Source organism: Camelus bactrianus, chromosome 4, assembly GCF_048773025.1.
Source record: "Camelus bactrianus isolate YW-2024 breed Bactrian camel chromosome 4, ASM4877302v1, whole genome shotgun sequence".
Classification (NCBI taxonomy): Eukaryota; Metazoa; Chordata; class Mammalia; order Artiodactyla; family Camelidae; genus Camelus; species Camelus bactrianus.
The window spans coordinates 34300879-35454311 of NC_133542.1; the positions used below are offsets into that span (position 1 = coordinate 34300879).

At 40.6% G+C, this 1153433-nt stretch overlaps 8 protein-coding genes, 2 long non-coding RNA genes and 2 other non-coding genes across 44 annotated transcripts in view; 7 read left to right on the forward strand and 5 right to left on the reverse strand.

Annotated features, from left to right (window-relative positions):
- The first annotated feature begins 23299 nt into the window (after positions 1-23299).
- PIP5K1B (phosphatidylinositol-4-phosphate 5-kinase type 1 beta) lies at positions 23300-387277 on the forward strand. Of its 5 annotated transcripts, XM_045504993.2 has the most exons (16): positions 103401-103933; positions 108679-108868; positions 213514-213598; positions 216796-216864; positions 258420-258550; positions 272482-272599; positions 280609-280761; positions 283992-284291; positions 304395-304606; positions 306432-306515; positions 306634-306682; positions 309491-309575; positions 318786-318941; positions 323530-323674; positions 367748-367865; positions 386535-387277. In XM_045504993.2, the coding sequence occupies exons 4-16, from the start codon at positions 216796-216798 to the stop codon at positions 386535-386537; spliced, it is 1623 nt and encodes a 540-aa protein (XP_045360949.1). In that variant the 5' UTR covers positions 103401-103933; positions 108679-108868; positions 213514-213598; the 3' UTR covers positions 386538-387277. The 5 variants fall into 5 exon arrangements, with proteins under 5 accessions (XP_074217771.1, XP_045360949.1, XP_010966211.1 ...); XM_074361670.1 differs by lacking the exons at positions 103401-103933; positions 108679-108868 and adding an exon at positions 23300-23318; XM_010967909.3 differs by lacking the exon at positions 108679-108868.
- On the reverse strand, positions 59991-105586 carry LOC123612122 (uncharacterized). 3 transcript variants are annotated; one of them, XR_012506372.1, is made up of 5 exons: positions 104649-105586; positions 104229-104393; positions 65554-68388; positions 64370-64516; positions 59991-62559 (listed from the first exon to the last, which is right to left on the reverse strand). It is a non-coding gene; the product is annotated as an uncharacterized LOC123612122 (long non-coding RNA). The 3 variants fall into 3 exon arrangements; XR_012506371.1 differs by having other exon boundaries at positions 104229-105586; XR_012506373.1 differs by having other exon boundaries at positions 64370-64526; positions 104229-105586.
- Positions 176446-179137, forward strand: PABIR1 (PP2A Aalpha (PPP2R1A) and B55A (PPP2R2A) interacting phosphatase regulator 1). The gene has a single exon (XM_010967908.3). The coding sequence runs from the start codon at positions 176469-176471 to the stop codon at positions 177456-177458; it is 990 nt and encodes a 329-aa protein (XP_010966210.2). The 5' UTR covers positions 176446-176468; the 3' UTR covers positions 177459-179137.
- On the reverse strand, positions 368487-501599 carry LOC123612121 (uncharacterized). 4 transcript variants are annotated; one of them, XR_012506370.1, is made up of 4 exons: positions 501082-501599; positions 482459-482643; positions 377335-377389; positions 368487-370559 (listed from the first exon to the last, which is right to left on the reverse strand). It is a non-coding gene; the product is annotated as an uncharacterized LOC123612121 (long non-coding RNA). The 4 variants fall into 4 exon arrangements; XR_012506369.1 differs by lacking the exon at positions 501082-501599 and adding an exon at positions 482744-485732; XR_006719291.2 differs by lacking the exon at positions 482459-482643 and having other exon boundaries at positions 368487-370528; positions 501082-501594.
- FXN (frataxin) lies at positions 427817-472408 on the forward strand. Of its 3 annotated transcripts, XM_074361672.1 has the most exons (8): positions 427817-428003; positions 438051-438193; positions 454481-454754; positions 460741-460838; positions 462987-463107; positions 467551-467648; positions 468785-468986; positions 470528-472408. In XM_074361672.1, the coding sequence occupies exons 3-8, from the start codon at positions 454587-454589 to the stop codon at positions 470807-470809; spliced, it is 969 nt and encodes a 322-aa protein (XP_074217773.1). In that variant the 5' UTR covers positions 427817-428003; positions 438051-438193; positions 454481-454586; the 3' UTR covers positions 470810-472408. The 3 variants fall into 3 exon arrangements, with proteins under 3 accessions (XP_074217773.1, XP_074217772.1, XP_074217774.1); XM_074361671.1 differs by lacking the exon at positions 427817-428003 and having other exon boundaries at positions 438044-438193; positions 454485-454754; XM_074361673.1 differs by lacking the exons at positions 427817-428003; positions 438051-438193; positions 468785-468986 and having other exon boundaries at positions 454517-454754.
- Positions 499579-611324, forward strand: TJP2 (tight junction protein 2). Of its 5 annotated transcripts, XM_074361662.1 has the most exons (27): positions 499579-499763; positions 500387-500623; positions 502146-502274; positions 502555-502651; positions 524115-524235; positions 573921-573974; positions 576631-576755; positions 577913-578015; positions 579423-580005; positions 584793-584896; positions 585514-585667; positions 587170-587278; positions 587384-587517; positions 588655-588721; positions 589552-589702; positions 593284-593392; positions 594617-594827; positions 596242-596429; positions 596898-596993; positions 597721-597800; positions 598209-598419; positions 603828-603928; positions 605136-605348; positions 606509-606619; positions 607796-608125; positions 609285-609370; positions 610349-611324. In XM_074361662.1, the coding sequence occupies exons 6-27, from the start codon at positions 573930-573932 to the stop codon at positions 610512-610514; spliced, it is 3477 nt and encodes a 1158-aa protein (XP_074217763.1). In that variant the 5' UTR covers positions 499579-499763; positions 500387-500623; positions 502146-502274; positions 502555-502651; positions 524115-524235; positions 573921-573929; the 3' UTR covers positions 610515-611324. The 5 variants fall into 5 exon arrangements, with proteins under 5 accessions (XP_074217763.1, XP_074217762.1, XP_074217764.1 ...); XM_074361661.1 differs by lacking the exon at positions 502555-502651; XM_074361658.1 differs by lacking the exons at positions 499579-499763; positions 500387-500623; positions 502146-502274; positions 502555-502651; positions 524115-524235 and adding an exon at positions 539877-540084.
- Positions 611325-612730: 1406 nt separating this feature from the next.
- On the forward strand, positions 612731-698123 carry ENTREP1 (endosomal transmembrane epsin interactor 1). Of its 7 annotated transcripts, none has more exons than XM_010952749.3 (14): positions 612731-613019; positions 618507-619343; positions 622771-622923; positions 623858-623996; positions 652324-652380; positions 673484-673594; positions 681972-682100; positions 683607-683714; positions 683850-683983; positions 690279-690408; positions 690570-690648; positions 691902-692054; positions 694292-694584; positions 697262-698123. In XM_010952749.3, the coding sequence occupies exons 3-14, from the start codon at positions 622847-622849 to the stop codon at positions 697463-697465; spliced, it is 1614 nt and encodes a 537-aa protein (XP_010951051.1). In that variant the 5' UTR covers positions 612731-613019; positions 618507-619343; positions 622771-622846; the 3' UTR covers positions 697466-698123. The 7 variants fall into 7 exon arrangements, 6 of the variants coding, with proteins under 6 accessions (XP_010951051.1, XP_045371050.1, XP_010951052.1 ...); XM_045515094.2 differs by lacking the exons at positions 612731-613019; positions 618507-619343 and adding exons at positions 620161-620272; positions 620380-620573; XM_010952750.3 differs by lacking the exons at positions 612731-613019; positions 618507-619343; positions 622771-622923 and adding an exon at positions 638129-638351 and having other exon boundaries at positions 623870-623996.
- A 31551-nt stretch (positions 698124-729674) lies between these two features.
- On the reverse strand, positions 729675-939866 carry APBA1 (amyloid beta precursor protein binding family A member 1). Of its 3 annotated transcripts, none has more exons than XM_074361664.1 (13): positions 939732-939866; positions 808014-809276; positions 766101-766196; positions 761563-761602; positions 758172-758317; positions 751578-751610; positions 750477-750563; positions 749691-749876; positions 745654-745833; positions 743262-743474; positions 736071-736190; positions 734111-734251; positions 729675-733343 (listed from the first exon to the last, which is right to left on the reverse strand). In XM_074361664.1, exons 2-13 carry the CDS (start codon positions 809205-809207, stop codon positions 733272-733274), a joined length of 2508 nt encoding a protein of 835 aa, XP_074217765.1. In that variant the 5' UTR covers positions 809208-809276; positions 939732-939866; the 3' UTR covers positions 729675-733271. The 3 variants fall into 3 exon arrangements, with proteins under 3 accessions (XP_074217765.1, XP_010951053.1, XP_074217766.1); XM_010952751.3 differs by having other exon boundaries at positions 939631-939854; XM_074361665.1 differs by lacking the exon at positions 751578-751610 and having other exon boundaries at positions 939631-939854.
- On the forward strand, positions 934333-934408 carry TRNAG-ACC (transfer RNA glycine (anticodon ACC)). Its single transcript has one exon. It is a non-coding gene; the product is annotated as a tRNA-Gly (tRNA).
- A 4031-nt stretch (positions 939867-943897) lies between the features above and the next one.
- PTAR1 (protein prenyltransferase alpha subunit repeat containing 1) lies at positions 943898-1002392 on the reverse strand. Of its 4 annotated transcripts, XM_074361681.1 has the most exons (8): positions 1002260-1002392; positions 994054-994223; positions 985285-985351; positions 976717-976821; positions 974649-974862; positions 966153-966457; positions 964172-964206; positions 943898-964087 (listed from the first exon to the last, which is right to left on the reverse strand). In XM_074361681.1, exons 1-8 carry the CDS (start codon positions 1002343-1002345, stop codon positions 963864-963866), a joined length of 1206 nt encoding a protein of 401 aa, XP_074217782.1. In that variant the 5' UTR covers positions 1002346-1002392; the 3' UTR covers positions 943898-963863. The 4 variants fall into 4 exon arrangements, with proteins under 4 accessions (XP_074217782.1, XP_074217781.1, XP_074217784.1 ...); XM_074361680.1 differs by having other exon boundaries at positions 943898-964206; XM_074361683.1 differs by lacking the exons at positions 943898-964087; positions 964172-964206; positions 966153-966457 and adding an exon at positions 966476-967300.
- An 89-nt stretch (positions 1002393-1002481) lies between these two features.
- CFAP95 (cilia and flagella associated protein 95) overlaps positions 1002482-1153433 on the forward strand; it is a 222589-nt gene continuing 71637 nt past the window's right edge. Inside the window, exons 1-7 of one of the 7 annotated variants that reach the window (XM_045515100.2) lie at positions 1002482-1002613; positions 1007024-1007129; positions 1058490-1058598; positions 1078913-1079031; positions 1079918-1079986; positions 1097755-1097812; positions 1112865-1114133. In XM_045515100.2, the coding sequence (XP_045371056.1) occupies positions 1078940-1079031; positions 1079918-1079986; positions 1097755-1097812; positions 1112865-1113053 (408 nt within the window). In that variant the 5' untranslated portion in view covers positions 1002482-1002613; positions 1007024-1007129; positions 1058490-1058598; positions 1078913-1078939 and the 3' untranslated portion in view covers positions 1113054-1114133. Of the gene's footprint in view, positions 1002614-1002642; positions 1003170-1003245; positions 1003513-1007023; positions 1007130-1038619; positions 1038965-1058489; positions 1058599-1078912; positions 1079032-1079917; positions 1079987-1097754; positions 1097813-1105624; positions 1105740-1112864; positions 1114134-1131559; positions 1131715-1153433 lie in introns of those variants that run through there. The other 6 variants (XM_074361685.1, XM_045515101.2, XM_045515097.2 and 3 more) reach the window with 6 other exon arrangements.
- Positions 1026609-1026682, reverse strand: TRNAS-AGA (transfer RNA serine (anticodon AGA)). The gene has a single exon. It is a non-coding gene; the product is annotated as a tRNA-Ser (tRNA).

Here is a 1153433-nt window from a genome sequence, read left to right on the forward strand (position 1 = left end):
TTCTCTTTTCTTCCATTCAACCCCTTTGTTTTTAACCACATCCTCTGGAGTCATAAAGGGACTGGATTCATGCCTTGCTGGAGGTCAAGGTCTAATTCTCAGCATTTGGGTTTGGTGGTGGATACAACTGTTGGGGGGTGGGTAGTTAGAGGGAAAAGTTATAGGGAAAGATATTTAGGTCAAGTTGTCAAGGCTGAGTCTAAATCTGGCACAGGCCAGGTGTAAGCCAGGTCGGTGGGAGTCTGAAGGAACTGCAGGGCCCACCAGCAACATCCTGAAAGTGTCTCTTGCAAATTAGGCCTCACCCAAAGGGTATTAAGGGCACTTCCTGTTGGCTTCTCAGTGCTGCCTTTACACCTGTGGGTTTGGGAGCGCAGCGGCAAGGCAGCCTGAAGATGGTGGTCCTCGACTCCAGCTGCACAACAGACTCCTTAAGGAAGCTTTTGAAAACTATTGATGCCCAGTTCCTACCCCCAGAGATCCTGAATGAATTGCTCCAGGGTAGAATCAAGAACTCATTTATAAGTATATTTTTAAAGCTCCAGAAGACCATGAGCTTGCCTCTCCTCATGACTACAACGAAACCACAACTGAATGCTAAACAACCATCGAAAAAAAGACTGGAACCTAGCAAAAAAGATCTGGAACTGGAAACATAAAGAGGGAACCACAGCAGGATGGTAGGAGGGGTGTGTTTGCAATATAATTTGACCCTATACTCCCTGGGTGGGCAACCTACAGCTGAAGATTTGTTAAGTCATAGAGGCCGTCCCACAGGAGTGAGAGCTCTAAGCCCCACGTCAGGCTCCCCAGCTCGGGTCCCAGCATTGGGAAGAAAAGGAGACCCCAGGACATCTGGTTTTGAAGGCCGGGGGCCTTGGCTCTGGGAGCCTCATGGGACTGGGGGAAACGGAGGCTCCATTCACTTGAGAAGTGTACATGGAAACTCATGTGCACCAGGTCCAAGGACAGAGGCAATGATTTCATAGGAACCTGGGCCAGGCTGGCCTGCTGGATTTGGAGGGTCTCCTGGGGACGTGGGGGATGGATGCGGCTCACTCAGGGGACAGAAAAGCTGGTGGCAGACATTCCGGGAGTGTTAATCTACATGAGCTTTCCTGGAGGCTGACATCTTGATTGGATCAATAGCACCAAGACCTAGTACCACCCAACAGCCTGTAGGGAAGCCTCAGGCCAAACGACATACAGGGTGGGTACACGGCCCCACCTGTCAGCAGACTTCCTAATAAGCCACAAAGGCCTCTAGACACAGCCCCACCCACCAGAGGTCCAGGACCAAGCTTCACCCAGCAGTGGGCAGGCACTGGCTCCTCCCGCCAGGAAACCTGCATAAGCCTCTAGTCCAGCCTCATCCACCAGGGGCAGATACTAGAAATAAGAAAACAACAATCCCAAAGCCTGTGGAAGGATTCCACAAACACATAGAAAGATAGACAATAGGAGGCGGCAAAGGAGTATCTCCCAGGCCGAGGCACAAGATAAAATCCCAGAAGAAGAAATAAGTGATGAGGAGATAGGCAATTTATCTGAGAAAGAGTTTAAAGTAATGATGGCCAAGATGTTCAGAGAACTCAAAAGGAGTATAGATGTGCAGAGTGAAGTTTTTAGCAAAGAGTTGGAAAACATAAAGAATACTCAGAGTTGAACAAAATCACTGAAATGAACAATACACTAGAAGGAACCAAGAATAGACTAAATGAGGCAGAAGAACAGATCAGTGAGCCAGAAGACAGATTAGTGGAAATCACTACTTCAGAACAGAACAAAGAAAAAAGAAAGAAAGGGAATGAGGATAGTTTAAGTGAACTCTGGGACAACATGAAGTGCTCTAATATTTGCATCATAGGGGTCCCAGAAAGAGAAAAGAGAGAGAGAAAGGAACTGAGAAAAATTTTGGAGAGATAATAACCAAAAACTTTCCCAACTTGGGAAAGGAAACAGTCACCCAAGGCCTGGAAGCACAGAGAGTACCACACAGGATCAACCCAAAGAGGAACACACCAAGGCACATAGTCATCAAATTGACAACAGTTAAGGATAAGGAGAAAATATTAAAATTAGCAAGAGAAAAGCAACAAATAACATGCAAGGGAACTCCCATAAGGTTATCAGCTGATTTTTCAGCAGTAACTCTACAGGCCAGAAGGGAGGGGCATGATATATTTAAAGTGATGCAAGGGGGAAGCTTAAACCAAGAATACTCTATCCAGCAAGGCTCTCATTCAGACTTGATGGAGAAATCAAAAGCTTCACAGATAAATAAAAGCTAAAAGATTTCAGCACCACCAAGCCAGCTTTACAACAAATGTTAAAGGACCCTCTCTAGTCATCTAACCATAAGAAAAGAGAACAAAAAGAAGAAAGAGAAAAAAAAAAAGACCTACAAAAGATTGCTTTGGCTATTCGGGGTCTTTTGTGGTTCCTTATAAATTTTGGAATAGTTCTAGTTCTGTGAGGAACGTCATGAGTATTTTGATGGGGATCGCTCTGGATGTGTGGATTGCTTTGGGAAGTGTGGCCATTTTGATAGTGTTGATTCTTCCAATCCAAGAGCACAAGAAATCTTTCCATTTCTTTGTGTCATTTCGGTTTTCAGAGTATAGGTAACCTCCTTGGTTAAGTTTATTTCTAAGTATTTTGTTGTTTTTGATGTAATGGAAATAACTGCCAGTTATAAAATTCTGGTTTTTGAAGCGGAAAAAAAAGTGAATGAAGGGCTGCAAATGGCAAAATATCCTTTTTAATGGGTGAGTTGTATTCCATTACATATATACGTACGTACGTGTGTGTGTGTGTGTGTGTGTGTGTGTGTGTGTGTGTATACTGCATCTCCCTTATCTATTCAACTATTGATGTGCATTTAGAATGCTTCCAAATCTTGGCAATTATAAATAATGTTGCTGTTAATAGCAGGGTCTGTGTATCTTTTTGAGTTAATTCTTATTTTGTGGTTGGCTTTATTCCTTTGATAACTATATAAGTTTAAAAAGCTAAAGCTCTAAATGTTCTTAGAATCAATGAACAGTACATATGTGTAAACTTAAAAATATATGTGCAGTAAAAAAAAGATCTATCAAGCCATGAAAGACATAGAAGAAACTTAAAAGACATTATTACTAAATGAAAGAAGCCAGTCTGAAAAGGCTACAAACCGTAAGATTCCAACTAAATGACATTATGGTAAAGGCACAGCTACAGAAACAATAAAAAGATCATGGTTTCCAGGGATTTGGGGAGAGGGAGGGAGGGAGGGAGGAATGAATAGATGGAGCACAAGGGATTTTTAAGGCAATGAAATTATTCTGTATGATACTACAGTGGTGGCTACATGTCATCATGCATTTCTCAAAGCCCACAGAATGTACAACATCAAAAGTGAACCCTAATGTAAACTGGACTTTGGTTGATAATAATGTCCCCGTGTTGGTTCATCGATTGTACCAAATATGCCACACTGATGAGGGATGTTGAGGGTAGGGGAGTATATGTGGGTGGGGAGGGCTATGTGCAAACTCTGTATTTCCTGTTCAGTTCTATTATGAACCTGAAACTGCTCTAAAAGAATAAAGCCTATTTAAAAAGAGATAGCCAGCTAAGTAAGTAAGTAAGTAAATAAAACTCTCCCGGTGACCTATGTGCACAACTGGAGTTGAGAATCACTCTTCTAGGCCACCAACACTACAAATGTACCTTAAAAGCTGTCCATGAGAGGACTTGGAGGGTATTATGCTTAGTAAAATAAAGCAGACAGAGAAAGACAAATACTGTACGATGTGACTTCTATGTGGAATCTAAAAAATAAAACAAATTAGTGAATATTACAAAAATGAAACAACAGACTCACAGATAGAACAAACTAGTGGTTACCAGCGGGGAAAGGGCAAGATAGGGGTAGGGGATTAAGAGATACAAACTACTATGTATAAAATAAATAAGCTACAATGATATATTGTACAAGACAGGGAATACAGCCAATATTTTATAATAACTACCAATGGAGTATAACCTTTACAAATTGTGAATCACAACATTGTACACCAGAAACCTACGTAATAAATCAAGTATGCCTCAATAAAATAAATAGACAAATAACATTTTAAAAGCTGTCCATAAAAGAAAGAGTGGTTTATATCAGAAGTTACACGCTGGCGGCCTGTGTAGTTAGAATTTGGGCAGATATGTTTTGTTTGGCCAGCACAATGTTAAAACAAAAATAAGCAAGCAAAACTCCCTGAATCTGAATGCCTTTTCAGGAGGCCTGACACTCAGCAGGCTTTTGTAATTTCTGTTACTTGCTTGGCATTTAGTTATGCAGCTCCTGGTCTGCTGAGACCAGTGTCCAGAAAGCCAGCTGTTTCCCTCTCCTAGAGAAGAAGGGCGGTGGCGGTGGCGGCGGTGGAGGAGGTGGAGCGTAGGAAGGGGGTCATCAGAAACCTACAGATAACCGAGCTGAAGCTATTACTCCTCCCTCACCTGAGTTCCTACCCACTGGCCACATTATTTTTGTGGCCAGAGTTGGGCTCCAGCCCCAGTGACATGACGGCTACTTCCAAAGAGGAGGAGTTCTTGTAGGATGGGTCAATTTTAGGGACACGAATTGGACCACGGTGCCAGGGGATCACGGAGGGAAGAGCTTGGAGCCCACTCCAAGGGAGTCTCTTTTCAGGACCTTTGTTCCGTACAGTGAGTTGAGTCTGGCCGGGCCTCCAAAAAGATGGTTGCTGCAGGTTTCCCCAGGCAGCACTTACTGGCAGAGGGAACTGTTCCCCCAGGGTCAGGCACAGGGACTTTGCCTACATGCAGATCATCAGAAAGCACAGGGTGGACTCAAACATTGGTGGCTTTCCTACCTCTTCAGTATTTCTCAAAATGTAGAAAATCTCTTTCTAGAAAACTACTAGCACATGTAGCCTCAAACTGTCAACACACAGAGTGGTACTAATTCATTCCTAAGCCATCTTTTCTACCACAGGTGTTGACTCATTTTCTCGGGACCAGAGATTCCATCACACATTTTTTTAGTTTGCAGCCCCCTCTCCCACACCACTCTTCCCACATGCAGAGCAAGCAATCCCGTAGGTGTCCATGATGGTTCATGGGTTGAATTCATTTTCAGTTCCATTTTTTTATACTTAAGGTTGGGCTATAAAAAATATCTCACAATTCCCTTTGTGATCGCACGTTACTACTATAGTTAAAGCTCAAAAGTAACCATGACTACTCGGCCATAAAAAAAGATGAAATAAGGCCATTTGCAGTAACATGGATGGACCTAGAGATTATCATACTGAGTGAAGTAAGTCAGACAGAGAAAGACAAATATTATGTATCACTCATACGTGGAGTCTAAAAAATAACACAAGTGAATCTATATACAAAACAGAAACTATGGTAACCAAAGAGGAGGGGGAGGGGTGATTAATTAGGAGTATGTAATTAACAGATACAAACTACCACACATAAAATAGGTAAGCAATAAGGATCTACTGTTCAGCACAGGGAACTGTATTCAATATCTTGTAATAACCTATAATGGAAAAGAATTTGAAAAATATATATAACTGAATCACTTGGCTGTACACTTGAGACTAATACCATATTGTAAATAACTATACTTCAATTTGTTTAAAAAGTCATAGTAGTGTGGATTAGCTGTACATTTTTAAACTGCAAAAGCCAGCCCAAGTTTGTGGTCAGGGCTTCTATTTCTGCTTCCTTGAGAGGGCGTTACAAGGGTCAGATCAGTTCTTGTCTTAATCCTTTAATCCATGTGCACCTGTCCCCGCTGAGAAGGGCACATGGAGCAGACGGACCTTCCGGATCCAAACACGGTGGAGAGGAAGTGGTCTGGGTTCCCTTCTGTGGCGTCAGACACCGTAGCCCCCTCACCCTTCCACTCTCACCACCCTGTACCCTCAACTGCTGGGAACGAAGCTGAGAATCAGAATGTACTTTTGTTTGTTTTCTTGTTTGTTTCTATGACTCTAAAACACACAATGCTTATGTAGCAAAGTCTGTCTACTGGGATCTTATTTTGGGGGATGGTTTCTATAGCAATTTCTGCTCGGTCTTCTAGCCTGGACTGCACACGTGTGACGTGCACTGACCCTCAGATGCACTGCGCGTTTCTACCTCATTACTACCCAGGCTGGGGGTCTTTTAATGGGGACATAAGAAAGTATCTTTATGTGAACATAACCACATCACTACAGACAAACAAAAAATTTCTACTGAATAACTTTACACATTTCAGCTAAAATAAACATCACGAATGGAAGTCATTCTGGTTTTAATCTTTGCTGCCTGCCCTGGGGTAGCGGGTCATGATGTAGTTCTCTGTCCATGAGCAGCAAGGACAAAGCCACCATCTTATTTTTAATTGGGGGGTTTTCCCATGTCCACATATTCTCCTAATCTCCACGCAAGAGATTTATGGCCACAAAAAATTATCTCAGGGACTGTTTATTGCAGTTGCTGACAGGGATGTTTACGTTGATCTGTCCTTTCTCTGTCCTCACGTTGTACTCACCATGCCTGGGGACAGACTCCCAGGGTCTCGTTTGCTCTTTGGTCATCCACTCAGTGACAGGCCCGGGGTCCCATCAGCCTCCATCCTGTCCATTTTGATGTGGCTCCATGACCTCACCGGTTACATCTTGTCACTGGTCACACATGTCACATACTGGTGACTCTAGTTCTTTAGAAGGTCTGACTCTGAATCGACTCAGTCCTGCTGCCTCTGTCATGGGAGGGTCTGTTGCCCTGACCCCAGTGTCCTGGATAAGAAGAAATGAGCTCTCTGCCTGAGCAATGTTTCTTGACCAAAATCTAATCCATAGAACCCTAGGTAATGGGGATGTAAATGCATGTGATATAAAGCAAAAAGATGGTACCCTGTGTGTCTATGTAGAGGGACTCAAGGGAGCCTTTACTCACTCCTTGATTCATTCATTTAAGGTGTCTAGTGGACACCTTCCCAGACCCCCAGCTTTTGTGTGCTTCACTGCCAGCTGCTCACAGTTTCTCCCTTCTTCAAAGCTTTGACCGTGACTACTGAAGTCACTTGTCCATTTAGAGAGTCAAAGTGCCTGGGAGTTTACGACCCACCGTCTGCTCACTGGCCTCTGCTGCTCAGGGGCTGACCTCACTGTGGGAGGGAACATCTGACTCCCAAAGAGACCAGCTCTGAGGTGCAGCTGATGCCCCAGTGCTCCCCTGGGCTCCGGAGACCAGGGCTTTCTCCTGACGTTGCATCATCACTTGCCTTCCTCCTCTTCTCTCGCCCGCCTCCCTGCTCCCTCAGCAGTTTCTCCCAGGAACACATCCTTAATAAATCACGTGCTCTCAAATTTTTGGTTCAGGGACTGCTTCTAAGGAAATACCATCTAAGATAAGCACCTTCTATATTGCCCGACTATGTGATTATGTTCTAGTGGAAGAGACCACAATGGAGAAATTTAAAAATAAAATAAATGGGTTTTAAAACATCATTAGGCATCATGGATCTCTGATGGAATACATGGTGTGCCAGTCAGGGTTGTGAAAGGAAAGAGATGGCGTACCCGGTTTGGGTAATTTAAGGACAGTTTATAGAAGGGTTGTTTGTAAAGTTGCAGGCAGGATGTGGGGGTATCAACATGCACGATATCCCAGAGCTAGTAACAGGGGGCTACCATCATTCCTCCAGAGAGAGGTCTGCCTCAGCTGAGGCTGTGGCCTTTTATCAAGGGACACAGCCAGTCCAAGGGGACTACGCCGAGAGTCCAGGGAGAAGGGTGGAGTGTGGGTCTAGAGGGGCAAACAAGCTCTTCAGTACTTTTGGTATGTAATTGTCAGCAATTTCTTAAACACTGGAAGCCATTTTTATGGACCGCTGATGACAACTCATGGGGCACCAGTGTTTTGGAGGATGCAATTTGGGAAATACTACAGAGCACTGTTGAAGATAATCCCCTAGGAACACAGCACCTCTTTACCTGTGGAGTTTCCCTGTTTCAGATATTCCCCCCTCCACTGTCTCTATCCAAATTGTTGAAGTCATGAAGTCTGTTCTTATGCAGTAGAACCAGCATCACATCAAATACGATCTTTACGTCGAGCTAGTACTCACCATCCTCATCCTGAATCCCTTGCCGTGATCCTCTCCGTGTACCACACCCCCCCTTCTCACCTTGTGATTTGTACTCAGGCATAGACCCACCTTGCCTCTCCCTTCTGTGTTCTTTGCTCCCACCTTGACTCTGGTTCTGATTCCCCAGTTACCCTCCCCTGGGTAACACCTGCTTGCCCTTTGCAGGAGGCCTTGGGCGGCACTCTGCCCTTCCCACCACTACAGGGCAGTGCTTCCAGCCCAGGGAGGAGAAACCAGGCACCCAGCCCCACCCGCCCTCTCCCCAGGAAGCAAAAATCAAAATAGGGCTGCCTCCAAAACTCCCAGCTCACCTGATCAGCTACACATCCTAAGGAAAGTCCTTTAACACTTGCATGCTTTTAGCGGCTTCCTACCCACTGGCTATGGATCATGCAGGCACGAAAAGACATACGTGTATTCTGATAGATTACGTGTTTTACCAAGAGGGGAAGAGTCCCCACTGGATTCTGTTCAACCTATTGCATAAGGCAGAGTTCTGTGAGCTCTGTCGCCTTATTTCTGATTTCACAGTAGATTAGAAAGAGGGGTGGAGTCAGCAGCAGCGGTGTTAGGGAGGAAGATAGGAAACAGGTGAAAATAAATAAGTCAGAACACGTTAGAGGCGGTTCACATGCCCACCACGAGCTCTGTCGTAGAAAAAGGAGAACGTACTCAGATCTCAGCCACTCCTTAGCACTTTATTGCTCTTATTTATGGTCACAGAGTCTTTTTTTTTTTAACCAGAAAAAATCTGGGCCTCCTGGAAAATGGTTAATGTTGATCATTGTACTCTGTTAAAGAAGGCAATGAAGAATGCACCTTTTAAAAATGTTCATCTTCTGGTTAAATAGTAAAATAGTAATAGTTAACATTTTCTAAGTACAGTGGGCTAGGCACTGTGCTAATGTATTTATTATATTCTTTAATTGTCACAATACCTCTGCAAGGTAGGAACTATGATCACCCTCATCCTGTGGGAAAGGAAAGTGAGGATTTGGAAAGTTAAGTCAGGTGCCTATCTGCCACCCAGATAGCAGAACCAGCACGGGAACTAGGTCTCAGAGCCCGCACCTTTAATCACTGTCTTCTGTCTGCAAAACCTGACAAAGCTTATAGCGGTCCGAGGGCTACATCGTCAGCTCTCTGGAGCATTCCCTTTGTTCACAGACCATGTCTGATAAATGGGGCAATATTGCAATACTTAAACTGGCTAATTCCAAGAGGGTGTTCAAAGGAACAGGATAAATAGAACAATAACAAAAGGTATTTAACTTAAAAAAAAAAAAAGACATACAATTCAGTCATCCCAAAGGAATGAAAATCGATTTGATTCTACTTTGAAGAAATCTCTGAGGGGGAAAACACCCACAAGCTCTGGCGGAGATGACTCAGTGTTTACCAGTCCCTCAGGTCAAGTTGGTATTTGCCAGACTACAGGCTTCTCTGCAGCCTTGGAATCTGCCGTCTCAAAAATGTGGAGGCCTTCTCCTGCCTTCCACAAGAGGGCGCTGGGTTTCCCGGGACAGGACCCATCTAGTGCCGAGAGGCCGGCTGAAACAGGACGTAACCACGAGAGGGCAGCAGTGAGTCCTTATGCGTCTTTCTTCCCCGAGATTCAAATTTGTCATCATTTTAAAGATGCTTTCATCTAAGAGCATACTTTATCGTGCGTGGATGGTGTCAGAGAAAACTGGGCTCTGCAAACCACGGGGGCACAGTTCAGCTCAGCACTTCCATCCCATCAGGCGAACTTTGCAGGAGGCCCCAGGTACAGCTTACCTAGTAGAAAAGGCATTTTCTTCTGCTCAGTCTACTAGCAACATTTTCAGGATATGTTAAATACGTTAACATTTTCGCTGTTTCAAGAATGCATGTCGATCACAAACAACTGCAAAATATCTGATTCTCGTCATTCCTTTTTTGAGGAAGTTGGAGTAAATGCAGAAAGACAGAGACAACAGGCGGGGTTAAGTCAAGACCAAGGTAGCCCACACACTCCCCAAATGAGTAATCTGTGTTCTGAAGGAACTGTGCCACCTAACAGTACCACCTGAAGACTCTTCTGGGAGACTGCAGAGTACTCCATCAGGTGTGTACTGAAAAGAGCTCTGAAGTCGTGAACATAATGACAGTGATTACTCTGGGTTTGATTTTTCAAGTGCCGTTTTTTGCACAGGTGGCTGAGAACACATCGCTTGAATGGATACAGTTAAGGTTTTAACATAAATAGTGAGAGATCGGAGACAGTTCAAGATGTTCTTCAACATGGAGAAATAAATGGCCATTTAAAATATGCTGAGGAGTATATTTATTGAGATGGAAAGATAGTCACAAGATAAGTTTTCAAAAGTAGGTTCTAGAACAGTATGAGCCCATTTATGTAATATAGATTTATAGCCCTGCCTTAAAAAAAGTCTGAAAGATATACTGATGATCTCTGGATAGAACTGTAGATTATCTCTGGATAGTAGAATTGTGATAGTTCTTTTTTCCCCTCTCTTTTGCTTATTTGTGCTTTTATGTATTATACGCATGATTTTTTTTTTAAAGTTTATATCGTTTGCTTTACAAGGGTTTGTTTAGGTAGAGCCTTCTGATCTTTTTACACAGGATGTGCTCAGAATCACACAATTTCCATCCATCTGTGCTTACCCTAGAGCCACAGGGTTGAATTAAGAACAAGCCAGGACGAATTGCTGCTTTCACGTGATGTTGTGTTTGCTCCCTTGCTTTCAGAATGCAACGCCATGTCTCCCAGCTGTCCATGCTTGAGGCTCTGGCTCCCCAGTGCCGCCCCTGCCACCTTACCTGTCCGGTCTTAGTCAGCTTCCCAGGCTCTGTTCTTACACTAGAACTTTTCCTTCTCCTGATCACCCCCTGCACATGCAGGGCCCCAGGACTTGCTCATTTTACCCATCACCTGGTTAAAACATTTCTTCTGGCCTCACCTGTCAAAATCTTCTCTATCCTTCGTGCCTCTTCACTCGGAGCCCTTCCTGAATCCCCCCGCCAGGCCGTGAGCGATCCTGTGTTGCAGGAAGGGAGTGATGAAGCCAGATGGTGCTCCCACCATCCTGGGCTTTTCAGGAGTCTGTCTCACAAGCAGTAACCACATCTGTGAACAACCAGCAGCCCCTGCCCCTACCCCACTGGTACCATGGGCGTTTATAAGGTGAAGTGACATATTTTAACCCAAAATGCATGCAACAAACAAGAATTGGACTCATACTACAATGTTCCGTTGTAACTCAGATTGTTAAGGAGAATTTCAAAAGCCTATATGAGTACACCTTCCCCTCTAGAGTCACAGAAAAGGTTTTCTGGGAGAGGATTTTGGCAGCTGCTGCTAGGATAAGACAGCAGGAAACACGATCTGGGTACCATTGTTGCTGAAGAAGAGGTTCTGTTCTCGTGCAGGAAAGAATTCAAGAATGAGGCATAGTAAAGGGACAGTAAGTTTATTCAGGGAGATGCACGCTCCGTAGACAGAGTGCGGGTTGTCTCAGAAGGCTAGAGAGCCAGCGACCAGGAGGTGCAGAGTTGTTAGTTTTTATGGGCCTGTCATTTCATATGGCAGTGAATAGGGGGAGTATTCCAACTGTTTTGGGGAAGGGGTGGGGAATTCCAGGAATTGGGCCCCGCCCACATTTGACCTTTTAAGGTCAGTCCGAGGAACTGTCATGGCGCCCGTGGGTGCGCCGCGAGGCTCAAGGTCTACTGGAAGTTGAATCTCCTGCCATCTTGGTTCTGACCAGTTTGTCCTGTCCTCAGTGCTGTGTCATTCCTCCAGTGGCTGTGCCCTGCGCCCTTCCCTCCTGTCTCGCCGTCACACACGGGGCCCTGAGGAGCAACTGCACCCTACAGGCCCCGGGGCGATGGCGCCGGCCGCCGCCGGCACACCCGTCGTGCGCGGGCCTCTGTGCCGTCCCGGCCCACGGACCTGGGGCTCCGCGGGCAGTTGGAAGACAGCTCCTGCTTTGTCACTCAGAAAGTGTGGTGAGTAGTGCAGACACCACCCCAGTAACAGCACCTGGCTTAAAGACGAAAATGTGGGCAGTGCGTCTGAAGCTCCCTGAGCACGAGTTCCCAGTCACACACCCTCCCCTTCCACACACCCCCTCGCTCTGTGGTAGCCACCGTCTCCAATTTGCCGTTTATCATTTCCATGCGTGGTTTTTACATTTTATAAAGATGTTTTTATTAATAAATAATATGTGCCATCTTTCATTATTTCTAAGGCACACATCTCTTTTCACGTTTTAGTATCTCTGAAATCTTACAATTTTTATTGAAGTTTAATTGATTTACAATGTTGTGTTAGTTTCTGGTATACAGCATAGTGATTCAGTTATACATGTATATATTCTTTTTCATTATAGGTTATTACAAGATATTGAATGTAGTTCCCTGTGCTATACAGTAGGTCCTAGTTGTTTATCTGTTTTATATAGTTGTTTGTATCTGTTAATAACAAACTCCTAATTTATCACTCCCCTCCCTTTTCCACTTTGGTGACCATAGTTTGTTCTCTATGTCTGTGAGTCTGTTCTATTTTGTAAATAAGTTCATGTGTATCATTTTTAAGATTCCACATAAGTGATACCATATGATATTTGTCTTTCTCTGTCTGACTTCACTTAGTACGATAATCTCTAGGTCCATTCATGTTGCTGCAAATGGCATTATTTTATTCTTTTTTATGGTATTCCTGTGTGTGTGTGTGTGTGTGTGTGTGTGTGTGTGTATCACATCTTCTTTATCCAGTCCTCTGTTGATGGACATTCACGTTGCTTCCATGTCTTGGCTGTTATAAATAATAGGATGTTCTTATAATTGATGACATGTTACAGTAGCTTTCAGGCCGGTGGCAATTGTGCCAGACCTATCCTGCCTGCACATCCTCCAATATAAAAAGTAGCAGGGCCAAACTTGGAGAAAACTGTGGAGGCAATAGCAGGGCACTCTTTTTCCCTTCAGGAACCGAGTAGTTGTGAGGAGAGAGTACGGGAGGTGATAAATCAGAAATGTTTAACTTTGTTCCAGGAGGAGGGGTCTAAGGAAGGTTAGCTATATCTAATTGCAAAAATAGCTTAAGAGCCCAGTGCCAATGACTGTTCCTGTACGGATTACTTTCAGGAATGCTCTGCCATCAATCCTCTAGTTGATGGAGGATTTATTATGTGGGAAACACAGACATTAGTGACTTAGAGTCAAGAGAATTTAGAAAAGTCAGGCTTTAAATGTGAAAAAGTTTGGGGAACCCCTTAACTGATTTATTCCCCTTCTGTTTTCCTTTTTTATGCGTGTACAACTATGGTGTTTGGTTTAAAAAACTGTCTAATCAGGTAGAAATTATCAAATAATTGACAAGAAAGCCTTTTGTCAGAGTTTAATTCTCAGGCATGTTTTCTATCTTAATGGTGCATGAAATAATGATACATCTTATAAATTTTAAGTACAGGGTGTCAAGTTGTACCTATTTTTCTGCAGACCCTGATTGTTTACCCAACATTATGCTTTTGAGATTTTTCCATTTAGTAAATTCAGCCCCAGTTCATTCATCTTAACTACTGCATAAAATTCCATTGTATAAATGTAGCATGTTTCATGTATCCCATCTTATCCATTCTCCTATTGATGGGCATTTAAATTCCTTCTAATTTTTTTTTATTTCAAAGAATACAGTTTATGAGCATCTTGCTCATGAATTCTTGTGAACAGAGTTCCTGGATCACAGGGCACCCAGATCTTCGAGTTGACTAGACATTCCCGAACTGCTCTCCCAAGTTCTGGTCTAATTTATCCTCCACTAGCCACGGTGTGAGAGGCCCCAGTGCAAGAGCCCCTTGACTGGATGCCCAATCTCCTTTTTAATTCCCTCCAACTCATTCCCCTTCCGTAGTCCAAGTGAGCACAGGAACACACAGCATGTCAAATCACAACTCAGCTTGAAACCCTTCAGTGGATTTCCACTGAGCCTCCTGCCAAGGCGACGTGGCTTACCTGGCCCCGACTTAGCTCTGCAGCCTCCTTTCTTGCTGACTGTATGTCATAGCAGCCCTGCGCCCACCATTACAACCACCAACTCTACATTCCTTTTAGTTCCTAGCATGACACCTGCCCTGTCTCTCCCCCCAACCTCTATATATGCCATTTCCTCTCTCTGGAATGCTCTTCCCAACTAGGCCACCCCCACCCCACCTGACACCCAGCTTTGCTGACTCATCCTCCATGTCTAAACTTACCCCTCTCTTTCTCCTCAGAGCTTCCTTTGCCTCCCTACACACAGACACACACATACACCCACCCACCCCACCTCTCTATGTCCTCCCTAGCACATCTCACAGACACTCCCCATTAGCGCCTCCTCACACAGTGCGGAAATGGTCTCTTTGCTTGTTTGGATCTCCCACTAGACTTTAAGCTCCCCAAAATGGGAGTTGGGGGGGGCAGTGTCAGTCTTGTTCACTGCTGTCTTCTCACCCAGTAGACAGTCTGCGTGGTATTCAGTGGATTCCATATTTGTTGAGTGAACAAGAGCATGAATCGAGTCAGCACTGGAACCCAGTCATTTGGGTCCTAGCATTTCCTGCTACAGTTTCCCACACCATCCATGACAACTCTTCTTCCTACATCTGCAAATTACCAGCAGAGGGCCAGGAAGGCTACACAAGGCACCATGAGGGGAAAATACCAGAGAAATTTGGAATTTGGGTGTCAAACAATAGAAATTCTTTGTAGATTCATTGCAGCTGAAAGCCTTTTAGTGGGCTCTTGGGTATAGACGTGGTTTGTTTATAGGATAAATCTGTCCTGCGTAAGGAGGGAGCGAAGAAGGGAATTCATTGGGACGGTCCTGTTGGCAGCACCTGCAGTGTACAGCTTGGGTAACGGAAGGCACATCTGGAGGTGCTCCAGAAGAAGCTAGGCCTTCTATAAATAGGATGGAAACGAAATGGAAGAGGTTGAAATTAACATTAAGAGATTAAAGATAGTCTGGAACTATTTTGACAGAATGTGCTCTAGATTTTTTATTTTGTTTTTTAAGACAAGAAATGAATCTGGCAGATCCTGACAGCCCCTCTTGTACAACTTAACAAAAAGGCAAAAACATTTTGTTTTTGAAACATCTATCCCAACTCGGGGTTTTTGCAGAATAACGAAATCCTGAAGTTAGGAACTGAACAACTTCCTTCTGAATTAAAGAGCATATGCTGACATCTCCTAAATCTGTTGTTCTTAAACTTTAGTAGGCATTCAAGTCATCAGAAGGGCTTGTGAAGCAAACAAAGTTGCTGGACCCCACCCTCAGAATTTCTGATACACTAGGTCAGGGTGAGGCAGGAAATTTGCATTTCTAAAAAAAGTTCCTAGACCTACAGAAAGGATTGAGGTGCTAACACATGCTACAACCTGAATGAGCCTCAAAAACATCCTGCTAAGTGAAAGAAGCCAGTCATGAAACGTCATGTATTTTGTGATTCCATTTATTTGCAATGTGCAGAATAGGCAGATCCATAGAGCGAGCAAGCAGATTAGTGGTTGTCAGGGGCTGGGAGAGGGGAAGTAAGGAGTGACGGCTTTAATGGGTGCAGGCTTTCCTTTTGGAATGATGAGAATGTTTTGGAACTAGATGAAGGGGATAGTTGCCCGACATGGAGAACGTACTACATGAGAATGAATGGTACACTTTTTTTTTCTTTTTATTTTTTTAAACATTTTTTATTGAGTTATAGTCATTTTACAATGTTGTGTCAAATTCCAGTGTAGAGCACAATTTTTCAGTTATACATGAACATGCATGTATTCATTGTCACATTTTTTTTTTGCTGTGAGCTACCACAAGATCTTGTATATATTTCCCTGTGCTATACAATATAATCTTGTTTATCTATTCTGCATATGCCTGTCAGTATCTACAAATTTTGAACTCCCAGTCTGTCCCTTCCCACCCCCAGCCCCCTTGGCAACCACAAGTTTGCATTCTATGCCTATGAGTCTGTTTCTGTTTTGTATTTATGTTCTTTTTTTTTTTTTTTTAGATTAAGAAATACAAACGATCAATAAGCACATGAAAAAATGCTCAGTATCACTAATTATCAGAGAATGGTACACTTTAAAATGGTTAGTTTGCTGTTATGTAAATTTTACCTCATTGAAGAGAAGATTCCTAGGTGGTGCTGATGCTGCTGGCCCAGGGTCCACTCTCTGAGAGCCACTGACCTGAGCTGCAGCACAGAGAGGGGAAGAGACTGAAGGAAGGTTGACTTCCAGAGTGAATGGGAGCTTCTCTGTAATCCACCAAGCAGGTTTATGGCTGAGGATTCTGAAAGTCTGGAACAAGTTGTTATACTGAAATCTTCGTTCTCAGTTTGAGCTGAGACCCAACAGCTGGCAGCTACTTCCACGTTTCAAATCTAAACTCCAGGACCACCTAAGGAAGGGAGGTGGCTGAGAAGCAGTTTTGCCCTTCTCAGCTGATCGCTCACCCCTAACAGCTTATTCTTTATGAGCTTTATAGGTTTTACAGGGTGAGGGGAAATTGCAAACTGGAGGGAGAATTTCTTTGGGTTGTAGTAGTCATTGGAGTTCTGTGAGTTTGACCATGTGCATTGGGGAAAGGATGAGCATTCTTTCACCCCATCAACGGTGTCTCCAGATGCTATTTGCTATCCTAGGACCATTTATCTTTTTAAAGGACTTGAGAAGGTGGAGATGATTTAATCCCCACTGTAGTATGTAAAGAGAGGGCTGATACTACCCAAAGCAATCTGCAGATTTAATGTGATCCCTATCAAATCACCTAGGACATTTTTCACAGAAATAGAACAAATAATTCTAAAACTTATATGGAATCACAGAAGACCCAGAATTGCCAAAGCAATACTGAAGGAAAAGAACAAAGCTGGAGGAATAACCCTCCCAGACTTCAGACAATACAGCAGAGCTACAGTAATCAAAACAGTGTGGTATTGGCACAGAAACAGACATATGAATCAATGGAACAGAATAGAGAGCCCAGAAATCAACCCACAGACTTACAGTCAATTAATCTTCAATAAAGGAGGTAAGAATATACAATGGAGAAAAGACAGTCTCTTCAGCAAGTGGCGTTGATCTTTTTTTTCTGTGGCTACATGTGACAGGTGGCGTTTACATGTGCCACAAGGTAATGTGTATTTGTGTATTATTTAAGAAAATTCAGTGCTGCTTTCAAGGACAAGAAAAACAAATGGGAAGTGTGGATACATAGGTGGGTGATCCAGGGGACGTGATAGGGCAGACAGAGCATGTAAATGCTGAACAGCGAGAAGAAAGAATGGAAGGACCAAGAGGCACCTGATACTCATGATATAGTCAGTGTTCATAAGGCCTTAAATTGCCCCCCAGTGGTGATGGCCTTTCTGGTCCCATAAGCTCACTGACCAGGAAACATCACTGAAGACCATAGCTGCTCATCAGGCTAAGGGGTAAACTAGATCTTTGGCCAGGTGTGCCTGCTCCTGAGTTTTTTTACAGGAGCAGATGTGTGTTGTTGACTCTAGACCTTTCATCTGTCAAGACTGCCCTAACATCTACTCTGGTCCATGTATGCATGCTGCGGTGAGGGGTAGGATCAGTGGTTGCTGGGAGATAGTGGTTTGGGGAGAATTTGGAAGAGGGGGCAGAACTGTTCTATATCGTGATTGTGGTGATAACTTTATGAGTGTATACATTGGCCAAAATTCACAAAGCTGTACTCCAAAAAGGATGCATTTTATTGCATGTAAATTATACCTTAAAATAAATATGATTTATTTTATCCCCCAAATATTATAATTTGTTTGTTCTGGAGTAGAACCTAGAGATTGTTTTACAAAAGCTCCCCAGGTGGGGAATATCTATTTCTGTCCAAGACAGAGTAACAGGGAGTGGGTTTTCCCTCCTACCTGAGACAACTTAAAAAACAAACAAAACGAATAAAACCGTCATTTCCAACTCAGTGACCATTGGGCCACAACAAAGCCTTGAAGTTTGTGGGTGATAAGTATGTTTATTATATTGGTTTTGGTGATGGTTTTATGGATGTATACATATATTTTTAAAGCTTATCAAATTGCTCACCCTATGTGTAGTTTCTTGCATGTCAGTTACACCTCTGTGATTTCACTGACAGGTCCCCAGGTGATTCCCAGTGTACAGCCAGAGCTGAGAGCCATCAGCCCAAACTTACAACCTTCCTTGGCCCTAAGATCTAACACCTTATGATTTAAATCATTTGAGTTTAGTGTAATGTGATTGAAGAACATAAAGTATTGGTGTTTTTTAGGAGACATACTTTGCATATATTTTGGAAAATAAGTTTACACTTGCAGGAATAATATTTTTTGATAATGATTCTTTTGATAGCTCACTGTAAAGAAAAGACACTAGACCTTCCACGAAGAATTTTTAAGCATCAGTTCAAAACATGTCAATAATGACCCATAGGCAATTTTGAAATATGTATTAAAAGTCTAAAAGCTGTGAATAGCATTCACTGCAGAAATGCTGGGTTTTTTTTTAAAAGAGCAACGAAACTTTTCCCAGAAGCTCCCCACAGACTTGCCTCATGCCTCTTTGGTCAAAATAATGCCACATGTTTATTCCCAATCACTGAATTATCCAAAATGGCCTGGACCAATTACATTTTATTCCTTCAGGCTAGAAGAGATCCCAGCCTTCCCTCAGGCACATGGCTGTCCTATATTTGAACAAAATCAGGGTTGACTGGCAAAGGAGAAAGATGAATGGCTGTTAGCCAGGCCACCGTCACAGTGAATGTGATATAATTCCATTTTTAGAAATAAAAGTGAAAATAGAGAGGCCCAGAAAAAAAGAATGGCATGCTACACAATCTTAAACGTTATCTCTAGTCGATGGAATTATAGTGAATGTTCGTTTTTCTTATTTCTACTTTACCTTTTTCCCCTAAATTTTCTGTAATGCATATGTAATATCTGAGCAAGAAACAAAACAAAACCCAAGAAATGTTATTTTAAAATAAAACATGTTTAGTCCTCACCTTGGCAATTTGGAAAGGAAATAATATGAGTAACTATGTAAAATCCAAGCCAGGGCCTTCAGCTGAATCTGTCTGATGCAGCCTCCAAGGTATGGGCCCTCTGCACCTACAGGAATCACTAGGACCCAGAGGCCCCACAGAGACTCCAGCAGCTCTGCCTGAGGGGCCACCCCTGCTGCCTGGAAGACTATGCCCAGTTGGTTCTGTTCCCAAAGCGGAAGGCTGAGCAGCAGATTCTAAGCCAGTCCTCAGAACATGGGGGCCAAGAAGGCTCTGTAGACCAGATTAGCAAACAGGGTTTCACAGAGACCCTTGCCTCTCCCCACCCTCCACAAGCAGGAGGACAAGGATGGAGGCCAAGTCGGACTGCAGTTCTATCCCGCTATATCCTAAGTGTCACCGACGGCCACTTCTCTGTCCATACCTGGGATTTAAAGGTATTAAGGAGACCAAGAACGACCAAAGTCAACCAAAACTGAGAGAAGACATTCAACAGCCAACATATCTCATGGCAACATACATGGAGTCACCAAATATCTGAGCTTCTCTCAAACCCAGCCAAACCTGGCCTCTGCGTCCAGTCTGATCTCCACCTCCAGCCTGGTCTTGGGAGCACAAGGCAGGCAGTGCCCTCGGGGAGACAGAGAAGCAGCCCAAGGGGAAAAGACACCAGCTTTGATGTAACACAGACCTAAGCACATCTCTGATTCTGCTGACTTCTACTCGTGCAAATTTGGGTGAGCTCCTTCATCTCCCTGTGCCTCAGTTTCTCCATCTGTAAAATGGGGATAAAGATGTTTAGGGCATTCAATGTACTGGCATATGCAAAGTGGGACGAATCCTCTGGGAGGAGCTGTGACATTGACTGACCCTTCCTTTGGAAAGGCTGAGCTCTTTTCCCCTCCTTGTTTGGGGGGGTTTAGCGCAGAGAGGGAACCAGCCGAGGGGAGCTTGAGGGGAGCTGGAGAAGAAACTCTCTCCAGTGAAAATCTCAGAACCATCTGTTTCATTAGTTTCACTCAAGACATTTTATACCTGCAAGAAGCACACAGGGATCTCTCCAGGGTAAAGATTATTCCTGGTGGTTTACCTGGACATGAAATTCTGGTCCAATAACTATTGAAACTGTCCTGAGGGGGGCGGAAGTGGGGTATGTGAAAATGAGAACGCTCAAGGCCGTATTTATTTAACCACATTTCATAGACTGAAAATGGCTCTCTTACGAAGCTTGCCAGGCTCTTGAAAGTGCTCCGTGACAAGCCAGCATGTCAGAGCTCTTGTACTCCTTTTTTTTTTAAACCTAAAGTGTTTTGGTGTGTTTTAGTGCTTTATCTATGAAAAAAGAACTGCATTTGTGAAAATAAGTTGCGATGTTTTACAAGTTGGCATTTTCACAATAGTGCATTAGAGATTTCCGAGATCATATAGATGATAAATTCAAAGCAGCCACCCACAGATGGGGAAACAGACTCAGGGCGGTAAAAAGACTTACCTAGTGTTACAGAACTTGCTAGTGGTTGACCCAGCACTAGAACCCAGAGCTAATATTTATTAGTTTTTAAATAGTAACTCATCTTTATTTCAGAGCAATATGTGTTCATATTTTAAAGAGTCAAACAGCACTACCCAATTTGTAACTGGAAGCATAAACCATAGGTTCAACAGAGAGATGTTACTGGTTCAGAGGACTCTCATGTGAAGTTGAAAGCAAGACCAAGAAACCCTGATGCATAGAATCCAAGGTGAAGGTTGACATTTCCAGGAACTGGAGCAGGAGCACCCCAGAAGCCAAAACCATCTAATCAGGCAGCCTTGCTAGCTGCTGCCATGTTATAAGTGCATGTTCATGGCCCTGTCTGTTGGGTGAGCCATTCTTTCAAATAAATATCAGTAAGTTTGTGTGCTTAGTGTAATTCATACAAATCCTTTGATGTTATAAGAAATAAGTTTTGGAAACATTCAGCACATGCTGTTAACTTTGCTAGGAGATCTCAATGCTATTTTATTTGAATGCAACCCAATAACGTTCAGTGGTGTTTTCCAGTGTTTGAATATTCCCTTTAGGCTACAATTCTTTGTAAATACTTTAGCTAAAAGAAATGCAAAGAGCATACGATGTGACTGTTGTTGTGGAACACTCTGACAGGAAATCAGAAACTGAGCAAAAATCTGAATTAACAAAAGCAATATCAATTTCAACAGCAAACTCAAAACCAGAGCAAGCAGAAAAGAAAAATACTCAATTTTCATCATTATAAAAGGAAACAAGCATATAGGAAGCAGTATGTAATCTTAACTATTGACTTGAAGATACTTCTGGATGCAGTGCCAACAACTGAGCAGATGTCAAGGCCAAAAAGGAGCCTGGTTAGGCAATTAATGTTTTGTGTGTTATAAATTTTCATTTTAATAACAATATCTTGCAGAAATAATTGTTGTATTATATTCCATTTTTATAATAATTTTCTTTGGTGTTTATCTAGTGTTATTCTCCCCTTCTTTTAATATTTTTAGTATCAAATGTCTATATAAGAAAGATTATCTTTACATGTTATTGAAATAGATAATCTTATCACAAGAAATTGATTCATAACAATAATAAACCATGAATTTATTATTATATAATTTTTTACAGAAAACCACTGACAGTATAACCCTATCACAGAGAAATGATTCAATGTTCATTATTATGGTTACTCATTATGATTTCAATACCTGTAAATAAAATGTCATGAAAAATACAGAGTAATTTATGATTCTAAAATTCCTGAGAATTCCTGGGAATTCTGATTTCTTGTTCCCAAATCCCAAAGACTGATGCCTTTTGGGAATTTGGAAACACTGAGCAGTGCAAGGTAGAACTACCAAGTACCTGAAATGACCATAGCCAGAGATACCTGGTAAACACATGGTACTAAAGACCACTCACATGATAGCACTAGAACCCAAATCTTTCTTATTCCAGAACTCATGTTCTGTCCTCTACTAGAAACTTCCTCTGTTGTCACTAACTATGTGTTAGTAGTCATTCATTCATCTGTCCACCCATCAATCCATTCATCCATCCAACTAGCGTGTGTAGGAATCACATTAGTCTAGCACAGAGATGTTCAGTAAGTATTTGTTGACTGCCTGACTGCTAGGCACTAAAAGGTACTAGTCCTGAATGACTAATGGTCCTGAAGGAATGAGACACAGGATGGTCCACTTTTGATTGGGAGTAGAAGGTACAGTCTAGGGAACAGTGGGGCAGTTTGGATCTAGGGTATGGTGGATGTCTGCTGGAGTCACAGCTAGCATTGTAAGTGTACTCATGGGAGGAAGAGAGGAGAGAGGGAAGGTCCTGAAATGGAGACAGTGGGCTTCGAAGAGAAAGATGACAGGACACCAAGACACAAGCACTTTGAGTAGGAACACGGACTTTGACATCTGATAGCCTTCCATTCAAATCCTAATTTTGTGATCTTCATCAAGTTACTGAGGTGCTCTGGGCCTCAGTTTTCTCACTTGCAAAATGGGAACAATAGTACTTACCTTTAAAGCTTACTATGTGAGTTGCATATATTTATATTTGCTTATAATACATATCAAACTCTTGGCATAGTATCTGGAACATAGTAAATGCTCAATAAGAGGTAGATATTTATCATATTTTATTATCATTTTACCTGATCCTCAATATTCTTGAGAATTGTCCAGTATTTATAAGTAACGGAACATACAGAGTTTTAGAAGTTTCTTCAATGAATCAAGAATTCTTGACTAAGGAGAGAGTATTTAAAATGTTGTCTGACTTTTTGAAGGAAGAAAATAGCCCAAGATTTCATATTTCCTTTTCTATTCAGTGATGGGAAAGGTTTTTCTGAGCATGTTTGTCCTGAAACCATGGATACAGCACAAAAATAAAAGAACATGTCTGCCCTGGGATTTGGAATACATGTGGTAGTCAGAAAGCGTAAATAAATATATCTGATATGCTTCCAATATCTTTTCTTTCAAGATAAATGTGGAACCCATCTCTCCTCAAGCCCGTTGTGGGGTCATGGTGCGCCCTCTGGTGGCCTATGTTTTTCAATGGCTGTGCCTGCCCTGATGAGCAAACTTTGAAGGAACTGTCTCTGGGTGAGTACTTCTCTTTTCAACTAAGAAGAAGAATCCACATTTGGGGTTAGCTTTGTAAAGTCAGAGTCCTGAAAGTGGCCAGGTCAAAGCTGCTTCCATGATTTCCTGTGGGAAGATAACTTTGTCTGTACACATTGAGTTGCATATGTTTTTTCAAGAACACATTTCATATAAAGTATGTAATCTTGTGCTGGCCTTGGTCAGTCTGGCCAGAAGTGAGGCCAGGAGGTAAGTCAGAGGTGGTTCCATGAAGAAAAATGTCACTGGTGAAGTGGGTCAACTCTAGGCTGTGGGCCTTGTATACCATGTTAGAGAGTGGAGACTTACCATTTTAACCAAGTGATTACAGAAAAAGGGAGCTACCAAAGGGTTTATTGGTGGGGGGAGGGAGGGAGGGATGGGGACACGATCAGATTTATACTGCAGAGAGATCACTCTGAATGAAGTGGGAAAAATGGAGTGTGGTGCACAAAGTCTTGGCAGCAGGGGACAGTCAGGAGGTGGTTGCAGAAGAGCTGGTGAGAGATGATGGTAGCCTGGACCAGGTGGTGCAGTAGGGCTGGAGAGAAGAGGATGAATTCTTAGAGATGTTTGGAAGGTATCATCACACAGGGCTTGATTGTTCATTAGATGTGGAGAGTAAGGAAGAGTCAGGAAGAGAGTATGTGCCCAGATTTGTGTCTTGGGCAATTGGGTGGATAATAGGGATGTTCATTGAAATAGGAACTCTGAGGGAGGCACAGGTTTGAGGGAGTGATCTTTTCAAAGGTGTTCACTTTCGGATGTGTTCACTTAGAGGATCCTGTGGAATCTCCAAGGGGAGATGCCAGGTCGTCTGCTCATCTGACTCTCAATCTCAGGCTCTGGCTGCTGCACCATGGCTGTCTCATCCTCCAGGCAGAGCTCAAACTTTGGGATGGTGGGGAGAAGGTGCTGTCAGGGACCTTTAGTCATATTGGCCCAAATGGTTTGCCTCAGGAATTCCTTTTGGTGTTAGAGGAATAATGAAGAAAGGGTGTAGGGAAGAAACCTCTATATTACAATGTTCCCTTTTCCAAAAGCATCTACCCACCATAGTAACTGATTCAGACAAGGGTCATCCATGGATGCTAAAACCAGTCTGTTTGTAAATAAGCTATCTACGCAGCCTAAAAATATCTCTCCATAGATTATTTATTACAACAAAGGGGGGAAGTTATCTTTAGAGTGAAGAAATCTGGTTAACACAACCAATGTCTACTCACTGATTATTTGATTATAAAAGGGGAAAGAGTCCCCTAAAGTGGAGAAATCACCTGGGTACCACTTTAACCATATGATCAAAGTCAGCATCACCAATAATGGGACAAAATGACAGCAGGTGCCTCCTGATGTGATGTACTGAGGAGGACACAGCAGGTGCATAATTTGAATCTTGTCCAAAGGAAACACCAAACAAACCCAGATCAAAAGATATGCTGGAAAACCACTGGCCTGTATCTTCAAGGATACCAGTGTCATAAAAGACAAAGGCTGGCAAAGTATTCTGAAATAAAAGAGACTAAGGAAACATGACAACTAAGTGTAAATATACATCCTAGACTGGGAAAACATATTATAAAGGACAAATTGGAAATACTGGCAAACTTTGAATATGACTTGGTTCAGTAATGACATTATTGTTAAGTGTCCTAAATATGATCATTGCACTGTGCCCTTGTTCTTGGGAGGCACTGCCCATATATTTAGGTGGGAAGGATCACAGCGTCTGAAACTCACCTGAGATACTTCCTGTCTCAGTCCATACCAGCTGCTATAACAAAATACCACAGACTAGGTGACTGGCAAGCAACAAAAATGTATTTCTTACAGTTCTAGAGACTGTAAGTCCAAGGTCATTGTGCCAGCATGTTTAAGGAAGGGCCTTCTTCTAGGTTGTCAGCTTCTCCTTGTATCCTCAAGTGGGGGAAAGGCCAAGGGAGCTCTGTGGGGTCTCTTTTATAAGGGTGCTCCTCCTGATCACCAGACCTCTGCCTTCACACCCTAACCACCTCCCAAAGGTCCCACCTCCTAACACCATCACATTGGGGGTTAGAGTTTCAACATATGAACTTGGAGGAGGGGGCAGGGTACAAACATTCAGCCTATAGCAGTTCCTGACAATAATATTAATATTATTTATACAGAGGTAAAGCAAATGTGATAAAATGTTAATCACTGGTGAATATAGGTAAGAGTGTATAGATGTTCAACGTACTCTTTGCAATGTTTCTGAGGAGGTATTTTTTTAAGATAAAAAGAAAAGAAATACATCTGTCCAACTCATGTACAAGTAGAGGGGATTCTGAACACTGAAAAATCTAACCAGTGTCTTTTTTTTTTAAGGTCAAATACAATAATATTATCTTTCATCGCCACTAAATTCCATCTTGATGAAACATCAAAATAGGAAACAGGTGAAGGAGTAATTTCCTGTCCTGCCAGGCTCTTAAGAATGTACAGTATTTGCTGTCAGTTTTCAATCTGCAGTATTTAGAGAGGGATTTGTTTTCTTTTAAATCAAGCTACCTAAGTTGAAAGCTCCCAAGGCCCAAAGAGCAGCTGGAACAGGCATTGCTTCCTGCAGGCAGTCCTGTCCACCAGCCACGTGTCAGTGGGCAGCCGCCGGAGCCAGCCAGGCTGTGTGCTCACCGGCTGTTCCTGCTGGGGCTGAAGCTGGGGGCCATTTGGATGCTCCTGTTTGTGGAGCTCCTCCTGGGTCTCTCTCACTGCCCAGGTGAGCATGCGCAGGAAATCAGGGCCTCAGAGTGCTGAAACAGATCTTGGAAGGCATTCTGTCCAACTTCCTCACCTTCCCGTCTGTGGCTTTAATCTCCTCTACAACGTCCCAAACAAGTGGTCATCCACCCTCTTCTTCAGCGTAGTCAGTGGTCAGAACACCTAGACAGCCCTTGCATTTTCAAATGGCTTCAATCTTTTGAACATTTTCCCTCTTATAAACAAGTATCAGAGCAAAATACTGACTTCCATTTTTCAAAACACCCAGTAAAAAACTTTTAATGAAAAAAAAAAAGTCAAATCAGGTTAACTGAATTGTGGAACACTTCAGATACTTACAGTCAACAATTAAGTCGTATTTGACCGTTTCCCATCCATTAGCAAGGTGTCTCTGTGTCACATCATTCAGAATTCATGGAATTCACATTTACATTAGAGGACCCTTCTTTATCACTTCCTGAGATATGCCCATCTTATGGCTGTATTTTTAAGAATAAAATAAAAGTAGAGCAAAATTATATGTAAGCCTATAGCATGCATGTGCATGTGCACAGATAGTGTGTTTGCATGTGTGTAGGTAGGGCAGTGGGACGATAAATACCTAGGGTATTCCAGGGGAGTGGAATCAGGTAGGGGAAGTAGTAATGGGAGAAAAGAGGAAGACTTTTACTATTTACCTTGTATCTTTTGTTATTGTTTGAATGTTTTTTTACAAGGAGAACATGCTATTTTTATCATTAGAACATCTCTCTCAAAATTAAAAAAAAAAGCCACAGAAAGAAGAGAAATCACTTAAATTGAACCCAAACCTGATTACCTGAAGTTTGCGTTTTGTACCACACTCTGGGCAACTCAGAATAAGGCTATTCCTTCTTGCACATGGCGGTGAGTCAGCTGTCTGATGCCACCCCCAGGGGTCCTCATGTTTTCCTTCTCCAAGGTATATGTTCCCATTTTCTTCAGCTGTCATTTCGTTGACAGGGCTTCAAGTCTCCTTGACATCCTGTCACCCTCCACTCAACTAGAGCATATCAAATGGGCTCAGAAAAATCCATTTGGATGTTCAGGTGGCAGTTGGTCATCTGTTGAAAATAGTGAGTCCACGTGTTCGGTTGCTAACCTGGCCTAACTTTGTGGAGTCTCAGGTGCTGTTAAGCAGCTGCATCAGTGGCGGACAAAGCAAATCTGCAGAGCCCTCCTGCAGGTCTCATCAGAATACCACCACGAGCTCTCACAGCATTTATAAAACCTAGTTGACTTTTCAGTGCCAACCCAGGGCAAGAACAGCAAGGGTGTCGTGTGATTTCCTAGCTGGGCTTATCCAGAATAAGACCCATGTCAGAGCTTGAAGATGCTGGTTCTAATGTCATTCACCATGAGAGTGACCATACCTTCTGTTTGCCAAGGAGAGTCTTGGTTTAATGCCAGTTTGTCCTTGCATAATTATTAGCAGTGTCCCTTTACTCTCAAAAGTGTTGCAGTTTGTAGGGGGAGGGTATGGCTCAGTGGTAGAGTGCATGCTTAGCATGAACAAAATCCTGGGTTCAATCCCCTGTGCCTCCATCAAAATAAATAAATAAACCTAACTACCAATCCCCAAAACAAAAGCAAAATAAAAGTGCTACAATTTGGATGATGAGCTATATGATTGATACCTCCTTCACACGGAGAAATTTTCTTAACTTTAGGAAAAAAACATATCCTTGGCTTCAGCTAAATCGAAAGCATTTCTGAACATTTCAGATCCATAGATGCTGAATTTCAGGGGATGAGACAGCTGCTAACCTGGTTTTTCTTCTCTGACGATACATAACCGTTTTTTAAATGCTCCCCCCAAACTTAATACTGGCAAGCCAAGAACTAGATTCCTTGAGACAACTTCTTTCAACTGTGTCCCAAGGTTAACCGTGGTACATTTGATCTTTCCCTTCCCACTTCACAGTATGCATTCTGTTGAAACGCCATCCCCACCTCTCCTACTCAGGAACATTTATTCCCCCAGGAATCAGGCTGTAACAGTGGTACAGCCAAGAGGTGCAGGTTACATCAGCACTTCTCAAAGATGAGAGCATATAGCAAAGTGGTCCAGAGTATTGAGTCTGCCACTTACATGGCCAGGTTTCTTCACCCCTCTGTGCCTCAGTTTCCCCATCTGTAAAATGAGGATGATAGTGGGCCCTACTTCATACAGCTAACAGGAAGCTTAAATGAGTTACTACTTTAAAACAATGCCCGGCACGTAACATGTGCTACATAGGCATTTGGCAAACAAAAAATAAATGAGCTTGACCTTGATTCCATGGTTTCGGGCCTTGAACGGTCAGAGGAAAGAATATAAACAAGAGGTGTATGAGAGGAGCTGCTTGGCAAACGAGAATTGAACGAGGCTCTGTTTAGGAAACATCACCAAAGAATAAGAGTTCTCTGAGCTGCCGCATCCCACCTGCTGCAAACATAGAGGAAGTTGTCCTTTCATAGATTAGTGCTCTGGACACCTGCCTGCCTGCCGTTTCCTCCTTGTCTACTGTTACCCACCTCATTAGTGCCAGGAGGAGGACGTGAACAAAGTAACTGGTGGCTACACTGAATCCTGGTCAAAAGTACAGTGACTGAGGGGGAGACAACCACCATTGCTCCATTTACATGAAGCCCCAGTGCGTTCTGCGGGGTGGGGAGGAGGGCACACAACTGATGTATGATTCCCTATCATTTTCTCCTGTTACGTACCATCATTGTTTGTGCGCAGGGCAGGTAGGATGTTTCAATGAGCCAGAGTTCTCACTATGCTGATCATATCAACAACATACAAATTACCCTTGAACCAGGTCTTTCCTGTTTCTGAGTTCTTCCTCTGTTCCCTTTAGCTTTCCCTCACTTCAGCTGGCATCCCCGGACTCAGGCATTGCCAGAGCCTTCCTCTTTAAATCTGCCTTTCCCCTGCTCAGTGGTTAATTACCCTCTTCCTTATCATACCTACCTTTCATGTATTTGCTAATGTTGCAGATTTTCCTGCAGTCACACGGCTATTCCGGGAAGTTTTGAAGCAATCATGAATCAATTGCATTAATTCAACTCTCAGAGTTGAAATGCCAGTCTTGTTTCCCCTTTTTTAGGTCCTGAGAAGTCTCACTTGGCCTCCCGTGTTGATTGATCCCTGCCTTTGGTTAATCATAGATTTTGCTTGTTTTTTTTTTTTAAGTGTGTGTGTATACTGTGTATATAAAATGTTTGTGAAAGAAAAAAAAAAAGAAAAGAATTATTTTTCCTTGACTTTAGAACCAGACTCTGATTCCTCTTCCAGACTGTCATGACCACAGGAAATGAGGAGAATCCTCCCATAAAATGTTTTCCCTCATGATTTCTTTCAGATGCTTCAAAACAGAAGGTTTAAGTCTTTAGCCAAAGTCTGGTTCAGGTTGCACATTTTCTCTGTGCCTGGGGGTGGCATGGTTCAGAAGGAACAAATAACATTGGGGAAATCTGTTCTAACTAGGGTTGCCCGAGATAGCAAATGATAATTGAATTATGCATAAAAATGAACATATATTTAATATAAATCTGTCCCATCCAAATTGGCAGTATCTGCAATATATGGGACAGACATACTAACAAGTTATTTCCTGTTAGTGTATCTGAAACTCACATTTAACTGAATGTCCTGGGGTTTTTGTTTGTTTGTTGTTTTGTTTTGCTTTTTGGCTACCCTAATTCCAGCTCACAAGGTCAGAGCCATTTGTCAGTGGCCCTCTAAGCATATAGTAAGAGAGAATTCTTCCTCTCTCCCTCCCTGTTTCTCACTAGTATCTGGGTACTGTAGAGGGTGAGGAGGGATATTTTCTGCAGGGATGACTTCTGATGTGTAAAGCCTGAGTCTGGAGCCCTCCTCACGGATGCAGAAGCACCTGTTGATATGAAAGTCCAGCTGACTGTCATATCAACACTGGTGATAGGGACCACAGAGAGGGATGCTGAAGAAAACCTTTTCTCCCATGTGCTTTTAAGCAGGTTTGAAGTTTTAGAGCTAAAATATAATATGTTGGGACCAGAGAAATTGTCAAATAGCATGTAAAATAATTTAACTGGTAAATTAAAATTAGGTATGTATCCATTATTCTTAAGTGGGAGTGACTTTGGAGAGAATCTCTCCTTCTATCATTTTACAAATGGGAAGAGAGAGATTCAAAGCAAGTTCTTTTTGGAATGAGATGGAAGGGGTGTGTGTCTGTGTGTACACATTTGTGTAGGAGGAGGAGGAAAGAGAAGAGGGGGAGGGGAGGAGGGGGAAGAGAAAAGCTGAGACAAGAATACCTGAAGTCTAAGTACTTCCCTACTATACCTGTCCTGCCACAAGTTTGTGTTTCTATAACTCTTTTTAAAAATTGAAGTATTGTCAATTTACAGTGTTGTGTCAATTTCTGGTGTAAACCACAGTGTTTCAGTCATACATACACATGCATATATTCTTTTTCATTATAAGTTACTACAAGATACTGAATATAGTTCCCTGTGCTATATAGTATAAACTTGTTGTTTATCTATTTATCCTACATATAGTTGTTAGTATCTGCAAGTCCCAAACTCCCAATTTATCCCTTCCCACCTTCTTCTCCCCTTAAGTATAAGTTTTCTATGTCTGTGAGTCTGTTTCTGTTTTGTAAATAGATACATTTGTATCTTTTTTTAATATTCCACATATAAGTGATATCATATGGTATTTTTCTTTCTCTTTTTGTCTTACTTTACTTAGAATGATGATCTCCCTGTTCCATCCATGTTGCTGCAAGTGGCATTATTTTATTCTTTTTTATGGCTGAGTAGTATTCCATTGTATAAATATACAACAGCTTCTTTATCCAGTCATCTGAAGATGGACATTTAGGTTGTTTCTATGTCTTGGCTATTGTAAATAGAGCTGCTATGAACACTGGGGTGCATATATATTTTCTAATTAGAGTTCCCTCTGGATATATGCCCAGGAGTGGGATTGCTAGATCATATGGGAAGTCTGTTTTTAGTTTTTTGAGGTGTTTCCATAATGTTTTCCATAATGGTTGTACCAAATTACATCCCCACCAGCAGTGTAGAAGGGTTCCCTTTTCTCCATAGCCTCTCCAGCATTTATTGTTTGTGGACTTCTGAATGATGGCCATTCTGACTGGTGTGAGGTGATACCTCATTGCAGTTTTGATTTGCATTTCTCTGATAATTAGCCATATTGAGCATTTTTTCATGTGCCTATTGGCCATTTGTATGGCTTCATTGGGGAATTGCTTGTTTAGGACTGCCAATTTTTGGATTGAGGTTGTTTTTTTTTTTAATTATTAAGTTGTATGAGCTGTTTATATATTCTGGAAATGCTCTTGTTAGTCACATCATTTGCAAATATTTTCTCCCATTCTGTAGGTTGTCATTTTGTTTTGCTTATGGTTCCTTTGCTGTGGAAAAGCTTGTAAGTTTAATTAGGTCCCATTTGTTTATTTTGGCTTTTATTTCTATTGCCTGGGTGGACTGCCCTAGGAGAACATTGCTAAGATTTCTGTCAGAAAATATTTTGACTATGTTTTTTGCTGGAGGATGAGAAATGATCTGGAGGATAGCCCACAGGCCCCAGCCACCTCACAGAAGTAGAACCACCTAATGGACACACATCTGCCTTCAGAGAGATGGGAGAAAACAGCCTACATTCCTGAGCTAAATACACTGATTTTTTTTTTAAGCCACTACGTTTACGGTGGTTTGTTATGCAGCAATAGCTAACTGATGTGCCTGTGAGCTTTGACATCCTTCCAATAAATTCCTGTTCTTGCGAGCTAGAGTGAATTTCTGAGGCTGTAAACAAAGAACTCTAATTAATACTTTCCAGTCTTTTACCAGAATCTGATCATACCACACATCCTCTTTTGTAATACACATTATTTCACTTAGCAATGGATTTTGAGCATCTTTCCCTAACAATAGTTTGAACATAGTAAAGAAGAAAACTCTACCCAAAGCCTTTTAGGAGCCTCTGCCCAAATCAGTTTCCATCATAACATCATGGCCATTGGCTAAAATGCCACTCTTCCAAAGGCCTAGCGTGATCCATTCTGTTCAGCAGGAAGTGACTTTAACCTGTTTCTCAGTGAGATTATTGAACAGCACAATGATTTTTCACAACTTAATGACCATGAGAAGGCCAGAGCTATGCCTCAGAGGTGCTTGAGGATATTAACATTTCCAGCCATTGTTTACCTCTTTGGAAAAGGAAAGCATTCAAAATGTTCTATTCTTTTCAAATGTATAAGACATTTGATGGAGAAAACAGAAAAAAGATAAATATTCTCTATAATGATTTTGTTTTCTGACCTAAAGCTGAGTGATTGAAGTTCTGCAGTCCTTTTCTTCCCAGTCAGCCCATTTCCATCATCCTTTATCCCTCACTGAATGGTAGCTTTAATTTGAGATTTTGTTTATTTGGCAGAGTAGGATAAGGGGGAGGTGCAATGCTTGCCTAAGAATCTAGTCTTTATGCTAATGGAAATGCATCATATTTTTCAAGAAAAATGAGTGTTTGTCAAAATGGATCCCCTGCAACTCCGCAAATTTTTCTATCAGAGGGAATCTTCTGGATGTATTATCTACATGGGTCCTTTCCAACCAGGTGCACCCCTGGAAGTCTATTGCTTTCCATTTGAATTTGATTTTTTGCTAATAATAACAATAGCTAGCATTTATAACACTTCCTATGGCATTGATCTCGCTTAATCCTCACAAAATCTCCAGGAGGTAGGTATTATTATTACTCCCCTTTGAATAAATTGAGGCTCAGGGGAGGCAAGTAAATGGTGCGAGGGCCCACAGGTAAAAAGGATCAGAGCTGGAATGTCAACCCAGTTTGTCAGACTTCCAAGTCAGAAGGCTTTACGGTACCTTGATGTTATATTGCCTCAATCACTATGGAATTTTGAGTAAAGACATTAAATATATATTTTTCCCCACTAAAGTATGGGTTAAATACCTCCAATGCCTTTTTTTTTTTTTTAAGTGGGAAACAGTAAGTAGTCTTTATGAGTTACCTTTCAGTCCTAAGAAGGTATGATGTTGAAATCATACCTGACCTCTGTCTCTTTCCACCCTGAGCAACTTCCTCAGTCTTCCACACAAGCCTGAAGGGGCCAGGAGAACACACAGTGTCTCCCTGAATGAGACCACAGGGGACTCGGGTACAGAACATCATTCAAGACCTTGGGAAACACTCTCACTTTTACTGCAGGCAGTTATTTAGGTACTGGATGACGAGCAAGAATACATGGTGCGTAGATCAAGCTCTCTTATTTCTGAAGTGGGTTTCACCTCAAAGAGTAAATACTCATGGAAAACACACAAACACCTACAAGAAAAACCAGAACTAAGAATTACAGTACATTCTAGATCTGTGCCGTCCAACAGAACTTTCTAAAATATTGGAAATGTATTACATCCGTTCCATCCAGGATTATAGCTTCTGACCTCCTGTGGCTGTTGAACCCTTGAAATATGGCTAATGTGATGAAAGTACTGCATTTAAGTTTTAATTAATCTTAATCAGTTAATTTTAATGAACTGAAATTTAAATTCAAATAGCCACATGTGGCCACATCTGGCTACCATATTGAGGAGTACAGCTCCACATGTCCGTGGAAGTGTAGCAAATGAAGTAGGTGAGGGTGCACAAGGAAAGTCTCACCAGGAAGTATCTTGAGCAGTTTTTGAAGTGGGGCAGTGAGGAAAGAAAATGTAATTGGATTGAAAAAAGAAAGGAGGAAAGGGGGAAGACAAAAGCTTTGTCTTAGGAGAACATGAAGGTTACAGATTTGAGTGCCTACTGCAAAAACCATGAAAGTACTATAAGCAAGGGAAACAGGCTGGGGGTAAGTGACAATAGGGTATGGTGGGGACTGTGGAGAACTGGGGACCCTACCCCTCTAACACATCAATCACTAGTCACCTCCAGCCAGTTAGTGTCATAAGGAAAGGCAGACCCAGTGGTAACTACCTTATTTTTTTAAGAGAAGTCAGAAATTCAGATTTTTATGTTAAATCATCTAATTTTAAATATTGGCACCCAGACCAGTCAGTGTAGGCTAAATGTTTTCAGCAGACATTGTTGGTGCCCCACTCATGTCCTCTCAGCAGTCACCTCTGCCGGGCTCCCCCCAGTGAACTCCTTTAATTCTCTGCCTCAGGATGTCATGCACACACTTGGCCTTCATGCAGGGCAGTCTGAGAATCCTGAAGAGTCAGAGCTCTTAGAAGCCTCTCCTCACCAATGACAGACATGGAGGAAGCGCATAAACACCCCAGTGTCCCCACCTCTCCCAGAGCTCACCTGTGAGATGAGCTCCAGCTGCCCACAGCAGAGGATGTACCACTCATTGGTTTCCATGCCTTCCCCATCTCACCCCCTCCCTCGCCTCCTGATGTTTTCTGGGATCACCTTCAGATAAACTACTTACACACCAACCTGTATCTCAGAACCTGATTCTGGAGGGACCTGAACAAAGACACAGTTGTAACAAAGAATCTCAAAATCTCAGTGGTGAACTCAACAGAGTTTTAATTTTCACTCCCATCACAACCAGTGTGAGTCATGGCAGAGATCCTGTCTGATCATTCAGGGATCCAGATTCCCTTCATCATGTGCCTCTGCATCCTTTGTGGTATCTTTCTTCTCCACATCCAGCTGCAGATGGAGAGAGAACCTGCAGTGCTGAGAGAGGGATTTTTATTGGCAAGGCCTAGAAGCTGTGAGGAGTCCTTTTGCCCAGATTCCATTGGCAGAACGCAGTCACATGGTCTCTCTTACATGCTGGGGAAACAGGAAATGGGGCGTAGCTGTGATCTGTTAACAAAAGGAAATTGTCGTTTCTCCACTGCAACTTATATAGATCTCATAAGACACTGTCCAGGCCAAAGAAGCCATGTCTGTGGACCAGACTCAGCTTGTCAGCCACCACTTTGGAATTTCTCCCTTCATGTTATTCCCTAAAATTGAGGAAAATTGGCTAGCAAGTCAATCAGTGAGTTCCTAACTTATGCAGAAACAAGTGTGACGCACTTTATCCAATCATATAATAAACAAATCACGATTTTCACGTGTATGAAAATCGAGTCAGTTCTTCATTGGCTATATTTTATAATTTCAGAGAGGAAATTATGATTTCAACCCTGATAGTTCTTACATGAACAGTGGCTCCCAACAGGATAGGTTTCTTTACTTCCTGCATTCTCTGTGAAGTGATTATCTATCCGTGAATAAAAGATTTAAAGGCAGCCCTACTCCCACCTCATCTTCAACCATTCTCCCCTCTTGCTCTCTAAACTCCAACCGTGCTGTTTGTTTCCTGAAGTTGCCACCTCAGGGTCTTTGCAAATGCTGTTCCCTCTTCTAGGAAGGGTGCCTCCTCTTCCTCACTCTTTACCCGGCTGCCCCTATAAATCCTCCAGCCTCAATATTAATGATCTTTCCTTGGAGAAGCTTTCCCTGCCCACCCCAAATCAAGTCACTTTCCTCTGCCCACTGTTACTCTTTCATTCTATCCATCACAATTCAGGACCACATCTATTTTATACATATCTCCACAATGACTGGTGCTCCAAATAGATTTGTCGAATAAATAAATGAATACCAAGAAAAACCCACTGCTTTAAAGAATTTTGTGGGGATACATTTTATAATTAAAAGAACATGGCCCAATCTGTTTTGGACATTTAGTTAAACTTTGTTGGGATTTAAGAAAGAGGAGTCTTTGTGCCTTGAATGCTACCTGAAGCAATGAAATAAACATTCTTTCTTAATCCGAGAAATCCTTGAACTTAGTCTCTTCTAAAACTAGCCTGAATAAAACTCAATCAGTTGTGGGGTAGAAACATGAAAGCTCTTTGAAAAAGTGAAAGAAGCATTACAGTGTAAAGGATGATTTCTTAAGAGCATAATTGGGCTAAGTAATCTACCAGGTTGCCTAAGAAGGAAAAAAGTAGGAGTTTTAACTTCCCCTGTTTTCCCCCTCGTTTCACCCTGCGCATTCCAATCCATCTGCCGTCATTCTGAGTTGAACTCCCAGGTGGAGCCCCCTCCCCTCAGTCCCTTTGCCACCAGCAGTCAGAGTGGTCTTTCCTGTTTGTAACTTAACCTTATAGGAATTGCTCTTGGTCTTAGAATGAAATCCAAATTCCTACAAGGCTCTGTGTGACTTGCTTTCTGGCTACCTCTCCATTTCATCTGGTGTTCCTCTCCCCCTCCCTCAATCTACTTTAGGACCATCAGTCTTCAAGCTCTTTCCCCCTTACAGCTTTGGTGCCCTCTGCTTAGGATGTCATTCCCCAGCTCTTTGCCTTAGCTGACTGGTTCTCGGCTGTCTGAAACATCATCTCTGCAAAGAGGCCCTTCCTGACCACCTCTCTAAAGTGGACCCCCTCCTTCAGCACCAGGTGTTATCACATTACTTTTCATTTTCCCCATAGAATCTATTCCTGTGTGTGAGCGTCTGCTTTGTTATTGTTTGTCTCTCCCCATAAGAAAATGAGGACAGGGATCATGTCTGTTTCTACTTGCTACAGTAGTCTCAACACACGGACAATGCCTAGCAAATAGAAGATGTTAAGTGTTTGTTGAATGAATGGATGTCTAAATGTTTTGTTATGTATGATAAGGTTTCTATCAACAGATGTTACATGTCAATATTATTAGTTACTGTGTCACAATTACTATTAGTAAATCTGACATACATAATACCTTTATACATGTTGATTCTTTGTGAATGTTCATCCCAATCAGAGGTCACTTAAACATTCCAGTATTTTAACACACATTTCCCGATTATCCACCAGATGCCAGGTTCTGGGTTATTCTAAGTACTTGCTCTCATTCCTAGCTGCACAGTAGAATCCTACTGACGTTAAGTCGTTTCACAATGTATCAAAGCATCACATTGTACATCTTAAGTATATAAAATTTTATTTGTCAAAAATTAGTTTAAAAAAAATTTTAAAGAGTAACCGCGGATACAGTCAGGGAAAATAACTCCTGCCAAAGGTGATATTTTGTATAGAAAAAACAAACAAAAGAATCAAACTGATGTATTCTGGCCCCACCCGAGACTAGGTAAACGTCATTTTCTACGGGAAGAGCTGGGGCATCTGAGCATTTGATGAGCTTTGCAGGATGCACAGTGGGAGCCGAGACTCCCTTGCTCTGCATCTGTGCTGCCCAACACAGTGGCCATGACGTGCATGTGACTATTTAAATTTAAACTCATTAAAATTTAAAGTTTCAGTTCCTTAGTCACATTTGAAGCACTCATTAACCACATGTGGCAAGTGGCCACAGGATCAGTGCAAATATAAGGCACTTCCATCACCAGGAAGTTCTGTTACACTGTGCTGCTTGAGGTGTTCAGAGAAGAGTAAGACACAGTTTCTGTCCTCGAAAAGCTGGAGAAATTCTTCCTGAAACCTCATTGTTTAGGAAATTTGAACCTGTATTCTTGCTATTAGATAATTTATACACCAATGAAATGTACACACCAAGGAAAGATACAAAACCAACCCAAGGTTTAAGAGGTAAACAGTGTCCTCATAGCTAATGATGTCAGAGCAGCTGGCCTGTGACGTGCGCAGTGTCTGGAACAGAGAGGGGCTCACTAAACATCTCATGAGGATGAATGAATGAGCAAATGTAGAGCTGTGAATGTGTATGGGCCAAAATGTGGTGTGCTTGATCGCCTTTCCTGCCTTCAGAGTCAAAACTAGAGAGACAGGGTGGCCTGTATGGAAATAAGGTCCAGGAGTGTTACACGAAAGGGTGTGGAGTTTCTTAACAAGGCTGTTTTCTTCATGCCTGTGCTCCGTTTTGTCTTCAGTTGTTCTCAGAGGGCCCTGGGGTCTAACACAGAGACTAGGAGTGAGCTAGTCAGACCATGTGATTCCAGGGCCAGCACTTGTCCGCTGTGATGCTGGGCAAGTCACTGAGTCAGTTGGTCTGAGGCCTGATTCCTCATGTGTGACAGAGGAATACTGGTACCTCCTCCTAAGATGGTGATGGCCGTGGATGAGTATTGCAACATGAGGACACTTTAAAAAAGAAAGGAAAAGGAAACTTTACCTTGAATCCACTATGAATTAGTTATATGACGTAGGTACCTTAAACTCTCTGGGATGCCCCTATTTTTTTCTAAAAAATCCAGTGAAGGGGTGGTGGATTACAGGACTTCTATTGTGCTTTAACTCTGACATCCCACAGTTCATGGTAAATGATATGAGATCTGAAGGTTCTGCTTCTGCCCAAGATCATGTCCCTCCAAGCTGCCAAATGCATAACAAAGCTGTCTGTCTAAGAAGCACAGTTAAACTTTAGTTAGAAACATGATTTGGGGACTTTGGTTTTTGTTTTGGAGGGACTCGTTGCCAACTGGTGGGATTGGAAAGTGTTTTCCCTGTAGGAGGCAGATGCGGAAGTCTGGCCTGCTAAGACTCTTTTGGAAGCTGAAACTAATTAAAATGTTTATTTTAGCCCCTGTAGCTAAGACACGGCGGGGAAGAAAGTCCAACATTCATTTTGATGAAGGTGTAATTAGACCTACTAACCTCTGTGTGCCCCGTTCAGCATGTGCCCCAGAGCTACCCCACCTGCTCAAACACCTGCCCAGTGTGTGAGTATTTGGTGTGACAGTACTTAATGCCGAAGCTAAGGCACCCGGGGTTCCCCACTCTCACCCAAGGACAGCAGAGCCTCGTTCCCTTTCTGTTGCCTACAGACTCACCTCTGAGGGAAGTGCAGTTGGGCCTCCCATTGGCGGATGTAGGATGTGGAACCCGGGGGAATGGAGGGCCCACTGTGCTGTGTCATTTTGCGTAAGGGACTTAAGCATCCTGGATTTTGATGTCTGGGAGGGGACGAGGGTGGTTTGGAACCAATCCCCTGCAGATACAGAGGGACAGCTGTACTCTCTCAGTTTCACCCTCAGTGAGATCTGTAAAGACATGCAAAAGAGAAAGAGAAAAAGAGAAAGGGAAAAAGAAGAACTAAAAATAAAGTAGCTGAGTGTGTGGTATCACAGAGGCTGATAAAGATGCAAGAATAAGTAAGAGTCCTCTGTGCTTGCGGGAGACACTGTGGCGGAGGGGTTAGCAACGTGGGCTCCAGAGTTACTTCATTTCCTCTGCTGTTCCTAATGGTGAAATGGAAGTAATAATAGTGCCTACTTCATGGGGTCTTCCTTAGGTGCTTTCGGGTTCTTTTGTTTTGGTTTTTTTTGTTTTCATATTCCTTTTCTCCATAAGTTACTACAAGATACTGAATATAGTTCCCTGTGCTGTACAGTATAAACTTGTTTATCTATTCTATATATAATAATTAGTATCTGCAAATCTCGAACTCCCAATTTAGTCCTTCCCACCCCTTCCCCCCCAGTAACCAAAAGTTTGTTCTCTATGTCCGTGAGTCTGTTTCTGTTTTGTAAATAAATTCGTTTGTCTTTTTTTTTTTTTAGATTCCACATATAAGTGATACCATATGGTATTTTTCTTGCTCTTTCTGTCTTACTTCACTTACAGTGATGATCTCCAGTTCCATCCATGTCACTGCAAATGGCATTATTTTATGGCTGAGTAGTATTCCACTGTATAAATATACACAGCTTCTTTATCCAGTCATCTGTCGATGAACATTTAGGTTGTTTCTGTGTCTTGACTATTGTAAATAGTGCTGCTGTAAACATTGAGGTACATGTATCTTTTTGAATTAAGGTTCCCTCTGGATATATACCCAGGAGTGGGATTGCTGGATCATATGGGAAGTCTATTCTTAGTCTTTTAAGGAATCTCCATACTGTTTTCCATAATGACTGCACCAAACTAATCCCCACCAGCAGTGTAGGAGGGTTCCCTTTTCTCCACAGCCTCTCCAGCATTTATCATTTGTGGACTTTTGAATGATGACCATTCTGGCTGGTGTGAGGTGATACCTCATTGTAATTTTGATTTGCATTTTTCTGATAATTGGTGATACTGAGTATTCTTTCATGTGCCTATTGGCCATTTGTATGTCTTCGTTGGAGAATTGCTTGTTTAGATCTTCTGCCCATTTTTGGATTGGGTTTTTTTTTTATTATTATTAAGTTGTATGAGCTGTTTATATATTCTGGAAATTAAGCCCTTGTCTGTCACATCTTTTGCAAATATTTTCTCCCATTCCGTAGGTTGTCGTTTTGTTTTGCTTATGGTTTCCTTTGCTGTGCAAAAGCTTGTAAGTTTAATTAAGTCCTATTTGTTTACTTTGCTTTTATTTCTATTGCCTGGGTAGACTGCCCTAGGAGAACATTGCTGATATTTCTGTCTGATAATGTTTTGCGTAAGTTTTCTTCTAGGAAGTTTATAGTGTCTTGTCTTATGTTTAAGTCTTTAAGCCATTTTGAGTCTATTTTTGTGTATGATGTGAGGGGGTATTCTAACTTCATTGAGTTACATGCAGCTGTCCAGTTTTACAAACACGATTTGCTGAAGAGCCTGTCTTTACTCCATTGTATGGTCTTGCCTCCTTTGTCAAAGATTACTTATTCCTTAGGTTTAAACAAGATGATGCAAGTCAAACTCAGTGCAGAGCCCGGCATCTACTAAGAGCTCAAAGTTAGCTATAGGTAGGTTCAGAAATTGGAAAAGCAATTGTTCAAATGCCAAGGTTGAACAATAAACATCTTATACTCCAGAGGCTCTCCTGGACATGTTCCAGATTCAGCACAAGCTGCTGTCAAATTAGTTTTAAGACATTTTATGCTAAATACATAGCTCACAGTGGGGACAGACTCTTGTGCCCATGCCACTTTCTATGCAGTGGGGCAGGGGAGAGGGGAAAAGAGCTGAAGAATCAGGGGAGCTTGCTTATGGGCTTGGGAAGACCCAGGTGGAGGTCAAGGCCGTTGTCTTCTCTGACCTGAATCACAGGGACGAGTAAACTGGAGACACATAGAGTGAAAGTTCCAGGTAGTGAACCTGGAGTTTTGTTGCTGTGTATTCTGTTATGAGGAGAGCTGAGGGCTGAGTACACAGAGCTGCAGTGGAACTGTGGGTTTGGTTTTGTTTTTTCAACAGAGGCCCCATTTCAACACAGGCAACATTTCCTTCTTCTGAGACTGCTTTGAGGAAAACAAGCGGGCAGATTTGATATCACTGAGCTGGAATCATCCAGCCTCAGAGATATCTTGTGGAACATCAGTCTGGTCCTGGGAGCAGTTGTGTCCAACGCTGGCACAGAGGAGGGGGGAAGTCAGCTGTGTGGGAAGTGAATTTGGTCCAGATTCATGTGCTCTCCTAAGGGGGATCTGGGAGTTCTTTGGATAGGTAGTGACTTGATTTCCAGTGGCTGCTGGTCCTGCTGGAAGCACCTACAACACTAAAGTGAAGCTCCGCCAGCCACTGCACTTAGCATAAGGGGGCCACAAAGAGCTGAGAAAGGGGGTTCCGGTTCAGAGGCTCCTGTTCCAAATTTAACTGTGTTTTTGGTGAACTGGGTGGGGGGTGGGGTGGACACCTGCCAAGAGGGTCTCGGGATGATCCTATTAATATGCATCCCTGCAGCTGGGGAAGTCACAGTGCTCAGATGCACTTGGTTGAGCTCTGGTTTTCACTGTGATCGTCCTCCTCGCCTGAATGAAGATCAAAGAGAATGGCTGGCGATGATGGATTCAACAGAAGCACATGCTGAAATACACAGAGGAAACGTTGCAGGCTCAGCAATGAGGAGCCGAAACTCTTTCAGGAAGGCGATAAGGCAGACGTCCTAATAACATCAACTACAGAGACGGCGTTTCCTGCTGCTTCCTCTGTGCTCTGTGCTCAAGACCATACCTGCATTATCTCAGATTCCTCACAGGCATCGCTCTGTGGTCTTCCTTTCCGGGTGAGGTACCCGAGGCACTGAGAGGTCAGGCACCTGCCGAGAGTCACACAGCCAGAAGGGGCAGAGGCAGCACTTGCGTGCAGATTGGCCTGATTCCAAGGTCTCTGTTCTTTCCACCCAGCTGCCGCTGTTAGTCACTGATACAGGTGTCACTGACAAGGACACATATTGAGCACCTGCTGGGTATAACGGGAGGCAGAAAGAAGTATAAAACCAACTGTGCCTACAAAATCGCTCTGAAGAAAACAGTGAGCCACTTGTGTGTTACTAATTGGATGGTAAGAGCCATCTCCCAAAGAAAATAGCAACCCTGCCCCAAGTGAAGACAAAGCTGCTTCCTAGGCACTGGGCTAACATCTGCTGATGCTGAAAGGAGGGCAGGGTGTGCTAGGACAAATCAGGTGTCTGGGCTGAAGGTCCTGAGTTATGGTCCCAGCTCAGCGCCCTGGGCAAGTTACCGCACCTCTTTGGGACTCAATTTCCTAGTTTTCAGAATAGGAATAATACAGTGAAAATTTACTGTATGCCAGGCCTCCTTCATAAGTTTCAGCAAAAGCAAACAAAGTAATTACATAAACATGCTGGAAAACACTAAGGAATTTCTGTGTTGGGCATTATTTCTTGGAGTATTAGGGAGCAGATGTCACTGAGGCCTGAGTGCTTGGCATGATGTCACAGATGAAGGGGACGGAGGGAGCTAGTCTTCTGGATTCTAGAATCCTTAAAGTTGTCAGTTCTCTTAAGATGGATCATAATCATGTTTGAAAGCCAAGGGGTAGAGGATGGGAACCAAAATTGTGTCCAGCTTTGGGATCAAGGGTCACCTTGTTCAGTAAAAGCAGTTTTGCCGTTTTTCCTCCCTGCAAGCTTTGCTGACTTCCTTCTCCTCCAATTGGCTCTCCACACCTAAGGAGTGACAGTTCCTGGGGGCTAACGGTCAAGACCCAGGGTCTGGATTGGAGTTCTTATCATGGCAGATTTCTTCACCACTCTAAATTGTTTTCTCAGCAGGAAAGAAGAAAAAAACAATAAAGAAAGAAAGATGATAATAGAACCAACCTTACAAAGTTATTGTGAATATTTAAATGAGGTCATCCCTGTAAGATGCCGAGCCCAGTATCTGGGAAATAAATGTAAGCTATTATTAATATTACTATGGTATTTATCATTAATAAGTACTCTGTGGTTCTGGTATTCTACCAGCCTCAACCCCCGATGCACTTGTTTTCAGTTTAAGTTCAATGTCCTGGAAAGGGATTTTAAGGCCTTGGGAAAGTTTAGTGAAATTAGTGAACCAAAAGTCGCTAAAAAATTGTAAGGCAAGAAGCCAGAAGCAGCACCTTCCCAGGATCTAGGTTTTTCCCCAGTAATCCAAATTGAAAAACATAAATTAGGGCAGAGATAATCTGCCTCACAAAATGATAAATGATATCAAAAGAATCTTATATCTCATAGCCCCTCAGTTGAGAGTATTGGAGAGAGCAAATTTCTGTGAGTTGTCATCACTATCATTTGCTGTTAGTTCCCTTAAGTTTCCAGGTTTGCCATAAGCCCAAAGTCAGCTCCCTGGATTCCCCCCAACAAAAGAACCCTCGGTAAATTACAAGTCTTCTAAAGCTTCCTGATTCAACCTCCAAAGGCCAGGAATTCCAACAAAGAAGGTGCAAGGGAAAAAGGAACTTCAACCAAAAGGTGTATTTGTGTTATCTCATTAAATATCTTCAAGGTTTATAGGTTTGGGGAAAGCTTTTCTTTTAGGGTGGAGTGGAAGGAGGAAAGAAAGATGCTAAAAAGCATTTCTTGGATTTCCAGAGGCAGTAGTGGAAAATCCCCACCCTGGAGGGTCCCTTTCTCTGTAGAACAGTAATGCTCCCAGGAGAGCTAAGGGTCTTGTCCCAAGCAGACAGATGTGAATTATTGATCCTCTGCTTTGCTGGCGGAGTTGCTGGAGCTTAAAGAAGAGGAAGTAAATTCATGAGCACATCCTGGTACCTTGCAGCCACAGGTCAACTATCACTTAGTTAGATTAAAAATGGCCGAAGACCTTGCCCCTTGGAAAAGATTCTGGGCAGCCATGTTGTCTCACGGAAGCTGCTGAGGTCCCATGTAAAGTAGTTCCGGATACATCTTGCTTGTGTAAGGCATTGCCTTGAAATAAGCAAACCGCTCAGGAAAAGGTCATAAGACAGAAGAACATGAAGTGCTCTGTGGTGAAGTAGAAACAGAAGTTGCCTTTCAGTCTGGGCAAATATTTGCCCTCGGGCTGCTCACTAAAAGCTTGGAAATCCCAGAGCAGCAACTTGAAAGTTCCACCTGCTACATATTTGGCTGAGCATTTTTCTGGTCATATTGACATTTGTCCTTCTGTTTGTGTAGCCTAACCTTAAATAAACTCGTTCCCTTTTTAGGTGTCATTTTTGGGGGTTTCATTTCTCTTGATTTTTCTCTCCTTTCTATTTTGTAATCTTTTCCATTCCCCCGTGACACTTGAAGAGAAAACCTTTAACTGAGGGATGATTCTGTGATCGCCTTCAAACCAAACACAGGTGTTAATCTTAAATGGAAAGATGCCTGCCTCCCTGCTCAGACTGGTTATGTCTGAATTGATTTGTCAGTCAGCATCTTTTTTGGTGAGGCACGTAGCCCAGCATGGCAGTAAGAACCCTGCAGCAGGCAGATAACACTTTGAAGCCTGTAGTTACCCCTAAGGAGTGCATGGTCTCCGTCTGTTACTTAACCCCTCTGCCCTCAGTTTCCTGATCTCTTAGATTGAGACTTCAGTAGCATCCACCTCACAGGGATGTTATGAGGATTGCCTGACGTGAGGAAGGTTCGGTAAACCCTAATTCCAACTATGATATTGTATGGAGGTCTCATTGAACTAGGGGAAGAAGATAAAATAGAGATGGTTAACATTTTACGACAACTTTAACGTGAAATGCATTTTCCTTGAAGATTATAATGCTTGTGTGACTTCAGTTTTCTCAAGATGATCTATCTTGAGAAGATAAGGACAAGGTATTGTTCACCCTGAACTGCAGTTTCCTACTTTCTGGTCCCAAATCTGTATCTATCCTCCAATTGTAACTCTACCTTCTCTTCAGCCTCATTAGCGTCACTGCTAATTGGCTGCTATACTGTCCTGCCTTCCCGGAAACCTTAGATGTGTCCATTAACCCTTCATGCCTCTCAGCTAGGTCCTTCCCATCAGTATTTAAGCCTGTAAGTATTAGAAAATAATGGGGCCATATCCCCACTCTTGTTACTACTCCTTTTCTCTCTTTTCCTTTAGAGCCAGGCTTTTAACAAATTGTGTACTCGCTGCTGCCATCTTTTCATACCTGATTCACTCCTTAGCCCATTATAGTCTGGTTTCAAGCCCAAACATTCCTCCAAGAGTGTCATCTAATATCCCTACTGCTCTCCATATTGTTAAATCCAAAAGATTTTCTCAGTCTTCATCTCTTTGACCCTTCATCGGCATTGGACATGGTTACTCATGCTTGGCCTTCCTTGGCTCTGGAACATTATGTCCATTATGTCTTGGTTTTCCTGCCATCTCCCTGGCTAGTCTTTTTTTTGTCTCCATTTCTGGCTCATTCCTCCTCCTCCTTTTATTAAATGCTACATTTCCTCAAGTCTCAGTCCTAAACGTCTACCTCTCCTCACTTTATGCATTATCTCCAGGAATTAACTATCAATTATGTTTTCAGTTATCATCTACATGTCAGTGGAAACCAACTTACATCTCCAGCACTGACTGCTTCTCTGTGTTCCAGACCCAGATGTCCAACTAGTATTAAATCTCCATTTGAAACACATTCCTTTTCGACATGCCTGAGACCAAGTTCATGATCTTTCCCAGCAAATCTGCTCTTCTTCCCTGTTCCCTATCCCAATGAATGGTGCTATTATCCAGTCAGTGTGTATTATTCTTGCTGCCTCCCTTTCCCTCATCACCAGACCTCATTTACCCCTAAGGCCTGCCTCTGTCACCTACAAAACGTCTTTCAGAACAATCCCTATTCCATTTCCATAGCCATCACCCTGATCCGTGCTGCCATCATGTTCTCTTTGTTTTATGGGACTTCTTACTTCTTCACTCTGATTTCCCAGCCCCATTCCTTTCATACACTACAGCCAATCAGTCATGTGATGGCTTTCCATAAAACTTGCCAGTGACTTCCTATTGATCACAGGAAAATGCCTAAAATCCTTAATGTGATGTGGCAAAGACTGCCTTTCCACAATCTCCACAATCTCCCTTCTTCCTTACAAAAATATTATTAGGATGACAATGTGTCTCTCACACACACAAAAGACATTTCCTAGCCCCCTTTACAGAGAGGGATAATCTATAAGAGAGGGAGGTAAAAGTGGCTATGGAAGTCCATTTAACCTTTTAGTTCTTCATGCCTGGGATAAGGATGCAATGACTGGACCTCCAGGAGCCATCTTTAGATCTTGAAGATGAGAAATTAGAACTAGAGATGATAAAGAGAAAGATGAAAGAAGACTGGGCCCTGATGACTTTGTGAAACCACCATACAAGACTTGACTGTACTTCTGGGCTGCTTCCATATGAAGGAACAAAATCCTGATTTGTTTAAACTCATCATCAGTGAGTTTCTGGCTTTCAGAATTGAACTCAATTTCTGATTGATATATACAGGATTTATAAGGCCCTATGTGGTCTGATGTCTCTGTACCTCACCAGCTTCTTTTGGCCCCACCTCTCACCCTTAAATTCTTCAGTTCCTACTGGCCTGAATTCAGCTGTTCAAATACACCATGTGGGCCTTCCCTCACAGGGCCTTCGTACGCTCTCCTCTCTGTCTGTGGGACTTTCCTTCATGACCCTAATGTTCCTCTACTCATCCTTCGGATCTCAGCACAGCTTTCTTAGGGAAGCCCTTCCTGAGCCCTTTCTCTTCTCACCCCCTCCCTCCACCAGTCTAGACTAAGTTCCTTTCCCGTGTGCTGTCATGGGACTATATTCTTTTGCTTCAGATACTTTTCTTCAGTTCAGTAATTAGACATATCTATCTCCCTTATTAGATTGAAACTTTATGAAAACAAGGACCATGTCTATTTTTGTTCAAAATTTAATTCCCAGCACCTGAACTAGTCCTTGGGGGTTTGTGTATAAATATATATATATTTACTGGGGACAATATGTGCATGTATATAGAACAATATGTGCATGTATATGTAATAATGTGTGCATGTGTATAGAACAATATGTGTATGTATATGTAACAATATGTGTATGTATATATAATATATGCATGCATATGTAACAATATGTGCATGTATATGTAATAATGTGTGCATGTGTATGTAGCGATATGTGTATGTATGTATAACAATATGTGTATGTATATATAACAATATATGCAGACACAGACATACCTTGTTTTATTGTGCTTTGCTTTTGCACGTGGCAGATACTGCATTTTTTAACAAATTGAAGGTTTATGGGAACCCTGCATCAAGCAAGTCTGTTGGGGTCATTTTTCCAACAGCATTTGCTCAATTCATGTGTCTGTGTTGCACTTTGGCAATCCTAGTAATATTTCAAAATTTTCATTCCTTTATTTGTTATGGTGACCTGTGATCAGTGACCCTTGGTGTTACTACCACGACTCGCTGAAGGCTCAGATGATGGTTAGCATTTTTTAGCAATAAGGAGTTTTTTAATTAAGATATGTACATTGCTTTTTTAAACATAATGCTATTGCACACTTAATAGACTACAGTATAGTGTACACATAACTTTTATTTTAAAAAATTTATTTATTATTTTGAGGGGGAGAGGAAATTAGGTTTTTAGTAACTAATTAATTTTTTAATAGAGGTACTGGGGATTGAACCCAGGACCTGTGCTTTCTAGGCATGTACTCTACCGCTGAGCTATACCCTCCCCGCTACACATAACTTTTATATGCACAGGGAAACAAAGACATTTGTGTGACTTGCTTTATTGCAATATTCACTTTATTGTAGTGGTCTGAAACTAAACACAGTCTCTTCAATTTATGCCTGTATTTCATGCCTGATAACTAACAGTCAAGTGAATGAATGAATGAAGACCCCCAGTCTTTTTTTCGTAATATATATCAGTTCTCTCATTCTCTTCTGCCTCAGTCACTCTTTTGCCAAACTCTCAACTACCTCACACTTACATTTTTGTAGAACGGGTATCCTCTACTTTTCAAAAGTTTGCTTTGCACCACTTTGCTTTCACAAAAGACTTATGTTAGTACCTGTTCTCACAAACTAGAAGAAATCTAAGAAAGTTTTTGCTTTGACAAAAAAAGGCAAAAAGCAAAAATATCATTCAGTATTTGTTATGCACTCCCTGGGCAGCAAGAGTGGCACCACCAAGCTCCCTCCCCAGGAACTACACTGCACTCAGCATCTTAGCATCAAGTCTCTTTGAACTGTGTGTGCGAGCATCTGTGCCTTATCTTGGTTTATTTTGTGCATCTGTTAGCAAGGTGTGTCCTAGGGTAATTGTTTCTTTGCTTTACACCATGTTGGCTCACCAAAGGCTTCATGAAGATGCTCTGTTTTCAGACAGCAGGGGAAACCTCTATTTTATGGTTTCAGAACACCTTCATACAAATTATCTCATCTTCAATAACTCCAACAACTCTATAAGACACTTAAAGAGTGGCAAATCCTTTTTCAAACAAGACTTTCAACATAAAATCAATTCTTTCTAATCCATTTAAATGGTCACCTAAGTTTGTGATCTCATTTCCTCTCATTTAAAACTTGAGCCTTGGTAGTAAATTGACATTTTGAGAATCTTTCAACAAGTCTGTGGCCATCCAAAATATATATTCAAACTAAAAAAGGGAAAGGAAGAAGAACTTAACATCACACACTGCCCCCCCGCCACCCCCAGACACACACAATCCAAATAATGCTTTCTGTATGTAATTTGAGTCCCTTGACCATCAGGTCCCAGGTGATGCTGATGCTGCTTGTTCAGGCAAGCTTTGAGAATCCCTGTTTTAGTGGTTCCTCAAGAAAAGAGGATATGTTTCTTAAAGGAACCCAACAGTGCATAAATTTGCTACTCTGCAGAACATGTCAACTTGGGTATAATTTCTAGCTCGCCCAGGACAAAGCAGTAGAGTTGTGACGATCCTGAAACCCACTGAGCCATCATGTGTCACCCTGTGGGTGATGAGGAAGAGAAGCCATCTAACCACAGTGGGGAAGCCCTGGGTTGGTGGGTGGCTAGCCCAGACTCCTGAAACTACCCTCCTCCTATGGCTGTGGGTCTCAGGAGACCACAGCAGCTGGTGTGCTGACAGGTAGCCTGCATTTTGGTCTCCATTTCAGCAATCCCACTAGCCCAGGCCGGTGAGTACTGGTCTTCAAAATACAAATAGCTTGAAGAAAGCAGATGGCATCTCTGACCACACTTTAACTCTACTGATGGCTTATAAAGTGGACTTTTTTGCTCTGTGAACCTAGCCCTCCACCCTAGTTCAATAACCTTGGAAATCTTAATAGCTGAGCATTTTGCAGTTGTCTCCCCACTGAGATACACATGTTGTTTCTCATTTTCATCCTAAAATGATCTGGGGAAATCGGTTCTTTCCTAAAGTATGGCTGTGTCTGCTTTCATGATTTTGAAAACCTGTTTTGGGTGTAAGGCCGAGAAACAAAATAAAGACTAGTAAGATTTAACTCTTCTCTTCATCATTCAACAAATCTGTATGCAGTTCCAGGCTATGGGGTGGGGGTGGGGCAGGATAGACATAGACACACAGAGAAAGATACGTGTCTTCATTGCTCTTAAGGACCCTCTCTGAGGCCTCAGTTTCCTCACCTGAAACATGAAGATAACAATAATAACCGCTATCTTACACAGCTGTTATAGGTGTTATATGAGATAATACATATTAAATTTTTAGTGGCATGCCCAGTGCATCCTAAACACTCAGTACAAGCTGGTTGTTATTAAATTAGGTACAAAGATAACAACACCAATGTTTCAACTGACAGGCAAAAAGTATATTATGACTTTATGGTTTGAATAAACAAGTACTCAAAGAGAAAAAAATGTCAACTTTTACTACATCTCCCATCATCAACACTCCCATCCTAATATTAACTTATTACCCAAGGCCTTTGCTTAAGGTGACCTGCATAATGCCTGTAAACCAGTGTAAGTTGTGTTTTTACAGCATTTCTCTGCCACATGCATGATGATGACTACTGCCGAGTAACAATAACCACTAACACTTTTTGACCACTTATCATGGGCCATACACTGTTGCTAAATGCTTTGCAAGTATGATCTCATTTAACCCTCAAAACCACACTAGAAAGCAGACACTGTTTTTATTTTACTGTTGAGGAAACTGATACCCAGAGAGTTTAAGTAACAGAAAACTTCACATGGCTCTTGCTATAAACGTGTATAATACTTTTCAAATGTGCACATGTGTGTGTATCAAGAGGAAAATTATCAAGCCTGGAAGTGTTCAGCTTTTACAGTAGAGAAGATTCTGGTTCTGTCTGCTCCATTGCTTCTCCCCTAATGCCTGAGGAAGGTCCCAGCTTGCCAGAGGGCCGTCGTGTTGGACCTTTGTGCTGCAGGATGGGTAAAACAGATGGCGGAGCAAAGGATAAGAGGGACCCGAGTTAGGGTTGTTGGGTAGGTTTGAGGAGTGTAGAGAAAAAAAGTGTGGAGTTGCTGCAGTGTATGTCAGATGTGGATGAGGAGAAGAGGAAGCTTGAGAGAGATTCACTCTCATGTGTTCTCAAAAGACAAGTAAATCTCTTGAGTCATTTTTGACTGATATTTTTGGATGCCAGACTGGGTTTCTTTGAGAGGCTTTGAAACTGGACAGTGTGAATGAACAACTTTTAAACAGTATGGGTGTATATTTAAAACATTATCAACTTATCAAAACTCTCCAGATTTAGTGTATTGGTTTGCAAACTGGAAACGACAAATTTTGAAAAACTGTATTCTGGGATAGTGTTTTCTTGCATTTCTTGTGGGTCAGAACACCTAGAAATTACGGTGCCCTATGCAGAATGCCATGAAATATTGATTTGTCTAATTCCTTCATAGAATAACTTTAAGAAATGATCAATTGGGCTAAAAATAGATTAATGGAATTTGAGCGCTGGCAAAGTATCTTAAAGAAATGTAAGCACTCAGAATTGTAGGAGAGTTTACTTCCAGAAATGAAGACTTTGTTATGTAAACTCTGTGCAGGTCTCTGCATCTTCACAGATTAAGAGTATATATGATATCCTAATAAATCAAGTTTATGAGGTTTTCTGTTATTATAACTTTCCTACCAATTCATCCGTTTTAGAGTAGTAGCCAACGAGTAATTCTGGGTACACAAACATTAGAAAAACACTCTGGGGAAATTTTTTAAATTGAGAAAATTGATATTCATCTGTTAAGAGTTTTCTGCAAGTTGAAGATCCAGTGTTTTTTATTGATGGTAGAACATTTTGGTTCAGATCACTAAAAACTAGCGTTCTGTGAGAACAAAGTATGAGAACCACTGTACTGGAAACAAAGGTAGTTACAAAGAGGTCAGTTGAGGAGCCGTGCCTGTTGAAGTGGGGTCCTGATTTACACTTAGCCATATAAATGTTTTGAGAGTCGACATCTGATTGTGAAATGTATTTAAGAACCAACACTTTCTCTTTCAAGAGTCCCTTTAATTATTTTCCCCAGAGATATCATGATGTCTAATGATGCTGTCAATCATCATTCAGAATATCTGATCCACATGATACACCAATATTTTTCTAGTCAAAAGCTTGATGTTTTGACTAGCTTGTAGATTTAGATATTTAGACTAATATAGAGTTAAATGAGGTTCTTGCAAAAAGTAGAGTTAGACAGTGGGTCCCCATATCTGGCATTGTGTCCAACTACATAGCCAGAAAACTCTCTTAACATGGAACAGAAATTTCAGATAAACTGCAAAAGCTTTTTCTTAAATGGATAGTGCTTGCAAAAAGTAAGTAAATAGAAATAAAGAAGGAAATGATCAGTGACCAAAAATGAAGAGGAAGTTGACAACTACAGTGATAAGCAAATAGATTGGCACTATGGAAGCCTAAGGGAGGAAGGGTGTCAGTTACTTAGGGTCTTGTGTTTTTGTAGCTTTGGACCCCTGCAAAGTGGGGAGTTGAAAATGAAATTCCTGCATGAAGCCAAGACCCCTGAAGGGCTATAACTTTGCCGACTGGCACAAGACAACAATGAGGAAACTTCCAGGTTGCAATCTAGGTATTGGTGGGGGAACGATATCTTCCTTAAGAATCTGTAATCACATGAATGTCCTCACATGGATTAGGATTTCAAATTTACATGACTTACATGACTCAGGAAGCCTTAAGCTAAGAAGCGAAAATCAGAAGTGGTTTTTGGTGCGTCATACCCTGTAGTGACTGGAAGATGCATACGCAGTCTCTCCAGAGGGACACACAGCTACATGAGACTCCCAGAGTTTCAGACAATGGAATTATCTGCTAAAGATTATAAAATGAGTTTTTAAAACAATTAAGACTTAAAGGAAAGAATTTAAAATACATGGAAACAACTATGATAAATGAAAAAACTGAATGGAAAACTGACAAAGAATTTCTGTAAGTGTAAGTGTAGTCAGTGAAGTTAGAAACTCACAGGAGCAATAATATAAGTAAAATGCAGCTGGGAAGAACATGAAGGCAAAGAGCCATCTTGAGGTTAAAACTGTTTTAGTGCTGAGTCCACCAAGGGTTGGAATAGGAATTGTCTTATACAAACATTTCCAGACAATTTGGACTACGCAAATATTTCTCAAGAGTGGCTTAAATTTCCTCTCTAAACAGGAACAATTCTGTTTTCCTTCAATTCTTTTACTTTCTTTTCATAAAATAGTCAAAGGGAGGAGAACAGGCTGTAAAAATATTGTTCTTTCATTTAATGGGAGAATGGCCATTGTGAAATGGGAGATTTTATATTTATACATATAATATATGTATGTATTATTATATATATTAATTTTTGAAAGGTTGTAGAGGGGCCCACTACACATCTATTAGAATGGCCAAAAATCAGAAGAATGAACATACCAAATTCTGAGAAGTATGTGGAGCAACAGAAATTCTCACTCATTGCTGGTGGGAATGTAAAATGGTACAGCCACTTTGGAGGACAGCTTAGCAGTTTCCTACAAGAGTAAATGTACTCTTTAAAAATTTTTTTTAATTTAAAAAATTTTGTATATATATGTATTTTATAAATTAATCCTTTTCTTTTTTCTTTTTTAATTTTATTAACATTTTAAAATTTTTTTAACATTTTAAAAAATTTTTTGATTTATAATCATTTTACAATGTTGTGTCAAATTCCAGTGTAGAGCACAATTTTTCAGTTATACATGAACATATGTATATATTCATTGTCACATTTTTTTCTCCGTGGGCTACCATAAGATCTTGTGTATATTTCCCTATGCTATACAGTATAATCTAGTTTATCTGTTCTACAATTTTGAAATCCCGTCTATCCCTTCCCACCCTCTGCCCCCTTGGCAACCACAAGTTTGTATTCTATGTCTATGAGTCTATTTCTGTTTTGTATTTATGCTTTGTTGGCTTTGTTTTTTAGATTCCACATATGAGCGATCTCATATGGTATTTTTCTTTCTCTTTCTGGCTTACTTCACTTAGAATGACATTCTCCAGTTCCATCCATGTTGCTGCAAATGGAGTTATGTTGTTGGTTTTTATGGCTGAGTAGCAGTCCGTTGTATAAATACACAACTTATTCTTTATCCAGTCATCCACTGATGGACATTTTGGCTGTCTCCATGTCTTGGCTATTGTAAATAGTGCTGCTATGAACATTGGGGTGCAGGTGTCATCCTGAAGTAGGGTTCCTTCTGGATATATGCCCAGGAGCGGGATTCCTGGATCATACGGTAAGTCTATTCCTAGTCTTTTGAGGAATCTCCATACTGTTTTCCACAGTGGCTGCACCAAACTGCATTCCCACCAGCAGTGTAGGAGGGTTCCCCTTTCTCCACAGCCTCTCCAGCATTTGTCATTTGTGGATTTTTGAATGATGGCCATTCTGACTGGTGTGAGGTAATACCTCACTGTAGTTTTGATTTGCATTTCTCTGATAATTAGTGATATTGAGCATTTTTTCATGTGCCTATTATCATTTGTATGTCTTCCTTGGAGAATTGCTGAATTTTTCGATCGGCTCTAGTAGTTTTTGTGTGGACCTTTTAGGGTTTTCTATATATAGTAACATGTCATTGGCATATAGTGACACTTTTATCTCTTCTTTTCCAATTGGATCCCTTTTATTTCTCTCTCTTGCCTGATTGCTATGGCTAGGACTTCCAAGACTATGTTGAATAGGAGTGGCGATAGTGGGCATCCTTGTCTTGTCCCAGATTTTAGTGGGAAGCTTCTGAGTTTTTCACCATTGAGTACTATGCTGGCTGTAGGTTTGTCATATATAGCTTTTATTATGTTGAGATATGTTCCCTCTATACCCACTTTGGTGAGAGTTTTTATCATAAATGGGTGTTGAATTTTATCAAATGCTTTTTCTGCATCTATTGAGATGATCATGTGGTTTTTGTCCTTTCTCTTGTTGATGTGATATATTGCATTGATTGATTTGCATATGTTGAACCATCCTTGTGTCATACACATAATCATTTTTATGTGTTGTTGGATTCTATTTGCTAATATTTTGGTGAGGATTTTGGCATCTGTATTCATCAGTGATATTGGCCTATAATTCTCTTTTTTGGTAGTGTCTTTGCCTGGTTTTGGTATCAGGGTGATGGTGGCTTCATAGAATGAGTTTGGGAGTATTCCCTCCTTTTCAGTCTTCTGGAAGAGTTTGAGAAGGACTGGTATGAGTTCTTTGTATGTTTGGTAGAATTCCCCAGTGTAGCCATCTGGTCCTGGACTTTTATTTGTAGGGAGGTTTTTTATTGCTATTTGATTTCATTTCTAGTGATCGGTTTGTTCAAGTGGTCAGTTTCTTCTTGATTCAGTCTTGGTGGACTGTATGTTTACAGAAACTTGTCCATCTCCTGTAGGTTATCCAGTTTTGTTCCATATAGTTTTTCATAATATTCTCATATGATATTCTGTATTTCTATTTTATTTGTTTTAATTTCTCCATTTTCCTTTCTTATTTTGCTAATTTGTGCTCTCTCTTTTTTCTTCTTTGTGAGTTTGGCCAGAGGTTTGTCAACTTTATTTACTTTTTTAAAAAACCAGCTTTTGGTTTGATTGATTTTTTTCTATGTTTTTTTTAATCTCTATTTTATTTATTTCCTCCCTGATCTTTATAATTTCCTTCCTTCTGCTGCCTTTTGGGTTTTTTTGTTCTTCTTTTTCTAGTTCTTTTAGTTGGTGGATTAAATTGTTTATTTGAGATTGTTCTTCTTTTTTGAGGAAGGCCTGTATTGCTATAAACTTCCTTCTTAGGACTGCCTTTGCTGTGTCCCATAAATTTTGTGTGGTTGTGCTTTCATTTTCATTTGTTTCAAGGTATTTTTTAATTTCAGCTTTGATTTCCTCATTGACCCATTGGTTTTTTAATAGCATATTGTCTAGTCTCCATGCCTTCCTTTTTTTCTCCTTTGTTTCTCTGTTGTTGATTTCTAGTTTCATGGCATTGTGGTCAGTAAAGCTGCTTGAGATAATTTCTATCGTCTCAAAATTGTTGAGGTTTCTTTTGTGCCCAAGTACATGATCAATCCTAGAAAATGTTCCATATGCACTTGAAAAGAATGTATATCCTATTTTTGGGGGGGTGTAATGCTCTGAAAATATCCACCAAATCTAATTTAAAAATTTTCGTATATATTTTTATTGAAGTATAGTCAGTTTACAATGTTGTGTCAATTTCTGGTGTACAGCACAATGCTTCAGTCATGCGTGTATTTGTTTTCATATTCTTTTCCACCAAAAGTTACTACAAGATATAGAATGTAGTTCCCTGTGCTATACAGCATGAACTTGTTGTTTATCTGTTCTATATATATCACTTAGTATCTGCAAATCTCAAACTCCCAATTTATCCCCTCCTCTCTGTTAACCATGAGTTTGTTCTCTGTGTCTGAGAGTCTGTTTTTGTTTTGCAAATAAGTTCATTTGTCTTTTTTTTTTTAGATTCCACATGTAAGTGATATCATATGGTATTTTTCTTTCTCTCTCTGGCTTATTTCACTTAGAATGACAATCTCCAGGTCCATCCATGTTGCTGCAAATGGCATTATTTTTTTATGCTGAGTAGTATTTCATTGTAAAAATATACCACAGCTTCTTTATCCAGTCATCTGTCGATGGACATTTAGGTGTTTCCATGTCTTGGCTATTGTATATAGTGCTGCTATGAAAAATCCTAAAATGTATATGAAATCATAAAAGTAAACATACTCTTACCATACAGTCTAGCAATTGCATTCCCTGCTATTTACCCAAAGAAGCTGAAAAATTACTTCCACACAAAAACCTCCATACAGATGTCTATATCAGCTTTATTCATAATTGCCAAACTTGGATGCAACCAAGATGTCCTTCAGTAGGTGAACGGATAAAGTATGCTACATCCAGACACTGAAATTTAGTCAGCACTAAAAAGAAATAAGCTATCAAACCGTGAAATGACTTTGAAGGAAACTTAAATGCAGATTATTAAGTGAAAAAGACAATCTGAAAAGGCTGCATACTGTATGATCCCAACTATATGACGTTCTGAAAAAGGTAAAACTATAAAGACAGTGAAAAGATTAGTGGTTGCTAAAGGCTAGTGGGGAAAGACGAATAGGTGGAGAACAGAGGATTTTTCAGGGCAGTAAATTTTTGAGGGCAGTGAAAATACTCTGTTTGATACCATAATGATGGATATATGTCATTATATATTCATCCAAACCCAGTGTACAACAGCAAGAGTGAACAGTAGTGCAAACTGTGGACTTCGGGTTATTACAACAGTCAGTGTAAGTTCATCAATTATAACAAAAGTATCACACTGTGGGGGATGTTGACAATGGAGGAGGCTGTACATGTGTGAGGGATATATTGGAAGTCTTTGTACCTTTTGCTCAATTTTGCTGAAACCTGAAAGTATCCTAAAAAAAAAAGACTCCTACATTTTTTAAAAAGAGGAGACAATGCACTCATAATTAAGGTCAATTCATTTGAGAACCTGTTCATGGGAGAAAAGGGAAGAAAATTTTATGTTACTCTTCAACCAGGAAAAGCCAAGGAGTCCCATTCTAAGTTAACTGCCGTAAGTGATCACTTTTTTATTTAAAGGAGAAGATGATCCTTTACAGATATTAATTCTGAATTGCCAGCCTGCCTCCAGATTTCTTTTCCAGCTCCTTCTGTTTTCTAGAACTTTGCTGTTTGGGGAGCCCTAAAGATTTCTAAAACACTGTCCATGGGCAGCCCTACCCAGATTCATTGGCAAGGGATGGGGAGTGGGTGCTGAATCTTATCTTGGACCAGTCACCCCCTCCTTCCCCACAGGGTCCTCAAAGGAGATAAATACAAATAGCAGACAGAGCAAGAAAAAGTGATGCTTTAAAAAAAATTTATTGAAGTATAGTCAGTTTACAATGCTGTGTCAGTTTCTGGTGTACAGCACAATGCTTCAGTCATACATAAGTATACATATATTTGTTTTCATATTCTTTTTCACCATAAGCTACTACAATATATTGAGTGTAGTTCTCTGTGCTATACAATATAAGAAAAGTGATGCTTTTGATTTCCTCAGTGAGGAAGTGCCAGTCTGGACCTCAGGGAAGTCTTCATCTGATACCCACCCAACATATCTAGCAGTGAACCTCAGAATCTGTCATTCCAATGAAAAGCCACACACCTCCAGTGCCAAAGGAAAGGGAACTTAGGAATGCTTAGAGCTGGCTCCCTACTCCCCACTCCATCCTTCCCCAAACCCTCCCAGGTCTGCCTGCTGCAGAGGAAGAGAGGACATCTAAAGAGATAAAAAGAAGAGGCTGATGCTACCCAAGCAGTTCCATGTGATTTCACCATTCCCACTGGAAGGAAATCAGTAAAGAGAGACACACACCATTCCATGCACTGTCCTAGAAGCCATCCAGGGGCCCCTAGAATTTCACCCAGTCATTAGTGGGGGTGCTGATCAAAGCAGATTAGCACATCCTCAACTTGAAGTAGACTAAAAGAGGGGAGTGAAGAAAGAAATGAAGACGACTTTCTTTTTCTAAAGGTCAGAATTTACCTCCTCTGTCATTTACACATTAATATGAATTAATTAATCATAGAAAGCTGAAAATAAACATACACTCGGAAAGGCTGAGAGGAAGGACTCTGTCCAGGGAGAGATGGGGAAAGTGTAGAGATTCTGCTGTGCTAAGAAGTACAAAGCCCCAAAGCTGGTTGGTGTCAGGGGGAGGATTTCTATCAAGTCCCTTTAGATTTCAAAGATCACGCTCTTCCTACCACCTTGTGTAGCAAAAAAAAAAAAAAAAAAAAAGAAGTGTTTAAGGAAGGCTTGAATGCATCTCGACTACCTAAGCTCTTATCACACTAAGAACTTCTTGAATATAAATCCCTGTGTCTGAGTCCAACTTAATTCTTTTATGGTATCCCTTCTTAAGAACCACCAGAAGAGAATGAATTCATCACTTTATTTGATTAAGGTAAATTTGTTGAAATCAACATATTAGAGAAATTCTTGAAAGAGCTGTTTTCTAATCCTTCATGCATATTTTCTCTCAAAACACAGGATTAAGAGATGGAATGCATCATTATACATTAGAACTCAGCACGGCATATTCCAGGTGCCTGTTAACAATACAAGTTGTTCTGTGATGCCAGCTGACACCTCAAAGAGATCTCAAGTGGCTACACTGAGTTCTCAAGATGCTGCCTGTCCTAGATTTTTTGAGCCTCTAAACAAAGCAAACCATCCACACTATTAAAAAAAAAAAGGGTTCAAGACCTAGTATGTCATGTGATGCCTGCAGTGTGTACAGGATACAATAAAATGGGACCCCATGTCACTTATTTTCAAGAGAAGGAAGGACTAACATGGATGGTTATTGTGGGAAGGAGCCAATGTGCTGCCCTATTGTCAACTGGGGGATGTTTCCCAGAGTCCCCTCCCCTGCGGTGGTTCTGAATTGGCCACAAGTAACATCGTCCAAGATCTGGGGGGTGAAAGTAAAGCAGCTGCCATTACTCTCTGAAGGTGGTTGTTGGTTGGAGCTGATGAGAAGACAGTTTGAAAAGGTCACTGGTAGAGGTCTAATCCCCTTTTGAGACAAGTTAGTACCATCCTCTTCTAAAAAGTACTCAGGTTTCAAAATGCCATTTCAAAGGTGGCATAGACTGTTAAAAATTACACTGGCATAAGAGTCAGAAGCTTGTCCTAAGACAACTAATAATAATAATAAGCAGACATTTATTGTTTGCTATCTGCCATCCTGCTCTGTGCTTCACATTAAGTATCTCATTGGGTCTTCACAGTGATCCTGTGAGGTAGGTACTGTAATTATCTTCATTTTACAGACGGGGAAACTGAGGCACTGAGAAGTTAAGTAACTTGCCCATGGTTGTGTATAGCTTACAAGGGGAAGGACCAGGAGATTAAGCTTCAGTGAACCCCTAAATTTCTTGTTGTGTGATCGTGGTCTAGTCACTTCAACACAGTGAGTCTCATTTTTCTCATCTGTCAAGTGAGAGAATTGTACAGCCTGGCCTCTGAGGTCCCTTCCAGGCTAGCTGCTCTATTAGTCTCCTTCCCTCATATTAGAGAGTGATATTCACCCCAGCAAGATTTTAATGCCACTCATTTAAAATCCCTTCATCAAAAATCACCTTTTAGCTACCATCCCAGGAAACTCATTCCAAGTGATTTAATCTTGCCTTCATCTTTGTGTCTTTCCATAGAGTACCAAAATGCAGTGGAAGTCAATGAGAAAGTGTGATTCTATATACAAGGTTTTATTTGTTTGTTTTTCAGAAAATCACCCAAAGTAAATGTCTAAATTTTCTTATAAACTTGGCATGCCTTTGCTCTTCCACATTCTGGTACATAATGAAATCCATAGAGTAACACCATTTTCCGTCACTAGGTACCTGTTGCCTAACTTGTTTTTGGAAGCCAAAAGACTAAAATATTCCTGATTTTCATCTTAATGCAAAGAAGGAATTGTGAAGCTGTGCTGAGAACAAGGAGTGAAAGGTCAGCTGACATTCCACGTTGCCCTTGGAAATACTGACAAGGCACACAACTTGAAAAATATTTGGAGTCTTTCAAGTTCAGCAGGTTTGACAACACATCCCTTCATTGGGCTCAAGGATAACAACTCTAGTGAATTCTTTTCCACACACGTTAGTAAAGACCATCAGAAGCTGTTTGCTTTCAGCTGGCAGGCTCGGCAGTGCACTTCCATCGTCCCACCCCAGGGCTCTATCAGCTTTCCAGTCCTCCTTCCAACTCTGTTGATGGCCTCTGTATTCCACAGGGAAGGACACTGGTCCACTGCATTGATGATACCATGCTGTTTAGACCCGGGGAGTAGGAAGTAGCAGTTACCCCCAGACAGTGTGGTATGACATATTTGTGCCACAGAGTGGGAAATAAATCTGACAGAAATTCAGGTGTCTGCCACCCAGGTGTAATTCCCAGGGATTCAGTCATCTGAGTGTCAAGATACTCTTTCCAAGGTGAAGGGCAAGTTGCTACATATGGGCCCTCCTACCACTGAGAAATAGGCGTAAATAGGCCAGTGGGTCTCTTTAAATTCTGTAGGATACATATGCCTTATATGGAAGTGCTACTCTAACCTCCATTCCAGATAACCGAAGGGCTGTCAGTTTTTCTGGATGTCCAGGCCACCATATAACCTACTCTGCCATTTGGACCATATGGTCCAGCAAACTCATTGGTGCCTGAAGTTTGTGGCAGATAAAGATGCTTTGGAACTGCCTCGGTATGTGAATTACAGCATCTTTTTAGGACTTGGGAGTAAATCTGCACCATCCTCTGCAGTAACTATTCTCCTTTTGAGATATAGATTTGAACCTGCAAACTGAGCTCTAGACTTGACCGTGGCAACTCGTGCCAAAGAACAAACTGACCCTTCCAACAAATTCTCAGTCCTTACTGGCTGGAGTGGTTGATCCTGACCATCAGGGAGAAATGGGGGCAGGGAAGAGTATGTCTGGAACACTAGAGACCCTCTTAGGCTGCCTCTTAGCCGTCTTGTGTTTAATAACATATAATGGCAAACTACAACATCCAATACAAACAGGATTAGTAATGGCTCAGACCCTTCTGGAATGAAGGTTTGGTTTACCCCATCATGCAAGATTCTGATCAGCTGCACTGCTTGCTGAGGGTAAAGAAAATATGAAATATAGCAGTCAAAGGGAGAAGTAATAAACACCAGCTGTGACCCCATGACCAACTGTAGAAATGAGGGCTGTAGTATTTAGGACTGTTTCCCCCTTGCTTTGATATGGACATACTTGTAATATATATTAACCAATACATCTTTATTTTTCTTTTCCCAGTTTACCTACCATCTAACATGGAACATATTAATAGCAGTTAGCTTTATATTTCAGTGTTTAAGTGAAAGGCTATCACAGTATAACTCAGCTAGAAGCGAATGAACATCATTCAATAAGGGACAAAGTTTACATACGATCTTCTGAGTAGCCTTTTTTGGGAAAAGGGTTTGCATTTTTCTGCTATATGAGGAATACCTACATTACGTTAATTGGACACATGATTTCACTATTATCTTTCTTTGAAAATTCAATGTAGATTAAAAAAAAAACCTGTATATGCATGCCGGGGTGACAAAGGGTGGATTTTGGTGGTTTGTGCTGTGTCATCTTGGTTAAACTTGGAGCTCTGTTTCTCAGAATTACATTTCGTGTATGGTTCCAAGGTATAGTTGGCTAAAAGAGGAACTCATGAAATTTAAGAGGCAGAAGTGAGTCAACGGCCATTATTCACTAATGGTCACTTTGTTGTTCAGTATGGTGACAGATGGATACAGAGGTGTCCAATAGTTTCCAGCTGGAACTTACTCTCTTCTGTTACATGTCCACCTCTTCTTCCCAACTCTGGGCCCTGCTGACCCACCCCAGATGTTTGGCTGAGGACCCCCAACGTGGTAGCAGCTTCCCATAGATCTCATCATGAGTTCCCCCTTCCCAGCCCCTTCAGCAGCTCAATGTGCTTGGCTTCTCAAAATGACCAGTTGGTGATGCCTCCTCTGACCCTCCAACTTTCTGCATCTTCTCCCAAACTGTAGAGTCTATTTTTCCATAATAAATTCTTTTTCCCATAACACTTAGAATCACTTGAACTCTGATAGATACAGATGAAATTAGAAACATCATGTGCAACTTCTATAAAGTATCCATAAAAGGAAGAGACTTTCATTTTTTTATCCATTCCTTCTTCCTGCTGCTTGGAATGCAAAGGTGATGGCTGGGGCTCTAGTAGTAGCTCTTGGACCATGATGGAGTAGTCATGTTCTATGGATGGAAGAATATAATAGCAGGCAAAGAAGCCTAAGTTAATGATTGTTGACCCACAACTTTTGGCTTTTGTTTACATGAAAAAAAAATACATTTCTGTTTGGGCATCTCTAATGTCAGGAGTTTTTTCCCAAATTCCTAATTTATCCCCCCCCACCCCCTTTCCCCTGTGGTAACCATGTTTGTTTTCTATTTCTGAGTCTGTTTCTGTTTTGTAATAAGTTCATTTGTATCTTTTTTTAAGATTCTACGTATAAGTGATATCATATGATATTTCTCTTTCTCTGTCCGACTTTACTTGCATGATAATCTCTAAGTCCATCCATGTTGCTGCAAATGGCATTATTTCATCCCTTTTTATGGCTGAGTAGTATTCCATTGTGTGTGTGTGTGTGTGTGTGTGTATACACATATATATATGCATACATATTTTCTTTATCCATTCATCTGTTGATGGACACTTAAGTTGCTTATCCAGTCATCTACTGATGGACATTTAGGTTGTTTCCATGTGTTGGCTATTGTAAATAGTGCTGTTATGAACATTGGGGTGCATGTATCTTTTTGAATTAATTTTCATTTTCTTCTTGCCCCAAGATGCAAGCTAAGTTTTGTCTTAATATTAAGACCATTCCTTTTATGTCTTCATGCATCCATCCACCCATTAATCCACCCATCCATCTATTCATTTCCTCCACAAACATTTATTGAGCCTCCCTTTAATGTCCCAGGTGTTAGTATCTGATGCTAGGGATGCAATAATGGAAACGAATTTTTTTAAAAATGGGAAAGTCCTTGGACTCAGAGAGGTCTCAGCCTAGTAGGGAGGCCATCAGGGTGACAATTACAATGCAAAAGGGGTAAGGTCCATGTGTTGTGAGTAGAGAGGAGGCCTTTCAACACAGTTGGAGCAAGGAGGAGAGAGAACATAGACTTCTTCAAGGGCAGCTCCTCCAAGTGGTGGAGGAAAGTAGAGGGTATTCCCAGGAAAAGAGAACAAGGCCCATTGGGGTAGTATATCCTCAATTGCCTTTACCTGAGCTTAACTTTCTTGGATCTTGTCCTTAATCCCTGGAGACTCAGAGACACACTGTGTGATGGTTTAGATTACAACACCACTTCCTTCTCTGTTCTTTAATTGTATTACATTCTCTGTCTTCTTCATCCCTCCTCACTGCCCCATCTGTCTCCCCAAGCTTGGACTTCAGTTTTCCTTGCTTAGAGCGTGTGTTAGTTTGCTAGGGCTGCCGTAACAAAGTACCACAGACCAGGTGGCTTAAACCACAGATGTGTGTTGTCTTGGTTCTGGAGTCTAGAAACCCGAGATCAAGGTGTCCACAGGGTTGGTTCCTTCTGAGGGCTGTGAGGGAGAATCTATTCTCAGACATTCTTTGGCTTGTGGGTGGCATTCTCCCTGTGCCTTCACCTTGTCCTTCTTCTGTGAGTGCCTGTCTCTGTGTCTACATTTCCCCTCTTTATGAGGACACTGGCCACATTGGATAAGGGCCACCCTAATGACCTCACCTTAACTTGACCATCTGCAAGGACTCCATTACCCTGAAACTGTGTTTGCCTCTTGGTGAGTGTTGAGCCAAAAGACACAAGCAAGCCAAAGATCGGGAGAGGGAAGGACGTGTTACCTGCAGCAAGTAAGGAGAGCACTGGGGATCCTTCCCAAAGCAGTGTCTCCTCGAACAGCAAAATTGGGGAAGTTTTAAACTAAGGGAACAAACATATTCATAAAGGGTTTGGGGTGGGGTATACATATTCATGAAGGGGCTTGAGCAGAGGAGAATTCAAAATAGACCTGGGGCAGAGGTTACCAGAGTCCAAGCTTTAGTTGATTGAAGTCGTGAGGGTCAGAAAAGGTCAACGTCATCATTCCTTAGGTTCTGACCAGTCTGGGGTCTTAGCCTGTAGTTTCCATGCTCCACCTGGTTGGGGACCTTAGTTCCTGTAGAAAACTCAAAGATACACATCAGAGTGTTATGTACATCCCTTGAGAAAAAGCTAGGACCCTGTTTTATTGCTGAACTATTGTTCCTTAACTGCTTTTCCTCTGTTCTTCCATTCCTTTGTTCCCTTAAGATCATTAATTACTGAGACCTGCTCAAGGGCAAGTATTATGGCAGGCTTAGATCACAGCATGGCTTAGGCCCAAAATGGCTTCTCTTATGTCAAGAAAGCCGTGCCTGGTTTTCTTTCTCCAGGGACGCCTGACCCTATCTGCTTACAACTCTACTTCCAAATAAGGTCACATTCAGAGTTACTGGAGGTTAGGACTTCAACATCTTTTGGGGGTCAAAGGTCAACCCTAAATAGAACCCAAGATCTAGCTCCCCTCTAATTGTTTCTGCTCTGTTCTCACCTCCTCCAACATGACAATCAGGAAATCCACCACCAAAAAGTCCTGATGCTTGTGCTTGGGAGTTTTAAAAAATTGCATTTCATCATTAAGGTCCATATGTGTTGCTGGTTTGTTGCTTTATAAAATTGACCCCCTCCACTGTGGGCTTTAATTATAAGGCAGAGGGAATCAATAACAGAATCCAATCTGAGGGGGCCGTAAGGCAATTTAACAGTTGCAGACCCCAACTGCGTGCATCATTCTCATAAACCATGGAATTAAACACATGGACCCGCTGAGTCAGGCTTTGCAGCTCAGAATGAACGTCTGGTGTAAATAATGACAGCTGGGTCACATGCATGGATGGGGCTGTGCTAATCTGTAATAGACAAGCCATCTATGACAGGCTGCTTGGGAAAGGGCTCACTTGAATATCTGCCCCAAAAATTATACCTGAGAGGACAAGCAAGATGTCCATTGCTTAACAGAACAATAGGCTATTGCATTGGAAGAGATGTTAGTTAACCTCTTCCAGACTCTTAACCCACGAGCATAGATGAGCTTCCCAGGGTCCAAAGCAGTGTTAATCCCCCACCCACATCCCCTTGGCCCACCCGGAATTTAACCTTCAACTTCCCACTCACCTGGAAGCCTTCTCAAACACCTGTTCCTTGTACCTGCGGGCTTTCTTGGCTACAGGAACAAACTTGCCCCGAGGTATAGCAGGCTGGAATAGCTGGAGAGTTAGTGCCACAGTTCTAAGGTATGTTCTGCACATTGTCTCAGAAGACCTCCAGCAAAACAGAGCTCTGTTATTCACAGTGGTACCCACTAGTTAACACATTCTTTGTTGGGTTTCTTCCCTTCTCTGTTTTATTTCCTTATCATACTTCTTGGAATTGCCTCCCAAATAAACTACTTACACCCAAGTCCTTATCTCAGGGTCTATTTCTGAGGGAACACAAATTAAATCAGGGTTTATAAACCCCTGAAACTATGTGCAAAAGTCTGCGTACCTGTACATTTTCCTGGGAAAGGGTACAGAGCTTTCATCAGATCCTCAAAGGTTTTTAACCAAAACCCCCCAAAAGGGTGAGAACCACTGCTCATCATTTCATGGATGAGAACAGTTATTTCTTTCACGTCTAATCTAATCGCTTTCAGCCTGGGAAACCAAAAGGAATGGAGTCAGCATTTCAACCTGTTGACAGGTGAGCGTGAATGGAACCAGGATGGCAAAGTCAGTAGCACCCAAGTATAGTTCACAACAGGAAAGACCTTGACATGCAGCCTTCAAGTGCTGTTTCCAAGGCTGGTGGTTGTTTAAGGTTGATCTGGTGTGTGTGTGTGTGTGTGTTATTTTATGTTCAAAGCAGAAGGGCCAGACACAAAAAGACAAAAACTGTATTATTCCATTTGTATGAAGTCCATAGACTAGTCATATTCATGGAGACAGAAAGTAGAAGGGTGGCTCCCAGTGGCTGAGGGGAGGGAAAGTGGGGAGTTATCATTTAGTGGATATAGCCTCGGTTTTACGAGAGGAAAAGAATTCTAGAAATTGGTTGCACAACACAGTGAATGTACTTAACACTATTGAACTATACACTTAAAAATGGTTACAGTGGTAAATTTTATGTTAAGTGTATTTCACAATTGTAAAAAAAAAAAAAATGCGTAAAAGCCACTGACCTCAATAAACAACAACAAAAAAGTAGAAAGAACCGTGACTCCCATATTGGCACTCTCTCTTTTTGGCAACAGGTGCTCAGAGTGTACAGTAATGAGTTCAAGGGCAGATAGATTCTTGGACCCTCCATGCTCAATAAGAATATTTTAATGTAATTTTTCTCCATCATGATAATCAAAAAAGGATTTAAGTATATTACTCCACATGGTATGATATTTGACTATGTGGAATCACTAAACAGTCCCCTCACAGTAGTGCATTTGACTTCTACTGACTTTTTTACTGCGTGGTCACGATTAGATGAGTATGTCCTAATCTTACACTGTCAGTAATAGTGCTGTGTCTGCCACTGTCCTCATGTCAAAGTCCTGCAGAGTGGTAATTTTTTAATGGAAACCCTTTTTTTTCCCCCTAGAGTCAGATTTTAGTCTGTTATTTAATAAACTGAGACAAATTTGCCATCATGACAATAACAGGGATTTGCAGTAACATACCACTGTGATTGCTGCAGGGCATGTAAAATGTGAGTGAGGTGCTGGAGCCAAGTAACCACCAAAAACATGACTCCTCGGTGTGAGCAAAGGCTTCACAGGAGTTTGAACATCCCAGGTTGAGTCAAAGAGACTGTGATGTAAAGAAAACTTGACTTAAGATCAAGTTGTAGTTAAAATATTCTATTTCTGATATTTATAGGATTCTGCCAACATTCTGATGGTTAACTCTAATAAAATCAGACATTTGTTTTTGACATCTGCTAGGAAAAAAACTTCAGATATTATTTTATTATACTAATGTCACCAATAATTAGAATAAAGAAACACATTTGATCTAGATTTTGGTAATTCAGTAGAACTAACAAATTTTAAATGAATATGGTAATTTTTCAGAGTTTATAATGCAGTGCAACGTTAAAATTGCCTTTTAATTTCAGTTAAATATAAGATATGATTACACTGTATTAGCAAATCAAACCTTATTGTTATGAATGTGATTTTGTGCAAAATGCTTTATAAATGGACGTTATTCACATTGATATTTATAGAAATCAAAAAACCAGAGCAGGGTAAATGTAGATCTTGTTTTTTGGTCTTCTTTTTTTTTAATCTTAACACTTACAAGTCTATTACAAAGGATACAGAGGAACAGCCAGATAAAGAGGTGAAGGTGACACAGAGTGAGGTCCACAGGATCTGGAGCACAAAAGTTTATGTCCCTGGGGATGTGAGGTGCACCCACCCTCCCATTCACCAACCTGGAAGCTCTCCGAACCTCATCCTTTTGTGTTTTTAGAGAGCCCTGATTACATAAGCATGATTGATTAAATCATTGGCCAGTGCCAGCTGAATCCCATTGGCCAGGGCCAGTTGTGGCATTCCAGCTGGGTGAACGTCACAAGATTTGTGATGGGATTTGGCTGTGGTCTTTGGTGGGGTGGTGAGTAGGTTAGCCTGATGAGAATAGAGGGTCAGGGCTAAGAAGTACCAAAAAGTAGACTAGTAATTTAATCTGGGGCTATATTTTTGTGTGTTTAAATGTTAGGTTAAAACAAATCCTATATTTAATAGAAAAGCTTTTGAAGGTTTCTAGTGTCTTCCTTTCAAGTCATTGATTTATCTGTTTATTTACTCAAGTTTCTAAGTAGCGAGATAACGTATTGAATGTGAAAGTGCAGTATCATAAAAGAGTAAGGTATGGTGTAATAAAAGATCACCAGGTTTCTTATCCTGACTCTGCCATTTACCAGCTGCATGACCTTGAGCTTGTTACTTCTCTCTGAGTCCAGTGTTTCCATCTGTGAAAGAAGGGATAAAAGTCACCTTAGCTTAGGGAGTTGTTGCAAAGGTTATAGAGGATGTCTCTAATGCTTAATGTAGTGCCCAATACATAGGAAGGTCAACAAATGGGGAAGATTTCTGACCAGCTAAGTACAAAATGTAGAAGTGAGGGCGCTGGTGTCCTTTGTTTGAAAGCTATTATAGTTACATAAGGATAAGGTCACTAGGACCTGGGCTGAGATAGTGGTGGTAGTAACAGAAAAGACCCTAAATGAACAAAAAAAAACTACATTGATCTCCAACGAACTTGGGGATTGATTGGACATAATGGGAGCTAACATTCACTGAGCACCTAGTATGCACCAAGTGCTATTCTAGGTACTCCAATATAGTAAAAATTCTCCTAAAAATGGCAACTGTTATTGTTATCATATCACAGTTGAGAAAGCTAAAGTTCACGGAGATGAAACAACTTGCCTGAAATCAAAGAACTAAGAAAAAGCCAACAGGGACTCAAACCCCTGCAGCACAGTACCGAGCCCGTGTGCCACAATGCCGTACTGTACTGTCCTTGATTGTCGGGAGAAGCAAGGGAACAGTTGGTGAGGACTCGCTGGTTTGGTCATCCCAACATCCCTGCCGTGTCTGGTTCTGATTCTTGCCCTGTCTCTTCAGATTGTATGTGTTTGTCTTTTTGGTATGACTTGTAATTTTTTTTTTTTTTTTTTTGATAGTGGGCCATAATGTACCAGGTAAAAGGAACTGTTGTAAATAGGTTTTCAGTAACAAGGTGTCGGGGGTCGGGGAGGGGAACATGCTGAGTCCCATGATTAGGTCTGTCTTTAGCCTACGGCCCTGGGCTGTGAGCATCACAAGTGTTTCTCAGTTTTTTCTCCCCCCTTAGATGGGACAGGATGGCGAAAGTGGGATGGGGCTGGGCATTTCCCTTCTCCCGGGTTAGTTAGGCTCTGATAAGACCCCAGCAGGTTAGGTTCCAGTTAACTAGTTTCTACCGAGGGCAGGTCTTGTGAGGAAGAACGGGTACTCTGGGCTATTTCAAAATGGTTCCTTTTCTCCTCATGTTGGTGGAAGCCTGAGAGGAACCTTTTTCGATATTTACTACGGGGACTTGGTGGAGCTCCTAGAAGTAGATTTCCAATACTGTGAAAGCCCTAGCTGGGTCCCTCTGGAGTTTTTAATGCTCAGAGTTGTCCCTACTGAGTCCCCAACAATTTGCCAATTACAATTCGGGTCTTCCCCGCCCGCAGTGAGGTGGTTTCTGTGGCAGTTTCTGTTCTGTGAGTCCTGGCTCCCTCTATTCGCCTATCTCTCCAAGCTTGGAGGCAGCGGTCTGCCCTGTGTCCTTCCTCTGTTATGGTTCCAAGAAGAGTTGTTGTTGGTTTTTCAGTCTGTTCAGCTTTTTACTTGTTGTTGGATGGAGCGGTGACCTCTGAGCGCCTTACCTGCAGGGTCAGGAACTAGAGGTGTTCCTCACTGGCCTGAGGACTGAGGAGGGCGAGAGGAGCAGAAACTTGTGCTGAGAGAATGATGCTGTGTGTCCTGACATGTTCAGTCTGTGGCAGGGGAACATCAGAGAGGAGGTGACCTGTAGGTGCCTGTGTGAGAGGCTGAGTCTGATGGCAGAGGCATGAGAGTCACAGGAAATGGTTGAGCTGTTTTACCAATGTCACCCTCTTTGACTGTCAAAGGTGTGTGATCTCGGGTAGAGGCTGCCCAGCATAGCTGACCAGGAATTAGAGAAGAGATAGGGCATATGGCACCTCTCCAACTAGGTGGTGTTACACCAGGGCATTCTGTCTTCTCAGAAGGATGCCCGTGCCCCTCCTGCCAAGACTAAGAAGGTAAGACCATGGTCTTTCTGCTTGAATCCCTTAGCCCCCCATCAGCTCACTGTCCGCCATGGTTGACTCTTCTTCACTTCTCTAGGACAGACATCATGGTATAATGGGAAAAGCTCCAGAGTTGAAATTAGATGGGTCTGGGTTGAAGTCACAACTCTCTTACTCACTAGCTCAGTCACTTTGTGTAAGTTAATTATAAGTCACTTAACTGTGAATGTGTGATTTTTTTTAAAGCTGTAAAGTGGAAATAATAATACCTTTCTCACAAGGTTATGGTGAAATAACCATGAAAAGCCTTCAGGAAAAGTTGGTTCCCTGCCCCCAACTGTTCCCGCCCCTTCTGCCCCAGCTGACTGTAAACCATGACCACAAGTTCTCTGACACTCTTCCCAATGAAAGATGGGGTCTATGCCCCTTCTCCTTTAATCTAGGCAGGCTCATGCCTACTTCAGCTAATGGAAGGGTGGAGTGTCATTATACGACTTCTGTGGCTAGGTCAAAAAAGACGCTGCAGCTCTTGCCTTACTCACTGGAACACTTGCTGTTGGAGCCCCGAGCTTCCATGTGAGAAGCCCGCCAGGATGGAAAGGCCATGTGTAGACGTGGTGGACAACCACAGTGGAGCCCAGCCTATAACTGCTCCCACCAAGGCACCAGACTGGTAGTAAAGCTGACTTGGACCTTTCAAAGTAGCCCAGCTGCCCGCTGAATCCCACCCAGGCATCTCTGCTGATGCGTCATGGAACAGAAGGATCAGCCACCGAAGCCCTGAGCACAAAATTGTAAGATAACAATAAGAGTTGTTTTAAGCCATTACATTTGGCTTAGTTTGTAACCTGGCAATAGTTAACCAGAACAGCCCCTTTAATCCCATTCTCTCCAACCTCCCAGCCTCCTTACCTGAAATTGCCAGTCCTGAGTACATTCTGATTTTAATCTCGTTTTTCCTCATATCTAATTATGTGAAATGTGATTTGAGATCACTTCATTCTATTTTCCTGTGCCTCCTTCCATCCTTCCTTCAATAAGAGTTTCCTGGGTGTTTCCCTTGTGTCAGATGCTAGATTAGGCACGGTCGCTTTCCTCTAGGTCAGGAATCAGTGAACTTGGTGAAACTACCAGGGAGTGCATAATGTAAGCTTTGCAGCTCTGCCGCTGAATCACAGAAGCAGCCAGAGGTGTAAGCGTACAGCTGTATCCCAGTGAAACTTGACTTACAAAAATAGATGGCAGGTTAGATTTGCTCCACAAGGCCATGGTTTGCTGGCCCCTGCTCGAGATGCTTCTCACCAGGCGGGGAACATGCTGTCTGTGCAGAAGTCCTTCTGGGCAATGTGTGGTGCACGCCAGCACATTCACCCACCACCCCAACTCAGATGGACCTGGGATGTAAGCTGAGTCTTGGGCAACAGAAGAATGGATGTTCAGATGCAGAGATCATGGCACAAAAGCATGTAGCCTCGCATACAAACAAGGATGTCAAAGAGGCAAATGGAGCTGGAGATGAGAATAGGCTTAGAAGAAAAGGGAGAGATAAGGCAGAATGCTAGAGAATTTCATTCTCTAAAATTGAGAGACTGCCTCCTCAGCTCTCTCATTTTTCTCTCGGAGGAGTTGTGAGGACAAACCAGTTAAGGTGAAATAGCTGTGAGCTCCGCAGGTGCCTGCCAGATGTGACTGCACCTACCATCTTTCCTCTTCAGAAAAATAGCTCCTAAAAGGAGATGTCTTCAGAACATGGTGTAAACCATCTCCCTCCCGGCAACAGAGCTGGCATTCCTGGGAGGGAACCAGGATAGCGTGTCATGTTCTAACAGCTTTTCCAGCAGTGAGACTAAATACACATAAACTATTCCAAATGTGTATCTGCTGCGAACATGAACAATGACACCCTGTCATTCTGCTGTGAGGCTCGTCTGGACAAGTTATGTGCACACTCTCACCTTCCTGACTCTTCCATCTTCAACATCATACCTTCATGACCCCCCCAAAATAACTCCAGCTTTGCTCTTATTCTCCTTTATTTGATAGCTTCAACATGAAGATACTGAATCCAGATTGAGATAGAAACACAAAATTTAGAGGAGAGACAAGGCAGGTTTTTCTGGCTATCTCAGCTCTGTCTCTTTAAATCAGCTCAGTTTATCTCAGTTACAGGGGTTTACTGGAGGGTTAAATGGGGAAGTAAATTGGGGGAAATACCTTTTCAGAGCTGCAAAGCAAGGGAATCGCATGGGGAGCTGACAGTGTGGGGTACAGCACTGGCTCCAAGCCTCCACACAAAGGTCTGGGAACCTAAAAGCAAGTGAGCCTTGCTCCTGATGCGGCTCCTCCGTCCACCTGCTGCTTATCTCAGGACTCTTCTCTCTACGTTTTTTGCCTGGTGGCTTTGTCTTGTCTTTTTCTTACTGTCTTCTTTCTCAGTGTCTCTTGGCTTATACCTCCGTTGCCAACTACTGACTCTCTCTAGGTCTCTCATTAAAACTCGATATGAGAAAGAGCGTGAGTAGGGCAGTCAGTCTCATTAAGAAGAGAAAGTACCAGTGGGAAGAACAATGCAGGACCACCGGACAGCCTGTGACAGCTTGGTGGCAGTTACTCATCCTGGGTTCCATCAACTGGGGCTGGGGCTGGGGGTCAGGTGGTACAAAGCCTGAGAACTTGACTTTCCTGAGAGACTCCTCTCCTGACCCAATTCAACACACGTCAGCCTCACTGTCAAGTCGTGGGCACCAAGAGGTGACACTCCACACCTGCCTGTCATGCTCCCACTCTCATCCTGTGTCCACCAGTTTCCTAACTCTGAATTCTCTCTTCAGTGATTCCGTACCTGGCCACTCATGTTTATATCTGTCTTTCTGGCTTTTGACTCTTCAGTACCCTTCCAGGGCTTTGGCTCAGCCTTCTTTGGCCAACTCTCTCTGTTTCATGTTGCCTCTGAAATAAATCCTGACCCAGTGGGCCCACTGACAGTGAAGGGGATGGGCTAAGCTGCTGTAACAAAAGACCTCAAAAGTATAGAGGCTTCCGTAAATATTAACTTATAGCTCTCAAGTAGCTGTGCAGAACTCTTTGGTCTACCATGACCTGCCATCATCAACACTTAGTTTTTCTCTCTGGATCCAAGGTGGCTGCTCCCATTAATGTCTTTTTCCAACCAGCAGGAAAGGGGGAAAGGGAAATGGAGGAGTGCACATCCTTGAAATTGCTCGTATTAGTTTTGTTCATGCCCCACTGACAAAATCCTAGTCACATGGCCCCACTTGGCTTCTAACGAGACTGGGAAATATTGTCTTAGAGGAAAAGTCATACCTGGCTAGAACTAGGAGTAGGAGCAGGTGGTTGGATCATGGAAAGGAAAGGGGGAGAGTGAGTCCTGTAGAACAGTGAGTGGGCTCACCTACAGGGAACAACTTCTGGCCTAAGTCCAGGGTCAGATACAGATTTTATGGGCCTGAAGCTTATGTAACTCTTGGGCCTCTCTTTGAGATAAAGAATGAAAACTGATAACCACAAAATAAAGAATTCATAAATTTGGAAGTGGCCCAAGCTAGTGAGGGGCTGGAAAGCTTAAGTTTCATTAGCATCATGGTAAATCTGTCTGCTCAGGTCCATTAATCAATGTCCCCAGTCAATTCTCTCCCTGCAAAGGGTAGTTTAGGCCATTTATATAGGATGGGTTTTATAGACTCAAGGCCAGGGCCAATGGTGGTAGCAGCATTTTGCTAAATGATAAGAAAACAAAACAAAACATGTCTTAAATTTCCTCTTCCTAAAGCTTTCCCTGTAGCCCCTGACTATGCGATGTAGTTTGCTGGTGGGCCATCCCCCGCAAGGGTTGAAAAATGTTCTGCCACTAATGTTGTAACTGGGTTTTAGTTATAAAACTTGCTGCTGTGATTTCTCCTTGGGTACAGTCTACTTCCCAGCCCCTGATTGGTGGAGAGACTTCCTGATTTATGGGCAGTTATTATGTGCGGACAGGATACCATAAGAAGCCTGTTTGGCAGCTGCTCATGGAAACTCTTACTGTGTCTTCATTTTCATATCAGTAAGCATGCTGTAGGGGATGAAGAACAGACTAGGACGACAGCATTATCCTGCATGCAGTCAATCAAGACCTGGCTAATTAGATTTTCCAGGTGCTTGGATACTATGGGACTGCATATTACATAAATACATAGATAAGCATTCCCAGCCAGAAGGACCAAAGAATTACTGTAGAAGGCTGCAAAATAAGTCTTTAGAAAATGCTTCAATTCTCTGGCTTGCATGCTCTCTCTCTCTTTTAGAAAACATAATGAAACTTCAATACAATTGAAATGCTTGGATTTGTGTACTATTAATGAGTTTCACAGGGTACAGCAGTGTTCCTCAAAAACTGAAAATCTGAAAATAACCTATAATGAAAAAGAAGATGAAAATGAATATATGCAAGTATATGTATGACTGAAACATTATGCTATACACCAGAAATTGACACAACATTATAAACTGACTATACTTCAATTAAAAGAAAAAAGAAATAATAAATGCTGGAGAGGGTGTAGAGAAAAAGGAACCCTCCTACACTGTTGGTGGGAATGTAATTTGGTGCAGCCATTATGGAAAACAGTATGGAGATTCCTTAAAAAACTAAAAATAGACTTACCATATGATCCAGCAATCCCACTCCTGGGCATATATCTGGAGAAAATTCTAATTCAAAAAATACATGAACCCCAGTGTTCGTAGCAGCACTATTTACAATAGTCAAGACATGGAAGCAATGTAAAAAAAAAAAAAAGAAAATCTGAAAATATACATGCTGGAGGTTAGATGCAATCAAAGATATAATTACTAGCAAGTTAGGGAAAATATCCCAGATCAATTTGCTGTGAGGGATAATGATTGCTTCCCTATCTGTGTTCATACCATCCCTCGATTACATTCAGTCTCTCTGACTTTATAGTGGAGATTTTTTTAAAAATCACATTCTTCATTCATTAAAGCTATAGCCTTAATTAAAGCTTGCATCTGGCTACTAAGAAGCCATGAGTTTAGTGGTGGGCAGACTGCTCGGGTACAGCAATCCCACTCTTCAGTAGCGTCAGCATACCCCACCCCTCCAAACACCAGCACTGTGACTCCATGGCTTCTCTGAATACAGGTATCTGGGTATTTGTCTGCTCGCTTCATCAGCATTTCCTCTCCCACCTTGCATGGATTTTCCTCAGGGGTTCATCCTTAGTCTTTCCCCCTCTTCTTTATGTATGTACGTATGTATAGTTGATTTATAATATTGGTTTCAGGTGTGCAACACAGAGATTCAATAGTTTCATAGATTACACTTCATTTAAAGTTATTAAAAAATGGCAGCTATATTTCCCTGTTGCTGTACAGTGTATCCTTGTTACTTACTTATTTTATGCCTAGTGGTTTGTATCCCTAAATCTCCTGTCCCTAACTTGCCCCTCCTTCCTTCCCTCTCTGCACTGGTAACCACTAGTTTGTTCTCTAGTTCCCCCTCTTCCTTTAATTTAACATTCACATACTGATGGTTTTTCATACTTTATCTCCAACTCAAAACTCTTCGTCCTCCCTGAATATGGTTAGAGTCTGGGGGATATCTCCACTTGGATGTAACACTAGCGCAGCAATCTCAAACATTCCCAAGTGTGAACTTGCTTTCCTGCCAACCTGTCTGGCCCTCATCTCACACTCAGTACCACCATGAATGGCTCCGTCCCCCACCAGTCAGGGAGCCATCCTTGACTCCTCCCTCCCATTTATCTCACTTTCCATGTTTAGCTACCAGCTTTTGTGGATTCTGTGTCAATAACTGATTTCACATCTGCCTACTGCTCATTCTCCACTGCAGAGACGTCCAGCCAGAATCTCATTCTCTCTTACCTAGACTACTGAACAACTTTTGTTCCCTTGCTTGCTACTCCCAGGTGATTTTTCTAAACACACATATCAGTTATGTTCCTGCATGGCCTAAAACCCTTCACAACACCCCACAACTTTTAGGATAAAGTCAAAGGTCCTTAGCATGACATCTAAAGCCTCTCTTCTTCTGTCTCTTGCTTACCTATTTGGCAAAATCAGAGAAGTCAGTGCTTTCTTTGTTCTCTAGAATTTTAGTGCCCTGCCCATCTTCACTTGAAGATCTTACCACCGTTCAAGAAGCTCCCCCTACCTCACTGGGTTTGGTGCCTGTTCTCTGTGTCTCCCTGTCCGTGGTTCCTGCCACACAGCATGGGCACTGCCTGTTCTTTGTTGAGTCCACCACACTTAGACTAAGCCCCTGAAAGGACTTGTTCTTATCAGAAATAGATACCACGCCTTGTTCGTCTTTGTGTCCCCTGTATCTTATCATAGTACTGACCCATAATAGACACTCACGAAGTGTCTGTTGAATAAGTGAATTTGGTAGAAGAGAACTGATTATTAGAGGGGTAACTGGAAATTTCTAGGAATTATGCACATAAAATTCCTATGACAGATTCTACTCTACGGTAAGCTATCACTTTCCATACTCTCAGGTCCAAGTTTCTTATCCCTTAAAGCATAACTAAGTATTTGATGAACATCTCCTATGTGTCAGGAGCTTACAGTGCATCAAGGATGCTCACATGTAAACTGCTCTGTAACATTGTCCCTGCCTCAGGAATCTCACAGTCCAGGTTAGAGACATGGCTAATAACAAAGAATGATATTGCAATGAGACAATTGCTATTAATAGAATATAGGTGATATGGGAAGTCAAATGACTGAACACTTTGTTTTTCAGAAAAGGAAATAAGGAAGGGGTGATATCTGAATCTTGAAGATTGGATTGGTGTTTACCAGGATGAGAAGGGGTTGGGCATGGGCCTGGGGAGGACATTACAGAGGGGAAGACCAGCCCCTAGATTATCTGTACAACTGCACTCCACGGATGGGGCAGTGACCAGAGATCAGCTGGACAAAATTGTGAAGGGCAATGCAGGTCATGCCAAGAAGTTTGGACTTTGCCTTACAGCAGCTGAGGAGCCACTGAATGACTTAAGCAAGTTTAATGCAGTTTGCATCACTGAGGGGTCCTTCGGGTGGCTCTGTGAAGGGTTTTAGAAGGAGAACAGCTAGAAGATAACTGCAGGATGCCGGGCTGGCATACGGAGGCAGCACATCCTGGTGGTTACTCGTGTAGATTCCTGCGTTCACATCCCTGCTCTGTTGATTAGTAGCTTGCACACATTACTCAACTTCTCTGTGCCTCATTAACCTCATCTGAAAATGGAGTTATAACAATAACAACAGATGAGATAGCTGTGCAGAATGAAATGGAAATTGATACAAATGTATAGAACAGTGCTCATCTAAAAGTAAAAATGTATTTACTCTTTTTATTCTCTGAGAGTCCAAACTAAAGAAGAGAATGTAGAAGAGAGGAGTTAAGTCCAAGAAATCTCTGGCAAGTAAAATTGCAAGTCCTTGGAGTAAGATAAGACATAGGGGTGAAGAAGATGGGTAAGTGGCGGGTGATCCCCAGGTTTCTGACTTGAGCAACTGGTGAGTGATGGTATCTTTCATAGGAGGAGGAGCAGGAATTTCTTTGAAGGTCACGGGTTGTTAGTGAGTTTGATTTTTGTACATGTCAAGTCTAAGTTGCTTGTGGCACTTTCAGGGGAATGTGTTCAGTAGGCTGATGGGAATATAGATATGGGGCTTAAGGAGAGATTCTCAGACTGAAAATGGAGATTTGGGTCCTGTTAGCATCCAGGTGGGATCGAAGCCATGAAATTGTGTGACCAGATGGCTTACGGAGACAGTACAGGTGGAGAAGGGGGTCGAGGGCAGAGCTCTAGAAGACATTGACACCAAAGCAGCAGTGAGAGAAAAAAGTCCCAGAGAAAGAGGCTAAGAAAGACAAAATAGAGGCATTTGAAGAGAATCACAGCAGAGTAAACTGCAGAAGGGATAAGGTCACCTGTTGCTTAGCAATAGCTTAGAACAGCAAGGGCATGAAAATACACTGTACCAGAGCAGCGGCTCTAAATTCCAAATTTTATGAAAATTTTTAGGAAATTCTGTTTCGTTGAGTCCAGCCTCATATGTTTGAAGCTGCAGATTTGTACTACTTTGCATGGATAGTTTGTATCCTAGAATCAAAGCAAAACTATGATAATGTAGTGGAAGTATTTTAATTTTCCATTTCAGGAAGCAGGCTGTGGGTAATTCAGTTTTCTAGCAAACACTCGTTGTTAAATCAAGAGCTAAAATACCTACAAGGATTAAATCTTTAACAAGTGATGAGGAAGGGGCCATGTGATATTTTGGTTCATCTTTTTGGCAGTTCAGGAATTCAGAACAAATTCCCCAGTGTGATTCATTTGAACCAACACCTAGTCTGTCATACATGAAAAAATATATACATCTGTAGGTGACACTTGCTCACGAGGAAATCATTATCCCACTGAATTCTTACAATTAGAAATTGTCCTACTGAGGGTCCACTAGAAGTCAGAATCAAAATTTCTCTACATAGAAAGGCATTTACCTAAAAGTTTAAGACTTCAAGAAATTCCAATTCAATGTGAGAACATGCAGTGTGATCCTGTGTGTGTCATTTTGACTTTAGTTTGCTCGTCACACAGGCATTGAACTTCTACTTTTGCCAGGAACCACACCATGCAGAGGGCAGGGCGCACACTGGCAGCCAAGGCAGATACCCCCGTGCCTTCACAGAGCTCACACTAACGCAAGGACGGCAACTCAGAAAGTAAACAGAAAAATAAACAAAGGTTGTTTTAATTTGTAGTAATGCTGTGATGGAAAGAAGAGGCTGTGCAGAAGGATTACAGAAAGAACCTACTTTAGTTAGGATGGTTGAACTAGAGCTTTGCTTAGGAGGTGACGATCAAACTGAGCTTAGAGCAAGAAGGAGCAACCCCAGGGAGAAAATATTTGCAAACAATGCAACCGACAAGGGCTTAATTTACAAACAACTCACAAAGCTCAATATCAAAAAAACCCCAAATAACTCAATCAAAAAATAGGCAGAAGACCTAAGTAGATGTTTCTCCAAAGAAGACATACAGACGGCCAACAAGCACATGAAAAGATGTTCAGCATCACTAATTATCAGAGAAATGCAAATCAAAACTATAATGAGGTATCACCTTAACACCAGTCAGCATGTCCATCATCAAAAAATTTACAAATAATAAATGCTGGAGAGAGTATGGAGAAAAGAACCCTCCTACACTGTTGGTGGGAAAGTAAACTGGTGCAGCCACTATGGAAAACATTATGGAATTTCCTTAAAAAACTAAAAATAGAGTTGCCATATGATCCAGCAATCCCACTTCTGAGCATATAGCCAGAAAAGACAAAAACTCTCATTCAAAAAGATACATACATCCCAATGTTCATGGCAACACTATTTACAATAGCCAAGACATGGAAGCAATCTAAAGCAACCTAAGTGTCCATCAACAGAAGAATAGTTAAAAAAGATGTGTGTATGTATATATATATATAGATATATCTATCTATCTATCTATCTATATATATGAATAATATTCAGCCATAAAAAATGAATTATGCCATTTGCAGCAACATGAATGGGTCTAGAGATTATCATACTAAATAGAGTAAGTCAGACAGAGAAAGACAAATATTATATAGTATCATTTATATGTAGAATCTAAAAATAATACCAATGAACTTATTTACAAAACAGAAACAGACTCACAGACATAGAAGACAAACTTATGGTTACCAAAAGGGAAGAGGGGAAGGATAAATTAGGAATTTTGGATTAACAGATACATACTACCATATTTAAAATAGATAAACAACAAGGGTTTACTGTATAGCACAGGGAACTATATTCAGTATCTTGTAATAACCTATAACGGAAAAGAATTAAAATACACACACACACACACACACACACACATAACTGAATCATTCAGCTGTATACCTGAAACTAACACAATATTGTAAATCAACTACACCTCAATTAAAAAAAAAGATACTGATGGCAGTCATTAAAAACAAAAAAATGGAGCAACCCTGGAAAGAGTGAGGGAAAGCATTGCAGGAAGTAGTAACAGTACATGCAAATCCTGCTTGGGGATTCGAGGAAGAGACCAGTGTAGCTGGAACTTAGCAAACAGGATTGGTAGGTGAGAGCTCCAAGAAGCATCGTGGTAGAGATCTAAATGGTTCCTTAAATGCATTGGAAAGAGTTTACACCAGAAGGGATGTGGCTAAGAAGTTAAAATATTAATGTTCAAGAAGTTTCACCCAGGACCTGGCTGAAATGTTACCCCTATCCATTTCTCAGAATGCATCATAGGCTGTAATAGCATGGCTGCCATTATAAGGGGCAAGAGTCTTTTTCAGCATTTCCCCATTGGCAGCAATTGGTTATAAATCTAAACAGAAGCTAAGGGCACTAAGCACTCCTTTGGAGCCCTGGAACACTGGGGAGATGTTTACTCCTGCTCTTGACAGATGTTGGAGGCAGATTCCATCAGTCTGAAGGAGAGCTTCCTTGACCTCATTTGTGAACTGATGTTTACGTCAAGAAGGCTGGGCCTCTATCGACCTGCAAAGGGAAGGTTCACATTCAGAAGTAGCACTGAAGAACTGGGGTGATGCTAGCAGTCCTATAAACAAGGTTTTGAGAAAGTAAATGAATTTTTAAAAAATGTAGGGATCTCTGCCACTTAGTGACAAATATTTTTTGCTGTTTCCAGCATACGGCTTAGCAGTTTGTAGGTAGTGGCTGGCTGGCTGGCTGAATGAGTAACTTGGCACGAATTGGGAGGCAGCCTGGTGTAACAGAAGGCAGCTGGTCTAGAGCAGCCAGACCTGGCCATGCTGGGTTTCTGGGACCCTCTGCTTTTGCTATTGCGGGAATGATGATGCCTCGCTGCATGAAGATTGGACATAGTGTACTGAAGCTCCTGGCTTACTAACTGCCATTGAGAACATGGTTGCTGTTTCTATTACCATCATGTCAGGCTCCTCACTTGGTGCCTTTGACTCTCACCCATCTCCTAAGTCACCCAACCGGGGTTTCGTCCCGTCCCCACTTGTTGCCTCTGGTCATCTGCAGGGCAGCCTTGTCTCCCTTATCTCTTGCCAACCCGTGCTCACTCTCCACCCCAGATCACAAACCCATCTCATTCTTTAGACCGTCCAACTTTTCCACCATTCCTCCAAATAAGCCCATTTACTTGACAATTCCTTCTGGCCTGGAACTCTCTCCTTCTTTCTCCACCTTCTCATCTTTCATGACTGGGGGGCATTTGTGAGGCAATAAGCTGAGGCCCAACATTTGAGTCTTGCATGAAAACAAGGAAGCAAACCCCCTGCAGCCCCATTCCTCATCCTATTTGCCAAAGGTGTTACCAGAGGCCTCTGATTACCTAAGATATTTTCGTGGTTAGTGACTCTCTGCATAGAGTCACCTTAGGTTTGGTTGTTTTTCAGATTCTTCCTCGTATAGCCATGTTTCAAACCCCAGAATTAGAGGGGGGGATATATTGCTTCTGAGAAATCGGAGGGATCCCTGGTTCATGCTGGGGAAATATGATTCTGTGAGTCACATCCTTTGTTAATCTGAGACACGTCAATAGTAAATAGATTTGGTAGACCTCACCTGCTCACAGTAAACAAGTGGGCATGAAGCTTTAAGAGCATAAGACATGCATGCAGTTGTAGTTTCTAAGTGGAATTATACAATGTTTCCATTAAAAGGCTGGCTTATTTCACTTAGCATAATGTCCTTGGGGTTCATTCATGATGTACCATGTATTAGAATGTCCTTCCTTTTAAGGGCTGAATAATATTCCACTATGTGTACATACCACATTTTCTCATTCATTCATTGATTGATGGACATTTAGGTGGCTTCCACCTTTTCCCTATTGTGAATAATGCTGCTGTGAACATGAGTGTATAAATATCTCTCTGAGACCCTGCTTTCAATTTTTTGGAGCATATGCCCAGAAGTGAAATTGCTAGATGATATGGTAACTATTTTTTCAGCTTTATTGAAATATGATTGACATATGGCATTGTGTAAGTTTAAAGTGTACATGTGTTGATTTGATACATTTATATATTGGATGATTACCAAAATGATTACCACCATGGCCTTAGCTAAGACCACTATCACATCACTTAATTACCATTTCTTTTTGTGATAAGAACATGTAAGAATATCTACTCTCAGCAGCTTTTACGTATGAAATAGGATATTAGGAGCTATAATCATGCTGTACATTAGATCTCCAGAACTTACTTCTCTTCAAACTGGAAGTTTGTACCCTTTGACCAACATCTCTCATTTTCCCCCCACCCTCCAGCCCCTGGTAACCACCATTCTAGTTTCTATTTCTATGAGTTCAGCTTTTTTAAATTCCACATGTAAGTGATATTATATGCTATTTGTCTTTCTCTGTCTGACTTATCTCATGTAGCATTATGCTCAATGTCCATCTATGTTGTCGCAAAAGGCAGAGTGTCCTTCTTTCTCATGGCTGAATAATATTCCATTGCATATATGTACCACATCTTCTTTATCCATTCATCCACTGATGGCCACTTAGATTCTTTCCATACCTTGGCTGTTGTGAATAATAGTGCAGTGAACATGGGAGCGCAGATAGCTCATCAACATTGTGATTTCCTATCCTTTGGCTCTATACTGAGAAATGGGGTTGCTGGATCAAATAGTAGTTCTAATTTTAATTTTTTGAGAAGCCTCTGTACTGTTTTCTTTAGTGGCTGCAACAGTTTACATGCCTACCAATAGTGTACAAGGGTTCCAGCTTCTCCATATCCTTATCAACACTTGCTGTTTTCTAGTTTTGTTTTTGTTTTGTTTATGTGTTTTGTTTTATAGTAGCCATCCTAATAGGTGTGAAGTGGTATCTCATCATAGTTTACCCTGTTCAGGGTAGGTCACACCTATTAGGATGGCTGAGGGAATCCATGGCGAGGGAATCCTCAGAAGACACAGATGAAAGAACGAACTCCCTTGACCACATTTCTGGTGTTTGGGTGATTCCATAATATTGCCAAATGCCTACACTATGGCAATCTGTACTGAGTTCACACAAAATGTAAACTTGTCAAATGGCACCATGAGAATCCTAGCTCTTACTCAGCACCAAACTTTACTAATGATTAAGAGGATACAGGCAGTCTTGGGAGTTCGAGATTTGCAGATACTAATTACTACATATAAAATAGATAAACAACAAGTTTATACTGTATAGCACAGGGAACTATATTCTTGTCTTATATATATCTATAATTATATATAATGTCTTGTAGTAACCTATAATGAAAAAGAATATGAGAATGAATATATGTATGTTCATGTATGACTGAAATACTATGCTGGACACCAGAAATTGACACAACATTGTAAACTGACTATACTTCAATTTAAAAAAAAAAAAAAAGGAAAGGAGAATAAAGGATACGAGAAAGCAACAGGCACAAAGCAGAACATTCTTTTCCTGGAGGATCCTAAAACTACCAGCTCCCAAAGAGTCCTTTTCACCTACATTAGGACACATTTTGGTGTCAGATGAACAAATGAGTTTTGAACCGTGTATGCAATTGCTCTCATAGGAAGCTGTGTCTGTTTGGGGGCCCCCTCACTTTTATACTTTATTAATTATGCAGGTAGGAAATAATTATACAGTTAGGAAATGCCCTGCCCCTCCCATTTTCCAGCCAGCCATACTCCTTAATCCATAATCCATAAATTCCACATTTATTTATAGCGATTAGTTTAAACAGAGCAGGTAAGTCCTGTTGAGAGCATTTTATAAGAAGACCCTCCGCAAATCTTTCTCCTCCTGAATACCATTGCCAGTTACTACAGCAGTGGTCTGGCTGAGGCATCCCCTAGTAGGGAGGGGGCATTAACCTGTGTTAACCCCTTTTCTCCCACTTCATTCCCTGAGACTCAGTGGTGCTCTTGCCCACTGACTTCCCTAGAAAAGGCTCCCATATGCTCCCAGGGGACCTGAAGGCCAACTCTGGCTCTGGGAACCTTCAGTTTGTCTTTTCCTGGGAGTCTTTGTCTAATAAAGGTAAGATCAACCTGTCCTTACACAGCTAGCTTTGTGCTTGCTACTCAGTGTTTTAAAACTGAGAATCAAGTCTTGCCCCTTAATCATGGCCTCTTCCTTCCTCCAGCCTCTCTCTGCCTCTATAGTCTCTTTTGTATCACCGGCCCTTGCTTAATAAAACTCCAGACCCCTTCCTGTTCCTCAGTCTTGCTCAGCTCATTCTCACCCCGGGGCCTTTGCACTTGCTCTTGCCACTTCCTGGAGGGCCCTTGCCCTCTTCTCACTCAGGTCTTGGCTTAAATGATGCCTCCTAGGAGAAGTCTTCCACAACAACTGTATCTAATGCCACCTTTTTCTCTGTCTTCCCACTTGTCCCCTCGATCCTGTTATCCTGATTTATTTTCTCCAGAGCGTTTTCTCTACCTGAAATTAGCTTACTTATTTACTTGTTAATTTGTTGTTGCTCTCCTCCATTAGAGCAGGGCTCTTTATTTTTTGTTTTTGTTTGTTTTTCTGCCATATCCCCCAGTAGTTAAACTATTGCCTGGTCTTCAGTAGGTACTCAACAAAATTTTTAAGTAAGTGAATTAATGGATGAGCACTCTGTAAGTATTTCCATAATTAAGTTGAATAGCTGCTTCCTGAAGAATTTTACAATGAACAAAGTTGACTCAGGATTAGTGTGCTAATGTAGTACCTGACACATAGCAGGCACGCAATAAATATTTGTCCAGTGAATAAATATACAGAATATATGAAGAACTCCTGCAAATCAATTTTAAAAACTCACAAACCAATAAATAGGCAAAGGAAAACTTCTAGAACTAATGGGTTTAATAAAGTTGCAAGATTCAAAGTCAACATAGAAAAATCAACTGTATTTTTTGTACTAGCAATGAACAATTGGAAAGCAATCTTTTTAAAATTACCACTTACGAACTACACCCCCAAAAAGAATACCTTTTTGATTTGAACAAAATATGTGCAGGTTCCATATGATGAAAACTGGAAAATAATGATAAAAGAAACAATGAACTAAATATATCAAAAGACATACCTTGTTCATTGTTAAAATGTCAGTTCTCCTCAAATTAGTCTACAGATTCAACACAGTCCTACTCAAAATCTCAGCAGGATTTTTTCGTAGATATCGACAGGCTGATTCTAAAACTGATATGGGAAGACAAAGGAATTAGAATAGTCAATACAGCTTTGAAAAAGAGGAACCAATTTGAAGAGTCATGCCATTGGATTTCAAGAATTACTATAAATCTCCAGTAATCAAGACAGTACAGTGTTGGCAAAAGGATAGACATACAGATCAATGAAACAGAACAGAGAGCCCAGAAACTGACTCACACATACATGGTCAATTGGTTTTTCATAAAGATGCAAAATAATCTTTTCAACAAATAGTGCTAGAACAACTGAACATCCATATGCATAAAAAAAGACCTTTGACCCATATCTTCTATTATATAAAAAATTAACTAAAAATGCATCATAGATATAACTGTAAAACCTAAAAGTATAAAACTTCTAGAAGATAAGAGGGGGTAAGAATCCTTGTGAAATCTTAAGCAAAGATTTCTTAGATATGTCACCAGAAACACGATCTATAAAAGAACAAACTGATGAATTTGGCTTCACCAAAATGAAAACTTGTGCTCTGCAAAAGATACTTCAGAGAATGAGAAGACCAGGTACAGACTGAGAGAAAATATTTGCAAATCAGATATCCAACAAATGACTTGTACCTATGGTAAGTAAAGAGTTTATAAAACTGAATAATAAGAGAACAAAACCCAATTTTTTTAACGGCCAAAAGATTTGAACAAGCACTTTACCAAAGAGGATATATGGATGAAAAATAATCATATGAAAAGACACTTCACTATTATTCATTAGAGAAATGTAAATTAAAACTATGATGAAGGGGGGAGGGTACAGCTCAAGTGGTAGAGCACATACTTAGCATGCATGAGGTCCTGAGTTCAATCCCCAGTACTTCCATCAAAAAAAAAAACAAAAAACACACACACACACACACAAAATGAATAATAAATAAATAAATAGACCTAATGACCTCCCTCTCAAAAAAAAATTAAAAAAAAATTTTTTTAACTATGGTAAAATACAATTTTATATCCGCCAGATTGTAAATAAAAGTTTTACAAACCCAAATGGCATGGAAGATCTTGAAAAACTGGAACACTAATGGCCTATTGATCAGAGTATAAATCAGATTGGTTTCTTTAGCAGGCAATTTGGCACTATCTAGCTAGGCTGAAAACTCTCATACCCCGTGACCCAGCAATTCCACTCCTAGACAGAGTGAGAAAAACTCTTGAACATGTGCACAAAGAAGGAAATGTGTACAAGAATGTTAGGTACAGCATTGCATAGTTAACAGCAGAAAGTGTGGGAGAATGTCTATCAATAAGAGAATAGATAAACTGTGGTTTATTCACACAATGGCATACAATATAGTAGGGGTTAGCAAACTGTAGCCCACAGGTCAAATCCTGCCTGATGCCTATTTCTTGAAACCCAGGCACTCTCGTTCCTTGATGCATTGTCTGTGGCTGCTTCCATGCCACAGTGGCATTGTTGAGTAGTGGCAAGAGAGACTCTATGGCCCACAGAGCCTAAAATATTGACTGTCTGGGTTTCACAAGACAGCAATACAAAGCAACACAAACAAATGAATCAGAGGTGCACATACTGCATACTGTGAGGGTTCAACCAAAGAAACAAACCAGTGGGAGATATACAGTAGGAGATTTATCACAAGTAATTGGCTTACGCAATTGTGCACCAAGCTAGGCAAGTCCAAAATCCATAGGGCAGGCCGTTAGGAAGGGCAGCCTGGAACTGTCAAACGTGAGGTGAAGCTGCTGTCCACAGCAGAATTTTTTCTTCTTCAGAGAAGCCTTAGCTCTGCTCTTAATGCCTTTCAACTGATTGAATCTGGTCCATCCAAATTACCTAGGACAATTTCTTTTACTTAAAGTCAGCTGATTATGGAGTTTAATCACATCTACAAACTAGATTAGTGTTTCACTGAATGACTGGGCACTGTACTCTAGTCAAGTTGACACAAAAAAAATTGACCATCACATGTATCAACAAAGCCAAATCTTGTAACTATAATACTGAACAAGAACAACAGCAACAAGTTGCAAAATGATATGTGAGGTATGGTAACCTTTATATAAAAGCTTATAACATTCATAGCAATTTAGCTAAATTGATGGATAAATAAAACCATGTGGAGAAATGATTAACAGCTATAGTCTGACACTGGGGAGGAAGGAAAGGAATGGAATTGAGGTTGGGTATACTGTATCTGTATTTTTTTTTTTAAGGCAAGAAACTCCAAAGCAAGGGAGGCATGTAAGAATCTTATGAATCTTGACCTTGGTATAGCATTGTTTTTACTGTATTATTGTTAACACTTATACATGTGTTTTCAAATCTTTCACAATCATTATTTTTAAAACACGATAATGATTGCCTTCCCTCGGACAAGCCTAAAAAAGCATGTTCGCCCTAGGCAGTCAACTTTGCATCAGAACCACACTGGATAGGACCAGAAAGTAGAAGCTTCTTTTTTTTCCTAAATGCCAAACATCCCTTTGGGGGCTGCTTCAGATTTTTTTCATGGATCAGTGTTTCAGGGACTGAGCCTCACATCTTGGGAGCTGAGCATGGAAAATCACAGTGTTCATCGTGCTCCAGCCTGTGCCCAGTGGAGAGTATGGAGCAGGGTGTGAGTCATTCCTACTGGAGTCCTGACCTTGGCTGACCTCCCCAGTGTCAAGCTCTGTAGCCAAATGGAACTCCTGACTTAAGGAGCTAGAGATAAAGAGGCAGGTGGCCAGTCACATGGCACGTGGCCGCAGTTGGAATGAGACTTTTCAGACCTCTCGGGGCCCTACCAGGGCCTGCGTGTGTATTCACACACTAAAGGACACAGCACTGAGTTTTCTTCCTAAAGAATGTCAGATGACTTTGAATTTAAGAGGGGGTGAAGCATAGACCCAGAGATTGCAACCTGCAGGGTGCCTGCAGAAATCCATCAATTAACATTTCATACAGCAATTCAACATAACTCCTTTTGGAATAATTAACTCTTTTTTATTATGATTCAGAAGAGCACATGATCTTTGTAAAAATTTGGAATATCTGAAAAGCTAAAGAGGAGAAAACAAGTTGGCCGAGGACCCCCCTACACAGAGTTACTGGCGGTTATCTTCTAGTCTTTTTTTCTTTGTCGTACATATTTTTCTAAAGTAAATTCATCTTTTCAGCAATGGTTATTGAGTACCTACTATGTGCCAGGCTTTATTCTAGGGACTAGAGATACATAAATAAATGAAACAGTCTAAGTTCCTACCCTTATGGAGCTAACAGTGAGGAAGGTAAAACAACCAGGGGAAAGTAAATACACAAATATGCAAGAGAAATTTAGATACTATGTGGTATAATGGAAAAAACGATATCTAACAATATTGAAGACTTGTGTTGTTCTAAGCCCTCCATTGCATATGTGTTAACAGATCGAGTCAGCCTGGTGTATGCATGTGTGTGTGTGTGTGTGTGTGTGTTTTAGATGGAAGACAGTTACTATAAATCTTTCAGTACAATGGTCAGGAAAGTCCTCTTGCAGGAAACAACACAGGAGTCATGGTTTACATGAAGGGAAGAAGACAACCAGAGAAGATCCAAGTTAAAGGCTTTCCTGGCAGAAGGAACAGCAAGCTTCAATTCCCTGAGTACAAAATAGTTTCATGTTCATGAAACAGAAAAAAAAAAAAAAAAAAACGTGGCTAGAACTTTGGAGACCAAGGGGTAGAGTGGTCTGCAATGACACCCAAGATGTATATTTTATAATCAGACCATGTAGGTCCTTGAAGGCCACGGTAAAGAGTTTAACTTTTATCCTAAGACATTAAAAAGCCTTTAGAAGATTTTAAGCAGCCGAGTTGCAAGACCTGATTTCCACTGGTTTAAAGACCACACAGCACAATGTTTGGCAAATGAATTTTAAGGGGGTGAAAGTGGAAGCAAGAAGACTAGTTCAAAGTTTCCTGAGGTCATCCAAGCAAATGGCCCACTGGGCCAGAGTAATGGCAGAATAGATGAACAGAAGTGGAGAGAGTTAGGATTTTGTTGAAGCGAAATACTACCCTTTTAATAGATGTATGTATGTCCTATTCATTTTGCTTCACTTTATAAAATAAAAAGGATTTAGAAAATTCTTCTAAAACAGAACATGAAAACATATCAGCCATGCTTAAGAATACCCAAATTGGAGAGCAAGCAGGGAAACATAAGAATGATATATCCTGAGAAGATAGGAGGGTGACCCCAGGATGGTCAACCTGGAAGCTCCAAGGAATTCTTAAGAACAGTAGAAACAGGCCGTTTTTCCCCAGCTGTTTCATTCTCTCCCCATCCCAACCCCTATTTTCACACTCTCATTTCAGCCTGTGTAAAGTTCTGAACTTTTGTTACAGCTGCCACTCATGGAAAAATTGAGACCACTAACTGACACATCTCCTGTGCTTGACTTGCCAACACCCAACAGAATTTGAAGCTCAGGGGCCCTTTTTGCAAAAACTCTGACCACCCTTAAGTCCATGCAAGGTTGAGGGCAGCTGCAATAGAGGTTTTACCAAAAACCATAAAGCCCACATTATTGGTTGCTACACAGAAGCCACTCTCCAATACTTCTTCCCCCACTGAGAGCCTGCCCTTTACTGTAAAGAGTGACAATGCCAGATGTTTCTCCTAGCCTCCCTTGCAGCCAGATCACCAATCTCAGAGTATTGTCTGGGTACTTAGACTTACTCCCTAGTGACCACAGTCTGGCCACCTCTGCTTCCTGCCTAGAGTTTCCTACAGTCTGGATTTTGCTGATTGAATCCTTATGATGCCATTTACCATGGTCCTCTGTTCTCTGTATTATTTCCTGTAAAACGATAGTTGTGAACCTCAACACATAGAAGCCTCGCAACAACTCAGTGAGGCAGAGCTATCAATGTCCCCACTTTATGGAGGAATAGTAAACCAAAGCACAGAAAGGTTCCATACAAGAGGTCGTGAAGCCAGGGTTCTGACCTTCCTGCTGCACATAGAGAAATATATCAGAAAGAGATTTATACAGCTCCCTTTGCTTGAACATTCTCTCGGAGCAGATGATTCGTTAGCTTGTAAGCCTAGAAATCAATTAAGTCAATTAGCAGCAGTTAGTGAGCATCTACAGCGTGTGCTGGGCTAAGCTGTGGGATACAAAGAGTGACAAATGATGTAAAAGATGAAGACAGCCATCCTACCGAGAGCTCACTGTGTACCAGACCTGTGCTTGGTGCTATGCATACAGCAGTGATCATCACAGTTGGCATGAGTCTTACTGTGTACTCAGTCTTGTGAGAGATGAACCACAGTGTACTAAGTGCTCTAATGGGATCTTCGAGAGCCGTGTGGTCCAATCCAGTGGTCACTAGCCACGTGGGGCTATTTCAATTTAAATTAATTACAGTTAAATAAAATTTAAACTTCAGTCTGTCAGTCTCTCCAGGCACTTTTTAAATGCTCAATAACCACATGTGGCTAGCCACTACCTACTGGAAAGAACAGAGTATAGAACAGAATCATTGCACGAAGTTCTATGGGGTTTAGAGAGTTGGGAAAGCACAGAGAGGAGACACTGCCCCATCGAGACTTGAAGGTGAGGAGAGGCGTCAAGAAAGGGATCATGAACAAAATAATATTTAAGGTGAGACTTGAAGAATGATTAGTTTTAATCCTTACTATACTCCTGTAAGAGGTCTTATATCTCTATTGAATGAGTGAGGAAAGGGACTCAGAAAATTTAAGAAATGGTAAAGTGTCAAAACAAATGTGAGCGGGAACATTTGATCCCAGACCCATCTGTCTGTTCAAAACACTCATGTTTGAAATGCTAATACTGTAACTAAAGGAATCATGGGCAAAAGAACCCTCTTTTAGAAGAAATCAGTGACAGCTCTACAAATATTGATTGAACACTTTGTGCTATATTTCAAAGCCCTCGGTTAAGCACTGGTGTAGTTTGGGCAGTTTTCAAAAACTAGGGCTTCTCACCACACGGAGTTTGCCATCTCGCTGTGAAATGGGTGCAGAACAAGTGAGTTTACTCTGAGTGCTCTGGAAATCCCAAGGGGTGTAATGGCTTCCTGTGAAGGCTCCTTGGAAAGAAGGAGGAGTTAAAAGGATCTTGAAAGACACGTGGAATGTGAATAGCAGGAGCATTCAGGATGGAGGAAAGGCTTGTGGGAAGGCTTAGGATGGGGGTTTACAAGGTTAATGCCAAGACCACAGGTAATACCTCCACCAGGCTGGGAATTTATTAACAGGAGATGACTCAGTCCTTTCTGCAGGCATGGAATTTCGATGCCAGTTCTTCTCGAACAACATTTATGCGTATGTCTATAAAGAGATCGATTCAGGGGCAGGTCAAAGACATGGGAGATTTTCCCCTGATGTCAAAGAGCATGACTGATAAAACAGCAGAGTTTGTCTCTTTCCAACAGGAAAGTCTTCAGGAACAAGCAAGAGAGGTTTTTAGGTAATGCTTCTCTGTTTTCAGAAGCATCATGGTGCTTCCCCTGTCTCACACCTCTCTGAAAGCCCTCAAATGGACCGTAGCTCCAGAGAAGGAAGGACTTAATCATAGAATGCAAAGTTGGTTTGGGGAACTTTAAATCAATATATTATTATGGTCTTTATGGGAATAATAATCCAATTTAAAAAGTCTGAATTGGCTTGTGAACAGTGCAGATATGACACATCAAGTCTATAAAAACATTTTATATAGTTGTGTTCACTGTTTACGTACTGTCTATTATGTTCCTTTTTTATCTTAAATTATCTCACATATATTTTTTTTGCACATCAATGGAATCCAAATAAGATTTCCTGTTAGTGATAGTCTATAACAGAATCAGTCTTCAGTTGCTGGCTGTTGAATGTATTTCCTGTCACTATTAATAATGTCAGTGCAATGAGTAATTTTGTACAATCATGATTCTTTAAGTTATGTAATTTCTTTAGAATATATTCCCAAAGTACTATGTCTGAGACGTAGGCATTAGTAATTGTATGTTTCTTGCTAGTTGCCGTCTAGAAAGACTCTGCCAGTATTCATTTGGTGTATCTGTTCCCCCAAAGGCCCATCAGCATTGGGTTTTGAATAATTCCTTTGCTTTCAGTAATTTAAGGTATTTGGGGCCATGGAGAATCTCAGCCCTGTTATCTTAGGGAATTAGCCTTTCTGCCTCAACTGCTTCATTTGGGAATGTAATAAGACTACTTTTCTGGGCTGGGGATTGAAAGAGGGAGTTCAGGCAAAGCAGCTGGCACAAGGCATGATACATTGTACATAGGCGGCCACTGTCTCCTCCACATCCCTTAACTGGGATGCAGAGATACCTTAGAGCTTTCGCTTTGTGTTTTCCTTTTATTGCTGCTGAGGTTAAGCATTTGTTTCAGGTATTACTTATCACTGGAATACCTGGAGAATATTTAAAAGTCCCTTCCCTCTCTTCTCTATCTCCTCTGTCCCACAAGTTGCCCCAACCTTGAACTGGACTCTGTAATCCTCTCTTTGCCACCTGTCATCACCACGGCATCCAGACGTGAGGTGTAGTGCCAACAGGATACAGCACAGCATCCTCCTTACAAACCCAGAGTTCCAGACTCTCAGACTCTCCAAGTTAAAAGGAAGCTGCAGCGGTCATCTGCCCAACTTTCCTCTGGGTGCTCAACAGTTTCCCATTAGCAGGAGTGGTCTCTTAAAATTTATTAAATAATGCCTATTGGGTAAATACTATGATGAATTTAGGGTGAGGCTAGAATTTGGTCTCTTGATTCTTAGCCCCAGGCAACACGTACTCTGATTATCCACTATGGCCAATTCTCAAATAACCGTATTAACACTTTGCCAAACTTTGAAACATCTTTGAGAAATATTTTAAGTCCTTAATGTCATAATTAAATAGGTTAGGCATCAGTCTTCTGTCAATAGGATTCAGTATTTTACCTAATTGAACTTTTCCCATGTAGTTTACGTAGTTATGAAACATCTAAGGTCTACCTGCTTCTAGTGTCTAAAATTGGTGTCTAAAATTGGTAAGTCAAGAAATAGAGACTTGAGTATATTATTTAAAGTTATAACAGTGGAAACAATACAAAAATAAGAAACACAAAAATTGGGAGGCAGAAAGGAGAGAATGTGGGAGTTGGTAAAACTGTGTTTTCTTCTCTTTCGGAGTAGAATGTCAGAGACTTAAAAATGATAGCTCAATTAAGAAAAGCAAAACTATATTATTTAATGTTAAAATAAGAGCCATAGGAAGAACAAAACCCAGAAACTTTAAAAAGTGGTCTTCTCTAGAACTAGAGGTTGGATGGTGAGTGGGAAGGAAAATCTTAATTTTAATTTTAGACTCTTATATAGTTTAAAGTTTTTTTCACACATGCAAGTTATTTTCTTTCCTTTTTAAAAAATTGCCTTATTGAGATTAATTTATATACCATTCCACTCACTCACCTAAAGTGTACAATTCAGTGGTTTTTAGTATATGCAGAAAGTTGTACATCCGTCATTGCCCTCAGCTGTAGGACATGTTCATCATTCCCCACCAAATTCAGTGCCCACCCCCTTTCCCCAGGAAGTCCCCCTCTCATAGCTTTCGGGACCCACTGATCTATTTCCTGTCTCTATAGATTTGCCAGTTTTGAACATTTCATATCAATGGAATCAAACAACGGGTAAACTTTTGTATCTGGCTTTTTTCAATTAGCATAATGTTTTCAAAGTTCATCCATGTGGTAGCAGTATCAGTACTTCATTCTTAGTGCTGAATAAACTTCCATTACGTAGGTATACCACATTTTGTTCATCTATTCATCAGTTAATGGAGAGTTGGATGGTTTTCATGTTTTTGGCTATCATAAATAACGCTGCTATGAACATCTACATACACGTTTTCTGTGGATGCATGTTTTCATTTCTCCTGGGCATATACCTAGTAGAGAAATTGCTGAGTCATATTGTAACTCTCTGTTTAACCTTTTAAGGAACTGTCAGACTATTTTCCAAAGTAATTGCACCTTTTCACATTCCCACCAGCAACATATGAGGGTTCATTTCTCCACATCTTCACCAACACTTGATATGATGTCTTTCTGATTCTAGCCTTCCTGGTGGGTGTGAAGTGGCATTTCATTGTGGTTTTGACTTACATTTTCCTAACAGCTAATAGTGGTGAGTATCTTTTCATGTGCTTATTGGCAGTTTATATATCTTCTTTGGGGAAATGTCTATTCATATCCTTTGCCCTAGGCACATGTTATTTTCACCTTTAAAAAGTAGTATAATATATTTTAAAGCATAGTAAGCAAATACCAAATATTAGAGATGATAGTCTCTCTCTGAAGAAAATCGAGTTATTTCTTTTTTGTTTTTCTAATTTTTTCTAAAATTTTAAAACATCTGTAACTTTTTGTCATCATCAGATATGACTATTTCCCTCAATTCTTTATCTTTTTCTGATTTGAAAAAGTAGCCTAAGAAATTTTTGAAATGGAGACACAATATTAGCCTAAAGACAATGTTAGCTAACATTTTAGCAGATTTCCCTCCAAGATATTTTACTAGACTTTCTGTACATTTTTGAGGTTGTAGTATATGTACATGTTCAAATTACGCCTTTTATTCTTATCATGATACAGTAAATAAACCCCTGTGTATTAAACAAAGCTCTTTAACCAGTTCTTCTGAAAGTCTCTAGAGGAAATGCTGCTCTTTTTGTGTGCACAATGGTCATGAGAGAGGGCTTCTTTCTTACCCTTGTTACTTTAAAATGAAGGAAAAAATTAAGCCACATATATACACACACTGTCCCCAACTCGTGGAAAACACAAACCAAGTAGAACTTGGAGAGGACATAGCCTGGTCCTTTGCTGCAGCCTGACGCTCTCTCCCCATTGCACAAGGGAAAGACAGAGGGGAGTCTTATGCAGTAGGAAGGAGTTTGGCAACACTCCAGCCTTTTTTAACTTGTATCTTCGTGATGTGGCTTTGCCTTTTGGTTTGAAATATTTGTAAATCCCGACTCTCATATTTTTCCTTACAGAGTATTTGTGCTAGGAAAAAAATACACTTCTTTTTCTTGCTCCATCCTCTTTCTTTCTCCCTCATAACTCTTTCTCCTGAAAGCATTCACGCCATCAGGACAAGCTAGCTGACGATAGAACTATGACTTATGCTTTTTTTCATCTTTTTCTTTTCCTCCCAAAGCCTCCAGAATTTCCAGTTACAGCAACTTCACAAGCTGATTGCAGATTCCCTTTTCCCCCATCATGGTGGAATCAATAGCACTCTCCTCATGGCAAGAGCTCCAGGAGACACTTCTCTACGCTTGCTTCAAGTGTTCAATTTTCTGTAACACTATAGGCTGCTGACTCTTCCTGCTCCCATGTGTAGCCACACTTCCCAGACAGCAACACCATTCCAAACTACACATATACAACAGGCTGCTTCCAATCTGAAAATCCAAGGAAAACACCAGGATACAAGCATAGGAGAATAAATCTGACTACCAAAGACTCCCTCCTAGGCCTCCAGTCATAATCCTAGCTATGCAAGAATAAACTTAGGATGAATGATTCATCTTTAATTCAACACACTGGAAAGGAAATACAGTGCTCAGTACCATCCATGCTATCCTCTTCTTCCTGAGCACAGCACTTAGATCTATTTTTCCCAGCCTCCTGCTGGTAGCTGGGGCCATGGTCCAAGTTCTGCCCAGTGAAATGTGAGTGGATGTGATATTCTCCACCTCTATCCTGGCATCTTAAATCCTTTGCTCTCTCTCCCATTTCAGCAGAGGGTTTGGAATCCACTTGCTGAAGATAATGGTGCCACAAGATGGAAGGACCCAGGGTCCCTGAATGATGGCAGGAAGCCAAGCCCACATCACCAAACCATGTTGAACAGAGTCACAAACAAGAAATGAACCTTTATGGTATTGATCCACATTCATTGAGGATTGGGAGTGGTATCTTACCTAGTTTGCATACCTTAATTAACACCCTCCTTTTTCTACCTCCCACCCCTGCAAAATATTTTATGTTGTGACAGCTTGTAAAAGGGGTCCAAATCAGGACTCCATTTTGCTAGCAAAGCATTCAAATTCAAATATCACCAAGAGGAGAAGCTTACTAGTAAGGTTCTGCCTAAATGGTCCCACGTCCAGAAAAGTCCCTAAATTTTTTGAGAAACAAAAGGAAAAATCAACACCGTCTTCCTGGTGCATTCACATAGTGAGGTGTCACAGAGGACTTGAGAAATCTTAATGGGGGCTTCACTGGCTGACTGAAGTTAACATTCACTTCTCTTCACCATGTATCTATTGTGCCACTAGTGTCAGTCACACCATCTCCCTTCGGAAAGCAAGGCTGAGAAACTCCAAGTCTCAGCCTGGAAGCTGCCCCTTCCTACAGGGTGGGAGCTAATCTTGCTCACTGTAAGCACCTGAGCCCTTCCGTAAATGGCTACAGGAGGGCATCAGCTACACGGAGGACATCTTGGGCAGATAGTTACTGCTTCTATTTTGGAAGCTGAAGTGTCTTAGTAGAATTCATTACCTTTCCTTCTTTATCAGCCTCCCTTGTAGATTCCATTATTTCCTGGTGTTGTTTCTAGACCTGTCACTCTTTCATTGTGACCCATTTAAATGTCAAATGTGCTCACTATTGATGAGAAACTGTTTTAATGTTTCAAGGAGGTAGAACCCAAACTGAGTATTTCTCATTTTAGAACAAGGAAGCTTCTGGCATGAAACACTTATGCTTAAGTTGTGAAGAGTCCAGGGCACATTCTGCTGACCACCTCCTAATCTAGGGATAGGATGGCAGCCCTGGGTTTTATTCCTGGTTCTACATCTGGATTTTGTGACTTTAGATCGATGATTTCAATGCACTCTTCCTCAGGGTATAATAATTGCAATGGATTTTGTGGAATTTTGAGGAACACTGCTGATTCATTTCTGTCTCCTTCCTGTACTTCAAGCTTTTAAACCAGCCTCTCCAACCAAAAGAGGGTTTCTTTCCCTCTTATGAAGACCTGACTTTCCAGGTATTCAGAACTCAAGTTCAGACTTGATATACAAAATGTGTGTATAAATCTTCCATGCCTCTAGGATGCTTTCTGAAATGCAGCATGGATCTCTGTGCTGTCCTACCAATTCTCTTTTTCCTTCTTTCTCCCCTCCATTCTGATATTCTTTTTTTATTTTAATTCAAGCCATGCTTTAAATTTTTTTATTTTTAATTTTTTAAATTGAAATATAGTTGGTTTACAATGTTGTACTAATTTCTAATGCACAGCATAGTGAATCAGTTATACATATACATACATATACTCCTTTTCATACGTTTTCATTATAGGCTATTATGAGGTGTTGAATATAGTTAGTTCCCTGTGCTATACAGTGGGACCTTGCTGTTTGTCTGTTTTATATATAGTAGTTAGTGTCTGCAAATCCTGAACTCCCAATGTATCATTATGATACTCTCTTGCTTCTTGTTCACTCTTCAAATCGAACACTATTAAGTTTATGTTGTTTTTGTAACTTCTGGGCAAAGGGGAAATTCACTTAGAAAAGGTACACATGTGAGTTTGTAAAAACAAGAAACTATTAAGGAGAAAAAGAGTGACTGAACTCAACAGAAAACAGACTGTATAGGCTGGAGGAAATTAGACTAGAATTTGTAGTGGCATATGCATTTTTTAAATGTAAAAAACATATAACATTGAAAGTTTTTAAAATCTAAGAATTACCCTATCCTAGCATAAGAACTTTAATTTTTAATTGTTTTCTTTCAGGAGTTGTTCATGTGCGTATTTCTTCACCTAATTATAATCTCAATGCATATAATTTTGTATTTTGGTATGAATTTGTTGCTTGCTTTCTTAGCTCATATTTCCTGATGTCAACATCAGCTAGTCTTGAGGAGAACTAAGACGATACCAACCTCAGGGCAAAAAAATAATGTTTACAGGACTTTTAGCTGGCAGAGTTGCATGTTTTCTAGTTAAAATTTTCATAAAACCTTAGGAAAAAGTACTGAGGTGTTGGGAATTGCTTGAGAAGGGCTGAGACACGTATCACCTCTTCTAAAGGGTTCTGAGCCCTTGATCTTCAGCCCTCTCCAAGCCTTGTCATTCTACGTCTTGCAGAAGGCATCTAAGGATCATAGACCATCAGGCTTGTACGTGACCTTTCAAAGCACCTCATGATACACCTTTATGATACAGACATGAATCTGAATACAAAGAATCTGAGGCCAAGAGAGAATGCAGACTTCACTGCTGCAGAGACAGTGGTGGGATGAGAAAGCAGTCCTCAGACTCCTAGTTCAGTGCGCTCTCCAAACCTGAGAGGAAGACAGACAAGTGATGGATGGGATTAAAGAAGAAAAGATGCAGCAAGAAAAGAGAGCAAAGCTAGATAAAAGAAAGATGGTACAGGGAGAAAGAAGAGACCGAAGGTAATTGAGGGTGAGGTTTCAAGCCTTTGTTAATTTTAAGAGCAAACCTGAAATTAGAGAGTATGGGTTCCCTGGATAAACGGGTCCTCAGAAATGAGCATCTCAAGTTATGTAGGGGAGTCTGCTAAGCATTTAGCTTTTCTTAGCGGCTTAAAAATGAAGTTTCTAGAAAGAGAAGGCAATGTGATGAGAGATGATCCTTTAGGAGTCATGAGGGATGCAGCCTCGACTTTACTGTTTGATGTCCATGGAGGCAATGCATGCTTTTCATTTGGCTTCTTGAGAGTTCCTTCTTGAAAAATAATTAACTAATGGGCTGCTAGAAGAACTCACGGTTGACCAGTGTGCCCCACATCCCTCTGGCAACTCCTTTCCAGATATTTATTGGACTTCAGTTTTCCCCTGAGACATCACCAAAGAAACAGCTAAATATGCCCTAGCAATCTAGAGAAACTCGACCTCCTTTCATAGAAAGGTCCAGAAAGGATATGTACCTAGCCTGAAGTTCCATAGCTTAGAAGAACAACCCCCCAAAACTTAGCAGGTGATATAGTCTCCCCAAGATGGCTGTGATAAGGCCCTTGTATTCTTGTATGTCCATACTGCCCTCAAATCAAACATGAGTGTCTATTTCCTCTCCTCTTGAACTCGGTTGGTCTTGTGACTGCTTTAACCAATAGAATGAAGTGGAAGTAATCTTCTAGAAACTTCAAGCTCAGTTCTTAAGAGGACTGGCAGTTTCTAGTTCTTCCCTCTTAGAAGCTGGCTGCCCTGTGAGAAGTCTGACAATTCTGCTGAAAGGACAGCTTGCTGTGAGGAAGTCCAAGCTAGCCATGTAAAAAGAGAGAGGTTGGGGGAGGCAGATGGAGGTGACTGATGTGCGAGTGAATCCTTCTCCGACCTTCCAGTTCAGCCTAGCTGCCAGCGGCCACCTAAATGCAGCCAAGTGAGTGACCCAAGCCAATGCCCAGCTGAGCCCAGTTGACTCACAGACTCCAGAAGTAGTAAATTTTGGTTGTTATTGGCTACTAGTTTTGGGGTGGTTTGTTATGCAGCAATAGAGAATTAATTGAAGCAGTGACTTAAAAGAGCAACCATGTATTATTTCTCATGAATCTGTGAGTTGGGTGGGTGGTTCTGCTGATCTGGACCAAGCTTGGTAGATCTCATTTGGACTCATTTGTACCTCTGCAGTCAACTGAAGTCTGGCTGGTCAAGGATGACCTCAGCTGCGATGACTCAGCTCTGCTCTCCAGGGTCTTTCATCCTCCAGTGGTCTTGTTCTCCTGGTGATGTCAGAATTCCAAAAACAGAAGTGGAAATGCCCAAAATTTTTTGGAAAATACTTTTTTTTTTTGGAGCAGTTTTTGGTTCACAGTAAAATTGAGGGTAAGAAACAGAGACTTCCCATTACCTTCTGCCCCCACACATGCATAGCCTCCTCCGTTATCAACACACACCCCCCCTAGAGTGGCACATTTGCTACAACTGAAGAACCTACACTGACACCATCATTATCACCCGAAGACCATGGTTTACATTAGGGTTCACTCTTGGTGTTGTTATAGTTTTAGACAAATGTATAATGACATGTCTTCATCATTATAGTATCATACAGAGTAGTTTTGCTGCCCTAAAATCCTGTGTTCTGCATATTCCCCCTCCCTCCCCACAATTCCTGGCAGCCACTGATTTTTTTACTGCCTCCACAGTTTTGCCTTTTCCAGAATGTTACATAGTTGGAATCATACAGTATGTAGCCTTCTTTCACTTAGTAATATGCATTTGTTTTCTCCATACTTTTTTTTAGCACTGAGTAGTATTCCACTGTATCGCAGTTTGTTCATTTGTTTACCTACTGAAGGACACCTTGATTGCTTCCAAGTTTTGGCAATTATGAACAAAGCTGCTATAAACCTCCACATGCAGGTTTTTGTATCAACATACGTTTTCAACTCCTTAGGGCATTTATCAAGAAGCCAATTGCTGAATCATAAAGTAAGAGTATGTTTAGTTTTATAAGAAACTCAAAAACTGCTGTTCAAGCTGGCCATTCCATTTTGCGTTCCCACCAGCAATGAATAAGAGTTCCTGTTGCTCCACATCCTTGTCAGCATTTGGTGTTGTCAGTGTTCTTGATTTTGGAAATTTTAATAGATGTGTAGTGGTATTTCTTTGTTATACAAACATGTTTTTCAAAACTTCTCTTACCTCAAGTCTGCTATTGTTCCACGGACCAAAGTAACTCATATGGGGGAAGCACAAAGTGGGAGGGGACTACAAAGTCAGAAACAAAGGACCTGAATAAAGGGAAGTATTAATTGGGGTCATTAATGCTATCAAATCTTCTATAAGAAATCTATGCCTGTTTCTCATAGGGGAGTATTAAATAGCATTATTAAGATTTTGGACTAAGGTCTGAAATCAATTGGATAAATTATACTTGAAACCAAGTAAAACGATTAGATAAGCATTATCTGAGTTTTAAATATTTCCAGATTTTATGGCCAAGTCATGATTGCTAATGACAGTAATGTTGTTTTATTTCTAATAGTGGGTGACTTTCCCAAATTCCTGTTAATAGATTTCAAAATAGAATCAAGAAGAAATATCAGGTCTTACAGTATGTGGTCCCAAGTTCCATTAATTAATTTACGGTAATGATGATCTTAAGGCTCTTGGTGGAGTTCCTTAGGATCCTGTTTAATAGACAGCTCTCTAAATAGCCAGTGAGCAGTCTGCTTTGTGACTTCTCTCTGGAAACCAAAGGCTGTTGGCATCTGTGCTTTACAGAAAGGAATCAAACAGTCTCTTAATGGAAAAGGAGGGCTGTGTGTACGTGTACGTGTCCATTTGTACATAGTGTGTGTGACCACCTCTGATCCACTGTTTTAAGTTTGGTTTTACCTCTTTTCACCTCCTCTGCATTCCCAGGAAATGCTGAGAACTGACTTTGCATTTTCACTTACTGCCACCTCTCTGAGAAGCAATTTGTTTTCCACTCCTTGGATTTCAGAGTAGATGTCTGAGGAGCAGAGGAGAGACTGGGATTACCATCCCCAGTTCCCAGCCAGCCTGCTACTTACAGTGGTGTGCTGCTGCCCTCTACACAATGATTCATGCCAGGCAGATGAAGCATTCTTTGATCTGTTTCTTCCCTCTACCTCGCCCTCTTTAGACCCCAAATTGAACTTTGTTAATCTAGTGTTTCCATGAGTCAAAGAACCTGTGTTCTGGCCCTTGCGTCACTTAATGTCTTTGGGTCTCAGTTTTTACTTCTGTAAAGTGAGCATGCTGGACTAGATGTCAGTTCCTGCCCTGAGCTTGGAAGAGTCTAGGATACGCCGATAAAACCAGACACAAGTCACAGGGTCCTAAAAAAAAAAAAGTGATGCTCTAAAACTCCTAGTAATGGTTGGGCACATCTGAAAGAGGTAGGCTGGAAAAACTGTCTAACAGATACATGTTACCAAGGAGTTACTGCACTCCATTCTGAGCTGATATGGTGGGGGTAGCGGGGTGGGAGGTACAAAAAAGATTTCAAAATGGAAGAAGAGTTTCATTTGCTGAGAACTAAAAGAGTATCTCATCAAACTGTTGGTATCTAAGGATAAGGACCATGAAGTGTTGTTCTTCCTCGTACAGAATGTATCCCACGTTTCCCATCAGTGCGTTTTTCGTTTGTTCTTTAAATAAGGGTAAGGTGGAAGGCACTGGTGAGGGTAAGAAATATCACCGGCTTTGATTCACCTGGGAGAGATCTGCTACCTTTTATGTTCCTATTAAGTACATTTAGCTATAACTTCCATGATAGCACCCCCCCCCCCCGCCCCCCGAGAGAGTCCTTTAGACCTGGTCCCTTTCCTCTCCGCAGCTAGACTGAGGTCAGGTGAGATTACGCCCACTCAGCGCTAAGAGTAAGATTTAGCCCGACCCCCCCCCCCCATCACCGCCCCTTGACGTCCCTCCAGCCTCCTCTCTCCTAGGACCTCCAAGCCTACCTACTTCTACCTGTTGGGTAGATCTTACTTCCTGGGAACACTTGCTGTCCTCAGACAAGCCTGTCCCTTCCTGGTGAAGGGGGCACCTGTGCTTAAGTGAGGGCTTCGGCGCAAGTGGAGTCTAGCGGGCAGGTGACCAGGCGTTGCAGAGTTCGGCGGCCTGAGGAGGCGGGGAGCCCTAACCCAAACACAACCCTATTTAGAGCGGTTGCAAGACTTTGAGCACCGCCGTGAAGCCCTTGGCCAGCCCTGGAGCCTTGAAGGACCGGCCAGATCTAGGGGCCCGCCCCAGCCCCGCTCTCCATCTTAGGCACAAGGCGGCGGGACACAGCGCAGTGTCCCCAAGCATCGACTCGGGGGCCCAGTCCAACTGCGGCAGAGGCTCCCGCCGCCGCTACTGCAAACCCGTGTAGCTTCCCTGCAGGGCGTGCGGAGATGGAGCGAGGGGGTGGAGAGAAAAGGGGAAGAGCCTGGGCGGCCGGCGGGCGGGGCCTGCAGCCTCCCCGAGCCGCGGCCGCCGCCGCGCAGCCCGCTCTCTCCCTCCACGTCTCGCTCCGACTACCCGCGCGCTGTGCGCCGGGACCCGTGCTCGAGCCCAGAGGCGCCCTGCTCTTCGGCCCCCCTCCCCGAACACGCCGCGACCAGGCCGCGCCCGGCGGTCGAGCCGCTCCGAGCGGCGGGAGCTTTGGCGGCCGCTCGCGGCTCAGTCTGGCCGGAGGACCGGCGGGGAAGGAAGGGGAAAGCGGGTACACACACACCGGCCGCGGCGCGCGCGCACTGCACACTCGCAGCCGCGCGCCCCCGCAGAGGCGCGTCCGGGGCGAGTTTGGCCCCGCGGCTCGGGCCCGGCACCTGCCCGCTCCCCGCGCTGCGCCCCGGCCCGGGCCCCGCCCCGCGGACCCTCCCGCCCCTCGCCTGCGCAGCTCTCCCTGCGCCCGAGGGAAGCGACTACGTCCCGGTAACTTGCAGAGTGTGGCGCAACTGGTCTCGACACCGGAGGCGCCCTAAGGCTGTCGGGGTGAGGTAAGTTTCCTGCGCGTCCCCGGCCCCTCCTCCCTCGACCCTCCTTCTGGGCTCGGGCTTGAGGGCTCTGGGTCTCTGGTGAATCCTGGAGGTCCCGCGACGCTCCCACTTTGTTCGCCTTATGCTAGAGATAGGGTGGAGGGGGGCGCGTGGCCACCAAAGCCGGACCTTAATTCTGAGGGGGCCACGGCTGCGCGCTTCCCGTGGGCATCCACTCGCTCACCACCTGGATCCCCGGGGCCGCAGTGACACTTGGGGTTCACTCCGGGTTCACTTAATCAGGGGAGTTAGGTACCTGAGTTTGGCTGCAGAAAGAGAGGTCTCCCATCACCGTCCCCCGGTATTAAACAGCGGCGAACTTGTTAGGCGCCCCTGGGATCTCACAGAGGGTCTTGCGAGTCGGTGTTCTGGTCATTTCTGGCTCGGGAGCCGGATTGAACAGGTGCGGTATGGTTCCAGCCTAAATGCAGTAACAGACTTGTGCGTTCCCCCGGCTTCTCTCCCCCAGCCCCGACAACATGACGGTTCAGCAACTGGGGCGGGGGGTGGGAGTGTGGGGACACCAGAGAGGGAGAATGCAGGGGTTAGATTTGCCAGACCGGTGCCAAAAGTGCCAAGAGTCGCCAAAACAGAAGACAACAAATGTCTGCATATCGTTCATCTATGCAGATAAGCCTGTTGTCAGTTCTTACCAACCCCCCCACCCCCAGCTCACTTGTCTCTGGTGCCCGGCGGCGTGGTTGGATAGAAGGCTGTTCCAGAGAAGTTGTTTGGATAGGCTGATGAATTCTTTCTTCTGATCTGGGTTCTCAGCAAGGAAATGCTAGTTACTCTGATGCTTTTTAAAGGGAGCGTGTTGCAGACCAACCCCCCCCCCCCCTTACTATTTTTCTGTGACATTCTCAGCCTGCCAGAGGCCCTAGCTCTAACGTGAATGGCCCTTGAGCGGTATGTTGGGGCCAAGAATGTGTTAGTTCCCTGCAAAGAAGCAGCAGTCTCCCCATCAGTACTACTGTCCGTAGGTTTGGGGAACCCTTGTTGCCCCTCCTGTGAAGAGCATCCACCCAGACTTCTGTCTAGTTCCATGTAAATGCTGAAGTGTACTGCAGTTGTTAGAGTGGAGAAAAGCCAGCGGGTTGGTTTCCTTACCACTCTAACGTGATAAGTAAAATAGTGTTCATGGAGGCTTTTGTCAGAGCATATCCAACTGAAAGAAGGCCCTAGAAATAAACCTTTCTCAGCCAAATCCATACCACTGAGAAGTTGAATAAGCATCATGCATGATCTCTGAGCTGAGGGAAATGGTGTGTTCTTTGGAGACTTACGAAGACCAGTGAGAAAGCTGGTAAATCTGAGACTGATATGATATCTTAGTTGAGAAGGAAAACTGTTAAATGAATAATAGAGCCATGTTGTATTTTGGTCCAAATTAAGAAGACTTAGAGGGATTTGATAATAATACTTAGGTTTGCATCAATGCCTTGCAATTTGTAAATGCTTTGCAGTGTTTTCTGAGAAACATTTAATTCTGACCACTTCCGTGGCAGGCAGGGCAAAGATTATTAACCACATATTCACAGGAGGAATGTGAAGCTCACAGGTTCATTGATTTATCAAGGTAATAAGTGGCTGGAATTAGAGTCGAAGCCATTTTCTCTGAAATCACCACGAACACTTCATCCTCCAGTGCCATTTCTGTACCTGTATAACATTTTTACAATGGTCAGACTTCATTTATTGTGGTCTACACTGTCTCACTGTGAATTACTGTTCATATGTCAACAGATGAGGAAACTGAGGTTTAGACAAGTGGTGAGAGTTTTCCATGGTATCGTGTCTAATCTAGTGGCATTTACGAGACTAGAACTCAGAGCTCCTGATGTCCAGCTCTTCTCTTTGTGGATTGTGCCATTGTATCCACTTCTGATAGCAATGAGGACATGTCGTGGATGCTCCAGTACCCAGTCGTGTTGAGCATGCCTGCTGGTGACCTGGGTTCTAGTTCTGGCACTGACATTGGCTATGTAACCTGGACCAAAACATACCACCTTCTGAGCCTCAAGTCTCCCACATATTAAACACATATTAAATGCTAGTTTTAGCATTCTGTAATGCTTATCAATACATTTGTAATCTAAAGTTACCATTTTCTCTAGGTGAAGAAAAACTTTTCATCCTGTGTTAACTAAAGGGTTTAGCTAATTACCTATTCCACTTCTAATTTACTCCCCCTTCACCACACACTACTTAATGAAGGGAAGGAAAATTCCAAGGGCACTTTAGCTTAGCATCTATATTGTTTAGTATTGATGTTTGAATTGGAAACATTCTGAGGGGCTGAACTACTCTAAAATAAATGTCAAGATTCACCTGAATATTCCAGACCATCAACTCAGACCTTTATTTACTTGAGCTTTGGGGTTTGCATGTAGTAAGTACTCAATAAGAGTTGTTGAATAAAGGAGGTGAATAAAATCACTCATAAGGAAAACACAAGCTGTAAAAAATAGAAAGCATCTCATCAAGTAAATTCCCAGCATCTGCTGACCCGTAAGACAATTTACCTACATGAGGTTTGCCTCCTGAGCAGGCAGGTGTAGGCACCCATGGTGGCTCTCATTCCTGAGTACATCATATCAAAAAGTTGTTCTTTCTCTGTGTAGGCAATGGACTTGCATCATCTATGTCATGCTCTTTTGTTTGCCTCCACCTCTCCTTCCCCTTTAGTTGTTAGTAATGTGTAACTGGCTGAAAGATACATTCCTAGAAAATTGACTTGTGCCATTTTATGAAAGAGTATGTCTTGAAATGAAGAAAAAAACCACTCTTACATTTGGGTAAATTTCAGCAGCTGCTGATACTGGCCCGTGGTTTCAGAGGGGAACCTAATTAACAAAACCCACCTGGTTTCTGTTCCCTTTAAGAATCCTCTTCTCTTTCCACCACTTTTTCATGTATGCACAGAACTAGTATTTTTATGTTTGAAAGAATGATGACAAAGAATTAGAATGGATATTAAATATCATTTACAGATTCAGCCATTGGGGATTGAGGTAGATTTCTTTCTGATAAATAATTCAAATATTAACTAGTTCAGAGACTTGCAGCTTTTATGGATAAGACAACTAAGGCTTGGAGATATGAACTGACTTAGGGTCACAGATGTTTAGCTGGAGGACAAGGGCTAATGTGAAATTCTTAAGACAGTTCTTGAAGTTGTGCCAGGGGTTCTATGGTGAAAGTGCACTTTTGACTTTTAGAAATCATACAGGTTAACAGAAAATTTCTGTTTACTAGTAATTATTAATGAGGCATCATATTTTAAAATGGTTTAGTTATTGGTGTTTTAAAATTGTCTTGTCCAAGCAGATAATTAAGGAGACAATGTCCATTTTCATCCATTCACGTTAATTCTCCTGGCTTATATGTGTATCATTGGACTCAGAATCAATACTTTGCTCCAGCCAGTGCTTGGAGGGAGGAAACTATTTGAATAGAAATACAGATGTATGGTGGTTTTCCATGCTTCTCTTCCTGGTTAATAACGCCAGAAGCCAAAGGTGGCTTTGTCATACACTGGTAAAGTTATAAATATTTATACATTTAATTTGCATTTTCATTTTTCTTGTACTTCTGTTAAATGGTGAATCAGAACATTTACTATCCTGGAAAAATAATTTTTTCCTGTGGCTAGGGCCTTCTTTAGTTACTCTGTAAAACATCAAGCCCTAAATGTATTTGTTACAGAAACATGTTCTCTTTGTATCAAGAACACTGACTGGAGTTGGAAGGAGTCCTTCTATTTTTTTAGAAGCTGCCCAATTAGGACTGTACATTATGTCGCTCAGCTGTTCATTTGTAGACTTATCTATGGCAATTCTCCTAAATGCCAGGGAAACCAGGGAGTGGGGGAAACCTAGCCTTTTGTTCTATTACTTTTCTTTTTTAAAATAAATGTTAAACTTTATTGATGATATTTTTGAAGTATTATAACGTCAAAATTGGCTGCCATTGATGAAACGTTTTATTCATTCAGGTTCCTTTCAGTATAAAAGGTGAGACTAGGGAAAACAGGTCTGATTTTGTGTATTCCATTTATAACTGTATCTACTTCTATTTCATCAGAGGTGTGGAGGCGATGACATAAGGAAACATGTTAATCGTAGCCAAATTAGGATACTCTTGGGAAGATTTGAAACATAATTACTGGGATGTGGTTACAGATCTAGTCAACCAACAGTGCCTTGATATTATTGTTTTAATTTAAAACAAACTGATATTTGAGAGGACAACTCCCTGAAGTGTGTATTCTTCTTGTAGAAAGTCTTCTGCATTGTTTGAGGGGTGAATTAACAATAGATGTGCAGTGTGTTTTGAGGAGTTGATATAATGGGTGAGCAAGTTCTTGAGACTTGTCTTCTGTAAGAGTTTTAGAAAGGCCATTATAAAGTTGTAATGAACTACATGGCGTCAAGGATGCAGTATTGCTCCCACTACAAACGGGCATGTGAGTGTCTTTCAGTAGAGGTCCTTCAGACCAGGATTGGACTTGTAAGCACTGGAGGCCTACAACGTATAATTACCTTGAATTAGAAATAAAATTCTAAAGACACAGGACTGTAGAAAATTCACCCATTTTGTAAGATAAAGGTGATATTTAAGACTTTGCCATTCAGTATTGCTGAGGAAGGGGTTTGGGAGGAAGTTATAATTAGCCATAAAAATATGTTTTTTTTGCTTCATAGACCGGCACAAGAAATGCAGGAGATTCAACTTGTAGCGTAATGGATTTTCAACATTTAAAGCATTTTTTTTTTAAACTATGCCCACCATCATAATCTCTCGATTGCTTGGTCATATCATTTGTTGATAAAGTAAGGAAACGAAACAGCAACAATAAAAAGAAGCAAAAACTGTGACCAGCATGAAGAAATGGTGAGTGCATCATAGGTGTTTAGCTAATATTTGTCAGTGGGAAAGGATGGGCGTCATGTTTTATTTGTCTTTGTATTCTTGGAACTCAGCACTCTGACCGGGAGATAGGGTTTAATAAATACTGAACAATTCATGCATTTACATGAATATCACTCTTCAAAAGCTTGGGATGTTTCATAATTACTCTGATTTTGCTAATTTACAGACCATTTTAGAAATGTCAGGCAGACTGATAAACATTAGTCTTAACAGTTTATAGTGGTCCTTCATTTTACATTGTAAATATATTTATTCACCAGACCGCCAACTTTTTTTATATGCCTAGAAATGATTTTTTTCTCTTCCCTAATAGAAATAATAATGTGTACTGTGTTATTCTTTTTACTCAAAGCTTCTCTAAGTTAATCAGTTTAAATGTTACCTCCTCCAGGGGCTTTCTCTGATCGTCTAACTTAAAGGGAACCTTCTTCATATATTTTCTTCTTCCATCACAGTGGATACTGATACATTTATGTATTTCACTTGATTATTTTTTATCACCTCTGCTCAAATACACATTCAGCCTAAGATTATAAACACCTTGAGAACAGAGATCATGGTTCTTTAACACTGTTTTTTAGGATAGTGCTTGGCATATGTTAGATGCCTAGTAAACATGTAAAGGAATGAATGAATAGGTCCCATCCATTCTGTGAAGATGAACTGGGCTGCCGTTGAGGTCACTCAAGCCAAACAGTTTCAGTTGTGAAGATGAGTTTTTTTAGGGAGGAAGGTAATTAGGTTTGTTTGTTTGTTTGTTTGTTTGTTTGTTTTAATGGAGGTGCTTGGGATTGAACCTAGGACCTTGTACGTGCCAAGCATGCACTCTACCACTGAGTTATATCCTCCCCTCCGAGATGGTTCCTGAAGGCTGGCTATGGCAGCTTCATGAGAATGACAACCTCCAGGAGAAGGAAACAGTGCTTCTTTAGGTGAATAGGTTCTGGCATGAGTATAAAGCAGTATCTCTGTTTAAAGAGTTCTTTCTTTTTGATAAACAACAGATTTCTTCTGTATAGCATAGGGAACTATATACAATATCTTGTAGTAACCAGAATGGAAAAGAATGTGAAAACAAATATATGTATGTACATTATGTTGTACACCAGAAATTGACACTCTGTAAACTGACTATACTTTAATTTCTTTAAAAAGTTAAAAAAAAAAAAGTTATTCCTTTTCATTTACTCAGAAATGAATAGATCAGAGAAGTAGAAATTGTGATGCATCAAACATTCCAAAACTGTTAAAATGGGTTCTAAAAGTACCTAAATCGTAAACATATGTAGTTGTTAATTAAGAAATCTTTGTGATAATATATAGGGCAAACCCTATGACACGGCAGGTGAAAGCTCCACAGCCTCAGCTGGTTTTTCTTTCAGTACTAGATACATCAGTAGCCAGTATCAGGGAAGAAGCCAGTGTGGTGGTTCTCAGGTGTTGCCCCTGGACCAGCAGCGTCAGCATCACTGAAAACTTGTTAGAAATACATATTCTCGTGCTGCATCCCAGGCCAGCTGAATCAGGGACTCTGGGGATGGGACTCAGCAATCTGAATGTCAGCAGGCCTCCAGGTGATTCTGGTGCACACTTACAGTTGGCAGGAAATGTTAAATCCATTGTTCAAAGTCTAAGCCTCCTGAACTGCTTGGCATTCCCAAGTGAATTTCAGGGTGTGTGGAGAGGGTGCCATCTGCCTGCTCCACCAGAAATACCAGGGGAGAAATCAAATCAGTCTTGGCTTTTCTCAGATCATTGTGGATCTCTAGAGAACAGATTCATATGACTGGATTGGGTATCTAGGACTTTCGATAGTTACAGAAATGCTCTGGGTAGTCACTGGCCCTACCGAGTGTTGGGTTCTCCCAGAGCTAGGGGAAAGACCAAGGAAGAGGGCTAAGACATGCTCCGTGTGTAGCTTATGACTGGGTGTTGCTTCAATAGGATGCCAGGTGGAGGAATGATTTTGAGAGCTAGTGGTTGTCTGGGAAGAGGAAACAATGATTTACTGACAGTTCTGAGTATTTCGAGTCAGTTCAACATACTAGATATTGACGGCCCCTCGGCCAGGACTGTACCAGGTGCTGTGGGGTATATAAAAAGGACAAGCCTGGTTCTGGTTCCCCTGTGCTGAGGACTTTCTCTCTTCCAGGCACTTCCCATGTGCTGTGTCTTTTCATCTTCACCGTGCTCCTCGCAGTGGGCTACAGCATCCTTGCTGATAGAGGAGAGCATGGAAACCCGATCAGGCTAGGTACATGCTCAGGGGCACAGAACCAGTAAGGCGTGGTTCCAACCCTGGCTTTCCTGACTTTAAAGCCCACGTTCTTTTCTCTTCTTCGTGCAACTGTGCCTCGAAATGTAGTTTTGGGACAAGAGTTCACGAAAGGAAGACATAAGTGAATCTAAAACTTGTATCTCTAACCTAGTCTTCTCTGTGAGCTCTGGACTACATAATTGACATTGCATGTGGATGCCCAAAGGCACCTCAAATTTTGTGTGTCCAAGACCAGACCCTGAACTTTTTCCATGCCTTGTCCTCTTGCAAGGTTGCCTAGCTCTGTGAAGGGCATCACCAGCTACTACCTCACATGAGGCAGAAACTTGAGAGCCATCCTTGACCCCGTCTTTTTCATCCACCACATCTAACCCGTCACCCATTTGTATGAATTTTACTTGCTGAATATCTCCCTCCACTGTCTGCTCCTCATTGTTTCTCCTGATCTGTCCTAGTCCAAGTTCTCATCTCTCTGCTGGATTCTAGTCACCCCCTCCCTGAATTCCTGAGTCCACTCTGTCCCTCCTCTAGTCCATCATCCATACTCCGGCCACAGCGATTGAAATGGCTGGAGAGGATCCTAGACTCGGCTGGCTGGATCCTTACCTTGTCACACCTAGCCAAGCTCTCCAGGAAGCAAACACATTCTGGTCCCTGGGGCTCTCCGAGTCAGTGGTCTTTTGAACTTTTGCACAAATCTGAGGACTTGCTCTTCCAAAGAGCAGCCTACTCCAATGCTTTTGCTCTCCTGGAATGTGTTTAGGCCACAGTCATAGCTACAGTTGACTGCTCTTTCAGGTGCAAGTGAAGACTCAAAGGTGATACTAGAGACCTGCCCAACCGACACCAAATGCCAGGTTTTCAGAGTGCTCTAGAATCCCCGAGGTGCACCCCCTCATCCTAACAAAGACTGCTATTTAGATAAGGGAAAAGCAGTTGTTGAGTAAGGAGTTAGTTGGAGGCTAAAAGCATCATCTTTTTTTTCTAAACACTTTTTATTGATTTATAATCATTTTACAATGTTGTATCAAATTCCAGTGTAGAGCACAATTTTTCAGTTATACATGAACATATATATATTTATTGTCACATATTTTTCTCCGTGAGCTACCATAAGATCTTGTATATATTTCCCTGTACTATACAGTATAATCTTGTTTATGTATTCTGCAATTTTGAAATCCCAGTCTATCCCTTCCCACCCTCCGCCCCTTGGCAACCACAAGTTTGTATTCTATGTCTATGAGTCTATTTCTGTTTTGTATTTATGCTTTGTTGGCTTTGTTTTTTAGATTCCACATATGAGCGATCTCATATGGTATTTTTCTTTCTCTTTCTAGCTTACTTCACTTAGAATGACATTCTCCAGGAGCATCCATGTTGCTGCAAATGGCGTTATGTTGTTGGTTTTTATGGCTGAGTAGTATTCCATTGTATAAATACACCACATCTTCTTTATCCAGTCACCTGTTGATGGACATTTAGGCTGTTTCCATGTTTTGGCTATTGTAAATAGTGCTGCTATGAACATTGGGGTGCAGGTGTCATTTTGAAGTAGGGTTCCTTCTGGATATATGCCCAGGAGTGGGATTCCTGGGTCATGGTAAGTCTATTCCTAGTCTTTTGAGGAAACTCCATACTGTTTTCCACAGTGGCTGCACCAAACTGCATTCCCACCAGCAGTGTAGGAGGGTTCCCCTTTCTCCACAGCCTCTCCAGCATTTGTCATTTGTGGATTTTTGAATGACGGCCATTCTGACTGGTGTGAGGTGATACCTCATTGTAGTTTTGATTTGCATTTCTCTGGTAATTAGTGATATTGAGCATTTTTTTCATGTGCCTATTGATCATTTTTATGTCTTCCTTGCAGAATTGCTTGTTTAGGTCTTTTGCCCATTTTTGGATTGGGTTGTTTGGTTGTTATTAAGTCGTATGAGCTGCTTATATATTCTGGAGATCAAGCCTTTGTAGGTTTCATTTGCAAAAACTTTCTCCCATTCCGTAGGTTGTCTTCTTGTTTTACTTCTGGTTTCCTTTGCTGTGCAGAAGCTTGTTAGTTTCATTAGGTCCCATTTGTTTATTCTTGCTTTTATTTCTATTGCTTGAGTAGACTGTTCTAGGAGAACATTTTTGAGCTGTATGTCAGATAACGTTTTGCCTATATTTTCTTCTAGGAGGTTTATTGTATCTTGTCTTATGTTTAAGTCTTTGATCCATTTTGAGTTTATTTTTGCGTATGGTGTAAGGGAGTGTTCTAGCTTCATTGCTTTACATGCTGCTGTCCAGTTTTCCCAACACCGTTTGCTGAAGAGACTGTCTTTATTCCATTGTATATTCTTGCTTCCTTTGTCGAAGATGAGTTGACCAAAAGTTTGTGGGTTCATTTCTGGGCTCTCTATTCTGTTCCATTGGTCTATATGTCTGTTTTTGTACCAATGCCATGCTGTCTTGATGACTGTGGCTCTATAGTATTATCTGAAGTCTGGGAGGTTATTCCTCCAGCCTCTTTCTTTCTCTTCAGTGATGCTTTGGCAATTCTAGGTCTTTGATGGTTCCATATAAATTTTATTATGATTTGTTCTAGTTCTGTGAAATATGTCCTGGGTAATTTGATAGGAATTGCATTGAATCTGTAGATTGCCTTGGGCAGTGTGACCATTTTAACAATATTGATTCTTCCAATCCAAGAGCATGGGGTATCTTTCCATTTTTTAAAGTCTTCTTTAATTTCCTTCATCAATCGTTTATAGTTTTCTGTGTATCATTCTTTCACCTCCTTGGTTAGATTTATTCCCAGATATTTTATTACTTTGGGTGCTATTTTAAAGGGGATTGTTTCCTTACTTTCTTTTTCTGTTGATTCATCATTAGTGTAAAGAAATGCAACTGATTTTTGAACGTTAATCTTGTAACCTGCTACCTTGCTGAATTCTTCAATCAGCTCTAGTAGTTTTTGTGTGGACCTTTTAGGGTTTTCTATATATAGTAACATGTCTTTGGCATATAGTGACACTTTTACCTCTCCTTTTCCAATTTGGATCCCTTTTATTTCTCTGTCTTGCCTGATTGCTGTGGCTAGGACTTCCAAGACTATGTTGGATAGGAGTGGCGATAGTGGGCATCCTTGTCTTGCCCCAGATTTTAGTGGGAAGCTTTTGAGTTTTTCACCATTGAATACTATGCTGGCTGTAGGTTTGTCATATATAGTAAAAGCATCATCTTTGATGTCCTAAGTATCTTTAGTGAATAAGAGACAGAATTGTAGGATTCTATAGAAACTAGTTAATAGAAATTAGCCTAAGCTAAGTGTATGTTTAATCTTTGCACTTAGATTTCAGTTACTCACTGTCATTTGAACTGGAAATAATAGAGAAGTACCAAACTGTCTTAGTTAGCTTGGGCTGCTAAAACAGAGTAACACAGACTGGGTGACTTGCAAACAACAGAAATTTATTTCTCACAGTTCTGGTGGCTGGAAGTCTGAGAGCAGGGTGCCAGCATGTTCAGGTTCTGCTGAGAACCCTCTTCCAGGTTGTAGACTGCTGACTTCTCATTGTGTCCTCATATGGTGGAAAGAGGGCAAGAGAGCTCTCTCTGGTCCCTTTTAGAAGGGCACTAATTCCTTTTATAAGGACCCCACCTTCATAGCCCAGTTACCTCCCAAAGGCCCCACCTTCTAATACCATCACCCTGGGGGTTAGAATTTCAACATATGGTTTGAGATGGGGTGGGGGGATGTGCATTCAGTCCATTGCACAATCCTGTATGGTCAACTCTGTCTTTTAAGAAGCACAGTCTGTGTTGAAACCTAGTACAGACATAGACATATAAGTAATAAATACTTCCAAAAAATAAAGGTTTCATAGAACAATACTTAGCTATACATCTAGTATTTTCTGATATGTTGCATCCTGCTTCCAGCCTCCACCAAACACCAATCATAATCCACCAGATTGATTTTACTCCCCATTGATGGGCTAAGACCTGTGATTTGGAAAACATGAACCTGTTCCGTCGTCCCTTCCAGTGTAGACCGGAGGTGTGCGTTTACTGAGGAGCTGACCGTGACGGGACTCCTCATTCAGTGCTTGTTACTTCCCTTTGGGTTCATGGAGTGTTGTGAGTTAACAACTCCATTAGGCGCTCCCTGCAAAGTTTTCATTTCTGTCAAAAAATCACTGTGAGATTTGGAGAGTAGACATCTGATAGAACTTGGTGTTTGTTAGGGGAAAGTGACTCATAAAGCTGCCTTGTCTGTTACGCAGGGTACATAAGCTACAGTGATGAAACACGACCTTTAAACTGGGCATGGCTACATCTTATAATGCTCACCCTAAAGTTCATACTAATTTATTTTAGCAAGAACATAAATAGTACTGTAAGGGGCGGGGGGGGGAATGCCGTCACTTTAAAAATATGTCAAGAACAGTTTGACAGCATTTTTTTTCTGCCTGAAATTCATTGAGACATCAAGCCCACCAGTTTTAATTGGCCATTCAAGCGCAAAATGGAACTCTTGGCTACTCAGAACTTTAGGGCAAGCTGTTTTACTTCTAGAATAAATTTCCCTATTGCTAAGATTTTGCTTGTTTAAGAATCAAAATTTACTGTAGCCAATTTTTATGTAGAAAAATTCCCCAAAGTTGCCACAACCTTCCTGATTCTTTAAAAGATTAAGCAGCACAGAGGGTGTCTCTTATGCTATAATAACATGGTAGCTTTCAGATTCACTCAGGGATACAAGGCTCTTTGCCCCTGTACCAAATGGCCCCACTTTGCTATTTTTGAAAATCTTACCTGCCTTTTCTGGATTTTTTTTTTTTTTTTTTTTTTTTTTTTGCCCACTTTCATCAGTGTTAACCCTTCACTGATTGTTTGCTGCTGAGAATCTGCTGTTATCTTGGAGGCTTGGTAACACCCAGTTATTTGAATTATGTTTCCCAAATAGATTTATCTTATGCATTGACTTGAAAATTTTTTTAAGAAGGAAAAAAAGTGGTTTTTGAGGGAGGGCCTCAAGCAAGAAGGCTTCCATTTTTTCTCATCGACTTAGTTCATTGGCCAATGAAGAGCATGTTTTTCATATGTCTTGTTTTTGGGCTGGTGAGATAAATAAAGTGCTGCCTTTTTAGGCTGAAATGTTCATGAGTACATTTTTATTTTTATAAAATATTTGCTTTTACTACATTATGGTCTAAGGCACACTTTCTTAGATTTTTTTCATTTAATTGAAACAGAAGTAGTTTGTGAGTGTTCTGGTGAGAGTTTCATTTTTAATATTTTATACCTTTAGAGGTTAAAGATTACCAAAGGCATTTCACATTGCATTTCTCCGTTTTCCGATGTCCATTTTCCATCGGAAAACTAAAATTAATACCTGCAATAAGACAAGTAAGGTGAAGGTAAGAAATTTAACTTACTTTTACAAAGTGATGTGAACCAGACTGTTCTTAGGCTTATGACTTCATGACTTGGAAACAAGCAGCAGTGTCATTTCTCTGGCAAGCTCTATTTAAATGATGCCCTTTTATTATTTACCCAAGACATGTGGTTTAGACAGGGTGGTGAAGATTTATGGAAAATGGGAAATCGGTCTCTCATGCTAAGGGTTAAGAGAGAAATATGACTTTTGTTTATGTTTGTTTATAGAAAATAGGAGAGAAATGCAGCTTTTAAGATTTTTATGGCATTGGGTGTCACTATTTAGTTTTGCCATTTCTCAGAAACTCACCTCTCTTACGTGACAATTTATAACGTGAACTTGATGCATCATCTCGTTTTGTGCAGACTATGTCTAAGGACCTGTCACTTCCCACATGTGCCAGAAGACTTTGCGCAGCATTTTAGAACCGAGTGTTAATTATCCAACACGTGTGCCTGGCAGCTTGAGATGGTCACCAGCACTCCTGGACGTTCCAGTTTTCTTTTCTTCATTGTCTGCCTCCTTCACTGAAAGTGAACTTGCACAAGGGGAGGGACTGTGTTCTGTTCTCTCCTGTATTCCCAGCACCTAGAAAAGTGTCCAATACAGATGACTCTCCATGTTTGTTGAATGAATGAATAAGTGATTTTCTTAAGCCACAACTGTCTTTTCTTCAACCTCCCAACTCCCCCTTCCTTTTCGAAAATGTTAACAGTCCAGCTTCTAGCCTTCCCACTGCTTCAGGTTACTTCCCCAGTGAGCAGTCTTGTTCATGGCCAAATTGTAGTCTTTTATCTCTCCCTGGCTTTTTGCCCTGTAACATTTAGAACAATTTAGTAATTCGTGCCTTTCCCTCTCTTAGCCATTTATCTGCTCTTGTGAGCCCAACTCTGACCTTTATGAAAAGAACCTATATTATGAAATCTATACTTGTGACCTGTCACCTTTTAAAACTTGGAATCCATCTCTCTTCCCAAATTCTAGATTTTCATCAAAGATACATTTTTTAACCTACTTTTGGAATTTTAGCAGACTTTTTATTTTGCTCATCTTTGTTTCTGTGCAGCTACCAAATCCTGAGGAATTTTTTAAAAATTCTCTTCCATTTTCACTTGTGTTTCCTGTATTAAATGCCTCTTACCTGAACTATTGGAGCAGCTTCCCAAACGGCTCCTATACCTCCCTTTCTCTCCCCCTTTAGTCAGTATAATACGTGCTACCAGAGGTTATAATTTCACCACTACCATGCCCACAACCCGTAGATGCTTTGCTCTGCCTGAAATCTAAATGCCTTGGTTTGGTCCGTCGACCATTCACAGTTTGGCCATAGTTGACTTTTCATCATCATCATTGTTGTTGTCACTGTTATGCTTGTAGGAGTGACAATAGCTACATTTCTTAAACTCTTACTCTGTACCAGGCACAGCACGTAAAAAGTCATGAAGTCATAAAGGTTCTGAGTGTGTTTTGGAGCTGTATTATCTGATAATGGGTTGGGTGGGTGTGGGTGGAAGGAAATCGGGCTGGAGGGGTGTGTTGGGGCCAGACCACGGACGTCTTGTCAGACGTGCTAAGGAGTTTCAACTTTTCTTCTATAGGCAGTGAGGCAACAACTGGAAGATTTTCATGGACCAGTGATGAACTCATGCTTTATGTTAGACCAGCAGCATGGGCTACAGTTCGGGAGATGAGTGAGATGGGAAAGGGACTGGAAACAGGGAGATGAGTTACGGGAGAAGATGTTACAAGAGAGATGATGGGGGCCTGAATTAAGGTAGTGAGGGTGGGGATGGGTGAGCAGATTTCAGGTTTAGGAGGGAGAACTGATAGGACTTGGTGACCACTTGCATGTGGATTTTGAGGGAATGGGAGAGGTAGATGATGATGACGGTTCTCTGGCTTTGGCTTGAGTAGCTGGAGAGATTAGAGAATGATGATCAACTGAGAGTACGGAGAAGAGGCAGCATATGTGTGGTGGCAGAGGCAGGAGGGCAGTGATGATGGGTCCAACTTTGAATGTGCACTTGAGATACCTGTGGGATATCTGGGTGGAGTGTGGCTATAAGGAGAGAGGTCTGTGATGGAGATGCTGGCTGTGTTATGGTCATGGATCTCTGGGTAGTGATTAAGCCATGGGAGTGGATGAGATTGGGATACCTGCAGGACATCCATATGGGAGATCTAGAAGGAAGCTGCATGAGTGTGGGGGTCAGGAGAGAGCTCATGATGGAGACAGTATTATGATCTCTCGCTAATGATTAAAGCCACTGAGACTTCCCTGGGAGGGTTTATAGATGAAGAAGAGAAAATGTGTGAGAACCAACATCATTTCCTGATCTTCATTTGTAGTTTCATTTCTTTATACCTTGGCTCATTCTATTTTTTTTTCTTACTGAATCTTTTCTTCTCTGTTTAAGGAAATGGTATCAGATTTTCATGACACCACATGTGTCCCCATGTTCTGGAAGGCTTCTCTGATCCCCACCCATGCCCAAGAGTGATTTGTCAGGCACACACTCACTTTGGCACTCTTGCTCTTACCACTGTCTTGGAACTTTCCCTCAAGGCTGACTTTTCATTTGTTCTCAGTTTATCTCTCCAAGCAGGCTCGCATCCTGATGACAGGGACCATGTCTTCTCCCACTTCATGTTTCCCACCCAGCCTAGCAGCTCCAGTGTCTTCTACACACAAGCTACTTCTGCTATTCTTTGATTATTTCTATCCTCCTTTCAAGGAATAAGGTGAACACCTCAAAGTTCTATAAGAATTTATAGCAGTTGAGGTACTTTGCACTAAATTGAAAGTACCCGCTTACAATATGTTTGCAAGAATGTTCTATTTCTCATTAAACAAACAAAAAACTTAATTAGCAAAAAAGAGCCACAAAACCAGTGCAGAATTCTTGTCATTGATCATTCTCACTATTTGAAACTTTCAGAGAAAGAGAATCTATCTTTTGGCAGCCCCCCTGCACCTACCATTGATTATCGCAAACAGAGTTTATCTCCAGGTTTCATTGGGTTGAACGTCCTGTGTTTGTAAGTAACATTTCATATGCATTCACACAGACTGAATCTGGGTGCAGTGAGAGATCTGGCCCTAGAAGCAGGGATTCTGGCTCATCTTGCCCCTCTTCTGACACTTTGATGACCTCTGGTCAAGTGGCTTGACCTCTTTTGTACCTTTTTGTTCTCACCCGTGGAATAAAAATCTGTGCACTGGCTCCTGGTTTAGTTCAAAGGCATGTTGTAAGGCTAAATGGAACGAAGGCCTTTGATGTCCTTGGAGCCAAAGCATCATTTGCATTAGAGGATTTATTTCGTAAGAATTAGAGAAGGAGTTCAGACTCCAGACTGCCACCCGTATAGCCCATGGGTAAGCAGATCTGAAGCAAAGGGTGTAGCGTCTCCTGTGATGAGAGTCCCATAAAAGGAGTCTCCTCCTCCATCCCCAAAGGCCAAGTGTGCAAAGTGGGACTCTTTAAAGTCTGTCTGATCAGTCCAGAATTTAAACACAGCCTCACCACAGATAAGGAGAGCAAGATACTTTTATCTTTCAAAAGAGATGGATCTTGGATGGGAAGATTTGTTGAAGAAAGCAAAACTCATGTTTCCTTGTTAAAAGGAATGATGGTCAATTAATCTGTAACAAAGGAGGTAAGAATACACAATGGAGAAAAGACAGTCTCTTCAATAAGTAGCTGGGAAAGCAGCTACGTGTGAAAGAATGAGATTAGAACATTTCCTCACACTGTATACAAAAATAAATTCAAAATGGATTCCCTAAATATAAGACCTGACACCATAAAACTCCTAGAAGAGAAAGTAGGCAGAACACTCTTTTGATGTAAATCGTAGCAATATTTTCTTGTATCTGTCTCCTAAGGTTAAAAAAAAAAGGCATTAGAAAACAAATGGGACCTAAGTAAACTTAAAAGCGTTTGCACAGCAGAAGAAATCATTGACAAAAGAAAAAGACAACCTACTGAATGGGAGAAAATATGTGCAGATGGTATGTCTGATAAGGGGTTAATATTCAAAATATATTAAGAAAAACAAACAATTTGATTTAAAAAATGGGCCTAAGACCTGAATAGACATTTTTCCAAAGAAGACATACAGATGACCAACAGGGACATAAAAAGATGCTCAAGATCACTAATCATCAACAAAATGCAAATCAAAACTGAGTGAGCTATCACTTCACACCTGTCAGAATGGTTATCATCAAAAAGTCTACAAACTGCAAAGGTTGATGAGCATGTGCAGAAAAGGGAACCCTCTTACACTGTTAGTGGAAATGTAACATGGTACAGCCACTATGGAAAACAGTATGAAGTTTCCTCAAAAATCTAAAAATATGACTACCATAGGATCCAGCAATTCTACACCTGGGTATAAATAGCCAGACAAAAATGGAAACACTGATTTGAAAAGATAGATGCACCTCAGTGTTCATAGCAGCATTATTTACAATAGTCAAGGTATGGAACACCCAAATGTCCATCAACAGATAAATAGCTATAGAAGATGTAATATATATATGGTTGAATACTACTTAACCATAAAAAGGAATGAAATTCTGCCATTTGCAACAAAGTGGGTGCACCTAAGAGTACTATGCTTAATGAAGTAAGTTGGACAGAGAAAGAGAAATGCTATATGTTATCACTTATATGTGGAATCTAAAAAATAAAATTGTATATAACAAAACAGAAACAGACTCTTATAGAACAAACTAGTGGTTACCAGTGGGGAGAGGGAAAGAGAAAGGGGTATGGGATTAAGAGACACAAGCTACTCTCTGTGAAATAGATAAGCAACAAGGATATATTGTACAGCATAGGGAAACATAGCCATTCTTTTGTAATAACTTTAAATGGAATATAATCTATAAAAATATTGAATCATTATGCTGCACACCTGAAACCAATATAATATTGTGAATCAACCATATTTCAATAAAAAAAGAAATGCTGGTAGGTAACAAATAATTCATGTGATAGAGTCCAAACTAGAACATGATGCTTAATGTATTAAACAAGTTCATTACTTTTTCAGTTTAGATTGACTGGTATGTGGTGGCCATTATTACATTCAGTGCTGTGCCTCACATACAAAGATGATCAGTGTTTCAATTAATGCCTATTTAGATGGAATAACAGAACTTAGAAGTAATCCAGGAAGCATTTTTAACCCCTGTGGAATTTTTAAGGATGATTGAGCTTAGTTAGACATTCCTCAAATGCTAATAGAAACTTCAGTTAATAATAGAAATATTTATAGTCCAATGACATGTATCAAATGGGAAAGTACTTTGACTGGAGTTACTGACATAAATACCTGATCAAAAATGAGGGGAACTCACAGAATTTAACGTCATTGACATAGGGATCACAACATTGGATCCGTAGTAAGAGACTGAAATCTTAATTCCTTTCTTAGCTTGACTGTAAGCATAGTGGAATAATTATAATCATATGTGTGCTTTTCTCAGTTTTCTGCTCTTAGAGTCAGACTGTGGACTAAGTATAGTGGACTTGTTTATGGTTGTAGGCTAGATTGCATATGGTAGCAACCTCACACAAAGTAACAGTGTAGCTGACAGAAGGTGGAATGTGGAAGCAGAGAGGAAAGGGTTAAATGTTCGAATATTTTCACCTCTGAAGATGGGGATTAAGATATAGTTGTTAAAAGTTGGTAGAATTCTGGAGTTGTGTCATCATGCATTCCCGTTGGTGGCATATGAGAGTTCCAGTTGCTCCACATCTTCATCAACACTTGATATGGTTAGTCTTTTTCATTTTAGATATTCTAATAGGTGTATAGTGGTAGCTCATTGTGGTTTTAAATTATGCTTCCCTCATGGTTAATGGTGTTGAGCATCTTCTCATATGTTTATTTGTCATCCTTATCTGTTCTTTGGCGAGGTATTAAACTCATGTATTCATCCTAGTAACTTTTTGTAACATGCATAAAAGTTTTTACATAGGCAGTCATGTTGTCTGTGAATAAAGACAGTTTAAAAAAAGTTGATAGAAACGAAGACGAGTACATAAAATTGCAAAGGTAAAAAAATAAAATAAAATAAAATAGCAATGGTAATGAACAGAGGAATTAAAACAATGATGTATTATTAAACTTTGGTTGGAAACTAGGGCAGTATGAGGAAAGTATCTGGTATGAATCAAGAACAAGAGATTTGAGCATTGTATCAAGAGTTGTAGAGATAACCACCAAGAGACCAAAACAGAAAATTTTAAGAATGGTTGCCTTGGGGGAATTGAACTAATAACAGGAATAGGAAAATCAAGAAATGGTTACCCTTGTGAGGTTCTCTATATCATTTGATATATTACCTTATACACGTATTTCCTTGGTAAAATAAAATCGTTGGTGTATTGGTCATTAGAACAAAGATAAAAAGCAACATGAAGTAACTAAAATAGGTTAGAGGAAAAGAGCTGAATATTATAAAATGAGAAATACTGGGGAAATAGTCTCTGTTTAGAAGCCGTGTAAGGGAAAGAGGGGCCCTAAAATGACAGTCATTGCTGATAAGTACTTAGCACTTATTGGACACCTGCTACATTCCAGGTACTTCTAAACAATAAACAGGCATTAACTTATTTAATATTCATAGAAATCTGAGAAATTGGTACTGTTGTCATCGTTTGGTACGTGAAGAAACTGTAGAGCAGAGATATACGTGTGTTATACAAGGCCACTCAGCCAGGTTTCAAAGCCAGGCGGTCCAGAGACAGAGCCATCTCTCATAGCGATGATACTCTGTGATGTCTCGTGGAAGGAAGAGGGGTATCATGCCCCAAAGTGCATACAGTGCGTGCTCCTTAATCCTAAGATGACTTGTTCTCTGAGGCTGTCTTTTAAAGAAATACTTACCTTTAGTTCACTCATAATTCAACAGCCATTTAAGTATCTATTAACATGGTTCTAGGTACTAGGATTATTCCATTTGAGTGAGGGAGGCCAGTAATGAAGACAAATACATGTATAATTTAAGATTCACAGAGAACAAATAAAGCAGATAAGGAGCAGAGTGATGGTACTGCTGGTGGAAGACCATTATTTTAGAGAGCGAGGTCAGGGAGGTCCTGTCTGAGGGGACCACACGTGAACATTATCTTAGCTTAAGCTGCTGTAACAGATACGCCACAGGCTGGGTGGCGTAAACAGCGAACGTTTATGAAAGTCCCAGCTGATGTGGTATCTGGTGAGGGCCTGCTTCCTGGTTTGCAAATGGCCTTCTCATTTGAAGGGAAGCGGAGAGAGAGAGGAAGCAAGCTCTCTCATGTCTCTCCTGATAAGGGCACTAATCCCATTCACCAGGATTCCACCCTCATAACTCAGTTACCTCACAAAGGCCCTGCCGCCTAATATCATCATATTGGGGGTTAGAATTTCAACACAGGAGTGGGGGGAGGGGAACACAAACATTTAGTCCATAACAAACATAGATCTAAATGAAGTAGAGAAGTGAACTATTTAGTATCTGTTGAGTTACACTGATGGGACAAGCATTCCAGGCAGAAGGAATAGTAAGTGCAGAGCTCTGATCCAGAGCTCCTTTGGCCTGTTCGAGGAACCGTACAAATGGCCAGAGCTGAGGGAGTGGAGGGGAATATTTGGAGCCAAGGCAAGTAGAGCGTCATAAACCTGATGGTGACTTTAATTTTCAGTGTGATGAGAAGCCAGTAGAGGGTTGAGACGGGGGAAGGGATAGGACATTAATGAGAACTTCCTGCACTGGCTCTCGTGAAGAGCTAGTCTCTCAAGAAGAGTTTTGAAGCTGAGAGCATCTTGTTGACCCGTGAAGGTTTGAAGGAATGAATTGCTAGGAGAGTCAAGTCCTCTGTGAACAAGGAAAGGTGTCTGTGTTCACCATACTTCATGGTAATTTGTTGGCTAGGATACGAGTTAAATTGTGGCTCCTCGGAGATGCTAATTCATGGCAGTGTTACTGTTTGCTTCCCATGTTCAATGAAGCTCATATGTTTAACCACCATTAAAAAAAATCATCTTTCTTAGCTATAAGTAATTGCAAGGATACATTCGAGAACTAGTGTGGAGGTGGTACATAAGGAGAGAGAAGGAATTTCGAAGGAAAATTTTAACTTGATTTTAAAATATTTGAATAAATGGAGATACTAAATATCTAAATATATTAATCTTTATAATATTTATGTTAAAAAACTTTTTTATTTGCTTACTCAAGTTATACATATTTTAAAATAAGTGTTCATTAAAGAATAAGTGTAACTTCCTAATTTCTGTTATGTATAGCAAGGTATATCTTGATTTATTTCTGGGAGATACTAAAAATCTCTAGTCTAATTGACTTATCCAAAATGTAAAAAGAAGATAATTTCTTAATATGTTTAATCATTTTAAGAAATTATAACATGAATATGTTTTAAAATGAAATGGGGAAAATATATGCACCCACACACATATATATAAAGGTTAGTGAGCAGAATATATAAGCCATATATATAGTTATGTTACAGCTAGTCTTTATTTGGATAAATGGCCAAAGGTTAAGTATTATCATTTTTACAACACAAGAAAAACCAGTGTGTGCAAAAGTGCATAGTAATGATGAAAGAAATACAACCGGAGGTAAACTGAGATTTAAAAAATTAATTAAAATAAGTTACAGGGTTGGTATGGCTGTGTAGAATTGGAAATATTTGCACATGATTGGTAGCATTGGAATTGGTACATGCTCCCTGAAAGGTATCAGCAACATTTAACAAAAGCCATAATAGTGAACATATCCTTTGATTCAGTAATTTTTCTTTCCAGAGGAGAAAAAAATCAAAGGAGAGAAAAAAATCTTTTTAGAACAATGTTAATTTTAATAATGAAAGACTAAAAATAACTTCATTATCTAAAATTTTGGGAAACGGTTAAATGAACCATAATAGCTCATAACAGATAAAATACTATGAAAAAGCCTATGTAAAATAATGAAAAAATACAATATTAGGAAAGACGGTTTATAAATCAGGTACGCTGATGAGGATGAGAAGGCATGGAGTACTTTGTACAATGTGCTTTGATTTTGTTCACCTTTTTCGTGGGTGTTTGGTTGGCTGTTTATGATATGAAGAATTTAAGAGAATATAGTTCACATAAGAAAGGGTATCATAAGATGTAGAAAATAATATTCAGGGTCAGCAAGATTCCGAGCCTCTGATACCAGATTCAGGAACTGGGACACCAGTGACAGTCCACTCTGTGCTTCCAGTAAAGGTGAGGATGACGCAGTTGAAGGAATACCCAAGACTATTTGGAACGAACATGGATTCCCAAAAAGTGAGCCATATCAGCAGATGAAATTTATTTTGGGGTTAAAATTTTACTTCAGAAGGTTTTAGATCTATTATCATAACTCATATCCAATTACATTTTTAAAAAAACATTTTTATTGAAGTGTGGTTGATTTACAGTGTTAATTTCAGGTGTACAGCAAAGTGATTCAGTTATACCTATACATACATGTGTATACTTTCTTTTCAGACTATTTTCCATTGTATATTATTACAAGAAATTGAATATAGTTCCCTGTGCTATACGGTAGGTCCTTGTTGTTTATCTATTTTATATATAGTAATGTAGGTCTGTTAATCCCTAACCCCTAATTTTATCTCTCTCCACCCTTTCCCCTTTAGTAACCATAGTTTATTTTCTATGTCTGTGAGTCTGTTTTTGGTATGCAAATAGAATTTATATCATTTTTTCAAAGATTCCACATATAAGTGATATCATATGATATTTGTCTTTCTCTGTCTCACTTACTTCACTCAATATGATAATCTCTAAGTCCATCCGTGCTACTCCAATTAAATTTTTAATTCCATAAATAAAAACAAATTTCCCTATTGTTAACCCACATCACACTTTATCATATACAACTAAGTTCCAGAAAAGCGGAGAATTTCAGTAAGCCCACAGGAGTCATCGTAATGGAATTTGACCTTGACTATGTTGGAAAATAAACTCCTGAGCTTGTCACATCAGATTATACTGGAACAGGGCAATGAATTCCAAGGATTTCATTGGGTCCCTGAAATGGGTCTCACCCACTTTATGTATACATTAGCTATGAATACAAAGCAACTAGAATAAAAACAGAAAAAGGAATAATGGATTTCCTGATTGTTTTGAATTCAGGATGTTACTCCAATGTATCTCCTCTTTTCATGAGGAGGGATTATCCCTGAGGTGGGCCCAGACTAGGGCACTTCCCTTGCAGTCTTAGTTGAAAGCTACTTCTCCTCACCCTTCAATCATTAACAAGGAAACAGATAGGACCTCCATTGTCATCACTGCTAAGGAAAGTTACCTTTAGCACAAGCCTATGGGTCCTTTTTAATATGTGTGATAGTTTAGTTTCAAGGGTCATGGGTCACGTTTTAAGTGCTGCTTTAGAATCTCAGAGGCTGTTCTAGAACTCTTTTTTTTTTTTAATTGAAGTAGTCAGTTTACAATGTTGTGTCAGTTTCTGGTGTACAGCGTATTTCAGTCATACATGAGCATATGTGTATTCGTTTTCATATTCTTTTTCATTATAGGTTACAATAATATATAGAACTCTTGGTGACTAAAAGTTGTAGTATTTCAGTGTAACATCAGTGTAGGAATATCTGTTCCACCAAAATGCTACTCCTGGTGTCCGGATAGGATGTGCACGTTTTGTATGGGGAGAGGTGAACCTGACGCTGCGTTGTGTACAGTGGACAGGGTCTGAGATCATCCAACATCCTTGTCTGCTAACAAAGAACTGGCTCTAAGATGGGCCTGATGGTGTCCACTTCAATGGATTCTTGAAAGCATTAACTAATATAAAGGAGTGCTAGTAACAGGAACTAAGTAAATGTGACTTCCTTTCACTTTTTTATCTGCAAAGCGTTTTGTAAGGTGCTGAGGACAAAAGGGTAACAGAGCGAGGGGGTGGGATGGGGAGGCAGTAGTAAAACCAGATGAGCGGTCCTTGCCCTCAAGGAATTTATAATAGGGGAGCCAGGCAGACATGCTTAATTAGGGGAAAGATGATGCAGTTAAAAGAAGGGTGGCAAAGTGCTGAATGTGGTTTGAGTTAAAGCCTGCCTCAGGGTTCCAGATTAAACCTCTGAGGTTGTAGTGTGTGATGGTGGTTCTCTCCAGATTTTAAGATGGGCTGGTGCATGGGGCTGCCACAGCTATGAAATTATTCTGAGAGTCACGCTTTAAAGAAGAGGTAGTGCTGGAATTATGCTCTTTGCTTTTAAATATTGCCTGCTTTTCACTGTATTTCAGGAAGTAGTTCAGAATCAGCAAATTGCAATCCTTTTGATTAGAGGCGTGAAAGGCTGGGAAGCGAGGGACATGACTTGCGGCTCCTTCTGCCCATCTTCATCTTCCAGGGGCTCCTGCTTTTCTACCCGAGTGCCCTTAGTGGGGTTCCTGTGACTAGTCCCAAGGTAGAAGCTCTTGAAGCCTTTGTGACAATGGAGCAAATAGTGAGGTAGAGGAGATAAGCATTTTATTTATACTTCTCTGATGGGACTGGTGTGTATTTTCAGTTATTTGCAGGCCTGTCTTGTCTTTCCTGCTGCACTGAAAGTTCCTTGAGGGCAGAAGGGTCTCTTGTTTATTTTTCAATAAATGAAACTTGTCCAAAGCAGTTCCCTTTATCCCCAAGTCTTACTGACTGAATTACATGGATCACTGTTACTTTATAGTGCTGTTCAAGATGTATCTGGAGCTCTGTATTCATCTGGTGTTTGGCTTACCTGGGATTCAAGGAAATTCATTCCCTCACCGTTTCTAAGTTACACCCTGCTAGCATCTTCCCTTCTGTCTACATGAGGATCAGCCACAATATGTTTTAGTCTTCATTCATATTTTTGGGGGGAAATTCAGAACTATGGCTACATACTGTTTGTGAAAAGGACATCACAAGAGGAGGCACTGGTCCCAAATCTGATAGCTAAACCAGACGTGTGGGTCTGGTAACAGAAGCTAGTGGGGCCCAAAAGAGAAGTAATTAACACATATAACAGATGGAGGAAGGGCAGTGTTTTCCCTAGGCAAGGCTTTCTGGGAGCGCCCAGAGCTAGGTAGCAGCTGGCATGAGGGCGATGGCAAGAACCAGGCAGAGTAGAGAGGTCCGTCTGTCCCTTAGGCAAAGCCTGGTCATCCTTTGTTGGGTGGAGTGGGCTTTATCTTTGATTGCTGGCACAGTGTACCGGCATCTTTTAAAAAGCTCATCATCTGGTGGTGCTGCTGGTGATGATGATGAAAAATTTGGAGCCTTACACCAATTCTGATGCTTCGCACCTTCTGAGGAGTTCAGCACCATCTTCCTCCAGTAGAAAGGACAGTGGTTTAATTTAGCTGTGGGCCACAGGGTGACTGTGAATACTCATATACTTGTGTAATTGAATTGGTGATAACTTACTTTTAGAACTCTCCTAAGAAGCTGATCATCCAACCACAAAATTGCCAGTGGGAAATGAGAAGCAGATGGCGAAAGAGGACCTTGCTGTGTGTCCTCGTGCTCACGCGGCTTGGCGCTGGGCACTGGTTACTTACCTAGCACGGTGCCCTGTCTCTTCCTGGTTTCCTCAAAGCATATGAGCCAGCCTGGCATTGCAGTGGGAGCTGGAGCAGGCTTGCATGTTTTGTTTTCCTCTGTTCATTCCATGTCTGTCAGTCCTCCTGACAGGTTCGTGTGTGAAGAAGGATGGCTAACCAGAGTGTTGCCCAAAGAATTTTGTTCTGGTGCTGTCTCCATTGAGTGCTTTTGCCTGCGTTGTATACAAACTCTACATGACTTTTACATTTTGGTGATGGGGTTGGCGGGGGCGCGGGGACAGTTGAATAAAAATGTTCTCGGCCAACATGGGGCCCACAGACCAAGCATTTTTAATCTGCCTTCTGATATCACTACGTATTGAAATACCTAGACTCCATAAAAGATCACTTAACTAGGCAGTATTTATTAGGAGGCAGTGAATTGCACCATGATGGTTAAGAGCTTGAATTTGAGTTCAAATTCTGTCCCTGCAACTTTCATGTGACCCTAGAAGTCACTCCTTTATTCCTCAGTGTTCTCAGCTATAAAATGGGGGTAATTATGTGCCTACTGCATTGTTGGCAGATTAAGCACTTAGTGGCAAGCACTCAAATATTTGCTGATGTTTACTGGACAGTTTGGTCAGTGCACAGAGTGTATATGAAAAGTAGGTGAAGGTCTCTCAGGTGAGGAGCTTGCAGTGTAGTTGAGGAGATAACACTCAGAAGACAACCAATGGGATTAAGAATGCAAAGTGAGTAAGATGGGGTTTAGGAGAGTTCAGAGAAGGGGAAGATCACTCCTGTGTGGGAGGCACACAGGGTTAATGAAGCTGGAAGAAACAAGAGAATAGGGAAATGGCCTGGATGGGAGGGAAGGACAGCAAGAACAAAGACTCAAAGCTTCCCCCATTGCATCTCCACCACTTGGTTAGGAGCTTAGCCAGTGAGGACTGGTGGTACCAGGCAGGTGAGTCCAGAATGTGCCTGAAGGACCAGATGGAGAAGGTCCGGCTCCCTTCCCCCATGCTTCTTTTCTTTAATGTAGAGATTGATACTTGCTCCCATGGCTACCTGCCCAAATGGTCCTGAGACTCCCAGGGATGGAACTTTCTCTCCCATCCGTGGAAGAGAAGAGGAGAAACATAATTGATAAAGAGGGAGGAACACGCTTACCTATAAATCTACAATCTGATGGAGGAACCATTCTGCAGAGCATTTGGTGAAGTTAAAAGGGAAAAAAACAAAACATCAGTTTGATTGTCATGGGGACATTCTGCTAACCAGACAGATGGAGGCCAAGGCTGATGATACCTTGTCGACACAAACTGCAAAACTGGAGGATGCAGTAGGAGATGGCTTCTGCTGGCTGGGTAATTGGGCTAAAAAAAAAAAAAAATCTAATTCCTTTTGACCTTTTTTGGATCACGTCTCAGAATAAAACAAAGGAAGTTGTTATATTGGACTTAACCTCTAAAGAAGAATTACTTCATGAGGTAGAAGATGGAGGAGCCTTTGAAGACAGTGGTCATGATCTCCTGGACTTATTTTTAATGCATTTTTAATTTTAGAACATTCTTAGATTTAGAGAACTCTCAAGAATATAGTTCAGAGGATTCTCATGTACTTCACACCCAGTTTTCCCTGTGACTCTCTCACACTAGTATGGTATATTTGTCCCAATTCATGAACCAATATTGATACATTATAATTAACTAAAGTCCACACTTTATTCACACTTACTGTTCTTCCCTACTATTTTTTTGGTCATCTCATCTGGGCTGCTACATTACGTCTTGTCATGTCTCCCTAGGCTCCTACTGGTTGTTTCTCAGATTTTCCTTGTTTTTGATGACCTTGACCATTTTGAGAATTACTGTCAGGTGGTTTATAGAATATCCCTAGGTTGACGTTTGTCTAATGTTTTTCTCATGATGAGAGTGGGGTGATGGGTCTTGGGGAGATAAAGTGCCTTTCTCCTCATATCTAGGGGACATCCTAGTCAAACGATATCACTGTTGCTGTTGGTCTTAATTACCTGGCTGAAGTGGTGCTTGCCTGGCTTCCCCACAGTGACGTCACTCTTTTCCTTCCCCTCCATTTCCATACTGGACTCTTTGGAAGGAGGTCACTATGTGCAGCTCACACTTAAAGAGTAGAGAGTTGTGTTCCTCTTCTTTTAAGGAGGAGTCTCTAGAAAACCATGTGGAAATTTTCCACATGGGAGATTTGTCTCTTCTCCATTTGTTTATTTCTTCAACCGTCTATTTATATGGACTCATATTTGTTGTACTTTGGGTTACAGTCCCATACTACTTTATTTTCTGACTCAGATGGTTCCAGCTTTGACTCCTTTTCTGTTTCGTCTTGCAGTCAGCCCCCGTGTCCCTTGATGCACCACCATACTCTCTGAACATTACAAGATGCTCCTGACTCATCTGACGTATTTCCTATCTTAGATCTCTGGGAATTTGTAAGCATGGAGAAAAAACTTGTCATAAGACATGTTGCCAGGGCTTTAGAAAAGCAAATTTTAAAACATTCAGTGGAAATACATTGGATCCCATGGCTTTGAGGGATATGTGACTCAGAGGAGATGAGAGTTTCTGAAAAATGAAATTCTGTTCACACAGTGATGAAACTTCATGAGAGATGGGAGACAGCATCTAAAGGCACTAATGTGGCTTCAGAGGACACTTTAGGATTAGTTCGGATTTTTAAAAGGCATGCACAGAAGATGTGCGATTGAACTCAGAGTTTCTAAAAATAGGATCATCAAAAGTGACTTAGCTAGTTTGTTAAACCAATGTGACGACTGCACTAAATGAAGTTATTAGTGTGGGTTCACCTTTCAACCAGCTCTATTAAAGTGGGAGCTCTTTTCATTTCTCTGAAGTTATCTCTAATCTTAATTCATTCACTCAACAAATATGTATTGACCATCTACCACATGAGCTTATCTAGGTCTGGGGACGTATCAGTGACTGAAGCTGGCAAAGTCTGTGCCCTCGTGGAGTTTACACTCCAGGGCAGAGAGATGGGTAACAAGTAGGGGTTTTTTAGTATGACATGGTAATAGATGCTGTAGAGAAAAGTAAAGCAGGAATAGGGGACTGAGGAGTTGTGGGGCAGGGCGATGGGACTGTCATTTAATATAAGGTAGCCAAGGAAAGCCTCTTCATAAGGCAGTGACATTTAAGTAGAAAGTGGAGAGAAGCAAGGCAATGAATCATCAAAATTCAAATGGCGTACTATAGACACTACACACTTAGACATGCACACATTGAAAAGGTTCAACCTAGCCAATGAAGAAATTAACAAACACAAAACGTAATTTTATAACAAACCAAGGACACACATCTTTTAAGAGCTAAAAGGCAATGCTCCTGAGGTTGTAGGGAAACAGACACACTCAGATATTTACCAATGATGTAACTATGTGTTTGGAGAGCAAATATATAAGATTTTCTTGCCCTTTGTTCCAGGAAACCTATACCTGGATGTTTAGTACTTGGGGCAGCAGGAACAGTGAGTGCAAAAAGTACAAAGGAGTGTGCTTCGTATGTTCCAGGAATAGCAAGGTGGCGGGTAAGGCTGGAGTGGCGTCAGCAAGACTGAAAGTAGTAAACGCGAAGGCCAGAGAGATGGGGTGAGTGTGGGCAGACCGTGCCTGGCCGGGGAAGGGGGGGGTGTCTTGCACATTTTCAGGGATGCCAGTCACGTAAAGTGTGTGTGAGTGGCTCTCCCCAGAGCTCTGCACTGCTGAGGACCTGGGCTCTGTAGAGCTTTCTTGGGACTTGGGCTTTTCCTCTGAGGAGAAAGGAACTATTGGAGGGTTTTGAGAAGAGGAATGAGGGAATCTGGTTTCATATTTATAAAGGACCACTCTGACTGCTCAGGGTGCTAGGGGCTCAAGGGCAGAAGCGGGGACACCAGTTAAAAGGTCTCTTCATCTGTTAGCAGATTTTCCTCCTAATCTAGGAATCTTGATCTGTTTTTCTGTATATTTTACATAGTAGTAATTGTGTACAGGTTTTACATCTACATATGTTACTTTCTCTCTTATTGCTATGCAGTCCTCAGATTTCTCCTGCTGCTGTAAAATATTACCTCAGATTTAGTGACCAGAAAAGAAGCACATTTATTATCTTATCATTCTGGAGGTCAGAATTCCTAAAATTAAGGTGTTGGAAGGGTGGTGTTCCTTCTGGAAGCTCTAGGGGAGGCTCTGTTGCGTTGCCTTTTCCAGCTTCTGGAGGTACCCGTACCCTTTGATTCATGGCCCCTTCCTGTATCTTCAAAGCCAGTAGCGTAGCATCCGCACATCTCTCTTCCCCCGCTCTGCCCCTCTTCAGTCTCTGTCTCTCACCTCTGCTTCTGTCCTCACGTCTCCTTCTCTGACTCTGACCCTTGAGATTACATTAAGCCCACCTGGATAATTGAGGATAACCTCCCATCTCAAAATCCTTAATTTAATCACATCTGGAACTTTCCTTTTACCATGTAAAGTAGCATATTCACAAGTTCTGGGAGCAGGACGCTCATGTCTTTGTTCTGGGTCAAGGGGGGTGGGGGGTAGCAGGAAGGCATTATGCCGCCAACTACAGTTGGTATTTTGTGGTTCACTTAACCATTGCCATTGTTGGATTCTTAGACTATATCCAGTTTGGGCTATTATGAGATTCCTAAAGAGGTATTCGGATACTTGGACCTTCTTTCCTTTTGTAATGTGTCCCTTAAGATAAACGTGCAGGTGTAGGGTTTCTGGAGCAAAGGACGTGAACATCTCATGATACATTTGCTTTCTAAATACATAGTTGCATTATTGGTAAATATATGAGTATGTCCATTTCCCTACAACCTCATCAGCATTGCTTTTATCACTTAAAAGGTACATTTTATTGGTTTACTGTAAAATAGCATTTTGTTGTTGTGTTCATTTCATTCCTTTACTGGCTCGGTTGAACATTTTTGGTGTGTGTGTGTGTGTGTGTGTGTCTCAGTGTGTAGTATGTGTGGTATGTCATTTGTACTTTGAGAATAGTGTTTTAGTTTGTTTTGCTTTTTAGTTGTGTATGGAGCTAGAAGAATAGAGACAGAGATGGACTTTAGTGAATAAGGCTGGTGTCAATATATGAAGTATACAGAACTATTTTGTTTTCACTTACCCATTAAAGAGAATGGTCTTCAAAATGAAAAAGAATTAAAAGGAATTTAGAAGACAGTGAAAGATCATCTGGGTAATTTGAATGAGTTCACATCTCTAGGGCATGCTAGATTATATCTCAGAGTGTTGAAAGACTTAGTAGATACCATCTCTCAAGTCCCTGCCAGTGATTGTTGAGTAAATCTTGGAGAGTGGGAGAAGTTCCGGAAGCCCCGAGACATGCAGATGTTCTGTAGAGCTTTTGAAAAAGTTGAATTCCTAAAACTATCAAGGTAGAAATGCTCCTTTGAAAAAATTCTGAATTGTCATTGTATAAATGATTTATGAGCCTGTAGAAGGCATTGCATTGACCCCTAGGAACCAGCATAATTTTACTAACATGGAGTGACTTTTTTTTTTTTAGATAAAGGTTTTAGATGAATAGAGGAAGAGAATGACATAGACATTGTGAAGCACTTGACAAAAATCTCTCACAGTTCTCCTTAGGCGCATGATAGGGGGAAGTTGGAGGATGATGGAATAATTAAATTCACAGCGGACTCTTTTCATATGCCATAGCATAATTAACGGCTGAATGTCAGCCTGGAAAGAAGTTTCTACTGTCAGAACTATTTTTTCTTTGATCCCCAAAGTAAAAAAGATCCTTAAAACTTGGATAGAAATCTGTTAAAAGTCATATGTTTTATGGGATTGATGATGCAAAGTTCAGTGGGTTAGCTAAACCCAGAGAATAAGGCGTCACACTATGAAATCAGTATCCACCAACTATGAAGATGGGCCAAGCCCAACTAGATAGATTTATTAGAAATGATGAGAATTTTTTAAAAACTGAGGTTTTTAGAACTGAAACTGCAGTTCACTTTCTTCTTTGTTTGGCTTTCCTGAATATCCCCCCAATTTAAGATGAAAGCAGTAGTACTTGTATGGTGAAAATGATTATTTCATGTTTAGTTCATGTTTGGTGGGAGAATGGTGGGTCCACCTATACATGGTTGATATAAGAACAAAGTATAATATAAAAATTGCTGGAATGAGAGGAAAGGACCTGGGTGCTAACCCTGGCCCTGCCATCAACTTGTCGTCAGCTTGGGCAAGCAGTTGGCATCGCCTTTCTGGGTCCTAGTTTTCTTATCTGAAGGTTGGGGATGGCAAAGGGTGGGGGAAGCTAATCATTTTGCCCCATTCCCGCCCTCATGTTGTATCAGAATGTTACGAGTTCATCCTCAGGTTCCTTGGTAAATTTGGCCAAATTTCTAGACTAAATGGCACCTACCAGATTTTTCTGGATTAAACAGATCTTATCAGACCCTCTCTGAAATGGGCTCCATTTTCTTTTAATCTGCAAGTTCCTTCAGGTCTCCCTCCTTCAGGACTCTGTTAGCCCATCCTTATTTTCAACCCTTCTTTCCAAGGGTAATGAAGCGCTGTCCTTAGGAGACCTACGTCTTTTTTTGTTTAGGCTGCAGGCCCACCCCTTGGGATTTCTGGATGAGACTGGAGCCTCTTCACCAGCCCAAAAAGTTCCCCATGGCTTTACCCAGGCGACCCTTGCCTTCAGCATCTTCATCCTCCATCAGCTTACCCTGGACCATCCTGGCGGCCATTAACCCCTGATCCTTGCCTCTTCTGCTAGGTTTCTCCCCAGCACCACTATTTTGACTTAGTTGTAACCATAATGAATGTTTAATTTTGAATTTTTAAACTTTATGTTTTTCCTAATGTATATCTTCCATGTTACAATTTCTAAAGGGGTTGAAAATATTTCATGTGATTTAATTGACTCTTGTCTAGTCTAATTTCCCCCTCTGGTTAGTCATCAGTGTGATCTAGTGTTTTTATTTTTGCTCTTCTAGGACACATTGTGTCATGCATCTTCATACAATCTAGCCTTTTGCTTCTTTTGCCTTATCTACGTGGATTAAATTCTTAAGAGTTGAGACTCTGAGAGATACCTTGGTATGGTCCTTGTTCCATTCTAGATGTTTTTATTTTGACTGACAAAATAAAGCAGAGAGATCTTTGGCACATTACCTTCTTTCCTTAAACCTTTAAAATATTTAAGGCTTCAGCATTTATAGTTAAACATACAAATTTCAGTTTCCTTTGAGGGCTTCCCTCAATATCGAAATAATTTTTGTGGGAGGAATATTTTGCCTCAGGTTGCAGGATTTTTCAGCCTGCTCTTAACAAAATTCTCCTTAGACTTCTTCTACCATAAATTCTTCCAGAGTCAGCATTTTTGTAGCCTACATTCGATACTTCCTGCTTTGCTGTTCCTCTGCGTGGTCTAAGCTTTACGTTATTTTGAGTGACATGCACAGCTAATAACTTCATGTTCTAAGTCTAAGTTAATTACTGCTTAACCCAGGCAACTGATGTATTGTCCAGACTCCTGCGTGCTCTCTGCCCACCGTAAGTCTATCTTGGGGTCACATACTATGTTTCTGGTTAGCACAGTGGGTAGGAAACCTACCTGTTGTGCCTTTGACCAGGGTTAAATTCTCTTTGCCTATCTGAAAATCGGTTCTTTGACTTGCCACCTGTGGCCAGTCCTCTGCTACTGTCCTTGGAAGCCACCTTCCCACCCCTTGCCTAAAAAGCTTTCCCAGCCCAACCAGCTCAAGATAAGCAGAGCAAAATGGGAGGCCACTTCCCTGTGGCCCAGGGCTGCTCTATACCCTGTGTTTACCCAAATGTCTGAATTTCCTCGGTTAGGAAATGAAAGATCCTGGAACCGTGATCTTTTTGTCAGATTTAGATGGTGCTCTGTTCCTAATAAGGCTTCATGTTTATAAATAGGGAGTACTTAAAACCTTTAGGATAAGAGTGCTTCTAAAGAAGGTTTTCAGTCTGTCTGCTTTCTCCGTGTGTTTTGGGGCTGCATAAATGTTAAGTAGTTCTAATACAGCATGAGAGGATGGAATGGAAGTTAAGTGACTGTTACATGTGTCGTTAGCAACAGTCGGAGACAGAAAATAAGCCATTTCTCTTCCCTCGTCACAAGAGATGTCTAGGCTAAGGACAGAGGTGCCTTCTGATACACTTCTGTCTTGAAGGTCTCGAAGGTGGGCTTCTCCGCAATGCAGGAGTAAAGACGTTGAAACCAGGACTCTGGGTCGGTAGATGGCTCTGATGAAGTCAGCGGAGCTCCTTTAGCAACCGAGTTGTTTGCATGTCATAAAACTATGACATGACTCTCAGCAAATATTTATTTAGTGAGAAGTGTAGGTGTGCACAGTTAGACTTGCTCCTTCCTCATGGAGTATTTCCTTCTGAAGTTCATTACTCCCTGACTGTAGGGCACTGTGATATCATGGGAGTGGTGCAGACCATAAATGTCACAAGATCTGAGTTCAAGCCACAGTTTGGCTAGTTCTCCACTAGTTATAAAACATTAGGCTCATAAGACACCTGAGGGGCTAGAGGTGTTTTCCCTATAAAATTAAGAGGGGTTGGAGGCAGTGTTGGATTAGGTCATTTCTAAGGATCCTTTTAGCTTTAACATCTCTAATTAGTGCTTCTAAATGCCATTTTACCCCTTTAAATATAATTGCTCATTTAACCAAACTTGGGAAGCACCAAAAATTATAAATAAATATACACACACAGACATACATACATAAACACACCCTGTATTTCCATAACACAGACAAAATCATGTTTTGGAGTCTTTCCATCCCATCTTTTTTCTAAAAAGTTATGTAAGAATGTGGGAAACATGGTGTGTACATGTATTCAAAGTTGAATTCATACTGTATATATCGTTTCATAAAATGACTTGTTTCATTTAACATTATGTCTTGAGTGTTGTCCCACATCATCTGAGTAGTGCTTAGAACGTTTATGGAAAACCAGATTCCCTTGGTCATTTCTGCAGTTTCTTCTGAATTTTCCATCTTGGAGACAACATTATAGGCACTTGCCAAGCTAAATACATTTACCTGGTGAACATCCTGTAAGTACAAACATCCAGCTTCTGCCATTTCAAAGACAAGCAGGACAGAATACCACTCTGTGGCTTTTGGCTGCCCACTGCATGGGGTCAGCATGGGTCAAGCCAGGGGTCAGACTGAGGTTGACAGATTAATCCTTAAAAAATGGCATCTGCATATGATCCATCGGAGTCTCAAATGACCACTGCCAATAGTCTGGATTTGGGCACAACCAGCTTTTGCTGAGCAAAGTGACGAAGGAGGGGAACTTGTTAACCAAGGCCTTCCTCCTTGTGCCCTGCTCCACAAGCATATCTTGAACACCCTTCCCCCCTCCCTCCCCCCAGTTATCTCTCTCTCCTTCCGGGGCCTGCTGCATTTTGTTCATGCTGCAGATAAAGTTCCCATCACATATTAACAGGGAGTTTTTTTGTGGCAGGTGTTGGGTATGAGGAGGGGCGGGATAGATAAGAAATAAGAAACTGTCTCCCCATTTTCTACATCAAGGATTTCTGAGTGGGAAGATAATCTTAACTAAGGTTAGAAGAACATGTGAAGATGAACTATGGCTCAACATTTCAGAATAATTTTCTACTATTTTCTATTGCTTGCGTTCCTGTCTTGCGTGTAGTGTTTTAACTCCATTATAAGATCATACTGGTTATGATGGGCTTACCTGAAACTTAAACACCAGGGAGCCTATATTAGGAAATATTCCGTTAAGTGGGAAGTTGTACTGCATCTCTGGATGAGCTTTGAGGCCCCTTCTAATTCTAAAATTCTGTGATCGATAGCATTGTTCCTACGGGAAAATGCATTCCGAGTTCCAAACAGCAGAATCTTGGATCTCGACTCCTTTAAGAGTTGTGGGCCACCCATATATAAAATCATCTTTAAATATGCAGGTAGGTGTCTGTGATTCTCTTTATGTGTAGATAATGGTAACAAAACTACTGCTTGAGCCCACATTATGTGTCAGGTACTGTAACGAGAGCCCCCATACATTCCCACCTTCTCCCCACAGCGGCTCTTCGAGATAGGCATGATGGTCTCCATTTCACAGATGAGGAAGCTGAGGCCCAGCAGAGCCAAGACATGACTGGCTGCAGACCTAACTCCAGATCTTGTGACCTTTCTTCTTTGGTGTCTGACGCCTCCCAACCATATGCTAGCGAACCTGTCCTCTTTCTGCTTCGCCCCCAAAGATCCTTCCGTAAAGAGGTGAAAGTCGATTCTTTTCAACGTATCTGTTTTAAAGCAGTGTTATTCCCTCTGAGAGACCTGAAATTTGGATCCCTTAGATGGAGTCACATACCACGATGCATTTTGACTGTTTCTCTGTTGGGGTGAATGGGCAGTCGACCTGGTCTCAGGGGCCTAGAGAAAGAGTAGCCTTAGAAAAATCTTGTATACAAAATAACATGAAAGTATCCAGTTAGAAGATTCACATGCGCATAGTAAAAATTGTCAGTGGGGAATAGAATGGAATAGTCAACAATGGTGGATAGCAGGTCGTCTCCCTTTTTAAAAACATTCCTTTGCAGTATCTACATAAATCTAGTTTACAATGTAAGCCAGGATATTCATTTGTTTGTTCATTCCCTTATCAGCCCACAGGACTTTATTGAACCTTCTTATGTCCCAATTTCCATGCTAGACCCCGAGGGACACAAAAGCAGATGAGACACAGTCTCTGCCTTTACAGAGCTCAAAACTTAGTAGACGGCAGGCTCAGAAACATCTTTTAAAATTGTCTTGATTTTAAACAAATGCTCTTCAAGGTAGGACATATATATCATGTATAGCATGTATTCAGTAGAAATGTTTCTAGTAACATAAAGACTCGGCCAGTGTGTGTCGATTTGCTAAAACCTACTCAATATATGATGCTGAAACTGTTGACTTTGCACATTTGCTGGACCAAAGTGCTGGTTTATTGAAGATGAGGTCTGTTTCATATTTTACTGCTCTGCGTTCTAAGATAAGCTTCTCATGGACCCGTAAGACAAAGGGAGAATGAATGGAAGCAGTTAGAGAGGCCACCATCTTGGGACTGATATCCTTGGGTTTACTGTTAGATCTGGGCTTCTCAGCTGGATCTCAGTGGAAGGAATCCTATAAGGGTGACATCTAAGGAGAACACTTGTGAGGCTCAAAGTTGGGAACTCAGAGCCTATTTCATGTGGATCAGAGGTGAGCATGGTGGTGGCTCCTGGTGGCAGGGATCCCCTCCTGAACCGTGTGTGTTTCTGGAAGAGGAGGAGACAGTATGGGGCGAGACCTCTGCTGTGGGCAGCAGGTCAGTAGCATCAGTTGCTACAGCTGCTGAAGACTCTGCATGGTCCTGCCAAGGTTGGAGGGTGTTACCGGGGGAACTCAGAAAGGGCGGGGATCTTCGTGCTCAAGCTGGGGCACAGCAGAACTCCTTTCTGGAAAGTACATTTTCCATGAGATGTGCTGCCATGAAGCAGTTTCATGTGTAATGTGCCGCCAACAAGTAGATTTCATGAGAGACCGTCAAAAAACAAGTTTATCTAGTCTCCCACTCTCCCATTAAAATTTATTCAGTGGAAAGCATTTCCCCTGTTTCTGGATGAAAACATACCCCATGACTATTCTGATTCCTCTTACATAATAAAAAGTCCCAGTTTAATGTGCCAAATACTGAAAATGCCTAGTATCAGGCAATACTCAAAGCTTCCAACTTCCAACTTCGTTCCTACTTAAAACTGCTCCCCTTCCTCCAGTGGGGGCCTGTTGCTGGGAGAAGGGGCTGTGGTGGGACCCTTTTCCTCTTGCTTACTCAGTAGCTATCACTTCCAGCTTGGGGAGAGGTGGGGAGGACAGGAAGGGGAGCTAGAAAATTTTGATTGGCAGGCAGTGTCGCAGGAGAGCTGTCTTTGTGTTGTGTTTAGAATCGATTTCTTCCCTCTGGTGGGACCCTTTTGTGGCTTCTACCTTGTTTCTGGGGACCTCTTACCTTCAGTTTCCTTGGTGTGACTGTTTCACAGTCTCTAGAAAGCCCCCTGGTTCGTGTGGACTCCCGTCTGCTGGTTCCATTGCTGTGTAAGATGTGGCTCTTGTTGGGCGGAGCCTGATGTAGCCCCTCATGTGTGCTCATGGCACGGGCCATGTCTGGTCCTTGGGCAAGACTCACACATCTTTCCCCACAAACTTGGGGATTGCAGGCTGATCCCAGTGCACCTGCTACTTCCTTTGGCTTGTCCATCAGTATCTGGCCGGCCTACTTCTAGTCCTTTACGTTTCTTAGGCAGAAGTCACCAATGAGGTCACCGTGTCTTCATGTTGCAGGAGTCTGTTGCTCTCTGGCTTGTCCTGTTGAGGTCCCTCACTAGGCTAGTAGGGGGAGGGCCGCTAATCCCATCTCTTCCAAAACCCTTGACACTACAACCGGAACTGCACCCTGCTTACTTTTGTATCCTGTCCTTCTAGCCACCAGTTTAGCCACATTTTAGCCACCAGCCTGACCAGTTTGCACCTTCACTGTGGGCGAGGAGCTCAAGATCAGTGAACAGGGTTTGGGGTTATTGTCCCCTGAAGAACTGCATCTCGGCCTGGCACTTCACTTTGGAATCTGAGATCTTGTGTGTCATAATGATTGACTGGTCCATTTTGACATCCTCTAATACTCTTTCAGGAGGCAGTGCTTCCCATACCCACCCCTTTGCCCTAATCTCTTCCTTTCCTGACCTTCCTCCTCCAGGGCCTGGGCTCATGCTATATCTCTGACCCCACCGTGAGATGTCCCCTCCCTGTTCCCCGTCCCTTCTTTGCATTGCTGGCTCCTTCTGAGCCTTCAGGATTCTTAAATGTTGCTGCCCAAGAATAGGTTTCCTCCCACGCCTCCGACCCAAGTAGCTCTTCCCTCCCCCTAATTTACTACCCCTGCATTCTCCTTATTTCTTTCACAACACACATTTATAGTCTCTGTCTCATCCATCAGATTGTAAACCCCATGAAGGAAAAGTCAGTTTTTTTCAGTAATACATGCCTAATTGATCCTTATAAAATATTTGTTGAATAAACGAATGAAGGCAAGAATAAAAGTCAACTTTAAGCTATCATTTCCCAAATGTATCTCTTCTTTCATGTTAATGCTTAAAATCTGGGGTCTTGGTTGCACGTAGGTACAGGTGGAGTTTAGGAAGTGCTGACAGAAGGCTGAACTTTGTGTACTTTTCTACCCACTATTGTCCCCCTTTCCCCTCACTCCCACTTTCATGCTCACACTCTCTCTTTTTTAACTCAATGTATAATAGCTTTTTTTAAATAGTCAGTTTACAATGTTGTCAGTTTCTGGTGTAAAGCATAATGTTTCAGTCATACATATACTTACATACGTTCTTTTTCATATTCTTTTTCATTATAGGTTACTACAAGATATTGAATATAGTTGCCTGTGCTGTACAGCATAAACTTGTTGTTTATCTATTTTATGTACAGTAGTTAGTATCTGGAAATCCCAAACTCCCAATTTATCCCTTCCCACCCCCATTCCCCCCTGGTAACCATAAGTTTATTTTCTATGTCTGTCAGTCTGTTCTGTTTTGTAAATAAGTTCATTTGTGTCTCTTTTTTTTTTTTAAGATTCCACATATAAGTGATAGCATATGGTATTTTTCTTTCTCTTTCTGACTTAGTTCATTTAGAATGACGATCTCCAGGTCCATCCATGTTGCTGCAAATGGCATTATTTTATTCTTTGTTTATGGCTGAATACTATTGCATTGTATAAATATACCACAGCTTCTTCATCCAGTCATCTGTCAGTGGACATTTAGGTTGTTTCCATGTCTTGGCTATTGTCAATAGTGCTGCTATGAACATTGGGGTGCATGTATCTTTCTGAATTAAAGTTCCCTCCAGATGTATGTCCAGGAGTAGGATTGCTAGATCACGTGGTAAGTCTGTTTTTAATTTTTTAAGGAAACTCCATACTGTTTTCCATAATGGCTGTACCAGCTACATTCCCACCAGCAGTGTGGGATGATTCCCTTTTCTCCACAGCCTCTCCAACATTTATCGTTTGTGGACTTTTGAATGATGACCATTCTGACTGGTGTGAGGTGATACCTCGTTGTAGTTTTGATTTACATTTCTCTGATAATTAATGATATTGGACATTTTTTCATGTGCCTATTGGCTATTTGTATGTATCCACTGGCGAATTACTTGTTGGGGTCTTCTGTCCATTTTGGGATTGGGTTGTTTATTTTCTTACTATTAAGTTATATGAGCTGTTTATATATTCTGGAAATTAAGCCCTTGTCAGTCACATCATTTGCAAATATTTTCTCCCATTCCAGAAGTTGTTTTGTTTTGTTTATGGTCGCCTTTGCTGTGCAAAAGAATATAAGTTTAATTAGGTCCCATTTGTTTGTTTTTGCTTTTATTTCTATTGCCTGGATGGACTGCCCTAGGAGAATATTGCTAAGATTTATGTCAGAGAAAGTTTGCCTGTGTTTCCTTCTAAGGGGTTTATAGTGTCTTGTCTTACGCATGCTCAGTCTCTCCTAACAAGAACTTTGTTTGAGGCAGGCAGGGCCAGGCAGGGCTACTGCCCCATTTCACAGATAACCACATCAAGGAAGAGAAGCTAGGTGTGAGGTCATGAAATGGGTTGGTGGCCAGCATGGTCCAGAGATCAGCACTCTCAGCTCTTTCCTGGGCTTGTCCCTGTCATCACAGCTGTCCTCTGGCCTCACAGCAAGGCTGTGGCCTGGCTCACCACTTCCAAATTGCTCAAAAGCAACAGGACCCCAGACCGATTTGGAATGGAAAGACTAGTTCCCAGCCCAGAAAGAGAATCCCTCTCTAAGAGTCAGCCCTGTGAATGTGGTGCGTTTATAGGTGGCCAGTCCCCTCCCTGCCCTCAGCCCACATCTGGGGGCTCCTGGGTCGTGGGATCTGCCTCCTGGGGGAGCAGTAGCTGCTAGATTCTAATGAAGGAAGATGCTGGGCTTGAACTAGGCTTGGGGATTGCCTTTACTTTCATTCTTTCCCCGGCTGATCAACAACCCTCCCACCACCTCCAACCGGCCTCAGTCAGAGAACTTTACATTCTTTCTTTGACAAGTTTTACTGGTGGAGGGCCCCTGGGGCAGTCCAGACTCCCTGAGGCCACAACCCTGAGGTACTCACTTCAGAAAGAGGGACTCTTATCTCAGGCGTGCACATTCTTCTGGTCTGTTCTGTCTGGTTATTATCAAATCGAAACTGTAGCTGTTGACGTTTGTTGCTTAATTACTGTCTGTTGATTGTACAGTAATTGACCACCCATATCTGTGGTGAGTTATTACTGCTGTGTCGTTTTAAAGTGTGAACTGCCACATGGCAGTATTTTACCTTCTGCTGTCCTTTTGATGATTATCATTATTTACACTAATAATAATCCCTTACATTTGCAAGGTGCTTCAGGGTTGGCAGAGCACTTTCATTTTATTATCTCATCAGGTTTTTTTTTAATAGGAAAAGCCAAATAGGCAACTTATTTTAGGAGAGTGGGAGGTAAAGTTTTTATCCTTGGTGTTACTTGATTATAAATGTTGGCCAAATGTAACTCTTTTTTACACCAAGTATTTCTTATATTATTAGTAAATATTAAAAAGTGAATTTAAAATCTTTATGATTTCCTGTTCTTTAAGACTTCTTATGAAAGTCCAAAAAGTAGTGTAGTAGATGACAGATGCTGTCCAAGGTCATGGAAAATGGATCATGATTTCTTGGCTAGGTGCCACCATTCTAGGAATTGAACCAGAATATGATTTAACACTATATTCTAAAGAAATGGGCTGTCTACCCTAGGGTTTGGGCCTCTGTATGTGGCATAAAATTAACCATATTAAAGTGAAAAACAGAGGCAACCACCACCTCCATCTAAGTCTAAAACATGTTCATCACTTTAAAATAAAACCTCATACCGCTAAGCAGTCACTCCTCATTCTCCACTCACTGTAGCCCTAGGCAACCAGTAATCTCCTCTCTGTTTCTATGGACTTAACTCTTCTGGATATCTTGTATAAATGGAATCATACAATGTGTGTCCCATTGTATTTGGCTTCTTTCTCGTAACATGTTTTTAAGGTTCATCCATGTTGTAGCATGAATACATACTTCACTCCTTTTTATGGCTGCATACCAAATATTTTTAATATCAAAAAAATTTCTGGGGTTATGAAAACTCCAGCATCTACGCACAACATAGACCCACCATATCCTTCCTTCCATTGGCAGTCACTTTGTCTTACGATAAGCTTGGGGTTTTAGTCCATAATCAAGTACAAATTTTGAAGGAGCATGTGCAGTTAAAGCTGTAATTTGTTGCATATTACTTAAGACGCGGGAAGAAAGCTGTAGGCTGTTCTATGCAAGGATTATAGGTCATTCTTTATATGCGATACCTCCCAAGGGGCAAGAAATGATCACTAAATTATGTAAAAAAATAATGAAGTAGCACAAATATTCTTGAGACCCTCACACCATGGAAGTTTGTGCTTTCATAATTTTGATTGGCGATGCTTGGAACACTTTTGGATTTTTAGTCTCTTGCATTAGTCCCCACTCAGAGGTTGGAGCCTGCTAGTTTAAGATCTTTTCTTCAGCCTTCATCAGTGTTGTGGTAGAGAGAAAAGACAATGAGCCTCAGAGCTGGTCAGAGTTGGGTTCAAATCCCACCTCCACTGCTTGTTAGCCACGTGTCCTTGGGCACATGCCTTAAAATTCCTTCAGGGGTAACATGGGTGTGTAATACCTCCTTGTGGTAGCTGGAAAGTGGCCCTTCAAAGGCATCTGTGCCTTAATCCCTGTAACCTATAGCTGTTACTTTATTTGGAAAAAGGAATCTTTGCATATGTGATTAAATCAAGAATTTAGAGATGAGGAAATTATCCTGGATTAGCTAAATGGGCCTGAATCTCATCACAGTAGCCTGATAAGCGAGAGGCTGGGGGTTACACATAGAGACACAGAGAGAAGAAGGTGATGTGAGGATGGGGGCAGGGACTGAAATGATGTGGCCACCAGCCAAGGAGTGCTGGCAGCAACCGGGAGCTGAGAGAGGCAAGGGCCAGACTCTCCCCTAGAGCCTCCAGAGGGAATACAGCCCTGCCAGCACCTTGACTTCAACCCAGTAATACTGATTTTGGACTTCTGGGTTCCAGAACTGTGAAGGAAGACATTTCTGTAGTTTGAAGCCATTAAGTTTGTTGTCATTTGTTACAACATTCTCAGAAAACAAATACACTTTTTTTTAATATACTGACTGCCTATTACTGGCATGTTATTTAGTTTTCTGTCTTGAGTCCTTGTATCCGTGGTGGTGTTTCCCAGACTTTGAGATCAGTGATTAAGAGTTTCTAAGCTCTAAATAGATAAACAACAAGGACCTATTGTATAGCACAGGGAACTATATTCAGTTTCTTATACTAACATATAATGGAAAAGAATCTGAAAAAATATATATATATATGTTTGTATATGAATAACTGAATTACTTTGTTGTACACCTGAAACTAACATTGTAAATCAACTACGCTTCAGCAAAAAACAAGATTTGAAAAAGACAGTTTCAGCTCTAGAGCAAGATTTCTCACCCTTGGCCTGTTGATGTTTTGGGCCAGGTAATTCTTGGTTGTGGGACTGTCCGCTGCATTGCAGGAGGCTTTGCAGCGTTCCTGCCCGCTACAAGCCAGTAGCCCCTTCCCTCCAGTTGTGAAAACAAAAAACATCTCCAGACATTGCCAGATAGCACCTGGGGAACCAAATCACTCCCTGTTTAGAACCACTCACCTGGACTGTCACTCCTGGGTTTGAACCCAGCTCCATCACTAAGTAGCTGTGTGGTCCCAGGCAGGTTAGGCAACCCCTCTGAGCCTCGTTTCAGTATCTATACAATAGTAATAGTATCTACATCACAGGGTGGTTGTGAGGATATTCAAATGATGTAATATATGTGAAGGCCTCAAAACAGGGCCTGGTACCTAGAAAAATGTTTAATAAGTGAAAACAATTATTAACCTGTGCTCTGCCACACTAGGTTATCACACTGTCTTCTGTGGTTTCCTTTACAGAAATAATGGGCATTTGGAAACATTTCCAAATATGTAGTAACTTCTGTTTTAAAGAGCAGTGTTTGAAATTAAACATCCTTCTTTTATTGTCCTGGCCCCTCCCCCTACTGCTCCCCAGTCCCGAGCCTAACAGTTGAGGAATCGCGGCTCATTTGCATCCTCTGATCACCTGTCAGCCATGCAGACTTACTGAACTTGCCGTGTAATCCCCTGGATAAGCCGTAACAATGAGAAAACCCCCTTCCGTCTGTCAGTGGTATTTCTTTTATTCCATAATTACAGCTTTCTCCTCAGTGATGTAGCTGTGACATCCGCTTGTGGATGTGTCAGTGTCTCCATTCAAATGTGCGAAACATTTAGCAGCGTTTAGGAGTTTTGGGTGAAATGTTAGAAAGTGTTTTGAATAGATACCATCGTCTACTTTTGTAAGGAAGATGAATGCGCCTAGGCCATTGTGTCCCAGCACTGGGGACACAGCAGAGAATAAAACGAAGATCGCCCCATTCTCAGTGAGCTTGCATTCTAGCACAGAAGAGAAAGAATACACCCACTGAGTAAGTAAATGATGTCGTGGGTGACGTGGTGATGAGAACTAGGGGAAGACAAATAGTCTAGGGTGAGGAGGATTAGGAGTGCTGGAGATGGCACTGGGGGCAAGGTGCCGTCTTGAGTCGGAACATTTTTGAGTACTTTCATAGGGATAAATGAAAATGTCTTTGACGTGGATTGAAACCAATGTTTGCTAATGCTTTTCTGATGATGATGAACAGTTGGCATATCTGAGTCTCTCAAAGGTGCAAAACCTCTGCTCCTTCTCCGTGGTACTGCCTGGGAGCATCTTTCCAAGTTAAGCCATGTGGCTTTGCTTTATCCCAGCTACCGTGGGAATTCTTCATAGAAATGGTTCAGGGATAGTTATTGGCAATGCAGTCTCAGGAAAGAAGTATGCCTAGCAGATCAGAGCACTTTTTTTCCTCTCTTACGTCAAATAGATCATCTTTTTAATTCTGACTGTCTGCATATAAAGTCGATGCTTTGGGGCACTTAACCTGTCCTTATAACCTCTGTAAGACAGACTAAATGAAATAATGTATTGAAAGCACTTAGACCTGTGTTAGGAGCATGACAAACCCTCAGAAAATGCTGGGACAGGCATACCTCATTTCACATTGCATCTCACTTTATTGTGCTTCAAAGCTACTGTATTTTTTTATGAATTGAGGGTTTGTGGCAATCCTGCATTAAGCAAGTCTGTCAGTCATTTTTCCAATGGCATTTTCTCATTTTTGTGTCTCTGTGTCACATTTTGGTAATTCTTGCAGTATTTCAAACCTCCAGCAGAAAAGTTATGACTCACTGAGGGCTTAGATCATGGTTAGCATTTTTTAGCAATAGCAGTATTTTTACTTAAGGTATGTACATTGTTCTTTTAGATATAATGCTATTGTACATTTAATAAACTACAATATAGTGTAAATATAACTCTTACATGCACTGGGAACCCAGAAAATTCATGTGGCTTGCATCATTGCAATATTCACTTTATTGTGGTGTTCTGGGACCAAACCCTCACATCTCTGTGGTTGATTTTATGATTAGCACAATAAATATTTGTAAGGTAGCAGGTAAATATTCATGGTAATTGTAAAGCATACCCGTAATTGTCAGTTTCAAGTAAATGCAGAAGTTTCTGTAATAAACCCTGCCTGCAAAAGGGGGTCCTACGTAGAGAGCCTGTGAATTGGTCTCTTGTAGGCTGGGGCCCCAGCACACCATGAGGGCTCTGTGCAGACTCACTACGAGATGGAAAGGAGACCATAGACGCAGTGAATAATTCAGGTAATAAACATCTGGCTGCTGAAGGCGTGATTAGTTGGCTCTCATGGATGTTTCTATTGACTGGCTTTTCTGAGTAATTGTATGGCTCTTCCCTTTGCTGACAGACACTTAGATGGATAGTTGTTAAATGGTTCTGGAGTAGAAAGAGTTGCCCAGTTACGCTGAATGACTTCAAAAGTTCCTCAGGGAATCAAAGGCTTCATAGAGAAACAGTTAGTATGAGGAGTGGGGCTCATCTGGAAGATATTGCTGCGCTGCAGTAGTTTTGAAACTAGTGGAGGTGGTGGCTGCCCAACATTGTGAATGTACTAAGTGCCACTGAATTGTTCACTTGAAAATGGTTACTTTTATGTTATGTGAATATCACCTCAATACGTTTCAAAAAAAATTAATTTCTGACAGTACCAGATTCCCCAACTCCTGGTCTAGTCTGCAAAAGAGTTATTAAAGAATATGACCGTCTGACATATTAAATGTGTATATATGTATGTATGGAATAACTTTGTAAAACTTTACAGATGTATTAAAAGTTTAATATTTCAGTATATGTCAACACTTTGTGCCTGTTTGCTTGTTTATAAAATTCAGTCCTTCTCAGAGCTAAAATTTTATGGTGCTATATTGGTTACACAGATAGAGGCCAAAGCTATACCGCGACCGCGATGGTGTCTATCATGGTATCTTGCCTATAGTAGGGGCCCAATAACTGATCACTGAATTTAATGTTTGTTGTTTTCTATGCTGCTCATGATTTCATAACGTAACACGTTCATGGACATGCGGTTAAACTGTACAGTGTTAGGGACCCTCAAGTTCAACTTACTCTAGGATGAGTAACCTGGGCCTGGAGAGGTTAAGTCACTCATAGAGCTGGGGGCAAGACCAGGAAATTGTGGTTCCCCGCCCTCCCCAGTTTTATCGAGAGGTCATTGACATACAGCAGTGTATAAGTTGAGGGTGTATACATAATGATTTGACTTAACACATACTGTGAAATGGTTACCACAATAAGTTGTTAACATCCATTATCTCATACAGATACCAAAAAAAAAAAAAAAAAAGAAAAAGAAAGCAAAAGGAAAAAATGTCTCATACAGATACCAAAAAAAAGAAAAAAAAGTTTTTTCCTTGTGATAAAATCTCTTAAGGTCTACTGTCTTAAGTGTTTTCCAGTATAAAACACAGCAGAGTTAACTATAATAATCATGTTATACACGACATATCCAGGAGTTACTTGTAAGTGGAAGTGTGTACCTTTTCACACCTTTACACAATTACTCCTTCCTCTGCCTCCTACCTCTGGTAAGCATAAGTCTGATCTCTTTTTCTTTGAGTTTGATTTTTTTCTTTTTCTTTCAGATTCCACACATACGTTAAGATCTGTAGTACTTGTCTTGTCTGTCTGACTTATTTTACTTGGCATAATGCCTTCAAGTTCCATTCATGTTGTCACAAATGGCATGATTGCCTCCATTTTTATGGAGGAATAATATTCTATTGTGTATGTATATGTGTGTATACATAGATACATATATTTATATACCACAACTTCTTTATCCATTCATCTGTCAGTGGGCACTTAGATTGTTCCATGTTTTGGCTATTGTGAATAATGCTGCTGTGAACACGGGAGTCCAGATACCTCATCAACATAGTGTTTTCATTTCCTTGAGATGTATTCCCAGGAGTGGAATTGCTGGATCATATGGTAGTTCTATTTTTAATTCCTTGAGGAACCTCCATACTGTTTTCTAAGGTGGCTGTAACAATTTACAATCCCACCAACAGTGCAGGAGGGTTCTCTTTTCTCCCAGAATGTTGTTTCTTAACATTTGTTAAAACGTGTAGGTAATTCATTCGGCCATAGCCATTGGAATATGACTTGGTTTCTTTTTTCCTTTTTTTCCCCCTTTCTCTCTCTCTCTCTCTGCCCCCCTGCCCCCACTCCACCTTTTTAAAGGATTCATGTGACCTGATACTGTAGAAAAATTATGTTTCCAGGAACATAAGACCCAGATTTCATTTCTCCTTTTGCCACTAGTTACCAGTGTGTGTTTCAGCCATTTCTTCTCTGGCTTTCTCTTACCTCACCTACCAAATGGGGAGAGTAGTCTCCTAAGGGCTAGGGACAGAGGAGGTATGCTTTTGACACTTCTTTTGATTTTACGTCCCAATTCAGTGATTTGTTGGTGGGTTTGCTTTGAGCTGACCTAAAGATGAGAGGCTATTGCAGGTTCTGCTTACAACAATCCTTCATACTCTTCTTAACTACTTTTCATACTGTTTTCATGATAGTGCTTGAGAAGGGATATAGGAGGAAAGGATATTGCCGTGGAAGAGGTGGAAAAGGGTCATATCTGGAGTGCAGAGCGGACAAGGATTCTATTGTATCTTAAGTTCAATGTAGTAAAGCGTGATTGGTTGAGATAAGAAACTTTGAAGGGGTTTTGTAAGAAGCAGGATCATTAATCTCAGGGCTTAAAAATGAGGCTGGCAAACTGTGTCCAAAGTAAACAAGATAGTTTTATTTTGTTTTGTTTTTTAGTGAAAATAAAGGAAGAAACAGACATATTTTAAAAAGGGAGATAACCCAGGGAGAGCAGGCAGGAGGAAAAAATGTGGAAAAGGAAATGTAAAAATAAAGTAAAAAAAAAGAATTAAAAAAAAACTTTTTTCAGTAAAAATAAAGTCCAGTACCTGAGCTTACTAACTCACGTAAGGCCATGTGAATCTTGACATCTGCTAGTTCTCTTTGTAAATCCTCCTCCAGGAAATTTCTGCTGCTGTACTTCTACTTTGCCTAAGAGTTAGGTATTTATTACTATAAAAGGAATACATCGCTCATGTAGAAAATTTAGAAAATACAAGTATAAAAGATAGAACCTCTTACAACCTCACTAACCAATTTTAATAGTTTTAGTGTGTATCCTTCAGTCTTTTCTGTTTCCATACATTGCAGATCTTCTTAAAAACAGAATCATAGAGGATAATACTGCTCTAAACTCTGCTTTTTAAAAACTTATGATGGTTTGGATATATTTCCTGTCTCTAAGTAGTCTTCAATAGTATTTTTAATCATTGCATTTTTAATGGGCATGCTTAATATATACAAATTACCAGTGTCGGAAATATATTTTAGTCACTAAATATTATAAATATGCTTTAAATATCCATAGTCACTTCCAGGGGATGGGTTCCTGGAAATGCAATTACTGGATCAGTGAAGTTGTAAAATGTTAGGTTTTTTAAATGTGCATTGCCAGATCACTCTTTGAAAATGGTTTCTATATAGATTCAGACCAACAGTGGGAGTAGCCAATTCCCTGTTTGCTTCAAAGCATTGAATGTGATCACTTTTTTAAAGTCTTTGACAAGATTATACTGTACAGCACAGGGAAATATATACAAGATTTTGTGGTAGCTCACAGCGAAAAAGAATGTGACAGTGAATAGGTGTATTATGTTCATGTATAACTGAAAAATTGTGCTCTACACTGGAATTTGACACAACATTGTAAAATGACTATAACTCAATAAAAAATGTTAAAAAAAAAAGTCTTTGACGTGTTAATGTTGAAAACACTGTATCATGTTTTAATTTGCACATACTTGATTTTAGGTGTGTTTGATTTTTTTTGTATAATTTCTTTTGTAAATTGTCTTATGTCACTTGCCTATTTTTAAAAGCAAAATTCTTTTTCTTTCTCTCATTCCTTTTTTTTTTTTTTTTTTTTTTGATAATTGCCACTCTGAACAGTGTGAGGCAATACCTCATTGTAGTTTTTTGGGTTTTTTTTTTTTTAATTAAAATTTAGTTGATTTACAATATTGTGTTAGTTTCTGGTGTACAACATAGTGACTCATATATATGTATATAATATATATATATATGTTCTTTTTCATCTTTTTCACTATAGGTTACTACAAGATATTGAGTATAGTTCTCTGTGCTATACAGTAGGACCTTGTTGTTTACCTATTTTACATATAGTAGTTAGTATCTAGAAATCCCAGACTCCTAATTTACCCCTCCCCACCCACCCCTTTCCGCTTTGGTAACTATAAATTTGTTTTCTAGGTCAGTGAGTCTGTTTATGTTTTGTAAATAAGTTCATTTATGTAATTTTGTTAGATTCCACATACAAGTGATACATGATATTCATCTTTCTCTGTCAGACTTATTTCACTTACTATGATAATCTCTAGGTCCATGCATGTTGCTGTGAATGGCATTATTTCATTCTTTTTATGACTGATTGTATTGTATTTATATATACTATAACTTCTTTATCCAGTCATCTGTCAATGAACATGTTGCTTCCATGTCTTGGCTATTGTAAATAGTGCTAAAAGCAAAATTCTATCAATTCACAAGAATTCTTTCATGGTTAAGGTTCTTAACTCCTTTTCTACCATATGTTGCAAGTATTTTGTTCAATTTGCCTGCCTTTCAGTATTGTGTTAGGTGGTTTTATTTTTCTCAGAGATTAACATTTTATGTGATCAAACCTAATCTTTTTCTCTGTGATTTTGGCCTGTATTAGGTTTAGACAGGTCTTTCCCACCTTATTATTATATAAATATTGCCTTAATGTTCTTCTAGTACTTTTGTGGTTTCATTTTTAATTTTATTGCATCCAAAATTTATTTTTTATGTAAGATGAGAGATGGGGCTCCAACTTTATCTTTTCCAAAATGAGTAACCAGTTGACGAACCTGATTTAATAATCCATCCTTTTTGCATTAATTTGAAATGTAATTGAATTGTAGACTGTACTTGGATATTCTTTTCTGTTAAGAACAAAATCAGTTTCAATTCCTACAGCTGATAATACGTTTTGATAATATATTTTGATATCTGATAGTGCTCTATCTAGTTACTCATCTCTTCCTGCCAAATTTTTATAAGTATTCTTGACTCTATTCTTCTAAAGGAACCTTGGAGTAATTTGTCATATTCTAAAGACAACTTGTACTGAAGTATTAATTGTAACTGCATTATATTTCTAAGTTTATTTGAAGGGAAATTCTAATCTTTACAATTAAGCTTTAACATGCAGCAGGACAGTGCCTCATTTCATTAATTCAGATCTTCTTTCATGCCCCACAATAAAGTTAAATGGTTTTCTTTATGTTGGCTCTATATACCTCTCTTTAAATGTATTCCTATTTGTTTACTGTCTTTTTCTTCCTTTATGAATGAAACTTTTACCCCATTGTATTTTCCAGCTGGTTATTTCTGGAAATTAGGGAGGCTGTGGATTTTGTATATTGACTCTGAATTTTTTTTCAAGTATTTATATGGGGTTTATCAGTGATTTATCATGTCACTTCCAAATAATGCTAATTATATTTTCCAGTTTCCATTATTTGTAATTTTTTACTGCTTTGGCTAACACTTGTAAAAAAAAAAAAAATTAAAATAACAAAGGTGATAGGAAGCATCCTTATCTGGTTGCTGACTTTAAAGGGAGTGTCACTAGTCTTTCACCATACACATGGTATGAGTCTGTTCCAGCAGTACTTTGGCAATACCAGTCTCTTTCCTCTCCAAATAGGAAATTTTTGATAATATGTTATTTCTGTATGGCCTTCTTGATGTAGAGTAGTTAAACTCTGTGTGAATGGTAGCTACATTTGCCTGGAGCTCTGTGACTGAAAGGTGACATATCAATCTAATAAATAAGTACCTTTTATATTAGATTCTGAGTGATTTGTACCTGTCTGCCCTGCTAACTTTTAAAAATCTACAAGAAATAATTTGAAATATACTCGTTAGAAAAGGGAATCAAAAATTCATGTAATACAAAGTCTTAATTTTTCATGTGGTATTATTGAGACCTTAGATGTACAGTGTAATTGGTTGAAATTTACACTCATACTTCAGAAGAGAAATGTTTTAGGTGTATTGTATCTTACTTTGGAGACTACTTTCCTGAAGGGTCCACTTTTATTTTTAGTTCTGATCCTGTGTTTTGGATTAGCAGGGTAGCACTTTGAAACTACACTTATCTGTATACCTCTGCTTAATGACATTACTAGCAGTTTATAAAATGTATTCAGTGCTAATGTCGAAGGTGCATGCTCATTCAAAATGTATTCAAGTACCTTAATAATATGGACCCTTTTTGTTAACACTCTTCTTGTACCAAAAAAAAGGGGGAAATTGGCCTGTATGAATGATACAGGTTCCCTCTCCACAATGTGGAAAATACTGAAAAGTATAAGGAATATAGTCTTTCTAGTAGAGATAACCACAGTTGGCACTTGCAGTTGTTTTCCTGTGTTTGTGTGATTGCTGTCCCACTGTATATATGGATTTATATGCTGTACTGCCCTTTTATCTAAACATTATAATCACGTGTGTTTTTCTTAGAGGTGGGGCATTTAAATAGGAAAGCTGGACTGTTGGGCTGTGGGAATTGAGAATGAGGTGATCTGTGCAGCCTTACGGATGCCCGAGTCCTGTGGAGAAATCCCAGGATGGCCTCGCGAGGTCCGCCACGGTCCTCCAACAATCACTGACCCGGGTGTCCTCAGAGAGCCTGGAAAACAAAGCTGAGATTGCCTTGCATGCCTTCTGGGAGGCTTAGGGTCACCTGGACAAAACACTCCTTTTCTGGCCTCTGGAAGCTGGCGGTCTCTGAGCTGCAGTGTAGACTGCCGTGACTTCTTTGATCTGTCGTCTGGCCCACGGGGATGTTGCCGATGTGGACTCCGTCCTGTCGTGCATAAAGAATGGCATGAAGGAGGAAGCTGGATGAGTTGTTTTACTCTTAAGGCCAAATTCCCGGGATTTTTTTCCTTCTTTAGGGCCTTTGGCCTTGTGATATTTTACATAAACACCCTTTAAGACCCCTGTCTAACAGATCAGCATGGTGTAATATTAGTCCTAAAAACTTATAGCTGATCCATTGCCAAGGCCGAAAAAAGGGAGAGCTTGGATTAGAAATTTAATGTCAGGAATTTGTCAATTGATTGTATTTTTATTTTGTCAGCTTGACACATTTGTGGAAAAAAAATAGATTTCTAAAACTGTACAGTGGCTGCTCTGCAGTCTGTGGACTCATTCTTAGTTTACAGTTTATTTTACAAGGTCATCTGTCAATTAAGAGCCAACCAACCAACAAGGGACGTTTTAAGAATGATTTTTTAACGTCTTTTTGGTCTGCTCATCCTTGTATTCTGATTGATTAAAAATAAACAAAATTAGACAAGATTTTCACTCATCTGTGACCTTGTTACAAAGTTTGAAGATTCTGATTGTGTGTACGTATATTCTTCGGTCACATGTTTCCTCTAATTTCTTCTTTGCATCAAACAATTATCTGGTATTTTTGCTGTTTCCAGTTTCTACAATATCAGATTAAAATACATGTGTACCTCAATCTATTCCTTTAGAACAGCACTGTCTGATAGAAATATAACGGGAGCCACATGTGTAATTTAAAATTTTTATAGTAGCCAATTTAACCTACTATGTCAAAACTATCATTTCAACATTTAATCCTGTGAAAAATTAAGGCTACATTTTGTATTTTTTCTTCCGACTCAATCTCCTAAGTCTGGAGTGTGTTTTATACTTACAACATATCCAGACACTGGATGTTCATCAGAAATATTTGATCCCTATTTAGGTTTCATAAGCTTTACAGTTGAAAAAGTAGACCATTCCCAGGTTGCAAACATACCTAAACATTTCCCATTAGCAAAAACATCCAAGTTTTTAAAGTGTTTTTAATTACTACTAAATAAAGTTAAAAATTTCCCCCCTCAGTGACATACATCTCAAGTGAGGTTTTAGTTGTATGCACAGCATTTAATCTTAGTTACTAGTAGCATAGGGCAGTGGAAGCAAACTGGAGAGAGGGAGCAAGAACTAGAGGGGATGAATGTTGCTTTGTGATTAGCTTTGTAGCCTGGAGCATAGTACTACCCGAGGCCTTCTGGCCTGGATGTCTTCATTTATACGATAATTATAAGGAATGACCAGATGTTCTTCCCTGAGGTCCCTTTGATGCTGACAAAATGTTATGAATCTTGTATGCACAAAAAACCTCAAAATGCCCCAACTTGAATGTATTTCAGGCCATTTCTGTAGAATGGACAAGTGTGAAATGTTCTGTTTCATGATAATGCTTAGGTGAGGGCAGAGAAGGAAATGGTCACATCAGACACTGTAGTGTACAGGAGCTCTTGGCTCTTCTGTCAGGGAATAAATGTCCCCATGCAATAGAAATTATAGAAATCATGTCTCTCTCCTCTCCAGTGATACTGTATTTCTTTCCTATTGCCACTATAACAAATTCCCACAGATTTAGTGGCTGAAAACAACACAGATTTATTATCTGACAGTTCTGGAGGTCAGAAGCCCAAAAGTGGTCTCACTGGGCTAAAGTTAAAGTGTCAGCAGGGCTGCCTTCTTCCTGGAGGCTCTGGGGGAGAATCTGTCATCTTGCATCTTTCAGATATTAGAGGCCAGCAGCATTTCTTGACTCATGACCTCCATCCACCATCAAAGGCAGCAGTAGCCATTCAGTCTCTCACATTGCATCACTCAGACAACAACTTTTCTGCCTCCCTCTTCTCTTTCAAGACCCCTTATTTTAAGATTGGCTGATTAGCAACCTCAATTCCACCGGTAACCTTAACGCCCCATGCCACAATCACAGCATAGTCACAGGTTTGGAGGACTGGGACTTGGGCATCTTTGGGGGACCATTTTTCTACCTACCACATTGCCATGTCACTGAGGCTTCATAGTTTTTATGAGTAATTTCAGAACAAGTCACTTTTGTTTCTCTTCCCTCTTCCCACTCTGAGTTAGGCACAGTCAGCCAACCGAAGGCAGCAGTCAACTGCAGGAATTAGGGCTAAGTAGTGACCTTGATGACTAAGGAATTTTTCTTCAATGAAACCTGCCTCAATCTCTACTTGTTTCTTGAAGCTAGGTGTGTGTAGAAGGTTCTTTGACCAAGGACCTTGTTCCCAGTCATGGAAAGATAGAAACTGTATCCTTATAATGAAAATAAGAATGCACTGCCTAAGTTCTGTTTGTTTGTTTGTTTACCTCTGATCAAAGATATTGTTAAATGTTTTCTTCTCTCTGCTGTGCAGGTGGTTGAAAGTTGTGGAATGTTGCTTTTCTGAATATAGAATCATAATGTCCTTATGAACATGTTCATTAACATGTAGAAATTGGAATGTATTAATTTGCATTTCAGTCTACTCTTTTGGATAAATTTTTATACCTAGCTTTCACTATAATTATTTGCATCTCTGGTGAAAATGCCACATTTGCAGATTACTTATTCCATTTTCAAAGGCTTAGAGGGAAATCTTCTAAATTTGCCATTAGCATTTAGAGGAAATGTACAAGATGCTGATGTAGAAAAGATAAGGCGAGGGGTTTTGAGTGTGCTGAGTGGCAAACTAGCACTTTTCTCTGGGTTGACAGTGTTATTTAGACTTTACCTTATGAAGTGTTGGTTTGGAAGGGTAATAAACTGGTTGGGAGACTTCAATGGTTAAGCACCGTTTCACATTTATTGTGAGCTCTGTCTCGGCTATTCAGTCACTTAGAAATATTTATGACTGTATACCCCATGCCACAGTCTTTGGAAGGCAATAGGAATATTGTCCTTAGAGCTGCCATACTGTATCACTCCAGGAGTCACCATTTATATCACTCTGTAGTCTCTGAATGGCGCCCCCTGGAGTTGAGCAGTGGAAGGCTATGAGGCCTTATGAAGTGACCCTGGCACTGCCCGTGAGAGAGCCTGCAACCCAGTGGGAGACAGATTTACATACAGACTCTTACAAGCGCCATGCCATGCATGAGGGAGTACATATTGGTGATAGGAACACAGAAGAGGGAGCATCTAACTTTTCTTAGGAAAGTCAGGGTATCTGGGAAGGTTTCTGGGAGGAGGCCCTGCCTAAACTGAGTCTTGAAGAAGCGATAGGAAATGGTCAGATAAGGAAAAGTCGAATGGTTTTCAGGGCAAAAGGCCAATCATGTACAAAAGCATATGGCATTTGCAAGACTTGCAAATATTTCAGTACGACTGAAGTGTCAGATTCATGTGGGAATGTGATGAGGCAAAGCATTTAACCATTCTGTGCCTTGGTTCCTCATTTGGTAAAACAAAGGAAACAACACAAGTTACCTCTCTGGGTTTTGTGAGTGGGCTCTCATAAGGAAAATGCTTAGGACAGGGCCGTCCATATAAAAAGCTCTTAAACGTCAGCTGTTCATGATGGTGACATCACAGGCATATTACATAAGGTTGAAAAAGTAGGCAAGGTTTGCAGCACTCGTGCTGAGAGTTTTGACATCCTGCTATTGGTCTGAGGAAATTGTTGAAGGATTTTTTTTTTTAAATATGATTTGAGTTTTGTGGATTTATAAACTCTGTCATTATTTTACAAGGCTGATTAGACTTTGGTGTTTTGATTCAGAGAGACTGATGAAGAAAAATGCCACTTTTACTGATTTATACTCAAGGTGGAAGACTTTGGCTTGCTTTGACAATTGTGGCAATGTGGTGGTGTGTTAACTTCCTGTGAACTGGTAAACTTTCTTGAGCTCCTGTGTTGACATCAAATGGTCTTGTAAGTGAGGAGGAGGAGTCGGAGCAAATGCAGATGAAGGCTTTGAAGGGCTGGTTTCAACAGATGATGCCAATCCAGTGGATCAGCCTTACTCATTACATGTATGGTTCAGGGCACCATCTTCTCCAGAAATGCCAGAGACACTGATTTTCTCCCCTACTGCTTTGACAGATATCCCTTTTTTGACCTACTCCTTCCCCGATTGTTTTTTTAAATCATTACTACTATTTCAGCATGCTTTCGGGAGGTGTCACGATTTTCCAGTTTGTCTTGACTCTCTTTCAAGTTGGTTGCTCTTTGATGGTTGGTTGCTCAGTCTCCATAGTGGTCGTTTTTTCATTGCATTTAGGAGCTAAATGGTAAGTTATTTCTGAGAATATTTAGTAGGTTAAGTCCATTCATTATGGGTGAATTCACAGTACGGTTAGTTACATAGAATGGCCTTTCTGTTTCTTAGTGGCATCTTATTTTCCTAACCTGTTGCTTTAATCATCTCTTATACTAGATTCAGAATCCATTATATTCGAGGGCCTCAATAAATGAGTTGAGAGGACAAGATTTTTAAGTTGCTACATTTTTATAGTAATTCTTTGATCAAAGTACTATTGAAGGTCGTTAGAATTTTAGTGTCTTTCTACTGAATGCTTTAGGGATATAAACATTCATTTTACTGGATTTTCATTAAATGCTATAGTGTTACTTTATACATTTTATCAAGCATTACAAGATGATACAGATTATGCAGTACTTTATCCAAACAAAAAATAATAATGCCACAAAGGCAGAGGATTTATTCTAGTTATACTTGATAAAGTGAACCTTTTCTTGCCTTCACCTTTATTATGTGATCTCTTATGCTCTCTTGATCAAAAACATCAGTGTAGCCCCCAAAATTGATTTTATATTTCAAATTATGATTACCTTGATTTCTTTAATGATAGTTATTAAAAACACTAAAGCATTCCACACATGTTTGATGTGTGCATTTTAAAATAAAGCTAGAGTTTTTTAAAAAAGTGGGGAGGCCCATGGAAACTTGCTGCCTTTTGGAATATGTATTCTGAATCTTGTTTTTAAACATTTAAACAAAAATACTTTGATGGAATGCTACAATCACTGCTCGTTATCTTGAATTCACTTGCAGGTCATTTGTTCTTAACTGTTAAAAAAAAAAGTGAATGTTCACCATGTTTTTGCTGCAAAGGAAATCAGTCACAATTGTTCATAGTGGGTGCTTATTTAAAAATGAAAGCCCTGAAAAAAATGAAAGCTCTGAGAAAGATTGCATTCCTTATTTTTAATGCTTCAAACGCTACAGATGTTGACATTGTGAAGAAACAGGGCCTGCCTCTAGTGTTATTTTAGCAGTCTGTTCTATGGAGCGGTCAGAGATGAGGCTGTATTGTAATGAAATAGCTGCTAAAATGCTTATCCTATACTGGAAATTTGGGCGTGTACCTGTGCTACACCGAGTTCTGTGTTCCAACAAGACCATTTTATAATGTTCTGGTACATATTTATGTTAAGGCGTATGGAGAAAATGATTGCTCTCCCTTACTTGGAATAAACTTAAAGCAAAATTCCAGCAAGAGCAGCAGAGCTATTTCTAAAAGTGTGAGGCATTTTTTTCTTTTCTTTCTTTTTTTTTTAATTTTCCAAAATAGGATTGAAGATTTTAAGAAATAAATATAATTTATTCTGGCTATTTTGTTTATAGATAGGTAATAGATCATATAAAGTGCTTTAGTAACATTTTGAAGGGCCAAAAAGTACGTAAAGATGTCCAATTTATTAATAATTTTTAAAATGGAAAAAAAAAACCCCAAGTGCTACTTTTTGTTATCTGAGTCTAAGTTTAAGAGGAAGGTTGAGGGGAATGTGAGAACAAGCTCTCAGACTATTTGGAATGCCGATGGATGCAAACTTTCTCCAGGGTTATGTGTTCATCAGAAGCCCTGAAGTACATATCCTCTGACCTAGCAGTTCCACTGGGAATCTAGCCTAAGGAAATAATTGAACAATGGGGCAAAAAAGTGAAGACAGTGATACTCCTTGTAGCATTGTTCACAGAAGCAAAAGTCGGAAACATCTCAAATTTCCACCAGTAACTGATGGAATTATGGTTATTTTATCCATTGAATACCTTATTATTGTATAGAATGATGCTGTGCAGGAAAAGATGGCATAATGTGGTAAGTAAGTTACAAACTAGCTGGTATAACATGGTCTCATTTATGGTTAAAAATATGTGCACCGAGATCTGCTGGATATCTATCTAACAAAATGTTAACAAGTATCACTGGAAAATGGATTGTGGGAAATCTTCACTTTTGTCTTTCGCTGATTTTTTTCTGTAAGAAATGTAGACTTTTTTACAAGCAAAAACTATTTTTAAATGTACCTGTCGTCGACTAGCACTCCTGCTTTTAATAATCTGCCCTACAGGTAGAACTGGATGAGAATGCAGAGATGTTAGATAACGTTCCATGCAGCATTGCTCAAAGTAGCTTTAAAAAAATAACCATCTACCTATCCCCTACTGTCAGGAATTTAAATAGGAAAGTCATGATATATCATGCTCCACAGCCATTGAAATTGCAGATGCAAATAGATATTTATTGATATGGAAAAGCTGTTTATATCATATAACATGGAAGAGGCAGGTAAATAAACATTGTAGGTAGGAAGGTGGGTTTGTAGACAGATAAAAGTCTGAAATGTTTCACATGACCTTGTCGATAGTAATTATTTGAGTGAGATTATGGGTAATTTTCAGTTTTTCCTTTGTGTTTTAATTTTTTAATTTTGTACAGTGAACAATATTTCTTTTATTACTGGAGAAAGTAAAAGCCAACAAAATCAGAGACCAAAAAGAAGGAATAACCAAAAAAGATTGTGAGGTACTCTGTGAAATTCCATGGAGATAGATGAAGTAGGTGGTATTTCTAGGAAAATTTGCTGTATCAGAGTGGCTTCTAGGAGAGAGAACTTAAGTCAGTAACCATAGAAGAAATAAAAAAGTTATCAAAAGGTGCTTTCTAAATTCAAAGTGCCAGCCCCAGATAGCCTCAGTAGATCCTTCCAACATTCAAAGATATTGATATTATTAAGTAAGGTGACCATATAATTCATTAAAAGGGGCTTTACTTGGGAAAATTGGTGTAAACTGGAACTGCCCCATGTAAACCTGGACGAATATTCACATTACTGTTACAACTTTTAAGCAAAGAGCAGAAGCCAAACTTCTAGGTTTTTTTAATTTCAAAATGATCTTCATACCAGAACTTCACAGAGATAGTATGTGTGAACATGTACATGTGTACACACACACACACTGAAGATCAATCTGGCTTATGAATATTGATGCAAAACCTTTCAATAAAATACCATCAGATAGAATTTAGCAGTACATCAAATAAATACCATGTTTAAGTGGGGTACATCACAGGAGTGTGAGCTTGGTTCAGTATTGGAGAAGCTAGTCTCCATATTAGATCAAAAAAGAAAAATCTATATGGTCATCTTAACAGGTGCCCAAAATGCTTTGCTAAATAAAATTCATCCAGTGACATATTGATTGTGGCAGTAGTTACATGACTGTATGTTTGTCAGAACTCATTGAACTGTATTCTTAAAAGGGTGAATTCTACTGCATGTAAATTATGTCAATAGACTTAACTTTTAGAAGAATAAATAAGATCAGTCCATAGTGACAGAAAAAAAACCTGACACACATTATGGATTATAAAGAAAAAATTAAAAACTTAGTAAAATTAGAATAAGGATTTGTTACTTTTGTTGTTTTATTTTAAGCACCATATAGTCTCATGCCAAACCAGTATCATATTTTGTGAAACATGAGAAGAATCCCCATTTAAGTCAAATGCATGATGAGAATACTCACTTTTATTGAAATTATAAACCTGACTCAAAGTACCAGCAAGGAGATAAGAGAAAGAAATGATCTAAAAATTGGAGTGGAAGTTGCAAACATAGCCATTATCTGTGGATATTTGAAGTGCATACCTAGAAAGTAGAGAATCAACTGGAAAATCATTAGAAACAACGAGAGAAGTCAGTAAGACATGTAGCTAGTTATAACTGGTGCTGGTGGGAAGAAAGGTAAAAACTGGATGCATTCATCATCTGCTAGGAGAGATTTCAAAGACATCACCCACCATCACTTACTTACACACACACAGCGTGCACCAGGCCCCCTGCCAAGCACTGCAGGGCATCCTTTTACCTATAAGACATGACTGCTGCTCTCTCTTAGAGAGCCTGTGGCCAGAGACTAGGTTGAGTATAAAGAAAAATGACAAAGTACATTACGGAAAGAGGGATCATCCACCAGAAGGACAGGAGAGACAGTCCTGGGGAAAGAGGGCTGAGACTACAATAAGGAGAAAAAAGAATGGGCTTTCAGAGGTCATGAGCTGGTGCTTCAGAGCCTAAGCCAGCCTTTATCCCCATTTGCTTAGGCAGTCAGTGTGTTAGCTTTTTAATTTATTCTTTTAAATGTGTCGTCTGCAATTGGGGAGAATCCACGTTCTTAAATACCTGAATGTTCAACCTCTCTTGAGAAGTTAGAAGTTTCAGCAATCAGTGAATGACACCCTTTTCTGCAAAGGGCAGCAGTTGGCTGAAATTGTGTAGAGGCCATCTGGATGCCCCAGGGTTCTATTCTCCAGCCTGCTGAATGCAGATGCTCTTTCTCTTAGTGTGTTTCTCTTATCACTCCTTCTATCTGTCTTGGAAGCATTTCAAATGTTGATAATAAACCGAAGAAAGATACTGGGCACACTCACTAGGCTCTTAGTTGTAAAGCAGTGTCTAGCAGTTGACTAGTCAGGCTGATGGAAAGAGTGACGGCAGCACGAATTAAGAAACATTTGCTTCATTAAATGCACAACTTCTTCATACCCACTAATACATCCCTATTTCCCTCATCTGATTTTTAAAATTAAAAAATTGTTATTTTTCAAATGAAAATAAAAGTTGGAGGACACATCTTTTTGGGGAACTGGCCCTCATCTGTATCTTCCTTGATGCATTCTTCCTTCTGAATTCTGCAATCCGTGTAGAATTCTTTTTAGCCCGGGGAATGTTTCTGTTCTTTGACACATCATTAAGATTAATTGTGCCTTCAGATTTTACCCATTCCGAAAGCAAATTGAGTAAGAAAAATGGGGAAGGCTTTCCCTGTCACTTATGCTATAGGTTTTTTATAGCCTGTATTCTCTCTCCAGCTGCCAGATCTGCTCGGTATAAGAGAAGTAATAGCATTAATTGCATTTTCCTTCCTTTCAGCTGAGGAAAGATGGAAGTTTTTATGTTGTCAGTGATGGAGTAGATGAAATGTAAGCAGCCCTCTGAAACTGTAACTAGCTATTATTTATGAAGAAAGAACAATGTATTTCCCCCAGATTTGACTGACCTAAAGCTAAGGGTTATTTTATAGACTTTAAATAAATATTTGTAATCTGTTGCTTGTGCCCTCAATTCCATTTCCTCCATCCACTCCAGGACTTTCTGTCACAATTATCTTTCCTTCTGTATCATTAGTATTTCTCTTACCGCTAGTCACTTCTCAGGAAAGAAAAAATGCTTAAGAAAATCCTGTCCTTAAGAACCCTTCCATGACCAGTCATGGTGATAACTTTATTGCTTGCTTTCCTCTGTGTTTATGTGGAAGCACCTGGCACTCGGTCAGAACTTGAAAAATACTTTCTCAGTTTGAATCGGCCACATTTTTCAAAGCAAAGTCTATCTGGCTGCCTCCAGTTTCTTACCATCCACTTAAGGTGTAGCTCCTCCCAATCTGAAAGCTTTCTGCACCCTCCCTCCCTCTTGTCTCTACCAGTGTCCTCTCTCAAAAATCCCCAGGTATCCCCCACAAACAAAACCAAACCCACAGTTGTTATATTCTTCAGCATTTCTGCCATATTTGACAAGTGTCAAATGTCCTTCTGTGTATAAGAGGCAGCACTCATGGGATGTAATTAGACCTCTATTTTTGCCTATGTAAATTTATTCAATGGGGAAAGGTCTCCTTTGGCTTCTGAAGGAAAACTCAAGAAGCTTTCTGTTCATCTTAGCAATAAAATGTCCTAGTGTCACTTTAAATCACTGTTTGCAGCTGGTGTCTCCAGTGTACTTGGCATAGCCTCCAACTTCATTTCAGCTTCTCCCTTCCCTTGGTAAGGCCTGGGACAGGCAACAAGTCTCAGAGCCTCCTCCTCTTTCCCTGCCTTTAGCTATCTTGCTGAGGTCCTGTCCTTTCCAGGTCAAAAGAGCGATGGGAAGGAGTCGAGATAACAGAAAATCAAGTATTCTTACTCGATGGTCTTACTCAACTAGTGTTATTGTAAAATGGCTTCTCATGCTCCAATATAGGCAGAGTAGGACAGACTCCCTTAGGGTCCCTTTTTCAAGGATTCTTCATAGACCTTCTGGTCGTCTCCTCACTCAGCTGAAAGCAATCTCCTCATCTTCTAAAATGTTGGCACTTTAATAAGTGCTCATGAGCAGTAGAGATACTTTCTAGTCTAGTACTTTCACCTTTGGAGCACATCAGATTCAATTGGAGAATTTTTTTTTTTTAATAAAAATGCCAATACCATGTCCCAGGCCTGTTGAGTGAGAATCTCTGTATTGGGGTTCTGTTGTGTTTGTTTTAAAAGTTCCACAGATGATTCTGATGCTCCCTTAAGGCTGAGGACATGAGATCTAGCCTATATCCTCGTTAATAACATGCTGCTTACCTCCTTCCTGAACTCTCCGCTTCCCTGGGATCTCTTTCATCTTTGTGATACCTTCTACAGAGCCTTAATTGTAACAGATTTTGAGGAAGTGTTTTGTGGTTCGAAGGAGTTTGAAATCTCAGGGTTCTCCCAGAGGAGCTTTGTCACCCGTATTTGCTCAGTCTTCAACCTGAACTGCAGAGCAGTCGGCACTCAGTAAACACTGAATGACAAGCTGGCTAGGTGGTTGGTGCCTAGGAAAGAGAAGTGAGACTACAGTCTAATTAAATAAGATGTACTGGTTATGGTTCCAGGATCTGTTTTGAGAATCTTATGTCTGACTGTGTTCTGAGAGCTGCTTGCATGTTACCTCAACTAATGTTCCCAACAGTCATTTGTTAGAGGGACGACAAGCCTCATTTTTTAGATGAGAAAACTGAGTCTCAAGGAGGGTAGGTAGCTTGACCCCCCAGGTCATACATGTGTACGCTACTTGGTAAAGATTTAAACCCAGGTTCTCTGGTTTCAGGGTGTGAGTTCTTAAACACTACTTTGCTGAACTTTCAATTCAAATGTAGGAGAGCTTTCAGCAATTAGGGCAGATACTAGGCTTACCACTTCCTCCCTCCCTCCCACCCACCTTCCTTCTTTTCAGTCTGTCTTCCTCTCTCTAGCCTGTCTGCAGGCTCTCCTGCCCTACAGGGCACATTAATGCAAGAATTTTAGCAAAATGAAGGGGATGTACCCTGATGAGGTTATTTCAGGAAACTCCCTCTAGCAGCGTTTATGCCAATTTGGGTAGGACTGGAGCCATCCTAACACAAGTGAGACTCGACTGAGGCTGTTGCAGTAGTTGAGGGCAGACAGAATCCTTTAGTAATAGAGGCAGAAAGAAAGAGGAAGCTATCAAATGTTAAGCAAGTAAAATTGAAGAGATTTAGTGATGGATGAGATGGGAGACATGAAGGAGTGGAGAGATCTGGAATCCCTTGAGTTTTGATGTCGTTGTCTGGAGAGATTGTCATGTAATTCATCCTCAAGTAGTAGATTTGGGGTAGGGAGAGGTGAATTTGCTCATAGATGAGTTTGAAGCACCTGCAGAACATATTGTGGGGTTGTCTAGTAGCTAGTTGTGTATTACAGTCTAGAGATAGGTCAGCCCTGTTTAGGGATATGAATCTGAGACATTGGTCATAGTTGAAACCATGGAAGTGGATGCTATTCTTTAGAGAAAGAGTTGACAGTGAAAGGGGAACCCAGGGAGCAAACATGAGGAAAGAATTCCTATGACCTTAGTGAAGCATCCTTACTCTATCCTGGATGCCTTCTTGACCCTGAAGAAATCACTGATCTGATTTCTTCAAACAGGCTCTCTCTGAACCTATTTCCTTGTAGGTTAGTGTAAGTGATTTCTAAAGCCCTTTTCAGAGCTGACATTCTGTGGTTCTAATCCTTTGCATTAGTTTTCATGACTGCTTTGGGACAAATAGGGCATTTACTAATTGCTTAATTTTGTAACCTCACTAGTATCTGTTAGCCCATGCAATTACATGGGTCCCTTATCTGTGTTTCTGCTAAGCAGAATGATTGTCCTGTACACATCAAGTCCACCATCATTCTTTGAAAATAGCCTGGAGTACCATGAACATGGCATTTGAGGAATCCACCTGTATTTCATGAGCTCAGCCTCTGAAGCCAGACTCCTGGGCTCAGTTCCTCTCTCCCTGAACTTATGTCATCTCATGCAATTTGAGTAACTTCTCTGTTCCTCCTTTCCTTCATCTATAAAATGAGGATAATAATCCTAGAAACGGTATAGGGAATAAATGAGTCCAATACACACAGTACTTAGAGGGGTACCTGGTACATGCCCTTAGTAAATGTACGCTGCTATCGGATGATGATGAGACTCTTGACAACATTGTCTAAGTGAAAAGTGTCTTAACTGTAAGGGTGGAAGAAGTCTCCTATCTTAGACTTTCAGTTTTCAGATGGAGAGTGAAGAAGGAAAATCTGTACCACTTCCTAAGAAGTGGGACTTTCAGATGACTGTGCGCCAGAGATGGTCAAAATTCATTTCCTACATACAGACTGAGCTGCAGGTAAAAAGTTATACAAGAGACTGAATTACGCTTGCATTCAGTTTATAAACTAGCCAGTGTGAGATAGGAGGAACTGGAGTGCCCCTCCCCCTTAATACCCTGGTTTTGTTGCATTTACTAGTCATACTCGTTTAAAACAAAGCTGGGTGAATGGAAAAGAATACATTAGGAACTGCCCTCTTTCTCAGTAATAAATTTCACTGTCTTAAAGTGTCTTAGCGGTTAGACACTCTTGGCTATGCAGTTGTCATCCTCTAAAGCCAAAAAAAATTTCCCTAAAGCATATAGTTTATGAATCTTTAGGTTTGGGGCCACAGCTTCAAATTCTTGGGGTCATTTGACCTGCTCCTCACAACATACCTCCAAGGTATCATCAGCTCCCTGGAGGAAAAGACGTATCTTGAGGAATGGTAACTGCTGAAGCTTCTTGAATCTTTTTCTGGTCTCTTTCTCTTTCCTCGTGCCAGTTTTGTCTGAAAGGGGCTGGGTTCATCTTGTTTATCAGGCTCAGCCGAATGTGTGTCTGTGCAGTTTATTATATGCCAGGAAGGACAGTAGCATGACAGCAGGAATTCAAAACCGGGTTTAAAATGAATAAAGGAGAATAAGCCTCTGGGATTAGTCCCAATTGAAAAGTTCAGCGCGATCAGGGAGGGTAGCTCCTGCTGTTGGGGACGGACAAATGGCTCGCTTGCTGCAGGGAATAGGATTCACTGATCCAGCCACATTTTTCGTACTTAATGGCCTCTCTACCCCGTGGGCCTCATCTCTTGTCAGACAGACTCAGGGAGTGAAATTCTTGGAAATGTGTTTTTCTGACTTGGCCTTCGCAGAAACTCTCCACCTGATTGCAGACGAACCTTTCAGTTCATACTTTTTAGGCCACAGAAAATGCGTGTCTCTAAAAATTACTAAGGTCTTAGGGAAGAAGACAGAGAGCGAATTTTCTTCCTCAGAATCAAACTAAAAGCAAGAAAACAAAGGAAGCCTTTTGATGAGAATAGTGGGAAAGTAGGCATAATAGTTCTGCAACCATTGCACTGAGGATCTTCATGGAGAGAAGCCTGTTTGTACAGGGCCTGTGCTGTCCGCAAGGCCTATCATGGACGTCATATCACTTGATCTTTACAACAAAGAGGTTGTGTCCCTACTTTATAAATGAGAAAAGCAAGCCCAGAGAAGTTGATAGACTTATTCAAGGTCACAGTGCTAGAAGTATGATTATATGACTCTAAATTTATATTATTTTTTTACTTTTATTTTTTGCTATAGTCCTACTGGCATTAATACATTGAGCCCTTAGAGAAGTTGCCCAAACACCCAACTGGAAGGCCCAAGTATATAAATCCAACTAGATCTGCAGCTTCTGCATGTTTTAAAGTTAACTTTATACATTGTCCGTAAAGCCATCAGTTCTTTTTTCCTTCTTGCCCTGTGGATTAATCTTTTAAGGGAAAGGTGGCAGACAGGCAGAGAGAAACATAGAGCCACAGCAAAGGACACCAGTCATAACCCTGGTTTATGGCCTAGAAGAAGTTTGATGCCAAAGAGAAGGCACCAAAAAATGGATGCTGCCCAAGACGTATAAAATTGGTGAGGAATAAAAAGTGATACCAACTCATTGTTCTGTTCTATTCAAAAGATTGAAAATAGAGAGTTGGGGGCTTGATGGCTATTTTTAATATCTTTCCCAATCTTCCCTCTTGAAAAAAACTGAACAGAGTAACTACAATTCACATTTATTTGTTTGCTTAAACTTTGCTGAGGGCCTAGGCTGTAAACTTCTTCCATCAGGCCTTTGAGGCTCCTTTCCGACCATTTTACTTTGTCCATATAAAGATTGTTACTCCATACAAGTGGCCTGATGGCTTTTAGCTGTTACCAAAAACGAAAGGTGATGGGGTCAAACTTAGTAAACTTGTCCTTCGGTTTTCTCTTGCTTGAAAGTTTTAAGGATTAGATTAAGCAACCTCCAGGGTAGATGCTACGAGGAGTAGCTGTACTTACTGGGCTCTCCGTAATGTGACAGTTGATGGTTGGTAACAATTTCTCAGATCATCTGTTTTTCTTTCATTATAATAACAAAGTAAGTTCCCTGCAGCCAAAACCATGTCCTCAAACACAGTTCTTATTCCTTCCATATGTAATAACAGCCCCTGCTGAGTTCCTTTGATGTGACTTTCACTCTGTCTCATTTCATGAACTATGCTTAGGAGGATATTGCAGAACCGACTTTAAAAAGAATACACAAAGATTGCAGTTGAGAAAGTCAAAGGCTATAAAGTGGGCTTCATTTCCTCCTTCATGCCTTCTTAGAATTAACTAGCTTGGAGGGCTTTTAGGGAACAGGGCCAATGAGAAGTGATGGTTCTGTTGGTGATCTATGGCCTCAGACAAGTGTGCAGTGTTTGTGGAAGGCTGCTGGAGTCTGTTGGTGTTCAGGCCCCAGTGAAATGTACCTTGAGGGGTGTGTGTGTGTTTTTGTGTCCTTTCTCAAGTCAAGGCCAGCTAGCTATTCTTCCATTGATAATGTTGTGTGTCAGAGATTTGGAAGCTTAGCATTCCAGTTTAGAGTTAAACTCACGGTTAGCACTTCTTTTAATAAATTTTTATGTGTACAGCTGTGTAAACAGCCCCAAGAACATGCTATGGAACATTTCCTTGTGCCCTCACCAGTCAGTAGCCCCAAGGGTAACCCTTATTTTGAGTTCTACATCCATAGATTGGTTTTGCTTGTTCTTGAACTTCACAAAAATGGAGTCATGGAGTATGTACTCTTTTGGGTTTGATTTCTTTGATTCAGCATTATACTGTAACTCATCCATGTTGTTGAGTAAAGAATTCCATCGTGTAATGTCACCCATGTGACTATTCTGTTCACAGACATTTAGGTTGTTTCCAGTTTGGAGCTGTTACCAATAATAATGCAAGGAACATTCTGGAACATGTCTTTCAGCAGATATAAGCACTCATTTCTCTCGGATATCTATCCCAAAGTGGAATTTCTTAATCACAGAACATGCACATATATTTTCTTTTAGTAGGTGGTATGAGATACTGCCAAACATTTTTCCTAAGTTGTTGTACCAGTTAACACTCCTGAGTTCCTATTCTTTGAAACTATGCTTTTCCTCTGCAGTGTTTTTTTTTTCTAGATTGGTGGTATTAGTTAATGTGGGATGTGGAGATATTTTCCAGCTCATCTCATATTATACCTGTATGTACATTTTTGTATTTCACATTCATTCTGTATGGATTCAGAATTGGATATTTGCCTTGTCATATGCTTGGGGGTTTAATAGTAAAAAATTATCCCTCAGAATTAAAGGGAAACTACCTGTTAGTTTGAAAAAATAAAATATTAATCACAATAAAGTTTACTGAGTAGATGTTTGATTTTATGACTTACTCCTAAGTGTGGTATTTAATTCATACCTAGAGTGAAACCAGAAGGGTGACTTGACTTGGGGAAGATCTAGATCCTGCATCTGGTGTTATTTTTGCAACAGACTGAATTGCATTTTATGGCTGCTATTTTCTCTCATTTATCCTTTATTCCTTTGAGAGGAAGCAGTAGCCCAATATATTAAACATAGTTTAGAATCTTCCGCAATCAGCATTTTAATTCTGTCAAGTGTGTATCAGCATATGGTTAAAAAAGAATGGAAACTTAGGGCTTAAACTTCTTAGTTCACATAATGGTTCATTCAAGTCACCTACCTTCCTGGGCTGGGGGGCACTGTAACTAGTAATGATATTCTCGATATGAGAAGAATTGTCAAAGTAAGGCGCACTTAGAGGCAGTCTAGAGAAGCCTGAGGCTCCATTTCAAATCCTAGAGTTCTCTTCCCTTTTGGATAGTTACATGAGTCCATTCATTCATTCCTCACTCCCTTGCACAATGATTCAACAACTGTGTATTGAGGCTTTGTGCCAGGCCCTGTTCTAGATACTAGGTGCAGGGAAGAAAGCAAAGGCCTTGCTCTCATGGAGCTCACCTTCTTGAGGATGAGAGTCAGGCAAACAATATATACATATTGACATGTGGTGCTCTGGAGGAAAGTGAAAACGGAGTAAGGGACGTGGGAGTGTGGCCTTGGGAACTGCTGTTGCTTTTCATAAGCCTTTTAGTGACGTTGGTGCCGAGAGCTGAAGGGATGGAGCAGTACAGATGTCCACTGGGAGAAGAGTAAGCAAAGTGGAGGGGGAGCCTGCCTGGGGCCCAGGGACAGTAAGGAGGCCTCTGTAGTTGGAGGGGAAGCAGTGAGGGGGAGAGCAGTTGGAGGCGGTGTTAAAGGGACGGCAGGGACCCAGATTAGATAGGGCTCTGTAGGTCATGGTAATGACCTTGGCTGTTTCTCTAAGAGGGAATCCACCAAAGAGTTTTGAACAGGAAAGAAACTATTCAAGTCTTATTTTAAGGTTGACCTTGAACATTGGGTGGAGAACTGACTGTAGAGACAAGGGTAGAAAACTAGAAACGAGTGAGATCTCTAATAGGTGTGTTCAGGTAAGAGCAAGGTAGCCTGGATGGTTGATTTTGTGGTTGTCACCATCTCTGTGCTTTATTAGTAAAGGCAATTATTGTGTTTATCCAGACATGGCTGAACAATGTTGGTACATTTGAGTCACATTAGAAATAATTTCATAATATGCAAATTAGCAATATGCTATGGATACTATAAAATAAGCTCTATAGTTATTGCTTTTTTCTCCTCACCTAACATTGATTTTCTTCTAGAAGCTCTTCCTCTCTCTCCTCCTGCCTTTATTTAATGTTGTTTTACCATTCTTCCAGCTGCTGATGCTTGCACTTCAGTCATTTGTGAACCCTCTCTCTTTATCCTCTGTACATCCAGGTAGCCAGGGTCTGGGTTGTTACCTTCCTGTCTCCACATTCATCTCCTTTTTCTGCCATTCCCAACTTCAGACCTTCCTTTCATCTCAGAGTTAGCCATCAAATTCTCTGTCTCTAATTCATGGAGAAATCAGCAAAAAGAATATGGGTTTTGAAGTGAAGTCTTGATTCGGATTGGTTCAGATCTTAGTTCTTCCATGTAGCCATAGGGCATTTTGCAATTTTGGAACCTCAGGTGTCCCTTTATAAGATGAGCATAACAATATATGTTTTTATTTATGCTTTATAGGATTATAATGGGAATTAAGTAGGACTGGCAGGTGTTAGGCCCTTAGAAAATGTTTGTTCTCTCCACCTTCTGTTCTTCCACTTTACTCTGTCCGTGATCCACCTGGCAGGGCCCCAGGCATAGCTCTCATTTGTCGTTCCTCTTGTTAAAAACCTCCCTATTGCTCCCCCGCCAATGTTAAAATTCAGGCACTATTGCCTGGCATTCGGAGCTCTAGTTCTCTGACTCCAACTTGAATTTGCAACTTTCTCCCCTTATCTATTCTTCTTCATATACTCCACTTATTAGCCGAATTCACTGTTTTATAATCATGCTGCCAATTCCATATAAAATATCATCTCTATTAAAAAATCCTATCTGTCCTTCAAATTCTGTCTTAAATACCATTGCACTCAACAAAGCTACGGACAATCTGGAAGTGGTTTCTACCAGTCTGCAATGTCATAGCACATGGAGGAAACAACATTGTGCCAATGCTCTGGAGCCAGAAGGCCCAGGTCCCGCTACTTCCTGTCATCCTGGGAACATTACTTAATTCCTGCATCTCAACTCCCCCTGCAAAATGGAACAATAATACTGACTTTGTAGGGTTATTTTGAGCACTAAATGAGGTGCACCATGTGCTGTACGTTGAATAGTGTCTGGCACGTGGAAAGCTTAAGTCAGTTTCCATAATTACAGGTATGAATAATATTCATTAGCAGGATCTGTATTTTACAGGGACTTCAAATTAAAAGCTGTCTGGAATACAGTGGAAAGGGCATGGACTAGGATACTGGAATTCATGCTGGATTCTAATACTGGTTCCCACCACTAAACAAGCTGTGATGCTGACTGTGCCAGCCTCTCTGGCTCTTACTTTCTTCAGCTGCAAAAGACAGGGATGAACAAAAATCATTACGTTCTCTTTCAGTTGAAATGTCCATATGAATATCTAATAGACACCACCAAATCAAATCTACCACAACAGAACTCTTAATTTCTACTTCTCTAAGTGCATTTTCCCTGTCTCAGTAAATGATACTGCCATCTACCCAGTTTAACTAAAATGCCTATAATTGCCTTTGAATTATCCATTTCTTTCACTATCTAAATCTAATCCACCTGCATAGCCTATTGGTTCTCCTCCCAAAACATATCCTGAATCTGTTTACTTCTCCCCATCGCCCCTGGATACAACCCTAGTCCAATAATCTCATCTGTACTGTTGCTATAGGTTCCTAATCCATCTTTCTGCTTCCACTCTTGCCCTCTTTTGGCCTGTTTTCCACAGAGCCAAAGTGATATTTAAAATGTAAACCAGAAAATATCACTCTCCTGCTTAGAACTCCCCAGTGGCTTTTCATCATACTTAGAATATGATCCAAATTCCGGTACCCCCTCATACTACTCTCCCCCTCATGCTTCAGCTGCACTCCTCTTTTTTCTTTTCTTGCCAGCTCAGCATGCTCATGTTTGCCTTGGGTCTTTGCATCTGCTATTCTCTATGGTTCGAATATTCATCCCCCAAATGTTAACATGACTTGCTTCTTGTCATTTCTACCTCAGCTCTTATCGCATTGTCCATCCCTTCTACCAGTAGTGCTCTATCACGTTGCCCTGTTATTTTACCACTTAAGACAGGCTTACCACTATCTGAAAATAGCCTCGGTATTTATCTCTTCTGACCCTCCCCCAGAGCAGAAATTAAATGTCCTCACCTTAGGGCCTAATTCTTACCAGCTACCTGGCACACCGTTGGAACACAGAAAAAAATCTGACAGAATACATGAAATAATAAATTTAAACTGATTTTTAATGAGATTGCAAAGTTTAGATTAATTACATGAGCCATGCGGTGTGTTTTAAGTTCTAGGGCCTATTGGTTTTCCCTTCATTTAATCCCTCATACTGAATGAACATGATTGATCACATATGCTTGTGCTGGAAATATGACTGTAAATAAAACAACAGTAATACCATTACAGGGTGGTTTATTTCCCCGTTTAACCTAAATGGTTCTCAGAGTTACTATTCTCTCCAACTCCTCTCCCACAGTACCACCTTAGTGCAAATAACCATTCTCTGTGGCCTAGAGTATAGCCTCTTCTCTGCTCTTTTTTCTGTAGGGCCTAATCTCTCAATAACAGTATTCTGCAGCCAGCAGCCGTATCAGTCGCCGTTATGTCCATGTTTGAAAACCTTCCGAGATTTCATTGTTCTCAGGATAAAGACCATACCCTACCCTGGTCTACCACCTCACGTTCTGCCAGCTCACTCTCCACTCCAGGCCACACTCCCTCCCTCCCCTCCTGGTTCCCGCCAGCCACCCAGCTGGTAGCCCTCGCTTCCCGCTTCCCAGGCAGCAGCCTCGTCCCTTCCCTAGGGAAGCCCTCTCTAGTTAGGCCAAACCCCACTTCTCATCACACAGCCTCACATCACCAAGGGCCTCTCATTTCAGAGCTCTTAATATATACTCCTGAATATGGTAGGCTTATTAACATGCGTTAATGCAAGCTTGCGCTCAGTAACTATTTGCGGAAGGAACGTACTCCTAGCGGCCCAACCACTCCTCGCCCCTCCCCCTAGGGCTGCAGCGCGGTTATTACGTATTAAGCTGGCGCCTCGATGAGCGGTATCGCAAGGCGCTTGCGCGAAGGGGCACGCATGCGCGGAGGGACGAGCCCGCTGACAGATTCTCCGTGGAGGTGGCGGCAGCGGCGGCCTTGGACTGCGGGGAATGGCAATCCTAGGTCTCTGACTGAGCACCGCCCCCGCCTCCCTGCCCCCGACATGGCTCAGGAGAAGATGGAGCTAGACCTGGAGCTGCCTCCGGGTACCGGCGGGAGCCCGGGGGATGGCGGCGGCAGTGGCGGCGGCGGGGGCCTCAGGAGGTCTAACAGCGCCCCCCTGATCCACGGCCTCAGTGACACTTCGCCGGTGTTCCAGGCCGAGGCGCCGAGCGCCAGGCGGAACAGCACGACGTTCCCGAACCGCCACGGCCTGCTGCTACCGGCCTCTCCCGTCCGCATGCACAGCAGCCGCTTGCACCAGATCAAACAAGAGGAGGGCATGGACTTGATCAACCGAGAGACGGTCCACGAGCGCGAGGTGCAGAACGCAATGCAGATAAGCCACTCCTGGGAGGAAAGTTTCAGCCTGAGTGACAACGACGTGGAGAAATCTGCCTCCCCGAAACGCATCGATTTCATTCCGGTGTCACCAGCACCGTCACCCACCCGGGGAATTGGGAAGCAGTGTTTTTCACCATCCTTGCAAAGTTTTGTGAGTAGCAATGGATTGCCTCCAAGTCCTATTCCTAGTCCAACGACCCGATTTACTACTCGGAGAAGCCAGAGTCCCATTAATTGCATTAGACCAAGTGTTCTTGGACCTTTGAAAAGAAAATGTGAAATGGAAACTGAGTATCAGCCAAAGAGATTTTTCCAGGGCATCACCAACATGCTTTCTTCTGACGTTGCACAGCTGTCAGATCCTGGTGTGTGTGTATCTTCCGATACCCTCGATGGAAACAGCAGCAGTGCCGGATCTTCTTGTAACTCACCAGCGAAAGTCAGCACTACCACCGACTCTCCTGTGTCGCCGGCCCAAGCGGCCTCTCCATTTATTCCAGTAGATGAACTTTCATCCAAGTGATTCACTCACCCATCCTGAGACTCGGTTTTGTTTTTGTTTTTGTTTTTGTTTTTGCAATGGAGGGAAAAATCAAGTTGGAGGAAGCACTGAACTTTGTCGATTAATTTGAGGCTATTTCCTATTTGACCCTTTTCCTTCTTTGGAATTTCCTGAAATGTTGTTATTCTAGAGAACTTTTATGTCAGGTTCCTGCGGATGCCCTTGAATTCAGTGTAGTAATACTTTCAGACGTTTTCCCAATAAGTGTGTTGAAGCATACATCTTTACGCTGCTAATATGTCTAAATACATATGTTATCCCTTGATTTTTTAAAATAACTGAGAGCTCTATTTATTTATGGGATTATTAAGTTCTGATGCAAATATAAATGTTGAATTAATCAGCATAGTAAACTGATGTTTTAAAATTCCATACTTCATGCCCACACTAATTTTTAATGTTATTTTCAGTGATTGCTTATTTCCATTTGATGAAGAACAATAACTTACCTATGTACAGCTATTTTTAAAATGTTAGTTTTATCCATCCAGTGGTTGTCTATTTTGCCCAGGAATCCTTGAGTATTTAATTTTCTGGGTACCGAAGTGGTTGGGGGTGGTGGTGATAAAAGAACAAAAATATAAAAGTTTGCAACAAATCTTTTAAAATTAAATATATAAAAGTGAATATATTTAAAAAACATTTTCTAATGAAATTTTAATAATAATTCTAGTAAGTCGTACAAATATAACTACAGAATTTTTTTTTTTTTTTAACCAGAAAGTGCATTCTTTTGGGTATACTCCTAAAGTGAAATGGGACAGTGCCTTGCAGTCTTAGCCCACGGTACATAGGCTGAGGCCAGGTTCTTTGTATCACTGCTAACTTAAAAGTTTTTCAAATGTTAAAAAAATGTAGGGGAAGCCCTGCTGAACTTCACCAGAGCACCCAGGTGGATAAAACTCTCAATCATTGAGAGTTTAAATGATTTAAAATATCCAGTCGTGCCTCACTGAAAATCCTTGTCAGCAAGGAGCCAGAGCAACTTTTGGCTGCTTTTCTGTTCTGCCCATCTGTCACCTTCTTGGTTTTCCCTGGCTCTGGAAGAAGCAGCTGTTTCCTTGCCAACAGGTCCTTCCTCTTCACCTCCCAAGAAACTAGGGCATCATTGGTTAGACAGAGGTACAGTGTGACTCGAATTTCTGACAGTAAGCAACAACAGGACTGGGTTTGTTTCAGGAACCTCTGTGGTTAAAGCTACAGCTGGAATTGACTGCCTGGGGAATGTCAGTTAATTAAGGGTCAGTGACTCACTAGAGAAAATCAGAGGAGAGTCACCTAGATAAATCGTTACTTAACTTAGGTCTTGTTAAAGGTAGAATTGTGAAATGTTCTTTTCTTTGCCTTTTACAATTAATACAAAATATGGAAATATTTAATAACAGTTTTTTTATATTATACTTTCTTATTATATTTCCTGTATCTTTCTTAACTAGACAGGTAGGTAGATAGAAAGAAAGAATGGTAAACAAAAAGGGAAGAGAAAAAAAAAAAAAAGACTAAGAGAGAGACCAAGAAACAAGACAAAAAGTTCCGGCCCACTTTCAGTTATTGCCTACAGAGACTTTAACAATTATGTGGAATTTTTACAACTATGAGAATAAATGGAACTGGTCAACTTTTGACAGTTGCCTCAAGAATTCAGTGAATTACATTGAGGGTAAGATGGTGTCCACAGGCTTAAAATTCTCTGTTCTGGGTAATAATAGTGTTCATGTGCTCCAGTCCGGACCTTGTTCCTCAAATTCAAACGTACATACCCAACTTCCTGTTGGGCACTGTCCTGCTTCCAGAGGTACTGTAACCTCAGCATCTCCCAAACAAAATTTACTATCTTTTCATTTAACTTGTTCTTCAGTTACGTAAATGGATAGCATCCTATCTAATTTCCTAAACTCAAAACCATGGGAAGTATCTTTGACTTTCTCTTTCCCCTATCTGTCACATCCAGCTCGGTCACCAAGTCCTGTCTACTTTTGAAGTGAATCTCAGATCTCTTCTTCTATCTCTTTTGGCCCTGATTTAGCTTAAGTTCCTGCCTAAGTGATCTGCCAGCCTATTTTCTTACCTCCCTTTTGGCCCAGTCTTCACACTGCCTCTAAAGTGATCTATGTAAATTATAAACTTGATTTTGTTACCCTCCTGCTTAAAAACTTTATATGCTTTCTCACTTTCTACAGTTTAGGGAATGCTTTCTTTAGCCTGACATGTAATAAGGGCCTTCATAAACCGGCCATACTCTAACACAGCTCTTACCCCCCTGCTCATCCTGTCCCAGTTACGCAGTCTTCCTTCTTACTCGGTAAACACTAGCCCACTTGATCCTCTTTAAATATGCCATGTACTTTCACGTGTTTGTGCCTTTGATTGAATTGTTCCTTCTCCCTAAAATGCTATTCCTATCCTTTTCAGCCAGGAAAATGCTTTGTTTCTTTTTATCACATATGAATTTCACTATGGAATAATGTATACCTTCTGATTATAAAAATATTTAAACAATTGCAGATATCTAGATAGTAAAAACATGAAAGTCTGCCTTTTACTATGTAAAATTCATTTCCCTTCCCAGTGGTAACTTCTGTTAATAATTCAATATATATTGTACAAGATGTTACTCCACATTCCATGTATATATGTATATAAATTCAGGAAACCAATATCTCCTTGACATCTCTCTCTTTTATTTCCCCCATATCTAATCATTCACCAAATCTTATGGATTTCATCTTCCAGAATCTGTCTTCTTATTTTCATCTCTACTGCCATCCTGATCCAGCCTACCATCATTCCCCTCTTAGGCTTCCTACTTCCCATTGGTCCCTTCACACTCACTCTGGTTGGCTGCCCGTACATTCTCCATACAGCAACTAAAGTAATCCTTTTAAAATTACAGATCTGATCCTTCCATCTCCCAGCTTAAAGCTTTTCCTTTGCTCCCCGTTGTTCTTATGGTATGTCCAAATGTATTAATTCTGGTGTAGGAGGCGCTGTGCAATCTGCCCCTTGACTCTCCCTCCCCTTGTTTTCTGTACTCCACCCTCACTGGCTTGCTTTCTTCTTGTGAAGTACATCTTCTCGTCTCCTATTTTAGGTCTTTTTGCCAGACCCTTTTCCCTGAACGTATAGAGAAATTTTCTGTAAGTTTATTTTTCTATAAAGGCGATAAGTTTTAAATCAGATAAGGCTCTAAGAGGTTACATAGACAACTTACATTATTATATTATTGTTCATAACTTCAGTCATTCTGTAGAATGTCAGGGCTTAGCTCATGTAAGAATTATCCTTCCAAAAACATTTTTTTAAAGTTTTAAACTTTGTGCTAGAAGTCCCAAAGCACAAGTCAACATTTAGTTGAAGTACAGTTTGTCACATATGACAAACCTCTGTTGTTTATTTTCCTTTATTGTGTTAAAAACACAGCATAAATGGAAAAATTAATTAATGATCGCATTTGTTACTAAAGGCAGCTACATACCCACAGCAAGAGACCACTCTGAGATACTTGGCGGTATAATGGGGAGAGGGTCAAGGCTTATGAGGGAAACAGTACTGAGAATTGTTTTCTTACAGGCATGTGTTTAGATAAGTAGAAAAAGTCTGAAGATCCAGGAGAGAGGTGGGAGACTGGGGGGAATTGTTGCCAAAACAGCAAACCGAAGATGATGTAACTGACATTTCCTGAGTAGCATCAGAGAACAGAAGAAAGAGTTGGTCTTGGAAAGGAGATCTGGAAGTTTTTTTTTTTTTCCTTTTGAAACAGGAAGGAGAGTGAAAAGGCTAGGCAAAGTTAGCAGTAAATATTGAATTGATTTGTGTAGGATTTTAGGGGTGTAGAGGAGGGTATAAGAAAAGTGAAAAGAATTTGTATCTGCTTGTTTTCCAATTATTGAGGAGATTAGGATACTTGCAGGTGGGGCAGGAATAGATTTGGAAGCTTGAGTGAAAGAAAGGCTTAATACTGCCTCTATGAGAATCTGTAAAGGAGTGACATGGGTGATGGGAGGTTTATTAGGCCACACTGGATGCCAAGTTGCAGTTGGCTGGCAGCTATAAAAGAAGTAGATTGGTTTGACCTAGGTTAGGGAATTGGTTAAGCAGGTACTAAAGTCCAGTGTGTGAAGCAGTTAAGGATTCTGCTGAAAGTGGAGCTGAGTGATTGGCAAAGACCTTGGAGGTGGTAAGAGAAGTCAGCAGTGGGTCATGGACTAGGCTGTATTTTCAAGGTCTTACTTTATTATCAATCATGACAAACTATACAGAGAATCTGATCTCACTTTAGCAGTTTTGTCCATGTTTTTCATGTCTAATTTTGTTCAGAGAATCAGTCCTAAATCAGCAAGCCTTGAGTTCTACTTACTTGATTTAAAAAAATTGTTTCTGAGTCAGATTGCTCACTATAGCCAAGATGATTCTTGATTCCTTCCCTAACTTGCCATCCAAGTAAAAAAGTTTCCTTAAAATTGGTATGACCTTTATATAAAAAAAAAATTATACATTAAGTACCTGCTCTGTGTCAGGCACTGTTCTAACTGCTAAACAAATGTATTCTTTCATTTAAACATCATTACTCTTCTCTGAGATCAGTGCTATTTTTATCTTCATTTTATAAATGAGGAAATGGAGACACAGAGAGATGAGGTAACTTGCTCAGGATTCTGAACTGGGAGGAAGGTAATTCAGTGGGTAAAAACACTGACTGTAGAGCCAGGTGGCTGAGCTAAGGACTAAATGGGTCACTGTATGTAAAGTCCTGACAGCAATGCTAGGCAATTTCTGTAGCAGTATCAGCTCTCATTACTATCCTTGTGGTGCTGGTGGTGTTTGTCATTATTGTTGTAATTTAGTGTGGATTTGCTAAGGAATCTTTTCTTTATCATCTTTGACTGCTCAAACTCCTACTCTCACACTCAGTAACAGTATACTCTGTACCCTTCTAGGCAGCCTAGCCCTTTATAAATGTTTTCAATGCTGGAGAGTCTTTCTTACACCGAGCAGACATTTCCCTCTCTAACTTCCACCATTTAAATCAAGTCCAACTCTGGAAAATGCAGAACAAGCCTTATGTGTTTTTTGGATGATAGCTTTCGCTTCACAAATCAGAAACACCGATCCCCCAGTAATGACCTCTTCTTGCTTCTGGATGTAGGAAATCCTGAGTAGTTTTTTCCGTATGCTTCCTCTGTGAAATAGGGCTATCATTGCTTGGCAGCCAAGATTTTCACAAGATTGTGGTCTCTTTAAGACTGTTTGCTTTCCCTAGTGGAAAAGCAAGAGATAGTCTAATAACATGAGCCATTGCCAATAATTAAAATAATTAGCACTAATATTTACTGAGTATTCAGTATGGGCCTAAACACTATTTGTAGTGCTTTGCATGTATGAGTTTATTTAATCCTCATGACCACCCTGTGAGGTCAGTGCTAAGGTTATTCCCATTTAACAGATGAGAAAAACAAATATACTTTCTCAAATCTCTATTACTTTCTATTTCTTTTTCCTTTTGAATTTAGGTCCTTTTCATGTTTTCCTTGTGAACAGACATTCTGTTTTTGAGATTAAGCCTGTTTTCTAGCTTACTAGTGTTGCCACTTCAATTTTATATCAAATGATATGTTTACTTAAAATTGATGACTTCAGACATTATTATCATATTAGAGGAAGCTATCGAGAGTATTGTTTTCTTTAATAATAGGTAAAAAAGAATTTTAAGTGGCATAGAAGGAAATTATGGTTTATATATTTTAAACCTGTTTTACTACTTGAAATAAGACATCCCAAAACTACAAACAAATTTTAGTTTATTGCTTAAAAATGTATGTATATACATTACATATGCTTTGTTATAGTTGCGTTACACGGTTTCCTTGGTTGCTCTTAGATCATCATTCCAAGGGAAACAAAAGCAAGAACTATTTGGCCCTCCCGCCCCCAAAAATAAACTATAAGTTAAAAAAGTATAATTTTTAGAGAAGTAACAGCAGGATTTACAGAATGATCCAAAATCTTTTACTACCTAAATAACAAACTTGGTTTCTTTCTCTATAGGAAGCTCTTCCCAGACGTTAGAAATTTAAATTCAGAACAATTGAGCAATCCCTAAGAAACTTTTCTTTTTTTAACTTTACTTCATAGAAAATCACTTCACTGTTAAGCAAGAGGACTCAAACAGGAAAACTTCCCTTTGAATGCGTTTTAGAATTGGTGCTTAGACTTCAAGTTTCACAATGTCACATCCCTTCATTAGATATTTTGAAACAAACCATTGAAAGCCACAATTTGTTCCAAAAGGTTAGTATCGGTTTTAGAAGTTCAATAAATACTTAAAAATCACCTCAAAAGTGACTTTTGTTTCTATATATAGCTTACTTGTGAGAATAATTTTATAACACAGACGTTATGTGGATAACATCAAATACGCCAGTCTCGTGCATGTACAACCAAATGCACACGCACATTCGCACATACAGACACCTGACCTATTTTATGAGCCTTGCTTTGTGTGCTTGGAGCCATATTTAGCTTTCCTGCCATTTTAGATTTCCTCTCATTTTCCCCTCCTGGGTCTTCATAGATAGGTAGGTTGGACTTTGTAAATTACACACACAGGTATACACGTGTAGGTACTGTTGGCGAGAGTGTTTTGTACTTTCATTTTGCATCAGCTTTCTGAATTCTAAGTGCTACCCTAAAAGAGAAATAAGTATTTGGTTCTCGTACCTGGCATCTCTTTGTGTCTGATTTCTGTTTCTCCTTTTTGAACTTCTGGAATAAATATTTGGGGAGATGTGAAAATCACGCATTAATAAATTCTAAGATAGTATGACTGAAACTAGAGAACAGAGAATGTATTGCTTTTATTTACCTGTGAAATTTCGGTTCTGTATCAATGCCAGGGGTAGTTCTGGTTCTTTTCCAATTGCCTACAACAATCTTCCAAAACAAACTGACATCTGAGGCTTGGCTAGCAAGGTGTGTTGTGAAAGAAGACAATTGAAAAAGATCTTTTGTGCCCTCGCAAAGTAAAATGATTGATTGAGGTAACCATTCCTGTGATTCAGACAATCCCTCCACCTTACTTTAAGGACAAAGAATGATTTTACTGTTGCAATGCCAGGAGGGTTACTGGAACTCCGAAGTGACAGGCAGCTATTGAGTGTTGGTGTCTTCTGGAAAAGAAAATGCAAGATGTTCAGGAGGGGATGGGAGTGAGGAAATGACGAATGGATTGGGTATTCCTTTTGGCACAAGAGCCCCTGGACTGTCATTATACGCTCCCTGTGGAGTAGAGAGTGACACTAATAGTGGTTTTCTTCATGAATGTTGGTTTGCTCTTTGTTCCACCTCATTTGGGATTTGTGGTTGAATCAGGATGTGTTGAAGAATTTCTTCAAGCATCTTTCCCTTAATGGTCTCTTCTTTTAAGTTTTCTTTTTTTAAAGTGGTAAATAATAGTAACACTGATAATTATCTTTTATTGTTATCAAACATTGCTTTGAGTCAAGAATTAAAGTTCTTGGAGCTCTTTACCTCACCAATTTATACTGGATTTCAAACTCAAAGTTCTATGCCTATCTATATAGTCCTTCTCAGGGCCCCATTTTACCACACTACTTGCTACCAGATATTTCTAAAATGCAAATCTGAAATTCAACTTTTAATGGTTACCCCTTAACTTCAGGATTAAATCAAATTAAGCAGTTTGGTAATTTGCGTACCTCCACATACCCCTCCAAATTCCAGGGCTCTGAGCCGCTCAGCTTCATGCTCCCATATGCTGGCTGTGCTTTAACCAGCTGTGTCCTCTGCTTAGAACAGCACTTCCTCCTCCTTCTGCAGTCCCTACTAACCTTCTTCCCTTACTAACTCCTTGAAAACTTAGGCCAAGGTGGGGACAGCTTCTGGAAAGCCTTTTCTGATGGCCTCTGCCTCTCCAGCCCTGGTCAGTTAGGTTGCTTTCTTCTATGATCTTGTTATACCCAGGGCTACCTTCTGTGAAGACAGTTAACAGGCTGATGCATGTTTGTATGGTTTCTTATCTCTTTAACCTGTGTAAAAAAAAAGCCTCTGTCTTTTATTTCTGTCCATGATGCCAGTGCATAGAGCATTAGAGTTACTCACACTTTATAACTGAGTGGATGATTAATGGATGGATTAAGTGGGAGAATAAATGGCACTGACTGTTTTTAAAAGAAAGGAATGTAGTAAGATTCTTAGTGGAACAAGTGTAGTCACATGGCTGGGCTCTTTATAGTTTGCTAGGAGACTAGAAATTTATTCACGAAGCAGTTTTGATTTGAGCACCTTCCTCACACTGGCTAGTCTCTTAGGATAGAAACATCAGTGGACAAAACAAAGACTCCTGTCCTTGGAGAGCATATATGCTGCTTACATCCTAACAGGGTGGAGGGAGGGGTGGCAATAAACATAATAAATAAGCAAATTGCGTAATATATACATTGAGGAACAGGAAGGAAGTTAGAGTGGCTGGAGCAGAGATATTAAAGGGAAAGATAGTTGGAAGGGACTTAGAGTGGTGGGTGGGGGTGGGGATTATTGCAGATACAGTTGGCACAGGGTCTTGTGTGCCAGTAAAGGACGTTGTCTCTGAGAGATGGAGAGCCATTGAAGGGGTTTGAGCATAGAAGTGGCCTATCTTAGGTTTTAAAAGAAACACTCTTCCTTGTCTTGACAATAGACTATGAGGGGCAGGGGTGGAAGCAGGGTGACCCATTAGGAGGCTTTCCAACAATCCAGGTGAGAGATAGTGGTAGCTTGAATGAGGGTGGTAACAGTGGAGGCAGGGAGGAGTGGTTAAATTCTAGATATATTTTGAAGGTAGAGCCAATAGATTTTGCTGACAGATTTAAGGTGGGCACGAGAGAAGGGTGAGAGAGAGAAAAAAGAAACTGGAAGGATGGAGTTGCCATCAACTGAGATGTGGAAGTCTGTCAGTGAGGAAGGATTTTTTGGTTTGAGGGGGTTTTTTTGTTTTTTGTTTGTTTGTTTGTTTTTTTCTTTGCTGCTGTTGTTGTTTGGCGGGGTTAGGGGTGGGCATGAGGAGTTCATGTTAAGTAAATGATCCTCATTAGACATTCAAGAAGAGATGTCAAGTAAGCAGTTAGATATCTAAATCTAGGGTTCAGGAAAAAGGGCTGGGCTGGGCTGGAGATACACAATTGGGTGCCATCTGCCTGTGATGATATTTAAAGTCAAGAGAATACATGAGATCACTAAGGGTCACATGAATGTGTGCAAAGACTAGAAGAATAAAAACTGAACCTTGGGGCACACTATGATAGACATTAAGAGGCCAGGAAAAGGACACCGAGAAGGAACGACCAGGGAGGTAAAAGTCAATAGCATAATGTCCTAGAAATGATGTGAAGAAAATGTGTGAAAGAGGATGAGTGATCAAATGTTATCAGTTGCAGCTGATCTGACAAGTAAGGTGAGGACTAGTCATTGAGCCCTGCCTGGATTTCATACCATGTAAGTTACAGGTCACCTTGGTGAGAGTTGTTTCATTGGAGTGGTGGGGTGGGAGCCTGATTAGAGTAGGTTTAAGAGAATAGGATGAGCAGAATTGGAGACAGCCAGATGGCTGAAAAAAGAGATTTAGTGCTTCTAGGTCTTTGAGGATAAAGAACTAATAAAAGGTCACCTGCCTCCCCTTCTTATTGGTAAAATGTTATTAAGCATTTCACAAGAAATATCCCTTTACATATGTGTGATAATTGGGGGGGGGAACCAAGGTAAAATGTAACTTTTTTCTCCCCCACCCTTTTTAGGTATTATCATGAGGAGAAAAATCTATAAGTAAATGCTTTTATGCTAAACACGCGTAGACTGTTCAAGCAAAAGGCTTACTGATTCACTCCCTTCATGAATTCATCTGGTTCACTTTATTCCCTTGTCATCTATTTCTTTTAATGGCTTTTTTCCACTTATAAATTGAAATTTAGTTCCACACCCATGACACAATTATTTCTGCAAGTTTGGCCCAGTTTCTTAACCCAGAGACATTTTCCTCTTCAGTGAGTGCTGTGAATTTTTTTTAAGTAGTTCATTGTCCTCTTAGGTTTTATTTAGGGACTGTTGTTTTTTTTTCCCCCCATATTCCTTTTCAAAATTTTTATTGAACAGTGGGCGAGAAGAGCACCAGTAATGATAAGAAAGAAAGAATGCTTTCCTCACGTGGAATTGCTACGATTTCATTCTAATCGTAAAATATTGTCAGGTTCATTCTTGTGGGTTGCACAGTCTGTCCCAATCCTTTATACAGGAGGACTCAGGGACAGGACTCCAAGCCGTATTTGTGCTCAGGAAGGAAGAATGCTTTCTCCTGGAATTACTTCTCTCTCCTGATACTTCATTTCTGCCTTTCAAGAGTCTAACCAAGTCCTGCTCACTCCATGGAGCCTTCCCTGCTTATCCTGACTCTAGGTATTGGTTTCCTCTGAATCGCTGTACCTACTGCCTCTAGCCCCTACTTTGTTGTTTTGTGTGTGTGGTGAAGGGGCAGGAGGTGGGGGAGGATGCTGGCTGAGTGGGTGGGGAGTGGAGGGGGTGTAATGTCCTATAGTGGCTAAGAGCCCTACACCTGCAGGCTAGTAGAACCGCATTCTAGACCTCACCCTCCCACTTCCCTGCTTTGTGTTTCAGACAAATTACTTAATCTTTGTATGCCTCAGTCTTCACCTGTTCAGTGGGAGTAGTTCCGACTTCAAAAGTAGTAAGAATTAGAGAAGGCATGTAAAATTATTCAGCAGAAAACTGATCATTTGAATAAATGGAAACCTGAAAAGTATATGTGTATATATGTGTGTGTGTATATACATGAAATAATCCCCTATCTTTATGACAGATTTCCTAAAAGAAAGGGACAATGGCCTATATATCTTTCCTAATACCAGTTCTTCTCTATGGAAAGAAATCAGCATTTATCAATGAAGACAGTGCTTGGAGAATCATAGTGTTTGCTCACGGAAACCTGTGATATGCGTATCATAATGTATTTCATTGTTGCACGTTAGTGTTTCAGGCTTTAGGAACTCTTCCAGACTAAAACCCTTACAGTCCACAGGCTAGGGAACTCATGTTCCAATTTTGATGGTATATGTAATCAATAAGCTTCCCTTTTAGTTTTTTCTGGCACTGGAGAAAATTGCTGGGTTTTTTTTTTTTTTTCCTCTTTCATTCACATTTTCACAGCCCAGAATTCAGAAATCTGCTTTAATTTTAGCACAGTCTTTCAAATTCTATATAATTAGGAGAGGCGCTTAGATGACATTTACTTTTAAGCAACCTTTTATAAGCCATGTATTTTAACAATGTGGAATAAGATTAGAAGGAAAGAGCCAAATAGGCTACAACAAATTACACTTTCTAATGATAAAAGCAATACAGATTCATTTTAGAAACTAGAAAATTTCAGTAAGCAAAATGAAGTACACTTCACCGAGACACCACTATTTACCTTCCCATGTATATTGTTCCAGGGTTTTTCTACAATTAAATATGCACATGTTAGTTTTACACAGAAGTGGCATCTACTGTGTAATCAGCTCCACAAACTGCTTTTTTCAGTATAAGGGACAATGTTTTAAATATACTTTTGTATCATCTCTAGAATGCTTCCAGTTTTTTCTCAATTACAAACAATGTTCTGATGGACATCTGAAGAACTTTCAAAATTTAAAGACCACAGAGTTTTCCTGGACTTGCCAGTATGAAATAATTGGCATGTTCATTTCAATTCAGCTTTGTCCATTTCTAAAACATTCTTTTCCAAGTCAATTGTGAGTGATTTACTTGATGGTCATGTTTGGAGTTCCTGTGTGTGACTGAAAAAAAAAAGTACAGTTATCTGAAAATAATCTGTATTTCAAAAATTTTCCATGAATCTAAGACAGTCTTTTCCTCATTTAATCCAAACTAGAGAGTTTTGATAATGTCATCAGGAGAATGTTACTCTGAGGTCTTGATCTCCTAAACTAGACCTATCTGTAATTCAGGGTTAGTGAAGTCTCCAGGAGGTCAGTTATTACTGTTCTGTCATTTCGAGGGAAGAAAGGCTGGAGCATGTGTGGGGTAGGGGTGGATTGCATGGGTGGGTGGTGATGGGGAAGGAGGCCAGAGTTAGAGAGATATCTGCCCCACAGACTTAAGGTCCCCACCATTTCTATCTTTCATAGCTATGGCAATTTGAGATCTCACATTTTCTCGGTCAAGATATCTATCAAATATTGCCTCTTGCTGCCCATTGAAACGTCTCAAATATCTTGACATTAAAACGGGCATATCTCTGTTTCATGTATCTAGAAATGATGTAAACATCCTTTATGATATCATGTTTTTCAATACTGGGGTTAAAAAATATGGTCACCAAATTTGTAGGTCTTAGGAAAAGGAATGATAGAGATGACCTACTCATTTTTGCAATAAATGTTTAGTGAATACCTACTGTGCAACAAGCACTGTGTTCGGGGCTGGGGTTACAAAGAGGGGTGGGGAAGTCTTTAAGTTGCTCTTGGTGAAGTACACACACAAAAATTTAAAACATACAGTGCTTTGTAGTACTTTGCTGCAATATATAACAGACATATTTCCAAGATGCTACAGGAATCCAGAGAGGAAACAAAGATGTTCACAAAGGAAGCAACTCTTTAGCAAGTTAGTAAATGAATAGGTGTCCTCCTGGGAGACAAGGGGAAAATGAAGAGGGTATTGTAACATGTACAAAGAACAGAGTATATTCTAGCAATTTATACCCAGTAAGAATTGCACTGTTCATTTAAAACAAATAATTCCTAATTTAAAAAAATTTTTTTTTTTACTAATTTAATGTTTTCTTATTTCTCTATATTTCTGAGTTTTTAGAAAAACTTGTTTGTTTATTCCTTTTTAGGAAGTTATGAAATTATCTGATCCTAAATAAGTAAATGAAATTCACTTGGCTTAATAAGGTATTCTTATAACTGATTCCATCTCAGTGACATTTTTTTTTCCTGCCTTGGACTTAATAGCTTAGACATAATGACTGTAGATTCATAAGGAGATTGAAAGATAGAATAGACAAAGAATATGTAGTTCAAATTATCTGCAAATTTTTTCATGCTGTTAGTAATACTCCAAAATATGATCAAGATTACTGTGCACATCTGTTGGTCTTAACATTGGAAAAGCCTTGGGCTATACCTTCTGAGATTTCAAACAAAGTAGATTTATAATGGAAAGGAACCAGAGGTTTAGACTAAATAGATATGTTGTAAGAGAGCTATAATGATCTTATTTAAATATTTTCCACATTAAATAAGGCATGTTACTGCCATGATTTTTTTTAAAATAAATGAATTTGCACCCATGATAGTTTTTCATTTAATTCTCCATGGAGTTCCACAAAATAGCTTATGTGAATACCTGAATAAAATAATCCGTGGAGCCCAGATTTGAATTAAACTTCCTCAAAGTATAATGATTCCTTCCTAAATTTTAATCTTGTTTTATAAGCAAGAATTTTTTTTCTAAGTTTAAGAAGCCTAATTAACAAAAGTCTGGAGAGTGATAATTGGGGCAAATTTCTAATGTGGTGTAACATTGTTCACTTGGTAAAGATTTCTTGAGCACCTACTATGGGCCAGACACTGAGCTTTCATGAACACTTTTACTTCTAGTTTCTAAAAGACACATTAATTCCCTTGCTGCATGGAGTTTATATTATAATGAGGGGAAACAGACCGAAAAAAAAAAAAAAAGGAGAGAAAGAGGGAGGGAGGGGAAGACAAATAATGGAATCATTGACAATTACAGTAAAAATTAGGGAGGAAGTAAACAAGGGACTGAGAACTTGAATGGTAGAGAAGCACCTGCTTTGGACAGGGTGGTCAAGGAGACATGGAGTAGCATGTACAGAGCCCCTGCGCAAGAACGAGCTTGGTGTGTTTGAGGAATTGCAATAAAGCTAGAGGCGCAGAAGTCTAGTGAGTAAGGGGAAGAACAGCATGAGATGAGGTTGAAGAACAAGGTAAGCAGCATATCCTACAGGGTCTTACAGGCCAAAGTCAGGAGTTGGGATATTACTCTAAATGCAATGGGGAAGCATTAAAGGGTATTACACAAGGAACTAACCTGAACAGATCTCCTTTTTATGATCCTTCTTGTCTTGTGGAGAATGGAAGCAGGGAAACAATTGGGAAGCTGTTGTATTCATCTAGGCAAGAGATGCTGGTAACGGGGCTGGAGGGGAGCAGCATGATGGAGAGGAGACAGTGGTTGTGAGACATCAGCAGAACTGGAAGAGTGCGTGTGTTCAAGGTAGGGAGGGAGACAGCAAGGAGGACTCCTAGTTTACTGACTGAAGTAAAAAGGGGGATGGAGTGACATTGAATGAGATAGGGAGATTGGAAGGGGTAGGAGTAGAGGTCTCTGAGTTCTGTTTAGGATGTACTGTGTCTAAAATACTCGTGAGAAACCCAAAGGGAGATGTCACCTAGACATGTAAGCCCAAAGCTAAGGAAAGGTCTGTGATCTAGCTAAAATTATATTTGAGATGACCACATTTCCCATTAGTATGTTAGCTTTAATAGATTTTTTAAAAAGCATTTGGGGTGTAATTGATAATACTGAAACTCTCTCTATAACTGTAGTGCATATCCTTTGTTCCTTAATGACTCGATTTAGGGCACATGCCAATTGTGAAATGAATGAAGTCCTCCTTGGTGACTTCTCTTGTTCCAAATGCCTTAGCATGGCACACAAGACCTTCCCTGTAGAACCTTCCAGATTCATGTCATGCCCCTCCCCAACATGTACCTTTTAATTTCCACCATGACAAATAACTGGTAATTTCCAGAAGGCACCACGTTGTCCCACCTGCATGCCTTTGCAAATGCTGCTCCTGTGCCCTGGAAATACCATTCCAGCTTTTTCTACCTTGCCTTCTGCTAGTCATTTAAGATACAACTCAGGGTAGGGAAGGTGTAGCTCGGTAGAGTGCCTGCTTGGCATGTACGAGATACTGAGTTCAGTTCCCAGTACCTCCATTAAATAAATAAACCTAATTACCTGCCCCCCCCCAAGAGAATATTAAAAAAAAAAAAAAAGATACAACTCTGATAGGTATCACTGCCTCAGAGGAGCCTTTCCAGAGCCCAGGCTTCCTTGTGCTCTTCTGAGCAACCTGTATCCGCCCGGTCTTAGCACTGATCACACTGTCCAGCTGGAGCCCATTTGCTCCTTTGTATGCCACACCCCCCAACCCCAGAATTCCCTGCCCAAGTGGCCCTCAGCCTGCTTCAAGGGCTTGGGACCTCTTTCCCAAGGCCAGCCTCCGGAGGGGGAGCTGACGGCCGGAAGGAGGGTGAGCGAAGCCTGCCGGGATGTCCGCACATGCGCGCTTGAGGCCCTATAAGATGGCGGCTAGGCCTGCAGCGGGAGCCGAGGCGCAGCGCGGGGGTCAGGGCGCAGCGCGGGGGTCAGGGCGCAGCGCGGGGGTCAGGGCCTAGCCGGTTCTAGCGCAGAACGCTGAGGAGTCTGGGCTATTCCGAAGCCAAAGCCCAGCCTTTTCACATCAGGTTGCTTGGAGGAACTGAAAAGGGTGATGCTAACGTGGCTGGAGGTACGCGAGGAGAGACTTCACAGCGTCCGGTATGTGTGGCCCTGCTGGTTCTCTTGACCAGACCTGCACAGTTGTGGGTGGGCCTCTCCTTAGCCGGCCAGCACTCTAGGTGGGGGCCAGGCCTTCCCCCAGCACTCAGCCCAGGGCCTGAGCAGGCACAAATGTTTTTTAAGTGAGGGAAACATTCATTCCTCCATGCATTCTCTGGCTTCGGGATGAGTCGGAGAGAGGGGCTGGGACTTGAACCTCCATCACCGCTTTTTACTGATAGGGTGCTGGCCTTGAAAACCATCCCCACTCTGCCGGGTCAAGGTTCATGCCTTGAGGGTGCAGGTCTGCCCTGTGTGGTTCTACAAAGGTGCCCCACCGAGAGCAAGCCAAGCCTGCTTTCCAGCCCACACTCAGCTGCCAAACCCTGAGCCTGCTGACGGAAAAGGGCTTTTTTTTCTTTGGAAGGTTGAATCTGCCCAGAGGAGATCTCTTTTTTCTCATTTTCTGCAGGGAAGTAGGCTTTTGCTTAGTCAGAAGGGGTGCTTCTTTGGTTTTTCAAACAAAGCTTCCCAAGGTCTTGGGACGGTAGGAAATGCGGGTACTCTGGCTCCAAAATTCTACATTCCTATTGAGTTCTTGAGGTGTTGAAGCTGTAAGCGTTTCAAGCGTCAGAATATTCTGAGCTAGCGTCTCCATGCCTGTATTTCCTTCTTGGACCTCTCCCAAAATCCCAGACAGGAAACTTGACCTAAGTTACTGGCATCCGTGCCCATTCTCAGTGCTCCCAGGCCTCTCTCAGTTAGTACCTGCTGCTGCCACATGGGTAGATGGTCCACAGATAGTTTAAGCCCTCACCGTTACAGGCTCCTGCCTGCCTCCCTGATAAGGTAAATGGAAGTTGCATGCATGGGGGAGGGGCGCTGGCTGCTTTCCTTGAGCCAGGACACAGGTGTCCTGAGTACTCTGATGGAAACTCCCCAGGTGGGGCTATTCAAGGGGGAAGGACAAGCCTGGGCAGCAGAGAACCTGGAATTCAGGGAGACTGAGCCATATTAACACTAGGGAAAGGGCGCATGTTTTTCCCGTAGATTGCCAATAATCAACAAAAATGCTTGATCCTTCCTAGACTGCATTCAGTTGTGCTGAATTTAAGCATCATAGATTTTTCCTTTTCCTTGATGTTAAGAAGGTATGGTTAGTATGGTGATACAGCACAGTGGTGAGCTTTGAGGCAGCCTGCCAGGTGTGTGGGATTTGAAATAAATCCTGAAGCTGGGATTCCCCCCGACCCCCCGCTCTGCTTTCAAAGCCATAGGAATTCAAATAGTTTAATAAGATTAAAAGTTATTCCTGTGAACTTAATACACCACTTGACAACAGGTCTTTGCCAGAGTGGACTGAGTCTCAGCCAACAGATAAGTGAAAATTCAGAATGTTTGCACATAAAGGTAAGGTTCCTTTGCAGTGTAGATAGACCCAAGTAGGGTTTGAAGATGAGGACAGCTTGCTCCAAAAGAAGCCCAATCTCGGGTTGAAGTTCACTCCTTAGAGAGGCTGCTACACAGGTTCTTCTTACTTTGTTCTGGGACTAGTGCTCTGTTGAATTCTGATGGGATGAATGCCATAGGCTTGCCCCAGGGTATCACAGCCCAGCCCAGCCCCTGTGCCATCCTAGAAACAGTGAGGGTATGGAGAGCAAAGCAGCACGTGAGCTTCACAGAAAGCAGATTAGGAGAAGAGACTCTGAAGAAACGAGCAGGGGCGTCTCTGGACGGTGAGATTGCTGGCCTTTTATTTTCTTTGTGATTTTCTGTGTTTGTCCAATATTTCCATAATAGATATGACCTGCATTTGTAACTATATTTTAAAAATATTCAAAAAGAGATCCATTCGAAGAAAATGAGATCAAGGGAGGAATAAATTAAGAGTTTGAGAGTAATAGATTACCGCTACTACATATAAAATAAACAATGAGGCCCTACTGTATAGCACAGGAAACTGTATTCAATATCTTATAATAACCTATAATGGAAAAGAATCTGAAAAAGTATAGATATATATGTATAATTGAATCACTTTGCCGCACACCTGAAACTAACACAACATTGTAAATCAACTTCAATTAAAAAGAAAATGAGGTAAACTTGTGTAAAATGAACCTAAAACAAGGGAAGGAGGGAGGGAGAAAGAAAAAGAACTCTTGTAGAAGTATTTGGGATGCTAAATCACTGTCCTGGTTTTTCATCTTGTTTTCTCACTCTGAAAACCAAACATTTATTTATTATCCAATGCTAAAAAGAAGGGAGAAGAAGACATTGATGAGGCATTAACTTAAGATAAGTAAAGACTGAAAGTAAGACCTCCTTTCTGCACTCAATATAGCTTATCTAAGAAGTGTGGCAGACATACTCAAGTGTATGGTCATTAAACTTTCTTTCAACTTTTTTTTTTAACATTTTTTACTGATTTATAATCATTTTACAATGTTGTGTCAAATTCCAGTGTTCACAATTTTTCAGTCATTCATGGACATATACACACTCATTGTCACATTTTTTTCTCTGTGAGTTATCATAACATTTTGTGTCTATTTCCCTGTGCTATACAGTGTAATCTTGTTTATCTATTCTGCAATTTTGAAATCCCAGTCTATCCCTTCCCACCCTCCTCCCCCCTGGTAACCACAAGTCTGTATTCTCTGTGAGTCTATTTCTGTCCTGTATTTACGCTTTGTTTTTGTTTGTTTGTTTGTTTTTGTTTTTGTTTTTTAGATTCCACATATGAGTGATCTCATATGGTATTTTTCTTTCTCTTTCTGGCTTACTTCACTTAGAATGACATTCTCCAGGAGCATCCATGTTGCTGCAAATGGCATTATGTTGTCGGTTTTTATGGCTGAGTAGTATTCCATTGTATAAATATACCACTTCTTCTTTATCCAGTCACCTGTTGATGGACATTTAGGCTGTTTCCATGTTTTGGCTATTGTAAATAGTGCTGCTATGAACATTGGGGTGCAGGTGTCATCCTGAAGTAGATTTCCTTCTGGATACAAGCCCAGGAGTGGGAAGTGGTAAGTCTATTGGGTCATATGGTAAGTCTATTCCTAGTCTTTTGAGGAATCTCCACACTGTTTTCCATAGTGGCTGCACCAAACTGATTCCCACCAGCAGTGTAGGAGGGTTCCCCTTTCTCCACAGCCTCTCCAGCATTTGTCATTTGTGGATTTTTGAATGACGGCCATTCTGACTGGTGTGAGGTGATACCTCATTGTAGTTTTGATTTGCATTTCTCTGGTAATTAGTGATATTGAGCATTTTTTCATGTGCCTTTTGATCATTTGTATGTCTTCCTTGGAGAATTGCTTGTTTAGGTCTTCTGCCCATTTTTGGATTGGGTTGTTTATTTTTTTCTTATTAAGTCGTATGAGCTGCTTATATATTCTGGAGATCAAGTCTTTGTCGGTTTCATTTGCAAAAATTTTCTCCCATTCCGTAGGTTGTCTTCTTGTTTTACTTCTGGTTTCCTTTGCTGTGCAGAAGCTTGTAAGTTTCATTAGGTCCCATTTGTTTATTCTTGCTTTTATTTCTTCTAGGAGAAAATTTTTGAAATGTATGTCAGATAATGTTTTGCCTATGTTTTCCTCTAGGAGGTTTATTGTATCTTGTCTTATGTTTAAGTCTTTAATCCATTTTGAGTTGATTTTTGTATATGGTGTAAGGGAGTGTTCTAGCTTCATTGTTTTACATGCTGCTGTCCAGTTTTCCCAACACCATTTGCTGAAGAGACTGTCTTTATTCCATTGTATATTCTTGCTTCCTTTGTCGAAGATGAGTTGACCAAAAGTTTGTGGGTTCATTTCTGGGCTCTCTATTCTGTTCCATTGGTCTATATGTCTGTTTTGGTACCAATACCATGCTGTCTTGATGACTGTAGCTCTATAGTATTGTCTGAAGTCTGGGAGAGTTATTCCTCCAGCCTCTTTCTTTCTCTTCAGTAATGCTTTGGCAATTCTAGGTCTTTGATGGTTCCATATAAATTTTATTATGATTTGTTCTAGTCTTTCAACTTTTATGTTTGTTCATGTGCCAGGCACTGTGCTCGGTTCTGTGATTTACAGAGAAATACATAGAGGTTATTGCCCTGAAAGGACAGACAGTGTAGTAGATAGAAAAGAAAGTTAAACTGATGATTACAGTATAGTCAGTAAGTGTTACAATAAGGGCAGGACCAGGGTATCCTGGCAGCACAGAGAGGCACTGAGCCCTGACCTGGTAGGAGTAGGGGTGGATTCATAGGAAGAAGTGATGCCCGAGCTGCATCGTGAAGGATAAGGAACATCTAGCCCGGGGCTGGGGGATGGTGGGGAGCAGTAGCATGTCAGGCACCGAGGGTATACAAAGGAAGGAGGCGGGAGAGTGCTATGGCTTCTGGGAACTGCAAGTAACCCTGTATGGCTGCAACTGTATCTGGGATGGGCAGCCCAGAATTAAAGAGGCCAGGTCATGAGGGGTCATGTGCTGTGCTAAAGACTTTGAGTTCCACTCCAAGCAGTGGGAGGCCACTCCAGGACTTTAAAGAAGGTGAGTGGCATAGACATATTGGCATTATAGAAAGGTTCTTTTAGAAATACTGTGTCCCGGTGAGGCAGACTAATTAGGAGACTAAGGCAGTAATCTGTGTAAGAAATGATGAAGTCTCAATTAATATAGTAACAGGGAAAATGTCAAGAATCAAAGAATATTAAGGAGATTGAGTCAACAGACTTTGATTGATGGGATGTGGGATGGGGGTTGAGGAGTCGGGATGGCCCCTTTTTCTGGCTTGGACAACTAGATGGATGATGGTAGCATTCTCTGAGCAGGGAGGAATGTGAAAAGCTACAGTTGGGGCATGTAGAATTTATCATGCCCATTGGACACTGTGTAGAAAACCTGAAAGCAAAATCTAGACCTGGAGCTCAAGAAAGAAATGTAGGCTCAAGAGTTACTGGGGGCTCATCACAAGCAGGTTGCAGTTGAACTTTTTGGATTATGCAGAGGGTGTGAGAAGGAAAGAATACAGAAGACCATGAGGAACATGAATTTTAAGAGGCAGCCAAAGTAGAGGGAGCCTGCCAAAGAGAGTGAGATGGGTTTGGAGAGTTGGGGGAAAGCCACTTATATGTGGAATCCCGGATCAGGCTCACTCTCCAGTCAGCCATCCATGGAAGAAAGGGCAAAGAGCAAATGACAAGTGGCAGAAATGCCCACACCAACTGAGTTTGCCTCTAACTAAAGTCTCCCTGGACATATGTCTGCCAACATTTCATTTCCAGAACGTCTGGGAATACAAGTTTCTTTTTGTTTAACTGGGCATAATGCCTCCTCAAAACAAAACAAAAGGGTTCTGTTAGTAAAGACCACAAGGAAAAGGATTTGGGGTAGGCAGAGGACAGTGTTGGCTCTGCGGGGTAGCCAAGGGAAGAAGGACTCCCAGTGAAGGATTGGTCGTTCACCAGTTCAACAAAGATTTCAGAGCCCACTGTGTGCAGGCTACTCTCAGGCTGATGCTTCAAAGAAGTCCAGAAAGGCAATGAATGAAACTGTGTAGGTAAAGCAACCAGGGGTCCACTTGTGAACTTGGGGTGCTTGTGGGAGAGGCTGATTGCTGTGTGTCCAGAATGAAGGGGAGAGGAGGACATGAAGGCAGGGAGTGCACACTAGTCTTTAGAGGATTTGAATTTGAATGTAAAGGGAGTGAGAGAAGGTTGCAGCCAGAGGAGAGCAGCCAGGGTGACGAAGAGGTGTCAGGAGGAAGGGTGTCGGGAAAGAAATTAACGTGCTCATATTCCCAAGGTGAAGAGTGAGATGAGAGGAAGGGTTTGACGATCCAGGTCAAATGATAACTGATGGAGAGAGGACTCCAGACAGGTGTGTATTGGAGAAACATAGAGCATACCTTAGCTGTGCATTAGAGAGGAGGAGAGGGGCCCAGACCAGAGAGAAGGGTGGGAATCGGTACTCAGAGTTCACAGGTGGGAAAGGCAGCTAGTGAAGGGACTATTCATCTCTCCAGGAAGCAGGAGGCAAGATGCAGAGATTGTCAGGTAGGAGACCTGAGGAAATAAGTGAAATCTTAAAATAGGCATTATTCAGAGAGTAGTCAGGAGCCCTTCTTTGGAACTGGACAGCCTGTATGCTCACATCCTGGTTCTGCCACTTAATTATCCGTCTGAACTTGGACAAGTTATTTAACCTCTCTGTGCCTTGGTTTTCTCATCTGTGAAATGAGGGTAGTAACAGAAGCCTATTACTTGGAGCTGTTGGGAAAATTAAATGAGTTGATTAATGTAGTACTTATTACTGTGCCTGGCACAAGAAAGTGCTCCATATATATTAAGTATAATAATTTTATCGGCAGGACTGAGAGCAAATGCAATCTGGGGTCACATAAACTCCAAGACGTAAGTGGTTGATGGAGAGTCTGAGAGCTCGGCCAAGGAAGCACTGTGTTCTCTAGGACAGAAGGAATCAAGGAATTCCTCGGAGATGAGAGGCACTTGATTGATACACGGGGTCATGGAGAGCCCATCTCAAGTAGAACAAACCCTAGGCAGAGGCAAGTGGCTGTGGAAGAGCGCGCGCTCTCAGACCTGAGAGGGAGCCGGTGAGGCTCTGGGAGCGGTGTGTATGTGGGAAGGCTCCTCCCGCCTCCAGTGAGGGAGGAATGAGCAGGTGGTGCAGAGTGGTGAGCCCTAGACTTTGCAGGGCCTTGAGTGCTGAGAGTCTATGCTGTGGCCACAAGAAGTTTGGAAGCAGAGCCGTGACAGGGTCTGCTTTGCCTTCTGTGCTCCTGCTGGTGAGAGTAGCTGATGAGGAGGATAATGATATTAATAAGAATAATAGTAATGATGCTGCATTTATGGAGTGTGTGCTATGTGCCCAGCACCCTGCAAGGGCGCTACGTTTTGGTCACTGCTCACAACTGCCCTATGAGAGAGGTACTGTCACTCTACCCATTTCTCAGATGAGGAGGCTGAGGCACATAGATCGAGTCACTGGAGGAGGACACATAGCTGGTGAAGCTGGGCAGTCTGACTCCATCCGCTGCTCCTGTGACCACCACGTTGTCACCACCTCTCCCATGAGGGCGTGGCTCAGAGGAGAGGATGACAGGTGGAGGATGGGGTGATGACCTCAGCTAAGATAAACCCCTGGCAGCTTTTCTTAGTTAAGGAGATTTTGGCCATAAGGATTAGAACCCCCTGCAAGGAGCTCAAGGGAGTGGGGGATGTGTTATGTAGATACCAGGCTCTCCCAGAACCCAGCTGCTAGCCAAGGACTATGGCTAGATTCACAGGGCTGGGTGCTGCCAGGCAGTTGCGCTATTTCTGTCTGGAAACACAGGGCTTTGTATGCCATTCCACAGTCTGATTAAATTGCCAGGGTCTCAGTTTCACTCTCCTTTGACTTTGGCTGGCCCTGGCTCTACCTGACTGAGAAGCCTAAGACCTACCCCACTTGACCGTTCAGTCCCTGTGTTGTAGGAAAGTTCTCAATATGGATAAACCAAGTGGGCCCCCTCGGTTCATTCCGAGGCTGGGATGGAGGTGGGGAGGGGTACCACAGTCAGGGAGACAGCTGCTCTTAGAGCTCCTGTGATATTCAGTTAGTGAAGCTGGGAAACCCAGTCACCCTGACTGACCCCACCCTCCTGCAGGCCCTGCCAGCACCCGGGTTCTGACTGTGTTTTCATTGTCAGCACCGCACAGGCTCCGTCCTCTCAGTCTCCAGCTTGACCCTTGCCTTCGAGGTTCCCATCACCATGACCATTGCAGCAGCTGCTGCATTCCCTCTCTGTATCTGATCTTCCCTTCCCATTTCATCTTGTCTCCTCTTAAGCAATACTATTTTTTTAAAAAAACTTGCTGGCTTCCTACTCACAAGCCTTCAACAGGTGTTCTCTAATTCGTCATATCTGCAGTCGGCTCGCAAGGCCATCCAGCCCGGGAATGATCACTGTCTCCATCTTGGTGCCCCACCATCAGGTCAGGATAACCCTCCTCTGTTACCACCTTCCAAGATGCATACACTGCAGGCACTTCCATTTATGCTCCCACTCCTTCCCCCACACCCGACAGCTCACCCAGCCCTGAGGACTGCTGACTCCAGACTCTGTCACCCCCTCTCCTCCAAACAACTCCATTAGTCTTGGTTCTCCAGTTAAATTGTTGGATTGTTGGAAGCACCCCTCTGTCAGGATGTCTCCAACTTGTACACAACCAAGCACATACCCAAACTTGGGAAATTTAATATTCAGTGATTAATAGCTGATTTATGATCCCTTGGCTTTGGATTTTTTTTTTTTCTTTTTAACTTTTAATTGCATTTTTTAAAGAACATTCCATAGAAGCCCTCTGACTGTGATCCTTGAATACTTGTTAGAGGCAAAGCCAAGTGAAAGGTTTTAGCTCCTAATCCTGTTAAAGACTTGCCCATTCTTTCTGTGCTTTTGTTTTGGCGTCTTTTTTAAGCGCCTCAGCAACAGGGACCATCTTACTTATTGTTGTTTCCCCTCAGAGTACCTTCCATGGAGAAGTGCTGGAGTCAGTGTTTGGGTAAATGTTTGGGTAAGTCACCCTTCTGGGTGAGGAGTGTGTCATAAGTGGTCATCTCACCACTGCTTTCCCTCTAGCTAGACTTTTATATTGGTGCCTAGTTTGAAACGGCTTTTATTACTTGCTGACAATTAAGGTTATTAGCCTAGAACTCTAGAAAATCTTTGGTTGGACAAAATTTTTCACCTACTTAGTTTCTTTCTACTCTTCGAAGTGTTTGCCACCCCCTCCAGCAGTGTGTTTCTTTTCGGGTGCTACCTACCCACCTCTCTCTGTTCTTTCAGACTTCCCTGCAGATACAGCGCCCCCAAACACTGGCGAAGAAGTGCCTTGGGGTAAACTACCAGCTGTCCTTTGGGGGCATATAGGAGATCTGTGTTGCTTTGGCTTTCTTGAAAGAAGTTGAAATAGATCCAGAAAAGCTTTGCCCACTGCTGTAGGCGCAAAACCAAATCACCTTTGGTTCTTTCCTTCTCTGTACGAATATTTTTCTGCCGGTCGTAACTGGGTTTTATTCTCATATGGTTTACACAATTATTATTGTAATAATTGAATAATTCCTTAGATATGTACTCTTGGGGGAAAAGGAGGAAAATAGCTTAGAAATGAAATGTGGACAGAAGACATAATCTAGTACATAAAAAATGAGAAATTTTACCATGTAGTAAGAATATGATGTTGTGAAGTCTACCCAGTATCAAATGTTGAGTGAAAACTAGTAAAGAAAAAGATGTAAGCATTATGTAGAGGACAAAAGTCCAAGTAAGTGAGATTCTTAGTGATTATCCCAGATGCCACTGGGAAGAGGCAAACAAGTAACAGTGTTTGTTAAGTCTTTGTGGAGGCTCTTCCCACTCGCCACATGGAAGCCCAGGGGTCATGACCATTTATGAATCTACTCTCCTGACTCTCAGCTTTTCCCCCCACCCTCCCTCCCAAACACATACAAACACGTAGGAGGTCTTTGTGTATTTAAAATGAAAATCAAGGGAGGAGCAGATTGTGCACTAATGGTATTTTCCTGAAAGGCTGTGTGTTACCCTGGTCTGAAAACAACACATCCCTCAGAGTAGTTTCCGTGGGCTGCTTTCTTCTGTCTGATGTTTGCAGTGAAGGCTTGGTTTGAAAAGATGTATGAATTCTTTCAGGACAACCTTTGTTGGGAAAATGAATTACGAGTGGTTCGTTTTATGCTGAGCCTTTTGTCAGCGCCATTTATAGCTATTCTGTTTATTCACTTTGTGAGAGCCATTCTCAGAGTTGATGAATGTGTTTTATGAGAGGATATAAGAGCCCCGCAATTTGTTTTGATTGGTCTCCATTTGGTTCATAGCGAGCAGGTGCCATGGTTTGGAATTGGTTTTGGCAGCAGCTTGGTTGTATAAATATTAGATACATAAGACGAAACCTCATTTAAATTATTTTCATCAGTAGAAATAGGGGAGCCTTAAGACTATAAGAGCACCATGGTTCTGTTTTTCAGCTTTAAGCCTGCAAATGTGTAACATACCATATGTCTGAACATATGTGTGTATAGGTGGCCTCCATTGTGCAGATACTTAACATGCAGATATTCTGCATTTCTTTGAGAGTTTATGTAAATATTCTGAAGAAATAAACATGTGAAATAAAAAAGAAATAAACATGAGCCTTTGATTTCTTAACAGAATTTTTTTTCCAGGCTGAAAAATACAGGTGTTTTTATTTTGGAAAATACATCAAGGGATGTTTTCAATTTGGTGTATTTTTGTTGCCTATATTTAAGCCTTGGAAAATAACCTATTGCATTTTTAAACCTTTGATTTTTTTTCCCCTTGTTTTGTTATTGTTGTTTATTGCCAAAACCGCATTAAAAGTGTTTCAACCCTCTTGTTCAGTGCAGGGAAGGAGGACTGCAGTACTTCTCACCTCCCCAGCAAAACTATTTACAAGGCTGAGGTTGTCCTAAGAATGACTTTCTAGGTTTTCATGAATACATATACATTTTTCCACATGTATTTTTATTCAGGCAAAGGGCTGAACAGGGACTTCTGGTCACAGGTAGAATGAGCAATCTGGGTATCTGTTCGTAGCTAACCCTTCAAGTAACATCCTAATAAGGCTTGGGCTGCTTCTGGGTAAATTCTTCTTCTTTTTTTTTTTTTTTTTTTAGGAGCTAGAATTCTGGAGGAAATATGTGAATAGGCTCTGCTAGCTGTACCACTCTGTATTTCCAATTTGAATTTTTAAATTTCTATGCTGACCTTTAATTTTTGTGTCTAATTTTTCTTTTCTCCAGTAACCTTTGGGGTTTAAAAAAAAGTTTTTTTTATTGAAGTACAGTCAGTTACTATGTGTCAGTTTCTGGTGTACAGCACAATGTCCCAGCCATGCATATACATACATAAATTCCTTTTCATATTCTTTTTCATTAAAGGTTATTACAAGATATAGAATATAGTTCCCTGTGCTATACAGAAGAAACTTGGTTTTTTAAAAAAATCTATTTATATATATAGTGGCTAGCATTCACAAATCTCAAACTCCCAAATTTATCCCTTCCCACCCCTTTTCCCCTGGTAACCATAAGATCATTTATTATGTCTGCAAGTCTGTTTCTGTTTTGTAGATGAGTTCATGAGTGGCCTTGCTTTTTCTTTTTTTTAAATTGCACATATGAGTGATACCATATGATATTTTTCTTTCTCTTTCTGGCTTACTTCACTTAGAATGACGATCTCTAGGTCCATCCATGCTGCTGCACATGGCATTATTTGTTTGTGTCTGAGTAGTAGTCTACTATATAAATATACCACAACTTCTTTATCCAGTAGTCTGTAGATGGACATTTAGGTTGTTTCCACATCTGGGCTATTGTATATAGTGCTGCTGTGAACGTTGGGGTACATGTATCTTTTTGAATTAGAGTTCCCTCTAGATACATACCCAGGAGTGGGGATTGCTGGATCATATGGTAAGTCTGTTTTTAGTTTTGTGAGGAATCTCCATATTGTTTTCCATAATGACTGCACCAAACTACATTCCCACCAGCGGTGTAGGAGGGTTTCCTTTTCTCCACACCCTCTCCAGCATTTATCATTTGTGGAGTTTTTAACAGAGGCCATTCTGACTGGTGTGAAGTGATACCTCATTGTAGTTTTGATTTGCATTTGTCAGATAATTAGTGATACTGAACATTTTTTCATGTGCTTATTGGTCGTTTGTATGTTTTCATTGGAGAATTGTTTGTTTAGCTCCTCTGCCCATTTTTGGATTCTGTTGTTTGTTTTTTTATTATTAAATTGTACGAGCTATTTATATATTCTGGAAATTAAACCTTTGTTGGTCGCATCATTTGCAAATATTTTTTCCCATTCCATAGGTTATCATTTTGTTTTGCTTATGGTTTCCTTTGCTGTGCAAAAGCTTCTAAGTTTAATTAGGTCCCATTTGTTTATTTTTAGTTTTCTTTTTATTGCCTGGGTAGATTGCCCTAGGAGAACATTGCTGAGTTTTATGTCAGAGAATGTTTTGTCTGTGATTTCTTCTAAGAGGTTTATAGTGTCTTGTCTTATGTTTAAATCTTTAAGGCATTTTGAGTTTATTTTTGTGTATGGTGTGAGGGAGTGTTTTCATTGATTTATATGCTGCTATCCAGTTTCTTTTTTTTTAATTGACATATGGTCAATTTACAGCAAGATTCAAGATCTCACAGTACACCCATAATAATATATTAATATGCTCCTTTATGCTGCTGGGTCTTTCTTTAAGCTGGCATGAACCCTGGCGTCTTCCTCACCTTCTACCTCTCAACCTTGTGTCCCTGAAAAACTGCTCTCAGTCCAATTCCAGTGTTCCTCATAAATGAAGGTTTCCATGGTTCCTATAGGCTGACTTGGGCAGTTCCTCTTCTAAGAATGCTAGTAAAGCACATGTCACATTGTATTGTACCTGTCCCCATGTCTGTCTCTCCTGTTGATGTGACTTCTTTGAGGGCTAGGATCTGTCTTTGTCTTTATGGCTCTAGGGCCAACTCCCAGCCTGGCTTGTATGGCTCAATCAGTTTGTTGAATGAATGAAAGAGTGAATTAGTTTGCTGGCAGAAAAAAATAAAGTTAGAAGAGGATAATTTAAACAAATATGATTAACATTACCATGCAGGCATGACCAGGGCCAAATCATGTTTTAATTGCTTTCTCTACTGGGACGTGATCTATGAAATGTTACTACAGGGAGCCCGAACAGCATGAAAACTTTACAGTGTGGCTTTCTTGTGGAGGATCCATTCCCACAGGGCAAGTTGCACTCATGATGATCAAGCAATTACTGAGTCTCCTCCTTATGCCAAGGAGGATCTGAGGCGAGGCTCTACCCAAGAAACTTGGCTAGTGGCACCAAACCAGAAGCACCATTTGATGGAGTCAACAGGATTCATGGTAGAAAAGAAGTGGATGGGAGCCCCAGGTCATAGAGAATTAGTAGCCGAGATGGACGTAAAACCCAAACCTTCGAAGGCCTGTTCCACTACTCTTCCCGTTAGTCCTTGTTGCTTTGCTTCATCTGTGTTGAATGAAATGGTGGTTTTTATGGGAAAATTAATTAGAACTGGTGACTAGTGCCCCTCACCTCTTGCATCTACAGGTTGGCCTACTTACTTGGGTAAGTAGGTAATTAGTCAGTCCACATTTTCTTTGGGAATCATGTTTCTTGTGCTTATCATTAGCTCATATCTGCTTTCCCACTTTCATACTTTTATATTTCATTCTATGGCCCATCATTGGCCTGCTTGTCCTCAGAATCCCTCACTCTTCTCCTGTTCTGTATCACAGGGCAGGCATTCATATAGGATGCATTTCTTAGGCTCCCCATGTCACATGGTTTTCAGTAGGCTGGCCCCTGGGAGTCATAGACAGGGATTGGTGGGTTGAGGGGGTAAGGGAGAATCTAGCATATTTTCCCCCCCTCTCTCTTTCTTGGGCAGTGTCCCCAACAGTGACTGTCTTCTCCATGCCTCCAGATATCCTCCCTCTGTCAGTAATTCCTGCCTCTTCCAGTTAACCTTCGCCAGGATGTTCTGGCCCCAGTGGATACCTCCAGCTTTTGAGGCCCCTTCCTCTTGGTGTACCTCTAGCCCTTGGTGTGCTGATGTTAATCTCTGCTTTTCATCACCATCTCTTGCTTAGCTTTTCATCTCACCCATCACTTTTATAACTAATTCCAACGTCTTAAATTCCCTATTTTTAACACCTAGAATGTGTTCTGGGTTCCCTCCTGGCCCCTGACAACCCTCTTGAAGTGATAAAACATTTCAGCTGCCTTTACTGCTCAAAGTAACTTAGATCCTGACAAGCCCTTGAAGCATGCTGAAAATACTGAATCCCTAAACCTACCATGCAGAAGCAGTGATTTAGTTGCTTTGGTGCATGGCCCGAAAACCTGAATTTTCAAAAAACTTGCTGCTGCTTCTGATGCTCAGCACTGGAATAGAGACCAGCAGAGCCAGGCTGAGGTGGAGGGGCTGGGGGTCACTGTATTTGTTCACTCACTAAGGGCTTCACTTATACAAACCAGCCTCACAGCAAAAACCTCAGCAAAATTAAAAATGACTGCACCCCATGGACGTTATAGGACACTCAATTACAAGTGTCAGAACAGCACAAGCTAAACTAGAGAATGCCAAGAGATTTATTGCAGGATTAAATGAAATCATGTATGTGACAGCATCTCACACAGAGTTGTTGCTCTATAAATGATAATGTCTTTCCTCCTCTCAAATTGAATGAAAGCATACACATGTAGAAGGCTATGAAATAGTGTAAATTATTTATTTTTTAAATTAACAGAATCCAGATACCAAATACCAGAAAGGACAGATAAGCAATCAAATAGCCAAAAAAAAAATATTCATTGCTTGATGTGTATTATTGTTAATGGAGCTGGTGTCTCAACAGTCTAATCATATGACACCAAAAATTGGCTCTGTTTAATGTCAGAAATAATTTAAGAAAATAAGTTCCAACTGGGAGTCTCGTGTCAGGTTACATATTAACACATTTCCTAAGGAGACTTGAGTCTTATCATGCCCTTACTTGGCCTTTAGAAATTTTGCATTCCAGGCTCTTGCCAGAAACTATAACTTTGAGTGCTCCCTTGTCCAATTCTTATCAAAAGTTTGATTATGAGAAATAATACTCATAGAGCACCGCCTGAAGGATATGCAGTTTGTTCATTCCTCAGCTCAATAGCCTAAATATTATTCATGGTTTAACTCATCACCTCTCTGTGTAATAGCTTCTTGTCAGTTTCCCTTTACTGGGAAGGATGGATAAAAAAGGACATATCTATCCTCATGGACTTTTTGAACTATGTGTTAACAGAGAAGACTCTCATAGGTTTCAAGAAAGAGAAAACCACTAAGTTACCAAGACAGGAGAGTCCGACTAGCGTGAAACTACTCATCTGTAAGCCAGGAAGCAAGGAGACAGCAATAGCACATCAACAGAGATGAAAGAGAAGGACTGGGAACCAAGAATCCAAAAAAGCTAGTTATATATGAGGACAAAAGAGAGACATTTCTGGACATGGAATGACACAGAATGGACCATCCATGCCACTCCTGAGAAAACTATTTGAGAAGTGCTCCAGCCAAATGAAAATTGAATCAAAACAAAAGTGTTTGGGTAGCAGGAGATGAAGAACCAAAGAAACGATGAGCAACGAACCTTGTAAAACTTAGGGTTATGTTGAAATAAATGATGATAATGTAACCATAAACTATAAATTGTTCATTAAGAAGAGCTGTGAGAGTAAAAATATTCCATATGCCTTCTCTTGGGGATGAGGAAGAGAAGAGATGTCATGGGTTGGGCTCTCTGGAAGCAGGCACTGGGCCAGAGTTTTGGGTGCAAGATGTTTTTAGCAGTCAGTACCTATGGCATGAGTTGAATTGAGTCCCGCAAAATGTGAAGTCCTAACCCCCAGTACCCATTAACGTGACTTGTTTGGAAACTGCGTCTTTGCAGATGTAATCAAGTTAAAAGGAGGTCATTGGGGTAGGCACTGATCCAACATGACTGGTGTCCATATAAGAAGAAAATGCCACGTGAGGACAGAGAGACACAGGGAGATGACAGAAGCAGAAGTTGGACTGATGCAGCTGCATGCAGAGGAGCACTGAGGATCCACGGCCACCCCCAGAAGCTGGAAAGGGAAAGGAAGGATTCTGTCCAGAGCCTCAGGGGGAGAAGGGCCCTACTGACACCTTGATTTTGGGCTTTTAGCTTCCACAACTGTGAGAGGAAAAATTTCTGTCATTTAAAGTCACGCAGACTTGGAGACTAATACAACCTGTGAAGGGAGGAGGCACGCTGGGCAAGCAGAGGAAAGACGTCAAGGCTTTGATGGAGGACCCACAGAGCCAGGGCCAACACAGGATGGGGGTGCTCCCTTGTCATTCAAATCGCGGGCTGTGTACAGCCCCAGGGAGGCCATGGCTTGGGGAGCAGTGGCTCTCTGCAGCGGCAGACCCTGAGAGAGCTGACAGCCGGATGTGTCTGCAGACCATGCTCATAAATGACCAGCATCCTTCCCTCCTGGGTGGCACAGCTCTGTGCCCCCAACAGTAGAGCAAAGGAAAATGGCTGGCTGGTGGGATGGCATCATTTTATTTTTTTAATAGAAATATATGGACTCTTAATGTTTTAGAAATGGAAAGATAATTATCAGCAAAATATATGTGGAATAAAAACTTGCTAGGAAAAAATAGAGTTTTAAACTTTATCAATCCAGCAAAGAAGAAATGAATAAAAATAAATGCAATAACAATAAATGTAATTAAGAGAAAACAAATATAATGGAAGTATACCAAACATAGTCTTATCACAATAGAAGTGAATTTACTGAGGTCCCTTTTCAAATGACAGTCTTAGATTGGTTAAAAAACCAAAAATCCAATTTTAAGCTATTTATCAGGAACACAGCTAAAACCAAATGAAAACAACTAAAAACGTTGAAGGTAAAGAAATGGACTAGGAGATGCCAAGTGTGAACAAATGAAAGCAGAAGTGGGGATATTAACATCAGCTAAGATAGAACCCAAGACCAAAATTATTAAATAAGAAAAAAAGATACTTTTATAGATAAAGAGTACAATTCACAAGGACATTGTTACACACATATCCTTTGTACACTAGCCACCATAGCTATGGAAATTTTAAGGCAAAAAATGAAAAGTAGAACTACAGGAGAATATGATTAATCTATAACCATATTAGGGGATTTTAATATTTTTTCATAATTTGACAAAGTAAGCAATGATATAAGGTGGTAATAATATAGTGCTTTTCTACTCTGTAAAAAGAAAATGCACATTTTTCTCTTGTGTCTACAGAACATTTATAAAAAAAACTATTTCTATAGCCATAGGAAAAAACTTGATAAATTTGGGATTGGAGGAAAGATACTTTACTCATCCCGTAATTTGATCCTAGTGTGATAAGGTAAGAATGTGGCAATGAATAAAACATTAATAATTAAAATATAAGTACTTAAAATTAAGAAACCCTCTTTTAGATGATTCCTGGGTTAAATTGAAAATCAAATCCAAAATGACAAATTATTTGGAAATTAAACAGAATACTTCACATCTAAATTTATGGGGAAATAATATATTCAGAAATACTTTATAGCCTGTTAACTTCAATACTATTTTTTAAAATACTGAAAATAAACTAAGTATTGCATCTAAGAAATTTTTCAAAAGAAAAAGAAAATATTAATAGTAAAAGCTAAAATTAATGGAAATGGCTACAAAAACAAATAGAAAGAGGAAGTCTGACTAATAAAAATACCTATTCAGAATATATATGCAATATGTATAATACACACATATATAATATATATGCATACTCACACACCATCAGGAATAAGGAAAAAGACGTTACTTGGATCCCAAAAGAATTAGAAGAATTCAGTAACAGACTATTATGTGCTACCTTGTGACAAAAATTTAAAAATCTAAAGGAAATTGATGGTTTTCTAACAAAATATAAATTACTAAAATTTAATTCAGAGTGAGATTATAAATTCCAAGAAATGAATAATCAAAAAATTGAGTACATATAAAAAGAAACCCTTCCAATTTTATGAAAAGTATCCTTTTTTTTTTTAATATCAAAATGTGTTTCAGATGGGAGAACAGTCATTTAATTTCAATTATGAAAATACTAAAAAATGGTAGCAGTTCAAATCCAAGTTAGGGTTTTTCTAGAAATACATAATTTTGCATTTTGAAATTTCTCAGTGTTATATTTGACACAGCAGAATAAAGGAGAATAATTGTATGATTATGTCAACTGATGCTGAAAATGTATTTGATATAATTCAGTAGACTTTCCTAATTAAATTAAATTAGGAGAAAGCAGAAAGAAGCTACTATGCTGCCAAACAAGCTCATAATGGAGGATGGTGACTTCTGTAGGATTATGGTATAAATGTCAAAAACTACTATTACTCAACTGCTATTATTCAGCTTTTTTTTTAGAAGTTTGATGGCAAATGTAGTAAGAGAAGAAATAGAAATAAGCTGTATAAATATTGCAGGTAATATGATTAAGACTCTGCCTAAAATCTTTTAAAATTCTGTAAGAGGATTTGATAAAATGACTGGGTGAAAGATAATAGATGAAACCCAGTCATTTTTCTTTCTCTGAATTAATAACCAGTTAGAAATGCAAGTAGAAAAATCCTTATTTAAAAGAGTGACAAACTAAAATATCTGGGAATGAATTTAGTAAGATATAAGACAAATACGAAAAATATGGTTGTAGTAAATGATATAAAATAACATTTGAAGAAATAGGGAACTGTACCCTCTTTTGAATAAGAAAATTTCAAATTCCAAAAATATTCATGCTTCCCAAATTAGTATATAAATTTAACATAATTCCAGTCAAAATTCCAATTTGGCTGGGGTTGAGGGGAGCTGGACATGTTTTCAGATCAAGCAAAGTGATTTTAAAGTCCCTATAAAAATATAAATGTGAGAGTATTAATAAACTTGGAAGAAAAATAGTATGGGGAACTTGTAACCACAGATATCAGAGCATATTGTCATGTTACTGCATTTAAGATAACCGTATTAGCTCAGAAATCAGCAAGTAAGTCTTTGGAACAGAGAGTCCAGAATTAGGTTGAGGTATATAGGGAAACTTAATACATGCCAAAGGAGACATGCTTATCCACTAAGGAGAAGATAGAGTATAAAGTAAATGATGTTGAGGCAGTTAGCTGTCCATCTGGGAGATGAGGTTAGATTCCATTTGAAGTAAAGATCTAATGTTAAAAATGAAACTATAAAGGTATTTGAAGAAAATATAGGAGAATACATATAGAATAATGTCAGGCTTGGGAGAACTCACCCAAATAGGACAGTAAATCCATAGTCCATATAGGAAAAATTAGTAGATTTGACTGTGCCAATATTTAAAATGTCCACCTGACAAGACACCATAAACAGAGCCAAAAGAACAACAACAGTTTGCAGCTCATATGACAGAGTTAATGTTTAATACACCAGGAGTACTTACAGATTAATTATAAAGGAAAAAAGATAAATAAACAGCACAGTATAAAAATAAGCAAAGGACATGAACTGGAAATTAAATCACCAGTAAACCTGTGAAGAGGATAAGCCTCATTAGTGGTAAGAGAATGTAAATTAAAATGACCGAGATGTCGTTCTCTGCCCATCAGATTGACAAACGTTTTCAAGATGGCGAACACCCACTGCTGATTAGTGTGTCAATAAGGGTACTCGTTACGCACCGTGGGATTGATATCTCCAACCTTTTTACAGAAAGAAATGTAACAAAGTTAATACACTTACCAAGTTTGGTTCAGCTTCCAGGATTCTTTCCCACAGAAATAGAAGTACTAGAACTTTAAAGATATTTGAGTAAGGCTGTTTAGTCCTCTGGTTATGGTAGCCAAGCCTGGAAACAGTCTGCATGTTCATCCACAGGGGACTGGTTGCTTAAATGATGGTATATCCATTTTGTGGGATATGATACAGTTATTTTAAAATGAAATAGATATACAATATATACTTGAAAAAATATCTAAAATATGCTGATAATAGTAAGTGGCAGAAATAAGTGTGTGTGTGTGTGTGTGTGTGTGTGTGTGTGTAAGCAAGTATAAGGAAGGTTTTGGAAGGATATACAACAAACTGACCATTGGTTATCTCAGGGGGGAGATACTGGTGGGACCTTACTAATTTTTATTTTAAACTCTGTATTTTTAAAATTGGTTACAGTACCTCTTTTGTATGAAAACATAAAGTATAGCAAAAAGGGTTTGTTGAACTGTTCGTTGAAGTTTTGTCATCTAAACAACATGAAAATCACAGTTAATTTATGACAGGGATAATATAGAAAACTTGTTCACACGTCACGTCTAGTGTCTTTTATGAAGACCCACAGGATAGTTTGTTTGAGCACCTGACTTGCTTTCATCCTGTGAACATTGGGCATTTAGATTACTGGTTGTTTCTTCCTCTGCTGTGGCCACTAGGAATCTCAGAGTCACCTTGGAGACTGTCCAGGGTACTGAGTGACTGTACAGGTGCCCATGGCTCACATTCTGTGCGCAGCCCACACTGCTGTCACTGTCTTGGTTCTCACCTTTATTTTCCCTTCATATACCTTCCTTCATTTTATTATTTTAGTTTTGACTGATTGCATTATGTGTATCCCTAGAGCCACCCCTGACCCATTGTGGGAGATGAAGTAGAGATATGAATAAGTAATGACCAGTGATTTGTATTTTGACAGGAACCTGGGAAGGAGCACAGTCTCGGCAATGAGTAGGCCACTCATCACGACCAACTACAGATGACTTGCCGCTTCATTTACAAAGGTAAGGAGGAGCAGGCTCTATTTTTAATTAACTCCAGCTGGCTCATTATAAGCTCTTACCTCTTTTATATTTATTTACAGATATTCTAAATCATATCTAGTTCATGGCCTTTAACTTTGACATTATCAAATTGAAAACAAATGAGAAGGAAATAGAAAAACAGGAAATTTTGTGAATGTTGGCATGCCTAAAGTTGGAGAACCTGGGAGATGTCTACTGTGTGTGGCTAAATTTTTGACTAGCATTAGTGTTTTCCTGATGTTGAAGTAGGACAATCCTCACAACAGAATACTTGGAGAATATAGCAAAGTATACACCTGAAAACCCAAAGCATTCACAGTCCCATCATCTGTAGATAATAACCAGTACTTCTGTGAATTTCTTTCCTCCTTCCTTTTATGCGTAAATAGAAACATATATGATCATAATGTTTTTAAAAACTGTTTTTAGTCCATACTTACCTTGGCTTCCATAGCTATAAATGATGGACCTTAACTAGTGCAGAACATAGCAAGTAATTATCACTATGACCATTTTAATAGCTATTTGCAGTTTACCAGGGCATGCACAACATCTCATTTGCCTCTCCTACATGGATGTCCTGGTGAGTAGGTGAATTGATCTGTGTGACCTTTGTTAAACATCATCCTACAGAAAAAAATCTTTCAATTTTTTGGTCTAGGTGACATCTCATGGTTTCCCTTTAATATTATTGTCTGTTTTGTGCTGCTTAAAGGGAATTGGTTTTGTTTTTGTTTTTTTTAATATATAAGTTTACCTACTTCTCTCTTCCTCTTTCCCACTGCCCAGTCAGGAATTATTTACAAAGCAATAAAAAAAGGCCATCTCATCATGTCCTTCATTCACACCAGTTTGTCCACCCCTCATTAAGGTTGTATTTTCAGGCATCTTCAGAGGTTAAAAATACAACCTCTTGGAAGCTTTTTGGTTTTAAAAAACTGCAGAGGCTTAGAAGTGAAATTACTTAAGTGGCATTCTTTAGGTAGATCTTCATTCTGTTGGCTCTATTAGACAGTGGAAGTTTGAATAAAATCCTACTCTTATTATTATTAGCACATACTAAATTTGAGTCACAAACATACACTAATGTAGAAATAGGGATAAATATCAAGTAAATCACTATATATTCTTAAGGTGATTATGTAATTTGAGCTTTGGGGGTGGGGGAGTGGGTGGTGGGTGTGATACAGGGTTTGGTTTGTTTTTTTCCCTGAGCCTGATATTATAAAACCTTTCAGATATTCTAATTGGACTAATGTATTATTCAAAACTCACCAAAATATTATGAAGAGACTGGAAAAATAAATTCTTTAAATAAATTAAACAGATACTGTGTGGGAAGCAGTAGTGTATAAAACATCTGTCCTTGAAAACTCCATGTTCTAATGTGGACAGATTGAATGGAGACAAACGAAATTGAAAGCCTAAGAGAATGCTTGATTTGGTGGGCAGTAATAGATCTGGTAAGGTTGACTTGCCATGGTCCATGCTTTCATTTTCTTGGATGGTTTTTGGTCACAGCAAGCTCATGGCAGTCATTTAGTTCTAGTGCAGAGAAATGGCTGGCAAAATCTTAGGCTTAGCACACACTATGTTTATTAAAAGCCCAAGATTTAAAATGTGCTTCAAAGGCTTATGAGAAAGTCAGAAGTTTTCCCCTCTATGGTGTATAGAATGCTCTTTGCAATTTAAGATAAGACCCTTAAATATCATGACTCCCTGATTATGTAGTTATCCTCATTTACCACATAAGTATTTGGCTTTAAAAAATTAGATGAATTAGAAGTAAAACGCAAAAATCCTATTATTAAAAGATGAGAGGAACACATGTTTAAACATCTCATGTCTCCCAATGAAAAGAAATATTTTATCTAAAAGCACTGGAAGAAGTCACAAAGATGGTCAGTAGTTTAAAGTATGGAAAATGTAAAACTTCTGTGTCATAATTAAAAAACAAATTAAATTCAGCAGCGTGGAAAATATTAATGTGCTTGTAAATAGACTAATACATAAAAGTCAATAAGGAAACAACTAATATTAATAACAATAATACGTGAAAATCAGTACCTAATACATTAAGACCCCACAAGATAAATGAACACAATAATAGAAAAGTCGAAAGAAGAAATACAAAGAGGTAAAACAGATACACAATGTTAACCTATGCTAATAATTTTCAAAGATGCAAATTAAAATCAAGAGGTGCTTTCTTTCATCTGCCAAATTAGCAAAGATAGTTAAAATGATAATAGTTATTGCTAAGCATGTAATGGAACCAGCTCTCACTGCTGATAGCATGAATGAGTGTAGTCTCCTTAGAAAGAAATTTAGCAATTTCTTTAGAAATTGAGGAAGTTCAGTATGTGGTAAGACCGTTCAATTTTTTAGTGACCTAGTAGTTCTAGGAAACTAGCCCAAGAAAACATTGAAGTTGGACAAAGATAGCACAAAATCATTACTGTTGCATTATTTCTAGAAGCAAACCCCCTGAACCACCTCAACTAGCCTTCAATATTAACATTGTTAACTAAAGTATTAACATACAATAGTGTTCACACCGTGGTGTCTCTCGCAACTAGAAAAAATCACTCTTACAATGAGATTTTTATAATCAAATGGGAAAATGCTTATTACATAAATTTTCAGTGCAAAATGCTACATTAAGATGGTATCATAATATTTTTAGTATGAGAGTTCATGGAACAAAAGGTGGAAACAAATACACCAAAATGTGAATAGTGAAGTTGCCCAAGGGCAATAGAATTGAGTAATTTTTCTGTTCTGGTTAATGTTTTTTTTTTTTTTGGTACTTTCCAGATATTTTTCCAGGAAGCACCTATAACCAGAAGAAAAGGGTTTTTTATTTTGTTTTTTTAAGGCTTTGTAGAAAGAAACTTAGACACATTATATGGGCTTGGGCTTCCATAGCATCTTCTTAGAGCATACGGAGTGAAGTATGCTACCAAAATGATTTATAAATAAAGCCTTTTTTTTTTTGAAAGATTGGGGGGACACAATTTTTTTTAGTGTATGAGAATTCTCTTCCCTTCTTGCAGACAACAGCAATAACAACAAAAATGTAATTAACCAAAACAGATTCTCTAGTTAATATTATTAGCATGTTGTATTTCAGAGTAGAATTTCTAGATTCAAATAGGTCCCTTTTTCTCTTATAGATGTCGTCTGCTGCTGAAAATGGAGATACAGCACCTGGAAAACCAAATGAGGAAAAAACCTATAAAAAGGTGAGTGAGTATGTTATTTTCTTTCTTCAGCTCAGAAAGAGGAACACTTACTACTTAGAATGTTAATACCACCATAAACCTTTTCTTCCTCCAAAGCATGTGTATGTAAGTTCCTGCCTGAGTTTCCTATTTCTGTAACAAATTACTGCAAAGTTAGTGGCTTAACACAAATGAATTGTCTTACAGTCCTATCGATCACAAGTCTGACATAGTGATCTCTCTGGGTCAAGATCCAGGTGTCTACAGGGCTGCATTCCTTTCTGGAGGCTCTAGGGAAGAGTCCATTTTCTTGTCTTTTCCAGTCTCTTGAGGGTGCCTGCATTCTCTGTAGCATGATTTCCTTACAGCTTCAAAGCCAGCGAAGGCCAGTAGGGTCTTTATCAGGCTGTATCACTCTGACACTTTAAAGGATGCTTGTGATTACATTGAGCCCTTCTGGATAATCCCAAATAGTCCCTTTATTTTAAAGTCATATGATTAACAACCTTAATTACCCTTACTCCTCATTGTCAAATAACAGCACATTCATGGATCCCAAGGATTAGGACGTGGACATCTTTGGGGGCCATTTTTCTGCCTACCACAGTTACCATGATTTAGAACACTGACAGAAGGTAGTTATTTGAAAACCCTTTTTATGCCTAAGAAGAAGGCCCCTATGTGTATACAGTGTTCTGTGTCCACGGTGTGAATCTTTTTTTGTTGTTGTTGTGAACCTTTTAATTGACTTGCTACTTGCCATCAAAATGTTGAACATTTTCTACCTTTAAAAAGATTTTTAACGTGAAATTTCCCCTCAGCCCTTTCTAAGCCTCTTAGATTCCATGTCTTCAGCCCATTTCACAAAAATCTCTTTCTAGACTTCCCAGGGTATCTTGCCTGACCACTCTGACTTCAGTAAGTTCTTGGCTCCTAGCAACCAAGCTAATGTTCAGAAGCATTAGTAGGTAATATATGTTCCCAAGCACCACTACTGATTTTAAATTGACTGTACATTTTAGCTTTTAAATTACCTCGCCCTCCTTCTCTCTTGAGAGTAGGAGGTTTGTGTACTAAAGGTTTTTTATACCTTAACATTTCCTTTTGCCTTTTACTCTTTAAAGTACATGAGTCATGTGATCTGCCCACAGATTCAGGTCATGGAACTAACGTGATATAGTTCCTGGTCCATTTTCATGTGGGATAATATCCCCTTTTCCCTGGGGTATCTTTTCTTCTGCCTTTCTACTCAGCCAAACTTAGAAGTGTACACAGGGAGGTTGACATCCAAAGTGGTGATGTGGTTAGGGAAAAGTAGGGGGAAGATCAAGAGCTCACCAGTGTCATGTTATAGTTTATCAAATTTGTGAATCTTGACACAGACAACAATACATTGTTATTTACTTTTCGGGACAGGTGGAAAACCAAATCTTGTCTCATTTACCAAGTCTCTTTCTAAATTCAGTCAGACATGAGACCAACACAGAGAGGATCCAACTGCCTGCCTGTCATGACTTTAGATCGGTTTCAGGCAGTTTCTCAGTAAGCATCAAGAAGCACCGCAGTTCTTGACTGAGTTCTGATTCACAGGAGCTCTTTAGTGACACAAAAGTAATAGAAAGAATGTGGCAGTGAGATCTTAGAGTTTGCTAAGTGTGTCTTGCCTAAAAATCAGTACAGTAGATTTTCAGTAATATTTTGGGTGTAATTCTATGATGAACGTCTCTAGCAGGAAATTTGACTCAGCAATGTTGGGAAGATTATAAAACTAAAAATCACATTCTAAGATGTAAGTAATTATTAAATAAAAAGAAAATGCAGAGACCTTAAAAGAACAAAAAAAATAATTTTTAAAAATGTATGATGGCAAAGGGACCTTTTTGATGACCTCTGATTATAAAAGGGAAGTTAGCAATGGAGGAGGAGGTATGTAGTCTCTGTAAGATGAGCACCAAAAACAGGGCCCAGTGCCTAGAGCTTTAGCTCTCAGGTAATACGATGTTGCTATGCAAAGCAAGAAGGGATCACTTAGAGTGTTGCTTTGCTAACAGTTTAACTGCTCAGCTGAACCATTTAAGTTAATTCTTCTCCATTAAGGAAAAGGTCTTTAAACTGGAGGTGTTAATGGTGGAGTTAGGTGATAATAAGAGTTACATTAGCTACTGCAAATGTGTTTGTCTCTAGGCGCAGATGAAATGTTTCACAGGTGAAAGAACTTGAGGCTAGACTAGAGAAGCCACTGAGGATGAGCTCTGAAAAATGGGCAAAATGGAAGAGGCCTCAAAGGCAGGAGATAAGCAAATATCACCCCTATTTTCAAAAAGGAGGAAGAGGTACATTTTGGAAGCCAGATGTAAGTGAGACTATTCCTCAGCATAATTTGAGCATGGATTAGCAAACATACGGCTTATGTACGGTTAGAAAAGAAATGTGTGTCTATTACAAACCTGCAGAGGTGCATAAAGATATAGTTTGACAAATTAACTACATTTCCTATTATGAAAGAATCTTTACATTAGTTGCAAATAAGGAGAATTTTTAAGTGTAATGAATCTTGATTTAAAGGTAACTAGAACATTCTTGTGGTGTCCTTTCAGATAAGGTGACGTGTGGATTAAAAAAATTTTTTTAATTGAAGTATAGTCAGTTACAATGTGTCAGTCTCTGGTGTATAGAATAATATCCCAGTCGTATATATACATACATATATTCTTTTTCATTAAAGATTATTACAAGATATTGAATATAGTTCCCTGTGCTATACAGAAGAAATTTGGTAATTGTATCTATTTTTATATATAGCAGTTAATATTTGCAGATCTCAAACTCCCAAATTTATCCCTTCCCACCCACTTCCCCCCAGTAACCATAAGATTGTTTACTATATCTGCAAATCTGTTTCTGTTTTGTAGATGAGTTCATTAGTGTCTTTTTTCCTTTTTAGAGTCCACATATGAGTGATATCATACGGTATTTTTCTTTCTCTTTCTGGCTTACTTCACTTAGAATGATGATCTCTAGGTCCATCCGTGTTGCTGCACGTGGCATTATTTTATTCTTTTTTATGGCTGAGTAATATTCCATTGTATAAATATACCTTAACTTCTTTAACCAGTCCTCTGTCAATGGACATTTAGGTTTTTTCCATGTCTTGGCTATTGTATATAGTGCTGCTATGAACACTGTGGTGTGGATTAAGTATTATGATTAGTGGAGGGCAGAAATAAATTAAGAGTTTGGGACTAGCAGATATGAACTACTATATACAAAATAGATAAACAATAAAGTCCTGCTATATAGCACAGGGAACTAGATTCAATAGCTCTTAATAACCTATAATGAAAAAGAACATGAAAAAGAATATATATATATATATATATCTGAATTACTGTTCTGTACACGAGAAACTAACACAACATTGTAAATCAACTATACTTCAATAAAAAATAATAAAACAAACAAGTAAATATTATGATTAGTGGATTTGTACCTGGTTAGACTAATGTTCCCAAAGAAGAGAAATTGTGCTCCTTATTCGCTTAGTCTCTACCAACCCGGTGCATGAGTTGACCCTGTGTGGCTTTAGTATTTTTTACCCATGATTTTAATGAAGACGTAAAATACTTTGCAAGTGGGGGAGCAACAGAAAACTGGGAATAACAGACTAGCTGGGTGTCATCAAGACTACCGTGCATTTCATTAACTCATGTCCTTTTTACAAATATCTTAAAATTAAATTTCTTTCCTGGTCCTGAAGCCCTGACCTTGGGGTATGCTTCTTTTTAATAAGGAGTTAGATCACCCACTGGATTTTGCCTGTTTCTGTGACGGAAGCCATTTCAGGTTAAGAATCCCCGATCTAGGATGCTAGGCGTGAGAAGGATATCAGAGTTCATAAGGAACTTAAACGGTTGAGTAGGAGAGCCAAGACATGAAAACAATTTTAGTACATAGTGGTCTATAATAAAGGGTTCAAAAGAAGAGGGATCAGTATGGGTTAGAGTTAATGAGCGGGTTTAGGCTTTCCGTATCAAGATTCATCGGGCAGCTGCCAGCAACACTCAGCATCATGAGCTCTGTGATGTCCACGTGTTTTTAGGGAACACTCAGAGTTCATGGGACTATGTTATGCTCTCTGAGTCTCATTTATTTGCATGTGATTATTTAAGCTGGCTGCTTTTTGTTCCTCCAGTTGACCATTTCCCTAATCCATTGTCAGTTGCTTGACAAGCCCAGGAAGGATAGCAAAAATCAGTTGGTGAGGTTAATGTCTTCAGCTAATGGCTGAAATAAGAATTTTGATTTTAGCTGCTTAACACAAAGATACTGCCCATGGAGACAAGCAAGGGCTGCCTGGCTTTGTTTACAGAGAGCAGTATTGCCATTCTCATTTCCTTTATTAGGTGTCTTCTGAGAGAGTTGTAAGTGCAGAAGCCTCCAGGGGCCAGGCAGGTAACGAGGGAGTGAAAGAACCAGGGGGAAGGCAGTAAGCAGTAAAATACATTCCTTCTTTAGAACGGGCAGGTGGCCCTCAGTGCCGCTAATAGAGCTATGCATGTACCTAGGTTTGCCAGGCAACTGATTCTCCAAGAAACCAAAAATGTGGATTCTGATGTGAAATCTCCCAATTGTTAAAGATTGGAAACTGATTCAAAATTTTTAAAAACCACATTCTGGAAAAAGCAACACACTGATTCATATCTGGCCCTCCCATGGTGGCCAGTTTGCAACCTCTGCACTGTTTGGGTAGAGAAGTGAGTTAAGAGAGGAAGATGCAAAAGACATGTGTGTCAGGCCTGGTCCCTGCTTCCTAAATCCATGCAGTTTATTTCAGAGAAAAAATATACAGGAGGTCCATATGAAAAAAATTAAAAAACAACTCAAATCGGTCTTAAGTGCTGAGACAAGTAACATTTCAATTTCACTTAATCCTCTAGCAAGTTTTGACAAGCCCAAAGCTCATTACAGTCTTCTGGGGGAAAGTCCTTTTCTTGGATAAAAGTTTCCTAGTCATCTCATTGCTTTTTGTCATGGCAGAAAATCTCACTCATTAGGCAACTGTGCATTCATTGACTTACCTACTCATTGGCCTTAATGATGGGAACCCAGTGAGCTCAGGCACAGAGTCAGGGATGAACATGTGTTGTTGGAGGGACGGGAGAGTCTGGCCTAGACAAAGCTAAGTGTCCGTGTTTGGGGAAAGCAGAGGCAATTGTGGAACTGTAGGCTGACTCGAAGTGACAGCTACCTTTGGGTGCTGATTTGAGGAGTTTGGATTTCAATTTCCAGGCCAGCACTGTCCATTAGAACTTCTGGCGATGATGGAAATGTTTTATAATCTGTACTTACACAGGAGCTACAAGCTGGGTGTGACTGTTGAGCATTTGAAATGTGGCCCATGTGTCTGAGCAATGAATTTTATATTTTAATTTTCATTAAATGTAAACAAGCACATGTGGCTAAGGGCTGCCACGTTGGACAACGCAGTTGTAGGCAGTGAGGTACCATGATACTGGTCCAGAGATTAGTGACATGAGATGACAGTACAAAGCACAGTGGAAACCTGAAAGTTTTAAATTCTTTTTCATTAAAGGTTATTACAAGATATTGAATATAGTTCCCTGTGCTAGACAAAGAAACTTGGGTTTTTTAAATCTATTTTTATATATAGTGGCTAGCATTTGCAAATCTTAAACTCCCAAATCTATCCCTTCCCACCCACTTTCCCCTAGTAACCGTAAGATTGCTTACTACGTCTGGGAGTCTGTTTCTGTATTGTGGATGAGTTCATTAGTATCCTCTTTTTCTTTTTCTTTTTTTTTTAGATTCCATGTATGAGTGATATATAGTATTTTTCTTTCTTTCTGGCTTACTTCGCTTAGAATGGTGATTTCTAGTTCCATCCATGTTGCTGCACATGGTGTTATTCTATTCTTTTTTATAACTGAGTAGTATTTCATTGTATAAATACACCACAACTTCTTTATCCAGTCATCTGTTGATGGACAGTTATACTGCTTCCATAGCTTGGCTGTTGTATATAGTGCTGCTGTGAACACTGGGCTGCATGTATCTTTTTGAATTAAGAGTTCCCTCTGGATGTATGCCCAGGAGTGGGATTGCTGGGTCACATAGTAAGTCTATTTTTAGTTTTTTGAGGAATCTCCATACTGTTTTCCATAGTGGCTGCACTAAACTATATTCCCTCCAGCAGGGTAGGAGAGCTCCCTTTTCTCCACACCCGCTCCTGCTTTTATCATTTGTGGACTTTTTAATGATGGCCATTCTGACTGATGTGAGGTGATACAAGAAGAGGTTTTTTTTTTAACAAGGCAGTAACCTAGAAGGAAGCAGAAAGCAGGACAGCATTTCACTGTATGAATGGTTTAAAATTGGGTAAAATACTGGTGCCAGAGGTCTGAGTTTTCTCTCTTTTGTATATGAAAACATGGCCCACCCCCTCTTCCCCCACACTTCTAGAACAGACATGTCAGCATGGTTCAATAGCTTGTCCCAGGTCACCCAGCAGTTCTTTGTCAGGAAGATGATTAAAAGCTCGAGCCATATGACATCCTAATTTTGTGACTTGTCCATCAGAATTGATTGGTGTTTCCCAGCCAGCTGGCCATAGACTGGTGTGGGAAATTTTTAATGCCACTATTTTCTTTTCTTCCTCTCTCACCTCTCCTTCCAAAAGTTGTCATTTCAGGACTGTCGCCCCTCCCTCCTCTACTTCTCCTTCCATCCTGGGCCTGCCCACCACAGGCCCCGACTAGGAGATTCTGGTTATGATGACTACCACGGGCTGCTGTAGTGCTGGAGGGCCCACCTTTGGCACCAACACCCCAACTTCAGGTGTGCCCTGAATCTCATTAACTGGTTTCTACCATGGCAGCCACACTTGATGACAGCACTCAGAATGAACTAGTAGGAAACTGACCAGCCTAGGACACAGTCAGGGTACTCACTCAAGTTCCCTAGTTTATATTGGTTTTTTTTTTTTTTTTCATTTTGTTTTTGTTTTTAAGACCTTGGTTGCCATGTAAATCCATTGTCTCAGCCAGTGTCCCTATCAGCAGAGGCAGGCGATGATGAGTTGGGAGGAACAATGCTTGACTCTTACCACATTGATAGGAAAGATGTCCTTTATGACTTTTTAAACATGAGTAAAGTAATGGCTTGGTGATACTTTGATCTAAGAGGAAGTATTTCTTTAAATACAAGGTCATTTATAAAACATTTCTGGGAAGACACACAGGCAACTGTCAACATTGGCTGCCTCTGGGGAGAACTGGGTGGTGGGAATCTTGAGTTGAGGGAAGCTTTTCTGTATATACATTTTATGCATATTTAATTTTGAACCATATGAATGTTTTGCCTATTCAAAAATTGAATAAATAACATTTTAAGATAGGAGGAAGTAGGGGAGGAGGTTGGCATGTGTCCCAAGCTTTGACCACTCTTCCTTTCCTTCAGTCTTCTAGAAAGCCACCACTTTCAGAAATAAGACCCTTGCTTTCCGCCTTGGTGGAACAACACTCTGTAGCTTAACAGAGACATCTTAGTCTTTGTATTGAGCAGCTATTGTCATCAGTAGCAACTACGTTGGTCTGTAGGAAGAGTGATCCTTTGGCATTCCTAATTCACCTTAATCCAAAACACCCTAACCTAGTGGTTCTCAACCAGTGCTCAGGGAACATTTGGCAACATCTGGGTACATTTTGGTTGTCACGACTTGAGGGTTGGTGCTGTTGGCATCTACGAGGTACAGGGCAGCAGTGCTGTGTCCTACAGTGCCCAGGGCAGAGCCCACAACAAAGAATTATCAAAATGTTAGCAGTAACAAGGTTTTTCAGCCAAACCTAAGTACCCTGTTGAGTGGAGGGTAGATGGTGAGTCCAGTTCTTTCAGATACTAGTTGTGCAATCTTAGGCATTTTCCCTAATTGATCTGAATCTTTATTTTTCTCATTGACAAAATGTAGTTAATACCTACCTTGACCAGCTCACAGCGCTGTGAGTATCAAATGACTTAACGACTTGATGACTTAATCAAATGATATAAACACATCCTGGAAAACTAGAATACCAATTGAGTAAGTCACTGTAGTAGTAGCAAAACTAAGATCCCTCAGCCTCTGATTTCCAGTTAGATTAGTTCTGTTAGAACTGAGCACGGTAGCCAGGGTAATTGCTTCCCCCAGTGCTGGGATCATGAAGGGACCCGTCACTTAGCATCCTGGAGCAGGCTCTGGTCTGGCCTGGGCATTGGACAGTAGATGGTGAGGGCTGGAACAAGACATTCTTCCCTTTCCAACAGCAGTAGCTTTGAAAGTAAGAGAGAAAGATATGCTTCTACTGATGGGCCGCCTTTATGCTTTTAAAATTCAGCAGCAAAGAGATGAGGTGCATTGTTGAGAGAAGGGGAGTTTTTCAATAATCTCATTTGATTTAGAGGTACATATCATCATATACCATTGCCACCCACCCCTTTGGACAGATCTTCCCTCCAAATTCCTAAGATTCTGTAGAGGACTACCTGTGCATCTGTCTTCTTCCTTGAAAAGTCCTAAAGCAAGTGATTTCAAATTTGCCTTTATGACTTACAAGCAAGAAGTGGCAGGTAATTAACCACAGACAATCAGCAGCTTCTGAATAAGAGAAGCCAACCCTCTCCCCTCCACCCCCGAGTGTTTCCCTGAACTGCTCATTTCTAAGTGGCCTCTTTAAGCATTCACTTCGGAGGGAGCATCTGTATGTTAAGTCACCCAGGTTTACTACACTTCTGCATTCTGGTTAACCCATGGAAACCCCTCAAAACAAACACTGACTCTAGGGAATAAAATTCTACACCTCGAACTTGCTGCATAGCTTCCTTCGGGGCAGCAGCAACCACTGTATCGTTGCATTTGGTATTCCCAGTGGGCTGGGAGGCTGGGGTTCCCAGCCTTTGCAGCCAGTGGAGCTGTAGCTCCTGCTCTCAGGACACAATGGGGCTTTTATTTTCAAGTTAAAAGAGTTAATATCTGCAGGCGATCTGCACACATCCCTGCACAGCTTGGCCAGCAGGGTTCTGATCTGGTCAGCGGGCTCTTGTCCCAGTGCTTAGGGCTTGACCATTTTTCTCACTAGCCACCCAAGTTCCCTTGCCTGGATACTTAACAAGGATTTTTAAAGATGGCTCTAGAAATTTTAAATTCTGGAATTCTTCATTCTGCATTCTCAAAAAGAAGACAGGCAATGTATGTTACGTTCTAGGCTTATATCTACTTCACAGACACTAATAGGTTATGTGCCATGTGCTCATTCAGAATTTTGGATGTTTTATGAAGTTGAAATCATTGGTTGCTGGAAGAGTTTTACTTACAAATTTCATTGGGTTTATTCTAGCCAGAGACCTATTAATTCAGCGAATTAAAGTATAATTATTACTAATTAGAAGCATTTTAAAAGCTATGCTAGTATTAAGAGCTAACATTTACTAAGTGCTTAGCATGTGCCCACCACCATTCTAAGCACTTTAGAGTTATTAGTTCATTTACTCTTATAACAACCCTATGAGATAGATAATACTCTTATTCCCATTTTAAAGATGGGAAAACTGAGGCACAGAGAGATTGAGTAACCTGCTCCAGAGCACACAACAAGTAAGTGGCAGAGTAAGGCTGGGATTTTAACCCCAAGTGTCTCTCACTAAGGTTTGTTGGACACTAACCAGTACTCTCTCTTCTGAACACTGTGGTGCCTATGACATTAAAATGGAAAATTCTCAATTGTCTGGTAGAATATTAGAGGGTAGCAGCGCAGATAAACCTAGCCATCTTTGAAACTGGAGATATGAACAGAACTCAACAATTTTAAAGCATGATTTCCCTAATTCAGTGGTTCAAAAGCCGGCTTTCCTCTTCCAAAGTGTCTCATTGAGTATAGAATCTGAACTGTAACCTCAAGAATACTTTTTTCTAGCAAGTGCATAGTGATTCTGAAATGAAAAACAAATCGATCCTTTAGGGGCACAGTGCAGAACACTGGAAATAAAATGACAAAGTCATCATTTCAAGAATCATTCTTGACCACAGAACCTAGGTTGGCAGTGAAGGATGAGATCTGCTTGGAGAGGGTGACATATTTTGAGCTGTCACATTAGGAGAATATATTTTAAAAGCTAACGGTTTGGTAGACTGTCACAGGAGGAGTAATATAACTCACTAATAATCTGCTTAATAGCTAAAAAGATCTGATAAAGGAAGCATTGGGTCAAAGGGTGACTACTTGGGGAGTTAGTTGCCCCTTTTGGAATCAAGTCCCCCTACCCTGGGTGGCACACCTGTCTTTTCTGGCGAGTTCAGTTCTGAGACTTTTGTTCTCCTATGAAAGGAAGATGAGGCGGCTCACCCTGTGCACAGAAGCCATCGCCCTGAGGCACAGCCCATCCCTAAGGAGAGAAGAAAAAGAGGGTGGTCGTGGTCTCTGGGGACTGTAATACCGAGATTCTCTGTCCTCCTGAATCTGTTTTGCTCAATTCCTGATACATAAATACACGTAGACACCCAGGTATAAAAGTTGGGTCCACTTATAAGGAATATAAAGAATTGGGTTCAATCATAGGGTCTAACTGTGCTTATTTCCTAGTGGAGACAAGATGAACTGCTCTTACGTTTTGGCTTGTGCTTTCTCCTCATCAAAGATGTACTGCCATCGACTTTGCATTATGAATCGGGGCATTTGGTTTTCGAGTACAGAGCTGAAATACAGGCTGTCTAGGTGACATTCTCATTCTCCTGACCTAATTTTTCGTACTGTAGCTTTGTCGTTTTTTAAGAGTGTAGTCAGTGCCTGGGCTATCAGACGTACACTTGGTTGCATGTCCATGTGTTCACTCATTTATTCAGTTGACAGCTATTTATTTAGCTTGGCACTGAGCTAGGCCTTGGAGGTAGGACAGAGGCCAAGACAGACGTAATCTCTGCCCTAATCGTGCTTTCATTGTTGTGGGAAAAACAGACCAGAAAAAGTCAACATGATAAAATTATTACTACCTTTAAAAGTATTCTGAAGAAAATAAACAGGCTTGGGTGCTGACTTTTAGACAAGGTATTCAGGGGAGCCTAAGGAGGTGACACAGAGTTGAGGTCACAAGCTTGAGAAGGAGCCAGCTAACAGAAGAGTGGAAGTGAGAACATCCTTGATAGAACAGCATCTGCTGAGCCCTGGAGGCAGGAAGGAGTGAGGTGACACCTTGAAGGAACTGAAGGGGAGTCCAGTGTGATGGAGGGTACCGAGCATGGAAGAGAGATGCAGAGTGAATTGAGAGCAGTGGCTTTTGTCCTCCAGGGTCATTAGATGATGCTGTCACAACAGGGGGGAGGAGGCACTTCTGGCATCTGGCAGCTAGAGCCCAGGGATGCTGCTACACATCCTACAATGTACAGGATAGTCCCCAAAACAAAGAATTGTCTGGCCCCAAATGGCAATAATGCTAACTTGAGAAACCTTGGGTGTAAATAGGTGGTGGCCCAAGCTAAGGTGGTAGATGAGAAAGAGGAAGAAGGAAGGGAAACAAGTTCAAGGTAGACTTCAGGGTTAATATGGACTGGACATGGGTGCATGAGGGGGTGAGGGCGTGACAGGAATGACAGGTGAGCCCAGGATCTAACTTGAACACCTGGGTGGATGTGGTGGCCATTTATAGAGATGGAAAGGAACAATGCGGGAACGTATTTTTAAGGGAAAATCATGTCCTCCAATTTGGATGTGCTAGTTTGAGGGTGTCCGTGAGCCATTGAAGGAGAGAATCAAGTAGGTAGTTGGAAGTGTGGAATTGGACTGCAGGGGAAGGGTCCAGGTTCAGCTTCAGTTAGTCCAGGTGTAGATCCACAGAAATTGGTGAGCTAGACAGAGAAGAGGGGCCCCAGGACTGAAGAAAACAATGTGTTGGTATTACCTCCTAAGAACCTCCGCTGGAGAGTTAGATTCCTAAGATAAACAAAGCTGGCCAAGTCATTCCCTCCTACTCTTCATTGGCCTTCTGTTACCTGCAGGAAGCCCACACCCCAGGGCACAGCACATGAATCCTTTGTAGTCCATCCCCCACTGGGCAGGTCTTACTCCATCTCCTGCTAACATCTTCAACACACACCTGACTTCAGCCCCACTGAATGTGTCCATCCCTGGTCCTCTCTGCCCATGCTGTTCATATGGCATGCTGAACGTCTTCATTCCAGAAACAACTCTATCACAGCCCTTCCCCAGGCTCCCACACGGTGACTGGTAGTCACTGCTTCCCAGGCCTCCCTCAGTGCCCTGCACTTGCCTCTATTATATCATGGATGACTTTGTTTTGTAATAATTGTTTGCAGTTATGTCCTGCCGGCTGCACTGAGAGCTGGAGAGCCTGGGCCTTGCCCAATTATCTTGACATCCATAGGGCCCCACACCGTGCCTGACTCATAGCGTTCAAGAGATGTATCGCTTTTTTCTTCTGAATTCTAAGATTGTTACAGACTTTCCAGAGAGATATGTTCTTGAGCCTACGGCTCCAGGTCTGCAATTAGAGGTGAGGTATGTGGAGGGGGAGGGAGGTGACAAAGAAGGGGATGGAATTTGGGGTTTGAATGTTCAAATTGTACAAAGCCCACTTTGAAAGAGTTCCACTCGGCTCTGTTCAGTTCCTTTGGCTTTTTCTGTTCAGAGATGATAGTGGTCACCTGTGTTGTGGGTCACTGTATGGGTGTCTGAAAGTTGGCTGTTAATGACATGGCATCCTCATGTCCCTTGTCTACACTCTACAGATCGTTTATGAGCAGCCACTTATGGAAGAGCTTCAGCAATGATTTTTTTTTATTGAAATATAGTTAGTTGATTTACAATGTTGTGTTACTTTCTGATGTACAGAATGGTGATTCAGTTACACATACATATATATATTCTTTTCCATATTCTTTTTCATTATAGATTATTACAACCTACTGAGTATAGTTCCCTGTGCTATATAGTATGACCTTGTTGTTTATCTGTTTTATGTATAGTAGTATATATCAGCTGATCCAAAACTCTGAATTTATCCCTCCCCACCTCTTTCCCCTTTGGTAACGATAAGTTTGTTTTCTATGTCTGTGAGTCTCTTCCTGTTTTGTAAGTTCATTGTGTCATTCTTTTAGATTCTGCATGTAAGTGGTGTATGATACTTGTTTTTGTCTGACTTACTTAGGATGATAATCTCTAGGTCCATCCAGGTTGCTGCAAATGGCATTATTTTATTCTTTTTATGGCTGAGTAGTATTCCTTTGTAGCAATACACCACAGCTTCTTTGTCTACTCATCTGTCGATGGACATTTAGGTTGCTTCCATGTCTTAGCTATTGTAAATAGTGCTGCTGTGAACATTGGGGTACATGTATCTTTTTGAACTGGAATTTTCTCCGGCTACATGCCCAGGAGTGGGATTTCTGGATCATGCAGTAACTATTTTAAAAGGTGTTCTTTTCCCCACTCTGTCACATAAGGTTCTATTCTTTGTAACTGTTGGTCCAGTAAAAGATTGCCCCTGGAGAGCTGCCTGTAATGTTCAGGGGAGATCAGGATTCGGGGTTGGTTGGCAGCCCATTTCTCTAGCACAGCAGCATAGTAAACACCCTTTTTTTTTTTTTTGGTGACATAAAAGAAACAGGATTGATGATTTTTCAGGTTTGTTCTTTCAAAAAGAGTGAGAGGAAATAATAACTTTGCAATTTTAAAAGCAGCTACATCCCTCACAAAATCATGGAGAGGTGCAGACTTTAACGCTGCCCTCAGGATCCAAAGACAGGTGGCAATGAGAGCGCTTCTCCTCCTGCCTTCCCCACCAGCAGTGGGTGTGAAGAGAGTGTGGCCAGGGCAGTCAGGCTGCTCTGCTCTTTATGAAGTCGGCCTCATGCCAGACAGTTAATGTCTGAACATAGCAGTACCATAGTATGGTTTGAGTGTTAGATCTGAGGATGTATGAGAAGGCACTTGGAAGATGGTAGTTGGCTGTACAGGTATCAGATCTCTACTGTTGTTGCCGGATCCCCACTCACCCACAATGGAACTTAAGCCCCATGAGGACGAGGACTTGGCAGACTGGGTAAAACTCAGTACTTAGTGAAGGAACGGATATTACTCCCACCTTCTCCATACTGGGACACTGCTCAGATTTGGAATCCCACGTAGCTTGAGACTCTTTCCTCTCCTGGTGGCAGTTCCTACTATTGACAGATTGTTTTCAAAAGCAGTGGGATTCTGGGCAAAAGGAAATCTAACTTTTGTTCACTAAAGAAACCTTTAGAAAAACAAAACAAAACAAAGCAAAACAAAGCAAAAAAAACCTGTGTCCAGAAGAGGAAAATGTTTTCTTTGCTTTCCAACATATTAAATAAAAATTTGAAGTTTTCTGTTGTAGCTTTACCATCTCCCAGTGTCTGAAATAGTTTGAGAAAACTATTTTGGGTTTCAAGAATCCTCTCCCCTGATCTCTCTCTGCCTTTACATCTCTAGCGGCTCATCCTGGGCCAGTGGAATTCTCCTGGGGAAATGAAATATCGTTTTCTCCAAGGACACAGTGCAGTAGAATGTTGTGAAGGTGTGTCATTGAAGCCAGCAGGAGGGAGGAAGTGGGGGTTGACGGGAAATGTCCGGCTTTGTATGACATGCATTTTTAAGAAAATCATGGAAAAAACTAAGCAGCACAGTCAGCACACCCTCCCCTAAGATTATTTCCTTATTTTTAACTTAATTATTTTAAACTTGAAGACACATCCGTTCCAGCATTCCCTTTCCTTCTGTGTTCCATGGAACATTTAATTTGGATTTAACTGTAATGTTATAAATTAGGAGAGTCTTAAAGTTGTAAATACAGAAGACATTCTGAAGCAGTGAAGTTGCATTTGTGAACAAAATCAAAGGATGGAAGCTGAGATTTTGCTTGGTAAGATGAAATCCTGTTTTTCAAGAAATATTACATATAAAAATGTCCCAAATTTCCATTTCCTTTTGGAATTTGGGATATGCCACTTAAGCTGCCATGATGTTTATCTCCACACTCTTTATTCATTCATTTATTTAATTTCAAACAAGTTTCTTAAAGCCTATTGGATACTTCCAGTGACATATATATTGCTAATTTTTTAATGTATATTTTTTGAATTATGGAGGTCTTGAATCGTTTCAGTTGAGTTTACAGATGGGTGGGAAGAAACTAAACAGTGTGATAAAACTCCTGATGGCTCTAACCAAGGAAAAGCTACCTTGCCAGAAGCCAGGTGACTGCACAGAGCAGAACCAGATACAGCACATAGCAATGGGGCATCCCCTGGCCCCCAGAATCCTTTCAGGGACATACAGTGGCTGGTGCTCAAGGCAGAGCCTGGCCAAATGTGGGTACCAGGCCATGTAGCCTTTTACCCTCAGGCTTCCAGCCCCCTGAAGGAGAAACTTAAACTAATAATCTACTCTGGAATAGCAAACATTACAACCATCTGTACCCTTTCTATTTATTGATCCAAACTTATCCTTAGCAGTCACCTGGACCAGACAGCATTTGGCAGCAAATGGCCCAGGCAGGGTAGAATCTTTGTTCTCAGCTTTCTAAGGCATTAGAATGCCTATTTCCTTATGTGCTGTCATTCAGTAGATAAATCTGGGCACCTGCTTGTGTTTGGCAGCAGGAACACAGCAGTGAATATAAGGGACTTGGCCCCTGATCTCATGGAACCAAGGTAAAGGGTCTGGATATCTTAGCGCTATTACTGAATCACCTTTCGAACAGTTATCTCATTATTACCCTCTGGCTATTCAGGGAAGTGCCTGTTTTCTCAGGTCTTCACCAACACTAAGTACTATTCTTTTTAAAAATCTTTGCCAATAAGATAGGTAAAAATGCCTTAATTTTCATTTTAATTTGAGTTCATTTTTTTTTCAGATGATTTTTATTCTCCTGTATGTCGTCTTTTGAGGAATATCTATTTTAAGAGCTATTTATACATTAAAGGGCTTGCATTTTTGTTACAAAGGTTTTTCTGGTTTTAAATGCATCTTTTAATTGTACTTAGTTTTTTTTTTACCCAAGGTTTTATAAAGTCAGATTTCCTGTTTTCCTTAAAGCTTTTGTCTTTGCTTTCATTTCCTAGTTTTGTACTAGTAATAACTTATTTTAATGGTAGCATTCATAATGCAAGACTTCCCATAGTACTTTTAATTTTCAGAAATTTCTTGGTGATGCTTTTATATTTATCCCTTTAATTGAACTTTTGAATGATAAGGTCATTTTTTCTGAAAGGTTTTCTATTGTGATTTTTTTGAAATTATATCAAATTTATTCATGAATTTGGGGAGAAGTAGCAACTTTGACTCTTAAGTCTTCCCTGCTAAGAATAAAATGTCTGTATATCTATTATCTTTTACACTCCTCAGTAAATTTTTTAAAATGAAGTACAATCAATTACAACGTGTCTGTCTCTATGTACAGCTTTTTGTACCTATTTCTGGTTAAATATACTCCTGAGTAACTTCTGTGGGATTTTTTTGTTACTATTTTGGGATTTTTTTTTTTTTTCCTGTTGTGATAGGACTCTTCCCCCCCCTCCCCATTGCATTTTCCAGCTGGAAATGTGTAAGGTCTTGATTTCTGTGAGTTTATTTTATACACTGCCAACTTGATCTTTTAAAACTATTCCACTAGGTCAGTGATAGATTCTTGGGTATTGCAGTTAGCAATCATATCATCTGTAAATTATAATTTTTCTCCTTCTAACCAAAATTTTGTATTTGGTTTTCTTGTCTTGTAAAGCCTGATCTTCCAAGGTAACATCAAAGAATCTTTGTGATAAAAGGACAGCCTTGTCTTGTTCATGATTTTAAAGGACAAATGGCTCTTGGACTGTTTCAGAGTACTCTCTTTGGCCCACACATGCTCTTAGTGGATGCGTCCCTTGGTTAAATATATTTGGAAGGTGTTACTCCAGTGCTTCCAATAGTATAATGTTGTTACTTAGCTCAAGAATTGGTTTTTATACTGAGAAAGTTTTTTCCTGACTCTAATTTTACTAAAATTTTTTTTAAAACCTTAATTGGATATTGCCTTTTTTATAAAATTGATTTAAACAGACCAAGGAAAGTCAGTTATTTGAAAAATAGTTTTATTTTTGAGATACTCTAAGTACTAGAAAACTATAAAACCATGTTTTCCATAAAACATTATTTAATTTAGATTTGGTATCAGTCCAGATGGACAGTGTAATTGTATTATTTCTGTATAGTTGGGACAATTTTTAGAATTTCTTCTTACAGGCCTGCCGATCTTTCCCCCATACTGGAGTAATCTGTGTGGAAGTCATCCTACGATTTAATGCTTTTTGCAAGCTCTTCCGGGTTAGGCAAGTTGTTGAAATCATTCTTCCTCAGAAATTGTGTTTTGGGAAAGGAAAGGGGGGACTTTTTTTTCATCTTTTTTAATTCATCGTTACTCATCTCTGTTTTACTTTTGAATGTAATTTCATATTATATTTGGGCTTCTGCTTCTTCATTGGTAAAATTGGGGATGTGGATGACAACTAAATGCTCTTTAAGTTGCTTGGGTTTTTTTTTTTTTAATGTTTTTTTGTTTTTGTTTTTGATCTGTGATCATCCCTTGCAGAAATTGCTTTATTAAGGGCATGCCAGATGCTGTGGAAAAGTGAAAGAGAAGGTGGTGAAAGGTGGAGAAAGTGTTCCATTTAATTTTTCATCTATTTCAAGAGAGTCTCTCCTGGTTTTCCTTTGGTGCAAAGGCAGTTGATATCCTGCATATTTTCCCACCCTTTCTAAAATACCCTGTGGATTAGAACCTCAAATGACTCTATGGGTTTAAAAAAGATTAGTCCTCTATGGGAAAAAGTGGAGATCCCCCCCCCCCTTTTCTATGGTCCAGGGAGAGTGAATACACCAGAAAATTATCAAAAAATCTTTTGTGAGACTTACCGGACAATCTTGTAAGAAAATAAACTTAAAGTAAACCTAAGTGTGGATAAAGCATGGCACTGTGTCTTGAACCCACTTGCTCTTCAAGTCTGGGGGAATCCTGACATAACCAGCATCTAAGATGTAGAGTGGTGGTATGGAAAGAAAAGGAGAAAGACCAGAGTTCTGTGTTCCTGTTGGGTCCAACCAGTCATCTATAGTACAAAGAGGTCTTGTAGAGACTGTCTCCCCATCCAGAAGGCCAGATGTACTCTTCCATGTCAAACCCATCACCCATGTGTTCATTCATTCATTCAACAAGTGGTCATTTAGGGCCTGTTTTGTGCCATACACTGCTATCACAGAGATACAAACCAATCTCCTAATTTTAACCTAGTGCAAATTAGCTGTGAAGAGTGCCTTGGAAATAATTTTTTGTAAGTATTGAGTTTAAAAAAGGAGATACTCAATCAAAAGTGAATCCCCTTGGTCTGACTTCAGTATGTTTCAGTTTACTGTGAGCTGAGGCAACTGTGACATTGGCCTTAAAAAGGAAGAGTAACAAACCACTCCAGAGAGGTCCAAGTAAATCATTCTGTTTGTAAATAGTTTCATCCTTTGGGGGCTGGTGGGACAAAGAGTGAAAAGGTTGGGCTGCCCCAGGTAGACAGGACCTGAAAGTATTGAGAGTGAATGTTTTAAAACTGATATATGCATTAGTTTCCCTGCTGAAATAAATTACCACAATCTTAGCAGTTTAAAACAATACCAGTTTAGTACCTTACGGTTCTGTATGAGAGACATCTAGTACACACCTCACTGAGCTAAGATCAAGGTGTCCCAAAGGGCTACATTCCTTTCTGACAGTTCTAGAGGAGAATCCATGTCCTTAGCTTTTCCAGTTGCTAGAGGCCACTGATATTTTTTGATCTGTGGCCCCTTTCTCTGTCTTCAAAGCCAGCCATGGAGTTGAGTCCTTTTCACATCTCCCTCACCCTCTCTTTATGTCTCTTCTTTTTTTCACTTTTAAGGACCCATGTTATGACATTGAGCCATCTGGATAATTCAGGACAATCTCCTCAAGTCCAACTGTTTTAGCATCCTTAATTGCCCCTGTAACCTTGTAGGATAACATTTTGCCTTCTAAGGTAACATAGTCTTAGGTTTCATAGGTCCTAGGGATTAGGACATGGACACATTTAGGGGTCTACCTTAACATAATTTAACAGCATCCTCCTCTGTGCAGCTAGAGCACTTTGTCAGCCCTTTATCATGTACTGTCAGTTTGTCTGGGACTCTCAGTAGACCTTGGTGAAATCCTGAGATGTGGAGACTATCTCCTGTCTGTATTTCTTCCCTCTTTCCCCTCTTCCTTCTGTTTAACTCCTTCCCTCAAATCAAAAAGCATAATAAACACATCTCCAGGACCCAACTCTTTCTATAATAAATTTACATAGATAAGAGATCATTTTACAAGGGGTGAGAAACTGGGCTTCTGACGTTCTTCCATGTGATTGAAAAGCAAATATGGCTCCTGTTACTACTGTAACATGAGACAGTCAGTCTTTGACCACAAATTTGAAAATCAAATGTTGAGCTCACTGCTGGAGATAGTATAGATGGTGTCCTTCATTTCCGGTATCATTATGCATCTCCCACAGTACCATTTGTCATGTGATTTATTTGGTGTTTACAGGAGCAGGTCATGTTTATGAAGCATGTCTGGAAGAAGGAAATGATACATGGAAAATCTCTACATGGGATATAGAGTCAAATGATCCCTAGGTTGGATTCAAGAGCTATAAATACTCTGATGACTTCATATGTACCATGGGACTGGTATTTTCCATCTTTCAACACATAGTTTGGATAATTTGAATGGATCTTTTTAATAGTCCTTTGAAAATGGAACATTATCTCTGCAGAGATTTAATCGTGGGCCAAAAATAGAAACAGGTCATCATCTCTGATGATAGGATTAGTCCTTTTTCTTGAAAGTCATTGGGTATCTTGTGCATTTTTGCAGTTGCTGTAGAGTTGAGAATAGTCATCAACACTTGAGGTGGAACTAGCAGCAGTGATTAATTTAGAAAGAAGGATTGTGGGGTGGGTGGAAGTGACATTTGTCTGCATTATATTCTTAGGAACTGAAACTGTTAGAGTTGGAAATGCCTCTGATAAAACTGTTCATTAACATGTGAGGAGATAGAAGCCCAAATACTCAAGTCTCTGGCCAAGAGTGTGCTGAGTACAGGAAGCAGAGTGGAGCTTAGGTTGGAAGTTTCTGGACCCTCAGCCTTTCTCAGTGCACTGCACTCATCACCAGCACCTTTGACGGCTGCCCTGGGGTGATCAGACCAAGCTGTCTGCCCCAGAGATGCCCTTCCTGTCCATTTCTCCATGGACCTCTCTCATGAGCAGATGGCCAGAATACCTCCTGTGTGGTTTACCCTTGAGAACTAGAGAGCCATCTGCTGGAGGACACAGTAGCCTCTGTGTTTGTGTGTACATGTGCAGGTAGGCAGAGAGGGCAGGCAGGCTTGCCAACTGCATTTTTAAGGGCCAGCCATCAGAACAAATGTGAACACAGTGCACTTTCGCATCCTGCTTCTCCCTCACTGGCTTTTTGTTTTTAAATCACTGCAGTACTTAGGTTTTGTGCTTGGCTTGATGCAACAACACGTAAATTAAAACCAGCGTGAAACTTTAAAACATTGTTCTTGGTAAACCCAATGTACAAGGCATTCTGTTGACATGGATGCCATAGGTGCGGACAACAAAATAAGCATCAGTGTGATACATTCACCTCTAGGGTGGTAGGCGGGTGGTTTATTTTGGTGTATATTATGAGAGTTTTGCACTTAGATGAAGTTGTGGTTTTCAGCCAGGGTTAGGTTTGTCCCCCTCCCCTCAGGGAGCATTTGGCAATATATGGATGCATTTTGGGTTATCACACTTAGGAAAAATGGTGCTACTGGCATCTAGTGGGTAGGGGCCGGGGATGCTGCTGAACGTTGTACAATGCACAGGACAGTCCCCACATACACAGCAAAGAAATACCCAGTCTAACATGTCAGAGACTGGTGCCAACGTTGAGAAACCCTGGCCTATGGAAATCTGTGACCTGATACCTGGTTTTAGAAGGCCGTGTAGAGTTGGTTAACTTAGAAACAGCGTAGCTTGTGGAATAAATATACCAGTATAGTATATGGCTCGGGGAAATTTCTCTAGTCCATGTGGGTAAGGGAATAAGTTCCCAGAACTTCCCCTGTGCATTCTCTTTCAGACCTCTGTTCTCAGTGACTAGCATCAAAAGTCAGCTTCCCTCTGCTCTTTGTATCTGTAAATGTTGAGAATTTAGATGTATTGTTGTTTGGGGGTCATGATATAATTTGGAAAACCATACATGGTATTAAAGAATATTATTAAGAATATGAAGACTAAGGAATGCCTTACCTTATCCATTCTTTACAAAAACAGCCCAATCAAGGAACCCTATGGCAGGTGAGGAATCAGGACTCAGCCTGGTCAAGTCTTGGTAAAGTCTACTGTGGCAGGAGTCGTTGAAACGGGGAAGGGTCTGCAGAGGCAAGAAGTGGTGAAGAGGTACCCAGAGCCCTGCCTGTACACTGTGCTCTACCTGGGCACTGAGTGTAAGAAAAATGACTTGTATTTCCTTGTTCCCTTTTGACTCTTTGAAAGAAAATTTCCATTTTGTTTGGGGTTTTCCTCCATTACCAGGTGAATAAATTCCAAACAAATTAAATCATGAGACAGAAAGATAGATATTTCCAAACGTGCTCATTTTGTAGGTCTGGTGGCAGGTGGTTTCCCTCTCCTGAAAACAACACTCCTTGACCACGCAGACCCGTCAGTATGCGTGGCTGTGGTGCTTGGCATCAGGACCACCTGCGTTTTTGTCTGGCAGCCCTGATTGGTGGTGGTTGCTTTCATTCACTTCAGTTCACAGTGAGACACTGCTCCTCTTAGGAAAAGCTACTCTCTTACCCAGCCGGACTGTTGAAATTACCCCCAAGCCACATACTCCACCAGGTATGTCTATTTCACAAGCCAGGCTGCTCCTAAGCAACCCTCCACATAGCTACCTAAAGCCAAGTGTTGGATACTGGTGCTGGAAGAAGGGGGAAAGAATTGTACACAGGAACAGGCCATATGAAAGTAGACCTGAAAGCGCAGAAGTTAGAGCTGTGGGTCAGCAGACAGGTAGAGGCTATTGGAGGTCAAGACAAGGTCAGGAATCAGCCAGGCCTTTTCCACAGCAGATTCAAGGAACACGTAAGAAAACATAACACAGAAATTTCTATACTGAAAACTGCTTGCTTATACACATCCTGAGAGTTAGGCACTGCAGACCCTAAAGGAGGAGAACCCCCACGTTAGGCCTGATGTCTCCATGGCATCGTAGAATCTTAGTGTTGGGATAGTCTTTATCCATCCGATGACATCGGCTCTGTCATTCAGCCAGCACCGAGCAGGACACTGTGATTAGATGGCAGACGGGTTAGCATAGTTGGAGAGTGTGGGGTCAGAGGTCTGGGGTACAGAAACCCACCAGTTTCCTCTGATACCAACGAGAGGGAAAGGAAGCAGTCCTCTATTGAGCAATGGACTGTGGGTCAGACACTTTCACTGTAGTAGCAGGTCATCTGTCAGCTAGGGCTGTGTCTGTGGTCCATTTTGAGCTTGGCCACTGAAAGGCTGGTGTTTGGGGATCAAGTTCAGGATGTTCTGAGGGACCTCCTGAGAACAGCCACATCACCTGACAGTCCAGAAAGGTATCTGAGTCTGGTGGCAAGCTCCTGTGGGAAGAATCCTGAACTGGGTAGTTAGCTGTTGCTAACTGATACCAACTTTTATGACCTTAGACAACATCAGAATCAATTCAGTTATGCTCTGAGTTCAAGAGGAAAGGACGAAACAGAAATAAGCAGCACCCTCAGCTGTGACCCAGCTGGCACTTTTGGAAATAACATATGGGTGAAGCCAAGTTGTTTCTTCCTGCTTCTCTTGTGAGAAATGACTACCTTGTTCTCATTTCTCAGTGTTAGTCTTACTTACTTTAAGAGTTGTAATCTAAAGTAGGCAAAATGCAGTTACTTCAAGTTGTATGTTTTTCCCCCCCTTAATAGAGGTGCTGGGAGTTGAACCCAGGACCTCGTGCATGCCAAGCACGCACTCTGCCACTGAGCTATACCCCCTTATGTCATACGTTTTAATGAGTGACTCTGATTGGGTCAAAAAGCAGATGGAAAATGTTGGAATGTGATATGTTAAACCTTGGAAAACAAGTGACTTCTGGTTGATGACAGCATAGACTGAAAAATAAATGAAATTAGTAGACTTACAGAATTTTAGATGGGGAAGAAATTTCAGCAATCATCTAGTCAAAGGCTTTCACTTTATAGAGGAGGAAACTGAGGCCCAGTGGTATCATTAACTGTCTCAGTCTCACAGCCCCCCCCCCCCCCGGTAGCAGAAGGGGCCCCATACTCAGATTTTTCTGCCTGTTGCCATCCCCAAGTGTCTGTTCATGTTTACTCATGAGTGTGGTGGGCCTTATGAAATGAGGGCAGTGGTCATTGTCTATAAATGCTTTTTCTTCCCTTTTTCTACTTTTGGCTGAAAAGCTGGTTGGTGGCAGAGATAAGAGGCTCCAATCAAGTGTCTTTTCATTTGTGTCTGGGCCTTGTCCTGCACCCCCAGCATCCAGCTCTAGGTAAGGGCAGGGAGAGAGCCAGGAACAGCAAGATAGTGGCATGGTGCTGTGAAAAGGATCTGGGAGAAGCTTATCCAGCAACCCAGAGCTGTGGTGAAAGCAGAATCATCTTAGGCAGCCAGGGCCCCACAGTAGGGCTTCTCTGGGATGCAGCGGGAGGTACTGGCCCCTGTTAGTCCATCACATTCACCTCCATGACTGGCAGCTCCTGGCCAGGGACTGTTCCCTTCCATCCCTGTTGCAGCCCGTGTGTCCAGCTGGGCTTTGATGCTGCTTCTGTTCCAGAGACCTAAGGAGCTTTTCTGACAGAAGGAACTGATCTTAGCCTCTGGGACCAGGAAAACCACAGTGATTCAAGAGAGCAGTGATGGGAAGTATCCAGAGGCAAAGAAGGAAAAGCCATTAGACAGGAATCGAGAGAGTTGCAAGCAGATGGGAAAGTCCTGCACTCCGAAAAAGGCTGGGGTTTTTGTTGTCGTCGTTCAGATGCATGGGGTTCTTAGACAAGAGGATTTTGGAAATGGTGTGTAGGGAGAAAATCACATCTTGAGTGCAATATAATCCTGGATCTTGAGACATAAAGATCACATGGGCAGGGAATGCTTAATCCATACTTGAAAGTGTGCATAATGTTTTAAATCACCCCTGACTTCAATACTTTAATCTTATTATAGAGATTCTTGAAAGATATGTCAGTATCCTTTGGTATTTCAGTCTGTGCATTTTAAGTGTATAGTCTTTTGTGAAAAATGACCTAGGATTTATCTTTCAGGTGTGCAGTTTTTTCTGAACTTCAGTTTGTTCATCTATAAAATGAACGTAATAGGGTTATGGTGAGAAATCAATAATGCAAATAACTTGACCTGGAACATAATGAGCACTTAAAACAATTAAGCAGAATCTCAGGCAGTATTATGGAAATACGTGTGCACATTTATCTCATCAAAGAAATTATTATATTAAGGCCTTTAAATACTTAAAACCCATCTTTTTGTATTGAGGAAACACTTAAATTCCAAAATTTTAAAGCCCCTTCAGATAAATACTAGCATGAGTATTTCAGATCTTTTTGTTTAAAACTCTCTTAGCATTGTTTTTCTGTGGTTTACCAGAAATATGGGCAGAATTACCAAGTGTGTAGTAAGAATACTGTTAACAATTACCATTACAATCATTTAGAATAACTTAATTGTGAAAGGAGTGATAGCTTCACTTCCCATTCTCTCAGAAAAGATAGCATGATCATAGGAATTTAAAGAGAAGCCATTTTATTTTCATTCTTTATCAGCAGCCATCATTCCTTAGTCCCAACATCTGCTGGTTCTGTTTGAGATGGAGTGTTTGTGGTCTACCTATCAAAAGGGGGTCCAAGATCAGCAAACAGCACATCTCTAGCAAATGAGGCTTTTTGTTGTCAATCTATAGAAGTCAGTATTTTCAGTTTGTAAAATTATTTTTGTTTTATGTATGATTCCGTCTCATTTAACAATTATAAGCCTTCCTCTTTCTTCTAAACCTTGGATCCTTGAGCTTTGCCTTTCTGGTCCATAATACTATTTATTCCTATAAAATATATATATACATCTGTGTATATATTTTTCCATAAATATTAGTTATTCCTATAACACATGTAGAGATATATTATATATATATATATATTATGATATCCTATGTCATATGCTGTATATATTCATATAGTCCTTTCTGGCCCACTTAAAGAGTTTATTATGATAATTCAACTAAGAAGGAGAAAGAAATTAAACTGGGAGAAATTTGAAAGAAGCAGCAAAGCTAGTTTTAGTTCTTCTAGGCCTGCTTCTATACCATTTATTATTTTGCTCATTTCATCTGTTTTCACAGATCCAGAAACTTAGTTATTAAAAACATTAAATGGCTAATACAAATTGAGGCATAAATGGAAAAAAAAATCCAGTGATCCCTGCCTCAGGAAGAAGTTTTATTTATGTTTTTGTTCTCTTTATTTGAGTAAATGAATAGTTATTAAGCCCTCCTGTTTTATGAAGTCAGAGAAATTACCTCCTGAATTAATTAACTGCAGGCTAGTGTTAAATTTCCCTGCATCTCTTAGCTTTCCTTAAGGGGTTGTAATCATCTCTTCTCATTCCCTAAAACAGCAAGAACAGCAGTGCGTCTGCATGTGTGTGCGCATGTCTGTCTTCATGTGCAGCAAGAGCCCAGGGAGAGCAGGAAGTGTAGGCAGGGCTAGGGGTCAGTATCCTCTCCAAGTAGGCGGGGCTAATACGAAAGGCTGGGAGAGACGGATGAGAGTGGGGGTTCCTGAAGGTTTTCTTCTAGAGGAGAAGGGTTGGTTGTGCTACACCTGTCCTGTGGAAATCTGGTAGACAAGCCTAGATTCTAATTCCTTATCTAAAGATTCCAAAATGCCACAATCACAGTGAAACTTTTCTGCTTTGGCCCCATCTAAAGAGCCTTTCAATCTAGTGCCCACATCTCTGTGTACCTGAACTGGCAGAGTTCTGTGAAAAGGTCTCCTGGAAACTTGAGAGGAGGGAGGCTTGGCTTTGGCCCCGACCACCTCCATACCTCTGGGCAAAGAGGGTTAACCATGAACTTGCTGGTCAGTGGAGAACAGAAAGAATAGAAGCTGGCTTGCTATTGCTTGGCAATAGACCCACACAGCCAAGAAACAGGTAGACTAGCCATAGAATTTCGCTGGGCCTGTGCTGAATTGAAGGGCACAGTTGGCAAAGCTGGTATCTCTGTATTTCCGTGTCCAGTTATGATGTCAGATGTGATGATTGTGAGCATGGGCTCGGGGTTAACAGATCTGGGTTGAAGGGGCTGCTTTGTCACTTCCTCTCTGTGTGAATGAGCTCATTTGTCTTCCTGAACCAGTTTCATCTTAAGTAAATAAGGAGCAAGAATTTTACCTTCCTTGTAGAGTTGTTATGAGCATAAATGCACATAAGGGAGAAAATGCCTCTAACACCCTTAGTACAATGCCTCGATGACAGTAAACCCTCAGAAAATGCCAGCTAGAACTGTGGTCTCAGTGTGCTCCATTCATTCCCCCTAAAAAAGAGTGAAACAGAGGTATGGTGAGGATGCCTCCGTAATATGAAGCAGTTTCGGCTAGAGAGACTGGATTGCTTCTCATTACAGGGAAGCTAATCCTGCAGGTTCTCTCTAGCCCTACGGTGTAAGACTCTAAAGTGGCAGGTAAACACGCACTTCTGCAGTTACTGTGTATTTCTCTCTGCCCAGGTGTGTCTCTCAGCTCCCCAAATGCTGCCAGGCTGTTGTTACATACTCTTCTACTAGAATCCACTGTCTCAATGAGCCGATTATGGAATACATCTCTTGTTGTTGCAAAAAAAAAAATTGTGAATATGGCTACAAATTCTTCTGAAGTTCTATTTCATATTTCAAAAGCTATCTAGAGAAGTGCAAAATTTTATTATAGTAAAAAGGATTGAAGAAGAACTATTTGTTAGGTGATCAAAAGATAGCTGCAGTTTCTGCCCTGTGAGAGCTTACAAGTTCAATAACAAAAATTCCTAAGAGCAGGCATGGAATCTTACTCATTTTAGAGTTTCCAGGGCGATTCTTTTGTAAATGCAGTTTAGCGTTAATTGGTATAAAATAATTGAGCATCGTTATTAGTATGTAACTTAAAAAAAAGAAGATTATGAAATTAAAGGCAAATAGCACAATGAACACGCAAAGAGGGTCTGTTTCACACAAAGAGGGTCCTGTTTCTGATCAGGAAAATGGAAGCTAAAACAGCAAGAGTAGCAGAAATTAACAATATTAATGATTCCACTGTTGGTGAAGGTTTGATATTTTCTGTTCAGTTGTCGAGTATACAAATTGGTGAAATCTCTTTTGGAGGCATTTTGGCAGTACCTACAAAAGTAGAAATACGCATATCCTTTAACTCAGCAGTTCTTTTTCTAGGAATCTGCTGCAGAAATACTCAGGAAAGAAGTGTGCAAAGTTATATGAGCAAAGACATTCATGATAGCGTTTTTTGCTATTAAGAAGAGAGAATAAGAACCCCAAGGTCTATCATTAGGAGACTAGTTGAAACAGTTGTGTTTATATGCAAACTATGAAAATCTGTATATCCATCAAAAATGATGAGAATCTGTATATATAGGCACAGAAGACGTGTGGAAAAAACCAAACTGCAATAAAGTATGCACAGCAGGATCCCATTTTTATATTTTTTAGTGTTTACACAGGTGCATATATTTTCGTTGTGTAGGGAAGGAAGTCTAGAAAGATACACGCCAAAGAAGTGACAGTAGTTAACCCTGAAGAGCAAGATAGAGGTGGGCACATTCGTGTTTTCTAGAGTTAAAAGAGTTGTCTGACTTTTTGTCAATGAGTATGGGCTACCATTTAAATTTTTTAAATTGAGCAATGCTACAGAATTTCTGTGTAGACATTTCTCTTTCAGTGTGAGATATTTTGGAGTCTGCATCACTTTTCAGATAAAGAGCATTTGGCCATGCGTTTATAGGGTACAATCACTCGGAGATAAGGTTCAGTTACATGTAAAAGCAAGAACCTGAATAACTGTAGCTGAAGCAAAGTTGAAGTTTCTCTCTCGTGTGACAACACAGAGATAATGTACTTCCTCTGCAGAGTTGTCAGGCGCCCAGGTTCTATCTTGTTTTTCTGTGGTCCTCATTGTATGACTTCCAAGTAAGATCAAGGACGTGGGGAGGATGTAGATCAGGCAGTAGAGCACATGCTTAGCATGTATAAGGTCCTGGGTTCAATCCCCAGCACCTCCGTTAAAGAACAGCTGCTCCCCTTCCTGTTAACAGTGTGACCTGGGAGTGGGACACATCATTTTCTCTCCCAACTCAGTGGTCAGAAATTAAACACATGAATGCACCTGGCTGCACAAGAACTAAGCAAACTACCCAGTTCAACTTTCTATTACTGGTTAACAGGGGTTTTCAACATTGGCACTATTGACGTTTGGAGCTGGATAGCTCTTGGTTGTGGGGGACAGTCTTGTGCATCATATGAGCAGCATCCTGGCCTCTATCCGATAGATGTCAGTAGCCCTTCCCAGTTGCGACAACCAAACGCTGCTCCAGACGCTGCTGCCTGTCTCCTTGTGGACAAAATCAACCCTCATTGAGAACAACTATTAAACAAGAAGGGTGAATAGATACTGGGAACAACTAGCAACATCTGCTGTAGGCATCGTGGTGTTCTCCCCAAAACAGTGCTTGGCACCAGTGTGATAGTTTACCTTTAAAACTGACACCCTTTGAGCGGGGGTGTATAGCTCCATGGGAGAGCGTGCGTGCTTAGTATGCAAGAGGTCCTGGTTTCAATCTCCAGTACTTCCGCTGAACATAAATACAAAACAGAAACAGGCTCATAGACATAGAATACAAACTTGTGGTTGCCAAGGGGGAAGGGGGTGGGAAGGGACAGACTGGGATTTCAAAATTTGTAGATACTGACAGGCATATGCAGAATAGATAAACAAGATTATACTGTATAGCACAGGGAAATACATACAAGATCTTGTGGTAGCTCACAGCGAAAAAAAATGTGGCAATGAATATATGTATGTTCATGTATAACTGAAAAATTGTGCCCTACACTGGAATTTAACATAACATTGTAAAATGACTATAACTCAATAAAAAAGTTAATAAATAAACAAACTTAATTACTCCCTCTACAAAATTGACACCTCTTTACCAGGAAATACAATACTCTGAGACAATGTGAAGTCAGGTTTTTATTGATTCTAGAAGGATGAAAAATCAATCCTTCTACTTTTATTTATTGACTCCAAATTTGTATTTGTATCAAATAAAAACTATTGTTATTTGAATAGACAAACAGATGAAACTTGCTTCCCTAGTGTGTAGGGTAACATTAAGGGTATTAGGCTGCGCCACGTTTGTGCTGAATGTCTCAGTCTGCACTGTAGTACTTCTAAAAGCCTAGTATAGCAGTATTCATAATGCTGCTCTATCCTAAATCAAAAATTTCATCTGCATTTGATGGCATATCTCTCTTTTAAGGGCATTTAAGTGTGCATGATTTACCACTGCCAAATATCTTAAGAGTATATAGTATTTTTCTGTTATTAGAAGTGTTTCCTTAATATGCTTCGCCATTTCAATGAGAGTATGTGCTTCACTGCCAATCATATAAATAAGGTGAGGATAATTTAAAAGAAAGGATAAAACACCTTTTCTCTGTTCTGCCTTTTCTATCACACTGGGAGAATCAGATCTTTGTTCAAGCAAGTAGATATGCTGGGATCTTTTTGAAAAGGCTGGTTAGTAATAAGGGAAAATTAAATAGAAAGTAACTCAGTCTTGGGCTTCTTCCAGGTTTGTTTAGTGCCTGGTAGATCAGAATGACCTTGTTATGAGGCAGTTTCACCCCATAGAAGGTTTATGCGGGTACAGAGGAGGACATCATTATGTCTAATATTGGTCATAATGGTACTCCAGTATTCTTACTTTTGAAAGATGTCAATGGCTGCAGAAAATGTGTCAGAAAAGTAGTCGCCAGCCCTAAAAATAACAGAATATCCCAAAAGTATGAAACCACTCGTCCTGGGAGAAGGGAGTAATCGTGTCTAGCTGCTATGTGAGCAAAAGGCTGTGCGAAGAGACTGGTGGTAACACTGAGCCTGGAAGAATAGGTGGAAAGGCAGAGGGGCAGGGAGACAACATTGAGGGTGTGAAGAGCTTCATGTGCAGAGACCAGGAATCACATGGCCAGTCTCAGTGGGATAATTTGGCCGAGGCTGTGGGTTTGGGTAAACGCAATAGGATCTGTGGTGTGGCCAAGACAGCAAACTGCCCGCCCAGAATTTGGTCCCTCTCCCATAGCAAAACTGGAAGTGGAAAGCAGCCCACCCTCCAAGCAAAGCCTGCTCTCCTTGCGTCTTGATGAGGCCATGTGATTTGTCCTAGCTAATGGACTATGAGTGGGTCTTTATCTAGAGGATCTGATCTGGACAGTAGATGGATGTCACACTCGAATTAGGTAGTCTGAAGAGAGTTTAAGAAAGGCATTGTTTGCAAAGATGCAGGAGTGCTCTAAGGAAACTACAAGGGGTAGTATAGTGTTACGAGGCCAAACCCTACCCTGTTCTCTCTCTTAGGCCTGAGAGATAAGGGAATGGTACAGTTTCTAGGACCCCAAATAGGAGTTATCCAGAGAGGCGCACAAGAAAGCAAAGGAGCTGTAACCTTCTGAGGGACACGTCGGTCTGGATCAAACCCACAGTCAGGGAAGGAGGGGAGCGGACAACCTAATCCCTCTCTACCCTCTCGTACAGTCTTCTGTGGAGGCGTTCCATTGGCCAGATCCAGCTGGAAGCCAGAAGGTTGGAAGTGCTTTGATGTAGTTGTTCAGGGAATGTCCCGTGATGCGGAGTAGGTGAAGGGCTGAGTAGAGACCTGGGGTAAATAAATACTTGGCTTTGTGACTTCTGGCAAAGGTGGTAAGAAGTGGGAAGTAGGTGTTCTTTCATCATTCCTGCTCCTCCTGTCAGCCAGCTGGATTTGGAGGCCTTTGAGACCCTGGGGGATGTCAGAGCCACAAGTATACAGGATTCCACCTAACAGGAAAGCAGAACGCCAGGCGGGAATGCCCACAGACTGTTCCTGATTAAGAGATGGACTTGTGTTGAATTAAGACATCAGATTTCAGGGTTGTGTTTTTCACGGAAGTTAGCATTTGATTTTATTTATTATTGCAATTAGCATTAGCAGGAATTTGATTGTAGAGAACCTTGATGGCCAAGCAAGGAATTGAGATTCTCTTCTACAGAAGGTGAAAAACCAGTGAAAGTTTTTATGCTGGGAGATGGTATTTAAAAAAAAAAAAAAAAAAGCTTGAGAATGAGGACTGTGACAGTCACGTGACAGGTGGAAGGGACCACAGTGAGCAAGCAGTTGATGCTGCTGCTAAACCCCACGCGACCAGCAGAACCTGTGAATTGGTCAAGGACAGTGCAAGCTGGAAGGGGACAGACATTTTAATCACATTCCAAGGTCGGGTACCAGTCCACCGTGTAGATGATGGGGAAAGAGGTGGTCTAAGACCAGTTCTGTGATCACCCTGGTCTATGAAAGAGCTTGGCTGGCCCGTGTGAAGTGTGGAGACTAGAAAAGGCATTTTGGAAAGAGTTGTTGATATGTCATGGGTTCCCCCACAAGGGGGAGAGATTAGGAGAGGGTTTGCCCATCACGCTAAGCCTAAGGAAGGGGGCTTCAGTGAGACCACTGTGAGTGTGAGATAATCCTTGCAGCCTGGGGGATGCAAGGGATTACCATATTTTCTGGGAAATTGAAAGAACAAGAGAATTGTTGGTCAGCTGCTCTGATGGTGGCAAAGCAAAGAGTTCTTCAGGAGCATAGGGAGATAGTTTGTTGACTCCCAGAGTTTTGGGATAAATGATATGGGACCAGTTGAGGGCACTGAGCTAGAGATAAAGCTGATGTTTGGCCATCAGGGAGCCTGTCCAAGTAAGGACTTAGAGGAACAATGTGGAACTACCAGTCAGAGGAGATGTATTCTTCCCTTAAAGGTGAGAATACCAATTGGAGGGGTGACTCCCGATCCTGTGAAAGTAGCCCACCGCAGAAAGAAATGCACACAGACAGCCAGCAAGCTTTTTGAGTGCCTGGGGCATTTTACCACGGTAACCCTCTCCTCAAGTAAGACTTTTCTTGCCCTCTCCAGTCAGAAAAGAGAAAGAAGCCCCCCAACCCTTCCCACTGCTGGTGGCCAGCTTGTGCCAAGGCAGAAGGGGGAAGGAGACACGGTTATTGACAATATAGTTAAGGTTTTTATTATTAAATGGACTAGAAATACCAAGTACATGAGATCATTTTTACTGATCTCTGACCAGATAGAAGCAGAGGACTTTAGTCTCGAAGTCACCAGAAGAGTCATAGACCTGCCCTAAATTTCATCCTAGGGCAGCAGAAGATCTAGCCTCAGAATAAGTTTAGAGGGACAGTGGGTGATGAAAATGAAGTTGACTGTGATTACACTTTATAAGAGTATAACGGTCACATGGGTTACTGTCATGGAGGCCTTGACCTAAAAGAAAATGAGATTTAAAAAAAAAGCAAATCCTAAACATGCCTTTGTCATCCTTCAAAATGTATTTATAAACATAGCAAAAGTACTTTCGTAGAAGGACATTTTCATTCCTGCATGTCACATAAAATTTAGAAAATCTGAGAAATACAAGGCTTGAAGGTAAAGATCACCCAGTATTCCCACAACCCAGAGACAATCATACAGTTTGATGTATTTCCTTCCTGTCTTGTTTTCCCCTGTGGATGTGTATAAAACATTGGTGAGTTTTTCTTTTTCAAATTTCACTCTATTATGTGTATTTTGTAGCCTGTTTTTTTAACATAATATATTTTAAGTTATAAAACATTTTAAAAATAATGTTTAAGTGAAGGCATAAGTTGACTAATCAAATAATTTTGTCAAATATTCTAGATCGAGACTTGGACTGTGAATCAATGATAGTAATGAGAAAAGAACAGAGAATTTAACACATGGCTTTAGATATTCTATCAAGTTGTGACATTCATATTATCAAATGAAAGAGCCACTTTTTGAGACTGTTGTCATTTATACGCTGAAAAACTCAAACTCAGTTTTTTAGCCCAAACCTCTGTAACCTCTGTTCTGAGCTCCAGATTTGGATCTTGACATCTCTGTTTGGATGTCTCATTGGCATCTCAAGTGAAACTCTTATTCTTCTCCCCAAAATTTGTTCTTCTTTCAGTCTCCCCAACTCAGTGAAGCAACCTCATTCCTCTCAATTGCTCAATTAAAAAACCAGGAGGCATTTCAGTACTTTTCTCTCCCTCGTTTCTAGCTCATAGCAAGTTCTGTTTATCTCCCTTCAAAATGTATCTCAGGTTCAACTCTCTTGTCCATCTTGTTCATCACCCTGCTCTCAGCCACCCACGTCTCAATATGAATCATGACAACTGCTTTCTAATCACTTTTCCTCATGAATTCTCTCCAGTCTGTTCTCCACACAGCAGCCAGAGTAAACTTTCTCAAACTAGAATGTCCCTTAGTGAAACATATCAAAGCCTTAGCATGACCTGTGAGACCCAGACCTAGATTCATCCCGTCTTTGCAGCCTCCAGTTCCAATGCCCTTCCTGATGCCCACCACAATTCACCCACAGTGGTTTGCTTTCAGGTCCCTGAACTGCTGCTTCTCTATACCTGGAAATTGATTCCCCTGACCTTGTAATGTGACTCAATTCCTTGAGAGCAAGGACTCTGGCCAGGTCACATCTGTATCCCCAGTTTGTAGAAGAGTGAGTGGCAGGTGGTGGGCACACAACCAGCCTCCATGATATGACCTGCCAACTGGTCCATGCTCACCTTCCAAGTTTCAGCCCGCCTGTCATTCCCAGGTAGACCCCTCCTGACTCCACCTTTCTCAAGTGGAGCTCGACCCTTTTGACCTCAGTCATGTCAGCCTGTTGTTGATACCACTGACTACAGTTGTCAGTGTTTAATTGTATCTTTGTTTAATCTCTTTCACCCACTAGGCTAGAAACTCCCATGAGAACAAGAACCATTTTCATTCTTTCCCCAACATCTAGCATGTTGCCTAGCTCACAGAAAATCCTCAGGTCTTTGTTAAATGAACAGCATGTGACTGAGTGGAGTTCTGAGGGGGGCTCTTCTCTTTGCCTGGGCAAGGCTGTGAAAAATGCTGGAGTCAATCCTGAAGTAGAGTGTGGTGTGCAGAGTCATGGGGCCACCAAAGATGTCCATGTCCTAATTCCTGGAACCTGTGAATATATTATTATATATAGCAAAAGGGGCTTTGTGGGAAAAGGGGGGGGGGGCTTTGTGAGTGTGATTAAATTAAAGATCTTGAGATGGGAAGAGGATCTTGGATTATCCAAGTGGTCCCAGTGTAATCACAAAGGTCCCTATAAGAGGGAGGCTGGAGAGTCAGAGTCAGAGAAAGGAGATGTGATGACAAAAGCAGAAATGAGAGACAGAGGGAGGGATTGAGATTAAGAGAAACTTGAAGATGCTTCTGGCTTTGAAGATAGAGAAGGGGGGCACATGTCAAGGAATGTGGTTGACCGCTAGAAGCTTTGAAAAGGCAAAGAAATGGATTCTCCCCTAGAGCCTCCAGAAAAAAACACAGCCCTGCCAACACCTTGATTTTAGGATTTCTGACCTCCAGAACTGTAAGATGATAATGTTTGTTTTGTTTGAAGATGCAGAGTTTGTGGTCATTTGTTACAGCAGCAATAGAAAACTAATACAAGGAGGGACTGGAGAAATGGTTTGCAGAACCTGCAGGTGAAAGGTGTTCTCACCTCCTTTCAGAAGGCATTAGGCTTGCTTACCCACGAACTCTCCCATGTCCGTAGTCCTACAGCCAGTTCCATGCAATCTAGCCCTTTATTTTTCCTTAATTCTCTCATTGGGACAAATAAGAAATCTATGCTTTCTTTCTTGAGTACAGATTCAGAGGCAGGAAGGAGAACCTGGAACTGGACTTGAGCTGCAGAAATAAGGGAGAGGGGTGGGAACTCCCTGACTGGACAAGGATTGTCTCCTCTTGGTCTTAAGAGGTGGTACTGAACCATTTTTTTAAATGGTCTAGTTTAAGGTGGTCGTCAATGAACATCTCTGAAATAGAATTAGACTTTCTACATTTGTGGTTTTGGAAAAGTGGATCTTCTGAGCAAAAGAGAAAAGATGGGACCCCTTCCTTGGGAAAAATGAACACAGCAGAAAATTCACATGTAGTTGTTAGGGGTTCATGGACCTGTAAGGTCACCTTGCTCAAAGGACAGTGTGTGTGTGTTTAGAATCTTTTTTAATGTTGATATGCAGGAGTTAGTGGGAGCTAGGAAGGGGCTAATATAGGAGGGCTTCCATGTCAAGCTAAGGTATTTGGGCTTAATCCTGCAGTGAATGTGGTACAGACCCATTAAGCAAGGTGGTAACCCAATTAGATCTGTACTTAAAAAAAAATCACTCTGGCAACATATATCTTGGCTATAATCCTATCATTTAGGTCATCAGATCACCTTAGGGGGGAAAATGTTATTGACTTCAAATGTTTTAATACTGCATTTTAAAGCCAGTGATATCAGATTATATATTAAGCGATTTAATTTCATAGACAATGTGCTGTAGAAAGCAGTTTCCTGTAACCAATGTAAGATCATTAAAATCTTGCTGTTGTCAGGGTCATTGCTCCCATAATAGTGGATTTATGTAGACACTGAATCTTATTGATAGTATCCTCATTATTATCTCATGGTTCCAGTACTTCTTGGCTTCTATCAGATCCATCTCCAGCAGAGAAAATTCAGGCAGGTTTAACAGTGGGCCCTGGTAGAGTGCTGAACTGGCGCCTTCTGGACCAGAGCATCACTCCTGGCTCTACCGCACACTAGCTAAGGGATTTAGATCAAGTTAGTCTCCCAGAGCCACAGTTTCTTTATAAAATGGGCATTAAAAGCCCTGCCTACCTACAGAGCAGTTGTGATGATCCAACGCAGTCATTAAAAGGTAGTATTTTACTACTCAGCCTTAAAAAAGAATGAAATAATGCCATTTGCAGCAACATGGATAGACCTGGAAATCATCATATTAAGTGAAGTAAGAAAGAGAAAGGAAAAATAACACATGATATCACTTATGTGTGGAATCTTAAAAAAAAAAAAAAAAAAGGACACAGATGAACTTATTTACAAAATAGAGATAGATGACAGACTTACAGACATAGAAAACAAACTTACGGTTACCAGGAGGGAGAGGTGGGTAGTGGAGGGATTACTGGGAGTTCAGGATTTGCAGATAGTAACTACTATATATAAAGTAAATAAACAAGGTCCTACTGTAGAGCACAGGGAACTATATTCAATACTTTGTAATGGCCTATAATGAAAAAGAATATGAAAAAGAATATATATGTATAAATAAGTACGATGCTGTCCACCAGAAACTAACACATTTTAAATTGACTACACTTCAATTAAAAAGGTAGTATTTTGAAAAACCATAACATATTATACAAATGTAAACTGACAGTTTTCCTCTTAGTATTACCGTCACCCCTGAACAAATTTAAGTTAGTAAAGAGGAGCTATGAAAGTAAATGTTGTGGTTTGCTTTTGTGATGTTGTACAGTTCCTTCTCCAAGTATCAAATGCTTTAGAGGTTTTCCTAGCATCCAGACAATATACTGCCTCCACTTAGCCCTTGAAAAGTCCTGAATTAAAAATAGACTCTGGCTGTATTCTGAAACCTAAACCTATATGTTTTAAAGCAAAGGTCCCCCTTGGAGTTCAGAGGGGAAATGATTGCATCTCAGCACATTTAGAGAATATGCAAAGCCATGCCAAGAAAATCAGAGGAACCGAGGGTGTGTCTGCAAAGCTGCCAGTTCGTTACAGACTCACTGGTCTGTTGGTAAGCATCCCCAAGGAAGAAGGAGAGGGCCGGTGGCTCAGAGTTTGCAGGGAAAGAACTGCTGGTTCTAGAAGAACAGACATGAGCACTACACACAGCAGGTTCTTTGTCATCATGATTTACTGGTCTGCTAATCAGACTCTCCAGGTGGCATTTCAAAGTGTTTTCGCAATTTTAAAGCATGTCGTGTTCGAGAGTGACAGTGTCAGAAAATACTAGTTTCTCCCATCTTGGCCACCGTGCCTAATGTCCAATGGGAAAAAGTCAAGTGATGGGGACTTCACTGCTAGTGACTTGAGAAACCACGTGCCACAGTGAATACCATCAGATATTTCCATGAAGCAGACAAGATGCTTTTTAATTATACCCAAATGCATCAGTGCTAAAGCATTTAGCTTTACAGAGATGGGGAGGAGGAAACCTTGAGGTGACAGCCCTCCCGTAGCAGCAGAATATCTCCTTTTGTTGATTTCTCCCCATGTTATTAGTAGTGACATTAACAATAGTGTTCATACTGGTTTACCAACTGGTTTACAAGTTTTTCTTAGGCTTACCCATGGTTGGGTATGATCAGAAGCAAATAAAATATTTTATCCCTATCTCATCAAAAGGGCTAACTCCCTCAGAGCTGCTTCCTTTGCTGAGGTCAAACAGCCAGGCTTAAAAGAGTGTTTCCGACTCTGATTCTTTGAAAAAAAAAAAAAAGAGAGAGAGAGAGAGAGAGAGACCAGGAAGCAGCATGGGCTTTGCAGCCAGCCTCTACCACACGCTAACAATGTGCGTGGGCCAAGTCACTTAACCTTGCTTAGCCTCAAATCCCCACCTGTAAAATGGGTGTGACTATCGCTACTTTTGTAGTGTGCTTAAAAGAGCTTAATGAGGTCAAAGACTCTGACATTAGAGGCAGCTCTGTGCTTGTTCATAACTTGGACTCTGGAGTCAGACTCCCCAGCTGTGAGCCCCAGTTCCACCTCTTCACTAGCTGTGTGACCTAGTGTAAGCTATTAAACCTTCCTGAGTCAGTAAAGTGGGGATGATAATAGTATCTACCTCATAGGGTCGTTGCAAGGATAAAAGAGTTAATATAACCAAATGCACTTAGAATAGTGCTTGCCTTTTAGTAAACACTCTGAGTATGTGCTATGATTATGATAGATGTGATTGTAAGTATTGTTATCCATATATCAAGTACCTGGCATGAATAGTTGATTAAAAAAATTAACTTTTATTATGAGTTCTATTATTTTTCTCTTTGGAGCACTTGAATATTAAGGAGCCTAAAAAGAAAATAATAGTATTATACATCTGTTTTTTTGGTTTAACTAAACAGATGTCAGTAGAGTGCTTTCCAAAGTCTTATTGCTTCAGGAGCTCAAAATTGAATCTTATACAATAGGAGAAAGATTTCTTTTCAGTGCTCCTTAGAGCAAGAGCAGTTTCTTGAGCCTCAATGCATACTTTCTGAATCAGAAATTCTGGAGATGCAACCCCTAAGTCGCTTTTGTTTTTGTTTTTCCATACCCATTGACTTTTTTTAAGGCCTGGTTTTTAGAGTAGTTGTAGGTTAACAGAAGAGTTGAGAGGAAGGTACAGAGAGTTCCCATACACCCTCTGTGCCCACATATGCACTGCCTCCCCCATTATCAGCATCTTCCACCAGAATGGTTCATTTGTTACAGCTGATTAAACCTATGTGCACACATCACTATAACCCGAATTCCATAGTTTGCATTCCAGTTCACACTTGGTGTTGTACATTCTGTGGGTTTAGACAAATGCATATTTATGTGTATCCATCATAATAGTATCATACAGCGTATTTACCCTGCCCTGAAAATCCTCTGTGCACCACCTCCCTTCCCTCTGCCCGTGGCAACCACTGATCTTACTGTCTCTGAAGTTTTGCTTTCAGTCTGTTTTAGCAAGTGTCCTAGTGATTTTTATACTTTCTAAAGTTTGAAAACATCAGATATAGACTCCTGCAACTTTGACCACCTTCTATTGCTGGGGTGAGGGGAGGGAGGGGTCAACAAAGAATTGGGTACTCTGTCTGTCTGACAGGTATTCCAGCAGATGACTAAATTAAGCAGACATACAGGTAGTTCTGGAAAGCAGAGTCAAGGGTGGGGTGCGAGGGATAAAAAGCACTTTGAGAGCATGTGAGTCTGTTGATAGGTCTGGAACAGAACGTTTCAGGGTGTTGGGTTCTCTGGAAAGTACTGATATCACATCTTGTCCTGTACTGCTCAGAGTGATGGATAGAAGAAGAGAAACCTTTTGAATTTTTATGTGAGGTTAAAATGAGAAAAATTCATTTCAGCCTTCTGAAGTCAAAGCTATTGGTACAAAAGGTCGCTGGTGCCAGTGAGTGGCATTGCAGAGCTCAGAGCTGGAGTATTAAAATAGCAACATTTTGTTTCTTAAATACAAGTTGCGCTGTATGGGCTTGACTCTCGGCCCTTTGCCATCTTGCTGCTCTGGGATCATAAGTAAAAAGGCATGTGAAAAAAAGAAAAACATCCAGACATATCTCTACCTCTGTAGGACTAAGGTAGATACTTGTCCTCGCACTGAGGGTAATCTAATAGTCTCAGTGAGGTAAGCAAAACGACTAAGTGATGACCCCATGGGAAAGTGATTGTTCCTGGTTGTATAGTGGAGATGACTGAGCAGTACTGAGTGATCGTGGCCATTTCAAGTGGAGTCAGCCCTGTACAAGATGTGGTTTGTTTGGGGTTCAGCCGTGGATTGACAGGATTACGGAGACTTAGGAGAGGAAACCAGTCTCAGGGGTGGGGTGGTTTGGTTGAAAGATATTAGTTTGATGCTGTATGTACTATGTTTGTGATGATAAAACAGCATCCAAATAAATTTAAAAGGTCTGAGAGTCATATGGAGAGAGCCAGTACTGGAAGCCGTTAAGAATGGATTGAGGGGGAGGGCATAGCTCAGTGGTAGAGTGTGTGCTTAGCATGCACAAGGTCCTGGGTTCAATCCCCAGGACTTCCAATGAAAAATAAATAAACCCAATTACCTCCTCCCCCCAGAAAAAGAATGGATTGATTATCTGCATAATTAAGGAAATCTGAGGCTCCAGGATGAAACTTTTAGGGACATTGCAATAAAAGCAAATAAAGTATGAGAAGTTAGTGAAGAAATGAAAGGAGAGAGACCATCAGAAACTCTACAAGTGGTCCCAGGACCATGTTCTCGCCTAAAAATCAAGAGGATACATTTTTTTCAAAGAGAAATGTTTTTTGATGTTAAAAACTTGAAGAAATTAAAAAAGAATAAAACATGGGAAGGTGGAGATGGGTCTTGGATTTGCTAAGTGAAAATGTTGACTCAAAAAGAAAATATTTTTCCTATAAAACAGATGATATTACATTCATTTAAGCCATGGTTTCTCAGCCTCAGCACTGTTGATATTTTGGGCTCGATAATTCTTCGTTATGAGAAGCTGTCTTGTGCACTGTAGAATGCTGAGCAGTATCCCTAGCGTTAACGCACTAGATGCCAGTAGTAACACCACCACCACCACTTACGATAGTCAAAAAAATGTCTTCAGACAGTGTCAAATGTCCCTGGTTGAGAACCACTGATTTAAGTATTTATTTAGCTCTCACAATGCACATCGTACTTCATTAGATCCTGCAAGGAGTCAAAATATACCACATTTTTCACCATTAAGGAGAATGCATTCTAATTGTCCTAAACTGAGTTATTCTGCTGTTTCTCCTATTACTTTGGTTTAAATTATATATATACACGTATACACACATGTATGTACATGCACACACATGCATGTTATTTCCCCAAGTTAACATTATGTTAATTATGGAATAATGTTAGAAAAGCAGTATATTGGAAATATTGGTGTTCCAGTGCTGCGTGTTTTATTACAGTGTAGGAAAACTTGATTATGGCTCTATGACAAGACTGGTCAGCAATTTTCAAATTAAATGTTGTATATTCTAGAGCTCAAATTATGTTTTTCTCTCTCATTTCTTATAAAGACAAAAATACTCTTCTGGATCCATAGGTGTGTTCTGATTTTTCAAAGTACCAATTATCTCTTGGTAGAAAGTATAATGCTCTGTGTTAAAAGTGTTCTACTGAGTTCCTAAGTTCTTAATAGGAATTTAGGATTTGGGACTGTAATTTGACTTTAGAAACATTTCTAGGAAAGATTACCATCAAAATGATTTCATGGCAAGAAGGATCTTTAGTGTTTGAAATGGGCTCTCCATCAAAAGAAGCAACTACTCATCTTTCCAAAGCTGGCTTCCTTGTTGCTTAGGAACAAGAAAGGAAATCTGACCTCACTCTTTTGTTTCTGCTGCTTGTGACATTGAACAAGGCCCCAGACTATTGAGGCTAACACTGAAATCCTTCTTTTCCCCACAGACTGCGTCATCTGCCATCAAAGGTGCTATTCAGCTGGGAATAGGATACACAGTGGGTAATCTCACTTCCAAGCCGGATCGAGATGTTCTCATGCAAGACTTTTATGTGGTGGAAAGTGTGTTCCTACCCAGGTAAGAACACCGTGATTTGTGATGATTTCCATGCTGAGGAACCTTCCTCTTCATGGCATCCCCGCATTGAAGGCTTCTCTACTGATACAAGACTTTTCCACCCACGTATGTGTGCGTCATGTACTGATGTCCATGTTGGACCTCTGGCAGACCCAAAAACAATCCACATGACTCTTACTTTCTGTTGCATCAGGTGGCTTGCATTTTTTATATAGAGATGGTAAATAGGGTTCATCCTGTGGGCCAGTTGTAATTAATTTTGATAATGCCTGGAAAACCCTCTGGAGATTCAGTGGGAAGGAGTACAGACGTGGCGGAGTAATGACTGCATAGCTTTAGACAAAGAGAGCACCCAGGAAGCAGTGGCAGGTGCCAAGTTTTGCTAGCCCTGATTTACAAGATGGGCGGGGTGGACTCACATTTGGGCCTTGTATCTGAGTACACTCATGCATCTCCTTTTTTAACTTTCCTCCAGAGAACTTATAAGAATCTCTCTATCTTGACACCATATTTGCAAAAACACCCAAGTTACCCATATGTGTCACCCCTGACTTTGTCATATTTGGGGGAAAAAAAATCAATTCAACAAATAAATCTGAGATGGATAGTGGTGATGGTTGCACAACAACGTGAGGATATGTAATGCCACAGAAGTGTACACTTAAAAATGGTTAAGGTGGTACAGGAATCACACCATAATAAAGGTGTTAAAATTTTTTTAATTAAAATATATATATAAAAGTGGTTAAGGTGATAAGCTTTTTATTGTGTATATAATTTACCAAAATAAATAATAAAAAATTTAAAACTCTAATACTAGCTTAGTATAGGAAGAGGAATACTCGTTACTAAATTGGAAATGTCACTACTACTGATAGGATTTTTCAAAGAAACATAAAAATAAAGATTTGGAGGCTTGAGGGTAATTGTCTTTGGGGCTATGAGGATTGACTTAGACATATTTATATTTTAAAATAAATGTTTCCAAAATAAGCCAATTTTATCATCAGTTATTACTAGGCTTGAGTGAGAATGGCTGGGCCAACAGTTTTCTTCTCAGTGTTCTCATAGCCTTTTTTTTTTAAACTTTTTTTATGGAGTTATAGTCATTTTACAATGTCGTGTCAAATTCCAGTGTAGGGCACAATTTTTCAGTTATACATGAACATACATATATTCACGGTCACATTTTGTTTTTGCTGTGAGCTACCACAAGATCTTACATATATTTCCCTGTGCTATGCAGTATAATTTTGTTTATCTGTTCTGCACATGCCTGTCAGTATCTACAAATTTTGAAATCCCAGTCTGTCCCTTCCCACCCCCTGCCCCCTTGGCAACCACAAGTTTGTATTCTATGTCTGTGAGTCTGTTTCTGTTTTGTATTTATGGTTTTGTTTTGTTTTTTTTTTTTTTTTTAGATTCCACATATGAGCTATCTCATATGGTATTTTTCTGGCTTCACTTAGAAGTACATTCCCCAGGGACATCCATGTTGCTGCAAATGGCATTATGTTGTTTTTTATGGCTGAATAGTATTCCATTGTATAAATAAACCACATCTTTATCCAGTCATCTGTTGATGGACATTTAAGCTGTTTCCATGTCTTGGCTATTGTAAATAGTGCTGCTATGAACATTGGGGTGCAGGTGTCTTTTTGAAATAGTTGTTCCTTCTGGATATATGCCCAGGAGCGGGATTACTGGGTCATATGGTAAGTCTATTCCTAGTCTTTTGAGGAATCTCCAAATGATCAATAGGCACATGAAAAATGCTCAGTATCACTAATTATCAGAGAAATCAAATCAAAACTACGATGAGGTGTCACCTCACACCAGTCAGAATGGCCATCATTCAAAAGTCCACAAATGACAAATGCTGGAGAGGCTGTGGAGAAAGGGGAACCCTCCTACACTGCTGGTGGGAATGCAGTTTGGTGCAGCCACTGTGGAAAACAGTATGGAGATTCCTCATTGCCTAATTTTTTTTTTAAATCTTCAGGAAAATGGTACTTAAACATTTATTTCTATGCCCAGGTGTCAAAACTGCCTAGAAATAAAACCTTTATGTAGTCACAGGAAAGCCTATAAATAAAAGAAAGTCAGCTATGAACCTGGACAGCCTCATTTTGCTTTAAACGCTCTTGAATGAAGAACAGAGTTGGTCTGTGGAAGTTTTGAAGTTTGCTTCTCAAGGTTTCCCTAGCAGCCACGAGAACTAATTTCCATGCAGAAAATGGACAGCCCCAAGGCCTAAGATATAATTCTGTTTGCTCATGTTACTGCTCTTCTTTCTATAGCCGGAAATTGTCTGTTGCATTTGTTTTTAACAGTTTATCATTCAAAAAAAGTATGTATTACCATTTTTTTCTCTTTAAAGTCAGGAGGTCATGAGTTAAATCTTCTGGTCTGTTCTGTTTGGTTCAAATTCCTGTAAATGTGTTTCCAGATAATTCTCATCCTCGTGGTATTTTAGGGCCTCTACCCAAACACTTCATCCTTATGTTTTCCTTCAACTACAAAGAGCAGGAGGAGTGGAGGCCTTTTGTGGAAGGGCGGCTGGCAGTGAGTTCAGGGGCTGGAGCAGTTACAGCTAAAGATGGATGTGCAGAGACAGGCAGGGTGCTCCATCCTTGCTGATCTCTTCTACTTGCAGTGTCCAGTCAACAGAGCCAACCATTGAAGGGCACTGGGGGAAAGCGTGGCCGGAGCATCTGGTCCCCAGACATGCAGCATCAGCATCATCTGGAACCTGCTGGAAATGCAGATTCTTGGGCTCCACCCCAGATCAACAAAGTCAGAAACTCTGGGGCTGAGACTCAGGAATCTGTTTAAACAATTCCTCCAGGTGATTCTAAGCACATAAGAGTTTGAGACACACTGATCTAGCATATTGCTTCCCTTTTTAGAATGATAATTGTTCTAGTAGATACCAGATTTGGTTCTTGGAGTTGCTTCATGAGCCTTGGAGCTAATAAAACCCCAAGCAATTTTTAATTAATATCCTATATATCAAAATTACATCTGTTTAGCAGCTGTATTATACATGACACTGTATGAGATACTTTATAAGAAGGAGCACATAAATAAGGTCTTCATAGGCACAGGTAGGCACTTTTTTGACTGTCTTGATTCCTTTTGTTCATGAATGATTTATTATAAGCGTACTGCATCTTTATGATTAAGGCCAAATAAGATATTTTTTCACTTTTTTCTTCAGGAGTAGAAGACCAAAGTTGTACCTGGATTTTGTATCTTTAACCTTAACTCTGTGTTCCAAGATAGCAGCAACAGGAGCTGAATGGCACACATGTCACTGGGGAGAGTGGTACCTAGGTAGAGGAGGCAACTGTCACATTTAAAATACATCATTTTAAAGTGTGTGTAGCTTTTAAATGTCAGTATGACATTAAACATTTGATTCAGACAAGATTTTCTTTCAGCAAATACTTTATTGTTTGTTTAAGAACATATGTGCTCTGGGTGCATTTTCATGAAAACAGAAGAAACTTATATGAGTCTTGCCTCAGTTTCCTCACGTGGGCTCAGTTTCTTCATTGGTTTAGCAAAGGGATTAGGCCCAGTGTGTCTCACTGGAGGTGCTACTGGCTTTTTTTTGGATGAGATAATTCTCTGTGCAAGACTGCACACTCATCATTCCCAGCCTGTGCCATGCCAGTAATATCTCCTTGTTACTAGCAATCAAAATACCCCTACCAAGTGATAGATAAATTCAGTATCTTGATTATGGTGGTGGTTTCAGGGATATATCCATATATGAAGATTAACAAATTGTACACTTTACTGTATGTCAGTTATAACTCAGTAATGCAGCCAAATAATACCCCCTAACTACTCCCCCAAATTTCTCCACCTGCCTGAGGGTGAGGGGGTGAGGAAGGTGGGCAGGACTGGCCCTTGTTGCAAGCAGTTGAAACGTTCTCAAGTCTGGTGGCTCTAAAATTCAATGCGTTTATCTGGTCATAATTGCTTAGGGTGCCTTGAGATGTTTTAATTCAGTATTGCTGTGAACCTCCAGAATCTGTTCCCTTAGCAACAAAGCACATTGTGTTCTTTCTTTCTTTATTTTAAAGGGGCTCAAAGTTATTTTTAGATAATTGTGTTTGCACTATAGATTATTTCATTTTGTAGATGGAGAAAGCTCTGGACCTGTTTCAGATTTGAAGGATGAGATACAGTCCCTTTCAACTATCTGGTTCCATGATCTTCCAAAATCACAAAGTACATGAGTAAGAGAACCATGACCATATCTTAATTTTTTGACCCCAAATTCTGTGCTGCATTAACAAACTCAAGGTTGTAGAAAACTCTTAATGTGTAAATGGGATTAGGAAGAAAGAGGATGTTTTATGATATATCTGCCATGTAAACACGAACCTGAGGTGGCAACAGAAGGTGGAGTTTGTAATACTAACTATAAGCCAAGCATAATTTTATTAATATAATATTTATATGATATACAGTATTAAATTATTATTATTACCTTTCATCTTCACCAAAGTCCTCAGAAAGCAAGTGGCTTAACCCAAAGTGATACAGCCAATAACAGTAAAGCCAGGATGTGAACTCCGGGATGGCCGGCTCCAAAGTTTTGTTTTTCTCTATACTATGAGGTTAAAGCATAGGAAGTGTTTTTTTGGTTCTGCTTTTTTGAGTCAAAAAGCATCTAGCTTTTACCTTAGAATTATGAAATTAAATATGCCTGGCTGGCCCTTTGACAGCCAGCTTGAATCCATCCCTCTGCTCCTCTCTAGAAAATACCATCACTGCCTTCTCTGGGGTGGGAAATATGATTTGAAAGCTGGCAATAAACGTTTATATGTCTTTTCCATATTCAAGAATAATAATCTAACCTAAAAATTTATAAAAGTCTCCTGTATTTTCATCTCCTCATTTTTGAAATGGAGTTTAGCTTGATGTGAGGATCAGAACGCAGGCTGCCCTTAGGTTTGATGGATGTGCTCTTTGGGGTTTATCTGAATCGCCAGGAGTACCCTTAATGAGAGGAGAGAATTCCACAGAGCTTCTGTAAGGGTAAAACGTTGCTCTAAATGACAAGTAAACGTATATGTAAAAGGTTCATATTAAGTGTTGCCAGATATCAGTGCCAGATGTTATGATTTTGACAGACTAGCCAACCACCTGCATTTCATGTAACGGTGACATAAACTCATCCAAGAAGCTGTCTGTGCCAAGAGTCAAAACTCTCCGGCTCATGGGGAAAATCTGGCTCCCTGCCTCCTTTTGTAAATAAAGTTTAATTACAACACAGCCACATCCATTCACTTACATGTTATCTGTGGCTCTGTTTCCACTACAACAGCAGAACTGAGTAGTTGCAACAATGAAGACTCTAAAAAAGATTGCCAACCCCTTATCTACACAGACATCCTACACCAGGATTTGTAGAGATGTGGATAGAACACGAAACTGCCAGAATATCCTTCACAGGATTAAATGAAAGGTGTGACTATCACTGGATAAGCCAATAACACAATGTCCCTTCAGGTCAAAACTCTTTAAATATTTGTTCAACATTTATGTAGTAGAGATGGGAAAAATGATTTCCTATCAATGAAAATTTGATACTGCTTTAGTTCAAAAATAAAAGATTTATTGCATGCACTGACTATTATATAACATTTTAACATATTTGAAGTTGCCTTGAAAACATACTTTCCTAGTGTGGTAATAACTACTTGAGAAGTGTAACATTTCGATGATGAACAATGGTATCACATGTCCCCACTAAATGCCACTCCAGAATGCATTCTTTGGTTTTAGAATTTTTTTTAGTGGTTATCATTTGTAAATCTCAAACTCCCAAATTTATCCCTCCCCACCCCCTTTCCCCCAGTAACCATAAGATTATTTACTATGTCTGCGAGTCTGTTTTGTAGATGAGTTCATAGTGTCCTCTTTTTAAAGTTTTTTTTTAAGATTCCACATATGAGTAATATCATCCTATGATATTTTTCTTTCTCTTTCTGGCTTACTTTACTTAGAATGACGATCTCTAGTTCCATCCATGTTGCTGTACATGTTATTATTTTATTCTTTTTTATGGCTGAGTAGTATTTCATTGTATAAATACACAACTTCTTTGTCCAGTCCTCTGTTGATGGACATTTAGGTTGCTTACATGTCTTGACTATTGTACATAGTGCTACTATGAACATTGGGGTACATGTATCTTTTTGAATTAGAGTTCCCTCCAGATATATGCCCAGAAGTGGAACTGCTGGATCATATGTGAAATCTATTTTTAGTTTTTTGAAGACTCTCCATACTGTTTTCCATAATGGCTGCACCAAACTACATTCCCACCCGGAGTGTAAGGAGGGTTCCGTTTTTTCCACAGCCTCTCCAGCATTTATCGTTTGTGGACTTTTGAATGATGGCCATACTGACTGGTGTGAGGTGATACCTCCTTATAGTTATGATTTGAATTTCTCTGATAATTAGTGGTATTGAGCATTTTTTCATGTGCCTATTGGCCATTTGTATGTCTTCATTGGAGAATTGCTTGTTTAGGTCTTCTGCGCACTTTTGGATTGGGTTGTTTGTTTTTTGTTATTAAGTTCTGTGAACTGTTTATATATTCTGGAAATTAAACCTTTGTCAGTCGCATCATTTGCAAATATTTTCTCCCATTCTGTAGGTTGTTGTTTTGTTGCTTATGGCTTCTTTTGCTGTGCAAAAGCTTGTAAGTTTAAGTCCCATGTGTTTATTTTTGCTTTTATTTCTATTGCCTGGGTAGACTGCCCTAGGAGAACATTGCTAAGATTTATGTCAGAGAATGTTTTGCCTATGTTTTCTTCTAGGAGGTTTTTTTGTGTCTTGTCTTACGTTTGAGTCTTTAAGCCATTTTGAGTTTATTTTTGTGTGTGGTGTGAAGGGAGTGTTCTAACTTCACTGAATTACATGCAGCTGTCCAGTTTTCCCAACACCGTTTGTTGAAGAGACTGTCTTTTCTCCATTGTATATTCTTGCCTCCTTTGCCTAAGATTAATTAAATGTAGGTCTGTGGATTTATTTCTGGGCTCTCTGTTCTGTTCCTTTGATCCATGTGTCTATTTTTGTGCCCTGCTGTTTTGATTACTGTAGCTCTGTAGTATTGTCTGGATTCTGAGAGGGTTATTCCTCCAGCTTTGTTCTTTTTCTTCAGTATTGCTTTGGCTGTTCTGGGTTTTTTCTGATTCCATATAAATTTTAGGATTATTTGTTCTAATTCTGGGAAAAATGTCTTAGGTAATTTGTTAGGGATTGCATTAAATCTGTAGATTGCCTTGAGCAGTATGGCCATTTTAACAATATTGATTCTTCCAATCCAAGAGCATGGGATATCTTTCCATTTCTTTAAGTCATCTTTAATTTCCTTAATCAATGTTTTGTAGTTCTCCATGTATAAGTCTTTCATCTCCTTGGTCAAATTTATTGGTAAGTATTTTATTGTTTTGGATGTGATTTTTATTTATTGAAGGTACAATCATTACAATGTGTCAGTGTCTGGTGTACAGCACAATGTCCCAGTCATGCATATATGTACATATACTTGTTTTCATATTTTTTCCATTAAAAGTTATTACAAGATATTGAACATAGTTTCCTGTGCTATACAAAAGAAACTTTTTTAAAAATCTACTTTTATATATAGTGGCTAACGTTTACAAATCTCAAACTCCCAAATTTATCCCCTCCCACCCTTTTCCTCCGTAACCATAAGATTGTTTACTAAGTCTGCGAGTCTGTTTCTGTTTTGTGGATGAGTTCATAGTGCCCTTTTTTTTTTTTTATTCCACATATTAGCGATATATGGTATTTTTCTTTCTCTTTCTGGCGTATTTCACTGAGAATGACGATCTCTAGGTCCATCTATGGATGTGATTTTTAAAAGGGATTGTTTCTTTACTTCCTTTTTCTGATATTTCATTGTTAGTGTAAAGAAATGCAACTGATTTCTGTATGTTAATCTTATATCCTTCTGCCTTGCCAAATTCTTTTATCAGCTCTAGTAGTTTTTGTGTGGAGCTTTTAGGGTTTTCTATGTATAGTATGTCTTCTGTGGTTTTAGAATTTAAGTTGTCTTTAGCTACTGACTTTTGAAGGCTGTCAGGTGGTTGACCTCAGAAGATGGTACATCCTCCTGTTGCACAAGGTAGCTCAGGTGTACCCATCACAGACATGCTCAGCAGAGGGAGACTGGCACCAGCAAGGAGTGGGTCTTTTATTTTATTATTTGTTTTTCGATTCAAGAGCACTGTCTAATTTGGCAGGAGAAAGGACCAATTTGTATTTCATGGGTTAAAGAGTCACTTGTGAAAACTGGGCAATCTCCACCCTGCCCGAATTGGCAGAGGCAATTAATAACGTGTAAAGCTGCTTTTACTCTCCCTGACTTACAGAGCTCCACTTTGAAGACCGAGTGCCACCACTAGTTTGTTACTGGACTATAGCGTCACTTGTTCAACTGTACTGCATTTAAGTTTTCTTTGTCTTAGTATTACCATCTGTGCATTAAGACAAAGCACCCTTCACTTATCCTGCCTCATGGGCGGTGTGATCATGTTTGTCGTGATGGTTAATTTTATGTGTCAATTGTGTCAATCCCTTGACTGGCTAAGGGATGCGCAGGTAACTGGTAAGACATTATTTCTGGGTGTATCTGTGAGGGTGTTTCTAGAGGAAATTAGCATTTGAATAGAGACTGAGTGAAGAACATCACCTCACCAGTGTGGGTGGACATCATCCAATCCTTTGAGGGACTAAATAGAACAGAAAGGTGGCAGAATGTAGCATTCACTCTCTGTGTGAGCTGGGACATCCACCTACCCCTGCCCTCAGACAACAGCATTCCTGGTTCTTGGACCTTCAGAATTAGACCATTTAATACCATTGACTCCCCTGGTGCTTTGGGTTTGGACTGGAATTACACCACAAGCTTTACTCAGCCTCTCAGTCTTGATGATTGCATGAGCCGGCTCCTTGTAATAAATCTGTCACCTAGGAGTTGCTGTCCCACTCGTTTTGCCAAGAAGCCCCAAACCCACTAACTGTTGGTTATAGTTTGAAATCAAGGAAGCTCACTGTATTTCGGATGCTGCCTTTAAAACATAAGACCTTTGAGTCAGGTCTGAAACTGTACCGCTTAAGTGTCCTGGAGATGCTAAATCAGTTTCACCCTATTGCTTAGCACCAGATCCACTCAGTGCCACCAAAAATAGCACTCGGTTTGTAGGCTCTAAAACCACATACACAAAGCTGAGTGTTCACAGTACACACAGGTGAGAATCAGTAGGTGGCTGACCAAATTCAGCCTGCCTGACCTTGTAGCATGAGGACCTCAGGGGACATAATTGGGGTATTTGGGCAGATTGTACCCTGAAGTCGTAGCTGGAGCCTGAAAAGGAAGACTAACTGAGGAACGTAAGGTTGAAGTTAAGGCAAACCTGACTGCTTGTGACTTTTCCACTACTCTGGTATGGATCTAATCCCCTCTTGTTTGTTCGTGATCAGCTTAGGTCATTAGTTTCCCTCCCTGGACTTTGATTTCCTTATCTGCTAAGTGGGAAATTCCAGATGGTGGCTAATGCTTCCTCAAACTTCAACATTGTATAGTCTTAAACATTTCTTGCCAGTAAGGAATAATGTACTTTTGTACTTAAGCACAAGTTTTGGCTTTCAAAATTTGAACCCTCCTCAGAAGAGTGAATACCAGAATGCCAGAGCTGAACCCTTATCAGATTTTAACTGCTTGTTGGTGAAATAAGGGAGAAAAGGACAAGAGAAAAGACTGTTTCTGGTTTGAAGTTTCTTCCCTCTTTTGTGGAGGTAACGAACCTTGTTCTTATAACTTGATAGATAGTCCTGTGTGTTTGCTTACTTGTTGAGGTTCTTACTCGGCAAAATACAGTTGGAAATCCCATGTTGGCCTCCAGATTTTTATTGTTGAAACAGTAACAGCTCATGGGATCCAAATATCTTGTGCCACTGCTCACTGTCCACCTCACAGTTGACATTTCTAAAGCTTCAATTTTATGCCAACATGGAAAAGTGGGGTTCCTCCCCCAAACATTACATAAATGCATTGAAGAAACATAATATAAATCTTCAATTGTGACAAGTCTGCTCTTCAGCAGACTGCATGTTTGCTGAGTAAGTCTAGGTGCTGGGCAGCCTCCTGATGGCCACCTCCAGGCTCAGACAAGGAAAGCTCGCTGGTGTCTTAGATGGAACTCTTGTACTGGCCAGCAGACGAATGCTGATTGCAGTTGTGTTTACTGCCTTGGCTAAGCATTTCATGCATGTGCAGGGGAGCCTCTGTGCTGGACGGCTGTGGGCCAGCACTCATACCCACACTCAGTGGGTCTGCCAGTATGCAACCTCAGAAAACGCAGCTTGGTGTCTTCTGGCTGATACTCGCTGCACCTGCCGTTTGGTGCTGCTCTTGTGCCTTGTTACTCCTGACAAACTCCAGCCGGGGCCAGCAGTCCCATTCATCTGCATTCCCTGCAGTAGAGTACCATTCAGGTCAAGTTGGTATTTGTTATTCACTGGAGCAGCTTAATAATCAGAAGCCAACCCTTCTGCTGGGGTTTTGAGCATGCAGAGCTTTGTTTTGGGGTTATGACTTTTACCCCTAACTTAAAAAAAATTTTAATGCTCTGAATGGTAATACACATAAGGGTTAATCCTCATGATACTGTTAAAAGAAATACTGTGAAAAGTGTCCCTTTCATTCCCGTGCCTTTTTTACCCAGCGTCCAACTCCAGTGATCACTGTTACTAGGGACCTGTCTATCCTTCAAGGATTTTTTTTATGCATATACATGCCCAAAATATATTTTTTGCTTTTGTATGTAAGTGGTGGCATGCTATACTTAGTATTCTGCATCAAGCTTCTTTCACTTATAATTTGTCTCAGAGATCTCACCACATCAGTACATAAGCCTCCTACTTTTTAAATTGCTGCATAGTATTCCATTGTGTGGCTGAACCATAATTTGACCAGTTCCCTTCTGAGAGATGTCTGGGTTGCTTCCAATCCTTCATCCTTACAAATAGTACTGTGATGAGTAACTAGGCACACACATGCAATTTTGTACAAACACTACTTTGTATGTAGCATAAATTATAGTCACGTATTTGCTGAATCAAGAGTTATGTACATTTGTTATTTTGACAGAAGTTGTGAAAATGTCTGCCTAAGGAAAAGTATCAGTTTACTTTCCCACTAATGATGTTTCAGGGTGCCAGTCTCCCTTGAGCTATATCAGTTTTCCATTTTTACCCATCTGATAGATAAAATGATCTCTCAGTGACAGTTAATTTGCATTTATTCTATTATGAATGAGATTGAACATCTTTTCATATTTTTAAGTCATTTATGCTTCCATTTCTGTGAAGAGCCTGATCGTAACCTGAGCTTTTTTTTTAACATATAATTTTTTGATCTTCGGGGAATTTGTCCTTTGTGATACGAGTTGTATATATTTTCCCATTTTGTCACTTTCTTTTTCCTTTTTTTTCTTTTTTTTTCATTTTTAGTGACTTGATGGCTTTTTACACTGGCTGTCAGAGTGAATACCTAAAGAAATAAATCTTCCCTTTCTTTAACTAGTAATGTTCTGTGTGTGCTCATGTGTGTGCGTTTGTCTGCCTGTCTCATCTCCGCCTAACTGTATCCTTCTTGTACCATTACTGAATGAACCACAGTAGTGATCAAGGAGATGTGAATCTAAGGAAAAATATTGTAATTAATGGTGGCTTCAGGGACAGGTAAACAACCCCAAAAGCTCAGAGAAACCAAAAATGAGAAGAATAATAATAAATATTATATCCTCTCTGATGAAAACTTGAGCCCCTACTGCATAAAAGTAAGTCAGTTAAAGAAAAATTCCACATAAGTGGAACATGAGTGTTTTCGTGTCACTCTTGAATGTCAAAGGTAATCTGCTCTAATGAAATGAGTTACTTTGATTACATGAGATAGGAAGGAGAAAAGCAAGTGGAAGGAATTTAAAAATTGGCAACACCCGAAGTCCACTGAAAATAGCCTGCTTCAGAACCCAAGGCACTGTGATTATTTTTATTTGTAACAGTGAGGAAGGATGTCAGAGGTCACTTAGAGCCTCTGTGCTTTTTTACCCCTTGTTTCTACATAACCCATGTTTTTAAGCTATAGTCATAGAAGTTCCAAAATCATTCCTTTCAGCATTCTCATAGGACCTGTAACTGAGTACATGTCTCCTCAGAAATCCCAAGTTATGGAACGAGGAAATGTTTGAATACAGTGCATGGGCATCATAGATGTGTTATGAATAGTCAAATGTCTTTGCTTAGGGCAACAATAACCATTGAAGTGAGTGGGTGACTTGAGGGGTATTCCACGCAAGGAGATGGAGATGACTACCCTCCTCCCAGTCAGCTTAGTTCTTGTGTCACCTTCGTATGTCACCGTCCTGTGTGTGCCTTCTTGCTGCCTGAGTGCAGACCCCGCCTTTCCAGATACCATTTTTTATAAGATCGTGGCCCCTAACAACTCAAGCCAGCTGCCTCTTCTGGAACTCACCAAAAGAAACATTCCTCTATAACTATGTGGGAGAAAAACTGACTGCACTGAATATATTGAATAGAGAATTTCCTAAATAATTTTCAAGCCTGATTTTTGACTACGGTGGGTTTTTTTCCTTTATATGTTAACTTTTGAACCTAAGCTTTTTGAACTCTGAGAATCAGCTTTACTGTGTTAGTATGAAAACTCATTCTTTCACTCAAAAAGTACTTATTGTCTACTGTGTGTCAGGTACTGATACAAAGATCTGACTGAGCTCTGTGAACTTATTGTAGCAGATTCCAAGTGCTTGTTGTAGTCCGGAAGCCTTTTTATTTGCACAGTTTATTTGTATAGTACCCGTGAAAGTCACCAAAATAAACTTGCATAGAGCTTCAGTGTCCCTCCCACCTAGAATATGATAAAAAGAAATCCTCAACCTCTACATAAAAGTGTATTTATTCGACTATATTTTTCTTTTTCTTTTTTTTTTTTTTTACAGTGAAAGATTAGATGCTTGTCTGATGTCATGTGAAATGTATTATTTACATGTAGTCAAAGAATAAAGTGAATGGGTAACATTAAACATCAAAATTCAGGGTAGTGGGTACCTCTAAGGGGAAGGAAGGGTATGTGATCAGTAAACAGTACTGAAGGTGATTCAACTATATGAATAATATTTTCTCTCTTAAGCAGCATTTTAGATTCGTGAGTATTCACTGATTTCTTTATACCTTTTATATAGCATAGATTTTGCACAAAAATTTTCAAACATGAACCCAAAAGAGGGGAAATAAAGATAATGATATATATGGGAATGGAAATTGGGTTTTAAAACCCCTAAAATATTTAAGGTCATTTTCCTGTAATTATGGATGTAAGGAAGAATTCAGATTCAAGACCATGCATTTTTCCAGTATGATGGTTCTCTCTGTTGGTGAAATATTTTCTAAATTATTTCACTTATTCCTGAAGTGTTTATCCAGTATTCAAAACTCATGGCCAGAAACATGTGTTTTTGAAACTGCTCCACGCACTAAGCCTTGAATCTTATACCTAAAGCATTGCAACAATGGTTTCATTAAGGAAAATGGAAGAGTTTTCCCAGGAAGGAGGCACAGGGGGATGATGACAGATTTTCAGGCTGAAGACACACTGTGGTTGGTGGGGATGCCTGCTTGGAGTGGCCCTCGCTGCATTAGCATCTGTTTTTACTTAATGGCCATTGACCTTTATCAAGGGATGTTTTACTAGAGTGGAACCTGGCACAGGACTAGCAGAGCTAGAATTTGAAGTCAGAATTGTCTCTGCTAACATTTCCTCTCTCTCTCTTTTTCTTTTAATATTTTAACTGCAGTGAAGGGAGCAATCTGACCCCAGCACATCACTACCCTGACTTCAGATTTAAGACATATGCTCCATTAGCATTCCGGTATTTCAGAGAACTTTTTGGTATCAAGCCTGATGATTACTTGGTAAGAACCTATAATTTTCCTTCCTTCTCCAGAAATGTGTGACGTCAACATTTGTCTCATAGCAACGGCGACAAGTGGCTTCTGTCTCTGATTTTCTAAAGCTCCAGAGCATAGTGAAATTTTCAAGTTTTGTAACAATTATTAACTTAGCTTTGGGAACTGAGGTTTGACTCTGCAACTTCTATCTGATAGCTACAAAATCTGCTGTGGTGATTGATATTTAAATAAGTGTGGTACTTGGTTGCTACTTGAGATAATTATTCTAACAGCTATATTATAATTAGTTATAAATACTCCTGTGAGTTTTGCTGATTGGATTCTGTTTGAAAGCCTTCCGATTTTAATTGCCTTATTTATACCATTCATCTGCAACCTGCTTTGGCCCACAGCCAGTTTCACCTTGACCTACAATTTAAATGCAGTTTTAAAGAAGCTGGATAGCAGGCTCTTTCTAAAGGTATTTTTATTTGGTACCAGAGGGTGTATTATCCTTAGCCCTGTCTTTTCTCCCTGTCTGCCGTCTGGCATGCAGCAGGTACAAGACTTTCTCCCTTTCTCTGAGAAAGTCTGATGTGACCTCAGGACCTCAGAGTTTTACCTTATTCCTGTTCAGGAAGCTAGGAACTTCCTTTCTGTTTCAAGAGGAAACTGGTTTATCTCATAATTTGATCACTGTTAACACCCTGGGGCTCTTCAGAATTGGTTTCCTGGACGCTCTAGGAGGGGTACCATCATATATTTGTTGTTCACCCCATTCTGAATGATCTTGATAAGACTTGAGCCAGATCCTGGAATAATACTTTGCAGAGGAAGTACGGCAATATTTGCTGCTTGTTAACAGAGAGCATTTAAACTGAATCTTATAATTTGGGTAAGATGTAAATGATTAAATTCAAAGCTGATTCTGTTCTGGGCTGGCGAAAACCCACAAATGAGTTTCTTCTTGAGCTGGGCCCAAAGGAAATGATGTGAATTCTGCCTAGTGAATGAGACTGGTTCCTCAAGTCACATTAATAAGTCTTCATAGAGTGTAAGAATGGAGTAGAATATCCCTGGGCATCCTGCTGGCTTAAATGTGCACAGCCATGTACTCTGCCTCACCACACCTCTTTGTTGGAGATGTTAGATGCCTGTATCCACCATTACCAACCCTGCCCTCCCAGTCACTCAAGTACACATACATACATATTTGCAGGATTGGATTGGGGGTTAATATATTAGGGAAGATTCTATAGTTTCGTCATTCTCTAATTACTGAGGGTCACTATCACTCAGGAAACATGTCTGGAGAACCCAGTGGGGTCTTGATAATGTGTTACTAAAAATAAGATTGGTATCTCATCTTCTGCCATACATTACTAATTAACGAATTCTCCTTCTGACATACCTTGAAATTCTGCCAGCCAAGGAGATGCCACAGACTTGGATTTCGTAACACAGACTCAGTTAGTATGGTGAGATGGCTGTCTTTCTACCCTGAGTAGGTCTCTCCTCTGCCCATTGACCTGTAGGCTGGGAAGCCCATTCTTTTACCTATTCTAGCTCACAAAATGGCTTCCCTTGTGGAAGGCCATTTTCTGAGCAACAACTCACGCAGTTTATAGAGTTTCCTAATGAGACTTTAAGCTGGAAAAGTTACCTTCATAATGAGGTTAGAATATTTGCAAAGGAGCACAGGAGACTACACTGATGGCTACTCAGAGCAAAATTCCTCCTTCATGTACCTGGCAAAAGGTACATTGATCATTAGGTACTTCAAACACCTACTGTAACTAAAATACTTGGCTAATATTAAGAGGAACCTCAAAAAAAATTGTAAGTCATGGCACTCAGAGAACTTAGAATCCAGTTGGAATGATCATTTGTTTTTGTAGGAAAACAACCAGTTCTACTAGGCAGTAAATAAAAGGACTAAAGTAAAACTAGTAAATGCTCCAGGATTTCAAAGGAGGGAAGGGTCTCTGTTGGATTGATGATTAGGAGGGCTTCTTATGGGCATGGCATGGTTTAACTGTGACTTAAAAATGACAAGGGATTTGAGTAAATGGGAAAAAAGGGAAAGATTCTAGGGTGGCATGTAAGGGCAGGGAGCAGTGTTCGGACTGAGAGGCCAGAGTTACAAGTGCATTGTGTTTAGGACTTTGAATGATCCAGTATAACAGGAGAGGAAGGTTTTAATCAGGAATATTAGACAGATAGGGCCAGACAATTCAAATACCACTTGTGTGTGTGTGTTTTTTTAATTATAGGAAATTAGTGAAATGTATAGACTGACTAGATATTAGATTATGTTGAAGATTCTTTTTGGGCAGGGGTGGGATATTGGTATTGCAGTTCTGTTTTAAAAGAGGGATCCTTGTCTTTTAGAGACATACTGAAATATCTATGGAAGAAATGATTTGATGTCTACAATTGCTTCAAAAAGTCTTAGGGAAGCAGGCAGGGGAGTGGTTGAGGATATAAAGGAAACTGTGTTGGCCCTGAGTTGATAGTTGTTGAAGCCGAAAGACAGACATATGAATGTTAATTACACAGTTCTCTTTACTTTTATGTTTGTTTGAAATTTTCCATAATAGAAAGTTGGGGGGTGTGGAGATAGGATCAGGCAGGTAAGTGTACTTTTATTTGATTGCATTTTCCACCTCCCTTATTAATTGTACCCACAGTTCAATAACTGGACCCATCTCTGGGACCTGCAAGAAACAGAACGAGGGTAGTGGACCTCTAGTTACACACGGGTACCCGGTCCCCAGAGGCTGGGGCTACCCATAGCCCAGGACTGAGGCAGCTCCCTTTACTGATCTTGGAGCTTCTGGAAGTACACCTCCAAACCGCTATATCTGAGGACCCCACCCAGTGGTCTGGAGTGTGGTAGATGAGGATGGGGTCTTCTGCCTGATGCAGCATGCTTCAGAGGGTCAAGTAGACCCCTCAGAGATTTTCAGCCCAAATCTTCATTGTATGAGGAATCTGAAGCTGGTGAAAAGAGGTACCCAAGGTTACCCACCTTGGGAGGCGGAAGTGGAGCCCAGGCCAAAACAGTACCTCACATCCTTCCACAGTTCTCTTTCCTTCCACCGGCTGGCCTCATGCTTCCCAACCCGCTAAGTCTCAGACCTCTCATTAGATGTGGTCTCAAGGTAGCCATCCCTTGGCCCATCGAACTGTGATTATCCATTCTAAAGAGTACAGCCAGGGAGGTCAAAGATCCTTAACAAAGCACATTTTGGAGGAGTTAAGCCCAAAAAACACAGAAAACTGAAGTAAGTTTTTCCCCTGAAAAAGTACATGAAGGGAAAAAAAAAGAAAAAGATACGGTGCAGATCACAAATGCATCCTGGCATTTGTCAAACTGCGGCTATCTAAACCCAAATTTGTGAAGTTGTACTGATCTACATGGGAGGGGAAAAGAGGGGGTAACTTTATGTAGTGATTGGTGTAGCTCCATAGACAGATTTTACATTGGATCCCTGTGACGTGTGTATTGCTACTTAGTTTTGTGCTGTCGCATCTGGGTTTCAGCCTGAATAATTCTGATTACATTCTCAGTACCATTAAAATTCGCTATGTGCATGCTGATTACAAGTTCATGTTGCAACAGGCATAACTTTGGATGTGAGACAGTGTGGTGAAGGCGCGTCTGTGTGCACCACACAGCAGTGCAAACGCTGCTTATTTTTTTCCTAAATAAACACCTCCCAGGGGAAGACCGAGGCCCCCAGAGCATTTGTTCCCCTTTCTGCTTGGGCAACAGGCCTTTGGTTCATTTCCTTCTTTACCAGGTGCCTGGGTATTCCCAAATCCGGGGTGATTTATATGATGTTTCTCAGGCTCACCTGAAAGAATATGGTGAATATGTAGCACTGTCGAGGGAAAGAAATGGCAAGGAAAAATGGCCTCTACCACGCTGTGCACATTTACAACGTTAATTTGCCTTGGCAGGGCCCATCTGGGTTGTAGTTTGCATTCTTTCCGGTGGGTAGGGTAGAGAGGCCTTCAGGAAATAGGAGGCAAAGAATGAACACATTGGAGCAGCTCAGGCAGATGAGAGTACCGGGAAGGTGCACAAAGCCAGGCGTGCACACAGGGGCTCGATGCTCATGGCTAATTAAAATGTTTCCCTAGCTCCTCTTTATTTGCTCTTAAAAGGCAATGTTGTGGAGAAGATTGCTTAGAGGAGAACATGGTAACCAGGTTGCAGGGTGAGCAGCCATAGAATTACAGGTGATAGTGGCAGTGGTCCAGGAAGTTCAGCATCATAATGGCAGTTTATTGCAGACTGATACTGTGCTAGGAGTGACCCCAAAATGGTTATTAAGATAGGTCAAAACAACTGATTTTTCCATTCATATTAATTACATAATAAAGGAGTATTTGGTAATTAAGTAACCAATGAAATAGTCTCCAGATGATACCACTGCTTATAGAAGAATTTGAGACTTTCATTGGAAGCAGATGTTCAGGTCTGAATCCAATTTTCTCTCGACAGCTCTTTGTGAGTCACCCCCTGATTTCTGTTTGCAGCCCCTGATTTCAGCATTCTTTGTTGTTTTGGGGCTTTCACAACATTTCCTCCTATCCAAAAGAAGGTTCTGGGCCAGAGGTTCAAGCCCCATGGAAGAAAGAACCAGAATCCTCAAGAGAGTCTGGGGTCTCTCTTCACTTTTTATGAGAACTTGGGGTCCACACCTTTATTTTCCAGGGTTTTGAGTTCATGATTATCCAAAAGACCCACCTTGTTTCTTGCTTCACCAAGAGCATCTTAGTGTGCCTTTGGGTAGCCCCCTTGTCGTGGGAGGTAGGCTGAAACTCTCGGGACATGCTCGGGCACTGCCGGCTCTCCTTCAGCTGTCTACGGGAAGTACGCGTGATCGTATAATGGCAAATGGCAACAGCGATGACTGAGTCGTCACTCTGCCAGGGGTTTCAAAAGCAGCCATTTTTAAAACTTTGAGCTACTTTCAGGTAGATATTACCATCTTTATTTAAGAGTTGAGGTTCCTAAGACTCCAAGATGCTAAGTTAGGTACTCAGAGTCACATAACTAGCCACTGGCAGAGCCACGATTTTACAAACATCAGTTGATTCCAAGTTCCGTGCCTGTCCTTCCCACGTGGACTCTGCACACACAGCAAGGAGGGTGCCCTCTGCTTCCTCTTGGCTGTGGCATCCTGTGTGCAGTCTAATGACTGGTTTTGTTTTCCTCCCTTATCCTCAACTCCCTCATAAGGGCTTAGGCTGTAATGCTCCCTAGCAAGAGAGCTTTAGGGGGCAAGGCTAGAGGAAAAAGGAGGAGGTAGAAGATGAAAACTGCCCATGACTTTTAGGAAGGCAGCAGACCCTTGCTTCTTTTCTTGATGAATTTTGTTTCCCTTACCCACAGTTCTGCCAAAGCAAGGTAATTGAAAATGTGACATCTAGAAACTGCCTTTTGATTGTTTTTCTCCCAGTTTCTCTCTCTCCTCTTCCCTCCTCCTGTCCCTCGTCCTCTTCCTTGCCTCCTCTCAGATTTTTCTGTGATAGGGACTTAAATATTCACAAGCCCAGATAAAACATTTTGGAGGATGTTCAGCCCTGGTGTTTTCAGATGCCTCTATCCTCAAATACAGTTCTTTAAATCCCTGCTTCTGCCCTTCACCAGGGCTGTCTTATCTCACACATCAATCAGCCCCCTTACCTTTTTCTCTGCCCCCATTGTTTCTCTGGTCAATAATGGGGATTGTTGGTTAGTGAACACTGAGCTCCATAACCAAAATTGACCATTCTACTGGTTTTTGGCACTTTGTGGTGAGACTTCCAGCCTTCAGTTGTTAGTAAAATTCAGTCACTTATTTGACAAAATGTATTGAGTGAGTGCCTTTTGTGTACAAGGCACATGTCCTAAACTGTATCTGAGTATAAGATATTAGTTTCTGTCCTCAGAGACTTTATAGTCTAATGGGAACTTGGAATAAATAAAAAGGCAGTTGAGGTATTTTGTGGTAACTTCCAGGATGAGCAGGTCCAGTGCCAGGAAGCAGTTGATCTGTACTCAGAGAATCAGGGATAATTTTCCAGATCACGTGCTATTCAGCAGACACTGAAGGCTGAAGTCACTGTCACAGCCTCCTAACTGTGTCTTCCTTTTGTCCACCTGCCACTCTCAACATGGCAGATAGAGAGGTCCTCTGCTCCAGACCCTCTAATGGCCTTTGGCTCCCCTAGAGAAAAGGCCAACCTCCTTACTGTGGCCTGTGTTTCTCTCCGTGGACAGGCCCACCCGACCCTTCTGACATCTTCCCTTTCAGCTCGCCTTCCTGCTCCCTCTGCTTTAGCCATGGCCTCCTTGCTATGCCTTGAACTCTCCAGGTCTCAGGACCTTTGCATCTGCCCTTGCCTCTGCCTAGAATGCCCTTTCCCCAGATAGCACCCAGCCTTTACTCAAATGCCACCTTTCCAGCGTGGCTTTCCATGACCACCCCATCCTCACTCATTGCTGGTACTCCCTCCCCACTTTCCATGCTTCATTTTTCTTGATAGCACTTGGCACATTCTGATATATAATTTATTTACTTGTTGACTGTTTCCTCCTACTAGGCTATTAGCTTCCTGAGTGCCTGAGACAGTGACCAATGCTCAGTAGATACTCTATAAATGTTGAATGAAAACATGAATGAGCAGTAGTCAACAGGTGAAGGTAACATGGGGGTTGTTTCTGATAGAAGAAAATACAGAAGTCAAGAGTGTGTAGCACACTTGAGAAAATAAGTAGTTCTCAGTGGCTAGAGATGGAGTTCTTTTTTTAGGAAGAAAGTGATGAGAGAGATGGCTGGAAAGCAAGACTGTGTCATTCATGGCCTTGAATGCTCAGTTAAGAAACTTGAGTATAATGTTCCATGTAGACAGTGGAACCCATTGAAAGGTGTGAAGGCTTAGAAGGCTATGCAATTTAGAAAGATCTCTGGTTTCCTGGTGGAGAATGCACAGGTGGGCTCAAGAGTGAATAGTTGAGAACAGGAGGAGCTTACCGTAGTAATCAAGGCATGATATGACGAAACCATTGAACTTAAGGTATTTGGACAAAGAGATCCCATAAAGGGAACAGAGAGAATCAATAGTCTGGATATGGAAGAAATGTGAGGCATCAAGGATGGTACTCAAGGATGGTGTTCTTGGTTTGGGGAACAAAGTGATGCTTCCATTCTCTAAGATAAAGGGAAAGAGGAGACGATAGAGGATGGGGGAGAGGCAGATGATCTAGAGTCCATGTGTAGTTGTGCAGGGTGTGCACTGCCCAAGAATACCTGGCTAAGGTGAATGAGTAAAGCCTGGATCCATCCCTTCATCTGTTTATCAACCTGTATCTGGCCCATAGCTACATCTGCCAGGAGAAAGAGGTCCCTCTTTCTAATTACTACAAAAGCATCATGTGGGCTAAACACAGCCTTGAGATGAACTTGGTTTTGAACTTTTTACATGCAAAGTGCTTGTGGTATAACCAAGTAGAAAAATCTCTTAAAACGTTAGGCATACATGTCTGGATCCCTCAAGAGAGATGTGGGCTGGAGATTCAGATGTTAGAGTCATCTTCTTGTTGAAAGCACAAGTGGATGAGCTCCCTTGGGAGAATAAATAGTGAGATGAGAATGGGTGTTGGAGTTCAGCTGACAGATACACAGTGTGGCTCACACTTCTGTTATTTTTTTAGGGGCACTTGCTGGAAACAAAGCACCTTTGTCAACATCACTAAGTTATCTCATTGCACAAATATGGTGATTTGAGATTTTATCATAGTGGGGGTGGAGGAGAGCATATTGTTTCTCATAATCGTCTTATGGAGATAAATGGATCAATTAAATTTTTAGAAATCTCGTAAGAGCCTTCTTTGCATAGCTGGAGTCTCCTTTTAAAGCTCTTGGAGACAGCTTCCTGTTTTAAAACAGCCAAGATACATAGTGCTGTGATTTTCTTCCTTGGATGCATCATACACATTAAATATATTTTCACTATTTATTTATTTTCTCTTGTAGTATTCCATATGCAGTGAACCTCTAATAGAGCTGTCTAACCCAGGAGCCAGTGGGTCCTTGTTCTTTGTGACCAGTGATGATGAATTTATCATCAAAACAGTTCAACATAAAGAAGCGGAGTTCCTTCAGAAGCTACTGCCAGGCTATTACATGGTAAGTAACTGCACATAATTAAATCTTCTACTTAAGGTTTAATTACTTTCCTCAACAGTTTTTTAATGTTTTTTTCCAGTGACTCTTTGGCATGTTTCCTTCTCTTTGGTGAGCTTTATTGTGCATTTAGAGTATACTATGACATTGGTTACACAGATTTTAAGAAGTAAGTGAACTGAGTAGTAGAGCATAGCTGTTGACTGACTCAGTCCTGGGTTCAAATCCCACTCGGCCAGCAACTAACTGTGACCGTGAGTAAATAAGATAACTTCTGAGCCTTGGACTCTTCCATCTTTAATGGCTGGGAAATACCTGTCTACCCTGGTTGTTGCAATAAAGAAAGGATATAGGATGTAGGATAAAGGTAGCGATGCATCGCAAAGCTCTTCGCCCCAGAACATAGTAGTCATGTGACTGGATACCATTCATTGAGTGCTAAGCTATGTGTTAAACACGGCTATCAGTGCTCTTTGCATGCAGTAACTCACCTTGGATACTTCAGTCATTGCCATTTAATAGATGAGGTAATTCAGACAAAGATAAATGGGGTAACTTGTCCAGGGCTGTTTAGCAATTGGGCTGTTGGCCCAGGGCTTGAACACAGCGGTAGGGTTCCAGAGGCTGCATCCTTAACCCCTGCACCATATACTGGCACACATTCCATGTTAGCTATTCTTGGCCACTATACTTCAGAATTTAGGATTTCACAGGTTACATATAATGTGAAAATCACCTCCTATGTAATATTTTAGGGACAAAGAAACAATAATCTAACCCAAGTGGACTTACTAGACATTTAGACCAAACTTTAAAAAATAAAATAAACACTCTTCCTCAGTAGTCTTGTAATTTTCATACTTCTGGTTTCTTTATACTTTCATAGCAGTTATTAATATTCTGTGATTGGAATGGCTGCAGGAAGAAGTTTGGATTTCAAAAGACCCAGTCCTGCCATCATTTGCTATGAGAGGTGATCTCTGTCATCTTTGTTTCAAAACAAAATTGATGAGATGCCACACAGCTCATTTCTATGTAAAACATCATTCAGTTCCAAAATCTGCTAGAAATAACATTAAATGCTGTAAAGTAGTCCTACGTATAAATATAGGAATCAAAAATCTAAATAAAAATCTTAGTGGACCACATGTACAGATGTTAAAAAGGTTTTGGTCCCGAACAAAACTGGGAAATTTTTTTAGCGCAAATTGTCTGCTTTATATTAGAGAAAATAGAAAATAAAGAAAAGAAAAAAATATGCAACCATCTCTAATTATTTCCCCAGGGATACATATACTAATATTTGGTATATATCGTTTCAAATGTATTCTAGTCATGTGCACATTTTTAAATAATTTAAATTTGAGATCAAACTGACATAGTACTCTTTGTTAATTTGCTAAGTGAGTAAATCTTAAACTTCTATAATTCTAAGCTTAGACTAATCTCTTCTTCTAGAACTGCATTTGTCCAATGTGATAGCCATTAGGCATATGCGGCTATTACATTTAAATTAATTGAAATTAAATAAAAATTTTAAATTTAGCTGAATAAGTAATTTTATCTCAATTGTGTAAGCTAATATAACAAATAATATAGTTTACCCCATTAACAAGAAAAACTATGAACATTATGTGGTTATCCATATAGATGCTGAGGAGGGAAATAAAGTACTCAAAGTGCAATATCTTCCCTTAACTAGAATTCTTAAAATTGGCACGGAAGTTTTTAACATAATAAGTAAATAACAACATACACATATTACATACATTTATCAGTCCCCAAGAGTTCACAAATGTCTCATGGAGAAGAACAAGAGTTCTTTTACTGGAAGTAATGGGGAAAAACAAATCCTCTCTGTCAAAAGTCCTTTCTGACGTATTTGCTAGAATTTCTAGCAATAACTTTTTAAGTGCCAAAAAATAAAGTATAAACATTGTTCTCTGCAAATGATGCAATTGAAAATTTCTTTAATTTTGTTTCTGTATGAAATGATGGATGTTCACTAAACTTATGCTACTCATCTCATGATGTACATAAGTGAAAGCATTAATGCTGCACACCTTGTATGGTGCTGTATGTCAATTACATCTCAATAAAACTGGAAAAAAAATTGATTCCATATGGAGTAAAAACTAAGTGTAATTACCAAAACTATTAAAAGTTAGTAAGAAAATAGAAGAAATTTGTAACTTTGGGGTGTAAAAAGCTTCACTGAATAAGAAGCAGAAAAGGCACAGGAAACAAGTACATAAATGTGACCACATGAAAAGGCAAAAACATCTGTGTAACAAAAATATCCATATATAAAATTAATATAAGCACCTAGAATATTTCTAAAATGATACAAAGAAAGTGGGAACAGTAGTTTCCACAAAAGTTGGGAATTAAGGGAAGGATCAGGGATAATAGATTTTTCATTATATAAATGCACTTTTGTAAACCAATTTTTTATTTCTCACCTATTTTTAAAGTGGAGCAAAAATAGGCCTGTATTCCTTATTTTTATAACAAAAAAGACAACATACTGGAAGAAAATATTCACCCCCTGTAGAATAGGAAAATGATAAGTAACCAGAATATATCAAAAACTTTCATAATGACGAAAACCTAAAGAAAAATGAGCAAAGGATAGTAACACAAAACTATCTTTGAGTAGCTAAAAATACATTAAAATGTTAAATTTCTTTAGTAATCAGTGGTATCCATCTTTAAATTAAATTAAAAGCAAATTTTCATTTCTCACCAACCATGCTAACAAAAATGGTAAAGTTGGATAGTATTCAGCAGTGATAAGAGTGGTGGAAAACGTAATCTTACAAAGTGTGCTTGTAAATTGGTCTGGACATTTGGAAGACAGTTTCTCAGGAGCTATTAAAATTTTATATGTTCATCCCTTATACCCCACAATTAATTTTCTGTTGAGCTACCTTAGAAAATAATCACACAGGGCACTCATCACGTCTTTGTGCGTCTCAGATTAGGTGGAGCTAATTTGGGACATTCTGTCCATTTTCAGTTCAGTCAGTTTTAATGCCCTGAGTTCTGAATGATCAAGTTGCTGTTCCAGTAAGCTGACTTAAGAACTAGATTAGGAACAACAACAATTTTAACAATGGCCATTCTCAAAGATAATCACATTCCATTTTTAATTATACTAAATGAAAACACATTTAGTGGAGCATTATTTTGTAAAAGTAGATTTTAAACATTTTTTTCCTTTTTCTTTTTAGAATTTAAACCAGAATCCAAGGACTCTTTTGCCAAAATTTTATGGACTGTATTGCATGCAGTCGGGGGGCATTAACATCAGGATTGTGGTGATGAACAACGTCTTACCACGCGCCATGCGAATGCACTTTACATATGACTTGAAAGGCTCGACCTATAAGCGAAGAGCATCCCGAAAAGAGAGAGAGAAATCCAACCCCACATTTAAGGACTTAGATTTCCTGCAAGACATGCATGAAGGGTTGTATTTTGATACAGAAACATACAATGCACTCATGAAAACGCTTCAGAGAGACTGCCGGGTAAGGAAATGTCATTGCTCTGATTTCCTTTGAAAAGTCATCTGTGCTGATATACCTTTATAGGTAGGGAATGTCCAAAAGCCAACACATGGAATCCCATCATTCCCAATCCTGGTGCTGGTCCATAGTTCCCTGTTGTTGAAAGAACTGGGAGATGATAAGGGAATTGTCTGGAGTCTGTTGATTTTACTAATAAGCTCAGTCAGCTTTCTTTGGTCAATTGAAACAAAAAAATTTTTTTTTCTTTTCATCCTCCCCTGTGGGAAAGGTAGTTAAACTTGGAGGGGAAAGAAGTTTAGGTTTAACACAGTAGTAAGTAAGAGAAGCTTAGAGAAAATGCATTGGTGGGATTGATAAGTGGATCCCTGGAAATCCAGTGTGGATGCGGAACCACGGGGCAGACCCATTTGCTGAAATTGTTTTATGCAATCTGAATAAGATCGGGAATGAGGCTTGACAGTATAAGCAAAGACTGTTCCATGCAAACGTAGCCAGAGCAAATGTCAAAAGGAGGAGGGATTCACAATTCAAAGGTCCCCCAGCCTGCAGTCCTGAAGGAAAAAAAAAACAAAGTCGAGGATAGATTTTTCTGACATGGTAAGTTTACAGAAAGTAGGTAAAAGTCCTTTTGGAGAAAATGATGAAAATGCAGTCTGGATTCTGAAGGATGATAATCATTTGATTAACAAATTCTCAGCAGTGCTATTTCCTGACACAGACGAACTTAGGAGAACCATCCAGTTCTCAGCTGAGTCGGGCATACTGGAGATGGGCAGAAGGCGTGCTAGTGCAGGGTTGGGTCCAGGCCTGACCAGGGCTTTCTGGAGGAGAGGGTAGGAGCCGCAGGATGTACCTTCCAGGCTGTGGCTTCCTGGGCTTCTGTGGACCTGGACAGGTAACCAGGGGAGGGAGAGCCCCTTCTCAGCCAGACTCGAGCTCTCACCTGAAGATGAAGAAGGCAGTCTGACTGCACCGTGTAGTATGTAAACTGGGGAATCCTCACTGAGAAACACAGCCCTGCTGTTTCTGGGTATTTTCTTTCTACATGTTAGGACACGTGTGATAACACACAACGGTGGGTCCCTGGAACTGTTGGTCTCTTCGGTACAGGATTTACTGCCCAGTTCCTATTCTTGAGCTTTTATTGAATGCTTCGAGTGTGCCAAGCTAGCCTAAATGTTTTAATGCGTTATTTTACTTAATTATCTTAGCAACCATTTGAAGTCAGTACCATTCATACTTCCATTTTAATTGGTAAATAATTCAGTTCTTAAAAAGGTTGAGAAACCTACCCAGCTTTACCTAGCAAGTCAGCGGCAGAGCCCACACGTTTTTGCGTACAAAGCATGTGCTCTTAACAGTTGAAATTTAAACATTCACTGTAAGGATTTTTTTTTTTAAACTATCTTTTCAGAAGTCATGGGAAGACCAGTGGGAACAAAACAAACAGAAAAATGTCCAGCTGAGCTGTTCGGATTATCTGGGTGCATATGAGTGATTCATGTTTTTCTTTTTAAAAAAGGGGAAAACAAAACACACACACACACACACACACACACACACACACACACATCTTAGTAGAAACCTTTTCCTGTACTTCTCTAGCCCTGCAGGATGTGGGTGAAAAGTGACTCTCAATTCCCCAGAGTTTAGTACGGTTTTAGATTTGCTTTCTCTTCCTGTGCGTGTGCACTTTTCTTTCCTCTTTAATACGGAAAGCCTCTTTTCAGCTGTCTTCTAAAACCACAGGCTTCTCTCCCAGAAAAAAAGGAAAAGTCAAATGTAAAAAGCCATTTTACAGGATTTGTCTGTTTATTAGTTTTCTGAGCCCACTACTGATAGAACGAGTTCAAACATGATTCTTCATCAAGCATCAGACCCTGGAGACTTGCCTTTTTATTTTTTATTTTTTGGTGATTTGTTATTCTAAGGAGCATAAAGATCAGTGTAAACACATCCTAAGGCTAACTCCCTCTCTTTCATTGCATTTGAACTTGTGCAAGACAGAGATCATGAAGCTTCCTTAAATTGCACGCATTTGTCTTCAAAAAAGTTTTTTTTGGAGTGGTAGTGGAGCGTGTACGTGCCAAGCTGTGGGGGAACCTGGGTCCCTTCTGTGATTTGCTTTGACCCTGACCAAGGTCTCTGTGATCTGGAGTCAGCAGCTGATTCTCAGAGCAGAGCTGCCTCGAGGAAAGTACATTTCTAGGATGGGAGATTTTAAGATTTAGTAGTCATGGACCTCTTTGCAAAACTGATGAAAGCTGAGAACTGTCTCCCCCAAAAAATGCCTGTCCACATGCCAGTTCATGAATCCCTTAGGGCCCATCATCCCCCCACTGACCCTACCCCAGGCTGAGGACCCCCCATCCTAGAATTAGGCAAACTCATCTCTCTCTCTCTCTTCAGGTCATCCTCTGAAGGGCCCACGCTCTGGATGGCTGGAATAGAATGTATAGTTGGCACTGCTGACAGTATCTCTTGCCCTGACATCTCCCTCACTTTGCAGCACTGAGCTTTAGCGCCGGATGAGGCGCTGTGGCGATCCGGGGAGGATGTGAGGTCACCCTTGTGCTGGTACCAGCACTGAACAAATGGGAATCTCTGCTGTTAACATTCCTCTAAGTGAGGCAGTACTGCTAAGGCTCTAGAAACAAATCAGGCAGGAGACCGCATTACTGTGTCAGCAGCCCAGCCAGAGAAAGGTGAACTAGACCCATATCAGGATACATCCTCTCTCTCATTTATCAGATATGTATTGCAGGCCTGCAGTGTATCAGCAAAAATCAAATGGAGGTGAATGGCCTCCATTTTTAATCAGTCACCATTCAGCATATTAAGTGCCATGGTAATATTCTAAGGCATCATGGAGAGTGGGATAGGTAACAGCATAGCTTGATTTTAAGGAAGGAGAAGAGTTCTCCAGGTGGGCAAAGAAGTAGAGCATACTTCAGGGAAGAGAGAATAACATAAGCTAAGCATGAAATGGCATGTCGTGTTCCGAGAACTAGAGTTGTTTGGTGTTGTGATAGTTAATAGTTACGGGGCATGTGAGATGAGGTAGGAGAAAAACTCAGTCAGGCACCAAAAAATGTCAAAGACCCTTTCTTGTGATACCAGGTCCTCTTAAGGGCTTAAAAGTGGCAAATCCAAGAATCCCAACCTTTGGACCCCAGCTTCTCTTGTTCCCAGATACAGACGATAAGCCTCCTAGCCTCTTGCTGACTTCCTCCTGCTTCCTGCCCCCACCACTTTCACATTTTGGCTTGAGATCTCAGACCAGAGGGCTCTATTTCCCTTGTATGACCGCTGGCCAGAAGACATCTGCATGACTCACTGACCTAGCTTGACCTGTGTACATCTTACCCTGCTCCCCACAGACTACTTCCCTCCTCTCCAGGTGCTCAGCCACTGCCTTTATTGAGACCCTGAAGCTTCATCACCTGGAGTTTTGCAGTAGCCTCTTTACTGGTTTTCACCATCATTGCCTTCCAGCATATTCCCCATGCTGCTGCCATAGTGATCCTCAGATCAGAAGACCACCAGCTCCTTAAGATCCTCTAGCTGAGGTCCCCACTGCCTTTGGGGCAAAGCCCATGCATACTTCCTAGCTTGGAGCATTGAGATCCTTCCTGATCTGGTCCCTGATGTTCCTTTAGCATTTTTTTTTTTCAGCCTTCTCTCTCCCTTCTCCCCAGAGCATCCCCACCCCAGTCATTCTGATTTCCTGGACACATTCTCTAAAGGTTTTAGTCTTTTTGTGCATCTCTCACTTAGCTGGACCATTCTTCCCCTGTCTCCTTCACCTGGCCCGTACCTACTCATCTTAGGACTATGTAGGCATCACTGCCCACAAGACCACCATGCTGTGGTTCCCCAAGCCTCCAGGGTTAACCTCTTTTGTGAGATTGAGCACACTATTTTATTTATTCACATGTAGATCCTGAGCCTGAGAATCAAACCTTAATCTGTCTTTATCTTCAGTGCCTGGTGCTTAGTTTGAACTTAGTAACTGTTCATTGAAATACGTATTTAAACAAAGGAATAAACTGTCTGATGGTAGAGGCAGACAGGTTTGGGTATACTTCCAAAAAAATCTAATCTCTGGTGACTTTTGGGTATCTAATTGTTTTTTAAGTTCTGCCTATTTTGGAAGAAGTATCCAGTTTCACTGCAACGCCTGCCAGAGATGGCACTGAGAATTTAATAAAGCAGATGATCTCCGTTTTGAATCACTTGGGAGTTTTTTAAAAACTGCACTGATTGTCCCTGTGATAAAAATCATTTGTGTAACAGAAGTATTTTTATCTTTTAATTATTTTCCCATAGAAACAATACTGTAAATAGTCATTAGACTTTATTTTATTCAGTGCTGAACCCTGTCTGCTTTAGGTGGGTGTACTGTCTCCCTAGCTAGACTGTAAATATCTCAAAGGCCAAAGCTCATTCCTTATACTTCTCTGCAGCTGCGTACCTGGCTTACTGTGTGCACTCAATGCATAGTACAAGATTATGAAATTAAAATTGAATTGAAATATATGAATTTCAATTAATTTTGGAAGGATAATTAGGGACTATTTTGTATTCATTTTTAATTTGCTATAACTATTTCTTCTCTGACAAGTTATTCATGAAAAATCTGAAAATTAGTCTCATATCATTTAATTAATTTGATCAATTATTATATCCTCTATTTATTGATAACTCTGGGGAAATGACACAGATACAAAGTATATTAGTGAGAACTTGTGTGTGCAATTCAAACAGTTACTCCTTCAAGTGGGAGTCAGATCAGTCTTGATAATTAATGACACAAATGACTTATTTTACATTTATTATTGTTTTTTGTAGAACAGCAAAGTTACTAATTTTTATGTAGAGTGGAACCAAGTTTCTTTTTTCACACAAACATCTGTCACCATAAGTATTAATATTAATGAAATATTAATGAAACGAGTCTTAAGAATACTGAGACTTTTTGATGTACAAACTGGGATTTCTCTCTTACAGTGTATGACAGGCTCTAAACTTGAGCAGATTCTTCTTTAGCTGTGGGTGTGTTTGTATGGGTTACAATGTGGATTATTTTCTATAATAATTTAGCATTATGGCTAGTGCTTACCCCACAGCTGTCATTTTGTTTAGCATTAATTTTTTTGGCATTTAGTTTAGACACAATCTTTTCTTTTTTATACATACTGATTGTCTTCCATCATCTTTAAGGGAGGAAAAAATGCTATAGACCTAATAGAAAAAAGATGTACAGTACTTGTATTTAAGCTGTTTCCTTTCTCAGTAAGGAATTGGATTTTGTTTTTAGACTTTGGCTAACACGTGAGATAGGGACGGAGATACCATTGACTCCACATGTCTTTTCCAGACCTTGGAAGATTACTTACCAAAAAAAGATAAACATAAATGCACTGTTTTTAAAATTATGTTTTACAGTCTAATCCCATAATATATTTTATTTACTCCATTGTTTTTGAATTACCTTATGAGTTTTGCTCTCTCTTAATAGTTATTTTGATAACATTTTAATATCAGCATAAAGCAAAGTTAAAGTTGGTGAACAAATAAATAAGATCAACTTACGGAGTTAGATTGTTTGAGCTGAAAAGAATCATAAAGCTCCTGAGAAACAGTGCTCTGGTCTGAGAGACATAGATGTCAATGCCTAGCCACGGCAGGTTTCCTTGTGAGAATAGAAATAAAGGCGTTGTCATGTATGCGAGGAATTTTTAAAAGTTTCCTACCTGTGAATCTTTAATACAAAATTTATTTTAAAATAATTGTAGGTTTACATGCTTGTCGTTGGAAGGAAAAATACAGAGAGATCTCACATATTCTTCACCTAGTTTTCCCAGTGATAGCATCAGACATAACCCTGGTACAATATTGCAACTAGGAAATTGACATTGGTACAGTCCCGTGATACTTTTCAGATTTCATCAGTTTTACATGCACTCATTTGTGTGTGTGCGTGGGTATGTATGTATATAGTTGTATGCAATTTAATGCATATGTAGGTTTATGTAACCACCACAGTCAAGTATAAAATAGGGCCTTCACAAAGGTCCCTCCCGCTCCCCTTCCGTATGTGGACACAGCCACCTCCCTGCCTTCCCACCCCTCCCCAGTCCCCTGCAGCCACCAGTCTGTTTTCCATCTCTGTACTTTTGCTATTTCAAGAACACATGGAATCACATGGTGTGTAACCTCGGAGGTTGGCTTTTTTTTCACTCAGCGTTGTACCCTCATGATCCATCCAAGTTATTCTCTGTGTCAGTAGTTTGCCCCTTCTTACTGCTGAGTTCTGTTTCCAGGTCTGGATGTACCGCAGTGCTGTCATTCACCCGCTGAACAACATGTGGGTTTTCTCTAGTGTTGGGCTGTGACAAATAAAGCTGCTGTGAATACTGCACACAGGGTTTTGCATAACCATGTTTTCACTTCTCTGGTATGAACACTCCAGTGCAGCCTCTGTGTTGTGTGCTAAGCACATGTGTAGCTTAGGAAGAAACCGCTGTACTCTTTTCCAGAGTGGCTGTACTGTTTCACATCCCCACCAGCAGTGTGTGAGTGATCTCGTTTCTTTTCATCCTCACCAGCATTTGCTGTTGTCACTACATTTACTTTTAGCCATTCTGATAGGTGTGTGTTTAAGTCTCTTGTTAAAAAATTATTTGAGTATATACTCGGGCAAAGCAAAAGATAAATCCAATAAAGAACTAGTTTGGGCGTATAGGAAAGTGTGTATAGAAAATGAAACAGAAGAACTTACAGGTAAGTCTAATGGCTGATCCTGCATCTGTGGGACTTCATGCAGTTGCCAAAGATTCCTAAGACCTGAGTACAGGACTTCAGCACTCATAGTAAGCATTTCTGTGAGACTTTAAGTGCTCGTAGCACTGCATCTAACTCTGTTCTTTAGACACTGGTATCTCTACACTGTATTGTTAATTATGTGGGTAACCATTTTATGTTTACCTACTAAAATCTGCTCTCTAGGAGAACGGAAACTGTAAGATTTCATTTTCCTTCCCTTGCAGTCACTTAACAGACTAGCAGTTGTCTCAGTGTTAATCTTTTGATGAAGCCTAAGAGATAACAACAGCATTTTTGAAGTGATAAATCTTACCTAATCAATAAACATAATAAGAACAAGCTTTGATAATAGTCTGCCCATGAAATAGAGCCAGAGTAAGTCATCATATCAACGTTGTTAATTGGTGGATAATTGTTAGAAGTACATTTGTATTGCTTATTTGGCCACCGTCTGTAATGACCAGTAAATTAGTCAATTGCAACTGTGTTGACCTCTCAGTCTACTCAGGTATTTATTTAGGTGGTGACCAGTGTCCCCATTTAAGACTCCGTGTACAACACAGCTTTCACCAGCTCTGGAAAGGGGCTGACGTTTGTCCAGCTTTGGCAGTTGGTGCTGTTCAGCTCCAAGGCATGTGGGTGATGCCAGCAGTAACTAAAGAGACAAGATGATCCACACAAGAGGGTTTTAGGGCAGCTGTAAAAATCAAACTATTCTTGCTGTGTTGTTCATGCCTGACTTTCTACCCAGTAAGGGATACCTCAGTTTGAGCCAGACAGGTAATTCTCAGTATTTCGAAACATAGCTATTCCTGTTTGGGGTGAACGGAGGATTCTATCTTAGATACAACAGATAGATACCAAAGTCGCTTAACATTTAAAACACATTCTACATGAAAAGCATACACACAATGTAGTACTTAGTACGTGATTTTGTGGGCAGTAAGGACACCATTTGCGAGGTTCATTTCTTCCATAGGTTGGTTCCATTAACATTTATTGTGGACTTGCTCTGAGCCAGGCAGTGCTGGACATTGCACATAGATTGTCTCATTAATCCTCACAGCAGCCCTGTGGAGTGAGTGCTGTGATTCCATTTTGACAGATGAGGTGGAGACTCAGCAGAGGTTAAGCTTCCTTTGGTCCACAGAGCTGACAGTACTAGACCCAGGATTACACCCAGGTCTCTCTGACTCCAAAACCCAGGTTCTCTCATCTACACGCTCTCCTTAAGGGGCTTGTAAGTGTTATGGAAGAAAGTCTGCGGAAACAAAAAGTGTTAAGTTATAACATAGATGGATGCTTCAGGATGGGCTGAAGTGCCTGCTGGCCAGGTTTTCGAGCTCTGACACAGAGCTGGTGGAAAAGATGCTGTAGGGGTTAGGAAAGGGCTCCATCAAAGCCAAGAACTTGGTTTGGAGAAGGCATTGAGTAAATGAAATCTCACAACCTACTTCAGGGAACGAGGAAGAGAGGAAAATAGTGCCAAGTGACTGAGGAACACAAAGTAAAATTAGTAATTCAGACATTTAATTTTGAAAGTTTAATGAAAAGCATAATCAAGCCTGTTGACATTTGCCAACTGTTACCAACATGTGTGCGCATGAAATCCTATTAACTTAAAGCAAAACTTCTTTCTGCGAAATGCTCTGGTGACAGTGGAGTTGATTGTTTTTCAGATTTTGGGGAGAGGGGGATCAGGGACTGGATGTGTACCGTTGAGTCCTGTGTGAGCAGCTCTTGAGAATTCTCATTGACTACAGAAATTGAAGGATTATCAAGCCTTCAAAAACTGACAAGTTGTGTTTTTTTAACCCTCACTTCAAACCAAATGGATTTTATGAATATTATAAAAATTTCTACAGGAAAGAATGGAAATGAGAACCTGAAAATATCTTCCTTGACCCTAAAAAGTAAACTCCTTTTTCTTTTTCTTCCTAAAATAAAGATTACCTAAAGATTAGAGAACTCACGTATTTCCTGAGGTTGTGGTTACATGTCTAGCTAGCTTTAATTTGAAGTAACTTGTCACATATAAATATATAATAACCTCACTGAATAGAAGCTACGGCTTTGGCCTTATGAAATAGAAATAGTATGTGAGGGTTTTCTGCTTTTGTGTGAAAAGAACCTACCTGTCTTTGACATTGTGGCTGACCCGAGGTCTAGAGGTGAGGTCAGTGTGGTTCCCAAATGGAAGGACTGACGGTAGCTGAGGGGAGGGAGCAAAGGGAAGGAAGTGTCCCCACGGCCAGATCGTCCTCCCCAGGGGAAGTCCTGGGAAAGCAGAGCAGAGCGGAGAGCTCCAGCAGGAAAGGGAAGTAGCCGCAGGGAGACATGACAGCGGACCCCTGGCTTTGAAGACGTATCTGGAAGGCTCTGAGTTTGGCCAGGGTGCATCGGTTATGGATGGCAGTGTCTGTCACACAGATGACCATGTGAAGTAGAGCAGGGTTGTAAATGCCCAGGCCGAGGGAGACAGGAATCGCGGACCCTGGCAACTTACAAAATGGAGTTGAGACTCCATAGCTTAGGAGAAAATTCTGAAATCAGGTGAGAGACTAAGCCATAGAGACTTAAGAAGCATGTGAGAGTTCCCAGGGTCTGGAAAAATGTTACACAGTTTAGAAAATGGTTCAGAAATACGCCTTGTGGAAACACTTTTAAAGGGGGAAATCAGTTTGATTTTTGTAGGGCTTTATTTTAGTCATTCAGCACTCAGTGCGTGTTTACTAAGTACCAGGTTCTGTAGAAACAGGGCCGCATGACTGCCTGGTGAAAGGCAACGTACTTTTTGGGCCACACTCTGGTTCTAGTTCTTTCCAAAAAGATCAGCACATACTGGCTTCTGAGAGGCTTTGGCTGACATCCATGGCTCCTCATCAGCCAGACTTTTTGTTTGCCTCCCCTCTCCTGCAAGTCAGTGTCCCTTTGATGTCACCAGTGTTCTTCCTTCAAAGAATTTTTATTTTTACTTTTTTTTTTTTAATGGTGGTACTGGGTATTGAACCCAGGACCTCATGCATGCTAAGCATATGCTCTACCACTGAACTATCCCTTCCCCCCTCAAAGACATTTTTAAATTTAGTATTTTGATCCAACAAGTATAACTTTCTCTCCTCACTTTTGTTCTTCAAAATTCTGCACTTCTATATGATGAGGTAGAAAATTTGCATGGAAGAACTTCTGCCACCCCCCATGAGAGTGAAATGGCCAAGGACAAACTGTTATTAATGAATTTATGTATTAAACTTCAACTTTTTATTTTTAAAAAAGGGATGTATCTGTGCACTTCTCCACATGTATACTTGGAAAAAGTATTTTAAAAAGGATACATAGACCACTAGATATGTCAGCTGTCCACAGCTATTGGGATGCCAGGAAATTAAAACCTAATGTTTATTTAAAATATCCTCATCCAGCCTGAAAGTGAGCCTGGCTGAGTCCCCATCTCCTTGACTTCCTCTCTTCACATCGCCACACAAAGACCTCGTTTGTAAACTTTGCCCGTATTTGGCCAACTCCAGCTGTTCCAAAGGCCAGCCATTCTAGATGCCAGTTCAGTGTCTGCTGTGCTTTCACAAACACGTGGTAATCTGGCTTCAGATGGTGATGGGCGTTCTCTGAAAGTGGAGATTCGTCATCCTCTGATATTCTCTTTATGAAAGAGCTGTACCACTTTTTTCTAGATTATTAGCAATTTCAGAAACTACATCTGAAACCTGATGCTCCGGGAGCAGAGAGAACTGTCACTCCGAGCTGCAAATTTATTTTCTCTACCCTGAGATATATAGGGAAAACAGAGTCTCTTAATTCCCCATGACTACTCTTGCTCAGTAATCCACATCCCCAGGCTTGAACTTATCAATTAATAATATTTCAGTCTCTTCGGGTATAAGCATTCACCTCTCAATTTAAATATTCCTCTTATTCAAAGTTGAACTTTCTCTCAGGACTGGTGTAAATTGACCCTCTTTTCCACTCCTATACTTTAATTTTGACCATGTAGGTACATATGTAATTGTTTCTTAAATAAATTAAAATACCTTTAAGTCCCCAAAGAATTCATTTCTAGTGATACCTCCCACAACTTGGGTTTTCTGTCACTTATTAAAAACATACTCCACGGGTAGGTACTTAACTGTTCTTCGTAAATTGTTTCAGTACAAATGGTGACCTTCCCAGACCTAAGATTCTTCCTGCCCTGTGGAACCTTTTATGATCTCAGAACATGGTTTGGCTTGATTTCTCTGGCTTCAGAGCACCACAGGAATCTCATTTGACAAATTCTACCTTACCTTCCTACCCAATTAGTTACATGGTATTCAGCAAATAGTTTTGAATTCTTACTTTGCAAAAGGTTCTGTGCTAAGTCTGTGGGAGGTATAAGAAGGAGGAGGATATGGCCCTTGCCTCAAAGAAGCCTAGAGTTTAAACCTTAAGGCCAAAATTTTGAGGTCTTATTTATTGTGAACAGATTCTCTGATTCTTCTTCCCTCTCTTTGTTCGTTAAAGTGAAGAGGGGAGGGCAAGTGAAGGGGGAGGGAGGAGGAATTCCTGGGTAAAGACCCAGCGAGGGAGTTCACCATGAGGGTTGGACTGTAGTAGACAGTGATGAGGATTCAGGAATTTCACCTCATACACTGAAGTGGATGTGGAAACATGGCCTCTGAGTCTCACTGTACAGCTCGTTAGCCCCCAGGCTTTCAGCTGTCCAACCAGTTAAGCCACAGTGAGGCAAATCACTTGTGGGCTGCCCACTAGAAGATATATGGGGTGTACTTGACAATTTTAATACATTACTTTTGAGTGTTTTTACAAAATAATTTATTAAGACATTAATGTGTACAAACAGTGTCTATAAAGAAAAAGATCCAAAGCTCATCTAACATAGAAGCTGATAAATATATACTATTCACTTATATGTATATTTATATATCCATAGATGGATAGATAGAGCTTTTAAAATACTAGATGACTGTCTGTACTGTCTGTCAGGTATACTTCTGTTACTTTTAAACTTTTTAAGTGAGCAAAAAAAAAGCCTTGGTACAGGTTAATCAAGCACAGCCTGGAATTCTAAATCACTGCTTTAGACACGGGGGGAAGGACATCATTGCCATGACTAGGCTAAGGGTTGAGTATTTATCTCAGTCTTCTTTACAAGCCAAGATTGTATGGCTTGTCACAGCCTGTTTTTTCTCTTTATTATATTAGCAAAGAACACTCTGAGCCTTGTTGAGGAAATTAAATTGAATTTAAAAGGCAGCATTCAGCTTTAACTGGACTTGCACATGCAGGTAATTCTGGAGCTGTTCTCCAGGGAGCCGACTTTGGGAGGAATGGCAGACCCTTGGATTCATTTCATCCTAAGCCAATGGGTTCAGAAATGTCTGTTTGCCTCAAATCTTCAGGATGCTGTTTTGAATTGTCTTGTGTCATTGAATTAACACAAATATTTTTGCCCATCATTTACTCTTTATTCAGTGACTAGACTAGACTAGTTGGAAGAATTACTCAAGGCCCTTAATACGCCTTCCTATCAGCTCTACATTTTATTAATGTGGTTATTAGATCTGCCAACAAAGAATGATCAGGTGAGATGAGTATAGAGCATAGCAGCTTTCCTGCTTTAACCGTTTTAGTTTAATTTTTATTTGTATCTGTGCCATTTCTAGCCTGTCATCAGTGGAGATAGTCCTAAGTTAACTCTAAACAGGTGTATAAATGCTTTTTCATCTAAGCATTTCAAAGCAATATATCAAACTTTATTTTCTGAAAAATTCAAACATATACAGAAGTGGACAGAATATTATAATGAACCCCCACATACTCTGCACTCAGCTTCAGCAGTTTTCAGCTCGTTGCCAGTAGTGTTTCACCCCACTGCCCGCCTCTTCATAGAATTTGAAGCACATCCTAAGATCACGTCATTTTGCTCAAACGTGTTAGAATCCCTAAAACTGAAGGACTCCTTTTTTAAAAAAATAACTAGAATCTCTTAATCATATTTTTACAGAATTCGTAATTCTTACTAGTCAGTGTTCAGATTTCTAGTTGTTTCAGAAAAAAAAGAACCTTTTTTATAATTTGGATAAGAATTTAAATAAGGTCTCTTTGTTAACTGAGCCCCCTCCCCTTGGTCATTTATTTTTTCATTGTGGATATTTGTTGATGGAATTGATTTGTTTGTTCCATTGTCCAGATTTGGCTGATTACATCCCCATAATATCCTTTAATATGAGCCTCTCTCCCCTATTTTTCCTGTAGATTGATTGTTGGATCTAGAGGTTTGGTCAAATTTAGCTTTGATTTTATTTTTGGTTTTCTCTCCTCCCATCCTCAGGCACACAGTGTCAGAATGCCTTTCTTTCTGTGATATTAGCAGTGTCAAGGACCACTGACTAGATCCGTTAATTCATTACAGGTTGTAAAATGGTGATGTTCTTGGTTTATCACACATTAACTAGAATGCTCAAAGGATTTCCAAACAAGAAGGTGCCTAGCACATAATAGTTGCTCAATAAAATAATGAATAGAGTAATTTCCGTAAGAACCCCTGTGACATGGGAAATTATTAGAAACCTTGCTTGCTTAAGATCTGATCAAAGAGCATCTCTTTCCTCCTAGAATCACCATTTGTCTCCATTTTGCATAAGATATCAACAGATTACTTGAATTGCCGCTCTTAATATCCTCTAATACTGGGTGCCAGTTTTTAAGTGAGGCTGTTTTCAACAGTTGTTTGGACCCATCTGATGATTATTCTCTCTCAGTCTTACGCCAGCTTAACTTTGCATTCCTTACAGATTTGAAAAGCAGAAAAACGGAGGGTAGGAAAGCTAAGGAAGCCCCGAGGTGTGTTTCATAACAAAGCCTCCATCTTAAACTCAGCACCAGGCACTCTTGGATGGTTAAAGGGTCTTTGAAGTTGACCCAGCCTGTAACATGCTCTTTTCATAAAGACCTCCTAAAAAGAAATGTGATCTTCTTACCAGATTCCACGCTCAGCCTAGTTTATAGCGAACAAGCTTGTCTTTCATCTGCCATTTAGTTGTGTGCCCGAAAGAGTCTCTAAGTAACAGCTTGATTTTTGTCCTAGACACATGCATATAAATACCTCTCGTGTGGGAAGGCTTGAAAATACCGTAGACTATTATCTTTATTTTTTCTGACAACCTAGAGCTTATAAGCACAATAAATGCTTTTAGTGCTAAACATTTTTCACAAGCATTATAATCATGAAGCACAATATCTAAATTCTTATATTTGAGATACAGGACGTCATGCTATACATTCTTTGCTGCTGAATGTTTTGGTTTTCACTTGCTTATCCGTATGGAAAGCAGTATAACAAATGCATGTTTCTGCTGTGGTTAGAGTGCGCAGCAGAGAGCGCTAGGTAAAACAAGCCTTTGGTGAGCAGAGTTGTCTTCTGTACAATAGGAAAAACAGAGATCAACCTAGGGTCAAATTTTATTCCATAGAAGGGCACTGATCATGTGCTCGGGTTTTCAGAGGGGAGATCGGTTCTTAATATTTGTGGGTATCATGAGTATAGTCTTCTTGGAGGGGAGAGTTGAGCTAGGCCTTGAAAAGCCAGTAGGATTTGAAGTAAGGACCTTCCATGAAACAGCGTGAGTTGTTTGTCTTGTGTCTTCAGGGTACATTTAGGGGTAGATAAGGGATTTCAGTTTGACTAGCTTAAGAGGTGTCTCTAGACTATTAAATAACAGAGAGTTGTTGGCTGGGGCCATAGTCACAATGACCTGCAGAGTCACCTGAGCAGTGATGAGAGACTGCAGCCTTTGAGGAGGAGTATGATGTGACCTGGTCAAGCGAGGGTGTCGGAAATGGATCAGAAAGGGAAAAAAAAAGTGTAGTTGAACTCAAAGCATTGGCAAGGAGGATCTTTTTGATTATAGAAGCCACAGGATTGGGCACTTAATGAAGAGAAAAGGAGTCATGGAGTCCGAAATCCACATTAGAATGATTTCAGATAAAAGAGAAAAGTGAGAAAGAACTGCTTTGGGAGAGATAAGAGTCTGGGGTTGCAGCAAGACAGTGCGCAGTAATTTAAATGTCTAGACAAGCATGGGAAACACAGGGCTGGTGCTTAGGAGTGAATTCTGACTAAAGGAAACATTTTCAGAATGGTCTATAGAGAGATGATAGCTGGAATCTACCCTAAAAGTTATCTATTGGCATCTCCCTGGAGCTCCACCTCATTCAGGTACCCTTATATCTCACCTGCACTATTGATACCCACTCCCCAGTCAAAAGTAGCTCCCCCTTGTGTGGGGTATGTCCACAGCATCCTGATTTTTCTTTCCAGACCTTATTCCAATCTGTGGTGCTTGTGTAATTTTGAGAATGGTATAATTGTCTGTTTTTCTGACCCCTGACAATCTGGCAACTTCCATGGTGCCTAGCACAGACTAGACTTTCAACTTTTTTCCCCTCAAACAAAAAGAGTAAATGAATCACTACCAAAAAGTCAAGAAATAGAAGAGTTGAAGAGAAAACTCTGGTGAATATCTTTAGGGCGTAGAAGACAAGGCCGGGAAAAACAAATAGGAAGGCAAAGAACCAAGAGAAGGTGAGGGGAGAGGATGGATGGAGATTCCAGTGGGGGTGGTCAGCGGTGGTGGATTCCACAGGTGGAGGAGAACAGGGACAAGAAGAACTAGCATTTATTGGGTGCCTTCTGTATGCCAGTGACTGTCCTAAGACTTGACAGGGATTACCTGAGTCTTCACACATACTCTGTGAGGTAGGTGTCCCTATTATTTCTGTTTTACAGATGAGAATGCCAGGCCCAGAAAGATTACATACATATTCTGCTCCAGTTCAAACCAGTGCGGGAGCGACGAGTCAAACCAGGTCACCTGGCCCCAGAGCATGGAGTCTTCACCACCAAGCAGCCACTTGGACTCCTTTTAGCAGAGGGACAGGGTGCAGTGGCTAAGGACTATGGTACAGAGGATGGAAAAGGAAGAGGACCAGCCACTCTATGTCCTTTGGCTGTGAAAAGAGGATATAGCAATGCCTGTCATTCTAAGGGCATCTCCCACCTAAGGGGCCAAATCTACAGAAATCACGTGTGAATGAGAGCATCCCTGATGAGTTGCCAGCCATGACAGCCTAGAGAATATGCTTTATTTCAGGAACAGGTAGTTTTGATCACGTCTACAGGATATTGTACCAGCTGCTTTGACGTTGACTTTTTTTTTTTAACCACATTATTACTGACTTAAAATAGTCCTTGAGAAAGAAGAGAAAAAATAATCTGGCTCTGACAGTAAAAAGCCTTGTGATATTTCAGCTTTCTTTCAGTTTTACATACATCTGTGAATCCTTCCTGCTTTGGCTTTTTCACAGGTGAGGGAGTCAAGTCTTGGCCCCGCTGGGTGGAAATGCACCTGTGTTTGTGTGGCAGCTGTGTTTTGCATAGCAAATGCACAGGTACAGAATCCACCAGCAGCAGTGAGGTCAGGCAGACATACCGGGAAAAAATGTGCGCCTGAGTGACTAGACTGGCGTCTGTCATATTGCAGGATGGTGCACCCTCTCAGTGCTCACAATGAAGATTTTGGCAGACTCATCGATTCCTTTAATTAAGGAGCTGAGAGATATGAATACAAAACTGTTTTGTTCCTAATGGATGCAGATCTGCAAAGCACATGACTAAAATCTGTTCCCCAAACTTGCCATTGCACAAATTTGGGAAATTGATTTAACGTATATACCTATATATTTGTCTTTTTCTTCCGTAACATTTTTTTATGGATGGTGACTTTCCCTAACCCCAAATCCAATGGTCATGCTCAGCTTTCTACACAGTAAGAGTAGAATTTATCTTTTTTTTTTTTTAAAGGCTTTCACTTGCTGTCTGTCCACTCACTAGAATCCTGTCCTCCTGAGGACAGTCCAGCCCCCTTCAGGTATGCTGATGATCCCAGGAAAAGGACAGAGAAAAATAAACTGTTTAAACTGTATTTGTAGTTCTTTCTTAGTTGATTCTCAGAGTTTTGGTTTGTATATTTTTCAGGTAAACCCAGACTAATATTTGTCCACTGAAAACATAGAGATCATTTCTTACTTTGTCCAGTAGTTAAAATTGGACCACAGCCTGACTTCATATCACTCATAAAATGCACATGTTCTCTTTGGACTGTCCTTGGGCAAGAAAGGAGACTGCAAGTGCAAACAAAGCTGTTCAGGTTAAATAATGCATTAAAAATTTTATAAGAAATTTTTTTTTAAAAATTATTGTCTAAAGCTTATTCACAAGCAGTATTGATGTGTGGATGCTTTGCAGAGAAAAATAAAACAAATATGATGGTGTCCAGGAGGGCCTTTCAGTCTTCACCACTCTGGATGCATGTTAGGAACATTTGCAACATGGTCTCAGGGACTGATTAGAAATTGCTTTTGAAGCCAGGTCACTGCTTTGGAGGGAACATTTTCCCGTGGACATTTTGGGCTGTGCGGGGCACAAGGCTGTGATCTGTATCCTTTGAACACAGGACTGTTCCCTCAGGCAGATTGCAAGGCTGTTACTTTATAGCCCATTGACCGGAATTTGCTGTGTCAGCCAACCTTTTCCTGTCCAAACTGCGCTACTGGGTACCAGCAACCCAGAACTTTTAAGGTAATTGGGATGCACCAAAAGGGCACTGGTAGGCAGGCTAGAAGTGCAGTCATATTTCTGTTGGCTTTTTATGAATTTTTGTTTTGAGAAGTGTAACCCCAGGGGTGTTGACTTCAGGCTGACACCTTGAATGTAAGCAGTGAGTCGCCATGAGTCATCATCACTGTGATGGTAGCTAGCAATTAATTGAGCACTTTCTTTGTAGCAGGATTTTTTCTAAATACTTCATCTGCATTACCATATTTGATTTTCATAAGCACCCTACACAATAGCTAATGTTACTGTCACCATTTTAGTGAGGAGGAATCTGAGGCTCAGGGAGGTGACGTAACTTGCCTAGGGGCAGTGTTTGCTCCGTATCCTGCATATCCTTCTCCAGCAGTCTCTCTAAGCAGGGACACGCCAGCACTGACAAATGAGGATAGGAAAGCTGGCTTCTGCAGATGGTGGTCATTGTGCAGTGCTGGTGAAGCTCTCGGTGCGGGGGTGCGCTGTTCCCAAGCCATGCTGTCAGGGTGGTGGAGAATTAGGAAGGCTAAGAACCTTCTACACGTGTTTCTGTCTGAAGAAAGCATCCAATATCTGTGAGTGTTTTCTTTTAAGAGGCTGGGTCCTTGACAACCCTGACACAAACCTACCTTATTGTCTTCCTGGCTCCGTGCTGCTTTCTGAAGTACCGGGTAGGGCACTAATGTGCCTCCACGGAGAACCGGCCGGTGGGTCTGATGCCACAAGACTGGAGGAGGAAGGAAAGATGATAGGAAAGGCTCACCACTGACCCATCCTGGCGTCACTCCTCCCCAGATTGGGGAACTGGTTCCCCATTGCTGTCAGGCTACTCTCTGATCTCTTAGAAACTTCCATGGCCTAAACTGCTTAAATAATAAGATTCACTCCCCGCTCTTGCTTGTGTCCTTTCCAAAAGTACTCAACTTAGTATTCTGAAAGGTGAAGGGGGAGCACTCTGCAATAATTGATACCCACTTCCAAGCCACTTAAAGTTTCCTCATTGCTGGAAGGGATGCATAAGACCCAGGGATAACCATATTTTTCAAAGACCTTGTATGCTGTAGTTCACTAGGCCTGCTGCTAAGAGGCATCCAGGACGTGGCAGCCGCAGGTATTTGAATCCTCCGGCCCCACCCCTCTCAGTATGTCATAAACATCTGATCAAAAGCAGTTGGTGCAGATGCTGACTGCTATATATGAAGAGTCCTACTCTGTGGCATGGGGAGCTATAGTCAGTACTTGTAATGGCTTGTAGTGGGGAGGACTGTGAAGAGGAAGATGTATATGTGTGTATGGCTGAGTCGCTGTGCTGTGCCTCAGAAACTGGCTCAGCATTGTGGACCAACTATGCTTCAGTTAAATGAATGAAAGAGTGAGTGAGTGAAAAAAAGGCACTTGAGCTGAGGGAGAATAAGAAGCATAAGAAATTCTGGGTACATAGTCAACCCTGGTGAAACAATTACCTATAGACTCTGATCATCAAAGCCATCTCCAAACTAGGGCACAGCGACAGATTATCATGTCAGTTCAGAGACAGCTATTCTGCCACACAGGCTTGTCTTACTTTCTGGGCTATTTAGATTTCCTGAGCAGCTTCGTGTGAGAAATGCCAGGCATTAAAAAAAATCTGTTGTGGAGGAGAATCATAGACAAACTATTAGGAGAAGGACTTTATCATAGAGGAAAATACCGCATTTTCAGTTTCTCCTCCTGAATACCCTTCTTCTGTTGAAGAAGGGTCCTGAGCATCAAAGACCCACCCATGCTCTGAAGCTGTGTTGACTGCCTGCCTTGTATCTCATTGTTATGTCAGAACATTGCTGTCTTCTTTGTCTGGCTGCAACCAGCTACTTTTAATTCCTTCTCTTCCCCACTGTTTGCTGAGTGGATAGTTAAGCATTAAGTCCTATTCTTTGTCGAGACCATACATTTTAAAAAGATTTGCTACAGGGAACCAAATGTTAACTTTAAAAAATAAGCTTTGAAGAGGAGACCACTGAACTCTAGCAAGATGAAAATTTTGAGAAAAGAATCCAAACAAAAGGCCATTCCAGCTGGGTCTCCATGCTGAGGAGGGTACAAGCTTGTAGAGACCATTGATTGTTGGTTTCTCTCTTCTAGTGCTTAAGACTGTGGATGCTGGAGTTGCCTACTTGGGTTTGAATCCCAGCAATGCTACTTATGAGTTTTGTGATATTGAGCAAGTTACTTTATCTCTCTGTGTCTCAATGTTTTCATCTGTAAAATGGAGACAGTAGTAGTACCTAGCTCAAGAGCCGTGACGATTGAATCCAAGTGAACCACTTAGTACCTGGCACATGGAAACTATTCAATAAATGCTATTAGGGAAACATTCATGGAATATTAAGGAAAGATGTTCTTACTCTAGATTTGCATAAAAATATCATCTTGGAGCCATGAGGATAATCCTTACTGCACATGACCTAATAATAACCTCAAATGTTTTTATTTTGATTTTTTTCCTCTATCAGCCACCACCTGGGAGAGAAGCTGGAGCTGCATATCTGCATATCTAGAGCTCTCTGGTTCTGTGCAGATGAGACTTATGAGCCATTTGAGTGACTGGCCTCCTGGTTCTTTTTCTTCCTCAGGTGCTGGAAAGCTTCAAGATCATGGACTATAGTCTTTTGCTGGGAATCCACATCTTGGACCATTCCCTCAAAGAGAAAGAAGAGGAAACTTCACAAAATGTGCCTGATGCTAAACGTCCTGGGATGCAGAAGGTCCTCTACTCAACAGCGATGGAATCCATCCAGGGTCCAGGGAAATCTGGAGATGGGATCATCACAGAGAACCCGGACACGTAAGTGCAGCCATCCGCCCACACACTCTCTTGATCACGGTGGCCCACGTCATTGGGTAACTAAATGCAATCACGCTTCCTTTGTGGTGGCTCTTTAGTGATAGATTCCTACCTGGCGCTCAGATGGATTAACCCAGCCTTCATTTCCATTCATCCACAGATGACTAGATGAGTGGCTGTTTTTCAAATTATTATCATTCTTTCACCCATATGGTTTCTCTTTTCAAATGGCTCTACTTTTTAACAATAGCTAAAAATGTTTTTACCCCTATTTACGGCATATTCAAAACATCCACCACAGAAGAGGGAATATACTTTGAATAAACATGTATCTAAGCAAATGCATGATAGGAATTATGTCCACAATTTAGAGCTTTTTATCTGCAGAGGAGGATTCTGTTGTCCTAGTCCTACACCCTGGCAGATGTGGTCTCTTTCTTCCACCAAATGTAATAGTAGCTATAGGCTTAGTTTGCATGTATAAAGTGCAAATTGACTAACAATTACAACCAAGGAAAATTATTGAAATGGTTGACTGTGTCCCATGTATGGATTAGCTGAGCAAGGAGACTGAAAGAAGTCATTTTCCTTGACTGTAAGTGCCTGCTTTGTAAGAGTCTCCGACAATGACTAAATCACAGGTATATTTCTCTTTATAATGGATATTCATCCATATTAAAGATTTTTTTATTCTTGCTATAAATCCATCTAAATGTCCATTAATTGATTTAACAAATTTTCCTATATCAGTATAGTGAAATACTACACAGTCATTAAAAACACATTAGCATTGAATATGAGAAAATGTTCTCATTTAGCAATCTGAAAAAATCAGATTATAAAACATGATAAATAATGGCTTTTGCGGATTAATAAATACACACACACAGGAAAACTATACCCAATGTTAATAGTGGTTATCTTTGCATCCTAGGAATGGATTCTTTATATATTTTTTCTTTATGCTGTTCTACATTTTATTTTAAAATCTTTTTTTTAAGATTCCACATATAAGTGATATCATATGGTATTTTTCTTTCTCTTTCTGGCTTACTTCACCTAAAAATGAACTTATTTACAAAACAGAAACAGCTCACAGACAGAAAACAACCTCATGGTTACCAGAGATCAAAGCGGGTGGGAAGGGGTAAATTGGGAGTTTGAGATTTACAGATACTACCTACTATATATAAAATAGATAAACAACAAGTTTATGCTGTATAGCACAGAGAACTCTATTCAGTATCTTGTAGTAACCTATAATGAAAAAGAATATATGTATGTATGTGTATGACTGAAACATTATGCTATACATCAGAAATTGACACAACATTGTAAACTGACTATACTTCAATTTAAAAAATGCAAATACAAAAAAAAAATTTTTTTAAAGATTGAATGGAAATTGGGATCTGATATCAGTGCAGTAAAAATATGATCTCCTCTAGGAAGGAAAATTAAAGTAGCAGCTTTCACTTAAAAAAAAAACCTCACAGTGAATATATAGAAGTGTTTCATTTTTAATGAGCAATATTTTAAAATACTTTAAAACTTCTTGCTCGTGGTCTTTAAATAGGAATACTTTTTAACTGGATTCTTCCCATCCAGCTCTTCAGAATTGACGGCTATGGTATTATTCTTCTTTGTGGGAAGGACATCATTTTGAATTCCCAGGAAGGCTTTAGCTGAAGCCCAAAAAAATGGTGAAGGGAGAGATAGTTCAAAATTCTTAAAGATAGCCCATTTTCATTTACAATCTGTTTATTAAAAATGATTTTTAATTTCCTCTTCATATAAAATGCTTCCTCTCTTGCTCTATCCACAGAATGGGAGGCATTCCAGCAAAAAGCCATAGGGGAGAGAAACTACTTTTATTTATGGGCATTATTGACATCCTGCAATCATATAGGTAAGAAATTTGAGAAATTAGTCTTTTATTATTTCAAAATTAGTCAATGAAAGTGTCTGAAAATTCACCACATGGGAGTGACTTTACACTTTTTCTTTTTCTGTTCATTTATGTTTAGGTTAGTGAAAAAGTTAGAACATTCCTGGAAAGCTCTTGTTTACGACGGGGTAAGTGATTATTATGCTCATTGTTAAACTGGATATTTTTCTTGATTTCTCAAGACTTCAAAGTGTGTCTAGGAAGCCATGTCACTTGAAGAGGAGAGGAAGCAAGATCTTTATAAACTCAGAATCTTAGGCTAGCAGATTGGTTCTTATCTCACGACAACAGAAATGTGACTAGCCCTTCAAATAGAAGCCATCCAGCTGAGTGACTAGGTAGAGACCAGGAAGACAAAATGATGTCTTGTTTTTATGTGCAGTCTGAGGGGCCCAATTATGAGTTGGTGAGAACAAAGAGGAGACTTTCCATAGGCACTGGGAAGACCAGTAGTACAGGTTAACTGAAGTTTTCCCAGGACCAAGCTTCACAGAGGTTTGAACGTGACTTTGATGGTAGACAGCCCTAGGCTTTGAACCCTGCGTTCACCACTTTACTAGCCACGTGACCCAGACACATGGCTTGTTTGACATCTCTTAGCCTGGTTTCCTGTAGCCGGGGCATACTAACAGTACCTAGTACCCATCTCATAGGCTGATGTGAAGGTTAAATTAAAGCATGCACTTTAATGTTCCTAAACACAAATGGGTGCCTGATACATAATGAGGACATAGCAAGGGAAAACTTTTCAGTTGTTTTGGATTTATATGTAACAAAGGCTGACTGATATGAGGATGTCTTTTGGACCCAGAATTGGCATGACTGAAGAAAACAGTTATCAAAAAGCAGCCTCTCTTTCTGTTTGTCTGTCTGTCTCTCTGTCCACATACACATACACACACACACACACACGCACGCACGCACACATGCACGCAACTTCCTATCTGGATGTCAGATTTGAACTTCCTGCTGCTGACAGAACATTTATGGCCTCAGCCTCCCTCCCTTAATAACCTGAAGTGACACTTCCAAAGAATATATTGGTCACAGATTTGCTCACACATATTTTTAAGATGTTAGCAGACATGTTCCTTTGAAAAAAGATAAATTATAGTTGCTATTCTTCTTTCTCAGAAAAGAACACTCGCTTCCTCTGTTCTGTGAAAGACTGGTAATAACCTTTCAGTGTGAAAAATCTGCATTTTGTCCACAGGCGAAGGAGTGACCTTCGTCAGAATGTACTTTTAAACAACGGGTTAACAAGGTTGTTTCTCAGAATTAAACTTAGACTGATTTTTCAAATCAAAGATTCTTTTTATAAAGAGACCAAGATAGTAGGTTAATTTTTTCCCTTCTAGCTAAGAAAAGTAGCAACTGCCTAGTGCCTTGAACATGGAGGGGAAAGAGAGCAAACAGCCCCTGTTTCATTCTCTTCGGTTTTCTGAGACAGCTTCAGTTCCCTGAGATTTCTCATCTGAATGGCGTAGTCTGCAGTTGGTCAGATGGTCAGATGCTTCTAAGGAGCTCCTACCTTTTTCTAATTAAGACGTATCTTCTGTTTTTGGTGTTTTTTTTTTTTTTAAGAAAATCTCTGAGCTGATTATGTATTTGTGTGATTGTAAGCAATAATTAAGACATTTGTGTCTGTCTACAAATGTGCCTCTGATTTAAACAGTGCTGCTTCTTGGCAAAGAGAGCCACAGTCTGACTTCTCTTGGAAGTCAGGGGTTGAATCTTAATCATCTTGCATCCTACATATTTCTAAATGACAATACTTGTTGGGAATTTTTCTCCACTTACAACAGGAGCAGGCAGACACACTGGGGAGAGTGCGTGTCAAACCAGCGGGAGATTTTCCACCACATCTGCAGCATCACTGATAGTCTAGAGGACCACTGTCACTTGGCCAAAGAGGGTTCCTTCATAACACGCTGATTGCAGAATTACTTTATGCCTCGTGCAACACCCAATTTCACAGATGAAAAAACTGAGGCCCTGAGATACTGTCTTTACCCAAGATCACACAGCTTTTTAGAATTAGAGCCAACACCAGAACCAGGTCTCCAGATTCTGGTCCCATGTGTGTTTTTTCTTCTGAACCTACTGCAGACACTTTATAGTTTCAAAATGTAAATTTTTAGACGCTTCCCTGTTGGAATCCATAAACCTGGATTCAAAATGGATCACTTAAATAAGCAACTTACTATTTCCAGGAATGCGTATCTTGGGTAGTAAATAAATGACTACAGAATAAACATGGAATTATCCCCTTCATCCATTTCCTTTCCTGGATTTGTAATAAAATGCCCCTTCAGTCCTAAAGACTCCTACCAAGCATGAGAGAATTGAGTTAACAATTTAATTCAATTCAACTCTATCTAACTAGTAGATAATTCAACGTTAACAGGGGTCATCAGTCAGCCTTGTCTCCTAGGAATCTTCGTGTCTACATACCTTACTTTTGGAAAGTGAAACCAGCACACTTTTTTTCCCCTTCAATCCCGCTCTTACATTATAGCTGTTCTGCTTGTTATGTCCCCAGTTTTTGTCTTGCCTGAAAGTGATATGTCTTTGTTCCAGATGACAGTTGAGACACTAGTTGCATGTATTTTTAAAAAGGAATTTCAAAGCCCCTTATGGGACAAATGGAACAAGGATCAGCTATTTGGGTTTATAAAGCAGAGTATTTTGCTGTCTCTCCCCTGCCCCTCTTAATGCTCTGTTTCACCATGAATGTATGTACTCAAGATTAAGTCTTGATCCTCCTCCCCCAGCCTAACTCCTAGGCACACAGCACATGGGGCATTGCTCTTTTCTGGCTCCAGACACCCGTGCCTCTGGTTAAGGGCATTGGCTAACAGAGAACCAATTGCCTAGAGCTTTCTTCTAGCTTGAAACTGAGCAGTAAACCTGTGATACTGGATTTGTCTTTTCAGGACACTGTTTCGGTTCATAGACCAAGCTTTTATGCAGACAGATTTCTAAAGTTTATGAATTCCAGAGTTTTCAAGAAAATTCAAGGTAAGATTTTTATTTTTTTTTACTTTTAGCAATTGCTGGTTGATTTCACTGTGTGTATCTTTGCAAGATTTTTATTGGAAGAGTTTGGGCCATTTATCTCCCAAAAGCAGTAATCACTCAGTAATTATGGTTAAATATCCCAGTCAGGTAATTATTGATGCCATAATCATTAGAGTCCTATTTTGTGCTAGAAAAAAGTATAAACTGCCTGAATGTCCAACTCTACAATATATTGGTTAAATTATTATAATGCAATCAAATAACAGAATAATATGCAACAAATAAAAATGATGATATATACATGACTGGGATATTGTGCTGTACACCAGAGATTGACACATTGTAACTGACTGTACTTCAATTAAAAATTTTTTAAATGATGCATTAAAGGTACACTTAGTTCTTATACATTTATTCACATATATAGTTATTGGTCTGCATACCAAAGGCATAAGAAAGTTATAATGGGCTATATAAAAATGTTAACGGTAGTTATTCTCATGGAATATTCTTCAGGATAGACCATATATTAGTCCTCAAAACCCATTTTAGTAAACTTTAAAAGATTGAAATCATACGAAGTATTGTTTCTAATCATGATGGAATGAATCACTAAAGAGTGAAAACTTAAAAATTCACAAATATGTGAAAATTTAACAACACTCTCAAACTACCAGTGGATCAAAGAAGAAAGTACAGAGAAATCAGAAAAAACTTGAGATGAATGGAAATGAAAATACATGTTCGAAAAACATAAGATGCTACAAAGTCAGTGCTCAGAGGGAAATTTATTGTTTATTTTTCAAGTGTTAATAGACCTTAAACAAATGCTGTGACAGTTCCTGTTATGCAACATAGTGATTCAATATTTCCATACATTTCAAATGGATCACCACCATAAGGCTAGTTACGATATGTCACCATACAAATATAATACCTAGTTTTTGACTGGATTCCTCAAACTGTGTATTTTATACCCATGACTCATTTATTTTGTAGCTAGAAGTTTGTACCTCTTAATCTCCCTCACCTATTTCTTTCCTCTCCCTGTCCCTTCCCCTCTGGCAACCATTTGTTTGTTCTCTGTGTCTACAACTCTGTTACTGTTTTGTTATGTTTGATCATTTACTTTGTTTTTCAGATTTCACTTGTAAGTGGAATCATACAGTATTTGTCTTTGTCTGATTTATCTCACCATGATATTCTCTAGGTCTATCCATGTTGTCACAAATGGCAAGATTTCGTTCTTTTTTATGGCTAAGTAATATTCCATTGTGTATATATGTATATATCACATCTTCTTTATCCATTCATCTATTGATGGACACTTATGTTGCTTCCATATCTTGGCTGTTGTAAATAATGCTGTGTTGAACAGAGGGGTGCAAATATCTTTTCAAATTAGTGATTTTGGTTTTTTTAGATAAATACCCAGCAGTAGAATTGCTGGGTCATGTGGTAGTTTTGTTTTTAATTTTTTTAAGAATCTCCATACTATTTTCCACAATGGCTGCACCAATTTACATTCCTACAAACAGTGCATGGGTGTTCACTTTTCTTCACACCCTTGCCAACACATTATTTGTTGTCTTTTTGATACTAGCCATTCCTATTGGCCATCTGTATGTCTTCTTTGGAAAAATTGTTAAGATCCTCCACTACTAATATTCTGATAAACTTCCTATCTATATTTCTGTGTGTTGTGTATTTTTATAAAAACAGAAGCATAATGATGTACAAATTTATATATGTCCTCTATTTTTCACATAACTTGAATAGTTTCCCATATCATTATATAGTGTACAAAAACACTACTTAAAATTGCAATACAACATTAAAATTATATAAATATGCCATAATCTATTTAACCATCTTTCATTATTGGGCACTTACATGGTTTCTCCTTTTTCTATTTCTAATGAAATAGTATTTTTATGAACATCATTTCAGATAGATTTTTCCAAGCTTATGATTATTTATTTAGGATAGATTCCAAGAAGTAGTAGGGGGTTAAAAGGCACGTAACTACACAGAAAGATTATGCCACTCTAGACTTCAACAAGAGTCTGTATTGTTTTAGCTCTTAGCCAGAATTACTCTTTTTAAATTATGCTACTCTGATAAGTAAAAAATGTTATCTGGTTGTTTTATTTTGCATTTCTTAAGTACTGGTGAAGTTCACCTATCATTCATGTTTATTAGTCATTTGTAATTCCTTTGAGAATTGAGCTTTGCAGTGTTCGCTCATTTGTATTAGGTGTTTATTATTTTTCCAAATGACTTATATTAACTCTACATATTAAAGATACCAGTTCCTATTTAATCTTACTTTATTCTAAGAAAAGCTTCTGTTTCACATTTGACTATCTCAGTGGTATCTTAAAATTGGTCTCAAAGTGAGATGACTATAAATTAAGTTCTCTGATTAAGGCCTTTTTTTGCCTAAGATGGCCCATGAGATAGTATTTGTTGAGCTTGCAATCCTGTGTGAATACCAGCTTGTAGTTCAAATTTTCAAGGAAGATTTTTCCACCTCCCTTCACCCTTTGACATGGGTGGAAAACATGAGTTTCCTTGTGGTCCCTGGTGGGTTTATGGAGGATGTAGCCTTTGGGATCTCAGCTTTAGTAAGGCTTCTCCATGAGCTTCCCCATCTTGGCAGCTTTTGTTTTCTTAGTGGTGTATATAAATTAATGGTGCAGTCACTGGCATTCTCAATTCCATGAAATGGTGTGTGTTGTAAATCTTTCCAGTTTGTAGTTTATCATGTTTTTTAATATAACAAGTCTCTTACTTCTCAAGTAGTCAAATCTATTGACTTTTTTACACTTTGATTTTTTAGTTTGCTCTTTAGAACATCTTTATTTAGATATAATTCATATACCATGAAATTTACCCTTTTAAGATGTACAATTCTGTGATTCTTAGTATATTCACAAAGTTGTACTACCATCACTACTATCTAATTTTAGAACATTTTCATTACCCTGAAAAGAAACCTCATTCCACTTTAGGAGTCACTCTCCATTCCTCCTCTTTCCAGCCCCTGGCAACTACTCATTCATTTTCTGTCTCCATGGATTTGTCTGTTCTGGATATTTCACACAAACAGAAGCATACAGTATGTGGTCTTTTGTGTTTGACTTTTTTCACTTGACGTTTTCAAGGTTGAGCCATCTTGTAGTACTATATTCTTTTTATTGCTGAATAATATTCCATTGTCTGGATATAACACATCTTTTTTATCCATTCACTAATTGATGGATATTTGGGTGGTTTACATTTTTTAGCTATTGTTAATGATGTTGCTGTGAACATTGATGCACAAGGTTTGTGTGCATATATCTTCATTTCTCTTGGGTATATACCAGGGAATGGAATTACTAGGTCAGATGGTAACTCTGTTTAACATTTTGAGTAAATGCCAGGCTCTTTTCCAAAGCAGCTACACAGTTTTGCAATCCCACCAGGAATGTATGAGGAATCCAGATCTTCACCAGATATGTTACTGTCTGTTTTTTATTTTAGACATTCTAGTGAGTATAAAGTGGTCATCTCAAAGTGGTTTTGATTTGTATTTATCTAAGGACTGATGATATTGAACATCTTGTTAAGTGCTTATTGACCATTTATATTTTCCTTGGAGAAACGTCTATTTAAATCCTTTGCCCATTTTTAGTTGGGTTATTTGTACTGTTGAATTATAAGAGTTCTTTATATATTTTTGACACAAGTTTGTTATTAGATATAGTATTTACAAATATTGATTTAATTTCTAATCTTTGGTGTGAAGTAGGGTCCAGCTTCATTCTTTTGCATGTGGATATCCAGTTGTCCCAGCACCATCTGTTAAATGGCCTATTCTTTCCCCTATTGAATTATCTTGGTTCCCTTGTTGAAAAATCAGTTGTCCACAAATGTTGGACTAATTTCTGGATTGCCCCCAAGTTGCTCAGGAGCCTGCCTTTTACCTCCAGTCATATCCCCATCCCATCCAGTCTCTCCCCACTGCAGACAGACATATCAGTTTAAAATATAAATCTCCTCTTGCTAATTTCCTATTAAAACACTTCCACACTTAAAAAAAATGTTTTTAATAAAAAGTTCAATAGATTCCCTAGTCCACAAAATCCTTAACTTTGCTTCTGAGCCCCTTTCTGATGTGGCCTCTCTTTCCCTCTCCTGTGATTCCTCTCACAGCCCGTTCCGTGCTATACCCCACCCCCTTGGCTCCTGTAGCTCTGAACTCCCTACAGGTACCCCTGACATTCCAGGCTGCCTCCATGTCTCTACGTGTTCTTGTCCCCTTGCCTGTAACAATCTCCATCCTTCCTCTGGTGTTCCTTCACGTCTCAGCTCAGATGATATTTCCTTCATAGCACTGACCATACCCTACCATAGTGATCTGTTGTTCTGTTCCCCTCATTTGACTTTGAGTTCCTGAAAAGTAGGGACTATATTTCATCCTCATATATATTCCGAGAATCTAGCACATTTCCTTCGCACATCCTAAGCACTCAATCATTATTTGATAAATAGCTGAATGAATGAATGGACTTTTCATCTACTACCAACATTTCAAAGGGTAGCAATTTAATTAGTAAAGTTGACACTTTAAAATACAACTCCAAAATGCTTTATCAACTATGCTTAAGTTAAAGCCCTTAATTCCTACAGGTATTCTTTCTTTGTAGGTGAAAGTTTCTCCTCCCCACCCCGACTTCCACCCTCAAGAAAACAGTACCCGGTCTTCAAGTTTTGGTTTTTTAACCATCTTAAATCCATTTATCCCACATCAGAATTAAGTCATGCTGTCAATGTAATACTGTTTGCAAAACTCTATAATTCTTTCTGGAAATATTAGTCATGGTAATGTTGAAGCCTCACTGAAATTCTCTACCCAGATAATGTGTCTAAAGTACTAAACATTAGTTTCCTGAAGGGAATAGAATAGTACATTAATTAGTTAAAAATGAACTGTCCTAAAATTTCAGAACAATAGTTCATTATTCAACCAACATTTGAACACCTATTATGTATGTAACACTATGCTAAGCATTAATAATGTAGAAAGCCTTTTTGAAGCAAATTAATTAGTTCCTCCCTTGGTAATTTTATAGTCTGTTTTGGGTCAGGGATTAGAACATGTAACAGATGTATAATGTAATAAAGCAACTGTTAATAGAGTTTTTGCATATGCTTCTCTTGGTATGCAGAGAGAAAAAAGACCAGTCTTCACAAAGAGAGCTTCGCAGAGAAAACAATATTTAAACTAAGTCCTAAAAATGTAAGCCAGTATTTATTAGGAAGAGAAGCCAGAGGGCATCTCAAGTAGGAGGAACAGCATGTGTAAAGGCCCAGGGGTAGGAATGAACATGGTAGGTTCAGGGAATGGCAAATGGGTAAGCTGAAAAGCATTAAGAAAGGTGTAGAGGCAATTGAATAGCAGGACGTAGGGCTGGAAATGGATACAAGATACGTATCGCCAGACATCGTTTAGCCAAGGACAAATCCAGGAGTTTCTGTGACACAAAAGAAAGTAACCAGCAACCCAAACCATCCTTTGAGATTATCTAGTCAAAAGAAGACACTGAGGCATTCAATTTCTGCAACATTCAAGTCCTTATCCACTGAGTGAGGCTCAGACAGTTCCTTTAAGAAAGAGTCACCATTTAAGACAACAGTATGCTTTCTTTGGGTGCTGTGTGGTCCTGGCAGGGGTTTGTTTTGGGGTCTTCTCAGCTCCTTATTGTATGTGATGCTGATTATGAACAAAGAGCTATTTCTCTGGGGGACTCTTGGCCTTCAGTCCATTATAAGCCACAAGTACAGACAGTTCTCTGAGCGTCTTCCCCTCATTCATGTTTCCATGATGCTGCTAATATTCTTTTCATCCTAGCTGTTTCTCAATTTAGAGAATTAGCATTGATTCAAGAGCTAAGAGATTCTCAAACCTTTTGATCCAGGGCTGCTTTACATTCTTAAAAATGATTGAGGACCCCAAAGAGCTTTTATTTATGTAGATTATATCCATCTATATTTAACCTATTAGGATTTAAAATTGAGGAAACTTTTAAATATTCATTAATTCTTACAAGGTTACAGTAAAAAAATAATTGCATATTAACATAAGTCAGTATTAACAAAGAAGTTTAAAATTTTTAACATAAAAAGTGATTATTAAAAATAATTATATTTTGTGTAAGCACATTTGACTGTCCTTTATGGTTGGATTACTGCATTCTACTGACTCTTATTTTGTAGTTGGCTTTATTCCTTTGATAACTACGTAAGTTTAAAAAGCTAAAGATCTAATCTGTTCTTAGAAACAATAATTAGTACATATATGAAAACTAAAAAATGTGCAGTATACTGTATACATATTTACATGCAATATAATGTGTATGTGCAGTTGAACTGTAGTAATTTTACATAATAAAACTGGGAACAAATTTTTAATAAAATTTAAAAATTAAGATAAAAAAACCTGAATAATTAGGTAACCCAAAAAAATTATATTTTCCATAAAAATAATTGAGTGAGAATAAGTGGCATTATTTTATATTTTTTCAACTCTTTAATTCTGGCTTAACAGAAGACATCCAGATTCTCACATCTGCTTCTGAATTCAGCCTGTGGTGATACCATAGGTCATGTAGCGTCTAGAATACTCGGGAGAGAATGGGAGTGAGAAAGATAAATAGCTTCTTAATATTATTATGGAAATAGTTTTAACATCACAGACCTTCTGAGAGGATCTCGGGGATTTCTAGCATTCTCTGAGCCACTTTTGAGATTCCCCTGGCTTAGAAATTTTAAAATATAGTTGACCGTTGAACATCATGGGGGGTTAGGGGAGCTGACCCCACACACAGTCAAAAATCCACATGTAACTTGGAGCCAGCCCCCTACATCTGTGGTTTCTCGGCATCTAGGGATTCAGTCAACCCTGGATCATGTAGTACTATATATAGTATTTACTACTGAAAAAATTCTGTATGTAAGCAGACCCTCACAGTTCGACTTGTGTTGTTCAAGGGTCAGCTGGACCACATTGAAAGATGAGAGTTGAGGGTTTATAGAAGTTAGCAAACAGAATGTTAAAGCAAAAGCCAATGTGTGGATAATTACTTCACGCCTGTAAAAGCAAGTGTGACCACTGTTTTGATAGGATGAGGAGTTAAGGGAAATGTGACTTATCTGGTCCACTTATTTACCATTAAAATCCATTTTGATCAATTTTTAAACTTTCAAAATCTCCTCCCGTCAAAGAAAAATAAACTCTAGTTTTATCTTTTCCCCCTCACTTTAACCAGAAAATAGAATGCCAAAGAGCTAGGAAAGGAACCACCAATTGGACAACTTTAAAGAAAGACACCTGGTCTTGTGCTTTGTACCTTTGTGACCTTGAGTGGGTTACAGCTTTTCTACTGTCAGTTTCTGGACCTCTAAAAGGCCCTATAGATAGAGCCTACCTCCCTCGATGACTGGATATGAATGCTGGCTTCTAAACTCTAAAGCCCTTTACAAATGTTATTGATTATGATAATTATGTTATTGTGATTTTAAGACTGCTCATGGGACACATAAGCCTTCCCTCCTCTTTAAGTGGAGATACTGCCCTCTATTCTTTCCTCATTTGTGTGTCCCAAAGTCCTTCTCCAATTAAGTTCTTGCAAGCTGCTGATGGCAAGTGGCCCTCATAAGCGGTGGAGTCTAAGCTCTGAGATTCCCAAAGCCAAACATAATCACACTAATGCATCTGCTGTCAGGTTATCCCTGTCTGCAGACCCCCCACAGAAGGAGAGACACTGCCAAAACCAAGTCCAGGGGAAAGCATACACAAGTTTTAACTTCCCTCTCCCCCTACCCTCCAAGGAAATTCTCTAACAGTGTTAAGCCAAGAAAAGTTACTGCAGCAAAGAGTGAATGTAAATCAGGATGGTCTGGCTGCACCTGAAGTAGGTCCTACTGACATATCAAAGGTAAAGTCACAGCCTTCAGTGAGTGTGATTGATGGTGAAGCACTCTCGCCTTGGTTCAGGTTTCCAACACACTTCAAAAGTTGTAGAATGCTGTTTGGACAAAGATCGGGAGTAAATTTTACATCTGACCTAACTATGACCTAGAAGAGACCCAAAGGGCAGGAAATTTCAGTGGAAAGTCACTGAAAGAAAAAAGCAACCAGAGGTAACGTGGCTAAATTGGGCAACATGAGTATAAGATTAAACATTGGCATGTTAAGAAATTCCCAGTCCCAAGTTAATAAAACTGGGGTCATGAGAATTCTCCTTACTTTACCATCTGTGTTTATCAACCCACTCAGCCTCCTCCCAACACTAGAAAAACATTGCTCAGGGGAGGAAAAATAATTCTTTAGCAGCAAACATTTGCGTTTCACCTCAAATAAGATGATATTTCAAAATCTGTAGAGATACCTCAACTTGAATTTATTCTAAGATACTCTGATTTAAGTCAAGTCACCTTATTTTTTTAACTGAAATATAGTTGATTTACAATATTGTGTTAGTTTCAAGCATACAGCAGTGATTCAGTTATACATATATATGTATAAATCTATATTTTTTTATTTTGCATTATTGAGTTTTACAAGATACTGAATATAGTTCCCTGTTCCTTACAGCAAATCCTTGTTTATCTATTTTATATACAGTAGTGTGCATCTGTTAATTCCATAGTCCCAATTTATCCCCACTCCTCCCTTTCCCCTTTGGTATCCATAAGTTTTTTCAATGTCTGTGAGTCTGATTCTGTTTTGTAAATAAGTTCATTTGTACTATTTTTATATCACATATAAGTGATATTAGTATAATATTTCTTTCTCTGTCTGACTTACTTAGTATGATAATCTCTGAATCCTCCATGTTGCTGCAAATGGCATTATGCCTTTTTTATGTAATATTCCATTGTATATATGTACACCATATCTTCCATATCCAATCATTTGCTGATGGACACTTAATTTGCTTCCATACCAGGCTGTTGCAAATAGCGCTGAGTCAAATCACTTCAGACAAAAAAAATTACCAAAACACAATTTCATCTCCCTTTCCTCATGTATATAAAACAGAGCTTCTTGCATCCTACTCAAATAATGACTAAAATGTTAATAAATCATAAGTAAAAATTTAATAAAATATTAATTTGGTTTTACAATAACTGTAGTTGTCTCCTTTTCTTCCTGTCTAGCTTTGAAGGCCTCACCTTCTAAGAAACGTTGCAATTCCATCGCTGCCCTGAAGGCAACGTCCCAGGAGATTGTGTCCTCTATTAGCCAGGAATGGAAGGATGAGAAGCATGATTTGCTGACCGAAGGGCAAAGTTTTAGCAGCCTTGATGAAGAAGGTAAAGACATGGATTTAAAAAAAAAAGAAAGGAAGGAAGAAAAAGTGCTTGTGATGTTATTTATACAAGTAATATAAATTCACAGTAGAAAAATTAGAAAATATTTGCACTAAGAAAGGCTATTATATTAAAATGAATACATGTATATATATATGAGAGTGAAACATGCTGTATGTTGGAAACTGACATGTTGTAACTGAGTGTACCTCAATTTAAAAAGAAAAGAAAAGCAGTCTATTTACTAATTTTTAAAAGGATATTTACAGTATGACACAGTTTGTGTGCAATTTTTAAAACACAAACAATACTACACATAGTTTACAGAAAAAAATAGAACATACTAAAATATTCAGAAACAGAGGTCTATAATCTCACTACCTGAAGGTAACAAATCTAAAGGGTTTGGTGTTGTCACTGGTAGATCTTGTTCTGTTTGCATATACTTTTTTCAAACACACACATACGTTAATATGTATATATATACATAACTATACATACACAGTGTGACAGTGAATTAATTTTTTTATGTTCCTCTTTAATGAGTTTAATACCAGTTTTATAATTTTCTCCTTGCATGTCTTATATTCCTACTTTTTGTTAGATTTATTCCTCAGGTAGTTATAAAGACATAAATATATATTTTCTGTCTTTTCAAATAGTGTATTTTTAAGATTTGGTCTTTCTGGCTGTTAGTTACTACTGCATAGACCTCGCATCTTTTTTTCTTTCTTCCTTGCTGACTAGGACTTCTGGTACAATGATGAATAGAAGTAGTGATTGTGGACAGCCTTGTCTTGTCCTGATTTTAAAAGGAACGCTTCTAGTGTTTCACAGTTGAGAAAGAAATTTGCTGTATTTGATACCCATAGTCAAGGAAGTTCCTTTTTATTCCCAGTTTGCTCAAGTTTTTATCAAGAATGAATGTTGCATTTTTATCAAATGTTTTTCGCTATCTATTGAGTCAATCATTTGGATTTTATCTTCTAATCCTATAAGAAGAAGTGACATTTTAGATTTTATTTTCAGTATATTCTTTTAAGAATCCCAAAATTTCCTGAAAATTGCTTTTACTTCCTTAAGATTAGATCTCTTCTTGGGGTTTTCTTTTCCTCAGAGTCTTTAGAATAGTTTGTTCATCCCTTTTCCCCTCTGCAGCACTTATCCACGTGTGCCTTGTTGGGTTTCTTTCTTTCTCATCTATAAATCAACCTTTACCCAGATTTAGTGATTTCAGTAAGAGTTACTGAATTGCCTTGCTCCTCTCTCGGAGTTGATGGCAGTTTCTGGCAGGCATCCACCCTTCTCCCCTAAGCTTCCCTACATTGGCATCTTCTGCCACACTGCCTGGTTTTCTAGGATAAACCTATGTTTTAACTGTGTTAGTTTAACTTTTTAATAGTATGCTCAGTATGACTTCTATCAGCTATACCTCAATATATATATATGTTGTGGGTATGTATACATATATATAGTGTGTATATATGTGTGTGTGTATATATATATGTATATATGTATCTTCTAAAATTTAAGTTGTGAGTCCAGCTGTTAATCTGGGGGGGGGGGAAGTATGATAAATATACTCCGTAGCATCTGGAAAGTCTGGAAACATGGGAAGTAGTGCACAAAGTGAGCTTTTTTCCATATGAACTATTCTCTTGGACCCATAGCTTCAATTCTAAAGGTACTTCACCAGAAAAGTTCTCTGAAGGTTGAAGAAAAACCTACTGAGCATATTCGTTGAAAACTGTCAACATACTGTTTTTAAATGAGTCGATCTTGACAATTCTCTGCATCTAAAAGTTTGCTATAAAGGTCAGCCTTTTTACAATGCTCTGTACTTGGGGACTTCCCCTTTCGTAGTGCACCAAGTCATCACCAAATTTCCCTCTAGTTTTTAAGCATTTGTTTTCTGTCATTCTTAGTATGTCTGGGTCATACTCATTTTCTGTTGCCATGTGACAAATTACCAGAAAGCTAGCCGTTTAATGTAACTTCCTTTTATTAGCTCACAGTTCTGTAAGTCAGAAGACTGGCAAGGCTTTCCTGGGTTCTCTGGACACAGCTCATTGAGGTCTCAGAAACTGGGATCAAGGTGTCAGCTGAGCTGAGTTCTCATCTGGAGGTGCTGGAAAAGAATCCTTTTCCAAGTTAATCCTGTCATTGGCAGAATTCACTTCCTTGCTGCTGTAGGGCTGAAGTCACTCAGTCTTTGCTGTCTGACATCTGGGAGCCAGGTTCAGCCCATGAAGACCATCCTCATTCCTTGCCATGCAGCCCCTTCCATCTTCAAATGGAGAATTTCTTGCAAGTCAGTCCCCATCACACTTGGAATCTCTGTCATCACCATCTCTGACCTCTAGACACAGATTTAAGGGGCTCCTGTGATTAGGCCAGGCCCACCTGGATGGCTTGACTAACTCACAGTCAACTGATTAGTAGCCTTAATTATATCTGCAGAATTCCTTTGGCCGCGTTAGATAAAATGATCACGGGGTAATGTCTCATACTCACAACTTCCACCCACGTGCAAAGGGAGATTATACTAGAGTACAGGTCATTGGGGATCATCCTAGAATTCTGCTTACCACACTGGTTTTAAAAAAAAAAACAAACTAAAGAATATGGGAGCATAACGAAACAGTTCTCTGCTTCAAAGAACTGCTCCCAAGGGGTGGAGGGGTCAGCTCCCCATTGTCTGGGTGCTGTGTGACCTGGACCTGAGTCCCTGGACAGATGGCATTTTTCTCTATCCCATCACTCAGGAAGCTTCTGGTTTATAAAGTCAAGCTGAGTATGTCCAAGACCTGAGACTGTATTAGTTGCTCTCAGTCCAGCGCCATCTGCATAACATTTAGTGGCGATTCCTTGGAATCTGATGTAAGGTTATTTTTCAGATCCAGTTTTCTCTGTTATTGAGAGTTCTCATATTTTTCTCTGTATTGAATGAGAAGGTGGTGGGATCAAGTATTCTGAAGATTGCCAGCCAACTCCTATTAAATTGAAGCCTTTCTGATTTTTGCACGTTGAGCACTTCATTACTTACATTTTTGCATGATTATCATCCGTTATTCATCATGGCAGTTCTTTATTTTGACCTGAATCAGAGGCAGAGCTGCACCATCTCATACGTTTTAATGTGTGCCTGGTCTCTTAGTCCAGAGTCCAGCCCTTCTGTGCTCACCCTCACCTCTCCGTCTACCCCTCTCCAAACCAAAATCCAAAACATCATACTCATGTGATAGTGCCTGTTAGGAGCATTTTCCATGCATACACTTCCTGACAAGACATAATTTTGAGCCCATTGTGCCTATAAAGGAATACCAGAAACACCTTATGGTTTTATTGTATTTATTGTCATCCGTTTTAGTTTAGTCTGTGGAAATGATTAAAAAGAATCCACAGTACAGCATGGTGACTCGAGTTAATAATACTATATTGCATATTTGAAAGTTGCTAAGAGAGGAGATCTTAAAAATGCTCATCACAAGAAAACAATGCTGTAACTATGTGTGGTGATGGGATGTAAACTCAACTTATTGTGATGAACATTTCACAGTATGTACATATATCAAATCACTGTGTTGTATACCTAAGACTAATACAATGTTATATGCCAGTTATAGTTCCATAAAATTAAAAAAAAATCTCCAGAGATGAAAAAAATCAGCTTGAGTCCAACTATAGAACTTTAAAGACAAGCTTCGTACACAGTGTTCTGTCTCTAGGAACTTGTATGTCTCTTTCAAAGAATTTTTGTTCTGTATGGCTGGACCTGTAATCAAAACACTGTCTCTGACAGGCTGGCTAAGACTGGATGTAAATTTGTCCATGGTTTAGGATAGGGTCATTAAAAATGATTCTGTTTCAACAGTCAAAAAACCACACAGACTCAGAGAGAGTGGGCGTGGGTCATTGCTCAGCCGTGACTATTCCATTTTCCCGACGAGGGAGGCCTCTTGCCTGAGTATTCCCATAGGCACTTACGTTTCAAAGAAAAAAAAGGTCTTCTCATTTTTAAATAGGCAGCCTTGCTGTTAAAATACAGTGTCAAGCAGAGCTGTGGATAACATTCAGAGAGATATGTGTGGTCTCACACAGGGTGAAGGTCTAGCTGGCTGTTAGTCTGTGAAGCATTTGCTTCCTGGCTTTTAGAATGTCTGAGTTCTGAGATCTACTGAGAATCACAGACGTGTGCATATCCTCGAGAGGCGAAAGCAGGTTCACTGTGTGTTTATACATTTGCCAATCATCCTTTTAATCTCTGTCAAATTATCTCCTTAAGCTCCTAGGATCTCTTTATGTCATCTTTTGAAACCGTCAATCGCTTTATTAGGTTTTTAAAAGAACATTCATAATGTCATTTCCATAAGCCATTTTGTAAATTAATGCAATTTCCTTCCTGTTTAACCTGTTAGCAAGAAGCTCTTTTACATTTCTGCTGCAGTTTAGAAGAGCGCCGTTAATTCAGAATTTAATTTGCAGCCTGATATGTAAAATGAATGCTTTTGAGTCATTTAAATTATTAGAGACACTAAAACAGCATTTATTCCTGTGATTCATGAGTGTGTGTTTTGCTTTTTGTCACCAGCGCTGGGATCCCGACACAGGCCAGACCTGGTGCCTAGCACTCCATCGCTGTTTGAGGCTGCTTCCTTGGCAACCACAATTTCATCTTCTTCCTTATACGTCAATGAACATTATCCACACGACAGGACTGCGATTTATTCAAACAGGTAATACTTAGTGCGATCAAATTACCAATCTGCCTGTTACCACGTCTACATCATAGCTAGACCCGTATCTCCGAATGAGAACACATCATCCTTAACAACCAGGATGTGACCGTCACCTGCCCTGTAAGTAAGAGAAAGAAAGAACATGCTTCATTTTTACTGTGCCAGGAAGTACACCTGAGGGAAAACCCTCCTGATTTTTCTTTACAATTAATCATTATGTGCTGTAGAAACTACATACTTGGTTCTCTGGCAGAAGACAGATCTTTCATCATTTTTATTTTAATAATTTTTTATGAGTGGAGTTTTTAAGCAAGCATTCTTGGTTAATAGTTACACAAATAGCTACAAAGATGTTGGAATATTCTCTTTTCGTATGAGTGACCTTAAGAACTATGCTAGTGTTGACTGAAAAAAACAGAATGTCCAGCCTAAAATTTGAGAGTTACGTTTTATTCACTGGACATTTGTGAGGACTTAAGCATGGGGTGCTGCCTCTGTTTGCTCTAAGAGACTGTTTGGAAGAGGCAGGGGAGGAACCGGGATATGTAGGAGTTTTGCAACAAAGACCGGGTAGTTGGAACATCAAAAATTTACTGTTAATTAAAGAAAATCAGATACCTCAAGTTAAGGATTTAGTGCTTTTCTATGTGTGGGAAGATGCAATAGTCTGGACTTACTGAAATCATTCCTTTAATAATGCACCTAGCTATTTAGGGCCAGTATCTTGTTCTTTTCCCATCCTGAGTTCCCTCAGGGTGCACTGTTGCGGGTGGTGGAGAGGCCAGGCTGCCTGCTTGTCTCCATCCTGAGTTCTCTGCGGCTCATCTTCAGGGGTGGCGGTAGTGGCTCATGACTTGCTGGCCGCAGCATCCTTTGTTTACTGATACGGCAGGTAATATTTTTCATCCACAGTAGACAGAATAATGGCCCCCAAGTTGTCCACGTCCTAATCCCTGGCACCTGTGACTATGTTACCTTATAAAAAGGGGGCTTTGCCAATATGACTGAGTTAAAGACCTGGAGATGGGAAGCATATCCTGAATGATCCACATAGGCTCAATGTAGTCACAGGGTCCTTATAAGAGGAAGACAGGAAGATTAGATTCAGAGAAGGAGAGGTGATAGCAGAAGCAGAGGTCAGAGCGAGAAGAAGATTTGAAGATGTTCACTATTGGCTTTGAAGGTGGAGGAAGGGGCACGAGCCAAGGAATGCAGGCAGAGTTTAGAAGCCAAAACAGACAAGGAAACAGATTCCCCGTTAGCGCATCCACAGAGGATACAGTTCTTCCAACACCTTGAATTTTAGGACTTCTGAGTGCCAGAGCTGTAAAATAATAAATTTGTGTTGTTTTAAGCTGTTAAGTTGATGACAGTTTATCACAGCCACAACTGGAAACTAGTACATTGACTCTTGAACATTTAATGTGAATTTGAATATTGGGGTGGGGTACTGCAATGCCTTAGATAGAAACTTAATTTGTTATTAGATACTTTACTTTTTTAAGCAAAATATTCTCAAACATTTGTTCTGGTAATAGACAATACCTTTACAAAAAGAGATCACAACATTGTGGGATTAGCTGTTTTTTCTATTTTTATGTATGCAATTTTTTAACTAGCTTCAATTGTAGGACAGAGACTACTGTGTATACATTCTCAGTAATTATCTGTTAAATGTTGAACTGGTTCTTGTGGAGATCCAGCTCTCAAGAATCAAGGTCAATTTGTGCAGGTAGAGTGCTTCTTACACTGTATGTCATTTTCCACCTCCAGGCTAGCAACTTGACTCACTTCCAGAAAGAGGACTCGCTATCGTAGAATTATTTTTAATATATGCGTACTTATAAATTCTAGCATGGTCTTTTGGCAAGTTAAAGTTTGGAAACTGGAGCTCCTGTGGAAATTCTTTTTTTGTGGCTATTCTCTTCTGTCTCTGCTAGATACAAGTTAGGTGGTTGCAGGTGAGACAGCCCACCTAGGGCAAAGGAAAAGGAATAGATGTCAAAGTGAGTCACAAATCTTGGCTGGGCTTCCATTTGGAGAGCTCTACTGTAGGACCAACAAACAAGGCCCCACAATAAATTATTTAACTCACCTGAACTGTAAAAGTAATTTGGTAGCTTCCTAGAAAAATTTAAAGTGACTTATACCTAACATTAACGTGTACCTTGAATGTTCAAATTAATTATGTAAATCAGTCCAGCAACAGTTTTTCCTGTCTACACAGTACAGCTGAATGAACACTGTTCTTTTGCTCTCAAATATAAATAGCAGCTCCAAAGATGTCTGGAAAGTCACAGGAAATTCTTTGCAAGGTCAAAAACAATTCTTACGTGAAGCTGTGGTGGTTTCTTACATTTGCTACTGTTCTCATTATCAGAGGCAGATAGTTGGATATGCTATTAAATTATTTACTGGAATTTGCAGCACAAAATTAAAAGGGTTTTTTTGGTTTTGGGGGCAGTGGTTGTGGTTAAGTATTCAATCTATTAGCCAGAGGTATTCAACTCTTGGCTATTTGTTTAGATTTCCCCAGGGTCTGGCACTGCCTCATTCTGACACAGAATCCTTCCTGGCCAGCTTGGGAGCTACCTCTGCATGCTCTCCAGCTACATGTGCCAAGGCTATGGTATAATTCTTGGTACTTTTATTTATACTGATACTGGTTATCATGTATATTTAGATGGGAAAGACACCAGTGTTATCTATGATATTTTTCCCTCTCTTCTTTTTGTTGAAAGTGAATTGTTGAAATAAATCTTCTTTGGCATTGTATATCCAGGTTGCAATTTGATATCTCATATTTAGTTACCCATCCGGGTTCAGTTGCAAGAACAAGGAAGCACTCTATCTTAAGCAGAAAAGGATTTGATACAGAGAATTCACAGTCTGTAAAGGGCTTGGGGAGTGGGCTCTGGGCTGAATGTCAGGAAATCACCCTGGGTACACACCACTGAACTGGCCCACCAGCAGCCTTGCAGCCTTCGTCACAATCAAGTGAGTGTCCTGCCAAAGGAGTACAAGCCAGTGGAAAGCATGTGTGAACCCAGGATGTTTTTAAAAGAAACTAACATTTTAAAATCATATCGTTTCACTAAAATACTCAGATTCTTTTGAAAAATCACTGGCTTTGTTACTACTTGACTCCATTGCTTCTTGGCATTTATCAGCTGCAGGGGAGAAGCATGGACCCTCCAGGTCAGCACCCTCTGCTTAGCTCACCTCTGCTGTTGCCTGTCTTCTCCTGTGGGCATTTCTGCTTTTAGCCTGGATGTGTAAGAGAAGCCGAAGGCATGCCTCGAATCTTAACAACTGCCTTAGGGAAATCATAGGGAGAAGGTGCAGAAAAGGCACAGAGGTGCTAAAGAACCCCGAAAAGAAATAATGGCATGCGAACCCCTCCAGGAATCACTATCTGTTTCCCCACCCATCATGCCCACCCCTAATTATTCAACAGGGAAACCGTACCCGCAAACTGCAAAGAAGTTGTCACATTTTGTGCCTATCATTTTTCCCTTTAGAGCCCTCCTAGTCCTGTGTGGTGTCTCTTGAAGCAACACACAGACAATATTCTAAGTCTCATCTGGCACACTAAAGTTTAAAGCCTAATCCAGATAGCCTGGGAAGAAAATCGCTACCATAATTCACAAGTTATTTTTTTCTCTTTCTCTGTGAATCATTTTTTTGTTAAGGCGGAGTGGTCTGTTTTCCCATTTCTACATTATACTCTATATATCTGCACTTAAATAAGCTGTGAATACTTCAACTAGTGGCTGTCATTCTGTCAATCTGTTCAGAATCCTTAAGTTGTAAAAGTGTCAATTAGTACCTGGATGTCTCCACACCTAAATTATATACTGCAATGGGAAGCTGCTGTCTCTTAGAGTTATTTTTTAAAGGATTATTCTTTGTAATTTCAAAAACTCCAATAGCAGTTTATTTTTTTTTTTTAAGTATACTCCCAAAAACTGACTAGGAAGCAAAGAAAAAATAGCATCACTTTTTTAAAGTATATATTTAACCTGATTACTAGAAGTATGTATTTTCAAGTTCTGCTCTACAGTCCTATGTTAGAGGGTATAATTCATAGGAATAAAGAAAAACTGCTGAAGGTTCATACTTCCCAAATAGTGGGATTTAGATTCTGAGTTTTTGATTCTTGAATTTTTCTGTCTTAATAAGAATTCTGTTCTTTGAAAGGAGGTATAAATTGAGCGCTAAGATGTGCAGAGGCAGATGTGTTTTGTCTCAAAGTTAAGAACAATTTAGTTTAATGTTGTGGAAATTGGTTACACATAAGAATGTTAATTCTTTTTCTGACTTCCTGCACAGTTGGTAGCAAAGCTGAAGCTCTGATTATGCATAAGGATGGAAAGCCCTACTGCATTCCAATATATTTATCCTTTCCCCATCAAAGATGCCTTTACCACCATCACTGCTCTGTCTAGTCTAGTGTTTTACTAGTGGCTATTTCTAATAGTTGGCTCATCGTGAAGACATTTGAAGTATTGTGAGAAGGACACATAGGTCAGAGGAAAACCACTGGTCCCTTGTACATGGAGGGACAGCTGGCAAAGGCTCCCTAAATGATGAGTTCGGCATTCTAGATCTCAGAGGCTGACTCAGTGCTTCCAACCATGGTTCTGTGCCCCTTCCTTCCTACCAGTAGCATATGGTAAACCTCGGAGAGGGTGGAACAGTTGTCTCTAGCCATGAGTTTTCCTCCACAAATTGCTTACCACTCAAATTTAAAGACATACGAGTAGAGTCATCCCAAAGAATGTTAGAGACCCATTATCTTAAAGATGTGTCTACAAGGTAAGGAAAGAGAGAAGCAGAGACATAGCAAGAGGTGGCATGTCCAAGGTCACATAACCTGCTAGTAGACTTTAAACTGGAACACAGGTCTGCGAGGTCCTAGCCTCATGTTCTTCCCCTGCTACCACCCTCGCATCATGGGCTCCAAGGACTTCTGGTCTTATCCTTGATGTGTGTACTATGCACAGAAGGTCAGTTGGTTGATTTTTCCCTAGCATGAGTTCTGGCCCTGTGTTTGAGCCATTTGCTGCTGCTTAATAACTAAAGTATTTCCAGTAGGCAAAGCGGTGGGCTTATGTTAATGTCTACCTGTGATGTTTATTCTAGAAGCCATTCGGCTAAGTTTGCTTATTAAAAACATGATAGCTATGGGAACTTCTCTATCATAGCTATAGACATATTCAAACCACCAGTAATAATCCAATAATAATAATAACTGTACTAATAGCGAATTATATGACCTTATTAAGGGTCTGTGTTAAGTTCTTAACATGGATCAAGTCACTTAATCCTCACAGCAATCCTATAACGTCATTGAAAGTTTACAGATGAGGGATGCTTAGCAACATTAGCCAACTGTCCTGAGGTGACATGGCTAAAAAGTAAAGCCATGATTTCCACCCACAGCACTGATAGAAAATGCAAGGCATGAGCCTCAGCTGTTCCACAGCTGCCCCGTCCTTATTGTCATGTCTCAGACAAGATGACTTTTAGATGATGCTTTTAATGAAAATTCAGTAACATCCGCACAAGTTCTCTTCTTCATCCGTTTTGCCTTTTCTTTTTCCATGTGACTTTGAGTAAGGATTTTCACTTTCAAAGATGTTAGTCTTAGTGTTCAAACACTAAAAATATGACATATTAATTTGAATTCATAAGAAACCTAAAATAGCTTTTTCCTTATGTTTTTATTTCCAGCTCTCCAGGTTGACTCCAAATTCTTACATGATCACTAAGAGACTTTTTTTAATTAAAGATAGTATTACAATATTATATGAGTTTCAGGTGTGTGATATAGTGGTTCACTATTTTTATAGATTATACTCCATTTAAAGTTATTATAAAATATTTTCTAGATTCCCTGTGCTGTAGAGTATATCCTTGTTGCTTATGTATTCTGTGTATCATAGTTTGTGTCCCTTAATCCCATATCCCAGTCTTGCCCCACACCCCTTTTCCTTCCCCACTGGTAACCACTAGTTTTTCGTCTGTAAACTGTGAATGTTTCTGTTTTTGTTACATTCATTTGTTTGTTTTATTTTTTAGATTTCACGTAGAAGTGATACCATAAAGTATTTGTCTTTCTCTGTCTGACTTAAGTCACTGAGCATAGTAGCCTACATTGTTTGTAAATGGCAGGATTTCATTGGGAAGAGACTTTTTGTTCGGTATGTTTCTGCTTGAGTTAGAAAATCCCATATCATCTGTTGGCGTAGTAAGGTTAGAAGGAACCTTTATGACTTACAAAAATGAAGGGAGAAGAAAGTTGGGTGCAAGAGTTTCCCAGTAATCCAGCTCTCTAGCTGTGACCTCCAGGGAGGGACAGTGCATGGCTGTAGTATCTGCTGTGGACATGGCCACTACCCGCTGTACCTTGATGCCAGTCTAGGGCCCCACCAGCCCCTCGGAAGGTCTCTGCAGCCCTCCTGTTGATGATGAACTTTGAATCTGACCTCACCAGACTCTGTGCTTTTATGCTTCTTCATATGACTATTCCTACTTTGCAGACAAACCTTCTTGCCACCACCACTGCCAGCAACCCTGACCAGGTTTTTCTCTTTCTCTTTCTTTCACTTTCATCATTATAAATCATCAGTTGAGGCATTCGTCCTCAAGCTGCCACTTCTAGCTACCGAACAGTGGGCAAGTCACCTTACCTTTGTGTGCCTCCGTTCCTCATTTGTAAAACGTGGATTATTATACTACTGCCCCAGAGCATTGTTAGAAAGAATAAAAGAAATCATAATTGGAAGCACTGATAATGCTCCTTGGCACATAGTAAGTAGCCTCAAAATATTTGTTAAAATAACCAAGTGATTCCTGACCCTAACACCTTGCAGCTTCCCCGTAAATTCCACTGTAAAGGGCAAGATAAAGTTGTTTTTGGCAAAAAGCCCTCATAGAGTATTTTAATAGTTAAGGAAACAGAAAATACACTCGGAATTTCAAACAGAATTTAGCAAAGGGAATTGGTTACAGAGCATGGGAGGCTGGAAGAGTGAGGGTTGTTGCAGAAGCCCAGGTTTAATAACTACAGGAAGCAGCTTCTAGCGTAAGCCCTGCCATGTTACCAGGACCTAGACTCATAAAGGAGGGCCCCACGGGGGCCGGATGTCCCCCTTAAGAGCAGGCACAATGGAAGGGGACAGCACATAAAAAGCTGGGATAGTGGCAGGGACATTTTCCCAGGTACTGTGCTAGAGTAGATGCTGGGTATAAATACCATAGAAATGCCTTAGCTAATTCCAGGCACATGGGATAGATAAAAAGTTTCTTCAGCTCAAGAATTCCACGAAGACGTTTGCAAGCCTGGGGAATTCAGGTAACTAGAGCAGCCAAGATAGTCTGGAGGCAAGCTAGCCATCACCCATGCCCTGGCAAAACACTTTACTCTATTGCCCAGACCCCAGCCCATCTCATCAACTGAATATAACTCAGTTTAGAGCAAACTCACATGTGGGGGTGTCACTTCCATTCTCCTTATAGCAAAGAGGAGGATTTAGTCAACTTTTCTCAGAAAACTAGCTCACCAAGCAAATGATGATACCTGTTTGGGGGAGAATAACACTGCTCAGATTCCAGAAGCAGAAGCCTGCTTTGTTCCCCAGCCTCCCAAGAGAAGAATATGTCATTTTGGAAATTAGGAGTGTTTTCGGCATGCTGGGATGACAGGTGGACCTCAGAGCTGCGTCATATCTTTTCCCAGTTGTGACTGGGGCACCTGCAGAGAAGATTGGAGCCTGATAGCTGCTTCATAATATGCCTGTTTAGCTTCCTCTCCCCAAACCCAGCCCCCACATAGTCTGCACCTGGATTTTACTAGATAACTCTCTTTTTTTTTTTTGACAAATTCTAGAATGAATTCTGAAGTGATTAGCTTTTCAAATGATCCCTCGTGTTTCAGCCTGGGCAGGAAATTGAAGTGAATTTTTTAGATATCTGACATATATGAAGAATACTTTAGGATTCAACATTCATTCAAAGCATGCTCACTTGTTTTTTTGATGAATTGGTGCGTGGTAATCTTTCTAGGTGCTTTTCATGCATTACTAAGATATTTTTAATAGATCCAATTAATGGGTAAGGCATATTGAGGGAAAAAAGGTGAAAAAATGTTGGCCAGCCTTTAGCTACCCTAACTGATGAAAAATAACCTCTTTTATTCATTTCCTGTCTCACAGTTCTGGAACCAAAAAACCATATCTCAGTTTCCCTTGACTTCGGCCACTAGTACATTATCTCTGGGAGAATAGTTTGCTGGTGGTGGATGTACCCCCAAAGGCCCTCCCAAGTCCTCTGCCCTCCTGCATTGAACCTTTAGAGAAATGCTTCTCGGAGTATGATTGATTCTTATATCTGGGCTTTGGCACACTCCTCGAGGAATTCTTATGCATGCTAGACTGTAAGAAAAAAGTTCTCTGGAGATACTCCTCACCTTCTCTATCCTTTCTGAGGAGTAAAACAATTTCTTTGTCTTGAGGTTCAGCTGAAACACAGATGGGCCCGTTCAAGAAATTAAGAGGACATAAGATGTAAGGCCCAAAACAAAACCATAGCAAAGTGGGTGAGTTTTCAAATGATGATGAGGAGACAGGACCTCGGTGCCTTTCTTGTACTTCAGACCTACCTGGACATACCCTAAACAAAGGTTCCCTTGCCTTAAAGGAATTTTAGGTTAGCAACACCTCTGGGAAGACTCTGCCCCAAACCTGCTTCCTAGCTCAGCCCCTGTGACCTTAGGCCAAACCACATTTTCACTCAGCTGTTACTCTTGACTTCTCTGAGTCTACAGAGATCCTTTACTAAGTGGCTAAGCAAAGTCATCTCATTAAGCTCCTGTGGGCTTTATGACTGTCTTGCTCTGCTTAGAGGTCATTTTGTTGGAGCATATCCTTCAATATCTTCCTAAGGATTCATGGGAGGCAAAATATTCAAGGCCTTGCATGTCTAAGCAAGTCTTTATTCTCACCCTAACACTTGATTGATAGGTTAACTGGTGTAGAACTCTGTAGTATAAATCTTTTTTGTTGTTTTAATTGTGAAGGCTTTGCTCTGTTATCATCTAGTTTCCAGTTACCACTGAGAAATGCAGTGCTGTTTTGATTCCTGATCTTCTCTGTATGGCCTCTGGTTTTTCCCAGAGCTCATAATCCCTCCAGTTTCCCCCTAAGTGTCTCAGTAGTTCATGATGATATACTTTGGTGCAGTTCTGTTTTCAGTCTGCAAACTCATGCTTTTGAGTTTGAGCAAATTTTCTTAACTATTTTTTTATTTCCTCCCTCTAATTTCTTTTTTGTGTCTGCAACTCCTTTAATGCATATAGTGTCTCCTGGACTTGTCCTCCAGCTCACTTTTCTCTCTTCATTTCCATCTATTTGTCTTTCTGTTTTACTTTCTGAGTTGCTCTACTTTATCTCCTAATCCTTCCACTGAGTTTTTCACTTCTGTTGCCGTGTTTTGTAAGAATTCTTTTTTGTTCATTGAGGCCTCCTTTTTTAGCAATCTTTTCTTGTTTCACAGTTGAAATTTCTTCTCTTTTCTCTCTGAAGATACCAGGATTCTGGTTTTTGTTTTGCTCTGATTTTTGTCTCTTCTCAGCTTTTGGTCTCAATTTTCATTTGGGTTGCCTTTTTCTCTTTGTTTTGGTCTGCATCTTTCATATTGAAAGTTTTCCTCAGATTTCTGGGAATCTTTGCTTGGTCCTCAACCAACTGTTTGAATGGGAGACTAAAAATCTTTCTGGAGGCTTAGGCATGTAAGTTGACCAAGCTTCATTGAAGGTTATCTGCCTGGATTCTTTGATGGTGGAACCGTTGTTGGTGTCTACCAGTCTTTGCTGTTGACCTGATCAGATTCGCTATAGAGGATGCTTCCAGTTTCTTGCTCAGAGCGGGCAGGCCTAGCTGTCAGCCTTCTGGGACCTGTGGCTAGGAAGAGTCTCAGAATCTAATATGCACATGTTCACCTCATCACTCTCTTTTCTCTCAACTACCTCTGGTATCCCAAATGTCCTCTGTCCTATATTCTCATTAAAGGGGGAAAAAAGCCCTTCCAGTCTTCTGTTGAAATGGGCTAGAGTATTTGCCTGGCTGTGTGTCTCTCTGTTTTCACCAATAGCAGCTTAGAATTCAGCTCTCTTGGGTTTGCCATCAGTTACTACCTGTCTATGCGCCTCCCAGGCTCCAAAATGTGTCTGTTAGCCTCTCCCCATCTTCTGCCCTTTTCAAAAGTTTGTCTTTTTTAACCCTTTATTGTCATTTTAGAGAGATTCAGGGTGACAGTACAACTAGATGTTGTACTGCCTCTTCTTCTTTGTCTATGAATTAAGAGAGGCCCAGGGAGTTGCTGAGTGGAGATTCTGAGGTTGCAACATGACTTAACAGCAGAACTAGTACCAGGACCTAAGCTTTCTACTCCTTGTTTAGGGCAGCCTCTTTCAAAATAGACAAAATCATCAGTAATGGATTCATCCATAATGAATATGTGTCTGGTTTGGTGTGAATGAGTTTAAAAGTAAGAGTCCTTTGTATTTTTGCTTTGATTGGTAGCTCATCATGAGACTAAATCAGAAAGCATCTCCTACTCTGTGAGTTTCTCTGTGTCTCTCACCTTAGAAAATGTGAGCCTTTGGGGTTAACCTACCACTGAACTAGACATACTCTCTACTTTCTGAAAACTAAGGCATGATTCAATTTATCACTTTTAGCTCTTCCTCAACCCTCAGCACATAGACTCGCACTGGGCCTGCCCCACCAGCCCACCAGACAGATCTTCATCCTACAAATGGACATTGCCTCATCTCAGTGTTTCAGCCTGAGATCCTTACCACATCTATTTGTGTGTGTGTGTGTGTGTGTGTGTGTGTGTGTAATTGTTTAGGTGGCTGGTTTTTTGTTGCTGCTGTTGTTTTTATTGAAGTGTAGTCTATTTACAGTGTTATGTTAGTTTCTGGTGTATAGCATAGTGATTCAGTTATGTATGTACTATATATTCCTTTTTATATTCTTTTTCATTATAGGCTATTACAAGGTATTAAATATAGTTCCCTGTGCTAGACAGTAGGACCTTGGCTGTTTATTTTATATATAGTAGTTAGTATCTGCAAATCCTGAACTTCCAATTTATCCCTCCACCCCCCCAATAATCCCCCCTGGTAACCACAAGTTTGTTTTCTATGTCTGTGTGTCTGTTTCTGTTTGGTAAATAAGTTCATTTGTCTGTTTTTTTTCTTTTAGATTCCATTATTCAGAGGAAATTCTAAAAACTGCATCTATTAGTATAGATAATACACATTCCCACATACTTTAATTCAATATCCCTAGGCATCTGGGGAGGGAGGACCTTCTAGTCACAGGACAATACATAAGATGCTAGAAAGGATTTTTTAAAAGTGGAAAATCTTAAACTGTAATATTTGTATAAATAGATATAATAGAAGGCGAACAGTATTTAATTCAATGGAAGGTCTATGCATAGTGAGTTAGAAGAGTTAGGAAACGTGACTTGCCCAGAGCTGTCTGCGATTCCCACAGCAGAGGAAGAGTGCTAAAGAGCAACAACTACATGTCCCTAATGGTATTGTCCATTTCTCTGGAATAGTAAGTGCTCAGAAAGTGTTTTGTTGTTACCCAGTGCAACATTTGAGGTGCTTATTCTTGGTTGAACTAAAAAGGGATCCTCAAAAGGGAAATACTACTTTATTAAAAAGCTGAATCCCAGGAAGATGCGTGCTGATCACTTGCTGCTAACTGTATTGGTAACAATAATTAATACATTGAACTTCTCAAGCTCAGACAGAGGCAGGGAGCTCATCACCCCAGGCACTGAGAGAATTTGCTCTTGATTGTCATTCAGTCCCACATGTTATTCTGTGACTGAGACAGATTTAAAATTCATTTCCTTGCCTTCATGACATAAAAATAGTTCTTAATCAACAGGGGGCTCCCACATAAAGCCCTCTCAGTATGTTGTCTGGAGAACTAGGGAACTGGGTATTTTTGTTGAAGAGCATGCTGCTGTCAGACATAACCGGAGCACAGCACCTCTTTGCCAAGACAGGAAGGCAGGTCACCTGGGAGCTGGCCTCAGATTGAAATAATTACATGAATTCTGGGGGATGGCAAGAGCTTCATATTTTTAGAGCATTTACCTAGTAATATTGATAAAGTCTTTTACTAAATGTGGAAGATACTTTTTTTAAATGGATGAGTTTTATGGCTACCATTAACTAATGCATAATTTTTACATTTCTCATTTATGATAATAATCTTAAGAACATGTATTGGATGCCTACTCTGTACCATGTATTCTGCCAAACCCTCTACAGATATTACTTTATTTAATGTACCTGTCAGCCCTCTAAAGGTAAGCACTTGGTAGAGTTGGTAAAAGGGACTTACTTAGAAACATACATGACAGGAACATAAAAAAAACCCAATTATTATCAAGGCCACTGTGTATCCAAACCTAAGACTGTATAGAAAACATAGTAACTTGACCCATAAAATGAACTTCTAGATACTAATGGATTTTTTTCCTCTAAAATCTGTAATTCTTCAATCATAATGAATGTATCCTCAGTTGCATCATTTGAAAGTATTCCTATTTTGGGATCTCATGAAATGTGACCTTAGTCAATTAGGAAGTGGTCCCATAACTAACAAAAAAGAACACAAGTTAAATAACAAATGGTCCAATGAGTGGAATCATACAATGTGATTAGGCTTAGATCAGTGTTTCTTACGTATATATGTTTTGCTAGAGAATGTCTAAGATATCTTACGAAATCTTGTCACTTTGGATTAAGAAGTAAAAGCGAACCCAGTATTAGTTAGAAATGCTTTTAGCCAAGTGACAGAATACCCGTTGGTAAGCACGGCTTAAACTAGAATTTTCCAACCTGTATGGTGAGGCCCACCGGTGAGCTACAAAAAGATAAGCAGAGATATTTATCCCCTCAGTCTTCAGGGTGGTGAAGGGGACCTAGGGCAGCCAGAGCCCCCAGGGTTATTCACCTCAGGTGTCAGCAGTCTCCTCCATGTTCCACATAGGGCAGTACAAATATTATCATGTCCTGTGAATGTCATGGCACTAAAAAAGGTTGGACAGCATGGGTTTAAAATACAGTAAAGAATATTTGTCATTTACTTGACATAAAGTCTGGAAGTATTCAGTCCAGAGTGGGTGCAGCTGCCTAGTAACATTCTCATGGATCCAGGCTCTTTCCATACTCTTACCCCATGGCCACAAAGTGGCTGCCACAGCCTCAGATATCATGTCCTCACTCCAGGAAATTCGTACAGGAAGGAAACAGAAAGAGCAAAGAAATAAAAGAGGGTATTTCTTTGCATGGTATGTTCTTTTATCCAGTGGATGAGAGAGCTGGGAGAAGCTTTCCCAGCTGTGCCCCCAGCAGCGTCCTCTTAGTAGCTCATGGCCACGAGTAGATCACATGACCACCTCTTGTTGCAAAGGAGTCTGGGAAGAGGCTGCTGAGGTTCTATTTAGTGAAGACAAGGAGCTATGGCAGTTGTGTAGGCATCAATGGTAGTGCCGAACAGCCTGTAAGGAAAAAGCCATGATTTATTTTTAATAAGACAGATTTTCTGCTTCTTAAGTAATTGTTTAGACTATTTCAGCTAAAATACCACCCACAGGATCATTTACCACTGAAACTAAAAGCCTTCTCTGTGGAAGTAGTTTTCAAATAAAGCATCCTACAGGTAAGAGAAAGGTTTGTGCAAATACTAGTTAAAGAAATTTAAGTTTTCTCAGCATTCATTTTCATTCAGAGATACCCAAGCAGTATTTATGATTTTGTAGCTTTGAGTTACAGAACTAAGGATGATATTGTACCTTTTTTCTCCTATTTGATAGTTTACTAATTTTTTCACCATGTATTTTCACATCTACAATGAAAAGACATTAATATTTTTAATTATTTTTTAAACCTGATGAGATCTTTGGAATGTTGTGTGATATATCTCAAGAGTTTGACCACAGAGCTGTTTTCATTTTGTTTCTCAAACATTAAAATAAAAAAATTCATTGTAATGCAAATGTGTCTCACACCACAAATTTTTAAAAATTAATGTTTTCTTTGTTTAAACAGTATTAACTTTGGATACTTGGAAATATTTTTTTCTCATTTCCTCAGAACTGACAGAGCAATTATCTTTATTGCATTGCAGAGACTATATATCTGAGAGTCATGGCACTGAGTGGAGAAACTAAACGTAATCATTACCTTTAATTAATTGATAATTTTTAGAAGGTTGGTTCGTAATATTCTCAACACTGACTGGGAAGAAAAAAAATGAGAGAGAAAACACCAGTACCCAGGATCTTTCCTTGATAACTTGAAATCTTGGATTTGGAAACTAGAACTAATTCTGAACCAGGTTTTTGGTTCATGATAAAGGATATACTTTTTCAGCTTTGTGAATTCATTTTCTGATTGTGAAAGTTATATAAGAGCTTTATAGTGTAGGGAATTTGAAAAAGAAAGCAGTTATTCTTAATCCTACCACATTAATACAGTTGTTAATGCCTTTGTAGACCCCAGTCGAGCTCTTTTCAGATACATAGGATTCGTTACATGATTGTAATCATAGCATAAATGCCAATATCTTGTGTATTTCTATGACACTGTTCCTTCATACTTTTTTTTCATGTTTTTCTAGATTTTGTTTTTATCCAAGATATACTTTTAGAGTCAAATAGTTCTTCAAGTATTGTTAATGAAAACCACCAACCCACCTACTCCCCACCCCCATTTCCTCCTCCTCAAAGGAGATTGCTTTCACCATTTTTATCTGATTTTTTGACTGTTTCTCTCTAAACAGAATACTTATGTTGCTGCTTCATGTTCTCATTTTGCAAGAGGATAATCTAGCTCCCCTTTCTGATTGGTTCGGATGCATCAGACATTGTGTCACTGTCATCACTGAGGTCTCTCCCCGGAGCCTTCTGACCTGACTCAGTCTGCTCGCTATGCCTGGTGCACAGCGGTCACCCTGGGAACTTCCTTCACCTTTGTCTCTGACGTTGGCTCCTCTGCTTCACAGTCCTCAAAGCTTCCTCTTTTGGGATTGTTCTCTTGTTTTTGTGGAGCATATCCTCCAGTATCTTTTTGAGAAAAGGACTCATGGGAAGCAAATTTTTTGAGATCTTAACATGTCTGAAAATATCTTTATGCTAAGCTCTCACTCATAAGTAATAGTTTGGCAGGGTATAGGATTTTGTTTTGGAAAGAGTTATTTAGGTTTTTAAAGGCATTGTTCCATTGTCTTCACACTCCCCAGATTTTTGTCAAGAAGTTCAGAGTCATTCTGCTTCCTGATCCTTTACATGTGACCTATTTGTCTTCCCTCTATGAAGATTTAAAGATCTTCACTTTTCCCTGATAAAGTGCATTGGATTGGGTCTTGTTTTTTATCCATCATAAAGTATACTCAATGGGCCATGTTCTTTGGGTCTAGGAAATTCTTTTTTTCTTTTGTTTTTCCTTTTTTGTTTTGTTTTGTTTTTAAACCTAGGACGTTTTTGTTGACATATAGTTGATTTATAATATTGTGTTAGTTTCAGGTGTACAGCAAAGTGATTCAGCTGTACATATATGTAGATATATATAGATTGCTAGATAACAGATTTTTAAATTCTTTTTCGTTATAGTTTATTACAAAATGTTGAGTATAGTTCCCTATGCTATACAGTAAATCCTTGTTGTTTATTGTATATATAGTAGTGTGTATCTGTTAAGCTCTTAATTCATCCCTCCCCCACCCTGTCCCCTTTGGTAACCATAAATTTGTTTTCTATGTCTGTGTGTCTGTTTCTGTTTTTCAAATAAGTTTATTTGCTTTATTTTTTTTAGATTACACATATAAGTGATGTCATATAATATTTGTCTTTCTCTGTCTGGCTTACTTCACTTAATATGATCATCTCTAGGTCTCTCCATATTGCTGCAGATGGTAATATTTTATTCTTCTTATGGCTGAGTAATATTCCATTACACACACACACACACACACACACAAACACACACACTCACACTCTCACACTCTACATCTTTATCCATTCATCTGTTGATGGACACTTAGATTGCTTCCATATTGTGGCTGTTGTAAATAGTCCTGCTATGAACATGCATGTTTTCTTTCAAATTAGAGTTTTTGTCTTTTCCAATTACACACCCAGGAGTGGAATTGCTGGATCATATGAAAAGTCTATTTGTAGTTTTTTAAGGAACCTCCGTACTCTTTTCTGTCATGGCTGCACCAATTTATATTTCTGCCAACAGTGTAGGAGAGCTCCCTTTCCTAGGACATTTTCCTGATGATTTCCTTGCCTCTATTTTTCTCTCTTCTCTCTGTATTTCCTCGTTTGAAAATCAGAACTGCTGGACTGGATTTCTGTGTTTCTGTTGTTTTTTCTCTGTCTCCCATTTCTGTTCTTTTGCTCTATTTTTTTGTGTGTGAGAGTTCCTGTAATTTTTATCCAACCCTGTTATTGAGTCATCTCTACTGTTATGTTTGTACTTTCCAACCTTCTTTCTTGTCTTTATTATTTTTTAAGTATCATGTTCTTTTACTTTATAGTTACAGTAGCTTAGCCGAGGATATAAAAGATGATTGGGATGTGGATATTTTGGCATTTTCTCCTCCCTGCATAATCTCAGTTTCCCTCCAGTTAGCTCCTTTCTGCATTCTCCATCTCTTTTAAAATTGTGACTTTCCTCCAATTTCTGGTAATCTTTGGTTGTCTGTACTTAAAAGGGTACCACTACAAATCTATAGGAACAGAAGGTGGATTAGTCGACCCCTACTGCTGAGGGAGTTGAGGGAAATGGAGTCTGCTCATAAGTATGATTTTCTTTTTAGGGTGATGAAAATGTTCTAAAATTGGTTGTGGTGATAGCAGCAAAACTCTGAATATCCTAAAAACATTGGATTATACACTTTAAATGGGTCAGTTGGACGGTGTATAACATCTCCATAAAACCATTTCAAACAAAAACTGGGACACTAACAAGATAGTGAAAAGTTCCAAGTGTGTGTCTGGGGCTTGTCATCTGTGGGTTTCAGTGTCCAGTGATCTGGATGAGCTGTTTAATTGGGGGAACCTCTGATAATCAGTATCTTTGTCTTTCTTCTTGGGTTGATTAGATTCCCAGGGAAGACTCTACCAGTTTCTCCAGCCTGGAAGATAAAGGCTGGCTGCCAGCATTCTGGCTGCTGAGTGAGGGAAGGAGGCTGACCAAATCCAGCAAGCTAACACCCACCTAATCTCGTTTTCATGCCTCTTAGCCCTCCACAGTGCCCGGTGGTCCCTAGTCCAGAGACCCTTATTCTATGAATATAGAGAATAAATCTCCATCTGTGTGTGTGCGCATGTGCACGTGTGCCAGGGGTAAGAAAGGTCAGTTGCCCCAAGGTAGGGAGTAGGAGGGATGATCAGCCTGCTTCTTAATCAGACTTGCAACCAAGTATACTTATCTTAGCTGCCCACACACACACACACACACATACACATATATACACACTTTCAGAGACCCTTGGTACCTCTAATTCCTGAGATTTTTCAGAGTTCTGTGAATCAGATTGGTTCGAGGCTTTTTTCCCCCCAATTTTATGAATTCATGGGTAGGAAGCAAAGGTGGAAACGTGTTTACACCGTTTTTATCTGAACACAAATACGCGTTTTGCCTTCTCCAATTATTCAGGAATGTAACAACATATATTGTTGAGATTACTTTTTTAATTTAAAATTCTTGTGTGGAAAAAAAAATAAAACATGGAATAAACATTGGCTTCTGGACAAGATACTCCTGTTTTCTGCAGAAGCTAAAGATTTGAGGATATTTCCCTGCTACCAAAGAAGGATATGTTATTTTTCATATGCAAATAGAAAAATCTATCCTCTCTGAATTTGGATAACCAGTTGAGTGAATTCAAAATCATAAGGCTTATATTGAACTGATTTGGATCAATAGATGAAGTAAGCTTCTGCTCGTCATGAAGCATTTCTTTGCCTAGCAAGTGAGTAAGGTTCTCAAATTCTGACAGCCTCATAAAGATTAGATAGATCTTGTTATAAATTTTCCATAGATAAAATTAGATGTTTAATACTTACCTTAAATACTTGCATGTGGTTCTTTGATTTGAAGGTAGTCACTCAGCCCATCTAGACTGAATCTGGAGCTCAGGGTATTAAAATGATGGGAAGGACACTGGCCAAGTTTACCATCTTCTGTGATACTTGACCTTGAGGCCAGGGGCTGACTTAATTCCTCTTTGCATTTCTGGTGCCTGGAAATGCACCTGGTATCTAGTTAACAATTCTTAAAGCTTATCAAGTAGGTAAGTAAGAAAGTGATCCGTTCATAGTCAAAAGCACAACTGTGACATATATATTGACACCTTCAAGACAATTCTAAATTGTACCTCCAACTAAACATTTCGGGATAATATAACCTTGGGCCAAGTTCTCCTTGATAATAACTGTGATCTTGGATGTTACCACAGTCTCTAAACCTTATGATTCTGTTTCTCAACCTAAAATGCCACCCATTTTTAACATTTAAAAAGAAAGTTTATCTTACTGTATTGATGTAAGAAACTTATGTTTGATTTAGATTATTGTGCATAACCAGTTGCCCTTTCCAAGGCATCACAGCCATTCCAGACTGACTACGTAATTTGTGCGATCTCATGCAAATTTAAAAGGTAGGGCCCCTTGTTCAAAAATTATTAACAGTTTCAAGATAGCAACTGCAGAGCATCAGCCAAGCAAGGGGCCTCTCTAAGGATGACATGCCAACGATTTCTGGTGAGAAGATACTTTTGATGTTTCTTTCAATAATAGTTTACTTTGGTTCAGCTGTTAAAGGGCTGACACTCACCTGCTCAGAGACCTTAACTACAAGAGCAGTTGCAACGTTCCTTATACAGTCTTTGCCTAAAACTCTGCATTTCAGCAGCACACTGGAGTTCAACCACACAGCTACTCCACTTCACACATCAGTTCCTTAGACTGCGTGCTTCCCTCCATGGGCGTTCAATCATTGGCGGTTGTAATACCTGACAGTACCTTTCAGTGGGTCAAATTCTTCAAGCCAAATTAAATTAAAACTCGAGATCTGATCCCCAAGGGAAAAAGAACTTGAATAAAAATACATCTTCTGTTTCTCAGCTCCTGGCAGTTGGTAGAGCTACTCCCCCCTGCCCCATCTCACTTGTTTTTCAGCTCAGTGTGTCTGAGCACCTGCTATTCATATCAGAAGGAAATGAAATCAATTGCATTTTTCTTTCGCAGTGGCAGTCTTTCAGCTTCCTTCTCTTTTGCCAGTAAGTCCTTGTTCTTCTTTGAGACTGCTTTTACGTTCAGGCATGGCCAAGATTTCCTTGACTTATTTGTTTTGAACTTTGAATCTGATAGACAGTTAGAAATGTATGTGGTTCCGCCCGCACCCATAGAGGCACTTTACATGAACACAGTGGACTAAATGTCTCTTAAGGGTTTACGAAAGGGTGGTTGTGATGCCATCAAGAGAAGTAGTGGTTCTAAGGGAAGTGAAGAGCTAATATTAATTCATCACGAGTCAACGTCCCATCTTTGCTATCTCAGAAAAGGGGCATGTATTAATACACTGACTTTGAATAAATTGGCATCTCAGTTCTGTGTTGCCTTGCTGTGAAGCATGCTGTCTTGAATCTGCCACAGAATAAGCAGTACCTGACCCAGGTACTGGCTCCCCATGCAGGCCAGGATGCTGATGGGGCTGGCATGTTGAAGCAGGCTGAGAGCTCTTTTTCCCAAGGGAGAGAGTCAAAACCCATGCCTAGAAGGTACAAAGAGAGGCTTGTTCCGTAGGAGGAAGAGTTGAATAGTGTGGTTAAAGAAGAAATAGGCTACCTCTGAAAATTGGAGCTGAATGCTCATTGGAGCTGAACGACCATCTGGGAGAAGGAGAGGGGAGAGAAACATCACATGGCTTTCACAGCTAGAATGCCTTTAAGTATAACTGCAATTCTAGGTTTCTCTTAAGGTCACTCCCAAGACAAGAGTGCTTGATTACACAAAGAGCCTTATGGGAAGAAAGTATAACCCTTCTTTACCCTTTCTTATGACCAGAGTAAAACCAAACCTGCAAGCATGTGGCCTTAAATAGATCTGAGGCTTACCCTGCCCACACTTGGCACTGTGTGCATCCTTTGAGGAAACTGTAAGATTATATAGCCATAATTTCCAGTTTGGATGGGTAAGCTAGCACAGAGGCTTTTGAATTTGAATGCCACTCTGCCATTCACCGGCTACATGGCTTAGCCTCCCAGGCCTCAATCTCCTCACCTGTAACAACAGCGTAATGATACCCACCTACAAGATTAATGTGAGGATAAGATGAAAATAATGTATATGACTATCCAGTGCCTAGAATGTAACATAGACTCAAATATTCATTATTTTTAGTAAGGTAGCCCTTCAGCCATTTTTGTGAACATACTGCATGCTGGGTAATGTGCCCAAACCAGTGGGATCAGAGGACACCGAAAAGTCTCCTGGGTCCCCAAGGATAAGCAGTTCTGTGTTCTGTCTGTATTACCCCTGGACCTCCAACCTGGAAGCTGGTTCCCACTAGTGATAACCAGTGGACTGGTTGTAACCAATGGCTGTGAAGCTGTGGTTTAATTTGAAAGTTCAAGGTGAAGTACAAGGGGGCAGAGGGTATCCCTGGAAAGGCTGTCATTGTAGCAGAGTCTGCCATTGCTGCCTCTGATGGACAGCCTTGTTCTGAAAGACCTATGCTTTCAGCCTGAATTAATACCAATCATGGACTAGGAATGGCTTAAGGAAAGGTACCCAGTTCTGAATCTGTGTACAAAGTTTGTCCAGTAAATGAATGATGAAGTAAATGAGGTCAGTCTTAGACCTTTGAGTTAACTGTAAAATGATAGCAGAGCCCAGTATTTACTAAGGATTAGAAGGTTCAGCCTAGTCCCTCAGTGGTTCCACATGTAAGCCATCCAGAAATACAGATGTCTGTCGTTCTCTATTCAAAAAGAAAAAGTAAGTGGTATTCAAACCACACAACAACAGAGATGTGCCAGAGGGCGTGGAAGCCAACCGAAAGAACTCTCAATGGATAAAACTGGAACAGTTTGAGCAATAAAATAACATAATATTGAATTAGAAACAAAGAAAAAATAAATATACAAGTCCATACTGACATTACTATATGATTAAATAAATAAACCAGGGAGAAGAAACATACCTCCCATACAAAGAATTTCAAATAATTTATGTAGCTACTCTGCCCTCAAAGAGGTGAAGTATAGCTCTCCATCCCTTGAGTATGAGCTTCACTTAGTGGCTTGCTTCCAAAGAATACAGTACGGGAAGGGAAGTTGGGCACCTTTGTAGTGGAGCAACCTGGTAAACACCACCTGGCCAGGTACTCAAGGTTAACATCGTCAGCGATAAGTCACGTTAATGATGTATTCCCTTGATGTGATACGATTAGACTGGCACTTTGCCTCTGGGATCTTCCTCCCCCAAATCTATAAATCTTGTCTAACCATGAGGAAAACATCAGCCAAACCAAAATTGTGGGACATTCTACAAAGTACGTGGTACAGAAATACAGGTATCTGTCTTTCTCTATTCAAAAAGAAAAAGCAATTGGTATTCAAACTGGAATACAGAGTACTCCTCAAAACCGTCAAAGCCTTCAAAAACAAAACTGAAGAAACCATTGCAGTCTACAGGAGCCACAGGAGCTACAATGACTGAAGGTAACGTGTGTCCCGACGGCGCCCTGGGGCAGAAGACGGACTTTAGGGAAGACTTACAGAATCCAAATAGCTTAGGCTTGTTTTTTTTAAGTGGTTGGCATTTCTTCCTTCAAAGTGACATCACTGAAACCTACACAACAATCATGCGTTTTAGTAGCATTTCTCGTAATGTGAGTGTTGAGGATCATGTTTTAAAACTACCGCTTGAGGCTTTACTTGGAATGAGGTGTACTCCTTGTGCATGTTGTACACACCAGGTCACAAGTAATCTGTTGAATATTACAGGTCTTTTTGCATCCAGGCTTAACGGTGATTAATGTATTATGCAGATTATATTTTAAGCTGCCGTGGAACCTCAATACATATAAGGCTAGATATGACTAACTGTCTCTTATAGCTCAAACTCCCCTGTTTCCAGAATTTGGGGTTGGATCAAAGAAGTGTTTCATGCATGTATGTCCAGAGTAAGTTAGAGAACGTTCTTGCTTATATTTAGCTGTCCATATTGCACATGCAGACAGCTGCAATTTCTTCATGTCCCAAATACAGAAAATCAGGCTGTGTATCTCCTGAGGAAAAGGTGCATGTTGTCAGACCACGTCCCAGATGCTACCGGGTTAGGAAACTTTACTCATAGGTTGTTGACTTGGCAGCACTGGTCATCATCATTACTCTAATGTACTCTTTTTACATCAACTCCAACCTTTCCAGCTGTCAAGGAAAGTAAAAACAAAGCAAAAAGGCTATAATTTCTCTGAAATTGGTTCTGTGCATACTCTTGGTTTTTATGTCTTAATACCTTTCCTCAGAAACAGTCAGCCCATCTCTTCCTGAGAAAATGTTAACTGTCCCTGGGAACTCATAGGCTGTTTGCATTGCTTTCGTTGTCATGACTGTCTCTGGATAGATGTTGTGAAACTTGGTTCAAGGTTGGGATGAATCAAGTTCAGTGTAGAAATAAACTACTTTCTGACATATTGTAGGCAGTCTTTTTCATGGGGACCTGCAAGCCACTTAATAAATTACCTTTCCTATGAGATTATATAGGTCCTTGCTGCTCTAGTTGAGGAATTTTCCATCAGCATCCTTATTTGGGGTGACAATAGTAGGTAAAAATCCATTGCTCTAGGAGAACAGAACTCCATAGGGCTGTGTTCTCAAATATTATGGCGCATGTAACAATTCTGTGGAAATAATAGATATCAGATAGGGTTCTCTGCTTGCAAGCAAGAGACGCTGGCATTGCAAAGGAAATAAAAGCTGGCATTGCCCTGGGGAAAAAGCAGTTAGTTCATGTAACCGAAAGAAAAGGCTAAACTGTCAAGCCAAGAATAGGAAATGCAACAGGTCAGAGGATTTATTCATTCATTGAGCCTCGACCATGTCCCAGGCATTGTGTTCAGAGTAAGGATCTAGCCACGTGGGATCTGTCTTGCTCTTGCTTCCAGACGATGTCTAGCTCGTGGACAGCTTTACATTTGGCTGCTGCTGCTTTTATTACCAGTCTCCTATACTTTCCATCCATCATTCGTCACACTACCCAAGCTTCAGCTCCCTTAGAGTGTCCAGTGAGCATGGATCAGTCACGGGCTGGCCTCCTGGGGTGATGCGCTGTGATGTGCACTTCCCATGGGAAATGAGGGGAAGCTAGTTCTCCAGAGGCTGAGTGGGCTGCTCTACCAACATGGGAAAGGAGTGCTGGGAGGGCAAAAAGAGAAGTCCACTGTATTTAATATCGATGTTGTAAAAAAGGAATGAGAAGACTCAGATCTGGCTTAAAATTCTGGCTAAAGCCACTTTATAAATAAATAAGTGTAACCTTGGATGTGTTTTCATAACCTCTAAAGGTTTTTTTTTCATCTGTATAAAGTGGGAATAATAGTCCCTCCCTCATAGAATTGTGTCTGTCATAGTTGTTTTCCTCAGAAGCCCTCTCAGGGCCCTTTGCAATCACTACCCCCTTTCTTCTTCCCTGATGTCACCACTTGGAACAAACTTCTAATACTCTACACTAGTTTTGCCTGATTTTAAACATTATATAACCAGAATCGTGCTGTATACTCTTTTGTGTCTAGCTGCTTTGCTCCCTTTTGTGTCTGTGGCTTTCACCCATGTTGTTTGGTGTGGCTGTATTTATTAATTCTCATTGCTGAATGGCACCCCTTGTATGAGTATTCCAGTGTGTGCTCTCCATTCTATTGGTAACGGACAGCTGGGTTGATTCCAGTTTACAGCTACTCTATGAAGCTCCTGAGGACAATCTCACATGCGACTTTTGTATCACACGAATGCACTTCTATGGAGGGTGTACCTAGGATTGGAATTGCTGGGTCAAAAGTATGCATGGGTTCATGTAGCTTTCAGCACACATTGCCCTGAGCAATGTACGGCAGGTCTAGTTACATCACAGCCTTGCCAGTGCTTGGCAGTATCATAGAATTGTCTTAGTGTTTAAATCTGGATCCCACTTAATAGCTAGTTGGGAGCTTGTTGTGACAGCTGCATAATAACGTTAGTTGTATTTTCACGCAGGTGTGAAATACACAGAGCGTCCTTAGGTATTTTCCACACTTTTCTAACAAATGATATTATGCTGGAATGGTGTTTGTCTTACCCTGGAATTCCTTACTGGGTTGGACAGTGTGCTGGACAGTCCTTACCAGGTTGCATCCTTTTTTTGGGTGTGTTGATGATAAAGCTTTGCTCAGTAAAGCGTCACATTGGCCACTTCAAAATGGGCATTCTATGCCAGCTCCCAGCTGTGTCTCATGAAAGGTGTTAATAGTAAAATTGCCAAGCCCTGAATCTCTCCAAGCTGGTCCACTACTCTCTTCCCTGCTTAAAACTAAGACCGGCATCCGTGTCACCTGGGTCATGCTGGGGTGTTAACTGAGTGGCAGGTAGGGCGAGAGAGCTCTTGCACTCACTGGCCTGCTGAGCCTGGGTCTCCGGGCCTAGTGCTTAGCCTTTCAGGGCCTCGTTTGCTTCACATATGAAACTGTTGATAATACCCACCTCGATGGGCTGGTGAGATTGTAAAGGAGACAATATGTGTAAAGCGCCAGGTTCAGTGCTGCAATAGGGGGCCACTGTTACTGTTATTCAGGGTGGTGATTATTGTTGTTGTTGAATCTCAGACACAACATACTTAAAAGTGTCGAGTTTTCAATTGAACAGTGTTGAAAAAAAGACCACAGACTCAGAATTTTAAAGCGAGGCTTAGCTGTTTATAAAAACTGCATTTCCGGAAGGTAGGAGAACACTCCTCTTCCAGGGGGGTGGACCACCACACCCTGTCTTCCTAACACATCAACGTTATAAGGTATCTTTTGTACCTGAGCACATCCTACACCTCCCACCCCAGCCCCTTCTGGGAATTACTTCATGATCTGCCAGAAAAGAGAGCCTTGTTCTCACAAATAAACGAACTTTAACAGAGAAAACTGAGAATACACATTGGAAAGGTCAGATGTACATTTTGGAAATGAGAGGGATCACAGAGTTTGTTGACAAGAACAAAGAGGAGTGTGACATTGAAAATCTATGAGAGGGTCTTAACGGTGGTTCAGAGGAGTCACATGGAGGGTGTATTTGCTGCATTTTTCATTCATTATGGGACATGAAGTGCTTTCAATTGTGCAGGTTGATTTCCTTATTTAAAAAAAAAACTGGCCATTACATTATGCTAAGTCAAATAAGTCAGAGAAAGACAAACACTTACATGTAAACCTCCCCCCCCTAAAAAAACCAAACTCAAAGAAACAGAGGTTGATAATTACCACTTAATGGGAAGTGGGGGAAATAGGTGAAGATAGCCAAAAGGTGCAAACTTCCAGTTACAAGTTGCGAGGGTGTAATATATAGTAATGTGCTTCATGACTGTAATTAACTATATGTATTATATATTTGGAAGCTGCTAAGAGAGTAGATCTTCAACATTCTTATCACAAGATAAAAAGGTAACTGTGAGGTAATGGATGTTAACTAAAGTTATTATGGTAATCATTTTACAGTATATACATATATAATATCATTATGTTGTATACCTTAAACTTACACAATGTCATGTCAGTTATATCTCAGTGAACTGGAAAACACTGATTATCAAAAAAAAAAAAAAAAAAACCTGGCCATGATTTAGCCCAACACCTTTACTTTGAAAATTAGGAAACTAAGGTGCATAGAGGTGACATTACTTACTCAACATCACTCAGGATAAGCAGTAGAAGAATCAAAACCAGAATCTCGGTCCTTGCACTCTGGACCCAGTGACTTTTCCATTGATCTTTGCCTAAGTATTATAAGGGATGATGCTGACTTTCTAAAATCATTGACTGATGAAGTCTAAATTTGTTTAAAGGAGCATTTGTTTTCTCTGAAATTGTTTTTCACTGAAACTCAGTACCATCTAGAATTATAGCTGGGGTTAATTATAGGTTGTCAAGACCAAGCAGTATGCCAGGTCTTTCAGATGCTTGTTCATTATGTACTTGTAACAGAACTGGCCTGAGCTTTGACGATTACCACTGGTGTTTGGCTGTTCCTGGTAATTAGTAGGAAATTGTCCTACCCAAGCAATATCGCATCAAGTGGATCATCTGAGATCATCTTTCCCTGGAATGTGAGGGCAAGTGTTGGTGAAACAAAGTGGGTCATTGATACCAAGATGGATGAACTTTGTTCATCCAAATGTTGGGACTTACTCCCTTAATACGTATTATCTTCCAGAGAAGAAGATATACACTGTTTTTTAGTTTTCAGTTTTTAGGACTGAAAGAAGTGGGGTCTAACTCTTCGAAGTCAAAATGTTCCTGTAATTGTGTTTTTAACAGCTGTTGATTAAGGAATTATATATGGATGTGTGGATTTGCGTGCCCCTCTGGAATCCCACCAGGCGCTGTAGTTCACTGACTGGTAACACTTTGCCAGCAGCCATAGTGATTCCAGTGGAAGCAGCAGCTCCAGTAGATTGTATCAGAAACATCTCCTCAGGTTTTCCTTTTGCCTTTGTCCAGAGGTGTGCTTGAGCCTGCCCCTTCTGGCTTTTGAGAGTCAACTGTCAAATGTTAGAAGCCAGTTGTTAAGCCCAGCCATTAGTAGAAATTAAATTACATAAACTTACAACTAAATGAGTTATATTTTTTATAAGGTAATACCCAGAAGTCATCCCTTCCTAGTTACTTGACTACATATCTACTATTATTTGCTCTAGAGGTTCTTTATATATAGTGGATCTGTGTCTCAGGAATGCTATATAATGGTGTGCGGTGGTGCACCTCGTTCCAGCTCCTCATTCAGTGACATTACTTTTGTAAATCAAAGTAGAACTATTTATTCCACAGCAGTTGTCAAGCACTGTTAAGTCAGGCCTAGACATTTTTTTGTTGTTGCTCATCTGGTTCTAAAATTTAAAAGTGTGTTGTATCTATAGCCATTACATTGTCAGTAGCATAAAAAATTGAGGAAGCATTCTTCCATCATTTGAAAACTTTTTCCATTCATCAGAGAAGTATCTCATGTCATTGACAAACCGAGTGAAGTGCTGACAGATGTCCTTGTTTCATGTTTGTCTTGTTAATGTAAAGGAAATATCAACCAACATCATGTTAAAATTACACATTCATTAATTGCAGTCACAGGTTGTCTGTGGATGCAAAAGTTCTATAAAAATCAACAAAAGCATTCTATGATAAAGACTTGTTACATGAAAGTTAAAGACTATTGCATATTTTATTATTTGTAAATGGTGTGCTACATGTTTTTTGTCAGTAAGATTCATAGTAAACATAAATGCACACACATTTTTCCCAAAATTCTAGTTATTAAACATTTACCAGTACACCACTCCTCATGTGCCACTGAAGTCCATAAAATGTCTATTACAATCTTCAGTGATACTATTAATAATAGCTAAAATGTGTTCAACACAAGTGACAGACTTTTTAAGGGTCACTTCACTGAATCCTCACAAATGCTGTTATATTGTTAAAGACAAGCGGACAGTGAGGAAGGTAAATTAGGGCACCTCCCACATTAGTGGAGAAGAGGACATTTAATAGGTACCCTTCAAGGGCAAGGAGCATGGTAGACATGTGCATATAAATTATTCACGACAACCTTGTGATAAATAAGGAAAGTGATTTTATCAGTATTATGTGAATAAAGAACAAGGTCAGAGAGATGGAGTAACTGCCCAGGTCACAGCTAAGTAACACTGGTTAGAAGGGGAACCCACGAGGGGAGAACCAAAGTTTTCAGGTGCCTCTTCCTAAATCAACTCAGATGTCATATAACAACATCACCCAAGGAAGTGCCGTGGGGGACTCTAAATGGTAAGTACTTTGAGCGCGTTCTTATTAATAGTCATTGAGAAATTTCACATTAATAGGATGTAGACATGCACGTGAAAGGTATTACCCAAAATAACTAGAGCTTAAATCAAACCCTAAAAATGGATAATTTAGACTTCTCAGGAGTAAGTAGAATAAATGGGAAAGGCTATCATCTTCATGACAGCTCTTAAACATTAATATTTATATTTACAAATTGCAAAGCACATTTACATATAACAAAAGGTCAGGTATGTGAACAGTGTAACATAATGGGGAACGTGTTTTACAAAGTGCCTAATCATTTATTAGTTGACTTACGTGTGCTTTCTGGAAGGTAGAACTTTTGAGTGTGGCATGTGGTAAATGGCTACATATCTGACCCCAGGAAAGTCAGCGGTATTCAGAGCTGCTGAACACCAGCCAGGTCCAGCCTGCAGAGCCAGACACCAACCCTTCCAGCCACTCTCAAGACCAGCTGCAGGGCAGAGCCAGCACTGACCCTTGAAGGCACAGGCAAAGCCCATCAGCAGTGACCAGCATCTCCTGTGCTTTGCCAGACTCCACAAGATGGACCATTTTGGTCTTCATTCATTTATAGACACCTCCCACACCATTTCTGCACTGCATATCCCACTGTCTTACTGGTCTGCTAAGCCAGTATTTCTTTTTTCTTTTTCTTTGGTTTTGTTTGTGGTTTGTTTGTTTGTTTGTTTTAGATTTTAGTATTTCTTTATGACAACCTGATACATTAATTTGTTAACTGTAAAGAAACAATGAAATGAGACATAAGCTGTATGAGTATGTGTACATACATACACATATAATTTTATATTATGCTATTTTAATTTGGTTTTATTTTTATATAATAGAAACAAGTGAGTTTGCTGAAATAACTAATCTATTTTAAAGAGAAATAGGGGAATAACTACATGAGTGAAAGGTTTGAGATGGGTTCAGGAGGTGGAATTTAGGTATTAAGTAGGGGAATCTATTAAGTAGTCTTTGGGGATATGGGGCACTTACTGCCTAGTGTCAGAAGGGAAGAAGGAGATGGATTCATGGATTGTTACGATACATTAATTTTGAATGCCTATGGCAAGTTCTCTAACATACTAGTTTCAAAAAAATTACTTAGGAAATACTACATATGCAATTCACCAAAGTTTTATCATGCTAAATATATTTGGAACTTACTGTACTTTCTGTTCTTATTTTGCATGGATGTCTACAAACTATTCTCCCCAGAACTTTTTTTTTTGCAATCTATTCTAATGAAAATTGTGTATATTTAAGGTGTACCACGTGATGATTTGATATACACATACATAGTGAAATGATTACTATAATCAAACTAAGTAATATATCCAGCTCTTCACATGTTACCTTCTTTTTTTTTTTTTTAAGACTAAGTTTGGTTTTATTTATTTGAAATTAGCTTGTTTCTTTCCTTCACTCGATTATGACTTGAAGACAGGGACTATGTTTCATGGCTCTTTGTTTTGGTTGGTTGGTTGGGTTTGATTTTTTTTGTTGGCTTGTTTTTAAGATCTACTCTCTTTGCAGCTCTCAGACATACAGTACAGTGTTGTTAACTATAGTTACCGTTCTGTACATTACATCTGCATGATTTATTATCTTGCAACTGGAAGTTTGTACCACGATGTTGTGTAGATGTGTGGTGAGAGCACCTGAAATCTATTCTAAGCACATGTCTACTGTACAATACAGTAGTGTTAGCTCTACTCAACACGCTGCACATCAGATCTCTAGATCTGTTCATCTCACATAACTGCAGCTTTCTGCCTTTGACCAGCATTTCCCATTAACCCCACCTCCCCGCTTCGGTAACCACCATTCTACTCTCTGCTTCTTTGTATTTGACTTTTTTAGATTCTTCATCTAAGTGAGATCATGCGGTATTTTTCTTTCTATGTCTGTAAGCTAGTGTTTCTTAAAGTACAGGTTTACCACCTGCTTCAGAAATAGCAAGTTGGTAAAAATGCACCTTCCTGGGCCTGTTGGCCATTCTAGTGCACAATCAAGTTTGAGAACCACACTTAAGGCAAATGGGGTGTCTGTCCTGACCTTTGATTCTAAAGCACCTAGTTTTGTTTCTTAACTTACAGGAAGGGTTTTGGTGTATAAAAAGACCACTGCCAGAGAGAATTAAAGCTGAGCCATGATTTGGAAACCAGGATGAGTCCCAGTTCTGAGATGCCAGTACTATATACCTCCTCAGTCTTCTCAGCCAGCCACCTGCCGTCCTTTGCAAACTGGGGCTTTATTCGATTTCTCTCTTCCTAAACTGCTTATGTTCCTAATGACTTAGGACAGGGTGTTGACCTGTGCAGCAGACACCAGTAGTTTCTGTGACATTTTCCAATTATCCAAGTCAGAACTTCTAATTAGTTTGGCGTTGGCCCAGCCATGTGTGAGAAGCCTTCCTGTCATTCTGCACCTCTTTGAAGCCAGCAGGCGCACTGCAGATCAATTCTGCTTGTGGCTTTCCGATAGCCCTGAACAAGGATAATTACGGTGTACATCTGTGATAGCAAAGCTGCCTCGTAATCTGTTCTCCTGTTTTTTCCAGCAGCTTCTGCAGACTTGATAGTAATTTGGATTTTGACTAAATGATGCCACTTCGATGCTGAGGGTGTCATTTTATCCCTGGGCCTGTTTAGCACACTGACAGGAGGAGGACCTGAGTGGAGTCCAAATGCTAGTACACAAACACTATCTAGAGACTTCTGGTAGATAATAAAGGTTCAATAAACGTTTGGTGGGTTTTACTGAAGGGCCTCACTTTTTAAAGTCAGGAAATGTAGTGTTTAGCAAAGAATAAGAATGATACCTTTTTTTCAGGTACCCAAATTATAAATTCCCTGAAGATTAAGGTTACTGGTGTTAAGGGCTAAGGAAAGGAAGGGAATGTTAGTGAGCCAGCCTATAGGCCAAGACACAGTTTTCCTTTTCTCTTATTTTTATTTATTTTATTCGTTTTTTAAAATTTTGTTCGGGGGAAGTAATTAGGTTTTGGGTTTGTTTTTTTTTTTTAATGGAGGTACTGGGGATAGAACCCAGGACCTCATGCATGCTAAGGCAAGCACTCTATCACTGAGCTCTACCCTCCTCCAAGACAGTTTTCCTTTAAGCGTTTATACTGCCTGTATGAGTTTGCTAGAGCAGCCATAACAAAATGCCACACACCGGGGGGCTTAAACAACAAGAATGCACTGTCTCACCCTTTTGGAGGCCAGAAGTCCAAGACGTTGGCAGTGCTGCTTCCTTCTGAGGACTGTGAGGATAAATCTATTTCATGCTTATCACCTGGCTTCTGGTGATTTTTTGGCAGTCTTTGAAATTCCTTGACCTACAGAGCCATCACCTGACCCCTGCCTTCACCTTTACGTGGCCTTCTCCCCGGGTGCACGTCTGTGTTCACCTTTCCCCAGTCATACTGGAATGGGCCCACCCTACACCGGCATGCCCTCATCTTAACTGATCACACCCGCAGTGACCCTAGTCCCAAATAAGGTCACATTCTAAGGTACTGGAGGCCAGGTGTCCACATAGGATTTCAGGGAGACACGGTTTGACCTATAGCACTCTCTCTCTCAAGAAAGGTTTCTTTTTCTGGATTTTTTCCCAATCCTGCCAGGAAGTGAGTGTATAGGGATTGCAGCGTATCTGACTCCAAACCACTGCCCGTGGGAGTTATGTGACTGAGGGGCAGTGTAGGGGATAATGGTGCTACGGTTGGCACTTATTTGTTCACTTTATCTTAAACCCTTACCGGGTCCATTAGCCGGCCCAGCCAGAGCATTTCAGCCTGCTCTATTCCTGATGCGCTGCTCTGATCTCAAACTCGGTTTTCTGGGGAAGTTGAAGGAGTGCCAGCTAGGCTAAGGATCGAAGCGTTTGGGACCTGGAAGGACCTCACCAAACTAAAAGCCCTGATTCTTACAGAGGAGGAAACTGAGGCTCAGGGTGGTTAAATGGCTTATCCAAATACAGCACACACCGCTCCTCAGTGCCAAGTTAGTGCCAGAACTCGGCCCCCTGCCTGTTGTTCGAGCTCCTTCCACATACCATGCTGCTCCTCCCAGTCATGGAGGCCCGGGTCCCCTGTGATGTAAAAGAGCCCCAGTTCCTGTTGCCTTTGTGGTGCTTTTCCCTTTGCTTTGAGTGCCTGCCTCTTCTCTGGGGATGTCTGTGGACTGCTCATAGGATAGTTTTTTAATCCCCCTAAGTCTTACCACTGGGACCTGCTTAACTGTATTATCTCTCAACTCCATAAGCAAGAGCTATGGGAAGAGAACTAATTCTGGTGTTAGACTCTGCCAAATATGAACAAGAAAACACGTTTTCCAAAAGAGCAGAAACAGTTCAGTATTGTGAAATCCACTAAAAATTGCTTTGGTTGTCAAGGTTTTTAATCTTTTGTTGTTTTGAATGGGGTGTGGTTTTTTTTTTTTTGCATTTTTATATTTTATAATAATATGTATAGTCATTTTCTTCTTTTGAACATTTATCATCTCCCCAACTTTTTTGAAAGCTCCCTAAGTCAGGGAGCCAGCCCTTTCTGAACTGTTTACCAACCTATTTTTTCACTTTTAGCATGGTGCCCGGATGAAGTAGGCATTTGAATGGATGATTTAATAATTTTGTGAGTGGAAAAGCAGATACTGTTTTTGATGCTGACAGTTCATTGTTGGAATATAATTTCAACAAATCTGAAGTGTATAGTTCCATGAATTTTGACCAATGTGTACCGTCGAGTAACCATCACTCAGATCAAGATAAGGAACATTCCCATCACACCAGAAAGTTCCCGTCCGCCCCTTCTTAGTCATGACCGACAAGGTCATGGAGACATTCCCCTTTGCTTTCTTCTGGATTCTTAATAATTGTTGCTTTCATACTCGGTCTATGATCCATCTCAAACTAACTTTTATGTATGGGGGCATCAGAGTTCCTCTTGCTGTTCTTTCACATCTATTCTTGCCTCTCTTGATTAAGTCAGGTACTCAAGACCTGTTTTATTTATAATAAGAGATTTGTCTTTCAGAAACAGATTTATGTATCTCCTTTTTTTTTTATAATTGAACTAGTGTGGCTGGTGGTATCTTAGAAACACAGCAAAGGGCTAATTCTCTGCAGTGGTTGGACAGCTTGAGCAGTATGTACAGGACCTGGCACTGCCCCAGAGTCAGGCCTGGGTTCAAATCCAGGGCCACGATTTATTAACTGTGGTTAGACAAGTTCGCCTTAAAACTCACATGCACAAAATACAGACCCGACCTAGGAGGGTTATCTTTGATGATTAAATGAAATAATGTCGTAATAGTCATCACAGTATAAACATCACCATCAGTGATGACTGCCAGCTTTAAATGTGTGTGGGAGGGTGTCAAAAAGAAAAATAAACCTCCTAGAGACATATGGTGAAAAAGTTCCCTGAACTTGGATGGGGGTCCCTTTTTGAAAGCTTTCTCCCTCCAGCCACCACCCACACATGTACACATACTTTCCTCAAAGGGAGGGCCCTTGCCTCCTTCCTCTGCTTAGTTCTGAGGCTGCTGGAGGCAGTTCAGCTGCTGCCAGCTCTCCCAGCAGCTGCGGCTTCCTATCCCCAGAACTAATCAACCTGGCCGCACACTGTTTGCTTCTGTCTTTGCCTGCAGGTTCAAAGTGCAGCTCTTTGTGCTGTGTCTGCAGTAGACTTCACACCTGGGCATCACTTACGGGGTGGGGGTTGGGGTTTAAAACCCAAGCACTAGATCTACAAGGTAGCCATCCTTCGATTCCAAAGAGAGAGCCTGCTGCTCTGCTTGCCTGTTAGAAACAGGCATCCTCCTTATCTAAAAATAGCAAAAGTGGGAGAGCAAGGAAGAGCCGTAGCCATGCTTACGGCTGAAATGGAGAAAAGATGGAAAGAAAGCAGCACATCCCTTTGAAAGCCTCCTGTCTGGCAGGGTAGGTTAGGAAGGTAGGTGGTAAAGCAGTCTGGAGGCTGTGACCACGGTTAAGGGCTTCCCACGTCCCTGGGCCCACACTGGGAGTTCTCGCACACATGTGTATATGCTCAGCCAAGGAGCTCGGTGTGAAGAAGATGTTCATCCTGGCAAGTGCAGGAGACTTGCTACACGCCGACACTATCCCGGTTGCAAATAGGAACCCCAGTGCCAGGGGTTCAGAACTCTGCACTCCAGAGGGGCCGTCACCCTGCAAGCCACTCCGGCCCAAGGTGACCTTTTCCGTGCAGGGCATGTGGTGTCGGCCTGACCGTCACAGCAGAAGTGCTTGAGTCCTGCTGGAATTGGCCTGCCCATATGCAGAGTGGGTCTCTAGGACTGAACAACTATTTGCAGCCTTTAAGTGAGACTAGGCTGTACTTGTGAGTTTTCTCTGCAAATAGAGCTTTCCTGTCCACATTTGTTATCAGCTAATGTTCCAGTAGCTAAACTTAGACTAGCAGAAAGAGAATTCTTTCCAAAGTGTTAGGATAAATCTGTCTATGCAAGCAGACCTCCTCAAACACCCCCTTCCTGCACCCCCAGGAAATAGGCAGGCTCAGAGGTGGAAGTCACAGTGATACTCCAGAGCGTTTATACAGAAGAGCATTACCCTCCGTCGACCTTTCTTTTACTTGCATGGTCCGACTTGGTCTTCCTGATGGCCCTGGGAGCTGGGCTGGACTGAGTCAGCCATTCTCACTTACAGAGGAGGGACCAGGAGCTTGGTGCCATGACTTGCGCAGTGCTGTAACAATCGGAGAAGCGAGGCTTATATCCAGGCCTCCATCCTTAGTCTGGTTGCTTGCCAAGCCTTTCCCCCATGGCAGTCAGCCCATTTCTAAAAAGGAAAAAACCTCCTAACATGAAGCAACCTAAAACATGGTATGAATTTAAACAAAAGTTTAAAAAAAACCAAAAAACCAGAGTGACTCCATTTAATCTTAATGTTGGGAACATTTGCCTTTGCATGGCCCAGCAATCATGATTTCGAATCCAGAGTGGGAAATGTAACCCTTGTACATTTGTTGTAGTGTAACAGGGTTACATTTCATTGTTGGCCAGGCATTAACAATATTTACATAGTCATTATAATATAAACTCTGTGTTGATTTTCTAATAATTTTAAGTGTATCCAGTACAAAATGAGAGGAAAACAGGGACAAAGATTAAATAATATAGGAAATTAAAGATACATGGTGTGTGGTTGATGAAACTGTTTAAAGGTTATTAAGTGTATGATTTACAGTTACAAAATAAAATAAAAATAGAAAATGTTGGGAGGAAGTGCAGAGTAAGGAAAGGTAAATGTCTTTTATATTGAATCAATAGATGCTGCCTTAGGTCAAGAACATCTTTTATTCCCTGATTCATCAAAAGATATGAAGGGAACCACCAGAAAAGCTAAAAAGAGAAATGCTAAAAGGAGCTGCCCTTGGGAAGATGATTGGAGTGCGAATGGGAGCAGGAGGTTGTTTATTTCATCTTAAGTCATCTGTATCGTGTGACATATTACTTTGACCAAAACAAAAAAAGAATTAAGGCAGTGAGAGGATGACTTTTAAAAGACAAAACTGTATATTGTACCAAATGTTCTCTAAGCAAATGCACCCGTGAGAATTAGCTGTAAAACCCTCATTAGGTCTGCAAACAGAAATCAGAGTGTTCCAGGCTATAAAATTTATCGATGACTGTTTTCAGCAATACAGCCAGGTTAATGCTGTCCAATGAAGCCAAACTAATGTTGCTGGTAACCAAAAGGAGCGTTTTTGTAAGTGACAGAGAGGCCTGCATAGCATCAGAGAACCGTTAACATCGGAACCCAGAGGGAGGTAGGAGGACATGAAATTTCCCTCCTTGTACTCCTCTTACCTGTGACAAGTTTGTGACGTGTGCAGAGACCAGAGCACAGAGCAGCTGCCGAATATTGGCAGCTCCTGTGCTTTTACAAGAGAAGAACAGAACTGGATAGATTAGCAGTTTCCTGAGTGCCTTGTTGCAAATTAGGCACAGTTAGCCCTCAGACAGTCTGAACTGAGGAAATTGTGGCAAAACTTGATGGTGCAGAACCCAGGCAGCCAGCCAGATTCTTTAAACCCATGCACGTAAAACTGCTTCTAGAAATGGATCTTCCCAAGCTGCGGGGCTGAGAAATGGCTGAGTTTTGAAGGCATTCCTCCCAAGAGAGATGCTCTCACTTACAAGTGACCCCTAAAACTGAATCTGGAAAACTCTCAGGCAGAGAAATTAGAAATTGATTCCAAATAAGCTTGTGCCCAGTTAGAATCAAGAGTGCAGTTAGAAAACAGGGCAATAGCGAGAATATTCCCCAATGTTAGAACTGGAAATGAACATGAAATTGATCAGTGACATAAGCATTTAAGTGAAAATCTTTTTTAGAACATATCTTACCTTTACTACTTGGGGCAAGTTCAAGAAAGGTAGAATTTGCTGTAGGCTATGGATGCATTTACTTAGGTTGGATGGTTTATTCTTTCATTATCTCTCTACTCTTTTAATAATTACACTTCATTAATTTTTTTAAAGTAGCAATGGACATACACCTTTAAGTATGTAGTATAAAGGTTCTTAAAGCCCAGACAATACTTTATGTCCTTATGTGAAGCATTTTCGGATATAACCTCTTTGCTAAAAATAACATAAGAGAATGTTAAAATGAAATATTTTTACTGTCATTTTCAGCAGAGACCCAAAACAAAAGCAAGGTATGAGACTTCAGGACTCACAACCATTAGCTGACCACTCACTTTCAGTTTTTAAAAGAGGTTAGAGAAGCCAAAAGGAATTGGAAGTTCCAGTGTGATCTTTAGACAGAGCTGTCAGGGAGCACGGGTGCCTGTCCCAACCCAGGGAAGGGGCTTCGCTGGGATGCTTCAGAGAGCTTGATAGTGCCCCATGGAGTGTAGGGGACATATATGTGTCCCCTAGTGTCTGACTCATACCCCAGACTCCAAAAACTCCAATGGCAGAGCAAGAAGAGTTTGCTGCTTGGAAATGATCTACACCACTGACTCACTTCTCTCTCTCTCCTGTGCTTTATTTTTCTCCTTAGCACTTTTGACCAACATAATATATATTTTAAATGTTCTCATGGTCTGTCTTCCTCAGTGCTCTGTTAAGTTCCATGAGGCAAAGATTTTTGCTTATTTTAGTCTCTGCTACATCCTTGCACCTGGAATGCAATGTGTAAAATGAGTGTGTTGTGCATGTGTTAACACTAACCACTCCAACAACCCTGCATGTTCCGTATTATTCTCGATTCACATCTTGGGAAACTGGACTTCAGAGGGGTTAAGAAACTCATCCCGCATCACACACAGCTAAGAGGAAGAGCCAGAATTCAGGGCCAAATCATGATTCCAAAGTTCATGCTCTGCCTTAATGCTTTATCAGCTCAGGTATCTGTTTCCCTAAAATGTATTCTCATCTTTTCTTGGGCAGTAGATAGTAGCTAATCCAAGATTTTTAGGGACGTAAAATGCCAGTTCTGTACCCTGACCTCACTCAGGACATACTGAATAATGATAACAAATATGAAAAAAGATGAACTGGTTATATAGCTTTTGCTCAGTGCCAAGATGTATTAAATGTCAGATTATTCTGAGTGCACTAAATGGGACTTTACTATGTAAATACCTGATTATTTTATATAGGGCTATATATTTAGATGTCACTTTAAGCATTAAAACATTAGAAGTGTAGGGAGGGAGGATGTAGATCAAGTGGTAGAGTGCATGTCTAGAATGCACAAGGTCCTAGGTTCAATCCCCAGTATCTCCTCTAAAAATAAATAAATGAACCTAATTAATCCCCCCACCCCCCCAAAAAAAACATTGGAAGTTTAAATAGCTTTATTGTTCTTGACAAATACTAGATACTATTTCTACTATGTTGCTTTTTCAATTGTGATAAAATACACATAATATAAAATTTACCATCTTAACCATTTTTAGTACAGTTCAATAGTGCCAGGTACATTCACATTGTCATGCAGCCAATCTCCAGAACCTTTTCACCTTGCAAAACTGAAACTTTGTCCATTTAATTCCCCATTCCCCCTCCCCTCAGCCCCTGGCAACCAGCCTTCTACTTTCTTATCCCTATGAATTTGACTACTTACATGAGGGAGTGGAATTACACAGTATTTGTCTTTTTATGACTGGCTTATTTCACTTACCACAATGTCCTCCAGGTTCATCCATGTGGTAGCATGTGTCCGAACTTGCTTCCTTTTTAAAGCTGAATAATATTGCATTGTGTGTATATATCACATTCTGTTTATCCGTTCTTCCATCGATGGACGTGTTGGTTGCTTCCACCTATTGGCTACTGTGAATAATGCTGCTATGACCATGTATATTCATTTTAAGCCTGCCACAGCGAAGTACCACAGATTAAGTGTCTTAAACAACAGAAATTTATTTTCTCACAGTTCTGGAGGCTAGAAGTCTGAGATCATGGGGTCACCAGGGTTGATTTTCTCAGAGGCCTCCCTCCCTGGCTTGTAGATAGCAGTCTTCTCCCTCTGTCTTCACAGGGTCTTCTCTCTGTGCATGTCTGGGTCCTAATCTCCTCCTCTTCTAATAAGGACATCTGTCATATTGGATTAGAGCCACCCCCGTGATCTCACTTAACCTTAATTACCTCTTTAGAGACCCTATCTCCAAATATAGACACATTCTAAAGCAGTGGGGATTAGAAACTTCAAGATACTAATGGCAGGTTGGGGGAGGTACACAGTTCAGCCCATAACATTGAGTGAACAAAGTATCTGAAACTCTTTTTGCTGTTCTTTGGGTTATACACCCAGAAATGATACTGCTGGTTCCTATGGTAATTCTATTTTAACTTTTTGAGAAAGCAAAGTATGTTACTTTGTAAAGCATATTTTGCCTACTTACTTTTCCTCAAACCTTCCTGGCCATCATTACTCTTTTCAAATGAAAGATCTCCAGAGCTCACATCAAGCACCAAATGCTACAATTTGTTTTTGCTGGTTTATATGATTTTTCAAGCTCTAGGCACCTTGGCCTCAGCTCCCTCAATTTCTGCAGTAGCAAATGTCTAAAATTTCAGCAGAGATGACCATAGAGAAGGTGTTTAATTGGAAAACGAAGTTCAGATCCTAACTCTATTCAACCGCAGTGTGACCTTAGGCAAGTTACTGTGCCTCCCTGGACCTCATCAGTGTTTCCTCATCAGCAAAGGAGAGATGCTGGGCTGACAAGGACACAGAGGGGCCAGGCAGAGGTGATGCACGTGGATAGAACAGGCCAGGTGTGACACAGAAGAGAGTGGTGCGGACCCTGGGGAACCGGAGAGGACAGGCCGCAAACTCATCTCTACTTGGACGTGTGGGCTCAGAGTTGCTAGCTCTTCTCATTTCTCTTAAGAAGCAGTGGGAAAACTGGGGTTTTGTGGGAATTTCCTCTTTCTTAATTTAGCAATCATTCAAACAAACAGTCTCCTTGGGCCCAAAACACACTTCTCCCAGCCAGGCTGGGTCTGTGGGCCAGCAGTTTGCATTTTCTAGGCCAGACATCCTCCGGGATGAAGGTCCCCTTACCTGTGTGCTATGCTGCACCAGCGCTGGCCCTGTGACACTGCAGATGGTCCCCAGGCTTCCCCGGGCCTGCACTCATAGTCTCTGCAGTTCAGGCCTTGAAATCACAGAGTCCAACCTTCCCATGTCAGGTCAACTAGAATTTTTTTCTCTATTAGGAAAAAGAACTTTTTTTTGAAAGACTGGCAAATCAATCAGGGGTGTATTCAGGACAGGTCATTCTAAAGTTTATGTGACCTAAAATATCTATTCCATCAAATTTCTGATATTTCTTATACTATATACTGAAAGATCATGTTTGGAATCATGACCTTTACATGCTTCATGAAACTTTTTTTTAACTTTATTAAGATGAAGATACATTTCACATACTATAAAATCCACCCATTTAAAGTATACAGTTTTGTAGGTTTAATATATTCACACGGCTGTGTAACTATTACCAGAATCTAAATTTAGAATATTTTTCAGTACCTTAAAAGGAAACCCCACACTCAGTAGTAGTCACTCCCGATTGCTGCCTGACCCCCGCCCTTGACAGCCACTAACCTGCTTTCTGTCTCCTAGATTTGCCCATTCTGTACCTTTCATGTAAATGAAACCATACAGTATGTGGTCCTTTATGACTTCTTTCACATGTTTTCAAGGTTCACTCATGTTTTTGCATATGTCAGTACTTTATTATTTTTTATTGATAGATAATATTCCATTGTATGAGTTATTTATCCATTCACCAGTTAGTGGGCTTTTGCGTTATTTCCACTTGTTGGCTATTATGAATAATGCTACTGTGAACATTCATGTTGGTTATATGTGGGGATATGTTTTCATTTTCCTTGAATATATGCCAGGGAGTGGAATTGCTGGGTCATATAGTTTTGAAGATCCACCAAACTCTTTTCCAAGGTAGCTGCACCATTCTACATGCTCTTCAACAATGTAGGAGGGCTCCACTTTCTCCACATCCTCCCCATCATTTGTTTTCCTCTTTTTTATTATAGCCATCCTACTGGGTGGGAAGTGGTATGTCATGGTGGTTTTGATTTGCATAACTAATGATGTTGAGCATCTTTTCATGTGCTTATTGGTCATTTATATTTCTTCTTTGGAGAATGACTATTCATATCCTTTGCCCATTTTTAATTGTGTTATTTATCGTTGTACCATAAAGAGTTCTTAATATAATCTGGATACAGGTTGCTATGAGCTTCATTTTTGGCCCCCAAATTTAAGGATGCTCAGAATATTCTGCTTACTAAGATAGGAAATTATTCTAATACATGTGAGAAATAGTGTAAGTAACAAAAGGGTTTTTTTAACTGATTTTATCAAATTTGACCATATGGTACTGAGGAAATCCAGTATTTCCTTTTTCATGTAATCATATTGTATTTTAGCTAAAAGAATTGATAAGTGTACTTGTTAAAACCCTAAATAATACTCTAATTTTTTTTCTATTTTAATTTGGTCTTAAGCATGCCAGTGGCTTAATCATAGTTTCTAAAAATAAAATATAAATATTAGACTGCAAGATACTTGCAAAATGGATTACTCCTAGGGAGGTGAACTTTGGCTTACAAAAGGACAGAAGAAAGAGGATTACTTTTTGCTGTATTTTATAACTACATGTGGTACCTTTAAAAAAGAAAAAGCACTTCTAGAATATGCTTGGTTATACTCATAATTTAGGGTGGAAATAACTTAAAATTATAACAGAAAACTCACACAAGAAGAGGAAAACTTAGATTTGAACCTCATCAAATAAATTATACATTTACAAAATAACCCAGAAGCCATTAGAGATTTTTTAATGATATAAAATGTGAACCAAAAAAAAAAAAAAAAGGAATAAAAGACAAAAATCATGACACATGTACATATTTTCTGACCACATTGTTTCTTGCTTTGATGTTTAAGTAGATAAAGAATTCCTCTTTCTCATAAGGCTTAACCAGGTAGGACTCTTCTCTACCCACAGTAGTGAGTGACATCTTAGCAGTTAAAAGGCAAAAGCCAGTTAAAGCCCATCACTGCATCCTTGCTCTTGATCCAGAAAATAAGCTGAGCAGTGTTCACTACCACACAGTGCCTCTCTGAACAGCATCCCTTGAAGCCTGTTGGTTTATTTAATCCAAGAGATCTGTGAAGGTTTCAGTATAAAGTCGACAGCTCGATGGAAAGAGGCCACTCACCCTGCTCTTTAAAATCAGTCAGAATAGACTCTGTTTCCCATACTGTATATAACCCATCTTGGGTTTTTGAAAAGCAAGAGGATTTTTTTTCCTATGTCCAGAATTTAAGAGAAAATACACAAGCCAAAGTGAAGTGCTTTAATTCCTGAATTTGCATTCTCAAATGTTACCAAATGGAAGACCTATGGGAGTTCCCTGCCTTGCCTTTCCTCTCTTACTACCAGTCTGTATTCTTACCATTTCTTCATTATATGTGTGAATGAAAAATATTGCCAGCCATGTCAGTAAGCAAAGGATGCTGTGGCCATCAAGTCATCAGCCACTACCACCACTCTCAACAGTGAGCAAAGGGATGCAGACAAGCAGGTGGCTGGGCCTCTGCTGCCACCTCCAGGGGTGCACCCTGAGGGAACTCGGGATATAAAAGAACAGGATACTGGCCCCAGACAGCTAGATACATATCAAAGGAAGGCTTTCAGTGAGCCCAGACCTTTACACCTTCCAGTACACAGAAAAGCACTAAATTCCTTAACTTGAGATATCTGGTTTTCTTTAACAGTAACCTTTTGATGTTCTGACTACCTGCTCTTTGTTGCAAAACTCATATATCCTGGCTTCTCCCTCGCCTGGGAGGAACAGTCTTTTAGAGCAATCTGAGAGGCTGCCTTCTGGGTTCGAGTCCTTAGGAAGTCACCGATAAAACACAACTCTCAACTTTTAGGTTGTGCATTTTATTTCAGTCAACAAATGTTATATAAATGAACCTCATTTATTAAGATCCACACAGTTCTTTTGACAAATTTTTTAATATTGAAAAGCTCAGGATTTCTAACTATTTCATATATCTTCAATTAATAGGTAAATATTACAGAAATAGAACTATGTGTAGCTCCCAGACTAGCGGAGGACAGAGGAGTATAATGTCATCAGTAGTCACCTGTCCAGCTGGAAAGCTCAGACAAGAAGCTCAGAGGATGGCTTTAGACGGGGAGTTTTCAGTGGGCTGAGCTCAGCCCCAAGCGTTATCGGGCCCTATAACAGGGAGGTGAGCAAGGAGGCCAGGCTTCTGGACCCCCGCTCTCAGACCTACTGCCGAGGGAAGGCCACAGCCTACTGCCAGGTTTGTCCCACGTGGCTGACAGCCAGCCCCATAGCCCACCTCCTTAGCATCACACTTTACTGCAGAACCATCACCCAGAAAATGTCCACAGGTTAAAAACGTAACTAACTTTTATTTCAGTGGGGAAGATTGTACATTCCTGAGCCCCTAAATGAATCCCCAATTTAAATATCAAAATGGATCAATTGCTTCAAAGTTAACCCTGGTTATCATATCATGACAAAACAAGGTGGTTTCCCTTCCCAGCGGACTCTCCAGTACCACTGTCTACCTGCATCCCTTTAGCTTTTGTTGCTGTCCTCACAAAGCACATAATACAGTGCTCTGTATTTATGTAAATCATTGTTACTCCCAGTGTCGGCCTTGGACCAGGAGCAAGAGCATCACCTGGGAGCTTGTTAGGAGTGCAGATTGATGGGCTCCATGTCAGACCCACTGAATCAAACTCTGGGGGTGGGGCCCAGGAAACTGGGCTTTTACCAGTCCCCCAGGGAACGCTGATGTACATTTAAGTTTGAGAATCATGATGTAATTGAACCTTCCATGCCAAAAAGAAAAAAATAATAAGAGAAAGAAATTTATCAATGCTAATGATTTCTGTAAACTAGCAAATCATGTATACTATGAGAGAAGGACTTAAGCAGCAAAAACCAACTATTCAGAGTCAAAAATGACCAGAGAGAGGGTTTCTGGATTCAGAGCAATCCACTCACAAGGCGTGGGACCCCGCCTCCACCCCAGATCACCTCTCAGAAATGCAAAGAAGTGTCTCCTGCACTGAAGTAGACAGAGAAAAAGGCACTACCAGTAAAGCCAAATTCATTAAACTCAAGTGAGCATATCTCTAGGGGTGACCATATTTCCTTCAAATGCCCCAAATTTGTTTTCTTCCCCTAAAAGCTTTCCCACCTCAGCCTCCTTCGCCACAAGTTTGGAAGTGTCCTTGGGCTTTGTTCTGAAGGCCCCACGCTCATCATTCTTCTTTATCTTTCCAGTAAAGGGTTACCTTCCAGTTCAACCTTTACCTTGGAAGAGGGGACCATCTACCTGACTTCTGAACCAAACGCTCTGGAAATTGAGGAGGATAACGCCTCCGTGCTTGATGTCTACTTAGTAAGTAACTTCTGGTTTCTTCCCCTTCCCCTCCTGGTTCACAAATGGACCCCAGCCATGGCTCATAGAAGAACAAGTTCTGTAAGATCAGGCATGCTTGGGTTTTCAAAGAAACAACGGCACTGTGTCACTTGTACAAATGATGTGTCTTTTCACAAGCCATGCTGTCCCTCAGTTCCTGTAGAACAGCACACAGAAGAACATCTAAGGTAAGATCCTAAATCGCTGTGTGTAATGAGAACAAGTGTCCTCTGGTCAAAGCCAAATGGGGTGTCTTGGTGTCATTCTCCACAAGGTAATGTCTTCTTTGTTCATCTGCATCCACGTGTGTGGGCGTCATCTCTGCTCTGGGCTTACTCCCTTAATAAATTGGTCGCCTAAGAGGCACAGAACAGGGTTATAGGAAAAACCTGAATTCAGTGCCAGGTAATCTTGGCTCACTCCCTCCCTCCCTCAGTTGTCACCAACCAGCAGTGTGATCTGGGCAGAAACTTCTCGTTACCGAATTAAGTCGTAAGGACGCTGCTCGGGTCCTGGCCTGGCCGAGGCTCTCTGCCTTAGTGGGGAAAGATTCTTTTTCCGTTCGGGTTCGAGTAGCAAATAACGGAACTGAAGCTGAGATTGATGCAGTGCGAGCTTTATTTACTGGCCACAGATGGCTCAGCTGAACTAAGTTCACAGATCAACTTCTCACCCACGTGGGGAGAGGGATTTGACTCTAAAGAGTGAAGACAAGGCAGGGAGGAGGGAGGCTGATGATGGGACGCATGTGCGTTTGCCTGCCGTGTGGGAGGGGGCAGGGCTCTTCGCCGTAGGAATGTCATTTAGGTCACTCGTAGTCGTAAAATTTCCAGTCGTCAGTCATTGGTATCACTTAATTTGCTCATGTAGTACAGTGTGTGATGAGGCTCAGGGGCTGTTGGAGGGCAGATTTGTCACCATTTTGGTCCTAGCTGGTCCCATCTGGTTTTTTGTTTTCGTTTGTCTCTGTAACTTGCTTTCTTATCTCTGGACCCTGTGACTTAAAGATTTATGTTAAAGGCTGCTAAAGATGGGGGTTGGCACAGCTCTGGCAACACTGAGTATGTGTCCTTACTGCCAAAGGAGGTGTTGGAAAAACACCTGCCCTTGCGCCCTCACAAGGCTGCTTGGAGGATCATGAGTGGTCACAAGGAGGAACACCCTTTAGTGCCGGTCAAGTTGTCTATAGAGGCTTAACTAGATTGTTGGATGAGGCCTAGAAAGATACCCTGATGGTCTAGATTGCAAAAGGAGACTGAGTATTTTCCCTGTGAAGTACATCTCACACTCATTCTCCACACCTTTGTACATCTGCACAAAGTCTCGTGAAACAAGGCAAGTGTTGATCCAGAATTTTTTACTCTCCATCACTCTCGGTGTGCAAGCTCAACTTGGGGCATCAACACCACTTGCTGTGTGTCTACAGCAGCACATCTCCATGTCCCTACTTTATGCTTCCCCCTACTCCCCAGCATCGCACTATATTTCCTCAAGTGTACTCTGCAGTACTTCAGTCACCCATAATGTTACTCCTCAACCCAAAGCCTTCCCATGTCTTCCCACCTCTCCCAGAACAAAGTCCAAACTCCTTAAGGCCCTATGCCTCTCTGACCTCCTCCCTTACTGTTTCCTCCTTGCACATGGTATTCCAGCCACACTGGCCTCTTTGGCATTCCTCCTCCAAACCAAGCACATTTCTCCCCCAGGACCTTTGCATTTATTGTTTCCATCTGGACACACTTTCTCAGCTGTCCCATGCATGCTTCTTCACTTCCTTCAGGTCTCAGCCCAAACACCTTCTCAGATAAGCTTCCTTTGATTCCCTATATAAAATAGCAGCTTCCTCCCCACCAACCATTGTGAAAGGTTGGTTTTGTTTTGTTTTACAACCTGAATATCCTGGTTGTAACACATTTCCCCCCCCCCCCCCACTGTCTTCACTTAAAAAAAAAAAAAGTAAGTTACAGTATATTGCAAAATCCTTGAAGAGTTTTTGCTCCTCTCTACAACCAAGACAATAGAGAATTATATAGGAAAAAACGTACAGTATTAGTCCCATTGTCAGCTTGGTTTCATCCAGAAGTAGAAATCAGGAAAGCTGAAATAAAAGACCAGTGACCAAGTGAAATCTCATCTTCATAAGCTGAGGGTTCATGCTGCTTGTGTGTATCTTTACAACAAGCAGATGTGCACCGGCTGGGGGCCTGTGATACTCCTGAGTGGAATGTAAAATCACAAGGTAGTTACAATGACATTGCTGGCCCCGGTTCCTTACCTTGTTATCCCTTATTCCTTTGGCAGAAGTTATCTTATTAGTCATTTTGATCCTCCTTGGCTCTCAGTTTTCTCTCTAAGAATATTGCTATTTATTTGGTTTTATTACTGTATAACTTCGGGTTTTTTGTGTCTTAATATTAAACATTAAAAAGCATAGCTTTTCAGAAAAGGATAGTGCTTGCCTCAGAAGCCATAGGGAAAAGCCACAGTACTCACTGTTGGTTGTACTGAGAACACTTGAGGATCGGTTCCAAATAAAGGAATCACGGGAGTTTGGCACTGACAGAGCAGTGGTAGTTAGTTGGCCGGTGTGGTCAGCTTGACACCAGTCTTCCTAGCACAGCATTTGTTGTGATTCAGATACACTGGAGAACAGGAAAGGAGAGGGAGGGCAGGCTGTGGAGGGGTAACAAGACAGTAGAAGTTTTTCTCACCAAGCTTAGAGAAAAACCAATCTTAGCCTCATCTTTATAGTTGATAATATTAAGCTGTGAAACATTTTGGAGCATTTTTTATATGCCTGGCACTGTCCTAAATACTTTATGTATATACATTTTTAATTCTTATTTTGTATTGAAATGTGGTCAATTTACAGTGTTAGTTTCAAGTGTACAGCAGATCGATTCAGTTATACACATTCATATCTTTGTATGTATTAATTTCATCTTTACAACAACCCTATGAGGCAGATGTGGTTATTAGCTCCATTTTACAGATAAGGAAGTCAAGGCACACGGAGATTATGCTATTTGCTCCAAATTTTGCAGCCAGTAATCAATAAGAGCTGGGATTCAAACCAGTGGAGACTAGCTCAGAGCCACTCTAAAATGCTGAGCTATGCTGCCTGGACTAAGAATACTGCTTACTTTACATATGCAGACTAGACCCAGAGAAGATAAACAGCCTGCCCAAGATCAGACAACAAGGTAATGTGGCAAGAAAAATGTAAAAAAGGACCCAGAGGCAAATGTGGGTTAATAAACATTGATTCTTTTTAAATTTCAATTCAGAATGTGAAAGCTCAAGAAGAATGGCATCAGGGAAAGAGTTGGGTAGTGTTGGAAGAGCACAGGACTTGGCGGTTTTTTACTGAAGTGTAGTTGACATACAGTATTATATTAGTTTCAGGTGATTCAATAGTTTTATAGATTGTACTTCATACAACGTTATAAATATTGACTATATTCCCTGTGCTGTACATTACATCCTTGTAAGTTGTTTATTTAATACCTAGTAATTTGTACATCTAAGTAATCCCTTTCACCTGTCTTGCATCTCCCCTCTGGAACCACTAGTGTGTTCTGTGAGTCTTTCTGTTTTGTTATATTCATTTGTTTTAGATTCCACATACAAGTGAAACATAAAGTATTTGTCTTTCTTAGTCTGTTTCATTTCACTAAGCAGAATACCCTCTGGATCAACCCAGTTGTTGTAAATGGCAAACTTTTCTATGGCTGAGTAATATTCCATTATGTATATGTGCATCACATCATCTTTATCCATTCATCTATTTATGGGAATTTAAATTGCTTCCATATCTTGACTATTGAAAATAATGCTGCAGTGACAATAAGATATATACACCCTTTTTTCAAATTAGTGTTTTCTTTTTTTTTTTTCTTCTGGATATATACCTGAGAGTGGAATTGCTGGATCATACGGTAATTCTATTTTTAATTTTTTGAGAGACTTTACTGTTTCCATAGTGGAAATATAAATTGGTGCAGCCACTAACAGTGTACTAGTGTTCCCTTTTCTCCACATCCTCGCCAACATCTGTTGTTTGTTGTGGTTTTGATAGTAGCCATTCTGACAGCTGTGACATGATATCTCGTTGTGGTTTTGATTTGCACTTTCCTGATAATTAGTGATATTGAGCATTTTTTCATGTGCCCAGTGGCCATCTATGTTTCTTCTTTGGAAAAATGCCTATTCAGGTCCTCTGCCCATTTTTCAATCAGGTTTTTTTTTTTAACATACAGACAGTTGTATGCATTCGTTATATATTCTGGATATTAACCCACTATCAGACATATTGTTTGCAAAATATCTTCTCCCATTCAGTAGGTTGCCTTTTCACTGAGTTATTGTCAGTTTACAATGTTGTGTCAGCATAGCATAGGATGTGGGACAATCATTAGAATGGCCAAACTGAGCCTGTACCATATGCAGGCACTATATTATCTCAGTGCTTTCCTTACACTAGCTCTTTCATGAAGGGAGGTATCATATTTGCCTCCATTCATGCAGGTAAGGAACCTGAGGCTTGATTGATCAGTTCTCAGAGGTAGTAAATGGCAGAGCCAAAATTCAAACCCAGCTCCTACTCTGAGCACCCTAGGACTGTAATTGTTACTGAGCGATACTTCCATCTCATTGGAATCATGCTCCTAATAAAGGTCAGAGATGGATCCAAAAAGGAAGGAGTGGGGGATTTTATGTTAAGAATAGTTTTCATAAAATTCCCCTTTCATCATTGTTTCCTTTCTGACTACTTTTTGAAATCCAGTACAGCAGTTCTTAAATCTTTGGGTCTCTAGATCCAGTTACATTCTAAAAACTGAAAATCCCAAAGAGTTTTTATGTCTATGGGTTATATCTCAAAATTTCGTATTTTAGAAAACAGAGGCAAAACATTATCTCACATACATCTCAGCAATGTTCTCCTAGAGCAGTCTACCCAAGCAATAGAAATAAAAGCAAAAATAAACAAATGGGACCTACTTAAACTTACAAGCTTTGCACAGTAAAGGAAACCATAAGCAAAACAAAAAGACAACCTACAGAATGGGAGAAAATATTTGCAATAGATGAGACTGACAAGAGCTTGATTTCCAGAATATATAAACAGCTCATACGACGTAATAAGAAAAAAACAACCCAATCCAAAAATGGGCAGAAGACCTAAACAAGCAATTCTCCAATGAAGAAATATGAATGATCAGTAGGCACATGAAAAAATGCTCAATATCACTAATTATCAGAAATGCAAATCAAAACTACAGTGAGGTATCACCTCACACCAGTCAGAATAGCCATCATTCAAAAGTCCACAAACAATAAATGCTGGAGAGGCTGTGGAGAAAAGGGAACCCTCTTATGCTGTTGGTGGGAATGCAGTTTGGTGCAGCTGTTGTGGAAAACAGTATGGAGATTCCTCAAAAACTAAAAATAGACTTACCATATGATCCAGCAGTCCCACTCCTGGGCATATATCAAGAGGGGTCTTTAATTCAAAAAGATACCTGCACCCCAGTGTTCGCAGCAGCACTATATATGCTGTTTACACAGTGTCGCAATAGCCAAGACATGGAAACAACCTAAATGTCCATCGACAGGTGACTGGATAAAGAAGCTGTGGTGTATTTATACAATGGAATACTTACTCAGCCATAAAAAAAGAATAAAATGATGCCATTTGCAGCAACATGGATGGACCTGGAGAATGTCGTTTTAAGTGAAGTAAGCCAGAAAGAGAAAGAAAAATACCATATGAGATTGCGCCTTTGTGGAATCTAAAGACAAATGAACTTATATATAAAACAAAAACAGACTCACAGACATAGAAAACAAACTTATGGTTACCAGAGGGGGAAGAGGGTGAGAAGGGATAAATTGGGAATTCAAGATTTGTAGATACTGACTGGTATATATAAAATAGATAAACAAGTTTATACTATACAGCACAGGGAACTATATCTGATATCTTGTAGTAGCTTACAGTAAAAAAGAATATGAAAATGAATATATGTATATTCATGTATGACTGAAGCACTGTGCTGTACACTAGAAAGTGACACATTGTAAACTGACTATATTTCAATAAAAAAATTTCAATATTCATTCAAAATAACTATTAAATGTTAAATACGTTTTTATGAAAACAACTATTTCCCAGAACCAAAATAAATTTAGTGAGAAGAGTGGCATTACTTTACATTCTTGCAGTTCACATTGTCTGACATAATAGAATAAGGCAGATCCTTCCATCTGCTGCTCCATCGGTCTGGGGTGCTCTGGCCCACCCACTGTGCACCCACGAGACAGAATGGGAATGAAAAGGCAAATAACACCAAGTGTTAAATAGGAAAATTGTTGGACCTCGTAGATCCACAGAAGTGATCCCCCACACCATTGTTCTATTACTTTAACTTAGTGCCTTCAACTCTTGCAGAACCAAACGGGACATGAATTAATTAGAAATAGGCACCAAGATTCTGTGCTGATCTCCACCTCTCAGTACTCACTGACCTTGAGTTAAATCACCCTTTTAGCCCTCAGTTTTCTCATTTATGAAATGGATCATTAAATCACTTCTTAAGGCCCCTTCCAGCTCTGACTGGCCACGACTTATTCTGAATTACAAGGAGTTACAGAAATAACGTTTTTCTGCAGAATAGCTAGCTACAGCTGTTACTCCAAATGTCACTCTCTCATCACATATTCTACCATCAACCTTCACAGTATTTAAACTTAATTTTTGTGGCAATACATCTAGAAAGTTTTGCACCATTAACTTATAATTCCAGGGTGTGTTTTCATGCTGGAGAGTTTTATTTTGCATGTCCTTCCAATCTGAAAGGAAACAGCTCATTGCCTTCCCTTCAGTATTTTCATTTGCCTCCACATTGTGAAAGAGTGGACAGCAAAGAAGTGTCAGAAGAGAAACCAGCCTTGCCTACAACCTCTGTCTCTCCTTTCTCTTGACCTGATGAGAATCTTCATCATGCCATCCTTATGAAAGGGCAGTTGAAGGTTTCTGCAGTGACACTGTGTTGGGTGGTGTAACCAAACAGAGTCAGATTTCTCTTGTAATGTTTTGTCTCCTTTGAGAATTGGTAGTTGTAATTAATTCCTTAGTGCTATTATTTGTATACTAATGGACGATACTATTTAAATCATATACTTTAAAGGGATATAAACTCAAAATGATGTATGCACACCAGATAACATGAAATTCCCTTTTTAAAGATCTACCCACATTATGTGCATGTAAATTAGACCAGCCATCCTGCTTCTTCCAGTGATTTGACATAAAATTAAAAGGATAGGTTACCTTGAAAAGCTGCTAATTGTTTCATCATCCTCATTCAAGCATTTGGTTCAGGTTGTATGTTCCTAGTTATTGCTTAGAAAAGGCCATTCACCTTCATGCTGTGGTTGCAGGCTATCTGATTCATTTTCAAATATTCACATCAAGGGAAGTGCTTTTGAAGATGATTTTATCCAATGACCAAAGATGTGTTTTCCATTGAATTTAGAGTTGATGACACAGATTGGGGTATTTAAAAGAATACAACAGAAATGAGCAGGCACTGCTGACTTTAAATGGGCAATCATGCAGTCTTCACAAGAGAGCCAGATTCCACTTTTTGAATAGTCCCCGATAGTCTAAGGCACTCATCACGGTAGCTGTTACGTCAGTTCCTCAGGTGGCTTCTTTGCCTGATGTAGAACTCAATTTGGTGTTAATGGAAAGAGGCACCACCAACAAAGGCTTGAAGCTGAAAAATGTCATGGGTGAGAGTGTCCTTTTTTATAACTAGCTGGGGATGGATGGGTACGTGGGAGATAATGGGACTGCTTTTTTAAATAACAGAAGTTTGAAAGATGGCTGCCACAAAACAATGATTTTCTATTATGATTTAGTCCCGAGGTTATGTCCTTTTTACACTTTCCGTTTTAACAGTTTCTCAGTAATATGTCCAGCTATGTGTTTCTGTAAGATGGCTGTTGGAAGAGCAAAAATAGCTGTGGGCAAAGGGGAAGAAACAGTTAAGCCTTTTTCTTTTTTTTTCTTTTTTCCAGCCATGCCAGTATTGGAGATTAGTTCTCTGATGTGCAGCTGTTGGACAGCTTGGTTATTTAATGTGTCTTTAGGGTGGTTAATAATACTCTTTGATCATGGGAAGAAGGGTGGCAGAGAAGTGAAATGATTGAATTAAAAGCTTATCATACTATTATGCATGAGAAAAGCCTGAGAAAAAGAAGAAAAACACTTCAAATTAGGTCACGGGGGTCCTACAAAATTCACTGGGACTTTTTGGCAAGAAAAGGTGCCTTTCTGGACCTGACTCCGCTGGCACTGAAGTTAATGACTTGGATGTGAAGTATCGGGTCTCTAATCACGCTCTGCGTGAGCCAGCACTGGCTGCTGCAAAAGATGTTTACTTGGAACAGTGGCAATTCTGTTGCTTCTCAGCAGAGAGCTAGAGTCCCCACCCACCAAAGATGCTGCTCGAGTTTTGGGGAGACTTTATTGAGAGCAAAATAGGAAGAGAAGCAGCAAAGACGGCCTTTGGCTTGTAAGGCCTTGCACCAGAATGCCATTTCCTTCCTCCATGTGAACGTGTCGTTGAGAAAGGAAGAGTTCAGAAAGGGCAAAATATGGCCTTCCTTTTTTTTTAATCTTCAGGAATGTTTGACCTTCTTAAGTCTTTGACCAAGTAATATTTCTAAGACATGTGGAAGAGCTGGAAAAAATGGGCCCACCTGCCTGAGCCCTGTGGCACCTAGAAGCAATCCCTGTACTGAAACAAATGATGCAAGCTTCCAATTAACAAGGGAGCCCCGTCGATCTGGATTAGGAGGTCACCATAGGAATTTTCTTTTTTAACAAACAGTATTAAGCTACAGTTTAAGGATTAGCTTCACTAACTGGAGTTATAAAGGCTTACTGGCTTTTCAGTTCAATTAGGCCCAGAGTTAACAATTGAATGACAGCAGGCAGGACTACAGTAGATGTTTTTGTGTGTTGACCTAGCGTTACACCCAGTCGTGCCTCACAGGCCAGCTTGATCTCCGCCTTCCTCAAGGCCAGTTCGGCTCTCCAACTTACACAAGTCTGTTATCCATCCAGGCCCTCCTTGGGTAGTCCCATTATTTTTTATTCTTTACCTCCTAACAACAGCTTCTCTCCCCTTCCCTACTCTCTCCAGGCGCCCCCTGTTGCTTCTGATTTTAATTTCATCTCCCTATCACAGGAACCAGTGTTCACTAGCCTCCTGAGCCTTCCCAACTCTTGGGAAATGAGTGTTTGAGGAAGAACAATCTCTAATGGGATGAACTTAGGGTCCACCAGGCCCTGAGCCTTCAGGAAACAAACAGCAAATTCACAAGGAACTAGATTAGGAACAAATGAGAATTTTAGGGAAAGCAGTTTAGTTCATACCTGTGGATATGGTGAGCAGGGCTGTTCTCATTCATCCCGTTGGCTCTCCTGGGATCTGAGGAGGAATGGGGGAATCAGGGAGAAGGCATAAGTCCTGACCACTTAATAAAAAAAAAAAAAAAATAGGACTTCCCCAGGCGTGGTGGACGGCATGGGGGTGCCAGGGCCTGGCTTCCCTTTGGTTTGTCCCCACCTGTGTTGTTTTCCAAGGGCTCCCACAGCAAAGTACCACAGACTAGGAGGCTTAAACAACTAACAGTCTCCCAGTCTGAAAGTCTGACATCTGTGGTCAAGGTGTTAGCAGGGCTCTGCTCTCTCCGAAGGCTCTAGAAAAGGATTCTTCCTTGCTTCTTCCAGCTTCTGTGGGTCCACGTGGTCCTTGGCGTGGTTTGACTTGCAACACTCCAACCTCTGCCCCAGTCTTCACATGGCCTTCCCCGTTGCTCTCTTTGCATCCTCTCTCCTTCTGGTGAGGACACCAGTTATTGAATTTAGGGCACATCCTAATCCAGTACCACCTCATCCTAACTAATTACATCTGCAGGGACCGTATTCTTGAATAAGGTCACACTCCAAGGTTCCAGGTGAATGTGGATTTTCAGGGGACACTTCAACTACACTGCCTTCCTGAGGACATGGAAAAGGGCACGCTCTTTGCCATGCTCAGCCCCATTTTCCTGTTCACTTCCCATCTCCCTGGCTAAGGTGCTGTGAGGTTAGGTAGAAGTTTCCAAATTATTGTGGCTTTCTCACAAAAGGAATCAGGTAAATGAATGTATTAACAGATACAGTCACCTGTTGGGGGCCTGCTGTATATAAGAAATAAAATCCCTGGGGGTGGACCAGGGCGTTGGTATTTTTAAAAGCTCCCCACGCATCCAGGGCTGAGATCCAGTCAGCTTGTTGACAGGGTCCTTCAGCTCTGAGCATCCTGTGATTCTTCTACACTGGATATAAGGGAAAGCTGTATTACTCCCCTAAAATCCCCTCCTAAGATGTTGGCCAGTTTGCTTTGCTTTACATCAGAGGAAAAATGAACTTGAGTCTAATGGGAACCCTACGACATTCAAGTTTATGAATTGGGCTTGAGATTGTGTTCCCGCAGCAGGCCCTACTGCCCCCTACTGGTAGGAAGGTGCCTCTGACCAACCGGGATAAGACATGATTGAGGTCCTTGAGGTGAAAGCTAATTAAGAGCAAGCGTGAGGTTCAGTGGACTGTCCACTCCGTGTACGTTATGGTAGCCTCTCGGTGCTGTGTGCGCACGTTCGGCAGGGGCACATCCTTCAAACAGCAAAGGCAGCTCCCTCTGACAGGCCCAGCATCCACCACCTTTCAGGTTGGACTGGAGGCTGCAATTACAGTCAGCCACAAAAATGAAGGTGCTAATCTTCCCTAGGATCCCAGCGTGCCCTTCCCATCCATCAAGGCCGGTCTTCACTTGAGCGTCTTCGAAAGGGCCCTATGGCAGTTTGGGGGGCGCACGTAGAAAATGCTGCTTTCAACTGCTGAGGCAGCAACTTTAATGAAGCGTCAACAAATGTGGGGTGGAAAAAGTCTTTTCTTCACTTTCTATGATGCTCCACCCCCAAGTGACAGTAGCTTTTGTAGTAACCCCGAAGAGAGGATAGGAGAAAGTATACTAAAATATAGAGCCTCATTTAAAAAAAAATTCTAAATCCCAGTAATGGTTACTGTATCAGTTTGCTAGGGCAGCCATAACAAAATACCACCAGTGGGGTGATGTGAACAACAGAAATGTACTGGCCCACAGTTCTGGAAGCTAAAAGTCCAAGATCCAGGTGTTGTCAGGGTTGACTTCTTCTGGGGGCTGTGAGAGAAGACCTGTTCCAGGCCTCCCTCCGTGGCTTGTAGATGGCCATCCTCTCCCTGCGTCTCCCCTCTGTGTCTGTTTCCCCTAATGACCTTATTTTAACTTACCTCTGTAAAGACTGTCTCTCCAAATAAGGTCACATTCTCAAGTACTGGGGGTTAGGGCTTCAACAGATGAACATGGGGTGGGCATATTTCAGTCTGCGCTGGCTGCTGTGTGTTTTTGTGAAGAAAAATGATACCCAACAAAGCACTGAGAGGGGAACGCCTGGACGGGGTGCAGCGTCTAGTCCCTACGCTCTAGACTGTGGCTGGGGGGCCTCTGGTGTCTCACTCTCTCCTTCTCTATAGGGAGCGAGGAGCCAGTGGCCTCGTCCCATGGCGGTGCTTGTTTTCGAATGAAACCAGTACCTTATTCCTCTCCCTACATTTTCCAGAGTGAGTTCGGTTGTGGCCCCAGGGCTACGTGATTATAGTAGATAATCAGGTAACCATTTGGATTTACCATTAGCCAAAGTTACCCTTGTGCTGGGAAGTCCGCTATAGAATTGTCAGCCCATATAAATCATTGATGCCCTCAGGCTCCCCTTAGGTCTTTGTGGAAAACAACTTAATCAGGCAAGGAACTGTGCTAAGATATTGGTGCTGCACTAACAGTTTTTAAGTGAGAGCCCATAATCCTAAATCCATCCCATGAGACTTCCAAGATCAGTGCCAGCATTTTGCTTGGGTCTGTTTTCCTCTTATCAGTAGTCTATGTGCTGGTTGGCGTGGAACGCTTTGCTAGGGCATTTCAAGGTCAGCAGGAAGCCTGGCACTCCATGTGCTGCCAACACCTCAGAATTCAACAAAACTCTCCCAGGTTGGGCACAACATGGGAGTTTTCATCCAAATTGTACATACCCTTCAAAAGACTTCTCAGTTAAGGCCCTGCAATCCCTGGTTCTTGGGAAAGAATAATTTCACCACTGATTCTGAGTCTAAAACTTTTAAGCGCGAAGGTAAGGAATTCTTCCTTCCTGCTATAAAACCCCACAGAGCTGTGATTTGACTCCATACATACACTGTGTCCTGATTTCTGTAGCACTAGCGTATTTATTTTTCACCTCCTAAAAAAATGATGAACTTTTGGACTGTTGTACAAAGAGGAACCCCCTACTCCAGTCTATCCCCAAGTGGTTGTACCTTGTAAAGTACCCCAATACATGGGAGATAGGAATATATAATAAAATGTAAGCATTGAGCCTTATGTTTAAAAAAAAAAAAGATTTCCAGAGCCTATGGTGTCTGCTTGGTGTTTGAAGCTCAGGGATCACTGAGAAAGCGATCTTATGGAACCCAGAGAAGGAGGGGACTGCAGACTCTGGGGGATGATGAGGGTGGGGCAGTATGAAGCCTTTGTGTGTGCTGGTGGGGATGCTGTGGGTTTAGACTAAGATGCAGGAAGTGAGGAAGGATGAGTTTATGTGCTCTTGTGGCAGCAGACAGAATGTTGGCCAAAAGAATAAGAACAATAGAGAACAGAAAGGAAATTGTGTGAGGCTGGGGAAAACAGGGGCTTGGTGTAGGAAAAGGAAAGAAGGGACTTGCCACCTACAATAGCCTGGAGAGACATCACTGTTTTCTCTCAGAGGTATTTTAGCAAAGAATTTCAACTTGAAATCAAAGTGAGCTGTCCCTGGCCACCAGACAGGGAAAGGCCCTGGGGCTGCCCTCTGAGGCAGTTAGCATTAAAAAGAACATCGCCCCCCCCCCCCCCCACGGTCCGGAGCTCCCGGATTGTGTAGACCCCGGGACTATTGAATGTTGTCATCTTGGCCACTCTGGCCATGAAGTTCTGCTTCTGTTTCAGCTCTGTCTTAAAATCCCCTCACAACACATTGCAGATCTCATTAAATTCTGTTGGCTAAATATTTCTTTTAAACAGTAGGTAGAAGGTGTGTGTGAATGTGTGTTTCAGGGAGAAGACTGAAAAAAATGAGAGGGATGGAAATGACCCTCAGAAAAGAAACTCCTCTCTTTTGATGCTCTCTGCGTGTGGCTCTAAGAAGTGAACTCAGTTAGACCCTCCAACTTAGCCTACCTACTGGGGAGTGCTTTACTTTTGGGGTCTCCCTGGGGCTATCTGGCTTCCCCATAGAGCAGTCTACCCTCAGAAAGGGTTTTTTGGTTAGGAAACAGACTGCTTTTGATTTGCAATGTTCCTTTATTTCTGTGTTTGAGTTTTAAATAATTTTATTATTGAAAAGGCTTTGCACAACCAGTACCACGGAAATACAAAAAAAAAAAACCAAACCCATAAACGAATACTGTGAACAACTATATGGAAACAAATTGGACAACCTTGAAAAAATGGACAAGTTTCTGGAAACATACAGTCCCACCAAGACTGAATCAAAAAGAAATAGACCACTTGAACAGACCAATCACTAGAAATGAAATAGAATCAGCAATAAAAAACCTCCCCACAAACCAGTCCAGGACCAGATGACGTCACTGGGAAATTCTACCAAACATACAAAGAACTCATACCAATCCTTCTCAAACTCTTCCAAAAGATTGGAAAGGAGGAATACTCCCAAACTCTTTCTATGAGGCCACCATGACCCTAATACCAAAGTCAGACAAAGACACTACCATAAAAAAAAAAAAAAAAAATGGCTTAAAGATTTAAATACAAGACAAGACACTATAAACCCCCTAGAAAAAAAACATAGGAAAAACATTCTCTGACATAAATCTTAGCAATGTTCTCCTAGGGCAGTCTACCCAGGCAATAGAAATAAATGCAAAAATAAACAAATGGGACTTGATTAAACTTACAAGCTTTTGCACAGCAAAGGAAACCATAAGAAAAACAAAACAACCTATGGAATGGGAGAAAATACTTTCAAAACATGAGAATGACAGAGCTTTAATTTCCAGAATATATAAACAGCTTCTACAGCTTAATAACAAAAAAAAAAAAAAAACAAAGAGCCGAATCCAAAAGTGGATAGAAGACCTAAACAGTTCTCCTAAAAGAAAAGACCTAAGCAGTTATCCAGTGAATACATACAAACGACCAATAGGCACATGAAAAAATCCTTAATATCACTAATTACTGGAGAAATGCATGTCAAAACTATAATGAGGTATCACCTCACACCAGTCAGAATGGCCATCATTCAAAAATCCACAAACGATAAATGCTGGAGAGAGTGTGGAGAAAAGGGAACCCTCCTACACTCCTGGTGGGAATGTCGTTTGGTGCCACTGTTTTGGAAAACAGTATGGAGATTCCTCAGAAAATCTAAAAATAGACTTACCATTTGATCCAGCAATCCCACTCCTGGGCATATATCCAGAGGGAACTCTAATTTGAAAAGATTCATGTACCCCAATGTTCATAGCAGCACTATATACAGTAGCTAAGACATGGAAGCAACCTAAATGTCCATTGACAGATGACTGAATAAAGAAGTTGTGGTATATTTATACAATGGAATACTACTCGGCCATTAAAAAAATTGAATAATGCCATTTGCAGCAACATGGATGTACCTAGAGATCATCATTCTAAGTAAACTAAGCCAGAAAGAGAAAGAAAGACACCATATGATACCACTCATATGTGGAATCTTAAAAAAAGAGGACACTAATGAACTCATCTACAAAACAGAAACAGATTTGCAGACATAATCAACAATCTTATGGTTACTAGGGGAAAGGGAGTGGGAAGGGATAAATTTGAGAGTTTGAGATTTGCATATGTTAGCCACTATATAAAAATAGATTTAAAAAAAATTTCTTCTGTATAGCACAGGGATCTATATTCAATATCTTATAATAACCTTTAATGAATATGAAAACAAATGTACGTATATATATATTATGCAAGACTGGGCATCGTGCTGTAGAGCAGAAATTGACACATTGTAACAGACTATTTCAATTAAAAATAAATTTAAAAAGGCTTTGCAATCTTTGACCACATGTGTGCATTATTGCATAGTTTCAATCATAGAATTAAGCCCTTGATTTTAAGTGGAAGTAAAAATATAGACTATACACACATATGTGGGATAAACAATGCTGGGAATTAAAGCCACAGAACTACCTAATTACTCTACTCTTTTCCTGCCAACTCTTACCACACCTTTACCTTCAGGTCTCAGAATTTAAAATACATTGTGGATTAGATACACAACAAGTTTCTTCTGTGTAGCACAGGGAACTATATTCAGTATCTTGTAATAACCTTTAATGAAAAAGAATATGAAAAGGAATATATATATGTGTATGTATGACTGAAACATGTTGTACACCAGAAATTGACACACTGTAAACTATACTTCAATAAAATATATGTATATATCCTGGACTCAGAGCCTCACATGCATAGGAGGAAACCTCAGCATCTGTAGACGAATGACTGTGTGCACGTGCATACTCACACAGTTCACTTGGTGACAGAGGTGAAATGTCATTCTGTCACCCCATCCCTGAGATCTGGCTGGCTTCTCTTGCCAAAGCACCAGTTCCCAATTCTGTATCTAAAGCCATCAGCTCAGGAGAGGGTTGAATCTCAGAGCACCTCCAGAGAAGTTGAGTCCAGGATATATACATATATTTTATGGAAGTATAGTTACTAGTGTTTTGGGCAGTAACACCTGAAGGAGCCCATCTTCATGCTGGGGAGTTCGAGGGACTTACATGTGTACATTTTGAAGAATAAACTCAAGCTATGAGTTTCTTCATAGGGCAGGCAGATAGCTGATGTTCTGTCTCTTCATTAATGGCTCATATAGATTTGTGGATTATAATTGAAAGAAAGGAAAATTATTGCACATTTTGAACTAAATAAGGGATAATGAAATTGCCTTCTGCAGCCGCCACACTGTGGCCAATTTACAAGAGATACATTGTGCTTTCAGATCCCACAAAAGACTTAATGGCCTGCCAGGCCACCTCATTCTGTTAGGGTTATAAATCAGCACAAAAATGGACACTTGCAGATAACCAACTGTGCCATCCCAGGATTACATTACAACATGAATACAGAAGTGGCAGTTCCCACCCAACTTTGACATTCTTGTTACCCTGGGGGTGAGAGTGGGTGTTAAACAAAGTTTATAGAAACTTCTACAACATCCTCAGTTTAAAAAAAGAAAAATACTTAGTGACTATAAAGGATTTTTTATGACCAGAGCTGGAAATGACTCATTTTTTTTAATACTAAGGAGATTATAATACCTAGTTTGATTTTTTACTGACTTATAAATTTAACCAGTTTTATGAGAAATGCCACTATTACATTTCTTTTGAGATAGTGGTTTATGTGACAGGAACTATTTTCAATATTCTGAGTTATTTGGTGGTATAAATTTACCAATAGTATTTAATAGGATCTTGTAACAGAGTGTGGTGATCATGTGACATGGCCCTCACACAACTAGCTGCCACGCATCCAAGGCCCCTGCCTCACCTCCACTCCTCAGTGACAGCAACTGCCTCTCCTTCCGTGACCACTCATTTCTCTACTCTGGTTAGAAAAAATTTCCACATCGAACCAAAACTGGCTTCTACACATTTGTCCCAAGTCTGGTCTTGGAGCCATGGAGTCTCACCCCTTGGGTCTCAGCAAGATGGCTGGCTGGGCTCCTGTGCTGCGGGAGAGGAGGGCAGGAGGCTCAGGATGCCTGATGGGGGAGGCAGAGAGGGTGAAGCCTTTACCCCTCTGCTCACTCACCTCACAGGTTCCGATATTCCAATCCCCAGCCTGAGGGTCTTGGCCAGCCTCGCAGCTACTGTTGAGGTGTCCTGGGGCTCGACTAACCTAGTCCCTAACCCTTTCTTCCCCAGGGCGAGCCTGCAGCTATTCAAAGACAACCATTACGCCCTGTCTCTACATCTCCTGTTTTCTAGACCCAAGCCCAGGTCTTTAGCCAAGTTCATGGGTCTTGGGTTTGGTGCCCTTCACTGAGGGATCTTTCCAGGCAGGGCTCAGATTAGTCAATGTCCCTTTCAGAGTCTGGTGCTAGAAACCAGACACAGAGCTTCAGCTGCGATCTACTGGACAAGAAGAGCAGAACCGTCATCTCCTTTTGGAGTTTTTAAGAAAGCAGGGTTCAGATTGCATTAAGAAGGACCTTATAGTTTTATGTGGGATTTTTATGTGACGAGTTGACATGTGCCACACAGAGTTATCAAAATGAGCCTATTACAGACACCTACCCTGAGAACAGGGGCAGCTTCCTCTTTGCCCACTGCTGCCGCTCCCACCACCCATCGTCACCCTATTTCTGAAAGATCATTTGAGGAACAATGTGAGCATGTTGTACATTTAAGCAGGCAGACCTTTCCAATTTAGATTAATAAGAAGGAGCAACTCGGAAACAAAACAGTACATTAATTAAAATTACAACTCACAAGAGGCTCAGATTACATGATGAAAATACTCGCTTTTCAACAGAATCCTCTTTGACATAGTTTTTTTTTTCCCGTAATTTTCAGTTATTTCCAACTTTTGACTCAAGTTTTTCAGCCACCAAATGAATGTGTGAGGCCACAGAATTTTGTGCTCCCACCTGCAACCTTCTTAAAAACTATTTTGGAGGCACTGACATATACCAGGCACTACATGATATGTATATAATTTGTGTATATTGTGTATGTGTGTCTACGTACACACATACACAGACACTATTTCCCCACAGAAAAGTTTATGCCTTATAAAGTAGGATTACTCCCACTTTACAGATAAATAAGATGCAAAGATGGTTAAGTAACTTGCATAATGTCCTGTAGCTGTAATAATTAGAGCATCAATAGATTCAAGTTACTGTGTCTGTCTGAACATGGTAGCACTTCCCTGTGTATATCTTGGTACCTCTGTCAGAGGTTGAATTAACTGCCGCTGAACTTAAATGGCTCCCATTTTAGGTTAAATATTTGCTGGACCTAATTTTTACTCCCCAGCCACAGGGATAGTGTTTGAAAATGAACACAGCATTCACAAGTTCCAGACCGTGCTCAGGTTGCTCTGATTGGCTTCAGGCCTGGAATACCACAGCACACCCCCAAAGCCCTATACACTTGGAGGGCAGGAGTGTGTCTTAGCCAGCACTGTTTCCTAGCACGTGCTGTGATGTGGTAGGAACTACAGTTACTTTGGTGTAACTTACATGTTGCAGGTCCACCAGAGAAGCATATGCTCATCACTGCAGCAGAATCGATCCCAAGCCTAATGCACTCCCACTTCTGCATGCACGTTTCCCAGCCACGAGTCACTGGGAGAAGTAATGAACTTGTGCTCCCACTCATGAGGCGCCATTATAAATTGTTGCCAAAAACTTAATCTTACATTTGCTTTCTTTTTCACCCAGTAAGTGAAAATGATGACCACCTAAGCAGATGGATGAGACATGAACAGTTGTGGAAGAGAAGTTTATCCACTCCAGAATTACCCAAAAGAACCTGACTGAGCCCCACTACACACAGTCATTATCAGCTGGACTTGGGAGTTTGCAAGATGTCAGGGGACGCTTGGTCAAGAGGCGGATCAGCAGATGTGATGTGAAAAATACCAACTCTTCTATCATTTGCTGTTGCTTGCCGAACTGTGAAGAACTGCATGAACTCTATTTAAGCTGCTTTCTACACCATTGCCAATCACCTTTTTGGACTTGGAAGTGCTATTTTCCTATTGACACTTACATTGTTTCATTTTGCATGCATCCAGTGATTATATATAAACAACATATGTAATCTGCTTATATATTTTTTAAAAATCCACTCATGCAAAATGGCAAATAAATTCTGTTCTTTTTTGCAAAGTTATAATCATAGCCCATGTCATTAAGTTTAAATTGGTTTCATATAAAGATCAGTGTAACAGACCTGTATACACTTTATAGAATACTAGCTTCTATAAAGATTTTTTCACTGTTTACTAGTGAAATAAGAAAAGCAAAGCTATTTATAAAAGGCCTTATGTCGTGTACATACATTGTCTTTGAAATATTTGTGATTTAGTTTATTGCTTGTAAAAGAGAAATTATATAATTTATTTAGTAAATACTATTGTAAACTAGTTTTATTGAGAGAAATAAAATATTTTGTTCTCAGGTGTGGTAGTACATTAATTCTAATGGTTTATGGTCTTTATATTCCTTTCATTTATAAATAAAAAAGAAGTAACTTCCCCCCACCAAAAATTTTTTTAATTGAAAAAAATAAGTAACTTAGATACTCCTCATTTTTACATATTCTGGAAACCTAAATAAACTGACTCTCATGATAGATAAAAACTGAGAGAAAATTCTCCAGGCCCTGAGGAAAGACTCAATGGCAGATTCTGCTCAACTTGTTCAAGAGACTTTCCCAGATGTCTTGGTGTGTTACCAGCTTTCACCGTGTTATGTTGTGGTAACAAACAATCCCCCATCTCTGGATAGGGGATCCAGAGCAACCCTTTTCTAGGACATGCCAGTCTTACGGCAGAAAGAAAAAAGTGATAGTGGAACCATGGGAGCTCATAAAGCTTCTGCTGAAATACAGTTTCCAGAACGTCTGCTCACATTTCACTGGCCAAACCAAATGCCACTGAAAAGTCTGACGTCAAAGGGCTGAGAAGTACACTTCACATAGGCATAGACTCAGCAGAGAGGGGCAATGGATATATTAAGCAGTTAATTCACCTCTACCATCTCATTAGTGTCTCAAGCAGCTGCACAATCATATACTGCAGAAAAAAATCATTAGAAAGCAAAAATATGTTCCCGATGAGTAAGGTGCTCAGTGTAAACTACTTCAAGTTAAAGCAAGCTGACTCCTGTACACAACATGGTATTAACTTTTGTAAATGTAGCCTAGAGCCATGGTTACTCAGTCTAAGTAGTAATTTTACCTGCAGAGTTGGTGCTGGGACTCTATCCTGGGATGGGCTGACAATGGGGAATTTTACTGACGTGGACTGTGGGGGATTCTCTGCCTCTCTCTAGTACCCATGTGCTAGTAGATGCTCTTCTTACCACAGGGGTTTATGTAGCTGGAATCCCACTCTTCCCCTCCCATTAGTGAATCCACCCATTTATCTATGCAAGGGTCCTTAAGCCCAGGACCCACTGATTCCTTAAGAGGGTCCTAGATGAATGGATATTAATAGGGCCATGAAATAATACACACAAGTTGGGTATGCCTTTGTGTATATGGAGGCACTTTTTTTATGAAAAGACAGGCTATAATTTCCATCAACTTCACAGGGACTTTGACCCAAAAACTGTTAAGAACCACTATTTTAAGGCTTAACTCAAATGCTGTTTCAATGCTATGAAGCTGTCTATGATCCCCACCCTCTACTTCTACCACCATCACCCTTGGCCAGCCTATAATCATCACACCTGTCGTGTAATACCCTAACCTTTGTACCTTTTTTTAATAATTGAAGTATAACTTACATAGAATAGAGTACACAACTATTAATTGTACACTTCAGTGAATTTTTACATATATATACACCCTTGTTACCATCACCTAAAACAAGAGATAGACTATTTCCAGCTAACCTACAAGGCTCTTTCATGCCCCATCCCCATCAATGCCATTGGTGGGATTGATGCCTCCCTATCAATGCCTCAAAGATAACCATTGTTACTACTTCTGTCATCATGGATTTTTTTTGTTTTACAAATTCTCAAACTTCATATAAATGGAATCATAGAGTATGTACTCTTTGCTTTTGGTGGTGGTATTCAACACTATATGAGATCCATTCATTTCATTGTGTACAGTGAAAGCTCATTCTTTTTCAGTGCTGAGTGGTATTCCATTGTATGATTATTCCACAATTTTCTACTCTGTTGCTGATTGACATTTGGGTAGCTTCCAACGTGGGGCACTTTGATACATGAATGATGAGATCCCCAGACTTCTTCCTCCACTCCTCTCCTAAATGCAGACAACTTGACTTCTAGTACCCATACTGCGTGTGGAAGAATTTTCTCTCAAAAAATACCACTACTGGGAAATTAATGACCATCCTCTAATTTGCCTAGGATTGTTTGAGTTTATGCCTGACACTCAGGTTTAATAACAGTACATACTTTCACTCTCAAAAATGTTCCACTTTTTACCACAAATTATAAAGTTACATTACCAAGGGGGAAGTTTAAAGATAATAACATTGAAGATTCCCCCAATGACTGACAGCCAGGGAACCCTAGAGTGAAACTTAGCTATACCCTGCCCCCCATCAAGTGCTCACAGTGTTTAGTCCCCATTCAATGAACAGCCAACCAAGGATCACAAGACATCTAAGGAAATGCTCTAAAATGAGACAAGTATCCCAACAGAAGATTGCCGCTGGGGTAAAAAGGGACTAAAAGAAGTAAACTTCAAAACAAAAATTACCATACATCTTCAAAGATAATAAATTACATGGTATCCATGAAATATGGTCAGTATGCCATTACAAAAATGAACATTCTAAAAACCTTAAAGAGCTCTTGGAAATTAAAAGCATGATGGTGGAAACTCAGAACTAAGAGTGATTAGGAGATAAGGCTGAGGAGATATCCCAAAGAGATTAAAAGTAGGAGAAAAAGAATAAGCAAACTTGAAGACCATTCCACTAGATCCAAAATCCAAATAATAGGACTTCCAGAAAGAGAAAATAGAGACAATGGATGTAAGGAAACCCTCAAACAAAAAAGTCAAGAAAATTTCCCAGAACTTAAAGACATGAGTTTCCAGATTGAAAGGGACTCTGAGTACCCAGCAAAATGGATGAAAATGAACCTGACCAGGCAATTTCAGACCACCAGGAATGATGACAAGATTCTACAAGCTTTCAGAGAACTAATTTTATATAAAGGCTCAAGGCTCAGAATTGAATCAAATCTCTCAACAGCACACTGGAAGCTAGAACTCTAGAACTCTGCCTTCAAAATTCTAGAGAAATTGATTTCTAATCTATAATTCTATACCCTGTGTATTAGTCAAGGTTCTCTAGAGAAATAGGAGAGACATAGGCATAGATGACAGATTTATTTTAAGAAACTGGCTCACAACTGTGGGGAAAGGCAATTCTAAAACTCATAGGGCAGACTGGAAACTCAGACATGGATTGATAGTGCAATCCTGAGGCAGAATTTCTTCTTTTCCAGGAAACTTCAGTTTTTGCTATAAGGCCTTTATTTGATTGGATGAAGTCCACCCATATTATCAAGTGTATATATCCTTTACTTAAAGTCAACTGATTAAAGATCTTAACTACATCTACAAAATATTTTCACAGCAATACCTACATTAATGTTTGATCAATGCTCTACCTAGCCAAGTTGATACATAAAATCATCACACCCTGGGAAACTATAAAAGAGAGGGTAGAATAAAATTATCTGTGCAAAAATCATTTTACATCTTCCCTTTATCTAGAAATTCCAAAAAGATGTTTTACCAAAATGAGATAGTAAACCAAGAAAAATAAAGCCATGAAAGAGAAAGCCATAGGATCCAGAAAACAAGAGATCCAACCCAAGAGGGAGATGAAAGGAATCCCCACAATGAAAGTAAAGGGAAATCCCAGCATGGCACTGGAAGAGATCTAGAAGTCAATCACTCCAGATTAGAGTAGGTCAGATGGCTCTAGACACAACTTCCTCAAGAGGTGAAGATACCCAAAAGATTTATAAAAGGAGGACAGAAAATTAACTCAAGGTATCCTGGATTTGATCCTGGAGCAAGAGTAAAAGGGATAGGAGTGGGGAAGTACATTAACAGAAAAAAAAAAAAAAATTCATGAAGTCTGAATGAAGTCTGGAATTTAGTTAATAGTGTTATATAAAGGTTAGTCTCTTGGTTTGGACAAAGTAGCCATATTTACTTAAGATTTTAACTTTAAGATAAGCTGAGTAAATAGTATACAAAAACTGTTCTATCTTTGCCAATTTACTGTAAGTTTAATATTCTTAAAAATGTTTTTAAACTGAAAAGGGAAATGGGCAAAAGATTTAAACAGACACTTCAAAGAAAATATATGGCTAGCAAATAAGAACAAGAAAAATGTTCAACATCATTAGTCATTAAGGAAATGCAAATCAAAAGTGTAATGACATACTGCACTACAGATATTAAAATGGCTAAATTTTTATAACTGACAATACCAAGTGCTAGTAAGAATGCAAAGCAATTCTAACTCTCATACTTTGCTATTGGGAATGCAAAATGGTACAGCCTCAATGAAAAAATTTGTCAATTTCTTAAAAGTTAAAAATACCCTTATCATATGACCCAGAAATTCAACTGCTGGTATTTACCTTAGAAAATTGAAAACTTACATTTGCATAAACACTTGTACATAGATGTTTATAACAGCTTTATTAACAATCACCCAAAATTGAAAACAACCCAAATGTCCCACAGTGAGTGACTAGATAAACCAATTGTGGCTCATTTATACCTTGAAATGATACACAGCAATAGAAGGAACTACTGACACACTCAAAAATATGGCTGAATCTAAAAGGCATTATACTGAGGGAAAGAAGTTAGATTCTAAAGGTCACTTACTGTATGAATCCATTTATATGACATTCTGGAAAAGGCAAAATGACAGGTCAGTGATTGCCAACTAAAAAGTGGGCAGCATGAGGAAATTTGTGGGGAGGGAATAGAACTGTTCCCATCTTGATTGTGGTGGTGGTTACACTAAACTACACACATGTTAAAATTCATAAAATTGTTCACCAAAAGAAAAAAATTCAATTTTACTGTGTGTGATCTTTTTTAATTTAGCTAGTTAATTTAAAAATATACAGCTTAAAATAGACTATTAAAACTCTAAGATGTTCTACATAAGCCTCATGGTAACCACAAAGCAAAAACCTACAGTAGATACACAAACGATAAAGAAAAAGGAATCTAAGCATACCACTACAGAAAATCATTAAATCACAAAGGACGAGAGCAGAAGAAAGAAACAAAGGAAATACAAAATAGCCAGAAAACAATTTCTTCAATAGCAGTAAGTCCATATCTATCAATAATTACTTTAAGTGTAAATGGCCATATTTCTCAAACAAAAGAGAAAGAATGGCTGAATGGATTTAAAAAAAAAAAAAAACAACCAACTCTACACTGCCTGTAAGAGACTCACTTCAGCTCTAAGGACACACAGACTGAAAGTGAAAGGATCAAAAAATATATTCCATACAAATGGAAATGGAAAGAAACTTGGGGTAGTTATACTTATATCAGGAAAACCACGGACTTCAAGATAAAGATTGTAATAGAGACAAGGTCATCATGTGATGATAAAGGGGTCAATCCAACAAGAGAATATAACACTTGTAACTATTTATGCACCCAAAATAGGACCACCTAAATATATAAAGAAAATATCATTAGACCTAAAGGGGGAAATAGCCAGCAATACAATAATAGTAGAGGAATTCAACACCTCACTTTCATCGATGGATAGAGCATTCAGACAGAAGATCAGTAAGGAAACATGGGACTAAAACTACACATAAGACCAGATGGACTTGATATTTTCAGATCATTCTATGCAAAAGCAGCAAAATATACATTTTCCTCAAATGTGCATGGAATATTCTCCAGGACAGATCGTATGTTACATCATAGAACAAGTCAATAATTTTAAGAAGAATGAAGAAATGTCATGCATTTTTTCTGACCATAAAGGTATGAAAGTAGAAGTCCATTACAAGAAGAAAACTGGAAAAATTCTCAAATACATGGAGACTGAACAACATGCTCCTAAACAACCAATGAGTCAAAGAAGAATTAATAAGAAATCAAATCTTGAGGCAAATGAAAATACAACATACCAAATCTTAAGGCCTGCAGCAAAAGCAGTTCTAAGAAAGAAACTCTTAGTGATAAATGCCTACATTAAGAAATAAATTAGGAGTTTGAGATTAGCAGATACAAACTACTATATATAAAATAAACAATAAGGTCCTACTGTATAACACAGGGAACTATATTCAATAACTTATAATAACTTATAATGGAAAAGAATATGAAAAAGTATATACATACATATATATTTAACTGAATCACTTTGCTGTACACCAGAAACTAACACAACTTGTAAACCAACTATACTTCAATGAAAAAAAAGAAACAAGAAAGATCAAGCAACCTAACTTTACACCTTAAAGAACTAGAAAATTGAAAACTAAGGCCAAAGTTAGTAGTAGGAAGGCAATAATAAAGATCAGAACAAAAATGAATGAAATAGAGACCAGAAAGGCAACAGAAAAGATCAATGAAACCAACAGCTGGTTCTTTGAAAATACAAATAAAAAAGGCTTTAGCTCAGCTTTCCAAGAGAAAGTCAAAAATAAAATAAAATTAGAAATTAAAGAGATGTTACAACTGATACCACAGAAATGTGAAGGATCATAAGAGACTAGTATGACAACTGTATGCCAACAAATTAGACAACCTAGAAGAAATTAATAAATTCCTAGAAACCTATAACCTACCAAGACTGAATCTTGAAGAAACAGAAATTCGCAATAGACCAATTACTAGAAGGAGATTCAATCACTATCCAAAAACCACCCAAAATCTAGGACCAGGTGGTTTCACTGGTGAATCTGACCAAACACTTAAAGAAGAATTGATATGAATCCTTCTGAAATGCTACCAAATATATAAAAGAGGAGGCAACACTTTCAAATTTATTTGATGATGCCAGCTTTACCCTGATACCAAAACCAGACAAGAACTCTACAAGAATATTACAGGCCAATATCCCTGATGAACATAGAGCAAAAAATGTCAACAAAATATTAGCAAACCTAATTCAATAATATATTAAAAGGATCATACACCATGATCAGGTGGGATTTATCCCCATGATACAAGAATGGTTCAATATCCACAAATCAGTGTCATACACATTAACAAACTAAAGGATAAAAACCATATGATCATCTCAACAGATGCAGAAAAAGGATTTGAAAAAATTCACCATCCATTTATGATAAGAGCTCTCAACAAAGTGAATAAAGAGGGAAGTTACTGTTGGTTTGTAACCTCAGGAGTTCCCCAGGTAAAATTCAAAACTGGCCCCCATACACAAAGGTTAAGGAGAAACCAAAGAGTCCAACCACTCCAGATTGGTAGGTGGCAGTTTTAATAAGCAAGGGAACTTACATACTAGGCTTGTCTTGGGCATCCACAAGATGAGTAGATCTCTGTACCTGCATGCCAGAATCTTAAAAATTTATATACAAGATTTAAAGAGGTTCAGTCTTGTATACAATCCAGATGATCTCAACAACCCATTACTCTCTTAAGGCTACATCCTTGAAATGGCTCCTAGAGCAGAAACAATGGGAAGAATGTACATTCCAAGAATGGGGGAGGAGATAAGGAGCCTCCAACTGCCCAGGTCCAGCTCACAGGTCAACCAGTAGTCATGTCTTCATGACAGCCTCCTCCAACAGGTTATCTCAACACAATAAAGATCACATATGACAAGCCCAAAGTTGACATATTCAATAGTAAAAAGCTGAAAGCTTTTTCTCTAAGATGAGGAACAAGAAGGCCCATTCTCACTTCTTTTATTCAACATAGTATTATGAGTCCTAGCCAGAGCAATTAGGCAAGAAAAAGAAATAAAAGGCATCTAAACTGGAAATGAAGAAGTAAAACTGTCACTGTTAGCAGATGATATAATATCATATGTAGAAAACCCTAACAACTCCAACAACAACAAAACAATGTTATGAATGCAGGAAGGTAGCAAGGTACAAAAACGATATATTAATATCAGTTGCATTTCTACACACTAACAAGGAACTATAAGAAAAACAAATAAAGCAATGCCATCTACAATTGCATCAAAAAGAATTAAATACCTAGGAATAAATTTAGCAAAGAAGATTAAAGATTTGTACACTGAAAACTATAAGACATTGATTTTAAAAACTGAAGAATATACAAATGGAAAGATATACTCACGTATTCAAAGAATATTGTTAAAAATGTCCATACTATCCAGTGCAATCTACAGAGACAATGCAATCCCTATCAAAATTTGAATGGCATTTTTTTATAGAAATAAAATAAACAATCCTAAAATTTGTATGGAACCACAAAGGACCCCAAATAGCCAAAGCAACCTTGAGAAAGAAGAACAAAGCTGGAGTCATCACACTTCCTGATTTCAAACTTTATTACAAAGCTATGGTAATCAAAACAGTATATTTCCAGTCAAGATGGTGGAGTAGGAGGACCATGAGCTCACCTTTCCTCATGACTACAACAGAACCACAACTCACTGCTAAACAACCATCAGGAAAAAAAGACTGGAACCTAGCAAAAAAGATCTTCTCCAACTGGAAACATAAAGAGGGGACCACAGCAGGACGGTAGGAGGGGTGTGCTCAGAATATGATCAGACTCCATACCCTCAAGTGGGCAACCCACAAGCAGAAGAATAATTAAGTCATATAGAAGAAACTTAGAAGACGTATTACTAAATGAAAGAAGCCAGTCTGAAAAGGCTACAAACTGTACAATTCCAACCAAATGACATTCTAGAAAAGTCAAAGCTACAGAAACAATAAAAAGATCATGTTTCCAGGGGTTTGAGGAGAGAGAGGGAAGGAGCAATGAATAGATGGAGCACAAGGGACTTTTAAAGCAATGAAATTATTCTGTATGATACTATAGTGGTGGCTACATGTCATTATGCATTTGTCAAAACCCATAGAATGTACAACATCAAGAGTGAACCCTAATGTAAACTATGGACTTTGGTTGATAACAATGTGCCCATGTTGGTTCATCGATTGTACCAAACATGCCACACTGATGAGGGATGTTGAGGGTAGGGGAATATATATGTGTGGGTGGGGAGGGCTATGTGCAAACTCTGTATTTTCTGCTCAATTTGGTTGTGAACCTGAAACTTCTCTAAAAGAATGAAGTCTATTAAAAATTAATTAATTAATTTTAAAAAATTAAGTTGCAGAGGTCCTCCCACAGGAGTGAGAGTTCTAAGCCCCAAGTCAGGCTCCCCAGCCCAGGGTTCCAGCATTGGGAGGAGGATACCCCAGAAAACATCTGGTTTTAAAGGCCAGCGGGGCTTAACTCCTGGAGCCCCTTGGGTCTTGGAGAAACAGAGACCTCACTCTCTTGGCAGGTGTACACAGAATCTCACATGTGCTGGGTCCAAGGGCAGAGGCAGTGATTTCATAGGAACGTGGGCCAGATCTGCCTGCTGGTTTTTGAAGGTCTCCTGGGAGGCAGGGGATGGCTGTGGCTCACCCTGGGGACATAAAAGCTGGTGGTGGACATTTGGGGAATGTTCATCTACATGAGCTTTCCGGGAGGCTGCCGTCTTGCTTGGGTCATTAGCTCCAAGACCTGACCCAATAGCCTGCAGGTTTAAGTGCTGGGAAGCCTCAGGCCAAATAACATACTGTGTGGGAACACAGCCCCACCCATCAGCAGACTTCCTGAGCCCACAGCTACCTCTAGACACATCCCTAGATACAGCTCTACCCACCAAAGGGCCAGGACTAAGCTCCATTCAGCAGTGGTCAGACACCAACTCCTCCTGCTAGAAAACCTGCACAAGCCACTCTTCCAGCCTCACCCACCAGGGGGCAGACACCAGAATTAAGAAAAGCTTGAGTAAAGAATCCCAAAGCTTGTGTAAGGAGTCCACAAATGCAATCCAGATTCTACCCTGGGACCAGGTGGACCCTGGCCTTTGGGTGACAAGAGAGAAGTGCACTACTGGGACATATACAACATCTCCTACAGAGGGCCACTTCTCCAAGGCTGAGAAACATAATTAACCTACCTAAAAATACAAACAGAAATATAGACAATATGAGGTAGCAGAGGAATATGTTCCAGCCAAAGACACAAAATAGAATCCAGAGGAAGAAATAAGTGATGAGAAGATAGCCAATCTATGCAAGAAAGAGTTTAAAGTAATGATTATGAAGATGTTCAGAGAACTTGGGAGGACAATATATGCACAGAGTGAAGTTTTTAGCAAAGAGTTAGAAAATATAAAGAATACTCAAACATAGTTGAGGAATACAATTAATGAAATGAATAATGCACTAGAAGAAGCCAAGAATAGACTAAATGAAGCAGAAGAATGGTCAGATCAGTGGAAATCACTACCACAGAACAGAAAAATGAGAAAAGAATGAAAAGAAATGAGGATAGTTTAAGAGACCTCTAGGACAACATGAAGCACACTAATATTTGCATCATAAGGGTCCCAGAAAAAGAAGAGAAAGATAAAAGACTTGAGAAACTATTTAAAGAGATAATAGCTAAAAACTTCCCTAACTTGGGAAAAGAAATAGTCACCCAAGTCCAGGAAGCAGAGTTCCACACAGGACTAACCCAAAGAGGAACACACAGAGGCACACAGTCATCAAATTGACAAAAATTAAAGATAAGGAGACAATATTAAAATCAGCAGGAGAAAAGCAACAAATAACATACAAGGGAACTCCCATAAGGTTATAAGCTGATTTTTCAGCAGAAACTCTACAGGACAGAAGGGAATCATACAATATATTTAAAGTGATGAAAGGGAAAAACTTACGACCAAGAATACTCTATTCAGGAAGGCTCTTGTTCACATTTGATGGAGAAATCAAAAGCTTCACAGATATACAAAAGCCAAAGAATTTAGCACCACCAAACCAGCTTTACGATAAATGGAACTTCTCTACATGAAAAGAAAAGGCCACAACTAGTAACAGGAAAAGTAATCATGAATGGAGGAGGGTACAAATGCAAGTTATCTAAAATGCATTTAAAATTAACAGATCAGCAACTTAAAACAATCATGTGTGTGTGTGTGTGTGTATGTGTGTGTGTATAGACGTCTATACCAAAACCTTACAGTAACCACAAAGCAAAGTAACTTTATCATCATCAAACCACAAGAGAACTACAACAACAAAAAGTCCTATTAAAAAAAACCAAAACAATTAACAAAATGACAATAAGAACATATGTATCTATAATTACATTAAATGTAAATGGATTAAACACTCCAACCAAAATATACAGACTGGCTAAATGGATACAAAAATAAGACCCATATATATGCCGTCTATAAGAGACCCACTTCAGAGCTAGAGACAAATACAGGCTAAAAGTGAGAGGATAGAAAAAGATATTCCATGCAAACAAAAAACAAAAGAAGGCTGGAGTAGCTATACTTAGATTAGATACATTTTAAAATAAAGACGTTTACAAGAGACAAAGGACACTACACAATACTCAAGGGTTCAATCCAAGAAGATAAAACAGTTGTAAATATATATGCACCCAATATAGGAGCACCTCAATATATAAGGCAACTGTTAACAGACATAAAAGAAGAAATCGACAATAACACAATAATAGTGGGGGAACTTAACACCCCACTTACATCAATAGATAGATCATCCAGACAGAAAATCAATAAGGAAATACAGGCCCTAAATGACACATTAGACGAGAAGGACTTAATTGATATTTATAGAGCATTCCATCCAAAAGCAGCAGAATACACAATCTTCTCAAGTGCACATGGAACATTCTCCAGAATTGATCACATGCTGACCCACAAAGCAAGCCTTGGTAGATTTAAGAAAGTTGAAATCATACCAAGCATCTTTTCTGACCACAACATTATGAGGTTAGAAATCAACTACAAGAAAAAACTGCAAACATGTGGATGGTAAACAATATGCCACTAAACAACCAATGGATCACAGAAGAAATAAAAGAGGAAATCAAAAAATACTTCAAGGCTAATGAAAACAAAAACACAATGATCCAAACCTCTCAGACACAGCAAACCAGTTCTAAGAGGTAAGTTTATAGTGATACAAGCTTACCTCAGGAAACAAGGAAAAGCTCAAATAAACAAACCAACCTTACACCTAAAGAAAAAACAAAACCCGAAGTTAGTAAAAGGAAAGAAATAACTAAGATTAGGTTAAAAATAAATGAAATAGAGATTTAAAAAACAACAGAAAAGATCAATGAAACTAAAAGCTAGTTCTTTGAAAAGATAAACAAAATTGATAAACCTGTAGTCAGACTCATTAAGCAAAAAGAGGGCCCAAATTAATACAATCAGAAATGAAAAAGGAGAAATTGCAACCATCACAGAAATACAAGAAATCATAAGAAGCTACTAAAAGCAACCATACACCAACAAAAAGGACAATGTAGAAGAAATGGACAATTTCATAGAAAGGTACAATTTGCCACAATCAATCAGGAAGAAATAGAAAATATGAATAGACCAATTACCAGTACTCAAATTGAATCAGTAATTAAAAAAAAAAAAAAATCCACAACCAGATGGCTTCACAGGAAAATTCTACCACTTAGAGAAAAGTTAACACCTATCCTCCTGAAACTATTCCAAAAAGTTGCAGAGGAAAGAACACTTCCAAACTCATTCTATGAGGCCACCATCACCCTGATACCAAAACCAGACAAAGGTATCACAAAAAAAGAAAATTACAGGCCAATATCACTTATGAATATAGATGCAAAAATCCTCAGCAAAATACTAGCAAATTGACTCCAACAATGCATTAAAAGAATCAATACCATGATCAAGTGGGATTTATCCCAAGAATGCAAGGATTTTTCAATATCCACAGATCAATAAATATGATACACCACATTAACAAATTGAAGAATAAAAAAACATATGATCATCTCAATAGCTGCAGAAAAAGCTTTTGATAAAATTCAACATCCATTTATGATAAAAACTCTCCAGAAAGTGGGCATAGATGGAACATACCTCAACATAATAAAGGCCATATATGACAAAAACCACAGCTAACATCATACTCAATAGTGAAAAGCTGAAAGCATTTCCTCTAAGATCAGGAACCAGACAAGGATGCCCACTCTCACCACTTTTATTCAACATAGTTTTGAAAGTCATACCCACAGCAGTAGAAAGGGAATCCACACTGGAAAAAAGGAAGTAAAACTGTCACTGTGGATGACATGATACTATACATAGAAAACCCTAAAGAAGCTACCAGAAAACTACTAGAGCTCACCAATGAATTTGGTAAAGTTGCAGGACACAAAATTTATATACAGAAATCAGTTACATTTCTATACACTAACAACAAAATAGCAGAAAAAGAAATTAAGGGAACAATCCCATTTACCTTAGCAACAAAAGAATAAAATACCTAGGAATAAACCTACGCAAGGAGGCAAAGCACCTGTACTCCCAAGACTATAAGACACTGATGAAAGAAACTGAAGACGTAAACAGATGGAAAGATATATACCATGTTCTTGGGTTGGAAGAATCAATAATGTTAAAATGGCCAAACTACCGAAGGCAATATATAGATTCAATGCAATCCCTATCACATTACCAATGACATTTTTCACAGAGCTGGAATGAAAAATATTTAAACTTGTATGGAAATAGAAAAGACCCTGAATAGCCAAAACAAAACAATCTTAAAGGAGAATGGAGCTGGGGGAATCATGCTCCCTGACTTCAGACTAGACTGCAAAGCTACAGTAATGAAAACAGAATGGTACTGGCACTAAACAGACATAAAGATCAGTGGAACGAGATATGAAGTTCAGAAATAAACCCACGCACTTAGGGAAAATTAATCTGTGACAAAGGAGGCAAGAATATACAACGGAGAAAAGACAGTCTATTCTTGCAATAAGTGGTGCTGGGAAAACTGGACAGTTACCTGTACAAGAATGAGATTAGAACATTCTCTAACACCATATACAAAAATAAACTCAAAATGGATTAAAGACCTAAATGTAAGATGAGATACTATAAAACTCCTAGAGGAAAACATAGGCAGAACACTGACATAAATCACAACACTATTTTTTTTTAACAAGCTCATAAAGTAATAGAAATAAAAGCAAAAATAAATGGGACCTAATTAAACTTAAAAGCTTTTACACAGCTAAGGATATCACCAATAAAACGAAAAGACAACCTATGAAATTGGAGAATAGTTGCAAATGATGTGGCCAACAAAGGACTAATGTCTAAAATATACAAACAGCTCATACAATTTAATATTTGAAAAAAAAAAAGCAACCCAAACAAAAAATAGGCAGAAGACCTAAATAAACATCTCTCCAAAGAAGACATCCAGATGGCCAACAAGCACATGAAAAGATGCTCAACATTGCTAATTGTTAGAGAAATGCAAATCAAAACTACAATAAGATATCACCTCCGACCAGTCAGAATGGCCATCATTCAAAGGTCCACAAACAATAAATGCTGGAGACGGTGTGGAGAAAGATGAACCCTCCTATACTGTTGATGGGAATGTAAATTGGTGCAGCTACTATGGAGGACAGCATGGAGGTTCTTCAAAAAACTAAAAATAGATCCAGCAATCCCACTCCTGGACATATATCGAGAGAAAAATATAATTTGAAGTGACATATGCACTTCAATGTTCACAGCAGTGCTATTTACAATAGCCAAGACATGGAAACAACCTAAGCATCCATTGACAGATGATTGGATAAAGAAGTTGTGATACAGATAGAGATACACACACACATATACATATATATACACATACATACATACACACACATACACACACAATGGAATACTACACAGCCATAAAAATGAATAAAATAATGCCATTTAACAGCAACGTGGATGGACCTGGAGATCGTCATTCTAAGTAAAGCCAGAAAGAGAAAGAAAAATATCGTATCACTTATACGTGAAATCTGAAAAAGACACAAATGAAATTATTTACAAAACAGAAACAGACTCACATTGAGAGCAAACTTAATTTTACCAGGGGGTAAAGGGATTGGAAAGGGATAAATCGGGGGTTCAAAATTTGCGCCTCTTGGGGAGTGATGTAAATGTTGGTATCTTGATTATGTTGGTGGTTTCACAGGTGTATAAAGCTATCAAAATTCATCAAATTGTACATCTGAAATACATATAGTTTATGGTACAGAAATTATACCACAATAAAGCTGTTTTTTGTTTGTTTTTTTTTTAAAAAGAGAGAGGTAGACAGGGAATGGATTACCAAAGGGTTCATAAGTCCTCTGAAACAAAAGCAGTTCTTAACCTTGCTTTGCCATGGCATGCGCTGGCAGTCTGGAAGTCTTTCTCAAAATAATGTATAGATGTATAAAATATAACATATAGGATTACAAAGAAAACCAATGATACTGACATTCAGTTATCATTCATCATAAAAACCCAAATATGGGATATTAATATATGTGCTTCATCATCCATGTATTAAGTAAGATCTACTGATGGGTCAAAAAATTACTGTAATTTTAAAGCAAGGATGAGTGTAAATGAATTTTTTCAAACATTTTATTGTGAAGTAAAATATTTTTTAATATATCTGCAAGTCTATAACAAGATATGAAAATCTGTGATGTTTGTTAAAGTAACAGGTATTACCAACATTACTGTGGCATGATGCTCACATGCATAATAGAAAGAGATGCTAAATTTCAAATACAGATTAATAAGAATAAAGATACAGTATTTTTCCCATTTAAAAAAAAGTACAGTATTTGCATAGACACATAGATCAATGGAACAAAATAGAGAGCCCAGGCATAAATCTACATATATATGATGAATTAACATATGACAAAGGAACTAAGAATATATACAATGGGGAAAAGATAGTCTCTTCAATAAATGGTTTTGGGAAAACTGTACATCCATATGCAAAAGAATGAAACTGGACCACTCTCTTACACCATACACAAACATCAACTCAAAATGAATTAAAGATTTAAACATAAGACCTAAAACCCCTAGAAGAAAACATAGGTGGTAAGCTTCTTGACATCAATCTTGGCAAAGATTTTTTTTGGATTGCACATCAAAAGCAAAGTCAATAAAAACAAATGGGACTACATCAAATTTAAAAGTTTCTGGGGGTAACATCACCATCATGGCAGCATAAGATATTCCTCCGTTCTTAAGTAACTAATTAGTTATCCATCCTTGAACAAACGTGTCTCAGTGGCAGGTGTGGGAAACAGTACCTACCATATGTCAAGGACCTAGGAGGACTCTCACCCACTGGTGCGTCCAAAAATAGGCAGAATGATCTCAATAAAGGCTGTGGCATCAGCGAACCTGCCCCATCCTCTCTCACTGTGGTGGGGGGAAAATACCCATAGTACACCGACCTGGGATTCCCACAGGCAAAAGAATTTGTAGAAATCCAGCCTGCCCAACGAGAGAGTCCAGCACACTGTTGGAGTGGGAAGGCTATAAATTTGGACACAGTAGAGAGGGGGACCTCTGTCAGATTCCTCTCTGCAAGGGCAACATTATACAAGGATAACTGGCAGTAGTAGTGACCTCTCCCATGAAGGAGGTGGAAACTGCTCAGTGAATGCCCAGCTACCCCAGTTGTGTGGGTCATGGGTGGGGAAACCCATTTCTCTCTAGTAGTACCCAGATTACTGAGGCGGGACCTCAACGACCAAAGTGAGCGAGCACAAAGAGTAAGAAACAGAAGAACGTCAAGGAGACACAGTTCCTGCTGCTGCTTCAGAACTCAGCATGAAGTCCACCTATAAACTCTGGGAACATCCCATCCTGAAGATATCTCCACTTGGTCCATGAGCCCCCACAAAACTCTAAGTGCTAAACCTATACCTTCACCCACTCTGTGGTCAGATCCTTAGGCATGTTCCTGAGTGTGGCAGTGAGAGCACTCCAATAATCTGAGTGCTCTCAGAAAAATGGATCAGGGTCTGTGCGCTAGGGAGAAAACACAAGCTGGAGCTATAGTGCCACCTCCTGGAAAACTAAATAGAGGTTTCCAGCAGCCAGCCTGATGAATTCTAACAAGGAAAGACGTAAAAGCTTAAGAATTCTGCTACATGAGTGAGCAAGAAGAGTAGCTCATTCAAAAGCTGAGGAAACCCCAGGTATAGCAAAACCAATGAACAGCACCCCATCTGAAAGAAATCAATAAAAACTTAGGGAGGTGACTGTTACTACGAATATGAAAATAGCAATGTAAAACTACAAGTAACATAAAATATCAAGGAAATGTTTCATCCTCAAAGATATCAATAATTCTCCAACAACCAAGTTCAAAGGTGCAAAATATCATCTAGCTGTTAAGGAATTCCAAATAGCTGTTTTAAGAAACGCAGTGAGTTACAAGAAACCTCAGGACAACAACTCAATGAAATCCCCCTCCCCTACCCAAAAAAGATCAAAGTGAATTCTTCACCAAGGAGATAAGAAATCTAAAAAGAACAAAACACAAATCCTGGAGTTGAAGAATTCAATAAATGAGATACAAGTGCAAATAGAGAGCATCTGTAGTAGAGTAGAGCAGATGGAAAACAGAGTAAGTGACTTAGAGGATAAGAATGTTGAAATAGTAGAACAAACAAGGAAAAAAGAATATAAAACACTGAAAAAAGCTTACATAATCTATGGGAATCCATCACAGAAAAAAAAAAATCAGAATAACTGGGGTTCCAGAAGAAGAAAAGAGCAAGAAGGGTATAAAAGCTTATGTAAAGAAGTAATAGCTGAGAACTTCGCAAACCTGAGGGAAGATGTGGACACACAAGTTCAGGCAGCTAACAGACCACCCAGTAATTCCAATGCCAAAGACCTTCTCCAAGACACATTTTAATGAAACTGTCAAAAATCAAAGATAAAGAAAGAATCCTAACGGCAGCCAGGGAAAAAAAACAGCAAAACCCACAAAGAAACTCCATTAGGCTATCAATGAATTTCTCAGCAGAAATCTTACAGCAGAAGTCTCCTGAGAGAATAAAATAACATATACAAAGAATATTGAAAGAAAAAATTGCCAACCAAGAATATTCTATTTGGCAAAGTTACCCCTCAGATATGAAGGAGAAATAGACTCCCACTCAAACAAAAGCTGAGGGAGTTCACCACTAGAACTGCCTTGCAAGAAATGCTGAGGGAGTTCTTGAGGCTGAAATGAAAAGACAGCAATCACTGAAATTAAAAAAGGAAAGTATACAACACATTGACAAAGGTGAAAACATATAATCAGATTTAGAAAACTCTTAATTTTATAATAGGATTGTTAACCATTTAATTGAAAATGTTAACCTCTTAGAAAAGAGTATTAAAAATAAATATACCTATCATAACTGGTTAATGAACACACATAAAAAGAGGTAACCATGACATCAAAAATATAAAAGGGGAAGTCAAAGATAAACTGCTATCAACAGAAAATGAACTGTTTTATCTATGAAATGTTTTATATAAGCCTCATAATAACCACAAAAGCAAAAATCTAGAGTAGATTCACAAAAGGAAAAGGAGGTTGCAGGGCAGGGGGAAGGTGCATACCATCATGGAAAGTCACCAATTTACAAAGGTAGGCAGAAACAGAGGGGAAAAAAAAACAGAAATACAAAACAATCAGAATGCAATCAATAAGATAGCATTAGTAAATCCTTACATCTCAGTAATTACTCTAAATGTAAATGGAGTTGAATTCACCAATCAAAAGGCACAGATAGCTAAATGGACTTAGAAGAAAACAAGACCCAACTATATACTGCCTACAAGAGACTCACTTCAGCTTTTAAGACAACACTCAGGCTCAAAGTGAAGGGATGAACAAAGATATTCCATACAAGTGGAAACCAAAAGAAAGTGGAGACACTATACTTATATCAGACAAAATAGACTTTTATCCAAAAATAAAGAGACCATGAAGGTCACTGTATAATGATAAAGGGGTCAATTCATCAAGATAATACAACAATGATAAATATATACACAACCAAAATGGGAGCACATAAATATATTAAGTAAATGCTAACAGACCTGAAGAAAGAAATAGATAACAATACAGTACTAGTAGGGGAATTCAATACCCCACTTTCAGCAATGGATAGATCATCCTGACAAAAAATCAACATAGAAACAATGGATTTAAGCCATGTATTACACCAAATAAACCTAACAGACCTGTACAGAACATCCCATCCAACAGCAGCAAAATACACATTCTTCTCAAGTGCACATTGAATATTCACCAGAATAGATCACATGAAAGGACATAAAACAAGTTTCAGTAAGTTTAAGAACACTGAAATTATACTAAGTACTTTCTCTGAACACAATACTATGAAATTAGAAATCAACAAGAGGACAGGTAGAAAATCTAGTCCTGAACAACAAATGGGTCAAAGAAGAAATCAAAAGGGAAATCAAAAAAATACCTCAAAATGAATGAAAATGGAGATGCAACATTTCAAATCTATGGAATGTTTCAAAAACAGTTCTAAGGGGAAAGTTTACAGCAATAAAGGCATGTACTAATAAATAAGATAGATCTTGGAGAGTGACATCACCAAGACAGTGACATATGTTGTTCCTGACTCCACTCACCCTTGAAGAAGAACACCTAACAACTATTCATGGACCAAACACTACTAAGAGAATTCAACAATACAGAAGTGAGGCTGAAACAACCCCTACACCACAGAGACCAAAACGAACTACATTAGAGGGAAGAAGAGCAGCCCCTTCCCCAGGCCAATGCACACCATACCAAGAGATCTCCCCCCAAGCCACTGTGAAAAGAAAGCTCAGGATGGACATCTGGTTTCCCCAGTGTTGTGGGTCATTTCTTGGAAGCCCTCACTATGGTCTCACTCCACAGGTATTATAGGGAAATCTTAGGGGCCTGACCACTGGGAATCTCATTATGATGGAGAAGGAGGCAGAGCTTGCAACAACCAGCACTCAGATCTTGGCAAACTCAGTTCCCACCTGCAATGCTCAAGTCCTAGTCCCAGCCAGCTGCTGTGCTCAACTGGAGAACTAAGATGGTAGTCAGTCTGACAAGGGAATTCAGTGGGAAACAGGCCTGGCTGATTCAGGTCCTCAAACAAAGAGGCTTTGATTCAGGCTTTGCCAACCCTGGAGCCTAGTCTGCCCCTACTCATGCAGAGCAGCTGAGTCAAAGCCCTGCCTATTGCTGCACGTAGCTCCTAGTCCCATCTGACCAAAAAGGTTGGCAAGAACACCCAGAGGCTGCGTTGCCCAGTAATGCCTGAGAAAAGAGTATGGCAGGCAGAGCTGATGTTCTTCTTCAAGGGAGAATCGAGTCTTCAGAGCACAGCAAGAGGCCCTATTCAGGCAGGAAACTTGGGGCACAGATCCTCTTGAGTCAAAACTACAAAGAGCCTTGCTGCCTTGAAGCTGTTAGCCCCACCTTGTGGAGGCATGGAAACTAATCCATAGGCCTGCCCATTGCTGAACACAGCCTTCTCAGCTCACTGGATCAGGTAACCTAATCACAGCACATGAGAAGCTGCATGGCCCATCCCACAGCCCAGCTTACAGTGGCACGTGAACAGAAAGCACAGCCCATGGCACTCCTTGTCTGCAGAACAAAACCTCATCTGGCCAGGGGTTTCAACGCACAGTCTTCCCTAATTTGGTCCCCAGTGAGCTGTACATGCCCTGGGCCCTGTCCTGCTGCCCAACCAGGACAGGGCAGCTAATTCATAGCCCCGTCTACTGCTGAGTATAGTACCCAGTGCCAGTCATCTAGTAATACAACCAGAGAATCCAAGCAACTTCAGAGCCCATCCTACACCCTTGCTCGGGGAGGGAACTAACCCAGTGGTCCTATCCAACTGGTCTCAGTCAGGGACACCCCCTCCCACTTCAGAGTTTAGGCAGGGGCCTCACACAAAAACAGTCCCAGAGAGTAAGCCCCACCTGCCCAAGGATGTCACCAGCTGACGTGTCCAGAAACTGAAACTAGGCTGACTTGTGGACCAAAGTGAACCTGTAAGGTCTGGAAGAGGAGACCACTTACTCAAATGCACATAAGGAATCAAGGGCCATGCAAAATCAAGTAAAATCACGACACCATCAAAGGAAGCTAATAAAGCTCCAATAGAAATGGAGATCTACGAACTGTCAGACATAGAACAGACTAGGACTCTTAAGGAAGTTTAGTGAACTGCAACAACACACTAACGACTAAACACAATCAGAAAAGCAATGCATGAACAAAACAAGTTCAACAAAGAAACAGAAACCATTAAAAAAAAAAAAAAAGAAATCCTAGAGCTGAAAAATAGCTTCAAAAGCAGATTCAACTATGCAGAGGAAAGAAATAGTGACCTGGAAGAAAGGGCATTTGAAATTATCCAGTCAGAACGGCAAAAAGAAAGAAGAATAAAGAAGGAAGAAAGCCTGTGGGATTTATGAGAAACAATTAAAAAAAACAGTATTCACAGTATGAGAATCTCACAAGAAGAGAAAGAAAATGAGACAGAAGGTATATTTTAAAAAAAGAAAAAAAAAGTGTATTTAAAGCAATAACAGCTGAAAACTTCCTAAATCTGGAGAAAAAAACGGACATTCAAATCTATGAGGTCCAAAGGATTCCAAATAGGCTGAACCTGAACAGAGCTGTAGCAAGACACATTATAATTAAATTGTCAAAAGTCAAAGATGAAGAAATTCTCACTCAGGAGGATCAAGATGGCAACTAAGAGGATACAGAGCTCACCTTCCCCCAGAAACATATCAAAAATACATCTACATGTGGAACAATTCTCATGGAAAACTAACTGGAAACTGGCAAAAGAACTCCTGTGAGAAACCAAGTCGGCAAGAAAGATTCCCACGTAACTAGGTAGGATGGGAAAAAGCATCAGGTCAGGACCTGTACCCTTGGGAGGGATCTAAGAGGAAAAGAGAGATGAGATAAACTCTTGCCCTGGGGACTGAGCCACAGACAGGCTGTCCCAGTCCTGGAGTCCTATGTGGAGGAGACAAGCCCCCTCGGCTTTTGGGAGAACCTCTGGGACAGACAGGAAAGCTGGAGAAACTGAGACTCCACTTGTGAGACATGCACAGCTGCTGGCTTGTTAAAAGTCATGGCTGAGAGTGTTCTGCACAAGTGGCTGCCACCTCCCTGGGCTCCCCAGTCCAAGCTGGGCAAACACCCTGGCCCCTCTCATGCCACACCATGGCTCCTCATGGGATCTAGGGCAGGTAGGTCCTGGGAAAGACTTGATTCAGAGACAGAGATGGCCAAGGGGCCTGGGAGGGGTGTGCTCAGGGAAAGACTGCGACAGCTATTGTTGAAATTTACTCAAACAGTGCCACAGAGGCATCGCAGACCTCAGGCAGCAATGGAGACCAAGACTCTGTGACCAGCACATGGCAATCCCCACTCTCAGACAAGGGAGCACTCTGACCCCACCCACTCCATGCCACAGCTTGGCATTGGATCCAGAGCACCAGGTCCTGGAGAAGTCAATCTAGGGACACAGGAGAAGCCAGGGGCCTGAGGTGTGGTCCAGGTGTAACAGTGGCCAGTGATGGCGCTTGCTCAAACAGGACCTCAGAAGCAGCTCAGAACTCTGATGGCAGTGCAATCACTTCAATTTCTGTAACCACAAACTCTGATCCCCAGTCCCAGCCAAACAAATGTTCTGGCTCCACGCACCCCACACCACAACCTTGCACTCGATCTGGAATGACCACAACAGGGGAAAAGATAAGACCTTGGGCTGCATCTGAGTGGAGCCCACAGACACCTACACAGGCAGCACATCACCCCTGTGAACACATGAGCCCCACTTACTGCAGCACTCCCCTCCTTTGAGCTAAAGCCCCCAGCACGGGGAGAAGGAATAACACACTTAAAGAGAACAGAGCCTGCTCAAGCCCAATCCTCAGAGCTTCCGCTCCAGCAGCTGGGGAGCAGACCTCACCAATGACAGGGCAGTGACAGCCACAGAGCAGAGAGGAAGTCCTGCCTGACATCCTGCATGGGCTTTGGCTCTTCTAACACCAACCACATCCCCTATCAAGGTGATGGTGGAAAGCACAGCCTGAGGAAAGATGTGGCTGGTGTCTACATCAAATCCAGCCCTCACACCAAAGATACTGGACATGCAGTCTACACAGCAGCACTGCCACATTCAAGACCACAATAGGTAACTTTCTCTGTTTCTATGAATTTAGATGAAACAGTTAAGTAAAATGAAAAGACAGAGGAACTACTCCCAATTGAAAGGGCAAGAGAACCCCCCCAAAAAATAAATAACAGATAGTCTATCAGACACTGAGTTCAAAAACTTGGTAATACAAATGCTAACTGAATTAAGAAAGAGTATCAATATAAATGCAGATCATTTTAACACGGAACTAGAAACTATAAACCAATCAAAATAGATAATTCAATACCTGAGACAAAAAACATCTAGAAGCAATAGCCAACTAAATGACACAAAACAATGCAGCAATGACCTGGTAATCACAAACCAAAAATCTACAATTGATACACAAAAACCAGAAAGAAAGGAACTTAAGCATAAAACTACAAAAAAAAAAAATCATCAAACCACAATGAAGAAAAAAAAATTTAAAAAGAACTACAAAAACATCTGGAAAATATGCATTAAAATGGCTATAAGTATATACCTATCAATCATTAACTTAAGTGTCAGTGGATTAAATGCTCCAATCAAAAGACACAGGGTGGCTGACTTCATTAAAAAAAAACAAGACCCACACTCGGAGAAGATGGCGGAGTAGAAGGGCGCTCGCAGCTCACCCTCTTCCACAAATGCACCAAGACCCACATCCACAGACCCACTAAGCCAACCAGAGCACCTGCGGAACTCCAACAGAACATCGCCCTCTTCAAAAGATAAAGACGCCAAAAATCTGGTAGGAGAAAAGGAAAAAAGAAAGAACAAAAGGCAAAGCAGAGCGGGACGGGTCCCGCGGGGAGGGAGCGGCAAAGGAGGACTGGCGCTCCCTCGCTGGGTCTCCCCTCTCCAACTGAGAGGCCAGCGGGACGGAGCGGGAGCCTCCAAGGCTCGGATCTATACGGAGCAGCCCTTGACTGACAGAACTAAGTTAAACGGGCACAGAGGGTCCCCCCCGACACCCAGCCTGAGACGCGGGCCGGCAGCAGCGGGCAGGGCCAGGCTGCCCAAGCTGGGCAGAGGTCGGGGGCGGCTGCACTGAGGCAGCCCCGGGGGACTACAAGGGGCTGCGCGCCGTGGCTGTGGGTGTACAGGGCAGAACAATCTGGGCCCCCCATAAAACAGCAAGGTTGATGTTCTCTGGGGGGAATGGTGCATACCCCCATCTCTGAAAACCCGCGGAAAGTTTTCGGTGGAAGAGAGGCGGGGCTCAGGAACAGCCACCATATCCACCGGAGCTTAGCATCCAGGGGCGAAACCTGCATCCGCACCTAAGGGCTTAGCAGCCTCAAAGGCCAGACTGAGACTGGCCTGCAGCCCGGGGCAGATAGGATCCTTCCATCCTGGTCCCTCAGAGAACTTACTCCACAAAGACAACCAAGAAGCTGAGCTTTGGCCCGGAGCAGGGACAAGGCTATCCCTCGGTCTTCCCCGAGCCCACCTGCGGAGCACCAACCAGGGAGGAGCGCGAAGCCACGTAGAGCAGCGGCGCTACAGGCGCCAGGAGACGGAGGGCGGCCCCCTGCCTTTCGGGCAGGAACACAGCCCCTGACTGAGGTGCTGGGAGGGGGCACGACCCGCCCTCCTACCTGGCCAGTCTGCAATATCTGACTGCGGCATCAGGAGGGGCAGTGACCTGCCCGCCCACAGCAGAGGAGAGCTGCACCCAACCCAGTGTTAGGAGGAGGCGCGATCTGCTTGCCGACAGGTACTGGGAGCAGCACAGAAGAGGGCGCCAACGGAGGGCCTCTGAAAACAGCAAGCTGAGCTTCCAAAACAGGACGAAGACAGAAAGACTTCACATTAAAAGCACACAGACTCCAGGAGAACACAGACAAACCCCCCCCCCCTTTTTTTTTAAATCTGTTTTTACCTGTTCTATTTTCTATTACCCTCTTAATTTTTACTTCTTAATTCATTTCTATTTCTCTTGGGTTTTGATGTCCTGTTATTGATTAGACACAGGTTTCAAATACATCTATTCATCTCCCCCCCCCCTTTTTTTTAAAGGTTTTAAAAGGATGTCTCAACCCGATTAATACTCTGCTTCAACTCGCTCTTCTATTATTCATTATACACTGTTTTCAAACCTTCTTTCTCCCTTCTTTTAAAATTCCTTCTCTCTCTCTTATTTTTTTCTTTTTTTCCTAAGTTCTATTTCTAAATAGGTATTAGATAGATAAACTCCTTAAGGACCAAAATAGACAACTGATACTCCATAAACCACAGTGCCAGAGAGGTATGAGCAAGATGAAGAAGCAGAGAAACCTTTCCCAATTAAAAGAACAAGAGAAATCCCCTGAAAGATCAATGAAATAGATATCGATAGCCTACTAGATCAAGATTTCAAAAAAGGAGTGATCAAATTGCTGAAGGAATTAAAAGAGATCATGTTTAGAGATATAAAATATGTCAAAAATGAAATTGAAGCTATAAAGAAGAGCCAAGTAGAATGGGTAAACTCATTGACAGAGATGAGGAATGATCTAATAGCTGTGCAAAGCCGACTAGATAATGCAGAGGAACGAATTAGTGATCTAGAAGACAGGACAATAGAAAGCACCCATTCAGAAGAACTACAAGATAAACAAATAAAAAATAATGAAAATAGCATAAGGGACCTATGGGATAAAATAAAGCGTCCCAATCTTCGCATAATAGGGGTCCCAGAAGGGGAAGAAAGATCAAAGGGGATTGAAAAGGTTTTTGAAGAAATCATAACTGAAAACTTCCCAAACTTAAAGAAGGAATCAGATATCCAAGTGCAGGAAGCTCAGAGGGTCCCAAACAGTAAGAACCCAAATAGACGCACAACAAGACATATCATAATCAAGATGGCCAGAGTCAAGGATAAAGAAATGATTCTAAAGGCAGCAAGAGAAAAGCAAAGAGTAAGTTACAAGGGAACCCCCATAAGGCTCTCAGCTGATTTCTCTACACAAACACTACAGGCCAGAAGGGAGTGGCAAGATATATTCAAAGCCCTGAATGAAAAAAAGATGCAGCCTAGGATCCTTTATCCAGCAAGGCTATCCTTTAGGATAGAAGGAGAAATAAAGAGTTTCACAGACAAAAAAAAAAGCTGCAGGAGTTTAGCAACACTAAACCCATGCTAAAAGAAATATTGAAAGGTCTATTCTAAATAGAAAAGCAGCAGGATGCTACAGAAATGAGAATCTCACAACTGGAAAGGTGATAACTCATGAATTACAAATAAAGTAAACAAGAAATTATAAAAGAAGACATACAAATTACTGAGAGTGGGAGAGGGAGGCAGGGAAATATAGAATATATTTTTTTCTTTCTTTTTTAAATTTTTTTAACAGTAGGATGGGTTTGAGATCATGTTACTATCAGTTTAATAAAAACAGTTACAGTAATGGGCTAATAGATTTACAAAAAAGGGTAACCACAAGCCAAAAACTTACAAGGGAGTCACAAACATTAAATAAAATCCATGATAATACAAAGGAAAATTACCAAACCACAAAAGGAAGAAGAAAGGAACAAAGAGGATATACCAATTCAACTGCAAAGATAAGTTCAAAATGGCAATAAACACACATCTATCATTAATTACTGTAAATGTTAATGGACTAAGTGCTCCAGTCAAAAGACACAGAGTGGCAGACTGGATAATAAAGCAAGAACCTTCAATATGCTGCATACAAGAGACCCACTTTAGGGAGAAGGACACATATAGATTGAAAGTGAAAGGATGGAAAAGGATATTCCATGCAAATGGAAAAGCCAAAAAAGCAGGCATTGCAGTACTGATTTCAGACAAAATAGACTTTAAAACAAAGCCCATAAAGAAAGATAAAGAAGGACACTTTATAATGATTAAAGGAGTGATACAAGATGAGGATATTACACTCATTAATATATATTCACCCAATATAGGAGCACCTAAGTACATACAAGAATTACTAACAGAGATAAAGGGGGATATTGATGGGAATACAGTCACAGTTGGAGATTTTAACACTGCATTAACATGACTAGACAGATCTTCCAGACAGAAAATAAACAAGGCAACAGAGAAATTAAATAATACAATAGAAAAACTAGATTTGGTGGATATTTTCAGAGCATTACACCCCCAAAAAATAGGATATACATTCTTTTCAAGTGCACATGGAACATTTTCCAGGATCGATCATGTACTTGGGCACAAAAGAAACCTCAACAATTTTAAGAAGATAGAAATTATCTCAAGCATCTTTACTGACCACAATGCCATGAAATTGGAAATCAACAACAGAGAAACAAAGGAGAAAAAAAGGAAAGCATGGAGATTAAACAATATGTTATCGAAAAAACAATGGATCAATGAGGAAATCAAAGCTGAAATTAAAAAATACCTTGAGACAAATGATAATGAAAGCACAACCACTCAAAACCTATGGGACACAGCAAAGGCAGTGCTAAGACGGAAGTTTATAGCGATATAGGCCTTCCTCAAAAAAGAACAATCTCAAATAAACAATTTAACCCACCACCTGAATGAATTAGAAAAAGAAGAACAAAAAGCCCCAAAAAGCAGCAGAAGGAAAGAAATAATAAAGATCAGAGAGGACTTAAATACAATAGAGATTAACAAGACCATAGAAAAAATCAACCAAACCAAAAGCTGGTTTTTTGAAAAAGTAAATAAAATCGACAAACCTCTGGCCAAACTCACAAAGAAGAAAAAAGAGAGCACAAATTAGCAAAATAAGAAAGGAAAATGGAGAAATTACAACAAACAAAATAGAAATACAGAATATCATACGAGAATATTATGAAAAACTATATGGAACCAAACTGGATAACCTAGAGGAGATGGACAAGTTTCTGGAAACATACTGTCCACCAAGACTGAATCAAGAAGAATCCGAACACTTGAACAATCCGATCACTAGAAAGGAAATAGAAATAGCAATTAAAGACCTCCCTACAAATAAAAGTCCAGGACCGGACGGCTTCACCGGGGAATTCTACCAAACATACAAAAAAGAACTCATACCAGTCCTTCTCAAACTCTTCCAGAAGACTGAAAAGGAGGGAATACTCCCAAACTCATTCGATGAAGCCACTATCACCCTGATACCAAAACCAGGCAAAGACACTACAAAAAAAGAGAATGATAGGCCAGTATCACTGATGAACATAGACGCCAAAATCCTCACCAAAATTTTAGCAAATAGAATCCAACAACACATAAAAAAGATTATACATCATGACCAAGTGGGGTTCATCCCAGGGACACAAGGCTGGTTCAACATATGCAAATCAATCAATATAATACATCACATCAACAAGAGAAAGGACAAAAACCACATGATCATCTCAATCGATGCAGAAAAAGCTTTTGATAAAATTCAACACCCATTTATGATAAAAAACTCTCACCAAAGTGGGTATAGAGGGAACATATCTCAACATAATAAAAGCTATATATGACAAACCTACAGCCAGCATAGTATTCAATGGTGAAAAACTCAAAAGCTTCCCACTAAAATCTGGGACAAGACAAGGATGCGCACTATCACCACTCCTATTCAACATATTCCTGGAAGTCCTAGCCACAGCAATCAGGCAAGAGAAAGAAATAAAAGGGATCCAAATTGGAAAAGAAGAGGTAAAAGTGTCACTATATGCTGACGACATGTTACTATATATAGAAAACCCTAAAAGGTCCACACAAAAGCTACTAGAGCTGATTGAAGAATTCAGCAAGGTAGCAGGTTACAAAATTAACGTTCAAAAATCAGTTGCATTTCTTTACACTAACAATGAATCAACAGAAAAAGAAAGTAAAGAAATAATCCCCTTTAAAATAGCATCCAAAGTAATAAAATATCTGGGAATAAATCTAACCAAGGAGGTGAAAGAATTGTACACAGAAAACTATAAACCATTGATGAAGGAAATTAAAGAAGACTTTAAAAAATGGAAAGATATTCCATGCTCTTGGATTGGAAGAATCAATATTGTTAAAATGGCCACACTGCCCAAGGCAATCTACAGATTTAATGCAATCCCTATCAAATTACCCAGGACATATTTCACAGAACTAGAACAAATCATAATAAAATTTATATGGAACCATCAAAGACCTAGAATTGCCAAAGCACTACTGAAGAGAAAGAAAGAGGCTGGAGGAATAACTCTCCCAGACTTCAGACAATACTATAGAGCTACAGTCATCAAGACAGCATGGTATTGGTACAAAAACAGACATATAGACCAATGGAACAAAATAGAGATCCCAGAAATGAACCCACAAACTTTTGGTCAACTAATCTTCGACAAAGGAGGCAAGAACATACAATGGAATAAAGACAGTCTCTTCAGCAAATGGTGTTGGGAAAACTGGACAGCAGCATGTAAAACAATGAAGCTAGAACACTCCCTTACACCATATACAAAAATCAACTCAAAATGGATCAAAGACTTAAACATAAGACAAGATACAATAAACCTCCTAGAGGAAAACATAGGCAAAACATTATCTGACATACATTTCAAAAATTTTCTCCTAGAAGAAATAAAAGCAAGAATTAACAAATGGGACCTAATGAAACTTACAAGCTTCTGCACAGCAAAGGAAACCAGAAATAAAACAAGAAGACAACCTACGGAATGGGAGAAAATTTTTGCAAGTGAAACCGACAAAGGCTTGATCTCCAGAATATATAAGCAGCTCATATAACTCAATAAGAAAAAAATAAACAACCCAATCCAAAAATGGGCAGAAGACCTAAACAAGCAATTCTCCAAGGAAGACATACAAATGATCAAAAGGCACATGAAAAAATGCTCAATATCACTAATTACCAGAGAAATGCAAATCAAAACTACAATGAGGTATCACCTCACACCAGTCAGAATGGCCGTCATTCAAAAATCCACAAATGACAAATGCTGGAGAGGCTGTGGAGAAAGGGGAACCCTCCTACACTGCTGGTGGGAATGCAGTTTGGTGCAGCCACTGTGGAAAACAGTATGGAGATTCCTCAAAAGACTAGGAATAGACTTACCATGACCCAGGAATCCCACTCCTGGGCATATATCCAGAAGGAACCCTACTTCAGGATGACACCTGCACCCCAATGTTCATAGCAGCACTATTTACAATAGCCAAAACATGGAAACAGCCTAAATGTCCATCAACAGGTGACTGGATAAAGAAGAAGTGGTATATTTATACAATGGAATACTACTCAGCCATAAAAACCGACAACATAATGCCATTTGCAGCAACATGGATACTCCTGGAGAATGTCATTCTAAGTGAAGTAAGCCAGAAAGAGAAAGAAAAATACCATATGAGATCGCTCATATGTGGAATCTAAAAAAGAAAGACAAAGACAAACAAACAAAAACAAAGCATAAATACAGGACAGAAATAGACTCATAGACAGAGAATACAGACTTGTGGTTGCCAGGGGGGTAGAGGGTGGGAAGAGAAAGACTGGGATTTCAAAATTGTAGAATAGATAAACAAGATTACACTGTATAGCACAGGGAAATAGACACAAAATGTTATGATAACTCACAGAGAAAAAAATGTGACAATGAGTGTGCATATGTCCACAAATGACCGAAAAATTGTGCTGAACACTGGAATTTGACACAACATTGTAAAATGATTATAAATCAATAAAAAATGTTAAAAAAAAAAAAAAAACAAGACCCTTCAAAATGCTGCCTATAAGAGACTCACTTCAGGGTAAAAGACAGAGACTGAAGGGGGGGGTAAAAAAAGATATTTCATTCAAATGGAAATGACAAGAAAGCAAGGGCAGCCAAACTCATATCAAAGTAGACTTTAAAAATGAAGGCTGTAAATAAAGACAAAGAAGGACATTATATAATGATAAAAGGATCCATAAAACAAGAGGGTATTACATTCATTAACATATATGCACCCAATAAAGGAGTACTTAAATATATAAAGAAGCTATTTGCTTTATATATAAATATATATAAATAACAGTATTATGATAATACTATTATTAATAAATAATATTTATTAAATAAATATAAATACTAGCAGGAGACATTGACAATAATACAATAACATTAGGAGATTTTAACACCCCACTGACATCAATGGACAGGTCATCCAGACAGAAAAAATCATTAAGGCAACAGAGGTTATAAATAACACAATAGACCAGCATGACTTAATTGCTATCTACAAGACATTACATCAAAAAAAATTAGAATACACATGCACATGGAACATTCTCTAGAATGGACCGCATACTAGGTCACAAAACAAGCCCCAACAAATTTCAGAGAGTAGAAATTATATCAAGTATCTTTTCCAATCACAACAACATGAAACCAGAAATGAATTAGAGAAAAATGAGAAAAGCACAAGCACGTGGAGACTGAACAACATGCTACTGAAAAACCAATGTGTTGATGATTAAATCAAAGAGGGGCTCAGAAAATACCTTGAGACAAATGAAAATGAAAACACAACTTTCCATAATCTGTGGGATGTCACAAAAGCAGTTCTAAGAGGCAAGGTCACAGCGATACAGGCCTTCTTCAAGAAACAAGAAAAATTTCAAACAACGTAAAAGAATCAGACAAGGAAGAACAAAGACCAAACATAGCAAAAGGAAAGAAAGGTCAGAGAGGAATTAAGTAGAGATTTTAAAAATAGGAAAGATCACTAAAACCAAGAGCTAGTTTTTTGAAAAGATAAACAAAATCAACAAACCTCAAGCCAGGTTCATCAGGAAAAAAAGAGAGAGGACCCAAGCAAACAAAGTAAGAAATAAAAAAGGAGAAATAACAACTGATACCACAGAGATACAAAGTAATTATAAGAGAATGCTATGCAGATGTATATTCCAACAAACTAGACAACCTAATGGAAAGACACATTTCTAGAAACATACAGCCTGCCTAGACTGACTCAAGGAGAAGGAGAAGATTTGAAGAGACCAACCACTAAAAGCAAAATAGAATCTATAATTTTTTTTAAAAATTCTCTACAAACAAAAGCCCAGGTCCAGATGGCTTCACTGGTGTATTTTTCCAGTATTTAAAGAATTAATGCCAATACTTCTCAAACTCTCCCCAAAAAATCAGAGAGAAAGGAACAATCCTAAACTCATTTTATAAGATTAGCAACACCCTAATATCAAAGCCAGGAAAGGACACTATCAGAAAAGAAAACTACAAGCCAATATCCCTGATGAATATAGTTGCAAATAATTTCAATCAAGTATCAGCAAACTAAATTCAGAAGCATATTAAAAGGGTTATACACCATGATCTAGATGGATTTATCCCTGGGATGAAAAGATGGTTCAACACACACAAAATCAATGTGATACATCACAATAATAGAATGCCAGACAAAATTGTGTGATCATTTCAACAGACACAAAAATTGCATTTGACAAAATTTTAAACCCTTTCACAATAAAAATTCTTGACAAATTAGATACAGAAGGAATGGACCTCAACATAATAAAGGCAGTATATGACAAGCCCACAGCTCACATCATACTTGATAGTGAAAGGTTAAAATATTTTCCTCTAAGTCAGGAATAGGACAGGGGTGTCCACTCTCACCACTCCTATTCGACATAGTGCTTCAAGTCTTTGCCAGAGCAATCAGGCAAAAAGGAGAAATAAAAAGGCACCAGAATTGGAACGGAAAAAGTAAAATTGTCTCTATTTGCAAATTACATGATTTTATTTATAGAAAATCCTAACTATTCCACCAAAAATCTGTTAGAGCTAACCAACAAATTCAGTAAAGTACAGGATACCAAATTAACATACAAAAATTAGTAGCATTTTTATACACTAATTACAAATTATCTGAAAAAGAAATTTTAAAATAATCCTATTTACAATAGCATCAAAAAGAGTACAATACCTAGGAATAAATATAATCAAGAAAGTAAAAAAATCTCTAGTTTGAATACTACAAGACACTGAGGAAATAAAGAAAAGATGATGCAAATAAATGGAAAGATACCTTGTGTTTATGGATGGGAAGAATTAATACTGTTTAATCCAAATGCAATCTCTATCAAGATTCCAATGGTACTTTTTAGAAGTAGAAAACACAATCCTAAAATGCATATGGAACCATAAAATCCCTGAATAGCCAAAGCAATTCTGAGAAAGAAGAATGAAGCTGAAGGCTTCACATTTCCTGATTTCAAGCTATATTATAAAGCTATAGACATATGGACCAGTGGAACAGAATCAAAAGCCTAGTGAGGGGAGGGTATAGCTCAGTGATAGAGTTCATGCTTAGTATGTACAAGGTCCTGGGTTCAATCCCCAGGTCCTCTGTAAATAAACAAACAAGCAAACAAACAAACCTAATTACCCCCCCACACACACACACACAAATAAAACAACAAAAACAGAATCAAGAGCCCAGAAATCAATCCATGGATATACAGTCAACTTTGACAAGGGAGACAATAATCCTCATTGGAGAAAGACAGTCTCTTCAATAAATGGTCCTGAGAAAATTGGATATTCACATGTAAAAGAATAAAACTGGATCTGTCTTACATCACTCAAGAAAAGTAACTTAAAATGGATTAAAGACTTAAGCATTAGACACAATACCTAAAACTCAAAGGGAAAAAAAAAAAAAAAAACAGGGAAGAAGCTCTTTGACATTGGTCTTGGCAATCATTTCCTGGGTATGACTCCAAAAGCACAAATAATAAAAGCAAAAATCAACAAATTTCTTCACAGCAAAAGAAATAATAGACAAAATGAAAAGACAACCTACAGAAAGGGAGGAAACATTTGCAAACCATGTATCAAATAAGGAGCTATTATCTAGAATATATAAACAATTCATACAACTCAATAACAAAAATAAAGTCTAGTTTAAAAATAGGCAGAAGAATTAAAAGGAAATTCTTCCAAAGAATACATCCAAACACCCAACACATATATAAAAAGATGCTTAATATCACTAATTTTCAGGGAGATACAAATCCAAACCACAATGAGATATCAACCTCAACTGTTAGAACAACTATCAACAAGAGACAAGAGATAAGGAGTGTTGGTGAGATTTCTTGGAAATGAGGTCTCATTGTACATTAAGGGCATTCAAAATACAAGTACTGACTAAAAATACCTAAGAGACTCCCTATACTTGTATAAACTGGATTTAAGACTAGGAAAACCTAGTGGAGAAAAGGAAGCTCTTGTACACTGTTGGTAGAAATGTAAATTGGTTCAGCCACTATGGGAAAACAGAATGGAGGTTCCTCAAAAAAATTTTTAAAGACTACCATATGATCCAGAGATCCCACTTCTGGGTATAAATCCAAAGGAAATGAATATAGGATATGAAAGAGATATATGCACTCGCACGTTTACTGTACCGTTATTCACAATAGCCAAGGTAAGGCAACAATCTAAGAGTCCATCAATGAAGGAATGGATTAAGAAGATGTAGTAGATATGGACAATGGAATATTGTTCAGCCATAAGAAAAGGAAATCCTGCTATTTGTGACAACATGGATTTGCCTTGAGGACATTAAGCTAAGTGAGGTAAGCCAGAGAAAGACAAATACCATATGATATCACTTGTATGTGGAATCTAAAAAACCCAAACTTATAGAAACAACATACAAGGGTGGTTACCAGGAGCTGGGTGGGGCCAGGAAATAGGAAAGACATTGTTTAACTGTACACGTTTGCAACGAGTAGATAAATAAATCCAGGAGATCTAATATACAATATACTGATTATAGATGATACTTTATTATAGACAAACTCACTAAGGCTAGATCTTAATTATACCCACCACAGAAAAAGAAATGACATGATAGAGGTGTTATCTAATGTTACAATGTCAGTCATACTGCAATACATGTTTATCAACTCAACATGCTGCACACCTTAAATTTACAAAATGTCAATTATATCTCAATTAAAACAATGAAAATTAAAACTTTATGTACAGCAAAGAAAACCACTGATAAAAGGCAATCTACAGAATGGGAGAAAATATTTACAAATCATATCTATTAGGGGATTAATATCCAAAATATACAAAGAACTCATACAACTGAATAACAAAAAAAAAATCTGATTTTAATATTGGGCAGAGGAACTGAATAGACATTTTCCCAAAGATATACAAATGGCCAACAGATACATGAAAAGGTGCTCGACATCATTACTCATCAGGGAAATGCAAATTAAAACCACAATGAGATGTCACCTCACAGCTGTTAGAAAGGCTATTCTCAACAAGAGGTAACAAATGCTGGCGAGTCTGTATAGATAAGGGAACCCTGTTCATGGATCAGAAGAATTAATATTGTTAAAACAGTCACATTACCCAAAGCCATCTGCAAACTCAACACAATCCCAAGCAAAATACCAAAGGCATTCTTCACATACATAGAAGAAACAATCCTAAGAATTATGTGGAACCACAAAAGACCTAAGATAGCCAAAGCAATGCTGAGAAAAAAGAACAAAACCAGCAATATCACACTTTCTTATTTCAAATACACTGCAAGGCCATAGTAATAAAACAATATAATATGTACTGGCACAAAAATAGACACATACACCTACAGAATAGAGAGCCCAGAATTAAATCCTGACATATACAGTCAACCAATATTCAACAAGGAAGCCAAGAACACCCAATGGGGAAAGGACAGTCTCTTCAACAAATGGTGCTAGAAAACCTGGAGAAACACATGCAGAACAGTGTAGTTGAATGCCTATCTCACATCACTCACAAAAATTAACTCAAAATGGATTAAAGACTTAAACTTAAGGCCAGAGACCATAAAACCCCTAGGAGAAAACATAGGGAAGAAGTGCACTGATGTTGGCCTTGCAGAGATTTTTTTGGACATGATACCAAAGGGACAAACATCCTAACCAAAAATTAACAAATGGAACTATATCAAACTCAAAAGCTTCTGCCCAGCAAAGACACAATTAACAAAATTAAAAGGCAGCCTACAGAATGAGAGAAAAATTTTGCAAGCCATATATTAAGTAGGCTTTAATATCCAAAATATGTAAAGAACACAGTTTAAAATTTTTTCTGAGTGATCCAGGTGCCCCCTCCAAAAAAAATCAAACCAAGACAAAAAAATATGCAGAAGAAATGACTATAACTCAATTAAAAAAAAAAGTTTAAAAATTTAAAAAAATAAAAAAATATGCAGAAGAACTAGTCATTTTTCCAAAGAGGACATCAGAATGGCTAACAGGCACAGAAGGTGCTCAACTTCACTAATCATCAAAAAATGCACCCAAAACAACTACAAGATATCACCTTATACATGTTAGAATGACTATCATGAAGACAAGAGACAGCTAGTGCTGGAGAAGATGTAGTGAAAAGAAACCCTTATACACTGTTGATGGGAATGTAAATTGCTCCAACCACTGTGGAAAACAACATGGAGGTTCCTCAAAACATTAAAAATAGACCTACCACACAATCCAGCAATTCCACTTCTGGGAATATACTCGAAGGAAATGAAAACCCAAAGGAATTTGAAGAGATGTGTCCACCCCCATGTTTACTGCAGTGTTATTCACAATAGCTCATTGTGAAAGATATGGAAACAACCCAGATGCCCACCAACAGACGAATGGATAAAAAAGATGTGGTATATACACAACGGCGTATTATTCAGCCACAAGAAAGGATATCCTTCTTTTTTGTGACAACATGGATGGACCATGAGCACATTTTGGTAATGAGATAAACCAGATCACTTATATATGGAATCTAAAAAATATATATATATATATATATATATATTATATATATATATATATATATATTATATATATATATATACACACACACACACACACATACACACAATGTCAAACACGTTAAAAAAAAAAAAAAAAGAGTAAAATAGTGGTTACCAGGGGATTGGGGTAGGAGGATAAGACTGAGGGTGTTTAAGGGTACCAACTTGTAACAAGTACTAAAATAATCATAGAGATTTAATGCACAATAGGCACAGACAGTAATATTGTACTAAGTATGTAATGTATTAAGTATTGTTCTAACAGCAACCATATTACAATATATAAAGGTACCAAAGTAACATGATGTACATCCTACATTTACACAATTATCCAACAACAACAACAAAAAGAAAAATGATACAATGATCTAGTAAAGACTCAGGATATTTCATAACACTCTTTTGATCAGTAATCATTATTTTGCACATTAACAAAATGCACTTCTATATAATTAGAAAAAAGTATTTGAAATTCATGAATTTTAAATAAAAATGTGATAGGAATAAGATAATGTTATTCTGATCATTTCTGAAGATGGAAAAAAAAAAGCAAGCAAAGGAAACCCTTGTGCATTGGTGGTATAAATATAAACTGGTGCAGCTACTAGGGAAAACAGAATGATGATTCTTCAAAACTAAAAATAAAACTACTGTATGATCAAAAAATTTCACTTCTGGGTATTTATCCAAAGGAAATGAAAATCACTATTTCAGAAAGATACATAAACTCTCATGTTCACTGCAGCATTATTGACATAGACAAGACATGGAAACAACCTAAGTGTCCACTGAATGTATACTGTGTATATAACTATACACACACACACACACACACACACACACACACACACACACACACACACACACACACAGGAACATTACTCAGCCATAAAAAAGAAGGAAACCCTGTTATTTGCAACAACATGGGTGAAACTTGAAAGCATTATGCTAATTGAAATGTCAGATAGAGAAAGATAAATAGCTGTATAATCTCACCTATTGTGAAGGAAAAGCTGGGCTGGTCTAACAAGATAACTCACAGGTCTAGGAATGTGAAGGAGAGGCTGGGCTGGGCTAACAAGATAACTCACAAGTCTAAGTATTGGAATACTGATCTGAGTTCTGCTGGACTAACTTGTAAATCTAAGTTTATCAGTGTTGGTTTGCTGTTTATGTTTTTTTGCTAGCCAGCTGGATTTTCAAAGATACATATCTGGCTTTGGAATGTTTGTTTGCTGCCTCCCTGCCTCCACTTTTGTGATGATAATGCTGCTAAAGCTGTTCCATGCCTATTGGCCAAATACCCCAAACTTGTACTTTACCCTATAAAACCTCATGCGCACGTCTTGGAGGTGCTCAGAGCTTTGGAGCAGAAGCCCCTCTGAGACCCCCGGCGTACTACATCTGAGTACTCCAACCCTCCGAGTGGTGCTTGTTTCTTGACTGGCCTGTCGTTTCCGTAACACTGTATGTGCCAAATGAAAAAAATCATAGATAAGGAAAATAGATCGATGGTTGCCAGAGGCCAGCAGGGGACAGGGGGGTATTGTTAGTGAAATTGGTGGAGGTGGGTCAAAAGGTATAAAGTTCCATTTATAAGACAAACGCTATATGGGGGTGTAATGTACAGTATGGTGACTACAGTTTACAATACTACATTGCATATTTGAAAGTTACTAGGAAAGATTTAAAAATTTCTATCAAAAGGGAAAAAAGGTAACTCTGTGAGGTGATGAATGTTAACTTATAGTGGTCATCATTTTACAATATATATCAAACTGTTGTATACCTAAAACTAGTATGTTATATGTCAATTATGTTTCAAAAAATAAAAATAAAAATACATGTTATTTCCTTTCTTCTGCCTACTTTGGATTTAACGTGCTCCTCCTTTGGTTTCTTAAGGTAGACACTGTCGACTGAAATAAATGCGCAGCCTAAAAGGTAAGAATTATGAAAGAATGCTGAAACCAAGTCATCAGGGGCTGCCACCACTCCCCAATGGGGACGGGCCTGCAGCCCAGCCTCTGCAGCCACTCACAATGGTGCAGTCTGAGCAGACTCAGAATAAGAAAGGACAGGATACTGGCCCTAGATAGCTAGGTGCTTGTCAAAGGAATGAATTCTGTGAGCCCAAATGTTTGCTTCCTCCCATACATAGAAAAGCACTGAATTCATTAACTTGAGATGCCTGGCTTTCTTTAGATAACAAGCAATCTTTTATTGTTCCAACTACCTGATCTTTGTTGTAAAGCTCCTATATATCCTAGCTCCTCCCCTACCTCTTTGGAGCAGTCCCTAGAGCGATCTGAGAGGCTGTCATCCCGGATGGAGTCCTCCCGCCAAATAAAACAACTCTTAACTTTTAGGCTGCACATTTATTTCAGTTGACAACACTAAGGTCACTGAAATGAAATCTTCTCTAATACAGACTTTTAGTGCTATAAATTTTTTCTTGATATTGTTTTAGCAGCATCCCACAAATTTTGATTGGTTGTGTTTTCACTTTAATTCAGGTAGAAATATTTCCTTTTCCCTTTTGATTTCTTCTTTGATCCATGGGCTGTTTACAAATGTATTATTCGGTTTGCACACATTTAGGGGACTCTTCAAGAATTTTCCTGTTGAATTCTAATTCAACTCCATTGTGATCAGAGAACATACTTCACATGACAAATTCTTTTAAATCTACTGGGACTTGTTTCATGGCCCAGAATATGATCCATCTTGATAGATGTTCCATGTGCACCTAAGAATGTTTATTCTGCTATTGTCAGGTAGAATGTTCTATAAATGTCAATTAGGTCTGATTGGTTGATAGTACTGTTCAGGTCTTCTATATTTCTTACGGTTTTCTGTCTATTCTATTATTAAAAAACATACCATAGGAATTTATGAGAAGTCAGAGTATGTGATGGGCCCCTCATCACTCCCTCAGGCCACCATGTCAGAAAACTCACCAGAGGGGAGCCAGCACGACTCAGGGCTCACGGTGAGAGTCCTGACTGCCCTCCCCTGTCCACTATACAGTAGATTGTATCCCACATCACAGACACCTAGCTACAGACATTTATCCTCCCATTTTCTCTTCATCCTGACCTTAAAGTTTGACAGTTGGTTCTGCACACCTATAGTTCTGATGACTTACCCTGGCTACATCACTTTTAGCTACTGAGAGTAAACAAAACACCCTTTCACCCAGCCCTGCAGACTGCATCCAAACAAGATAAAGAGGAATTCCTGACTGATTGACTCCAAATAGAAGGTTTCCACTGTAACTCTGAATTTTTACATTTAATTCAACAAATGTTGGTTAAGTAAGTGCCTACTGCCTGCAAGTGTTAGAGCAGGCAGATAGCTAGATATGAGCAGAGAAAGGGGGACACAGACCAAATGGCAGGAATTGGGCAGAAAGGAGGAGCACAGGCCAAATGCAGGAAACCACACATCATGTGAGCAGCAGGGATCCTTGGGCAGAGAAAGAAAAGCTGGAATCTTTGGGCTGATAAGGGACCACACCTTTTGGCTTGGAGACCAACAAAGAAAGGTCAGAAAAGGCAGGAATTTCCAGTGTCCGAATGTAACCTTTTACTCATTATGCCCTCATTTCAATAAAATTAGCCTTGCAGATCAGAAGTACCCATCACGCACTGACGCCATGACACTTCCGATCCAGACTAAATAAGGACAAAAATCCCTCCTCCCTTTGGGAAGGTGGAGTTGGGATGATAATCAGGGAATATGACCCCAAACCCTTCCCTCCCCAATGAATATTCCGCCCATTCATTTTTACACCCTATGTAACTAACTTGCCAAAGAAACTCAGGGCAGCTGTTCACCTTAGCCTGCCTGCTCTCCCCTGAGAGTGTATTATCCATCCTTGAATAAATCCTCACTTTACCTTTTTAACCTCTAAGTCTTGTCTCTGAATTCTTTCTGGGACGGGACAAGAACCTGGAACACCGGTTGCATCTATCGGCGACATCTTTGGCGAGCCAGCCAGGAGATTGCCGATCTGGTAAGCCAAGGCCTCTCGCCTCCCTTGTGCTTGAGAGGCACTAACTCTTTCTCTCTCTATTACTCTCTTACCATCTGTCACTTCTAGGGTGCTCGCCACTAAAACCAGTCTCTCTGGTGAGGGGATCATGGACTAAAGAGACGATAGTTCTGTTCTGATAGTTCTGTTCTTCGTCTACCCAAAACAATTTTCTATGCTGCATTCTATAGGCACACAGTTAAGAGCTTAATACTACCCCCCTCCCCGAGGCTATCCTTGTCTCCTCTCCCTGCCTCCACCTCACTACACTTTCCAGTCTTTCTCTACAAAAGGGAGGGGGAAGGAGGAATTTACTGAGCACTTCCCAAACCTTGCTGCCAGGTTTGTTTTCTGTTTCTCATTGTTACATATGCACAGGGCTTGTTAGGGAAAGTTCCTAACAACTTTCACAGGCAGCTAAGGACCCAAACAACCTATAGGATATTTGCCCTCTGGGTTTCAAAAATAAATACAGCTTTATATAAACTACAAGAGAGCACAGACAGCGGCTGAGGCTGCAGTCCCTATGGGAGCTCCCTCCAGCCACAGATGCTCACTGGGGGACCATGTCCCTGATATTGGTGGGGGGACAATCCCTCACCACGCGATAGGGTTCAGGCTATCATTTGCTTCCTACCACGGCACAAAGTCCTGGCGTCTAACAGACGCCCCCATGGTACACTATGTGTATGGGGTCTACGCCCACTCCAACCCCGCCTCTCTTAAGGTGGGACAGGATTGTGGCAACAGGGCCATGCTCTTGGCTGCGCCCCGCTGACACTGCACTTGGAATTTGCCACCCAGGCCCTCCGTTCCCCCTCAGTACAGTCATGATGCTTCCACCTCGCATCACCATACCCCTTCCCCTGTGCGCAGCCCCGCGCCCGCTGGACGGAGTGCATGTGGGAGGGAGAAGGGGGATGGAACACTGAGATCTGGGGCATCACCCACAAAAGAAAGAGGTTATCCCACTGGGCCTTCAGGAAGGTCACCATCTCGGGTTCTGCAGACCCAGGATGGGACACGGTGAGCTCCCAGGACACTGGGACCATCAGGGCAGGTTGCCATGTGGGGGGTCGCTACCCCCACACCGGCCAGGGTCAAGTTGCCACGTGGGGGATCGCTACCCCTACATCGGCCAGGGTCGGCAGGACTAGGTGGACAGGGACGCCTGGAACCAGTCCTGTCTTACGGAGTCCCCAGGGGACCTCCTAACGTTAATGCTCCTTCTCTGTTACAGGAGCATTCTCTCCCTGAAGGACCCATGGGAAACACCTCCTCCATCCCCAAGGACTTACCTCTTGGGTACATTCTGAGTCACTGGAACCAATTTTCTCTAGATTCTTTGAAACGGAAAAAGCTCATTTTCTTTTGTAACACAGTCTGGCCCCAATATAAACTCGGGGACAATGAGGCCTGGCTAGAAAATGGAAGCCTCAACTATAATACTATCCTACAGTTAGACATTTTTTGCAAAAGACAGGGAAAATGGACAGAAGTTCCTTACATTCAGGCCTTTATGGCCTTAAGAGAAAACCCAGAGCTTTGCAAGTCCTACGTAAGGGAACCTTGTTGGCTGGGACCCATTCAGGCTACACAGAAGCCCCCTACCCCTACGATAGCAACTCTGGAGGAACACAAGCCCCAGACAGAAGACCCAAGCCCAGATGCTCTTTCACCGTCTTCAGCCCCTCCCCCACCCCATAAGCCTCTTTACCCTTCTGTACCGAACGGGCAGCCAGACTTCTTTGCCCCCTCCAGGAAGTAGCAGGTGGGCCTCAGGGAATTACCAGAGTCCACACACCATTTTCTTTGTCTGACCTCAACCAGTGTCGCACTCGCTTGGGCCGATTCTCAGAAGACCCCAGTCGGTTCACCGAAGAATTCCAGGCCCTGACTCTCTCCTTTGATCTTACATGGAAGGACCTAAATATTGTCCTTTCCCACTGCTGAACCACTGAGGAAAAGACCCGTATCTGGGCACAGGCTCAAACATATGCTGATGGATTACACATCAGTCAGCCTCAGCAATACCCTGTGGGCTTGACAGCAGTGCCTCTAATTGATCCCAATTGGGATTATCAGCCAGGCCAGCCCGGCATCACTAGAAGGGACCATATGGTCCTTTGCCTTATTGAGGGAATGAAATGGTGCCTAGTTAAACCTGTTAACTATGATAAGGTTAAAGAGATCATCCAGGGCCAAGATGAAAATCCAGCCCTATTTCAGGCTCGGTTGGTAGATGCCCTCAAAAAGTATACTAATGTAGACCCAAACACTTTCGAGGGACATATTGTATTTGCAACCCACTTTATTAGCCAATCAGCCCCTGATATCCGTAGAAAGCTTCAAAAGCTTGCCATGGGGCCCCAAACCCCTCTTAACCATCTTATTGACACGGCCTTCAGTGTCTTTAATAATAGAGACCTGGCTGAGGAGGAAAGAAAGGACCAGCGTGACTTAAGACGGGAGCGACGGCAAGCCAAGCTTCTGGCAGCTGTCATGACAAAACCTAACCCACCTTCTGGCCACCCCAAAAGTACTCCCAGAAGACCCCCACCAGAAAGGGGAGTCTGTTTTGGCTGTGGGAGCCCTGAACACTGGAGCAAGGAATGCCCAGGAAGGCAGTCTCAGCCTCCACCCAAGACGCCATGCCCACTCTGTAAAAACATGGGCCACTGGAAGAGGGAATGCCCTCAGCTCCGAAGGGAGCAGGGAAACTCCCCCATACCAGTCATGGCAGTGGTTGACTGACGGGACCCGGCACCTCCCAAGGTCCCTGAGAAGACAGTCATCATCACACGGGAGGAACCATGGGTGACCATTGACGTGGCAGGTAAGCTTGTCCAATTTCTAGTGGACACAGGAGCCACTTACTCTGTCCTGACTTCTCACGCTGGGCCGCTTTCCCCTGAAACCTGCTCTATTGTTGGGGTGGAAGGAAGGCCAAAGCTAAAACATTTCACCACCCCTCTAACTTGCGCCTGGGGAAATACCCTTATAACTCATAAGTTTCTTGTCATGCCTGAATGCCCCAGCCCATTATTGGGAAGAGATTTTCTCTCGGCCTTGGGAGCAACTCTTATTCTCCCTGAAAACCAAAAACAGGGCTTATTTTTGGCTGGAATATATATTACACAAGATACAAACTGTCCAGCCAAAAATATTCCCCCAGAAATTAAAAAACTTGTAGATCCACAGGTCTGGGATCAGGGAATCCCAGAAAAGGCAGTTTGTCACTCCTGTAAAAATAACTTTAAAGGAAACTAATCACTTCCCTTCTAGGCGCCAGTATCACATAAAACCAGAGGCTCGACGAGGCCTCTAACCCTTAATCTCAAAATTCATTAAATATGGGCTTTTGGTGCCATGCCAATCTCCCTGTAATACTCCAATCCTACCTGTCCTCAAACCAAATGGGGAATACAGAATGGTCCAAGATCTTCGAATCATAAATGAAGCTGTAATTCCTCTCCATCCTATTGTTCCCAACCCATACACATTCCTCACTCAGATCCCTGAGGACACAGCCTGGTTTACAGTCCTAGATCTTAAAGATGCCTTCTTTTGCATACCCATTCACCCTGATTCCCAATACCTTTTTGCTTTTGAGTGGACTGATCCAAACACTAATGAAACCCAACAATATACCTGGACTGTCCTTCCTCAGGGATTCTGGGATAGCCCACACCTGTTTGGCAATGCCTTAGCAAAGGAACTAAGGGAACTCAAATTGGAGACGAGGGCATTATTACAATATGTAGATGACCTCCTTATCTGCAGCCCCTCAAAGGAAGCTTCAGACCAAAACACTATACAGGTCCTCAACTTCCTAGGCTACAGGGGATATAAAGTATCCCCACGAAAAGCCCAAATTTCCTCCCAGAAGGTTACCTACCTGGGACATGTTTTAAGCCCAGGAAGGCATGCCCTTACAACCCAGCGCAAAGAGGCAATCCTCCACTTACAGCCACTACACACAAAAAAACAGCTTAGAACCTTCTTAGGAATGGCTGGGTTTTGTAGAATCTGGATCCCAGGGATTGGTCTCATGGCAAAACCATTATATGAAGCCTTAAAGGGACCAGACATAGAGCCTCTAGAGTGAACTGGAAATTTACAAAGAGCATTTGATCAGATTAAGACTGCCCTGACTAGCGCCCCAGCCATGGGGATTCCAGATCTAAACAAGCCCTTTACTCTGTTTACCTCAGAAAGACAGGAAATAGCCCTGGGAGTTCTCACCCAAAAAGTAGGGCCAATTCCTAGGCCAGTGGCATATCTCTCCAAGCAATTGGACCCGGTGGCCTCAGGAAGGCCAGGCTGTCTGAGAGCTGTAGTGGCCACAGCCCTGCTAGTTGAAGAGGCCACAAAGCTCACCATGGGCCAGCCTCTGGAAGTACTAACCCCACATCAGGTACAGGGAGTATTAGAAATTAAAGGGCATCAATGGCTGACTGGGGGACACCTCACAAAATATCAGGCCCTCCTTCTTGACTCTCCTGAAATAACTCTTAAAGTATGTCAGACCTTAAATCCAGCCACCTTTATGCCAACAGAAAGCTCAGAGGAACCAGCTCATTCTTGTAATGAGACCATCGAGCAGGTATATTCTAGCAGACCAGACCTTAGGGACCAGCCCCTCGAGGACCCCGATGCTGTCTGGTTTACTGATGGAAGTAGCTACATACATGATGGCGTCTGAAAAGCAGGGTATGCCGTAGTGGACTTACATAAAATCACAGAGGCAGATGCCCTGCCACCTCAGACCTTAGCACAAAAAGCTGAACTTATAGCCCTAGCTCGAGCTCTAAGACTAGGAAAAGACAAGAGGATCAATATCTATACAGATTCTAAATATGCAGTTTTGGTGTTACATGCTCACGCTGCCATTTGGAAACATAGGGGACTCCTGACCGCACGGGGCTCCCCAATCCAGCACTGCCAGGAGATCTTAGAGCTCCTAGATGCAATACAAGACCCCAAGGAGGTAACAGTGATCCACAGCAAGGGACATCAAAAGGCAAACTCAGATATAGCAAGAGGAAATAACCTGGCAGACAGAACAGCAAGAAAGGCAGCTCTTAAAGCCCCTTCAACCCAAGCTGCCTTGCTCCCTGTATACCAACCCCCAGCCCACCTTCTCCACCTCGGTGTACGGACAAAGAAATAGAATGGGCTAAAACTAGCGGATACCAAAAGGGCCCTGGTGGTTGGTGGATTAAGGAACAGACAACAATGCTGCCCAGAGCATTACAGTGGAAAATGTTAGTCACTCCATGACTCCTCTCATCTGGGGAAGGATGCTTTGACTAGCTTGGTAGAAAAAGTTTTCTCAGGCATGGGCCTTCCTCAGACTACCTCAGAAATCACGAAGGCCTGCAATATATGTTACTATAACAACCCAGGGGGAAAACTTCAGCCCCTCCCCTTCTCCAGCCTATCCAAAGGAGAGAAACTTATTTAGGAGAGGACTGGCAAACAGAATTTACCCAGATGCCATCCTCCCAGGGATATAAATACCTTCCGGTTTTTACTGACACTTTCACTGGATGGGTGGAAGCCTTTCCAACGAGGACTGAAAAAGCTCAAGAAGTCATAAAAACATTATTAAAAGAAATAATTCCTCGGTTTGGACTTCCATGGTCCTTGCAAAGTGACAATGGCCCTTCTTTTGTGGCTAAAATTACGCAACAAATTTCTACGCCCTAGGCATTTGCTATCATCTCCATGCTGCCTGGAGGCCTCAATCATCAGGAAAAGCAGAAAGGGCAAATCAAACCTTAAAAAGAATCCTGGCTAAGCTTTGTCAAGAAACATCAGAACCATGGACAAAGCTCTTACCCATAGCCCTCCTGAGAATCAGGGTGGCACCTAAAGCGGGGCTAAGGCTCAGCCCCTTTGAAATGACCTACGGTAGACCCTTTTTATCCTCTGATATATTGGTAGACTCTGAAACTGCTGAGCTTGTTAAATACTTAATTAATCTGGGACAAGTTCAAAAGGCGATTACAGAATATGGAAATCAGATTTTACCAAGCCCCAGCCAGGAAACAGCTTCCATTCAGGTTCAACCGGGAGACTCTGTCCTAAAAACATGGACCAACTATTGCCCAAGTGGAAGGGGCCTTACCAGGTCCTTCTCAGCACTGCCACTGCAGTAAAGTTACAGGGGATCGCTAACTGGGTACATCTTTCTAGAATTAAACCTACCCCTCCCCCTGAGTCTTCGCAGGACACAGAGGACCTTGGACAGCCAGAGGAGCCCAGGTGGACGAGTGAGCCTCTTCAAGACCTAAGACTCTTGTTCAAGAAGGACAGAGGCACTTCACAGACCCCAGGCTGAGTAACATTATTTCCCCTTGTGCCTGCTGTTACCCTCGTCCACCCACGCTGACTAATATGCTCTGGTGGATTTGCATACTTATTGTCCTCCTCGTTCTCCTGCTCACTCTCACAATCTTATGAGTGCTGCTTTAACACCACACCCACACCTGAAAAAAAAAAAACTGCTCTGTCAGTACTGGGTTTAGTAAAACCCACTCCAAATCTAAAAGACACCCCACAGTTTCTTTTTTTTCTCTTCCTTTTTTTTTCTTTTTCTCTTTTCCTCTCTCTCTCACCCCCGTCCCCCAAACGCTAGGTGCCCTAACCCCACCCACCCTTACTTGTTCTTGTCTCATTTATCCAATCTCTTTGGTCTCAAGAGTTAACATGGAAAGATAACATAATAGTCAATAACTCTCGGATTATTGCTAAGGGAGAAGATCTCTCTCTCTGCTGGATTTGCCATCCACAACCCAGCACCCCAGGAGACATAAGCACTACTCTCAAGGCCCACCCCTAAATATCTTTAAGCCTATAAACTGGAGTGCTATAGTGGGCCAGCCTCTTTACACATCGCCCTGCACTCCTAACCACATACATGTAAGCAATGACAATTCACAAACTAAAGCCAACAAAACTTCTTGCGCTAGTTATTATATCAGATATCCCCTTACTATGACCCTCCCTGACTATGGACCCCCTCCTGGATACTCCAAACCAACAACAAAATTCAAAATACAGATGGTACCCCTCCGTAACTGTCTCCCACCTCCCAAAACTTTTCTCCAGCTGTATAACCAAACCAATCACACAGTTTTACCAGCACCACCTGGATTATTATGGCTATGTGGAACCTCAGATAACTACCTCACAATGAGCAAAGCCATTGCTCTCTCACACCTAGACACTTCACTATGGGGACTGCACCTTGGGAACCGTGGCTCCAGACCAAATAACTGTCCTCAATGTGACTCATGTGAGACAAAAAAGAGCCTTTGGTCTGGTACTAGCAGGAATTATAGGGACGGTAGCTGCAGCTGCCCCTTGGGGAGGATTTGCCTACCATGAGACAACCTTGAGGGACCTAACCTCCTCCCTGGATAATGCACTAAAGAAAACCCGGAGACACTCTAACACTCTTACAAAAGTCCCTTGATTCTCTGTCAGGGGTAGGTAGTCTTTGACAATCACCGAGCCCTAGACTATCTATTAGCAAGCGAAGGAGGGGTTTGTATAGTCATAAACAAAACATGCTGCACATACATTAATGTCTCAGGAGAAGTAGAAGTAAATGTTAAAGAAATTTATGAACAGGCTTCCTGGCTCCACAGGTACAACCAAGGAAAACAGGAATGGACTGAGACACTTAAGGGATGGTTTCCAGGATATACCTGGCTTCTTCCACTTCTAGGCCCCATAGCCACCATATTTCTCATCTTTCTCTTTGGTCCTTGTATTTTTAACCACCTAGTAAAATTTCTATCCTCTAGAATACAACAACTTCATCTTCAAATGATGATGACACAAGGATTCCAACCCATCCCACCTGAAGATAAAGACCATCAACATCCACTGGACAAGGCCTCTGCCTCCTTCTACTCCCCACTCTCCATCCCTGCCACTACTAACAATCCCGAAACCCCGATCTCTGACAGATAGCAAGGAGATCTGGGCCCAAAGGTAGGGACTACGTCCATGTTCAGCTTGAAGCAGTTACAGAAGACTGACCATCGTCCCTTTTCCCCTTAAAAGATTTTAAGGGTCCAGACTCCTTAAGGGGAAAATGTTAGAGCAGGCAGATAGCTAGATATGAGCAGAGAAAGGGGGAACACAGACCAAATGGCAGGAATTGGGCAGAAAGGAGGAGCACAGGCCAAATGCAGGAAACCACACATCATGTGAGCAGCAGGGATCCTTGGGCAGAGAAAGAAAAGCTGGAATCTTTGGGCTGATAAGGGACCACACCTTTTGGCTTGGAGACCAACAAAGAAAGGTCAGAAAAGGCAGGAATTTCCAGTGTCCGAATGTAACCTTTTACTCATTATGCCCTCATTTCAATAAAATTAGCCTTGCAGATCAGAAGTACCCATCACGCACTGACGCCATGACACTTCCGATCCAGACTAAATAAGGACAAAAATCCCTCCTCCCTTTGGGAAGGTGGAGTTGGGATGATAATCAGGGAATATGACCCCAAACCCTTCCCTCCCCAATGAATATTCCGCCCATTTTTACACCCTATATAACTAACTTGCCAAAGAAACTCAGGGCAGCTGCTCACCTGAGCCTGCCTGCTCTCCCCTGAGAGTATTATCCATCCTTGAATAAATCCTCACTTTACCTTTTTAACCTCTAAGTCTTGTCTCTGAATTCTTTCTGGGACGGGACAAGAACCTGCAACACCTGTTGCATCTATGGGCGACACAAGGACTGGTTCTGAGCCTGTTTTAATCTTGGGCCAACAAGTGAGGACTGACTACATACTCAGAGAGGGTCCAGTGGGAGGGGAGGTGGAGGACAAAGACCTAGTGTTGACAGCAAGAAGAGCCCAACTTGCCCCGAAGGGAAACCCATATTCTCCCAAGAAGAGCAGAACAGTGGAGGGGTGACTGCCCCTCTGCATCTTGGGTCAAGGCAGTTTCCTGGCAGGTGGGAATCCTAAGTCTTCCCCATAATATAATCTTAGACGTCCCCTCTTTGCTTTCCTCACGGTAAACCAGCTAAAACTCTGCCCATTTCTGACTTACCTCCAGATTAGTCAGCAGAATTACTACACAGAGAGCAATTACTGCTAAGTAAATTTTAGCAGTAGTCCCATGCCTTGGAGGTGGTGAGACAGGATGGAAGTGGGCAGGGCACAGCCATTCAAGGAATGCTACAGCAATTAACATCAAAATGGTGAAAGATTCAACCCCCAGTAGGCCTTGAGGCTCAGGATGAGGAGAGATTTAACTTCTAGTAGATCTTGAGCTTCATTATATGTCCATTGTAATATATTGACATGGTGAATAACACGCCCACAGGCACCATGGCAGTCTCAAGGCTAGCCACAGAAGGTCAAAGAGAGGGAAATGGCCAATTTTTTGGGAATCCCAGCCCCTTCCCCAGGCTACTTAGACTGGTCCTTCAACTTATTAGCATATGAAGCCACCAATCCCATAAAAACTAGCAATACAGTGCCTCGCAGCCGCCCCTCTCTCTCCCTCTTCGGAGCCAGCCCACATTCTGTCTATGGAGTATGTACCTATTTTTAATCTGAGCACCCAATCCCCACACCTCGTGGCCTTTCCCTTGCCTTTCAATATATCTCTCTGAATAAATCTACCTTCACTCAACTGTGGCTCGCTCTTGAATTCTTTCCTGCACGAAGCCAAGGGCCCACATTTGGAGGGGCACGTCCCAGGGGCTCAACCGAGACCTGGGACACAGCCTTCCTCCGGCCCCACATCTGCTTTCCTGCATCAGTGGGACAGTTTGTTGAGAAGCAGCCACGTGCCATTGTATGACAAATTAATATGGCATTAGTCCCTGAAATTCAATTTAAAAAATGAACGAGGTTCTAGAGTGAGCTTAGGCTGCATATTAGAAAAAGCTCCATACCTTGTTTACAGGTCAGAACATCAAGTATTTAGTGGTCCCAGAGCCAGCACAGAATAATTACACTCTGCTTCCCTCCACTTTCTGCTCTGCTTTTCTTCATAGTTTCGGGGAGAAGAGAGTCCATAGTGCACTCAAGGGAATGGGGATTCCTCTGCATTCATATAAATCCTCTCATTTGATTGGAAAAGATCAGAGAAGCAGACTGCAGTGTGTCCAGAATGTCCTGCCTGGAGCCAAGTGAAGAGGTGAGAGCTGGCCCAGCTTTGTGTGTCCATGTGAAGGCAATTAAGATAATCTTTCGCCCTCAAAATTGCTTACTGGCAATTACACCAGCTGACTCCTCTTTACTGCTTGTGATGCTGTTTCCAAATGGCTAATAGTATAAGAAAGCTTGTATTAGTCAATCTAACTTCTTCTCTATCTCTAAAATACTTTCTGAGAACAAGGAAAAGAACTCCCCCAGAATTCAAACAAGAAAAAAACTGTAAAAGCCTATTTCCCCAGGAACTGTGTATATAATGCTGCATATTCTGGTCCAGAGAGAGATACTTATAACTGGATTTTGATAAAAGCTAGCTCCTAGTGTATTTACTTCCTATTAGCGGTACAATGTAGAAGATATTTGAATACCAGGTTTCCATATCAGATATATAAGCAGCAAGGATATCTATAAAATGTTGATTTTATAATTGGCATGGCCCTGTTATATGAAAAAAATTTATTGGGGGAGTCGGAAATTAGGAGCAAGTTTACCGGCAGTAACTTAACAAGTACTACATTTCTTAACAAAAATCTTGGCAATCATCCATCGATCGATATTGCTATGTTTATAGAAATGGGCTGATAAACATGATAATCAGCATTGTAATGTTGGGATACAGAAAGGAAGCAGCACTAGAAATAGGCCCTACTTGTTTACCTAAACATATTTATTCTGATGCAAAAGAAACTGTTAACAGTGGTTACCTCTGGGGAACAGCACTAGGAGTTTAGGGAAATGCAGATTAGGAGGGAAACTTTTACTTTTCATTTTATAAACTTCTGAACCACTTAAATTAATGTTGACCATAAGTTACTTTACTTGTTAAAACAGAAATGAGGTAGAGCTGTAAGTTTTGAAATGGTAAAAGATCTGTAAATTAAGTGAGGGCAGAAAATCACATTCATTTGAAAATAAGGAGCTACATAACTGTGTATATGCATATATGTTTACATATATATCTATATGCACCCAAAAAAGACCTGTGAAGAGACACGATGACTCAGTCACACTTACCTCTGGGGATGAAAGATGAGAGGTAAGGTATTCTACATGCTTCATTACTTGGTTTTCCACAAACGCATTTACTTATGTGCTACTTGTATAATGCTTAAATAAGTAACATGAGGACACTTTATAAAACCCTTTTTCTCCTACTTGAAAGTTCTCCCCCTTCTCCTGGTTACTCTGGAGGACTGCACCAATCCCATTCTATCTGATTCTGGTGGGTTTCTAACCATAGGCCCCACCCACTTGAGTTAAAGTCATGGGTGGGCACGTGACCCAAGATAGGCCAATCAGTTCCTCTCACTCAGGCATTTGAATCTTGAGGAGAAACACATGGGGACCAAAGGCATTTGTAAATGAGTCAGCATCTTACAAGGCTGGCCATGTGTAGCTAAGGCTGTGAAATCAACAAGTTTCCCGGGCTCCTGGCCTTCTCCCGATTTTTCAATTCTTCCTTTGTCTATCTTTATTTCTTTAAATAAAAAAAAAAAAAAAGAAAATGGAGGGAGAGAGAGTAGTAAGAGTAATAAATTTATTGAAAAGGATAATAAATTCAGTATCGATCACTTTGTGTCCATGGTTCTTATAAGACGTTCAGATGGAAATGCCTAAAAGACTGTTGGAAAAATGGGTTTGGAACTCAGCAGAGAATAAGAATGGGTGGCACAGATTTAAGAGGTATGAGAGTGTTGCCAAAGTACATGATCCAAGAGAGACAAGACCACAGTCAAGAATGGGACAGTGGGAAACACCTGAGGGTGGGGAACGAGTATCAGGACACTGCCATTTGTCCACCATGGTTAATACCCCAAAATACCACTACGGTATCTGGGGAGGCCTGCCGTCTTCAGTCCTGAGAAGATGATTTCTTGTGCATACACACCCACTGGGCATTGTCACACGGCTGCAATGTGACAGCACATGTATGATGCCTAGTCATCACATAACATACAGACAGTGTAGCCAGGTGACTGAATAAGAAATTGTACCCAGGACAAGATGTTAAATCAGATAGCATGGACCATGCAGAGAGTTTCTGCAACCATTTAGGGTAAAACAGCATATGAGTTTCTCAGGGACCTCTTCTGCAATCCCCATAAAAACCCACATTTCATGAAAAAGAGTTAAGGTTCTCAAGAGAAACAGGAAAGCCCTGGATATTTTTTTCCTTGGAGGTCCCACGTGACATCTGGTGATCTAGCACGCCTGCCAATTAACACTAGAAAAGGCCCTAGGTGGAACCCTCCTACTCTGTTGGCAAGAATGTAATTTGATGCAGCCACTGTGGAGAACAGTATGGAGGTTCCTTAAAAAACTAAAAATAGAGCTACCATATGATCCAGCAATCCCACTCCTGGGCATATATCTGGAGAAAACTCTCATTCAAGAAGATATGTGCACCCCAGTGTTCGTAACAGCACTATTTACAATAGTCAAGACATGGAAGCAACCTAAATGTCCATCGACAGATGACTGGATAAAGAAGTTATGAGAAATATATACATATATATATGTATATATATATAAAATAGAATACCACTCAGCCATAAAAAAATGAAATAATGCCATTTGCAGCAACATGAGTGGACCTAGAGATTATACTAAGTGAAGTAAGTCAGACAGAGAAAGACAAACATCATATGATATCACTTATATGTGGAATCTTTAAAAAAAGGACACAAATAAACTTATTTACAAAAGAGAAACAGACTCACAGACATAGAACACAAACTTATGGTTACCAAAGGGGAGAGTGGGAGGAGGGATAAATGAGGAGTTTGGGATTAGCAAATACTAACTACTATATATAAAATAGATAAACAGCAAGGTCCTGCTGTATAGCACAGGGAACTATATTCAATAGCTTATAATAAGCTATAATGAAAAAGAATATGAAAAATAATACATATATATGTATAACTGAATCACTATGCTGTACATCAGAAATTATTGACACAACATTGTAAACTGACCATACTTCAATTGAAAAAAAAAAAAAAAAAAAAAGGCCCCGGTGGAGCAAAGCACTCACAGAATCCTCCTACCAAAACAAGCCCCAGAAATCACAGGTCACAAAGTGATGTCCCTCAAGTTCTCAACCTAAACTGTACTTTGAATCATCTGGGATATTTTTTTTAAAAATACTAATGACTCATCCTGCCTCCCAAGATTCTGACTTAATTGGCCAGAGGTGTGATTTGGCATCAGAACTTTTAAAAGCTCCTCAGATGGCTGTAATGTGCAGCCAAGGTTTAGAACCATAACAAGCCCATGTATCTTTTGTTTGACTTGCATTATACCGGCCTGCACAGTATTTTTTAATTTGTTAATTACTTTCAATCATTTAAATCGGTCAATTTCATATACCCCTCAATCACCCAGATTTCAGTCTTCTGTTGGGATAGCTGTCCACAGTAGGCCTGCATTCCTAAGGACACTATTCAGTGATGCTGGGGTGCAGCCACACCTTACATGAGCATTTTCTCTGCATTCCCCAGCCCTCCCCACTATCACCACAGCACAAAGCCGATGACAGTTGCTGCTTATCATCCAGCTTGCGCTGTGGGTTTTCTTACATCAGTGTTAAGGGGGGTGAAGTAGTGCTTATCCCTGTGTCTCCAGCAGAAGCAGGATAGAGAAAGACAGTCTAGGAGGGCCATGTGTTCCACAGGGCTGGCCACTCATTTCCAGCAACTCCCTGGCACCTGCAATATTTGGGTGTGTGCTCTTGATTAAAATCTATCTGTTTTCCCAGAAGGTACGTCAACATGCCTCATAGCCTATGGAACAAAAGCTGAGAAGTGTGAGATCTCAACTCTCATTATCTTAATAATTAGGTAGCGCTCCAATACAAAAGAAAGCTACACAGGGTGGGGCAGTGGGTGTCAGACAGGCTCAAGGATGTATTGTACAACATGGGGAATAAAGCCAATAATTTTGTAATCCCTGTAAATGGAAAGTAATTTTTTAATTTGCATAAAAATTAAAAAAAAAAAAGAAAGCTACATAAAAACAATAAGAAAGGAAGGGCACACAGTGGCACCAGAGAGCTAAGGAAATGCAGGAAGCTTGTGTCCATTATAAGGGACAAAGGGGGCTGGAGCCAATCCTGACTATGAGATATAAAAATGCCTAATCAAGAATGAAAAAAAGGAAAAAGGAAGAGTGCAACTGTAGAGGTGGATTGCCTTGTTCCCCAGGGAGTTGGAGCCCAAGTGTGATTCTGAGATTCCCCCTTTGTAAGCCTGCCCAGCACTGTGACTTGGCCCACCGGGCCTCTGAGTCTGTGCATACTGTCACTGATGTTCTCTCCTTCCTGCCCTCCTGTGTCCAGCTGACTCCTCACGTCTCAGGTCTGAAGGTCACATGCCCTCCCCACCCCCCCCCAGGGAGAAATGGCCTCCTCTCCGGGCTTCTACAGCACCTTATAATTTATTCCATCACAGCACTTGCGTGGCCTTTGTAAATGCTTTTAAAGTATTTCTCTCCTCACAAAAATCAACTCAAAGTAAAGACTTTAATGTCAACAAATTTCTTCTCTATATTCAATATGCTGTAGTAACCTATAACAAAAAAGAATATGAAAACGAATATATGTATGTATATGTATGACTGAAAATTATGTTGTATACCAGAAATTGACAAAACACTGTAAACTGACTATAGGTATACTTCAATAAAAAAATAAAATAAAATCACAATAAAAAAAAAAGACTTAAATGTAAGACCTAAAACTACAACTCTTGGAAGAAAACATTTCCTCTTAGAGGAAATCCTCATGACATCGGTCTTGGCAATGATTTCTTGAAAATGACACCAAAAAGCCCAAGCAGCAAAAGCAAAAATAGACAACATAGGATGACATCACATTAAAAGCTTCTGTGCAGCAAAGAAAATAACCAACAGCATGAAAAGGCAACCTATGAAATGGGAGAAAATACTTACAAACCTTACGTCTGCAAAGGGGTTAATATGCAAAGTGTGTAAGAAACTCCTACAACTCAACAGCAAAAAATAAATAACCCAACTTAAAAATACGGAAAGGATTTGAATAAATGTCTTCTCCTAAGAAGACATACAAAATAGCCAGTAATATATGCATACCTCTGAGCTAGTGTGAGTTCAGTTCCAGAAGGCAAAGATCACAATAAAACAAGTCATGCAAATGTTTTGGTTCTCCATCCAGCTCATATAAAAGTTATCTTTACACTGTAGTGTATTAAGTGTACAATAGCATTATGTCTAAAAAAATATATACATACTTTAATTTAAATATACTTTATTGCTTAAAAAAATGCTAACCATCATCTGACAATGCATGTCTGCCACAAAATTTCAATTTGTAAAAAATGCAATATCTGCAAAGCACAATAAAGTGAAGTGCAATAAAATGAGGTTTGCCTGTATTTGAAAATCAATGCATTAATCAATGAGATGCTCAACGACAATGAGGTATCATCTCACTTCTGTTAGGATGGACATTATCAAAACGTCAAAAGATAGCAAGTGTTGGTGGGGATGTGAAGAAAAGGAAACCCTCATACACTGTTGGTGGGAATGTAAATTGGTGCAGCCTCTGTGCAAAACAATATGGAGGTTCCTCAAAAAATTAAAAATAGAACTGTCGTGGGGGGAGGGCATAGATCAGTGGTAGAGTGTGTGCTTAGCATGCACAAGGTCCTGGGTTCAATCCCCAGTGCTGCCATTAAATAAATAAATAAACCAAATTACTACCCCTCACCGAAAAAAACTATTATTTTATCCAGCAATCTCACTCTGGATATATAACCAAAAAAAAAAAAATTGAAATTAGAATTTGGAAGACATATCTGGACCCCATGTTCATTACAGCATTATTCAAAATAACCAAGATATGGAAACAGCCCAAGTGTCTATTAGCGAATGAATGAAAAAAGGAAATGTGATACAGACATATAACAGAATACTGTTCAGCCTTAACAAAGAAGGATATCCTGCCATATGTGACAACATGGATGGACCTAGAGGACATTTTGCTAAGTGCAATAAACCAGTCACATAAGGACACATACTACATGATTCCATTTATATGTCGTATCTAAAATAGTCAAACACGTAGAAATGGAGAGCAGAATGGTGGTTGCCAGGAGCTGGGGGGAGGGCGAAATGGGGAGTTGCTATACAAAGGTATATGGTGTCAGCTGTGCAAGATAAATCAGTTCTAGACACCTGCTGTGTAACATTGTGCCTATAGTTAACAATACTGTATTGTGCACTTAAACTTTGGCAAGAGGGTAGATCTCACGTCAAATGTTCTTACAATCCAAGATTCCAGGAACTCTGAAACTGGAGTGGGATAGATCCCTGTGAATATTTGAGCCATCATCTGACACTCCAAAGGTGAGACAGGAGAACTGTGGCCTGAGGGCCAGTCAGCTCAATAAATGTCAATATTTAGGAACGACTTGGAGGACAAGAAATCAAACAAGAAAGGGGGAAAGCATTAGTGCTATATTGCAAGCCAGCTGGAAACAGCAAAAGAGAGAGAGGTAAGACAGCATGACAGCTTAAAGACCGAAGTCCCAGCTCAGACACTTACTAGCTGGAGAATTCGGGCATGTGAATTAGCCTCTGAGCCTCGCTGTAAAATGGGGATAATAATAATGCCCTCAGTGTGGCTGTTAGGAGAATTAGATGAGAGCGTATACGTTAGGCACTTGCCCAGTGCCTAGTGATGGTAGCGATGGCAGAAAGCTCTACACTTTCAACTCTAGAGCGCTGAGGAAAAGGCTTCCTACACCTCCACTCCACCCCCTCTGCTGAGCTCTGGTTCACGGTCTCTGGTGAGGGTGCTGTCTGTGGGCAAGCCTCATTTCCTCGCTGGCTTTTGGCTGGATACCTCAGCTCTTCAACACGTAGGCCTCTTTGTAGGCTGCCTGAGTGTCCTCACAGTATGGCAACTAGCTTCCCCTAGAGTGAGTGATCGGAGAGAGCCCCAGAAGAAGGCCAGTCTTCTAAAACCTAATCCCGGACATGTCATTCCATCACTTGGGCCATATTCAACGGGTCACACAGACCAACCCTGGGACAACGTGCTACAATGTGGGAGGGACTACACAAGATTGTGCATGATGGGGGGATCCCTAGGGGACCATTTGGGGCTGGCCACTACACTTCCTCTCCCTCTTGCTTTCTTTTTCTCCATACCACCTCTCACCAACCAACATATTATTTAACATATTTTGTTTACAGTCAGTCTCCCTACAATCGAATATAAGAGGAAGGGAATTTTGCCTGTTTTGTTCACTGTTGTATCATCAGCCCCTAAAACAGTGGCAGGAGCACAGCGGGGATTCATTAAACACGTGTTAAATGGTGAGTCATGAGCCACCCAACTGCACCATTTCTACAAGAAATGAGTCTGAGTTCCCAACCACAATATCGTAGCTCACAGGTCCCATTCCCACTCCTTAAAAAAATTCTAGGACGAGATTCTCGCAATCTATGAGGAAAAACAGGACAGCGTCTTTATCCCCTATTTTACTCATGAGGCAGCTGAAATCCAGGCTGATGCAGGGTCTTCTGGCCCGGGGTCAGCAAATGGTGTGGCGGGTGTAGGACCAGTTGCCCTGCCTTTGGCCGGTGCATCTAGGGGAAGTCCTGACAGCCCTCTGCAGCACGTAGCCTTCCTGACAAGTCACAGTCCTCACAGACTGGTTCACTAATAATTTCCTGTGCTTCATATAATTAACAGTGTCTATTAGTACTATGGCTTCCACTCAGGCACTGCAGGAATGAAAGGCAGAGCTCAGGAGCCGGGAGGGAAGGCATCGTGCAAACGCCCTCACTCTTTACTCTCCCCCTTCCCTAGAGGCACTTCCATTTCACCCCAGAGAGCACCTTGGGCCCAGGCTGCCTGCACTGGTGTTCTAGAAGTGGCAATGGGGAGCAGTTGTCCCCACAAACGGGAGAAGGCTCTACCACTTCAGGATGCACCAGTTCTGAACTGCGTCCCTCCCTTCCCCCCCAAAAAAAATTACCACAAATTTAGCAACTAAGAAAAAAAGAAGGAAAGAAAGAAGGAAGGAGGGAAGGAAAGAGAGAAAGCGAGAAAGAAACTGGAGCAGGGCAGTGAGGGTGGTATAACTCAGTCACTCAGTCATAGGGTTTATGCTTAGCGTGCATGAGGTCCTAGGTTCAATCCCCAGTACCTCCATTAAAATAAATAAATAGATAGATTTAAAACCTAATTACCCTCCAAAAATAGAAACCCCAATGTAACCCCTTCCCCATTCTGGGGTTACACACGCACACGCCCGCTGCTGGACAATGCAGTCCCATGGCATCCCATGGAGGGATCCCCACTGGCTTAGAGTGGTTTCCTAGGTAATCCCTTGTCTCCGCCTTCAGGGACGGGGCCTGGGACCACAAAAGCCCCTTTCCCCTCAACTGCTATCAAGGCATAAAAGGTTTTTAACAATATGGACATAAATTCAATCCAGCTGATGAACAAGTTCACCTCTGAAAACCAGAAGTAGAAGGACAGCAACAAAGATGCCAGTTCCGCTCCCATATGGCATTCCCGCCCCCATCCTCTGGGACCCTTGATTGCCCAAGGCAGAAGAGAGGGGGAACAGGACAGGGCCTGCGTCCTGGCAGAAAGCAGTGGAGGGGTTGGTAACGTCACCCTAGAGGGAGAGGCGAGAGCAGGCACCACGGTGACGGTGCCGGCCACGGGTAAAGAAGGGGAGCCGTTCTCCTCTCCTCACCCGACGCTTGTCAAGACCACCCGCTCCTCTGTGCTGCCTGCAGCGGGGCGGGGAGACACCCAGATCAGCTGCTGGGGCCTGGCTTCTCGGGGATGGCACCAGCCTGCATCCCTTAGGGCGGGGACTGGAAGTCGGTGCCCCACCAAAGTGGTCCCAGGGGAGCTTTCTGCCCTCTGGGGCCACAGGTGTGTGAACACGGCCAACCATGGGCCGAGTGCGTGACTAGGGTTTGAGGATGTCTTTGTTTTGCACGTATAGTTTCACTTAATCCTCACACAAATCTTTGAGGTAAAGGTGTGTTTGCTCCATTTCACAGGTAAACTGAAACTCAGGTTAAAAAATAGACCGAAGTCATCTAGATAGGGAGGGACAGAGAAGATTTGAACACTGTAAACGATGTTTATCTAAAACTCAGAAGTAAGGCAGAAAGATGGCTTTGTGTCTTCAACTCAAAGTTATACGAGAATAGTGGTTCTTGCCCGGGGACAGTGAGCCATGTCTGGAAGCATTCTGGATTGTCACAAGTGGACAGGGGAGCAGATACTACCACCATCTGGTGCGTGGAAGTCAGGGATGCCAATAAACATCTTATAATGCACAGGACAGTCCCCACAACAAAGAACCATCCAGTGCAAATGTCCATAGTGCCACGGTTGACAAGCTCTGCTCTAGGACAATGTGATTAACTTTGACTTACTACTTGCCATTAATTAGGTCTCAGGAATGTCAACTTCTAGAAAACTGGTAAGATGCAAATGAATCTTATCTAGGAAGGTACCCTGAAGGTTAGTTTTGCAGACCTGAAGGACACTCACCAGTCAGGGATCTAACTTAGCAATCTCACTCCCACACTCTTATTATCACTGTCCGTAGGGCTCAATCTCCTCCAACCTCTTTGAAACCAGCTTTGCCTTCCTGCTGGTTCCCTCCTGCATCTCCCTAGGACTGCCACAACAGAAGACCACACACGAGTGGCTTACATGACAGGAACGTATTTCCTCATGGGTCTGGAGGCTACAAGTCCAAGACCAAGGTGCCAGCAGGGTGGTCTCCTCTGAGGCCTCTCTCCTTGGCTCGTAGACGGCTGCCCTCTGGCTGCCTCTTCACGTGGTCTTCCCTCTGTCTGCTCCCCAATGTTCCTTCCTCTTCTTATAGACTCCAGGTACACTGGGTAAGGGCCCCACCTTTGTGACCTCATTTACCCTTAAGTGCCTCTTTAAAAGTTTTGTCTCTAAATACAGTCACACTCTGAGGTGCTGGAGGTTAGGACTGCACCATATGAACTTCAGGGAGTGCAATTTAGTCCATCATACCGCTCTCATTAATTAATTTTTGACATGTGGTCAGTATACATTTGTATGGGAATTAGTTGTTTTTTTTTTAATTATGCTTTGCAATACACCTAAGTCCCCAAATTCTACATGTTCTTACTATACAGGCAGTAGCCCTTGAGGGCTATTGTGGCACTAAAACAAATTCAACAAGAATGACTCTCTAAAGTGATATTTCAGATACATCATTTGCTTCTCTCCTCTTGTCCTGTTAACCAGACTCCATGAAGAGTATTCTGGTACCGGGAGAGTCCTCTGCCCGAAACTTTGTTAATCTGTCACATCAAGGATCAAACACTATCACATGGGGACCTCAGCAAATAAATCCAAACATCCTTTTTCTTCTGCCCACTGAAAATTTCAAGATTTAGCATATTATTTAAATAATTCACCTGTTTCATGTTTATTGTCAAAAACATTTTGAAATTATTGATCGATTAATTTTCTGACTATCTTAGGAGCTCAATCTATATTAAAATTCAAGGTCATGTATCAAATTGCACTCCAGAGCTGCGATTCAGATTCTGGCCCCATAAGCAGTCTCCTGGGACCGACTGCTATTTCTCATCCCTCATTATAGAAAAATTTGCCCCTGGCAAGTGTCAGAGAAGAAGATCCTCGGTAATTTCTCATATCATTCAATCCAAGCAAACACAATGGGCCTGCTTTTCCCGAGCTGAAGTCACCTCTCAGTAGGAAGTTAAATGTTATGCTCTGAGTCAGAGCATGGAGCTGAACACAAGGCCAAGCAAGAACAAGTGAGAATTTGGAGACTTAAGTTTTTATCATCTGTGGTGGGCTTGGGTAACACTCATTTTCTCACACTGATGAGCTTTCCCATCCTTTCATCTGGCAAGATGCCCCGGACCTGACCAATCATGTCACCTCATCCCCTTGGCAACAGTGACTGCTCCAAGTGGCAGGCACGTGACCCCAGCAGAACCAGTCAGCACCCTTCATGCCCCATGCTGCAGGAATACCTTGGAGATACTGCGAGTTCAGTTCCAGACCACCTCATTAAAGTGAATACCACAATAAAGCCAGGTCACAGCATTGTTCATCCGTTCATTCATTTGACAAATAGTGACTGAGCACTTGCTGTTTACCTGGCACCACGTCTAGCGTGGGGGATACCACAGTGAACAGGACAGACATGGAGTGGATGTTGTAGGGTAGGAGACACCCAGTGAGCAAGCAAGACACAAACAACAGACTTGCAGTTAGGATCCATGCTACAGAGGAGATCAATGGAGAGAAGTGACGGAGGGAGACAGGAGTAGAGGGAGAGGTCACTGTCAGGTATAGGGGTCCAAGAAGGGCTCTTTAAGGAGGGAACATGCAATCATAGGCCTGAAAGGTGAGAAGGGGCCCCTAGTGATGAGCTGGAGATAGAGTGCTCAAGAAGCACAGCAAGTGCAAAGGCCCAGGGGCAGAAGGCCATGGCAAGTGGAAGGGCCAGGAAGTGGGGCAAGAGTGGAGGAGGAGAAGTGCAAGGTGAGTTCCGAGGGGTAAGCAGAGGTCAGCTCTCTTTCCCCAGGAAAATACAGGTATGCTTTCCTTGTCCTTAGGATGTTCTTAGGACATTCCTTGAGCTTGTTCTCCATCCAAACAAGGGAGTAACCCCAGAAAAAGGAAGGCACAGAATTCAGATGGGGAGTTCCAGGACAGGACTGTGCCTTGAGCCTAAAGAGAACTGTTCCAGGTTGGAGCAAGAGGGAGCCATCCAGGAGAGGGGAGAGTCCCTATGGGAAAGGACATTCCAGGGATTGCATACAATCCTGGAGAAGCCAGAGAATACAAGGATACAATTAAGGCAGACAACACAAGTAGGGGGAAGGCAATTTAAAATTCCATGAAAAACACTTAACTCTCCATGAAAGGAAATGTATCAAATACAAAAACTGGTTATGCCATGGATAATATCTGTATAGTAATGATTTATTTATTCAACAAATATTTATTGAGAACTTTCTATATGCCAGACCCTTGTCTAGCTCTGGGGACATATCAGGGAACAGACAAAAGCAAGCTGCTTCCTCTCATGTAAATTGTATGCTAGTTGGGTAGAGTTATGCATTTAAAAAAGAATAAAAAAGAATAAGATTGGTTTTGCCCTGCATCCTCTTCCACAGACCAAATAAGCACACCTACTGTGTTGTCTGGAAGAATATTCACTACACGTTCACTGTGGTTATTCTGAGGGGTGCTTTCTTGTGCTCTTTTGAGTACATTTTAAAATTTTTTTTAACTTTTTACACAACAAAGATCATCTGTGCAAAACAATAAATCATTGCTCTGGAAAAAGAAATTACACTGCCTTCTGTGTAAAGAAAGGATTGGCTGGGGTGGGAGGTGGCGGTGATCAGAAAGACCCAGTACGAGGTGACTGCAGTCATCAAATAAGAGAATGGTTTTAACCTGCCCCCTCCCCCCAAAAAAAATGGATGGACCTGGTATATGTTTTAGAGACAGAACTGACAGAACTCATTAGTGGGTTGGGTGTGGGAAGTGAGGGAAAGCAGGGTGGGAACCCAGGTTGGCAAGAACCATTTGGTATCTGAAGATAATATTTATTGAGATGGTGTAGACTGGAGAAATTTCAGATTCAGGGTTAAGATTTTAAAAATCCATACTTTGGGTCTTGCAAGTTTTGAGACTCCAAGTAAAATACATACATCTCGAGGATAACGTTAACTCTGTAAACCTCTATTGGCCAGTATAGGTTAATTCCACTCTTCCTTGGCAGTGAGACACAAGACAAGAAAGGCACTATTGGAGGAAATAAGAGACCAACAAAGAAGAACATCATTCATTTTTTCTTTCATTCATTCGCTCCAACAGTGTCTATTATGTGTCAGAGATACTAGCTAAATAAGGAAAGTCACGATTCCACTGCAGGGTGTGGAAGCACAAAGGAGGTGCCTGAGACACACTTGTGGGGACAGAGAGCTGGGCTTCAGAAAGGACTCTGGAAAAGGTCACATCTGGCATCTAATTGAATCCTAGAGGAAGAGGAAGAGCTAGCTACCTGTTCTAGTTATCACAACTGTGTTAACAAATTACCCCAAAACAGGCTGGCTTAAATCCACGTCCACATCTTTGATGCTCACAGATTCTGGGTCCGGAACTCAGACAAAGCACAACCGGGACATCCTGGACTTGTCCCACGGTATCTCGGGCCTCAGCTGGAAGACTCTAAGGCTGGGGCTGGAACTATCTGAAGACGGGTTCACTTATATTTGCCTAGTGGGTGATGCTGGCTGTTGACTGGGGGCCTCAGTTCCTCTCTGCATGGTCTCTGCTTAGGCTAGTTTGGATTTCCTCAAAATATGATGGCTGGCCCCCAGAGCAAGAATCAAAAAAAAAAAAAAAAAGTAAGGAGAAAGCTGTATCCTTTTTATGACCCAGACTTGGAAGTCGCACAGCATCACTTCTGAGAAGTGTCCAAGACTTCGGAGTCCAAGTGAGATGGGATGAATACTGGTGTGGCCCTCTTTGGAAAGGACAATCTTCCACACCAGGCAAAGAGATGGAAAACTCACGAACAACACGAGGAATGACTCAGAAGGGAAAGAAAGTATTGCTGGTTCTGGGAACTGTGAGTAGTTTGCAAAGGCAAACATAGACACAGATGCCTCTTAATACCAATTCTCCCCCACTTTTTTTTTAAATAGCAGGACTTCCAAATTTTAGTTGGACATATTGGCTGCTCAGCTAAATGACTAGACTTCCTGGCCTCTCTTGCAACTACGTAAGCTCACATGATTAATTTCTAGCCTATGAGATGCAAGTGAAACTATTCGGTGGAAATTCCAGAATGTGTCTCTTAAAGGGAGAGGATGCCTTTCCCTCCACACTGCTGCCTAGAACACACATGTGATGGCTGACATACTAGCAACTATTTTGAACCACGAGGACCAGGGCCACACCCAGATAGCAGAACAGAAAGCTGAAGGAGCCTGGATCCCTGATAACTTTGTCAAACTGCTCAGGAAGCCTGGATACCAATTTCTCCACATCTTGGGATGTGAACGAGGCAGAAACTTCTCAAGTGTTTAAAACATTATTATCTTGTTCTCTGTTACACTCAGCAAAACCTAATCCTAACTGGTACACTGAGATTGCCTGGTCAGCAGGGCACAGAGAAGGGAGTGGAGAGAGCGCATGTCTTGATGGCGGTGAAAGAGAACTAACGGGACTACTGTGGTTAGATCCACATTTCAGATTTGGGAAGATCATCTCGTAACGCTGGCTTAATTCACAATTTTGCCTGAGATGCACCCTACTGCAGTGATTCTCAAACTTCAGTCTTCCCTGGAGGGCTTGCCAAAACACAGATTGCTGGGCCCTACTCCTAGAGTTTCTGATCAGCAGGAGAATTTGCTTTTCTAACAAGTTCTCAGGTGCTGCTGAAGCTGCCGGTACACACATTTTGAAAATCACTGTCCTAGAGTAAGTCCTATCAAAGCACCCTAAGAGCAGAGAATGTGAGTTCTGGGGAAATTCTCCCACATCCCCAACCAGACATACACTGGGGTTGCCACACAGTACTTCCTAGCACCTGCCCTTGTGGAGAAGCAACCTAGAGGTGAGGGAAAGGCATTGAGTCCTACAGGGGTCCCTCCACATCTTTGCAAAGCCATGGGGTCCCCTGCCTCTTGCCGGGTATGCCTGCTTCTCTCTGACCACCTCCCAGGATCGGGAGGACAGATTCTTGGGAGGCCATAATATTCTCTGTTCTGTTACCCTGAGCCTATTTCCTTGGCTGAAAAGATAGGGCAGTGATATCAACTTTGCAAGGAGTTGGAACAGGTGCCAGGGCCCTTTCAATGCCAGAAGGTAACCTGGTGGCTAATAACAGTGCAGCTCTCCAAGCGTATAATGCAGTTGTGAGTGTGTGAGGAAGCGCCTCAGTGTTAGTGCAAGGAGGTCTGAGGTCAAGGTCAACAACCAATATGCTTCCCTTTGTGTTCATCACATTCTTCCGGTCTGGCTTCAGTTTGTGCTTCTCAGACTTGGCACCACTGACTGGATAATTCTGTGTTGTGGGTGATCCTCCTGTGTAGAGCAGGATGTCTAGCAGCATCCCTGGGGTCTACCCACTAGATGCCAGTAGCATACACACACCCTACCCTTGCCTCGTTGTGACAATGAAAAGTATCTCCAGACACTTTGGGGGGGAGCAGGGGGTTCTCCGTGCCTGGCTTATACAAACAGGTGCTTGATAAATGGCTGTTTATAACTGAGTGCAGGAGAATATCTCTCATCCAAAAGAATGCCCTGTCAGGTTGCCAATCAGATCCCACTTCCTCTTCCCTATTTTTCAAAGCCCTGTGCAAATGCCACTTCCTCCAGGAAGACTTCCTTGATTGCCCCATGCCAGTTGTATATACTCTCCCATGCAACAGACACCCATTAGTTCATGTTTCTCTTTAACATCTGTCATTGTCCTAAGTATTTATACATGTGTCTTATCTCCTCTATTCACAAAGTACTGAAGTGACTTAGAACTTTAACACTTACTATTTCCTCTGCCCACTGTCTTACCAATAAAGATGATGTTCTCTAGTAGGCACATTGGACAACTTCTAAAGCATATACAAAATATGAAAGAACCTCCACAATTTGTATTCCTTCGCAACACACAACCTAAATAAAACTTTCTTTTAAAATGTATTAACAACTTGATATTTATTGTGGACTTAACAGGAATCAGGGCCTGTGCAAGAAACCTTTATACAGATTAACTCACTTTATTCTTAGAACAACCCTATGAAGCAGAACTTTTATACCCCATTTTACAGATGAGGCACAGAAAGTTTAACTTGCCCACTGGTCATACAGGTAAGAAGTGGGAAGAATTTGGATTTAAACCAGGCAGTCCGTCTCCTGTCTGCACTCTCCTGATATAACATATACTGGCGACCAAGCAGCTTCAAGACCTACACCCCAACCAATTCACTGCAAAACTGCAGCACCCCCCCCCAAGCTTTTCTGTATAAAATTCTGCAGCAGCAGGTCACTAAGCTGAAGTCTCCGGGGTCAGGGACCTTGGTCATCCATTCACTATGTTGCCCACAGGGTAAGTCCTGTGCTTTGCATGAAGTAAGTTATTTTTGTTAAATACATTGATAGAGCACCATAGGGAAGTTCTTCCTAAAGTCTAACCTCTGGCCATTTCCTAAGCCAGCAGAAAAGGAGAGTTCGCGCCTACGCCTACGACCCGTGACCACCAGGTGGCGCCTGACGGCCCCCGAGCAGGAAGGCGGAGCTGCAGCAGAGCGGGAGGATCATGTGGACGTTTGGGCGCCGCGCGGCTGCGGGCCTCCTGCCCCGCTCGGCGCCCCCGGGCTCTGCCCAGGCCCGCGCCGGGGCCCCGTGGCCGACGAAAGATCCCCCGCCTTACGGCGGCCGGGGCCTGCGCACCGGGACCGCCGCAGCCAGAGCACGCAACAACTCGGTGAGTATCCGCGCGGGCAGACGCCGGGGCCGCACGCTGAAGGACAGAGGCCGTGCACTCGGGGGACGCGCCAGGCATGCGCGCCCGCTCCGGCTCCCGCGGGGCCGCGCTCGGGCGGGGGCGAGCGGCAGCGGCGGCGGCGCGCGCGGCCGTGCAGTTCCCCAGGCTCCGTTTCTCCTAGTTACATTTGCACCGCTTCCGCTTTCTGGTAAAAGGAGAGGGTACCCTGCACTGCAACTGCCGGAACCGCGTGGACAAAGGCAAAGGAGGTGGACGGAGATCGGCTCTAGGGACCAGTGGTGGCTCTAAGCTTGTCACTTCTCTTTGCGAGAAATTCAGTAATAATATGCTAGGTACTATAATTTACATACATGTATATTATCTGTAATATTAATATGCTCTAAATATAGAATGATTTCAGTAAAAATACGTATCACTAAAATAGTGTATTATATAAATATGTATACTATCAGAGTGATGTTTTCGAGCATGGCCTTTTTTAAACGAAATGCTTTCATCCAGCGACTTGAAGATGCCAAGGCTGCTAGCACAGTAGCTAGAGCAGCAGGGCTTTTGGATCAGGCCTCGGTTCCAAATTCTGGCTCCTCCCGTCATCGGAGCTGGGTGACCTCGGGGATCCTGGAAACTCTCTGAGGCGTGGCTTTCTTTTCTGTGAAGAGATTTCCTATTTTGCCCAGCTAGCATGAGGCTTAATTAACATATAAAGTCTTCAGCACTTAATTTCACTTTCTTCCCCTGGAGATACAAAGAAATATCTGACCCAGTTACTTCACGACTTGAAAGGAAGAAGCCCAAAGGGCGGTGGGTTAACAGGACTACCTGGGAGGATGGAGGTGATATCTCATTGGAGCCTGAAGATGTCAGGGAGCTGTGCGCGGCGCTCAGGAGAGAATCCGGTGGGCAGAGGCAGGGAAAGGGAGGGGATCCTCTCTGAGTGGCTGGTACACTGGATGGACTGTGGGTGTTGAAGGTGGCAGGGGAAACCCAACCCAGATTGTGCGTGGAGCTCCAGAATGTGGACTTCAGGCTTGAACCTCCCACTGATGTGTTATTTGGCCATGTTTGGAGAAACACTGGGACTGGTTGCCAACACTCAAAGTTCAGATCATGGATTTCCTCGCTTCTCAGGAAAAATAGGCAGTTATGGCCATGCTGGTCCCAGGATCCCCATCTGCAGAACGCAGGTGTTTCTTACTCTGCTCCGTCTGTGCCGCTCTCACCTAGAGCTGCCCTGGCTTGCCCTTTGACTCCTGCCTATGTGGGCACCATGTCAGCAGTTTTTAATTTAGGAGAGTGACAAGATACGGTGTGGTCTTTTGGATGGTACCTAGTGGCTGTTAAGGGTGCTGACTCAGAAGTGTACCCAGGAGATGGGCACTGGGCACACACTAGGATTAGGGTCGTTGGGAGGTTGCTAGGTGGTTAGCAACCAAGGTCGCCCACTGGACCCCTTTTTCCATAGTAAGTTAATGGCATTGGTTTAACCTGTCTATTCCACAGTTCCCTTGCCCATTTCAAGACTTGTAGAGTTGGGTGGATGACAGTGGCAACAGGGCCACCATCCTTCTCAATGTTTTTAAGGCCTTAACTGTCCTCAGGTTGATCCCTGAAGTCCCCTGTACTCGAGAAGTCATCAGAACTGAGTTCACTTGGGGAGCCTCTTCCCTGGCCTCATTTTCTAGAAGGCCCCTTCTCCGTCCACAGCAGCTGTCCAACAGAAATAGAAAGGGAGCCACATGTGTGTAATTCTCAGTGTTCTAGTAATTCCATTGGAAATGCAAAAAGAAACTGGTGAAATTAATTTCAACGGTACATTTAAGTAGTGTATCAAAATGTTATTTCAACAGGTAATCAACACTGAAAGCTCAGTACTGAGATATTTGTACTCATTTTTTTGTACTCATTCCTCCAGATCCAGTACGGATTTCACACTTCCAGCACTTGTCCTTCACATGCTCAGCTGAGTTTATGGTAGACATACTTGATCTCTATTTAGATTTTATAAAATTCACAACTGAAAAAGTAAATTCCTAGACTGGAGTTGTTCCGAACATACTTTAAATGTTCCAGTAACTTTATGGAGTGTCATTTTTAAATGAAAATTAAGTAAGGTTTAAAATCCAATTTCTCGGTCACAATAGCCACCTTTCAAGTGCTCCATGGCCACGTGTGGCTGGCAGCGACCACGTGCACAGCTCTGGGGCTGAACAGATTTATTTAGCTTCTAATCTTCGGATCTTAGCTCCTGCTGCTCATCAGAACCCAGAATCCACAGAAATGCTCTGTAAGAGTGTCCTCCTCCACCCACCTTATTCACCTCAAGGCTCGGAGAGGACTCTGGTTCCAGCAGGCAGCCTCCGACCCTAATAATGAAAATGTGACAGTGACTGGGTCTCTGACCTTTCCCCTTTAATGCTGGAGGCAGCTCCAAGGAGGCGATAACTGGGAGTCACTGCGTCATAAATAACTTCGTAAGCCCCTGCCGCAGCCACGTCTGCACACATGGGAAGGCTGTCAGGCATCCATCTTCCTAGAGGAACAAGCCTGTCACTTACGCCCCCACAGCCTCTGCCTGGCAAATGGGTTATGTCTTACTTCACTTTAAATTCATTTTTATTTTCTTCCACAGATAACATACCTGAGTCTGCACACACAAAAGTGTATATAAAGTATCAGTATTGTTTAAAGAGTAATAACAGACTCCCATGTTCCCACCCCCAGGGTAAGAAATTGAATCCTGCATGTTCTGGGAAGGCCCCGGTGCTCCCGGAGAGGAACCTGCCACCCTGCATTCTGGCAGGCATCCCCTTCTCTTCTTAGGGTTTCGCCTCCTTTGTAGGTCTCCCTAAACCATGTGCCACTCATTGAAAAAGACATTGTGCTGTATTTACTCTGCTGTGACTTGCTCCTTGTGACCAGTGTTGGTGTTGAGACGCGGCAACACTGATGTGCACAGCTGTCATTTATCTGTTTTCTCTGCTGGATGGTATCTACTGGGTGAGCATGTCACACCTGGTCCAGGCTCCTGTGACATCTGGGTGATTCCAGTGAGCTGTTCTCACGATGGCACTGCGGTGAGCGTTCCTGTGTGCGGACAGAACCTCCTCTTGGGTGAAGTCCTCACGTAGGCACTGCCAGGCGAGGGGCCGGCAGATATTCAAGTCACTGGATGCCAAGAGTGGTGGGTGGCACAGGTTGGTCCTCCCCAGTAGTGGTGAGAACCGATCCACTCCTCGAGCCTGTGGTTTGACAGGGCCCAGGGGGCCGCGGGGACCCCGGGGTGAAGGTGGCCAGGCCTCACCAGGCTGAGCCTTAGCTGGGTCGCGTGGTTCCAGGGCCTGAGCCTGTGGCCTAGGAACCTTGCAGCATTTTCTCAGGTACCTCCCATGAGCCAGCCCTGTGCTGAGCTCAGTCACTGAACCCTGGAGCGTGAAGTAGGCAGACCGACCACCGACACATAGTCCAAGGGCTCCAGGTGACCCGGAAGCAGGAGGGGTGGCCCCAGGGAGCACTTATAATCCAGCACCCCCGCACCCCACCCAGAAGTCCATCTGCCGCAGCCCTCAGGCAGAGCAGGTGGCTTCTCTCTCAGGCAGGGGCCAGATTTTGCCTCTCTGACCTCCGACCTCTCCATCCTTTCACTGAGATGCTTCAAAACAAATTTACTAAACACCCTCAGGCCCCGTGTTTGGGGTGTTCATGTCCTCTTGTCTAATCCTCGTAACCATTCTGCAAGGCCAGTACCCCGATCCCTGCCTCCAGAGGAGAGAGCAGAGGCCTAGAAGGTTAAGCAGTTCCCCAGGGAATGTCAGGTTGCAGAGAGTAGGTGAGAAACAGGGCAGGGAGTCTGGCAGCTGTTATTCTTGTGGTTAAAAAACAGCTGAATAAAGACTTCTGCTCTGGCTGTGCATGAGTACTTCGCCTTAGACCAAATCTCCCACCGGAACCGTCAAAGATGTGCAATGAAAGACAAAAATAAAACAGAAAAACAGCTACGTGAAGGTATCAGAGAGATGCAGACAGCTAGGATTTGAGGGGCCAGGATCCTGGAGAGAAAGCAAATTCAGAGGTGACCTCCGTGTTCTCCAGCGCCTCCCTCCGTATTTGATTCCCAGGGGTGGGATTCTTTCCTTGGTGACCCAGACCCTGGGAACAGACAGCTTGGGTTCAAATCCTAGCTGCCTGACTGTGTTTGTGTGATTTTGGTCAAGTTATCCTTCTGTGCCTCAGTTTCCTCATCTGTAAAATATGAATACAGTCAATCATTATTCCTGGATCCTGTACCTGTGAAGTCACCTCCTCCCTAAAATGTATTTGTAACCCCCAAATCAATACTCAAAGCACTGTCATGGTCATTCTTGGACATGCACAGAGACCCCAAAATATAAGTCGCCTACACTCAACATGTCCCTGGCTGAGTCAGACAAGAAGCCCTTCATACTGGTAACAGCGGTCCTTTTCACAGTGTATTTGGTGGCATGTTTTTCACACTTTTGTGTTTTTTGCTGGCAATTCCAGCAAAAGTTTAAAGTGTTTAAAGTGGCCCCAAGCACAGTGCTGAAGCGCTGTCTAGTGTCCCTAAGCAAGAAGTGGGATGGGCCTCAGAGAAAACACGTGGGTTGGATCAGCATCATTCAGGTGTGAGTTCAGGGTCAGTGAATAAACAAGATATATTCAACAAGTGCGTTTAAACAGAAACACGTAAAACAAGGATCTGCAGTGATCTGCTGGGGAGAATGTGACCAGTGGCTTTCAGGAACCTAAGCCTGCATTTCCCTTAGAAGTAAGTGGCTAACCCAGTGTCTGCGGCTGCTTTATAGGACATAACTGTCGTGAGTAATGACATAATAGTCCTTCCCTCACAGGGTTGTAATGAGGACTAAACGAATCCCTGGCTCTAAGGACGGAGAACGCTACCCAGCAGAGGGCGAACACCTAGAATGTGCTGTGGTGATGCTGTGGCTGTCACGGCCCCTCTCACCTCTTCAGAGCCCTCGTCTGCGTTCTGCACCCCTCTCTCCTCTACCTCCACTCGCCTCTCAGCCTTCGCCCTTCTTAGCTTGCCGAGGGCCCCGGTGGCTGGAGAGAGTAACTGACACCCTCTGGACCCTTCTCTTAGCAGCAACCACAGTGACCTTTGGACTACGTGAACCTTGCCACCAACCTCTGAAAGCCCCTCAGTGCCTTCCAGGATAAAGTCCAACTGGTACCTTCACGAGAGCCCGTGGCCCCTATCCATCACCTCCCTTACCATCTCCGCTCGGCTGCACCACTCTTTCTCCCTCCCGGCCTCCGTCCCCTCCGCCATCTCTCCGGCCGGTCTGCAGGCCTGGCAATCATCAGCTCAGACCCCACCTCTTCTGAGCCAGGCGCCAGGACACTCAGCAGTTACATATTAAAAGAAGTCAATGGGTCACCGTGTCCCCTGCAGATCGTGTCAGTGAGATCTGTCAGACAGCAGTCTGCAGTCAGGACCTCTCTTCTGGACATCCTGCTTTTTGTTGTTGCTCGTTTTAGTCAAATTCTAAGGGTTTTGCTGACACTTTGCATGTCCTCTGTGCTAACCACCCCATCACAGCCTAGAGCAGTGCTGCCAGATAGAACCTTCCGTGATGGTGGATATGTTCTGTGTCTGTGCCACAAGCCACATGACACCACAGGACACTCAAAACGTGGCTGGTGCCACTAAGGAACTGACTTTTTCAATGTTCTCTTATTTCAGTAAGTGTATGTCTACATGGCTGCACGTGGCTCATGGCTGCTGTGTTGGACAGCACAGGCTGAGGGTCCAGGGAGCTCGGTGAGATGCACTAAAGGGAGGTGAAGAAAATTCCTGAGAAGTAAATACTCTGAAGCACTTTAACCTGGTTACTCCCAAACGCAGAAGTGGCGATATTTAAACCATGTGTTCATGGACTGTAATCTACTGGAAAATGGTAATGTTCTTCTTCACTTTGGTTTTTAGAGTGTGGGCCTCTGCTGCCTCAACCAGATCCTGAATGTCAAAAAGCAGAGTGTCTGTCTGATGAATTTGAGGACAGCGGGAACTGTGAGCAACCCTGGGTAAGATAAAACACCTTCCATGTCCCAGATCTCTTCCTCCCTGTCCCTGACCCTCCCTCCCCTTCTCAATACACAACGTATGTGCACATACACATACTTCTCTCTTCTTTTTTCCTTTCCTCTTACCTTTTTTTAACCAAAAAATAAATAAATAAACAAAGCTCATCCCATACAAAACCTGTTCTCTCCCCAAGCAGCAGCACTCATAAGCATCTTTCCACATCACTAATGACCCACCACATTGTTTTTAACGAAGTAGTATTAAGTTTTATGGATGTACCATAACTCATTTCACCCACCCCCTGTTGCTGGACATTTAGGTTGTTTCCAGAGTTTTGTTATTATCCTCCGTGATATCGTAGTAGTTAGGGCAGGCCAAGCTCCTGTAACAAGCAGACCCAAAACTGTAACAGCTCCAACCAGGAGTGGTTTGTGTTCCCCTGCCGTTGGCCCAGGGTGGCCCTGCCTCTGCGAAATGGGTCAGGGAGCCTGGCTCCTTCTACCTTCCTATGGCCTGTCAGTACCTTGCTGTCCTCTGCAGGTTGAGGCCAGGTCACCCTGTCCAGGTTCCACTCCATGAAAGGGATGAGTGTGGAAGGCCTGGAAGTGGCATCTGTCCCTCACTCACATTTTAGTGGGAAGGACTTGGTCACAGGGACGCAGCTACCTGCAGGGGAGGCCAGGAAGTGCCCTGGAGGGAGGAGGCGATGCGTGGACCCTCCTTCCACATACACATACACATACACATACACACAACCACAGGCTGCAGCCACAGGCCCAGGCAGGTCACCCAAGATGTCCAGGTGACATGCAATCCCGTCTCCCAGGTCTAGGAATCGCATTTTTGATCTGCACACACACACACACACACACACGGAGAGGGGCAAGATACCCACTACGACACACCCATTCAAAAAAGAGTCATGTCCCTGGCCTGTGGCAGCAATGTCCCTGGGCAGCACTGGGACAACCTCTGCCCTGGCCGTGGAGGACATCCTTCCAAGAAACCCTGGTGCTGCCCCTCAGAGGCTTCTCCTGGTCTGTCACTCCCATAGGTTACCTCAAGGTATTGAATATAGTTCCCTGTGCTCTACAGTAGGACCTTGCTGTTTTTCTATTTTAGGTATAGTAGTATCTGCTTCTGTCTCTATGGATTTATACCAATTTTTAAAAATTTTAAAATAGTATCTATACAGGAAAGTCTCCAAGTTATAAATATATAGCTGGATACATTTTCAAAAACTAAACATAACACGTTAACACAAGAAATAGCTTAAGAAATAGAATATGACCAGCCCCTTCAAAGCAAACCTTCTGCTCACTTCTAGTTATTAACCCCTCCCTGCCCCAGAATAGCTACCATTCTGATTTCCAATAGCAAGGATTAGTTTTGCCTGGGCTTTAACTTTATATAAACAGAATCATTAAGTATAAATGTCTGCATGTAGCTTCTTTCAGTCACCATTTGTTTGTGGGATTCATCTATATTGTTATATTTATAGACAACTGTTTTGCTCTGTAGTATTCCATTGTATGAATATACCACAGTTTATTTATCTATTATATTAAATGAAATCTGTTCAAGTATTCTGCCCACTTTTCTATTGAGTTTTCTTTTACTTATTGATTTGTGAGAGTTCTTTACATGTTCTGGAAATAAGTCCTTTTTCAGATAGATGGAATGCAAATATTTTCTCCCACTTTGGGGTTTGCCCAACAAATTTTAATAACAAGCCATGGAAACAGCCTGAGTGTCCAGCCGAAGGGGACAAGCTGAATGAATAACATAAAATAAAGAGTATGAAAATCCACATGTGCTAATTTGGAACCATTTCTAAGACATATGAAATGAAAATTGCAAGGTGCTTCATTAGTAAAAGGAACATAAAATTCCAGAAGGGCACAGAAGAGAGTGCTTATCGTGGTTGACTCTGTGGATGGGGGCTGCCTGTTTGGGAAGAAGCGCTGATTTCTCTGAAATAAGGGCTTATTACCCTCTCATGCTGTTTCAGGTTTTACTCTGTACATGCTAGAGCTTTTCTATCAATTTAAAAAATTTAAGTAAAAAATAAAGGTGTCAATTGACACTGATAAAATAGAGCAATTTGGTCATTGCGTATTTGGGGTTGTTTCTTGTTCCCCCTGCAGCTCCCTGGACGATACCACCTATGAAAGACTGGCAGAGGAGACGCTGGACTCCTTAGCAGAGTTTTTTGAAGACCTTGCAGACAAGCCTTACACATTAGAAGACTATGACGTCTCCTTTGGGGTACCTCTTTGCTTATTTTCATTCTTCATGCCCTCCCTAAGAAGTTTAGCTAAGATAAAGAATTCCTTTCCAGCAGAGTTACTCATCCAGCAGCAGGCGGTTATGGGTGGGACCAAAAGATTGGGTTCTGGTTCCAGACCTGCTCCACCAGGCTTGTGACCTTGGGCAAGTCACTCAGCCTTTCTGAGCCTCATCTGTGCCTAAAACTCCAGATTCTCACACATCACTCAATAGCCGTGAAAGTAAGTCAGGGAGGGGCCTAGGCCTGTGTTTGTCCAGCAAGACGCCTCTCATCATGCAGGCCTGGGGAACGCTGAACTAGGTCGCTGGTTCCTAAGCAGGGTGAGAGATTGCCCCAGGCGTATGCAGACTAGACTTAGGCCCCACTCCTAGGACATTCTGATGCAGTAGTCAGGGTGCAGCTAGGAGGCACATTTTTTAAAAGCTCCCCTGAGATTCTAATGTGCATCCCCGGGTCCCACCCCTAGGGACTTTTATTTAGTTGGTCTGGGGTGTGGTGCATGCCAGGAATTAAGGTTTTTAAAGTTTTTAGAATCACTCCCCAGGTGATTCTAATATGCACCTGGGTGAGAGCCCCAGGGCTGGATGAATCTTGAGCCCCAGATCCTGGGAGCCCAGGCAGTGCAGCTGTGTGTCAACTGGCCACCAGGTGGCAGACTTGAGCAAGGGTCGGCCTTTGGATTTAGAATTAGTTGAGGACTTAGGAAGCAGCTCTTTTTTGCCAGTGGGAGCAAATCCCCTGCAGAGGTTAATCCTCTTGACAGCAATTAATTAATACCAGGAAATGTCATGAAGTGTGCATTTTGGATTAAATCATGGAATTATTTAGGACAACCAGCTGTCAGTCTAAGTGATAGAAATGGCATTGAATGCTGATGTTTGGGGGCACAGACTAGAAAAGGACTCCGTCAGATGGAAAAGACATCAAAAGCCTGGTTGTAAGGACAGTCAGGGACTTGGCAGTAACGGGGCAAGGAAGGATTGAACGTCTTCCAGGTGGACTTGTTGGTCACTGTTAGTAGCAGAAAATGCAGCAGTCTCCAGGCCAGGCTGTAGACGTGCTTACACAGGCAGCCTCAGAAGGCAGAGCTACTTGGGAACCATTACAAACTGGCCTCCCCAACTTGACCATCGGTGGGATGGTTAGAGCTGGGGAAGTTACAAGTCTCCATTCTCCCAGCCTCCTTACCAGCTGCTATTACTACAGGGAAACCATGTCTAAGGCTAAACTCTGCCACACATGCAAACATTCATTAACATGCCACAGAAACAGTCACACTGCCTGTCCTTATGGATTCATGAAGCCCCAGACTCAGATACTTTGCATGAATGTTTCATTAGAAGCAAAGGTGCCGATATCCTAGCAGCTGAATTCTGCTTACCTCACTTCTGCTTAGTGCTAGGTCACAAGACCTTACCTGCCTTGAGTGCCTCTCTGAAGAGTGATTCAGCTGCTGGCCTTCCCCGGGTCTATAACCCATTCTTGCAAGGGAAGAGGCACCTGAGTTTTTCTAGCCAATACATATACTGTACCTTGAGTATCATTCTGCTCTCTAAGGAAGAAGTATTTCTAGCAAATCACTTGCTAGTTAGGAAAATCTTCAGTGTAAATGTAGAAGGCTAATGGCATATAGTTGCTGCTGCTGTAGTTTGGACCTCTAAGTACTTTGAAATGCTATCCACCCTCGGGTGTGAATTCCCAGTTAGAATCCTTCAGATGCTAACTTACGTATTTCACATAGAAGATAAATCAGTTGAGATTACATTACAGACAACAGAACACCTATAATACCATTATTTGAGCTTGGTTGATGTGCAGTCTTTCCCTACCTGCCCTCAGGGTCCAGTTGGGTGCTGCCTTCTCTGTGAAGCCCTCCTAGATGCTCCAGGCAGACACCACCCTACTCTCCTTGCCCTGCACTCGGAGGATGACTCCATGGAGCACTGGTTACCTGGGGTTGTAACTGTCTGTTTACACATCAGCTCCCATGGCGACACTGAGCTCCTTGGCAGCTAGGCAACCACTGAGTCTGCCGCACTTGACCTGGGACTGTGAGAAGTACCACTCTTTTAAAGAGTTACCTCCAAGCTGCCTTCCTTTTTTTTTCCCCAGGTGGAGCCTTGGCCTTTTAGACAATTTAATGAGAATATGCTTGCTATGTCCTTCATTCACTGAGTTGTCAGCATATTATTGCCAGAGAGCAGATTTCTTAACTGTTTTGGGTTCGGGACCCCCTGTAAGACTCTGAGTGCTCTGGGCCCTCTCCTGAGGATAACTTCCCCACGGACCTGTGAGTACAATTTTAGTTACCAGGGCTCTCTGCAGACCCCTGAGGACTATCCCTGGGTCCTAGCTTGCAGACCCCTCCTCAGAGGCAGCACTTTACTGGATACGGAGAAAGAGGACCTGGGTAGCATCCTGGGTTTGTACTTTCTTTCCAAGGATGCTTCAGTAAATTATCTAACCATGAGGGGCCAGTCCTTCAGCTGTTAAGTGGGCAACCGTAATTTCTACTTCTCCAGGGGTGTCTTAGGGTTCAGTGACACAATGTAGGTAAAAGTGCTTCACATTCATATTCTTATTTCTTAAGGGGAAGTCAGTGTCTGTTTTAGGAGTGTGGGAAGCCACATGCATATACCTGATGTCCCCTGACTCAACCTGCCATTCCCATCTGTGTGGTTTCTACAGATGAGTTGGTAACAACAGAAATGGCTACTTTTGCTTCCACTGGTACTGACTGTTGAGAATTGAGCCTCACCAGCAGTGGCCAGGGTCTGTTCTGATTGGTTAGGCACGGTCTCGGCAGTTGCTAAGCACTAACTCTTTCCCCGCCCCACACTGCCCTGCATTGAAGTCTAACCACCCTCCCAGAGAAGACGCAGATTGCCCCTTAAGGAATAATCCTAATGGACAAAAAGCTCTCTTTATCTGGTCTACTTGCAGACGTTCCTAAAACACTAAGAACTCCTAGGGAACCAGTGAGGCAGCTAGTTTCCTTCCTCCTCTTGCCGCTGTCCTTTGGAAACAGCCTCTGTCTCCCTGGGGAGAAAAATCTAATGATGCTCAAGGAACAGGCCGGGGCGTGGTTGAGTGCTGAGACCCTGCCTTGCATAACCTTGCCCCTCCTGTGACACGTGTTATTATCACAGTGCCTGGTTATCATCCACTCCATTCATTCGTCCACAAAAAATCCATCTGTATTTTGCACAAATACTGAAGATGCTAGGATGAAAAGGCAAATCTGCTTTTGAGTTGCCTAAAGTAGTGGAGGGAAGGGGCAGGTGACCAGCAAACAAGCTGGCAGCTGAGATGCAGTGAGGAGAGCACAGAGGCTGTGGGGACACACACGGACCCTGGTCCCAGCCAAGGGGCGTCCAGGTCACCTTCCTAGAAGCACCTCAGCTCACCAGTCAGCCCCTCATCCCCTCACTGTCTCTGAAGGAGGCGGAGCTGGTGTCGTCCCAAGGAAACGGCGCAGTGGGTGAGACACAGAAAGCACATCCCTAGACCTGACCCACAGCCTTTCCCGCTGCATCACACACCTCCCAGCTGTGGGGTCAACGCACAATGGGGTGTGTAATGGCCACAAACAGGTCATTAGAAGAAATTATGTCTTGATTCCCTGAGCCTGATATCACATGGCAAAATAAGCCATAAACTATGGTGGGGAAGGAGGAGTGGCTCCTAGTGGGTCCAGGGTTTCTTTTTGGGGTGATGTAAATAGTCTGGAATTAGATACTTAGGATGTTTGCACACCTTTTGAAAACAGTTTGTGAAATGCCAAAAACTACTAAATTGTACTGTTTCAAGATTTTAAAATCAGTGAAAGGCTGTCCCACCAAAATAGTACGTATGGATTTCAGGGAAAAAAATTTAAAAAAAAAAAAGCTTATGTATACTGTGATCCTAGCCCTTTTTTAAAAAATTCATTTAAAAATTGGCAGCCAATACCTGAGAGTGAACATCTCATATCACTGACTAATGGGACTGAGAGTGCACTTTGTGTTACAGAAAGAACAGCATCTTTTGGACCTAAACAGACCTAGATTTAAGATCAGCTCTGCCAATTACTAAATATTCTTTATTGCTCTGTCTCTCTGTTGTCCTCATCTGTAAAACTGGGATAATGATTCCTACTTCTGATGGTCATGGTCACGGAGAAAAGTTTTACACAACGTGCAAAGCACAGTGCCTGGCAGAGTTGGTATTGAATAAATAACAGGTGCTGTTTTGTGGGGAAGGAGGGGAAGAGATAATTAGGTTTGTTTGTTTAACGGAGGTACTGGGGACAGTTCTTTATGGTGTATGTTGTAGAGTGTAGAAATGCAAAGTGTTGAGATATAGCAAACTAGAGGCAATTATGACACAGTGTTAACTTTTTGTTTTCTTTCCCTCATGCTTTTCAACACCTGATCCACCAGAGTGGTGTTTTGACAGTTAAACTGGGTGGGGATCTAGGAACCTACGTGATCAACAAGCAGACCCCAAACAAGCAGATCTGGTTATCCTCGCCATCCAGGTATGTTCACAAGTCAAAATCTCTCCTTGCTTAACTTGTTTGAAACACGGTCTTGTGGCCCGTTTAAGTGTCGCCCTCATGTGTTTGTACCTGTGTAAGTGAACCTTTCCTGATGTTTTCCAGCCTGTCTCATGCTCAGCAGGAAAGTCTACTCTGGTTCTGTAACTTCTGTCCAGTGATAATGTGGCTGCTCTAAGCAGATATTGGGATGTTAACAAGATCTGAAGGGGGAAATGTTCGGAACTCGGCCTAAACTCTATTAAATCATTGGCACGCCTTTGAAAAAATGACTTTTGCTATTTCAGCATCTGAACAAGTTGCACTTTGTCTTCAGATCACGTTAACGTTCAACGTCTAGTTTGTTCTGAGCATCGCAGTTAAAGGTTAGTTGAATCTGTTTGCAGAACTGGGCTGTGTGCTCTGTGGAGGCGGGAGAGCGCCTTTAACTGCCCTTCCAGGGCATTTTAATCCCTCCTGCCTTTTCTGTTGACGTGCTTTCAATCTAGCAGAATAAAATATTGTACTGGAGCCGTCGGTGCTGTGTCTCAAAGCCTGAGAACTTGCCGGGAGAGCAGGTCCCTCATCCCTCTAGCTGCTGCTGAAGTGGCTGTAAGAAAGTCAAAGAGATGCCCATGAAAAGCTCTCAGACCAACCTTCCTGGTCTCTCATTAGCACTTCCAAAGAGACCTACTGACTGTGAATCGGGAAAGGCCCAAATGGAACTAGCGTCGAGTTCTTTGAAAGCCTAACAGTATCTGCATTAAAAAAAAACTATTTAACTCTTCCCCTGCCCCAGTGTTGACATCATTTTTAGGCAGTTAATAGTACACTGTTTATGGTGCTGTGATGTGTGGTTCTTTGTTCAAAATAAAGCATTATGCCTTCTTTACCTCAGCCTCATGTAGGAAGTATGTTACAATTCAAGAAGAACGGCTCCAAAGGATCACTGTCAGTTCTCACAAGGCCCTTATTCACAGATTGCCTTGCTTTTTAGATCCAGATAGTTTACTTGATGTTGGGGGGGGGGGTGTTTTACGCTATGTGGACCAATTAGCCTGTTCTCTTTGGCGTCAAACCGTCGTCCTCACCCTAACTGTGGCCGCACATGCGGACTGTACATTCTCTTTCATCTCCAGAGGAACCAGCATGAGAAAGTGGGTGCATCAGCTCAAATCCAGCCCTCCAGCTTTGGGGATTGGTGGCTCTACGAATAGTGGGCAGGGCACCAGCACCAGCTGTGATGGCTTCACTAAAAGAATTCCCTCGTGTTGTATCTGGAGACTGAAAAAGTCCTTATCCTGTTTGGACACACCTACTGGCCGTATGATCCCACCCCAGGCACGTTTAGAAGCATCTACTTCTGCATCATGATATCTTCCGAGAAATTCCAAGTTTTGTTGTTGTTGTTGTTGTTTTTAATCTGTAATTCACGATGGGAATCTGGAAAGAAAAATCTGCCGAGCAGCCATTTAACTGTCATAGATACTCTGTTCTTCAAAAAAATTTTTTTTAGTTTTCCACTCAGTTTTTCACATTGGTTCAAAGTAATCTTTCCTGGGGCTGCTTTTCTGATACTCTGGGTTTTTTTAATTGACAGCGTTTTAGGTCTAGTGGAAACGGTGGCCTTGCCCACCCTGAGGAGGTTGTAGGATGCAATAAAGGTGAGGTCTGGGTGGACACCTGGATGTTAGGGCTGCTGGGGCAGTGTGGAGGGGCCTGGGGGGGGTCTCATGCTCTGCCTGGCATCCCACCAGCAAAACAGAGTCTAGGGCCAGGGGAGCACTTTCTCAAATCAAGGGATTTGGTCCAGGTTGTTATGCCTTTCCGTGTTTGGCTGTCTGTGCATATTAAACAAAAGCCCCAGTCCTTTTAGTTCCCTTTTATCTCCATTATTACGAAAGTGTTCAGACCTCAGCATTTGGTTGATAATACAGAAATTTTGATATTTTTCTAACCCTGAAAGATGCTTCCCTTATAAGCTTTCCTCCTCCCTGGCAAACTCCTCGCAGTCTTGGACTTTGGAAAGGCTCCCCTGAGTGCACAGGTGGACTCCAGTGCCCCTTCCCGTGGGCACTCAGGGCACCTCTCCTCCTTGTATCAAGGCATCATTATGTACCACCATCATCTGCCGTCATGTCCACCCCCTGCACTGGGCCGAGAGGAGGTGGAATTAATGAGCACAAGTTGTGTAGCTCTGGAATAACAAGACACAGCAAAACCTGGCTACACCTGGGTCCACACAAACCCAGCATGAAGTACACACACAGCTGTTATTCACTGATGAGTTGGAAGTGGAGGAACTGGCCACACTCTCAGTTTCATGGATTTAAAATTGAATTCAGAAAGCTGTTTTTTAAAATAGTAATACAGATGGTTGTCAGGGGCTGGGGAGAGGAATGAATGGAGAGTAACTGCTTCATGGGTATGGAATTTCCTTTGGGTGACGAAAATGTTTTGAAAGTAGATAGAGGTAGTGGTTGCACAATGTTATGAATGTCCTAAAATTGACCATTAATAACAGTGATATCGCAGGTAAGGGACAAATCACGTCAGTGGTACACGGATGGCCGTAATCTAGAGAACACTGCTCTGATGTAGCTGGTTTCGAATGTGAGGTAGGAAAAGCAAAAGATCAGAATGTGCTGCCTAGAGACTCATCAGCAGGGTGAAATGTTTTCAGGTCTTGAGAACTGTTCTGTGAGTTGTTGCAGAGGATAACCGTGTAATTATTCTTGAATAGAAAGGCCCTAAGACGAGAAGTCAAATACACGCCTCGCTGAGTATTACTTTCCAGAACTTCACTGCAGTCAAGTGCTCGGTGGCGCTTTGTTCTAAAGGTGCTGTCCCCGTGGATTTCCTATGTGTGTTTTGTCTTGCAGTGGCCCCAAGCGTTACGACTGGACCGGGAAAAACTGGGTGTACTCCCACGACGGTGTGTCCCTCCACGAGCTGCTGGCCAGGGAGCTGACTCAAGCCCTGAAAACCAAACTGGACTTATCTTCTCTGGCTTACTCTGGAAAAGACACTTGCTGCCCAGCCCAGTTCTAAAAACATTAAAAGCGCTAAAGCCAGGACCTCAGCTTTGCTCCATGGCTGAATGGCTAGTTTTTTCCATTCCTGATTTTGAGGACAGTTGCATTGTGTGTAACGGGCTTTGTTAAGAGACTGTGGCCTCCCAGCCTGCCCCAAGTTCAGATTTTTAATTTCCATAGAGTCTTTTTGGATTTACTGTTGATTTCCTCCCTCATGTGATATTCCTTATCATCTGATGTGTCTGTATGCCTGTACCTCTATAAATAAGCTCACAACAGAGAAAGAAGGACAGATTCCAGGAGAAATGAATCGTCTCCACTGTTCATTCTTTGAAGGAGAGCTGCTGGCCTACCTCACCGTCCTGTCTCAAAATGACTCACTAACGCACAGTCTAAAAAGTTCCTCCATCTCTTGAAAGTGTAAACACTTCTTAGCCCTTTAGTATTTCAGCATCAGTGGCGACTCGGGAATTCTCAGACCAAAGCCTGTTTTTTCTCTGTGCTTTGTGACTGCCAGGGTGTGGCCCACACGGGGGGTGCACAGGGAGATGTGATGCCGTGTCTTCCATGGCTACGTGTATCTGTACATACACATTTACGTGTGTGGATACATTGTTTTTTCGTTTTAATTTAAGGGTCAGTATAAAATAAGCTATTGCAACACTGGTCTGAGAATGCAAAAAGTCTCCCAAAGACAAGGTGGGAAAACCATCTCCGTTAGCTTGTGGATTTGGCACAGTAACCGAGGTAACAGAGCTGAGGAGGTGCCTGGTAAATTGTGAAGGGCCACGTACAGGAAGAGATGTTTGTGTTAATGAAAGGAACCCGAGTCCTACACTTGGCTCAGCCCCAAAGCAGCTGTCTATCTATGGACAAGTTTCTCCAACTCCCTGGACCTCTGTTTTCCCCTGTTAACTCAGAGGGTTGAACTGGATAGAATTTCGTTGATTCCCAATTTAGACAGTTACAGGTCTTGTCAGGCAACTTAACAGGCTGGCTTTAATTCCCTCTAGGAAAGGAGGTAAGAGTGAACAATTTTTTTTTGAGCTGTAAAGTAAGTATATGATTTGGGGCATTGCTCTCCTTGAATTTCAGTTGAATTCATGTTCAAATAATCATCTTTTGGGGGGCCGTCACCATGCTAAGCCTGTGCTATAGACTGAAAGTTTAGGCGTGGCTCCTAACCCCCAATCACAGCCCTCATGAGTGGGGTTAGCGCCCTTGTAACAGAGATCCCAGAGAGCTCCCTTGTCCTTTCCACCATGTGAGGACATGGGGAGGAGACCACTGTCTGTGAACCAGGAAGCCCACCTTCACCAGACACATCTGCTGGGGCCTTGATCTTGGACCTCCCAGCCTCCAGACTGTGAGAAATAAATTTCTGTTTATAAGCCATCCAGTCTGTGGTGTTCTGTTTCAGTAGCCCTGGAGGACCAAGGCAGCCTGCCGTACCACATGGCCTCATTTTATTTGTTCCAGGCCTGCATTTTACACATGAAGAAACCAGGGCTCAGGAACGTTAGAACTCAGCCAAAGTTATGCCCCTGTTCTGTTACTTTCTGGCTAAAGAAAGATTTATTAGTGACTAGTCTATGCAAGTGTGTATCAAAGGCTTTTGCAGTGGGAGAACCAAAAACACATTCCATTATGGAAAATAACTCTTTAAAACAGAACAATATGAACAAATGTTAAATGACTAGTTAAAATAAAGTCTTCCTTCAAAAATAATTTTTAGTCCAGTGGAAATTTTTAAGTGGGATAGGTCAGCACCAGTGAAAAAAAATTTTTTTAAATCGTGTGTTTGTGTGTGCATATGAGTGTCTATCTCTTGCTTCCAAGGAAGGTTTCATTGCCCCTCACTTCCCTAGAACTCAGCTCAGTGGTGCACTCTCCTATCTGGGACACAAGGGAACATGTAAAGAAGTATGTAAGTGGGCTGCCAGAACATGAAAATGGAAATTAGGGAGTCTCTGCTCTCAGTGCTTTTCCTTGTGCAGACTTCCAGGCCTATTTACTTTTGCTTTACATACAATTCTAACTAGTTTAATCCTTTATATTCTAAGGCCCTGAGGTTCCCATTTAAAGCAGCAAAGGGATGGCCAGCACAAGAACACCAGGGGAGAGGGCAGGAATAAAATCATGCTCTGACAAGCAAACTGAAAAAGCACCACAATGTGCAGCCAGAGCCCCACACACTCAGACTCTGGGAGCATCATCACGTTTATGGTGTCACTCATATTAAGGATGAGTGTTCAGGAAATCACTGTGAACATTCAGGCTTATATGTTAAAGGAGGCAAGAAGATACGTCATAGAATTTTAGAAAGCTCTCTGTTACGTTTAGCTTCCTACGCAGACAGACCTTTTGCCACTAGAAAATAAAACTATCCAGAATGATTTATTTAGCTCTTTCTGAAGACACAGAGAAGTGGGGTATGTAAAAGAGAACTTGAGTTTTTTTTAAATAGAGTTTTAAAAGTTTGATCCAAACTCTGCCACTCTACTTGTGTGTTGATGCTAGCTTCAGTTTTCTTGTGTATAAAATGGAGATACCTAACCATGGCACATGTGCCCACATGCAGAGCAAACACATGACAAATATTATCACATGGGCAGCATAATCTCATATTCAAAGTTGGGGATTTTCCCAAATTTCTGACATTCTCTACTCAATCTCGAACTTAGTCAAAATGCTTACTTTGGTTATCTTGGTGGATGGATTCTGATTCCCTAGAACAATTTTTCTTGCCCCTTACAATCTTCGTATTGTACCCTACCTTTTCCATAACTTCTAAGAACAATAAGGCCAAACTTCTATTTGACAGTTTGTGTTAAATAATAGGTTTACAGTATGTCTCTTAAGCTGTACCTGACCCCATATTCTAATACACTTCATTGCTGGAACTAAGCAGAACCCTGCACTCCCCCGCCCAAGTACAGAGGCCCTTCTATGTCCCCTCCCTCTTGTTTGTAGAAAAGCTGAAGGCGCCCCTGAGTCACAAAAAGAGCAGGTTCAAGCAGTTAATGATTAGGACAGGAGAGTCACAGACTGATGCAAACTGGTGAGTCGTTTTACAGATACTGTAACCGCCACCAGAGGGAAAAAGCTAACTGTGTGATGACCAGACTGCAGCACTGAGTCTATGGCCAGCACACTTCCAAGAACTGGCCTTAAGAGAATGGGATTAACACTATTGCTCATAATAATCTATATCTTTGGGGTCATCAAAATATTTGTAGTTTATTCTGCCTGTATATGTAAGCAGGCAACTGACATTGTCAGCAAAGAGAGGCTACAGACCCATATCGATATCTTCCACTGTGAGAATATGGTGCCCTGTGTCAGCATGAAGAAGTTACAGAAGACAGGTCTTCACCCCTAATCCCATAGGAATGGAATGATGTTCTGACAGTGGGGATTTGTAAGCAGCTTTTGGCAGGAAAGAGCTCTCTACAGGAGGCCCCTTTTGTCTCCCCATGTTAGCAGGGCTACATTGTCACTAACTTAAGCCAGGCACCCCCACACTCTACTCATCTACAGCCCAAGCACACTTTTCAAATCTTATGATCACACAATGCCTTGATTAACCTGTTGGTTCTTTCTGTAGATCGAAGGAATAGAAATGAAATGGAAATTCCCTTTCATGGCAGAGCAGAATCTTCAGAGTTGGTTTTGGGGACACTGAGTCTGCCTTATCCTCAGATTGCCAGTTTCCTGATTAAAAGCAACATTTTCCATTTCTACCAACACTTGCCTCTCAAGTACTGATTTTCAAGAGGTGAGCAACCAGACTTGAGTTTGGTAACACAGCTACTTCTAAAGAAAGACCCATATTCTTAAATGTGAAGTTTGCATTGATAGGTTATAGAAGGTTGCCAAGGAAAGCAACCTCTAAGGTACATAGTAAGATTAAAGGAATTTTAGGTCATGTCCAGTTGAATTCTTGGCATGGATCTACCTTTTTGCAAGTGAAAACAGCTACATACCGGAAGGAAAAGGAGGGGCACAGGTATGAAATTTCATATAAATATACCCTTCTGTTCAAAACTATGACTTTCTGTCTTTCTGTGTATAGCTACCAGTAGAATAAGAAATGACTTCAAATCCTTGGTTTGACTTCACTAGCTATGACATTTTTAAAAATCCCAATTAATGGCCCCTTGGGAGTATATAAAACTGAGCTCACTTATATCCTGATGTCTGCTACAGAAACAGAATCTGAGTTCACATGGTCCATCTTCTCTGGATGCATTATTTAAGATACAAAATGTTTCAACTCTCAAGCTGGGCATAGAGAGAATGTACTTCAATATGATGAAGGCCATACATGCCAAGCCCATAGCTAAGATACTCAACAGGGAAATGCTGAGAGCTCTTCCTCTAAAATCAGGAAGAAGACAAGGATGCCCACTTTCACCACTTGTATTGAACAGTGTTGGAAACACAGTAATCAGATGAGAAAAAGAAATACAAGTCATCCAAATTGCAAGGGAAAAAGTAAAACTGTCACTACTTGCAAATGACATGATGCTATATACAGAAAACCCTAAAGTCTCCACCAAAAAACTATTAGAACAAATAAGTTCAGTAAGGTTGCAGGATACATGATTAATATACAGAAGTATACAGAAATCTGTGGTTTTTCTATACACTAATAATGAACTATTAGAATTCAAGAAAACAACCATATTTACAACTGTATCAAAAGGAATAAAATGCCTAGGAATAAATTTAATCAAGGAGGTGAAAGACCTTATCCTCTGAAAACTGTAAAACACTCATGAAGGAAATTGAAGAGGATACAAAGAAATGGAAAGATATCCCATATTCATGGATTGGAGGAGTATTTTTTAAATGTACATATTAGATTGGATTTTATCACATCCAGACAAATTTTGTCACCAACTATTATGGGGAGGAAAGTTTTTTCTTCTACTCTTCTAGGTTCTTTCAGCTGGTTTAAGAATTAAATTGACAGAGGGGGAGGGTATAGCTCAAGTGCTAGAGCACATGCTTAGCATGCACAAGGTCGTGGGTTCAATCGCCAGTACCTCCTCTAAAAATAAATAAGTAAACCTAATTACCTCCCCCCTCAAAAAATAAGTAAAATAATTTTTTTTTAAAAGAGTTAAATTGACAGAAGAGATTAACAGGAGAAAAATCAAACAAAAGTTTAATACTGTAGGCACCTGGGAGAGACCCAGGAAAAGTGAGTAACTCACCAAAGTGGCCAAAAACCTCACCTTAAATACCATCTTCAGCAAAAGATACAAAAGATGTTGGGGGCAGTGTTTTGAGACTTCAAAGGGGAGGAAGGCAATTCATATGGAGATGGGAAAGCCAGCGTTTGGTAAACCAATGTTTGTGGGCCATGCACAGACAATGGGACACAGAGGAATTTCATCAAATCGCTAGGTTCCTCTTTGTCCACCACACCTAGTTCATGTAGTACTAGAGTTGTCTAGGAGATAGCTCCCTTCCTGGAACAGGTTCTCTGTATAAATGATTTTAGGCAGCTGAGGGGAATGTCAAAACTTCTTTCTGAGGTTTGGGGGTCTTGTTTGTTCTCAGTTTGAAATAATTCCCATGCCAAAGAGACATATTTTGGGATGGCAAATTTTGCTCCCCTAAACTTCCATATCTCCCCTCTGTTCTTCTAAGGGCCTAATCATCTTTTCTAAAAATTACTGACTTTTCTCTAAATGGCCTACATCCCTCAACTGAAGATGTTACATAAACTCTCAAATATCACCACTTTCGGGGGTAGTCACATTTTTTCCTGTGCACGTGATATTAAAAATTAAGAAATGTGTATACTTTCTCTCCTGTTAATCTGCCTGCCCTCAGTTTATTTCACAGACCCAGCCCTTGAACCTAGGATGGTAGAAGAAAAGTTTTTTCACCCCTACAACAGTACCATACAGAGTAGTTACACTGTCCTAAAAGTCCTCTGTGCTCTGCCTCTATAACTTTAAGAGTTTAAGGGAACTTGAGATTTTTTATTTTAAGATTGGCAGCCACTTCATCCTCCTAGAGACCCTCAATCCCAGCCAGGTATTCCAAATCTAGAATTGGCATGAGACTCCAATTCTAGACCCTCAAAAGCTCCTCACAGCATCTCCTAGCTGTCACCCAAGGACCCTCTCTCCATTTGGGCTTCCTATTTTTTCTTCCCCTTTTAAAGGCCCTTTGATCCTTTCATTCAGTTTTATGGTATGTCACCTGCAGGGTCCTGCTTCTTCCCGATCTGATAGCCAGTCCTTAGAAATGCAAAAGGACCCTTTTATATGGCAAAGGGGATAAAGGGAGGGAGAGAAAGAAGAGCCTTTTCATTCATCTGCCCTCAGGGTGCGCTATCCACAAGACAATGGGACCAGACTCCATCCTCCTAACTGGGAAGTCTCCAACCCTGGGAGAAGGAATCAAGAATCAGAAACAGGACTCCTGCTCTGGGTTGGTGGTGTCTGGGTGGGCAGGGGTCTCTGCCCTGCTGTGTGCCCTGACATTGCTTCCAGTGAGTGCTTCCTGCCTCTGTAGGCTCATGGTTGGAAAAGCCAGAGCAGCCCTGGTACATGGGGTCTTGCAAGGCTTTTAGAAAGAATTAGAAAGAGGGAAGCTGACAAACTGCAGAATGCCATGAAAACATCACAGTAGACACCTTCCCAAACACTTATTGAATGTAGGTGGGTCTCAGTTTCCACCCCATCACAACTGACCCCGTCTCATCTTTGTGGTTCACAACCAATTTGTGACCCGGTAGAAGAACTCCAGCTCTGGTCTGGCTGGTTTTTTCACTCCCTTGGGATTTTTCACCACTGTTTACAAGAGTTTTGCCCAGACCACACCACACCCAAGGTAAAAAGTACAAGCCATGCAGAAAGGTAAAACCATCTCACCCCCTGGGGAGAGTTCTGTTTTCCAAGCAACCTCCTGGACAAACTCTAGGGGCAGAGGAGAGGCCTGCATCTTTGACCAACTCCCCAAGGGGATTCTTCCGTAAACTGCAATCTGAATGCTGCAGGAGAGAAATTAAGGGCTTTAGAGCTGTTAAGAGGGATTATTTGGAAAACCATAGAATAGGGTGGATTCCGAAAGCGAGGAGAGTCCAGACCTTTCCTTTCTTCCAGCTCTGAGAGGGGGCTGAAAAGGGCAATTATTTCCTGCAGCAACAGCCAACTCTGGTGGAAGGAAGTGGATGGGCTGGGGAGGGAGGGAGAAGTTGGAAGTAGGCATGATTAACATCCCCTGCCTTGCCCCTCATCTCTTCCTCGCTTCCCCAGAGACTGGCACTGGGACCCACACAGCTGGAGAGGTGGGAGGCTGGGCAGGGGGACACTTTCAGTGCCCAGTTCTAGGGGTACCATTGTCAAGGAGACCCTAAAAGAAAAAGAATCCCAAGGGCAGCTTGAAAAGGAGGGGAGCTTCCTAGGGGCTTTGGGAAGCAAAATCAATATTGGGAAGGCGGTGATTGGCAGCAGGAAGCATTCAGTGCTGCATTTGGCTGCATTCCTATAAATACATTCTTCTCTCAGATCAGATATATGGCCATTAGAAGACCAGCTATTTAAAAAATAAACAGTATTAATAGTATTAATATTGTGAGTGTCAGAAGTGTTGAAAATTTTTTAGAACCCTTTCCTGAGTTGCCTAATGCCTGGAGAAGGAAAATAACAGTGTTTAGTAGACATAAATTACAGGATCAGTGCACGTAGCTATCAGTGCACATAGATGATGAGATAAGGCTTGTGAGCTGGTTTTGTTTTGGTCTTTCTAATTAGATGTTTGTGGTGTGTGAGTTTAATTTCGTGACCTTTTTTTTTTTTTTTTGAGCCTCTGACTCTTCCTGATTAAAAACAGACAAACAAAAAAACCAAACCTTTAAAAAGGTAGGAAGTGACATACACCCTTGATGGATCTGTTTTTATGATAAAATATTGGCTTAGTAAATTTAACTGAGAAAAGGAAACTGTCCAAGGCCGTGTTTCTGTCTTTTATGATTCCTTTATTCAACTGACTTTCATTGACTGCCTATGTGATCCAAGCCACTTGCTAGGATACAGAAGTCAGTGATGGTATTCCCTCCCCTCAAGGAAGTCATGGTCTCCTGGAAGAAATATAAAACCAAATGAAGAAAATGTATTGTGGAAAGAGTGCACCGTAGGCGTACAGAGACCACCTTGTATGTATGCAAACATATGTAAGACCACTTTTTAAAATTATAAAAGGTAGTACAGTGTGCTAATTGTCCAGCTCCTTGCTTTTTTTCTTTTTTTAATTGAATTTAATTTTTTAATTTTTTAAATTGAATTTAGTTGATTTGGGGGCTTGGTTTTTTTATTTATTTTTTACTGTACAATATACCCTGGTGATTATTCTATTGTAAGAAGAAAAAAGTGTTGTCTCCCTCTCCAGTTCTACAAGGATCAAGCCATTAGCCACTGCAGTGCCTCTTAGGGGAATTCAGAATAGAGAAAAGCCCCAAGATAGTTAAGATATATATCTAGGGAAATTTTTCAACCACCTCAGATTCTTGCATCTTCCCATACATAGAAAAGCACTAAAATTATTAACTTGAGATGTCTTTTCTTTGCAATGAGCAGCAATCTTTTTCTGCTAGACTACAGGTTTTTCTCAGCAAAAAAACTCATATATATCCTGGCTCCTCCCTTACCTCTTCAGAACCATTTTTCCTAGGCTATAGTCTTCTGCAAAAGACTGAATAAACTCAACCCACAGCCCTCACATCATCATGCAAGTTTTTTCCAAGTGGACACTACCTAGTAGCTGTGCATTTTAAATAGATCCTCTGGCCCTAGGTGAGTGGTGGGTGGGAGACAGTGGGACAGTGGGCCCTGAACCAGGGAGAAGAGTTAGAGACGGCAGGGCTGTTGCAGTATTTTCATAGTTCGGTGCCTGGTTGAGAGTGGGAGGCATTCGGGCTGGTGTTCCATCTAATGGAAATTTCACTGTCCCTCTTGCCATTTCTCTAGTGGAAAAGAAAACTGGTGACACTGCTAAGGCAAAACTGAGAAGCTACTTTATTTTTGCTGCACTATGGTGGGCTAAGCGCTGTGCTAGTGTTTAATAATTACTGTGGCAAATACAATTTCCTGTAAGGCTTAAGATCCAGGTGTGTAAGTCCAGAGGAAGACGTTCAGCATCTGTAATTCTGTTTTGCCATTCTTAGAAAAAAAAATGTAAGACCTTAAACATGGTCATGTCTAGCATTTCCCAACTGGTATTCAACTCTACAATTCTTTGTATCCCTTTGGTAACAACTTTGATTTTGGTAATGCAATCAATCAATAAATACTACAAAAAATAAATGATTGATTTAGAAGAGAGCATAAATTTGGGGGAGAATGCATCTCTTAACTTTAAATGTTCAAGTGCTTTGTCAATATGATTGATTCATAACGCTGGGGTCGTGACTATACAATTTACCCAGCAAAGGCTTGCCCTTTCTAATTGAAAGGATAGCCTCCCAGATCCTCATCTCTGCCAATAACGGCTGTGCAGCCCCCTGAATTTGATGAAGAGCTGTAGGCAGAGCTTCAGGTAACCAATGCTGGGCTCACTGTGCAAATAAAATGGAGCAGAGCTGGGAAAGCAAAGCTGGGCAAAGTAACGTGCTGGTAAATATTTAGCAAGCAGTTCTTCAAGGGGGACAATGCCCTGATGTGCAAGATTTGCCAACTTCTGTAGTGTAAACACTCCTCCCATGGCTGATAGGGTAACCAATTTGTTCCAGTTTGCCTGGAACTTTCCCTGTTTTAGTACTGAAAGTCCTGAATCCCACGACAATCTTCATGGCCCAGAAAACAGGGTGGTTGGTCACCCAAATGGCGGATTTCAAGCTCCCAACATGACATCACTGAACATTCCCACTGAACAGGAAAGAGAGGTGTACGTGGTACAAGCCTTGTAAGGAACCCCCTCCAGCACACACCTGCCTGAGGAGCTCCTGGCCCGTCAGAGGGGTACGAACATGGCCAGGTTGGGGTTCATGACATCTCTCCATTTACCACCACCTTGTATTCGTTTCCTGCCATAACTAAGAGCCACGAGCTGGGTGGCTTAAAATACAGACATTTACTGTCTTGTGGTTCTGGAAGCCAGAGTCCAACATCAAGGTGTAGGCAAGGCCACGTTCTTTTGATGGCTCTAGGGCAGAATCTGTTCCATGCCTTTCAGCTTCTAGAGTCATTCCATGGCTTGCAGCTGCGTAACTCCGGTCTCTACCTCTATTGTCATGTGACATTCTTCCCTCTACGTCTCTGTGTCCTCACATGGCCACCTTCCTACAAGGACACTAGTCATACTGGATCAGGTGTCCACCCTATTACTCCACTCTGATCTCATTTTGATTTAACGACCTCTGCGATGACTATTTCCAAATAAGTTCACACTCTGAGGTACTGGGGGTGAAGGCTTCAGTATATCTTTTGGGGGGACACACTTCAAAGTATAACAACCCTCTCCACCAATATCTCAACAACCCTAATCATTAGATCTTCACTCAGTGTTTCAGAAATATAGGCGCTCGAAAACTTCAATCTGTTTAAAGATTTTTGCCAAACACATGTGTAACTGAAGCAGTAAATAAATAAAATTTTGCCAATTGCATAATCTTCTAACTCAATTAAAAATGCTTTGTTAGAATTATTTCTGGGTGGTGAGAATTGGAGGTAAGTTTTAATTTTCTTTACCTGTACTTTCCCATATTGCATTTTTTTTCAAGTAGTTGTATCATTTTTACATTTTGACAATGATGGATCTAGATTTTTAGGGAAATGAAGAAAACCAGGTTACTACATTTGCACTGGGAGCCAAGCCAGTGGGACAGGAAGGGACAGAATAGGACTCATGTGAAAAAGAGGTAGAACACAGCCAGAGAAGTCACAGTGAGGCCAGGCATGGGGGGAAGTAAGCTCTGAAAGGGATCTAGAGGATCTCCATTCCAGCATCTCCCTAACTGAGTCCCACGAGTTCTACGGGAATAAAACAATTCTGTGGCCAAGGAAACCTGGGACACCCAGCACTTCTTTCCCTCTTGAAAAGTTACAACGCACATATCTGAGTCCTGCAGTACAGAAGCCTGTCCATCCCAGAATTTCCCAGACATCTGGATTCAGAACCCCTTTTCAGCAAAAAATATTACATCTATTAGAACTGGTGTTTTACTCTGGTCTAGTCCACCTCTCCCATTTTATAGATTAAAAAAATTGAGGCCAAGAGAAGTGAATCAAGGTCACACAACTAGTCAGAGGCAAAGCTGGGACAAAAACCCAGGATCTGTCCCCATATCCGCTGTTTCCTGCATTTCTTCCTGCTCAGGGTGGGTGAAGCTCTGTCGGCAACATTTGCGACGAGAGGAGCAGGACACCTGTCAGGATTTTGGAAAGAAGGAGTAAGGGTGTAGCCAGAGCAACAGAAGTGTGTTTGTTTGGAACAGCCATTGAGTTTGTTTTTGTTTGCTTGTTTGTTTTGTCATATCGTAATTCTCAAGTAACTTAAAATTTTTAAAAATGTATATTCTCTTAGTTGATAATCTAGAAATCAGCCAAATTTTGTGCATGAGAAACTACAGCCAACACATTGAGTGTCCACTTTATCTCCATCTAATCTTCCACTGGCCCCTGGTCAGGCTCTCCCACGAGAGAGATGATGGTGGTGACGTGACCAGATGATGGGGTTTCCTGTGAGTCAACAGGGATTTCTCCCCCAAAGACAAACACTGACAAAGCTCTGCTTTCCCCAGTTTCAGGATCCACTTACCAAAGGCCTTCTTGTTCCTGTGATGACACCAGTAAACCTCTGCCCCATGACTCCCTCGGAAATTCCGGGCCTAAGGGCTCATTCAGGTGAACACGGACAGGGCCGTCTCTTCTCTCCGCCAGTGACATCACACTTGGCACCATCGTGTTCTGACACAGCACAGCCACCAGCACCCACACCTAAAGCTGACAGACAACAGCCTCGATAGTGTCTATCTGCGGAGAGGGTAATGTGCTAGAAGTGTATGTGACAAGCAATCGGGACACACAGGCTGTGAGCACCTACTGTATACGCTGCCACACCACTCCTCTCAAAGTTGACAGTCTGGTCAGGAAGAGAGCCAGAGGACTTTGATCCGAAACCGAAAACAGTGCCTGATGCAGAGGCTTAAAATAAAATACCATATGAGCTCAAAGAAATGAGCAATTGCTTTTGATTTAGAGGAGTATGGGAAAAGAAGGCCTTAAAGGATTAGCACAGCTGTGGCAGTGGCGAGGGGACAGGGGTGCAAGGGGTCAGCTGAAGCGGGTGGGGGTGTTCTGCAGAGGGGAGAGGTTTGAGCAAAGGGGAGAGGTTTGGGGAGAGGTTTGAGCAGAGGGGAGCCCGGAAGAACGTGCATGTGGATAAAGTGAGGAGAAAAGTCTTGCTGGAGTGTGGAAAGCACAGTGTCAGGGAGGAAGGCAATTTCCTCTACCCTTCTAAATTTTTCTGGCTGGTCTGAGAATTAAATTGACATGAGGAAGATTAACAAGAGGAAACTCGAGCAAAAGTTTAATAACATGTATACATGGGAAAGACCCAGGAGAACTGAGTAACTCAACCAAATGGCCAAAGCCCTCACCTTAAGTATCATCTTCAGCTAAAGACAAAAGAGGATGTTGGGATAGTGGTTTGAGACTTCAAAGGGGAGGAAAGCAATGCACACGAAGATGGAAAAACAAATGTTTGGTAAACAAATGTTTGCTGGGCTGTGCAGAAACAATGGGACACAGAGTGGACTCTAATCTCTAGGCCCTGCTGAGTTTCCCCCACCACACCTAGCCCATATGCTTGCAGGTATCTCTAATCTATTCCAGGAACAGGCCCTTTATGGGAATTCCTTTAGGCAGTTAAGGGGAAAGTAAGAAGAAAAACTTCCTTAGTCTCCTGTTTCTCAAAAATAGCCTAAATTAACCCTCATGCCAAAGAGACACATTTGGGGGTGGCAAATTTTGCTCCCCAGCAACAGGGTGGAGAGGAGATGGAAAAAGGTATGTATGGGCTAGATGGTAGAGGCCGTGAATCTGTAGATAGGAGTTGAATTACACTCCTGTATTCCTGCTCCATGCAGTGATTTGGGGGAAGAGAGACATGCTTATAAATTATATGGTTTTATTAATTATTGCCCTGGAACTGTTACATTCAAAGAAATTAGGATGTCACACCATCTACTAAATTTGGACTTTCTACCACAGTTAGTGAAAAGCCACAGCTACTCCACTTCTGGGCATATATCTGGAGGGAATTCTAATGAGAAAAGATGCATGCACCCCAGTGTTCATAGCAGCACTATATACGATAGCCAAGACATGGAAGCAACCTAAATGTCCATCGACAGATGACTGGATAAAGAAGTTGTAGTATATTTACACAATGGGACTACTACTCAGTGATAAAAAAAGAATAAAACAATGCCATTTGTAGCGACACGGATGGACCTAGAGATCGTCATTCTAAGAGAAGTAAGCCAGGAAGAGAAAGAAAAATACCATACGGTATCATTCATATGTGGAATCTAAAAAAAAGGACACTATGAACTTATCTAGAAAACAGAAACAGACTTGCAGACTCAGTAAACAATCTTACCGTTACCGGGCAAAGGGGGTGGGAGGGGATAAATTTGGGAGATTGAGATTTACAAATGTTAGCCACTATATATAAAAATAGATTTTTAAGTTTCTTTTGTACAGCACAGGGAACTATGTCCAATATCTTGTAATAACCTTTAATGGAAAAAAATATGAAAACGAATATATGTATGCATATGTATGACTGGGACATTGTGCTGTATACCAGAAATTGACACATTGTAATTGACTGTACTTCCATTAAAAAAAACGCATAGCTGGTTTGGGAAATTTGTTGTTGTTATTCATGGTGTTGGTTTGCTTATGACCTAACATCTTTGTTAACTCTTATATGAGACTTTGGCCTGCAGAGAAACTAGGATTTTATTTCTCAGAGTTGATCTAGGTAACATTCTGTGGTTCACATTTAATTTTTTTCTTCTCTTTTTAGAAGCAGTATTTGTTTTTCTTCTAAACATACAGAATTAGGGGGTACAGGGATAATAAGAACAGATCGATGTTTTAAAAATAAAACCCAGGGTCAGTGTCTAGGCTGGACTGAATCAGAGGGAGAGAAACTAGAGGTGGGAATACGAGTCTCAGACTAACTTACTTGCGTGCTTTTATTCATTCATTCAGAAAATCTTTAGGAGTACCTACAACGTGCCAGGCACTGGTCTGAGCATCGCAAATAAAGGAGTGAAGGAAACAAATGAAGCCCCAGCTCTCCTGGATCTTCCTTTCATCTGGGGGAGTACTGAAATAGACTTACAGATCTACCTGTCAGGTATCGATGGTCTAAGAAGAAAAGAGAAGCAGGTGAGAAGGAGTGAGTGTGCTGAGAGGAACTCTTTCTTTTTCCTTTTTTTTTTTTATTGTGGTAAAATGTCCATAACATAGAATTTACCACATTAACCATTTTTAAGTTACGGTCCGGTGTCATTAAGTACATTCACGTTGTACAACCATCCATCTCCAGAACTTTCTGGGGGGAGCTCTTTTGGATGGAGTACTTGAAGGCTTCTCTAATACCCTAGTATCCGAGTAGAAGCCTGAATGAAGTGAGAGAGAACAAGCTTTGTGCAGAGCGTGGTTAGTGTGTTCCGCACCCTGCAAACAGTTAAGACCATGTCAATATCCCAGGTGAGAACTGATAGAAGGCTTCGTGTAGCTGAAACCTCGCCTCCAGAGCACAAAGGCCAAAGGACTTGGGAGTCACTTTTCTCCCGGAAGTAATTCATTTAGCAGAAATGCCAACCCAGGTCCATGAAAGGCAGACAATTCAGTGCTGAGCCCAAGCTCCTTAATCACGGAGAGGATCTTTGTATCTGTCCTGGGATCCTGCATCAAAGAGCATGTGGTGGTTGTGAATGCAAATTTATGAGGCTGTGAAGTCCACTGAGTTTCTGGCAGAACTTTCTTCTATCAGATATGAGCAAGGAGTCATGAGTTTCCTTTGGAATGTCCTTTAACTTGTTGGTACAAGTTTCCCCTGTGACAGGAGCAATTAGTCATACATTACTGAGTACATTCCATTTTTCTAGGTACAGAAGAAAAGAGACAGGCCTACACCTCCTCCTTTACTTGGTCAAGAGAAAACCTTTAGACCTTAATTGGTCCAGCTAATCTAATAATTTGTCACCCATGAAACCTTCATGTATTTTGCATCTCATTCCTCCTGCTGAATGAAAAATCCAAACCTTGATTTCTGACTTCCTGGGATATTTGCAAGATTAATTTGCTGTGGTAATACCATACAGAAGCCACAAAACCAAGCCCTGTGCTGCAGCTACATAAAGGAAATTAAAGCATACACAGAAGAAATCGAACGTGTTGCCCTCCTTTGAGTAGCTCGTTGAATTTGCTTTCCTTGGAAACTTGCAGGGGAAACTGTAGTTTGTCTGCCCAAGGTGCTTGTTTTCTTAACAATATGAAAAGCACTAAGAGGAAATAGAGTTGTTTTGCCTGTAAGGAGGAGCAGTCCTTATAAACAGAGGCAGAGCCAGTGCAAATTCACAATGTAAGAATTTGGGGATGTATATAACGGGTTTGAAAATTTTTCCTAGGGCTGATACAGCGTGCAGCCATTAGGGTTAGATGTATTGTGTATTCAGGCAGAGAAAGCAGAGACACTACAGTTTATAAAGAAGCTGCAAGTACAACGTGATGTATTGAATAACCCATCACTGACTACACATCTCCCTGAGGTTTCTTTTACAAGTTCACCGTCCCTTATCTGAAACTCTTGGGACACATGTTTTGGAATTCAGAGTTTTTCAGAAATATGCTACATGTACTATATTGTATTACATGATACTTCCAGCAGAGTCTGGGGGTGGCCCCATAATTAAGCCCGTGGATATATTCCCATTGAAATGTATGATTATTTGTACTACATAGAATAAATAAAGATCATAAATAGACTTACATCACCAGTTCAGGTTAGATTTTGCTGCCAAATATAGTTTGAGCACCAAACCTTTGGTTTTCAGAGACAAAATCTGAAATTTCAGAATTGCAGCTAAGGGTTTGTGGATTTATAGAATCTTCCTCTGTGTAATTTCACAAAGCGAGCAACTGCTTGAACCGAACTCATGAATCACTAGGATGCTATGAATCAAGAATCTGGGTCCAACTGAAGCAACTACATGTCCATCAACAGATGACTGGATAAAGATGTTGTGGTATATTTATACAATGCAATACTACTAAGCCACAAAAAAGAATAAAATAATGCCATTTGTAGCAACATGGATGGAACTGGAGATCCTCATTCTAAGTGAAGTAATCCAGAAAGAAAAAGAAAAATACCATATTATATCAGTAATATGTGGAATCTAAAAAAAAAGGAGTTCCAGTCAAGATGGCGGAGTAGTAGAAGCACAAGCACAAGCTCGCCTCTCCTTGTAACTACAACAAAACCACAACCATCGAAAAAAAGACCGGAACCTAGCAAAAAAGATCCTCTGCAACTGGAAACATTATAAGGGAACCACAGCAGGATGGTAGGAGGGGTGTGCTCGCGATATAATTGGGCCCCATACCCCTGAGGTGGACGAACCACCAGCTGAAGAATAGTTAAGTCACAGAGGCCGTCCCACAGGAATGAGAGCTCTAAGCCCCACATGAGGCTCCCCAGCTCAGGTCCCAGCATTGGGAAGAGAAGGAGACCCCAGGACATCTGGTTTTGAAGGCCATGGCAGGGTTGGCTCTGGGAGCCTCATGGGACTCGGGGAAATGAACACTCCATTCGCTTGAGAAACATACACGGAAACTCATGTGCACCAGGTCCAAGGGCAGAGGCAGTGACTTCACAGGAACCTGGGCCAGACCTGCCTGCTGGATTTGGAGGGTCTCCTGGGGACGTGGGGGATGGATGCGGCTCACTCGGGGGACAGAAAAGCTGGTAGCAGACAGACATTCTGAAAGTGTTCATCTACATGAGCTTCCCTGGAGGCTGACATCTTGATTGCATCATTAGCACCAAGACTTAGTCCCACCCAACAGCCTGTAGGGAAGCCTCAGGCCAAACAACCTACAGGGTGGGAACACAGCCCCACCCATCAGCAGACTTCCTAAGCCACAAAGGCCTCTAGACACAGCCCTATCCACCAGAGGTCCAGGACCAAGCTTCATCCAGCAGTGGGCAGGCACTGGCTCCTCTTGCCAGGAAACCTGCATAAGCCTCTAGTCCAGCCTCATCCACCAGGGGCAGATACTAGAAATAAGAAAACAACAATCCCAAAGCCTGTGGAAGGAATCCACAAACACATAGAAAGATAGATGATAGGAGGCAGCGAAGAAATATCTCCCAGGCCAAGGCACAAGATAAAATTCCAGAAGAAGAAATAAATGATGAGGAGATAGGTAATTTATCTGAGAAAGAGTTTAAAGTAATGATGGCCAAGATGTTCAGAGAACTCAAGAGGAGTATAGATGTGCATAGTGAAGTTTTTAGCAAAGAGATGGAAAACATAAATACCCAGGATTGAAGAACAAAATCACTGAAATGAACAATACACTAGAAGGAACCAAGAATAGACTAAATGAGGCAGAAGGACAGATCAGTGAGCTAGAAGACAGATTAGTGGAAATTACTACTTCAGAACAGAAAAAATAAAAACAAAAGGAATGAGGATGGTTTAAGAGAACTCTGCGACAACATGAAGCCCTCTAATATTCGCATCATAGGGGTCCCAGAAAGAGAAAAGAGAGAGAAAGGACCTGAGAAAAATTTTGGAGAGGTAATAACCAAAAACTTTCCCAACTTGGGAAAGGAAATAGTCACCCAAGTCCTGGAAGTGCAGAGAGTACCACACAGAATCAACCCAAAGAGGAACACACCAAGGCACATAGTCATCAAATTGACAACAATTAAGGATAAGGAGAAAATATTAAAACTAGCAAGAGAAAAGCAACAAATAAGATACAAGGGAACTCCCATAAGGTTATCAGCTGATTTTTCAGCAGAAACTCTACAGGCCAGAAGGGAGTGGCATGATATATTTAAAGTGATGCAAGGGGGAAACTTAAACCAAGAATACTCTATACATCAAGGCTCTCATTTAGACTTGATGGAGAAATCAAAAGCTTCACAGATAAACAAAAGCTAAAAGATTTCAGCACCACCAAGCCAGTTTTACAACAATTGTTAAAAGGACCTTCTCTAGTCATCAAACCATAAGAAAAGAGAACAAAAAGAAGAAAGAGAAAAAAAAAAAAAAAGACCTATAAAAGATTGCTTTGGCTGTTTGGGGTCTTTTGTGGTTCCTTATAAATTTTGGAATAGTTCTAGTTCTGTGAGGAACGTCGTGAGTATTTTGATGGGGGTTGCTCTGGATCTGTGGATTGCTTTGGGAAGTGTGGCCATTTTGATAGCGTTGATTCTTCCAATCCAAGAGCACAAGAAATCTTTCCATTTCTTTGTGTCATTTCGGGTTTCAGAGTATAGGTAACCTCCTTGTGAATTTTATTTCTAGGTATTTTGTTGTTTTTGATGTAATGGAAATAACTCTGCCAGTTATAAAATTCTGGTTCTTGAAGTGAAAAAAAAAAAAAGTAAATGAAGGACCGCAAATGGAAAAAATCCTTCTTTTTATGGGTGAGTTGTATTCCATTACATATATATATATGTATGTGTGTGTGTATATATATATATACACACTAAATGAAAGAAGCCAGTCTGAAAAGGCTACAAACCGTAAGATTCCAACTAAATGAAATTCTGGTAAATGCACAGCTACAGAAACAATAAAAAGATCATGGTTTCCAGGGATTTGGGGAGAGGGAGGGAGGGAGGGAGGAATGAATAGATGGAGCACAAGGGATTTTTAAGGCAATGAAATTATTCTGTATGATACTACAGTGGTGGCTACATGTCATTGTGCATTTATCAAAGCCCATAGAATGTACAACATCAAAAGCGAACCCTAATATAAACTATGGACTTTGGTTGATAATAATGTGTCCATGTTGGTTCATCGATTGTACCAAATATGCCACACTGATGAGGGATGTTGAGGGTAGGGGAGTATATATGTGTGGGTAGCGAGAGCTATGTGCGAACTCTGTATTTTCTGCTCAGTTCTTTTGTGAACTTGAAATTGCTCTAAAAGAATAAAGTCTATTAAAAAAAAAAAAGAAAGGAAAAAGAAGACACTAATGAATTTATCTACAAAATAGAAACAGACTCGCAGACTTGGTAAACAATCTTCTGGTTACCAGGGAAAGGGGTTGGGAGGAGATAAATCTGGGAGTTTGAGATTTGTAAATGTTAGCCACTAGATATAAAAAAACAGATTTCTTCTGTATAGCACAGGGAACTATATTCAATATTTTGTAATAACCCTTAATGAAAAAGAATATTTAATAAATGGAGAAAAAAAAAAAGACTATGGGTCTGGAAAGGAAGGAATTACTCAGCACCACATCCTTCCACACACAGTGGATCCACTTGCAATAGGAGGTCCTTTGTTGAGTGGCATTTGGTATGTATCAGTAGGACCTGAAAACACACAAGTGCATTGCAAGTACATGTGCACCCAGTGGACATCTGCAGGCTCACCAGAAGGCAGAAACCCAATGACTGATATCCAGCTAGGCAGGTGCAGGCAAGACAACCGATATCTCCCAAGTGTGTTTGAAAGGATCTTATTACCTAAGATCCTAAGGGGGTTGTTGCCTTGGGAACCATAGGTAAGGATAATTAACTCAGCTCTTCATTTTAGTGACTATTCAGTTCTAGATACACTTTCTTGCAGACATGGCTGCCTAATAATTGCCAGCCCTATACTCAGGACATATTTCCTCTCCTGGAAGGTTAACATGGCACCTGTGGCTGCTACATCCCTGAGCGTGAGCCTGGACCATGCTCTTCAAACAGGCCACACGCTGGATGGCCTCTGGCTTCTGTCTCCTGAGTTTCCGATTAGCAAACCGGAGGCAAAACAGCCTGGACAATGTGGGTCTTAGGATGGCTTGGAAACCAGGTGAGTAGCTTTCTGTCTGTTCCTCACTGTGGGTTTTTATTAGCAAAAGAACATATAGAAATTTCTTGACAGGAGCCTTGACTCATATGAAGTCAAGAAATTAATATTTTACTTTGGACTTATTATTCATATAGGAAATCACAGCTTGATGAGGAGACAATTTAATTTTTCAACTCAAGACGTATTATTTCTTGAGCATGTATTATGGGTCACTGTGCCAGGTGTAAGCTCTATCTGAGAAAGAGTTTAGAAACTATAGAGTATGTGTGTGCAGGTAAATGTGAGTGTGGAACTTGGAATAGCCTTAGGATCCAACTTTGACTAATGCGTTGTAAGTAGAAAAGTTTACTGGAAAGCTTAGAGGCATATTCAGCTGGCGTGGGCTTTGGCCTACACTATACCCTAGATGCATGAAGGTGGAGGAAACATCTTGGACTTTTAAGGATCAAAAACAGAGGCAAAGATGGCAGAACAGAAAGAATGGAAAAAGCTTGTTCCGTGTTGTTGTTTTCTCATCCCCTCTTTAAATCTTAGAGGTACTGGACCTACTCTGGACTGTCTGCCTCCAGATATTTTGTGATGTGAAATAAAATAAAAGCCTACCTTGTTTGGCCATTGTGGTTGAGATTCTGTTACAATATCCTCTAGAGTTTTTTCTCTGCATATATAGACATAAAAATTCTAACTCAAACAACAGTCTATGACGCAGGTAATATTTTCCCTATTTTTAAAAAGGAAAACAGGTTCAGGTAGGTCCAATGAGCTACCTCCGTCACACACCTGGAAAGTGACCACACGGGGATGTATGCCCAGGTCTGTGGGACTCCAATGCCCAATGCTCTTTCTCCTGTAGTATGTGCCTCTCTCCAGAGTTCTTGGACTGGCAGAGGAGGATACTCCTCCAAGTCTCATTTTGAAAGTACACATTGTGAAGGGAGGGTATAGCTCAGTGGTAGAATGCCTATTCAGCATGCAGGGGGTCCTGGGTCCAATCCCTAGTACCTCCATCAAAAAATAAATAAATAAACCGAATTACCTTCTCCCCACAAAATAATTTTTTTAAATAGAACACAGTTACACGACTTGAAGCAACATCATTAACACTGCACTTGTTAAAAAGAAAAATGAGTTAGCTCAGCTCCTCTTGCTTTTCCTAATACTTTTCCTTTTTGCAAAATTGTTTTCAATCCCTGTTCATCTGCATGCAGAGCTGCAGTTATTCCATACTACTACTTCTTATTCTGCTTTTTTCCGCTAACAATGGTATTCCTTCAGGTTTCTGTACATCTCACAATATTTTACAGTATTTTAAATTAAAAAATACCTAATACAATCTGTACAATGATGAAGGGGGAAGAAAAATCATCTGTGTTATCACTACCCCAAATAAAACACAAAGTTTGCCTTTTTGGCTTATTTCGTTCCTATCCTTTTGCCTACGCATTTCATTTTTGCATTGGGGTAATCATAGCATGTGAATTTTGTGTACTGTCATTTACACTGAGTATTGTTAGCCCACAAGCTCCATGAAGACAAAACCATCTTCACTTTTTGTTTATCACTGCATCATTTGTGCTTAACGCAGTAAAGCTGGATCAGTAAATATTTGTTGACTGAATAAATACTGCCTCATACTCCTCATACATATATATGTATATATATATCCACATAAAATTTCTTTTAGTGGATATGCTTTAATTTATTTAACTTTCCCCTAATTATTGGGTATTTCCATTTTGTCAATCTTTTTCTCTTATGAATAATGTGTAGATGAAAAGTTTTGTGCATATACTTTTCTCTGCATTTGTACTACTTATCTAAAGATAGCAGCCCTAGGGTAAAATCACAGGGTTAATGATTTTTTACAAGTCTTTTTGCATTTTCTGAAAACACTTTAAAAACAGCTGGAGCAGTTTGCAAAGGCAGTAGCAATGTAGCAGTGTCACCACACCCTCACCTGTGCAGGTTTTGTTATGTTTTTAAATTGTTGCTATTGACTTAAGCTGAAGAATCCCTTAATCAATTAACATTCTTACATAACCTCAGTTTAGTCTCACAGGCATCCCAAAGAAATACTTATTAAAATGTTAGCTCATTGTTTGGTCATGTCCCTAATACCCTAGCTATTACCCATAATAAGCCCACATGCAATTCAACTGTTATCTCAGCCTCTAACTTCTATGATTGACCAATGCATGTAGATACCAGTTATAATTATTACAGAACTATTATTTTATTGTCTGGAGCTTTTTAAGCATCATAGTAAGAAAGATGATTTTTACATGAGACACTGTAAGTAATCATATCCTTGTTTTTCTATTAAGTTGTTCAATGGGTTTATCTCTATCTATATTTATATATATTTCCATCTCTAACTTTCTCCCTGGAAATCCCAGCACCAGGGAAAGTATGCTTTTCATGCATATTTAAAATTAATATTCACCAGAGGCTTAACTAAAGCTAGAGTGATCTTTGGACTAACAAGTGATTAACACAAAGTACTATATCTTTATGAGCTGTTTGTCAAAGTCCAAATAACTAGCATTGTTGAGTGCCAGAACACTGGCAGCGTGCCACTTATTTGAACTGAAATTTTCTTAGAAAAACTTTCCAAAGCTTTGGCCATAGGAACAATGAATCTGGAGGTAATCCCTGACTTGAAATAGAAAGTTATAAATTGAATGACTTAAGTCCAAAGTAAAGTGGACCATGAAGGGTGTTAAAGGGGATGGAAGTAACCTTTAACCTGGTGATTGCTGAGCATGGCTCTAGTCTCTCTGCTCAACACCGTGACTGACAGCTACACATCGCAGGGTGTTTACCTGTCCCATTTCTCTTCTGCTCAGGGAGAAGGTGGGGCTGCTGTCTGCTGTGGCCCCTGGGAAGAGGGACCTGGCACAGGAGCAACCGTGCTCTCAGGTGTGGCTAGAGATGAGGCCAGGGTGAGGAGTGTGGAAGGAGTACTTAGCAGCCCCTTGACGTATGCAATCATGGCCTGCTTGTTTCTGGGAGCTGCAACTGGCCACATTCACTCTTCACCCAGCACCAAGGCCCCATGACCATGATCTCCCACCAAGTCCCCCTCCAGACAGACACGTTCCATCCTACTAGGATCACTGCAACTGCCAGCCAACAACACCTGGCAGATCTTCTAGTCCACCTCATGCATTCATTTTACTTTTGCTTTTAATTAAATTCAAAACAGTACCTCAAAAGTACAGGTCTGTCTTCACCATGATTCCCTCTTCCCCCTAAATCACGGCCTCTCCCACTCACTTCTCCGGTTAACCACCGTTGCCAAGATGCTGAGCAACCTTCCAGCCCTTTTCCTCTTCATTTGCATATAGATGTGCATGCATCTATTGCATAAATAGGTTCATAACATGTGTATTGTCCTGCCACTTGCCTTTTTCTTTTTTTTTTTTTTTTTAAGCAATGTGTCTTGACAAACTTTGCATTTTGGTTCATTCAGATTCGTTCACTGCCTTTAACGAATGGAGAACATTCCTCTGAGTTGGTCAGCAGAAATAGCTTAAAAAGTTGTGATGTGACACTCAAATCAGACAAAGCCAAGAAAGCCATCCAGAATTCAATTCAATCCCTCTCCCTCAATTTTTATACAGGAAAAATTTCAAACTTACAAAATAGTGGAAAGACTAGGACAGTGAATACACGCATACACTCCACTAGATTCAACAATTGTTACCACTTTAATTGGCTATTATTTTAATCTCTGCTAGAGTTGTGTGGTTCTAAGTTGAGCTGTATATGAAAAAAAGCAGGATTCATTAAATCCCAAGGTCTTAAAAATTAGGGAGAAAAGACATTTACAAACTGTAAGAGCCAAGGAAATATAAAATCTCAAGTGACTGACTGGGGTAGAAGGTGCAGACTTCTGAATAGAAGAATTAGTAACCTAGGGATGTGGGTTAGAAGGCCACCTCTTCGTGAAATTATGGAGTGATTAGCATAAGCACAAATGAGGTTTAGTGCATTTCACCCAGATGCATTTCTCTGGTAGCTATGACGGCAACTTCAAATACATTTAGACAATACCCCCCAAGACACGGGATGATGCATATATTTCCTTGACGGGTAAAAAGAAGAATCACTCTTGTCTACAAATTCTGATCATACAATGGTCTGAAATTCTTTCCTCAAAGTTCACAAAGAAACGAATCATCAGTCTAGAGGATGGGCATCTTTTCATGCAAAGGAAATTTTTTATATCAAATATAGAAATGGAATATTATACAGAAATAAAATTGGATGAAATATAGCTATACTCAACAACCAGAAGAAATCTTAGAAATATAATTTGCAGTGAAAAGAGCTGGTTGCAGAAGACTACATACATTCTATTCTTATAAAGCTCAAAAACTAATGAATCCAAACAATATATTGTTTAGGAAGATGGACATGTCTTGGTAAAAAAAAAAATTATGAATGCATAATTTAGGATAGTGACTACCTTGAAATGGATGGAGAAGGGTGGGGGTTAGGACCTAGAAGCACGTCACATCATCAAAAGCACTGGTAATGTTCTGTTGATTAATAGTGGGGTTGGATTCATGTATTCACTTTATCATATGCTCCCAAGTTACTTGTATTATTTTGTATATATCAAAATTACATAATAAGATCTTGTAAGTGAAAACAGAAGCTAAACTTACAAAATAGAAAAATAGAAAGTGTAAAGTTAAACCCTAAAGAACAACTAGGGTTTGGAATTTGTAACTTTAATTAATTGAATATTCATTTTGGAACCAAAGCAAGCCTCTGAAGAGTCCATACAAAAAAACCATCCTGAAAGGCACCAAAATACATTTAGCACACTGTCCAGATGTACCATTATTTATCCAGCCATTTTTTTAGTGACACCTAATCTTAAATTTTTGCTACTCCAACACACAGGAATAAGCATTCTTAACTATACTGCCTTCAAATATGTGTGTTAAGTATTTGCAAGGAAAGGGTAGATACCTAGAAATGGAGTTGCTGGGTCAAAGAGTGAGGAGACTGAAGTTGAGATGCAGGGAAGTTAAATATAAACTCACAAAGGGGTGAGGGGTAGGGAATTGGAGGAAGGTGGTCAAAAGGTAAACTTCCAGTTACATAATCATAAGATAAAAATTATAAGCTAAATAACTATGAGGGATGTAATGTACAACATGATAACTACAGCTAACACTGCTGTATGATATACAGCAAAGTTGTTAGAAGGGTAACTACTAAGAGTTCTCATCACAGGGTTTTTTTTTTCGTTTGTTTTCCTTTTATTGTATCTGTGTGAGATAATGGATATTAGCTGAATGCATTGTGGCAATCATTTCACAGTATGTGTGAATCAAACGTCATGCTGTATGCCTTAAACTTATGCAGTGATGTATGTGAATTATTTCTGAATACAATCAGGAAAAAAATGGAAAACTCAGAATCACACAGGCAGAAGGTAGCAAAGTCAAGACTAGAAACAAGGCTTTCTGGGGCTCAATGGTGCACCAGTTGCCTGTAAAGAAAACACCTGTCTTATCAAGGCAAGTGGCCCACTTTAGACTGTGATTTGACGCCTTCCCAATCCTGTCTGTCCAGCCTGCAGGTAAAGCACAGTATTGATTTCAGAACCTCAGGACACAGAAAACAAGAGCTCCCTGTCACAAGAGGCAGAATAGGGCTTTGTCTCCCGGAAAGGCAAGATGGTTTCTACGGGACTGCCTTGGGGCCAGTGGCAGAAAGGGAACCTCTGCTGAGCTCCAAGTGAGAACCCAGAGTTCTTGCCCCGTTTTTCAGAGTACAGCCCCTGTGACCCATGGAGGTGTCTCTTTATTTCTAAGAGCAGATTTTGCAATGTTTAGTCTTCAGAGTGGAAGTATTTCTTAGTTACTGAAAATGCCCTTTTGCTGATTACATGAAATCACAGACAAAGGCATACATACAGCCTGTCCTCAGAATGAAACGAGGGGGTGGGGAAAAACAAACGCCAGCTACCAGCTGTGCCAGCCAGAGTCCTTCCTACCTGAACACATTCAAAGAAAATCCAAATTCCAAGTCTTCTTCTCTGAAATGTTCATTTCAGATACAAAAAGAAATTAAACAGATGTTTTATTTTGTATGCACATGCATACATATACATATATATAAAAGAAATATGCCACTCAAACATATGTAGTAGCAACACCAACTCGATATCGTTGATTTGATCAGTGATGCATGATTAAAATATTTAAAATTTTTTCCTAAATTTTTCCCAACTTAGGGACTATCAGGTGTCCCCAAATATCTCATCATGTTTTAGTGGTTGGTTGGTTTGAATTGGGACCCAAACAAGAAACACATGTTGTATTTCATCAATATCACTTAAGTCTTTTAATCTATAAGTTTCTTCCCCCATCACTTTTAATGCCTCGCTACTCTTTGAGGAGACTGGGTCATTTGTTTTTTTGGGTTTCTCACATTCTGGGTTTTGTTGATCATGCTCTCTAGTAGTATTAACATATTCCTCTGTTTCCGTAGTTCCTATAAACTAGTTGGATCTAGAAGCTTGATCAGATTCAGGTTTGCTCTTTTTTGGCAAGAACGTGTCATTCACAATGTTGTGTATTTCTATCAGATTGCACATAATATCTGGTGATCTTTTTTTTGTGTTATTAGTGGCCATCGAGGATCGCTGCCTTTATCCGTTATTTTATTAGGGTCTTGGAAAATGCTGATATTCAAATTTTGTCTTTCCTTATTTGCTAAAATAATTTCCTCATCAACTATTTAGTTATCCTGACACACTGCTTGTACATTTGTTAGCCTGGGTTTCCCAGGAAGCAGAGTCTTGAGACACGTGCTTTATTGAAGGTACAGTCCTAGGGAAATAAGTGAGGAGTGGGAAAGCTGAAAGAGCCAATTCATGGGCGCCTCACCCAGCAAGGCTACAGCTTCAAGCACCTGACTGGTTGATTCTCTGGGACTTGATTTCTAAGAAGACATATAGACTGAGTCTCGCTCAATACAAACTGAGTCCTAGGATAGTTCATCCTGGGGCAAGAAGAAATCTTTATCAGTTTCTATCCTCTACTGGTCAAAGGTTAGACCATGAAACATTAACTCATCCACTCTTCAGGGTGGTATATGCATAGGCACCTAGATAGTTTCCATAAATCCCCAAACTGACATTAACAAAGCAGCACTAGGGTAGGAGGTAGGAGATGATGTTATTTTGGGTTGTTTCTGCATGAAGCTGGACAGAGCCCACCTAGAACTTGTTGCTGCAGCAGTGGCCTGAATAAGAGACAAGTGAGGCAAAGAAGATCTGAAGTGGTACAGAAGAGGCAGGTAAAACGTATAATTCTTTCTCTTGTAATTTACCAGCTTTCAAAATAGTGAATTAGTTCTATTGCAACAGAAACGTTAACCAATTGTGTTTTTTTAAGTATCATTATGATTCATGGATATGTACATATCTGATATGTCTCAATTCATTGCAGTTATTTTTCTTACTGATGCTCAAATTTAGCCCACTTTGGTCAGTGGGTGCTTCTACATACAAGTTGGCTCCCAATTTCATTTCGTGTGAACCTTTAGTTTTTGACAGCTTCCTTATTTTCTGAATTGACAAGTTCTTATTTTGGATACTTCTTGCCCCTAACCTAAAATCAATCACTTTTTCAAGTAGGAATAATTCCTTTTAGGGAAAAATGGTAGAGACCACAACCTCGGATCTAAGAGTACTTATTCCTACCACGTTGGTCACTGTTTGGTGGACATTTTGAGTAAATAGACTTGGAATTTTTTTTTTTAAAGAAAAATATATTGTGAATTCTAAATAATTCCCATTCCAATTTAATATTGCTTAACTCTTACGTTGATCGCTTTTAAACTGAAAAATATTGATTAAGAATATTAACATAAATTACTTACTACTAATATTATGATTACTGAGAAGTAGTTTATAGGTTTTTGTTTTTAACATTCTCTTTATCCTCAGGGTATATTCCTAAGGGATGCAGAGTCAAAGAAGTGTGCTTTAAAGTCACCTGACAAAATTCCCCTATACATGGTTAAGCCACCAACTTGATACCGACATTCATTTGCTGCATTTTGCTTTTGCTTTTTAAATTTCTGATTTAATTTTTTCATAATTATGTAAAATTTACATCATTCCAAAGTCAAATACACAAAGTAAGACAGAGAAGTCTAGTTTCTACACTCATACTTTTCATCTTGTTCCATCTCTCTCCAATAGGTAACCATTTTATTTAGTAATTTATTTTTCCATTAAAAAATAAGCAAATGTATTATGTATTCCTGCTTTCTTAGATAAAGAGTAAGATACCATATACACCTTTATTTATCTTGCTAACACTTTATGCTTCAGACAAACTACTGTTCATCTTTTAAAAAAGGATACTGTCCTCTAGGTTCAGTCTACCCACTTCTTGGAATAACTTCTTGATAAGTACCCCCAGAAGTCTAAACTAAATGAACTTGAGTTTTATTCATTCCACCACTTCTGGCAAAGGTTTGTGCAGGGAGGAGAGGAGGGCTTGGCAATCATACGCAAAGCTATCTTGAATGAATAAGGGAGTGACCTTCCCAGGATTTTTTGGGGGGAGGGATACACATAACATAAAATTGATCATTTTAACTATTTTTAAGCATGCAATTCAGTGGCATTAAGTACACTCACATTGTTGTGCAACCAACAGCTTTATCCATCTCTACAACTTTTTCATCATCCCAGATCGACACTCTGCACCCATTAAACAAACAGTAAGTCCTCATAACCTTCCCAGAATTTTAAACAGGACTAAATGGAAGGAACACCTGCTTGCCAGTTGCAGACTGAGGTACTAGGACGATTCTGCCTTTCCAGCTGAGCAAGGATCCCCGTTGTGACTAAGCCGGCTCTCGGGTCAACGCTCCCGCCCTCACCTATTGTCCCAGCGGGAAGAACCGGTATTTCCGGATTGGAGTCTCAGACCCTGTGATCCCCGGCTAAGGGTGAGGTTGGTGGAGGAGGGGAACGGAAGCTGATCATAAAAGTTAACTTTCCACCAAAATAATTAACCTGCTTTCCTATCCCACCCCCACAAAAACAAAGACCCCCAACACCAATCAGACACCCTCAACGGCCCACAACCATCCTCCCATTGTCTTTGAAAGGGTAACCAATCTGACCCCTTCCTTGCCCACCTCCCTGGAGAGGATCGACAAGCCGACCTGGGCGCGAATAAAGAAAGCAGCACAGCAAATTCCGCTCGCCCTTGGGCGAGAAGAACGCTCAGCGGCAGTTTTGTAGAGAAGGAAGGAGGCAGGGGAGCCGGCGCGCGGGCTCAAGTGACAAGGCGGTCCCTGCGGCCGCAGCCCTTGCCCCACCGCTGGGTGGCGTGTGTGAGCCCCACTAGGTCCTTCCCGATACCCCCAAAGTAGCGCCGCAATAAGCTCCGTTTCTCTAGCGGGGTTCGCGCGCGCTTAGCACTCTCGGGGGCTCAAAGGAGGTAGGCGACAGCTGCTGCCCACTCTCGTCCCCTCCAGGCCGCAGCTCTCTGGCTCACTGCCGCCCCAATCCCCCTGCCCACATCCTCGGTTTTTTTTTTTTTTTCTTTCTCCCAAACCCCAAACAGGAAATAGCTTGAGTCACAATAATACACAGGAGCAGCGGCCGAGGCCACTCGCCCCCGCCCATTCCCGGGGCCGCCTCCAGCACTCCAGCTCCGTGAGGCGCCGCCGGCGACGCGCTCCAGGAGCGCGGGGGACACCCACCCAGCAACCCGCGCCGGGTCAGAGGCACCCAAGCGCCCGCCAGAGCCGTCCTCGCCCTGCGCCCGACTCCGCCGACTGCGGCCGCCACCGGCCTCCAGGCGAGTACCCTCCTCCCTCTCCCTCCCGGCCACCAGGCGCCCGCGGGCGTCCGGGGCGCTGCCCGCCGCGAGGCTGGAGAAGAGCCGCCCCAGGCACAGCAGCCGCGCTCGGGCGGCGCCGGGACACCTTCCTCAGGTCGCGACTTTGGCGGGGGAGGGCTTTGCGGGGTGTGGCTCGACGCTTTGCTCCCTGAATCCGTCGTTGGGGCGGAGGTGGGGGGCAGCGCGAGGAAATTCGAGTTGATGCCTCCCCACCACCCCGTGGATTTGGGGCGTACTTTATTGGGCAGTGATTCTTTTTTTTCCTTTCTGGGGATGCTTAACTGACGCTTACCTCCCCATCCCCTCAGGGGATAACAGCGCGTCACAGGGTTTCCCTTGGGGAAGCGTCTGGAAGTGAGTGCGAGCGCGCTAGTGGGGCAGCTACAGGTGTCTGAGAGCCACTTTCTTTTTCCTACCTGGCCTGGAACCTTCTCCCTCCAGGGGTGGGAACTGTTTCACTTTCTGCTGAGCTTCTCTTTAACCAGATTAAAAGGGCCTCTGAGTTTCTGTTGGCGCCGTCAGCGCTCGCAGTGTCTGGAGCGGACAGGAGCTGGCGTCTTGGATTTGCGCGGCCGAGGAGGGCTCTGGGTAATTAAGAGTGCGTGGGGGCTGCGTGAGCTGCTTCCCGCGGGACCTCGGCCCGGGAGCCTGAGAACTCCGCTCACCTGGGCGCGCGGACGAGCCTGCAGGTGCTCGTCCGCGCGCGCAGCCCGAGAGCGGGGGTCTGTGTTCTCAGCGCGGCGACGTTCCAGAACTTTTTTTTTTCCTCCCCACTTTCGGACCCATTTGTAAAGGAGGGGCCGAGCTTGTTAACGTGCTGGGCGTTGTCAGTCTTCGCGGGCTGCATCGCAAGGTTCTTCTGTAGGGAACTCAGTCAAAACTGAGTTGGACATCTTTCTGTTGGATAAAGGCCACTGAATTCCAGGCATTCTTCGAGCTTGAGAAGAGTATTTTCAAGACTATTTTGAAGTCTGCATGAGGGTTTTCTGCGAAACTGGCTCTCTGTTAACTATCCTTAGGTGGGTGGCTGTTTCCGCGTCCCGGAGGTGGGTGGGAACACTTGGGAGGCCCCCTTTCAGCCGGGCCTGCTAGTCCAAGTTGCTCAACGCATGTTTACAAACGGTGGATGGCAGCTAAGTCCTTAGCCAATTCTCTTGAAAGGTGTGATCAGCCCTCTGTGTTTCCTGGTGAGGAGACCGTGGTTCTAGAGGCTTCTTAGGTTGACAGGGTAACTGTCTTTGAAGCGCTCTGGAGCCTTGCTGCTTCGAGTAAAACCCACGGACCAGCAACAGCGGCTTCACCTGGGGCCTGTTAAATATACAGGCTCTCAGGGCCCAGGCAAACCTGCTGAACCAAGAACCCCAGGGGGGGTCTTTGCAGATTGACATTTTGAGAAGCACTGGCATAGGGTATGTTGGGGTGAGTTTCTTGTCCAGTTTAAAGAAGTGATTTACACTATGTTTCCCCACATACCTGACAGCCCGACGTTTGAACCTTCACCTCACCAGACCCGGAGGAACACACCACGGCCCCCTGGATCGCAGCCCTTCCATCCCAGGGTGGTAAGCTCCCTGAGGAAGACTTGGACCTGTGGCTAGCACACTGGCCTGTGAGTGTTTTGTTTCTAGAGACTTATATCCTTTTATTGTTATGATGATAAAATACACGTAACATAAACTTTGCCATTTTTTGACCATTTTTAAGTAAACGATTCAGTAGCATTAAGTACTTTTACAATGTTGTGCAACCGTCACCACTGTCCTTTTCCAGAACTTTTTCATCATCCCAAACAGAATCTCTGTACCTATTAACTGAGACCCTATTCCCCTCTCTTTCCAGCCCCAGAGCTTCTGGATACTGTTAATGACTTTTTTTTTTTTTTTTTGTAGGGTACAGAAAAGGTTGAATTGGGAAGTAAAGTAAAATCATGTTCGTAGAATTTGAGTAAACACTTGGAAATTCCTGGGTCAGTGGCCTGGTGACCTGGTAACTACAGGTTCTTTTTTTCTCTTCTTCATTTTTTTTTTCTTCAGTAAAAACTGGGACTGAACCCAGGACCTCGTGCATGCTAAGCACATGCTCTACCACTGAGCTATTCCCCAACCCCACTCCAGGTTCTTACAGTGCATGTGCTTTCTTTTAATAGAGAATTGATTGGAAAGAAATGGAGCTCCCCAGGGCTCAAACTTCACTAATTAAATGAGTGTAGATGCCTGGTAAAATCTATCTCAGCACTTCTTTTAACTGGCTTTATTTTAGACGTTCTGTTTACATCAGGTTTAGGTTTTTTTTTAAACTGACTCAAACTTTTTGAAAGTAGTTGGAATAAACCTTAAGACAAAGAGTTGTTGCTTGGCATATATATATATATATATAGAGAGAGAGAGAGAGAGAGAGAGAGAGAGAGAGAGAGAGAGATCATAGCAAGACTTCAGAAAGATTTGAAATAATTTTCTAAAATACCACTGTTTTGTTTCTGCTTTAATGTTAAGTGACTCTAATGGTCCGATGACATTATTTCTAGTTGTAAAAACATTTGTATAATTAAGAAAAGTTTTGTAATAATGAAAGTCATCTACTTGCATCTGCTTAGAATTGTCCAGGTTGTGGTTTGAGGACTTGCTTTTCAGTGAGGACAGAAATGTGAATTGGCAAGCTAATAAAAATGGTTTCATTCATGATCTAACAAAGTCATTGTTATAGATCAAGAATGTGGTTCAGAATACATAAGTGATCAGAGATAGTGGGAAGATTTAATAAATAGCTGAACAGTGGCAGATCCTTCACAATTTTCCCAGTTTCTTTTTTCTCTAAGATGCTTTACTTTTCTTGTATTATGACTTTCATTACAATGAGGCTGTCAACTTATAGGAAGGAACTTACAGCTTCCTTTGATTGAAAAGTCCCTTTGAAATGATGAATGAAGATAATTCAAATAGGCAAGATTTGATCATTCAAATAGGCAGAAAATTCTCCCTTTTCAGGAGATTCTTGTATTCACAGAATTTCAGAATGTTACTTCAGTAAAACTCTAGGAAGGCAAAGAGAAGGCTTCCCCTCCTCCACTATGTTCTCTTCTGAAACAGCAATGTAATTCAGTGTTTATTTGGTGAACAAATGCTATGTTGTAATCCACCCAAGAGAAAAAATTCCTTAGAAAGTGTTTACTGAAAGAATTTATCAGTAATTCAGTGATGCCTGGAGAATCACTTGGGGAGTTTAGTAAAAATGGAAGCTCTCCAACTGCTTCAGACCTACTGAGACTCTCTGCATTGGAATCTGTAGGTTTAGCAATTCCTTGGGTGATCCCAATGTATAATTAGGTTGGGAGTCGCTGGAGTAAACACACACACATGCAAACTAAGATACTGAAAAATTAATCTGAAAGTACAAGACAATGCAATTTTATATTAAACAAGAAATAAAATTAATAATGACTTCTTCCTTAAAATTAGGTGGTCATTGTTTCAGGTTTGATGTTGAAGACCAGCATCACCTTTTGATGTTGGTCTGATTCTTGAGATCTGAGGTTTAGAATTCTGAATGTCTAAGAGAACCCACTTGTCTCTCTAAGAGAGATCAAGGCATTAGACTATTTGGTTCAGCAACAATAAGCATTTGTTGAGTGCCTATTTTGAATCAGGTATTTTCGTAGTATGTTCTCATTAAATTCTTACAATGACCTCGAGAGAGCTATTTCTTTTTTTCTCATTTTACAGATGAGAAAACTGAAGCCAACCTAGGTCTTCCTACTGTAGACTGTGGTTCTTTCCGTGGTCCTTCCATGTAAAATAATAATCCTCTGCCTACTAACTCTCCTTCACTTCCAAGAATCTATGTATTGATTAATTCTTTGTTCAGATCTCTTGGAACATCAGGCACCACATGCTTTAGGCCTTGAAGCAAATAAAAAGATGAGCCAAAACAGAAATAAATTCCAAAAGCAAAGGGTTCTTTCCATGGTACCACAAGACCTCTGATGAGTGATCGGTAGATTATACTTGGTTTAAATGCAGCATTAGCATAGCTAGTCCAGCTCCCAGAAAAATCAAGTCATGGGCATTCTTATTGCGATCAGTCAGCAGTACCAGCTCCATGTATGGTATCTACGCAGCACCGCAAGACGCTGTACAGTGTGGAAGAAAGGGCACAAGATTCAGGTGCAGAATAACCGACACTTAGCCTGACCAGCTGACTGAGTGGGAGTAAACCTCATAAACTCGGAGCTGCCATGTCCCCAAATATAAAATTAGGGGAATAATTATCTCCCTCTATGATTATAGTAAGGACTCAAAAGAACCTTATTTATAAAAGTGCTTGTAAGCTGTAAAATGATCACAGAAACCTCTTATCTTTATTTGGGAGGAATTTGCAATGCAAAGGAGACAGAAGAAGCCACACATTCAAGGTGCCCAACACTTTTTAGTTAACTGAGTTTGTTTGTAATTCTCCTCTAACTGTAGGCCATTTAAAAAAAAAAAAGCGATTTTATTGATAATTCACATGCCATACAATTCACCTATGAAGTGTACAGTTCATTGGTTTTGAGTATATTCATAGAGTTGTGCAATCACCACCACAGTCAATTTTAGGACATTTTATTGCCCTAAAAAGAACCCCTTCTTGAACCCCTTTCACCCCTTAGCTGGTACCTTCTCAGCCCCTATCTGCCCCACCCTAAGCAACCACTAATCTACTTTCTGTCTATAGATTTGCCTATTCTGGACATGGAATTATACAATACGTGGTCCTGGATTTCTGGCTTCTTTCATTTAGCATAATGTTTTCAAGGTTTAGCTACATTGTAAAATTATTGCCAAATAATTATCATTGTAAGTGTATACCACATTTTGTTTATCCACCCATCTGTTGATGGACACTTGGATTGTTTCTAAAAGGCTTTTTTTTTTTAAACTTTGTAGGGGAGGTAATTAGGTTTACTTATTTATTTATTTAGAGAAAGTACTGGAGATTGAACCCAGGACCTCATGCATGTGAAGCATGTGCTCTGCCATTTGAGCTATTCCCTCCCCCCTGGATTGTTTCTACTTTTTTGCCTGTTACGAATAGTGCTGTTATGAACATCCATGTACAAGTTTTTATGTGGACATATGTTTTCATTTCTTTTGGGTACATACTTATAAGTGGAAAACAAATGTAAACCCTATATTTAACGTTTTCAGGAACTGCCAGAGTGTTTTCCAAGGTGGCTGCACCAGTTTACAATCCCATCGGCAATGTGTGAGAGTTTGTATTTCTCCACATCCTCATCAGTCTTCTTTATTTTAGCCATCCTAGTTGCTGTGAAGCAGTTTTGATTCACACTTCTCTGATGGCTAACGATGTTGAACATCTTTTCATGAGCTTATTTATTAAACCATTCTTTCTGGGCTTTTAAAAAATCCTTTTCCAAAGGAGAATTAGTGAGAGCAAGAGGAAAATCAGTTTTGAATAGATTCTCTAGTTTCAATGATTTAGAAGAATACTGAGAATGTAAATTGAGCCCTTTGCTATTTTAAAATGTATTCCAGTTTTGGCTCATCTTTTTACTTGCCTTAGGGCCTAGTACATGTAGTACCTGCTGTTCCAAAGGATTTGAGTGAAGAATTAATGCATGGGAGGGCAGGGTATAGCTCAGTGGTAGAGTGCATGCCTGGCATGCATGAGGTCCTGGGTTCAGTCCCCAGTACCTCCAATAAAAACAAAGAAATCTGATTACCACCACCACCCCCTGCAAAAAAGAATTAATGCATAGATTCATGAAGGTAGGCAAAGATCTGTTATTCTATATGCTGATTTATTGCCCACTAAAAAATCATGTGCCTCTCAGATGTTAATAACACACTAAAGAAGGCACTTGTGCTGATGGCTGATATTTTAAACACCTGAACTAACATTTTTTGCTATTGTGTTGGTTAGCATCTATTCATTCTACTTATTAAAATATACAGTAATATAGTTTATAAATCATATTAATAAATAGTTTATATATTTTATTAGGGTACCTTGATTTTATCTTTATGTATTTCCAATAGGAGGGTGGACTGATAAACATTTTGCCATGAGTTTGCACATTTCCATTCTTTCTTTCCCGAGCTGCATGGCAGTGTTCTTTCTCTCTAGCTATGTGGAGAATCGTCTTCATGTTCTCCAGTTACAAGGCAATCATGAATTTTTAAAATACGTATTGGCATTTGGAAAAAGCAAGTGGAGTGTGTGGTCCTCACGCAGTGGGCTGTATCTGGATCACCTGCAGGCTTGTTAAAACACGCATTGCTGACCCCTTGAGTTTGGTTTCTTTTTCGGTTGATCTGTGGTGGGGCCTGAGAATCTGCATCTCTCATAAGTGTACAGGTGATGCTGATGCTGCTGGTCTGGGAACCACATTTTGAGAACCAGTGGACTGGAGGCACTGGGAAGTGTGGGACTGGAGCAAGAGTCAGGGAAAAGAAGAGGCCAGAGGAGGGCTCAGGCATCCTGTGCATACAGGACCTTGGTGGAGCTAGGGAAGTGGATGTGACTGAGGCAGGGCATAGACAGGTGCTGGGATCCGAGACGTACGGGGAGAGGGTGGCTGGAAGAGAAACCTCTGGGATGGGAGAGGGGTGGGCAGAAGGTTCTGAGGAGGCAAAGGCAAGTGAGGCCCCCTAACTCCATGTAAACAGGGGAGCGAGGACACGCCTTTCCACCACTCCCAGGAAGGCCAGCATTACCAGGTAGTGGGATGTGCTGCTGGGGGCCATGGGGCCAAGTGTGAACTTTCCTTCACAAGATTAGGGGCCCCTTTAAGTCCTTCCGGCCAGTCCTGGAGTCATGACTGGCCCCTTTCCCTCTTGCCTGTTACTGTTAATCATAGTCAGCCTAGAACCTGGGAGCTTTGTAAGCCAGAGCAGGAGCCCTTCATGCAAGTAGTGGCCTTCAAGTTTGTCTTCCTCCCTTCACGCCTTTGCCTGCTCAGCATAATGGCTTAAAAATCTGTGCCACCGGGTGTCTAGTCTCCTTAGCATAATTTGGCATAAGCCGATTCTGAGGTGGGTGCCAACAATCTGTGTTGTGAAGGTCAGAAAGTTCTGCTACAGAAAAGAAATCCAAGGAGGGCAGTGGCCCACTGCTGTTGGGTCCTGTGAAGTTGAGCTGTGTCCCACCCTCCTTGCAGTGTCTCAGACTTAAACAAACATCTCCTAATTTTATTTCATATTTTACTTGAAAGGAATCCTCTTCATCTCTGAGGATGTAAAGCATTTCTCTTGGGCTTTGGAACAAGGCCACAGCCTGCCCCGAGGTGTTCTGTGTTACTACCTGGGGGCACCTGTCATCAGCAGAGGGAGAGAGTTTAGGATCAGTGGGTGTGGTCTATGCCCAGCTCCGCCTGTGACTTGCTAGGGGGTTCAGAAGCTGAGTGGCCGCCGCCTGCATTCGACTCACCTCCATTCCACTCAACCATTTGCACAATTTTACATTCCTGCCTGGCCCCTGTGGGCCCTGGGTGTGCAGTTCCTCTGGTTAATGATCAGTACTAGACAGGAAGTATTTTTCAGTCCTGCTTCTGGGAGAGATGGTGTCTTAGGATCCCTAAGGCCACCTCTAGTTTCGACAGCTTGCTAGGAGGACCTACAGGTTTAGCCTATACTCACCTCTGTGACTATTACAGTGAAAGGACGCAAAGCAAAATCAGCCAAGGGAAAAGGCACACAGATCGAAATCTGAGGAAACCAGGCACAAGCCTCCAAGTGTCTTCTCCCAGTGGAGTCACGTAGGACATCCTTAATTCCAACAGACGACGTGTGTGAAGTGTTGCCAACCAGGGAACTTCATTAAAGACTCAGTGCCCAGGGTTTTCTCTGGTAATTTATTACACTGGCATCCTCTGCATAGCATGGACCAAAAGTTCAGACTCTCAGTAGGAAAGCAGGTGTTTAGCCTAAGCTACATTGTTTGTGCAATCAATTTAGGGACAGTAAGCAACTCTTATCAGTCCTGGGAATGGTGGAACCTTCCCCAAATTCACCTTCCCAGATGCCAGCCAGGGGCCAACCTTGTAAGCAGACCTCTCAAAGGATGCTAATGCTTTTGTGCACAGATAGGGATGAGGATGGAAAGTGAAGATGGTGGTGGCAGCCCCTGCACTTGGGGGAAGGTTCTGTCTGTGCAGCTTCAGAGGAGTGCAGGAGTTTTCCTCCCTCTGACCAAAGTGGGAGAGGGCAGACGTGAACTTGGGTTGTACACTCAGATCTTGGCTGCAGGATTGTACTTGGGATTCCTTTCCTTCAGGCACTGGGAAGGGTGAGAGTGCACTTTGGCAAAGAGTTCAGAGCCCTGTTCATTCATGCATGCATTCATTCTTTGCATGTGCTATTGATGCCTCTTCTCTGCCTGGCCCTGTGCCAGGCACTAGGGATACAGTGGTGAACATTGCAAAGTCTCTGCCCTCCTGAGATCCACGCTCTAGAGGGAGACAAACCAGTAAAGAGGCAATTCCATGTCATTATGATGGGGACATCCCAAGGGCCCCAGCGCACCTACCCAGGCTTAATGGGTGTCAGAAGGTATACATTTCGTCATCAGACCAACCTGGGAATTACAGCCCCACAACTTATTACTGGTGTGGCCCCGCGAAAGTTACTTAGTCATTTGGCACCTGAGTTTCTTCATCTGAAAACAGAGAGACTTTACATCCACCTCTCAAGGTCGCTGTGAGAATTAAACAAGGTAATACACGGTGAGCCCTTATCTCAGTGGCTGGCACAGGGGACGTGTTTGCTAAGTAATGGTTCGGCCACATCTAGGCAAGGGGGAGGGCATGTTAGCTGGAGCGGGTGGCATCTGCCTTACCTGCTCTGTGCAGAGCCTCAGGTCAAGGCATCTCTAGCCCGAGGCTCACAGGTGCACTGCAGGCTGCCTTCCTGCCAGCTTGCCCTACTTACCTGTCTGAGAACACACTTTGCTTTTAGGCTTTTCTGGCTCTTGGAGATACTTTTCTTTCCACCTGGGATGCCTCAAACCCTTGCATCAGCCTAAGGAATGTCTATTGATACTATTAAGACTTAATTAAAGTACCATCTCTGTGAAGACTTTCCCAAACCAAGCACCTCGGACAAGATTGTCCCCTCTCTGCTTTGTCCCGTGCTTGTTCCACAGCCACTCACATCCCTGCTACAGCAGGCTGGGTTGCAGTTACCCGTTGCCCCATTAGAGTGGGTGGTTCTTGAGGGCAAGGATGGTTTCTCATTATTTGTATGCCCACTGTCAATCAGAGTGTTGGATAGGGAGCAGCTCTGTGCTTGTCCCGGGAGTAAATGAATGAATGAGTGTTGGGGTGGACCTAGAAAACCCAACAGGAAATGGCTTCAATGTCAGAAAAATAGGTATCTGCCCTCAGAGCAGAGCTTACAGTCTAGAGGGGGAGAGAGATAGTGATAGGTAAACATATAATTAGAGAAGTGACAGGAGGAAAACAGAGTCTGGCTCATCAGCAGGTGCAAAGGGAACTGGAACAGGGAGAAAGGGGAGGCCCAGTGTTGACGCCCTGGGCTGTGTGCATTATCTTCTGGAGTGTGGGTGGTGTTGGAGGCTGGACGGACTGGTCAGGCAGGGAGCCACACCATGAGAGCCAGGAGTCCTCCAGATGAGGATGGATTGGCAGATCAAAGGTTACCTATCAGCACCTCAGCTGCCAAAGGGCAGGACCGTAAGGAGATCTAAGTGGACACTGGGAAGGTTGAAATGGTCCATACGGGAGCACAGAAAACTGGGGTTGAGGAGAGCAGGGTTGATTGAGGAAGTGGCACCCAGTGAGCTGAAATACCTGTCTGGACTGGATCTACAACCTTAGTCTGCTCAGGCTTCCATAACAAGATACCTCGGCCTGGGTGGCTTAAACATCAGACATTTGTTTCTCACATTTGTGAAGGCTGGGAGCCTGAGATCTGGGTGCCAGCATGGTTCAGGGTGAGGGCCATCTTCCTGGCTTGCAGAGGGCCACCTCACTGTGTGTGCACATGGCCCTTACTAGGTGTGTGTGCATGGAGAGAGAGCCTTCTCTCTCTCTCTTCCTCTTCTTAGGAGGGCCCTTACCCCATCATGAGGATCCTACCTTCATGACCTAATCTAAACCCAATTTCCCTCCCTAACACCTCACTCCAGTTACCATCATGCTAGGGATTAGGGCTTCAATTGATGCATTTGGGAAGGACCAAAAAAAGTCCATAATAACCTGAGCCAATAAATATTGTCTGAGTGAATAATAATCATGGCTAGCACTTAGCACCTTGGATGGTTCAGGCACTAAGTGATTTGCATATATTTATTAAATTTAATTTTCACATAACCTTAACAGCTAGGTGCCACTATTATCCCCATTTACAGATGAGGAAACTAAGGCCCTGGAGAGGTGTAGAGACTTGCCCAGGCCACACAGCTAATTAAATGTGAATCTGGGATCTAAACCCAGGCTGGTTTACAGAGCAGGGTTTTAACCATGACACCCAACTGCCTCTTAATTAGGAAGTAAAATGTTATTGAGTATCTATCATATGCTGATTCCTGAAAGAGGAGAGATGCTGGCAATACAAGGATGTATACACTGTATGCACTTTCTAGGCCGTCACTGATGCTGGGAGAGACAGAGCTGTGATTTTTGAAGTCAGTTGAAATGTATTGAGACCGACAAGGAACTTTGTTTCATCATTCTTTTGTAACTGTGGTACATAGAACCATTGTCAGAGAAGTGTTTTGTTATTTCAGATATGTCCGGTGGCTGAAATGATCACGAAAAATAGATACTGTTTAGGGACTAGTGAGCTGGCTCATCAAATTAAATTTACTGTTTGTTTTTACTAGAGTTTACAATGTAATGATAATAACTGATGGTAACAGGTACCCTAAAATCTTATATACTATCAAGATACAATTTGAGAAAAAATAGAACCATTTATGTAAAAAAGGTTTTTTTAATTAAGAATAAATATAGATAATTTGGGAATATTTTCTAGGAAAATTTAAAACAAAATGACTTAAAAACTTGTCCATTGTTTCAGGATCTTGACTATTAGGGTCATGTGGATGCTCAGTCAACCAGGAGGTAACTCACTCCTGTTTGGATGGGGGTGTCCAGGGAAAAACCCAGCCCCTGAGGAGGAAGACAAGGAGGGGAGCCAGCTTGGTGATGGTGGTGGGGGATTCCTGGAGAAGGAGAAGGAAGAGCATGTCTTTTTTTTCATATTCTTTTTCACTATAGGTTATTACAAATTATTGAATGTAGTTCCCTGTGCTATACAGTAGGACCTTGTTGTTTATTCTGTATAAAGTAGTTTGTATCTTTTGGTTATTTTTTGTCTCAGGGTTGCACCCTTCCGTCTTGAGATGGGGAGGTTTTGTCCCGCCTCCTATGCTCTCTGCCAATGATCATAAGCTCTTTTTTCAAGGGGCAGAATTTAGCTTTCCAAAGAAGAGAGGGTCATTGCAGCTTTTCCTCAGGGTCTAGGAATGTCTTTTGGTGGGTCTCCAGGTCCTCAGTCACAGCTCAGCTTGCCATTTGCGTCAGCCCTTTCTTCCTCCTGCTCTGCCTCGACAGGGGATATGCCAACAGGCTGCATTTCTTTCTTGTGACAGAGTTGCGTCATCTCAGTTCCACACTCCTGAAGGTTTTGGACTGCACTTTACTCGGGGTTTGCTCAATCTGACATCATCAAGATGGCCTTTGGGTCTGCTTTTCTGTTCTCTTCTTCCGCAGTGTTGGTTTTTTCCTCCATCTTGGGTGGTGAGATGCGTGCTTGGTTTTGGAACATTAGTCAGTTTCCTCCTGGATCTTCTTGCCTGGTCATCAGCCTTGTCTGCATCCCCTGACTCCAACTTCTCACCCAGTTGTCTTCTCTAAGAAAAAACTGATCTTGAGTGAGCGTCCCACCAGACACTTACTGTGACTGCCCACACAAGCCCTACGGTGCTGGAGATGTCTAGTCTTTCTCAGGAGCTCATAGTAGCTACCCGGGATTTAGCCTCTTCCTCTTGCATTTTGATGGATTCAGCTTCCAGAGAACAGATCATCATCACAGAATCAGCAGTTGGCTCATCTTGAACATGGAGGATTTTCTTTTCCCAGTTGGTTTGCTTTAAACATACAAGACACATCACAGGCCAGATGTGTCTAGGCCAACTGCTACTTCTGGACTTTCATCTTTTTTCATCACAGGGGAAGACCTGCTGAGAGCTTTCCTTTTTTTTTTTTTTTTCAAATAATGGATTGAATTATATCCCCCCCCCGACATTCATATATTGAAACCCTAACCCCCAGTATGTCAAAATGTGACCTTATTTGGAGAGAAGGTCTTCATAGAAGTAATCAAGAAAAATTGGTCACTAGGGTGGGACCTAATCTAGTATCACTTGTGTCCTTCTAAGAAGAGGAAACTTGGATGTAGACGCTTGCAGAGTGAGGATGATATAAAGACATACAGAGAAGATGCCATCTCAAAGCCAAGTAGAGAGCCCTGCCTCATGCCCCTCAGAAGGAACCAACCTTGTCAACACTTTGATCTTGGACTTCTAGCCCCCAGAACTGTGAAATAATAAAACTGTTGTTTAAGGCACCAGTCTGTGGTACTTTGTTACGACAGCCCTCACATACTAATAATAGTCAGAATAAGATATTCTGCCTGAGGCTTCTAATTCATACACTTGGACATGTGACCTTTGTGAACAGAAATTTGCATGTATAATCTGTGTTTACCTGTAACTTTCTGGTTATACTGCTTAAGTCTGTGGATTCAAGTTTTTGAAGTGAATACCAATTTAAAAAAAAAACAAAACACCTAAGGAAAAAAAAAAAAAGAGAGAAATAAAAAAGAAACTCTACCTGGAACCAAGAGAAGTGTTAACATAGCAGCTATCCTGGCTTCACCATCTCCCACAGATGTCCTGGGAGAGCAAGACGGGGTCTCACGTTGTCAGATTCTTCTGCCTTGAACTCTGAAGTGTCTCTTGGGTTCACCAAACATACAGCTATGGGGCAGGTCCTCCAGGGGGCCCCACACTGAGACTGCAGCCAGCTCGGCCACAGCACTAAACAGGGCTCTGCCCGGAACCAAGCCTGTGTCCGACACCCAGGCAAACCACCACTAGAGAGGGCTGGGGGCAGTCCTGGATCAGCGTGGAACTCAGACCCCCTCCATGCTGCCCAGGACTCCTTTCCTTTAATTAATCTTCCATGGCCTGGAGGACCCACCCTATCCTTTCCACATGCTTAAACACATAAGTTAAATTCATCGTGGTTCCTGTTTGGATAGATTAAGCAGAAACTATTTGAGAAGGCAGAAAAAGGAGTACCTAGCCCAGTCTAGGGGGTTCAATCAAGGAGAACTTTCTGGAAAAAATGAAGACATAACTAATTAGCAGGGGAAAAATAACACACTTCGGTGACTATGCTGGACATTATATGCACTAGGTGCTTTATATGTAATAACTTTTAAAAATTTTTTTCTCTGCTTATTTCTTTTTTTCCTCCAGTTTTATTGAGATATAATTGATATACAGCATTATATATATATATATGTTTAAGATCTAAGCATAATGATTTGACTTATATGCATCATGAAATGATTATCAAAATCAGCTTAGTGACTGTCCATCACCTCATATAGATACAAAATCAAAGAAAAAAATTTTATGTGATGAGGACTCTTAGAATTTACTCTCTTAACTTTCATATATAACATACAGCAATGTTAATTATATTTATCATGCTGCACATTATGTCCCTAGTACTTACTTATCTTGTAACTGGAAGTTTGTGCCTTTTGACTGCCTTCATCTAGTTCCCCCTCCCCTCACCTTCACCCTCTGGTAACCGCATATCTGCTCTCTTTTTCTCTGAGTTTGTTAGTTTATTGAAGTATAGTGAGTTGTACAGTGTGTCAAGTTCTGGTGTACAGCACAATATCCTAGTCATGCGTGTATGTTTGTTTTTTAAGTATAATTGTAAAATGCTGTGCTAGTTCCTGGTATACAACATAGTGATTTGCTGTTTCTGTACATTTCAAAATGATCACCATGATAAATCGAGTTATGATATGTCACCATACAAAAATATGTGTAATTCTTAACTATATTCCCCATGCTGTACACTTCATACCCTTGACTCATTTATTTTACAACAGGAAGTTTGTACCTCTGATTTAGTTTTTAAAGCTAAAATGGAATGTGGGATATGTGAACTACCCTCTCCGACCACTGGCAGCAGACTGCTGTATCTCAGCACTTCTCACCTGGTGTTACGGATAATGAAATAGGTTCGGAAGGGTCAAGTAACTTCTTCAAGCCCACATGGCGGTAAACAGCAGAGGTGGGATTCAAATCAAGTCTTCCCGTTTAAACTCAGCTCTCTTTCCTTGTGTCACGGGGTTAGTATGACTTGGGGCACCACAGGAATGGGTGAGTGTAGCTTCAAGGTCTCAGGCGAGGAGAACCAGGAGGAAGATGCAAGATACAGAAAAAGGCAGGAAGCAGCTGCTGCTGGGGACTGGGCAGTGGGTTCTTTCAGGTAGATAGCGGGTTGGGTGAGAGGATCCGGTTGAAAAGAACAGATTTGGTGACCTCCAGTTGAAGATAATAGTTTAAACCCAGTAGCAGGTGCATTCTGAGGATGGCTATGAAGAGAGAAGGCTAGTTTGGGCTGAGGGAAGCAAATCTGGAAGAGCCACAACTAATCTTGAACTCTTTGTTAATTCTTTTACATCACATAATTTTTGTTACAGTGTTTTAGTGCCTTATCTGAGTAACAAATATGTAAATATGTATTCTATATGAAGATATGGGGGGGATGAAACGATGCATAAAGTCACAGGGTTTCTTTGTAGTGGAACTGGGGGGAGAAGAGAAGCTGTTTCCCTGGCTCTTCTACTTTAAGACTTTTTTCAGCTCCCTGAAAAGCAGGCCACACCCTGTGTAACAGCCTGTTTGGGGTATTAGTTCATTTCCATTTTTTATACTTCCAAAGCCTAGGAACAGTTAAAATACCCAGTGAAGAAGGATGACCACAGTTTTCCACCGGTAGACATGAAGTAGAAAGGATCTGACCAAAGGGAACGTCATTCTGGTCTGTGAATTTTTCTGTTCACTTTTAATCATTCAGAAAGAGAACTTGAGCATCCTGACTTACAAGTTTTTTTGGATCATGTATATTAAAAAATTTTTTTAAGTAAATGATTTTTAATCAGATAGTTGTAGTTGTAAAGAATTTCTAGAACTCTGTGGGAACTAACCAAGTAAATGAATATTTCCAAAGAATTTTTAGAATTAAAAAGAAAATTTTCTATTTTTACATATTTACATGGGATATTTTGGCTAAATATATTTTTTCTGTGCTTTTGTTCTCATATACTATTATGAAGGCATTCTTATAAAGATGACAGTTTTAAAAGATGAATAAATTAGAAAGCTGAAATCTCATTTGCGGAAGAAAAGCAAATTCTAACTACTTGCTAGAGCAGAGTTCTTTTCCTAATGAAAGACTCAGTTTTAATTTTGTATGAGATCATCATGATAAGAACCACTTTGCAAGAGTTGTTACGTTAACTGCATCAGAAATTCCTATAGAAAATGAAACTTTAAAACATGCCATTTACAAAATAGTGTGCCACTTTCAGTAGAGTAAAACAGCTTCCAATGGGTAACAATCTTAATTTTTCTGTCGTTGGTAACTCAGATATTTTTCTTGTTTGAGAGGGTTGTGTAGTAATTTTTATCACATGTCATTAGAAATACAATTTGTTAGAACAAGGAGTGTTGTGTAAGTATAATTACATCGTCCTGTATGATTAAATGAGGGCTGTATTGGAGCTTTTTTCAGCCGTGGCAGCTGTAGCCAACCAAGTTCAGCCTATAAAAGAATTCCTGTGACTAACTGGTACTAATTGTTTGTAGAACAACCAGTGGGAGTAATATTCATGAATGCTATGGAAATGAAATATTCCAAGACCAAATGGTTTGTCCCTTGTTTTCACTTACTTGTGGTCGGATTGTATTACAGTATCCACAGGAGATTGGTTCAAGGACCCCCAGGGTTACCAACATCCAGAGATGCTCAAGTCCCTTATATAGAACAGCATAGTGTTTGCATACAACCTATGCATATCTCCCTGTATACTTCAAATCATCTCTACATTACTTATAATATCTAATATAGTGTAAATGCCATGTAAATAGTTGTGAATACAATGTAAATGCCATGTAAATAGTTGCCAGATCTAGGCAAATTCAAGTTTTGTTTTTTGGAGCTTTCTGATATCCTTCTCCCCCAATATTTTCGATCCAAGTTTGGTTTTCTCTCTGGATAGTAATCTGTGGATGTGGAAGACCGACTGTAATTACGTAATCGGGCCAAGTGAAGTGGGATCCTTTAGTCCATTGCTGTAGTGGGAAGATAACCTAGCAGTCATCCGTTTAGGCTTCTCATCTCATAGAGAGGGAAATTGAGGCTTAGAGAGCAGTTGAAGGGTTAAGTTACCCACACTGAAAGGTTTTTGCTCACACACCTCTTCAGATTTTTAAGCATATCCTACAATATATATGAGTATATTACTTTATAAATGATACACTTTAATGACACTTAAAACATTATTAGTTCCTAAAGGAAACATTAGGAATATTTAATACCATAAACACTCAAACTAAAGTTTTAATGGATGAAAGAAAAAAAGGAAATAGATGGTTTATCATTTTCTTCCCACACCCCAAAGATTGTTGGTATATGCACCCTACTTTGGAGACCACTGATTTCGGTCCCTTAGGTTAAAAAAAGAAGAAAAAGAAATAATAAACTTGCTATTAAGGAACGAGAAAGACCGTAGAGGAAGAGTTCAAGATTTGGGGGATGTGAGAGGGCTGGGACATGTATTCACTATGAATATCTAGGTTGGTCAGAATTATTCCATGACAACTCTCTTCTGCCTTACTTTCCTTCTTTATATGAATTTGTTTAGACAAGGAGCAGCCCAAGCCCTATAGCATTCGATAGAAAAAAAAAGAAGCAAGCTTGAAGAAGCTGGTCAGGGGGGTGTATAAGTCAGAAGTCTGTCAGAAGGACAAAACCTCAACTGAAAGTAAATTTCACAAAAATCAATGTATTCACTGTAGTAGAAGTGTAGCTGGGATCTCCCAGGATGACAGTTATCTGGGGCATAGCTGGATCCAGAAACTCAAATGATAGCTTCACATTTCCCCGGGACTGTTTTTCTCAGCATGTAGGTGTGAGCCCTTTCCACCATGATTGCCAACAGCTCTTAACTTCCTATCAGCCCTGGTTACCAACTCTAGTGGAGAGAGGGCATTTCTCTCTGAATGTCATGTTTTCATCCCAGGGAAGACTGGTCCACCCAGTCTGGGTCATGGGCACCATGACCCATTAGGTGGGTCACTGTGATGGACCATTCACCTTTGCCCCATGGAAAAGTCCTTAAAGCTGAGAGGAGACACATATGAAAAGGGAGAGGAGTTAGATTCTGAACATCTCCAAACAGTGTATTTCCATGCTAGCAGAGCTAACCCATGTTGGGTTTTAGAGGTATTTTAAAAAGATATATTTTTTTAAAGCCAGAGTTTTTTCCTGTATTAATTAATCTTTGCTTTGCTATTGACTCAAGTGAAGAGTTTTATAGCATTTAGAAATGCATTCTTAAATGACAAGAGGAACTCCCTTTTCAATGTTAGCACAGCCTTTTAGAGAGAGGTATTTATAGAAAGAGCAGATCTGCTTCTGGTTTTAGTTCATCCAGAGGCACGCAGGCTTTTTGGACCAATTATTACCAGACCTTGGGATAAATCACCTTGTGCGCCATTAGTACTTGAAGGATTAGTGGCCTCAAAGATTTATGTGCGGATTAATTGGGGAGTGTACGTTAGATTGCCGTGTTTAGAATCACAGTTGTCCTGCAAATCATTTTCATGAGTGCTTTATTCAAAATTCTCTAGCCTTATATAATACTGACTTTGCAGGGAAATCTGAACGGGACTTTATTTATTCATGGTTTGGCCTCAGCCTCGCCCCCAGGCCTTACCCCTCCACGGTAGAGTCTAATAGCTCTGGCTAGGGATACACAGAGCATCGAAAAGCAGAGCTGCTTGTAGTATTGCAAAGATTACTTCGTCTGCTTCAGCTGAACGGTACCAAAGTTTACATGACCTTGGACTGAGAGGGGACAAGATGAGGTACAAGAAATACATGGCTATTCTGGAAGCAGCAGTTGGTATCACCCCACTTAACAAAAGAGAACTTCTACCTGAGAGCAGAAGACACGTGAACCTTTGGCAGCAGCCCGGGTAAGCATAGAAGACCAAAAGATGCTTTGTGTGTGTTTTGGGGGCCTAGATGTCATCCATGTCATGAGGGTAATAGATATTGAGTTCATTGAGAACTTATTTCTTTATTTTTTTCTAGTCAGCCTCCCATTTATTTGTTTAGTTCTTATCAGCATTTTAAATAATATTGCCTCCCAAAGCAATGTATACATTTTATCTTGTTTATCATATTCATTTTCTAAGCACATTGCCTTTTTATGGGTAAAGTTAAACACCATTTTAAGTTCAGGCTCAGACGGGATTCCAAATTTGTGTTGTCACAGCAAATGAGAACTTGTTTCTTCCTGGCAGATATGGTCTTCCCAGGCTGAATTAAAATAGTAATGAAGTTCCTAGTAATAATTCTCTAAGAAAATTCCTGGTCTGACAGTCAAGAAGATGAAGTAATGAGTGTGTCTAGATCCCATTTTTTCATTCAGGTATTTTAATTTTCTGATTTTGAAAAAATTTTACGTGGTCCTTAAGTGTAGCAGTTCTTTAAGATGAAGTAAATTGCGCTGTATGTTTTTTTTCCCCTACAAGGCAAGTATTTGTCTGACTGAAGTGTATATACAGGCTATGTTTCAAGTAAATACTCTTCTTCAAACAGCAGTTTTTGCTTCACATCTCTTTCTAAAGCCACACTGATTAACCATGTTGAAGAAGGGTTTAGACATTTTTTTCCTGAATGGTTAAGAGAGCTCAATCCTGACTTTCTTCTCTGAAGTCCCTCTTTTTGTGTCTTTCACACATTGAGAAGTTTAACTGAAAGCATCTGCATGGTAGACAGTACTTTTACAGACTGAATTCAATTTTTAAGCTGAACAAGCCACACATTTGACACTCAGGGATCAACTTGAAGTATCTGTGTAGCTGATGATACTTCTTTTTAAGAAGTAGAAAGTCACTAGCTTATTTTTATCATATAAACACTATACATTCAGAAAAATAAGGAGGGAAAAAGCATCCGTAGTCCCATCTTCCTAAGAGAATTGCTATGATCAATAGTTCTCAAGGGAGGGGTTGTAGTGTCAGGAATTGCCCCCAAAGGACATTTGGCAATGTCTGGGCACACTTTTGGTTGTTCCAGCCCCTGGGTGGGTGGTACTGGTATCTACCTGGTGGAGGCCAGGGATGCTGCCCAGCATTCTACAAAGACAAGACAGCACCCCACCTCCTCCACAACAAAGACTCATCCACCCCAAAATGTGCATGCTGCCACTGTTGAAACATTTGATTTAGGTAGATTCTCTTCCCATCTGTGAAAGGTAGATTTTATTAGAAGTACATTAGATATTTCTTTGGGGAATTTTAGAGATGCTTTAGAATGGAATCCTGAGGCAGCATGATGGTGATGATGCTGATGACTACTTTGCTCTTGTCTTGAAAGTGAAAGGAAGTGTGTGTGTATGTGTAGAGGGTGCAAGAGGCATAGAGTGACCCTAGGAGAGACCAGGTGGGTCAATGTTTAGTGACAGCTATGGAAAACATGTTGTGATGACCAAATTGTGATTCTGCAAGTAGCCCCTCGAGACTGAGCCTACCTTCACCTGGAACTTTGTCCCAAAACAAAGGAAATTTAGAGCCAAGAGGACCTTTTGCCAGGGACAGCAAATGAGTTTCACATGTCATGCCACGACCAGTTGATGGGTGGGCTGCTTCGAGGGTCAAGTTAGGGAGGATCCCTAGGCTGAGTCTGGGCTCAGCGGGAAGGAACACTGCATTTGATGAGGGTGTTTGTTCTGGACATACAATTTGGAGAATATGTGCAAAGCATGTGGTTTCTATCTTTACCATTCCTTAATTCTAATGTAGTCTTCGAATTTTACAAGTTTGAAACCACGTCATTTGAGTCATCATGATCGAGGGCTTGGCCCTCAGACAGCAACTGGATATTCTTAGTTTCTGACTCAGGACTGTTCATTAAGGGATTCACCCTAAACAAACACCCACGGTTCAGATGTGTAAATTGATTGCCACATTATTCATTTCTTTTTGGAGGTAACCTCTTCCAGCCATTGGAATGAGTAAGTACCCTACATAGCACCACCTCTAGTTCTCCTCAATTCCCCAGGTCGAGCCAAACAGAAGTCAAATGACTCATTCCAAAGCGATCCTTAATGAGGCAAGTTGAATGCTCCTTTTATTATTTTTTTAAGAGAACATTCCTTTGAGCCTGATGCAATAGCACTGTATCACACATCAAGATCTTCCTTGTATCTGTAATTCTTGAGTTTTTTGAATATACGTGGACAAAACATTATTTTGCTGATCCGCTTTTTTTTTTTTTTTTTTTGGCTTGTTTGCTGACTCCTTTATCAATGACACAGCCTTCCTTTGGACGTATTGCTATCTCTCACTAACTCTGTAGTAAACTCTCCTTTTCTGGTAAGGAGATGGTGGCGGTTATCTCCTACTGATTAATCTTATTAAAGAGTTCTAAATTCTCCAGAGGCACCTTGATACCTTATTTCTCGTATGTGCATACGAATCACTGTTAAAATGCAGATTCTAATTCTGTAGATGTGGTGGGGCCCGAGAGTGTGCATTTTAGTAAACTTCCAGGTGATACTGTCAGTTCAGGTGATGCCCACCTGGTGGATGGTCCGGACGATGCTGCTGGTTCAGTCCATGAACCACAGTTTGAGGGGCAGGCATCTAGAGAAGGCGCTTTCCCGATACCCTACTTGCTCTCTCTTGACCTCACGGTTCTCTGATCTTCCTGAAAACTTCTTGTCCCAATACCTTCCCTCTGTGCAGCTGTTTGACATCTCAGTGGTAAGAAGGCAGGTGATTAGCTGTGTTTCTGTGGAGGGAAATCTGCCCACACGCATTCTGGCCCGAGGTGTCTCTTAAGCTGGTGGACTAAATAGTGGGGCCAATACTTCTTCCAAGAATTCTGTCCCTTTTATTCTTTTCAATAAATATCCCACTTGCTACAACATACATGGAATACTGCATAGTATTCAAGAGCAGCTCCTTGTGCATTTTAAAACATAATTGGAAGTCAGGTCATGATTGAATTTTTAAAACCTCAAAGGATTCTTTCACACACACCAGCCCCTTCTTCCTTTTAGTGCTTTGCCCTGCTGTCTGCAAACAGGGCAGTGCTGGGGCTTCTACTCTGCAAACTGTAATCACATGATAGGCCCAAACCAGCTACCAACCAATTGACTGAATCTTGCAAGTTTATTGAAGCACAGATTGGATGACTTACACACTGCATGTTCACCCCAATGCCCGGACACAGGATAGGACCACAGCAAATATTTTGTCAATGCTTACTTGGTTTATAAATTAAAAAAAAAAAACAACAAAACACAACTTTTTTTTAAGGAATTGGCACCCAATAACAAAAATACTGAGCCACCTATGGATTTTCCTTTTAAAGTTTTCAAGTACTAACTTAATGTTACCTGACAATAATTTTACATATTTGTCAGTACTACCCAACATCAATAATATTATTTAGTTCTTTCTTCCAAGCTTTATCTTAATTGAAAGGCGGCCGTAGTCAATCACAGTGTATTTCAGAAGTGGCCAATTATTGGTGGTTCTCATACGTGCCCAAAACCTCAGGCAATATTATAAACGGAAGTTTAAAGCAGCATGTCATCAAAATGCAGAAAACTGACTCAATTCAAAAGCAAGCCATTTCAATAAAAGAAGCAAACTCTCTTTGAAACTGATACCTGTAGGAAAATTTCATATTAAGGCCAAAAGCAGAACCAAGCCCATCTTGATTTGCTGAACATTTATTTATTGTGGGAAGATAATAATAGAAACTGTGTTTGGGCTGGGCTCTAATCCTGGTGCTTGCTTTGTAGGATATCCAGATGGCTTCTCTTTAGCCTGTGCCCACATTTCCTGCTGATCCTGGGAGAAGGGAAATGGGTCTCCTGCCTGTACAAATAAAATGGACGCTATTTTTTACTTCTGTTTCATTGTGTAGGGAATGTTTTGCACAGATGCCACAATATCACTTTGTCCAGCAAACAGAAGAGTGTGTCCAGAACTGGTGAGAAGCCACATTCTTCCTCCCACTGGAAGTGTTCTCTGTGATGCCCCGTGTGAAGATGTCGGGGCCCAGCCCGGCCCAGAAATTAGCTTGCCTCCTTGTGCTGTTTAAAAAGCACATGCAGGATTCATAAAAAGTCCACGAGGAGTTTTCTTCATCCCCTTGGGATGAGGGGTAAAAAGAAAAAGTATTGGCCATCTTTTCTGATTGGGGGCAACCCACACATATAAAGATGAACTAGTATTGTAAGTGCTGCAAAAAAAAAAAAAAAAAAACCAAAAAACCCACACATTCCCTGCTAGTTTCAAACGTTTTTTCCTATTGTATACTTTAAAATTGTAAATTTTATATTAAGTATGTCTTACCATGATTAAGAAAAGGTTTTCTCTAGATGTTTTCTCACCTGCTGAGTAGTCTTTTTTTTAACCTGAGAAGTGAGTTCTTTTAAGAGCTTCTCCCTCAGGGTGACCCTCGGGGGATTGATGGTGCCAAACTTCACATGGTTACTCATTTTTTCCATTTTTTTGAAGACTGAAAACATTGGGGCAACAAACAATTCCACTTCTAGATATATATCTGAGAGAAATGAAAACTAGGTCCTTATAATCATTTGTGCGTACTAGCTTAAAAGTGGAAACAACCGACCCAAATGTCCATCACCTGATAAGGAGATATGTGAACTGCAGTCTAATTCAATGGAGTGAAGTTCTGACACATGGGGCAACATGAAAACATTATGCTATGTGGAAGAAGCCAGTCACAAAAGGTCACATTTGTATGAGTTCATTTATATGAAATCTCTAAAAGTGGTAACTCTATAGAGACAAAAATTAGATTGGTGGTTGTTCGGGGCCAGGATGGGGTGAGGGGAGGGACTTGAGAATTAGGGGGTGATATCTAAGGGGTCCTGGGTTTTTTTTCTTTGAAGTAATGAAAATGTACTAAAATGGACTGTGGTTGTGGTTGCACAGCTGTGTGGCTACATTAAAAGCCAGACTATAAGTGGGTGACTTGTAAGAATGTGAACCTTGGTGCATTTCCTGAGATTTCACCAAGCTGACAATGACCATGCTGGGTTTTTAACAACATCGTCTTTTTCAGGGTGCAAAGTACCACATTATTGTCATCTCCCTGTGAGTGGGATTGGCAGCCCAGCTGTCCCTCCTGGCGCAAGTGCTCCCCGAAACCCAGGCTCGTGCCGGCAGACAGCCTGCTTTACCAGGTACTTGACTTTGTCTCTGGTTACTGGCTTTTCTCCACTAAAAGTTTGATGTAAACTTCGTCACATCCTGGAAGTCAAGACCACCATTTTCTATGTTGCTGATAGAAATTGTTTAATATCAAAGAAAATTTAATTGCAATGGCCTATTTCCAAAAGAACAGAAAGATCTTAACTGCGTTTCTAATCTGAATTGATGGGTAGCTTCAGGCAAATGCCAACTGAGGTTCTTCCTGGCTAAAGCATGTAAGTCCAATTCCCGTGGTTCAGAATAATTGCCTAGCAAGTTATTTTGTTTTCTGGGGTTATAGGTCATTCTGGTAGGTCACATTTTTCTAGTATCTTTGAGGTAGCAGAATTATATAACAGTGGTAAGCACCTTGCTGAAAATAAAAAAAGACATCAGTCACACTGGCTTCTGAAGATTAATTACATACAGGCTTTTAGCAAAAGAGCTGAGTATTATCTATTTACTGATTCCATTTTAAGAACGAATTAAATGAGATTTACAAGGTATTAAATTTTATTTAGACAGATGCTGGGATGTTTTTGTTCTTAGTTACACTTTAACCCCGATTATAGGCCAGTCCATGACTGGCTGGAAGGGGGTTGAAATTTTTTTCATCTGCTTGTTTCATAATTCCTGTCTGTTGAAGCTCGAGGACCCTGCTGGGGTGGGTTCCAGCTGCATGTCAGCACTGGAGTTTAGTGGAGTGTGAATGTCAGATAGCTGTTCAAATCCCAGTGTTCCTGCCCTCTGATTGTGTGATCTTGGGCACGTTGTAATGTCTCTGAGTCCCACATCCTTCGTCTGTAAAAAGGGAGTGTTAACGTGATGCTGAGTGAGTTAACATACAGCAAGCACTGGGCACACACCAAGGCCTTTCTTGGAGTCTGTCTGTCCAAATGGGGACACAGGAGTGGGGAAGTCCTCTGTTTCTGTAGGGAGCTCTTAAAGGTTCTAAACATAAGAAGACAGATGGTTGCCTAGACCCCAGAAGTGGTTTTCCTGAAAGTAGATTTCTGGGTAGGATCTGTTGCTTTAGTCAAATGAGCTGGAGGGAAGGCATGGAGTATAGCAAAGGGGTATTGGAGCTGGTATTACCTCTGGAGGGAAGGCTTGTTCTGACTCAGGCAAGCCCCTCTGATAAATACCTCTTGGTTCTGATTCCCTATACTTGTGACCACATTCCCTTTAAGATCAGTTTGGTTTCCCAAGTCCATACCTTACTCCAAAGCTCCTTCGAATGTAAACACTGAAGCTTGGCTTTCTGGGGTGAATCAGCCCCAGGAGAGCTTGGGTGGTGAGGTTTTTCAGACACAGCCGTACTTTCAGATGCAGCAAACATTTATTGAGAGCATTTTATTTGCCAGGCACTGGGCAAGGTGTGTACATCCACCTTGTTTATCCTTAGAACATCCCTGGGACGCTCTTACCAGCTCCCTTTTGTAAATAAGGAAACTGAGATTCAAAGATTTTAAATGGTTTCCCCAAGATTGCACAGCCTCTGATTCCCAAGTTGAGTGAGATTCCTAAAATAGTAGCTGGTTTCCATACTAACTCTGTAGAGCTTGATGGCTTAACTCCTAAACTCAGATAGTAAACAGGTTTTTTTCAAGGGCTAGTTCTGATAATTGAGAGTGGCTGCCTGGGTTCAGGATTCCTGGATGCTGTCCTCATTGGTTGAGCAGGAATGTTGTGATCAATTAGCAATGTCTGGCATGGGTGGAGGAGGGTATCTGTAGAACCTGCCCTGAACCTGAGGTTTCCGATCACCAAATTCTAGGTGCTTTGCCTCCCTTTACAGTCTTGGTGTCTGTGGAGAGCACTATTTGCCTGGCACTTGTTTCTTTGTACTTTAAGGGGCTTTGATGTTTACTTTTCTGATGTGGCAAAGTCATCTCTGCCTCTTTGCCTTCAGGAAGGATGCTAAGAGTCTGGACAGAGCCGCATTTCCTAGACACGGATTCTCATTGTTAGGCAATTTAGATATCTTAGAGTTATCACCGACTCACCCTGTAATATGGGCTTAGAAAAGTGAGTTGAGGGTATAGCTCCGTGGTAGAGGGCACACTTAGCATGCCCGAGGTCCTCAGTTCAATCCCCATTACCTTGGTTAAAATGAATAAAATAGATAAACCCAATATACCTCTCCCTCAACAACAACAACAAAACAAAACCAAGGGAAAAAAAAAGTGAGTTGAGGGTGAAAGTTAAAAACTTACTTCTGTCCCTGGGAGCCCCCTGCAGTCCCCTCCCCGCTGGGGGCTCCTCACCTATAGGCATGCCTGGGAGGCTCACACCAGCTTCCTAACCTCTTCCTGTGGAATTGGAGAGACTCAGAGCTCTCAAACTTAGGTGCGTCAAAATCACCTGGAGGGCTTGTTAAAGATTCCTGGGTCCCGCCCCCTCCAGGTGTGGCTTCAGTCTGGGGTGAGGCCCAGGAATTTGCATTTCTAACAGCTGGTTTCCGAGCCACACTTTGAAAACCACTAACCTGGACAGTATTTTTAACAGCTGCTGTAAAGCATGGGCTTGTTTATAGCTGGTGTGTGTGCCAGGTTCCCTACCTGCGGTGAACGGATTCTTTCCCCAAATATTTAATGAGCACTTCACACAGCACCACCCGAGGGAAATTTAGAGGAACCCAAAGGCTCATCCGTGGGGGACCTGGGAGTCTAACTTGGGATCAGTAATTGCATTGCTGTGTGGAAAGGGCTGTACTTACCCCTTACTGTGGATGCGAGCAGAAGGCCTGAGGCAGTGATTAAATGAGGGGAGGCCTCCTGGAGAGGATGATATTTGAAAGGAACCTGAGGAGGAAAGATTGTTGGCCAGGTGTGCAAAGAGGAAAAAAGACATGCAGGGAGCAAAGACTGCACATCAGAGGGCCTGGAGATGCTGCACTGGGTGAGAGGAAAGGTTTTCTGTGGTGAGAATTTCACTGTAATTCCTAAGTGAAGTGAAGTATCAATCTATAGTAGTAAAGACGAAAGCTTTGTGTTCCTTTGGGTGCTCATTGTCGTGTACTTGGTACTGTGCTGACGTCTTACCTGCATTGTCTTCCTTTACTTCTCATCCCCACCCTCCGAGGTGTAGGGCCAACTCTAATCTCTAGTTGTGTGAGTTTCCTAGGGCTGCACCGCACACTGGGTGGTGTAAACAACAGAAATGCATTGGCTGGCAGTCCTGGAGGCTGGAAGTCTGAAATCAAGCTATTGGCAGGGCTGGTTCCTTCTGAGGGTTATGAGGGAAGGACCTATTCCAGGCCTCTCTACATAGCTCATACATGGCCTTCTTCCTTCCTATGTGTGTCTGTCTCCGTGTCCAAATTTGCCCTTTTTATAAGGTCACCAGCCATACTGGATTAGGGCCCACCCTGAAGACCTCAGTTTAACTTGGTTATCTCTGCAAAGACCCTATCTCCAAGGAAGGCCACATTCTGAGGTAATGAGGGTTAAGGCTTCCTCATGTGAATTTTGAGGAGACATGATACAACTCTCTATACCGTTTTACAGATAAAGAAATGGAAGCTTGGAGGGTTTAAAGAAGCTGACCAAGTCATACAGGCATTAGGTCAGACCATGTAAAATTTCCATTTTTCCAGATCAAGAACCACTGAATAGTGGCCATGTCGTGTATTAAACCTAAGAAGCAGCAGAGCTGGGGCTTGTTGGAACCTGGGTATGTCTGATCCATTGTTGTAGCTCTTTCCCCACGAGCTTCTCTTGGTTTACTGGCTTCTTCGTTTCTGCCCTGTTTCCTTGTGGTTCGCTGAGAAAAGCAATGGTGTGGAGGTCAGGTCACCAGGCCACCAGCCTGTTTGTTTCTGGAGAAGATACTCTCCTATTTCAGTTGTCTATCCTATCCGCTTAAAGAGACTGATGGAAAATTATTAGAATGTATGAAATTTAAAATTCGTGGAAGAAAGAGGGTGTATGTTCAAGATGATGTGCTCTTTTGCTATTAAAATGTTAATTACCTATAAATACACAGGCTATCTGAGTATAGATGTCCTATTCTTGTTTGTTTGTTTTGTCTTTTTTTTGGAGGGGTAATTAGGTTTTATTTATTTATTCATTTTAGTGGAGGTACTGGGGATTGAACCCAGGACCTGTACATGCTAAGCATGTGCTCTACCACTGAACCATACCTTCCCCCCAAGATGTCCTATTGTTAATTTCCATCTCAAACCAGCCTAAATGTTTGTAAGCAATGTGTTAGTCCTGCGCTAGTATTATAAGTACGTTTCCTTGGAATTATTTCAGCATTCAGGGATGTAAGTACCTTGATTGTCTAGCCATAGAGATTTCTATGTAGTTCTGTCAGTACTCACACAGTAATTCCATATTTTCTTCCTTAAATATTTAAAATGAAAGAGCATTGCTTCAGATACTTATATACAAAGGCTTTATTATTTTAGCAATTCAAGTAAATTTTCATCATAAGAAATTGGCATACCATTTTAAGTGGAAGGAAAATAAAAATAGGAAGTGTTTATTCTTACTTCCTAATGCTTTATTTGTAGTCTCATGTGTTTTCCAAACAAGAATTAGAGTGCATGGTTTGCTCATGAAATCAACAAGACAGCGGTGGCCATTGGCCTATCTCTGGAAATGTGAGATGTCTGGACATTTTAAGCACAGCACGTAGATGAGTAAGAGTCAACCTAGGTTCTGAAACATACATTTAATTATACTCCTGCATGTTTTAGAGAATCCAGAACCTAAGAATTAGAAGATGACTAGGGGCTTCCAAACCCAGAGCCACCCCTCCACCCCCCAACTTTTCAGACACACTTCTTACAAGGAATCTTTGTACTTACCATCTTTTTTCCTCCCCACCACCTGCCTTTCTCTTCAGCACTTCCTCCTCCACCTATTCAGGCCAATTAGGGATCCACTAACTGGTTTCAGGCACCCTCTGGGCTAGGCACAGCACTGTCTGAGGGAATTTTCATGGGGAAGGGAGTTGTACCTGAGTTTTCAGTCAGCAGTTACGTTGTGGTGTGTGCTGCCTGTCTTGGGCCCCTAGTGCTGTGGCTGTGTGGGGAAGGCAGCGTGTTTCATGATTCCTCTTATAATAAAATAATGCAACTAGCTTCTGTTTGGGAGGGTCGTCATCACTGGAGCCCTAATTTTAGTGCTTCATCACATTTTCATCGGTTGAGTGGTTGGTGACAGCAGTTTTCAGTTCAGCCAAAATTTTGATTCATTTAGAGGTAATCTGGCTGCATATTGAGATTAGACAAAACACCCCAGACAGAATTTCCCCTACCTAATCATAATTTTATTGATATTTGAAAAAATTATTGACTGTTGAAAATTATACATGATTATTTGATTATAATTATTATTCATCGTTGACTTTGATATTTGCAATATAATTATTGATAGTCAAAAATCAAAATGATTATTTTTAGTTCAGATCTTAAGTCTGATTACTAACTCTGGCAACACACTCTGAAAGAGGCTTCATAATATGTTACAGTTCAATTTGTCTCTTCTGATGGCTTTGGCTCAGTAGAATACATATGACAGGATTTAGAACAAGTATCAAAATACTTTAGTATGTGGAGGATAGTTCCAGCAGAGGTGGAACTAGATCAGGGGGAGAGAAGACAGGTAAAAAATGAAGTGTCACTGGCAAGAATAGCTATGATTAATTCTGGAAAATTAATAGAAAACACTTTGTTTATGTGATTTAGTGTACAGAGTATAAATCTCAGCGAGCCCTGAATCGCTTGGTAATAAATCTTGATTGATTTGTTTAAAAACTTAGGTAATAACTTTGGAGGCAGGAAAAGGTGAAAGTCCCACACATTCCTGGAATTGAATGAAAGATTCCACTCTTACGTCAACCTCGCCCTCGTGGCCCAGATGAGCACAGAATTTGATGTCCCTTCTATGTACGAAATTTTACTCATTATGGCTCCCAACCCTGCATTACTCTAGGAGTGCTGGAAATTAACTTGATGCAGTCTTAGCCTCCGAGAGCAAGCTCTCCCAGAGATCATGAGACAGAAGGGCTCAGACACCAAGTCAGGTGTTTAGTCACACGATTTATTCAGTTTGAAAACATGTGGTGAGAAAGGGAGAAGGATTCCAACACTTAAACACAATTCGATTAAGAAACAAAGAGGGCAAAAGGTCCACACTCTGGAACCATGTGTTTGCAGTCTTCACCTGTCTCTGTGGCGTCAGCTTTCCACGATGATGGTGTGGTTGCAAAGGCCAAATTCGAGGTGGAACAGGGGTCTCGGCAGATGAAGTCTGACGCCAGCACAGGCTTGCCCCACCAGAGGGATGCAGGGCACGTATACCTGGCCAGTAGCTATAGCTCATCTGTGATCTGTGTTCTGTCTGCATTCTGGGCCAGAGTATAAATGGGGCCAAAATTGGACATAATGGGTGTCACTAATGGGTGATCAATTTAAGGATGACATAGCTGTTAATCTGGAGGTAACATGAGCTGGGCTTTGTATATTGTTAATATTTCATTAGACAGGAAATATTTATTATTAATTAATAATACAGACTGTAAGCTGTAAAACTATATTATTCCATTATATTGTATCTATATAATAAAACTATAATAGTAGTTTAATGATATATTAATATAAACTGTAAGCTATAAAACTATTATTATTCCATTATAAACACAATTATAAATTAGATATTTATTACGTTTATTAATATTTTATCAAATATTAACATTTAAGATTTATTTTGAGCTTCTTTCAGAACCTTCTATTTATAAGTAACATCCTGCTTTGTTTCCTTCTTTTCGTCTATATTTAACACAAAACACTCCATTTATTCTGTTTGGTTTTTAACACATCTTATAGGTTACTAACATACTATCTATACTATACACATCCTATAAATTGTGCCTGAGTCTTAGACACTACTTGAATCCTCATTATCTATGGGAAGTAAATCTCAGGAGTTTCACCCAACTGATTTGTACCTTGTCCTCTATAACAGTCTTTAAAAGAACTTTTAAGTATTCACCAAATTATGGTATGTTCGTACAAATGGAGTATTACGCAGCTAGAAAAGTGATGATACAGATCTATATTCCCATGAAGAAAACCATCAAACAGTATTCCTCCGTGGAAAGAACAGGTAGCAAAGGAGCATGTCTAGTATAGCCCCAGGTGTATAACGTTGTCTACGATGTCTACATGTTTACCTGTGCAGAGAGTGACCTGGAAGGATGCTCATCCAATTGTTAACAGTAGTTTGTTCTTGATGGTGACGTTTTAGTTACATTTTACTATTTTCGGTGTGGTCTACTATATGGTTTGTATTTTTAAAGTACAAGTATTTTTAAAAAAAAATAACTGAAATCCAAACATGTGTCTCTACAAATATATATGTAAATAAACATAAACAAGAGAGTTACCAGATCAGACCTTTTCTTTTGTAAACCAAAGACATTTTGCAAGTAGAGAATTATTTCCTGACCTTCAAAATGTTTACCTGCCTTCAAAATGGTAACCTTCCTGTCCTGTGTCAGAGAATTATAACAATGTCCCTTTAGCAGAATGTGCTAAACCTCCCTGATGATAAGACTTACCTAGGGGTATGTGCCAAAATATGTAAATTTCCCCAGGCCCTTCTCAGACCCGCTGAATCAGGGTCTCTGGGAGGGAGCTGGGATGCCTCAGATGATTTAGGGAAATTGAGGAAGATGTCCTCGAGCCATGTTTTCAAGTTTCACTGAATGCCTCCCGGCCCACCTTCCTTTGTTTTAAGAGGCCTGCACTAACTGGCATGGCTGCCCCGGAAAACTGCTGCTTGTTTCTAAGGCCTCTTTCAGGTCTGAGATTCTGAAAATCTAGGAGGTTCTTCAACAATTTTAATCTGTATTAATCAAGGATACTGACTCCTTAGGGGCAGAGGATTCTGGTGATAGTTATTTTTAAAGTAATTCGGGTGTTGCCAGCGGGCCTGCTGGTTTCCCTGGAGGACTTGTGTATCACAGGGAGAGTCCCCTGGGCCTTTCTCACTGTAGATTCCCTCCCTTGCACAAAAGAGGAGGGTTTTTCTTTTGAATGAAAAATTTTAACTTTTTTTTTTCTTAAAGTACTTGTTCAGGCAGAGGGAGCTTTGGAATTTAGTTAGACACCAGAATCATATTTGAACTAGCTCATGGGCTGGAGTCAAAAGACAGTTTCAGCATTTACCTTTTTAATATTGCACAGGGAGAGTTTCACAGATATGATTCCCCAACATGGTTTGTTCGATTGTGTCAGCAAAAACCCTCTTGAGTTCTGTTAAAAGAAGCCAAAAGGAAAACAATAATAACAACAAAAGACTTCACCCCTATCAGTTGTCTGGAGGCAATGAACTTCAGGGCCAGAAAGCAGGGATGGGAATGGGCTTCGAGTCCGACAGACCTGGGTTTAGAGTTTTAACCCACCATCTAGTCAGTGATGACCTTAGGCAGGCTGTTTTCCTCTCGGAAGCTCAATTTCCTCATCTTAAAGCAAGGGCAAAAGAATACCAAAAATACAGGGGTGATGGGAGGATTTATAGTAAATGAGTTAGAATAGTGTTTGAAAGATTTGCAGCACATAATGTGTGTTTAATCAATCACTTTTTATCCGGGTTTCTGTTTTTTTTGTTTTTTAATGGAAGGTTAACAAGTGGCACCTGTCCCTGAAGAGTGTGGATTTCATATACTCTGCAATGTAAATAATAGTAAAATAATAAAAGCTGTCAAAACTCAGTGCACAGTACCTCTAGGACCCCGGGCACCCTGGCAGGAGGAGGGGGCTCCCCTCGGCGCAGACTGCTCTCCTCGCAGGGTCTGTCCGGACCAGAATATGTCCCACACGGTGCTTCTAGGACCCCCAGGATTGGAGTTGGATTATGCTCTTCTCAACGCTCTGTTGACAGGGCTGAGTACACCTTGACCCTGCCTGCCAGCCTGAGCACACCCAGACCAGCCCTGAAAATCTCCTAGGAGTCTGCCTGTTGGCAGTCTGGCACCACAGCCCAGACCACAGACACCTCCTTCCAACCAGAACTCCCCCCACACCAGCCCAGTGCCTCCCCAGACTCGTAATCCATCTAGCCCACAGTGACTCTGAGTTGCACAGCTAATTCTTTTGTCAAACTTTGTGGCCAGCTAAACCCATCATGGCCAGAAACATTGCCAGGTTCTTACACCAGAGCAGGTGGGAGAGGAGGATACTGGGGTTTGGGATTTGTGCCATCAGCAGGGAGGAGTGAGGCGAATATAAGGCACCATCCATTGAGAACTAAGAACTTTCTCTCCCCGAAAGTCTGACTACTGATGTTTTCATCCCTTTTGCATTTATTCTAACATCTTTTCACTGTAGTGATAACAGCAGCCATGAATCATGAACAACGAATCACCAATGGTAATAATAATAAAGTTAAAAAAGAGGGAGACATGGATAATAGGCTCCTTGGGTTTCCTGGGCTACTCTCCCTTCCTGCTATTCCTCTCTGGGCTTCTCTTCCCCTAAACAGACCACTCAGTGCCCCCACCCTTTCATACCCCTGCACCGTGCTCTCTGAAACCCTTGTTTAATGGTCAGTGAAACACTCAGCTGGACTCCCCACCTCCTTGCTTTAAACTTGGCTCTCTCCTGATGCCCTGAGGGCATCGATTCCTGGTAGCCACCTCAAGGGGTGCTTCTTACTTGAGATAGAAAGAGGAATATAAGCAGGAGCTGGCTCTGTGGTCCAGGCAGAGAAGCTCGAACAAAGGCTCTGGGGCAGGCATGAGCTTGGCACGGTCTCCAGAGCAACAACTACAAAGAAAGGCCAGTGTCGCTCCAGGAAGTAGGCTTTGGAGAGCGCAGGGCGAGCTGAGCTTGGAGGAGGCCACGGGGTCAACTCACGTAGGACAGGGAGGCTGCCTTAGCTCTGGCTGTTATAACCGAATCCCACTAAACTTCTATGACAGAGTATCACACACAGGGAGGCTTAAACAGCAGATACTTGCTTCTCACAGTTCTGGAGGCTGAGAGATCTGAGGTCAAGGTGCCGGCAGATTTGGTTCTTAGGGCTCTCTTCCTGGCTTGTAGACAGCTGGCTTCTCACTGTGTGCTCACAGGGCTGTTCCTAGGTGCACGCACGTGGAGTTCACACACTTTGAAAGTGAGCAAGAGTAATAGTAAATACCTCAAGGTATGAGGGGCAGAACCGAACTTGGAATGCCGCTCTCCTGGACGTTACTTTAGGGGCTTTGGGGTGGCCATTCCTGGAAGAAGGAGTCCTGTAAGTGAATCTGCACAGTTACCGGCATGGTTGTTCGGCTTGGGAAGGTAAGGGAATGCCAGGCCTTTTCTCCTGAAAAGTGCCCCTCCCTTGGGCAGAGTTTTAACTGCCAGCACTTCATGTATTTGAGCAATTCTTGTGCTTCGTTGTTTGTTTACATGTCTTTCTCTTCGTTGCCCTGAGAGCAAGCCCCCTGTTGCACACTGCCTTTATCGGCTGTGTACTTATTCCAGGATGCATGCTAGGGATTCAAGAAATGCTTATTGAAGGAGAGTGTCTTTATGATTCCAGTCTGCCATCCAGTGTACAGGCCAATTAAACTGCTCAGTTAACCTGGAAATTTTTCATGTCACTTTCCTTTGCGCCTATTTAATGATAGTTAATAATCATATTGTAAATGTGTGTGTGTGTGTGTGTGTGTATCCCAAAATCTTAACATGCTTGAGGAAATTTGATCAAGGGGGTTTAATGTATTATATTTATTTGACGTCTTTTGACCTTGTTTTAAAGACCTTATATACTGTAATACATAATTAAAAGTGTTGAAAAATTGTCTATTGCACAAACAATAACTACAATTTAAAAAGAAAAATACACACAATCCTATCCTTTCATCACATCATGTTCCCATATTCTTTCCAATTCTTTTATATGTTTTTTGTAATTTCTTGTGTATTGCCATCAGGATAGAAATTTGTGTTCTCTTTCATTGATTATTATATTGTTTTTATCTTTGTTGCTATATTATAATTTTAATTCCTTCTTATAATTTTAAATGACGGCTTATTATAATTGTAAATTGCTTATTATAATTTTAAATGAGGCTTGCTATGCCAATTAAGTTGATTTGCTGTAATGTAATAGCCCTCCATCCTAGAACATTGATGGTTTCCATCTTGTGTTCATAAATAGGCATACAGTGTAGTGCTGCCCCACCTCCCAGTCACCCACTGTAATCTAACCTCCAGTCCCATCTTTCATGGAAACAGCGCTGGCCAGGATGAGCAGTGGTCTTCTTGGTGAATCGTGTCTGTTCTTATCTTTTTTTTATATATATATATATATATTTTTTTTTTATTGAAGTATAGTCAGTTTACAATGTTGTGTCAATTTCTGGTGTACAGCATAATACTTTAGTCATATATGAACATACATATATTTGTTTTCATATTCTTTTTCACCAAAAGTTACTCCAAGATATTGAATATACTGCTATACAGTATAAACTTGTTTATCTATTTTTTTATATATATATTAGTTAGTATCTGCAAATCTCTAACTCTCAATTTATCCCTTCCCCCTTCCCGCCCTCTTTCCCCTCTGGTAACCATAAGTTTGTTTTCTATGTCTGTGAGTCTGCTTCTGTTTTGTAAAAAAGTTCTTTTTTTTTTTTTTTTTTTGGATTCCACATATAAGTGATATCGTATATTTTTCTTTCTCTTTCTGGCTTACTTCACTTAGAATGACATTCTCCACGGACATCTGTGTTGCTGCAAATGGCATTTTTTATGGCTGAGTAGTATTCCATTGTATAAATATACCACAGCTTCTTTATCCAGTCATCTGTTGATGGACATTTAGGTTGTTTCTATGTCTTGGTCGTTGTAAATAGTGCTGCTATGAACATTGGGGTGCATGAATCTTTTCGAATTAGAGTTCCCTCCAGATATATACCCAGAAATGGGATTGCTGGATCATATGATAAGTCTATATTTAGTCTTTTGAGGATTCTCCATACTGTTTTCCATAATGGCTGCACCAAACTACATTCCCACTAGCAGTGTAGGACGGTTCCCTTTTCTCCACACCCTCTCCAGCATTTATTGTTTGTGAACTTTGAATGATGGCCATTCTGATTGTTGTGAGGTGATACTTCATTGTAGTTTTGATTTGCATTTCTTATCTTAATTGAACTCCTCAAAGTTCCATGTTGGCTCCCCTTCTGGAAATTCATTCTTCTCTTGACTTTTTGGACACTCTGCTCCAGAGGACTTCTTCTTCCCTTTCTGGCAGTTCCTCCTTCATCTCTACTCTGGGGAATCAAACTTGTTCCCTACATACTGGCATTCCCAGGGATGGGTTCTATCCTTACTCTTCCTCTGCCTCAGTCTACATCATGTCTCCAAGGAGTCTCATTCCCTTCCATGACTTCAGCTTTCTTGATACATTGATGATTTCCAAATCTCTTCCCTCACCCCAGATCTATCCAAACACTCATGAATGCCTAGCATATGTAGACACTTGAACATCTCCACTGAAGAACCTATAGCCCTCAAAACTCAATCCTTAAATGAATTCACCATCCTTTCTCAAGCCCCTCCCAAGATCTGCCCCCACTCCTATGTTCTCTATGTTGGCGAAAGGCACTGTCATCTTAGTTAAGCCAGAAACTTGAGTCACCTTAGACTCACTTCCCTCTTCCTTACCTCATATTTGATCAGGCAGTCACCCAGGGATGACTACATTTCTTTAATTTCTCCTGAATTGGCTCCTTTTGTCTAACTTCATAGCTACATCATCTCTGACCTGCCTGCCCACAAAAATCCTTTTCTTTTTTTTGGCTGGTCTTGTCATTCTTACTGTTGCCCCTCCCCGTAGCCCCCACCCAGCTCATCCATCTTCCAAGAAGCTGACAGAGTGATCTTTACAAAATGCCAGTCTAATCCCACTTCTGCTGTGTTCACAGTAGAACACAGCCCCTGCTTGCCTGGACAGCCCTACCTCCTGGCACCTCAGGAGCAAGCCCGGGGTCTCTTCCTTCCTTGTTTCCCCACTTGTTATTTACTGCCTTCGCCTGGAAAGCTCTTTCCCCTCTTTTTGTCTCAGAAACTCATTCCTACCTGTCCTTTAGAGTGTGTGAGCAACCTCATCTCTGGAAAGCCTTCCCTAAACCCCCCCTAGTCTGAGAAAGGAACCTCCCCTGAAAGCCTCCAGGCTACCCTGAGCCTGCCTAGAATCTCAGCACTTACATGGGTTCTTAGAACTGACCGATTGTCTACTGCAATAGACTGAATGCCCTGAGGTAAGAGCCTAAGTCTTTTGTCAGAGGGTTCTGACTTGACCGAAGGTGTTCAATAATTACTTGCTGGACAGAAGTTCTCTGGAGAAAAAAATTCTAGGAGTGGGGTTCACATGTGCAACCCCATGTGTGAAAAATATGTACCGCTATAACTTGCTTTTCGAGAGTTGTATTGATTTATGCTGCCACCAGCAACGCTACTGTATCAGTTGAATCACGTTTTTCAACATCTATTTGAGTCAGAAGTTTTTACTGTGCCAGAATATTGGTATTTCTGCTGTGTAAGTCTGTCACCATTGGGAGTAGTGTAATGCAGTAGAACTTTCTGCAGTGATGGAACTATACCATATCTACACTGTCCAATATGGTAGCCACAAGCCTCGTGTGGCTACCAAGTGAGCAGTGGAAATGTGACTAACAAAGTGAATTTCTCATTTCCTCGAATTTTAGTTAATTTAAATTTAAATGTATTCAATACATGTGGCAAGTGGTTATCCTATTGGGTAGTGTAACTCTAGAGAGAGAAAAAAATCATTCAGCAGATATAGTTGCTACATTCCGGTTCCTTCCTTTTTTTTTTTTTTTTTTTTTTTAAACTAAAAAGTGATTGCTTGAATAGGAATGGAATTTTCATTACATATAATGAAGTTATACTATAACTGTCATTACATACACTCGCTGAAGTTAGTCCACCTGGTCTATTGCTAATAAAAGACCTAGATTTAAATGCATGTTTTGTAGCCATGTGTATTTGGATTTAATAAGAACACTGTAATTGTCACTATGTTATTTGTAGCAAAATGGACATTCAGTTCATTTTATTTTACTTAACATTCTTTATTTAGCTGATTTTCTTCTTTTCTCATCATTAATGTTCAAGTACATATTTTATATTTGTGTTAACATGATTCTTCTGAGCATCTTTACTGTCAAACTTCATTTTAATGCTAGTGGTATAAGCTTGTGTCACAAAGGTGTGACCAGTTCACAAATGCTGCCATTGTTACGATTAGTCAGCATCACCTAGTTTGGGAAATATTTTTTTAAAATGGTGCTTTCATCAGGAGAGTAACACTTTACGTCAGGAATACAACCAAACGTCTAATTCTGGAGACTGGAAGGAATATGAGAAATGTTACTCACAGTGCTTTTTATTCAGAGGCGTGCGCTTAGCCACTCCAAAGGAGGCCAGAAGCGTGACACTTTCAGAGAGGCTTCTGCTGGACCTGTTTTTCCACATAAACTGCCAAACTTGTTTTGATTAGGCAGGAAGTGAAGCAACTTTTCAGGGAGAGAGCCTGGCATCTGCATCTCGTCAGCGGGTCAGATCAGACCTTTTACCTTCTTCTGAGCCTAGGCAGAGTTTTTGCTTTTCAATTTAATGGAAGGGCAGGATGAGGCGCACTTTTTCTCCTACAACGTGGTTTCCTTCGGTTTCAAACCCAAAGTTCTATTTTTAATCAGTGTACCTGTTTTGATTCGCCAAATAATTTGCATGCCTTTAAAATAAGGAAACTTCTTTACCGTGTGCAATGCTTTGTATATAGAAGACTCTAAAACGAATAAATGTACTGATTTGAATTCGATGAATCCTGCCTGATAAGCATTTGTGACCTACTTTTCAAAAAAAAAAAAAAGGCCTTTTAAAAGCTGGTGATGGGAGGGGAGTTTTAATTTCTTTATTGGAATTGTAGGAAATGTGCCAAAGAGATAACCTAGAGCATATTTCCAAAAAAGTCGTGTTTTTTTAACTTAACATGAATATCTTACGCCCTTGGAATTCGGGGAATCCGTTGCTGAGCTGAGAAACGGGGGTACAGTGCTCTGCGTGTGTTGGCTGGCCAGGCTGGCCTCTAGGCAGGACAGAAAAATCCTTGGGGTTTCCTCGGTTCTTCCTTTCGGAAGAGAACGGAGGAGGAGGTGTGCAAACCTCTCCAAAAAGCGTTCCTACGGGATGCTCACGCGACGCCAAGGGAAGAACCCGCGGGCAAACGGGCCACCCCCGAGCTCCCGGCCGCCCGTAAACTTGCAGCGCTTCCCGAAGCGTCTCTGGAGCCGGACCTGCTGGCCCGAGTGCGCGCCGCGGAGCGAACCATCGGGCTGGCCGGGGACGGGGGGAGGTCCGGGTGTGGGGGCTGCGGAACGCTCGGCCCTCCGGGTTCCCCTGCTGCAGCCGCCCGCTCCTGTCCCCTGTCGGGAGTCGCGCGTGGCAGGGCTCTCCGCGGGGGCCTCGGGGGCGCGGCGCCGGCGAGCACCCCCCGCGCCGCGCAGGGATGGTAGCGGCCCATTTGAGAGTTTCCCGGGCCGGGCGGCAGGAACGGAGGCGCTGCCTCCGGCTGGGGGCGGGCCGACGCCGCCGCCGCGGGAGGAGGCACAAAGGGGTGGGTCCCCGCGGGCCCGCACTCGAGCAAAACCCGGCTGCCGGCCGGAGGACTGACCTGCCGCCCGGAGAAGGAGGAAGAGGAGGATCGGCGCCCAGGACCCGCGCGCCCACGCGGGACCCGAGCCCGAAGATGCCGGTGCGAGGAGACCGCGGGTTTCCACCCCGTCGGGAGATGTCAGGTTGGCTCCATGTAAGTGCCCTCCTGCGTCCCGCTCGGTTGGGAGAAGGGTCGCGAGGAGAGAGCTTGCGAGCTCGTGGTGGGCTTCCCGGATGCGCCGTAGGTGGCTGGCGTACTCCCAACCGGAGGTGGGGCTGAGGGCACGGAATTTCACTGGACGGGGGTAGTGGCCCGTGGCCTCCAGGGCTCCCGGATCTTTTTCTCTGTTCTCTGAAGTCACTTGGATTTCAGGTTAAGTCTCGAGTAGGGAAAACTGTCTTGAACTTTGTCTCGATCTGTCTTGATGCCTGCTACCTCGGAGGCATCGTTGTGCCTGTTGTGTCCCAGGCTGTGTATGCCTTTTTGTTTTCCTTTTCCGTTTCGAACCACACTCTCTGCTTGATGCAAAGTTACAGGCATGTGTGCGTGAGACAAACTGACAACTCTTTGGAGACCGGAGTCCTCATTTTCCTCTTTGATCAGTTGCGTCTGCAATATAAATAGAAGTTATTTGCAGGAGGGAATGGAGATGGAGTTTGGAGGACTCCACAAAAAGGGAATGATGAATGCTTCGTACTCAGGTATTATCTTACCAGATCACCAGTTTTTTTCTTTTGTGTCTTCATTTGTCAAATTTCTGCTTTACACAGCAGTTTAAGTTATAAATAATCAGGGTTTTAACTACAGAGTTTTAACATTCTTGAAATGTGGATGGACTTGGGAGTGAATACTCCAGGGCTTAGTAATGGAATACAGCCTCCCACCTCTATTTTAGCTTCACTTCTTAGGCAGTGCTGCTTCTCTGGCAGCTGTCTGGCCTGAGTAATTGTTGTGGTTTCCCTGCAGTTCCCAGCTGAGACTCATCCCGTCGTAGAAACTGCCCTCCCTCCCTCCCTCACTCCGCCAGGGGAATCCCAGCAGAGAAGGAAAGAGGCCCTTGTCTTCAGGTCTTTAGGTGGTCTGTGCTGGATGTGCTGACAATCACTTTGGGAGAACAGGTTTATCTTTGTCAAGATTATTCTTGGGAGGGACAGTCTACAAGCATACCTGGCAAGCAGACCATTTTCATTTAAGTGAGGAGTTAGTAGCTGTGATTGCATTTGTAGCCAAGTCCCATTAATATCCTGACTAACAGAATGAAATTTGGTTATTTAATAAATTTTCATGAACAACTTCAGTATGGGGAATACAAATATTTAGAACTGTGCCTCTACTACACTGTCTTCTTGGGGAAGGATGCAAATAATTAAGACTGTTGAGTTCCAATTAGAAATATGGGCAGGAAGCTGACGCTTACCCTCTCAGGGGAGATGAGGGAAGTGGGTACTTTACTAAGACAGCAGTGGCTTTTGAGGTGTTTCCTTGAGCTTTTTCAAAGCTACTGCTAGAGATTAATGAAGGGGGATTTTTTTTTTCACCTGAATTGCTGCTGCAACTTTTTTAGGGCCATGCAGCTGATGACTTAATCGGCACTCCCTCCTGCCAGTCCACTGTGAGAGGGTAGGGGTGAGAGATAAGCAAGACCCAACTTCTCCCTTCAAGAGTTTGTTCGATCTGAAAATGTTAGGTGTTTTTTAAGACTCTGCAAACTCTGCTGGGATACCTGTGGCTGAAGGAGGAGCATGCAGTACAGACGCACACTCTCTGTACAGAAATACAACAAAGGGAGGGACTGTCCTGTGCACACACCCTTCAGGGATTCTTAGAGGAAAGAAAATTCACCATTGGTACAGATACCTCACAGTGTAAACCAGTATGGAAGATGAGGACTGAGTGAAATGATGTAAGGTGTCTGGCATGTAGTGGGTGCCAAGTCAACAGTAGCTAATATGATTGTCCCTCAGTATCCTGGGGTCAGGGGGAGGGTGGTTCCAGGACCCCCTCAGATACCAAAATCCAAGGCTGCTCATGTCGTTTATGTAAAATGGCATGGCATTTTCATATAACCAAGGCACAGCTTCCTGTGTACTTTAAATCATCCCTAGTGCCTAATACAATGTAAGTATTACGTAAGTAGTTGTATACAATGTAAATGCTACGTAGTTGCTGGTGTGCGGCAAATTCAAGTTTTGCTTTTTGTAACTTCCTGAAATTTATTACCCCTGGATATTTTTGATCCACAATTGGTTGAATCCTCAGATATGGCAGGCTGTAATATGAACCAAAACAGGTGCTGAAAACTCTAAGTACTGGGTTCTAGGTTCCTAAGGGAAGCGGAATCTAGAAATACAAGTAGGGGGTGCCAGGGAGGTGTCAGAGCAGTTGCTGAGGGAAAGAGCAAGAGTCGCTCACATGCTCACTGGCCTTGAATGCCAGTAAGAGAACTTTGAAAATCCCTAAGGTATTCATGATTTGACTCCCTACAAAGAAGTGAACAAGTTTCCCAGTAAACACTCCACTTCACCCCACACACAGGGAATATTACTTTTTTGGGGGTACTCATATGCTTAAGACCAAAAAAATTTTAACATCATCACCCCCTGGGGAATTCTTTTTGCAAGAATTTCTGCCTACATTTGTTTAACTTTTAATCTGATTCTTCGTACATTGACAGAAGGTCACAGCCAGCCATTTATTTCTCTTCTGAGGCCTAGTGCCTAGAAGTTCTAGGGAGATGATAAAATCCCTACAATGACTTAAGTTTAGCAAGGTTTTCTTTTCTACAGAAGGCTTTCTTTTTTAGGAGATGAGTAAGTTCTTGAAACTAGGCAGGGCCACTTGGGTCCTGTGTCCTGTAGTTTAAAAAGTCATGCAGCTTTGGAGGGGGAGTGGCATGACATGTGGGAGAGGCGGGTGGTGTGAAGAGTTAGGGAGGGTTAGTTAGTAGTCATGCTGAAACTTTCAACATACCTCTACCAAGAGTCTGAGCCATCAGGGGATTCCTTGCCTAATCCCTAAAACAAATCCCATTGAGCAGTTGTAGCTTCAGATAAGCTTATCGAGGTTGGAGGCTGACACCCTATAAAATGCCTCATTGATGAGACTCTAAGCAGTAATTAGGGGGCCAACAAGTGCTGGCCAGAATGGCCTTGGGCCAGCCAGCCTTGGTGTTGAGAGGCATTTTCCACTGAAAATTGGATGGGTGAGACAGAATGATTACCTCCGGTGTTTTACTGAGTATGTCTTCATCCTTAATCCAAGGGTCAGGGTCAGAAACACAGACTACTCAGAGGTCAGATTTAACTCCTATACAGTGAGTTAAAAAAAAAACTTCAGTGGTTTACATGGACTTTTTTGAGGTTGAAAAGACATGTTCCCTAAAACTACTTAGAGCCTCCTTCGTCCCCGCAGGAATTTTTATGATGAACCTCTTCAGTAGACGCCCATATAGCTAGGAAGGTCTAGGTGGTTTTCCCATTAAAATTTTTGTAAACACCATGTAACAGCAATGGAAAAAAGTTTATCAGGTCTTCAATCCCAGTATCTGGTATTGGCAATGGCTAGTTCCGTGTTTGAAGGTTATCTCAGAAAGCAGCCGATTAAGGTTGTACATCGCCTGTATTGCTATGTGAGGAGCAGAGTTCTGAGTTGGGAAGTACCTGCTTCCACTTTATCAGCTTGGTTAGGAAATGCCCTTCTTAGAACTGCGAGAGCCCTGGCAGACCTGCTTGGGATCACCTTCCCATGACAGTGACTGTTTCAAAGTGTCCTTTCAGGGGACCAGTGTCTCCATCAGCCAGCCAGCTGTTGCCCCCAGAGGTGCATCAGCCTTGATGACCTGTGAGCTCACAAGAGAGACTAAGGGCTGTCATATTGAAAAAAATACCCATTCAGTTACTTAAGCATTTTCTCTGCCATTTTTGCTGCCTCTGAAACAGTGTTTTCCAAAGTGTGCTATGCAGACAGACTTATGGGTGGCCCAGGGAGGAACATGGCCTAGTCTTTAATTACTATGCCCGACTTCTGTACTTTAGGAATAAAAAATAGAAAGCCAATCACCAAACTCATTTATTTCATGGACAGATTGCTTAGAATGAAGTAAAATGGTTAAGTTCAATTTAAGAAAAATAGTAGATTATCAAGATGAGTGGTCTGAGAATAAGGCAAAAATTGTGAAGATGGGCCTCGAACGCTGAGACTTGGAAAATACTCTTCACATATGAGGGTGACATTTAGGTATGGAGAGCCAGGTGTACCTCCACCATGCCTTCAGGAAAGGCGGACACAGAATGGCCCAGGAGAGTTGAATTTGATGGACTCTGTGTCTTAACATATGCATCTTGCTCTTCGTCCACCCAGTTCTCTTGTCTGTTACTGCAGACTGTATTTGTGAAGCTATTTAATGTCTCATTCCTTTCTCTGCTTCCCACAGCCATTCTACAATTTCAGGGTCTGTTGGTGTGCTGTTTGTGGTAGGATAGAGTGAAAAGGGGGGAAATGCTTTGGCACCACTGGGGGATGTCACTCTGTCACCTAGTGTACCTCACTCAAGATCCTTCAGTGCTCAAGAATGCAAAGGCCCACACAGCCTCACATGTAAATGCATCTAACTCTTTAAAAGTGGAGCTTATGTTGATCTATGAAATAGACTTTAACAAGGATTGTCATAGGAATTGGACGTCTTGAGGTAGGAAAAAAGTAACCCTGCTATGACCTAGAGAAGTGAGCAGCTGAAGTTTATGTTCATGGTAGGTTTGAATAAAACCAGAATAGAAAAAACACTTTGTTTCAGTCACCAAAATTCCTAATTGTGTGTGTGTGTGTGTGTGTGTGTGCACGCATCTTTTATGAGAAATCCTAGGCCTTAACAATTAGTAACTTGTACTTCAGTCATTTAAAATTAGTACAGATATTTGTTTTAGTGTCTCTGCCAGACAGTTGAAGTTAAATCAGGTCTTTAACCTTAAAAACATAATGCAGCTTTTCGTAATCACTTACACACACCATTGTGCACTGCAGACCATGGCAGTATATATTTTTGTAATAATGAGTGTTTATTTTAACTTTCAGTCTAAATATTTAGCCTGATTAGAATATTCATGGATTATAGTTTCTGTTTCTCCTCCCCCACTATTGTATGTGTTTTGGGGACTGGGGGAGGCTTGGAAGGTGGCTGGAATGGTGGTGGTGGTGAAACACCTCTGATGGATCTTTTGAGAGTAAAATACTTGTTTGTGTTATAGGAAGCTCTACTGGCCCCAACATTTTAAATTATACCATTAATTATGGCAAAGACCTCATGTCACATATTTACTTAATTTTTAATCCATATGCATATGTAAACATGGACTTCAGAATTAATAGGGTAATATTTCTGTTGTAGACTTTAATCAGCCTTATGAAGTACATACATTATGTTCATAAGAGAAAATGCCATCTTTCAAAATTTCAATTATCATGTGCTTCAGCTGAGAGACACCGTACATAAACATGGGACTAAATATTATAGTTATATGTTTATAGTTAGTGACAGTACAGTTAGTGACAAGTCAGAGGCATTTAGAGGGAATATATATATATAAAATACATTATGGGAGAGAATTATTGGGATAGTCGGCGCTGGTAGGTAACAGTTATTAGGCTGTAATTAATTGATAATTATTACAATCCAGCTTTATCTTTGCCACTGTATTAGAAAAAGCTTTGTTAGAGATGAGAGAAACTGCAGATACTCTAGATTTTGTCACTTGAGTTGAAGGTGAACCCGGGAAATAATGCTTTCTAGTCATGAGTAGGACTTAATGATCAGTAGAATTTAATGAACTCTTCTAGGACTTGTAGCTTCGAGGCCCTGTGTTCTGAGGAGGAAATAGCGTTGTGACTGTAGCTGTTTGTTTCCATTTGCTGAGAGCCAATTCTTACAAAGGAAGTTTTCCAAGTCCTAGGTCGTGGGGTGGGGTTTCTTTGCCTTGGTAGCAGCAAGCACCTGAACCCCTGGGTGGGCGGATCTCTGCGATGGGGAGGAGGGCCAAGTACGCCGGGTGCCTCCCCTGCTTGTTCTCAGTCCTTGGAAGACCGTTCCCAAATGCATCTGGCAAAGCAGAATGAAGTTCTTTGAAGGAATCCATATTAGCAAAACTAGCCATTTCCATTTTTGAGAAGAATGAATGGTTTAAAGGAACTTCCTGATGAGCTCATTTTAAAAGCCCAGTTCCTCCCCTACCCTCCTTCTTCACTCCTCCTGAATCAGTTGCTTCCTGGTCTGTGATTGGTTAGTGTGCACATGCCAGTGTTTATCCAAGCCCTTATCACATCCGCCACCCACCAGTCACTTCCCCTCAGCCGTGAGCCCCTCCCTGGCCTTAGTCATCTTGGTCACCTCTGGAGCTGTCAGGGCACCAGGCACATCCATTAAAGACTGACCACCTGGAGCTGACTTGATGTAGAGAAGGCTTGTTGCGTCAACTGGTAAGAACTGAAGACTCATTGAGAACTTTGAGAACTTAGAAAAGTGGATTCCAGACATTGATACAGTGAGTCGATGATAGTTTGTGAACAAGGAAAGAAAACGTAAAATTTTATACAGACTATTTCTATAATGGTGTATAAGCTGTACTACTAATTAGCTTGGTGACTTTAGCTAAGGCATCCAATTCTAGTTCTGTTTCTTTATAAGGAAGTGACTAGTTATATTTGCTCTAAGATTCTAAGTTTTGGGTGTAAAGCCTAGAGAACATTCTAAGTTCTATTGGTCGTCATCTTGAAGTGCTTCCTTGCTCTTTAAAGAACTTCCATGTGTGTTTTCTCTCAGTGTGTGTTCTCTTTTAAGAAGCGATCCGTGCATTCTCTCCGAAAGGCAATTTTCTAAGAGTGGCTGTCTTGTTTAGCTGGTGAAGTGATGGAAAGATCTATTATTCAGTTGCAGCTTAAATAATGTACCAGCTCAATGGGTGCTAAATTCTCTTCCTCACCCTGCAGCCCAAGCCAGCAACCACAGCCATCTCACAGAACTGCTCTGAGAATTGTTCTTTCTCCTTCCTCCTCCCCTCCACCCTTCCCAGGAATAGCTGCATACTGGGAGCCTCCAGCACCCCCTTCTTTCCCCCATGGACTTCTCTCCCAGGAACTGCATTGCCTGTAGCACGGAAGGTGAGGCAGGCCTGCTACTGGGAGCCCTGCCTAATCTGTTCTTTCTACCTGCACTGAAGATGAGGCCCCTGGTGACTGCTGCAAGACCTCACTCACTGTTCACTGACTGACGTGAAGTCGCTCTCTGTCAGCCACGTGTCAGAGTTACTTCAGGCACATCTGAGCTTTTCTGCTGAACTTCAGGGAGAGCACTTGGCCTGCCTTGGCCTGATCTGTTTAGTGTCTGGGTGAGTTTTAAGAGGGATGAGAGATTTGTGGCATCTCAGGCACCCATTGAAATTTTCCAGAAATGGAACTGGAAACATTTGTGCTTTTCCTTCTAGTGTTATTGTTAGAGTCTAAAAACAGGCAAGTGGTGACACATTGAAATGAAGAGGCACTGAGTTCATTTTGCATATCTGTGGCCTTCTTTCTAGTGGAATCTAACTTCGGATTTTAATCAAAGGTCTGGGAGAAATATTTAGTCAACGTGTACTGTGTAAGCGCAGTTTGACTCAAGAGTCAGGAGGGGTCAAGAGAGGTAGGCTCAATTTACCCAAGAACTGAGGTTAACACATTGGCCTGAAACTGAGAAAATTTTTCCAGTGGAAACAGTGATATCCTGGGTCTGTCCTCCAAAGCCTGCTTACTCACAATGAAGCTTTTTCTACTTCATTCTTTTCATGGTGTTTTATTGAAGTATATACACACAGTAAAATGCGCAACACTCAAGTGGCGAGCTTGATAAAATTTTTTATTGTGGTACAATGTATATAAGAGTCACCGTTTTGACCATTTTAAAGTGTACGATTCAGTGGCATTTAGTTGTGCAGCTGCCACCGCTGTCCAGTGGCAGAGCTGATGAACTTTTACGTGAATGTGTTCACCTGTGTGACTACCGCCTAGATCAAAAAATAGAACTTCCCATCACTTTAGAAGTTTCCTTTTGCCACTTTTCCAACTGTTACCACCCAACCCATGAGGGAGCCCCTGTTCTGACACCTCTCCCCATGGTGTGGTTTTGCTTCACCTTGAGAAGATCTGTATGAATGAAATCAACATTTGGTGTCTGGTGTTTGGTTTCTTTCCTCAGCGTAACCTTTGTGAGAGTCACCTGTGGTGTTTTGTGATTCAGTATTTTTTTTTTTTTGACTTAGTAGTGAATACTCCATTTATGTGCATTTACCAGTTTGTTTATCCATTCTTTTGTTGATGGATATTTGGGTTGTTGTCAGGGTTTTGTTTTGTTTCTATTATGAATAAAGCTGCTATGAAAATTCCCTACACTTTGTTCTGTGGGCTTGTGCAAGTAAGTAAGTTTCCAGGAGTTGAACTACTAAGTCATCGGTTTCATTCTGTGTGTTTAACTTTCTTTCTGTGACGTTGAAGTCAGGCAGACCTGGGTTTGAATTCTGTTTGTCCTGACACTTTCTTGGCCTTAGGCAATTTGCTTTTCTCAGGCTCAGTTTTCTCAGTTGTAAAATGGGCATTATATACCCTATCAGTCAGGGTTCAGGAAGAAAACAGACATCACTCCAGCTATTTCAAGGAGAAAGGGATTTCATGGAGAAAAGTAGGTGCCTACACCACAAAAGGCTGGAGGGACAGAAACCAAGGCCCACCACCAGCTCTCTGATTTGCCTCCCAGAAATTTAGAAAGCTGCTGCTGCTTAGAGCCAGGACCTTCCAAAAACCCACCTTCTCAGCCTGTGCAGCCCAGAGGAGGCTGAAACAGTCAGGAGCTTGCGGGTGGCTGCAAAGCTCAGGTCTGGGAAGTCCAGCTTCTGCCCACAACTGCTGCTGCAGGAAAAGGAAAACAGACGGCATCTGCTTCCCTTCATCCTTTTAGATCTTAAATAGATCCGTGCACCTCATTGGCATCCTATTGGCTAGGGAGTCAGGGGCTTCTGGCCTCTGGGAGGAGGAGGAGCTGAGTGCCAGCAAGCAGGAAATGACGTAGAAGCCTCTTGAGGTTGCAGTGGCAACTTAAATGGCACTGGAGAGAATTTGCATCATCGGCGTTACTGAACATCATGACGCCACAGTGGTCATGCGAGTGCTCTTTGTGACGCACGTTCGGAATCAGTCCTCTGACTTTATAAAGTCACCTGCTGGAGTGTGGATGCCGCCCTAAATCCTACCTGTCACATAAGGTGGTGTTTCTCTGAAGGGCCTCAGCTTCTCACGGCTCTGTGATTCCACGTACTTTTCTGTGTGAGTAAGCTTGAGAAATTATAATTTGCAAACCTGCAAATTAATACAGACTGAGAGGTGACTTAGTTCTAAGGGCTGCTGCTTTAATGTTTAACTTTGTGAAACCTAATGAGTGATTTCTTTTGAAAGTCATTCTGATTTGTTAGTTTTTTATGAAGTAAAAGGCGATCTATAAATCTAGTTTCTAGATGGCCTGAAGAGAATGTCCCCTTTTTCTCTCTCTGTTGTTAACTTCCTTTATCTTTGGACAAATTAATGGAAAGAGATTCAGTCTTTAGCCCATTTTGTGCCTCAGACCTCTTACTGACAGTGCGTGTCTAGTCACCAAAACATTTGGCAGTAGTGTCTGTCCTGTTTCTTATTTGTGAAACATGAACCACAAAGTATTGCTCTTGAGACATTTAAAAATCTTGACTCAATTTTGGCAAAATCCTCCCTATAATGATGTCACATGTGGAAAGAACTGAGTTTTTCTAACTTTAGAATGTCTGTGAATCTTCTCTCTTCATTCAAATAATTTCCCCTGTAACCCTGACTGATTAGGGACCACCCTGTTTTTGGTTTCACATGAGTAGTGAGAAACAGATTGGCCCAGGGATTCATTGATTAATACTTTATTTTAGGCTGGTATGTAGGACATTGCTCCTCCTGAAGACTCCTTGCAGAGAAATTTGAAGCGATCAGGAAAGCAAATATTCTAAGCGCCAAGATAAGCATGACCAGTAACTTCATTTCAGCCACTAGTTTAGCACTTAGAGTGAGCTGGCTCTTTGCTAAGCTTACTTAAATGGGAATGTGCTAGAAATATATTGACAGAATCTCCTGTTTTATCTCTTTTTTGCCAAACTTACCCAGTTGGCCAGGGCTAACAATGGATGTCCACAGTTTGCAGTGGCTAATACAATGCACAAAGGCTTTCTTTGTTGGGAGAGTGGAAAAAAGAGAGCTGAAAGGGAACTTCTTAAGGGCACTGACCTAATTCACTCCTTCAACAAAAATGATTGGTTTTAAACAATAATTTCTGATTCAGGCATCTATAAATATCTCAGTTGGTAGTGTTACAGCCAGAGGGAGAGTTGTGTGGTGCTGCTTTGTGTATTTTTGTAAAATAGCCTTTATTTTTATTTGACAACATCCTTTAAAATTAAAAAAAGAAAAAATCAAGTTCTGGCATGAACTGATATTCCACAAAAGCTGGGGAATTAAGAAAGGCAACTGCCATTGCATCAGCACCCGCCTCTGTCCTTGAAACCTTCTCACATGCAGGAACTGGTTAGTCACTCACTTTTGAAAGAGAGTTCTCTGTGGGCCTTTCCCCTATAAAATGTGGGGAAACCGAACTGGGTTAAAAATAAAATTGGTTCAGGCGTGGCTTAATTTTCTGGATTTCTTAAATTTCGAGTTTGGGATGTACTTTGTCCAGAAATTGTACATTGGCAGTGTTTTTGCTGTTTGTTATCAAAGAATATTTGCAGTCAGTATGCACTGCCTCAAAGAATCTCTCTTGCCTATTAATAGAACAGGAGCCAAGGAGAGTACACATGTCACTGTTGGGGAGGAAAGTTCATTTGGCTTAGTGTAGTAATAAGCACCAAGTAACAATTGCATTTTTTCTTTAGGGGGGAAGGTAATTAGGTTTATTTATTATTTATTCTCTGATGAAGGTACTAGGGATTGAACCCAGGACCTCATGCATGCTAAGCATGCGCTCTACCCCTGAGCTATACCCTCCCCTCCCAATTGCATTGTGGTTCTAAGTTGTCTTTGAGTGGATGATAACATATAAATGTTGACCTGATTGGATAATATCCCAGCAATGAACGGTCCTGAGGAAACAGCACTTACCTATCAGTCCGAGCTTGTCCTTTTGGTTTTATATTTGGAATGATGATTTATGCCGGAAAGTGCCACAGAAACTGGGGTGCTGTCATGTCTGTCTGTCTGTTTTGTCTCTGCCAACTTGGATGTGTTGGCTCTGTTTGTGTAGTCTGCCTCATGGGTAGTCCATTATCTTCATGAGAAGCTATGTAAGCTTTTTGATTGAGATGAGCTTAATCAAAATGAATACTTGGGAAACAGTGAACTGCAAAAAATGTCCTCAGGTATAAACTTCAGTGCGTGTGTTTATCATTTCAGAAGAGTGGTGTGTTTTCAGCAAGGCCTGGATTCTGCCTAGTGTTGGGAGGAGAGTCACTTTTAACTTTGGGAGGTTGGTTGTGAGTTTTCAAGGGCAGGTCTGGTTCTTGGCATTACTAGTCCAGGCATAGAATAAGTTGCTCCATAAATGAAGGAAGGTGAAAGGAAGGGAATGGAGAAGGTAAGTCCTAAAAAACTGAAATGAGATCAGCCTGGGTGTGTATTATCTTGCCTCTCTCACTGGATTTCCAACCCCCCTCCCCAAAGCACTTTGTAAGTGGCTTGGAGACTGGAGCTGTAACGCTCCATTCCATTATTGGACCAACAAATGTAAAATACACGTTAATGGAGCCTGTAAACAGCTCTGAGGCTCTGTCCTTGATTTCTACAAATACGGATGTGTTGGCAGTTGGCTCACTCAGCTCAGTTCCCAAGTGTCCAGCAGAACTCCTGATGATTCTGTAAAATGCCTGCCCATGTGGGAGCCCAGGACACAAAGTAAGATGCAATCAGACTTCTCCAGTGAAGTGAGGGAAGGAAGCCACATGGCTGCTGCACTGTTAGAGCCTTCTTACAGATCTCACTGAATACTCCCAGCCAGTTGGGGGTGGGTGTTAAAACCCGATTTTACAGGTGATGACACTGAGGCTCAGAATGTTAAGTAACATGTCCAGTGTCACATAGCTGTGTGACAGGGAGGGAATTTGAGTCAAGGTCTGTTTGATTAATTTGAAAACTGTAGGTTCTTTCAACTCCACCAGCCTCTGCTTTTCCAAATTAGATGAGCAGAGAAATAAGAGGGAGAAACTAATAGCTCTCTCTTGATTTGTAGGAGTTTACACATTATCATGGAAAGTAGACAGAGATTTTTCCTCCAGGAAATCATGAGTCATAGTGACATATGAATGTTTTTAAGAGTTATTTTCATTCTTCACTGACCCACATGTGTCCATTACTATAAGACACCCCAAAGACTTTAAGATGGGTAAGAAAGAGTCTTTTGGGGAAGTAGATTCCATAAACAACTGGCTAAAATCACAGTTTTGTTAAGAAGTATTAAAATTATCTTGTCATGTGAGAGAGTCTGCTTATTTCAGATCCACAGCTTCTAGTTAGAAATGACTTTGTTATCCCATCACACAAAATAACAGTTGTTAATATCAAGAAAAACTTGTTGTGGCTACAAAGCATGCAGGTTGTGGAATTCAAAAGAATATTCATCTTGGATATGCTTTGTTTGGGAACTTGCCTGTTAAGGATCAGAATTCCATCACAAGTTTCAACAGGGTCAAAGAACATCTTTTAGAGAGTATCAGATACCTCCAAGAGGTTTAGGTTACTAGGCCCTCATGCTTTAGTGTGAAGTAGGTCTGCTTTTTCTGATATCTAGCTGAGAATGTATGCATTGATATCTTGAGAATTTTGGTTGGGGATGAAGATGGGTAATTTTGGAGCCAGAACGTTTTGGTGATGGAGCAGACGTTATGGAGTGCTGGGGTTCACCTTTGGACACATTGGGTTAGGAGGACGTTGAAAAGCAGAGCAACCAGCCCAAGGGGTAGAAAGAGCTAGCAAGGCTCCAAATACAAACTTTGTTTCTTTCCTCTTCCCCCTGGAATCCTGTTAAGGGTGCTTTTGTCTTTTCCTCACTGCCTCACTGCATGGCTTTCCCCAGGACCCAGAATTGATGAGTTCCATGAGCTTCCATGAACAGTCTAATAAGACACTATTAGAAATGTTGATTTTTGGTTGCAAGTTCTGCCACGACAAATGCTGGATATATAATTCTGACCAGATTCTAAGTCAGACTTCATGATGGCCAGTGGAAACTCCTGGTGTTTTTACCATCTGTTTAAAAATTTCTCCTAGGGGGAGAGTATAGCTCAGTGGGGTTCAATCCCCAGTACCTCCATTAAAATAAATAAATAAAAACCTAATTACCTCCTCCCACCCCCAAACCAAACCAAACCAAAATAAAAAATTTCTCCTAAAGTGGCATTTGCCTTGAGTTGTGGGTGCCACATCCTTGTCTTTTTACGTGGGTACACAGCAGCCCGGCTTGAGATCGGGAACCAAGGTTTGTATTTCTCTGTGTCCAACACATTTCTTCACACAGTGTCTTGCCAGTACGTGTTGATAATACTACCACCTGGAGTTAATTATCCACTTTGAAGATTATCTTTGAAGCAAGATTTTGACCTCAGGCCAGTTTCCCCTGCGGTATGTGATTAGATATTGTGAACAAGTTCAAATTTTTGTTTAGGTAAAATAGAACCAGTGAAGTTCCATTGCTACCCAAACCAAGTGTAGTTCACTTTGAATTGATCTAACTTTTGGATCAGGTACCCACTGATACTTACCCCTTATTAATTAAAAGAAAAAAAGACAAGAAATAAACAAGCAAACAAAACAGGATTATCCCCAAGTAGTGACTGGAGGCTGAGGACAGGCTTCTTGAGGACAGAAGTGAAAACCAAGGTGAGGGAAAGCAGGAAGGAAGAAGTGTACGCACCTCCCTTGGCGCTGGTTGTAAGCACCTGGTCGGTGAACCTTGTGTGCTGGTGCACAGACACCTGCACCACCCATTAGTAGTCTGTTACTAACTTTTGCATAAGTGTAGACTTGGGTTTGGCAAGCTACTGCTTGGTTGGTTGTTTTTTGTTTTTGTTTTTGTTTTTGTTTTTCCTGCCTGCTAGCGAAGAATTATTCTTGCCGGTTACATTTTATATAGTTATCTAAGTATATAATATCCTCTACCTGCAAATCCTAAAATATGTTTTGTGTGGCCCTGTGAGACAATGTTTGCTGGTTTATAACTCCCAGAAGCAAGGTGCCTGGTTTCTTGCCTTTTCTTCTGCCATCTGAGAATAGGTAGGTATGTCAGATGCTGACTTGTGAAAGATTCTGGCTTTCTGAGGATACTCTATTCAAGGTCCCTCTTGGCTGTGGGGAAGCCAAATGGAGAAGGGGGTGGGTCTGAGCGTGGTAGGGCTGGTTTGCTTCTGGTTTCAGTCTAGGAAAGTGACTGATAACAGGGGCCAGTTGAGAAGCTGTGAGTGTAGGCTTCCTCTGGGTTAAGCAGTAACTTAAGTACAAGAAAACGGAGAAAGTATGCATCAGAACGCATTTTGTTTTTAGAATGTGGAAGGGCTGTCCCTCCACGATAAAACATTTCTCTCTGGGTTTTGGATGTTCTGATTTAAGGCTCTGGATTTCCAGCTGTGGTTCAGATACCGATTGTTGTATTTCTGAGTTGTCGGCTGTTTCATTTCCAAACCATTCATTCTTTCCTGTTGGGGAAAACATCAAAGTTAGGATAAAACACTGTCATGGTCAAAGTCTTAAAGAAACATAGTGCAGGAGGGGAATTAATGATGTTCCTCCGACTTGAGGGATTTGGAAAGGCTTTGGGCGGATAGATCAGTGACTGGTACCCCAGGTCAGTGCACATTAACTGCCATTATTCTCTAGACTATTCCAGGCCTTTCTACATCCTAAAAAAAAAAAAAAAAAGCATCCTTTGAGGGTGGGGACTGTGTTCTATGTCGACAGGCCTTTGTTTTCAAATCCTGACTCACAGTAGATACTTAAATTGTTGAAGGACTAGTGCCGTCTATTTTTAAAATATTTTATTAAATGTATATGCCACATTGCCTTTTTTTTTTTAGAGTGAGATTATTTAATAAAGGAGGTACCCCTCATTTGTGTGAAACTATGGTCTGTAAAACTTCCACCTAAATGTCTCACTTGATCTTCACAAGAACCCTGCAAGGTGGGTAATTATCACCTGAGGTGTTCAGAGAACTGAGAGGTTTTGCACCTGGTTAGTGACAAACCAGGGACTCGATCCATGGACAGACCAGCTCAGCGTGTTGTGATATTTTCTGACCCCTGGCCTCCACCCTCAAGGGAAGCAGGAGCTTGAGTCCTCTTGGCGAATGCAGAAGTCTTTACCTGAATTTTCTTTCAGTAGACTGGCTTTAGTTGTTGTCCTTCTTCAGATGAACACCCTCTATAGTGTGGTATATTCCCTTGGCCCTTTGTCTTTTCTGGCGTCTGCCCCCATTTCTCTCAGAATCCCTGTAAACATTCTCTTGCACACCTTGATACCGGTTTCTTGCCTGCTTCTGAATTATGTACTTGCAAAGGTGTCTTTGGAACTTGGCTTAGAAACTATGGTGTACTTCAGTCGTTCCTCACAGCAGAAGGGGACTCTTCCCTGGGGCTTAAACCCTTGGCTGGGCCCAGGGAATTCAGTGCAGCCCTCCCTTTCTTCCCACCTCCTGGATCCAGGAACTTGCTGTGGCTGTCGACCTAGGCTTAGGTTTCTTCCCTGCCTCTCAGTAAAACAAGGAATTTGGACTCAAATATATAAAAATACAAATCCACTCGTACCATTTACCTGCCTCAGACTTTTACTCATAGACGAGACCAAGATCCTTCCCGAGACCCAGGCTCTCCCACCTGCCCCCCTGTCTGTGCCCCTGCCCTGGTGGTCCTTGTCTTGTCTGTCCTCAGGGGTTGCTTTCCCTGTTTCCACGGGGTCACTAAGAAGGAAAACCTTCCCTGACCTCCCTGGAGAGGCCAGCTCCTCCTATTCTAGACCTTTCTGTGCTTTCCCTTCACAGCGTGGGTCAGTTTTCGTTCTGTAGTTGCTGACAGGCTCCTTGATTTCATTTACAGCTGGACCCCCATTAGCCTAGGAGGAAGGCAGGACCGTGTTTATTGTCCTCGCTGTTTAATCTCTAGCGCTCAGCACAAAGCCTGGTGTGAAAGAGGTGCTTCATACATGTTTATTGAATGAACCAGTAAATGGATTCCACCTTCTCTATGAGACTTTAACTCCTGTAGCTCTTTTTTCCTGGATGTTATGTTCCTCCAGACCAGTTACATTCAGCGATGAACAATTAGAAAGTGCTGTCTTCTACCTTCCAGATGGTTTAAATTGCTTTGACTGTCCCAAAACCAGAGCACGGTCAAAAACTTCATAGACAGTGTCCACTGATCAGAACATGCTTTTGTTGTTTCTTTAATGTTAATGAATGACAACTAAAAATGTCATTTTCCCCTTTTAGCTTTCTCCCACGATTTGCAGATGTACCTTGCCTCTTATAAAAGCTGTAACGGTGGAGTTCTGTTGTGATGATTAAAGTCCGTTTCTAATCTTCTCTAAATTACATTTTGAGATTTTAAATGTGAAGGCGAACAGCAGTCTTTTTAAATTTCTGCATCATTGCGCCACCTAGTGGGTTTTATGTCTGTTACTATATAGTGGCCTTTGCTGATTTCCTAATAACCACAAATTCCACACAAGGGAAATATTGGGTGCCTTTTTATGCTTTGAGATAGCATACAGTTTCAGTAGTTTATGTTACAAGGCACAGATGGATTTTTGAGAGGAGTTCAACATAGTTTAATTCAGAATTTAAAAAATAATACCTGTATCTGAAATTTCCCATGTCACTAGTAAAGGAAAGCAATGCAAAGAGAAGGGGCAAGGGGGGTATCCTACACATTTTTCTAATGGACTGTCCATTTAGCTCAGTTTATGTAAAAATGGCATACTTGATAGTAGATCAAAGAATGTGGTCTCTTTCTAAGTTTAGTAGTAAGGCTGTTTCAAACATCTGAACTTTTTTCTTTCAATTTTGACATGAGAAAAAAAAATACAGAGAAGCCTGAGTTTTTTGGTACGACTTGCTTCTGTTTCATCTACTCTGTTTCGTTATTAAGTCAAAATCATTAGTAAGGCTTGTTAATGTGCATTTTCATTATTTTTAATAGCTTGGCTTGGGCTCCCACCTTTCAGCCTTGGGGGAGGTGGAGACAGGAAACCTCACCTTTCCCCTTCCTGTCTCTGGTCTTTGCTGTCCCCTCCGCTTAGTGGAATACATTCTTGAATACCGAGCGAGTCTTTGTTTTCTTCTGTTAGTTCCCTGAGTTGCAGTGCACACTCATTGTACTGAAAGTCCTGTGCAAGTACACATTCCATTGTCAAGTTCATGATACTTAAAATGTGTAACAAATACTCATGCAGCTGAAGCCATAAATTGTAAACTTTTAGATATCATCCACAGATTAATGGTTTAATAGAAAATTGTGTCTCTTACTGAGAGCTGGTTAAATCAGTGTTTTCAAAGGGTCATTTGCTGAGTTATGTCGACATGCCTACGGGAGTTCAAAATATTTTTTTCCATAATCTCTGCTGCTTTTTTGCAGGAAAAGTTTTAGAAGAATACCCAAAAGATCTTTAAAGTATAAACAAGCACTTTTGCTGTAAATAAGTGATATTTTTTTCCTTCTTAAAATGGCATTTGACTCATCCTGCTACAACACTGTAAATTGCTAGAACTTGTTTTAAAAGTAATAGGTCGGTACACGTGGAAAGACTTAGACATGAGTATGCTCTTTAATTCAGAAATACTACGATTTATAGGGGGACTACGTGTGCAACAATGTTTGCCATAGTGTTAGTTACCGTAGCGAAAAATTAGAAACAGCCTAAATGACTGCTAGGGATATGGCTAATGAATTATGTACTAAATGTGGCTATTTATAAATTTAATTTAATTAAAATTAAGTTAGACATTCAGTTCCTTAATTGCAGGAGCCACATTTTGAGTGCTTAGTAGCCGAGTGTGGCTCCTGGTTACCACGCTGGACAGCACTGCCCTTGTGGTGCGAAGTTCTGTCGGGGAGCCCTGTGCTTCTCCATCTTTAATGTGCCCATTAGTCACATGGGGACTCTTGTTAATATGCCTATTCATATCTACAGGTCCAAGTTAGGGCTTGAGATTCTGCATTTCTATCATGCTCCCAGGTGCTGGCAATACAGTGTCTAACGGTGGGTTTTTCTTAAGTTTTTGTATTTATTCCTCAGTTCTCATAGGAAGGCCAGGTCTTTGAGGCTCAGGACTCTGCCCGTAGGCTTACTAACTTTCCGGAGATGAACCAGGCACATTGTTACATGGCAGAAGCATTGTGTTGCTCCTTTCTGTATGAGCTGTATCCTCTGATGGTGCCTTGGGTCTGGGAGGGATGGTTGACCTTGGGTCTTTAATGCTGGGCCAATCCTGCTGGCTGGATTTAGCTGAGCACCCTAATTGGTCTTCTAACCTGCCTTTTGACAAAGCAGTTTATAATTTTCTTTATCTTGGTACCAGCATGGGTAGTGATTTGAATGTGTGTTTGTTTTCTTAAAGTGAAGCTGTGTTTTTAAGTTATACTGGCTTAGTCAGATTTAAAATCATGGAGGAGACAGGGCTGTATCTGTGTTGCCAAATTAGCACCTTCTTTTCTGGCTTATTAATGGCTTCTTTGTAATTACAAATAAGAATTGTCTGTTAAATTATAATTATACTTTATAGCTTAGTGTACCAGAACTATGAACATAGAGGTCTTAAATGTAATTATCTGCTAGTGGTTTTTTTTTTTTTTTTTTGCCTCATATCTTACTAAAATTGGACTCATGCAGATCTGGACAGATCATGACCATCTGCCCACTAGCTGTGGGGTTGCGTATGAGTTTCTTAATATCTCAGGATATATATACATATATATGTGTGTGTGTGTATGTATATTTTTAAATTTACATAATAGGCTTGAGGACCCCTGGTGGATACCAGAATTCACAGATGCTGAAGAAAGTCCGTTATATAAAAGGGCACAGTATTTGCATATAACCCAGACGGAGCCTCCTGTATATGTTATCTCTAGATTACTTTTAATACATAATATAATGTAAATGCTGCTTAAATAGTTGCCTGTGCATGGCACATTGAAGTTTTGCTTTTTGAAACTTTCTGGAAATTTTTTTGGAGTGGGAAATATTTTTGGTCCATGGCTGGTTGAATCCAAGGAGCCTGGGGATACAGAGAGCTGAGTATAATATGCATTTAAGTTTCTTCCATGTTTTTTCATGGCTTGAGAGCTCATTTCTTTTTAACATTGAATAATATTCCATTGTCTGGATGTACCAGTTTATCCATTCACCTACTGAAGGACATCTTGGCTGCTTCCAAGTTTAGGCAGTTATGAATAAAGCTGTATAAACATCTATGTGCAGGTTTTTGTGTGGACATAAGTTTTCATCTCTTTTGGGTGAATGCCAAGGAGCATGGTTGCTGGATCATGTGGTAGGAGTTTGTTTAGTGTTTTTAAGAACCTACCAAACTGTTTTCCAAAGTGGCTATACCATTTTGCATTCTCACCAACTGTGAATGAGAGTTCCTTTTGCTCCACATCCTCACCAGCATTTGGTGTCATCTTTGTTCCAGATCTGGACCACTCTAATATGCATAAAGTGGTATTTCATTGTTATTTTTAATTTGCATTTCCCTGGTAACATACGGTGTGGAGCATCCTTTTGTATGGTTATTTGCCATGTGTGTATCTTCTTGTTGTGGTGTCTATTGAGGTCTTTGGGCCATTTTTTACTCAGGTAGTTTGTTTTCTTGTTGTTGAGTTTTAAGAGTTCTTTGTACATTTTGGATAACAGTCTTTTATCAGATGTGTCTTCTGCATATATTTTCTCCTAGCCTGTGGTTTGTCTTCTTGTTCTCTTGACATTGTCTTTCACAAAGCAGAGGTTTTTAATTTTAATGAAGTCCAGCTTTTCAGTTCTTTGTTCTGCAGATCATCAGGCCTTATGTTTTCATACGTAAAAATGGGAGGAACTGTAGTTTCTGGGAAGGATTAATGGGCAGCAGTGATAAAGCATTTAGCACAGTGTCTGGCACTGGCATTGTAACGTTCAGGTAATGTTGATGTGTTTCATGCCCCTCATTTATGTGTGTTCATAGGAGCACAACCATTTGGGAACTTAAACCTAACTGGTTACTGAGAGAGCCAGAAATAAAATAAAGTCCGACCTGATTCCCTTCCTGCACCCTCTTCTTACCGAGTCACTGCAGAAGAGTTACTGAGCCCAGCTGACTGAACCAAGGCCAGCTGCTTCAAAGAGACCATCATGCTTGTTAAGATGTTCTGAGTTGTCAGAGTGATTGGATCCATCGCAGATCTGGTGCTCAAGCACCAACAACCATGGCTTTTTGTTTGGTTGTTTTTTTGTAGGCCAGGGACCCAGTCATCACTCACGGGTAGGTTCTGAAAGGCACCATCACTGTACAGTGGAGGAGACAGCTTCAGTGGAAAGGATACAGGCTTTGTAACCACACTGATGTCTGTTAGAATCCTTCCTCCGCCACCTTTAACTTGTATGACCTCAAACAAGTTCCTTTATTTCTCTGACTTTGGTCTTCTTTCTGGAAAATGAGTCTAATAATTATGATATTGAAAATAATGGAGCATTTATTGTGTGTGAGGCACTACATTAATTGTCTGATTAAATTCTCACAACAACCCTAGGGAAGTGGATATTATTACTCTCCCTGCTTTACAGATGGGGGAAACAGGCAAGGGAAAGTTCAGTAATGTAAGTGGTGGGGCAAGGATTAGAGCCTCCACTTTGTGATTGCCGAATCAGCAATGCTTTCTTCAAAAAAAAAAAAAAAAAAGCTTTATTGAGTTATAATTCATATACCAAAATGAAGTGTATAATCTAGTGATTTTTTAGTATATTTAGAGCTGTGCAGCCAAAACCCTATCAATTTTAGAACATCTTTATCACCCCAAAAAGGAAACCCCATGTCCATTTAAAAAGTTGCTCCCCATTTCTCCCCGTACTTGTAGGCAACCACTAATCTACTTTTGATGCCTGTGGATTTGTCTCTTTTGGACATTTTACATAAATGGAATCATATAACATTTGTCCTTTTGCATCTGGCTTTTACTAATAAGGTTTTCAAGGTTTATACTTATCTTATGTAGCATGTATTGGTATTTCATTCCTTATTATGGCTGAATAATAGTCCATTGTTTGCATATACCACATTTTGTTTCACCAGTTATCAATTGATGGACATTTGGGTGGTTTCCACTTTTTTGCTGTGATAAATAACACCTCCCTGAACATTTGTGTACAGGTGTTTGTGTGGACGTAAATTTTCACTTCCCTTGAGTTCCGTGATGTGTTCTTAATTATCATCCTATGCTCTTCTGGGAGGAAGAAAACAAGTTCTTACTCAGAAGTAGTCACCATACGATGCTGCTGCAGTATTAGTGGTGGAGACCTTTACTGAGGGTGCCAATTGTGTGTCGAGCACTGGGTAAGGCTCTTTACAAGCATTACTCCATTCAGTCCTGACAACAATTACAGTAGGGTAGGGATTTGGAATCCATTTTATAGATGAGGAAAAAAAAAACGCTAAAAAAAAAATTGGGGGAGGGTATAGTTCAAGTGATAGAGCACACGCTTAGCATGGCATGGGGTCCTGGGTTCAATCCCCAGTACCTCCTCTAAGAATAAATAAATAAACCTAGTTACTCCCCCACCACCAAAAAAAACCACTGTAGATGAGGCAACTGAGACTCAGAGTTTGTAGGGTGTGTGGGGAGCTGTACTTGGACCCAGGCATTTGCAGGGGCTTACAGAGCTATTTCCACCGCGTTATGTTGCCGCCATTGTCAGGGATATTGATAACAACCTCACCTCCCCCTTGGAAGTTTCCGGGCCTGGATTTTACAGTGTTATCATGGGAATTTGCCTGCTTTCACCCTATGCAATAGATGATGGCATCCTTGTTTTCACCAAGCGGCAGTCGAATCGAGTGGGTGCCCAGGGTCATGGCTGAGCTGGGAGGGCAGAGTCTTGGCTGGGAGTGTCTTCTTGGAGTCTGGGTTCATTGCTTTTCACATTTCAGCACAACTGCTTTCAAAACTGCAGATTGTGCCCGCAGGCATTCTGTCATCCTCTCCCAGTTCTCTTTTATGTACTTAGACACTGAAACTTTACCTTCGGTAACTAAAGAGTGATGGGGTAAAAAAATAAAATTAAAATAACACCTCAGTCACTCTGGTACCCATCAGCAATAGATCTGGAATCTAATCCTCTGAATTCAGTTAGGCTGTCAAGAATCCCTCTTTAAACTTCTATGTGTAGCTTTTTTCTTGAACCCTGGTCACACTCAGGCTGTCCATTGTGAGCTGTGTGCCGTGAGCCCACCTTGCACTCTAGTTGTGATTGTTCCTTAAGGAATAAATCATGAAAGGGTGTTGTGGGGTCTTTTGGAGGAGGGGGGGTAAACCAAGAATTACATAAAGGGTTGTTTAACTCACTGCTGACTAGTTTACTGCTACCAGGAAGGGTTTAGCTTTGAAGAGACACAGGCAAGTGCTTTGAAGCCAAAGGTTTGTTTTATAACTGGGGAAAAAAAATGCTCATTTTAGGAAGAGCAAGAGTGGAGCTTATTTTCTGCCTTTTCTGAGAAAAAGAAGTTCCTGTTTACTTATTTGACAAGTGTTTCAAAATTGTGTCTGTTGAGCATTTTGACCAATTCGCAGCCATTAAATTAAGACCAATTTCATGGGGAAGGGGGTGGGGAGGGGCGGACCACAAAAGCCCCCATTCTCAGCTCTAGGCAGGTGGGCTGTGGTTTGCCCACCCATCCTGAGGCTGGCTGGCTGTTTATTTACACCCTCTCTTTCTGAGAACTTGAGATGTTTTCTAAAATGATGTACTGAATACAGGATAAAAACACCAGAGGAATCCTCATGCAGAAGACCATTGGCCCATTTTATCCAGGTGGTGGTCTCCCAAGGTTTCTGCTCTGCTGTTAGCCTGCTGGGAGCCTTGGTGATTTTAATTTGTGCTCCTTCTGTCTTACTTGGCGTTCTTTCTCCCTCCTTTGACTTCCTTCCTTCCAGCTACCTGCATGATGTTTATTAAGGGCTCAGTGTGTGCAAGGCACACATCACATTCTACATGTAGAAAAGGAATGAGGTCTGGAGTAGGGTACCAGCCTCTAACCTGTGTCTGGCAGTGTTAGCTGTGTAAACGCTGGCCTCAGCTTTCCTATCTGTAGAATGGGCACAGTTGTCGCTTACTCACAGGGTTGTGAGCATCAGTGGAAAACTGTAGAGAGAGCAATTGACCAGGTGCCTGCTGAGTGTTAATTGCTTCTTTCTGTTCCAGTTCTCGACCATCTTGTCTCCTGTTTCCGGGGTGGGTGTGTATTTTAAGATTCCCAAGCTGTAGATTAAGTTATTTTGTCTGTCCATGCTGAGAATATAGCATGCCCTGTGTGTTGTTAAACAGCTTATTGCCCAGTCACACTGAGTGCTTGCAGTGTTCTGAACACACCTTAAAGGTTATCCCTCATGCTCTGCCTGTGGTTCCCTCCCCAGGATATCCACCTGCCTGAGGAGTTAGTCATCCTTCAGTGCTGAACTCATCTGGAATGTAAGGGGGCCTGCCCTACTGTTGGGGCCCACTTCCGCCCACCCCGGACCTCCCATCCCTAGTTAAATAACTTGTGCCCATGCCATCAATGTCACATTTTATGTACCTGCCATTGCGTCATGGGTCACCTTGCTCCAGCCGCTTGTGGCCTTTTTTTCTTTCATGACTTTAATCAGCTTGTTTCTTACTCATAGCCTTTGTATCTGCAGCTCCCTCTCCTTGGAAAGAGGTCCAGATTTTCTTACGATTCACTCTCTCCGATGTCATCACATGACACTACCTGCTACTGGAGATGATATGTTTCCTTGTGTATTGTCTGTTTCCCCTGTTAAAATCCTCCCTGTGAGGGAAGAACTCTGGTTTTTATCCCTCCAGCCTCGACAGCAGGGTCTGACATGTCCTGGGTGCTGGGGGAGTATTTGTTGAATGAATGAGTTTTGCATGTTCATCTGCTGCTGTAGTTACACTAAGTTGTGACTACTGTCCACGTGTCCCAGTTCCCCACCAGACTGTCTTCCCCTCAGGATAATGATTTAGGGTAGTTTGTCTCTTACCTACAGGGTGAGTGTAATAAATAGTTGTTTCTTGAGTATGTGACTATGAAATTTAGCAATTTATGGAAGTTAGGGTAAATTCCTAAGATCTTGGAGAGGCAGCTGTACACCGCAGAGAGCCTTTTTATTCTTTTTTGGGGGAGTGGTAATTAGGTTTATTTATTTATTTAATGGCGGTACTGGGGATTGAACCCAGGACCTTGTGCATGCTAGGCACACACTCAATCACTGAGCTGTACCCTCCTGTCTAACGTGTCATTTTATTCTTTTGATGTCACTGGTAGAATAGCTGTTCACTGAAACAGGCTGCAGTGGTTTCTCTGGTGGCCCCTCCCCTCTTGTCTTTTTTCAGGGTCTTTGCCCTGCGCTGTGCTTTGGGATCTGCACAGCCCCACCCGCACCCCCAATAGTAATCATTCTCCAGATCTCATCTCCATGTCCCTTGCTCATGGGAAGCACCCCTCACTCCCAACGAGATCAAGTGCTGGCTCCCATCAAACTCCTTGAAGGCAGCGCTATATTTGTTATGATCTTCATTTGATCCTCAGAGCCTGGCACATTGCCCTTGGTAAACATTCGTTGAATGAGTGAGTAAAAAATTAGTATATGGGGACACCTGTTTCATAGCAGCATTATTCACAATAGCTAAGAGGTGCGAGTAATCCAAGTACCCACTGGTGGATGAATAAATAAAATATGGCAAACACACCCAGTGGAATATTATCCAGCATTAGAAAGGATGAAAAATCTGACACGTGTTATAAGCATGAGTCTTGAGGACATTATACTAAATGAAATAAGCTGGACCAAAAAAAAGAAAACTCAAAATACTGTATGATGCCACTCACAGGAGTTATTCAGAGTAGTTCCCATTCATGGAAACAGAAAATAGAGGAGTGGTTGCCAGGGGCAGAGAGGAAGGGGAATGGGGAGTTGTTTAATGGGGGCATAGGTTCAGTTTTGCAACATGAAAAATTCTGGAGATTGGTTGCACAGCCATGTGAACGGACCTAACACTACTGAACTGAACACTTAGAAATAGTTAAGATGATACATTTTATGTTCTGCGGTTTTTAGCACAATTTTTTAAAAAAGGAATGAGTAACGGCAGAAACTAACTTTTGGAAATCATTGAAGAAGAATCTGGACTTGATTTGTAGGATGTTTGTGACTTCTGGGCAATATGCATAAATATAAGGGAAAGAAGTATTTATTTCCTCATCAGGGAAGCCCAAGTGTTTTTCTAAGGATGGTCACAGTAGAGGCGTGAGCTGCTCTCTGCACCCAAGGCCCAGTGAGCCAAGGAGCCCTGGGGTGAGCTGGGCTGGTGCAGGCACCTTGGCAACATCTGCACAGCCAGGGTTGAGTCCTGGGCATCCACTCAACTTCCAATGGTCCTGCTTCTGTAGGGCTGCTATGTCCTCCATGCCCTCCTCAGTGTAAGGTTTGAAACAAACTTTCATTTCTGACCTTGTTCTGCTGTTCCAGCACTTCTGAAGAACTTACTCATGGGGAGTCCAAGGGGAGGACTTGAACAATTTCAAGTTCCTGTTCTGCAAATGCATTTTGTAGGGAAAGGTTGCCTCATTCCAGGCGGACACTGGCCCTCTGAGGTGTAGGTGTATTATCCCCATTTTATAAAAACAGGTGACAGATTATCCCAGGTGCCACAGCTAAGTGACAGAACAGAGATTGCCCCCAGATGGCCTGCCTTTAAAACTCACATCCTTGCCTCTGCTGAAAGTTGCTTCCTATATGGTCTGCATCTCATGACCCGCATTTATCACACATCTCAACCTCAGACAAGTTGGATGGATGGTGCGCTCCTCATGTGCAGACCACTCAGGCTGGCCTGTTGGTGTAACGCAGACTACTGCGTTGGGAGAAGGATCACCGGTTCCCCGGTGCTTCCAAAATCCCAAACCCAGCTCTCAAGTCTCCAGCATCCCGTGCAATCTTTTCTAGATGTTTAGAAATCTGAAATAAGCTTTTCCATCCCCCGTCCTCCCCTGCAAATGGTAAAGACAAAGAAAGAAATAGATAGCAAGGCTCTTTGTTATTCTTTTATCTGCTGAATTTACATAAAGGGGAGGGAGAGGAGGAAACACTGCTGAGTGAACGCTCTGTCCACTCCCTGCCACCCCAGATGCCTGAGCTACACCAACTGCCCATGTCTTGTTTCCCTCTCAGTACAGACTTCGTTATCTCTGAGGATGTGAAACATCGTATCTTCATGCCTTTTAATTTCTAGGTAACAGTAGCAATTTCGTTCACCTGCACCATCACCAGTTGCTCTTCAGCAGGCTTATGCTTTTCATGTGTATGTGTATGTATGGGAGCATCTACGTAAATCAGTGTTCTTCTAAATGTTCCTGGGTGAGGGTATAGCTTTAGCGGCAGAGTGCTAGCTTAGCATGCACTGGATCTTGGGTTCAATCTTCAGTACCTCCATTTAAAAAAAAATACATTAAACTAAATGTTCCTTTTTACGGTATTGCTCTAGAATGTCCTACTTGCTTAATCATTTCTACTTGGATACTGAATCATTTTACATGTCTACAAGGGATAGTTACTCAGATTCTCTGGTTCCCCGGCACACGAGAGAGGGAGAAAGAGAAAGCTGGCAGAGTGGTGCAAATCCAGACTGCTTTCTTTCTTCCTCAAAAGTGGTGCTTTTCAAAGCGTTCGGCGTCCCTGCTGTATGGATGTGTCACTGTGCGAGATGACAACAGGATTTGCTGGGAATGTGGGCCACTATTGTATCTGCCTTACGTAACCACGTGGAGTGATGGCAATGGGTGAGCAGCCTGGCATGTAGACAGCGCTCTGGCTGATTGACCTCCAGAGGCCATGAAGACCGCCCAGGCCCTCCAGAGATTGTGGATCCAGGCTGTTAAAAAGTTGGGGAGATTGAAAGGCCATGTGAGTCCCCCTGCAAGCTCTCCCCCCTTTCTTTCCTGACCTTTCTTTGTGGGAAGTTGGAGGGGGGAGCCTTCTCACAGTGACTCCTTTCTCCTCTGATTTATTTGTGCTTCTGGCAGATTTCAGTAACAAATTGTGAGCTGCAGATCGTAGTCATTGGGTTTTTAAATACTTATTTTTAGCAGATTTACATGAAAGTGATAGCCTCTTACGGAATTTAGGAATCAAAGGATGCTATTTTCCTTGTGTTGGGAATCTGCAAGCACCATGTTGCTTCCTGGGAATAACTTAATATATTGACATCCACACGATGTTTGTTTGTATTTGGGAATTTCCTTGTTTGGGGGTAAAAAACTTTTTGCTCTGTTATTCTGCAGAAATTTGTATCCTTATATCTAGGTTTCTAAATGATGTGAGAAAAATTTGTTTTTGTTTTTTTAAAGGGGGAAGTAATTAGGTTTGTTTACTTATTTATTTATTTATTTATTTTAGTGGAGGCACTGGGGATTGAACCCAGGACTGTGCATGCTAAGCAGGCACTCTACCACTGTGCTGTAGCCTCCCTCTAGAGAAGAATTTTTCACATGTTCTTTTCCTTGTATAGTTTGAACATATGTAGGAATATAACATATGTGAGTGTTTACTTTTATAACTTAGGGTTTTTATCAAACATGGCCCTTATGGGAGGTGTTGATGAATCTTTGGCTTTGGCGCTGACCTCCATCACTGAGAAGCAGCAATTTGTGACAGAAAGCTTCAAAGTTTCCTGTTGGGGGAGCCAGGGCAGTGAAGACCCAGGGTCTGACTTCTGGTTGGTTTTTAACACGTTTCCATATTCTTGATGTAAAATAGGGGATTTACCTGTTGGACCAAGATTTTTTGAAGAAAGTTTATAACAACTGGAGGATATTGTTAAAAGATTAGATAACTATTTGTCTTTGTCCTTTTCTCATTCTTCATGTAAATACCTTACTGCTAACAGAATAGAGTTTTTTATTTATGGTGAAAAAAAAATGGGCTCTTTTATCTTTCCATGTTGTCTAGGGATGAGTCATTAAGATGTTCCCAGGGTAGTTACTCTCACTACTTACAGGAAAAGTGAAAGTGATGGGGGGAAGTGGTGAAAGGGTCACTAAAGATACTCCTGCTGCCGGAATGTTGACTCTTGGGGTGACAAGGAGGCTTGGTGTCTCCTGCAGCCTGCGGCTCCCCCAGAGCCAGCCTGCTTCTCCACCTCACCTGCCTTTCTTTGCCTTCCACGGAGCTGACAGATTACTGCCTTGCCTTCCCTCTAGTCCAAATGATCACACCTTCTTCTCCTCTTTCACTTGCAAAGTCTGTGCTGCACAAACAAATACTGGGTATGAGGTCCTTGAGCCAGGAATGGTCAGGTACTCTTTGTTGCTCACTCATGCACCCACATACCCATGGACCCCTCACCAAGATGGACCCAGGGTCCTTTCTCCCTCCTCTGCCTCGTCCCCAGTCACAGACACATACATACACACAAACATCTCTAAACGAAAGATTGATTTTGTTTGCTTTATTTTTTCCTATTGCGGTAGAAAAAGCATTATATAAAACTTACCGTCTTAAGTGTACAGTGCAGTGGTGTTAAGTATGTTCATATTTTTGTGAAACAGTGTACTTTGAATTGTATAAAAATGATAACATGTTCTGTAAATTCTTCTAGAATGTTTTTCACTCACTATTATGTTAGAATGCGTCTGTGTTGTGTGGCTCTAGTTTGTTTTCATTGCAGTATAAAATTGCATTTTAATAATATATCACAATTTATTTTTCCATTCCGCTCTTGATAGATTATTAGGGTTATCTCCAGGTTTGGGCTATTGAAACATTGCTGCTAGGAATACTCTGTGTGGATTCGTGTGCACATATTGGCACATTTCTCGAGGGCCTTTGCCCAGGAGAGGAATCACTGCATCGTAAATACACGTACCTTTAATTCTAGTGTACGTGTGCTCTTCCTATGCCTTGCACGTAAAGTTTTCCAAAGGCCAAGCAGCTCCCTGCTGGCGTTTGTAACAATTCTCTGATCTCTGCACAGCCCAGCACAGGTTGGGTGGGGCCCGAGCCCAGTGGACCAGTTTGAAAAGCGTGATCCCAGCTCTCAGCTAAGCTGCCGCACGCTGTAGCCTATCCCTACAGCTGATTTTCTGAGGAATACATATTGTTGTGAAGGGTGCTCTGTATTCCTGAAAAGAGGCTGTGTAAGATGATGCAAAGAAGACTCTGATTTGCTTTTTGGACATGGGCTTTGGTCACCAATGTATCCCAGGTGCCACAAACCACATGCCTGGCACATAACGGGTGGTCAATAAATATTTTTAAGTGAGTAAGTGAATGAGTAAGTGAATGAATGAATGAACAAGTGAATGAATGAATGAAGGGTTTTCTCTGAGGCCTTTGTAAAAAGTCACAGCTTTGTGAGCTAAATAAGTGTGGGTATTTTTAATGCTCAAAGGGGCTATTAAAATTTATTTTTACTCTAACTTCCTCACCTTTAAAATTAAGATTTAAAATTTATCACTTTTATATGTTATATATACCTATATATAATAATATATATAAGTATATTCTTTTTTTTTTATTTACCATGTTGTATTAGTTTTTGGTGTATAGCACTATATTCTTTTAATATTATGTTTAAGTAGTTAATGGTTTGTGTCACAACCCATTAACCTTCAAAAATAGACTGGCACACTTTGGAAAATGCTGTTTTTAGACATAGACAACAAAATTCCAGAAAGGAATGGCTATAAACTATTCTCAGGAGCACCAGACTGTAGGCACCTGAGTTTCAAGCTCACCACAAGTGTGCTACGGGAGAAGCAGAGGGCCACTGGATGTGGTAGAAACTTCCTTTAAGAAAACTTGTAAGTGGCAGAAATCCGTGCCTTCATCATAGGAATTTGGTGATGAATGAATAGTGTATCTGTCTGTTAGTTTATTGGAAAGAAGACCTTTTTGAGTGCCTACTCTGTGTGCCATATACCGTTCTAGGAGATATGAGACAAAAGTGAGTGAGTGAGATATAAAAAGCTCACCTGAAAATCCACTTTCATTTTTTTTTTAACTGAAAAATAGTGGTCATGGGAAAGAAATGTAAATAATTGGGGAGATTTATGTAATTTAAACAGTGACCTTTTTTTGAATGTTTATGTGTTTTATTATATTGGTGTACTTTGATTTAACCTAAGCATCACCCCATTTTGGATGCTGATCCCCTCAACCCCTCAAGCCCCACCCCACCCCCGGAGCACCCAGTTTCAGGTGTGCTGGTAGCACAGATCCTAGTTCTCACCTTTTCCAGGTACCATTTTTTTCTGGTATTTTCTTTAACCCTAGAGGTGATCTGAATTCTGTTTTTCAATCTCTCTCTCTCTCTCTCTCTCTGAGAAATCAGATCTCCTGGAGCCAGATGGTATTACCCATGGAAATGTCCCCAAAGTGAGTACAAAGAGGGAGGAGAGAACTAAAGGATTATAAATTCCTCTCAATTTGAGTAATCAGTTACAGCTACTCAGGAGTAGGCTGGCTCATCTTTCTTCTCTGCAAACAAAATTGCCTTTTCCTAACCCTGTTTTACCAAAGGAAATAAATTATCTGCCCTAATATATTAGTTGTTAGAATTGCCTTTTGTGCTAAGCCTCTTTCCCCCCAAGCCTAAGAGTTTGCTAACTGGGGAAAAAAGAAGCACATTATCTGGACATGTTTTGATTTTTTTCCCCCCTGTTTCTCATTAGTAACATTGGAGGAATGGCAAATTTGATATCAAATATTTTTAATGTAAAACAACTTTTTCTTATGTTTATGTATAATAAGTGCAGTAAGGCTTTTTATTTATGTAAGTAGATTTATTTGTGTCCTTCCATTTTAGATGTTATTAAATATACTAAATATTTACCTGTATTTAAAAACATATAATTGGATCTTCTTGTTTTTAATCCACTCTGACCATTTGTCTTTATATTTATTATTATTATTACTCTTCTATATTCATTTCTACAGTCAATAGTTTGTGTTTTATATTTATCCTTTTTCTAAATTTCTCATTTTGTCTCCTGCTTCTTTTAGATTGACTTCAAAAATTTTTTTTTGTCCCTGTATTTTTTGGAAGATGTGTATCTAATTATTCCTATAGTGGTTACCCCAGTGAAGTTCAAAATTAATCAACAGTTTAACTCTGTTCTTGAATAAAAAACTTAGAATAAATAAATCATCTTAAAGTCATTTGGATTTACATGCTGGGTTGCCCAGTGTTTTAGTTCTTTCTAATTTGTATAACTCTCACAAGTTATACATTGTTATTATGGTTGCACGTGGCCAGTAGATGTCCAGGCTTACTCACGTTCCTTCTTGATTTTAGGTCTTCCTTCTGGGATTATTTTCCTGTCTTAAATTTATCCTTTGGAAGTTCTTTTATTGCTTATCTGTGGTAATGATCTGTCCCAATTTTTGTTTTTTAAAAAAATGTCTTTTCTGCCCCCCGAAACAGCAGATACTGTTTTACAGATACCGTCCTGCTGGCTTCAGGCTTTCATTATTGCTGTTTTGAAGTTGGCTGTTGTTCTGATTGTTCTTTTGTAATCTCTGCTGCCTGGCTGCTCTCAAGTCTCTTTTAGAAGTGTTTTTCTTACTTTTTTGTTAAATGTACCCTGCTTGTGATACATCAGGCTTCTTGAACCTGAAAAATCTCTAAGTCTAGAGGAGCCACGGTCTCTTTAAGTACTGCATCGCTCCTATACTCTCTTATCTCCTTCAGGAAATCTAATTAGAAACATTGTAGGACTTCCTCACTCTTAATTTCTTTCATATGTCCCATTTTTTAAATGCTTTGTGCTGTATTCTGGGTAATTTCTTCACATCTGTCTTCTGATTCATTATTGTCTTCAGACATGTGTAGTGTGTGATTTAATCCATTTTAACTTAATTTTACTATCGTATTTTTTTATTTCTAAAATTTTTTTAAAGATTTGCGTGGTCATTTTTGATGTTCTCTTGTTCTTTCATTGTACTTTGAATTCTTCCTTTTAATTTCTTAAGATAAACACATGAAAAATACTTTTTTTGTCTTTGATATTTCCAGTATTTATAGTCTTTGATTCTGCAGGTTTTTTTGTTTCTCTCAACTCTCACGAACGGTGACTTGTTTTGTGTGTGTATTTAAATTGTGAACTCTTGTTCCTCATGTACTTACCTGGGAGATTCTGTGAAGCCTGTGTTTTAGCGTGTTCCTGGGAGACAATTTCATTTGCGCCTATTCACCTGGGTGGTGCCATCAGTGCAGAACCACTTTGAATGTGATTGTTCTAGGGAAGGGTGTGGTCACATCTGGAATATGAATTTCAGTCTCAAACCTGAATGAGTACAGGTCTGTTGATATAGGAGTTCTCCAGGGAGGTACTAGTTATTTCCATCTACCGAGAGCCAAGAATGAGACAAGTGACTGTCCCTGCTGTCTCCATCTGTCTGGTAGTGTTTTTTCCCTAATACATCTACTCTAATCTGATCTCCACCCTGTTTGGATGCTACAGTTTCTCTCTCTTCCTAGTGTCCTGTTGAAATGCCTGCTTCACTGCTGCCTTCTCTCTCTGGCTTTGAGCTTTTTTCGCATTTCTTGCTTTTAAGGATTTCCTTTCAAAGGCAACCTGCATTTCATGGACTATTAGCATTACTTTTTAAAATGATACTCACTATTTTCAGGTTTGTATAGATTATCTATTTTAGAATATTGTCAGAAACTGAAGCCCCGGGATCTATTTATGCAGGGATTATCATCTTCACTGGCAATACTGGTGGAGGAAAGGCCAAGCAGTCCCACAGATGATGCAGTTTGGCACTCTCCGTGATCAGGGCAAGGATTCCTTTAGACATAAAAGTGCGTAAAACTTGCCTAGGAGGTCACCTTTGACAGGAGGAAGGGAGAGTGATTTTTTTTTTAATTTAATTTTATTATTTTTTAGGGAGAGGTAATTTGGTTTGTTGGTTTGTTTGTTTTTAATGGAATTACTGGGGATTGAACCCATGACCTCATGCATGATAAGCACGCACTCTACCACTGAGCTGTACCCTTCCCCTCAGGAGAGTGATTTTTTTTTTCACATTTTGATTTTGATTTATTTAAAACTTCTGTAGCTTATTTGGGGATTGGGGAAAAAACATTTACACAGTCAGCTTAATCCAGCTTCTTCTCTCCCCCTTTTCCCCAGACACGATGCTTTAGTGTTTTACTTCTTTTAAAAACTGGTTTTCATTTTGAAATGACTGTGATCTGGAAGTATTCTGTCTCCTTTTTTTGTTTTCTTGTTTTTGAGTTTACAATTCTTTTTTTTCTTTTGTGAATTGTAGTAAAGGGAGAGTGATTTTTTAAAAAAACATATATCTATTTAGAACAGTAGAAAAGGGATTTTATCATGCCAATGTTCTGGAATAGTGATAATAAAAAGGCTTAACACTTAATATTTCGTGATTTTTAAGGTACATTTCTCACTAGGTATTTCACTAATCTTCTAGTGTTATTAAGCTTGTCATTTCATTGAACGAGAGTGTGTTTGAAAACAGGTAGTATAATGATCCTAAAAATTATCCACTCTTTTTGGTATGTAGACTGTGTGAGCTGGACTTTCTATGGAGACATTTCAAATTACAGTTTTATTTCTAACATTGAAATGTTTGTGGTTTTAATCAAATTGGTTTTGATTGTTTTCAAACAGGCCTCAGGCATGGAAGAACTGATATGGGAGCAGTATACCGTGACCCTCCAGAAGGTGAGTGCTGCTGGTGCCATCTCTGCTGCCGTCACGTTCTTGAGCATACAGATCGTGGGTCTTGCTTCTTTTTTTAATTGAAGTATAGTTGACTTACAGTGTTTCAGGTGTACAGCAAAGTAATTCAAAGTAATATATATATATATACACACACACGTATGTATACATACACACATATGTATACACACACACACACATATATGTATTCTTTTTCAGATTCTTTTCCATTATAGGTTGTTACAAGATTGAGTATAGTTCACTATGCTATACAGTAGGTCTTTGTTGTTTATTCTATATATAGTAGGTTGCATTGGCTAATCCCAAACTCCTAATTTCTCCCTACCCTCTTTTCCCATTTGGTAACCGTAAGTTTGTTTTCTATATCTGTGAGTCTGTTCCTGTTTTGTAAGTTCATTTGTATCTTTTTTTTTTTACAGTCCACATATAAGTGATATCATACAATATTTGTCTTTCTCTGTTGTCCTTTACTTCACTTAGTATGATAATCTTTAGGTCCATCCATGTTGCTGCAAATGGCATTGTTTCATTCTTTTTATGGCTGAGTAATACTCCATTGTGTGTGTGTGTGTACCACAACAGATCATGGATCTTAATTATTTTTAGACAAACACAATTCCTGCATGACCAAGGATTTGCATATTATTACACTTTTTGGCTAAGGTCTATATAATATAGAAAATTATGGAGGTTATTTAGTGCATTCACCTATTTCCAGACAGAACAGGTTATGAAAAGAGAGAAAAGGGAAGGAGGAATGGAAATAACCTGTTCTACTTAAGGATGTTGAGGTAGCTTCTGCAAACTTTTGTAATTTTAATTATGGTGTGTATAACTTTTAATTCCCTCAGTGAATTTTAAGTCCAAACAAAACTTTAAAAACATTGGTTTAGCCATAAGGAAACATGGGTTGTGTTCCTAATCCCATTCCTGGTTATATTAAGAGATGCTGACTTAATAAAATTTTTAACACCTACCCCCCCAACCCTCCTCTCCCCACCACCACACCCCATGGGATTGAAAGTAGAAGTAATACCACACGAGTGTATTTTACATAATTGTTAAAGCCATCTCACATGTATTGCCCCTCTTTATTAAATTAGGCAATACGAAGAACTTCCAGTACTTGGAGTCTAGCATATAATTGCTGCTTAATAAATGTTAGCTTTGTTTCTTTTTATTTTGACAGCAAAGTTCAAGGTAGGCATGGTAGGTATTAGCCCCACTCGAAACAAACACAGTCGTCAAGAGTCTGTAAGTGATTTGTGTGTGGCTGAGCTAGACTAGAAATGCACTCATGATGCCAAAGTCTTATCCCAGCAACCTGCCTTGGTCAGCGTCACTGATTTCCTGGGCCCCGAGTGGGTCTTACTCCTGCTCTGAATCCCCCCTGTCTCTGTCGCTTCTTAGAGGGATTGTAAGTTCCTCAAAGGGAGGGTTTTCCTTTGACCATGAATCTCAAACCTTGACTTCAGTGAAAATTTGGTTCTTGAATAAACGTGTATTAAACCAATCCAGGTAGAAAAACACGTATCGGTACTCAGGTGCCGAAACTTCTGGTTTCTTCAGTTGAGGGGTTTCCCCCTTCAGGTCTTATCTTTCACCTCTTGTCATCTTCTGATTCTTCTCTCTGCCCTTCCACCACATTACCGTTTGAGTTTGGACCCAAAATAGGCAAAGGTGAGAGACATTTTAGGCCCGGTATAGGATGGCGCTACCTCTTTGTAAAACCGGGTACCAGATGGTAGTGCCAAATTCCGGGCCCTGTGATTAATGGACAACCACCCAGCTTGTTTTGTGTTGGTAACTGTTTGTCAGCAGTTGGCACAGTGGGTCTCACAAGGGAACTTTTCTTGAGATGGAGGAGGGGTTCCTTCTTTTATTCTCTGAGTAGATTTTTACATAATCAAATCCTTATTTAGGGTTATAATCACATACACGCCTGCCATCTGGATGACATCTACGAGCTTAGCCTTTTTTAAACACCGAAATGAATTAGGATTATGTGGTATCTAGGTTCACTGTGATATACTTCTAGATTAATCTTGGATGTAATAAATCTGTGTTTCCATTTTACCTGCATGTAGAAAAGAGTTCAGTGCTTTGCTCTCTCATAAGATCTCAAAAAACTTTATCTTCAGATTTTATCTTGAAAACCCATTTACTTCTTTTTCACCCTACATTGACGTGAAACCACCAGCTCACCTGGCTTACAAGTTAAGGGTATACTTAAAAAATATGGTTTTAGCACAGATTTAGTTGTGACTGAATCCGTTCCAGCTCAGGCCAGGATATGAGAACAGGTGTGACTGGAGATTCCAATAGCACGTCCTTATTTGGACAGACGCTGCTATTTCTCATCCCCGCCAGCTTCTAGTGATAACTCCGGTCTGTGCTGTCAATTTTGTCCAGCTTTCACAAGCCTGTTTCTTTTAGATAAGGAATTTCCCTTTATAAACCTGTCACCTAACCATGATGATGCTTTATTTTGTTTATCCTTTCTTTCTGTAAGCCCTCTGTTCCTGAGCTATCTCTGGTTATTGGTTTGACCTTTCTTTTATTGACTGCTTGTATTAAATCCTGAAAGCCACTTATAGAAGGATTTTGTTTTAATTTTTCTCTTAACTCCAATGAACAGGATTCCAAGAGAGGATTTGGAATTGCAGTGTCCGGAGGCAGAGACAATCCCCACTTCGAAAATGGGGAAACGTCCATTGTCATTTCTGACGTGCTTCCCGGTGGACCCGCCGACGGGCTGCTTCAGTGAGTGTCCCTCCTGCCCCCAATCCCTGCCAGCCCCATTGGTTGGCCCTCAACAGGGAGTTTTGGGTGGTGTCCACTTTTAAAATTAAAAAAGAAAAGGAACTTTTGTACATATTGAAAAGTCTTCAGGCAGTAGTTGAGACCATAACACACTATTTTAACAATCCCCAAACCTTTGGAAACATCCAGACTTTGGGTGAAGGAAAGCAGTCATTTCCACAGGAAGACAGTTATAACTGTCTATCGTTAACTGTCATCCTTGGGTTTAGGAATCATATATGAGCGCCAAGTATAAAATTGTCATGATCTTTTTTTTCTTAATGAATCTAAATTAAATATAATGGGTCTATATTTATTTTAATTTATATTCATTGAGAATGAGGATACTCTGGCTTAATGATTATCTAATTTGTAAGAGGAATGTGGAAATTGGGAAATTTTGCTACATTGAATACCCAAGTTTTCCAGCCACCAGCCTTCTGGTCTGAAGAGAAAATAATGCCATTCAGAAAGACGTATGTCTAGGTTTCCTCAGGATAACTGCTCAGGGTAGAATCTAAAGTTAATCACACAACTGCCTTGGCCAGACAGCTCCAAAGTTTAGGTTCTGTTGGCATGTCAAGTCTCAGTGGTCCTATGAAAGTTAGTAGTGTTTCATACAGAGAGCAAAGGAGAATTTTTACATGGTTTTGGGGGATGAGATAAAGTAAGAGTTAGGGTTCTGGGACTTCAAAATTTCTTGAAGAATCTGAGGCAGTCTTTTCTTCCCCTCCAAAACACAAGTGGATATCGACCTCCGCTGGGGGAGATTTGTGGACTTGCTGAAGCACACCAGTACCTTGGGTTAGGAGGGCCTGATGCAGAATTTCCGTTTGTGGTCAGATCTTGATACTCTCCAGTGCCTCCTGGAGGGACCTCATGGTTTGAGTCCTTCTCCCCAGGTGGTCTCCAAGGAGATACTGTCCCAAATGGGCTGAGTGGCTCCTGGGTTCCTTCCTTAGAAGAGCTCAGACGGAGTTGACTAAGCCTCGGGCGTCATCAAACACTGAGCCCTTTAATAAGCATTTTGGGTTAATCTGTTTATTTGTTCCTAAATAAACAATTCACAGTGACTAGATGGGAGTTTTTCATGTCCCATTTTTCTCTTTTGTTTGCAGAGAAAATGATAGGGTGGTCATGGTTAACGGCACCCCCATGGAAGATGTGCTCCATTCATTTGCTGTTCAGCAGCTGAGAAAAAGTGGGAAGATCGCTGCCATTGTAAGTTCCGGGTTTGTTTTCATCTCGCCTCAGGAGCATTTTGTTCTTATGCCCAGAGAATTACCACTTGTTCTTAAGCACTTGACAGACTTATGTAACCTGGGGCCACTACTTCTGTATCCTCAGCACTTTGGGTGGATGATGTTACGGGTGATGTAAAGACGTAAGGAATTCCCTCTCTGCCTTTTCCTCATCCTTCTAACTGAAGACCAGTGCTTCACTTATCTGAGTGAATTTGCCTTAAGAGCCACGTTAGACAGTTACTCCCTAGGACAATTACCTAGACTGAGAACAATTGTAAACTAGGGTTAATTTAGAAAATAAATTATGAGCTCAAAGACTCATTTGTAAAGGCCTGAACAGGATCTGTTCTATCTTCATAAACTCAGTTTTTTTAGGAGATACTGGCGTTCATTTATTTATTCACTCATTCATTCAGCAAACATTGGTTGAAAATCAACTGTGAGCCAGATACCACTTGACCTTGGAGCAGGTCTGAGCTGCAAGGAGTATTCACTCCAGTGGGGCAATTGGACACACAAAGTGAGAATTGGAATACCGTGTGTTAGGGGCATAGCTAGGGGGATGCTCTGGGCATGTGGTATTTAGGTTTTTTTCGCCTTTGTATTATGAAAATTTTCAAGCAAAAAGAAAAGTTCAAAGATTAGTTTAATCCACATACATATTCTTCTACAATGTTAATATTCTGCCATAGTCACTTGATTTTTCTCTATATATGTTTATAAACATACATAGTTTTAGTGAACCATTAGAGGGGTAGTTGCAGAAATGACAGTTCAATGACTTCTTTTGCAAGGTTCCTAAATAGGAACATTCTTCTACATAACTATAATATTATTATCCTGTCTTAGAAAATTAATAGTAACTCTATAATATCCTCTAATACACACCTCATATCGTAAGATGTCTTTGATAGAATATTTTTCTTCCTCTTCCAGGATCCAATCAAAGTTAACGCATCACTTTTGGTCCTTATCTCTTTAGTCTCTTTTAATCTACAAAGGTCCCTCTTTCCCTCTGCCTCTCCCCCTGCCTGGCCCCCTCTTTTTAATAACACTGACTTTTGTATGAACCTAGGGAGCTATGCAGAATGTCTCACTTTCTGATTTTCATTTTTGTAACTTACTGATTTAAAGTCTCTGGGGCTTTTCACACTCTGAGTAGAAGCAGATTCTGAAGGCACTGTGCTCACAGCTTAATACTCATTGACTTATTTTATTCTCAACCCCCTGAGGTATTTATTGTCCCTGTTTTCTGCATGAGGAACCTGAGGCTTAGCGACTGGACAGGCACACACAGTTTTACTGGAAGGAGAACCAGCTCTCTTAACCACAGCATTCTCTTTTTGGTTGTGATGGTCTTGAGTCCCCACTGTTTGTTTGACAGGTGGTCAAGAGGCCCCGGAAGGTCCAGGTGGCCCCGGTGCAGAGCAGCCTTCCCATCCACGAGGATGACCGGGCTTTTGAGGTGATGGATGAGTTTGATGGCAGAAGTGCGCGCAGTGGGTACAGCGAGAGGAGCCGGCCCAGCAGCCGCGGGGGGCGCAGCCACAGCTGGGAGGACAGCCCGGAGAGGGGCCGTCCCCACGACCGGGCGCGCAGCCGGGAGCGGGACCGGAGCCGCGGCCGCAGCCTGGAGCGGGGCCTGGACCACGACGATGGCTACGGTCGAGCCCGAGAGCACAGCCGCGGCCGCAGCCTGGAGCGGGGCCTGGACCACGATGACTACGGGCGAGCCCGGGAGAGCAGCCGCGGCCGGAGCATTGACCCCACCTATGATCGAGCCTACAGCCCTGAGGTGGAGTACGGCCACAGGGCCCAGCCTGATGCCCGGTACGGGGCGTCCCGGAGCCGCAGTCGAGAGCACCTCCACTCCCGCAGCCCCAGTCCCGAGCCGCGGGGGCGCCCTGACCAGCCAGACTCGGACAGGCCCATCGGCGTGCTTCTGATCAAAAGCAAAGCAAATGAAGGTAGTCATGCTTGATGAAGAAAAGCATTGTAACAGTAATAGCTAACTCTGACGTGGCACCTGCTGTCCGCAAAGCACTGACCTAAATGCTTTGCACGGATTAGCTCATTGCAGCCTCACTACCACCTCCTCTGGGTGTTACTCGTATCTTCATTTTATAGACAAGGAACTGAGGCACAGAAAAGTTCCTTGACTTGCACAAAGTAGTATCATCAGTGGCTGAGCCGGGCTGTGGAAATTTGGCTTTAAACTGATAGGCCAGTGGTTCTCAGGGCAGGATAAATATTACCTGGACATTCATTAGAAATGCAGATTCTCAGGCCCCAGCCCTACTGAATCAGAAACACTGGGGTGCCCCCTCCCTGCCCCGGGAGTCTGTGTGTTAACAAGCCCTCCTGGTGAACCTGGTGCAGCCTAAACTGATGAAACCACCGTAGAGGACAATACTCCAGCTTATCTTGATAGAGTATTTGTTCTATGCCAGGGCCTCTGCAGAAAGAATAATCTCTAATCCTCACCAGAGGCCTGTGTGGTGGATAGGAGACTTCATTCCTGTTTTATAGATGGGAATAATAAGGTGCAGAAAGGTTTTTGTACACTCGTGGATGAGGCAGGCTCTGGCCTGGGCCCGTCCCTTTTTGCGTTCCTGGAGTGCTTCCATGCAATTCAGCACATCCAGATTCACCAAAGCCGTATGTGGCAGCTAGAGACGCTAGTAGCACGTGCAGTTTAGGTGAAGACTCTGAAACTCAGGGAGGCAACTTGCCCACATCATGAAGCTAGTAAGTGGTGGATTTGGAACTCAAACTTTATCTCTGGGAAATAGGGGATAGGAAGCAAGTAGGTGAATGAACAGGGATTTTAGAGCCCAGCATTGAAGTAGTCTTTGCATTGATACTTGGCTTCTAACTTTCTGAATTCTTTACAACATATCTTTTATCTCCTTTTGTTCTCTCATTGTTCTTCAAAGAGGAAAAAAAAATGAAGAATACCCAGCAATGCAAAGGGAAAGGCGTTTTGGTTTTTAGGTTTGGAGTTTGCATTTTAAATAGCCTATCAGATAAGAGGGTTTGTTTTCTTTAGTTCTTCTAGAGGAACATAAAGACTTGACTTAGAACTGGGTACCTATTGAAATACCTGATATTGAAAGGATATTGAAATAACTGCAGGGATGTGAATAATGGGATACCTGGAGCCCAGGTCTAGAAAATAAGGGTGAAAGTTGAGATTGCACTATCTCTGAGGAATGTACATCTTAAGAAGTTTAAGGATTCTATAGAATCTTTATAGCCACTGCTAATGACATATTAATTCATTAAACCCCAACAATTGCAGAGTAAAATCCATTCTGCTTCCAGATTGCAGACTGCAGAGAAGTTTTGAGAAAGATAACTTGGCACGAGACCTCCTTCAGAGAGGTGATGCACGCTCTGTAGGATGTGCACCCAGGTTCTTGAGTTCCCTGCTTCAGTGCTTGTCAAGTCTTTTCCTTCTCTTTCACCTCTTCTTCTTCCTCTTCCTTCCTCGATTCTCCCTCCTCCCCCTGCCACAGAAAGAACCACATCTTGCAAATAATCATGAATGCGCCAGTACATGAAAGACTTGGCCATATGTTTCATGGAATACATGGAATCATCTGTGATGATTTCTGAGAGGTTCCCTTATACTAAATTTAAAAATACTGGTCACAACTCAACTGAATTGATTTCAAGACTTACCCATGAGTTGTGAGCCACAGTTAAAAAGACGTCTGTCTGAAGAGACTGCCCAAGTCATACCTGGTCGTAGTAATACTATTAAGGAGGAAAGGGGGCTTGTGCCCCGTGGCTGATACAGCATTTTACTCCTTCTGGGCCATTTTGTTTTTCAAACTTAGAAATTGTTTTTGGTTTTTTCCCCAAATTTCCACTTTTTAAAATATTTTTTTGGCCACCTTTTGGTAAGATTACATAATAATTTAGCTATCACTAGCTAGAGTTGCATAAGAATTAATCTTTATAAATATCTGGCAGTAGGCAGGACCTACATTTGATTAAGAAAAATATGATCCATTCACATGGCCAGCTTTTTATAATTCATGGACCCCAGATGGCCTTGCTGGTAAAAGTCTTAGAAGCTGATCAGCTGACTTTTTTCCCCTTCATTTTGGAGATGCCCACAAACACACAGATAACAACCTATTTGTAACTTTGCAGTAAGAGGTTAGAGGAACTATTGATACATAGAAGTCACTGCTTAATTTTGTCTCAGCATTCTGCCCTGGGCTGTGAGGCTGTTTAACCAGTAAGGAGCTGGCATCCATGAAAGCAGATGCTATCTGTCTCACCCTTGTTCTTTCCTGAATGTCAGCCTCCTAAAAGGTGGGGGTGCACCTCAACATTGTTAATCCTTGTGGTAAGATCTGGTGCTAACTTCCTGTAAGTCATTTAAAGCTTATCTTGAACATCTCTAACTTATAAAATATTGTACATCAACTATATCAATAAAATAGAATAAGATAAAACAAGATAGAGAAAGTAATACGCACACAAACTTACCTTTAAATCTACTTCCTAACATTTTTAAGTGGCAGAAAATTACTTTGTTATTTTGGTTTTTGTTTTTAATTGAAGTATAGTCAATTTACAATGATGTATTAGTTTGAGGTGTACAGCAAAGTGATTCAGTTATACATATATACAATTTTTCAGATTGTTTTCAATGATAAGTTATTACAAGATATTGAATATGGTTCTCTGCTTTACAATAGGTCCTTGTTTATCTATTTTATATATAGTAGTGTGTATATGTTAATCCCAAACTCCCAATTTATGTCCCCCCTCTCCTTTTCCCTTTGGTAACTATAATTTGTTTTCTATGTCTGTGAGTCTATTTCCAGTAAATAAGTTCATTGTAAATAAGTTCATTCAAATCCTTTTTTTTTTTTTTTTAGATTTATAAGTGATATCATGTGATATTTGTTTTTCTCTGTCTGACTTCACTTTTTAATATGATAATCTCTAGGTCCAGCCATGTTGCTTATTGCAAATGGCTTTATTTCATTCTTTTTAAGGCTAAGTAATAATCCACTATGTGTGTGTATATACACCACATCTTCTTTATCTATCCATCTGTTGATGGGCACTTGGGTGCTTTCATATCTTGGCTGTTGTAAATAATGCTGCTGTGAACATTGGGGTGCATGTATCTTTTCGAATTAAGATTCCCTCTGATATATGCCCAGGAGTGGGATTGCTGGATCATATGGTAACTCTATTTTTAGTTTTTTAAGGGCCCTCCATACTGTCTTCCACAGTGGCTGTACTGATTGACATTCCCACCAAAGTGTAGGAGGGTTCCCTTTTCTCCATACCCTCTCTAGCTTTTATCATTTGTAGACTTTTCTTTTAAAAATGTTATGTATTTGTTTTTTTTTAATTGAAGTATAGGTGAGTTATATTATATTAGTTTCAGGTGTACAGCATAGGGATTCAGTATTTTTACAGATTATGCTCCATTAAAAGTTATTACAAGATAATGACTGTAATTCCCTGTGCTATACAATTTATCCTTATTTGTAGGCTTTTTAATGATGACCATTCTGGCTGGTGTGAGGTGATACCTCATTGAAGTTTTGATTTGCATTTCTCTAATAGTTAGCGATATTAAGCATCTTTTCATGTGCTTGTTGGCCACCTGTATGTCTTCTTTTTAAGTTACTTTATTTTGTAATGATGGGATTTTGAGTCCATAACAATAATAATAAAACCTGCTAGGTTTGTGGTAACTTCAAAATAACCAAAATTCCTTAATATGTATATTTTTGCAAGTTGAATAAGTAAAATCAGGGTAGTCTGAATAGCATATAAAATATTTTAAAACAGATATACTTCGTAAATAACAGTGGTTTTTCTTTTGAGGACAACTCAAAGTCCATAAACGCCCCAGAGCTGTGCAAGTTTTAAATACTTTATTGCTTTGCTGGCTTATTTACTCCCTTGCTTCACACACTGAAATGTTTTCAGTGCCAAACCCCACACAATCGAAATTGTTACCAATGGAGGGTGTGCTATTTGTGGTGCCTTCCTTTAGGCAATTGCACTGAAAGTAGACCCTGCCTATTAAGATGTATTGAACTGTTTTTATTTCTCCCCAACATTTTGTTTTGAAAAGTGTTAATTTTAGCCTTCACCTAGTTTTGCCAGTTTTTAACATTTTGCCACATTTGTTTTCTTTCTCTCTCTCTGTCTCTCTTTTTTTTTTTTTTCCTTCCTCCCCCTCTTCCTCCCCTACCTCCTCTCTCTCTGTCTTTCAGTGGTGTTTGGGAGCCTCTTGAAAGTAAGTTGCAGGCAGCATGACCCTTTACCCCTAAATATTTCAGCAGATACCTCCCGAGGATAAGAACGTTCTCCTATACAGCCACAATGCCATTATCACTCTTAAGAAAATTAGCATTAATATGCCTTATAATATATTATAGCACAGCTCATTTTGAAGTTGCTCCAAAATACTATAACCCACCCCTACCCTCCACCTCTCCCCCAGTTGGCTCAAGGATCTAGTGAAGTTTCATGCAGCATTTAGTTTTTATGTCTCTTTTCATCTAGAACAGTCCCTCTGCCTCTTTTGGGGTTTTTGTTTGTTTGTTTTATGACATTGACTGTTTTGCCCAGTCCAGGCCAGTGGTCTTATAGACTCTCACATGCAAAAGTAATTTTTCATACATATCTTTAAATAGTCCTAAAAGCTAGACTCAGGTTTTCTGAACAAGTTGACAAAATGCATGATGTTTGTGCACTTGTCTCCTAGAGTATGGTCTCCGGCTTGGGAGCCAGATCTTCATAAAGGAAATGACCAGAACCGGCCTGGCGACTAAAGATGGCAACCTGCACGAAGGAGACATAATTCTCAAGGTGGGGGACAAGGCAGAGAATAGTCAGTTCATACTCAGCTCCACAGTCCGCCTTTCCACGTTCAAGTGCGAACACAGTGAAGCTTTGTTGAGATGGGAGTCAATAGTAAGAAAAAAAGCAAGAAGAGCAGCAGAGATAATTTTTTTTATCAGGAAAACCAGACTTGGAGATTTATAATAGTGGAATTTTTTTTTAATTTCAACAAAGACTTTATTCTTCCCTGTTTATTTAAAGTTTAAGCTTATGTTCCCTAAGAAAGATGAGAGGGAGAGATGGTAGTATATGAATGCTGAATATTTAATAGTTCTTGTAAACCTCTCCAGTCCGGAAACACGTTCCAATAGTAAACCAAACCATCATCTGGAGAGTGGAAGTTAAATTAATTAACAGAGTAACTTAAGTAGGGTACAGCTCTCTCACTTCTGTATTTGGGTTCCAGGCAGGCAGGGTTATATTCAATTTAAGGGGTAATTAATTTTTATTCAATCAGTCACCCTAAAGCCCTGTTTGAATAGCTGAACAGAGCCTTCAGATTTTTAGAAGGAGAATATTAGAATTTTCCACTTCACTGTGAATGGTGGTGTTGCATGTAACATGACCGTTTTTCCTAAACACAGATAAATGGAACCGTGACTGAGAACATGTCTTTAACGGATGCTCGAAAACTGATAGAAAAGTCAAGAGGAAAACTCCAGCTCGTGGTGCTGAGGGACAGCAAGCAGACGCTCATCAACATCCCATCTCTAAATGACAGCGACTCAGAAATAGAAGGTAAAGGAAGCGGAGGCTGCAGGCTAGCCAGAGGCCGGGAAGGCTGGTGATTCTGCAGCCTCCTCTCTGCTTAGCGTGGCCATTCAGCTGGAAGCTAAATTTCTGACAAAAACCTCTCATTTAAACTTTAATTTCAAAAGTTGTTATTGTCCTACCAAAGGCTCTGTTGAAATTAAGATTCCAGCATGAAGTTCTGGTGCCCTTGTGAATCCTGGTGGGCTCTGATTTAGGCCGTTGAAAACAAAACCTGTTAGTAAAAAATGCATGTGTGAGTGGTTCAGAGAACTAACATTTGTAAATCGCTCATTCTTGCACTTTGTCGTGTGATGTTTTTGAAGTGGCTATTAATATTTCCAACAAAGAGAAGACGATCTAGAGGTTAGCTAAAACAGGAAGACAGTATAACAGAGAGTCAGTCAGGATGACTGAATATGGTGGCATTCATTGGTTAGCAATCTGTGTCACCTCTTCTCCTTTATGAAGCTATATTCATTTCTTTTTTTATCTTGAATATGAATTGTACGTAGGATAACGTATCATTTGTTTATTTGGTTTAGTCTTTATTTCCACAAGCAAATCAACTTCATGTCCTTCAACATGGTCTGTGGCTTCTTGGCCCTTTACTCTTTTTTTTTTTTTTTTTTTTTTTTTTTGGCTCTTGGGCCTGTCTTGACGTTTTTTTTTTTCCTTTTTCTTTTTTTAATTGAAGTATCGTTGACATCCAATGCATAGGGTCACATTTTAACCATGGAAACATTACCATTAAAAATAAGTAGACATAATATTTCCTACTTAACCATCTGGTATCATCTTGGTGCAGACAAGATTAGAAAATATTAAGTTCTCCAGTTTGGAGATGGACTTGTTGATTTTTAAAAGAATTGCTTTATAAACCCTTAAAACTTAATTTAATGTCTATGATATAAAGTGTCTAATCAGGCGGTTACTGCTAGGGGTGCAGGGCAGGAACACAAGTAGAGCATGAGAGGTCATCCCAGTGCGCTAGGAGCACCCAGTGTATTACTGTTATTCTGTGTGTGGTCCTCACTCAGCCCACAAGCAGCATCGGCATCATCCAGGAGCCTGAGGGAGCTGCAGAATCTCAGGCCTCACCCAGAACAACTGCATCCTAATAAGATCCCAGGTGACATGTATGCACATTAAAGTTTGAGAAGCACTGGTCTATGTGGTAAAAAAAAATGAGTGTAGACATACATGATCCCGTCATTGGATTTTGACTCTTCAGTGGCAGCTTTGACGGAAAGTATAATGAAAGAGGAACATATAATTCTGAATTGGGATTCCTCTTTGTTAATTAATGCCTTTCCTTTCAAACTATCAGAGTTTTTTTTTTTTTCCCAAAGGAACACTGTCAGACTAATAGCACAATGACTGCCCGTCTGTCTTCCGTTTCCCATGTTTCCTTGCCCAGAGAATAGAATAATTTCTGGCACTGGTCTTAAATATTTTATTAAGAAGTCTTTTCTTATTTTTGAAATCAGATGTCTCAGAAATAGAGTCAAACCGGTCATTTTCTCCAGAGGAGAGACGGCAGCAGTATTCTGATTATGATCATCACTCCTCAAATGAAAAGTTGAAGGAAAGGCCAAAGTAAGATGATGTATATTTCCCCTTGCACACGTCCCCGTGGGTGTACGCACATACATATTTGCAAATCTGTCACGTGATGAGACATTAACATGACGTGTGCTTAAGTTCAAGAGAGGACATGCAGAGCCGATGGTCCAGGATGGGTGCCACGCCCACTCCCTTTAAGTCCACTGGGGATATTGCAGCTGCAGTCAGCCCAGAGCCCAGCAAGGAACCCAGATACCAAGAGGAATCCCCAGGTGAGGCTCATTTTAAACAGTCGTGTTCAGGGGTGTGTGCTTGGTAACTCCAGAAGGTGCCTGGAAGGAGGGAGAAAAATTATTTAAAAATCATTTTTAAAAATCTATATATGGGAAGGGTACTCCTATCTTGTTTAATATTGAAGAAGTATAAAAAGTGACAGCCCTTTCTCTGTGCCAGCAGGTTGAAAACCTTTTGTTATATTTCATTAGTCATGGTCCTTTCATCTCCCAGCCCTGACCCCAACCTGAACTGTTTTTGCTCACAACACTTCTGACACCAACTGTGTGGGTTTTGTCCTCTACCCGTCTACAAGTTCTAATTCTCCAGACACCACCTGGATGTCCTACAACTCAGTCCATTTCTGACCCTGACCACCCGAGCTAGTGCAGATCCCACATGCTAAGGGCTCAGTCCTGTAAGATGCTCTCACTGCAGACGCCAGTCGCAAGTCCCAGGTTGTGCCTTCACTTCTCACCAATCAGCTCTCCACTGTGGGTTCCCATGACTTCCCTCCTCAAGTTTGATAATTTGCTAGAATGGTTCACAAAAGTCGGGAAGGCACTTTACTTACCATTACTGTCTTGTTTTTGTTTTAATTAAAGGATATGATTTAAGAACAGCTAAATGGAAGAGATGCATAGGGCAAGATGTGGGGAGAGGGCAGAGAGCTTTCATGCCCTCGCCAAGCATGTCACCCTCCCAACACCTCACTGTTTTCACCAACCCTAATGCACTCTGAACCCCCTAGTTAATGGAAGCTTTGTCATGTGCATGGCTTCCTTTTGCTGGGACCAGTCCCATCCTGAGGCTGTCCAGGAACCCACCAAGAGTCATCTCTTTAGAACAAAGGACACCCCTAACACCCAGGAAATTCCAAGGGATGTAGGAATTCTGTGTCAGGAACTGAGGTCAAAGACCAGATATTACAGCAAAAGATGCTCCTGGTACCCCATCACTCCAGAAATCAGAGGGATTTTAAATTTCACTTTAAGGCTTATTTTTGCTGTTTGATGTGATCACATATATGTAACATAAGGTACAGACTTAATTTTTGTGGATTTGGTAATCTTTATATTTAGAGACAAACCAGTTCCTGTTAGTCCGGGTTGGTAACTATGCTTTTTAATCCACAGTCCCTCCACCAAAACCAGCCCCAAGAGCTGTTCTTTGTCCGAGTTCTGAAGATTTAGCAATATACGGGTATGCATTTCAATCTCTCTTGCTTTCCCTCTTTCTTCTTCCACACAATGCTGTCTCCTTAACTGAAATCTAGGAGAAAGGTGTTTTTAAACTATAGATGGTGATTTTACGTCAAATTCAACTGCCTTTAACCATTCCCTATTGCTGGTGTTTAAAGAGAAATCACTTGTAGGAAAAGTAGAACGTGGAAGTGAGTCAGCTTCATTATGCTGACTTTGTCTGCTTGTCTCCTTACCTGGCTAGTGTCCCAGATGTCACTCTGAATATTTGAGTTTGCCCAACCAGTAACTCCCAGATGGGTGCGATATTGCTTAACTGCAGTTAAGTTAACTCTGTAGGGGCTAGAGTGACAGGTGATCCTAGCGTGTGGGGAGGGGAGAAGTGCTACAGTGCTCTGCACTTGATGTTGAAAACCCCCTGGGGTCAGTGGTGTTCATGAGCAGCCTCCCAGACCCAGGCTGTGCGTCTCCATCTGACAAGTGCCCTGTGGGGGCAGCAGGCTTTCCTTTTGAAGAATCCTGCAGTAGCAATAGGATGACCTTGATTTTTGCCCTTAACCCTGCCTTTATTTGCTTTCTAATGTTGAATGAGTTTACGTAAACATTCAGTATCTCTACTCTTCACTGGTAAAGTGGCCAACTGATACGCATCTCACAGCCTCAAGGCAGATACAATTACAGATTATATAAGAAAAACGAGAGAAGGCTTTTTAAAGGATTAATCACTCTGTGGATAGAAGAAATGAAATCTCTCACTGCTCATGTTGGTTCCCCTTTACCAAAAAAAAGCCCCCCAAAACCTCCCATTTTTCTTTTCTGAACCCACTGCAGCCCCAATACCAAGATGGTGCGGTTCAGGAAGGGAGACAGCGTGGGCCTCCGCTTGGCTGGTGGCAACGACGTCGGGATATTTGTGGCAGGCATTCAAGAGGGCACCTCAGCAGAGCAGGAAGGTCTTCAAGAAGGGGACCAGATTCTGAAGGTAGGAGACCCCAGCCCTGTTTTTAGGTGTTATTGGGAAAGAACAGGGTGGTCCAGCTCGTGAAAAGAGACCAGCTGCAAGTTTGTTGCTGCCAAGCATTGGGTCTCTGTTTCCTTACGGTGAGTCCTGGAACCTGAAACTCACCTGTACGTCTGTGGGAATTTATAGTGTTCAAGACCCTTGCAAAGATTTTTATTAGTTTGATTAACAAAAAATTGAGACTTTAACTAAAGGCCTAGGGGAAAGGCCTTTTGCAAGATCTTGCTAATGTTTGGTTTTTAGTTGACTCCCCCACTTGGATGTCAGTCTGCAGGCCATGTACTGTAATTGAACAGATGCGGGTGTTGGCATCAAATTGTCTGATTTGAGTCCCGTCCCAGCCTCATATTAGTCTGTGGCTCTGGCTTCACCACTGAGACTCGAGTTTCTGTTCTGTTGAGTTGGGATGAGTGTACCCGCTTCACAGGGACCCTGGGCACATTAGAACAGATGACACTTACAAGATACCTGGCAGAGTTCCTGTTCCTTTTCCCCATTGAAACACCAATTGCTGCCACTCCATGTGTCACTTACATCTAAAATTGTCCAGGAAGGAAAATCCCTGGTTAATCAAATATTGGTACTTTTTAAAGTTACCGTATATATGTTTGCATAATCTGTTGATTGTTTAAAATGATAACCACCTCAGCTTTGACATTTTGTGAGATCCATATCATGTGTTTCCCACTGACTTCAGAATTAACTTCAGGAACGCCAAGTACCTTGTGTGCATAAAAATATAGAATGCTAGGGAATTGTCTTCACTGGAATTTCTGCTTGTATAAACTTGCATTTCTCACGTATGAGTTACTAGGGGGTCAGATAAGAGCATCTGGCCTCAGGGGAGGGGAGAAAAGCAGAGATCCCAGGCAAGCAGGCAGCAGAGCACAAAAAGAGGGGGGTCCTTTTCCTTCTTGGCCCAGGGCCTCCTGGCAATAGTTCACATTTCATTTCTGGAGCATATAAAGGGCAAACCTTGACCGTGAGCTTTGCAGAAGCTTTCCAGTGACATTCTAGACCCTCCTTGGCTCTGGCCAGGATCCTAGAAGACCACATGTACCTGAGTGACCCTCATGGTACCACCTGATCCTAGGAAATACCACTTACCCAGTGCTACTGGTAAGAACCTCATTCGAGTGTCAGCTCATACCAGTTTACTCTTGGGCTGATGCCAAAGAAGAAAAAGCAAGTTTCCTAACTAGCATGGGGCCGCAGGAAGTCAGGTAGGAATTTGAAAGCCTTTACTCATGAAAGTTCAAGGATACAATTTTTTTGTACCCTGGAGAAAAGAAGATTTTTCAAATTTCCATGGGAAAACAAAAGGTGAATTCCCTTAGGGGCTTGGCAGAACTCTCTGTAAGTCATTAAAGATGGGGAGAGTCACCTCCATGGGTACAAGTCACAGTACACAATGTTTCTGCTTAAGAAAGTGTCTTCTTTCCCGTTATTACCCTGGTGACAAGGAAGAAACTGGGAACCAGCTCCTTTTGCAATAGTCTCATCTGGAGGTCAGACAATAGGTGGTTCTCATGCTTGGGTGTGCATACATTTTCTGTTGACTGCAAAAGGAGCCGTCAAGTCTACAAAGGTGTAAAGAAGACTGAGCTCGCCCACTGGGGCAGAGGCGCTGCTACACTGCCGTAGTGTGGCTGACACAGACTTCAGACTCACAGCAGACACAGCTAGACCCTATAGACTACTAACAGACAGTGGATATTTGTCGGAGAGGGCTGCACAACCTGACCTTCAAGTATCAGGGTGCTGTCCTGGCCTCTTTTCCTTCATTTTGTTTAGCACTCCTTTCAGTGGTCACGTTGAATATGTATGGAGGTACGATGCATGTACATCAATCACTTTTTTCTGTTGTGGGTTTTGTAAGTGCTGCTCCTCCTTCTGTAAAGGTGACAGCCTGACATGTGGAATGGAAACATGAGTGCGCTGTGCTGTGGCGGAATATGTGCCTTGTAAATAACAGAGATACACCTGCTTTGGTGCCTGGCTTGCCTGTCTCTTCGCTTATTTTTTACCTGCTGTGATCGTCATTTCTCTTTCAGGAAAAGAGAAAAAAAGCTCCTGAGTTTAGTTGTTAACCTTGTGGATTTTAAAACCTTAGCTACCATGGGTGCTTTAATTTTGACCATTATAGTTTTTGGCTTGATGGGAAGTCAGTCTCAAGTGGCCAGAGAGATGGACAAAGGGACCTCCAAGGTCTTCTCCCAAGCCTATGACGCTGTCTTATTTAAATAAAAAATACAAGCATGTACAGTGCCTGGAAAAACATACATGTGGCCATATATAGATGCAGATGTAGACCTGCAGTTGGCACGCGAGAATGGATTAGATACCAAAGTGGGAATATCTCTGATTCGGGGATAGAGAGATGGGAATAAGCTGTCATAAATGCTAAATACTTTCAAAGGAAAAGTTAATGTGATTGCTTTAGTAAATCACTCTATTTTAAAAGCACCAAGTAAATTTTAGTGTAATGCCTATTTCATTTATTTGTAAATTCCAACCTTAATTAGGCTCAATTAATGATTTTTTTTCAGTAGTAAACCATTACTCTTTTTGTTTTTTACATACTTCCACCGAGTTATACTAACTCCATAGTGTAAAGCATTACTCTTTGATTAAAGTATTCTGTAGGTCCTCAATGATGGAAGAAAATATGTCATAGGAATTCTGTATCTTCACTTCTGTAATACATTATTAAAATTTTAGGTACTTTAAAATAATTTTTATGTTTTACTTATTTGTATTTATTGTTTTAAAATAGTTTCAAAGGTACAGAACAGTGATGTCAAAATGTCTTCTTTGTGCTACTTTCAATTTTTCTTGCTTTCTAACTTATCTTTTAAAAGCTATTTATAGTGTACCCTGCTCAATCAGTAGGGAATAGATGTGAGCTTCTTGCCCATTTGTGTATCAGAAGCTTAAATATAAAAGCAAAGTATTAGGCTCATGGTCAGCCATATAAAGCTAATGCTCTTCAGTTCCAGGTGATAGAAGCTCTAAGAAAAGGGTGGATTTGGACAGAATCCTTATTTTCAGGCTTTTCTTTGAATCAATTTAAAAAGTATTAATTCCTTAAGCTGGACTGGCATGCTCCTTTGCCACAAATCCCACCATTCCCTATTGCATTATAGTTATCTGATTCAGAATTGTACATCACTTCCCTGGCCACCTGGATAGGAGACTCAAAGAAGAGAGGGAGCTAGACACAACCATGAGAAATTCTCACCTGATCCAGTGACGAATCCTTGATGGATGGGCATAATCCTGACCAGTGGTTGGCAGTGTGGGAGACAGGAAGGGGTGGTGATGCCCACACAACCCAGGCCCGTAGCAGGATGCTGCGAGGGCTTGAGTGGGACACTAAGGATTTGTTCACACCTGGGGTTTGCTCTGGGCAGGCCCTGATGGACATAAACAGGTAAAAAGCTCAGGTAGCACCTTTTAATAAAAACAACTTCTTTGTTTTGTTTTGTTTTGTTTTGTTTTGTTTTGTTTTGTTTTGTTTTGTTGTTTTCCCCTCCCGTCAGGTGAACACACAGGATTTCCGAGGGCTGGTTCGGGAGGATGCTGTTCTCTACCTGTTAGAAATCCCCAAAGGTGAAATGGTGACTATTTTAGCTCAGAGCCGAGCTGATGGTGAGCAGGTTTGGTTATTATCTAAGGGGGGAGGCGGGGGAGGAGGTATCTTGGGATCAGAATAAGCAAATCTGGGTATTAAAAAATTAAAGTGGATCTTGACACGTAATCTGTCGGTCACAGGTATGTGGGAAAAATTGGGGTACCATTTACCTTTTTATAGAAATGTTTTCCATGCACCCCCTGAAAGAATTTCACTAGTCGATTTAGAATAAAACTGTTTTTCTAAACAGTGATCCAGCCTTAATTACTACCTGGAGTTACTACTGAATTTTTCTGTAGACAGATGCAACGGACCATGCCTGATGGTCAGGTCCCTTATTAACCCTTATTAGCCTGCCAAGTTGCTTCACCTTTCCAGGGCTTATTGTCCTCATCTGTAAAACAGGGGTTGATAGTATCTGCATGTCTGCTTCAGAGGGTTGATTGGCAACTGTATTAGTCAGGGTTCTCCAGGGAAGTGGAACCAACAGGATGTGTATGTATATGTATGTATGTATATGTATACACACATATACACATATGTGTGTGTGTGTATATATAGAGAGACAGAGAAGGGAAGAAAGAGATATTTACTACAAGAAATTGGCTCACATCATGATGGAGGCTGGCCAGTCCCAAGATGTGCAGGATGAGTTGGCGAGCTGGAGACCTGGGACAGCTGTTGTTTAGTTCCAGTCCAAGCCCAGAGGCATGAGAACCAGGAGAGCCGCTGGTGTAGTTACAGTCCGAAGGCTGACAGGAGGATCCAGGAAGAGCCAATGTATCTGTTTGAGTCTGAAGGCAGGAAAAAAGCTGATGTCCCATTTTGAAGGCAGGAAGGGTTCATTTTCTCTTACTGGGATGGGTTCATCTTTTTGTTCTGTTCAGTCTTTCAGCTGATTAGATGAGGCCAACCCACACCAGGGAGTTTTACTTGGTCTACAAGTTAAAACGTTAATCTCATCCAGAAACACCCTCACAGACACACCCAGAATAATGTCTGGCCAAATACCTGGGCACCCCATGGCCCAGTCAAGCTGACACATAAAATTAACCATCACAGCAACTCGTGAACTTATTACTTGTCTGTCTTCCTGTGGTTCCCGTGGGGCCTGTGCACTGAGTTCACTAAATGAAGAGAAGGTGAAGAGGGTACTCAGAGATTGGAGAAGCTGATGACTCTTTCAGAAAAGACCTCTGGCCAAGCTGAAGGCAGCATACAGTGATGCTTTTGTCTTTCAGTATATAGAGACATACTGGCTTGTGGCAGAGGGGATTCGTTTTTTATCAGAAGCCACTTTGAATGTGAGAAGGAAACTCCACAGAGCCTGGCCTTCACCAGGGGGGAGATCTTCCGCGTGGTTGATACGTTGTATGATGGCAAACTGGGCCACTGGCTGGCCGTGAGGATCGGAAATGAATTGGAGAAAGGCTTAATCCCCAACAAAAGCAGGTATCTGAGACCACACGAGCCCACGCGACCCCCTAAGCATTTTCCTCCCACAAATAAATAATGTATGGGTCCCCCTGAAAGGAAGCCCCGTACAACTTCATCATTTTTCATCCTGTCCTCTCCCATCATCTGCATCTCGTGTACGAGGAGTGGCATGGAACTATAAATTGCCACCAGGTGGTTTGCTTTGAGTATCAGCATCACATGGTCAGTTCTTGGACTTGGCTGGCATTTAGACAATTTTCTAAGGAGTGTGTCTGCTGCCCTGAGCCCCTGAGCAGACACCATGTGGCCATAGCACACGAGCATGCCACCCTTGTCCAGTGTCTAGCCCTCATCCTGGAGAGAGGCTCACACACCCCAGTGAACACTCATTGGTTGGCTGACAATGGGGAGAAAAGGGAAAAAAGCTAACTAGTTTGGCAAGGGTTTCAGGTTTGTTTACTGTACAGGCATACTTTGGAGATACTGCGGGTTCAGATCCAGACCACCACAATGAAGCAAATATTACAATAAAGCAAGTCACACAAATTTTTTGGTTTCTCAGTGCATATAAAAGTTATGTTTATACTACAGCCTATTAAGTGCAATAACATGTCCAAAAAAAAAAATCTACATACTTTGATTAAAAATATTTTATTGCCAGATAGTTTATACTGTATAGCATAGGGAACTACATTTAGTATCTTATAGTAACTTACAGTTAAAAAGAATGTGAAAACGAATATATGTATGTTCCTATATGACTGAAGTATTATGCTGTACACCAGAAATTGACACAATATTGTAAACTGACTATATTTCAATAATATATATATAACTTTATTGCTGAAAAATGCTAACCATCATCTGAACCTTCAGTAAGTCATAGTCTTTTTGCAATAGTGACATCAAAGATCACTGACCACAAATCACCATAACAAATATAGTAATCATGAAAAAATTTGAAATATTATGAGAATTACCGAAATGTGACAGAGAGACATGAAGTGAGCAAATGCTATTGGAAAAATGGAACCAGTAGACTTGCTCAATGCAGGGTTGCCACAAATCTCTCATTTGTTAAAAAAAATTCTAAAAACCAAAAAACAGCACTGTATCTGCAAAGCACAGTAAAGCAAAGTGCAGTAAGACAGGGTATGCCTGCATACCAGCTTAACAGAATGAGCCATGGTAGCATGTTTATTAATTACTGAGCCATTTCTGCTGGATTTTGTGTGCAGCCAGCCTTTCTCTGCCTCCAACCAGAAGTGAAAGTCCCTGCATTTCTCACCCTGTGAAACTTGCCCATTGTCAAGCCACATCTTCTCCAATCCCAGTCCATCAGTAAACATGGACTGGATCTGGTCAGTGACACGCACATTTGTGCATTTCCCAGCTTGAGAGATTTCCTTCCCCTGGTTTCTTCTCTCAGAGCGGAACAAATGGCCAGCGTGCAGACCGCCCAGAGAGACAGCGCTGGGGACAGGGCAGATTTCTGGAGAATGCGTGGCCAGAGGTCCGGTGTGAAGAAGAACTTACGGAAGAGTCGGGAAGACCTCACAGCCGCGGTGTCAGTCAGCACCAAGTTCCCGGCTTACGAGAGGGTTTTGCTTCGAGAAGGTGAGGAAGCCAAGTGGGGCCAGGAAATGATCCAGCTGGGCTCTGAGCCTATTTTTCTTCATTTTTAGACATTAATGCTCACATTCTATGTCACTTAGACCAAAGCCAACGTACAGAGTTAGGATCTTATTTAAACATCAAGTAAGACTTATAAAAAAAAGTGAGCTATGCAAACTCATGTCATAAAAAGTGAGCTATGGAAACTCATATTTCTACAACCTCAGTCATTTTTTTTAATACCACCGTTCAGAAAGTGTTTATATATTCTGTGTAAAAGTTTATCTTCTGTAATAGTGAGGGGAGTGACGGTCTAGTCTGCAGAAAAGAGTTGGTCTGAATTAGAGGTAGGAGAACACTCAGTTTCTTTGATTTAGTTGTGTTATCAGTAGCCTGTGAAATACTTCTGCTTCTTATCTCAGCAGCTGAAGACATGTAGGTGTTTTCATGGCTCTTCTTATCTCATTTCAGCTGGTTTCAAGAGACCTGTGGTCTTATTTGGCCCCATAGCAGATATAGCACTGGAGAAGTTGGCAAATGAGCTGCCTGACCTGTTCCAAACTGCTAGTAAGTCTGTCAGTGATATGTTTTTCTCCCTCAATTTTCATTTTGAAAAATATCTAACATACAGAAAAAATGAAAAAATAGTGAACACCCACATCCCCTCTACCTGAAGTCACTGTCACCAGTTGTAAATATTTTACCGTCTACACTCCTCCCCCAAGTAGACACACGCACGCACGCACGCACGCACACACACGCACGTCCTACATTTTCTGCTGAGCTATTTGGAAGTTTAAGTTTCAGGCATTGTAGCACTGTCTACCTCTGTGAATCTCCTAATTCTCCTCCTACGCAGCCACAATACCATTATCACAGCCAAGAAATTTAACACTAACACAATGTTAGTTAGTATATAGTCCATTTTTCAAATTTCCTCAGTTGTCCCAATGATGTCTTTTATAGCTTGTTATTTTTTTTTAATTCAGAATGCAACCAAGGAATATGCAGTACATTTGATTTTTTTGTCTTTCTAGTCTCTTCCTTTTCCTAAATTGTTTTGAAGGGTACACGCCCCTTGTCTCATAGGATGTTCGCTGTAGGCCTGGCTGTTTCCCCTGGTTAGATTCTGATTAAGCAGACAGGGTGGGTCCTTCCCACTGCCTCTCATTAGGAGACACTGAGTGTCAGGTGTCCTGTCATTGCTGAATTGCTCATGCTAGGTTGGAGGACTTGGTTATCACTGATTTCTAAAATACTATTCAGTTCCCACTTGTTTTTTTTGGTTTTTCAGAAACTGAACCAAGAGACGCAGGATCTGAGAAATCCAGTGGGGTGGTGCGGTTAAATACTGTGAGGCAAATTATTGAACAGGTAAGAAAGTTCACCTGAAGGCCATGTCGTCAGAAAGAATTGGGTCATGGTTTGCTGTAGTCTTTTTAAGAATAGAGTCTATATTTTAATAGTTATTAAATATTAATGATAAAAGCTGAATATAAATATGAGCTGTTTCATTGTGTGGAAACCAGGTGGTGCTCTGTGGCGCTGAGGTGTTGGTTCTGAGTTCTGAGCATTATACCAAATAATCTGTTGATTCATTTTCTCAAAAGTTCTAATAGACTGGCAATATGAAATGGATGTAATGTGGAGGGAAATGTTTCCTGCTTTTTGATTTAAATTGGCGCGTTTTATCTGCTGCAGCCTTATTACAGACTGTTGTCACAAAGAAAGTCTTTGTGACTTTACATACCCATTTACGAAACTTTTCCCCATTTCTAACAGGATAAGCATGCGCTCTTGGATGTGACTCCTAAAGCCGTGGACCTGCTGAATTATACTCAGTGGTTCCCGATTGTGGTTTTTTTCAACCCAGACTCTAGACAGGGTGTCAAAACCATGAGACAGAGGTTGAATCCATCATCCAACAAAAGTTCTCGAAAGTTATTCGATCAAGCCAACAAGCTTAAAAAAACTTGTGCACATCTTTTTACAGGTAAGTGAGAATGTGTACTGTAATGTATACATGTAAGTGTATAGTGAGAAATAGAGAATTGTGGAATGGAAGGGATAGGAAAATCATCAGAGTGGGGAATAGTAATCTGAAATCCTATTCATGACTCCTTGGAAAGTAGCTAATCCTGTAGAATAAGTATACTGGACTCATGGTGTTTGTTTATATAACTTTATAATCCTGACTGAAAATGATCGTAAAGATCCATAATACACAATAATTGGTCATTTTGATGAGATTTTTGTGTGAGACTGCAAGGCTAGTGATCACACTGGCCTGTATCACCGAGTACCCTCGTTGGTCATGGACTGTGTCATTGTTCTCTGCTTACCATCCATGTGTGCACTAACTTGCAAAGTGATAGGAACTTGGTTTCATTATTTACAAATGTCCCTGAAATAGAAACTTGAACACTCTGGATGTTGGATGATATGAAGGATTTAGTACTCCTGTTTTTAGGGTAATGATATTGTGACTTTTTTTTTAAAGAATCCTTATTTTTTAGGAATGTACGCTAAATAAAATATTTACAGGTGACCTTATATGATGTCTGAGATTTGCTTAAATAATCTTCGGTGGGGAGAGTAGGTGGGGCTATGGACAAGACCAGCCAAGAGTTGATAATTGTTGCACTGATGTGTTCATAGGAGTTCATTAAACTGTTCTCTCTGCTTTTGCATATGTCTATAGTTTTCCATAATAGAATATTTTTTAAAGTTCCTGAAATGAAGACCTACTGCTACGATTATTATGAAAGTAAAGCGATGTAAGAATGCGACCTGTTTGAGTAACTGAATCCATTTGCACTACCTATGAAAATGACTAGCTCTGCGAAGGGGAGAGCAGAGGAGAAGGAGGCAGCCGGTGATGCTGGGACCCTCCCTTCTTCTACCTTTGAGTTTGATCGTTGGCTTTTTGGAGCACAGGCCACAAGGGCTGGCTGCATCTGATCGAGGATCAGAAGGAGCCCATGTGTGTACAAGGGTTTAACAACTCCTTTTCAGCTCCACTAAGAGATTAAGGGATCCTTGAAGGCAGGGACTGACCATTACCCAGCTGTGTGTGCCGGAGGCCAGCATCAAGCGAGGTATACATGTTTGTAACTTAATTAGAACTGTCTCTGGCCCACTTAATCCGTTTCTTGCGTAAGCTAATCAAAAAGATAGAGGTTTCAGCATAACTCAAGTCGGGGGCTGGCATGGAAACATAGACGCTGTGAGTGTCCAGTTTCGTCTAGAACTTTAAGTGACCCACTCTCGTCATAGGTTGCCAGCCTTTAGTATGGAATTAATTGGTCTTCAGGATGAATGGGGCAGGGTGCCGAGTAATTTACCAACAGTCCCCAATTGTCTACTAGCTGGCCTTTCACAGTAACCTTCTAGACTTCTCGGTTTAGCTCTGGGAAACTGCGTGGATGTCCCCACTGAGCACTTTCTTTGCCCCGTGTCTCACTCAGCCTGACCAGGTTTTGACTTGATTGTGTGCACCATGGCCAGAATCAAAGCTTTTTTTTAATGGCTTTAACTTTATGGAATTTTAAAGAATTAATAAGTAGGAATAGCAGAGCTACTTTGATGATCGCAGTAATTCAAAATCAAGGATTGTGTTCCAATGATGTCACCAGGCTAAATATCCTTCTTTTTCTTTGTTTGCACAGTAGCAGGAAAATCCCATTTCCCAAAGATGAGTATTTAATTATGACCGTATTAAAATGGCTCTCCCTGAAGTTACTTTAAAGGTTACTTTAGGGTTGCAATAAAAATCATCAAGTAGAAGAACTGAAGGTTTATAGAAACTGTTAGTGTGTTGTTAGTATTTCAGATATAGGACAAATTAGGGCTTAGTATGACATTAATCGTAGAAAATTAAAAGAAAACTAGCATTACTAGTGCTTGTTGATTTACTTTTTGTACTGTTATGCTTATTGTCATGTCTTAGTCATTTTTTTTCCTTTTTACAGACTATTAGATATGAAGTAAGCTACAGGGATATATTGCACAACACGGGGAACATAGCAAACACTTTATAACAACTATAAATAGAGTATAATTCCTCCAGAACTGTGAATCACTCTATTGTACTCCTGTAATTTATATAATACTGTACATCAACTATACTTCAGTTAAAAAAAATTGTGTCTTGGTTGTTTTTGAAAAGTATAAATTATTTTTCCTTTTGTTTTTTACGTATATCCGTTACTATTTTTACAACGTAATAAAATGCCTTTTATCTAAAAAATAAACTAATAAACTAAACTAAAGCTAATATAAAACTTAAACTAAACTAAAAAAGAAATTAAAGTAAATGGCTCTCCTTGCAAACTCAAGGTGCTTCTCAATTAAGTGGCAGTGACAAGGGAAGCTTTATTCTGAGATTTTGGCCCAAAGCAAGTTAACCTGTCAACATAAATGTAAAATGTTAGGCTGCCCAAGCCTCCCCCGTCGTTTAAAAATAATTTATTGTAGAACACATTTGCATGTACATGTTGCAAAAGTTATTTTTGAGAACATGAAGTTTAAATTACGTGTTTTCTTGGAATTCCTGAAGCACTCAGTTCGTGGTTTAAAGACCACGGAAATGGTAATGGGGACTTAGCGACCCAAGCAGGGCCACCCTTTTTGTGAATTTGTGGGATTTTTTCAAGTACCACAGAATATACTAGCACTTCTCCTAGGTTTCACTAATGTGAAGTTTGTACAGTTTGGTTCTGAGACTTTGGAAATGCTGAACAAATGCTATTCATTAGTGATACTATTTTATACTTTTTTTTTTTATCTTTCAGTCTTAACATACTGTGAAAGAAATTTTCTATGTCATAGTACAGTCTTTGAAAAGGCTTGGGGTGGAGTGATGAATCCTGTATCAGCCAAAAAGAACCCAAACTGCAGTAGGCAGTGCTTGATTTCCCAAGGACGCGTAGAGGCTGATGACCACGGGAAGCAGACGGAAGTTGCCATGCTCCCTGGCTGGGCACCTTGGCTGATGCTTACCCATTTAGAGAGAGTCCCTGAATGTGAACAGCTTTATTAAAATTTAATGTATATGCCCTATAATTCACCCACTTAAAGTGTACAATTCAGTAGTTTTTTAGTATATTAAAAAATGTACAGCCATCCTCACCATCAATTTTAGAACTTTCCCATCACCCTGAAGAGAAACCTCATGGCCCTTAGCAGTCACTCCTGATTTCCCCCTACCCCTACAGCCTTACACATCACCTTCTACTGTTGCTCTTGGTGCTTCTCAACCTCCCCGGCTGGGGAAGGAGAAGGAGCTCTGAGTACACCTGTGCCAGGGCTGGGAATGGACGCCCGTAGAATCCCAGGATCCTGGCTGAGACGGAGACTGAGTGAAGATCTTTCAGTATTTCACTTTCTGGAGTTTGAGAGATATATTTAGCCTATCCAAGGGGACACAGGTCTAGCCCAGAGGTTGGGAACAACAGTAATTAACTAGTATTGCTTGAAATCAAAGAATCTGAAAAGTGTAATAAGCAAAAGCCAACAGTAAACCAAAGGAACTTGATCCCAAGTGAAGGGGAGGCAGCATCATAGCTGTGCACTCGCTTGTTAAAAGAGAGGTCAAGTGCTTGAGTTGGATGCTAACAACTTAGTTGGAAATTCTTTTTAATAGGGCTTAGGAAATCAGCCACTGTAAAGCTTTTTTTGCTTTTTTTTTCATATACTTGACTCAATGTGAATTCAGTAAGAGGTTTTCTGACTTTCTTATTGGGGGCATAAAAATATTTTCTGCATTTCACAAGTAGCCCTTTTAACTTGAGGTTATCCTTATGATAAAAACAGACTACTCATCTCAGATAACTCCAACGTAAAACTTAAAAAGGCAGCAGAATATTCTATGTACATTTAGTGCAAATCACTCATTTTGTCTCTGGGATGCACAATCTCACTTCTGTTACCAGGAACAGAATAAACTTTACAAAAGTCCAAGGAATCAAGGTTAATTTTCCTTGAGTTGTCCAAGGTATCAGTTTATTCTAATGCTGTAAATAATTAATAACCAAGGAAATTGTAAGCTCGTTCAGGATTTTCCAAGGTCATTGTTAGAACGTTTTAAGTGAAACAATGCTGTATGTTACTAGGAAGAAAACCTGAAGCATAATTGCTTACAAAATTTGCTTACTAGTTCTTTTTGGCTGTTTATAGAGAATTATGTAGATTTCAGGATAGATGGAGCAACTTTTACCAACAGGCTCTGATTTTCTTTTGGGTGACACATAGTGCAATACCCCTTAATAAAAGGACATGATGATGTAGTTTTTAAAAATCCTAATTTACCTGCAGTTTGATCATTTTAGGCCCAATTTTGCTTGTCTGATTTATCTCCAGTAGGTTCATAAATACACATTGCTTAAGAACAATCACATGTCTTTTACTTGATTGATATTTTATATTGGTGCTCTAGATTCATGGTTTTAATTTTTTTTTCTTCTTTTTCCTTTAAGAGAGGCACTGGGGTTTGAACCCAGGACCTTGTGCATGCCAAGCAGGCATTCTACCACTGAGCTATTACCCACCCACCGCACGCCCCAGCTAAATTCATGTTTTCAGATGGACAGTGTCATGTAGTAACTGAGACCATAGACCCTAAAAGCAAACTTCTGAGTTTGTATCTAGGCTTCTCCACTTGCTTGGTGCGAGGCCTTGGGCTAGTTACTTTCACCCCTGTGCCTCAGTTTCTCATCTGTAAAATGGGGGTGATAGATAGCATTACCTACATGGCAAGGTTTGTTCAAGCATGAAATGAACTAATCCATGTAAGATGTTTGGAAAAGTGTTTGGTCAATTATAGTAAGTGCTGTTATGTGAGAGATATTTTGTTCTGAATAGAAAATGTATAGCCCATGAATACACACCTGTGGAGTTTGGTTAATCTGTATTTGTACTCTAAAATGTTTAAGCCTATTAAAATGATATACATTTAAAAATTATCTTTAGTTTTTTTATTGGAGATAAACAATAGTACAATGGTATATATTTTTCTTATTTATAATATGCATGTCTGCATATTGATCTTTAAAATACGGTAGTTTTATATTTGGTTTAGATGTTGTAATCTTTGCTCCTGAAAACACTCTTAAAAACGTATTTTTTAAAAGGTGGCTTTTTTGAAAAACAGGCATTCTGGAAAGAAATTAATCCATTTTTAGCTTTATAGCATCCACCTGTAATGAAAACTCCAACAACTAGATGGTAATAGTTGAATTACATTCAACCGAAAGGATTTAGTGTTCAAATATGTGCCAACTTTCTCTTCCATTTGCCAAAGTTTAATTTATATAACAAGTTAGGATAAGTTATGTCAAATAGGATTTCTAATAAACATTTCTCTGGAAATTGATGCGCACCTTTTGGTTTACATTTCTATAGCTACAATCAACCTAAATTCAGCCAATGATAGCTGGTTTGGCAGCTTGAAGGACACGATTCAGCAGCAGCAAGGAGAAGCAGTCTGGGTCTCCGAAGGAAAGGTATGTGGCACAGATCCTCTGCTACGATGTGAGAGTTTGTGTTCTGAGTTTTCTTTAAAGAGGGTAGTGAATGTAGTAAAACCGGGCCCATTTCAAGTGATCCCAACATATGTGTTAATTGTTTGAACATTTATAAATTCTCTGAAAAAGTAATAAATTGAAGGGACTTTTACAAGAAAAGCAGAATGTGATCTGTGCAGCCCTACATTCACTTCCCTTTGCTTTTAATGTAGTAACTAGTGTCGTGTCCCAAGCACACTAATCAGAGCTTACAAGGTCTTGTGCTGAACTCCACAGCTTACTAAGGACCCGGGAAACTCAGTCGGGGTGAGAGGCGAGGCTGAGGGGTGTGGAGAAAATGGTTAAAAATCAATAGAAGAAAAACTAATGGAGTTGGAATCATTGGCTTAGACAGAAGGTTGGCAGAGAATGTGTTCTAGGAGTGTGCGTGGGTGATGAGAGGGCGCTGGGACCCTTGTATAGGCTTCTACCATCGGCTGGCGTCTCAGCTGTGGAGGGAGTCTACACACAGCCCCACTGCAGGGAGGAAGTGGAGAGAAAGCATGTAGTTCTCCGTGGTTCTAGGAGCTGTTGGTGCTGGTATGCCATAGTCCAGCTGAATTGGGGTAGTTTGTGAGCTGGTAGAGGTACGATTTTGTTGCAGAAGTGCCTCAGTTACCAACTAGATGGTTTAGTCCTAGTCTTGCTCTTTAGAAACTGCGTGTTTAGTAAGAGTATCTAGTATCCACTGAGTGTTTGCGTATACCCGCTGAGGCTGTGCGCTAGCCTCCACGCTGAGAACAGGTTGAGCAGGACAGAGCTTCTGCCCTCAAGGATTTGAGAATCTAGTGGGTGAGGAGAGAGGCGTGCAGCTCGGGGCAGTGTGCACATATTACTAGGAGAACAACAGAAAAAAGCTGGAGGGCAGCCAGATTCTGGAAGAAAAGTGCAACGGTCTGAGGAAGCCTGGGTCGGTAGCAGTGTAAAGGACGGTTGGTAGCAAGAAGAGGTTTCAAATTTGGGTCCCTGCACAAAAATTAACATAGGAATTTAAAGCCAAGTTGATTTCAGGAGAATAAAGGTGACTTTGCTTTCTAGAACAAGTCAAGGTTTCTGTCACTTGGCTGTGCCCTTGGGAATTCTCTTGAGTCCTCACTCCCAGGGGCCATATCAGATCCCACTGACCCTCCGAAACAAATTCCTCTAGATGGAAGGGATGGATGACGACCCCGAAGACCGCATGTCCTACTTAACCGCCATGGGCGCGGACTATCTGAGCTGCGACAGCCGCCTCGTCAGTGACTTTGAAGACACCGACGGCGAAGGAGGCGCCTACACTGACAATGAGCTGGACGAGCCAGCCGAGGAGCCGCTGGTGTCTTCCGTCACCCGCTCCTCAGAGCCGGTGCCGCATGAGGAGGTGAGGCGAGGCAGGAGGAGCAGGTTCTGGCGTTGCCCTTGAAATCCTCTGGCCAGCTGCTTATTCAGGGTGCTGTGGAAGGTATTCCTAAGGGCTGGAGCAGGTACATCTCGGGAGCCTCTCATTCCAGGTCAAAGCCTGTGTGGTTGCGGTTGTGGTCCGTGGGGAAGAGGAGGGGCAGGAACTGAGCACTGGGAGAGGTTGAGCGATCAGCACTCATCACACCGATGCCCTCGGGCATGATGTCATGATGTCGGGCCCAGCTGTCCAAATTACAAGCAGGATGTTATTTTTTAAATACAATATTGTTGTATTTACTTGTAACCTTTGATTAGGTCCTCTCTGTACTCTTAGGTATCCTGGCTTTGTCTTCTCCACCCTACCTTTAACTTTTCTAATCTTGCTAAAACTCCTGAGTGTTTCCCCATCAGTTTCCTTCTCTCTTGTGTTTCCATTTTTCAATTGAGTTCCTGATCGATTGTATGTCTGATCTTGTGTGCTGTGCATCCGAGGGCCAGTGAATAAACAGCTTCTGTGACCCTAGAAATCACATCGACAGGCACTGAGTTAGGACCAGCATTGTTAGTTGCACCTCACAGAACACTGGGATAATAATCTTTGTAGATGAGATTCTCCATCTATATTTGGATAATTATTGCTGAGGACTTCTCTGTAGCATTTTACCTTATTTTGGTGAGTGATTTTATTCTTTATGAAATAGAAGTACCAAAAATATAAGTTGAAAAGAGGAACAGCTCACCATGACAAGAAAATTAGTAAATGTTGCCAGACAGGTTGTAAACAATAAGTTAACTCTTGAATGTCTGCAGATACAGCTCAGCTAATGCTGTAGAGTGTTAACAGCTGTCAGTGACAAGAGATTTTAGACTTTAGAAAGACCTTTTGTTTTTGTACTTTAGAGGAGAGACATGCGTCTAGTTTTGGAAAAACATATCTCAAGCACTTATCAGTAAGAGAATATGCCTGGTATCTGCCTTTTCAGTAAAGAAGCACTGGGTCACTCACTATCTCATCTTACCTAAGTTACGAACTTCTACTTCTGAATTCACACAAGTTTGCAGAACTCCAGCAAAGCAGTTGAGCACTCTCTTCTTTCTGCTGGGATGTTCTGGTTGTGAATGAACCTTTGTGTCTTGTAGAGCATAAGGAAATCCAGCCCAGAGCCACGAGCTCAGATGAGGAGGGCTGCTAGCAGAGATCAACTTAGGGACAATAGCCCGCCCCCGGCATTCAAGCCAGAGCCGCCCAAGGTACGTGGCTGGGAAGCCCAGGCTGGGAAGGAGGAAGCCACCGCCCCCGGAGCTCCCCGCGTAGCCAGGGAGGAGCATGCACAATAAGATGGCGTTGGATTGTGTTTTTGACTCACCGGGTTGGGGTGAAGCCAAAAATTAGGAAAAAGCAAAAAAAAAAAAAAAAAAAAACAGGAAAGGCAGTTTTAGAAGAGGGTACAATTTTAAGACTACTAGTGTTTATTTCATTTTGTTTTGTTGTTTATGTATGTAGAAAGAATAAAAGTTAAATGAAGACTGCATGCCCAGAATCACTTATCTCAGAATCTGTTTTTCTTTTTCTGTCCAGTTAAATTTTTCCTCCCACAACCTGATTTAGATGCCCCCTAAAATCCTTCCTGGTGACTTGCTAAGAAAAACAATCACCACCATTGTTTATGATGCCTCTCATTATGAGGACCATCTAATTGATTTTTTTTAATATTATCCAGAAATCAATGTAGGGACCCATGGGCATATGTCATGTGATTTTTTTTTTACCCATCTCAGAATCAAAGCTATAGCTATAGGCTTTTCCTTATAAGCCAATAAAATTTCTCTCTGTAACTCAATACTTCGGCTAAGAAGAAAATAATAATTGTGTGAGCTCTGAGAAGTAATTAGTGACCTCGTAAAATAGATCCGTGAAAATTTACAAGCAGGCCTGGGATGAAACTATGAAGAAAAAGTGGCTGTTAGCGTGATCTGCTGCCCTCCCCGCTCCCCGCCCCAGGCTCAGGCACCTCTGGCTGGACCTGGGCCTACCCTCCGGGCCAGCGCACGCGCCCTCAGGCTGGGTGGGCTCAGGAGCCACTCTTCCATCCCGAAGCCAGACTTTTTCGGAGGTCTTCTCCAAAATTCTCATCTCTTCTGGTACAAAATGAGGTCTGCTCCACCTCAGGCACACGTGGGCCTCCCAGCACGTCCCCAGCACCCTCCTGGTTTCCTCAAACTCTTAATTCTCTTCTGTAGGAAGTGAGGTAGGGCTCCGGATGCCAGACCAGTGGCCGCGTGCCCTGCTCTATTTGATTCCTTGTTGGAGTGGAATTTGTTGACCACCTTTGGAAACTGATCAGGAAATGGAGTGTATTAAATCACTAATAGATGTCTGAAAATAAATCAGAAGCTCAAGGTAAAACTATGCGTTGCTCTCTGCAGGCCAAAACCCCAAACAGAGAAGACTCCTTTGACTTCTCCAGATCCTACGAATACAAGTCAAATCCCTCAGCGGTTGCCGGTAATGAAATTGCCGGGGCATCTACCAAAGGTTGTCCCCCTCCTATTGCAGCCAAACCTGCCTTTGGACGGCCCATACTGAAGCCCTCCACTCCCATCCCTCCCCCAGAGAGTGAGGAGGCGGGAGAGGGCGGTGAGGAGCAAGACAACGCTCCCAAGTCTGTCCTGGGCAAAGTAAAAATATTTGAGAAGATGGATCACAAGGCCAGGTTGCAGAGAATGCAAGAGCTCCAAGAAGCACAGAATGCAAGGGTAATTGCTTTTTGACCACTTGGTCACCTTAGCGTGCCAACAGTAAGAATTTTAAAGCAGTGTTATTGCAGTGTAATGATTCAAAGTCCTTTTGCCACTGCCACAGACGTGAAAAGGATGTTCATGTGCATGATACCAAAGGCACACTCAGTGTTTGTCAGTTCCAGATTGCCACCTGTCAGGGCGTCCATTTTTCTTCCAATCGAGAAAACCTACCATTGTAGGTGAATAAGATTCTGCTCTTCGTACTTTGGAACTTTATATCGGGTTCTGGCACAGGGAAGAGAGACGAGAGAATCGGTGCCTCTTTGAAGTTATTTTTCATGAACACACCTGTTGTGTTTGTTTGCTGAGTGAGATTTAATTTGCTCCCAGGTTTGCCTTAGAAATCAAGCAAACCTTGGTGCTAAAATTGAAAGGCCCATAGATTGTTCTTTTGGGTGTTGTTTGAATTTTTGTGCTGTGTGCACATAAAACCTTTTAGAAGTCAAAGAAGAATTTAAGTAAAGGTCTGTGGAGCCTGTTCTTCCCAGTGGATGTGGGAATTTTCTTCATTTAAGTCTGTCACAACAATTGCAGTGCTTCTGAGCCTTTTTCTTTCTTTCCTTTTTTTTTTTTTTGGCACTAAAAATGCATAACTTAAAATTTACCATTTTAACAATCTTTAAGTGTCCAGTGGCATTAAGTGCTTTCATATTGTTGTGTAACCATCTCCACCATCCGTCTCCCAAACTTTGTCACTTTCCCCAACTGAAACTCCATTAAAGTTACTCCCTAGTACCCCCTCCCCCAGCCCCTTAACCACTGTTCTGCTCTCTGTCTCATGAATTTGACAGCCTCATGTAAGTGCAGTCATGCAATATTTGTCCTTTTATGACTGGCTTATTTCACTTAGCATAGTGTCCTCAAAGTTCACCCATGTTGTAGCATGTGACAGAATTTCATTACTTTTAAACATTTTTCTTATTTGACATGGACCACTAGGCGTCACACACAACCCTGGAAACTAGAGAGTTGCTTCTGTTTTCCCTCTTCTCTTTGAAATGGGTTTAGAAAATGGGACCAGCAGGATATGAGCAAGCTGACGGTCTAGTCATTCATCCCTTCCCTCTTGTTCCTTTCTTTCTTTTTTTTTTTTTTTTTTCCTTAATCACCACAGATTGAAATTGCTCAGAAGCATCCTGATATCTATGCAGTCCCAATTAAAACACACAAGCCGGACCCCGGTCTGCCCCAGTACACAAGGTAAGGGCTGCATGGAGGGTATCCGTCTAAAAAAAGGGAGCTTGTCTAGGATTTGGATGCCTACAAAAATTTTTATTCACTTACATTTCAATGTAATAAGGGTTTTGTGTGTGTGTTTCCTGGCCAACTGTTTACTAATTCAATCAAATTTAATTATAAAGATCATAGAGTCAAAATTTCATGGTGGTGTTGATTGTGCGCTAAAACCGACACAGTGTAGTCATAGACATTTCCCCTTAGACCCTTTAGGGTCAGTCCCCTTAGACCCGTTGGAGCAGAGGCGTGTTAAATTGTGTTAGGACGGCACATGGGCAAAATTCCTGGCACTTAGACGCTAATATTTTCTGACTCTTAGCTGGGCTCCTTCATTCCTTTGCGTCACCTAACAAAGTCAGGCTACTTGTGCTGAGCTGTGGTCTGAGGGGAAGGTGACAATCAGTTGACCAGTGTTGGTAAGATGCTCTCTATTTAAAGTGCTTCATAAGCACTGGTAATTATCACAGTGTCTTCTGTGGAGGTTTTACACTGGATTATTTCCTGCTTCTGAGAAAAGAAAAAAAAAATCAGATTTTCTTGCAGCTATTCTGACTAGAAACTGGAGTCTAGTTTTACAGCAATAGAGAGCTAGAGGCAAATTTCTTCTTTACCAATTGAACGGTGGCACAGCGGCCCAGGTGGCCCCTGACAACAAAAAGGATGTGGTATATGTGGCTGAAACTGGCAGAGAATTCGCCCTTCCGGGTGAGCTTGTAGCCATTGAGCTCAGGGGTGGGAAGTCACCCCATCCAGCTGGAGAGTTCTTAGGTCAGAGAGCACCTGGCGGGCCGCCCCTCTTGCTGCCCAGGTGGGCACTGGCCTTGACCTGTCCCTCCCATTCTCACTCCCACTGCTCTGTGAACCTGGAGCATCGCCGCACCTGCACCGGCAGTCAGAGCCCAGACAAGCTTTGGGCTGCATGTAACCCTCTTACTTTGTTAGTTCCAGGCCTCCCGAGCCTCAGAAAGGTCCTGCCAGACTTTATCAGGATCCCAGAGGCAGTTACGGCAGTGACGCCGAGGAGGAAGAATACCGCCAGCAGCTGTCAGAACACGCAAGGCGCGGTTACTATGGCCAGCCTTCCCGATACCGGGACACGGAATTATAGATGCCCAAGGACTGACTCGTCTGCACCCCACTGCTGCCGCCACCTCAGAGCAGCGCTCCCACCAACTGTGGGAGGATGGAGGGTTCTGTCCAGTTACCACACACCATGGAGATGTAGTGGCACCTTCGAGGGAGCCCAGGGGACAGCCAGGGCAAACTCAGAACTTGTGGGACTGGGTCTGGGGAATTAATGGCTTTTTGTTCAGAATTAAGAGAAACACTACAGTCTGATACTGTTACCTGCTTCAGTGGACCAAAATCTATTAATTCTGTTTGCATATTTTTAACATGTATATTAAGAAATGATAACTATTTTTCTTCATTAATAGCTGCCTTCAAGGACAGTTTCAATGAGAGACAGAACGTGAAAAAACAAATAAAAACACTGTCAGACTCAAACGAAATTCAAAGAAGTATTTTAGTACAACTCTATAAGTGCCTTTGATGAGAAGTGTCTTAAATTTTCTTCCTTTGGAGCTTTATGCGAAGCCATAATGGACTAAAACATTTTGACTAAATTTTTATACCAGTTTAATAGCTATGATTTTCTCTGCACCATGTCATCTTTTCAAGGCATTTGTCTTTACAATATTTTGCATAAATTCTGACTATGTATATAATAGCTATACTTGGTAGTTTAGCTATCAGTGCTAAATGGCTTGAAGACCAAGAAGTTGGTATAGGATTATTTTGTTTGTTTAAAACCACGTGTTCCACAAAAGCAGATACTCGAGAAAAAGACATTTCCAAAAGTGTGTGTATTGACAACAGTTTTATAACTTAATAAAAAGGAGGACATGGCAATCAGTAAGATGCTTTGTGGTGGATTTCTACACTACTTGTTACTTTTAGTGCAGGTTTTTATTTCAATTGTTGATCATAAAAGTGAGGACATGCTCATTGCTGAACGTTGGAAAATGGAGACACGTGAAAAAGAAAATTAAAAATTACCCACAGTCCCATCCCTCAGATAATTTTGGTGCATTTCCTCCAGTTATGTATTGGTGGATATCTGGGCATGTTGTAGCTGAGAGTATGCTGTGCAGTTCTGTTTCCTACTTTTTCTATTTGAGCGTTGCGCTCAGGTAGTTAAAACTCATGCACTCTCATCGCTAATAGGACAGAATCCTAGATCCCGTGACTGCTGCTGCATAAGTAGATAGTTCTGCTCTTGTTGGCTGTTTGGATTGTTTCCAGTTTTTTTACTTCCTTTTACATAAAGTGTACTTCTTTGCATATAATCTATTTTTGTATATCAGTGATCAGCTTTTTAGTCCTCTTGCGCAGGTAGGTTCTCAGAAATGGAATGACTGAGTAAAAACAGAGGACCATTTTTACGGCTCTTGATGTTTACTGCCAAAGTGCTTCCTAGAAAAGTTGTATCAATTTATACTCCTGCATTCACTCTTTAAAGGCTAAATATGTTTAGAATTTAAAGATAGCCTAGGAATTTAGGCTTGTATGAATCAAAAATACCCTGAATTTTGGAAAGGTAAAGAGTCTTGGTTCAGTTAAGGGCTTTTTATAATATGAGCTGACACAAAGGTGGTAAGTTTGTGCTTTAGTTTAAGTTGGAAATTCAGCTTACTCGTAACTTGAGTTACATTGTAAAAGTATCCTTGGTTGTCTCTGTCAATTTGGGTGCTCTAAGTTATAAACCATTCAGTGCAGTCCCTGGAATTTCTGAGCAGGCTTCAAATCTGTGTATTTCATAAATAAAAGCTATCGCTTGTGGATAGAAAAAACATTGGTAAAATGTATGATTTTAGTGTCTGTTTTTTAAATACAGGAATAAGCCCTTTTGTGAACTCAGGGAGGAAAGGAGGCTTTTCAGCAGGACTCTGGCTTCAGCACTTCTTGTGATGCATTAGGCGGTGCAGACAGGAACATGGGACCTCTGTTGCCCAGAATGTCCCAAAGGTGCCCAGCGGACCACCAGTGCCTGCCCCACTCTTTTATAGTTCTTCTCCTTTGTCCTGGGAAGGATTTAAGGCTGCCTACAATGTATGTGGAATACAAGTAAGAAAAAATGGGTGCTAGGCAAATGAGGAAAGAAGGAAAAATACCAGAATAGGAGAGGCAACCATGAGTGAGTGTGGCATTCACTCTACACGTTATCAGGGCTCCTCTGCTTCCAGGAGGCCAGTGTGGGGCATGGGACGTGAAAGGTATGTATTTTGATTCAGAAGCTCCATGGCGAGGGGCGAGGGAGTTGTTCCAGAATTCTCTCCCCTCCCCCTTTTTATTCTGTGGGGTCTCGTTTTGCATCATGTAATCATGACCACTTAGTTGCAAGGAGGATTTTGGTGATCTCTTTCTTACTGTGTTCTCTCATGTAGGGCAATAGCATAATTCCGAGGGCCATTCAGTAGAAGTTTCTGAAAAAAGCACCTGAAACTGCATTGTGGAAACACCTCTCTGCCTTTTGATCTAATCCAACGATCAATCCTAGAGCACTGGGGGCCATTGCCCTCAAATACCAACATGACGTGCATGAAGCTCCAAGGTAAACATGTTATCCGTCTTTCTGCAAAATCCATTTTACTCGGAGGTGAGGGGAGGGCGTTGAAATGCAGGGTAGATCTTGTGGCAGAGGGCAAACCTCACAGATTTGTAGGATAAGATGTGGGACTTATTTGAGGTTTTGCACTCTCAGCGGGTCTCTTCAGGGCACCCTCCGCCCCCACCCTGAGACTTCCCGAGTCTGCTTGGTAGTCCTGCTTCATGTGCAGCATGCTCGGTCTCTCCTGGTTAGAGAATTGCAGTATAACCTTCCTCCCATCCCTGACTTGACTGTTTCTGTCCACCATGATTTTGTTTGGTGGATGAACCAGCAGGGGTGGGGAGTGGGGCAGGGAGATCTTAATTTGGGTAGCAGACCCCACGACCGGGTTCTGGGTGTAAGTCGTTTGGGAAATAAAAGCAAGCTTCGCAATGGGTGGCCAGAACTTAATCCCCCTAAGGAACTACCATTGAATGACATGAAGCACATGTCTCAAGAGTCTTTTCACCCAGGCGGCGGGGGAGCTGGGCTGTTTGTTCATCAACTGGCTTTGGACTTGAACTGAGGGCTGCTCAGTGCAAGTGTGCATGTGTTGGTGGGGGAGAGGGTGTCCTCACCCCCCTCCCTTAGGCAAAGAAATGCAGAGACTGGCAGTTGACAGGCTGGAGCAAGGCCTGAGGGTGGAAGAGCCCTGGCAGCGTGTATCTTGATGGTGACTGGGCTGTGACTCTGCTGAGTCCTCCGAGGTGAGGGATTGTTTCTGCCTAGTGCCTTAGAGGGGACTAGGAGAGACATGGGAAGAACCAGGGAGGAACCTAGGGAGAGGGAGGGGGAAAGCCCACATACCTGTTAGTCAGGGTTCTCCAGAGAAACAGAAACAGCAGGATGTGTGTATGTAGAGGTTTATTTTAAGGAACTGGCCCACACCATTGTGGAGGCTTGGTAAATCCCAAATCTGCAGGCTGGGTTGGCAGACCACCAGGAAAGACTTGTAGTCTGAGTGCAGAGGCGATGGCCTCTGGCAGAATTCCTTCTGGCTCAGGGAAGATCAGTCTTTGTTCTATATTCAGGCCTTTAACTGATCGGATGAGGCCCACTCACATTCTGGGGGACAATCTGCTTTACTGCAAATCCACTGATCTAAATGTTAATCTCATCCCCAAAACACCCTCATAGAAACATCCACAATAATGTTTGACCAAATAATCTGGCCACGGTAGTCCAGCCAAGTGGGCACAAAAACTTAACCATCACAATACCCTTCGCTTTGTGGGCTACCCCTGCAGTGGTCCTTCTTTTCCGGTGTTAAAGAATGAATGAAGGAAGGAAAGAACAAATGAGTGAATGAATGACCCAAAAGAAGGGAGAATTACATATATTTACAAATCTTTACACATTTGATATATATTTATATATTTCACATATGTGTATATATTTATATTTTGTTTTAAATAAAGAGTAAGTTTAATTGTAATGAGTAGAAAAACCTTAAAAAATAAGGGAAAATAAATGAATAAAAGGGATTCAAATAATTCAACTCATAATAGAGTTGAGAAACCCAATAAAAATAAAATAGTTGACGTTTTAAAATAATAATTAGTGAAATAAATGAGATTTAAAGTAAAAGGCTGAATGGCAATTAAAATATATATGCAAATAGAAAGGGAGATAAACTCATCTCATTGCCATCCTTTTATTTTAAATCATGTGTATAGGTATAAAACTGGCAGAATCTACATTTCCCAAGCTGGTGAAAGCAATGGCAGTAGTAATATTTTGGTATTTATTTTGTGCAATAAAAAGTGAGATGTGGTTTCATTACTTCTGCACTGTCCTCGCGTGCTTTTCCGCCTCAGAGGGCCCGAGTCCAGGTTTCCCTGTCCTGAGCTTGTCTCTCTGTGAAGGATGATTTGGGGAAAAGATATTGACTGATATAAATCATCCAGAGAGAGGTGTGTTGAGTTAATGAGAGTAGATCTGTCTCTGAGGACAAAAGGAGAGAGGAGTGGAGAGAATGAGGAAAAAATGGAAGGGTGGGACTGGAGCTGGACTAGAAACTTCCCAAACCGCCCCTTCCTCCTTTCCTAATCCCACACCTTCTCTATCCCCACCCCGATTCTAAAACAATTCCATTAGGGACCACAGGAAGTATAGATGGACCAAAGGATCTGTGGGAAACAGATGATGAATACACATAAACCTCATTAGAAGCTCCGGAAGTGGGGATTAGAATAGCAAGATACTTTGGAAGGGTTTGATTGAAACGGGAGGGACAGGTTCTGAGTCTTTTCAAATGAAGGCACCTTTGAGCCAAAATGTAAATGAGTCAAATTTTAGGCATTTTAAAATGTCAAAGTGATGTTTTAATGTTTTATACCAGTAAATACACTGGCATTTTATTGCTTAAAAATAGTATAATGTGTCAGGAAATAAAGTCACTAATCCAGTCCCTTCCCCAAATCAAATGTTAGTTCCCCCCAGAAGTGATTCCCTCATTATCCCTGTCCTGCTGAGGCAGCCCATATTGGCTGTCGAGCTCAGATTCTGGAATCAAAACAATTTTATGTTTAAACCCCCGTTTTCACAGTTATTAACATAGACCATCTGGTAAATTACTCATCTGTTCTAAGCCTCTCATTTTTCACTCATAGGAATAGAAAACTGTACCACTGTTTCATGTTTGGTGTGTGTGTGTGTGTAGGGTGGGGCACGTTACTAGGATGGTACACATAAAATGTTTGTAATAGTAGCCGGCAAAAAATAAATGCTCAATAAAAATAGCTAGTAGTATCATCACTCTCAGTAGGTTCACCTCACCAATTTAGAAACCTGAGTGGTGTCTTTGATTTTCTTACTCTTCCTCCAAATGCTGACCTACTTTACACTACTGAAGAACTATTTTTAATTTGTCCCTCTGTCCCTTTTCCCACAGCCACTACCCTAGTTCAGCTGGTTGTAAACTCTCATCCTCCACCTAGCTAGCAGGCAGAATCGTCTTTCTAACGTAGATCTGAGAATGTTTCCCTGCTGCTTAAAAAAACAGTGATGAAGTCCCCTTGCCTAGAACAAAGTTTACTTCTTTCATTTTTTTGTTGAGATACCGTTGATGTATAGCATTAAGTTTACTGCTTGCAACTTGTTGACTTGATATATTTGCATATTGCAATATGATTACCACTTGGGCATTAGCTAACACCTCTATCACATTATATAATTACCGTTTCTTCTTTGTGGTGAGAACAATTAAGATCTAGTCTCTTAGCAGCAAAGTTTAATTTTTATCATGGCATTCAGGTTTTCTACCGTCTGTGCCCAGGGAGTCTGTTCTGCACCCAGCTCAGTGTCTATGTTCTTTGCCATATGACTTTACAGTTCCTTCCACTAAAGAGTCAGAGTATATTGCCCCACTTCTTGGCTTTGGACTGACCATGTGACTTGCTCTCTTGCACCTCTGCCATCCTAGGGAAGGAAACTCCTCAGGCAACTTGTTGTTTCCTGGGCTGCGAGAGAGGGATGTGGAGCAGAAACATTCTGAGTCCAGGTTAGATCAGCAGATGTATGAGGAATATTAAGCAAGAGTTGTATTTAGCCCCTGAGTTTGGGGTAGTTTGCTATGTAACAGTAGACCCCTAAATCCTTTTTCAGGTAACTTTCTTTTGCAAAGCCCATGTATATTCCATTTTCATAGGACTTGTCAAGAAAGTGCATTTCTTGAATTCTCTTCTGTTCCCTCTGTTGGGAATACACTTCCCATTTCTTCACTGTCCTTCAAAATCCTAACTCATCCTTACAGATTCAGCTAATATGTCACATTTTCTGTCAGGCCTTCTCTGATGCCCCCAGTCAAATCTATCACTGACTCCTTCCGTAAGTTTCCATTACCTTCATCTGTATCCCTGATGTTCTAGTTATGAGTGTCCAGATCTGGTTCCCGCTCACTTCTGAACAACCTTAAAGGGAGTGTGTGTGTGTGTGTGTGTGAGAGTGTGTGTGTGAGTGTGTGAGACTGATTTATCTTCGTATCCTCTTCAGTGACCTGCATGTATTCCAGAAATGTTTGTTGGAAAATGAAATGAATGAATGAATGAATGAAGAGAGAAATCAATTGAAATGCAGTGTTTATCTTTTATCACAATAGTATGTCAGGGACATAAGATTTTCTAACATTGTGCCCACTTTAAACTTCAACACTGATAGGACTGATATAAACTGGAGACCATTAGTAAAACTAGTTGAGAAAAACTATCAAGAACTAAGTTTGGCCAGGAAAAGACAGGCTAATATCAAAGTATGTTTTTCACAAGGATAAAATTATGATTCTCGTGCAAAATAGCCATATATATGCAAATATAAAATGAACACTTAAAAGAGTTTATTCAGGCCATTACTTAATGAGATGTTCAGACTGGTTTAAAGGGCATTTGAGGAACAAGGTATATATAAGCAATTAAGGAATGTTAGAATAAGAATTCAAAGATAAATACAAAACTGGTTAATATCCTACAGAATTGTAAATGATAACATTTGTCTTTCTCTTTTCCACCAGACAGAAATAATTTGCATCTCATACAAAAATCTAAACATTAGCGTGTAATTTGACTCTCTGGGAACTTTGATCAGTAGTTTTAGTGCTCATCAGTCACCATGTGAGTTACTATGCTTAATAGTCACACAAAAAAATCTGTATATTCTTTAAAAATTAGTTGTCTTTATTTGGATTATAGCAGGAATTTTGATAAGCTAAGTCAAATAAAAATATTTATTGAGTTCATCTGCGTACAAATAAATAAACACAAGCACTATGGACTGAATATGACCTATGCTCTGCCTTTCAGAAGTTTACATTGGAAATCCTTTCATTTGCATGAGAAATGCCTAAATTGATAGTCTGATTTGTTCTTTGCCACAACCCAGCATAGTAACAATGGCAGGTGTGGCTATGCCAGTTTTATAAGTAATCCATAACTTCGGTTGTATAACTTGTTTAGAACCTTTAGCCTATATGTATAATAGTTTTGATTCCAAACAAAGTTTCTGCTTCTGAGTCCAGTCTTCCAGTCTTTCCTTCTAGAGGCCCCTCCTGTAGGATCTCTCAAAATAGTTTGTTGATCATGTTGTATTGGTTTCTATTTGCAATTTAAAAGAGAAGCACTTTAGGACTGAATTTGCAAGTTGCCTGAACCCATAGAACTAATCTAGTTCACAAAGATGTTTTGTTTGGCCTACACAGGGTGATGAAAATTGTTTAAATTTAAAAATCAGATTTTACATGCAAGTCCAGATTTGGGGCTTTTCTTTTTAAAATGGTAGATCTGGAGTAGATTTGGCAATTCTGTGTGCCCATCTGTGCATGACAGCCTTAGGCTGGAGCTGGGTGTTTGCTGCCCCATATAGAACCCATCCAGCCTCATTGACTAATATGGCCTTCGTGACAGGTGATAGCACTGAGTTTGGAACCCTCTCTCTCCTCTTCCCCGTATCCCCTCCCAGACCCAAGCCATGTGCAGCATCCATGCTGCCGCAAGGGACGCCAGCATCCTGAACACGCAGGAGGAGCTCCTCCACTCTCCGGCATGGTTTGCAACTTCCTCTACGAGATGGGCAAGACGTTTCACCTGACTCTAGAAAGAGCTCCTGAGTATATCTCTTCAGGTCCTGTTCTCTGGGACTACTACAGCTGAAATGTGTTGGAATAAGAAATAGAGATTTGGGGGGAGGGTGGCAAATAAATTTTTGTCGCTTAGAAAATTAGCTCCTAAGGCTCTCCTGAACACAGATCAGATGGGATTTCTGAGGGCTGGGCGTCCGCCTTTGTTAGCAGGATGATTGCAGAGGTCACATTTGTGGACCTGGTCTGGGGAAATGCATTCTGAAAAACTCCCTAAAGAAACAAATCGTAGTCTGGGACATCACAGGATATTAGGTGATAGTTTTAGGCCAGCTACAGGACTGATCCCTGTCCCTGTATTTCTCTTCAGGCCTAAATTAATTAGCATTTCATAAATTAATCAGTACTCATCCATCAATAGATAACGCATGTGACAGGGGGACAGAAACCAGCTCTCCAGGCTTGCACATTTGTACTAACTGGGTGGAAGGATGGCAATGCTCTTTCTGTGGGACGTGAAGAGGAGGCAGTGCCTTCTCCCTAACTGTCATTTTCTTACCTGCTGCACAGATTTATTGAGCTAAGAGAAGAAACGGGTCCTGTGAGAGAGAGCCTGAGAGGCTGGAGTGAAGCTCGTCACCTCCATCCTCGGTTCAGAGCAAGGGCTGGCCTCTGGGCTGATCTGATCGGCTGCAGTCACTCACTGGTCCTGGGACCTGGTACGTTGCCTGCACCTCAGGCTCTTCATCTACAAAGTAAAGATGGCAGTGTTTCTTTCTACAACGTGTGACTGTGAGCGTTCAGTGCAGAACCTGCGTAAGTGACTAGCCCAGGGTAAGCGCTGCAAAAATACTTGCCCAGACCTACCACCCATGTATGTCCGTGTCCTTTCTTCTTTGACAAAGCTCAGGGAGAATTTATCTGAAGAAAGCAATGTATTAACAAAGCACAGTGACTGAGGATGTTGGCCCCTGAGCAGACTGCCTGTGTTTGAATCCCTCTCTGAAAACTACCAATTAGTGAGCCTAGACTAATTATATAACCTCTTTGTTTCAGCCTCAGTTTCCTCATCTGTATGCTAAGTATAAAAAACCTCACAAGAGGTTGACTGAGAGAATTATATGCTATAATACAGGTAATTGTTTAGCACAGGGCCTGACATGTGGTAGGTCCTTGACAGATATAAGCCTTTAAAAAAAAACAAAACTAGATATAAAAGTTCTTTTTTAAAAATTGAGATAAAATTCACGTAATATAAAATTAATTGTTAACTATTTTAAAGTATACAATTCAGTGATAATTAGTATATTCACAATGTTGGTAAGCATCACTTCTGTCTGGCTCCAAGACATTTTCATCACCCCAAAAGGAAAACCTATTCTCGTTAAGCAGTTAATCCCCACACAGCCCTCCCTCAAGCCTCTGGCAACCACAAGTCTGCCTTCTGTCTCTGTAGACTTCCCTGTTCCTGATGTGTCGTATAAATGGGATAATACAATATGCGACCTTGTGTGTCTGGCTTCTTTCACTTAGCAGAATATTTTGGAGGCTCGTGTGTGACTGGAAATTGACTGAGGGACTGTGCCTCTTCATTGTGATCATTCAAGTCACTTTATCAAACCTAAAGCTTTTGGCTCGTGCAAATCAAGTAAGACTTTCAAAGGCTAGCCATTTACATCCCCGTGATAAACTAACCCATGCCAAGATCTCTGCAGGTCAGACTGCTGATTACTCTCTGCTGCCTGTTACTTGTAGGCACACCAACCATATCTTTGAGACTCAGGTGCGGCCCCTTGGCTGCTACTACCCCAGGATCCCATCACTTCCCTCTCTGAGAAGCCCACCAACGAGGAGAGGACCAGAAGTTGCAGCTGGACTTTCTAACTTCAAATGAATGTTGAAGGCTCAGATCCAGATGTCTGGATATTGATATAATATAAATATGTAAGGTAAACCCTCCATCTACTCTTTTAAAAAACCTGCCTTCAAATCAATAAGGAAAGCTGAAATCCCAATAGAAAAATGGGCAAAGGATAAAGTTACCTTAAAAAGCAATACATATAACTAATGAATATATGAAACAAAATTCAACTCCACTAATAATGACATGAAAATAAGACAACAAAGAGATATTTTCCATCTGTAGGGAACGAAGTGGAGCCTTAGGGTCTCTTGCTTTGTAGCTGGAGTGTAAGTTGGCATGTATTTTTTGCAGGACCACATAAAAATATATATCAAGACCCTTCAAGATATGTTTGCCTTTTTGATCAACAGTTCCACTTTAAAAATTTATACTAAGAATCGAAGAAATTAAATATATGAAGATGTCACAGAGCCAAACCAGTCTTATGAGCAAAAACTTGGAAACTACCCGAATACTCAACACTTGGAACGTATTTTAAATAAATTGTCATATATACATGAAATATTATTCAGATGTTCATTCATTCATTCAAGAGGCACTTACTGAACATCTGCTTTGTAAGAATACTGTCATAAAATCGGGATACAGGTTATCTCTATTTTTAATGGAGCTTATTACACTTTAACAGTTGGTGACATGGAATAAATACTTTTAAAGTTGAGTCGCATAAGTGCTATGATGAAAGAAAGGGTGTTGTGATAAAGAGTGACTGGGAATGGAGTTACTTTAGACTAAGCGGGTCGGGAAAAGCCTGACTAGGATGATATTTAAAATTTTTTTTTTATTGAAGTATGGTCAGTTTACAATGTGTCAGTTTCTGGTGTACAGCACAATGCTTCAGTCATACATGAATATACATATATTTGTTTTCATATTCTTTTGGGATAACATTTAAGTAGAGCTGTAAATGGCACGAAGGACATTAGAAATCACCAGTATGTAGGCCTGTTTTTCTCAGCCTGAAAAGATATCACAACCCGTATTTTTTCATAAAACCATATGCGTGAGGGTACGGTGGTGGGGGTGTATGTCAGAAGGAAGTCCAAAGGAACTGCTATTGAGCAGAATACTTTCCCAGCTGCTAGTAACTGAAAACTCAACTCAAAGCTGATCTAATAATAAAGTAAGGTATTGATTCCTGTAACTGAAAAGGCAGGATTTTCAGAGGCTCAGTAACTTCCAAGAGGGGAAGGTTTCTTTCTATCTCTCTCTTCCGCATTCTGTGTTGTTACTTCTCTCATGATCACAAGGTAGCTGCCAACAGTCCCGGGGCTACATGTCTCCTCATCCGTGTCCAGTGGAAGGTAGAAAGCATCTTTGTTTCAACGTCCCAGAAAAAGACACGAGCTTCACGGGGGCTGGGCTGGCTTGGGTCACATGACCGCTCCTGAACCAAATTCCTCGGCCAGGGGGATGGGCTGCACTGGTGAGTTTAAGCCATTAAGGACCCAACTGGAAGCCCAGAGTGAGGCAATCTCTCACCGCCAGCCTGGGAACTAGAGGGAGAGAATTTGCACCAAAGGAATTTGGGTGAACTTTTCCTGGAGAAACAGGGGAAAGCTCTGGGTAGCGAATACCAGTTGTTTGCATACCACCGCTACAACAAAACCCACCCGGAAGTGAATAGCGTTTGTCTCTCTGAGCTTTGGAGAATGGAGTCCTGCTGATTTTTACCTTCCTTTCCAAACTTGACTGTATGCCAGGTTTGTCTGTTTTTTTTTTTACAATGAAAATATATTAATTTTGTAAGAAGTCAGCAAAGCTATTTCCATTTTTAAAGTCTGGCAAAATGAATAAAAGGCATTAAATGGATAAAGACTTTCTTTCTTGGACCTAGGCATCATAGTTCTCTACTTTGATTTTGCTTTTCCCCAACTAAAGCAAAGTTTTTGCAACCAAACCAGCTATTCTGACATTGTCCCTGAGAGAAAAGGAAGGCCCAGTTCACAGAATCTCCCTCCTCCTCTCCCAGTTTCACCTAACAGTTTAGCAGCCTGTCAGCCTGCCTGCCTGTCGGCTTGCTCTTCCCCCATCAGAGGAGCTATTCTGGGCCACTGTAATTATTCAGCCGGTTGAGTTCTCTTTGGTGACAACTGAGATACCTCAAACTAAGAATAGGACTCTGACTGATGAAGGAGGCGACAGTGATGGGGCCATGAGGAACTTTGCTCCCTGCCAGGGATTCTTTAAGACCTAAAACTCACTTTCGTTCTTTGCTCCAGGATTGCCATCGGTCTGTGGTTTTGCCGTCCAAGTGGGTCTGTGAAATCTTGTTAGCTGCATAATCACACAAATAACATGGCCACTGGAGAGGCTTACCAAGGGTCCCCGAGAATGTTCCTTCTCAGCCGGGCTACCAGCTGGCAGCCCTGGGGGTAAGTTTGCCAGATAATTCCTATTGTACATTTGGGGACTTTTTCCCCAGAGGCTTTTGATTTCAGGCCCAAAAGACAATTTTGCATTTTCCAAGGGCTTCTGAGAGAAACCAGTGAAACCCTCTGCCCTCTTTGCACAGCAGAAGCTGCTCTAGAGTGGCAGTTACAGGGACTAAAGTTGAAGGGTGGGGCTCCTCCTCTGCCCAGCTCTGTGGCCTTGGGCAGTTTAAGCTTTTTAAGCCTCAGCTTTGTCATCTGTAAATGGGGGTTATTAAAACTCACCTCATGGTGTGGTGATTAAATGAGTGGGAATGCAGAGCCCAGTTAGTGCCCAACAAACACTAGCCAACAGTATCTACAGGGAAGAACTTCCGTGTGCTTCTCAGGAGGTCCCCACGGAACCATGCTCCACAATCTAAAATGGCAACGTCAGAAATGTGCCCTTTTGTTGGTTTTTCCGCCTTTCAGGTCTCAGTCTCCCCTCTCCTTCACTCCGGCTCCCTGGTGTCACCCCCCACGCAGACCACCTGTTTTTAGCAAATGAAGCGATAAGGAGTAGATGTATGTAAATGAGAAAAAGACCCCAAAGGAAACCAGAAAACTGGGAGTACTAAGGTCCAGGGGGATGTGCTGATTTAAGCCTCCCTTCCCCACATAGTTTTCTTCTTGCTTTCTTTCTTTTTTTTTTAATGGAGGTACTGAGGATTGAACCCAGGACCTTGTGCATGCTAAGCACAGACTCTACCACTGAGCTATATCTCCTTCCCTGTGTTTTTTTTTTTTTTTTTCCAAAGGGACAGGGGAACTATCAAATGCCAATGCCAAAAATAGAGTCCTAGTAGACACAAGATCAAGGTTAGAAATGGTCAGGGTTGGGCAAGTTACATTCTATACACTGTACAGTCAATTCCCAATTATTCTTATGCTTCTGCAGGTCTCTTCCCATTTTCCGTTCCTTTGCCTCCCCTATGGCTGAGCTGGCTGTGGCAGCAGAACCATCCCTGTGGTTGCCCCTCCAGTCTCAGTGCATTGTTACTGTGACCCAGCACGAGTGGGAGTCTGCAGATGCCAAGGTAATGAAAGAACCTTAGAAGGTTCCTGTTTTAAGAAGGTTTCCTGTCTTAAGCTCGGTTTGCTGTTCTAGTTAGTATGGCTGTCTAATAAATTATCCTAGAAGTGAGTGGTGGAAATAGCTCATGGATTCCATGGGTCAGGAATTTGGACAGGTGCAGCAGGACAGCCTGTCTCTGCCCACAATGTATGGGGTCTTAGCTGGAGGCCTTGAAGGCTTGGGGTCTGGAAACATCTGAAGGCTTGTTCACACACACGTCAAGCAATTGATGGTGGCTGTTGGCTGGAGTCTCAATTCTCCTCCACTTCAGCTTTCCCGTGGGGTTTCTCTGTGAGAGTTGGCTTGGACTTCTTCACAGCGTAGCAGCTCAATTCTGAAGGCAAACCCTCCAAGAGAAGGGGCCAGGAGGAAATTGTATCTCCTTCTCTGACCTAGCCTCATAAGCCATGAATCACTGTTTCTACCACATCCTAGTCACTAAAGCAGTCACGAGTCCCATTCTGTTTCCAGGGGAGACTAAATAGAATATACCTCTTCTTGGAGAGAGGCAAGGTTCTGGAAGAATGTGGGACTGGAAATTCTGCTGTGACTTTTTTGGGAAAAGACAGTCTGCTACATTTATATACAGGTCGCTAAGGGAGTATATACAAGGTGTTTCCAAGACTCTGGATAATTACATTTTGCAATAGAGAAAGGTGGTAGTGTTGGGGAGGAGAAATGGCTGGCTCTCCTGAGACAAACAAGATGTTTGACCTAGTTTTCCTGTGACATCCCTGAGAGAAAGTCCAAGAAAAGGAGGGAGGGCCAAAGGGAGGAGCTTAGGTGAATAATGGTTACCAGGTTGGTTGAAACACCCTGCCTTCTCGTCTACCCTTAGCAAAGCGTCCACATGGAGGTACCCCCTGGGTTCCTGACACTGATTCTCAGGTAACTGCTGATGCCAGCCAGGGCCTAAAAGTAGATAAGAGTGAATGACTCGGAAAAGGGTGCTTCTCTTCTGGAGACCCAGGCTTTACAGACTTTTCCTTCCCTTCCTTTAACAACATATCCTCCTCAAAAAAGTCAGCTGGCACCTGCCCTTTGCTCTCTCTTCATTCCTTCCTTCATTCCTGGAATACAGGTGTGATACCTGGATGTGAAGCAGCTATATTATACCATGAGACAAGAGTCACTTGCAGAAAATAGCAGAATAGCGAGATCAAACAAACCTACATCACTGATAACTTTGTGATACTCTCTAACCATTCAGGACAAGCTGCCTCTGGAATTCTTTTATATCTCAGAGAAACAAATTTATAGCTTGTTGAGCCAATGATATCAGCCATCAAGAGCACTGAATATGTAGCACTTCTTAAAGGAGTGCTCAACTATTGATTACAGGATTTTTTGGCCAAGCTTCTGACACCCATTTTGAGAAATTTATTAGTATGTGATGGGCAGTTCTTTTGCATGCATCTTAGTTTCAAAATATAACAGTCTGATCTAATCCTTTCTTAGGTCTCATAGAGCAAAGATCTGCAAGGACATATCTGATCAAGGTCATTTCTCCACTAATGTCAATTTTCCATGCAACTGATCTGTTTCAGCACCTTTCTAAGTACATAGTAACTTCTCAATCTCATGCTAAATTTTAGTGCAATCTTTTAAAAGATCACTTAACACATGCATACAACGGTGCACTCTACTCAACTGAAGTGATGATACTGTGAGCAGCCATGACCAAGTTCAGTTTTATGGCAGCAACAACAAATATGTCCTGACTCCTGCCTGGTGAAGAGTAATTCTACAATGTCATAGATTACTGGATCCATGCAGCCTAATTTCAAAGATAATAAAATGTAACTTAGGATCAATGACATAAAATAAGTTTTGATACCTAACAGAGAAAATCCTTCCCTCTTGATGGTTGTTTTAAGTCACTAAATTTGGGGAGGGGGGATTTGTTAGGCAACAAAAGCTTAGCAATATAGTCATTTTAAAGAATAACCAGAAAATGCATCTGCCTCTAAAATTAAGCAAATTCCTCATTAAATATATTAGACATGTACAGCTTCAATTCTTGACCACACATTTTCTGTACTTACGATAGAAGGGAAAATAACTTCTTAGCCATTGCCTTTCTTTAAATGTCAACTTGTTCTTTCTGTAAATAATCATCTTCGAGGGAAAACTGAAAGTCACCCAGATTTAGGCCAGGGAGGAGAGACAAGTGAGCTCAGAGAAACCACGAATCACACTGTGGCTGAGAACTCAGGCTCATGCTTATAAGCATCTATAGCAAAGATTCAGTCACTTAAAAATAGGTGCTTTCAGTGTTGAGGAATAAACCTTTCCAGAGTGGAAAGGGTTCTTAGAAGAATCAAGTGTCAGAGTATCACTTGAGCAATCTTATGCCCACATTTTTAAAAAGTGCCATTTTGCTATTATTGATAGTCATCGAAGCTGGCTGGTGGGCACATGAGGGTTCCTTGTTCAGTTTTCTCCAGTTTGTAGTACGTTTGAAAATTTTCATAATAAAACATTTCTTTTAAAAGGCTGCCACTTCACGCAAAGTTCCAAACAACGATTCATGCTCAGTGAGGATTTACCCATGTTGTTATTGGGTAGTGAGGCACTCACAATGTACATTACTCCCTAAAAAGTACCTAGATCATTTCCAGTAGAAGTAGGCTCTGAAGTATTTATAAAGGTAACGGTATAGGTGTCTGGGGTTTGCTGTAAAGTAGTCCAGTGGTAAAGGGAGTCGAGAGTGTGGGTGCAGCAAGATAAGCCGTGGGCCAGCAATGGTTGAAGCTGGGTGATGGCTACCTAGGGCTGCTTGTACTGTCTTCTCCACTTTTGTGAATGTTAAAAATATTTAAAAAAAAAAAAAAAGATATGTCTATGGCCCAGCCACCCCACTTTTGGATATATTTTCCCAAAGGACTGGAAGCAGAGACTTGAACAGATAGTTGTACACCTAATGTAGCAGCATTATTCACAGTAGTCAAAAGGAGGAAACGACCCACATGGCCATTGATGGATAAATGGATAAACAAGATGGACGTATACATATAAAGGAATATTATTCAGCCTTAAAAAGGAAGGAAATTCTGACGTAATCTATAACCTGGATGAACCGTGAAGACGTTATGCTAAGTGAAATAAGCCAGGCGCAAAAGGAGAAATTGTATGATTCTACTTCCACGAGGTACCTAGAGTATTCAGATTCATTAGAGACAGAAAGTAGAATTCTGGTGGCCGGGGGCCGGGGGAGGGAGACTCGGGGGTTGATGTTTAGTGGGTATTGAGTTCAGTTTGGGCAGATGGAAAAAGCTCTGGATATGGGTGTTGGTGATGGCTGCACAACAGTGGGAGTGTCCCTGGTGCCACTGAACTGTACAGTTAAACATGGTTACAGTGGTAAATGTTTAAAAGTGATATGTCTAGCTTTAAAAAATGATACTAGGGAGAGAGAAGTAGAGAGAGAAAAACAGGAAGTATACGTGAACATGATTGGCGATGCTTGATCTAAAAACAGTGATAACTTCCCGTCCTCATACATACCCACCACTTCGTCACAGATTCTCTGGATTACTCTCCCCCCCACCTTCCTCCCTGAAAGTCCCTGTGCTTCAGTCGAGTTGAGGTGCCGCCCAGCGCCAGGCACAGACAGAACTCTGGAGGGGAGCCCTCCTCTGCCTGCCTCTCAGCCACCCTTTCTCTGTCCTCTCGGAGGCGGGGTGGAGTGGGGGTCGGGGGGCTTCCGGGCTCTTCCTGCCTTTCTCTGCTCCTAACCAGACAGAAGCCACAGGCAACTCTCTTCAAGTCTCTGAGGAGGACCCTGAAGCCCAGAGGCGCCCATGCTCATTCACTGTGGCCGGAGGGCGAGGCTGAGACCTTGTCCTATTTTCTGTGCGTCACACACCTGACTTCAGAGCTCCGGGTTCTCCCCCCACCGCCATGCTGACCTTCACCACTGCCCAGGTTTGTCGGTGCTCCCTGGAGCTATCTAGAGGTCTGTTTTTCTTGGAAAACATTAGCAAATGCTCAGTAGAAGCTCTTTATGCCGCGTCATTTGGAAGAAGTCCCATCATGGGAATAAAGCCATCAAAAGTTAAAAATATCAAGGCCGGAGGGGAGGGTGTAGCTCAAGCGATAGAGCACATGCTTAGCATGCACGAGGTCCTGGGTTCAAGCCCCAGCACCTCCTCCAAAAATAAATAAGTGAACTTAATTACCTCCCCCCACCAAAATAATTAATCAATTAAAAATATCAAGGCCCCTTAAAAACATGTTCTGCACCTCAGTGTGGAAAACGTTGGTTTGTAAACACAGCCATTGAAAGACAGATGAGGCAAGATTACCAAAATGAACAAACAAAAATGAAGTGAAAGTATTTTAAAGCAAGTCGTTTCTGCCAGTTACCCGTCTGATTTGTCTTCTCACTTGTTCATACCTTATCTCTCCCTGAGGGTTTAAAGTGCCTTGCAAAGATGTGTGAAGTAAAATAGAATTAAAAAAAAAATCAATGCCATCACGCTGAAGAAAGCTTGGTGTAGGGAAAAAAGATGGCTCCAGGAATGTCTTGGGTATACACATCGCTGGCCATGGCATTGCGCACTCTCTGCTGGTGGGACCCCTGGACTCTGAACTACTCAGCAGCCAGAATTAAGTGGGCTGTGCCACCGATAACAAGAATCACAATCGTTAAAGCAAAAACAAGCCAGCTATTCAGGAGAGGCAGATCTTTTCCGGGAACTTCCTTTCCTATAACTCCCAGGATGCCCTGTGTGATAACAAGAGACAGCATCTTCATAATCACCTCCGTGAAAGAAACAGGCAGTTTCAGTGTGTTACTGAAACACATCTTGTGTTTCTGTGTGTGTATTCAGTGTGAGAATGGGATGACACAGAAGTGAAAGTCATGAAGGGATCTCTGGGAGTAGCCAGAAGGGTACAGTCCAGGTGTGCAGCTCTCAGAAGACCAGACGTAGTTGAAAGTCAACGTTGACTTGTGGCTATCAAGTAGACTGCAAATAGTGTACCATCCATGACAATTTTTCCCTGTAATAATACCCTTGACAACAACTGGGCAACAGACCCCTCTGACTGACTCAGGGACTTGTCATTGGAACTCGCACCTGCCTGCTACTTGTCCAGACCCTTCCCTCGGATATGGAAAGCCTTACATTCAGTTTCGGACCTGATTTTCTTTCTCGTACACTGTACTGGCCCAGGCCCACCCACAGCCTGTGGGGTGAACCGTTGTGAGCACAAAGTCTTTACCCTGGAGTGGCCCTGGGGCTGGAAGTTTTTGCATTGTTCTGATCCTCTGTCAACTAGATACACGAAGACACTTCCCAGAGAATGCTCAGCCTTAGTCTCTCTTGATCTGACAGCAAGGTTTGTGCCAAGATCAAATCTACGAGGCTCTAAATTGCTTTGTTATCTTCCCGGCAGTGGAAGTGATAAAAGAAAAGCATTCGGGTTTGGGACTAGACAGATATGTTTATAAGAGTGAAATCTAGAGTGATTTTTTTTCTCCTACCACCTTCATCAATTTAAACAAAAATGTTTACATGCAAAATCCAGAACAGAAACTGTAGTTTGTTTTCAATTTTGGTTTAATTGGCATTTTATATATGTATCAGTCATCGTTAATAAGCACTCAGCACGGGGCCAGACTTGGGCGTTCTGTTTAGCCCTACACACTTGCTATTTTTATAAGCCTGATCGTGTGTGTCCCAAGCAGGCTCTGAGTGGTGGCAGGAGAATGACCAGACACCATCCATCACCAGGAGGCTCTCGAAGCAATAGGCTCTCTGGGTGCCAGATACAGCATACGTGGAACATCTTCTCTAAAGGGTGCTGATCCTGGATCCTAAATAGTCCAGACCAGAGAGGCCTCAACAGGCGCTACTTCATCTTTGGGACTTCCTAGAGCTGAAGGGAGGGCCTCACAGGGGAGCCTTGCTTCCTGACTGCAGATACGGGGTCTAATCAAACAACACACAACCAGCTACTGGCAAATTCAGCGGACTCACAGACTCCCTCACAAGGAGCCTGGGAACCACACTGTTGGTTCCCTCTCAGGCCCCTTCCCAAAGCACTTGAATGTGGGGACCTGCCCCTCGTTCTCTGGGAGGGAGGGATGGAGGTGGTCAGGAGGGAGTTGTGCAGGCAGGTCTGTACACAACTTTCCTCAACTCTGTGCATCAACCCATCACTTAGATATTTTCATCGTGGCGGCTTCACAAAACCAGCAGTTTTAAAGGAAAACCATTTATTTGAAAACATGAAAATTCTGGTACATTTGCTTTAAAAATCTGTAGTCACAACCTTTAATGTATTTAAACTGGTACAACTCTGATTAACTTACTTTAAAAAAGTTTACCTTTAATATGTGACTATTGTTTTTCCATCTTTATTGTGGTATAACTGAGAAGTTAAAAATGTACATATTTAGGTGTACAACTTGATGTTTTGCTATATATGTACACTGTGAAATAATCACAATCAAGCCTATTCATACATCCATCACCTCACATACTTACCATTTTCTTTTGATGTTTCTTGTGTGTGTGTGTGTGTGGTAAGAACACTTGAGATCTATCCGCTTAGCGAATTTCCAGTACACAATGCTGTACGTAGTCACATTGCTGTACATGAGATCTCTAGCACTTAGTCATCTTGCGTAACAAACTTTGGAACTCTTACCCAGCAATTCCCCATTTCCCCTCCTACCAGCCCCTGGAAACCACCATTCTATTCTTTGCCTTTATAAGTTTGACTATTTTAGATTCCAAATTTAAGAGAGATGGTACAGTATTTGTCTTTCTGTATCTGGCTTATTTCATTTAGCCTCCGGTTTCATCCACAATTAATGTCCTCCAGGTTTGTGCATGTTGCCTCAAATAGCAGGATTTCCTTCTTTTTAAGGTTAAATATATTCCATTGTGTGTGAATATATATAAAGTATATATATATAATATGCATACTGTGTATCAGAATGCCCATTGTGAGTATATATACACATACTCATATACATATATATATACACATAGACTGTGTGTCCATTCATCCATCAATGGAAACTTAGATTATCTCCATATCTGAGCTATTGTGAATAATGTTGCGATGAACAAGGGAGTACAGATGTCTCTTTGAGATACTGATTTTGTTTCCTTTGGTTGTACACATAGAAGAGGGATTGCCGAATTGTAAGATAGTTTTATTTTAATATTTTGAGTAAATTCCATACTGTTTTTCATAATGGCTATAACTATTTGCATTCCCTACAACAGTGTGCAAGAGTTCCTTTTTCTCCACATCCACACCATGTGTTATCTTTGTATTGTCAATTTCTCCCTTCAGATCTGTCAATATTTGCTTTATATATTTAGATACATCTTTACCTAGAATTAGATCCCAAAGATTTCCTCCTATTTTTTTCTAAAAGATTTATAACTTTAATACTACATTTAAATCTGTGATCCATTTTGGATTATTTTTGTATAAGGTATGAGGTTTAGGTCAATGCTCTTTTCTTTTTTTTTTTTTTTTTTTTTTAGCTTAGGGATTTCCAATTGCTCCAGCATCATTTGTTGAAAGGGCCTTTACTTTTACTTATTTCTCATTCATAAATGGGAGTGAGACAGAGACAGAGAGATTTTAATGATATAATTGGGCCTAAGTGTAGCAGGTATAGGAACACTGGGATAAAAATGATGATTAGATAAGAGGGAAGGACTGCCCAGGGAGGAATTAACTGAATTATGTGCTGTTAAAAACTAAGGAAAATAGAGAGGCATTTGACATACGCATTTTCCATTTTTAAAGGGAAGAAAGATGAAAGAAATCAATTTGCATCTTTGTCAGTAGGTGAAGTAGCAACGAGGTGTAGTTCTATGGAATGAGGAGGAGGGTGAGGAGTAAAATAGGGTGGCATCCAGGTGGGAGTTTGAGAAGGCTCTATGCTGCTGAGTAGAACTTGGAGAAGATACCATCTCCCTGCAGGTGGCCACACGGACTCTAGTGGTGGCAGTACCTCCTGCAGGGCACCCTAACCGCTCTAGGCCATGACCAAACTTGGTATCTCCTGGGAGAGGAATGCCAGGGCTGCCTCTAACACTCTCCTGTTTGCCTTTGCCCTCTTCAGCTTCCTTGTGACGTTGGAATGCAACTACTTAAGGACTCAAGAGCCTTCGCTGAGAGACAGGAAGGCTTTGCATTCCAACTCTTGCTTCCCTGCCATGTCACTGTCTCCAAAATTTTCTGTTATTTTTGGAGTGGAAAAACCAAACACGGTACAGCTGCTTTGGAACAGCAAGGTGATTGCTCTTCAGCTTGTTTTCAGAAAAGAGACACTGATTCTTTTCAATAGGCATTTGAAAGTCAGGAAGAAGGAGGCTGTAAAGAGAAAACTATTTTGACACAGTTAATTCTGTGTGCACTTTGTTAAGGTTCTAATGGAATTTGGAGCAGCATATAACCAAACATTTTGGCACTTATATGGAAGGAGCAAACAATAAGATGGGTGATATTACCCACTTGAAATTTTTTGTTAAAAAAAAAAAGAATCACCTGGCTTTCACTAATCACTGATTAGTTCTGCTATTCTTCCAGTTCAAGCTACTAACATGAAAGAGGGGAGATGGGACTGGTCTAGATGGTAATGGTCTATTTTCTGTCTTCATTACACATACTGAGTTGCACCTATAACATATATTCATTCCATGTGCTTCTTTCACAGCTTTTCTTAACGTAATTTCTTCACATTCTCTTCAACACTTGTTATTGTCTGTCTTTTTTATTCTAGCCACTCTGGTAGGTGTGAAGTGGTATCTCATTATGTTTTTTTTTTTTTTCCCTAATGAGCAATGGTATTGAGCATCTTTTCAGGTGCTTATTGGCCATTTGTATATCCTCTTTGGAGTAATTTGTCTATTCTGATGGTTGCCCATTTCAAAATTGAGTTGAGGGGAAGGTATAGCTCAAGTGATAGAGCACATGCTTAGCATACATAAGGTCTTGGGTTCAATCCCCAGTACCTCCTCTAAAAATAAACAAATAAATAAACCTAACCCCACCCCCCCAAAAAAAATAAAAGAAAAAAATAAAAGAAAATTGAGTTAGTTGTCTTTTTGTCATTGGGTTGTTAAGAGTTATTATTGAATTCTTTAGTATATAAGTCCTTTATCAGATGTATTATTTGCAAAATTTTTCTCCCAACTTGTGGATTGCTTTTTCTTCATGGTGTCCTTTGAAGCACAAAAGTTTTTAATTTTGATGACATCTAATTCATCTGTTTTTTCCTTTGGTTGCTAGTACTTTCAGTATCACATTTAAGAAATCATTACTTAACTCAAGGTCAGGAAGATTGACTCCTGTTTTCTTCTAAGGATTTTATAGTTTTAGCTCTTACATTTATGTTTATAATGTAATTTTTGTGTATTGTGTAAGTTTAATATTCCATACATAAGCAGCTTAAATATAAGTTTTCTTATTGCAGAATTTCCCCAGACTGTTCATTTTTCAATTACAAAAATTTTTTTGACACAACGTTGTAAAATGACTATAACTCAATAAAAAATGTTTTAAAAAATTTTAATTGAAGTATAGTCAGTTACACTGTCAATTTCTGGTGTACAGCATAATGTCCCAGTTGTGCATATACATACATGTATTTGTTTTCATATTCTTTCCGAGGCTGTTCATGATTAACAACTTGGTGATACTGACTATAACACAACTCTTTCTTTGTGAGCTGGGTTTCCTGCTATACAGCTCTTACCTGAATTTATCAAGATACCTGGGAATATTAAAATGTTTGTGTTGCCAGAGGCAGAAATGCAAATCAAAGTAGTCAGAAAAGGCGATTTTTTGGGAAAAGATATCCAGGTATCTCATGTAACTGAAGGAAGAATTGAAGAGCCTGAAGGCAGGAAGTCTGAAGTGCAGCTGGACCTGAGAGATGGACTGGAATGAGGACTTAAATGCCACCAGGACAGTTCTGTTTCTGTCTCCTCTTCCCACTCTCGCTCTTGCTCTTTCTATGGATCTTGCATCTGTTTCCCTCTACCCGTCAGCTCCACTCTCCCTGCAGGCTGGGCTCCTCCACAAAGCCCAAGAAAAGACTACAGGCAACTTGTAAGACCCTAGACTCCACGCTCTCACACCAGAGACTTTTTTAGCAGCTCCAGCTTGAAAAATTCCAGGCAAGATGTCTGCTTGGCCAGCTGGGGTCATGTGCCCCTCTGGACTGTTAATGCAAGCTTTCTGGTAACACTGAGGGTGGGTCTTATTTGCAGAAAAGACTCTTCAGAAGTTTACTTGTGGTTTAAACAAGTTGTTCTCAATGTATTATAGCTCTAGTACTTACAGAACTTTTAATTCTCTTCATAATCTTGCAGTTGTTAACAATCACTTTTTAAGAAATATTTAGATACTGTTTGGTCTGTTTGAAATCTCAGCTAATTAAACTGCTTCAACATTTCAAACATCATTTATCAATTTAATATATTTTACTTTCTTTTTAAGTATTTTATTTGCTTGACCAAACAAGCCAATCTCCTGAAGAGTTACCTTACAAATGTGGTAAATTAATCTTACAAATTTACTTGTTCATGTATTTTTTGGCGGAGTTACCAGGGATTGAACCCAGGACCTTATGCATGCTAAGCGTGTGGTCTACCACTTGAGCTATCCCCTCTCGCCACAATGCTTAATTTTAAATCTTCCCAGACTTAAAACCTGATACTCACTAAGGAATACTAGTAGAATTTCAGAGCGCTCATAATTTTTAATGCTCAATCTTCCTGGGGTTAAAAGAGGCTCACTTGCTAAGGAAATTTCATCTTACTCTAAGATTCACTTTTCCCTCCACATTGTAACGTCTTTGAAATTAGGATGTGTCTTACAAGCAATGGCACCTTAATTGGCAGCAGTGAGTCTTTCTTAGTGACACATAAAATAATAATGTCTTAAATTAGGTGAGCTATGGTACCATCTCAGTTAACTAGGATTACTTGACTAGAAATGAAGACTGTACCCAGGCCTGAGCTGTGAGCTCCAGCATCCTCAGAGGTTTGCTCCAGACCACATCCATCCACCACTTCCAAGAACACTGAAAACCATGCATCACTGCCCCTCACTCCCCACGCCCACCTCACTCCCACCTTAGGTCTCCACTCACCCACCCAATTCCAGCAAAGAAGGTTTGGTTCTTAGTTACATCAGTCCCCTCAGAGGTCTGTCAGGGCCCAGCTCATCCTTAATCACATTCTAAGCTGCAAAGCCTTTGAGTTGAAGAAGGGTGCAGCTCCTGCTCTCTGGGACTAAGTTCTGAGGCTGGCAGGTGACATAGCCACTGTGGGCAGGACACCTGATACACGGGTGGCAGATAGGCTGACACCAGGGCTGAGGGGCCCTGGGTTGTCTTTCAGCTTCATTTACACACACACATGCACACATAGACACATACACATCCCTTTGTACTTTCCCATTGAAATGATTCATAATCAGGATATTCCTTTTTAAATGAGACCAAGGCACCTGGGGAAGATAGCAATTCTACATTCTGGCATTGAGAATTATGTCAGATCTGGAAAGAACCATGCACATAATCCAGTCTAAACCCTCTCCATTCACCGCTCCTCCCCCATTCCTTCCCCCTTTAGTGGAAGAGACAGAAGCCCTTTGAAGTGATGTGACTTGTCTAAGATCACACAGCAAGTCAGAGAAAAAGCAAAGACCATTCATTCATTAACTCAATAGAAGTTTATTGATTCCTATTTACCAGACACTGTTCTAGGAGATGAGAATATAGGCTTATTCCACACAAGGTTCTTGTTCTCCTGGAGCTTACATTTGTCATACTGCCACAGAGACAATAAACAAATAACATAATGTCAGATGGTTATAAATACCAGGAAAAAATCCAGAGTATGGAGATAGGGAGTGAAGGAGGAGGGGGAAGTGCCACATTTCATAAGGAGGTCACAGATGATTTCCCTAAAAAGTGAATGAAGTAAGGGGACAAGACACATCTGGGAGAAGAGCATTCCAGCCAGAGAACAGCAAGTGCGAAGGTCCTGGTGCAGCAAGGAGGCTGAGATGACCAGATGTCTAGATTTGCCATCCAGCTCTCCTTCATCAAACTGCTGAGTCATCAGGGGTGTCCCAAGGGTCTTTATGCCACAGACTGTATCCATATTTGAGGGTGACTATAAAAACCCAGAAGCCCCTATGCTGCCCAGGTGGAACAGAACCTGTATCCCACATGTGTATGACGTTGATCTAGAATGTCCGTGTAGCATAAGAGAAGCAGCTTTGAGCTGGGGATCAGGAGACCTGAGGGACAATCTTTGTTCTACTGAACATGTGATTTTAGTCAATCTTGGAAAAACAGATTGTTTTTTAAACTTTACTTAACATTTAATTTTTAGTTTTAAAATGAACAAGTTCCTAGTTTTTTTCATGTATCCTTACTTTTTATTGGTCCAGCCTCAGAGATTTTATTAAATACAATGTACATGGGCCTCACCCAACACACACCTCATCAATCAGTATCTCTGTAGCTGGAGGGTGTAGCTCAAATGGTAAGGTGCGTGCTTAGCATGCATGAAGTCCTGGGTTCAATCCCCAGTACCTCCATCCAAAAAAACAAACCAAATACCTACCAACCACCAAAAAAATAATAAATAAATAAATAAATCAGTATCTCTGTAACTGGGGGCTTAGAAATTGTACATATGTGTGTGTGTGTGTGTATATATATATATATATATAAAATTAATTTCTTTTTTGTTTTTGAAGTATAATTGACTTAAATTTCAGGTGTACAACATCATGATTTGATATTTTTATTATTTTTTAAAATAATTTTTTATTTAAAAAAATTTTTATTTTTTATTTTTTAGGGGGGAAGTAATTAGGTTTCTTTATTTACTTCTTTATTTATAGAGGTGGTACTGGGGATTGAACCCAGGACCTGTGCATGCTAAGCGTGGGCTCTACCACTTGAACTATACCCTCCCCTTTGATATTTTTATACGTTACAAAATGATCACCACAATGTCCCGTTATTGTCCGTCACCATGCAACGTTATTACAATATCATTGACTATATTCTCTATACTGTAGAATACATCCCTGTGACTTACTTATTTTATAACTGGAAATCTATGCCTCCTAATCTCACCTGTATAGCGAACAGACTGTGGTTGCCAGAGGGGAGGGGGGTGTGGATGGATGAGTGGAATAGGTGAGGGAGAGATTATGTGTATTTTTAAAGCTCCCCTGGTGAGTCTGACAGGCACCCCAGACCAGGAGCCCCTTAGTGGAGGATATACAACTCTGCTCACACCAAGCAGACAGCCTCTCAGCTTTTTCTTAAACATCTTTGCTCCTAAAGGGTCTGGGCTTCGTATTTGCATAACTAAAAGGTTTGTTTAAGAGATTTCCCCAGAACAAAGGAATGGGCTCTGCTCAGAGATGAATTACAGCTATGACTTCCACGGAAGCTTGAACCTGAAGAAAGCTCTCATAGGACAAAGTTTCTCATACACACACACACACCTAAACACACACTCACACACTTTCTCTTTCTCTCTCATACACACACATATATGTGTATATCTTATCTCCCCTGGAAAGTTATAAGCCATAAATAATTTTTAGGGCAGTTGACTTAAATTGTCTTTTGTGAGATTTACATTATAAGAAGTTTACAGTATTTAATTTCAATAATGAGGAAATGTGGCTGCAGCTCTTCTGTTTAACAATAAGTCTGTCTTGGGGCCAGTGGCGTTAGGAATCTGTAACAACCAGTCTGCACCGTTATTTCAGAAAAACGGAGTGTAGGTTTGCCCAGCTCTGCTCAGGGTTGCTTTCTTTTCTTCTATTTTTCTCTCTCTCTTAATTAAAAAAAAAAATCCACAGCTCTTTTTCTGCAAAGTGAATCGTTATAATAGAAGTTGCTACTCCATTTCCCGGATACAATCCTTGTACAAAATTGTACCTCATGGAAAAACATGAGACCATGGAATTTGAGGCCTTAAAGTTTAGAACAAAGAATTTTCTGTTTTGTCCTGGGTATTTTGGGTCTGCAAGTTTAACCCTTCTGTACCCGAATTCCCCTGCATTTCTTAGAATCTGCCCTATTGCTGGTCATCTGAGAAATCATGGTGATGAGAATGGCTGAATTTCAAAATCACAGGACTTGGGCATTCCAAGTGATCACATCCTCAGGCAGATGAAGCATCACAAACTTGCACTTGACAGATGAAACGACTGAAGCTAGAGAAGCTGGGGCTGGCTCAAGATCACGGAGTGGAGGACGGGGTAGAACCCAGGATGTCTGGCTCCTAATATGGTACTGTTTCCATTAGAATTCTGTGGTCTAAGTCCTTCCTGTGCATAAAAATCTCCTGGGCAGCAGTGCCTGGCTGGGGACCAGCAAAACCTCTCCCTCCAACATGCTTATATCTAAGTTTGTCTTCAAGCCAAGCTCTCTGCCTTCCTCTTCCAACTAATTTCCTACTTCTAGTCCCCTCCCATGTAAAACCTCCCCTGTGAAGATTTCTTGAGTCTGACTGCCAACATCCACTAATGTGTGTGTGTGTGTGTTTTTTAATATACTGATCACTTTTTTTTTTTTTTTTGGTTTTGGTTTTTTATTTTGAGGGGAGGTAATTAGGTTTATTTATTTAATTTTTTATTTTTATTTTTAATGGAGTTACTGGGGATTGAACCCAGGACCTCGTGCATGCAGTCTACCACTGAGCTATACCCTCCTCCTACACTAATGTTTTTTCGAACATGTTAAAATGTTGGTTCCCAGGCCTCTTACCCAGAGTGACAGATTCCTTGGGTGTGGAAGAAAGCTGTGAACCTACATTTTGACGTGCTTCCTGAGTGGTTATGTGGTCCATGGGCCAAATTTGCTGCCATAGAGTCACCTTATTAAATGAAGCCTTGTAGATTCCACCATGCCTTACTCAGAGAAGCTCTTCTCCTTGTAAAATATAAGCACTGGAGGCAGCTTGCCAGTGAACGTGTTTTGAGGAGTTTTTGCAGCAGCTCCCACTCACACAGGGAGTAACCCCCTGTTTAATTAGCTGACAGGATGGGGCTTCTGAGAAAGTGTGGGAAGAACTGAGAAGTTTGTGTAGAGGTGTCCAGTGTCACCTGAGCTGAAGAGCCTGAACTCCTGGGCGGGAAAGGCCTTGAGTGTGGGGAGTGGAAAATGAGGTATGGGAAAAAGAAGAGCTGGTAGAAATTTCTCCTTGGAATTTGGCCTTGATAGTGAGGAAAAACTGGCAGCTGGCTTCCACCAAACAATTCACTATAACCATTGTTTCTTTAAACTTTCACCTACATTAAGGAAATACCTGGTCAGCTTTTCTACATGTTCTTTCTTTTAGTTATTTAATTTTTTTTTTTTTTTGGTAAAGGTTTTATTGAGAGATAAAGATGCGATTCACATGTATCTTTATTGAGATACAGTTTGCCCATTAAAAGTGTACAATTCAATGTTTTTTTGGTATATTCACAAAGTTGAACAATCATTATTATAACAATTTTAGAAGATTTTATCACCTCTAAAAGTAACCCCAAATGGTTTAGCTATAACCCTCCCCTATTCAATCTTCTGATCTCCCCATCCCTAAGCAACCATTAATCTACTTTCTGTCTCTGTGAATTTGTCTGCTTTGGAGATTTCATATAAATGGAATCATATAATATATGGCCTTTTGTTACTAGCTTCTTACACTTACCATGATGTTTTCAAGGTTTGTTCATATTGTAGCATGTACCAGTACCTCATCCCTTTTTATTGCTGAATATATTCCATTGCATGGATATCCTGCATTTTGTTTATCCATTCATCCATAATATCACATTTTGTTTATCCATTCATCCATACTTGGGTTGCTTCTACCTTTTGGACTATTGTAAATAATGTTATTTGTGTACAAGCTTTTATGTGGACATAGGTTTTCATTACTCTTGGGTATATACCTGGGAGTGGAATTACTGGATTGAATGATAACTCTATGTTTAACTTTTGAGCAACTGCCAGACTGTTTTTCCAAAATCCTCATTTAATTTTTTAAACCAACCTGAAATCAATGGCTCTGAATCATCCTGCAAGTGTTTAGTTACATACAACTCACTTGATCAGGTATAACTAAGGACTTATTTTAAGCAGTTGTTTTGGGGATGAAAAGAATCAGGCTTGGGTTACAGAAGCCAAAGCTCAAATACTCGAGTGAGTGCTATGTGGCATAACCTTAGAGGTAGGGGCAATGTTACATGGATTTGTGTTTATGAAAAAGAAACTCACAGCTATAAGTATGGCCAATAACAGCAACATAAAAGAAAACTACCACACAATAACTCTTAATTAGCAGCTTTGGAAAAGGTTTAGTAGCCTGAAAAAATAAGTGAAGCTGTTGGATAACTATCTATGAATTTTAATAACCTCTGCTATCATCTGTTTCTGTATAGGGAGACAGACTTAAAATTTAAGGGTAAAGCACTTAGAAATACTTTAAAGTATTTCAATATAAAATACGGAGAAGTGCACAAAGTGTTAGCTCCATGAATTTTCTCAAATGAGTGTCACCCACGTGCTGGCACCCATAGCAAGAGACAGCTATTGGTTATCAGCTCCCCCGGATTGCTCTCTTTCTAGCCTTTAACTATCCAAAGGGATGAGGATATCTGAATTCTAGCACCAACCTTCCCGGACACAAAGAATACATTTTTGATAGTACATTTCAGGTGTCAGTGGAACAGCTTCGTTAAGCCAACAGAATTTTTAAAGACTCATTCAGATTTTTTCATATTGCAGTGTAGTAGAATGTTAAAAATTAAATACCCTTAAGCTTATGTATAACATAAAAGGCATGAACTAGCACACAAGAAGCTTTTAACATCACCTACAGTAAGAACATGTATTGTAAGATGTTTGAAAGAACATGAAACAACATACTTTAAACATTTATTTTTACAGACAGCTCCCTTTTTCTCCAGGATTTGAAGTTTATTTCCAAGAGGAGTTTGTAAAAGAATTCTAGGGACTATTAATCACAGGTGCTTTAATAATTCAAAAAGTGTACATGTAAACACACATGCACATTGGCAATGCATCACATTGTGGGTTGTATTAAGTAATGACCGAAATAAATATAGCCTTTGCAAGCAGCGCATAAAAACGGACGCCCATTTCCTTTGGTTTATTGGGCAGAAGGATGCATAATACTCTCACCTCACTGATAAAATGAGAAGCCTAATACCAAGACTGACTTACTGCAAAGCAACACTATTCCACTTCCTCACCTGGAAAAAACCTACTATGATTATTTTATGTATAACACTTTCAAAGCAGAATTCTTCCAAAGTAAGGGCATACTATTAGGAAAAATCATTTTACAAAACGCGAATCATTTTTTAAGCTCTAAATATGTCTTATAAATTACCAAAAACAGATTAGGATTTTATTAGGCTATTTCTTCGTAAGTTTGGGATTCTACCAGCTGATGGCTAATACAATCCACGAGTCAAGGTGAGGCGGGCACACGCTCTGGGCTGCCCCCGGTTCTTGGTTTTTTTGTCTCCGGATGCTGGATACTTCCAAGGTAACCTCATGCTCCTGCTCGCTCCTACTCTGGCGCCGGGAAAGCATCCCCCGCCCCGCCCCAACTTCCAGGCGGCGGGGCGTCAGCGCAATGCCAGCGTCCGGAAGCCTCACGCGAGCGGTGACTTCGCTCTGCCGCGTCCTTGTCCGAAGCCTTGAGACTTAGACTTTTCCCGCCAAGTCACCCTTGCTCCTCTTCCTGCCATCCTCCCTCCCTGGGGGGAAAAAGTTTGAAGCCGGGCTCCCTCCGCACTGCAAGTTGCCAGGGTCGCTCTCTGGGCTGGACCGGAAGCGGGCCAGGGTCCACCACGCTTCTCCTGCGTTCGCGTCCCGCCCCAGCTTGGCGGGTCGGGACAGACTCTTAGCTGTCGGTCGCCAGCTCCTCTGCGTCCAGACCATCCAGTCCCTCCTAGCCCGAGGGACCTATTTTAAAAATTGGGGCAGGGCACTTTTCTTGGAGTCCCCGGAGCGAGCACGAGTTCAGCCGGGCGCCAGACGCTGCCGGCGCCGCGCAGCGCGAGCGCACGCGGGTGTGCGCGGGTGGGAGTGGGGCGCGCCCGCGCGACCGGAGGCGGGCCCGCCGGCTGGCAGGTGGGTGCGGCCGTCTGGAGCCGGGGCAGTGGCGGCGGCGGCGGCAGCAGCAAGTGGTTGGGCCGTGCGCATTTCCTTCCCTCCCCCTCGGCCTCGGAGCTCGCCCGCAGCTCCGCTCCTCGTCCCCTCCCCGCCGCCACTGGCCGCTCCCTTCCCCGCCAGTCCATGTCCCTGCCCGTGGTGCTCCCGGGCTCCTGCTGCCCGGTGGCCGGGCTCTCGGGCGGGCCGCAGGCCGGGGGCCCGGGTGCCGCGGCCGCCGCCGCCCAGGAGCCGCCGCTGCCTCCGCTACGGCCACGCTGGCCCCGGGCCGCGTTGCAGCCCCCCGCGCGGCCTCGCTGCGCGGCCACCGCCGCTGCCGCCGGCGTGCTGACCGCGCCACCCGCGCTCTCCTCCCGCCGGGCGGCCGCCGCAGCCGCCGCGGCCCCGGGCTCGGCGCTGCTGCCGGCTCGTCCGCTGTTGTCGCTCGGGCTGTTGCAGCTGATCCTGGGCTGCTGCATGGTGGCACTCAGCTTCGGGGCGCTGTCGCTGAGCAGTTCCCCACAGGTGAAGAACTCGTGCCCGTTCTGGGCCGGCTCCTCGGTGAGTGCCGCGCGCGCCCCGCTCGCCTCGGCAGGGCCCGCCCGGGGAGCAGAGGGCTCAGGCCGGTCCCCTCCACTGCCCCATGATTGGTACCCCCAGTGCTGCACTTGGGGAACACAGCCCCACAGGCCAGTTGAAGTTTTTGGAGTTTTTGAGGCTGGGGAGAAAAAAAACGGTTTTAGGAGAGTGGAGTTCAGGAGTAAAGTGGGTTGCATCTGGATGGTGTCTGTTTTTTGTAGGTTAAAGGATTTTGTTTTTCCTGTCAAAGTAATAGAATAAACCCGATTTCCAGCCCTTTGGGAGACTGGAAAAATGAGGGTAGATGGCAGGAAAGTGGGAAGAAACTGATTAAACTTTCGACCATTGAGTATCAACTTCGTGGACAACGTCCTTACTTCGCTAACAAGGTGCCATCGGGCGGGCAAGAATTTTCATCTGTCTTGTTCACTCATGTATCAGTAGTGCTGGGGACATAGTAGGTGTACTTGTGAGATGGATGACGTGATATGCTGGGGCACGTCACTTGTTTTCTTCTGCCCTAAGGCACTCGTAAATGTGAAGTACCTGATGTAGGATAGGTCCTCTGTATTTGGGGACGAGTTCAGGAGGTAATGACAGGGTGTGTCAACGCGCCCATGTACCTGGTCGTTAAAGGACGTTCTAAGCCTGCACTGGGTCCCTGGAGCCACTCAGACTGCTGGGCAGAATTTAATTCTCGAGAACCGAATCATTGTGGATGAGCCCGCCAAAGCCCCCGAGTGCCGGAAGGCTAGCTGGAGATGCCCGCGACCTGTGCCCTCCGGGCCCTGCCTCCTCCACGGAGGAAGGCTGCTCTGGGGCAAAATGCAGCCGCCCTCGAGCTACTCTGGACAGTGGGTGGCTGTGCATCCCCGCCTTCTACCGATTTCACAGCTCCCAAGACATCCAGCGTCTTGAGGTTTGCTGGGGGTTGAGGGACTTGGAAGTAGGGCTTTGTGGAGTGATAGTGGAAAAGGAGTATTTAAAGTAAACAACCTTTCTCTAAACTAAATCTAGCAATGCCTGTAGTTTTTACTAAGATCTGTAATGAATGTGTATTCTGAAAGCCTAAAAACTACCCTTCTGCAGGTCCACACAAACCCAGAGTCAAGACCAAATTTAAAGAATATAGGGAGAACTAATGGAACCTGAAATCATTACTTGATTAAGAACATTAAGTACCTAGAGCCAGGCCTGATATTTTATACTTAAACTGATGCCAATTTACTCTTCTTTTGAAATACTTTGATGCTGGATGATCTTACTGTGGTATAGCCCATGTTGTGAGTGGAGTTTACAACCTGTGCCTCACCCTCCTGGCCGTGCCCTTGGGCTCTCCCACTGGCCTCTCGGAGTTGTTTAAAACTTGAAGAGGAGTGGTCTTCCCAACTGGGTAGGGATTAGATCCACTTGGCTCCCCAGTCCACTTGTCAGACTAAATTCAGCCAAATGTTGGGTGCATTTTATTTCCCTAAATACCATGGGCCAGAAGTGAACCTTGCATACATTTTTAGGGATTTGCTCTTTGTAAAACCATAATCTCTTGTCTTTTCAAAGATAGCTAGTTTAGGATTATTGAAAACTATTTTTTTCCCTCCTAAAATTAAAACCCAAATCAGTGTATTATTGTGAATTATTTCAGAGGTAAATGCATTTTAGATGTCAGTCAAGCCATAGTTAGATTTGATGAACTTTTTTTTTTTTAAAAGACGTCAGCCAGGAGATAAAAGCTACTAGCCCGGGGCTGCTGGCTGGACCCTCCTTGTCTCCAGGACCCAGCAAACCAGAGCAGAGAAGGAATCAGTGATTTGGAACTAAGTCTTTTCTATGGGATCCTTTTCCCACACTGTGCCCCCTAACTTTCTATGCAAATTCACAACTGTTTGTTATTCTTATTTTTTTGTGGCTTGTTTCTGAGGTTGACGTCAGAGTATCAAAGTGACAACAGAACCAACAGATACTGTATGTCCAGAACAACTAAATAGAATTTGAGAATGGCATTCAACACTGTGACTTTCTTGGTTTTGCAGGAAAAAATTCTCAGCAGTTGCATTGCCTTTTGAATTTATGTGTGAGGGAGGGTTTGTTTTTTTAAACTCCGCAATGTGGAAAAAAATGTAAATTTATTCTAACACAGTACAGTCATTCCTCCTATACTCCTCACGCAGCTCCAATAGTTGTTTTGACTGTACTTCTTCCTGGCTCTGCTCCATGTGTTCTGGTAACTCCAGAAGGATGGGTGTTCCAAGCAGGGTAGAAATTAGCTTTAGCATGCTCCCTACTCCATTTGTCCTGTTATTTTGAAGCAAATCTCAACCATCACATGATTTCATCTGTGTATATTTCAATATGTGTAGACATATTTTTTTTTTCAATTTTTTTGGTGGGGTAGGTAATTAGGTTTATTTATTTTTAGAGGAGGTACCTGGGATTGAACCCAGGACCTCATGCATGCTAAGCATGTATCTACCACTTGAGCTATACCCTCCCCCTCAATATGTGTATATTTAAATATATATGTATATATACATATATATATATATATATATAAAAACAAATGAGAGAGAGCATAGAAGTGACCAGGAAGTCTTAAGAACCTCCCTCCACTTTTGATATTTTATTGTCAAAATTTATTTTTTTATTATTTTAAAAATTATTATTTATTACTGAAGTACAGTCAATTACAATGTGTCTATCTCTGGTGTACAGCATAATATCCTAGTCATGCATATGCATACATATATTTGTTTTCATCTTTTTTTCCATTAAAGATTATTATTACGGAAATTAAAAATCTCAATGAATGTAGAAAGAACAGTATAATGAACCCCCTTTTACCCATCACCCAGCTTCAGTAGTTATCAACACATACATGACCACTTTATCCCCACACCCACTCCTCCTTCTTAACGCTCACTGGATTATTTTAAGGCAAATCTCAGGTATTGTAATTTCAGCCATTAAATATTTCAGAATGTATTTCTAAAGGAAAGAAGCTTAATAGCTATAAGAACGGGGCTTGACAGCACACTGTAACTAATTTAAAGACAGCTAAACTAACGTTTTTATGAAAAAAGCTTGAAAATTATGGCTTGAGGACTGCAGAAGTTTGTTTTTTAATATATGACAGCTTTACTGAGATATAATTCACACTCCATACAATTCACTCATTTATGGTGTGCAATTCAGTGATTTTTAGTAAATTCATAGAGTTGTGCAACCATCCCCACAATCAATTTCAGAAAGTTTTCATCACCCCCCACAAAAGAAACCCTATACCCATTGGCAGTCATGCTCCATTTCTTCCTTACTCCCTTATCCCTAAATAACCACTGATGAATCTACTTTCTGTCTCTGTGGATTTGTTATTCGGGACATTTCATGTAAATGGAATCATAACAACATGTGATCCTTTGTGACTAGCTTCTATCACTTGGCGTAATGTTTTCAAAGTTCATCTAAGCGGTGGCATGTTAGTACTTCCTGTTTACGACCCAATGAGCTTCCATTGTGTGGCTATACCACGTTTTATTTATCGCTATGAAGTTTTATTGGCATATGAAAGTAGGTAGTTGAGTGGTACTGCCAGCTTAAGTCTAAAGTTACTTTAAACCCACGTAGGAACACAGTAGAAGGATATCCTCACATTTCAAGCTTTGAATGACTGTTTTATGCCTTAGCCTGCTATATCAACTAAATAGCAAATCTTTCGGCTTCAGTAAAAATTTTGTTCATATATTCGATACAAAATTCAATTCAAGGGATAAATATATATTGGAAAGGACTATTTTGTTATACTTACTTGAGTTCAAGAATATTTTTCCATATATAACACTTTCCTCTGTAAGTGTTCTCACCTTGAGCCTGAGATTCAGAGGCTTCCTTCACTTGTCTGAACCTTGAAGGCATGTTTTATCTATTGTAATATATATTTGAGAATTAGCGAGTCCTATGAAGACTCATTTTCCATACTTTCCATTCTTACGTTCAGCAACTTGAAGGGAGGGTTTTTAATGTGCTCATTGTTTTTGAGCACTCTATGATCATTTAGTTTTTTCCTGGTGTCCTTGGTTAATAACTCAGTCTAGTATTATTCCCAGAGTTCATGAAGCTAATAGATTAGCCACTTTAAAAACACGCTGAAGTTTGACCCAGGTGGGTGGCAGAGGGAAGCTCTCCATGTCTGTGTTCAGGCCATGCTGTCCTGGCTTCTGATTTGGAGGCATATTTAGTTAATATTAGTTAGATTCCACTGGGATTACGGGAGACCCAGCTTGCAACACTGTTTTCAATTAATGAAAGAGTAGAGAGAGTTGCATTGGTTTGTGTCTCCCTCAAAAAACAGAATTCCTGACTCTAGTGACGTATGTGATCCTTGGGGGATATTTCAGGCAAGTGGTAAAGGATTAATTATTGTTTTGTTCTTCTCTGGGGGCCCTAATTAGCTTTTCTTGTCTGCATACGTTCATGTCTTTCTGCTTGAAGTCACTGACCTGAGCTCATGGTCACCCCTTCCTTGAGACTATGAATCTTTGGCAAGGTGCCAGTTCCTTATAAAGAGACAGATATTGGTGAACCTTAAGGTAAATCTTAAAAAAAAAAAAGTTACAATGATAAACTGTAAAAAAGAATGAATGGCCCAAAGGGGAAACTAACACAAAAATTTTAAAGTTTCTCTGCCAGTTAAATAACAGTAAATACATTTTTTTCTAACATAATGATCAAATACTACTTTGATATTGAAGAAGCATTTCAAATATAATTTTTGTGATACATTTAGTTTTCTTCAGTCCTTTATTTCACCAACAGCAGAGTCACATCATAAGATTTTGAGCAAATCATTGAGCCTCTCAGCCTCAGTTACTCATCTGTAAAATGGGGGGATGATTCTTGCCTCAGAATTGATTTTGAGATTGTAATTAGAGAACATTTAGGAAAATTCTTTGTTGCTGAGCCAGAGCACCAGGCCCGGCACATAATAGAACTCCCATCAATGTTTGTTTCTTTTTTTTAACATAAAGGCAATATTTAATTAAAGTAAGGTGAACAGGCTGGTTTTTTGTTTGCTTTTTGGGTTTTTTTGGTGGGACATTGTGTTAACCAACAGGCATACATTAGAAATATCCAGTTGTCCATTTCATCAGTTCTTTTACTGAGTCACCCTGGACAGATAAAGAAGAATGATATATGCACACACACATTTTTAAAAAAATTTCCACTGTAAAAGCTGTAGGGCAAAATGGGTTATTAAGAAGTTTGAATATTGTGTGCTTATTTACAAAGTAAACATGGGACATTTATAACATGGCTCTTTTTATCTCTGTGTTTAGATATAGCAACTTTTGACAAACAATTCAGAATATTTTTGCCCTAAGGCATATAAATGGATTAACAAAGAAAAATAAGGTAGTAGAATTATATGTTTTTGACTTTAATGATTTGCTTTTTAAGCTGGAAAGTTAAGGCACATTAACCATATGTGGTGAGTAATAATGATTCTTGCCTGGAGTATCTTAGGATCCTTCTTTGCAATATCAGAAAAAAAAGGAAAGGCTTCTGCTTTTTTCTGTAAGCTACAAGAAAAGGATTACAAGTGAGTGAAACCCACATTGTAGTAAGTCTCACTGTAATAATATGGAGATAATTTGGTGTTAGAAAATGGGCTCTTGCCTGTTTGTTCAGAGCAGGTTGCATCTTGCACTGGGTGGGAAGAATGCTGATGGAGTAGCTTTTTGCTGTTGATGCCCTCTTTCAAGAAGCACAGGAGTGAAAAATATGATTAGGCTTACATGGTCATCTTTGAGCAAGTTCAGCTGCTGTTTTTGACCCTCATTCATTCATCAACTCTTGCAATAACTGAGTGCCTCTTAGGAGCCTTTAGTGGTACTTGAGGAAATATTCACAGATCCAAGCCCTCATGAGATTGAGAGGGAGTGTGAAACACAATTGCCCAGTAACAGCATGTGCTGTAATGAAAGGCTAGAGTGAAGGGACCTTCTTGTATTCCTTCTGATGGAGCTCCAGCTGCTGCCGCCACTGAGGGAGGTGGAGGCATTGAATACTTTGCTTCCTTCTTTTCTCCCTTCCTCAACCCTTCTTCCCATTCATGAATTCCAGCCTTCCCCTCCCAGCGCCAAAATGTGAACCTCGGTTCCCTAAGACTTGAACTCTTATAGGATGCATCCCCAACTGCAGCACTTCTGGTTGACATTCCAGAGGCTTCTACCTATCCCTTCCTACTCCCTCTCTTTCCCTTTCCCTGCCTCCCTGCTCCCAGGGTTCCCTGAGTGTGTTCAGGCTTACTTAAGTTTGAAGAGTGGGAGAAATTGAGTAGAAGCTGTGCTTTTGTTACAGGGTTCAGGACTGAGGTGGATGTAACTACCCCTCCCACCTATAGTTAGAATATAGTTTCTAGAAGCATCCTTATAAGGAGAGGTGGCTTACAAAAATCCTGTTGAAATTTAATATGAGTGTGTGCTGAGTCTACAAAACAATTCAAATGGAAATGATAATCTTTAAGTGTTTTGTCTTTCAACCCATGAATGTGGTATGTCTTGATTTATTTGGGTCTTTATTTAATATTGCTCAGTAAGCTTTATATTTCTCCCTATGAGGTTGTAAGTTTCTTTGTCAGATATATTTTGAGATTATTGATACTTCTTATTTGTCAAATACATTTTGTACATATTTTTAAAATTATATTTTAAATTTAGTTTGTTGATCATATATGCAAAGTCTCCCCTCAAAAAAAAAAAGATAGTTTAGTTCTTTTGTCCCCGAGACCCATCATTTGAAATGATAATTGTATCTGTCATGGTCTATTAAGATATTTTATTTATTTATATACATACCCCTTTCAACTTAGCAACCCTACTCCTAGGACTTTATCCAACAGAAATAAAAAGCCATTGTTTTTAAGGATATGTGTCCATGATGTTTACTGCAGCATTGTTTGTGAGGACAAAAAAATGGAAATAGAGTGAATACCCATGAATATGGAAATGATTGAATACATTAGGTGCTAGCCACACAAAGGAATATTATGTAGCCATTAAATGGAAACCAATGAGAGCTAGTCCAGTAAATATGGAGTGATTTTCATAACGTATTTATTGAGAGAGAAAAAGAAGAGGAGGAAAAGTATCTTTTATGATCCATTTTTTTATAAAAATCACACCCCAGTATATATGTATATATATACATAATCATGTGTGTCTAGTGGTAAGAATTTAGAGAAAAATGTGTACATGGGTAAAATATGTAAATGTTATAGTTGCTAGCATGGAGGAGGGTGGGATGCTGTGGCTGGTGGAGGAGGTGGGAAGTGTAGCTTAAGCGTATCACTATTTTTATGGGCTTTTATGGGCTGGGCTGGACATCTCACTTAAATAATAATATTGTTTTAATGGAAAGAATGTGTTCCAAAAAGCTGAAACACAGGGTTCTGTATTAATGGAGACTGGTGACATAATTACCAAACACTAACTGATTATTCAAATCATATTGATATTTTAGTGAAATGGGCAATTTGTGTTTCTCTTAAAAGCAGTCCAGTTTTCACTTATGTTTTCAGAAAAATAGCTTCATTTCCTCAGCAAAGTCCAGCAAGCAGCAGGGTGGGCAGGCAGGGAGCGTGCACACACACGCGCGCATGCACACAGAGACTTACGTGCACACATACACACGCATACACACGTGCAAGCGTGCGTGCCCACACACAGTCTGCAGGGTGGAGCCATCACTGGATCGCAGGCTTTCTGAGGAATTGTTTCCATCACAGCGAGGTAAACCTTTGAGTGAAGAGACTCAGAGAAGATTTCCTTCCCTTACCACAATTTTTAAGGAAATGAGAGTGAGGACCAGAGAAGTGAGATGACTTGGCTGAGGTCACATGGTTACTTAGAAGCCAAGTAAGGAACCTGGACCCCAAAGTCTCATGGATTCCAAGTCCCAATTTATAAAGTAGACGCAGCCCACACCCTCTAGACGACCCCCCCTGCCCTGTGTGTTTCCAGGTAGAAATTGTTTAGAGTGAGGAAACAACCTATTGAATTTAAGATGATAAAAGGATATAGTGCCTGGCAGGCAGGCAGCTAATAATATGGCTAAACATAGATACCAAGAAATTGTCACCTATCTGCCCATACCCGGTTTTTGGTCCTTGATATAAATGAGTAGTCTTGCTGGTTTGTTGTGAAATGATTATGCTCAGTCAGTAAGTGGAGAATGGAGAGTATTGCATGCAGGCCTGTGAGCTTTGGATTTCAAGTAGCACTGTAAAACCCTTACTGATTTGTAGTTAATAAATAGTTATTGTGCAATGGCGCATTCGAGCGATTTTGGTAAAAAGTGCACTTGAAAGAAAATCCTCCTAACTGTTTTCAGCAGATGCACTTTATCACATACACAAAGATAAATGTGCTCAAAGGGCGTGAGAACATCCCCGGGCTGAATAATTATTCTGCTTATCCTTTCCCAGCTGCTTAGTGAACTGTGTTATTCAAATGGCTGATGGTGATTTCCAGATTACGTTTTGGCAAAATGCTGGTTCCTCTTTATCAAGGATTTTAGGTTGTTGTTTATTGAAAAGTCATTTTGCAGCATGAGGCATATCTCACTGTAATCCCTCCCCCTTTATGGAATAAATGTTCAGGAACATTAATTAGTTGCCAATTATGTGATAGGCACTGTTTTAGAAGCTGGGAATTCATAGAAATAAGATAGGAATTCACAATTAGTGGGCAGGACAGAAATGCTAAAAAAATTTTTTTTGAAGGTGGAAAATTATATGCAAAGGACTTCCAGGAGTGTGGGGGGTTGGTATTACTACCGGCTTCTCAGAGGAGGAGACTGTGAGTTGGGGCCTTGCAGAATGCATAGGAGTTCTCAGGTCCTGTGCTAGGAGGGGTGTTGGGAGGAGAGGGCTCTGTGGCAAAGAGAAGCATGAAGTCCTGGGAATGTCTCAAGCCTGGCCAGTCTAAGGAAGGACGAGTATGCCTGGAAGGAGGGTATGTGGTGGGAGAGCCAAGGGCACATGGAAATCAGGCTTGAGAAGTGGGTAGGGGAAGATCTTAAAAGGTTTTGTTTACCATTTCGAGGAGTTTGCTTGTCCCATGAAGGATGGGTACCCACCTAATGATGGGAGTGTTGCGGCCAGGCGTGCTTCTTACAAGACTGACTCTGGCGACAGATGAGGTGCTACTAGGGTCAGGGAGCCTGGAGGGGAAACACCGATTCCTTCACTACCCAGAGGATAGGCTAATTTCTGTTTGTGTGTTCTTAATTGTTCTTAAGAAAAAGCATACACAGTCAGTAAAAAAAGTTTTGGGAGCTTGGACATGAAGGATATTCCAAAATGGGCTACTAGGGCTCATATGATCAGAAGGAATATGAAATGTTTGAGTTAGAAGGCTTTGAAATTTTAATATTTAAAAAAATATGTACTTAGAAACTGGGGATTCATTTCTTGGAATTGGTCCCTTTTCTAGATTTATAATATTGTTTATCCTTGTAGGTCATACTCTCTGGAATCATAGGATTAACAACTTGGAAACGGCCTATGATACTCCTGGTATGTACTGATCTTACAAATTGTTACCCTCTGTAAGATGTGCTATCTATGAAGTCTGTTGAAATAGACCATTGAAGAAATACTAAAGCTTCCTTGTTCACTAAAAAAAAGAAGTTAACGGTGGACAGTGTTCGAAGTCAGATGTTCTCATAACAGTAAAAGTAAGATGATAATTTTTGATTCACTTTAAGCTTCTGGTATAATCAATGCTATATGTGTGTTTCTAGTTCCAGGATTAGGTCTATTGTAAACATTTTACAAAAGCAGAGCAAAGCAAAACAAAACAAAAAACATTTTCCTATGGTTATTTTAAGTATATACGAATGTGGAGGGAATAATATAATGAACTCCCTGTACCATCCAGCTTCAACAGTTACCAACTCTTAGCCAATCTTGTCCAGTTAGATTGGACACCCATTACCTCCTACCCACCATATTCTTTTTTCCTCTACATTCTTTCAAAGCAAATCTCAGATTAAATCATGAATGTGTAATTTTTTTATTGTTACAATGCTTTGGTTGGACAATCTCAGAATTTCCTTGCTTAGATTTTCTATATTCTCTCTTTATCATACCTATATTATATTTTCATGGTAGTAGAGACATATATTGGTGACTTTAGCCTTTTTTTTAGTTATTGAGGTAAAGTTCATATAATATAAAATTAAACATTTTAAAGTGGACAATTCAATGGATTTAGTACATCCCAGAGTTCACCCTTTGTGTGTATTTCTTTGTCCTTTTGATTCAGGGAATACTATAAGAAATAGACAATTGCCAACGGAATAGTCAGCTTTCAAGGGTGACGTAGAGGACCTAGGAAATTTGATTTGAAGTATGCTTAAAATTTTTTTCTGTATAATATCTCTTCTTATGATTTTTTCCCCATATATTTTGAAATAGAGTTAAATAATATTCTGAAATCATTCTGTATATATAAGTTAACAGTTCATCTTAAATAGACCACTGTTTGCTAGGTGATGGCTAATACATACAAAACTAGTTAAAGTCTTAAATACAAGAGGAAGCACATTTTAGAATATAGTCAGAATAATGGAGCCCAATACTGTGTTGATGGTCTTGAAAAACTAAAGAGTTTTCAGACCCACAAAACAACATAGGCAACATTTTACAAGCCCATTAATTATTACAATTGGTGAAACTCCATTAGTATTTCTGGAAGGAGTAAATTATTGGTACAGCATTTTGAAATGCTAGAGAGCAGGATAGGAGAAAATGTGGCTTTGGATGAATTTTATGACCTGTGTTACAAGTGCCTGGGGTCCATTTGGTAACAACTTTCTAGGTTTGTGGTCTCTGCAGAAAAATTTTTGATGGTGTTCAGCATTTATACTATTTGGTTATAGGAGTCATCTTTGCACTGTCTTTTTCCATTGGGTCAGTATTGAAATGCACAGTAATACGAACCTCAGGTATCTGAATGAAATTAAAATTAGAAGACTCTCTAATGCTATTTATACTTTAAAATTTCCAAATGGTGAAGAGAATATGAGTGCTTGTTCTAATGAACTGTGCTGTATACCAGAAACTAACATAACATTGTAAATCAACTATACCTAAAGAAAGAAAAAAAAAAAGAGGGAGGAGGGTATAGCTCAGTGGTAGAGCATGTCGTGTGCCTAGGTTCAATCCTCAGTACCTCTGTTTAAAAAAATAAATAATAAACCCCAGATTACCTCCCCCTATTAAAAAAAAGTAAAAAAAAAATTATGTTTGAGAAAGAAAAAAGTCTACCTTTTAAGACTTTTTTTCTTTAACATTGTTTTCTTTTGGAAAGGTTCCTTATAAATTTATGTGAGCTTTAAATGAAAATGACTTTAATAAAAATACATTTTTCATCTTTCTTGATAAGTATATGTACTTTGTCACAAAGTTGTAACCAGTTTGTACACACCATGTTGTGCTCTGCTTTTTCTGTTAAATGTTGAATTAAGTTCATGTCAGTAGATATTATGTTCCCCTGTATGAGGAGTCCACATGCCCATCACTTAAAATTGCTAAGTAGCACTTTGTCATATTTCTGTATTACCGTCACTTATAAGCCTGTTGGACATTAGAGCTTCTATATTTTGACTGTTACGAAGGATATATTTAGAAGGGCATGTAGTGATCATTTTGAAGTGCTAATTAACATCAACTTATAAAGAAGATAAGTTAATTGTGATAGGAATTGTGCAAGGGAAAACATTCTGAGTATATCAATAGGTCATTTGAGCTTCAGTCAGTATCCTAAAGGAAAAAAACGGTCCGCGGGAGTCTCAGTAGTATAGCACTATAACCTGTGCCAAGTGCTTTTGTTATGTTAAAAAGTGACAGGAAAGACTCCAGTGCACCAGTGAGACACTCTGGGTTGAGTCCTAGCTCTTCCGAGGAAGAGCTGTCACTCTGCGAGTGCCTTAGCGTTTCTGAGTCTAGTTGTCTTTTGTGAACAGAGACGATAATCTAGTGACTCCACGGGGTGGCCCTAGCACCCCTGCCCCCCACCCTCAGTGGATACTCTACCTTTTTTTTTTTTTCCCCATCGCCATCCCCCTTCCCAAGTTTAGGGAATGTGCCATGGGATGATTTGGGTGGGAGGCTGTGTTCCCTTAGAGAAGCCAGAAGCGCCCTCTGTGTTTTCACAGACCTGGGCTGGGCTGGTCAGAGTGGCAGCCCTACCCACCTTCACGTCGCATCCTCCACCCACTGGGGCACCTTCTCACTCTGCCCAGCCCGGCAGTCCTTGACAAACCAAGACCTTCTTCCCCTAGCTCTTTGCTGGGCTGCCTCCTTCCCTACTGGGTCTCAGCGCAACAGTCATTCCCCAAGGGAGAGCTCCCCTGACCACCCTGATTGCAGTGGCCCCTCGTCCCTGCCCCTCCCCGGGTTCCGGCACTGAATACCCGCTTCTCGGTCTGTCAGTGGCCTGGGTGCTTTCCATTGACTGCTCCCCGCCTGTGTCCCTGGTACTTGGTCAGTCTGTGAGGACAGGGGTCTCTCCCCAGGACCACTGTGCTTAAGACACACTTACTTTTGAACAGTGGAGTTAATTTGGCAACCAATAAGAAATTTACGTCCTGGGCAAGTTCTCAAACCTTCTCTTCAACTTTTGTCTTAAATTTTTCACACTTGTTTTTGTTCTCTCGTATTTATATTTACCCCCTTTTAGCTTCTGGGTGGTTAGGGAGTATTTTGGTGGTGGAGTTTGGGAGGGGATGTTTGGTCTTTTCAGGGACTTTCGAGAGGCAAGCTGTTCTCATTTTGAGTCGTTGGGTGCCCATGGGTCTAGGACACTTGAACACTTCCTTTTGAGAGCCATTTACATTTGTGCTCCCTCTTTGTGATTGTTTCGGTGATTACATCAGGTTTATATGGTTTTGAACAAAGAAGGGTCAGTTTGACCTAGTTCCTTCAAGCTCAAGTTTTCACGGAAACTCAGAGTTGGAAGCTTTCATTCACTGGGTCCTCTTCCTTATAGTGATAAAATACTCAGGTGTCCAGAACAAAAATAATAATGTTGAGAAATAAATTGTGGATGTTTGTGGCTATTTTTGGCTACAGCAGGGATTAAGGTAGGGGGTGTGTGTGTGTGCATGCACTTGTGTGTGTGTTTGTGTGTGGGTATGTGTGTAGTATTTGGTCAAAAAATACTTGTTACTTTCCATCAAGAGCCAACATTTTCCATTTTAAGTGAATGTTCGTATTTCTTCTAGATATCATTCCTTTTTCATTCTAACAGAGTGTTTTAGATGTGTTTAGAAATCAGACTCAGTGCCAGGAATGACCTCAAAGATTGCCTTGCCTAGGCACCTCCGTTAGAAAATGGAATTGTCTGGATAAGGTGTTTTTCTTTGGTGGCACATTTGGTAAGAATTGCCGCTATGAAAGCCCAGCCGGGCGTTCTGCCTACAAGTTTGGCTGCTTATGAGGTGGTAATTTGAGCTATTGTTCTTTTTATTCATCTTGTCAGTTTGGGACAGATTGGATGAATATGACCTTCAAACTGAAAAGTGGACAGCTTTATTTTTTAGCACCGAGAGTGAAAGTTCTTCCCTTTGATATTCTGGGGTCACATATGTGGTTTATTCTCAACTGAGGGTCCTGTTGATTTGAACCCTAGGCCAAGAATAGAAGAGGTAAATGAATTGACTGTCTTTAGAAAATGATCCATCCAGTTTCTCTTCTGACTTCAAGATTATAGTATTTAGGGTAAAGCCTCATTAGCCAAAGAGACTCAAAAATGGTGTCAGCAAGATACACAGACATTTTATTCCTTCTCAACTAACAGTCAGGTAGGCTAGGCTGGCAAAGTGGTTCTGCTCCATGAAGCCATTTGGGGTTCCTGGTTCTTTCCACCTTAATGTGCCTGGAGGGGAGGGTTTTGGAACATCCAGACACTGTCAAAAGAGACTGAGGAATTATTAGCCTTACCAGATAGTCGGAAATACCTAGATGCAGGTTAGATGGTGGTCCTTTCATTCCTGATGAGCAGGAGGGGGCAGGATAATGCCCATTTTGGGAATCTGCACATTTATCAAGGGAGCCCTGAAGCTCTGGCTGGTGCAGTCTGGTATATTTCATGGTTGTCAGTAGTTTGGAGTGAACTCCCTGGTTTGAGAGTTCAAGGAACCTGCATTTCAATGCCCACACGTTACCACTAATTATCAGATGATCTTGGGGAAATCTCTTGATTTCTACGTCTATGAAATGAGGGGCTTAGAGCAGAACAATCTTTTTAAGAGCCCTTCTAACTCTCATATTATAGGTTTCCAGAATTCTCTTTAGTTACCTGGATGGTGTTTAAACTTTAGATGAGCATTTTCAGCAGGCCATTATAAGCTCCCCATGTATAAACTGAAATATTATGATTATTTCACTCTTGTTTTTTTAAGGAATAAAAATGGAGGGCTGTCCTCACTCTTCAGAATTATTAATAATACTCTTTTGCACATATATAATGCATGAGAATTTATCAGTTTCTTTCATATACCTTTCTTGTGTGATTTATATGGCAGGTATTTTATAGATTTATTTTACAGATAAGGGACCAGGGACCCAGAAGTTAATTGGCTTGTCCAGATCACAAACAGATGAACTATTACTAGAAAGAAGCTAGGAACTTTGACTCCTAGTCCATTGCTTGTTTCATTGTACCACTCCATCACTTCCTCCACTGGCAAATTGGTAGGTACTTCTCTGTGGTCAACGATGGTGTGTGTGTGTGTGTGTGTGTATAAAGTAATTTAGTTACTTTCTTATTTATGACTGTCCAATTTTTTTCCAGTTCTAAAATGGCAGAAGCTTCAGGAATGTTGTCCTTGATTTAAAAGAGCCAGAGGCAGAAATGAACAAGGTGATGGAAGGTCCAGTTTTGAGTCTTGGTTCTGTCACTTTCAATCAGTGAGTGGCCAAGGAAATTATCTACTCAGTTTCCTCATTTGTACAATAGGAAAGGACCCATCCCTCAGGACTGTAGTGAGGAACAAAAGAAACAAACACATTAAAACTGTAAAATGTAAAATGGGATCTAGGGCGAGGCAAGCGCATTATATTTTATTTTTCGTCACCCACTGAGAAAACCTCCAAGAGATCTGGTCTCTCAGTTTAGTGTGTCATTAAGGAACCCATGGCAACAAAATATGTGCTTAGACAACATGAAGACACCCTGGGCTGGGTTTGGGCTTATCCGTGACCACAGTGGGTTTAGTCCAGTGACAGTAGAGCTTTCATTTCTCTGCTCTGATCACCTCTCCCAGGAAATGTACATTGGTAAAAACCTAGTGCCCTCAGAAATTGAAAGCAGTTGTGCAACTCCTTTCTGGGTGGAATCAAGGCCTTGCTTTGCAAAATGACCTAAGCCATTTGGGCATGCTCATTATTAGTAGGTTTAGTTTGATAGCAACAGGTAATTGCCAAAGCTTTGAGTTAACCTTCTCGCCAAGTCGGTTGTTACAATGAAACTGAACCCCAGACCAAATTCTGCTATACATGCAAACACGTCGTAGCCAATAGACAAAAAAATGTTCATGCACTCTGTTCTGCAAGCTTACGGATAGAGAGCTGCAATTTTTATTGAGCTAACAGAATGTGTATGAACAATTTTTTACCTCTAGTTTTTGTTGTGCCCACTTGTCTGGAATACCACTGCTGACTCCCTGAAATCCTTCTGATCAAGCAAAGCTAAGTTTACTGGACCTGCTGAAGTAAGGGAGGACACCTCCTTACCAGTCATTCTCAGAAGGAATGAGTCTAAGGATAATTACAGGGCTTTAGGACCCTGGCTGGGTGATTTTAAGGTGAGTCTTGCAAGATAAGAAATTGACTGGGTTTGGGCAGAACCTATAAGATATAGCTTTGGATTGGTGGGCAAATGACGGGCAGGGCCTGGAAGCAAGACTTGATGGTAAGCTGTTAGTTTTGATAAGTTGGTCACAGCCTTACCTTTCGAGGAGCAAGTGTTTCCTGGAGGAAGTAGCTAAGTTATCTTTGCTTGTTTTCAGTATTGTTTACTGTAGGGTCAGAAGCCTATGGCCAGCACCAGAATTAATTAACACAGGGACTGGAAATTATGTTGGTTTTAGTTGTCATCACAAATTTCACAGAGGACCCATTTTTAACGTCCATCATGCTAATTAAGAAAGCTAATAATTTCATCAGTTGGACAACTTATTTCCATTGTCACTCTGCTAATTTAGCAAAGCTGCTTGGATGTTGTTGGGAGACAAAGATACACGCAGCAGCTTCTGGAGTACAGCTTTTTCATAAATGTTGGCTAAGTTTTCTGGAATATGAATTCTTGGTTGTCCTAAGGATGTAGCTTGGACCAGTATGTACATGACATCACACTGTCTGTGCTGAAGTATTTCTCTCTCTCTTTTTTTTTAATTGAAGTATAGTCAGTTTACAACATTGTGTTCACTTCTGGTACATAACATGAAGTTTCAATCATACATATATATATTCATTTTCATGTTCTTTTTCATTGTAGGTTACTACAAGATAATGAATATAGTTCCCTGTGCTATATAGTAGAAAACTTGTTGTTTTGCTATTTTATATATAGTAGTTAGTATCTGCAAACCTCGAACTCCCAGTTTATCCCTTCCCACCCTCTCCCTGCTCTGGTAACCATAGGTTTCTTTTCTGTGTCTGTGCTGAAGTGTTTCTAAGTGCACTTCAGACACACAGTAGTATGTGAGCATCTGTGTTGCTGAAGGGCCTCTGACCATCCTGCATCCAGGCTTTCTGTGCCCCACATACCACAGTGGGCAGTTTCTGAATATGACTGTGAGAAAACTGCATGGACTATGAATGATTTGGGGCAAGAGGAGAGACCCTTTTGAATCAGGGAGCACCTTAAATAGATGTCAGGTGAAAAGTTGTGGAATAATGTGTATGGTACCACGTGTGTTTTTGTTTTTGTTTTTTTTAAACCTAGGGGATCAAACATGTTTTTGTAGGCACATAAAAAATTCCTAAAAAGATACACAAGACACTGTTTACAGTAGGCACCTCTGTTGAGCGCAGAGAATGAGAAGGAGGGAGACTGACTTTTTCCACTTCATGTCTGGAGAGGATGTGTTGTGGGAAGTGGAGGATGTTCTAGTTTCCCTGTTTTGTTTGGGTTCTGGCTGCCGGTGTCTGCATGTCCAAACTCTCTTTTGGGGGTTCGGGTTATCTGGCCTTGCGTGTCTTGATGAGAGGCACGTTCCCGCCTCCAGCTATGGACGCTTCTGAGACCAGATGGCTACACTCTCAGTGCCAGCAGCCAGGGGGTGAGCCCGGGACCTCCACCCACTGACGCTCCCGCCTGGGACTCTGAAGTCGCTGATGCAGAACAGCCGGGGCAGCTTAGAATTCATTAGGCCAGAGAGGCAACCTGTGTCCCAAGGCTGGCAGCCAGGAACCTGGTTTCCCTGTGGCGTGACCTTCAGGGAGGTCCCAGCACCCAGCTTCCCTTGGCTCCTACCTGGGTTTCTGAGCCTGGTTCCTGTAGATTCTGTGAACTCCCTGATAGCCTGGCAGGAAACTCCTTTTCTGCTTATATAGCCTGAGGTTTCTGTTGTTCGTAACATAATCAAGGACCCTGCTGTGGGGCCATGGTTTTTTCCTTCTATGAATGTTACTTCTGTAAGAATTTTTAAAAGACTAGTTCAAAAATAAAGAAATTCATTTAAAATCTTTGATCATTCATGGTTACTCAGTGGAAGGACAAGAAATCCAGTGGGTGCTCAAGTTAGATTGATTCATGGTGAGTGCTCGACTTGGTGGAAGGGGTTGGATGGAGGAGCTGGTGGCAGTGGTGTCAGGGCTGCGGGGGTGGAATTGGGTCCTGCTGGCTCTAACTTCTCAACAAGGATACCAGAGGGTTGCCTTGTAGAGCTCTTTAGGGGACAGAAAAGAATAATTTATAAATGGACATTGTGTATTAGCTGCTATTCTGCACGTTGATGGAAAGAGTGTATACTTGAGTCAGACCTGGATCTGACTGGGGTCCCCTAATAAGTTGTATGATTTAGGGCATAAGAAATTGATCACCTCTCTGAGACTGCTTCCTATTTATTTTATGTCTATGTCTATAGAATGTATTTATATATAATATATATACATGACACTGTATATGTATCAAACATATATGTATATATGGTATATATAAATATATGGATACTATTCTATGTGTATTTCAAACACACCACTGTGACATTGTGACATTCTATAATATCCTAAGTGCCTTATAAGAGGAAAAAAAGCTTTTTTATTTAAGAAAGGGGAAGCTCGTTAGCCTTCTTACTTCTTACTAAAAGTAATAATTGGACCTCTGTGCATTTTTCCCGTCATCCAAACCGGACTACACGCCCCCAAATTAACCGTTTTAATTTCTCTCTGGTTTTGGTACTGCTGGTGGTTGTCTCCATCTTGCTGAAAGTGAGGCGTGTGTAGCTCTTATTCTCCCCCACCTTTCCTTCTATCCTATTTTTTGAAGTTATTTTTATTTCCCCCATTGATGGCTTTATATTTTAAATAGTATTATAAACTTCTACTTCTTAATTCATCAACTTTGGGTAGTATCTTTTGATTCTCTCTTTTATAAGATGAAGAAAGTAGCAGAAATTAGCTCTGCTTCCTTCCCCTTCTGCCTCCTTTTGGTAGTAACACCATTCGTTCCCTCTATATTGTCAATGATTTAACAGTAACATTTGCTCTTTTTTTAAACTTCATTTATTTATGTATTTATTTTACAATATCATATTTTTAAAATTGAAGTATAGTTGATGTATAATATTATATGTTGCAGGTATAGAATATAGTGATTCACAATTTTTAAAGGTTATACTCCATTTATAATTATTATAAAATATTGGCTGTATTCCCCATGCTGTACAGTACATCCTTGTAGCTTATTTTATACCTGATAGTTTGTAACTCTTAATCCTCCCCCTTCATCTTGCCCCTCACACTTCCCTCTCCCTACTGGTAATCACTCATTCTTTCTCTGCATCTGTGGGTCTGTTTCTTTTCTGTTATATTCATTAGTTTGTTGGGTTTGTTTGTTTTTTTTTTTTTAGATTCCACGTGTAAGTGATATCTTGCAGTTTTGTCTTTATTTGACTTATTTCACTTAGCGTAATGCTCTCCAAGTCCATCCATGCTATATACCAGAAACTAATACAACATTTTAAATCAACTGTACTTCAGTTAAAAAGCAAACAACCCATTTAAAACATGGACAGAAGAACTGAACAGGCATTAACATTTGCTCTTGAACTATGTATTATACCATTCAAACTTTGTCTATAGATTTTTTTCTAAAAGAGTGAAAACAATTAATAGCATTTACAGTATTTTCATTATAGGAATATGATTATAATAGGATGTTAGACTTGGATTCTTTTTTCCTTAGTATTTTATTTATTTATTTATTTTATTTTGGCGGGGAGGGGAGGTAATTAGGCTTATTTATTTTTAGAGGAGGTACTGGGGTTTGAACCCAGGACCTTGTGTAGCATGCACTCTACCAGTGAACTGTACCCTCCCCTCACTAGACTTGGATTCTTGATTTCCAGATTCACCTGAGGGCAGAGCACTCCAGATACCAACAGCTCCCACGTTCCGGTGTGTGTTAGTCTATCTAAACAGGACTTGCAAAGCTTCTGGGTGAAAACCAGTTTTGCAACCCTTAGCTGATGTCCTTCCCCCAGCCTATAAAAAGATTAGGGGTTGAAGAGACAGATGTTTGGAGAAAGTTACTGAACTGCCATGGCATTTCAAGTTCCACCTACACATGGGGGAGGGGAGAGGTGCTTAAAGATAAGCACTTGGAGAACCTGATACGGGTCCCTTGGTGGTTGACTGGACTGGTGTCAGACTCATGCCTGGGGAATTTAAAGGGCCAGTGGGAGTGCCCTGTGGCCTGAGAGTTAAAGACTGCAGTTGGGAAATAATTGTACTTTCACAGACCAAGCCCAAGAAGCATACTTCCAGCTGAGTATGGAGGTGGGCCCTGCAAGAGAGAGCAGATGCTGGGTGAGCTTATATCCTGTGCAGGGAGCCCCACGGTGGAGTGGGGAGACCACACAAAGAGAGGCCGGGCCTGCACTGCCGGATGCCCACGTGAAGGGAGCTGCAGGGTCAAAAACAGGTATTTCAAAGGAGCCCATGGAAGCACATTCCAGAGAGTCCCCTGTAGACACTTGCCGAGGCCCATCGTGAACAGTCCGGGGAGCTCTCCCTGCACGTCACCTTGTTTACCCACTTGGCTGTCCCCCGCACCTCCTCCTCTCCAGAATGGCAGGGCTGTGGCTGGCAGACTTCAGGAGGAGAAGTGGACACAGGGAACAGGGCAACAGAGAAGCTCTTATCACTCCCTTGCTTTCCCACTGAGGACTTGGTTGCTCTTTATAGTGAGAAGCCCGATGAGAAAGAAAGAAGCTGAAACTTAAATGCAGTTTCAAGTTGTGACTGGGACACAGGTTTGGGCATATTAATCACTGAAATAGGACTTTCTGTGACTTGAAGTGACTGGAGGACTTTCTGGATCTGATATTGACCAGAGAAGTCATGGGCTCAGCCTCAGATTTCATTCAAGGGGTCAGGAAGAACTAGCTCTATAAAGTGGTCGTGAGTAGCATTGGGGAAAAGAGCAAAGTGTTTTTCGGTTGATGCCCACAAGTCCTGCTTATTCAAGGGATCAGCTGGATCAGCCGCATTTTTTACCATAGCACTGGGAAGAATGATCGATTCTAAAGAGAAGCAAGTGTAACTTCGAGTCACTCAAAGGAGAACAGTTTTGAGGAGCCAAGTCAAATCTATTCTTCTTTCTTATTCTCTATCATTTGCTCAATATCATGTCATAGTTTAGTTTGCTTCAGCTTTGGACCATGGCTATAGTATATAGATTTATGTTTTTCCTGGATTTCTAAATTACTTTTTCTTGTTGACAAAAAGAAGGTACCTAATCTCAGAGATCATCTAGCTGCTTCTTTTTTTTTTAACATGACTTTATGGAGATGTAATTGCCATATATAACATGCACCCATTTCATCTGTACAATTCAGTGGTGGTTAGCATGTTCACATATATGCACAAACATCACCACCGATTGTAGAATATTTTCACGTCATCCCAAAAAGAAACTCTATACCCATTAGAAGTCACTCTTCATTTCTTCTCCATACTCCCAGCCCTAGGAAACCACTAATGCACTGTCTGTCTCTATAAATTTGCCTATTCTGGGTATTTCAAGTAAACAGAATCATATAATATGTGATCCTTTGTAACTGGCTTCCTTCACTTAGCATGTTGTTTTTAGCACAATATTTTTAAGGGTCATCATGTTTGTAGCATATATCAGTACTTATCCCCCTTTTTATTATTGAATAATATTTCATTGTTGGATATACCACATTTTATGTATATATTCGTCAGTTGATAGACATTTCCACTTTTTGTCTATTATGAATAATGCTGCTGTGAGCTTTAATGTTCAGGTTTCTTTGTGGACATGTTTCCATTTCTCTTAGCTATTTGCCTTGGAGTAGAATTGCTGAGTCATATGGTTACTCTGTGTTTAACATTTTGAAGAACTACTTTCCAAAGTGGCTGTGTGATTTTATGCTCCCATCAGCAGTGTATGTGGGTTCCAATTTCTCTACATCTTTGCCAACACTTATTATTATCTATCTTCTTTATGGGTGTGAAATGGTATCTCTTAGTGTTTTTGATTTGACATTGAGCATTTTTCATGTGCTTATTGGCCATTTGCTTGTCTTTGGAGAAATGACTTTTCAGATCCTTTGCCTCACCATACGTCAACATAATAAATTATCATAACCAAGAAAATTATCTAATTTTTAAATTGGATAATTTGTCTTTTAATTATAAGTCCCTTATCAAATATATGATTTGCAACTATTTTCTCATATTTCGTGGCTTTACTTTTTATTCATTGATGGTGTCATTTGAAGCAAAGTTCTTCTCTTTTTGTCTTCTTTTCCCATTCTTAAAAATTGTGGTAACATATACATATTTTTAAATTTACATTTTGAACCATTTACAAGTGTACAGTGCAGTGGCATTAAATACACTCAACACTGCTGTGCAACCATCACTCCTGTTCATTTCCAGAACTTCTTCATCATCCCCAACAGAAACTCTGCTCGCATTCAATCATAACCCCCCGTCCCCCCTGGTAATTACCATTCTACTTTCTGTCTCTGAATTTGACGACTCTAGGTGCCTCACATAAGTGTAATCATACAATACATGTCCTTTTGTATCTGGCTTATTTCACTTAGCATGATGTTTTCAAGGTTCATTCATGCTGTAGGATGCGTCAGTACTTCCTTTTTATGGCTGGATAATATTCTGTCTCATGTATTGATCTTCATCTCTTGATGTGCGGAGCAGCCTGTGAAGTCCAGAGAGGGAAGGACTTGATGGCGGCCGTCTTTGAGGACTCCTGACTCTGGGGGGCTTCTTGAGAGCTGTGATCTTCATTGTTGGCGAATCCCAAGATCTGACTCCCTAACTTGCTGAACCTTGAGGAGCTAACAGTAGTGAAGAAGGGGCTAGAAGCAGGGAAAGAATGAAAACTAGAGAAGTACAGAGGAAAGGAGAAAAGAATAATGGAGTAAGGAAAGTGGAGTCTCAAGAATTATAGATCTGCAGTTTTGTTGCAAACTTTCTGCTGCCTTTCCTATCTTCGGATCCAAATTGACTTCTGCCTTATCCTGAGGGGCGTAGCAGCCCGTGTTCCTGACCCTCTCACCTTGTTCAAAGAGCAAATCTCTGTTGTCACATCATCCTCTGATTATTTCTCTTGAGATTCTCATTAAGATGTTTTCCTCCTGGTCCTTTGCCACCTTCCTGATGAGAGCATGTTAATTAAGGGTGGCAGAACTGCCTGAGTTGTATTGGGGAGTTATGGAGCTGGACACACACGCTGAGGACACCCCCTTCTCTGCTATGCCTGATTGCTTGGGTCATGAGAAAAGTCACTTTCCTGACAAATAAGGGGCGATGTGCTGAAAAGGAGCCCTGGGAGACGGGGGGTCTGCGAGAGAGTAGGGGAGAGGACCCCAGGTAAGGCAGAAGTTCCTCTTACAAGCAAGGAACCTTGAAGGTATCCTGTGATTTGTATATTCTCATCAGGAATTAGCAACTCTTGATTCTAAGTGCTTTTAGCTCACCTCAAAGCTATGTACCAAACTATGAAAATCTGTGACTTACTCTGTCAGGGAGAGGAAGAAGCCTTTCACTCCTGTTGAAAAAGGAATAAGAAAAAAAATTTTCTTAATTAAAATTTTAAAAAAGAAAAGAGAAAAAGGAATTAGAAATAAATGTTATTATTACATGTAAAATATTTTCTTAAAGGAAAATCTGGGACACCCATAATGTGAGTAAATCTGACACTTAAACATCTCTGACAGGAAAGAGAGACAGCTGGTTCTGTTCACAGCAACGGGCCTGTGTTTGGCTCGTTGGCAGGGAGAACCAGTCTGGACGTTGGTAATAAATCTGCCAAGCTTCTGGAAGAAGTTTAAAGGATGTCAAGGGAGTGAAGCCCAGGAGCAGGCTCCCTTGGGAGCTAATGATTAAAGGCGAGCTGGCAAACCAAGTCACTGCATGTGTGAGCTCCCGAAACAGGTTAAGGTAGCAAGAGGCTGGGCTTGGTGAGTGTCTGTGATTTATTATGTTGTGTTGGTTGCCGTGGTGCTGCGTGGTTCATCGGAACATTCGTTTTGCTTAACTAGTTCAGAGAGCTTTTAGTCTGTTACCTTGTCTTCGATTTTTTCCCAGTGTCGTCGTGCTGTGTTCAGATTGTGTTCTCATTGTGTGGTGCTCATGACTCTATGTCTTTGTAGTGCAGTGCGTCTCCAAAACGAATTAAAATTTTAAATGTTAAGAATGAAATAAGTGGTCACGTTCACTGTCACGGGTCGTATGACATTCGTCTCATTAACCAGTACTCATCAGTGGTGTGGAGCTTGGGCTTCGTGTCTCAGAATATAAGTGTTAGAATGTTGGTTAGATTCCTAGCCAGGTCACACAATGTTCTTGTTTCAGTGGGAAAATGTAACCTGAATTCTGAGAGCTGGGTGCTTTGTTCCCCTCACCCGCCACCCTACTCCTGCCTCTGAAACGATGGGACGGGAGTTCCTACCCTCCCCATCTTCGTTCCCGGGAAATGCTGAGTTCCCTCTGGGAGCACAGTGTGGGTAGCAATTCTCATGCAGTTTTTGCCTTTTAAGGCCCTCTGTATACATTCCAGAACGTTAGTAAGAATTGTGATACCTCCATTAGTGTTTATCGTAAGAATCAATTTTCTTTCTTTTGTTCATTGATCAATTCATCTATTCAGTATTATTTAAGACTGCATAAACACACGTTCACTAATCCCATTCACGAGGAAGCAATTCTGTTGTTTTGGCTTTCCTCGTTGCTGTTGTAGGACACAGTTTTCTCAGGACCACCGAGTCAATTTCTGCTTGCCCATTGGCTCTGCCCTCATGACCTGACCCCCTCCCAAAGACCCCACCTCCTAGTACCATCACCTGGGGGTTAGGATTTCAATTTGTGAATTTCAGGGGACACAGACGATTAGATCATAGCAGTGAGTTTTATTTCATTCATGAGTATACTACAATTTGTTCATCCATTCTGCTATTCTTGGACACTTGGGTTGTTTCCAGTTTTGGGTATTATGAACCAGTTGCTTATGAACATTCTTGTACGTGTCTTTTTGTGGACATATGCATTAATGCACGTCCCTGAAAGTGAGCTGCTCAGTCATGGGGTGGTCATGTTTAACCTTGCTAGAAACTGCCAGTAGTTTCCCATGGTGGTTGTACCATTTTCTAATTGCTTCTTAGACTCCTAATCAGTCCTGATTTTAGCCTCACTTTTGTTTCCAAGAAGTATCTGCTGCCACCCATTTCTGAACGTTTGGAGATTCTGACGAATAAATTCTTGTTTGGGCTTTCCTCATTGCTATTGTAGGACTCAGTTTTCTCAGGTCCACTGAGTCAATTTATGTTTGCCCATTGACTTTCTGGCTTCTGAAATTTTGTTGCTGTTTCTCTGTTCTCTCTGTCCTAATGGATTTCTGCATTTAAAATTTTTACTTTCCTGCCATTTTAATGGGTTTTTCAGGAATTAGTAGAACTAAATGTTTATATTCAATTCACCATTTTTCGACTACTTATTTTTCAACTGCTCTACCTTCACACAATTACTGGAACTACTTATTTATTTAAGCATGCATATTTGAGTTTCTGTTGCATCTTGAGCTTGGAGCAGTAGGGAAGTAAGATGCAAAATAAAAGTCCTTAGGCAGTAGGGAAAGGTCAGTCTATTTACAGAATGAAATCTTGTATCAAAAAAGATACTGAACAATACCAAGCTGTGATAGGCCTAATTATTTAATGATGTTATGTGATTATGAAGAACTTTGAGCAGGTAGGAATAGGCAACGTGAAGGTGGTGTTTCTTCCTCATAGCCTCAGGTTCCCAAACATTCTTGTGTTGCATAATTAAGACCTGGAGTGAAGAGGGGTGGGCACAGTTGCAAGGGACCTTTTTAACAGAAGAGAAAAGCTAGTCTCACAGAGGTTATCTAAGTTATTACAGTGGGAAAGCTTGAATTTGGACTAGGTGTCCTGATTCCAAATTCAGGTGCCTTCTACGAAGAGAAACTCGTATTACCTGCAATGATTTCTTTAAAGGCAAGAATGAGGACAACAGAAGAAAATATAAGAAATTCTTCCCCTTTCTGGATAGAGCTGAGTGTGCTGTGTGACTGTGAGGTTCTCCACTAGTAGCATGTTTTATACTCTTCTGTTTGGGGATGTGCTGCCTGGTGATGGTTGGGATGAATATTTGGGTCTTGGAAGTTATACCATTATCACTAGGTTAAAGCCAGAGGGGTCCATTCTGAAGCTATCTGTAAATCCGAAGTGAGTCCCTTTTAACTCCAGTATTTTCTATCCTTGAACCTGATCCAACCTCTGAAAGAGATGTGCTTGGTGTCCTAGTTGGCACCATGTCTGATATATGTTACAAGTGATATACACTTCAGTAATTAGGTGACCATTGGCCAATCAGTTAGGCCAGAGTTTTAAAAATAGTAATAAAAAAAAGCCGAATGCAGGGATAAATTTGGGCAACAGTGCGTGGCGATTTTGTACACAGCCTGTGTGCCTTGGCCCAGGTCCTCATTCTGGGGTTTGCAGCGGGGCATTCTGGTGACGTGACTTTGACTTCTCATTGGCAGCCCCTCCAGGGTAGGACAGAAGCCAAGCCCGCCAGGCAGTGAATCCCTGGGGCCTTCTCTCATCATGTTTGTTGTTCTGACATTTTAGAAGTAGCCCCATTCACTACATGATCTCACACTCCTGTCTTGGCAGCTGGATTTAGGATTTTCTTTCTTAAAAAATATGTATGTTGGATATAATTTATATAAATCCCAGATCGTACGTGTTTAGTTAGCTAAATTGTGACCACTGGATGCACCCAGGTAGCCAGTATCCAAAACAAGATATAGGACATTTTTATCACTCCAGAAAATTTCTTTATCTCTTCCTAGCCAGTCCCCACACCACACCTTCCCCTGCAGAACAGGGAGCTACTCTCCTGATTTCTACCACCGGGGTTGTTTGTTCTTGAACTGCATGGAAGTGGAATCACAGTGCCTGGCTTGTTTTGTTCAACGTAGTGTCTTTGAACTTCACATCGTTGTTGTGCATCAGCAGTTGGTTCCTTTTTATTGCTGGAAATATCCCACTGTTTGAAAATACCACAGTTTGTTTATGTGTTCTCCTGTTGTTAGTTATTTGAGCTCTTTTCGTTTTTGGTCTAATTTGAGTTAAGGTGATATAAACATTCTACAAGTCCTTTTGTGGGCAGTTGCATTTATTTCTCTGGGTGTATTCCTAGGAATGGAATTGTAAATCATCAAGTAGGTGTATACTCAGATTTTTTGCAGTTTTTTAAATAAACAATTTATTTTAGAATAGTTTTAGATTCGCAGAGATATTGCAAAGCTAGTACAGAGAGTTCCCGTGTACCCCACACCCAGCTTCCTCTGTTGTTGACATCTTACACTGGTGTGGTACATTCGTCACAATTAAAGAACCAAGACTGATAACATTATTGTCAACAGAAGTCTATACTCTTCAAATTTCTTTAGTTTTTACCTAATGTCCTTTTTCTGTTCATGAACCCGTCCTAGGGCACCACATTGCATTTAGGTGTCCTGTCTCCTTGGGCTCCTCCTGGCTGTGACAGTTTCCTCAGACTTTCCCTGTTTTTGATGACCTAGACTGTTTTGAAGATATTGGTCAAATATTTTGTAGAATGGTCAGATATTTTGTAGAATGTACCTCAGTTGGGATTGTCTGATGTTTTCTCATGATTAGACTGAGGTTATTATGGGTTTGGGGGAGGAAGACCACAGAGTAAAGTGCCGTTTTCATCACATCATATCAAGGGTACTTGCCATCAACATGACCCATCACTGATGTTAACCTTGTTCACCTCGGTGAGGTCGTATTTGTTAGGTTTCTCCACTGGAAAGTTACTCCCCCTCCTCTTTCCATACTGTAATTTTTCGGAAGGAAGTCACCTTGTGCAGCCCACACTGAAGGAGTAAAAAGTTGAGGGCAGAGTATTTCCATAAATAACGGAATTCTTTGGCATGGGAGACTTATATTTAATTTTTCAGGAACTGACAAGCAGTTTTCTAAACTGGTGGCACCGTTTTGTACTTGGACAAGAACGTCTGCGAGTCCACGTGCTCCTTGTCCTCACCAACATTTGCTATCTTGAGTCTTTTCAGTTTTAACCATTGCAGTTGCTGTGAAGTGGTATCTCATAGTTTTAAGTTGCATTCGTGATGACTAATGATGTTGAGCACCTTTTCCTGTGCTCATTGGCCATTTCAGTATCTTTTGTGAAATATCTGTTTGAGTCTTTTTCCTAGTTTTAAAATTGGGTTGTTTGTCTTTTTATTGTTGAGAAGTTATTTGTATATTCTGGATAAAGGTTCTTTGTTCAGTATATGCATGAAGTATTTTCTCCTAGTCTATGACTTGCTTATTGAATTTTCTTAATGATGTGTTTAAAAAAATTTTTTAAAACATTGAAGTATAGTGAGTTTACAATGTTGTGTTAGTTTCTGTGTACAGCATAGTAATTGAGTTATACATATATGTGTATATATATATATATTCCTTTTCATATTCTTTTTCATTATAGACTATTATAAAGTGTTGAATATAGTTCCCTGTGCTATACAGTGGGACCTTGTTGTTTATTTTTTTTGTATATTGTAGTTAGTATCTGCAAATCCTGAGCTCGCAATTTATCTCCACTTTCCCCTTTCCCCCAGTAACCACAAGTTCATTTTTTATGTCTGTAAGTCTGTTTCTGTTTTATAAATAAGTTCATTTGTGTTTTTTTTTTAAATATTCTACATAAAAGTGATACTATATGGTATTTTTCTTTCTTTCTGGCCTATTTCACTTAGAATGATGATCTCCAGGTCCATCCATGTTGCTGCAAATGGCATTATTTTATTAATTTTTTATGACTGAGTATATGTATATATATACATACACATACACTACAATAATGATGTCTTTTGATGAGATGGATTTAAGAATTTAATGAGGAGGTTTTGAGTCCAGTGTTGGGTAGTGGACCCCCACCCATTCTATATCTGATGCTACTAGTTTTTAGTTATGAAGGTTAGTAGTATCCTAGAAAGCATAAGGATTATAGCCACACTGTCTTTTCAAGGCATCTGATGTTGCATTAAAAGAAAACTTCCAAAGGAACGTTCAAGACTTCCTCATAGTAACAATAATTGTGTTGCTGAGTGTGAACATTCCAGATATATTAGGTCTCTTTGAGTAGCAACTGTCAGGACACAGAAGGAGCCCATGTAAGAAGACCGTGTCCTGTCCTTTGCCAATTAAGCATTCTCATTTTCCAGAAAGCTTTGGCATGATCACGAACGGCACAGTGCACGAGAGGGCAGGCACCACATGCTGCTCAAGTCAGGTCCTCCAGACACGGCGGAACCAGCAGCACAGCAGCTGCTGCCAGCGTTTTCCCCATGATTTGAGGACTTGGGGAAAGTCATCAAATTTTAAAAGAATTCTGCACCCTGAGGACAGTGTGCAGAGTTCTTTTACAAATTAATGGGAAAAGGAGAGAAGCAGAAGCCAGACTCTTCTTGGAGAGGAAAAAATAATTCCTCTTAAGAAAAAGGGCATCCAGTTGTAGCAACATGGCTGGACCGAGAGATTATCACACTGAGTGAAGTAAGTCAGAGAAAGATAAATATATTATATCACTGATATGTGGAGACTAAAAAAATGACACAAATGACCTTATTTACAAAACAGAAGCAGACTCATAGACATAGAAAATAAACTTATGCTTACCAAAGGGGAAAAAGAGGGGAGGGATAAATTGGGAGTTTGGGATTTGCAGATACACACTACTATATATAAGATAGGTAAACAAGAGCCTACTGTATAGTATCTCGTAATGACCTGTAATGAAAAAGAATATGAAAAATAATATATACACATAACTGAATCACTGTGCTGTGCAGCAAAAACTAATACAACATTGTAAATTAACTTGTACTTCAATAAAAAAAAGAAAAAGGGCACCATGTGTTATTAAATATTGACTCATAACATAGGTCTTGGGAGATACTTTCAAGCTTCTTGGAATACCAGCAGTAAAGAACGAGCTTTCTGTGTTAGCATTCATGTGTGAACTCATTTCCCAGCCGATTCTGACATCAGCTGCCTGAAATGACGCTTGGCTCTAACACTGATAACCATTAGCTCCAGTCTTCTACATTTACTTTTACATTTGCGATAAGATTTGATTTTAATAATAATCAGAGTTCTCAGGTTGAGAAGCCAGTGCAGTCTCTAATTTGCACTAAATAAACACCGGCTCCTTGGTTCATTTATGTCAGTTCTTAATTATTTAGGGTAATAACTGTAATATTTAACTTTGGAGAAGAGTACACGGAGGATCACTGTAAACCTGTTCTTTAGTACCAATGCTGTTTGGAAGGCAGCTATGCTCACCACTATACCACCAACGCTGCACAGTACCAATGCTGTTTGAAACTGAAAAAAGACATCTTTAGTTTTATGCACCTACTGTGATTTCTGACCAGTAATGGCTCTGAGCGCCTTCATTTTCTGGGATTCCACTTACATTCTAGAATTCTCCATTTGTCTAGTTACCACGATCCTGTAAAATTCAGAAAAAGTAAGAATGGCTGAAGGAGGAAAGGCTTAATGTACTGTGCAGCTCAGAGTCCGAACTCCCTTATTTGTGAAGAGGAGGAAAAACGGGAACTTTAAATTGAGAAGACTTGCGGGTTGCTGGCATTCCTCAGCAAAATGCAAAGCATTCTAAAAAGGGGGGGGGGTCTGTACATTAAAAACAGGGTTCTGACTTCTTTAAAAAAAAAAGTTTCCTCTAGGAAAAGAATGAGTTTTTTTTATTCGGACAAAACATCTCTAAATCTAGTCGTCTCCTTTTTCTAACTGCCTCTTTCTTGCTGTTTCAGGTGAACCTCTTCGTGCTGCTCTCTGTGGTGTGTGTCCTCCTGAATTTAGCCGGATTTATCCTAGGCTGCCAGGGGGCCCAGTTTGTGTCCAGTGTGCCCAGGTGTGATCTGGTAAGCGGTCCTAAGACATGACTGTGTGCCTGATCTGATCCTGGCCTGCCCGGCTTTCCTGGGTGCCACCGTGGTCCTGGTACCTACCACCCAGGACCAGGCAATGGCCCGAAGTGAAACCTGAAGTTGGTAAAAGGAAGCAGGAAAACAAAACAAAGAACTGCCTGCTAATTATTTTATACAGGTGGTCAATGATTTTTTCCAAAGCAATGACCAACCAGCAGAACCCCAGCACCACGGTAATATAATGCATGATTGGTTAGTGACTAGGTGGGTCACAATCAATACCTATCTGCTCTCATCTAAAGAGAAAAAATGGATGTTACCAGAATTCAGGGCAGCAGTCCTTTGTCCAAAACCTTTGGCGGCCAGGTGTGTTTCACCATTCAGAGTTTTCCCCAGTTTTTAAAAGATAAATGTGATACATGTAGTATTTATTCTGTAGCACCCCAGCGGAGTCTGGTCCAGCAGGCTGTAATCAGAACTTCCAATTTCCAGAGCTTTTTGGATTTCAGAATTGTGGATAAGAGGTTGTGGATCTGTATGATCTCAATTTTTTTTTATTTTTAATTGTGGTAAAATACATGTAGCATAAATTTTACCATCTTAACTGCTCAGTAGTGTTAAGTACAGTCACAGTGTTCTGCAACCAATCTCTAGAACTCTTTTCATCTTGCAAAGCTGACACACTATACATATTAAACACTGACCACACATCCCCTCCCCTCTGGCCTCTGGCAACCATGCTTCTGATGCTGTGAATTTGACTACTCTGGTTACCTGATATAAGTAGAATCATACAGTATTTGTCTTTTTGTGGTTACTTATTTCACTTAGCATGGTGTCCTCAACATGTCCACATGTTGTATTATGTGTCAGAATTTCTTCCCTTTTTAAGGCTGAATACTATTCCACTGTCTATAGAGGGCACATTTTGTTTACTCTTTATCCATTGAAGGATGCTTGGGTTCTTTCCACCTTTGGGCCACTGTGAATAATGCTGCCATGGAAACGGATCACTTCTGTGGAGTAAAAGCCCAGAAGTGGAATTGCTGGCTGTCCCTGAACTTTTCAAGACTTCTCAGTAACAAATATCTCCCTGTGGCCCAAAGCAGAAGAAATGGACTTGTCAGAAGCTGTAGTAGATCTCATCTGTCTGGAACCTGGTTCCATGGCCGTCTCACCCTTTCCAAACCAGCAGGTGAAGAGCCACGACATTTCTCCAGATGCTGTGATGAAAGTTCTTGCAGTGAAACTCGTGTCCTTCCCAAATGGGAAAACGCCTTAGAGACTCACTAAAAACCTGTTGCTCTTTCTTAACAACTCTACAGTTTTTTTGACTTTTGTCATTCCATTGCTTAATAACCTTCAGGTTTGGAAGCACAGGCTCACAGCCTTTTCTGGTTTTTAATGTCCTCTATAATTTGCCCTTGTCCTGCGCTCTCACTGTGGCAGCTCCCACTCCCTGAAACTGAGCCCACACCATGTGTCATCACCCAGCCTCCTGCCCTGCTTCCCTGTCTCCGACAAGGCTGTCTCTCCCTGCATAGTTCCCTGCCCCTTACTTCCCTGTTCATCCAAATGCTGTCAGTCTGTTAAAGCCTCATTCCACGATCATCTTAAGGAAATGTCCCTGATCCCCAGAGAAGATAATCTGCAAGAATTCCTGTCTGTCCATCTCTTCAGCATCTCTCCTTTTCTGTTTTGGGGCTAAAGATATTCATACACCTGCCCGCTCTCTCCTGCTGGTCTGGAATCTCCCCGAGGACAGTGTCTGGCTCTCTGTTCTCTTGGGAGTGTTCAACGGCATCTCCCACACACTTCTTTACATACACAGAGTTCCCAGAAAAAGTTTTGAACAAAGCTTGATCTTCCTGTTACTAATCACACAGCAAGTTGGAAGGGGCAAAGAGAACAGACACAGGCTAGAAGCAAAAAATCATAATATATTGAAAGATGGTTTGGCAAGTTTGTAGCATCTATTAATATGCAAGACACTGGGCTAGAGACGGCAGAGAGTAGAAAGAAAAGTCAGACGTCGTTTCTGACCTTGAAGTTTATCACATAGCAAGAGGAGTGGGATAACCATGGCAAGTGCTTGATGGGTGTGGAGAGAATGAATAAATGCCAGACTGCAAAGCAAGGGAGACTGAGATCGGCTGTCAGAGTGAGACATGTTGCTTAGGGTTTGTAAAGGAAGAAGGGCTTGTATCGATGGGAAGATGAGGAAAGGATACTTGGAACATAGATATTTGAGATGAATAAATAAAGGGAATGGGTAGAAGCCATAAGAGGAGAGGATTCTAGGGGCATTGGTAGAAGTTTGTCCTAGTGTTTAGATCATGGGTTGTTCTGAAGCAAACAAGCCAGACTGCAAGGGGGAAGGGTTTAAATGGTTGATCTGTCTGAGAAAGATAGCCAACATTTCCATAATGATGGCCATTCTGACTGGTGTGAGGTGATACCTCATTGTAGTTTGGATTTGCATTTCTCTGATAATGAGCGATATTGAACATCTTTGCATGTGTCTATTGGCCATCTGTATGTCTTCATTGGAGAAATGTCTGTTTAGGCCTTCTGCCCATTTTTCAATTGGGTTGTATTTATTTATTTGTTTGTTATTGAGTTATGTGAGCTGTTTGAATATTTTGGAAATTAAGTCCTTGTCAGTCACATCATTTGCAAATATTTTCTCCCATTCTGTAGGTTGTCTTTTCATTTTGTTCATAGTTTCCTTTGCTGTGCAAAAGCTTATAAGTTTAATTAGGTCTCATTTGTATCTCTTGCCTTTATTTCTATTGCTTTGGGAGACTGACATAGGAGAACTTTACTACAATTTATGTTAGAGAATGTTTTGCCTGTGTTCTATTCTGGGAAGTTTATAGTGTCTTGTCTTTTGTTTAAGTCCTTAAGCCATTTTAAGTTTATTTTTGTGTATGGTGTGAGGGAGTGTTCTAACTTCACTGATTTACATGCTGCTGTCCAGCTTTCCCAACACCATTTGCTGAAGAGACTGTCTTTACTCCATTGTATATTCTTGCCACCTTTGTTGAAGATTAATTGACCGTAAGTCTGTGGGTTTATTTCTGGGCTCTATTCTGTTCTGTTGATCATATGTCTGTTTTTGTGCTAATACCATGCTGTTTTGATTACTGTAGCTCTGTAGTATTGTCTGAAGGCTGGGAGGGTTATGCCTCCAGCTTCACTCTTTTTCTTCCGTATTGTTTTGGCAATTCTGGGTCTTTTATGATTCCATATGCATTTTAGATTTGTTCTAGTTCTGTGAAGAATGTCCTGGGTAATTTGATAAGGATCACATTAAATCTGTAGATTGCTTTGGGTAGTATGGCCATTTTAACAATATTAATTCTTCCAACCCAAGAGCATGGGATATCTTTCCATTCATGACTTATTTTCCAAAAATGGGATGTATTGTACTCACTTCCCTGCATATTGTTTTTCTCACTTAAAGATATATTAGGTATAGCTCTAACGCCCTTTTTTCCCTTTGAACAGGTCAGTTCTCTGTTTTCTTGTGTCTATTGTGGTTTGGGTTTTGGCCAATGGAAGCAATGCTGCTATGAATACCATTCTGCATATCCATCCCCATGGGGGCTGTGATCCAAGCGGGGCAGGCTCCCAGGACAGGGATTGTTCTTCTGTATGTCTCTTTCTTTTTATTACACATTCAACCATCTGATGATTCTATCCATTTTTTTAAAAACTGAGATAAAATATACAAACAATTGAATGCCCATATCTCGAGTGTGCAGTTCATTGAGTTTTGACCATGTGTACGTTCATCATGACACTCTCATGTATACACCCAAACAAGATCTAGAACATTTTCATCACTCTAGAAAGTTCTTTGCTGTCTCCTTTCAGGCTGGTCTACTCTCTCAGAGGCAACCACGGTTCCAGTTTTTTTTCACCGTAGATTAGTTTGCCTGTTCTTGAATTTCATACAGGTGGAACCATATGGTGTATATCTTTTTGTGTCTGACTGATTTAGCTCAGCATGATATTTTAAAATCCACCCATGTTTTAGGGTCATATCAGTTGTTTGCTCTTCTTCTTCTTCTTTTTTTTAAACCAGGGCAGTATTTCATTGCATAAAAATGCTACAGTTTGTTTGATCAGTTCTTCTGTTGATGGACATTTGGGTTCTTTTCAGCTTGGGAGTATTATGAACAAAGCTGTTGTGAACATTTTTATGTAGTTTTTGTGTGTGTGTGTGGACCTGTTTTTATTTCTCTTAAGTAAATACATAGATAAGCATCACTATGGTAAAAGTATGTTTAACTTTATAAGAAACTGCTAAATGGTTTTCCAAAGTGGTTGGGGAATAAGTAAATTTAATTTCAAATGTATGGACAGATCCTTTGTTAAAGGGCTTTAACTCGCATTTCTACCAGTAACTCTCTGCCACCAGTAAGTGTTATTCTTTTTAATTTTTTGCCAGTCTGATGGGGCTAAATCGAGATCTCATTCTTACTTTAATTTTTGGTTCCCTAATTACTAAAGATGGCATCGTCATATGTTGGGAAAGCTTCCTGGAAGAGTCTAATGTGCAGCTAGGGTGGAGAGCCACAGCGTTGGTGGCTGATGGGAGGAAGGAGAGGGTCTGACAGTTTCAGGTAATAGTATCAAGGTGAAGGATAGGTGTTTTCCATTTAAGATTGGGGAAATTTGAACAGCTTTGTTTGCAGATGGCTAAAGAGATTGAAGAGAAATTAGAATACGTTTTCAGAAATACTGGGCAGAGTTAGGATTAAGAAGATGGGTGAAGGATCAAGAATAGGAAGAAGAAGGAATGCAGAACGCTCAGTTCCTTGAATCATTTTGTCTGGAGCCTCAGGGCCTCCCTGTATCAGCGGGCACAGTGATTGATATTCAGTATTATTTGCATAATGATTAACTTTCAGATAGGATCCCTTGTTTAAAGGGATTAACCCTCACTTACCTGGAAAACTTTGCCATCCTGACTGGCTCACCCCAGCAGTTCCAGGTAGCTGAGGCCTCTGTGTACGTGGATGCCTGGTGTCATGTGAATACTGCAGCCATGTGTGTGCAGCCGCAAAGGACTGATTTCTCTCTCAACTGAATGCCTTGGATCAAGAATGGACTCATGTGGGAAGGGAGCACTTTGTAAGATGACACCTAGTCTTACCTGAGGGAGGTAAAATCCTCAGGTAGGATCTTGACGCTTACACAAGTAGGAGAAAAAGAAATTGCACTGCGTCACATTGGAAAAAGCGAGCTTCTTTCCTGTTTAGGGAGAAGCGGCCTGGTATACGTGAACAGAATGGAGACATGAGAAGAATGAATGATCTCTGTTAGCCACTTCTTTGTTACTACTAAATAATGCTTCTTAGTATTAGAACAGGAAGTTCTCAGCTGGAGCCTTTGAAGGGGCAAGCCCATTGGGAGTAATATTCACCTTCTGAACTTAGCCCAGTGTAAGGACTATTATTAATTATGCAAGAGGGGCCAAGACAAAGCCAGTGATCCCTGAGAGGAAAGAAAATTTCTCACCTGCCTGGACCCTGCCTGGGGAACTCCTGTCTGAATGGGCATAGTGGTTTTCCTTTAGAAGGAGAGAATCTAGTACGGACCCTAGAAATGTGAGACATTGAAAATGTGAGATTCGAACACAAATAGCCTTGTGTCTGTGTGTGTGGGGTTATGGATCTACGTATGGGGACATTGCTGAGCTAACAATCTCCAAGGCAAACCAACACAAGACAGAAACCCCGCGGGAGGGAACTGATAGGTTATGGGGTCCATTGAGGTAACTGTTGTTGTAATTCTTTGTATCAGAGGCAGAATTTATATCAAAATCTGGGCATCAGTGTTTAAGATAGTAAAGAGTCCCTTTCAGTATGGTTTAAGGAGAAGGAATGAAAAATGTTCTGGGATCCATGGAGTTCTGGAAGAGGCAAAGCTAATCTATGTGGGAAATCTATCTGCACAGTAGTTGCCTTTGTGGGTGTGTGGGCAGGGATGGATGGGGAGGAGGCATGAAGGAATTTACTCCGGTGATGGTATGTTCTGTCTGTTGATACGAGTCTGAGGTACATAGATATACACATAGCTCAAAATTCCTCTAATGGTATGCTTGTGATTTGTGTATGTAAATTTCATCTCAAAAGAAAAGGAAAACCAAACCAGAAAATGTATAATTCAGTGGTACGAATTTTCCCCCTCGGCTTCCTAGTTACCTTGTATTAGAAGGAACTAAGTCTTCTCCTAATTTGGAAAAATACCATGAAATTTATCACTATGACTAAAGGGTAAGAATCTTAATTCAATAAGAATAAAGTCTCTTTTTTTTCTGTTAAGTAACTAAAATATTGTAGATGTTCAGTCATTCTTAAAGATTCCTGAAGAATTTTGCAGCTAGTGAAGTCAAAGCTGGTTTTTAATTTAACAGGTATGAAAGAGGTGTGGCCTTTACTTTTAACCAAAATAGAGAAGCCAACTTCAACAGCTCAAGCAGCAGAGCAAGTAAGAATGCACCTCTACTCCCAAATTATGGGTCTTATACAAATGGCCAGTAGACACATGAAAAGATGCCCCATATTGCTAATTATCAGAGAAATGCAAATGAAAACTACAATGAGGTATCACCTCACACCAGTCAGAATGGCCCTCATTCAAAAGTCCACAAATGATAAATGCTGGAGAGGCTGTGGAGAAAAGGGGACCCTCCTACAATGTTGGTGGGAATGTAGTTTGGTGCAGCCGTTATGGAAAACAGTCTGGAGATTCCTCAGAAGACTGAAAAGAGACTTACCATGTGATCCAGCAATCCCACTCCTGGGTGTATATCCAGAGGGAACCTTAATTCAAAAAAATGCATGCACCCCAGTGTTCATAGCAGCACTATTTACAATAGCCAAGACATAACCTAAGTGTCCATCAACAGATGACTGGATAAAGAAGCTGTGGTATATTTATACAATGGAATACTACTCAGCAATAAAAAATGATAAAATAATGCCATTTGCATCAACATGGATGGACCTGGAGAATGTCATTCTAGGTGAAGTAAGTCAGAAAGAGAAAGAAAAATACCATATGATATCATTTATATGTGGAATCTTAAAAAAAAAAAAAAGGACAAACGAACTTATTTACAAAATAGAAACAGACTCAGAGACATAGAAAACAAACATGGTTACCAGAGAGGAACAGGGTGGGAAGGGATAAATTGGGAGTTCAAGATTTTCAGATATTAACTAATATATATAAAATAGATAAACAACAAGTTTATACTGTATGGAGGGAACTATATTCAATATCTTGTAGTAACCCATAATGGAAAAGAATATGAAAACAAATATATGTATGTTCATGTATGATGGAAGCATTGTGCTGTACACCAGAAATTGATACAACATTGTAAACTGACTATACTTCAATTAAAAAATATATACAAACAAACAAGAAGAACTATACCAAATTATGGGTCTTATTAGCCAAAATCAGGTATTACATATATTTACAAGCTGATTCAATGGAAACTTGGAAAAGTGACCCAAAGTTTGCAAAGCATCTCACTAAAAATATATAAGATTACTCATCAGTGATGTTATCACTTCAAAAAAAAAGAAAAGAAAATTTCTACTAAAATCTATGCAAACATTGAAGATGTGAACTAAGATCTCATTAAGCCTACATGATTTAGGGCTACTGTTCACCAAAGAGTCCTTGTGGTTCTTACGGCACATGGTAGACTGAACCTCCTTGCCTTCTTGGAGTTAGCTAGAACCGTAGTATTTGCTTTGGAAAGAAAATTGAGCTCATGTGATGAGTGTCACGTCCGAGAGGAAGACTGAAGCTAGGGTAACCAGATTTAGCAAGTGAAAACCCAGGATAGCCAGTTAAATTTGAATTTCAAATAAACAGCTAATAGATTTTTACTATGAACATGTCTCATGCCATGTTTGGGATATAATGGTGCTAAGGAATGATCTGTTGTTTATGTTAATTCAAATTTAACTGAGCATCCTGCCTTTTATCTGGCAGCCCTGCGTTAAGTGCCAATGTGCAATTCATCATATGCTCTCCATCTCACTAGCATAGGGATCATCAATCCTGAGATAACAATGCTTCATCGACCTCGGTCCCTAAGGGAACATGATGAGCAGAGCCCTCTGCTGACCTGCAGTGGGTATGTGGCACAGTGAGGAAGTAACATTGGTTGGTTAAGCCACTGAAATGTTGGGGCTGGCTGTTACCTGTCCTGACTGATGCAGACACTGCTTGACACTGAACCCTGCCATATCTCATTCTGTAGGATTGGTGCTCTGCGGTGTGGACTGTTTATTTTAACTTAATAATTAAATTATTGTTCTGCCTTTTCCCCCTTAAGGTGGACTTAGGTGAAGGCAAGATTTGCTTCTGTTGTGAAGAATTTCAACCAGCCAAATGCACAGACAAAGAAAATGCATTGAAACTCTTCCCGGTTCAGCCTTGTAGTGCTGTTCACCTTCTACTTAAGGTATCTCAACTGGATTCCTTCCCTCACCAGCAAATGCACCACAGAAACCCCAAAGAAGGCAGAGCTACTTGAAATATTCCTCCTCTGGTACCTCTTTCAAATAGTGCTGCTTGGAGCAGATGTGAGCAACCCCTCATCAGGAACCTAGAGGCAGAATTGAGAGCAGAAGGAGCTGCCGATTTTTGTGTCTCTTAAGTTATGGATGGATGGCTCTCTGTGTTCAAAACTATAAGCTAGTGAAAAATGTAAGGGGCCTAAATATATACACATGTATATTTTTATGTATATAAATATACAGGCACACATATACACACACACTCATTATGTAGCTACACTTATACGAGGTATAGTTTTAGCAGAACCTTTAAAGTGCACGCCCATCTGTCACTGCTCTGATGCTCCTTTGTTGGCTTAAATGAGTCCTCTGGGCTATTGAGTGCTGCTGTCCTAAGACACACAGACAAAGGTGATGTGTTGGCCAGAAGATACAAGGGAAGTTCAAGACATTACCTCTTCTTGAACAGGCTGCAACTATAATAAGCAAAAGAGATGAAAAACAAATGATACCAGCTGAAGAGAAATACAGAATTAACCTTCATTTAGGAATTGGATAAAAACTGTGTCCTGACTTAAGGTCTGTGAGCCCAGTGAATGACACGGTCAGTTGGTGAACCCTGGGATATTAGCTTTTGGATGGTCCTCCACCGATGGCTTTCTTTAGGTCTTTGTTTTGGGTTTATTTTTTGTGGGGAGGAGGAATCTCTGAGCAGAGAGGGAGAAGCTGCAGCTCTTCGGCTCACGGAGGATGTGAAAATGGTCTTCTTTCTTCGGCTTCTGGAGTTTTGGCAGCTGAATCACCCCCAAACTTTTTGAGCCAAGACTTTGCTTGGGGAAAGCCCCGCTAAGGAGCCAGGACTTTGGCAACAGAAACTTTTGGGACTGGCTTTGCTATTTTGAGACGTGTTTAGAGGAGAGCAGCCCTGTTTGCACTTGGGCCGCCTGCCTGCCTGTGTTGCCCCGGTTTGGTGCTGGGGGCAGCTCTGCCAACTGCTCGCGAAACAGAATCAGTGGCCACAAATTAAGCAGCGAGCTGTCCTGGTGGGAGGCTGTTTTAGTGGGTGGTGGGGGAAGGTTAGAAATCTCTATCACTGGGGACACCAACTTCAGAAGAGAAACTCACTGCACTTTTGGAAGGAACATTTCCAGACAGGATTCTGATGCTTGCAAAAGGAAATCTGGTAATACCAGGTCTGTCTGGGACAGGAAGCTTCTAGGCTAACTTTTTATAAAGTTAAGACGTACACAGTATTGCGTGAGAGTCTGAGTAATAACCAGCACTTGTGTGACACCTAGCACGAGCCAAGCATCATCTAAGTCCTTTACGTGCATTTTCTCAGGAGAATTGTCCTACTGGGACAGTAGTAGTACCATTTTTAAAAGTCTTTATGTTGCATTCTGATCATCAGCTTTGAGGTACTCAGGGGCGTCATTGTTTCCTGGTTCCAGAAAGTCCTGTTCGCCCTGTGTGCCTTGAACGCTCTGACGACCACCGTCTGCTTGGTGGCCGCCGCCCTTCGCTACCTCCAGATCTTCGCAGCCAGAAGATCCTGCAACGTAAGTCCACGCGAGGTGGCCGTGCAAATGCGTCTCCGCCGCACCTGGCCGCGGAACTTCTTGTGTAACCCGTTGCTTTTCTCCCCGAGCCTTTGTAGCGAAGGCTGTTGACTAACCAGAATGCTGTCTGATTAGGACGAATCCCAGATTTCTGCAGAAGAAGTGGAGGAACACAGACGCATCCCAGACCCCGATGACTTTGTGCCGCCAGTGCCTCCCCCTTCCTATTTCGCCACGTTTTACTCGTGCACGCCGCGGATGAACCGCAGGTACCGCCCTCAAGTGCCCCCCGCCTTCCTCTTTGGGGTGCTCTCCGTTTTGAAGACTGCGGGGTCTTCAGAGCTCACGGCACGAGCTCTGACTTCTCTACAAAATCTAGACATTGTGTTATTTGCAGGATTTTCTATTTTCTCTTTCTCTCTTTTTTGTTTGACAAATTGCAAGAAACCAAAGAAAAGTCAAACCTTGACCTAAGGATATAGTTTTTCAACTCCAATGAGCTTCCTAGGAAAACTGACACCCAGAGAGAGAACTGCTGTAATTTGACGTGACTGAGAACCGCTGTTGCCCTGGAAACGCTCTCAGTTGGGCCAAATCGATATTCATTGTAACACCATCAGCAGGTCTTCAAATCATGCAATTCTTCCCAGCCATTAAAAAAAGATTAATTATTAATTACATCTCCTTGGTCTAGAAAAAAAAATTAGACACTAGGGTTATTTTCCTTTTCAAATTCTAGTTCAGAACTTAATCTTCTGTTTCTTAATCTCAGAAATTATTATTTGTAGAATGAAATGCCTCATGCATTCGTCCGGTTTTAAGCCACTCCTAGAGTTGTACCTTTCTAAAGAATGACTTCATTTATTTATTCAACAAACATTTAATACATCTTCTGCTGCTTATTAGTCACTATGCAGGGTTATTGAAATTCAAAATACCCACTTCCTTCTGCTATCAAGGAGCTCACAATCTAAATTATTAAAAATGAGTATTGGAAGAGTCCCAGTAGTACTCAAAAGGGAGGTTGTGAGGGCACGGAGGAGGACTGCCTAACCTAGAACGGTGAGTGGGCAGGAAGCGCCAGCTGGTTAGGGTTGGCTTCCTGGACCAGGTGAAACTGAGCTCAGTTTAAAGGAGAAGCAAATCTATATTTAAGCTTCCAAAAGAAAATCCCTGAATTCTACAAGAAAGAATAGTGTCTTTCATTTGCTGTCAAGAGGGCCGGGAACTTCTCCTTTTTAATCCCTGATGTACATGTGGAGAGTTGTCAAACAAATTTGGTGCCCAGTTTCGGGTTTTGGGAAATGCATTTTCTAATGCTCAGGGCAGCCACATGTGACTTTGAAACAGGTCTCCAGTGGGAGCTCCCACCCAGACACTCTTAATGTTCTTGTCAATGGGTTATCTTCCCTATAAATATCTTCCTGATATCTTCCCTAAAAGATATCTTCCCGACTTGTCCCTAAGCCCCACTCCGGGCCCTCCGCCGCCTACCCACCTTGGCGGAGGTGGAGATGACCACCATGCCGGAGGGGGCATCAGTGGCTGGACAGCTGGTCTGAGGGACAGCTCGCCCTCCCTGTTGTACAGGGACTCATGTACTGGAATTTCAAAGCTTCAGGGGCCAGGATAGCTTCTCTAGTCTTTCAGGAAAGGACCCAAGAATTATAGAGGTCAGAGTGTAATGGCAACAAAGTGCATGTTCTCTGTGTACCGCAGGACACTTCTGCTAAAACCTTAGCCAAGTCTCAGGCTGCCTGCAGAGGGCATATTGGAGGACAGTAAAATGCCTGTTACTTCATGGCTGGGAAGAGAAATGCCCTCTTCAGGAAGGATTCCTTGGCTCTCTGAGGTTGTGGGTGAGCACTTGGTTGACCTAAGAGGAGGCAACAGACAGATTTAATTTCCCACAGTGGCAGAAAGGGAAAGTGACTCGGGTGGGTGTAGAAGTCCTGCTGTCCTGTGGGACTCCCCCATTCTCTCTTGCCTTCCTCTTCTCTGTGCCTCCAAAGTCATGCTTCTCAGTGTGGGGCTTTGAGGATCTGGGTGCATCCCTGGATTTGTCCCTGAGTCTTGAGCCAGGCCCTGGCCAAATCCAAGTTGGGAGAAGGTGGACAAGCTTCTCATCAAGGGTTTTTACCCAACAGAAATTCCAGAAGGAGTGGGGGGGGGGGGGGCAGAGCAAAGCCCCCGTGAGAGAAGAAGAATGCTCAGCCTAAAATATATACCTGGAGCCCCAGCTCATAGCTCCAGTGGGCGACTACCCTCGTCTTCTGAAATTCTGCCAGTATCCCAGTGCAGCCCACTTTTTTTTTTTTAACCTTTTGTGTATATTTTTTTCATCAAAGTATAATTGATTTACAATATTATATTAGTTTCAGGGGTACAACATAGTGAGTCAGTATTTTTATAGCTTATACTCCATTTAAAGTTACTACAAAACAATGGCTCTGTTGCTCGTCTGGGTTTCGATGTAGTAGTTTATATCTCTTAATCCCATACCCCTATCTTTCCGCTCCTCTTGCCCACTTTTTCTTAAAATGGCTAAATTTATTCACCTTTAGATACAAACTCTATCATAGTTTTTAAAAAACTTGACCAGCGTTGCTAAATTCTCAGTATAAATCAACTTCATGGTAATTTTCTTTCTTATAAGCAGGCAGGCAAGAATATGAACAGATGTTTTCATTAATATTTCCACAACCAGTTATGTGAAGAGTTTTCATGCAATAGAGGCTCCCTGTTTCCTGTAAGGTATTATGACCTCTCAGAAGAGGTTTATTTATTTGACTTCTATAAATACATCTATTTCGTGCATTGGTATCTCCTTGGGAGAGGACTTCTCAAGTTTCTGTCATCAACAGGAGGCTGAGTGCAGTGAAGGCTTCTGTCCAAAGATGGTGATCTACTTTGGGAATCGATTTGTAGGTACTGTGTACCCATCTCCACTACTCCAGGGAGTGCCCCAGTCTCAGACATTGGCTTGAGCCAGGAGTCAGGAAGGAGAGTCTCCAGCCTGTTTTGTGAATGTGGATCTGGTTGTACAGTGGGATGCTACCTGCTGTGGAAGACTGGAGATGAGGGCATGGGAGCCAGGTTGACATGGGCATTCTCTAAAGGTGAAGACAATGAAGTCTGCCCATTTCCTTTCCCACTGAACTTCAAAACCCAAACTCAGGTGGAGATGGGCTATGCTAGGGTTCGACTGTGCTGGGGCGCCCGCCTCACTCTGCCTTCCTGCAACCCTACCAACACGTGCCCCGTGGAAGGGCGCAGTTTCCCTGGCACCCAGAGGAGGGCCATTCTTTGGTCAAGCATATGAGTTGCTGTAGCAGCCTCAGATCCAGCACCTATTTGTAGCATCCAAGCAGAACCTACTTTGCACGATCTGTTTGGGTTTCCTGTTCATCTTCAGAGTTCATAAGCATGAACCATTGAAGGTTTCCTGGAGGCTTTGGGATGAATTTGAAAAAGCCCAGGCTCTGGGCTCTTAAAAGGTCCACCCTGGAGTGGAGGTGGGTGGGTATAGCTCAGTGGTAGAGTGCGTTCAATTCCCAGTACCTCCACACACACAAAAAAGGGGGTCACCCTGGGTGGATTTCTTACCATCTCTGAGCCTTGGTTTCCTCATTCACCTGCATTGACATGTGGCTGCTGAGAGGCTTGTCAAGAGACAATGGGCAAAAAATCTTGCTAAAAATGAAAGCTTAGACCATGCTCCACCATTGTTAGTTGCATGGTGTTCTTGGCGTGTGTCTTACTCTTAATAAACATTTAGCCTTTAACCTTACACTGAACTTACCAGGCAACAGTTTTCTAATGACACTCATTCTTATAAAGGTCTGGTCACCTTTCCCAGATATAGCAGGGTTTTCATTTCAGCCACCATAATCCATTTCCTTTAGCAGTGGTCTCGTTCCTGGCCGTGCCCCGGAGTCACCTGGGCCGCACCACAGGCAATTAGTGCAGCATTTCTAGAGGGGAGGCCTGGGCCATGCCCAGTTCGGGAACCCTCCTGGGTGATGATTCTGCTCTGTAGCTGGGGTTGAACACTGCAAGGGATCAGGAACAAAACCTACCAGGAGAGAGCAGACCTATCTCCCTCCATGGATCCTGATTTACCCAGAAGAGGTAAGATAAGGGAAACCTGCTTCGTAGGAAAGGCGCTTGTCTTCTGCCTCGGCTCTAGCAGCATCTTCCGTCTCAGTTGAGACTGTGCTGCTCGTTGTAATAACCACCAGACAAGCCGTTTGTTTTGCAGCCAGTTTAGATAAAATGTGCCCCGCTTCCACCCAGTTTTCCTCCTTGAAGAGATGCTGGAGTAATTCAGAATCTAAAATGGAGCCTGCTCCTCTGACTTCTTGGTCCTAAGCAAGCCCTCTTGTCTCTAGGAACACACAGGCAGCCACCAGGCTAGGACTATGAAACCAAGGGCACTAGAGTTAACAAAGCTGGGGTGAATTTTCCAGGCAAGGACACCACAGTGAAGAAATGCGTGGGGACTTGGCTGAGGGGGGATAGTCAGGGGTTTGTGAGTGCTGGAAAGATGCTCACGGGTTAGGCTAATCAAGGATTGATGACTAGCCCTCTGGAGAGGACAGGAGGAGTCCATAGGTCTCATTGATTAAAACCAGTCACCTTGTTCATTGGTTAGGAAGGAGCCTTCAGTCAGGTCCAGGAAGAGTCTGGATTCCTGAAGTCACTCGGTATCTGTAGCTCTTAAAATGGCTTTGGCTGGAATAGAGAGTTGATGTGAAACCCGTGAGCAAGTCCCTCTCTAAGGGGAGAATACCCCTTTCTTGATGACTGTACCAGGACCCCTCCCCAGGGAGGGACAGTTCCCACAGGTGCCTCTCCTCACATGCGCTCCGTGTTATGCGCTGAGCCCAGCCGCATCCCTGCCTTGGGTGTCAACCCGTGACTTCTTCCCTCTCAGGTCATGTAGATATGAGAGTCTTCCTTCTAAACAGAGACACAGAAAATAAAGGGAGTGCTGTCTCATTTTTTCAATTCAGGCTGCAGAAGTCTCATTCTTCTAAATCCCAGAATTCCAGTTTTATTTTTAGGAAGAAAGACTATCACATCTTTCTCAACTGTTTTCTTCCACCGCTTGCATTTTTGTGAATGGGCATAAATGAAACAACCATAAATCCAGAGAGCACCTTCCCAAAACAAAACAAAACAGCAGTCCCCTGCAGGCAGCTGGCCCCGGAGCCTGTCTTTCCAGTCTCCTTTAGTTTATGTTCATTTTTGCATTTCAAGAGCAAACATTAAACTTTTCCTATTGTCTCCCGTTTTCATTCTCCAATATTCCATTGCCTGAGTACAGGGTTTTTTTGGTCTTCTGTGTATTTTTTAAAATTATGATATAATTGACGTATAAAATGATAATGGTTTCGGGTGGACAAATAATGACTCAGTACTTGGATGTGATGTGAAATGTTAACCGTAGTAAGTCTAGTTAACATCCATCACTACATACAGTTACAAGCTTTGTTCTCCTTGTGATGAGAACGTTTAAGATCGGCTCTCTTAGCAGCTTTCAGGTACACCATACGGTATTACTGACTGTGGTTGCCTCGCTGTGCATTACTTTCCCAGGACTTATTTACGTATATTTTATAACCGGAAATTTCATCATAAGGTACAAACTTTCGTGTATTTTTAAGTTATTTTAAAATTTAGGTTCTTTATTATCTTGATAATTTGTGTATAATTTTCTGTGAACACTGGCAGAAAATCTTGTGGGTTTTTTGGTTTAATTTTTTGCTGTTAAAGCCCCCTCGCCCCCAGGACAGAACCGCAGTGCCTGGCACGGGGCCGGGGCTCCGCCAGTGTTGGCTAGAACCGCCACCCTTAGGATGAGGCGCTCCGGGACGCCTCCTGCTGCGTGCCGTGCTGGCTCTGAGCTGTGACGTTATTCACTTCTTTTTGAAAAACATACTTATTGTTTCAAATATTTATTCAACAAATAGTGAGTTTCTGCCATGAATCAGACATTAGGGAAACCTCGGCGAGAAACTTTTGTCGTGTACTGTAAGAAATATTTGAGTTTCCCTGTCTTTAGTTTTTTTTTTAATTGAGGTAAAATTCACATAACATGAAGTTAACCATTTGAAAGTGTACAATTCAGTGGCATTTAGTACATTGACAATATGGTGCAACCTCACCTCCGTCTAGTTCTAAAGCATTTTCATCACCTCCAGGGAGACCCCATATCCACTAAAGCAGTCACTCCCCATTCCTCGCTTTCCCCAAGCTCCTGGGCAACCACTAATTCGCTTTCTGTCTCTTCTGGATTATTGTTTGCTTTTTGTCTGGTGGATTTAAAAGGAATGATGGTATTGCATTTTCTATGCTATCACTTGCCTAAGAACTCCAGGCATTCCATCACTGAGCAGTTTAGGTTACTCTGCTACTCCTGGACCGAGAGACTGTGTGTGGGGGGTGAGGGATTTTCCCTGTTGTCAGTGGATAACCCTCTAGAGGCAAAGGCCAGTATGCAGGAGCTGCTACTGTCAGATGGCCAAAACGTGCCTCCTGATGCCAAGATGCTCTTCCTAGGATGGTTGGTCCTGATGTTATTCCATTGCCGCACATCTATGGGGCACGGATCAAAGGTGTGGAAGTGTTTTGTCCTCTGGACCCCCCACCTCCCTATGAAGCTGTGGTGAGCCAGACAGACCAGCAACAGGTACTGTCCACAGAGTTTCTCTCTGCTACGTTGATGGCAAGTGGGAAAAGCAGCCGGGCTTGGGAAGGGACCATGTCCTGCAGATCTTTTTAAGTTCACTCCAGTCCAGGTGATGGTTGAGTTGAGTATCAGCAGATAACCCTCTTTCCCCTGTGATGCAGGGATCTCCATTCCAAATGCCAGATGGGCCAGAAGCTGCCACCAGCCCATTGGAACCGATCTGCATACCAGTGACTCAGGGTAATAAATACATCATTGCTGCCCAAACTCATGACTCAGTAGATTAAAACGGATAAAATAATGATCTGTATGATACCGTGCTATCAACTTTTAGGGCTTACAAATAGGAGATACTGTGTGAACAGAAATGAAGATATCCTTAAAATCTCTTATGAATAACCAGGCTGTTTTCAGAAATGGATAACAGAGTTTAATTTGGCATTCCTGTGTTTTCTGATGCAAGATTTTTTTTTTCTTCTGTTAAAATAAGATGAGCTCTTTTAAAGGGACAAAAATGGTTTCATCCTTTGCAGAGTGATTTGCCCATTTATAACCTAGGACCTAGGTCATTCTGCCTTCACATGTACTGAACGCTGATTTCCAATCCTGTATTAAATAGTAGAGTCAATTTACATTTCTCCTTGTAACTTAAGGGAACAGCATTACCGCTTTCTCTCTTCGGAGAGGTTTTAAATGGTCCAGAGATTGTCCACGGGACAAAATTGCAAATGGTGATATATAATGGATCAACCTTTATCTATTTCAGACAGAGGTAGTTTTTCAACAGCACCATAGGAAATGGGTTTCTGTTCTGTCCTGTGCACCTTCCATCTTAAGTAGAATTATGCAGCAGGGTTCTGTTTCCTAAATGTGTTTGTAATTCTTCCATTTCTCAAAATAGTTTCCCAAACCACACCTAAGGCCCACAAGAGATAGGATTTTATTTTCCCGAGCAGCAGTCATCCAACTCCAGAGTGGTTTGACTGATTCATTATTGGCCGTGGGCTCTTTAACTTGGCTTTCCAGGAGTTCCAGCCTGGCCCGTGGTTACCGCCTCTGCCAGCATCAGCCCTGCAGCCCGCAGAGCAGCCCCTCACCAGTTCTGGTATTATTACCTTCCAGGATGAGTCAAGCTCATCCTGACTGTCAGACACATAACATGGCTAGGAGCTTCCCGGTGCTGCACCAGGATGCTTCACTGAAGAAGAGTCTAAGCATCTGTAGGCATTTTGGCACGGCTTCTTTCTCTGCTCTTGGATTTAGAGCGTTGTGTTTGTTTGTTCTAGGTGTGGAGGGGCCGTTTGGGGAGGCAGCATTTCCCACAGTGCTGGGAAATTAAAACTTAGCTGGGCCCGCAGCCCAAGCAAGTGCTATTAACTGTGTTACCCTTGTCCTGGCACGTTTGGGCTCACGGGTATTTCCTGCCCAACATTTTGAAGGCGCCAACTGGTGAAATAATTTATGTTTCTCTTCTTCCAAAAAAAAAAAATCAGGTGGGGACATTCCTAACACACCTGGAGAAGAAAGAGCATGCCTCTCAACTCCCAACTCAAACCAGACATGCCTGGCGAGGAGCCGGGGAGCCCTTCAGCCCCTGAGGACGAGATCCAGGAGTGACCCTGTGCTCCATCAGTCAGCAGAGAGAGGTGATGTCCGTCCCCAGGCTCTTTGCAGGGCCTGTGCTCATTTGCCGAAAGGTGCCAAGTGGCTCTAGCCACCCAAGGCCCTGCGGTTCAAGAGAGAGTTTGAGGGGGTTAAGAGGTCTTGGGAACGTAAGGTATTTTGCATGCACGTTAGGGACAGACATCTACCACGTCTTTTAAAGCTGGTAGGATTTTTTCTTGTCAAGTCACTATCATCAAAAGCATTTGGTTGCACGTGATACTGTGCTGGGGACCACATGAAGAAAGTCGTGCAAACGTAGATCCAGTTCCTAGATTCTCACTGTCCTGTGGGAATGAACGTTCTCCAGGAAAAGGTCACAGGGGTGTATTTGTTTTTACCCCTTCTATAATTTAATATTAGCTATCTTTTTGCTGTGTATGAGCAGATTTGAATTATTTAAATCTGACCTTGTTTTAAGCACTTCAGATACAGTGAAAGTCTAATGCTCCCTCTCCCTTCCTGTTTTGAGTTTGTGTATAGATGTTATTTGAATACTTCTAAATTTTAATAATTAAAATTTTTTTAATTTAAAATTGTGTTAAACTTAAAATAACACTGAATCTTCTTTCTGAGTATGACTATCTGAACATCTCCAAATACCTCTTCACCATAGAAAATTATAAAAAATAAAGGAAATAAAGGGAGAAAATGGAAATCTTCTGTAATCCCACCAGCACAGGCTTCTTTCAGTGACCTTTTCTAACCAGTGGCCCATGCTCTTGTCAAGCTCTGTGCAATACGGCTTTGCAGACTCTCTAGCCCTGCTCTGTCCCCGGCCCCACAGCACCCCCTAGTTCGGTTCTGTCCCTCTGACAGCGTGTGTTGTTTGCCGCAGCTCTGGACTGACCGTGTGGGAGCCAGAGAGAACAATCCTCTTGTCTCTCCAGCGGCTTCTGAGCAGGGAGGAGTCCCGCCGCCCTCTGCTCCCGAGCAGGCTGGCAGCCTGGCCCCTCAGCTCCCTGGACCGTCTTCACTGCGGGGTCCTCTGCCCCACCTGGCATGCTGAGGACGCGAGACGGCCACCTGCGGCTTCAGTGGGAACTTAGCTGTCTGCACAGCTTAGCGAGATCTTTCCAGAACCTGCTCCCCTTCTGCAGTTCTGCAGGGGCAAGGAAGACACGTGCCTCCCTGTTGGAGCCCTCTACTGGGAAAGGGACCAGTTGCCTTCGAGTGACTGAGTGTGGCCCTTGACTCTGTCCTCACACCTGAGAGTCTGTAGCAAGGGTTCCTGGGAGACCCCGGTTCTCTGTGACTTGCACGTGGCAGCCTAGGAAGACGGCTGCCAGCCTCTGCTTAGAGCTTCTCACGCCCACCTTTCCCCTTCCTGCCCTTGTGTTCCCACCCCATGCCTCCCTCCTTGAATATCTAGATTCCTGCTTCTCAGACCCTTGCAGACTGAAATCTCCAGTGTCGTGTACACTGAAGGCTGCTGGCTGCCTTATGAACACATGGAGACCAGGCCTGATTTCCCTTCACCCTCCTGCCAGGGCAGTAATATTCTGCCCGCCCTTATACCCTTGCCGAAGTAGGTAGTTGTGAAATTAGAGCCTGCATTGGATTTCCCAGGCCCGCGGCTGACTTCCAGGATGACGCGTACTTTTTCTGCACTCGGCTTCTCTTTCTAGTCAGCCGTAGCGCTACCTCCCCGCCACCACCCTGCCACCACCCTGCCACCACCCTGCCACGGTGCGAGCGTCAAAACTCTAAGTCAGTACAGTGCCCCTGAGGATGTTTAGGACAAAGGTACCGTCCACGTGAGCAGAGCATTCCATTCATCCCACAAGTCTCGTCTCTCCTCAGTCTCTCTCTTTAAGTGGCTTCTTCATCCTCCCTGCCTTGGAACATTCTTCCATCGGTCAACCAAAGTTTTCTGCCTGCTCCCCCACCCCGATATGCTGGTCATCACCTCATGAGACCATTGCTCTGTAACATTCTGGATGCTCTTCTCTGTCATCTGTCTTTACCTGGATTGCTGTGTTTATGTGGCACAATACAATATTTGGGGGCCATGAAATTACCCTTCAGGGAATAAGCTTGTGTCATAGTTGTTGGGTTTTTTTTCCTCTTCTTTCTGCAAGAGGAAAAGCAAGATGTGCATGGCCGTCGGCATTTGTCACTTGCTTTCCACGCCGAGTTTCATGATCTCTGCTGTTTCTGGTACAGGCGTGTGTTCACAGGGCTTGGCCAATGGGTGCGTGTTGCTTGTCTCTGTCCACAGCCGCCCCCGTGCTCAGCTGTGAAGCCGCGACTCAGACGGAGGGGAGACCGGATCCAACTGCGGTGACCTTGAGGAGAGGGTTTAGATCCAGAGCTTCGAGATGCCGACCGAGGTCTTTAATAGATTACAAATCTTACATGGACACCAAGCTGCTGGTGGCGAGGTTCCTGGAGCAGTCGTCCTGCAGGATGACCCCGGACATCCACGAACTTGTAGAAAACATTAAATCTGTTTTGAAGTCCGATGAGGAGCACATGGAAGAGGCCATCACGAGCGCCAGTTTTCTAGAACAGGTAGTTTTATTATTAATATCAGGCATGAGTAGGAGAACTCGTTTCCATAGCCGCTGAAGCGGCTTCTCTGCTTTCCTATCCCAGGCACAGAAAGGTCATGGTCACTGCATCGGGGTAATGGGCGTAGGAGGTCTGGGGAGGGAGAGGAGGACGGCTGTGTACTTTCTTCTCAGGTATGGTGACTTTTCCACAGCCTTCTCGGCCCAAGAGAAAAGAAATTTTTCCGGGATAAGGAAGCCTGCCTGGGAAGAAAAAAGGGTGCAACTCAGGGATGAAAGCAAAGGCTATGGGCAGTGCGGATACACTCAACATTCGACTTCCTAAGATGAAAGTTTCCCTTGATCTGACGTGTTTTTTTCAGCCCTTTGACGGTGATGGACAAATGTGAATTTTAATATTGGCAAGATTCTGGGAGCTGTTCACACTCCCATGAGATGTTTGGCGAAATTACCTACGCCAATAGAACTTAAGGGAACAAACACCTTTTCCTTTCCATGGATTAAAAAGTAAAAGGCAATCCCCAACCAGAAGCCACTGGTGAAAAGGTAAATTTTCCACTTGGGTGTCAGGCTTCTCATCTTTAAAGTGAAGGGCTGGACTAGGCGGTCTCTGCGCCTGTATCTCTGAGCGAATGGAACGTCCCTCTGACTAGAGCAGGGTTGGGTCGCCGCTTTCCTCACCCACCTCTTCTAAAGCAGCGTCTGCTTTCTAGGCCTTTACTCCATTGCTCTGTGCCTGTGGGGCGGTGGTTGTAGACCTCAGGGCCCAGTGGCTCCCGGGTGTTGCTTGGTTGTGCTTGTGAGTCTGATGTGCCCGTCAGATACTTCTTGAGTTGAATTGGCCTGATTCTCAGGGTCATTACCAGCTATAAAATCCTAGCTACGTTTTTAAGGCAGATTGAACGAATCCCCTTTTCACTTTGCTTTCTGTTCCCCTTCCCACCTGTTGGCCTCTTCTGACAGAAGCCAGAAGCCAAATTCTCTCCCATCCCTCAGGGGACCCTGGGGGGCAGGAGAGCAGTCTGATTACCCGTGGGAAGAGGTACACGAGCCATGGGCCCTCTGGTTTGTTTATGGAAACAGTGGTCAGCCAGTGGTCCTGGGTCAGGCTCCGGGGCATAGCCCGTGTGGAAGAGACTCGAACAACCGCGTGTCCCTGGTCTACTCCAGATGTCATTCCCTGCCTCCTTCCCTCTGGTCAGCCCCAGTTTCCATGATAAGCAGGAGCAAGTAGTTGGAGCCGCTGAGTTCCGGTGAGTTAAGAGCTGGGGCACCTGTGGAGCTATTGGTCTGGACCTTCTGCAAAGTTTTGCTGGAAACTTGCTTTGGGGAAAAAGAATAAGCACTTATAGTTCAACAGATGCAGTCGCTACAAATGTCTGCTAGGGATTTGTGTGCAGGCTGGATGAACATTCAGGGACTGGGATTGCTGCAGTGGAACCTGGGCCACCTGCTGGGGCTTCCAGAACTGGATCCCGGTGGTGAGGCAGCATGATGCCGCACCACTGCGCAAAAGAAAGACAGAGGGACAAGGGGAAGGGAGCCTTTATTTCTGATTCTGCCCAGCTTTAGCACATTTTCACCTTCACTAGTATTACTGGAATGTGTTTTTATATCCATTTTAACTTTACCAATATCAAAACCTCCTGTCCTAACTTACGATGTAACAACAGTAGACGTCTGTGAATGTTGGAATTTTCTTACTCAGGAAACCAAGACAGCCTTAAAGACAAAGATCATAATAGAGTGTTAGCAAAACTTAATGTCCCATCTTTGGGGGGAGTAACCTTATAATGACCTTAACATCTCAGAATGGTACAAACTAAGCAAAAAAATCGTCCAAATGATTGTTCTGTGATGTTAGCTGGTAATAAAGCACTTGAGTTTTTCCCAAGGTGCTGACAACAATATAGTTCATACAGACGTGAATGTGAATTTTTAAAAAATTAAAACACGACAGTTCTCCCCTTATCAATCCCTTTTGAATCAGAGATTTCTCATTTTTGCCATTAGATGATATATTTACAGTTATATATATGCTACATTGCAAAACAGATCTGAGTATGAACACTTTTAAGAGTTTTTCCAAATAAATTGGCCTAGTTTTTCTGTCGTTTATCATTTTACTGAAGACTTATCAGATCGATTAAAAGTGTCACTGGTTTTCATTGACATTTTATAAACTTATTACTTAGTAATGATCCCAGACCAGTGGTTATAAGATTTTCAAGTGCATCAGTATCACCTGGGTTCTTGTTAAAAACACAGATGCCCAAGCCCCAGTCCACCCTCCCGTGTTAGCATTGCTGTGGGGAGAGCAGGGAACCTGCGTTTCTAACAAGCTCTCCTCCCCTCCAGTGATGTGCAGGCCTAGTGAGAATTGCTGACTTGGATCACAGGGAAACTGGAAAAACCTGACGAGACCAATGTTAACTATAAAGCGGGAAATTGCAGTAAACAAATAAGTGTGGCAGGCCTACAGCTGAAGCAATAGAAAATTGGGGGAATTTCTTAGAAACTGTAGCAAAGAGGGAATATGTTAAGAGTCTTTCTGGAATTCCAAGTGGGTTCCACTTTGGGAAAGCTAAACATTACCTGATGAACTGAGAAGGTGGGTGTGAGGATCACATCTGGTGAAGCTGTTGTGACCCCTTGTAACCCTGTTTGTTCTCCCGAAGATCATGGCCCCGACGCAGCCCAGCCCGCCCCAGGCCCATGTGCTGCCCTCGCGGAGACGGCCTGGCCTGCTGCACCTGCGGAGCTGCGGGGACCTGAGCACCTTTGTCCCGGCGGGGAGGCCGAGAGCCGAGAGGAGGCCGCGGCGAGCGGAGGCTGAGAGGCCGCACAGCCTCATCGGGGTCATCCGAGAGACCGTCCTGTGAGGCTGCGGATCAGGGCCCTCTGAGGAGCAGGCGGAAGGTGGCCCTGGAAGGCAGGGAGCCACTCCCCAGGACAGATCCCCTCCTTTACCCTGGAGCTTCCTGACTGGGAATTGGGGTCCCCCTCTGGGTACCCCTCACAAAGGGGGGTGCTCCACAGAACATTTAATCCCGGCTCTTTGTGCCCCTTTCTGCTTGCTGGGGGAACTTGAGGGTTCTTCTGGGCCCATTTGGCTTTTGGATGCGCCGAGTTGGGAGTCTGTAAATGAAGCGGGGTCTCCTCTGCCCAGGTCTGCCCTGCGGTGCAAGAAATGGCCCGGGACCCTGTGCCCACCAACCCCTCGCGGCCCTCCTCCTCATGAGCAGATCCCCTCCCTGGAAGGCAGGTCTGCGGGGCTGCTATTTATGGCTGCCTGCGGCCTGTGCTGCCAAATGAGAGAGGAGCCCGGAAGCAGGATGAGTAATGCCAGTATTCTGCAGTCAAGCCTCCTGTTAGGTCACTTTCAAATCCCCCTCTCTTTAGGAAAAACAGGAAACGTGTTCCGTGACAGATTTTAATGAAAGACATTTAGGGAGAGAATTCTTGTTAATTCCATTTATTCATGCTTGCAAAACTAGAGATGGCTGAGGCAGAATTGAGAATAAATATGTTTACCTTGGATCTCCGGGCTCCCTGTGCAACATTTGTTTATGTGGAGGTGGCCAGGCCTTACCTTCTGAAGGGCTTGGAATTTGGATTGGTGGTAGTCAGGTGGTCAGATCCGGGCAGGCCACCAAACCAGCTTAATCTCCAAAGCACCCGAGCCCCATGGATAACGGTGCATCCTTCATCCGTTCGGCCAGCACTTGGCTTCCCAAAGCTGCCTTCCCTTGGCCCATGAGCAGTAAATCAGTAAAGTGATTACGGATTGAGGATTAGTGCTAAAAAGGATGGAGGCCATCAGAGAAGCTTCTTTCAGGAAGTGGCATTTAAGCTGGACTGGATTTTCAGGGTCAGGATAGGGTGTTCCAGGCAGAGGGAACAGTCAGTGCAAGGGCACCCAGCACTAGAGACCACAGTGACCGCAGCCCAGGGTGAGGGGAGAGGTGGGAGGAGCCTCAGGCTGGATTTTATGCTAATAATGAGATATGATGGAAGAGTCTGCAATGGAAGAGTGCAGGTTTAGTTACATTTCAGGTGATCACTGTTCCACGTGGACGTTGGTTTAGGACAGGATCTGGGATGAAGTGGAGCTGAGGAGCAGCAGAGAGGCTGTGTGCTCAGAGGCCGGCTGTCCTTGCCGGCACCGCCTGGGCTCCAGGTGCTATGCTGGCAGCATACACCTTCATGTTGCCCTCACAGCCACGTACGAGGTGGAAGCTGTGACTGTCCACATTTTACAGATAGGAAAATGAGGTTCGGTAACTTGCCCAGGATCACTCAGATGTTAAGTGCTAGAGGTGCCATTCTTGCCCAGGCCACCTGTCTCCAGAAAGCACTCCATCCCTCGATTTGCCAGATAGTAGTAGTTTGCCATTTCGTGTCTCTAAGCAAGTGGTTGCTGAGACCTCTAGCTTGGTTTGTGGAAGCACAGACTCCTCCGCTCCAAGCCCACAAACCGGGCCAGAGTGGGAACTGGGGTGAGGTCAGGAGACTGAGTAAAGACACTCTATGGCACTGGGCTGGGGTGGAAAGTGGCAGTGGAAACAGATCTGGAAATGAAGGGGTTTGGGGGGCTGTAAACAGGCTGCGATCTGGCCCACTACCCTGGGGTGAGCTGCATTTGTGGAGGAGGTTTAAAGGGGCTTCCTAGGACGACAGTTTCCCTGTTCCATACACCTGTGTCCAGGCACTGAATTCCCCCAGCATGGAAGCAGTCTTTCCGTTTCTCTGGAAGTCCCCGTGGTCAGCAGCATAGCTGCCCACGGGGGCCTGGCCCGCTTTCCCTGGGGCAACCCCTGCCCTCTGTGGGGACCTCCACTGTGCTGCCAGCCCCTCACCTCCCCCGGCTCGCTGTCTGCATAAACGGCCCACGCTGCCCCGGCTGGCTGCTCTCCTCTTTACTCCTGTTTATTTTTTCCAGCCTAGTGTCTCCAGGTGAGGCCCAGGAGCTCTCAGCCACCAATTTGCTGCTCCTTCATGGTCCTTCAGGGAGAGCAGGACCGCCTTACCCCTCTCAGCCATGGCTGGCCTTTCTCACATCTCTAGGTTTATGTTGTTTCCCACCTTGGGAGGGGCGTCCCGTTTCGTCTTCCTTCTGACGTCCTCACCACTCGCCTCCAGCTATCACTGCAGACCTCACTGTCTACCTTGAAGGCTCAGGGAAGGCAGATGGGGCTGCAGGTGTGGACGGTGTCTGCTTCTAGCCTAGGGGGACCAGCCCCAGAGATGGTCCCAGCCACCCTGAGGAGACCCCAGCAATAACCGGAGAGGACGGGAACAGGAGGGCATCACCATCAGCAGGAAGTGGGACTGTCTCAGCTTTGAAGACTTGGCCCTGCAGCCTGGGGAAAGTCCCACCTGTTTCCAGCACCTGAAGGTATTGGTGAAGTCAGACAACTGACTTCCGTCTTGCTTCTCAGACTTTAAGGAATATTAAAGTAAAAATATATGTACTATACATTACAATATATATTATAATATGTAATATAACATTTTATATGTCATTGCCTTGGAAGAGAACTTAGCAGTTCACCTCCCTGTTAGTTTGCTGGGCATAATATCCTTTAAAATACGTAGGCATTAATAATGTGATATTTATGGGTTCGCATAACTGAATGTACGGGGGAGGGCCCTGTTGCATTTGGAGTACCTTAAGAGTCCAGTCCAGAGGTGGTAACAAAGCATGTCAAATATAGTTATCAAAATTACACCAGAAGGTTGATTAATTGTCATGAGGGGTGTTTGGAATAAGTTGCGCTGGTGAAGTGATGTTGAAGGTCTGCGGCTGGCTCGCAGCAGCGCTGGACAGTCAGCGTTGCTTCTGCATCAGTGCGGAGTAGGAATCTGGTCCCCACGCCCTGAGATTGTTGTGGGAGGGGCTGGGACACAGGCTGCTCCTTCAGAGTGTTGTTGCCTCTGCCTTGACCTTTCACGGAAGCCATGTGTCCAAGTGTCTGAGGACGGAGCAGGACTTTCCCAGGCTTACCAGCTGTTTCGTGCAGACTTGCCAGTGAGTGTTTTTGTCTGGCTAGCAGAATTTTCCCCAAGACTTGCTTTCTTTGGAGCATCCTAACGGTGAGGTGTAAGGACGGGGCCCATGGCCCCTAACTGCCTGTGGTTACCCCACTTTACCAGAAGAACTAGCATTTGCTGAACAGCCATGTTTGCGAGGTCCGGTCACTCTCCCCCTTCAGTCTGCAGATGGGGAAACTGAGGCAGAGAGCTATGTGCAGAGCAGCAGGAGATCTATGCTTCCAGCTCCTGGACCGGGGCTGTTGGTGCAGGTCAGAGCTTCTGAACTGTTTGGGATGAAGGACCAGTTCTCTTCTCTCCAATCCGACACAGAGCAAAAACGTTTGTAAATTATAATAAACTGACTAAAAACTATCTTAGTCAGCTCAGGCTGCTGTAACAGCATACCATAGACTGGGTGCCTTAAACAACAGAAATATTTATTTCTCATGGTTCTGGAGGCTGGGAAATCCAAGATCAAAGACTCAGCACCTGGTGAGAACAGCCACCTTCCTGGCTTGGAGACCGCTGCCTTCTTGCTGCGTCTTCACGTGGAGGAGAGAGAGCCCTGGTCTCTTCATCTTACAGGGGCACCTTACAAGGGCAGTCCTATCATGGGAGCTTCACCCTCAGTTCCTTATCTAAGCCCAGTCATCTGCCAAAGGTCCTACATCCAAATACCATCACACTGGAGACAGAGCTCAACATACGGATTTTGAGGGGACATAAACATTCAGTCCATAGCACTGATTTACCAGGGTAAGGAAATAATAGCAATTTAAAAAAGACATAACAAATGCAGTGCCCGCCCCCGCCTTGTGTTAAATAAACTTTATTTTTAAGAGTAGCTTTAGGTTCACAGCAAAGTTGAGTGTAAAGTACAGAGAGGTCTTCTGTGTCTCCTGCCCCCACACACGTGCAGACTCCCCCAGTATCAACATCCCGCAGCAGAGTGATGCATTCTTCGTAACCAAGGCCCCTACGCTGACACCTCGTTGTCACTCCAAGTCCATAGTTTACACGAGGGGTCAGTCTTGGTATTGTATATTCTGTGGGTTTTAGCAAATGAATAATGACGTGTATCTACCATTACACTATGACGCAGAATAGTTTCTCTGCCCTAAACATCCTTGGTGCTTTGCCAGCTCATCTCTCCCTCCCTGCAACCCCTGGCAACCACTAATCCTTTCACTGCCTCCATAGTTTTTCGCCTTTTCCAAAATGTCCAATATAGTTAGAGTCACACAGGATGAGGCTTCTTCAGGTTGGCTTCTTTCACGTCTCTCTCTGCTATTAAGTTTCCTCCATGTCTTTTCACGGCCTAATGGCTCATTTAATTCCCTTATTAGATTATTAGATTCAACCGTCGTAATAGTAACTCTAGCCGGTTAACATTTCAGAACAGCCTTGTTTCTGAACTTGCTCTTGTCAGGGACCAGGAACAAAGAGTTCTCGGCTCAGGTCTGCGGCCCACACTTCGAGTTGGCTGGTATCTCGAGCACAGTGTTGAGGAGTAGCGGAGGCCATCGACATCCTTGCTTTGCTCCTGATCTTAGAGGAAATGCCTCTGATGCTTCCTCATTAAATAAGAGCTTAAGGTAGATTTTATGCGTTCTATCCTAATAAGGTGTACTTACACCTCAGTTCCTAAGTTCTTGAGTGTTTGGGTTTTTTCATGAAGGGGTATTAAATTTTTCTCAGCATTGAGAGGGATAATCATGATTTTTCTTTTTAGTTTTTTTTTTAATGTGGGCTGTAATGTTAATAGATTTCTAATAGTGAACCAACCTTGCATTATTGAATAAATCCCTCTTATTCATGGTGTATTATTTTCTGAATGTGATTTTTAGATTCATTGTGTTTGCTAACATTTTGTTTAGAAATTTTCCAATGATATTTATGAACAATACTGGTCGGTATATTTCTTAATCTCTGGGGCAGGTATCAGTGTTATATTTGCTCCATAAGACAAATTATATTTGAAAGGAACCAGATTAAAAATAATTAAAATAACAACACTGATAGTAGGGGCTATTAAGAAAAATAAAGTATGATAAAGGGGTAGGAGGTGATGGGCATTGTTGCTTCAGAAAGAGTGATCAGGTTAGGCTGCCCTAGAGGAGGTGCTCAGAGAAATTCTCTCTGTTGAGGTGAAATTTCAGCAGAAAGTGGATGAAATGAGAGTGAGCCACATGCCTTTCTTTGCTCAGCAAGGGCAAAGGCCCTGAGGCAGGAGTGCTCTCTGTGTGTGTTCAAGGACTATTGTGAATGGAATGGGGTGAGCAAAGGAGAGACTGATAGGAAATGAGATCAGAGAGGCAGCCAGGGACCAGACCATACAGAGCTGTTGTAAGGCCCTTGGTTTTATTTTATTTTGTTAATTTTTATTATAGTGTAATTGATACATAATGTCATAAAAGTTACTGGTGTACAATGTAGTGATTCACAATTTTTAAAGGTTATACGCTACTTATAGTTATTATGAAACATTGGCTATATTCCCTGTGTTGGACGATATATCCTTGTAATTTATTTTATACAGAATACTTTGGACTTCTTAATCCTCTACCCTCATATTGCCCCTCCCCCTTCCCCATCCCCACTGGTAACCACAGGTTTGTTCTCTGTATCTGTGAATCCATTTCTTTTTTGTTATATTCACTAGTTTGTTTTATTTTTTAGATTCCACTTATAGGTGATATCATATGGTTTTTGTCTTTCTCTGTTTGATTTACTTCACTTAACATAGTACTCTCCAAGTCCATCCATGTTGTTGCATGTGGCAAAATTCTATTCTTTTTATGGTTGAGTAGTATTCCATTGTATATACCATATCTTCTTTATTCATTCGTCTGTTGATGGACACTTAGGTTGCTTTCATATCTTGGCAACTGTAAATAATGCTGCTATGATCATTGGGGTGCCATGTACCTTTTTGAATTTGTGTTTTTGTTTTTTTCAGTTATATACCCAGGAGTGGAATTGCTAGGTCATATGGTAGTTCTGTTTTTAGTTTTTGGGGAAACCTCTGTACTATTTTCCATAGTGGCCGCACCAATTTACATTCCCATCCACAGTGTATGAGGGTTCTGAGGCCCTTGGTTTTAGTCTACGTGTGATGAGACCTGGTTGGAAGGATTTGAGCAGGGGGATTAACATGATTTCACCATGTTAATGGGTTCATTCTGCCTACTAGTTGGAGGGGGAGGTGGAGAGAAGAGAGAAAGCAGGAGACCCGTTAGGAGGCGGCTGCATTTTAATCCAGGAAGCGATGGTGGTGGCTTGTTCTGAGGAGAGCTCAGTGGAGGTCATGAGTAACATGGCCAGATTCAGACGTGGCTCCTGCCACAACCGTTTATGTCCACTAGACAGTGCCGCTGACCTAAGAGAATGAAGTTTCTGTCGCTTTCGTAAGTTTCTAGCCAATCGGTGACCTTTCTTTGAACAAACACCTGTATTCTGCACCATGTGCCAGGCACTCTGCCAGGTGTAATGGGTGAAGAAGTGAGCAGGACAGATGTGGTGCCCACCCACCTGGCACTCACAGAATAGCAGGGAAGAGTGGTGGATTAAAGATGCTGTACAGTACAGTGTGATACATGCTGTACAGAGCACTTGAGGCATCACACAGCAGCAAGCAAGTCATTCCGGGTGGGGGCACGGAGGACTGAAGAGGCTTTCCACAAGCTGAAAGGTACTCACTCCTGCAGCAGGCGTTACAGGCAGAGAATGCAGTGGCAATGGGAAAAGCAGTATGTAGGGACAAGACGGTGTCAAGGAACAGTGAGGAGCTGCAGAAGATGAGGTAGGACGAGAGTTAGAACCAGGCTTGCAAAGCCCCTGGAATGCCATGCTAAGTCGATTGGACTTTAACTTGGAGGCACGTGGGAGCCTCTGAAAGAGCCTGGGGGCAGATGGAGCATGAATTAACAGTGGATAAAACTGGAAATATGAACCCCTGTTGAAATGTTATTGCTAATACCATCAGGAAAGGTTCAGGATTTAAGAACAAAGATAATAATTGCAGCACAATGTGAAATACCAAGAAAAAAACTGAAATAGGCCTATTATCCAGCAAGAAGACTAGTTATAATGTTTTGCATTAAGATCTTAAAAAATTGTATGTGATAGATTAATATATTGCCGTTAAAAATGTTTTCAAAGAACTCTTAAAGGTGATACAGGAAAAATGAGGCACAAGAGGATGACTGTGCCCCAGGTCTCCGTTGAGTCCCTGGGACGTGCCCCGCCAAGTGAGGGTCCTTGGCTTCACACAAGAAAGAATTCAAGAACAAGTCATAGTTGAATAAAAGTAGGTTTATTCAGAGAGATACACACTCCATAGGCTGTATGCGGGCCACCTTACTCAGAAGGGAGAGTGCAGGCCTCAGAGCAGGGGGCCGGCTAGGAAAATGAGATTGGCCCGAGATGTGGGGGTTGTTAGTTTTTTGGGCTCAGTAACTTTATATACTAACAAGTGGGAGGATTATTCCGACTACTTTGGGGAAGGGGCTGGGAGTCCCAGGAACTGGGCCACCACGCAGTTTGTGACCTTTTATGGTCAGCCTCGAAACTGTCAGAGGCACCTGTGGGAGGGCCATTTAGCATGCTGTTGTGTTTTAATGGGCGTATATTGAAGCTCAAAGTCTACTGGGAGTTGAATCTTCCACCGTCTTGGTCCTAATTGCTGTGTTATTCTTTTAATGGCTGTGCGCTGTCCCCTTCCCTCCTGTCTCAGTGGCATGGAAAGAGTTTATTGAGAGAATGTTAACTGAAAGACACAGGATCTAGGAAATACAGCGCAACACATAATACACAATCTGAAAGGAAACACACCAAAAAGCTCCCAGTGATTCCCTCTTAGCTTACATATGATTGCCATTTTTTCCCTTTTCTAAAGCTTTGAAAAATTTCACATGAATATGCATTCGTTTTGTAATCAGAAAAAAATAGTTATAACCAAAAATTTAAAAATAAAATAAGGACTTAACGTAATATGATCAAAAGCGTGGCCCTAAGAACCTGATGTAGAGGACTAAATACTTTGGAAGCAGAATTGGGAGAACTTGCTGGCTGGTAGGATGTGGGGAAGAGAGTATAAGATACCCGGAGCATCATCTATTCAGTCCCTTCTCCATGCAGCAGCCAGAGCAAACCTGTTAGAACATTTGTCGGATCAAGTTCCTGCTCTGTTCAAAACCCTCCGGTGGCTCCCACCTGGCTCAGAATAAAAGCCAGAATCCTAGTCACTTAGAGGGCCCCACATGAGAGCTCCCGCCCCACCCTAGGGTAATCTCTGGCTGGGTCCTCTCTTACCTTCTCCCTCCCTCTCACCCTCTGTTCACGTTGCTCTGACTTCCTCCCTATTTCTAAGCTTGTTCCTGACTCAGGGCCTTTGTACTTGCCCTCTCCCTGCCTGGAATGCTTTCTGATCTCTTTGTCTTGCTCTCTCACCTCCATCAAGTCTTAACTCAAACATCCCTCATCAGTGAAGCCGTTCTGGCCACCCTTTCCAAAACTGCAACCCTCTGGCACTCCTGTCATTTCTCTGCCTAATTTTTCTCCCTAGGACACATCAGACTTAATACAACTATATATTTTACTTGTTTGTTTTTTGTCGCTTCCATTAGAACATAAGTTGCAGGAGAGCAGGGATTTTGTTTGTTTTGTTTGCTGTAGTCTCCTGGCACAGAATTAACCATAAATAAATGCTAGTTAACTGAATTAATGACTGTAATCTAAACAGAGAACCCAAACATTCCATTTGCCACCAAAAGGCCACCAGATTTACCATTGGTTATTTAGTAAAAGCCATCTGATGGCGAGACTTCTTGGTGCATTTCGAGTCTATTTTTAAGAATTCCAATCCCATGTGATTTGTTTATTGGTTTCTTTGTTTTCAGGACTAACATAGCTCTAGTGTGGCTTAGAGATTGGGGGTGGAGGTGGGCAATGGAGGCAGGGACTCTGGGAGAAGAAAGGATGGGGTCGCCAGGTCTGATCCCTAGGAGCAGGTGAAAGCACCGTCCTTGGTGTGCTCCCTGCAGCGTGGTGCCCAGGATGCTCTGGCAGCTGCTGCGGGACTGGTTCTGGCTGGGGAAGCACGAGTCCACGGGCAGAGTCAGCCAGTTCTGCGTGGGGGAATTTCTGGGCATTGATACCCAACCTCCACTGAGAAGGCTACCCCAAGTCAATGCCACACATGCCCAGGGTGAGCTGTGCTTGTGGCCCCCCAGGTGCCCCTTGCTTCTGGTGTCCAAAGCTGAAGAGTCCCAGCCCAGGAAAAACGCCACCCCTTGGCTACATTGGCTGGGACCTCTGGCCCCCTGGCCAATGAGAGCCACTGCGCTGGAACGAACTCAGGATCGGGGATGGAGAAGGCTCCTCTTCCTCTCCTGCCTCCAAGCTCTATCCAGATGTCTCCTCGCCATCTATTCTATTTTTGTACAGAAGTAACTTGAGCAAAGCAGTAGAATGGGGAGGTTTTATTCCACACCGCATCTTCTGCTATAGATAAGCCAAGGGAACACCAGTTGACTGTTTTCTCGTTTACTAAAAAGAAATGTGGATAAGCAAACCACAGGGAGTGCAGCTACACCATGCCAGCCCTCAGACTTCCCTCTGGACCCAGAATCCTGGAGTTTACTGAATTAGTTGCTATACTCCCATTAGCCCACTAGGTGGCAGTAGACCATCACAGGTCGGCCCAGCAGCCAGGCCTGGTTCGCAGAAGGCAGGACAGCCAGGCCCACCACGGAGACGAGGACGCCCGGCTTACTTCCAGGCGGGGTGATTCTCAGGATCCTTATGGGGACACCAGACGAGGATACTGGCTGCCGAGACTCTCCTGGGATAATCATCGGCGACACCCGTGGAGTGCTCACCACGGCCAGGCACCCATCCAAGTCCCTCATCTGTCTATCTCATTTACTCCCCCTGGCCAGCCTCGGAGGTAAGCAGTGCTTTTGTCCCAGTTTTCAGGTGAGGAGACTGAAGCACAGTGAGGAGATGAAGGAACTTACCAAGTGCCTCACGGCTTGTGAGGGCCCAGGAAGTACAGCAACCAAGGCTCACCATGCTCTTACCTACCCCCCAGCCCCGAGGCAGGTGCCGGGCCCTTGCTGTGAGCCCCCAGGGCACAGACGGCACCTCTGCTCCAGCCCTGCCTCCTCAGTTCCCCGCGCAGTGGCTGGCATCAAGCCGAGCTCAGAAGTTGAAGAAAAAGAAGTCTCAAGGGTGAGAACAGAAGCTGGTACTTAACAGCACATGTTGTGCCGTCCCCTAGAGCTCTTCTTTACTGAAGAGTGAAGTAAATGCAATAGCATGAAAACGCAAATGTCCTCGCTCCAGTCTGGACTGCGTGGCCCTCAAAATTGAAGTCTAGCCAACCTTTCCTGACAGACCGTGGGTTCACTGTACTCCCTGTGGCCCCAAACATCCTGCTCCTCCCCCCCACTCCAAGGTGGCTGCAGTCTATCTCCCCCACCTTCTGTCCTCACCACCACCCACCAGATCACCCCCGCCCCCAAGTTCCCTTTAGGTGACCTGTGGTGAGCATCCTGCTTGGCAGTTTAGTCCAAGTACCTGCACACATGCAGGCCACACCCCTGACCGCACGCTCCTGCAGGAGGAGTGGATGGTGCTGCACAGCCAGGATGAGTGGAAATTACCACTTCGGTACTTTGGGCAACTTACCTACCACATCTGAGTTCAGATTCTTCATCAATACCTGCTCTGTGATATTGCTGTGCAGTGAAATGATCTAACATACACAGCTCACCTGCCCCGGCATTAGAGGTGGTCAAAGAGTGCCATTCTCACCATGACTGCTAGTGGGGCTGGTTGGACTTTATCACATCCTGGTGACTGGCAAGTGTTTTGTTTCTAAGTTAAGGTATTTAGAGAAACGGAATATTGGAGGAGTTCCAATGAAAGTGTGAGGGTGATGAGGAAAAAGATTGCTTTTGTATGGTTAACATTGAATTGTGCCTGTGCAGTTGGGGACTTCAGGGAGCTGGGGGCTGGGCAGAAGCCTGCTCTGACCCCCGTGAGGCCAGTGCACCGAAGAGACCCTCAGATGTCACCCAGGATGTGTCTCTCTTCCCACTTGAGACCCCACAGAGCCTGCTCCCCCAGTGCTGTGACAAAGACTCACCAAGATTTGTTGACACTTTGACCTGTTGCTCCCAAATGGGCCATAAAAAGGTTATTGTTTATTTTATTGTAATAAAGATTTGCAGGCCAACTCTCCACAGGTAAGCTTGGAGACGGCCCAAGCCAACTGGAAACCCTGGACTGGAGCAGGTGTGCCTGCAAGGATTTAACAACCGGGGCTCTGGAGGAACCATGTGAGTGTGTGCATGACCACACACGCGTGTACACACATATGTACACGTGTGTTGTAAATCCACGCCTAGCCCAGAACGCAGAGAGGCTTGGGGAGGATCTGGAGGAGCCGCTGGGTGGTCTGCGCTGAGCTGCCAGTGGGAGCCAGTGGGTGCCAGCAGCCCCGCGGCGCTGTGTGTACCCCACAGCAGCACCTGCGTCTGCACTCAACGTCCAGTGCGTTTTGGCCGATGCTTCGTGTCTGCATCCGAATCTCACTCAGACTTCTCTTGTAGCCAGCCCTACCTTGGAGTCACACAGGGAAGGGAGGTCTGGAAAACCAAGTTCCAGCTTAACTAAGTTAAAAGTGGAAAGCCACCCACATCATGCTTCCATAGTACCTAGTGCTTCTGATCTTCTCACTGTGTTCTTCAGGGCTTCTGTGCCTCTGCACAGACTGTTCTCCCCAACCACGGCACCTGGGAAACTCCTGCAGCACCTTCAAAACCCTGCAGAGACATCACCTCCTCTGAGAACAGTTCCGTGACACTCTCCCTCCAGGACTACTTTGTGCATAACGATTGCCTCTACTACATGTGCTAAGTGCTTCAAGGACAGAATCTCTGATCTTAAGAACTGAGCCCAGCTGTGCCTGTTTTACAGATGAAGACATAGTTGCTCGGAATAGTAACTTGCCCAGGGTCACACAGTGAAGATATAATTAATATCTTATATTTATTTTTATAATATTTTATAATATAATTAATAAATCCCTGTCTGTGACTCTTCTAATTATAATCCAGTGTGACTAGAAAGTTGAGAAAAATTTGGTCCCTACCCATAAGGAACCCTATTTGGTGGAGGGGAAAGGCTGGGCTTCCACCTCCTACCTCTCACCCTGGTACCCTCCGCCCTCCAGGAATGGCTTTTCCCAGCTAGCAGAAGGGATGGGGAATCAGCAGTTTTCTGTGCTCTTCGCCCAGCTCTCACACAAGCTCTGGAGGTGGCCCAAGGCCGAGGTCGCGGCAGTGTGCTCAGCCTGACCAATAGGGAGAAGAGACACCCCCCCCCCCCAGTCTGTCAGCAGCTGAGATTATACAAAGGAGTGTGAGCCTGGGAGCCAGGGAGCGAGGTTCTAGCTGACTGCTCACTGTGTGGCTTGCGGCAAGTCCTACTCCTGTTTAGGACTTGAGTTTCCTTATTTGGAAAACAAGGGTCCTGGGATGGGTGGCTAAAATTCCTCATTCACTCGATCACCATCGGGGATTCTAGGTGGTATGGATTTGGCATTTCTGCTGTTATGTCACCAGAGGGTGCCAAATCCTCACGCCTGGTAGCGATGGGAAACTCAGAGGAGGCGGTGAGGAGTGTGAGCTGAGTGTGATGGAGTGTGTGGGTTTGCGTGGAAACAACTAGGGGAGTGTGTGTGCGTGTGCAGCACCAGACTTCTTACAACCACCTACATTTACCACCATCATAGTCTACCCCACTGAGTTCATCTCCAACCACTTGCTGCCTCCCTCTCTCCAGCCCCACAAGCCTAGCACTGCCTCCCACACTCCCTGCAGGATCGGGCCTCAGGGCCTTTGTGTGTGCTGTCCCTTCAGCTGAGAACACTCATCCCCTAGGTATCCACAGGACCCCCCTTACCTCCTCTCAGTGAGGCCTTCTGTAGCCATCCCATCTAGAATACTGCCTACAAACTCATTCCATGCTTGTGTGTTTTTATTTTTTAAATTGTGGCAAAATATACATAATGTAAAATTGGCCATTTTAACCATTTTTAAGTAAGTTTGGTGGCATTAAGTACATTCCCATTGTTGTGCAACCATCACCACCATCCATCTCCAGGACTTTTCTCATCTTTGCAAGGTGAAGTTCCATATCCAGGAAACTCCAACTCCCCATTCTGTCCTCCCTCCAGCCCCTAGCAACCACCATGCTTCTCTCTGTCTCTATGGATTTGTCTGCTCTAGGCATCTCATTAAAGTGGAGCCATACAGCATTTGTCCTTTTGTGACTGGCTTATTTCACTGAGCATAGTGCTCTTTGAGCTTTATCCATGTTGTAGAATGTGTCAGAATTTGCTTCCTTTTTTTGGTTTGTTTTTTTTGGTTTTTTCTTGTACTTTTATTATGGTATGATTCCTGTATAGTAAACCACATATTTCAGATGTACAATCTGATGAATTTTGATAGGTGTATACACCTATGAAACCACCACCACAATCAAACAAGATAGCTAACATTTCCATCATTCCCCCAGAGGTGCAGATTTCAAACTCCCAATTTATCTCTTCCCACCTCCTTTACTCCCTGGTAACCATAAGTTTGTTCTCTATGTCTGTGAGTCTGTTTCTGTTTTGAACAGAATTTGCGTCCTTTTTAAGGCGGTATAATATTTCATTTTATATGTATATCACATTTTATTTATTCACTCATCCCTTAATAGACACTTGGGTCGCTTCCACTCTGCTGTGTATAATGCTACTGTGAACATGTGTGCATAGACACCTGTTCGAGTCCCTGGTTCAGTTCTTTTTCCATGTTTTATTTTTCTGTAGAGCACTATTCATCATCCAACATCCCTCTACCCCCAACTAGAGATGCAAATGATTCCTGCTTAGAAATGGTAATCCCAGAGATTATAGTTGTAGTGTCTTAAAGGACATGATTCACTTATATCTAACCTAGCAATTTCATTCTAATTCCTTTTTTGAAAAATCTGTAAATACTTAGCTCTTCAAAGCACTCTTTAGACCAGCTTTATCATCTTACTTGTTTCATCATTAATGAGTTAATAAGTGTTTTATGTGTGTTCGTTCTATATCAGTATGAGAGTCATATTTTTGACTTTAAAAAATTTAGACATTGATATTCTGGAAGTTTTTACTAGGAACTGAAATATGCATTTGTGAGATGAAATGAAATGCATCAGTAGTTAGTAGTGCTCTGAAAGCCAGGCTGGGGCTGCAGGCATGCTGGGGCTGCCTGAACTGAGCAGAGGCACCAACAGCACCTATGCTCGGAGGGTCAGGGGCCTTCCCTGAGTGGTGGCCCCTGCTTGTGCAGTCCGGGATATACAAAGCCACGGGGAGCTTATGAGGACCCGGGTCTTCGGGGCCCAGGAAAGATAGCATGCCTGCTCTAATACGACAATGGTTAATACCTACTGAGCACTTTCCAAGAGCCGTGCACAGTTTAAAAGCTTAGAATGCACCCCCTGATCTTCACACAGTCCCTACGAGGTAGATACCATTTTGCAGATGAGGAAACAGGTTCAGAGGGATTAAGTAACTCTGAGATCATGGTGTAAGGGGAAGTTAAGAGACTAAAACGAAGATTCTGTGAATGGTTCTAAAATGAGTAGTTATGTGTGCATTGCGATGATTGGGTGAATTTTTTTCTCTATTCTGCAATTTCAGCGGTGATCAAAGCTGAGAAGGGAAAGCATGAGGTGCTATCTGTGGTGGGGGCAGCCTCACCCATGGGGGCGGACACCAGCCACTGGGTCCAGCACACCTGCAGGAAACTTGCTAAGAGATGCCAAAGAATAGGCCCTCCCACCAGCTGCTGTTCTGTGTCATCCTGGTGATGTGAGGGCTGTGAGGACCGCGGGTGGCGGGTTGCTGCCATGTGGGGGAGAGCAAAACGCTGGAAAGGAGCTTTTTACCCCCTCTCCTCCCCATGGGGTGAGGAAAGAGAAGTATATCTCCTGCCCCAAGCCAAGGGAGGGGAACCCCAAGAGAATCACTTGTGAAGTTTGGGTGCCAGAATCCTCTGCCCACACTGGTGACCGCCTTATCTGAGGGACCGGCTGGTGGGAAGGCACTGTCGGTGGAGACGTGGTTCATGGTATGGCCAGTGAGAGAGGTCAAGGGTGCCTGGCCTTGTTCTTTCTGAGGGTGAGGAAAGATGAATGTCACACGAGCCGCTGGCAGGTGAGATGGGGGTGCAGAATGGCTGGTGACACAGCTCAGTTGGAGATGTGCACACTTTATAGAACTGGCCCGAAGGGTTAGCAGGAGGATGGGGCCAAGGGCTTGAGGCACCCCCAGAGCATGGGGGTGGCTCACCGTTTGTCTACATGGAGCCCCTAGTTAATGAACTGCATCGTTAGCAGAAGGACCCAGATAAGGAGAGGCCTGTGACCTTTCCGAGGGCAATATCCAAAGCTGGGAAATCTCTGCCCGGCTCCCACCCAAAGCCCGTTCCTTGAAGGGGCCTTGCAGGGAGGGAGGGAGTGGGAAAGCCAAACTCCTCCCCCAGCACCTGGAGCCCAGGTCTAGCCTGGAAGTGGGGCAGCTTTGATTGAATAGGAGATCACAGTTTGCAAAAGATAGGAACCTGGAAAGAAAACATTGTAAAAGAGACCAAAAAGTATAATGCTGTGTTCATCAGCTGCTACAGAACGGGGAGTCCTAGCACGGTGGGGAGGAGTTGGAAAAACAAACATAAGTCCTTGAATTCTCTGTGTAACTCAGCAGGACCCAGTGGGCCTTCCTGGGACAGACCTCCTCTCCCCCATATCTGCTGCTGTAGCTCCTCTCTGAAGAACTCAGATAATAGTATCTCATGCACATCTCCTGAGTTTTTCAGATGCTAAAAACCACCACCAAATGGAAGAAATTAACTACTTGATGATCCTGAGCATCAACCAATTGTTGTTCTCCATCAACCAGAGAATTGTGAACAGCTGATCACAGGCCCTGGTACGCCCCTCCCTCAGCGAGGCTTTAACAATGCTCAGCTGAAACCTTTTGGGGAGTTCAGGGTTTTTTTCGGCGTGAGCCACATTTTCTCTTTGCTCGGACTGGCGAGAAGCTTTTCTCTGCTCCAGATTCCCATGTTTGGGTATTTTTTTGGCCTCTCTGTGTGTCAGGCCAGCTTGTGTTCGGTAACAATTTTGGTGATGATAACCTGGGAGTTTTTGCCTGTGATAGGTCGGCCTCTGCCCAAGGCAGCCCAGCCCCTTCCCTGGGTCCCCAGCAGCTGCTGGAGCTCACTTCCCTCCGGGGAACTGGAGGGGACTCCCCAACAGGCACCGGCTGCCCCGCAGCACAAGGCTGTTTGGAACCAAGAAACGTCCGGAGCTACCGTCCACGTTCAGTGTCGCTTGTGGGTGAGTTGCTTCAGCTTGTGAAGCCTGGGAATTCTCTCCACTCTTCTGGGCTCATTGCTAGTGACTCTGGGTCTGTTCTTTTTTGGGAGCTGGGCCAATCTGTTTGAAGGTTTGGGTCTGGGAGTGGAAGTGGAAATTTTAGGCTGCACCTCTTCTGATTTTCTGTCTGTGTGACCAGAGCTTATCTGTTACTTGTTTTGTCTGTATTGTTTTGGGGTGAGCCACTCCGGCTTGCGGGGGATGGGGAAATTCTCCCCGCTCCCCCTGCGCTCATTCCCTTCCGGGAAGTGAGCTCACTGGGAGCCGCTCTGGGTCTGCTCTCCTTTGAGAGCCAGGCCACTCTGGAAACCCCCTCTGGGAGTGGAAGTGGGGTTTTGGGGCTTGCCTGATCTTTTGTTTGTGGGATTGAAACAGGAAGGAAGGGGGCAGGGCACAGCTATTCAGGGAATGACACAGCAATTAACACCAAGATGTTGGAAGATTCAAGGCCCTGTAGGCCTTGGGCTTCATTATACGCTCATGGTAATCTGTTAGCATGGTAAATGGCACACCCTCCGACGCCATGATAGTTCCAAGGCTGACTATACAAGGTGAAAAAGTGGGTGTCGGCCAGGTTCCTGGGAATCCCCGTCCCTTTCCCAAAGTAGTTGGAATGCTCCTCCCACTTGTTAGCACAAGAAGTGACTGAGCCCATGAAAGCTAACAACCCCCACCTCCTCGTGGTGGCCGTGGCTGCTCTCCCTTCTGAGTGAGCCGGACTGCGCTCTGCCTGTGGGCTGTGTATCTGCTTTTACTTTAAACTGAGCACCTAAGCAACCCCCACACCTCGTGGCCGTCTTGCCATCTGAAACAGCCTGCAGTCTGTCTATGGAGTGTGTAGCTCTGAATACATCTTTTTTTCTGAACTGCGGCTTGCTCTTGAATTCTGTGCGAAGCCAAGGACCCACATTTGGCAGGCACATCCTAAGGACTTAGTGAGACCTGGGACACGGCCATCGTCTCACCCCACGTTTCTTCCTGTATCAGGACCACGTTTGTATGTGTATGTGTGTATCAGGACTTGCATTGGCCAGTGGAGAGGTCTTTGGTGAGTAATGGGGCTCCCATGTGCCGACACCAGGGTATCCTTACTCTTGCCTTCGCCTGGGGCAGACCGTTTTCAATTATTGTTTGCTTGATATTTGATAACACTGGATGTGAATAATTAAGTAGGGATGATCAGAGCTCAGTTCCATCTCATAGTCCCCCTAGGATGTATTTTGTAAAGCTGGGAGATCTTCAGCTGTGCTCCCATAAATGAAAGAAAATAATATTTTTTATTGTAACACTGTGGGCTCAGTACTCCCTGAGATCTGGAGAACAATGACGCCTAATAGCTCAGCTGTTATATCAAAGTGGGCCCTTTGCAATTGCTTCAGCTTTTATCTTTGTGGGGTGTGTGTCTGAGTGTCTTAGTACCTGAGTCCAAATCTTATTCTCTCTTCCTGGTTTTGCCAACGTGTGTGTGTAACATTGTTACTTCCTTAAACTGAAGTGAGTATTTGGGACTAGGGTAAAAACAATCCCTGAAAATAACCAAAATGGTTGGGTTTTGTAAAAGGAGTAAGAGGAGGAATTTGCATTTCTCTTCTTGTGCCTTTGAGATATAAATGATACATCTGGGCTCTCAAGAAGTTTTTAAAAACAAGTGGAAACTGATCTCGGGTTCTGTCTTTACATATATGAACTTGTAAATAAACTATTTAACTGACTTAAAAGTAAGTGCTTACGAATTAAATACTTCTAAGTATAAAAGAGGCTAGACAGGACAAATTTCAGGATTATATGATCTAGGAAATACTCAATATTAAATTGGTAGCACATATTAAAGCTAACTTAAGCTTGTTGGTATAATCAATAGTCATGTGTATTGTACCTAGGTTTACTGAAGGTAAATAAGTTCATGTTTCTGTTATAGAGTTTGTCAGCAGAGTAAAAAAAATTAATTGATAATAATGAAATTCTGTTTTTTATTGAAGTACTGTCAATTATAGTCTGTCAGTTTCTGGTGTGCACCACAGTGCACATACGTATACATACGTATATTCGTTTTAATATTTTTTATTAAAGGTTATTACGAGATATTGAACATAGTTCCCTGTGCTATATTGAAGAAACTTAAAAAAAATCTTTTTATATATAGTGGGTAACATTTCTAAATCTAACTGACAAATTTACCCCTTCCACCCCCTTTCCCTGGTAACCATAAGATTGTTAACTATGTCTGCAAGTCTAATTCTGTTTTATAGACTACTTCATAGTGTCCTTTTTCTTTTTAGATTCAACACAAAACTGATCTCATATGGTATTTTTCTTTCTCTTTCTGGCTTACTTCACTTAGACTGACATTCTCCAGGTCCATCCATGTTGCTGCAAATGGCATTATTTTATTCCTTTTTATGGCTGAGTAGTATTCCATGGTAGAAATATACCACAGCTTCTTTATGTAGTCATCTGTCAATAGACATTTAGGTTGTTTCTCTGTCTTGGCTATTGTAGATAGTGCTTCTGTGAACATTGGGATGCAGGTGTCTTTTTTGTTTTTTAACTTTTTTTTATTGAGTTATACTCATTTTACAATGTTGTGTCAAATTCTAGTGTAGAGCACAATTTTCCAGTTATATATGAACATACATATATTCATTGTCACATTTTCTTTTTGCTGTGAGCTACCACAAGATCTTGTATATATTTCCCTGTGCAATAGAGTATAATCTTGTTTATGTATTCCGCATATGCCTGTCAGTGTCTACAAATTTTGAAATCCCAGTTTGTCCCTTCCCACTCCCCGCCCCCTTGGCAACCACAAGTTTGTATTCTATGTCTGTGAGTCTGTTTCTGTTTTGTATTTATGTTCTTTTGTGTTTTTTTTTTTTAATTCCACATATGAGTGGTCTCATATGGTATTTTTCCTTCTCTTTCTGGCTTACTTCACTTAGACTGACATTCTCCAGGTCCATCCATGTTGCTGCAAATGGCATTATTTTGTTCCTTTTTATGGCTGAGTAGTATTCCATGGTATAAATATACCACAGCTTCTTTGTCCAGTAACTTGTTAGTGGACATTTAGGTTGTTTCTGTGTCTTGGCTATTGTATATAGTACTGCCGTGAACATTGGGGTGCATGAATCTTTTCGAATTAGAGTTCTCTCTGGATATATGCCCGGAGTGGGATTGCTGGATCTTATGGCAGGTGTATTTTTAGTTTTTTGAGAAATCACACTGTTTTCCATAATGGCTGCACCAAACTGCGTTCTCATAAGCAGTGCAGGAGGGTTCCCTATTCACACCCTTTCCAGCGTTCATGGACTTTTGAATGATGGCCATTCTGACTGGTAAGAGGTGATACGTCATTGCAGTTTTGATTTGCATTCTCTGATATTTCGTGATATTGAGCATTTGTTCATGTGCCTGTTGGCCATTCATATGTCTTCACTGAAGAATTGCTTGTTTAGGTCCTCTGCCCATGTTTGGATTGGGTTGTTTGATTTTTTTGTTATTTAAGTTGTATGAGCTGTTTCTGTATTCTGGAAATTAAGGCCATGTCAGTCACATCATTTGTAAATATTTTCTCCCATTCCGAAGGTTGTCTTTTTGGTTTGCTTATGATGTCCTTTGCCGTGCAACAGCTTATAAGTTTAATTAGGTCCCATTTTATTTTTGCTCTTATTTCTATTGCCTGAGTAGACTGCCCTAGGAGAACATTGCTCAGATGTATGTCAGAGAATGTTTTGCCTATGTTTTCTTCTAGAAGATTCAGATATGATGAAATTGTTTTTATTTGTTTTCTCTTGTTTTTGTTTTTTAAAATATATTTTTATTGAAGTATAGTCAGTTTACAATGTTGTATCAGTTTCTGGTGTACAGCACGATGCTTCAGTCATATAGGAACATAAATATATTTGTTTTTTATACTTTTATCCATAAGTTACTGTTGAATATAGTTCCCTGTGCTATGCAGTATAAACTTGCTGTTTATCTCTTTTATATAGAGTAGTTAGTATCTCCAAATCTGAAACCCCCAGTGTATCTCTTCCCATCCCCTTTGCCACACCCCATTAATCATAGTTTCGTTTTCTATGTCTATGAGTCTTGCCTGTTTTGAAAAGAAGTTTGTGTTTTGTTTTGTTTTGTTTTATAGATTCACATGTAAGTGATATCACATGTTATTTTTCTTTCTCTTTTTGGCTTACTTCACTTAGAATGACATTCTCCAGGTCCATTCTTGTTGCAAATGGCATCATTTTATGTTTTTTTTATGGCTGAATAGTGTTCCATTGTATAAATATACCACAGCTTCCTTATCCTATCATCTGCTGATGGACATTTAGGTTGTTTCCTTGTTTGGCTATTGTAAATAGTGCTGCTATGAACATTAGTGTGCAGATATCTTTTTGAATTAGTGTCCTTCTGGATATATGCCCAGGAATGGGATTGCTAGATTATATGGTAAGTCTATTTTTAGTCTTTCTAGGAATCTCCATAGTGTTTTGCACAATGGCTGCCAGAAACTGCATTCCCACCAACTGTGTAGAGGGTTCCCTTTTCTCCACACCTTCTGCAGCGTTTATTGTTCATGGACTTTTGAATGATGGACATTCTGACTGGTGTGAGGTAATACCTCATTTTAGTTTTGATTGGCATTCTCTGATATTTAGTGATACGGAGCAGTTGTTCATATGCCTATTGGCCATCTGTATGTCTTCATTGGAGAATTTCTTATTTAGATCCTCTGCCCATTTTTGGATTGAGTTGTATTTTTTTTGTTTTTAAGTTGTATGAGCTGTTTATATATTCTGGAAATTAAGCCCTTGTCAGTCACATCATTTGTAAATATTTTCTCCTATTTTGTAGGTTGTCCTTTTGTTTTTCTTACCGTTTCCTTTGCTGTGCCAAAGCCTATAAGTTTAATTAGGTCCCATTTGTTTATTTTTGGTCTTTTTTCTATTGCCTGGGTGGACTGCCCTACGAGAACATTGCTAAGATTTATGTCAGAGAATGTTTTGCCTATGTTTTCTTCTTGGAGATTTGAATATGATGAAATTTTTATAAGTGAATCAAATGCGAATGGGATAAGAGCTTTTGGGTGAACTCTTTAGAAATTTTGAAATGTCTCTTGAAAAATATTCTCGCCCAATATTTGGTAACTTGGAATTTCAGAGTTATGCTAAATAAAATTAAATGATGGAAGCTTATTAAATAGTTGAATAAGTAGGTCTTTCTCAAACAATAGGAGACCAGAGCATTCACTGGAGTTAAAATTTTTAGGAATTGAAATTTCTAATTGAAATATATAACGGAAACTTATAAAAATGATGTCTGAGACATTTCAGTGTACAGTATGAAATTTGGATATATGTTTTGAGTAAAAAAATGTTTGAGGAATGTAATTGCATTTTGTTAAAGGTAAAAGAAAGTAATTTGTTCCTAGGGCTGGGTGTTTCTAGGTGGGGAAAAAACAAGAGACAAATTAATATAGATACAGAAAGTTGTAGAAAGGGAGCCCTGACAAAAGAGTTCTATCCACGAGCGGGCTGAGATTCAGTAAATAATTTTGTTACTAAAGGCAGACCTGTGCAGGCCCAATTTGTTTCCTATCTTTTAGGAGAACAAGTTTACTTAGAATATTTCTGATAACAGATTGTGTGAAACTTTTGGATATTTTTGACATACTTCCTATAATTGTAATTTATGTTGTTCTGACTTCAGCTAAGTCTTTGGGTGCTTCATGGGGCCTTGAGACATCTCATAGAGGGATATTGAATTGACTGGGTTTGATTCGCATGTTGAATTGCACAGGACAAATTGTCAAATGAGTGAAAAGCCTCCTTGGATTATACAGTACGGATAAATGTTAGTATGGATATTCTAGAAATTATATAAAGTTTCCAAAAGATATGTTCTGGTATAATGCTATCAGTCATAATTCTAGTTGTTACCTTAAAATGTTGTATGTCGTAGTAATTTGATTAAACTTCTTTGTCAAAAATACTGTAATCAGATCTTTTATCTTTTTGGGTTTTTTTTCATTCATAGAATATATAGATATTGATAAATATATAGATAAATATATATAGAATATATATATATATACACACACACGTGTATATATATATATATACATATATACATATATATATATATTCTTTTTCAGATTCTTTTCCATTATAGGTTATTAGAAGATAATGTAGTTTCCTGTGCTATACAGTAGGTCCTTGTTGTTTATCTATTTTTTATATAGTAGTGTGTACATTTTAATCCCAAACTCCTACTTTATCCCTTCCTATCCTCACCCTTTGGTAACCATAGTTTGTTTTCTATTTCTGGTTTGTAAATAAGCTCATTTGTTTTGTCTTTTTTTTTTTTTTTAAATTCCACATGTAAGTTCTATCATGATATTTGTTTTTGTCTTACTTCACTTAGTGTGATATTGTCTAAGGCCATCATGTTGCTGGAAATGGCATTATTTCATTCCTTTCTATGGCTGAGTAATAATCCATTGTGTGTGTATACATATATGTATATACATATATACACACATGCATAGATATACACCACATCTTCTTTATCCAGTTATTTGTCAATGGACATTTAGATTACTTCCATGTCTTGGCTGTTGTAAATAGTACTACTGTGGACATTGGAGTGCATGCATCTTCTTGAATTAGTGTTTTTGGTTTTTTGGGAGTATATGCCCAGGAGTGGGATTGCTGGATCATATGATAATTCTGTTTTTAGTTCTTTAAGAAATCTCCAAACCCCTCTCTGCACCAATTTACATTCCCACCAACAGTGTACAAGAGTTTCCTTTTTGTCCACACCCCCTCCAGCATTTATTATTTGTAGATTTTTAATAATGGCCATTCTGACAAGTGTGAGGTGATACCTCATTGTGGTTTTGATTTGCATTTCTCTGATAATTAGTGACATTGAGTATCTTTTCGTGTGCCTGTTCCCCATCTGTATGTCTTCTTTGGAGAAATGTCTGTTTAGATATTCTGCCCATGTTTTGATTTTTTAAAAAATCCATATGAGCTGTTTGTGTATTTTGGAAATTACTCCCTTGTCGGTTGTGTCACTTGCAGATATGTTCTCCCATCCTGTAAGTTGTCTTTTCATTTTGTTTATGGTTTCCTTTGCTGTGAAAAAGCTTAGTTTAATTAGGTCCCACTTGTCTTTTTTTGTTTTTATACAAATTTGTTTTCATACAAATTTTAAAATTTGTTGTTCTAGTTCTGCAAAAAATGCCCCTTGTAAATTGATAGGGATTGCTTTGAACCTGTGTATTGCCTTGGGTAGTCTGGCCATTTTAACTATTGATTCTTCCAGTCAAGGAATACGGTGTATCTTTCCATCCGTTTGTGTTGTCTTTAATTTCTTTGATTAGTGTCTTATAGTTTTCCAAGTACAGGTCCTTTGCCTCCCTAGGTAGGTTTATTCCTAGGTGTTTTGTTCTTTTTGATGCAATGGTAAATGGGATTGTTTCTGTAATTTCTTTCCTGATATTTTGTTGTTAGTGTATAAAAATGCAACAGATTTCTGTATATTAATTTTATATCCTGCAACTTTATTGAGTTCATTAATGAGCTCTAGTAGTTTTCTGGTAGCATGTTTAGGATTTTCTTTGTATGGTATCATATCATCTGGAAATAGTGACAGTTTTACTTCTTTTCCAATTTGGATTCCTTTTATTTGTTTTTCTTCTCTGACTGCAGTGACTAGGACTTCAAAACTATGTTGAATAAAAGTGGTGAGAGTGGGCATCCTTGTCTTGTTCTTGATCTTAGAGAAAATGCTTTTAGCTTTCCACCATTGAGTTGATATTAGCTGTGGTTTTTTCATATATGGCCTTTATTATGTTGAGGTACATTCTGACTATGCCAACTTTCTGGAGAGTTTTTGTCATAAATGGATGTTGAATTTTATCAAAAGCTTTGTCTGCACCTACTGAGATGATCATATGGTTTTTACTCTTCAGTGTGTTAACATGGTGTAGCACATTGATATGGAGACACTGGAAAATCCTTTCATCCCTCAGATAAATCCCACTCGATCATGGTGTATGATCATTTTAATGTATTGTTGGAGTCAATTTATTAGTATTTTTTGAGGATTTTTGCATTTATGTTCATAGATGTTATTGGCCTGTAATTTTCTTTTTTTGTCATATCTTTGTCTGGTTTTGGTATCAGAGTGATGGTGGCTTCATAGAATGCCTTCAGATGTATTCCTTTCTCTTCAAGTTTTTGGAATAGTTTCAGAGGGATAGGCATTAACTCTTCCCTAAATGTTTGGAGGAATTCATCTGTGAAGCCATCTGGTCCTGGAGTTCTGTTTGTTGGGAGTTTTTTAATGACTGATTCAATTTCATTACTGGTCATTTGTCCATTCATATTTTTTATTTCTTCCTGGTTCAGTCTTGGGAGATTGTTCCTTACTAAGAATGTGTCCATTTCTTCTAGATTGTCCATTTTATTGGCATAGAGTTGCTTGTAGTAGCCACTTATGATCCTGTGTTTCTGTAGTGTTGGTTGTAACTTCTTGGTTTTTATTTCTGATTTTATTGATTTGGACCCTGTCCGTTTTTTTTCTTGGTGAATCTGGCTAAAGGTTTATCAATTTTGTTTATCTTTTCAAAGAACCAGCTTTTAATTTCATTGATCTTTTGTATTTTTTTAGTGTCTATTTCATTTATTTCTGCTCTGATCTTTATGATTTCTTCCCTTCTCCGAACTTTGGGTCTTTGTTCTTTTTCTAGTTGCTTTAGGTGTAAGGTTAGGTTGTTTATTTGAGATTTTTTTCTTGTTCCTGAGGTTAGCTTGTATTGCTATAAACTTCCCTCTTAGAAATGCCTTTGCTGTGTCTGATAGGTTTTGGATTGATGTGTTTTCATTTTGATTTGTCTTTAGGTAATTTTTGATTTCGTCAGTGATCCATTGGTTGTTTAGTAGTATATTGTTTAGCTTCCATGTGTTTGTGGGGGTTTTTTGCAGTTTTTTTTATGGTAGTTGATTTTTCTAATCTCATAGTGTTATGGTCAGAGAAGATGCTTGATATGATTAAAATTTTGTTAAATTTGCTGAGGCTTGCTTTGTGGCCATAATGTGATCTATCCTGGAGAATGTTCCACATGCACCTGAAAAGAATATGTATTCTGCTGCTTTCAGTTGGAATGCTCTATGAATATCAATTAAGTCCATGTAGTCTAATGCATTATGTAAGGCCTGTGTTTCCTTACTGATTTTCTGTCTGGATGTTCTGTCCATTATTGTAAGAGGGGTGTTAATGTCCTCCACTATTACTGTCAATTTCTGCTTTATGTCTATTAACATTTGTCATATTTATTGAGGTGCTCCTGTGTTGGATACATATATATTTACAATTGTTCTATCTTTTGGATTGATCTCTCAATTATTATGTGGTGTCCTTTGTCTCTTGTAACAGTCTTTATTTTAAAGTCTATTTTGTCTGATATAAGTATTGGTACTCCAGCTTTCTTTTGATTTCTATTTGCATAGAATACCTTTTTCCATCCCCTCACTTTCAGTATGTATGTCTCTCCAATCTGAAGTGAGTCACTTTAGGCAGCAAATTTATGGGTCTTGTTTTGTATCCATTCAGCCAGTCTTTGTCCTTTGGTTGGAGCATTTAGTCCATTTACAGTTAAGGTAATTATCTACATGTATGTTCTTATTACTGTTTTATTAATTGTTTTCAATTTGTTTTTGTAGGTCTTTTTTCTCCTCTTTTGTATTTTTGTGATTTGGTGACTATCTTTAGTACTATGTTTGGATTTCTTTTTTGTGTGTGTATCTATTTTAGATTTTTGGTTTGTGGTTACCATGAGGTTTTGATATAATAATCTACATATATGTGATTGCTTTAAAGTTACTGATCTCTTAATTTCAAAAGCATTTTAAATACCCTGCATTTGTACTCTCATCCCCTCATGATTACTGTTTTTGATATCATATTTTACATTTAATTGTTTTGTGTATCCATTAACTGCTTATTGTGAATACAGATGATTTGACTACTTTTGTCTTTGAACCTTTGTACTAGTTTGTGTGTGGATGATTTCCCACCTTTACTGGATGTTTGCCTTTACACCTTTGCCGTTATATGATTTTCTTGTTTCTAGTTGTGGCCTTTTCTTTTCTACCTAAAGAAGTTCCTTGAGCATTTGTTGTAAAGCTGGTTTAATGGTGCTGAATTCTTTTAGCTTTTGCTTGTCTGTAAAACTCTTAATTTCTCTATCAAATCTGAACAAGAGCCTTGCTGGGTAGAGTATTCTTGGTTGTAGGTTTTCCCCTTTCTCACTTTAAATATATTTTGCCCCTCCCTTCTGACCTGCAGAGTTTCTGCTGAAAAATCAGCTGATAATCTTATGGGAGTTCCCTTGTATGTTATTTGTTCCTTTTTTTTTTTTTTTTTTAATGGAGGTACTGGGGATTGAACCCAGGACCTTGTGCATACTAAGCACCTGCTCTACCACTGAGCTATTTACCCTCACCCCTTCCCTTGTTGCTTTTATTATTTATTTATTTTATATATAATTGAAGTATAGTCTATTTATATTGTTGTGTCTCATTGCTTTTAATGTTCTCTCTTTAACTTTACTTTTTGTCATTTTAATTATGATGTGTCTAGGTGTGTTCCTCTTAGAGTTAATCCTGTATGGGACTCTCTGCACTTCCTGGACTTGGGTAACTGTTTCCTCCCAGGTTAGGGACATTTTCAGCTATTATCTCTTCAGATATTTCCTCAGGCCCTTTCTTTCTCTTCTCCTTTGGGGACTCCTACAATATGACTGCTAGTGCACTTGATGTCCCAGAAGTCTCTTAAACTGTCCTCATTTCTTTCCATTCTTTTTTTCTGTTCTGTGGTAGTGATTTCCACTTACTGTCTTCTAGCTCACTGACCTGTTCTTCGGCCTCATTTAGTCTCATATTGGTTCCTGCTATTGTATTTTTCATTTTACTTATTGTAGTCTTCAATTCTTTTTGGTTGTTCTTTATATTTTTAAACTCTCTGTTTAAAAATTTCTAACTTTTTTCTCTGTGCATCTATTCTCCTCCCATGTTCTCTGGTCATTTTTACAGTCATTACTCTGAACTCTTTCTTAGGTAGATTGCCTATCTCCACATCACTTAGTTCTTCATCTGGGATTTTATCACAGTCCTTTGTCTGGAATATATTTCTCTGCTGCTTCATTTTGTCTAAATTTCTGTTTGTATTTTTATGTATGTGGTGGGGTGGTTACATTTCTCGACCTTGGAGAAGTGGTCCTCTGTAGGAGATGTACTGTGCATCCCAGCAGTTACTCTCCTCTCCTCACCCAAGGGCCAGTGGCCAGCTGGTCCCAGAGTCTGGTCTGTGTTTTGCAGACTTCTTCCACAGGATGTGGGATTGTAGTTTCTTTGCTTCTGGTGTCTGCCCCCTGGTGGGTGAGGCTGGTCTAGAGGCTTGTACAGGCTTCCTGATGGGAGGGTCCAGTGCGTGCCCACTGGTGGTTGGAGCTGGGTCCCACTGGAAGGGCCATGTCTAGAGGCAGATGTGGGTTCAGGAAGTCTTTAGGCAGCCTTTCTGCTGATGGGTGGGGATGCCTTTCCACTCCGTTAGTTGTTTAGCTGAGGTGTCCCAGCACTGGATCCTATAGGTTGCATGCAGATGATCACTCCCAGATATGTCTACCATCATGTCTGTGTCCCCAGGACCTCCCCCAGGACATACTCCAAGACCAGCAGGCAGGTTTGGCTCAGGCTCCTATGGAATTGCTGCTTTTGCCCTTGGTCCCAGATGTCATGAGATTTTGTATGCTTATTTAAGAGTGAAGTATCTCTATTTACCATGGAGCTCCTGCAGTTAAGCCCCACTGGCCTTCAAAGCCCAATACTTTGGGGGCTCCTCTTCCTGGTGCTAGACCCCCAGGCTGGGGAGCCTGATGTGGGGATCAGAACTCTCACTCCTGTGGGAGAACCTCTGCAATATAATTATTCTCCAGTTTGTGGGTCACCTATCTGTGGTTATGAGATTTGATTGTATTGTGAGTCCACCTCTCCTACCCATCTCTTTGTGGTTTCTTCTTTATTTAGTTTTGGAAGGTCTTTTCTGGTAGGTTCCAGTCTTTTTTATCTATGGGTGTCAGTTAGTTGTCATTTTGTTGTGTTTGTGAGAGGAGGTGAGTTCTGGCTGCTTCTGCTCTGCCATCTTGGCTGCCAGCCCCAGGATAATCCAGTATGATTTCATTTAAGTCATACTGCTGAGCTGGGCAAGATATTTAAGAAGCCTAATGAAAACTTTGATTTCATAAAACTGTTAGTAACAGGGATGGATTGCATAGAATTGAGTGAACTGATGAATATGGTTATTTTTGGTTGTTTGAAGTGTTAGTGGCTTTTAATCTATGTTTTCTAATTGTTTGCCAGATGTTTGTCTCACTGTCAATATTGCCCCCAATGCTTAGGACAGAAACAGAATTTGCTAATGAAGTTGTCACAGAGTGTAACTCCTCATGATGTATAGCAATGCTTGCTTTAAGTCTCTTGCTAAAAGCACATGTACAGTGCTTGTGTAACAACTGGGTGTAAGTGATAAAATGCATCGCCTGTAGAGTGCTCCCCATTAACACATCTCTGAGCCTGTTCACAATATCTGATTGTTTTCCCCCAAATAGAGAACTAGGCAAATACAAAGGAGGCCTAGCACTGAGGGACATGATATAAACCTGGCGCAGGAGCTACCAACCTAGCATCGAGGGATACAGGTTTTGATCATCAGTGCTTTCTATTGGAAGTTTTGTAATCAAAAGGGGAAATGTTGGGAAAATCCACACAATGAGGTATAGGAAAGTCATTCTGGCTTATGCATGGTTTTACTTAAATTTTTACTGACTAAAGTGGCCTATTTTATGGCCTTTTGGACATGCCTTGTACATCTGCTTTGGCCTTGGGGAGGAATGCATTTGAAAGTCAAAATGAGTAGCTGTGGTTCAGACATCCAAGGTAAACTTAGGTGGTCATTGTGGACGTGATTTCAGACACGTTCCTGTGTTGTTGAGAACTCTAATCTTCTGAGCTGTGGCATATTTGGGATGCTACCAGCCATTCTCAAAGCAGTGTCTTCTGGCAGATGGCAGCTGCAGCCTTATGACCTCGAGGTCTCTTCTTGTTAACTGTCACATTTTTAGACAATAAAATTGCTTTAGATCAGATGTTAGTAGAAAAAAAGGAGACGTGTGTAGGGGCCAGTAGCTCTTGTTATATATGTGTTAGCACCATATCAGAAGTTAAAACATACTCAGATAAAAGTAGTCAACTGGCTACCTGGTTACAAGTCTCCCACAGAATGCTAGGTCCCAACTGGTTTTCAGGCTTATTCTTCTAAATTTCTCAGGGAATCAGATCTTAGTCAAGACTAGGGTCCAGGACTTGAAACTAGGGAATATTTCTAACTCAGTGTCCTTTCTCCAAATTGAGGTAGGACCATGCCCTGTTTTAGCAGGAAGTAGCCGGAGTCATCGCCCTAATCCCTGAAAGACCTGGGGAATGATGAAACAGGATTGGAGATTGAAACTGAGTTCCTTTGCCGAGTTTATGATTAACCCATTTATCTAAAACACTATTCCCCTTCTTGTCCAACACCTGTTCATCTTAAGATTGAGGAGTATCAAAGAAAAGGGGGGAATTACAACTAAGTGGGACACTATGGGGCCTTCCCAGGACAAACACCTGCCTCATATCCTTTGCTGTAGCTCTTCTCTGAAGTAGCCAGATAATGGTATCTCATGTATGCTTCTTGAGTTTTTCAGATGCTAAAAAGCTACCACCAAATGGAAGAAATTATCTGCTTTATGATCATGAGCACATGGTCCCCAGACCTCCTGGCTCCTAAGGATTGGTCACTACCAACCAATAAGGGACTTGTGCACAGCTGATCACATACACTGGGACACCCCTCCTTCAGCGGGCCTTAAAAAATGCTCGGCTGAAACCCTTTGGGGGAGTTGGTGGTGGGGGGAGGGGTTTGGACATGAGCCACCTGTTCTTGCTCAGCCCAGCAGTGTTACTGGGGAGTAGGTTTTTGTCTGGTTGCAGGAGGAATTCAGAGACAAGACACGGAGGTCAAGAAAGCAAAGCGAGAATTTATTACTAGGTGACAGTAGGCTCTCAAGGGGAGAGTGAGTAGACTCAGGTGAGCAGCTATGTTGAGTTTTTTCCACAAGCAGATTATATGGGGTGAGAGATTCACTGGGAAGGGAGGGGTTTGGGGTGGTGGTCCCTGATTTTCACCCCAGCTCCACCTTTTTAAGGGAAGGAAGGATTTTTGTCGTTACTTCGTCTGGATCAGAAGTGTGTTGGTGCGTGATGGGTACTTCTTACCTGCAAGGCTAATTTTATTGTCATGAGGTCATAATGAGCAAAAGGTTATATTCAGACACTGGAGACTCCTGTCTTTTCCTGTCTTTCTTTGCCTCTAGGACACTTGTCACCCCAAAATACGTGGTTTCCTATCAGTCTGGAGGTTCCCGCTTTTCTTGGTCTGCCCAGTGTTCACAGGAAGTGCGGTTTCCTGCCATTTAGCCCGTGCGCTCCTTTCTCTGCTCACATCTAGCGATCTGCCTGCTCTAACAGCAGTAAACCGTTCTCTGCTCCCAACTTTTTGGTCTCATTGTGCATCGGGCTTGCAAACTTGGGTTTGGTGACATGTGTGCCTCAGTTTTCTCATCTAGAAAAAGGGCACAGTGGCGGCATCTTAGAGGCATTGTGGGGTTTAAATGAGGTAGCCTGTGTAAAGGCCTCGGCACGGTGCCTGGCACACACAAGGTGCTAAAGGACGGGCTCTGAGCCCTCCGCCAAGCTGTGGCTTTTCCACACCCAGTGAGATACGCTTTCTTTCTGCTTCCCTCAATAGCAGACATCTCTGTGTGGCAACATCTGTCCTGTGTGAGAGGGGCACAGCCCTGATACAGGGCTCAAGTTCTGCACACCCTCCCCACAAGGTGTTTGGCAGCCCCAACTCACAGACCCTCAAGGGCTGGGCTTCACAGGGGAGACTGGGCAGCGGGTCCACAGAGGAAAAGCATTAAGGGCATTTTGCTTTAGCAACAGGGCTGGATCCTCTGTGTTGGGGAGCTGGGTGCCCTCAGCCCACCGGTGGCAGCAGTGAGGTCATGCCTGGCGAGCTTCAAAAGTAGAATTGCAAAGAGCACCAGAAGACCCTTCTAGAAAGTCCTCGGGAAACCTGAGCTAGGTGAGGGTGGTGGGGAGACGGGGCAGCGCACAGCCTTCCTCCTCCTATCCACTTACCCAAGGCTCCCTCCCCTCGCTGGAGACTTCTTGGGGGAGGTAATTAACTTCTATTTTCCTTCTCTCACTGAGAAATCCAGCAGTTCTTTGCTCCCATTCAGCGTGCTCCAAGGACGCTGACAAGACTGTGGATTTAGGAAATGGGCTCTGGGCAGCGAGCAGGCCCCACAGGATGGGTAGGAGGTGGCCGTTTGTGAAAATGACATCTTTCCCCTACTCAGGGTCTTGTCTTGCTCCCCAAACCAATAAGACACTCAGCCAGGGCCAAGAGGTGATGTTCTTGTTTATTGTTGAGGCAACTCTTACAGACATTAGCGTTCAGTTAAATAAAGGAAGGTAACACATTAAATACATCACAACCCCCAAAACGGTATGGAGGAGGGGAGGGCGGGCCAGCCCGGTGACCAGACTGCCGGGAAGTACATTCAGTGGGTGTGCGGCGTCCACGTTCCAGGCTCACGTGAATATATATCTTATTTATATATTTATTTATATTTATATATAGAGATCATTGAGTTCTGTGTATACAAAGAACCATATTGTTACAAATACAATACTATACGTCTCCCAACGCTTTACAATAAGCTCTATTTCACCCTCTTTACAGAACAATAGTACAAGTTCATACTCCGGGGCTGTGCTGAGTATGTACAAAGAATTTCCTTCCCCCCGGCCCAGTCCTCACAGCTGCCTTGATGGAGGGCTGGGACGTCAAATCCGGGCTGTGTGCGCTCAGGTCAGCCTCACCCAGAGCAGGAGCAGACAGACGTGAAACTCAAACCAGCAAGTGGCCTTGTAAGGGGGAGAGTGAACACACCTAAGAGGAGGTGCCCTTGGTTGTAAACATTGGTAACAGCCTCACCGCTGGGTTGAGGGACCCGAGAAGGGCTCGGGGGTGGGTTTCATCAGTGTGTTAGGTGTGAACAGGGGTGTGGGGGTGGCGGGAGCGAGGTGGGAGGTAGTAGGTTACTCTGGGACTCTGAGGCAGGTGTGCGTGGGCCATGTTCAGACTCGGCTGCAGGGAGGTGGGGTCTGGCGCCCCGCGAGGGGTTCCAGGCCCAGAGGAGCCACTCTTGGTGAGGGGAGCAGGCTCTAGGCATGAGTCTCTTGGGGCTGGGTCTCTCATGAACCCAAGGCTGATGGTGGCTCCCTGAAATGCTCACGTTTAAGGAGGCAGAGTGGGTTCTGGTGCATCCTGGCTGGACCAGGAGGGGTAGACGGAACTGGAATCTGTCCCCAAAGCAGAGTCACCAGCAGGTCCTAGCTGTGTGGCTTTTTGCCCAGGCCATGTTTGGGAAGGCTGCCCTGTTATATAGAGTCTTCCCCAGTACCCAGGGTTTTCAGGGATTTACATATATAACTATATATACTGGGATGTCAGAAAGGAAACAGGCCACCACATCTTGTGGGACTTTCAAAAACAGAGTCACTACTAAGATTCTGCCTCCTTGGTTAACTTCCGAAGGCAGGTTCACTCCCTCCGTCCACTGGGAGCAGGGAAGAGAACCTGGACTGAGCTGTAGAAACGTTCGCGCTCTGGGTGTGAGCCGTCACTTTTATTAAAACAAAGGTATGTGGTGATAATCTTCTTCTAAAATGTTAGTCTTCTAGGAGAGTTTACCAAATTGGCCTTTTCAATGCCTGTCAAACTTCCCAAGATTACCGTTCGGTAGCAACTGTGTTCTGCCTCCTCTCTCCTTTGGGTGAAGATTCCTCCTTGGAACCATGTGGGAGGATGCCTGGGAGGTGCTCAGGCAGGCAGTGCGAGTGCTCACCCTGGGAGCAGGCGGCACAAGCCCTGCCAGTGACTTCCCAAGGCTCCTGGTGCCTGCAGTACCAAGACGGCTTCACACCTGTCTTACCCACTCTCTTTTTGGCAAAGGAAAGATGAACTTATAATTCTTTATTATTTAATACATCATCAGACACTCTACAGTCTGCTGACCTAAGAACCGGTGTCCTGGCTCCTCACATGTGTGCTGTGTCGTCCTTGGGGCTGGTCTCCCAGCAGCACTCAGCTCAGCATCCTCCCCAGAAGTCCAGGGGGCCCAGACTGCCCACCCTGGACTCCTGGAGAAGGGGCCCTCTCAGCAGGGCTTGTACCACAGTCACACGGAGAGTCCAGCCACAGATGCCGCTGAAACAAACGGCTTTCCTGACTCTAAGCAGAAAACTCAGACGGTACAGAGATCCTGGGGGCACTGACCGCACAGCTCTCTGGTGGCAGTCTCTTGTTCCTAATCTTTTCATACTCATTTTTCTCCCTCCCCCAAATCCCTCCACTCAGTGTATACATACATACCACCCAGCACAGGCTCACTAGACTTCTATTTCCAGACACAACATAAATATCCCAGTTGTAGAGAACAGGGACTATATTAATATCACAAAATATATTAGTTTCTCTCCCCTGTCTCTGCTGAGGTCACAAACAAAACAAAACAAAAACCAAACCAAGCCACGCCCAACCCATGTGAAAACAAAATGCTCTTTGGACCAAGGATAAGCGAAAACTGGCTCAGAATCATATTACTAAAACATCTGCACTGAACAGAGACAAAAACCCAGGACTGTGAGGCACCTGATGAAGACACATACGTTCCACGCCAAGTAAAAGCTGCTTCAGCCCCAAGCGGCAGCAAGATGTTTCTGGAGCACATTTGGGGATTCTTAGGCATCGCTTGAGGTCATGATTGTGCCCTTAGTTTGGTGGTGTATGGACTGTTGGGGCCTTCCCAATGTCACAGCCTGCTCAGTGGTCCTGAGCAGAGAAGGCTGGTCCCACCTTGGGCCAGGGAGCAGAACAAGGTTACGCCTGGACCCTTGTCCTCGAGGGGAGCGGCCTGTCCTTCCCAGACTCCGTGTGTGTGTGTGTGTGTGTGTGTGTATGTTGGGTGGGGGTGCAAGGGGAGTCCCAGTAGAACACTTGGAGCCCCGGCGGTGCTGGCAGGGCTAGGCCTCAGCCTCACCCTCAGGACGGGGCTCACAGCCCTGCGGGCCGCCCGCTGCAGCAGGGGCGCCTCGGGCGGCGTGGGCCTCGCTGGTGGGGGGGGGGGGGGAGGAAGGGCGAAGCAGGTGCAAGTGAGACTGTGGCGCCTGCGTGGCGTAGGCGGCGGCAGCAGAGAGCGCCTGCCTGTGTGTGTGTCTAGCTGTTGGTAACCCGGGACAACCTAGGGTGGCCTCGGACACCCGGGAAGGGCCTAGCTCTCTGCAACGCGATGGCATCCTTGTCCAAGGTCGCTCCTCTTCTATTCTTGGGTGAAAAGGCTCATGTTAGAAAACACAATCGTGATGAAACTAAAACAAGCCGCAGAAGAGGCATAAGGTTGGCTCAGAAGTTCTGGGTGGAAATAACGTGGGGTGCCCCAAGTACGCGGTGGGCGGGCACATCCGTAAAGACACAGGCTGGTCCCCCGTTACTACCTTATTCCCGGAGACTGACTGGACAAGAGCAGAGATCAGCGGCTGGATTGTAGGCACTGCTCAATCAGCTTCCTCACCGCTGCCAGGGGCTCCTGATAAGAGGTCTGCACCCCTCTTCCTGGGCGGTGACAACCCTCATCGGGAACCCTCCCCCATAAGGGCCCTTCAGGGTGGTCCCAGGCCGACTCCAGGTGGACACTGGCTGCTCTCCAGTCCCAAGGGAGAGCATACAAAACTTCCCTGGTATTAAAACACAAAAAAAAGCAAACCAGAGAGAGACGAGAGCAGAGAGGCAGGTCTCTGGATTCTTTTCTTCCTGCGTGAAACGGAGTGCTGGGCACGAGAGGGGAACGTCTCAGTGGGCACACAGATGCAGCACGAGAAACACAACCACAAGTGAGGAGAGTCCTCCATGCATGCGCCCGGTGGGTGCGCGGCCTCAGATGTACACGGGCTGCTCCTGGGCCGTCAGCAGTCTGTACATGGCAGCCGGCATCGTCTTCATGTGAATCTGAGGGCGGAAACACACGTCAGTGGGGCGGAGGGGGGCTGTGTGGGCACTGCCCCAGGGTCGGGGAGAGGTGGCACCTCTCAGCATGGGGGGCTCTGAAGGGATCCCCACTCTGCCATTGCTAACAGACACCTGACCCACGTGGCCTCCAGAAAGGGTGGAATCGGCTTTCTAGTATGTTAGGGGTGACAGTGAACAATGAAAATCTAGTGGGGTTTATTTTGCTCTTGCCCTCACTAGGCTTTCTTTTCTTTTTTTTAAAAAAGAACACCCTTAAAATGGAAGGAGGGCCATTGTGGGGTTTTGGCCGCTCCTGCCTGCCCTTGGCAGGGAATCAGCCCAGAACAGCTGTTATGGCCCCAGGGCAGTCCCCCCTGGACCAAGGAGCCGCCTCTGGGGCGTTGTTGATTCAACTTGAATCTAAGAGTTAAAATCTTCCAGGCACACTTGGTAGGATGAGCTGGGAAAAGTGGAGACAACTGGGCAAGCCAGAGAGAGAAGCCACGTGAGTCTGAGAGCTGAAAAGAGGTGGGCAAATGGTGCCAGAAGAGAAGGCTGAAGGGCATGGGCTGGGATTTTGAGGAGCTGCTCTCAGACAACCACTCCTCACTGGGTTTAAAGTCTGATCTGGGACAGACAGACTGGCTGTGGAGGTGTGTTCAGGATGGGGAAGGACACTCAGGAGGGCTTCCCGGAAGGCCTGGTCAGGGCCAGGGCGAGCATGGGGCAGGGGCACCCGAGGACCCCAGCCCCAGACCCTCGCCTACCTCCCCCACGGCGTTGGAGAGGATGTGGACGATCTTCTCGTGCGGGGTGGCGACCACGCTCTGCCCATTGATCTCAATGATGCGATGTCCCACACGGACGCCTCCTCTCTCTGCTATTCCCCCTCGCATGAGGCTGCAGATCTATCAGAGTCAAAGACCAAGTTACCCATCCTGGGGCACCATCTGCTAGGGAGTTGGGTCGGGGCAGGAGCCTGCCTTTTCCAGCACTCCCTAGCCCCAGGCTTCTCATCTATGAGAAACTGCCGTGGTTAGGCATTAGACACTGACATCTTTGCTGCTTTTACAAGCAACAGGGCTCTGGACACCCAGATGGCCCCCTTATTCACGTGCTTTGCACTAGAATATATAACATGTTATATGACAACCATTTGTTAATAGCTGAACTTTTAATATTATTGAATATGAACAAGGCAAATAAGGAAGTATAATGAGAAAAACAGGACGTCAGACCAAAAACTGTAAGGAGTAACTCTACCTCCTCTCTTAAGATGGAAATGAGAGTACGTAGGTACAAAGAACAGATAGGTTGGATATTTCAATTCCAAAGGGGAACTTCAAAGGTATTTCTAAACCTTAAGACATACATGGAATAACATTTTAATTACCTACAAATCTTAATTAAAATTTGAGAGGAAAAAAATAGGTTTTTTCTGTTTGCAAAGATGAATGCAAATAGCAGGTACATCCAAAATCTACAGTATCAAGAGGGTTACAGATTTCTCACCAAAGCCCAGAATTACTACAAGTCCAGAACAAGGTAAACCAGGACAAAAAGGGAATAGTACTGAGTATGGAGTTTGTTTGGGATGAAGAAAAAGTTCTGGAAATAGATAGTGGTCGTGGTCACAACCACTTCATGAATGTACTTAAAGGCACTGAATTGTATGCCTAAAAATGGTTTAAAGGGCAAACAATGTTGTATATGTTTTATCACAATAAAGGGGGAAAAAAGGAAGTAGTTTAAGGCAGACATTGAAGTGAGGAAAGTACTGTTTATCCTCAAAGTGCCAATTCAGGTTAAAAAGGCAAGGATAAAGAAGCTGTGGTATATTTATACAATGGAATACTACTCAGCCATAAAAAAGAATAAAATAATGCCATTTGCAGCAACATGGCTGGACCTGGAGATTGTCATACTAAGTGAAGTAAGCCAAAAAGAGAAAGAAAATTATCATATATCAGTTATACATGGCACCTAAAAAATGACACAAATGAACTTATTTACGAAACAGAAATAGACTCACAGACAGAGAACTTATGGTTACTATAGGGGAAGGGGGGTGGAGGAATAAATTGGGAGTTTGGGATTTCCAGATAACAACTACTATATATAAAATAGGTAAACAAGAAGGTCCTACTGTGTAGCATAGGGAATTATATTCAATAGCCTATAATGAAAAAATCTGAAAAGGAATATAAATGTATAACTGAATCACTATGTTGTACACTAGAAATTAATACAACGTTGTAAACTGACTATACTGCAATAAAATAAAGTTAAGGCAGAGATCATTCACACATAACCCCCACAGGGCCTGGTTCTCAGCCCTGGCTGCGCAGGAACCTCCAGGAGTTTGGGAGCTGTAGAGCCCTGCCCCCAGGGCGCCACACCCGGGCCTTGGGGAGGTGGAGCAGCTCTGTGGGTCTTAATGCACAGCCGGGGTGGAGACTGGCAGCCCCCAGAGAGATGGGGATGGTGGGTCCCTCCCAAACTGTCTCAAGTTGGCAGCTGGGAGGGCCACCCTGCACGTCACAAAGGGACGCTGGGCTCAGGGGCCAGGGCTCCGGAAGCGCATAGGTCTGCTTTCACCCATTCATCCCCTCCGTGCTGGATTCTTTCTGGGAACTGACCAGCTTTTAAAAATACCCCCAACACCCAAACCCTGTGCTGCAGTTTTGCATGTTAGACTTTTGGAGAAGATGTGGGGGCTGTACGTACAATTCCGTTCTGGACGCTGAACCCCAGCTGGTAGCGGAGGTCTGGTCTCCGGATCAACACAGTAGTCACCGGGGGACACCTCACGATGTTCAGCTTGACTCGGGCCTGGTTCTTCAAGCCCTGAAACGAGAATAAAACACAGGGGGTTCGATGACCATCAAGGCCCACACAAGAGGTAAAACAGATGGCAAAAGATGCCCCGTGAGGCTGTTACTTCGTCAACTTCTGCAATGCCCCAGCATCCAGCTGGACAGCGCCCGAGCTGGACAGTCCACGCTAGACTGGGTCAACTCGGGAGAAAACCGCCTCGTTTACTCGGAGCCCTTTCATCACATTTCTGTGGGCAATGTCTTCACCAAGGGAAATGGACTGTGTTCAAGGCATCCGAAAACAGCGGTCACCTGTGCAGCTCAGAGGAAAACTGCCACGGGTGCTTGCTGGCTTCAAGGATGAAGGACGCACAGTCTGGTCAGGTGAAAGACAAGGGTGACATGAACTTTTTCTCCAGCAGGCATACTTGTAGCAATTCCTCCTTTTCTAACAAAGAACATCTGACCCATGGCAGTGGCCCAGCTCACTGGGGCTTGCCACCTCTCGCCTCCGTGCTCCGCTTCCCCACTCTCTGCCTGCGAGAGATGTTCCAGCTTAGCAGCATTCCCACAGGCACAGAGGCGGGACTCCAGTCAGTGAAGGCCCCCTCGGGAGAGCGGTAGGACCAGTGCTGGTGGAGAGGGAAGCAGAAGGAAGCAGGACTTGGACACAGTCTTCAATGCCATGCTCCTTGGTAACACGCCCCTCCCTCTAAGTCGGAATGGAGTACAGGGGCAAAGTTGGTCTTTAAAGATTAAAAGGGCCTCGGTCTGATTTCCGAGCCTGTTTATAGAGAGCTTCCTCCACCCGTTCTGATCTAAGCTGAGCTCAGGCCCCTCTTCCTGCCCCTTGAGCACGTGCTGTGCAGTGACCAGAGCCCGGGTCACTCTAAGGTCAAAGTGGAGAGAGACGCCCCGAGAACAAGGACAAATCCATTTCTGCCTGGAGGGTGATGCCTCCTCTTCTGTAAACAGAAATCTGTAAATTCCACAGCCACTGCTGCGAGCTGTCACTCTGACCAGTCTGCAAACTCTGCAGAAGGTCAGGACTCCTACTTCACATTTCACAGATGAAGACGCAGCCACAGACATGAAACCTGCCTCGTCCACAACTCAGTGGGGTCAGGACTAGGGTGAGGGGCCCTCTGCTTAGGCCTCTGCTTTCCTCACAAGCACCTCGCCAAGCAGAGAGGTGAAACTGCTGTTTGTTAGAGGACTTCCATGCCAACAGAATTTGTGGCAAGAGGGTGACTTCCCTCTGAGGGGCAAAGGTGACCCACACACCTTTTGCTTCTAAGTAATAAAAATATGCTTTAGCTTGAGAGATACATAGGGGCTTTTTTTGAGCTCTGGTTGTCTGGCTTTATTATGCTTGGTCAACAGGCATATACCAGTGGTTCTCAAAGTGGGAACCCCACCCCAGCGGTCCCAGCATCACCTGGCCACTTCTGTTAGAAATGCAGAGCTGGGGGTCCACCCAGACCTCCGGAACCAGAAACTCCAGGAGTGAGACCTAACAATCTGTGTGCTGACAAGTCTTCCCAGTGACTTGCCACACACTTCCTCGGGATACACTCCATTTGGAGAACTGGTACAGACCACCACTGCACAACAGTTAATTCACCTGCACTCAAGGATGCTCAAAGCCAAAGACTTCAGTTCACTACTCACATCCGTGGCCAGTGTGCTCTGTGAGAGCGCCGGCTAGCAACACCAGGGTGGGGGACGGCTTGTGGGAGAGCTGGGTGGCCTTGTGCCCAGCCTTCCACCCCATGCGTGTGAGCACCTCTAAGGTTACTATCCATCAAAGCCCATCCTAATGATGAAACCAGCTGAACCACTTGTCACTGACTGCTGACTGCCACCAGGCACCGCCCTGGAGTCACAGGAGCTGCCTCTTTTAACCTCCTTGACAAACCGGCAGCTGTAATTATGCCCATTTTATAGAAGAGGAAACAGGGTCCGAGATGCTAAGCAATTCTCACAAGTTCACCCATAGCAAGATTCAGTCCCAGGTCTATTTGTGTTCAGACCCACAGCATGTCCCCTACATGGTGGCCCCCCATCTAGACAACAGGAGAATATGTGTTATTTACGGGGAAGGCTTGCTCAACAGAGAAGCCAGGGAGGGCTCTAGGAGAACGAACTGGTTCTCTTATCCCAGCCTTGCACAGGGCCCTGGTTTTAGCTTACTTTCCTGCCTGGTGAGAGCTCTCCAGGGCTGCTGCTCCCTGGCCGCCTCACTTCCTTTGAGCAATTCCAGTTTGTCTTCTTAACATGTGAAACTTGGGGGGTTCTGTTTAATCTCCCACCTCCAGCTGTTTTCTCAGTGTCCTGAGTTGTTTTCTGGACTGGAGCTGCCTGATGGCTATGGTGACGCACTATGCACTTACAGGCAGTGGTTACCAGCATCCTTCTGTGGTTTCCAGAACATCTCTAGGAAACCTCTCCTGTTCAAGAAATGTTTTCAAACTGGAGCAACGGAATGAGCTGAGGGTGAGTCTCCCAGGATAAAGGAAGTCTGCGGGCATCCAGGCCTTCCGCGCAACAGCAGGTCCTATCACCTACGCTCACTAGGGGATGTGCCGGACTTCTGCCCCTAACAGTGGACCAGTGGGGCTGGGGGAAGAGGCCTCTGCTGTGCCCGGAGACCTGGGCTTGAGCTGTGTTTCCATCACCACAGGCTGGGGAGTCTTAGACCCGCCACTCCACCTTCTTCTACCTCAATCTTACCTTCAGAAACAATGGTGAAACCCACTAAGGGCTCTTCCACTTCTAATTTCTATGATTTCACCCCGTGCCATGCTTTTTTATTCTTTCCTAACAGTGTCTGCTGACAACACCACATCTCAACCATGTTTAGAAACAGCTATTTCTAGGATTAAAAATTGGCTTCTTTTGTGGGGGATCATTCAGATACCCTTTGTGCATATGCTTCTCTCTCCCCTGAGCGCCTCTTCCTTCTCACTCACCCAGTAAATACTCACGGATCACTTGCAGTGGGCAAGCATGTGTCAGGCGCTGGGACTCTGGAGCCAGGCCTCCAGGAGCTCGGGGGGGGGGGGGGGAGGCGGTGGGCACAGGTAGGGCAGCCAGAGACCTCAGTCCCTTCCTGTCTCTCCCCAAATCACACACCACCGGACCAGGAGAGTGTGGGGAACAGGAGCGAAGAATGCAGAGAATGAGGAGCACAACCATTCACACAAAGCCACCTGCTCTGAATGTCTACACCTGTGAACGACTGTGGGCATCCAGGTCTGTGGTTCAGGAAAACCTTAGAGAGCTACTGAAAAGCAAGAGAAAGACTTCTCCACGTTACCTAAAATGTTCGCACAGCTCTGGCGGGTTCCTTCCTTTTGTGTGAATTGATTTCAGATGCCTGATTTGTCCCTCTGTGAAAGAATTTCTAGGCTGGGGATATTGGCTGCTAGACAAAGCCCAGAGACATGGCAATTTGGAATGACTAGACCATGCATTGGCTCTGCTGTTTCTAATCAGTGCTTCAAGTTGGGTCCCATTAACTTGGATTTCTTAGCTGCCATTTTAATGGAGGTGCCAATTAAATAAACGGTCACTTTGTCCCCATGACAACAGTGGAACAGTGCAGCCAATTAAGAAATACGGTGGGAGGGGAAAAGTAGGGAAGAGAAGCTGGAATGGTCTCTATAGCAACGGGAGAGCAGAGCCAGGATGATCCTGTGGCAGGAAAAGGGATCACTGATGCTCTAGTTTCAAAAAGAAAACAAATCCGGAGGGCAAGACCATAGAGGTCATGGCATGAACGGGCAGGCCGCTAACATGCTTTGCCTACCAACAGTTACACTTCAGGAATTATGACAGGAAAAATAAGAGCTAGGGAAGAAAGCAATTAAAATAATTCAACACCTGTAACCCTGTTCTAGCAATCTATCCTATCTCCTTACAGCCAGGGGAGAAAAGGCCCACATGCATTAGAGTGGCAAGGCGCAGAACACAAGGCTGTAGACTCTTATTCCTCAAATCCCCGTCCAAGACTGGTGATGTCACCAACACCGCCCACCTCCACCTGGGAGTCTGCTGAAAATGCAGAATCTCACTCACCCCAGAACTGCCAAATTTTAAAGATTGCCGGGTAACTCAAATCAAAGTTTCCAAAGCATTGATGAGATGGTAACATTCTCTGGCAGGTGGTGGGGAGGGACAGGGGTAGGTGGGGACATGGCTGGGCCGGTCACATTTCTTCATTCCACAGGGCAGCGCATCCCGTGGCACCGAGACTGGCAGCTGTGTCCTAACTGGGGCCTGCCTGCTAAGCACCTCTCTGCCAAGGGCAGCCACAAAGGTGCTGCCTTTCTTCCTCTCACCTTCAGCGGTTATCTTTCTTTCAGTGCCACATGGCCTTTTAATTTTCTGATTCTTTATAGACATCAAAGGTCAGCTACTCACGCAAATCTTTTCTCCTTAGGAAACTGCTCAGACGTAGCGTGCCGACTGCACCCTGTGCTAGTCTGTTTCCACCTTGACAGGTGATGTACTGGACAGAAGGCGTGTCCCTGGGTGGTACCAGGGGACGTCAGCAGTGCCCTCACGGCCTCCCCCGTGGGGAGAGGGGATCTGGACTCTGTAAACTGGGGATTCCTGGGCACCTAGTTTATACCTTCTGATGACTCCGTCTGTGACCCAAGGTCCTGCCACCCCTCTCCCTCATGGGCTCTTTTGTGAGGAAGGGAGGCGACCAGTGCCAAAGGCTGGGCACTGCCTGGCAGGCGTGTAATGAGCCCGGGCAAGCAGCCTCTCCAGTCCTCAGGAAGCCCTGCTTATTCCCACCCAGGCCCCAGCCCCACCTTCACTCTAGGTATCCCCTCTTCTGGCCCCTTCTTTCCAGAGGCAGATCAACTCCCCATCCTCCTCCTCTCCAGACCTCTCTCTCACCCCTGAAGTCCAGTATCCCTAAGGCAGGCTGTCTCAGCCGCAGCACTGCTGACATTCGGGCTGGACAGTCCTTTGCTGTGGAAGCTGCCCTGTGCATCACGGGATATTTGGCAGCATCCCTGACCTCCACCCACCGAGGGCCAGGAGTCGTATCTCCTTCTCCCGAGCTGTGACACCCCAAACTGTCTTGAAGACCAACTGTCCAGATCCCCCAGGCTGAGAACCACTGCCCTCGGGTCTGACCACACGCACTGCTGCAACAGTATCAGGGTGGCTGAGTGACCTGCCTCCACCACTGATGAGCTATGTGACCTTGAATGGTTGTCTCATCTTTCTGTGCCTGTTTCCAAACTCATACACGGGCAAACAGCAGCACCTACCCTACAGAAGGCTGCCGAGAGCGTTCCATGAGTGAACATGCACGTTCTCAGAATGGTCCGGCGCACAGCACCCAGTCACTGTTAGTATCAGTCCCTTCATTCACTGCCCCCCCAGCGAGCCCAAGCTCCTTGCGGTGCAGACTGTGTCCAATGCATCTGATTCCCGTGGCCCCCTGGCAGTTCTCACACGTGCACAGGTGTTTAATAAGTTACTTACTCACCGGTATGAAAGGGCGTCAGCGAACCTTGGCACATGTGAGTGAGAAGCCAAACGAGGATGTGTCCTTCCTCCCCTATTCCTGGCCCTCCCTCGCGCTTCCACATTATTACACCATCAGATTAGCCATCCCAGGCTGGGTCAGACTTGTCTCCCCTTGCCACAGAGCCGGCCCATCGATTCAAGCAGAAGTTCCCAAAGGCCACTTTCCTTTCTGCTATCCACACGGGTCTTACTCCTCTTCCAAGACCGACCTTAAAAATCAGGTAACATTCTCCCCGCCAGAATGCTCTTGGCATTTCTCCTCTATGTTGCCATCAGGATCCGCTGAACCTCTTGAATTGTACATTATCCCCCGTGTACAGACTGTCATTCTGGCTTCTCCAGTTCAGCTCAGTCTAATTAAACATGTCTGAATGAATATGCATGTTCAAAGTAGGTTCTTTTATCTTTAAATATGTTAAGCATGAAGTAGAATTCAAGTGTAAGATGTAACAAAAAGAAATTAGGCCAAAGAGGACTATTTCTTTCCAGATGTGATTATCTTAAGAGCAATTACAATCTGTTTCATTAAAAGCTAAGAGGCATCCATCTCTGTCCTGTGCACTCACCTTGGCCTCTCCTCCACCGCAGACCCCTTGGCCAAGGATGCTGGCTTTTGTAACTTTCTTTTACTTAGAATAACTTTTACATTACATTCAGTCTGTCTCTCCCCCCCCCCCCCCAGACGTGTGCATGAGCACACACTAACACACACAGATCTATGTTCTAGTTAACTCTTTCAGGAAACCCCAAGGGACCAAAGAAAGTCACAGGGTCTCAGGCTGCCTGTGGTACCACAGTGCTTGGTTTCAGAGCTAGTGGGGCCTACTGATACTGTAATGGAAGAGAAATACTCTTGCTCCTACTGGCCATGCACTCACCAATGCTTGAAAGATTACACATGGATGCTTCATTTCTAAGAAGAAAATCTCATTTCTTCCCCTCAGATATTCATATTTAATCTTCCTTAAGCAGCTCTTCTCAGCCCTGTGCAGTAACATCAGTTCAGGCTGAACAGGCAGTAACTACATTCAGGTGTTAGGAGTACACAGACTGTACCACAGTTTCCTTTTTTCTACCTGGTATGTGTGGATCATATTATGCAGGCTCTGGGGGAGGAAACACTCACAGAAACACTCACCTGGATCACAGTGAAGGAAAAAGTGCTCTGGGATTTGAAGCAATTCCATGATTTGTAACAGGGATGGCAAGTCATCTTATGTGCACCAAGCTGACTATAAGTGATTGCCTCGATGACTGAACTGAAGAAAATTCTGTTGCGGCTGAGTGGGAGAGAGTGCTGTGATTGATTCATGATGTCTGCAATGAGCATAGTATTGGTAAGTGGTGCTATGTGAGCCAGTTAGTCCATCCCTGTTTCTAAAAACCATTTCAAGGAGGAACCTGTAAATAGCAACCTGATGGTAAACACCCAAGTCCGTGCCTTTTGTATTTGTGTGCTCAGCACTTAAAATATGCTTATAAATATTAGTGATCTCATAGCATTTCCGGTCTACAACAGAAGTTGAAGCCTTTTCCCATCTCCAGGTACCTTAATAATGCTCTGGCAGGTGGAGAGAGGCAGGCCCACCAAGCTGGTGCCGTTTATGGACATGATCTGGTCCCCGATGTTCAGCTTCCCCGATTTCTCTGCTGGTCCTCCGTGCATCATGTTGGCTATGATCACAGTTGGCAAGATGGATCCCCAGCCAGACTCGACAATCACCACACCTAGGATCTCCCCTTTCTGCTTCTCTATGAAGACCTGAAAGGAGAAAGAGACTTAGAAAGCCTGAACCAGCAACCATCCAAAGTAGCGACAGAAATCAAAGCGTTTCCTCTCTTCCTGTCTGGATTAGACATGACAGACATTTCACTGATGACTCCAACCCAAACAAGTCATGTCTTCTCTATATTCCATGGCATTTGGAGTTTGTAACAAATGATGTCACACACGCCCATATCATTTTTGGTCATTCTTGTTCCACATAAGCAATCCTGCCTCAGTAATACAACCATGAGGGGTGGTTTTGTTTTGTTTTGTTTTCCTGTAGTCCCCAGTGAAAGAAAAAAGATACCGCACAGGTGGAGGCTCTGGTGGTATGCTATGGTTTCTAGCTTTTGGATTCTATGCACAGGTCCCCTCTTCCATTCCACAATGTCTCACAAATCCTCTCCAACATTTAAGATTCCTAAGTTAAAAATAAATATACGTTATAGAAACACTTCTCTGCAAGGAGAAAGCTGAGAAAAAAAGGTTGGAAGTGCAAAAACAGAAAGACCACGGCCCTAGAGACACATTTTTCGTGGCTTTCCCTAGCCAGGCAGAGAAGCTGGGAGTTAGTTTTGGATACGTGCAGTCCCTTAAGGCAGAGACACCACAAAGGGGTAAGATGTTTCTTGGAAGTAACCAGCGGAGAGTATGTGTGTATTTATTTATTCATGTTCACAGATCCACATATGCTCAAACACGTACTGTGGTGGGGGCTGTTGGGGCCTGACAAAGCCCTCTTCACAGGCTGGCTGGTGTCCCTTTTCCCCTGCTGCTGAAGCAGCTCGCAGCTGGCCCCTTCCATGGAGAACTCCCCTTGGCCAAGTGGGAGACACCATCTGTTATGGGCTGAACTGGGCTGCTGCCCACCCTCCCCTCCACAAATTCATATGTTGGAGTCCTAACTCCCAGTACCTTTGAAGATAAGGTCTTTTCACAGGCAAGCAAGTTAAACCAAAGTTATAAGGGTAGGTCCTAATTCAGTATGTCTGGTATCCTTATAAAAGGGGGAGATTTGGACACAGAGACATGCAGAGTGAGGACACGGAGAAGACGGTCATCTACAAGCCAATGAGAGATCTTCCCCTCACAGCCCTCAGAAGGAAGCAACCCTGAGGACCCCTTGATCTCTGACTTCCAGCCTCCAGAACTGTGAGGTGGTACATTTCTGTTGGGGAAGCCCCCCAGACAGGGGAACTGTGTTAGGGCAGCCTGAGCACACTAACAGCCCCCGTCGACCTTGGTATCAAGGCCTGCTTAGCACCGGGTACCAAGGCCTGCCAGCTCTGTTGGCTCCAGGTGGGACAAGTCTGTCCTGCGAGGTGGGACCTGGAATTTCCCTTTGGATCAGAATGACTCTCATCTTCAGCAAGACCACATTCCTCCTGGCATCCCCACCACCCTGCTGCCCACTTTTTCCCGAGTGCACCCTCCCCCCAGATCCCTTGAACAACACTTCCTGTCTCAGGCCCTGCTTCCAGGGAACCTAGGACACCTAACATACATTAGTGGATAAACAGATCACTTTCTCGTATCTACCAGGTGAAGTCCAAGCACCTCACCTCAGCTGGACTCCCGAGCCCTCCGGTTCTGCCCGAAGCCCATGTGGCCTCTGCACCTCCTCTCCGCACATCCCTGCTCCAGCCACGCGGCCTCATTCCCAGCTCCAGACAATTCCTGAGCTTTCAGATGCTCATGCTACTGTTACTCTGGCCCAGCCCTCTGCTCTCCTCTACCCTTTCCAAAGATTACCCAGACCTCCTGACCAGCTCAGATGGCCCTGTTCTCCCCTGGACACTCCTGCAGAGAGTTTGGTCCCTGGAGGGGCATGGCAGTCATCATTTGAGACCCGAGAGCTTAGACGGGCTCCATTCTGCCCAGCACAGTGGTCTCCGACCAGCACTGTCATTTAACATCTTCCATGCCCTTTCTTGGCCTGGGGGCTTGGAAAGGGAACCTGCCCCAAAGCCAGCTCAGGACTGCAGGGAGCAGAGGATGCCCTGCCTCACTGGCCACGACCCTCCGCTGCAGTCTTTAACAACAGGGCCTCACAGAGGGGAACCAGAGATGGGCCTGAGCCCTCAGCAACGTCCTGTGAGTACCAGCCACTCTGCCTTCACCTCCCCAGCCACGGAGGGCCCAGCTCAGAGAACAGCTTCAGGAAAGTACCTACATCTTTGCAGTTTTCCGACTTGGAGAAGTGGATCAGGTCATCGTTGTACATGTCCTGGGTGTTGAGCAGGTCACTGTACTCCTTCTGGCTGAGATCTTCGGGGTTAATCCCGTTGGCCCTGAGGAATTCCTGGTACGCCACGCTAAACGCCTGCCCGATGGACTGTGCAATCAGCTGGGCCTAGACAAGAACCAGAGAGGGAAACGGGAGGTCAAGAGGGCAGCGCTGCTGGTGGACCACCCGGGTCCCATCCAGACTGGGGAGCCTTAGGCATCAACCAGCCAGCGGGTCTGGTCTCCATGCGGCACCACTGCCTGCTAGAGGTCATTTCTAAATCAGTGAGGACGTTTTTAAGTACAACAATGACCACAGGGGAGCTACTGGCATTTGGCGGCTAGGAGTCAGAGATGCAAGACTTACTGCCACGTGAGGACAGGCCTGCACAGGACGAGCTGTTCTATGTCCTGCAGTTCTCTAATATCCCACCGGACACTCATGTACATGTAACACCTGCGTCTGATCACCTGCATCTGGGACTCAAGTCTAGTTTATATCAGAACACAAGACTTTAACTGCACCGCTCTAAAACACACTGAACACTGCAAGGATATAACTATTACTATGCAGATTGAGATAAGCCAATACTTTGCTTTGTCCATCATTTTACCAGGAGTAAGCTTTAGCTTTGTGACTTTGGAAAATCACCAACATCTGTGCCGTCTGTGGGACGCAGGTCACAAAAGATCACACCCCCGTCAGGCTGCACGCTGGCTCTAGTGTGGTGATTCTGTATGCATGTGTGTGCCTGTCCAGCTCCTATTTTCTTATTTAGTCCTTAATTCAAAATGTCAGGAAGTTTACAAGCGTCAGCCGAATACTGTGTTCTCATAGCCAAACTTACTAATCAAGCAGGTGTAAGCAGCAGACAACTCCATTATTTCTCCTGGAATGGCTGGGCCCACGTATTTACATGTTGTAGTTAAGTACAACTTTACTTTAGATGGCTTTCCTTTTACTTCTCCTTTGTGTTACATTTAAGGCAATACTTTATTTTGTGAAAAAAATTTCAAAAAGGGAGATTATACTACCTATGAAATTCATTTCAGGATAGTAATGGGACATGAGAAAATATTTATTATGCAAAAGGACTGCTGAGTCCAGCAGAGTCGAGAACACGGATCTAGTCTGACCTTGCATTTTTCAAGTGAGGAGACTGAGGCCCAGAGACACAAAAGAACCGGCTCTGTGTCCACACAGCTCACAGGACGAGAACTCTGCTTCTATCGTGGCTTCTCCTGCACTGGGCTTTGATGACCTTTCCTTGCATTAATCAATCAACATCACAACACGGGACAGCCAGCAGCACTGGGGCACTTCTTACATGCCGGTGCTGCTTATATGCTATACAGGCACCACCACATACATCCCCACATCAAGCCTACGATGGAAGCACACCTGGTCCACAAGCCCTCATCCTCAGCTCTGGAGGCAGTGTTTCAGAAATTCAGAAATGTTCACATTTTAGAAAGGTAACCAGGTGCATATATCATACCTTGTATACAAATCCCATTTGAGCCTGGACAAGTGCCCTATACACAAATACAGTAATTTTCCTGCAGCAAATTGTGTAAGAGTCACAGTAAGCTGGACAAATCCTATGAAGTGTTTCACAGCAGCTCAGAGCAGGTTTATCAGCCAACGGAGTACAAAAATGCCTTTTGTTTCTCAGAGCTCTTAGACTTTGGAATTGTGGATCTGTCCTATTTGTTCCCATTGGACAGATCAGGAAAAGGAGGTTGAGAGCTTAAGTTGGGGTGGGAGTGGGTGGGGTAGGGGCTGGGAATCCTGGCAGCCTGATTCTGGAGCCCCTCTCCTGCCCACTGCTGGGGACTGCCACTCTGTCAAACTGTAGAGGGTAGGAAACTCATAAAACAACAAAAAGCTCTAAGGCAATGTTTTACACACACACACAATTCCAGTCTACTTCTCTCCCTACCTTTGGTAAGTTTTGCCAGAAGGAACAAATTAACAATGACATCAAACACATTAGGAATCAACTAAACTTCTATAGAAACAAACCAACCAACCCCAGTGATAGCAGAACTTTCTGGCCGGGGCTAAGAAATGCTTAGCTTTTCTCCCTCTGAGAATCTGCTGACATCACATGCTGCAAGTCCCATCAGGGAACATCACCTGCCTCCTGCCAAGGCATCGCTGCAGGCACCAGAGATGCGTGTGGACAGGCGGACTGAAAAAATGTATGTCCCAGAACCTGACCAGCAGACTGCCCGACCGTCATGAGTGCATGCTCCTGGCAAACGCACAGGCTACTGAGAACCACGTCCACCTGAGGCACACGGCACCCACTGTACACTGGACGCCCAGCAGCCGCAGAGCCCGCCCGCACAGTGAGGGGATTCCTACCCAGCTCTCCCACTTCTGGAGCCCACACACGTCTTCTGTCCTGGGCTTCGGAAGCAAAGCGGCGAGATTCCCAGGTCCACTCATGCTTCCCCACTCTTCCCCTTCGTCCTGTCCCCTGCAGACACAAGACCCCGGGGGAGAGCCACCCTCCTTAGAAGCGCCAAGCCAGGGGGAGGTGGCAGAGGATGGACTGTGCTGGGACCTTCATGCCTGGTGAGCTGTGCTAACTCCACCTTTTCCCCAGCCTGCAGAGCACATGAAGCTTAAGATTTTCAATTTTAACTCCTTTGGAACTTTCCGAGAACCTTCTAAAACTCATTTTCTCCCAGTTTGCAAGTCTGGCCACTGTTTTAGAGGAATAGTGGGGAGAATGGCCAGGACAGATGCTGCAAGCTCTGCCTTCTCAGCGACCCTGTCCCTGGGGCTGCTCTCTAGGGAACCAGATGTGTCAAGGATGGTACGAAAGTACAAGCACCTGCCCTCTGTGGCTACAGCCATGACAGCTCCAGTTCCCTGGAGGAAAGCAGCTTGCCCCTGACTCCTACCTTCCCAGAGGAAGGCCATTTACTAGATGGACACTCCTTCTAAGGAGCCAAGGCAGTTTTCTATAAGTAGATAAGGGCTCTCTGCTCAATATGAGAAACAGAGCTTACTCTACTGCAGCAGGAGGAAAAATCAGCCCAGTAAACAGCACGGACGGGGCCCTCTCTGGGGAGGCTCTGCAGTTCAAGACCATTGTAGGACTGGATCCCTGGTCGGGAGGGAATTTCCGAGGCCTGCCAAACTTTGGGAGAAGCTCGCGTGCTAATGCAGCCTGAAGCCTGGTGGCCTCGCCAGCAGTTCCAGGGACAACTGGGAAAGGATGGATGGAGGAATGGGCCCCACCCCTGTTGTTCACTGACTTCCTCTGTTGATTTCATCACGGGGAGACACAGGCGTGAGAAATCACTAGCTTCGGGAAGAGAGGAGCAGCTGGTTTTCCTAAGGAATGGGAGTGGGTGGTTGGAGCTCTTGCGATTTGGTGGGTAGGGGCAGGGATCCTACCTTTACTGTTAGGAAAGGGCAGTCCTACACATCCAAGAATTGTCCTTTCCAAACACCCCAGTGAACCAGGTAAGACCTGTTCAGGCCCCTGTGGGTCTGACCGAATTCTTCCCACTTTCTCTCTAGTGTCTTGCCTCCTTGCCTTTCCTCAAACTACATCAGCAGGCCCCTGCCTCAGGGCCTTTGCACCTGCTCTTTCCTCACTCTCACTCTGTTCAGATCTCTGCTCAAACGTCACCTCAGAAAGGATGTTGTTCATCACTCACCCTGAAATAGCCCCTGTCCCTCTATCCCTTGACCTAGTTTAATTTTTCCTTATCAAACTTCCTACTACCTAGTTTTATATTGAGTACATTAATCTATTTTCTGTCTCTTTACAACCTTTATGATGGTACCTTTTCTGTTTTACTCAGCCTTATATCCTTTGCACTAGAACAGTATTTGACATGTAGTAAGTGCTCAGTAAATATCTGTTTCACGTACAATTAAGGTTCTAAGAACTAGCGGTAACCTGTTGACCCAAGGGCAGCCTAGATCACACAGAGGGAGAGTAGGGGAGCCACCCTTACGTCCTCAGACTCGAAGACGTGGCAGATCATCTTGTACTGCCTTTTCCCATCCTGCGACGGGTGGGAGGCTTCCACATTCTCCTGGGAATTGGAGCGGGGCATCCGCCTGCGGGCCATCAGGACAACGATGTTCCCGATGTCTGCGATGTAGGAAATGGTCCTCAGAGGGTGGTCCATCATTGTCTCCTGGAAGGCAGAAGGGAGAGGATGGGAAGTCTAGTGTCGCATCTAATGACCCATGAGAGTGTGCCACCCCACGGCCCGGCCAAATGTGGTCCACGCTCAGCGGGAGGGGGCTCCAGGGCTCACTGTAAAGACTCAGTGCACAGATTTACGCGCCCCACCCAGGCCTGGGGGCAACTCCCTTGGCTTGTGGTAACCCAGAGCAGGGAGTGGTCTGGTATGTGAAAAGAAACTAATTATTTTACAACCAGTAGAATTTCTGGTGGGGAAGTTAAAATATAAAAAATCTGCATGTGATGGCTATATTTTATGTGTGTGTGTATGTGTGACTTTAAACAAAATTTCTTAAAAGGCTAATCTGTTCAAGTTCATGAATCTTCTGATAAAAACTTAAGAGAATTACTAGCAAACAATATCCATGGTTTATTTCTTCCTTTGATCTTTAATAGCCCCAAACCCCCTACCAAGCTCTCCCCACCCTCTGACTCCAGCAGCACAATGTGTGGAAGCCAGCAACTAGGGACAGCTGCTCTGTGGACAAGGGCACAGTCCCTTGGTTGCCACTAAGTTTCACCCCCTGGGAAGGTGGGAGCCAGCTGATACCTGCGTGTCGGCATTCAATACTTTGATTCTCTGGGTAGAAATGAAGAGGTCTACCTCGGTCATGGGCTGAGATTCACCTTCGGGAGCCTGAGAAAGAAAATGCACCAAGGGAAAGCTTAATACATCACTCTGACCCAGGTATACGGGAGCAAGGTTAGCTCACACACAGAGGCATCGAGACACAGTCACCAGAACAGCGATGCAGACTCCAGAATCAGACTGCCCAAGCTGAAGGGACCACAGAGAGGATGAGCAGGGGGACAGGTGTGAGCACAGGGAGAAATGCAGACTCCCCTTTGCTTCTTTCCCCTTGGAGGCAGTAACTCTGCAGTAGTTTCGACTCAGTGATTGTGAATGGTGCTCTCTGCAAGGGTTTTGGAGCCCAACAGATTGAAGGAATAAGGGTGATGGACTCATACCCCAGGACCTTAGAGGAGGTCCGAGTTTGCTCCTGCTCAAGTGTTTAGGCACAATGTTTACAGCAGGTGCAAACCAGGTGTTTGGAGGCAGTTCTGGTAAGAGGGTCTTCACATTCACACACCACCACAGCAACACAGAAGCAGTACCCACCCCGAGAGCCACCCCACTAAGAGCGAGCCCAGGTGCCTCCACGTCCCACGGGTTGCTCATAAGCACCTAGAAGCTCCACAACCAAAAAAGCGCATCAGTCTGGTTCATTTAGGGCTTCACTCTGCACACGTGGTTATTAGCGAGTTTTCTTTTTTGCATCCAGCAATCTGACAAATCCACAAATCAAACATGACTGTAATTGGGCAGACCCCAGTCCCTGCCACGGGAATGCTCCTGAACGGTGGTTACGTCCACACTACGGTAGGACTCACTTGGCATCCCCAATCTGCTCCCTGTCGTCCCTCTGAAGTGAAATGACTCATGAGCAACAGAAAATGGCCACTTTAGGCAACTGAGTTTTGAGAAACGTTGGCTTATGGGGGCGGTTCAAAAAGAAATCTGAACAAAAACTTGCTGGATGCAGAAAATAAAAACACGAAATAAGAAAAAAGGCAAAACATAAATAAATGAAAAAAAAAAACCAAAACAAACAGGCATAACACCAAGCTGATGACGTTGTTTGTACTGCACCTTCTTCCTGCTTTTGGCTAATTTCTGGGCCATCTGCTTAGCATGGAACAAACAGAGACAGGAGAACAGTTAGAAGAGAACTTGCAGAGACTCAAAGTTGAAAAGGGAACTGACAAACTAGTATCAACAGGGGCGTAAAGCATCTCTGTGGGACGGAGCCTGGCTTAAAAAAATCCCACTCTGTATCTGATCTCCTAAATCAGAATTTAGTAGGTGGCAGGGGCAGGAGGAGGAAGGAAATGTACTGAAGTGCTTCTTATACTTAACTGCAAGTGATGTTTTCAAAGAACCAACTTTTGGTTCTTTGACTTCCTTCACTATATGCCTGTTTTCAAATTTCAGTGATTTCAGCCTCTATATTTCCTTCTACTTTCTTTGGGTTGAATTTGCTGATTTTTTTCTAACTTCATAAGATGAAAACTTAAAGCACTGATTTCCAAACTTTTTTCTTTCCTGATATATTTACATAAAGCTATGAATCTTCCTCTTAATCTCTGCTTTAGCTGTATTCCACAAATTTTGATATATTGCAATTTAATTATTGTTTCATTCAAAACATGTTCTAATTTCCACTGTGATCTCTTCTGTGAACCTTATTTAGAACTGTGTTCTTAACTTAATACATTTGAAGATTTCCTAACTATCCTTTTGTTACTGATTTCTGAATTTACTGTTCTCCCTCTTTATGTCTAGTATTACTTCTGGCCTTAAATTTGTATAATATTAATATAGTCTATCCCTAACTAGAAACGGATGTAGTAGTCAAGACAGCATAGTTGATAAAGGCAGAAAGTCTGGGGTCAGACTTTAGAAACTGAATGCTGGCTCTGCTACTTACTAGCTGTGTAACTGGGAACAAGCCATTTAACGTCTCTGTGCTTCATTTTCCTCAACTGTCAAATGGGGATAAAAACAGTATCTACTTCATTGGGCTGTTCTGAGGATAAAACATATACAGCTGACCCTTGAACAATGTGGGGGTTACGGGTGCCACCTGTTGCAGAGTCAGAAGTCCCCATGTAACTTAGAGTTGGCCCTCTGTATATGCAGTTCGCTTCCTTTGTATCCACAGTGCTGCGTCCTTGGATTCAAGCAGTCTCAGGCCGTACAGCACTGTAGTATTTACTATCAGAAAAAACCCGCATTTAAGAGGACCTGTGTTGTTGAAATGTCTACTGTATAGACCACGGTGTCAGAACAGTGCCTGGGCATTACAAGCACTCTATTTGTGTTTGCTCTTATATGATTATGATGTTAGATGGTTGTAATTTACCTACATCAGGATGCAATCTCTCGGCTTTGAATACTATGTATACACAGATCTTGCGCAAATCATGGTGAGTTGATGGCCAAACCACGGGCACCGTCATGGTGCTGGGGGTGGGGCGCAGGAAGAACTAACTGCTCCCTGTGCTGCTCGGTACTCACCTGGTAGCAAAGCTCTTGCTCTCAGCAGCACGGCACTACTTCATTACTAACTAAGATGTGTGGTCTGTGCTACCTCATCGTGAAGAAACTGGATGCATCAGCCATCCAAACACCACACAGCTCATCTCTGGTGCAGCTAGGAAACTCGGACAGCCCCGATCCCACACAGCCACCCCACGGCTCTTACTGGTGGTCAGGAGTTCATGGTCAACAGTCTTCTCTGGAAAAGTCTGAAGGCAGCAACTGCAAGCGTTATCCTAACTGCTGCACGTGATAGTGGGATTATTTCCGCCTCTGAGGAGTGGTCCTGATGCCACGGCACAGAGGTTCCTGGGTGGAATCTGAGAGTCCTGCTGGGGGTGTTCTGATCCGCACCACTTAGAATCCTCAAGACAGATGACTGATGTGAGCGTCTGATCTGCCTGTCTTTTCCTACCTCCCCTGAAAGGGTATGGCAGTAATGCACCAATTTCATTATTTGATACCCAAACCTAACAGCTACTGGTCAGAATTCTCCACTCTAGGGAAGAGTGATCTGAAAGGGCCCTTTTCAAGGGAAAGTAAGTCTGCCACCAATGGAATGCCCAAATTCTGGTTTCTTATACTGGAATGAGTGATGAGGAAGAGGATTCAGAAGGCAAACTGAGTTTCATGAAAGGCATTCTGAGACAATTTTTATGAAGTTAAAAAATATCTTATGCACTTAGAGTAATACCACCTTGAAATCACGTATGAAATTCCAGTGCCCTGAAACAAATTAGCATTAAAAATTTAGATATAACATTGGAAATGATGATGAGATTGGGGCCAGAAGGAGAAACTGGAGCAGCAGGGAAAGGTCTAAGGGAACCTTAAGGCCAGCACACACCTTGAAGCAAGGAATGACAACATCCACTGAAATCCTCGTGTCTTAGGAGACTGACTATGGCTTACCACCCAGCAGGCTGTGGTTCAAAGGACGTGGCACTGTCCATCCAATCGCTCGATCCACAAAGTGTACTGAGTACCTGCTGTTTTCAGACTCTCCAGGTTAGTCATGCCGGGGATCCTCCCGACTAGTCTAGCTTTTCTTTCCCCAGCTGACATTCACTGAGCACTTGGTATGTGCCAGTGTCCTTCTAAGCAGTTCACATCAATCAATGTAACAGCTTACAGCAACTCTGTGAGGTAGGCGCTACATTACCCTCATCTTTCAGAAGAGGTAATCGAGGCACAGAGAGGCTAATTAACTTGCCCAAGGTCACACAGCTATTAAGTGGCAGAACAGATATTCAAACCCTGGAATTCTCACTCTACATTCTAAATTGCTCTTGTGCCATCTGGACAAGTTTCTCCTCTATAAATCCCTCAGTCTGTCTGTAAAATGGAGTTAATAATACCCACCTCACGAGACTCCCCACCCCCTCCACGTGGAGGCATAAATGAGATCATGTACATGAAGGGTCTATTCTAAGTGCCAGTATCTTCTTTATCAACCATCAACTTCTTTTAAGTCAGATGGGAAATCAGATGGTTTAGACAAAGCCACATGGATAGAAATTTTAATCTACAATTAAAACATAATATTTAACACTTAAAGAAAATGTTTCCATAAAAGAATGAAAAAAAAACCTCATCTTTTGGGGCAGGCTAGTAAAGACAGATATAAGAATATTTGATAATGAATGCTTCTTACAAAAACGTATGGACCCCCAAAAAAATCAAATGCTATTTGTGAGCTTCATAAATGTATAAAGAAAATGGAGACCCATATACCACACTCTGCATGGACACGAAGCAGTTTCTGTGGCTCAGGCAGCGGTCAGTAGGTCCCCCCGCCTTCCAGGCGAAGAGCAGAGAACGAGGTGGGAATGAGGGTGGAATGGAGCATGGAGATGCAGGGAGAGAAAGGCAGGCAAGTGAGGGAGCTGCATGGGCTTCAAGCTTGGCTCTCTAGGGAGGGTTAAGGCATGGTTCCCACACTGGGGGCTGGGGGAAGTGGGTGTCTGCCTCGGGCGCTTTAGAGACTGACAGTATGGAGGGCAAAGTTCTCTCCAGAAGTTTTTCCTAAAACAGGTTTAAGACAGTCCTATCACCAAGACTATGCGGTATCACAGTAATGTATTCTGCATTCAAGTAATTGTGGAAGCGTCCGGTTAAACAGACTGAATTAAATCTCCTTAGGGCAGGACTTCTCAGAGCCTTTAACAGGAAAACGTACGTGGCAAATATCCAGAAAGGTCTGTTCTGCGGCATTTCTTGAGCTTATTTGCCAAAGGAGCCCCATCACTGAGAAGCCCTTGGCTTGACTGGAACGTGCCGGCACAGCTGGAGGACAGAAGCTCCCAGTACAGATTCCTGGGCTCCACCCCCATGAGTTTCTGACAGGGGCGGAGCCTGAGAATCTGCATTTTAAACAAATTCCCAGGGGCTGCTGCTGACTGGGGATCCCCACTTTGAGAAAATTTCTGAATCATATGGGGGCTTCCTGGAAGGATATGGCTACCTCTCAAAAATGATGAACAAAAGCCAGAAAGGATACGTTAGAGAAGATGCAAAGATGAAAAAAAAAAAACTTTACAAAAATGACAGATGTCCTCTAATTCTGCTACTGCATTCAGACGCATCTTATTTCCTACATTTTTGCTAGATGGAAACGTCTTTTAATTTCAGATTCCTCGGCCTGCCTAGTGTTATTGTTACCTAAACACCCCTCTTGCCTCCCTTATTAGACTGCATGTTTCTCAGGGTCAAGGACTGGGTCTGGGCTGATTTTTATCTCCTGAGATGCCTATCACAGGATCCTGCACAAGGACAGTTTGCTGTTTGAGCCAAATTCATATCTAGCTAAACCAGAACTCCAAATTCTCTCCCCACCTAGGCAAATGTATCTACAAGGTCTTTGTTAGATTAAGAGGATTGTAATTCTTAAGACTCCAAGTATAAATCCAATATCACTATTTAATTCCAGTCCACACTTGGTGCTATGTGAGTGACAAACACTCTGTCATCGACGGACAGACCCGAAATTAAAGCCTGCTTTGAAGTGGAAACCCGAGTGTCAGGTTGAGTGCTTGCTTAGAGAGGGGCACCACAAACACACAGACGGCCACAGCTGGACGCCTGGCGAGGTGGGTCTCACTCACATCGCCGGGTCATACAAACAATGGAGGCAGAGGAAAGAGGGGCACGGTGGGATCCCCGTGGGGAGGGAGGAAGAGGAATCAGAAAAAGAAAGAGGGGAATTCCTCTCTCTCTTTGTAGGTGGAAACACCAAGCCAGAAATTACTCATCAGTTTGTGGTGAGGGTATTATTTCTAAATGGATTTCCAAAGAAATCCACAAAGCTTTTTTGGCCCCTTCCTCCCTGGAGGGACGTGGCGATAGAATACCTATAGCCTGATTCTGCTCTGCATCCCTCTAGAGGTAGCCTAGAGTAACTCATTCCTGAAAGGTCAGCTTCTCTTCAGGAAAAAGAGTGGCACCGCCTCCCTCAGAGAAGGAGGGGATGCTAAGCACGTGGCACACGCCCCTCCTGAGACCGCCCGAGTAACATGGAGAAATTCTCTCGGCCCCTCAGTTCCCTGTGCACAATCGCTAACTTTCTAGGGGCACAGAAATAAACTGTGGGTTCTAAATGCATGCAGCCTTCTCCACTTACGATTTGAAAAAGCATCAGGCTGGGTATAAAGGCAAACAATCTGACAGCCATTTAAATGGATGTAAAAGGAACACGAGGCAGAAAATATTTAATGACAGGCAACAGTTCCTTCAGATGCATAGAAACACACCATAAAATGATACTTATAAATGAAATGCAACCATTGAATCTTACCGCACTGTAATGAATTCCTCACACTACAGTAATTTGCTGTTAAAATAAATACATGCTTTCCTGATGCTTACTCTGCTCTAGGCAGGTCTAACATGGATTTATAATCAGAGAGCCACTGTCTCGCTGGTTTTGATTGACAAAGACATGAAATTTTTTGTTCAAATGACCTGTGGAACTTCTGGATACCAATCCTCTGAAGCTTCAGAGTAAACTTTCTGGTTTCTCATCAGGCTGCTGGAGAAAGAACACTCTCAGAAACCACTGTGGAAGTCAGAAGGTACCACGCACAGTACACGTGGCCCTGGGTGGGTGTGGTCCGGGGGTGCGGGAGTCCTCCCCGCGGGCTGCTCTGCACTCAGGTGACTGGTCCCCCCTCACACATGTCGCAGGGCAGCGGAAGGGCAGAGAGACTATCTGCAGGCGTCAAGGGCTACCCGTCAGGAGCCAATCGACAGAACCTCGGGAAAACTCATCTCAAAGCAACACGCAGTTTTTGGTCTCAGGCATCTTCAGGACCTTTTTCAGGGCAGACAGTTGCTTTGTTCTGGCCCAAGGTGCTGGCGGCACTCCATGGCACACGAACCACATGGTGCCACCTAAGGGTCCCTATCACCCTGGGCTTGTCCATAATTCTAGGTGGTATTGGCATCAGGGTGAAAGTTCTAGAGCTCTGCATTTCCAATGCAATCCAACCAGTTCTGGCTGGTTCAAACTAGCTGTGAATGATTTCAACTAGACAAAAGTCGTTCTTCAGGGAGCAAACAGGCTCGCTCCTTTTAAATCTTGACACAACAGATCCAGACAGGTTATGACTGGTTTGAACTAGGTTAGCCTTTCACTGATGTGGTTCAGACTAGCCAGGGTAGATTTGATCAAATGGTTTGCCTTCTGTGAAGCAAGCCAGTTCCGTCTGGCTTGAATGGGATCAACCAGTTCAAAAGCAGTGAGACACAGTTTGCGTCACACCGTAACACAAATGTTTCAGTCACCGATCTCTACCTGCCACTGGAAGTGCAGTGACACAGCTCTCATGTTGGAACTACGACACTTAAACACTGTCCTTCCGCATCATCTCAACTTTTCTAAGCTGTGATCATATGTACTTTCTCCTCAAGACTGGCCACTAAGGACAACCAAAATACATGGTACTTATACATCAAGACTCCAGCACACTTTGGAAACCTTTCTCCTGTTAGGACTGTTAGCAGGTACATGAGCACCGCTTGCCATGTCACTTCCGTCTACTCTCTTCTAAACTCGGGACTAGATCCACGAGGGGTGAGGTGCCCCCTGTGGACGGCTCAGGGGCCCACACCTGCCACCGCCCCCTTGGAGCACACGGCGCCCCTCACCTTGATCCTGCTCACTGCCTCCTGTGCCTGCATCATGCGCACGTTTTTGGAGGGAGTTTTGTCTGAGAGCAGCTGGGTGGAGCCGAGGTAATTGGCAGCAAAAATGATTCCATCGATCAAGTCCTCGGGGTCACAGGGTCCAGGAACTGTAACACACACAGAGCCACGGTGGTAAGAGAGGCCACTGCCATGTCCCCATCCAAGCCACCTCTCCCCTGCTGCTCGGCACTAGCACAGGTGGGCCAGTTCTAGGGACCCCAGAGTAGGTGCCACCTCCTGCTAATCTAAGGCATCCCTCTGGTCTACCTTCACTCAGCCCTCGTTTTCAAATAGAAGGAACAATTACTTCTTAGGTCCATTTACTGTGAGAAGCAGTGTGAATATTTAAACATTAAACAAAATTCAGGGATAAAGGATATTGTTTCATCTGTTAGACTGTGAGCTCTTTGAGGGCAAAGAGCACGTCACATTTGTCTCTGGCTCTCCTGTGTCTAGTCAGTATCGGTCACCCAGTGGGTATCAAATAAATGTTTGCTGGACACACGCTTGGGTGAGCAGAAGGCTGTCTTATTAGAAAACTTCGTTTCACAGCCATTCCTTTACCGGCCACCCATTCATGTTCCCCACCCCCCATTTATTTTATTCATAATGGGAGAAACAAATTTTATAAATCAGAAAAATGGGCATGGGTTTCAGATTGCTTGGATTCCTATAATGGCCTCTGACCTCAATTCTGTAAGAGAGATATTACCCCAAAGCCGTGGTCTAATGCTGTCAACCTCCCCGACTTACAGGCTATATTGTTCCCAGCCTGCATCCACACATATATCAATTCCAAGGGAAATCCGAATTTTCTGTTCTCATTGACCAGACTTTTAAATCAAACTTTAAATATTTTAAATTGGGGGCATCTGATTCTAACCACAATCACTTGTAAATCCTACTGGAAATTAAAACATGTTTGGGGCTAACATATAACTTTCCAACAGACGCACTAAGAAAGGCATTTTAATTCTACAAAATGGAAACGTATATATTTTCCTTAAAGCCCACTGCTAAAACTTCAGGGTTTCAAATTAGATAACTTGAAATGGAAACAATTTGCTTTTTCCTCTTGGAGAGCTAATCTGAAATGGCTTTTATTTTTATCCTTACACATCAAGCTCATCTTGAGCTTAACAGCTGCTTCCCAGAATAAGCTACTTATCAGGGTACAGACCTAAAACAATCTATTCCCTTCCCTAAAACCAAGGTGGTGGTGGAAAAAAAGAAATTAACAATGTTTTACAAAAGGCCGTGTTCACAAAGCATCTATGTAATAATTAAATAAGGAAACCTGTTTATTTTTTCGATTCTCAGTCTTTCTGAGAAGGACTTCTGGGCAAACATTGAATGGTACCCAGACAAACCTGCCTCCACTACATACCAGTCATTTACAAGGTTCTCAGCAGCCACGTGCTTTCTACCCTGAAACTTTTATAGATGTGAGAAGGATTCAGGTCATTTCCAATGTACAACATTTGTCGTATAGCAGGGAAGCACTGTCTAAATAAAATCATATGTGGACAAGCTTGGGCCCACCCTATGCCTTGTAAATGGGTTCACAACATTATATAAACATAATCATTTTTGCCAACCAGCGACTGAGAAAAAAGAGATCTCATCTGGGACAGCAACTTTTAAGAAACTTTTATTTATTTATTTGGGGAAAATAATGAATGTTAAGAGAACAAAAATGAAATATCTTCTCTACAGAACTCCCAATATCATATATTCATCACTGAATTTAGCTCTAGTTACTGAAAAGGGTCTCTCTTCGACCACAGTAAGTATAGATATGCAGATATGTTTAAGAGCAACCCAGATAATATTTAAATGGCTGTATAAATGTCAAGCAGCCAAGAGAAATATTGGACCTAAACACATATAAATTCAAGATATGACCTTATGTCAATTATCCTCCACGGAAACTGACTAGAATCAAATGTCACCGTATAACACTCACAAAAAAAGCCCTCGTTTCCTAAGCTCATTTTAGGGTCAGTGCTAGCGTATTCTTTTAAAAGTTAAAAAAAAAAATTGAAGCTATAATGGTCCTAAATCAAGGAATCGCAGGCTTTCCCCGTCAGCGATGCCTGTGTGTTGCTCTGCAGGTGAACAAGCACACACAGTATATCTTCACACTCATGTCAATGCTGAGCTTGAAAACCTCTAGGCCTGGAGGAATGGATATGAAGAAGAATAGTTTCCAAACATCTGAAAACTCCCCAAGGTGTTCTTGTGGAGTTTTGGAGCTTTGCAAAAATGGTGCAAATAATTTCCAGGTTACTCAAGAAAGAAACTTGGGTAAAAACCGAACCTATGAGCTTGTCTGGGCTTCAAGCCCAAGGGTTCAGGAAGGTTTATGAGTCCAAGTAGTTCATTCTTGAGCAGTGGAACACACTGACTATTCACACACAGGCTTCAAAGGCCAAAAATGCTGTCTGGGCATCCTCTGGCTCCCAGAAAATCCTTCTTCAAGGAAATGACAGTGCGCCCTGCCCCCAGATCATCTGCCATCCTCCCTGGTAGAGAGTCAGTGGCACTGACCCATTTGTGTGGTCTGACCTCAAGCTGGGTGCCGAGCCTGGATGGCGTCCGGCCCCACCTGGCCTGCTATGGGATGCCCCTGTGCAGGGAATAACCTGAGTGGCAGCCCTGCATACAAAATAGATTACAGGGACAACTGTGGGGTCACACTGCTGGTTCGTGGCTTTGCTCTGCTCCTCTGAGGGACCCTGGGAAAGTTGTGCACGCCCTCCATGTCTCAGCTCTCTCATGCACAACATGGAGATAACACTCAAACCCACTTTACAAGATCGACGGGAGGGTTCAATCAGTTATTACACGGAAAGTGCTTAGAACAGTACCTGGCAGAGAGTAAGTACTTGACGTTACTGTTACTAGCACATCCAAGCAAGAGACAGGAATTATTGGGAAGGTCTTTTAAAAATTTTTTTTTAAGTGAAGAGAACCCAAACTTCTCCCTTAGTTAAACCTCCTTCCCACCTGAATGGTCCTTGAGGGATTCAAGAGGTGCACCGGACCACAGGTAAGGGAGCTTGTTGGATTTTGAATTCACTGTGGCCAGTTCTAGGCTGGGCAAAGCCCCCCGCCTCACACCAGCCTCACTCTAGCCGCAGAGTCTCCCGGATGGAATCAGCAAAGGCAGGGAGCAGGGTCTTGAGAGGGTCACAGCTATTGTTCTTTTAATCTAAGATTCTAAGACTTAAGACAATGAATAAGCGACTTTGTGGCCTTTCTTCCCCACTAGCATTTCATGGCCCAGGGCTTCAAATGCTAAAAGATTCATGAACGACTCAGTGTTCAATATTTCCTTTTCAGTTCTTACCTTCAACGTAGGTTGGGAATGAAGCCAAGCTTTTTCTTGACTGTAATTAAGACAAAGAGGTTTCAAAAAGGGCAAAGCATGATGAAAAATGTATTAACACAACCATCCACACGACTTGAAAAATAAATACATCACCAATGGCAGATATTAACCAGCTGTCAACCGTTTTTGGCTACAGAAAGTAAAGTGTGAATAAACATACACATTTATTGTTAAAGGTCACTCAAAGCCCAGAACCATCCATTCATATTTTAGATAATCTGAAAATCCTGCCTTCCACAATCAGAGAGATGTCTGTCATCTTAAAGACTAAATCATGGACCAAAATTCATAATCAGTAATAGCAATAAAAAGGGCTCAGTTTGTATTCTTAAGAATCTGGGTGTCTGAGTGAGAAACTGCTGATTAGCAAAAGCACCAACGAAATGATTATATGTTAAAATTAAGAATTCGCTTGGAGAATTTTATTCCACTTTGCTGCACTGATCTCTCACTGTGCTAAAAATGGCTGCAAGTTTTTAATCTCTCCCTTTCATCTCTTACTGATTTATTTCAGTTAAAAAATTCCATTACATAAGTCATTATTGTGTGTTACCTTAAAATAAGAACACAATAAACAAAGAAGTAATTTAAAAACCTTGGAATTTCTTATATTAAGTAACACCTCACAGAAAAGGTCAGACTCCCAACAGCATCCTTGGAAGTGGATATAATCAGCTAGAAACCTTCTAGAACCTGACTGGATGGCACTTAAAATGCTAGCTCTCAGAGGAGTAATACTTACCACTTGGTTCCTTTCACAACTAACACGACTGTCCTAGAGATAACTCTGAGTGGACTAAGAGTTAGATAATTCTTTCCTGCTTCAACCAGTAACAGAATTTGCAGCTGGTATGTCTGGAGCAGGGTGATGTGAGCATTGCAGGAGTGGAAAGCTAAGGTAAAACACAAGAGTCCCTAAAATGGGCAAAATTAGGGTTTGCACGGCCAAAGGTTACCCTCAGAAAGCCTAGAGATTTTCATTGCTAAGAAGCTACCAGGTGTTAGGTGATCATTTAAATATGTGCCTTTCAGAAGAAGACAACACAGCTACTCTATGGGTTGACTTGAATGGATGGCACACTCTGGGGTGCCTTGTGGGCTGGCAGAGTGAAGGGCCCTGGGTGACGGCTGGGATATCATGGGAAGCAACTCCGTATCACAGCACTTTATAGTGTTCTTCACTTGGAAGATGGGAATAGCAAAGGGATGATTAATGAGTTAATCTGTGTATGACATTCAAAAAAAATAGCAGTGTTGTTATGTGAAAAACTGGAGGCAGTCAAACCTGATTTTCAGACTCTGCTTAATTCAGGACAATGACAAGAATCCAACACTAATCACACAATACCCCACGCAGGGCAATCTCAGTACACCTGCTGCAGATGTGCCCACTGGGATGAAAGGGTTCCTCACACAGAGGGTGGGTTTTGGGTTTCAGAAAGGATCACTTTTACAGAAACTAAGGACACAAATCCACCGGGAATGAAAGGTTATTGGCTGCTAATGCATTTATGGAAAAATGCACACCTAGTGAAAGCTAAGATATGTGGTTAAGGGGAACGAGAACTCCAATTTCAGTGGTGCTTTACATTAATTTTACTTTCAATTTACCCAAGTGACAAGACAGACCCAGTGGAGGGCCTCTTGGCTTAAATTCTGTTGGTTTAAAGAAAAAAAATCCATGAATTCATGGTATGCAGATGAAAGTTAGCTTCTTCAGGAGTGAGGGTCACAAACTTTCAGATTATTATTCCCCAACCATTTCCCCATCCCTGCCCTCAGCATCTAGGGGTAATGATGGTTTTCCTTTGTTTAATCAAAATGATTTAGCCTCCAGGTACATCCAAGAAGCCAATTCAGATTTTCTTGGGCACTTAGGGTACTTTTCTGAATGTTAATCTCAAGGACACTGTCCAGATTTTAGCAGAAGCTACAAAAAAATTGCATTAGTCTATAGTTCTGAAAGCTGTTGTTTTATTTAGAGCCACCACAGAGGGCATTTGGTACATTCACTTCTCTATTCATGAGCTCATGACTGGCTTTCTTTAGTCTCTAGGGTAGTAAATTTTTCTTTTTAAAGAAAGAGTTTTGTGAAATGAAAGAATCTCTAATTACTGCACACAAAGAGGATTTTCATCATTATTTCTAAAGATATGCAGAAACATGTGCCAAGTCCTGTAGGAACCGAAAAACTAACAAATTTGCCTTGCTTATTACATCTGATGAATAATCAAATGCTGAATATTCAGATGTCTGATTAGCCCTTTGTTTTCTCATATGTGGACAGAGATGAACATTAGTTGATCCTTAACATTAAAGAATTAATAGAGCCACATTCAAGAAGATAAAGGCCAAATCTTTGGGATGTTCCAGGAGGTCACACAAACTGTATGCAGAACCTGGGGGCCTGAAAATTGGAACAGTGACATACAAGCCACCTTGTCCGTACAGTGTGTGACCTGCAAGTACTCCTCATCTCAGGGACAGCAGATTCTGGTGTTAAGAGCACAGGCTTTTGAGAGCTCAGGATTCAAAACCTGGTGCCACCACTTGTGAGATCTGGGGCCTCAGGTAAGTTACTCAACCTCTAAGCTTCCTCCATTAACAAATGAGGACAATAATTCCTACGTCACAGAATAATTTTAAGGATTAAATGAGATACTATGTGATTTGCTTGGCCTGATGCCTGAACACCATAAATGCTCAAGTAATGGTAATTTCCATTACTGTTATTATCACGATGGCTTCTTGCCATTTGTTCTCACTGATCCATGGGTTATGAATAAAGTATAAGGTGAAATTGTGGGATACAGGGCCAGCAGAAACTGTAACCCCATTTCTCCTGTGCCAGTGGACTGAGGATCAAGATCAGAGAAGGACAAAGTATATTTCAAATCTAAATTCTAATGCTGGTGTCATTTCAGAGAAGGTCTCCTTATGTTTGTATGGTTTCATATGAACAGATTAATAAAAAATACTTATCCCTGTATGCATATTTAATGGAAAATGTATGTATTCAATGACACTTTAACAGTAAATTTTAACTAAGGCCCCCTTTGGAAGCGATCTGCCACTCAGATTAAAATGGAGATCGCTTTCTTTTGTTGAACTGAACATAAAATTATTAGCAAAAGGAAGGAAAATGAGACTCATTTATTACGTGCTTTCGCTCTTTAATGCCTATCCTCAGTGTTGAGGAGGCAGCATCTATATTTAGAGTGAACGGAGCCCACACACGGATTATGGTGCAGGCCAGTGTCTACTTGACCCTAGTCTGTAAGTAGACACGAGTGGCAGTTAGCTGGGTATAAAAGGACAACGGGTGCTGGAGAACGCAATGGCTCCTCCCACTGAAAAATACCTGCCTTTTTCTAGTCCCAGAAACCCTAGTGGGAGCAAGCAGCATCTTGTCTCTTAAATATTCTCTACTGGAGCTCAGCGTGGCCTCCATCAGTTAGGTGACCATGTGATTTGTCCTCCAAAGTGACACTTTAGGGCTACACCACACACAGCTATTTAAATGAGTTAAGTGGAAATAAAGTGCAGAATTCAGTTCCTAGATCCCACTGGCTATATTTCAAGGGCTTGCTAGGTACACGTGGCTAGTGATGACCACACAGGACAGCACAGAAGTAGAACACTTCCAACGCTGTAGAACGTTCTCCTGGACAGCACTGCTTCAGAAAGTGAGAAACTGGTGTTTGCCACATGCATTGCTTGGAAAACAGGTGTGAACTGGAACTACCCCAGGGAAACCAAGACAAGTGGTCACCCTGTTGTCATGAAAGATATTTCACTTGGGCCTGAAATAAATGAGTATTTAAGAAACCAGGGCATTTTCCAAACCCCAAAGCAACTGTAATGCCACATATCGAGGCTCGTAACACGATGAGAAAGGATGCTGAACAGAGTTTTTGATGTGTAATGTCTAAGAGCACTTCCTGCAGTCAAACATTCTGTAATGTTCTATAATCTCTGCTTCCAGGGCAACAGCCACTAGTCAGGTAGTCAGGCTGCTGAGCACGTGGAATGGCTGGTGTGCCCGGGGAAGTAAAGTTTTCATTTTATTTGTGAAGTAAAATAGACGTCTGTGGCTAGTGGCTATCAAATTGGATGGCATGGCTTTAATCACCGAATTCCACACTGGAGAGATAAGAATTTTTCTCCCCAGGGTAATTTGGGTCGGCAGCTCTGTGGGAGACTGGAGAGCATAAACCAGAATTAGAATAAAACATAATGGGTTATAAAATAGATAAACAACCAGGTCCTACACCATATAGCACAGTGAACTGTATTCAGTATCTTGTAATAATCTATAATGAAAAAGAATATGAAAAAGCATATATATACACACACACACATATATATATCTATATAACTGAATCACCGTGCTGTACACCAGAAACTAACACAACATTGTAAGTCAACTATGCTTCAATAAAAAACAAAACAAAACATAATGGAATGGTGGCTTTTGGAACAAGGTGGTACCCTACCTCTTTATTTGTGGAGGCGTCCGCGGGGTCACTGGGATGAAGGGGAGTGCTCGAAGACTCTGCACCCAGGGGTGAGGAACTGCCTGGAGATGGAGACTAGAACACAGAGAGCAAAGGAAAACACAGTGAGAACTGGGTGAACAGCCCGGCCTTGGGGGGCCAGGGGGCGGGGAGAGAGGAGAAAGCTGCACACACTGAAGGAACATTTCAGCCTTAAGCAAACTTCCCTGGAAAGGAACTGCCAACTAGACATAAAAGGCTTGGATTTGTCAAGCTTTCTATAAATTCCTGCCATGTTTTCAAAGGAGCCTTTACAGCTCAGCCCCACCCACCACTACCCCTGGCCAAGTGTTTGAACACAGCAGAAGCTGAATATCAAACTTAAAGCCCTGGATGAATAAAGCTAACAGTGATACTCAAATGTTTGTTTTTAAAACATTTTTTCTTATTGAAGGATTCAAACCCTTGGGGTACCGTTAATGTCTTATAAAATCACCTGCCCAAGATTACCTGAAAAATTAAAACATGAATTTTTAAAGAGGTAGCTGGGCCTGATCTTGATGACTGGAGACCACATCACCTGCGTTTTCCTAGTCGGTTCAGATTTCAATTATTTTGTCTGGTTTAATCTGCTGGCCACTGAAAACACACGAGATATTTCAGCATCCAAACGGCGTTATCTTGACTGCTCTTAGAAGAGTTAAAAAAATTCTTTGTTAAATGATATATTTAAAAATAAGGCTTAGAAAAGGTTTGGAAAGCACAGTCCCCATCGGGTGTGCTGCTGCCCCAGGTGGAGGGCTCGGGCTCGCTGTGCAGACCCTGCAGGAACGGGTATGAAGCGCCAGGGCAGGGCCCGTAAATCCCTGCCGACTGAGCCACCAAAGAATGAAAACAAGCACAGGGGTGAGATTAATGCGGGCACCGAAAACTGTCCCTGGCCGATTACCAAACAACTCTGTGTGCTCCTGAAATCTGGGGGATGAAGAGAATCTTCAGGTGACCCACAGGGATGCTTGAGAATTCTGTAGTGATGGTCTTCTGAGAGCAAGAACGCACCACCTCACAGTTCGTTGGTGATGTCTGCCAGAAGGCACAAAACCGAACCCATGCAAGGATCTCTCTCTGAGGACACATGGGGATGTGAATGAGGAGATGTACGTCCTGGGCAAGAAAGAAAATCGTACCGGTAGTAGCCTGAATCTGCTTCTGCTCTCTGGAGACTGGGCCCCAGGGGAGAGGCACAGAGATACAGTAAAATACCTCTGCAGGGGAAGGGAGAATGTTCCACGAAGTGGTGGTGCTGAGGAGGGGTGGGTGCACATTAATGCACAAGCGGGACCTCAGAGAGCACTGTGTGAAATCATTAAAAAAAAATACATCTTTCCCTAAAAGCCTGACATGGAGGAAACTGTAAAGATGATGTGGTGAAACGCAGCACTATTCACACGGACATCATACTGTCCCAGCCTATTGCTGTGAGGCCTGGATTTGTTTCCCACAAGCCCATATACCTGATTCTGGGCAGGGAGGTGAGGACTAAGGAGTCTCTTGAGCATTCAAAAGCAAAACTCAGCTGCTCTGCAGTTAAACCAAGAGGACAAGTGTTAGGGTAACATCAGACATAAAATACCCAAGACCCATGGTCCCTGGATGCAAGGAAGGAGCCCCGCATGCCTTTAAAAAGAAACGCACAGAATTTTTCACTGGGCACCCAAGAGAGCTGGTGGGCACTTGCTGAGTTAGCTCCATGTCTGGCCTTCTCAAAAGTAATGTAGTGGGTCGGGGGGTATAGCTCGGTGGGAGAGCGCACGCTTAGCATACACGAGGTCCTGGGTTCAATCCCTAGTACCTCCACTAAAAACAAATAAATAAACCTAATTACCCCACCCCCACCAAAATTAATCTAGTGAAGTCTTCATAAGAATTTAATACCTTTACATTTTTCCAGTTTTTCAAATCTGAAGAGCTTCCTTAGATATTTATGTCTATTTTTTCCCCAAGTAATTTTCTCTGTCACAAAGACTTTTAAGGTCTAGTCCCTGGGGAAGCTAGTGCAGCTGCTTTTTCTTTAATTGCTTGGTTTGAGGTCCATGTATCAGCTTCATTAAAAACACTCGCAAAGAATCCCATAGAGCCTATTTCTCTAATTATTTTCTGTTGCAAATTTAAAAATGGAGTCTTTGCAACATCACAGGCACCAGGTCATCTCTGGATGATGTGAGAGACAGGTTATCTGGAGAGCAGGCTGGGACGCAGACGACGTAGATCAGACCCCGCACTAAGGGTCAGTGACCAGAGCCGGGCGCCCGCCATGGGACACCAAGCAAGATGCACAAATGTGACTTCGGTGGGCACTGCTCTCACCGAGCCTCTCATGGGAGTCTTTATCAGGGACCACCTGCCCTCAGACACTCATGCTCTAGCCTTCTGCTTGCAAATGAAGCCCCTGTGCTTCCTTCTATTTGCACATGCAGTTAGTGACCTCCATCTAGAGAGTTCTTCCTCATTCTCTCCTTTCAAAGCACTCATCTTGCTGAAGCTTTCTCAGACTCTATCCAAGGTTCTGTTCACCCGTGATGGCAGCACGTGCCAGGCTTTATAATGATCTGTTTCTCTGTATGCCTCCCCTCGCCCAAGAGCTCTCTGGCTGGGCTCTTGTCTTACTCATCTTTTTAATCCAAATGCCTAGCCTTGGGTCTCATAAGCAGTAGGCACCCAGTAATTGTTTACTGAATAAATGATGTCAGTGTGGTTTCCAGCCTTACCATGTTTTCCCACTTGCATGGAAAGCAGTCAATAACTACTCTCTTACATTGTTTTTCGTGGTCAATGGGAAGCTTCTTTCTGATATAGGACCCCGACACCGTTATGTGTAGAACGTTACATCTGCATTCCGAAATGCAGAAACGGTCTTTGCCGATGAAGATTCTGACCTTCGCTTCAGCAAAGCTCATCTGAAGCAGAAAGCTGTCCCCAAATGAGAGAACCTCACCTGGTGGAAGCCTGCTCCTCACCACACCATTGCTGACAAAGTCAAGGTGGACAAATGCTTTCAGAGCAGACAAAGCCTCCACGGAGCCCAGACAAAGGTGTTCATGTCAACTCACCGCAAATGTCTGCTTTAAAAGCCCTCCGCCCCTTACTCCCAACTTCTGCCTTGTTATATTCTCAGAAGTGGAGAGAAACCAGAAGTTGGCTAATACTTTTTACTTTCAAAGAAGGTACTGGAGGCAAAGTTTAACCAATGAAATACGATGAAAAAAGTAAAAACTATCATTACGTATTTCTGTCTGGAGTCTCATGCCTTCTGGGTTGCTAGATGGATATTCAATTTTAGGCAAATGAGACCAAAAGGTGGGAAGCAAATGTGGGCTTGGAAATTCACAAAGGTACGTGCCACATGGCGCACCTACAAGGAGGTAGTGTTCAAAGGTGACCCCCCAACTCCCTGCTCCGGTAATTACAGGAGGTCTTCTAAGCTCAACAGTTTGTCTTCAGCAGACTATGTTCTAGCAGACGCTTCACAGCTATGATCTAAATTTATAGCCACCGCCCTGGGGTTCCACAAAGCAAAGCTCTCAGTCTTAAGACTTAGGCTCTTCAGTGTCAGGACAAGAGATGGAGAGTCCTGTCCTTAGGCCTAAGGAGACAAAAGCATCCCAAGGGAAAGCCGATCATTCATTTAACATCCAACTGCCCATCTCCTAGGGGCAAACACAGTACTGCTGGTGGTAGGGGTGAGGCAAATAGCTCACCGAACTTTTGGGATATGCTTGGAAGGGAGAAATGCAGTGCACAAGTAATTATCATTAATTTATTCCTTAACAGACATTTCAGTGCCTCCTTATGTTCCTAGCACTGGGCCCAAGAGGCAAGAGATGTTGTGGTCCTGTCCTTCACCCCTTTCCAGATAATGGGAGGAGGCAGACATGTGAATTCAGTGCCGGGGCAGGCGGCTAGGATATTAATTCATACCTTCATACCTAGGGACACGGGGTTGGGAGGGATGGATTCCATAGGAGGGGGAGGGGTGTGTTTCAGCAGTGCTACATCGGGAAGGAACTGCTTTAGCTGAATCATGAAAACTGGATGGTATTCATGCAGCAGGATGGGATGGGATAGGGAAGAGCTGGAAGGTACTGGAGACAGAGGGAGGGAGGGAAGCCCAACTCTGCAGGGAAAGGAGAGAGGAGCTCAAGAGCAGGGCAGGGACCAGTCACTGGGGACCCACTTGGTGACAAACTTTGCCTACTCTGCCCGGAGGGTATTTTCCTCTTGCGTCACTGGCCCGTTGTCCTCACTGAAGCAGCACATTCTAGGCACTTAAGAATGATTTCCTGAACTGAACTGAAAGATCTAAAGGAGGGAGGGGTTATCATTTTTGCCCTTTCCTTTCCCTTAAGCCTCTTTGATCCTTGGACATCTGCTCAAAGAAAAGATTACCACCCAGAAAAGTTGACAGGATGACACTGAGAACATCCCAAGGCCATGGGTCAAGGGGCCCCTGGCTCTTTCCAAATGGACTGCGTTCTTTTCGGAAAGGCCCTAGACTGAGCAGGACCGAGAGCAAAGCTATGCTTTGCACAGGGATCTTGAAAGACTTTTGGAGGAATCACAGCCAAAAGACACCAATGACCTGGGCGTTTACTCATTTAGTGTCTGGGGAAGCCCTGAGCCCTGGCTGTGCCCAAGGGGCTCTTGGTTTAGCAGGGCAGATAGACTCATAAACACACGCACAGTGTCCTCTGTAACTAGTGTCTTGTCTGAGTCCTAGGGGAAAACAGAAGTCACCATAACATAAAAACAACCACTCACAAGGTTAGCGTCCACTGTAGCAGTCCCTAGCATCCCCAGATGCTAATCCCCTCCCCAGACACGGGCATCTATCTGGTCCAAGTCTTTGTCAGTTGGTCTCTGTTGACTGTTGGGACCATCTGGTGTTTCTAGGCAAAACCAAAAATAAAACAGCAAATGCAATGCAGAGTAAAAGTGCAAGTCCTGTAAAAATAAGTAACTAAAAAGGAGAATTTCAAGAAGTTGAAGGTGGCAAAGCTGGAGAACTGCTCAAACCAGGTATGGACCACTGAAGAGCAGGGAAGTTACACCAGTTAACAATTCAGAGAAAAATGGTAGGATAACGGCTGCCAGAGGTGCTTCAGAATAGCATGATTGGAACATCCGATAATGAAGAGAGGCCCTTGGGAAAAGAATCTAAGTATTTTTGCTGAAACGATCCTCTTTATGACTGAAAGGACCATTTCTGAGCATGCTGCACAAGTCACCTGTGAATTGAAGGCAGCTCTTCTACTGTATGATTCAATGGCTTTTTTTTTTTTTTGAGAACTACAACTCCCCAAATCAACACTTCTCTTAAGAATTCGCAGAGCATACTATAATTGACATCATGTTAATCAAAAGATAAACTAAGCTTACGTTTGTAATTTTTCAGTATTGTTTTTCAAAGTTCTAATCAAATTCCCTTCTTCCCATACTCACTTTGCAACTTTGGTCTTTGCTGTAAGTGAATTAATTTTAAGGAGGCTTTTGAAGATACACTTACACAGGGATCCTTTGGAATACCCCTCCCACACCCTCCACCCCTTCTGCGGTTAAAATGTCACATGACAGCTGCTGTAACAGGCACGAGCAGGAGGGAGGAGAGACCACCTGGGTCAGAGAAGGCTCCCAGTGGAGAAGAAACAAGCCTTTCCTGCCACAGTGCCCAGGACTTACAAGGTTCTGAACAAAAAAGCCTGCTGGTTGGCAGAGGTTTTAAAAAAAAAAACAACTTATCAATCCCTAAGACACTGGGTCTAGTTTTCAAAGCCACCATGATCTGGCTTTCCAATATTAGGGCCCATCTTCAAAAGCACAGTTGATCATCTGCTTTGCTGTACACTTGAAATTAACATTGTAAAATGACTACACTTTAATTAAAAAATATGAATTAAAAAAAAAGCATAGGTGATTACAGAGAACACAGGTTACATTTCTCCTTTGAAACAGACTTACATTTTAATTTTATATTGTAGCAAAAGAAGTAAAATTCTAACTAAGGTTTTCAGGATGCTGAAGCGGTTAAGTGCTCACGCCCCAGCCCGTGGCAGACCTGAGTGTGAATTTTGGCTTCACCACTTAACGGCTCTGACCTTGAGCACATTCTCATCCTCTCTGATTCTAGTAGCTGCGGAAAACAGTTATGACCTACCTCCCGGGGCTGACACGAGGATTAATCCCTGACAATGCACACACGGGGTCAGCTCAGCGCCTGGGCGTGCACAAAGCACTCAACAAATATTTGGCGTGTCTTTTAAGAGTCTAACGGTGACAACAGTTATTCCACCCCTATGGGAGAGTGTTCACAAGGACAACACACACCCACGGGGATGTTTTCTTCATCTTGTCTTATTTTCTTCCTTATTAAAATTTTATTCATGGATAAAATTAAAAAGCACACAGAAGGCTCTACAAAAATCCTACCACAAAGACTTTAAATTAATTGATAAGCCCCAAGAGTCTTACTGGTACATTGGTCAGAATAGCTCATTACTGGCTATGACTGCGGGGCACAGGATGGCTGTGTGCAATTTCTGGCACTCCCACCATCTCCCATTCAAGGCAGCCTGTTGCCATGTGAGGGCTGATGACGCCATTACGGTGACTGACTTACAGAAGAGAATCACATGACGTGCACTGCTCTAGTGGTAACTGACAACGCAGCGCACGAGGGACCGTGACACACCGAAAGCCCCCGCTGTTTAGGACACCTGGTGAAAGACCCCAGCCACCTCGACGAGCCCCAGGACACGGAGATCCACTTCCTCCAAGGGAACTCAGCAATAGAACATTCACTGCAACGAGGGGTAGGAGAAATAATTCCTTCAAATACACTTTTACTAAGTCTACCTGGGAATGAGTTATTTAGTAATTTCAACTATATGGAGCAATGCTCAGAACCTGAGCATAAGGTGTTTGGGTTTTTTTTTTTTTAAGTCACCAAGCAGCCAACATACTACCTGTGATTTGAACACTAAGAACTCACGACCCTCCTTCACCAATGTTAGGGGTTGTGTCCCCTCAAACATTTATGCTGAAGCCCTAGGCCTCAGTGGGGTGGTATCAGGAGGTGGGAGGTAATTAGGTTCTGAGGGTGGCGCTCTCATGATGGGATTAGTGCCCTCACAAGAGAGATTTGCTGCTTCTTTCTGTGCTCCCCACACTGTGAGGACACAGCAAGATGATGGCCAACCGCAAACATCAGAGGCTGACCATGCGCGCACCCTGATCTCCGATTTCCCAGGCTCCAGAACTGTGAGAAATAAGTTTGTTGTTAATACCTGCTCTATGGTATCATGTTACAGCAGCCCAAACCGACAAGGACAACCAGAGACCTCTCATTAAATACCTGTTTACTTTCTTTTAAAATTTTTTTTAATTTTAATTTTTTTCCCCTTAACGGAGACACTGGGGATTGAACCCAGGACCCTGTGCACGCCAAGCACACGATCTACCACTGAGCTATGCCCTCTACCGCTCCACTCTCATTTTTAAACACAGTTTTAACAAGCTCTGAGCAAGTCATTCTTCAGTTAAAAAACTTTAGTGGTTTCTTTTTGCTTAAAGAATAAATCTTAGACTATTCGCCTTGCCACTGAAGACATCCAAGGTTTGGCCTTAATTTCTTTACCACCTTCCCCCCCTTCCAGTTCCTGTTCTCTATCGTCAAGCCACACTGCACTCCTTTCTGTTCCCTGTGCATAACCTATGAGTTTCTGCTCCATGCCTTTGTTCATGTTCTTGTCTGAACTCCATGTGCCCACGACTCTCCAAAGGCCCATTTCAAATGTCACCTCTTTCATGAAGACTTTCCAATACTCTCAGGGAAAGGAATCCCTCTCCTATGAGAATTGCTTATATTTGATCTGGGCCATTCTTATGGTGCATCACTTTTTCCCTTATATTTTATAAAATTATTGGGTAACATTTAATTACAATATTTTAATAAGCACCACAAAGGCAGGATTTATGGTTAATTTCCATTTTCTTCTTCAGGCGCTTAATACAGGGTTCCCCATAAAATACACAACAGGAGTTCAGTGAATGTGTTGACTCTATGGAAGGCTGCATGGACACCAATTCTTGGTATCAGAGGACAAAAGCAAATACGAAAAGGGAAAAGGCTCAGAGACAGAGTAGTTTCTGGACACGTGCAGCACTTCACTGTGTGCTCACAGGGATGCTGGTGCCCATGTGTCGCTCGGGGTTCTTGCCACTGACTCTGGATCATGGTCTGTCTCCCTTCAGCAGACACTGCTTGCATATCTGCATCCTCAGATGATGACAAGAGTCTTGTGGACACAGGAGGAACAAGTGTTCTCAAATGTGGCATTTCATAGACTGTCATCAAGCATTTGGTCATTCAATTCCTGTCCGGCCTGAACACTCAGGTTCCATTCCCTTTCCGACATAGACTTTGAAAGGGGTGGTGATCTAGGCCAGGCCACAGCACACGCTTTGGTTCTCCTGGTAAACCGTTTCGGGGGCTGGGTGGGGCTTCTGTCCCTCCAGTGGCCTCAGACAGCTTTTTCACAATGCAAATTGGTTTATCTAGCCTCCTCTTTTCTCTCAAATAAATGTACATTGTTTCCCTTGGTGATCTAAGGTGTTTTACATTAACCTAGTCCATGTTAGAATTATTTTTTTTAAAAACCCAAATATATGATTAGTTTTTTCTTGCTCCAAGACATGTTTTTGCTTCTTGAAAAGAAACTGCCAAAGAAATCCGTAATTACTCACTCTCAGTTCAAACGATAATAGCAACGCACATTTGTACTTCCTTAATGTGGCAAAGCAGGAAAGTTAACACAGGCATTGTAAGGGCATAATTATGTCATTAAAATGATAATAGCTTGGGCCTAATGAAGTGTTTTATATACACATTTATAATGGATTCAATTAATACCAACGGAACATTCTGAGAGAACTGTCTGTTAGAATACTGTTTCCATTCTCTTTTCCCACAGGGAAAGTGCTCCCATTCCCCATCCCAAGTCTGTTAAAGCCATGGCAAGGCTGTTGTGGGAAGACCAGCACAGCTTGGAGCTCAGAATGAGCCTTGCACTGCGGCCACCTCCTCAGATGGAGGCTGCTTTCATCGTCGGGGGACCACATGGATCACTCGTTTTATCACCATCTAAAGAGCTCTAAGCTTCTGAAACCATGTCCTCAAAGGTAAAAAAAGAAAAAAAAAAAAAACCACTGACTAGTTAACTACCAACCACAGTCACCCCTGCAAGGTGGGATAACTTGTCTTCTGATAAAGCTGATCTATAAACGGATGTTATCTGTTCCCTCTGAAGGAGCTTCACTGCATGAATCTAAAATGTACCACAACTTGTGATGGACAAACAAGGGCGCCTATAATTCATCTCTCCATTAGGTCCACATACTCCCCAACGGGCCTACTGCACTGTCATCCTCAGGCCACACTGAACCTGAGCTTGGGAAGAGGAAAACCAAAGCCACTTTTAGTTTGTATTAAGAGACGCAGACTAAGCGCTAAGAGCACACTATTTGCTGCAATAACACTTTATCTGCTAAGAACAGGAACAGCTACCATTTGCCGAGGGATGACTGTGTGCCAGGCACTGTACAGGGGCCATTATGCCCATGAGCTCATCTATTAGTAAAGCGGTTCCTAATGTGCAAAGCACTAATCTCCATTTTCATAAGCATCCTGGAAACAAAAGACAACACAGAGCACAGAATGAGAGGCTACAGTGCCCAGAGTAAATCATGTATTAGGACACAGAATAACAATGCAACGCAGACAGAGAGGAAGCCAAGAGTGAATCTTTCTAAGTGATCAAACAGCCTTTTCTCCTTTCAGGTCATCTTGGACTTGTAAGCAACAGGCTAACCTGATGACATTTCCTCCCATCTTATTCCTATTCCTGCTCTGTTCACTTACTCCTACTATCAAGGGAAATGCAGAGGACTTACAATCTGACAGGACTAGGAGAAGAAAACCAAGAGCAAAGCAGCAAACGTAATTTTGAAGCCCGGGAATCCACTTACCTCATCCTTGTGACACTCAAATTGGTACATCCAAAAATTCTCCATCTTTACGAACGCTCCTTGGGTGGCAAGACCAGCTCTCGTGTATCCACTTGTGAGCTGAGACTAACTCCTGACCTCAGTGCCTGTCTGGTGGATTGTTTCCAGTGGTGTTAGATGCCCGAGTCAATAATGCAACCAGTAACAGGAGATGCGACCACCTCCTGGGGCGTCTGACTCGTCTGCATTAACCCCTCGATGCCCAATGGCCCAGGCAGTCATGCGTCACTGGTGGAGCACCATCACCTGATGTTTCTGAGAAGGGGCTGGCCCACCCCTTTGAGCAGTGACACCTACTATTTCTGGGGAAAATAAGCTTGGTTCTGAGGTGCTACCAGAAACTTTCACACACTCTAAACTCTGCTACGTTTAAAGAACCTGTGAAAAAAGCATCCAGCTGCTGTGGAAGGAAGGGGCAGGAGGTGGAAAAAAGAGGCTCTCTCAGAACCTGCGTCAGAACGCACCCGGGCACATGCAGAGGGCTTAGAGAACACTGTGCCGAGCCAGGCCTGGGTCTCTGGGGGCCCAGGATGCTGAAAATGGACCCTCAGCACCTCTTCACATTTGCTCAACATCCTTGTGCTCCAACACTTTGCACTGAAACCTGAATAAGGGGGTTAGAGAAAGCCAGCTACACAAACACACTAAGAAGCTGCCCCCAGGACCAGCATGGTTTGATCCAAAGCAATAGGGTAATCCCAAATTGGGTTCAAGAGCTGGACCATGTCCACTTGTCCTCAGGAAGGTCAAGACAAATACAGTGGAACTGAGATGGAGGAAACTAATGGAAACAGAGCTGGGCAGGGTAGTTCTGATGGCTGAAGACAGGAGACAGAGAGACCTCCCAGAGCCAATCTACCTCTCAACCAGCCCTGGCAATGGGGGCAGACATGGGTGCATGAAAGATGAAAAGGCACAGAACATTCAGGACACTCATCCTAACAAACAGCTTCAGCTTTCTTTCCACCAAAGCCTTTAGCAGACACGCTGACAGGTCTCTGAGTCTACCTGATGAGCTGTGTAGGGTCAAAAGGTAGGAAAAAGAGAAGCAAAGGACCCGAACAATCTGGAAAACCCACCCATGCTAGGATACAGTTTCCTGTGCTGTGGCCAACTCTGCAGGCCAGGTCAGAGAGCGGGGGTCCTCGGGCACTTCTCTCTCCCTCTTTGCTTGTTCTTGTGCTTCTGACCACTCTGCCGGCAGCCAGACTGCACCTACTATAATCCAGGTCCATCTGATGCAATTCCTGTGGCTGTCTGTGACGTTCTGGGAGGCCTTTTTCCAAATGGTGAGCAATGCAAGAGGTATCTTTCCTAATTTACAGCACTGGGCATCTCTCAAAAACACTTCTTTCCATCAATTATTTACAAGATAGAAAATCTCTGGGTGTTGAGTCTCAAGTGTCCAGACTGAATACCCCCTACCACTTAACTCTCCCCGGCTCACGAGTAAAGCCACTTTCCCCATCATCACTCTTAAAAATTGCTCTGGCTTGATTCATGAACCACTCAGGCTGAAGCCATCAGAATCTTCACTGCTGCTATGGAAAGCCTGTAATTTTTTCAGTTATTAACTGGAGAACCACCATCACACCTAAGACTTAAAATCATCAGGCAAACTGGAAAACAAACAAACAAACCCAGAATCTTCTGGAAAGTCACAGAAAGCCTCTATACACTGTGTTCTGCTGGTGCAACAGAATTCAGAATTCTTCCCCTGGCTCTCCTCTTTGCATTCTTTCCTTCCCTTTAATGTTCAATCTGCACCTGAAACCTGCTTAATTATTCACCACTGCCTTCTCCATGCCTCATCAATAATGGACAACACCCACGACGGAAAACGGCCCCCACAAGATGATGGTTGAGATGGGAGCCTACAGAAGCGGGTCCACCCTGCACACCCGAGGAGAGGTCAGGACACAGTCCAGCCTCGAGGCCTGTGCTCTCGGCTCCAACGATACCCCTTAACCTTTTTGTGTCACAGCATACAGAGCAAGGACAGCACTCGTGTTAACACGCTGGGTCAACTGGAGAGGGTCTGGAGCCCCAAATGAAGCTGCCAGAGTTGAAGGCAACATGCCTGGTGGTTCAGGCTGCCCCCACCCCAAAGTCCAGGGGGATCATCAGCACAGTGGCTGAAGCCTCTGCTGTAGCTTAGGAAGGAAGCTTCACAGCAAATTCTTTGGCCCTGGCAGTCCCTGGAGAATCAAGCTCAATTCCTTCTACTGGGGAAGAATCCATGTGGAAGGCATGTTCCTTCAGGTCAACCTCTCCTTCTTCCCATTTCCACAGGCCCTCCTGAGCCCCAGCCTTCCCCTCGCAGCTGCCTGCCTCTTCCCTGTGCTGGCTCGCACCCTCAGCCCACTTTTTACCACTTGAGCTGCCACGATCTGTAGATATGCCCTATTCCCAGCCAGACAACTAAACACAGCCTAGGAGTTGGGGCAGCCTGGGAGTAGGCGTAAGAGGCCAGCAGCCGCTGTATCCTTGGGTTTTAAGCCCAATGGCTCTTTGCTAGCAACAGGTAAAGACAGACACTGCATGTGGCAAGCAGGCTTCTCGAATGGCCTGTCATCCCAACCCTCCTGGTATTCAGACCCTCTTGTAATTCCCTCCCTGGGGAGGGGGCGTGGGCTAGTGACTTCCTCTAAACAATAAAATACAGCAAAGTCGATAAAACGTCACTCTGTGATTAGGTTACAAAAGGCTGACTTCCCCACTGCGATCAGACTCACTGGCCTTCTCGTCTGGCACACTTTATTAACACAGGCTGCCGTGGAGGAGAGTGTCCACATGGCAAAGAACCTAGGGGGCCTCTGGCCAAGAGTCAGTTGGGAACTGAGGCCCTCAGTCAACAGCCCATGAAGAGCTGAAACCTGCCAGCAAGCACACAAGCCTGGGAGCAGGGTTTCCCCTAGCAGACCCTTAGGATGATTACAGGTTGCTGGTGCCTCGACTGCAGCCTCTGAGAGGCCCCAAAGCGGAGGACCAGCTAAGCCATGCCAGATTCTTGACCATAGAAACTGTGAGATCATCAGGGTGGCTTGTTTTTCGCCACTAAGTTTTGGGTCAATTTGTTACACAGCCATAGATAGCCTAAGACACTAAAGAAGGCTTCAGAGGAAAGCCTCAAGAGCAGAGGAGACTTGCAGGGCTGGTTGAGGCCTCAACAGAGAACTAGCCTAGAAGAGATGATAAACTCCACACAGGCAGGGCCCGTGTCTTGTTTCAGCCAGAGCGGACGTCTCTGTGGCTACACTCTGGTGTCTTGCACGGTGCCTGATCTACAGGAGGAACTTGAAAATATTTGTTAAATGAGCGGATGATACATTGAGAGACAGACTTTCAATTTGTGACTAGGCACAGTAGTCACAACTCTCTCTGGTTCACTGACAAAATGAAGAGCAGTGTGGCTATGCGCCAGGCCCTGTTTCTTCCTCACAGACAGTGCCCTGTGCCCAGCTCATGCACTGTTAATTCCAAAGTGTTAGCAGGGGAACAACTGTAATAATCCGATCACCTTCTGGCACTTTGCATGACAGACAGCTAAGAGCACGTTAATTCCTTGGGTATCATTCACTTGTCTAAGGATAGGTTTCCTATCAGTGTCTGAGGTCTACTTGGCAAAATACACTGGGGCTCATTTTTGCTGTCCTGACAGCAGATCCCTTGGTTCTTAAGTTATGCTTTTGGATAAGCTTCTGGGATGTTAACCCAGAGGGCCTGCCAGGCCTCTTTTTATACACAGCATGAACCATATATAGAACAAAATTGGTTTTAGAGCCAATACTGGGATGTATGTGTGTGTGTGTGTGTGTGTGTGCATATATACACACGCACACACACACACACACTCTTCCAGAGCAGGCCAGGAGAACACCCTGAGTTAAGGATGCTTGGGGTCTAGTCCTTTTCAGGCCACAAAAGGACACAGAATGGAGCTGACTCTCCTAGGAAAACCCTCCTCCCTGCCCCCCGCCCTGGAATACATCACATTCCAGCTACGAACTGATCCACTGGAGGAAATCAGGCCCCAAAAGAACACATATTCATTCTAAAGTCCGTCTACCTGCAGATCCCATTTCAACTCCATCCCTTGCATCCACATCCTGGAACAACTATGGCTGGCTAGAGTTCCCTGAGCAGGTGCCGGACTGGCAAAAGGGCCTCTCAGAGAACCTTCACAGGAATCCTTCATGAAAACAAAAATTCTCTGGCAGCAAAAAACAGTTCTTTTCCCCTGCCTTTGTAAGCTTGACAAAGCAACCACAAGGTTACAGGCTAACATGCTGCTAACAAGCCTTAATGAATTAGCATGTACACTTGACCTTGGTCAGTGGTTTCCTAGCAACAGTTAAAAAAAAAAAAGGGAGAGAGAGAGAGAGAGGAAAAATCCATGTAGGCTGATGCTGAATTCGGGGCAGAGGGAAAAGGAGAGAACAGGGAGTAGGTGACGTCAAGGAAATCAAGGCCCAAATAAGGCCAATGTGCTTCTCCACCCTCATTACATCATCTTTCTCCAAAAAAATTTTAAAAAGTGGGCACAAAAGCACACATGACCAGGGCAGGTGTTAACATTAAGCCCTCACTTCCTAGAATTTTGCCAAATATCTCCTTCTAGCAGGCAAGTGGCTGGTTTCTAAGTGTTAGTGCTGAAATGGTTTCCTGCCTCAAAATCCTTTCACCAACTGGTCTGTGGAACTGGGGATGCCAACACAGGTAAATGTTATCTAAAGGGGGTGGTGCATAATTACTATTATCACTAATTAGCAGTTTAGTTTGACTTAATCAGACCAGCCCTGGGAGAGGAAAAAAATTGATACGGTGCTGTTTAAGGTGAGAGTGGAGACCTCAGGTCACTCGGAGTGCCTGACCCGGATGGGCAGCACAGTGAGGGCGTGGCAGGGATCGGAGCGCTGGGGGAAGCAGAAGAGTAACAGCAGCCGGGAGGACGTGGTCAGAGGGAGGGAGCTACAGCCAGCTCCTCTAATTCACAGTCTGCCATGGACCAACCCTAAATGCTAAGTGAGCTTTGGCCTAAGGCAACTAATGCAAACTTGTAACTATAATGTCACATCTCCATAGAGGAACTCAGTATCTACAAAACCATTTTCTCACATGGTCATCCTGGGAAATAAATCTGGTAACTTACACTACAGATGAGGAAACTGAAGCCGAGGAAGAAAGCAGATGACCAACTCAAGGTAAATGCTGCAGGTCGACTGTAGGTAGAGATTTATGAATAACAAATACTGAGCATCAACTTTGTGTGACTTGCTCTGAGAGTTACAAGAGGAAGATAAGCCACTATGCCTTCAATAGACTGACAGTGACTTTTAGAGGTAACAGGCTAATGCACGTGAGACAAGTAGAAAATAAGATAGCAAGGAATCAAGTGCTAAACTGTAGTTCACAGTTTAAGTCGGTAGATACCAATTTTGACTGGGCCTCAGAAATACCAATGGTAAGACCCAACCTTCAGAGAGTCTAATCAGAAAGTCTGGAATCCTGCAATCTATTTAAAGAATGGGGCCCTGACAGCATTGAATGGGAATGAGATCTGGACAGAGGTCAGAGCCAGTGTGGAATAGAGGCAAGTCTGGATAAACAGAAGTAGATTTAGAATTGGTAAGCATAAGGTCAATGAATATGCCAATGCTGGGTGGGGGGTGGCAGTGTCCTTAGATGTCAAAGGAGCCATTTAGTCTCAGTCCAGTGGGGTCTGCCTAGTCATACCAGAAATTTACATGAGGAAATTACTTCGTGGGGGAGTCTCTTTGTCTCTCACCCAGGATGACTTGCCCTTTTCTAAAGCTGTGAAACGTGTCAAAGATTGTGACTGGCGGGCCAAGGCTGCTGGATCCCATATCCCAGGTATTTTCAGCTATTTCATCTGCAAAACTGAGGCCACAATGCCCAGCCCAGCTCCAAACCTCCTTCAATCCATTTCCAGCCTTAGTTAGTTTTTGGTGTTCACTGGCAGGGTCTGACCAACTAAAGAGGTCAACCAGGCACGCCAAGCGGGCAGCTGAGTGCCTGTTGTCTCACTGCGGGAAACAGCAGGAGCGAGAAAATGCCAGCGGGACTCTTCTGGAGAATGAGGTGGCTTTTGTCAAAATATAGCAACATCCTTGCTATGGCCGCTCTCAATATAGTGGCCGATGAAAACTGTGTTTCAAAGAAAGTGGATTGACAACCTACATTTTTGCATTAAGAACACATCAGTTACACCTGTAATGGGAGTATTTACCACTTTGAGGATGATCACGTTTATAGATAAATCACATTTCATAACTCCCCAGGACTACACGGGCCCACGATTTAATCGGGTTACACATGTAATTCAATTATCTACGATTTATTTGCTCCTCTCCTTGCACCTCCCCTTCCTCCCCTATACAGCCCTAGTCCACTCCCAGAAAATATCAAGACTGCACAGTGGGGGAGACTGATACAATTTTTCTAAAGCCTCCCGGGAAGTTTCCTGAGCTCCAACTTATTAAGCAAGCATCTCAGACACCCGAACTGTGGCCCTGTGTGCTGCGTTTCTATCTGGAAAGTGACAACAAAATGCTCTCTGGCCTAATCATCCATTTCCTTCCCTGTTGCTTTTCCTATATTTTTTGGCACAGTTTCACACGTACAATGACTAGTGAGACAATCTATTAAAACGTTGAAAAAAATTCCTCTTGGGAGTAGGGTCAGGTCCAGAGAAAAAATTGGAGTCTGGGGGTTGAAAAAAATCATCCTTCCCCATCACTTATTTTCATCCCAGGGAGCACAGAGTAACTGGAGACCTTGCCTTCCGCTGTGCAGATCATCAGACCAGTTGCACCAGGGATTCCAATACAGTGATGGTCTGATGTCCGTGGGGAGACACCTGCCTGGCCCTGTAAACAGGGCTGGCCTGGAGCTGAATTGACAAATAGAACTCAAAAGGTGAGTTAAAGTAGTGAGAAAAAACTTCATATCCAGAGGGAGAGAGCAAAAGCACACAGACTCCTACCTCCTTTTGTTTTTTTTTTTAGGATTGAAATGAATTATGTATTCTCTCTCCAAAAGGGACTTCCAGGTCAAGCTTTTTCATTTTCCAATTGTAACAGTTAGATCAATCTGTCTTTAAAAAATTTACCCCGGTGACATCAGGTCCTCATAGTTCATAGGAAAATTGATTTTTTTTGGCTATTGACAGTGGTGTCCTGTTATTTAAAGCGTCACTCCCCATTGGCAGGGATGTGGCAATTTACTGCTGACCCTCAGCTGCAGAATGGGCCATCACGGGCACATCAGAGGCATCTTGGAAACATTTCATTTTAAAAGTACAGACCATTAACCTAAATAAGTACATAAACCCGAGGAGAAAGCAACACATCCACTCTGACCCTCAGCAAGCATCACTCCGTCTGCAGCCATTAGTATCCGGGCCGCCGTCCTTCCCACACATGTTCAGTGGCTTCCAAACTCTAAGCCCATTATCAAGCCGGCAGCTCCTGAACTCTTCAGGTTGAGAGTCGCTGTTGAGATGCAAATCCACTTACCAATTAGGGTTCTTCATTGTAAGAAACACAGCCCTCGCTTTGACCTACTTTTTACCTCTTTACTCTTCTGTGTGTGATATCAGTGGCAGTGTGTGTGCTTAGTACATACATAAGAACAGCATGAAATTAAAATGAAAAACTTAGAACATTTATCTCACCAGGTAACACAGTTTCTATAAACTGTGCATATAATATACAGAAGTGTTTGTCTTTCTATTTTTTTTCAAGAAAACAGTAAGGTTGAGATAATCTCTTTGTATGGTGAGTAATCTCTGAGTAACAATTTCAACTCTTTTAATTTAATGCAAAAGAACACATGAATATCATTTTAAAAGTCATGCTATATGACTTACGGCAAAAACCAAAGTCCTTCTCCCTACTTCTCCCCAATTTATGGGCCCCTTTTAGTATTTCTTCTCGTATTTACTTCCATATTTATAAAAAGCGTGTTTACACCACCTCACCTTGATTTTTCAATTGCAGACATGATTTCCTGGCTTTGACTATAAAAGACTCGGATTCACCTCTTCTATACTCTGCCTTCCCTTAGCCTCTCCACACTGCCATCTTTGGCTGAATCAATATTCGGTTGTTTGCATTCTGCAGACTGTACAGGCTCTCCCCTGCTGAGACACACGCATTGTGTTATCGCACTTCTTGCCTGCACAATAATTGTTTTTAGTGAGATAAATAACTGAATTGTTTTTTCATTTGCTTAGTTTTCTGTGTACTGATCAATAATTTATGCCAAACTCTCTAAAACAATGTGAGATCCCTCTCAGTATGAACATATTAGGAAATCTCTCACTTCTATTCTTTCTGGAAACCTCCTACCTGGAGCCCTCCAAGCTCTGGTCCACCATGGACTGGCTGCTGCCTTGTCCATCGACACAGCTGTCATCTGGGGTCTCCTTCCCCATCACCCTGGGGAGTCCCTTTGTCTCTTTCCCATGTTAGGTCCCGTTTCCCAGATCTCCCATCTTCTTTCTTTAGACTGATGCTCCTATTGTGGGGAGCAATCCCCCAGGAGCTATCTGGGAAAGGTGCCTGGGAGGTACATTTTCTGTGACCCTGCATAACTGGGAAGTTCTTTACTCCACCGTCACACTTAATTGGAAGTTAGACTGGGTGCAGGCCTCCCAGTCTCCAGTGTGGCTTTTCAGGAGGCCACCAACCACTGTGATTCCTGATCGCTTGTGACCTGTTTTTACCTCTCTGAAAGCCTGGAGGGTCTTCTTTCTCCCTTTGGTTCTGGAATTTCTGTGGGTCTTTTTGACTTCATTATTCTAGGTACCCACTGGAATCTTTTAATCAGGAAACTCAGGCCCTTTGGTTCTAGGAAACAGTCTTTCTAATTTCTCCATTTTATCTATGTTCCAACTTCTTTCCATCCCTTGCCTTAACTGCCCTTCCTTGAAGATTTCCTCCACTTTATCTTCTAACCTGCCTATTGAAGAATTTTTAAAATTCTTGCTGTCATTTTTTTAATTAAAATTTTTCGGAATGTTCTTTTTTTTTTAATGGCTCCCCTATCTCCTCCTACCTTTCTAAGGATATCAATGTAGTTTCTTCCTGCTCTTAGCACAACCTTGATTTCTCCAAGTTCCTTTTCCATTTGCTTTTTTTGTGTGTTTTTGTCTCTTATGTTAGATGTTCTTCAAATGTTCGGTGATCCTTGGATGTCCACTTATACTTAGCAGTGGGTCCCCAAAAAGCCCCTGGAAGATCTACCAGTGGCAATAACCCTCACTGGGGGGTGATCAGGTGGGGACCCAGGTTTTATGCTGGAAAACCCCCGAACATGAGTAACTGTGGGTATCTTCTCATGGGCCACTGTGTACCCCTCAGAGAGGAATACTCTAGTTTCCCGTGGGGTGGAGGTGGGTGGGTTCTAAGCCTTACAGCTAAGCGCTCCAACGCCTTCTGAGTCTCACCGCTTAGTGGACCCACCCTGTCTGTGTTCCACAAGGCACCTCTCCTCCCCATTTCCAGCTGTGGCTAGTGTCCCCAGTTCCAGCCCTTCTCTGGTTCACCTCTTCTTTATAGTAAATCTCCCTGCTTCTGTGGGGGTGGGGGGAGTAGCTGGAGAAGGGATTTGGAATCTAATTTTTCCCATGACAGACCTTCAAACAATCCTTTTCTTTTTCAGCCACACTTCTGCCATCTGAGGTTATCTGGTGTCTCAAATTCCTTAGCCTTTCTTGGAGCACAAATCCCCACAGACACCTGGCAGAGTAGGGAAAACAGAAACTCCATCAGTGTATTGGTCAGAATCGATCAGGCTATGCTGCGGCAACAACCACCCCAAATCCCTAAGGGTTAAAACAACAAAAGGTTGATTCCTCTCTCACACTGTATGTCCACAGGGTCAGCAGGGAGCCCTGCTCATCACGGTCACTTGGGACCCACAATGATAAAGGCTCTGCCATCTGGTGACACTGTCATCTTAACCTGAGGCTTTAGGGGAAGAGGCTGCACTGAGCTGCTCCCGCCCAGAAGTAACAGCACACCTCGCTGCTGCCATTTCACTGGCCTTACGCAGCCTCCAGGGATGAGGGGGCACGCGGCCGTCCTCCCTGTGACTGAAAGAAGAGGACAACTGGCAATATCATTGGGGGAGGGGCACAATGATGTCTACCACAGCCAGGCACCACTTTGGTCTTCCAAAATTTGGTTCTCCTCTGCTGCCATTTCCTGTCTCTTGGGACTTGTGGCTTTACATATTTTTCTCATTTTACTGTCATTTTAGGGTAGCTTTAAGAGGGAGCAGAGATAAACACCAATTCAAGCTGCACAACACACCACTCCAAGTAGGCAAATCCCTCCCACTGATGCTGCGTGCTTGTGCCCACCCATCTCTGATTCTACCACGACTCTGTTTTCTACTCAGAATGAATCTGTTGCACAAAGAGAGATGCATAGGCCGTGAAATTTTTCAGAACTTCTCATTCCCAATTACTAGAAATGAAATAGAATCTGTAATTAAAAAACTCCCTGCAAACCAAAGTCCAGGACCAGACGACTTCACTGGGGAATTCTACCAAACATACAAAGAAGAATTCATACCAATCCTTCTCAAATTCTTCCAAAAGACTGTAGAGGAGGGAACATTCCCAAACTCATTCCATGAAGCTACCATTACTGTGATACCAAAACCAGACAAAGACACTACCAAAAAAGAAAATTACAGGCCAACATCTTTGATGAACATAGATGCAAAAATATTAGCAAACTGAATCCAACAACAAATTAAAAAGATCATACACTAACATCAAGTCAGATTCATCCCAGGATCACAAGGATGATTCAACGTATGCAAAATCAAGGTGATACATCACATCAGCAAAAGGACAAAAACCACATGATTATCTCAACAGATGCATAAAAAGCATTTGATAAAATTCAACACCCATTTATGAAAAAACTCTTACCGAAGTGGGTACAGAGGGAACATTTCTCAGCATAATAAAAGTTATTTATGACAAACTCACAGCCAATATAATATTGAACAGTGAAAAGTTGAAAGCCTTCCCACCAAAATCAGGAACAAGACAAGGATGCCCACTCTCAACGCCTCTATTCAACATAGTATTGGAATTCCTAGTTATAGCAGTCAGACAAGAAAAAGAAATAAAAGAGATCCAAATTGGAAGGGAAGATGTAAAACTGTCACTATATGTAGATGACATGAAACTATATATAGAAAGCCCTAAGGACTCCAGACAAAAACTACTAGAGTTGATAAACAAATTCAGCAGGTTGCAGGCTGTAAGATTAACATGCAGAAATTGGTTGCATTTCTTTACACTAACAATGAAATGTCAGGAAAGGAAAGTTAAAAAAAAAAAAAAAAGGCCCTTTAAAAATCCAGCCAAAGAGGTGAAAGTCTTATATGCTAAGAATTATAAAACACTGATAAAGGAAATTAAAGATGATTTAAAGAAATGGAGAGAAACTCCATGCTCTTGGACTGAAGAATCAATATTGTTAAAATGACCATACTCCAAAGCAAACCACAGATTTAATGCAATTCCTATCAAGTTACCCAGGACATTCTTCACAGAACTAGAACAAATAATGCTAAAATTTATATGGAATCAAAAAAACAAAACAAAACAAAACAAAACAAAAAAAAACCAGAATTGCCAAAGCAATACTGAAGAAAAAGAACAAAGCTGGAAGACTAAACTTTCCAGACTTCAGACAATACTACAGACCTACAGTAATGAAAATAGCATGGTATTGATACATAAAACAGACATATAAATCAATGGAATAGAATACAGAGCCCAAAAATTAACCTACAAACTTTTGATCAGTTAATCCTTGACAAAGGAGACAATAACATACAATGAAGTAAAGACAGTCTCTTTAGGAAGTGGTGTTGGGAAAACTGGACAGCAGCAAGTAAATCAGTGAAGGAAGAACAATCCCTCACACCATACACAAAAATAAACTCAAAATGGCTTAAAGACTTAAACATAACACAAGATACTATAAACCTCTTAGAAGAAAACATAGGCAAAACATTATCTGACATAAATCTCAGCAATGTTCTTCTAGGGCAGTCTACCCAGGCAGTAGAAATATGAGCAAAAATAAACAAATGGGACCTAATCAAACTCAAAAGCTTTTGCACAGCAAAGGAAACCATAAGCAAAACAAAAAGACAACCTACAGAATGAGAGAAAATATTTACAAAATGAGAGAATGACAAGAGTTTAATTTCCAGAATATATAAACAGCTCATACAACTTAATAACAACAACAACAACAAAAACAAACAACCCAATCCAAAAATGGGCAGAAGACATAAACAAGCAATTCTCCAATGAAGATATACAAATGGCCAATAAGCACATGAACAAATGCTCAATATCACTAAATATCAGAGAAATGAAAATCAAAACTACAATGAGGTATCAACTCATACCTGTCAGAATGGCCATCATACAAAAATCCACAAACAATAAATGCTGGAGAGGGTGTAGAGAAAAGGGAGCCCTCCTACACTGTTGGTGGGAATGTAGTTTGGTGCAGCTGTTATGGAAAACAGTACGGAGATTCCTCAAAAGACTAAAAATAGACTTACCATATGATCCAGCAATCCCACTCCTGGGCACATATCCAGAGGGAACCTTAATTCAAAAAAGATACATTCATCCCAATGTTCACAGCAGCACTATTTACAATAACCAAGACATGGAAACAACCTAAGTGTCCGTCGACAGATGACTGGATAAAGAAATTGTAGTATATTTATACAATGGAATACTACTCAGCCATAAAAAATGATGCCATTTGCAGCAACATATGTGGACCTAGAGATTGTCATTCTAAGTTAAGTAGGCAGAAAGAGAAAAAAATTACCATATGATATCACTTATACCTGGAATCTAAAAAAAAAGACAAAGAACTTATTTACAAAACAGAAATAGACTCACAGACATAGTAAACAAACTTATGGTTATGGGGGGGTGGGAGGAGTTGGGGAGGGATAAACTGGAAGTTTAAGATTTGCAGATACTACTATATATAAAATAGATAAACAAGTTGATACTGTATAGCACAGGGAACTACATTTAATATCTTGTAGTAACAGTGAAAAAGAATATGAAAATGAGTATGTATGTTCATGTATGACTGAAGCATTATGCTGTACCCCAGAAACTGACACAACATTGTGAACTGACTATATGCCAATAAAAATATATATGGGAAAAAAAATTTAACAACCCCCACCCTATCAGAAAAACTGAAAAGTCTACATAATCTATGGGATTCCATCAAAGAAAAAATCAGAATAATTGGGGTTCCAGAAGAGGAAGAAAGGTGTAAAAGCTGATTTAAAGAAACAATAGCTGAGAACTTCCCAAACCCGGGGAAAGACTTGGACATACAAGTTCACGCAGCTAATAGATGACCTGTAATCCCAATGCCAAAAGACCTTCTCCAAGACACATTTTAATGAAACTGTCAAAAATCAAAGATAAAGAAAGAATCCTAATGGCAGCCAGGGGAGAAAGATAGTGTAACCCACAAAGAAATCCCATTAGGCCATCAACAAATTTCTCAGCAGAAATCTTACAGCAAAAATTTCCTGAGAGAATAAAACATATTCAAAGTCTTAAAAGAAAAAACTGCCAATGAAGAATATTCTATTTGGCAAAGTTATCCCTCAGATATGAAGGGGAAACAGACTCTTGTACAAACAAAAGCTGAGGGAGTTCACCACCACTAGCCCTGACTTTCAAGAAATGCTGAAGGAGTTCTTTAGGCTGAAATGAAAAGACAGCAATCACTGACATTAAAATAGGAAAGTATAGAACACATGGGTAAAGGTGAAAATATACAATCATATTTAGAAAACTAATTTTATAATAGGATTGTTAACCATTTAAATGAAAATGTTAACCACTTTACAAGTTAAAGGAAAAGAGTATTAAAAATAAATATACCTACTATAACTGCTTAATGAATACACAACATAAAAGGTAATTGTGACATCAAAAATATAAAAGGGGAAGTAAAAGGGTATAGTCTTTGTAGGTAATCAAACATAAATCGCTATCAACAGAAAATGAACTGCTTTATCTATGAGATTTTTAATGTAAGTCTCATAGTAACCACAAAGCAAAAATCTAGAATAGATTCACAAAAGGAAAAGGAGGTGGGGGGGTGGGATAGACAAAGCATATCATCATGGAAAATCACAAATTTACAAAAGGTAGGCAGGAACAAAGAGGGAAAAAAACAACAGAAACACAAAACAACCAGAATGCAATCTAAGATGGCACTAGTAAGTCCTTACACATCAATAATTACTCTAAATGTAAATGGAGCTGAATTCACCAATCAAAAGGCACAGATAGCTAGATGGACTTAAAAAAAAAAAAAGGAAAGAAAACAAGACCCAACTATATACTGCTTACAAGAGACTCACTTCAGTTTAAGACAACACATAGGCTCAAAGTGAAGGAATGAACAGAGATATTCCATGCAAGTGGAAACCAAAAGAAAGGGGGGGGGGGAATACTATACTTATATCAGACAAAATAGACTTTTATCCAAAAATAACAAGACACATGAAGGTCACTACATAATGATAAAGGGGTCAATTCATCAAGATAGTAAAACCATTACAAATATGTACACACCCAAAATGGTCGCACATAAATATATTAGGCAAATACTAACAGGTCTGAAGGAAGAAACAGATTACAATACAGGAATAGTAGGGGACTTCAATACCACACTTTCAGCAATGGACAGATCATCCCAACAAAAAGGTCAACGAGGAAACAATGGACTTAAAACATGTATTACACCAAATAAACCCAAAAGACCTATACAGAACATCTCCTCCAACAGCAGCAAAATACACATTCTTTTCAAGTGCACATTGAATATTCACCAGAATAGATCACATGATAGGACACAAAACAAGTTTCAGTAAATTTAGGAAGACTGAAATTACACTAAGTTATCTTTTCTGACCACAATAGTATGAAATTAGAAATCAACAAGAGGACAGGTAGCAAATCTAGTCCTGAACAACAAATGGGTCAAACAAGAGATCAAAAGGGAAATCAAAAAATACCTCAAAATGAATGAAAATGGAGACGCAACATTTCAAATCTATGGAATGTTTCAAGAACAGTTCTAATAGGGATATTTACAGCAGTAAGTGCATATACTAATAAGATAGATCTTAGAGAGTAACATAGGTTGTTTCTGACTTTGCTCTCCCTCAAAGATTAACAACTATTCATTAACAAGACACTACTGAGACAATTCAAGAATACAGAAGTGAGGCTGAAACAATCCCTATATCACAGAGACCAAAACAAACCACATTAGAGGGAAGAAGAGCAGCCACATGCCGACAACACTGTCCCTTCCCCAGGCCAGTGCAGCACCATACCAAGAGATCTCCCCAAGCCTATAGTTCTTCCACTGTGAAAAGAAAGCTCAGGATGGACATCTGGTTTCCCCAGTGTTGTGGGGCACTTCGTGGAATTCCCCACTATGGTTTCGCAGGTATTACAGGGAAATCTTAGGGGCCTGACCACTGGGAATCTCATTATGATGGAGAAGGAGGCAGAGCTTGCAACAACCAGCACTCAGATCTTGGCAAACTCAGTTCCTACCTGCAATGCTCAAGTCCTAGTCCCAATCAGCTGCTGTGCTCATCTGGAGAACTAACATGGTGGTCAATCTGACAAGGGAATTCAGTGGGAAACAGGCCTGGCTGATTCAGGCCCTTAAACAAAGAGGCTTTGATTCAGGCTTTGCCAACCCTGGAGCCTAGTCTGCCCCTACTCATGCAGAGCAGCTGAGTCAAAGCCCTGCCTATTGCTGCACGTAGCTCCTAGTCCCATCTGACCAAAAAGGTTGGCAAGAACACCCAGAGGCTGCGTTGCCCAGAAATGTCTGAGAAAAGAGTATGGCAGGCAGAGCTGATGTTCTTCTTCAAGGGAGAATCGAGTCTTCAGAGCACAGCAAGAGGCCCTATTCAGGCAGGAAACTTGGGGCACAGATCCTCTTGAGTCAAAACTACAAAGAGCCTTGCTGCCTTGAAGCTGTTAGCCCCACCTTGTGGAGGCATGGAAACTAAGTCATAGGCCTGCCCATTGCTGAACACAGCCTTCTCAGCTCACTGGATTAGGGAACCTAATCACAGCACATGAGAAGCTGCATGGCCCATCCCACAGCCCAGCTTACAGTGGCACGTGAACAGAAAGCACAGCCCATGGCACTCCTTGTCTGCAGAACAAAACCTCATCTGGCCAGGGGTTTCAACGCACAGTCTTCCCTAATTTGGTCCCCAGTGAGCTGTACATGCCCTGGGCCCTGTCCTGCTGCCCAACCAGGACAGGGCAGCTAATTCATAGCCCCGTCTACTGCTGAGTATAGTACTCAGTGCCAGTCATCTAGTAATACAACCAGAGAATCCAAGCAACTTCAGAGCCCATCCTACACCCTTGCTCGGGGAGGGAACTAACCCAGTGGTCCTATCCAACTGGTCTCAGTCAGGGACACCCCCTCCCACTTCAGAGTTTAGGCAGGGGCCTCACACAAAAACAGTCCCAGAGAGTAAGCCCCACCTGCCCAAGGATGTCACCAGCTGACGTGTCCAGAAACTGAAACTAGGCTGACTTGTGGACCAAAGTGAACCTGTAAGGTCTGGAAGAGGAGACCACTTACTCAAATGCACATAAGGAATCAAGGGCCATGCAAAATCAAGTAAAATCACGACACCATCAAAGGAAGCTAATAAAGCTCCAATAGAAATGGAGATCTACGAACTGTCAGACATAGAACAGACTAGGACTCTTAAGGAAGTTTAGTGAACTGCAACAACACACTAACGACTAAACACAATCAGAAAAGCAATGCATGAACAAAACAAGTTCAACAAAGAAACAGAAACCATTAAAAAAAAAAAAGAAATCCTAGAGCTGAAAAATAGCTTCAAAAGCAGATTCAACTATGCAGAGGAAAGAAATAGTGACCTGGAAGAAAGGGCATTTGAAATTATCCAGTCAGAACGGCAAAAAGAAAGAAGAATAAAGAAGGAAGAAAGCCTGTGGGATTTATGAGAAACAATTAAAAAAAACAGTATTCACAGTATGAGAATCTCACAAGAAGAGAAAGAAAATGAGACAGAAGGTATATTTTAAAAAAAGAAAAAAAAAAGTGTATTTAAAGCAATAACAGCTGAAAACTTCCTAAATCTGGAGAAAAAAACGGACATTCAAATCTATGAGGTCCAAAGGATTCCAAATAGGCTGAACCTGAACAGAGCTGTAGCAAGACACATTATAATTAAATTGTCAAAAGTCAAAGATGAAGAAATTCTCACTCAGGAGGATCAAGATGGCAACTAAGAGGATACGGAGCTCACCTTCCCCCAGAAACATATCAAAAATACATCTACATGTGGAACAATTCTCATGGAAAACTAACTGGAAACTGGCAAAAGAACTCCTGTGAGAAACCAAGTCGGCAAGAAAGATTCCCACGTAACTAGGTAGGATGGGAAAAAGCATCAGGTCAGGACCTGTACCCTTGGGAGGGATCTAAGAGGAAAAGAGAGATGAGATAAACTCTTGCCCTGGGGACTGAGCCACAGACAGGCTGTCCCAGTCCTGGAGTCCTATGTGGAGGAGACAAGCCCCCTCGGCTTTTGGGAGAACCTCTGGGACAGACAGGAAAGCTGGAGAAACTGAGACTCCACTTGTGAGACATGCACAGCTGCTGGCTTGTTAAAAGTCATGGCTGAGAGTGTTCTGCACAAGTGGCTGCCACCTCCCTGGGCTCCCCAGTCCAAGCTGGACAAACACCCTGGCCCCTCTCATGCCACACCATGGCTCCTCATGGGATCTAGGGCAGGTAGGTCCTGGGAAAGACTTGATTCAGAGACAGAGATGGCCAAGGGGCCTGGGAGGGGTGTGCTCAGGGAAAGACTGCGACAGCTATTGTTGAAATTTACTCAAACAGTGCCACAGAGGCATCGCAGACCTCAGGCAGCAATGGAGACCAAGACTCTGTGACCAGCACACGGCAATCCCCACTCTCAGACAAGGGAGCACTCTGACCCCACCCACTCCATGCCACAGCTTGGCATTGGATCCAGAGCACCAGGTCCTGGAGAAGTCAATCTAGGGACACAGGAGAAGCCAGGGGCCTGAGGTGTGGTCCAGGTGTAACAGTGGCCAGTGATGGCGCTTGCTCAAACAGGACCTCAGAAGCAGCTCAGAACTCTGATGGCAGTGCAATCACTTCAATTTCTGTAACCACAAACTCTGATCCCCAGTCCCAGCCAAACAAATGTTCTGGCTCCACGCACCCCACACCACAACCTTGCACTCGATCTGGAATGACCACAACAGGGGAAAAGATAAGACCTTGGGCTGCATCTGAGTGGAGCCCACAGACACCTACACAGGCAGCACATCACCCCTGTGAACACATGAGCCCCACTTACTGCAGCACTCCCCTCCTTTGAGCTAAAGCCCCCAGCGCGGGGAGAAGGAATAACACACTTAAAGAGAACAGAGCCTGCTCAAGCCCAATCCTCAGAGCTTCCGCTCCAGCAGCTGGGGAGCAGACCTCACCAATGACAGGGCAGTGACAGCCACAGAGCAGAGAGGAAGTCCTGCCTGACATCCTGCATGGGCTTTGGCTCTTCTAACACCAACCACATCCCCTATCAAGGTGATGGTGGAAAGCACAGCCTGAGGAAAGATGTGGCTGGTGTCTACATCAAATCCAGCCCTCACACCAAAGATACTGGACATGCAGTCTACACAGCAACACTGCTGTATGAAAGTATCCTTTCAAGACCACAATAGATAACTAATTCATCTAAATTCATAGAAACAGAGAAGGTTGAGTAAAGTGAAAAGGTAGAGGAACTACTCCCAAATGAAAAAGAGACACCCTCCCCAAATAAATAACAGTCTAACAGACACTGAGTTTAAAAATTTGGTAATAAAAATATTAACTGAATTAAGAAAAGAGTATCAATATAAATGTAAATCATTTAAACATGGAACTAGAAGCTATAAACCAATCAAAATAAATAATTCAATAACTGAGATAAAGAACACTCTAGAAGCAATAGCCAACTAAATGACACAAAATAATGCAGCAGTGACCTGGAAGATAGTATGACAGAAATCAGCCAATCAGAACAGCAGACAGAAAGACAAATGAAAAAGGATGAAAGTAACATACGAGACCTATGGGATAATGTAAAATATGCCAACCTATGCATAACAGGGATTCCAGAAGGAAAAGGGAGAGAACGGGATTGGAAATGTATTTCAAGAAACTATGGCTGTAAACTTTGCAAACCTAAAGAAGGAAACAGATATCCAATTACTGGAAACATAGAGGATCCCAAACAAGATGAACCCAGACAGACCCACAATAAGACATAACATAATTAAAGTGGCAAAATTTGAAAATAAGAGAGAATTCTAAAGGCAGCAAGAGAAAAACAAAGAGTCAGTGACAAGGGGACCCCCATAAGACTATCAGCTCATTTCTCTGAAAAAACTTTGCTGGCCAGAAGGGAGGGGCATGATATAGCCAAAGTCCTGAAGGGGAATAACACGCAACCTAGGAAACTCTACCCAGCAAATTATCACTTAGAAAAGACATAGAGATAAAGAATTGCCCAGACAGGCAAAAACTAAAAGAGTTCATTAATACTAAATGTACCCCCCCTCCAAAAAAAAACCTTGAAGGGTCTTCTCTATTTTTTGTTTTGGGGGAGGTAATTAGGTTTATTTATTTACTTATTTATTTTAATGAAGGTACTGGGGATTGAACCCAGGAACTTGTACATGCTAAACATGCACTTTACCACTGAACTATACCCTCCCTGCCTTGAAAGGTCTTCTCTAGACAGAAAAATAAGAATCTATTGGAAATGGAAAATCCCAGTAAGAAATGCAGATATATAGTAAGGTTGAAGATCACTTAAACAGGTCAGTATGTAGATTTTAAAAATTATTAAAGTGACTGATTACAACAAACAAAAAGGGATATGCTTGAAGGTGTGAATATGACATCCCAATATATGGGAGGTAGGTGTAAAAATATGGATCTTTCAGAATGTGTTTGAACTTAAATAATTATCAGCTTAAGGCAAGTAGATATATAATTATGGGTCAATATATATAAACCTCCTGGTAATCACAAATCAAAAATCCACAACAGCTACACAAAAACCAAAAAAAAAAAAAAGGGAACTTAAGCATAAAACTACAAAAGAAAATCATCAAACCACAATGGAGGGAAAAAAAAAAGAAATTTAAAAAGTACTACAAAAACACCTGGAGAATAAGGATTAAAATGGCAGTAAGTACATACGTATCAATAATTACTTTAAATGTCAGTGGACTAAATGCTCCAATCAAAAGACACAGGGTGGCTGGCTGAATTAAAAAAAACAAGACCCTTCAAAATGCTGCCTGTAAGAGACTCACTTCATGGTAAAGGACACAGACTGAAAGGGAGGGGATAGAAAAAGAAATTTCATGCCAATGGAAATGACAAGAAGGCAAGGGTAGCAAAACTCATATCAGACAACGGAGACTTTAAAAACAAAGGTCATAAAGAAAGACAAAGAAGGGCATTATACAATGATAAACGGATCCACACAAGAGAGTATTTCACTCAATATATATGTACCCAATACAGGAGCACTTAAGTACATAAAGCAAATACTAACAGAGAAACTGACAATAATACAATAACAGTAGGAGATTTTAACACCTCGGTGACATCGATGGACAGATCATCCAGACAGAAAAAAAATCAATAAGGCAACAGAGGTCCTAAATGACACAATAGACCAGTTGGACTTTTTGATATCTACAGGATACAAGATCCAAAAAAACCAATCAGAATACACATTCTTATCAAGTGCACATGGAACATTCTCCCGGATGGACCACATACTAGGTTATAAACCAAGCCCCAACAAATGTAAGAGGGTAGAAATCATATCAAGTGTCTTTTCCAATCACAACAGTATGAAACTGGAAATGAATTACAGAAAGAAAAATGAAAAAGCACACACATGTGGAGACTAAGCAACATGTTACTGAATAACCAGTGGGTCCATGACGAAATCAAAGAGGAAATCAGAAAATGCTCTGAGACAAATGGAAGTGAAAACAACTTTCCATAATCTAAGGTATGCAGCAAAACCAGTTCTAAGAGGCAAGTTCACAGCAATTCAGGCCTTCTTCAAGGAACAAAAATCTGCAACAAAATAAAAAAAATCACAAGAAGAAGAAAAAAGCCCAAACTCAGCAGAAGGAAGGAAACAAAAGTCAGAGAGGAATTAGAGATTAAAAAAAAAAATAGAAATGATCACTTAAACTAAGAGCTATCTGTTTTGAAAGATAAACAAAACTGACAAACCTCTAGCCAGGCTCATCAAGAAGAAAAGAGAGAGGATCCAAATAAACAAAGTAAGAAATGAAAAAGGAGAAATAAAGACTGATACCACAGAGATATAAAATATTTATAAGACAATGCTATGAAAAGTTATATGCCAACAAACTAGACAACCTAAAGAAAATGGACACATTTCTAGAAACATACAGCCTGCCAAGACTGACTCAAGGAGAAACAGAAAATCTGAATAGACCAGTCACTAGAAGTGAAATAGAATCTGTAATTTAAAAAAAAACCCAAAAACCAAACAAACAAAAAAACTCTCTGCAAGCAAAAGCCCAGGTCTAGATGGTTCAGTATTTTTTCAACACTTAAAGAATTAATGTCAATACTTCTCAAACTCTCCCCAAAAAATCAGAGAGGAGGGAACACTCCTCAACTGAGTTTACAAGGTCAGCAACATCCTAGTATCAAAGCCAGGAAAGGACACTACCAGAAAAGAAAACTACAGGCCAAGATCCCCGATGAATATAGTTGCAAACCTTTTCAACAAAATACAAGCAAACTGAATTCAGCAGCATATTAAAACGGTCAGACACCATAATCAAGAGGGATTTATACCTGGGATGCAAAGATGGTTCAAGACACACAAAATCAATGTGATACATCACAGTAATAGAATGACAGACAAAATTGTATGATCATTTCAGTAGACAGAAAAACTGCATTTGACAAAATTCTAATCCCTTTCACAATAAAAATTCTTGACAAATTAGGTACAGAAGGAATGGACCTCAATATAATAAGGGTGGTATATGACAAGCCCACAGCTAACATCATACTTGGTAGCGAAAGGTTAAAAGCTTTTCCTCTAGATGAGGAGTAGGACAGAGGTGCCCACTCTCAGCACTCCTATTCGACATAGTGCTGCAAGCCTTTGCCAGAGCAATCAGGCAAGAAGGAGAAATAAAAAGGCACCAGAATTGGAAAGGAGGAAGTAAATTTGTCTCTATTTGCAAAAGACATGATTTTATTTATAGAAAACCCTAACTATTCCACAAACGCTGTTAGATCTAACTAACAAATTCAGTAGAGCACAGGATACCAAATTAACAGATAAAAATTAATAGCATTTTTCTACACTAAACACAAATTATCTGAAAAATAAATTTTTAAATAATCCCATTTCAATAGCATCAAAAAGACTACCTAGGAATAATATAACCAAGAAAGTAAAAAAATCTCTACCCTGAATACAAGACACTGATGAACGATATAAAAGATGACACAAATAAATGGAAATATATCTCATGTTCACGGATGGGAAGAATTAATATTGCTTAAGTGTCCATATTACCCAAATCCAAATGTAATTTTGATCAAGATTCCAATGGTATGTTTTAGAAGTGGAAAACATAATCCTAAATTTTATATAAAACCACAAAAACCCTGAATAGCCAAAGCAATCCTGAGAAAGAAGAATGAGGCTAGAGGCATCACACTTTCTGATTTCAAGCTATATTATAAAGCTATAGTAATTAAAATAGCATGATACTGGCATAAAAACAGACACATGGACTAATGGAACAGAACTGAGAACCCACTGTTGGGAGGGTATAGCTCAGTGGTAGAGTGCATGCTTAGTATGCACCAGGTCCTGAGTTCAATCCCTAGTAACTGTTAAAAAACAAACAAACAAACCTAATTACCACCCCCCACACACACACAAAATAAAACAACAAAAACAGAATTGAGAGCCCAGAAATCAACCCATGCATATACAGTCAACTTTTACAAGGGAGCCAGGAATACTCATTGGATAAAGACAGTCTCTTCAATAAATGGTGCTGAGAAAACTGGATATTCACATGTAAAAGAATGAAACTAGACCTCTGTCTTACACTACTCAAGAAAAGCTAACTTAAAATGGATCAAAGACTTAAGCATAAGACCTAATACCATAAAACTCCAAGGGGGGAAAAAAAACAGGTAAGAAGCTCCTTGACATTGGTCTTGGCAATCATTTTCTGGGTCTGACACCAAAAGCACAAATAATAAAAGCAAAAATCAACAAATGGGACTGTATTAAACTTAAAAGCTTCTTCACAGCAAAAGAAATAAACAAAATGAAAAGACAACCTACAGAAAGGGAGGAAATATTTGCAAACCATATATCAAATGAGGAGCTATTATCCAAAATATATAAACAATGCATACAACTCAATAACAACAACAAAAAAATCTAGTTTAAAAATGGGCAGAGGAACTAAACGGAAATTCTTCCAAAGAAGATATCCAAATGCCCAACACATACGTGAAAAGATGCTCAACATTATTAATTTTCAGGGAGATACAAATCCAAACCACAATGAGATATCACCTCAGCTGTTAAAACAACTGTCAACAAGACGACAAGAGATAAGGAGTGTTGGTGAGATTTCTTGGAAATGAGGTCTCATTGGTGATATTAAAGGTATTCAAAATATGAGGACTGAATGAAAATGCCTAAAAGAGACTTCTTATGCTTGTATAAACAGAGTTTAAAACTTAAGGAAAACCTGCTGGAGAAAAGGGAGCCCTTGTACACTGCTGGTAGAAATGTAAATTGGTTCAGCCACTATGGGAAAACAGAATGGAGGTTCCTCAAAAAAATTTTTTAAGACTACCATATGATCCAGAGATCCCACTTCTGGGTATACATTCAAGGGAAATAAATATAGGATATCAAAGAGATACATGCACTCCTACGTTTACTGCACCATTATTCACAATAGCCAAGGTAAGGCAACAATCTAAGAGTCCATCAATGAAGGACTGGATTAAGAAGATGTGGTAGATAAAGACAATGGAATATTGTTCAGCCATGAGAAAGAAGGAAATCCTGCTATTTGTGACAACATGGATTTGCCTTGAAGACATTAAACTGAGATAAATTAGAGAAAGACAAATACCATATGTTATCACTTGTATGTGGAATCTGAAAAAGCCAAACTTGTAAAAACAGAACATAGAATGGCGGTTACCAGCGGCTGGGGGGCCAGGAAATAGAAAAGATATTGTTTAGGTGTACAAGCTTGAAACTTGTAAATAAATAAATCCTGGAGATCTAATGTACAATATACTGATTATAGATGATACTGTATTATAGACAAACTCGCTAAGAGATTAATCTTTATATTCACCACAGAAAAAGAAATGATAATTACATGACATGATAGAGGTATTAGCTAATGTTACAATGGCAATCATATTGCAATGTATGTTTATGAACTCAACACTGTACACCTTAAAGTTACATGTGTCAATTATATCTCAAAATAATAAAAATTGAGTATCTTACATACAGCAAATGAAACAACTGATAAAATGAAAAGGCAACCACTGATAAAACAAAAAGGCAATCTACAGAATGAGAGAAAATATTTACAAATCATGTATGTTAGGGGATTAATATCCAAAATAGATAAATAACTCATACAACTCAATAATCAAAAAAATTTGATTTTAATATTGGGCAGAGAAACTGAATAGACATTTTCCCAAAGATATACAAATGGCCAATAGATACATGGAAAAGTGCCCAACATCATTAATCAGGGAAATGCAAATCAAAACCACAATGAGATGTCATCTCACACCTGTTAGAAAGGCTGTTCTCAAAAAGACAAGAGGTAAGAAATGCTGGCGAGTCTGTACAGAAAAGGGAACCCTTGTCCATGGACCCGAAGAATTAGTATTGTTAAAACAGTCACACTACCCAAAGCCATCTACAGGTTCAACACAATCCCCAGCAAAATATCAAAGCCATTCTTTACAGACAGAGAAGAAACAATCCTAAAATTTATGTGGAACCACAAAAGACCTCGGATAGCCAAAGCAATGCTGAGAAAAAGAACAAAACCAAAAGTATCACACTTTTTTATTACACACTACAATGGAAAGCCATAGAAATAAAATAATATGTATTGACAGAAAAATAGACACATAGACCCATGGGACAGAATAGAGAGCCCAGAATTAAATCCTAGCATATGTGGTCAACTAATATTCAACAAGGAAGCCAAGAACACCCAATGGGGAAAGGACAGTCTCTTCAACAAATGGTGCTAGAAAACCTGGAGAAACACATGCAAAACAGTGAAATTGAACCCCTATTGCACATCACTCATAAAAATTAACTCAAAATGGATCAAAGACTTAAACTTAAGGCCAGAGACTATAAAACTTCTAGAAGAAAACATAGGGAAGAAGTGCATCGATGTTGCTCTTAGAAAGGATTTTTTTGACATGATACCAAAGGGACAAACATCAAAAGCAAAAATTAACAAATGGGACTACAACAAACTCAAAAGCTTCTGCATAGCAAAGACACAATTAACAAAATTAAAAGGCAGCCTACAGAATGGGAGAAAAATTTTGCAAGTCATGTACTGAGTAAGGCATTAACATCTAAAATATATAAAGAACACAGCTTAAAAATTTTTTTTGATTGATCTTGTGCCCCATCCATACAAAACAAAACAAAAAATATGCAGAAGACCTAAACAGTTATTTTTCCAAAGAGGACATCAAAATGGACAACAGGCCCAGGGGAAGGTGCTCAACATCACTAATCATCAAAAAAAAATGCACCCAAAACAACTGTAAGACATCACCTCAGACACGTTAGAATGACTATTATGAAGAAGACAAGAAAACAACCAGTGCTGGAGAAGATGTGGTGAAAAGAAACCCTTATACACTGTTTATGGGAATGTAAATTGCTCCAACCACTATGGAAAGCAACATGGACGTTCCTCAAAATATTAAAAATAGACCTACCACACAATCCAGCAATTCCACTTCTGGGAATATACCCAAAGGAAATGAAAACCCAAAGGAATTTGGAAAGATGTGTCCACCCCATGTTTATTGCAGCATTATTCACAATAGCCCATTGTGAAAGATATGGAAACAACTCAGATGCCCACCAACAGACGAGTGGATAAAAAAGATGTGGTATATACACAACGGCGTATTATTCAGCCACAAGAAAGAAGGATATCCTTCTTTTTTGTGACAACATGGATGGACCTTGAGTACATTTTGGTAATGAGATAAGCCAGATCACTTATATGTGGAATCTAAAACACACACACACACACACACACACGCACACGATATCAAACATGTTTAGAAAACAAAACAAGAGTAAAACAGTGGTTACCAGGGTGTTGGGGTAGGGGGATAAGACTGAGGGTGTTTAAGGGTACCAACTTGTAACAAGTACCAAAATAGCCATAGAGATTTCATGTACAATTAAGCACACAGTAATATTGTAATGAGTATGTAATGTATTAATTATTGTTACAACAGCAACCATATTACAATATATAAAGGTACCAAAGTAACATGATGTGTACCCTAGATTTACACAATGTTACATGTCAAATTTATCCAACAAAAGAAAAAAATGATACAATGATCTAGTAAAGACTCATGCTATTTCATAACATTCTTTTGATTAGTAATCATTTTGCACAGTAACAAAATGCACTTCTATAGAATCAGAAAAAATTATTTGAAATACATGAATTTTAAATAAAAATGTGACAGGAATAAAATAACGTTCTGATCATTCATGAAGATTGGAAAAAAAAGAAGGAAAAGGAAACCGTTGTGCACTAGTGGTGTAAATATAAACCGGTGCAACTACTAGGGAAAACAGAATGAAGATTCTTCAAAAATTATAAATAAAACTACTCTATGATCAAGAAATCACTTCCGGGTATTCATCCAAAGGAAACAAAAATCATTATTTCAAAAAGATATATGTATCTAATGTTCATGGCAGCCTTACTGACAATAGATAAGACATGGAAATAACCTAAGTGTCCACTGAATGTATATTGTTTATATAACTGCATATATATTACACACACACACAATGAAACATTATTTAGCCATAAAAAGGAAGGAAATCCTGCCATTTGCAACAATATGGATGAAACTTGAAAGTATTATGCTAAGTGAAATGTCAGACAGAGAAAGATAAGTAACTATATAATCTCACCTATATGTGGCATCGAAAAGAGAAAATCATACAAAAGGAAAATAGATTGATGGTTGCCAGAGACCAGGCAGGGGTGGGGGGGTATTGTCAGTGAAATGGGTGGAGGAGGTCAAAAGGTATAAACTTTCAGTTATAAGATAAATACCATCTGGGGATGTAATGTACAGCATGGTGACTATAGTTTACAATACTACATTGTATATGGTTATGGGGTTGGGGGGAGGAGGGAGTGGGAAGGGATAAATTGGGAGTTTGAGATTTGCAGACACTAACTAATATATATAAAATAGATAAACAAGTTCACACTGTATAGCCCAGGGAACTATATTAAATATCTTGCAGTAATTTACAGTGAAAAAGAATATGAAAATGAATTTATGTATGTTCATGTATGACTGAAAAGCATTTATGCTGTACACCGGAAACTGACACGATGTTGTAAACTGACTATAGTTCAATAAAAATATGTATATTCAATGCTCAAAAAAAAAGTTGTGATATATATATATATATATACACACAATGGAATACTACTCAGTGATAAGAAACCATGAACTAATGCCATCTGCAGAAACATGGAGGGACCTAGAGGTTATCATACTAAGTGAAGTCAGTCAAACAAATATCGTATGGTATCGCTTATATGTGGAATCTAAAAAAAAATAACACAAGTGGACTCATTTATAAAACAGAAACTTAGACACAGAAAAGAAACATGGTTACTGGGGGAAAAGAGGGAAGAGAAAATTAGGAGTTTGGGATTAGCAGATACAAAGTATTATAGACAAAATAAACAACAAAGTCCTACTGCCTAGCACAGGAACTACATTTAATAGCTTGTAATAACCTATAATGAAGATGGAATATGGCAAAGTGTGTGTGTGTGTGTATATACATGTATAACTAAATCACTATGCTGTACACCAGAAAGTATCACAACATTGTAAATCAGCTATATTTCAATTTTTTTTTAAAAAAAAGAAAGCAATGAGAAAAAAAGAACCGGTCATTCATTGACAATATTTTTCATGAAGGAGGTTGGGAGGTAGTTTTCAACATGTATCTGGAAGAGAGTCTTTTCTAGAAGAAAAGCATTTATAACTGTTTTTCCAGAAAGCAATTATTTTCACTCAGTGCTGAGCATCTAGTCTGCGTTCAGTAAGTTCCTGCTAATGAGCAACCCTATCCTCACATTTTGTACGAGTCACCAGCAAGTATCCTCTACATAAGAGAAATACGCTAAAGCTCTGAGGGAATTAAAAGTAGTGTTAAAAGCAGATTCAGCTATCAGCAGACATCTCTGGCAAGTAGTACACGTGGCTTATATTTCTGTCTATTCGCTCTGCTGTAGTTCCTGATCTTTTGGGGAATGCACTGCTTCTGTACCAAGAATTCCAGGGCCCCTTTTTCAGGCCTGTTGACTGAAACCGGAGTGGGGCAGCTCCTTCCTTGTGCTAATAAGAGATTTAGCTAGGTCTCCAATCCACAGATCTTACGTGGGGAAACTACTCAGGTGATATCTGTCCTTTAAATCAGTGGCTCTCACTCACTTATTTATTTTATGCAGTTAAGAATCACAGGGAGACTTTACAAAACAAAATAAAACAAAGCAAACAAAACAAAACCACAGACCACTGGCCCCACTTTAGGTATTTTGGTTTTGGAAGGAAAGGTAGTAATCTGTATTTTTAACAAGTACCTTCCAGAAAGACTTCAGACCACACTGCTTTTAATAGTGCTTTTCCATCTTCTACAACAGCATACACGGCATGAACATTCAGTAAATACTTTCTGATGCTGAGATGGAAATCAACAGAATACATATACTTATATATTCTCCCATAATACCATCAAAGAGGAAGCAAATGAAGGTCCTTCCTATAAATAAGGCATAACAGATGACATGCAACCCACCAATTCAAATGACTTTAAGATGGCTGGCAGAATAGCTTAAGGCACAGGTTTTTGGTTTTGTTTTGTATTAACTATTCTTAACCCAGTAAGCCCTCACCAATTTCTTAGTGTCAAGTTGAATTTTTGGTCAGATGGATTTCTAGAGCATCACCCAATATTCTAGAATCAATTCTACTTCTGAATGAAACATCATGCAAGAGGGTTAAGTTGTTCTTCTAGTTCAAATAGGTAAAAGCAAGCCCCCGCCCCCAAGTTAGGCTGTGCTGTGGATTTATCGTGAGGCTGCAGGGACAGGGTGGTTAAGGCAGTCATTTCGTGGAGCTGGCGCAGGTGAGAGAGATAAAGGAAGAGGCCACACCCGGACCAAATGCTCCTGCAGCTTCTTCGCAGATGGCTCTTCAAATTTCTAAAAGGGTGCAGAACCCAGCCTCTTGCCAGCTCCCCACTTTTAAAAACCTGCTCCATTTCCACTACATTTGCAAAATGCTTTCTGCATCCCTCCCTGCTAGCCAGCACAAACCTGGAGACAGCTGGAGGTCACTGAGAATTCTGCCCAAGTGCACATCTGTTTTTAACTGTCTGATTGTGTAGCCTGGACAAGAGAGAGGAGATACTGAGCATGCTGAACTGACTGACCCAATAAATGCTGCCCCCTTACTGGGGAGGATGCAGATCCTTTCCCAATCTGTTTCCAATCTTTCCTTGAAGGTGCCTGCGATTTAATCAGCTAACAGCCATTGTTGACTGTTACTAAAAGAAGAGGCGAATGATACCTCTCTGAGCTGCATAACCCTTTACAGATAAGTAAAATGAACAGCTACCAATAATGGGTTCCCACTCCAAAAGGTATACTGAGAAATAGCCTGGTGCAATCATAAATGCAGAATTAAATGAAACTGAACTTAACCTCTTGACCCTTCTTTTACTCCAAGCTCCCTCTTTAAATCAAAGTGCTTAAAAATTCTTCAAGAGCATGGAAAAGTGAGAGTTGTGGCAGAGAGAGAATCTTTAGAGCCAGGTAGTGGGGGCAAAGGTTAGCCTTCTTGATTTGTTTTGAATAGACTGTAACACCCAAGCTTGCCAAGTTATCAAATTTCTTTGGTATTTCAAAAAACGTAAAATGAAATGTCAACAGGGCAGCAATAGCTTTCTGTAGCTCTTCACAGAAAGTCTAATTCATTTCAAAACCGTGCCTCTTGGGAGGTGAGAAGGACGCGCTGGTACCACCAGAAATGAAAATTAAGCCTCTCCTGAAAGTCAAGGGTGGGTGAAAAAACTGCAGACACCCCTGGCTGGCAAAGGCCCCGAAGGATACTTCTTTGATTTCCTCCAAAGAGGCCACAATGTCCGTTTCAAACCTTTAAGGGGTTGTTTTAAGGCAGTAGTTCTCAAATTGTGGTCCTGGGACCAGCAGCATTAGCTGGGAACTAACTGGTGATAATGTTGAACTTCACCTGAGCCCTGAGATTCAGGAAAACAGCAAAGGTTAAGGAATGCCGACCCCTTTTGTGTTCTGGAAAAGGCTTGTACAAGAAGACCCAGAAGACCTGAGAAACTCACAGGTGCCCCCTCATTTACCTATGATGAGGCCAGACACAGACCCTCCAAGACAAATGATTAGCTGAACTGCTGACTGATCAGAACAAAATGCTTATTAACTAGCATTCGATTAAGCTTCTCGCCTTCTTCCAGGTCCCTGAGCTTTGGCCATACAACAATCCCTCCCTTAACAGCCCGTCCTGGGAATAGGCTGGGCTCAGGTTAAAACACTCTCCTGTGGGCAACGCATTCCAGTTATGCTTTCATCGCATGTCCTCACCCCTTGTTCTTTCTAGCCTTGCTTATTCCTCCCTATAAAAGAACCCCCCTTTTGCCTAACCCTAGGGACTTGCAGTTCTTACAGTCAGAGGTTCTGCTACTGCAACAGTCCCCATCCCTCTGTTACAACAGTGCCTTTCCTTCTTTCAATAAACCTTTCCAATAAAGTCTCTCGTTACTCAATCCAGACTCGTTTTCTTTTCCTTTTCTTTTTATTTGATGTCAGGCCACGGCCTATAACTTCTAAGTGGGAAACTGGGGGATGGGGAGTGGTGCGCCTGGAAATCAATTTCTGAACAAATGCTCCAGGAAGTTTGAGAACCACTGATTTACGGCAACCTCTCGACACTTAATTCCCTCCCACCTGTGTTTCACTCACGATCGCTTAAGTGCAAGCTGTTTCTGAGGCTTAAGGTGGACATATTTTTTAGCATCCCCACAGATCATCCATCTCATCAAGTCATTTCCCAATGACAAACGAGGCCACCCAGCGCCCGTCTCCCCTCCTGGCCAAGCGTGATGTTGAGCAAGCCCGAACCCGCATACACTTACATCTCCATCCACCGGCCTCTGGTCGTCACAATCCCTGGTGGGACTAATGTCCTGGCGCATGACCCAGATGGGCTCTTTGGGCTCGTCGGGGGTGTAAGGCGAACGGATGGTCCTGGTTTTCACCTCCTCGATGGCCTCCTTGATGTCTTTGATGGCCAGCGAGATGGCATCCCTCTTCTCCTTGCTGTACCGCTGCACCACCTCGCCGCCCGCGCTGCCTGCCGCCCGCTGCTGCCCCGCTGGCGCCTGCGGCCCGGGGCTGTCGGGGCGACCCCCGCCCGGGGTGGGGGCGCGCTCCAGGTCCTGCTCGGCCTCGGGCATGTCCTCTGCCGCCTTGTCGAGGCTCTGAGAGCTCATGCTCTGCTTGACCTCGGCCACGATCTGGTCAATGTCCTCCTCCTGCTCGTAGCTGTCCATGCGCGGGTAGGGCGCGAACTCAGCCTCCTTCTCCGGGCTGTCGGACTCGCCATCTGAGCGCTCGTCATAGTGGTGCAGCCGCGCGCCCAGGGCCTCCTGCCGGTACGCCGCCGCCTCGTCGCGCTCCTGCTCATACAGCCGCAGGCCGTCGCGCGCGTCCAGCTCGGGCGCGTCCCCGATCTCCTCGTACACGTGCTCCTGCATGCCCCCGTAGTCGGCGTAAGGCTCGGCGTAGGGCTCGTCCTCGCCGCGGTGGAAGAGCCGGTGCGTGTAGACGTAGCCCGAGTACGCCGCGTTCATGGCCTCCTCGTGCTCCAGCGAGTGGAAGTGCAGGTGATTGGGCAGCGCGCGGCGGTGCGTGGCCTCGGCGTGCTCGGCCTCCGCCTGCTCCGTGTATTCCTCCGCCTCGGGCCGGTACTGCACGGCGTATGCGCTCTCGTCCTCGGGGTCCTGCGCGCGCTCCGCGTCGTAGCCGTCCTGGGCCGCGGCGATCACGTCGCCCTCGGCCGTGTCCGTGTGGTTGTGGAAGCCGCTCTCAGTGCTGGCCGAGCGCGCCAGGCACTCACCGCGCTCCTCTTCCTCCTGCTGCTGCCCGGGCTGGGCGCAGAGGTCCTCGACGGCGCGCCCGCGCGGGGGGCGGCCCGCATAGCGCTGCTGCTGTTGCTGCTCCTCCTCCACCTCGGGGTGTTCCAAGTCGGCCTCCACCGACTCGTTCACCTCGCCGCCTGCCGCCTCGTCGGTCATCTCCACCTCCGCGGCCCCTTCCAAGTGGTTCATGGTGGGCGTCGGGGTCGGCTGGGAGAGAGGCTGGGCTGGCTCACTGCGAGCTCATTTTGCTCCACCCGGCTGGAAGAACGAGAAGGGGAGGGGCTGTTAAGTGGTTCAGGCTGTAGTCAGGTGCTGAGTGCCAAGATAACCATAAAAACAGCTGTTATTGATCCTTTCTGAATCTGGGTCATTTAAACAGTGATTGCAATTTTAAGCTCAATCTTTAGTGCACCTTCTTCGTAGCACGTGTGGTAATTTGTAATTACGTACCTTCTTGTTTAATTGCTTAAGGCTTTCTCCCTTCCCCACCCCTCAGACTGAGAGCCCTAGTGAGCCTTTAGTTCCTCATCAGGGTTACTATTCGGTTCCATTTCTGATGCATCTGAATAGAGTACTACTAAATTGAACGAGCCAATTGACGCATTTTCCATCTGCTAAGGGATAAATCTCTCTAAATTAAACTAGGATCCTAGATACTTTAGAAATGATTCTTTAAGTAAATTTCAAGGGGAAAAAAATCATCCTGGAATGTTTTGAAGCCATTGCTGTCAATACAAATACGGAGCCATTCTGGGGGAGGCTATCAGCCCTCAGCAGTTCTCATCCTGTCGTTACTGGCTCTGCTGCCTCCGCGAAGTGGCTTCATTTTCTGTCTCTCACTATGAGAACAGACTCTCGTCCTACAGCAGGACGTTAACAGCTATTACACAAAGGAAAAAGACTCCGTGGTCAAAAGCGGAGTTGGAATTGATTTTCCATTGTGAATATTCAAGGGAGGGGGGGGAGATACAGGATGCAGGGTTCCTTCTCAAACTTATTTGAGAAACACTTCTTTTCTAGAGGCTAGTGTTCTGACAGATACACTTAAACACATACTGACTAGCTAACACTCACTTCCCTCATATATCCCGGATCTAAAATTCTTTGATTCTATGAATTAGCATTATAGCTGATACTGGATAACATGCTCATTTCCTTAAAATATGAGTAGGCCTCTTTCCTTATTTCCAGAGGGACTTGTAGCTAAAGAGAGAGTTTTGTTTTCAACCTCTCTCAATCCTTCTTGTCACAAAATAGCTTTCTAGCATAATCTGTGTACAGTGTGTGGAAACAAATACAAAGGATGCAAAGAACAACAGAAACAGGCAGGATCCCGACAATTTCAAGACACTGTGGCAAGTGGGTTCAACGTGTGAACTTTTCTCACAGTGTTCTTTTGGAGAGCTCAGCTTACAAATGGACAAAACATATGGGAAGTGAACTCTTTAATGCATCAGCAGAAAGCTCCTGGAGGACCAGGGACATCTGACTGACTCTCTAACATTAGGATGCATTATAGCTACTCAACACCAACCACAATTACAGCAGTTTCCTTCAAGCACTATGACAGCCAGCAGTAAAGGAGGCCATTATGGAGCTACCAAACTCATCTTAAAGCAGAAGTATCGCCTTTCCCCCATTCTTTGATGGAAAAAGAGGCAGCCAGGTAAAGATCTGAGGGCAGGGCCTTGAGGTGAGAAAGGCCTTGCTGTATTCAAAGACATAAGGTGTCTTCACATAAGGTGTGTGAAGTGAGTAAGGGATGATGTGGTAGGAGGTGAGGATGGGGAGACAGGAGGGGGCCAGCAGGGCTCCCATTGTCCTCACGGTACTCTCTCTGTATTTATTATGTATTATATATAATTTTATTATATTACCTGTCATTCTGAGTAACTGTTCTTTACAAATAACATGAAGTCCTTGAGAAAAGAGGACACATCATTTATCTTTGATTCCCCAGTGCCAAGCACAGAAGGTACACAGTAAGTAGTCAATAAATTTTTAGTGATTAAGAAGAAAAAAATTATCTCCCATTCCCCAATATCAGGGGCCTTTTAGATAATGGCATGCCTAGCCTTTGGAGAACTCATTTCTTATTTCCATCTTGAATCTTTGCTGCCCTTATCTACCCATGCAACCTTCTCCACCTTCTTCTGATGCTTTACGTGCCCAAAGAACTCTAGTGAGTCAACACTTCCCTACTTTTGAGTGCACTGGTCCAGTTGGCATTTATCAGATATGTACCAGGCACTGTGCAAGGCAAGGAGGATGCCAAGTGTCTAATCCACGGGCCCAGCCTTCAAGGGCTAACAGCTTTGATAATTATCATACCTGGTGATAAATGCAAAACGGAAATAAGTTCAAGCTACAAAAGGAGATGAGCTAAAACAACGACAACGGTATCACCTTTGTGAATCATGCAAGTGCTGCTGGCCTTATAGGGTCTGGATTTCATAGCTCGTAAGCATCCTGGGAACTGAGGCCTAGGAGAAGAGTGCCATCATCTAGTCAATGTCCCAGATTATGAACCATGTGCCTCTGGGGGCTGAGAGAGTAGAAGGGAGGAGATGCAGCTGGTTGAAGAAAATCCTCCCCCTCCACAAAAAGGCTTGATGACCTGGAGGACACAGGCAAGACAGTCCCCTCTGCAGGAGCAGCCACACAACATGAGGACGGGGTGCTGTGGCATCTTGGCTGCAGGGGTGATGGAATCCAGACTGCCAGCAGTGACGCACAGGTGGCTTTCTGGCTCCTGGCTCTGGAATGTTCCACAGCTAGGCTGGAAAAAGTGAACACCACTGCAGTGCACCATTTAGAAATAACACATTTTGTGATTCAGCAGTTAAATCCAGGCAGCTCATAATGTTAGCTGAGGCTCCTGTTGGTTTGGGATTAACAGAAGGGGAGGCTGTAAATTACTTTGGTTGATCTCTTCTTCAGTAGTTGTTAATAAGAATTTCCAGTAGACTGTCCCTTTTAACACATTCAGAAGTAGTTTTAGAAGGGTCTGACTGAAGACAAAATGCAATGTAAAAAAGAATGAAAGAAATCACACCAGGTTGTTAACCTGGAGAGTTATTGTGTGTGTGTGTGTGTGAGGGCCGGGGGAGTAGAAATGCAGGTGTAGGGAAACACATGAAGGTGGAGCCGGGACAAGTGGGAAAAGAGGAAGATTGTACTAGCCATTCTCCCTTCTGAAAAAACTAGATTGAACAATATGATTTCACTTATATACGTTTTTATACTTCTGCAGATATTTAAAGTAGTACAATTGTCTCCCGTGGACTTAACGAATGTTGCTTGTCTTTCCCTGCTGGAGTTGCAAGCAAAAGTCCTATTTCTTGGGACTGCAGCTTGTCCTAATCCACCTGCACACCTACTGTTCCAGTCAGCGTGATGTCTGCTATGAAGCCAAATACTGTCCATGACACTGAGACCATTAATTTCTATAGCAACAGTTGTAGTTGCCAAACAAATTATGCCCTGGATGTAGTGCACACACACACACACACACACACACACACACACACACACACACACACACACACACACACACACACACACACACACACACATGCAATCTGCATAGGCTGGGAGATTAATGATTCTCATTTAAAAAAAGAGAGAGAGAGAGAATAAGAATATCCAGGTATCCTTATCTATCCTCCCTACCCTATACATGTGTTTTCCTTCCGTGAGATCGATTGTGAAACATCTATAGGGGATCCAAAGGACATGAAGAATCCCATTCAAATCATCAGCTCATCTAAACACAGTGCTTCTGTTTATAAAAAGAGTAGCATATAAAAGACAGAAGTAAAAAGGACGAGTTCTTTAAAGCTTAGTCTCCTTTGAATCCTTTGGAAATTAAATTCAATGATACTGGGAGCCAAGATGGATACAGAACACACATTTCTCCTTCCTAAAATCCCTTTCAGTTTAAATAGGCTCATGTGGTCAAAAAAAGCCTCCTCACACAGAATATCTTGCCTCAGCAAACTATTATTTTGTTTTCCCTGATATCCTTGTGCCTGAAATTGTGAAGTGTGGCTTGGCAGATGGTACTGGTGATGGTTTCAGAGTGAGCTGAGTACCAGATGTCAACCAGAATGAGGTCTCTGTGATTGGAACTCAGGGATGTGTCCCCGATCCTGTCCGGCTTCAATGAAGACATGCGGGCTGGACATCTGCAGTTTCCCTCTCAAGATCCACTTTGCCCCTTCTCCACTCCACTCTGTGCCCTGTGGGCCTCTATGGGCTGGATCAATAGCCCCCTGTTCCTCTGGCTTCTGTCTGGGTTGGCCAATGGAAAGCTCTTGTGGATCTGCCCCCTAATCTTCCTTCCATCCAGTGATTTGGGTTCTTCCCCTATGGACAGACTGCCCCAATGCTGGCTGCCTCACGACCCTGGTTACCCTATTTTCTGGATCAAGAATGCCAACGACTTGTCTAGATGGCCACTTGTTGATCCCTTAGAGATAGTGGGCTGTCTGCTGGACCACACTTTTGTCTATATGGCAGCTGGATTTCCCTTCCAGCACCTGGCCAGCATAGGTAGGTGGGTCCTGTCCTTCTCAACAAGCCACTGTAGACTCTATACATGCATGTTTCAAGGCCACTGCCATTGCTCAAAACACTATGGCTACTCCTTTATAGAAACAGCTTTCACAGTTAATTTTTGGGATGTGAAGTTACCAGCAAATCGTTCTCAATATTCTATTCTAATATTAAGTCATATTTGATGTTGACTTCAAAGGATTACCACCACCTTATTTACAAGAGTTGGCTATAAATGGTGCTTAACTGTAATGGAAAAGAATCTGAAAAAAGTATACGTGTGTGTGTGTGTGTGTGTGTGTGTGTGTGTATAACTGAATCACTTTGCTATACACCTGAAAGTAACACTGTAAATCAACTACACTTCAATAAAAAATAAAATTGAAAAAAATAGTGCTTAATAGTTTTCAAATATCAAATTTATACCTAAAGGATCATCCTGTCATTCACTACACTTAATGAGGTATTGTACTGTTAAGGGGGACAGGTGTGGGCTACAGACTGCCTGAATTTGCACCCTGGTTTCATCACTTATTAGCTCTTTGATTTTGTATAACTTAATCACAGAAAATGCTCCAATTTTACCATTTCTAAGATGGGCATAGTAATAGTATCTATATCACACGGTTATTGGATGTTACAGGCTAATACTTATATATATATATATGTACACAACACTTAGAATAGTGTTTGATATGTTGTAAGGGCTATTTAACATTGATTAGTGCATTTTCTGCACACACCGTAATTGGTATTTAACAGAGCAATACATCGCTTTTAAAAAGCAAAAAAGAAAAAGTTAATATAAATGATTAGAGCCCATGGTACATTCATTAACATTACCCTTTCCTAAATAAGGCTACGCAGGGGTGGAAAACAAGCATTTAAGCTACTTCTAATCCATTTTGAAGTAAGGTTGGGTATAGATAAGCCCATCAAATAATCACAGACCCTGTACTATGTGACAGCCAATATACGTGGTGTTTTACATGCTGTATTTCTAACCCTCACAGCAGTCTCAGTGGGAATTATTATCTCCAATTGCTAATTTTGAAGCAGAAACTAAGACAGCTTAAATCACTTGTCCAAGGTCACTCAGAGCCAAAAGAGGCGGAGGTAGATCCCTCTGGCTCTTGCTGTTCTTCCTATTACATTTCACTGCACCCATGAAGTGGTGCTATTGATCTTTTTTTTTAAACAAACATCTAAATTGATGCAGTCCCTTTTAGAATAGTCACCTTGGCAGACTCTCTATACTTACAAGTTCCAAGGGCACTGCCTTTGCTCAAAATACTTTGGCCACTCCTTTACTGGAACTGACTTCAAAGTTAATTTGAGGTTTTTTAAGCTACCAGCAAATCATTTTCAATATTCAATAGTCATATTTAGTCATGTTTGATTTGTGAACTCAAAGGGCGTCATCCAAATTTATCATCCACCTTATTTACAAGATTTGGCTGCGAATGCTGTTTGATGTTCTCCAAATACGAAATCTATCCCTAAAGGAAGGTATGTGACAGCCAAGATTATTAAAAAGACTCTGGGCTCTGAAGTCAATTCCCAAAGAGGGCTTTAAATATCATTTGGCCAATGGCCACATCTTTAGCATATACTTTTATCCTTGCAGAGTAAGCAGAGGGACGAGGGCCATTTGGAGGAATACATTCTTGTGTGATGGCTACAAAATCAGGTTCATTCCTTTCATCCACCCTGAAATCTATAAAATTGTGGTGAACACTAACCAGGCAGAAAAATTAATCATCCACTTGGATTAATTCAGCCATTCTGACCTCAGAGCTCTGATTAAAGAGAAAATTCTGAATTTATGCAGACTGCCTTATTGTCTGGCTCTTTGTCTAGCCCTTTGACAATCAAATCATTCATTTATCATTCTGATTCCAATAAAATACATGAAATAAGCTTAAGGCAACCAGGGAAACTCAGAGAAGAAACCCTGTAAATTTTATAGAAAACTCAAGGGACATTCTCTGGAAATCAAAGCCCATTAAAAGTCTTATCTGAATTTTTGTGAAATGCCCCAGGTATAAAGTCAGACATATCTATATAATCCATATTTATTGAGGGTTACACAAAATTGATATTTTCTCTCCATTACAATCCCTTGTTTCATGCCCCTACATAACTTCCTTTCTTCACCCTCCACTACATTTATTATCTCTGTTGGTATATTACATTCAGTTCAGGGGTACTAAATCACCAGCTACAATCAATCTGGACTATTTTCCTGATATTTCGTTATTATACAGAAAGCCACGTACACACCGTGCTATAGTGTTCATGATAGTAAATCTCTAAAATCAGCTCAGCCTTGTTAGTTCTCAGAGGCTCATTACTTCAGACTGCAAAAGGAGATGGAAATGGGGGAACACCAGGCTCAGGATGAATTGAACAGTAATTCATTAAAATGTAGTCTTTCCTTTGAGACCACATCACCGCAAATCTACTTCTACTGTTACTTTTACAGATCATTTGGCTCATTAGAAAGTCAGTTCACTTGCTTCCCTCTATTCCCTCAAGTTTTCTCTAAGCTCCTCTAGCATTTTTCTTCCCCAGAATGTCAGTCACCATCCTAATAACAAAGCTTCTAATTAAATTCTGGTGTCTAAGTTTCTTTTACTCACAGGTCAAGAAGGCAGCATTGGGAATGCTGGCCATCATCCTCAAACATTTTTCCGGTTATGCCTCAAATCTGATGTGCAAGAGCTACCCTAGATGATGAAAGCAGCTGTATCCAGAAACGTTCTCTCCCTGACAGTTCAACTTCACAACTCCCAGAGAACAAAATCCATTAAGCAACTATTAGGTAGCAAGATTGGTGATGGCCTGAATTTGAATTTGATGAGCTGGAAATTCCATATCTTTTCAACCAGCTCTTGACAACCAACTCTCTCAATTCAGTCACATTAGCAAAAAGTTAACGGGGGAAAAAACACAACGTGGGGAGAGATGAAAACTACTTTCTCTTAAAAATTCACAGAGAGTCTGGAAACTCTTAAAAGTTTGTTGGACCTGTTGACTAGAATATAAAAAGGCAGCATCGCCATACTCTTCTTCTAGTTAATTAACATCATTTAGGCCCCAAATGAGAGCAGTGGAATTCAAACATGATTTTCCTAGGACCTAGAGGCTTTTGGTCACTTCAAGAGAAGACTTCTGAGCTTCTCCAGAGGAAATTGTTTTTAATTTGTTTTATTGAAAAAGAATGTAGATTTTACTGAAGATTTCCTAGGGGAGACTCAGGTGAGAGACTACATTGCACATCCCATGCATTCTCCTCCCCTCCAAACCTCATTGATTAACTTTCCCCTATCTTCCTCTTCTGTCATCAGCTATATGACTTCCCTCTCTCAGGGACCATCCCCTACAGTCCTGGGTCTTCCTGGTTCTTGTCCCTTCCCTCTGGATCATCACAGTCCAGTAGAAATACAATGCAGATCACGCATGTAATTTTAAAATTTCTAGTAGTCACATTTTAAGAAGGTAAAGAAAGTCCAATTAATTTTAATAATAGATTTTATTTTACCCAATAATACCCAAACTATTATCATCTCAACATATGTCCAATATAAACAATTATTACTGAGACAGTCTGCATTCTTTTTTTCCCTACTAAGTCATCAGAATCCATTTTGAATTTACATTGAAGTGCTCAATAGCCACATGTGGCTACTGGTACCATATTGGACAGTGCGGTTCTAGATCTTCCTTCTGGGCTTCCTAAACTCTCTTTTGCAGAACAATTTAGCTATGTTTGAGCTCTTTCAAAAGCATATACCATCACCCTCCTCCATCACCTTGTTTAACCAACAAAAGACCCTTCAATTATCAGAATTTTTCCTCCAAATAACAGGAAATTATGAATCACAAATAAATGAATGAGTGAAAACCTTGATAGTTGCTGTGACCTAGAGCCAAAAGTCCTATGCTGTCTGGTCTTTGGTCTCCCCAAGGGACCAGCCCCATATTCCTCTCCCAGTTTTCACTGCTGTCCTTTAATCTCCTTGGGCCCCGAGGCCAGCGTTGCTGTACTGCGCCTTTATCCTCTCCATCACTTCCAGGATCACCCTCCCTTTCCTCTTTTATCCCCCTCAGCGATACCCCTCAGACTCATGGCCACATTGAACCACAGCTCCTGCCCTTCAGCACCCAGGGCCCCTGCTGCAGAGAACAACAGAAGTTGCTCAAAGATTCCTCAAACAGGCAATGAGGCTCTGGGAAGGCCAGGCAAAGTCAGAACAGAGAGAGCCCTTTCTCTCACCTGCAGGAGGGGTGGGAAGGGGAAGGAGAATCCCAGGGACTGGGGAATCAAGTCAGAGGCAGTAGAGCATAGCAGTTAAGAACACACAGCAAGTCAGACTGCCTGGGTCAAATTCAGTTCCAACACGCACTAGCTATGTGACCTCGGGCAAGCCACTTAACTTTATGTGCCTTAGTTTCCTCTTCTCTGAATGGGGGTAATGAGAGCATCTGCCTCAGAGGGTTATTGGTGAATTAAATGAGTTAATGTAGCACGAAGAACAGGAATAAAAAATATACGTATCAACCCATAGAATATACAACACCAAAAGTGAATCCTAATGTGAACTACGGACTTTGAGTGATAATGACGTGTCAATGTAAGTTCATCCATTGAAATAAATGTACCACTCGGGTGCACGATGTTGACAAAGGGGAGAGATCATGTGTGTGTGGGGCAGGAGGCATGTGGGAACTCTCTGTATTTCCAGTTAATTTTGCTGTGAACTAAAACTGTTCTAAGAAATAAAGTATATGAAAAAATATATATTCCATTATTTAAATATATATTTTATGTAAATATATTATATATTTAAAATATACTTTATATTATACATGTTCTATGTAATATATATAAGAAAATTAGATACATAAGTAAATATAAATTATATGTGAATATTACATAGAATATATTATATTTAAAGTATTTAAATATATTATATCTAACATAAATATTACATTATCTACGAATATATCAATAAACACACATATATATGTATTTATTACTTAAAATGTGCAAACAAGGCTGCTCCACTTTTACAAAACTACCGCATTGTCCCTCACTGAAGCTTAAATGACATGTGGTTGGCCACAAGTCTGCCCCTGTTCTATCACTGTCCCAGATCTAAGACCCAGTGACTCAGGTATGGGTAGCGGGCACCTGACTGTCACCTCCTGGCCCCCTGGCTCAAAGGCCAGCCTGCGATGTGTGCACAACTGTTATTTCTGGAGCTTCCCACCAAGCCGGTGCCCACACCCTGGGCTTCTGGCTCACAAAGTGCTTGCTCAGACGTTGGTAGTGCTTGGCTTACATCTGCCACTGAGACTTCCCAGCACACTGCAGCCACGCCTCATTCCTTCAGCTTGCACTTCGGTGAGCTGGGGAGTGTTCTGTATGCCCACGTCACAGCAGCCGCTTCAGCTCCCAACACCAGACCTCTCTGACCTTGTGTTCCGCACGCCCAGCTAGCTCCAATGCAGGAAAATCATACCTGTGAGCAGGCAGGCTGTGTGCAGCCCCTGACTTGCAATCACAAATTCTTACCATCTTTTCTTACCTAAAAATAGGTTAATGACAGGTAATTTTAAAGTATCTCTCAAAATGACCACTCTGAGGAATTTATGTATATATTCATACTCAGGGGTGTGAAATGACTTACATATAACTCGAAATTACTAAAGTTTAGTGTGTGTTCACAAAAGACCAGAAACAGCTAAAATTGATAAAAATAAATTATAGATGGAATTATATAAAACACAGGGTGATTTTTACCTACAGACAGTAGAGAGAATGGCCTGATATATTAAATTAAAGCAAGGTCAGACCAGTGTGTAATGAATATTGTTATATACACAGAAGAGGAGGAAAAAGAACATATATGTGTAAAAATTCTCTGAAATAACAAAAACCTAATACCAGTAGTTATTTCTTTTTTGGAGAGGGAGGGTGAAGAATGAGAACTGGGCAGTTGGGGGACTTTTCACCACACGCCTTTTTCTACTTTCTGATGTTTGAACTGTGAACCTATTAAAAAACACTAAATATGTAATGAAAATAATAGCCTATTCTGCCTACCTTACAGGGATGGCTTTAGGAACTGTAAAGTGCCTGGGAAAATGTATCACCCTTTCTTATTGAAGAGGGCTTTGGGGTGGAGCTGATGAGCTGAATCCCCATGCAGACTTTCTCTCCTGATACTGATGGAGACTTCTCACCACGTCAGGTTCCTTGCTACCATGCTGTTTCTCAGCCTCTATCTTTCTTTGAGCCTCACCATCAGGAGTGATGTCTCTGTGACAGGTGGCAGGGGTGGGAGTGGTAAAGGACTTTAAGAGTTGCTATACTTATGTAGTCCAGGCTGTGGTCACTCTGTCAGCACTCCAGAAACTCCGCATTATCAGTTCACGGATGGATGGAATTACAAAGTAACAAAAATTTAGAACAGGAAGGGTTGGCAAAGCTCAAGGAGTCCCTTATGTTACAGATAAGAACACGAAGGGGGAGGAGAGTTTACAGGACCAGTTCAGTCACACACATGTTAATGAAGCCGCCACCAGGGAGCAGCGTGTTGCCTGGTCTCTTTCCACATCCCCTTCCACTGTCCCATCATTACACTAATTTATTAATTTACAAAAAGGATATGCTATCCAGTTACAAGAGACAGATCTACTAAAGGAAAGAAAGTAATTTCAAAAAGGTGCTTGATTAAATGCTATCAGAGCAAGGGAAGGGAATTAAAAATATTCAGAGAACTCAGAGCAAATCTGGTCAACACGCCATCCTTTCTGCTTGCACAACACTTGACTTTCCAGTGTTCAGAGTCCACATGCCCTTCTGAGTAGGTGCAAGGGGTACATGCCATTTATTTATAGCTATTTGAATACAGAGTGTGGCAGAAAGGGTTTGTTGCCCATCAAAGATTAGAGATCACCCTCCATGATGTGGAACTGTCACCAAGAACTACATTTATGAGCCCTGCTGACATGTGGATGGGGCCGTGACTAGGTCTCCCCAGGGGAATGAAAGTGGAAGTGAGGATGTCCTTCCTGGGCCAGGTCATTTAGGGAGTGAGTTCGCCTTTTACATGCTCTCCCACACCATCCACGGCTAGATGCAGAAGAGTCTTGAGACCTGCAGGTCATCAGAATCACAAAAAGCAAGTGGCCTAGATCCTTGAATTGACCACATGGAGGAGAACCGCCTACTGACCAGAAATAGCCTGCACTGGACTGCAACGGTTATTAAATTAACTTTTAATGTGTTAGAACAATACAATTATGGAGCTTGCTTATGTTACTCTAATCAGCTAGTATACGGGGACATTTCAGCGAGGTCTTGAAACAAGTCATTATCTCTTAGCCTCAAGAAAGAATCATTGAGTAACAGAAGGAAAAAAAAATCCTGTTACTGTTTTTAATTCTATAGCTTACATCCTTAACTCTACATTAAAATCACAATTTACTGACTTAATTTAGGCAGTATCTTTTGACTTCCTGGTATGAAAGATGATGAAAGATAAGAATTTAGAGTACTTAATCTCTCCTTTTCCTCTGTCTCCCAGTGTTTAATAATTATATTTTTATTGGTGACATATATAATTTTAAATACTACTTTAAAAAAAAAGGAAAGAAAGACTATTTTTAGAATAGTTTTAGCTTTACAACAAAATCCAGAGGGAGGCACAGAGATTTCCCACACACCGCTCCTCCCGAGTTAGCAGAATGGCCAGTTTTTTGTATTTTGCCTTACAGTGCTTTCAGGATGCCTACCACAAGGGCGGGGGGCACATCGGTATGCATTCTCACTGCAGGCAGGCAGAGCTGGAAAAGAGGACCCAGATGGCACCTACCCAACACCCTCAGTTTTGTTTCCCCAAATTCACAAAACAGTCCTCCTCTTCTGGAGAGGAGGATATGATGGGCAGGGAGAGGGGCCTCCAGCGTTATTCTGCAAGGAATCATGAGGCAGGGAAATGGTTTCCCCAACAGATGTTATCAGTATATTTCATTTTTGCCAACTAACAGAGTGCCCTCTTTTTCATAGGCTTATTGGTCATTTCATTTCCTTTACTATGAACTGCCTGCTTTTCTATCAAGTCCTTTCTTATGCACTTGTAGGGCTTTTTTTTTTTTAAATATTAAGAATATTAACCTTTTGACTGTCATACAGTTGCAAATATTTCTCCCAGCATATCATTTCTCTTTTGACTTTTTAGTTTCTTTTTTCTGTAAGGAAACTTAAATTTTTTTATTTAGTAGTGCACTCAGCAGAGATGAGTGCTGCTTGTTGCGATAAATTACAACAGAATCTTGGGCATTCCAGGTTTAATGAAAATACTGTAAAAGCCCATTGAGAAAAGGATGAAACCTTTTTTTTTTCTTCAGTTGATGCAGTAAAAAGACATACTACAATAGTTTTTACCTCTTTATCTTGGTTGACAAGGGTAATCTCATTAAAATCTACTTGTAGTTCCCCAGCCATCCCTATATCATCTGGCCACTTATATGGACAGAAAATTGTAAAATCAATTTAAACAGTTTGGGAATTGAATGAGGTCACTTCAAAATGATTTTAATCTACTGCACTAATTGCACCTAAAGTGCCTACACACATTTCTCCCAATTAAAAATTCTAATTAAGGGTGGGCATCTTTAAAATACCTTGGTGATACACCCTGGAGCGGGTGGGAAATCTGTGCTGATTTTCCCTTCCTCATCTGTTGGTGAAAGGATTTACTTATCCTTAAGGATAATCCTGACCTTAACCCATGGAATTTAAGGATAAGAAACGTGCTTAGAACGTTCCTGAGCCAGCCTCCCCATTTGTTTAAGAAATGAGGAGAAGACCTAAAATGGCTTTTCACCTCTCTTCAGGAGCCATCCCAAACTTCCTTTCTCACCTCCTATCTGGGTCTGGGGTCTGGGTTAGTCATCTCTGTAGCCCTCACACCTACCACTGTGCCTGGCACATAGTAGGACCTCAGAGAAGTTTGTTGAATGAGTTTCTCAAGATTCCATAACTAGTAAGTGTCAAAGCCCCACTGACTCCTGGTTCAGGACTCCTTCCCCTCCTGTAAACATTCTAGACTACGGAGTAAGAAAGATCTGAGTTAGAATCCTGGCTTTGCCACTTACAAGATATGTTCCCATGAACAAGGTTATTAACCCTTCTGAGACAGTGTCTTGGTTTCTTCTTTCTCTTCTGTTCTGTCAGAAGCCCATTCCAATTGGCTTTTATCCCTACCACTCTGCTGAATCCACTTTTGTCCAGGTCACCCACAAATTCCATGTGGCACAATCTGGCACTCATTGGAACTGACTGTTGGGCACATTTGGTACAGCAGGTTGCACCCTCTTCTCCTGGCTTCCAGGGCATCACTTTCTCCTGGTTCTCCTGGTTCCTCTCCCTGGCTGCTCCCTTGCCATCTCACTGGCTGGTTCATCCCCCAGGCTTCTCCACACTGGAGAGCTCAGTCCTTGGACCCCTCTCTTCACCATCTATACCACCCCCTCAGGTGAGACTCATGGCTTGTAAACCATCTGTACAATGACAATTCTCAAATTTATATTTCCAGCTCAGACCACTCCCCTGGACTCCACTCGACACTGTCTACTTTCTTGACACCTCACCATGGGTATCTGACAAGCACCTCCAAATCATGACTGAAGACAGAATTCTGATTTCTCTTTCTAAACCTGTTCCTTCCACCATCTTCCTCATTGCCCTTCTTTCAGTTGCTCAGGCAAAACCTTGGCATTATCCTTAAGTCCTTGCTCTCATATCCTGTTTCAAATCTGCCAGCAACTCTTGTCCTTCCTTCCTTCAAAACAGGTCAAGACCCAACCAAGCACGGTACTCCCTCCACTGCAACCACTGTCAGTCTTACTTGGACCATTTCAACAGCTTCCTAATTGGTGTCCAGGCTTCCACAATCCTGCCAAAATGTAAGCCAGATCACGTGTCTCCTCCTATGATCGCCTGTCTTCCCCCAAGTAAAACCTCCAATCTTTATAATAACCTAGCTTATCCAATCTGACCTCATCTCCCATGCTCAGCCACATTAGCTTCCTTGCTATTGCATGAGATGCCAACGTGTTCCTTTGCACTCTCTGTTCCCTCTGTCTAGAATGATCTTCCCCCAGATAGTGACATGGCTTATGCCTGTCATTTCCTCATGTTCCTGCTCAAATGCCACCTGCTAAGAGCAGTTCTCCCTGACAATCCATCTAAAATAGTAGATGTTAGATATCACTTTCTGCTTCCCTTACTTTCTGATTTCTTTTCCTTATTTTTATTATTATTTAATATTATTATATTTCTTACTTTTCTTCCTTTATTCTTGTTTCTTCATAGCACTTTTCATCTGACTTTTTACACACTTGCTTGTTTATTGTCTCTCTCCCCTACCACTGCCATATTCCCATTGTCTGGAATGGTGTGTGATAATTAACAAGTGTGCAAAACATTTTTGAGTGAATGAATGAACACACTTCTATTTAGTAAGGACTAAATTAGTGTATGTAAAGAATTTCATAGGGTATGGGCACGGTGTGAGTTGCTCAATAAATTAGTAATAAAACCTGGAAAAAAAGGAGAAAAGTTTGAGGGCATATGTTCCTAACAAAGGGGTAAATGCACTATATAAAAACAATGTATTAATAAGCATGCTATCTTTTATTTTCTTTTTAGTGGCAAATCAGACTGTGTTGCTTGAGACTGAGATGACCACACATCTCTGATACTTGGGGCAATCCCAGCTTATACTTTTTTTTAAAGAAGAATTTTACTTTTATAAAAATAATTTTATTTTTGAAAATAGTTTAACATATAGCTATTTATAATAAAACTGATTAATACACATGTCCAAAAATTATATAATTAAAAATAATATCCTTTTTTAAAAAATTGAAGTATAGGCAGTTACAAGGTGTCAATTTCTGGTGTACAGTATAATGTCCCAGTCATGTGTATACATACATATATTCATTTTCATATTCTTTTTCATTAAAGGTTATTACAAGATATTGAACATAGTTCCCTGTGCTATACAGAAGAAATTTGTTCTTTATCTATTTTTATATACAGTGGTTAACATTTGCAAATCTCAAACTCCCAAATTTACCCCTTCCTAACCCCTTTCCCCTGGTAACCATAAGATTGTTTACAATGTCTGTGAGTCTGTTTCTCTTTTATAGATGAGTTCACTAGTGTCCTCTTTTTTCTTTTTTCCTTTATTTTTTACCCTTTATGTTTTTAGGGAAGTTTTAGGTTCACAACAAAATTGAGTGGAAAGTACAGAGTTCCTACATATCTCCTTCTCACCCCTCTTCCCACACCCCACCACACACACACAACCTCCTCCATCATTAACATCTCCCACCAGTGGGGTATATTTGTTACAACCAATGAATCTACGTTGAGATATCATTATTATCCAACATTTATAGTTTACATTTACAGTTTACATTTACAGTTTACATTTATAGTTTACATTAGGGTTTATTTTTTATATTGTACATACTATGTGTTTTGATAAATGTATGGTGACATGCATCCACCATTATGATACCATACAGAATAGTTTCACTGCCCTAAAAATCCCCTGTGCTCCACCTATTCATCCTTCCTTCCCTCTTAACCACTGGCAAAGACTAATTTTTTTTTTTACTGTCTCCATAGTTTTGCCTTTTCCATAATATCATATAGTTGGAATCATTCCGTATGTAACCTTTTCAGAGAAGCTTCTTTCACTTAGTAATATGCATTTAAGTTTCCTCCATATCTTTTCATGGCTTGATAGCTCATTTCTTTAGTGCTGAATAATATTTCACTGTCTGGATGTACCACAGTTTGTTCATCATTCGCCTACTAAAGGACATCTTGGTTGCTTCCAAGTTTAAGCAATTATGAATAAAGCTGCTATAAATATCTATGTTCATGTTTTTGTGTGGACATAAGCTTTTGGCTCCTTTGCATAAATACCAAGGAGCATGACTGCTGGATCATATGTATGGGAAGAGTGTGTTTAGCTTTGTCAAGAAACTGCCAAACCGCCCTCCAATAAAATCTATGTAATTTGAATTATGCTTAGTGCCTCCTTTTAATCTCAAAAGTGTCCAAATTTGAGGATAAACTAAATGGTCATTCTAACTAAGATAGATAATCTCTCCTGAGTTATAGAAAAACAGTATTTCACCCTAGTATTTCTATACTTGTATTTCTTTGAACCAAATGAAAATGAATTACAAGTAGCAATTAATCTGAGGACTCCTGGGGAGGAGAGAGAGGGCCAGTGAGCTGTATCTCATTTTCCTTGCAGGGGAAATCAGCACCATGAGGTTAAGAGGCTTTTGCGGGCCCCAGCCGGCCAGTGGCGGAGCAGGAGGGCAATCAGAATCTCTGCAAACTCCATGACGTGCACCGCTGTCTCTAGATCACAATCTTCTTTTATTGTCCAATTAGTTAGGGTTCCTTAGTTTCTAGGGATGACACTCTCTGGATTTAAAACAGAAGTGTGGCAGCCCTGAGAGGGCAGTGCCCACTGATTGGAGGGAGGCCCCTGCCAGTTCTCCGAGCCTGGGCTGCAGGCGGGGCTGGGACTGCCCCACTCGCCGTCTGTGCACTGTGCCCGGGCTCCTTCGCTGTCGTGGAGCCCCATTCACGGGCAGAGCAAAGAGGTCTGGAAAGCACTAGAAGATGGAGAACTACGGAGCTGAGAAAGTACTTGATACTGTGCCCTGCCGCCTATGCAGACTGCCCCGCTGATTTGGCCTTTGAGCTTACAGAAGTAGTGCTGGCAACACCCTCGGCTGTGCTAACACACCCAGTGCACAGGCTCCAGGCCAATCGAAAGAGGGGGTGGGGAGAGTTAAATGGGGAGCCTGAGATTCGTAGATACTAACTACTATATATAAAATAGACAAACACCAAGGTCCTACTGTATAGCACAGGGAACTATATTCAATACCATGTAATGGCCTATAATGAAAAAGAATATGAAAAGGAATATATACATATGTATAACTGAATTACTATGCTGTATACCAGAAATTAACACAACATTGTAAATCGACTGTACTTCAATTAAAAAAAAGAGCACTTGAGTGGCATTTCCTATGTTCCAGGAATTCTTCTACATGTTTAAATATTATTTAATCCTCATACCAACTCTATGAAGGAGTTATTATCCATCTTCATTTTAAAGAGGGGAAACTTTTCCAGGGTCACAAAGCAGGTAAGCAGTGGGGGCAGAGGTTTGAACTTGCCCAGTATCGTTTTTTCAGGGATCTGGTCTTAATGACAAAGCTATGCATCTCTTCAATGTGCCAGCAATGTCTGAATTTTCCCCAGTTAGCCTAAAGAGTTAATTGCATCTGTCATCATTTCTTCCATTCAAGGGAGTATTTTACAAACAGTAAAAGCACATTAATTTGGATCCAAATAATTTGACACGAGTTGCAGGCTTCTCAAACTCTATTTCCTTCCCTATAAAACAGGGGGCGGATACGGTATCGACATCTGTTGCAAGAATAAAATGAAAACATGTTTATAAAGTGTGGCGTCCCTGTATCAAGAAACTGCCAGAGTAATACTAGCTTCTACTACTATTATTTGATCGTTACTGTTATTTTTAGGCTGGAATGGAACTTTCCCTTTGCAATACTGAGGAAAAGAGTTTGTAAAATGGTGCAAACAGTACTTCAGTATTTAAGGTTCCTTTCAGGGATATTTTAAAACACTTTAGAAGCGTGTCAACAATCACCACACAACTACAAGCCAGACTTAACTATCCCCCATGGCACATTACAAAGCACTTCTTATTAACCTTGTGTTGGCTGAGTTCCTGTTACTGAAAAGAGCTGAAAGTAATACAGCCCTTAAAATAATTCTTTATGGTTGAGAATGGGCTTTCTACCAATTTACTATATTATGCATATAACATACTTCCATGCAGTATGGCGTCTATAGACAAATTCATGACAATACAAGAAAAAAAGGGAGGACTTATAAAATTCATGTGTAGAGCATCTTGAGGACTTATAAAATTCATGTGTAGAGCATCTTGTTGACCTTCACAGCCAACACTCACAACTACTCACGTAGTCACTGAGTCCATACCTAGCCTTATACACAGGGCTCCCTTATCTTCCAAAAAAGGGACTCTTGGCACAAGGACAGCTTTCCTATCAGTGCCCAGCGACTGAAAAAGATACACGATGACCAAACGACAGGATCACTTCTGTAACATCTTTAAAGGAATTTAAATTGTATTCATTACAAGAGCATCTACATACAATTAAAAAAATCTACACCATGTACTGAGGATTTACTATTCATTCAGTCCATGGAGAAGCCGTGTTATCTGGGTGGGTGGTTTCAAGGAAGGAGCATCAATAAATATGAGTCTCTACCCTCCCACCTTCCGTTCCCCACCCAGGGTCGTGGCCCACCGGTGTGAAGCCAAAGTTTTGTTCTTCAGTCAGACTAGAAGACACCTCTGTGCAGCTCATCATTGTTCTGCCTTCTCTAGAATTGCTTTTCCAACACCCACATGTTCCTAGGGGTTGCCCTGTGTTAGTCTCATTTATTCCACTGGGCCTTAGCCAACTGACTAGGGGCAGGTCCCTTACCGAAGATAGGTCAGAGGTCTTTCTGCAGAAATGCATAAACGGGACCAAGAGGTTTCAGTTCTAATCTGGGCTAGTTGCACGAACGGAAGAACAAAAACCAACTTAGCCATCTTGGACAGAAGGGGCTTGGTAGAAGATGTGTTAACTGGCACAGAGAGACTGAAACTGAGAAAAGATGGATAAGAGAGGCAAAAACAAAGCACAAAACAAACAACAAACTCTCCCGGGCTCTTGCTAGCGTTCCAGTCCCTCCTGTGGCCAGGCTGCACGATCTTGGGACCCATAAAAAACTACATATTCTTTAAATATATCTTCTCCCTACTTTCTTCCCTCCTTAATCTAGCATACATGAGTTTCTATTAATTACAACCAACAGTTCTAACCAACGCAAACAAGAGCAGAAGATCATGTTGGCCAGGAGACATCTGCTAACTCAAATAGGATGCTGCAAATAGTCATAAAGCATTGCATCTTTTTGCTCTTATTTACCAGGTGTTTAATCTGTCTCTCCCTTTAGATTCTAAATACTTTGATGGCAGAGACCAAGCCTCCACTGTAATTAGTAGCCCTCAGGATGCCTTTAACAATGTACATGTGTAGGAAGCCCTCTGTAAATCTGCATTCATGACGATGGTTTTTCAATGTTCTGAATCTTGTCATTTTGACTCAGATGTGGAATTATCTTAGATACTGGAAAAAATCCAGAATTTGAAAAGAGAAGATTTAAGCCAATTAATTTACCAATAAATGACCTTCAACATAGGGCTTTTAAATGTCATAGAAGGTACAGGTCAAAGTCATTGCCTCTTCAAAGAAAAAGAAAGCATTTGAAGCGTGACCTCTGCTCTGCCTGGTGGGAACACACTGTACTTTATTCCTCTTCAGTTTATAAATTTTCTAAAGCATTATGATCTTGTGAAATTATACAAGACACATGTACCTTTAAAAGCTCACAGTTTGGACTGGGAATTCTTCAGGCCTTCAGATGGGGGAAGCAATCTGAAAACGAGGGTGTCGTTTGTGTTGGGGGCTGTCATTTGTACTCTTTGGCCTAGATGCCATTTCATCATCATAAAAAATCAGCACTTTGCCCCTCAGGTTACCCCACAAGACTTAGAAAATCTGAAATCTTTCTGACCAGATAGTTCACTGCAGTAGCAGAGCGAGTTATTCTATCTGGGGGTCAATCTACTTCAGTTCTGTGAAGTGACTGCTGAAGACAGGTGGTGGGCTGCCTTTCCTGTCCACAACTCTGTTTCCCCAGGAACTGTTCCCACCCAGGGACTCTGCTGCAGGGCCAGCCTGGGCTGCCATGCTGTACTGGAGATGAAGAGCTGGAGGAAATCAGGGAACCAGAGGGCGGCGCTTGCCAGTGGCTTCCGGGGTCACAGATCAGTCCCCAGGGCCCGGCCATCCTCATCTCCGAGAGGTCTCCCTGGGGCGCTGCCCAACTCCTCCTCAGTCAGAACCAGCCTGAGTGAGCTGCCCAATCCTGGGGGGAGGGAAGCCTTGAGAAGAATATTCTTAGAGTTTTACCATGTTAAATACACATCACAGGCAAAGGAGAACACTTTTTGTCTTTTTTTTCCACATCATATACTAATGATTCCTTTAAAATACAACATTAAGGAATGAACCTTGTAAAGTGAGGAGTAGGAGAGAGCCAAGGACTTAGAGTCAAAGATATAAATAAGGATTCGGATTCTGTAGGAAGGCTGCTTTTTGTGTCTCAGTTTCCTGAACTGCAAATGAAAGCAGTGCCAATGACTGACCCACCTGCTTCGTGGGGTTATTTTGATAATAAAATGGGATAATGTATGTGAAAAAGTATTTCAATTTAAAAGAGTTAGACACACATTAATACCTTCTTTTTTCTGGTCATTTGATAGAGTTAAATTTATTATTAAGAAAACATTATTTGGGGGGAGAGTATAGCTCAGGGGTAGAGTGCATGTTTAGCATGAATGAGGTCCTGCCTGGGTTCAATCCTCAGTACCTCCGTTAAAATAAATAAATCAATCAATCTAATTACGCCCCCCCCCCCCGCAAACAAAACAAAAACATTATTTTTCACAGCTCATTTCCTACTGGTAGGAGACACTTCTGAATCTTGTGATAACCTTTAGAGTAAGAGTCAACTGTTAGAGCACAGAGCCTAGTGAAGAACTGAATTCAGCTCTTTAGGAACAGAGCACCTCTTACTTCTTTCCCCTCTCTAACTCTGCCACTGACATCTTTTTCTCTCATGGAAAAGAAATCTAGAAGTGGGCAGTCCAGGGCTGGTATGGGGGCTCTGCAATATTGTTGGGGACTGGACTCTTTCTAGCTTTCCAGTCTGCCATCCTTAGGGCCTGTCTCTCATCCACATACTTTCAAGATGGCAGCCCGAGTGCCTGCCACCATGTCTGTATTCCAAGCAGGCAGACGGGGCAGGGCACAGGACAAGAAGGGGTGAGTACTGGCTGAGTCAGCTCCTGTGACAGAGCTTTCCTGGAATTCCTATCCAGGAACTTCCATTCATTATCTCAACCAAAAATATGTCACACTGACCATCCCAAGCTGCAAGGAAAGCTCAAACCCATAGATTTTGTTGTCGTTTTTGTTTTTGGTTGGACATCTTGCTACCCCAAATAAAACTTGGGTTCTCTTAGTAATTAAGAAGGTATCTACTCAATATTCTTATACCAGTTATACCAGTGATTGAAAATTCTGGTTAATCAATTTTATTCACTTTCATTTTCTAAGACAGTTTAAAGCTAGATATCACAGCAATATCCTAAAAGAAGCAAAGCTCCACAGCCTTGGCCAGGGTCATGACCACAGGGCTGGAATGAAACCCAAGCTTTCCCCATCCCTGGTCAAGTGCTTTACTCAGCAGGCCACCCTATGTCTGGTTTCAAATACAATTACCATGTGAAGTTCCTACCAACTTAAGAGCCAGCATCAGCAGTGTGGTCTGTAGAATAATGGCCCCCAAAGCTGTCCAGGCCCTAATCCCCAGAACTTGTGCAGATGGAACCTTATGTGATGAAGGGACTTTGCAGTTGTGATTAAAGGGAAGGACCCTGAGAAGCAGAGATGATCCAGGATTACCTGGATAGGCCCATCCTAATCACTGAGTCTTTAAAAGCACAGAATCTTTTCTAACCGTATCACAGCGATGAGACAGAAGGAGAAGGAGAGACTGGAAACATGAGGGACTTGACCCCCACTGTTGATGGGGGAAGATGGTGAGGGGGTGGGTGTGAGCCAAGGAATGAAGGTGGCCTCTGGAAGCTGGAATGGCCCTCAGCCGATGGCCAGCATGGAAATGCAGACCTCAGTCTGACAACCTTGAAGAACTGAATTCTGCTGACAATCTGATGAGGAAAGAAATGGATCCTCCCCTAGAGCCTCCAGCAAGGAACAGAGCCCAACAGACATCTTGATTTCAGCCCCTTGTGACTTGTGTCTGCTTCTGAGTTACAGAACTGTAAGATAATTTTTGTTATAAGCCGATCAATTTGTGATAATGTTACAGCAGCAACAAGAAATTAATACACATGGGTTGACAGGCTTCAGACAGAGGCTGAAAGCTCTTGTATAATACTTGATATTTTTAAGAAAGCTAATAAATAAAATGTCCCCTTACCTGCACAGGACCAGCTTCTGACAAATTAACACGGGAAGCCATTAAAGGGTAAAAATTGGTGGGGACACCTGAGCTCCCAGGTATTAGAAGAGCCACATCTTTACCATAGCACAGGCATCATGCACATTCTTTCATTTAAATAACCTCTGGAGCACACAGGTGGGATCAGAGCTGGGGCCAGGCAGGTAAATGGGATGAATGCAGCTGTAGGTGTGTGACTGAGCGTAGGCACCATGGCAGGAAGTGGACAGTGCATGCCGTGTCCAAAGATCTTCAAATGCAACTGAGTTACACCACCACACCAGCCAAACAACATCCACTTAAGGGCCCAATTCAGCCCTTGCATCACCAGCAGTTCCTATTAGGGCCACCAGAGGGAGCAGAAAGCAATGAGACGATAACAGGGGAAGAAAAGGGTAAAATGGGAGAGATAATGGAATAAGGTAAGAAATAAGAAAAAGGGAAAGATGAAATAAAACTCTAGGAGAGAAAGGACAGGATCACACACCGTTGGAGGCTGCCTGGTGCCACGAACATTTGGCCACTGGTACCCTCAGGGTCAGCCTTGTTCCAGATGCTCCAGCTGGAACTTCCTGCTCCCTGGTTGCACCCCACCCCCGGCTCCCCACAAGCCCTTGGTTCTCCTCTTTGAGGCAAACAAGGTCATTTACTTCAGATCTCATCTAGAGTAGAAGTAGCTGACATGTCCTTTGTTACAGCAGCTGCTGAGACAGCAAGACAGCTGAGGCCCTGAAACGCCCAGGGCGGCGGTAACCAAACCTTTTTAAAAAAAAAAAAAAAAAAAAGCACGGAAGTAGACAGGGTTGGTACTCACAGCGGGCAAGGTGAGAGAGAGCAGACAGGGAAAATAGCAGGCACAAAACTCCAGTGTCTACGGGAGCCAGGCAGGTAACGCAAAATGAGGGGAGCCAGCCAGGTGTACGAAAAAGCACAGCATGAGTTAGGGAGCAGCGCGTGGGCCGACAGCAAACACGCCCGGCGGCAGGCCACGGCAGGCTCCCCGTGTGCAGCCTCATCTTGAAGGCAAAACACGGGGTTTAGTGGAAGAAGGCTGTCGGTCCCCCCGCTAGACAGCGGCTTTGGGGGAAGAAGGGGTTGTGTCCTTGCCATCCTTGTCCAAACATCCAGCGCAGAGCCCGAAACACTGCAGATGCTGACTCGTGTTTGTTTGCTTAGGACAATAGTTGTATGTCACGGGGGATCACAGCCAGCCGAGGCCTCCGCGCTACTTGTCCTCGCGTATTCTGCCACTCTCTCGTCAGAGGATGTCTAAACCCCACCAATACTTCACTTTCTGCCACCTTGATCCAATGAGTCATCAACTTCACACCTTGTCAGGAGTCCTGACGTGGTCTGTATGTTTTAATTCCCCAACTGTCTTACGTCTCATAAACCCCTCAGCGGTCTTGGCCTCACTGGCCCATAAGTGACCTCTTGTGGCAAAAGAGGGTAACTGCAGAGCTAAGCACCTTTTAAATCCAAACAATTCAATTCACATCAATTCAATCCATCATTACAAAGTGTTTACAGAATAAGTGAGAGTAGAGGACTTTTAAAACAAGTTTGTAATTTTAAAAAAAAAATTTATAAAGGAATATCTTGACATGAATATCAACATGGAAAGGAGGCTTACATTAGGATGGGGGAGATATAAATGTTTAATTTCTTTTTTATAATTTGCTTCCCAGGATTGTTGCAAAAATTGGAACTGAGTTTTCCCATCATATGTTGGGCTTTAGATTCTAAATATCTGGCATCAGATTTGGAACCTGGTATGCATAAGATGTATGAACTTGAGGCATGTCATTTCCAGTCTCTGAGACTCAGTTTCCACATCTGAAAAATGGGAATAATTATAACTGTCCCACTGATTATGAGGTCCACATTTGATGAGTCATGTGCAGCATTTTCTATATGGGACCTTATACTCTTTAGCTCATGATATAGTCCCATCTTTACTCCTCACATGGCCTGCTTTTATTTACTTAGCCACTTAGTTATAAATAATGTCATAAAACTGTATTTGTAAACTTAAAGCACTACACAGATATTAACTTCTTGGGGATTAAGGAATAAAACTAATTAAACTTTGACAAACGATGCAGTTTCTATCCACCAGTCATCTTTCCATAATATAAAGTGGGTCAGATTGATTTCTTCTTCCTCCCTGCTAAATGCTCTATGAAATTTTCCTTCTCTTTCTCAACTTGGGTCATTTGTTTTATTTATTTATTTTTACCTCTTCTGGATTCAGTTTGTTCCCAAATTGTTTTATAAGTGCCCTTCAATCTGTGACTGTAGGCTCTTACTGGGGATGCTACAACAGGAATTCATGTGTGTGGTGGAGGGTTGGTCAGATAACCTCTAAGTCATTCATTCAACCATTCATTTTGTAAATATTTAAGAGCTCCTCTAATATGGGTGGGATCATGCTAAGTACTGGGAATATAACGTGAATAAAACAGACAACATCCTTGCTTTTGTGGATCTCATATTAAGGAATTTATAAGGAATCAAATACATACTGCAAGTTCTGAGAAGGACTGTGAAAGGAACAAACAAGGGTGAAGACCCAGGATGTGAGAGAGCCCTACACAGTTACAGGGGTTGGGGGGGGCATTCTAGAAAGAGTGAACAGCAATTTCAAAGGTCCTGAGGTAGGAGCAAAGAGGAGCATTATACTGCCCCACCATGTGTAAATAATTTATTGGATGTCATCTCATAGATATGCAGGTACACTCTGTGTACATGTAAATATGTATAAATATATATAACAGATATTATATATGCATAGATGTATAAATATATGTATGTATAAATATATGTATAAATATATATACATATATAAATATATATAGTACATACATGAATATCCTAAAACTTTATCAGAAGTTATGTTAAATCCTTAGCTATGAGAAAAACAGTGTTGACATATTCTACCTTCAATTAATGTTCATTAAACACACATTTTTGTGAAAAAAAAAATGTTTGGAAAAACAATTGTTATCTTTGGGATCTCTAATCAGCTATTAGACCTTGGTGACAGATTCCAGGATACAAGGCCACAGTTGCTCATAATGCTGCCACACACTATGGCCCACAGCAGATTGTGGGGCTTTAAACTATAACATTAATATTATAAAAATAAAATGATTTAAATCTGTTTACTTTTTAACTTTAGCATATAGAGTTTCAGAATTAATCTTTTTCCCTTTGTTTTGCTTTTCTTTTCCTGCAACTGTTAAACTATTTTGTTACAAAAAGAAGTCTGAGTGACCTTTTATGTTCCTAGAATAAAAATCTTAATTACCCAGTATTATAAAGTTTTGAAGTCAGGGAAAGACAAGGCTTTTGAAAGGTTCCGTGAAATCTTTTTTAGTGCAAAACCTGTGTACTGTGAAGTGGTAAATCTGAAACATTTTGTTTTTTTTCTTTTAATCTTTGCTGTTCAGACAGATGCAGGCTTTCTGTCTCCACTTTCCTTAATTCCGTTAACTTTTAACGCCTATTCTATGTAAGGCATGGTGTTTGTGATTAATGTAGAGACAGGAAGCACACGGCAGAGGCCAAAATGGAATTGTTGAGAGAGTTTTAAAGAACTATCACATAGTTCATTGTGGATAGAAAGCTGGGGGTGGGGTTTCCTGCAGAAACGTACGGGGAAATGTCTAGAAAGACTGAGAAAAAAGATCATGAAAGGCTTTGAACACTGTAACACAAGAGGTTGTATATAAATTTTTCAACCAAGGTTTTTAAGGAAAAAAAGTGAAGATACAGCATCGGTGTTTGCCTTCCAGATGATTTGGAAGTTGGATGTTTATTACGTTTAGGTGATGCCTACGTATGTGCCCCCCTTGCTTGATTCATTGTTTCTCTCTTCCAGTCTCAGAAGAAGCATACCACAGAGCAAAACGATAGTAAGCAACTAATGGCTCATTCTTTATGCATAAAATGAAGATGTCTTGCATGAAAATCAATTTCCTGTGAGTTCAAACACTCCCACATTCGACTGAGTAATTTATCCTCCTGCTTCTCCCATGGAGTTTTACAAATCCAAGATGGGATGATGAATCTACAACGTAACTTGTTCTTTTCTTTGAACTGAACGGTCGATTCATCCAAAGAGATTTAAAATCAATGTTCCTTCTAAATTCAAACTTCTAGCATTTCAGGGCTGGAACTCACTGGTAATGTTGTTTATTCTGTTTCAGAGCTAAAACTTTACATTAAAGTAAAAGGATCCAATTCATTCATCTACTGGGAGCTACCCTAACAAGTTGTATTTTGTTTGAAAATCAGAATTCAATGGTAGATTCATTTTTATAGAAACAGAGTTTGTAAAAATGTAAACCCTAGAAAGATCACTATTTTAAGAGTGAATTTCTTTCTACCCTCACCTTACTCACTTTCTCCAAATAAAATGGTGCCCTATCTTGGACTCTTTTTTTTTTCCCAGATGGAGACATAACTTCCAGAGTGTATATGCACATATCTTAAGCGTACGGCCTGATGAACGTGTGTGTACATATACCTTTTATCTGTAAGCTACAGAACACTTCCATGACCCTAGAAAATCTATTTTTGCCCCTTTTTAGTCAATATCTCCAGAGATAACTGCTATTCAGACTTCCATCGTCATAAATTAGATTTGCTTCATCACAAACTTCACAAAAATGAAATCTTACAGTATATACTGTTTTGTGTCTGGCTACTTTGGCTCAATATAATGTATTTAAAACTCACTCATGTTGTTCCATCTATTAATGCTACTCAGCCATAAAAAAGAATAAAATAGTGCCATTTGTAGCAACATGGATGGACCTGGAGATTGTCATTCTAAGTAAGCCAGAAAGAGAAAGAAAAATACCATATGATATCACTTATATGTAGAATGAAAAAAAAAAAAAGACAAATGAACTTATTTACAAAACAGAAACAGACTCACAGACAGAAAACAAACTTATGGTTACTGGGGGGAAAGCGGGTGGGAAGGGATAAATTGGGAGTTCAAGATTTGTAGATACTACTATATATAAAATAGGTAAACAACAAGTTCATACTGTATAGAACAGGGAACTATATTCAATAGTAACTTATGGTTAAAAAGAATGCGAAAACGAATATATGTATGTTTCTATATGACTGAAGTACTGTGCTGCACACCAGAAATTGACACATTGTAAACCGACTATACTTCAATAAAAAAATTTATATATATATATATATATATATATATATATATATATATATATAAGAAAAAAGCCTCAGAATTCTTTTACTGTTGAGTAGTATTCCATCAAATGAATATACAATTTGTTGGTCTGTTCTCTTCCTGATGGATATTTGGATCGTTTCCAGGGTGAACACTTTCTGACAGTGCTTCATGGGGTTTCAGACTGGGCTAGAGAGGCGTAAGAAATGAACTAAGTTATGAGCACTGACTTTTTTTTTTTTAACATACTGTTCTGGATACTTTGCAAGTTCCCGGCAGAAATAGAATATATCTTTCTCACACCCTATAAGGTGTCTGAATCAGAATTATTAAGCATCCAATTAAATAAATTTGGTTCAGCATGGTGCTAATGAATACAAAGGTGTGGACTGACTCCTACATGAGTTTGTTGGTTTTTCTGGTGAAAAGGGCTGCATTCCCAGGTCTGAGAAAGCAACGGGGGCTCCCTGGCCATCTCACCAGTGCGTGCTCCGGAGCACAAAGTCAGTGGAAGGGGTCTTGTGCGTAATCTGGAAGAACTCCTCATCTAGGCTAGAAGTTGAGCCCAACTGCACTGGGTTGATTTGGGAATCATAAAGTTATTCAAAAAGCAGCTTATTCAAGTACTCACACAATGTTAATAAAATGCTAAGGAAGTATTCATGGTAATTAACACATTTTGATTCTTATATAAGTACGTATATTATCTTTAATCCTCACAACTCTGCAAATGAATGTTGTCATTCCCACATTTCAGGTGAAGAAGCAAACTTCTTCTGAAGTACGGATGTAATTAAGTAAATTAAGGTCATATGACTAGTATCTAGCAGAGTCAGGACTTGACCCCAGGTTGTCACATTCCCAAGCCCACCCAACCTCTTTACAGTACTAAGACATGTCTATAAAATCAGTGGACACCATAAATTCTATACATGAAGAAGTCAGACATAGATGCAACCAGCTCACTTGTGATCTATCCACGATTTTTGATAAGGAGGAGTCCAAGCCTCTAATATCTCCAAGCCTGAAGAGTCAGCACACAAACAGACCTCAAAGCTTCCATCAACACCCAGCACTTGAAGAGAACTTAAATATTATACAACAAAGACTTATCAGATGTGCTTATAAGAACAGCTTTCATCAGGACTTCAGTGATGCACCAGTCAAAACAGTTCATCATTCTAATTTTTTTCTACCTTAAAAATAAAATGATGCTGATTGTGAGATTTTGCTGCTGCCTCTAAATGAGGCACACCCTTCAGAAACAGCAAAGAATGGCAGGTGTTTTCAGGTTAAAAGAAACACACGTGATGATGTCTCAGATTCCCAAGATAAATCTTTCTCTGAGAGCTTTCTTCTATTCATTTTGATTCAGTAGTAAGGACACCTGCAGAAAGATCAGCTCTCTTCATAAGGCGGTTTCTGAGGAATCCGTCACAGACACAAACAGACGACAGGACGGAGATTAAGCTAAGGGAACTGGAGAACGACTGATGATCCTGATGTCTTGCATGCGTCCCGAGAAGACAGCAGCCCCATCATTTACGCATTCAAAACTAAGTGAGGCGCTGCAGGCAAGAACGTTTTAACATCAGAAACTCATTTTGCTTGGAGACGATCCCGGTTTCTTCCAAGGAGTAGTTGATGATTTAACCACGGAAATGAGTTTTACTATTTGCAAAACCATTTTCCAGTGGATGGGAGGAAGTGAGCTATGCAAATGGACTGTTTTGCCCAGGTTTTAAACATTCGTTCCTTAGGTTGTATGAAGTGGGAATAAAAGAAATGGGTTACCACCCTGGTGATTAGTGGGTGCTGGATACCATGCACCCTTTCAGTCTCCCTTAGACCCTATCTGACTGTGTGAGGTGTGGGGCTGGGGCTACCCGAAGTGCCACTGGTCCTTCTTATAAGCATCTCTTTGTGTTAGATAAAATCTTCATAAATATTCACTTAATGCTCAAAAGTATTATATAGTTATGCAGAAATTTGTTCACTCATTTTAAAATTGGATCATCTCAACATACACAGGAGTGCAGAGACAGGCGTCTCCCCTCTATACCGGCAAGCCTGGGAGGATAGCTGATACAACACTTGCAGACACTTTCATAACAGGCATTAAAATTGATCCATTTAGCAAGATATGTCAAAATCTTTAATGCCTTTTTACAATTAAAATTTTTAGAGAAACTTAAGTAACCCACCAAAGTAGAATTTTAAAGATGAGAAAGGATACTTCATGGTTGTTTCCATTGACATTTCGATGGTTACTAATGTGTTGAACAGTTTTTAAAATGCACACTGTCCATCTGGATTTTCACTTCAGGGAATTGTTCATGTCCTCCACTCACTTATCTGTTGTGGCCTTAGTGTTATTCATAAAAATTATATAAGCTATTTAAGTAATGAGACTACTGTCCACTTAACTGTCAAATTTTATGACTTTAGGTGCCTGTTTTAATCTAAGCTCAAAAGTGATGAACCCAAAATGAAGAAACTGTTAAGTGGCAAAAAAGAAAAGAAAAAAGGAAAAAAGAAAACTCCAAAACCAAACCACTTTCATATTTATAGCTCAACGTGAATTGCTACTTGAGCCTAAATCAGAAAAGCATTTAGGTAACACTTCAACTAGGGACTCACATGTAGTGAAGTCTTTCATAGGAACGCTTAAGGTACAGCAATGACACAAAGATAATCCAGAGAAATCTGTCACTATCACCTTGACAGGCCCCTTACCTTATATAAAGTGGAAAATACCTAATCAGTTCAAATATGTCTGGGTCTGCAACAAAGCCAGCTCTCCACTGGCCAAGAAGAGCAAGTCAACCTTTGTTCAGTGCACACACTAAGGACTGAAACCTTAGGGGTGGGTATGGGAAACCGGAGAGATGCTGGACACAGACACCAAGACTGGGAGTTTGTGAACCCAGCTGTGCTGACAGCCTGTCAGATTTCACACAAATGCAGTCAATGATGACTTCTGCTGTGGTAAGAACTCTGAGGCCCAGTGTGTCTGTGACCAAGTACAGTTGTAGTTTATTACTCTTTGCAAAGGGATGAGTAGTTAGCACTTTTAGAAAAATACACAAAAGGCCTGCCAAGATGGCAGAGTAGAAGGACACAGCGTCCACTCTCTCCCATGAAACAACGAAAACTACATCTACACATGGAACAATTCGCACAAAATACCTGCTGAACTTTGGTAGAATATCTCTTACTGTCAGAACTGCAAGGAAAATTCTCACAAAACTGGATAAACAAGTTTCTACTGTACAGCACAGGGAACCATATTCCATACCTTATAGTAACCTATAATGAAAAAGAATATGAAAACAAATATATGTATATTCATGTATGACTGAAACATTATGCCATGCACCAGAAATTGACACAACATTGTAAACTGACTATACTTCGATAAAAAAAAAATCAAAAGGAAAAAAAAATAAAATAGGAAAATACAAACCTGAGCATTATTTATTCCTTAGAGCTAGGGGTGATGCTCACCCTGAATAGCTGCTTTAGCTCTTCAATTATGCTATAAAATTAACAGTTACGGGTTGTTTTATTTCTCTTTTGTCAACCAAAAATACTCATGGGATACGTAATTTGGTGATCAAAGCCTTAACTTGAAAAGTTAAGGAAGATTTTAGGAGACAGGCTGGTATCCAGTATGCAAAGGCAGAAGGGAGAAGGATATTAGCAAACATTCAGCTAATATGTTCTCAAGGGCAGGGATTCACGGTAATAAATGGAATCATTTCAAGCCTGAAGGAGGTTACCTGTGGGAGACTGCACAGATCACTTCAGGGATCACTGCATTTCATCAGCCTAAAAATGGAGCTGCCTGTAGAATTTCTAGGTCAGTGAAAGATACAGAACAGATACTAAAATCTAACAAAATTAGAGGCTACCATGAATCATTTATAAGGGGTTGAGAATGCTATAGATTAACAAATTAAAAGGATATACAACAAATCTAGTGCATTACAACCATGATATTGAACAACATTGAACATTATTTGTAAACCACGGAAGAGGAGGGGAGACAATCAGATGGCTTCATTCACTTATATAGTGTTCCTTGTAAATCCTGCATTCACCTAACTCACAAAGAGAATTTATGTCCAGGACTTCTCAGGGTCATGTAATTCTTTCAGCCATGACAAAATGTAGGCACTTATTAAATGTGTTCAATACATAAATAAAGTCTCAACTGTATCCAAGAAGAAAATTATTTGATTAATTCCTCAACATCTTCAGAGAAAGATTCCATATAACCTCTCTTAGAGGTGACCTTCTGAGGACCAGGGACAATGAAAAATCCAAAATTTATCATGGACTCTTTACACCTAATTTAAGACAATAGCCTCGTGCTCTCCACCCCTGTCCCCCGACGCCCTGTCGCCCACACCAGAAGTGTTTACAGCCCCGAAGGTGAATGATTAGGGGTGGGTCTTATTCACCGGTAACACCTTTCCCTTTTACGTATACAGCTGTCTGAATCATCAACTGATCAGAGAGCGGGCAAAACGATGGAAAGGCAGCATCAGATGTTTGTGCTTGGATGATTTCAGAATAGTGCAATCACTTAGAAGTTTCTCACAGAAGCTATGTGCTGCAGAAGTATTTTTATTTTGTTTTGTTTTACTGTTAAGAAGGCACCCTCTCTCCGGTTTGCCCCAAGCCTCAACACTACCAGTTCTCTTATACTTTGTCTGATTTATCCTTTACTGGTTCTTCTTTTGTATCAATAACACATGTTCAAATTTGTCAATGATGTATGTCGTGCATGGAATGTATATATTGTGTAATTACTGGGGCAGGGATTTTTACATATTCAAAAGATCAAGTTCATCAGCAGCATGGTTCAGCTCTTCCACACCTTTGGTCATTTCTATCTGCTTAAGGTATCATCTTCCGTGGGATGTGTGTTAAAGTCTCCCACTGTAATTAAGAGTTTGTGGATTTCTCCTTGTCATTCTATCAAAATTTGCTTGATTTAATTTGAGAGTTCAAGCTTCGGATTTTTATATCTTCCTGATGAATTATTCCTAAAAATATATTTTTGCCTTGAAGTTTATTTTGCAAGACATTAATGTAGTTATGTGGGCTCTCCTTTTAAAAAATCTTCCTGATTTATCACTTTCTATGCATCTGACTTCGTGTCATTTGGTTTAGGAGTCTATTATAAATACTATGGTAGAATCTCTGCCTTCTAACATGTTAAAAAGTTACATCTGTTTTAATAAAATATTTTTATATTATAATTACTAACTTAATTGGACCTATTTCTTCTATGTTTTTCCCTATTTACTATGCCTTTTCTTTGCCTCTATTTTTCTCTTTTCCTGCTTACTATTAGGTTGGATAACTTCTTAATTCTTCTTTTACAACCAATTAATATAAAAGTTAAATATTCTGTTTCTATTATTTTTGTGACTACCTTAAATTTTTAACATTGACTCAAAGTTGATCACATTTCTACCCTCCTCCAGAAAAAAAGCAAGAATTTTAGGATACTTTAACTCCAATTACCATCACCTTCACTGGTTGTTATCTAGTGTTTTAATTCCATCTTGCTTTTAACCCCTACCCCCCAAAGTCATTATTATTGCTGTTAGTCAATGTTTGTTCGAAAGAAATCTCTTATTTACCAGTTTCTTTTCTCACTGTTCATTGTTACAACCCACTCTGATCCTCTGGGTTCTATTTTATTCTTACATAAATACATCTTCAGCAATTCTTTAGTGAGCATCTATAAAAGGCAAACTTAAAAAGTCTTTATTTTACCTTCTCTGTTTTAAAAATATATTCTTTTGTAGGGGGTGGTGGTGAAAATACACAGTGAGGGATGTAATGCACATGCATGCAAAGGGTTTAGCTGGATTAATTTCTACATGTGTTTACGCCCAAACAAATCCCACCCAGATCAAGATTTATAACATTTCCATTACACCAGAGGGTTCTCTTATGCCCCTTCCCTGTCAGTACTCACCCCTACTATTCAGACACTTAACACTACTGATTAATTTAGCCTATTTCTTGCATTTCATAAAAATGAAATCATCCAGTAGGTACTCTTTTGTGTCTGGCTTCTATCACTCAACATCATGTTTGTGAGATTACTGTTTTTATCAGTAGTTTTGCCTATCACTGTGTATTCCACATCATTATCACTCCTTAAATGATGGGTTACAGGGTAAAGAATTCCAGGTTAATACTTATTTTTTTCTTAGATGTTATTTCAATGTCTTTTAGTGTTTATTGTTGCCAAAAAGAAGTATTGCTGCCAGTTGAATTGTTTTTCCTTTGATAGCAATTTTATTTTTCCTCTAATTTCCTTCTTCTGGTTATGTTTAAAATGCCCTTTTCATCTTTGGCGTTCTAAAATTTCCTTATGTTATAGCAGAATGAGGATTTGGTTTTGGTAATGCTAGGAGAATGGACAGAAGTCAATGTGCTTCATCAAATCTGAGGGCTATGACTCTTTGGGCATAAACAGTTTCTCCAGACTGCTGCATCACTGGGGTTGACTTGGACTCCACACCAGTACATGGAATGAGTCTGATGGAATTTTTCAAGTGCCCTTCTTGAGAACAGGCTGGCTGGCCCTTGGGGAGCCCAGCTTTACATGGAGTTTAAGTCTTGGCTCCCTGCTTGCACAGGTCCAGCCATACCTACTGTCCCTGAGTGCATGGGAGTTAACACAAGAGTTTATTTCCAGATCCAAGCGCTCCTAGGACCCCAACCGCAGCTTTCTCACCTGGCTCCTTTGAGCTTCCCCTTCCTTCCTCAGACCTAGTGGTTCCCTTTCTTTCTTTCAGTCTCAATTGTTATGCCATTTTGAGAAAGTATCTTTTAACCACATTCCTATTTGTTTCTTGCGCATGAGCTTGGTCCACTATGTTCCCAGAATCTGAATCTGATTCACTCACGGATCATTTATGTGACTGGCCCTGATGGGCTTCTGCAAGGCTAAAAGCAAGGGCCCCGTGGCCAGGCCAACCTGATTTTGAGTCACTGCTCTAACTACCGATGAGTTGTTTGATCCTGGGTAGGTTATATAACCTCTGTAAGCCTGAGTTTCTTCATCTCCAAAAAGAAGATAAAAATCTTGCTGCAGAGGGTTGTTGTGAGGATGAAATATGCTAGTGCCTGTAAAGTACTTGCATATACCTTAACTTAGTAAGACTCATCAACCACTATTAATATTATAAAACATTGCATAATGATATTGTTCAGTTTATTAATCTACCTACCGAGGAATCCATTTTAGGTACAAGTTGATACTACACAGAGACAGGAAAGTATCTTTTATGAAAAAGAAGTGAAACAAATATGATAATATGGACACTGTATATGTGGGATATATGAAGTTGTTCTTTATAAACACTGCTCTACAAAAATCTCATGTTCTCAAATATATTTTATATATTCTAAGCTGAACTTTCCAAAGTTTGGAGAAAACCCTTGAAAGTCAGAGAGAGAACGTTGAGAGAGAGAACACTGGCACTCTGCTTCCCCCAGAGGGTAAGTCAGTACACTTGCCCCCTTCGTTGAGGAAGCCACCAAAGCACAGATGAACTAAACAGGGAGCTCAGTGGTGTAGTTGGTTTATATGGCGGTGCGAGCCCCTTCAACTCATTGCAGACCAGTAATAAACAGTTCACTGACTGGGTATGAGGATCACACTTAGAACAGCATGGCTTTAAGGACATGTGCGCACTATCATAAGAAGGTTACTATTGTTATGTAGGAAGGAAAGTGCCGTTTCCTCAGAAAAGGATTCTTGGAACCTGAGTTAAGCAAGAACCTCAGGTGGAGAACAAAACTAATCATGCTACATATTCAAAGAAAGTTCATTATTGGTTTATAACAAACAAATCAATATCTGCAATAGAGTCCTCGGGTCCCCTGGAGTCCTGACTGTAGCTGACTTGGGGAAAGAGATGGATGTGCCAATCCTACAACTTATCACTTGTGGGTCTAGGGGATTTTTTTCAGGTGACTATGATTACCACAATATTCATTTCTGCTATTTGCCATCTAACAGGTTTTGTTTTGTTTTGTTTTTGGTAGGAGGTGATAATTTTTCTCAATTAGTTTTTCATTAAATTCCAATTGAAAAAAAAAAACAGCAATTGGAATGACTTGTATTTCCAAAGTAGATCTAATAATATTTTCCACGTACATTCAAAAGATTAGATAGCTGCTGTAATATCAAATCAAACGTTAAATCCAATTCAGAAGCAATGTTTAAGTCTTATAATGGGACAGCAAGATAATTAAATCCTATAGTGTAAATATTACCGACACTCTCAAAACATCCCAGATTTCAAAGATTTGATCTGAATTTCTGCTTTAGTTGAAACTTTTAAAGATCAATTTAAGGACTAAAAAATAAGCAAATAAAACCCATGAATATTGTATGTGCTTGGCCTGTTGTAAAGAGAATATGCTAGATCTGTCTAAATAGAGAATTTTAACTCTGGGCTTAAAAATGTACTATATGATCTTTTAAAATACTTACTAAAAATAACAAAGTTAGAAACGATCTGATAAAACAGAATTTGATAGACTTGAACGCCACAGAAAATATTTATGTTAAAACTCACTATCACTATCAATTCCAAGAGGTGTGGTTTACAAAATTTATCTGGCTACTTTAGAAATGACTGCTTTCTAAATCTTGAACAGAATTTAAAGTCACCTCATGATACTTAGAAGCCCTCAGCTAATCTTTGCTCTGGGCCTCAGTAGCTCCCCAAAGTCTGGGCCAGTCCATTTATAAGCTGAATTCTTCCCACACACAGTTCTCAAGTCTGTCTTATTCTGTACACACAAAGTCACCTAAGTTTAGCAAAATTCTTAAAATCCGAATTATATACTTAAAAAGATTTTTCTGTTAAATTTCTCCTCAACTCTCACCAAAAAAGCAGGTATCATCAAAACTTCTTAAGTAACGACAAGTGACAAGCTGTCCCAAGATCCCACAATGCTCATCGAGATCCAACTTAAGGCCTACTTTCTATTTTCTGAAATAAAAAACATTCTTAAATCCAAAAGTAGCAAACGTAAATATAACAGTTGGTACATTGCACGACTACCAAATAAGGCACTAAGCAACCCCCTATGTTAACCTTTTCTACTTTGCCTGACTCGTATTGATAGAGAATATGTTGGCTCGTATCATTCTAAGTTTACTGCTTACTTGGTTTTAATTGTTAACAAAATTGTTAGAGAGACATGTCCGTCCATCAAGATTCAGATCACTCTGAAGAAACCAAATTCTTCTAAATGAACTGCTTTGGATCCTGGAGATCCTGACGCTCAGATGGACAGCTTTCTCCAAGGTGTTTGCAACAATAGGTGGTCTTTAGCTTTGCCAAAGACTGATTATTTCCACAGTGCCCACTGGCTTTTGTTAATGTAAAAGTCACTGGGATACAATGTCGAGAAATACAAGCTACCCTCTTTGAGAACAAAGTGTACAGCCTCTCCTCAATGTCGATTCTCAATTAAGTGCAGTGGCATTCATGTGACAGCAAGAGACTGTTTTCTGGCAGTGGTGTTCTATTCCCAGTGCCATTATCCTCATAAAGAGCACAAAAAATGCAGCTCCACCAACACTGAATTCCAGATGCTGCTTCCAAGCATTCTCTCCTGATTTCTGTACTTCTAATCACACCTCTCGGTTTCAGAAGCACAGGTCTGCAAATGAACGAGGGAGCTCAGACCGAATGCAGTTCATCTGAAGAGCAGTGGAAGCACAGGGGCAATTTCATTTCTGTGGCAACGTTCTGAAACCTGGTGACAACCTTAATGGCTCTAGTACTTAATGACAATCTCCTTTCAAGAGTTTTATGAATATTAATACCCTGATCAAAGAGCAATACTTAAAAACAAAGGCTATGTCTTCACTTTTGACTGCCACATCCCTGAATTGTAAAAGGCCCATTTCCCCAGCATTTTTACAGGTTATGGATGTGCATTTCAATCTAGGCGGGCTTGGCATTGCTTCTGCTGCTGGAGCGGGAGGTCACAAAGTGTTTTTATAATCTTTATGCTTGTCTTTAACTGGCAAAAGTGAAACTCATGATTTCAGTCTGTCAGTTTTTAAATAAATACCGAGTAAATAACTACCTTGTACCCAGAATAGGGCTAGACTTTTTGGAAATAAAGAAGTAGGAGACATCATTCCTGTCTTTGAGGAGCTCACACTCAAACTGGGAAAAGGTTACTAACAAAATTAAGCAACTAGAATATAATAGAAAATCCTTATTTCTACCTGTGTCAGTGACCCCGCCACGTCCAAGGACATATAAAAAGATCAAGAACCTTTCCTTAGTCCCAGTATGGGGGCAACGGACAAGCACTCAAATACAATAAAGTAATAATAACAAAATTACAATAATAATGGTGAAAAAGGTTTAGGGAGGACTTACTATATATTAAGTGCCTAGCATTGCAAGGACTAGCATGAATGTCCATATTGACCTCAGTAGGGGTAGAAAGAAGGAATGAAATCAATTCTCATTCTGACCAGTCAGAATATATAATATCACTATAATCACGTCTTATCAAGAATGACCAATTCTGCTTTGGCCAAATATGATTCACTAGATGTTTGCTTTTTCATGGCCACATCTCTGGTTTAAAGAAATCTCAACTCTCTGTAACACTTAGCAACACTTTTGAAGTTGTCTGAAATATTTCTTTTTTTCCAGTTGTATTGAGATATAATTGACTTGTATAAGCTTAAGGTGTACAACATACTGATTTGACACATGCATGTATTGTGAAATGATTAGACCACAATAAGGTTAGTCACATCACCTTACAAAGTACAATTCGTGTGTGTGTGTATGTGTGGTGAGAACTTTTAAGAATATACACAAATATATGTATATATATGCATGACTGGGACATTGGGCTGTACACCAGAAACTGACACATTGTAGTTGACTGTACTTCAATTAAAAAAAGAAATATATGTATATATATATATATACACACACACACACACACAATATTGTTAACTATAGTCACCATGCTGTGCATTACATGCCCAGAACCTATTCATCTTGCAACTGGAAGATCGTGCTCTTGGACCACCTCCACCCATCCTGAAATATTGATAATGTGAATTTAGTGAAAAGCTGCAGCTCAAGTCTGGAAATTAAAAAAGGCACATATTCCTTGGTTACTCCTCATACCGGATGGGCAGAAGGCCAAGAGCAGAAAACATTCTAAAATTCTCTTTCTAACCCTGAAGTAAGAAACAGAAAACAAGACTGATTATTCACCCACAAAAGCCTCCAAATAACTGGAATGTGAAGGTGGTTGGAGGCAAATGTCAGCCAGAGACCTGAGCTCATTTATCTTCCCGAGACCCCCTTTACTAGGATTGTCCTTTCACGGAAGTGCCTGCCCTGCTCCGCAGTCTCAGAACGCACACGGCTGCACCGACCACGGCCTCCACCACACGCACGGCCTCCACCACACGCACGGCCTCCACCGCGCGCTCTTACAGCACTACCATCAGAGCTGCTGTGGGTCTGAGACGTTAACACACAACTGATGAGAGTTCTTGGGTGGTCTCAAATACTGGTGTGCCTCAGTCACACACACACACACACACACACACACACACACACACTCTCTCTCTCTCTCTCTCTCCCTGAGCCATCCCGTCCATTCCCATGACTTTAATGATCCACATGCTAATTCTCCCAAGGATGTGTCCCTTCTCCTCACTGCTCTGTGGAGCTTCATACAGGAATATCAAACCAGGTATCTCCCTGCAGCTGTCTTCAACTGTCCCAAAGATGAACAGATCATCTTTCTCTTTGTTGCATTTCTTCTTCATATCACATCGTCTATCTCGATAAACAGTTCCAACGCCCACCATTTCCAAAGCAGCCCCTGGCAGCTGTTGGTTTCTCTTCCTCCCCGCTTCCCTGCCCAGGTCCAATTGTTTGTCCCGACCTCTCGCTCCATCTCCTACACGCTGTTCAGACCCACCACTCTGCCCCGTTCCCGCAATGCCCATTCTTGGCTGGCCTACGGCTTGGCACCTAACTGCTCTCCTCCCTGTCCTTGCTCTCTTCCAGAACATTCTCCACCAAGCAGCCAGACTGACCTTTCTGAAATGCAACTCTAATGACGTCCCTCCTTTCTTTAAAATGCTTCCTCCCCCACCCCTCACTCCCACCCTGCTCTCCAAGTAATGGCCCAAGCCCTGACTGTGACCTCAAAGCCTGCATGCTCAGACCCCACCAGCCAGCCCAGCTCCCTGTCTCCTGCTTCCACCCTCATTCCAGCTCTCCACTCCCTGCCCTGCGCTGGACACCTCTCTGGACTCTCCCCCACCTCTTTGCCTGACCAGCTACTGCTCATCCTTCAGAACGCAGCCTAAAACTCCTTTCCTCAAGATTCTTCCCTTACCGCCCCCAGACTGAGGTAGGCCTTCCTGTTACATATCCCCATAGCAATGTACACTCCTGCTTTCCTGACACAGATTAGGAACATCATTGCCCTCACCTGGTGAATCTCTGCTCTTGCCTTAAGTCTTTTCGTCCTGGGTCTGCAGCCCTCCACCGTGCTGACCACGACACTAACCCAGTGTACTGAGCTGCTCATCTGCCTAGTGGTTTGCACACTAGACTGCATGCTTCTTGAAGGCATGCTCTGTGTCCCTTATCCGCCACTCCCCAGTATTTAGGCCAGGGCCTAGCACTACTGCTGCTTGATAATTGCTGGTTGAATGAAAGATGATGAAAATGCTCCAAAAGCAAAGCTTAAAAATATAAATCTGGTCCTGTCACTTTTCTGCTCAATGGGTTTGCATCTCAGAATAAAATTCAAAGTCCTTTTCATGGCTAATCAAGATTTACATGATTTTGCCCTCAGCTACTTACCTGATCTCATCTCCTAAAGGCCTCCTCAGGGCCTTTGCACCTGCTGCTCTTTCTGCCTGGAACCATCTTCCCCCAGATATCCCTTTGGCTGGCTCCCCAGCTGCATTCAGGCCTCTGCTCAGATGTTTCCCTGCCCAGCCTGGCTCAAACAGCACCAGACCCACCTCACTCGCCATCACTCACAACCCTCCTGCCCTGCTTTATATTTCTTCATGGTGCATTATTATCTGACATATATTTGCTGTTTGTTTGCTATCTGCCTCACCCTCCTTGACTGTCAAATTTGAGAGGGCTGACATTTTGTTCATATTGTTTCAGTCTGTATTCCCAGCTGTTGGAACAATACCCGGCACCCAGTAGGGTGCAGGAAATATTTGTTGAATGAATAGTGAATGGAAAAATGTTCAAAATTGAATGGCGCATACACGTCAGTACTGTTTGAATTTTTCTTTACAATAATCATTTATTATAATAATAAAAAGGTATAGATTCTAGTATGGAATTATCCATTCATTCAATAAGCATTCACTGAATTCTGCACATGGCAATAGAGTACAGAGGAGGAACCAGCCATTTCCACATAGAAGAAATAGTACTGGAGGGGGCTCTTGGAAGACAAGGAGATACCTGCCAGGTAGGGAAGGAAAGCCCACAGAGAAAACTGCACCTGTAAAGGAAGGCCAGGGGTGTGAAAGCTTCTTCTAACACTAAGGAAATTCCTGCCACTCCCACCACCACCCAACTTAACTGGAATTGTTAAACTTTGAGTTTTCAATATTCTTTATTAACTTTGAAGCCCAAGTTGCTTTTCTCATTGAAAATGAGTGGGGCTGGAGGAAGCAGAGCTGCTTCAGACAACATGAGGGCCCTGGACGTCTCGTGTATGGGTGGGCCCTTCATCTGAGCATCCCTGCCCCGGAAGCCCCTGCCCCGGGGGGAGGCTGCAGCCCCACCGAGAAGGGGGGGAGGGTGGAAGGAAAAATGGAGACCTTGGGCTTGTGCTGAGAATCCTGGAAGGGCTCGCCTGCCCTGTCTGAGCAACCAGACTGCCTGGGTGGAAGATGACACAGGGAGGTTTCCTACCAACAGAAGAGTGACAGAAGTCACTGGGGTTTCCTGAGACTGTCTCACATGCCCCAAGTGAAAGCTCTCATTTCTCAAAGCTCCTAATCAGAGTCAGCCTGTGATAACACTTCAACAAAGCGGGGGGAAAAACCTCATGGAAGATCCAGAGCCTCCTCTTAGCCTTCAGGTGAATCACTTTTTTGTTTGAAAATGTCAGTTTGGGGAGAAAGAATCTAGCCAGGTACTCTGTCTTTTAGGGTTTTAATATGTTATTCAAAATAGAAGGAAACCAATGATGTCTTCCACTTAATTAATATAAAAATCAGCCAGAATGCATGCATCATGTCACATGGAGCCAACAGAAAGAGAACCAGCCATGAGTCTAGTCTCCTCTCCTAAAATTTTAAGTATATCCTTACCTCCTCCAGCTCCTTCCCATTTTCAAACAGCAACGAAAAAGATCATATACAAATTGTAAAAGGCTCTTATCGGAATAATTTATGATATAGTCATTTGAGGTTCTTGCTAATAAGCAAACTCACTAATCCTTTGGAAGATAACCCAATCTTCCAAAGAGTGAGCTCTGCGTTCCGTGTTCAATGTCTGTGTCCTCACATGTCAAACTATGATATTAACAGCACCTACATTATAAAGTCATTGTAAAGACTGAAAAAAAATAATGCAGATAAAGGACTCAGGATAGAATCCGGCATGCAGTAAGCAATGCAGAAACAGTAGTTCTGTTACTTCCAGCTAAGTATGTGAGCAGTAAATGTGAGCCAGTGGGTAAGAACTGCACTTTCCAGCAAGGTTCCATCTCTACAATCCAGTATGTCCCCAAAATCCAGCTATGGAAAAGGATTCTCAAACCCAAGAGAAGGGAAACAGGAAAGAGCAAATATCAAACCATTCCCTTTTGTATCACTTAAAGACGGAACAGGCATCCCGTGGTGTTTCTGTTTACTTCCCGCGGTGCTCTCTGCAAAAAGGAAAGTTAATTTGGTCACTTTTCTATGGAGACTATGCTTTTCATTCAGGTGTGGCTTCTCACACACACATAAACACACACACACACATATATCACGTCACAATCCAAACTGAAGAAGGATTTCTAAAAGAAGTGATTATCATATAAGAAATGAAAGCCAAAAAGAATTTGCCAAGTGCCAAGGCTATATGAGTGTAAGAAAGTGTGTTATAGGTACATATTTCTATATATTGGTGTGTGTGTGTGTGTGTGTGTATTGTGGGTCTCAACTGGGGACAATTTTGTCCTTCGCCCTCTCCCTGTGACATTTGCCTATATCTGGAGACATTTTTGTCACAGGGGTGTGTGTTGGGGCAGGTGGTGACTGGCATCTCGTGGGCAGGGTCCAGGGATGCCACTAAAATCCCACAATGCACAGGACAGTCTCTCACACAAAGAATTATCCAGCCCTAAAGCCAATAGTGCCAAGGTTGAGAAACCCTGAAAAAAAATATTTACGTATATTTCTGTTATTATTTAAGGTGATGAGGAAACACTAGAAATGTCTACTATTGTGAAGAAACAGAAAACTCTGTCCACAAGACTTAACATTCTTCTTATGAAATAAAAGTCTACTGTAGAGATGAATGCCTGGCTTAAAATGGAAATAAATTTATCTCCTGCTCTCTTCTTGGCTAGCACTGATTCCAAAGTGGCCAAGAAACTTACTGGAGTCTTTTTTCTTCCTAGGCAGATAAGAACAGTCTGAATCAAGTTCCAGAAATAATTAAATCAAATTGCCAAGCATGCAATCTCCATTGTGGGTGAGTGACACTGTAAATTCTTGTTCCACTGCCAGGTAGGTCAAAACTGAGGGAGAGCTTTGCATGTTTTCTAAGATAGAGAACCAGAGAATATTAATCAGGGTTCTGAGAAGCTTGAGAAAGCACTTAGTTCACTGCCCCTCCTTCTAGCAAGAAGGAGAGGTTCAGGCGTCATTCAGACAGTGGGAAGCCGCCCAGGTTCTAGGACCTAAAGCATCTTTAGCACATTTTAATGGTCACTTGCTTTCTGAAAAGCAAGAGCTTACATCAAAATAAAATGAACTGAGTGCCTACTGTGTGCCAGGCAATGAGGACACAAATGAGTGTGAGACCGACCCAGTGGGTCATGGTGAAGAGACACACAACAAAACAATGATGTGTCACAAGGGCAACAGTTCAATGTTCAAGTCATCCCAGAGAAGATAAAGAGGAGTCATGGTCTGGGGTAGTTAAAGGAAGGCCTCCTGGAGAAGCAGGTATCTTCCCTGGGTTTTGAAGGATAAAGAATGTTTTCCAAATGTATTTGATGGGTCAAGGTGGGGTGGCTCTGCAAAGGCACTGGGGTGTTAAACAGCACTGCATGCTCAGGAGGCCCAACACACTGGGTTTCTGGAGCTGCAAGAGTGTACCCGTGTGAGGGGACGAGATACTCTAGGGGATGCTGCTAGAAATATGGTCCGGGGCCTAACAGATAGATACAATTTTGATGATGCAGACTGAAGTTTTCTCATTGTCATAAAGGACTATTGAGACAGTTTATAATATTGTAATCTATCTTTTGTCTTAAGTTGAAAGTGATTTCCCAAAGATATTTTGGTCGCTTTTGAGCGTGTCTGTTTTTCTGACGTTTAGAGATTTATAAACAGATATAATAAATGATGGAATCGTTCTCTAAAAGGGGGCTAGGTAAATTCTTTGTAATAGAAAAGACCTGCCTCCGAACAGTTTCTGTAGCTCTTTCAAGGAACATCTGGAGATGCTTTGATAGAGTAGTTCTCTCTCACTTCTTTTTCCAATCATCTCTCACCCCACTAACAAATTATATCCTCACAGTTACAGGTTAGAGTCTGTATTTCTCTCCTGATATAAGGTAGATACCATATACAAACACAAATAGGCTATAAACTGAGTAGCATTTACACTCTTAGAGCCATGGATTGCCAAAGCCTCTGATCAGAATCTCAATTTTCTCTCTTGGTTTGTTTGTGATTGTATTCGGAAGGAAAAAAAAAATTAGACTTAATAAATCAACATGAACAGTATCAGCCTAATAAAACAAGCCTCTTCTGGTTTTTATTACTTTTTATATTGACAAAGTAATTCTCCGTCTCTCAGATGGTAGTGGGACGGCGGATGCTGTACTGGACAGCACAGTTCTCCTGTTTAGCAGCCACACTGGCATGGTTACACTGTGCTTTCCAAAGCGGCCACATTGAAAGGGCGTTGCTGACTGTTTCTCTATCTCCTTCCTCCTTCTCTATCAGTGCATTTTCTCCAAACCCAAATCCAGGACTGGATGTCAAATAGAAGCACAGTTTTATCACAAATTTGTGATTTTATCAATTGTAAAATGATGAAAAAATTTTTTATTGTTGAATGAATTAATGCCAAGGGCTGAATTTTTTTTTAAACTGCATCATGGAAATAACTACATTAGAGAAAATAAAAGGAGAAGCAGCCCCTAACCCCAGCATTATTAATTTGTTTTTATGCCAATTTTACATAGCTGTAATCTGAAAGTCGATACAACTTTGTATTCTTGCCTTTTATCCATTTAAATAATTATTTGTGTTTAAAATGAATTATGCAGTCATGAAAATGTATGTTTTCTGAGAATACTTAATGGAATGCATGGGGAAATGCTTTTAATATAATGTTAAATAATAAATACAAGATACAACACTATATACCTTACAAACCTAAGTTTTTGTGTGTACACACACACATATACACACATACATAAATGAAAAGTGGTTATTTTTGGATGGCAGCATTACTTTTTTTCATTATTATCACTTTTCTACATTTTTCACTTTATGGAGTGAACATTTATCAATTTTACGCTGGAAAAAGTTCTAAATATTACATTAAAATTTTCCCATATTTCTAGGGCTGATAACTATCATTTTAATGCTTGCACAACATTCCATTGGATAGACATGGCTTTTTAGCTTAATTCTTCTTTGTGGGGAAATGGAGGCTTTTATAGCTCATGTTTTGATTTTCCCCCTGGTTCCACATCCCAGCTGTTTTACATGGAAAATGAGGCCTCAATGGTCTGACCTCTGCCCACTGCTCCAGCCTCAGGGTAGAGCTACGAACACAGGCGTTGGAGCTAGATGCCCTGGTCAAAACTGTGCCTTGCCACTTCTTTATAGCGCGGCCAGGGAATGAAGCCGTACGTAACTCTATACGGATACAGAGCTCCTGGCGCTTGGAGGACACTGGGAGAAGGGCGCTGCTGTTGTTATGTCTCTCCTCAAGCCCACCCCTTCCCCAGTCACCAGAAGCTCCAGCTAAAATGAATCATTCCAACTTGCCTGAACCCCACCCCACTAGCTTCCTCTGCCTTGATGGGTACTGCTCTCATTCTAGAAAGCCCCTCCACTTCGTCTCTACCAGGGCCAACTCATGCCCACCCAGTTCAAGTATCCACCCTCTTGTGATCCTTCTGGGACTCCTTCTCTGGGCTAGTTGTCCCTCTTTGGCGGGAGGCATCCCAGAGTCCCCAGTGAGCACTTCCATCTGGGCTTCTGTCACATTACATTTGTTTATCTTTCTCTCTCCTCTAGGTCAGAGCTGTGATTTCTGTCCCAAGCCTTTAACACAGGGTTTGACACAGTGTCCTCAAGATGGTGACTACCTGAATGGCTTTTTGTCCAGTCACTCATCAAAAATATGTTTTTATTGGTTACATAATATTTTATTGTGTTACAGGTTCTACCATCTACTTATTCTCTTTCTATTACAGCACTCTTTTGGTTAGAGGGAGGATGGGGAAGTATTACAAATAATTTACAGGCAACATTCTAGTACATATATCTTATTCTTTAAAAAAGAATAAAATTTAAGGTAAAGAATTTCTGGCTTAGAACACTTTAAATCTTTGACTACACATTGCCAAAGTGGAGGGCTTCATATCTTTAGATTCCAGTCTCCAGCCTACATGTTTATGGCTGGAGTCCTCTCAATGAATCAGCTCAATTGCTTGTATTAACTACTTGCCCAGCAAAATGGCATTCTTGCTGAGGAACCTCAGTGTTTCAAAGCTTCTCCAGATGCAGAGCCTGGGGCCCTGATGACACACACACATTCCACCCGGTGGGGCAGCCTCAGCCAGGAGGCCTGGGGAAGGGGCAGAAGCCACTGGGTTTTCTTCAGCTTTCTGCCCACAGAGGCCAGAGAGGTGACCAAATCTGGAGTTCCTGCAACTCAGGGCAACAGCTCAGAAACAACACTCTGATATCACTGCCTTCGTGTTCAGTGGCATTTCCTCTCCCCTGACCCGCTGATGACTCTTTCAAACTTTGTTTTATCGGGCATACAAACATGGTGATATTCAAACATTCTTATGCTGCAAAAATAGCAGTTTCTGTATATATGTTTGTGTACACAAATATACATATTTATGTATTTCCAGATAAATGTCTTATTGATAAAACAAAAATCCTGCCCCCGCTCAATATCTTTAAAATGGTAAACAGTCAAATGCAGGTAGAGAACTTAAAGATGTGGTCCATTCCCTGGACCTATGTAAGGATTACCTGGGGCCAAGTCTACCTACTGAGTGGGCACAGGGATCTGTATTTAAGATGCTCCCAGAAAAGTTCTTTTTCCCTCCCAGCTTTACTCGGATATAATTGACATATAACGCTGTGTAAATTTAAGGTCGACAAAATGATGGTTTGATATGTCTATACTGCAAAATGTTTACCACAATAAGGTTAGTTATGCTCCACCACCTCACATAATTAAAATTTTGTTGTTGTGGTGGTGGTGAGAACATTACAACTCTTCTCACGTGGCGGCTTTCAAGTACATAATTCAGGACTGTCAACTAGAGTCCCCATGCTTGACACTAGATCCCTGGAACCTACTCATCTCATAACTGGGAGTCTGTATCCTTTGAGCAACATCTCCCCATTTCCTTTACTCCTCAGCCCTCAGCAACCACCATTCTACTCTCTGTTTCTATAACTTCAGCCTTTTTTATCTTCTCAAATATGAGTGAGATCATACAGTCCTTGTCTTTCACTGTCTGACTTATTTCACTTGGCAAAATGCCCTCAAGGTCCAGTTATGCTGTTGCAAATGGCAGGATTTTCTGCTTTTTAATGGCTGGATCATATTATACACACAAATATACAAAACATTTCGTTTTCCATTTCCATGAACATGAGGTGGGGGATTGCAGATATCTCTTTGAGAAAGTGATTTCATTTCCTTTGAATACATAGCCAGATACAGGATTGGGGAATAATATGGTAGCTATATATTTATTTTTTTGAGGAACCTTCATACTGTTTTCCATAGTGGCTACACCAATTTACATTCCCTTCAACAGTGCACAAGGGTTCCCTTTTCTCCACATCCTACCAACACTTATCTCTTGCTTTTTTTTTTTTTTTTGATAATAGCCAACTGTGAGGTGATATTGTGGTTTTGATTTGCATTTCCCTCGTAATTAGTGATGTTGAGCATCTTTTCATATACTTGACCATTTGTATATCTTTGGGAAAATGTCTACTCAAGTATTTTGTTTATTTTTAATCAATTTTCTTTTTTGCTATTATGTTGTAGAAAAGGTCTGAGCTTGCTAATGTTTGTCAACCATTACATGAGAGCCTTATTTTGTTCTAACTGTAATATAGTGATTGCCTCCCCAACCTCAAGTTTTGCCTTCTTTCAACTTTAAAGAAACACATTTGTTTCTATGCACCCTTTCTTCACTGACAACTTTACTTGTTTCAGTCTGAATTGACAATTTTGGATGCAGGAGAACAGACCCAGATTAAGAAATTTTAAAAATGCTGAAGCCTCTATATTTATAGACAACCTTCCACAAAGCAAATGAATTTACTGATCTCCTATTGAAATTCTGGCAAAAGAGATCCTACAAGTTTCTGGGGAACTAAAGTTTAAACAGTATAAAAGGGTTGTGACAATTCCTTGCATTTGGTGTGCTGGTTTTACTCTTATTTTAGGTAAATGTGGAAAACATTTGTAAAAACTTTACAAATAATTCTGAGTAAGAATTAAACCCACTCTATCTGAAGAAAATATCAAATCACTCTTAATAGACATGGTGCGTAGATGTGGCAACGGTGGTGAAGGTTACATGAGACTGAGTGATGGCTGGGAAGCCCTGGACTGGTCCAACCCCACATCATATGAAACCCATGTGGTTCTCTGCCTTTCTAATGTGGGCCCACTCCAGCACACCCAACACATAGGGTGAACAGTTTCCCTCAAGACCACCATGAAATGAATGGCCAAGGAGGAAGCCTTTGGAAAGGATACTGGAGGGTTTACAATTCCAGACCATGGGGACAAGGCAAATAAGGGGTGGTGGTCCACCTGTGAGTGAAATCCCATGAGGAAAATGTCACTCACATAAAATTATTTTAAGCAAATAATTATCATTATTATGCAAACCTAGCATCACTTCACATAAACAAAATCGACCATGTAAGCATATGACTAGTAAATAATGCTCATCCTTTAGCCACTTTAAATTTTCTGACTCCCCACAGTTGAGGAAACTTTAATTTAGGCTTTTCATATCATATTTCAGATGAGAAAAATAAGGTCCAGAGAGGTGAAGTGACTTGCCCAAGGTCACGCAGTTGGTATCCACATCTCTGAACTTCTCTACCATGACACCCCTGCTGTGGCGGCAACCTAGGCAATCATCAGAATTGGCCCAGCTGGAGAAATCCTTTTGTCCCAAGTGACTCTGCAAACACTCTCTCCTGAGCCTCTTAGCCGATCTAAAGTAAAGTGCCTCAGATCCGCCATGCTGAAGGCAACTGTTAAAGGAGTCTAGAGGCAAATTAGAAAACATCAATTGCACTTTCTTCCCCTTGAGTAAGAAATTAAATCAACCAAGCAAAATTGGGGCATCCCAGCTGTGGTGTGAAGGGAGCCCCTGCAAGGCCAACACAGCATGAGAGGCAGAGAGCCAGCCCTGCACACCGGGACATGGAATCCAGCCACTGAGGCTTTTCCTAGGTCCTCACAGACCTTACCGCCCCACGCCAGGGCAGACCTGGGCACCTGGTGGTTTTCTTTGTGAGCATGAGCTGATTGTATATGGAAGTTTAGGGCACCTAGGGTCAAGACTTTAATCATCTGTTGAGGCTCAATTCATAGACCATCCCCACGTGAGGTTCTCTGAGTCTCTTCACCTTCACTGATTTCTCCTTTCTCTAAATTCTACCCAGAATTTCTGGATAGAAGGGGCTTTGAGGTGGCAATCTGGTTGAGAGTAAGCACATTGTTTTACTTAGTTTATATGGTTTAAATAAAAAACTGCAATGTTTCTAAAAATGCTTTTATTCACACTTTATAAAGATTGAGAAATCAATTATCTGTAACTGAGGCCAGGAAAGATGTGGTGGATTTCATGGGAGCAACGAGCCCCGTCCCTGGCCACCACTGGTACCTTCTCTGCTCTTTCTCTTCTAGGTTTTAAGAGTTGAGTTTAGCACATGCAGTCTGTCTGCTACCATAGGATATTTGCATGTCAGCAAATGCAATTTTATCAGAATTTTACAAAAGTTATATTGCTCCACAAGGGCAGGGATTCCATGTCCACCATTGTACTCAGCACCTAGCACCATGTTAGTACATACTGGGCACTAAATGTTTGTTGAATGAATAGATGGATACATAAATGGATACATGGATGGAAGATGGACTGATGGATGCATCAATGAATGAATGAGAAACCTTGGGCTGTCAAAAACCACCCTATAGAAAACCATTCTTTAAATGGGGAAAAGAGAATTAGGGAACAGTGTTCGAGTAGTAACTGAGTTCTATTTCCTATAGAAATTTCAAAAAGCTTTTCATACATAAAAGGGTATAGCTAAAAAAAAAAAAATCCCAAACATTACTAAGAAAACTCAGCGTTTGTTAACAAGTAGCTCAATTTTTAAGAGTTTCCCCTATCCCCCACCCAATGTATTGGAACCAACGTCAGCACAGCCTCATCTACAGACCGTGGTGACAATGAACAAAGTCACACAAAGAGCGCCACTGGGCTGACTTGGAGCAGTAACTTTTTCTAGGGTTGGTACTAATTTCTGAGCATGACTGGGTTACTACTGACAGAGGTCATGTGCTGGGCACCGTGCTCCCCAGGTTACGGGTGCTTGTGTATTAGTTTGCTTCATGGGGACTCAACCATAGGAGGACTATCTGTCTTTTTGCTTCATTTATATTTTACCAATTTGATTCCTCAGTTAGAGTATAAGCAGCAGCTATATTCTATCTTCATCTTTATAATACTAAAATCTTTTTTTGTCCTTACAATAAGGTAATGCTGGGTGTCAGCTCTTTGTTACCACTGAAATTTTGAGGTTTTGAGAAGTTAGTTTGGCCGAGGTCATACAGTTAGTAAGGGAAGAGGGTGGGGCAGCAAACCCAGGCAAACCCTGACTTTTAACTCAGTGCTCTTAAGCATCTTATCAAACCTATCTCAATGTTCACAGAAAAGCTGTAGATCTCAATTAATGGATGTTGCCCGATTCCCATAATATAACTGAAATAAGATGCAAAGGGAGAGGTAACTGAGTGGGTGGAAGAGGAGGAAGGAACGGGGAGAAAACAGAGAAAAGCCAATTTGGGAATAGATCTAGTTTGATTCTTGCTCATTCTATCCCGTTTCAGAAGCCAATTAGCTGCAGAGTGGTTTTTATAGGTGTGCACGTTCGACCATGTCAGCCAAACTGTGACTCAGAGCTGTGGCTTTCTGTAGCCCCATATGGAGGTTTTTGTTTTTGTTTTTTCCTACTTCCTTAAAAAAACAGAGCCATATCCACCTGTGGGTACCATTTTCAAAATGCAAGTCCTAATTTAACAACAGACCTGTACTGGCCAGTGAATATAGCCATGCGTAAGTGAGGAGATGGGAAGCCATGGTCTCTGTCCTTGAGGAAATCATTTGAAATACCTGGATGACACCGGGTGCTATTTTGCCTGCCAACCCCCACTGATTGATTGTGTGGCTGCCAGGAGCCTTCACCGAAGATTATGAGCCTGAATCCAGGCTGAGTGGGCGAGTACTGCTGCCAGTTAGCAGTGTCTACCAAGGGCACACAGTGGGGAAGCTTCCAGCACAATGCCTCTGCTGAATGTATACTCAACAAATATTTCATCTTGAGCTTCCAGTGAAGCCCTGGAAACCTTCCTATTGACCAAGCACCAGAGCACAAACTCTTCTTCATCTGGCCTGACCTCCAGACTGAGACTAGGCATTGAGAAAGGAAGATGAACTTGGTGTGAAGGGTAAAAATCAATGTGCTGGTGGTCACAGCCAGCCCTCCCAGCCTGCGTTAACAAATCTATTGGCAGTGATTAGGATCCTATTATTCTAGCAAAGCCCTAAATTCCTCCTCATAGTGCTATGACATTATCTGATTGGATAGGACTCTTCATGAAGTTCGACTGTGGCACAGTTATTTTTTGCCCTAGGAAACCTGCTGACAGGCATCCTTTGAAAACCTAAAAGCGTGAAATGCTTTTCATTCCACTGAATGGTGTTCCACGTGGCATGTACTGATTGAGCCTACAGAATATCCTGTGGGCGCTGCAAAGTACCTTCAGCTCCCCACAACATAGGCTTCACAGATCCCTCTCCACGTCACCATGGCAGCTTCAAGGGGTTGTTATCAAACAATTAAATAAAATGAAGACCCATTAGGAGCTGAAGAGTTGTCCCTAAACTGAGTGGCTACATCGCTTTTGCAGATTCCTGATGGGTGTATTGACCTGGATCTATTTTTGACGTGCCGCGAGGAGCCTCCGATAGCTTATATAACTAAGAGTCACTCATTTCCCATCAGCAGGTGACAGAGATCAGAGATGGCCCCAGTCAGTGACACCACTGATACACCCTACAGATGGCATCATCTCCAGGCACCCTTCCCTGGCACTGTAATTCCCTGGGCCATCTGACCAAAATCAAATGCAGGCTCACAATAGGCCACACAAACGGTATCAGTCAGAGGGAGAGTGTCGAAATGCGTTTTCCTCTCACCCTGCCCTGCAGTTTCCTTACCTCGGGATTATAGGTTAGCAGGGCCACAGTTACTATTTCTGTTGCAAGTAAAAATAAGATCTGTCAGTAAGATTCACTGAGAAAACATCCCTGACATTTACCTTAGTGCATCCAAAAGCTTAGCTCATCACACTTCTCTGGGGGAGGGGGTGGAAAAAAAAGAGTCCTGACTCCTTCAAAGAAGTTAGGTCATATAAGGGGACAAAGTACTTTGTTAGGACAACATACTGTCTTCAGGTGTGTGTGTTTGGGGGTGTGGGTGGGCCTGACTGCACAGAACTTCCATACTTCATGGACTCTCATATTTTGCCTTTTGAAATTTGGTTTCAGAACAAGACGGCAGAGGCATGATCAGCCTAGAACAGTCCCCACACACAGTAGGTGCTCAACAAATATTTGATGAGCGGAGGAAAGCCTCTGCAGCAAGACTGTTCCTTTCTGACCACGCCCTAGGGAAGAATCAGGGTGCAGGGTGTAGCGAGGACCTCTCCCCTGAGGGGGAGCACATCTGGGTGCATGTCCCCCTCTTACTTCCAGCTGTGTGGCTGGGTCACAACATCTCACTCACAGAGCCTTCGTTTTCTCGAGAGTAATTTGAGGATAAGGACCAGGGCCCGGCTCCTCTCTCAGAAGTGCTGTGAGGGCACACTGGGGAAGTGAAGGTCATCTGTGAAACAGGGACTGTGCCCAGTAGGGTCCAGTTAGTTGCTAAAAGGAGTCCTGGCTTGAGGGCCAATATGTTCAGTGTCCTCATGGGACTATGACAGCTTTTCACAGCAGAAAAAAATGGGCTGTCGCTCTGTGTGACTCTTACAAAAGGTCTGAGGCCCTTTCTTTGGTGACAACCAAGTTATCTATTTGGAAGAGGAAGCAGAAGCAGCATTTTTAGCCACCAGATATGCCTACTCTAAGTGCCCATGGGCATCTAACCTAGCACCAACAGATCACAGAGCGGCACAATTTGTTTTCTGATTTACACAATCAGATAAAAAGTCAGATACCAACAGTGCGAGACTCTTTAATAGCTAAGCTTCCTCTTTTATATGCTGCAGGAGTCCAAATAAAGAAGTGAAACCTTTTAGAAAAAAATCTGTGGGAAGAATATTTAACCTGAAATTTACCCTTTTAACAAATTTTTAAATGTACAATATAGAATGAAATCTTGCACTTTCCAACCCGCTTCCAGTGCAGCTCAAACAGCTCTCCCACTATCCGGCCTGGTTGTTCTCCACTTTCCATAGTCAGACCAGGAGATGCGGATGCATCCACCCACCACGCTGAACCACAGGCTTTTAGATAAAGGAGTATGCAGACTGGTTACTCTCTCTGGTTTAGGTTGTGTCCCATCCCACCTCCCGATCCCCTCTACTCGGTCTCCCTCCTGATAAATGGCGGGAATACTACTGATGTGTCCTGCTCTCTCCTCTGGAACCCTCTCTGCTCCTACCCTAGGGGTTTTTCCTTTCCATTCAGGCTGTTCCCTTTTTGGCCTCACTTCACAGCCCCACCACTGGGGGCTCCTTCCTGTAACTGGGGACTTACCCCTGCCTCCAGCCCTCTAATTTCCTGCCTTCGCTTGTTTTCCTGGCTCCTTCAGCTATGAAAGTGAGTTAAGAGCCAGGGAAGCTGGAATCTGCCATGGTCACTTAGAACAGATCCTGGGTTGACTCATAATAAATATCTGCTGAATGAATCAGTGAGTGAAGCAAACAAATGAAGACATATAAACCAGCCTGGATAGAAATCTTGGGTGTTAATGGTTTTGACAATTGGGATTTATTTTAAATCTATTACTACAAAATTACCCTTCATCAATCAGACACTGTTCTTAAGAATTCTATCTTAAGCTCCTCTATCTCAAGTAATTATACTAAAATAGTATTACTAGAGCTAGCTCAAGAAAATTATCCAGCAAATGAATGGAATTCGAAAGAAAAAAAAATCATCTTAAAAGAGATTTCTAATTACATAGTTTAAAAAAAATAACCAGGGTTTCCATCCTGACTACACCCTACATTTCACAAAAAGTCTTAGACAGCAGCAGTCTTCGCACCCGACCTCCTCTCACCCAGTGAATGTTATAATGTGTGCTACTGCAGAATCACTGGAAGCACCGGCTCTGTCGTGTGCGCTAACCAGCTGGGGGATCCTAGGCAAGCACTTAGCCTCTCCAGGATCCCATCTTTTCATCTCCCAAATGTAGATAATAGTATCTAATTTGGAGGGATGTGGTGAGGATTCAAGGGCATAATCTGTGTAAAATGCTTAGCACAGTGTCCAGCCCAGAGTGAGCAGTGAATAAATGCCAGCCATTTTCTTTCCACTTGTAAAATGCTTTTAAAAATCACGTCAGTTGAAGAATGGCTAAGGTCTGCAATCTCCCCAGAAGTGAGTCACATTCCCTTCTTGTGTGTTTGCTAAATAAACTTCATTTAATGTCACTGGCTCTTTTCTCCCAACTTCTGCCAGTAAAAGAAAATATTGACTAACCCCAAATAAAAATCTAATAAAATATAGACAGACAGATAGAGATATCTGTGTGTGTGTGTGTGTGTGTGTGTGTGTGTGTGTGTGTGTGTGTGTGTGTGTATGTATATATATATATATACACATACCTGTGTTTGTCACCTCTACAGTACTGTAAGCTTCTGGAGGTGGTGGTGAATGAAAATGGCTAACATTTGTTGACTACTTACCGTGTGGCAGACACTGTTTTAAGTGCTTTGTATGTATTAACTCATTTGATTTTCACTATAAGCCTATGAGGTGGTCATTATGTCTTATTTATTCTCTATTCACTCGATAAATGAAGACTCAGGTGATGTTTTTCCAATGCTGTTACAGGCTGTAGAGCCTAGTGGTTAAGAATGCTCCTGGTCCCTCTGCTTTTCAGCAGCATGGCTTTAAGCAAGCTACTTAACCTCTTTGTACCCCAATTTCTCCAGTGTAAAGTGGGAATAATAATTATAATCACACATGCAACCGTTATAAAGATCTACCGGTAAAGAGCAAAGCAAAGGGCTTACATAGCGCCAGGCACACAGTAATCATTCAGTAAATTTTAGCCAACTTTACCATGGGTCCATTTTAGAGAGGAAATAATACCCTTTCATGAAGTAAAATCCATCTCAATGATTATAAATACAAACAAGCAAAGCTCACTTTTCTTCTCTTGCAGGAAAATGAGAAAAAAGGGTCAACGTCTGAGTTAATTTAAAAACCCGAATTACTCTCAGAGTGGCCAAGAAAACAGAGGAAAGGTCATTTATTGTCCAGGATGAAATAGCCATCATTTGCCTATGATATCCAGAGGAAACTTTTGATAACTAGCTTAAAGCTATGAATTATATCATTTGAATATAATGTGTCTAAGGACAGAATAGCTCGACCCACACCCATTAGGATGGAGTGTTCTTTTGTTTATTCATTTATTCATGTTCATTCCCTGAGGGACCCAGTGGTGAACAAAACAAAGCCCCTGCCCTTGAGGAGCTGGTACTCTTATAAGGCAGACAGACAGGTAACTACATGATAACATGTAGGTAGTGATAATACCATGTCTAATTAGTAAATTTGCACCTGCAAAATTATCTTTTCCTTAAATTACTAAAAGCAGAGGGGAAAGATTCAAAGACTAAAGGAGTTTCTGAACCACAATAATCTGTTAGGTCATCAGCTCAGCGACTTGACCCCAAACCTCTGTCAGGATTCTCTGAGTGAAAGCAGAAGAGATGAAGAGAAGAGTCTGGGCCACCGGGAAGGGGTGCATGCAGCTTCCTCCACGCCTGCATGCAGGAGGCTGGCTTGGGCCAGAGCGCCCTGGAGAGACGGGGGAGTGCCTTGGAGACTGAGCCAGCCCTGGTCTGGCTCCCATCTGACTCCCAGCTGCAGGCTCAGCCCAGCCAGGTCTCCACCACTCAGTCCTGACTGGCTGATGGTGGAACTTCTGAGCTCTGGTCTGACATCCAGGGCCCAGTATCCAGATCCCCTTGACTACTCCTGACCTGAACTCATGCTCTGAAGAGCGAGCTTCCTCCCTGTTTGTGAAACTTGGTTCCCAACTAATGACCTATTTCTGGTGACAGCATTCCTGGCTGAATCTCTGTACTGAAGCCCATGCTGGCCACCTACTGTGCACTCCAGTACTCCTTGCACTGGGGGCTTTGTGTCTTCTGCTCATCACACAGTCTCTCAGAAAGCCCTGAGGTGGCCCATGGTTTCCCAGCATTTTCAAACTGGACTTGTTTCTGGACTGTCTACTGATATATATGCCTGCCTTGGCACTTCATCATGGAACCCAGCCATAATGACTGACTGGCCCATTAATTTGGCCCTGTTTCCATGGAGTTCCTGAACCCTTGTTGCTGCTGCTCAATAGGATTTCTGCTGGGGCAAGCATCTGGGGCCACCACTCAACACCCCACCCACATACCATAACCACTGCAAAGACAGACCAATTACTTTTAGGGCTTGGCCACTGCAGTAGTTCACTCCAAGCACCAAGGAGTTGTATCCAGATTGACAACCGGAGTCTTCCTGCTTAGAATCCAGCCCTCCAGCTTAGAATTAGCCCAGAATCAGAACTCTCTATATTATGCTCAGAACATTAGCACACCTCTATTACCGAAGTTTCTATTTGGATATCCGTCTGATTATTTGACTAATGTCTCCTCTACTTGGCTGTAAGCCCCATGAGGGCAGGAAGCATGTCTGCTTTGCTTACACTGTACCTGCTGAACCTGATGGAGGGCTGGCACACCAGCAGAAGGTGCCTCTGGTTGACAGACACAAGGATCTGCTTTGATTCCGCCCATACCTGAGCCGAAATCTTGCTAAACGGGCTTCTGGGAAGAGGACCTTTAAGTCAACCTTTTTGTTGAAGATTCCTTTTCTAGTCACAACCTGGTGATCTTATAAAGGCACTGCTTTTCCTTTAAGGTTCTCACATGGTGGCCAGCATTCTTTACCACAACCCTCGTCTTCCTGCACCAGGAGGAGCAGTTGGTATCTTCCTTCCTTCTCAATGCTGCTTCCAGATCACTCTCTCCTTGCTCTCTAAAACTCCCTTAGCTTTGAAACTCACCTTCTCACACAATAAGTTAATCACTACACCTCACTGTTTCAGTCATTCAACAGTCTCTGAGGCCCTCAGATACATTTCTTGGGTTCTGAGGCCCTCCCTGCCATCACAGTCCTGGGTGATTTCCATATACAGGTAGATCACCCTGCTAACACCACGACTCCAAGTTCCTCTCATCCAATGATCTTGTTCTCACCATCAGCCACTCAGTCTGACCCTCAGCCTGCTCATGAGCTATAGCTGCATCCTCTGTAAACTCAGCCAAGGTTGGGGAAGACGGGACGTCCTCACTGCTCATTCTAACCAACAACTCAAGACACTTATTTTTTAACTAGAATGAAGCCATTTAGATTTACCCTTAGTCAACAGAAAATTCAGGCTAAAGTGAGACAAATCAAAGAACTAAGAGTTTCCACATAATTTCACAAATCATTGTGGCTGTACAACATGCTTCTGGTAGAGGCCATTGCTGCCAGAAGTAATTTTCAAAAATGTGGTCCATTGATCCTGAGATAAGTTAATTTGGGGAGTATTTAGAATTATACAGTGTTGGTTGATAAATCCCATGACCTGTTGTGGTGGATGTTCGATTTTTTGCCTTTGGGATCTATTCATCCTATGTCGGTTAAAAGCCCTTTCAACTCTACCTTTCCCCGAGTCTTGATCCACTGTCGTTCAGCTGCCCATCCTGATCTCCCATATCCAGGGATGGAGAACAGAACACTGGTCTAAGGGCACAATCCCTTGGTCACAGTAGCTGGTTGTGTGATGGGAAGGTGGCCCACTCAGCTGAGACTTCTGCTGGGGTTTCTAGGAAGGACTGTTTACCACTGTAGGTGGCAAGACATGGAGCTTCTGTATCTATCGTACTTCAGTGAAAGGAGAGCCTATCTGAGAATGTGGCCAAACTGAAAGAGAACCCAGAGGTGGAGACAGAAAAAAAGGATGCTGGTGTCACTGAGCATCTCGGTAAAACTGCACACTTGGACCTTCAGCTACTGAGCTGTGGCAGTCAACACGTGTTCCCATACTGCTTCCTCTTCCAGGGCACACAAGAAAACTACACTTCTCAGCTTCCCTTGCAGGGAGGGTCTGTGAGACTGAACTCTGGTTAAAGGAATATGTGCCCAAGTGATAGAAGCCATTTTATTTCCAAGCCCTTTCCCCCCAAATCCTATGAGATCTTCAGTACTTTTTCCCCTCCTGTAGCACCCTTGGAGATGTTCCAGGAGGTACCAAACAGAGTACTGTGATATAAGAAACTGGATGGGGGGCGAGGTGGGAGACAGTGTCAGGGAAGACCGCTTTGTGGGAACAGTATTTGAACAGAGATTGGATATGCAAATGTAAGCAAGCAACGAAGCTACTGGGGAGAGGAGAGGAAGAAAGGACATTCCCGATAGATACAACAGCTAGTGCAAAGGCTCTGAGGCAAGAAAGGGCTTGCCATACTGGAGGAACAGAAGAGTGGTTAGTGTCATTGGGGTTCAGTGACAGCAGGAGGATGAAAGCGTCCAGTACTCTAGGCTGGATAGGCAAGGCCCAGTGGTCGAGGCAAAGATGATGGTGCCTTGGACCAGAGTGGTAGAGAGATAAGATAGAGATAAAAAAGAAGTGGGCAAATTTGTGACTTTTTTTTTTAGAAGTAGCATGGACAAAACTTGCAGGAGAAATCAATGATGTCTCCTAAGTCTTTGGCTTGAGCAACCTGTTAGACGGTGATGTCATTTAGTCAGAAGGTAAGATGAGAAAAGAACCAGCTTGGGGCATAAAGTTTAATCAGGATTTCCATTTTTGGACATGTTGAGTTTGATCTTCCTGTTAAAGATTTATGTGGAGGTGGCAACGCAGACATCAGAGCTTAGCTCCTCTTGACCACGATGATGATGTGGTGATGGTGACGGTGGTGATTGCAGCTACTCGTCACTGAGCATGTCCTATGTGCCCAGCGTTAAGTGCTGTACATAAATCATCTCTTGTAAGCTCACCACATCCCTCTAAGCTGGTGCTTCCATTTTACAGATGAGAAACCTGAAGCTCAGACTTGGTAAATCACCTTGTCAACAGTGACATGGCTACTAACTAAACGAGGAGTAGACTTCTACCTTATGTGGCATGAGACCTTGTCACAAAGTGTGCCCTATCTCCTGGACCAGAATGTAAGGTGCTTGAGGGAAGGACAGTATCTTTTCCTTCTTTTCATTCCCAAAGCACTTTGTCCTTACAAGATGCTCAAATTTGTTGCTCAATTCCAGCACTCATGGGAAAAGACCAAATGGTGTGAGGCAAGGCCCAAACAAGAGGGTGTCCCCCCAGGTCTCTCTTCTCTGCTCCTTTGCTTCTCTAGTTTCTAGCTCCGTGTAACAAGGGGCTTCCGACCCACTGGTCCATCCTTGTCTTTCACGAACATTTAGAACACTCTACTGAGGCGTACGGACGGTGCGTTGTGACAAGATCTGGAGCACAAAATCACCACAAACACGGGCTAAGTGGGGAGTCAGCACGTAGCATCCATTCGACAGGTCTTTTAGCCCATGGTTTTCAATCAGGCCTTCCAAGTTATTGGGGCAGTCTTTAGTCCATTAAAGCTAAACTCATTCTGTGCTCCCCTACCTCCCTGAAACTCAGGCAGCTTCCAAAAAGCTGAAATCATAAGCAGGAAGGTCTGAGATCGACTGACTCAGACTCAAGCAATTCAAACTAGGACTTTTCTATTTCCCTCTGGCCAAACACTTCAGGTCAATCTTCCACTCGATGAAACAGCAAAAGAATAATTTGAAACACTTACTATACCCTCCACCTAAAATTTGAAGGGAAATGAGGTTCCTGAGCCCACAGCGCAGACCACCCCGCTTCTCAGTGGAGGATCTCAAGGCAGCAGTTGGCAGGAAAGCCCAGCGGCCAGGCGCATGCCTTCTCTCCACTGGGTGGCCCTCTTACCTTTCTTCCCTGGCCTCACCCTGGCCAGTCCTGTAAGCCTCAGCTCAGATGGCACCCCCTGCAGCACTCCTAGGATAACCCAGGTGCTCTTCCACTGTGTTTCTTTGCCTGTGCTCATTTGCTCATTCCTGTCTTTTTTTTTTTTTTTTTTTAATTTAAATGAGAAGATGTGCTCTCAATGTCACTCTCCATCCCAGACTATGAGTTCCTTATGGACCATGTCTTATCCATCTTAGAAACCCCAGTTCAGTGAGGTGTAAGAAACAGGTGTTGAATTGAACGGTGGACAGGCTGGCATCATGCTGCTGAGGAAACGGGACCCTGTGGACACAGGAGACCTTGGTGCTAGTTCTGGCCTTGGGCCGACTCCCTGTATGCTGCAGGGTAAGCCCCTTACCGTCTCTGGGCCTGTCTGTTCATCAGCCAAAATAATGGGGCTGGACCAGCTCAGCTTCCACGGCCCTGCTGCTCTGGCACTGAGTGATCTGTGTGCACAGATGGGAAAGCAACTGAGGATAATGCATTCATGCAGGCTGGCTCTACAAGGCCCTCACCATTAATCACAATTCTCCAGTTTGAAAAAATCCCGCCCCAAATAATCCCTAAAGGATGCTGCACACAATGAAAGAGAAATAATCACCTCAATTTCCAGACAGAGAATCATGCTCTAAAGTCTGTTAATTGTGTCAGTCTTTTTCAAGCCAAGTGCACACACTGCTTCCCCTGGCTTCTCCCCATCCCGAAGCCCCACCTCCTGCCTCTCTAGGGTGGCGGTGGGCAGGAGACACACCCAGGTATCCAGTGAAAGTGGGGTCCTGCTCCCCAGCGTGCACTGCAGACAGCTGAATAGCACGGAGAATATTCTACATATTTTAATGCCCAGATCTGCTTCCAAACTCATTATTTAGGCTAAAGCCCTAAGGGATTTCTGGGGGCTTTCCGCAGAAAGTTTCTGGCCAAGAGCAAGTCTAAACAGACCCATGAAGAAGAAAATCGTTTTCCATTGTTGCCATGACTCCAGGAGGGCCCCTGGACCCCTGTCCCAAACTGTGAGAGAAGATGAAAAATTGCATGTGATGCTTCCCTGCTGAGGCTGAGGCAGGGCTCTGGGCAGACAGAATGTACTGCCCTTTAGGCTCCATTTCCCTCAGTTGCTTTCAAGACAGAGCTTCAGATTTGAAGTCCGGATATTTCCCAGTACTACACTTCCCACTCCCTTCATGTGCCTTTCTTTCCTTCTCTTTGTGCCTTTTTTTCCGTCTCTTTAGTTCTGTATCTTTTTTGTATTTTTTCTCCTGTGGATTCCTGAATCCACAGTTAACACAACCACCTGCCAGTGGAATAACATTTTATATGTTCAGATAGAGATGGCTCACAAGTAATCTTAAATGTGTTAATGTACAAGACATTAGTCCAATTTCTGCAATCAAGTGCACTCCTCCAAGCCCAGGGCCATGTCTGCCGCCTCTTCCGATCGCCTCGTGCACAAGCCATCAGCAATATGTGCCCAGTGTGCCAGTGTCAATAAGCCATGTCTTCAGCCCGTGCTCAGATTCCCCGACTGCCTTTGATGGGTTTAGGTGTTTTTAACGATAGTGACTAGTCCTCACCTTACTTTATCATTGGTGAGATCAATTTTACAGAATGTGTTTTGACTGGGTTACATTTTCCTGCTTGAAGATTGATCTCTTTTTTTGTAGATACACTTATCATTTTCAATAACTACAAAGCCATTTACCTAAATTACCCCTATTAAAATGCTGAACAGGAAACTAAAGTTCTTCCACACCCTACAGTCACAATATTTTATGATAGCTTCATTCTCATGGATCTACAAACCATATATTGTTTTTGTGCCAAAGAAAGCAGTTTTTCTTATAAGCATTTCTTCATTTGTTAAGACTAAGATTGCCCTGAACCTGAAAACCAAACTGTAAATATGACTGTCGCCCATTAATAGGGACTGAGGTCTTCTGTATATGTAGCCATGGTAGGTCAGTTTACCATAGTCAATGAGGTAAAATGATAAAGCCTTCTGCAAATAAGAAGGGTCATAAAATGCCGTATAAGAAACTTACTAGTCATTCAAATACTGCAGAGTAATTACCACTGCTATAATACCTTAACCGTTGGCATTGGAGTATCTATCTCTCATAAAACAGCATTTTCCAAAGATAATGCATATAAAATACAAAGCCAAGAGCCTGCATTTCTGTTACATTTAACAAATGTATCCACTGAAGTCAAACAGCAAACTGTAGTTCTTTCTTCTTAACACAATATTTGGAGAATGACCTAAACACACCTGCACTTATCTTCGTCTAGTCATTTATAATCTCTGGGAAGTATGATATTTTTTTCTCCTAGAGTTGGTATTTAAATCAGCAACCACACTATCATGCATATATGCTATGGAGTTGCTTTGACAGGGAAAAAATGCAGTGTGTGCTATCTCACTTGCTCAGATCTCACTCAATTATCACAAAAAAATTTCAAGGAATTATAACCGTAAGAATTATCAGTCATCAATGAGAAGACAGAAGGAACACAAAGGAGTCCCTGAGAGAGTGAGTGGCAGAGGTCCACGTGTGTAATCAGAGAACAGATGTAATACGTGTTCCAGGAAATTGCGAGAGGCTAACGCTGCAAGCACGTGCCTGAAGCAGAAGCATTATTTTTATGCACCAGTTCAGAAAACAATGGAGCAGAAAACAAAGGTTTGACCATTTGCTGAAAGGAAATTTCAAATGAGGTCAATTCTTTCACACTCCTATTGGCTCCAATGAAAGCTGAAGTAGATAGCAGGGTTAGGATTGAAAAAAAAAATCCAACATATTAAGCAAATAAACAAAATACAAAATTACTTTTGAAAAAAAAGAAATCTCTTTGTTTCATCAGCTCTTTTCATCCCAGGAGGATTCATTACTTATGAAAAGAAATTTTGTTCAGTGAAGGGTTTTTAAATGATGTCCCTTAAATGACTTTCATGCCTTTGGTTATCCGACTCTTATTTAACTCTCTATAGTTTCCAAGCTGGGCTGAATGTGTTTTTATTGCATTTGTGCAAAATAGAGGTGTTGGCTCTTCCCATGTTAGATTCTATAGATGTTCCTTCTTTATGTCGAGGAAGTCTCTCCTCCCCTTGGCTATCACACCCCTGAGTTGAGTCACAGGCTCTGGGTCTTCTCCCTGTTGGTTCTGCCCATCCTTTCCCCTTGTAAACAGCCCCTGGGACTAGCGATGCCATATCACAGCTGTGGCTATGGACTAAGGCAGTGCTTCTCAAATTTTAACGTGCCTAAAATTACCTGGGGTGGGGCAGGTAAGGGGGTGGTCTTTAAAAGAATTCTGACCCAGGTTTGGGTGGGGCAAGAGTCTACACTTCCGTTGAGCACCCAGGTGGTGCTGCTGCTGTTCCCCACGCCATACACTGAGTCACAAGGAACCAGGGTGTAGGATCAGTTTCTCAGGTGAGCCGACGTGTCAAACCAGCCCTTGGACACAGTCCTCCTCATCTATCCGCACTACTATTCAAACACCATGAAAGAAGTGATGAAATGAAAGGTAAACCAAGGAAGTGAGAGGACTCAGGGAGTGAGAGAAGGGAAGACGCATGACATAAAGTGATTTGCATGAGGTTACGGAGGCAGGGTGCTTGTAGGGAATACAAGATGACTGAGCATGGTAATATAGTATGATGTGATTATATGATTATGACATGATTGGGAATTATAATAATACATAATAGCAACACAACTGGGGATTCCTGGTCAACAAAACACTAATAGGAAAGGCTTATCCAACCGATGGCCCAAAGAGTTCTGAAATACTTTCCAATCTAACCTAATTTCCAGCCCTTTCCTGATGACCAAGTACTACCCAAAACAATCACAAAATACTTTCTGGTGGGGAAGCAGTGGTTCAGAGCACTGCTTTACAGCCTGACAAGAGGCCAGAATCACACTCTGCTGTTACTAGTTAGACAAGTTACCTCTCTGGACAGAAATTTCCTCACCTGTCAAACAGGATATTAATAACTACAACTTAATTGTAAGAATGAAATGAGAAATGTGTTATGAAGTACTTAATACAAAGCCTGGCATGAAGTAAGCACTTGACTCATGACAACTATTATAAACATTAATAATAATAATAAATGGGTTCTACAACCCCATATGGTTAGAGTTCACTTTTGAGGTGATGATCCGGGCAATGAGGAGATGTAAAACTAACGTTCAAACTTTGTACAAAAGCTGCCACTGAGTGTCCAGGTAATGCCTGCGATGTTGCCTTTTGGCTGAGGTCTAACACTAAACACCAAGCAGCTGCTGCACATCTGAAACGAACACTGTAAATGGACTATACTTCAATAAAAAAATAAGAATAAAAAAAGTAAAAAAAAAACACCAAGAAGGCAGTAAGTCAAAGAAATACTTAGCTAATATTTAATATTTTAATACATATTTAAATAAATATTTTCAATAAATAATTAAATATTTAATATTTTAAATCTCCTTTCTTTTTTCTTCTGGTTTGGTTTCCATGGGAATCTGTACTTACGGGAAACTTCAAAGCACACTAGAGAAAAGCCACTTAGTTCCCAACTTCTGCCTTCCTGCTTACTAACAGAACCATACTTTGTTACAATGGCAAAGACCTCTGCGATTATCTAGCTCAACCTGTTCTCCAGTGATTGGGGCTATGTCACTCTTCTAAGAAGCATTTTAGTGGACCTCTAATTCACATGTCATTTTATGTCTGTTGGCAGCAGTCTAAGGGTAGCCCCATGTTTCCCATGCAATAAAGGGTATGGGCTGGATGATAATTGTTTCCCTTCACTATGAAGAGTATTTTTTGTTTATTTGTCTGTTCAAAGATTATTTCCAGATGGTTAAAGTTGCCAAAAGTTCCGCAGCCTATGGCTAAATCTAGCGATACCCACACTGAGGTTAGACACGGTGGACCCACTGGTTGGTGTTAAGGGATGATAATAGGGTGCCTAAGGAGACTCCCCAAGGTGAGCACGACAGTCAGAGTGGTCTGAGGGAGGGCTCTATTCACCTCCCAGAATCTAAGCTTAGGAAGAGATCTAATGTCATGCAGTTTTGAAACTATGTTCTGTAGCAAACCCAGTGCGGAATTGTCTCAGAGCTCTGGTACAGAGGAAGAAAAGCTGAGCAGGGGGACTCTGGACACTTCCACCCAATCAGATCCACTTCCTTTTTATCTATTTATATTTTGGAGTTCTGCTGACAGCTTTTTAAACTACTGATGTGGAACTTTTATATTTTCCAGGCATCTAAATCCTTCCACCAAATTTCTCTGTGTATTAGTTACTATGAGGTTTAGCTACATGTAACAGTGATACAGAGTAATAATGAATGAACAAGGATTAAGTTTATTTTTCTTTCACGGAAAAATCCAGATTATGGCTGGTATGATAGCACCAGTTATGTGAGACTAGACAGCCTCTAGCTTTCTGTCCCACCTCCCAAATGTGTTTTCCTTATCCTCATGGTTCAAGGTGGAGTTCCAGGCATCACATCCGTGTACCAAGCATGTGAGAAAGGGTACCTGCCATTTGTTAAGAACACCCTCCAGAAGATGCATTCTGTTTACATCTCACTGGCTAACACTTAGTCACGCTGGCTACGCTTCGCTGCAAGTGAGGCAGGGGAAGGTGGTCTTCCCTATTTTGGTGGCCACATGCCCAACTAAATATTGGGAAGTCTATACATCTAGAAGTAGAAAGGGGGTACAAAGAGAGATCAAAGGGAAAAAAATCTCTTTTCTGTCACAATCTTCAGCCCAGTTAGCTATTTCAAGCTTGAAGTATCTGGTTTTCTCCTTAGGTCTTTCTAGAGCTAGCAGATTAGAAGGGGGTATGAAGACACCTTGAAAAGTGACAGCTGAAACAGCAGTGGCTGCTGAATTCCATGCAGCAGCTCAGAGCTACTTAGTTGGGGGAGCAAATCAACATTTACAGTGCAACACAGACCCAGGTTATGGAGGGAAGGTTAAATTATGTTTGGCACATTCTGCTTAAAGCATGGAAGGACTGATACACTATGGAAAGGTTCCCATCAACACAGTTAAAAGTTTTGTAAGATACTTAAAGTCGTGAGCTTGGCCACCTGGGAAATCCACCTGATGCAGCATTTCTCAGTCTCTTAGTGTTCCAGGCCTTAATGGAAGCTGTGAGGTGAAGGGGGCACAGGGAAGTGTAGGGAATCTGGCTCCCCTTGAGGTCCCTGCACCTCGAATAGGGCTTGGCACCTAGTGTGTGCTGAATGAATAAATGAATGAATGAGGTGGGTGCCCAAGACCCAGCTCTGCCTTGGGACCTTCAAGGTGACAGGTTCTTGTGAGAACTAAGAGCAAGATTCACCTGACAGGTGAGGGCAAGGAGTCTGTGTATCCAGAGCAGCCTTGGGCCTAGAGTGCACTGAGAAATGGGTTTCAAGTCACAATGGACACTGAAGAAAAATTCTTAAAAGCCCGAAGATCAAGCTTTCTACCAAGCTTTTATTTCAAGTTCAATTTTAGTTAATCTTCCATTCGGCATTAGGGTTATTATTATTGCACTGTGTAACTGTTTCAACACTTCGTCAAAAATCAGTCTAAACCAGTCACCAAAGGAAACTGTCAAATGATTCTACTTATAGGAGGTCCCTAGAGTAGTCAGATTCATAGAGACAGAAAGTAGAAGGGTGGTTGCCAGAAGCTGGGGTGGGAGGGAGGGAGGAGTTATTTAATGGGTACGGAGCTTCAGTTTGGCAAGATGAACAAGTTCTGGAGATGGATGGTGGTGACGGTTGCACAACAGTGTGAATGTACTTACTGCCACTCAACTATTCACTTAAAAATGGTAAATTTTATGTTATGTGTATTTTATCACAATTTACAAATCAGTGTTAATATGAATTGCACATATTACAGAACTGCATCTCATTCCAACTGTCAATATTTTGAAAAGTGTTTTAGCCGTAACCTATAACAACTTTACAAATACTACAAATGGTTGTAAAGCATTTTTCATAACTCAACCTCCAGGTCCCCCAGAGCTCCTCCCACAACATCCTTGGTGCAGGTCCTACCTGACTCACCAAACCAACTTCAAATCATTTAAAACCAACTTCCAATCTCACGTATTTCCACCAATACCGAACCACTCACCAGCACTCTTGAACCAGCTTGCCAGAGCTTGATAATTCGTAAACTCCCGCTATCACCTTGGTATCTACCTGACAAGGAGAGGGTACAGAACTTTCACCACGTTCTCCAAGGTGGGGGTTCTCAGCGTGTGGTCTCTGGACCTGCAGCATCAGCATCACCTGGGAATGTCCCAGATATGCACATTCTCAGGCCCTGCCCAGATGACCTGGATCGGAGACCCTGGGCATGAGGTCCACTCACAGACCTGGGTTTTCTTAAGTCTCTAGGAGATTCCGAGTCTAGGGGATGCGCAGTTTGAAAGCATTGTTCTAAGGGGTCTGTGAGCTCCAAAATGCTAAGAAGCAGCATGTTTCCTAGAAGGGTGAGCACAGTCAGAAGGCCAATGTGTTTCTTTCCTGGGGCTTCACGAGTTTTTTTTATAAGACTGACACAATATAGGTCAGAGGTTCACTCTGCCTGTGGTATTTCTGCAAACGTCTCATTGGATTAGAACCCTCATGTCCCCCAAGAAACAAGACCAGAGCTCCCTGCACTGACCTGCTGGGTTGTGTCCGGGGAGCAGCAGCTAGGCTCCCCCTTCCCAGCCCACCTGTTGATGCCTGGTAAGGACCAGGAAAAGGGAATGTTTCACCACGGTGGCTACCACAGAAATCAGGACCTCTGCCAACTCCCTGTTCTCTGCCTTCTTCATGGAAACTCAAAGAAGGACAGGAAGAGTGCCGGCTCTGGCCACCTATGACTTACACTGACTACGGTTTCCATTCTGTAGAGACAGTACCAGGTTTTGGGTTGGAAGACCTTGGTTTGGGCCTCTTTTTCTCTTCCTAGCCGTGTGATCCTGAGTCTTAGCTTCCTTGTCTCTAACAAGAGGGTGGCAGGGTTCTTTGGGAGTCCAGGAAGATTAAGTGAAATCCCTTTATGAGAAAGCAGCCCCAGGTCACAGTCTGAATCCAGCTCTATCACGTATCAGCTCTACATGACTTTAAAATAGGGATATCAACCCATCTTCCATCTCAGAGGGTTGTTGTGAGGATTAAATGAGAAAATATAAATAAAGAGCTTAACATAGTTCTTTACATGGTAGAAAATCATAAATGTTATGCCGTACACCAGAAAATAATGCAATATTGTAAATCAACCATAATTCAATTTAAAAAATTGTAAATATTTAATAAGAGTAATAGTGGTTGTCGAAATAAAGCTTATAGCATATCAGGTGTCCTTAGTATAATTTTAGAGCACAAAATGAAAAAAGAAAAATTGACAACAATATAACAGTATGTACAGCAGAGTCAGATATCTTAAAAACAAAAATAATGCAAGCTATTGAGCTCATTAGTTTAATGCAAATAAGACAGAATATTCACCTTGCAGAAAAAATTTCAAACACAAAAAGTTAATACATTCCAAACCCAAAGAGTCTCAAATTCCTTTTTTGATCAGGAGGTCAGTTCCTCTGAACATATAGTTCTTTAGTTAGAATAAAGAGGATACTACTTAATATTCATATAACAGTAAACACTCTTAACTAACTTCTTATCCAATACCTCACAGAAAAGATAACAGAAGAAAATTGGCTGAAGTACAGGAAAGGGTTCTTTTTAGAATTCTATCTGACCTTGTGCTAAAGAGGATGTAAAACACAACTCCACAACCTACATTTGCTGACTTGAATGACTATATAACTACCTGTTGGCAACTAGTAAATGGATAAATTACACCAATTCTGATAAATCCTTCCAGATTAGCTGTCACTGTGCAGCCAAATGTTTTGGGGGATGGCATTAATCTGTTTTGACAGATTTTGCTCTCTGAAGAGTAACAGATTCATAGGGACTTTAAACTGACTTAACAAAAGCATAGAATAAAAGAGTTAGAAAGATTTGAACTGAAACTGCCTCTGACAGAGGTCTCTCTTCCCCGTTGTTAAAAAAATATTCAAAAAGCATCCACTACAGTGTTCTCTGGTAGTGCTAGAATCAGTCTCAGCAGACAGGCAGTTACTCTTATCTCTGATTGACAAACAAAACTACTTTCCCAGAGACAATCCTCTACATTTTCCAAAGTGTGTTCCAGTTCCCTCTAATCCCAAATGATGCTCAGACACCACAGTAAGCCCTGCACTTCCTAAACTCAAACGCTTTTAGCCAGATAACTACCAAGCCATTTGACTAGTCTCTCTCTCTCTCTCTCTCTCACACACACACGTGTGCCTGCACCATGAAAATAAGCAAAATAGATTCAACCATTTTTCTATCAATGACTTTTTCTAGAAAACTGATATGTGGGGATTTCCCCTTCGTTCCTCCTCCTGGTCCTCTGGGAAGGTTGCAAGAATCAAACCAAATAGCTGAAGAGCAAGAGGCAGGAGGTGAAGCATGGCCTGGGCCAAGCTCAGATTGGACAGCTAGCACCAGAACAAGCAGAGGTCTTTCCTCTTCTTGTGTCCACATGCCTTACGCCACAAACCACCACCTGAGCCCACTCACTGGCTTAAGACCTCAAATAATAAGCTTCCGACAAAGGCAAGATCATCATCCAAAATAGCAGGTTCCAACCTAAATTTCCAAGCCCCACCCAGGTAATGAGACACTTGTTTAAGGCTGGACCCTTGAAGCAATTTCACTTTTAATTTTTGAAGAAGACTGTATTTCGGTCCTAGAAGTTCACTGTAACAGTGATTTGCAGGATTTGACCTCCTAGATGTGAAATGTCCCAATCAGCTCATATTTCAAAAAGTTCTGCTGAAGCTCAGACCATCACTGCTCCAAACTGAACAGTCCCTCCCATTTCTATGATAAACTTGCTCTTATTCCTAAAAGAGACGCCACTAACAAGCACACACATATCACCTATTTCTACATAAACATTTCCCAATCGTGTAAACTCAAACATAGATCCATAGTTAGGAATAAGTGAACAAAGAGAATTAGTGGTAAAGTGAATATGTAAATCTGCGTCTTTGTTTGGACCTAGCAAGTCCATAAAGCAAAGTGTTTTGTGTAACTGGAGTGACCTTGTAATTTATCATCCAAATGAGATACTTTTGAGGATGAAAGGGGGGCACCTTTAACCAGCTGAGATGGCAGATATAAGCCTAGACAGTGCCAGACAAACGGGGAGAGACGTATGGTCACCCTGTGTATGGGCATGGCACCCGATCCTAGCAGAGAGCCACTTCCCCAGTCCTGCCCTGGAGCCTAGAATCTGGAAGGGGAGATCAGATACTCTGTGTTCCAGGGCAGAAAATGCTAATTATTATAAAGATATAATCTCTTATGATTGCTCTTTAATGCTTCTTGGATAGGCGCAAGTTATCCTGAATATTAAAAACGTTTAAAATAAGTCTTGCAACCCTGTACATAGGGTTTATAATGAGGACAGGTCCAGAATAAATAAGAAATGAGTATAAGTTAGTCAGAAGAAGATTACAGGTGGACGTTCATGCATGTGTGGCTATGTCTGTGCACACACGTGTGCACACACGTGGGTAAGTGGAGAGGCAAGGCAAGGAAGAAAGAAGTTGACATAAATTTTTTCTTTTAAAAGGATTAATGAGAAATACTTACAACCATGACAACTCAGTCATGACTAACATAACAACACTAGCTCACAACTGCAAAACAAACAGCATGATTTGGGGGTAGAAACAATGGCTACAACCTTTCCTCATAGCCCTTTTCTTATTTTTCTGATAAATCAAGGATATAGCTAGTTTTTGCTAAACTGTTCATATTTCCCAAGGATTTTACCTGTAGAGACACTTTCTCTGGAACAACATTTCCATCCTTGAATAATGGTACTGACCTCCTTTACGACAAAAAAGTTATCTCAGGCCTTCCTCGGGCTAATTGAAGAAAAAATCATAAGGCTATAAATTCCTCGTTTCCTTATGTTTTAAGCTCTTACATAGCTATAAAATCTGAACAAATTTATAACTGATAATACAAACAAACCCGTAAAGCCAGTAAAATCCAAATGAATCACATTAATTAATCTGGATGTAATAGATTGCTGAAATTAGATTTCCACCCTGTGGCCTGATTCTTTCGAGTCTGGCCTCCTTATTCTATTGTACGTGATGTGATGACTCAATTCTCCAACTACTTTTTCCTATTCAGGCTCTACATGAAGCTTCCATTGTCATAAACACTGCCTCATATTGTCATTTGGCCTTGCCCTGGTTGGAAGGCATCATTTGTAATTATATTCACCTCTGTCCCTTGAGCTGCTATTAAAGAAAAACCACTTGAAGCCAGGGCACTAATAACCCCCAGGACACTGTGAGCACAGAGACCCTGCAGCAGCATTTAGTTTCAAGGTGGTCCTCCACAGAGTCCAGGACATGCTTTAAATTTCTTTTAAAATTATCATCAAAATGAATTTCATTACAACTGTAAGCTCCATGACATCACGGATTTGGGTCTGCTTTGTTGACCATGGCGTTTCCAGCACTTAGCAGAATACCTCGCATACAGTAAGCACTCAATATATACTTATTCGATTAATGAATCATTGAGTGAATGAACAGAAAATTCTTAAACAAAACTCACATAACCATAGGAAATATCCATGGTCCACAGTTCCCTGGAACCTCAAGGAAGAATACAGGCAAAGAGTCCTGCCAACAGGCTTAACAACTATAAATACACACAAAAGAATACACACATACACACTAGAGTTTATATCCAACTCTCTGAAAAAAAGCACTGGTATGCAAGCAAATGGATGAGTCTTCCTCAAGAATATCAGTGCAGCAACGATGGCTCCTTGCCCTGTGTCCATCAGCAAAGAATTGCTTTTGATTAACAAAACCCAACACCAGCAAATGTTGGTGCAATGTAGTAGGAGAGAAGAAGAGGGGAAGAGGGGGGACCGGAGTGCATTATATTAGTGCCTACCAGCAGGCACTGTGATAGGAACTTGCTGCCTGTCACTTAATTTAAACTTCACAAGAACTCTATCAGTCAGGCTTTACTGAACCACTTTTTTTTTTTTACAGATAAAGAAATTGATGCTCAGAGAAGTTAAATAAGGTTCACACAGCAAGTGAGTGGTTAGTTGGTTTTTGAGCCCAAGTATGTCCAATTACGATCCTTAGTCTGTTCTCAGGCCACGTTGCTTCCTAAAAGAAGTGACACGTGGTGATGAGAGGGCAAGAAAGCAAGTGGTTAAAAAAAAAAAGTACACGAAGAAAAGATTTCCTGTTCTGAAGGTAAATGGATAAATTGAAAAATAAAATGACACTGCCCCATTTATTTCTAAGAAACACAGCAGAAGCTCCTTAAAAGAAACCCCCCACAGTCCCAACTAGAATTAAATTTGCTTAAAAATGAGAAGCTCAGCCTTTAGTTTGTTTGTGATCATCTCCTTTGGCGTGAAAAAAGAAAAGCAGCAGCAGCCACAGTTATTCTAGAACTGGTGAGTGGGCACATTTATAGTTTTTAATTCAAGCTTCCTCTAACCTTCGAAGGTAGCGTTACCCTATGCACTTTGGGTAATACACTGTAGTACTCCTCTTTAAATAAAACCATATATTTTCATATGTTTCTCCAAAGTATTTTGTGTTAACTTTTCACTTAGCAAAGTGAAACGTTAATGGGACAAAAACTGGTCTGCCTGCTCCAACCAACGGCACAAGGAAGGCAGTACCAACGGTGGCTAGAGCTGTGCCCCCAGATTCAGTCCACTTGGGTTGGAATCTCAATGTTGTCTCTTACTGACTGTTTGACTTTGGATAAATGTTTAAGTTAAGACTTAATTTCTTTATCTGTAAAATGGGGATAGTATCGTGGCTCTTTCATAGGGTCTCTGTGAAGTCCCGCATGTAACACACTTAGTTCTGTGCCTGTCACATGATACCAGCTAAATAAACATTCGTTATTATCATTAGATTATGCCTAGAAAATACTAGAGCTAACAGGGTAGCATAGGGTAGAAACAAGCCACATCTACTATTTTTAGATTCCTCTGACCACAGGAGATCATCACTTAATTGGAAGTACATCATACTGCAAACTACCCTATAACTCACCCTTTTTATCTGCAGTGGTATTCCCTCAAGAACACTTAGTACCATATTTGGAAAAGAAATCACAAAATCTTTTTAATTACAATGATGAAAACTGTTGGCTGCAAACTCAGTAATAAAAAATAGAAATGTTTACCAAGGTGGAAACTGCTACAGTGATGAACTAAGGCACCCACACAAGATCAGGTATACATCTTAATCCATCTTGTTTCCTCTTTTATTTTTTAATTGACAGGATTTTTAAAAACTATACCATCATCAAATTATTCCAATGGAAGTCAGGGGAGGGTAAATAGACAGACAGCAGAATTATAACCAATACTCAGAGCTAATTTAAAATATCAAAACGGCTAAAAAGAAAACTCAGTGATGAAAAACAATGACAGCTTGGGAAGGGTTGATGGACCATCTCTTGCACAAGTTGTATTTAAGGCACTGACCCCCATAAAGACAGTATTTCCAACATGCTACTTCAACATACACAGGGAAAAGAGGGCAGAGGGAACAAAGGAACATCTAAATACCATTATCTTCAAGGGGCCTCCTTTGGTCTTCTCCTCCTTAAGAAGCAGTGACAGAGACCTAGTGGATAATTACAGGCAATTACCTAAAGCAAACTGAATTGAAGAGCACCCATGCTGAGAACTTAGGTTTTGGTCATACTTCCAACAAGTATACTTTCCCAACTTTGAGCTCTAATTATGCAATGTTTCCATCACCCTCTAAAGATGTGGCTTTTTTCCACCCTTGTGCCACTTTGTTAGCTTTAATATTTTCTAGACATAATCTAATAACAGCCACTAATATTTAATTAGCCCTTCTTCTGTGCAAGTAGGTGATATCCACTGTGGTGTGGGATCGGCTTTTCATCTAAAACATCAGCTTAACCCATCAACATGTTCTGCAGGTGTGACAGACTAGGCCAGGCACTGAAATGAACATAAAAACAAATCGGATGCCAATTCTCTTCCTTCATTCAGTAATTTTTTAATGCTTACACTTATTTCTTGCTGGGCATTGTACTGGAAAGTGGGACAGAGAAATGATACTGAATAAAAGTGATGACAATTGATCCCTTGTAGGGTTCATCTTCTAGTAGTTGACGTATTTCCTGTCTGTAGAGAGTCCAAAGTCAGATGGAGAACACTTAGACGTTACCAAGATGGCAGAGTGTAGAAACTGACTGAGCAATTATATTTATGCCAGATAACCAATAACGGAATCTAGTCTAGTGGGTGCGTATGTACGCCACCTCAAGTGATCGTTACCATCACCAACAAGTATTTATTGACTATTCCCTTTACACACAACCCTACTTTAAGAGCCAGAAATATGATTTAATAATAAATTTACCCAAGATCATGACACATATTTGCTGTAGGCGTGGGAAATTGTTGAGAACGTGGAAGCATGATGGAGAAGAAATGGGGATTATACCTCCACCCTTCCCCAAACTCTACCCGCCCCTACTGCTCAGTCATGTGACTGTCAACACCAAATGTTTGCAACTCACACCTCTTTATTTTAAACTGCGGTAAAACAGACATAATATAAAATTTATCATTTTAACTATTTGGGGGTGTAGAATTCAGTGTAGCATCAAGTCCATTCACACTATTGTGTAACTATATTTCCTTTTAAATTCTGCTTTCTTGCCAATGAGAGGATGAAGTCTGGGTGTTTACTGACATACTTCAAACAGGCAATGCTAAAGCTCTAGTCTCTTAATGTTTCACTATCAAATTTAAACACACACACCCCTAGGTAGACCAAAACAGAAGCAGCAACAACATTTTCTTAAATGTCAGCTTTAATTGCTTGGTATGTCTGTGGGAATGCTATGTGGGAGGGGAAGGCAGCATGCACGCTACATATTTATTATCTTGGGACTAGTCATTTTCGTACAGGTTCAGAAAACTGGAACAGGGCTCTTTGACAGGCACATTGTCACAGACAATAGCTTTGTGTGGCACCCCCACGACTTCTCAGACTCTTCGACACAAGCAGACAGAAGCAGCTGGACTGGCACCAGTTCTTTTCCAGGAACCACTCAGCTTTCCTTGATTCAGTTTAATTCACTCAACATTGAGTGTATTCTTGCTATGTGCAAGAGCCACTGTTCCCAGTGCCGCAGTGATTAAGTGAAAAGTAGGATAAGTTCCAACCCCCGAAAAGTTACAGTGTAGAAGGAGGTAAAGGCAGGTACCAGGATAACTACCATGTGAGGAAGGATATGGAACTTTCCACAGAAAGAGACAAACAAAAATGGAGGTAGAGAGAAAGCCAAGATCACTTGTTATATTTGACTGAGACCGATTTCGGTTAAAAAACATCAGAGGGTTGTGACAGGTAGGATGAGGCAGGGGTGAGATGTAGGGCAGACCCAGTTAGAAGGAGAAGCTCAGGGCAGAAAAGGACTAGGGATGAAGGCAGATTCACTGACACAAAGAGAGGTGAGGGCTCAAGTGTCGTAAGAAATTCTTAGCAAATATTTTCAGCCTTTGTTTTTAAAGGTATGTAAAGGAAAGATACAAATGTGTTGAAGCCAGAAAGATCTGGGTTCAAATCCTAACTCTGCTACCTATTAGACTTACCTGGGGGACCTCAGGTAAGTCTCTCAACTTCTCCGAATGTCACATCTACAAAATAGAGACAACGACAACTACTTCGATGGGCTGTGTGAAAGTTAAATGAGGTGCAGTTTTGTAGAGTAGCCAGCAAAGTATTCAGCATGTGGCAGGCACTTAACATATAAAGAACTTGAGATTTGCAGATACTAACTACTATATATAAAATAGATAAACAACAAGGTCCTACTGTATAGCACGGGAAATTATATTCAATACCTTGTAATAGCCTATAATGAAAAAGAATATGAAAATATTCTATGTAATCAATGTATATGTATAACTGAATCACTATGCTGTATACCAGAAATTAACACATCATAAACTGACTATAATTCAATTAAAAAAAGAAAAGTGGGAACAAAACTATAGATAGATAGATAAGATAGATAAGATAGATAGATAAGATAGATAGATAAGATAGATAGATAGTTTAGTTTCCTTTTATCTAAGGGAGTTTGAGTATTACACTGGATTGCAAAACTATACCAGTCAACATTTATTGAAAGCAGCACAATATTTGTTGCTTTGAGGCAATTCAAAAGGAATTTAAGTCTTAGTTCCCACTCTCAAGGATTTATCTAGTGGTGAACAGAAGGAAATGTATGTCTTCAAGAGCCTTAAGAAAAGAAATTACATTCACAGAAAGGAACTCATAATATGAACATTACTTTGGAAACACACTCTCTGAGTGATTACACAATAGTCATTCGTGAAGGCTGAGAGGACCAGTGAAGCAACTGGAGAGATCTCTATAAATCAGGAAAGGAAATATGAGACTATAAAAACTACAAACACATTTGCTATTTCAGCCCTACTGTTTACTAGCTGTGTGACCTTACACAAATTGCTTAACCTCTCTGACTGTCTATTCCTTCAACCACAAAGAGCAGACTGTATTCTCTCCTATCTCACATGGGTGTTGTGAGACTCAAACACAATGATGTCCGTGGACAGGTCCTGCCCACCGCCAAGAGCTATAAATGACAAGGCATCATTATCACCATCACCTCAAAGAGCACAACTAACTCTCTCAGTTATTAAAATACAGGCCACCTCCCTGTGCTTAGATTAAGACAAACAGAAAAGCCAAGATGAAATTTTACCTGCTTACAAAATAAAACCTGCTTTTGAAAAAGTCTGAGCCTGACACACACGTATTTCTTAAATTCTGGATTTCAATAGACATGTTCTGACCTAATTATTCACACCGATAGAGGTACTTGAGCTGCCTCTGCTTGTGCAACACACACACACACACACACACACACACATGTACACACCATGTTCTGCCTAATGACATACACAGCAAAATTTCTATTCCTTGTCTGCACAGCCAACAAAATTCTCTTGCGAAAGTAAAAATTCTTATTCTGGCTTTCTCTGTAAAAAGTTGCCTTAAATCCCATGAACATTAGGAAAAATAAGAAGTTTCCCAACACTCTAAAACAAGCAATTAAATACTGAACTGCAAACAGTCTTCTCTTGACATCTTGGTCTCAAAGTGCTGTCTGTCTTCCAGAAAACTACGTCCCAGTGACCTGCATTGTCTCTTCCTCTCTCTCCCCAAATTAGATTTGGCAGTTGTACTGGTGGCTTGCAACTTCTCCTGAGGATGGTCCAGTGGGTTTTTTTTTTAAATTATTCTCTAAGCCAGGGCAAAGCCTGATATAAATGCTGGTTCCCCTTTCCCCTGCAAATTAGTATCACCAGTCCTCAGGAAGAAAAATGAGAGGCTGTGAAGTACAAGCTTAACTGAGAAAATTGGTGAGACGGGGCTGTGCCTAGAGACTGTAAGGGGGATGACATACCATCTCTTTTCCCTGTGGCAGGTGAGGAGAAGCTCCATGGGTCAGAGAGTGCCCGCAGGGCCCTGTCCTGGTCCTTTACACCCATCCATCTCGCATGGAAAGGCCCGGGTGAGGGGTTAAAATGTGCCAGCTCAGGCCAGTCTGGAAGCTCCTGTGTTGTGCACAGGTGACAGTAATGAGGTTCCAGAGAGGAGGAGGGGCTGGAGCAGCACAGAGCAGAGGCGGCGGAAGGAGGCAGTGCTGCTGGGAATGAATGCGTGAGCTGCGCTCACATCTGAACTCTGCCTTGTGCTAACTGAGACACCGGGCAGGTTACATAACCTCTCAGTGCCTCAGTCTCCTGATCTGTAAAATGGGGAAGGACAGGACTTTTGGTAAGGATCAGTGCTTGGCACAGAGCAAGCATTTAGCAAACGGCAGTTATTGATTAACACCAGTGAGGTGAGCTTGACTAAAGATACTGAGGCTTTAAAGGTACCAAGTATCTGGCGAGTTGGTGATCTTGATGCAGCTGGGATTTTCTTCAGGTACTAAATTTGCAGGTTTTACTTCATGGAAGATTAAATGAATTAATTAAATTAAATATAGCACATCAGTACCTGCATACAGTTTCACCTAATGTGACCTTGTTGTCCAGTACTTCAACCCCATGAAATTCCCCCCTGAAAGGTTACCAACGAGGCCCCAGCTGCCCAACTTCTACCATCTCCAGTTTTCCATTTGTTTGACACTGCTTATCTTTCCTTACCTTGAGAAAATCTGTGTTCTGTTGGTTTTCTGAAACTGCATCCCCCTGATTCTCCTCTTACTTCTTTGATTGCTCCTTTGTCCTTAGCCAGCTCTTCATCCATCAGGACCAGGAGGGAGGCAGCCTCCACAGTGGTTGTTCTCTTCGGTTCTCCCGGCACTCCATTCTGCTCCTTACCCACGTCATCCATGTCTGTGCTGGGTCTGCCCCCACTCTGCCCTTCTACCCGTGTCTCCTCTTCTGAAAGTGAGACCCATCTTTTCTCCATGTCCATGATGTATCTCAAATTAAATTTACCAAACAGATCTTTCCCCCACCAAACCCACAGCCCCTCCACCACACTATCTTGAGAAATGCCCATTCTTCTAGTCAACCAGCCTAGAAGTCCAGAGTGAAAACAGATAAGCCAGTGACAAACTCTCATCGGTGGAGAGACTGTATAGCAACAGTAGCTCAGTGCATCACTCTTGAGTAGACTGCTCAGGTTCAAGTCCTGGTCCCACTACTTATTAGCTACAGGACCATGAGAAGTTATTCTGTGTCTCAGTTTCCACATCTGTAAAATAGGTATCATTACAGTCCCACCATATAGAGTGGTTATGAGGATCAAATGAGTGTATACATCTCAAGTACTTATAAAAGCACCTGACACACAGAGCTGAGTAAGTAACGGCCATCATGACAACAATTCTTCATGAATATAACAGAAAAATATGAGTGAGTCAGGCTCAGCAGGCTTTGTAGGCAAGTATTTTGTGAACTTCAATCTGCTTTCTACTAGTGAATAAACCATGGCATTTGGCAGAAAAGAAGCAATTAATTGGAACCCTATGTTGACTATGATTAGCAACAAACCATGTCCTACTGTCCCAAGTGATAACCCGATAAACAGGACAGATATTGCCTCCCAGTCCATCAGAGCCAGAGGGATCTTTATCCCCTGCTGTAGTGGCCACCCAATCTGAGGAGCACCCATAACACCTGGAGAGCTTTTTCAAAAAAAGCAGATTCGCAGACTCTGAGGTTCTGTTTCAGTAGGTCTGGGCCGGGTCCCAGGAATCTGGGGATGTCATCTATCTTTGAAATTCAGTGATTCAATCCACTCTCTTTCTGTCAAAGATGATGAAACTAAGACCCAGCAGAATCAGCCCACTTCCCCTAAGTTTCAGAGTGAGTAAGAGGCAGAGCAAGGCTCACACGCGTCACAGATGTCTCCTCCAGCAAAGCCATCTCTAGAAAGTGAAACAATGAGATGAATCACACACCGAGGGCTTAATCTCCAAAGGTGATTAATCATGACCATGTCTGTGTCAAGTGCGTTATAAGAACACAGTGGTTCTGGCTAGGTTTCGTGGGTTCTTCCATTTACAGAGAGAAGTGTCATTGACAGATGTTTCTGGCCTGGGAAGTCATTCAGTAGCAGCAGCATTTCAGGCCAGTGCAAATGAAACCAACACCTGTTTTCATACCTTTTTATACCAGGCCGCCTTTTGGGATCTTCTTGCAATGATGTGTTGTGTGTCTCAGAACAGCCTATCCAGAGCTCAGGAGCTAAATTCCTGCCCAAGCTGACGATTTCTCCCTGGAAGTGTAGTAAGGATGAAGAAAATGATTTCCCAGCTGCTCACCACGAACCCCTCTAATGTTTGGAGAGTAGGTCATGGTCAGTTGTGGTTTTGGCAATCACAACCCATAGAAACGGCATGTGTTGTCTTTGTGATTAGCACAGGCAGCAACTGAATCTGCAACAATGACCTCATGACTCAAGTGTCCACACCCTTGGCAGAGCCAGGGGTCATCTCCAAAGACTCTCTAGGGAGGGTCCTAGTAGGAAGAAAAGACCCAACATTTACCACTAAAGGACCAATGTCTGACATGATCTTTGGCTGAAACAGTCAAGTTGTACTTGAAAAGTCTGGAAAACAGCAAGTTCAAGAGAGCCCCATAGGTTACCATATGATCCAGCAATCCCACTCCTGGGCCTATAACCAGAGAAAACTCTAATTTGAGGAGATACATGCACCCTAATGTTTATAGCAGCACTATTTACAATACCAAGAAATGGAAGCAACCTAAACTTTCACTGAAGAATGACTGGATAAAGAAGTTGTGGTGTACACACACACACACACACACACACACACACACACACACACAGGAATACTACTCAGCCATAAAAAAGAATGAAATAATGCCATTTGCAGCAACATGGATGGACCTCGAGATTATCATACTAAGTGAAGTCAGACAGAGAAAGCCAAATATCATATAATATCACTTATATGTGGAATCTAAAAAAATGACACAAATGAATTTATTTACAAAACAGAAACAGACTCACAGACATAGAAAACAAACTTACGGTACCAAAGGGAAAGGCAGAAGAGGGATAAATTAGGAGTTTCAGATTAGCAGATACAAACTACCATATATAAAATAGATAAACAATAAGGTCCTCCTGTGTAGCACAGGGAATTGTATTCAATAGCTTGTAATAACCTATAATGAAAAGGAACATATATATATGTATAACTGAATCACTAGGAAGTAACAGAAACTGTGCATCAGAAACTAACACAACATTCTAAATCAACTATACTTTAGTCAAAAAAAAAAAAAAAAAAAAGACAGAGACAGACGCTCACAAGCACCCTGTGCCAGAAGCCTACATTATCAATGTACAGTTGTTTTGAAATGTGCATTTTGTAGGTGAGTGCCATACCCAGACGGACCTAGGATTGCAATGGGACAGATAACAAGAGGGTGATTCTGCAGGTTCAGGGAGAGCCTCATCCTTGTTTATTCCTGCAGGCCTCCCCCACTTCTCCAATAGGTTTCTTTTCTTTCTTTTTCTTTTTTCTTTTTGCTTAAGACTCAGTCTGTGTTAAAAGGCAGAAACCCTAGGAGGAGTGGTGCTTTTAGCTCTTGCACAATCCTCCTCTCAGAGGAGTTTGGATAAAAGAAAGCAGTGAGGGAGCTTGAAGGCTTGAAGGGAAGAACAAGATTTAGAACAGGAGGTGGATGGGTCACAGAAAATCTTCCCCAAACTCCTGATTTTGCCAAGGGCTGACCTGACTAGATTTGTTCTAGACTGTTCTCAATTTTACCTCATATAAAAATCAGCTGGGGTGGGGCGCTTGAAAAATACAGATTCCCAGAATCCAAACCTAGAGACTCTGATTCAGGTGTGGGGTGGGGCCCCAAGCCTGTATTTCTTTTCTTTTCTTTTCTTTTCTTTTCTTTTCTTTTCTTTTCTTTTCTTTTCTTCTCTTCTCTTCTCTTCTCTTCTCTTCTCTTCTCTTCTCTTCTCTTCTCTTTTTTCTCTTCTCTTCTCTTTTTTCTCTTCTCTTCTCTTCTCTCTTTTCTTTTCTTTTCTTTTTTCTTTTCTTTTCTTTTCTTTTCTTTTGAAGCACATTTGATTTACAATGTTTCAGGTGTACCAGACCTGCATTCTAGCAGGCTCCTTAGCCATGTGAATGCATTTGGTTGGCCCCAACAGAGGGGAGCACGGTCCAACCCCCTGAGAAACAAAACCAGTGGGCAATTTTGTTGTTTCTAGCTTTGTGACCTCGGGTAGGTCAACCTTAACGCTCTGATGCTCCCTTCATGTATTGTGATACCTCTCTCATGGGGATATCTTGAGAATTACATAAGATAGGTGTGAATGTACTTTTAGAAATGTAAAGCAACGTAAAAGGTAAAACATAAATTATCATAATCCTTTTTTTTCATTTACTCTTTTATCACCTGTATTTAGAACACGCTGGCAAACTGCTTCTGAGCGATTCTGGATTTGAAACGTAAAGTTCCTGGAGGCCCAAATTAGGATACTGTGGAGCCAGAGCCAGTTTCTGGTGAAAATCAAATGGTCTCTAAACTTAACAAAGAGCAGCATGAATTTATGATACGGTGGATTTTAAGTGAGTAGCCACACTGCATCAGATCAGCACAAGGGCGGACGGGGTATGTTTCAGATGAAAACATCCCCCAAACTTACAGAGCAAAGGATACTCATCCTTACTGTACCAAACAATTTTCTCAGACTGAGCAAAGATCCCAAATGAAAAACACAATCAAGTTTTAAGCAATTTTTATAGTTCCAATAATTTCTTTTAATTCTCCTCTTATTATTTATTAAGGAAAGAACCCAAAAAGCAGCATTTTTCTTTGAGAGTAGGAGGGTCCTTGTTCAGTCCTCGCTGCTGTCCGCTTGGAAGGTGAATATGGCCACCCCCGCCCCCCGGCCACAGAGCTTAGGTGAGGTGCCCAGCAGGTAAAAGACCTGGTTTTATACTCTTAAGCCAGACCTGCCTCAGTGGAAGGCTAAACATTTTCTGAATTCTTAGAGGGCAACCCACTGAAGACAAATTTCCAAGAAATTACATCAATCTTCATAACAAAATCAAAAGGGTGTGCCCAAAACTTTGTTCTTGAGCAAGGGTTTTAAAACAAAGTGTGATTTATAGTTTAAGTTTTCATAAATGCAGAGCAACCCAGATGTGAAGTTGAGTTTAAATAGATGTCAACAATAAATGTAAAAAGTTTTAAATTCTCTTCCTCTGCTGTCCAAATGGGACATATATTTCCAGGTTTTTCTTCCCATTTTCCAAAGGAAAAATAGGTCATGGCCAGCTTTTGTTAACAGACGTGTAATTACTGACAACCAAACCACAGGATAGTCCCCTGTCAGGTCTCTTGCCTCCAAGCCACCTTCACGGAGCTTACATTCCATGGTTCTTTGGGCTCTATCTGTGCTTAATATAAATTCACACTCCTTTCCCTACCTTGCAGGGCCCTGCAGACTCTGGGCCCGACACTGGGCCACCTTTCCCCCTTCCAGTGCACTCCAGCCACAGAGGCCTTCTTCCCTGCATTAAGCACACAGGCTTGCACCAGCCGTCCCTTCTCCTTGGAATGTTTTGTCCCCTCACATTTCCCAGGACTGCTTTTTGACACTGGGATCACCATTTAAAGTCTGTATTTCTCAGGGAGACCTTCCTTGACCACCCAATCTAAAGTAGCTGTCTGATCACTCTTAATTACGAGGCCCTATTTAATTCTCTGCATAGGACTCATCTCCAGCTGATATTTCTCTTGAACATGTATATTTTGGCTTATTGTTGTCTTCCTCAAATGGAATATAAGCTTCAGAAGAATAGGGATCTTGTTTGAGTTGACCACTGAGGGACCCCCCAGGGCCTAGAACTGTCCCTGGCACACAGCAGGCTCACAGATATTTATTGGACATGCGAATATGGGAAACAGTGAGGCTGCATTAATCGGACGAGTTCGGGTGCGTTCAGGGTGGTATGGCCGTAGGTGAGGTTGCATTAATCGGGCTTAGAGATATGTCACTCATAGACCCAAACAGTTTAAACTGCTGTCCTCTGCTGGAGCTAATTTAGTTAAAACTTAATTCAATTTTTTCATGTGTCCTTTGTAAAATTTAATATTAACCATTTTATTATTAGAGAAGTGCTACTAAAGTCTGAAACATATCCCAACAACTATGAGAGGTTTTGACTCAACGCACAGCCACGAACTTGAATATGTAAGAGAGCAACATATGTCACCAGGCTTGAGTTTCATCACTGCCTAAATTACTCTCTGGGAATAAATTCAGCAGATTAATTCTTAAGCACATTATTGGGGCAGTATATCCAATGCTCCCCTGATCATCTGAAAAGGTTTTATCTGAGTTATTTGGTAAGGGGATTAACTTGGATACTGGGGGAAACTCAAACATCAACTACCATTTAAATGCCATTCTAAGTCTAGAAAAAACAATTTGTTAAGTACGGGTTATGTCAAATTTTGGTTCAAGCCTTTAAATGAAGTTACTGTTTTTCTAGAACCAACTGGAAGATTCTACATATAATTCACAAGCTTATAAGGTCAGTGAAGGGCAACAAGCGTCCTGGCGGTGCTGATGCCAAACCGAGCTTCAGCCATAAGCACCTACCGAAATGCAAAAAGCAGCTGTACAGCCTCAGATCTCGGCCACAGAGGTCTTTCTACTGCACAGGAATAAACCATCTTCTGACAAATGTGCACCAGGAGTTGTTAGCACTTTTAAAGGATAACATAAAAGCCAGCAGTGCTGATCTAATAAGTCAAATTCCGATCCAATAAATCAAAATATTTCTCTATCTTAATACGTCGTCACTTTTCCCATTAAAGACTACAAGTCACAAATCTTACACTAATACACAGAAAGGAAGAAAGTGCTGTGAGCTGCACTGTGCAAACCAGCATCTCCTCAAAAATACAGAATCAGAAAAATGAAACGTTCTGCCCTCTTTATCTGTCGACTGATTTTGGAGACCTTTGGCTGTTTATATAAATTTACTCTTTATGACTTGGCCAAGCGTCCTTGAGAGAATGGAACGGGAACATAAGCTTCCAAAATCTAAGAAAAGAAAGAAATGTTTTGATTTTCTGTTCATGTCCTAAGGCCTACCAATATCTATAAAAGCAATGGCTTCTCTTCTCATTTTTATTTACCTACTGACACCAGCCATTAAGTCCCCAAAGTTTATAATCTTAAGGCCAGTGGGAGAAAAACAGCACTTACGGGGGAAAAAAGACTTGGATACATTCATAAGTATTATTTTAAATAATGCCTTTGCTTTTTCAGATTTCTACCTCAGTAATTCTGGCTGTCAGTGCTTAAAGGTGCCTTCCAGTCACTATTCAAAACTCTCCACACAATGCTGCCCACAGCTGACCTATTCTTTATTCTGAATAAAGCCAGAGCACTCGGTGGGCATTTCTTAAAGCACTCCAAAAGCAAGTCATTAGGAAGAATGTAAACAGAAATACACTGCATCATGATTACCACAAATGTGAACACTCTCCATGTGAGAGAGAATTTTTAAAATATCTCAAAAGTACTATTTTTTTTAAACTGTGAAGGGTCCCTTTTTGTTTTGTTTTGTTTTGATTTGGGGTTTTTTGGTTATCAAATAACACCATCTTTAGGTTCATTATAGTTCAATGCAGTTAGATTCACCCTAGGGTTTTTATTTTCCCTTCTCTCTCTCTCAGCCAGATTCTGAAAAACAGCTCTTCCGTTAACTAGATCTCTGGGGAATACACCCTTCCTTAACTGGCCTGCAGGGCAGGGCAGACTTTCTAATTTTATAGCAAATATAGGATATTTCTGGGCGGGATATGCTCACTGAGTTCATCTGGACCAGCTCCCACCCTGACTGCAGAATTCCTTTGATAGTCCGGGTGCCATCTGGGTGTCAATTCATTGTTATAACCCAAAGGCCTTTCTTCAGTGACATAATGAAAAACCAAGTGGCAACTACATTAATGCCAAACAAAGCACAGATGATGGCTACCCAAAGACTCTGGGATCAAACTTTTCCTTCATCAAGAGCAAATTCTCTGTTTTCCTTCCATTAATCTCAAGGACCCTCTCCCACTCCCCACCAAGTAACCAAGAGAGATCCCAAAACTCGGAAAGAAGCTTGAGACAGGAACACCAATTAGTCTCACAATAAAAAAAAAATAAGGCCCCAATTCCTCCCTTTTATATCACCACTCACTTCAGCAAAATCTACGGCATGACGGCTGAAAGGCAAAAGCACCAGTGTGGGAATGAGACACCTGACATGGCAGACAGACCCCAAATTGACCCCAGTGCTGCCACCTTCTCCTCTTAATGCCTCTGTGTAATCCCCTCCCCTTGAGTGCAGGCATGACCTGTTGACTTGCTCCTAACCAACAGAACACGGCAAAGGTGACAGAAAGTCACTCCCAGACCATAACATAATGAGAGCTTCTCCCTGCTAGCCTGATGAAGCCACCTTCCATGCCAGTCCACGTGGCAAAGAGCTGAGGGTGGACTCCAGTTCAACACTAGCAAAGGCTGGGCCCTCAGTCATATAGCCCCAAGGAAATAAATTCTCCCAATGACCCGAGAGAACATGGAAGCAGATCTTTCCCTGGTCAAGCCTCCAAGTGAGAACACAGCTGGTGGACACCTTGATTGCTGTCTTGTGAGTCCCTGAACAGAGGACTGAGCAAAGCTGTGCCCAGAACCACGGTCCATGGCAACCATGAGATAAGAAACGTGTGTTGTTTCAAGCTGCCAAGTTTGTGGTAATCAGTTATTGCAGAAACAGAAAACTAATCTCTGAGAGGAGAAATGAGACAAGTCCTTCTCTGCCCATCCTAAAGAGGAATCAGGGTCATTCTAAGTCTGGCTACAGAGTTCTTTACTAACTCCCCCCCCCCCCCCCCCCCGCCGCAGATAATCCTAGGAAGAAATATTCAGGCAGAGCTGGACAGAGCCAGCTGAGCCTTGTGTCAACCTTTCCATAGGATGCTTATTAGCCTCTTAGATGTTCTGGGTCCTACGATGGAAAGCTTATTAACTAGAGCAGCTTCTTAAGCAGACAATGAAAAATAATGGGCATAGTGACATGTTCTAAAATCTTATTATACTATACAGGGAACTTCTAAGTAGCTTTACTTAAAATTCCTGGAAATGCAGAACAATGAGACACAACCAATTTGTCTTCATCTGCCTATAGTTCATGTTTTTGCAATAAATTTTCATTAAATCTCAGAACCTATGAGCTCACATCATAGTTCTGGAATAAAAGTGAATTATAAAAGAAAGGATGCCTAATGTGGCCTTCTGCTTCAAAGGTGTTTTTACAGGGCTGTAAAGCTTCATGTGTTAATCTCTACCTATGTTAATTCTTAATTACATTTCTTAGACTTTCAATAATTTCTTCATACCTTTTTTATAAGATGACAACTTCAAAAATTAATCACATAAGGTTGCTTATATAAAACTATACAAAGGGTATCTTTAGAATATGTAGTCCCTATAATAAGTGGAGTATAAATGCAAAAACTGCAGCAAAAGTCTGAATGGAAACCAATTACAACTCTTAAATATATCCATTATACATTCAGGATTCTAACAGGATTCCTCTCCTTCGCTTTTTAATGTCAGGGTCAGGTATTTGGTGAATGGCAAGGTTTTCTAGCTAATATTTGGAATATTTAGTTCTTAGTTGAATTTTTACTGCACATGATTAGACAGCTGATGTTAATGTTAGTCCAACTCCTGATATCATAATACAGATTTAGATAATCTCCAAGATTCCTTCTTGTGCTAATAGTTCATGATTAATCTTACATTTTGAGTAGTATTTATTAAGCATCTATAGGTATTAAGAAATAAAAACAGACATAATATCACCCACATAATGACGACATGTTGCATAAAGTGGAGTTAGAATCCATATTTTGTGTTATTGCAGATGTCAAAGTTTCAGAAATTTCTGGAGGAACAAAGCATAGCAAAGGTCTGGAAACTGACAGTCCAGGTTGAGTGTCTTGGTTGAGTTGTGCTTAAGGAAAATCAAAAGTCTCAAGTCTGGGAGTTCAGTCAAGTCAGGGAATGTCACCACCAATCATTCAACAAATATTTACTGAGCACCTTCTACATACTAGTGGTAGCTCCAGTGCTGGGGTTAATAACACTGACAAACAAGGCTGACAAGCTCCCTACTTGCATTCTAGCTGGGAGACAAATCATTAACAAGCAAGCCAACAACAGACCAAGGTAATGTTACATCAATTCGAGTGAAGGTACTGGAGAAGTCCTAGTCCTTGCCAGGCAGGGTTCCAGGACTAGAGATTCATCAGTGGACAAAACATAGATTCCCACTCTCATGGAGATCACGTTCTAGCAGGGGAAAGAGATAATAACAAGTCATGATAAGTAGGTAAGTTATATCCTGTGTTAAAAGGTGATGCATGCTGTGTTTAAAGAAAAAGAGCAGGATAAAGGTAAGTAGAAGGTGTATGTGGAGGGGCAATGGGTCACAGTTCTAAACGGGGCAGTCAGGGTAGGCACGGATAAGATGGCTTCTGAGCAGACATGAAGAGGAAACGTGCTATGAAGGAGGTAGCACAGGGTTAGGATGGAGTGACTGGACAGAGGCACAGAGGACAACTTTAGATGAGTGGCCAGGGACGTCGTTTCTGAAGATATGGTATTTTAGCTGAGATTTCTGTGTCAAGGAGGAGCATGCCAGGGAGAGGGAACCACCAATGCAAACGCTCTCAGGCAGGACTGAGTTTAGTGTGGAGGACCAGAAAGAAAACGAGACTGACTGGGCATAACAATCAAGGAGATGGGGCAAGTTCCTGTAGAATTAAGTTTAAAAGGTCACTTTTGACCCTCAATTGTTCCACTTCTCTGCTACACTGTTATCCTTGCCTTGTCTGCAGGTCCTGTTTATCAGTTTCAAACACATTCTATCACCTCCTATCTTTAAAGAACCATCCTACCCTCCTGGTTGCCACTCAATTTCTTCATCTCTCCCAGCCAAGTGTCTCCAAAGAAAAGTCCAGACATGCTGCCTCCACCTCCTGGTCCTCCCTTGCCCTCTTCAGTTCACTCTAATTGGATCTACCTCCTAACACTGCTCTTGCTAAAGTCACCAATGGCTCTCCACATGTCCAAATCCAAGGGACACTTGTCCTTAACTTATCTGACTTTCTGCTGCCTTTGGTATAGGTGACCATGCTCTCTTTCTAGAAACACTCTCCTCTCTCCATGACCCCACAGCCATCCTCACTTTCTCCTGAATCTCTGGGCTCTCCTCAGTTTCTCATCTTGGGAATGTTCCATAAATGAATGCAGGCGTTCAGGGGAAAAGTGCTTAGGGGCTTTGGTCAAGTGAAAGCTTGTTCACCAGCCTTGCTGGCCTTGGCCTGGGGCAAGTGACTTAGTCTCTGAGAGACACTGTGGTGGCAAAGGCAGAACCAGAGCAAGTGAGACTGGGACTTGCATTTCCTAACTGTGTGACCTTGAGCAAGAAACCATGTCTGCAAGACTCAGTCTTCTTGCCTATAAAATAGGGACTTTAACAGCTGCGTTGCCGGGCTGTTATGATGATCAAACGATTTATCCTTCTCAAATTCTCCGGCCAGAGCCTGGCACTTGGTTGATGCAATTCTGTTGTTACTATCTTTCTGAGGCTCAAATAGAGTACCTTTTGTCTGAATAACAGAGGAAAGAAAAATAACGTTAAAGGGAGGAGAGAGAAAAGCCATCACTAAATTGTTCCAGATGGGGTCACTGCTAATGATTCACAAACACATGAACTTTGCCTTATGGACCTAAAATTCTCAAGTGTGGGAAGAGATTTCTAACATACAAAATCTCCTCCAGTTAACAACTGGAAGCAAATATAGTCATCATTATTGAACACTGCCACCCCGTTCTGTCACATCAGATGTATTTTGTGTACTTTGGCTTTAATGAGTAAGAGGCAGTGCAGGGCAGGCACGCAGCTCTCCAATTCCTAGCTGTGAGACTGCGGGCAGACACCTTAAGCTCCTTAGGCTTCATTTGCCTCAACTGCAATATGCAACTAATTGCAGTATGTATCTCAGGGGACTGTTTTGAAAATTAAACAAATTAATATAGATGAAGTATTTAGAACAGTACCTGGCACAAAGCAAGCTCCTAATAAACATTAAGATGAGAACACTGATAACAACTACTACTATTTTCAGCCCAGCTATTATTGGAGTTCTCACTTCAAACCCACAAAGTGATTGAACATCGGACGCCTGCATTATTTGTTTATACTTGTCATTTTCCTTATAGAACAATCCACATTTGTATACATCATAGGAAATAGATGCTGTTAGATATTTCGCATTGGGCCTCTCTGGATCTCCTCTCCCTCTGTTCTGTGTTCCAAGGTTGACCTTCTGCCTCAATGGGTTTCCTTATTCTCTGGCTTCTGGTTGGATTCAGCCAATGGGAGGCATCAGCAGGAGAAAGGACAGAGGGAGGTGAGTTCTGGGTGTCTGTTCCTCTAGTTCCCACTCTCCTAGGTCACCTCTCCCAAAGGCCACAGCTCCTGCCAGGCTGCGCCCTCTTACAGCCCCCAGTACTCTCTCCTGGGTTTGGTAACCCTCCTTCTCCTGGCCCCTGCAGGCCTAGAGGGAGGTGATGGGGTAACGGCTCCCCACTGCGGCCAGCCCCAGAATGTCTCACCATCTCTTGTTGTTTTCCTTAACCCTGAACATGTGGTTTTAAGCAGTCCCTTCATCAAACCACCCTAACTTACCAGATTGTTTCCTATTAAGACCCAGACTGACAAGTAAATCAAGTTTAGGAACATACGGCCACGCAAAGGCAGAAGGAAAAGTCGCACCCTGACCACCTGATACCTGTGGCAGAAGAGCAGTGGAGCCAGGAGGCTGAGACTCACCCGAAGCACATACACCACTTCAAACTCTTGTCATTCGAGCCAGATACTTACACAGAAGGCACAGTGGGGGACCCCACCCCTCTCAGCATTTACTCTCCTCACTGACCTTCTGGTCAGGTAAATGTTATTTCCTTTGACAACGTACAGGGTAAAAGGACTTGTTGACAAAGCATCTCTCCAGTGATCAGAGTTTCCTCTTCATCCACATTCAGTCCACCGAGGCATTGGCTACCATGCCCTTGAGAACAAGTTCCAGTACAAGTTTCTCTAACACTACCTCATCTTTTCCAAGCTGGCCTATACCCCCTGGAGCTCTCCCCGTTAACAATCAAGCCAGCAGTAATGCGGAATGCTCCGGGGCTGTAGCTCTTCATTGTAACCAGGAGCTTAAGTTTTAGGTGATACTAGTAGCAGCTTTCAGTGTCACAACATAAATTAATCATTAGTTGCATCTGTAGGTCATACCGTACATGAGAAAATTAATAAATGTTTGCGGGCCACTTTAGTGGTAAACCACTGGCCCAAGCAGATAAAATGGGTAAAGCATGTTTCAATACCCTGGAGCAGCAGACCCAGGCTAAGAGGCAGTTCTAAAACAGAGAAGTTCTCATGCAGAGAAGATGTTTGTCTTGTATGACACTTTCTGTCAGTTTAATGGGGATGCAAGAGACTTCAGAGCAAAAGTGATGTAAAATATTAAGATCTTCAGTACTGACATATTAAAAATGAAGATTATGAACAATAATCCTGAAATGACCTTTTTTAGGAAAAAATGGATAATGGGTCTAAAAATGGAGCCAGAGAAGAGATATGTAACATAGGAGGAAGAGCCAGGACACATGAGACAGAGAAAGAAAAGTCAGGAAAATCAGGCTGACTATGTTGTTCAAGTATGGCCCATATTTCATAAATTACGACACTACCATGAATGCCCTCCTGCAAAATCCACAACTGAGCAGCACTGGCAGCCTCTGAAGATGGTGTTGTTTCTCCCAAAACACAACACAACTGATGAGCAGTAATTTTATTGACTCAAGAGAGATTCTGCTGAAGAGCTGCGTGCAAATCAGATTCCTGTACAGAGAATCATATTTCAGATGCACTAGGGGATGTAGCTTTATGGATAAAACACTCAAGTGAATACTCTGTAAAGTGCATAATAAAGCCCTTGCCCCTGGCCTTCTCTTCATTTATGAGTATGAGATAAAACAGTTGGTTTTTGCGTGTGTGCATGCGGGTATGTGGGAGGGTGGGTTTAAACAGTGTAAAGAATCTCCAGTTTCTAGTCAGCAGAAGACTCTAAAGTGATTAAAAGTTAGTCAAATGTTTACTAAGGAAAGACAATCTTGGAAGCAGTCTAAGGAAAAATCAGCAGAGATAGGGAAAATCTTACTTCAGATGCCTCAGGGCCCATTCAGAAGGCTAATGGAAAAAAGATAAAAAGGTTTAACCTTTAATGAAATCGTAAGAGAATAATGTAAAGATTTAGCCTAGGACAGGGCTTCTCAAACAGGAGGGGAGTCCATACTCTATTCTCAGGGACAGAACTGTAGAATTTCTAGAGGTTTCCATTTCTATGATAATACAATTTTCTGCTCCCACCACTTGCACTAAATCATTTTATTAGTCATAAATGCAAAAAACCCCTCTATTTTGCAATTAGAAGTTATTTTTATAATATTACTTTCATCTATTCTTAACTGAGGTTTCAACACTCATGGAAGTTGTATGGTTCTATGAAAAAACTTTCTCTTTTAAAAGTTAGTTATTACCCTGTAGTGTTGAATTTGAATGGGAAGGATCAGTATGAACTCATGATGGATTTTACCTTGTAACAAAATACACATTTCCCAACACTTCCAATTAAACTGGTCTAGAAATAATGAGCAACCTAGTAGCAATGAGTAGCCCCAATGGATTGTGGTCTTTACCATTTCTCTCTAAAAGAAACCAGGGTTCTTAGGAGAAATGGTTGATTCCAAGATTGGAGCAGGAAATGTCAAAGATCAACCTGGAATACCTCATCATACCAGAAGCAAGGGAGCTATCAAAGGCTACTAGGATTATCTCCAAAGACTCCAGGAGCCTACTGGCCAAACTGTAATGGATGAACACACATGAAATGTGTTTAAATTCATGGCACTAAAGTCAACAGTAACAATACAACCTTCTTCTCACTGGTTACCACTGGAGGGTGTGAGCAAACCAACTCCTTATTTTGAAAATGGTTAAACAAAGAAAAAGAATCAAGCAATTAGCCTGCCTTTTCAGTATGAACTGTACTTAAAAGTAAACAGAGAGCTGACAAGGGGAAATTTCTCTTTCTGGAAGACATTCATCAAATAAATGGGGAAATGATAAAATTAGAATGTCATCATTTTATAATGCCCAATAAATTAATAGATTTAGGAAAACCCATTTATAAAATGGTCTTGCAAAAAAAAAAAAATGAAAACAATCTGATGAAGCCTTTAGATCTGACTATCAGTTTTTACAAAATGCAGAGACCAGAGAGCACGTTAAATGAGACCACAGGGCACGGTCAACAAAATCCAGACTCTGGGACAACTTACGGTAAAATTGACCTCGTTTTTTCAATAAATAAATTATAAAGGGAAGAGAGAGAACAGAAAATATCAATAACAAGCTTTATTCAGATTTGATACCAGGCTATTTTGCACAGCATGTATATGTACAACTTCTTAAACCATTATACACACATACATAGACAAACATGTCCTATATGCATATGTAAATAAACAAACTGCTTTAAAATTATTAGGGAACTAGTACAATTTTAGAATATGGTATTTTTGATTGGGAAATAATAAAATTTACTGTGAGCCCTCACATTTGGGAAATAAAGAAAATTTGGAAAACTTACAATAGTAATCCTCAAATGAGGCACAGCACCCTTTGGGGGAAGTTTAGGATTGTTGGGATCTATAAAATTTGCAAGTTTTTGCAAATTATATTAATAATATAAGTTTATACTTGGAAATTGAAAAATATTTAATGTATATAATAATACTATGAAGTCAACATTTATTGATTTCTTACCTAATGCCAGGTTCTATGCTGAATAATTTATGCATATAATATAACAACCATAGGAACAAGTATTATTATCCCTGTTTCTCACAAGAGGGGAAGTAACTTCCCCAAGGCTACATAGCTAGTAACTGGTGGATCCAGGACATGATTCCAGAAATTATGTGATTTTTTTTTTAGCCATCTCGCCATTCTGCTTCAAGAAAAGCCTGATCAACTCATACTAGATTCTAGATATACATGGAAGATATGTGACTTTTAGGTAGGATTTGGTGTAGAGTGTCCGGAGGATGGAAAAAAATTCTTTAAAAGTATTCTGGGCATCTTCTAGGGAAATAAGATTTTATGTTGATCATATTAGAGCATAGATTTTAAGAGATGAGGAACTAGTATCTCAAAGCCTAACAGAATAGAGAAAAATCAATTAAACCAAAAGTCGGTTCTTTAAAAAGGTCAACAGAATAACAATTGATACTGCAGAAATAAAAAAAAAAAAAAAGAAAATTTTATGAACAGTTATACTGGAAAACCCAGAAGAAATGGACAAGCTTCCAGAAACATACGGTCTGCCAAAATTGAATCAGGAAGAAACAGGCAATCTGAATGACCGATCTTCATAGGTAAAACAGAATATATAATAATCCCTGCAAACAAAAGTCCAGGACTGGATGGCTGCAACGAGGAATTCTAACAAACATACAAAGAACTTATACCTAATCTTTTCAAACATTTCCAAAAGACTGAAGAGGAGGCAACACTCCCAAAATTATTCTATGAAAACATTATCACCCTGATACCAAAACAAGACAAAGACATTATTAAAAAAAATTACAGGTCAATATCTTTTATGACCATAGATGCAAAAATCCTCAAAAAAATTTTAGCAAAGTGAATCCAACAACACATAAAAAGGATCATACACCATGATCAAGCTGGATTCATTTCAGGGTCACAAGGATGGTTCAACAAATGCAAATCAATCAATATGATACACCACATCAACAAAAGAAAAGACAAAAACCACATAATCATCTCAACAGATGCAGAAAAATTCAACATCCATTCATAATAAAAACTCTCACCAAAGTGGGTGTAGAGGGAACATATCTCAACATAATAAAAGTCATTTATGACAAACCCATAGCCAATATAATACTCAATGGTGAAAAGCTGAAAGCCTTCCTATTAAAATCTGAAACAAAACAAGACAGGACACTCTCCCTACTTCTATTCAACATAGTACTGGAAATCCTAGCCTCAGCAATCAAACAAGAAAAAGAAGAGAAGAGGTAAAATTGTCACTATGTGCAGATGATATAATACTCTATATAGAAAATGCTAAAGATTCCACAAATATATATTCCAATATTCACAAATCAATTAATGTAATTAATTCACCATACCAACAGACTAACAAAGAAAAGCCATGCAATCAACTCACAGGAAAGCATTTCACAAAATTCAACTCCCATTCCCAATGAAAACTCTCAGCAAACTAGAAATAGAAGGGAACTTGATGAAGGGCATCTCTGAAAAACATACAGCTAACATCACACTCAATGATGAATGATCATTTCTCTACTTCTATTCAATACTGAGGATCTGAGCCAGTGTAATACAGCCAGAAAAAGAAGTAAAGAAGTAAAATTTCTTTATTTACAGATGACATAATTATCCATAAAAAAATCCCAAAGACTATATCAAAGTTATAAAACTAATAATTGAGTTAGCAAGGTCACAAGATACAAAACCAATACACAAAAATCAACTGCATTTTTACATGCCAGCAATGAACAAATGGAAGCTGAAATTACCCCAATGTTCACAGCAGCACTACATACAATAGCCAAGACATGGAAACAACCTAAATGTCCATTGGAAGATGACTGGATAAAGAAGCTGTGGTATATTTATACACTGGGGTACTACTCAGCCATAAAAATTAATAAAATAATGCCATTTGCAGCAACATGGATGGACCTGGAAATAATCATTCTAAGTGAAGTAAGCCAGAAAGAGTAAGAAAAATATTATATGATATCACTTATATGTGGGATTAAAAAAAGAAAAAAGAAGACACTAATGAACTTACTTACAAAACAGAAACAGACTCACAGACATAGTAAACAAACTCCTGGTTACCAGGGGGAAAGGGAGTGGGAAGGGATAAACTGGGAGTTCAACATTTGCAAACCTTAACTGCAAGTTATATTGTATAGCACAAGGATCTATATACAATATCTTGTAGTAATCTATGATGAAAAATATGAAAATGAATATATGTATGTATACGCATGACTAAAACATGTTGTACACCAGAAATTGACACACTGTAAACTGACTATAGTCAATAAAAAAAGGATATATGAAACACATGATATAGGATAAATTTACAAAATGTCCATTGAAAATTATAAAACAGTGATGAGAAAAACTAAGAAAGAATTAAATAAATGGAGAAATATACCATGTTCATGGGTTAGAAAACTCAATATGTCAATACTGAGATGTGATGTCAGTCATCTGTGAAATGATCTACAGCTTCAATCTTCCCAATCAAAATCTCAGCAGACTTTTCTGTAGAAATTGACAAGTGGATCCTAATAGTATGGAAGTACCAAGGACCTGATTCTAAAATATATATGGAAGTGCAAAGTTGGAGATTTAACACTATAGTTGACACCTTAACAACACAACTTTGAATTGCTTGGGTCCATTTATATGTGGATTTTTTCAATAGTAAATATTACAGTATTACATGGTCCAAGGTTGGTTGTCTTTGTGGATACAGAGGAGCCTTGGATCTGGAAAGCTGACTGTAAGTTATTGATGGATTAACCCCCACACTCTTCACGGGTCAATTGTACTTGATTTCAAGACAATATAAAGCTACAGTAATCAAGACAATATGGTATTGACATAAGGATAGACATATAGATCAATGGAACAAAACAGAGTCCAGAAATAGATCTACCGTATATAGTAAGTTGATTTTTGATGGAAGTGTTAAGATAATTCAATGGGGGAAAATAGTGTATTCAAAAAGTAGCACTGAAACAACTGGATATTCATATATGAAAAAAGAACCTTGGTCCTTAAGCCTCATTATATACAAAAATTAACTTGAAATAGTGCTGTACATCAGAAATTGACACAACATTGTAAACTGACTATAACTCAATAAAAATAAAAACAAAAACTTGAAATGGGTTGGAGACCTAAATGTAAGAGCTAGAGCTATATAAAACTTCTGGAAGAAAACATAGGAGAAACCTATGTTATCTTGGGCTAAGAGAAGATTTAAACAGGGCACACCAGAAACACAAAGTATAAAAGAAAATTTTGATAATTTGGGCTTCATCAAAATTTAAAAATTCTATCTTTTGAACGACATTGTTAAGACAATAAGACAAGTCATAGACTGGGAGATAATATTTGCAGAACACATATATGCTAAATGACTTGCACCTAGAATAAAAACAACTTTTACAGCTCAAAAATAATAAAACACAAATAACCCACTAAAAACATAAGCAAAAGATCTGAACAGACACTTTCCTAAAGATGACATATAATTGGCCGATAAAATGAAAAGATACTCAACCAAATAGTCATCAGAGAAATGCAATGAATTAGCTCTATAACTCAATTAGGGTGCCTAAAATAAAAAAGACTAGAAATTCTGAGTGTTGGCAAGGATGCAGAGCAACTGGAACTCTCATATACTGCTGATGGAAAAATCACAATGGTACAGCCATTTTGGAAAAGAGTGTGATGGTTAACTTTATGTGTCAAACTGGCTGAGCCCCAGTATCCAGATATTTGATCAAACATTATTCTCAATGTTCTATGGAGATGTTTTATGGAAAAGAATAACATTTACATCAGTGGACTTGAAGTGAAACAGATCATTTCTCCATAACATGGGTGAGCCTCATCCGACCAGTTGAAGGCCTTAAGAGAACAGAAACTGACCTCCCCTAAGCAAGAAAAAATTCTGCCAGCAGACTGCCTCTCAACTCAAACTGCAACTCTTTCCTAGATCTCCAGACTGCTGCCTACCCTGCGGATTTTGGTCTTACCAAAACTCCAGAATTATATAAACCAAGTCCTTAAAATAAATGTCTGTCACTTTCTCTACATACATACCCTATTGGTTCTGTTTCTCTGGAGAACTCTAGTATGGGCAGTTTCTTATCAAATTATGCATATACTTATGTATGATCCAGCAATCCCACGCTTAAGGATTTACCCTCCTAAAAACAAAAGTAAATGTCTATACAAAGACCTTATATGAGAATAGTCTTAGTAGTTTTTATTTGTAATAGTAAAAAAATGGGAAAAAGTCAAAATGCACATCAAGTGGTGAATGGATAAACAAATTATATGTCTATATAATAGGATTAAAAATAAAATGATCAAAAAAGGAATTACTGATCCATACAACAACATGGATTAATCCTAAATGAATTAAGTGAAAAAGCAAGACTTAAAGATTATACATTGTACGATTCCATTTATATGACATTCGTAAAAACAGCAAAATGACAGAGACTGAAAACAGGCTGTGGTTGCCAGGGGCTGAGGGTGAAGTGACGAGATTGACCACAAAGGGGTACAAGAAAACTTTTTGGGGTGACATAAATGTTCTGTCTCTTGGTTTTGGTGGTAGTTACAAAACTGCATGTACTTGTTAAAACTCATCAAATAGTATACAAAGATGGATTTTATTGTATGTACATCCCACCTCAATTTTTACAAAGAGGGTAACAGTCAGTTGTGAAGGAAACATTATGAACACTGAAAATACTTCCCTAGGTGCCTACAGACGTTTCATTTTTTGAGGCCCATGAGCTCCTATGAGGTCTCTCTTCACCTGCCCAGATCCAGTGACCTTGCCCTCCTCCACGTCAACAGCCCCTTTTCGATACCTCTCACGAGGCAAAGTGTCTGCGTCAGCAACGACTGGCTTGAGAGAACAGGAATTCACTCAAGTTGGCTAAGGTACTATGTGAATTTACTAACAAGGACATGGGTATTTTATGGAATATGAAAACAGGAAATACAGCTGACCTCAGGAAGGCGTGAGACCAGGAACTGGCACATCTCCTCTCCCCCTCAAGACCCAGTGGTTTCTAATATCTGTTTCTTTCCAGTCATATGTACCTCATGCTTCTTCACTTTCTTGTTCCAGAAACATGAGCCAAACATGGCTGGCCCCACCCTGCTTTATAAAGTTTCACATCCAAATTCTCAGGAGAAAGAACTGAATTGATTCATCTGGAGGTCTATTTTGCTACGGATGTAGAGCTCACATCCCAGGTCCCGATGTCCAGTGAGCAGGGATGGCCTAGGAGACCACTCTCTAGGAAGGGGATCAGCTTTCTGACCTATGAGGCCCTACCTGAGCTGATACTGAATACACTTTTCATACAATTGTCCATCAGCCTCTTGTTACTCCCAAGGACTCCAACCAGGCTCCTGGCCTCAGTGCCTTTGCATTTGCTGTATCTTTGTCTAGAAGGCTCTTCCCACAGATTTTCACAAGGCTGACTCCCTCACTTCATCACGCCTCTGCTCAAATGGTCAGGCCTTCTGTGGCCAGCACATCTAAAACAGCAACCCATATGCCATATTCTTTGCCATTACTCTGCTTTATCTGTCCTCAGAGCACTGTAAAAACCACACACACACACGCACACACATGTTGATCCAGTTTTCTCCACTAGAATGTAAGTTTCATGAACATAAGAACTGTTATGTTCCCTACTGTAGGACTCTTGGTATTAGGCACAGAGTTAATGTTCCATAAATAATTGTTGAAAAAAGTATTAATTTTTACATACCCGTTTTGATTCAGTGACCACCATCATAGTCTATTTATCCCCATTGATAATATCCCATGGGGGAGATTTCCTACCATGATGATGCCAGTATTTTAAACTCTTTCAATGCTGACCTAGTTTTTTTTTCCATCCCCCCAAATTCTGCTGTTAGTTCTCAATAAGAGGTTCAACTCAATTCCTCCTTAGCCATTTAATCACATTCTGGCAGCTTCGGTTTGGCTTTCCCTGTCGATAAGATCCAAATGTCCTCACCACAGAGTTTTATTTCTAGAGTTAAAGCAAGCCCATCCTTCTCTTTCCAACCTGACCATGTCTTAGTTGGGACTTCAAGCTTCTTTAGACTCACCCATCGGACTCTGCACAGAAACTTGTAAACAAACGATGCTTAACACGTGCCTGTAGACTGAGAGTTACTGATTGATCACTCAGTACACAGGGACTAAAAATAGAAGCCTTTGTTCCAGACAATTTAATAATAGTAAGCACATACTATTGTTGCAGTATACTGGGGGCTGGAGCCAGAAGAGATGAACAATATACAGTCTTTAGACTTGGCCAAGGGACAGACTGTTCATTGCAGGGATTAAAACATCCACACAGATAACCAAAAAGGTAGATTATACAGATACTGAGAAGGGGAAAAAAAACTCTCAAAGTCAAGGAGAGTAAAGTAAAATAGATTCTAGATGTGTGACTGAGGAGGTGTTAGGAAAGAGGTTGCATATAAAAGACCTTCAAAAATGGAGAAAAAAATATTTAGAACTGAATTAGAATGTAAATAAACATTACATGTGAAAATATGGAGATGTGGCTAAAACAGCATTAACAGGAAAATTTAAAATTTTCAGTACAAACATCAGGAAACAAAAAAAGTTTAAAAATAAATGAGCTAAGCATTCAAATAAAAAAGTTCAGAAAAAAAACAGAGCAAATCCATATTAATAAAAAGAAGGAAATAATTAAGGTAAAAATAAATTAGTAAATTAGAAAACTACAAAGACAAAATGTTTAAATTAACAAAAACCAAAAGATAGTTCTTTTTAAAAAAATTTGATATGACATTTGTCAAGATCTCCAAGAAAAAAGGAGAATATAACAAAATATAAAATGAGAAATTAGTATAGATACAACAGAGGTCTAGAACTAAAAGAGTGGAGAATGCCTTCACAGAGGCAGATGGGGGAAGACATTCCAGGAATAGGACTCAATGTGAGCAAAGCCTGGGGGATGGCCATGCTTGGGAGACCAGAAGTAACTGGTTTGAGTAGAGGAAGTTGAGGATGTCTGTTGAGAACTGTGAAGTAACGCTGGATGGAAACTGAGAGTCCTAATGGTGAAGCCCCTTGGAAGCCAGTTTTATTCTGAGTAGGGCCTGAATAGGGCTCTAGAAATGGAATCCTGGAAAACAAAAGGGGAGGAAGAATATGTCTGGATTGGAAAAGTGACTAGAAGTGTGTGTGGGGATGGGACTAGGGTGGTGGGGAGGGGAGAGGTGGCACGTGCTGCCAAAGAGTCAGGCCAGAAGTCGCTGGATTATTTATTAGGAGATGCAGGGTAATCCTCAAGACAGTTTCAGATTGGGGTTGGACTGCAAAGGAGAAATAAAGACATCGGTTGAGGGGCTGAATCACAATACCTTTTATGTTCTTTACTGTTTCCAAAGCATTTTTCATCTTATGTGTGGCATAGGCAAGTAAGAAAGACTATAACTTGTCCAAGCCACAGGAGCCAAAAGAATTGAAGTCAATTGCTCCAACATAAACAGCACAGGAAGTTGGTTAGTTATTTGAAACATCAAAGTAAGGACTCATAACAACATAACACATGCAAAACATTTTTCTTTCATTTGGCTACCCACGGCCTGAACTTCTTTCTGCGTTTGGTGAGTTCACCACTTTACGAGTCTAGGTTAGGCGAAGAACCTGAGAGAGAAAAACAACAACAGATACCTGCTTGCCTAGTTTCCTCTGCAGCTCGACAAAAGGCATATGACCTGGGCTCTGCCAACCAGGCAAATGAGCACAGAGGCAGACGCAGGCGCTCATGATGAGAAAGAGGAGGAAGGGGAGCTCGCTTTCTCTTCAGTGGTGGCAGAAGAGGTCAGGGCCACTTGGCTGAGTACCTGACACAGAGGTACGTTCAGTGATGGTGGGGCCAGCAGTTGTGATACAGTTAAGGTCCTGGGCGATCATTTTGCAAGGTTATGTTATGGAACTAGCATAGTGTTGCAGATCAATTATAGTTCAATTAAAAAAAAAGCAGACAAAAAAAAGTTAAGGTCCTGGCACAAGGAGTCGTGTGCCATTAAGAGCTCAGAAAAGGTGGCATTTTCTCGTCAGACCAGTTCTGAGGCTTTGGTGTTGGGTGCTGTTTGGGAGGCTCAACCTTCACCCAGCTCTCCAGGTCCCCCGTCAATTCTGTGAGCAAACCAGCAACTTTTCTGCTTGGTCAGCCAGCGTCGCTTGCTATTTCTTGCATCTACAAACCCTGACTGATACACACTAATACCGTGAAGGCTGGATTTTACTCTAAATCCCACACGTGTATATTCATACACTAATCTTACAACTAGTTGAAAGCAAGTCTTCTTACATACAAAGAAGCTGAAAATAAGAAAAGTTTTAGTTTGATAAATTCCTAAGCATCATTTTCTAGATTTATTAAAATTTATGATACTGTTAAGTGAAAAGAGGTGAGATATAAAATAGTATACATGCTGTATTTTTGTTACACACACAGGAAAGATCACACCACAATGTTAACAGTCATTACCTTGGGCTAGTGAGAAAATAAGTGAGACTGATTTCCTTCATTTTGCTTATACACAGTTTATATGTTTTCTACCTTGCATGTGTAACTCTTGTATGATAAAAAGTCATTTTAGAACATACAGAAACATGTCTGCTTTTTTCCTGCAGCTATGCTGATCATTACTCTCTCCATGTTAGCAGAAACTTCCTTCCCATGATCTGATGTTCCCAACAGGGAAGGTGAAGGGAGTAATACTCCCCAACCTCTCTGGCCCCACCTCATTTCTCAATATTCATCTCTCTTCATGCTGGGGAGGGGGGTGTCTCCGGGGACATGAGAGTTGGGAGGAAGTCCCCAGCGTGCCGAGCTTCAACCATGCTTCTCTCTCACCTCTGCCTGCCCACAGAGGGGTGCACCGTGGTCTGCTCTCCATCCCCAGGTGAGCTTACCAGGCAGGCGCTGCCCCTGTGGTGGCAGGGCGGAGCGTGTGAGTGAGGCAACTTCAGACAGTCCTTGACTGCTGCACACCCAAGGCACAATGTCCACCCGGCTTTATCAGTAACAGAGCTCTGCCGTCTCCTGCCTTTTGTTCTCATCTGGTTCCAGAGATGGGGGGGCGGGGCGGAATTGAGGGATGTGATTAAGTGGTTCCAGACACACCCAGGCACCCAGGGACCTGTGATTAACACTAGTTCTCTAGGCTTCTCAGTGCCCTCTGTGCCTAAGTCCCGGGACACAGGAGAACACTGGGTTGTAGACGGTTCCTCTCAATCCCCTGCAACTGGGGAGAAGACAGGCAGCCCCTGATGCGCTGCCAATCCAGCCTGCAGCCTCTCTCCCACTGCTTCGTCAGGAAATGTATCATTACTTAATTTTTATACTTCCCATCCCCAACAGGACTCAGTGTCTTAGCTACAACAATATATAACCTGTGCCATCAAACCAACTATCCAAAGCCAGGCCCTGAGGTTTCATTAGCAGCCAGACATTTTAATGGGATTGCAGCTCTTCTTGTTCAGAAAGCAGGCACTGTTCAAGCCTAGAAAGCTTATCTATTGATGTTAACCTTTTCCTTCACAAAGTATATGAAAAGGAAGCAAATCATGGAATCTCACATCTGCAGTCCTACCCCGACTATTATTCCTCGCCTCCCTCGGATAAAAAGCATCTAAGTTTCATAAATCATTATTCTTTTTTTTTTCACATTTTTTATTGATTTATAATCATTTTACAATGTTGTGTCAAATTCCAGTGTTCAGCACAATTTTTCAGTTATTCAGGGACATATACACACTCATTGTCACATTTTTTTCTCTCTGAGTTATCATAACATTTTGTGTATATTTCCCTGTGCTATACAGTGTAGTCTATTCTACAATTTTGAAATCCCAGTCTATCCCTTCCCACCCTCCACCCCCCTGGTAACCACAAGTCTGTATTCTCTGTCTGTGAGTCTATTTCTGTCCTTTATTTATGCTTGGTTTTTGTTTGTTTGTTTGTTTTTGTTTTTGTTTTTTAGATTCCACATACGAGCGATCTCATATGGTATTTTTCTTTCTCTTTCTGGCTTACTTCACTTAGAATGACATTCTCCAGGAGCATCCATATTGCTGCAAATGGCATTATGTTGTCGGTTTTTATGGCTGAGTAGTATTCCATTGTATAAATATACCACTTCTTCTTTATCCAGTCACCTGTTGATGGACATTTAGGCTGTTTCCATGTTTTGGCTATTGTAAATAGTGCTGCTATGAACATTGGGGTGCAGGTGTCATCCTGAAGTAGGGTTCCTTCTGGATACAAGCCCAGGAGTGGGATTCCTGGGTCATATGGTAAGTCTATTCCTAGTCTTTTGAGGAATCTCCACACTGTTTTCCATAGTGGCTGCACCAAACTGCATTCCCACCAGCAGTGTAGGAGGGTTCCCCTTTCTCCACAGCCTCTCCAGAATTTGTCATTTGTGGATTTTTGAATGACGGCCATTCTGACTGGTGTGAGGTGATACCTCATTGTAGTTTTGATTTGCATTTCTCTGATAATTAGTGATATTGAGCATTTTTTCATGTGCTTTTTGATCATTTGTATGTCTTCCTTGGAGAATTGCTTGTTTAGGTCTTCTGCCCATTTTTGGATTGGGTTGTTTATTTTTTTCTTATTGAGTCGTATGAGCTGCTTATATATTCTGGAGATCAAGCCTTTGTCAGTTTCACTTGCAAAAATTTTCTCCCATTCCGTAGGTTGTCTTCTTGTTTTACTTCTGGTTTCCTTTGCTGTGCAGAAGCTTGTAAGTTTCATTAGGTCCCATTTGTTTATTCTTGCTTTTATTTCTTCTAGGAGAAAATTTTTGAAATGTATGTCAGATAATGTTTTGCCTATGTTTTCCTCTAGGAGGTTTATTGTATCTTGTCTTATGTTTAAGTCTTTAATCCATTTTGAGTTGATTTTTGTATATGGTGTAAGGGAGTGTTCCAGCTTCATTGTTTTACATGCTGCTGTCCAGTTTTCCCAACACCATTTGCTGAAGAGACTGTCTTTATTCCAATGTATATTCTTGCCTCCTTTGTCAAAGATGAGTTGACCAAAAGTTTGTGGGTTCATTTCTGGGCTCTCTATTCTGTTCCATTGGTCTATATGTCTGTTTTGGTACCAATACCATGCTGTCTTGATGACTGTAGCTCTATAGTATTGTCTGAAGTCTGGGAGAGTTATTCCTCCAGCCTCTTTCTTTCTCTTCAGTAATGCTTTGGCAATTCTAGGTCTTTGATGGTTCCATATGAATTTTATTATGATTTGTTCTAGTTCTGTGAAATATGTCCTGGGTAATTGGATAGGGATTGCATTAAATCTGTAGATTGCCTTGGGCAGTGTGACCACTTTAACAATATTGATTCTTCCAATCCAAGAGCATGGAATATCTTTCCATTTTTTAAAGTCTTCTTTAATTTCCTTCATCAATGGCTTATAGTTTTCTGTGTATAATTCTTTCACCTCCTTGGTTAGATTTATTCCCAGATATTTTATTACTTTGGGTGCTATTTTAAAGGGGATTGTTTCTTTACTTTCTTATTCTGTTGATTTATCGTTAGTGTAAAGAAATGCAATTGATTTTTGAACGTTAATTTTGTAACCTGCTACCTTGCTGAAATCTTCAATCAGCTCTAGTAGCTTTTGTGTGGACCTTTTAGGGTTTTCTATATATAGTAACATGTCGTCAGCATATAATGACACTTTTACCTCTTCTTTTCCAATTTGGATCCCTTTTATTTCTTTCTCTTGCCTGACTGTTGTGGCTAGGACTTCCAGGACTACGTTGAATAGGAGTGGTGATAGTGGGCATCCTTGTCTTGTCCCAGATTTTAGTGGGAAGCTTTTGAGTTTTTCACCGTTGAGTACTATGCTGGCAGTAGGTTTGTCATATATAGCTTTTATTATGTTGAGATATGTTCCCTCTATACCCACTTTGGCGAGAGTTTTTATCATAAATGGGTGTTGAATTTTATCAAATGCTTTTTCTGCATCGATTGAGATGATCATGTGGTTTTTGTCCTTTCTCTTGTTGATGTGATGTATTACATCGATTGATTTGCGTATGTTGAACCAGCCTTGTGTCCCTGGGATGAACCCCGCTTGGTCATGATGTATAATCTTTTTTATGTGTTGTTGGATTCTATTTGCTAAAATTTTGGTGAGGATTTTGGCGTCTATGTTCATCAGTGATATTGGCCTATAATTCTCTTTTTTTGTAGTGTCTTTGCCTGGTTTTGGTATCAGGGTGATGGTGGCTTCATAGAATGAGTTTGGGAGTATTCCCTCCTTTTCAATCGTCTGGAAGAGTTTGAGAAGGACTGGTATGAGTTCTTCTTTGTATGTTTGGTAGAATTCCCCGGTGAAGCCGTCTGGTCCTGGACTTTTATTTGTAGGGAGGTTTTTAATTGCTATTTCTATTTCCTTTCTAGTGATCGGATTGTTCAAGTGTTCAGATTCTTCTTGATTCAGTCTTGGTGGACAGTATGTTTCCAGAAACTTGTCCATCTCCTCTAGGTTATCCAGTTTGGTTCCATATAGTTTTTCATAATATTCTCTTATGATATTCTGTATTTCTATTTTGTTTGTTGTAATTTCTCCATTTTCCTTTCTTATTTTGCTAATTTGTGCTCTCTCTTTTTTCTTCTTTGTGAGTTTGGCCAGAGGTTTGTCGATTTTATTTACTTTTTCAAAAAACCAGCTTTTGGTTTGGTTGATTTTTTCTATGGTCTTGTTAATCTCTATTGTATTTAATTCCTCTCTGATCTTTATTATTTCCTTCCTTCTGCTGCTTTTTGGGGCTTTTTGTTCTTCTTTTTCTAATTCATTCAGGTGGTGGGTTAAATTGTTTATTTGAGATTGTTCTTCTTTTTTGAGGAAGGCCTGTATCGCTATAAACTTCCCTCTTAGCACTGCCTTTGCTGTGTCCCATAGGTTTTGAGTGGTTGTGCTTTCATTATCATTTGTCTCAAGGTATTTTTTAATTTCAGCTTTGATTTCCTCATTGATCCATTGTTTTTTCAATAACATATTGTTTAATCTCCATGCTTTCCTTTTTTTCTCCTTTGTTTCTCTGTTGTTGATTTCCAGTTTCATGGCATTGTGGTCAGTAAAGATGCTTGAGATAATTTCTATCTTCTTAAAATTGTTGAGGTTTCTTTTGTGCCCAAGTACATGATCGATCCTGGAAAATGTTCCATGTGCACTTGAAAAGAATGTATATCCTATTTTTTGGGGGTGTAATGCTCTGAAAATATCCACCAAATCTAGTTTTTCTATTGTAGTATTTAATTTCTCTGTTGCCTTGTTTATTTTCTGTCTGGAAGATCTGTCTAGTCATGTTAATGCAGTGTTAAAATCTCCAACTATGATTGTATTCCCATCAATATCCCCCTTTATCTCTGTTAGTAATTCTTGTATGTACTTAGGTGCTCCTATATTGGGAGCATATATATTAACGAGTGTAATATCCTCATCTTGTATCACTCCTTTAATCATTATAAAATGTCCTTCTTTATCTTTCTTTATGGCCTTTGTTTTAAAGTCTATTTTGTCTGAAATCAGTACTGCAATGCCTGCTTTTTTGGCTTTTCCATTTGCATGGAATATCCTTTTCCATCCTTTCACTCTCAATCTATATGTGTCCTTCTCCCTAAAGTGGGTCTCTTGTATGCAGCATATTGAAGGTTCTTGCTTTATTATCCAGTCTGCCACTCTGTGTCTTTTGACTGGAGCATTTAGTCCATTAACATTTACAGTAATTAATGATAGATGTGTGTTTATTGCCATTTTGAACTTATCTTTGCAGTTGAATTGGTATATCCTCTTTGTTCCTTTCTTCTTCCTTTTGTGGTTTGGTAATTTTCCTTTGTATTATCATAGATTTTATTTAATTTTTGTGACTCCTTTGTAAATTTTTGGCTTGTGGTTACCCTTTTTTGTAAATCTATCAACCCATTACTATAACTGTTTTTATTAAACTGATAGTAACATGATCTCAAACCCATCCTACTGTTAAAAAAATTTAAAAAAGAAAGAAAAAAATATTCTATATTTCCCTGCCTCCCTCTCCCACTCTCAGTGATTTGTATGTCTTCTTTTATAATTTCATGTTTACTTTATTTGTAATTCATGAGTTATCACCTTTCCAGTTGTGTGTTTCTCATTTCTGTAGCATCCTGCTGCTTTTCTATTTAGAATAGCCCTTTCAATATTTCTTTTAGCATGGGTTTAGTGTTGCTAAACTCCTGCAGCTTTTTTTTTTGTCTGTGAAACTCTTTATTTCTCCTTCTATCCTCAAGGATAGCCTTGCTGGATAAAGGATCCTAGGCTGCACCTCTTTTTCATTCAGGGCTTTGAATATATCTTGCCACTCCCTTCTGGCCTGTAGTGTTTGTGTAGAGAAATCAGCTGAGAGCCTTATGGGGGTTCCCTTGTAACTTACTCTTTGCTTTTCTCTTGCTGCCTTTAGAATCATTTCTTTATCCTTGACTCTGGCCATCTTGATTATGATATGTCTTGGTGTGGGTCTACTTGGGTTCTTCCTGTTTGGGACCCTCTGAGCTTCCTGTACTTGGATATCTGATTCCTTCTTTAAGTTTGGGAAGTTTTCAGTCATGATTTCTTCAAAAACTTTTTCAATCCCCTTTGATCTTTCTTCTCCTTCTGGGACCCCTATTATGCGAAGATTGGGATGCTTTATATTATCCCATAGGTCCCTTATGCTATTTTCATTATTTTTTATTTGCTTCTCTTGTAGTTCTTCTGAATGGGTGCTTTCTATTGCCCTGTCTTCTAGATCACTAATTAGTTCCTCTGCATTATCTAGTCGGCTTTGTACAGCTATTAGATCATTCCTCATCTCTGTCAATGAGTTTACCCATTCTACTTGGCTCTTCTTTATAGCTTCAATTTCATTTTTGACATATTTTATATCTCTAAACACTATCTCTTTTAATTCCTTCAGCAATTCGATCACTCCTTTTTTGAAATCTTGATCTAGTAGGCTATCGATGTCTATTTCGTTGATCTTTCTTTCAGGGGATTTCTCTTGTTCTTTTAATTGGGAAAGGTTTTTCTGCTTCTTCATCTTGCTCGTACCTCTTTGGCACTGTGGTTTATGGAGTATCAGTTGTTTATTTTGGTCCTTAAGGATTTTATCTATCTGATGCCTATTTAGGAATAGAACTTAGGAAAAAAAGAAAAAAAAATAAGAGAGAGAGAGAGAGAAAGAATTTTAAAAGAAGGGAGAAAGAGGGTTTGAAAACAGTGTATAATGAATAATAGAAGAGTGAGTTGAAGCAGAGTATTAATTGGGTTGAGACGTCCTTTTGAAACCTTTACAAAAAAAGGGGGGGGGAGATGAATAGATGTATTTGAAACCTGTGTCTAATCAATAGCAGGACATCAAAACCCAAGAGAAATAGAAATGAATTAAGAAGTAAAGATTAAGAGAGTAATAGAAAATAGAACAGGTAAAAACAGATTTAAAAAAAGGGGGGGGGGTTGTCGGTGTTCTCCTGGAGTCTGTGTGCTTTTAATGTGAAGTCTTTCTGTCTTCGTCCTGTTTTGGAAGCTCAGCTTGCTGTTTTCAGAGGCCCTCCGTTGGCGCCCTCTTCTGTGCTGCTCCCAGCACCTGTCGGCAAGCAGATCGCGCCTCCTCCTAACACTGGGTCAGGTGCAGCTCTCCTGTGGGCGGGCGGGTCACTGCCCCTCCGGATGCCGCAGTCAGATGTTGCAGACTGGCCGGGTAGGAGGGCGGGTCGTGCCCCCTCCCAGCACCTCGGTCAGGGGGTGTGTTCCTGCCCGAAAGGAGGGGGGCCGCTCTCCGTCTACCTGTGCAGCCGGTAGCTCCGCTCTTTGTGCAGCTGCGCGCTCCGCCCTGGTCGGCGCTCCGCCCTGGTCGGCGCTCCGCGGGTGGGCTCGGGGAAGACCAAGGGACAGCCCTGTCCCTGCTCTGAGCCAAAACCCAGCTCCTTGTTTGTCTTTGTGGAGCAAGTTCTCTGAGGGACCAGGATGGAAGGATCCTATCTGCCCCGGGCTGCAGGCCAGTCTCAGTCTGGCCTTTGAGGCTGCTAAGCCCTTCGGTGCGGATGCAGGTTTCGCCCCCGCCCCCGCCTGAGTGCTCAGTGCGGAGGATATGGCGGCTGTGCCTGAGTCCCGCCTCTCTTCCCCCGAAAACTTTCCGCGGGTTTTCAGAGATGGGGGTGTGCACCCTTCCACTGAGAGCACATCAACCTTGCTGTTTTATGGAGGGCCCAGGTTGTTCTGCCCTGTGCACCCACAGCCACGGCACGCAGCCCCTTGCGTTCCCCTGGGGCTGCCTCCGTGCAGCCACTTCCGTCTTCCGCCCGGCTTGTGCAGCCTGGCCCTGCCCGCGGCTGCCTGCCTGCGGCTGCCAGCCCGCGTCTCAGGCTGGGTGTCAGGGGGACGCTCTGTGCCCGTTTAACGTAGTTCTGTTAGTCAAGGGCTGCTCTGTACAGATCCAAGCCTCAGAGGCTCCCCCTCCGTCCCGCTGGCCTCTCAGTTGGAGAGGGGAGACCCAGCGAGCGAGCGCCAGTCCTCCTTTGCCGCTCCCTCCCCCGGGACCCGTCCCGCGCTGCTTTGCCTTTTGCTCTTTCTTTTTTCCTTTTCTCCTACCAGATTTTTGGCGTCTTTATCTTTTGAAGAGGGCGATGTTCTGTCGGAGTTCCACAGGTGCTCTGGTTGGCTGAGTGGGTCTGTAGATGTGGGTCTTGGTGTATTTGTGGGAGAGGGTGACCTGCAAGCGTCCTTCTACTCCGCCATCTTCTCCGTCCTGATAAATCATTATTCTTAAAATCAAGCCATAAAAACACAGCCATCTTTCCAAGAGTTTATCAGCATTTTGCAAAGTAGCTGGATATGGCAAGTGCTTTAAAAACCACAGTAAAGGAGCCAGCCAAATTTCCAAATATGGCACGCAATCTCTATCTGACAGCTTTCAGAGTAGACAATAACCAAAGTCAATCACTTCTTTCTCAGGTTTCCTGACAATATTTTTCTCAAATTTATTCTTAAATTATAACTCAAGGTCATGAAAGCAACAAGTGAAGATACACATGCAATTAAACTGAAAAGCAAACTTCAAAACAACCAAGCCTTAAAAGTTGCTTCCTTAACACACAAGAATGTATGCTATTAAAAGATTAAGACCCGAGCACACAAAAAATACACAAAAATGAAATAATACTACTGAGTATCTAAAAATCTTTAGACAAAACGTTTGACAGCACTGTTCTTTAGGAAATTAAGCAAAAGGTGCCAAATGAATAATGAAGCTCATGATAAGTCCTTTTTAATAAGGAGAGCAGATGGCTGAGCAGGGCTTTGATGCTGGTCTCCCCAGGAGTAGGAATGTGGGGTGACAAAGCTGGGGCTTGACGGCTGGGCCATGCTACTGGCCCCTGCGTGGGCCTGAATCCTGCAGCAGCCTTCTGAGACTCTGGGTCAGAGCTGGCAGGCACCTCGGCTGTCCCTGCTTACAGTGTCTGGACAGGGGAAGAGCTAGTCACCTGCCAGGAAGAGAGGAGCATGTCTAACAGTCCTCTATACTGGCCTCCCGCAGACTGGCCACCAGACCCTTGGCCTCACCATTTCTCACCAAGAGCTAGGCCCTTGCGGGAAACCTAAAGGAAGGTGAGAACAAGGTTAGGAGCAAAACTGTACCAGAATCTGGGTCAGAAAATATAAATGGTTTTAACTTCACAAAAAAGTTACAAGGAGCACTTGAATACACTGCTCTAAGACATCTGAAGCCCAGGACATAGAAGTTTATTTTTCCAATTAATCAGCAGTTGATACTATAAACTTGACTATTAGCAAGTTTACACACAAACATGTTTATACACATTTTACACAAACCATGCATCTATTTTTAAAGACATACTGATCAAATACTTAATTTTCCATTTAAGAGCAATTTAAGAGCTTGGACCATGCGTGCTATTATAGAGCTCTATGGTGTTCGGATTCCAGATGCAGATCAGGGAAGGTCTGATGCTTAGACAAAGGGCAATTCAACTAGGCTAACGCCTGGTTCACTGCTCTATTCCTCATCAGTGCTGCCTTTTTACAACAGGACTCAATTTCCCCAAACTTAAGGCACCCCTATGGATCAGTGATCTCATTTCTAAAGCTACGATGCTTGAGTAGCATAATGTCTAGTCCAGACCTCCCCTTAAGGTTCTAGACGCCTGTATCCAAGCCCCTCTTTGTAGGCCTATAATGGCCTCCAATGGGAATCATCTTCCCTTTTGCAAAATGTTTACAAATGCACTTTCCCTTTTGCCCTCTTTCCAATCTACTGTCATAGAAAAGCACAAATCTGATCATGTCCTCCCCTCATTTGAAACACTGAACTGGCTCCCTATTGTTCTCACTGTCCAGCCAGCTGCCCCCAGCATCCCCTCCAAGCACCCCATCCCCTTCCCAGGGCCTTGGTTCACCCTCTCCCTTCTGCCTGGACTTACTTCCCCTACCCCACTTCAGTTACTTCCCCACACTGAGAAGCCTTTCCAGAATGACCCCAGCAGGAATGGCGCCCTGTCGCACGTGAGTGCCCTCACCTTTCCTTCACAGCACATATCAGTTGTGATGACAGCAGTGATGGTTGTGTATGCCTGTCTCCTGTGAGCGATCCTAAAATAGTTCCCTGAGGAAAAAGGCTACATGGGCTTCACTCCCATCAACCCCCGTGGGCCTTGCACAGGGTTGGCACCACTATCCGTATACAGCAAATATGTGCAGAACGAATGTGATGGAGGGTGAATGTTGAGAAAGGCGATTAAGGCCTCTCTCACCGAGGATCATTCTCCTGCCATACAAAGGCCAGTCTTTCAGGGCCTCAGAGGATCTGCAGGAACATTCAGGCTCTTCCCTTAACAGACCTCCCCAACATAACTATCTCAGGGCTTAAAAAGGAGGAGGAAGGGATCCTCTTAATGTGATTTTCTAAAGGCAGTGAGACCAGGTTAGCATCCTTTAGGCATCTGACTAATGGAATCTGTTCAAGTAATAATAAATATTTTAACTGCTACAGCTTTAATCTAAACTGAGAAAATGTCTAGGAATTGAGAAAGAAGGAATGCTTTCCCACAGCCCTCTCTCCCATGAATAAACACCAAGGTGAAAGGAAGATTTAAAAGGCAGTATGGTATATGTGCACAGTGGTTATATGTGCACAGACTCTGGACCCTTCCTACCTCCTGGCTGTGTGATCTTGGGCCAGTCACTTGACCTCTCTGTGCCTCAGTGCCCTCATTTGTAAAATGAAAAATATGATAATAGCATACTTTGTGAAGATCAAATGGGTTAATATATATTAAGTGCTTGGAGCAGTGTCTTACGCTTCTTATCATGAGCAATACATAAATGCTTGCCATTTTATTATTACTAGGAATTTTTAAAAGCTGCTTTACAGCATTCTAGCTAAAACTAATTAATATACTTTGGTTAGAATGGGACTCAAGTAGCACTTAAAACTAAGACATTAAAAATTAAAGTATGCACTGGCTTGTTTTACTGTACATAAAAATATTTTTAATGAAAATATTCTGAATGCATAACCTTGCTGATTCCAATAAAGCAAACAAAATGTCTGTTAGTAGATGGCTGTTGGCTTCTTAACAGAGTGTGACAAAAACATTCTTCAAACATGCATGAGTAACCTGTTTAGTATCCAGTGAATTCACAAGCATATGCCTTGTTTACCTTTGATGTATAAAGTAACAAAATCACATTCTGTTAACTGAGTTAGATGATAAAATTAATTAGGAAAAAATCAACAAAACACATCTCTGCCTGAAAGCAGAGCATGTATACTAACATCTATCCTTGAGCTGTGAAGAGTATATGTTAAGATTCCATCAAACAGAAAAGTACTTATAAAAACAACTGATTAAAATGTTTCCAACTAGACACACACCTATCCCTATGATCATGGAATTCCATTCCTAAATACATATCCAAGAAATAAGAAAGAAGACAGAAAGATATATACAAGAATGTTCATAGCAGCTTTATTCACAGCCAAAAACTGAAAATAATTCAGATGTCCAACAACAGGGGAATGGATCAACAAACTGCTATGTATCTATACAACTGAACCTAGCAATGAGAAGAATGAACCACTGATGGATGTGACAACATGGATGTATCTCATAGATATTATGCCAAGGAAAAGAATCTGTACCAAAAAACGTACGTGTGATTCTTTTTATACAAAGTTCAAGAATCATCCAACCTGAAAAATGATGACAGAAGTCACAGCAGTGTTTACCTCTGGGGATGGGGGAACAGGTGTAGACTGGGAAGTTGTGTGCGGGAATCTATGGGGTGCTGGCAACATTCTATATCTGGATTTGAGTGGTGGTTACACAGGTTTATACATGTGGAAAATTCCTCAGACTGTACACTGAAGGTGTAAGTACTTCATGTATTTTACTGTATGTGTTTTACTTCTATTATTTAAAAAAATCTTCCCAACTAGTAGTTTAAATCACAACTGACTGTACTCTGTCCGATTTAACAAAATTGACAGCACCTGAGTACTTCATGCGCTGTTGGAGAGTTGGCAGAGAGCTTTCCCCATATACATGTCAAACCATGTGTTATGGACTGAATTGTTCCTCTCCCCAAAAATCTTATGTTGAAGCCCTAACCCCTAATATTTGGAGGTAGGGCCATTAAAGGGGTAATTAAGGTTCAATGAGGTCATGAGTTTGGGACCCCAATCCAATATGACAGGAGTCCTTACCAGAAGAGGCAGAGACATTAAGGATGTGCACACAGGAGAAAAGACCATGTGAGGACACAGTGATTAAGTGGCTGTCTACAAGCCCAGAAGAGAGGCCTGAGGAGAAGCCAAACCTGCCTACACCTTGATCTTGGACTTCCAGCCTCCAAACTGTGAGAAAGTTAACTTCTGTTGGATGAGCCACTCAGCGGTAGTCTGTTATGACAGCCCCAGCAGACTGATGCAGCAAGTAAAGAGGCTTCAAGAAAAACTCCAAGAGTTGACACAGGCCCTCTGGAGTTTGTGGGACCCGGGTGGTGGTGTCTGGCTCTTGCTGTGAGAAAGAGAAAAGCCAGTCCGAACTAGCAGGACAAAGAGAGAGGAGACTGTTTTGTAGCAAAACACACTTCTACTGCCAAAGGAACAGGGCTGTGTGTTTCCTGTGGGCTCCACAGAAGCCGCCAGCTTGAGGTGGAGGAGGTGAAGTTTAAGGTGAGACATGTTTACCACCACTACCCACCTACCAGGATGGCGAGGGCTGAATGCTGATGAGGATGGGGACCCACCGCAGCTCTCATAAACCGCTGCCTGAGGTGTAAACAGGTACGACCACTTTGGAAAACCTCTGGGCGATATCTCAAAACCTAAACAGACACCTGATCTGTGACTCAGCCATCCTCCTACAGAAATGAGTGCTTATGTGCACCAAAATAAATGTTCAAGAGTGTTCACAGTGAGACAGTCCAAGTGTGCTTCAAATAAACGCAGTATATTCGCACAATGGATTACCAAGCAGCAATAAAAAGGAATAGAGTACCGATACATACATACCACAAGGATGAATCTCTAGAACAATACTGAACAAAAAAGTCGACACAAAAGGTTACATACTCCATGATTCCATGTATATGAAGTTAAAAACAGGCAAAGCCGCTCTGTGGTGACAGAGTCAGAGTAGTGGTTGATATGAACTGGGAAGGGACATGAGGGCACCCGGGGGAAGAGGAAGAGGAGGTGGAGGATGTGTTCTGTATCCCATTTAAGCACTAGTTATATGAGTTTTCAGATATGTGGAAATTCAACAAATTGTACACATGAGATTTCTGCACTTTACTGTGTTCAGGTTCCATTGCAATTTTTAAAAGTCAAGAATGAGGCAGGAGTTTGGAATTTTTATTACTACACTGGGCTGTACTTTGTGATTAATAGAGTGGATTTAACTTTTCACCACTCAAGAGAGGGGAATCTAACGGACCTGCCCAAGATTGTATTCCAACGAGGAAGAGAAAACAAGTGTGTTAACTGGGCCTGGAGGAGCCGTGTGAGAATAGGGTGCTGCCATCCGCACTCTACTGAACCTAACCCGTTCCCTAAACCTGTTACACACCGAGGGCAGTTTCTTTAATTCAAGATTCCCTAAATAACAAGACAGTGTTCTGGAGCCTGCCAAAGTTATTACTTAGGTTTCTGTTTACTAGTTAACTGCTAAGATTAACTCCAATGTGATAACATGGGAACGATGACTCATGCTGACGCCCGCAGTTTACTGTGTCCGGTGGTACCATATAAAAATATTGAGGAAGACAGAAGTCTTCTTGCTTAGCCCAAAGACAGCAACAACAACCACTGGTTCACATCACACAGCTAATGATTATAACAGATTGTAACCATTCCTTTTGGTTACTAAACTACTTTGTTAGATGATACTAAGATTGGCTAATTCCCAACTACGAGCCTATTTCCATGAAGTTGTAGGAAGATAAGCGTTTAAGCATGTATATGTATATATGTACATATGTGTGTGTATATATTCATATATTAAGACATACTTTTTCATTCCAAAATTCTACGCCAGCTTTTATTTTGAGTGGCTCCTGGTTAAAGGTGGCAATTTGACATTTTTATCCTTTTCTTCTCCAGACCCCACTTAAATGAGTAAAAAGGCATAGATTAAGGTATGAACCCACAAAGAAAAAGGGAGAGAGAATATCCACAAACAAGAGATTTTAATACATTTCTTCGGAAGTGACTGGACTGTAGAACCCCAGGGATATAGGCCTGGAAAGGATGGAGGTGCAGAAGGCTCTGCAAACAGGTGATTCACTGTAACCAGACAGTTGGATCCCCGCCCTCTGCTTGATGGTGACACACACTTATCAGCAGGAGCCAGCAGCCACTCCTCAGGAAAAAGACTGGCATTTAGGGATTCCCATGGAAGCAACTAAATTGCTTCCCTGGCTGACGATCCCAAGAAGAAGCCACTGGTCTGCTGGTGGACAATGTTGGGGTCACACCCAGATCCTCATCCAGCCAACAGCCAGCACCTGTGACTCTTTCTGGGACCGCTGCACTAGCTTGGTCTTTTCATGGAGAGAACCAGAAGTAGCTGAGAATTTATGCTCCCCTCCCTACAGTCCCCACTCAGCCTGGGGACCTTACTGCATGACGGACAGGTATGGAATATGTACCACCAACCCCACAGACTTGGGTGGGAATGACCCTAAGGCCACATCATACCAGAGCTCCCCAGCCCTTGGGACATTGAGACCACACCCTTATTTGACTGCTTCTCCCCTCCCTTCCCAGTCTCCTCTGGGAGCATCTCCTTAACAAAGCAGGGCCTGCACATATCAACCCTTTTCTCAGTGTCTGCTCTGGGGAGCCCAATCTAAGCCCTCTACAAACCCTGCCAATGAATACAGACCTCTGGACATGTTTGGTGTCACAGCCCTAATATGAATGGACAATCCATGATGAAGACATTCCCTGAAGACCTCTGGCATGGAAGGGAACCAGTCAAATAAGTCATGAGATGTAAACAAGCCCAGTGCAAATTCCCCAAGTGAAAGAAAGGAGGAGGAGGGGGTGGTAAGAAAGGAAAAAAATTAAACTCAGGAAAAGAAGAAAAGGTAAGAGTCACTGTGCAGATAACATAATGAACAAAGCCTTAATCATCCACCTTCATAAGCACAGTCTCTTTACTTCATCAAGGGGAGCCTCATTCCAGACAAGAAACTGCAGACAGATGGATAATTACCTCCCCCCAACTGGCAGTTCTCAGGTAAGCCTGTCCCCCCTACTCCGCCCCCTCTGCCTCCATCCACTGAGAGTAACTTTGTAAACAGTCTTTGCACGTCCAGTAAATGGTATGTTGTGTCTCACTGGGAGCAGCTCAGACATAACAGGGAACAAAATCCTGAGTCCCTCAGCCTCCATTCTTTCCCAAGCAGGCTTCAAAAACCTCACAGGATTCAAATGTAACATGCACTTCTAACACTGGCTTAACATTCTGTCTTCAAGGCTAGACAGCATCTAGCAGAGCAGTAACAATTTATGCCAAGTCGAAAGCACACTTTATAGTTTCTTCCACACCAAGCCGTGGGTCTTTTCTCCAGGTTAACATATTCTGGCAGACTAAAACAGATAAGTGCTTTTGTGAAACCTGACCTAACTGTTCTTTTCCTTAACAAATTTGAGTAAGGGGTATATATTAATTCAGGATTTTAGTTCCAATTCTCTAGCATATTCCTTTCTTCCCACCCTTTAAATATACACACAAGCACACACACATATGTAATTTCTTTATGATAGAAAACAGTAACATCCTCATCATAGACGATTTGGAAAAATAGCACACATGTACACACTGCTGTAATTCCACCATCCAGTTTCTGTCCGCCTCATTTTGAGAGAAAATTCTAGACCTGTATATTTCTTAATACTTCTGCTCCCAAGCATATACACCTATGAAGTAAAACAGGAGTTGTGTTCAAGGTTTTGCTCTTAAGAGATGTGACTTGTTGATAAGATAGAGCAAATACACATGTAAAGATGAAGTGCATTCTATCATTCTATATTCATAGCCAAATGCAGAGTTCTGGCCCCTGAGTCAAGTTTTTGGGAAAGTACAGTTAAAAAAAGGCTGCTGGCAGCTGAGGCACAAAGCACTTAGCCTCCAAGTGACAGAAAGCCCCAGGGACCAAAGCTGAATGTTTGGCCACTTCAGTTATTCTCTAATAAGCCCCTTTTATGCTGAAATGGTGGTTTTGTTTTGTCCGTTTGGATTCCCCTTCCTTCTTCCCTGACATTCTTTTCCTTTTTTGGTTAATAGCGGGGGGGGGGGGGTGATTCTTAGAGTCCTTAAATTTAATTATGAAATGCTAACTCAATCATTCCCAAAGGCTTACTAGACAATAGGCAGAGTTTCTTTTAAAGATGGAAAGATACATGGAAAAGCAACAGATTTCCTTATTCCCACTTATTCAACAAATACGTATTCAGCAGATACTACATACGTGTGTACATGTGTGCAGAGTATCTATGTGCTGTTAGCTTCCCAGTGCTAAAGGAGACAAAAAAAATGTTGATGGGTGGGTGTATATTTTGGAAGAACAAGACAGGGATAGACTAAAGTGAGCATGCATTGCTGTAGTTCAGAGGGAACTGGAGATGCTCGCTAACACACGGTACAAGATGCTGTGAGCATTTACACCAGGAGTCAGCAAGCTAAGTTCCACGAGACATATCTGGCCCACTGCCTGGGAGTTGGGAGTGCTTTTACATTTTTAGATGGCAGGGGGGAAAAAAATGAAGAGAGGAATCAAAATTTTGTGACAAGCAAAAGTGATACAAAATTCAAATTTCAGCACCCCTAAATAAAGTTTTATTGGAGTACAGCCCTGCTCATTGGTTTACATGTTGCCTGCAGCTGCCTTTGCAGTAGAACAGCAAAGCTGAGAAGATGCGACGGAGACTGTTCGGCCCGCAGAACATATTTACTATCTGGCCCTATGCAGAAAGTTTGCCGACCGCCGGTTTAGAAGAGGGAGACATCACTTCTGCCTGAGGTCATTATGAAGGAAGTGACACACCTACCTCACTTTCCTGTAGCCCTTTATCTCTCATTTGCCCCTCTCAGCCAGCGGCCCACTGTGGGAAGAGAAGGGAAGGGCAGGTTTCATCATACCCCCTTTTATAGCTGGCCCAATCTAGAGACTTGTTCAATGTTGGCAGCACCATAGTACCTCTGTCTTGAGCCTTTCCACCCCAGGGTGCAGAGACTGAAGAAATGCTGGTGCAACAGCTACACACATACAGACATCCCACATGGGACGAGGGCATCATAAACAAGGGAGCCCAGCTGGGCAGACGGTGGGGGGGGGCAGGGGGCTGCTGCTGGGCCCCAGGACAAGGGAGACTTGGGGACTGGGAGCTGTCGGGGCCTGCCCCTACCCCTGGACCTGCGGTGAGTCCCCCTTGCCCTGTCCTTTAGTCACCGAGAGAACGTCTGAGAGCCTCAAGTCCCACCTACAATCTAAGTCTGCTCCTGATACAGTTATGAAGAGTGAGATCTAATGAGAAGCAAGTGAGTCACCTGTGCACAGTGCTGAGCCCAGTGCCTGGCGCTCTGTAGCTATGATGTGAACCTGCTTTCATTCACTGAATGGGGAACCTATTGGGCCTTTAAAACGGAGTTGACATGTACCTACATTAGATAACTGGAGAGCCATAAAGAGTGTAATCACACCTGAACATCAGACTAGGTTAGACGTTCATTCCACCCAACACTATGGAAACATTCTACCTGTGGAACAAATTCTAGCCCCTTTAGGACAAAAATCTCCTAGGTATTAGCTCAGGAAAAAAAAAAAGATTCTTGTACTTTCAAGTTATTTGGAAGAGAAGTGGGTGTGAAAACTAGTTTCACATCTGGGAAGAAATATATTAGGTTGAAATTGAGAATTAAGTAACTGAACTGAACACCTAGAACTCCTGGGGCTTGGGGACAGTGACTTGGGAAAGAGGCAGGAAAGGAGGACAGGACAGAGACTAGCCAGACTCATGAGCGATGATCAGTCTGGCGACAAGGTCGGGGCCCAGGCACTTGACATGGTTTACACAGCCTAGGAAAGCTGCTAGATTTAAAAACCAATCCATTCATCTTACTCCACTTTCCATTTTCCACGCTAAAAATTACTTCTTTTGGAAATAAAGCAGCAACTCAAAAATAAAGCTTCCCTTTAGTATTATTGTGACATCATACACCCACACCACCAAATATCCAAATATGCTAATGATGTGAAACAAATTTTACAAACTCTGATGTGAAATTGTTTCCCACAATAAGAAAATAAGCACTCTTCTGATGGTTGTGATACAACAGAACAGCATTTCTTAAACTGCATGTCAGGACCCATGAGTGCTGAAATTAGTTTAGTGGGTTGGCAACCACACAGAATAGAACAGAAAATATACAAGTGCATTATGTATAATAAAGGACAAGTTTTGTTTCAGTGATATGTTTGTGCATGCACGTGCAGGTGTGTGTGTTTACACACACTCATCTATATTGCTAGGCTATGATGTAAACTGTATTCTCCTGAGGAATCACGGTCAAACAAGTTTAAAGGCACTGAAATAGAGTGTGTAGGTAAGTCTAGGATGAAAATCCTAATTCATTGAAGAGCCACGTGAGGGGGTAATTGTTCTCGTTAAGTGGAATTTCTTTATATGACCAGCTCTTCCTCTGCATTTAAGATGTGCTACAATTTACAGGAAATAGGATTTATGCACATGTTGTCAAGTATACCTCTTCTTTAAAATAAAGTATATCTGTCAATGAATACAGAATTGATCTTGGGAATATAAAATGCATCAAGTCAGAAACGTAAATGATTATATTGTTCAGAATGACAGCTGATCACCTGCTTCATGAAACAAAATCATTGCTGTATTTTTTCCACACTAATTAATCCACCATGGAGCAGAAGAGGAGGAGGCTGGAGAGGAAACTTAGTGGGTAGTTATGGTTTTACCACCACCATACCTCAACAACCTCCTATGATCACTTTGCATGTACAAAAATAAGATGAGATTTTTAGTTCCCCCAAAATTAAATTTCAGAGGAGAGAAAGTCACCTTGTGCTTAACTCCATATCCAGTCTCCCATATTATAAAGCATTCTCTCAATTACTCTCTTCTGAATGCCAAAAAGCAAAAAGCCTATTATCTCCAAGATAGCAGGACTAGAAGTCAAGCAATTCATTAATGCTGGATGTGATGGCAACTGATTTTAAAGGGAGAAACCATGTCAAAAACATTTACCTGATAAGACTGAGGATTTTATGAAAAGGAGATGTACGTTTCAGAGGTTACTTGAGAACTATTTGGAGAAGGTGGCCTGAAACAATGGCAGTTAATTCTACATAGGGATGCTTACGGAAGTCACAGGATTGAAACAGGATAGATAAGTGGATGAATGAAGGGGGCCAAGACTTTAACGTCAGTTTAAGTAACTGTTCCTTCACCACTGCTCATAGTGGATGTCCCTATACAAGTCGTGCAGAAGTGCCAGGTTGTGGAGATCACTAACACACACCTACAGGAAGGAAAGAAAAAGACAACTGTTCTTATGCTATGTGAATGGGCACACAGGCCTTGGAATTAAGTCTGCAGCGGCAGCATCATATGGAAATTCAAGAAGTACTATATTTCAAGCTAGCTAGATAGAAATGAATATGCCAAAAGTAGCCTAGTGATGAAAAAGACTGAAGTCAAAGGAGCATTTGAATAAATGATTTTGTAAAATGTGAAAGTAGAAGAATGTCACATTTTTTAAATTACTGATTTTATATAATGTGACTTAAAATATATGCAAGTACATTAATAAATAAGCAGATATTTCATACTTTATCTATATCCCTAAAATGTGCATATTCAAGTTGCTATAAAGCCTTTTAAAAACCCGTCTTGTTGGAAAACTGGGGACTACCTCATAATCGAGGGTACCTTACACATGGGCATTTATGGTTATCTGCATCCCAGATAATTGAGGATTGTCAATAGTTGGCTTGTGAGTGAACATGAACAGCTGTTGCAATACATTAAAATTCCTGAAATAAAATACCAGTAACTGCTATCAAACAAATGCTCATCTGTGAAAAACTCTCTGTGCTGCCCCTGGGCCATGTGGAACAGAGGCTGTTGCTGCACTGCCTCATGTCCCCTCAGCCCACTTCTGAGGCCACCTGTAGCTCAGATAGACAGTTGTCCTGCACACTGCCAGCTTCCCACCTCCCGCCCGCTCTGCCTCTCTGCCTAGCTACCCAAGGGCTTTCCCTGGTGCCTCCAAAGCTTGCTCAGGCTTGTACTGGCAGCACTAAAGAGCTGGAGACTCAGTGTCCCGCGCATTAAATGGTGGATAAACATCCCAGTATCCCCACTGCTTGGTGGACAATCGTAAAGAATGGAGCCTCCACTGCCCACAATGGCAATCTGCTCATGAGCCTGCCTCTGACTGGCTTTCCTTTCTTCCCTGTCTCATTCCCTCCTCCACTCTTTCACATGTGCTTCTTGGGATCACTGCCCAAACAGACTACTTGTACCCAAGTCCTCGTCTCAGGCCCCGTGTGCATAAACTACTTAGCATACTGTGGTGACTCTGTGTCCTCTTTGAAAAACGGCTGTCTGCAGAAATCAAGGTGAAAGAGCCTTACCCTCATTCTTTACTCCTGAATTGCTCAGATCTTTGGCAATGTCTCACCCATTCCTTGCAATGAGTATTTGATGATCCCTTATTAATGCAAAGAGTTTTTCTAGGGGTTGTAGAGTATGCCCAGATGAACAAAATATAGTTCTAGTTTCAAAGACCCTAGGCTTGAGAATGAGACATGACATACGGAAGAAGGAAAGGAACCCTATAACTAAAGAAGATTCAGGCGGCAGAAGAGTGATGTGGCACTTCCAAGGAGGGCCTACTTCCAGCTCACTAGTTTTCATCACTACTCAGAGCCACTCTTCAAGTCTTTTAATTTCAATGTTTGATTGAGGACATGTATCTTTTTATAAACCCAGCATGACTCACCCATAGGTCAGCCGAAATGTGGTACATGGTGATGCAGCCTTATGGGCGACTGATTCAGTACTGAGAGGCAAAGCATCGCATTGCAGGGTCCCTAGGTGACCATGCCATCGATGTGTGATACGACGACTCGGCCAGGTGGAGCAAGGAAACCAGGGAGGCTTCCTTGGTCATGCGAAGCACATGCCCACCTCAGGCTCTCTGCTCCTGATATTCTCTGCCTAGAAGGTGCTTCCCTTAAATATCTGCATGGCTCATTCTTTCACCTCTTTAAGCTCTCTCTGCTCAAGGCCTTCCCTGAACACCCTACACAAAATAACAGCAACCTCCATTACCCCAGTGACATGACCACACTGTTCCTTCCTTGCTTTCTTCTTCATAGTGCTCAGCACCACCTGACATATTGTATATTTGTTTATTTATTCTTTTAATCTCCTCCCACTAAAAGGTCAGTAGTAGTAGGGACATTTCCCCGCTGCTGTATCCCTCGCACCAAGAACGGTGAATGGCAGAGAAAAGGTCCTCAGAGAACATTTGTTGAAGAAATGAATAAATGACTTCATCATTAGAACCCCCAAATCATTAGAACCCCCACAGGTGAGTTTCTGTAAGCTCGTATGGAGTCATGACATGACCCTGTAACTCAAGGGTCTAAAGGGTACAAAATTATGTTGTGAAAAAACTTTTCTAAAGCTTCAGTGTAGGGGGAGGTTATAGCTCAGTGGCAGAGTGTGTGCCTACCATGCACAAGGTCCTGGGTTCAACCCCCAGGACCCCCATTATAAATAAATAAATAAATAAATAAATAAATAAATAAATAAATAAATAACCAACCTAATTACCCCCCCAAATAAAACAATAAATAAAATAAATTAAAAAAGAGCTTCAATGTATGTAGCAGGTATGAATAAATAAAAGTTTTAATTCTATCATAAAGTTGAATAGGCCATGTAATACAACTCATTCAATGTCCTTGGTGTAAATAGGAAAAAAATTCTGAAATTTTAGGTCTTAGATACTGCACTTACTTTACTAAAAAAAAAATTTAATTTATTCATGTATTCATGAGACGAATATTTATTGAGTGCTTCTGATGGGTACGGTGTTGATTCTTTTGCCACGTCCTGCCGTTACAGATGGGAAAGGCTCATCTTTTCTAAAGATGTTCTTTCCCATTATTTTATCATGTTTTATTTATTGAAGCCAGCAATCCCTTAGAGAGAATAGTCACGGGAAACACTTCAGATGGAATCATTTATTTAGCTAATTTTAAAAGTAAATACTTTTCTCTTTTCATTGAGTTTAAGGGAAGGAGGAACCACTGTATTTAACAACATTTAATGCTCACTATTACAAAACTTACACAAGTAGTTGTCAAGCTCTAATTATATAAGCTAACTGGTTCCAGCACAACTTCATGCTCTCCAAACACAGGAGACCCTCACAGCTGGGTGAGGATCTTTTATTCACCCCTAATTGACTGACTGCTACATTTCCACAGCACACAGTCCAAGTCGTCAGTGTTCTACTCATGACCTCAACCTGCCCACCTCTCTTTGACTTTACTTAGAAGACTGTGGCCAAATTCCTTTCTTTCTACCTCAAAGTGCCCACGCTTCTGCCTCCAAGGAGTCCTTCCTTTGCGTTCATGCAGTATACTCCCATCTTCTTGAAGATCCATCCCATCAGTTTGGCCTCTCCCTTACACTTTCAATCTCTCTTCCCTTTAATGGATTCTTTTCCACTTATAAAGTTGGCTCAGGTCTTCCTATACTAAAGCATTACTTTCCCTGCACTTTGCCCTACCTTTGATGTATCAAACTCTCTCTCCCTCCTCACCACCCCACTTCATTAAAAAGGAAGTCTGTCCTCACTGCTTTCATATGCGTCACCCCCTACTCTCCAAGCCCTCACAGCCTGGCTGCCATCTCCACCCACCTCAGAGAAAGTCAAAGAAAGCCAGGAGTCAAATCCAATGGCTCTTCCTTCACTGCCCCTTCTCCACCTTGGAGTGTGCTGTATGAATGACAGGGGCTCCCTCACCTTTCCCAGCTCCCATGACACCAAACTACTGCCACGACATTTCTACAACTGCCCCTTGTTCAGATCCTCTTTTTTCTCTTTTCCCCTCCAATGCAAAGACTACCTCCCAAGGATCCTACCCTTATCCTTTGCCTCTTTGTGCTCCATTTTCTTTACTGGCCATCTCTGAGACATGAAAATTGCTCTTAAGTAGATGACTTACAAATCTCTCTTCATAGCTCTAACCTTTCTCGAAGACCTACATCGGTATTGTAGTTTGTTCATTTGGACAAAACTCTCATGCCTAAAAATGAAACTTCTTTTTCCCCCTCTTCCTCATTCTCTCCTCAAGCTCCTTCCTGACAATGACATAATCATTCTGTTGGCTGAGCCTGACGATGACCTTTGACTTCCCTGCTCCGTGTTCAGATTATTCCTGTATCCTTTCTCTTGAGTCCGCCCTCTCCTCTTCACTCCCACTGCCTCATTTCCTCTTACCCCTAGTATGACAATAAAGTCTAACTGGTCTCCCTACTGCCAGTCTCTCCTCACTGCATTACATCCAACACAATGCTACAAGATTATCACCCTTTCCAAAGCACAGTTCTGGTCCTGTCAACCCTCCTCCTCAGAAACCTTCCAAGGCTCCCTGGTAGTTACTAAATAAAATCCCTACAAAAGTTGCTCCACAACCGTGAATGACCCTATCTTTCTTACCTTCTTTCTCTTTACATCTCTGGGCATCTCCTGCACTCCAGCCAAAGTATACCATTCATTTTCCCCTCCTAGCTTTATTGAGAAATAATGGACACAAACACACCATTCCGTTCCCTGTATGGACACACACTTCCCACCACCAGGCTTTTGCTATGCTGTTTCCCCCTCAAATATACCCTTCCTCCCCTGGCAGCCGAAATTCCACCTATGCACATCTTAGCTCAAAGGCTCCCTATTCCATAGACTCTTTCTTGATTCTTCCTTTTGAAGTCATTGCTGTATCCTGTGAACTCCTATAGCTCTGCAAGCATATTGCTTTTCCAGCACTTAACCATTTTCCACCACTCTTCAGTTAGTTACATGCATGCCCTGTCTCTCCCTCCAAGCCATGAACTTCCTCTGGGCAGGATCTATGTCTCCTTAGTCTTCAAATCTCCAGCCCTCATAACATTTCCCAAACCCTATCCAAAGGCATACAGGGTCTAAGATGTAGTAGACAACTAACAAATATTTGTAAACTAATGATTGCAACCCAAAGGGTTAACTTTGAATTTTACTGCTTGAAATGCTCTCAGCTTTAACAGTTACTCTTCCCATCTTGTAGGATAGAAGTCCCACCTCCCCATGATACTGCTATTTATTTATTTTGGCCCCATGGGTCATTTTTCAAATGTCTTTTATTCCCAAGTCTTCCAAAAAACAAATTAAGAGACCAATAATGGGAAAGAAAAGAATTAATACTCCTTTAAGTGAAGAAAATGCATCCATGTAAAACAATGGCTTGTTACAGGTACAAGGTACAAACTGAATTACAGGATTCAAATTGTATCATTAACCTTAACAGTCCAATCTTTAGAAAGTTAGGTATTGCATTTTAAAAATTATCACAGTTATACTGGAAAGGAAATCATTCATTCCTGAGTCATCAATTGCGCTACTGAACAATTATTCTTTTTCTAAACAGTTTATTTACCTTGGTAATTTCTAATATTCTTAAACTTTCTTGCAAGACATTTACATCTCTGGATTTTACTTGCAAATACAAAGATGACAACTTTTTTTTTTAAAAGCCAAAACCTCTTAGAATGCCTTTTACATTCCAAAATACTTTTCTCAGAAAGAAATTGGCAGAATTAAAAGAGTAAGGAACTAAGATTCAAAATTCATTTTTATAAATCTATCCTTAAATCTTGGATGCAATCCAACAACCTCACATTAAAATTTTAGAAGGCTTGACTTGAAGGACATGGGGAAATTTAATGTTCACAGCTTCAAGGGAAACTGGTCTACAGATCACCATTAATTAAGAGAAGATAAATGGTAAGAAAAAAAACATATATGTGGACAATCCTAACTCTATTATTTTCAATACAACCTCTGCCAAAACAAAACAAAAATTTTTAAAAGAGAAAGAAACCTCTAATGCCAGCGTGTTGTATACTTACTTGTGTAGCTATGATTGCTACTGGCTTTTCAAGAGGACCAGGGCGGCCAGTTTGGATTCTGACAGCAATGCAGTAGAATTTAAGGTGTTACGACTTTAAAACAGGTTTAAAGCAGGTTGATCTAGTCTCATAACATTTCAATAAAGACATATCAAGATATTAAGTGTAAAGGTGCCTTCATTCCTATACATACCGTAGGAAGAACACAGGAGCTGAGGAGTCAAACTGCAGTGGACACACATATGAATATGCTATCTCCCTTCCCCTCCCTCTCTCCCCAGCCCTACACAAGCCTATCTTTATCACGCAGAGACAATTAAACAGCTATAGACTCGGGATGCAGTTCTGTGTCCCAGCTCCCACTGGGTGACTTATTGCCAGCCTGACATTTTCCAGATTCTCTATGAGCAGGCTACATTGGCTTGGAAAGCAGACTCACTGATCTGGGACCCCATCACCACGGGTCTTGAGGGATTTCAGTTTCCAAACGAGACAGGGCACCACCTGGCCATTGTGAAAGCTGGAAGAGTCGATATCACCACAGGAGAAATAAAGTGTCCCTTTTCCTAAGGAAAACGCCCTGCTTGCATGACGCTGACCAAGGAGGGTACCAAACATTTCTCAGTACGATCCTTTTCTTCTTTCAAATACTGGCCCCCATCTCTTATACACACCTCCAGAGTTCATTCTACCAGAACCAACATGAAGATCATATTCTTCAGCCATAAGATTTCCAGTGTTTAAATGTGGAAGGAGAAGGTCTGGCTGACATTCAAAGTTGTGGGGGCAGAGAGAGGGATGTGGCCGTTAAAGACCCTTCTCCTTCAGGTCAGACAAGAGATAAACAATAGAAACTGCAGAGTCAGGGCATCTAAGACCCCCGACGGAAAAGAGGCTGAGGAGAGAAGTATCACAGGATGGAAGGTCCCTTCAAAACCTGGACACCAGTAAGCCCAGAAACGGTAACCATTATCCTATTTCCCTGCCATGTGCCCAAAGCCACATGCACACTTCCACATCCCCATGTCAAGAGACATGTGAAAAAAGGGGGAAGTGAGAGAAAGTGAGAATCCCTACACCCAGCCATCCACAGGCAGAAGCAGAACAGAGGCTGAACTCAGAGTTGCAGGGTAGGAATAACGAACACTGTCCCACAGTCAGCGGGTGACAGCAAGTCAGGGCACCAGCAGATCTCTGGGTCTGGAGAGCAGTTTGGGGAGAGTGGATACAATCACACCAGCACACACACACATACACAGATTCACACACATGGGATTTTACAAATCCGCACCCACCCCACTGCCTCCCTCCACACTCACACACCAAGTGCATCCTGCACACTTGATCCTTACCATCAACACACTCTTTCTCCCGGAGAGGCAGCCGAGAGAGCTGAGGGATCCTAGCGGGGATTCCTGGAAATGTCATCCCCCAACACCTTCGGTCCGCCATCCTCATCCCTTTGGCTCTACCTTTTACTTACACACACACACACGCACGCACGCACGCACACACACACTCACTCACTCCTGCCATGACTATCAGGCCCGCCGTTGCCCTCAAAGCACCGCATCTCAGCGCGCACCGGACACCAGTCGTCCCTATCCTCAACGGCCCCTTCCCCCGCCCCGTTAGCTTGATGGCTAAAGGCACTTCCCCCTGTATGTCGCCGGCTGTCCCCTCTCATCCGCACTATTGTTCCTTGCAGCCCCTCTCGCGCCCGAGGGCGCCCTTCGGCGAAGACCGGGGCTCCGTCGAAGGCAGCATCAGCGCCGGGGACCCCCCTCCATTCACCCACCCCTCCCTGGCGGTGGTACCTTGCTTGACAGCTGGGTCCGCGGGCCCGCGGGAGCAGGCAACGCTAATGACAACGTTGGTGCCAAGCCTGGGAATAAAGCTCCACTCCAGACGCTCCTACCTCCAGCGCCACCATCTTCTCCCGCCGCCGCCGCCGCCGCCGCCGCCACCGCCGTCGCCGCCACCGCGACCGCAGCCGCCCTCGCCCAGCTCCGGCTACTGCTCTGCAGCCGCCGCTCGGGCCCCTCCGGTCCAGCGGCCCCACCCCCTTCTCCCCACCCTCCCGACCGCCCCTCGTGACGCGCGCCGGGCCGAGCCGGCCGGCTGGAGAGGGAGGGCGCCCGTGGTGGGGGGTGGGAGGAGACGCGCGCACGCCGCGTGCTAGGAGCGCCCCTGTCTCCCACGCCCACCCGCGCGCACCCGCGGCGCGCGAGCCCGAAGCAGCTGGGCGGCGTCCTCCTCCCGCCGCCTCTGAAGCGCCCTAGTCCCGGCGCGGGTGGGCGTGTGGGGCGCTGCCACCTCTCGCCGTCCTTCGCGCCCCGGCTCGGTCAGGTGCGTCCTGGCGTGCGCGGGCCCCGCTGGAGCTTCCCTGACCGCGGCTGCGGGCCGAGCTCACGGAGCGGCAAATGCGGCTGCCTCTTCGGCGGAAGCCCAGAGGGGTCCCGGGTTCCCTCAGCAGCGGCCCTGGCCAACCTCTGCGGGCAGGAACAGGCCGCGCTGCGGGACCACGAAGCCGGGCCGCGGCTTCGGCTCCCGCGGGCTGTTCCCTCTGCTGAGTTACTACCGAGCTTTCCCGCTTCTCTTGGCCCTTAAATGCTGCTTGCTCTTAGCGGCCCGGCCGGCGCACAAGACCCCCTCAGAAAAGGGGGTGCCGGTGTCTCTGGAACGCGCTGCAGACCTGCGTTGTGGCCGCTAGGGGGAGAGCCTCTCGGGTTTGGGCGGGAGCGAAGCTGGCCGCCTTTGCAGCCCTGGAAGGGAACTGCCCAGTCCTGCGGGAAGAGCGGAAAGCCTCTGGATTGTGATGCCGGGAGATGCTCGGCTTAGTTTTTCTACCCGCTTCTCTATTCTGGTTGGTCAGAATTTAGTGTATTTGAGCCTGGCTGAGGGCATCAGCCCCAGATAAACCTGACAGAGGGAGGACGGGAGGGGACTTTTGCAGCAGGGACCAGGTGGCAGGTGCTGTGTGTTAATGAAAAGCAGTGGGATGGACAGGCCTCAGGAGACCTGGGTTCTGGCGCCAGCCTCACCTGTAATTGGCAGTGTATATGAGCGAAATTGTTTCCCCTCTTCACAGGTTTCTCAGTAATATGAAATTATATTTGCACAAAGCCTTATCGTTTGCAAAGCCATCTTCATGCACATATTCTCATCTAGTAAAATGAAGCCTTGGTTATCCAGATCCTTTGGGAAAGGGATCTTTTACCACACCGTTTTTCCGTATTATTGTAAGCACAGTGCCTCCAGAAAAATCTGGGGATGTAGCCTGAAGCATTCTTGAAGTCTTGTGTTTTAGCTATAAAGTTTATATGACCTTGCATTCTACTCCATGATGATTTTTTTTTTGCTTTAACAAAGCAAGCAATAGCTTACCTCTCCTCAAAAAGATCTTTTAGTAAAATTGAAATTGAAATATATACTAGGAAGGTGTATCGACATTACATACTTACCTTTTTTTTTCCAGTATTTATTCGACATGTATTCCAGACAAGGTCCTTGTTCTTCCTGAGCTCACAGTACGAGGGAGGAAACAGGTATTAAACAGTCAGAATAATAAGTGCAACTGTGATCAACTCTCAAGTGCAAGGGTGCTAGGGTTCACAGGGAAACCTAATCTAGACCCCAGGATTGGATGAGGCTTTCCAGGGAAATAACCTTTCAGGTTGCCCAGGATAGGCAGCACTGAGACACTTCCAGGTAGAAGGAAACGTATAGAAGCCCACCCAGACTGGGCTGGAGAGGCAGGCAGCTGTGGCCAGAACCTGTAGAAACTTGTAGGCCTTTTAAAATAAGGATTTTATCTTGTGAGAAGGTCACTGAAAGTCTGTAAGAGCTGGGAGTCAGTGATCATGATCACATTTCAGTTACTGAAAGATGGGCGAGGTAGCTCTGTGAAGAAGTGATTCATGGAGGGTTAGGGTCCAGGACAGAAAGACTCTGAGCCCATGACACACCCCTGCTTATAAACCTGGTGAGTATTTAGGGGTTTTAGTTTTCACACTGACTGCTCTTCTGTTTGTTTTTAGTGCCTCTGTTTTCACATGTACCAGTTTTGGGGCCTTTCAGACTGCCTCTCTGTAATAGTCCTTTTTTTTGTTACTTTTAATATGCTGTGGTTTTAGGAAGGAAATTGATCTTGTTAGAATTTCAGGTTCAGTAAGGGGATATAGGTTCTGAGTGAGGAGCTCTTTTCTGTGATACACTTGGTGTCATTTAGTTTGTTAGCTCAGTAATCTCTGCTTATTTTCTACTTTTGTGTGTACATTGAGGCAAAATTCCTTGATGCATGAATGAGAGACACATTATTTCTTTAATAATATAATACCTTTTCCTCAAATCTTCCATCACAGGGTTTTTGTGCAGATTAAAGTATGTGAAATTACAAAGTATTTAGTGCCATATAAAGGAAAGTAATCATTATTATAATGCCAGCTTAGAGACCTCCAACACTAATTAGTTACCAAATATCCACACCTGAAAACTCACTCCCTCCTCTTCTCCTGACCCTCCCATAAAAGCACAGAGATGCCTATTCCTTATGGAAAGCACACACATTGTCTGAAGTGTTCATGTTACCCTTTGTGTCTTGGCTGGCAGGAAACTCAGGCCAAATTTGCAGGTCATTGTAGGAAATGGGTAGATCCACACGACATTCATATCTGTGTCATAGCTCTTCCTCTGGTCTTGTTCTTATATTGTATCTATGGTTTTCCTGTGCCTGCTTTATTGCTATTTTTCTACTTTATTATAGGCATTCCTATAAGCCACTTCAAATATTTGTATTCACTCACTTTTTAAAAGGGTCAGAACTGCTGTTCAATGTTTCAGAAGCCAGTATATAAAATTCTGGCACCCTGTCAGCCATTGTAGCAGGTAACAATACTATGGACACTGTGCCAAGTAGCTTGGGTTGAAATTCAAGCTTTGTCCACCATTGCATGTGGATCAGAAGCCTCTGCATGACAGTTTAGAGCCTCCTATCGCAAAAAACCCCCTCCAGTTTGTCCCCCACTGGCTCCTAGATAATTTCCTTTAGTGTGATCTCTGAGTTTCATCAGCCTGCCCTGTACCTGGTACAAGTATTGTTTGTCACTTGATAAGAAGGCAGGGATCCATGAACTTTTATTCATTTAGGTTTCTTTTTGTCAACAAAGACCTGAAGATTCCAGGATTCACTAAATACATTCAAACTTCACAGGAATCACATGTCTCTTTTGGTAGCAATAGGTACTTCCCCTTGATTTCAAGTTCCTTAGGGATTACCTTCTTTCTGTCCCCTTGAGCTGAGGTTGTATGTAGAACAAACACTCAACAACCTTCAGGGAATAGGGTTTTTCTTGAGGATTTCAGTTTTGCTAACATTTGATAACATAGAAACCTTTCTAATATACAGTATAGTTATTTTTGTCACAGGATTTTAAATGTATGGACAAAATAAACAGTTACAAAATGTCCATATCCTAAACTTCAATAAAGTTACTTTTACATGCTGATTCTTATTTCACCAGCTTTTTTCTAGACATACATTCTATCCTGGCTTCAGACAGGTCCCCATCTTTCTCTTTCTATTCCCCAAATAGGTCAGGCTCCCTCTCTCTCTTCCTTGAATCACATTCACTGTGCCCTTTAATGATTCCCACCAGCGTTTTGTACAATGGCTATGCTTACCTGATAACTAGAAGACATTCTGGTTCTATATATAGTAATTCTGCCACTGAAAATGAAATTTCTGAATGAAGAGTGTCATGGGAACATACTGCCTTGTTTAAAAGGTTGCATACCCATCCCTGAACCGAACTCCATGGCCAATGGCATGGCTCTCACCCCTGGAGCTGGGCCAGTCCTCCTCAAACCAGGTGGCTGCTTGAGGATAGAGCAAGACCTGAGTACTATCACCAAGAGCAGGAAACGGACAGGGGCAAAGGAAAACAACTCTCCCGTTCATCTCAGGCTTATACTAGAGAAGAATGAGAAATTTTAACCTAAATGTACAATAATAAGGGAGTTGGTTCACTGATTAATGTCTTTACAGTGCTATATATTATGCTGCCATTAACAATATCATAGTCACAGACTTTAAAAAAAATAATAATACGGAAAAAACACAAGTTTAAGTTCTCATCACAATTGAAAAAAATTGGGATACAAAATCATGTAGACAGTTGATTACAACTTTTTAAAAGGGCACAGAAGTACATCAAAATGTCAGTAGTAGTCCACTCAAGTAGTAGTGTTATTTTCCTCTTTCTATGTTTTGGTAGTTAAAAAAATGTTTTTAATAGTATACACATGATCTTAACAATTTGAAAAAAAAAATGGCTGTAAAAATTAACAACGTTACCACCAGACATCTAGTGGCATCCCAAAATAACTATTGGGCCACTTTGCATTTCTGAAGCATTTTTCCAGATTTGATTTATCCTTCCAGGTTTATTTCAGATACCACGAACTTCAAGAAAATGTTTTCAGACTCTGTTGCTCTCATTGATACACCTTATTGTCAAAGCATTTGTTTGCAACATTACCAGCCTTACAGCCTCTATGGAAGAGCAGGATATAAATAGACAGAAATTGATAAAATTCTTTGCTCATTCTGTTTAACATCTGCTTATGCACTGGATTGTTTCCCAATTTATTTCAGTAGTACACCTGAATATTATGGTCATCTGGTAGGAACAGCATAAAATATTGATATATTTTAATTCATCCTACACACTAGAACAATTTTACTGGAAGAAAATATGACTACATGTTCTAGATAAACTATAACATTACAACCATGAGTGTATTTCTTTAAAAGTAAGAAGCTATGAAATTAAGTGTCCAGCAATTTCAGTATTTTTCCCCCTCAATATGTGTTTGCTACAGATTTATATCTTTTTGCCATCTTACTAATAGAAAAATGGTAGTAAACACCAATTGTCTAAGGAGTTGTGTAGGATAAAAATGTAAAATTAAGAAGATTCTAATAACCAGTTTTTTTTTCTTTTATCAGTACATAATCCAATCAATAGGCTACCATTACTCATCTGGGGCAGGAGATCACCTCAGTGCTGTTTCTACAATAGCACTGACATATGGAAGTGTAATTTTAAAATCACTACTCTACTCCTGTTTTCCGTTAGGTATTTTGTTTTGGGTATGTTGTATCACATCCCCAACTAGATCATGAGCCCTTCAAGATTAGTGACCAAATGTCAGTTATATTCCCTTTGTGTTGCTTCCACCGAACACCTAATAGTTAATGGAGTACTTGGGAAGTATTCATCAAATATTTGTTGGCTGATTGATATATTTACTAACTGTCCTTCCAATTACTCCAGTTAGATTGTCCAAGAAGACTACTGAAGTGATTTGCCTTTAAAATAATTTCTCTTTCCTTTTTGTTACTATTTTTCCTAGAATTCAGTAGCCTCTGAAAAAAAGTTATAGATATCTCTATTGACTCAAAAATAAAGAGCCTAGGTAAACCTTTAATAGTAAATAGTCAATGTCAGCAATTTTTCATGCCCTTTGCCAGCCAAGCAGGATAATTTTCCATTCCTCATTCTCTCTCTTTCTCATATTCAGGATGAACAATAACAATATTAACGAACAGTTATGACCATATTGACAGTTTCCAGTAGGTTATTTTATCAAAAAGCCTCTGAATATTAGATCTTCATTCCACAAGCTGCATATGCATATGCTAGCCACTATGGTAGGCATTTGAAAGACTAAGTCAAATATCACAGTCTCTCCATCCTCAAGGATTTTTCCACCTTAGGAAAGGTGGACAGACTTATAAACAAATCATTTCAGGGAAGTGTACTGGCTATGATAAAAGATATACAAAGGAGTGGCCAAGTGGCTTTGTTGTTGTTGTTATCATTGTTTGTTTTTCTAAATACTATGTGTTCAGGGAATTAAATCAATTCTCTATCTTCTAGAAGTCAGGCCTATAGTTAAGTAAGCAGGGTTTTTTCCTTAAAGAAATTTGTTTCCTAAGTTTAAAAAATTTTTATGAGCACCTGCACTTGATTTCCTTTTAACCAAAAGTCGTGTGAGTTTCTGCTAGATGAGAAATACATGTATTTTTAAAGCACTATGGGGAGACAAATGCGTCTGCTTCCAGAAAAATAATAGAGATCATCTTCCTAATGAACATACCTCTGAAAGCTGAAAAAAAAACAAACAACAAAACTTAGGATCTCTGACTTTTTTGTCAGATAGAAAATTGACTTTGAGAGGGGACATTAGTCAACATAAACTTAAAAACACTTTCTCCTTTTATTTTATTCCTCAGAGAAATGTATCCTTCTTCTGCCTTCCTCCTCAAACTCATATCTTTTTATTAAATCTAACTGTGGAGATGCTTCAAAGTTAGGTCAGTTTTGTTATGGATTGGATTTTGAAAGCACTTTTTAATTTCAGCATTCATGCAGCCCAGCACTGCGAAATTGAATAGGCCGTGGTTATGGGAACTGCAGGAACTGAGATGGAACCAAGAAATCTGTTACTGGAGAAACCTTTTGAGAGCTGACAGATTTTTAAGTCACTCTTAATAAGGTCTGATAGGTTAAGGAATAACATATTCTGGGATTTAGGAAAGCAGCTTTTCACTCCTCCTTGCCATTTGGGAATTATTTTCATTCTCACGCTACTGCAAACCTATCAAGAAAACTGAATTGAATGTGTCTCAGTGAGCTGTGTAGCATAAATTTAAAACTTTCACAACTAAAATTCTCTTGCCAAGTGGCTAGGTAGGGCTGTGTTACTAGCATGCTGCTCAAAAAGAGTCAGGTATGCATTTTAATTCTGTTTGCATAGAACAGAGAATAATCCTTTAGGCTTCTGTATAGTCTGCTAAAAAATATATGGTTGAGAGATTTCAGCTATAGACCCTCTTGATCAGTGCTGAATCCTAATGTAAGTTAAGTATTTCCCAAATTCTTCTATGGATCACTAGTTCTAGGGGAAGACAGTGGTTATTATGTGGAAGAAAAAAAGTTCCAGGATCATGTAAACCTGGAGAACCTGGAGTAAGCTAAAATTTATAGTTTGTTTTTGTTATTGTTTTGTTTTCTTAATTTATTGCAAGGCTTCTATGAGCCTTTAAATGTAAATTTCCAGGAGGAGAATAGAGAGGAAAGATCTAAAATGTTTAGTGTTCCCTTTGCAAGAAATCTTTTGAGGGACAGGCAAGGTTGCATTATGACATTTGAAGGCCCCTTCCTTCATAAAAAATATTAAAGAATATATTTTAATAACTGTATTGGTACAAAGATGAAAATATTACATAACAAAACGTTTTCTTTGACTTAAGAGTTCTTTTTTTGCCTCTAATTTTTTTAAAAAACATTAAGACTTTTTATGGGCTCCTTAAAGCATTGTGGACCCTAGGCATTGTACCTGCTCTAATAGATAAGCCGATCATAGAGATAGGTGCTACATAGGAGGAGTGAGTCACTGCACAAAACCCACACAGGGTAAGCGATTGAGAAGCACAATATGGCATTCCACTTGAGGTACTGAGATGGTGGGTTACAGGGTCATCACTTTCCTTCATGCTATGGGAACTGAAGAAACAAAAGGACACACACACACACAAACACACACTATGGCAAGAAAGCAAAGTGTGGCAAATCTCCATGTCATTAATTCTATGTGAACTCTTAAACTGAAATACTGTATCTATTTTTATGTGTTCTATGTACATCTGAACCAGGTTAGATACAATAGCTGGAAAAAGAGAGTCTTAGTTTCTCACCTACGCATATGCATCTAAACATTCTTTCCCACTCAGGACGTCTTTGAGGGAGAAAGTTCCATAGCTGAGACTGATGTCACCAACCTTTATTATATGCAAGGCTTTCAATTTGTGGTTCTGTTATTTAGTCACAGTGAACTCTCTGGCCAGAGATAATATGAGATGAATTAATTAATTGATTAATTAATTATTATTAATTCTTCCTTGACAAGTAATACAGGGGTAAGAAATTGAGTGTAAGGCTCACAGTGACTTGAGCATGATGCCAAATTTGCCTCTTTTAGCCATGCAGACCATATCACTCAAGACTGATGGTTCATCTTGAAAGATAAATTAGTAAAAGTGAATTTTTTGTACAGTCTAGGGATGTAGTAGTTTGTTTTTCTACTAATGTGTTTACTCAAAGATAAATGGCCACTTTCTGGCTCAGGAGCAAAGTTAAGTGGATTCCAGAAATACACAAGGTCTGTGTGAGAATTTAGTACATCATAAATGTGGCATTTCAAGTTAGTTCAGAAAAGATGGATTATTTAATAGGTGTTATTAGGTCAACTGACTAGCCACTTGTAACAAAATAAACTGGATCTCCAAACTGCCCTTCTTTATATCAAAATAAATTCCACATACTTCAAAAATAAAAGTGTAAAATACTGAAAAGATTAAAAATGCTTGAAGAAAACACAAGTGAATATTATGTATAATCTTGGAGTGGAGAGGGCCCTTTTAAGCATAACACAAACCCAGAATCAGAAAATACCAATAATTTAACTATGTTAAACTTAAAGAATTTCTGTATCAAAAGATTGAAAACAGAGTCACAAGAAAACCTTAGAAAATTATGCATACAATGTAATAAAGGGCCACGTTGCCTGATAGAAAACAACCTCACAAATAAACAAGGAAAGATAAGCAGATATAAATACAAAGGAATACTAGCCAATTTCTAAAAGAAAAACAAATGACCAACAAACTTATGAAAAGGTGCTCACTTAACTTCTCTTGTAATTAAAGAAATACAAGAGATGACACTGATAATATTTTGCACCTATTAGATTAGCCAAAACAAAACTTGATAATATATTACATTATTGAAAATGTAAGAGAACAGGTATTTTCATTATACAATAATTGTGAGTATAAAATATACTGGTAAAGAGGTAAAGATCTGCTTAGCTATAAACTTTGGCCCTGCAATTCCATTTCTAGGAATTTATCACACAGAAATACTCAAGAGTGATGGGTGTTTATTGTAAAGTAGTCATACATTTCAGATGTTTTTGCATTGTGCAAGTGTACAAAGACATGTGCATATCATTGTAGCATTGTTTATAATAATGATTTGGTAACTAAGATGACTATCAATAGGGAGCTGGTTAAATAAATTATAGTACACCAAAAAAGGAATATAGTAAATCATTAAATGAAGGGGCCCATGAGTTCTTACAAGGAAAATCGTCTGCAATATACTGTTAACTAAACATTCAATTTACAAAACAGTATGTTTAGAATAATCCCATTATTTTTTAAATGTCAGATATTTATCAAAAAATTTGGAGTAATATATACCAAACTATAATAGTGTTAGTCACTCTTTCCATCATAAATACCTGTAACACTTGAAACATTTATAATAAGCACTTACTATTCTTGTACTCAGAAAAAGTAGTTTATAAAAAGAGCAAACAAAAAATTACCATTAGGAAATTTTAATAGAGTTGTATTTTTTCTGAAAGATGATTTTTCCTCCTTAGGCCCAACTAATTTAGATGTCTTATAGCATTGAAGTGCTGAGCAATAGAATTTGTAGTCAGACAACCTTTTTTCATATATCTGACCTCTGTGTAGCTGCTACTGCCAGAAGGAATTGGAAAAACTGTCACCATTGGCTTGAAAGTTCATATTGAATTCCTTTATTAAAGTTAGAAACCTGGAATCTGTAAAGAGCATATACCATGAGACTTCCCTGCTGCTGCAGACACAGCAGTGATTGTTTATGAGTCATATTACATATTATCAAAATACATTCTCCTCATAGAAAATTTGGTAAATATAGAGTTGAAAGAACAAAATTCCTTACAGCTCCTCCACTCAAAGCAACTACATTTAGCATATACTTTAAACAATTCTTTTTTCCCTACGTCTTCATTTTTCCAAGTATGTGATCATATTGTATAAACAAATTTTCATCTTGCTTTCATCACTTGGCACATTTTATCACATTATTTTAAAAGTTCCTTTGTAAAACCATTTTACTGGCTATATAATTATTTATCTAATAACCCCCTATATAGCTTGACATTTAAGTTGTTTCCAAATTTTCGTTAATATATATAATTTTAGGTGGATATCTTTATATATAAAACTTTTTCATGTCAGGATTTTCTCTTTAGGGTGATTCCTAGAAGTGAGATTCTTGTATGCAAGGATGCCAAGACTCCTTACACAAATGACTAAATTGCCTATTCTTATTTCCCCTCCTACCAGTCATGAGAAAGTGAGCATGTTTTATTATAGTCTGGCAAACATTTGATATTATTACTAAAAAAAAAAAAGCAAAAACCTTTGCTAATTTGATAGGTATTGAAGTCTTATTTTAATTCTGTCTTTGCTACTAAGATTGAATATTCTTCTGCCTTATCTGTTAACCACCTTTTTGTCTTTTTGTGAGTGTGTGTTTGTGGATGTTTGTACTGTCTGTTCATACCCTTTACCCACTCATCTACTTTGGTCGTAGTGTTTTCTTATCAAATTGCAAGAATTCTTCAAAAGCAAGGGTGTTTATAATTCTTTAAATTTTGAAATAACCCTAAATTTACAAAAAAGTAGCAGACAGCATATAAAGGACAACAATATTTATATTTTAAATCTATGGCATTCTTACAAGTGTTGCCTCAAGTTCATAGTTTTTCATTGTTAGGATATTGTTTTACTTTTAGACTTAAAATCTGAGTTTACTGGGCATTTTTTAATTGTTGATCAGTTCTTTTTTAAATTGAAGTATAGTTGATGTACAATATTAGTTTCAGGTGTACAACATAGTATTTTGATATTTTTATACATTATACTAAGTTTAAAATTATAAAATATAATGCTATATTCCCTGTGCTGTACATTATATTCTTCCATCTTACTTATTTTATACCTAGTAGTTTGTACCTCTTAATCCCCTTCTCCTGTCTTGACCTTTCTCTTGCCACCTCTCCCCACTGGTAACCACTAGTTTGTTCTCTGTATCTGTGTTTCCATTGTATTCATTCCTTTATTTTTTTAGATTACACATATAAGTGAAAACATACAGTATTAGTCTTTCTCTGACTTATTTTCACTAAGCATAATACCCTTAGGTCCCTCCATATAGTTGCATATAGTAAAATTTCATTCTTTTGAAGGCTGAGTAATATTCCACTGTGTGTGTGTGTGTGTGTGTGTGTACACACGTATATATATATATATGTGTGTGTGTGCTTCTTTATCCATTCATCTGTTGATTCACACTTAGGCTGCTTCCGTATCTTGGCTATTGTAAATAGTGCTGCTATGAATATTGGGGTGCATGTATCTTTTCAAATTAGGGTTTTCATTCTCTTCAGATATATTCCCAGCAGTGGACTTGCTGGATCAGTTGCTGGCAGTTCTAGTTTTAATTTTTTTGAGGAAACTCTGTACTGTTTTCCTTAGTGGCTGTACCAATTTATATTCCCACCAATAGTGTACAAGGATTCCCTTTTCTCCACATCCTCACCAACATTTATTATCTGTTGTCTTTTTGGTGATAGTCATGCTGACAGGTATGAGGTAATACCTCATTGTGGTTTTGATTTGCTTTGCCTTGTTGATTAGCATTGTTGAACAATTTTTTCATTTGTCTGTTCCCCATCTATATCTTCTTTGGAATAATGTCTATTCATGTTTTTCTGCCCATTTTTTAATTGGTTTTCTTTTATATTGAGCTATAGAGTTCTTTATGTATTTTGGAATATTAGTCCCTTGTCAGACATATTTACAAATATCTTCTCCCATTTAGTAGGTTGTCTTTTTGCTTGTTGATGGTTTCCTTTGCTGTGCAAAAGCTTTTAAGCTTGATTAGGTCCCATTTATGTATTTTTACTTTTGTTTCCCTTGCCTGAGGAGACAGATCCAAAAAAATATTGCTAAGATTTATGTCAGAGAGTACTGTCTATGATTTCTTCTAGGAGTTTTGTGGTTTCTGGTCTTATGTTTATGTCTTCAATCCATTTTGAGTTTATTTTAGTATATGGTGTGAGAAAATTTCTAATTTCATTCTTTTACACATAGCTGTCCAGTTTTCCCAATACCACTTATTGGAGACTATCTTTTACCTATTGTATATTTTTGCCTCCTTTATCTTAGATTAATTGACCGTATGTGTGTGGGTTTATTCCTGGGCACTTTATCTAAATTATTTTCCCCACTTGAGAAATTTTTTTTGTTTTCATTTGTTTCAAAGTATTTCCAATTTTACATCGTGATTTTCCCTTTGACCCACTTGTTATTTATGAATGTGCTGTTTAATTTCCATATATTTGTCAGTTTCCCAAATTTCTTTCTTTATTGATGACTAAATCATTCCATGGTGATCAGAGAGCAAACTCTGTATGCTTTGAAACTTTTAAATCTATTAAGACTTATTTTATGGCTTACCACATGGTCTATTCTGGACAATTGCACTTGAGAAGAATGTGTATTTTGCTGTTGTTGGGTGAAGTATTCTATAGATGTTTGTTAGATCTAGTTGGTTTAGAATGCTGCTAAAGACTTCTATTTCCTTGCTAGTATTTCTGTCCAATTGCTCTATCCATTATTAAAAGCAGGGTATTACAGTCTCCAGTGATTACTGTTGAATCTTATATTTTCTTTTAATTTGGTCAGTTTTGCTTCATATATTTTGGGGCTGTTGTTAGGTGCATATATAATTGGTATATCTTCTTGATGGATTGAACCTTTTATATTTAGAAAATATCCTTTGTTTCCAGTAACAAATTTTGTCTTGAAATCTGTTTTGTCTGATATCAGCATAGCTACTTGCAGTTCTTTTTTGCATCATGTATCTTTCTCCATCCTTACTTTCAACCTATTTGTATCTCTTTGAATTTAAAGTATGTCTCTTGTAGGCATTATATATACATACATATATATATATCCTCATTACTCAAATAATTTTTTCTGTATGCAGAATTCCATAAGGGCAATTACACAATCCCAGCACATTGAATTTATCATTCCCACTGTCCTTTGACTTTAAAAGTTGCTGACAAGAAGTCAGCTATTGGTGTAATGTCTTATCATCAGTTACAAGGCTCTTTTTCTATCGATATCCTACAGTTTCAGTACAATATGGACTTCTTTTTACTTACCCTGCTTTGAAGAAAAAGTTTTGGTTTTTTTTTCTAACATTTTTAGTTGCATCCAGTAAGAGTGTTGGTCCTGCCAATATTGGAAATGGGAATTAATTTTTAAATTAAATTAGAATCTTTCTTTACATACTTCTTTATAATTCACTTTTTTAAATGTTAGGGTTTTTTGATGTAATTATATATTCTATTTTTATGTAATGTGCAATATTTTACCATCGTAGGAAAATACCAATTTACTGAATCTCCTATTGTGCATTCGTTTTTTTTCACTATAATAAATGCTACATAAAATGCTTTAAAGATTTCTTCACATGGAATAACTAACATTAAGACTCATATGAGATCAATGTTATAAATTGGATGTGTCCCCACTTAGTTACAGACAAGGGAGAGCTGGTGATAATTTTTGCTCCAGGGGCCCTTAGTAGATGATAAGACTCTATAAAACTTCCTTGAAAATAAAACAAATGGGGTGTCTAATGCTGCACCCATCCCATTTACTCATTCACTTTCCAGTATTCTCTTGATAACATGTCTAAGGAGATCACTAGCAATCTAAGAAATAATAGAATACAAAAATAACATGATAGTGGGTCATTTCAGCCCATAGGCTCCCTACACAGAAAACAGACCTTTCATTAATCATCTGTAATTGCTGTGAGAGGTACATGAGGAATCTAAGAGATTTATGTATGTTCAGAGGATTCTGATACTAAAAGTGTAAATTCAAAAGTATCCGTCTGGTCATATAATTAAGGAGTGGTGAGGGACTTCTTCCTGGCAACCAGATTTACTCTAAGAATTTCTCTGTGAAAGAAAAGACACTATAGAAATTATTTCTTCTATTTTCAACTTTTACCGTAGCATGGGACACATATAATTATACTTCTCATAAGGGCATACTGTAACTTGTTAGTTTAAATACAGCTGATGCCCAATCTAGCCATTTTGGAGTTGAGTGAGAAGACAGAAGCCAAGCTGTTTAAAAACAAAACAAAACAAGCAAGCAAACAAAAACCCTGACTTCTTCTATTAAAAAAAAAAAAAAAAAAAAAGAGGCACCAAAAGCAAAAAATTGAGCTTCTAGCATGAGGAAAGTGATACTGCTAAATATAGACAAATGATGAAAGCTTTATCATATCTAAAAGCTTAAGTGGCTAGTGTATCCTGCCTCTGTTATTATTGTTAATCTCTTGTTTCAAGAAGCATCCTATTAAGCAAAGCAATCTCTCAGGGAAGAAATTTGCTAATATTAATTGTTGTCAAACTTCTTAAATAATCTGCTTACTAATTCAAATCAAAACTGTCTTTAGTAAGCTAGTTCCTTTCCCTAAGACATCAAAGCAAAAACAATACTGTAGTTCTAAACATTGTGGCATTTTGGCATGATGCAAAATAAATCCTATATCCTATTTCCTACCAAAAATAGACACAGATAATAGTAGTGCATTATTTAAAATACAATCCTTAGGAGTCATGGGACAAAGTAATAAAGGCCTTTCCCACAAAACATCCTTTTGAAATATTTAAAATCTGAATTAAAAAAAGTATCCATTTCATCAAATGCTTTTTGGGGTCTATTTATGTATTATATACCATTTAAGTAACTCTGAATGTTATATTTGTCTTATGTAGAAGTGAGATCTCAAGATTAAGAAAACATGGGATATAACACTGAAATAATCAAGTAAATTCCCTGCTCTATACCTTCATTTGAAATATATGGGGAAAAAGCATATCCAGTCATAATGATGATTTCAATAAGTGAACTAGTCATTGTTATGCACAACTGAAGACAACAAATTTCTCTAATTTGTTTTTGGCATTTTTTTTTAAAATGTTGTAGACACAAATGACATTTTAAAATTCTTTTTACAAATGTAGTTAATCAAATCATTGGTTTCACTCAGACAACAGCTTACACCTCCACCCAACTACCACCTTCACAGCAATTCAACAGGACTGGTTGGCAGACTAAAATTGAGTTTAAAACACCACAAGTAAAAATAAATCACATTTACCATTCGTTTTAGGAGATGAAAAGTTTACTTAGAAATTGCCGACACTTAGCAAAGATAAGACATAAACACTATTTTCCATATTCTACAGAAATACAATAATTTATAGCTGGCTTAGTACATTGTCACATGATAAAAACAGACCTAATGGAAGAAAAGAATGGTTCATTCTACTTTTCTGCCACTTATCACAACTTAGTAAGTGTACCAGTAAGTGCTGGAACGCAGCTGCATAGGAAGATTAGAATCCTAGGGCTGTTGGTTAATACATATTATTGTATTACAAGAAGAATATAAAAACAAAATAGGTACAGATATATAATTAACATGCAATTTAAGCTGTTATTTTGAAGAAACAGGACAGAATTAAGTGAACACATTGAAAAAAATGTGTTGTTATAATCAGCGTATCATGGTATTTTACATGACATGGAATTTCTTCCTCCTTAAGTAATGCTTGGCAAATTGAAATGGGTTGAGACTACTTCTAGAGAAAACAAAATAAAGACAAAGGAAAACAAGTGGATAATTCTGTTAGATGCTTTTCTAAGTATACTAAATAACTTTTAAAGTACTGTAATTTCATGCCTACCTCACCATCTCCAATTTAAAATAAAGTCATACTTTGCACTCTATGAATCTGCACTGTCCAGTATAGCAGCCCTGAGCCACATGTGGCTTTTTGGGCACTTGAAATGTAGCTAGTCAGAACTGAGATGTACTGTGAGAGCAAAATACATGCTGAATTTTGAAGACTTACTATGGGGAAAAAAGGAAGATAAAATATCTTAATTTTGTATATTGATTACACAGTGAAATAATGTTTTTAAAATGTACTGAGTTAATTAAAATATATTATTAAAGTCCATTTCACTTGTTTCTTTTTTTTTAATGTGACTACTAGAAAATTTTAAATTACATATGTGGCTCACATTTATTTTTATTGGACAGTGCTGATATCTACAGTCATTATATCAACATCACACTTAGAATCCAGCATCACATTTAAAGCACTCTGGAGTACTAACTCCCAGAAAACCCTAAGCACATTCTGCATATACCTTATTGCAAAATTTATTTTTATCCTTCTGCAAGGTACACATTTTAAGTGTAGTAAGAATTCACAAAATATTTAATCCTTAAAAAATGTCAACTAGTATATGGTAAGAACTAAAGGAATTCAATGCAGATTGTTATACTGGGGGGGGGAATAGTTTAAGAAAAACAGCAGTGCAATCAGTGAAGACAATTAGTGTCTTCAGTAAACTAAGTTAGCCAAACTTACCTTTAATGCCCAGGATCTGACCTTGCACCACAGATCATGTATGTAACTTGTCCATTTAACCATAACCTACAAGAAGATCTTAAAATACCACTGACTGCAACTTCATTATCTATTTTCTGGAAAATCTTCAAGCAATATACAATTAACACACATGGTGAATTCTAATAACAGAATGTAGTGTCTGAGAACTATCCCTTAAAGTCCCTCAGTGTTACAGTAAGCAACTGCCTAGTGTCCAAGAGATATGGATTAAAAAAATTTGTTTAGAAGCTATTAAAAAAAGATCATTGCTCTTTCATATTTTTATTCCCCTCCTCTTTTTAGGTTTTGTAGTAGAATGTGTAAATATTTGGCATTTTTATAATACCTCATCTTTTATTTTGTCAAACTCAAAAACAAGTTAACCTAGCATATTCCAGTATTCTCCTAGGAACCACACACACCAAAATACAGTACAGACAGTGGTCACCTCAGTCAGAAGCCAGTGTCACAGTCATGCATCAAGAACCTCACCAGGAGGCAATGCCTAAATTACACCTGTGCTGCATACTCTGCTTCTCACAGGTCAGGCTGGAATGCTTGTTTGTTTTTAAATTGTTTAAATCTGTTTGCATTAGGTAAATGCTGTCAAAAAATGCTCTGAAAGCTACAAATTAACAGATTCTCAAACTACTATATTATTCAGAAAAATCTCTCCCTCATTTTGAAGATGTCTGAAAAAAACAAGTAGAAGTTATTTAATATAACTTCATACTTTACCATGACTACTCTTAAAGCACTGGATAGTAACCAAGATTTAGGAGAAACAAACAGAATCTAAACCATATAATACTAGATACACTAACATAGAAACTGATTGCGGAAGACTACAGTAGTTCTCTCTAGAGTTCAGCAGCCTATTAAGACATTTAACCACATTTATTAACGTGCCTTGCACAAAGAGATACTACTTAAACTTTTCACATCTCCTATCTGCAGACCTTTTCTACATAAATGATATTTTTATTACATGACTAACTCCAGCCTAATAATTCATGTCAAATGATATAATTTTTCAGTTTCAAACATATATTACTCTAAAAATATACTCCTCAATGAAAAGATGACAAGTCTCCTTTCTGAAAGCTGTTTGATGTTAGATCAATAATCGACTAAATATTTATTGAGCACCCACTCTGACTGCATTTAGCTTATACTCATTCTTTAACCAGTAAGAAAAAATACCTGCTCCAAATGCAAGATGACATTTGTGACGGAGGATGACATATTAGCACCTCTAGCAGAATGCTGTATGAGTCAATATCCGGACACGTGAAACTGCTCATCCCTATGACACCGAAAACCCTCAAATTTATTACTGATCACTTTATAAACATTTCAAGTATGCTGCATAGTACTTTGAGGAAAGTGACTGCCATACATAAAATTAAGGCTGATTCCCTAAAGGTATGGACAAAAAGCCAAAACGTCATGGTTTATAAGCAGCCAAAGACTGACTATAAACAGTTAACACCAGTATCTGGTTAATTCAGGCAAATGGGCATGTGTGTTAGGTTTCCAACTTTGCTTGAGGGGGCTGGTCTAATAAAGAAAACTGCTTTTAAATAGGAGCACTTTAAGAAAATACCAAAATAAAAATCCTTTGGATAAAAGTCTTTGTAAAACAACTATATAAGCTGAAATTCTAAATCTCATTTAAGTATACATACATACATATATGTGAATACACTCACATATGTACACCTTACAGGTATCTAAATTTAACTTACAATGTTGTACAACTGTGTATCTTTGCCTTGTATGTTTGAACCTGATTACGTATCTTAAGCACAATACTGTACCTCTCTGGAAGCTAAGAATGTGGACAATGGTGTTAAGACAGAGATAAGCCAGTTGTAAATTTCTAGCCATTAACAATTCTGACCTGTTGAATTCCTGCAAGGTACAAGGCATTATGCAATGTACTGAACGTGTACAAGGTCTGCACACAAACACACTTTCAGGGAAACTGAAGTTTTAAGAAACAAGAGAGTTGTCAATTTGAAAACCAGCAGTGATCATTTTCTCAACAGAATTTCCAAAAATTGAGACTGTCAACTAAAACACCCACACCTCTGCCAAACATGGAAAATAATACAATACAGAAGTCATCTCCATAGAAGACACATGTAAGAGAACATTCATAATCAAGCCGTAGGGACTAAAGCAGCAAGATGAACAATGAGGCAGTCACAGAGCATCTATGAGCTACTGCACTGGTAGTGGTTTATAAAAAATACTATCTATACTAAAATTTTAAGAGCTAGCAATATATTTAGCATATTTTTGCCTTTTCCTTTTTGCTGAATATAAAATTTTGCCCTAAATTTACTAAATGTTCTACACCCTGAGGAATAGTAACAGACTAATGAAAGAAATGCGAGGTTAGCTTTGTGGACCACATTACTGTCCAGAAAGCACAAACCATATATAGCTAATATTCTTGGAAGCACAAGATTTCATCAGCAGAGTAAGCTACTGCTCTCTCTCTTTTTTTTTTTTTTTTTCCTCCTTTTTCCTTCTCTTTAAGAGTTTGGTTTTCTAGTGTTAACATGGCTTGGTAAGAATACAACAGTCAAAATTGGGAGCCTGAGGTCCCCACACCCCAGATCCACAACTGACACAATTGTTTTCTGTCTCCAATATGAACATAGCCTATTGCTGTCCTTAAGGAATACATCATTCAACTGTTCTCTGAAAAGCACTTTGGAATCTTAAGCTATATATTTTAATAAATTACAATTAACAGGAGTTATTTGCTATCTGGAAATATGAAATTCCTATCCTTCCTCACCTCACATCCAAATACATAAAATGCCACATTTCCTGTTTCATCTCAGTATTTACTTCTTTTCCGCCAATATTTGAAAAGATTAAGGTTCCATTCACCACCCCACCCCCTCAACTATCTTACATAGTTCTGAATTTGGGAAGGAATTCTTAAAAGTCCTTAAAATGAGGCAAAAGATTCATTTAGGACAACCATATGGCATTTCTTTTAGGACAGAGTGCCACTGCTTTTCTGTAAACATGGGCTGCACAGGTTTCATGCTGATCTTTAATTATGAATATGTTGTCCTCTAAATGCGATGCCTCCAACCCCAAAAGTGAGTTGTCACTGGTAAAGAACTAATTCTTCTTGGTAGGATGCTTAAAAATGATAACGAAATACAAACCAAAGCATCCTTCCTACTCATATCAGGAACTCACTAAAGGATAAATATTACATGGGACCATGCCTAGCAACTGGAATAAATAATGAGTCACAATCAACTGTTTAATTAAATTTTCATTCTTTGTTCTCTACCTAAACGATAGACTTAAATATAAGTTTGCTTCCCCAAAAAGTAAGAAAGGCACTCAAATGAACACAGTATGTATAGTTATTTTTTTAAAAGACACTGTGTGATGGTAAATAGAGTTCTCAGGGCAGATTTTTCCTGCTCATTGCCTTCATGGCGCTGAATTTGCGTAAGCTTTCCTGTGCCTCCACGCACTTCTCCTTTAGAAAGAAGCACATTACAGAGGACACCCAAGCATAGGGAGGCGCCAGCACAGAAAGTGCTAGGGTTTGCACAGTTCTACTTGAGAAATTTATTTAGAAGACAAAAGGTTCAGTTGTTACAATGCTGTTCAAATTTTCTAGCATACTTTAGATATTTTAAAGTTTTAAAATATAATTTTCTAGTAACAAAATAGCTGTAAGCTTACAAAAGCTTTCTGGAAAAAAAAGTGTTTTCTTCCTTTGATAAACTAAATATTTAGTATCTTCCATAATACAGGGGAACTAAGGTAGAAATTAGATTGTTGCATAGCAAGTGGTAGTTGCATTCCTAAATTATATTTAGCCCTCATGTCGGAAACCATCTTGTGCTATTAAGAGAAAAATACTAGACTGACAATTTGTTCTCAACAATATTAGAAGTTTTTACACACATACATGTGTATGTCTCAGCATATAAGCATGAATTCACTTGACCTGACACAAAGTCTACTACCACATACGCTTTCCTACAAAATGCCACAGAAGAATCCAAGAACTTTTGTTTGCACTTCTTGAGTCACATAAGCCCTTATGTGAAGAGTTAGTGGCTTTGAGTGACATCATGTATATTTAACCTGATAAATAATGGAGCCTTTAATTTAAATTAGAATCGTACCATAGGAATAAGAAGTATGACTTAAAAGTCTAGGCCCAGAGTTTTCAAAGAGGTAATAAAATGCGAAAACCTAGAAAAGAAAAAAGGGACACTAATAGGTATCAAATCCTGAAGTTTAAAAAAATGACTCATACAGGTTTAAGGAGTTTCTAAAAGGTCCACAGTTCAGGTTGGGGAGGGGAAAAGGAGAAGCATAAGATGACTGCTCGTGCACAGACACAGATCAATAAGTCTTTGAAATCAGAGTTTCCTCAGATACCCCAAGAGTGGCTCTGGCTCTACTGGCAAGATCTGTCCTCTAACATCATAAATGAACAGAAAGTAGTGTTTTTAATGTGAATGGTCTTCACTAGTTCTATGAATGTTTAATATATATTAAAGTAGTTAACTGATATTATACAGCTGCATTTCCTGGCTGGGATTTAACAAGTGTAAACAAGGTAATTTAACTAAGGAAAAAAAATCTAAATTAACTTTCTATATGCAATAGCTCCCCCTAAGTATCATGAAGGCAGAATATGTTATTCATTCACAATCCATTGCTCTATTCTGTCAATTTGTCAATCATAACTCACTCTTATCCATCACTCATGATCAATCTTTTGCGTCTTTAGTTAATCATTCATCAACTTAATAAATATTTAACAAGTCCTCACAATGTGCAAGACACACAGAATCTGGTAACACCACTTTACCAAAATAGGCCCACCCCAAAAAAAAAAAAAAAAAAAGTCAGGTGGGGGAGGGCTGGTGGTAGAGTTATTTACAGATCTTATTGCTTTTTTGCTTGTCATTAGTATTCTTGATCCACAGGATGGCCTACTATTCTTCCAGTGAAAGCTGGAGTAAATGTGTGTCAATCTAAATCATCTTTTCCTTTAAAAAAGGAGTATAACATAGTTATAGAAAAACAGGTGAAGACCACCAAGTCCCTAAAAATAGACACATCCTTTCCACTGCATGACCTCATTCAGTCCAAGAGATATTATCATGCCACAGCTAGTGAGTTTAGATGTCAACCATTTAGGAAAAAAACCACAACCATATAGAGTGATACAAGGCTTTTCTGTGAATGAACACCTGAAAAATGCAAATTTTAGAAATAAAGGAGCACACAGAAGTCATATACAAGCAGTATCCTTTGGATATTTGTATTTTTACTCCCTACTTAAAACTTTATTAGGAAGACAGCAGACCGAGATATATTAAAAGGACTGCATGGCTTCAGGCAGAGGTTGGTTAAGAGACTTAAAACATATGAAGATAGTTAACACCAAAGAAGGGCAAGAGACTCTGTGGAAGGTATAAAAAAGAGTGGAGCATTATAAAATTTAGCTGATATTCCACAGGGTATCGCATATACTCATATCCCAACACTCTCACGTCAAAGCATAAGAAGCCCTATTACTTGGGATACTTAAAATAACGCTTAGGAAAAAAGGTAATACTGAGTGAGGCCAGAATTTGGCAACACATATTGGTGGAATGGGCTGAATCTTCCATGTCCTCTCTGTGTAGTCTAGTCGGCCCTCCAAGTCCTGCAGGTGCTAAAGATCATAAATTAATGGTTTTATCCAGAGGTCCAGGTAGACCTTGAGGTATTTGATTCAAAATATCCTCTGTACACAAAGGGTCATAGAATTATGCTCATAATGCCGACCATTTTCTCACCTAAATTCTCTAAAAGCTACAGAAAGGTAATTTTTTGCCATAAGAGAGAAGAGCAGCTTCTGTCTACAAGGACCAGTCTAGACAATTTTTTGGTGTTCTTGTGTCTCACTCGATAGTTCGCCATTCCACAAAATCATGATGCACAAGTACAGGATCTATTCTTTTCCCTTAAGGCAATGCTCCTCACTCAAGTCCTGAGTCTCCATAATAGTGAGACAGATGCAGGGACAGGCAGACCTCTCCCTGTCTCCTCACCCTACAGGTGACCCAGCATATAAAACAGAGAACAGGCAAAGCATAGTGATCACACTTGTTCCTGCTACTATTACATTTCATACACACGTAGGAACACAGCGTCCATCATTAGGGGAACTTTTAGAAGGAGTGGAAGTTCATATTCATATTTCGTGTGTATGTGTGTGTAACGGGATATGGAATTAACTGCAAACAAACAGGAGAATATCTTTAGTACATGTCCCTGAAATAAGACAGATTAAAAAAGATACATTAAAAGTGAAGATGACACAAAAATAATACAAGGGATTGGGAAAATAAAGAGAAAGGTGTGTGGAAAGAAGAAATGCAGAGCATTTATGAGGGGGAACTATATTAAAAAGTTAGACATTACCTGGCCCTTTCCCTACACTTGTCTCATCGACCTAAAAAATCCAGTCCTTGTCACTGAAAAGATAAGATACAGCTATAAGGTGGATACTTTGGTACCTCAATCCTGTTAAGTTTAATATAGATGTTTTTCAGTTTTATTTTTTTAAATAAAGATGGAAGAAATAACCTTCAAAACTATCCTTTCCCCCAGCTTTTGCCAGTAAACTTTTAATAATCACTTGATAAAAAAGTTTATAGTTTATCCAGTGTATCCTCAATAACTTAAATTTTTTAAAAGGAAGATTTTTAATGGCTACATTTCTATCCTTAAGTCTCCCATTTTTCATCATGAATTTGGAAGGAAAATAAGTAGTAATAACTAAAAATGGCATTCTAGGCTTTTTTTTTTTTTGAAAATGACTTTCATAAGGGTTGACTTGAGTGTTTTTGGCATATGCCAAATTTGAGGTAAAAACAATCTATCAAAGCTAGTAATAAAAATAATTTTCCACTACAATTACATAAACTCTTAAAATTACTTTTTTTAAATAACCATTTTTAAAATGGATAACATTGGAAGCATGTGTTTCATATAAATCTCAATATTCTGACTTTGGTTATGTCGGTCTTTGACTTGAGTAGAACACGCTAGAGAAAGAGAAATGGTTTGTATTTTCACATATCCATCCATCTGGCCACTTGAATCTCAAAATGACAATTAGATTGAGTAATTTTGCATTTGTATTGTTCTTAAGTTGAACTACAACATAAACTTTTAATTAAAAAAAATTAGCCTATGCAGCAATTGCACTGAGGTGGGTAGAGGTGTGTGTGAACCAATTTGGAGAACCAAACGAGAAAAGTCTCAAGTATAGAAATATAAAGGATGAGAAGTTAAAAAGAAAAAATTAAGACTCACTGTTTAGCAGGAAGGAACTACACAATTATTTTATCCCCAAAGGAATGCCAGTTCTTAACAAAATAAATAAAATGAAAGATTTACTATGGACTTTTAACCTAAAGATGAAGAACATAAAGCTAGCCAATAATAGCAAACGGTCCATGCAACTATGTAAATAAGGAAAAGCAATATTGCACTAAAAGGGGAACCTTGTAGGACTACTCCACCTCTTTCACTGGCTCAATGTAACTAGCCATTTTCTGTATGCATTGGCAAATCTGGCCTGCTCTACGTTCCGGCAGGTGGACAATACTTGATCGATGAACCTGTGCTCCATTTCCAGGCCTAGGGAGTCTGGAGCTGGTGTCCGCTTCAGGCGTTTGGTTTCCTGGGAATATCCCTGCTTGCTAGAGTCACTAAGTCCATCCACTTCCATTGCCTGAGACGTGTGGGAGCCTGCTGGGATGAGGTGCAAGTCACTCAAAGTCCCCCCAGGGCTGTCTGCAGGTGACAACTGTGTCATGCTGTGAGGAAACCTACCATTTAAGTGATGCTGAAGGTAGAAGACATGCCGCCTATGAAAGAGGAGGGAGGAAGAGAATAGAGAAAGAAAAATCACAAAGTTAAGCTTTTCAGAAAAAGCAAAAAAGTAAACTGATAATTTCAAAACGTATAGTACTCAGTTCACTGCCTCCTTTGTAACCTAGAGCTATCTGAGAGAAGAAGGAAGAACACTTAAGATGAGTCTCTGGGTATCTGGACAGAGTGTTACAAACCCAGATTACTGGTTTGCTTATGAGAAAGAATACTACCCCAAAGGTTTTTAAAAAACATTGACTAAGATGATGACAATCTCTTGGAGTTGTTACTTTTGTAACTACAATATGAAACTAGAAATAGGTCTTAGCCCAATCTTTGTTATAAATTAAAATATACAACAAAACTAAAAATTAACTTTCATAAGAATAGAACTGCTGTGGTTGGTCTTATTATCTAGAAAACCTCTGAACTTTCCCCTAAACCTATCACTATAGTCTCACTAAACATCCACATGCAGTAGGGATATGCTGGGCTCTAAGAAAACGCTGCTAAAAGACACAGTTCTCCTGCCCTTAGAATCATCTGGAGTTATTTGTCACAAACGAAGATCCATGTGCCTAGCCTCCAAAAACTATGACTCACTGGGGTGCACATCCACTGCACAAAATAAGGTAAACTACACAGAATCTAGGTTCTTACATCTCATCCGTCATATTAGCAACTCTAAGCCCTTAAAAAAGAATTCTATTCACATTCCCAGCTTATTCTGGAGTAGACAAGGGAGCATATAACATATCCATTTTACAAAAGATAAAACTTAAAGGACAGATAAGCTGCTTAAGGGCACTGAATCGTAGAAAACTGGCCTGTGTAATATACCGGTCATCCCAACTATCTCTTCTTCCCACTCAAAACTCCAATTAATCTTTATATGAACAAAGAAAGTTTCTGTTTTAAAAAATCTATCTCTCAAATATAATTTTCAATATTTTCTGAGCCTTACTATTATGTCTAAATACCAAAACAACATGCAAGTCAAGATCTATCTTTCTCTCCTAAAAAAGTGGAATAAGAGCGTCTTGTTTTTAAGAGACAAAGAAAATTCTGCATTTATGAAGGCACCAAAGAGGGGAGATTGTTTTCCATCTCCTAATAATATCTTCCAAATATATTTACACTGGAAAAAGGGAACAATTAATTTAAAAATATACAAATATTAAAAATGCCTATCTACTGCCTAGCACAGCTAAGTCTTTTGTCTACAAAGAGAATCTTATAACCTCAAGTAAAATCTGTATATATAACACCAAAGATGTCTCCAACTAAATGATAAAATAAACCAATCAGGGGGCTCCCACATCTGGATTTCATTTCAACATGAAAATTACTGTGAAAATGTACTGGAAACTCAAGTTATGAGGTTGCTAACCCTCTTTCACTCCTTCCTAACAATACTGATCCACTCTCAAAGTACATTTTACTTTAAAAAAACAAAGTGTCAAAAGATTATACTCAACGTAAGTTAATTTGTAGGCCATCATGGTGGGAAGAACAAAAGCTTAACTATTCTGAGTCTAATCAATGGTCTCAACCCTGACTGTACAACAAATTTATCTGTTAGGGTTTTTTTATTTAAAAAAATATGGCAGCACTCCATCCCAGATATGCTAAATATCAGGATCTCCAAGGAGGTAGTCCAGAAACTTTTTAGTTTGGAAGTAACACACATTATTCTGTTGTGCAGTCAATGATGAAGACTATCATCTGAGTCATTGGCAAAGATCTACATGAGGAACCTCCTATTGATGATGACCATGAGGAGGAGGATATGGTAACACAAACTCCTCTGAACCACACAGGCAAAGCTCCACAATCAGATTACCGCCATTTACCCAAGTAGGCAGGAGTCAGGTGTAAGACCTTCTGCAGCTCTAAGGACATGAACAGTTTAAGGCTGGAAACAGATCTTCCCTTCTCTTACCTATGACACCAAAGGGTTTCATGGCCTGGGTACGAATCAATAAGATCAGTGCTGAATTCAACTTCTTCTTCTAGAAGATGGGGAAGATTTATTCTTGATTCCTCTGCTGAAGCCACTGCCTCTTCATCTTTTGGAAGAACTATGGCTGGCTCACTTCTCAAAGGATTTTGTTCCAATATAGAGCCGTCTGTCACGGTTTGGCTAATCAAAGACTTTAATAAAAACTGGCGGTAGTGAAATCCACTGTGGTCTGAAACGTGCATGGATGCCCAGTGTTTAGTAGAAGATAGTTCATCAAGAAGAATCTTGTAGGAAGAAAAAAGGGAAGTGAAATGAGGAATTGCCAAAGGTTTTACTTTCTCCATTAATGCTTTGGATTTCTCTTTGATTCATTCTCTGTTTTGACAATACCATTCCTACCCATATTGTGTATACAACATCCAACACAGTGCTGTCAGTGGTAGTTCAGTAAGTACTAGTTTTCCCTTTCCTTTATAAAGCAATGGCTTTTTTTTTTTAATGAAACAGAGCTTAAGGACCTTTCCCTGGACGTTGATCAATCACATTCTGATTGGCACATACATAGAAAAGCCAAATTCTAAAATAACGATAAACATTAGGGTGCTCACTTTCAAGCAATGCTTACGTTGAAGGGAAAATATAAATTCAGAGGTCAGTTTGATGGAAACCTTCCACATTTAATTAATTCGTACTATATCTAACTTACAATTTTTTTACTCAATGTAATTATTTCTCCTTTATTCTAAGTGTCAGTAGGGCAGAGACCATGTCTGTTTCTGTTCACTACCTAATTCTAAAGGCTTAGTACAAAAACATGATGCGTGAATAACAGAAATTTTCAAAGACTCATGACTTTCACTATTTCTCTCAAACATACTTAAAATCAATGATAAATGGCTTTTTTAAGTAGGTAAGACAAAATTCAGCAGTGAATTATTTAAATCTTTGTATTATCAATCTCACAAACTAAAGAATTTCAAATGGAATGATAAAAAGAAAAGCAGCATTTATAAAAAAAAAAAATTGTTTGGCAGTGTTTTGGACAGGTAGCCAACGCAAATGGGTTTTGATTAGGAAAAGGTGTATCCAAGGGCCTACCAGGTTCCATCAGAGGATCTTCAGACCAGCTAAGGAATAAAGACATACACTCGTCAACAGTGAACCATATAGACCACACAACACCAAAAGTTGCTTTCACCCACTCAGAGGTTCCAGGCAAATGCCTACTCCTTAACCAAGATCCGTCTCCACTCCTCATGGTCCGTTATCTTCCCTAGGAGAAGCCTTTCCCTCTTCTGAACCTCCACAGTCCTCGTGTATTCTACCATATATACTATAAAATTTTCTGTACATCTTTTTATCCCCACTAAATTCTGTAAGTTCTTTGAGATACTTATTCCTAAATAATGTTTCCATCACCCTATATATATAAGTATTTTATGAATCAATGAATGAATAAACAGTTTAATAAATGAAGTGAATAGTACAGAGGGATTAGATAACTCCAAGCCAGGATGGCTGAGTTATATCAGTGAAATGTTTTAAAAAGCTCCTTTAAATTCTAATGAATTAGTTCATAGCCACATAAATTTATTTCAGAGGCTATTGCTGGTGGGTCTCTGAGAAATGGAAAACAAGAGACTCCTTATTTGAGTCAAAAGGTAAGCAAAATAGCACCAGATAAACTTCTACCTGAAAAAAACAAAACAAAAACAAAAACTAATCTTAAGGGTTTTTCTGAAGAATTACACTTTTGAGGAATTAACCTGCAGGACATTCAGGCTATAATATAGCAGCTTTTAAATTCTGGTACAGCTTCTTAATATGCATTGAAAAGAATACAAAACTTGTTTAAAAGGAATTTATATAACATGAAAAATCTTTAGATTATTTCTTACTGCATATTTCTACATATAAAAATATAATTTATTGTAATTTTGACTCAAAAAACCCCAGCATATACATTAAAGGTTTTCAACAAAACTAACTTAATTCCTTTAAAATTTTTTCTGAGACTAACAGAAAAATTCACTATATTCTTTTCCCTAGTATGTATGATGTACTAAACTAGAGAAGAAACTTTTAACAGGAATTTGAGGGCATTTTCTTACTAGATAAGAAACTATAGACAATGATTTTTTTAAAAAAAGACAGCAATTACTTTTAAGTGATCTTAAAGATACTGCATAAAAATATGGCTTAAATATAAGGCACTGACAGAGTAAATGACCTTTATGTGATATGCCTTAAATATCATTATTCTCTTCCAACATTCCATATAAAAAATGAATAAATGAATAAATAAATTATAAGAAAGCTATAGAAGCAGGGCTATGAAACAGATAACAGGTTTAAAATGAAAGACTACTGAAAATGCTTGTTCTTATATACATATGCCCTGAGTCCTATAAATTTTTTAATATAACGTTTGTTTTTTTCTTCTGACTATAAAAGTGATACAAAATGATCATTATAGAGAAATGTAAAAATGTAGACCATAAAGAAGAAAAAAAAATCACTCATTATCCTATTTTCCAGCATACAATCAGTCTTTCAGCTTTTCTATGTATGTGTGTGCACAGTTTATTTAACACAAATTTGGGATACTCTTTTATACTGAAATCTTATTCCACTTAAATTATAAATATATTCTCATGTCACTATTATACTACAACATCATTTTTAACTTCTACATAACATTTCATCCTAAAAATGATCACAATTTAACCATTCTCTCATTTTGTTTCCACCTTGCATAAGAAACACTCTTCTGTACATACATATATAAATTTACGTGCATATCCTATTTTTTATTTAGAAGAAATTTCTAGAAGTATACTTACTAGAACAGTGAGAAAAACTTTGTAAAGTTCTTGATATATACTGTTAAAGTGCCCTCCAGAAAGGCTGTATAATTTATATTTCTATTGGAAGTATACCTTAATGTCTGTTTCCTAAATTCCTCACCAATACTTTAATCTTCACTAATTTATTAAGTGGAAAATCATGTTTAATTTGCATTTCCTTAATTATCGCTAAGGCTAAATATTTTTTCCTATTCACTTATCTTTCCTCTATGTCTTTTACAAATTGCCTGTATTGCCTAATTTGCCTCTTTTATGAATTGCTTAACTTACTCTTTGTGATAGCAATTACTGTTCTTATGGGTTTGTAAGAGATCTTTATATATTAAAGGTATTAAGTCTGCATTGTAAATATTTTTCTTAATATATTACTGCAAATGATTTTTTAAATATTTTTTCTTCAGATATGTTTTATTTCATTTAGAGTTCAGTTTTGTATATGAGATTAAAATCCAACAATTAGATTAAAATTGTTAATCTTAGTTAACAATAGTTAACTTAGTTAAAAATAGTTATGATCTAAAAATAGAATAAAATCTAACAATTCTAAAAAGTCAATCTTATCAGCATCACAAACCGAACAAAGGATATGTGAAATGACCTATTTATAATGCATGAAATTTGTAAATATCATGCATTGGGACATGTTTCTGGGCTTTATATACTCTTTCATTATTGTGTCTATTTTTGAGCCAGTACCACAGTTTTAATTACTCTATTTCTATAAACATTTAAATATATGGTTATACACAATGTTTCTCATTTTTCTTTTTTCAACAATTTCCAGCTTTCCTTGCAGCTTTATTATTTAGGATCAATTTTTGAAGTTGAAAAATAAATTCTGATTTTTAGTACAGGTCACAGAGTTACATAGTCATCACTGTTGTCTAATTCCAGTATATTTTCCTTTTTTTATAATTGAAGTAGAGTTGATTTACAATATTAATTTCAGGTGTACAACACAGTGATTCAACATTTTTATAGATCATACTCCCATTTAAAGTTATTATAAAATAGTGGCTGTATTTCCCTGGGCTGCATGGTATATCTTTGTAGCTTATTCACTTTATACATAGTAGTTTGTACCTCCTAATCTCCTACTCCTATCTTGCCCCTCCCCCTTCTCTCGCCCCACTGGCAACCATAGTTTGTTCTCTGTATCTATGAGTATGTTTCTGTTAAATTCATTCGATTGTTTTATTTTTTTAGATTACACATATAAGTGATAACATAGCATCTTCCTGTCTGACTTATTCCATTAAACATAATACCCTCTAAGTCCATCCATGTTGTTGCAAATGGCAGGATTTTATTACTTTTCATGGCTGAGTACTACTCCACTGTGTGTGCATGAATGCGTGCATGTCTATACACACATAAACCACATCTTCTTTATCCATTCATCTATTGATGCACACTTAGATTGTTTTCATATCTTGGCTATTATAAATAATGCTGCTATGAACACTGGGGTACATGCATCTTTTCAAATTAGTGTTTTTGTTTTCTTCATATATATACTGAAGAGTGGAACTGCTGGACTGTATGGTAGTTCTAGTTTTAGTTTTCTGAGGAATCTCAATACTGTTTTCCATTGTGTCTACACCAATTTACATTCTCACTAACAGTGGACTAGGGTAATTTGTAGACTTTTCGATGATAGCCATTCTGAGAGGTGTGAGATGATACCTCACTGTGGTTTTGACTTGCCATTTCTCTGATGATTATACTTTCAAAACATTTTCGTCACCTCCAAAACAACCCTTATTCCCATCTCCTCCAGTCTCTAGCACCTCTAATCTGCTCTGCTGACTCTGAATATCTCATATAAATGGAACACTACTTTCAATCAGCACGATGTTTTCAAGGTTCATCCATGTTATAGTATCCAGCAACTTCATTCCTTGTTCAATGGCTGAATACTCCTCCATTGTATGGATATATCACATTTTGTTTTTCCATTCCTCAGATACTAGACATTTGGGGTACTACTATTTTTGGCTATTATGAATAATGCTGCTATGAACATTCTCATACAAGCTTTGGTATAAATGTATCTTTTCAATTCTTTTGTATATATGCTTAGCAATGGAACTGCAGGGTCATATACGGTGTTTCTATGTTTAATTTTTTGAGGAAATGTCAAACAGTTTTCCCCAGTGGCGGCACCATTTCATATTCCTACCAGCAATGTATAAGGGTTCCAATTTCTCTACATCCTTGTCAACACTTGTTATAGTCTGTCTTTTTAACTTTGTCATTCTAGTTCTGTGAAATGGTATCTCAGTGTGGTTTTGATTTACATTTCCCCAGTGGCTAATGATGTTGAACATCTTTTTATGACTTTATTGGCCATGTGTATATCTTTTTTGGAAATATGATCCTATGTGCTTTTTCAGGTGACACACCATATCAACTTTTAATTAGATAATATAATAAACTTTGTTCAACTGTGATTGTTTCCTTCCATCCCACCCTCAAAAGTGAGACTAGTTTAAAATTTACTTAAATATATGTCCACTGGAACACATAAACATCACAGGGAACAAAAAATAGAAAATTAAAACTTCGTATAATTCCACCCTCTAGCACTATTAAACATTCTTTATTCTCTAACCCTTTTTTCTGAATAGAAAATTAACACATGCTTACAGAAAATACAAGAAAATATGTCAATAACAGCATTGTGTATGTGTGTGTATATGTGTATAAATATCTTTTGAGCACTCATAAGATGCTGGGCCCTGTTCTAAACACATTAAATATCATTCAATGCTAATAATATATTAAAAAAAATATTAGACCTATCTCATATTTATTTAGTTTTATATCCTTAACCTATTGTGAACATTTTTGTTTAAAATAATCTTCCAAAATATAACTTCTAGTAGCAACAAAATATTCCACTTTGTGATGGGCTGTAATGCAGCAATCCCTTGTTATTGGAGGATTAGACTGTTTCCAGTTTTTCACTATTATAAACAGTATTTTCATATATCAAACTTCCATATTTAATATACTAGCCAGTGTTTATTGATCACTAGTAAGGGCACTTGTGATACCCACTTTAGGTGGATTCTCCCATTTAATTTATATCACTTGATGAGGTAGGAATTATTGTCCCCAATTTACAAATGAGGAAACTGAAGGTTAGAGAGGCTAAGAAAACTTTTCAGGGCCACACAGCAAACTGGTGGTAAAGTCAGGATTCAAGTTATGTCTGTATGACCACTGAGTGGAGTCTTTAATCACTAAATCATACTGCATCTCCCATTTTTCCTTCAGGATGAATTCCTAGAAGCAGAACTGCTAGGTTAGGGATAACACATTTTAGGGGGTAAAGTCTGGTAAACGCTGCCATATTGCCCTTTGGTAAGATTATACCAATCCTTACAGTGCTTGTCTTCATACCCTTATCAATGCTGGATATCAGCACTTTAAAAAATCATTTTCAATTTTCTAAGTAAAAAAATACCAGTTCATTTTATATGCATTTTTAAGCTGCTCTAGATAACTGGTACTTTTGTGATAACTTCCTCTAACAGACAAAGCATAGTAGGACATGATCTCCTAGGTGGGCCCAATGGCTTACAAAAACAGAAAAGGGGATTTTGTAAATTCAGCACTCTTCACTAAGAGTGAGAGACACTGGGTGAGGGTGGTGACAGGAAGGGTGCCGAGACTCCCATTGGCAGGGCAGGGCAGGCTGACGTGTATAAGCCTAGCAGTGGGCCAAGGCAGCTGAGTCAACACATCACTGAGTTGTCATCTTTAACATCGGATGGTCTCAAGCAACTGGGAATATCACCTTGGCCTCATGTTTCCGATTTATGGGACTGCCACTTTAAAAGGTCCACCCCAAGGCAGGAAAGGTTCTAAAGATCTCTCAGCACACCTGGACTCTGCCTTTATCCTCAACCTTTCCCTTACCCTTCCCCACCTCCCACAGGCTACCAAGTTGTGGAGCTGAGATGACTGGCTCTAAAGCACTCCATACCCCCACAGCCCACCAGGTACCATGTATTCATTCCTCCAGATTCCTGACAGAGCATCATCCCTCTCTCTAGCAGCTGTTTCCAATGAGTCCAGTTGGGATAAGGAGCCATTTCAGTGCTCCCACTATACCCTGAGATTCCTTCAGTTCCTGCAAATGTCACACTGCTTTGTAATTGTTGGTACCTGTTTCTTCAACTAGATTTTCAATTTGTTGAGAGCAATCTGTTTGTCTTTAGGCCACACCCAGCGTACAGGCTAATATCTGGGAATGATAGGGTTTCAGTATTTCTTCATGAATGAATTGCACTGAGTTGACCAAGCAAACTGGTAGCCAAGTTGCACCTAAACGTTCAATCTATGGGCAACAGAGAAAGGAACTAAAATTTAGTGAGTCCAATACTTTATACACATTAACACAAGTAATTCTCACAATAATCCACTGAGACAGGCAGCAGAGCCCTTATTTCATAGATGAAAACATTAAAGCCTTACTTTCCACACATAGCTAGCAGGGCCAGAATCTGAACCCAGGTCAATGTGATTCTGTCTTTTCTCTTTCCACTCCATTATGTGGCCTCCCTTCCTGAAGCGTGAAGCCACATAAATGGGAGGGAGGGGATGCTCTTTCAGAACTGTTGGCTTAAAATCCCTCAGAGATGAAAACTCTGTTTATTCTGGAAGTATCTCTGACTAGGAAACAGAGAGAGGAGAGGGAACCTGAAGAGAGATGTGGGAAGGAGGAGGTGGTGAATGAAAATTAGAGAATGCTTCTCCATTAATCTGAAAGCATCATGTGAGGCATTCTGATCCCTTGAAATTGTCTCAAGCCTGGGAAGCTTTTAGAAGAGTACTCTAGATTCTTTGGCACTGATACCACATGAAGTGAAGAAAAAAAATAGAGAAGCTGTAGTATGTAAAAAGAAGAGCAAGGATACCTGGTTCTCACTCTGATGAATAATAAATGACACAACTGTGGCTAAGTCTAAGCCATTAAAATTCTCAGGAAACTTCCATCTCCTCATTTCTAAACTAAAAGGATTAGGTTGTGATAGTTCCCAACCTGACTCTGCATCCAAATAACCCTCTGAGCCTGTGAAAAATACTGATCTCTAAATCCTACCCTCATTTTGATTCAGTAGGCCTGGCGTGGGACTTAGGAATCCTCAGATAATTTATAGACTCAGCCAAGTTTGGGAACACCTGGGTGGGATCTTCTCCCTCCCCAGGAGAGGAGACTGTGAACAGCCAGCCAGCCGATTAAGCACATGAAGTCACATAACCAAACCATATACCAAGAAAGAACAATTTCAGTTCTGTAAGGTTTAATAATCTCTTCCTCTTTCAGGACAAAATGAGTTATACTCAGTCTTATTGTTTAAACCTGCTTTGTTCTACCAACGCACTAGCCTAAGAGTGCCAAAACCATGCTGGTGAGAAATGAAAGCTTTTTTTTAAATTGCCAGGGTTCCCCTGGGGGTATCAGCTGTTACAATCCTCTCCAGACTACTGAGCCATTAGTTTCTCTACTTTTCTCCTTTAAAGCTCCTCTGAGAAGGAACTACTATACTACCAGAAGATTTAAAAGGCAGACAGGGACACACAGTAACAGCCCTACCTTGATGTCTAGCTTGGCCAGGTGCTGTAAAACCCAGATGCGATGTGACCAGGCATTGTAGTTGCTTGGGTATCTCCCTGCTGCTTCACCACAGACCTCCATCTCTTCTCGTATTAGTTGCTGTGTCCTTTCTGCAGGAATTATTCCCAAGTTTCCTTTGGTCACAAAGGAAGGCAAGGAGGATCCCTGAATTAGCTGTTGTAGCACCCATCGCCTGTTAAGGTAACATGTTGGAAAGAAATGAGGAAAGAAAATAAAACAGAGAGGAAAACAACCGAGTTTTCTTTGTTCTTAGTTTAACTGCCATTCACAGTCAATGCAAAATAATACCTATTGGTCCAGTTTTCTTTTTTGAGGGGGAGAGGGGATTGTTGTTTTGTTGTTGTGTTTTTAAAGACATAATTTTCACAGCCTGGACGGTGGGGGGCGGGTAGGAGAGAAAGGACAAAGATAAAAAAGAGAAAGATTTCTAAAATGTTAAAATTAATCTGTCAAAAAGAAAATGTCACTAGTTCCAAAATGACAACTCCAAAACTCTATTCGGCTAGGAAATGTGAAGGCACTGGTCTGTTCGTGTGTGTGTTTGGGGCTGGCGGGGAGGAAGGATATTATTTTATAGCTCATAAATACTGCAAGAGAAGCATGGTTCACATCTTTAATTATATATGCATGCCTCGCCCTAAGTATATTTGTTTGCAAACAAGAAGCTGCATTAAGACAACTTTCATGAAGCAAAATGTCTATATTATAGCGTAGAATCTGGAAAGAAACAAATACAATACAATTAGTTAAACCATCAAGGAGGTTTCAAAATATCTTTATCCACAGATGTTCCCCCTGTCTATTTAAGATTTTCATTAGCATACATGTAAATGAAAAGCACTAAAAAAGTGTTTTCTAACCACTTAGTTTTTAGTTTTCACAAATATATTCTTGTACGAAAGCATTCTTTTTACACCGAACATTTCCAACCCAAAGGTTTAAACTCCTCTAAACTGAGTAAGAAATCTCATGTCATTTTCAAATAACAAAAGTTATTTTTAATAACCAAAACTTGCTTTATGAAATATCAGGCAAGCCAATAAATTGATGGATACATATTTAGTAATTCCCTTCCCCTTTCACTACCCCTTTCCTAACCTCTATACACACAATCATATCCCTCTCAGAAGTCTGCTATCCCAATTTCCAGTAAGGGAGAAAATACAACTAACTGTATCATTCGGAAGTAGACCTTCAACGCTAGCCAAAGACAAGATTACAGCTAAGATACCTTGAACTGACTTTAAGATCCTAAAAATGCTCAGGATTTAAGAAAAGTTATAAGTGGCTTAATAAACTGAGAACAGATTTCTTCAGAGAGTCTCCCCACTGACCCCAACCGATAAGCCCACACCATCTCATTTCAGTCAAAACAGAGTAGTTACATGGGATCCAAGAGAAAGATGCTTCCAGACAGCCAGGATTTTGAATAGAGTTCTTATGTGCACTTTGGCTCCCTGCCTCAGGCCTTTAACCCAAAAATATTCTTTGCATTTATGGTCTTGGCAACTTTAGCTCAGCCTACACACTATTCACCTCAGCTGCCCTTATTTGGTTAATTTTAATAACCACAACCATCACCACCACCATCCCTCTTTACCAGGAACACATCTGAATGAATTAAACCCAAGTTTAATAAAACTCAAGTTGCTCACTATAGATGAATATCTAAATGCCATTTCCATGATGGCTTCAGATAGTTAATAATTATAGCTAAAACTTACTGAGTATTTAATATATACCAGGCACTGTAACAGTTTACAAGCATTATCTCATGTAAACTCTACTGTTAACTCTGAGATAAATGTAATTATTATTTGCATTTTACAAATGAGAAAACTAAAGCTTGAAGAAGTTAAATAATTTCCAAAGATCACATAGGTAGCAAGTAATGGCATCTAGAATTAAATGTAGATAATTTGACTTTAGAATTCATACTCTGAACCAGTATGTGACCCTGCTTCACATTCAGTGTTTTTTCATTTTGAATCCTAAGAAAGAAGCCTATGGTGTAAATTAACCACACCTGTGAATCCATGTTTCTGGACTCTTTGGAAACTTAGTTAAGGCCAGTTTCCCCAGATGTAAGTCCTTAATTGGATTTAAAGTGCCAGAGAGGATCAGCTCTTTTCTGTAAAAGAAAAACAGAAAGAACCATTACTTTATCCTTCTGTACAAACATACTGCATGACTATTAATATAACCTCACTGTGAAGCAAATTTCCAAGAATTAAAAAACCCCATAAAACTCTTATGTCACACACAGTAATTAAGAATGTAGTCTCATAATCTTGAAACAACAAATTAAAAACAGGAACAGAAGCTCTGAAATCAACAGTGGAACTTTAGTTAACTATTTGGTAGAAGGCAAATGAGTTTTTTGGCTTGTATTGTTTCCAAAACTTACGAGGCCTCACATCAGTATCCGTACAACAAATCCAGTACTAGTTAAGAATTGCTCTAGCTTCTTAAATAGGACTTGATATGGTCCAGTTCATTCCAAAAACACACATACAACAACAAATACAACAGACTGAGATGTAAGGGGGAAAAAATCATTCAATTGCTACCCTAACAAAATTACTATTTCTATTTTTGGATTTTCCCTTCTACCTTTCCTCATATGCACATATATTTTAACATATAATTTTATATTCTGTTCTTTTACCTTAAGAATTACCCCCATGATTCTATATTATCTTTAAAATGAACATTTTAAATGGTCAGATAGTTTTCATTCAGTAGCTATCCTGTAATTTAACAACCCTTCTCCCCTATAGTTAGACATTTTAGGTTGTTTCCAAGTTTTTGCTGTCCTAAAAGAATTCTGAAACAAAGAGCTTAGTGCTTGTAACCTCTTTTGTTTGCAATATTAATTAGGATAAGTCTCCAAAAGATGATTATCAGGCGAAGTACCTGGATGGCTGATACACTAGACCATTCCTTTTTGAAATATAAACAGAAGTTACAGGGATATGAAGTTTTGTTGTTTTATAACTGTTCAAAGCTTCAGCATAATTATGAATGTCATGCAAGAGATCTCCACCTATTTCTCAGGTAAATATAATTTAGGTTTAGATTTAACTTCTCAGGAAAGCTTTTGATAATAAGTTCTGATATCAGTGACTATACTCCCAATTTTCTATTTATCTATTGTTTTATAATAAAATTAGCTCATTTGCTAGTAGTTATTAAACTTAAAATGTCTTTTGTGTGGTAGGGCTGATCATGCAACTAATTTTAGAAAAGTTAATCTCAAGAAAACCAGAGCCCAGCTCATGCATCTTACCTACATAGATGGATTTAGTTCCTAAATACCACAATACATTTTCTTTCCAACAGCAATGCACTATTTCTAAATTTTTATTTGATAAGGAAAATACTTTCCTTATTAATGAAAATACTAAATAGTGATAATAAATACTTGCATTTTATAATCAATTTTATTTTAGTTCAGTGACTTCACTCTGTAAAATAATTTGAAGTGCTATCAAGGTTTACGGTTGCTTTAAAAAATGCTTTCTTCACTATTTTTGTTTCAATGTTCAGGAAATCTATGTCATTAAAAGAATATTTTAATGCAATAGCCAATTACTTTTGCAGTTCTAGATTCTTTTTCTTCTGCAATCAGTAACATTTTGTTCATACAATAAGTCAGGATATCTGTAGAGTAAAAGAAGGCAAAATATTGCTCTATGTAATTTAAACTACTTTGCAGAGCAGTGTTTCTCAAAGTTGGGTCCCTAACTGCAACATCATCATCATCATTTGGAACTTGTGAGAAATACAGATTCTTAAGCCTCACCCCAGACCCACTGAATCAAAAACCCCAGGGGGGCAAAGCAATGTGTTTTAACAAGCCCTCCAGGGCACACTGGTGTTTAAAAACCACTACTGTAAAGAATTTATTGTACTAAGCCAAACTTCCATTCACTAAATTTAAAACCTCTCCTTATTTACAACCACCTTCCTTTGTTCCCATATATGTCTAGACATAATGGGAAATCAAATTTTCTTCAGAAAAGAGGAAGTCACCTTATAACTGTATCTTTACAAAGTTTCTTAAATTAGGGGCACTATTAATTTTTTAATTTTGAACAACAAAGTAGTATTTGTGAAGACATCTTAGCCTGAAACAACCTCAATTAATGGTACATATGTATGCTTAAAAAGATCACCTGATAGAATCATAAAAAAAGGAAGCAAAATTTTACTGTCAATTTAATAAACTCCTGGGGAGTAGGACCGAACACTGTAGAATCTTGCTATAAACCAGTTTTTAAAAGATCACTTGAAAAAGAAATATGGTAAGTAGTTAAGTTATGGCTATCCGTAAGCTAGAGATCCAATCAAGAAAACCACCTGCTTTAATTTATTCAAGTAAGAATCTAGCCTGAGATAAAATTTCCAGTCACACATGGGTTCAAAAAGTGTTGTATCTGAAACAATGTAAATGTGAGTAAACAAGATGTGCTCTGGAAAACTGTGCTAGATAACTGAAAACACTTCTCCTAATGACAAAGTCAGTGATGTCAATAAGCCATGTGAGGATTTGAATTAAATTGTCTAATAAAATGTGAGTAGGAAAATGAAGAATTTATAAATTATTTCATGTAACAAGTTACTTTAAAGGTGTGTAACTAAACTGAAAAATTAAATATCCTAAGAAACTTGCTTATTTCATGTACATACCTTACAGTTTATATACATCATGATATTAGCCTAAAAAAATCTTTTTTTTTTTTGACTCTTATTAAAGAAATGGAGTATTGTCTCAAATTTGAGGTGGCTTTATTTTCTGGCATATTGAAAAAGCTGGGCTTGTATATTTACCCTGAAAGCCATAGGTGGTCCACTGCTAACAGATGAAGAAGACATGAAGTGAGAGTCATGAAATTCATGTGGAAAAAACCAATTAAGAAAGGACAAGGCATCTGTGCCATTCAGGATAGAGCGGAGGGTGCAAGGAACAGTGCCATGCTATATACCAACCTTGTTATGGGGTAAAATTAGGTGAGCGCTGACTTACTCAAATGTGGGAGAAGGGAGGAGACTGAAAGAAGTTTTAAGAAACAAAAAGTAGACTGAAAAGGAATGAGGTTTCCCATGTAGCAGATTCTTCAAACAATAAAAGTTATTCCTTTAAGTTTTTTGACTCATATTTCACTTACTAACGAAACAGAGTGTATGAAAAACCTCATCACTTTCCCTTGAAGACGCCAGTTCATCACTATGAAAATCAGGTAGTGCTAGAGCTAAAATACACCCACAGGAGCCTCCAGGGGTTACTAAAGTGAGCAGTGTGCTTTCTTCACCTATGTGAGTTCCTGTGCTTTTATATTTCTGCAAAGTTTACCTTATTTTTAAAAGTTTTTATCTCTTATCTCACACTACTGGTTATGGCTTCTCTCTGTGTATATCATATCCATGGCTCAGTCTCCACTGGTCAGCTGAGTACTTGGCATATACTGAATAAACAAATGCCACTTTCCCCCGCCTCAATCTTCAGTTATTCTATCTGAAATAACAATAATGATAATAAAAGTTATCTTCATAAAAACTACCATTTATTGAATACTTCTCCTGAATCAAGTACTGTATTAAGTGATTTACATATATTTTCTACTTTAATTCTCACGACAACATATGTTGAACCATATGAAATTGCTGATACTGAATTTTTTTTTTTGTCTTTTAAAAATAAACCTTTTATTTTAGAATTGTTTTAAATTTACAAAAAAGTTCTTAAGGATAGCACAGAGAATTTCTGTACGCCCTGTACCCAGTTTCTCTTATTTGATATTACTATGGAACATTTGTCACCATTGATGAATCATCATTGATAGATTAGTATGAGAAGTCGATACTTTACTCAGAATTGTTTAGTTTTTACCAAATGTCCTTTTTAAATTCCAGGATCCCCACAGGATATCACATTACATTTGGTTGTTATATCTTTGTAAGCCCCTCTTGGTCCCTCAGATATGCCTTGTTTTTGATGGCCTTCACAGTTTTGAAGAGCACTAATCAGGTATTTCGTATATTTTTCTCATGGTTAGACAAGGGTTATGGGTTTTGAGAGGACCACAAAGGTAAAGTGTCATTTTTACCATATAATAGCAAAGGTGCATAGTATCAGCATGACTTGTCACCTTTGATGTTGACCTTGGATACCTGGCTGAGGCAGTGGAGTTTTCTAGATAAATTATTTGGAATTCTCCCATATGGGAGATTTGTCTATTGTCTCTTGTTTGCTTATTCAAGCATCGATTTATGTTAGCATGGACTTATGGAATCCATTTTTCACCCTGGGGTATAATCCAATACTGTGTTATTTTATTGTCCAAAGTGCTCCAGCTTTGGCTACTGGAAGCCCTTCCTTACTTTCTGGCTCTCTGATGTTTCAGCTAATCTGGGATATTTCCTGGCCTAGTCCTAGAACCAGCTGTTTCTCCAAGAAGCTCAGTTCCTTTTATTAGAGAATGGTGTTAGAAACCAGGATCTGGATGCTTGGATTTAATAATTTCTGGTCTACAAAAACAACAATTTCATACAGTGCAACCCAATACTACCTCAGTTTTACAGCTGAGAAAACTGAAGCTGGGAGAGACTGAGTAACCTGCTCAAGGTTTTTATGCTCAAAGTGTCAAACATCAGATCTACATAAAATAAGGTTATCACTTTAAATCGACAGGCTATGAGTAAAGAATATGAATCACTGGAGCTTGTTGTCAGCTATTTTAGTTGCTCAAAGATGTTTTGCTTACTCTATGTTCATAGACTGATGAAAAATAGGACAGTATTAAAAACTTAATGTCTTTCATCAATTAATTAACCAATTTTCAAGGCAATTTCAAAGCAAAAAAAGAAATACTAGTCATTTTTCCCTAGAACGAGCTAGATTTTTAAACTACATGCCTTACTCACTGTAATCACAGGAGATAAGCTCAAAATCTTATTCTTGCCCCTATTTTTTTCCCTAAGACTGCAAACACCTATAAATTGAACTACTGATATGTTACATCATCTTTTAGCAGTTTATAAAATACAACCAAAAATCATTCAATGCTTCCTGAAGCTACTGCAGAATAAATGTACTGACAATAACACACAAAATGTTGACTTGATTAGTAAGAGACCTTAAAGGGTTAGATCAGTTTACATCCAAAGTTGCTTTTATTTTTTTGCTCAAAATGTACTCAAGATTCTATGTCTGCATATGTCAATCTTACTAATACAAACTAAAATTTACGAGAACACATATCTACAATGGATTTTTTAAAAAATCAAGATTTCCTTTCTATTACTCTAGCACAAAACTTACCAAATCATCTTACTGGAACAGCTTCAAGATTAACTGCTATTAACATACTGAAGTTAGATTTATGGAGCAATTTCCCTTTAAAAGACCAAGCTACATACAATCAAAAAAAGTTTCAAAAGAATCGTTTAAAAAATTACCCATTCAAATCTTTTAGAGATATGGAAACTAAACTCTTGAGAAAAAGGTCTTGCCCAAAATCAACTGCTGGCTAATCGATGAAACAGAACTAAGATCCATTTATCTTAAGAACTAGCTTCTTTCTTCTACAATAAACTGCCCTATAGAATATACAATGAATTATGTATGTGTTTGTGTATGTATAGTAAGAATCTTTTTTTGTGGGAGGATTTTCAATTCCTCTTAATGATAAGAAATATGAGAACATAAATAAAAATGGTACTCCCACTTCTCTATTACAGTCATTTCTTTTTCACTGAATTTAATTATTTTCAGTGCCCAATCTGCAAACTTTGAGTATCTATTACATACCAGGCACTAGAGTGTTAGAAGCTAGGGAAACAAGGAAAAAGAAAAAAGACATGGTCTCTACCCTTAAGAAAGCTCTCAGCTGTAAGTTCATAGAACCTTCCTAAAAGTCTCCTTTGTTGATTCTTCCTCATCGTGCAAACTCTAGAACAGCACTGTCCAACAGAAATATAATGAGAGTCATACAAGAGCCATGTATGTAATTTAAAATTTATCTAACAGCTACATTAAAAACAAGTATAAAGTAATATATTTTATTTAATTAATATATCTAAAATATTATCATTTCAACATGTAATCAATTTAAAAATTATTAATAAAAAAGATATTTGGCTTTTTGAGGTACTTAGTCTTCAAAGTCTGATCACATCTCAACTGAAACTAGTCACATCTCAAGGGCTCAATAGCCACATGTGGCCAGTGGCTACTATGCTGCACTGTGCAACTCTAGAAACTTACAGTGCCCCAGTGCTTAGTCTTTTGACTGGTTCTCTTCTAATATCTATACCCACTATAATGGGTATCTCAAACAATCTTACGGTTTTAAATATTGCACATTTTCTAGTGATTCCCAAATTTCTACACGGCCTAGAACTCTCTCCTGAGCTTTAGATTCATACACAACTACTTGGGCACAAACCTAACATGTCCCAAACCGAACTCTGGACTTCCAACTAGCATCCACCGCCCCTCCACACACTTAAATCTGCTCCTCTTCCAGACATCCCCATTCCAGTAAATAGCAACTCCGACCTTTCAGTTACTCAGGCCAAAAACGGAGTCAAGCTTGACCCTCTTCATCTCTCACATCCAATTTATAATTTGCATCTTTAAAATCAGTTTATTAGTTACAGTCAAAGCTTACACAGTTTACAAAATTCAGTGAGAATCTTCCTACTTCTCACAACTTCTAGTGCTGAGTTTTGCCTACTTCAAGTCACCATCATCACTCTCCTAAATTATTGCAACCACTTCTTAACTTCCTAACCATTCCCTGCACTCCTACAGTCTACTTTCCACACTGGAGTCAGAGTTTTAAAACATAAGATACTCTCCCTCCTAACCTTGAAAACCTTCAATGACTTTCTATCTCACTCGAAGTAAAAGTCAAAGTTTCTACAGCAGCTTATGAATCTATGAAGCCTGATGAGATCTGGCCCATCACTCTCTTGGTCTCATCTCTTGCTACTCTCTCCCTCATTTGTGCTACTCCAGCTACCCTAGCTTCCTTGCTGTCTCAGAATACCCAGGAATGCTTTAGGTATGACTGACGGCTTTTCCACTTGCTGTTCCCTCTACTGGGAATATTCTTAACCCAAAATTCACAGAGACTGACCCCTGGCTTCATGCCAGTCTCTGCTCAAACGTCCCCTATTAAAACTGCAATATCACTCTTTCCAGTCTCTTACTGGCCTTCCCTATCTTCCTTTCCCACTTTTTCTCCATAGGATATTTACCAGCACATGATCTGCTATGTATTTTACTTATTAATATCTTTACTGCTTTTCTTCCTCTACTAGAATAAAAATTCCTCATGGCTCTATCCCCAGTGCCTAGGATCTAGCATATAGCAGTTAATCAATAAATATTTGATGAATTAATGAACAAATTTTATCAAGTATTGCTTGGATTAAATGAGATAATGTATAAATTTATAGTATGGTCCCTAGTATATAGTAGCCACTCTTAAACATTAGTCTAATTCCTAACCACTGTGGAGCTTTCCATAAAAAAAAAATTTTTTTTTAATTGGAATTCTAAAATTTGTAAATTTTTAAAGCATTCGATCTCATTCTATCCTTTTCTTACTCTTTAAATATCTGATTAATTATTCAAAAGATAATTAAAAATATATAATAGAAATTACCTAAATTTAATAAACTGAGGTACAAATATAAAGTTACAAATATAAAATTCAGTAGGTATTATAAAACACTAACTCAGAATGCAAACTTGCTTAAAATTCACAGAAAATTAAGGTACTATTTAAGTCATCTTTACATATAAAGAACTATAATCTATGGCTCTTCCCTACATGAAAATTTAAAACATTTTCACTATGTTCAATAGGACTTCACTTTTACTTATCTATAATTTGTATCCCGCTTTCCCCTAAGAAAATTAGTATTACTCTAAAAAAACCACCAAATTTTAAAAGTCATACGTACTGTTTAACTGACAAAAACTTCAATTAAAAAAATGAACCTGGTCTGAATTTTAATACTTCTATAAAGTATTTTGTGTTTAAAGCTAAAACATCAGAATTAAAGAAGTTAAGATACTAATAAAAAGTGGTCCCTCTCCAAAACACTGAGTGCCAGAGACTTCAAACGATTCGCCCACGGGGGTCACAATGTTAGTGACTAGACCGAGACTGAAAGTTCGTAACCGTTAATGCTCACCTTTACACTTTCCACTGCACTGCAGTGCTTCTCAAATATACTAATCAACACCTTACAATCCAATCAGCTATGTTGATTGTCCCTATCCCCACTAAAAGAAGGAAGATAAAAGCATGTATCAAATGGTATACTGCAATTCAACATGAAAGTTTATATTTCAGGCAAGAAATTTAGGGAGAACAGACATCAATATGCAAAAAGGAGCAAAGTGTATGTTAGAATTGTCATGGAGATGTTATAAAGAATGCATAGAAGAAATAAGTGTAAGATGCCATGAATATGTGATTTATACTGCATTTTTCAAAAAATTAACAATTTATGGGGTTTATATGTTTTCAGAAATATGGACAATTTCACTTTATCATTGATGAGAATGACGTACCTCACATTCCATGCAGTGGTAAAGTCTGGGTTTAGAAGCAGCAGGGTGCATGTGACATCTATCAATTCTAAAATAAAGAGAGGTCATATTAAAAACAAATAGTCCTACCCTTCAAAGATTGACTTCTCCTTCCCTTAAGATCCTCTTTGTTTTATATATATCACATTATACTTACATCTCATGTCATGATAATTCTAACGATACCTTGTTCTAAGGTATCAAAGATATGAAGATTTTCCTCAAAATTTTCTTCTACTTAAAACTTTTTAAAAAGTTGACACAGAAACAACTTTACAATTAAATAATGTCTATAAATATTCAGATTAACCTATTCATTCTTTTAGTAGTTTTTGACACAAAAAAAGAAACACAATTTCTATACCACTATTCATTTAATTCCACAAATGTTTCAAAAATTGACTGTGCAAATTCTCAAATGGAAAACAAAAAATCATGTATAATCCAACTTACTTAACACAATTCATTTGCATTTCCCTGCAAAGATTATCCTTTCTTACACATTTTTACAGTTACAGCATGATAAATGCACAATTTTGTTTTATGTTTTTCATTCAATGTTACATATGCATTCTTCTATATTGCTTCAGTATGCATTTTTAACAACTGAATAACAATCTTTTAGTTTAATCTATTATCATTTATCTTATTCTTTAGGCTGTTTCCTGTTTTGTTTTTACTGTTATGGATGATATTTCTACAAGCATTTTTAAACACACTTGTCTGTGTTTAAAATAGATGAAAGAAAATAGATTATTTCCTTTGGATATACTTCCAGGAGTAGAGCTACTATGTCAAACAATATAAATATCAGTATGGCTCCTACTAAGCATTTCCAAATTGTCTTCCAAAGGGGTTGTAACCATCTATATCGCCAAGAATAACACGAGTATATTTATGGCCCTATAACTCTGACCTATATAATTATATTAAAAAAAATGAATGTGGCAGATTTAAAAAATTGTACTTCATTTCTGTTTTAATTTATATCTTTACAATTATTAACATGAACTTTTTTCATTTTGTTTACTATTTTCTATTTTCGTAAGATGAATAGTCTGTTCATATTCATTTGCTACTTATCTATCATGCTCTTGAATAAGCTCCATTAGCCTATATTTAATAAAACAAAATCAGTAATACTTAGACATACTGTCTTCATTTTACTAAAACTGAAAAAGAGAATTTTAGAGTTAAGATGATCAACCTAGGATATAATACTAAATTAAGGTAACTTCTACCAAGCTCATATTAAATGGTAAGTAAATAAAATAATAAAAATTATTAGTATTATTTAGCATTATTGTGTACCAGGCACAATATTAAGTACTTTATTTACATTATTTCATTGAATTCTCACAATCATAATCCAAGATATTTTTATTTCACTTTATAGATAGGAAAACTACTAATTTTAGTTTAAGTGTTTAGAGATTTTAAGCAATTTGTTCACAGTCACCTGATAAGTATGTGGCAATATCAGCATCTTACTACTTTTAATTGTCAATTACACCGCAATTGAAATCTCTGTCTATAATAAATAAATGGGACATTCTCAGTGTTTAAGGAAAAGATAAACTTTTAAAAATCTAAGCGTAAATACACAAAAATATGTCCCTATAGTCATGTTAAAATGTTAGTCAAAAAGAAAACCAATTATTCTATTCTCAACCATCTTAATAAAAGAGATTAACATTTATTGTGAGTCTGTTACTTTCCCTTCATATGCTATGCTCCACATGAGCCAAACCCCCCCATTCTCTAAACACACTGCCCATCTGCCTATCTTCTCTTTGCTGGCTATAATTCAGATCTACCTACTTGCTATTTTCTCTGTCAGAAGTATCCTCTTATCTCCAAATTAAAAAAAAAAAAAAAAAGGCAAAAAAGCATCTTTCTTTATAAAGGCTTTCCTGACCTATTTAGCTGAAAGCAATCTTCCATCTCTATGTTCTGTGTGTATCTTTGTTAATGACTTTATATAAATATTATCCTCTTGATGAGCCTGTACATTTTTTGGACACAGGCCCTCTCTTATAGATCTTCAAACTAGCCATTCACTTACCAAATATGAAAAAAATATGGCCTCTGACCAAAAGAAATTCCATATCTACCCACATCGTAAAGGAGTGAGGTTAAGAGCACAGGCCTTAAAGCCATTCTGTCTGGGTTCAAATCTCGACGTCTCCACTTACTGACTACATAACTGAATGTCTTTGAACTTCAGTTTCCTTTTCTATAAAATGAGGATGACAACATCAAGCTTAGTATTGTAAGCAATGAGATTCATCCCATTTCTCCACAGCTCTTTGACACATAGTGAATACTCAATAAATATTTGTTCAACTAAACACCATTGCTACTTATCAGGAAATGAATATTTTCAATATAAATTAATCAAACAAGTCACAAATAATGAGGCAGTTGTTCCTATGATGAAACCATCTAAATTTCTAACCATGTAAAATAAATAATAACAGAAAACCACTTGGTTATTAAGTGGCTATATGAAATGTTTGTGCATGATGGGAGGGCCTCTGGAATTTTTTTTAAGTCCACAATTTTCCAAAATCCATTGCACTACCCAGATAACTAGATAAACTGGTGTTTAGTTTCTTGGACTCTCCTTTTCTGCATTAAAAGAAAAAATGGGCATGTGACCAACAGTAGTTTGAATGCAACTCCCTTCCCCTAGACATAAATGAAGACAAGTTCATCTTCCATGAGATACTTCTGTACAGAAGTACAAGGCAAAAACTAACACAGAAAATACCTAACTCCCTACTTTACATGGCTGTGTGAAGGGAGAGGAAGACTAATCAAAGCAACACTTCTTTTACTGGAGGGTCTCCCCCAGCAGGGTGACAGCAGCTGCTGGGCTCAGAGCCCAGCTCTACCACTAACTGGGAAGTGCTTGGGTACATCATTTAATCTTTCTGTGCCTTAGTGTCCTCCTCCCATGTAAAACAGAGCCAATAACAGTACCATCTCACAGGGGTATTAAATGAGTCATACCCATGAAGTATTAGGACAGTACCTGACACACAGCAAGCACTTGGTGGTAACTCCTGTTACAGAGCCTGTATCTCCTAGCCCAGTCCCACAAACCATACTGGGACTGGATGCCACCAGAGGGAGGAAAAGAATCTCTTGAGCTGGCTGAGCAGTGACTGCTGAGCAGAGGAATACTTAACCTCTAAGAATCTCAGGATTTAAAACTTACCAACAGCCTTGGCCAACCACCACTAGTGCCTAGTAACACACACAGTCACAGGCCCTTCTCTCCTCCTCTTTGACCAACTGCTAACTCCTCCTGACTCAGGACTTAAGTTCAGATTGGACCTCCTTTAGGAATCATTCCAGTGAGATCCAAGAGGTGGGGGTGAAGTGAATATCAGAAATGTAGAAGGGCCAATGAAGGAGAAGTAAATAAGTTATAAATATTGGACATAAAGAATCCCTCCTGAATTACATATATTTTCCTGCTCTTCTTTCCCACTGGCTCTGGCTAACTGAGAGAAAGGAAACTAGTGTTTCTTCAGAGTCTACAACATGCCAGTCTCTGTGCTGAGTGCTTTACACAAACTAATTCATTTGATCCTCACAACAACCCTCTAAGACCTATTAGAATGCCCCACTTCTGGTGTAGAAATAGGAAGGAGTTAAGTAAATTGCCCAAAGTAACTGCTAAGTGACTTCAGTGTGCTGATGATCTAAATCCAGGTCTGTTTTCTCACCAAGAAGATGCTCTGTCCACCTTAGCATACTGCCTACAATTACTCTGCTGTCTTCGGGTAAGGACTGAACCAAAGATCTAAAGATAAACATGTATAATCAACAGCTGACTATTTCACTCTCTCTGTGTCACCAATTATATACCCTTTCTTTGCTGTCTTACCAAGATGTGAGCTACTGACATCCTTACAGTCTCTTGAAATTAAACAGATCTCTGTCCAAACACCAGAACATATACCAGCAAATAGCCATTCTCTTGTTACAAACACTCCAATATATGACTAACTCATCACATCACAAAAAGAAAATGAATCACGGCACATTATACACAAGAAAAAAGTAACCAAATTTCAGCTATAACAAGGAGAAGATAGAGAAGGATGCTACAGAAAAGTCAGAGAAAAATCAATATGCTTTCTTTGCTGCACTGCATTCTAGAAATGGCCCAAGGTGAACAGTCACCTGGTATTGGGCACTGAGTTTGACAACTATCCCTAACAGCGATATGTTTTCATGCATCTGGAAATAAATCCAAGGTCAACTTGGACTGATTAATCTCTTCCTCTAAAATACATTCAGGATACCACAAGAAGAGAGGCTTGAGGTAAAACTATGTGGTAAATACGAGAAAAGCTCTGTTTATGATAGAATATAGTTACTGAATCAATAGTCAGACCAAGCTAAAACCTTTTGTTTACCAAACTCTTGTTACTATTGAACACATAAAAGTAATGAGTAAATAAATAAAGACAAGCCACAATCCCCCTAACAAACTCACAATTTAGATGGGGAAAATGCTGTTTAAATAATCAACTACAATAAAGTGTGGTAAGTTCCACTGTTCAAGCAGTATGAATAAGGACTCCCATAGGCGTGCAGAGGAGTAATGACTGCTTCCTAGAGCAAACAGGCTTCATGTGTGTGTCAGCAAAGACAACAATAATGACATTAGACATGAACCTGACCTCAGCAAAAGCATGGAAGTAACGGAGTAGTACAACAGCAAAGTTCAAGAAAGGAACAGTGCGGGTTGTAGCTGGAATGTATACCAAATAGCTGGAAACTCAAAGTTTTCTAGGGTTCAAATAAATAGCAAAAAAGTAGCAAAGCAAATCTGATATGTAGCACATGACACTGCCTTAACGTCTGAAGGACATGAGGAGGTTGTAGTCAACTGGAACAGGCTTGCCTCGTCAAGAAAAGCAGAGGCTATGAGCCCTAACTGCTGCTGTGCAAAAATGGATGCACCCAAGGCTTCTCATTTTTCAAGTGAAGACAGAAATCCAGATTTCCATCCTCATTTTAAAAGTTCATCCTGATTTGAAATGTTTATCCAACTAATTAAAAACAATTTTAAAAACATTATATAAAGCCAGAACGAAATATACATGTGGGCTGGCTTCAGGTGGGGGGCTGAGCGTCTACAACCTTTGATGCTGAACATAAAGCAGAGGAAAAAGCTGGTAATGTAGCCTGGAGATAGACTGTGAAGGCCCTTGGATACCATGCCAAGGAGTTTGACTCCACCTTGTCCCTATAGGCATCACGAAATAAGAGGAGCAGATATATATTTTGGAAAAGCATCTTTCAAACTATGTTTCTAAGAAGCGTTGTTTGAAATGACTGGCTAGTGGCATGATGGACTTGGATTACAGAACAGAGACTGAAAATGGAGATCAGCTATGAGGTAATATTTGTCCAGATGAGAAGTACGAAGTGGAGAGATAAGTGATAGCTCAGTGATGGACTGAGAATGGGAGCTGAGAAAAAGAGGGAGAAGTAAAAGATGACGATGGAAGGGCAGACTAGAGACAGTCAGAGTGCGGGACAGGGCACTAGGCACTCAGGGCTCCAATGCTGAGGACTTCTCTCTTGCTTTTTGTTTTTGCCATGGATTTTTCAAAACAATTTTTCTAAAATCAGAGTTCTAAAATCAACCTTCTCCCAAACCAAATATGGCTATTACTACAGCAGAGTTTTAAAAAATATTAGTTTCTCTCTAGGTAATTAAACAGGGAGGCTGTGATGGTCTGTTCAGGTTAAACTATGGTGAAACTTGACAGGCTCTGGGGTGCACAGATTAAACATTATTAAACACTATTTCTGACAGTGAGACTGTGAGGGTATTTCCAGATGAAAGTGACATTTGAATCTCTAGACTCAGTAGATTGCTCTCCCCACTGTGGACAAACATCATCCAAAATGTTGAGGACCTGAACTGAACAAAAGGAAGAATAAGGAAGAATTCACTCTCCTTTTTTGCTTCCTTTCTGTCTGCTTGAGTTGGGACACCTCATCTTGTCTTCTCCAGCTTTCAGACTGGGATTTAAACCACTGGCTTCCCTGGTTCTCAAGCCTTCAGACTCAAACTGAATTAAATCACTAGCTTTTCTGGGTTCCCATATTGCAAAACACAGATTGTAGGACTTTTCAACCTTCATAACCATGTGAACCAATTCATCATAATGTATCTCATTTTATATATATATATATATTATATATATATATATATATATATATATATAAATGGCCCAATATATATATATTCATTTCATGTATATAATATAGATACATACATACATATAAAGTTTCTACTGGTTGTTGCTAAGGAGAACCCTGACTAATACAGATGATTTCCAAACATGTAAAGAATTATGCACATTAGTGAGAGCATGAATCCAGTTTGGTTGAAGAAAAAAAAGTATCTCCAGAATAAAGGTCACCTGAAGTTACAGAATACATTCTTAGGGATGCCTAGGATTTTGGTATGATCAATCACACAGACATGGGCATTTCTGAAATTGTTCTTAAATTGCCAGCTTTCTTCACTTGGCTCTTATATGTACATTTTCTACAAAAAATTTTAAAAGGTATATAGTATTCTCATGAAATAACTGCTTTTCTCTAATATTTTTAATTTCTTTTCTTAGCAAGATTCTCCTTTGTGTTCTAATTGCTTCAGTTCTCAAGTTTAGCAAAATACTCTTATGTTAGTCAGTATTTGCAGGTATCATTTTTTGTCAAATCAGAAACTCACTTCCATACTTTTACCAGTAATTTAAAAAATAACCTGAGTAGTATATAACACTTCACTGAACTATACTGTCTCTGGCCACAAAAAAGTGAAATTGAAAACAACTTCCATGAGAATAGAGGTTAGGATAAAATCAAGCTGCTTCTGTACACACGCACAGTTGCATCAGAATTCAAAGCTTAGATGCCAGCTATTGGTGTAAGTGAGCTTAACCATTTGATCTTCCGCCTGGGCCTCCTGGGCCTATCAAGATAAAGCTGCACAATGAGGAGATTTAGCAAAGCCTGCAGTGCACTGTCAGACACACAAGAAATAGGGAAATGGAGAGAAGAACTTCGAAGACTGCAGGAAGAAAGTGGGCTGGACTAGCATCTGAATGGGTAAAAGGTAATAATCTGAAACAACAACCTTTGTTGTTGATGTTAAAATTTGATATGTTAAAATTCATACTTCTCTTCTCTATTAGATCATCATCTGTCTCCCCCTCAGAGTTAGTTATGTACTGGCTCAATTACACATTTCTGTGTGCCACAACACACAATACAGCTCTGTTTGGCAAAAAATAACTTGATGGGATTCACATTGTGCTACTTTGTACCTTAACGTTGCTGAGAACCACTATGGAATGCAGAATGAAAGAGGGTCTAACAACAGATAAATGTCCTTACTTTTAAGTTTCTGCTTAAACTTACGCCTTTAGGTTTCTGCCACAAACTTACGCTGTGCCGTAAACTTAGACAAAGCCTTATAATTAAGAAATATATACCAGGGGACTAATTGAGTGAAACAATCACACAGAAAACAGAAACTATTTCACATTAAATCTTCAAATCAGACTCCCTTTTCTACTGGTCTAAACAGGGAAAAGTGCTATTAACCTATTATGGCAGTGTGTTAAAGACAATGCTGAGAGGGACACAAGGAAATTGGTATAGCTTACCTCTGGCAACATTACTCTCCACAAATAGACTGTTTCTCACTCAACTGTAAGCTTCTTGAGTAAAGGAAATAGTATTATTCACCCTTTTTATCCCTCACAATACTTGGAACAGCATCTAGTATGAGTAGGCCCTTGGTAATGGCTACTGAACTTGCAATTAAAATTCTCTAGGAAACAAAGTTCTTATTCAAAATTAGCCACCAGGCTGACTGAGCACTTTTGAAAGTACTGTTGTGTGAGATAGGGAAGGAGCCTTATAGAAACAGTTGAGAATTTGGTCTTGGATGAGTACCCTTCAAAACAGTGAGAACTCAGGTTTTACTGACTAAAAGGTAAAAAGAATTTGTGTACATGGAGGCTTAATATCACATATAGGGGGAAAACTAGGAAAAGACACTAGGTGGGATGAAGAGGGATTGTCTGATGCAGCCAAGAACTGTCTCAGAGGAGCAAAAGAAACGAAGGCTGGGATGGTTTTCTTTTGCTCATTTCAGCATAGGAACAGGACACAGAGGGCCTGAACTTAAGTGGGATTCATAGTGCAACAGCACCATCATAAACCACTGAGCTGTTTCACAGTATAACTACCACCATCACACCCCTTTGTGGTTATCTCATTTGGACCGCTACTAAATGACTTCTATTGTTCATAAAGTACTAAAGGATTATAAACTAGAGAATTAGAGCTTGTAGGGACTAGAGTCCACTTCACAGATTTTCAAACTTTTTTTAGCCATAAGATGCTTTCTTCAAATATCTTACAAATGACCCCAATACATAAAAAAATAGAATCAGAATTTCTGTTTGCAGTAGGGGGCTTGGTACTCTGTTTGAGGCACCTTCCATAGAATCATTATGGATGCAAAATTAGGAAACTAGTGATGAGTCCAATCTCCTCACTTGATAGAGAGGTTATGCAGTTGACCAGGTAGTGAATGAAAAAGCCAGAACTAGAATCCAGGAATGCCAACACCAGAGAGTGTTCTTCCCACTATATTTCATGCTGCTTCTAAAAATAAAAGAGAGTAGACTCCATACTTACCATCTTTGTTCAGCCATTGCTTTCTTGTTCTGTACAAAAGGAGCTTGTTGTGGACATATGGTAAAAGGAACTTGACACACCAGCTCTCCACACCAAGTTTGTTTTCAACCAGGACGATGGGACTCCGGTTATACCTAGCTTCAGGACATGGGATCAGGCCAATTTCATCTCTTAATATGTAAAACATAAAAATGAATTAAAGATAAGAATACCAGCCTTTTCAAAAATTTTCAAATCCTACAGGGAATTAAAAAAAAACCACACACATTTCCCTTTCTTAAAAATGTTATTTAGCTCACTCACTGGATTGGGAGAAATAATAATTTTTTAAAAGTTTGCTAATACTAATAAGAATATGGGAAAAGTATTACGTTATACTCCCTGTTGACAGGAATGAAAACTAGTCGAATCGTTGGATAGAAATTTTAAAATGTCTGTCAATTTTTTTAAGTGCATATACCCTTTGACCCAGTGATTCCACTGTTCAGAAATTATCCAATGCTGAAACATATGAATTCACTGGATATTCATGGCAACATTACAACAAAACTGGAAATATTCAAAATGTGTATCAGTAAATATAAGACTGGTAAAATAAATATGGTTCATCCATGTGATAGAGCTGTAAAACAGAATAATGAGGTAAATCTGCATACGTTGGTACGGAAAGGGTGCCAAGAAACAAACAAAAAACCAAAATGCTGAACACAGTGTATAGCACAAAGCCATTTGTACAAATTTTTAAAAAGGTATATAGATACATTAAAAATTTTCTTGGAAGGATACCAAGAACCCTTGGGGGAGAGGATTTTATTCTTATACAGTTTAAATTTTATAATTATTTTACACATTACTTCTATTTTTAAAAAATGTATTTACACTTGTGTGCTAATATGTGGAGCAAATTATCAATAAAATTACATTGTCAGTGAGACTCTTTTTTAATCCTTTATTCAGTTCTGAATTGAAAAAATGCTAATAAATATTGTTAAAACACAAAATACATTTCAGAATTTGATCATTTTCATCTATGGTGGCTTCTCTATCCCTTAATCCACTTCAACTTAAGTTAATTTACATTACAGGCATAGACTTAAACAATACATAGGGCAGCTGACTTACATAGCAAATAAATTGGCAAAAAAAAAAACCATAAAAAAGTTTTTGTAAAATCTGCATATATGCCTTTCAACTATAAAGAATTTACAGTTCTTCCATATGTGAAGTATTTTTGTTCAAATTGTATGTCCTTCCCTTAATTAATGAATAACCAACAAGAAACCTTTTAACAAGAGTAGCTGACATAAATAACAGTATTTTTAGAGTGTCTAAATAGATATTTTAAGTGTATTTTAAAAAAACAGAATAAAGAACTGGTTTTCAGAGCTTGTGTCTAACATTATTTATTATAGAAGCCCCTTGGATTCCCGTCAAGACAGCAGGTTGGTTGATAGATGCAAAGAGGAAACTTGCTTAATTACAGGTCGTAAAAAAAGCATTCTTCTTTCGTTAGGCCACCATCACAAACTGGTGGGAGGCTGTGGAACTAAAAGAAAATGCTTCCTGGAAACTCTAAACTGGACAGCTCGAAAGTAACCTACCTTCTACTGATCACCTTATTAGTGACATAGGGATAGATCAATAAAAGAGGGTGCTGTAGGGATTGCAAGCAACTAACTATTCTTTCAAGCTGATTTAACTCCCAAGGAGATTTTGGGACCTAAGGCTTTTTGTCCTGACAACCGACTCAGCTGACTCACGGGTGTTTTGATACATCATGCCAGTAGTATCTAAACATTTTCTGAGTACTACAATGTACTGGGAATTGTGTTAGGTTCTGAAAATGCAAAAATGAATAAAACTAGGTGGTCCTAGACTACACAAAGCTGATGGTTCTGCTAGGAATTTGTGTCAGTATGTGCAATAAAATGTTAGCATTTTTCCATTCCAGTAACATAAATAAAATTCTTAGGAAGAATGTGGCCATGTTGAGAGAGCATATGAGGCCAATGACCAGTATTTCAAAATACTTATTTGTATTTGGTGATATGAAATCTGTCTAATCTAATTCACTATTAGGATAATTAGCCATATCGAGATCTATAACTGAATATATGTCTAAGTCTCTGATATTTTCTGGTGTTTAAGTGTTAACTACATAAAAAAAGAACACTTAAAAAATAAACTAGAATTATAGTAAAAAAAATAAATTCAGTGTAATTATTTCAAGAAAGTCTGTTTTCTGAGATCTAACAACCATTTATGACACTTAAATAACGGCAAAAGTCAACAATATGAATAAAAGAATAAGAAGAGTGAAAAATTCTAGTTTCTGGGTATAGCCCATGGAGAGGTGGGGTAGTTATTTAAATTCACAATGTAAAAATCTGCCTTGCTCACTATTCACACCAAAAATGAAATGCCCAACTAATTATTTGGTATCTAAATGAAAGGACAGAACCATCTGCAACAATAATTCATTGTTTTAATTGGCTACTGTTCTTCCAAGAAATAATTTTAAAAAACCAAGAATGTCTTAGATATAGTAGGTGCTCAGTAACTGCTACTGAAACTCTGATCATCACTGCACTTCAGTGGTAATATTCAAATAAAATAGTTTTCAAAGAATATTGCTTCAAAAACACTACCTCTGATTTCCTTCTAACACAGCAGGTCCAAATTCTAGCTCTGTAAATATGACATAGATATCTCTCTGTCTCTCTCTCTCTCTAGACATCTCTATCTCCTCTCAGTTGGCCTCTATAGCCCTCAAATTCCTCATCTGTAAAATACAGGAACTGCACTGTATCTCTAAATAAGAGAAATGGGCTGCTAGGTCTCATCCAGGTTTCAAATTTTATGACTGAGAAACCCTACAACTATTCTCATATAAAGAGAATGAAAGTGGTCATATCAGGGAATATTAAGCACTAGGGAAGAAAAAAAAAACCACTAAAAGAGAGGTAGTAGGATATAGAAACAAAAGCACTCAATCTTCTAAGGTCCATGGTTCTAGTTAGGCTCCATTCTACCAGTGATCAACATGAATTTGACTAGATACTTGCCATCAGTATCCTCATCTGAAATACAAGAATAACAATGCCTTCCCTTAGTTTACAAAGTGGGATTATATTGGACGTATTCTTCTATAATCCTTTTTCTAAAACTGACAATTCACATTAAATATTTTCCTGTATAATTCTTGTATCATTCATGGTTGTAATGAATGTGCTGTAAATATCAAATATATCTCCAGCTATTTCCTTATGAAATAGTCTTGTAAGAGAAATTTCTAACTCTTTCACTACCAGCAAATTCCATTCTTTTTTATTTTTAGGTTCCTGGTATTTAAGAAGGATACTTAAGTAAATACCTGTATTAACAACATCACAGGATTTTTAAAGACATGAAGGTTTGGGACAGCGATCAAGTTTCAATCTTCTCAAAGAGGAACTACAGTGTTCACTTTTGAGGTTACCTTTGAAGGCTGCTCCAAAGGAATAGCAACATGGAAGGAATCTACACATTTACTTAAAAAGATCATCCACAGCACGGTACACCCCCCTCAGCACTCCACTTCACAGTGGGGACCCACTGGCTTCCAGATGAAGTTCAAGGTTCACATAACACTGATAATGACCTTGTTCCTCATGTTTAGACAGCTCTTTTTGTCTGTACTTTTAAGAAACATCATCAGTCTAACTGGAGTAGGTCCATTTATTATTTATAAGACTAATATTGACCAGCTTCCTTTCAGGAAAGAAGGATGGTCCCCAAATACTAACTGAACCTTGTAATGCAGAGTGACTGAAGAGAAAACAGCCAAAGTATTCAGGAAATGGTACAAATCTTTTAAATCTAATGGTTATTAGATTTTCATAATGACCAAAAAGGGAAGTCAGCAAAAAATCTAAATGAACTGACCCTTGCATATTGATAATTAACACTTTACTGGTGATTAAGATATTTCAGAGACCTCACAGGCTTTCTCAGTCCTAAAGATTACCAACTTTCTGTGTCACTGAAATTATATTACTGATTTATTTAGAACACAGCTACAAAAATTACTACCATTTACTGAGTGTTTTGTTATATGCAATGCTGTGTGTCAGGTTTTATAAACACTATTTCATTTATTAAAAGTAGAAATTTAAACTCCATTTGAGGAATGTCTTGTCTGAGTTGCCCAGCTAGTAAATGACAAGCCAAGGTTCAAATCTAGGACTGTGAAACTGCAAACCCAAACTTTTACAACTATACTATTGTCTAAATAGATAGATTAAAAATCAAGTATAAGAAGTTAATTAAGATTCTACGGTTTCCTCATAGTAGGTACAAACTATCAGGTATAAAATAAGCTACAAGAATGTATTGTACAACATGGGGAATATAGCCAATATTTTATAATAACTATAAATTGAGTATAACCTTTAAAAATTTGTGAATCACTATGTTATATACCTGTAACAGAATATTATACATCAACTATACTTCAATTTAAAAAATGATACTGTAAAATAAATACATAAATTTAAAAAAAAAGTAAAAAGATTCTATGGTTTCCTATTCTTCAGTTCAACTTGCAGACAATCTAAAACTGCCTTCCATTAAGAGGTTTTACTCAAAAATTCTCATTGGGGCCTACCCAGTGCCTAGGAAGTATATTTTCCCTGAGCCAAATTTTATCCATGCCTCATGTCTCCATTTAATTGCTATTTCCTCAGAAAAACTATCCTGACCTTCTAATCTAAATTAGGCCTCTCTGTTATTATTCTTTTAAAATATCCTTCTTATCCTTTGGGGATCTTTTCATAATCTGTGTGTTGATCTGTTTAAACTTCCATTGGGCAGGGAAGTGGAGTGTGCTCATCAATACGCCACTCCCAGCCCTGTATACCTAGATAGCAGCACTGTATTTGTCAAATAGAGATGTTCTTTTACTGAATGCATGCATGGAATGAATGACATTAAGTCAGATAGTCAAGTACTTCCATAATATGGCCCTACTTTGTCTTTCCAATCACATTGTGCTACTTTTAGCCAATTCATTGCTCCTTGTGGAGGTCTTTGGCTCCCTCTCCAAGACTGTAAATCCTACCTTGTCTTCAAAGTACAACTCAAAAATTCACCTCCCCTAACAGCACTAGCCCAGACAAACCCAGCCTTTTAACTTCTAATAGACTCATGCAGCACTTGCTTACCATACTGCTGGTCCAACCTTTACTATAAACTGCTTTGCAGGGTTAACGTACTGTTCATACACTAAGTCTTAGGTCTCCATCTAGACCTGTGCTGTGCAATACAGTAGTCACCAGGCACATGTAACCATAATGTATAAATCAATTAAAATTCAGTACAATTTAAAATTTACTTCTTTCACACCACTCACATGGCTAGAGGCTACCATATTGGACATGACAGATGTAGAAGATTACCATCATCACAGATATTTCTGTGAGTGCCTTGAGTACAAGAACTGCATTTTATACTTCTTCCTATTCAATACTGTGAAGATGGTACCTACATAAACAGTGAGAGTTCAATAAATTTTAAATAGAATAACAAAAAAATAACTTTCTGGATAAGAGAATGCTGACATGATCCTAATTACGCTGTAAACTATCTTCCACGTTACACAGGGTCTACACATTAAGCTAATGCCTGTCATTGGTTCAAGTTTTCAGTTGTTTTTCCATTAGTATTCTCTTGGAGTCAACCACACAAATAACACTTGCATGGTATTTTTCAGTTTATGAAGTGCTTCACATTCACCATTCAGTAGGCCAATATATGTTCTAAGGAACATATTTACCTAGTGGCAATTAAATGCAAGGCACTCTGTGAGGTGTTTTTCCTGTGTTTTCATCAGCCTCACAAGATAAAGAGGAAACTAAGGCTGAGAGAGGGTAACCTAGCCACACCCACCAGTAACAAAATCCTCATTTCACCCACTGCATCTTTAACTCCTACTGCCTACAGATTTCCAGACACAAAGCCAGTATGTTTACCAGGGTAGATATTGGCTAATAAAATTGCAATCTATCTTGTATTTGGAGAAAAAAGGAAAACAAAAAGTAAAGAATGAAAAGCTTTCTTTTATAATACTGAAAAATGTAATTAGGTACTTACTTTGAAGGTAAATGATGCTTTTTCCTTTTAACTAGAAATATAGCCTACTTATTTTGGAAGTAAAAGGGTTAGATGAAGGGAAGGAGAAAAGGCAATTTTGAAAAGTCCAAATTATGAGACATTTTTAAAGATGCGTTATAATGTTCCTGAAGATATTGTTATTGTAGGGAATATATAGTACAATATACCCGAAGATTAATATTAAACAATGAGCTATTTAAATTTTCAGACCTATTTATATATTATTTCAAATTATATCAAATGCACAACAAACTTTTAAATCTTGAATGACCCAAATGTTCATTAATAATTGTAAATCATGTATTGATAGAGAGCACACTGATGAGATCTCATCATGAAACTACGATTCTGGGAGGGCAGGCATTAAAATCCTTTATGAGTTTCCATAAATATGATCCCAGAAGAGCTGAGATGTGATCCAAACTGCACTGTGTCAACCTGCCAAGCCAATGAACACTATATCTCGTTTCTTCAAATATAAAATACTGATGCTTTTCTAATCTAATTCAAAGAAGAGAAACTAAGATGATTACTGCACTTTTAGACTTCTTTCTAACCTCTGCCCTAATTTCTTTAAGAAAAATAACCCCAATGATGAGAAAATAGGCCCTTCATGTATCCAACTTTTTTTTTTTTTTGAAGATGTCTCTTATTCGCAGTAAAGCTCTCATTCTCAAAAAGGGATTGAAAGACTGACATACAACAAGACATCAAAGCATTTTTTAGAAGGCCTAGTATCCACTATGGTTACTGCCAGGAAATCATTCCAAACACTGTCATTCTGAAAAAGGCAGCAGTCACAAGAGGAAAGGAAGTGGATGCTGTCAGAGGTGGCAGGTGTGTTTCGAGGCCAGCACTGTTTTGTTTTTAATGAGGCACAGTTGCAAGTCTCTAATTGAGTGCCACAAGGGAGCAAGACATCTGAGGGCATCAACCTTGAAGGAAAAGCAAACTTCATTTAGATGAAGGTTTAGCACCTCTTTTAAGCAGAAAAGCTTATGGAGTTAGAATTTTTTTAAAAGAGCAATTCATGTGCTCCGATTTAAAGAATAAAATATTAAAAATAAATTCCAAAAGCAGTTAAAGTGAAAATAACGTAAAATTTGATTCCATATTCTTTCTTTTGAGGGGAGGAGGGATGAAGGAGGATGGATGGGAAAAGAGCTACACTCTTGCCTTTTCCTTACTCTTTTGTATAAGGTGTAGATATATCTCTCCTTTAATAGTTTTCTCTTCAATCATTACATAAAAGCATAAGTGTTGGTATCTGCCCGGCGTACTCCATGTAAAATGGAAAGGAAGGAGGGAGACATGTGTCAGTTCTGTGGTGTCCTACTTAAAAAGAGAGCAGTGTTTGAACTGAAAAAGAGTCAATATGCTCCCTGTAACTATGAATCAGCTAATGCTAAAAAGTGTCGAGGTTTCATCTGCTTTACACCAGAACCAACCTGTGCCTACAGAAGCTACACTCTTGAGAATGCACTGTTCATCTTCAAAGCAAAATGTTTCAATCGAAGTCCCTCTACAATCTTGGGACAACTGAGGCGAAAGTCAAAAGCAGCTTCAAACTACCTTTGGCTAGTAAAGTGGGGGGGTTTGGCCCATGGAGAATAAGATGATCGGTAACCCGTTCCTACCAACGTCCGGGACGAACGTCAGAAGAGTTGTGTTAACAAAGCACATACAGACCAGACCCACACTGAGTGTACCCGTGAACCTTAAACGGATGTAGGACGTGGACACACGAGTGAAGTCTTTTGAGTTTCATGAACTCCTGGGAAAGCGGTGAGAGGGAGGAGAACCAAAGTCGCTATGTTTTGATTTTCCGAGGTCACTTCTAGGGACTCGTTGGCTCGCGCGTTCCGGTAGCAGAAAGCTAGCCCCGCGGCGGCCGACAATCGTCCGGCCCCGACCTCGCTTCGCCAGCTCGTGCGAGGAGGGCGCGCGGGCCAGGACCCACCGCCCGAGGTCGGTTCGAGGCTTGGTCCCGCCACCGCCCGCCCCTGACGACCCTCGCAGGCGGAAGAGGCGGGGGCGCCGCCGGCGCGCGACTCACATGTGCGGGTTCCTCCTGAAGGCGTTGGTGATGTCCTTCACCACCCGCTGCACCAGCACCGCCACCTCCTCACTCGTCTCGGCCATGTTGGCGGCGGCCGCGGCGGCTCGGGCGCGCCTCCAGGAGAGCGCCGAGGCGCCCGCGGGAGTTCCGCGGGGAGCGCGCGCGTGTGCGCCGGTCTGGCCGCGACCCCGCCCCCGCCGCCGCCGCCGAGCACTTCCGGGTCAGCCTGCCGGCGCCCAGGGCGTAGTCCTCGTTTGGTTTGAGGCGGCCGCTTGGTCTCCGATTTCTTCTCACAAGCGGGTTTCTAGCGTCGGAGAAAATGCTGCAGATTCATTTGCAAAGTTACCTCAGGTCGCTATTTTATACATTTTATCTTCGTTTCTGTTCCACTCGGAGCCGAGGAGGGAGGAGTCCTAAGGTCACTCCCAGAGCCTTGAGACTGGCCTGAACTCCCCGCCCAGACCACCCGCTCTCAGCTGTTCGGGAAACGAGCCAGGACCCAGAATGCTTCTGGAAGAAAGTTTAACCGAGAGGGAGAGTCCTTTTTAGCCGTTAGTTTCTGGGCGTTCTGAGAGCTTTTTCTCTTCATTTTTTTCAGTTGAGGGGATGGGGCGGCCCAGAGACTCGTGGCGGAATGAGTCCCAATGGGACCCTGTTGGTGATCTTTTGTATCTGCGTGCCAATTTTGGCCACTGAGCAGCCGTTTTAAAAAAGTTAATTTAAAAAATTTAATAAGTGGATTACAAGGAGAAAAAGTAAAGTTACTTGCTGTCAGCAGGAAGGGAGTAGAAATACAGAACTATTTTTTAGATTTTCTACTTCGAGTGTACGTCATCTTGCACATCATTTTGTGTCCTTTGAACGTTGCGTGTTAATTTTGAAGTTAAAAAACCGAGTCCCTGACAAGGTATGCTCTTAATCGCTGTTTACGTTGCAGCAAGTAATTTTTATAAGAAAAACTGGCTTTTTAGTCCATTTATTTTGAAATGCCATAATTCAACTTTTTATATATCAGATTTTCCTTCATCCTTCTGTGTTGGAAAAATCTAGCTGCTTTTGGCCAGTTCTTTTTACTTAATCCTTGAAGTCTTTTAAAAACTTTTTTTTAAAGCAAGCTTATGGTCTTTTTAATGTGAACATACGTGGAGCTTTTGAAGTAGCGTTGATGACTGTGAAAGTAAAAACCATCCACTAAATACAAAATTATAAAGCAATGAGTGAGAAATTATATCCAGTGATCAATACTCCGTGTAAGTATGTTGAGAAAGGCTAGACCTTGGCCCTCTGGTTCTAAGAGAAATGATAGAAGTTGCATAGAATTGTAGAAAAGCAAGATGGGACAGGTTTGATTTAGCAAAGTCAGACAAACCTTAACCCATTGACAAGTTCTCAGTGAGGCAGTGGAGTGAATTTGTTTTTAGATCCCAAGGCCAAAGACTACTTCAAATGTCCTAATTACTCTAAAAATGTGATACAGTTCTCAAATGGTTTGAGTTCACTGATTACTCTTCCTCCTCTTCAATTAATCAGAGCCTTGCATAATAAAAGTGGGAAATACATCCTGATACCTGGGGCAGAGCTCAAAGGGACACACTCAGAAAAATTTTTTCAAATAATTTATTTTTATCTTGAAAATTAGTGTGACTTTTGTATTTAACTCTAATACATTTAACAGAAAGAAAGGGGAAAAAAACTATCCCTAAATCCTGAAGTGAAAGTGATATTATAGGAAAATAAGTGCTGTGTATTGATTCTGTTTGTCCCTGTCCTACATATGCACACATACACGCACACACACCCTATTTGTATTCCTTTGAGAGGCATGAATTTTGTCTCATGTTTCTTCTAAGAGTTCACAAATAGTTTCACCTGATTATTAAAGATCTACTATGTTTTGAACACAAGTATTTTTATAGTTGGAGCATACTAGAACTCTGATCTGACCCCCTAATTTTGCAGATAAAGAAGCTGAGGTTCAAAGAATTGAAATTCATGTGACTTTAATAATTACATATATAAGTAAGATAAATTTAACATGATTTTGTTGAAGGACTCAAAGATTTATGTTCAGGGGTCTGCAAAATACACATGAATAGTGAACTATTGTAAGTAGCTTAAATGCCCAACATTGAGGTTGATTAAATTATAGTAAATCCATGTGATGAAATACTGTGTAGTCATTTAAAAGCACATTATAACTAGGAGAATATATACTAAACTCTTAGAGGGAAGTATACTTATAGGAGAATTTTACTTTCTAAGTAACACAAAGAACAAAATACAGTTCTTGTAATATAAGAAAAAAAATTAAAGTGTATGTTAATAAAAACATGGATATATTTTTAATTAGCCAACTCTTATGCATATTAATTTTCTTATAGGTGTATTGATTTTTAAGTGACCATGACTAATTTTTGTTCACGTGACTGTGAATGTATTTTGACACTCCTCCCATACTCCCCCAAATTTATGCCTTTCATATTTTACAAGACTATTTAATGATGGGGAGATATGTAATGACAAAAACAAGTACCAAAAAAGCACTCAAGACAACTCTAATTTTATGTATATGTTGACAAAAAATTAATCAATAGTCAATCTAAGAAAGAAATGGAAAATTTTTCAAGCCAGCCTGAAGATTTAACCCAGTAAACAGTCTTTCAGAAAGCTCTGAGAACTGTTCCACTCATTAGAGTTTAAAGAACAGTTATATAAGTTCTTGAGGCAAATGTTTATATGCCAAATGATGTATCATTGACAGTTTACATAATACAGAGCTACACGTACAAAACAAGTAGTGGGTCGTGGATCATGACCCCTTACAAGTTTATTTCTTACGGAGTTGTTAAGAAGAAACATTATCTCCTAAGGAGGTGTGGCTAATGCAGATTAACAACACATGCTAAAGGGAAGGAGGAGGCCCTACTGGCCAAAGAAAAATTTTATTTTTAAATTTTTCTCATCTCAGCCATAAAGTATGAAAACAAAGTGTACACAATATAAATATATATGTATATGTATATGAATGACTGGGACAGTATAAACTAAAATGTTAATATTTATCTCCATAAGATAGAACTGGAAATAATTAAGCCCCATAAATTACATTCTTTATATTCTTCTGAATGTTCCAAACTTTCTACAATGTAAAACCCAATGTATGTGTTGAGGGTGCTGGTGGGAAAGAAGACACCAAGGTGGTTTTAATGACAAGACTTGTACAATTGACCCTTTGAACAACATGAAATTTTGGCGAGCTGACCCTCCACACACTCAAAATTCTGTGTATAACTTGCAGTCGGCCCTCCATATCCCTGGTTACCATTCCTCTTTATCTGTAGTTCAGTATTCCAGAAGTTCAACCAACCCTGAATCATAGTACTATAGTATTTACTATTGAAAGAAAAAAATCTGTGTAAGTGGACCCACACAGTTCAAACTCATGTTTTTCAAGGGTCAGTTGTAGTTACTTTTGTGAAGAGTTAGAGATGGCCTTATAATCTGTTTCCATCTTTGCTCTGTATTATTCTACTTTTTTCACTATAATATATTGTTTATTTACTCCATTATTTGGATTTGAAGTCCATTTTACCATGGTAACATTATGCAAGATAGAGTATAAATAGTATTAAACGTGTTTGTACCCTGTGCTACTATTACAAAAACAACAAGCTTATTTCCTCCATTAAAAAAATTAAAATGCTCAATTTTAAGTGCTTCATTATAAATTACCATTGTGACTAACTATATACTTATATAGTATACCAAACCTCAATCTTAGTTGCTATTAAAATTTAAAATCCAAGAACTTACTAACAAATAGGAGAAGAAAAATATAATACTAGTCAGGAAATCACAATATCAGTGACTTCTTAGAAGTAATGTTATCTTTAAAGTTCTTATTCAAGACTAATTCAAGAAAAGGAATGGAAATTAATAAATGAATTTAAGAAGACACATACATTAAACTTAGGGGACTTTTGGTATATCTTTTGCCTCAGTTTGTAGGTTTATTTTACCAAATACAAAACTTCATATATGATCAAGAACTTTTTTTTAAGGTCACAAAATCATGAATGCAAATGCCATCTGTTCTTATACTCAATTGATATATCTAGCACCTCATTATTCTTGTTTTTCCAGAAAGTTCACTTATTTATTTTTTTATTGGAGTATAGTTGATTTACAATAATATGTTAGTCAGGTGTTCAGCAAAGTCAGTTATATTTATTTTCAGATTATTTGCCATCATAGGTTATTATAAGATATTGAATATTGTTCCCTGTAGCACTTCATTATTGTAATTGTTGAGATAACAATAAGAAAGTGCATGTGATAATACCTTAAAACTGTGAAACACTATGCAAATTATTACTATTTCTATGAATAAATACTATATCATTACAAGTAAATTAATATTGAAGCACAATGGTAAACTAAGGCTAAGCTAAATACTGACTTTCAAAATGAAACTCTATTGTTTAATATTTCTAAAGAGAATTATACTGCTATGTAATTAATCTCCTAGTTAAAACATGAACCTTTTTTAACCTGACAGGTAAATGTTATAAAGATGCTAATCATGAAGATGACTTTAAATGACCAGTTAATGCTGATATTGGAATCCATAATGATACAGTAGTGAAGATACTAGTTGCATAATACGGTTTTTGTTGCTGAGTAAGTGGTGTTTTATTTTTCATGACATTTGATAGTTCCAAAATCTCATCCTTTTCCTTTATCCTCTTCTTCCTACCACAGGGGCCCACGAAACCCATGATGTAATCTTCAGAAAAGAACAGGAGAAAAATGTCTGGAGAGAAAAAGCCAATCCAGGACTTGCATATGGAAACAGATAGGGAAATAGGTATGTCTCCATGATGGAATCAATATTTCTCATGTACTGAAGATGTCAAAGTATTGTAGGAATTTTCTTAATAGTATACCATTTAATGGATGACTAAGTGGAAGAAGTACCCAAATATGAGTACATTCTTAAGGAGTTATTTTTTGCTTTATGTTTTTCTTATTCTTCAGTGTAAATATGACAATAATGAAAACCATAGACTTAGGTTACAAAGTCATAACTGAAAATTTAGGAAGGTAGTAAAGCTTCATTTTTACTGTAGAAGTTTTGTCTGAGACTTCTTCAATAACTACCTAAAAGTAAGACAGGCCTATATCTCCTCTTCTTTCATCTCACTTCCTAAGCTAATTTTTCAACTCAGAAATTTTGTAATAAAAATATACCTATTTCTCAGTTTTTTCCTGTTTCCATGTTTTAAGCCACCTCTGAAACTTATCAAAATTAACATTAGGCCAAAATCACCTATAGGAAATGATGAACTTTCTTTGTTAAATGTTGAATTATGCTCTAACTTGTAGTATAGTATTTATAGAGATTGACAGTCTGAGTTTTAGGAAGGAATGCCAAAAAGTAACTTCCAATTAACTTCTGACTTTAGGCACTTTAATTTCTAAGGTGAGTCTCTGAAATCACCATCAGTGTGCAAAAAGGAGTGCAAAAAGTTGTACATTGGGTTCATAGGAGGAGGAGGCTAAATACCACCTTTGAGAGGATGAGACTTCAAGTAATTGTACACATTTATTCCATATTCCATAAATATTAATGTTATTGTGTATAAGACACTGTACTAGCTGCTGGGTATACAGTGGTGAGAAAAACAGACATTGTTCTTGCTTTCTTGTGAGACTTAGTCTAATGAAAGTGGGATACACAGTATTCAAGAAACAGAAAAATGTATAATGAAAAATTGTTATACATGACACAAAAGGTAAAGCAAGGTACGTGCTAGATGATAACAGTGTGACAGTGTGGTCAGGGAAACCTATTCCAGGTGGTGATATTTAAGCTGAGACCTGAAAAATAAGAAGGAACCAGCTCTGTGAAAAGCAGAGGGAAAGCCTCAGCAGTAGTGGAAACAGTATGTGTGAAGTCCCTAAGAAGAAAAGAGCTTACATAGCATGTCTCAGAAATTGAAAGTAGGCCAAGCTAATAAATTTTACTGACCTGACAGTGTTTGTAAAGTCATTTCAGGTTCAGTGTTGCTGTCACCTAGATGTCAACTATAAGCATGATTGCCTAGTTCCAATTTTTTTCCCTTTCTGTATCCTCTTGTGTTATACTGAACAGTTCACCATGGACGGCTCATGTTACATGGTTACACGGTGTCCCATGGTCAGGTATTTGGTCATGAAAGCCCAGTAGCAAACCCAGAACTGTTTCTCAAAAGGATAGTATTTATCATTAGAAGAGGACAGACTTTCCCCCCAAATCCATGACATTTAAAAGAATTATTTTTTGCTACCACTGGATCTTCTGGATCGTATGGCCCAAGATCAGCTTGCATAGAAGCTCTGGGATCCATTAAAAAATGTGAGTTACTCAGTAAATTTCTGAAGCTAGAACATTTGAATAGAGTACATATTATCTCCAGAATCCAAAAAAGCCCACGTGTGTCTTTCTCAGTGGTAGAGTGTATAAGATGAAGCAACTTGCCCTTCATATTGGTAGAAATATTGGGACATGTCCCAGACATCTGGACTCTGGAAAGTTTCACTATGGTGACAGTTCCCTGAACGTCTTAAGGGTTTATCTAGCATCCTTTGCCATGCTTGCATTTTTCCAAGGCATGTAGGGTATTTGTTACTTACTACACATGAAGTCAAATACCTCAAAGGAAAAAAGGACTAAAACTCCCATTATATCCTCATAGAATCCTGTATTTTTCCCTTGTAGCATACATCAAATGTAATTACCAGTCTAATTAGTTTAATATCTATATCCTTCTATTGAATGTAACTCTACAAGAGCTGGAACCCTGTTTCTCCTGTCTAGTGCTGTGTATCTGTACTTTGCCTTGCATATAATGGGCTCTTAATTAATATGTAAATACATGGATAGATGAATGAAAGGAAAGGATGGGAAAAAAATAGGAAAGGATAGAATAGCCAATAGAATATATCTATGTAGTAGATATGATAAAGAAACAGTAGAGGAAGTCACCAAGGTATTTGCTTAGAGGCCTAATCATAAGGAAACCTGAGACTATTTTTGCAGTTGAAATTTTTCTGAAAGGTTTCAGGGAGCCATTGAAGGGGATTATGCTTCTTTGTTGAAATCCACCCATTTTTCAAGAGTGCTCTCATTATTTTATACTTTGTTTAGTTGTAAATACATACATACGTACATAAATTGAGCACATACATATATATACATATACATTTTTGAATTTTATCACATAGTAAAATGAAAGAATCCATTTCATCTTGAATTTTATTTTCCTAGCACCTGGCATATTACCTGAACATAGTATGCATTTCAACATTTGTCAAATGAACAAATAAAGGCCCAATTAAAATACCACCTCTACCATGAAGCCTTCTTTGATTACCCCAGCTGGAAATGTTCTCCTATATTCTTGAATGCCATTGTATTCTGTGTAGTAGTTGCTTGGCACTTTTCATATATTATTGCCTTATTTTATAGTTGTTTGTGTAAACCTGTTACTGAGTTGGAAAGGGTGTCAACTTCATTTTTATGTCCCAACAACAATACACTTTCTTATATACGGCAGGCATTAAGTATATATTAGTTTAATGGACAAAAAGAGAAAATATATTTATTCTTTTATTGTTAACATTCTGATCACATTGTATTTCAGGGTGCCCCAAAGTCCACATCGATTTATATATGTGTCTGAGTGAGACAGGTTTCTTGTTGCCATAGATAACATACATTTGAGCCAGCAGACCATACCCCAGTAATAGAATCAACTAATATAAACTGTCTTTTAATCCCTTTTTATTGTTAAAATCCTTAGGTAAGTCCATGAGACAGTGCCAACTCAGTGCCAACATCAAGAAGGGATTGGCTCTTTATTACTGGCTCTAACAGAGCTGACAACTCTCATTTCAACAAAAAAAGTGTTATTTCATAAATATGTTCTTTCAAGAAAAATGAGTGAAGCCATTTTAGAAATTAATTTTATTGTCTTCTTTAAAACTTAAAAAAATATTACTTATCTAAGGAGAGTGAGACTAATGATAAACCTAAATTGTAGAATTTTTATGTGATTTATCTTTCGAGTACTCAATAGCTAAAACTATTAAGAAGATACTTTTAACTTGATATAATAAAAAGACAAGGTTCATTTATGGTTAGTAGCATCCATCTTCACGTGAAACATTCTATTTGATGAAGTATTTTGATTGAGCAAACTTGTTTTCAAACTTTTGCGTATCTGCGGATTGAAAAATCAGAAACTCTCAATCAGTACAGTCCTAATAAAGGAGATACAACTTGTTAAACAAAACATATTCAGACTTTTATTTCAGAAATTATATTCGGAAAAATCTAAACTGCTCCCTGATACCTTTTTGACTATGTAACTAAGACTTTTTCATTTTAAATTATAAACCATAATTAGAACTCAATGCCACACAGTTTAATTCCCTTGTTTTTAAGGGGGAGTTAATTGCATGTTGTTAGCAGCCAAGTATACATTTTTAAATTAAGGTAGCTTTTAAAAAATCTAGATTTGTCCTTTTAAATTCTAGCACATGGTTTTATAACCAAGCTCTCTGTGCATTCCTATACATATTTTTACTTTAAGACTTAAACTTATGTCTCTAAAATAAGTTTGTAGCCTAGGATATTTTAAGCTTTCAAGAACTCATAGAAGAGAAAGTATCAAAAACAATTTACATTATTTTAGATAGCTATTTGCAGGTAGATAAGACATTGGAAACTCATGAATTATCTGGTTGAAGAAAACTGTTTTTCTTAAATTTCTAGATCCCCCCCCCCTTTTTTTTTTATCAACATTTAGGTTGACTCTGCTGCAAGAAAAAGTCTGGAACTCAAAAGCTCCATGTAGTATTTTGAAGCATCATTGTTGCATGTGTGTGTGTGTGTGTGTGTGTGTGTGTGTGTGTTTGTGTGTGTATGTGTGTTTATTTTAAGATCACTCATGTAGTAGAAAAATGTTTCATGCCACTGGTCTCCTCTCTTTGTCACTTGAATATGTAGAGAGAATGGAAAGGGAGATTAGAGTTGAAAGTGTTTCTTTCTACATTTTATTTAATTTCTTTTTGTTTCTAATGGCTTCATACAAGGCAGGCCATGCAAACACTGAACAAGAAAACACAAAGTGAAGGCATGGGAACATTTAATGGACTGTTTTGAGGAATAACCTTTATTTTTTCGAGTAAATGTCTGATTTCATGGTGGTTGTTGGATGATCACATGCATTAGGTTCTTGACTGTTTTTCAGATTTTCAAATTCATATATTAATTCACAAATATTTGCTAAGCACTTGTTATGTTCCAACTGCTATTGTAGGCACTTGGGACAACTCTTGTGGAGCACATAGTCTTGTAAGGTTTCTAACCTAAGAGTTTCTTTTTTATTCTATTAGATATTATCTACCTTTTCTTCCCATTGTTTCATTTAATTTATATTTATTTCCCATGTTAGGATCCAGCATAATTTTGTGGACAACATTTCTTTTTATCCACTCTGATAGCTTCTGTCTTTTAACTGATGTATTTAGACCATGACCTTTAAAGTGACTCTTGGTATAGTCAGTCTGATATCTACGATTTTTGTTATTGTTTTCTATTCACTGGTCTTTTTCTTTCTTTGTCTTTCACTTTTCTTCTGCCTTCTCTGGTTTTAATGGAACATTTTATATAACTCCATTTTCTCTCCTCTCTTAGCATATTGTATTATTTTGCTCAGGCTGTCGTAACAAAATATTACAGACTAGGTGGCTTAAAAAGCAAAAGTTAATTTTCTTACAGTTCTGGAGGCTAAATGTCCAAGATCAAGATATTGGCAAGTTTGGTTTCTTCTGAGGCCTCTCTCCTTGCCTTGCAGGTTGCTACCTTTTCTCTGTGTCCTCACATGGTCTTTTCTCTGTGCATGCACAGCCCTGATACCTCTTTGTATGTTCAGATTTCCTCTTCTTATAAGGACATCAGTCAGATTGGACTAGAGCTCATACTATAGCCTTATGTTAACTTAATCGCCTCTTTAAAGGCCCTATCTCCAAATACAGTAACATTCTGAGGTACTGGGGCTTCAACATATGAATTTGAGGGGACACGATTTAGCCCACAATACACATAATTATACTTATTTTTTAAACTTTTTTTGTTAGTTTATCTAGAATCTACAATATACATTTACAAGTAATCCAAGTCCACTTTCAAATAACAATATACTTCTTCAAGAGTAAAATGAGTAATTAATAACACTATTTTTCCAATTCCTCCCTATAGTCTCTCATAACATTGCTGTTACTCATTTCACTTATCCATAAGGGATAATCATGTAGTACATTGTTTCCGTTATTATTTTGAACAAACTGTTATCTGATAGATCAATTAAGAAAAATAAAATCCTTTATTTTACTTTCATTTATTACTTCTCTAAGTCTCTGCCTTTATATAAATCTGAGTTTCTGACCTATATCATTTTTCTTCTCTCTGAAGAACATCTTTTAACTTGACCAAGTGTCTCAATATCTGTTTATCTGAGAAAATCTTTATTTCTCCTTTACTTTTGAAGGATAATTTCACTAGATACAGAACTGTAGGTTGGTAGTTTTTTCTTTCAACACTGTGTACTTCATTCCAGTCTCTTCTTGCTGGCATGGTTTTTGAAGACAAGTCCAATGTATTTCTTATTCTTTCTCCTCTGTGGGTAAAGCAAGTTTCTTCCTCAGGCTTCTTTCAAGATTTTCACTTTGTCTTTGATTTCCTATAGTTTGAATATGATATACCAAGGTGTAGAAAGTATTATCCCATTGTTATTTAATTATGAGCATAGAATATATATTTTTTCTACTTTCAATTTTTTTAAATTATAAAAGCAACAACTGCCAATGTTACGTACAAAATTAAATAAACTAATACAGAGAAGTTAAAAGTAAAATCTCATGCTACAACATGGTTGAATCTTGAAAACATTTTGCTAAGAATGTTGAAAGAAGCCAATTCCAAAGGACCACATATTTTGTGATTTTATTTATATGAAGTATCCAGAATATAAAAATGTATACAGACAGAAAGTAGATTAGTAGTTGCCTATGGTTGGGGAGGCGATAAGGGGGATTGAAGAGGGTGACAGCTAAAGGGTCCCCAGTTTCTTTTTGGGGTAATGAAAATGCTATAAAATTGTAATGATGGTTGCCCAAGATGGTGAACATCCTAAAAGTCATTGATTTGTAAACTTTAAAAGGGTAAATTGTATGGCATGTGAATTATGTATCAGTAAAGGTGTATATTTTTAAAGTTACATTTCTGTACACTAACGACAATTATCAGAAAGGAAATAAAGAAAACAGTCACATTTACAATAGCATCCAAAAGAATAAAATACTTAGGAATAAATTTAATTAAGAAGGTGAAAGATCTGTATACTGTATGCTATGACACTGATGAAAAAATTGAAGACAAAAATAAATGGAAAACTATCTTGTGCTCATAGATTGGAAGATTATTATTGCTGCAATGTTCTTACCACCCAAAATAATCTATAGATTCGATGCAGTCCTTCTCAAGGTTCCAATGGCTTCTTTTGCAGAAATAGAAAAAGTAATCCTAAAATTTGTATGGAACTTTGTAAGACACCAAATAGCCAAAGCAATCCCAAGAAAGAGGAGTAAAGCCAGAGGCATCATAGTTCCTGATTTCAAACTATGCTACATAGTTTTGGTAATCAGGTGGAGTGATGAATAATGATAACCCATATTTTATGCAAAGTACCATCTCTTTACTTATCTATTTTATGTAGCCCTCATAACAACTCGTTGAGATCTTATTAGTATCCTCAGTTCACAGGTAAAGAATGAGACTTGAAGAGATGAAATTGCTGTTTCCAAGATTTAACAGCAAGTTAAGTCAGACTTCCTTTTGTCACCACATTCTGTGATCACCACGGATAAAACATCAGGGTTTATTCTCTGGTCTGAGATCAAAGAAATAGAAAGGAATGAGATTCCAGGTTCCGGAGCTGAGCCTTTTCTGGGCCATCATGAAGCAGCCTGATGGAACTGCCTATTCTCTTTACTGTGACACAGCCACAGCAAGGGATCATTACTGTGTTTACCTTGTGCCTGGCACTTTGCTAAATGCTTTACATATACTGCATTTAATCTTCAGTAGCCCTATGAAGTAGCTGCTTTATTTTTCTTCAGTATCTAGATGAGGAAAATGGGGCTTAGAAAAGTGGCTTACCCCAAAGTCACACAATGAATTAGTGGCAGAGCTGGAACTTGAACCCCCATCAGCTTTGTGACAGAGCCTTGATTCTCCTGTTGAGCTTCACAATCCAGTGTATGCCTTCCTCGAAGAGAATGGTTAGAAGTTTTTTTTTTTTTAATCAAATATAGATAATTCTAGAATTTTGAGTGTCACATCAGCTTTTTACAGGTCCCTCCCTCTTCTCTGGCTCAGAACCATACTGATTAAATGAAAGGGTATTATGACAACTTATTTCTTCTTTGATTCTTCTCATATCCTCAACCTTATCTTCTTAGTGCTATAATATCAATAAGCTACTAAAATTGTTTAAAATAAGTTATATTGTTTAGCCTTAGTATAAAATCCTAGAAAATAAGGATTTTATGGTAAAAGGAGCAATAGAGTAAAAACAACACTAAAATTAGAATCTGGAAACCTGATTTTCAGTCCTGATTCTGCCCCTTTCTAGCTATGTATCCTTATCAAGCCTTTTCAACTTTTTTGAGGTGTCTGTTTTCTTAACTTTAAATTGTCAGTAACAGTTTCCCTTGTGCCTTTCCTCATAGAACACTTGGAAAGGTAAACCAATCAGTTTAGTCAGTAATTCAGTAAGAACAAACAAAACAACCTTAAGTACCTGTATCCTGAATTCTTTCACTTTTAAATTAATTTCCAAGAAATCCCTCCAAGTACTATGTAAGAATAGTTTAAGAATTTCATTAATTTATCTCTGGAAAATTAAGCCTAACTGATCTATTTTTGATATGCAGGTTTTATTTTGAATAGAAGATAGTTTTTCTTTAAATAGTGACAGTGTACCAATCACTTTTTATAAAAAATACATTTTTAAGACATATACTCAAAGGGAAAAGACTTTCAAACACCTTTTTCCTCCCTTTCAGTTCATGAATTGTAATTATGGCAGTTAAGTAGATGTATATTCTTTCGTTGTTATGAGAACCCTGATTGCTAGTTTCCCCACCAAAGCACATTTTGAGAAAAAGTCATGAATAATAGTTTTCTTTTTTCAGCCTCCTGACAATTCTTTATTTCCTGGTTCTAAATAGTATCCATTTTTCTTGCCATGGCAGATTGTACTTGGAATCACTTTGACTTTGGCCAGAACAAATAGAAGATTAATAGAGCTGACCCCTTGCTTCTGAATGACAGAGCTAGCTCAACATTCACAACATTCACCTTTCCTCTTCAATCCTTTTGCCCCTGGGTCTCAGTTCTTTCCTCCTGACTCTAAATCTCCTACTTCTTACGGGCTGGGAGAATTCCTTTATATGTTGACCTGGAAATCTGTATTTAGTGGTCTTCGGTATAGATGCAGTACCTGTGAGTGATGATGTCATCCAGGGAGAGCAAACAAATGTGATAGAGAAGAACACCATCAATAGGACAATGCCCTGCATGGAAAACCTCATTTATTATGTCAATTTAAGTGTATTGTGCCAAATAATTTTGTTGTTGGTATTTGAAAGGTTTTCATTAGGTAAATATATAATTATATACATAAAGTCTGACATTCACTGCAAAATCAAAAGGCTTAGGATCTTTGAAAAGAGATCCCAACATCGTTAATTATTAGATAAATGCACATTAAAACTACAGTGAAGTATCACCTCACACTGGTCAGAATGGCCATCATCAAAAGTATACAAATAATGAATGCTGAAGAGGGTATGGAGAAAAGTGGTATGGGATGTATGCCACTCCTGGGCATGTATCTGGAGAAAACTAATTTGAAAAGATACATGCACCCCAATGTTCATAGCAGCACTATTTGCAATAGCCAAGACATGAAAGCAAGTTAAGTGTCCATTGACAGATGACTGGATAAAGAAGATGTGATGTATATATACACAATGGAATACTACTCAGCCATAAAAAAGAATGAAATAATGCCATTTGCAACAACATGGATGGACCTAGAGATTATCATACTGAAGTAAGAGAAAGACATATCATATGATATCACTTATATGTGGAATCTAAAAAAAATGATACAAATGAACTTATTTACAAAACTGAAATAGACTCACAGACATAGAAACAAACTTATGGATACCAAAGGGGAGGAGGAAGGAGGGATAAATTCAGAATTTGGGATTAACAGATACACACTACTATATATAAAATAGATAAACAACATGACATAACATGGAGCATACAGACCACTGTAATTACTATTACAGACAGATAGTTACTGAGTAGACAAAAGGGCAGTGACTGAGAATGCTGTGGGGTGAGCCTGAGTGAAGAGACCTTTGCGCTGGGATATGAGATCGGCATTCCTGCCAGAGGGGACAGCTTGAGCATGGGCCCTGAAGCAGGGAAGAGCTTGGTGTGTTCGGGAAAGAGAAAAAAGGCCAATGTGTCTGGGATAGTGTATGAGGGGAGTAGTCCAAGGTCACTCTGGAGAGGGGAAAGCAAAGACCATGTGCCCCATTCCTCTGAATGACTCCCTCCCTGGTTGCTGAGCTGAGTCACTTAGAGAGGTCAAAGGAGTCCTGGATTGGTGGGGGGAGGGGAGGCAGATAAATTAGGAATTTAGGATTAACATATACACACTAATATATATAAAATAGGTAAAACAGCAAGGACCAACTGTATAGCACAGGGAACTATATCCAGTATCTTGTAATAACCTATAATGGAAAAGAATCTGAAAAAGAATATGTATATATATATAACCAAATCACTTTGCTATACATCTGAAATATTATAAATCAACTATACTTCAATAAAAAAAGATTTTTGAAAAGAATGAAAAGATATACCTGATCTCAGAGTGGGAAGTCTTCCTAAACATGCTACCCAAGGCAGAAAACAAAGAAATAAGACTGAATAAATAGAATATATATATATATATATATATATATATATATATATATATATATATATATATATATATGTATGTATGTATGTATTTGTATATATCACATTAATCAAGTTTGAAAGACAAAAAATAAGAAAAAGACCTATAATCAATATTCTTAATGTATAAATAGCCTATATATAAATAAGCAGATGGTAAACAATCCAATAATTGTCCAATGAACATGTTGAATATTGTTCAAAAGGGACATCATTTTTTAAGGAAGGAAATGTATTATTATTTAGTTATTAAAATGTACTTAATTATTAACTAACATGGAAATGTTAGAGGAAAACTGGTAAAAAATAAGGAGGAGACATTGCAGAGCATTTATTGCTGGAGTTCAGATTAACAGAGCTGATAGTCTAACTGGAATATACTGTGTGGGTTCCACTATCAGTGGCATCAGTCCCTAAGTTAATGATATTGTAATAGAAAATCCATAAGAAAACAAGTTGAAGGGTAACTGGAGTTGAAGCTCTGTGTAATCCAACTTGTTCTACCTTAAGGGAAATTCTGGGGACAAGTGTGAGAGAGATCTGGAACACATTATAGTATGAAATTACAAGGGAGTGTTATTGAGTTGTCAGCAAAACTTTAAAAACTTCTTGGGAGCTGTAGTGCTATTGATTCTCCTGCGAATGAAGATATGGCTAATGCAAATAATGTTTTGTGGAGTCATATTACCTCACCTGTTCTACTGAGCAGTCAGCAGTGCTTGGATAAACCTCATGGACTTGGCAACTACAGACAGTTCCAAAGTGGTGGCTCTTGTAAACTACCTTGAGATTTTAGTACTGATGTCAGCTTGCAGATTGGATTCCTTTCCGTTCTTTTTCTTTTCTTCCTTTTCTTTTTTTTTTTTTTACTGCCACCAAGAAGGGTTGAGCCCTCCCACAGGAGTTTAAAGAGATAGAATAGCAGAATAATGAGAAAATGTTAGTGCAAACTAGTAGTCAAATAAATGCAATTTTATATAACTCTTCATCAAACAAATTGTCAAATTTTTTTTAATGTTAATACTCAGTATTATTGGATACTATTGGTTGTTTACCAAGATCCACCACCTCAACTTTTTTTCCTTACTGGCAGAATCCTTGTGTTTAGGATAAAATCCAGATAGGTTTAAGGATTAGCCATAAACTCTTGGTAGTCCCCATCTCCTTAATAATGACTGGTTTAGGAGAGGATATGTCACTCATGTCCAGCCACTGAGACCTGAGGGAAGTCTGCTCTTGGGCTTCTGGGAAAGATTTCCTCATCCTAGGAAGGAAACACCAGGAGGTATGATCCGTTTTTATCTCTGGTTATGGTCTTGCTGGGATGTTCAGCCCAGAGCTGTTTCAGCTATCTTATAATCCTGGGGGGAGTCAGCCTGAGGACAAAGTAGAGAGAAGAAAAATGACATTATTGAGCCATTTAATCTGCAGTCCTAAGAACTGCTCTACCATTGGTCCTTTGGTAAGTGAGATATTTTTCCTATTAACCATTTTCCATTGGGGCTTTCTGTTTCTTTTAGCTGAATGAAATTTAGTATACTTAATGAACATAAGATTTTTGGTTTACTGTTAAAAGAGAGTTAATTGGTTTAATATCACAAGGAAATTTGATGAAATGTATAAAAAGATTTTGACCTATCAAAGCCACTTTAGTAAGACATTTTAATAACTGCATGTTAGCATGAAGTTTATATGTGGTAATGTTGCTTATAATTGTGAAAAATGGTAAAAACTAAATTTCCAAAAGTAAGGGACAATGATTAAATGGATTTTAGACTATTCAAACAGTGCCATATTCCTTTTCACCAATCAAATTAAAAATTATTTAAAAATCAAGTAACTCCTCAGTTATGGCTATCATAACTTTATGTATATATAAGAAAATCTGTTACCACAAAGAAAATATGATTTTAGTTGATCATGAATATACCTTCCAATTTTTATTCATCAAACATTTTTTGAGTGTCAACAGTGTGCCATTCTAGTAGGTGCTGGTGATACAGTAGTTTTATGAAAAGTAAGTCACTGAACTCATAGAGATTACATTCTAGAGAATAAGACAATAACCAAGGTGACGAAGAAATAAAGAAGGTTTTCCCTTTTTAACAAAGGGGAAAAATAGGGTTATATAGTGGAGAGTTAGTGCATTGGTGATTGAGGACAACCTTAGTAGGATAGTCTGGGAGGCTCTCTCTGAGGTGGAACATGATGGATGAGATCTGCCCATGCAGAAAGTGAGAAGAATGATCAAGGAGGTGGAACAGCAAAGACAAAAGTTCTAATGTGAGAAAGAACTCAGCATGCTATAGAAGCAGAAATGGCGCCAGTGTAGTTAGTGCAGGGTGACGGAGGAGGAGAGTAGTACTAAATCGCATCTGAGAGGTTAATTGTATCCCCTTTGTGTGTAAGGGCTTGTAAGCCACATAAGAAGTTGTGACTTCATTCCAAGAGCTGTAGGAAGCCACTGAATTATTTTAAGCTGGGAGATGACTATCACTCCCTGGCTCTGTGTGGGGAATGGATTGTAGAAGCAGGGAGAACAATTAAGAATCTATGGTCACTTGGAATGATGACCTACAGATCCATCCATGTAGCTGCAAATGGCATCATTTTATTATTTTTTATGGCTGAGTAAAGTTCTATTATATAAATATACCACAGCTTCTTTATCCAGTCCTCTGTCAATGGACATTTAGTTGTTTCCCTGTCTTTCTTCTGTATAGCATAGGAAACTATATTCAGTATCTTGTAATAACCTATAATGAAAAAGAATATGAAAATGAATTTATGTATTTATATGTATGACTGAAACATTATGCTGTACACCAGAAATTGACACATTATAACTGACTATGTATTTCAATAGTAAAAAAAAGAATCTATGGTCAGATGAGAGATGGCAATAATAAACAATAATTTGGAGAAAAGTGGACCAGACAGATATATTTTGGAGGAAGAATGAGTAGGTTTTTCTAATTGTCTGTATGCTAGTGGTAATGGTGCTAGAGAAACAGCTAAACAAGTATAATTCTCAGAATAAGCTGTTACATATAGAAGTCTGGAGTTCAGGGATAATGTTTAGACTGAACATTGTATCCAGAAGATGGTGCCAAAATATTGATTTACTTTTCCTACTGAGTCACCTATCATGTTATTTAGAGTCTTTTTTTAGATAAACATCCAAGGATCAGTTTTCATTTTCCTCATTGTCCCACCCTCCAAGCCTTTTTCTCTTACTCTGCTTTCCCTCAAGGCTCTTGATCTATTCTGGAGAGGCTGAATCACATTCTTCAGATTCTGTATACCACAGATCCTTGGGATGGACTGTGGTGAAATGTACACAAGACAAATAAACCTTTTTTTTAGGAAAACTCTGGTGATTAACAGGTGGCAAGAAATAGAAAGGAAAGAAGGGCCAAAAAGGGGAAATGACCTCCTTCAGTATAATACTCAGGCAAAGAGGGAATGGGGAGATGAACACACTCATTGCTGAAGGGAGTATAAGTTCTTACAACCTTTCTGGAGAGCTACTTGGTACATAAATCAAAAGTCAGATAGATGTGCTTAGCTTTTGATCCATAAATTCAATTTGTGCATTTTTATGTGAAAATCATGTATGCAGAAAAATATTCAGTTACATGATGTTATTATAAGGCAGCATTCCTTATAATAATGAAAAATAGGAAACAATAAATACTTAACAGTAGGAGACATTGTATGGACTACCCAACCTTTCAGATGTTTTCCCATCATTAACATTTACACTGTAGAATGTTTAATGATATGGGAAAATGTTTACATTATTGAGTAAGAAAGTTACAAAAGGATATGTATATTGTAATTACATAACAACAGGCAAAACTGGAAAATTTTATACCAGAATATTAATAGTGGTGTTGGTATTAATTGTGACCTTCCTTCCTTCCTTCCTTCCCTCATTCTTTTCTTCTTTCCTTCCTTCCTTTATTTCTTTCTTTCTTATTTTCTAAAATGCATATACATAAGATAGAAGAGCACTGAGGTTAAAAAAAGAAAATTGATGCTACTTGATTGATGTATTACAGATTGACAGAATTGAGAGCTCTGTTACAGATGATGACATGAATATTCGCAACTATTATTAATACCAAAGAGGGAATTGGCAATGTAAAGAGAGAAGTAGACATTCATATTTAGCAAATAATTGTTTTACCTAGTGTTCCCTTTGAAAATAATTGTTGACATATTTAGGTCTCAAATGATTGAAAATGAACATCTTGACTGCGTCAAGGTCCCACTTAGTGTCAAGTGTGACGGTGGTTCTTGTGCAGTGGGAATGAAGGAGAACAACATACAGATAGGGATCTCTTGGGAGCTCACTGGAGCCTCTATGGATGTTGCATGTCCCCTTAGTGCAAGAGAACCCAGAAATAAATGGTGTTTTAAAAGTTCCCTTCAAGGCAAAGTTTGCTTCAGAGTTTCCCTTCCCCTAATCCTTCAGCTTGCAGGAGCTAGAAGTATGCATTTGAAGTTTGATGTAAACCACACAGCATATTTTGGAGGCTCATGAGATACACAACATTACTCTGTGCATTCTTGCCTCCTCACCTTACACTGCTCTCTCTGTATTTATTGTCCTTTCTTCCCCAGATGGTGCTTGGCCCCATCAAGAAATGCCAGCATTAGCAATTATCTATTAATAAATTCAAACCTTGGACAGAAGACAAAAATCTTCATATTCATCTTCAAAATATATAAGCCCTATCTACCTAATCTGAGAAGTAGAATGTGCATGATCATTGTATTGACAATGTCAGTTGTAAGCTCAGACTTATGGGAAGATCAGATACATGCTCCTTGGGTAGATCAAACAAGGTTTAATTATCTGAAGTATATAAAAGGAAATCATCACCGTCATGATACACATTAGAAGTCAGCAACATATTTCAGGACGGGGAAGTTTCAGCTTCTGAAATCCTCACCACTGAGTACATAGTTACAGATAATAAAATCTGAGTAAGAGTCATATCTGTCCTTCTGGACACTTAATAGTTTTTCTTTTTATGTCTATACTTAAATACGCAAGACTGGATCAGTTCTCTAAGTTGACTAGCCTGGATACGTGCTGGGGACCACTTCTTTGGAGCCAAAAGCATCTCCTTAGGCTCAGATTTATACTGGGAAAATAAATTAAGACCAACCAAATGAGAGTAAGCAAAGGCTATTTATTCAGAGTTTGCTCTGGTAAGGGAATTAGCCACTGTCACTTGTGTTTTAGCAGAGACTCAAAAGATAGGCAGAGGAGAGGAAAAAAGAGAAGGCTTTTCAGGTATGCCCTCATTGGAAGCTTGTTGGCATGGGGAAGCTGTAGGCAGGCTGGAGACAAATATTAGTAAAGCTGTCAATTATTAATCACATTCTGGCCATTTGAGGTCAATTGTTAGAGGGGTTACTGTTTGGCTTCTTGGACTATCGCTTCCTGCAAGTCTGACTTACAGCAGGCTGGCTTCCTGGGCTGGTTGATTTCCTGGACAGGTTTTTGCAGATTGTGGGTCGGAGGTCTATTTTTATTTATGGTCTAGTCATTGTTAATTTTATATTAAATCCCTCAATATAAAACATGATATGATTATATGAGGCAGTACAATACAGTACAATAAACCTAAGCATGAATAGTCCCTATTCATCATTCTTGGTACATGCAAACTACTGCATCCTGATCCTAATATATTCTTAGCAATGCAGAGGCAGGCTAGGGGTCACTTTCCCAGAAGCCTCTAGGAGTCGTGCTAACAAACTCTTAGGTCAGCTATAGAGCTTATCGTGAAATTAGAAAAGTAATATGGGCAAACAATGGAAGGCAAACAGAAGTGATGACTGGTTTGTCTCCAAAAACACCTTCATGGCCATCATGTTTCATCCACAAACCTTAATGCAATTACTGTGTAAACCTTTGAAATAGCTCTCCACTGCCTTCTTTTAGATTTAAGTGATTTAGGACTGTGTCATCCAGATAAAGCTATTCATGGAGCTGTAGTGGTAAGTTGGGCAACTTCCTGAAGGACTTGATGATGATATAGCCTGACAGTTAAATTGCCCTTGGACAGGATGCCGTAGGCAGGTGCTCAGAGACTCTGGGAATTGTAGAGGCGCTGCTACATCCCTGGTTTAGATTAGAAGGAAGCAAAAGACACTGAAAAGTAAATGAACCAATCATTTTCCCTTGGGTTTTGTTTGAACAGAAAGAGAGATTGATTGTCAACTACTGAACTAATTTTTATACATACCTTTAAAAATGTAGCACTTCAGTGGTTTTCAACAATGAGTAGTAACAATAATGAAACTTTGGCAGTGCTTTCTTATCATTTATTTAGAAACATTTCTGCTTGTATTACCAGAGGCCATATTACTTAAACTTCCCTCTCCTCCAACGGCTGTCTGAGATGTATGAATCCCATATCTCAAATAACTTCAAATGAGATTGAAGAACAAATTAATTACAACTCAGTCTAATCAAATAAACATTTGATGATGGTATACCTTGTTCTCAGCACTATCAATAGGTGATATTTTGTTCCTGATCTTGAAACATAGGAAAGTGCAAGTTAAAGATTATGCTGGGAAAGCTTCATAGGACCACTAGTAAAATTAGAACTAGAATTTATACTTCTGAAGTCAATGGGAAATATAAGAGCAAATAAATCATAGTCCATAGAGTAGGTAGAAATAAAAGGAAAGCAAGAAAATATTGAAAAGAAAGAAAAAATGATGAAACTAGACAAAAAATAAGGCGAAGAAAATTGTTTAAATTTCCTTTTGAAAAGAAAATTAATTGTATCTGTCTATAAATGAACCCCATCCTTAAGGATACTAGATGACTAAGAATAAAAAGTAAGCAGGAAAACACAAATAATCAGAGTAGATGTTCTAATATTAATATCAAACAAGTATAATTCAAAGTCAAAATAATTAAAATGGAACAGAGGATGCAATTTTACATTAATGAAAAGAGCAATCAAAATGTCCTCTTTTAGCAAAGATTGTAAGAACTGGGCTCATTGGGGAGTATAAACCAGCAGATTTTTTTCAGCTCTCCTCTTCTACTTATCAGTCATATGGGGGCCATCTGATACCATTCACTTTGCCTTCTTCCCAATCCACTTGCAGCTCATTAGGGATACTTTATATCAAGATATGGCTCATCATCTTAGGCATTTTTAATAGTACTTTTGAAACATCACTTATTTTAGTTTTCTATTCCTGCATAACAAATTACCATAAATTTAATGGCTTAAGACAACACTCATATAATAGCTCACAGTTCCATAGGTCAGAAGTCTGGGCAGACTTCACTAGTTCTTTAATTAGGGTTTCACAAGGCCAAGTGTCAGCTAGACTGGGCTCTTATCTGGAGTCTCTGGGGAGTAAATCACTTCAAAGCTTATTTTGGTTGTTGGCAGAACACATTTCCTTACCATTTAGGACTGGAATCTCAATTTTACTACTAGCTGTCATTGTGGACCATTCTTATATCTCTTAGAGGCCACTCTCCCATCGTTCATGTGGCCCTTCCATCTTCCAAAGTAGCAACAGTGCCTTGAATCTTTCTGTTTTAGATTTCTCTGACTTTCCTTTCTGCCAATTGACAGAGAAAACTGTTTTCAAAGGGCTCGTGTGATTAGATTAAGTTCACCTGGATAATCTCCCTTTTGATAAACTCAAAGTCAGCTGATTAGTACATATATGTATATAAAAGCATTTTATAAAACTCAGTACAATTTAACACAGGTTTTGTCACCAAATTTTAAATGTAAAGGAATGTTCTCAATCAGATAGAGGCTGCCGCAGTTAACATGGTCTTCAATGGTGAGAAACTGAGTGCCTTCCTCCTAAGATTGGAAAGAGGGCCATTTTGTGCACTGTCACCACTGCTATTATACATACTGGTGAAAGTCCTAGCCAGTGGAATAAAGCAATTAAATATGTACAGATTGGATATGAAGAAATTAAATTATCCCTATCATCAGATGTCATGGTTGTCTACATATAAAAACCCAGAGAGCCATGAGAGAGAGAGAGAGAACAGAACTAATAAGGAAGTTTAAGAATGCCACAGTGTAAAAGGTCAATGCACAAAAGTCAATTGCATCTCTATACATTAGCAATGAGCAATTAGAAACCACATTTAAAAACACAATACCATTTATAATAGGTGCAAAATAAAATGACTAAGTATAAATATAACTAAATATAACTGAATATGTAGGATCTATGTGTGAAAACTGCAAAATGCCTATTAAAGAACTAAAACAAGGGGGCGGGGGGTGGGAAGGGACAGACTGGGATTTCAAAATGTAGAATAGATAAACAAGATTATACTGTATAGCACAGGAAAATATATACAAGATCTATGGTAGCTCACAGAGAAAAAAATGTGACAATGAATATATGTATGTTCATGTATAACTGAAAAATTGTGGTCTTCTCTAGAATTTGACACAACATTGTGAAATGATTATAACTCAATAAAAAATGTTAAAAAAAAAAAAGAACAAAAACAAAACAAACAAAAAACACCAAATAAATGGAGAGATATACTTTGTTCATTGATTGGGAAACTCAACAAAGATAAGATGTCAATTCTCCCCAATTTGATCTACAGGTTTAATACAATTTCTACAAAAATTCCAGCAAGATTATTTTCAACATATTGACAAGTTTAATCTAAAATTGATAAGGTATGTCAAAAGAACTAGCTGATTAGTACTCTTAATTGCATATGCAAAATCCCATCTGCCATATAATATAACGTAATCACAGATACAGTATTGCATTCATCATATTCATACTCCCTCAGATTAGGGCAGGAAATATTGGTTAGGGGAAGGGGTGGAACATGGATTTTAGGATTCTGCCTACCACATTGTTCTTAGGCTCTTCTGCACTTACTGCCACGTGAATCCTACAGGCCTTTGTAAATATTTTGTAGTCTCTTAATTTTAACAGAGTTAAAATTTTTATTTTCCAAATATTTGTGGTTTTCAGATTTCCATGCTGACAGGGGGCAACCACTGATTAATGCATCCATGTTCACATTGAAAATTTCTCTGATCATATTTTAAGCATTTTTCTTTAGGTTTTGTTTTTGGGTTTTTTTGGGGTTTTTTTTGGTGGGAAGAGATAATCAGGTTTTATTTATTTATTTATTCTTAGAGGAGGTCCTGGGGATTGAACCCAGAACCTCATGCATTCTAAGCATGTGCTCTACCACTTGAGCTATACCCTCCCCCACCTCTGATCATTTTTTGAGAGTGATTTATCCCTTAATCAGATTGTTTTATGATTCCAAGATTTGTTTCTTTAGAATTTCCATTCAGAATTATCTCATATGCTGCTTCTAATTATTTGAATACCTGAGTTGAGGCGTAGGGGACCTAAATCTGTTCTTTGTTGTTTTGCTTATCCTAGATTATTTCTTTCTGTGTTTGCCAGTAGTTTTGTGTGTGTGTGTGTGTGTGTGTGTGTGTGTGTGTGTGTGAGCTCACATTTGCTGAATTTAATCTGGAGGAATCTTGAAAGTCTAAATTGGGGATGGTTTGCTTTAGAAAGGATTTGTATTTTCATAGGCCCCTTCAATTGTTTCTTCAAAAGCCCCAGGCTTAATGCAGGAGGCTTGATATAAGCTCACCAACCTTGCCAGAGGTCCAAAAGTTTAGTTTCCAGATGGTTTGATCCAAGTATTAGCCTTGGGACATGCATATATTTTGAATTTGTTTGTTTCTCCCTGATCTGGTTTCAGTTCATCTGTTTTCTGTTTATTCCTCCTTCCTTCCCTCCTTCTTTCTTCTTTTCTCCTATCCTCTCTTCCTTCCTCTCCTGCTTAGGTTGTGCTAATAAATCACAGAATCAAATGTATGGGACACATAGTTCCACTGTACTCAGCATTAGTTAAAATAAAATACTGTGCTCTTTTCTGAGAGGCATGTTTTTAAGGGAATCATGATCAAAGTGATGCACATCCAGAGGTTCAGCCATAATAAAGATGAAGAACAGGTAAGTCTGTTTACTTTGTTTACCTGGGAAAAGAGAAGCCATATTAGAACTTCTTCAAATGTCTGAAAGCATCTTGTGTGGGAGAGAAATAAGACCTGTCTTTTATCTTCAAGAAGCAGAACCAACAGGTACATCTAGCAAGAAGGTTCAAGTTAGCTCAACATAAAACGGGATTTATTATATTTGTACAGAATTGAACTGGGCCACCATTGTGAAGTGTGAGCCCTGATCTCTGAGCTCATGTGGAGGTAGGATAAGTACTCTCAGTAGTATTTTAGAGACCAGGAGTACATTTCTACTTTGGCTAAGATGCTATACAAAATAACCTTTACTCTCCCTTCCTGTGAGCTCAGATTCTAGGCTTGTTTATTCCATGACTCTTATACATTTAGATAGAAAATAAGAAATTATAGCCATCAGGGAAAAATATTTATCTCATATTTTGACTATAATGGAAGGAAATTTTCTGTCACAGTATAGAAGAAAACTTTCAATTTGGTGACTCAGAATAGTCATTAATATATTTTACTTCCAAAATAGTCCTCATAATGTGCCAAGAAAAAGAAGGCAGTTAATTTTTACACAAAGTATTCTCCTCCTGTGTACTCAGACTGGGAGAAAATATAATGCGTTTTTCAATAATAATAAGGTTGACTCAGAAATAGAAATTTAGTTCATCTTAAACTAAATAGAGTAGACACTGGTAAATGAGAAGAGATGATACAGCATGAGGTATATAATTACATTTAAAATATATTTCAGGGTAGTTTCTTTTAATATTAAAATTGTAATTCTTGATAGAACTGGATACAGTCTTTCTGAATATTTATATAGAAGATATAGCAATCTTGGGGTTTTTTTCCTTAGAATTTTATATAAAAATAAAACCTCACTTGCTCTAAAATCATCACTTTGGGGAAAACAACACACTTAGTCTTCTACTGTGGAATAAAAGCTTATGTTGAATAGCTTTTAGAATTCCAGGTACACTTTTCCATCTCTGGATTTTGGAGTGATAAGAGAACTCTTAGGAAGAAAGACTCAAGTCCTCTAGTCCAATCAGGGACAATGGACAAAACAGAGGGGTTGGGATTGCTCAGAGAAAGGAAAATCAATCCAGACACAGGGAGGATGAGAGCAAAAGAAACCAAAATATGAGCCAGATGTTCTTCAGGACAGAAATGAAATTTGATCCCAATTGACAAGGCAAAGGGACAAGAGACCCTTAACTACATTTTATGAAAGCTTTGAGGAACTGAATTGTGTGATTTCATAGGAAATTAACAAGGGAGGAATTTTGTAAACATACTGCTAACCCAACGTATACCTACCTAATGCCTTAGGTAGAAAGTTATAACATATCCGAAAAAAGTTTTGAAGGCTAAACTGAAGAAATAGTCCTGTAGTCCTGGAGACCAGACTCCAGCAATCCTTGGAGTCTAAAGATAAGAATATAAGATTGGCTTTGCCTCTTACTGGATTTGTGATTCAATTTACTCATCTTAGAAAAAGAAATGACAATATGTACCCATATACTTTTTGTAAGGGCCAAGTAAGAAAGTATATGTAAAAGTATTTTTTAAAAAGTGTTATATGGATGGGATGTTTTATTGTTCCTATCTATAGTGGGGTATCTGTTGTTTTTGCCTACCAGGTATGCTTTCCCCTTATTCTGGGAAAAATTTTTTCCCCTTTAGTCCAATCCCATACTTTTGGTCTAGATAGCTCAGAAAGGGTAGACCTCGCCTTGGAAGGAAACCTATGACACAGATCAAGCTGGGGAGAGTACTACATCAACCCTAGCCCTGGCCCTAGTGATTTTTTCAGAATGATCACAGAAGTCAGTTCAGGTCAGTCAATGCCCAGGACTTTTGTTGGAGCTAGAGGAAAGAAGAACACTTTACATCGTGAGAGAATGGGGGAACAATGTAAGTAAGTGGCCATTTGGGGAGAGCTTGCCTGAGAATAAGCTAAACCTAGAAGGAAAGCAGAACTAAGAAATAGTGAAACGGTATCCCAAAGACATCAGCTCCTGGGATCGGAAGCGCTTGAAGCCAGATGTGCCCCTGGTTAAATGTGTCCAGAATTTCTTCTTTCTGTACTAACCAGTTTGATTTGGCTTTCTGTCATTTGTTGATGAATAGTCTACTAACTGAGTGACTATAATTAGGGAAACTTTAACTAGAAATCATTAGTGTTACTTGGAAAATCTCTGGACCTAATTTATACTAAAGCAATTATTTGAGTACTTCAAATTTAATCCTAAAAGCAGGGAAGTTTTCATTTCCCTCTGCACTTTTTTTGTTATTGTTGTCAGACTCTGTCTTCCAGAGTTGGCAAAGTAAAAAGGTCTTAAGGATCTAGAAAATTTTCCTTTTGGTCAAATGCTCCTAAGTTTCTTTCCAAATAGTTTGACTATTATAATTTCAGCCTGTCTTTTGTTAATACTAATCTTTCATAATGTTTTGGTTGATGATGTTAAGTTTTCTTCATAATATTTTTAGTTATTATTTATTTACTTTTTCATTCATCAAACATATATTCAATCTCCACTAAATCAGGTCTAAATCTTTATTACATTTTTTCTTGGTTTAAAAAAAAAAGTAGATTCAGGAACAAATGCACAGTAGACTTTTAAAAAATTAACAAATAACAAAGAATTTAGTTTATGCTTAATACATTATTTATATGTTTAAAAAAACCAAGGGTTCTTAAAATTGTGTGTGTGTGTGTGTGTGTGTGTGTGTGTGTGTGTGTGTGTGTGTGTGTGTGAAATGGAACTTTTGAGCATCTGGTGAAGTCTATAGACCCCTTTTCTGAATAATGATTTTTAGATGCATAAAAAGTATGCAAGATTACAAAGGGAACTAATCATAGCTTATCCAAATACTAAAACCCCCCACAAATTTGGGATATAGTATTAAATGTGATTTTTTAAATTAATGCCTTAATTAACAAGATACAGCATGGATCTAATAACAATCAGAATTTCAAAGTAGTATGAGTGCAAATGCTATTTTGGGATATTTTCAACAGCAATAATGTAAGAACAAGGTATCTATGATCTGTTTGTGACATATGTGCTAATGCCATTGTGGTCTGTTGCCTCCATTCATAATAGAAGGAAATGTATGTTTCAACTAGAGGTTACTGAAAATAAAGCTGTAAATATTTTTGTTTGAGTTACAAATTCTCATTAAGGATACCTGTTCTAAATATTTTCACATAAATGATACATGTTAAGTAAAATACTCAAAGTAAATTTGGAATAAAATTTATAGTAAAATTATATTTAGTTAAGGGAAATTTAAAAATTAATTTCAATCAAAATTTTAAAAATAATTTTAATTAATTAGAAAATAAGCCACAATTTTAACTATAATTTGTTACTGTTCTATTACACTAGGAGACAATATTGAGTAAAGATTGGGTTGGGAGTCCAACTGACTGCATTCAAATCTTGTCTTCACTATTTAGCTGCATGATTTTGGAAAGTCACTTAAATTAACTAAACCCCTTTTTTTTTTCACCTTTAAAATAAGTCTAAAATAGTTTCAATTTCGTAAGACTGCTGTGATGAATAGATGGGATAATATAATATATGTTGGTGTGCCCAGTATGGTGCCTGACAACTAGAAAATACTCAGTGAATTTTGGCTTTGCTTTTTCTCCACTGCCATGCAGGTTCCAGGCATTATGCTACACACTGGGAATGCCAAAATGGTGGTGTCTTCAAGTCACTCTAGCAGGGAAGATAAACATATAAAAAATCAACTTTTATACAGTATAATATGTACCATCATAAAAATGGGTTCAAGATAACTGCGGGAGCAGAAAGGAAGGAGTGATCAGTTCTAGCTGGAGAATGTGGGGTGTGATGTGAGGAGGGGGAGACACTTTCACAGAGAAGTTGATACATGTGCTGAGTGTTGAAACCAGGTGCCAGACCAGCATGGTAGGTTTTGCTATGGGTCCACCATCACCCACCCTCTGCATGTATATATATGTATAGGTAGATCTATATCACCTACCTATTTACCTATATGCACACAAACATATATATATATGAAGGTCAGATTGATGGAAGGGAAGGAGAGCAGTAGTGAAGATTTCTTTAGAGAGAGTTGGCATAACCCTGTAGTTTCCTCTTCTTTTCTCCCTTTTCCATTCAAGCCAAGTGTGGTATTGTGATTTATAATAAGAAATACATATTTGGTCTCTGTCCTCAGTTCCTAGCTCACAGAGCTTTTAAATCCTTCAAATTCCCAAAGTGAGGAGAGCAACAAAGGTAGCTCCTGTTATGTAAATAAGGTGACTTCTGGACCGCACCTAAGGATAAGGGTAGGTTGCTAGCAGAACCAACAAAGTGGTTTGAGGGTAGGACATTTCAGCCCCACCCCCGATCTCTAGGAAGAAAAGAGGGCTTGGAGGTTGAATCAGTTGCCAGTGGCCAGGGATTTAGTCAATCATGCCAATATAATGAAGCCTCCATAAAAAACAAAAAGAATAGGGTGCAGAGAGCTTCTAAGTTAGAGAACATGTGAAGATTTGGGGAGAGTTGTGCACCTGGTGAGAGCAGGGAAGCTTTGTCACCCTTTCCCCATACCTTGGTCTCTGAATCTTTTCCATCTGGCTGTTCCTGTGCTATATCCTTTTATAATAAACTGATCATCTAGTAAGTAAAATGTTTTCTGAGTTCTGTGAGCTATTCTAGCAATTTGTTTAAACTTGTGGAAGGAGTCATGGGAACCTCTGATTTATATAGCCAGCAGGTCAGCAGTACAGGTAGCAACCTGGATGTGTGACTGATGGGTAGGGAGCAGTCTTGTGGGACTGAACCCTTAACCTGTGGAATCTGATGCTATCTCTGAGTAGATAATGTCCGAATTGAGTTGAATTATAGGACTCCCAGCTGGTGGCCTGAGAATTGCTTGTTGGTGTGAACCACCTTCGCACCCCTGCTCCCTACCTCCCATGGTGGAACTGGTGAGGAGTTTTAGAATTCTCTCAGAGAGCTTGACATGTATTGCAGGAATTTGGAGCACCTGGTGAGTGGTGTCCATTTCTAGCCTAGACATGTCTAAAGGTTAAAGGCACCCTGGAGCTCTGTATGATGGCAGACCCTGGAAAGAAGCAGCTTCTGCTTCCAAGATTTGGAGGGCACCAAAAGTGCTGTTTTCCATGAACAAGAATGGACTTTGGAAAGAGTAGCTGGGTATGAGCTGATTTCAAGAGATTGCCCAAGATGTATGCCTGTGAGGGTAGGGTGATCTAAACAATCAGGAGGATGCATAGCCTGCTCTTTAACAACAATGAAGTTCTCTCAGGGGCCCTTGAGGAACCCACAAAAGTTCCCCATGAGCAATATTTAGGCATCATCACCCAGAGGGCCTTGACAGAAAATTACAAGGTCAGCAGTCAAATGAGACTATCCTCCCTGCTTACCTCTCCTTCATTCCTCAATCCTAGCAGGGCAAGAAGCTACATGGTGAACCCAGGAAGAAGAGAGGAGTTGTTAAGGTGGGGGAGTAATATAGCAGCTGACCCTTCCTCTAATTCCTCTAGAGCTTCATGGTGGACTCACCTTTATAGCTCCAAGAGTACCACCTCAGAAATACTCCTTTTCTGACCAACACTATTTGTTGAACAGTACCTCCAGCTTCTTATGAAAAGAAACTTTTCAACTCTCTTTCCCAACTTGAACCATGCTCCAAATTGTAAGAAATATACTAATTAGTCATAAAATGGATGACAAGAAAGTAAATAACCCTTGGTCTTGAAGATCCTCACTCTTAGGTCTTTATTTCCTTTATTAACATTATCTTTTACTGTTGTATTTGTTCTCAGCCCTCTTTTGGCTTTTTAGAAAGTGATCCTTCTCCTGAAACAGCCTAAGCATCCCTAATTTAAAGCAACCTAACCATGATGCTATAGAAAGAGATTTAATTAACAGAGGAAACAGAAGCATAGGTCTGACATATGCCAACTGAACACTGACAACTCAAAATCATGCAGTGCTGAGAATGTCCCTCAAGGTTCAGAAAGTTTTCCAGCTTCTGCCCTGAGCTCCCCTACCTCTACTCCAGACTGATGACTCAGCATTCTCAGTTGTGTGCTTGGCTTACTCAACAACCAGAAACTTTCTGCACACACCTGACCCTCTTGGAGAAGCCTTTCAGTCAGTTTCTTACCAGCCTGCTCACCATGCAGACTTGTGGGGGACATGGGAAAATGTCTACCACCACCAAGAGCAGAAAAGAGCCCAAATCCAGTTGCTTTCCTTTGAGCTTCTTCCCTGGGAGAAAATGTTCCTTTATTTAGATTAAAGATCACAAGATACAAAGAAAGCCACAAAGATACTGAACATCATTTCCAGCACCACTCTGTTAACTGGTAGCTAAATTGTCTCATTCTTGTTGCTAATAAACAGTGAAGGTGCCAAAACACCAAAGCAGCACAGAAGAGAAAAGGAAGAAACCAAGGGTTTAGATCATTTGTGAAAATGGATACTCAGTCTTTGAATAATTTAGGATATCCAACTTGTAGGATATTAAAGAAATCACTAATCTACATGTATTTTAGAGCATGTCATTACTAACCCAGGACATTAAAATTTTAATATAATAGTTATGAACAGTTCTCTGAAAACATTTCAGTTATTGGCTGGATTAGATATAAAAATCAGGGAAATGCTGAATTATGGAATACTATACATTGAATATTTAATAAATTAATCCCCCATGCTGAGAGTAGGAGTTCTAGAAATAATGCCTATTGCATGACAGGACTTAATCAATACTAGTTAATAATAATGGTTTCAGAGCAGGTCGATGTCTAATAGGTTTACAATCCAAATTAGAAGCATAGAGGAATCATACTCAAGGTTAAATTCTTCTAAAAAAGACTGTTGGTAGTTATGAACAGTTAAACAAAAAGAAAGAAGTTTGTAGTTCTTGTTGGAATTGACTCCTTTGAGAGATCCTGTGTCATTAAACATGAGCTTATTCATATACATTTTGGCCCTAATTACTAGGTCTTATTATTTTTCTTTCATATTTTTCTTATAACTAAATTTTACCAGATTGTCTTGGGTGCTCAGTAGTAGATTCTGACTCTAAAATCCATACCACTTCTCAGAGGAGGAAGAGGAGGAGGAAACAGGGAGAGGGAAGGCAGAGAGAGAAAGAAGGAGAGGGAAGAAGAAAAGAAGAGAAGGAAAAGAGATGGAAGAGGAAGGGATAAGGGGAGGAAAAGTGGGGAAAAGGAAAAGAAGGGAGAAGGAGAGGACAGGAGATGAGGGGACAGAGGGATCAGGGAGGACCAGACACCTCTCATTCATTTTGACAGAGCTGATGGACTCCCAACTTTTTTGTACAAAATGTTTGAAAGTGAACCCCTAGGTATATATATTTTGGGTGATAGAAGGTCCCTATTTCTGGAGAACTAAAAAATTACTATGCAATCCTTGATTAGGACATAAATACTTAGTTTTAAACTTCTAAATGCTATATAATTTAAGTACAAGTTTTTAATAGATTTAAACTAGATTCAACATGAAGATAGGACAAGTGAATTTTTTTACATAATTGAATTTTTTTCTCTCAGCTTAATTGCATGACATTTGGTAGAAGAAATTTTAATGCTGGGGGAGGACACGCTGATGGTGACTTTGGAAGGTCCTGAGCAGGGGCTTCTCCAGGAATTGGGCAGACTATTGAAACAGGAAGGAAAGAACATGGTAAAGAGGTTAACCTCTGTGGCCATTTATATCCGGCAGAGAAGTCCTGTTTCAGCCACCTGAGCTGAATTTTCTCACCCTAAGTATATTATGGTGAAAAGAGATTTAATATAAATAGAAAGTGTTGCATTAAGCCTTACATTTCATTGATTTGATGAAATTTGAGGAAAACAGGAATAACTCAAATATGTTGAGGATCAGTGATTTCATATTTATAAAGAACAAAGCTTTTTAATGGTCTTGAAGAGAAAAGATTCCATATGAATACAAAACCATTGTTATCACTGGTAACGTATCCAAGTATCTTGCCAACATTTTTTGATTCAGACTATTAAATTTCATATTAACATATGATAAAAAGATATTCATTAAATAGACCTTTAGAAAGACAAAGCTTGAAAAACAGTGAAGTATACTTAGGAAACTCCACACAAACAAGAAGCACATTTTAGAGTACTTTTCCCCAATGATAAGGATAAAGTTAGGATATAATAATGTTAGCCGATGGAGGGACCCCTAAATTAGGAAGGCCACCAAAGTGTGGGTTCTTGCCACTGACTGTGAAAGAATTCTCACAGCAGAGGCAGAGGGACAAGTGAACAGCCACTTTATTTCTCAGAAGTGGCAAAGGAAGAAAAGCAGGCAGAAGGGAAGAAAAGCACTTGAGTGAGGAAGAGGTGCTCAAGCAGGGAGCTGTTAGTCAAGATAGGTGGTTGGGACAACTCTGGACAGGGTTAGGCCATGTGGACTTTTATGAGAGGCTTCCACTATCATGTCCTCCTTCCGGGTGCAATGGAGCCAATCAGTCCTAGTTTGAGTTTTTCAGTTCTTGTATGGACTTTTCTGGTTGTTGTCATGGCAGTCATCAACTGTCATGGCACTGGTAGGCGTGTCATTTACCATGCTAATACATTACAGTGAGTGTATAATAAGGCTCAAGGTCCACTGGAAGTCAAATCCTCCACTATCTTGGACTGTGTTCTAACCACTTCTTGTTTCTTCTCTACAGCTGCCTCCTGAGACTTAGATAAGAGTAATTGGTTTCTATTTGAGGGAGGGGCAGGGATATGATCCTAGGGGCAACAGCCTTGGTAACAAACAGGAAAGTTGCTTTTAATCAGAATGCCTGCAATCTAGTGGATCAAGCACCCCTACCCAAAAAACCATCTCCAAAGATTCTGTTCAACCATGAAAGTTTTAAAGGTCAATGAAGGAATAATCTCAGTTAATTGTTGAGCTAACTGGTCAGAGTCGTTGCCATCCCCCAGTGTCTGCAGGTTTGTCCTAAACAACTGCTTGAGCCTGCTCTTCCGTGACTCAGGGAGGTGTGGGAGACTTCAGCTTTTCTATAAACCAGAGGCAGGTGTGGTGGGGTGGAGTGGACACATGGTCCTGCTCTCTTTCAGTGATAGCATTAATAGTTGAAATTTAATTGAGGGCTGAGCATGTATTAGGCACTATTCCTCCTATTTTCAATGTATTTATCATTGTATGTAATTCTCACAAAACTCCTCTGTGATAAATACTGTTGTATTACTGATAAGGAAGGACTCAGCAAACCAAAAGTTCCACAGAATGTACTGGTGTATACAAAAAGAATAAAATATGTCTGGCCTTGAGGGTATAGAGAATTAATCTACATCCCAACTTGAGGATGTTGAAAAGTATTTAGTAGACCCAGAAGACAATAAAGTGTATAAAGCTGATATAAAGGGGAAAGAGTGTAAGAAAGAAGCATATTCATAGACTCCAAAAGGCTGTCAGCTTGGTTTAAGGAACTCTAAAATACTATGTTTTGTTTGTTTTCTTCATATACAGCTACTTGGTGTGCTGAAGAGCTTTTAAATCTCTGCAGTAGCAGTGCACAGTGGAAAGGGCATGGCTCTGGGCAGCTTCCATCTCTTGAGTCAAATTGGCTACAGAGACCTGACATCTTGGTTGCACTTATGTTGCCACCACTTAAAGCATACATAAAATGAATACACTTTAAGCATAAGTAAAATAAACCAAATGATAGTATGATGGTAATATTTTGGGAGTGACAGCAATGTGTGGGCTTTGATTGGACAGAATTGAGCTAAAGAACTTTTAATTTCTATTTTTCTTTTCACTCCTTCAGAAAGAAAAGGGCTCAAATAGTGGTCAGTGCTCTACTAGCACTGATCTGGTGACAGTGGACTATTTATTTGGTTCTAATAAATGGTTTAACTGTGGCTGTCAGTAAAATAGGGGCCTAAGCATACCACGGGTGCCCACACTGGGCACCACAGGCCACAGAAAAGCCCTTAGTAGTTGTGTGTAATCAAATTTTTGAAAACCGACCCAGAAGAGCACTTCACTGTTTACAGGAGTGCTGTAATAAATCTTTTGTTAACTAAAGAATCTATTTGTAATGTGAAATATCTCTTAATTAGTGTTTTTAAGTTTGATTTTTTTTGTGTACATATGGTCTCCTTAAAGTAAGAAACTTCTGGAATTTATGGAGTCCCAGGTAAACCTAAGGTAATCAAATGAAATATTCATTCGTTAGTTCACTCAACAATCTGAAATGATGGCATGTACTAAGCACTGTGCCAGGTCGGAGGAATGGCCATGATTAAGTCTGTGAATATCCTTAAGGTGCTCGACTAAGGTTGGGGAGGAGAATTCTCATGTGCTAAATATTCTTTTCTTGGAAATTCAAAAGCGGAATAAGCACAAGACAGTTATCCAATGATTTTTTTTTTTTTGGTAGCAATACCATAGATAATCTTTTTGAAATCTCCTTCTTGCGTATAACTCACAAGACAATAATGTGATGAATTCGTGTTGTCACAACATAGCGAATGTTAAAACAAGAACTTGGCAAATCTTGGGGAGCTGAATGCCCCAGAGCCCTAAACTACCTTGAGGTCGTGTCTTTCAGCCATTACAGACTGAAGGGACCACAGATTTTTGGGTCCATCTCACTTCCTCCACAGTCCCATCCCCTCCTTTTTTCAGAGGAAGAAACTCGTGCTTATAAATTATAAAGGTTGAGCAGCTGAAACTGGAACCAGCCAAGCCTTTTTCATCCTCAAACTTGTTGGCTGATTTGCTAAATGATTCCGCTCCTCCTCTTTCTTAGAAAAGCTGTACAGAAATGACATATTTTAGGGTTTGAGGGGTGTTCTGTTGCTCCTTTTAGTCAAATTTACATAATTTGTAATTAGAAGGTGCAGTGGCAACAGATGATGAATGGTGAAAAGAAATTTCTCTAAGGACATCCAGAACAGACCTGGTCCGGGCTCAAGTCCACTTCGTCCTTAACCGACCCTGCCCTCTCCCCTTAACTCCGCCCACTCTAAGGAGTCGGCTGGTGGGAGGGCGAAACTACAGATCCCAGGATGTAATTGTCCATCTCAACCTCTGCGTATCCCGATCACTCACCTCATTGCATTCTGGGAAGTGTAGTTTCTTTCTAATCAATAACTGAGTGTACAGTCTAGGAAACCAGGGCTATTAGATGTGAGGGAGCCGGCCATCTATTGGCCCGTCCTTTCCATTGACCCCGCCCCAGGTTGCTTAGGAGATGAGAGACGCCGAATCTTGATCATTGTCGGCGCAGAGAACAGGATAGGAAAATTTTCTGTACCAGGAGGGCCGCCATGGAGAGCTCTGACAGCTCCTGCCAGGACTGGTGCAGCGGTAGGCAATGCTGGTTTGAACTCGGACCCACGGACTTGATGGAGCGCAAGGGCTCCCTAACCCTCCGTTCCCACCACAAGAAATACTCGAAGCCAGTGTTGGTGTATTCCTGGTGAGCGAGCTCTCTTGCAGTTCCTACGTTCTGGGAGAGGGAGAGGAAGGGAAGGGATGGGGGAGGAGAGAAAAGGAAAGTAATAGAGAGGACAAGGGTGGAGAGGATAGGATAAACAAATAAGGAGAAAAGAAGAAAAGAAGAGAAAGAAAGAAAAAGATCATACAATAGAACTGGGAGAGGAAAGAAGAGAGAGAAAAGAAAGGTAAACGGATCTTCAAAGGAAAGATGGAGAGAGTAGGAGTGAGAGTTGAGGTCAGGAGGAGGAGATAGGAGAGCCCTCCAAGAGCAGCTCCCCAGCACACACGGAGACCTGCTGCAGCCAGCCCCCTGTCTGTCAGAGGTTATAGATCATCCACACAGAGGGTGGAGTGCAGGGTGTCTGCAGAGGTCTGGAAATCACATTTCTGAGACAAATGCTTACTCATAAAAGGCAGGGTCTATAGGAGACCAAGGACACAGGAGGAGGAGATAACTCTGTTCAGAGGATGGCCTCCAAGACTGCCATTTCTTGGGGGCAATGAGGCACAATGAATGATTTGAAAGAGGTCCCTAAAATATTCCCTAGGCTATTAGGACTATGCTGGCCACTCATTGCAAACTGGTACACCCCCCCCCCCACTGGGTAAGTCAACAGATGTTTATTTGGCATGCACTGTGTTTACATTTTTGTTTTAAATTAATTGCCCACATTTAAACCAGGAGATTTCACCTGGAAACCTAGGATTGTGTCTTCTCTTGAAAAGCTGAAAGACTTGACAACAGAGGGTTTTATTCTTTCTGACAACTATGAATGTGCTGGAGCTGAACACTGGCTACTCCTTAAGATGAGTCTACTCCTTATTTCTCTAGTAATTTCACGTTCTTGTTTGGTCCCAGGAGGCATTTGGTTTACTTCCTCTGCGATAGGCCTTAGGTTTGGAATTCACTTAGAGATTCTTCTGTTTAGTAAATATTACAGTGACCAATAGCAGAACCATGACACATAACTGGGAGAACAGTGAGCCTTTTTAAGGCATTTAGAATTCTGTATTATGGGTCAATTTTCCTGGCTGTACTGTTGACAGTAATTGTTTTTTAAATTATTTGGAATATTCTGGGGAAGAGGACAGAAAGAGAGAAGTGAAATCTCAAATCTTGTCTTCTTTACAATTTTATCTTTGAAAGAAGATGAATGATTTTGACTCTAGCCCTAAGGCTAAGCCCACCTTGACCCTATTCATTGATGTAATGAATATGTAACATATGTGAACACTGCTGTTTCTTGCAAACCTTCTGCAGCCTACTCATTTTCCTACAAGCTCACTCCCTTTTACTTCTCATCCCTAAAACCAACTCTCTGCCTGTCCTGAACTCACTGTAAGACGTCATATTAATTTGGAGTCCAAATCTACATTGGGAAACAGAAAATCCTCCTTTAGTGTCAGACAGGGCTTATCTCACAGCCCTCAAGCAACACTTAACTCTTCCATGATTCTGTTACTTCATAAGGATTTAGGTCATAATATAAAGCACTACCAGAAATTATTGTTAAAGAGAAAGACCTTTTCAAATAAACAGTGCTTCTGCTCCCTTCTGTACTACCATAGCTTTGAGAAGTTGCCTTGTGGATTATCAGACACCAATAGCAAAACCACAGGAGAATATAAATGAGAAGGTGAGGAACTTGGTAGGGGAGAAGGGTTGTGTAACATTGAAAGATGTTCTGGCCACTGCTGGAAATGTAGAGAGTTTTCATGTTGTTAGTTTTAGAAAGAAGGTTCAGAAACAGAAAGAAATAAATTCAACCCAACAAACATTTATGTGTCATGCACTTTGCTATGCATTGAACACATGGAGATGGTAAAAGTAGATTCAATGAGATAATTTGTGTAAAGCATTTAATACCATGCTTGGCACATAGTAAGCAGTCAATAATACATGGTAACTAATATTTATTGAGGATAACATAATGGTTAAAAGCTTGGGCTTTAGATTCAATATCAGCTCTGCAGCCTGTGATGATATGGCAAGTGACATGAGTGATCTAGGCCTGTTTCTGCAACTGTAAAATGGTGATGATGGTATTATTCTAAGATTAAACAAGGTATTGTATGTGAAGCACCTTTTAATATGTGGCCTGGCACATGGTAATCACAGTAAAGGTAATTATATACATGTATTAGGACATGGTCATTAACCTTAATGAATTTTATAGTCCAGTAAAGGAGAATGTCAGTAAATTCAGTATAATCTGATTTGTGCAAGATAGAGATGATTGTAAGAGGCAAAGGTAACAGGAGGAGGAGGTTGGTGTGTGTTTGGTTTTCTGAGGAAGGTTTAAAAGGAAAAATTAATTTATTTTTTTTTGTTTTTTTTTTTTTATTTTTTATTTTTTTTTTATTTTTTTTTTTTTTTTTTTTTTTTAAAGGAAAAATAGAAGTTAAATAGGACCACAAAAGAGAATTAGTAAGTGCAATAGAATAGTAGGAAGGAGCATCATAGGGAAATAGAAATAGTTCTCTATAGTGGTAAATACAGGTGATTTCATTATTTGTAGATTCTGTATTTGCAAAATCATTTAGTGGCAAAAATTTATTTGTAACCCCACATCAATACTTGGGGAGCTTTCATGGTCTTCTGTGGACATGGGCAGAGAGGCAAAAAATTGGAATCGCCTCACACACACATTCTCAGCTGATATCAGACACTCTGCCTTCTTGTTTCAGCTCTCTTACTGTAAACAAGTGTTCTTTTCATGGTTTATTTAGTGCCATGTTTTTTGTAGTTTTGTATTTTTTGTTGGTGATACTATTTTCAGATGGTCCCCAAGCATAGGGCTGAAGTGTTATGCAGTGTTCCTAAGTGCAAGAAAGCTGTGATGTGCCTGATGGAGAAAATATTTGTGTTACATAAGCTTCATTCAGCCATGAGCTACAGTGCTATTGGCTGTGAATTTAATGTTAATGAGTCAACAGTGTATATTAAAAAAGATGTCTGTAAACAGAAACATACGTAAAACTGGGTCATGTATTGATTGGTTGATGATAATATGACCAGAGGCTCACAGGAACCTAATCTTCTATTTCGCCTAGGAGCAGTGATTCAGTATTTGCTAATTGTTTGAGACTTTATAGAATACAACAACCTTGAATAATGAGAATCTTTTGTAAAATTTGAGAAACACTTGAATTTTATGAGCTGACTGTGCCACTGGCATCCTTGTTTTCCTTCCATAACCAACTAGTCACCAAGGTCTGTCCTAAAAAACTACATGAAGTTCAAGCTGTATAAACTCCCAAATGAATAATGTCATTGACCATTTTGTTTTTATGCATTCTGGTCATAATTGTTTACTTTCTATTGACTTATTACCTATCGAAACTTTCATTGAATTTAACCTTTTATTAGTGATTATTTAATTGATGAAGACCTACTTTCTATAATATGCCATTTGGTGGCCTCTCAGCTGAGTATTTGATCAACTAAGGGACTGTGCTCATAGGTTTGCAAAATAGAATCTAACTGGGAGAAATTCTGACTTAATTCTGGATGATTCCTGTCTTTCTTTCTGTGGACTATAATACAAGTCTGTTTGACTTCACTAAATATATTAAAAACAGTTGTGTATAATAGACATGATAAAGTAATATATCCAGAATGGTAGTTAAATGTATCTCTAGTCCATTATTGGTTAAGAGGTTGCCTGGGAGCCCCGTCTTCCTTGCAGCTGAAGTGGTGGATAGAGAGCCGTATCACCTGCATCACACTTGATGCCTCTGAGTAAGAAAGGCTTTTTCTAGGAACTCTCTTTCTCTATTGATTCCTGTAACATTTATGGAGCTATATCATCAAATGTTTCCAGAAATTATGAGTTGAGAGGAAATTTTCTCTTGGAATATCCCAGTCACTGGAATAATGGAATACTAAGAAACAAAACAACTAGATTTGCCCTTAATAAACTCTCTGCTATGAGGCGAGTTCTTATTTATTTATTTATTTACTTACTTACTTACTTACTTATTTATACTCATCTTTTCTTCCTTGGTCAAATTGACATCTGGTAATAAGTGATGAGCCAAAAAATTCTTTCAAGTCTCCATGGAGACAGCTCATGCTCTGGTCTCCATGGTGACACTTAAGAGTTTTAAGGGCTCAGGTTAATTTTATGTATTTGTAGTTTCAGTTACTTTTCTCTCCTGCCTAAGCCCTAACTTAAAGACCCTGGACATTTTACTCTCCTTCCCCAACCCCCATTATAGGAAGGGAACAGAAAGAAAAGGGAAAAAAGGAAGAAAAATTAAAATGTGATAATTTGGGGTAGGAAACTCGGGAGTTTTAAAGATTTTTACAGAAAATCATTTGGGCAGGGGAAAGAAGTTGGAGAGCTTTCTGTGATGTCCTTCAGAGTCCTGCCCTATTGTGCTGTTTGAACAGGGAGTTAATAAATATTCAAGGTGCTCCACTTTCAAAGGAGAACCCAGTATCAAAGCACCAGGATATCATTAATATACATATTAGAAAGTAGAGATTGATTTTCTAATTTGTTGCATGTTCTTCACGTATTTAATCAGAAACTTTCTTGGGGACTAACCTGGAAGTATTTAGAGCCCTTTATGTCACTAAGGATGAAGCTAGAGTTACATAGAATCTCTCTAGCCAGCAGTCCCATCTTCTCACATCTCTAGCACACACTGAAAAACCAAGATAAAAAGGAAAAGAAAATAAGGCCCTTTAGTAACAACATGTTGCAGTTACCCTTTGTTGAAATCCATAAATTCTTCCCCTTCCAGCAAGTTTCCATCCTTCTACTTGAACAACGTAGGCCCTCAGTTGAAAGCATTTAACTCTTATTTTATGCATTTTAAATGTTTGGTTCTGTGAGAGGAGGGAGGAGAGACTTTAAAGAGGCTTTTTTGGTCGGTGATGAGAAGTGAGACAAGCAAGCCTCAGGACAAGTGGTAAGAACACAGTGGTGCTCAATTAATGTTTATTAGAGAAATGAACAAATGAGCAGATAGAAAGAACACACATACAAACACCTGAGGCACTGCAGGCTGGGGCCCCTGTATTTTATACTTTAAGAAGGCCTGAGATAAATGACTACAGGATAGCACAAATCCATAATAAAGCCAGAGCTGATTTTCACAGCCATGATCCTGATGCAATAGGACAACATTGAAGCATGTTTGGTCACCTCCGTACAAGTAAGCTTAGAAAGGTGTAAAGCATTAGGCTTCTGATTAGAATGGTAAAGAACTGAAAAATGGGAGCTAAACTTGTATTCTTCCTAGTTGCAGTACATGACTTACTAGGGACTGAAAGATACCAAGGAAATTTTGAATTGCTGTAGGGACAAATGATATTCATACTTTAAGGAGACATTTTAATTTCTTAAAAAATCATTGTAAATTATAACATTGTGTGACATTAGAGATGATATAATAGTAGACCAATGATATGGAACTATATTCACTATCGAGTGGGTAGCAGAATTAGAAATTTGCACACAACGCAGATACATATATAAAATTTATTTTTAAAACTGATCCTCATGATTTTTCAACCATTGGTTACTATAGAAAAATTCAAACTTGCCAATTAAAGGGTTTCTTTGTCTCTTTGAGTTTAAAATTTGTTTCAGGTTGAAATAGTCTATTTCAAAACAATGCCCACTCTTTATGAGTCCTTCCTCCTCTACCCTCTCTTTTCACCAGTGTTATCTGTGTGTGCATAAGGGGCCGAAGTTCTATGATATTTTGGTGATGGGGGAGTGAGGCTCTCAGATCTCTGTGTGGGTCCTTGTTCTTGCTCACCTCATCCTTTACCCAACTTCTGTGCCTTTTGCTGATGAATTTGTGACTAATCCACTTGGTTTGCTGAGGACCTGATGTCTCTGCTTACAGACTCAGTTTCATTTTGGCTCTCATTGGCACTATGGATCTCCATGTCATGCTCATCCTCCCTGGCCCCTGACTTAGGCTGGTAGTAGCCACTGTGCTGGAGCACCTCATCCCTCAACACTGCAGCCCTTCAGCTGGCCCACTGACACTCAATTCAGCTTCCATCAAGTGCCCTGTAGGGAGAGTGTGGATATGCTAGGGTTTTCCCAGAAGAGTTTACTCCCATTGGCCTGAGACTTATTAAAAGCCCTTCTCTCACTTTTTAAAGTGATCTTTAAAAGATAAATGATAGGGTCACTCTACATAGGCCATGTTTGGGAACTTTTGGGTCTTGTTATTAATAAAAATTTAAGAAATTTAGATCTTTTATTTCTCAACAATTCCTAACTTTCCTGAAAAACATCTCACTCAGGACTCTAAAGTTTGACTGTTAGTCAGAAGTTAATCAGGACCATTTTATTTTTCTTCATATTCCTAGCAAAACAGTCCTAAGTCTTCCCAAGGCTAATGTGGATGCCTCTGATTTATTAAAGCAAAGGTTATTTTAAAGAGTTAATCAAAGTATAAATTTTTTTAACATTTTTAATTGATTTCTAATTTTACAACGTTGTGTCAAATTCCAGTGTAGAGCACAAAGTGTAAATATTAGTATTTGAAAATATAATATTGCTATAAGTAAGTTAAAAAAAAGCATGTAATTAATTCTTTTGTTAAAAATATATGTCTATATGCACTGAAAAGAGACTGAAAGAATATTCACTATACAACACAAAATATTTATTACTGGATGGTGGATTTATGGATTATTTGTCCTTTTCTTTTTTTCCCCTTTGCCACTTCTACATTTTCCATAATGAAATGTGTATTGTTTCATAATAAGAATTACTTATGAAAATTTAGTATCATTTTCTAAAGCTTTTCCCCTGAAGCAAACATTCTTTAAATAATCAGAATTTAGACACAATACTTCATCTCTTTTGGAGTCTGAGTCATTCTTCATGATATTATGAGTCTTTTTAAAATATCTTTTTTGATTGCTAGTTTATGTTGGGTAAAAAAGATGATGCTATTTACATTCATTTGGTTTAACCACGCTTTCATTCTTGTCTGTGTTCTGTAATGGTAGATCCTACCCCATGGTTATTTTTGATCTAGTGCTCCATTATTCTTATTCCTCAACATACGCACATACCCACAAATGCTTTTGAGGGTAGTAGTTTTTTTTTGGCGGGGGAAGCACCTTATTTTCTATTTTTCAAGATGATCCAGGACACTCTGCATCGTTTTGTCCTGACTATATTTTTATTTCAATGCTGTTCACTTTTATGAAATTCCAAACAAATTCGTTTTCTGAAAACCAGTAGTTATAGAATTGTTTTGCCTTGACCTTTGTGTGAGGTTTTGCTCAATTTAACTGGCGGCCAAAATAAAACAGTTTTGCTTGCAAGATAAACCGTTATAAGGCAGGGTATTATAGGACAGACATTTCCCTATGTGAGTGCAATTGGATTAGGAAAGATCATTGCTGTATACAAGTACCTGTGTCTGAGCCAACCCCCTACCTACACTTGGGACCATCTCCCTCCTGGGCCACAGGAGCCACTACAGCCTTCTCATAATGCTGCTGTAGTCTTTCTTCTCACACATAGTCATGTACTTTTTCATCCACTTTTTTTCTCTTTTTGATGATCCCTTTCTAGGTAAGGATGTGGAGAGTAGGGAGGAGGTGAGAAGAATGTTGGGCTTAGTGACATTTTGATAAAGAGAAGTTTAGTCTGTGGATACATGGATACCCAGGCTCAGGGCTCAAGGCTTTCAAAAGCACTAGAAGTAGTACTATTAGACAAACTTCTCTGAGTTGGCCTGGGAAGCCACCCCGTTAGTACTGTTTTCTGTGTGTACTACTCAGACTTCTTTTGGTTGCAAGTGATAGATACTCAGCTTGCACTAGCCTGAGGAAGCAAGAAAATGAATTAATTCATGATATTCCTGGAATGATTCATCACTATATAAGAAAAAGGGCAAGGGTGCAGCTCCACCTTATAACAACAGGAGTAAGGGATGCGAATGCAACCAGGTCTTGCTACATTTATCCTCTCTCTACCTCTTTGGGTGTTTGCATTATGTTATCATTGAAGAGTGTGGGAAACATGGCTGCTGTAGTTTTGGGATTTATATCTGACATCTTCATCCCCCAAAAATGTTGGTTTTAAGGTATTTTGAATTTTAAATTCAAAAATTTCAGGTCAGGTATCCATTCCTGGTTCAAGTATCTGTTTGTGTCATCTGACTGGGCAAGGTTTGGTGGAAAATGGCATTTCTCCAATAGCCATAGGGTACAGTGGACATACCCAGGAGAAAGGAGAGCTGGGTTGATAATCCTATCCTGTCCTGTAGATATCTGCTTTATCTATTATATCCTATAGAGAGCTACTCTAATGGAGAATGAATTCCAAATTCCAAACACTCATTTTTATAGAAAATTTTTAAATATAACCCATTAATATTATTGGTGATTTCCTACATTAGGTGTTATTTTGATTTAAAACTCCTTGCCCCACCCATCCCAATGCAGTTTTGAAAAATTGACCTTAGATGTAACAATTAGGAAACAGAAATCCTGTGTAGAGATTAGGTGAACATATCTTTGCTATGCTTTGAAAAAGTTCTAAATAAATTTGAATATCGTATTACTATTTTTGATAGACACATCAGATAGAGTGCTCTGGGGACATCCAAGAGGACCACTTCAGTCTATTACACTAGGGAAAGTTTTCTGGAGGAGGTTGTCTTAGCTCCTAGGATTCACATGGAGTTTGTAAAGCTGGCACATTAGTTAGTTTTCAGCTGAGGTCATTACTATCCTTTCCCTCCCCCCGGAGTGTCTGAAAATACGTGTGCATTTTTCATTGCACAATGACTGGTAACCAGTGATGTCAAGTGTGTGATTGCAAAAATTGTGACTTTTATTCCTAGGGTGGCCACAGCATCTTAATAGCATTTATCCATCTATCCGTATGATGCCCAAGTTACATATCCATAAACCTGCAGCCAGATGGGTGTGGACAATAGAGCTAATATATATCTAGGGCCAACACATTCAGGTTAGCTAGTGTGCGTACGAATATTCATAGAAGGGTGTGAACAGCAGAATCCCTAAAAGATCTTCACAGAAAAGGAATTCCCTACTCATTGCTGTATAAGAATCCAGAGCTTTCAGAGCTCATTGGCACTTGCTCTCATTGTGGGGGTGCATGCCAACAAAGCAACCAAATAGTTATTGCTGGCAGTCTCCTGGAGTTTTAAGATATTGTGGCCTTCTACCTAGACCTTAAAAGAATAAGTAATGTGTGTTGTGTGAATTAAAAGAATTTAGTCTAGATGGATTGTATTTCCTTTATTGGAATTTTTTTGTATGTTTAAACAGTCCTGTAATAAGTATAAGTAATTGGGAAAGGCTGCTTCTGGTTGGCTTACACTTATATCAAGGTGAGTGTAGTGAATGTAATGTGATCCATTATAGGTCTTATTGACTCCACCCATGTCTGTGTATCTCTGACAAGTGAGCAGGTCAAGGCAGGTCGAATGTCCTGCTAGACATTCAGGCATGAATAAGAAATTTCCTCCCATAATAAAACCATCTGGGACTAGTACTGTTTTGAGGGTAACTCTTTTTTTCCTTTGACAACTTCTTTATTTCTTCTTTGGGAATTGTCTGTTTAGACTTCTTGTCTCTACTGAGGACAAATTTGGTAAATTGTTTTTCGTAGAAAGTTATGTATACTACCTAGTGTTCCAAATATATTTGCATAGAGTTACGGAAAGTAGTCTTTAAAGATTTTTAAATTTTTCTTCTTTTGATAATTATATCTTATTTTTATTAAGATATAGTTCACATTCTGTATAGTCATCCTTTTAAAGCATATAATTCAATGGCTTTTAGTATATTCACAGAGTGGTACATCTGTCAACACAACTGATTTTAGAACATTTTCACTAACCCTAAAAGAAATCTGGTTCCCTATGCCCCTGAGCCCTAGGCAACCACTAATGTACTTTCTTTCTTTATAGATTTGCCTATTCTGGACATTTCATATGAACGGAATCATATAATATATGGCCCTATGTGACTGGCTTCTTTTACTCGGCATAATGTTTTTAAGGTTTATCTGTGTTGTAGCATGTATCAATACTTTATTTCTTTTTGTTGCCTAATAATAGTCCATTTTTTGCATATTATATCCCTCTATTTTGTTTGTGTCTCCCCTTGCTTTTTTCTTGATTTTTTTAGATAGGAGTTTGTCTATTTTGCTTACTTATTCATTTATTTTGTTTTCTAATTTATTGACTTTTGCTTTTATTTTGAATTATTCTATCATTCAGATTTCTTTTGGCTTGCTTATTTTTTATGTTTTCGAATTTAGATGTTTATTTATTTTCATTGTTTCATTTCTATTGGTATAAGTACTTAAAGCTTTGAATTTTTTTCTGGTTTCTACCTTAGCTGCATCCTATTGATTCTTACAAGTGGTATTTCTTTTTATTGGTATTTTTAAAAAATTCAGCAATTTGTTAGTATTGATCTTTGATTAAAGAGTTGTTTGATAAAATGCTTAAATATTTTGAAATTGAAAAAGGTTCTCTTTTACAATGTGTTATGAATTTTAAGTTTTATTGCATTGCCATTTATATCTTTCAAACATACTGAAATACTTTTTCTTAATTTTTATGAAATTTCCGTATGCTCTTGAAGTTGTGTTCTTTAGGCAAGTCACCAAATATTGGTTTCACTCTTTCCGTATGAAGACTGATTATGTTTACCCATTTACCCAAGGAAAATGACTTAAATTCTATTCAGTCATAGGTCAAAAGTCTAAGATCTCCATGTGTTGTGCTGTTATCTTTCTACAAAGTCTAGCTGTGGCTCTACTTGTTCAGAAACCTATAAAGCAGAAAATTTTTTTGCTCAGTCTCCATATGACCAATATAGAGTGGTGGGACAGGGACAAGATAACTGTAATAAGCACTTCAACTCAGAAAGGGGAAGGATGGAAGTGACAGAGCAGTCTTTTGTCCATGGCTGTTCTTAAATCCTGTCAGGCAGGCATTGTTAGGGAGTCCTACGTTGGTGTCAGGAATATTCTTTGCTTAGACCCTGATTCCGTTTCCTGGCAGCAGCTTCCCTTTCCCATTGTTCTTTTGGTGCTTAGCTCTGCCCTGTGTATGGTCTTTTCTTTTCCATTATTCTCCTTGACCACACCTGCAATGGATGTTGTAAAATATGCCTTCCTATGGGTTGGTTGTTTGTCTTTTGCAGTTCACTTCCTGTTCCCAGAAGTTTGGGGGCCAAAAGGTATTTTAAATATCGAACAGTTAAAGGAATTTAAATGCAGGCTCCTGGCTTATTTGAAAATACAATTCTTAAAAAAAAAAATAGTAAGTTTCCTATTTGTTTGAATCTACTTAGTTGTTACTGGCCTCTCCATCCTCTCCATCCTCTGGTATCAGTTTCCTATTGTCTTTACCTGGTCTTTAGCCAGTGCCATATATTTTCGATTTTTGTTACAGAAGCACTCCTTCCACTTCTGGTACTTATTTCTATATTAGAATAGGCTAGGCTTACTCTATGATAACAAACAGTTCTGAAAATTTCAGTGGCTTAGCACATAAAGATTTATTTTCTGCTCACACAGTCTGCTTTAGGATTTTGTTGGAGGGTGGGACACCCCTCCACATAGATACTCTGGGACTCAGGCTGATAGAGGCTCCATTATCTAGAAAGTCACCAATTGCTCTGGCAGGGGAAGAAAAAGTCAAGAATTATAAATGAGCTTTCACTGTCTTAGCTCAGAAATAATAGATATCATTACTGCTCATTTTTATTTCATTGGCCAAGCTAGTCAAATGGCCTAACTGCAAGGGAGCTGGGAATTTTTACTTCTTATATTTCTAGTAAAAAAAGGAGAAATTGTATTGGCAAACATAATATCTATCACGTATGAAAGACTTGCTTATAAAACTCCCCTCCAAAGTGGGCTCTAGGGCTAGACTTTTGTCCCTCCAGCCCTGAAGCCATTGCCCCTGTGCAATGTTAGCAAATAGTCCAAAGGCATCAGCAATCTTGGTTTTCTGAAGTTCTGTTTACTCCTTTGGTTACAGGCTTTCATTCCAAAAATTGGCCTGGAAGTTCCCCACTGGAATTTCAGCTCTTAAATACTTTTATTCTGTTGGAATTTAGAAATATATATTTTAGCCACCTAGCATTTTCCATTGTTTTCAGTGAAAGAATTTATCTGCATAACTATAGGAATGTAGTTTGGTTCATGGTCTGAGATTTCCTACTTCTGGACAATCTCACTACTGAGATTTCTTGCTATAGTCTCTAGTCTCTAATTCTTCCACTTGTCTTCAACTGGATCTTGGCTGCTTACAGTCCTTACACATGATGTAATCTAGGGAATATAACTTCTGACTGCCAAAAATTCATTTGCTTTTAATGTTCTTTCATCTTTTGTTCTTTGCTGCTTTTGAATGATTTCTAGGAAGAAATGGAAAAATGTTAATTTGTGTAGCTATGTTCATAATGGAAGACAGTTTTAACTCTAGATTCTATTTATGAAGAAAGGTTATTTCATTTGTTTCTAACGTGAATGAAATGAATTGATTTTAAGCCAAGAACCTTGTATTATATACTCAGTATGCATTGCTCATGGATTCATGGAAGTGTGCATTAAAATGGGACTTAAGCTCACATAATATAATTACTTGATGTTATCCTAGAGTAATTAATTCACATCATCTAAGCTGATGATATTAAGACTATAGGGATAGGAATTTAGAGGTAATGAGGCGTTTGCTTTTTCTTTTGCAGGGGCCAAACCAGTCTCCATACCATTCATTCATGCCAATATACTGCTAAGGTGTTCTTTGGATGACAGTAATTACTAATATATAATACATTTCAAAAACTCTGTCTCTTTTCAGTCCTACTATTCTACCACCCAGAATGTGTTTGGCCAAACAATATAAGCTGTTTCTGGAGGGGAGATCAAAGGAACTATAAGAAGCATCTTACGATTTGAAGATAACTGAGATCTGGTTGTCGAAACATAGAGAAACAGAACATCCCAATTCTGACTTGACTAAGACAGTCCTGGTTTTTACCACTCCCAGTGTACTTAGTACCTAATTTCCCTCTAACAGTGTCCCAGGTGGAATAATCAATTATCGTGTCACCCCACTTAATACATGTGCCTTCAGCTGTTTTCAAAGTCATGTATTTGGCAGTTAATCAGACTGACAATATTTACTTAACATTTCAACTGTTAAGATAGACAAGGTTTATGATGTATTCCTGATGTAATACTGATGTATTCCTTTTGTTTCTTCCCAGTATTCTACATAGGGCTTTCTGTTTTGGGAGAGTTTCTAAGAAAAAAATTTTTTTTAATGATGGGTCTTATTTACATGCCACTCAATATATGTTGAGTGAAGAAAATGACTTCACTTATCTGTTTCTGTCAAATAGTTTTCTTCTGAGTGCAGTTTAGGTTTCAAATTCTGTGGTTTTATAGTTATAGATGCACAAATGACATAGAGCATGAGACACATCAGGAAACAAAGTCCTTCTTCATAAGTCTGAAATGTCAACATTTCTCCCAAGGACATAAGATTTTCTTTATGACTCTTGCAAATACATCTAAAAGTCTTCATTTGTCAGTTTGATAAATGTGCCACCAAACAGCACTACCTTGGCATATAAATCATTTGCCCGTGAAATCTTTAAAGAGGATTGTCAAATTTTTTTTTGGAGTCTTTGATTCTACTGGTTTTATGCTTTTAATGTGTCAGGAAATATAGCTGACTCTCTGGGGTAATTTTCATTTAAAGTCCTAGATAGCAGATGATTATAAAACCTAATAGAAAAGGTATCTTTCTCTTCTCATTTGGGTTAGATTTACTTCAGAAAATACAATAGCTGACAGAGTAACTGTGAACTACATTAATAGTTCTAAAATTTAAAATTAATATATTCTGCCATCTAGAGTCTTAACTAAACATTTTTAACATCTTTGAAATTCGCAAAGAAATGGTGTCTCTTGTCAAGTAACCAGAAACCAGAATTCTGCTCAGATTTTCATTGTTCCCATGTCAGATATTGCTCAGATTCACACCCCCTTTGCCATCATTGTAATGCATATGTATACTGAGAGTTTTCCCATTCAGCAAGCAGATTTATAATTCCTTTAAAAACAGGTTTTTGTTGCAAAGGACTAGCATCTCTATTTGCATAATCACTCCTTCTTTATGTGTGCTTTTGCAGAGCAAGCTGGGATGCACTTTATTTTTATGGGCATGTTTGAAAGCCTTTGCTTTCAGGATTTATATTAAAGTGACAGTGACAAAATGTAAGAAATTCAATGAACCAATCAATCATTTGAGATTTAATGAGCATTTACAACCTGTTAGACTATGTTAGGCACTGGGATCACAAAGATGAATAAAAAATAATCCCCATGTCAAAGATGCTCTTGGCCTAATGAAAAGGAAGATTGATTAATGGATGATTATTTTAAAATGTGAAAAGTGGAGAAGTGATAAAGATAATGATTTCTTTGCAAACCCCCACTTTACTTCTCCCACATAGTCATGAGACCACAGAAACCCTACAGAGTAACTTGGTCTCCTTTCCTGCAAGGAGAATCCTATGGCCTAAACCCACCCTGTCCTTCCCTGGAAGCTGGACCACTATGGCTTGGGGCAGCCTGAGGGGAGCCGCAGGTCCCTGCCTGAGTATGCTCTAGAGTTGAGTTTGTTTAGTCCTGCAACTCACTAAAGGATTTATATGTGTTCAATCAAGGGGGGCTTACAGATTCAATTTGATGTGAAATCATTCAACTCTTATGGTTAGAAACCAAAGCTCCCAAACGACCCCAGAAACAGATTCAGAAAATACTTTTCACAAGGCATTACTTGGGACTATATTAGGCCTGAGGAGACAAGACAATACAGGATCTAGAATGTTCAGGTGATTATAGGATTGGTGGTGGGAAGTTGCCCAGAATGGGACCTGCTCATGCTATCTTTGCCCTGCTAGATTCTCTTGACCTTAACCCTCCCTAAATCAGTCCAGGTGGCATTTTTGACAACAGGGTCATGGTTCCAAGCTCCTTTTTATACAGTTGGCTGCTCTGATCCTGTTCATTTGTAATTCTACTCATATTCATAACTATTTGTCCCACAGTAGGGTAGAGAAAGCAAATTTCTTGTAATTAAGGATGTTTTACATAAAGATTTCTCATATGAAGAAATAGCTACAGCATTCAGCTCTGGACTTGATAGAGCAAAGTCCTCAGCAGAAGCAAGGCTGTTGTCAAAGAAAATTTTGGCCCTGCTGGCAAGAGGCCCTGTGGGCTCTCCTTCCAGCAGGAATGTCAGCCTGTATATGCACACCTGGCATCAAAAACAGCTCTTCTGACTTCAGTCAGCAGCATGAAATACCTGTATTCAAGCTATTTTGGCCTTGAACTGACTGCTGCTGGTCAAATTCACGTCTAGGGAAATTAATACCTGCAGAATCCAGCCTGTAGACTAGATCAGTGCTGGTCAGTGATGACCTTTTTTACTAATCCAAGGTGATGTACAAACTGTGAAGACAATGTAGCAAGTTTTTCACATAGCTAAATTTATTCAGTTTAAGGAACTCTGAGATTGTTTTTACTTATCTTTGTTGTTAGAGGTCTTCTTATTAAGGTGATAGATGGTTATTTTTCTTTTCATGTTCTTGTCAAGACAAAAAGTTGGCAATTTTATGTTGGTTTTACAAATTTGGGGGAAAATTTTGATGCTCTGTGAAACACTTAAGATTTGGGAACCACTGATCTAAGAGTGTGGTACATAATCATGCTCTAGAGCTTTCTCCACTTTGGCACTTCTGACATTTTGGGTCAGATATTTCTTTGTTGTGGAGGGCTGTCCTGGGCATTGTAGGATGTTTAGCAGCATTGCTGGACTCTACCCACTAGATGCCAGTAATAACCCACCCCACCCAGATGCAACAACTAAAAATGTCTCCAGACATTGGCAAATGTCTCAGGGTGGGTTGCAATGGACTAGGTGAAAGCTGTGGTCAAAAAGTTTGAAAGTTACTGTTCTAGAGACATTGTAAGTTTTATTTTATCATATTCATTATTTTCTCATAATTTTTATTGCAATAAATGAGAAGTCATGGCAAGTTGTATGGTAACCATAAAGGAGTACAGGTAGTAAGGCAAACAAGGCTATATAAAGTATATATATGTATATATTATTATAGTTTGATTATTTTTATTTTGGGGCATTATATGTATGTTTGTCTTACAAAGATGCTATAAGGCTTAACTGGTATTGACAGAGTATTTAAAAATACCTGTCTGAAATATATTGTAAATAGACACAATATTATTACACATAATATTTTGTATTTATATATCACTTTTCACTTGAGGCTCTCAATCTATTGATTTTTCTCCTCAGTGTATGATTTTCAGTTTGTCTCAAGGAAACTGAGGCACAAGCCAGTGTCCAAGTGACATAATAAAGTCAGGGAATAATTAGGCCTCCCATTTCCTTTATGATACCCTAATCACTTTTACTATATTATTATTTGTAGTAAGTATATATTTGGTATATAGTAAATGTATATTTTATATTTTACTGTATTTTATATATTTTATAATTTTTTAACACATATATTTATCTTTGCAAGGCTGGCAGCCCCTTGTAAGTAGGGCCAAGTCTTTAGCTCTGTATCTCTCAGGCTCTGTAGGCTGTGGGCGCACTGTTTGTGGGCAGCTGGCAGGCATCAGGGAATACCAGTTGCATTAGCTTAGTCCTCCAAAGTTTCATTATAGACTCATATTTTAATGCTGGGATTTTTGGCTGCTATCTGAGATTGTGGTAAGAAAAAGAAAATATCTGCATTTTTTATAAAAAATAATCTTGTTATAATACAACTTAAAATGTATGGTGGGATAATCAAGGCTGCATTTTGACTTTCATGGACACTAATTATCTTTGCCTTCATGGGTCCCTTCCTCCATTAAAAAAAAGAAAGTTTAAAATAATGGTTTGTGACTGCTTTGGTATAAAAACAGATATAATCCAAACTAGATTATGTATTTTTTTCTGATTTAAAAATGATTAGAACACTCTCCTGGGCCCCTAAAAGTATCACAAGCCCTGGGCACGGTGCCAATGGTGCCTAATAAAGAGGTGGGCCCTGGACCCAATACACTGAAATGTTAAGTTGGCCCCTTCATTCCTGTGCTCCTAGGGAGGTATTCTGGTTTTATTGTCTCAGAGAAATAACCCAGCAGGCAACAAAGGAGCCAGATTTTTGGTTTTGGACTTTGAAAGCTTTGGTCTTAGGATGATACCATAGATTTGGAAGACTAGATGAAGAAGGGCTACCCAGGATCCCAAATTTGAATTAAGACCTTGGAAATCCTAGAGCAGATAGGACCTATCACTGCCTAGCCCTTCATTCTCAGGGTAGTGTTTTCAGAGCTGTTGAAGTGTGGGGCTTTTATGTGTCCCCCAAGCCCAGTGTGGTGGGAACATGAAACAAGTACCTTCTTGGTGTGCCAGGCAAACGGCTCAGGGATGACAGATGGCATCTGGGTTTCCAGGAACCCTGGGTGGAGAGGGACACAAGAAAGTTTTTGGTGGGGTAGATAGTGGCATCCCTGTGGCAGACTGCGAGTCTGTGTAGACAGTGTGGCAGGACCAGGATTGCCATAGCAGAGACCTGCATGGATCCACAATTGAAGACCACAGGAGAATAAGGATTTTTCCACAGATGCCAGCAAGAAGAAATGATGACAACAAAGATGGATTCTTGGCATTGTGGTACCATGAATGGACCCTTTAGAGTTGGAAAGGACCCAGAATTGATTAAGATTAAGGTTTTTCCACCTGGAAATTTGAACACTTGGAAAGGAAATTAGGTACAATTATGGGGAAAAAAAGTTGCAATTCTTGTACACCAGAATTTTTTTGAAGCCGGGTTACTATTCACTATACATAGATGTTTATGGTGCTTTACAGTATTTGAAGGACATTCCACTTTTATTTTTTTATTTTTAACTCTTATAAAAATTTTAAAAACCATTGGTATTATTTCTGTCCTCAATTTACACACGTGAAAATGAAAGCACAGAATAGTTAAGTAATTTCTCCGAGGTCACACAGATATGACTTGGCTGAGCAATGACTCAAATCCATGGCCCGCTCACTCTATCACTCCTGGTTCTTAACGTCATCCAGTATTCCCCCTGCAAACTTCAGTGAGAGCTTTCTGTCAGGCTCTCAAAAAATGATGTGGTACCAAAATAATTCTAGTGTTTTGCAGTTAATGCTCAAATGTGAGGAGAGCAGAGGGCTCACATACTGGAGCTCTGCAGTCCCACCCTAGGCTCCCTTGCTGCTGCATTCTGTGCAGAGCTCTGCTCCCATGCTTGGAGGTGAGGAGGAAAGGGTGTAATTTGAATGCAGTGCAGGGGCCCAGCCCCAGTGCAGTGGGATAAGGCCCTTGGGGGCAGGCGATCAGGTCCTAAAGGGTCTCCTAACTTGGATGCTGGGTGCTCATCCAAGTTAGTGGATGCTGTTCTGCTTACCGGCCCTGTGCCCACACTCATCACATTGTAGATTTTTCTTTTTAATTGTCTGTGTCTCTCTCCAGAATGTGAGCAACTGAAGGCAGGGACTGTATTACACTTACTCCCCATTGTATCCCCTGAACCTAACAAAATACCTGGCATGTAGTAGGTATTTAAAATGTTTGAATGAACAAAGAGATGGGTGGATGGATGAGTGAGTGGATAGGTGCATAAATTCTTGGGTATCTCAGTGTCCCTTACACAGTCCTAGCCCCATATCCCTTAATAGCAGAGCCCCTTTGGATGGGTGTTTGTATTCAGCTTCCTTTATCTCACCCAAGAAAGCTTTGTGAAAATAGCTTTTTCTTCTGTGGGCCACTTCACCTTCTTTTTCCTTCCCTGTCCCCGAATCCCTCCTTTATTATTTCCAACCATCCTTTAGTCAAGATGTTTGGAATATTTTTTTCCTCTTCCACTTACATGTTTTAAGAACTGTTTTTTTTTTAGCTTATGTTTAACTGTCAGCTTCCTTTAGATCCTCTTTAGCAGCAGGAAGCACATGTTATAAGTCCATATGAGTAAATACTTTGCTGTTTCTCATTTTGAAAAAAAAATTGTAATTAAAATTCATGGTAGAAAAAATTTCTGAAGTGGTAAGTTGCCTTTCTAAGATATTACCATGTTTTATTTTAGAATTTACTTTCAATAACTAATCTACATTATTAAGATTCACTTCATTGGTGTCACTGAACAATGACTGTGTTGGGTAAGTATTGTTTTATGTATTATTAGTTTTATCAAATGTGCTAAATTGTTTTTAGGAAGTAGCCTCAGCATTACTTGAAAAGAATTGGAAATATGTTATATGTCCCAAATCCAGTAAATTATAATTAGAACAATGTCACAAATATAGTAAATTTTCATTGGATAATCTTTTAAAAATTTAAATGCAATAAATGATAAATAAGCATTATCCCTTAACAGATTCTAATTTTTTTCCTTAAGGCATCGTGACAGAGAAGCTTATCCCAAAGATTATGATATAGAGGGTCCTGAGGAAGTAAGAAAACTGTGTAATTCAACATATTGGCGACTTGGAACCAGTGAACCCCCAGTAAGTAGTTGCTGCTAATTTCTTTAAGTCTGGAATCTTCCTCCTAGTGAAACATGAAAAAGTAGAGGGAGGAGCACTTTGTCAGTTGCACTCCCCTTGACTATGTTGATTGCTTAGGCAGATGACTTAGTCACTGTGTGCTTCAGTGACCTTACCTATAAAATGTGCACACTTCATAAGGTTATTGGGAAGTAAAATAATGCAAATAAAGTGCCTAGCACATGGCAAGTGCTCAAGAAATTATTACTGTTCTGATGCTCTTGCTGCAGCTGCACCATCCTGCTAGATGTCTCCTTTAACCTTCACCATCACCCTGTGAAGTAGGTATTGTTATCTCTATTTTACAGAGGGGAGAAACTCCTACAAGTTAAGTAACTTAAAGTTAAAACGTTAGGGAGTGAAAGAGTGAAGAGTTTGAACCCAGTTCTTTGATTTCATATCTTTTGTACTTAAGGTGGTACAGTTGTGAGTATTTTAAATACGTTATTATTATCCTCATAACATTTGTTTAACCCAGTTACAAAAGGAATGTTCATTGTATAAGTACTTCCTATTTGAATTGCTTTGGGTGGGTTACTCATTGGCTGTTTAGGTGTCTGACCAATCAGTATGAGGCAACTCAACTCCCCAGAGACTCCCAAATTCTGTCCTACAATGTCAAGAGCTTTGAGAATAGTTGAAGACTCAATTCAACCTTATAAGATGGCTTTGGGGCCTGAAAAGGACACATATGAATGTGTTGAGAAGACTGGGTTTGTATCACATTCTGCCCCCAAAGGCTGGGCTAGTTTGAAAAAGGGCAAGCTGAGGAAGATCCATAATTCTACATTGGGAGTGGTTCTAGAAAATTCTCTGTTCTTCAGGGTATGGGAATGAATTAGCCTATCAGAGCCCATGCTGTTTCCTCCCTTCCTCTTACACTTGCCATAGACAGAGAAGAATAAAGACAGCCTGAAAAATGGGGATTTATTATATAAAGATACAGCTACCTGGATACAAAACAAGGATACTTACAGGAATGAAGACAGCTCTAAAGCAAGACATTCTCTCTGTCTCGCTCTCTGTCACACACACACACACACACACAGAATCTCTTTTGGCATCTCTGTTTCTCTCTACTGTGTTCTCTCGCCCCACAGCTCACATCTCAGGTGCATTCTGATGGTTTCCTCACTTTCCACCCTGCCCTCTTGCCTTTGCACCAGGCTGTCTAATTGGGCATTAGCCAGCACATTGATCAGGTTCTCCAGTCTGATCCCCAACTCAGTAAATAACCACCTTGCCTCGGTCCCCTAAACCCTGCTTAACTTTACTTTCTTGATCATGGCCAGGACAAGAGCAACTTAAGCAAGGCAGGCATTGCCTGGCATGCACTTAGCATTTTTGACCCTTAACAGCATTTATTTTTGATTTCTAAAGGAAATTTTTCTTGATCTCTAGATTGTGGGTAGAAGTGAGATGAAGTGAAACAAGAGGTGTAGGAACCTCAGACATTCATTCCTTGTATTCTATGCATTGTAGCAGTCAAGCCTTAGGTTTAATATAGGATGTATAAATAAGATAATATTTACCTTCTCTATGACTTTTGTTCATGGTCATTGAAACTTTGTCCTTCCTCTACCATGTGTACAGTGTGTATTAGATAGGAAGTTACCGAACCAAACTTGGGTCCACTTGCCCAACATGTGGCAAAGCCAATCTACTGATACTAGGTTGTAGTTAAGGAAAGTACAGCATTTGTTGCAGGGCCAAGGAAGGAGAATGGGAACTTCAAGCTCAGAAGACCTGAACTCCCTGATGGCTTTCAGGGAAGGGCTCTTAAAGGCAACATTAGTTGTAGGGTGTCTGATCAGCTTATGGACATCCTTCTGATTGGTTGGTGGTGAGGTAACAGGGTGGTATTTGGGAAGTTAATATCAACTTTCTGGTTCTAACCAATCTGGGGCCTACGTGCTTGTTGTCAGCATGTAGTTAACGTCTTCCATCTGGCAAGTGTCTGCAAAAGAACTCAAGGATGTGGCTCAGGATATTATCTATACCCCTTGGGGAGGAACTAAAGGCCTTTGCCTTTGTTTTATGGCTAAACTATTAAACTAAAATTATTGTTTTGTCTTATTTTCCTGTTTTCCTTTGTTTCTGGATTTTCTCACTTCTCTGATTAAATTTGCTCTTTGGAACTTGGGGAAGGCCTAGGAGGCTAAAGCTTTGCAGCAAACAAAAGGCTGGAGGGGGACATGGAAGAGGAGGGTTGTCCCTTGGAAGGCCCTACAGGGTCCTGCTCAGTATCAGGAAGGAAAATAGACCAAGGAGTCACTGTTTCTGATTAAGCTATCTTAATAGTAAGTTACGTTTTTCTCTATAAACTTTGTATATTAAAGACTTGTTCATCCATCTTGTTTCTTTACTCTTCTCAAGAAAGTTATAAAGTGTGACCATTTTAACAATATTGATTCTTCCAATCCAAGAGCATGGAATATCTTTCCATTTTTTAGTCTTCTTTAATTTCCTTCATCAATGGTTTATAGTTTTCTGTGTATAATTCTTTCACCTCCTTGGTTAGATTTAGTCCCAGATATTTTATTACTTTGGGTGCTATTTTAAAGGGGATTGTTTCTTTACTTTCTTTTTCTGTTGATTTATCGTTAGTGTAAAGAAATGCAATTGATTTTTGAACGTTAATTTTGTAACCTGCTACCTTGCTGAATTCTTCAATCAGCTTTAGTAGCTTTTGTGTGGACCTTTTAGGGTTTTCTATATATAGTAACATGTCGTCAGCATATAGTGACACTTTTACCTCTTCTTTTCCAATTTGGATCCCTTTTATTTCTTTCTCTTGTCTGACTGCTGTGGCTAGGACTTCCAGGACTATGTTGAATAGGAGTGGTGATAGTGGGCATCCTTGTCTTGTCCCAGATTTTAGTGGGAAGCTTTTGAGTTTTTCACCGTTGAGTACTATGCTGGCAGTAGGTTTGTCATATGTAGCTTTTATTATGTTGAGATATGTTCCCTCTATACCCACTTTGGCGAGAGTTTTTATCATAAATGGGTGTTGAATTTTATCAAATGCTTTTTCTGCATCGATTGAGATGATCATGTGGTTTTTGTCCTTTCTCTTGTTGATGTGATGTATTACATTGATTGATTTGCGTATGTTGAACCAGCCTTGTGTCCCTGGGATGAACCCCGCTTGGTCATGATGTATAATCTTTTTTATGTGTTGTTGGATTCTATTTGCTAAAATTTTGGTGAGGATTTTGGCGTCTATGTTCATCAGTGATATTGGCCTATCATTCTCTTTTTTTGTAGTGTCTTTGCCTGGTTTTGGTATCAGGGTGATGGTGGCTTCATAGAATGAGTCTGGGAGTATTCCCTCCTTTTCAGTCTTCTGGAAGAGTTTGAGAAGGACTGGTATGAGTTCTTCTTTGTATGTTTGGTAGAATTCCCCGGTGAAGCCGTCTGGTCCTGGACTTTTATTTGTAGGGAGGTTTTCACACTGCCCAAGGCAATCTACAGATTTAATGCAATCCCTATCCAATTACCCAGGACATATTTCACAGAACTAGAACAAATCATAATAAAATTTATATGGAACCATCAAAGACCTAGAATTGCCAAAGCATTACTGAAGAGAAAGAAAGTGGCTGGAGGAATAACTCTCCCAGACTTCAGACAATACTATAGAGCTACAGTCATCAAGACAGCATGGTATTGGTACCAAAACAGACATATAGACCAATGGAACAGAATAGAGAGCCCAGAAATGAACCCACAAACTTTTGGTCAACTCATCTTCGACAAAGGAGGCAAGAATATACAATGGAATAAAGACAGTCTCTTCAGCAAATGGTGTTGGGAAAACTGGACAGCAGCATGTAAAACAATGAAGCTGGAACACTCCCTTACACCATATACAAAAATCAACTCAAAATGGATTAAAGACTTAAACATAAGACAAGATACAATAAACCTCCTAGAGGAAAACATAGGCAAAACATTATCTGACATACATTTAAAAAATTTTCTCCTAGAAGAAATAAAAGCAAGAATAAACAAATGGGACCTAATGAAACTTACAAGCTTCTGCACAGCAAAGGAAACCAGAAGTAAAACAAGAAGACAACCTACGGAATGGGAGAAAATTTTTGCAAGTGAAACTGACAAAGGCTTGATCTCCAGAATATATAAGCAGCTCATACGACTCAATAAGAAAAAAATAAACAACCCAATCCAAAAATGGGCAGAAGACCTAAACAAGCAATTCTCCAAGGAAGACATACAAATGATCAAAAAGCACATGAAAAAATGCTCAATATCACTAATTATCAGAGAAATGCAAATCAAAACTACAATGAGGTATCACCTCACACCAGTCAGAATGGCCGTCATTCAAAAATCCACAAATGACAAATTCTGGAGAGGCTGTGGAGAAAGGGGAACCCTCCTACACTGCTGGTGGGAATGCAGTTTGGTGCAGCCACTATGGAAAACAGTGTGGAGATTCCTCAAAAGACTAGGAATAGACTTACCCTATGACCCAGGAATCCCACTCTTGGGCTTGTATCCAGAAGGAACCCTACTTCAGGATGACACCTGCACCCCAATGTTCATAGCAGCACTATTTACAATAGCCAAAACATGGAAACAGCCTAAATGTCCATCAACAGGTGACTGGATAAAGAAGAAGTGGTATATTTATACAATGGAATACTACTCAGCCATAAAAACCGACAACATAATGCCATTTGCAGCAACATGGATGCTCCTGGAGAATGTCATTCTAAGTGAAGTAAGCCAGAAAGAGAAAGAAAAATACCATATGAGATCGCTCATATGTGGAATCTAAAAAACAAAAACAAAAACAAACAAACAAAAACATAGCGTAAATACAGGACAGAAATAGACTCATAGACAGAGAATACAGACTTGTGGTTACCAGGGGGGTGGAGGGTGGGAAGGGATAGACTGGGATTTCAAAATTGTAGAATAGATAAACAAGATTACACTGTATAGCACAGGGAAATATACACAAAATGTTATAACTCAGAGAGAAAAAAATGTGACAATGAGTGTGTATATGTCCATGAATGACTGAAAAATTGTGATGAACACTGGAATTTGACACAACATTGTAAAATGATTATAAATCAATAAAAAATCTTAAAAAAAAAAAGAAAATTATAAAGTTAAGAAGAAAGATATTATTATTCCAGTTCTAAACCTAGACTTACTGATCTTAAATGATTCCCTCAAGGTCCCATGTGTAAAAACAAGGGGGATTCAGGCTCAGGGTCTCCATACCTTCATGTGTCAACTGTGATGTTGGATGTAGTGGGAAGATGAATGAGTCCCTCTTCCCCTTGCTACAGACTTTTGATAGAGGTCTGAAACTAGAATACTCTTGATAGTTGGTGGGAACTTCACATCCTAAAGCAAAGTGTTGGGCCATCTAGGTAAGATCTTCTTAGAGATCCTAAACTAGGTTAGGCCAGTATGAGTGGTTGTGTCCTTGAAGACTAGAGTTTAAAGAGGATTTATTTAGTTGTGGATTGTGTGTCCTTTCTTCCCTAGTTGAGAGGCATTTCAAGGGAAATACTCAGATTAATAATGTGTGTCCTGGTATTTAGATCAATATAGGTTCTCACTCAATGACACATGTCTGAGAACTTCAAGATAAGAAGTCATGCTTGATCTGATGGAGCAGAAAGAGAGAGGGAGCAAACAGCCCTTAGAGTGAGGATGGTGGTGGTTTACCCAGGGGACCCACTAGAGAGAATTTTCCAGAGTGCTCTCGAAAGAGCAAAAAGACTCAGCATAAGAGACCCACCAGATACCCAAGGCTTAGGAAGAGGAGTTACAATCAACTAGGAGGAGATGCTTTGCCGGCTTCCAGCAAGCTGTTGTTGGAGGTCCTGTGAGAGAATCTCTGGAAACAATTACGCATGTGCCCCACAAGAAGAGCCAGTTTTGAATGTCCTTCAAGCCCAAGGCTGTTAGCACAAGTCAGAAGAGTAAAGGCCAGTTAACATTATGCCTTTTCACCTAATCTTTCCCCATTATCCAGTCATTGCCTATGAATAGGGGGAGGTAGAAGAGAGAGACCCAAGGGAAATGGCAGTGGAGCAAGGCCTCACCTACTGTAGGCTTCTAGACCTAGAGCAGCTCCAAGCTGGGGAGGTGATAAGCTTAAATCTAATACACTTAGAAGTTTTGATTATTTCCCTGGACAGGAAAATTTCATAACTAAAACGAGATCCTTCTTGAGATTAAGGAGCCCAGAAAAACTATGGGACTTGCCTAAAATTTCCATTATTCAAAAGGAAAGAACTAGCCTTCAATGAGGGATGGAAGGAACAGCTTGATTAAAATAAAGTTGCTTCATGATTGCATTCTATTGATGCAACAGGATCAGTTGAGTAAGACAGTTACATGAACAATGCCTCATTCATCCTCTGGACAACTCTTCATGGAGGTACCACAAGTGACCTGCATTGTATAAATGAGGAAACGGAGGCCAAATGAAGCTTAATAACTTGTTCAAAGTCAAACAGCTAGAAAGAGTATTAAAAATTAAAGTCCATTTTTTTCTCCTGGTTCCAAAGTCTAAGATCTTAAATACTTTTCCAAATTGCCTCTTGGAGTGCCAAGCTGCGCCACTCCCAGACCTTTTACCCACTAACATTGTAACCTCCTTGCAGAAAATGAACCTGATTATTTTTTTTTTCTGGCTTCGACATCTCACTGCATATGTGTTGGGGCATTGATTTCTTAACATCTTAGCTATAACCTCTGCCTGTTTCCCAGATTATGTCCACACATGCTAGCTAGCCCTGTTCCCATCTGATTCTTCTAGTGAATGCCTTCTTAGTATTTATGATGTCTTTTTTTTTTTCAAGATTGCTTCTGAATGGCTGCTTCTTATGTCCACCAGCATTTCTATTTGGCAGATTGAAGGTCTCTTTGCCCTTAAATGCTGCCACTAGGGCTAATGTGAGCATTGTTTATTTTTAACAGGACTTAAAATGGGCCTCTCTTTGTCTACATTTTGGCAGTGACTCCAAAAGGCCAAGAACAAAAGTGAAATACTAGGCCCCTTAGGTGAGGCCCTCGAAGAAGATGATGGTGACCTTATGCCACTACTCACATGAAGGATTTAAGAGGATTGAAATCCAAGAAGCCAAAAAGGGAGTTTGAGAATAGAGACAGGACTTTGGAAAAGGTGTGCTGTAAGTGTCATCTGCAAACCCCACTGAGTGCCTAGTGAAGTTAGTGATACAAGTCTTCAATGATCTGTCCAAAACAGATCAGAGCAGATGCAGAGCAGAAAGAGGGAAACTGGCTACATATACATCAGGGGTGGGGCAAGGGTAAGTGAGTACTCAGGCCTAGATGTGGCTTTGGAGGTTAAGATGTGGGCCATGTGGAAGAGAAAAATGACAGGGAGCCATTTCAGAGGCTGCCCAAGAGCACCTTGTGTAGGGATGGGAGAGGGATCAACTGGATTCCCACGGGCTGAAGCAGGACATTTAAGTGCAGAAAATGCCATCCTGCATCATGGAACATATCACTGAATGTTCCCAGAGGGGATCTCAGGGTCTTAGAACACCCCAAGAAAGTCAGCTTTGAATGTGTATCAGTACCAAAGAGAGGCAACCACAGACATGCCCAGAGGAAACCAAAACAAGAAGTTCATCTTATATGAAGTTTTGGCTAGTACATGGGACTGGGTATTTTACTTACCTCAGTAAGACTCTTCTTGGGACGAAAATAGCCAAGAGGTTTTTATAGTATCTGAGAGTGATCAAAAAAGTCCTGAAGCCTGTTCTGTATTTCATCAAGGAACAGAAAAAAGAATTATCTCTTATGAATAGCTATGAATGGACAGTAATGGAAGAATAGATTTGTTTTCTGATTATACCTACTTACAAGTCCCACTTGTTCAGTGAGCCAGTTGTGCATTTGTATATAAAATAGAACCCTATTCACATCATCCCTCTCTGTCCCCTTCCCTTACTTTAGTTTTTCTCATGGCACTTAAATGACTGGATATATTTCAGACTTTTTAGTTGTTAATTGTTTGTCTCCCCCTATTAGAATACTGGCTTTATGAGAGAAAGGACTTTGGTTTGTTTTGTTCTCTGCTGTATCTCCAGTTCCTGGAATGGTGTCTGGCACATAGCCAGCACTCAATAAATATTTGTGGAAGGATGGAAGGAATGAAGGAAGGAAGGGGGTAGGGAGAGACTGTATTCAACAAATGTGTATCAAAGTCCTATTATTTTGCTAAGTGCTAGGGTAAGAATCATTATGCAAAGTTATTAGGCTGACTGCTGGGGTAAGAAAAATAATTCAAAGTAAGATCACTGTACGTCAGGAACTCACAGATATATGAGGGTGATGGGTGCATACAAACACAGTGGCAGAGTGTATGATGGATGGTATGACAGGGAGAAGATCAGGATGCTGTGAGGGGCACCCAACTAACTAAAATGAGTTGAGGGGAGGGTCAAGGATGGCTTCCTACTGGAGGTGGCCACTATGAAGTTCCTGAGCTAAATCTTTAAAGGAACCATCTACTGGTGGATTCTGGAAACATGCTATCCAAGTTTCAGTTGTGATGTAATTGAATTCTTACCCCAGTGGCCCCTCAGGCTTCAGGAGGCTGACTGGGGCCGTGGAAGCTGCAGATTCACAGGGGAGCAGTAGTTCAAGCCACTGGAGTTCCTCTGATTGTCTTATTAGTCTAGGTTATTATGGGAAATAGTATTTTAAACTACAATATTTTGTTTTGGTATTTTATTTGGACTTTATTCGGTTACTACCTGAATATAACAGAGCGAGTCCCATGCAAACTAAAATGATCAAAAGTACTTCTATCATTGTTTCTTCATTTGTAAAATCCCTCACCCAAGGTTCTTCACAGCACTACCACAGACCCTGTCCCAATCCTTTATGTAAGACTGCTTCTGAGGAAGTGCTGCATGTTGAGTCCCATAAACTCAGAAGAATTAAGTACAGAGCAAATTTAATGCTGTGTCATAGAAGATTAGAAATTTCAGATATTAAGGAACAAAGAAAAACATGAGTCATTTTATTAAACAGTTTTTTCTTATATAGCTAATCAATGCCAAGGCATTTTTGGAACTGACAAGACAACACTGATTAGAAATTAGGCTAATATTAGTATTAACAGCATCACAGTCATTTGGGACTTAAAAATGGCCAAAAAAATGAATAGTACAAGATTGTGCTAATATTCATTTTATGAGGAGATGAATAGCTAAGTAGGTCTCTAATATGAGCTGTTTTAGTGGATGAAAATAAGACATTTGAAAATTAATGACCATAAAAAAGATGTAATCATATTGGATCTGAGGAATTCAATTATCCTTTACTTACTTAATTGGCTCAGGTATTTTTTCTTTGATTGACATGGTGAAATAGTATTTTGAGCACTACAGTCTTACAGATGCTTCTTGCATTCAGATCTGAGTATCTGAAAGGGCATATGGATCAAATTTTTGTAAATTGAATAATTACAAATGTCAGTGAAGGAGAGAACACTTAAACCAGGAAAAAGGAAGATGTTTGGGGATAGTGGGCCCCCTCTTGCTTCCTGTCTCCATAATCTCTGCCACAGGTTCCAGGATCCACTCCTGGATCTACTTTGGATTGTCTTTTCCAGTATCAGCACATTTGTGTCTGTCTTTCCTGTTTCAGGAATTCTGTATACATTTTGGCCACCTGAGTGTACTTTCCTTCTCTTACGCTGTAGCTAGGGGTTTATTAGTTCTATCAAATATCTTCGTTGTCATTTCTAGGAATTTGGAACATGAATGAAAGGAGGCATCCACCATTTTGACTCCATTTTGATCCCATTACTCTCCTTTTGCAACTCTTTTTCTATATCAATAATCATGCCCTAATTTAACTTTTAGAGAAGGTAGATTTTAATATTTCATGTGTATCAGTTTTCTTAAGAAAGTATAACTTTTATATTAAACAAATGGCACTTAGAGAGTGCAGTCACACACACATACACACAAATACACACAGACACCCCTATATTCTTTGCCTCCATTGTCTAGTCACCCTAGTTTGTTGAGTTAGTTCTTTCTCTACTCCTGGATAAAATCTTGTGCAGTTTCCATAATTTTTATGGTCACTCTCAGATAATAAAAAGTCTTTTAGTTACATTTCAATAATTAAAATATGTCATCAAAATGGAATTTCATTTAAGGTTAAAGATTTTCTCCTCCTCCTGCTAGAATCTGCTCCAGGCCAGTAAAATTGGCTGAGGAAAATGTGTGTGTGTGTGTAAGTGTGCGTGTGTGTGTGCACACGCATGCAGGGATAGGCAGGTGGGGAAGTCTTGGTTGATTTTCTATTTGTTAGCTTACTTTACTCTACCCTTCCCTCAGATAACTAGACAAATAAAAGGCCTTTTTGTGATTATTCTACTAATATTAATTACTTAACTGAGATTTTTTGTGACAAGCAGTGGTTCAGTTACCTGGAAGTGATCAGAAGAAAATGTGGCACTTGTCTAAGATTTATTTCTTCTAGGTGCAGGGAAAGAACCATGGCATAAAGGCTTGAACAGGCAGTGGAGAAAAATAATGAAATTGTTTTTCTGATTGCACCCCACGAGTCTCAGTTGTTCAAGACAATGATGGGAAGCGGACCTCTCTGCTTCTCTGGGATCCTTTAAATAATCTGTATGTGGTACTACTGAGTTCACTTAGACATGAAAGTAGAGCCATGAAAATAGAAAGCAGGGCAAAACTACTACTGAGAAATAATAACCTTTCGGATGATTTTTAAAGGTAAAGACTTTTAACAAAGTATTGGTATTACTTTTTGATGATGTTGACTTTTTTTGGCAATGAGGTAAAAAAGCTACAGTTACTGTTTAAGACAGTAAGACAAGACTCTTCCACAATTATGACTGAAGATCTAAGATAACAGATGCCAACTTCACCTTCATTTCAAAGTGAGGTGCCAAATCACTCACATAGAATAAGCAAAGCATTTGGATAGTAACTGGTTTTGAACCTCCACCTTGAAGGTTTAAAAGAAGAAAGAAAGAAAAGGTTGAAATTGAAGAGATCCAGCTGAGAGTATTTGGAATTTGGAGGAGTAGTTTGGAGAGATTGTACATGCTAACTCCCACCCCTGTTGTCCCCATGGGATGCAGGTAGAAGTATGTCCTATTCCCTTCAAGCTGTAGTGTGGGGCCTCAAGGATATCAGACAGGGAATTTAATAAATGTTCCCCCGAAGTTGGGGAACTTGGCAGACTGGGATCCAATTCATTCCTGGAGCAGCCTGTGGCATCTGAGGAGATACTTGACTTGGGAAGTACCTGTGCTTCCTTCACCATAGGTAAGAGGAGGATGCTTTCAGGGGACCTTATAGGAAGCCCAAGAGAGAAATGTCAGTTAGGGATCATTTAAAATGAATCTTGCCAAGAGAGATTCTACCAGGGGATGTCATCCTCAGCACAGAGAGGCTCGTTACCCTCAAATGTGGAACTTTACCCCTCAAGTTCTTAAAAGACCTGTTCTTTCCTTATATGCATTACCCAGATTATATGTCTACTGGGTTTTCTTAAATGTAGCATATATGGGAAAAGTTCATCTTGGAAGATTAGAAATTGGAACTTAAAAAAATTGATATTCAGGAGAACAGGGAATAAGAATATTATGAAGTATACTTCCTGTGCACACATTGGATATTTTTTATATTACCATTTGACTCAAGCTAGATTTTATTATGCAAATTAAATGGAAATTTAAGTGATTAGCCTGTGAGTTGGTGCTGTGTTAATTTAGCTGTCTCACATATCAAATTGCCAATCTCCAATTTGTGGTATATATATAAAGCCCAAAAGACTTTTAAACATATGGAAGTGCTTTTATAAATTACCTACCCTTATGTCAGGTTATGAACACTTGTAGACCAAAGTGATTTTTCACATTAAGATGGTATAGGATTAGGTTTGCCTACATGCAATAGAAACCATAAACCAACAGTGCCTGTTCACATTAGGTTTTATTCTTTAATGTAAAAAGTTGAGAAAATAGGCCAGGACTGGTATAGAAGTTCCACAAATTGTTGGAAACCTATTGCTTCTATCTGTCTGCTCTGCCATCCCTTGCATAGGGCCCAAGATGGCTGCTGGAAACTTGTCATTATGTCCACGTTCCATGCAGTAGGAAGAGAAAAACAAAAGCTGGACCTTTACTGGAGGTTGTATAAGTTTCTTCCATTTATGTCTTGTTGTCCAGAACCAGTCACTGGTGGTATCTAAGTATAAGGGAGACTGGAAAATGTAGTTTGAAACACCATGGGGTCAGCTAAAATTGGAGGGTTCTATTATTGATGAAGATGGGAGGTCTAATTTGGGGGGATAACATTTACCTCTGATACAGGAAACACAGAGGTTATGAATGGGCTCTGGAGTAAGTGTCCTCTTGCTTCTCTTTGATTCTTGGCTCCACGACTTACTAGACTGTAACTTTGGTCAAGAATTTAAAACTTCCCATGTCTTTATTTCATCAGATATAAAATGGGAATAGAGTTTTCACGGGCATTTAATGTGAAGACATTTAGAGTGGTATATGGCCATGTGCTATTGTTATTACTATTATTCTCATGATTTATTGCAGCTCACTAAGCTACAGCCAGTATATCCTCTGGGTTTTATTTACTACTCCAGCTCTAGAACTTAGAGGATGCCTGATGCTTCATAGGTATGGATGGATGAATGAATGGATGAATGGATGAATGAGTCAAATTGCATGTTTTGAATAATGGAACTTCTATTTTTCTCTCTGGTTTACCTGGGCATTACTTAATCCCTTTCAGCCTGTTTCCCCTTCCTTAAAATAAAGATAAACTATGCCAGGTGTCCTTCCTTTCTCCCTCCAGATCCACTCTCCACCCTTCTCAACCCTGCTCTGTGCCAAGGAGGCTGACCCCTATGGATTGTATCAATGAACTGTTTTGCTCTCTGGCTTCCTGTGAATTGCCAAGAATTGACCATGGAAGGCACTGACTGGTGATTAGCACTGGGAGGAGAGTTGGCTCAGACATTTATTCCTGTGCTTTCCTCCCTGCAGGGCAGTGCCTGTGTGCTGTGGATTGAATATTTGTGTCCCGCCCAAATTCAAATATTGAAATTCTAACCCCTTATGTGACTGAATTAGGAGGTGAGGCATTTGGGAGGTAATCAGATTATGAGGATGGAGTCCTCATGGATGGGATTAGTGCCTTTATAAAAGAGACATCAGAGAGCTTCTTCCCCCCTGGCCATTCTGACTGGTGTGAGGTGATACCTCAGTTTTGATTTGCATTTCTCTGATAATTAGTGCTATTGAGCATCTTTTCATGTGTCTATTGGCCATTTGTATGTCTTTATTGGAGAATTGCTTGTTTAGGTCTTCCACCCATTTTTGGATTGGGTTGTTTGTTTTTTCTTATTAGGTTGTATGAGCTGTTTATGTATTCTGGAAATTAAGCCCTTGTAAGTCTCATCTTTTGCAAATATTTCCTCCCATTCCATAGGTTGTCTGTTTGTTTTGCTTATGGTATCCTTTGCTGTGCAAAAGCTTGTAAGTTTAATTAGGTCTCATTTGTTTATTTTTGCCTTTATTTCTGTTGCCTGGGTAGACTGCCCTAGGATTACATTACTGAGATTTATGTCAGATAATGTTTTGGCTATGTTTTCTTCTAAGAGGTTTATAGTGTCTTGTCTTATGTTTAAGTCTTTAAGCCGTTTTGAGTTTATTCTTGTGTATGGTGTGAGGGAATATTTTAACTTCATTGATTTACATGCAGCTGTCCAGTTTTCCCAATACCATTTGCTGAAGAGACTGTTTTTACTCCATTGTATGTTCTTGCCTCCTTTGTCAAAGATTAATTGATCAAAAGTTTGTGGGTTTATTCTGGGCTCTCTATTCTGTTCCATTGATCCATATGTCTGTTTTTGTACCAGTACTATGCTGGTTTTGATTACTGTAGTTCTGTAGTATTGTCTGAAGTCTGTGAGGGTTATTCCTCCAGCTTTATTCCTTTTCTTCAGTGTTGCTTTGGCAATTCTGGGTCTTTTGTGATTCCATATAAATTTTAGGATGATTTGTTCTAGTTCTGTGAAAAATGTCCTGGGTAATTTGATAGGGATCACATTAAATCTGTAGATTGCTTGGGGTAGTATGGCCATTTTAACAGTATTACTTCTTCCAATCCAAGATAATGGGATATCTTTCCATTTCTTTAAGTCATCTTTAATTTCCTTAGTCAACGTTTTGTAGTTCTCCACATATAAGTCTTTCACTTCCTTGGTCAGATTTATTCCTAAGTATTGTTTTTTTTTTGGAAGCAATTTTAAAAGGAATTGTTTCTTTACTTTCCTTTACTGATATTTCATTGTTAGTATAAATAAATGTAATTGATTTCTGTATGTTAATCTTGTATCCTGCTACCTTGCTGAATTATTTTATCAGCTCTGGTAGTTTTTGTGTGGAGCCTTTAGGGTTTTCTATATATAATATGATGTCATCTGCATATAATGACAATTTTACCTTGTCTCTTCCAGTTTGGATCCCTTTTCTTTCTTTTTCTTGTCTAATTGCTATGGATAGGACTTCCAATACTATATTGAATAGAAGTGGTGAGAGTGGGCATCCTTGTCTTTTTCCAGATTTTAGTGGAAAGGCTTTTAGCTTTTCACCATTGAGTATTATATTGGCTGTAGGTTTGTCATAAATAGCTTTTATTATGTTGAGATATGTTCCGTCTATACCCACTTTGGTGAGAGTTTTTATCATAAATGGGCATTCAATTTTATCAGATGCTTTTTCTGCATCTATTGAGATGATCATGTGATTTTTGTCCTTTCTTTTATTGATGTGGTGTATCACATTGATTGATTTGCATGTGTTGAACCATCCTTGTGTCCCTGGAATGATCCCAACTTGATCATGATATATAATCTTTGTTACATGTTGTTGGTTTCTGTTTGCTGATATTTTATTGAGGATTTTTGCATCTATGTTCATCAGTGATATTGGCCTATAGTTTTCTTTTTTGGTAGTGTCTTTGCCTAGCTTTGGTATCAGAGTGATGGTGGCTTCATAGGATGAGCTTGGGAGTATTCCCTCCTTTTCAATCTTTTGGAAGAATTTGAGAAGGATCAGTATGAACTCCTCTTTGTACGTTTGATAGAATTCCCCAGTGAAGCCATCTGGTCCTGGACTTTTGTTTGCAGGGAGGTTTTTTATTGCTGATTCTGTTTCACTTCTAGTGATCAATCTGTTCAAATGATCTAATTCTACTTGATTCAGTTTTGGTGGACTATATGTTTCTAGAAACTTCTCCATTTCTTCTTAGTTGTCCAATTTATTGCCATATAGTTGTTCATAGTATTCTCATGGTTTTTTATATTTCTGTGGTGTTGGTTGTAATTTCTCCATTTTCATTTCTTATTTTGTTTATCTGTGTGTGCTCTCTTTTCTTCTTGGTGAGCCTGGCCAGAGGTTTGTCAATTTTGTTTACGCTTTCAAAAAACCAACTCTTGGTTTGATTGATTTTTTTCTATTGTTTATTAAATCTCTATTTTATTTATTTCCTCCCTTATCCTTATTATTTCTTTCCTTCTGCTGACTTTGGATTTTATTTGTTCTTCTTTTTCTAATTATTTTAGGTGGAAGGTTAAGTTGTTTATTTGAGATTGTTCTTGTTTTCTGAGAAAGGCCTGTATTGCTATGAACTTCCCTCTTAGGACTATTTTTGCTATATCCCATAGATTTTGTGTGGTTGTATTTTCATTGTCATTTGTCTCAAGGTATTTTTTAATTTCTTCTTTGATTTCATGATTGACCCATTTTTTAGTAGCATGTTATTTAGTCTCCATGCTGTCATTTTTTTCCTCATTTGTTTTTCTGTGGTTGATTTCTAGTTTTATGCCATTGTGGTCAGAGAAGATGCTTGAAATAGTTTCTGTCATCTTAAATTTGTTGAGGCTTCTTTTGTGACCGAGTATGTGCTCTATCATAGAGAATGTTCCATGAGCACTTGAAAAGAATGTGTATTCTGTTTTGGGGGGGATGTAACGTCCTAAAAATATCAACCAAGTCCAACTTTTCTATTGTGTCATTTAGTAATCTGTTTCCTTATTGATTGTCTGTCTGGAAGACCTGGCTAATGATGTCAGTGGGGTGTTAAAGTCTTCTATTATTGTATTCCCATCAGTGTCTCCCTTTATGTCTATTAGTATTTGTTTTATATGTTCAGGTTCTCCTATGTTGGGTGCATATATGTTAATGAGTGTAATATCCTCATCTTGTATTGCTCCTTTGATCATTATATAGTGTCCATCTTTATCTTTCTTTATGGCCTTTGTTTTAAAGTCTATTTTGTCTGCTGTGAGGATTGCTACTCCCACTTTCTTGTCATTTCCATTTGCATGAAATCTTTTTCCATCCTCTCACTTTCAATCTATGTGTGTCCTTCACTTTAAAGTGGGTCTCTTGTAGACAGCGTATGGTGGGTTTTTGTTTTATTATCCAATCTGCCACTCTATGTCTTTTGGAGCATTTAATCCATTGACATTTATAGCAATTATTGATAGATACGTGTTTATTGCCATTTTGAACTTTGTTTTCCAGTTGATTTGGTATTTCTTCTTTGTTCCTTTCTTTTCCTTTTTGTGGTTTGATAATTTTCTTTTATATTAGCTTTGCTTCTTTTCGGTTTTTGTGACTCTATTGTATGCTTTTGATTGATCTGTTTTTCAAGTATGTTAACCCCTCACTATATTTGTTTGCTTTAAACTGGTAGTCATGTAGGCTCAAACACATCCTAAAAAGAATGAAGAAAAAAAAAAAGATAAAAGAAAAAAGGCAAAGAAAAACAATAAAAACCTATATTTTCTTACTCCTGTCTCCCACCTTTTATGATTTTGTTGGCTTTTTTATTTTACATCTTCATGTTAATTCTCTTGCAACTTACTGTAGTTATTTCATTTCCAATTATGATTTTCTTACTTCTATAGCTTCCTGCTTCTTTTCAATTTAGAGTAGATCCTCCAGTATTTCTTTTAGGATAAGTTTAGTATTGCTGAATTCTTTTAGTTTTTGCTTGTCTGTGCAGTTCTTTATCTTTTCTTCTACTCTGAAGGATGGTCTTGCCAGATAGAGTATCCTAGGTTGTAGGTTTTTCTCATTCAGGACTTTGAATATATCTTGCCACTCCCTTCTGGCCGGCAGAGTTTGTGTAGAGAAATCAGCTGAAAGCCTTATGTGGGTTCCCTTATAACTAACTCTTTGTTTTTCTTGTGCTGCCTTTAGAATCATTTCTTTAACTTTGGGCATCTTAATTATAATATGTCTTGGTGTAGTTCTGTTTGGGTTCTTCTTGTTTGGGACCCTCTGTGCTTCCTGTACTTGGATATCTGTTTCCTTCATTAGGTTTGGAATGTTTTCAGTCATGATTTCTTCAATTACCTTTTCAATCCCCTTTTCTATTTCTTCTCCTTCTGGGACCTCTATTATGCTTAGGTTGGCATGTTTTATTTTATCCCATAAGTCCTTTATATTGCTTTCATTGTTTTTTACTTGCTTTTCTGTCTGCTACTCTGATTGGGTGACTTCTGCTATCTTCTCTTCTAAGTCACTTACTCATTCTTCTGCATTATCTAGTCTGCTTTTGACTGCCTTTAGCTTGGCTCTTATCTCAGCCATTGAGTTGTCTGTTTTTAACTGGCTCCTCTTTATAGTTTCTATTTCCTTTTTATAGTATTCTCTGTCTCTATTCATAGTCTCTCTTATTTCTTTCAGTGCTTTAATCACCCCCTTTTTGAAGTCATGACCTAGTAGACTGTTGAGGTCTATCCATTGTTCGTTCTTTCAGGGAACTTCTCTTGTTCTTTTAATTGGGAGTGGTTCCTCTGCTTCTTCATTTTACTTATATTTCTCTGGCTCTGTAGATTTAGGAGTATCAGTTATCTACTATTTTTTGTTTGTTTTTATTTAAAGTGGTAGTGTTCCTGTGTAGACTGCGTGCATCTAATAGTTTTGTTGTGAAGGCTGTTCTTATTATGGATGGTTGCCACATCTTTCTTCCATGTGTGTTGGCTGTTACCCCTTTGATTTGGGGTGTGGTTGGTTTTGTGGTGATCAGAGCCTGCCCTAATTGTTGTTGTTGAGTGGGATCTCCTTTTTTGTTCTGTGGTTGTCACAGCCTTGACAGGGGCCTGGTCTGCTCCCCTGTTGCTGGAATAAAGGCTTCTAGACCCATTTCTGAGCTGTGGTGTGTGGTACACAGGGTTGGAGTGCTTCAGCTGGGAAGAAGAGTTGGCAGATGTCCACTGGGAAGTGTCCTCTGTGGTGTTGTCTGTCACTTGTTATGCGGGCTTACAAAGTACTCTTTGTTGACGCTGCCTTTGTCCCTGCCTTAGCTGCGGGAGTGTCAGGCACCTACTCTCATGTTCCTTAGGTTCTGGGCCTCAGGAACCACCCATGCAGATCTGCCAATATTAGGCGCTAGAACCTGCCATCCCAACTGTGCAGACATACACCTGAATATGTGGTACACCACAGGTCAGCACAGACCCTAGCCTTGCCTCCGCATATGGTACAGTACACAGGCCTGTTGTAAATACCAGTACTCATACTTGCCACTTGTACTCGTGCAGCACAACTCCTCTCCCTGCCTGTTCGTCCCAGAGGCATGGGTCCACAAAGGGTCCAGAGAGAGCAAAATCCAACCTCTCTATCTAGGGCTGTAAACAAATATCAGTCCCAGCTGTGAAGTTGCAGGGCCACTGGGTATGGATTCAGCTTTCAGCCCCACCTCCACACAACAGTAATGGCTATGACTAAGCCTCACCTCTCTTCTTGTGAGAACATACCAACAGTGGAGCCAAGTGAAGAAAGCACCTATGGCGCAGCTGCGTTGCACACCTCCCCCTCCCTCACACCAGCAGTGTTGCTTTTTTATGGGGATCCCAGGCTGTTCTGTTTCGTACACTCCCCCAGTCAGAGTTCACACCACCCTCTAGTCCCTGACGCTGCCTCTGTGCAGTGGGCCCCAGCCCTCTGCCCAGGCTCCTCACAGATCTCCAGTAGCCAGTCCCAGCTTGTCCCTGTCAGTTTGTGTCTAGGGCTGGGGATCGCAGGTACCAGCCGTTTCCCTTAGTTCTGTCTGACAAGCAGCTGCCACTTTCTCCTCCGAGCCTTGGAAGCTCTGCTTCTGTTTCCTCTGACCTCCTGGCTGGAGAGTGGGTGTCCCAGCATGAGGGTGCCTTTCTTCCTATGCTGCTCCCTCCCTGCAAGACTGGTCCTGAAATTTTTCATTTTTTCTCTTTTTCTCTTACTGGATTTTGTGAGAATCCTCCTGTATATTGAAGTGAGAGACACTCTGCCAGAGTTCAGTAGGTATTCTGTGTCATTTAGTGGGTTTGCAGACGTAATTCTTGGTGTATTTGTGGGAGAGGGTGAGCTGTGAGTCTGTCTACTCTGCCATCTTGGCACCTCCTCTAGCTATGATATTTTGCAGCTGAAGCTTCCTCATTTCTAAACCGTAATTTCTTTCTCTTTTTTTTTGTAAACATAATTTAGTGGGATTAATGTGATCTGGGGCTTCACTGGATGTCTTAGGGAAGCTAGTCTTCAGGAAAAAGTAATGGGTTCTCTTGGTGGTGGTGAGTTCTGATTCTCTGCTGTGAACCTTCATATTTGTGATCTTCTAGAGTTTTGTATGGGAAAAATGTTGAATGCTCAGCATCCATTTTTGTTCCTAAGATCCCCTCGATATTACCCATGATGCTTCTGCAATTGACTTTGAGTACTTCTTGTAATTTGCAGGGTTTTTCCAGAGTAATAATTGCTTGATAATTCATTGAGTTATCCTCTGTTATAAAGAATGGATAATATGATGGTATCTGAAGTCCTATGTGACTTACAAAGTGATTACTACATTTTCTTACTTAGAGAAGTTTAAATATACTAACCTTGAGAAGGAAATGGAAAGAAGGTAAGAGTTAGTATTTAGTGGAATGTTGTACTTTCCATTTTATGGAAACAACAAATTTGATTTTTATTTTCCAACAAAACAAAGTAAGGAATTGCCATTTTCACATATTTATGATGATGATATTCTCATAGCAATTGGCTGCTATGAGACATTTCTAATTTTCCAAGGTTAATGGAGTGAACAATTAAAATCAGAATGTACTTCAACAGAAATGTACTTTAGTAACTGAACATTTTTGACTATTTATTTATTTTTCTTATACGTGGCTTCTCTATTTTCAGATTTGGATATCAGAAACACATGAAAAAATGGCACAAGTTTGTTTAAACACAGATTTGGCTGAAATAAAGAGCAAGGCTTTATTGAATGAGGAAACAATGAGCTCTGGGATTATTAAAAGGTATGGTTAATACTTTCCTTTGCTTAGAACAGGCACATGCAGGAAAGGGTTTATATAAGGAGAGAACAGGTGTAGTGGCCCCAGCTACATGTTACAGGACCATGTCAACCGCAATCAACACATCTCAAGCTTCCATGCTTTCTGTTCATGCCACTCCCTCTATTTAGAATTCCCTTTCCCTTGGTTGTTTGCCAATCAGCACTACTCATTCTAGGTCCAGCTAAAATGTCATTTCAGCTTTACACATTTTTGCTTGTCATGGTTCTGACCACATAGGTATGAATCTCATCTCCACAATTTACTTATGAAAGTTATGTGGTGTTTATAATCCTCAGTTTATCTACATAAAATGGGAGTTATAAAAGTATCTACTTCATAGGGTTGTTTTAAATTTACAAGAAAAGCAGTATGAAATGTGCATAAAGATATTGCCTGACATGCAGTAAGAATCAGGTAAGCTGTCATTAATCAGAATTAATTGCTGTTATATTCTTGCTTTCTGAGCATTTTGTTTATGTTCTGCATAGCAGTTGGACTTACATTCTAGTTATTTATATGAAAGTATTTCCTCTGAGATTGTTCCTTGAGGGTAGGAACTGTTTCTTAGTCATATCTGGAGATATGCATCCTGGCACGATGCCTTTCCATGGAAATGTGTGACATACACTTCATCTTGTATTTTAGTTACTGGACCAAATGCTGAACTTTCTTTCCTTTTTCTTGTTGGGACATTTTATTTTGCAAAGTGCGTTAAAGTTGCAGACATGCAAATCTTTTAAAAAATAATTGTTATAAACATTCAACCCCCAAAGTAGTTCTGTATGACTTTGAAAGTTTATAAATGTCAGACTGACATGTTTTCTAAAAATTGTTATCTTGTTTCCAGGGACACTGGATTGCCTACTACAGGCTTTGGAGCTCTCTTTACTCGACCCCCACCAGATTGGCGCAAAATGTTCGTAGTCCCTAAACCGCTGCAGATTGCACAAAGTGTTTCTTAATGATTCAGGGGTTTGTTTGCAGGGGTGAAGGGGTGAGGGGTGAACCAAGGTCGACAAAATGCCTTTTATGTGGCATCTTACAGACTTCTTTAACAAAAGGTTTTTTCCCCCATAAGCAAACAGCATTAGTAGTAGTAGTAGTAATAATAATAATAATAATAATAATGATAATAATAATACAGTCAATCCTCATTATTTGTGGATTCCACATTTGTGAATTCTCTAACTTGTTAAAATTTATTTGTAACCACCAAATCAATACTAAGGGTACTGTTGCAGTCATTCACAGATATGCATAAAATGGCAAAACATTGGAGCCATCCAACGCATACATTCCCAGCTGAGGTGGAACCTGAGAGTCAGCTCTCATACTGTCTGCAAGTGTCCTTTTCACAGTCTCGTTAGTGTCTTTCTTTTTTTTTTTTTTTTTTTTGCATTTTTATGTTTTGTGCTTCTTGTTGATGATCTTGCTGTTTGAAATGGCTTCCAAGTGTAGTGCTAAAGTGCTGTCTAGTGTTCCTAAGTGCACGAAGGCTCTGATGTGCCTTATGCAGAAAACCTGTGTTAGATAACCTTTCTTGAGGCATGAGGTACAGTGCTATTGGCCATATTTAATGTTAATGAAGCAACTATATATTAAATAAAGTGTCTTTAAACAGAAACACACATAAAACCAGAGTATGTATTGATTGGTTGATAAATATGTTGTGACCAGAGGCTCAAAGGACCCTAATCCTGTATTTTCCCTAAGAACGGTGGTTCATTATTTGCTAATTCAGTGTTCACAGTGATTTTATAGAACATTACTGTGAATAATGAGAACTGACTGCATAGCAGCACTACTGTTTTTTACTGATAAAAGAAATACATTTATTTTGGGGCAGCATGGCTTGTTACTACAGGAAAGAAATTTCTTCACTCATCTTTCTAAAGAAGACAAAATTTCATAGTTTCTGTAATGATGTATAGATAACTGATGAAATCTAGGTACTTACAAGCATGAAAAAATTCTAAGTGTTGGATTGTGTATTATGAAGATATGAGTACATGTTATCATCGCTGGCAATTTAAAAGTTTTTGCTTCCTTTCAGAACTGTCTGGCATTAGAGCTAAGCTATTTTGCAGAGTCTGCCTAGGGTGGGGATGGAAAGTGCCCTAAATGATAATGTCCCACCCCATTTCACAGTCATCTGTTGTCATTCTGGCCAGATGTTCTAACACTAATAGTTCTAACACTGATTACTCCAGCAAGGCTGGCCTGGTCTGTGTCCCCCACAACCTGCTGTAGCATGTCTAAGTAGGCTGGAAGATCCACAAGGAGTATCCGCAGAATGATCCTTGAGAAGGGTGACCTTCTGACTCCCATGAGGGTGATGTGCTAAAACATCTTGCTGGCTCCCTTCCCTGAGCTGAAATCTAGAAGTCCCAGCCAAGACATGGGAAGACAGAATGAATCCAGAGGCAGACTTTGACAACTCTATCAAAACTCTGAGAAACTCTAAAGAAGATGATGTGCTAGGGCAGGGGAGAGCTGAGGGATGGGAGGAGGGAAGAAGAGAGAAGGCAAGATTGAAATCTCTAGATGGAGGTTTGTGCTAATCCAGGTTGAGAGCTGTGATCTCAGTGGGCCAGTTTTGGATAGGCACTGAACAAGTCTTATCTATTATTTTTGCAAACTTGGATTATATGTTCAAAGTTGGATTTTTCTGCATTTATTTTGAGTACTATTTTCAGTCCAGGGCAGAAAATGAGACACCCAGGTATCTACATAATACAAGTTTTGATGCCAACAACCCACCTCCTTGCAGGTCTGATCTCAGCATTATGATCTACAATGCCAGCACAGATAGCCAGGAGGACCCTGAGTTGTCTCCCCCAACTCCAGTTAGGGGACGCAATCTTGGATATAGAGGAACCAGGCAGTATATCTTGAGGAGAAAGAAATGTGGGAAAACAAGTACAGTTAAGCCCAGAGAAGTGCAGTAGAGGCACTCAACTCGTATCTCCCACACTCACAGTGAAGACACCAGCTGAGCCTCCCTTTTCAGTGGCCCACTTATGTCATCACCAAAACAGAAGCGACTGATTGTCTTAGGAATACTGCAGATGAAGTCCTAGTCTTAAAAAAATCATGACTCATCTAAAGAACAAAAGCATCATGAAGAATGACAAGATATGGACAACCTATACCAGAGGAAGCAGACTTGATGGAACAAATGTAACAGGAATTTAAAGCCAATGGAAGAGAAATTTAAAGTTTTATTACCTAGGAAAATAAAGGAAACAGTTGCGTATGTACAGCAAAATAATAAAAATCAGGTTAATATTAACTTCCCAACAGTAACACTGGAGTGAAGAGCATAACATCAAAGTATTGAAGTGAAAAGAACTTTGAACCCAGAATTATTTAAATGTGAGAGTCAAATAAAGATATCTTCAGGCGTATGAGGACTGGTTTCAGATTTACTATCCTGCCATGAATAATTATAGATCTGGGCAAAATACGTTAGGCAACTGTCGTCAAAGGTTGAATAGCAACCAATGCAGTTCTGTGCTCCTTAAGATGAGAGGTGAGGGTCACTTCCTCACCAAGGTCACTTCTCCCGGTCCGTGCAGGGTGGTGAGCCCAAGAGTAGAGTAGCAGTTGAGCTGGGAGATGGGAATAGGAATTTAGAGCTTCTGATGTAACTGGTATTTGTAGGACAGAATATTTAGGAGACAAGGAAGTTGTACATAGAGATGGGAACAGAAGTCTACATGGGGTCTCCTTCAGATTCTTGGTCAAGGGCCAGGCTCTGCATGCATTATTAAAATGCTACATACTACTGCTTTTTAAAAATCAAACAGAACTATCTATAATGTATTCTGAACTTTCACAGTGATGCTCCCTTCTGCATAGTAGTATTATGTAGTGAGCCCCAGAGCTACATTACCTGCCTTCAAATCCTGCGCCTGTCACTTACTAGCTGTGTGAAGTAGGGCAAGTTGTTTAACCATTTTGTACCTCAATTTCTTCATCTGTAAAATGGGGATGATGATTATAAAGCCACCAATGTTATAGGATTGTTGAGATGATTAAGCAAGTTAATACATGTAAACAGTTAAAATAGTAAATTTTTTGCTATGCAAATAAGCTGAGGCCAGACACTTGGCAAACCCTTTCAGTCTAGAAACTCTATCAGATCATGAAAATCTTCTTGATTGATTGATTGATTTTACTGAAGTATAATCAGTTTACAAAGTTGTGTCAATTTCTGGTATACAGCAAAATGTTCCAGTCCTACATACACATACATGTATTCCTTTTCATATTCTAGTTCAGGAAAATATTCTTATATCTTTGATGATTTATACCCTCCATTTTCTCTATTTCAACTCTTCAGAAATCTTTTATTTGCATGTTGGTTTGCCTGGCCCGGTCCTCTAATTTTCTTGTCTTTTCTCTATTTTTTTTATTTATCTTTACAATCTACTTTGATCTCTGTGTCTTCAGCCCTACTATTGAATTCACTTTTTGTTTTCTGAATCCTTCTATTTTTATAGAATCCTTTTTTTTTTTTTTTTTTTTTTTGGTTTCATGATTGAAATATCTATCGGGGGATGTTAATGATAGTTTGTTTTTCTTAAAATTTTTTTTCTCCATGCATAGTATCTATTTCCTCCAAGTTACTTTTTTGTTAATTTGCCTATTATTTATTTGTTTAGTATCTGTCTTTCATGCTAGACACTTTCCTCAAATACTTGGTTATCAGTTCTTGGTTCTCTGCTCATGATTAAGACATGAGGCTCAGAGCCTGTGTGTGAGGCTTGTTGATTTGGAGCTTCGCTGGAGGGATCTAGGTGGCTCTTCTCTCCTCTCCTCTCCTCTCCTCTCCTCCCCTCCCCTCCCCTCCCCTCCTCTCCCCTCCTCTCCTCTCCTTTTTTGTAAAAGCCCTGGTGTCAATATTTCAGTCTTTCCTCGTAGACTGGCCAGATTCTCCAGAGGAAGTTCCCCAGATCTCCCATCTGAAGGGTGATCGCACCATTCAGTGCCTGTGTTCTTGGAGTGAGCAAAGTAATTGGCTGGGATGTCGATATTAATCCCTCACTGGGTATGGTCACCAAACTGTGTTGTTGGTCAAGGACTTTCTCTTTTACCCTTTCTAGGGAATAAATTTCTAGCTTCCTGCTGGAGTAAGGGAGGGGCAGTTATGCAGCAGTGAAATGTGCAGGAGGAGCCTGGATCTTATCTGCTTTTGAAACATCCCTTCCCCCAATCAATCCTTCTTTGGTGATTTAGGATGTTTTCAGCTTTCTGATAAGTCAGAGACCACTTGTCGATCTTCTCTTGAGTTTCTGAAATTTGTTTCTCTTGTTCCTTTTTCCATTCTCATTGTTCTTGAGGATTTATTTATTTTTTAAGTCTCTTTGATTTTAGTGGAGCTTTTTGAGGAAGCAAGATGAGGTGTGTACATTTAATCTTAACCCTGAATTCATCCAGTCTCATCTGAAATGTCACCTCTTCCAAAGGACCTTCCTACTGCCACCTCCAGCACCCGTGTTAGGTCCCTTGTGGGTGTTCATAGCACCATGTACTTCTAGTATTCTAACACTATTTACCTAGGTTGCAATTACTTGCATTCTTGTTTGTTTTTCTTGCTGAATTCAGTGCTCTGAAGCACAAGACTTGCAGCTCTCCCCCAGTGCTAACAGAGAGCCTAGCCTACAACAGATATGATTAATTTCTTGAATGAACAAATTAATTATTTCTGATGTTGAACAGTTAATTATAACGGAAAAGGGGTAAGGCTAATTCCTATTTTATTTAATTTAGGCTGAAAGGTCAAAATTGTTCTCAATTCTATTCTGGTAAATGCATTAAAAGACATAGTCTTTTAGGAAATCAGCTCTTATTAGTTTGAACTGCTTGAATTACTTGTTTGTTTTATTTGATTCACAAGGATTAGCAAGGAAATAAATACTTGAGCGCCTTCAATGTCCTCCACTAATTCCATATATAATTCTTTCTTTCAGTTACTGTATGCTAATTATAGGACATTCCATACAATAGACTGCTGTGGTGTTGTAGATTCTACTCTCTTGAATATTAAGTATTCTTTTGCTTCTTGCCGACTATACAGCTATAGAAGTTAAATGTCAACTTTAAAAGGCAATGAATAAAAATGAGTTTGTTCAATGGACCAAAATAATGTGCTTCGACTTATAAAAGAAAAGCTGTAATCATAATGTAAATTTAAACTTTAGGTTATCTCAATGGGAAAAATAAGATACAGGTATAGCTTTGTTATTAAAGAGACATTAATCAGATGCATTTATCTTAATGTTAGATAACATCTGCTACATTGTGATAGCATTTGACAGTCTCTTTTCTCATAACTCAACCAGTAGCCCACCTACTTTATTTTGAACCAATGTGAAGAAGACACAACACCTTTCTTCCTTAAATTGGCAGCAAACATCTCAGTGGAACATATTGAAAATCAGAATAACTAGAATGTTTGACACCACTGGACTTATTCTCCTGACCTTAACTAGAGAAAAGGGCTCTGTGGATAATTCCTTGCACATATGTCACAGATAGAAATAAATTTTAAACAATTGCAATATATGAAGCAGTCAGGTTGAGACCAGAAGTGATATCAATGACTTACACTTTAAAAATGAGATTGCTTTGAGGCTAGATTGAGCTCATCAAGAACTAGAGTTATTGTTTCTCTTGAGAGTGGATCACATTTCCATCAGTGAGTTTCCAAGGAATTGGCGTTGGCTAGTGATGGAAGGGATGAAAGTCAAGGAGTCTCAAAGAACTGCTCTTATGGTCTCAAAGGGATACAGTTGCATGTTTGGGAGGGGGTGGTCTCTAACATACATACATTAATTTTACCAGAGGAATAGAGACATTAAAGCTGTAGAAAAGTAATGAGGCACATTTCCTTTAAGCTGCATAGGAAAAGTGAATGTGAACATGAATATAATTAGTAAGTTAATTGAAGAGTCTTTCTTTGCCCTCCTACCTTGTTCTTGAGAATCTTCAAAGAACTCTCACTTAATTTGAAAGTACTCTTTATGGAGTGTGGAAAACTAGCTAATTATCAGAAGGCTCCTGGATGTCTGATTACCTAACACAAAATCATTTTATGATTTTTCCATAGAACCCAGTGGTGGTAGCTGTTTCCTTCTAAGAAACAAGGTTTTCCATGTATAATATCCCAACTGTGTCTGTGACCATTAAACAAACAACCAGGAACCAAAACAACAGAACAAAACAACAACAACAAAATCTATATCAAGCAAATCTAATTTTGAATGGGAGATGTAGTATAAATACAACTTTAAGATCACATTTCTCAGAAGACCTTGTTTAATTATGCCTATGTGACCACGTGAGGTCCTGGGATAATGATTCACAGGAGACATTCAGTTTTTTGATGGGAAAAGCCAGTTCTGGCATAGAATATTTGCTGGGTGAGAAGCAGGTCCACGGGCTCCTGGGTCAGTTTGACGGCAGCCCAGAAGTACTGACCACCTACTGGAAGATAGAGAAGAAGCAAGGTAGACCTCTTAACAAGGTCAGCTCTAACTAATGTGTTTTGTCCTTTTTTGCCAGATTTCATTACCTTCTGGTGGTAGTGATTAGTGTTTATTGTTGAAATTTTATGATAAATGTGTCTTGTTTCCAGAATTCATCCAAACATTTATGTGATCCTCATGACTGGAGAAGAAAGAAACTAGTAGTGTTTTGGATCACTGGGTAACTTTTTGGACATAGTGTGGTTTTTTAGAAAGGGTGTGGTATAAGAAAATTGGAGACGTAGATTTTATTTCAGAACCTGCATCAAACCTGCTATGTGACCTAGTGCTGGCTAATAACCCTCCCTGGGCTCCAGCTTTTTCCATCTGGAAAATGAGAGGATTGAACCAATGATCTGTAAAGTCCTTTCCTGCTCTAAAATTTTATGGTTCTAAGGAGAAGGGCATCTGTAGTCACATAAATGGACAAGTTAAATGAGGCCAAGTAGTACTTCAGACAGTTAAGTTTTTGTTGTTGGCATAGAGCACTTATCCATATGTGTGTGGAGTGATTACTTCACAGTAGCAGCAGTAGCAAACTTGGGCCACAGTTTAAACTCTAATTTATTCCTCTCACTGGGGCATTAGCATCTGTAAAACCTTTGGCACTCTTCAGAGGAAAGGGACTGAATATGAATAGCAAAAGCATTGTTTTTTTTTTTTTTTAATTTTCTCAAAGTACAGTGCAAAGTATTAACTTTTATTTTTCTACTCAGGCATTTGTGTAATGGCTTACCTCTTGGTAGAATACCACCCAGTTGTTGAACATTTTTCCATTTTCTTCTAGTGTTAATGAGCTCATACTATGTGTCTGGCACTGAGCTAAGGACTTTTGTACCTTATTTCATTCAATTCTCAGTCTTTGAGATGGATGCTGCAACTCCCTCCATTACAAAGGGGCTCAGAGAGGTAAAGTAATTTTCCAAAAGTTCCTTGCATAGTAAACACCAGAGCTGGATTTTAAGCTCGAGTCTGGTCTGTCTGACTGCAGAGGCTGTGTTGTCCTTGACCATAATAGTATGTTATCTTTCATGCTTAAATGTAAAGAGTGCTCCATATCTTTCAAAGTACTTTCACATGCATTGTTCATTATTCCTTTCCTCCTAACATTCATACAAGGTCATTTGCGTAGGTATTTTCTTAATTGTATAGGTGAATAATTCAAAGCACAGAGATAATAAGGGACTCCAGTTCTTCAAGAATTCGTCCATCCATTTTATAAATACATATGGATCAGATACTACTGAGGGAAGTTAAGATGCAGAGGGTTTAAATTACTTGCTCAAGGACCATAACCACTTGGTGGTAAAACAGAGACTAGACTCTCTGCGTTCACACTTCTGTGTTATTGATGGGAGGGGAATACTGCTTCTAAACTGCTAGGGAACTAAGCAAAGGCTTGGCTTGGATCAGGAGTAAAAGCAGATTCAAATTATCCTCCATTTCATCTTTACTCCCCACCTCCTGCTCACTAGCTTCTTCAAGGTTGATTTCTGAAAAGAAGGCCTGGCATTCACAGTTGTGGAAGAACTATTAGATTTGGCCTGTGTGGCTCCTTTAGTAAATAGAAGGAGGAAGAAATGACAAGGATGTCCATTTTAGCTCAATATGAGGTGTTTGGTTTTTTTTTTAATAATGATGATTGCTATTGAGAATGAGACAATTTCCCAGCGCGGTTGTAAATTCCCCCTTCCCTTGTACCACATACAGCCAAATAGAATTCACAGCCCATTTTGGCTATACTCCTCTTAAAGGATGCTGCTTCTACCACTACCAGAAAATGGATGAATTCCAGATTAATTCTCTGCTTCTTTGAGTTACTGAGATTCAGGCTGTTAGGTGGGACCATCTGATCTGTTGAATATATATCACATGCCATTATTCTGGCTGCTGGGAAGCTGGGTGGGAAAATATCTGCCCCACCTCTTAACAAAAGAGAAAAGAAGCATTTGATCTTTAAAGTTCTTCTAGATTTAAGAAACTATGACTCCATGGTACCTCATCTTGCCCTAGATTTTGGTACATTTTCTTGTCATGGAGTCATACATGTTACCACTGGTGGTATTGCAGGTGTAGGTATTTTAAATAATACCATGGCTTTAATGATAACTTCAGTATCAGACTTCTTTTCCTTTCTCATCTTACAAAACACCTTTAGTTGCTCTCTACCTTACCACTGTTAAAGGTTGAAGAGGGCATCTGTGGCAAACTGTGGGTGGTGCTGGGTGAATGCCAACTGTCTGACTTCCAAGTGTCCTTTCAGCATGACATTATCTTGGTGAATTTACCAGCGTCTGGTCTTCAGTTTTATATTTCCAGAAAGACCATTTTATTCATGCTTCAGAATTTATCTGACTGGTGGAAATAGACTTGTGCTTATTAAACTCACAAGAAAAGCCCGAATTCTACTTAGTTAACTTACAATGATAAATAAAGTGTTCAAGCACAGCTGTCATGTCTGCCTAATAAAAGCATTTGCTCTCTCAGTAAAAAAAACTGTATAGGAAGCCAAACTATAATCAGAAGGTTGTCAGTGTGTTTGGAATAAGAGCAAAGGGAGTTAGTTTATATGATTATAATGATCAATGGCCTCAGACTTTGACTGCCTGATTGTAATAGTCAAGACTCTTTTGGTTGTAAATGAGAGAAGGCACAATTAAAATTATCTTGGGCCCAAAGGGGAGTTAATTTTAAAAAGTGCTGGAGTACCTCGTGAAACTCTGGGAAAATCCATGGAAGAGTTGAGCTCCAGAGACTGCTGGAATTAGGACTAGAAAACCTCCAGGATTCTCTTCCTGTTTGCTTTGTTTGCTCCCACTGAGAGTAGGGATGTTGCATCCCATGGTTCTCATCACGGGAGAGTGGCTGGCCCTTTTCCATTGGTGTTTACTAAGAAATCCCACAGGAGAGCTGTGACAGACATGGGCTGGAGACTGATATTTGGACCTATCAGCTATGGATAGTGATAGAGGGGTAGAGCAGGGCCATATGGCATAGGCTTGCTCCTGGTGATTCCAGACGTGAATTACAGTCATTGTTGGCTGCTGTAAGTTGCATTGGCGCCCTGACATTGATGTACTCCAGCTCTGTTCCTCGAACTAGAAAAGTCTATTTATGAGCCAGGACACCTTTTCCCCAAGATATGCCTAGAACCAATGCCTCCCTTATCTTTCTTACCTTTTGCTTTCCTTAGTTTCTCTGGAGGCCATTTCTCTTCTAATGGACTTGATCTTTCCTTACATTCTTTATTTGGCTACAGCTTTAAGTTGATATGTAAAAGGAAGATCCATGTTGATTTTCCATATTTTTATTCTCAAAAGACCATCAAATTTGATTAAACATTCACTTAACAATTATCACCCCCTTCTTCAGATTTATAATAAAGGAAGGAGGAATCACAAAGAGTTTATAAGTAACTTTAACTGAAAGTCATCATTCAGTATTATGAAAGTTTCTATTTGGTTGAGCCACATTGCCTTTTCAAAAAGATAACTTTTAATTTTAATAATTTTAATAAATAATTTAAATAGACAATTTTAATATTTTGCCTCTAATTACTTTGAATTCTCATTGTGGTAAATCTATATCTCTTTATATTTTAATTTTATTTTTATTGTTTATTTTTCAGTGCCTACCTTGTATCAGACTCTGTGCTGGGAGGTGAGAGGAAAGAGAGGGAGAAGGGCCTGAACATGGGGAATGGGTTACTGCCTGCTTTAAATTAGTTGATAGATGCCCAATGCTAGCTTGCAAGGTCAGCCTGCCCAAAGCAAACTTTCGTATTTGACTGATAATCAATATCATTTAAGTCATAACTTTGTATGAGAATAAAGCAGGGAAACAAGTTCATTGTAATCTATTCATACTTAAACATTTTAAGATTATGGAATATTTTTATGTAAAGTACTTTTCAAACACCCATCTATTTATTATCCAGTTATAATGTAAGTTAATTTTTTAAAACATATTTGCTTCATTTTTTTTTTTTTTTGAGAAGTGACTTTATCTAGCCTTCCAATATACCTACCCTATTGATGGACATTAGGTTCCAAAATTTCGCTTTTACAAATAAGGCTTCATTGAACATCCTTATATATGTCCTTGAGTGTATATGCAAGGGTTTCTTCATACTCAGAAATAGAATTGCTGTATTAAGATATTAAGATATGTGCATCTTCAGTTTTGAAAAATGTTGCCACCAATAGTGTATGAATTATATTTGTTCTTTCATATCCTTATTTTACATTTCACTAATTACTGAATTTAAGACAGAATTTTAAGCCTGAATTTATTTTCAAATATTTATTGGCAATTCTGGTTTCTTCTGTGAACTGACTAGGTATTTTTAAAAATCTACTTTTCTGTGGGATTTTGTCTTTTATTGATTTAAAAGAATTTTTTTATTCTGGGTACTAATGTTAATTTGGTTAATTTTGTAATGTCTTCTTTAATCTATTCTCTTGTAACTCTGTTTATATTGTCTTTTGAGCAATAGAAGTTTTAAATTATAATTTAATCAAGACCTATACATAAAATGTCAAACAGTAAACCTTTTACAAATTTTATGTGTTTGTATACATATATACACATACACATATGTAACATATATTGAGTCATCCATCTATAAATAAAGGAGTTATTATATGTCCTTCAAAAATTTTATAATTTTCTCCTTATATTGCAATTTTAAGTTGGATATTATCATTTTATGCTTTCTAATTTTGTGTTGCTGGTGTATGGGTATGATATTTTTGTATATTGATCTTGTATCCAACAACCTTCCTGAAACTTCCCTATTTCTGTGATTTGTAGATTCTCTTGGATATTCTAAATGTACAACCTTATCATCTGTGGAAAATGAAAATATTGTTCTTCTATTCCAGCTATTATACTTGTGCTTCTTTTTCTTGTTTTATTGTATTTGATAGAATCTCCAGTACATCATTGAATAGTAATGCTGGTAGACAATTTCTGTGACTATTTAGGAAAATGTTTCTGGGGAAGATTTTCATCAGCTTAGTTTTTATTCTCATTTATCATTTTCTTCTCATAGTAATGTTGCCTTTTTCTGTTCACTTTAACTATGTTGAATTTTCCTAGACTAGCAACAATCTGGTAATTAATTGTACAGAAGGGGAATGAAAAATTTAGAGTTTCCTCAATATCGTGGTTCAAGAGTGCCCTCTTCTGTTGAATCAGTGAAGTGAACTTTATTTCATTAATGGCATCTCTTTTTTAGAAGAGTAACTTCTGGGCTTGATTTCCTCTTTTTCTTTTCCTTGCTAGTTCCCCAGAGAGAGCACCTTCCCAAGACTGCTATTGTGGTCTTGCATACTTTGTCTTTTTTCTTGGAAGGCCAATATTCAAATCCTCTAGTCTCAGACTTGTTCTTAGTATTTCCCCATCAGGGAAGGATGCCCTCTTTCTGGAAGTCATGCCTCTGTGTTTCATCCCCACCTGGGACTTGCCATTCTCTCTTCTCTTCCATGTAATCCCTGCCTGATTTTGCTCTAGCATGGACTCCAGATCTGGCTCTACTAATTCTGGATTGTTCTCCCACCTATGTGTAAACAAAAGTTTGCAGTCTTCTCTAGCCTCTGTTATGCTCTATACATGGATGATTGTGTGATTTTGTTTGCTTTGCTGTTGATCTGTATGGTTTTGGAGGATGTATGTAGAGATTTAGATTTAAGAAACCAAAGGATCTAGGCATGTGCAACGGTCTTCCTCTATGACTGCGAATTTGTCATTTAATCTTTGTGATTCTGTCTTTTCTTTTTTTTTGCCTTACATAGTCTATGTGTTGTTAGGTTCATTGATTTAGGATTGTTGTATCTTGGTGATTTGTTCCTTTTATCAGTAGGTAATGATCTGTATAACTAATAATTTTTGATTCATTGTCGATGACATACAATATTAATGTAAGAGCACTTATTTGCTTTTGGTTAATATTTGCTGGATATATCTTTTTATATCCATTTACTTTCAAACTTTCTTTGAAAACAATTTTATTTTAGGTGTAAAAGCATAGAGTTAGGGAGGAGATCAACCAAGATGGCAGAGTAGGAGGATGTGGAACACACCTACCCCCATGAACACATCAAAAATACATCTACATGTGGAACAATTCTCACTGGATACTAAATGTAAACTGGCAGAAAGACCTCTGTACAACCAAAGCTGTAAGAAAGGTCCACGTGTAATTGGATAGGAAGGGAAGAAAAGCAATCAAATTGGGACTTGTGCTTCTGGGAGGGGACTCAGAAGAAAAGGAAGATTACACAGGTGGAGACCTGCCCTGGAGACTGAGCCGTTCAAGCCACAGATGGGGTACCTCAGTCCTGGGGTCTGAAAAAGAGGGAGATATGCCCTCTTGGCTGGTTGGAGGACCGCTGGGACTAACAAGATGAGGCAGAGTGGAGAAAGCAAATTGAGGACTGCTCTAGTGGCTGCTGGGTTTCCTACAACCACCTCGGCACATGTACCAGCCTGAGCTGAGCTAACATTCTAGCCTCACTTATTCCACATCACTGGGTGGTACTTGCAAATGAAAATGGAAACATAACTTTCCAAAATTTACAGGATGCATCAAAAGCGATTCTAAGAGGAAAGTTTATAGTGATACAGGTCTTCCTCAAGAAACAAGAAAAATCTCAAAATCCTAACCTACCATTTAAAGGAATTAGAAAAAGAAGAGTAAACAAAGCCCAAAGTCAGCAGGAGGAAGGAAATAATAAGGATCAGAAAGGAAATAAATAAAATAGAGAACAAAAAAACAACAGGAAAGATCAATGAAACAAAGAGGTGTTTTTCTGAGAAGATAAACAAAATGGATAAACTTCTATCTAGGCTCACCAAGAAGGAAAAGGAGAGGACTCAATAAACAAAATAAGAAATGAACTAAGAGACATAACAACCGATATAACAGATGTACAAAAAAAACTATAAGAGAATGTTATGAGCAGTTGTATGCCAACCAGTTGGACAGCCTAGAATAAACAGATGAATTTCCAGAAATGTACACCCTGCTAAGACTGAATCAAGAAGAAACAGACAATTTGAACAGAGTGATCACTAGTGGTAAAATTGAATTTGTTTATCTATTCTTTCTCTTTCTTTCTTTCTTTCTTTCTTTCTTTCTTTCTTTCTTTCTTTCTTTCTTTCTTTCTTTCTTTCTATCTATCTATCTATCTACCTATCTACCTACCTACCTACCTACCTACCTACCTACCTACCTACTTACCTATCTATGACTATCTCCCAGCACAAAAGTCCAGGACCAGATGACTTCACAAAGGAATTCTTTCAAACTCATGAAGAAGAACATCAATCGATGTGCTACACCACATTAACAAAAGGAGGGATAAAAACCACATGATCATCTCAATAGACACAGAAAAAGCATTTGCCAAAACTCGACATCTATTCATGATAAAAACTCTAATCAAACTTGGTATAGAGGGGACATATCTCAACATAACAAACGCCATTTATGACAAACACACAGCTAACATCAAACTCAGTAGTGAAAAGCTGAAAACCTTGCCTCTAAATTCAGGAACAAGACAAGGATGCCCACTCTTGCCAATTCTGTTTAACACAGTATTGGAGGTCCTAGCCATAGCAGTAATAAAAAAAAAAAAAAAAAAGGAAAAAGAAAAAGAAATAGAAGGCATCCAAATTGGAAGGAAGAAGTAAAACTGTGATGATTTGCAGATGACATGATATTATATAGAGAAAACCCTAAAGTGTCCACCAAAAAACCATTAGAACTGATAAATGAATACACTAAAGTTGCAGGATACAAAATTAATATACAGAAATCTGTTGCTTTTCTATACACTAATAATGAACTATCAGGAAGAGAAAGCAAGAAAAAAGCTCATTTAAAATTGCATCAAAAATTATTAAATGCCTAGAAATAAACTTAACCAAGGAAGTGAAATACCTATACTCTGAAAACTATGAAATATCGATGATGGAGATTGAAGATGATACCAAAAAATTGAAAGACATCCCATGTTCAAGGATTGGAAGAATTAACATGGTTAAAATGGTAATACTACCCAAAGCAAGCCATTAATGCAATCCCAATCAAAATACCCATGACATTTTTCATAGAACTAGAACAAATAATTCTAAAATTTATAGAAAACCACAAAAGACAGCAAATGGCTAAAATGATCTTCAGAAAAAGAGAACAACGCTGGAGGAATCATCTTTCCTGACTTCAGGCTCTACTACAAAGCTACAGTAATCAAAACAGTATGGTACTGGCACAAAAACAGACACATAGATCAATGGAACAGAATAGAGAGCCCAGAAATAAACCCACACACCTAAGGTCAATTAATCTATGACAAAGGAGGCAAGAATATACAAGGAGAAAGACAGTCTTTTCAATAAGCAGTGCTGAGAAAACTGGACAGCTGCATGTAAAAGACTGAAATTAGAACATTCTCTAACAGCATATAAAAAATAAAGTCAAAATGGATTAGAGACCTAACAGTAAGACCAGATACCATTAAACTCCTAGAGGAAAACATAGGCAGAATGCTCTTTGACATAAATCATAGCAGTATTTCTGGGGGTCTGTCTCCTAAGGCAAAAGAAATAAAAGCAAAAATAAACAAATGGGATCTCATCAAATTTAAACATTTTGCGCAGCAAAAGAAACCACTGACAAAATGAAAAGGCAACCTACTGAATGGGAGAAAATATTTGCAAATGATATGACAAGGGATTAATATCCAAAATATGTAAACAGTTCATACAACTCAATATCAAAAAAACAAACAACCCAATCCAAAAATGGGCAGAAGACCTGAACAGACATTTTCCCAAAGAAGACATATAGATGGTTAACAGGCACATGAAAAGATGCTCAATGTTGCTAATTATTAGAGAAATGCAAATCAAAACAATGAGATATTACCACACCTGTCAGAATGGCTATAATTGAAAAAGAGCACCAATAACAAATATTTGGTGAGGATGTGAAGAAAAGGGAACCCTTTTACACTGTTGATGGGAATGCAAATTGGTTCAAATACTGTGAAAACAGTATGGAGATTCCTTAAAAAACTAAAAATAGAGCTACCATATGGTCCAGCAATTCCACTCCAGAATATATTAAGAAAAAAACCACTAATTTAAAAAGATTCATGCACCCTAATGTTCATAGCAACACTATTTTCAATAGCCAAGATATGGGAGCAACCAAAGTATCTATCAACAGACTAATGGATAAGGATGTGGTGTATATACAATGGTATATTTTACTCAGCCAAAGAAAGAATGTAATCTGCCATTTGCAGTGCCGTGGATGGACCTAGAGAATATTAGGCTTAGTGAAAGAAGTCAGAGAAAGACAAATACTGTATAATATCACTTATATGCAGAATCTAAAAAATAAAACAAACAAATGTATATAGTAAAACAGAAACAATTGGGTGGGGGTTAGGGGAGGGGCAGATAGGGGTATGAGACTGATATAAACTACTATATGTAAAATAAGCAATAAGGATATATTCTGCCACATAGGGATTTATAGCCATTATTTTGTAATGACTTTGAATGGAGTATAATCTATAAAAATACTGAATCACTGTGCTGTACACCTGAAACTAATATAATATTGTAAATCAACTATACTTCAAAAACAAAAACCAAAAAAAGCATAGAGTTAGACTGTATAAAACAAGTTCATGTTCAGTTTGTGTCTGAGAAAATACTTTCACTGATGGGTTTAAACCCTTTACTCTCATTGTGATTGCAAAGGTATTTAATTTTATTTTTATAACTTTAGTTTGTCTTGTGAACAGAAATGATTTTTGTCTCTTCCTTTTCTTCTCCTTTCCTGCTTTCTATTAGATTGGTCTCTAAAAATAATATCCTATTTGCTGGTTTGAAGGCTACATTTCTAATTTTTTTTCTTTTAATTGCCAGTAGTCAGGCTTTTAGTGTGCATCAGAATCCCCTAAAGGGCTTGTTAAAACACAGATTACTAGGCCCACCCCCAGAGTTTCAGTAGATCTGGGGTGGCATCCAAGTATTGGCATTTCTTATAAGTTCCCAGATAATGTTAATGCTGCCCCTCTGGAAATCACACCTCAATAGTCCAGCAGCAATTGGTGGTTACCACGAAGTAAATATTAGCACCCATACCCAATAACTGTTAGTTGACTTGCTAGTTACTTTGGAATTCTTTTACTTATTGAATTCTCTACTTTCCCGCTAGCTAAACCATGTGTTAAAATATTTAGATTTTCTTGTACCCAATATTTTTAGGTGTGCAATTCTCAGAAGTGTTTTTTGACCATCTAATCCCATAATATTGCCAGGAACAAAAGGACTTTAATTTCTCATAGGATAATAATTTTTCCCCCCTGTTCTGAGCGCCAAACAGAGAGAAACTTTCTTGCAAGTTTCCCTGGTCTCATGGCTGGAGTTTCTTTGGTCTCTTTTATATGGAGGTATATAGCCTTTACAGACTCCTGACTATAAGTAGAAGTTTAGCTGTGTGCCTTCTATGAACACAAGGCCATGCCCCCTGCCTTTGATAGGCAGTTCAACTCCAGCTTTGAGCCTTAGGACATCAGCTTATGGCTTCCCATTCTGAGTATCCTTTCATTTCTAGCACCACAGGGTTTCCCTTTTGAGTTTGGCTGTGCTTGTAGACTTTGGGAAGGGAGGATGTATTTCATCCAGCATTTCTATGTGCTTACTGGGGTGGAGGTTGGGGAAGCTATGCAATCTCAGTCCACCTGGTTGTCTTCTCTTATCTTTTCAGTTGTCATCTAGCAGAGAACACATGGCATAGGGTCAAAAAGGTTTGGGAGGCAGAAAGTGAGTGGAAAAGAGAACCCCAAAGGTCTGGAATGCACCTGAGCTTAGAGACTTAGGGTTGGCAGCGTATTGTTAGTACAGAAGAATAGTAGGTGGTGCAGAATTTCAAGTAATTAAAGGAAGGGCATTCTGGTAGTGGTAGGTAATGCTATAAATGAGGGCTTGGAATTTTTAAATTTTTAAATTTTTTTAGAACTAATCTTCCCTGAAATGTTTTTATTTCATATAAAGTATATACTACGAAATTTAAAATATTTTTCTTTTGGAGTCATTCTTTTCTTAACTATTGCCTTACCCTTCTTAGGTATACATTGACAACATATGCTGAAGAATATGCTCCACCATATGAATATCAGCCACTTGTGAGTATAAGAGCTGAAAAGCCATATTCTAATATTTATTAAAATGATTCTTTACATCTAATGTAAATAGTCAAGCTTGAGAAGAAAGGACAAATTGCTGAGATTTATTATGTTTTATATTTATTTAGAGAGATTAACTTTTGTGGGAGTCAATGGAATATTTTATGATTATAATTTATTTGGGGAATTAGTTTATAGATATCAGGGAGAAAATATTGCATTGTCCAAAATACTTTCTTCCTCATCTTGTTTTATTGACCTGCTCTCTAAATTCAGTTTATCTTGAATAAAAACCTACCTTTCTATTCATTTGTATTGCATCAGCACATGAAAATAGTGGTTTAATTTAGCTCTGGGAAATATGTATGTTGATAAAACATGTCCAGTTTACAGCTTCAATATACTTGTACTTAAAAAATTATACAATGAAAACAAAACAAGGCTGCTTCCTATTACTCGGGTTCTGAAAGTCTTAACCAGTGCAATAGATAAGAGACTTAATTATTGAAAAACAAGGAAAAAAGTATTTATTTACAGATAGTATGATTATCTTCTCAGGAGAACCAACATGTTAAAATGAGAAGTAATTAGAATGAATAAGACCATTTAGTAAGGTGACTGAATACAGAATAAGTATATCAAAGATAGTATCTTTCCTTAATATTAATAACTGCTTAGTAAACTGTAAAAGAAAAAGCATAAAAATTACTATAGCAACACAAATTTAAAATACTTTACTGAGTAAAATTCCAGATCAAATAAAGATCAATAAAGAAGATGTAGTAGTTTGTCTTCAAAGATGTTGGACAGGCCACTTCTCCGGCAAGAGGTGAATGTTCCTTCATCTTTTGAATCTGGTCTGTCCAGTGACAAATTTGAAGAATAGAACATGGCAAAAGTAGCCCCATGCCAAATCTAGGCTAGCTTTACGAAGACTGCTTCTAACTCTTGGAGCCCTGAACCACTATGCAGGAAATCTAGTCTACTCTGCTGGAGGGAGAGGCCATGAGGAGGAACACTGATGAGCTTAACTTATGAGTGAAGGAGCCATCTTGGACATCCAGCCTAGTGAGCCTGGACTGCAGGTCCAAGTGCCAAATGACTGAAAACCATAAGAGATTCCAAGAAGACAATAATAAATTATAATTTGAAGGCATTAAGTTTTTTTAAAAAATAAATATACACCCAAATGTAACAGAGAGAATTTTCCAATACAAGGAAATAACTACCATTTGAGGGGACTGGAAAACTAAATTATAAATTAAATTTATAAATTTAATATAATTACAATAAAAATCCCAATAGATTTTGTTTCTATCAGAACTCAAAGATTCTAAGAATTATTTGAAAATATAAACAGATGAGAATAATCAAAAGCTTTTTTGAAACAGTGGCATAAACAGTTTAGGGAAATAAAGGATTCATGGTACTACCTTCATCATATGTTGTACTCATTTCTTTTTTCTCATTAAAAAAGAAAAGCATTCAAGCTAAAAAAAAAAAAGGAAAATCGAGAGCCAAGGGTTTTTGCTTTTGAAAACCTTGTTCTATTTTAATAAGTGAGAAGTTTAAATTTAAGTAAATAAAGGCATATAAGATATTTACGTGGAAAAAAAGCATTCAAGCCATTAAAAAATCAAATATGATAGCTTATAGATTAATATGCTTAATATATAAAGTACTCAGACCTATTGGCAGGAAAAATGTTAAAAACTCTAGGGAAATGAGCAAAGGCCATATAAAGACAATTCACAAGCAGGAAATTATTATTGTTAACTAGCTGATAAATATAGGGAAAATCCCAATTTACGTATAATAAAATATATGAATTAAAACCGTAACCTTTTTGCTAATAAAATTGGCAATACTTTAAAAAATGATAATACTCAGTGGAGTGAAGATGGCGTGAAATGGCTACTTTTTTCTATTGCCAGAAATATTGTAAATTGTTTTAGTCTTTCTGAAAAGGAATTTGGCTATATGAATCAAAATACTATTTGATCTAATAATTCTCCTAAGAAGTTTCCCCAAAGAAAAATAATTCAAACTAGAGATAAAATTTATATCCAGAGATACTCATGACTGAATTATTTATTATGGCAAAACTTGGAAAGTACCTAGCGTTTTAACATAAGGTGTAGTACTGTAGGGGTTCAGAATGAGCCTCCCCAAAATGTGTTACTCCTACATGAGGAGTATTTTGAGCTAAAAGCAATTGAGACTCTGTGGGTTCAAGATAAACTGCTGCCTTTCCCTTATCTACCTAGAAGAATTTAAATTGGGAACTTTTTCCCAGGAAAAAAAAGTTATTACTGGAGATATATTTTAGCTAAGTGGCCTCATCTATATGGCAAGACAAACGTCTAATTGCCAAATATCTGCTCTTCTTACCGTTCTGTGAACCCTCCTATCCTTGGAAGCCCCAGGCCCCTATCCCATTCCTTAGCTCAGTCTGATATATATACCTCATTTTACCTTTCTGTCTTTAAACCTCTTGTGTATATGGGGGTTCCTGTATGTATGAAATTAAATTAGATTTTCTCTGGTTATCTGTCTCATATCAATTTAATTCTTTAATTCTAGCCAGAAGAACCTAGAAGTGTGAAGTCTTTTTCCTCTCTGACAATACTTATTAATAAGTCATAATCACATGATGAGATACGTTATAGCCTTTGTAAAGTCCATGGATAGTTCTTAGTGTTTTGCTAAATCTTCTTACTTAAGGTCAAGAAAAACATTAAGATACAAAATTGTATGTATATTTTATCTAAACTGTAAAAATATAGAGGGAAAAAAAACCCTGAAGAAACTGTCAAAATGCTAGTGAAGTTGCTCATTGAATGGTAAAAGTCTAGGTGATTTTCTTAATCTTTATACTTTTTAGCATTTTCCAATGCAGCAAGCATGGTGGCTTATAATCAGAAAAACCACAAAGAAACAAATATATTTTAAAAATGCAATTCAGGCTCATTTCCTCATATACATGGATTTGGCTCCATCTCTGAACAAAAGGAAGTTGCAGGACACATAATTAAAAACTCACAAAATTCAAAGGACTAATTTCCCCATAGGCATATATATAAAAATGTGTCATGCATTCTCAGGGTGCATAAATCTTTAGCTATTGTGTTATATATTCATACTTTTTACTTTTTCAGCATTATTTCTAGTATTTCTCATATTGCCTGTTTCCACATTAACAGCACAGCATTCAGTATGCAATGGCAGTTGTTCGGCTTACATTTAGAGTTTTATTCATCCACTTTTAAGTTCCACGCCAAAATAATTGACTTTGCACTAAAAAATGTTTTAGCACTACTTCTAGCACCCCAATTTAATGAATACTTGCATTACATTGTTATAGAGTACAAAAATATTTTAAATTATAATGACAGTAAATGGTTTAATAACAGCAGAATAGTGACTGAACTCTTAGAAGTTACCATGCACATAAACAAATGTGTGATTCGTAAAATACTGACAAAGAAGGAGAATACTTTTTACTTGCTAGAGACTTCACTATGTGGCCTTAGCATAAATACAGTTCACCATTCACTCAGGCTACCACCATTACAATCATGCAATTCCTGAAGAAATCTTGAAATATTTGGATTCATATTATTTAAAATTTTGTGCATGAATTGAGACTTTATAAATTTTTATATTATGGTCTCTTATATTTGCTTAATTCATATTTGCATAAAGTAGGATAGCATTATAAGTAGTCTAAAGGGAATCCAAATTATCCCCCCCATAGCTCTAGACATGAATGAATAAATACAGAATATTAGGAAGTTATGAAATCATTTCCAAGGAGAGAAATGAAAGAGAATGGCAAGCTATGTCTTCAAAACTCCACCTCTTAAAGCTGGGTGCTTATTTTGGCCCACCGCAATTTTGGTGAAAGATACCTTCTCTTAAATTCTTCCCTATCCTTCTCCCAAAGAACAAAAATAAAGGAAAAGTTTCAGAGAAATTGTATTAGAAGATTGGTCTAAGGCTGGCTGTTTGTAGGGTATGTGAGCCTTTGGGACAAAGGAGAAGTGAGCTGAGGATAATGGTGAAGAGTCAACTGAACATAATCAGGCTGAGTAAGGAAAATAATTAGTTCAGGCATGGACTAGCAAATGCAGGAAGTTGAAAGGTCCAGGGAATTTTCAAAAAAAAAAGAACAAGCATAGCAGTAGTGAGTAGGCCTGAGATAGCTAGAAGTATTAGAGGTAATAAGCAAAGGAGATGTCCTGGAATTTATTGGAATTTCAGATGTAGAACAACTCTGGGGAATGACAGATTTCAGGATGTGGCATGAGAATGAGTTTCTATAATGGAATCCAAGCCATTGACTTGAAAAGGTGAAAAAATGGTAAGCCAGAGTGTTGGCTAGAGTCTAAATACAGGTGTTGGAAGTCAGCCTACAAGATAGCAGGAAAGAAAGGTAGGGCCAAAGACTGAGTCAAATGACCAGTCCCTCAGGGGGAGCACCTTAGAGGTTAATGGCTCCTCCCAGCCCTGCAACTGGTTTGGAATAAAGTGTGACTTTTGCCAAATTTTTATCCAGAAAATTAAGGCTGAACTTTACTTTAATTAGGTAATGTTTCAGGGTCCATGATGTGTCTTCATGACTTTTATTTTAGTACTACTTTCTTTGTACTGCATCTTAATGTATCTACTATTTATTTTTTCTTTTTTGTCCTGTTAAGGTTCTGATTCAGTATCTACTAACAAAAGGTTCTGATTCAGTATCTACTAACAAAAGAATAATGGCCATTTGCTGAATATGCTTGTTTATCTTATTATGTGCTATTGACTGAAATGAAATGAGAGAGAGTTTAGATTCTTCTGCAAATGAGGTAGTGGTGGAGGGTGGAACTGGAGAAGAAGGAAGGGGTCATATGATTGTACCTAGTATTTTTTAACTGGTGTCAAGATGTTCCAAAATGCTGCTACTAGTTAACCGTAGAAACAGCCCTTTATTGCTTGGGTTCAGAAGGATATGGTGGCCTTCTTTGACCTAAATTCATGCCTAAAAGATCTCACTGTGTACTGCACATATGTATGCTGACCTTATACATGTACACATAAGCATGATTTTGTAGCTTATAGGCAAACAGTTCTGATTCTAAATCTCATGACATTCTACCAGCACTAAGACCCCTGCTTCAACCATAGGATCTGCTGGCAGTTGCTCTATAGCTCCACAGGGCTTTCCCAGCTTCCCTCATTGATCTGTATTTAGATAGAGATAGATAGATACATGGGTAAGTTAGATAGTCCATCATAGTCTGTCTCTGTCATCTCTCTCCTTCTGCCTGTCTTCTATTGGTTCTGATTCTCTGGGGACTCTGATTCTCACTGATACAGACAGAAAGATCTTTATGAGCTCTCTGACTCTCAGATTCTATGATTTGATTCTCATTGATTGTTTCTCAATTGTTTCTCTAGTTATTTATTTATGACCAAGTAATCTTTTTGATTAAGGATCTTGGCAGACATTTAATTCAAGTCTACTTGAAAATTAGGAATAAATATCTTAACTCCCACTCACCTCATGTATCACCAACAGTTGAGAAATTTTGGGCTGTTTCTCTGGAAATTCAGGTTCTCAGTTATTTTTTAGTGTTATATCCTTTCAGTGGAAAGAACCCTATTTCCTCTGCTAGTATACCTTCATCTCATATTGCTTTCTGAAATTAAGTAACCATGACCTCGTTTTGTTTCTGGATTAAGTCACAAAAGCTAAGTTCTACCTCAGAGAATTTGAGATTGTGGGAGATTTTATTTTCTTCCTTTTGATTATTTTTAATTTTTATGGTGAACGTATTTGACTTTTCTAAAGAAGAAAAAGCAAAGAAAAAATTGAAAAATCGAGAACCCTGGACCTCATATTTATACGTAACCATACCATTATAAATATAAAACAGTGGCAGATATCCTCAGAGTGAGGAATAAGAAAATGATATTTATTTTTTATATTAAAATGATAGGACCAATCAAACTTTGTGCATAAGAAAGAAAAATGTGTCAGTAACTAAGGTTTAATAGTGTATTATTTAGTTTTTGGTCCTGGCCATTACTAGAGTTTGAGCGATATTAATCTTTAAAAGTCAGCTTATTTTGTGATGTGATTGTCTGTAGAGATCTCTATATTTTTCTTTGTGATGACTGGATTCATTAATGATATAGATGTTTATACTTATATTCACAGCCTACACTTTCTTGTACTTCCCATGACTATTTTTCTTTAGTTGAATACTTGTATTTGTTACAAATGCTCTTCCTTGTAAAATTTTATCAGATAAAAAGAGATAGTAAAGGTTTCTTAAATACGTAATATATATTACATAGATATATATATATATATATATATATCTCCAACTAATTACAGGTTCTTTATAGCTGCCTTTGCCAATTACTCTTATTCTGTAATGAAATCATTGGGGGAAAAATATCCAATAGAAATCAAATCATTTTAAAAATAGTGAAGGAAATAAATGAAGGGATCTGTCTAAGATGCATATCCCCTTGTGATCCCCAGGGTTGGTAAAGTAGATTTGTCTGTAAGGGAATTGTTCTCTTATATCCTTTGTCACTCTGCATGTGTTCTTATAAGACAACTTTATTAGGGGAAGGCAGGCCTTCAGTCAAGTCACATAAGTGGGAAAGAAGTTTATACATGATGTACACTGAAAATAATTAAAATATCACAGCAATCTTCTTTAATATCTATTTTCGTTCCATCCAATGTGACATTCAAATAAATAAGCTTGTTGCCTCAATACCTTTTAAAGTGTAAATGGAGTACCCCAAATGAGGATGCTTATAGGCATGCTAGAGAAGAATGATCTTTGCTGTATGAATGCCAGGTGGTTAATAGCTATCTGTAATGGTGGATACAAGGTTAGTTCGCAGTTACTGATTTGGCCAGGAAACATAACCCATTATGTATTTTTATGGATGATCTATCTGGATGAATTGAGACTGTTTTCAAATTATCTTATAATATTAAATTAGGGAGAGTTACTGGTGTTCCAGAAGGCAGGCCTAAAACTGAAAATCACCTTGATAAATAAAGTATGAAAAAAAAAATGATGAAATCAGATAAGAATAAGTGTGACCACAGAACAGACCCTTGAAATATCAGGAAAATTGGGTAAGGACTGGGTATATGGTTGACTAAGAAACAGCAATGTCATTTTCTTTTGAAAAAAGATTCAAGAGATAATGGTGCTCAGAGGCTATGGGAATGGGGGTGGGAAGAGGATGGGAATCTAAGAGTTGGGTACTCATCACTTATTGTTACACTGATACATTTTACTGATATAAAGGGTAAAATCATGTTCTATTTGTCTTTCAAAATGAAGGAAGGTCAACTGGGGGCTCAGGAGGACCCTTCTGTAATATCCTAACCTGTTTTTCTATGATTTGTTACAAAGAAGGAAGAGAAAGAGGAGTAAAGGAAGAAGAAACCTTTATTAACCTTAACACAGATCTTTCCAATAGTGATTCTTGCTGGATCTTTAGTGGTTCCTGTTTCTACAGGGCCTATTGGTCCTCAGTATTCCTTTTTCTGACACTCTTTTTATCTACTATCAGGATGTTTCATTCAACTTCCTCAACCCTTCCCTGAAACAGCATGCTCAAAGATAACAAGAGATTGATTCTTACTATTGGTTGTGTTATGTCAGGTCTTGCCCTCTATAATGCTTCTTAGGAAGTGAGTAATTGTTGGCTACAATTCTTCACCCTTCCACTCTTCAGAATCTAGGACATTCCAACACTCTCTCCATACCTCTTCTTCTCTGTCTTTCATAGTTCCTTTATGGACCCAGCCACGAGTGTCCCCAAGATTTGGGTCACAGAACCCTGCTGCTCTCATTTTATACAATCTCAGAGAATTCATCCACTCCCATGGCTCTATAACCATCACTTTTTTGAGGTAAATTATTTTTATATAATTTCAAACTTACAAGAAAGTTACAAGAATAGTACAAAGAGCTCCCATCTTTAGCTAGAGTCGTCAATTATTTACCATTTGAGAGTAGGCTTGAGACTTTGTGCCCTTTTACCTCTAAATAGTTCAGTGCATATTTCTTAATAACAAGGACACATAGCTATGGTAAAATTTTCAACCTTGGGAAAATCGATACAGTATCATTATATAAGCCACAGTCCATATTCAGATATAGTCCCTGATCCCAGTAATGTTCTTTATAGCTGTTTTCCCGAGCCAGTGATCACTGCTCTGCTTAGGGCCCTGACCTTTCTCCAGGCCACCTGTCCCACAGCAGTACCTTTCAGATAAACATTTTGTACAGATGTCATCTCTAAAAATATCTAAAAAGTGAATCATCTTTTCTCCCTTAAAACAACTCCCCCCCATCTCCGTATCTTTCCTATTCTTTTTAGTTTTGTTAGAATTCTCCCAGCTGTCCAGGTTTGAAGTTATGGAACATAACTGGTTTTTTATTCCCAATTAAGCTAGTAATTCTTCTTGTGAAATGTCTCCTCCAGTCTGGCTATGCATAAGCCATTGTGCTCTGATGCCTACCTATTCCACAATTCAGACAAATTCTTTCAGTTACCCTCATCTACCTGGAGGGTTCAGAAAAAGCTTGCAGTGATTGTCCTATCTTACGTGAACTTTGTCAGAACTCAGGGTCTGTGTGGCACCAGCATAGTGGATCAGCCAATAATGTATGATAATTCACAAATCTGTTTCTATACACCATTTCTAAACACTTCTTCCCACCCCTACTAAACAGATGTTGAACAACCATTTAAATATTATGTTAGGGTGTTAGAAATATAATAACTATCTGTGCCTCAGACATGCAGAGGAAATATGTCTAACTGATTGCTGGCCTTCTTCCTGAGCCCATCACCAGTGGGAAAACACTGACTCTTCAATTCATGTAAAAATTAGTCTGATTCCATACTTTAAATAGTTCCTATAGGAAATATTTAATCATCCTTGAAAAAACTCTCACTTTCTCAGAGATCCTCTCCTAGCCCCTGTTTGTAGGAAAGAGCTAACATAGCGGGACTGAGGCTGTCACCTGTTAAAAGGTCTGCTTGCAAGATTGGCTTTTGGTTGGCATCTAGAGATAAGAATTCCCTAAGAAGAGTTGCTCACTGTGTCTAAATTGTTTGTGCAAACAATGTGGCTTATGTTGAACACCTGTTTTCCTTCTGGGAGTCTGGAATTTCATTATGTGCTAGGCAGAGGGTGCCTATGTGACCAGCTCCCAAGAAAAATCTTGGCCTTGGAGTCTCTAATGAGCTTCCCCAGTAGACAGTATTTCACAACTCATGGCTGTGGGAATTAAGCGCCTCCTGTGTGACAGACTGGGAGAGGTCTCTGAGTCTCAGAAGCTTGCACCTAGTTTCCTGTGGCTATTAGCCCTTATGCCTTTTCCCTTTGCTGATTTTGCTTTGAATCCGTTTGCTGTAATAAATTCCAGCCACAAGTATTCTAAGTGAAGTGGGCTGGAAAGAGAAAGAAAAATGCCATATGATATCACTTACATGTGGAATCTAAAAAACAAAAAGAACACAAACTACTTATTATTTATAACTTAGATGATTGATTTCTTGAATATGTGTAAGCACATTTGACTGTTCTTTATGATTGGATTCCTGCATTCTGTTGATTCTTATTTTGTGGTTGGCTTTATTCCTTTGGTAACTATGTAAGTTTAAAAAGCTAAAGCTCTAATCTGTTCTTAGAAACAATGATCAATACATATATGTAAACCAAAAAATGTGCAGTATATTGTATATATGTATTTACATGCAATATAATATATATGTGCAGTCAAACTGTAATAATTCTACCTAGTAAAACTGAAGAAGAAAAAAAATAATAGCCACAAGTACAATTTCATTTTGAGTCTGGTGAGTTCTCCTAGCAAGTCATTGAATTTAGGGGTGGATTCACCCTATTTTTATCCCTGTGGCAGATTATTTTCCCCAAATGGTTGCAACACATGCTGCCATCCCATATGCTCTTACAATGTGATTTTGACACCCTTCACATTGAGAGGCAGAGTCCACGTTACCACCCCTAGAACCTGGGTGAACTATGACTATGATGGAGGTGGTGCTGTGTGACTTCTGAGGTTAGGTGATAAGAAGCAATGCAGCTTCCTTCTGGTTCTCTGTACCATCTTTATTCTCAGAACCCAGCCACCATGCTGTTAGAAAGCCCATGCAGGCACAAAGAGAGGACCTGTGTAGTTGTTCCATCAACAGTCCTAGCTGAAGTCCCAGCAGACAGTGAGCATTAACTACCAGTTGGAATGAGAAATGTTTCCACTGCAGTACTTGAGTCACTCTCAGCTTTCAAGTCTGAGCTGAGGCCCCAGACATTATGAAACAAAGAGATGCTGTCTTAGCTATACCTTTCCAAATTCCTGACCCAAAGATTCTGGAAATGACTACTGTTTTATACTGCTACATACGGGCTGGCCAGTTATGCAGCAATAGAGACTGCATCTCTTGCCAAGATGACATCCAGGTGTATGGAAAGAGGGATGCAGCTTAGCATCCCAATGCCAGAGGAGAAGAGCGGGGGTTTTTTTATGGTGTCCTCTGCCTATTCTGGTCTCCAGGATGATATCCCTAGTCCAGATGGTTGCTCTTTTCCTTGCTGGCATAAATGGCTGTAGTCTGTGGATGTTGTTAACTGTCAGTCTTTTTCTATTTCTCACTCTTTTTCTCTGGGCTTGATTGGAGCCCTCATGGCATGTTTGAGATGACTCTGTCTCATTTCTACTCCTGTAGATACTGTTGACCCCACAAAGCCTTCCCATTAAGTCCCAGCTCCAATGCTCAGCTCTGCAGCTGAGAGTTGAATCCCCTCTGCAGACTTGCAACTTCTTCGGGATCTTATTTATGCCACAGGACACCAAATGTGGCTCAGGATTGATGATTCTCAGAGCCCCCCTCTGCCTAACTATACTGCTCTACCAGTTTGGGTTTGACTGTGCCCCAGGCAAATGAAAAGACAGCCTGAGAGTTGGTCTGTTTCGAGTTCTCATGCGAGATGGGGGTCAGGAGACCCCTTATTCCTTTCAGCCATTATTCTCATTTATCTAATGCACTTCTCTCTGTCCAGGTCAGTGGGACTCAGTCTGATTTAAGTCTAGAGATGGGAAAATTGGGAGCTATGTTGACTATTTCAGCTGTCCTGCTTCCCTTTTCCCTTATTTTCTCCTTCCTACAGTGCCCCAGACTTCTTCCCTATCTTCCTCGTCTCCATTCCAACTCTTGTTTAAGCCTTAATGGCAAAGGATGTTTTTTCTACATGCTTGGAGAAATCTATGATCTGAGTCTTCCAGGTGTGATCATTGATATCTTAAAATCCTCCAGCGTGTGAATTGGATTGTAAGGCTGTTTTCTTTTGGAAAAACTGTATTTTGCATTAGAAGGTGATAATGACTTTGCTCTTTGGTTGCCACTTTTTTCTGAAACAAATTTTGATCTCCTCCTGAATAAATGGGTGGTTATACACACTGTCAGGTGAAAACTACTAATAATTTTGAAATGATTACCCCCTCCCTATATACTTGATTTAAGAGGTGCACCAAATTACTTGCTTGTCCAAAACTCCCACCATCTTAGTTTGGCTTTGGGTGTGAGATGCAGTCAATATTAAGACCCTTTAAGGTGGTTCTTGATGAAGCTGCTTTTTTCTATTCTATTTTGTGCCTTTTGCATTAAATTTTGAAAAACGTCCTTTGTTCTGCTTCCTTATAATAATTATACCCTCCTGGCTCCTAATTGTTCTTATTTTTTAAAACCTTCTTTATTCACCTATTCTATGGTTGTATCCTTCTAATTCCTAAGTGTATGCTTAGGCACAAATTTACTATTCGCCTTTCCTCCTACTTTTTTTATATGCCCAGCTCTCTTGTTTTTGACCCATTTCCTTGCTCTGACTCTCAATACCTCGGTGTTCCGATATTGCAGGTTATTCAGGTATATAATAGGATGCTTTTAGTAAGTTGTACAAAAACCAACTCAAACCAGATTAGGCAGTAAAAGCAATTTATTGGCTCATATTTTTTGAAAAGTCTGGCTTCAGGAAAGGATTGATACAGCACTGTCATTGTACTTTTCACTAACTCTCAAATCTGCATTTTATGGTGTTGGTTTCATGCTATACTGATTATAGGCAGACTGCCAACAGCAACCTGGGCTAGATGCTTTCTTATTTATGTCCAGTAATGAGAAAAGAGCATTTTCTCCCCAAGCCATTGAACAGACATCTCAGGCTTTAAGCTGTTTGGACAAACTCAAGTCACATGCCTAACATGAAACCAATCACTATCATTGAGAGTGGACTGAGATTATCCTGATTTTTTTTTTTTTTTTTTTTTTTTTTGGGCCAATAAGATTCTGTCTCTAAAGCTGGAAGGGAGTTAACCTACTCAAACTGCTTGGCTACTATACAGTGGGAAATGGGAGAGGTGGATTCAGGATGAGTTGGAGTCAACTCTTAAAGTTTCCATGAGATAAATATGCTCATGTCTTCCCAACTTATTGTTTGCTAGTGGCCTTACTTGGTAGCTTGAAGTCAGCCACGGTTTCCTCACTCCTCATTCCTCTTCTTCTTCCTATCCCCTGGGAAAGGAATATTTACATCACAGAAATTGGCAAATATTACACATCAGTTTTGTGGGGGTTTTGGTGGGGAGTGGGGAGCTGTTATACCAATACATCTCTGATAATGGGAGGCACTCAATTTTATGTGTGTTAACAGGCAACAACCTCTTAATCAGGTTTCCTAACTTCAGAATTGCTCACCCCTATTTATCCATTTTTAAAAAATAACAGCTTTACTGAGATATAATTTATTAAGGTTTAATTTATGTGCCATAAAATTTGCCCATTTAAGGCAGGCAATTCAGTGATTTTTAATATATCTACAGGGTCATACAGTCATTGCCACCATCAATTTCAGAACATTTTCACCATCCTAAAAAGAAACCCCATACCCATTGTATTAGTCAAGTTTCTCTACAGAAACAAAACCAAAGCTAAAAACCCAGGAAAGCCAGTGATGTAATTCACTTCAAGTTTGAAGGCTGGAGAACCAGAAGTACCAAGGAGCAGGATAAGATGAATGTCTCAGCTCAAGCAATCAAGCAGGAGGGGGCTAGTTCTTACTTTCTCTGCCTTTCTCTTCTATTCAGGCTCTCCTTGGATTGGATAATGCCCACCCACGTTGGGGAAGGCAAACTGCTTTTCTGAGTCCACCAATTTAAATGCTAATTTCATCTGGAAACACTCTCACAGACACAACTCAGAAATAATGTTTAGCCAAATATCTTGGTGCCTCGTGATCCCAAGTTGACACATAAAATTAGCCATCACATCCATTAACAATCACTCATTCCTTCCCTTCCTCCTATCCCCTGGCAAAGCTACTTTCTCTCTCTGTGGACTTGCCTATTTTGGACATTTCATATCAAGAATCATACAATGTGGCTTTTGGCTTAGCTTCTTTCACTTAGCATAATGTTTTCAAGGTTCATCCATGCTCTAAAACTACCAATATTTTTTTCCTTTTATTGCCAAACAATATTTCATTGTGTGGACAGACCACATTTTGTTTATCCATCCATCAGTTGGTGACAAGTGAGTTGTTAAGATCTAATTCTAATCATAGTTCTGGAACCCAGTCCTTTTCACCTTCAGTCTTGAGTACCTTCTGCTGCCAAATCCTTTTTCTAAAACATCACATTTAATCTTGTCACTCACCTCATCAAAATAAGTCATCCTCTCTGCCTAGGAGATGCTAAAGGAACATGTTGACGTTGCATGTGAAGCTCCCTTTAGTTCTCCTGCAACTGGGGTAGGAATGGGCAGATCCTGCTTCCTTCTTAGTGAGCAGTTTGACCAATGATGCTCAAATCTCATTTAAAGGGCCTCTACCTGACTGAAAACAAACAAACCCCAAAGAAACAGACCTCCAGTGACACAAAGCAAAAGCTCTAAACTATATAGAAAGTGGCTTGGATATTATGAGCTTTTGGATTTTATTGTTTATATATTTTATATCTTAATTATTAAGAATTTCATGAGAGTCCTGAAGGGATAATATGCCTTACAGGCAGATAGCTTGAAATTCTGGATGAATCATTTAATATTGGCATTCTTTAAATTCTCTCCTCATATTTTAAGCAAATGGTCTTTTCTTATATGTAAAGTGGGAGTAATAAAGCCTGTTCCTGTTATGAATTAAAAGTTACAAATACTCAACTACCATGTTCAACCCATAATAGGCACTTAGTAAATAGACACTATAATGGTTGCTATGGTTGAACATATGGTTAGAATTTTCAATTAATTTTGATAAAGCCCATCTAAGATTAGAACTCTTTTGGTTTTCTTTCATTGTTTTATAGTTTTGTTCCTCATCTACCATTACCCTTGATGTAAACTGAAGGAATCAATATTTCCTTTGGAAAATAGTCAATGATAGTATCTTGTTTTGTAACAGAAGCTTTTATGAAGCCTTTAAGGATAAATACCTTAAATATTATACTGGGTTATACTGAGGTAAATTTCCAATAGGAATGAATCTTTGAACTTGTCATTCACTGGCAAGTATGGCTTGGTAGTAATTATTAAAAATATAACCCAAGATATTATTCTTTGGAATGATTATAACATATTAATTTTGAAAAGTGTTGAATAGTAGTTAAATTGTAATTGGTTTTGTCTCATGTAGATGGTCATATAATTTAAATTGTTTTTATGCTGTGTATTTATGGTTTAGAAAATTTTACATATATAATAATTTATCACTTTAATTTTATAGATAAAACAACCATGAACTAGATTCTTCTTTTAGAATTTGAAGTACTTATGACTGCAACAGCCAAATACAAGAGGCATTAGTAATTTGAAAGATTAAATTACTCAATTGTTTGAAAATTAACCTTTGAACCTGTGTTAGTAAGACTAACACATTAAAGATCAACTTTTGGAAATCACTCCTTTTTACATATTTCAGTCATTTAATATTCTCTTTTTCTCCCCATAGGATTATCCTTGTCAAGATGATTATTCAATAGTCCACAGAAAATGCCGGTCTCAGTTCACAGATCTAAATGGTTCCAAAAGATTTGGCATTAACACTTGGCACGACGAGAGTGGGATTTATGCCAATTCATATGTAAAACAAAAACTTTACCAATTAACAAGTGGTCCTATTGTCCCCTTTTTAAAATAACTAATGAAAGGTAATGGATGTAACAGTTGATGATTTTCTATTGTAATAAATGCAATGGAAGTATTACCATAGTAGGTTCCTCTAACACAAAATCTTATATTCTAGACCAGTATGTATATCCTCCTTTTCATAAGCTATTCTGATATTTTCCAAAATTTAGTATGTTTATCATTGAGGATATGCAACCCTCAACCATATGGTACTTGGAGGAATTTTATCTTATTTTATTTTATTGACTGTATTTATTTTAAATCTTATTAGGAAAAATGCATAATGCTAACACAGTCATGCTTATGATTGTTTAGGGTGTACCTAATTTTAAAAAAAATGACATTACTTAAAACTTAAATTGTACTTATAAGTGAATAAAAATTTAGGTGATACTCAAATTCGACAAGTTTCAGCAACACTTGTCCTGGGATGAAGAGAGAGTTTACAGAAAGCCAACGTTCAGTATTTCCTGTTTTTAATAATATTGAGTGTGTGTGTGTATGTGTGTGTTGGGGGGAGTGTGTCTGTTTATGTTTAATATATCTATGGTGGCTAGCTGCACTGTGAATTATCATCAGCATAATCAACATATTTTTCCTTATTCAGTATAACACTTTTTGATTGTATGGGGTAGCAGAGATGCAGACAGAATCCTAGTGAAACTTTAGGGGTTTGATGGAAAATCCAATCATCTAGTGTTAGATTTAGAAGAAATCCTAGCAGTTGTTTTGACTTACCCTTCAATTTTACAGATGAGCAGAGACTCACGAAGGTTCAAGAAGGTTGCCCAGGGTTATATAAATAGCAGATTCTAGTTGATCTTTGAGGGGTGGTTGAACTTTTAATTTTTCTGAGGATGGGTTTATTTATTTGGTAAGCCTAAGCTAAATTTATTCTCGTTTTCCTTTTTAAAAAATTCATGAAATAATATTTCATGATAAATGCTAATTTGATTAGCAAAATATGGGAAAGACTATAAGCTTTATGAGTAGAGAAATAATAACTAATAAAGAAAATGTGGTGGTGAACGCCAAGGAAGCATTCACTAGCAGAGTTTTACTATAATTTCTTGCTGCTTTAAAGTGTGTCTGACATGTACACAAATATATATGTGTATTATACATACATATGTGATGTTAATTCTTTGTATATTATCTATTATAGTGGATACCTACCTAGAATTACCTTTCCTTCCACAGACTACAAATTTAAGTTTAAACATTCATTAACATATCTAGGATGCACAGCTATTTGAAGTATGCAAATCTGGATGTCAAGCTACTCATAATTTGATTTTTTTCTTTTTGTAAAGAAGACATCTTAATGACCATATCATTACCTTTGAACAATGCCTTTTACTTAGGAAAAAAATCCACCTACTTTAGTAGGAATTTGATATTGTCACAATGATTAACATCACATTTTGCATAAATGACCTGGGTCTGCCATGAGGGATCAATTTATAAATCAGCTTTGGTTTGGTTCGACAGAGAATTAAGTAAGAGGGATTTTTAAACTGGTAGGGTAAAGTGATGCATTGGAAAAAAAAGATTACTTAGATCTTTTAGGTATAATTATTTTGTGTTGATTTGGATTTCTTTACATAACTGCTTTAATGGTTCTCACCAGAATCAAAGACCATTTCAAACAACAAAAACTGGAACTCAGATTTGACCATTGGAGAAATATCTTCTTTAGGAAGTGACCACACTGCCTCCTGATGGTTCTACACGTATACTTCATAGGATTTCACCTGAGACACGAAAATAACACTATCTCTTGTGTTTATACAGTTATCATTCATATTTGTTCAGTACTTTTCTTTTGCCTGTTATGTGTTATTATGTCAGAACTGTTGGTGTGAGCTCACTGTGGCAGAATGCAGACTGCTGCTGGGAGAATGGGAGATGGGTTGGGCAGATCCCAAGTAGATGTATTACAATGGTGGTCCTTGAGTTAAGTTTGGCCTACAGATATGTTTTATATTAGTCTTCAGAGTTTTTTTTTCCCCCATACATCTTGAAAAATTGAGCCAAATTTTATAGACTAGGACATTTTGCTTTAAAATATGAATTTTTATGTCCTTGACAAATTGGCAGATCTGGCAGCACTGGTCTGATTTTGATACAGCAGTAATCAGCAGCGGTATGGTGGGAGGCCCTCTTTAGATGGGTAAGTTCATCATTTTGCTGCAATTCTCACCTGGTATATTTCTTATTTGTGGAAGGCATTCTGCCCCTTTATGTAAGGAGAGGTTGGACAAATATGAAATAAGTTGTAGAGGGAAAGGGGTGGTAGAAAAGTGACAAAATTGATAGCTTCTTGGTGACTGAGATTAGGATGACAAAGGCAGAGGCTGCATCCTTAAAGTAGGGACAGCAAATCTGGTTGAGTTCAAGAAGGAATTGAGATCATGGAGTAGATGATGTAGAAAGCAGAGATGGAGAGTGGGCCAAAGTCTTCACTTTAGAATTACAGAGTAGAGAAATCTCAGATCCACTGGTTTATGCTGGGAATCCATTTGTGCTGAGGCAAGAAGTGAGAGTACTAGACTCAACCCCTAGGATATGGAGCAAGTAGATGAAGACAAGAAGCAGAGCCCAGCCAGCTTACTGGTTTATTTACATAGGAAAATAACTCCCTGGATTCCGGTGCTCCAGAGATACAGGAAAACTCCAGATTCAGGAAGACCCTAGGCAGAAATGGTGAAGTCCTTCCTATGGGGCATAGAGTATATGCGGCAGGCTGGGAGAGCCCACAAAAATGCCTGGCACTGCCACCATCAAGAATAGAGCAGCAGAAAGATTATCTTCTAAAACTATACTGACCAAAAGCTAACTTTATTTCAGAGTCAGTGGCAGAGCAGTTTGCCAATAGCTGGAAGCTCACTCCAAATAGCTGTGGTAGGGCAAGCACAAGGCAACCATTGTAAATCAAAGTGGAAAACCCAAACAAAATCTCACACAGTAAATCAGTGTTCCAAATACGAAGATCCTAAGCTTTGTAAAAAAAATTTTTAACAGCTTTATTGAGATACGATTCACATGCCATAAAGTTCACCCTTTTAAAATGTGTAATTCAATTATTTTTGGTAGATTCAGAGAGATGTGCTACCATTAACACAATCAATTTAGAACATTCTCACCACCCTCAAAAGAAACCCCATATCCATTAGTTGTCGTTCCCCATTCCCTCCCAATCTTTCAGTTCTAAGCAACCACTTCTGTCTCTATAGATTTGCCTATTCTTGTTATTTTATATAAGTGACATCATGGTCTTTTGTGACTGGTTTCTTTCACTTAGCATAATGTTTTCAAGGTTTCAGGTTGAATGAAATATTAGTGCTTCATTCTTTTTTGGCTGAATAATATTCCATTATATAGCTGCACCACAATATATCCATTCATCAGTTGATGGACATTGGGTAATTTTTTGGCTATTATAAATAATGGTGCCATATCTATCTATCTATCTATCTATCTATCTATCTATCTATCTATCTAATCTATCTATTTATCTATCTATATCTCCAAGTATGAGTTTCTGTTTAGACATATATTTTCATTTCTCTTGGTCATGTACATAGGAGTGGAACTGCTGGGTTATACAGTAACTATACATTCAACCTTTTGATGAACTGCCAAACTATTTTCCAGAGTATTTTACATTACCACTAGCAATGCATAAGGGTTCCCATTTCTTCATATCCTTGCCAACATCTTTTGTTTTCCGTTGTTTGATTATAGCCATCCTAGTGGGTGTGAAGAGGTGTCTCATGGTTTTGATTTGTATTTTCCTGATGGCTAATGATGTTGAGCATCTTTCCATGTGCTTATTGGCTATTTGTATATCTTCCTTGGAGAAATCTTTATTCATATCTATTTTTTATTTTTGGTTTTTAAATTTGTTTATTTATCTTTTAAGATCATAATCTTTTGTAACATAATTTTCAAAAAATTGGGACACATAATCTGAAAAAAACAGATTTTTGTTTTGGGCTTGAGAAGCAGCTTGGAAGTTTTCATTTAGAATCAAATACTGGAATTTCTGCTACAGTGCAACAAAATATTTGAAAATGAACAGAACCTGGATGATCTTGTAGGCAAGCACTGTTAAGTGAACATTTATGATGCACATGTGTGTGCTGAATCAGTATTTTTGATAATGATAGTGATAATGATGATTATAAAGTAAGTCAATATAGTAATATTGAAGTTATTCATAAAATTCTGGGAAATGGGTTCTTTAATTTTTCATCACATAGCTCTACTTTTCATGTCAAGATAGTAACTAGGGCTTGTTCTCCAGGAATCAGACTCATCTCATTTTCTAACAAACACTCTTCCTTCATGCTAAAATTTCTGCTTTAAGCGTGAATCTTAACCTGCTGCGCTCATGAACTTCTTTGACAATCTAATGAAATCCAGACCTTTTGCTCTGAAAAAGTTACAAATATTCCTAGTAAGAGAAGAACATTGGGAAACACTCTGAGATCACAAAGTAATGAAATTGTCCTTTCCTTTGGAAGAAGATCAAATAAACTGTAACTATTTAACAAGTTACTAGTAAGGTCTGTGTGCCCATTGCTAGAAGACAAAATATACGTGCATACATATATATATTTGTACACACACACACATTCATATAAAGCATTTATATTTGGCAACCATAAAACAGAATGTGTGCTTTTATCAATTAGTTTTTGATAACCACCTGAAAAAATACTGACTCAAAAAAAATAATGCAAATGTTATTTCTTATTGTTCTGTGGTCCACTGGGTGCTTTCTGTGTTGTAGGCTGGTTCAGCTCGGGCTGGGTGGTTCTAGGATGGCCTTATCTGGTTGGCATTTGGTTCAAAGTCAGCTGGAATGTCAGGCATGCCCTGGCTGTGAGTTGTTCATTGTATGGCAGAGTAGGCTGGACTTGTTCATTTTGTGGTAGTGGCAGGGACCTGGGGAAGCTTCTATGCACAAGGGTTTGTCAAACGTCTGCCTATGTCTTGAGATGGGCCAGAGCAAGTCAATAGGCCAGCCTGGAGTCTGTGTGGATGGGCTCTACCAAAGAGTGTGGGTAGGACAAGGGAATAATTTGTGTCCATTTTTACAGACTACCACAGTATGTACTTATGCATGCTTCTTATGAAAATCTGTCTTTGTACAGAAATTTGCCTCCTCCTGTTCAGTATTTCTACTGGATAACAGAGAGGGAGCTGTCCCCATTTGTCTTAAATTGGTAACATAATTTGGTGCTTTTTTGTCACTTGAGGCTCATGTCATTGTTGGTCTTTTGGGAGCCTAGTTATGGGCTGGGATAACCCCTCTGGTTCCATTCCTAAGACAAAGTGAACTCCTCCACTCAGGAGTCCTGAATAGCTGAGCATTGTGAAGAGTTTCTTCTTTGTCAGAGATGTGGAAATAGTGCAGGTGGAGAATAAAGGAATAAGAAAAAAATACGTTGACTTCTCTCTTTCACTTGGTGTTCTAGAACTATCTCATTGCCATTAAAGGATCAAAGCAGTTCCTAGCTCAGGGAGGCAGTCAACCCTTAAATTTGGCTCCTTGTAAGACAGTGCTGTGCATCCAGTGATGTGTATCATTTCAGGAGATTTACAGAAAAGAAACCCTGAAGCCAAGTCATCCATGGTTAGAAGTTGGCAGAGGCAGCAGTTAAATACATAAAGAGACTAAACTGAGTTTCTTAAAACTGGTCTAGAGTACAGAATGTAGGATCTAGAGTCAGCTACCAGAGTTGAGAACTAACATGTGCCAGCACTTTTAGTATATTTACAATATTTCATCATCAGAACAACTTCAACAGATATTGTATGTGTGTATGTGCATGTGTATGTACATGATTATCGTTAATCCTTCTCTTTGACACTTAAGCCTCCAACTGATGAGGGGGCTTGTTGGTATTCGAACCAAGAGCTCTTGAAAATAAACCCAGAGCTCTCTTCATATCCTCACTGTTGAGGCAAATACGATTTAGCTCTTAGAGACTAAGGAGATACTGGTCAGTTAGCCTGTGACTTTCCAGTGTCCTGTGTTGTGGTCTGTTTGTCAAATGGCCACACAAGCCATGGCCCACCTGATCCTCCTAATAGAAAGCAAGCTCTGTGCTTCTCCTGTAGCCTGACCACTTTCTGCCTGATATTATAATGTATGTGAAACCCTTATTTTCCCATGTAATTTGTTGGTGATTGTTTTTATAAACCATAAGATAAAAGGGTGCTATAGACTTAGAGGCTCAAAACATAGAATTGTGACCACTTTTTGCTGTTTTGAGAAACAGTGCCCCCTCTGAAATCTTCCCTAACTCTCCTCAAGTCTGGAATTAGTTGCTCCCCCAGCCATTTGTGCTTTGTGTGTCTCTCTCTATTATGACACTCACCTGCTTTTCTTACTACCATTTCACAGTTCTTGGAGAGCAGGGTTCATATCTACTCATTTGGGGGCCACTTGTGTCTAAACACAGCAGGCACTCAGAAGTGCTGAGGGAACTGGCATAAAGGCATCTGTCATAATCCTATGCTGGTATAGTGAGTACATGGGTAATTGATAATAATTGTAATCCATATGATCATATAATTAACATGTTTAGATTATCAAAGGCTTCAGTGGTAATCTTGGGAAATGGGAGGAGTTGGCAAAATTTGCCTAAGAAAATTTTATGTCCTTGTATGACAAGGCAGTTTGCCAGACCATCCATCAATGTGACTGAAATTCTCCAGAAAGTAAAAAATATTTGCTTACAAACCAGGACACCAATTTGAACAAATACTGCCCATGTCCCAGAGATGGTGAGAGTTGAATAATGTAGCACAGTAGGTGTGATAAAGGCAGCTAGTGAGATTGAGGGCTGAAAAGATGGCATGGAAGAGGAGCGGAGAAGAGAGCTGTTTTGAGGAAATGCTGTACTGAAAGTGAATCAGCGTGCACACTACCTTTCTCAGATCTGTACACTCATTGTACAGATTCGGTTAACTACAGTGTAACCGACCATGACAGCTGTAAACTTGGAGAATGATGGTGCTGAGCTGGATATTTAGGATACATTTTTAAAGTGGTATAATTTGCCTTTTTACATTTGTCTTAAGCCCTCCTCACTTAAATTTCTTATTATAGAAAATGAAATTGTTTCATAAGTACTCTGAAGGCCACTGGTAATGGCTCATTTTATCCCTAATCATGGTGCCTTCTGTTTATGTTATGGGCTTGAGAACTATTTAATGAATAAATGTCAGAATTTTGTCATTTTTTTTCTTGTCCTCTGAACATAAACTCTACGTTACTCTTGTGTTAAAAGTCACCTTTGTGTCATACTGGGAGTGGACAGCAACTGTCCTACTGAAGTAAAACAGCTGAAGTAAATAACCAAAATATCGAAGTGAATGACATTCAAATTTGAATTCTCCATGGTCTGCCTATTTACAGCACCATAGGGGACCAATCATTAACCGTGGAAGTAGGTACTCTACAGAGCTGCAATTAAAAGAAGAAAATATTGATGGCATGTACCAGTTCCCATCTTTCACACAAAACTATTATTTTATAATTCATATTCTCTTTATGAAATATTAATTTATATTAATAATACCTGGCTTTTAAAAATAGAGTGATTGACCAAATAGTAAAATTTGTAACAAGAGAGAGCAGGCAGCCTGCGGTCTTGGTATACAGCAATGCAAGGAAGAGACGTACTTATAGAAAAAAATTATAATCATTCAACTCTAAGGATTCTTGAGAAAAAGTGAGTTATTCTAATCTCCTGAGTTTGTTAATACTAATGAGAAATCTGGTTAACAGTTAAATATGAAATCTTAAAAGTCTTGCCTATCCACAGATTTCATTTTCTAGATCTTTATCCTTCAAGAATGTTTTCTAGAGAGCATCCAGGCACCAACTAGAGAAAAATAGAAGACTTCCTTTGGAGAGAAGCATTAAAGCAGTCCCACAAGTTGGGAGGAAAAGGGCCTTGGCCTCTCCAAACATGCTCTTTGAGAGGTCATCCCTTCTGGACCTCACTACATCAGTTATTCACCCCACCCCTTAATCCTGCAGCTCTTTCAAACCACTGTGGGGTTCTCAAGAAGTGAATGATACTTAGTTGTCTGCATTTTCCGCCCACCCACTCCTTCCTGCCTGGCTTCTCTGTTCCTGTGGGCTGCATACCAACTTGTTGACCTTCAGATCCACTCCCTACACTTCCTCATCCTGTTCTGGACCCAGAGAGAGTGTGCTTTAGAGGCGCTTGGGTAGACTCCATTGCTCTCTGGCTTAGAGTTGACAGGTTTAGCAAATGAAAATGTAAGACACTTGGTTAAATTAGAATTTCCAACAAATGGATAATTTTTTAGTGTAAGTATGTCCCATGCCATATGTAATGGGAATAGTTAGACTTAGCAGAAACTCAAATTTAACTGGGTGTCTTGTATTTTATCTGGCAACGCTACTCTGGCTTCCCTTTGGTTTAGACAATGGGAGCACCAGCAGGTAACCCAGGAAATCAGAGTGAGGTCAGAGTGTTTCCATGCCCTCTTCCCTACTTGACAGATGGTCACAGCTCCTGTCAGACAGTCCTTGGGTTCCAGGAACCTCTCCTTTCCCAAGTTCCTTCTGATCTATGGAAGGTAAAATACTTCGCCAACATTCACATTCTTTTTTCCTTCTTAATAGTACTGGGTACTTCATTAACCCTTGTCATTTCCCTACTTCCTTCTCACACTTCCACATCTTTTTAGTAGTATCTTTATTAAATGCTTCTTAAATAGCCCACATTGAACATGCTATTTCCTGCCTGGACCCCTAAACAGATGGCCTGTTAGACACCTAGTCCCAACATTGTCTTTTGGACCCTGACATCCTCCGTTTCTCACAGCAGTGGCAATGTTGACCCAGGCCTCCTCCTGTGAGCCACAGATGCACTGCCCCTCCACTCTCCGGCTGCTCCTTCACTGGCCTGTCTTCCTTTTCCTGCCTCTAGTACCCAGGTATTCCCCTGGATTGGCCTTTACTCTGCTTTCTGTGTGCAATGTCTTGGATTCAACTATCACTTTTTTGTAGAACTGTGATTTCGTTCTTTTATTTACCATGTTGCCAATGACAGAAAATATTCACATGTATGACATAATTCCTTTGATAGGCCCAGAGGGTGATGAGGTCCCAAGAAACTGGTTTGGAACTAAAACAGTAGTTGTGATGGTTAATTTTATGTGTCAGCTTGGCTGAGCCATGGTGCCCAGATTGTTCATCAAACAATGTTCTGCATGTTTTTTGTGAGAGTGTTTTTGGATGAGATTTATAATTAAATCGATAGACTTAGAATAAAGCAGGTTGCACTCTATAATGTGGTAGGCCTCATCCAGTCATTTGAAGTCATTTGAAGGTCTGGATAGGATGAAAATGCTGGCCTCCCCAAGCAATAAGGAATATTGCAGTAGACTTCCTTCAGAATTCAACTGTAACATCAGCTCTTCCTGAGTCTCCAGCCTGACAACCCACCCTGCAGACTTTGAACTTGCCAGCCTCCATAATTACATGAGCCAATTCCTTAAAATAAATCTATCTATCCTATCTATCTATCTATCTATCTATCTATCTATCTATCTATCTATCTATCTATCTATCTAATCTATCTATCTATCTATCTATCTATCTATCTATCTATCTATCTATCTATCTAATCTGTCTACACACACAGACACACACATCCTATTGGTTTTATTTCTCTGGAGAACCCTGAGTAATAGTGCATAGTATAGTACATAATATAATATATATAGTGCATAGAATCTGTTTAGGTGAAGGAAGAGGGTGGGCATGACAGTCATAAAAGCATTTTTATAAAGGTGTGATATAGATTAGATTGGCTACAGATTATAAAATATTTAGATTAGTCTGGGTTTAACTGTGCTATTTTCTCTCCCACTGGGAAAGCTTTTCAGAATACAGATCAGTGAGAGTGATATTATTATAGGCATATATTAGTTTACAAACTATTGCCTGCAAGAAACAAAATTCCTGGACTGGCTTAAACAACAAGCACATTTATGATCTCATGTAATAGGAAGTTCCAGGGTAGGACAGACCCCTGGTCTGCTATGTCCAGGCTCTGCAGTTCTCTTGTCTCTGCCCTCCTCAGACTGGCAGCATGACAGATGAAGCTATTCCAGGCCTCATGTCCAGACATGAAAATGCTCAGAGGAAAGAGAATGATTATCTCTTCTTTAATGCATTTCTCAGGAGCTGGGAGAACTGTCCCAGAAATCTCCTTCATGTAATCTCAGTGTCCAGAACTGGGTGACATGTACATTCCTAACACCATCCTTGGCCAAGGGGATGCTATGATTGGCTTAGACAAACCAGAATCTCCTCCTGAACTGCATCACCACCAGACAGAAAAGGAATCTCATTATGATCGAAATGAAATGTTTTTCCATTGCAAACTTGGCTTTCATATTTCCTGTTTCTGATACCAGCATCACCATCCTCCTAACAGTCATTTTAATTTCTTTCTCCCTTGCTCTTTCTATTAATCTAGCATTTCCCAAAATTTAGTCTTGGGGTATTAATAGATAATCCTCAAAGAAAGTGGTCTGTGGCCAGAAATGCCTTTGGGAAATGTTATATACCATACCCCAGTCTTGGAGCATTACAGTACACATTCAAATATTAAAGACCCTGAGAAATTCTGAAGAACAGAAGGCAGCTAAACCCTATTTAATTCAGCATTTGCCAGGCTTATTTCATCACAGAATCATTTTTGCAGGGAATATTTGCTCATATATCCTGGGATATTAGTATTTCATGGAAAATAGTAGGGAAAACATTGCTTTAAGAATATTCTAAATAAGGATGAGGGATAAAAATAATACTATCTAGTATGAACCATATTCATAGGTGAAATAATTTTTTTTTTTTAATTCCAATGCTACTAATAAGGGGGAAAAAAGCCCAAGTACTTCTTTTAGTAAACAGACTTAGACAGAAACCCAACTTTATGATGACAAAATATAGATTTACCTTAGATGTTATGGTAATTGGTATATACATGTTCTACTCTTTCTCCCTTATCTTTCTAAACAAAGGATAATGGCTAACTTCATCTTCTTGAAACTGCTTGTGTCACATTTCACTCTGAGATTTTCATTAAATACCACTAAAACTTGTGGCCTAGGGTTTCAGTTATCATTTTAATATAGACAGAACTGAATATTTGTAGGTTATAAATACTTTATTCTATACTGCACTGCTAGACTAAGGACTTAATGAGCCTTTTTTTACCTTAACACAATGTTTGTGCCTAACATAAGTGCCTAATATGTCCACTCATTTATTGAATACAAGAATGTAAAATTCTGTGGTTTCTTAGCCTAACCTTAAGCACTATCAGAAGAAAATTTGCATTTAATTAAATTTAAGATTATACAAATGGGTAGAGTTGCCAAGTAGGAAAACAAGCTGAAAGGGATAATCTGAAGCAAATTTGGAATTCTTTGGCAGAGAAGAAATTCAAACTGTAATTGGAAAATGAGAAGAGATAAAGAATAGACTAAGTATTTTTCAATGTTGTATGCTTCTGACGCATTTAATTCACATTTTAATTAAGAATTTATACAAACTGAGTGGATCTAATTCAAGTAACATATAGATAAAATGATATGACACTGGCAATTAAAGTTGATTGGGCTTTTCTTTTTTTAATTGAGACCCAAGAATTCGCCACAGGAAAGCCTGCAGAAACTACTTTAAAAAACAAACTGCACAGTGTATATAGTGGCTTTTTAAAAACTGAAGTACATCAAAGAAATATTTCTAAAAGGCTCAAGCAAACATAGAAGTCTGAAAACACTTTTCTGTTAAGCCAGCTGAAGAAAAGAAAAGAACATAGGGAAACCATAAAGTAAAGAGCATTTCTTTTCAGGATGCCTCTTTCTCATAAGTAAAGTCCAGTGGAGTGTGCAAAAAAGCTCTTTCATAAAGCAGGAAAATAGAAAAAAAGCTGTTGGTATTCCTGATTTTATTGAATAACTGCAAAACAGTGGCTGTGAAAGAGAAGTGAAACTCAAGGAAACAGGTAATTCAGAGGCATGACAAGGTGATTTAAAAAAGCAGATAAAATAAGTGTAGAGGCAAATTTAATGCCTCTCACTTCAGAGAAAGCAGGCAGAGAAAATTATCTCAGGAGATTGCCAGACAGATGGCATGCTAAAGAACCTTAGATTTCTCTGAAGATCAGCTTGCGTCAGTTGAAATCCTGGAGTAGAGGAAGGGGTTTTTTCTGCGTAGAGGGTAAGTGGATTGTCTCACCTTTCCACTGCTGCTGATGTGAGGTGGAGGTGGTGATCATTCATGGAAAAATATCAGTGATGAAACTTTTAAGTATGTGTAGACTTTTAGGACTAAATAGTAGAAAATATTTCTAGACTTAGTTCTAAACAGTAGAACGAAACATTAGAACAGTAGGCCATGAGCATAACTTCCTCTTTGTTAAGTGTGAGCAGCACATGATGACTTTCTTCCAAATAGTACCGTGTGGAAATGGGGGAATAAGAGTAACTTTGTAATGGGGCCAGGTGATCAAGAGCAACATCAGCAGTGATAAGTCACGTTGGCAGTATGGACCCTTGATATGATACGATGAAAATGGCACTTGACCTCTATAGTCTTCCTCTGAAATACCAAGACTCCAGTCAAATCATGAGGAAAACATAACACAAATCCCAATTAAGGGACATTCTACAAAACATCTGACCAGTATTCATCAAAAATTTTAAGGTCATCAAAACAAGGAAAGTCTGAGAAACTGTCACAGTCAAGAGGAACCTAAGGACACATGATTATTAAATGTAATGTGACATTATGCATGAGATCCTGGAACAGAAAGAAGAACACTGGATAAAAACTGAGGAGATTTGAGTCAAGTAGGGAGTTTAGTTAATAATAATGTATTAACATTAGATCTTTAATTGTGACAAATATACAATTCTAATGCTAATGATAGGGAAAATTAGGTGAGAGGTATATGAAAACTCTGTACCGTCCTCACAACTTTTGTGTAAATCTAAAACTATATCAAAATGAAAATTTTATTTAGACATTTAAAGTATTTGTGATGGACGCTGGCACTTGAAGACGTTGGCCAAGAAACTGTTACAGAGATATGACATTTGATGTTTGACAGCCAGTACTTATGATGTGAAACTTGTTTTTTCCATGAGTTCATTTGCTTGGATGAAATACCTTATTTTTTAAATGGCTAAAACACTTCTGCATGAATTCAGCAAAATTAGTTCCACAAAAAATCTGGTGGGGAAAAAAAAAGGAAAAAAGAAAAAAAGTACTCTGATTTATTAAAAAGTTCAAAACATATAATTAAGGGGAAGTTAATATAAAATGTTAAAAGTTGAAATTGTGATTATTTTGGAGGGTATAACTAGGAGAGGCATTAGGGCTGTTTCAAGAATCATAATGTTCCTTTTCTTGATCTTGATTTCACTTTGTGAAAAGTCACTGGGCTGTAAGCTTTTGTATGCTTTTTTTCAATATGTATACTATACTTCAGTTAAAAAGCTTATTAAAGAAAACAATTGAACTTGAGAAGATTGCCAATTTGTTTTTCAACATTTATTTAGATATGTACTATGAATGGTTTCTGGATTGTAAATGTATTTCCAGGCAGAAGGCCTAGGAGTGCTATGTTGTTAGAAATGTATGTCATCCATATATTTATTCACTCGTTGCACAAATATTTATTAAGCCCCTAGAACTGGCTTGTCTCTAAAATCATAGATTATATGAGATATAAACCTATAAATGGACAGTAATATGTTATGATAATTGCTATAACAGACATGTATGTAAATGTAATGGAATTCTAGAGATGTTCTTTGGTCTGTTGGGGGAAGTCAGAAAAGGCTTCTTGATAAGGAGGGACACATGGGTTGAAACATGTTAAAAGGGCACACATTTGCCTAAAAGAAAGTATTTTTACATGGAACAAGGTGAGATGAGAGAATTCTAGACAGAGGTAACAGCTAGAGAAAAATCACAGAAGCAGGATGAATTTTGGAAAATTCTTTAGGAGAGTGGCAGAAGTGATGGAAGCTAAGTGTTATCGACTAAATGTTTATGTTCTCCATAAAATCAAAAGTTGAAGCTCTGACCCCTAGTGTGATGGTATTATGAGGTGGGGCCTTTGGGAGGTAATTAGGTTTAGGTGGTGTCATGAGGAGGGGGTCCTTATGTTGGGATTAGGGCCCCTATAAGAAGAGACCAGAGCATGCTCCCTCTCTCTCTGTGGCTTGTCTGTCTGTCTGTCTCTCTGTCTCTCTCTCTCCACAATGTTAGAACACAGAAGAGGGCTGTCTGCAAGCCAGGAAGAGAGACTTCGCCAGACACTGAATCTGCCTGTGAGACATAAATGTTGTTTATACCACCTCATCTATGGTATTTTGTTATAGTAGCCAAAACTGATGAAGACACTGAGAAAACAGAGGAAGATAGGAGCCAGGTCATAAAAGGTCATATATGTCATGAAGAAGAAAAGATTTTATTGAGGAGATTATGAGCTTTAAGTAGTGGGTAGTATAATAAGAAATGTGATTAGAAAGATAATTCAAAGGCCGTGTGGAGGAATGCTTAGAAGGAGCATGGCTAGAAGCAGAATGACCAATGAAGAAGCTATGTACATGAAAAGATGCTAAACATCACTAATCATCAGGGAAATGCAAATGAAAAGCACAGTGAGATAGAACTTCACACTTGTTAGAACGGCTATTATCAAAAAGACAATAGATAGCAAGTATTGGAGAGGATGTTGATGGGAATGTAAATGGTGCAGCCACTATGGGCAGCAGTATGGAGGTTCCTTAAAAAATTAAAAATAGAACTACCTCATGATCCAACAATTCAGCTTCTGAGTATTTATCCAAAGGAAATGACATCTATCTCAAAATGGTATCTGCACCCACATATTCATTACAGCATTATTCATGATAACCAAGACATGGAAACAACCTAAGTATCCATCAATGAATGAATAGATTTAAAAAGTTTTATGTGTATATACATACACACAATTAAAAATTATTAAGCCATGAAAAGAAGGAAATCCTGCCATCTGTAACAACATGGATGGATCTTGAGGGCATTATGCTAAATAAAATAAGTCAGATAGAGAAAGACAAACACTGAATGGTCTCATTGATGTGTAATGTCTAAAACAAACACACCACCAAACAACCTAAGCAACCTAAAACAATCTAACAAACAATTAAACAACCCACCAAATTCATAGATACAGAGATGGTGATTGGTGATTTCCAGAGGCAGAGATGGATAATGGAGGAAATGGATGAAGGTGATCAAAAAGTACAAACTTCCATTATAAGATAAATAAATCTTGGGGATGTAATGTACAGGATGGTAAGTGTAGTTAATAATACTGTAACATATATTTGAAAGTTGCTATCTTAAAGTACTCATTACAAGGAAAAAAATTGTAACTGTGTAGTGATGGATGTTAACTAATCTTATTGTGGTAATCATTTCACAATATATACATATATCAAATCATTATGCTGTACACCTAAAACTAATACAATGTTATATATATATATATATATATATATCAGTTATTTCTCAGTGAAAAGCAAAAAGACTTTTCTCTTTACCTATAAACAAAAAAGTCCCCACCTAAAAAAATGACCAAACTATAGTGACACCTTTATAGATCAGTAAGTCTTATTTGAACTTGAACTGAAACACTCACAAGCCCTGAATAAATGTTTGTAAAAATCCTACCACTTCTGATGAAATTGACAGAGAATTAAAAAAGAAGAAACAATTACTACTTATTACTGGGAAAAATCTTGTCTTTCATGTTTGTTTCTATGATACCATTTTTACTGAAGACCCAGAAATTAAGATTATGTGTCAAATCCTTATTTTTTCTTTCTAGATTAGGCAAACAATGCCATGGAATAAACTGTGATCTGGTTAACGCTTAAAATCTGGCTCCCTCTACTGGAGGATATGATAATTTTCCTCCCTTCCTTTTAACTTGAGGTCCAAGAAGCATATGCAGGATAGGGGTTCACAGCTCAGGAGTTTCCAATCTTCATGCATATATGGAAATTGCCTCATTGACCAACTCTGCAATATATAATAAATTATGCATGATGCACGTCTCTAATATTTGATAACAATTAGTGCAATTAAGTTAATATTTCTTGATTGCCTGCTATGTGTCAAACAAGAGATATACAAAAATGTATGAGATATGATCTTTGCTCCTCAAAGAACTTATAATTAATTAAATTGTATAAATGATGATTCCAGGTTAGACACAGGTACCAGGTCTGCAACTCCCAATGTCCAAATTAAGTGACCCTTTTCACATTAAGAAGCACTAATTTTTGACAGATGATTGATAATTTCTTTGTATAGCCAATTAATCTCCTTGATTAGTGTTGACTCCCACACAGCTAACTTTGAAGACTGACTGGCTTTCTGAACTGGAAATTAGTGACTTTGATGAGGGGATGATATTTGTGCTGTGGTGGGTTACAAAATTTTGGTTTTGTTATTACTGCAGAAAATGATTTTGGATTATCCTAGTGAATAATCTAAAGTTGTTTTTGAATGGAAATGTCAGAAGAGCTGTAAGTTGATTGATTCCTTTGAAAGGCACATCTGTATACCTGATTCTGTGTATTGGTTCAGCAGTCTCAGCCTTAAGCTCATCTTGCAAAGCTAAGATACCAATGTAAGTCTTTTGTAATCAGTTCAGCATGTTACTTTTATTTGCCCACTGTGACTTCCCCATCCATTGTAGTGACACCATTCCTATACACCTATATGCCTGTGTGTAGACCCTCACCTAAGAGTGAACTAGTAAGGAGAGAATGGAGCCCTAAAGCCATTCTGACTTTGTTTGGACTGCTCTACTGCATACTTATTCTGCTCCTTCAAGAAGCAATATTAAGTTATTCATATGGGGCAGTCCATGGTAGTGATGCCAGAGCTTCAAACACAGCTCTGCCTTTTGCCAGCTGTGTCACCTTGGGGAAGTTACTTAACCTCTTTGTGCCTCACATTCCTCAGGAAGTTGTTGTGATGAATAATAAATTAATATACGTAAAGCCATTAGAACAGATTCTGGTACACAGTGAGCACATATATGCGTTAATATACATTATTATCACTCAATTTGTATGTGCAAGGAATACTAATACGGTGTATATAAATTCTAAGAAAGGATTCAAAAGGTAATTTACAAAGTGAGACCCCAACTAAATAAATACCATTTCATGCTCGTTCTGAACACACACATGTAGGGGAAGTTATTCTCTGGGGAAAGTGAGCCTTTTCAGTAACCACAGGCACCAGGGTGAGAGATCTCAGTTCTAACCTAATGAACTAAATGTCAGTCCCCTGTTGTTCCCATATTTTCTGCTCAGAAGATATAAAGGCATTATGGAAATGATTTTTCAGTCCATTGGGGAGCAGGAACCCCTAGAGTCAAAAGATACAAATAATGTATATTTGAGTACAACACATCTCTCTTCTTCCTGAAACAGCTTTAGAAAGCATAGGCTCTTCTATTTCAAACTCATGCATAGTTCTTGGGTACAAAGTTCCAGCATCAAAGGAAAGGTGCAACTGCAAACAAAAGGATTCTGTGTTTTTAATATTCACAGTGTAACATGAGGGGCTTCCTCAGCACCTCTCTGAAGACTTCAGACAATATGAGCTGAGAATCATTCTGAGATTTAGCAGTATCTAATTTTCATCAAGGTAGATGTAAACATGATTATTGCAAATGGCTAGAGCTTTTCCAAGCATTTAGATTTTAAAACTGAAATCAGACTTAATCAATGTTTCCTGTTTTACATCACCGACATCACTTATTTTCAGCCCAGAAATTAAGTTGAGTTTGAATTAAGATCCTGTTTCCCAGGCTGTTTCTGAAAGATAAAAAGACTAATTGGTTTGCAGCTTCTTCAAAGCCCATACAACAGGTTGGGTTTTAGATGTTTAGATGTTTTAGATGTTTTGGGGTTACTGTATGGTATCTATCCAATCACTGACAAACCCACACCTCCTATGAGCTGTTTTCTCTTAGTGTCTGTGATCTCACCAGGACGCAGCATGGTTTCACCATAAATATCTTGCCACTATTAATTGAGGATCTCACATCATGTTACTACTTGCTACAAACCCAGTTGGCATGAATGAGTGGACAGCATATACTCCATAGCCATTCTGCCCTAAATTAGCAGTGAAGCCATTAAAATGAAAAGTTGCCGGACTTCCTGAATTACAGTGTGAGGAGTTCTGCTGACTTGCTTCACAGAGGAACTGCTAAAAATTATTTTTTAAACTATCAAACTCCCTGGAAATGGTTCCAAGAGCAAACAGCAAATGAAGAAACATCTGTTCAAGAAAATCTACAAAAATTTGGTAAGAAATGTGAACCAAGACCACTCTCTCCTTCTCCTCTCCCATTTCAGTGAGGCAGGGCCCTCTTGCCAGACTGCTGCAGCCAAGAAGACAAGGATCCCTCTTATCCCAGCTCCCAGTTAGAGGGCTTTCTTCCCAGAAGGAACAAGATCTCGGCATTTCTCATCCTGCTACCCAGCTATCTGTTGCTGAAGCTCAGTCTTGGGTGAGTACAGTCAGTGTATGATGGTGCCCTTCACCGTCGGCCCCACTCACAGAATGGTGCTTGTACCTTGGGTATGACATGCTGAGAGTACTGGAGCCCCTTACCCTAGCTTATGACAGTGGCTTCATGCCAGGATAAGTGAGCTCAGGCTCTTGCCTCTTCCGTCCACCAAGTTCTCATCTCCTAGAGTACAGGTGTTACTCAGACAGAAACTTGCCTTTATCCCCACCCTAGCTCCAGAGCCATGGCTCAGAGATTTTTGCCTGGGCAGAGAAGCAGGCCGTAAAACTGATAGCTCTCAATATTTTCCCAAGGAAATTGACTTCATTTGCAATAGACCACGGAGAAGGTCAAGCCGAAGTGCACTCTTAAGAACAGTGGAGCTAGCGGTGAAACGCAATTGGAGGCAGATTTGTGGATTTAATAAAATAGAGCTTAGACATAGGTTGGCTAGTCTGTAAGAGCACCAGAATAAGACAACTGGAAATAACCCTCCTGGGGTGAGAACAGATATGAAATGCTGACATAGCAAACCATTCCTTCAAAGGACCCACAATTTGATTGGATTAGTTTGTAGAGCTATTTATGATCAGGGTATTATTGAAAACAATAGAGCAACCAGCTGACAATTAGTGGAGTTTTACAGCTGGGTATGGTCAGAGAAAGAAAAAAAGATAGCCCTGCCAATACTGCTGTCATCCCAAGGTTACTGAGGACATACCCAAAGGTATGCCTCCCTGAGGAGCAACCTCAGAGACTTAACCCTGTGGGAGGGAGATGAAAATATACCTCAATGAAATAATCCAAAAAGTCAATTAAAAAAAAAAACCAAACAGATAACAGTAACATCTCCAGAGATGGGAGTCTAGTATCCAGAACTGCTACAATATACTATCTAAAATACCCAGTTTCCCACAAAAACATTATGAGGCATGCAAAAAATAGGAAAGTAGGACCCACACATAGGGGAAAAAAGCAGGCAACGCACACTGCCTATGAAAGTGATCTGATGTCAGAAATTTTAATGGAAAAATACTTCAAAATAGCCATTAAAAATATGTTCATAGAGCTAAAGCATTGTTAAAGAGGTAAAAGAAGGTGTGATGGCAATGTTGAATCAGAGAATATCATTAAAGAAACAGGCTTTTTTTTTTTAAAAGAACCTAATGGAAATTCTGAAGTTAAGAAGTTCAGTAATTGAAATAAAAAACAAAAAACAAACAAACACTAGAGGTGCTCAGCAGGAGATAGTACTGGAAGAAGAAAGCATCAACAAACTTGAAGATAAATAAATAGAGATTAAGCAAGCTGGAAAACAGTTCATTTTATGAAGTTAGTATTACCCTGATATCAATACCAAAGATATCACAAGAAAACTACAGACCAATTTCTTTTGAATATAAATGTGAAAAAAAAAACCTCAGCAAAATACTAGCAAACAAAATCTAGCAACATATACAAAGAATTATGCATCATGACCAAACAAGAGTTATCCTAGTAATATAAGGTTTGTTCAGCACCTGAAAGTTCATATAGTCAATCATATAATAGAATAAAAAATACTGCAGTCATCTCGATTGATGCAGAACAAGCATTTGACAAAATCCAACACCCTTTTATGATAAAAACAGCCAACAAATGAGGGTTAGAATGAATTTCCTCGACTTGAAAAAGGGCATCTACAGAAACCTCACAAGTAACATTATACTTAATGGTGAAAAAGTGGATACTTTCTCCTTAAGATCAGAAACAAGACAAGAATGTCCACTCTCACCACTTCTATTCAACTTGTACTGGAGGTTCTAGCTAGGGCAATTAGGCAAAAAAAGGAAATAAAAAGGCACTCAGATTGGAAAGGAAGAAGTAAAACTATCTCGATTTGCAGATAACATGATACTATATATAGAAAATATTAAGGAATCCACTAAAAACTATTAGGACTAGTAAACAAGTTTGAAGACTACAAATCAATGTTATTTTATGCATTTCACAATACATAATCCAAAAATGAAACTATGAAAACAATCCCATTCACAATAGCATCAAAGAATAAACTTTGGGTGACACATTTAACAAAAGTTCAGGATTATGCTCTGAAAACTACCAAACAATTTTGAAAGAAATTAAAAAAGATCTAAATAAATGGAAAACCATCCCATGTGTATGGATCAGAAAAATTAAATTGTTGATGGCAGTACTCCCCAGATTGATTTATAGATTCAACACAATTTCTGTCAGAATCTGATTTCTTTGTAGAAATTGACAAGTATAGAAACTGATTCTAAAATTCATATGGAATTGAAGGGACCAAAAATAACACCCCAAAAATCCTGAAAATGAAGAATAAAATAAGAGGTCTCATACTTCCTGACTTCAAAGTTTACTACAAAGCAATGGAAATGTAGATAGTATGGTACTGGCACAATAGTAAACATATACAGTGGTCCCCCTTATCCACGTTTTCACTTTCCTGCAGTCAACCATGGTCTGAAAATATTAAGTAAGTGGAAAATTCTATAAATAAACAATACATAGGTTTTAAATTAGTATCATGATGAAATCTCACAACATTTCATTTTGTCTTACCTGAGACGTGACTCATCCCTTTGTCCAGTTCATTCCACCTGTTACTCACTTAGTAGCTGTCTTGGTTATCATATCAACTCTTGTGGCATCAAAAGTGCTTGTGTTCAGGTAACCCTTACTTTTCTTAATAATGGCCCCAAAAAACAAGAGTAGTGATGAGGGTAATTTGAATATGCCAAAAATATGCTTCCTTTGAATGAGAAGTTCTCGATAAGGAAAGAAAAAAATTGTATGCTGAAGTTACTAAGTATCTACAGTAAGAATGAATCTTCTATCTATGAAATTGTGAAGAAGGATAAAGAAATTTATGCCAGTTTTGCTGTTGTACCTCAGACTGCAAAAGTTACGACCACAGTGCATGATAATTACTTAGTTTGTTACAAACATATCCCCTGAAGATAAGGGGGGCACTATTATAGATCAATGGAGTAGAATTGAGAGTTCAGAAATAAATGCATAGTTCTATAGTCAACTGATTTATAACATGGATGCCATGACCACTCAGTGGGGAAAGGACAGTCTTTTCAACAAATGGTGCTGGAACAATGGGATAACCACATACAAAAGAATGAAGTTGGAACCTTACCTCACTCCGTATACAACAGTCAGCTCAAAATGAACCAAAGACCTAAGTCTAAGAGCTAAAACAATGAAACTTTTAGAATAAAACATAGGGTAAATCTTCATGACCTTGAATTTGGCAAAGGATTCTAAAAATGACATCAAAACCAGGAGCAATAATAGAAAAAACAGATAAATTGAATTTCATCAAGATTAAAAAATTTTGTGCTTCACAGAACACGATCAAGAAAATGAAAAGACAACCTATTGAATAGGAGAAAACGGTTTTTTTCCTTCCTTTTTTTAAAATTGAAGTATAGTCAGTTACATTGTGTCAGTTTCTTGTGTACAGCATAATGTCCCAGTTGTGTATATATACATATATTCATTTTCATTAGATTATTATAAAATATTGAATATAGTTCCCTGTGCTATAAGAAGAAAAAATTTTTAATTTATTTTTATATATAGTGGTTAACATTTGCAAATCTCAAACTCCCAAATTTATCCCTTCTCATCCCTTTTCCCCCAGTAACCGTAAGATTGTTTACTATGTATGCAAGAGTCTGTTTCTGTTTTGTAGATGAGTTCATTAGTGTCCTCTTTTTTCTTTTTTTTTTAGATTCCACATATGAGTGATATCATATGGTATTTTTCTTTCTTTCTGGCTTACTTCATTTAGAATGACAATCTCCAGTTCCATCCATGTTGCTGCAAATGACATTATTTTATTCTTTTCTATTGCTGAACAGTATTCTATTCTATAAATATACCACAACTTCTTTATTCAATCATCCGTCGATGGACATTTAGGTTGCTTCCATGTCTTGGCTGTCATATATAGTGCTGCTATGAACATTGGGGTGCCTGTCTCTTTTTGAATTAGAGTTCCCTCTGGATATATGCCCAGGAGTGGGATTGTTGAATCATATGGTAAGTCTGTTTTTATTTTGAGGAATCTCCATACTGTTTTCCATAATGGCTGCACCAGACCACATTCTCACCAGCAGTGTACGAGGGTTCCCTAGGAGAAAATATTTGTAAGCCACACATCTGATAAAGGACTTGTAAGTAGAATATATAAATAATTCTTATGATTCAATAATTAAAAGTCAAATAATCCAGTAAGAAAGTGGGCAAAGGATCTGAATAGACATTTTTCTGAGAAAGATATGCAAATCATGGAAAGATGATTGATATCATTAGTCACCAGGGACATGCAAATCAAAACCACAGTGAGATACCACTACACCGACTAGGATGGCTAGAATTAAAAAGTGAGTTAATAACAAGTGTTGCTGAAGATGTGGAGAAATTGGAACCCTCATATGGTTGGAAAACAGTTCCTCAAATAATTAAACATAGTTACCTTATGCCCCAGCAATTCTACTCCTAGATAAATATACCCAAGAGAAAAGAAAATATATGTTCACACAAAAACTTGCACATGAATGTGTATAGCAGCATTATTTATAATAGCCCAAAGGTGGGAACAACCCAAATGTCCATCAACAGATGAATAGATATGCAAAAGGTGGTATCTCTCTACAATGAAGTATTATTTGGCCCCAAAATAAAAATAAAGCTCTGATACATGCTACAACTTGGATGAACCTTGATAACATGCCAAGCAAAAGAAGCCAGTCACAAAAGACCATATATTTATGATTCCGCTCATAATGAAGGTCCAGAATAAGGAAATCTATGGAGACAGAAAGTAGATTAATGTTTGCTTAAGGGCTGGGGATGGAATGGGTGGATATGGAGGTGATAGCTAAAGGGTACAGAATTTCTTCTTGAGGTAATGAAAATGTCCTAAACTTCACTATGGTGATGGTTGCATATATCCTGCTTAAAACGTATAGTGTCCTTCTAAATCCAATAGTAATTGAAAGTTATCTCTTCTGTATTTTAGAGAAATGAGGCATAGGAAATTTATGACTTTACCCTATATATATTCCTAAGTATTATTTCATTCTAAAAACCTATGTTGTCCCAAACTAAAAAGTAACCTCCATGATTCATTCACTCAACAAATGTTGATCGCAGTATTTATTCTAAGCACTGCTCTAGGGACAATTTTTCTCAGGGAGCAAAACACAAAATTATACGTCCTCATGGAATTTACATTCCGTTAAGAGGAGATAATGAGCTTAATAAATAAGTAAATCATAGGTGTGTTTGAAGGTAGCCAATCCTATGGATACAATAGACCATGAGAGCAATGGTTTAATGTGTTTTCACATGAAAACTACAGTGCTCAAAAGAAAGCCTGGCTCAGGGATGCACAATGAATATTTGCTGAATAAATGAATGAATGAATAGATGTAGTTCAAACTGTATGTTTCGATACTAAAGGTTTGTAGTTTGTACTTTTGGACTGGTTTTCTTCTCTCTCTCTTTTTTTTTAAAATTACAGCAGCTGTAGAAAGAGTTTTATATCTGTCCTCCTTTCTTGTTCTGCTTTGTTCTAAAAGATGGCATAGTATAATGGTTAAGCACAAAAATCTCTAGAACCACTCTGCACAGATTCAAATCCCAGTTTTAGCACAAATTTCTGAAAAACTTAATTATACTTATCTTTATTTATAATAATTTTTCAACTGCATTCCTTTCATTAACGTAAACTTGAGGCTTTGTGTTTTGAAGACCTCCCTGTTACAATTTCAGTATTGTTTGTTAGCTCCATCCTGATCATACCCTTGCGTACTTATACTCATTCAACATTTATTTTTTGTCAGTTGTTTGCAACATCCTTGGTGCTAAGGGTACTATCTAATGATGTGCCCATCATAGAGGGATGGTAATCATCCTTTTCTGCTATTAATAGGAAATTTGATATATCTTGATCCTTTGCAGGATATGAACTTCTTGTCAGCTGGGACTGCCATGTCCACATCTAACATCCTTAGATCCTTATTCAGTGACTGGTACGTATAGATGTGCAGCTAATGTTTAATGAATGAAGAAAAGTTATCCTGTAACAACAATCAGTTATGTTTTCAGAAGACACATGTCTGCCACTGTTTTAAAATATCTTTGGTCTGTCTAAGGTTGGCCTCCCTGGGGTCTGGACTCTCTTTCAAAGTAACAGTGTCTGCATGGATGGAGGGCCAGATGACGATCACTTGGCAGAAGCCCAGAACATGCTTCTCTGCCTTGGACATTAGCCAGCATGGGGCCGAGTTCAGAGAGTAACTGCTTCCTTCCTTGGATGTGCTGTTGCAACTCTCCCTTGTGAGCTGATTTTTCATTCCTGTGTTTTGGTTACATTTTCTTCTTTTTTCTTTTTCTTTGGGGGGGGAGGGGTGAGGTCCTGTTTTAAAAATAAAACAATAGTAGGGTTTGCTAAGATGTCTCAGCCAAATAGTAATTTATTAGCTGTGATATAATGATATAAGGAAATAGCAAGCTCTTTGGCTATTTATCTCATTATGAATAGAAAAAGTGAGTATAGAGATGTCTCAGTTGCTATGGATACCAGGTCTTTGAGATAATAGAATCCTTTAAACATAATCCAGGTCAATTAGGTTGGCTTTTCTCTTAAATATTATTTCTACCCAACATCCTTTTTTTCCCAACATCAGAAAGTGTGTTTTAATTTTTTCTCCAGTTTTGCCCTGATTTTTTTCTTTTTCTTATACCTCTTCTTTTTTTTTTTACACTACAAAATATGATATGAAGAAATAAGTATCTCTGGCTTTAATTCTATGTAAGCAGGATAACTGATTTCGTTGGTTCTACATAATTAACACAGAAATACCACAATGTGATTGACCCAGTTGTGATGTTCAGATTTTTTAAACTCAACCTTTGAAAATCGGGTTGATTATAAAAATAGTATATAACCATTTCATTGGTTTATTGAGTCAAAATTCTTTAAAACAAAATCTCTTTAGAATGAATACTTTTGAACACAGCATTAAGTTAATTGATTGTTGCAGAGGGGAAAAAATCACCAAATCCTCAAAATAAAACCCAATAAATAGCAACTCATAATTCAGGAGTGTGAGATAAGTCTATTCCCATATGTAAAGGTAGTCAGACACCTTGCTAAGAACACACATTTAAAAAGGTATAAGATACCAGTTAAATCATCATTCATCTATTTTTCAAAAGGAATCATTAGAGTGGATTTATAAAAACCCATTACTTTTTTAAACTTCTACTTTGGTGCTTGTTCTTTGTTTTAACTTGTATTTTTCTTTAGAGTGGAGTTGGTTTCATTACATCCATTTAAAATCTGTGCAGTAAACATTTTTCTGGACTGTTTTGCTAGAGGCTTCCATGTTAGAGATGAAAGGGCCAGTTTATGAGTCACAAGGCCTGGGTTTTAGTCCCAACTCTGCTTCTAGTTGTGTGGCCTCAGATGAGTCATTTAACCTCTCAGATCTTAATTTTCTCATCCAAAAATTAGAGGTCAGATGACATAATTTTCCAATTTTCCCCTGACATCCTAAAATATCTACATTGCTTTGAAATTTACCCAAATCTCCAATTGATATCCAGCATCAAGGTTAGTAACTGCTTTAAGTAGGCTTACTGAGTTCAAAATGAAATAGAAAAGAAAAAGGTTTAGAAGTACAAGCCTGCTAGCAACTCTTTTCCAATGCTGCACTGCATTTAAAATAGTTTTAAATTTGCGGTGGAAAACAGGGATTAAACCACATTCAGGTGGATCATTGCAAAACCTTTATGGTTGGTGATATTTTCTCCAGATGGAAAGCAAGTGTGTAAAAGTAATACTGGCTAGTACTTGCATTTATTGTTCCCTTCCTAAATGTCAAGCACTTTGCTAAGTGTTTTATATGGCTCATCTCATCAATTCTCACAGCAACACTATGACACAGCTGTTAGGATGTCTATTTTACAGATAAAAATGGGCATAATAATGACCTAGGTGGCTCAGCTAGTAAGTGGCAGAACCAGAATTTGAATCTATACTGACTTTACATGTCCAGAGCATATAAACTCTGTAATGCACAGACATTCAGGTTTTGGGGTTTTGGGTTTTGTATTTTTTGTGGGTTATACATTCTTCATATATCTCAACATCTGTCATTATCTCCTGGACAGGGATTCTTCTGTGCATACCTGATCTCAGTAAAAGGCACCACGCCCATCAGTAAACAACAAGACAGAAACTTGGGAATTTCACCCAATACCTCCCATTCTCTCATTTCCACTTTTCACCTATGCAGTCCATCACCAAGTCTGTTCCATTTTATTTATTAAATAGCTCTCAAAACACCAGGGGAACTTGGTGTGTGGATGCTTTGCCTTCTGCTTGAGTACAGTCCCCATCTTTGTTCCTATTGTCTTAGTCTAGGATTTTTTTCAGCAAAAAAAAAAAGTCCAGGCAACAATCCTAATTTTCTTGTCATCTCAGGTTCCAGTGGCCAAACCTTCAGTTGATTTCCATCTCCAGTATCAAGTCAAAGAGTCTTCCTGACTAACCAGCTGAGCCCAAAACATTGTGAAGTTGGGACAAGCCATTCACATTATGCCCTATCTAATGTACCAACTTATAGATAGAATCCCTGAGCTGAAAAAAAAAAATGGTTTTAAGCCATCTGAGATGGCTTTGAGATAACTTTTTAAAAAATCACTGCTGCGTATATTCATAGGAAATGTTTTGGATACATATATTTAAGATATTTGAAAATATTTGGGAGTGTGATTGAGAGAAGATACACAGTAGGAAAGGGAGGATATGTTTGCATGTTCAAGGGTATATATTTTACAATAACAGAAAGTAATGTGTATTTGAATAAACCAAGAGTTCTGTAGAGAAATTGAAATGGCAGAGGGAAGAGAGTTGGAGTTGGGGTAAGAGGAGTCCATGCAGCCTCAGGGCAGGCTGTTACAGAAGAAATCTCACTCCTCCCTTCCGTCCCACTACCATCTTTGATATTCTGGTTTGTGTTAACCAAATGTCACTCCAGAGAGTCAAGGGGAGGAAACAAGCCAGCAGATCCTTCTACTTGAGAGCTCTCCACAAGACGACCCTCTTTATTACAGTCGATTTCTACAATAGCTGCTGCAACCGCAAAGCAAAAACCTTTACATGTGGCTGTTGAAAAGCTATGTGTAGATTTAATCCCTGCCCTGTAAAATTTCACAGTGAAAGAATGAGTCTTGATTGCTACTCCACTGGCTTCTGTTTTCAGTTATACTACTGGTTCCCAGAAACTAAGAGGACTCTGAGGTGGGCATGAGCCTGGTATGTTCAGGTGACTAAAGGAAGGCTAAAGCATCATAAATAAGAAGAGCTAGGTTAAATCTGAGGGTTAAGTAGAAGGCAGAATATGGAGGGCCTTTTAGGCTAACATGAAAAGTTTGCATTTTATTCTTAGAGCAACAGACAGGCATTGGAGGGTTGTAAACAGAAGAGTGATATGATCTGATTTACACTTTGTGGAGACCTCTCTGGGTGCCATTTGGAGAATGTGAGCAGAGGGACACCACCCAAGAGGTTGTTGCAGCTGTCTGGGGGAAGGTTTATTGTGCCCTAGGCTCAGGCTTGGGCAGGGAGAATGAAGAGAAGTGATTGGATAAGGGATGTCCTTTTGTGGTAGAGCTGTCAAGACTTCCTGATGGATTGAATGTGGAGGTAGAAGTAGGAGAGAAGTCCAGTATGACTTCCAGTTTCTGACTGGAGGGACTGGGTCCATGGTAGTGCCATTTACTAAGATGGGGAAGATTAAGGGAGGAGTGTATTTTGTGGGAAGAAAAATGAAGAGTTCTATCTCACACCTAAGAATAGATCTTAGGTATGAGATTCTGGGGACCATCCAAGTGGAGTGCTGTAATAGCTCTAACGAGGCATCCTGTTTCCAGTCTTGGCTCCAGTTGTCTTCTCTCCTCTGACTCCTCCATTCTCTTCTACAAGCCATTGTTCTGTTAATCTTTCTAAAGCCTGGCTCAAATCATGCAAGGTCCATGCTTAAAAATATTCAACATGCCATTATTCCCCTTGGCATCATGTACAGGTACCTCAGTCTGGTTTTGAATTATATTCTGAACATCTTCTTTCATCCTTTTCTCTTGCTGTAACTGCTTTATATCTACTGTATGATTTAAACTGGACAACTTTTTCTCCCTCAAATGTACCTTGCATATTCCTGTTTCCAAATTCTTTCTCAGGTTTTCCCCTTTACCTGGAATCTCCTCAAGCTCAATGGTCATAATCAATTAGAACTCAATTGAAATTATAGACTTTAAAAACATAACTCTAGACCTTTATGGATATTGGTGTAACACTGACACTAAATTACCACATTAATTATTCTTCTTAAATGTGTCTACCATCTTTCTGGCATTTAAAATGTATTCATATAAAGTAATTGTTTCAAATGTGTATTATAAAATGGTGAAGGGGTTACATGGTTTCAAATGAATAGAAAGAGTAGTAGACATCTTTGAAGTCTCATTAATCTTTAGTGAGGAGCCATGAGAGCAAAACTCACCACTCAGAAGTTCAAAATAATTTTTAAAAGGTTAAAAGCCAGGGGGATGATTTATGGAAAAATCCAGTGGAAACCTCCTTTCATAGAAGAAGGGCATCAATATGATTAAAAGAAAGCAGGGTGGGAGTAGGATTTTAATAGTAATAATACCCTTAAATAGCAACTTAAATGCTAGCACCAATATTCTTACTGTTGTTGGTGTATTTTACTATTCCTAGTTTAGTGACAGGCCCTGTGTTGCCTTTTGAAGGAGTTTGCAAAGCCCTAATACCTTTAACAGAGTTTTGTGCTTTGTGGGCTCACATCATTGTATCCACCAGAAAACACATCTGGTAATGAGCAAGAAGAAGTAGCATTTGGGTGTTTTGTAATGGACATGGTGGTTAGGTACCAACCAGAATATTAAAAAAGCCACTTCATGTTCATTAGAATTTGTGTATTTCTATTCTGTTGGGGGAAAAAAAAACATGTCACAAGTATAATAACTGTGGGTGGTAGTTTGTAAATTTTGCCATCAATTATAACATATTTTAAAATTCAGTGTTATGGAGGACGCTTAACTAATCTCTACAAATGGTTTTTTTTTTAATGAAGTGTTTTTTATCAATTTCATCATACGTAACTAAAACAATGGTTATTATTTTTGAGTCTATGGCTAAGGTGGCATAGAATAAATTGTATCTATTGATCATCAAATTGAATTCCATTAAGATTCACAGTTCAACACAGATTGAGCTGTACAGTGAGCACCGGATCTTCTTTTGGCCTAGGTTCACAGTTCTAGCCCCAAGCATTTAAAAATTGTCCTTTGAATAGCTCTCCTATCCACTGGTGCTATTTTTGAGGCCTTAAAATTTCATTCCCCCCGAACATGTTAGTTTAGTTTAGAACAGATGTGTATGGCATCTGTGCACATATGTTTCCTGCAGAATTCTTGGGAGTGGAGGATCAGTCTTCCAACTTTGAAGCAGATCCCTTTTGATGAACACACTTGAGATCGCTATTTCTGGATCTGAGAAATTACACTTCTTCCCTATCTCTAAAACTATCAGTGTTTTTGGTGGCAGGCAGCCATGCAATTTAATGAGTTGCCTTTTTCTTCCTCCCAGATTTTTCCCCTAGCACATTCCAGTTTTCCAGCTGGGATCAGGCTTGGGACTCACTCACTTCTGGACGTGAAAGTCAGCCTGGCAGGCCCAGTCCCAGAGCTATGGCTTCTTTACAAAGCCAGCTTTGTAAGGGGGCTCCTTGACTATGGAGAAACCCACTAGAGCATGAAGTTTCTTTCATCAGCTTTTGGGAGCTCTGACAAATGTCCTGAGCATTTTCACCAGGTCTTGACTTCCCAGTGAGGTTTCTATGGCTCCATTGTCAACATTTTCCAATACTGACTTTGGAGCTTAGAAAAGGACTCCAAGAAATAAAGTCTGTTTTACATTTCTAAAAAAGTCATTTTAAAAATGATAGTAATATCAGTTATATTTGAAAATGGCACTGAAATGTTTCCTGCTAGGACATGCATATACTCCTAGAGGGGAGGCTCCCACTGTCAAGGGTTCACACTTACTGATGCGAATGGTCTAGGGGTGAGTGATGCTCAGCACACTGGAGTCTGTAAAGTGCTCCTGCCATCTGTCAGATGATCATAGAAAGATAGGTATAGGAGACCAGAATATGCCACCTTAAATAGGCCTCTTTGGCATAAGGATTAGTTTGAGAAACAGCAGACACAGGAAAAGCTCTGAAAACAGAGTTGAAGTTAGCCTTTTGTAAAGGAAATTTACATTTGTAAAGGAAATTACCATTTGTAAAGGCGTCTCTTTCTCTGCATCAAGAGAAGAAAGATGACTGTAAATCCTTAAAGACTCATTAATGGAGAAGGCATTTAAATCTGCAAAACAAATGTTACCCTTGTTTACTGTACTTTTCTTGGTTATTTTCCCATAACTGGCCTCCCCTACACCTTTTTTCTTTTGTTTTATCTGAAGATGGTGTTTAAGCTCAAGTCCTAGCCACCTCTTTGAATTTATTCACCTCTGAGTTTCTCCCACAAATCTGAGAGATATACATGTTAATAAACTTCGGTTTTCCTCTTGCTAATCTGTCTTTCATGACAGAGGTCCCATCCAAAAAACTAGAACAGAAGGAATTTTTATTTCCTCCACTACATAGGGATATGAGAAACCTGAGCCTATTGTCACCTGCAAACTGGCCTTTTTGGGGGGGTTCAGGTTTTACAACACATGGATATTTTTCTAGTGCTCCCTTCTGAGGAATAATCAGGTTTTTAAAAAAATTTCCCAAAGTGATTCTGTCAAAATCTCAGTCCATAATCCTCTGTGTTTGTCCTAAATCTCCCCTACTATGTCTACTATGACCCAGTGCGATTTACTGCAGGGCCAGGTAATCTTGGAACCATGTCAAATCATTGTGTTACAGCTCAACAACTATTAGCTTCTACAACAACTATTAGCTTACTACAACTATTAGGTCAGCACTCATTTAAACATAATTCAGATTTTTATAACATCTAGAAGTTATTAGTTATAAATAGCTAAGATTATACATTACCAATAATTAAGAATCATTGAGCTCACCCCATCCAGGATGCATGGAATAAGTGAAATCTGTTGTAGGTGCTTGTCGACTGAAATAAATGCACAGCCTAAAAGTTGAGAATTATGTTTTATTTGGCGGACATTTCTGAGGACTCAAGGTCAGGATGACAGACTGTCAGATGGCTCTGAGGAACTGCTCCAAAGAGGTAGGGGAGGAGCTAGGATATATAGGAGTTTTACATCAAAGGCCAGGTAATTGGAACATTAAAAGATTACTTGTTAACTGAAGAAAACCAGACATCTCAGATTAAAGAATTTAGCACTTTTCTATGTATGGGAAGGAGCAAACATCTGGGCTCATTGAAATCATTCCTTTGACAAGCATCCAGCTATCTAGGGCCAGTATCCTGTCCTTTCTTATTCTGAGTCCCCCTCAGGCTGCCTGCTTGTCTTCACTGTGGTGAGTGGCAGCAGCAGCTGATGACTTGATGGCTTCAGCATTCTTTGTTTACTGATATAGTTTGGGTATTTTTTGTTCACATGCTATTTATGCCAATTTTTTTTCAGTTTTCAGTTTTATTAGGTAGAATTGTTACAATTTGACTGCACATGTACAATGTATTGCATATAGATACATATACACAATATACTGCACTTTTTTTTATATTTACATGTATGTACTGTTCTTTGTTTCTAAGAACATTTAGAGCTTTAGCTTTTTAAACTTACATAGTTATTAAAGGAATAAAGCCAACCACAAAATAAGAATTTATTCAAAAAGATACATACACCCCACTATTAACAGCAACATTCTTTATAATTGCCAAGATATGGAAGCATCCTAAGTGCACATCAATAGATGAGTGGATAAAGAAGATGCAGCATATATATGTAAGGAGTACAACTCACACATAAAAAAAAAAAAGGATATTTTGCCATTTGCAGCCCTTCATTCACTTTTTTTTTCCACTTCAAAAACCAGAATTTTATAACAGGGATAAATATTTCCATTGCATCAAAAAGAACAAAATACCTAGAGAAAAGCTTAACCAAGGAGGTTACCTATACTCTGAAAACTGTAAAACATTGATGAAGGAAATTAAAGCTGATACAAAGAAATGGAAAGAGATCTTGTGCTCTTGGATTGGAGGAATCAACATTATCAAAATGGCTGTACTACCCAAAGCAATCCACAGATCCAATGCAACCCCTGTCAAAGTACTCATAAAACATTTTTCACAGAACTAGAACAAAAAAATTTATATGGAGCCATAAAAGACCCGAAACTGCCAAAGCAATCTTTTGTAGGTCTTTTCTCTCTCTCTCTCTCTCTCTCTCTCCTTTTTGTTCTCTTTTCTTATGGTTTGATGACTAGAGAAGTTCCTTTAACGTTTGTTGTAAATCTGGTTTGGTGGTACTGAATTCTTTTAGCTTTTGTATATCTGTGAAGCTTTTGATTTTTCCATCAAATCTGAATGAGAACCTTGCTGGATACAGTATTCTTGCTTGTAAGTTTCCCCTTTGCATCACTTTAAATATATCTTGCCACTCCCTTCTGGCCTGTAGAATTTCTGCTGAAAAATCAGCTGATAACCTTATGGGAGTTCCCTTGTATGTTATTTGTTGCTTTTCTCTTACTAATTTTAATATTTTCTCCTTATCCTTAATTTTTGTCGATTTGACTACTCTGTGCCTTGGTGTGTTGCTCTTTGGGTTGATCCTGTGTGGAACTCTGCGCTTGCTGGGCTTAGTTGACTGTTTTGTTTTCCAAGTTGGGGGAGTTTTTGTTACGGAAACGACAGGCCAGCCAAGAAACAAGCACCACTCAGAGGGTTGGAGTATTCAGATGAATTACGCCGGCGGGCTCAGAGGGGCTTCTGCTCCGAAGCTCTGAACACCTCCAAGACGTGCACATGAGGTTTTACAGGGTAAAGTACAAGCTTGGGGTATTCGGCCAATAGGCATGGAACAGCTTTAGAAGCAGCATTATCACAAAAGTGGAGGCAGGGAGGCAGCAAACCAACATTCCAAAGCCAGATATATATCTTTGAAAATCCAGCTGGCTAGCAAAAAAACATGAACAGCAAACCAACACTAATTAACTTAGATTTACAAGTTAGTCCAGCAGAACTCAGATCAGTATTCCGATTCTTAGATTTGTGAGTTATCTTGTTAGACCAGCCCAGCCTCTCCTTCACATTCCTAGACTTGTGAGTTATCTTGTTAGACCAGCCCGGCTTTTCCTTCACATTTTCAGATATTATATTTATGTCAGTTTTACAGATGAAAACCGAGACTCAGAAATGGTAACTTGCTTAGCTAGTAACTAGTAAAACTAGATCCTGAACCTAAGGGTATTTAAGACTAAAATATATGCTTTTTAGCTACCATGCTGTTTATCCTCACTCCTTTATCTGGTTTGTTTTTACTTTCCAGTCAAAATCTGAGCTAATGTTTTCCATTTCCCTGGCCTTTGTGGCCCAAATTCATCCCTTTCTCTGGGTTTCAAGCAATTTTGGAGAAGACCCTTCAGGATTGCTCAGGATTGAAGGTAGAGAGCTAATCATTCTTTAACTGCTTAATTCTTCATTCATCCTTTTTATCTAGGAAAAGAACAGGTTAGGCATGGTGTGCCTTCAGGAGAGCATAAGTCAGGAGTTAGTTTCAATTTCTTAGTGATCTCATTCCTATAATTAGGTTCTGTTAAGGTTAGAATGGGACAGAAATGGGTAAACAGGAAAGGAGCAAAAGAGCTGCTTTCAAGAAGACAATTTTAATGTTGAAGAAGCATCAAACCAGAATGTGATGTGCATCACAGACAACCCACTGATGGGATTGCAAAGGCAGAGGGAAATCTCCCTCTTTTATGTAGCTCAGTGGTGAGTAGTCAAATAGAGTGAGTAATTAGATGGGTTTTGCAATTTTCAGTTAGGTGACAGGTCAGGACACTGGAGGGGACCTTATTTTTCTCAATGACTATACTCAGAAGAGATGGCTGCCTGGTCCTTGAGGAAATTTTCCTGAGTTGTGAGACTGGCGATTAAAACCATTAAAAAGATTTACATATATTTGAAAAGGATAAAGAAAGAAATTCTGAAAGAAAACAGAGCAGAGGGAGGAAAGTTAATACTCAAAAGGGAGAATTAAGACTCTTATTTTTAATTTGCATCTGCCTCATACTATCTAAATCTTAACTCTTTGGGATTACATTGAGCTTGACCCACCCTTCTCCATATGCCCAGCTTTTGGGGTCAGTATTTCTTTACTGCCCCTCCTCCAAAACTTTCTACAAAAAAAAATGTCTACACCATTCTACTCTGGTCTCTCAACTTTCTCTAAAGCAGCTGCCACACTGAGACACATTCGTTAGGAACAGCATTAGAGTGACCAGTAGCTTCTCTTCAACTGAATTTACATTTCACCCACTCTGGAGGCTGGACTGGGAAGACTCCCAAATACACATCCTGTGGAGGACCCTGCCTGCTCCCAGCATTTAGTGACTCAGATAATACTTCCTGGGAGAGGTTAGCCTCCAGGAAGAACTAAGAGAAAGATCAAAGTGGCATGTCAGACGTAGATCTGTCTTCCAGTTAAGTGACCAGAAAAAACACTTAATTTACTGCTTGAGCTTTATATAAATCAAGCTTCGGTGGAATCCTGGGATTATATAGGGGAGGAAAAAGTTTTCTTCCACTCTCTTAAGGTCCCTGGCTGGGTCTGAAAATTAAATTGACAAAAATAGATTAACGGGGGAAAGCGTACAAGTTTATTTAATATAAATTTTACATAGCACAGGAGCCTTCTTTAAGGAAATGAAGACTTGAAGAATCTGTTAAACCTGAGTGTTTTCATACTGGGCTTGATGACAGGTGCACAGTTGAGGAGGAATATGACAGATTAAGGACTATGAGGTGAGTGTAGTCAACTGAGGGAAACTTCGCAAGGCCTGTTCACATTCCTCTGTGTCCCTCTGACTTGGAGCTCAGGATCCTCCTTTCCTCTTGGTGTAGGGAAGGCACCTCTCACCTGAGGGTCTTATATCCTGTTTCAGGGGAGAAGGGTGGGAGGTCAGAGAGACATGCTTGCTTCTACTGTTTCTTCAGCCTCCTTCAGCCAAGGTGCCATGTTTTCGGATAGCTTGTTCTGAACACTGTCACTTACCATGAATTGCAATGACCAACATTGGAGTGCATCTCCTGTGGGTACCGCTCCTCTAATTCTCCTTCAGACAATTCTTGTCCTCCTAGCATCTCTTTTACATACAGAGCTGTTTTTTAGAAACAACTAATTTCATCTATGGATGAAGTGATATGATGTTGAAGGGGATCAGGATATGCTATCTCAAAATATGCCGCTTTGGCATAAGAATTACATTCAGCTGAAGGCATTTGAGTTGCTGAAATCCCTTATCTGCCTCAAAGCAGTGACTCCCAGAAGAATTCAGTTGTCATAAATCCCCTTCCCAGAAGCAACTCTAATATTCTCCTTGGGGAGATGAGAAGTCACCTCTACATCCAGATAGATATTATCACAAACAATCACATCTCCCATCTATTTTCCTAAGGGCCCATTTATCTTTCCAAAAAGTCATTTGTATTTCCATAAGTGCCCTTTCTCTCCCCACTTCTAAGAAGTCATTTATTCTCCCAGAAGTGTCCCTCTGCCTCCCCTCTCCTTTTTCCCCTGTTAAGATGGTATATAAACTCTCGAATCTCACCACTCCTTTGGGTATTCACTTCCTTTTGCAGTGTCTCTGTGCAGGTAAATTTAAAAATAGATAAGTGTATATGCCCTCTCTCTTGTTAATCTCTCTTTCATCTTTTAAGTTTAATTTATAGGCTTCCCCAGCCAATGAACCAAAGATGGCAGAGAAAAGTTTTTCTTCTCCTATGTCTAGAATTTGTTTCAAAATAATGTGGAAGGAGAGAATGGACGGGAAAGAATTGGCCATGGGTGGATGGTTGTTGGGACTGGTGATGTCTTTTTGTATACATTTAATATTCTCCACACTAAAAAGATAGCAAAAAATAGTTGGATTCTTTTGTTGCTAAGAATTTGCTATTCGGTTTCCTATCTTTGGTTATGATTTTAATTATCAGGGTAACAACCAGGAAGAATTTATGGCTGAAAATTCACCACCACATTTTTGCAGGAGATAGTTGGTGGTTGATATGAGTACAGTAAGTGATCAACACATGTAAACTAATAACTGTTGTATATGGAAGGCCTACAATATGCTAGACACCATGTGCAGTACTTCATAAACACTATTTTGAATCTTCACAAAAACCTGCCAGGTAGGGTTTATTATCTCCATCTTCTAAGTGTGGAAATTGAGGTAATTAAGTTGGCCAAGGTCACCTAGCCAGTAAATGACAGAGCTGGCTTTCAAACACAAATGTGTCTCCCTTAAGTCTGTGCTCCTTCATTCATATATTTGAGAAATGTTTATTGAATGTCTATCACGTACCAGGCATTGTTCAGAGCTGTGACCTTGGAAAGTACCATCTCTGCCCAAATCAGTGGAACCTACAATCTCCTCCTCCTACCTTGAACCACTTTCAATGCATGGATTTGACTCTGGGCAGGAAAGCAGGACCTGACATTAGTCTTCTCCCAACTATATGGAAAGCAAAGGTACAGCAAAGTTATTCTTAGGAAAAATTGTCCAAGATTTGGAAATATGCAAAAAAGATTTTTGCACGTCCTTTCTGTGGAGTGCTGGGCCCTGTCTAGTGGGTGATTTGGGGATTAGCTGGTTACATAACTTTTGGTTATCTTTTGATTGCTAGATATCATCTCACTTTATAAGGACAGAAGTTCCTTTGTAGAAAACTGATAAAAATGCAAATGATTCTGGCCTACAGCAAGAATGTAGAGACAGCTGATTTCTGCCCTGCAGAAAAAATCATTCTAAATATTATACTTTATTATTTGATATTATATTAACCAGATTCGCTTCTATTAGCAAATTTATGTCAGCATTCCTGATGCCAATGCCTGACTAGTTTGGAGAAGAAGTCAGGGGCCAAATCAAGGTAGTCTTGCAGGCTGTGAGGAGGAGTCTGGATTTTACTGAATGTGTGACATGAAACCATTGTAAAGTTTCAAGCAGAGGAGTGACATAATGTGAATTATCCTCTCTAAGGACCAATCAGGCTGCAAGGTGTTCTGAAGTCAAATAAGCATGGGGCTTTGGGAAAGCTATTCCATCTCTCTTCTCCACAGATCCCTCACTGGTACAGTGAGTAAAATGATAACTGCAGTGCAGAATTGCTGTGAAAATTATGTAAGGCTGGAGACATGCACACCCACTCCTCCTGACACAAATCACTGATCAGGTAGACGAGTGTGTCTGCACTAAGGCAGCTGGGCTGAGTTAGCCACTAGAAGCATCCAGATGGCATCTTCTCAATGTCCTTACTTCCTCTCTAAGGGAGGAGGGATCATGGAGGTAGTTAGCCTCAGTAGGGAACAGGGGTGAAGGTGAGAATAAGAATCTAAACTCATGCTTTATGAGCCCTGGCAAGTCTGCAAATCTAGATTGAATAAGGAAGAGCTGAACAGGGTTTTTGTTTTGTTTTATTAAACAAATGTAACATATTCCTTATGGTTATTCTTGTGAAAGCCAGAAGAAAGAAAGAAAAAGAAAAAGAAAGGAAGGAAGGAAGGAAAGAAGGAAGGAAGAGAAAGAAAGAAAGAAGAAAAGAAAAAAGAAAGGAAGAAAAGACAGGGAAGGAAGGAAAGGAGGGAGGAAGGGAAGAAAGAAGGAAGGAAGGTGCCTTACGTTGCAGGTAGGTTTGAGTTGAAGAAATTATCTCACGCATAGATTTCTTTGAAGGTCCCTGAGTACTGACTTTCTATCCCTTTTTCTTGGGGCCCTTCGTTAGGCCTAATTATAGGAAAGGGGAACCCGACCTAGAAAAACTCTGAGAAGAGAGAACAAAGAACCTTTGGTTCCTCAGAATGTCTGAAGGTTCTCCTTGCTGTTTACTGGTGGGAGTGTCACTTGAGGTATCTTATACCTGGTAGAGCACCTGGTGCAGCAATGACACTGTGAGGTTAATATTATCTCCCCCATTGAACAGATGTTGAAACTGAGGCTCAGAGAGCTTGAATAATGCATAACTGGCCAGTAATGCAGCTAGTATGGAAAACAAATTCAACCTGAATCCAAATCCCACACTCTAAACCTCATGGTAGGTATATGTTTTCATATGGTTTGTTTTCTATTTGAGACATTGCCAGAAACCAGCAGTTAATAAGGCATACATTGGCTTTATGCCCTGTAATAGCTCAGGTTAGATTTTTGTATCGTATTGGATCTGACAGCCATTTCTCTGCCATGTAATCATTTCTGTAATCTTAGGAAAGTTCTGTCTTCCGTCTCCTGAATTGACAGAGTGGGACATGAGGCATTAAGACTGAGGGAGGAATTTGTGTGTGTGTGTGTGTGTGTGTGAGAGAGAGAGAGAGAGAGAGAAAGAGAGGCTGTGTGTGTTTTGGGGGCAGGGAGAATATGCATATTTTAATTTTCAGGGATACAATGCAGTAATTCATCATCACATAGATTCTAGTCTGTGGTAGCCCTTTGTGGTATTTAGCTCACTAGTGAGAGTTTCTGCTCTTATTTGTTCCCATTGTAGCCATTTTGGTAAATGACTAAAGCAGTTGGCTCATTGGTTTATTTCTCTTCGTGAGATATATGTAGGAGGAAGTAGAGTAAAACAGTTATTTTTGAGACTAGCAAGGGAATCTCTGACCCTCCTCCTTATACTTTAAAAGAGATGTTTAAAAGCAGCCTTCTTTTCTGGTTACTTCTTGCATATTTGCTTACAGAAGCAAGGCACTAACAGTGGTGGGTGATACAGTGGGCTGCCAAGGCTGTCTTCTGCCCTAAAAAGCCATATCATCGCATCTCAAACTTTCTCCTCAGCATCGGGCCTTATTCGTCACGACTCACTGGTTGGTTGTGGACAAAATCCACTCAAACCAGCTTAAGCAAAAGAATTTGTTAAAAGGACAAAGAGGTGTTTTAGAATATTCCAGGGCAGGGATGCAGCTAAGCAAGGAGCAGATGGGAACCACAAGAATGTATCTCTTTGTGTCTGTCTCATATTTCTGTCTTTTACAGTGTAGCTTCCTCTGCTTTTTTGGTTTACCTGAAGGACAAATCTAGTTTTCCAACAGCTTTTGAGTTTAAATGTTATAGTTGTGACTCTCCAGAAATAGTTATCTCTGTCTCTGTCTGACCCTCCCTGTGCTACACACCTACCCTTTCTCTCTAAATTCTTAGAGAAGAGACTCTGATTTGCTGGTCTGGGTCAGTTGCCCTTCCCCAAGCCAATCAACCATGGCCATGATATTGGGAAAATTTATACTGCACAGCAAGGCTGCATAGAGCGTGGGGTCCATGACCATGGGCATGGGGCAGGGGGCTGACCACTGTACATGTGTTGGTCTGCAAAGGTACATTTAACTGTGCTTCTCGGGATTTTCAAGGAACTATGGAAGCACATGGCTGTACAGTGGTTGGTCTGATCAG

Excerpts from the sequence above, each read along its gene's own strand:
- FXN (XM_074361672.1), top strand. The coding sequence starts at position 454,587 with ATGTGGACGTTTGGGCGCCGCGCGGCTGCGGGCCTCCTGCCCCGCTCG. Across the intron at positions 463,108-467,550 it reads ACTATGACGTCTCCTTTGGG|AGTGGTGTTTTGACAGTTAA; the intron begins GTACCTCTTTGC and ends CTGATCCACCAG. Across the intron at positions 467,649-468,784 it reads TGGTTATCCTCGCCATCCAG|AGGAACCAGCATGAGAAAGT; the intron begins GTATGTTCACAA and ends TTTCATCTCCAG.
- APBA1 (XM_074361664.1), bottom strand. The coding sequence starts at position 809,207 with ATGAACCACTTGGAAGGGGCCGCGGAGGTGGAGATGACCGACGAGGCG. Across the intron at positions 758,318-761,562 it reads ATTCCCAACCTACGTTGAAG|TTCCTGGACCCTGTGACCCC; the intron begins GTAAGAACTGAA and ends TGTGTGTTACAG. Across the intron at positions 734,252-736,070 it reads TCAGCGTCCAGAACGGAATT|ATCTGCAGCCTCATGCGAGG; the intron begins GTACGTACAGCC and ends TGACTCTGATAG.
- PABIR1 (XM_010967908.3), top strand. The coding sequence starts at position 176,469 with ATGCGCGGAGGGACGAGCCCGCTGACAGATTCTCCGTGGAGGTGGCGG.
- ENTREP1 (XM_074361666.1), top strand. The coding sequence starts at position 642,378 with ATGTCCCTGCCCGTGGTGCTCCCGGGCTCCTGCTGCCCGGTGGCCGGG. Across the intron at positions 690,409-690,569 it reads GCCAGACAGACCAGCAACAG|GGATCTCCATTCCAAATGCC; the intron begins GTACTGTCCACA and ends CCTGTGATGCAG. Across the intron at positions 694,585-697,261 it reads GCGCCAGTTTTCTAGAACAG|ATCATGGCCCCGACGCAGCC; the intron begins GTAGTTTTATTA and ends GTTCTCCCGAAG.
- PTAR1 (XM_074361680.1), bottom strand. The coding sequence starts at position 1,002,345 with ATGGCCGAGACGAGTGAGGAGGTGGCGGTGCTGGTGCAGCGGGTGGTG. Across the intron at positions 974,863-976,716 it reads CCAGAAACATGGATTCACAG|GCGATGGGTGCTACAACAGC; the intron begins GTGTGGTTAATT and ends TTACCTTAACAG. Across the intron at positions 966,458-974,648 it reads TGGCCAAGCTAGACATCAAG|ATTCTTCTTGATGAACTATC; the intron begins GTAGGGCTGTTA and ends TCTTCCTACAAG.
- PIP5K1B (XM_074361670.1), top strand. The coding sequence starts at position 216,796 with ATGTCGTCTGCTGCTGAAAATGGAGATACAGCACCTGGAAAACCAAAT. Across the intron at positions 280,762-283,991 it reads TACTGCCAGGCTATTACATG|AATTTAAACCAGAATCCAAG; the intron begins GTAAGTAACTGC and ends TTTTCTTTTTAG. Across the intron at positions 306,683-309,490 it reads AAGCTCTTGTTTACGACGGG|GACACTGTTTCGGTTCATAG; the intron begins GTAAGTGATTAT and ends TTGTCTTTTCAG.
- TJP2 (XM_074361658.1), top strand. The coding sequence starts at position 540,025 with ATGCCGGTGCGAGGAGACCGCGGGTTTCCACCCCGTCGGGAGATGTCA. Across the intron at positions 578,016-579,422 it reads GTGGGAAGATCGCTGCCATT|GTGGTCAAGAGGCCCCGGAA; the intron begins GTAAGTTCCGGG and ends TTTGTTTGACAG. Across the intron at positions 580,006-584,792 it reads CAAAAGCAAAGCAAATGAAG|AGTATGGTCTCCGGCTTGGG; the intron begins GTAGTCATGCTT and ends CTTGTCTCCTAG.